Source organism: Balearica regulorum, chromosome 7 (assembly GCF_011004875.1).
Source record: "Balearica regulorum gibbericeps isolate bBalReg1 chromosome 7, bBalReg1.pri, whole genome shotgun sequence".
In the NCBI taxonomy this organism is placed as follows: Eukaryota; Metazoa; Chordata; class Aves; order Gruiformes; family Gruidae; genus Balearica; species Balearica regulorum.
The window spans coordinates 25,739,515-26,892,947 of record NC_046190.1 but is presented as its reverse complement, the minus strand read 5'-3'; the positions used below and the strand labels follow the sequence as shown (position 1 = coordinate 26,892,947).

At 37.4% G+C, this 1,153,433-nt stretch overlaps 4 protein-coding genes and 1 long non-coding RNA gene across 10 annotated transcripts; 3 read left to right on the top strand and 2 right to left on the bottom strand.

The window, feature by feature from the left end:
• Positions 1-216,256: 216,256 nt before the first annotated feature.
• Positions 216,257-425,711, bottom strand: RPS24 (ribosomal protein S24). 5 transcript variants are annotated; one of them, XM_075758651.1, is made up of 5 exons: positions 425,607-425,706; positions 424,809-424,874; positions 424,241-424,450; positions 423,658-423,768; positions 216,257-216,266 (listed from the first exon to the last, which is right to left on the bottom strand). In XM_075758651.1, exons 1-5 carry the CDS (start codon positions 425,607-425,609, stop codon positions 216,264-216,266), a joined length of 393 nt encoding a protein of 130 aa, XP_075614766.1. In that variant the 5' UTR covers positions 425,610-425,706; the 3' UTR covers positions 216,257-216,263. The 5 variants fall into 5 exon arrangements, with proteins under 5 accessions (XP_075614766.1, XP_075614763.1, XP_075614765.1 ...); XM_075758648.1 differs by lacking the exon at positions 216,257-216,266 and adding an exon at positions 371,932-371,942 and having other exon boundaries at positions 423,640-423,768; XM_075758650.1 differs by lacking the exon at positions 216,257-216,266 and adding an exon at positions 419,803-420,683.
• Positions 425,712-426,231: 520 nt separating this feature from the next.
• POLR3A (RNA polymerase III subunit A) lies at positions 426,232-461,810 on the top strand. 2 transcript variants are annotated; one of them, XM_075758627.1, is made up of 31 exons: positions 426,232-426,406; positions 426,937-427,072; positions 427,611-427,748; positions 428,294-428,465; positions 429,412-429,566; positions 430,517-430,756; positions 430,987-431,149; positions 431,347-431,483; positions 432,038-432,141; positions 432,842-432,983; positions 433,142-433,282; positions 434,532-434,601; positions 435,294-435,421; positions 436,712-436,850; positions 438,856-439,020; positions 439,310-439,482; positions 440,682-440,793; positions 441,909-442,027; positions 443,419-443,556; positions 445,123-445,293; positions 446,064-446,177; positions 450,756-450,842; positions 450,929-451,011; positions 452,840-453,010; positions 453,616-453,709; positions 453,816-453,908; positions 454,348-454,512; positions 455,192-455,356; positions 455,682-455,813; positions 457,045-457,177; positions 459,942-461,810. In XM_075758627.1, exons 1-31 carry the CDS (start codon positions 426,363-426,365, stop codon positions 460,088-460,090), a joined length of 4,173 nt encoding a protein of 1,390 aa, XP_075614742.1. In that variant the 5' UTR covers positions 426,232-426,362; the 3' UTR covers positions 460,091-461,810. The 2 variants fall into 2 exon arrangements, with proteins under 2 accessions (XP_075614742.1, XP_075614743.1); XM_075758628.1 differs by lacking the exon at positions 459,942-461,810 and adding an exon at positions 457,878-459,928.
• A 16,827-nt stretch (positions 461,811-478,637) lies between these two features.
• DLG5 (discs large MAGUK scaffold protein 5) lies at positions 478,638-588,413 on the top strand. The gene is given in 37 exon segments (XM_075758626.1): positions 478,638-479,753; positions 520,640-520,708; positions 532,074-532,239; positions 537,470-537,613; positions 540,217-540,400; positions 543,916-544,175; positions 547,922-548,234; positions 551,299-551,529; positions 553,554-553,738; positions 554,383-554,508; positions 555,236-555,368; positions 558,218-558,345; positions 559,027-559,202; positions 559,726-559,829; positions 560,523-560,615; positions 562,058-563,077; positions 565,959-566,097; positions 567,450-567,594; position 567,676; positions 568,115-568,153; positions 568,155-568,236; positions 568,546-568,555; positions 569,294-569,373; positions 570,646-570,814; positions 573,954-574,031; positions 574,681-574,843; positions 575,730-575,863; positions 576,468-576,632; positions 577,012-577,195; positions 578,180-578,328; positions 578,640-578,810; positions 579,966-580,162; positions 580,908-581,051; positions 581,243-581,370; positions 582,154-582,266; positions 584,068-584,174; positions 586,562-588,413. Coding segments are annotated over 37 exon segments (6,138 nt in total). The 5' UTR covers positions 478,638-479,449; the 3' UTR covers positions 586,666-588,413.
• A 29,626-nt stretch (positions 588,414-618,039) lies between these two features.
• LOC142602628 (uncharacterized) lies at positions 618,040-652,056 on the bottom strand. The gene is made up of 3 exons (XR_012836382.1): positions 650,771-652,056; positions 650,576-650,665; positions 618,040-618,198 (listed from the first exon to the last, which is right to left on the bottom strand). It is a non-coding gene; the product is annotated as an uncharacterized LOC142602628 (long non-coding RNA).
• Positions 652,057-657,129: 5,073 nt separating this feature from the next.
• Positions 657,130-1,151,681, top strand: KCNMA1 (potassium calcium-activated channel subfamily M alpha 1). The gene is made up of 33 exons (XM_075757828.1): positions 657,130-657,811; positions 690,654-690,721; positions 693,235-693,289; positions 792,341-792,505; positions 890,054-890,115; positions 952,233-952,326; positions 955,955-956,066; positions 980,777-980,852; positions 984,988-985,063; positions 986,810-986,980; positions 988,660-988,751; positions 1,003,070-1,003,180; positions 1,004,292-1,004,397; positions 1,005,821-1,005,903; positions 1,008,191-1,008,260; positions 1,010,026-1,010,181; positions 1,023,957-1,024,062; positions 1,024,401-1,024,468; positions 1,029,860-1,029,888; positions 1,034,009-1,034,020; positions 1,042,681-1,042,767; positions 1,046,888-1,046,964; positions 1,056,397-1,056,570; positions 1,084,301-1,084,394; positions 1,096,066-1,096,189; positions 1,099,117-1,099,341; positions 1,102,573-1,102,765; positions 1,126,971-1,127,084; positions 1,130,341-1,130,471; positions 1,138,892-1,139,086; positions 1,140,665-1,140,783; positions 1,142,527-1,142,751; positions 1,150,830-1,151,681. Exons 1-33 carry the CDS (start codon positions 657,500-657,502, stop codon positions 1,150,849-1,150,851), a joined length of 3,804 nt encoding a protein of 1,267 aa, XP_075613943.1. The 5' UTR covers positions 657,130-657,499; the 3' UTR covers positions 1,150,852-1,151,681.
• The last annotated feature ends 1,752 nt before the right edge of the window (positions 1,151,682-1,153,433 follow it).

Below are 1,153,433 nucleotides of genomic sequence, written 5' to 3'. Positions count from 1 at the left end.
TATTGTCAATAATTTGGCAGAACCTTATTTTGCTCTGTCAAACACTCCTTTTGATGGCAAGTGAACTGTTCCATGAGAATTTAAAGCAGGTAAAATAAAGGAGGAAATACATAGCATTCCTCATGAGTAAAGTGATAAACCAATCTACTCTAAAGCCATACAGGCTGAAATCTGCCTTTAGTATAAATCCATAGAATTTAATTCAAGAATGAATTCAAGGTTAACATTGCTACCTAGCCTCAAATTAAAATAAAGATTCTTGAAAGTAGAAAACACAACAACCTCATTTCATTTCCTGAAGGTACACATATTTACATGCGCCTATCATTTATTCCCTTCTCTTGATTAGAAACTGTTTAACTTTTTTGTGTCACGCCAAACTCATTTGGGCTTTATAGTTCAAGAGCTCAGCTAAAATGTGTGCATCAATTTTTATGCAATCCATAAAGATGAAAAAGAAAAAAAAAGGAAATAAAAAAGTAGGAGTGAAAAAACAGAGAAAGCATCAGGGAAAGTAAAACTAATCCAGTAAATATGTAAAAATTAGGCTGAGGCATTTAGGATAGGAAAAAGAGCATACCTTCCTTCTGGGTCAGGCTTCACCTTCCCAAAAGCCCAAGTTGCTCAAAAATGGGTTCTTCATTTTAGATGGATTTTTTTTTCCTGCCAGTACGGTTAGACTGAAAATTTAATGTTCATGAAGTGAACACTTGGAATCAATAGCAGCTAGAGTCACTAGCTTTAAAAGTTACTTTGAAATGGGTTGCATCACTCACAAACAACTTGCTCATCCTTTGGTTTTGATTAAAATTATCAGTATTTCTAGCAAGCCTAGAACTATTTTGAACTCTTCCTTTCTCTCTGTTGACAGAAAAATGCAAAATTATCAGTAAATGAGAAAAATAAAGTCTTTTCCTTTGTGATGTGTAATAGGAAAACAATTTTCAACATTTGTTAATGACTTAAGCTATTGTTTAGGACCATGACTATTCAAAAAATTTCCCAGCCACAGGATTTGCTAGCCTATGAGACAATCCCTTAAGACAAGTGGAGGAATCCACCATGAGTTATTAATTTAGAATGGATAGGACAAAGCACTAGAAGATGTCCTGTAACAGTCAATCTTGCATTACCAGTGAATTGCACAAGATGACCTAATAAGTCTTTTCCATAAGCCTGTGATTTAGCCAGATGTTCATAATTAAAAATATTCATCTGAGGGTGACTGATAGCTAAGTAGAGCTGCAAGTCTTTGGGAAAACCTGTCACAGGTTTTCCTGTCACCTGAAAAGTTCAATTTTTAAAAAGAAAAATAGAGCCCAGTGAGTGCACCATGTTAAAAGTCAAATTAAAGTCACTACAGACATCACAAACCAGAAAAGAAAAAAAAAAAAAATCAGAATAATCAGAACAATCAGTTGTTAGGAGGTAGACTTTTTCCTTTTCTTGAAAGCACTTCAAGTTTCTTCCAGTGTCCCACTTAAGGGAAGGCTTTTGGATTCCTTCTTGCTCCTGGGCTGTCTAATTGATACTACACTTGAAAACTAGTTGGAAATTTTTGGCCAGAGCAGAGCAAAACTCTTCTTCATGGACTATAGGGGGGAGGAATTACACAGAACTATATATAAGGTGGATCATACTGGCCACCTCAGAATCAATGTATCACAGAGTCCTGTTGCTGAGGCATGGGCCTCTCCCTTATAGATTATATGTAGGGCCTTTTAGCAAGAGCAGGCACTGCTCTTCATGTCACATGGACCCAAAGTATTACAGGTATACTATGGTGTTGACACAAAGTTTCTAGCAGAAATGTACATCGTTGCTCTGAAAACACAGCTTGGGTGTGACATGCAACTTTCTCTGAACGTACCATTTCACAGGCTGAAATATTTATTGCTGCTGTTAAATCTGAAACAGAAAAGTTGGTTTGCTCAAAGCAGCTTTTTTCAGTTTTCAGTCAGGCACACACCCTTCTATCACCCACCCAGCAAAGCCTGGATTCGTTCATTTTCAAGCATTTTTGACCTCTTTTAACTCCATTTCTGTGAGCAGACAACCCACACTTACAGTGTCTGGGTGAAATCATGTGTTTGAAGCAAAAGCTAGAAGTGACTTTAAACCTATTTGTCTTTATCGTTTTCTATTGTTTCACGTGTTCCTTTTCCAGAGATTGCCTGCAGGTAGATTTTGCATGCAGAAAACACTGCATATGGAGACACTGCAACAGGCATAGCCATGCCACGCCGCAGGGACGTGACTTGCAGCTGGCGTGTGCAGGTGCAGCGTGCTGCCCAAGCACCTCGTGGACACAGGCAAAGATGCCGGGTGCTTCTGAACCGGCCAAGCCTGCCTGACTGGGCCAAACTGCCAGAGAAAGGCTGTGGCTCTTGAAGGGTGATGTTCAGCAAGACAAGTGAAGAATTCTTCGAACAGCTGAGGGAGATATCACTAGAAATTGATGGAATTGATAAAGGGGAAATTTCAGTCTAATATTGTGATACTCTCATCAGTGTCATTAGGACTGGTGAGACTCATTCAACTGTGTAATAATCATCCAGGAAAACAGATGAAGTTTTGTCACATGAAAAATGGAAGAGTAATTTGACACATCATTCCGATGTACACTTTTTGAAACAGTTCTGCACTGGCAGGTGGATAGGACAAACCAGCTCTTTTCCAGACCTGGGGCCAGCTCCTTATCAGCTGTATATCAGCATCTCTTCTCTGAAATCAGGAGAACAATCCTACTTTACATCTGACAGCTTGACATTGAATTTCTGTGATGCTTAATGTCTACCTACAAAGCACCTCCACTGAAGTCTCATAGGGACTTTGACTCTGCAATTGTATGACATGAAAATTTCCAAAATAGTAATAGAAAACTCAAATGCACCGTAGGAATAAGTGATTATTTCCTACTAGACATCTCTATGACAGTGCAAGATACCTGACGCCTGTGAAAACTCCATGTCAGTAGTGGAGGGCAGAACACAATCTGGTCCTTAATGGAGTTAGGAGGAGGAGGAATGTTTAAAATCATGTTGTAACATTACTTTTCTTAAATTGAAAGCAGATTTCAGAAAAAAGGTGGTTTCCCATTTCAAAGTATTTTACCTGTGAGCTGAGTTCCTTTCCTTTTAAGAGAAAAGACAGCTCTCTGCAAAAGGGGTTGATATTAGGATACTCATTACAGGGCAATTATAGTCTACAGCAAAGGCAGTTCTGGAACTTCCATGAAAATCTTCTGCCACTTTTCCACTGGTCATAGATCACATTTTCCAGGCTCAGACATCAGAAGTCTGATAAGTGAGTAATCCTTAAAGAGTTTGCCTTCATCTCTTGCAACCTGCAGGGAAAGGGCTTCTCTGAGATCCAAAAGCTCACTGATGGTAAACGGTTCAGGTGAGACCATTTTCTCCAGCAGTTTTATCCTCACTGAAGTTAAACCCACTGCACTGAGTGCTCAGTTGCTGTTTGAAGGGGAAGGGAAGAAAGAAAAAAGAATAAAATGCAACCTTTCTCCAGCTCAATCCAAATGCCTTTTCTGTAGACCTTGGAAACTGATTGCTATTTCAGTCAAAAGAGCTTATCTAGCGGGGGCCACCTTTTCCTCACAAAGCATCCTAACCAAGGGATTGTGTACAAAATGCACCCCAGGAGGATTAAATCCAAGTGAGAGGCTCGCTTCTCTCTGTCACTTGGTTTGCTCCAGAATGGAAGGTAGTAGTATGTTGCAGTCTGTTATCAGCAAGGGCAGGATCCACCATGTGAAACCCTCGCTTCACCCAGTCTGTGAGAAGTGAGAAATGAGACTGGAACTCTCACCACTCCCCTGCTTGGGCACGTTGATAGTTCAGCCAGGTGTTTCACCCACAGCATTTCATCGAAGCTTCCACGTCTCCTACAACTCCAAACACGCACACACACAAACATCCACAGAGCTTAGGAAATAATAGCAGCGTGCTGACAAAGGTTCATTGAGAAGCATGCTGCCATAGCAGCAAAGGCCTTTCTAAGTCCACACAAATGTTTCCCATTAGCAAGATCTAACTTAGGAGGCAAAAGTGACAGTAAAGGAAGACAAGGTAAAAAAGAGATGATGATGGTTAGATTATGTGATATTGCAGAACAAGAGAGGGATCACCCTCTGTTTGGGAATAACAATACATTTATGTATTTGGGTAAATTGTTTTTCCACCACTACGTTTCCACTTGACTGTGGAAAACAGGAGACTGACATCTGTGGTCTTTGCATTGTACTTTGCTAACAGCAGGACACGTGCAATAAGATATGTTTATTTTAATTGCCACTCATTTACCACCTCAACTAGAAATATTCCTAAAGGATTGCACTTGCATTGTGGCAGCTGATTAAAGGTTTTTCTCAGAAGAGACGTATGAATCTTCACTTTCCCCAGCACTGAGCTCTGTAGAGCTGCTGCCAGTCGGGAGCTGTGCATGGCACACCTGCGTGGAAGTGAGGAACATGGGAGGCCTTTTCACCCTGCTGCGTACGTGAGAGGCAGAAAGGGGAGCTGGAACACGTGTCCTAACGGAAGGAGCAAATGTATGAATTTCAAATGCTGCTTTTCCTAGAGCCCTTGAGACAGATCTTAAGGGATGGCTTAGGATGGAACTAAACACCTCTTTTATAAATCCAGACAAAATAAGAAGAAAATAAGGTAAGACTAGTCCCTTGCAGGATACAGGATACTTACCTGGTTGGACAGTGGGTCTGAGGTCATGCAGGTATTCTTTTACAACGTACGTTCTGACAGGTATTTAAATGTATGCCCTCCCACAGCTACGGGAAACAACCTCTTGATTTTTGTTCTATTATAAACATACCAAATAAAAAATTTTGTCATTCATTAACTCTCTAATATTTTCTTAATTCAATCTCTTCCACTTTCAATTATGAAAGCCTTTGAGATTTGAGTTGTTAGTCAGGCATGGGGGTGCTTCATTTAAAAGCTTTTTGCAATGGTTTAATTAGCAATCAGAGGCTTAGCTGCTTTGCTCAGACACACTGTCAGAAGAAATAGTGATCCTTTGATATTAAGTTTGGAGAAGCAGATGTCTACTGATGTTTTATGAGCTGGGATAGTTCTAATTATTTTTTTTTTCTTTCTCAACACCACTATCATAATCACCATAATATCTCCTGTTTCTAGTTCTCCTCCAAACAAGTATTCTTTCCCTCCAACCTTAGATAAGGAAATTTTCCTTACTAAAACAACAAAATTTGTAAATTCTTGAGGTCAGAGACTGTATGAGACATTCACAGTCAGGTCTGTATATAAAAATTAGGTAGTAAACTTACATTGCAATAACCAGAACAGTATTTTATAACCTCACAGCACCAGGACGTGCAGTTAGCTGCATAGATGCTTATGATCAACTGCACATGCATTTTCCTGCCTAGATTTCCAAACGCATTTTGAAAGATGTATGTACCTGATGCACTTTAAGGCACCTTTTCCTCTATTGTAGAAAACAATTTTCATTACGCAAAAATCTTTATATTTTGAACTCATCATTGTAACAAGTAAAGCCCTTCCTCTGTGGGAGGATAGGGATCAAAGTTCACGGTATATCCACAGACTGGATGAAGTCGCTTTGTTTCAATACATACAGTGCTATCATGGAAGAGTTGACAGTACAGTTATCAACTGAATATTGTACATTTTAATACAGCCTACATGTATATTTTGAGTTTTAAACAAGGCTGTGTATACTATGGAAACCTAATTCATCAGCTAGTTAATTAATGCTTAGAGATAGCCAAAAAATAAACGCTAGCTTACTTCCTGCAGTAGTGTTGACATTCAGAAGTATTTTGTGTTGTGGGCCTTTTAATGCAAAAGCTGTTAAGAAATATCTTAAGAAAATTCCAGAAAGTGCTGAATGAGAAGTTTTGCAGTACCTCATTGCAATATCTAGGTTCAGTATTTTCATCATAAATATAATAGACTTTTTCTTACGGAAAACTTTCTTTTAGGGAATCCTTATTGCTGCTGGGAAAACTTTGTGCCTAAAATATTTTAAACTGTGATACTTCTGATTATTTAAAGTTTAGATATGCTACAGATACTGTGAAGTATTATACATAGAGCAGATATAAACGTATAACCCACATCATATAGCTTTAAGGCCTTTTTTTCATGAACCATTAAAACTGTTAAAAAACTGTTTTACTTCACTGGAAGTGAAGCCGCTGGGATAGCATCACTGGAAGTGAAGCCGCTGGGATAGCACGTGTTCTGTGCCCAAGTGGCCCAGAGGAAATTGTCGTTAGGATTTCAGATGAAGTTAAGATAGCTTAAGGCCATTACAGGTCACTTTTCTAGACAGGCCAGGATGCTTTCAGCATCTCAAGCATCATGGGGTACCAGGTACTGAACTAAGCCTTCCCTTTGCTGCTTCGCCCAGATGGCTGAAGAAGGGATGAGGGGGAAAGAGGAGCTGCTGCATCGTCTCTCTTCCTTACATCTTTGTAGCTGGGGAGGAAACACTAACTGGTACATCAGCTATTTTCCCAAGGACAGCTTGCAGAAGAAGGGGGGTAAATGAAGTGGGAAATACCTACAAGATGGCCAGATCCTCAGCTGCAGGATATCAGTACGCTCCCACTGAAATTTGAATTATCCAGCATGATACAAGCTAAGCATCTGTGTTCTTTTGGTCTGGTCAGCTTTAGGAAGCTAAATTGATAGATTTAAAGCACATCAGAGCAAGAGTAGAAGACAGTGGCAGTGATTAAAACCATAATGATCTACATTGTGCCTTTTAAATAGGGTGAGCTAGGACATAAAGTTTAAGTACTCTTGGTCTATAAAACAGAAGAAAGTTTTACGGCAGCACCATAGAATGCCATAAGGAGACCCTCTCAGACCTAGGAGAAATACAAGTAACATAAAAGGCGCTGGCTATGATTATATACATTACTGCAATTCAGTCTTTGGGCTCCCTGCTACGAATGCTTGAAAGAGTGGCAGTGATGGTCAGTTGCTGATTTATGTACTAGAAGCATGCTGTCAGGGAAAAAAAAAGTACATTCTGCCCTTTGTATAAGGCCTCAGCATTACATCAAAGTATTTTTAATAAAAATTATGCTGACAGGACTGCAGAAGAGGTTAATGTCAATAGTTCTTCTAATGGAGGCAAAGTAAATATCTGGGCATCTGAGCTAAATGATCACTGGCTGGTGTGTGTGGATGTGTACGCGTGTGACTAAAATGACTGGTTTCCCCTGCAGAATGCACCACTGGGGATAGAATGATACAGGGAATGGCTTATGGTCTGTGTGTCTGATGGTAAAAATCAATGACTTGCCTTATTGAAAGGTGCCCTCAGGGGCAAAAAGCAGTGAATAGCTTATTAGTTTGTGTGTGCATGCTGGCAGATGATAAAGCAGCATTGAAATCAGTCATAGACCATAATAAAGTACCCATCCCCATCTTAAAGCTAGTCTGTACTTCTGTCTCAGGGGAATATGCCTCCATTAACCCAAACTGTGCAGTAACTCATCTTTAACCACAGTACAAATATGCAGTAGAAGACAAACCAATAATGATTTCTTACGGTTACTGATGCAAAAAATATAGCGGATAAATTACTGGTGTGCAGGGCAAGATTCTTTTTGGTGCAATATTCCATATTTCTATTTTACTAATAACTGGAGTGGTGTGGATGGATTCCAGCTGAGGATCTGGCCTGATACCAGAAATATTTTACTCATTCCCAGAGTAAAAGAGGAAAACATGGAGTGATGCAACAAAGAAAAGATGCAAGAGACAGAATGTTCTGACCTTTTTTCCCATCAGTGAACTCTGTTTTGGAATATATTCAGGTCATCCATTCAGATACATAAGATCCACAAACAACTACATTGTCACTGAAGTATTTATTGACCTTAAAATGTTGTCATGCTAGCCATTATGTGTCATGCCCTGGGATGCTTTGCTTTGATGGCATACATCTGATTAATGCCAATAATGCCTTCAGCAAACATAACAGCCATTTAATGTGAAGCTTTGCCATAAGATCACGAGGATAGATCCAGCCTAAGAAGTAGAGGTGATGATTTCTCTTGGTTGCAAGGTGAAAGTACTGACTTGAGTAAGTATTTTCAGGCTTTAATTATTTCCTAAGAGATGCTGATAGCATCTGTGCTTGTATCCATGGATATCCAGAACTAGTACAAAGTGTGTCTTTTTTAAAGGACTTGACACTTCAAATATGTAGTATTTTGTCTTGAAATATGTCATAGTGACGGCCATATGGGGCAGAATAACTCCCTTAGCTGGAGTAACTGATGTGTAGCATTTATTAAACAGATGGATAGACACGTGTACACTCCACACAGATCTGCTAACATTATGTTAGTTGTGGCACTCCCTGAAGGACATGCCTCTGGAAACCACAGGCAGAAATCCTGTCATTATATTGTAATGTAGAAAGGTGCTAATGGCTTCCATAATGGAGCTTCTAATAAAATGCTATACAAAAAGAGTTAAGCACATAATATAGCATTTGCGTCCAGAAAGTCAACAAGGCTCCTGCACCACTTAAGCACTTGTTCTTGTTTTAGAAATCTCTGAGCTTCCCGTTGCAGCAGCTGCTGAAGGAAGAGCGATTGGACTATCGTTGCAACCCTGCTGGTCCCAAAAGAGCTTTGCGGCAGGAGCTTCCCAGGTGTAAAGTCAGGGGAAGCAAGAGGGAAAGTCTGCCTAAGCAGCCGGATTCGACTGAGATTTGTAAGTGCCCTAGAAAGGAGTGGTGGAAGTATTGGGGGATAGGATAGAGATAGACCAGTTGAGAAATCTACAGCTAAGTTGTTGTCCTCTCTTCTTAAGAAAGCAGGCCTTATCAGGTACAAAATGTATGCCTCTTACATTTCGGATAATCATTCATACTTCATCACAATGTAAAAGACTATTCCTTTTCGACTGTGGCAGATGTGAACAGATGAAATGTGGTCTACCATTTCAGTGACCATGAAAGGGCAGAAAGGAGGGGACACAGCAAGCTCACTACCCTGGACTTCAGGAGAGAACACTGCACAGCCTGATACAGATTTACTCTTTTGTATTGTTTCACAGGCATGCATGCAGTAAAGTATCGCTGAAGAACTAGAGCACTTGTGCTCTTTCTTACTTTATCTTCAGAAGAAGTTATATGTGATATTAAGCTGTAAATGTTTTCAGTTATTCAATACTTCATTCCACTGTACAAGCACTTTTTTGGGGGTGGTCTACATGCGTGAACTTGGACAAGCCACTCCTTTTATGGCATTTTCCCACCGGCTATGTAAGAGTAAAAACATTTACAGCACTAACATGTGAGGACTGATTGTGAAGAAAGATTAGAAAAATGGCTGGTATCTCTGGTAATATGGAGCACATATGTATCTAAGACAGATTAATAATGACATGCTTTATATGATATATTATACAAAACATGTTCGAAATTTGTCAACATTGGACCGCTCCATTATGGATCAATCTTTTACTTATCATTGCATTTTGGGCTTTCAACACAGTCATGAAAGGATTTCAAATAACACTATGAGAATATGCAGGTGAACAGAAATGAAGGGATGGGAACTGCACTTGGAAAAGGAAGTGAGGTCTTTCTGTAAAGAAAACTGGCTTTTATCTCCTCACAGCTGACCATATGCTGAGGAGTGCAGGCTATTCCCCAGATGAAAATGCAGCAGGGAGTGGCAGATAGAAGGGCAAAAATGAATTCATTATCACTGCTAATTTTTTTAGATGGGAAACACAACCTTCCTTGTACTGGCCTACAGTTCCTCTAGCCCTTTAAAAGATAGTGGTTTTGGACTTGATGCACCACAGATTGAGAGAATTAAAATAACTATGTTGCCAGTATGGACAATTTTCCAGGAGCTTTCCCCCAACCAAGAGTAACGTGCAATCAAGACGATCAGTTACTGTGCACGTGATTATAATGCTTGATCCACAGAGAGTTTACGCCAGTAACCACACTTGCTTGGTGCCTCAGTCCCTCCTGACTCAATTCTCTTGAAAGAAAAAGGATGACTGATGGCCTCCAAAGCCTGCTGAATTCAATGTGTGCATTTATGTTAACATTTCAGATGAGATAAGACATTTAAAAAAAAATAATCTTCTAGTTTCCCCCATTTACTGGGCGTTGGTTTGCTCTTGGAGAGCACTGGATTCCTTTCAAATGAAAATAAATGGGAAATGCGCTCCAGGAGCATACCTATGCATGCCAGTTCGTGATAGCAGGTCAGTCCATGAAACTAGGGTAGAGCTAATCTAAAGTAACCCTCCTTTCCCAAACACAGACACTGTAGGTACCAGGTCCTTAGCAGCCACTGTTTCAAGTTGCAGATACGCGCCTATTGTGCTGCCCTCCTTGTGAATGCAGATATAGCCAAAGAGATTCCCTTCTGGACACTTCACCCCTGCACAGCCTGCTAAAATTGAAGAGAACACTGCACAAAAGAAGGAGAAGATTGAGTAGCGTTATGAGTCGTGACATAGGTTTCCAGCTAAAATGGGAAAATACATTTTGTTTTTCTCTAATTGGATCTTTCCTCAGGAGCTGCAATTTCACACACAGCAAAAGAAAAGAAATCCAAAAATTATTGTGGACACTAACACTTTTTTTTTCTTTCTTCCCTTTCTTTTCTAGGAACCTTATAATAAGACTATCCTGATTCCCTAAGGAGGTAAATTTGATATTTCTCCAGTGTGAATCCAGACCCCTTCTGGATATTAATCCACTTCACAAAGTCATTACGAATAATTTAGCATAAAAGCAGCCTTTTTCCTCACAAAACAAAGCACTGAGGCTGAAGCATTTGTAGAGCAGTGTGAAAAACATACTGTAGCTGCCTTGGCTTCATTTGGATGGAGTATAAATAAGGAATTTTGGCTGCAAATCCTGTCAGTCTCTTAGTCTTATTTAGCACAAATATTCAGGAAAAACAATGATAATATAATTTGGCTTTTTTTTTTTTTCCTTTTTTTTTTTTTTTAGTGCTAAGTCAATGCATAATTACTGGAAAGCATTTCTGACTGAATTTTAGATGAGCATTTTGACAAAATATAATATTGGAAACAATCTTTATCAAACATTCATGTGTAGTGTGAGAGATAAAAACAGGAATCCATAATTCATACGGCAGAGTGTATTACCAAGTGTGAATAAGAGGCTGAATTTAAATGAGGAGGTCTGAACAATATTTTCTGCGAGGCATCTGCTTTAATCATTTACATTATTCACTAGGTTTTCCAGAACTGTAAATCTTAAATATATATTTGTGTTTGTGAGAATGTGTATGTAAATACACACGTATATGCACACATACACAAAGCATTATACACATCCACACATCAGCACATATTCACACAGATACAGAAATGTGTTTGTATACAGAGACAAAACAGCTTAGGGCCTGATTCTGAAATCATTCTACGTGAATGGGAAGACTCCTATTGACAATGATGGATTTGGGGATCAAGACCTTAGTGCCTTGGTTTTTTGCCTCTTACCTTGAGTTTGCAGTGCTATGAATCAGACCAGGGTAAAAGGAAAGACAAGCTTTATTTACCCTAAAATAACTGCAACATTTACGTAGTTGACAACAGACATTATAGAAAAGCAAAAAAACCGCAGTGAATGCCCCTACACTGAGATGAAATCCTAAAGACCTTTCTGTCAACCGTTGTATCTCACACTCTTACCCAAACCGTGTTTCCAGGACTGGCTCCCTATGCTTTAGGGTGCAATGACAAGACAGACCCTTGGGCAAGCAGCTGTGTGGAGCCTGACTGCAGCCTGCGTGGGGCTCCATCCAGATCCAAGGCTTCCCTTACCCCGCAGACCCACCTTACCTCAGCCGGGAAGGAATTTTAATCCTCCTCCCAGTCATTGTCCCTGCCTAGTTTGACTCTGCCTATGCCACTTAGATGTTAAGTCTTGCCAAGGTAGCAAAAGGAGTCACCTAATGATTGCTGGGTGCTTCACTAAGCCCTAAACAGATTTTTGGTCCTTCATGATTAAGCAGGCCCTCTTCTCATTGGGTTTTCAAATCCCAGAGTAGGTTTTTTTTTTTTTTTATAACGTAATAGCGCTTAGATTTCACAGAAACTTATCTACTTGCTAATCGTACTTAATGCTTTCATACAGGTATGGTTTTTGCACATAGCAGTTACTGGCTCATTTTTGACTTGTAGGAAGGCAAGTGAAGCTAATGATGAGTTTGAAGGCTTGCTGTTCCCCACCCCTGTTTTGGAAGGGCATCAGGACAGTCTTTCTTTTTCCAGTTGTTGTTACTGTGTACAGTCCAGCCCTCTTATTGAGAATCCCTTTTCAGAGACTTGCTTAGGAGAGTGCAGTGCTTGAAGAAGATTCATGATGGCAAAGAACAAAAGACAAAGGCCAGCACTAACCCAGGTTGGGGGTCTGATGGTCACATATTGATTCTGACATTATATCTTACACAAGAACCATCCGCTGTGCCAGCCTCTGTGTAACTATGTCACCTAATCCTTTTCGTTCCATGTCCCAGTTCAGTGGCTGGTAAAGCCACTGGTAAAAACATCACAAAGCAGTAGCTGCCACTTTGATCCAGAGAAGGCCAGAGGACTAGAAATAGCTGAGGTCTACTGCAGGGACAAGGTCCACCTCCTCTGACAGGACTCAGAGATTGTCTCTAAAGAAATCTGTCTCTGCTCCTTCCACTACTGTTCATTTGTTACAAACAACCCACGTGTTTGGGTTTTCGTTTGTTTGGTTTGTTGTTTTTTTTTTAAATAGAATTCAAGTGTTGTTTGTTTATCCCTTCCACTTCTCACCCCCTTTCTATTTCATAGGAATGTGTTTCCTGATTCTGGAAGATCTGTTTGCCAGGTCAGGTACAGCTGGTATTGCTGCACAGGAGGTTCTCTTACTCTGGTATGTGTGTGTGTGTTTAAATAATTGTTACTTTCTTGGAGGGTAACAGTGAACAAATAATAGATGAAAAATACCAAAACGGTGCAAATCTTTCTCAATACAGTATTCACTGAGTTATATAGGGCATATTAAAAAAAATCACAAAGTTTTTAATTATGTACAGCAGACAAGTCGATGAGGAATCATGCATGAAATCCATGCACTCTGAAGACCAATGAAAAGGAATTTCACCTCTTTTTATGAAGCCAAGCCCAAGTGATTAAAATGATTGTGCCCTATCATATTAATTCTCTTTCCTCTAAGCTTTCTTTAATGGTGCCCTCTTCCATGCTTAAGCAAAATGATGAATTAATTCAGTTTCTCCCCTGTGGGGCAGAAGAAAAGGAAGATTCAACACATCCCATTCTGCCAATATTTCATTCACAAGGCACATTACATTTATCCGTTTTTTTCTCCTTGATTGTTTTTTTTATATATATCCTGAGGAATGTACACAGATCATAGAATTTGTGACTGTGACACATTCTGATAAGACGAGAAATCAGATGTACTGCAAAATCATGCAACATAATTTGGAACAGAGCACTGCTGAGAGGACGGGGAAGAAGTGCAGGCACAAATTTGCTAGAAGACAAAAAGGGGCTGAGCTCCCCCTCTATTACTACTGTCCTGTCCGGGGTATATACTATTGATGCAGTTGTATGGCTGTTACAGCTTCGCCTGTCCTGGTCACAGCTGCATCCAGTGATCTTCCTTTGTGATCTTTGGGTGGTCACTTTGGAGTACTGACACTGCCCAGCTTCAGCCCTTTAAATGAGATGAGAACATAGACTCTGGCTGTGTCCAACCGCCCCTTTACAGCATCCATGATGGCACCCTCAAGGCCAAATGCTCTAACCATACCTAGTCTCTGGGATGATCTTCAGGATTCTTGTGTGCTTCCTAGCTGGAAATGCAGGAAATATAACTCAAGCCCTTTAAACAATGCTCCAGGGGTCGGATGAACCATATCCCAGAGTGTCCCTGGTGGGGGTTGCCTGAATCCATCCACAGGGAATCCATGTCCCACAGGGCTTTGTGGCATGGCCCTCACCACTAGGTCTTCACAAAATGTCCTGCCACTCCAAATCATACAGTGTCTTTTCAGTGGCTCTATGGCACAGGCAGAAAATGCATCCTTTTGACAAACCTGATTGTCACTGTCAGCATCTTGTCCAAGGGATTGGGACAGGAGGCAGTTTTGAGGCAGGAGGTGGTGTAGGTACTTCTCTTCAACAAGGTATATTACTCCTAAGAACATATTTTGGCAAGCTTTTCTGAAATAGCCACTTTCATTCATGGACTAACTTGGTTTAGAGTCTTAGATGAAAAGTAGTTTTGTATCAGAGTTATAAACAGAATAAAATTGACAATAAGGCTATGAATGGTCACTCCTACTTAGATTTGGATGCATTCCTGCCTCAGGAATGAGGAACCACTGTAGATCCTTATCAAGGAAGTTGCTGTAGAGCTTACGACAGTATGTGATCCCAAAAAAGGAGGACAGGTACCCTGTATTTTGACCCTGATATTTCCAGGGAAGAGAATACTGAAGTATCTCACATACTGATATGGCTGTGGCCGTCTTCCAACCAACGAATGGCCACCAGCCCAAAGAAAGCTTTTGATAGCCTAGCCCATGCCCAGTTTATGTAGCCTGTCTGTCCTCCAAGGATGACCATAGACCTCACTCCAGTAAGAGCTGCTATTTAGCACTATGTATTTGGCCAATAGGGCACTTCATCTGTCAGTCTCTAGTCCATTTAATGACTGGGACTCCATCGGGTGGAAGTAGGTCATCCCCTGTAGAAGGCATGCCAATGCTTCCTTGTGTCTGAGTGACAGCTGGCTGCTGTAAGCTGGAAGTCTTGATTAAGGCTCCTTTGCTGTATCTTTTCTGAGTAGTATCTTCCTAGTGGAAATTCCCTTCCATCTTCTTGGAAAAACCTTAGTAACAAATAAGGAGTAATGCAGGATGCCACTGAATTTTCTGGGTTATTCTGTTCTCAAAAAGAGAAAGATTAGAAATGGGATTTGGTTTTGAACCAAATACTGGTTATAGAAAAGTGGGTACCATAAGAGACCTCTGTGTTTGCGTCCAAACTGCAGCATTATCCGTCATTCAGACTCTTGGCATAGGGCAAAACATTTTCACTTGATGCAGCCTTTGTCATGGTAATTGATGACTATATTGTCACATCTTTTCAGTAAATCACATCTTTTCAGAAACTGCCAAGAAGGTCTGGGTTGACTGCAGCAGGGTCATGGAAGTCATCACACAGGGAGAGAATAGATTGTGACAGTGGCACAGGGTACCCATACGTTCCTGAAAAACATCTGTTTGAGTGCCCTTTTTGGGAGGGTAAATCAGTGTAGAAAAATGAAGGATAGAAGTGGGCAGGGACTTTTAGGTGTCACAAAGCATGTATTAGACGGATGAGTGAAGTAAAGGTGAATACTAGAAGGACCTTGCTTAAAGAACTTAGCCATTGAAAGGTTTGGCTACCCATGTGATATGTAGATGGGATTCACTTTGGGTAGGTAGTTGTCCTAAAAGTTGGAAGCGTGAATTTGCAAGGGTGCTGCAGCTCACAGAACAATCACTAGTAGAGACTGCTAGTCAGTGTCAGCGAGACCTTTAGGACTAGATGATGAACCACAAACTAGAGATAGCCAGTGGACCTCTTTCACTGACCTGCCACTTTTACCTTGGAGAACATGAGAGGTGGCTTGTCGGCAAGAAAATCCTCCTTTTGTGGTGCAAGACTCAGCTAGGCAACATGAAAAGAAAGAAAATGAACAATGCCTCCATATGTTGATAAGAAAACAAAGGAGATGCCCTTAATTATGTTTCCCAGCCCTAACAGTAGCATCTTAAAAGGAAGCAATTTTAATGTTTCGAGCAGCTGAAAAACGATCCAGCACAACTAAATCCATAACAGCAAAAATTAAAGAAAGTGCATGCCACTTTTTTTTTTGTATGGTCAATTTCTTCTTAAGTAAAATAATAAGCCTATATATACATTCATGAAAGAACAGATTTAGATGAGATATTCTGCTACAACTTGAACAAGAGCAATGTTAAAAGGTAGTTTTCTAATAAAGATTCCATCCGCATAAATAATGGCTTACTGCAGCCTAATAAACCTACCCCTCCTACATAATTAAGTAGGAAGTGTAATATTGTGTTGCCCTGGTCCAACATTCTCCTCCCCGTCACACACTCAAACACACAGAGATTCCACTTGTAATTAACAGGAAAATTCTCTGTATTAGTTTTCTTTGCACTTTACAGAATAACAGAGAGATTAATTAAGAGGTCTGTATTTCTATTTCAAGGTTCAAGTACTTTCACTGAGCACATTGTGCTTTCAGAATCTGTAGTGTCAGCAGAATTCCTTACTTCAAAACACAGACATTTCTCTTCCTTAAATTTTCCTTTTATATATGCAATTAGTAAAGATTGTGAGTAGTTAGGAGGCCTAGACCACATTGTCACCTCTTATAAATCTAAGGCCAGAGTCTGCTGTGCTGCGGATGTGTGCAAGGGAGGCTGCATAAGTATTGTGAGACCTGGTGATGCTGACTGAAGAGGCCCTTAGATCTTAGCTGTCACCCTCTAAGCTGTCCTGGAAAATCTGAGCTTGGCAAAACCACCTATATCTTCATTGAAACCAATGGAACATCCCCACACCAGCTCCTGTGCTTCCCATCGATGGTACTTCAGGCGTACTACTATAATTTAAAGATGAGCTGCATCAAAGACATTACTCCCTCTGCAGCTCTTGATGTGAGTCATCTTCGCACGCTGCACTGGTAGACATAGACTTGGACAAGGCAATGAAACCTCCTGCAGTACCCTAAAACCTGCCACCTTTTTGGTTTCCTTTTTACAAATCTGAAATAATTTTTCTAGTCAATATCGAGGCTCACCCACACATCTAAAATGTTATCAGATTTTGCTCTAATGACTCAAATAAATTATTTTATTAACTTTAGAAACTGCTTAAAAGCACTCCTATACATGCAGTTAAAATTTGCTTGGCACACACAGAGCGCGCCAAAAAAATAGCTTTAAACAATGCTCATACCTAACTGAAGCACACTGATGTCTTTAAATATAGCCTTTCATTAGCAAACCAGGCAAATGGATGGAAAAACACTTCTTCCTCTAATTATTATCTTCTATGACACCTGTTTCTACTTTTTTCCAGTGGGTGAACAGTCCTAGTGAGAGGACTATGTATGTAGCTCCTAATCCTAAAAAATTATTTATTTTTGTGCTAATTTCTGTACAGGAGTAGTGCCACTAGGCGTGAGAGTGAGACTGAACAACAAGGGCTTTGATATAAACCATTTAGTCCTGTTCAGCAGAAATCTTTGAGTTTTGCTGACTAAGTTTACATCTTTCCTTAAAGACAAACAGAGATTTAAATGACCACCCTGAAGAGGAGCCTTGGTGTCTGCAAATGAATATACAAAAAGCAGAAAACAGCAGAATTATACTCTCTTCCACTTGTGCCCAGAAAAATATTTCTCTGCTGTTGTGCCATAACTGTAGTTCTGTGAAATGGGAAGCGATCTCTCCGGAATGAGAGAAATGTTCTCTCGTGACAGAATTGGATGGAGACCACGGGCCTGACTTTGGCTTGTTTAGTTCCTAAGCAGTTGAATATTTTCAGTTACTCCCATGGAGATCTGTAAGCATCAAGAACACTCACTAATAAAGGCACTGGCAATCAGGTCTAAAGGGGCAACGTTGTTCAGTGGACACTTGTAACCAAGAATTTAAACTCAAGGTCAGAGTTAAAATGAAGAAAGGAAGGAGCAATTTTCCAGCATGGCAGGGGCCAAGGAGTTGCACTTTGAAGTTGCTGCAGTTCTTTCAGGAAGACTTTACCGTTGACACCATCAACACATGGAGTTCTCGTGAGTGAAAAAACCACTACCATTAAAACAAGAGTAGTGCCAGAGGCAACTGATCATTCTGGGATGTGCTTGCAAGGGCACCATTTTTGTCCATCAAGGTTAGCTACAGGCTTACTTCATATGATCTTGCATGAAGTTTAATATATAGCTATTGCAAATAAAAGTCTAAGCAGCATATAATAATTGACAGACCTAGATCTAACCATTTCTTTTCAGTGTCTCACTTAAAACTTGTTGAGAAATAAGGAATGTTTGTATTTTTAAAACAGATTGCAGTGAAGTGTAATAAAGTCAATATAAATTGTGAAGAAACTTGTAGATAATATACAGCATATAAAAACATCTGGGCTCAGACCCCGAGATGAGTTCAGCACCTACCCATCATGGCCATATATGGCATAGCTTAAAAGCTGAGAAAAGGAATGTGGTTGACATGTATTAGCAAATATGTTCTAAAAACGTTTTAAAGGCCTAAGGCAACTGAGTGTCTGATAAAATAGTCACTGACTGCTCCATGCTAGATGGTGTGAGTATACCGGAATACACTGATTAGCATATGATACCACCATAGCTTTAGACAAAGCCTGAATGGTAAAAGATACCCCAACAGCCTAACTTTCATTCAAGAAAATGCAGTAGACGTTATTTCCCAATAATTGGGAAAGCAGCTAGAAAGTTCTGAGCATTTTTTTAAGTTCTGTACACCAGAAATTTAAAAGACAAGCACTAAATCAAAGCAAATTTAAGAATCACAGAAATGAGGCATTGCAAAAGAAAAGTCTTGCTTCTGTGACAGAAGCTGCCATGATGCTGACAGGTTCCTCTCTTGCTCAGCCCCAGTGCTACATTACCTTAGTCAGTCTTGGGCTGACTTGGGCATGCATGGGTGATACATTTCAGACAGAGAATCCAACCCAGAGAGGAGAATAGCAAAATAAGGTAATCAAGCCAGAAATATCCAAAAACGATTTGTTTGGAAGGATGGATAGATTATTGTGAAATAAGACTTCTTTTTTTTCTGGAACATTTGCTTAAATATTTTCCAGTCTAAAATAATTTCCAATCCAAAATAATTTTTGAAATGAAAATTTTCATCATCCTTATCTGACATGCACTGGAAAAGCTTGATTATTCTATCAAAAAGTATTCTGTCTGAAGCTTACTTGCTCTGCCTGAGAAAGATCCTAATGAGATAATGTTCTTCAGGCCTTTTTCTAATTTCCAGTTGTCTTCTCAAAGATCAGAGAACCACTTGGCAGTACTTGCCCTTGTTATTGAGAGAGGGCGTTGGAAAACATTTTTATGAAAATGTTATTTTTTAATTAGTAATAATAATATGCCCATTGTTTATATAGATTGTCTTTAAATAAACATATATTAAAATAAAATTTTCTGCCTACACCAAAAAACTGTTACAACATATATAATTTACAGAAAATAATTCATGATAATTTAATTAGCTCTTTGTTTCCCCTTGATTCACCACTGAACTGTGAGACACTTTGTCACGGATCTGCAGAGAATGAAAAAAATCAGAAGTGAAGCATGCATTTTGGAAAGTAATGAAAATTTTGCACTTTCTAAGTAGACTTTAACAGTCTGTCATTCAAGGGAAAATCCCCGTGGGTCTTCTAATCCCAAACAATATTTTGGGAAAATCCTGTCATCTCTTCCCACCAGAGTCTTCTGTAATTGACTAAGAACTGTATTCAGTTAATCTTTGGGTCCACCTAAGTATTTATCACCCTTTTAAGTCTGCCTTTCAAGGTGCCTAGGTAAAGCTCACTGGTTTTTGAATAGTAGACTGATAAATCATGCTCTACTGAATATTTCTTTATGCAAACAAAGTCTCTCTTAAAAAGTGAAAATAAAACAGAAACCAGAACTATGTATTCCAAGGAAGGGAAACTCCATCTGCCTTTAATCAGTACATGGACAACAGAGACAGTGAAGAATTTCAGTCACGTGCTTTTGCACAGATGTGTAAACCAGAGATTGTGCGTAAGACACAAGCATATATGTATCCTTGTGCATAAGTTTATCCCCACGCACCTCATAAATGATAGACACATGTGGAATTCTCCTTCCTCATCAGTCTGTGTCCACAGGTTTTCATGGCCATTAGATTTTTTTGTTTGTTTGTTTAAGCCAGAGTTTTTCTGGTGTATCTCATAAAAAAATAATTGTTTCATGTTCTTTTTTTTTTTTTTTTACGATGACTGAGAGAAAAAAAAGATCTTTTAAAAAAACATCGTGACAGTAGTTAGCAGGTTAACCTATTGCTAACACGACCTCAAACTGAGAAAGCTTTCCATCACCAGATCAGATGGTAGCAAACAAAAATCATTATCTATCTGATAGTTGCGCAGAAATCTAGGAGGGTATGAGCGGAGTATCTCAATCCATTTCTTAGTGGATAAATATGGATTCACAGCATGCAAATGCTTCTCATGCTGTCAAAAGTCACTAAATTAGCTGTGATCAAGGTTTGATTAGGAAACATAAAGGAAAATAATCTTTTTTCCTCATCCAAAAAACTACTCTCTACAGAACAGGGCAGCAGTTAAAGGATGATGCTAGCTTTTTTACATGTTCAATAGAGTTCAACAAAATACACTACGGGCCTGAAGCTAAGGCTGTTTTATCTGGCTTCTTTCTCACAATTGCATTTGTACTTCACTAAAACTTTATAAATTAGTGTTTTAAACCATAGCTGGTTAGAGCTCACGTTTAACTAAACCTTGTTCCTGAATCACATTTAGTATAAGAGAGGAAAACTTTTTGTTTCCTGAAGTTTTATCAAGCATCACTCAGACCTATCAGGCCCAAACTATCTGTGCATAATTAACTGGCAGGGGAACGAAACATGTGCCAGCCATGCAATCTCCTGCAATGATTTCATCTTGCCTTCTCCCTCTATCCTCTTTCTCTTGGCCCTCGTGCACTCTCTGTTCCTTCAGGAACATGCCTGGATTGCTCTGTGTCTCTGGAAGCATTTAGAACCTATAACAATCTGAATTCCACCCTGTTCCCCAGAATTTCCCTTACATTGGCACAGGTTTATTTTCAAAGGGTGTGTTAGATGTTATATTGAGTGCATTTTTTCAATGGGGAGCGGGGAACAAGAGAGCAGTGGTCTTAAAATTTGTGTTTACAATTATTTTAAAACTTTGGTGTTCCAGAAGCTAGGAAAATAGGGTTATTTGGTGGGGTGTTTTGGGGGGGGGGTGTTTTGGGGGGGAAGGGGAACAGATCACTCTTCAGCTATCTTCTGGCTGTATCCTTGGGACTGCACCCAGTGTTTCTGCACATTGCTCAATTAACGTACTTCATGTTTTACGAGCTATAAAGTTGCACCTCATGAGATGCATGACCCTAAACCCAGTGGGATGTGGCCAAACTTGTCACATTAGTGGGCTTTCAGAAAACAGTGCTAAATTCATTGCTTTTTTTTTTTTTTTTTTTTTTGCTGTAAACCTGATTCAAACTCAGGTCTCAAGCTGAGAGGCTGGTGTATTAACCTAATGTGACCACTTGACTCTCTCCTAAGTATCATGATAGATTTCTTTTAATCTGCTGCAGAAAATAAATTGCTGGAGCAAAAAAAAAAAAAAAAAGATTTGTACTCTTTAAAGACTAATCACTTTCAGGCACTGTATGGCAAACAGCGAGATTCAGAATGAATCCTTTTACTGCATTACTCATGACAGCTTACAACCCAGACTATTAAACATTCATCAATAAAAATTTAACTTCCCATCTTCCCTTTGATATCCTCAACTGCTCCCTACATAAGACAACAAGGCGGCTTTCCACAGCTCAGTGTGATCGCAGGACATCAAAGCAGCCTCCCCAGCTAGCCTGCTTCGAACAGTTTCTTGTATTTAGAAAGTAGAGTTGTCACATGGGAGAGGAAAAAGCAATGCAGGAGATTCTCTCTGGTTTGAATATATATAATCCCTCCCAAGGGGTGCAGTATGTCCATGTTGTGGCTGAGCGGCAAGTTGCAATTCACTTTTCTTCAGATTAGTATCTGACAGACCACACAGAAGCAGGAAAGAAGAACTGGCTATTTTCCTTTGTTAAACAATGAGCACTGCATGCCAGGACTTTAACTGCTGGAAAAAAGGAAAGGCTTTTGCTTAAAAAATTACCAGGTTTTATTATATTCTGGATTGAACAATTTGCTGTAGCCACTGTTTGCTGGAGAAGTAAAGTTTGTAAACAAATAAATCTATTTGCTTTCCTGCTGCCTTAAGAAGATTTGTGCTTGACTTTGAAAAGCCAAGCAGGAAATTTTCAATGCACAACTCCAGATCAGCAACTTCCATTTTCAGCTACTTAACAGGAAAGAGCTGGAAAATTAGAGCCTGAAATTAAATCTGGAAATCTCAGAGGCAAGTTTACAAGAGAAGTTTTGGGGTAGTTTCTGCACCTCCACCCATGCTGAAATGTCATTCCCTGGTGATTTTTTATTTCTGTCATGTCTACTCTGGCCTAAAGCAAGAGGACAGTGCTGCATGAATTTCATGGAGAAAAAACTGGTTCAAACTTTAAAAAGTTCAGTCTAGGCTGAAGGTTCAGTTCAGTAATGTGATAAGCTTTTATCACTTCAAATTCAGGTAACATAGCTTTCACCCATTCTCAGTCCCAATCTGGAACACCAACAGGTGAGTTTACCTACTTTGTATGTGCTGTTATACCAGTGAATCAGCTGGAAGAAAAGATTACATCAAAAATAATTATTTCTTATTTCAACCATTTGCAATATTTGTTATAAAGCTTTAGTTTCATAGGGGAAAAAGATGGAATTTATGGAACGGCCGCTTGAAAACACACTATTGTCAGGCACTGAACCACATTTGGAAAGTGATAATATCTTCCTTGGAAATATCGCCCTCCAGTTCCCTTTCTCTCTGTAAATTCTTTCTATATCCATCTCACCCAAATGACGCAGGTTCCCTTTAATTTATTTGTTTCCCTGGAACCAAAGAGCTGTTTGATCTAGTTTAAAAAGCACACCCTTTGGCCAAGCTGGGGCTGAGTGCAGCTCGTCCCTCACTCTGAAATTAGGTCCATTCATCTTGCACCTAAATTCATTATTGCTAGACAGACCGTACGTCAGCAGCTCTACCAGAGCACCTGGCTATACCTTCTCCCAAAAACCGCTGGACCTCAGTCGTACTTATTCTCCTGAACCTGATTCAAATCCCCATATAACTGGAATACCTCTGTGTCTCAGGTGGATTTTAGATCAGATGTTAAACTGAAAGGGATGTTAGGGTTGACCGGAGTTCTTAGTTAAGTTTTGTCCCATCTGCCTTTCTCCATCCTGTCACTGGTCATTTTGACTGCCTGCTGCCCACCTGTGGTAGCCTGGGGTTTCAGGAGCAATGCTCCTGTCCAAAGTCTGCCTGCTCCAGGGTCAGCAGCTGGTAAACAAATCCTACAGTGTGTATCTTTTCAAACAGTTATCATTTTCTCAGTCACAGCTGCACTAGGATGAGGGAGGTACCAGTGTAAAAAGGAAGACAGTAAAAGAAAGAAAACAATGTTCTCTTGGTAGAAATCTATTTTTTGAGACTCTTGGATTCCTTGTTTTTTATCAGGTGACTGATAACTTCCAGAAGCTGTCATTCAGCATAGCTTTTGATAGCATGTTACGGTATCAGCTCATTAAATAAAATGAATTTATGTCAGCAAAGAGTGTGGAAAGAAGAGGGAGTATTGCCCACAATTGTGCATTAATTGACCTGGCTTTGCTTAGTTTTTAATGACCTGTTTGGGAGGCAGAGGGCTGCTAAGGAAGGTCAGAAAGACGACATTCCCCGTTAGCCTCTCTGTCCTGCTGCATATGAGTACAGAGCCAAAGTTGTTCAGATTCCACATGAATTGCAATCACACTAGTTACAAGTGTTTTGCTGTGGCCTTTTACTTAGCTTCAGCTTCTCTCACACAGAAACCTTTGCACTCTGCTCAATTATAGCACCAAAACATTTGCAGATTATTAACAAGAAACTAAGTTTAGAAAAATGTGATAAGGGCAATAAATGTTTTTTTCTGCTTTTTTACTTAAAATCAATTCCCAGCATTTAAAAATTTTCTCTAGCAATAGCAGTGGTGACCAGTACCTTTTGTTGAGCTGCATAGATGTCTCAGTCCTGGTGCAAAGTCATAAGTAGGTTTTAGAACAATTACTAGGCTGAAAAATCATGGAAAGTGATACATTCTCCTATTTTGTTTCTACCCTTTAAGAAGTGGATTTGTTGTTGTTCTTGTATGATGTGTGGGTTTTGGTGGGTTTTTTGGGTTTTTTTTTTGTTTGTTTGTTTTTTTATTTTCCTCTGAATTTGGACATAATTCTGTATTCCACTATCCAGGATCTACCTACAATTCACCTAAGGGCTTTCTGTTGACTTTCAGGCACTAGCAGTGAAATCAAATGGGGAATAAAATTATCTAGGTGTGAGAAGATATTTAATTTGGTTGTAAGAGTCAAGAAGGACCAGAACAGGAAAATCACAATTTCCACAACATATCTTTATGTTGCTTCAGAGATGTGAAAGCACGTCAACACTCTCAGAGCAGGTGCAGTGCTGAAGTAGTGCAACCCGTAGTGCAACCCACAGTGCAACCAGTGGCAGAGAGGCAGCTTTGAAAACAGAGCAGTGCCTTGTATGTCTCATAGTACATATGTCTCATTTCTGTTTCAATACCAGTTCATCCTACAGTAGGTTTGCCTCTGGAACAGACAAATATCTGAGCAAACATTATTCAGAATGAAAATTACCTATTTTATGAAAAATTTTGGACATTTCCTAGCATCAGTCTTGTTTTCATAAAAATGATATCACTAAGCATACATTCACTCCTGAGACCCATTTCAAGAGAAATTTAAACAGGCAGGACATGATTCACCCAACTGCAGTTTTGCCAGGACAGTGAGACTAGCACCTTTCATTTCTCTGAAGTTCCATGGGAATTTTAAAGACAGCTACATGTTAGCATTTGCCAAGACACAGCCATCCTTTCGAGCAGTCTTTCTCTCTCTTGCTCTTTCACCCAGTTTCCATTACATTCCTGAGCAAATGCAGTGCAAACACTCATTGGGATTTTTGGTTCTTCAAATATGCTAATACTCACTGCTTAAAGGGGTGTGGGATGTGGATTCAAGTCATGTGGACTTGATTAGTGAAACTTAATCGACTGAAAATTGTATGATAAACATTCATATTAATAATGACTTTTACTGCTTTACTACCAAAACTGGTGCAGCAGGCATTTTTATTTTTAAGCAGGATATATTCCTAATATAGCAATCACATGATAGGCAGAATAAGGCTTTGCTGCAGGGCAGTGCTGCATCTGTTATCTCAAATATGTAAGCTGCGACTATCACTTTAAAAGTAAAATTATCTCAATGTACTAGCTGTGCATACAATTTTCCTTCTCTTTTAGTAGATTCCAGATGACTGTCTGCCCTAACTGCAAAGGCATTTGAGAAAATTCTCAGCGCTTTGGTCAAAATTCACACCTGTGCAGAGAGACTGCACAGACCAATGTGTCATTCAAGTCCCACTCAGGTTCTGTGAATCTTGTCTCTACTTGGTTCCTAAAAGACAGTGAGAGAGGAAGGTGCTCAGCATGTCAGAAAAGCAGGCAGATTCTTTTGTGGTGCAAGTTCACTGTTTCCAAGTGGCTAGGCTCAGTATTTTGCACAGTGATGAAAGAAATCTCCAGTTTAAAATCAAAAGCTTTCCAAATCAAATTTGGAAAAATCTTTAAAGCTACTGAGGCACAAGTCTAGTTAGTTATAATTCTGCCTTGAAGAAATTTTAGCTCCAAGCTTGCAAGATCTTCTCAAATTCACACAATCTTCTCAAATTTGCACCCAGCCGTAGCAGCAGACATATTTTACTAGTATAATTAGTAAATTTAAGCTCAAGTGGCTTTAGTGATGGTATTACAGCAATATAACAACACTGAAGCTGTAAGCTGCTAGTATTAATGTACAACAGTCAGTCAACACTGACTTTGTCATTTGTGTAGTAGAAGCAGAATATAAAAATAAGACATGACAGTAGTGGAATAAGAAAACCAGCAATGAGACCAACACAGGTGGTAGATTTCACCACTTGGCATCGGTTCTATAGGCAAATGGGGTGGAAAAAAGCACGTTAATACATAGGAGCTAATTTTCCTGCTAGTGAAAGAAATTTAGGGTTGTGCAGTCTCTCAAACATCAGCCATCTATCTACCCCTGGTCCCAATGTTTCAGTGAAAAAGTCCCATGCATGGAATGAATAGTCCTGTGAAATTCTGTACTCTTGCATACTGCAAATCTGAACTAAGAAGAAAATGCAAAGAGTTAAGTATAAAATTTTCCCATCCATTTGATTACCAACTGCTTTCTTCCAACAACTGACAATCAAAAGCACATTAGCTGCTGTCAGTCACTGTCACAATTTTTGTAATGTTGATATCTGTATAGCAGGAATTCAATCAACATATCAACTCAGTTCACATATGTAAACACACAGAAGCTGTTTCAGTCACGATAACCCTAACTATACTAGAGATTTTAAAATAACTTCATTTTCCCTCCTCCAGCTGCTACTGAAATACATGACAAATGAGAGAATTTAAAATAACTCAAATAGTACCCTCAGTCTATAGGTAGTGAAGTAAAAGAACAATCTGTGGGATTAAACAAGTATCACACTGGGAAACCCGCTATTGTCTAATTTATAGTGCCTGCCCCAGCAAGAAAGGAGACCAGAGAATACAGTATTGACACTTGAACCAGTGCATCTCGGAGAAGTCGACACTGATGAACAGCACCGGTGAATACAGTTCCCACACAGAATGCCTCCCTCAGATAGCTCCGAAGTGAAAACTACTAAGACACACCACCGCGCAGGGTAAGAGAGGTTTTGTTTAGTTACAGGAGTGGTCCCACGAGGCCGTGCTTGCAGGCACAGTTGGTTTGAAATTGGATTGCCTGGGAGTGATCACTGGAGAGGTACAATAACCCGTAAGTTGTCCTGAATTACTACTAACCACCAGGGTAATACCAACAGTAACAGTGCCGAGTCCTGAACCAGCTCTGCATTCCTTAAATGTTTGAATATTTCTGTGTGTTCATTTCAAACTGAGACAAACAGCTTGAGATTCAAATGTCTCTGTTAAGGAGTTACAGCACAGTTGCTCAACCCTGTATTCGAACTCATCATTCATTCACAAGCTTCTCCTCCCAGGATGAATTTGGCACACAACATGCTGGTCCAGGGATTTCTCACCACTCCCTCCGCTCCCATACACACATGTCACACTGAAGCACTTGGCTGGTGCTGAGCTCCAGGCTGCCATGAGTACCACTGCACTTGCTGGGCTGCAAACACACCAATAAGGAAGAAATTCTAAAGAGCAGAAATGGAGACATAGCAGGCATTTAACACAAAATATCTGACCAGCATATGCTTATATGTAATGAACTGTCAGTAACAAAAGTAAAAATGTGGGCAATATGTTGAATAGTTCATTTTAGTGCATTTCAGCTGTTTTGAAGAAATAATGGTGGAGCTGGTGGTTAACCACTGCTCTTGACATTTTACAGATGTAACCAAAGGCTTGTAATAAAACCATGAAGCCTCCTGCTGTGCATGTTGTCCGTTATTTGTTGAAGTATCACTTCCCATATAGCTGGAAAAGGGGAAGACAGGCAGTACACAAATAACGATGTTAAGGCAGAAAATCACAGTCACAGCTCTATATCTAGGGTGACATATTGGTCTTAAAGACACACTGTCAACATAAGACAGTCCACAGTCCAGAGCTTAAAATCAGAACCTGGAGCTTATGTTAGTCACAATTCACGTTAAGAATCCATTTGAAATGGTTTATAAAGGGTTAACATGTGGTTAATAGATCCTTTAACGCATATTGCAAGCCCTTGTAGCTTTTGTGGTGATTATAAACGGTTGCAGATGGTTCCATGTACATCAGTAGTAAGTGATAAAGATGGTTATAAGTCACATTTGACCCTTCTATAAACAACCTATAATTATTTATTAAAACACCCACTAATCATTTATTAACTTTTCATATACTATAAATGGAACTCTTAGTTCCACGGCTGACTCTCTGTTATTTCTCAGAGCATTCAACTTCCATAATTACAAAACAAATAAAATCGGAAGTCATATGCCTCATGAAAATACTACCTGAAGTTAAGGTTCTGTGGCATGAGTTACACAAGTCAACTTGAGTTACACAGTTCAGTCACTGTCGTGATTCCTTCCACCCTTACAACAATCATTCACATTTATTTGTCACAGAAGAGTTCCATGATACTTAGGTTTTGTGAAATAAATTCACAATCCTGATTAAAGAGACACCGTCATATTTGGTTATAAAATATCCACACAACTTACATATTATGCATTAAAAATAGACAGACAGTACCAGCCCAGAGATGGAAAGGATTATCATTCTCTCTCTTTTATGTATAAGGAACTAAGACACACAGAGATGAAGGACTAAGTTTTCTTGAGAAATCCTTGTCTTCACCTGCAGCGTGTACACCACTGTAGAAAATACCTGGCTTGATTTTTAAAAGATGGAAAGCAGAACAAAATCCAGTGCTCCGGTTCCCCAGTGCTATGGGACATAGTCCTACTTTTACAACAGGATCATCCTGTCACTCCTTGTGAATATCAGGTATGTATTTAGATAAAGTCATCAACCATTTGGGGCTGAGGACACCTGGGACATATTTAATCCCATCCTCTCTGTAGATTTCTCTTCCTACTTCTGCCAGTCCCAAATATAAAAAGTAATAAAAATGTGACCCAGGCCTCAAAATGGTGGTTTTTTTTTTTTTAATTCAGTTCTTTTTGAATTATCTTAAAAATCTATAGTTTTTATCTATGGGTAATCACATTTTCCATGCTTTCCAGTCACATCTTTCAAGTGTAGGAGTTAGAACCTTGCTTTGTAAGCTTTCAAATGAAAACTACGTTACTTCTGAAAAAACAACAGCTGCCTCAAGACTTGATAGAAAATCAAAGGAAGTACTGTATTGTTTAGTATTTCTGAACATATAATTTTCCTCCTAATTAAACCAGACATGCTATCTTGCAGATAAATCTGATTTATACCCAACTCCAAGGGAATCCAGGAACCACACATTCCAAGCTTTCCTGAGTCAAAAAAAGTTAATGTAATTTCTACAAATTCCTGTATGTCATCAGACAAAGATCCTTCCTAGCATCTTCATCACTTTTGGTTTTGGTTCTAAGAAGATCCAACTAGTATACAAAAAGAAAGAGAAATGAAAACAAGCTGAACTATTTTTAACGCAAATCGACTTGACTGAATTTGATTGAAGCACTGGGCAATGTTCCAGTGGTGAAGTGTATGTTTTATACTATCCAGACTGCTTTGCCCTTTCCTTCACATAATGCTAATGAGTAACAGAGCAACTTCAAAATCTGAGCACTGAGGTGTGCACACGTTTGGGTTAGTCTATTCCAGTCTTAAGAAGGATTATGAATTGGGAACTACAGCTCTACTGAGGTGTGGAGCTGCATTAATGGTTTTATATGCAATACTAAAGCACTAGACCCCTTCCTGGGATTCTTAAGTATCAGACTACATTTGATTCCCCTCTCAGACAATTAGAATGAGCATCTACAATTCAGCAGAACACAAAAGAGCAAAGGCAAATTATCAAGTGTTGAGCAAGGAAATGCCTGTATACTCTATCTACACTGTGTAAACAGCCTGATTTTTGCAAACCATACAAGAAGGAAAACAATACTGAGTATGTTCTTAGTACTGCTTATGAGCCAAACAATATTTTTACCTCTTGTCTTCTGAGGAAAGCGGCTAACACAGTTGTTCTGGAATAATTTTCCATGGAGGTGCTATATTTAAACTTTATAATATTCTGGAGTAACTCTTCTAAGACGACAGTCATTTCTACTTCAGAATAGGAAGGCCACTTAGCTAACTCTTCCAAAACAGTTTATTCTGCAGTTACTAGTATGTTTCCTCATGTAAACATGGACATTGATAGATTTTCAACAGATGATTAAATCCTATTTATACTTCTCTTAACCAAAGGAATATTTTAATTCTCAATTAAAATTGAGCCAAGTCCATGCTTCTGTCAAAAGGGATAGTCCCTTCTTGTCCTTCAGCTGCATAAATCTGCTAATTTTCTTCTGTAAACCCTTGTGTTTTTATGATTGCCCAGTGATCCAAAAGAAAGAATGAAAATAATTCCAAGAAATGAAAAAGGTGTAGTTTTCATCAGGATCAATACCTGATAAGGCTGCCCACAAAGCTCTGCAAGATGAGTGCTGACAGAAGAAAAGATTACATGTGCAATGAAAGTGGGGATATCCCATTTCGTATTTATGTGAATTTATATTGGTTGCAAGTAATCTTGAAAGTGCACCCCGGCATAATTTTCCTTTCCTTCTTCCCTTGAGATCTGCTTTTCTTTTAAAATTATAACATAATTCATAATTATAAAACAAGCAAGAGCAAGTTATATAGAATCACAGAATTCAAGTGACTTTTTCTTTTTTTTCCCATGGGTAGTAACTTTTTGCTACCAAAATGAATTCTTATAAAATGCAAAGCTTTGATTTATGCATTAGTTCCAAAATATAGATTATCTAATGTTATTGTTTGCAAGACAAATGATGACAGCTGGGTTACATAATACTAATACTTTGTTTTAATTTACCAGTGGACACCTACTAAGAGACTGGCTGGTGTCAGGTCATCTTAGTCAGTTGTTTTAATACAACTTGAGGTTGCATTTCTGTAAAATTGTGACAGACAGGGATCATTCATAACACTGTAATTTGGGTTCCTAACTTAGGTGATGAAGTGAAAAATGACTTTCTAGATCCCTATAGAACCAGTAGAGGGAGAGAAGCTTCTCTAGAATTCAAGTCAAAGTAGGTGCTTAATGAGGGGACTGCAAATGACCAAAGCAATCTCTCACTTTTGCTTGTGATGTAACAGAGAAAGACTTGACTTAAAGGAAAAAAATTTCTACCTTGACTTTATCATTTTAACAAAAATAACGAACAATGCATCTTAGACCTTAGTGGAATGAGTTGAATAGTCCCAGGTTTCACACTTGATTTGTTTGAGGGGATTGGATGGAAATGCAGTAAGACAGAGTGTCATGGTTTAACCCCAGCTGGTAAGCAAGCACCACAGAGCCACCGCCCCCCAACCCCAGTGGGATGGCGAGGAGAATGGAAAAAACCTTGCGGGTTGAGACAAAGACTGTTTAATAGGATAACAAAGGAAGATACTAATACTAATAAAGTGATGCACAAATGCAACCACTCACCACCTGTGGAAAAAACAACTTGATGCCCAGTCTGGTTCTGAGCAGCAATCCCACCTCCCAGCTAGCTTCCTCAGTTACGTATCGAGCATGACATTCTATGGCAGGGAATATCCCTTTGGCCAGTCTGGGTCAGCTGTCCTGGCTCAGCTCTTCAAGCTTCTTGTGCACCTGGCAGGGCATGAGAAGCTGAAAACTCCTTGCCAGTGTAAACACTACAACTACTTAGCAACAACTAAAAACATCAACATTATTCTCAGCCTAAATCCAAAACACAGCACTATATCAGCTACTAGAAAGAAAATTAACTTTATCCCAGCTGAAACCAGGACTGAGAATGATACTCATAAATCATAAGAATTAGGGATAAGGAGGAGAAGCTTTGCTTTTCAATTCAACAAGCTATATGAAGGAAAACAGAATTTCCAGAAATCCAAGACCAAATTGCCTTGGAAAAAGTAATCATTTTATTGAGAAAGATTCTTCCCTAGCCTTTAACCAGTGTCTCTCTCTACTGAAAGAAGGCCACTAGCTAAGAGCATTGTACCAGCACTTTCTGGCTTCTTGAATATTGTTCAAGGTCATCAGGAATCCCGAGATTATGATCTTGAAAGTTGGCCAACACCCGGTTATGCTTTGTATCTTTATTCTTTTTACTATTTTTCCCCTGTATTTTTTATTAGCTGAGAGATGGACGAGGCTTTTATCCTTTGATTATAGAAAGTGTGTTGTATGTACGTATGTCTGAATGATCCTATAACATCTACACAAGGAAGACGTCAGACAAAGGTTTAAGTATTCTTGAAACAATCTCATAAAAATACTCAGTAAAATGGGCCCTGTATTCTGGGTTTAACATTTCTAAAAAATATAAAGCTGTCAGCTATTGTATTTCCACTAATCAGTGTTTTTTTAAAATCCATAATGTAATATCTCTACCATGAGGAAAATGAAGGAAAGGGTTAGCCATCATGATATAAATTCAAGAGTGGAAGCTTTCTATTTGGCTCTGATTCAGTGGTTCAAAAACAAGATAGTAGTTTGATTTCAGCAGAAAAATGCTCAGTCATCCTCAATTTACATTTGGTTGACCTGAAAGCCATGACCAAGCGTGGACCCTCATGCAGAATTAACATCCTTTCTGTTATGCTGACTACATCTTCAGGATAGGCCTTGTAGCTCAAGCCTGATAAACAGAAATATAAATTCAGACTTGTTTTCCTGCTCTGCTGAAAATGTACCTGAAACTTTCTTTTCTCTTGCATTACACTGGCCCCAGACCAGGTATTATCTCAAATACAGCAGATATAAATATATATTTAACGTATGTGTAGCTACAAAAGAAAAGCCATGGGTGCTAGCAGCATTTGTATATTGCATACAACCAGTTGCCTCAGGCCACTAGAGGCTACTGCAGGCTAGTAGTAATACATATTTTCCAGACTATTCTGCCATTTATCGTTTAAAAAGAGAGGACATGAAAACAGGAGTTAACACACCTCATATGTTGAGGTAACTTGAAAAAACCTAAAATTTAGGACATGTCTATAAGGAGTGTCTTTGTCTACTCCAAAAGATTTCTGCCAAGAGTTGGAACAGTGGCATTAATTAAAAAAAAAAAAAAAAAAAAAACACAAAAAACCCTAAATAGATTAATCCAACTTTGAATCACCTTGCACTCAGGGGCTTAGAGCACAATTTAGAATTTCTCTTTCCTAACCCTCAAAACCTCACAAAACATTTTGTTTTGTTCTCAAACAAGTTTTTAAACTGATACAGTAGAAACAACTCACTGTTGCCATGGGCTTTGACGAATCCTTTAAACCAAGGCAAATGATAATAAATTAGAACTGGAACCCCTCACATCTATGTTATATTCTCTCTCATTTTTATAAAGTTCATAGAGATTCAGGCCTATATATCTTCTGTATGCTTTCGAAATTTTTTGTTTTGTTTTACCTCGGATGTTTCTGCACTAACATAACTTGCTATTTTACAAAGAAAAAAGTGCATCTACACTAAGAAAATGTATACTGAGCTAAGGAATTTCAGCATATTTCTAATGCACATTGGCACCAACACTCCTCGCTTCTGAGAACTGGACAGTAGTTTGTAACAACCAATGAGTGACAAAACATATCTACACTTGGGATGTTTGATATTCTTATCTGGGCTACGATATCAGGCCATTGACAAATGAATAATAAGCATAATATAAAAGTAATCATTAGCAGCATTATGTAGAACTATTCATCAGTTCACGAATGTTTTTAACGTTAGCTCTTAAAGGAGACTTTTAAAATGGGAGATGAGCTGTTGCAAAGAGAAATTAAAAGACACATGGCAAAAAAGGATTAGGAACTCTAAAGCTAAAGAATTAACATCAAATTGTTGCCGCAAATTTAGTTACTAGTTACTTGATGCTTAAAGAATTTGCAACAGATTCACTTAGTAAAATAGTTTTAGAAAGTTATCCATATTCTCTATGTTGAAAATATTGATGTTAGTGGTCACTCCAAAAGCAAATTTTCTCCCTACACTGTGTTCGTACAGTTGCCAGCACAAGAGGGACACAGTCATGAGCTGGGCTTTTGAACACGACCATTGTGCAAGGGAATAATAGTTCAGGAAAGATGATAGTGCAAGTGCACTAGTGCAAGGGAAACTGGGTCAGATTGTGCAAACTTTTAGGTCATTGGTCCAACTGACAGCAATTACCAGATTTTATTTACAACTACCTGCTCTCAGTTAGTTAGTCAGCTGCTGTTTCAGAGGTTTCCAATTCCACTGTCTGAAGCAAATGTGGGTTTTTTCTCTCCAAGATGGCTTTATCTTATCTTGCTTTACTCCCCGTTTTCCAAATAGGCTGTGTAGATACCACTGGCAAAATAATCATATTAGTATACTTTAAGGTAGGGAGGTTATCAGCACGATAATACAGATCAGGAGAGAAACTGGACCGCAACTTGCCCAGGGATTTATCACCAGCTGGGACTGTTAGCAATGACCGGCTTCAGAGGAGCTGCATCTCCCTCCTGGGGAACTCCAACGATGCCAACCTCAGTCAGGCCCGTGGCCATGCCCTGCTCTGCACTAACAGGCGCTGCCTCGCTGCTCTGCCCGCTCTGGGCTGGAGGAGCAGACAGGTGCAGAGAGGTGGACACCGCATGCTACTGGCAGCGTTAGTCTGGAGAAGATCCAGGGACAGCTGATGGCTGAGCTGTTCAGGATCCAAATGGAAAAAGCTTACTGAACGGAACAGATGTTAGTGGTGTGGAAGGTTCAAAACAAAAGCTGTGTTGATCTAAGTCAAGTTTTGAGTTACACACGCTCTGATTACGACAATAATGAGTCGGCAGTCTCCAGGACAGAAGAGTAATCCTGGATTTTCAGGTCAAGAAACTGTTTTTCAGATATCCATGAACTGCCATTTTAGCATGTTTCAAGAAAATCATGGACACAATCTCTGTTCCTATGAATGAAAACCACCAAAGGAAAAGGAGTTGCATGATATTTTACTAGTAATGAGTTTGGCTTTAAAATATCATCAACATAAATTACTGATGCAAGTTTCATAGGGGCTTTCTAAGCCTTGACACTACTGCAGAGCAAAGAAATGAACATAATGTTAATATGTCTCATTCTCAGAGTATAATAGTAGTAGTTTGATAGTAGCAGTTTTAAACTTAGTGCATGGATAAAAAAAAGACTCTCAGATAATGAGACAGAATGAAATGGCCAGCAAGTCTGTAGAAGAGCCAGGGACAGCATCTAAACTACTCAAATGTCTGCCCTGTACCCAAAATAAGGCACACTGATGGAAGAAGCATTTTGAAATTTTCATTTTCCTTGCTTTGAATTAGCAAAACCATCCATGAAAGTCACTGTTATGCAGTAACATTGAGTCACAGAATAGAAAAGAATGGATTTTCCGTATGAATTTGTGACTGAGTTTGAAGTTTGCATTTTTTTGTCATTTCAAGTTATACGAAATTCTGTTCTGCTCTGTGAGGATTTTAGTAGGTCACTTATTACAATTAACCTGGGAAAAAAGGGCACATATAATGGTCTGCACCTTCTTGTTTGTTTCAGATAAAAAAACTTGTCAGCAAAAATTGTATTTTTAATGCAAATGTATTCTTGTACAACTCCATTGCAACACAGATGAGACATACTTCCACAAGAAAAGAGAAGCTTGCCTAGTAGATAAAAAGAACAAGACATTATCTTAAAACAAGAAAAATAAGTATCTGCAAGGATTAAATCATGCAGAGAAATTCTCCAGTCAAAACAAAGTTGTCCTTTTGTAAGTTATTTTGTTCAATTTAAAAACAGAGCTTGTGTCGTTGCAATTCTTGTTGTTGTTTTAAATATCAACTTAAAAGAGCATTAAGTATAAAGTATATCTTTTGATTTCAGTTACTGCACATAAACTGTACATGGAAATTAGCAAGAAGATTGGGCTGAGAGGGAAATGTAATTTCAAAGATCTAGTGTACTCCAGCATGAAACTAGAGGGCTCTTTTGTTTTGTTTGTATGGGTTACCGAGAATAGGATTCTATTCTGTGGCTTCCTTTTCCTTTATGTGGAACTTGCACAAGCTGGAAAAGCAGTTTTTAATGCAGGGGAACAATAGAGGTGTTTCATTCTACTTCATTCACTTTGGAAGTCCACCTCTACTCTGCAAGGTGCTCAGGCACAAATATAACTTATTTGTTAGCACATAACTAATGTCTCTCTGTCCTCACCGTGCCCTAAGCGTGTACTGAAACACTTTGCTGAAGAGGGACGAATTTAACCATGTGCCTAACCAATTTTTCAAGTTGGAATAGATTCAAATGTAATCTGTTCTAGCTCCCTGAAGGCTAATTTGTAGTAAATTTGAGAGATAACGATCATATAAACAGAAAACAGATCTAACTTAAAAACTTAGTGATGGTTTAATCTTTGCAGTATTGTGTCAAAATAGGAGTAATTATTACAGGCAAAACTGGAGAACTGCTGATGAAATTAATTTCTATTTCTTGTTGAACTTTAATGTCAATGTATGATACCGTAGTTCTTGCTAGAATATATGCCTGTGGAAAGAAAATTTCCAGTGTTAGCACTGGACTTTTCAATTGAAGATCACATAAAGGATGGTAGTAATAACTCTGATTTCAAACATCTTAATAACCAAATTTCACAGACTGTTATAATGATTCATTCTAGGGTCTCAATAAGGAGGAAAAAAATTGAAATAAAACACCTTAATCATAAGTAATTCAAATGGTAAATGTGAAACAGATTCAAAACCTTATATCCATTTCTTTTTGGTGTTATGTGAACAGTCCTCGAATCTGGAGATGTTCCTGATACAGCAGCTATGATAATTGTGTAAGTCATGGACAAATTAATAACTGTAATTGCAGAGTCAGCCATTAAGAGTAGCTCATATTTTAAGAGGTGACAAATGGGTTTGAGAGTCTTAGTATTCACGAAAAGGATGTTTCTCAAAACCACTAATAACTTTTTAAAATGCAGATAGACAATTATAATGCATTTATAGTCATACTATATAGCTAAAACATATTATACAGACAAGGTTATCAAAAAAGGTATGTGAACTGACTTTTAGTGAAAGCTGGTTAAGGGCTAGATGTTTACATTCTGAAATGACTTCATTTTCACCCACATAGAGGTCTATGTGTGTAACTTTAAGCAGCCATTTCAAGAAATCTTATCCATCATTTACAAAGCTCACCACACCCTTTGATGACTCTTTAATCCCGGACAGGGTCAGGGAGAAAAGCTTTTACTACATAATACAACAAAAGGAAAATAAAGAATTTGTAAAATTCTTCCACATTCTAAAGACATGGAAGAAAATTTCCTGCTGAAATGGTGGCTGCCAATTCACACTGGTTCTCCAATGCCATTCCCCAGCCTAATTACTACCAATATTACATTACTAATATTAGTATTAGTGCTGCCAGTTAGTGATTTTTACCTTGCTGCTACATTGGTAATGAAAACAATGGCAAAATCAAAGTGTAGGAAAGGTCTTCACATGCCATTTATGTTTATCACCTTTATAAGTCAGTACTTCTTACCACGCGAAAGCTAACTACACACACAGTGAACCTTTAGGATCAGAAAGGAAAATAAGGCAGTGCTGTGCAGCAAACTATCTGTTATAACATTCACTGACTAAATCCCATGTATTTATTAATAGTAAAGAAAAAAATATGAATACAAGGCAATGTGCCAGGATAGCATTACAGAGGAGAGGGGCAGTGGCATGTATTAGTCATTGAGGTTAGCTTTTTGGCTTTCATTAAAATCAGAGGAACAAGGAAACTGAAACTCTTTCTTCAATACAATCCCCTAGTTAAGTCAAAACTCACTGATGCAAAGAATTTAAAATAATGTACTGTTGTAGTAAAAACCCCCATACAGTAATGAAGTAAACCAACCCTTTGTTAACAGTGATCCTTATTTACATACTTGGATCAACATAAAGGAATTGTTAGTAATTTGTATGAACACTTTAGTCTACATCATTAGGTTTCAGAGACAGTTTCCAACCCAACAGAAAGAATAAAACTTTAATCATAGTCAGCTGAGGTCAGCCCAATGCAGGAAGAAAATTTCATGATTAATTCTGTTGGTCCAGGCACAGGTGCCTGGAAAATGGATTAAACAGGTCCACTAAAACATCATTTGCCTTTACCAATGCTGAAGTCCCATACTGAGTATTTTCTAATCACCAATATTTTCCACAGTTTAAGTTAGATGACTAAAGCTTTTACATACCTTTAAAAATCTCATCCCTTAGTTCTTTATTCTACTTTTTACTTCCTCAGAGCAAATCTCTCCCTCTCATTGCTGAGAGATTCACAATACCCAAAATTTCTCATACTCTAAAAATTTGTTCTACTTAGTCAGTTGTCGAGAGTATGTTTTAGTACTTCCTGATTTCCTTCAAATACCATCATGAATTGTGAATGACCATATTCCTTTTTGAAATGTCATTATTGTTCATATAAAATTTAAAAAAATTATTTTTTGGAGACTATTGCATTTTCTAGTCAATTTGTACTGTCTCATTTTCCATCATTTGTTCCCAGTAATCACATTGCTCAGCCCTGATTAACTGGATTTATAGCTTTTAACATATTTTAATTGTTTATAATTGATTTTCATGTCTTATTAATCATGAAAGTTATCTCCTATATATTGATCTCAAACCTCCATTCTTCACTACTTTTCTGCCTTAGTTCAAGGATTTGAATGCTTTACAAAAGATGTCAGTGTCTTCTCTGGGACTGATGGGTCTGTTACTTGGAAATGCTTTAGCTCTTAGTTTTTTTCTTTAGAATGCAAATTTCTTGATCATTTTCCAGTTTCTTTTTGTTTTGATGACGGGTGGATTTGGTCTTCTGGAGAGTTTTTCAGAATGCGGGTGTGGTTTGCATAGATGGCCCTGGAAAAAGTAATGTGACAGAAAAGTTACAAAGACCCCCAGGGGCTGAAATGAAGTCTTATGGCAAGACATGAGCTAGAGCAGTTCTGATGCTCATCTAAAGTACTTTGGGGTCCCAAGTGGCCCTGGAACAGCTTGAATACCAGAAATTACATGTATGATTGACAGGCATATTTTCTACCCTCCTCCCAGCAGCGCCAAGTGCAGCCGATGCTCTTTTGCAAGGAATCTGAAGAACAGATTTAATCTAAATTGAAGATGATGTCTCTATTGTCTCTGGATAAAGCATAATTTTCAGAGATTATTATTTAAGATCATTCAACGAATACTTAGCATTTGTTTGCAAACTCTTCATAGATTCTATATGAGATTCAGAACTGGGACATATTTTCTGTTCCTTGATTGAATGGCCCCGTACTTTCTGCTTTCACCCAGAAGAGTACAAATTTGTTTGCCACAAATAAATTTTATTTCCTTCCTAAAGGTAATTTTGGGTGCTGGCCTGATACAGTTATTTATGAAACCTGTCTTTTAGAATGTCCACGGATGACATAGCCACAAAGGAGTCCATAGTTGAATTCATGAAGCACAAATGTACAAATGTTTTCCCTTTCTATTTCTCTACCCCTTGATAATAAGCCCTTTTCCTGAATAATCAAGAACAGCATATTTGGATCACACACTGAGGACTTAATAGAGAACTGCTCAGCTTTTCCCCCTAAATACTCCATAGCACTCTAATGTCTCTTAGACTTGGACTTCTTTTTCAAAGCTTTTATTTAAAAAAAAATCTGTGACAAGTAGTATTTTCAAAAAAGGAATAGTTGTTCCATACCCAGATTAATTGCAGGCAGCAACGTTCAAACACACTGTGGCTTTAATGTCCACTTGATTTATACAACTTTCCTCAAGGGCTCTACCTCTTGCTTGGCGAATAAGCAAGGTTTCTAGTGTTTTCATTCCACTTATAACGATAATCATGAGGCAGAGGGCAAGCACTAATCAATCACAAGCAATATGATTACTGTACAATTACTGGGTTTCTCTCTTGAAAAAAAGTAGCATGATTTAAATAAACAAATGTAACAAAACATTAGCAATTGATAGAAAAGGAGCACATTCTCTCAGCCTTACACGAGACATGCATTCCATTAGTGAGATCAACATAACAAGTCTTTTGTTTTCTTTGTCTGTCATTTTACAGTTTTGACATGTAAACGCTGTTTAAGTAAAGAAATGTAAACATTAAGAGATCTGGTTTTGCTATTGAGGCTGTGGAATAACCAGATTTACTAACACAGGATACAATTGCAGACAGTACATTGCATGGTGTTTGTGCTATAGGTCTTGAAAAATGAAATGGGTGTTATAATTAAATGTGACACTTGTTCACTGGAAAAAAATCATGCCTGTGAACATAAGGGCTATCCAAAGAAGAGCATAAGAATGTGCCAGTGTAGCAGAGACAGTTAACTGAGAGCCAGCAGGGCCCACCACAAAGATCTTGCAAGTGGGAGAGTGAGTCACAGAGCAGTTACACAAGGTGAATTTGCATACTGGCCCAAAGGGAAGAGAAAGGGAGAGAGACTTGAAAATACCTTGCTACTACAGAGGCAAACCCAGTGCAGCTACAAGTTAAACAAAAGATTTTATTGCACAGTATTGGAGTGGAAAGATAATAGAAAATTTCCAAGTCACGTGGGGACTAACCTGTGGTCATTTAGTGGTACTAAAGAGAGAAAATTAGGGGGTAGCAATTCACTAGGCTAGCCCAGCGGTAGCTGTGTGGGCTTAAGTAAAACACCTCCTGGATTACTCGAACAGCATGTCTAGCAGCAGCTCACAACATCCTTGGAGAATATGCTTGTAATATGTCACTGCTTGACACTGCAGGCTGTCAGATATAAGGTGTGCCTCCCTCTCTCTCCAGGCGTTTTTGGGACTCTGACATAGCTGTTCACTCTGGCTCAGAACAGCGCGGTGGGATATTAACTCTGACTGGTGCATGCCTATGAGGAGGTTTTTGTCCTGTGCCTCGCTATCCTCTTTGGACACACCTGTGTAGAAGTGGTTACAGTTGTACATATGTCAGGTTCAAGGGGATTAAAAAAACCCCAAACTTACGCATTTATCTTTTTTTTTTTTTTTTAAAGCAATACCACAGAGAATTTCTATTTTGTGTAGAAAAGCTCTTCTCTTTGTTGAATAAATATTTTCAACCAAAAAAAGCCCCACAATGAAAAACCCAGTCAGATCTATGAATTAGACTTTCTTTGCAGGGAGACATTAAAGTATTCAGTGGCCTGATCAGTACTGTACCCAAATGTCTACCATTAACCAGTTTCAGCTGCTCCTCACAGCACCACTAAGAATTTTCTTGAACGCCACTTGCATAAAAATATGGTGAGATGATGTTAATTTTTAATTCCTGTGTGCGAAACATTAGTAGTCATGCATTTTTACCTTCTATATACTTGTTATTATTTTTATGTCATTTCACAATGTAGTAATGTCACAAAATGTTTTATTACTGTCATTGTTTTATTACTGTCTTTGTAATGAAAGAAGAGTTGGGAAATTGCCATTTCATACTGAGTGAAACAATTATCTTTTTTCTAGACTCAAGGGTTTTTTTGATATTTGGTTTGGTTTTGTTTAATTAGTTTGACATTTCCTTAATAATCAGTTTAATTTATACTGTAAAGTAAAAATTAACATAAAAGTATTAATTGTCAAATTACATTTTTCTGAAAAATTTCTACTTTATATCTAAATTGAAACTTTAAAATGGTGATATTTCTTTTAAAATAAAAACCTGATGCTTTGGTCAGCTTTACACTTCCATTTATCAAAGAATGACACAGTTACTGAATGGTGCAGTCACCGACTGTCCACATGAATATAAGTTTTATACAACTCCATGCAAAGAGTGCTGGCTGTTTCAGCTCACATATATGTTCGTAATTTTAACTTTGCAGGTCCCTAGTTTGAATTCATGTCAAATGCCAGTGGTTAGACCTAGACTTGTAGCAAGGGAGGAGAAAAATGACACCTGCTCCAGGCTTCTTCTAACTTGGATTTGGAATGAGAGTGAACATCTGTTACTGCTAGCTTTTTTTAATGTGGCACCATCAAGGCTCTCTAGAAATATGGTATCATGTGCAGGTCAGGCTTTTTTCTCTGCTATTTCTATCAGCGAATTGCTTTTGTAGAGATTTCCATATTCTAGACCATATTAATTATTCATGACATAATTTCTGTGAACAGTTCTTGGTATCTCAGTCATTGTTCATTTTGACTGGACATATGGGTCACAAGCATCCTTGATTAAGTAACCATGTCACTTAGTATCAGCTACTTGGAATAAACATGATTCTAAATTAGAAATTCGCCCTCCATGACTCTCCTGTGATATTTCTTTTAAAACTGTAGGAACAATACAGGCGCTTGTTCTTGAAAAAGAATACTGGGGTATCCTTAAAAGTCTTTCTAATATTCAAACAAATAAATAGCCAAGGAAAAAAAAGAAGTATTCCTACAACACTATATTCAGACTGCTCTAGTGCTGACTCTATGATATCAGTATTTGCCTAGAGTTCAGAATTCTAACTGTTAACTTTTGCTACATACAAATAATATCAGATTCTGAACAGGTTTTCCTATATAAAATAAGATTTAGGAGTAAAATGAGTATCGTTTGGACTCATGAAAAATATGTGAAATGTGACAAGTGCTAAATGGGGCGTCACAAACTTATATATGTCAAGCTGAATTTTGAAAAATTTGATTTGATTACTAAGTGGTAGTTTTTAAGATTTTGATGATTTTTTACTTGTAAAGACTTTCTAATGACTCATACACTTTGATTTGTCATACAAATAATGAGGTCACAGAATGATGTTAAATAAATATGTATGCCACACAAGACCAAAAAAATAAAAATAAAAATAAATATATATATGACAGAGCAGTATTCAAGAACAGAATGCTGGCACTGCATACATGAACGATACTGGGCTTGACCGTACACAAAGGGAACAACCACCCTACTCTCACTGCATGGAACGATGACTGGAATTGACCCTGATCCAAGATTAGCAGTCAGGCATGTCATCGGAAACTTTTACATAACCTTATGACAGATGTCAAAGAGTATACATGGGATGAATGCATCCTAAGAGTCAGGATAAGCTGCGGTTATAACTGATGTGCAGTCCTTATGCTTCTCAGGATTAAACAAGATAAGGTGGGGGTGTGCTCAGTCATTGTGGCATACATTTGAATAGGCTTTATGATCTTCTTTCATGCAACTTAACACCTGAGCTCTTACTTTGTGTACATTCAATTGGAGGAAAACTGTTCTCCATTCCAGATTTCAAGACCTTTTTTGAGTGATTCACTTTGTTTTTACCACAAAACAACAATGTAATAGGGAATCAGTCACCTGCAATAAAATGTTGCCATCTCCAAGAAGCAGTTATTCTGCACCTGCAAAGACACCCATTAGCATTCTAAAACTAATAATAATAATAAAAAAAAAACAACTAATGAACTTGGCACTATAAAAAGTAATGATATAGACAAGATCCTAGGAATTATGTCCTATATCATGAGAAATGCTTGAAAATCTTTTACAAATTAGGATTGTTTTATAGCTTATGCAAAATTACAGTATTTCCTAAACCTGCCCCAAATATAAGATTTGTGGATGAAATTATAATTAATATTGACTCAATTTCAAGATGATAGTATTTGAAGCTCTATCTTGCTTTTACCCCATCAATAGCAAATTGATCAAGGAACAATAACTTCAAAATTAACTGGCCAGTCTTTTGTACTGGTCAATGATTTAACCTGCACCTCGACCCAGAATTCTTTGTGCAGCAAATTTTACTCATTCATAACAGGAATAAATAAGAAGAGACAGTGTGGCAACAGAGCAGCAAAAGACTGGCTGCTTGTATTAGGAGTACTTAAAAGAATGCAGAAGATGTGAATGCAGTATGAAGTTTAAAATTTGGTTTGGTCTAATACTTTTACTATTGCGTGTCTATCAGTCACCCTCTGTCTTTTTTACTTTAATATTGCATTTTACAAATGAAGGTGGTGGACTTTTTAGCTTTGTAAGAAAAGTTAGACTTGATATACTTATGCCATTTAAACTGCTCACAAACTACAGCAGGAACTAAAAGTTCCTCCTCTGAATTCTATACAGACTCTTTCCCATGTCTAGTAATGGACATAGAAGAATAGTAATAGAACAAATGGAGGACTATGAGGACCCCAGTCTTAGTATAAAACAGGAATCCACCATTTTAAATAGACGGATTTATGCCAGTGAAAAACTGATATCTCAAGAACTGTATCAACACAACCATCTACTCAACAAATGAGATCACAGTCATATAAAAAGTCCATAACCAAAATTCTGTGATAAACCCTCAGCATAACAATTATAATTTCTTGTCTAGAAAAATACATTTAAATTACTTCTGCTATTCCTTTTAGTAAAGGAGATGTGCTATGGAATATTTAATACAACAAAGAGCTAAGCATATTTGTACGACAAAGGATTTCCAGACGCACAGGTCCAGCTGCATCAGTCATGCTAACTAAATCAGTGGACAGAAAACTTGAGAGCTGGTAATAACTGTAACTGTAATGGTCTAGCTAAGGAAAGAGAGGGAATCTCTTATGAAGCCTCTCAGTAAAGGATTGTGTGAATAAAAAAACACTTTAGAAGCAGTATCTATTTTTCCATGTACACACCTTATCAGAAATCAATAAGCATATGTGTCTGTAGGAGGCTCCACTAAATAAATAAGTGAATGGCCATATTCCGTGGAATATTTCAGAATCACTGGTTTGTTTGATAGTACTCACTGAACCCTTAGACAAATTTAGAGTCCTTGGTTGAGAACTTCAATTACAAGGAGGACAAAATGGAAACAGAATTGGACGTACCTAGTTAAACTATTTAGTATAACGTAACATTACGGAGCATAAAAGCCTCTACTATCTTTTACTGAAAATTTGATTTTCAACTAAGAAAAAAATTTCCTTGAAGCTGTCAACTATGTTTTACTTTTGAGACGTAGGAAATCCCAGTATTGCTGTCTTGAATACTGGACCTGGGCTTGGAGTTAAGTCTTGGAAGCAGTACCACTGACAATTGTTTTTTAAGACTCCTCAAAGACTCAGACACATGCAAGGGTACCTAGGAAAAATGTCTGAAGCCCTCATGCAAGAGGCAGTTGAATAATTTTACTGTGTGAAAATCTAAGTCATATGGAAAGAGAGATACAGAGTTAGGCTAAGCAAATGACCCCATCCTTGCTAAATTCCACTGAGATGGCGCTCTCAGTTTGAAAAGAAGTCATACAACAGAAAAACAGGTAGGATTGTAGGAAACAAACATTTCTTTCTTAGGTTAAAAGTTAAAAGTTTAGCATAGGCTGAAATACCAGAAGTTGTTGAATTCTAGCCAAGCCTCCTGTTTGTTCTCTAGGTTATTGACCATGTTCCTCCATTTCCACTCCTGTTATGGTCAATGATGGCTCATAATCAAGCAATACCTCTCCTGCAGATAACAGAACTAAAATCAGCAACAACACCTGAATTTTCATCAACTTTCCATCAACCATAACAAACTGAACTTGTCCTAAGTTTGTTCCGGGTGGAAACTAAACTGACTATATTATTTGAACTCTTTTCCTACCAATGTGCTACATCAGGAAGCCTCAAATTAGCCTTTTAGCTCTCCCATCCAGTTCATACATATGCTGAGCAGCCCGTAGCGCACTCATTGCCATTGCCCCATGCATTACCTATTCTCTGTCATACAGCAGGAGACAGACTGAATCATTGCATAGTTTCCCAATAACATTGTTATTTCAGTCAGTCCTGTGTATGGCAAATGATGTTTATTAGGCTTGTGGTTTGTAGCTATATCTAAAGCCTTCAATGCCCTTGAGAAACACAGAAGAGAAAGTGTCTTCTTGTGAAATTGATATTACATGAAAATAAGCAAGAGTGGCCAATTTGAAATCCAAAGGAGTTCTGCTATCTGCTCCAGCGGAGCTGGGATTTCAGCAATGGCCTACAACTGTAAATCACATAAACTGTTATATTCCCAGGCTGTATGCTCTCCCTCTGTGCAGACACTCACAGTAGAGATGAAAAAATACTAAATTACTTAGGGCTCTTCCTTCTTTAACAAACATATCCACATCCCTCCCTGTGACGCTTCCCCAACAAGGCAAGAAAAAAAAAATCAACACTGGGGACGTGGCCTTATGTGTATAGCTCCTTGGTGCTTTGGTGATCAAAGATGCATCAAGGTCTGACCTTCCTGGCCCACCACAATCATCTTTACTTGATGTCACTACTGTTATGGTAGCTGCATAACATCTGTTGTGCCTCCACAGACATTTGTCTTGAACTACACAACTCCATGCAAAGCTATGTAAACTGCTGAAAGGAGCTTCTTTGGGCTTTACCTTAGAAAACCCTGTTATTCAGTGAGAGTGTGACATTATCGCAATCTCCTCACTTCACTATAACTTAACTTTGCGTCCCAAAGGAGACAAGAAGCACCTTACAAGAAAGGTCCCTATGACCTTGGGGAAGAAAGAAGGATTGTAATGTTCTAACTGTAATGCAAAAAAACAGAGGGGTAGATTTGTCTCCTCCTTATCTGTGAAGATAAAGATGAGATGAGATGAACTTGCCTTGGCATCTTTTATATTTTTAAAGCACTTACCCCTCCACACTTCAGCTGGATTGTTATTCCCAACAGAGTGTCGTGAAACTATTCAGATAAAATATTTAAAAGTGTAGATCTAGTAATTTTATATTGCGAGTTATGAAACCTTTATTTACGTTCTACCTTTTATTAACCTCCGGGGTTCTCCTACTGTCCCTAATGACGTTATATTGCATCAAAATAAAACCAATGCTTTTTACTGGGAGCTGTGCTATTTCTCGTGACTTGGTAATGCTAATGTTTAAATTCTGAGTCCTCTTACTGCTGATTAAACCCCCAAAGACTACAGCAGAATTTCCGCTTCACTGCTAGAAAAGAAGAAAACCAGCACGGTTTGTACCATAGAGATCACTTGAAGAACGTACGTAAGGTTACTGCGTTTATGAATAAAGCAAAGCATTATCATTTTTAATAGGAATTAAACAGCTAGAGGGAGAAGTAGGGCAATGCTGTGATCAGTGCAAAGGAAAACAATCTAACCATTTTAATTAACTGTATTTTAATAGCTTTAGTTATAATTGAATAATTTAAATACCAAGGGAAATAGTTAAATCTCCTAAAAGCCTTCTTTTTATTTACATTTTAAATACAGTTCATGGGGAAGGGATGGCACTGTGAAGGCTTAAAATAAATGGGTGGGGAAAACCTTACTAATTTCTGCAGCTGCTGGACAAACAGGAAATATTTATGGGATCTTAGTCATTTAAGGATGCAGGAACTCCAGTCCAAATCCTAATATATTTTCTACTTTTCTCCCCGTTTCCTCAAAATATTACACTATCTCTGGTGCTATTGCCCTTGACTGTTATAACCATAAAATGCACAGGAAGATAAATGTGAAGCAAGGATCATCTAATCCAATTTTTTTTACATATGCACCAGTGAAGAGGATCACTGCAGAAAATAAAAATATTGGTCAATGCAGAGTTTCATTTAGACAGATTATAATAAACTGACACACATACATTTATCTTACATATAAAATCCAATACTACTCATAAGCAGAGCCTTTCCCTACCACACTTTTCACGTCTCCTGTAATGATGGAAATCATTAGCTTACATGGACGACATGGTGGAGATCTACTGTTTTGCAGAGTTACTCTGTTATGAGGTTCATGCTTCCTCTCTCACAGACTACCTCTTCACGCTTTCACTTACTCAGTTGCATTACCCTAGTTTAAGTGACAGGGGTAGGAGTCCATGGCTCCCTGTCACTCCCTCAGTCACTGAGACATACTGTACTGCACCGTATCATCCACTGAGCCCACTGTCCTGCCTGCCATGGTGGCCAAAGGCAAATGTCTTTGCAGGGTAAACATGCAGTGATATCTCTGATATAATCTCTTGGCATTCAGTAGTTTTTGCAGTTTAGGGACTTTCTGAGCTAGAGGAAATATTTCTGTGTTTAAATAATAAAAAACAGAGTTTTCTTCCAGTCATGTGTCTGCATGACTTTTTAAAATGATGTAAACTTTTAACGTCCAAAGGATCCTACAGTGAAGCCTCTCTGTCATATGCCTTACAGTAAGAAACATCGTCTGTTGCTGTTTTGACCCTGTCATTACTTGAGGCCAGTTAGTTCTTGTATTAGAAGAGACAGCAAAGGATAATTTTCTGGTCACTTCTCCACACTGGTTGGGATTTAATAGACCACTGTTATATCCCCCCTCACTGGTTTCTTTTCCAAACTGAAGAATCCTAGCCTATTTAATCTTTTTTTGAAAGCTCTTCCAGACCTTTGATCATCCTTTCACACACCTCTACTTCTCTAGTTCTCGTAAAACTTTTTCAAAAACAGAGAAACTGTAACTGCAGACAGTATACTGTTCACACACTTTAATCTCAGCAAAATAATGTTTCTGTTTTTCTTTCTCAGCTTCTTTTTTTTTAAGATTGCATGGAAAATATAGAATGTTTTATGGATGCACAGCATTTGGTAAGGACATTGACAAAAGGTGTCAGTAACACTATACCGGAAACAATTAAAATATATGTATAAATGAAAATAGCTGTATATTATTCATCAAAATATGTAAACCCACGCACAATCAACTTAGGAAGAGATCTTCCTACTTTTTCTATCAGGTGTTATTAATGACAGTATTGACAAAATGAGATTTCAGTCAGAACAGAGTATTACTTAATGGAATTATTTAGTAAGTGTTCAAAAATCCTTATCCAAACATGACCCTATAAATTTTGATAGGCTCAGATTTCTAATTCTGGCTCACGTGTTTCTGGAAATATAAAGAGAAGGATACTGAATCTTGGTGTTATTGTTTTTACTGGGTGCCTGACATGCATTAGGTGCCTCACAGGCAAGTCAAGAGATTGGAGTCTGCCCCAAAACGCTTCCAGTCTAAACACGCAAATTTGATTAAGAGGTTGGAGGGTGGATCCAATATAAAGACAAAACGATCAGTCTGCTGTGGTTGACATTTTTCATTAGAGGACATTTGGCAATATTGTAACTTTTAAAATTCAGTTCTTCTAGACATTCTCACATCGTTGACTCCTAAGGGCATTAATCCCTCATAATCATCAAGGTTAACGTTATCCTCAGTTTTAGTTTTATTTCCTTCATTGTTGGAAAAGTCATGACATGCCACCTTGCTGTGGCATGCTGTACATTTGAGCAAAACCAGGCAACAGGATGCTTTTGTTGCCATGGATGATGAGCTGAAGAATCCCACAAGTGGGAACTCTGACAGGATTCCAGAGAGCGTTTGATTGCCCCAGAATTAGAATATGATCTAATTTGCATCTTATGCCTTGCTATTACTGAAATACAAAATAAGAAAAAAACCATAACATGCTTCCAAAGTTTTAATCCCGGCTTGAATTTCTCACTGATTTCACTGGAAGCTTTACTAATCTTTATGAAACACCAGAAAATTTAAGAATATAACTGAGCTTTTGGGCAACCAGTTACAATAGCATCAATTGACTCAAACTCATGTAGAGTTAATTTTGCATATATTCCACATGGAATATAATGAAAATTATGACCTTCTTCTCATTAGTTACCTGAAATTCACAATTCACAGTAAAAACCAAAAGTATGAAAAAAAACCCCAACCAAACCCAAAAACTTTTTAGTAAACCCTAAAGAATTCCTACATTTCATTATGGTCTAAGTGAAGTTTCATTGCTGTTTCTGTTTCATGTTTAACAAGAAATATTTTATGTATTGATTCCAAATTCCACTTGGCAACAATGCACTCATACTATTTATTTTTAAATTCTAAATTCATTCAGAATATTTTTTTTTTGCCTTTTAATTCCAAGTCAGGCTTTGTTTTTGAGAGGTAGAGGGGAAAAGGCCAACAGTCGAGAATTATTATAACTTGATAATACCATATAAGGCAGAAAAAACATCTAAGATCAAGTCCTTTCTGTAGCGGGACAGCGTTAGGATGAACAAGGATGTTCAGCTGGTCATCAGATGGGGAATTTTCACACTTACAAAAGATGATCAGTAAGCCCCTGCCAGAGAGGAGAAGCAATATCACTTTGGAGTTATTGCAGTGAGGAGAAGAGACCATGAAAAATGGTAGCAGGAAAAAATTCCACATTCTGAAGTGAGAAAGTAGAAGGGGGGAAAATCTTGAATTCCTCAAAAGAGTCTGACATTTGTCCAAATAGTATTAAAATTCAGTTGAGGTAAGAAAAACGATAACAAAACTTTATTGTTTAGTGTCTGCCTATGGATATTAAAATAATTTTGATAGAAAACCTGTGCAAACCCCAGATACACATATGAACTGAAGACAAGGCTGCCTCCACATTTGGAGCTTTAGGAAAATATATGTTTATGTTGCTGAGGAATATAGAAATTACAAGTCAGCAGTAATCCTGAGGGCCAAGGATTTCTTAGGATACGACAACATGCAGCCCACATCTCTCAATCAGATCATGATGTTCTACCAACTACATTATCCATATAAAGACAAACAGCCAAAAGTTGAAGTGGAAAATGCACTCTAGCTAAATAGCTACTGGTGACTTACACAACTGGGAGCACAAACTAACTCTGACATTTTAATATGGGTGCCATAGGTTTCTGACCCATTTTGCAAATCTGCAACCCACTATCTTATTGATTAAAGTTCTGCAGTCTTCCCCTTCTTTCCCTCCTTCAAGTTGCTTTGCGTGTCATACAATATATTCGTTAAGGATCTGACCTAATCCCCAATGACACATCTGGTAGGTGTGGGTGGCACTCATTAGAATATGCTCTCCAATAAATGATCTGCTGAGGTTCTGACAAACTAAATGCTTATTTTCATTATCAGTCACTTATTCCCTGCCACTTCAAATGCACATCCTCCAAGGAACGGCTTCAATCCAAACTGACATCTGAATTACAGTCAAGTGTGAAGCCAGATTTTAGTTGTTAACATGAAAGTGCACACGTAAAAGTGGAAAACAGAAATAGCTATTTACAATATAGAAACAGCATCAAAGGTGAGGGCAACCAAAAGGAGGGAATAGTGCAATCAATTGCATAAGTAGAGGGTTTGCAAGAAAAAGACCAGAAGAGAAAAAGGAGTAAGAATAAATAGCAGCAGCAGTTTGAAGAGCCTAGCAGGGGACAGTTTAAGAGAGTCCCATCTATCAGTGTGAGCAAAGAATAGAAATAGAGTGGTAAGAGCTAACTGGCTTCATTATTGGATTGCCCAGCAATCTGTTAGCAATATGTACAGCTGACTTCATGCAATGTCTACATCCGTCTTTCTGAAGCTTGTCAGTAACCAGGATAGGGATGCAAAGAAAGGATAATCAGGGAGTATGTTTGTAGATCTGTGGTTACCATTAGTAAGGGAAACTGGACATGCTGAAAATAAGTATATGATTCTTTCTGACATGAGACTAAAAGTAATGAAAGAATGTGTACAGTATGACTCTTTCTCATAGGGGAGAAAAAGATATATATGATCTAAGCTGTATGACAGATGTCAAGAAAACTGATGTGTGAGTTAGGAAGATCCTTTTAATGACATGCTTGCAGCAGTTGGAAACAACTTGTCAGATCAATAGCAATTCTTTTTACTGCAGACCAGCCCAAGGAAATGGAAGTTCTGCCTTGGAAAATACAGAGGAGAGAAAGATTTGCCTTACTACTAGCAAACAAATCACTTTATTAACATGAGAGCAAAATTTACAGAGTGAAAGATTACATTTTTTTTATCTTCAGAGTTCAAGGTGCAGTCATACATGTTAAACTGTGTCAGTCAAATGCTTCGGACCATGACATTTTACTTTTCTGTGATAGCCATGCACTGCACCTATACTTCAAATTCTCCAGTGAGTAGATAGGCACTACTAGGTCCTACAGCTTAGAAAGCAAGGCATAGAGAGACTAAAGGACTTGCCAACGTAATACACCAATTTAAATAAGTCTCCCGAGTCTCATTCAATGCCCTAATTACAAGATCTTCCATTTCCCTTTGTAGTGAAACAGGAGATTTACCTGGTGTGCTGTTGTGTTTGAGTTAAGAAGTCACACAGAGTTTCTTACAATGTAAGCCAAAAACATGGGAGGGGAAAAAAAGTAGAAGAGAAGAGTTTTTGTACTATGCTCCTTCATGAGGCAGGGTGTGATGTTCAGAGAAACTGCTAAGACACTTAAAGGAATAAAATTAAATAGGACTACAGCAGTGTCTAGAGTGTATTCGCAATAGGGTAGTAATTGGGCCATCTGACGACTCTCAGATACAGCATGAAAGCTGAGATCTTTCTTCACATTTTAACTGTTCTTATTAAAAAGAACTTAGACTGTCTACCATGGTAAACAGACTAAAATTCCAAGTCCTTAATTCTGCTTACTTATATTTTTCCACTGTTCCAGCTGCAGTTGCTGTTTTACTTGATTTCCTTTCCTACTTGATAGCTTAATGTTGCAACACAATCTTAAACAGATGGCTGCACTTCAGAGACAGGTGACTTCCCCTGAAAGGTCGGCAGTAACACACAATCCTTGGAGATGGAAACAATTATTTAAATGTATTCTTTTCTTTAAAACAAAACAAATGCATGATTCTGCAGACCCTTTTGCAGCAGTTTTATTCTGAAGTCTTTTCTCACCTCGTATTTCAGGAGTGTTGCTTTCCTTCAGAAAGCAAAGTTTTCATTCCTTTCTCACAACATATTTTTTTACTTTTTAGTAGATGCTGGAGCATTAAATGCAGATCAAGGCCCTCTTATGCTGATCTCTGCACAGGTCCTTCTCTAAAGAAAGACAAATAATAGGTGAATAGATCTTGAGAGTTAAAGAATTTGTTCAACGCAATGTAACAAATCAGCAGTGGAAGAAATAAGACCTGAAATATCTCATTTTAGGCAATGAGTTATGGTTACAGATATCAGAAATATGTAGTCAGTATATCTGTATTCTAGACCTGAGATCAAGCCTAGAATGCAGTTTTCTCCTCATTTTCTCTCTCTCTCTTCCCCCCCCCCCCCCCGAAAGAGGACATAAAATAATTTAATGCATTTTTTCCAAAGAACTTCTTGTTTTGCAAATTAGTATCTTCAGCAATATATCCCCTCCCTTAAAAAAAAAAAAAAAAAAAGACTACTTTAGCTTGGGGAAAGTAAATAAAAGCTCTATGCTTAGATCTGTATCTTAATGGCAGTCTCTGTACCACAAATGAGTCTCAGAACATAGCTATGATCTATTATTATGTACCACTGAAAGTTCATTACTTTAATGTGTAAAACATAGATTAAAATGTGACAGGAAGCGACTACAAAGTACTTAATGAATCAAGTACAACTGGACTAAATACTAGTGCAAACAGCACACAAATAAATCTTCTGAAAATTAAAACCTACTTCCTTGCTTAGCTTTGGGGTTTATTTTAGTTTGTTGTCATTTCAGCATAGTGAATGTTTCTTTTGGGGCAAAATCCATTCCCTAATAAGTTTACATAATGTGTATTTGCAATCAGAGAATGATAATGTAGAATGACTTCTACTATTTAAGAAATGGAGTCCTTCTAGCTGGCTATCATTTCAGATGTAAGATTTTCTTGACCTCAGGCAAAATGTCTCATTTATAGATTGCAGCAAGTGGAAGATGAGTCCTGCGGTCATAGAACAAGATGTAAGTTATGGAGCTCAAGGTCTTCTTCCAAGCTATATTGTACTATTCATATGTGAAAATAAACATGTCACAAACTCACACATTTAAGGACTAATATTAATTGCCATTATAAGCTGAAGTTTTCCAAACTGGAACATGAAGAGTAGATATTGTATATTTTAAATAGGTCTCACAGTGACTGGGAACCACTTAATACTACATTTTTATGAAAAAAGGTAAATGTGTCTGGGATACATTAGTCTTAGTGTTTCCAGCAGAAGCAGGGAAGTATAAATTGCATTGTGCAAAGCAGAAAGTATAGGTACAACTTGCTCTGCTTTGCTGCATCATGCATGGTCAACAAAGATTAATTCACGTGCAAAAGGTATGCAGAAATGTTTTAGTATGACTAGGAAACGCCTTGGAAGATCCTGTCTTCCACGGAAGTTGAAGAGAGCTTGGCTAATTTTTATTTATTTATTTTTAAATTTAACAGGTATGATTGTGGTCTATAAACATATGAAAGGAGTCAAATTAGTCAACAGCAGAGCTTTCAATATTTTGAAGTACAAAGCTGGTATAAGAACAAGTGGTAGTAAACCGAAAAGAAAAGCTCTGGCAGAAACTTAGATGTTTCAGTCACTAAAGAAATGAAGTTTTCTAATGCAGCAAAAGAGTTGGTTTATAGATGGAGTTTGATAATTCTAAGAACAGGGGTTTATGCTGCTGGCGTAATAGCAGCAGAGTGGACCTGATGACCCAGAAGTTCTGTTCCTGCCAATGCTGCAGTTTCTCTGTAAATCACCTCAAGTCCTATGAAACCAGGATAATGTTCTGCTGTTTTCTCTTTGAGTAAAACAGTCACTGTCATTTGAGAGGCGTTCAGATCCTGTACTGTTTGTTGTCATACTAACCATACTAAAGGTTATACATAATCATACCCTACCTCATTAAACCATAAATCAGATTTGCAATAACTCAGCAATACTAAGGTACACAAAATGGTCAGACTACTTATTGGGCACTTCTTTATTTAATTCAGGCAGATTTTCTAGCTCTGAATCATCTACCAACACACAGAAATTCACTGAATTCATTATGGCAGCATAAGTATTTTCCTAAATTATTATTTAATAGGGTAAGGTAAATTTGTGACATAGAAGTTTGCATTGTCAGTACTTCATCACCTTTATATACAGATATATAATACAACTTCTAGGATGCTCATTCTTATTGTTCCACAAAAAACTCAAATTCACTACACTAACAGTTGAATTTTTACCCTCAAATATGTTTGCAGGGATTTTATCTAATATAAAAATGACTGAAGTCAATAGGAAGACTCCCAAACTTCAGAAGAATCAGCATAATACAAGGAAGAGCTTTTATTCATGTTATTTTTCCTTTCCTTTTTTTTTTTTTTTTTACCACATGTAGAGGAAAATAGCCATTAACATGAGCTCCAATATGCTAGCTGATATATTGAGGCAAGAAATAGTGATACGCAGTTTTGAGCCTGATGATTATTTGATGAGATTGTTCTACATTGTTTATGTTAAGCTTTCAGTTGAAGCTTGCAGATTTAATTTATGAAAATGCCTAGAGTGTTTGACAGATGCTATAAAATCAAAATGAAATAATTAACTTGAGATGAGAATAATAGGTCTAAGGACAAAGACATGAAAAGAACAACAAAGTGATTCAAGGTGGGGGAGCAGGGAAAAGCACAAGCAGCAGGCTTCATCTAATTAGAGTTTTCAAAAGATGACTGAAGAGTGGACTCATTGCAAAGGCTTTGTAAAGGCAAAGAAAAGGCTTTACAGAGCTAGAAGATGGAGATGCCAATATTTATGTGGCTAAAAGTCAAACCCCTTGACCACTGGTGAAGACTTACCATTGGAACAAACTACCATGGCCCAAAAGGATACACCTGATCTGTTCAAATGAAGACAGGAAGCCTTTCTTGAATAGACATACTGCTCAAGTACAAGTTAAAATAAATTACTGAACTAACTACACTTAACCATGTAAAGCACTGTGAAATACAGGAGGTGAGATTATAATGTAATACTAGAAGGGAGCACTGTAATGACTTCCTATGTAAGATATGTATTGTGTGAATCAGACAACTGACAGTCCTTCAGATTAAGGTGCTAATTAATTAGCCTATGATCTACTCAACTTATGTGCCTCTTGAAATGTAGGACTGCCCTCCTAACAGGATTTGGGCATTAAATTGCACAACTATATTATTTTTTCCCCTCCTGCATCACGGACAACAGTGCCATGCTATTTTGATGGCAGTGGTAAACTCAAATAGGAGATGAACTGCTGATGCAGTCAGTATGGCAGATATTTGAGTTTCTTTACAATAACCGCAAGGCAGTGCTTGAAGACAATGTAGAGGAATTCGTTAAATAATATAAAATGACAGGGAGGCTACCATCACACAGCAATTGCACCCTACGGTTCTTATGAGGCACGAGGCAGAACCAAATGCCTCCCTGATCCCTGCGGGCATGATTATTTTATAATAACCATGCCCATGCCCTGCAGCTGCTGTTTGCCTTATAAAATATATTTCATTGTCCTGTGTGAAGAAAAGAATTGTCATTCTTTGCTAATTAAAAATACAAAAGGTGGCAGTTTACACTGGTAAGCAATAACTACAGTAGACCTAACATTTAACATTAGTAGTCCAGTAAAGCCTGCTGGTCCTTCCACCTCATATGGGTCTGAGATATTGGTGCCCCTTACAACTTACAGCCTACTAACACAAGATACAGTCTTAGTCTGGCCTTCTAAGACTAGGTCCGGTCGCTTTGTGGGGTGTTCTGAGGTTCTTTTCAATCAAAGGCCTCTTCATACCTTATAAAGAAACTTGAAAAAAAAATAAAATTAAAGACCTGTTTTGTTGTATCCTTGAAGCGTGGAAGGATAAATCTCTAAAGCACAAGAAAAAAAAAAAATCATCATAAGCAAGAGAGACAAAATGCTGTCAAGTACTGCCTGACTTTCAGGAGTAGATTCCGTCCTCTGGGAATATTATCATACCTTTGCTGTTTTACCAAATTCAATAAAGGGATATTGATATGAACAAGGACCAGCTAGCAAGCTGCAGGCAACTGCAAGGGCTTCCTAGTCAACCAACAGCTTGCACATGGGCTATTCTGGGAGGAGCCACTTTCTGTACATCAGTGGCTTAGTAACTTCTGTGGTTTGCACTACTTCCCTTGCCCCTTTTGGCTACTCACTCAAGACGTTTGTAAAAAGTATTCTGTCAGATGCTGTTTTCCTCCTGAATCTGCTGTACAAAAATGAGGCTATAGTTGCAGGATTATGCTGTCTGTGCTGCACCGGATAAAGTAGAAAACACACTGAATCCATGAAAAACTTACCATATTCATCTAGAGACATAAAATTGCAAAGTGACTATAGACATCAAGCAGTAAAACATCAGGATATATGAAGATAGGGAGTGGGGCTAGACATTCTCTTTTGCCCCAAAATAAGTCTTGTCTCAAAACAAGCATAAGAGATGCACTTACTGCAATGAAAAAAAACCCTGACAAAACAACAGTTTGGGGAACAACAGACTTGTGTAAACAGAGTTGCTTGAGGGTATCCTTACTATTCCTAGCATATGGTTGCCCACTATTTCTTATTAAATAATTAAGCTCACACAGTTGATATAAATCTGTTACCCTCAACAAATAGATTCTTACTTTCATAACTACCGAGTTATGTGATTGCCCATTTGGGAAGATCCAGACTCAGCACAGCTGAAGGTATTTTCAGGTAGCATGATACAAACACCACAGCCAAATAATACTAGAGCACAAAAGGAACTAGCAGGACTACTTTCTAATGCTGTTTTTCAAAATACCCTTGATCAAATCATGATAAAGCTTCTGTACTACTAGAGTTTGTTACAGACTATATAACCTCTGTATGGAGCCTGAGAGCTGCTTTTAACTCATCAGACAGATTTAATCTTTCAAATGCCTACCAAGTTCTTCCCCTGCTCAGCCTTTCTCATAGTTTCTTAGATAACTTTACTACCTCTGATGGAACAACGCATAATAGAGCAGCAGCTTTGTCCCCAATCAAGTTTTAGAAAATTATGTCTGACACCATTTAGATCTAAAGGAGAAGAGTAACTTTACTTGATAGAAAGAGCACTCAATTTTATACCACCCTAGCACAAAGTTTCATGACAAGTCACGGTCACCAAAGGTAAACCTGAGACTAACTTCCCCAGCTTTTAAGATGACAATTGGCTCGGAATCCTTTACTCCCTAACAGAAGTAAGACCTGAGAAAAAAGCTCTTTCCTTAATACTGCTAACAGGCTAACTCAAACATACACCCTATCTGCCCATATATAGAAGCTTAAAAGGAAATTCTGAAAGAATTTTGTTCAAAGCTTGAATCTAATAAAGGACAAAAAAAGGCAAGAAAAGGAGGGTGTTTTTCTTTTTAGCTCATGTTTTTCTCTGCTCTCCCTCACAAAGCATCTAACCCCTAATACGAGCCAATCCAACCCCTTGGAGCACCTCCCTTTTACAGAGTGCTGAGGAACTACTTAATTCTTGACAGCTGGGTCAGCCCAGAGGCTGGAAATCCCTGTGCTTAGGGGATGCAGCTGTAGACTTCCCCCCCAGTCAGGGGGAGTGTTAACTCCTTCCCGACCCATCTCTGGCAAGAATCCACGCACGGTATCTGCTAGTAAAGTGAGATCATACCTTGCACGTGTCTAAATGCTAGAGTTCTCTGCAAATACTCCGTTAGGAAAGTATTTCTTCAATCTACCTCACTGGCAATCTTTCTCACAGAAGATCTGTCACATTTTGTCCCCTACAAAGTAAACAGATTTTCTGAGAGATTGGTTTATACTTTTTTGCTCTCAGCCGATACTCAGCTGAAATACAGCCATGCTGATTAATAAATTAATCAAATATGTTATACTAAAGTCTCTGTACAGCTCACGTTTGTAGAAGAAAAGAAACTATTTAAATCCATAAAACTCAGAGGAGTTAACGACAAAGTGATATTGAATCAAATTAGCAACCTAGGGGCTAAATTTGCCTAGATCCATTGCTCCATTAAACTTTATCACTGTGTGGGGTTACATGTCAATTAAGCAGTCCAGCCTATTTAGTATTACGAAAAGCAGAATTGGATTGGAAAACCAGCAGCAGAGACGAGATGTACAATGCAGATCCCTTTCATTTACTCATTTGGTCATGGCACAAGAGCAGCAGGAGGAATGTCTCACCCTCCTCACATCTTTGTACACACCTAGGCTAGCTCCAACCACCCCAAGAACGTTCTTCCACCATGCACTGCATATTGCACATACCTTCCACACTGCTGGTCCGGGGACCCCCCTGTATTTATTCACTATGACGGACTCCCATGACCATTAGGAGGCTGTATAACTAGCCAGAGGTGCGCAGACATAGAGGTCTTTACCCATTACACACATCGTCACCCATGCTGCAGGAATCATACCAGGCTGCTTGGCCCACTCCTCCCACTGGCTCTCCCCTTGCTCCAACTGGCAGTTACAGAACCTGCTATCAGTTATGAGTATGAAGCTGTGGGTCTAGATGTTGCCATTTACTGCATCCAGGCAAAACTTCTGTGCCTGGATGCAGTAAGGTATGAGACTGGGATACAACAGTATAGGAATGCAATGGGTATTTTTTATATATACATATTACATACATAATTTAAATACAGTGTATGACAACTCAGCACCTATTAATCAAATTATAGATATTTTAACTGCCTCTGTAACCAATAATGATTGCAAGCTATGCTGCCTGAGCATCACTTCAGTACCATAGATGCTGGACATGAAGCTCATGAAAATGGCTTTCTGGGTCATCAAATCCTGTTTCTCCGGAATACTAGCACCCATTTTGTAGTGCACTTTTCTTAAAGGTATCAAGCTCTGACAAGGTTTATTAGACATCTAATCAGTTTTATTCCATCTACAAGGCTATTCCAAGATCTCTCCCTTAGGTAGTATAAGTCTTTTCAAATTTCCAACCTATTTTAATTCATGGCAAGTTTAATTTAGTTAGCCCTTTTGTCTCCACGATGTTTACTCCTATGAAGTACCTATAGAGTGCAATCATGTCACCCCCAAGGAGAGAAAATGGACTATAACCAGCCCTTTCAAAAAGCGTTCAAAGCTATATTCTCATTAATTGTTTTGACTCTTGGCCTTTAATAAAACAGACACACAAACAGTTCCCACAGTTTTTAAGGCTAATACAGCTCAGCCTCACGGGCTGCCAGCTGTAGCTCCTTGTCTATGTACAAACCATGTGAAATTTGAAGCTGCCAAGACTTTCATGGTAAAAATAATGCCAGGTGTATAGGTTCTTTCTAGAAAAGTTGATCTTACATTGGTAAAGGCAGCAGCAAGACTTTTTTCAGGAAAGGTCCAATTAATTGAATATTTCATAAGGAAAAAAGTAAATCAACTCACAGCCGTAGCGGAAATCTTTGTTATTTAGAAACATGCAGTGGTATTTCACTAACAGACAGCAGAAACCCTGCTATGCAGTACCTGCTTTAGAGCTAGGGAATCTGCCACTAGTTCATTAGAGGCTTTCCCTGCTGATTAATAGTGGAAAATTGGTGCAGATCAAATCAGAATAGCCAAACTGTCTCATACTGTTCTAAAAAATATCAAAGGTTAGCCCCTTACTAAAGGCCCTCCAGTTACGTTGGTGCGTAAGCTCATGAAAAGAAATGCTCTTATGATTACTGTACTCGCCAGGAGACAAAGCACAGAGTATGAAGCTTTTATTCAGATGTAAAAAGAAGGCTGTATTAGCCAATAGTCAGCCATTTGCATGATGATGGAGAAAATGAGACACACATCCGTGGAAAGCAATTCGACAGCTTGCACTAGAAAATTGTTGTCAGATACTGTGCATCTAAGCTGCAGTTGCAGATTTATGCTTCAGGTGGATTGTGTTATATCTCTGAATCTCCTTCTCTTGGGAGGGGCTAAAAAAGGAATTGGATTTATATTCCTGTGTTTTCTGAACCAGACACTGGCTAATAATATAGGAGTCTAGGTACAGAATGACATTAAAGGCTGTGAGTATTTGATGTTAATCAATGGATGGCTGTCTCGGTGGGAGTTTGCTCATTTCTGCCTTAAGAGAGCTAAATTGCTACATCTAGCTATGCTGGGCAGTACTGAAACAAGCAGTCAATACTTTCTTCCAGAATCAATATATAAAAAAGTAACTCGATGGAAGCAACCTGAGAAATGTGCTAGGAGGAAGAAAGTGAGAAGCAGTCTGCCTCGTCGTGCACTACACCTCATGCTGGTCAACCAGACAAAAACATGCATACACCTGGTAAGAGGTTACAGTATTTCAAAGAGAGGTTGCTTGACCCTGAATTGTCTATGTAAACTCCTGAACAGTAAGACTGAAGATTAAAAGCCGAGCAGGCAAATATTCCCCTTTCCATTGACACCTGATACAGAAAAGCACTTAATCATTTGCTTAAGTCTACCCCAATTCAGCCAGGCTGTTAAGCATATGTTTAAGTGCTAGAAAGTCAATAGGATATAAGCATGTGTTTAACTGCTTTGCTGAAAGGGGCAGTTTGCTGCTCAGGATGTGAAAGATGTGACATGAAACACCGCTTTCTGCATTGGCCTCTGCCCAGTGCCAAATCCAGCTTTCATAGGGGGCAGCTGGATCTCTTTCCATCCTTAAAAGGAGGGAATGTTAAAGAAGCCGCAAGCTGTCCCCTCTGAGAGCTGCTGAGCTTTGCGAGTCCTCCTGATCTGTCTCCATAGAAATAAAGTCTCTCCAGAGGAAAGAGAGGGAACAGGGAAAAGTCCCAAAAAAATACCAAGAGCCGAATTTCTGTCCCAGGGTGCAAGATTGCCTTGCTGAGTCTGCTTACCTCTGCTCTCACCGCTAACCCAATATCTGGGGAGTACTGGAAGAGACTTACTACTCTTTTGATGGGATAATAAACAAGAGTCTTCCTGATGTGCCATGGTGCGTTTCCATGAAGCAGCTGAAGTACAAGTAGGAGCTGCAGAATTTGACTACAAAAAGACAGAGACAACGTGCAGTGACATGAGAACACCGAAAGCTTGCAGTATGGGGCTGTGCCTGTATGCTTGGGCTTGTCTGTTTATGTGTAGGAGGAGAACTGCATCTGTGCCTCAATCCCAACATCTGTTTTAGTAATGGGTCATATGTGGTCTTTACAAAAACAATTTTGTTATGTGATTTGCAAAATGCGAGTCCCAGGAGTTTCTTAGTGGAAGAATAGAGATGCACCACACCGATATTCCTGATCAAAAAGTAAACATGAGTGGGGAAGGAAAAAAAAAAAAAAGTATTACACTACAAAAGTAACACTGTCATCTTATACAAGCCTGAAGAAAATTCCATTCATTTCTCATGGTCTCAAAAGAGCCAGTTAAAGTTGCTGTATCATAGGTGAGCTGTCATGATGTGCTTTTAACATCATATCCACTAACTTTTGGTAAAAGCTCTCTTTATTGAAACGGAGAGGCAAGACCGAAGCTGTACTCTGAGAGGCAGCATCCTGGAAATGAAGAGCACCTCAGTGCTGTCAGCCTGTATTGTTGTGATATGCGTCAGAGATATTAAGTGACAGCTAGAATTTGGGGTCAGATTTGTTCTTAAACTAATTTTGCTTTTCTGTAGCTTTTTTTGTAATAAAATGTTCTAAAAATCAAAATAATGGTTTGCTAGAATAAATCTTTAGTTGTGGTGGGGTTTTTTTTGTTTTGTTTTGTTTTTTCCCTTCCCCTTAACCTTACCCATTATGAAAAGAGAGTGCATGGAGCAAATGCCTTTTGGTTATTGCTGTTTCTCTGGAAGTGATTAATCTCTATGGGACAGTATATGCAAGCGACTCTTCACCTGAACCAGTAACCCAAAAATAAGTTTAGGAATCTCAGGAACAGCAATATGTCTTCTCAAAACCTTCAAGGACTATTTTGGGTGCTAATACTCTCAGGCAGCAGGAGAAAAGCATTCTCTGGGCATAAACCATTACACTTCTGACAAGAAGCAGTGACAAAAAGAGCCTCCAAAGTTGCCCATGGCAGCTGAAAAGAAGTGAGTGTTATTGGATGTGACAAAGTGAAGGGGAGCTGGTTGCTAACCAGGTGTATAGGCTGGAAATAGATGATTAAAAATACTGTGAGGCTTAAGTATTGGATCAAAGGAATAGATTTTTTTCAGCATCTTTTTAAGTAGAGTACACATGTTTTTAGCAATGTGACAAAAATAAAGCCACATTTATTTTTGTTAGATACTGCTTCAGCAGTGGTCTTTATTTAGGACTGTAAGAAGATGATGACACTGTTTTCTGGCTCCAGATCATTAGTTGTATACATAGCCCCAGTCTGATGCCTTCCATTATGAAAAATCTAGCTCAGCTGATGTTCTTTATGCTTCTCCTGTAGAAGCTGCCTGTCAGTCATCTGGGATACAGGTTTAAAGCAATGAGAATAAATCATGCTTTGGTGGGGAGCGGCAATCTATCAGTTTAGGAGAACTATTTAAAAAAAAAAATATTAAATGTTTGTGGTTTTTTTTCCTGTGGTCTTTGGTACATGAGTCTTGTGCAGCTTTTCAATGAGTCTTCAACTCAGCACAGTATTTAAATGACTAGTTTAACTTTACAACCATACTTAAGTAACATCCAAGTAAGGCATATCTATGAGTTTGACTTGCACCCTCTATTGAACTGTTGGACTCCATAAAAATCTATAATAACTAAGTAATGATTTATCAAAATTTCTATAAGAATTTTGCTAACACTTTAGAAACCATTTATAAACTTAAAATTTAATGTAAAATTTTAAAAAAGTGACAGAATTTCAACAGCATGGTCAACATAGTTACAGTGAATGTTTAGCAAAATATGCTTTTTAATGCCTTATATAGCTATAAACAAACATATTCAAAAATGTGGTGATTTCTGAAGCAATGTTAAATCTGTTTCAGATTTTTATGTTAATTCTGCAGCTGTGTATTCAAACTTTTATTTAATGCATATCATATTTTGAAAATGGCATTTACACTAAAAATATAAATTGCAAATGAAAAATTTAATGTAAAAAAATGTATCTTCACTAACTTCATAAATATTTTCCAGTCCACAGTAATTAATCTCTTTTTCACTTCACAGTAGTTCCTGTCTGACCCTTGTTCTCATAGATGGTGACAACGGGGACACACACAGTGTCTACTTTTGATTATTTAGATGATTTTAAGAATCTAAAATTTGTGCCCTAAATTACCCATGCAATATATCTGCACTTCTAAATGACAATTGATAGTATCTGAATTAGACACTTAAAATATGCAACATTAAGTAGTCTCAAAAGTTTCAAACATAATGAAAAAAGTGAAATTTCCTCTTCATATCTAAGCTTACATACAGCTATTTCATTCAGAGAAAAAGTTTTCAAACCTTGTAATGAACAATTTTTTTTTTCCCCTTTACTTTGGGGAGAAACTCTAGTAATAAATAAAAACCCATAAATAAATCCAGCCACAAATCAAAAGCTGTTTTAACATCAGGGTTATGGTGATTATGTGAACATTTTGAGGAAGATTAGGAAAGAGTGGCGTAAAAGGACACATAACCCAACTTTCTACCAATTTGACACATGCCTCTCTAAACTGAGAGTTGCATAGATAAACAAAGCTACCTGGGTTCAGTTTCACTCCCAACATACCAAAAGGAGAAGGTGGTATTTGACACAAACCGACTTTCCACTGTAACTCTATCACATCTGATCATTACTCCTGTATTCTAGAAATATGATCAGTAATACTTCTTTCATACTTCTAGAGGCCTCTACAAAAAAAAATCAATCTCAAAAAAATCCACAGCTACCTGAGAAACAAGTCTTTCTCGTATGCCTCAGGGCATATAATTGATAATACTTTCCCCAAATGACACTTATTGCAGAAAAATGTAATCAGCTGCAGAGCAATGAAAAATCATGATAGGACTTTCTTTTACATACCAGTGCAGCTAGAAACATAACCTGGAAGGTCCCATTGGCCATTAAAAACTGTTCTTACTGTAGTGAGGTCATGTTAGGTCAGCATATATGCATATATTACTGACTTCTGTATTATAAGTAGACATTAACTTGAAATCAGATGGCTGTAACCCACTGGAGATTAGAATGTGCCTATGCTTCATACAGCTGGAAAGCAGAATGCAAGGAAGTGGTGCACAGAACTATAGCTCCCCATCCAAGAGGAACAGATAGCAACTGGGTCAGAAACACAGAACCACTAAAAGCAACCTCAACACAGAGATGCCAAGAGTCTAGCATCGTCCTTCTGGAAAGACAAATAAAGCCAGCCACTAAATTTAATGGCATTTTCCTTCTTTCACTGTACACCACACAATCACTATCAGAAATTCAAATCCGGTAATTTCCTAAATTTCAAAATTATATCCTGGTGCCACTGGGAAAGATTCAACTAATTCCAGTGAAAATGATTATTCAGTCAAAGTATCATTAAATTAGATTAACTAATAGTTAATAGAATTAAATTAATCATGTCTAGTTGATTAAAATATGCGTAGAAAGATTTGCAGAATTGTCCCTTCATTTGAAAAGGAACTTGGTGTAGCTACATATGGGTGGGAAATGGGGAAAGGTTAGGAGAGGAAAGTGAAATTAAAACATTGCAATGTATTGAAGGAAGCCACTAAAGTGTGAGAAGTAAATGCAACTAAAATTTGGGGGACTTAGTGTTTTAAAATGGGGACATCACACCATGTAAATCCAAGACATTTCCAGCCTCCAGGTGAGAATCATATTATTTTGGGACCAGCTACTATAAACACAGGAAGCAAGCTATGTGTCATCTTGGTTGCAGTGTACCTGTTATCACAGACTGTTTGGAAGTAGCTACTCTTTGAGATGTAATAGTAAATGGAAATTTTCAAAAAAGCAAAAGCAAGATGAGTATAATAATATATTGATTTTAGCATTTTATAGTGCACCGTTTGGTTTCAATTTCTTGAAAAAGGAAACAGATTTCATCTCCTAATTCAGCTAAAAATAAAAGCAACTATTTAATTAATTAAAGTTCACGTCACTCAAAGAGCGAGTTTAGAAATCAGTAGACCATTTTTATAGGTTTATAAAGCTATCATAAATTCTTGCTGTAGGCTGAAATTTTTTTTGCAATTTTTAGCTTAAACTTTTTTTTTAAACTTTTAAGAAATCTATTTTCCATCTTGATGTTAGGAATAAAAAAGAAAAAAACCCATATAAACCAAACTTTTAAAACATCAATTTCTGAAAAAAGAAAGTTATGAAACTGGCTTAGAAATACTAACAGTACTCCAGTGCTGTATAATCTACACTAGGTTCAATTTATTCATATCTCCAAGAGCTAAATATATCTCATTCTGCACTCAGGCCAGTAGCCCCTTACACATTTTGATTATAGTGTTTATCTATGCCAGTTCCCCCCTTTCTGGGTAGAAAACATGTTTTCTACACAATGGAAGGACAGAAAACAATAGTGGAAAGGACCTTGCGAAAAAGGACTATACTTAAGTAATATCTGACAAATGCATCTAACTTCTTATAAGGCATCAATCTCATTCATTGATTCAAAGCCTTTAGCACTAGCAAGACGTCTCCATTATGTACATAACATAATGCACACTGTTTACGTTAGTGGTTTGGTTCAGAGCAGTAGCACAGTTTTCAAGACAATATCATGTGTTATTTCAGTTCTCAGAGCATTTTTGGTGTTCATAAATTAGAAGTCATTTGGAGAATGCTAATCTGAAAGATCTGCTACAGATGCACATCAAATGTGCACCAACACCTATTGGGAAAATATGGGTTTGAGCCAATGATTCATTCTTCATGGATGGTCAGGATGTTCACTCTAGGGAACCAGACTGAATTTAGTCTAGAGGAACACACCCAAGTGCGTTAGTGTAGACATAAAGGCTTTAGTACCAACTGTTTAGATCTACTGCCAAGCCCCTATTGGGCCTAATTAGCTGCTAACGTAGTTATAGTCTAAAACCCTTTTGCTTTAGTTTAGGCCCATTACTTCTCATTCTAGACAGTAAAATGAATTATTATCTGAAAAAAAAATTTTCCCTTTCTGTTTTAAAATAACATTTACACACCAGAACACTATATCCCTACCTTCATTCAGTCTTTTACAGACATCACAACCTAATCCTTCACTCTAGAGTTTTCTCTTTGTTTACATCTGGAGCTACTCTAAGTACTCCACATCTTCCTAGAGGTGCAGTGCCCAGCCTTTATTGACACAGTGTGAAATGCAAGGATCACGTGATCTATTTTACAAAAGATGCCCCTTTTACACAAGATCTGCATTTTTCTCATGTAAGACATGGATATGATGATGATTCATATTCACTTGAGATCTATTAGAAGGCATGCATCCTTTTCCACAAAACTGTCACACAACAAATTGTTCTCCAGTGCATATCCGTGAAGCTGATTATTGCTGTCTAAGCACATGGTCTCACACTGAGTTGCCTATGAAGTTCACCAGTAGCGCTCTGTGAAATCTGGATTTTGCCATTTATGAGAATTTTTGCTTAGTTTTCCTACAATAATTAGTGTTTCATTTCATAGGAAATATCATCGTATTTAGACTTTAGAAACATAACAAACAAGAAAAAAACTTGCATTGATAAATTCAATACACTTCATTCCCATTTTAACTTGACAAAATTATATATATTATAGTCTATATGTAAATAATTGAAATACTCATTTTGAAAAGAAACATGCTTTTGAAAAAGTCTAATGGAAATACTTTTAGCAGTGTGTTTACAAACTTTTAAAGAAATGCCTTCAAAATGTTTAAATGAGCTGACATTTTCCTATTAAAAATATATATTATGTCAAATAATTTTTGACCAGCTACTCTCAATGTGATATCAAAGATAATTTTGTCCTGGATATTTATTTGAGAAAATATTATGCATTAAGAAAATCCTCAAAGGTTAGTAACCATGAGGGGCTGGCTCTGTAAAATGTGAAGGATAGTATCTCCAACTGAGATAGGACTGTATTTCACATAAACATAGGGAGTTTAGAGACAGTACAAGCTGGCCAGTTATTAAATAATGTGATAATATGCTACAAATGATCAGTGTATGAAAAATGGAAAATGTCACTGAAACAGTTCCTCACTGTATACTGTTCCGAAAAAACTTTCTTTTTTCCCAGAGTTCAAAATATCTCAGAACACAAGGTATCACTAAATAATGTGAATAAAAATGTAATTAAAAACGCATGGAAGTGATGAAAAAAATAGCCTTTTTTTCTAAAGCCCTTGTGCTGTATCTCTTTTTCGTAGAAAATGTTAAGAATATTTGTTTTCATTCTGATTACTGATAGTTCAAAAATCTCAATAAATGCTGTAACAGTAGGGCCTGAATGTTTCTCCAAGACCTGCAAGTGGACAGTGCTCTCCATATGAAGCAGAAAGCTGGTGGCACCTGAAGGGTCTCTGCATGCCATTCTACTCCAAAAGCAATGACAGTTCCAAGGCAAGAGTTTCTGAATCTGGGTGTTCGGAAAATTCTGATCTGGCATTGTAAGAGGAACTCATCTCTGCTAATCATGCTTTGTGGTTCCATACAGTAATAGAGCATTAAAAGACTGTTAGCAGAATTCATTCATCTTGTATCCTCAAAGCATGATACAAACATCACTGATTTAATGATTCTAAACTAGATAAATATCCTTCTGTTTCATATCTGAATAAAAATAAAACAGAATTATGTACGTTCTTGTGATAGCTACTCTTTGATAATTTAACCTACACCTTTTATAAAACAATGATTAAAAGTGACGTACGTTCACTAATTAATATTTATATACAGCTCGCATAGGGCTAGTTAGTATTGCTCATAGTTGCTGGAGTGTGTACTGAGGCAGATGAGGAGTGTTCACACTGTTCTGAAGCTGAAACAGTCACCCTGAACACAGGAAGGAATAAAACATAACTGAATTACTTTCCATGCATTTCTCTTTCACGCTCTCGGTCATGCACAATGACTGAAGACCTAGAACAATCTTCTCTCCTTTCAAACTCTCTATTCACTTTCCTTTCCGTTTTGTCTAACTACTTCTGAAAAACCAAACTGAGCCCTAGGCCATGGGTCTCACCTGAGATTTGCTTGTACTAACCTGGGCACTGCTTGCTGGTTATGTGTCTTCCTTCTGTATCTTTTTATCTATTTATTTTACAAGCGAGAGCTGGGTCTGTCTGCTTCTCTCTATGCAGTGCCTAACACCATCAGGCCCCACACTCTATTGGCAACCACGAAAACCTTTTAATGAATCTTTGGAAGGCAAAGCTGCTGCTGTGTGTTAAGAGAATAAACACAGCAAAGTGCTATCACTTTGGTATTCACTTTTTTCTGTTTTTTAGCTAACTTACTGTGCACTGAGATAGACTATGGGTCTGCTTCTCAGTTATGCTAATAATGCTTTGACAGCATGAATGGTCTTAAAGTAGATGTAAACCATTCCCTGAAAATACACCTTCTATGAGGAGCCCTTATCCTGCCACCTCTGCATAGCATCAAAAATGCTAAGGGGTTTTAAAGAAGCACTGCTTCCAGAGCCCAAATATGGGCAAAACTGGGGACTCAAGCAGTTTTAACCTGTGGACTATACATTATTTCAGGGAATCTGCTAAAGATATGTAAAGAAAATATGTGTTTTGTCAAGCTTCAGTCCTCAGCACACAGGTCATATCTACATTGGGAAACCCCTGCAAACTGGAAGTTATCAAAAATCTTTGCAATATTCGTTTTTGCTTCCATACTTGTCCCAGGACAACAGAAAGTAAATTCATGTACAGAAAGCACAAGACTCTGTGCCAGGATATAGGTGTTTTCAAGTCCTGTCTATTCTCCTCCCACTGTTAGCTGTATTAATGGAGATTCAGGTGCCAGAGAATGAACAAAAAATCTGGATTGTGCTAGTTTGTTCTATTGCACAAAAAAGCAGCCATCTGCAAAAATAGGTGATTAAAAATATCTGCTTAGAAATATCCATTTGAAAGATGATTACACATTTGTATTTTTTCTCCAGCAGTCGAATGTGCCAGTTTATGGAATATATACACTTTTCCTCTTCCAAATTCCTCCAGTAAGTAGAGGAGGTCATCTGCCTTTATTGCTAGCATTTGATCTACAGCAATTCACTGTCCTTTAGCAGCATGAAAAGCCTCTAATCAACTGGTAGTGCAGACCCCAGCTGGAAAGTGCTGTATACAGTAGTGAAGATGGTACCTGTTCAGAATGAAAATGTACTGCTATGTTTGCTTAAAGCTACAGGTAGCAAATCACCACTCCTTGCAGGTTAGTCAGCTTGGATCTGATGTTTAGAAAACTGGGGTTCTGAGAATTTGCAGCTCTTGGAAGGTGTCAACATTTGCAAGAAGTTGACTATAATGACCAAGGATTTGCATGCAACAGTCCTTTTTCCTCCCTTCTGTTCTTTTGAATAATTAATGAAAAGAAAAAATATACACTTCTGAATGGCACCCTATTTACCCGACAAAGAAATGAGCAGAAGATGCAAAGCATGCAAACATATTTTTTTGTGTGTATAATTTTAGCACAACAGTTGTTGGCAGTCTCCCATAAACATCTCTTCTCAGGCAGAAATGAGTCACTAGGATATACACAGACATGATTGTTTACCATAAGGACAGGACCCAAGACATACCCTCTATAACTGTAGTGTATGACAATACAGTTGCCTGAAGATGTCTTCATAAAAGCACTTAGCAGATCTATCAGACGGGATACTTCACACATTAATTCCTCAAGGCATTGTACAGAAGAATTAATCAACTGTATGCAGAAAGATGCAGACAGCAACTATAAAAAGAAGGCACTCATGTGCGATTCTTACATTTTTATAGCTTTTAGCAACTGCAACGAATGCTGCCAGGTAACAGAGGTTGCCTCAGTAAATGCTCTCAGGAAACCAGTGAAGAAGGTAAGTGAAACTGTGCATAAGACACTACAGCAGGCAGCAGGGAACAGCTTGCAGTCAGAAGATGAGGTTTTGCACTAATATAGTTGATAGTTAAAAAAACCTAAACCCCAACCCAAATCAAAGCCCATCAGCTGTGATTAGACCACAGCACCACAGCTATGCTGTCAAAAAAAGCAAAGGAGAAAGGGGACAAAGACCCAGTCAATGACTTTCATTCAGATGTGAGGTAGTGTTTTGGGGAACTGTGGGGCAGGCCCCTACCATCTGGCCCCACTCGTGTGCAAGTTGGTGAGGAACTGATGAAACACAAAGGAGAAAGCTAGCGGTCCACACCATACATGAGGCCTACTCCACATAAATACTGAGATCTGACTGTTCCTGCCTGTGAAAGCAGAGTGTAAATTCTGCAAAGTTCTACTAAGATGTCTTGGCCAAGAAGAAACCAGAGTAATTTTACATGTGGAGACCAAATAGCTGTATATTTTCTTTTCCACAAAGAAGGCGAGGAAGAAACAGATGTGACAGGGCAACCTGTGCTTTCAACACTCTCCTTATCCACGTTAGCTGTACCCTGACCCTTCTCCTGAGTGGTGCTGCTGCCTTGACCAGTCACTCCAAGAGCAGACCTTTGTACTGCATCTCTGTCTCATAAGCTTATCTGTGTTACTACCTGTAAAGTTTTTTTTCTCCTCTGGGAGAGTGTCAATACTTTGTTAAAATAATTCAAAAAGAGCTGCTTTATAAACAAAGCATTATTTATTCATTCAGCCAAAGCACTTGGAGCAAAAGGATAAGACAACACGCAAGACTATAAATATTTTTCCTTTACCAAATGCTTGATCTTTCAAGCATTATTACCCTCTTCTCATTGCAGCTACTCCCATCTTTGGCTAGGAGAAACATATGGTATATTGTGTGAGATCGTGAAGCCTTGTCATCATTCACAGACATTTTCAGGGCAGTGCTGGGAAACTACTCAGCTCCCTTTCTCCCTTTTCATCACCAGGGCAGGGCTGGGAACTGTAAAATTTTTCTAGAAAGTTGGAACCAGGATAGCAGTACTCCACCCCATTAATAGCTTTCCCATCGTTTTCCTCAGGCCATCAGGTATTTTCTAGATCATCTTTGCTATTACTGTATGTGGGGGAGGAGGGACGTTTTCCCAGTAGTCTTCATTGCTTTTAACTCTTTACAGAAAAGAAAATATTAGAAAGGTAAACTGAGGTACACGTGAGATAGATAGATATAATATTTTTTTGTTCTTTATTCTCCTCATGTCCACTCTTTCCATGACTTCTGTGAGTTAGTCTACGGAACCCTGTCATGCAGTGTACGAATAGGGATATTAACAAAAATTTGTTTGATTTAAAAGCAACATAGACAAATGCCTAGCAGGGAAGTTCTTGTTCTTTTTTTTTTTCTTCTTCTTCTTTTTCTTTCTTTTTTTTTTTTCAATAACAATCCATAAATTCTTGTTTGTCTTTAGAATACAGCTAAACCCTAAGAAAGAATGACATACCACATGTTTTAAATAACTACTATAATAATCAATTTCATGGGTTCTCCAAGGTTGAGAGCAAATTAACCAATCAACCTCCACTTTAATCAACTCTTAGGTGATTAGGGCAAGTGATTTGCAAGGCAGCACCAACAACACATATCAGCTTGCTGAGTTTCTGCTGACTCAAGAAGCTTTCTGCGTTAGCATAATAGATCTAATAAAGATTGAGAACTACAGCTGTGGAAGGCTGCCTGATATGAAATATTCTGTGAAGGATGTTATGATTATAATCTTTCTACTGCTGTCATACAAATAACTCAAGTTGGATATATGTTTTGTTTGCACACATGCCCAATTAATGGCTAGTACCTCCCAGAGTGCAGCTCTTCAAAACAATAACAACCATAGGCTGCCTCTATTTAACGTTAAATACCTAATATGACTAATCAAGCAGTTCTGTTCAATGCCACTGTGCTTCTTCCTCTTCTGACCATCCTACATTTCCTCCTGAGGAAAAAAAAATGCTTCTGAGCATGAAGAGTTCCTCAGGATCCAGTCCTTACCTGGTGACTTAGAGAGATGAGAGATACCTGGTGATGCTGTAACCAGTAGGTGGTTTAAATATGTGCAGCATATTTTCCTGGGAACTGAAGTGCCAATATATCTGCTGTTACAAAATTGTTCTCTCCAAATGTGAGATGGGACTTGAGGGAGAGCTACATCTTTGAATCCTGACAATATAAAAGGGTTAAGTTCAGGATGCAGTCTAAGTTATCCAGAAACCTTTACTATGCTGAACACCTGCAGACTCAGGTGTTCCCCCAAGAAAGATGCAGATGTTCAGTATTCCTGAGGATGTATCCTAATAATATTAACAGCAACAGCAATAGTTTGGGTACTTTCTCCAGAGAGGACATGCGCAGATAAATCAAATAATTTTACAATTCAATCTAGGTATTTAAAATAACAGAAACTACTTGTAACTACGCAGTGCCTCAGGTATGCATACTCAGTTCCTCATGACTGTAGGGACAGTTACGTGCTGCAATGTAAGAAACATGACCGGCCCTTTTGCTAAAGCCATCTTTCCTCTCCTGCCTAACAGTTATACCTCCTGCCCCACTGCATCTCAGCAGTATTATCTGGTTTCTATTTGCCTCAGACATATTCGCACAGTTATAATCTCATATAAATCAACAAGTGCATGGCTGGGTAGTCAGGTCTCCAGTCCACCTGAGGATGTGGGAATCTCAGCTACTTTCACAGGCTCCTGTTGTTCTGGGTTTCAGTGAGAACAACGGCTTGACAACATGAGCAGTTTGTCACAGGGTAGCATTTGTCTGAATTCTCAGACAGTCTCAGCAGAGAGAATTGCTGTAGCTTCTGAAGCTACACAAGAAACTTCAAGTCCCCAAAGCTGACTAAATCCTTAAGAACGAGAAATAGCATTGGGTAGTACCGAGGTGGGTTTAACGGAGCTTCCCTCCTACAGCTGACACAGCAGACCTTCTGGATGTTACTACTACTTACTGTTCAGCCAAATTTTGCATGTGTTGTAGCCCTTAATATTTCTTTGACAAAACTGACTTCAGTGTCTTGTCACTAGCTTGCATCCTCTAAGGCAGACCTAACATAGGTTTCAGTCCAACACCCATAGAAATTAATAAAGGCTCCAAATATTTGAAAATGAATGAGGGGCTGATGTACAAATTTCCAGCCAAGAAATGTTTTTTACTCTGTATAGAAGCACCTAAAACATGTTTAAAGAAGTAAATTGAGATTCAGAGGCATAGAACACTTTAAGAACCAAAACTGAAGATATGCTGTGCAGCGTTATGAGGACAGTAATGTTTTTTCCTCAGGAACTTAAAATCTAAAGCTAACTGCTTCTCCAAGATTAGGCTGAAATTACCAAAGGAGAGATAGGAAGGGAACACAACATGCCTTCTCCAATTTGGTACACCTGCTTTACTTATTAACAGTGTTAAATACATGATGGAGAGGAGCAGTGGAAAACTCACAGCTTGTTATGCCTGGGACAATAGAACTAAGGTGGATCTAAGCTTTAGTACCACCTTCACAGCAATGGGCCACTGTGCCAGCTGGATTGTCCCCAGGTGTGATACAGGCAGCCCTGATCCCTGCTGACACCAAGCAGCCCATGAGGCAGCACTGAGCTGAGCCCCGCAACTCTGACCAGGGCACTCGCCCTATTTCCCAGACACGGATGTTCGGCCCTCTTATCCAGCCTGCAGAGGCTGGAAAGGAACAGGAACACCACCCATAAAGTACGTGGAAATTATTTCAAACCTGCTGGTCCTTTTTTCTGATTGAAACTAACTTCCTCAGAACGACCAAAGGGAGAGTCCAGGTTCATAGACAGGCAGTGAAGTATGTGAAGACAGTGAGTTTAACAGGATTTTGGAAAGGAAAGCTCTCTGTACGTAAAATGTACACATGTATGCCTTTGCCAGAATAAAGTCTGAAACAAACAAAAGCAATACACAGGAAGAAGCACAAACTACAAAGAGAAAAACACTGGAGTGAATTCTGCTCCACAAATGACATCCAAATGGGTTGAATAAGTTAAAATTTGAGAGAAGGAAAAAGGATTACAGTATAAAGAAATAATCATTATAATAATAAATACTGTAATCATTTACTTCATATTGTAATCTTTTACCTCAGGGCTTATTTTTACTAATTTGAAACTTATTAGTCTATCACTGTGCAAAACTTATGAGTGCAACAGCATGCAACATATATCAGCACAATATTGTTGTAAATATACAATACAATGCTGCACCTAATCCCAGTTAAATGTGGTACATAAAAAAGTACATTCAAGTCCTGATGTCGATTGGATTTTTTCTATATTAATATATATATACAATTATAAACTTTTCTTTAAAAAGAACAAAGCATAGAAGGCATATGAGAAACCCTAGTCATATAATAATTTCTTTGTCATATGCTTCCATGTATTATTATTCCAAATATCATTAACAGATCTTCTTTTAATACAAAAAACTAAAACAGTACATCTCCCATAATATATTAAAATATGCTTGATTTTAAGCCTTTTTTTCTTAACATACATAGAATTCACATGTATGTAGTTTTTATCTGAACTGAGTTCTTAAAGACAGCAAAAAAAGTCCCGCCAAATAAATCTATCAGAAATTTAGAGGATCTACTTCTGAGTGGCCTTCAGGTGGCAAGCTAGCAACCCACCAAGGGAGTATATAATAACCTTCATTTTGTAAAATAATAAAGAATGCAATTATCTTATTAAGACCTTCCCAGGTATGTTTATAGGTACAATACCACGGTCTGCTGAATGCATTATACCTGTGTGATCCATGCACAACCTGCAAACAACACACACACACAAACAACTGATTGTCAAATCTGGTGACCTTGAATCTTCTTGGGATGAATATTACTCCATAAAAAAATTAAAATACAAATAGGTCTGTATAAAACTATTAACTGAGAAACATCTGCCTTTTCACAAAGGAAACCAATGGAAGACGTTCCTTAAAAAGTCACCCTTTTCTTTTTTTTAAACGTGTATTTATTTGCAGATTTAAATGTATTTATGTTCACAATGACTGTTCTCAGACTTAATCAGATCAACATGCTTGTAAAGTGTATTTTTTTCATAAACTTGTGTGGGCTACTAATCTGTGTAGCCCTAATAAAAAGAACTAGGTGGCAATTAGCTCTAACCCACCCATATATATATAAGCACTATTACATACTGGGAGCAAATTATCAGGGCAAATCATTAGAGTTATAATAACAAGATCTGGAATATATTGAATATCTGGTTACATTAATATGCAATCCAGCATACCTTAGGAAATTAAAGGAAACATTATCCAAAGAAAAATAACCACTGTTTATTTCTATTATAATACCTTCATTTTTCAAATCTTTTCTTATTTTGTCACATAAGACATTTTAAAATCAAGCTGTGAAATAAGAAATACTAAGTGGCAAATCTCTCAATCAACTTTTTTTTTTCCCAGGAACTCGAAAAACAAGTCACTTGTAATGTTTCTCCATTTGAATCTTGTGGAAAAGCCTAACTTTCAATTAGCATTTTAAAAGAGAAAAAAGAGACAGGTACCAGAGCCAGCCTAAAAGTAGCTGGTGCAATAAAATAGCATCTGTTCATAAAAGTCTTCAGACGCTCAGCACTACTCATGTGAACAGGCTGTTGTGTTTTTCTACTGTCTTCAGAGTGGTCTGCTCTTTGCCATGAAAAGAAAATCACATCTACTCCCCGTCTGTTCCGTAAATCTTCACGCACACAGGTAGGAGAGTCCGTGGTGGGAGGACCTGTGGCCAGGCCACTTCAGGGCTTGGCTGCAACATCTCTGGCTTCATCCCGACTGCCCTCTCATGGAGCCAGCCTGCAGTCAGCCTGGATCACAGAGATCACTAGCAGCGCAAAACCAAGAGTGGACTGACATGTCTTTAGGCTGTAGGAAGAAGATCAAAGGAACAGTGCTCAAGGCGCTTGGGAGCGAGCCAGAGGAAAGGAAGGGCCTACATATCAGCATGAGAAATTACTCATCAGCACAGTAATCACCACAGGGCTCTCAAGGTTAATCAATTAATACTCTATGTAAATCACACATGAACCTGTCACCTGTTTGCTGGCACTGTGGTCTTTAGCAGTCTGCCTGTTACTGGATTATTTTAACATTCTCGTGAGCCTCATGACCCCATAAAGGGCATTGCACTGTTGTACCGTTTCAAACCATGCCTGCGCTCAGGAGCACTGCAGAAGCGTGAAGCAATGTACCTTTCAGCATCCTCATTTCACTAATCTTCCAGCCCACAGTCGTCTTGATGCGTATACCCAGAACTGCTCTTTCATTATGGCTCTACTAACAGTGGCATACATTAAAGCACCAGATTTCAATACAACCAGCCTGTGCAGGTACAGAAAAGCCAGTATCTTTTAAAATACATTTCAAAGCCAAAAAAATAAATATTATCACACTTTAGTTAGTTATTTACTGCATTTTGAATTAAAGCAATGTCTATTATCAAGCTATTTACTCCTACTCACAAACTCTATTTCCTAGTTATTTGAATCTTACCTTATTTTGAAGTACACTGAAAATAGGAAATCATGTTCTCAGTGAAGAGTCTTGATAACAGAGTTACATTCGCTAGCTAAACAGACAGAGCATGACAGAATTTGCTCTGCATACAAACTTGCCACCAACTCAAATTAGAAACTACATTAATAAGGCGAGGCCACAGGCTGTGGCTCCACACCTAATTGAAAGTTTGGCCTCTGCTCTCAGAAAAGGAACTTTACTCTTTCATGGAGGATGACCAGGTCTCAGCTTCTGCCCTGAAGAAATGTATTCACCAGAGGAGTTTGATATTTCTGATTGTTCTTAATGTTTGCTTGCATGTAAAGGTAAGCATGTGCCTAGTCTCTTCAAGGCTTGAAACCTATTTTATTTGCCCCAAGAGAACAACATTCAGTCCTTATAAAGTAATTAGATAAATTTTTAATGTAAAATGCTTTTAATTACATAAGTCTTTTTTAATAATACCATACATAAAGGAAACTAGCCAGAAGTCTTTTCCTGGGACTTACGGAATTAAGGTCAAATTTTGCCTTTAACTCTGGCCTTTAATGCATAGACTTTAAAACATGGCCAAAAACCTACACATCTGGCACCTCTGTTCTTACTGTATTAATCTGTTCCCATCCAGTATGAGGCCTGAGTTAATGAATCACTGATGCTCAGGGAAATTTTGACTTCATCTTACTGTGTTTTGTGTTGATGGCATGGTGCTGCAGAACTAAAACAGGCACCTGCCCTAGCTCAAAGGCATATCTTTCACATGATTCAACTAATAAAGTCATATGAATAGGAATTTATTACTGAATTTTATGCACACTAAAGTCACCATCTATATAGTTCAAGCCTGGCCTTATCCTTAAGATGCTGCGGTATATTATCTCGCAGTGCTGTGCCAAATAATCGGAGCTGGCTGTGAGTTAGCCTGGGTACCAGAAAGAGTATGGCCATATTAGCATGCTGGTCCAATAATGCATGATCTCCTGATCTACCTTTTTTCTAAGCTAATATATCAGCTGAAATAATTTTCTTGGAAAGTTACTCTAATCAAATTACTACTGCTTATATTAGACAAGTTAAACCCAATCATTTATACGTAGCAGGTATGTGGGTATCCGTTCTGAGTCCTTGAAAGCAAATACAATATGAAAAATATCATCAATGCAGGTTTTTTTAAACAGCAATGTCTCCAGTCCATCCCACACCATGCACTCAGCTTCAGTGATTGGTCAGATAAGGCACCAAGACTAGTGACACCCTTACAAAACTCTATTATTTCTCACCTGGGCCACACAGTTTTCTCTGAACTACCCAGAAGAAGGTATTAAATAGGTTAGTTGACCAGCTTCCTTTCTCATGAGCAGTCCAGCACAGGCCCTAGGGAGAGGACTGAGCTCAGGAATGCTGATGAGATTCCACATTTATCTTCCTGCTGAAGAGGTTCTTTCTCCAGCCTCTTCCTTTCCTTTCATACTGTTTCTGCCTTTTCAGTCCTCTTGCACTACTTGCACTCAGCCAAGGTACTCATAAAGACAGCGATCTCATTTTTGTTCTCTTCCCAAGACCTGGACTTCAGGGGGTTACATGCTTTATCATACACAGCAGGGCTGCTCTTGGTCTCTCGCTCCGAACAAGCACGGCTGTCTGTGTGCAGTAAGGGAGTGTGCCCTGCTTCCCCTCGCAGCCGACCTGCTGCTACCGACTGGACTGCCACCAGAGGGATAACCCTGCTGCCTGGATTCAAAACAGCAAGTGAGTCCAAAGAAAAGAGTCCATCTGTTATCCTCATGGAGAACAGGAAGGGTTTTAATCCGTGGGACTCAGCCTTTACTCCCTATTCTCATGGACGATCCCCTTTGTGATCTTCACAACAGAATACAGAATAGGACTCAATGCAAGCAGATTTCTAGATAATGATACCAATTCAAATATATTTTATTGGAATTCCCCCATGTATTTGCTTGATGGTTTTGTGAGGCCAAAGTTGAAAGACGCTACGATTTTAGAGGGAAAGAAAAAGTGGCAGGAAGATATACTGGCTAAGCATAAGACCAAACAACATACAAAACTCCTTAAAAAAATGCTGCTGTAACAGGTCCAAATCAGTGTCCATTGAAATCATTGCTTCGTGGACCAGTCCTTCCTTGCTAAAGATATTCAAGGCTCTTATCCATTCTTGCCACTTAAGGTCTTACAAACCATTATCATAGCCACTGAGTTAGGATAGATGATTAGCTACTTTTTGTCACTAATCCTATGTTTGTCTTAACAGTTCACCACCATTTTCAGTCTTCATTAGAGTCTGTGAATGGAAAATTGAAGAGAAATGTTCACATTTCAATTTTCCTCACTGAAAATAACTGAAAAAGGAAAATATCTGTGATGCAAGAGCCACGGTCTAGTGCTGAAAAAATATGGTTATTAAACAAGTCGGGCTAGTCAGGTTTATCAGGCCTCCAGTACTAGACAAGACTGAAAGCATCAACATGTCAGCTCCAGAGAACAACTGCCCAGAGAGGACCTGACAAGGGTTGGAAGCTATAAGTACAATAAACAAACCACTATTTAGAACAAAATAGATACTGTTTTACAAATTCTATTACTTCTCTACTAGATTTATTACAAGAAAAGAACTCCCACTTTCTCATATTTACAGAATACTTTCCATGATTTTTTTTTATTCTGTACATATATGCATGATCTTTTCACTGGCATTCTAAAAAAAATTATCGTACTAATTAAAATATTTATTCTAAATGACTTCTCAGAATCTAACCTTCATTCCTTCTCTCATTCCCTTTTGCTTTCTTATCATTATGATAGGGCATATAAGACAGACTATCTATTTGAGCCACACGTTAACTATAGCTGTAAATTATGTCTCTAACTTACTCCCATTGAACTGAAGTCCTATCTAGTAAAGGAAACTACAACTACACTGAAATTCAAAGTTTTGTTTTGCTAACCCTCCTGATGACTTCATATGTAGGATGATGTTATGGTGCTGATTTTAAACAGGAAGGGACTTTGTTTCAAAGATGAGTCTATAAACAATCATAAAGTAATCCAGCTATCCAGCCTCATTTCAAAGCCACCGAAGTTTCTTAACCGCTTCACTATTTAGGACCACTGTTTCAGAACAGTCCTAATTTCCAAAATGTATGATGCCCAGTTGTGTTTGTATCAGTATTATCTTTAAAGACAAATAATCTTTTTTCTTTTTTTGGCTTTTCCTTGTAGCAGAAAGAACAATCATTTTATTAGGCTAAGCAAATCATCTTTCTTGCTGCTTTTATAGAGCAAGATATACATTTCCCTGTTCATCCCATTAAATTTTTTTTGTTACAACTTGAAATCATCTTTCTTGCTTAAGAGACCAATGTGCTTAGATTCTGGAAGAAATCTTACTCGAACTTACTGCAATGGTATCAGTGCTCGCCCATATGAATTATTTTACCAGGCACACCCTCAGATCACACCTTTTCTGCAACTGTGTTGCACTAGTGACTCATAGTTCTACTGTGATCAACTAAAAGGCCCAGATTTTTTTCTTCCCCCCTTGTTTCCATTTGTACAGCTTTTAGATTATAGTATGAATTCTTGCTTTACAATTTGAACATTAAGTTAAATCCCACCTCTACTAATATAGACCAGCATCCAGTTCTTTTGCGACCTTCTAATCCTCCTGCTTGCAGGCGATGTCTCCCTTATCCACTCCTCATCAACGGTCATTGGCTCATGTCTCTTTTCTGTGCCCGGGTCATTAACGAAAAGATTAAGATTAGGACTAAGAGTGGTCCTTGAGGACCTCCCTGCCTGTAGCCTTACTTGCCCTTTCAGCACAACCCACTGCCAGTGCCTTATCCACTTTACAGTTGTTGCAGTAATCCCCACCTTGCCTGCCTTCACCAGTAATTTCCCCTGTGGCACCATATCAAATCCTGTACTGAAGGCCAGAAAGATTAGAACTACCACATTTCCATTGCCTTCACACAAGCTATTAGAGAGATCTGGGAACCAAGGTTGAGTTTAGATAAAAATCTTGGTAAGAAATAGGTACTGTACTGGAGGGAATAACAGGAAAGAAAACACTCATGTTAGGGAGAAAAAAGGTAAGCATCAAGATGCCTTGGGCCTTTGAACTAAAATAGGCGGCATTTAGAATTTCTATGAATGATTTTGAAAGGAAGAGTACAGTAAAAACATTGGCTCCTGAATTTTTTTTTCAGGATAATACAAGTAAAGGGGATTTTGAGAAGTACAGAAATAAGGTGAAAGGGAAACTCCCTGTGAACAGTCCTAGGCAATTACGCTGCAGAGTCTGATGATAACCCGCTTGTGTTTCAGGCAGCTAGCACTGGCCAATGCATGGATCACTAACAGTGATGAAACAATTATCTGTGTGATGTGGTTATACTACTAAATTAAGCTAATTGAGGTGTCTCCTCTCTCCTTTGTTCCTCAGGTCCTGAGTCTTCCAAGTGTATCCAAAAATTCTTCTGACAGAAAGAGATACTTCATCTTTTGCTGCCTCACACGCTGTACTGTGCACGTGCACAGTGCCTAGCTGCAGCAGAGGGAATGGTTTATACCAGATAACTCACAAGCAATTTAGGCACTTTGTTTTCCCTGTTACTGATTTATTCTCACATAGATAAAGAATTCACCGCTGGTTTTCAGTGTGTACTTGTTGATCCCATATATTTTAGATTAAAATTTATTCAAAATTATGATAGAAAATACTTGCAACTGTATATTCCGTTGCTGAATAGAGAGTTCCTCTGTTGAATATGACATTGTATTTCAACTATTATTTCACAGGCTTTTGGTAAATCACATTTTTTAAATGGACTTTTGGAAAACCAAAACAAAACAAATTATATTTGAAGTGAAAAGTACACTTTTGGTCCATATTCTTTTCAAAGAACATTTTCAGTGAAATTAAAATTTTAAAAAATCAAAATTCTCTTTAAAAAATTATAGGTAGTTTTTGAAATGGACTCAGTCCATCTAATTCTGTTCTTTCTGGACAAAAACTGACTCTCTGCCACATATTCAAATTTTGAAAAGAAATGTGCACTTGTTTTCAGTTGTTAAAAGTGGCATTTTTTCAAATGGTAGGTTCAGAGGGTTCATATGAAAACAAAGGCCCTTCCTATCAGCTTGCACAGACAATAGAGCAGCATAGGATAATATGATCTGTCAAGCTATGTAAATTCACACATCCTGCATGCCACAAGTGGGAACTTCATTTCAGACCTGAGTAAATTGGCATGGCAGAGGCAGTAGGGAGGCAACTTAAGGAAGGAATCCTAGGGACCAGCCCAGTAGCCCAGAGTGGCCCCAACCTTTTTTTTCAGTCTCAAGAATGAAATAACAGATGTCAAAATCCTTTGTTGTAGCCCCATTGTGACCTACCTATAGACTGAGATGTTTGAATTTCATCTCCCTGCCTCCACTAAGAGTCTGTCTGAAAGCCTGATGACGTTGTCTTTGTGTGGGTGAGGTAGATTTTCCCTACAGTGCATGTCGGCACAGTAACACTCAAAATGCAAAACACAAACATTTTCTTAACAGTACTAAACGTTCTCATTATTCAAAAGAATGGAAACAGGCCAGAAACTCTGTTCAGATTACCAGTGAACCATTCAAGCCAGCTGTACAAAAGTAGATATTATAACATGTGAGAAGGTACAGACAACTCCATTGACTGTAGGAACAAAAGCAATGACAGTATAGTTAGAGTACTTAATCCCTATAATCTGAAAGGTGAGAAAGGATCAAGAGGATTGTATTAATTGAAATATATCTGATTTTAAGATTATGGCTGCTGCTGAGAGATAATCAAGCACATTTTAAAACAGTGGATAAAATGGAAAGGAATAATTTCACACCTGACATTGGAATTACTTCTCCCGGAAAGACTAATATCTCAAATGCTGCCTGACCAAGAAATGGTACAGAAGCAGGGAACTTAGGGTTCTCTCATGTCCTTCAAAAGACAATCAGTATCATTTTAAAGAAAACAATATTAAAAGAAATGAGCCTCAATGAAGAGCCTTTTTTCATTCCGACATTCCTGATGTTCTTCATAATGTGTCTTTTTTTAAACATTACACCCCTCAATTAACTCATAATTGCTGTCCATGCCATATGAATTATGCAGCATTTAATGTAAATTCAGATTCCCTGGCACTGAACAAATCTAAGGGTGTTTCAGAACCTGGTGTAATTACAAAAGTAATCCCTGTAGACTGAGGAAGAAAATGAATATCATCTACTTTTTTGATCCTGATTGGTTTGTATGATACTCCTGTGCTAAGTTCCCCTTGGGCTGCCATGAAAGTGCAATAGCAATGAAGATCCTAAACCGGGGTAAATGAGCACAGTTCAGGAGAAATCGATGGAGCTAGCCCAGTTTACGTCATCAGCAGCTATGGCTCTAACCAAATTCTCCTGATTCAAATTTTATCCTTGGTGAATTCTTTACTGAACCTCTCTTACTGAACTAAAATCCAAGCGGAAAATAATACTGACAAAAGCAAAACAAGTCCTGCAATATACTATGCTCTGAATTATTCAACTGTGGAAAGATATCACATTTACCCAAAATAACAGTAACAGGAAGAGGCTGCAGAAAATTAGTGCATTGAAATATATGGCAACTTGTAGAACAGTGAACAAAGGAATATTTCTCTAACTCTTTATGTCTGTGTTTATTTCTATAACCACGTTTATAAGAGATAATAAATATGTTAGGAGGGAGTCTAGATTCTAAGTGATTTCTGATGATCTCTGAATAAAAAGAGTCTCTCAATAAATGTAAAAAAAAAGTTATCTCATAAGAATAATGCACATCACCCTTTTTTCAGTCTACTGAGCACACAAACATTGATTCTAGAGACTGGTTTTAGGCTGTGAATATATTTGATCAACTAAAATCCAGACATTTACTATACTATCCAGATTTAAAAAAAAAAAAAAAAAACAAACCCCCCCCCCCAAAAAACAACAACAAACAAACAACATTCTGTTAGCCTTTCTATCAAGGTGATCAGTAGGAATTTTGACTAAGTGCAAGATGAGAAAGAACAAACTAACCATGATTGGTGCTCAAAATGAACTTCCATATTCATTTCTTAGCTAATGTACTATTTTCAGTTTAGGGAGGAGCAAAGTAACCTGTCCTAGTTCTCTACCTTTCCAAATCTGCAGCTAGTGGTGAGGTGCGATGCGAGGGCAGAAGAAATCTTGAAGAAGCGGAGACAAGGAATGCTCAGAGGAGCAGGAAGAGCAGCAGAAATAGAGAAGACAAAAAACAAGGAGGGGAGACAAGACATCAAGAACAGATTACAACCAATATCACAGGTGGCTGGCATGTCAAATCAACAGTTCTTAAAGGCTGCAAGCTTTCAGTGTGCATTTGCCCCAGCTCAAGGGAGTTTGGCCTAATGCAAAGCTTTGCATTTAAACAAATTTGACACTGAGTTTGACTAAATTCGGTCTTGAGCTTTCACAATTTACTTTTTCTTCAGTACAAGAAGATATAAAAATGCAAGACACAACACTGGAGAGAATTTTGGCCAGAAAGCCTCAAATCCCACACTAGCAGTTGACATACAGAGATCTCTAAAGAGTCTAGTAAGATTCTCTTCAAACGTTTTCCCTTAGTTTAATTAAATATTTTCAACACAACCATCAACATAAATAAAAAGTCTCTTTAACTAATCCAGTTCAACCGTAGCTCAGATTCAATGATATTCTTTTATCTTCTTAATCTATTTAATAAAGATGAGCTGTAACCAGTGCATTTAAAGCAGAATTTCTGAAATACACCAAGCGCACCAGTACAACTACTAAGATTATGATCTTCAGCAACTTTGTCATTGCATTTCCTATGCCCAACCACTCTAAGAAACTTCTGAGGCTGAACAAATAGGAGGGAAGATGGGTTATAAGGCCATGAAGTGCCTGTGTTTAGCATCCTGCTATTGACCGCGCTGTCAGGGATATTTATGCAGGCCTTCTGATGTATTACCCGAGTAACTCACAATCTTTAATAGATGGTATGTATGAAATACAAAAATGTGAATACTTCTACTTTACAGAAGATAGGTGAGAGTCAAGAAAGATGATGTGGTTTTCCTGAGACAACTAAAAAAAAAAAAAATTCTATGAAATCAAGGGTACTGAATTCAGCATGGCCAAATGCTTAGGCTTCCTCTACAACACAGGTTAAATAAAATTCTACCTCGAGTTTTAACCTGGCAATCTCATTTATTTAACTAGTGGGGGGGGGAGGGGAGGGAAGAAGAATCCAGCTCCTTTGTCAATATACTGTAAACACGGAACTTTTTGCAGGAATAAAGATCAAACTGGATAGATATTAAGTGCCATACAATTAAAAAAGTGACTAAAAAATTGCTACCAATGTTCCTCATCCTTAATATTTCTGGCTTCTGGGTGGTTGGTATTTCCTCACTGCCTGTAAAGGGAATCATTAATATTATCCTTGCTTTGCTGCCTCTTTGTCTCCCCCTCCCCCTTCTTTTACCTCTTCATATAGAGACGTGCTGTAGTGTTTACTGGAAGCTGAAGTGTAGCCGTCCAACAGTTAATCAGCCAGTAGAGAGTGGCTGATTAACAATTAGATGGTTATGCCAGCATGACTTCCAGTTTGGAGTGTAAAAAAATTAGGCAAAATCAATGTTTGGTGAACTTTTACCATAACTTCTCTTTCTGGGTACTTAGAGCCTTAAAACCATATTCTTAAAATCAAATATCCTTTGTTTTCAACAAGCATTGTTATTACAAAATGGAAGTCAATTGATGGTTTACATTGACTTTAGCAGGACCAACAGTTAAATGACTTGCCCAAGGTCGTACGAGAAGTCTCTATGAGGACAAAGAAGATTTTATTAGTTGTGTAGATTAACATTTTTTCTCTCTGGCTGTGACAGCTCTAAAAGTTATTGCCAGTTCCTAGGTAGTGCTCGGTATGGCTATCCTGAAATAATCTGAAGCAAAATTATTTGCTTTCAGGGTTTTTTTTGAAAATGTCCTAAAAAGATGAGGGAATCTGACTTTATTTCTTGAAACTTGGAAATAAAGTTGCATTGCTACTGAAACAAAACTCAAGAGTAATTATGTTTCTGTCCAAATATTTGTCAGTAAAGCTTTTCATTCCTGCCTCCCCCTTCAAAGTCTGCTACATTCAAAATAGTTAGTCACACCACCGAGCACAGAGATTCCTTTCTGAACATTAGCCATCCAATCCAGCTTTTTTTAGAAGCCACCAAGAAAACGGTGACCCCTTCCACACACATATAATACTGACAGTCACTCATGCATTAACAGCCATAAACCCCCAAAGGTCGTTTCCATGACAACCCCAGGGTCCTTAATGACCCTGACAGTTCAATGATTTTGTTTTGTTTGAGAGTGAAGGAATAATAAGTCTTCTCCCATCACCCCCTACCCCCTCCGCTGCACTGATACGCTGTTCATTATCTGATCCTAGGCTCAGCCCTGGAGACAGAGCGGCAGCCAGCTCTGAAAGACAAGAGCCTCGCTGCAGACAAAGAGCAGCGAAGGAGCTGAGCGTGCCCAGCATACTGCAGCAGCACCAGCCTCATTAATTCCATCACTAGCCCAATGAGTTTAAGCAAGTGCCAGGGGTATTACAATGGTTTGTAGCAATATGTTGCATAAGTGAGCCCCAAATCGCTGTACAGTTATTTAGAAAGTACATTTTGCATACCACTAGCAGGAGTGCTTTTATTAATGATGTGTACCAGAAACACAATAAGACATTGCAGCTAGTCTGCAGCAAGACCTATAATTTTAATGATGTGATGAATAAGGCAATTAATGTACTTCAATCTATTTCCCATATGTATCATATTTAACTTCAGAAAACTAAAGACATATCCAAGAGAAAGAAGTATAATAATGCATCACTAAATGAGTAGGCTATTCCTAATGCTTTGAATGCACATTTCTTAGTTCTGCTCTTCAGCTGAGCCTTCTATTCTTTAATTAGGAATCAGCTACAGGCATATGCAGGCTTCCATTCCCAATATTAAACACAGTGTATTCATTAAATGGTCTAGAAACTGGCTCATTGTTGATCCGATGTCGTTCTTTACGAAATTCCACTAAAAGCTGCTCCCATTGTTTAGATGAAATTATATACATTCATTTGATCACATTCCAGCACTATCTCATCGTGACTATGCTCTTACTAGTGCCATATTAAACCAGCTCTTTGGTGACCTATTTTATGGACGGATGGATCTAAATTGCCTGCGTTTTCCTTCACTTCATAGATTAACAGTGCATTGAACATAAATGGTATAAATTACAGCTTCCAACAGGTTTCTCTAACTAGTATCAATGGTCATTAGCCCTGCAGCTTTCAGAGTGGCTGCAAGTCTTAATTGTGCAAAGAGGCCACAGTTGTGTCTTCCTTTTGCTACTTGTACAGAGACCTCGGGCCTTTATACTGGGACCGAAACACTCGATAAGGCTGAAAAGTTCCTGGGTTTTCTTTATAGGGAAATATGTCACTGTGAGGATGGCTTTGAACCTGTGATGTAAGAGGTGAACCAACCTTTCTAATGACAGAGAGAGAAGTCTTTAATGTGCTTTAGATCAAGTTATATTCATTTCTCTGTATTCAACTTTATTGTATAAGATTCAATACCTTGATCTAGTGAAGTCCTTAACTCCAGATGGCTTCAGGAGAAACTTGGTATGGCACAATAGCTCAGGGTATGCTGTAACCATCTATAAGGACTGTCCCTAACTCTTCAGTTCAATATTCTGCCTTTTATCCAGAAAAATATTTTAGACAAATGAGTATTCCCAAAGAAGCCATCTCCCTTGGTACCTGAAGTCAATGAGCTGCTTATCACATGCTTACATTCAGTTCTTCTTTGGGAAAAGTTACTCAGCACTTTGTGGGATAGAAAAATTAAAAAGAAAAATAAAAAAAATTGCTGTATTCTGAAGGGTGGAATCTAATGTGAATCAAACCAGTTACAGAAGAAGTCAGAGTTGGGACTGGAGCACAGGCACACTAGACCCTTCTGCATTTTATCATAGAATCACAGAATGGTTTGGGTTGGAAGGGACCTTAAAGATCATCTAGTTCCAAACCCCCTGCTGTGGGCAGGGACACCCTCCACTAGACCAGGTTGCCCAAAGCCCCATCCACCCTGGCCTTGAATGCTTCCAGGGATGGGGCCTCCACAACCTCTCTGGGCAACCTGTTCAAGTGCCTCACCGCTCTCACAGTAAAGAATTTCTTCCTCATATCAAAACTAAATCTACCTTCCTTCAGTTTAAAGCCATTTTTTTCTGGGTAGGGAAAAAACAGCCCCAACTTTCCTAGCGCTCAATTTTCACTCCCTCAAATATAATGATACGCCTTTTAATTTTGCCTTCATTCAGTTCATTCCTCTTCGCTACAACATAATGCAAGGTCACCAGAAAGTCGGAGTAAGAGGCAGCATGGCATCTCCAAGCCTCACGCAAGAAGAAAAAGAGATTTAAAGAAAAAACTTATCATCTCGCTTCTACAGCTAGTCATTCTCAGCAGCATGTCTTGATTGTATACTACAAAGGAAATCCAAACTATCAGTTACAGATGTACTATAGCCTATATGCTCCCCAAATGTGACATTTCCTCCTGCCTGCCATCTATGTTTCTCTCCGTGTTGGCAGAGGTTTCCAAGTTCTGCAGAGCATCCCCTCAGAGCAATGTACATGCCTTCCTAAACAAGTCCTTTGCCTCTCAGTTTTATTACCATGGTCTGAGCATATCCTATTTTATACAGAAGAAGTCTTGGTCTGATCGCAATTAAATATGCCCAGAGGCATGTATTCTCTCCTCCAAGTGTGCATGCAGTTCTCATTAATGTTAATGGTGGCTATACACCTTACCATAAGGAGGAGCAGGAAGATTCCTAAAAGCACCTAACACCTGGGGCAACCTAGCTGGGGAGTGCAATGATGCTGTGTGCATGAGCCTAGGATGCAGCCCTCTGATTCCACCTTGTTTTCATAAACAATGTGAAGTATTCTTAGCATGAAGGAAAGAAATTAAGCACCAAATATGCCAGGATTCTCATACAGCCTCCAAATGTAACTACACGGTCTGTTCCTGGCCTTACAACAGTATAATATGGATAGCTACAAAACACATTGTGTAACCCCGGCAGAAATTTGGAGAGTTCTTATTATTTTTGTCACAACTAGAAATATGCAGAGAACCTGGATGAGATTAGGACCCTACTGAAGAGTCTCTCCTCAGAAAATGCATAGCATAAGTGTTTCTTCCCCGGTAAGCTTAAATGCAAAACAGGCAAGGCAGACAAAAGACATGGATATCTCCATTTGACACACTAACAGCAGAGGCATACGCAGATGAAGTCACTTGCCCAAGTTTACAACAACAGGAAACAGGCAGCAAATTTTCCAAGATCTATCCCAGCTTTTTCACTACATGAACTTCTTTCCCCCAGTCTGAAAGCTTCCCCCTCACCCCATTCACTTCAACAGTTCATGAAACTAAAATGCATCCAACAGGGTTTTTTGTGGGATTCCTTCTTTCTTACATTTCATCTTGTTACAATCATATAGCACATATTAACAAACAACATTTCAAATTCATTTTCCAGCAGGGAATAAAAGATTCCCACTGGACCAGGTTCTACTACCTTTTAGGAGGGATATCCTATCTAGAAAGTGAAAGATTGAAGCAATATACAAGACATGTCCCTGCAACTTTCACTTCTGTTTATAATCTAAATTTGCCAGGGACAATTCTAAAAGTTGTTATTGTACACAATTATGTAGAAAACAAGCATGGTGCAGACAGAAGAGAAGAAAAATGTGGTTTAAATTGAAGGACCATGTGGGATGTGGCACATCTGAATATGTATGAGGCAAGCCTTTCCCAAGAGAATGTTAGTAATGAGGAAAAAAACCTCAGCAATACAGTGCCTGCGAACCATGATTCATCTATTCCAATACCACAACTATTAAGTATAATTTTATTTATTTATTTGGAAAACTTAGGATTTCAAGTCTTCACATATATAGTTTTGTGAAACAAAATTGCTGCAAAGTAATAGGATTTTAATGGCTAGAGAAGAGATCTAGGAGCAAGGACAGGAGGATTTTATTTTTTATTTTGCTCCTGACCTCCTATATGAATCTCAGCAAGTCACTTCACCTGAGCTTCTGTAAAGTATGTCCTAAATGTCTCAGGTGATGTGAAACGTACTTAGGGTTACAAAACATTTTAAGATAACCAGATGTATGACGATTCAAAGCGAAGATCATTGTAAAGTAGTAAGCATGCACAGTTAATTATTTACATTAATGTAGTATCTCTCTTTGCTTATATATAAAATACATTTCTGTTGAACCAGAGAGAGAAAGTGGTGTAATTTAAGGAGCCCTTTAAAACTCAGAAATATGCATTTCCCCCCTTTTTTTAATGGTACTGCTCATAGCTATAATTTCCATGGTAATGAAAAGACAGGTACCTGAAATGAAAGTGTTAGAATAACAAGCCTTTTCCATTTCATTGTTAAGAGCAGGAAAATAACTGCTAAAGTTCAGATATAGCAGACCTGAAAAAGCCATTTTTTTTATTACCTGGCTTGCTAAAACGTAATCTGTGGCAATTTGCCCAGGCCTCCTAAGGTTGAATCAGAAGACACCACTGTTATTCCTTGCAGTACTAGTTGTTTGTGCTAGTCTAGGCACAGTCTGATTTCAAGAAACAGGCTTCTACTGCCAGAAGGATAGGTATTTAACACTGGAATAAAATATACTGTACCACAGTAAACTCAACCTTTGATGCTCTACTTCTTTATATTGGAATTACCAAGAAACTTGGACGTAGACTGTACTTTATTTAGGCATTTTCCCAGATACACTGTCATTTCTTCACTTTTTACCAACATAAAGTGGTTGTACATTATTTGCAGAATAGTTATCAGGTTAGAGATGATTTCTTTAGGTTCTGCAACTAATGACAAGTGAGTATTCTTTTCCTTATACAACAAAATTATTCAGGATTAAATCATACTCCTTGGCACGGTACAAAAAGAAAGTGCCAATGGAGGAATACAGCGTTTAGTAAAGGCAAAGTAGAAGGTGCTTACATGCTGTAAATCCCTGGGATTGTATTTATTTCACCAAGAACTACAATCCCCTTTCCCAGAGCGATTTTGGCACTTTAAAGGACAGGTTTTTAGAGATTCTAGGTGTGGTTTTCAAAGGGTGTAAGCTCGTACATGCCTGCTACCTACAAAAATCAATACCTGAAGTGCATAAAAACCCCACTTAAAGACAGGTTGTCATTTGCTTCTCTTGGTTGCGTATGTAAAAATCAACTAAAAAAATAACTCAATTCCAAACTAACCTTGGTGACAAGTACTTTTCAAAACCACCAAAGTTTCCTGTAAACCTTGGACAAGCAGAGAAACACTTGATTTTTGATGGCACTGTCAAAAAGCCATGGACGCTGTCAGGTAAACTACCTAATCTCCTACATAAAGTCCCCAGAAAACCCCACAAATCAGATATTTTTCCTCAATCTGCTCCACCTGACCTACTTAGGACATGTACAACCCCCCACAGAACACAGAAGGACACCAATTCTTTGTCCATTTTCCCCAGTAGTTTTTAACCACTTTTTGAGCACTATATGAAAGGCTACAGCCATCAGCTCTTCCTTTCAGTGTGATTTTGAGTGAAAGGGAGCATAATTTCACTGTTTTGCTTGGAATTCATTCCTTGTTTTGTTCAGTGCTTCTAACAACCAACCTGTTGGGAACACAGGGAGAAAAAGCACAGTTTGAGGATCTTAAATGGGTTAACCATAAGACAGATTCTTTAAAAGATGGAGGAAGTTCTAGGTATGAGTAGAAGCAGCATGTTCATTATGCATATCTAGGAAGACGATGACACTAGGGCTGTGGTAGAGAAGGGATTGTACCCATAGGTTGAATAGCATGAATTCTGTCAAAGTCCGGTATCACGTATTTTAAGTCCCTCGAGGCTCTGGGCCTATGCTTTGACTTTATATCAGTCATTTGCAAGTTAGAGTGCTGAATCCAAGTCCCTCCTACAAATCCGGCCTTTGAAAATGTCATACCTTTAAAAATCTGGCTTTCAGACCTTTAAATTTTTTTTTTCCTCTGTCTCCAATAGTTCCTGCCCCATGTTCTATTAGCAGGATTATTTAATCTGTTAAAAATCCTGACCAAGCAATCAAATATTTTGTACTTCCTACCACCTCCAGTCTGTGAAACCAGCTCTTGTGCTTCAGCTCAGCTGAATTTCAACCTGGCCCTGACAGGCAGATATCTCAAAACGAACTAATTCTTGAGAGCACGATATTTCAAATCAGCTGAATTCACACTAATTTCAAAATTTGTGTATTTCTTTTCATTATTATGCAATTGTTTGAAATTATCTACTTTATTTGAGCCATCAGGATGCACCTGAGGGCAAAGCATTCCCAAGATGACACAGTTAATCATGTGTTCAAATTTCTCATCTGTATAGAACAAATTGTTTTAAGAGATCTTTGCTTTTGTGTGATTCTGGGACAATAAGTTGTTGACCTGCTCTCCTAAACCAATTTATGAAAAGCATAAGAGTTTACCTAAAAAGCATAGAAGTTTCCCAGACATAAGGGATCGTTCCTAGTACAGGCATCCTGCCCCAATCAACCCTTCCTAAGCATCCCTGACCCTTGACTGCACACTGTACCAGCCACAAGGAATAACATTACAGACCCAGCTTCATTGCCACTCAGTGAACATCTGGAATAGAGGGATCCAGCTCTAGTCGTCTTTATCAAATCAGAGCTTGAAACCTTAATGAAAGTTTTGCAATTGGTTTCAAGAATGGTTCCTCATTGTGAGAATGCTTTTAAGCTTTTCTGATCAAGTTATCTATGGCTATCTTACTAACTCATCCCCAGAGAAGTGATCTAGTTTTTCACCTGTCCACATCTATGTCAGAAAAAGAAAAACTATCTTATGCATTTCTTTTCATTTTCTGTCTCTAATTTGTTTGCTCTGCTTCTTTTGTGACTAATGAGAGCAATATTGGTAACCCCACATGTCAATAAACACTAGTTAGGTGCCAAAAAATCAAGAGATGAGGTTTAAAAAGCAAAAGATTTTTGCTTTCAGTTTTGGAGCTTTGTACTGTGTGACAGAAAATGTTGAGAGCTTGCCACATGGAGATAGTTTGAACATAAACAACCTTTTTCTTCATTTTGCAAGTAGCTGTAAGACAGCTCTTGTGGCAGCAAAACACTGGAAATGAAGGAGGCAGCGAGCAAGCCAAGAGAACACTAACAAATCTGACTTAGAGGTAGAATCTTCTTTATTGATGATTTTTTTTTCTACTTCCCTCTCACTCTTGTACTCTGCAGCACAGCTGAACAAAGAAGCTTTTTATCCCTTTCATATTGTGTTTCCCAAACACGTATGATATAACTTCTCTCATATTTTAACACAGGGCATTCAGTGTTTCAATTAGTATGAATTTCAATGATCAACCTTTTTAGATTTTTTATAAAATGTATAAATATGTACTTTCTAGTACAGATGTGTCTGTACACGTTTCCATATCTACCCCTTCACATATGTTTTCATAGGAACATATATTTCAGTAGAAAACATTTTGGTTAAGAGATTCTCAGATTACTCACCTATTCTGTCACACCCAGGAGTAAATTTACGGTTTCCATTACCCCGTGAACATTGCAGTGTGCTGCTACCAATTGCCATCATGAACGCATTTTGTAAGCAAGGCCACGCTACACTTGTGGACCAAATGGTGTATGCCAAATGATTATGCAGGCCTTGAGGCACTCTGAGTGTATAAACATTTACAGTACAACAGATCTTTGGCCAAGTGGCCAAGTAATTGATTACAGGGTTATGAATGCCACTGGATTTTATTTGTAAAAATCCCATACCACTGGCTCTACTTCATGCAGAACTAGAACTGGCAGGTTTTAAAAGTAGGGTAACTCTTAGGTGAATTCAGGAGCAAGCAATCTTTGGAGCAAACCGTGTAGAACAAATAGGAGCAGATCTCAACCCAGCTATCATTTTTCCTGAATTCATGGTATATGACAATTAGGCAAAAGTGTTACAAAGATACCCTATCTTGCTATAGCATAAGTGAACATGAAGAGGACCTCTCCATAGGCAATATTACAGGAAAAGCACAATGACATTGAGTTATGTTAAAAATAATTTAAAAGAAAAAAGATAAATCGGAAATATTTTAAAATAAGACCAGTTGAATGGTAGCTTTAAATACAGGCATTGAATAGAAAATGTTAGATGCTGGATAAGGGATACGGTATTATAGGAAGTATTTTTTCAGTACTATTTACTTTTTCTATCAAATCTGAGCTAACAGTTTTGAAAGGTTAGGAAAAAATTATGTGGAAAAGCAGAACAACATATAGTGATAGTCAGCTGTGTAACTCACATTAAAAGTCTGAGGCACCATTTTTATCTTTAGAGATGGCACTCTTAGATACACATATGGAAATAAAGAGTCATGCAGAAGCATGTTGGCCTTAGGTTTACATCTGCAAAACACAAAGTCCCTGACCCATAAAGTCATACGGACAGTTAACTTTCCACTGTGTTAAATCTATTGGCATAGCACCTCATTCAAAAAAGCACAAAAGGACACATTCAAGTGTCCTTCTCTGGAGCTGAATTTGCTGTCCTGATTACTTCTCAGTTTAAATCAGGTTTGTTTTTTTTCCTTTCTCTTGCTGCTTAGCTGGAAGAAAAGAACATGTGAGTGCTCCCTAATCTGCTCAGTGCAGTCAGACACAAAGGGTAAACTCACCTTAAATGACTGATAAACAAAAGCAAGCTGTAGGTTGGAGGCAATGACTTGCACCATTCCGGTTTGTGAAATGACTAACACACCTTTGCAGGGCTGGTGAAGAACATGCTACACGCCACAGCACTTCTCACAAATCTGGTCAGTCTACTTCTCTCAGTACAAACTCATGCACTGTAAAAGTGGTCTCCAGGCACTGTTCCCTGCAGGCTATATGATTCCAGATCCTCCTCTTTCTACTTTCCTTGAATCTCTGCATTACAAGTCTAGTTCCCTTTTGAGTATCATCTCCATCAGACACACGCATTTCTGCAAGCAGGCAGAGGGAACTGCGAGCTTCACCATGTTCAGCAGAACAGCATTGGGGCAGGAAGCTCATTCCAGAGTTCTGAGTTCACCAGGTCACACCACCCCACCAGCTGCCTCCAAATCCAGATACACTCTGAGAGAAAAACGATGCAGTAAACAAACAAACAGTAAACAAACCCAGGTTTGCACAGTTCTTGCTATATTTGTAAATGGCTAAGAATGAATACAGTGAAAAACTGAAAAAATAACAATTCTGCACCTCAGTTTTCATTGCCCTGGTAACCTTCTTCTGAGCAAAACCACCCAGGAAGGATGAGATACTGGTTTTAATATCCAAAACCACTTTTCTAGAACACAGATTCTAAACGTGGCACCAATACTAAATGTTGTAATTTTAAATGCAACAGATAAATTCAACTTACCCGTGATATAGCTGGAAAATAATTTAGAGAGATCCACGGTATGTAATGCTTACAGTACAATAGCACCTAGAATTACAGTAAACACTGTTCAAGTACTCTGTGACTGTTAGGAGCAACACCAAGCTACTTCCTGGCAACTCAATGGACCTGAAGAATACAAAGGTGGTTTTGGGTTTGCTTTGCTTCCCTTGAGGTCTTGCCCTGAACAAAGGTTAGCCAGACTACATTCAAGGTCTCAGAAGAGCTAATATGTTTTCCTTTGTGCAGGTTCTGTAATTGGAAAGCTTTTGGAGCAGCAGGAGGGCAACCATGCAGTTCTGAGAGACTAGCTAGCACATTTCATCTGTCACACAAACAAGAAACAAATCACTTCCAGTGGTAAGAAGCCAACAGCAGCATCTCTAGAATAGATATGGAACAGAACTGCTGCTGTTAGAAATGATAAAGACCTATTGATCTGCTAGCCCAGCCACCTGCAAATTTAAGACTGTACTCTACAGGATGTCTGCTATTGGTTTTTCCTCTAGACTGGTTTCAAAAGACTACGTATTGATGATCCCATCACTTCCCTTGAGGTTTTATTCCAATTTTCACATATCTCCCTGACAAGTGGAGGAGGGGGGGATTGCTTGATATCCAGCCAGAATTATGAGTTTCTTAGTATGTAACTGGATGTCCCTTTAATTAATTTCTTGCTTTCTTGATGTTTATTCCCCTACAGAAAGGTCTCCTTTTAACCTTTATTTACCCAGATTTGATACTACCTCAGAAAACAGCCCTCTCCTGAATGGTCATTCTGCTCAAATGACTAGTGCTGGTCACTTTCCGGTTGCCATTTCCAGCTTGTTAGACTCTTTCTCTCCAAGCTCCCTGGGCAGCATAATTTTAGCAATCAGCTGTCCGGAATGACAGGCACAGAGAATAAGAGAAATCCAAGAGTGAAAGGACCTAATTAATAAAAAAACAGGAGAAGCATGTAAATGCAGAGTGTTGGAGCTTAAAATCAAAATGGGGAAAAACATGTTGTGTTTTTTTAGAACCTTTGTAATTGTTTCATGTCAGAAGCGCCCAAGGCTAACCAGCCTTTAGTGGATTGATAAAGGACCAACGTGTCGGGTCTTATTTAGTGAAAGAACCCAATTAATTATTATACAGAATTAGATGCCATTTAGCATTGCTTATATTACTGATGACTCGCTAATTTGGCTGGCTCTGATGTAATTACAATTAATTTATGTCCTTAATCCTGATGCTCTAACCTGGCTTTGATTTAATCAGGCGATGTGGAGGTATCACAATCAAAGCAGCATTGAGGAGCTCACTGCTAAAAAGAGATAATTACACCTTACAAAACATATCCTTCCTACCACTCACATGTCTTGAAACACTGAATTAGAACAGTGAAAATTCTCAGTCAGAAAGCATCAGATAGGAAAGCCTGGTTAAAGTGCAGAGAAGAGCTAAGAACATGGCTCAAGATTCTTCCTTGCCTTCTCTCAGAATATGCAAGAATAGTTCTAGTTATTTAGCTGCAATCTACAGATCTCTGGATAAGCTGAAAGAAGAAGTAAATCTTCACGGCATGCCATCAAGACAGGACAGGTGACAGACAGTAAGGCTGAACTGCCTGTAACATCTAGAGGAACATATCAGTGCAAATGAAAATAGCAGCAGCAGAGAGCTCAATTCAGATTGGCCTTGGTGAAAAAACCAAACCAAAACCAAGTAATGACCTTCTCCTTCCAGGGATGCTGGTCTTTTGCACTCCTTACGCATCCCTAATTGTTGGCTCCCCTTGGCCGTTTACCACTGTTGCAGCTTGGAGATAGCTGTCTCCTGTGTCTCATGCCAGAAAGATTGGCTTTACAAGGAATCCTAAAGGTGGGGAGAGACCCACAGGTCTCTCCGAGTCATTTCTACACTTGCTAGAGAGGTCCCTTGCTGTTGGTTTGTTCTCTGGTGAAAGGGAGACAAAGAGTTTTGAGGAATCGGTCTTAGTCTTCAGGTGCTTTCTGAGACACTGGATATAAGGCAAGCCTGGAGCCATAGCATGTCATTTTGCTTTGGATTTCCTTCCCTCACTTCCTGATTGCCCACTGGGCTGCAGATCTGCCCTCAGACCCTTACAATATGATGTAGTCTCTACCTTATTTTCTCCTGTTACTACTGTTACTACTCTTTTTTTATACTCCTGTGTTGCATGGATCTGAGAAGTTTCCTGCTCGTTGTATTTCTACATTGCATTAATCCATAGGTCATTAAGTTAAGTAATTCTTGGGGAGGTATTTTAGCTACTCACTCACTCTTTAGCATATAACTTACACATGCTCCACTATGAAAAGCTTCTTTGCTGCTGCTGAAAGGCACAGAAAGTCTCTCTCCCTCTCTTTTGGGGGCCAGCCTAGCAAAAAAGCAAGTGACTTCAGCTGAAGACTACCAGAGCAGAATGCACATGGAGTAATGCAAACCTGCTTATTCCTTTGCAAACAGCACATCTTTCAGCCTAGAATAGCATACTGGGTCAGCATACAGCCCAGAATAGTGAGGTTATCATAACACTGGATGTTAGACAGTTCACAGGCTGGAATGCCAGAAAGTGTTCAGTTTCCAAAACAGGGAATTTCATTTCAGTTACCTTGGTTATGTTGCTTTGCAACCAAACTGCTGTTATTTCCTATAACCATGCTGCTGTAAGCTGGAGTACAGTTAGAAAACACTAAGATTACCGTTACTGATGGCAACTAAAGGAACTGCCATAACTTATTGTCTTCTGCTTTATTAAATGAAAGCTGGACACTTTTATGAGAAAGGACATTACTTCCACTTATGCTTGCATGCTATGATACCTTCTGCTACATGCAGGGCCAAATTTGTGAGCTCGTATGAAAGACTATTTTTAACGGACCCACATCTTCCTGTCTCTCCTTTTGTTAGTTGATGGCGTACAACCTTTGCCCAGATGTAATGGAGAGAAGGCGAGCAGGACTCCCCTCTCATTCCCCCTCCCCATGTCTCAGACATATCATTGTATTCAGGCTCCTGCACACTCAAGTCACCCCAGTTCAGTACAGCACTTAATCTTATCAAATATATGCTGAAGTCCTGCTAAAGTCCCTGAGAGTTAAGCATATGTTTGTATGCTCTGCTGAAAAGAGGCTGCTTAAGCAGCGCATCAGAGAGCAGCCTGCATCCTCTTCTATGTACACATCGGGTCCAAAGCACTTTCATTAGCTGGTCTCTAAGACAAGCCTCACTTTATCAAGTTGTCACAGTTTGCACAGAGGAGAAAGAAGAGAGCGTAGTTTTGAGAGGGGAGGAGAGCTGTCCCTTCCATATATATGGAAACATCTCCCCAACAGCTGAAAGAACTGCAGATGTGTTGCTTTGAGATGCCTTCTCTCTCTACAGCAGGCATGCTCCAAAGATGATAATGGCTGCCATCCCACCGAGAGTGCTGTTATATGATCCTCTTTCAGTTATTTGAAATATGGACTTCACTCAGAGGATTCTAGGAATAGCTGCTCCAGCTGTTCTGGAGAGATAGAAAGCTGTCACAGGAGACATCGTTAGACTCTGGTAAAATCAGCGGCTGCACTAAAGATCTCACATAAACTCCTTAATGGTTTGTACCATTCAGTCGGGAGTCAAAGAGAAGTGAAATGTGGTCTATGACTATAAGGCAGTTTGTATTCCATGCATCAAGGCTGTGCTTGAATTTGGCAGACGGAATAGGAAAGACCCTAAACGGATCCTTTTATCAAGTGTCTGAGCAGTTACTTGATCTAAGAGGTTTGTATACCTGCAACCAGCAATGTACATGTCTGAGACAAATTACAAGGCAGCAGTAGTGCTACAGTGAAGGATGAAAGTGCACAGAGAAAGGCAAACAAGCAAAGAATTACAACAGCCACTTAATGGCAAACACATTTATTAACATCAAGTGTGATGTTTGTAGGTTTTCCCTGCCATAACCAGCTGCAGATGCCAGCTACTTAAAAAGATGAAACAGTGCAGTGAATAAAATAGAGGGAATTTTCTTATTTTCTTTTTTTTTTTTCTTCCCCCCGCATAGTCTGCCTGCATTCTTGGCAGTGGAAGCAGGCTCCTAGCTCTGTCTTCGAAGGAACAAAAGCCATGCTGGCACACAGCGAGCAACTTGATTTCACAAGGCCTCCTGGGAAGACTGTACAGGAGCACGGCTCTGTGTCTGGCAGCTGCATCCTTGAATAAAAAGAGGAGGAGGAAAAGGGCATGAAGGAAGGAGCACACAAGGTCTCCATACCACACATGAGAAGCTTTTACACACAATCAGACGTCCTTGCCCCAAAGTATTCAATAAAAGAAGTGTTCAAGGTGAACCACTATACTTACTGCACACCACAGCAGCACATTTCACAGGCTACTGTTCTTTTATTAGAGATGCTTCTCAAAGGTTTTATTGCTACCCATAGATTGTAAGTATTCAGGTTTTTTAAGCATAGGAAAAATAAAGAAGTACATAGTTTATTTCAGTTGAAGGGATTGACTCAAAATAGGTATTTTATCATGCCAGTGGTATGACATGGACAAAAAACAACTACAGAAATGAATGCATGACTCAATGGAAATTCACACAGCGGTAAAGATACTCATTTTAGTATTGGATTAGCTCTGAAATTTGAGAGTGTGAGGCAAGCCTTCCATATTTATGGTACTGATTTGCATCAAGACCTTGATCTGAGTAAGTAAGGTACAATTAAAAGCTTGCTCACTTCAGAATCTTAAAAATATTATGAAGTTCAATGGAGACAGCACACTTTTCTTAAAAGGTAGAGTTGAGAATTTTCTGTGTTTCAAAGTCCTGGTAAAGTTCTAGGCAAATTAGAAAAAGAAGAGGGGAAAATTATTATGATTGTGGTAATATTAGTGTCTCAGCATATTTCCAGGATCAGTCTTTTCATTTAAATTCCAGTGTATTTAGACTCATGCAGAGAATTTAACTAATCATTATACAATGGAAATCAGAACAAATTTCCTTAAGGGCATATTGACATTTTCTCTGTCTTGTTCATTGGCATAACTGTAAACAGGAGCTGCTAAAGAGCAAGAATCTCTTCCCTTGCCTATTTCACATTCGTAAATCACAGTAGGGCTTGATCGGACATCCCCGTTCTTCCAGCAGGGAAGAATGAGGGAGGGCACGCACTCCCTGAAAGTAAACCTCTGGCAGAGAGGCCAAAGGAAAAGGAGTGTTCAGTTCTCTAAGCAAGATGGTGATCCTAATAATAATAAACATCTGGCTATCTGAAACCACTGTCAGAGAAAGTTTATTTTAACTATTAGCAGTACTTGGCAGATCAGATTAATTCTTCTTCCTACACTGAATGTTATTTCTAATCATATGTCCACTGACTTCAGAAGGACTCCTGGCATAAGAAATATTGTTGTGGGGGGTAAATTTTAGAGAATAAAGCCTTTAAAACAAACAAACACCACCCCAACCCCCCCCCCCCCCCCCCCCCCCCCCCCCCCCCCAAAAAAAAAACAAACCCAAACACCAAAATAACCAACCCTTACCCATGACCTGTTGGTTTTATGCCAAATCCTTGCTAGTTAGGAATTGTTTTCTGTGTCAAATTTTGCTGCTGGTTCAATATTGTAAATGTTGCTGTGAGTTAGTAGGTTAAGTAGCTTACTCTCAGCAGAACCAAATAATCCTATCTGGTCATCCACTTTACATCTTCATAGTGTTTCCTTATTCATCTTTATATTCATCTTTAGCACAGTTGATTTGAATAGTGGGCATCTTGAGCCTCTTCACCTCTTCTAAACTTGTTTCTCTTAGAGTTTGCATGCAGTATCTCACTGCAGCATCTTATTGCAGCTTCCGTGTCAATAATGGGCCACTCTTTTTTCGCTTTTGACAAGCCATGCACAACATACCCTATGGCTCTGAAGAGTCTTTTTCTCATAGACATAAACTGAATAATCATCTTTATTTCAAACATAGGCTCCATAGCAATTGGCATATTTACTTCTAATCAACTTTTAAAATGGCATCATTCAGAGGTGCTTAACTACATTACTTAATTTTCAGTCTGTATTGCTATTGATTTCTAATATTCTCTCCAAATATAAGACAGCACTCAATAAAGCATTTTGTTGACATAATATGTTTATCTGCCATCCAAAAAGCTGGGAGATTCCAGTAATATGTTTGTAAATTTAGGATTACAGCTCTTTCATAAATGAGTTGATATGGCTGTTTACTGACATGATGCATTAGTATACACATGGTATTTTTCAAGAAATAAAAATGAACACAAAGTACTAGGAAAATTAACTTTGGTTAAAAAAAATCAACAGGAAAAAACCCCACTAAAGTCTTTTTCTTTAAGGCTGACACTAGCTCTATGTCTGAGTTCCTCTTATTTTCTATTCAGGCCAGAGGCTTTCTAGGGTTCATTATTTTGGGTGAAGAATAGTTAGTTCTTGATGACTTGCAAACAGAAATAAATAGAAGATACATCTGGGAAACTGAGGAAATGGGAAATGTTATAGTTCCATTTAATTATGGGATGGAAAGAACTGTTGATTTATCCAGTGAGGAAAGAAGAAACTGGAAAGAACACAGAATGCTTTTAGATATTTATCAATTGAAGCCCTGATAAAAGCGTGAAAAGAACTTGCTGTGAAAAGTTTTCCATATAAAGTTTTGAGCCTGCTCTCTCCGAGATGTGTTTGAAGTGGACCTCACAAGTGGTACACAGGGTTTTCAGCTCCAGCAGTTCCCAACATCTGATACTAAGCAGTTACATGGGAACTCATTTTCCACTGAAATATGAGCACACTTCTATCTCTCTTTGCAAGGAAAAACATCAAGAACGTCAATTGAGTATTCAAACTTGAGAGCTCAAAATAGTAAAATCAAATAAAATAAATACTTAAAGTTAAAAGTTGTGTGACGATGATAATCTAAAAAACACGCACAAATTTTAGTACACAGGATTCATAATCTTTGAAAGCCTGGTTTTGCCAAAACTGAACTGCTTTAAGTGAACTGTAGAAGAAAAAATTGCTTACTTATTACAATAATCAGAAAGCCTGTTTGCTTGCTGTTAACTAAAATTATTTTCCAAAAAGTAGCTCAGTTCAATGAATTTAAAGCATTTGTGAATTCATTACCTATGAGTCCTTGAGAACTTAAGGATTTGCCAAAAAACAAAAAAGTATAAACTTGATATAAAGTATGTACATCCACACAGTGAATACTTAAACAGCCATTTATAGTGTGTGCATTTGACCCATTCCGACTTCAGTATTTGGAGCATGATTTCTACATTCCTATTTCAGGCAGATGAAAAGTCTTATTCTGATCAAAGTTGGAGAGTCCAAATCAGAAAAGTCAATTATTAAACTCTACAATACATCAACAGTAATGTAAACACCCTTTGGTTAAGAAAAATGCAATACAACATACCAACTTCTTAAAAGACAGACACAACACAAATTTCATAGGAATTACTTGTTCACGTAACTGAAGAGCTGAGAAAATGAGTCCCCTCTAGGGACTAAGCTTCATTTAAATATGTTTGCTTTTGAATTCACTTCTCTGAGATCTTCAGCCAAGTTTCTCCAGTTTAGAGAGTTAGTCCAGTTTAGACTATCACAAATGAAATTACCAGCATTTTCACAGAAAACAAAGCTTGAATGAGCCAATGTGGAAACCTGGCCCTGTGAATAACTATATTCAATCAGGGGAAAAAATGTCACCTGTGTATGCAGTCAAAACAATTCAAATTGCACATGTAAACAAGGAATACTCAAAGGACCACTGACAGAAAACAGTTTGTCAGCAATTCACTGCCTGAAATATATTAACAACAAACATTTGCTGAGTAATTGCAATCAACAAATTTGTTGAAACACATCCAGTTGACAGACAATTTATCAACAGGAAAAAAAGAGATAAACATCTGAGAGGAGTCTTTATAATTCTTGCACATTAAGATTTGTCTCCCAACATCACAAACTTGAAATTCAGAGAGCTACCACTGGCCCTCCTGCCTCTGCCTCACTTACACTAATTCTAATGCTATTTACAACATTGCTTGCCAAATTATTTCCATACAGCTGGATAGTCTGTGTCTTCAGATCAAACTTTATACTGTAAGATTACCACGGACAATATTTTATTTATTTGTTTATTCTTAAACTATATATGTCCTTTAGAAAGAGTAATTGGGTCAAGTGAAAAACTGGAGAGGAGACAGTCCTCTCCCTGGAAAGGAACAGAGCCTACTGAAGCTCGGAAAGCTAAAACAGCCTGAGACACATGGCAGGAGAAGAGAACAAGAGAATCATTACAAGGAACAGGGGTCCTGATGCTCACATATGGAAGTAGAGAGTTTGCTGGGAGTCCCAGAGAGCAGACAGTAATACATTAGAGAACAGTAATTTTCAGGGGGGATTGGACAGTCTGTTGCAATTCAGAAAGTAAGCATGATGTATCTACAGGAGCCTTTTAATAGCTCAGAAATGCATTTTTAAAGCAGATTTCCTGATTTTCCACACTTACCATGCTTTGATTTGCGTCATGAAGGCGTTTTGGAACACACACATTGGATTCCTTTTAGATGAAATTAAACTGGAAAATATTGTACAAGAGCACCTCTAATGTGCCCTGAGAGCTAATGGGCATTCAGTCCATAGGACTGGACTCGAGCTAGATCAAAATAACTCCCTGAAATATGTATGGGTGAACATTGCTGCCTCAGTACCAGATATTTTGTTCTACAAAAACACTCCTATTGCCCTACAGTATCTGTTAACATGGACATAGCATAAGGCAACTGAAACCAAGCCTAGAATTAAGGATACATATACACATGCGGTAGGCAGAATGAGATTGATTTATAAACCCTGTATTCTCTCTCACCTAGCCATTTAAGGTTTTCCTAGTGTTAAGTATCCCCTTTCATAATACAATAAAATCTGGGCTTTTTGAATTTAAAAGCCATTTCATCTATCTGGCATGCTCACACAAGGGAAAGTTATAGGCAGGGCGACTTCAAGTTTCTTACTTGACCATCATTTGGTCATCTGAATGTCATTCCTTCAACTCCTGGAAATGCTGTCCTACATAAACATTAGTAACAGTAATTGTTATTCATCCAGCCTTCCAACTCTTTTGTCATGTCAAACTTGGTATTTGTGCTTCCATCTATCCAATTTATAGGCATAGTCCTGCTCATATGCATACACTAATAGGTGACAGGCTTGTCTGCTCCATCATTCCTAAGGTATTACCAGAATTCCAGCCATGGACAGTAAGCTGCATACCATACAGAAAAAAAGGAGATTAAAGTCTTACTTACATATTAAAGAATGAACCAAATTGCCATAGACTTAATAAATACATTGCTGTACCCGGAAGTGGTATTCTTTACTTCTGAAATGGGAGATATTTACGTGGAAGAGAATAGGTATGTTTGGGAACAAGGAAGGAGTATGAATAAAACTAAAGAAATCAGAGAAGACTTGGCATAAATAAGCCAATTACACAGGCTCTTGAACTGAAATCTTTAATAATGCATAAAGTAAAACACAGACATGCAGCAGAGCTAATGCTTGCAAATGAACAAGTCTGCGATGCGTAAACATTTTCCCAAAGTAAGGATAACAAAGAATAAGGTATCTAAAAAAAAAATCCCTCCAAAACCCTCCCCAAACCAAACCAGGAATTAGAAGAGAAAATAATTTAATAAAATAAAATAGGATTAAGAGAAAAGTCTATTGAAATTGCATTTAGAAAAATTTCAAGAGAGAAAAGAAGTTGAAACCCAGTGGAGACCAATATATCATAGTAAACCTACTGTAAATAAATTAGCATCTTTCCTCGCAGTCCATGTTGTTAGCTCAAGCTCTTTGCAACTCATCCTCTATTGTCATCCAGCTAATTTCATTCAGTCAATATGTATGTACACAGTTAGTTCAGCTCACAAGGGTTCCCAGGGACAGCTCTACTGTTTCACATTTCCTGCTAAATCTCAACTGCCACAAGGAGCTGGAACCACAGCCCTGAGGACTAGAAATCATTCTGCAATTGCAGAAGAGCTGAAACAGTGCAAGTTCCTTCACACTAATACAGAAATGTATTTGAGTAGGAGACTGCAATTAGATGGCAAAGGGCAGTTGGTCCCTCTCAATTCTGCCCCAGTAGCCTAAGGCTACAAAGAGAGGTCTGGATTCCATGTGGATTGCACATGGACAGATGAGGAGATGCTGCAAAGACACACCATCAACTCCAAACAGTTGTTTTGCATAACTCAGTGCAGGCAGACTTCCTCACACACAGGTAGCCCTCCGAAATTCACCAGGACATTGTATGGTTTATTTGAGGAAATACATTTTCCTCTTGTTTTGTATCTCTTGGCTTTACAGTGCTGATTTGAACACTGGAACAAGAGCTGAGAAAGCCAATGCTCCTCACACAGACTTCCGTGACCATCTTCTCTGACAATGAGCAAATGGCTTAACTTTTCAGTGGCATTTAAAATCTATTACATAGAATTTCCTGCCTCAAGAAATGTTTTAAAGCTTAATTTATATTTATAAAATGTATTGTGAAAAACTGTTTATAGAATACTACTTACTATATTTGGGAAGAAAATTTAGTACTATCAAAACAAAAATTCTATCCTAAAACTCTGATTTATTTTTCCCCACAACACACTACATTTGAAAAAAAAAGTTAAGTTTGGATCAGTTGAAATGCTTATTTGATTAATTTGAAGATATATTTAACTGTGCTTTCAAGTATTTTAAAGCTTTGAAAGAGTTCGGAAAATTTCTTCAACTTTTTAGAATGAAAATTTGATCTTAAGTTACATTTTCCTGCCCATAATTTTGTCTTTGGCAAAGTATTATCTTCCATATAAACCCATATTTGGTTAGAAAATGTGTCCAACTTTAAACAGAACATTCTACACTCTGTTATGTCAATATATAATAATTTTGTGACTAGTTTCATATCTCACTTCAGGTCACATGATACAAAAGATGTCTTCTTTTTACATATTTTACCTTTTGCTTTATTTATGAATACAGAAGTGGGATATTATAGGACCTGACCTGTTGGTCAAGCTTCCAATAGCAATTGAAAGCAATCATGGTAAGGTTAAATGATGCTGCACTCAGGAAAAAAAAAAATCTGTTACTCCATCTACAGATCAGGCAGAAATCAACTTTGTTTTGTAATGTAGTCTGAGAGAATTCCTACCTTAACTAAGCAAAAATAGTAAAAAATTTGAATGCTTCTTACTACACCAGATTTTTACTGTTAGGGGAATATTCCACAAATTATGTTATGCTTCCCGGATGTATTTTTATTCCACAATTTTTTCATGTGAATCATTTTAACCTGATGCGTGTGTGCCAAAAATATAGGAGAGTTTAGTATTTTAAAATATGCACCATAATGCTTATTAAATGACATAAAACACTAGTGAAGTTTTGGCTCCTCTGAATAAAATCATTAATGTCATTACCTGAGACAGCACCAATTTCAATCTGCAAGTTTTACAAAAATGCAGCCAAAAACTGAGCTGCAAAGGTAATTACAGGCTATGAAGTCATGCACTGATTTTCAAGTATCTTGTAATTTTTATTTTAAAACAGTATAGAAAAGCAAAAATTATGCATGTTTACTGATTTCATTATAAATATACGTAATAAGGAATAAAAAATAATCTATTTGGATATACAATATAAAGATGTCTCTTCAGGGATCCACTAAGCATCCCAGAAAAATTAATTACCCAACAACTCCAATTAAATTAAGTCAAATATCAGCACCATTAAAATGATCAGCCCACAGAAAACAAGCTAAACAGCCAGCTACCTGTAAGGTCCATCACCTAGGAAGCATTTTTAAATTTTACAGTCATCATTTTAAAATTAGCATTATCGGTACCTTGATACCTATTAGTACCTGAAGCAGACTCAAGACCACAAAGTTCAACTTGCCCTAATGTCTTCTGCTGGGGTTTTTGTCTTGCCCAGTGAAGGACCACAACAGTCTTGACATGAGTGGCAGGAACAGTGACAGCAAGGCCAAAAGCTGAAGTGGTACCTCCCTACCAAACCCACTGTCTGAGCCCTTGCTTTACTATGAGTTAACAACTTGATCTGCTCCTTAAGTGGTACAAATAAGCAAAAATTTATACTCTCTCAGTCACAGGTTATTCTGTTTGGGATTTTCCTCCAGCCCCCCCTCGTTACCTCAGCCTTCCTTGCTTAGTGTCCATCAACACGCATCCTGACTGCATGAATACGCGGTTCTACTGACATTACATACCCACTTTGTCTTTTGTTTAGAGACTCAAAATCAAAACGTGTCTGCAAATTTTCAACAACCTCACTTGAAAAATGTGATCTACCTGTAGTCATCACCCTTGTAAATCCCAAATATTTTCACTTGTCAAAGTAATTTGTGTGTGTGTGAGGGATTGCTAGCACACTTCCTTAGGACATTTGGATTCAGAAGATGCAGACTATACCATTAGTCTGCTGAGCAGCTTTGGAAAACTTAACCTTATTGCACCTCAGATTACCTATTTGTTAAATGGTGTAAATGAAAGTGTCATTTACACAGCAGTCCAAAATATTAGACTGAAAGTGCCATATATCATTGTCTGCTTGCTGGTTTTATTTCCTATAAATAAGCATTTCTTAATGTCATATTTTAATCTTATTTCAAAAATTCTCACATTAAGATGCTAGAAAGCATCCAGGTTAGGTACAACATGTACTATTTAAAAAAAACCTTACATTGAAAGGAATGATCATTTTTCTAGTCTGTGATAAGTCTCTCCATATGCTCAAACATAACAGGATTTTTCTGTGGGTTTTTTGAGGGTTTTTTTGGAGGAAGAGGAGTTGGGAATGGGATTTTTGTCATCATCTCTCACTATAATCTCATAGATGAACACCTTAAGATATGGGGCAAGAATTAGAAAAGCCACTGCAGAAAGAAACGAGGACAAAAAATTAATTCCAGACTATAAAATATATAAAAGTCACAAAAAAGAGACACTTAAAATTGAGGTTTTTTGGGGGGACTGTAAGAAGAATAAAAAGATGTGGCAGGAAAGAAGAGAATATAAGAGAGGAGACTAAGTGAAATGACACAGAGAATTTAAGAATTGTGCAGGGTATGAAAAGCCATAAGAAAAAAAAATCCACTGTCAAGCCAAGACATGTAGCAGACATGTAACTGTTCTTATCTGCACTTGAGGGCATGAAATAATTCCTTTTTTAATTTTGCCTTTTTAATCCTGTCAATTGGAGCTGTCACTATGGATGTAATAGCAAGTATCCCAATCACAATATCAAAGACTCTTCACTGACACTCCTTGAAATAGCATTAATATCTGCTCACTAAGGGTAGTACATTTAAATGTTCTTGTGCAATGTCGTAGCTCCCCTTTAGTCAGGTATCAAGCTGCTATTTCACGCTCTGCTTGTAAAATTATTAACAGCTGGCCTAACGTTAGATCAACTGGAGTATGGTTTGCTAGAACAAGACAGTGCTTAATAAGACTATTTCCTACTCTATCAAGCTATTACCCACCTTTGTATTTCCAAATATCAGAAATGGCCTTTGAGCCCAAAGCAGGATCTAACTTTTTAACAGCGACAGGCCTGAACTAAGATGTCAGACTTCAACTTTGGGGAAAGGTGAATTTAAAATCCGAACTTGGATCCACAAATGTTCTCTGCGAATAACAGGCTTAGTAAAATCCAGGTTAACATGTCACAGAAAAAACTCTTGTTCCTAGCACCTTTTATATTCTGTGTTTAGGAACCTTGGAGTGGATGACAATAAAATGAGAACTTTTCCAACAAAATGTTTTCCCATTGGAGAATTCAAATCTTTCCCACTCCCCGCTTCCCCAAGCATATCGGGCCAGACCTGTCTTTGGGTACACAGTGGCTCCAGGCAGCGCTGTCTGCTAATGGCAGCTCAGGACCTTACAAAGAGTAAAATCAAAAAGGCTCAACTCACAGCTTCAAACTTGCCTTCAACACAGTTATTCAAGTTCAAGAGAGCAAGTTCGTGTAGTCCTCCTTCCCAGCGCAGAGAAAATTCATAGGGCAGCAGTTTCGGATCAAAACTCAGTCTCATTGGGGGATGAATAAATCCAGTAACAATAACACAGTCCTTGGACCAAAGAGCTCACCATATTCTTAGGTGGCTGCTTGCTACCTCATACCTGATTCCACTGGCTCCTGTGCCAGTGAAATGGATTCTGGTATTCAAAAATGAAATAATAAGCTCCATCCTGAAGCAGCAGCTCCTCCCTGGCCAGCTCCCCCCTTTATATACTGAGCATGACATCATATGGTATGGAATAGCCCTTTGAAATATTCCTTTGGCTAGTTTGGGTCAGCTGTGTCCCCTCTCAGCTTCTTGTGAAAATTACATCTATCCCAGCTGAAAACCAGGACATTAGGAAAACTGAGGCTGTAGTTCTACAGTAAGTTTTCTCAGAATTGCAGCCACCTCATTTTCCCCTCATACTTGCTCTTCTGTACTTCATGAAATAAGCCAGCTACAGTTGTTGTACTTATACAGCTGCCTGTAGTGAAACAATCCAGGTTAAAATAACAGTAACAATCATGAGGTTTTTAACCACAATAGAGCAAAATTTTTCTGATCTCCCAGCCAGTGAGGGAGTACTGCAGAGACGCACTAAAGGTAATTTTGCAGTGCTTCTGTGAACCGCTGAAGCACATTCAAAATGGCAAGATAATGATATATTTCCTTTAATGTCATTTTCAACTTTATTGTTGCAAAGGCTATCCAAATAGGGGGACAGATATTCCCTGTGAAAACAGCTGAAACATACAGTTCTGTAAGGAAATACAAATGAACTCATATTTAAATGTTAAGTTCCTAAATATTTATAGCCTGGGTATAGAACAGGTTAACACAGGGATAGAAACACAATATGTTAATATCAACCTCTGGAAAGAAAATTCTCGATATTCATCTCTTGTGTTTGAATCACTGTAAAGTGGAGGAAAAAAAAAAAAAAAACCCCAAATCCACCAACTACGCAAAACTGGGATCTAAAGCCAAATGCTACAATTTGGTATTGTGAACTACATCTAGATCATTGTGATGTGACTTGCAGTGACGGTTTAGCCCTTTAGCCACTTCTATCAGAAGAGTTGTTATATTTGTTCAAAGCTAAGTGGTACAAAGGAAATGTATTGTGTAGACCTTAGTATTCACTGATGCGGTCAAAATCTATCTGTAAAAACACGTTCAGATCATTCTTTTGACTCTAATAGTGCTTAAGTATTCTGGCATGTTTATTTCTTCTGGAACAACAATGAGAGCTGCATTGTTTTTTACTGAGAAATAACCATTTGATAATGAAGTGTTTGACAAGTTGAACATAGTCTGCAAATGTATACAACATGCTGCAGTCAGCTCATCAAGAAAAAAAGGAGGAAGAAAATGTTAGAAATGAGTAAAGAACATGGCTTTCATTTCTTAGAAATTTATCTTGCTTCCTTATGTGGAAGCATTACCTGCCCAAAATAAATTTTTCTTTCATGTTTAGAGCTAAAATTCTGTGAAAATTTTTCTAGGGGTTAAAAAGGATCTTAATTCTGCAAATGATTTATGTTTCCTTGAAATGACCAGCCTAGGAATTGCTAAAATACCACCAGAAAATTCTTTTAGTAGGAAGGCAGGAGAAGGAAGCACAGAAGCAGAAGCCCAGGAGCTCTGTGTTCAGATTATAAGTCACATATGGATTCTTGTGATGCAATTACAATTTTCACTGACTTCACACAGGTTGTAGACAATGGATACCTTATGAGGGATATTCAAATCTGAGCTGAAAAGGCATCTTCTGCAAACATTTCCTACTAGGGGACTGCCCAAAGTTCCTGAACATATTGTCATGAAACAGGAAGTCTAAAACACCTGCAACATCTGGCTTGCAGCCAGCCAGAATTGGTGGGTTGCACTGCAAGTTGGTAGTTTGAACTGAAAGTCTACCCGATCAGCAGCTCGAGCCGGGGCAGGCAGCGCTGACTGATAGGCAGCGGTTTGCGCGGTGCCAGAACACGCAGTTTGCAATTTCTTTCCCTCCATGCGACCAAATGCCTGAGCTGGTGGAGAGTGAGAAGGCCATGGGCTAGAATAAGAGGGGAAAATTAGAGAAAAATGAACAATGACCAGCAGGAAAAACTGGGGGTAGAGGAGTAACAACCAAGGGCTAAGAGGAGAACGAGGACATAGTGGGAAGCATCAGACCAGCAAAGAGGAAAAGTTCAAGTCTGAGTTATGAGGATACTTTCATAACACTAAATATAAACCAATGACACAGAATATAAGCCTGATTGTTCTGCTGAAAATGCCTTACAATACTATGGTAGTTTGATACAATTTAGACCTACGTTATTAGTACAAATTTTTTGATGGCTATTTCATTCATTAAGAAACCAAATAAAGCCTTTCTATACAAAGAATTCATTTATTCAGATGCATTCAGTACTGAGTTGTAAACCTGCAGTAATTACTACACAAAACCTCCAAAAACATCCACCAAATTTTAAAATTCTTGCGCCTCTTTGACATAGTGCACCTTGTATTGATGGTTTGAGTGTATGAAGTTGTGACCATCCCTAACAGATACAATGACTTACTTGGTTAATGCTGTTACCACCCTCACACCTTTGCTCTCACTCCCACCTCAGCATAGAAAAGTGACAGAGGACATGAAAATTTAAAAACTACAAAATCTCATATAACAATTCAGTAATTAGTAACGTCATGTACAATTATTTAAGAGAAAATGAAATCACATGATATGCTAAGGTCAAGCAAGTACATAGAAAAGAGTAACTTTATAATTCAATACAAGTGGGCTGCTTTAAAATGTTGCACGTTGCCTTTAAAACACAGATGATTAATATTGAATGACCTATGCATTCACATGTACTTAAAGGATGTAATACCTAATTGGTTCATCGGGTAGCAGGCAACTCAAAGTGGATCTCAGTTCCATTACATTTTCCTTATATATTAGAAGTATGATAAAACAGATTACAAATTTACCACTTATATGAAATATTTGTCTAAGTAAAAGATAAAACATGGCACTCAGAAGCAAGTTAAAGAAGTATATAGGAAGAGACAAAACAATCTATACTAAATTCATTTTGAAAATAGTATTATACCGTCATGCCATTATTTTTTTCTGGCATTGTGATTTCATTAAGAATTTCATAAAACTTCATTAAAATTTGGTGTGTGCTGAAAGTTTTTCTGTATGAGCCTAAATGGCTGAAGTACTTGTGACCTTTAGTCTGGTGAAGTACTTTCTGCTTGGAAGTGTAAAGCTGAGCGTATGGTTACATTCCCAGCAGGATAAGAGCCATCTCTTTCATGGTCAAGTACTGTTTCAAAACAGAAGTAGTCAGTTCAGTGCTTACATCATTATCTTTTTGAAAATGCACTGAATTCAAAATTTCCTTCATTGCTTACCAAGGTACAGAACTCAGGTATCAAGGGACTGATATCTTACACATGTTACAGAACCCTGAGAAGTGCTAATAACAAAATCAAGGAATAAAGTGTGATGCAACTATCATGCATCACTGAAATTAGGGAGGTGCACAAGTTAATCTGACAAGAAACATCATCTGACAGTGAATGAATTTGCATTAATTTACTAATTTGTAATGCACATTTAAAGTTGATTGACATAACTCCTAGCCAGGAAACTCAGTCACCTGCTGCATTTAGTAGTATGGTAGTATTAAAAAAAGCCCTGGGTTAACACCTTGGGAACGCATAGGTAGATCCAGAGTTCCTTCGAAAGAAGAAAAACTTCAAGAGATGTAAACAAGCATTAAAAACAAATAGAAAATTAAAAATCTAGGGATTTAGCTATATAGCAGATTAAAGATTTCCAGATTTTGAGAGCGTATTCTGGGGAACAAAGAAAGCCTCTAGATATTGTGAATTATACCATCTTAATTCTGAGAGATAGTAAGATTTGATATTTGCATACACACCACAAAACAGTCATGCTGAAAGTAGGATGCCTGCTTTCCTGACAACACTTTTTTTTTTTTTTTTTTTTTTTTAAAGTTCATATTTAGTAGAGCTTTTCCACAGGGGCTAGCATTCTTAATTTTGCAAAAACCTTATAGGGTCACGATCTGTACTTTGCCTCTTCTCCAAAATATTATATTGATACCAATATGCTGCACAACAAATTCAGAACTGATTGAGAAAGGCATTAGCATTCTGCTCTATCACAAATATGACTTTTGTTTTTCCTACACATCTACCACTTGCTTTCAGCTATGCCTAACATGGCAGAGCTTTAACAGGGAAGTATGCTAGTAGTTTGTGCCAGCTGAGTTCAGTGAGAGGTCAGGAGCTGCACTGAAATCTTGCATCTCTCTACCCCCTGCCTCCCTCCCACTGCTTCATGTTCTGCACTCCTCTCCATTCCCAGACTGGCAACCCACCCTGAGCTCATTTCTTGTTTTTCTATGGAGGATAGAAATCATTATTATATCAATATTTAAAGTTGCCTTAGAGGAATGAAAATAGTGCTAGTAGCAGGTAGGTATTACGCTGAAAGCTATGAAATTGGTGCCATTAGTTGTTTTTTACTTTTATAGCTTCACCCAAGCCAGGTGTCTGCTGACCAGATAATAAGTTACCTGTGCCCCACATTTCCCATGCTTTCTTAAATTTTCACCAAAAAAAAATTAAAAAAAGTCAACGAGGCACTAACTAATTGGCCAGATGCAACTTTCCAAGTCATGAATTCACATCCAGTGCAAGCTCTTGCACTGTTCAGCCAACTGGAAAACATGTAAAACATATATGTAAGAGGGGAATTAGTCTTTTGAAATAGTGCAGAGGGTGACACTTGATCATTCTCTGGACGTGAAAGAATATGATCTGCAGACTTCTAATTTGGTGATTTGTTACACTGCAATTACTGCACTGCTAGCAGGTAGTCAGCACAACTACGAGGACAGCTAAGTTCCATAAATACCAGAGGAGGGTTCAAATTTTGACTCAAGTAACTTCGTAGCAAGTTGAACAAGACCACAGGTTATTTTTCAGCTTAGAGTGATGCTGACTATGACCTCATCATGGAAAAAATGTCAATCTCTCTCACACTTAGAAGCGACTAGCATGTATTGACCGCAACAGGAACAGCAAAAGTCCAGAATTAGAACTTACTGAGCAATACAAAATATTTTGGCAAAAAAGTATCAACAATCAACATTCTATTAGCGTTGCCCCTGCTTTATGTAGAACAAAAATTACCTAATTTTCTAAAATTTCTATTTAGAGACAGTGGAAATCAGTCCTGTGTTGTTTTCAGGTTTTGTTCTACAAGTTAAAGCATTCACTCTGCTAAGGAAGTGAATCCATGCAAACATAGTTATCATAAAAATATTATCGAATAAGGAGGCAGCAGTAACTGTCAGCATACTCTCTACATAGCAGTGTTCAGAAGGCATGAGTTAGCATCTGGGCCCAGATCCAAAACACAAACTAAAGCAGACAGACTCCAGAAGTGATATGATTATGCCATCAAAGAAATTTAAACAATATGCTTAGTTCTGATATTTTGTATTTGCTTTGGATGGGACATTCTGCAGTTTTTAAGACCAAAAAGTTGAAAGAATTTTCTCCTTCCAAATGAGTTAACCTACCTGTTTGTGTGAGGAATGGTTTTGCACCCCGTGAATCTAAGTGCACAAAACAGACTGCGAATACTAACATTAGCAAAGATTCAAACATTAATAAAGGTAATTGACTAAAGGGATTTGCTTGACGTTCAACTTTGTAGCTTATTGTGAATCTATAGTGAAACAAAATATTTTTATGTGCGTTTCTGACTTACAGCAATGATTTAATGGGATTGTACAGTACAATATTGTCACCATTTTTATCTCTGTGACAGCAAAATCTAAATTCATCTAAACAAAAATCTGAGATGATAAAATCAGAGACGTCTTGTAGAACGAGTAAGCAGAGTTCCACAAGGCGACAGATTTAACAAGAATCTGAATAAAGAAAGCACATGAAACCAAAATATTATTTGCTGTTTCAATGATATTGTGCAAAGCCCTTGCTGAATATTATAATCAATGTATTCTTGGTAGAAATCATAATCATGAATCAAGGTTTGATACTAATATTTGGCTCTTAAAAGGCATTTGCTTTTAGAAAGCCACATTTTAGTGTAAAATCATCTTTAGCAAAACATTTTCAGCTACTCACATTCAAAATTTTCATATTTTTGTTTGAAGAGCTCCTGAATGTTTTCTGTATAAGTACGGAAACAAGGGGCCACAGTAGCAGCACTTAAAATTTTTTCAGTCTTGGCCAAGATGTTGAAAATAAAGTTATCATCATCTTATGTACTTAAAACTGATTGTTTTGGTTGTATATCTGTGCAATTATCCCAAGCAGCTAACAGTTAATACAGTATTTACTGTTACAGCAAACAGGGTTCACACTGATTAGAAAGATGTTTCATGATATGGTGGAAGTATTTTCAAGCATGTTTATCTGTAATAACTCCAGACACGAATAGCATACCGAAGATGGCAGGAAAAGGAATATTCATACAGTAGAACCTAGACTATTCAAAGATGGATGAAATTGTGAAAAAACTTAGGGTATTCAATATAAGAAAACATTTAAACTTCCATGATTATTTCTCTGGTGTCTTTTCAGTGCCCTAGAATGAAGGACAAAATCCAAAATTTCCCTCTGTAAAGTTCATCTTTTGAACGGTCATTGCCTAGTCTCCCATCAAGTTAATGATATGTACTGACTTTACTGATAATTTTTCTTCTTTTTTTAAGTCATAGGCTTTTTAAAATGAAATTATCTTCACTTTGAGCTACCAGCTCATGCCATACTAAGATGTTTTGGCTCCCCACCCCCCCCCCGTTATTTTTTTAGTTTAAGTATTGCAGAGCCAAAATGATAACATAGTAGGCAATCTATGTCAGAAGATCTGTCCCAGTTTAATTTTTTTTCATAACTGTAAAGATTTCCTCTCATGCTGAATACAGCAAAGAACACTACAAGGCTCAGAATCCTTTTATTCTTTAGGACTAAATTAATAACACTGGAAGTCAGTGATGTTTCTTCTCCTTACATTGACTCCATCTATAGAATACGGTTTCTACATATTTCCAAAAAGATCCCCAGAGGACTGGCACTTGAAGCTTATGGCTAAAGATTGAACAATGAAACAGGTCAGCTTGTCCTAAGAAATCAGGTCATTCAGCTGTATTTCATGTTATCATTTTGACAACAGGAGATGGGGGAACAGACACAGTTGTAAGCCAGCTCTTTGGAAGAGCCACTTACAGAACACAGTGAAATAGCAATGCTTCTATTGCAAAACCTAAGTTAATCTTTAATACACAGTCCAATTATTATGGGTGCTGGTCTCCCTGGTTTTTCTTCCAATATTTCTCTATTTTTGAGAAGAGCAATTTCAGATTGATGATCCTACATCTTGGGGTTTTTTTTTCTTAAGGGAAAGCACCACTATGTAAATATTCACTATGGAGGACATTTTATTGCTGTGGATGTTTGCAAGAACAAACTGAACGATCACACATTGAACAGCCACACATTTCAGAGAATCTCAGTTTGTCTTAAGATGCCCAGAGCTTGACATGAGGAAAAAAAAAGATATCCATATGGTGACAGATTCCCATCGCTTAACTATAAACTACAGAGGACATGAAAGGGTTTTTTTTCTGCATGCACCCACAAATAATTCTGACTTTCTTCATAAAGTCACTGAAGCTACCCCAAGATGGCCAAATGCATAGCTCTGATATATTTTCTAAGTCTTCATCCACAAGTAGCACAGTGAAGTCAGTGGAGCCGTTTGTTACATAGCCTCTAACTACACCACTGCATAGATGGCAGCATCCACTGTAGAGGATGAATCGGAAGGATACTGAACAGAATTACAGGGATGGCCGATTGCTGCGATGTCCTCTGTGGATGCTGAGACAGTAAGCAGCTCGGAAATGAACTTGTCATCTGCTGACAATTTGAAACAGGTGCAAATTGAAGAGCTCTTCAAAACTTCTTAGAGTTTAAAGCCACACCTTCCCAGTTCTGTTGCAAAAGGCTATACCTGGGTGTAGGTCTACCAACAGAACTGTTTGTAATCCTTTTGTAAGGATTGTCACCTGCATAAAGGCTTTAACTATGTTTCTGAATACTATGTCTCTTAAGCTGTGGCAAACATATAAAGCAAATCACTGGAATAAGAAAATAAGAATTTTTACTTACTAGGTATAGACCTCTAGCACAACATACATTGTTAGTGAATCCTAGGGCTGACCCGCCACAGAAAGCATCATCAAAAGTCAAATATAGGTAATAAACCTTGAAAAAAAAATGGTTTTGGATAAAACATCTTTACTTGTTGGAACCTCTACTGCAACTCCTGTTGACAGGGAGCTTATGCGCATACACATAAATATATATATACACACACTACTTTTTCCAATGCTTTTCTAATATGTGCTCCTTTTCTCTTGAAATAGTTGCTTAAGCTCATTTTGTACTCAAAAAATGGGGAGAGTAAAAGTTTCTGTAATTGCAAATGACAAGGTAGGTCTGTCTGACACACTCTACTGAAATGTAAAGAATACTCTGAAAGTGTTTCCAAACCCCTAACTGAGCCAATATAGCAGAACACAGTCATAGGAAACATCCAACACACCAACTGATTCTGATTCTTGGCTTACCCCTACTTGACTGTAAACAAGCATAAGTGAGAAGTTATGAAAATGCTGTCAGGGTCCTATATTGGCCTAGAAATTGCAGATTTTGTCACAGGAATGAAAACAAGAACTGTAAGCAAGCAGGACCAAGCATGGTTTGAAGAACACTACATACCTGCTACCCAGCTCGAAGAGTTACTTGCAAGCCAGAAAATTCTAGGCAGGACAAGAACAAAAAACACGTGCTGTGGATACTAAGGACTGTATATTTGTATGCCAGAAACATGAACTGGCTAGGTGGCCAACCACACACTGGCTAGCTATACATAACCGTAGAGTGTATTGTATATTAAGACAGGAGTAGTTAAGGCCATTTGCTTTCTAGTCTCTGGACATTCAGGCCCTACTGTATTACTCTGTGACCAGCAATGTACAGTACGTACCTGCAACTCTACTCACAAAGCTTCCTGAATAAAACCAAACTAACAATATGTGTATTAAGTCAGGTGTCTCCTTTAAGGGTCACATATTTTTAGCCACTGGAAACATCTTGGAAGGAAAAGCCACCATTTATTTTTTTTAAAGAATAGTCACATATATCAAAAGAAGTATTTCACTGCATTTTAAATAGGTAAATTAATATGAAAGAGCCTGTAGAACTGTCCACTCAGATATCAACCTAAATCTTTCACTAGATTTACCTACCTTTTTCTCTGCCTTTTTTTTTTTTTTTTTTAATTCTGCCAATCAAAGTTTCACACAGGAGCTTAAATAGCAGGCTACATTTAAAAAACAAGTAAAAATAAAAAATGTTCCTCCTCTTTTCCCAGATGAACCAGAAATTGGAAGCAACAAGCCAAATTCCAATTTGCAGCTAAATTGAAGTAAGTCTGCTTTAGTAGTTAGCCTTTGACTAGGACGCCAGGCCCTAAGATGTCTGCAATCTTTAAATTGCCACCAAAAAAAAAAAAAAAAAAAAAAAAAAAAAAAAAATCAATTGAGCTATGCTTAGTTACACCTCCAGAAAATATTTTCTCTGCTTCCCAAAGATGCAAATCAATTGAAAATACATATTTCATCTAAATCCGGAGCACTTTGAAATACCGTTTCCTTTGATGGTAACTTGTTCTATATTGCGTCAACCATCAGGCATTCAAAACCCATGTTGTTCATGAGACATCATATTAAACAGGATAAGAAGCAGTTGTCCCATGCTAACTCAGCTGGCATTCGGCAGTAAGCACTGCATTTATTTCAACAAGCTTGTCTTTTAAAAGTCTATTCTCCCCCATTCCCCTGGGGAATTCAATATGACTATAGCTAGATGCACAGAGAATACAAAATACCCTTCAACATAGCTGTGAAATTCTAACCCCCAACTCATAATAAAAAAGGTGCAGAAAAAACATATGTGGAGCTACATGACAAAGTCTTCTTAATATCACAAACACTCTGGCCAGAACATTTGGAAGATGCATTATCTAGATAAGCATTAACAGAAAGACCTATCAGAGAAATTTCACCAAAACTACCACCTTTTATTAAACCCAGGGGAGATTTTAAAATCACCCCATTATTCTGATGGCTTTAGAGAGCCTGTTTTCTCTGGCTAAAACATGCTTGAATGTAACATGAAAGAGATCTGGCTTAACCCTAGCATTAAAATATGTGGAGAACCGCCTTAATGACAGAGCCAGATTGAAAGAAATATTTTCATCTTGGCAGACTTCACTAAATCAAGAGTAGTGTCTTTTGATCAATGTCAGCCTAAATGCCAGCTGCTTGGCTAGCAGTTGAGGATTGAGCTCCATATTAGACATACTTTAGCCTCACCCACACTGGCACTTATTTAAAAGCCAGGGTTCCCTCATGGAATTTTGGAATTCTGAAGTCTGGAACATCCGTACTGTGCAAGGTCAAAAAAAATGGTCCTAAGCACACAAAATGGTTTGCAAGTGGAGAGAAAGAAAATAGAACTCTCCAGAAAGATGTTCCCTTTGCATTTAAGAGAGATAATGATCACTATTTCAGTGCAAAACAATAATGTGAAAAATATCAACAATACAAGAATTTGAGATGACATTGTCATTTTTTGAAGTGAGGAAAACATGATGTTCACAACCATAGTCACAAATTATTCCAGCCTAATTTTAAAATGTAATTTCTGTTGAAATCACAAAAGCACATTTGGCATTTTCTCAGTGTTCTTGCATTCATTAGGATTATTTACACCTTTAAGATGGGTAAATGCTTAAATATTGAATTGATTTTATAATTTGAGTAGAAAGGTATCTGTTATTTTAATTTAAGTGATTGCATGAACAGAAAAGGAAATTTGCAGATATATAAGGTAACATATATAAAAGTATAAAAACCAGACCTCTTACACAGGAAGGTTTGGAAAGGATACTACATAATTTGAAGAAAAAAATCCTCTTAATTAACAAAAAAAAAAATCTAAGAACAACTACATTAATAGTAGAAGAATGTGTGATCTTATCACAGAGCTTAAATTTTGTGCCTATTAAAATCTCTCTCTCTTCTAAGTCATACTAAATTCTTTGGAATGACCGCTCATTCAGCCTGCTGATCAAAATTAATTAGACAGATATAAAGTAGACTGAAATTGTATTAAAGAGACTTTTGAAATAATGTTACACGTGGTTCAAAAGCATTAACACAATGATGGGTTATAGTTTATTTATCGTCCACATTGCCCTAACAAAATGTTATCTATGAAGGCTGATACCCAAGTCTCTACCTACTTAAGTAATTTTGCCCACTGAATTAACTGAGAACAACTATCCATGTGAAAATATCAAGCACCTGTTGGGTCGTGCGCCTTACAGTTGCAGAGAGGAATTCCCTAAACATGAGGAATCCCCTAGCTATCTAGCGATCTACCATTTCCAACAAGGCTCTCCCTGATGGCAAGGCCAGGATATGCTGGAGAGGCTCTGGAAGAGTAATCTACACTTTGGCAACACCTATCCGAAATATTATTCTCAAGGGAGACATTTATATGTTTTACTACAGAACAGGCCTGGGATCCATCTAGCATACACTATAGGTGTAAAAAATAGAAAAGCAGGACCAAAATTTATAGCATACCACCCAGGCAGATACCCATGATACACCTTGGACAAACACAATTCAGGAACAGCACAGAATCCAAGCCAATTTGTATTTTCACAAAGGTAGTACAGTAACAGGTTGAAGGTGGAAAAGGGCTTTTTATGATAGGGCTGAAGAACACTGATTCCCATCAAAGGCAGTAAGGGCAGGTATTACTCAACAATCCACACACAATGCTTAAAACATATCATCTGAATTATGACAATATTTGGATGACTTGTTCTCAGTGAAACCCCTTAGATCTCTCCAACCTTAGCCCATTATTGTAAGCATAAAATAAATGTAGATTCACTTTTCATGCGGAATGGTTTTGGCATCACATTAAAATTGGGTCCACATACTAAATCAGTTTGAGACATAAGTGCATTTTTCCCTGAACATCATGGACAGATCACAGTTTCAAACAGAAAAAAAAAAAGAAAAAAGTTTAAAAAAGGTTGAACACATTAATAACCCATCCTTCACTTCGCTGTTGAACATGATCTGGTCCAGACTACAATGGTTAGTATCAGGAACTTGAAATGCATCTTCACCTGATATCATATAAACACCCCTTGAATGTGAAGTTACTTTAATCAGGGGAAAGCCACTTTAGCATAGACCAATTTTCTGATAGCGGACTGAATAGCTGAGTATTTATTTATTCCTCCTTCATGCCTGTTTGCTGAAGAAAGAGGAAAAATTAACACCTAGTCAAGTGTAATACTGCATGTGAGCTTTAGTTCATTTTTTTTCCTCAAAATTCCACCCAGCACAGCTTAGGCTGGTTGCAGGACTCCCACAGAGGGAGGACCACCATTCTTCCCAGCCATATTTCTTTTCCATCATCTGCTTAGATCTTGGACCTGCAGGCCCAGGTGTCAGAGGCAACATGGACTCTGCTTCCTTCTCCATTAGGAGTGCTGAGACTGCAAAAGGGTGGAAACTCGGCTTTGCAATGACAACACACTTGCTCTAACTACATTCTTCTAGAAATGAGAAACTAGTTGTGCTGAAATTGTAGAGATTATAAACATTGTGTTCTATATTGTGCCATCAGCTTTTAAGCAGATGGCTCAGTTTATTCAGCAGATGTCCTGGTACTGTGATCTATTCCAGTGTTTGACTACAAATAAACTAAGTTGACCAACCCTTAAGGAATTAATGAAAACTTCTCATGTTCAGAATCATTCTCAACAGGAATATCTATATATTACTAGTTTTCATGTGTATATATCTCATAGCCTTTTAGACATATATTGGCTTTCCTCTCCCAGAACAAAGTGCCATCATCTCTGCAAATCTCAGCTATAAAATGTAGGAGTCAAAATTATGCAATGAATTTTTTATGGTCATATCCTATTTGGTATTAAGTTCAAAGGTCTGAGATATATAGGATTCAGTGGAATGTATTTGCTGGTTATATTCAGATCTGATAAAAAAAAATCTTTGTGACATAAGCTAGAAACAATTTTAGCTTCTCTTAGAAATTCCCTGCTCACAATGGTAGATAAGAACACAGGAAAGGAACTTTTCAAATTTGTATACTTATATCACTTTTACTTTGTTAGAAAACACAGTTCTCTGTGGGACTGCTAACAGATTATTTTCTTTTCATGACTGAGCTAAGAGCTTAAAAAAAAAAAAAAAAAAAAAAAAGACAGTGCTAGCAACCAGGAGCTAAGTGTACAAACAGAAGGGGAAACAGAACTTCAGAACCAAGCCAGTGGTGTTCTACTGAATGCAAATTTTCTACCAAATAAACATCTGGCCAGTCATCTGAAAATTTCTCCCAGTGGCAGAAACAGCATCACAAGAGGTAACTATTTCATCAAGTGATGAAACATAATAATTTACTATATAGTGAGACAGTCCTTTAAAATGCCCTTGTGACTCTTCTTTCCTTATAAATGCTATAAACTTTAATCCTGCTCCCATTGTGTGCATGCTTTCATTCTGACACTACTGCTTTTAATTACACCATGAACTAGAAATGATGCTTTGGGAAAAAACCTCTTTCAGTACACCTGTATCATTTGTCTGTGTTTGCTAAATACTGTATGAAACAAAGTTCTACTATTGGTACCCTTTTAATGACATATCTGGGGAACTAGTCGCATGTTTAAAATTAAGCACATTCTTAAGGCTGTCAATGAACTGATGCTTATCGCTGTGAAAGATTCTGGTTGCAGAGGAATCAGAGCTTGGGGACTTGAAAATGGGAATCACTACACTATAGAAACCATTACTTTCAAGACAACATTATATGTTATTGCAGTTTGTGGATCACCTATCCCCAGAGAAACTTGAAAACAGAATTGAGCTAATAGATATAACGGCCACACCTGCAGATGTGGTACAGGTTTACAAGCATCCCATACAAAGCCTATAAATTTCCCTCCTGAAAATTAATACCAGCTATAATACGGTACATGTGCAAAAATCTCTGCAGGCTGAATAGCACCCAAATGTCCAGATGGTTTACTTCAATGAAAGATTAAAAAAACCCCAACATCTAAATAGGCAAAAAAGACCAGCACGCTCTCAGCACATAGAGATTGTTGTAACTGACATAAAACCATCTTCATTAAAGCTTTATACTCTCCTCTTTCTCTTTTATTCTTGATAGACTAGGCAAACTGCATGACATCTTTTAATGCATCAAACCTATTTCTTTACTCAGTTGATCATAAGTCCAGCTATACCTATGCAAAAGATACTGTCCACTCCTCCTTCCCTTTGGAATAATATTTTTTAACCACAGCTTCAGTTCATTATTTCTATTTTAACCAAATTCTAAATATTTTATCTTCCTACATTTTTTTGTTCATCTTCCTCCTTAACTCACTCCTCTTTCTTTGGAAATAGCAAAGTTGGATGCTTTAGGACAGCATTTAAATCATATCAGCCAAATGGCTCCAATTGCTCTTGTGTTTGTTCAGCCATCAAAGTCAGAACAGTTGAGACCATTTTGGATGCTCTGTACAAGATATGAGCCTATGGACTTATTTTTCTCAGTTCTTTCTTTTCAGGGATCACAAATACCTTATACCTTGAGAAGGTTTAGATTTCAGGCTGAAAAATCTCTATAATTTGCTAAAGATAGCACACAAATTTATGGATTAATTGTTGTAGGGGTTTATTTGTAATCTTCTCAACATCTATGTATCACTGATAGACATCTATGTTTTCAGTGATCATTACAATATACTTCAAGGAAACTCATGTTATGGAGTTGGAAATTTGTTTCTATGAGCTTTTGAAAGATGATGATGACAATGCTACAGAAAAGTTAAACTAGTACGAGTTGGTAAGACTTATGTTTAACTCATCCGTAACCTTAGTTAATAAAAGAAGGTTGACTTGAAAACTTCAAGGTTTACTCATGCTCAAGAAGAGCTTTTCTGCATTGTTTCCTGCTAATTGTTCATAAAGAGTTTAAGAACATGAAAACCAGATTTTTTTCTGCTGTTTCAATGAATTGCTCTGATTAACTATAACTCAATATTACTGTTTCGATCTCTCTCTGCCATTAAATCTAGAAAACTTGTGCAGAGTCTCTGTTGAAGTCAAGTAATGGTTAGTAGGCAATCAACTATCTAACTACAGTAGTAGGATAGATACCTACTTCTTAGCAGCTTTGTCCTCTGGTGTTTGATTGTTACTTAGAGATGACGCAAAGCTCTGTTCTTACTTCATAATTATGCAAGGATTCAGGAGAACTCCCTTGTTTCGGAGGCAGTTGCCAAGTGTCAATACCTGTCCAAGCAGAAGTGAACTGTCGTAGGAGGCATTCTGCTGATGGATTCTCTGCACAGCACAAGGCGCCCAGCCAAATATATGTGTATACCAGCCTCGGACACTAGCTCATTTAAGTGAAAGTGGAGAGAGAGGAGGCGTTAGGAAACAATTCTTAGCTACCAGGCATCTTTCACTTGCATTCCAGTCCTTCCTTGCCACTCCTACTCTCTTTCTATTCAACAAAGACATGACAGCTAAACTCATAGCTTTGAACAAATGGCTGTGCGCTAGCTCATTTCAGGACCGCATTAATGCAGGCAGATTGCTTCTGGACTCATACTTGAATATCTGCAAGATTCTGTACTATTACTTCATATAGACTTGGGGTTCTGCACAGCATTGCAGTAAAGCACTTTTGCAGGCAAGAAAACTAGGTGCCTATGGATTAACAGGCAATGAGGCATAGTTTGTATGCAAATCACTCTTGGTCCGAGACTCCTGAACTGCAGCTCAGGTGGAACTGATGTATGTGAATCCATTTTTGAATCCGGACCTTTGTGTCTTATGCTTTTCAAATTTGCCTGAAGTACAAAGCAAAACCACAAATTAGTGCCATAAGAAGGATAGGAGAAAGCTATTTTTCATTAGTGAAATACTACAACAGTGAGATTGAAAGTGAAAAAAGTGTCAAAAAAAAAAAAACAGTTAAAAAAAAGTGAGAAGCATAAGGCTGGGAAAGGAATAACTTGCTGTGTGAAGCTGCAGCAAAGCAAAACATCATGACTAAGCCACAGTTTGCCAAAGTAGCTTAAAGCAGCCCCAAAGCAGCAAAAGTCTGTCAGCAAGAGAGTTTTCCCCTATGACACTGATCCTCAAGTTTAGAGCTTTGAGGCTATAAACAAAAGGAACACAGGTTGTTACAACATAAACAGAGAAATTTTTAACTCAAGCTAGGTTAACAGGCTTGCTTTTCAGTTACAAGGTGTTTCATTCTGTTGCACAAGAGAGTCACTTTTAACTAGCAGAGAAATACTTTTATAGAGCTTGCTAGTTTAACTTGTGATCAGCCTTTCAGCCATGAGCTACTGTCTCCCTGCTCCATCCTTGCCTCCTTGCTTTAACTTAACACCTTAATTGCCACTGTACTCAAAGCATCTTTAAGTGTACAAGTTTTCTGTTTGAAATAGCCCCATTTTAACATTCCAAGAAAAGAAAGGTGTCAGGTATGGGAAATACACACCATAAGTAACATTCCTATACAGCTTTTAAGTTTCAGAGCAGACTGTTGTGAGCCTTCCTGCTTGTCATGGCGCAAGCTATACCAGGACACATCATATCTAGTCTTGAGAACTACTTAGAGGATGACATTATTATTAAGGCCTGAATTGAGGTAGACCAAGTAAGCAAATAAAACAAAAAAGAAACAGCTAAAAACCTTCACATCCACTATTTTTCTGAAATTTGGTGGCTACTTGAATACTTTTCTATTGTACCTGATCTCTTGATCAAGCTATGAATTTCAGCTTTCCAGGCATTCCCACTTCACCACTACCATACCACAGGCAGCCCCGTGGGAGTTCTTGCTTTCACTGGGATAACATGAGGGCTCTGTGGATTCTGCCCAAGGTCACTGAGCTTTCCAAAAGGATACACAGGAATCTAGAAGGATTTACCAGCAGCCTGACAGCCACTGATTTTGGTGCAAGTCAGACTGTTAGACATTTCTGAAAATCCCAGTTCGAGCCTGTTTCCAGCTGTAGGCACCTAAATCTCTTTAAAATAGGATTGCATAAGAGTGCACAATAAGGTCATTTAAGGAGATCAAATAAGCTTTAAGTGGCATATGGCTATAAAACCAACAAAAGCAGCTGTTAAATGATAACAGCTTTTGGCCATGAACTACAATAGCCAGAAGGCTTTTTAACTGGCCATTTAGATAAGATAGAGATGAATAAAACAACAGTAATAAAAAAACATCAAAAAGCTCGCTTCTAAGTAGAAATCTGTAACCAGAATTTAAAAACTCACAACAATGAACTTTTCTCTGTTATCTCCAAAAGAATTAATTGTGCACTATTTTTCTGTTAGTTAACTGTTAGTGAAGAAATGAAATTGTTTGGACGCAACTTTAAAGTAAGTATCAAATTGCAAATTTGTTGGACAGAGAAACTCTCTGCTGATGAGGTTGTAATCTACGTTTAGGAAAAAAAAAAAACAATTCTGGTTATCGAATAGTTCTCATAGTTGGATGACAGCCTTTGGGTACTACAAATAAGGTTCAGTGAAGTTTGGCCAAAACACTGGGTTCTGGAGAACTCCTCACCACCTGCAGGAACCAGCCCTCATTCTTTCCTCTTTAACTGATGACTCCTACTATTGTTCAAGAAGTCCGTTCCCTACCTTCCCCACTGCAGTAACCCTTTCTCTCCACATGCTCTGGGCTGCTGGATAAGCAGGGTGAGGCAGTAGATAGACCAGAGCTGGGTCTCATGCGGAGGAGGAGTGAAATGGAGGAATGGGTAGGTCAACGCCGCAACTGCAAGCAGGAAGGCAGGCATGAGTGAGGGCACAGGGATACTTCCCTGCCCAGCATCACCTGGTGCCACACATAACTTGGCTTCTCAAGAATGGGAGCAGATCAGCTGCCTGAGCTGGGAACTACTCGAACCCTATTTTCATGGCAAAGACAAGGTTGCTGTGGGCAAATGAATACTTTTTCTATTCTTAAAAGTATCCCTGAAAGAGGCACTTGAGGAAAACAATACAGGCAATAACCCCCAAAACAGTGAAAGTGAAATACAGCATCTTTACAATTAATTACAACATGGTCAGCAAATCACACTACACTACTAAGTCATTATCAGAGACAATTCTATGTATGAAATCATATTCTCGTCACCTTCCTATTGACTTAGAACTGTCCTATAGACTTAGAACTGAAATAGGAAGAATTGTAACTGCTACTAAGACACGGAGAAGGTAAGTGACTTACTTGAGATCACAAAGGACAGGTGCAGCTAAGCCAGAAGTGGAACCCATGACATCCCATACCATCACAACATGAGGTATCTGTTCTGTGCCTCCCATCATATTGCTCTTATGTTGACCTCACCTGACTCTGTACCAGCACCTGAGTAAAACAAAAAAAGTTATGTAGAAATCACCAAAAGTGATCTAGTCTTTCTTTGTTTACAGAGTTTGTAAACAAATCTTCTATACATTAACCTTCACTGAGTTGAGCTCTGCCTTCTACCAGAGCTAGAAACTCAGATTTAACAAACCCTTCTGCGCCAACTAGATTCATTTTAGTCAGAATTGCAATGAACATGTAATGAAGAGTCATGTAAAATAAAGGTGCACCCACTTTTAAATACCAGCAATGTTACAAATTCAGATGAAAGGAAGCACACTAACAATGACAAAAACCCCTCGCATTTCAGTTTTGTTAACCATCGAGGAATGCTCCCTGGATTTTCTCAAGGACATCTGTAAAGTGAAATTAATAAAATATATAATTCCAGGTTTAATTATTGTTTAACTAATACTTCCCCTATTTTTTTTTTTTTTTCTGATGGCATTATATCTTACGTACTATCACATGGCTTTAGGGTCATGTCTGGCATAATGATTTTAGAATACCAGTTTTTTTGTCCTAACACTATAGGTTTGCAGTTTTAAAAGTCTAGGGGTTTGTCCTAACAAACATTATAGTTTTGAAGTTTTAAAACTTTCAGGTGAATAAAAATCAGTCCCAGTTTGGAAAGACAGTTTAGAAAAACGTCTTTTTATGTCCTAGACTTATATAAGCACCCCTTAGTACAGGTTTCACTTCATCCAGGAGTACTCAAATTCCATTCATGTCCTTTAGTTCTCTACCAGGAGCTGCTTTCAGCTGCTTCCATTGTCCTTATCGCCATGTTTATTTAACATCTACTTCTTCACTGTGTTTACATAAAATTCACAATTATATTGGAATAAAGTTTAAATTCCCTTCCTAGTCAACCTAGAAAGTCTCAGATTTTGACAATGCAACAAACTTGGAGGAGAAACCCCCCAAAAAAGTTCAGAAGAATGCCCTTTGTGATCTTACCAGTTGCAGCTAATGAGCCCTGCATCACTGGTCACTGCCTCCTCTGTTCTGCCAACACTGCTGTTTGTATGGTTGCATTGCAGGCTTGAAATTATCTTTATTTCAGGTCAGACTCTCTCTATTTTTGTGGAGGGTTGTGGTTTTTGCTTAGTTGCTTTTCTAAAACCAGGAACCTTGTAGCTGACTGGTTTGCAGCTTATTCTCAAAAGCTGTTGTACCAGTGCAATTGAAAAGGCAATGAACTGCAGCAACAAAATGAATATCTGGGGGCAGAGAGAGATGAGAATGTCTAATCTGGCTTCCTTGCCAGAACTGACATTACACAAATATGTTGTTTTCAGTCAAGCAAAATGCTGAGCCTCTAGGTAAATATTCGTATTTATTTTGGGTAAAAGGGTCATTTCTAGTCAGGCTAAGCATCTACTAAAGTATGTAATAATTAAGAGAGGACTGAAAGAGAATGAAAAGGGGAACTTTTCTGGCCATAAAATACTGTTTTCACCAGTCATCAGCTTGATTTGAAACAATAAACTTCAAGGATCTCAACAATAATGACACTGGTTTAATCAGAGAGGTTACAAATTCCAGTTCTTCATGGGACTTGGAAAACATGGGTATGTTTCAGAAATCCAGATCTACAGCAACTTTAATTTTCAGATAAATATCTAACAGTTAATTTTTAAACATTCCAACAATGAAAAAACTATAGGTTTAAAAGTGGTTTTGGAACAAACATCGATTTTGTTTTGGGATTTTTTTCAGCTACTCCATGTGCATGACATACATAATACAACAATACAGTCACAGATGAATAGTAAGGATTATTATTATTATTATCAAAAAGCATACACCTTGTAGATCCTTAATATACAACCAGACTTGGATAACCTTATTTATGAAAGTTTCAATTTATTCTTCTACTAGAAAACCTGAAACCAAGTCCAGGGCAAATAAACACAGAAACATACATTTAGCATTTCTCATCAAACAACTGAAAACAGATACATCAGCAACTATAGAAATCTGAATAAAAATGTCCTAAGTTTGCTCAGACTAAAATGTAATTTTGATTTTACAAACATACATACAATTACATTTTCACATCAATTAACTACTTCTAGTACAAGCGTAGAAGTCGTCATCGAATACCACAATTACCGCAGCTCCAGATGGAGTTTTTAATGTTTCAGTCACATCTTGACACAACTATCCAAAGCACAAACTTGTCAAAATGCATAAATCCAGGGTCTCCCCTGCCTCCTCTAAACAGTCTACAGGTATCTTTTAGTATCTTCATTTGGATGAAGCCTCAATTCTATGCCATGCCCAACTCACTGAAGTTAAAGTGCTACAATCTGTTAGGCCTGCTCTAAAATGCAAGACAATTATTAGTAATTATTGTTGTTGGTTTTGTTGCATAAATGTTCCCTTCATTTGACTGGTATGTAATGATAACATGTACTATGCCACTTCCTTCCATTTATACTTCTATTACTTCACTAATTTGAATCTGTCAGGACCCGTAGGTTCCAAAATACATCTTGTTTATAAACAGGCCTACTTCTCCCTTACTTGTGCCTGCTATCAGCTTCTAACAAAAATAATATTTAGATTGAAAATCAAGAAATTAAAGCATAATTTTAACTTCCTTATATAATACTTTTGTATCTCTTATTTACCAAAATTATGAGAGCATGCCTGTATATCTAAATGTTTAAACAGCAACTACTTTTGTCAGAAATTCTTCACGAAGTTTATATGAAAACCACCTCCATTGAAACAAGTGATAACAGGGCAGCATTTACCTCTAATGATTGTTTTCAGCCCAGCCTAACTCAGTTATTGTTTTCATTTCAGTCCTGTGACTGTGACCAAGTTCTTCCCTTTTATCCATAATAACAATTTACAAAATATTTATTTTTAAAAAGCTGATTTATTTAATTTTACCTCTAGGGAGGTTTCCTTTTTCTTTATCTGGCTAGTAATATTTCCAATATTAGAGTAGATATCTCTTCACCCAGATTCCCTTAGAACCTCACAGTATCATATTTGCTTTATAATTCTTGCTTGTAATGGGAATCAGATCAGGTACTGTTACCTCATCAATAAGTATACAAATATATTGGCCAGAAGAGTATGTTGTCCCTTCATCCAACATCATGTCAAACATTAAAATTACAGATCAGGTTCCAGAAATCTGCAGTGTTTTTCCAGAGTGAATTTTCCCTCCTGCTCATATTTTCAAACCATTTTTTATGACCCCTTCAATGACTGATGCATACAGAAAAACAGTATTTTAGAAAGATGATGCAAAGATCCCCTCTGAGCAGGAGTTTCCAAACCCTGCTCATGGAACTACATCACCTTCCTGACAATTGTAGTTGCCAGAGGAATAGCTTTTTGAGCATTTAAGCTAATGAAACACGTTGTAGTGCACACAGCATTATGTTGATGGACTTGCACACTTGCAGAGGTATAAGCTGTGGCTTCCCCATCTGTTCCTGGGGTATTTTACAAGATTACTCCCTTCCATAGCTTTTCTGAGCCCACCCTGCAGCCTTTCCTTCGTTTGAAGCACTTTTAGGGTCTCTCTCCTTACTCTGGCTCCCACATTTCAGGACTTCTAGCACAGTATTTATCTTGGAGATCCTCACTCATCTTTCAGATTGGGTTTGAAAACAGACAAGGGCACTAAAAATTAACAGGGGATCACAAGCAACCAGACACAGGCAGCATGGATATGCAAACCTTCTTCCTATAGAAAAGCAAACTAAAATATAAGGCTAGCTTATCGATGGTTCAAGTCAGGATCTCTTATTATATATCCATCTGTGCATCTGATATTGCTGGTTAAAATTTGGCATCAGTTTCATGATGGTCTAGCTCCATTACCTTCACTGGAAATAGCTGTGGATTATATTGTGAGAAAAAGCAGGTCTTACTGTGTCAAAGAGAATTTGTTTGGATCAGAAAAATTAAAGGTCTTGTATTCTAATCTAGGTGCATTTTAATATATATCTAAACAACCAATTCTCTTTAAATGGATTCCATTCCTTACCTGTTTCCAGAAAAGACATAAAACTGAAATAAAAAGGTGGAGATGCTATAACTGAGAGTGCTCAGGCTCAGCCCTGAACAAGGAAATACAAAAATCATAAAAGCCAGATAAAGGGAGTCAAGCCAACACGTTCATATGCCTGTCAGCCAAGTGGTTATGCATCTTCCGCCTAAGGTGATGAATCTATAACCTCGAAGTGTAGCATAGTGTAACCATATTGTATTTCCACACAGCAAAATCTTTGAACTTCGGCTGAACCCTGTTCAGGAGCTTTCTACTGAAAAAAGAAACTACATTTGCATTGATTCTCCTAGCAGCTATTCTCTTCAGAGCAATAGATTGTGCATTCTTGATGGTAGGCCTAGAGAGCTGACTGTTTTTCCTGCACAGTATTTACATAAACACTAAGAGCTGTAAATTTCCAAGAATGCAGATGATTTCTTAATGATCCTGCTTTCAAAACATGGGTTTTTTAAAGGTAATAAATTCATGCCAATAATTCTTTATCTGCTGTTCTATCAGAATAGTTTACATTGAAATATGACAAGTTTCAGTGATTTCCTTTAATATCAGATACATAATGTTGACAATTTTCCTTTGTGAAACCAAACCAGCTCTTGACTTATATTTACAGCAGTGACTGAAATTGAAGCAACATAAATCACTGGGTTTTAACTGTAATTAAATTAATAGCAAAAGCTTTGATCTGAATAAACAATATAATTTGATTTTTATTTGTACGGTTTAGTCATTTGTCTACACAAAGGTTAACTTTTTGGGTGATAGAATTTGGTATTTCCTTCTGCTGTACTGAATGCATACATATGTATTTAACTTAGTGGTTACATGCGACTATGTTTACTTCCTTTCTAATGTTCAGTTTTATTATGTTAGAAAACAATTATAATGATTTTTTTTAAAGTTGATATGTATCAATTATATTATCATGGAAATTGGAATCTGTTTAAAATAAACAAAACGAACATTTTGAAATTTTATTTGTTAAAGTTGTCTAAAATACGTCTGGTTCATAAGAAAACTGAAATATTAATAAACTAGTTTTCAGTACAAATGCAATTAACATAAGCATTTTTACACACTTAGTGATTTAAACATATTATTTCCATTCTTCCATGAGTTTAGGAAGAGTACATCTCAACTTATCACATCTAGCTTCTAAACGCAGACTGGAAAAGGGGAAGGGGAATTTATTGCTTTTTCTGTTCTCCCACCTGGGTTTTAAATTTTCAATGAGCTAATTATAAACTATCTGAAAATAAAGCTAGAAAATTACAATACTCACACACACACAGAAGACAGTGTCTCTATCAATAGCTACTTTAATACTTCAGCAAACTAATTCCAGGAAAACTTTGGCAGAATATCGATGCTGCTTATTACTACTTTCGAAGACAAATAGTTTTAATGGTTTATAGCAAGTATAGTCATTATCTAGATTATGATAGCTTCAAATTCTTTATATATATATATATGCACACTTTTAAAAAAAATTACTAAATACATGTTTAGAAAGTCAATGAAGATGAAAACAGATTTCATTTTTATCTACCCTTCAATAAAAAAAAAAATAAAGAAAGAAAATAAAATCTGACTGCTGCACTCAAGTCCATGGGGAAAATCTGAAAGAAGCGGTTACATGGCAAACTGTGACAAACTAATTTGTCAGGAATCATATATACTCTCAGAAATTAAATGCATCAATTAATATCTCGCATTTACATAGATAATCTTTCATCTCAAAGAATCCTGAAGCACTTTGCACATACATTCGAAATACATCTTCACAAAAGTCAACCAGAATAGTTTCACGTATCAACTCAAAGAAATCCTCTAAAAGTTAGCCACTTATCCAGCATCTTTTTTCACAAAATAACTATTAGCTACTTCTCCAACAATTCTGGCAAGCAAAATCCAAAAATTCTCTTCTACTAGTAGCACAGGAAATTAAAAGCATCTCACAAATTACTCCAGTCCCTGCTATAACTTAAAAGTCCCTCTGGGGCCACTTGACATATTCTTCTTTGATCTCCCCTTCCCCTTGTAAACCACATAGCCCTTACCCTCCAAATGAAAAACATACAGCTTTTTCATCTCTGGTCTCTGCAACGGCAGCTTATGCATTTATGCCATGCCTTATGGCATCGTCAGCTTTATGTTGTTCCTATTACACAATGATTTGACAATACTGTTCAGTGAAAAGACCCATCTCTCTTTGTGAGTGATTTTTATTCACATGTGGTGATTCTCATTGAACTTCTGTTCTGAAAACTTCTGACTGATTGGTGGGGACCCTTATTACTTAGCTGCTTCCCCTCTACCTGCTTCTTTAAGAAGTCAGAGATTCATGGAATTTATAATCTATCATGTTATCCAGTAAACAAATGGATTCTTCTTCTTATATAGGAGCCCATTACACTGTACACATGCAGCAGCTGTTACACTGTCCTTTCTTTTGTCCATCAGGTCCAGAAGCTTGTCTCCTGCAGTGCCCAAACACCTCATCATACTTCAAACACTTCAGACTATTTTACACAGTAAGCAAAATTTCCTTTCTGATCTCTGCAGCGGCTGAAGTCTGCTTACAGTTGTCCTACTAATTCTAGTGACAGTGTAGCTTTTGGCCAGGATATGTTTCAACTTATTACAACCTAGGTATAAAATTTAGGCTCCACAGTGTCTTGCTCTTTTGTAGTAAAGAATGGGGTAAGAGCAGCAAGACACATCTCTCCTCTTGCATCACCGGCGAAGCAACAAGCACATTTGCAGCCCTTATGCATTGCTAGGTGCATGCTTTGCTATAGCTAGTCAGGTATTTCATCTTCCCTACAATCTGCAAAACACATGCCTCCAGGGAGAGGAAGCGGGGGGGTGGGGGGGTGGCGGGCGGGAAGGAGAGAAGTCAAGGTTTCTTTATATTCCTGTGAGATACTTAATGGCACTAGGCCCCTACAAAGTAAAGATTTAAATTTTTGAAAAAATTCTAGCAGAGCTGTCACAAAAACAACCAAATAGGAAAACTACTTACTAAGCTTTCTGTAGTTCTGCCTAACATTCAGCATAATCCCACATCTCCCTGAAACCCTCTGGGCTCAGGACTAATGGAACAGTTGCAGATATCTTTTCTGAGTCTTGCAGTGATGAACTAAATGTTATTTTGCTTTTTAGTATTTGACTTTCCATCTCAGGTCAGTGCTCTAACATCAGTCAGACTCAAGAGAGTAACTAGAAGTGACATAATTTGCAAAACATACCCTGCAGCACAATGAAAAATGATGTAGTTAAATAAAAACAAACAGTGTGCTGGGTAATTGGGAGCTGAACTTATTTATTACAAATTGAAAGACTCCACAGATCTAGTTAAGTGCAGCTTCTGAACATAAGTAGCAAGTAGAAAGGGAGCATTGCTGTCTGTTATGTGCTACATGCTAATTTCTGTACTTAAGGTAAGGTAGGATCTTCAAAAGACTAGGAAAGGAGCTTCAAACCTTGTTTCCCACCTTGACCTCTCCAGTTTCTGAGCAGATCCCATCATAAGGGCAGCATTACCAGGGCTGGCTTGTTCCTGGCTTTAAAGGCCTGTTCCAGCAGTTGAAGCTTGCTCAGCTGTTAGGAAAAACCTGATCTGCCCCTTGCTTTTTGGTACCGCTCCATGCATGAGAAACTAGAGAAGTGGTCCTGAGAGGGGCTGTTCTGGCATTAAATAACTGGAATATGCTTCTGTGCCCAGGACATCCGCCACTAGTATGTTAACTCTGATTACATTCAAGACATACAACTCTAAAAATTACTTGCATATTCCAACTCAATCCTAATTCAGATAGTTTTTATAATAAACTATTGACATTACAGTTTCTTTCTTTTATTACACTAGCAAAATGGTAAATGGTCTTCATTTACATCTGTTTGGCATGAATTTCACTTTGAAAGCTACTGCCATTTTCAAATCAGAACAGATAATTTACAAAAAACACACACATTCTTACAGAAAATTGATGAAGTTCTCTCTGTTTCATAGTGAGACAGAGTTAAGTCTTAATGAAATGAAAAGGTAACAGAAAAATACCAAAGAATGCAAAAGTTTGGTGACATGCAATTTAATATTACCAAAGATCTTTTTGTGACATAATAATAATGGAACAAAAAAGAAGCTACCACTCAATGACACTATTAGGAAAAATATGACAGTTTTGTGCCATAGAATATTTTAACATAAAGACCTACCTACTTACAAAAAGCTAGCAATAATGAACTAATGATACAATGGGGTGGTAATGTAATTCTGAGATATTAAAGCGACCATTCAGGAACAGGCTCCCTGTATCAAGCTGAAGTTTTAATTTACAAAGATCATTTCTCCTCAGAGCCCTTTGGCCCGTATCTCAACGATGTCTCTTTCTTCCCTTGCTATGCTCCTACTTTCTAATGACTTCTGTTTGGACCTTCGCATGTTTTTGCATGCTTCTTGCTATTTTACCAGGGTAGCTGCCATCCTTCAACATTCCACTTCCTTGTAACAAAGAGATCCCAAAATATCTTATGCTGGATCCTTCTAGAAATTATTGTAGCAGCTAAGTTCTGATGAGGTGATTTTTCCTGTCCATTAAGAGAAACTACTGGCATCTCCATGTGAGGCATTGGCTGTAATTAAAAGTTGATCTTATTTACACCTACTTATTTCAGCCAGCCACATTTCATATAATTTTCTTTAAGCAGATGTTTTATACACCTGTTATTTTTCACACAAACGATACAGAAGTAAAAAACTGGTTAGGCAGGTAGAATCACTAACCAAAATGCAACTTTTACTTTTTCTCAATTCCAGTGCACGTTAGCTCTGATATTGAAAAACTCCTTTGAAGTTAGTATATCTAGTACTGATTTAATATGCAAATGTCATTGAGATCTAGCTTGAAACCCAGTCATATTCCAGTCCCATTCAAAAAGCTTACCCAGGAAAGAAAATCTGTCAAGAAAGGAACAAGAAAGAGGTCTAGATTAGAGTACAAAAAGAACACCGTGCTGCAGTTGCTAAATGCTTTCCAGCAGAAATCTGCTATGGTAATTTCATTGTCACGGTTCAAGGGATTTTGTCTAAAATTTTACTTGCTACTATAGCTACACTACTAGTTCTGAAAGCACTTAAAAGCTGAATCTTAGCATCAATAAGCTACAATGTGTAGCACTGCTTTTTTTTTTTTTTTTTTTTTTTTGAGTTTTGCTAACAGGAAGAGCAAATTAATCATCCATCCTTTCCCTTTTAGATCAAATTCAGACACGTTCAGCAGGTTGCTGAAGCTGTGTTTACCACAGCTTTGGGAAAATGGTCCTGATCCCATTTCATTCAAAAGCAAAAATCCCATTGATAACAATGCCAACAATGTCACAATATAGCATTTAGACGCCAACGAATCTAGTTATTTCCTAACATGGATGGTTCTGAGCATTCACAGTTACCATTAATTTCCATCAGAAGCACATGTGCTCCGGCCCTCTTAAAATCAGATGAAATATCCTTAAAGTAATTACTGTTTTCAGAATTAGCACTATGTTTGACATTGAAAGCATCTGAAGCTAAGTGGAAAATCTTTTTTCTTTTTTTTTTTCCCCCAAAAGAACTCATCATTAAGAAAAGGAGGATTAATAAATGATTTCAAATCTTTCAGTTTCTGAAAGTCTTTTACTAAGTGACTCTTCTTAGAAGTCATTTATGTGAAGTATTAAATTGCCAATCATTTGGGATCATATAGCACTGATCATTTAAACTCTATACGATTCCTCTGTAGGAATGATGCACAGCACAAGGATGCTGTGTCTCTCTGTGGAGCACTATTGTTACATTTTGTTTGGATTTCCTAGAGCTTCCTGTGGTAGGTTGGCAGAATGGGGTCCCATGACAGGTATCTCTATGATATGCGAATAGCAACGACAGGTAGAATTGAACTCTATCTTTGAGAACAAGTTAGCTTTGCTTCCTACTGAGTTTAGAAAGATACAAGATTGAAAAAAAAGGTGAATTGCTAAGCACAGAATAAACCCTCACATACAGCAGGAGAAGATGGAGAGAAAACAGAAAGGTACCAGCTGAAATCCACAGGCAGATATAGACCAGAAAGATTAAAAACCTTCTGACAGTTTTCTTTGCTGGGGGGGGGGGGGGGGGGGAGAGGTATGAGAACCTCAAACTTTTTTTTACTGCTTTCCAATATTTCTCAGAGTTATGCAATTTGTCTCAGTGAAGGCATACTTTAGAGAATGGCAATGTTTACAGTTAGATGAAAGGTGACAAGACCATATAAGAACAATCAGTGAGTCAGAAACTTGTTTTGGATTCATTGTTTACTTGTCCTGCATGTATTTATGTCTGTATGAACATCTGATTTGAGTGATGGCAAAGGACATGTGTTTGAGGCTCACACCGGTATTCATTCCTTGAGGAAAGTTAACTTGGTTTTGGTGCCAGCAGCTGACTACTTCAACAACACTAAAACTTACATAAATCTGTCACATTTCTTCTTTTCAAAGGGAAAAAACCCCCCAAGATATTCCTAAGTTCACCAAGCTGCGTCAAAAGCATAGTAAATTGACGATATTCTCCCTCCTCTTTGTTAGCCATACTTAACCAGTCATCACACAAAAATATTGCCATGGTAACATATAGTGATAGCAACAACAAATAGCAAAGACCTAGGAAGAACATCATTTATGTATAGTCCAGAGGCTTTTACTCACTTGAACATTGCTGAGTGATTCTGAATAACAAATTACTTAAAATTAGCAAATTTACAAATAGCAGAAGAGAGAAAAAGAACTAGGGGATCTTTTCAAAGAATCTTCTTCTCAGTCTCTTTCTATCTTTACGCATTTGTAAGCCCCTTTCTCTCTTTCTCCCCTGCTGTGTAGTGCAGAAATTTTCCATATCTTCCACCTGGTATGTAAATCAAGAGCGTTCAGGATGTTGTATACTTTCCAAAAAACTGGAAATGCAGTTAGTTGTGAAACCATAACATCTGGGTGAGAAAATCATTCTTGCAGAAAGCGACATAGTAACTCTGATGTTTTTATGAAGAAAACAGATCTGCCCGAGAGCTCATACACGAGACGGCAGGGCAAATTCTATTGTGATCTATGCATCTTGTAACCCAAATATAACTCAGACAACCAATTTTGTGACAAGCCATGATGGCAGCTTGGAAGAAGATTACTTTCACTGTTGCTATTCAAGGAGAAAAACTGTATGTTTGATCTTAATGAAGATCTTCAGAAATCAGATAGGTCTTAATGGATATAAAAATAACACCAAAGCAAAAAGGAAAAGAAAAAAAACCCCAAACATCTGCTTCATAGCTTTATCGTGGACTATCTCCAAACAGGGTATAGAAGTACAGAGGTGACACAGATATTGAAGGCATCCGGTTAGCAAGAGATAACAAACCAGTACATTAAGGTGTCTCAGTACAGATTTCAGGACAGCAAAGCATTGTCTCTGTTGGAAATGTAATACTCTGCACACCTGATATCTCAGCACAGATTGTGAAATGACTAAGGGCCCTGTAAGGGTCAATTTGGCACAGAAGCCTTTACAGGGATATTAATTGCAATGGTGGTCTCTCTCTATCAATCTCACTACTATAGGGTTTAAATTGCAGATAAAAATAAAGCAATACGCAAAGGATTTCAATAACTAGCAGGCTGAAACTATTTCTGTTGTAAATGCTTTCCCTTAATTTTTACAACTCTAACACTTTCAAAATATAAACCACTCTGGTTTAACCAAAGAAGAAGAATACACTAAAACTCTTCCTATTAGTCTTGCATCTGAACATCAATAGGGAAAAAACAGCTGACATCAAAGCCAAGTGTCTTACATAGGGATATTCAGAAGTCATTCAGTACTCAAAACCAACGCGAAGTTTTCACTCTCTCTCACTTGCTCCCTCGCTGGGGAACAGTTATTTCTCAGTGGGTAGAATTATGATGTTTGACTTGGCAGTGTGGTGGAAGCATCACATGGCTTATAATGAAGGCCCAGAGTGCTGTTTCTATTATTGGTAGCTGGTTATGTCACCAGAATGTTCTCACATGTCAAGAGCAGGTGTCCCCGCTGCTGCATTATAAATAAATCATTTTCAGTCAGAATTTGGATTTAAAATGAAAGTAGCAGCAAGCAACCAACTATTGCATCTCTAAATACCAGCATGTAGGCAAAGAAAGAAAATAGGTAATCTGAGATCATACTTAGTCATGAAAAGCAGGTGAACAGAGGTTTAAAAAAACCAGAACATCTAGCAGAAAGCAGAACAATCTAAAATTAACAGCATATAATAAGGTATGAGCATTTAAAGACACAATTCAGAAATTAGAAGGATCAAAGAAAACAGTCTTTGAAAACCATTTAATGTATATTTAGGTTAAGCATGTTTATTTGGAGAAACTCAAAACTAACTCAGAACCTACTCTCCGATTTTAAACCAAAGCCAATTAAACTTTTCCACAACTTGGGAAAGTTCTGTTAGTATTTCTGTTCCTCTGGGCATTTCTTGGTTCAAGCAGCTGAAGATTTAATACAGAAAGAGGAACAGTTCTTCTAAGTTTTTACTGGAGAATTTGAGTTGTCTATTCACATTCAACTCAAAGGCAACCAAGTTGGTCTGGAAATCAAAGGTCTCAAGCAGTCTCCAGTTCCATACAATATTCAACTAAATTAAGCTGGATCAGTAGTAATGAGAATTGATCAGTAATTTTTCTATTGCAAAGACTGTCAAGTTGGCTTCTAGTGTTCAGCATGGAATTTCTCATGGGAGAGTGATAGCTCTGACAGATAGTGGAGCACTCATTGGCAATGTGGGAGACAGCTTGCTTAAATGAACAAAGGAAAGGAAGGAAATGAACCTAGGTTTTCCGGATATCATATTTTTAATAGAAGTGTACTCCTCAGTGCCTTGGAGCTTTTTTCCCCTGAAGTTTTACCTTGAGAAACTTCCAAAGGTCTTAATTTCATGTCAGTGGAAAAGGAAAAAATTCAAAATTATCACTATTCTTTTGCAGAATTACTTAAAAGTTTCTTGCCCAAACTCTTAAGAATGTAATTTCTGTCACCTTTCCCTGTTGCTCAATTCATCAAGCTTCTAAGGAATTCTGGCATACTTCTATACAAAACAAGATCTAGAACCATGAAATTTTGTAGCTTTGCAAATTAAAGAAAGAAATAAGTACACAGGTACATACACACATAAATCAATTTTATCAGCTTGGAGGTAGTTGCCACTTTCATAAACCTCTAAATATAACCGAACAAAACAGACAACTGTTTGGCATTCTTTGGTGGTTGTTTTTTTTTTTTTTCCTTCTTTAGATGGATGCACTCTGCTTGTCAACATCCAGCTTTAGATTACACAGTGCAAGAGGAATAGCTATTCTCTCACAAATGCAGCTGGCTACACCAGGAACAGATAACGTTCAATGACATTCACCAACTTCTAAACAAGCCAAGTGTCAGAAAGACAAGACAGAAGAATAAGACAGTGAGATGGTATAATGCTGACTGCTAGGTTGCTACTGAATCCCTAGAGGATGATGCTCCATCACGTCTAATGGCATGCTGCATGCCTATTTGCATAGTAATTTTGTGTGGAGCATCCCTGACCACCAGCCTCCTATCAGAACTACAGGGAGCAGAAACCAACCTTGTATACCAAAAAAGTAGCCACTGGAATGAGAAGGGAAAGGAGGGCACGAGTAAGAAAATTGAGAGGGGATCATTAAGGGAGAACAAAGGATTATTTCAATTCCTTCAGTACAAAATTAAAAGTAACACAGAGACTGATTGAATTCCAGATCCTTGAAAAATCAAATTCAGTTCCTAAAACACAAGACCAGATGGTTGACTGATGTAAATAAATGCAACTTCATTGGCTTGAAGGGAACAGTATCAATATATACCAGCTGAGGTTTTGGCAAACCCTCCTTCTGAGGTTCAACCAACACTCACATGTTCTCAGGTCAGTGGATACAGATTTATAAGATTCATTCCCAACATGCTGTGATGACAAATAGATACAATTACCATTTTCTCCTCATTGCTCATCACAATAAATTTTCATTTCATTTTTTCATGCCAGAAAACTCTACACATTAACATCACCAAACCCATATTTTGGCAGACTCTGAGGGTTTCCACTGAATCTTGCCTGCCAGCTTCTTTCTATGACTTACCACAAAAAGTGATGTACAAGGTAATACAGAGGGAATTTCTGATAATTATCTGCATCAAAGAAATACAGTTGATTTGAATTAAGAATGAGAATATGATCTGCATCAACAGCCCTATAATTAGACATCTCCTCGCTGCATTAGTACCAGAGAGATCTATCTTTTGTGTCTCAGCTGTAGGTCTAACCTTGGCTTGGAATAACAATTTCTAGCAGAAAGGGAGGATTTCAGTCTCACACATTCATTTAGTCCTTGGACTGTGCTCTGAGAATGCAAATTAGGCTACTGTGAGTGAATGACATCTGTGCAACTGGTAGAAATGCACATGTAACTGAACAGATAGCATTGACTTCTGTCAAGTCAGCAATGATTCATTATAAACAAGTAGCATATGAATCCTGAACTAAGACACAGAAAGCATCATGTCCTATAGCTTTGTTATCCAGACCTTATGTGCTCAGAGAAGCAGAACTACTTGATCAAGGATGTGATGGATGGCAAAGTACTATCAGACTTGACTTTCTCTGTTAGTTCCCACCAGCACATCTGACCACTCCCCTGAAAGGAACTGACTCTCTACAACACATTTCTCTGGATATCATGGGGCTTATTTCCCTGCCTTCAGGTTTGAAGGCAGAGTGAACACAGGGAGTGGAAAATGTGGGAAACAAGATGTAGAGGTGCTTTGAGTTGCTGGAGAGGGGTTGGTTTGTTTTGGTTTTTTTTTTTTTTTTTTAATTTTTTCCTCTTCATTATCTCTAATAAAAAACGTATTTTCTGAAGAGAAGTGAGGAACATGTAAAGAACTCGCCAAATCAGTGCATGCTTTCTCCATGAACTGACAATACTTCCAGGTAAATGAAATATGACACTGATTTTAACTCAAGGAGTAGGTCACAATAACCAGAACACAGAGTTCACCTCGTACTTTATATCTGAAAAAAATTCCAAGCCTGAGCATAATACTTGCTTTGATTTTTCTGGTCAGAACTAGAAACATCTGGTCAAATCAAGATTTTGCTGGAGACAGTTGCATATGGATTATTCAGGAACAGAATTTCATTTTTAAGAAAATATTCCAGCTGAAGTGCTTTAACACAAGTATACCATAGACATTTTAAAAATTCTAGTACAGACAGCAAGGTGAATTGAATACTGGCTGAACAGCTGGACCCAGAGAGTGGTAATCAGTGGCACAAAGTCCATAACTAGCAGTGTACCCCAGGGTTCAAATACTGGCTCTAATATTGTTCAACATCTCTACTAGCAATCTGGATGATGGAGCAGAGCATACCCTCAGCAAGTTTGCAGATGATACAAAACTGTATCTGGAGTGGCTGATAAAGCCAAGGGGTGGTGCTGCAATCCAGGGACAGGCTGGAGAAATGGGCTGACAGGAACCTCATGAAGTTCAACAAGTGCATTTGTAAAGTCCTGCACATGGGCAGGAGCAACCCTAGGCACCAGCAGATGCTGGGGGCCACCCAGCCAGAAAGCAGATTTGCAGAAAAAGACCTAGGGGTCCTGGCAGATACCAAGTTGAACATGAGCCAGCATTGTGCCCTTGCTGCAAGGAAGGCTAACAGTATCCCAAACTGCACCAGGCAGAACATTGTCAGCACACGGCAGGAGGTGAGGCACTGGCGAGGCCACACCTGGAGCGCTGTCCCCAGTGCTGGGCTTGCCTGTACGACAGAGACACAGACCTTCTGGAGAGAGGAAGGTGCCATGAAGATGACTAAGGCGCCGGAGCACCTCACATCTGAGGAAAGGCTGAGAGCGCCAGGATTGTTCAGCCTGGAGAAGAGGAGGCTCAGGGGGATCTCACAGATGTATATAAATGTCTGAAGGGAGGATGCAGAGAAGACAGAACCAGGCTCTGTTCAGTGGTGCCCAGTGACAGGCCAAGAAACAATGGGCACAAACTGAAACACAGGAGGTTCCCTCTGAACATGAGGAAATACTTTTTTACTATGAGGGTGATCAAGCACTGGCACAGGTCACTCTGAGAGGCTATGGAGTCTCTACCCTTGGACATATTCAAAAGCCATCTGGGACATGGGCCTGGTCTTAGGTGGCCTTGCTTGAGTAGGGGGGGTGCAAAGTGGAACAGACGACCTCCAGAGGTCCCTTCCAGCCTCAACCATTCTGTGAATCTGTGAGCACACAAGCTTCTCCCTCAGAGCTGCAGAGATTTACAGGGTTCTCCTCTCATAACCTGTCACTTGAAAAACAGATCACAGGGCTTTGGCATGGGATGTTGCTCTTACAGTTCAATTGAATAACTGGTCTGCTTCACTAGAAAATCTGCATTTTAAAAGAAAATAAAAAAACCCAAACCTTGATTCATTTTTTTTCCTGGATGCATGAATAGGGAGACTGAACACATTATGCGAGAGCACAGAGAACAAATGTGTATTGCCCTAAACCAGGTAGAATTGCTAAAAGAGCTAACATACATTGTTAAATGTATAACAGAATAAAAATATCACTAAAATATCATATTCATCCAGACAAAGGGAAAAAGTACAATAGGAATCTGTTTCTCTGCAAGAAACAAGATCTACCAAACATTCCCACCCTACCTCACACATGCATAAACAGGAATTTCTAAGAACCTCTACCTCTCCGGCTTTTTAATGTTTTATTTCTTATTCTATTTTCAGGCACTTATTAAAACCAAATAACAAGTGTTCAAAGAAAAGAGCAAAGGCAAATTCACATCGATTTGGATGCTTTTTGAAAGTGTGAATTCAAAGGCTACATACTTTGAGCTTTCAGTGCTCCACAATTAACATCATGTAAGCTGCCATTATCCAGGAATACGTTGGGAAACCCTCTGTTCTGCAGATGCAAAACCTATTTGAATTGAATCAATTTCTGTCACAAAAATAACAAAGAACACTGCTAAAAATCCCAACTTACAGAGAACAAATAGAACAGGCAAATCTATACATATTATTCTTAAATCTCCATTTTTTTACCTCTTTGTCTCAGATAAGATCATCTGATCTAATTCGGACCCTATTCCATCAAAACCCCTGCTCTTTTCCAATCCTTTATCCCTCTGTGTGCAAACAGACCATTCTCCTGTGAACTGCAGAAAGAGGCTTTCTGCCTACAAAGCTCAGCATGGGTCTCATGCAACAGCTAAGAAGCAAGGCTTCTGAAAAAGAAAATTGGATAAACCAAAGCAAACTCCATCAATTTGTTTCATACCTTGCAGATATATTTTTCCAAATACGCTATATGTGTTTTTGAGACTATTCTCTTTTGGAGATCTCCATTAGTCCTGTTGTAAAACAATGTGACCTGGCTTTCTAGAAATATTCTAAATCAAATAACATGATCTATTTGATTTTTATCTTTTTAGATTTTGATGTTATAATCTTTGGTAAGCAGTTGCATAGTGTATCAGACCACCCACCTCAGAGATAGTCCTGTTAGTGTTCTAACAGTTGTCAACAAAAAACTTGAAGAAAATGCTTAAAAAACAGAATGCATAAACTAGGTTTCTTTGTTTCTGGAATTCAGTAGTATGGGGAATTCCTAAGCCAGAAGCTTTATTGGTACATTGTCCTAATAATCACCAGCAGAGAAGGTTTTGTCGCTCATCTGTGATTTTATTTTACTACACCCTGGCACAAAAGGATGCTTAGAAATCCTTCTAAAACTTTATTCAAGATACCATAATCAAACCCAACATTTTGTTTCCTTAATTATTCATAGTCAAATTTTACCTGCAAGCAGGTGCTAGCCAGCTCCTGTTAAAATCAATGCAAACTGGAAAACTAAATCATGCACAACTATCACAACTATTTTGTTCTCCTTGCACAAGCTCTGGAAGCACCTTTTGCACCACTAAGTAGTGTTTAATTTGAGCATACTATAAAGTGAGCTTAGATGGGTCTTTGCAATTGTATTTTAAAGCACAATCACTGCACAGAGAAGCTTACGACCCAATTGAAGGCATATGACAATCAAAATAACACAGCAATATTCAATATTGCTACTTTAATTTTGCCTCAAATAGAAAAAATAAGGAGACTCAAATTTTTTTCAAATTACTTTTAGTTCATTGAGTGTGCTGTTGAGTGCCCTGCTCTGGCTACTTGAGAGACAATTCAAGCCTTTTATGCCAAAAGTTTTATTTCTCCAAGCTTCAAAGGCCACCAAGGGAGCAAGTGTTGCTGGGGACGGGGGAATGTTACCAGCTTAAAATCACAATACTGAAAGGATACAGGACACCAGGGGAAATACTATCAATTAATGGGTCCAGGACTTCTCTATGCACAGCCACACATACAGCCTGCAGGGTATGGAATGTGGTGCAGGGTGAGTCCCCAGGTGCTGTTTGGCTTGGGAGGAATATCCTTTCTCCCCTACTATTTGCCTGTAGTTAGGTCTTGGGCAGAACTTCCCAGCGAACATACCACATATCTGACCTGTGTGTGGGGCCCAAATTCTGGTCTGGTCTGCATCTTTAGTTAGAGAATAATGAAAGGAAACAAAGACACATGTAACAGAAGGTATCCATAATATTGAGATATTGAAGCTGCTTTCAAAGTACATGCTTTAGTAATCTAGCACAAACACTTCAACATGAAAACCTTACCAATTTTCACCTAGGAAGGTACAACTTATGTTGCTAGAATTTTGATAATGAAAAACACAGGAAAAGAATGAGTCACATGGGATCTCTAATTGCCCTAATAAACCTTTCTGATGACTTGCAGGAGAATCTGCAAGCAGACATTTCAGATATGTCATCAGTCTCTAATCTTTGCTGAACTGTTGTGCTTCTGGCCAGACTGTAAATAGCATAAGTTACTGGTTTGTGAGCAGCTAATTGTAAAAGCCTTTATTTTGCAGATAAAGCTGGAAAATTTCCCAGGTAGCATGTTCTAGCCTTTGCACCAAACTCAATAGACTTGGGGGGGGGGGGGGGGGGGGGGAATAGATAGTGCTTTAAGAGAGGGAATATTTGCTTTGTTTCTGAAAAAGCCTTGTAAGACTTCCTGTTACACAAAACAAAATCTTCTTTTAAATGATCCCACAATAACATATCTTCTCACTCCTACCTTACTTCTTTACCTCTTACTGAATAAAATTATATATAGAAGATGCAACTAATGTCCAGTTTTAGGACTTTAACAGGACTACTATGCACATGATCCAAGCTCATAACATGTCAAAGGACACTTGTGATTAAATATAAGTAGACATGCTTTGCCAACTGAACATACACTGTCCCACATTGTGCAACAGGACATCTGCCAGCAGTGTTACTGGTGCAGCTAAGACAAGGTCTTTCAAGTATGTGGACTTACAGTTTAACTTCCAGTATCAGTCTGATGACCTGAATAAGCCAACCCAGAATAAACTGATAAACGCATAATCACAATGTGAGCAAGAGACAATTAAGTGCTACAAGTTCTACATATCAACAAGTAAATTGCAGAGTCCGTGCTAACAACATCCTGACAAACTTCACTAGTATAAGAGCACAAACTTAGTTGTGTTCAAGATACAAGGCACAACAAAATAAATTTCTCTAGAACTATACTGGGAGAGAATTCAGCTGCCATTCAATGGCTTTTACTATTGAGAAGTTACTTTAAAGATAGATCTACTTTTCAGGTCCTGATGTGAGGCCAATGGTCTTTCCCATTCACTTACTCCTTGTAAATAGGTCAATGTATTACTTTGATACTCTGTGTTTTTTCTGAGTCAATACACTTTTCCAACCCAAAGAATGTGTGAGGCAGCCACAATCTACTCCAACTCCATAGCAAAAAAAGTATTCCTGACATCCTAAACGTGTACTGGGAGTACTAGAGCTCTGTAGAACAGACAGATCTCTACAGGTTTGTGCACATACCAACTGTAGTAGATAGGCTTTGCTCAAAACAACTGTTTTTTCAGTTAAACTCTCTGGTCAAGTCTCAGGTCACCTGTTGAACTAATCTGCAGTTCCTGTAGGCCTACCTAGCCTCCAAAGCAAAACAATTCTTTAGAACTGAGATCATGACCGTCAGTGGTGGCCTCTTTCAGCCAATGAAAACAACGTGCAGCTGCAAGTTTAGTACCAGTTATAGTGACTGGATTGCATATCTACTACCTCAAGCTCTTCAGGAGAAAGTGAAATGGGCAGGCCAGCATTTCTCTATTGCTTCCTAGAGCATTCTCTTCTGTGTGGTACTGTCTATCTCGCTTTCAGCAACAGTAACCATTCATGCCTATCTGTACAGAAGAATGAGTTAAAGGGTATCAGTTGACAGAAAGCTCTGGGACCATAGACCAACATGCATTTCTACAAAGGCTTCACTTTGCTGCTGCTAATGTTGCAAATGCTAAAAAAAAATAAAAATAAAAATAATTAAAATTGTATATAGCATCTGATACATGAAAAGCACTGCACTTTCTATTTCCTCTCTAGCGACCATAACTCTTATCCTAAGGACTTTAGAACTGCACAGCAGTATTTCTGACTCAAACTCCTGAGCTCCTGGAGGCAGCCTGCAGCCCAGTGAAGCTATATCAAATATGTTCTAAAGTAACATTAACAAACTTTAAAGTGAGCTATTTAAACCCAAGAGCCCAAAAGGAAAAAAAAAAAAAAAATAGCTTGCCAGGTGTTTGATTCTAAGCTCTCAAAGTTTTACTACATGACAGCACTTCCTCACAACTAAAAAAACCCCAAAACTTTATACTGGGAAAAAAAAAAAGCCTACACTTTTTATTGTTTTTTCACATGGGATTTACTCATAATTGGTATTAGAGAATGAGCCAAGGAGAGATATTCCTGCTGCAGGACCTGCACTCTCACGAAAACTATGCAAGTAAAAGTTAACCTTTTTGACTAAATAGCAGTAGACATTGCAAGGAATTTATTTAATCTCTCCCTGTATCCTCCTCCAGAATAAGCTCCTTGAGTTTGTTTTTTTGTACAGAAACATAAACAAAAATCTTATACAACCAGAAAAGTATTCAAAACTCATAAATATAGCTTCCTGACAAAGTGAAATTGTTCTCAAAAGTGGATCTCTGAACAGCGATCTTTTTTTTTTTAAAAAAGGTTTTTTTGTTTTGTCGTTTGGGTTTATTTTGGTTTGGGTTTGTTTTTTTTTTTTTAATTGTTCTCCTTTTTGTCTTTAATACATCCAAATAAAAGGAACAGATGTTAACATACTTCAGCCAAAATTGAAGTAAGCCTTTATGGTCAGAGCTGACAACCAAGGAAAGATATCACTATAGTGCAAATAATTTAAAAATGAATAAATGAACACAGGAACACACAAGACTACAAAAAGTCTACAGGACAATCTGTTAATGGGCATATCTGACTCTTCTGTACATCTCTCAAGTATGCTACCAAAGTAATTTTCACTTCCATGTTAAGGATGGACACAGCAATTGCCCCTTTTCCAGGCAATCTGCAGGCCAAGTGCCACCCTGAGTTACACCAATCCAAACCTACAGGATGTCTAGCAATAATTGGCATCGGCATTTGGCCTCTCAGAGTAAAATGATGACAGATGTCTAAAGGATAAGGTTTGCTTTATGACACCGAAGTCATAATAGTCTTCATAGTGTAATTCTGCTTCTTTGAAAATGACTGTGTAAATCTCACCTGCTCTATTCTAGATCAAAATGCCTGGTGTACAAAACCTCCTCCAGTCACTCAGTAACTATGCCACCAATGCAACCAGAGATCTGCAAATTAAGCAAGTACTTTGACTCATATATGTCCTGTTCTCACATCATTGCAGGTAATAAAAGGTCCTGCAATATCAAATTAGGGCCTCAAAACACAGCTATTTCAGCAGCTGTTCTTTATTACCACTCATGCTGTTGCTAGCTGCAGAGAACGTCAGGAAATTTGTGTCTTACCATAGACAGGGTAAAGAAATTCGTGCAACATCTTTAAATAATGCTGTGATATGCATAATGCCCCCATTTTGACAGATAGATAGTGCCTAGCAGTTCCTAATTGGAGTTTAGTTAAATATCATGTTCTTGGTATATAACAGTAGTACACAGACTCCCATAGTATAGTAGCAGAAGCAAAAAACATTAAAAGCATAGTTGTGCCACTTAACGCAGCAGAACTGAATAAATTAAATATGTGGAACAGCATACTTCTATAGGAAGATGCCATCTTTTAAATAAATCTGTTAGTAAAAGAAAAAACAGCATATTTTGAAACTTAATTCTGGCAAGAGATTAGAGAAAAGTCACCAATGAAAATATGTTAATCTCCCTAAAGGCAGATTTAGGAAACGTTCCAGATACGTACAGTGTATCTTTATAGTTATTTTGTGAAAGTCATCCATGGGAGATATTTTCTCAGACAAAAAAGAAAAGTGGGTTTTTGCCATCTAAATGAGATTAGAATATAATACAGAGTGACAAAACATCCCACATGTAAAGATTGTCATATACATTGTAGCTTCTTAACAAGGTTGTTAAAAAAAATAACAAGGAGAAAAAAAAATCGCAGCAGAAACACACAAAAAAGGAAATCTTTATTACAAGGGGACAAACTTACTTGCGGAGAATTTACAGGGTTTGGACTAAATGATGCTGTTCTGAATTTAATTCATTATAGAGTTTGAGTTTACCTCTGCTCAGCTGTGGACTTTGACAGAGTCTTAATGCCCAAAGTGAGTATACATATCCAAACTGCCCCTCAAAACTTCCAGAAGGTTCCTTTACGATTTATGGGTTTATGGAGACTGAGTTTTGTGGGTAAAAACAAACAAACCCCAAAAAACCCAACCAACAAAAAACCCCAAGGAAAACCTTCTAGAAACTCCATAGTCAGAATAGTATCCTCATGTTTATGATATGCCTAATGCAAAGTAAATAATATTTTGACATGAATAGAAAATTCATAGAGAAAAGAAGCTTCAAGCATGTAGTTTAAAAATAATAAAACAAAAACTTTTCTTTTGTTTTTTAAATGCTAAACCTGACTGATTTTACATGAGATGAATCGATGGCTAACAGTCATCTGGTTATTTAGGACAGGGCAAATCATACTTCATTTCAGCAATATTGTTTTTGTAGCTGAATAGAAAAAAAAAAAAAAGGAATGATTTAAGCAAGAAAGCTCAAAGGTTTGTCTAAAAACAAAATAAAGCCTCTCATTTTTTCTAAATGATAGCATTTAAAGGTCCATAGAATATAAATGAAATCTGGCTGTCTAGTACAAGCTGCTTGTAGGCACTGTAATCCAGGAAATGGCTTCCCTGTACTAACCCTGCAGTGAAAGGCTGAAAACAACTTTTATTAGATGCAGCTCAACTAGCCTCTAAGTGTTCTTTATGTACAGGATAATTAGAGGTCAGTCAGTTACAGGTGTCTCGACCTGCTTTATGCAGGAAGAGATCTAAGATCAGCAGTGCTCTAAACTGAACAAAGATGCACACAATTTGAATGTTTGACCCAGCCCTACCCAGGTATGCAAAGTGACTGCTGATGTACTACTATTTTAGAAAAAAAAGTTGTGAAGCCAAGCAGGAGGCCACTATTATAGGGTATTTTCTCAACCCAAATCAATAAACCAAAAATTGTATGAGGAAGGAGATGCACGATCCAGACATGGATATGGAGTCATAAACCCTTTCATCTGTAAGTCACCAGTTCAAATGTGTTTCTTCTGAGCTGTGAAAAAGCTAGTGCTATCGGGTTTCTTTTTGGTGGCCCACATGAAGCAAGTTCACAGTCTCAGCCAGGAGAATGCCGCCCATGTCAGTAGATCATGTCAGCAAAGATCTGAGTACTGGATGAAAATGCAGACTGAACTGAGACGATCAGTTCAACAGGGAGCCTGCATATTAATGGAGAAATTAAAACAAAATCTGTAGATTATTAAAATAACCTAATTTTACCAATATCACATATATATACTCGATAATAAAATATACTGATTAAAGAATACTTTTCAACTGCCACTGCAAATCAGTTTATAAAGAAGCATTAGCAGATCCACTTATACAGAGAAAAAACAATGCTAATGTCATGGCGAAAAAGAGGCCTTTTTGTGCTCTGTCCATTAGACGAAACATAAAGCAGTGCACAGAGAGAGAGCAGGTGCCTCTACATAAGCAGAAATATTTACAAAAATTCCATGGGTTCTGTTTCCATATTACTGTCTCCCATAATGGTTTAGAAAGTGGAAAGAAAAAACCTGAGATCACTATTCCATTTTCTTTTTCATCACAGATGTTATCAGACAAGGTAGGTGTGAGTTGGATATACTATGTGGCAAAAAGATCTTTAAAAAAAGTCAGAGGCAGAGAAAATTAGGAACTGCTCTGTGCCCCTCCTCTGTTACCACAGGTGTCTTTACAGTTTTAAAAGATAGACAACAAAGAAGTTAGTGGCAGAAGCTGTGATTCTGGAAATGGCAGCAGAGGCAAGAGTTGGTTAAAGATTTTAACACCAGTTCATAGCTTCATACTGATTTTTGCCTCCCTTTTATCGGTATCAAGAGATTCATGTTACCTCTGTATTTATCACTTCCCTTTCCTATTCTGTCTTTCAGACTCTTCATTTGCTGATATGTGTTTACAGATGAAATTTTTATTGCAGTGGATATGGTTTTATTTGTTTGAGTGGTCTGACAAAATTCAGAGGTTTATGGCACAAAATAAGTACACTTAATTAACTATTATCTGTAATACATAACCCTTCAGCATTGAAAGGTCTTACTTTAGCAGTCCATCAATATGACCGGTTCTACATGTTAGCTTCAACAAAATGTCTGTAAAGGATTACTAACTGAAGCCAATTCCATAAGGTGATAAAGGGGACTTAAGTGTTGATCCAACACATGAATTAATCACTGATCTTACACAAACTTGTTCTGCTGGTTCCAACATGTTTTCAAGGTTTTGAATCTTTGTATTGTCAGCTCGTCCCTCAACTTGGACACAGCATCTAGCCAGCATTTTGGTTATCGAAAGAAATGCAATCCTTCTGACTTGCCTGGCTGAACTCAGATTTGTTCTCGTGACTAATTCAGCAGTAAGTAGGTCTAGCATCAAAAGAACATGCAACCAGAGTCTCAAGCTCCCAAATGAAAAGGCAAGAGACTGGAGACACCCATAAAATCCTGGCCTGGCCCTCTGAATTAGAGACCTTTTTAAAGAGGCTTCAAAGTACGTGGCAAGATCTATGCAGGAAAGCCATGAGTTTCAAGGAAGTTCACCAAGTAAGATGTGTTTCACTTTGATACAGCGTCTTCTATGAGATAGAGACTGAAATCTCTTTGACAACAATTTACAGTATCTATCAGGAAGAGTAATTATACAAAGAAGAACTTGCCAGAATTGCCTTCTGTGTACATCCACAATTTTGCTCTAACAGCACAGAAATTGTACCCCTTAAGCTGGTCTTGCAGATGTATGTGTATGTAACACGCTTGAATCTGGCATATGTGTGTTCAGATACTAACCTCCATCACACACAAGCTCATTTCCCTGCATTTTCCAAATTACTAATGCATTAAGGAAGACTAGACTGAAGCACATTAAAAACAAAAAAACAGGCCCATCATGAATAATAGAACAGCTACACACACTGCAGGTGTGCAGGCCTTCTTACAGCCCTTCTTCTAAATCCAGACCTCCCTACATAGTTCCAGGCCTATTTGATTTATCTCTTTCTGCATCCTATTGCACTGTCATGTGTATGTATAATACACACACATACATAAAAATATATATAAATCTTTTTTATAGAGAGAAATCTCCCCAAAGGCAGCATCCTGTAGACTTTAAATCAATTTATTTTAATCTAATCTTCATCTGTAATGGTTTTCCTGGCTGCAGCCATCAAGGAAACATCTTGGCAGGTGGGAAAGAAAACACATAACATTTGTTTCTAATGGTTCCTATGCACCGTGTAGTTTTGACTTTCCAATACAGAAACTTGTAAAATATGACTGGGCTTGGAACTGACCTCTGTTGTAAACTTCGATCTGCATAGCTGAGAAGTCTCTAGAATACCAACATAAAGACATCCGAAACTCCTTAAAGTATCTTTAAAAATCATTGAAGCAAAGTCGCAAAGTTAAAGTTTCTACTTAAAGACAAAGCTCAAGTGGAATTTTTCCATGTAACTGTTTACCAAATGGGAAACCTTTTCTATATTCTAAGAGTTTCCCTTTTATCCTCAGAACACAGGTTTCAAGTCATCCAAAGTGGTTTTCTATCAGGAATTATTTAGACCACAGACCCCTAGGAATCTCCCCGTATTGTCAGATTTCCACTCCCTGTTGCCAAACTCAGTGCCTTAACTAATTGCCTGGGAGTACAGTGCCTTGCTTATAAAAACAAATTATTTTCTTGATAGAATAGTAGGATTTGCACCTGCAGAGGCTCAGCTTGGGAAGCCTGGCAAGCAATCAAGCGGGCAGCTGGGGAGCCTAGCTGCCCAGCAACCTACAGGACAGACCTCTGGAAAGCCAGGAAGCCTGTCAGGTTGCACATCAGCTAGCAGGCAGCTAGCTGGCAAGGTGGCTGGCCAAAAACCAAGAAATCAGGACAGGTTAGTCTGTGTATCTCCTAACCTGACTTCTGTCAGTAACCCTCTGATGAATCGACACACAGATAGAAAATTTCAGTTCTGTGGCATCAGCATTGAATAATGAACAATGTATATTAGAAAAAAAATGCTACCCACAACTTTCCTAGATCCCTGAACCCTCAGAAGGAAAATCAGCTCAAGGTTAAGACAATGTTTTGTGCAGATGTTGCACTGAAAATAACTGAAAGCAGAGCAAGAAGAAATCCCCAGAAGTACTCTGGTCATATGTAATATAATGTCTGTACCACACTGGTCAAGACTGTTCCGGGGCTTGTTCTTTGAAAGGCCATGGCTGTATTTCACATTTGTTCACACACCTCATAAAATTGCAGAGCTGAGTTACTTACAGTGTTAACCACTTATTCTTTTGACCACTAAAACAATAAGGAGTCAGTTTGATTTTAATTTATTAACTGAAAGGAAGTTGGTGGTCACAGATTAGTCCCCTCTCAGAGTCACTGCAGAACCCAAGCAACACTTGGTCTGGCACACAATAGCTCTGCTGCCAAACTTTGTTGATGGACAGATGAACTAGAATAGATACCAAAATCTGCTAGTTACTGGAAGTGGTACTTTTCAGAGCCACAAGGAGCTCTCTATCACAGGGTCAGATCATGCCAAACAGTAATGTGTATATGACCATATGAGAAAAAGGTTTCATCTCATCTATTACTTCAATAGATTCGCACCTGGCTCAGCTTGCTTTTTCTGCCAAGTCGATCTGACTGCTGTAGCTGGCAGTAGAAGTGAAACTGCTTATGTTTTCACTGAGCTTTCTGGTTGGCTGCTTCTCTCAATTTAGACTGGCATAACATATTCTGACTTGAAGAAGCAGCTACTGAACGTGGAATTTTCTATCACATTTTTACATGATTATTGCTAGGTCAAATATCTCAAAATTAAACCTTGAATAAACAAAAAAATGCATGGAAAAAAGAGACAAGGCAAAGATTAAATACATATATTATGGTTCAGTTCTAATTTTTCAAAGTGCTCTTAAATAAATGTAGGAGTTAGAAGACCCCTATGTAGTATCTCCTAAAACCTCTCTGTCTGAGAAAGAAAAAAAAAAAAAAGCACTAATCCCACACTCTGCTCTAAACACTTCACTCAGTCATTACAAACACATTTGAAATTAACCAGTAAAGAAAATGATTGCCAAATTATCAAAACAAACAGCAACTTAAGAAACCAGATCAATAAATAGGATTAAAAATAATTGAACAGAGCAGCTTTTCCAGCCTCACTCCCTCCCGCCCCACCCCGAATTGGGTCAACAAGGAATACAAGAGAATTGTGCTGCATTCACACCAAGAAATCAAATTTATCATCAACAATTTTGATCACAGCCACATCACAAAGTATTGGTGCAACCACTCCCCAGCCCTCCAAAATTAGAGTCTCATGGGTCCTGAAATAATATGCCTTTTCTTCTAGTACATTAAATAAGAAAATAAAAAAAGGAGAACAGACCTCCAATTCATCAGAATTAAAAATTCACTCCCAGACAGATATGGATTTTGGTCACATTGATGGCTATATTCACTGCAATCAGCCTAAAAAAAGATAAGGGAGTACATGACAGCATCACCATCTTTCCAGAAGAATTCTGCTAGAGAAGAACAGCCGTACAAGCTGTTCTACAGAACACATACCAACTTGAAACACAAACTGTTTTCTTCTACACGTTGTAGTTGAGCAATAGTGTTACAAGAATCCACAAGCATAAAAATAATGGAAATTAATAACTGTTATTCAGCAGGTATAGGTTATGATTCAGAGTTCTGAGTGAAGGAACAGAAGAAAGGTAATTTTAAGGAGAGTATTTTTAAGTATAAACAAAATAGGTGAAGCAAGAATGAAAAGAAAAGCATCTGGGATGATTCTAGGATTTATAAGCCTTCTAGAACACCGTCATTTTCACCCTTTGCCATCACTATCAAATATATTGCTCTAGTATAGTTTCTCATTAGAAAGCCAGAATGGGAAAATGCAGGATATTTCCGCTTTCCAGTCCCACCAGTCACTGTTGATAGGGTACTGTTCAGCATAGAACTTTACTGGTTCTCTTTGTCTTCTATGAAATATGTAAGCTCTTTGAAATAATCAGTAGAAAAAATATATAGTGTGAAGATTTACTATTAAGAAATCAATAAAAACTTGAATATTTGAAAGTCAAAATTTTATATCAAAGATCTTCTGAAATCTCTAACAACTTTTTCCTCCTGAAAACGTAATCACATTCTAACACTGTAGGCAAGACACCTTCATAACAACCAGTTTCTATTTCTGACCCTCCATACAACTGTTAGGAACTTATGGGCAAGGAATGTCACCTTTCCATACCTCAATCTACTTTTACATAGAACAGAAAAATTATTGTGACCCACTTTGATAAGATCATACCTTTTCATTATTATTTTAAAAACTAAACCTGCCAAGCAACCAGTTCCTCATCTTCTCTGGACTTTTCTCGCTGCCTCAGGCAATGGACATCTTTCAGTCTAGTTTTCTGTGTGACTTTTAAATCTCAGAACTTGAAGTTTCAGTGTCTTACAGAGCAGAACGCTTTAGATCCCCAGTGGTGAACAAAACATTCACCCATAACATCAAAAAGAAATAAAAAGCCACTAGTCTTTAAATGGCATAATATTGGGTTTGGACTCCTTAACACATTCTGTTCTTTCTGTTACCCCTCCCACAACAATCCACTCAAATATTTGAGATCTACAGTAGGCAAAACCACCTAGATTTCAATAAAGCAAGAGAAACAGGAAACAATCCCAAATGTACTAATACTACCTAATGCTATTTTTAAAATACATTTCCCTTTCTATCTCAGAACAACTGAAGAATGTATGAAGTATTGAAAAAGCTGTACTTACAGACATACTACTGACTTGACCCCAGCAATTTAATTTTAAAGCTACTGCTTTTAAGTTTATCATGCTTAACTGTCTCCATTCTTAAGCATCACCATTACATATTGAGTACAGCAAGAGCTAACATAACTCCAAAACAGTAAGAGGTCTTAAAACATTATGAATTTACAAGGCACTTTTTTTTTTCCTCCCAAGCTGACTATTAGCTCTCACATAATGTGAAGAATTTAAAAGGATCTTCAGAATCATCTTATTTCTCATTATTCCCTAAATCTAAGGAGGTTCTAAGAATTATTACTTATTTTGGTGCCCCAGTGCCCTCCAAACTACCTATAGTACACTCATTTCAGATCATAAGCCAGGTGAACAATATCTCTTTCAACTGCATTGCCAAGTCTTCCACCACAAAGCATCAAATGTAGTCTTTGTACTGCAAAGTAGTGTGGTTCATCTGCTGATGATCACTCCTGAGTGGCCTAGATATTTGAAAACGGTAGGTACTCAACTTTTCCAGTTCCTTTGAAAGTCCTTACTTACATTTGTCAAGTAACATGAAGTAAAAAAATGTCTCAAAGTCTGCTTTGTCTTACAAATATTTAGTGCAATATAACAGGCTATTTGTTTGCACTCTCACTGAAGGCTGGAACAGACTCATTAAGTCTTCCTGACTATTAAATACAAAGTCTAGATAATTTCAAACATATCCATATTAGACAAGGAGCCCTTGAATAAGTGAATCCTTAGCACTGTGACAATTAAGCAATAAGCAATTTCCATTCTTTTAATTCTTTTAAGCCACTTTCTCTCTTCTAATGTATTTATAATAAAAATGAGAATAAGTTTTCAGCATTTAAACTTTCCCTGATATGTCAGTGTCACTAAGAACGTGTCAGGATCAACACTCATTTGGAGCTGAGCTAACATCATTATCAAGTAAAAAAGCAGTAGATGGAGGGCTTAGAGGTAAGCCCGTTTACTTTGCTAGTAATTCATTTCATAGTAAACTAGCTCTATTCACTAGTCCATGAACGTCACATACATTTACACTCCCATTTCATGCTGCAGTACATCAATCTGACACCATCTCTCAAGGGGAACTGTCTATATGCAGTCCAAATGGCTTTTCAGATGAAAAATAAGGGCAATAGCCCTTCATCTCAAAAGACTTGGGCTCAAACCCTTGCTTAGGTCACAAGTTAAAATTAGTTTGGTGGTCTCGTCCTTCCTCACATTTGTGCACCTCACACAATGGCTACTCATTCAGGCACTGTCTGATGTGACTAGCAGTCCCCGCTCAAAGGGAGGCTGCCCAGGGCAGGAGGAGGATACTGTCAGCCATGGACTTAAGTGTGTTGACATGAATATGAAGGAAAAGGGAATGTGAAAGGGGAGAAGAAAAAAAGGGAAGAATTCAAAGTTCTCATGTTTTTTTGGCAAAATTAAAAGCTAGTTTCTTTCTATTATCCTGACCCTTTTTTAAAAGAATTCAAAGTTCTCATGGTTTTTTGGCAAAATTAAAAGCTAGTTTCTTTCTATTATCCTGACCCTTTTTTAAAAGTGCCAACAAGCATGTTGAAGTTGAGCTGCATTTCTGACATTTTACAGACAGTGAAGGGCCTTCTCATGTGCCTTGGTTACCTACAGACCATACATAGCATCTGCAGCTTTTAACTGGCTATTCACAGAACAAAATGAATGGGCAAAATCATACTTTAAACATTCTTGTGATCATGATTAAAGAACCATCTGTTTTCAGACCGATATACTGAACCCCTTGACATTCAGAACTACGTGACAAAGAATTGCCACCTGTCAGGAGCAAAAAATTGATGAGTTGGTAGTAGCCATGCAACAGAAACACGGGCTTGGACTATTTACACCTCAGGCTCTCTGTGGTTTTCAGCTTCAAAGAAATTCAGTCAGCTAGAAGGATAGACAGTCTAGAATCTTGTTATTCCTGTTCGGAGCTGTCAATTCACACTAACAATGAAAGACTTCCCATACTTTGTAGAACATAGCAGTAAATCAGTGCTATCTCCACAGAACACAGCCGCACCATCTGCATTATAAAGGTCTCACTGAAGCACATTATTGCATCATGCAAAATCAATAGCAGGAAATTGTCAGAAACTCTGCTGTACACCCAAGTGGATGTTAATTTTTAACTTATCCTACTTTCTACTGCACCAAAACTATCTTGCTGTGCATATGGATATATAAAAAATGGCATTCAATTACGAGCAAAGTGTGTTTTACACTCAAATCCATAAGATACTTATCTTAACAGTATCTCCAAAGTAAAGAATTTGACTGCAATATAAACTGTGTTTATTCACAACCATATTCCTATGAGACAAAGCAGTGTGTTATCCCCACTTTACAGATGGAAATTGAAGGACAAGGCAGTGTAACTTGCCCAAACCTGCACAATAGCAGTTACGAAACAAAGCAGAAATTTGAACTAACCAAATCCTTGACTAGCCTCTCTTTTTGCATTTCGGAACTAAGCTCCCACTAGACAATATTAAATATCATTTTCTCAAATGTTATACAACAAACAAGCAAAACCACATGACTGACTGAATTACCTAAAATGGTAAATCAAAAGCATGCAAAAAATAAAATCTGAATCTACCATGAAGAAAAATACATTTTCCAAAGAAATAATCTTTACAAGTCCTTATGCTTTTCTTTGTGCTGGACACTCTTTTTGGGAAAAGGGTATTGCAAGGAAATGACAAATATGTTCCCGCCCCCCCCCCCCCAACTTACTTCTTTCAGCAACTGAATTTTATTTCACTTGTACTCCCACTTGACTTGTACATGTTTATATATCATTTCCTGTACAGAACTTAGAAAAGGAATGGATGTTCGACATATTAACTGGCACTCCACTTTGCTAGCGCTCCTGTATCTAGCCAGGCGATGACTGGATGCCTACATATTCATGGTAGGTTTGCACATATCACCAACAAAAACATTGATTTTTTAATATGCAATCTGCAATTAATTACATGAACCACTGGATATGCTACTTACACTAATTAAACTTCAATAGGCACTATTTTGCAATACATGGATAGTTAACATGCAACACATTTTCTTAAATAAGGCACTTCATTAAAGAATATTGCTAAGATCATTGAAGTGTTTCATCTTCAGCACTGGATGCAACATACAGCAAAAGGAATTTCATGTGTTAATGGTGTGAATACCCGGGATGGTACTCAGGTTGTATTTGGTGGACTACTATCTTTGCCAAGACCTTGCCTAATAAGCATAATAGGACAGATATAAAATTCATTTGGGGCATTAGAATAGAATTTGCAGAAAATTCTTCCATGTACTGTGGCTTAAAACAAACTTCGGAAACAAGAGAGTCATCTGTTATGAGCCCTTGTACGATGAGGTTAGATTTTTCTGAAACATTGTTCTGATCGTACTTTGAGACTTGCATTTTGATATGTCATTTTTCTTTATTAAGAATGTTCAGGGACAAATTTTCCAAAAGTGTTTAGGCGCCTAGTGATGCAGACAGGCAGCTTGTGTTATTTTTCAAAATCACTTAGGCAGGTTAGACAGCTAAATCCCACTGAAATTAGTGAGAGTTAGGCATCTGACTTAGGCACTTAAAAAAAAAAATTAGCTGATGCTTATTTGCATTTTCAGGCTTCTAATAATCTTGGAACATCTGTGTGATAAGTTTTGAATTATTTAGGCTGGTTCCCAGTGCATTACTTTCTATCACCTCACTTAAAGTGCATACCTCATTAATCAAGTTGCAGATTTTTCTTTCAGACCATACTAAGACAACTTATGAGAGAAACAGATCACAAGTTTTTCTTCTATAATTTGATATTTTTTCCTTCCCCTTTAAATAAGTAAAGAGACAGTATGGCCCAGCGGATAATGCAAGAGAACTGTTTTACGCTAAAATCTACTTATTGATTCAATGAGCTTTTAAATAAAGTTTAATTTAGTTTAACACAAAATAAAGAGTGAATTTTCAAAAGCTGGCAAAATAGAAAGTGCTCAATGTATAACTTGATTAGATTATTTTGCTCATCTTACCAAAAAAGCCCCACAAAAGCAATTTCTCCATAGTTAAATGGAGAAATGTTAAATTTTAATTAAATTTGAGAAGCACATGAGAAATACCTCATTTTACTGCAAAATATTTGTCCCTCCAGATCTTTGGTTTATAGTTTTTCATTGAATGAGGAGCTTTGGATTATGAAATATTTCAACAAGACTAAAATTTTACAATATGGAAATGTATCTGTTTTAAATGTGGAGTGTATTCATAGTCATATTTTTCTAAACCAGAAAATAACAAGATATTTTGCTTGCTTAATCTTAAGATGATGTTCTATGGAAAAGGGACTAATCAGAGTAGCTCACGACACTCCAGTAAGTCCATCTCTCCAGCTTAATAATGTTTGAATCCACTCGCAAGTTTCTGCCATATCTGATTTAAAACAGGTGAGATCTCATAGAGAAGTTCCTGTAAGTACCATGGAAATTGACAACTGAGACATAGAAGAGACAGCCTAATAATTGTTGTCACTAATGGAAAAACTACGTGTGAGTTCTACAATTATCTGCGTTCCCTTTGATCTACAGACATGGGTGGCTGATACCCAGCCAGCAGAGAACTAGGAGGGCTTGAGAGCAGTGATGAAGGTGACTCTCTGCAGACAGTATGGGGGATGGAGATACTGCGAGGCAGGCAAGGTAAGAGAAAGGTTAAAAAAGCAAATACAACGGAAACCAGGCTTCAGCAATGACATCAAGCATCAGCAAAACATAATTTTCATCAAATAACTTAAGATTTTCTTGAGAGACTATTTTTGGCTTACTGATGTGTTTTTAGTCTGTGACAATTCTGATTTTTTAATTTCATTTTCAATCAAAAATACCTTCAAACTTTTTTAAAATACCCAAGAGACTATTTGGGATTCTTTTTTTCCAAACTGTTGTTTTGCTTTTTTTTTTCAAAAGGATTTTTTCCAGTATACAGTTCCTTTCACTAGAGAGAATAAAATGAAAGAATTGGCTGCCTCCGATGTTTCATAATTGTACATTTTGTGGCTTCAATGACAGGATTTTTTTCTTTTGTAACAGGCATTAATTTGTCAAAGCAACACAAGTCTAAAGCTGTCTTTCTACATACATATGGTACAGTTTATCTCAAGGTACAAATTTAATCATTTCCCATCTTATGTTTACATAAAAGGAACAGTGAGGTCCAAATGTAAGACGTTATATATTGTAAAATAATAATCACTCTAATAGGTGGGTGCTGAAGTTGATTACTGACTTAAAGCTTGTAAAATAAATGTAGTAGGAGAAGGCTAGAAGCAAGGAAAGACACAGAATACATCAAATATAATCAGGCAAATGTATCCCTCCAGGCTACTTTGCCTGACCTAAGCTTTCCACTGGGAAACCAGAGTTCACAGTAGTATTTCTGCAATGTAATTTCAGGTACAACAAAATCACATTATGAAAGAAGCATGGAAGCTAATTCTCACACTGTGATTTGCATGGCTAGAGAAGCAAAAGGCAGGCATGCTGTCCACCCTGAATCTGTAGTAAAATAACTTATTTCAGACTCCTCGAAAGCCTCTAATTCCACTTGCCCACAGCTGTACAGTGTGCTCTCAGGAAACATCTTTAATTGAGTCATATCTTTGACAGGGACAGGAAAAAACTGTCTGAAAAATTATGTTTTCTAGGTTTCCACTGAAAGCGCATAATATGCTTAAGTCACACATCTACTTAAGTTGAAGACAAGTTTCTACATGATTTCTGAAACTGTTGATTTAAACTGAGAAAGTCTTTCTTTCCCCCAGAAGTGATTCTACAAGATGGCTGGCTATAGTGCTGCAAAAAAATAATGGGCCATTGCTATCTCTCTTGGAGGGATTTCTGCAACTAACAACTGGGGCTCTAAAAAGGAGAATTAGAGTGGTTTTGTTTCCAGACAGAGGAAGGTCGCACTTCTTCCTACCCAAATGTCCCACAAACATACAACCTTAACTCTGAACTCATATTTCCTGTTGGTAAAGTGCTATATTGACATTTGAAGTGAAAAAGACAGTTAATAAAACAGCATTATTTACTTGAAGTCTTTAAAGTTATGCATGTGAGTGCAACCAAGATGGAGATATTTAAGGGGGTATCTTATGTACATTAGTATGAATATAAGTATGTCAAAGAAAAAGGTAACTCAGTCATATTAGCCATTGACACTGAGGATGAAAGAGAAGCAAGTCTTCCTAGAGGTCCATATTAACTGCTCTCATCCTCTCTTTTTCTATGTCAGCTCTGATCACCTGGGTAGTCTAGGATAAAAAGGAATCTTCCTCTGTGCAGGTACAGCATCAAGTCCTGCCCAGTGTGACAAAATATTTCAAACAAAATTAACAGGCTAGCAGCTCTGGTAGTTTGTTTTAACTCATTATTGACTACTTTGACAGGAAACACATTAAACAACCTTAGCTCTCAATTAACAAGATCTTTGATGTGGGGTTTATATTATTTTTTTATTAAATTTTATTTAAGCACAGTTCTGTAAATTCCTTAACAGTGTATCAAGGAAAGGGATGACATAGTAAATAAATCCACATATCACTCAGCAAGAATTAAAACCAGCCTTTGATTTTTTTTTTTTTAAATTCTTGACAGAAGTAATAATGCATCATTTCCTATGTAAATTCCAGTCTCTAAAAAATCCTTAAAATTCCTTCTATGTGGACAACGTAAGCATTTCAGTCAGTGCCACATCATCCTCCCAGCAGCCCTGGGTTTGGCAAACAATATGTAAAACACGCTTTTCAACACCCTTTTAAACCTGCTTTATTTTTCACTTCCCCACCCCCTTTACCCCCACTTAGATTCAATTTATAACAGATCACGCTCAAAAAAAAAAAATCCTATTCGACTAGTCAAGGTTCTTTCCCTCTTCCATCCCCAAATCCAGGTTTTATTAAAGAGAACACATTGCTCATGCAAGCTCACATGCAGTTCTTGGCGTAAATAATTTAACCACAAGCTGACTTGGTTGGCTATGCTTACAGAATTGAAAGCTGTCCCACCTGGTTTATTATAGATGGGAAATCCAGAGGGGGGGAAGGATAGAGGAGATTCAGCAGCAAGACTGCCCAAGAAGCTCCATCCCTACTTTTCTTTACAGAGAGTCTGTAGGTCTAGAGCAGAGGAGCAACAGCACCTCATCAGTGCAATTTCCACTGCTTTCTGCTGGCATTCTGAGTGCTGCTATGTCTGAGTTTCTGCCATGAAAGATCATTTCATTTCCCAGAGGATCAGAGCTCAACAGGTTCTTGAAGACAAGTTTGAACATTCTTTGTTTGGACCTAATTTAGCATTCACATCAACATTAACTTCTTTCTGTACAGCACCATTTCCAATGTAATTGCTTCTGCTGCATTCCACTGACTTACTATACAGTTACACTTGCATAACAACTGTAACTGAGCCAGAACAGTTTCCCCGACAGACTAATTATTATTTTGTCTATATAGTTCTTGTACTGTAGAGAACAGGGCTGAATATTTATCTTTTAAATACAAGTTTTGCAGAGAACTCAAAGGTTCTTTTTGTTGTTCAGCATATATAAATGTTACAGTAAGTAGGTGCTGCTTTCTGTATGTACATCCTAAGAAGTTATTTGACTTCTATTCATAGAGAAGTTTCTCAGGACAAACTCATTTCACAGGGATCTCACTTCTCTAAGAATAAAATAAGCAAAAGAACAAACCCCGAGCAACGCATCATTCAGCCGTCATTAATCAAAGTATGCAAGCATATATATGTGTATGTGTATGTAGATTTACAAATATTGATGTTTACACACACACACATATATGTATATGTGTATACAAAAAGCTGTCCCAGAACATTTCTGCATAAAACCTGTACAAACCACTATTAGCAGTCAGCAGGACAAATAACAAAAGACAGAATCTGCAAACAGGACTTGGGAAAGGATGTCCAGTGCAATGAACAGTTGGTACTGTGAGTTGATACCCACCATGAAACACTTTGTACAGCTGAAAAACATCATGGTGTCGTGTTTCTATCAGGGACCAACAAATGCTCCTCTCTTTCCTGGTGGACGTGACAAACTTGGATTCATCCAGAGAATAGTACTAAGCAAAATTCAGATGAAGAAGTCCATCAATATTAGGTTGTCACTTCTGGAGCCCACAGTGATATGCTTCATAGACTTCTAATAATCACATTTCTAGCTTTGAGTTAGAAGTACATAGTTTTGCTCTTGAAAACTTTGGACTGCAAAACATCAAGACAAACTGTCCCTCCAGTTCTATATCTATCAAATACAGATGAGAAACCCTCACTGTACAACACAGATGTTGACAAGACAAATTCACCTCAATGTATGAGGCAGCAAGGTATTAGAATGAAAGATGTAAGACAAAAAAATGCACAGTGGCAGGAACTACAGCTGCCTGATGAGAAGATTGTGACAGTTCTTTTCAGTGATGAAGATTTATTCAGAGTTTCAGGAATCCATAAGTTCAGATGCTTGTCTGAACCTCCTCATTTGTGAATAAATATAGAATTTCTATGGTCACATCAAAGATAACACAAAAGCTAGAAGTAAGGGAGCTGTGGTGAAGATGAGAATGTGATGGTATTTTGATATTCTGCTATTTATTCAGAATGAACCCAGGAAACAAAGAGGCTGACAGCTTGTTAAGCAAGCAGAACTTAGCAAAGACAAACTGCATTCCCTGTTGAGATTCCAGAAGATTCTAAATTCAATGCAAGGTTTTGGTGAAAAATTAATTTGGCACTTATTTACTACCATCTGTTCCAGATATTCCAAGTGGGTACTAACAACCTATCACTGACATGTGAAGGATTTGAAGTTGTAGAAGTAACCAGTATGGAAGATGATTCCTGTCTCCAGGAAAGACAATGTGTCTCAGACACACCATATCCAGTGTTTTCGCCCTTCTGAAAGACTTCAACCATGAATTGAATACAGGATATGTTGGTTAAACGTCATGCCAACTAAAATTGTATAGTTTCAAAGTTCAACTACAATTCTAATACTAGCTGGTTTGCACTTCACATATAATAGTAAAATATTTTAAAAGCAATGGATTGGAAGGAGAGGAAACAAGGAAAAATTGTAGAGGAAAAATGCTCAGCATGCTGTAGAAAAAAAAAATCCACATTCTGAGCACATTTCACCATCATGTTCAAAGATGTAATTTTCATTTAGGTTAATAGAAATTAGGTAAAGCAAAGTGCAGAATTTATCCCAGTGCTGCCTTCTTCAGAAGATGACTAAACACCTTGAACCACCATAAAAGCAAAAGTTTAGAGAATATTAAACACACAGGTACCCAGAAACTCCACGGCAGCACTGCGTTTCTAAACATGCCAGTACCCAGCAATGCCAACACTTTTAGACAGCAGCACAGCATTCCCAACACTAGTCTGGCTTGGTATCCCCCTAAACAATCTGGCCTGGCACAGCCCTATCCTGCATAACATGCACAAGATCTTCACTCCAGCAAGGGTAGAGAAGGGGAAAGGGCTGGACACGTCTTGTCCTCCTGGCTGCTAGTGCTCCTCTTTCTCCCCCCAGGACTTCATGCACATCCCCTTTCTTCCCATGAAAATAAGATGATCACTGTTACTTGTTTTGGATTCATAGGGGGCTCAACTCCCTGGGAGCTTACATGTGAGGGAATGTAGTTTGAGTGCTGACTGCTGCTGCTATGTGCACAGAGAGCTGGCTGACTGGGAACAGGCAGGGGAGTGAGATCAGACCTGGAGAGAGATTTCTCCCAAGGATTTCACTGCCCTTCATCTAAAACATTAAATAGTATTACAAGTGGCATGCTTGTATCATGAAAGATTTAACTGGTGAAGCCTTATCATCACCCTCACTGTCACCAATTTTCATCTAAGTTAGAGACATCCAGTCTGATTAAATATATAAAAGCCATCCAATTTAAAAAGGAGCAGTTTTATAATTTTAGAAGACAAATTAGAGATTGCATTTGAGACTACCTGGTGGGAACTGTTTGGAGAAAGATCTTGATTGGCTAAAGGTTTTGCAGATAACAGGTTTTGTAAAGTGGTTTGATTTTGCACCTCGAAAAAGAAAATGAACTCTAACCACTGAACGCGTGGACAGGTTTCACACTCGTGGTTGGGTCTGCTTGTCAGGAAAATCCTACTTTGAGCCAGTCACACAAGTTAAACAGCTAGGGTTTGGGGGTTTGTTGTTTGTTTGTTGTTTGGTTGTTTTTTTTTTAAAGAGCCCTCTGCACTATGAGAGATAACAATATCATCCACTTTTTGTGTGTTTACTCCATTCCAGTGATCAGTATCAAACTGCAGACAGTACTTTGCAAGAGGTGTAAATAGGCCAGAATCCCACTGATTTACAGAGGAATGTAATTAATCTGCCATCAAACTGTAGATTAACTTCTCAGCACATATTTAACAACAACCTAAAGGTAGCTGAATATCCCATAAACCTGACAGCAATAGCCACAAGTGCCACATCTTGTAAGGGTGACTTATACTTCACAAAAAGGAATCAAAACTTCCTTGACTTTATTAAAATTAAGGAGAAAAACTGAAGTGGGAATATTATGATCTTGATGATACAGGGAATGCAGTTCAAGAAGTTCCTTTGAATTTTATTTTAGTATCCTATTACCTTACAAACATCTTCAATTTAATTTTTTGTTTCATCTTTCTTCATTTTCCCTCACACATTTCTTAGTACAACACTTCTACAAGGAGAAAGAAAGAATCACTTAATGTGTTACCTCTATCTGAAGTTTTTACTAAAAGACCTCTAAAAGGACATAATCAAAGACAGGAATTTTAAGTCTAATAAGATTTGTCTGCTACATCTCATGTAATTTGACTCATGCCATACACAGCATGCCGATTGATGTATTGGGTGTTTTTATCCCTTCAATTGAAGGCTGTCTTGACTATTATAGGACTATTTTGTTCTTCAGTTTTACAAAAAGTTCAAAATACAGCTTATAGATCACATTCACTAATGCGTTCAGCCATTTAGGACTTGGCCAGTTTGCACTGTTAACATACTATTTCAATGCAAAGGTTACATAGCTTAGATATATATTAAAAGTTGAAGTTCCATTGTCACATTTTTCTTCTTCACATACAAGCAGTTCTGTTTATTCTCAACTCAGCAGCCAAGCTATCGATTAAGTTGACTTAGGTCAGCCCACCCTGCAATTCCAGCCTCAATCCTTACATTGTTTTCCAATAGCTTGCTTTATTGACTTCAAGTTCTTGGTTTTGACTTTAGGATATTGCTTTTAGCTTTAACCCTGTCCTGTGTTCTTTGCTCAAGTTGTATTTTACTGGTGCTTCAAAGTGTCCAAAAAAATTGCAGATGAATGTAAAGATGCGTCTGCTATGCTAAAAGGGAAGAAACTAAAATAAGTATCAGTAAAAAGGCATACAAAGCCTGTCACACGCTAGTTTCAGAATATATATTTTTCAATCTAAGTGCATATTATTCCATATCAAAAGCAATCTTCAAAACAACAACTTGTACCATTTCCTCTGCTCTACTAAAACTCTGTAGGGAATCACCGATGCTCTCGGTGTAGCTCATTTAGTGACCTTTGATATCTAGAGTCCTGAATTGTTTTCTATTTATATGGGTGAATTAACGACAGCAGGTCTGATTTTCTACCATCTCACACTTTGTTTGTCGAAATACATTTGTGCTGAGCGAACTGTAAAAATCTCATTATTCCTATTGGGTAGCATTTTTACTCACTTTGTCCTGTGGAGAATCAGACAAATCAGACTTGAGCTGATTCCGGAAGACCCTTACCAGTGAATCTGAATGCAAAACTGGACTTTTACAATAGGAATGGTTCCGATATACGAATGTGCATTTTGTAAAAAGCCAGCGGTGGTTACATTTGCAGTTCTGTACTATACTTCTGCAGCTGAAGTTAGCATTCTGTCAACATACTCAGTTTGTTCTATTTGTTTTACTGAAAAAGCATGATAGATTTGTGTGTGAATAGTTCTAAATATATATATTTTCATTGAACCAAAATATTGTTTGGGTTGGTCAGTAAAAGCTTTCAAGAAAAGTATGCTTCTAGATGTGTTTATTTCTACAAAAATAAATATTCTATTATTTGTGTGGTTGACAGTCAGCTTTGTTGTAGTTCCAGATGAAAAAGAGAGTATGTTGATTAGAGAAAATACAGCTATGTTCCATCTTCCTCCCCTGCTTCAATAAGAGAAGAACATTTACATATTAATTCCAGGACTGAACAGCTGCATTCCCTAGAAAGCTCCATTCATTGCAGCAGTGAGCCCCTGAAAGCAGGCGGGGGGGGGGGGGGGGGGAGAGGAAAAAAAAAAGGAAGAAAGGAGTTGGCATAAAACATAAGGTGGATAGCGACACTGATTTTGCAATTCTTCTGTATTTCCAGGAGTACTCGTCATTTTAAGGAGTGCATGTAGAAACTTCTATACAGCCTATCACAAGAGTATTCCAACTATCTGATCAGCCAAATGAATACTATTATTTCCACTTCAGAACAAGGCAACAGAGGCATAAAGGGATTATTTACTAGATTTAGAAAACTATTTACCTATAAATTTAAATCTCTATTCTATGTAGAGAACCAGGTGATTTGCCCAGGATTACACAAGAGATCCATGGCACAGTCAGAAACAATTTCTATCTCCCAGTTCCCATTTCCATGTCTTATCCTTTACCATAAAGATTTGTGCTTTTGTCTTCTCTATGGTTTTGTTATATAATTTTAAAATACATTGAAAACAGAGATACATGGTTGTTCTTTTGTCAAGAACTGCACTGAAGGCTTAGGTGTGTTGTGTGCATCTGTAAAAATGTGTGAAGACGGAAGGCAAAGCCTGCTTCTGTGAGGCACTGAGCATTAACAGTACCATAACTTACTAGTTTTGAAGCACAGAATAGTATTAAGAGTAAGATGAAAAACGATAAACTCTTGTCTTAGCTGGATTTGTCACTCACATTTTCAAAATCTCTGAACTACCTCTGCCATTGGTAATTTCCCTTGTGATCAAGAGATGTAAATGAAAATAGGTAGCTTCCCGCTGTGGCCTCAGAGGGAAAAAACAGTGAGAAGCAGGAAAATCTCCCTTAATTCTCAGGCCATTTCATACTTAATCTTTCTGACATCAAATGTGTCAAGTTAAACCAGAAATGTTTTATTAGAACTGACTGTCAGGACTTTTCCTGATGAGGGTCTGCAAGAGCAGTAGCACTTGACATTAAAAAAAGACAGAAAAATACGCAACCCAAAGAGCAATCCTGGAAACAGTAACTTCCACTACCAGCATCAGTATGACTAAGCAGACGAATAAGAGCTACTTTTACAAGCACTGAGGCTGTTAAGTTTCACAGTATATTAATCCAGCTTAGGAAAGCCTCCTGCTTCCCAAGTCACCCTGTCACTTTGGTCACTGACTCCTACTCCTAAAGGTACAACTGTTTTGGGGCCATGTGGCAAATTGTCAGTGCAATTACACAGGTCAAAAATAACTCTTCAAAACGTTGTTTTTAATTCAGCCTGCCTGAATTCAATCATTGGTGTTCTGCTTAATATTCACTAGCACTGCAAGCAACAACAGCAGAATGCTTCATGGACAATGTTTTAAGGCAATACCATTTATCAACGCTTTAGGGAGAAAAAGCAGCATTATTGGTCCTATTAAATATCATTAATACCTACCGGCATTGAAGGTAAGGACTTGGGAGCCAGCTGTTGTCCAGAAGAAGTAACTGACAGTCTAACAGGTTACACCGCCTCCTCCTCAGCAGGTTCAGAGCCACCAAGCATAGTTCCTCCATCTCCCAGTCCAGGAGGACTTTGCATGCTCCACAGCCTGCAATGCATGGTAGAATACCATCTTTTCTACAACTCACAGAATCCTACGCACAATAACTGATTATGTTTTCTGCAAAAATGTACGCTACATGCTAGCAATTCAAATTAGGAGCTTGCTCGGCTGCCTTCTGGAACTTCCAACAGTATTTTTATACAGACTTTTGCTTATTCCTCCTCCCCCGTATGTTTTTCTTCTTCTAAATTGGAACTTAATGGAACTTTTGAAAGATATAATCAGAAGTTAAAGGCAAGGTAACATTTTTAAAGCTTATTCAGCTGTAGCTATGAGATCACACAGTAAACTCCCAGGAACTGAAATCATACAGAGGAGAACTGTCAACTAACAGAAAATGTATTTTAAAGAACAGTGGTCAAAAAGAGGGAAAAGTAAACATAAAAGGGATTCTAGTATTTCCAGAAATGCTAACACCTTTATGACAGCCTCAAGGACTCAAACAAGATCCTGTACCACAACTGATGACATGATCTTTAAAGAAAACATACTTTGTCTTTATTTCTTTCCTCCCATTTTGTAACAAGAGGTCCTGCTCAGACTGGCAATTAGCAACAATATTAACAGTATACCATACTGTGTTCAGGAAAGCAAAACTGACCGTAGAAGAGAACGTACAGAGAAAAATCATACCTTCTGCTGAGTTATTATTGTATTTTTTGCATTATTTTTGTATTTTCTGCTTTTCACAATACAACGTTCCATCATCTGCAGCCATTTTATTGTGAGAGAGAAAGGTGGTTGTATTTCTTCCACCCTGTTAGCCAAAGCGACCAGGAGTCAGTGGGCCTAAACTCAATGGTCATTGCGCCATTTCCACAGTTCTGTTCCTCTTCTGCAGTACCACTGGAGGATTAAAAAGAAGTATAACAATTGTGACTATCACATTTAAAAATCATACTCGACATCTCTAAAAAGCTCTTCCATGAACTTTCTGCATGAGAAGCAAACTTCAGCCTAATTATTACAAGCAGAATAACTCTCATCAAAATAGTAGTATATGCCTAGCTTGGAGAACTTCAGTATTAATTATACACTTAATGCTACAGAATTTTAATGTCTGGAGGAAGCTTACATTTTCATCAAACATAAGGCTCAAGTGATGTCTGACTGAACAGTTCAAGAGTGCTTCTTTTAACTAGAAAACCAAAAACATGTGCTGCCAGAAACTTGACTATAAATAACCATTTACTACTTCATTTAAATGAAAGATTTTTCTTGCCCAAAGGACCCTTGTCAGTCACGGTACCAGCCTGCATCTAACTGACAGCATTACCTTCCTAGTTATGAATATACCGTATAGCTCTTAGAAAAGCAAACTAATACTCTCAAAGAAAAATAAGTTTATTGTTATTTTAAATCCATTATAAGGATACAATCATTTTATGTATGGCCAAGTTTCTATGAAAATATTGATAAAAAACTTTCCAGAACACAACATTTTAAAATCATGTAGTATTTATCGTCAGTCTTAATTTCTAGAAGTATTAAGTCTACTTCAGATGTTAAGAGGTCATGGACAATTTTTCAGACTTTAATTTTAGATTTTTGGGGCGGGCTGTAGGGTGGTTGGTTTGGGTTTTTTTGCTGTTGCTCCCAGGAAAAAAGCACAACTGTTTCACATATTCGGTTCCTGCCACCTTGCAGTTATACTCTGCTCCTAAGACACAAGATCAAGATTTTATGCTTTTCCATATTTTATGCTTTTATACCTTTTTTTTTTTTTCTGGGTAATTCATGTTTAATGTGTCTCACAGGAGGTTGAAAGGGTAGTATATAGTTTGACACGGACCCACCACATTCTTTTGTCTTGCTGAAGACAAGTTCAAGCAAGTTACCTGCTATAAAAGTTATATGCAATCCTTACAACAGGCTATTTTGCAAACAAGCTATTAAAAGAAAGACACTTCCCGAAATTTGCCAAATATGACAAGAAAAAAGCAAGGATGGGGAGAAGAGAAAGGAAGAGTGAGACAACATTGCTTATAATGGAAACCACTAGTCACAATATGCTTACATTCCAGTCACTCATGGATTTCTTGTGGGAATTATACTAGAAGAGAAAAATAAGAATGTATCTGTATTAGACCACACCTTCAGCAAGTTTGCAGATGATACAAAACTGTATCTGGTGTGGCTAATATCTGGAGTGGCTGATAAAGCCAAGGGGTGGTGCTGCAATCCAGGGACAGGCTGGAGAAATGGGCTGACAGGAACCTCATGAAGTTCAACAAGTGCATTTGTAAAGTCCTGCACATGGGCAGGAGCAACCCTAGGCACCAGCAGATGCTGGGGGCCACCCAGCCAGAAAGCAGATTTGCAGAAAAAGACCTAGGGGTCCTGGCAGATACCAAGTTGAACATGAGCCAGCATTGTGCCCTTGCTGCAAGGAAGGCTAACAGTATCCCAAACTGCACCAGGCAGAACATTGTCAGCACACGGCAGGAGGTGAGGCACTGGCGAGGCCACACCTGGAGCGCTGTCCCCAGTGCTGGGCTTGCCTGTACGACAGAGACACAGACCTTCTGGAGAGAGGAAGGTGCCATGAAGATGACTAAGGCGCCGGAGCACCTCACATCTGAGGAAAGGCTGAGAGCGCCAGGATTGTTCAGCCTGGAGAAGAGGAGGCTCAGGGGGATCTCACAGATGTATATAAATGTCTGAAGGGAGGATGCAGAGAAGACAGAACCAGGCTCTGTTCAGTGGTGCCCAGTGACAGGCCAAGAAACAATGGGCACAAACTGAAACACAGGAGGTCTTTAGGTTGCCCTTCTCAAGAGGAGTGGGCAGGATCAGGGGTGGGATGGAAGATCTCCAGAGGTCCCTCTCTACCTCAACCATTCTGTGTATCTGAAGACAAAGCTGCTTGTGAATGTGCACAGTGTAGATCACAAAACGCATCTGGTGGAAGGACACAGCAGAGCGACCATGCTTTCTTTTGAAGTAATTGTTCCAAACTCTACCTTTGCGTTTTCCCTGGTGGACTTGTACTGATTTAATGGGGTTTGATTGCCTGAAAGAATAAAGAAACTTTTAGCTCAAGATGGATAATTAAACCATTCTGTAGATCATCAGGCTGTTCTTCATATTAGAGTAAGGGCTCATGCCTCTCTACACATTCACAGTTTACTGTCAGATGAAGAGGCAGGAAGGATTAGGAGATGTCAATATACAAAGTGTTTTTGATCTCTTGGCTTTTTGAATTAATACAGATTTTAGGCAAAGACAGTGACACAATATCTAACAACACTGATAGTGGAAGCAATCAAAACAAGTTGCTACCAGAAAGCAAGCACTGACTTGAACTGACAGAGCATACTATGTTTCTGTTTTTAGCTTGGCTGGCTGGCAGATTTATATTGATATCAGAGAAACAGTATTTAACAGAGTTATCCTTATCAGCGACCTTATCTGAAAAGTATTAGAGAAGACCAACCACATAAAACAGGGCTAAATTCCTGCCAGACTTTTGAACTGAAGCCATTGAGCCAAATGGCTTTATGCACAGAAAACTATCTACAAATTTAATACCACTTTGCTTTTGGAAAGCAATAATTTACTGCTTTTGCCTTAACTAATCCACATGTCCTATATGTAGCTGGACACCTGTTTTGGCAGCGAGTGAGGGAAATGCTTGAAATATCATCTTTTTCTCTGCCCCAATTGCCCGCTTTCACATATGGGACAATGTCACAAATCAGTCCTCAAGCTAAGAGAGGACTTCTGGTCAAAGGAGTAGAATCACACATTCACAGCTTCCACATTCAGATAGTTGGCCATAAAACAACTTGGATCTGGAACTAGTACAACTGCTGGGAGGCAGACTGCATTAGCTCAGTCTCTGTGCTGCTCTAATACAGTTACCTGGCAGAATAAACATGTACTTGCCTTTCAAAAAACTGCACAGACACACGCTTGGGTTTGTTTTTGGTTTTTTTTTTTTTCTTTTCTGTTTTCCAGGCCTGAATGTTAAAGGTTATCTTCCCAGAACTTTGAAAAAAAAAAAAAAAAAAAAAAAGGATTAAAAAAGTGACAACAAAACCCCCAAAGAATCTGGAGAATATCATAAATGCACATACAGACATACAAGATGATATTAAGGTAAGTAGAACCATGGCAAGGTTGTCAATGTCAGAGTGAAGATACTTTTAGTTAAGTATAAGGAGTTAAAAGGATAGAAAAGATGCAGAATCTTCACCTTCCACAAAGATGCCAGTTCTGTTCAAAACCATCAGGACAAAAGTCTGTATAAGTTCTCCATTTCCAGCATCACATGCAAAGGGATGCATTTTACTATTCTTTGGAGAGTCTTTATGCTAATTTTAAACCAACTAAACAGAAAATAAAGGTACAGTTCTCATCGCTCTCCAAATACATTTTTCTGACCATCAATTACTGATAAACACCCTTTCCAAAATACAACAACATGTAGAAGACCACAGGAATAGGGAAAGAAATTACTTCTTGTCAAGTCTGTAACTTTTCTTATCAGTGGCAGTGGAGGAAAAGCTTAGTGGGGGGGTGTGTGTGTGTCTGTCTGCATGTTCACTCATTTTGAGCTGTGACATAGATGAACTCATTTTATGTGAAAGTCAGCTGTAAATCTTAGAAAAAAAGAATTAATTCCCATTCTACTTTGGAAGCATCTGCCTACTGTTATTCTCCTCCCTTTTCCTTGGTTTTAATAAGATTGACCTTACCATTTTGCATGCTTTTATCCCACAGTTAGATGAAAATGCGTAAGTCAAGAGAAAAAAAATATTTAATTCACAAAGATAAGAGGAACTAGGGAACCCAGGAAAAAGAGAGTTGGGCTAGATACAAGAGCAGCTCTGACATGCTGTGCAAAGCCATTACAAGAAAAGGACATCTTCTAGTAAATGACCAGTAGACGTAAAATTACGTTATTTTTCCTTACTAAATTATCAAGAAATAAATATGGTCTCATGAATAGGAAGACACATAGTTGATCTGTTCAAAATACAAAGTTATGTTTTCTACCTGGTGAGGTGTTCAAAATATTAAGTTATGTTTTGTACCTCTCCAGACAGAGCTTCATCTGCGATGGAATCATAGATGGTTGCCTCTAGCATATATTCTCATCACACACCACAGATGCCACTTCCCTTTCTCTCCACTCACCCTCCATATATTTTTCATCTTTCTATTCTCTTCTCTCTCTAATCATGCTTCCTCCCTCACGCACCCCATAATTTTTCTCTTTAAGTTTTACTCATTTAATACTTTTACAGTTTTACTGGCTTTCTGTCCTATTTTTCCTGCCATCATAAGATATATTGCCTAGAGTGGAGAGTTGAAACAATTGAGATATTTTAACAAGTTGAGCTGGTTGAACTACTAAAGGTTATTTTTGAAAAGAAACACATCAAATTTTAACATATTGGGTTTTCTTTAAAATTGCAGTGTTATTGAGACTTCACTGAAGCCAGAGCAGCTGTTCTTCCAAGTTTTGTTTATCTGACCACAAAAACACGAGTAAATGTTTGCATGGTTAGTTAGAAGTTTGTTTTTTTCAAACCCTCTAAACTGAAAGATTACCTTCAAATGCATAAAATAATTTTAGATTATTTTCCTTCACAGCAATCTTGCCAAATTCTGCCCCCAGTATAAACTCCATTTAGAGACTTTTTCCTACTTTATCTTATCTACCCTGCACTCTTTAGAGAACCCTAATATTACTCAGACTCATGAGATCAAGGTATCTTCCCAGCATGCTTTGGTATGAAAAACCACAACTGCATCAAAGTTCATGGATTTATACCTGTTAGCACTAAAGCAAACATGAGTCTGACTTCCCTCCAGATGGCAAGCTGGCAATCCCACGTATTTGATCAAAGAATCCTTGCTTTCATCTTGAAGTAGATGTAAGTTATAGGTATTCACCAAGCAGGGTGCATGTATTTGCTTAAGCAATTTCTCTGAACAGTCAGGATTTACAGATGTTAGCTTATCGGGTGCCTCAGTTGTGTGTTTGTTTAAACAAGCTTCATGGTACCTGATCTGTACTGTTTGGAAGTGCCTGAGAAAACTGCGCCTGGGTTCGGGTGCAGATCAAACATGTCCCATGCTGACTTTATCCACCACGCTTCTGAGCTATTTGGTCTGAGTTACTGTTCTGCAGGGCTGATTTACTCAATATGAAATTAATAGCAAATACCAACATCTTTCTTATCAGAGTTTTCATACCATACAGAAATAACTATGGTATCCACACATTAAACAAACAGAAATCATTCTTGTACAGAAGGCTGTGGGAAGACATGCATAAAGCAAAGACTACAGACAATCATATAAAGATTATAAAGTCCTCGTGCTAACTGATGCATTTGTGCTACCGTCAGCAAATCAAGGTTATGGAGTCCTAGGAAACCCAAACTCAGCTAAAACATATACAGAACAAAAGGTAAAAGTACACTGGAAACTCAGATTGGTCTTGAGCTTCGATCCTGGTATGAACAACAGATTCTGAATTACCACAGAAGTATGAAAGACATTATAATATACTCACACCTAAATTATATGCCCTGAATGGAAAAGAAAAAAAGAAAAAAAATCTGGATTCCTTAGAGCAGAAGAATCATAAGATTTGAGTTTACGTGAAGAGTGCAATTACTTCTAAAGCACTAAGAAAGCTTAATCAGCCAGAGCAATAGAACTCTGACTTAAAGTATTTACTTAACTTCTGACTGAGCAGCGAAGGGCAAAACTAATTATACTCTGGGGCACCGTAGATAGGTACTTCGCAGTGTTCATCCACTTGTAAACACTGTGTGTGTTTTCTGGAAAACTGACATATTTTGATCCCTTCCAACCTATTCATTAGAGCCTCAGGTCACTTATGGTTAACAAGCAAAAAAAAAAAAAACAATGCAAAAACTATACACACACCTCCCCCTTGATTTTTTTTTAACAAGGGTAAGAACATTTATTTGAAAGCAGAAATTTTCACAGTCTACTCCTATGTGCCTATTACATTAAACTTCAAAATCAACATGCCATGTCTTCCCCACTACCATAAGCCTCAAAAAATCCCTATGTTCTTATTTATTACAAATTCGTATTTACTGGAAATAAAAAGTCACCTCAAACTCGGAATTGAGCAAATTGCCTGTCTTCTATGTACAAGCTATAAAACTACAAAATTACATCTAGAAATGAGTGAATATTCTTCCCTGTTATTCCATGGAGATGCATTTCGGATGGATTTAACTTTATTTGAAACCTTCTAAGTAACTCAGATTTTGTTAATCACAGTGAATAGTAATCATGCAGCTCTTGACAAAACATGATTAGATTTTCAGACTAGATTATATATGCTTTACATCACTGGAAGGTCTCAAAGATTTCTTCTTAAGTGTGTGAGAATATTTTCACATTAAATTATAGCCTCATTTAAAGTTAAAAGATTATGATACAAAACAAGGTGCAGACATTATATAATTGACTAGGATATATCATGAAAGAAGAATTTTTATTTTTATTTTTTTTCTTAAAGAAAAGCATGAGAAGTTCTCAATCAGTTTCTTTGGAGCCAGATTACTCAAGAACACGTTATCTGTCACTGCACTCAGGTCCAGCTACTGGAATAAACCTTTCTAACGTTACACTCAATCATCCTTGTGCTGTTCCTCCTCATTTCTAACAGATTTTTTTTTCCATTTCAGACAGCAAAAATCTAGAGGTAATAGTTTATTTTCACTGAACAAAGTCCTGACGTTTGTACATCTGGAATATAGGAAAAGGAACAAGAGGAAGAAGAAATATGATAACATGGTACTCCTCCCCCCCCCCCCCCCCCCCCCCCAAAAAAAAACAACAAAAAACCTCTAAAAACAAACACCATAGTCAAACTTTCAGAGCCTAATGAAGCAAGCAGCAATAGAAATTAGACATAGTTATTTTCCAGGCATACTATGCTGTTCTCCTGCCTACTTGGCTACTTGCCATTTCCTTCTGCCCCTGGAAGCTGCATGCAGCCTGCAGTGTTGGCCTTGACAATCCACTCAAGGTTTAAATTCAACATCTCTCTTTGCAAAAGAGATTTTGAAAACGCAAAGTGGTTTATGTTTATTATTTTCTTTAAAACAGACAACATAGGATAAACGTTTTTATGATCATTTGATCCACCTTTACCAGGGATTATTTGATTTCCAATAAAATACTGGAATAAGGCCACAATATAATAAGAAGTTTTAAAAAAAAGTGAAATATAGAAGACCTCAACACATCTGAATATCATTGCAAGTATCCATTTGCATTCCTACAGTAGGGAAGATTTAATTTATAGAATTATCAGTCACATAGTGCAGAAAGTTTAGCGATATTAAAGAAAGTCTATTAAACTGAAGGGATATTGGTACCTTCTGAGAACTCAAATCTAGCCTGAAAGAAGAGACAGATCTAACTCAATTCTTTCTGCACTTATAAAGCAAGAAACTGTGATATAGAAAGAGGTAAACAGGACTCCTGTCCTCTGAATTAAATTTCAGGGAGCAAACCTGAGGGTATCTTACCACAGTTTTCAGTGACAAGGCAGAGAAAAAGCCTGTAGGTCTGGCTGTACTGCTGCTATCAACTGCAAAATATCAGCAATTTTAAATGTCTGAAGTGCATGCTGTTTATATTTTAGTACTCCATATACTACTCCCCTAAAACCATTTTTAGAATAAGTCTTTTATCTTTATTTATTTACTTTATCTGTAATCTGAAACAGTGTTGCTTGCTGTTGTGTGAATAAGAAAGTGATAAATAAAAGGCCATATTAAAAAAAAATTCTTCCATCCCTAAGTTTTGTTTCACATGAAATTCTGTCTTTACATTCCTGTAGGGTTCACTGACCTAACTTGCATATTAAATGACTGAAGACAAAGTTCCCTGAAAATGACTGTTGACTAAATGGAAAAACATGTATTTCCAGGGCATTCATGCTTCTCTTTCAGGTTGCGGTCTGGGATCTAGCAGAACTTAGATCTGTACTCTCTAACACAATATAATAACAAAAGTGACATTTATTACAGACCTTCTAGATACAATCATCTGCCTCATGAATAAAACTTATACTTTTCCTTCTGTCCCAAAATACATTGGTTGCATTCATTCAGGATCCCACAGGCCCATCTACAATGTCTCTAAACCTATCTAGTCTAAATAGTAGTGGGTTTGCAGTCATCCTGTAAGCTACTGCAATGCAGAAAAAATAAATAATGTTATAAGCCTACATATAATTTTTAAAAGGTATTAGAGACACAAGATGACCACACTACACACCTGAACAACACTTCCCCTCCAAACGTTTTCCCTTCGCTACTCCCCCCCAAGTTACTTCTGGAGTGATATCTTGTTCGTTATTGCCAAAGAGCAAAAAAAGACACAATGGCAACCTTCAGCATTGGTCAGGATTTGGATTCAAGCTTAAGACACAAATATTTCATGCAAGCCTTACGGAGCTTCCTCTTCACCCTCATGGCTTGTTGCCAGGCCATGGCCTGCCGCAACACATCAGTGCAACAGGTCAGGGAGGCCACTGGGGCCTGTCACCCCAATGCCACACTGCAGCTGGACCAGTCTCTCCTCCCAGAGTCACTGGAAATTTGAATTTAGGAGATTTTAAATGTAGGATACTAGGAATCAAGCAATGTAGATTTCTTCTATAGGCTGTGGTAATGTTTTGCGGGTTGCATTATTACTTTTCTCAATGAACACGTGGGGCTATAGGACTGCATCATCTTCCACTACTTTTCAGGAAAGCTTTTCCCTCTTATTAATCATTCATGTTCAAACTTCTTGCATTGCTTATTATTTTTTTACTTTCTTGGTGAAAAGCACTTAGCTAGCCTTGCCATCATTTCTAATGTAGCCTTTCATACCTGCTTCACAGTATAAATTCGCACTGTGGGGTGCTGGGGATACCGCAGGCTGGCCTGTTACAGCCATCCAGGCCTGCAAAGTTTCAAGGCCCAGAAGCAAGCATTTCCTTTTTCTGCCCCAGAGAGGGAATTAAAGGAAAAAAAAGCCACAAAACAGGTTAAGACACCTCTCAAACCACACATCTACTGTTTATATAGATCCCTTTACAGGAATATATAAACACCAAAAATCTAGAATACCTAAGGAAAGAGCAAAAAAAAAAAAAAAGGAAAAAGCCATGTTACTATTGCCAGAAAAGACGACAACAGATCTTTGGCAGTGGATTTCTGTGCATTAAAAACACTAAAATCACATAGATTAGAAAATACAGTGAGAAAAGCATAGCAACTGACTGTTCTTTTGCCTTAGAAGAGCAGAAAAGAAAGAGAGGCTCCTTCCAGGCTGCAAAGAGAACAGCAGCACTACAAAAAGGTTTAGTTAGTACCCAGCACATCCAACACTTACATGGAAGGAAACTCCAACTTGAAAAGCCAATTAACTTTACCTCTTCCTGTTAATGAAGTTGATCTAACCTAGACCAGATTATCTGGTTTGACACTAAAAATTTTAACGTATTGATTTTGCAGTCTGATCTCTAACAAATTTCTCATATGTTGGCTCATGCTGTCCAGATGGGTCGTTTTCTAGTGGTCCTAATCAATAGAATATTTGTTGTTTGTTTTAAACTGTATTGAAAAATGCTCTTTTTCATGCTTTAAACTGCCAGATAGCTAGATCTATCAAGTTACAGCTGTCACTCATTGGAAAATCCACCCCTTACTGGTGACAGTCACAATAAAAAAAACCCTTCACATGTACTGAAGAACAAATAGGAGTGTAAATAAACCATAGTTCCAGGCAACTTAAGCCTTTGAGACCCATTCTGAGAAGAACCATCTGTGTGACATCAAAGGAGTGTTTTTATTAGGCCAGTCTTTTGTATCACTCACAACATAAGTGAAACCATCCACCTCCAAGAAGACTTTTTTCTATTTTATGACTACAATATCTTGCCCTGCCTACTGTAGCACTCGAGGCAAGCCATGCCACTGATGGTGCTTCATTCATTTTTATGTTGCTCATTCTCTCACCCACACATCTTTTGGCCCATGTACTTGAGCCCTGGATGCAGAGTCTTCTGAGACCAGAATGTTGTGGGTTTTTTCCTACACATTTGTAAACAACTCAAAAGAGCGAGGCACCTGCTGCCTGGCTAGGAAAACAGAAGTTTACTACTAATAGTAGTACTGCCAAAGAGACAGAAAAGCTGCTTTTTTCAGAAAACCAAACCAAACCCACCAAAAACCCCACGCTATCCATCTTTTCTGTTCTTTTGGGGTAGACCTTCATGGTTTTGGACCCTTAAGTGAGTAAAATTTTAGATTAAACAGGATGGAAATTTGTAATCCTAAATCATCACTGAGATCTCAGACATTTTGAAATTAACCAAGCTTTGCATTGCCATCAATGGAAAGCTTTAGTTTGTACCACAGATCACGAATAAAAAAAATAGGACACAGAGCATTTGCTTAAAATGGAGTAAGAAAACAGAAATGGTTTCCACGTTCATTGTTTGTTATAACCACTTCCCTCTGTTAATTGTTCAAGACAAGTCAAGATTCAATGGTTCAAGATTCTTGAAACCCCTTCAAAGTCCTATTTAGGTGTGAATGCTGATGACACTTTTGCTGAAGTTGAGCTTGTTGCTAGCAAAAAATCAAATTCTGTCTTAATTTCAAATACACTGAAGTAAACACCCTAACTTAAGAAACTGGAACTGCAACTCATTTTTGTAAAGACAATGCCTATGACTTGGCTAAGGGTAAATCATGCCTGACAAACTTGGTGGCATTCTATGGTGGGGTTACAGTGTCCGTGGATAAGGGAAGGGCAACTGACGTCATCTACCTGGACTCGTGCAAGGCATCTGACACTGTCCCGCACAACATCCTTGTCTCTAAATTGGAGAGACATGGATTCGATGGACGGACCACTCGGTGGATAAGGAATTCGCTGGATGGTCACACTCAAAGAGTTGTGGTCAACGGCTCAATGTCCAAGTGGAGAACGGTGACAAGTGGCGTCCTGCAGGGGTCGGTACTGGGACCAGCACTGTTCAACATCTTTGTCGGTGACATGGACAGTGGGATCAAGCGCACTCTCAGCAAGTTTGCCGATGACACCAAGCTGTGTGGTGTGGTCGACATGCTGGAGGGAAGGGATGCCATCCAGAGGGACCTTGACAGGCTGGAGAGGTGGGCCCGTGTGAACCGCATGAAGTTCAACAAGGCCAAGTACAAGGTCCTGCATGTGGGTCGGCGCAACCCCAAGCACAACTATAGGCTGGGTGAGGAATGGATTGAAAGCCGCCCTGAGGAGAAAGACTTGGGGGTACTGATTGATGAGAAGCTCAACATGAGCCGGCCGTGTGCGCTTGCAGCCCAGAAAGCCAACCGTGTCCTGGGCTGCATCAAAAGAGGTGTGACCAGCAGGTCGAGGGAGGTGATCCTGCCCCTCTACTCGGCTCTTGTGAGACCCCACCTGGAGTACTGCGTCCAGCTCTGGGGGCCCCAGTACAGGAGAGACAGGGAGCTGTTGGAGCAAGTCCAGAGGGCGGCCACAAAGCTGATCAGAGGGCTGGGGCACCTCTCCTGTGAGGACAGGCTGAGAGAGTTGGGGTTGTTCAGCCTGGAGAAAAGGCGGCTCCAGGGAGATTTAATTGCGGCCTTCCAGTACCTGAAGGGGGCCTACAGGAAAGATGGGGAGGGACTGTTTATCAGGGAGTATAGTGACAGGACAAGGGGTAACGGGTTTAAGCTGAAGGAGGGTCGATTTAGATTAGATGTTGGAAAGAAATTCTTTACTGTTAAGAGTGGTGAGGCACTGGAAGAGGTTGCCCAGAGAGGTTGTGGATGCCCCATCCCTGGAAGTGTTTAAGACCAGGGTGGATGAGGCTTTGGGCAATGTGGTCTAGTGGAGGGTGTCCCTGCCTGCAGCAGGGGGGTTGGAACTAGATGATCTTTGAGGTCCCCTCCAACCCTAACCATTCTATGATTCTATGTAAATAATTTGTTTATTCTCTTATCTGTCCTGTCATCATAATATCACACAGTAATCATCTGCAAAGGCACAATGAAAAAGCCACAGAGAACTCTAGTAACTCCTGATTGAAAAATAAAAAATAAAAAAATAAAAACTAAAAGAAGAATCACAGATTTCTCTTTGGGAAAAATTAGTGCCTTGCCTTGGAGAAAATGGATCTTGCCCATCCAAGCCAGTAGAGTAATTTCTCCAGGTGAGAAACCGGTCTTACACACATGGCAACTACAACATCTGTGATTTTAAACATGCAACATGCTGCTAATTGAATAGTAGCAAGGACAGAATAGCACATATAACCTCAATCCCACACGATGAAATAGGTAAATGCCAACTAGAATCCAAAATGTCTCTTTTGCCATTCATCTCATTTATTCAGGAAATAGCAAAGGACTATAAAATAAGATTGCTTAAGCAGAACAACAATATTTTTTAGTTTGTTAAACCCAAGTAAAAGCAGCTATAAGTTCCACTGGACAATGTAGAAAATATCAGGCTCAAAACATTGAGAGGCTGAGTTAATCCTCAATTTTCGTAGCTTTGCTTTAATATGAAAAGAGAACGAACAAGATGCCCTTGCCTTCAAGATGTTATTTCTTTAAATTTCTGATCTTTTTCTAACCTTAATTAAACAAGGATTTATTAGCTTTTATCACTTGAACCAAATAGGAACTAAATTTTAAAAGGCCATGTCCTACCTGGAGAATTATCAGGAAGCAGCAGAGGAAGTGACAGAAATCTGGCCCTACACATCCCTCAAATATTACTTCTGCAAAAACCATGGTGATACTCATATCAAATGGGAGCACTGTTGTCTTACGCCCTTGAAACAGAGGATGGACTCAATAGGTAGTACAACTTCACTGGGAAGAGCAAACAACAAAAAAAGATTAGGTTCATTTCTACCATTTTCCCATCTGTCTTAAAATTCACTGCAGTGTTTTCACATAGGAAATGTTCTCTATTTTCAGTGATACAATCCACACCTCAAGTAGCTTGCCACTATAAAGCAAGGCTTCTGTTCAAGCAACTACTCCGATAATCTACATTCAGAGATTACGTGGGACTGAAAACATAAAGACCCAGCATCGGGCTGACACAGAAGATAGTGGCCTGATATGACCTTCCTCCTTTCCAGTGCTGCTGCCATTTTTCACACTTGCTCTTTTATACCATCCGTTGTAAAAGCGAGCAGTGAGTGTGAATGCTCAATAACTGGAAGGAAAGGGGATTCTGCTGCAAAACGGGGACAAGACCTGTGAACAAAAATTAGCAGATGCCAAAAAGGAGGAAAAGTACAGCTCCACAGAATCCTGTGGAGGGAAACATGCTCCAAAATTCTTTTTCTTTCTGACATATTTATGGAACTTGCAAAGGGATCTATAAGATAAACTTCCCGTCTTACCCACACATACGTGATACTTGCACTGTAGCTCAGTAGCAACATCTTCAAGATAAAAAACAGAACTTAGAGGAATCAAAGTACATCACATTTTAGTGCTTAATTAAGACATGAACAGAAGCTTTGCCTTCCCTTTGTCGCAAGAGAAAAAAAGCCCAAATTCCAGCTTCTGACCACCTTAACTATTCTTTTTCTAATACTAACTAGAAAGTCATAAAATCCATGAAACCCTTTGAAGCTGACCTGCTTCATCACATTAGACTTGAAAGTCAAATGCCATGGAGACACTATAAAAGATAATCAGAGGTTTGGATTTCCTCATTCAAGTGGAAACCAAAATAACTGCTGATGCTAAACAATAAGTAAATAATAACTAAATTGAAAATTTAAAAAATACCTGGTAATACCTGACAAATCAAAAGCAGGTATAGGATCTCTGCATTGAGCAAATAAAATAGAAAAAACAGCTGTTACAGCAGACAGAATATCCTGGTTTTAGGAAATGAGACACAGCAGGGATCACAACATTTACATCGGTTGCTACTTCTTTCCTCATTATTTCATTTAAATAACACATTCTGATATTTGCAATGTCTTTCCATTTGCCTTGCTGCACACACAGCCACGTCATAATTTTATCTTCTTAATTAATACCTTTAAATGAATTTATAGAGGAAAGTTACACTAGCAACAACCCAGCTAACACCAGGGTCCTCAAGAGCATTGAGAAGGAACACAGCTCCAACTTGTTTGCTTGTTTGTTTATTTTTGCCAACAGGAGTCTAGCACCAGCAGCTCTCCTTAAACAAGTTTTTCTTCTCTCAAGTGAAGAAGTACTTCAAAACCAAGGAGACTGGAGAGAAATGCAGTCTGAGTGGAGAATACGCGAAAAATGAGTAGAGGCTAACCAAATGGTACAACTGTACTTCTTTTCAGTGATTTTCTGCATCAGTGTAGTCCTCTCCTCCCCTCTGATGCAGCATTAAAGCAGTCTCCCCATATTACTCCCTTCTTTGCACACACCTGATATTTCCTGTAACAAGTTTAATAAAATATGATCTCTGAGTTACTATACCAAGTCATTTTATGTCTGTTAGAAAGGTATCATCTTTCAGTGGTAGATATATGCCTATCACAGGAGTATACAGAAGATGAAAGCAAGCAGTAGGCTCTGATGGAAGAGAAAAACACAGAAAAAACATCCCCAGAAGAAAAGCCCAATTAATAATTTTTTCCCCCTTCTGATTAACCTAAGGAGAGCCAATTAAGCATCAAGAGTAAGAATAATAATTGAACTTACCAGAATACCTATCTACTAAAGAAACATTTAATTCTGTCATCAGAAGACTACAACCAATTAGATCTGCAAAAATAAGTTTGTATTCCAGTCTTTTTTCCCTTAAATAACAACAGTCCAGTATACTTGTAGGCTCTTGGGATACATAGGTATATGGAACAAACTATCTTTATTTCAATTAATTTAATTACATGTGAAGAAATTACAGGTTTTAAGCCTTAGTAAAATAAATTAAATCCAAAACTGAACCCATTTTTTGTGTTCCATTCTTTCTTCCTATCATCATCTGAGGGGCTTTCTCTTTTGAGCATCTGGGAGCCATCACGTCAAGCTCCGGATATTACATGTACATGAAGTCCTCTACAGGCCTAATGAGTTACAACAGAGGTCACATTCTCCATTGTCCAAATGTAATTTGAACAATTCCATGCAACAAGAATTGTGACACACCTGTGTATAAACACTTCTGACAGTAAAAATTACAGTAAATTTTGCTATTTCTCTTCTGTTCCACAGCAGAATGATCCAGAAAGGCGATGTAGTGGGGTTTCCCTTATCACTGCTAGTATCTGTAACATTTTCATATCTACTGTTCCGATTACATTTTTCTGACCAAGTTTCATATAGTTTCATAGTAAAAACATATGATCTGATATGTGAAATATGTTGTGAGAGCTTGGAAAGGATCCAAATTGGTTCCAAGTTGTACTCTTAAGACTTGAGATAACAACAGGTTTCTCTAAATCAACTATAAACAGCGCACTGTTTTTGAAGTCACTTTTTTTCTCTGCTACAACAGTGAAATTAAGATAATTCCTCATATTTCAGAGAAAAGACGAAAACATATTCAAATATTGTTAGAGGAAATAAAACATTTCACATATGGATAAATGCTAGCTTGCTAGCATGGCAGGAAGACAAGCTGAACAGGATCGTTTCTGCCAAAACCATTAGCAAATTGCCTTACGGTGATTGGCTTGGCTGCAAGTCCTAGATTCTTAGGTTTTATGTTTTGGTTTTTTTTCCCCCTCCTCTGCTTTGTTTTGATTTGGGGTTTCTTTAAGGGGAGGAGAGAGATACCGGGTAGGGGAAGGATAAGGGAGTTACATTAATCCACACATAGCTTGCATGTTAAGTCATTTCTTCTGGATATTTTGCTACTTAAGTACATCTGGCTTTGTTTAATGTCAGTTTTTTAACTGAATCACATTTTTGTTGCAGTAATCTACAATACTCTAATGAAAAGCTTAAAGGAAGAGGAGGCTAAACACATTTCATCCATTTCTGCCCGTTTCATACTGCTGCCACAATCCTTGATTGTGTAAACATTACTGCCTCTTACTGCTTTCCTGGAAACTGAGAAGCCAGAAATACATGCCGTTATAAACATGGATACATGGGCATACATACATGCATATAGAGAGTATATTTTCACAACACCTATCTCATTCTGTTTTCCAGCAACTCCCCGCCCCCCCCCCCTTTTTTTTTTTTGCTGTTTAAAGAATTTTTCTGCCTTCTCCATGACATCATTCACCATTATGTACATCCCCTGCTGGAAAGCAGCCAGCACAGATTGTTCTGAACCCCCTTTCTCCATCTCACCACAAACTCACAGTTTCAAGCCCTTCCTTGAAACACTTAATCCTCCTGCTATTGTGAACTAAACATTAGGGAGGAATCTGAAGCCATGACAACAGCTTGCTTCCTGAAGACTCAGCTCTGGGCCACTCTAAGGCGTCCCCCCATTGCCCAGGCCAAACAGTTCAATGCGCTCCATAATGCAGCTTCTCATCTCTATGGGGCACTGGTCATTCATTTAACAAGGGAACCTCGAAGTGTCTGAAAGCTGGGTTTAGCACAGCTAAATGCATGAACATTCAGAAGCTTCTGCCAAAGCTTCTAAAAGATTCACCCATGTTTCCAGTTTGGGAAAGAGAAATTGCTATTCCTGACATTTTTAAATTCCAGGATATGAAGACAGTGCAACTATGTCTAACAGCATTGCAATTCTTCTGATTTGCCAACTATCAAACAATTAAAATCCTAGAAATTTAATCAGATTCCAACAGAAAAACAGTGATACACAAAATGCAGGTAAAAAACAGCTTAAAAGCAAACCAAAGAAAAATGGCAAAAGCTAATACCTAGGAAGTGTAACTATCACAGCACATGCTAATTTCAGCTGCAATACTTTGCACTGTGGCAATAATAGAAAACACCACATGTTAATAAACAAGAAGTTCTTGGATACACAACACACATATTCAACCTGTAGAATTTAACAACACATGGTTTCATCACATCCTGACCTTTCTGAAAGAATCGGCTAAGTACAAATCCAGAGTGATGACAGAGGGTAAAAAGTTTAGAATATACCAGAATAGATACACCATCATGAACACAAATCACTTTTTTTTTTCTTCTTCTAAAAGCAGTCTTTGTCTAGCCCTTTCAATACTGAGGATAGCATATGTTTGACTTCCCTTTTTTCCCCAGTGGCTAGAATAAAGCACCAAGCAGACAAGAGGCTGTTTTTTGCGAGAAGTTTAGTGTTTTCAGACCAGTTAGACTCAGAATACAGAGTTCCGTTTAGAAAGATGGGATCAACAACTAGAAGATCCTGCACCTAAATGTGATATTTGAGCTACCAAGTTAACAAGATGACATACAAAAGCCCCTATCAGGCAGCATGAACATTCCTTTTTCAAGTCATGAAAAAACAAACACTCCTTCAGCAGCAGAGATAGGCAAAAGGCTCGGTATATCCCAGGACTAATGGCTCGCCATTTAAAAACAAACAGAAGTGGAAAGGCAATTTGCTTTTTCAGAGCCCGACTCCTGGCAGCATGAGAGTTAGGCGTGCACGGGCTGTTCTGCAAACTCCACTGCCTGATTGAATTGTTTGTTCTCTCTGCGTGAGCAGCACTGAAACGAACACTCAGGAAACATAAGGTACAGGGAGTTGGTCAGGGAGAGAGCAAAATTAGGATATGTAAACAAACTAATGAGATCAGTGCAAACAGCAATAGCACACTGTGTTACAAGAAGCTTGTAACCCGCTTTGTATATCCAGGCTGCCCTTATAACATCACCAGCCTCCTCCTCCTCGTGGGGGCTTCTGGCTCCTAAGCAGCAGGAGTACATGAAATACTTTGGTTACAGAAAACTCCTCCATAAATTCCCTTAAGTTAAAAATCCCAACTTCCAAAGTTGTCTGTCATATTATATGATTGCAAGAGCATTCTGCAAATTTTTCAATGCTTAGCAAGCAAATATTATGACATATTTTATATTTGTGCATACGTAAAAGATGGTGTTGCTTCACATTCCTGCTCCTTTTCTCCAAACTGGGATGCAGATAAGGGTTGTGGTTGATAGGCAAGATGACAGTAAAATTTCTGTTTCTCTAAGTTGCCTCTTAGGGAAAGCTAATGTTTCAGCACATCCTCTCTTGTCCCAGCTGACAAAGATTTCACAGAATACTTTATGAAGACCAGAAGACTGGAGCAACTTGCTAAAATTCAGTCTGACTACAGAAGTAATAGCATATCACTCGAGAAAAGGTCTTGCTCAAATAGGGGGGAAAAAAAACCCAAAACAAACAACAAAAACCTAGCAATGGGTGCTGTGTTTTTTCACGGAAATGTGACTTAACTATATAAACTTCATTTGTGCTATTTTCCTAGGGTTGCCCATCTGGGAGTAGCAAGATCCCACTGTAAAACAGAAAGTAATTTACTTTTTTTTATATTTTGCTAGTGGGCCATATGACACAATGAGGTAATTAATAGAGCCTGTGGGACTAACAGTGGCCAGCAAAGGGCTTCTGTTGTCCTTCCCTGATTAAGGGACATGACTGAGCCCATTCCACCCTTCACATCAATTGTAGGGACACAAGGTCACAGAAATCAAAGGTACAACGACATCTACTGTTTCTAGTTAAAAGTGATTTTGTTTTCCTGAGAATAGGCACACCTGCGGGTATAGCATGGTAAAATTTCAGTACACTATGGGGAAACAGGTTTACTGAGATCCCATTCCATCTGCATAATTATTAGGGGAAAAAATGTTCAGAATTGTTCAGGTGGTATACCATTATACTTGCTTATGGAAAACCACTTCCATATACAATCTTTAGCTAATTTTGAATTTTAGTCTAAATTAAACCCCACATACTGATACACTCACTTTCACTCATAAAAAAAAATTAAAATATTTAATTATCTACTCCATTTGGAATACCTACCAGTCAGAAATTTATTAGAAAATACTGGTTAACATCTAAAACCTAGCTGATTATTTAGAGTCTGTGGTCTCAGTTCTGGCTGAAGCCCACTTCTTCACAGAAAGAACTGTGCCTGCATTTCTTTCTTTTTTTTTTTTTTCCATAAAAAATGTGGCTAAGTTGTCAATTTTAAGTGACCTGAACTTATTTACATGCACACAGCAGAGAAGAGGGTGTTTATAATAGCTCAATACAGGCAGCCCCATGAAGCAAGCCAAGCATTCCTGCTGGTCTTACATATAATCAATAAGCCTGCAGTGCATTCACTGATGAATTGGACAATGAGACTGAGGGTCTGAGTCATATTCAATCAACTCCATTTCCAGCAGCCTGTCAGGGATGATGGCAGATCTATTTTGCAGTGCTGTACACACATCAGCCCATTTGGGAGAGTGTATTTCTCTGTGTGTGTATAAACATAAGCATGCATGTATATAAATAAAAGTGTGTGTTTGTATGCATAAAAATAAAGAAATTGACGGCTTTTTTCCAGGAGTACCTTTTAATGCAGTTCCTTGTTTGCTTTTTCTTAGCAGTGGTAGTAACTACAGCACTGGCCATCCAGAAGCTTTTTTTTCCTGACAACAAGAAAATTAAAATACAGAAAAGCATATTTATAAAGCTGTGGTCATTCAGACCAAAGATAAAAACATTACAAGAAGGTGGTAGATGCTCAGCTACAGAGACATGTGTCTCAGGGGCAGACCTCTAAATGGTCTGTTAGATAGGATGAGATAGTGAATCTAATTTGCCAAAAGGCAGGCATACTCCTTGAGGTTTCATGCTGTCAATATTCTATGCTAGCTTGCGGTCTTGATAGAGTTCACATAGTAATGAGCGTCAAAACTTGGGAAGGATTTGGCTACTCTATAGCCAGGCACCCTTTGTCTCGTTAGTGAATTAGTACTCCAGGATGTGCTGCACGCACCGTCTGAACAAACAGCCCTTCAGGTGGCAGAGCTATGGTAACTGACCACTGATGGCAAACACAGGAACTGTTCCAAGAAATGCACACTTCATAGATTTGCTGTGCTGGAAAAATAGGATAAAAGTAATCAAATTTAAACTACTTTTTGCCTTTCAAATTTCCAAATAAGGTTTCGCTTGGGAAATGGACAGTGCCTTGGAAGCAAGTAGGGGGCATTGTAAGAAACAAGTATTCAGAGAAGTAGCGCTGAGGTTTTCATTCCTGAAACTTGGGAATTTTCTTTTTTTTCCTTAACATTTCTTAAACTTAAGTTTTCATTCCTTAAGCTTAAGCCTTCACCAAATCTAGGTGCCTGATTTTTCTGCAGTTCTGCTTATCAGACTTAAGGATTCTGATTTCACACTCTTTAAGGCAGCATCCACCTCAACAGAATATTTGGAAAAATACCTAACACAAATGTAAACAACCACTTCTAGCACAACAAAACTACAAGCAAAACAAAAGAATAAATAAATGTAGGGAGTGCACAGGAGCGAGATACAATAAGCCCACTAGCCCTACCTCTTGTTTCCAAAGGAATCCTGAAGGAAGTTTGTTCGCTTCCTTTGGGAACTACAAGCATGTGCTTTTGTGGGCCAGATGAATGCCACACCAGTGCCAGAGTGGGAGACAAACTCTCCCAGGTGCAGATTCTCACTGCTTCAGTTCTACCTGCTCTGACACACTTGAGATTCCTCTGTGAACTTATATAACCCATTGATCCAGCAATTAACTAACCCAAGGCCAAAAGAGTAGGTACCACAGCCAATGGAGGAGCATGACCAGAAGAGGAAGTACATAGTCATAAACCCCCATACTCAGTTGTTCAGCTTTTACAGCCTGCTGACCAAAAACCTGGTTCATCCAATTTCCTGAAGCAACTCTGGAGAAAGAGAGAAACCGGACAATACCAACATAGCCTGATAGTTATCAGAAGAGGATTTCTTTTATTACAATTATTTGGGCCAGATGCAAATGATAGGCATGGTCCAAAGACAGCTATTTCTCTCTATCCCACAGGGGAATAAGAATCCTGAGAAAAAGCCCTTTGAGCAACAAGAAGAAAAAAGATATCTCCACCTGGACAAATGTGGGGACTGGCCATTCTGATGTTATAAACCCAGGAACTGGGTGCATACTGAGTCCCCTGCACTCAGCAAAGAAGTTCATGATATAGGTGATACTCAGCTATCAGCATTTGTAGATGTTAACACAGGACTTTCCTGAGAGGAGCACCATTCATCAAGGCTGAATGTGTGTGGGGGGGTGGAGGTGGTTTCCACCTTCTTTGTAACATCAGGTGGTAATGTGCAGACCTATTGCAGAAAAGTGACTTGTGAATTTGTTGCCTGTCAACAGAGATCAGGCTTGGAGCAGAGGCGGTCCAATGGCTTACGACAACAAAGGTCCAGTCCTCAATAGTAAAAGATAGGGAAGCAAGGTATGGGGCCCAGTGGCAAAAATGAGGACCAGAATACTACAACACTATACATTAATTTTCAAAAGTGCTTCCAGTAGCTACTGCAAATGGCTGGTTTTGGAGTACTGCTACAGAGAACTATAAAATCATTAAAAATACATAGCCCTGAGTAGACCTATATGGAATGTCATACTAACTTTTATGAACATGTTGTGCACCTGACATTACTTGGCAATTAACTTGAAATTTAAAGAGACAAGCATGGTGTAGACAAACTCCTTGAGGCTTTGTACTTTTTATATCAAGACTTTTTCCTTTTTTCCCAGTAAAGGTAACAATCAACTTGATATAAAAATCTAAGACAAAGCAGTGACAACATTACCACACTGAGATAGTTATGGTGTAAAACAAACATCCCGTGTGCTTCACACTTACTGAAAGGAAGAAAAAAACATTTTCCCTCTAGCTCTGACACTTCTGCAGGACTGAGTCTGCAGAGAGCCTGCACTAAATGCTGTTTGAGCTGGCAAGAGCCTTGTATGCATCACTAGTGTGCTATACTAAAAAATCAGAGAGATAGCCATTTCAGCAATGGCCTAACTCACTTTGAAACAAGCAGCTCACTTATCTGTATTCTCCTAATTACATTTCAAACATGTAAAATCCTTTCACTTCAAATTTTTTTAACCTAGTACAGATTTTTCAGATTCCACTGAGTAGATCGAGAGCTTATTACTGTATCAGAAAACCCGGGTTCTGCATGCTAAAGAATATGCAAGAACAAGGTAGTACAACATGAACAAAACAGTATTTCTAAGCACAAAATTATAACCTTAAATACAAGAGGGCTTTTACTCATAGAAGGTGGCTTTTACTCACTTCTAATACTGAAATCAGCAGGAGTTTTAATGATCTTGAATTTTGCTAGTATTACCAAAGCCAATAGTATTCTGTAAAAATAGTGTGCTTTTTAATGCCTTCTTATATCCAAATATAGTACAGCATATCTTCTTCCTGGGAAACCTGCAAAGGAGCCCTTGAATATAAAAACAATTACTGCGCTTGCAGTTAGGGACAGCTCAGCAACAAAGTGGATACAGATTTTCCTGGGAGACATCAGAATGGTGGGGAGAGAATGGATCCTGCTTTTGATATTTCAAAGCAACTAAGCAAGAAGCATGAGCCACAGAAGGACAATTAAATAACTAGGTAGCTAACATACATTTCTGGTTGAGCCACAAAGAGAAGAGAGTTAGGTCAGACAAACTGTATAAAGGTGGCAGCAGAGAACTGTTTAGAAGTTACTCGATGCAGTGAATAAGGTATGGATTTGAGCTTGAAAGGTTTATCTTCAAACAAAACTTTAGGCTATGTGCAATAAGCATGAGGTTCTAATGTTGAAATCTATTCGAAGGGCGTTTGAAAACATCTGATGTTCATATTTCAGTTGTCAGCAAGGCCCTGAAGCTTTGATCCTGCACTTTTATCTTTACCTGTTCTTCACGGAGTTTCTAAGAGCACTCATTTTGCTAGTGTACAGTTCCCTGCCTTCTTTCTTTCACTGGGTAGCTGACACAAGCTCTTGGATTGAACTATTTTCTATTATTGGCTGATTAGGCTTTGGGAGGGTTTTTTGTGTGTTTTGTTGGTGTTTTTTTTTTTTTTTTCCCCAAAAAAGCATTGACCGTTGTGTACATTCACTAGTATGCAGACTACCCAAGCCTCATACAGCCCCCTTCCCCCTCCCCCCCTTTTATCCCCATTTTGGACTGTGTCACAGTTCAGCTAACACAGGTATTGCAAATTTGCTTCAGAATCATTAACAAACACATGAGGCCAAATTATCCCTGATGTATCACGACTGAGAACCATGTACAAATAATTGAAATGGTGTAGAACTAGCCCTGAATTCCCACTGTTCCTAAATACTTGGGTCATTGTTTATTCATTTGTTGATCTACATGTCTAATTAGATGCTTTAGCCCCTATACCTACAGCTTGTTGGGGAATTGCTAGTTATATAGCTACACACAAAAATCTGCCATCACTGCCATTATATTTAGAATACTATAGTCCTCTTTTTACACTGATACATCCGAACTAAAACCTGCCTAATGAATTTTCATTTCATAGTACTTCCCTTTCCACCTTTTCCCTTCCCTAAGTACATCTAAGGAAACAGATACATTTGATTTTTTTAAGTTTTGGAATAATAGGGCCAACTGAATGCTGCAGATTCTTGGGGGGGAGGGAGGTTGTGGGGAAACAGAGGACATCTTCAAATTCTTGTGAGTTCTTTGTTCATTTTATACATGTAGGTTTTTTCCTGTGTGTATTTAAGCAGAAACACTGTTTTGTGATACCTAACATATTTCTAATACTGCATCACATCAAGATGATTTTTTACTTATAGAACAGAAGGTTATTTCATATTTTAACTATTTTCTAAACATGCATTTGTTATAATTTTCTCAGCCCAAACAGCAACAGAAATACTACAATGTCATAATACTATAAAGCAGTCATTCACTGTTTCCAAAGAGTAAAATTTCTTTACCAACTTCTCAAACAATTACTCTTAGCAGCCTATATCTGGCTTAAGTCCATAAACTGCAGCTACGACCTTCGTAAGACAATCCTGGACTAATTTTAGCAAGCCTGCAACAGACTTGATGCTAAAATGTGTTTTGATTGTTCAGCATAAACCTTTCCAAAAAATCCACAGAAACCTCTACCTGCTACATCCAGAAATGTCACTTCTACCACAGGGGCAAGACGTGTGGCATTCTGTCCGTGTGAAAAGCATTGTCAATGCAGTAACTAGTAACTGTAGCACCATGAAGATCAGCTGCAGAAAGAGAAAACCTGGGTGCTTGTAAGAGTTACTGCCCCAGAGCTGACAGCTGCAGAAGTCTAAGTCAAAAGAAATGAAGTGGGTTTCACAGTTGTATCATCTCTAACATGTTAATGCCTCCAACTTCTGCAAATGCAAACTTGCTGCATATATCCGTCAAGGTGGTGTGGTTTGGTTTCTTTTGTAAACAGCTCTCTTATCTATTTCACATGATATTGTGAAAGAACAAAGAGTTATCATATGTCTCCTAATGACAAGGCAAAAATCTGCATAAAGCCTAAAATATTGCCCTGCCTTGATAAATGAGATCTCTTGATTAGCAGTCTGCTGTTAGCAATGTGAATAGTTTATTTCTACATGCTTCAAGCATCCCTTTTTAATGATAGGAAGTCACATGAAAGGAAAACAAGGTCCTGCAAAGAGATTCAGGAGGTGTTATTAAAAATTCTGGCAGGCAAGTCTGATGTCCAAGTGCAACAAAAAAGTTTAAAAGATGATTTTGTTGAAAGATAACTAACCATGTTTGCCACTACGGCAAAAGCAGAGAGCCTTTGCCAATAACAGGAACAAGGCTGCAATCGTCATACTAGAAAGTACATCAAGAAGCTATGGAGACTGTCATACAAGAAACTGATCCAATAGTAAATGACACATTTGATTTAACTACTCCATCTACTGGCAAATAATTATGGCTAGCGTGTAGAGCTACGGGCATTGCTTAGATGAAGCTTTGTCTACAGAAAAGACTCAAAAAAGTATTTTTCTGTTCTTTGAAAAAGTAACAAATGCTTTGTCATTAGCTTCTCTCCTTTCCACTGTTTCCATACATTCTGGTTTATATTAGCACCACATCCCATTTAAATGGCACAGCTCCAAGCTGAGTTTTACATGAAGGGCATGAATATTTTTTTCAGTACAGTTCATAAACATATGAGTTTTATTTGACTTATATCACAATCTACCTAACTTTTATTTGTAGCCCATCCTGTTCGTTGTTACTTTGATTGCCTGGAAACACATCAAGCCTTATGACAAACTACGCAAGGCTCCACCTAAACACTCTTCAGGCATGCAGGAGTGTCTTTAGCCACAATAGCTGTGCAAAGTACAGATTTTCTTTTAATTTCTCTTACAGGCCATACATAGTAGAAGAGCTCTGAGAATATGTACTGAGATCTACAAAACACAATCTGAACACAGCAACTGGAAACATGACTGCCTGCCTTTCCTTCAAATTACCATCTCCTGATACTTCTCTCTCCACAAGATGTGACATCATCTCTGGCAATCTCATCTTTCCCACCCCAAACATCAGGGCATTCGTAATTGTGCATGTAGTGCTTGCAACCTGATAATCTTTCTGCAGGGCTTCAATATTTTAATATAGTGCCTACTATAATACCAATCAGTCTACAATGTCACATGAGATTAATAAAATTATCTATTTAATCTTTTCTGCTTTTAATTTCTAGGAGTCCTTCATGATACCATTTGTTAAGTTTTCTAATATGCATTCAGCACAACAAACCAGGCAGTTTCCTTCACCCTTGTAGAGGGGTAAAATTCACAGACCAGAACAAACCCTCTTCTACGCCTCTGGCTAGCCTCCCAGGACAGTGTTGCCTGGGTACAGGACCACAAAACATGCTGCTGTGCTCCTCTCAGCAGGTCCAGAAAACGTTTGCTAGAGCTAGGAGAGAGTATTGTGGGTGGAGAGGGGAAGTGAAGCACCCTAGGCTGTGTAGGTCATTAGTTATAAAGTAACCCATAGCCAACCCCAAGACAACTGCTGGAAACATGGAACCACTAATATAGTGGGCTTCTACTACTTGTGGGAGGATTTCAGTCTCTATAGAAGCATGGCATCTAAGTATGACCAAGAACAATAGAATTACCTTTTATCTTCTGTACTGTCTCTGGAGACAGTATTCTAAGTCCTGGAGATACAGCTTAGAAAACAGAATCAGACTTTATAAAAACAAAATGCACTTCTACATCCACACACCACCATCTACACTCTTGCTTGTAGATTTGGTTCATAAGATCAAAGTTTTTTAAAAAACACTAAATTGTTTTGACTAGGAAATTTCATTCACCGTCCACCCAGAATTGCAATTTTCCCTAATTCTATTTACTATTGATAAATACACCCTTGAAGAGTCTGTTGCAGTTTGGACTCACTCTTACAACCAAGAGGACAATAGTGATAGATGACAGCAAGTGTTTCTTGCTCTAACTTATCATTTATGTATTTTACTTCACTTCACAGCTAACCTTCTCAATGCAGCTGAAAGACATTAGTATATAAGATTCAGCCAGTACTAAGGGCAGGAACAGTAGTCAGACTGATGCCCTAAATTATAGAACCTCCACTACACCAGGTTGCCCAAAGCCCCATTGAACCTGGCCTTGAGCACTTCCAGGGATGGGGCATCCACAACCTCTCTGGGTAACCTGTTCCAGTGCCTCAGCACCCTCATTGTAAAACATTTATTCCTTATATCTAATCTAAATCCTTACTATTTTACTAAAACTAATGGCTTTCATGAGCACTGTTGGACAAAAGATAATTTCAACATGATCACCCCACATACTTCAGATCATCTTGTTGATTATTTTTCATCACTGTTTCTAAGTTTCCAGTTTAATATATTTTGCATGATGATTCTGGAGGGCTCAAGTATGCACATCAAATCTCTAGTTTTACTTTATGCCTAACAGGTGCAAAAGAAACTCTGTGATATGTTTGGTTGTGATGGTAACTACTGGTGTGTTTTACATAATGAAAGGTTTCACAAAAAAAATCAGGATTTCTGTCAGGCAAGAGTTATTTTTTAAAAAAAAGTTAAAAGCTGAAATTCAGCAGGATGTTGCCACAGGCAAAAAAAAAAAAAAAAAAAAAGAATTAAAACCCCTCAACCTTTTTATTTTGACATTTTTGCACAGCTTTGAGGTACAGACAGGGAAGTTGCAAAGCTCCCCCTCTCCTCCCCTCACAGTGTACAGAGCAGCGAGCTGTACGTATATGTGGAAGCTTCAGCCCTACACCTGGACTCTGCTTAGAGCACTACACCCACATGCACAGTTCAATGTTTAAACAAAACACTGATTTGTTCCTTTAGCAAAAACTATTCAACAGGATAAGAAAGAGCATGTTGATTTTCAATGAAGATTTAAATAGCAGCATACGTTCTCACTGTTTACTCTTCTGGAGAAGATTTTCACACTGGAATATAGGCAACCCAGACTCTGACCTCAGGAGCATCTCTCATGATTTCAGAGGGGATCTCTGAACTTTTTGTGTTTAAACAACTAAGACAGAAATCTAGCCTGCATTTGGAGTGTCTTCCACTGCTGTAAGACTACAAGTGAAAGCCTGAAATCAACAGCAAGTCTTTTAACATGAGTGGGATAAGGATTTCACTGAGTTTCGCTGAATTGTGCCTACTATCTGCAGGCTTGGTGGTGCCCTCAGTGAAGACTGCAGAGCTATAGTTACTAATTTCAAAAAGAGTATACTCAAATCCTCTCAGTTAGGTACAGAGGAGAAAGAAACCTAAGTCACTTTAGCATTTCAAAAAAGTACCATCTCTTCTTTTCATACTAGTGTGCACCTTCTACTGTACAACTTCTAGTTGTATATACACCTTCTGGTTGTACATATATAGTGTACAACTTCTCCCTTTGACTTTAAAAACCAAAACTTAAAAAACCCCCAAAACACTACATGTCTCTGGTAATACATCAATTTTTGAGTGAAATTACAGAAATTGCTCAACCAAAGCATTGGCATTGTTAAATGAATCAGATAATTCATGGGTCTACATTTTTCCTATATATGGTCAAGCAAAATCTATAAGCCCTGACATCAAAGCCAAATTTGAACATAGGTTTGTTTGAGTAAAGAATGCCTACTGCCCAGTTTCCTCCGTAAGATGCCAGAGGATGCCCCTGGTCTCTGATCTGGACACAATCAGTTCTTTCTGCCACTCTCTGAGATTTTGTAATTTCAGGCCGAGCCTTTGATCAGATTCAGTAGTCTTCTCTGCTGTGGGGGCCTCTGAAAATAATACTGTTTAAAGCTACATCATTTCAGTTCACCAAATGCCTCCAAACAGCGGAAGTAACTGTCGACAAATATTCTTGTTAATTAATCAGTAGAGATGGGGGAAGAGAAGAGCAAGAGGGGTCTTGTTTAGATTTCTATCAGATCCAGCAGTACATCTCCTTTTCAACCTTTATTTGTTTTGTCAATATATCAGTGTCTAAAACGTGCAAGTCTATAGCTTCCAGCTAGGGAAAAAACTGTTATGGGGTAATATTTCAATACAGCACATTTAGGATATTTTAAAAAGTTTATCAGGAAACTGAAACCCTATGGATTCCTGACAATCACCTGCACTTGTGCATTATCTGTTTCTAATTAGCCTGCAGAACAGCACACAGAACTTTAGCTCCAAGAAAGGGCCTTTATAAAAGTCAAAAGCAACAGCTAAATACAAACTGTGCCATCCCCACTGTGCACACCTCTTTCATGATTATAAAATCTATTACTATTAACTGTTAACACACAATTGTCAGCTATTAACCTAACTATATTCCACAAAGAATACCATATGTGGAGGAAAAAGTAATCTTCTTAAATGATTCCACTGAATACTGGATTGGTTGTATTGTCTCCTTATTCTTCTACCATAGTACAGTTGGAGCAACACTACATCCTTCATACCTTTTGGCCAATCTGCCTTTAAGTCAGGCCTGGGTCCCTACCCGTGGCAGTCTAAATGTGACCAATGCAGGAACAAAGACTGCAAGAAGTCTGAAGGAAACAGATCTGTGTGCACTCAGAGCGCTAACTACAGTTACATCATTTGTTATGCATCTTACTAGTAACAGACAATTTAATTTTGAAAAGCGTTTAAAAAAAGTTGGTTTTGCCCTGTGTTATTGCCATGCACGTGGTAAAAGAAATGCTAGAGGTACACCTCAATTTGATACTTCATTTATCTGACTGTTACTCTCACATGCTTAGAGGCAGACAACCCTTTGAAGTTTCAATATCATTGAGTCAAGAAAAAAAAAAGCAGAATTCTAAAGGAAATAAAATTATTCCTGAATAAGACACTCAAAATCTTAGCTATGTTTGATGCCTTTTTTCCACCCACCCCCCCCTTGCAAAAGCTTAGGTGTGCAGAGAGCTCTGCAGGAGGTGCTGTGAATTTCAGCTAGTGTGAAACTACTTCTGGAGCCCCAGAGAACTGCTTCAGTTAGCTATTCTGCTGTCTCACATCATATAAGCTATAGATTTCACCCAGTAGTTTCTACGTTGTGATCAAACTTAAAATTGAACAGCATTTCTTTCAGAAAGACAGTCAAGCATTAAAGAATTCAGTAACATGTGCTCAAGGAAAAAACAACCCAAACCACAAAATGAAAACAGAGCTGTTAAAGACCTCAGAACATATATTTCATTCCAGTACCCCCGAGGCAGCATTTACTTTTACCTGAGCAGCTCTGGGCTTATGCTTATCTAGCCAGATCTTAAATTCCCTGTGGGATGGTATTTCCACAATCTCCACTCCTTACTTAGGAGACCCATAGATGGGCTCTGACCAAGCAGAGGAACATTACCTTTATCAATATCAGCCAGACTCATTCCTTTCATATGGATCTAAAAAGAACATGTCCATAATTTGAAAACGTTAAGGGCTTGGGAGCTAAGTCTTTTGGTTTTAATTAAGACATCTTTAAAATATTTAATTTATGAAGTTTCTCATGAAAAGAGTGACTGAAGGTAGACCGGACAGAACTGTACATTTCTCCCCCTCATTTTGCACAAAACTCTTAAGGTACTTATTGTTGCAACTTAAACTAAACTATCATCTAAAAATTAGAAAGTGTCTGGACAAACACTTCTGGATTTCTTGTAAGGCAGTTCAAAGTCATCAGGATCTGAAATATCATTATTCCACACAATTCCTGAAACGATTCCATGATATTCAAAATATGCTCTACAAAAAAAATATTTCCAAAGCCATCACCTTATATTGTAAATTATTCAAATTTGTCCTGATAGGCTTCATGCTTTTTACACATATTTGAATCCCAGAAAGTAGGTAATCCTTAGTGGAGAGGAAGTTGAGTTAGAATTCACAAGGCCTGGGTCTGAGTCCTTGTGCCATTGCTGGCCCATGGAAGGATCTCAGATATGCCTCATTACCGTGCCTCATTTTCCCATTGGCGATAGTAACACTTCGGAAAGCGGAGAAGAGAAAAAAGGCAAAACAGCAGTTTTGCCTCGAAAAAGGATTTTTTTCTTCCTGCCACTCAAGCAGCCTCTAAACATACCTCTCCCTTTTCCCATTTATCTATGAATTGCATCACTCAAACACTCAGATTCTTCTTTTTCTTTTTTCACCTCGCTGCAGCCCCAGACAAGTGGGAACAGCTTTCAAAGGGAATGTTTGTATTTTAAGCTCAGCTGTATGCTACAGTCTTTTTAGGTCAGATCACTTAGAACAGGGGATGTGTTTGGAGGGGGGGGAAAACAAACATTTTTTAACTGTCAGTTGGAACTGAAAGAAACAGCATGAAAAGAGGCAGCCTAGCTATTGGTTTTGAAGTGATGGCATTTGTCTATGAGTGCGTAGCCTACAAAAGGCGACAGGTTCTAAAATAATGGTACCATAGCAGGCACTGAAATGTAAAACATATGTCACACTTTTCCCTGCTCGCAGTAAGGTTTAAAATATTTATAATGCTGCACCTTTCCCTGAAAGCTTCGTGCAGCTTTCCTGGGTTCATGGGTAGGTGAATCACCTCCCTGGAACTACACTGCAATGCTTACGTGGATTTGTTCATCTGCATACAAAGAGGGGAGCAAATTTTAGGGGGCAAAGGCATGGCTATGCAGCAGCCCCCAAATTAGTATTTTGTCAGTATGCCTTCAATCCTGACACAATGTTTGCTTCTGTAACAGGTTTTTTTTAAAAAAAAAAAAAAAATAAATCTACTGTTTCATTTACAACACAAGCTGAGGAAGTAGTATTATTACTTCCTTACGCAAGAACACCACAAATTTGTCAGGAAAGTGTGATCTAGGGTTTTGAATTAGGTAAAAGGAACACAGCAGCTAATGTGATACAATTCAGGTACCAAAAAACCCAGGAAGTCAGTGAAACAGAGGCAGGTAAGATGTATGTGCAGACCTTCACAGGAATATATGAAAAAGTTCCTTTTGAAACAAAACAGAGCAAACCTGGTCAAATACCTGCATCCTGCTCAAGATCTCTCTGAAAGCAGCAACTTTCAGACATACCAAGCCTTAAACTTTCAGGAAAAGACTCTCAAAGGCATGATTCTGGCAGCTCTCATTCGTAGCCGAGACCTTGTTCGACCTGGATGTAGAAGGCCCTGGTGCCACAGTAAACTTCTAATGCGGACAACTCGGCACCGTGCCCCCCAGTCAGTGAAGGTGCAGTCTTGCTCCTCACCTCCTCCCGGTTGCGTGAGAGGACAGCTGGTTGCAAGGGACAGTCACACAGTTTACACACATCACGTAGCTGCCACACCCCAGCACCTGGCCAGGAGCATCTCCTTCATGGCCAGCTTTCCCAGCTCTCTCTAACCACTTGAATTGTCCAAAAAGGCCAAATCACTGAAAGAGGAAGTCCTACAAGATTCAGTCTCTCTGGAGTACCACTTTAAAATCATAAAAGATTTTAAAATGTCTTTTTAGCCAGTGCTTTTTAATAGTTAGGACACATTTGGGTCATTTTTCTCAGTCTTTTTCTTTGTAACATGCAAGACCCTGTACATGTGCTTTTACATGTGCTCACATATTTACCTTATATTAAACTGTTACTCATTTCATCTAAATAAAAAACAAACCAGAAACAACCACGTAACGTAAGGCTCACAATAAAAATCACGTGAATTCCCAATACTATTACTAGAGTTGCAAAGAAGGTTTATTGTTTTAGCAATGTTTTCATTTTCTCTTCTACTGTAAGAATCACTAGAGAAGACTTTTGCTTTGTTAAGTGCTATATACTAGCCAGCCAAGATGAAAGTACTCTAGTCCCTTCTTTAATGTTTCCAGTTATTTTTCAATGCCTAAACTTGATGGGAAGCTCTAAACGCAACTTAGCACTTCTGCTTTGTATTAACATAACCCACCGTGCCTGGAGTATTGCTGTGAATCCAGTGCTAACAGTATGACATCAAATCAAGACTTACCAAAATCCAGCACTCGAACTTATTCGGAATCAGACAGATAATATTTTGCCTACCACCCGTTGTCTGGAATAGATGAGGAATGACTAGGCAGAAAGCACTGACAAAACAGTCCGACACCTTCTGCTGTGCCTGTGCAACACTCAATAGCGAGCTGGTAGCTGCCGCTATGCAACAGAAGCAGGTGGAGCTGAAGACTTACCTGTTCTTGGCTGCACACACAGCACCTGGCGAGCCAGCACATTCTCATGTCAAAGTAGCAAGGAACTTTCTGCCTGTGACAGTGCTAATGAAAAGCTAGGTTTTACAAGTCCTGAATTAGATTATTACAATAGCAAAAATTCTGTGATCTGATCCTCCCACTTACGCTGTCTGATATAAGCAAGACTGAGCTAGAAATTGCATTTTCATTCCAGACACAACTTTGGTTGTGTGTTTGAAATTAGAATTCTCATGCGTTTGAAATCAGAATAATAAAACTTCTTGAAATCTTCATATAAAGATTATTAAAGAGAATATATCATTATATTCTGTATGGTTTTCATGTGACTTATTAAATACACAGCCCAATATAATTACCTTATCTAACAATGTATATATATTAATATACATTTGCATATTATATAATTCTAAATAACTTTTTTTCCCTTTCAGAATATAGTAATCAGAGTTTACTGCTTAAACTAGATGTTCACATTTCATGAAAACTACATTCACAATGGGAAAGTTTTGTATGAAAGCATTCCAACTAACTGCGTGTTAAGGTGTCAATCAAATTTCAACTTCATCTTTTCAGTTTTAAAACACAATATTAAGTGTAGATAAGGAACAATGCCCTCTAAGCAGGAAACCTAGGATGAATTTTAATTAACCTGCAATGAACTTGAAAAAAATAATTCATACTACATTCTATCTATAGTTTGTGTAAGAAACCAACCCATAAATTCAATCTGCACAGAGTGCATGCGCTTCTTACAGAGACAGATATTACAGATAACTAAACGCACAGGAGTTCTGTGTAGCCAAAAATGATGCAGAGTGCTCCAGGAGTAGACCTGGCCACGTCACCCGCTCTCACGAAGTAAGGTGATTCTGCTTGACTTCCTAGCCAGTCAATCTCAGCAACAGGCAGATTTTTCCCTTCACTTCCTTGCTGCATGCAATCAGAGGAAGAAATACTACTTAATGCGCTGAGATGCCAAGCAGTCAAAATTAGAATAAGAGGATGCAACACAAGTGTGTCCCAGCATCTGGACTTAGGAACATTGTACTAATAGGAGTGGGGGGAAAAGCTCTAGGAAGCTCTGGAGGAAAAGACTGGATAGGACTATATACATTAGAGTCAGACATAAATGATCGATATTAACACAGATATTAAAAGTACACTGTACCTTCTTTTCTGAAAGCCATTGCAAAAGGGCCCTGAGCAATTCCTCTTTAATTCTATGTGCCAGCTAGTTTCAAGAGGGTTAAGCTCATCAGGTTTCATGAGCAAATGTAGGATTTCATACATGTAAGGAAAACTGCACGCAACACAAAAGAAAACACGCAAAGCAGAAAATCATGAAACCATTGTCTTGGTGTAGGCTTCTGTGTATGATGAACAAGAAAGAGTTAAGCCCCTCTCCTGGTAGAACAAATTATATCCAACAGACCACCAATTAGGCACAGTTTAGTTTCTCACCTATTTGCAGGTGTTAGCCTGTAAAAAAGTTAACAGCTTCCTCTTAAAATGCTATTTATTTTAAAAAGGAAAAGGAATAGTTTTGCTGTTGCTCCCCTATACAAGAGAAAAGGGAAGAAGGAGAAAGTCACTCAAATTCACAATACGCTTTATGCTCATTCATTGTCTGAGCATAATTCAGTACTGTTCTTGTCTGTAAATTTCCAGTGTATACAAGTTTACGGCCATGAACTGAAGTTTCACATTGCATATACTTTTGTGCAAAATTCTGCCCATTAAGACAGGTTTGGAAACTTGAGTGTCAAGGATATATGAAAACACCTGACAGACATTTAAACATGTAAGAAATAATCACTGAATTTTCTTCATCTGCTCCTATCTCACTTCTGCCTAAATTCTACCAGATTGGAAGTTAGAAAAAGAATTCCAATAAAATTCCTAAGTCCTACTGAATCCAATATTACAACTCTTCCCAACTTCCATAAAAAAAAAAATTAAAAATCATAACACATTTTTATGCACCACTTTTTCTTGGGCTCCAACATTACATTCAAGTTTAACAAATTTACTGAAATATCACCAGAAAAGTATATTCAAAGCTGAGCTGGACTAGACTCAGCTGATTATTTCTCACAGTCAAGATTTCACACAATTTGTAGCCCTGTACAACCCACTTAAGTTTGTACTAAACTTAGCTAAGCATCTAAAATTTTATGTACTAGAACCAAGCTCATGGCAATCTGCTATCTGATGTGATGCTAATCATCTTCAAAGAGCAATAGCCAACTCCATACTCTGACCTAAGCTAGCAGTAGCCTCTGGTTTTCTAATAGAAAACAAAAACAATAAACACTTTTTCCTGTTTTCTCATGCCAGTTTTTCTCCTCAGTTTTTTATTTTCTTCCACACATCACTTGTACGGACACTCATTTCTTTGTTTTACTTTTCTTCAGCTGAGAATCAAGTACCGGAACATCTTTTTAAGTGTCTGGTTATCTAATAATGTTTACTAAACCATTTCCTTCTCTCTACAGTGAATTACTTCTGGTGCCTGGTAGCAATTTGGACAGCAAGCTATGCAGACAAATTTTTGTAGATAATTAGCCGAATGGATATTCGGCAGAAGTGGGTCATACTGTACTTGTTCACAGATGGTTCAATAGAATGGATTTCAGCACATGCACTTCTCTAAACGCATTTTGAAAGAGGAAGGAAAGTGAAAAAAAATATTTTTAAAGGCTTAGGAAAGGTTACAGAATACGTGCTTTTAGTCTAGGCAGACAAAGCATTTCACGTATGCTGTGAATGCACTGCATTATGTATCAGTAGACCAAAGAGCGTGCTTTTAGGAAGATGACACTCATCAAGCAAGAGACAGTGTAACTGTTGCAGATATAGACTTATGCTGTCTTACAGTTGTTGATGAAGTATCACCAAAATTGTCATACACACACCTACTATAGCTAGAAATACTTCTCATTTCACAATACCACCATTTTTAGGCACGTACCTACAGGGCACAGGCTTGGCTCTGCAGCTGAAAAACAGCTAGCGCATCCAATGCCATGTCCTGTTGCAGCAGGACTGCCTCACCAACAGACCCATTTGAAGTCCAACAAAACCAGAAACAAACAAACAACACTCTGTAGATTCATTATAAACTCAAAAGCAGGTCTCTGCAGTTTCCTAGGACAGCTCCACAGGCGGATAAAACATGCTGTGGAGCCCAGCAACAAAGAGCAGAAAGATACTAGGAGACAACATGCAAACAACCAAGGTACTAAATCCTTCAAGAATTACTGCCAGTCTTTAGGACCGCCAATGGAAAGTCAAGGACTTTGCAACACTTTGGAGTCCAATCTCATTAGTAACTTGTTATGTTTCTCCACAATTGTGATTCTATCAGTGGCATTAAAAGATGGAGAAATCTTTCTGTGGCATTTGTTGTGGAAACATAGTAAATCTATTACTTTTCTCCTAGCAACAAGCAGCTGACATAGAATGATCATACACTGAACAAGATTTACTTCATGACGGATAGCTGTAAAACTTCAGCCTCATTGTGCCCTCAGAGTATGACAGTCATCACTGACATTCTGCAGTTTTCCTGTTTCAAAGCTCAGACTGTTTTGAAGACTGTTTGCAGAGCTGATGCTATAGATAGAAATAAGTATTATTGTATTTTTTTCTTAACAATGCAAACCAAAATATGCAACTGACCCAATTCCCTGTCATAAATAAAATGTTAGTGTTTCAGATTTTAAATCAAGTTTTGCCCTAAAAGATACGCCTTTAACAGTAGTTTGTTACAAAGAAAGGAAAGTTGGAACAATCTACTTGCTTTCTATTTGTACAAACACTCTAACACAACAGCATTCTCTTGATTGATGGTGGCTCAAAGTTTTGACATAGTTATCAAAAAAAGGCGTAGATATATGAAACGCTGAATATAATCTGCTTATACTATCACTTACAGAATATCACATAATTAGTCAACACATTCATAGGTATTAGATTTTGTCCAATGAGTGAAACAGGTCATCCAACTATACAAGTAAATAACGAACAAATAATTTAGTTATCTGTACTAACTGCCATGAAGTCCTTGATTTTTTTTTTTATTTGCTCATCATACCTTTCCTGCTAAAAGCATTGGTACATGGTAGCTACCTTTGCATCCTGTACAGAATTTTAGCCCAGATAATGTCTTATCAGATGAACTTTCTGTTGTACAGCAAAACATTATTCTTAGGTACATGCAGCGACAAAAATTAGTGTGTAAGCTGGGGCTGAGCACTCCCCAGTCAGACATTATGAAGTTACAACTCCATTGTTTAACATTTCACTGTTCTTACACCAAAACCCAATCATCATTTCACCCTTTCTGATATATCTTTTAAAAGACAAAATATTAAAACACACGGAGCAGGTGGGGGGAGAGTAAGTATGCCTTCCAGATCAGTAATTTCAATTCCAGGACAAGATGACTGAGCCTTAGAGCTGCACACAGAGCAAAATGTTTTAAAAAAAAAAAAAATATCTATAAACCAGTGATTTAACAAACCACTAACTAAAAGGAGGCATCTGATTATACAAAATTGCCAAGCAGCTGCCAAGAATGCTATTATGGTTTCCAATCATTTACTGCCTACACTTCACTCCAAAAGCCATTCCTCCTTTTTTATGTTCTGCTAGAAGCTCCCAGGTCTAGCCAGCACGGAGCCTGGGACAAAATCTGGGGAAAAGGAAGGGGGGACATAGGGGGGAAGCAAACCAAAGCAGAAAAACCCACCACACCCAACTTGTAATCTCTTTGCAGAATTCTCCTTGCAGAATTCTCCCTATTTACGGTTCAAGAAACAAGATATTTTAGCAACTTAAAGAACCAGCACCTAAATAAAAAGGATTGGTTCAAGAAGGCAGGAATTAATCAAACAATTTGTCAGTTAAGTTTAAAAAGGGAAGGGAGGGAATTAACAAAAAAAAAAATCTTACAGGCTTACAATCCATTGGAGAGTTTGACTTAATAATAATGCTTAAAATTCACCAGTCACTCATTTATACAAATGTTAGCAGAACATGGATAAGAAACTAAGATTTAAATAAAATCAACTTTCAGTGAAACATCAATCCATAATCACCTCTAATCATTTCAAATATTACACTTTAAATTGTTTTAGACATGGCTAAGATGCAATAAGGCTGACAGTTTGCAAAACAAATTATCAGTGTATGCATTAGGCCTGGAAATTGTGATTTGCAGGATAAAATATACATGAAAGCAGGAAGAGTTCAATCATACACCGTTGCATAATTCACAGCATTTTTCTGCATTTTGTGTCATGGCATGTATCCTGTATAGGACCTTGCATATTGATATACATAATATAACATTATAAAGTTGCTATTCTGAATTACATGTTGGTGCACTATTTACATGTACTTGATAAATAACGCACATAGTAATCTGGAATCAGTACAAAGAAATGAATCATACACGATCACCACATACATTCATACTAACGTCCTGAGAACCCACTGAAACTCAAGAGAGACCCAGCCCTATATAGCGAGATTCGGTCTTGTTCCACACAGAAGTTGGGAGCACAGTTCTTCACTCACTGTCCTCCTCTGTTGACCTTTTTGCTCTACTGTCCCTCACCAGCTATTCTTCATTTTATGCCATGCAGTAGTCTTCTACTTCCATTTGCCTTTCAGGAACTCCTCAGCAGGGCAATCGCTGCATAATTTGCTCATGGTACATTTATTCAAAAATAGGACTTTCCTTCCCTGATTTTGTGAAACTACATTTCAAACAACCTGATAGCAGAGAGTGAACACAGTATGTTACACCTCATGGAAAAGTAACTATCTGCAGTCATGTTCTCTTAGGAAAAATAAGTTCTTCATGGACTGCTCTTTCCTAAGTAGCCATTTGAGCTTAATTTTCAAAAGGCATTCACCGAAATTGTGCCTGAATTGGGTTATTCCACTTACTGCACATCAGACAGTATCATAGGATGTTGCGTATCTTCTTTTAGTAAACACCTAGCTGATTCGTTCTAACATCATCCCTGGACCGGCATTCAGGCTTCAGTGAATCTATTTCATCTTACATCAAACACATTAGGAATAAAGGCACGTGCTATTTGCAGTTTAATCCTGACTCATTTCGATTTCTACCTATTGTAGCCCTTCACACTTCATCTCGGCAGCTAAATAACAGGAAACATATACAGCTAGATGTAAAGTGCCAACCAGTATTTTTAACCTCCATCCCTCATCGTCCCAAAGACAGGGGCAGAGGAGTGTCCTTCTTTCAGTTCTGTTCCTTCATGCAAGATCAATGGAACGTATTATTAAGTAAAGGAGAATAAATGGAGGACCCGGTAAAATTATTTCTGACTTGCACAATGCACAGAATCAACTCACCATTGCCTAAAAGTGATCAAGTCAAGCAGTGAAAACAAGTTTTACATAAAAGCATTTCATGGTCTTAGAGGCAGTAAGATCTGATAGAAAATAAAGAGCTTCAATCCAAGCTGGCCAGAAATTATTCAGATCTCAGAGGCATGGGTCAGAAAGAAATTTCCTCTATATTATGAGATGCTTTGAAGCAATGCAAGAATTATACCAAGGGAAGGTAAAGGCGGGAAGAAGATTATCTCAGCTTGTGTTCACAAAGAGGAGGAAACTGCAGTTATTCCAAAGGGGCTCTGTAAAAGTATGCAGAAGTATACTATTTTTTCATAGACAGTCTTCACTCCCCTGTGTCCATCCTACACAGAGTGCACAGGTTAAAAGAAACAGCAATGTTTAGGGCATACAGTGGAGATGCCGTTCAGCGTGCGCAACTGCGTACGTGCTTTCTTCATTAATGCTTGCCTGTTCTTTCAAATTCTGCTCCTGTGGTCTGATGCTGAGTGATGTTGATCTTTGTATCTTGACTACCTGGAGTGAATTCCATTGCAAATAACTTATTCTCCTGTTGCTTAATGCAAAGCCAACAAAAACACCAGCACTTGATTTCCCACTGTTCTCTGCTGCTGTTCTGGGAAGCAATATGACTAAACCAGCTCACTTCCCAAAGGATAAGCACACCACTTGCCAAATTTTTTTGAGGCTTTATGGATCCGCTGAAGTAAAGGGAGATGGGGAAGGAGGCGGAGTACGGGAAAAGAAGAATAATGGAATAATATATGTTTTACAGCTTTGTATCTTTTAAGAGCAGTAGAAAGTATCATGTCTTGAACTGACCCTCTATATGAAAGGTCATTGTATTTCCTCCAGTAGTCCCTGCTACTTGCTCAGTTGTGTTTTGTTAAAGCTTATCTCCCAGTTTTGATATAAGAATCCATCAGTTCTCAGGGTATTCTGTTCAAATGGCTAGTCACACCATCTGAATGATAGATAAGGTAATGATGGATCTCTATAGTGAATGTACACAAACCAGCTCTAACACAGAGCTGGCAGTACCAAATTCAATCTATATTAGCCACTATTTCTGCAGCACCTTGAAGATGTTTCACAATATAGTCCATAATGAACTATAGGTTGCTTCTGCATACTATTAACTGCTAGTTACAGCATAGATATAGCCAGGAACTATCCAGAGGCATTGAGGGGCAATTGCTAATTGCTGAACTACAGAAAACACCAAAAAATAAGTGTCACCTGCCACCCACTGTGTCCACCAAAATGCTATGCAGTGATAGCAGTCTATTTAGAGAACTTCCTTTGGTAATTTCTCTCCCTGGTGTTCACACACTAGCTACCCTCAGATATGGTCAACTATACTCACTGCAAGAAATATATACACACAGATGCTGAATGTAAAATTTGTTTAAAATTAACTGATGCCTGTAATTAAATTTCAAGGCCTCAATTTAAATACATGAAATTACATGCAAAACTATTATAGATAGATTACTTGGAAAAAACCCCAAAACTTTAAATTAATGAAAATGTCTGCAAAAAGCTTGCCTTCACACATAGAGATGACTCACACGGAAAACAGGTGTAAATGAGTCCATATATATATACATACACTGTTATAGAATGAATCAATTCATCTTGTTTCTCCAAGAGTGCAACAAGCTGCTTTTATCTCAGAGTCATAGGGTTTCCACAGGATTTATAGAGTACGCTGGTTCCATCACCAATTTTCTCAGTGAAACTACGTAGTGGTAAAGATGCTAGAGGTCTCACTATCCAGTTTTCTCCAGCTTTCTTGGTGCATAGTGTAAGTATTTAAATGGTAGCAAAATCAATGGAAAAGAACAGCAAGTTAAAATTTAGCTCAATTTTAGTGCACACTTAGAAGTACTACTGACTTCAGAGCTATTGGTAAAATTTATTATTCTGAAAAATACAAATAGCTTCACTACTTAACCCAACATCTGTTAATTGCTTTGTTATTTCATGGTACAAACCCATAACTGCTTATTCGAGCAAGGTATTTGAAAGACAAAAGCTGCTGAGGATGGTTTGTTAATGGTTAAAAAACCCCAAACACTGGTCTCATACTTCAGTCCTACTCAGAGTCCCCAGCTGACTGTTGCACTGAATTCACCTCACTATAATATCTGATCAGAAAATCACTTTGTAACAATGTGACTGCATTTAGGTTTCAAAAGAGAAAACAAAATTATTTTTTTGCTGTTAAAAAAAACCAAACAAAAACAGGAAGTCCAAGAGACAGATTTGATTATAGTCAGGAAGAACAAATACAGGATCTATGATTATTATGAAAACAACTCCACAGGCCTGTGATGACTTGGAATTAACAGTAACATTTTAAACCACTAGCAGCCCAAAGACACTGGTACATTAAAATGCATTGACAGTAATCTGATTTTAGCTAAGTAAACAAGGTAGAAAGGGTTTTTTTTGTTTCAAGAAAGTATTTTCTGTGTGCAAAGAATGAATTTAATCTTAATTAATATGTATAAAATTAAATTTGTCATTGGATCTTTTCTTAAACAGTTTATACTAATAATGAAGAACACAAGCACACACCTTTGATAAGCGCAGTCCTTATTGAATAAGGAGTTCAAGCAGAAGAGGGAATAGAAATGGAGGAAAGACATTTCAATTTATTTCAAAAGCGTAGGAAACAAGTCAGAAAAACCTGGATACTGGTGTAGTCTAGCAATTAAAAGCCACAGTGATTAGGAATTATTTATCTACTATGCAGCCATGGAGAAGCTAGGCAGAGCTATGCTGAAATAATAAAAAAAGATCTTAAAGAGAGATCTATGCCCAAGAGTTTTGCAAACAGATTGCTAACATCACTTCAGTTTATTCAAAGCAATTGGTGAAGTCTTTCCCCATTCCTCCCCACTAAGCTTCCCATATCCCCAAAATTAAAAAAACCCAGAGAAAAATGTGCCATCATACAGTAGGAGTATGAGAAGGGACTGAATTCAGAACTGTCTAGAATCACCTATCAAGTAGCAGAACTGTGATAAACCATGCAAAGTCTCTTTCACTTTCTGAGCAGTTTAATGGTCTAAGATGAAAGATTATTATTGCAACACTGTGTTTAGCTTCACAGGTTCTAGAATGGAGTTGTTTGAAGACAGTCATATCATACTGTTTGCAAGTCATCACCTGCTATTGCGTCTCTCGGCCAGATTCAGAGTCCAGCAAAACTCAAAGAATCTGCCGCTGCGCTCTCACCACGTTTTCTGCCCTTCTAATCGTATATGGTTTGTAATCTGAATTTTGTATGCCCCAACAACTGGAAATTTAAAAATTGGCAAGAGGAATTTCAAATGTTCTGTTCATTGGAAAAACAAGCTTCTAACAATAATCCAAAGTAGTTTTCATATTCAAATGGTAAACATCTGACCATGCTTCCTCTTCCTGTACACTCTTTTCTCCTCCAACCCAGAGCGCAAGGAAAAATAATGGGAGAATTTGATCTCCACTAGTTTTTCTTTTTTAACATTAATAAAGGTAGAATTGCTGCAACATGCTCTGAAAAAACCCCCACAAATCAATGCAAATATGTGTAAATGTATGAAAACATCTTCTGGCTAATTTCTGCGATTTTTCTTTCCTTTATCTCTAACCTTTCCTGGTTTTCAACATCTCCACGTACTTTGATTCATTTGTTCCACCAGGTCTGTTCATTTAAACCACAGCAGAAGTTTGGATAACTAAAAAGCCAAGTTCTCTAGTCTTCGTAGCCCTTGGGGACCACTTAGGCCAGAATGTGCACGGAAGCCCTGATAGCATGTCAGTTAATATGCTAAACCCTCAGACCTGGGTTGCCAGTCAGTTTTATAAATGAGGAAACATAGTGCCTGCAAGACAGCAAAAACAGTTTTAAAAGGATACCTGCATGCACACACATACAAAACGCTATTCAGAAATCCAGAGCAGAGTTGCAGAGGCAGAGCTAAGAAAGTAAGCAGATACCCTGCACCAACTGGAGCTGCTGCAAATTAGTATTTGCAGTGCACAACACAATATAACAGCAATCACATCAGCAGCAGACTACAGGCTAGATGGCATCAAACATGCATCTGCAACTGTAACTCCCCTTCGCTGTTCCTGATTGCAAAGAATTCTGCATCACATTTCACGATACTAGCTCCACTTACTTAAAACCAGCCTGCAAAAGCTTTACCATCAGCAGAAAAAAATGTTGCTAAATCTTGAGGACAGGAACAGCTACAGGAGAACAGTGATTTGTTTCAATCACTTATTTTTTTCATCCATGTGTAGAGAACGCAGGTACAATCATCCACAAGAATCAAAACCAATACTGACTGTTACTGAACCCGATCAGCAACTGCTCAAAAAGCACAGATGAAGTTACACCTTGGGCAAATTGCCCTATGTGTCTTGCACATCCTTGGGCTACAGCTGGAGCCAACCAAAGCTCACATACAGAAATTAGTGGGAGTTTGTTAGATACAGCCAGATGGCAGAAGATAGAAGGCCAAGATAATTTGGCCTGAAACAAAACCTCTAACATTCATTTTAGAAGAATCATTCAGTATTTTTTGTCTGCCCTGACAAAGCAAATGACAAGCCCTGCAGTGGTGTGATGCACCCCGACTGCCACTGGCTTCTCAAGGAGTGTGCCAGCACTGGTGCAGCTGAAAGCTCAGGATTTAAGGACCTACAACCAACCCACAGAGGACAAGAAAAGAAACAACTGCTGCTTCAAAGAATCATCATACCAGAGTCAAGATGCGAGCAACACTGCTTCCTCCGGGAGATCCAGGGATTCATTTTCTCAGAATCTGTGTAATACACAGCGTGCTGCCAACCTCCAACCATTCAAAGAAAACTCAAAATAACTACACAAGAGTTTGGTAACGCAGTACACATGGTGATTTGAATGAGGCTGCATACCAAGAGGTTAGTTTTAAATAGATGAAAGGAGTCCAAGTATTACAAAATGAAATCTCATTTTATCTGTTACATACATGCAGTAAGACCTCCTTGAAATCTGTTATACAGTACAGTGTGTACGCAATGTATATCGCCCAAGATGTTTTTCTCAAATATTTTAAGTTTTGCCCAAAAGGCAACATTCCTGATGCGGAAACTAACACTGAAAGAACATCAATCTGTACATCCAAACATGCTGGTTTTAGCATGGCCTTCAGCACACATGAAGAATCTACAAAACTCAGGAGAAGTGGTCCACAATGAGAGGCTCATTCCAACTGTGCAGTGCCACAGCCAGTTTTCCACATGCAAAGTGTGAGCCCTACAAGGCAAGAAAGCCAAGCAGCTTGCAATACCAAGCAGAACCTATCCAGAGTTCACCCAAATCTGCACTGGCTAAGCCATGAGCTTGGGCTGCAGATCTGAACACAGGATGGGTGTTAGATATGGGCCTGAGCCACAAGTGGCCTTACTCCCTGCTAGTTCACTACACTGTTGTGTCAGAAAAAACTAATTTATTTATGTAAAAACTAAAACTCAGTAAATTACTCTTTTCACCAGATCCTTCCTTTTAAGGCATATAAACAGTTATAAATCTCTCTGCTGAAATCAGTAATTAAATCATGTCTATATTAATATGTAGTCTTGGATTTGCTTTTTGTTTTTGTGAGACTGGTTTTGTCTTTGGCATAGCACTCATGGAAATACATTTATTTCAGTATTCTCTCAAGCAGCTCTAAAATTGCACAATTAGTTATAGACGTGTATTAAAATGGTAAGTAAAGGCAGGTGGTTATACCCATTTCGATGAACCTATGTTGATGCGGACAAGCTGAGACTGACTCTGTATACGTATACATACACATCAAGCTTACAACTTTTCTTAATCTACAATTTAATTCCTATTTTATTTCTACTTGTTTATTATTGTTTTGTTAGAAGTACAATATTCGCCAACACTTGAAATATTAAAGCTACAATAATAAAGCATTTTAGCGTCTGGAATGAAAAACAGCATTATTGTAAATCTGGTTTGTAATTTAAACTTAACAATAAAATTACAAGACCACACACTCCTTTGCTTTGCCTTTTGGGAAGTCACTGGTTTATATTACCTTACTGGACACTTATTTCATACTTGTGATCTCAGTTAAACAAGAGGCAGACACAGCAAAGTGTTAAATAAAACAGCACACATTGTTTAATTCTTTTTGTAGGGATAACAGTTAAATCTCTCTTGACTGTTACTGTGCTTCCTGTGCCAAGTAGCATTCCTGAGCTGAGAGAGACTTTCCAAATTAAAAACAAAAATCCCTTCCATGCCTGGAAGACTACGTAGTCCAGGGACAAGGAAAGGAAATCATCTACAATTTAGAACAAATTTATTTACTGGAGGGGAAAATAGATATAAGATCTGAGACTTTCTGCTCTAATCCACTTTGTATATCCAAAATCTAGTTGAAACATGACCTGGTGTGCTAGCAACTAGTCTGTTTTCCCTTCCGCCTTGCTGCTCCCTGCATAAAGCCACCGCTGCTGTGCCGCACACTGTGCGGGTCTCCCCAGCCCTACGGCCCTACCTGGAAATGCTGCTCCTGTGTAAAGATGATATCCAAAGCCGCCTTCTGCACCCGTTCACTTCTCAGAAAAATATACCTCGCTACTGAGCTGCATGGGCAAAACCAAGTCGCTTTCAACAGGTACTAATACTTCCCTTTATTTGGAGAAAATAACATTAAACAGCATGCCCTGCAAACACAGTGCTGTTTTCCAATGAAATGGCAACTTTGGAATGGAACTGCCAATTCAGGGCCAGGGGGTGGGAGGCAGGATGCCTGACCAGAAAAGGTGAAAAGAAACAAAGGCTACGTAGAGTACAAGCGTGCACACACACAAAAAGAAAAGAGAAAGAATCCTACTTTGGATACTTGTGACAGCAGCCCTGCATGACTCTGCCTCACGTTGTTAACACTGAGTCTCGGAGAAGGCTCATGCTGGACTACATTTCCATCATTTGCTCGTTTAGCTGATTTTTTTTATTGTGCCTTTCCAGAGATCACTAACATCTAAAAGGATTATAATTATGATGCAAAATACCAGACACTTTACCTAAAGACTGTACATATATAGCTTTATTTATCTTCACCCTCCTGTTGTACATGCCCAATTAGTTACACCAGGCACTCCAGTACAACAGGAATGTCTCCTATGCAGTTTCGTTTGCTAAATACCTTTGTGACAGTTTCTTGGCAAGAACTGCAGCAGAGAGGTTAACATATGTTAAGAATACATACAGCAGGCATTCCTAGTTAGAATGCAAGTAAATAGGAAACATCGCAGCAGTAGCATTTCCCGTGCCCACCATCCAAGCCAGTTTGCTTCAGAAGTTTGAGTCAGATTTCAGCACCAGAGTTTACCACTACAGAAAGGGATCTTTGTCCACAGAGTTACATGCAAAAAGTTTGCTCGTCAGTGATTCTAATCTGTAATCTACCACGTCAGCCTCCTATTCTAGAAGCAGTGGTCGAAAGGTAAAATTACAGGTTTGAAGATGGAAAAGTGAACTCTACTTTGAGTACAGGACTAAAATAAATCGTTTTTAACATAAGATCTAGAATTACACAAACCATAAAGGTCTTCAGTTCAAGGTAAATACAAGTATGTGCAAAAAATTGTTTCTCTTGCTAGCAGCAGGAACAGCAAGGGTCAAGGTTTTTCTCCTGTTCTTGTCACATCCCTGTCCTTTCTCTTCCCGCATCAGAAAACGCTTGAGTCATCCTTCCCCATGCATGGGGCAGCAGCTCATAGGTGTCTGAGAAGGGGAAAGGCTTACAAAAGTAAGGGTTGGAGGCTTCTAGAAAGAAGCCTGGAAAGAAGCCTCTTCTGCCTGGAAGAGCACAGGCTAGGTGAAGGGAGCCCTCAGCTTCATATGCAATCTTCAGAACCATCCGTTCACATTCTTCTCATTCTAAACCTGTTGAAACTACTATAGCCTTCCCCACAGTCTGATATACAAACCCTGACAGACTCTTCTTTATCAGCATTGTGCAAACTACCCGAACTCCTCCAAAATCCCTTTTCTTGGCTGCCACAGCAACAGACCCTCTCACTACTACTCCCTACCTGTCTCCCAAATCCCTACTGACTCATTCCCAATCGATTTATGCCTCTAACTGCAGTCAATTTTTGCTGTATCCATCTATTCCACCTACACCATGAACATACATTTTACCACCCTAGGAGCTATAAGCCTTGAGCTGGCTTGGAGTCCCAGGTTCAGCCTCTTGAGACAGGACTCTGCAGGTGAGACCCAGCACATTTTGCTGAGAAGATGACAGCTGTAAGTGATCATACTTAAGTCAAAATGAAAATAACAATTAGACATAACATATTTCAAGTCTGCTACTGTGCATTCTTTAAATACTTATGGGTGATAATTTGAGACCCAACTGTGCTAAATACTGTGTCAACAAAAAGAACTAAATTAATACTGCCAGCATAGCAGAGAGTGTTCACAGTGAAATTTTTAGAAGCATCACAGAAAAAAGCAAACTTAAGGAAGGATTTGAAGGAGGTAATAAGGTAGTGGAAGAACACCAGAAGGCACTTACCAGAAAACATAACAAGTGGGTGATAAATGAGGACATAAGAGGCCAATTAGAGGCCAGACTTAAAAATGTGTCTGTAGCCTTAAACAGCGATTTAGAAGGATTGATTTGGTGGGATTTTTTGAAAGTTCTCTCTCTGCAGCCTGAGAGAATGCTAGGTAAAGCAGGGATTGACCATGAAGAGTCTTTGAAATGAAGATAAGTGCTTTTTGTTTGATACAGTCATTTTTTCCCAGGCTGTCATTCTTGCATGTTTTATAAAACCTGGAATTTGCAGTTTAGCAACAAGAGTAAGTTAACTTATGAGATACCTCAGTGTGTTTGGTAGCTGTAAGCAAGCAGTTGTACATGGATGGTGCCCAAGATACACAGGTTCCCTGCGCACCAAACATCCTGTAGCACAGTTCATTCGACTTTTTCTACACACCTTTTTATTTAAGACAGAGTTTACACCAAGTTAACATATAATTAATTGCTAATGTCAAATAACCACATTGAACTTTTAAGGTTGAAATGGAGAGTTGGAATCTGAAAAAAGTCTGATAAGCATGTTACAGGTTAATACGCATGAGGACAATGTGTAAAAAACATACACGAGATGTTTCATCAAAAACAACCCCAAACACCACCTTTAACTGAAAAGTTATATAAATGAGCACTCCTTAATCTTTACAGACTTCTGCTTTATTCTAGATTTTGTACTGGAAATGTAGTCTAGACAGATCAGATTGATTTCTTGTTGTCATCCATGCAAGCATAGAAAAAAAGTGGATCTCTTGAGAGATTTCTGGGCCAGGCTTGCATTTTCCTGGACCTCTCTGGAAAAACTAGTGTGCTTTGGAAAAAAAAAAAAAAACATCAGGAAATGAGCAGAAAATGAATTATGACACAGAATTGCTCTTAATGTTTTCCAGAGTTTTCAGATTTGTGATGGCATAACACTGGCATTTGGAACGGAAATTGGCTATTTCTACAGCCTTTCTCCATGACTCAACTTCTGTCTAACTTCTTACTCCAGGAAAAAACAAAAAAAACCCAAAAAAAACCAAAAAAAACCCACCAACCAACTCTGACCAGAACTTTAAAAAAATCCCCCCATGTCAATCCTTCCTTCCTAATCGCTCTTTAAGGCTACGGACCCATGTATGTTTTATACTGGCATAAACTTGCACCCATTACTACTATTAATACTATCATTCACCCCATCACTCATCCCCACCCTTATACTGCTGCAAGTGCTTGGGCAGCCACCCAGTGAACTGAGTCAGAGCTAAAGCTACGTGCACTTTTGGAAGGGAGGGAGGGGAGATGATTTTTTGTATTGCTATCATTCCCTGCGTAGCCCCACACCCAAAGCCTGCTCACTCAGCATGCTCAGGTATTGCGGGGGAGGGAGGATAAGACGGAGAGAATCCACTTTCTTCTCACAATACGTTTGGTCAGGTTTTTGGAGCGTTTGGGTCTGTGGATAGCGTAGCAGAGGCTGCATAAATCTCAACACCACTGAAAGATCACCCAGATAAACACAAATGCTGCTATTTCAGAAGAGGTATTTGACCTTGCTACCTAAGAGCTGGTTTAGTTATGACTACAGATAACTTGACATTCGGTTGTATTAGTGTTACACACTGGGTCACACAATAATAGCTCCCAAATAGCCATTTCTTTACTTATCGAGCTGCCATGAACCTCTCATTCCCCTCGCCCAGTCTCCTTCCTTTATTCTTGTTAATAATTTCCAATCTTTTCCTCCACTTCTCTAATAGAGTTGTTAATTTTGATTTTCTCCCTCTTTCTGGATGCTAAATTTGTTTGGTTTGTTTGTTCTTTCCCCAGTATCTATTAGTTTGCTTTACCATCTATTTAAGTCCCTCTTATACTTTCTTGAAGCACTTTCCTTTAAAATCTCCACATGCACTTGTTTGTTGCTCCCTACTCCCCCATTCCTCCTCTCCAGCTCCTCTCTTCAAATTTGTCTCTTGCTGCTTTTTTCACTAGTTACCACACAAACAAGTTATCTGCGAACAGTATGTTCCATGGTATTTTCCTGGAGGTATTATAGCATCTATTCTCAATATTGAAGGCTGATGCCTAAAATGAGATAGTTCTACCAGACTGGACAAAATACACTTAACTGATAAATTCAGGTTTAGAGCAGGTCCATTGTTTGATGAGAAGTATTTATCTGATATTCAGTAAACTCTCCTTGGGAGACATGTGATAGACATTATATTTCTTCTCCCTTTGATAGTGACAGAATGTAAAAATATATGAGTACAAACAAAATAAAGAACAGTACCTTAATTTCAGGTCGCTGAATGGTCTATTCACTGATAACCATTTTCCTGTAGTAATAAATCATATAATGTCTCCATAATTCTTAATTGATTCCACTAACTAATGTTACAGTAAAACGTATAAAAATATCATTAGCTATGTTTCTCCAAAAGGCAATTAGTAAATATAGCAAGGGGTTTTTTTAGTACTTCAAAGTATGCTAAGCAGACTGTTAACCACACACAGGCAACTCCACAGCACTACCCAGCGAGCAATATCAACTTCCTAGTCTTCCACACTATCTTGAAGCTGTGTTAATCAACATGAGATATCCATTAGTAAAATGAAAGTAGCAACAGCCATGACAACATAAGGGTGAATAAAGCAAAACAGCACTTTGACATTCCCATGACAGCACTGCACTCATGACTCATCATGACAGCATCGCTGTGCATGCACCAAGTGACATCACAAAACCTGGTGTCGTTCTCAGCACGCTTTGTGAGCTGAACAGTACGGTTGGGATCACTGCCCTCCTCCCCACCACTTTCAGCTGCTCTAGGGAATTATCTCAACATTGTGCCACAATCTCACTTTGGCAACTAAAGCGTTTGGTTCCAGCTCTCCCGTGGATTCCTGAAACACAAAGCTGAATTCCCTGTCACAGATCTGTTCAGGTTTTTCTTTTTATTCTGCCCTCACTCACCCCCACCCCCCCGCAATACCCTGTATGTTTGTTTATCCAGACAGACACATGCACACTCTTCTTTCCGAAGTTAGTCTTCCACCTTCTTCTAAAGGCAGGGCGCACCAGAGACAAAACTGGGGAGCAAGAAGCACTGAAGGCTGTGTGCTGACCTTCCAATGCTCTTTAAGAAGTGAGATATCTTCTTGCCTTTTCTGTTCATACCACATTCAACATTTACAAGTCTTGGAACAAAAATCTAATAGCTGTCTCCTAGGCACTTGCTGTATGTCATAATCTCTTTCCTGTTCAAGTTCACTGACTCAAGTTTTCTGAAAATCTGATAGGTCTTCAGAAATATCCTATAGTACAAAATAGGAACCACAGTAGGAAAAATTCAGATTTGTTGACCAGATCATCCAGCGTTCACCATCCTGTCCCATTCTAGTCTAGCAGGCTATTAAAAAGACAACAGCTGCATTTAACTCACTTGCAGCCTAACTAGTTACCACATTTAAGTTTTTTGTTTATTTTGCTCTCCTTTTGCAGTCGTTTCAGGTTGGACTACATGCATCTCATCTACACATGAGTAAACTAAACAGCTTACCCACAAGCTTTGTTTCAGACATGCAGAGATTCCTCTGGGGAACTAGTTCCCAGACATCAGAACAGGGGGCCTTTCAGGACAAAAAGTGCCATTGAGTTTATAGAGAGATGGCCGAGTACTCTTCTACAGCATCTGCAGCGCTATTCCCATACTCTCAGTTTGTAACAATGCATAATCTCCCATCAGGATGGCTGGAGCACAAGAGACTTAACATCACTTCAATTCATGTTATGTACCTGATTTGCTTGTTTCCCATTTTAGGGAATGGAGGGAGAATCCTTAACATTCAAGCCAGGCTTTTTAGAGAATACAGGAGGACGGTTCGCTACCAGAACATTTGTTGGAGAGAATTCTGAACTAGGCATTTAAGTTAGTAATTGATTACTACAGCAATCAATTACAACTACTATGATTCATAAATTAGATAAGAGAAGCAGCAACAGTATTTTATCTGTAGTAGCATCTGCTGAGTCAAAGTTCATTTTTGACAGAACACATTTTTATTACAAAGTGTGAAGCTACGTAGTCCCTTTGGGGTTAAATGGAAGAAGTGCTTTTGGGCTACAAGAGCCAGATGCCTTCAGTCTACCTGTGTAAAACTATTTCAAGTTACACAAGGAAGTGTACTAACTTCTAATACAATGTGTGGATTTAACCTAAATTGTGATCTGGGTATGAGCTGGTTTTCATCAATTTCAGGAAACAAAATTCCTCCCGATGAGTACCAAAGAATTCCTTAGACAAGATGGCCAGCCTCATTACTTTAAAAAAAAATAAAATCTCAGAAGCAAGAAGTAGGAGAGACAGAAGGGTGTCTCTCCAATCTCCTACTGACCACAAGCCAGCACATGAAGCTCTGGGAGGCAAGAACTTGTACTTCACTGGGACAAAGTTTGCTGTGGAGATTTTTAATTCTGTTAACTTTATCAGCAGATATGTATATATGCACTGAAGATCTGGACTCCATTAAATTTGTTTTGAAATACAGCCTGTAAATAAAACTAGAATGCCAGAGGTTCTTTCAGTTGGACTCCCGGTGAACGCTTCTCTCAAGCTGCACTGACCTCAAGGTCTTTCGCAGTCCTTTCTTAAAGAAGAAAATAAATTAAATTATTCTCCCAGATGGTGAGTCCAGCAACTCAAACGCTAATCCCCCAAGCTCATATCAGCCCATTCACAACACATCAAAGCATGGATCTTTTTTCACTCCCTAGAAAACATTCAAGTGGAAGAGCTAATACATATTTTTGGGTGGGTCTTTTTTTGTCAAACTGAAAATAGTGAGCCACATTTGAAGACTGGCAAAAAACAGCCTACTTCTTACACAGCTAACAATGGAGACAAAAACACCCCCAAATTCTGAAGCTACTGCAGACTCCTACTGTTGTTAAAATACTACTGTAATATATACCACAAGCAGTGGGAATCATATGGAATTTCTGTACACACACTGCTATAAAATTCCAAAGCACAACTATTTCGCAAGCTGTTTTTCCAGTAACTTTCCTGAAGTGTCCGATGCGCAGCAACTAAAGGTTAACCAGGCCTGCAAGGAGGCTGAGGGCAGAAAGTGCATCCTGCAGCTGACATGAGGACTGATAGTCAAACCATCAACAAGACTGTTACAGCTAACTGGTTTTCATTTAGAAGCATGTTTTTGCTTCCTTTCCTCTCAGTGCCCTTTAGCAAGTTGGAAGCCAGGCTGTTCTTTTTATTGCTATGTGCTAGACAGAACACTTACAGTTAACGTGAACACACAAAGCATGGCTCCTTACTGAATATTTATTGTTATTGAGAAAGGAGATTTTGCCACACTACAGAGCTCTAAATAGCTTTGCTAGAAAAAGATGTGCAGAGTTTTATATGTGAGCAAACGGAGCTTGTCAGAACTTATGTAACTGCAAATAGTAATGGATTGGAGAGACTCCAGTTCTCAACAGCTTGAATCCAATACTTAAGTTTCACTGCTCTTCTACTATAGAGCAGCGCACAGTCAAAGAATTAAACACCAGCTTACAGAATATCTCATTTAGCTACAGCAAGTTGTCTTCATTTCCTAAGAAATGTATTAAGCACTAATATCACAATCATATTAAGAGGGAGGCATGCATCACACATTTTCTAAATACAACTAAGAAACAGGGCTAATGACAGTTAAAACCTCTGTTGGCTTTTTTAATGACTTCGAAAAGTTATGGCTATTGGACATTACTAATGCAAGAACAAAAGAAAGTAATTGAAGTAGCTACAATCATCAGGCGTGGTGGGTTTTTTTAAAATTAATAATAAGTTCTATCTCAAGGTTTCCTGGAGATGGAAGGAGATGGTTTGTAGGCGCATAGATATGAAGACTCTTGGCAACTTTATAAGTATTCACAAAAAGCAAGTAGAAAATATTTGTCACAAACTCACAAAGGAGAATTAAGTATATTAGATAATAAAAAGGAAGAGAGAAAGGAGGAGGTATCAAAAACGGTAACTGCCACTACCGCTACTATTAACTCACAACAAACCAAAGTGAACATAATACTTTCAGAAGGTCCAATATTAACAATACCCTGTGTCTTGGCAGCAGACGTACATATGTTCTTTTACTAGTAAAGAAAAAATGCCAAGCATTAGAGAAACTATGGAGGTAAAAGGATATATTGGTTATTATCCTCCAATAATTTTATGATACTCTCCAATGAAAATACTGCATAAAAAAAGCCCCTACACTAAGCTTATCATATTATTATATCTGTTGAGAGGTATAATGTTCTGTCAAAATTATTTAACTGTTTTTTACTTACATTCAACATGCTTGTTATCTTTTTGGCCATTTGAAGTCAAGCACCTTTAAGTCAAGAGGTTCGCTTTGACCTGTTGTTCATGTCAACTTTCATGACCACTTGCAAACTCAAAGTGGCTATTTAAGTCTGCCAAATGGGGCTGGTACCAGTTGCACTAGTTTGCAAAGCAGGTCTGGTGGCAAAATAACCAATACTGGCGCTGTTACAACATAGATGATGCAACACATTACTGCTTAAGAAGAGCGTGGCTGGTGTAACTGATGCAGTTAATTAAGCCATTAATTTCCCCAAGCATTTCACAGAAAAGATCTGTATTTACTGAGACACTCCAAAGCCACAGTCTTGCAACATTTTAAGTAAATACTACATTATTGTTGGAAAAATAGTACCATCTACCCAAGCCAAAATTATACTTAAGGAGCAGATCAATATCACAGTGAAGTTAATTGTTTGCCATGATTCCAATGGACCTTGGACAAAGGAAATTGCTGTGTCTTAACTGCACTGCATGAATGTGGACAACTCGCCCAACATTCTCACTGCTCCCTGCTACCGTAAGCTCCAAACATGCATACTAGTAATATTAGATCCTTGCTCTCAGAGATTAAATGCTTCCAATATTTAAATGTTTAATTGTCCACTGTATATGCCAATTATCTGCTAGACTCATTAAGCTCTTGCTTTTGCTTTTAGAGTGAACAGAATTTCAAGGTACAGGACATTCAGCCCTATCTTGGCAACGTATCCCAGACTAGGAACATAAAATTGTTGCAGACACTTGTGAAGAGCCTCTATCCATCAGGAAACTGAAAAACAATGCTGTTTGCATGAAGATTTTTCTCTTCCTGCTATTGTTTTGACTTTCAGCATATAGAATTCTTTTTAAAAGTCAGAATGAACATGTCACCTAGTAGGTATTTCAGCAGAAATCAGGAGGTGCTTTGCCAATGCATGCAGCAAGTCCTAGTCTGCACTGCAGAAAGCAACACACACTCATTCAGGACAGTTTGTACTTCACAAACCTTTAGCAGCCTCTACAGAGGAATACAAATAGGGAGAATGCAGTGTGCATGCAGAAATTATGTTTTCTGCTTCGTCCTTATTCAAATAGATGTCCCTGGGTTTGTATCCATCATTGAATAATTTTTGCAACATAAAACTTTTGCTACCTCACTTTCTGTGAGACAATCTTTTTTAAGCAGCGCTTTCCTGAACAGCTGTGCTTTTTGTTTTGTTTTCAAGTTAAAGGCAAGACAACAGTGAAGTCACTGCAGGCAAAAAAACCCCACCAAAACCCCATAAATTCAATCAAGTTACCAGTGGCTAATAAAGAAATAAAATCTTACGGATGAAGGATTTTACCAGCATAAAACCAAATATTTTGCAGTGTGCAGGCAATTTAACACCTACAACTCCAAAACATCTACCAACCTGAATAATACAGCAATAATGTAAACAACAGGAAAGATAGAAGTAGCATAAACTCCCAAATATACTCCAGGATATTAGTCCGCAATTGCTTTGAAAAACATGTATCGGTGACAGTAGATGCTCATAGGAAAATCCCCTATGTAGTAGCAAGCTGGCAAGGAACTGACATGCACTCCGGACCTTCAATAGCAGGAGCTGGCTGTGATGTCATGCAGAGACATTTATGGACACGGGTGCTTTTCCTGTGACAGCACCACTTTGACAAGTTGCTGTCACTCCTAGCCAGGCTGTTTGTTCACTCCCACCCCAGAACAACAGTTTGCCATGCCTGTAAAACCCGTTACTGAGGTCACCTTGTAAATGTAATTGACTGAATATCAGGCTAAAGAAACTCTCCAAAAGTAACACAGTTGGACTTCTACCTTATCCTTGCTGGCTCAGCTCTACCCCAGTGTGGCCGTCTCACCAAACCAGAGATACCTGCCCTCAAGAAGAGATCCAGTTCTTCAGAAAAATCAAGAAAACAGTAACTGAGAAGATTCACATTTCACATGGAACATCAGGACTAGGTGACATACTCCGAATTTTTTTATTTCCTTGCTTTTTACCTTTTATTGTCTGGTAATGAACTTGTAAAGTTTTAGTCAAAACAGAGACAGGAAAAGGAAGACAAGAAATACCCAGCACACCTTCTCATTAAAGAAATGGATGAAATAGGATAAAATCTGCATTTCTAGAAGCACTAGAACAGAGTACAGTATGTTCAGGGAAAGCCTGAAAAAGAATAATAATTTTTTTCTTAAGAAAAAAAACATTAAGACTGTTAAAAATATGAAAATCCATGAACATTGTTAAATAATAAAATAAAACCAGCTTACTCATTTAGGCAACAAACAACATGCAAAGTAGTTGGAAGACTGAACTGGAAATACAACTTTTCATTTTGAGCACCAGTTAGAGTCTAGTGGAGGTCAGCAAAGAGTAGGAACTGTTACCAGTGATGGTGGTTCGTTCAATGTGCTACTGACAGGTTGGGTGGGAAGGGCAGAATCAAGAACAAAAAGTGTTCAGGAAGGAATTGCTTCTCATCCTTAGAGAAGATCCTCATCCTCCAGCAAGTGAGGTGGGGTTGGCCCTGGTGGGACAATTGGAGGAAGAGTATTACTAGTGGGAGAGAGCGAGCTGCAAGAGAAAGGAAAGGCCAGATTAAATGATCTAAAGTGACAGGTAAAAGTTCAGAGCTGAACATTTCATTCACACAGTGCAAGAAGATCTGCACAAATAAAGGGAATGCAGGGAATGTTCTACCTGCTCACTAACAAGGCATTGCAATAGTGAGATCATTCTGCAGTTATCCCCCAGAAGAGAAATATTTTCTCACTACCTGTATTTTTTGAGTCAATATTGATTGTTTTAGTGTTGCCAAAGTCAGAGGTGAAGGTAAAAAATGCCTCAGAGGTGAAGCTTTTCAAATGGGAGAGCTCAGTTATTTAATAATCTCTTCATTGATCTGGTGCAAATTAGGCTGTGACTCTCTCAAAGTGTGGGGATTCTGCCAGGCCAGACTTAGGGACACAGCACTGCACCTTGTTGTTGTAACTTTAACTGAAAAAAATTTCTACTTGCTATTTTTGCACATTGGGGAGGAAAAAAAAAAAAAACCCAACAATAAAAAAAAAAAAAAAAAAAAAAAAAATCAGTCAGACTGTCCCAGATAGAAGTCAAACACAGAGCCAAAGCTGCTGAGGATTCCAGCTTCACATGATCATCCAGAGAAAAAAAAAAAAAAAAAAAGGCACATGGGTTAGAAACAAAAACAAATCTGTATGCTACCTACGGGAGGAGTGCTAAGCAAACACATAGCGATACATCTTTTCCTCTTCTCATAGCCCAGAACTCGCCCAACTAGCAAACACCGCTGTGTTAGCCAAGATCTGGACTATTCTTATGATTTTTTTAAAAAGTGAAGGTTTTTACAAAGCCTCTAAAAATTAGAAACTATGCTTCAAAATTATTTTCTAAGAATTTTAATGTGTTTACTGTTGGCAAAGGAGGAGAATATTTTTGCCTCTCAGGGCTCCCCACTGAGCACACAGTCTCAAGAGCGCCAGGGAAGAAGAGCAGCTTTCTTCTCAAATGGTTTCTGAAGTTTGGATGCTCATACATCACATGTATTTGCCTATATAAACACTGCTCCCTAAGCAGGGTGCGTTTCAACATTTGTTTGTAGACAAAGCGTAGCCCAAGGATTCTGTTGACGGACTCTGCTGTTCACTGGCAGCAATAGGGAACAGGGAAACCACCCTCCAACATTCAGCAAACAGGAACATAGCCGGCTTCTGTACTCTTTCTTAACCTCGAATTGTTTGGGTTGGTACCTCCTGACCCCATTTCACTGCTGAGTTTTCCAGCCTGCTTTCAACCTTTGTTGATCCGCGTCCCACCTCAGTAAAACTATCCCAAAGGAAATCCCTTAAGGGCATGCCCAGCACCAGTACAACATGCCACTTGTTAACACCACCAGTAAAATGCTCTGTTCCACCACACCTTGATTTATATTGAAATTTTAATTACTCTGATGTGCAATTGTGAATCCACTACAAAGACCAAGCAAAAAGGGATATTCACAGATGTGAAGGTTCACGGCCTGTTTCCTTTTCCTTGTTCCACAGAGTACCAACAAGCAGAAATATATCCCAGATATACCTGAAGAGCAGCCAGTAGCCTACGGTGTAACACTAAAAAAAGATGTTAAATCTACAGACTACACCAACTGTTTGGGCTCTCCTTAATGAATAGGTAATTTAAATTCACCTAAGACAAGCAGTGAAGAGGTATGCAATATTAAACCTCCTGGGGGAGGCGAGGCCATGCCGCAGCAAGTCTGAGGCAACAGAGCTAAGTCTCTCCACCCAGGCAGTACAGCTCCCTGGGTCTGCATCGGTGGAATTACAGCTCCATCTCAATACTCAACAAGCCCTCCTCCAAGGCATTATATTATATATACATTGAAATTTGATGCTTATTAAAGTGTAATTCACAGTGTTCATTACCTATTACTTGAGGCCCACACCCATCACCCCCAGATCAGTCAGCAAGCTAACTGCCCTTAGGTGTCATAAGAAATCAAATAAATGACTTGGTGAGACAGTTTCTGTGCATATTCACTTCACATTTAATGCATGTCCTTGCTGAGAGAGCACAACTGGAACCTCTCCCACTAGGTCGGGGGCACACGAGGGGAAAGAGAACAGAAATGAAGGCAAGGAGATCTCTTGCTAGTGCTGCATATTTGAGCACCATTTCCAAGCACCCTTTCCAGCAATGCAGTCTAACCTCAGTACTAACCAAAAACCTAACAGGCACGAAAAGAATTCCCCACCTTGAGTAGCAAAGGAGTGGTAAGTCTACTATTTTGTCTCTTTCATCCTCCTCACTGCCAAACAGCTGTCTGAAATATCCGTTTCATGATTTTTCTCTTTTGATACTTGGCTTTGAAGAGAATTATCTCTTGTCAGGTTTTAGAAACCAAGAAACATGCAGCTCAACCTGCAGGCCAGAAGTGAACAGTGCAATCAATTTCTATGCTACTAACCTTTTACAGAGATTCTAGTTCCCTCGTTTTCTTAGCATTCTAACAATCAATGGAATATTTTTGATGTACAAAGGATTATAGTTTCATAATGCACAAAAGCTGATTAGGAGCCATGCCATTTTGTAAGCTACAGTGTCCCAGAAAAAGCAACTGCAATATCTCACTTTTACAAAATGAATTCTGTAACTTCCGTCTCTGAATTTCCCTTAAGATATGCATAATTTATTACATTTACTATGCTGATTTCCCACATAACAAAATCTTGTAATATACTCCACTGCATTTTCAATGATGTTGGAACAAAATTTCATTTTCTATTTAAAGAACAAGTCTGGTCAAAAGAGAAATCATATAATAATAGCAGTTTTCTATTCAAAAGTTCTTCTCCAAGTGTAATTTTAAGTGCCAAAATGTTACTTAATGGACAATAGATTTCCACTGTGCTTTCCTACTTCACATACTGCAGAATTAACATACCCAGGAACACAAGCTGAATTCCCTGATCAAACACTTGGTTCTTTAAGTTCCAGGCATTTGCTAATACCAGAGTCCAGAGGCGACAACTTCCCAGGGGTGCTACTGGGATCACACCTGCAGAGGTGGTCTGCTTCCCTATTCTCAGCACCTTTACTGGTGGTGATACTGAGGGAAATGAGAAGGATTCAGCTTAATTTTTAGATTTTAGATTCATGTCAGATGAATAAAAAGAAATATCACCTTTTTAAAAAAAAAAAATTTGTTGAGGTCTTAGGGGGTGGAAGTGAGAAAATACCACATTATGCCACTTTTCTGTTGGAAAATAAATTTTAAAAGATACTTCTACCATATTAAGACTTCTGCTTGTTTGGGTTTTTTTATGTTGGCGTCAGTAAGTTAGAACGCAAAATCAACAATTCGAGAAGGAAAGAAACATACACCCTCTCACAAAAAAAGAAAAAAGGTCTATAGCGTTCCAATGCTTTGACTGTGTTTTAATAAGGAGGAAAAAAAAAAAGAGACCTAAAACAGCAGGAAGAGACACAAGATACAGTTAATAACCTTTCAATACTTTGCAAGTCTGACCTTTATATAGTATTTTTCATATTAGCCAGCAATTGTTGTCATTTCTTAAGATGCAAAAAACCTCTTATTAGAATGTTAGGTAAATACTCATTCACTTGCCCTATGACAACACCTTCAAAAATAAAAATAGTAAAAGTTCCCAAAAGGTCATAAAAACTGGAACAATACAATCCAGTTTCAAGTTTTATTACTTTGTACAAATATGCAGTATCAGATGTTTGGACAAAAAGTATTTCAGAATAATCGCATACCATGCCTAAGAGGAAAGATCTTAATGTGCCTTTGCTGCAAAAGGAATTACCTTCCTTAAGATTGTCTGACTGCCTTAACAGAAGCATCAAATATGTGCCAAGTACTCAAACAGATATGCACAGGCACTTTCCACAGATGTAGGCCATGGAAGTGAAGTGGCAGAACCAGAATACTTCAAAATCATTCAGCATACTGCATAGAATTCACCCCTGCAAGAATATGACTCTCTGACCAGGATTTAGGCAAACAGGTCTAGCAATCTTTGACTTCCCCCCCCCAATAAAATTCCTGGATTAAAAGAGACCTATATTATAAAACCCTAGATCGCATTTCTATGCCTGATATATTACTTACGGCAGTTCTTACCAAATTGTACGTTTATGCCTCTGAATAGAAAAATAAACAGAGCCACTAAGAGAGGCAAGGAATCAGCAAGTTGTATATGCTTCTCTGACTGCAAGTGAACTGTCCAGCCAGAGGTTTTTTATCTGCTCTAATTCATATACAAACCAATAAATCCTTCACAGTATCACTAGAGGAAGTTATTCTACAAAATAACTACTTAATACTGTACAAGTCAAAATTGTAAGATGATTTTCCTGTAGCAGGAAGTAAGTAATTGTAACAGATCAGTGGTACAAAACTGGAAGACTTTGTTTTCAAGACTACTGTTGATTATCACAATAAATCTTTCAATATATCTTTTCTGAAAAAGAGACTTAAATGTCTGCAGAAGTAACAATCCTAAATTTATAGTAGAAATAATTGAGCGTAAGGGGGCATATTAACTCTAAGAACTAATTTAATCATTATTTTGACTGATTTGACTATTTTGGACAGGAAATACTAATCAAGACCTGAGCCACCCATAACAAATAATATTTAGAACCCTGATCCTCTTACTATGTCAGAAATTTTACAAGGTCATCCATGAACACGTACTTGCAAGTTATACGCACAGAGTTTGAAGAAGCATGACCCTACTGCACAAGTGCAAAGGCTAGGCTATTTGAAGACAAAACTATACTTAACAAAAGCACAGCTGAAACACGTCTGCTTTGTACACAAAAGGAGTGCTTAACTGCGTATGGTCCTAGGAGTGAACCTCTACATACTTAACTAATTTTTGCATATATTTTGTTTTAGTAGATTTGGACTGAAAACAGGTACAAAAGTAAAATAAAAACATTACCTCCCAGTTCCACTCCTAGCTGATTGGCAATATATTAATTTTATATGCACTGCTGCTGAGTTTTTATATTAGGGTACACTTGAGTGATTCTGTAGAGGTTTAATGATTTTTATGGCAACATAAAAGTGCAGTAACAATGCACAATGAGTTCTAATTAGTACTAATGAACTAAAACACTCAACAGGTTGAGGCTTTTTTCATGGTAAATTCAAGCTTAAAAACTATTTGTACTCTTAAAAGGATTTTCCAAACAGGGTAGAAGCCAACAGCAGACAGGGTCAGTTCTGCAAAGTAGTTACTCTAAGCAGAAACACTTTGTAGAAGTACCCGTATCCAAACATTTCAGAATATAGTTAACTCTTGCCAAATCACTATGTTCATCAAAAGATGTTGGAACAATTTCCAAGTGAATTTACAAACCCAGAAAGTCCTAGGGGTTGGGATACAGCAAATCATAAATAGTTGCACTACAGGAAGAGAGAAGAAAACATCATACAACTTTCCCATCTCTGTATGGGTGCCAACTTCAAGCCAAATCCTTTAAATCTCTGAGAAAACAGAGAAAGTAAGGGGGGGTTCTGGTGCTAGTGAGGGAATCATCTGACACCCACGTACTGCAGTATTGGGAATTAAAGAGGAAGCTGCTGTTTATCTTAAACAGAGAAGGAAGGTGCAATCTAGTTGGATGATAGGTGGGTATTTTGGCAGAAGCTGTACCTCCCTTCATGCTTGTTTAGCCTCTAAACCTGAGCTCATGTCTCCAGGCTCTATCAATACCATGTGTCAGAAGTACAAAAGCTAGCAAAATGTTACAGTTTGTATACATAATTCTTCTTCCTCAGGAGGGATGTGGGTGGCAGAAGGTGGGGACAACAAGGAAATCACCTCTGAGATTTATCTGTCTTCTCCAGGGAACTCTTCATAAGACCATTTTATCTAGGATCATTTAACTATCCTGTTTTCTCAATAATGATTTTGACATCTATATAAGGAGAGTATAACAGAAGTTGAAAGCAATTTTCAATGGCCTTTCAAAACCATAGACTTTTTAAAAGCCTGAAAGATTGTTGAGATTCATCCCCAAATGGAAAAACAGGAATTTGGGTGACAGGCATCTAGACAGGAGAGGACTGGTTATGGAATGCCATCTCTGAGTTGAGGTGGGAAACTTTCTTGTGTACCCAGTACGCACAAGATAAATTGGTCCAAAAAAGTAATGACCCAAATCAGATTAAGAAAAAAACCCTCCCACACTCCCTCCTCATCATTTCTGCTAGTTTTATTTTTCCATCTCCCTCAGCTGCTGTTAGTCACTCTTCCCCCTTCCTATACTAGTCATCTTATAATTGACTTTTAAGAATGCTTTTTCTATTTCTCTGATGAAACATTCACTCTCTCTTCCTCCTTATATCTATTTACCAGAAACATTTCTTTTCCTCATTGTGCTTTTATTTGTTAACTATTTTCTTCTTCAATAGTCCATCTTCTTAATTACATCTCTAATTGTCTGTATAACATTGTTGCAAACTCTCTAAAGCGTAGTCTCTGAAAACACAACAGGAATCTCTGCATGAAGAACGTCACATAAAAACTTACATTATCACCACTTATCTTTCAGTGAAGCAACCTCGTGCTTGTCCACAGTCATCACGCTAGTCATCATTTTACTGCTGATTCAGTTGACTTATAGTCCCACAGAACGCAATCTTAGACAAGAATAGAGCAGAAGACTGTATGACTAATACCCCTGACCACTTCAATCTCCTTGTCTTTTGCCCTGTTTCATCTTTGTTGCAGCCTGGTGGCATAATAGTTTTTTGGCAGAGGAATCTGCTAACCATGTTTCTTAACTGAGAGAGAAGAGTAGGCTGCAAAATACATCAACTGTGTAAGCTTTCTTCCTTAAAGGTTGCAGTGCTCCTTTCCCCAGGGAATAGCTGCATGAAATCCAGTAATCTTAAAGCCAATATTGGCTTTGAGACTATATATACACAAATAAACTGGATTTAAGTGAAATAACTTCTCTGTTTAACTATATATTATTTCTTGTCAATTAAGATAAAGTCATCATACTATTTACAGGAAAACCAGCAGCAGCTTCTATCTCACCATGACTCAGTTTATAACAATTATCTAGTGACTATGCACGATTCTAATATTTTCCCCCTTTCATATGCTTCCCTGACCAGATTCTCCAAATATTTCCTGGGAGGGGGAAAAAAAAAAAAAAAAAAAAAAAAAGGAAAACTTACAAAGCTAGCAAGCCAAAGGTATTTTCCAGCAGATGGTGAAACAGGGAACAGAAAACACTGGGCAGTAATAAACAGCTTCCTTAAGGTTTTACTGTCTAATTCAGATCCCTTTTCAGAACCATCCCAGCAGCAGTCTAAGGGGTCAGATTTCTTGGTTAAGTCCCTTAACTTATGGAAAAAGGCACCAGTTACAGGAAGAAATTCAGGCCTTCTGTGCCTCACACGTTTACACAGAACCATTCAGGTGCAAACAGGAACCATTAACACAGGAGGAATTACATCCTTTCATCCTTCCCTAACAGTTACAAACTGTCAAAGAGTGGAAATAGCACAAGAGCTCCAAAAGTCAATGTGAAAGGTCAAGAGCAAGATAGTAATTTCCTTTTTTAGAAGTTTAGGACTCTAGTCCTAGTATCAAACATCTTCACTTTTTTTTTTTTTTTTTTTGGCTGGCATCATTAATCCTTTGTTGAGGTCTAAAAGCAGTGAAGAGCCTAAGGATCAGCCGACAAAGATCTCTGCAATTAACAATAATTTAAACTAAGTTGAGAGGTCTGATAGATTATAAAGACTGTGCCCATTTCTAGCTCAAGCAGTTTTACATCAAGAGGTGCAAGCAAACCTTCCGGAAGAGCAATAGGATAGTTTCAATCTCATACTGTTTGAAGTACTATAAACCAGTTTGGTTTTTTTTTTTCCTTCCAAGTGGCTGGCAAATTGCTGATGTGCAGAGAGGCTGCATCTCATACAGCAATGATTCCACCTTGTTCTTAGCTGGTTTTGCAGGTATCCTAATGAGCTAACATCTTTGTTGAAAAGCCAGAACAATTTTATAGCTAGCTGAAGATAAGGAGAAGCAGTCCCAAAACTGCTAATACAGAGCTGCCAGTTGCCAACTATTTCACCAGGAAACAGCAGTGACAGAAAAACATTGCAGAGGAGAAAGAAAGCAATGTGTTTAGGGAGACAACAGAACACATGAAAGAGTAAATGAAGGCATAAATGGATGAGAACAAGTCTTTTTGAAAAAGCATCATTTTCCCGAGCAACTGTGTGTAAGCTGCAGTGCAACTGGAAGAATGAGAGAGAATCGCTCTCTACTTTAGCACAATCTGTATTCCCAGGACTTAGAGATGGCTTTCTGCAAAGGTCTGTGCCACCTTGGTTTCTTTGGATCAAACGACCGAGGATATACACTAACGCACACTCAAAACAGCTCTGGTTTGCTGCTTAAGAATAGCTATTTTCCATTTAACTCTGAAGAATCCAATATGTATGTTTCAATAAACAAAGGAAAACACACAAGTGTCAACAAATGAAACAATTTGTTTTCACTTCTGAGTTTTCTACATTTCAGCACCCTAATGCTTGCCTCCTAGAAGTTTAACAATTGAATTTGGACAAAATGCCCTCACTTTCCTTCTAAAGCATTCCTTTCTCCTTTGTCACCTTCTTATGGGAAAACAATTTCAAAGCAGATTTCAGACTTACTGTTAAATATGCATTCTCATCCTCTTTCACAAAAAAACTTAATGGTATTTAATCTATGAGAGATGATATTTTTAAACATATCTAAAGTTGAAATACTGAGCAGTCACAAGTAGGTATCATCCTTTGAATGCTTACAGTACTAAGCATTTGTAGTCCATAAAGTCTTTTATTCAACTATTTCAAAACATTTTACAGACATTAATGTAGCAAAGCTAAATGACAGAGCTGTTGGTAAGCTGAGGCACACGGATGACTTGGTTAAGATTTCATCAAAAGCAGCAGCAATAAGGACAAAATCCAAGTACCTCAACTCCACTCCATCCAGCATAACACTCCATGAAGCAGTTTGTATGAACAACACGTAATACGATTTGATGTATTTGTTTCAACAGAACAAATTGTCTCTGAGGATCAAAGATGTTAGCATCATCTTTCCACTCTGCTACAGTTCATCTTGACTCAAGGCATTACATACTACAGTTTGGACTGTTCAAACTACCTTTGTTAAAAAGGTATCTTTCTAGGAGAAAATAAAAATAAAAAGGAAGGGGAAACGGTTGAAGTATTTAAAACACGAGTGCATTTTACAACATATTCCATTATCCTACTGCTAGGGAGGATTTGCACAGGGTACCATTCCTATCTTCAAAAGGTGTCATTTGACTATATCATTTGATAGAGTGATATCAAAGACTGTGAAAAGCATGCTTTCTAAGGAAACACAAAGTTAACTAGGATGAAGTGGAACTGTTAAAATCTGAGATTATCTCATTTTAATCAGAGAGAAAAAAACCCACCACACAACAAATTCAGAAAGCAGCTTTTGTCTGTGGCAGTGATGCCTGTTTCCTTACACTGAAACACTGGCATAGCCTGAAACTGCTTTTCAGATAAGAAATTCATAGTACTGTTGCAAATGGAAAAGCTGTGTATGCTAGCTAAACAGAGAGCAAAAGAAGAGAAATGAGAGGGGAAAAATAAGACAACTAACATAACGACACAAAAGAGAGAAGGATCTATCTATCTTTAGCCAATTTAGGCCTAATTTCTAACATTCCCTCCCTCCCCCCCCCCCCCCCCCCCCCCCCAGAATTTTATTATCTTCCCATTGACCAGTCACAAAACCAACATATCCTTGCATAATATCAATAAACCTTTTAGTCTGAACTGATACAGCCAGTATCATCTGTCTACACCTGCTAACATTTACAATCACATACAGCTACATTCTTTTATGAGGCTTCAAGGTTTTTGCAGTAACTGTGTTTATAATTGGGACAGGTCCCTGCAAGGCCTCCTTTATTACAAGGTGTATGTAAATGCCACACAAGATAAAGTATTTAAAACACAGAATTCCTTCCTCTCCCTCTGTTTTGAACATCAATCTTAAGGCTGATTAACAAGAGCTGGATTCATTGATTTGTGTTCTGAGAGCACTCGGGAGAAACTGAAGTCTTGAACAGTATTCTCACAGAGTTACATTTATAAGAGCTGCTATTTTCTCTGTCATGGAATCTTTGCCAGAAGGATAGTTATTACTTTATAAAGCTGTTTTCAAGCCACGAACTACAAGTTATAAAAGATCATTTTCAATATTTAGTTCCCAGTGTTAAGATGACGTTTACACCAAAGAGTAGACAAGGAGGCAGGAAAATACAACTATGGCTAACAACAGACAAGGGATCTGCCATCTGTGGTAACTGCCTTTGCCACGGTTTCTCTAGCTGTAAAACTTGAACAGTGGTACTGATATTCTTGGTAAATCATATCCTACTTAAAAGCAGGATACTAGAAGTAGATGTTATTACCATTACAGCATCTAAAACTGAACATACAACAGATCTTTAAAGCTTGGGGGGGGAATCAAATTTGCAATGTTTGATATTAGTGATTTATTAAGTTATAAAATAAACATCTTTCTATAAGTCTTTTGGATTTAGATGAAAATCTACACAACTATCACAATATGAGAAGTAGAAAGAAATGATAGATGACCATTATATTTTTACCATCCAGTAAAGTGTAAAAATAAACTACATTCAAATAAGACACCACTTAAAGTGCTTTCCATAATTTTTTTTAACTGCTGTCAGTTTTGATAGTTACTACCCTATAATTAAAAATTATGTCATGTATTAGTAATTATAGTACCTACAACTATTGATAGTTATACTAATGGCTCAGACAACCCAAGAGAGAGTATTTTCCTGTTCTCCCAGTAAGTGGACTACGTTAAATTTGTTTGGCAAGCAGTTTGAAACTAAAAGATAACTAAAACTAGAGATATTCATTTACAGAGACTACTATTTATATAATTTTTTTTAGCTTAGTAAGAGCTGAATGTATCTAGTCCAGACCTAGTGTGTATTTGGATATGGGCTGAAGCAATCACAGAGCCATTAGCTGCTGCATGAGGTTCAGGAAGACTGGTCAGCTTAGCTTGTGTAACGTTGAACACAAGCCAATCTTAATTCCTTTTCTGATAGGGAGAGACCTAAAAGATAGGAACAATACAGTGAATATTGCATCGTCTTTACAATACTTTCAGCACTGCTTTTTATAAATGAGTTTGGGAAACAGACTAGAAGAGAAATTATGAAGAGATAAGTGAAAGTAATTTATGTCAAAATTCATCAGCTGGGGTTGTTCATGTGTCTGTCCTGGATCTGGTACAACTTAATATCAGAAAAGATAAAAGTGATAATATAGAGAATATTATTTAGGCAAGTAATATCTAGTTGTAAACCTACTGGACAATAGCAGTAAAATTCAAAATGATGGTGGAAATGAGTTATACCATTCAAAAAGATAATAGTTCAGTGGCAGCAAGTCCAAGCAGCACTGGTACCTCTCAGCTGAAGAAGCATGTCTTAGAGAACCACATCTTAAGAACTATGTGGACTATTTAGTATGAGTGTTGAGGAAAGCTATGAAGAAAACATCGCCTAGACAGAAAGAGTAAAATAAAGATCCTGCTGTAGCAGGGGGGTTGGACTAGACCATCTCTAGAGGTCCCTTCCAACCCCTACCAATCTCTGTGAATCTGTAAAAAAAAGTGTTTGTTTGTAGAAAAGAGAATTAAGTGGAAGCATAAACAGTCTTTAAATAAAATCCTGCCACAGAGTCATGATCTATTTTCTGTAATGACAGTGGCCAGGACAAGAAGGAACAAGCCTGGACTGCAATAAAGAATAACCAACATGTAGCATACTGGGCAAAATCTTCCTGACAGTAAGGATTGTGAAGCGTTGCAAGTGAGTGCCTGGGAAGCATGGAGCCACCAAGAACTGAGTTGCCAAATACCCAGTAAGAATAGCTGTTTATGCTGCCTGGAGCAGCAGGGTGTATGAGATGGCTTCACTGGCCCCTTCCTATTTTACATTTCTATGCAATGAAAAGACCATGCTGAAAAAAGGGAATTGATCCTAACAAGTCTTCCCTCTTGTTCCCTCATTTCCCGGATCCCTCTCCCAGTTGTCCTTCCTCCACTCCTTCCAGTTACTGACAGATATTAAAGAGAAAAAAACCCCACACTCAGAAATACATAGCCATAAAATACTAAATGTTCTCTGGAAGAGGCAAGGTGGAAGGGGAACCAGGTGCCATTGGCTTCAAGTACATGATATTCATAGATCTGAGAAGAGAGATAAAGACAGAGAACAGAAAGGTGGGTGGATGTCTGATTCCTATTCCCAGCCTGTTGCAGAAGCTCAGAAATGGCAGCAAAAGGGGAAGCTCACCCTCAGACCTCTCTTCTGGATCACAGCCACCTTGGATGCTGTCTGCAGCTGTGAGGAGTGCTTAGAAGTAAGTTTAGGCTTGTATTGCTTGCTTATGCTATTTACACATTCAAAAAGATCATTTCTGCAAGCCAACCAGTTCACCAACATTGCCAAATCCTGAGCATTGTTCCAGCTGCCCCCTTGCCTCTCAGCAGCTCCGCCGATAAGGGAAAAAGCATTAAAGTGGTAGATCTGTTGCATTTTCTGTAACCTCTGAACTATGCTTTAAAATCTGTTTGTTTCCCATCATCGTCACAGCAAAATCTCACCAGAGCAGATAAGGCAATTCAACAGGCTGAATGTTACCTTTAACCTCTCTCCCTACTTATGTCACAGAAAGTCTAACTTGCTTTTAACAGGAGAAAAGTTAGGTAAATAGCAGATGCTTTCCAAAAGTGCAGTTATAGAAAGGCCAAAAAATACTAGCAACTAAAAAAAATTATATAGGGTGTGTAGAAAACATCTAATATTAAAGAACTTTAATACTTTATTTACTAATTGGCTGATTCAGTGATTGATCTTCAAAACGGTGCATCTATGCAAGAGGTTTCCAGTTGTCTTGATGGCTCTATGAAATGATCCACAGACATTTTTAAGTCTATACGTATCTCTACGTGCATAGGCTACATATTCTACAGCATTCAGCATTGTACTACACTGGCTAATAGGGAAAGTTCCCCTTCCCAGTGGCACTTTACTTCACAAATGGTCTCACAGATGCTCAAATACATTCGTTGTGTCATTGGACAGCAAGAATGGACACGCAAGGCATTAAGACGTCCAAAATAACAGGTCACTGTTTCAGGCTCTCACGTGTTGCCTGTCTGATTATAACTGACTGCACAGAAAGGAGGAAGAGCAAAGAGGAAACTCTTTGGCTATCAGCTTGTAGCATGGAAGAGAGTGGAAAGAAAGTGAGGTGAATCAGTGCTTTCATCTGTTAGCTCTTCCAGCTGCAGGCCACAGGTCTGAAAAGCTTGCCAGAAACCAAACTGTCTTGCAGGAAGGTTTGAGGGTTTTTTCCTTCCTTCAGCCTTTGGGATCATTAAAGGTATAACAAAACTGCCAGGTACTAACTGCACAGACAGTTAAGCAGCCTGCCTAGCTAAAGGGCAGATCTGTTGAAAACAAAAGTAAATAATAGCCATCCCTGAATAAAATTTGGTCATAGCAAGCCAACAACAATCAGCCAGCAATGTCAGGTGGGAGCAGTGAGATAAATAAAACAAGCTGCATCCCAGTTATGATTACAACTGTATAATTCCTGGATATAACCTGCAAAGTTACCATCATAAGTATATAATTCCTGGATATATCCTGCAAAGTCATGGAACTGCCTCAGCCTGGAGTGCTTAGAAAAGCATCATGGAAATTCAGATTGCTGGGTTCTGCAATACATGCATCCAAGGTCAAAATATTCAAAGAGGTTGCTAGTAGCACAGGGACTGGTAATTTGGAGTTAAGGTTTATTTGGTTTTTCCCCCTCTCAGGTGTTAGTGGCACTATTGGAGTACCACACTGAATTAGAGTAACCATTATGTTCCTGTTCTCTTTGTTCCTGTCCTCTTGCATAGATCACACTGAACTCTAACAACTCAAAACTTAGACACTTGGCATGTATGAAAGGTCACTTCTGCGAGTATAGCTTTACTTTCTGTATATCTCTGTGTCTCTGGAAAACGTATATTCATTCCTGTGTAAGGAGTACCCACTTCCAACCCGTGAGAATAGATGTTCCCTCCTCATATTTTGATGGAAAAGTATCCTAACAGAGTTTGTGATATTAATACTGGCACATAGTTACGAACTAAGAAATCATTCAAATGGCCTATTCGCGGCTTCAGAGTACAAGCCAGGAATCTTGTTTTCATTGAGACGTTCATTTTCTCTTCCCTCCCCCCCCCCTTTTTTTTTTGAATAGCATCCAATCAGCTGCTGCTGTCACTTTTCATATCCCTAAAGAAGGAGATTTTCAGTACAAAATGGATAACAGAAAAGCATACAAGAACTGAGAAACTCAGTCTATTCATATGAAATGTATTTTCTAGGCTAGTCCCTAGAAAAGTGACAGAAAAATCACATGTAGAAGACTTACCTATACTTCACTCCAATACATTTCAGCCTACATCAACCATACAGAAATATGGCACTCATTGGGAGACGTGCATTTACTCAGCCTAAGGCAATTACAACCACTTGTCTTCAAATTTAAGGCTCTTCATCATTTATCTCCGCCCAACTTAAAATTTTTCATTTGGTGGGGAAATGTCACTTCAAAACCTCTGTCCAGGCAATAACAGCAATCTGCATCTACTCACATTTTGTAAGTCACCATTGTGCTTCCTCCCATACTAGGCTGTGAACATCTCTTTACAGTTTTCAACTCATCTCTTTCAAACACCTCTTTAAAAATTTACTCATATATAAAGGAAAAAGTTAGGCTGTAGGTAGACTACAAAATACATTCTATGGTGCTCCGTTTTGTTTTCATACTCATCTATTGTCTCTTGGCCTCAGTTTGGACTGTATGCTCTTTGAATAATAGAATGGAAGTTGACTTTCAAATATATACATATATACACACATGCACATGTGTGTACATACATATATATTATATAAAGATTTTCAGAAAATACTAAGGGTTTTAGGCTTGTTCGTTAAGTTAGGAACTTCCAGAGCTCTCCACCTGGTGACAATGGGTCTCAGTTCAGAGCTGACAGTTTATTTTCCCCAAGGCAAATTCATTTTATTTTGAAGAAGACAAACTAGTTTAGTGAATACAACAGGTAAACATTGTAAAGCACCAGAAGATATTCCCCACTTCACAAGCATACAGCCAGCTGTGAGGGTGGGAGATGCCAAAAGCACAGGGGTTTTCTGGGGTTTTAGTTTTACTGCTGTTTTTCTCCAGCAGTATGCTGCAATGGCTGTACTTGCTGCAAAAAGATGCTTGATGTTAATGGAGCAATCACAACGCCTACTCCTTACGTAACTTGGTTTCACATATCTCTCTTCCTAGCAGTTTCCCTGTAATCCCTTACTGCAGTACTGCAGCCTAGAGTATAAGGAAAGGTCACGCTAAGCTTTCACCAAAGCTGCTGCAAGGAAGCAAGTTCTTTCCCACTAATACTCTCTCTGCAATAAGAAAATAAGTAGTCTTAGTCTCATTACTGTTTGCTAAGGAGGAATTGAAAAGGAAGGAACAATGGATATGCTTAAGTTTAGAGTAGTATTCAGTATAGAAAAAGCATTCAGACTAAATGAGTGTAAATGAAAAGACATTATCTGAGGTGTAACTGAAACAATTGTAATATTGAATTGACAAACACTACGCCACTAACACCTCTTGAAGGACTTCAACCATTTACCATTCAATTTTTCTGTACGCTTAGACATCTCAAGTGGCAAGAGACATTAACAGCAATCTAGACATACTACAAATACAAACTAAGGAGATTTCACTTAAGTCATCTGTATTCTTCATAACCGCACTGAAGGTCAAATCCTGCATCGATATCCAACTTCAGAAGTTTTCTAAGTATAAAAATATAATTCAGAACAGAATTAAAGTGCTATTGGTACTGCAAAAGAAATAACAAAAATTTATTGTCACAGATCAAGTAATTTTATGGGCATAATATTAAAATAGGTCTGACTTCTCTACAGTAAATATACCACTACTGTATACAAACCTCCAAACACAGGAGGACAATTGACATGAGCTTGTTTTCCTGACAGCAGGACAATATTACATTCATGACTGTGCATTATCTTTAGCTAGGTGCATCCTAAAAGCCATGGTTGAACAGTCATAGGTAGGCTGTGCAGTACAGAGGTACATAATTATATGTAATGAGTGAAATGTTTTGCCTGGGACATTATCAGCAACAGTCCCACTGACTAGCAGGACCTATGTAGCTAAAATCTTCTGCCTGCCACTGAAAAATTAAATAAAAAATTGTCCTAGGTATTTTATAAGTGCCTACACAAACCCAGCAGGGCTACATCTTTGGTCCATGCAAATAAGACCATCAAGTTATGTTTGAGTAGTTAGTTGCATCTTTTGGCAGAGGCTCAAATTTATAATTTATTTTGCACAGCAAGCACTACTTAAGAGACATGCTGTCTTATGAAGCACTTGATCTTCTGTTCACAGATGCATTTTACTTTGCAGTGGTGAGTAAACAGTATTCCTGATATAGCTGGAGGAACAGCTTTCATGGAAAGGAAAGATTTTTCATATAGCTTGTGGAAATAATGAGGAGCAGCAGCAAAATATGGTGTGAGAGTCCACAGTACGCCAAGAGACACCTAGCTCAAGCCACCAAAGAATCATAGACCAGAACTGGTGAATAGTGCTCACAGATGGCCTTATTTTAGTTCTCAAAAATCCTATGGACCATAAAATGGGTAGAAAACAGCTCTACTTATGATATAATACTGTGGTTTTTAAGAGCTGGTTGTGTCAGCACAGTGATGATGGATGTTTTGGAGAATGAGACACATTCTAGTCTGGAAAAATAGATATCCAAGAACTAACTACAGGAACCATCACTACAGGCTAAAGGTCTTGATTCTGCATCTTTTCCCAGCTCCATACAGTTCCTTCTTAATACTGTGTACTAAAGAAATTCCAATAGCTATGCAGAACACAGGAAGGTTCATCACCATGGGAAGGAAACACAACAGGTAAACAGCTGCCAGTGTCAAGACCTTCTTTACAACCATAATATGTGGAAAGATTTTGTTTATTGTATTTGAGGGGTTTTTAAAGAGTAAGAAAAATCTTAGACATATCCTACTTTATTTCTAAGTCCAAAGGTACAAGAGAATTATCAAACTCAAGAATTATAATACTTTTTCTGTTACTGCACTAAGTTATTACAATAAAAATTGAGAAGGCAGATGCATACAATGCATGCTACTATAGATTGCAGAGACACTGATCATTGCTCTGTTTCACCTCACTGATTACTGTTGCTTCATTTATCCGCAGCTGCCATTACAAGCTAGAGACTTTAACTCCATTACCTTAACCGATGTTCTATGAACTTGGGCCAATGGGTGTGTGTTGGAACAAGGCAACCTGCAGCACCTGTATTCAAGGTGCTGAGACATTTCAGGTATGAAACTGTTCATAAATACAGCCAGGGACCAACAAATATTGATTGTATTAGACACATCCATTAAGCAAAGGAATATTTTAGGAAAATAAGACTGCATTAAACATTTCTGTGTGGTGCACTACAGTCTAGAGCTTATGGCATCAGAACCAGGTTTGTTCCTTCTACTGCCTGCCTAGTGACCACTGGCATGCCACTTCACCTTGCTGTGCTTTCATGTCCTTAACTGTGAAAGGAAGATACCAAAAGTTTGTTTATTTGTAGTGTATCAAACCTGTAAGAGCTGGACAGTGTCACTAACACAAAGAACAACCAAAAAGTCTATAAAGGCCAAGTGCAAAGCTCATAAAAGTCAATGGTTTTTTTCTATTGATTTCAATTGGCTTTGAAAGAGGTTATAAATTATCCTGGAGTTTAGCATAAGTTGCAAACATATAGCTAGGGTGACACTTAAGAATGTCTGCCAAAAGTTTTTTGGAAACACAGAAACTTCAGAGTTACTGTGTGCAGTAAGAATTTTGTATCACTAAAGAAACGTAGCTCTTGACTTGGAATGAAATTTAGAACCTATTTCTATTTCACACACAAAAAAATGGCATATTGTTTTCAGTAGAGGAAAATAGGCAGTCATGTTTGCCTTATGTTTCTTTCAAAATATTTGCATTACAAAGTTTTCAGAGCTTTACATTTAGAACCATACAAGTTATGGCACCTGTTTTTTCACCACAGATGAAAAAACATACAGTAGGGATTTATGTTGCTCCAAAAGAAAAGAGGGAAGCAATCCTTTTAAGCACTTCAAGCTGAACCAAGCTTTGCTTTGGTGAAGGAAGATCAGCAAGATGCAGGACAGGGCACAAAGCATTTACTTTATTATTTCGGTTCACTTGGCCTCTATTTCTTTCCTCTGTCCTTTTCTGACTTTCCTTGGGGCAAAGCATGATCATGTGTTAGCACTGCAGCAACACTGCTGGGAGCAAAAAGGACAGTAAGTATGGTAGGTAGCGCAGATGATCAGAGACTATAAATGGAAGAACTTTCTTACGTGGTTAGAAGAAAAAAATTATCAAAGAGGTATTTACCCATGTAATTTGTTCCTCCTCTTTTCCTTCTTTCCATTGAAGCCTGTAGGGTTGATTGGCACAGGGATTCATTATTACCCTCTTTCTGATAATAGATCCTGAAAAATGGCATCATGCCAGTTGAAGGTGACATAGTAGGGTTGGTTTATACCAGGCACAGAACTGATCTTTTAATTTGACATTTGTAGTACTGTCCTTATGTGTGTACAGTCTAAAGAAACCATATACATATTGTAAGTAATTTTGTGCTTTTGCTTTCTTATGCAAACTCTTTAAAAATCTTACATGGAAACATAAAAACAAAGAAGACCTTACCTCAGGCACAGGCTCAACATAGTAATAAAAAACAAATATTAAGTAAAAATTTCACTATAAAAGCATTAAGTCAAAACAGTTTCATATCTAAGTAATGATAAAATTTACTCTAATCGATGCAAATCTTATGTTAGATAGAACTTCTTTTGGTATAAATCAGCACAACTTATTTGATTGCAATACACATAAAATAAGCTACGTGGTTAAGAGGGAAAGCACAATCATACAGCAAGCCAAAGATCCATTAAGTCCACTACTCAGTAGTGAATGCCCATGCAGAGTCCCAAAAACAGAATTTGATCTCCTCTGTGTATCTTACTGTCTTCCCAAAGGTCAGTAACTCAGGGATTTTGTAATCTAGGTAATCCATTCAGACTTTTGTATTTAATAGCTAGCTATGAACCTTTCTCCTAAATTCTTTAGGTATCGACATCTTCACATGCACAAAGTCACACAACATAATTCTTACACACTATGAGAAAAAAAACAAAACAAGTCATTTCAGTCAGAGTAAGCCTGTGTGCCTTTGGTTCTTATATTGAGGGAAATAATGCATAGTCATTCTCTAATTATCTCTTCAAGGTTTGACTAAGCTGTCACATAGTATCCACTCTGCCATGTCTTTTCAAGCTGAAGGGCCTTAGCATCTCCTTATAGGAAAACTGTTCTATTTTTCTACCTCACTCTTTTTAATCCTTCTCTGTAAAGTGTGCTCTTTCTTCCCTTGCTTTATTCATTCTTTGATGGGATGATCAAAACTGAATGAAAATTCAGAAAGTGCATGCACCCTGTAACATGTAATATGTTTTTTTTTTCCTGTAGCACTTCACTAAATAACATTAGCATTGTAATCATTCTACTGGGCCTTTGATGACTTCAGAGCAACAAGCTGATGTTTCCAGAAAACTGTGCGTAAGAGGTAAGTTTAAACTAGGGGACCAAAAGAAGCACTTCCTAGCTCCAAGGTGTTAGTGAGAATCCTCATCATGTCTCAGCTACATGCACAAACAAGAACTGGGTACACACCTTTGCCTCTTGGAAAAAAAAAAACCCAAACAAACAAAAAAACCAAACTAAAAACCCACGTTTAAGCAGGAAAGCAGAGAAACTGTCCTCCACTAAGTCCTTCAGTCTGCACTCTTGAAGAACCAGAGCCTTAGGCACAATATGGAGCACAACTATCTCATAATTAATATGAAAACTGGTCTCCACCATCACTTCCCTGGGTGTGAATAGCTGATTTAGAGCCATTGCTTTATATACACATACACACATAGGTGGGTTTTTTCACTTCAATATATTTATTTGCACTTAGTGAAATGAATTTCATTCTTCATTTTATGGCTCAGTCACAGTATTATGATCCTTCAGATCTGGCCACACACACAGTTTCAACCTAATACACAGTATTATTTGAAGTGTGAATTCCATTATTTAGGACACAAATTATAATTCTTAGAGAACTGTGAAGGAGAACCAAGGCAATGATCCAGCAAACAGATCTGCAGAATTGAAGGCAATGAACTCTGTATAGACACAAAGATATGCCTACACTGATCTAATTTCGGGATCTAGCATTAAAAATTGCCTCTATACACAGTATATTGGTTCTTTAACATTAGATGATATTAGTTTGATACATTTACCTGTTTTCACCCAAATGAAAGAATAAAGATACACTTTCAGATAGTTTTACTTGAGAGTATTTACATTAGGTAAAATTAAAATAAGTGTCAATTAGGGAACCTGAAGCAATCAGTCAAGAGAAATATGAGTTAAAGAATCTTTTCCCAAAAGGCTCACAGATTTTCATCTCATGGGATGACTTAGTATACACAGGCCATACTTTCTAATCTAGTCAACTCTGCATCAAGCTCTGTGCTAAGTATATCTACTAGAAACACATCCAATGTTGATTGGAAGATTGCAAGTGACAGCCAGCCTTCTACAGCTGTAGGTACACTGTTCCACTAATTAATTGCTCTCACTTTTAAAAGCTTAACATCTATTCTTAGGCTTATTTCTCTTGCTTCAGCTTCTGGCCACTAGCATGCCTTTTTGTAGTGGATTAAATAACAAGTTAGAAGACGACAATATACAGATAGACTCTAAGAAAGCTGGCAGGAAAAGCAAATAACTAGTTATACTATTTATTTCACATGGCAGCTCTTACTTCCAATCTTTACTCCAAATTATCATTTGTTGCAAAGAACACTGCTCACACTCAGCTACCTCCACACAGGTTTCCTGTCTCAGTCCCAAAATCTACTGACAGAACTTCTACATTTATTTTCTTGCTGTATTTCTGCTCATGTCCAATAGACTGCTTCCCAGCTCTTCAAAAAAGAATTGCAAGGACGAGAAAAGAGCTAAATTATTTCAATAAGGCCAATTGAGTGTGACTTAATACAGACCAACACCTCATCCTGTACATAGGCTACTGTATGCTGTTGTCTTCTACTTGTTTCCCTGAGAAGTCTTTCCTTGAGGAACATCAAGCAATGCTCATTTGGACCAAGTCACTTACGTGCCCAGCTGTGTCTCCAGTCTTGTGCTCTAAAAATCTCCCACAGCAAACTTGCCGTTACACACCACCCGATCAATAATTCCAGAGTTACAGTTAGAGAAAAATCGAAACTCTGAAGAAGAAAACAACCACAAATGTGCTAGCTTGTCAAAATGAAGTGCTATAGTGATAGTATAACATAGCCTATGCCCATCTACCGATACGTCTTTTGCTATCTTTGGTGCTTCAGAGATTCATGAATTACTGGGATCTTGCTTGCGTTACTGAGTTTGATTTGTTTGCTGCCTGACAGGTTCAGAATGGCAGCTCACTGGTAGGAACCAAGCCCTTTAGATCTGCACTAGGAAGTGCAATGACAAAGCACTAGCTACAGTCATGCAAGGAAGCGACTGGTGGAGACTACCCCAGTGACAAATCAAAGTAGCAGTCGTGAAAGAAGCACTGTGGACGCTGCAGGAGGTAACAGTTCACTTCTCACTTCTATACTAAATAACATGACTTTTTCAACCCCTTGTTTTGTTTTCTTCAGAAAACATAAAGAAGTGAAACAGCTGAGGGACTCTGCCAGGCTCTGCAGGCAGATTTCTCCCCCTTTTGGATGCCAGAAGAAACACGCATCCAGAAGGAATCTGGTAAACGATGCATAACTTATACACTATGCAATATTCCAAGCTGCCAATAAAAGAGAATTCAGGTGTCAGGATCTGTATTTGTGAGGTGGCTCAGCCAAATTAGCTACACTTAACAGTGATGGAGTACTGCACCAAAAAAAACCCCCACACCAAACATACTAGTACTCCAGAGCTAACTCAGATATCTTGATACGGCATTATTTTGTAGCATAGCAATATAGCCATAGAGCTCATAGTTAAAAAAAATAAAATTAAAAAAGGCACATGTACAACATAAAGTGTGATATCTTAGTATTTCAGTATTATAAGAAAATTCCTTGGTGTGTTATACCAAGAACCAGAGAAGTAATTCTGCATGCACTGAACAGCACTGGCCTCAGAAATAGTGCCTCAGTACATTTTCTAACAAGAATGAATCACAATACAGCATTCAGCTGTGGTAACCAAGTGCACATTGTTTTTAAAATTCATTAAGAAGTGTCTGAGGTATTAATAGTCTCCATGGCAGCTTCTGCACAGGTTGCAAATTAACATGCTCAGACTACTGAGCTCCTTACTGCTTTGGATTCTTCATTGACCAGTTGAATTGTTAAGAGCTAGAGTTATGTCCTGTCTTCATTTTTCATTTATTCTAATATCTGTATCTGATCTCTTACTCCTCTGACACAAACGAAATAGTACTGTTATACCTGTCATTCTCCAGACAACCACTGGAACCTATTTAAGTGGGTAAAACTATGCACTGTATCTATATGTACACATGCAGTTAATAGATATATGTACGTGTTAGTAGCATGTTACCAAGATCTCCCAGAAGCATTCAGAAGTCAGGCATTGACAGTGTGGATACTGGGAGATTGCAGATATTTCTGAGTGAAATTTCAGAATGGGAGAGGGGTGGGAAGTGGACACACAGCAAACAGCACATCCTATGCTAGGTTTTTGCCCAGAAAATATATAGGAATCTTAAAAAAATCCACCAAATAAAAAAAAAATATCACACGCACATCCCAATTCACAGAAATAGCTGCACAGCTTTGAGATATTCCAGAAGGACTCTGCACAAGGCAGAGACTCTGAACAGAAAGTATGAGTGTAAACAGTTAATATTTGGTAAAACAGTAAGCAGCTGAAGACAAAAGCCTATAATGGGAAGTGTCAGGCTTCTTAATAGGCAGCAATATAAGCACCACCTATAATAAATGAGGGAGGGAGAAAAAAAGAGAGTGTAAACAAATTAACCATAGCCTAGAAACCTCAAACAAGTGTCTCAGCTGAAAATAAGATTTTTCTTACTAACAAGTACAGGATTTTTACATGACATATTGAGAAGTATATTTCCTTGCAATGCTGGTCTATCTCAGAGGTATCATAAGTATAGAACCATGTAATGTGGCTGTTACTATGGAAACAACTCCTTTTCTAAGGAAAATCAGAAGGTATAAGTCAAGTAAAATCCCAAATAATTTCTTGTGACATAGGTTGGACATATTGTTAGACTGCACTCTTAACTTATTGCATCCCATTTCTGTCAATTCTTTCCTAGCTCTACATGTTTCACATAGAAACCAGCAATACTAATTTTTCTCCACATTAATTGAAGTAATACATCCTGGGTATGCAGTACAAATTTCTTCACCTCGGCAGTAAGCGCAGAACAGACTAAGATGGGCTCTGAGGATCTCTCTGCTAAAAGACACGCCGCCTTTGCACAAGAATCTGTCTCATCAGCAAAGAACTGGTGGGGTGGTACAGAGGTTCCCGAGGGCTTAAATTTCCATCTTCCATGCTGAGCAAAGAAAGAAAAGTGGCCAAAATAGAACAGTATGTCAAGTATAAGACAATTTGTTTGTTTTCCATAAATTAAAATAATTCTATACAGACAACTTGATATGACAAGTATAGGAACACTCAGGAAAACAGAAGAGAAATATTTAGAGAAAAATTACTAAGATTTGTTGTTACAAATTCCTCTCAAATGTTAAAGGATGTTACCTGCTAATAACCCCTCAACTCCTACTTTGCTCCTCTCTAAGAACTATGTCTCCAATGCCCACAAAGTCTCTCCAAAGAAACCCCAATAATTAACTATGAACAAAAGCAATAATGTTTAACCTCTGTTTCAGCACTATTCCCTGAGTAGGAATTCTACAGGCTACCAAATATTCTTCCCTTAGGCAGTTTGCCAACTGATTTTATCAACTCTCAATTTCCAAGCCCAGTTTTTCCTTCACTAAGATCGGTGTCATCACAGAGCTCAGTGCAGATCTGCTCCTTATTGCAGATGTTCAGTTGAAGAACAGACTCTGGGGAGCTTACCATCATGCTTCCTGCAAAGAATTTTGGTTTCACAAACCATAATAATAAAGCCTTTGCACCACAAAAGAGGAAGATTTGGGGTGAGATGACACATTGCTTGACAGAGCAGAGCAACATAAATTTCAGGGAAATAAAAACACACTGTTTATGTAGTCCCAACAGGAAAGTAATTAAAAGCAGCAGGTAGGGGTCTGACTGCCCCTTTCCTAGTAGGTCTGTAAACATGCAGACAATTACTTTGTAGAAATGTGACAGCAGAGATTTACATCTGAAATCTACCCCCAGCCAGTAAATCTTACATTAGCCTTTTACCTAATAAGAATGACACCTCATACAATGCCTCTGTGACCCAGAAATGAAAAAGATTAAGGAATTATAGGGAATTTCAAATGCATTGTTGTCTCTCTAGATGAAAACCTAAGTATAAGCACTGCCTCTTTTCCAAGTATTTTTCCTCAGTGTAAAGGTTATGTTGAGCCACCTAGGAGACACGAACTCTCCCCCTGTGGCTTTGGGGACCAGTTGTAGTGTCAAGAGTCTGTTCCTGCTCAGTACCTGGAAAGCTGCTTGCAGTATATCAGGATGTTAAAAAACCCCAAGTAAATACTTGAGTAAATTTGAATACTACATAAGTTGAAAGAAATTGTCATCTGCTAGAAACTTTCTGCACAAACAGAAAAAGGGGCTTCAAGTAATTCATCAAATAAGCTTTTCACCATGAATTATTCACTTAGTTTTACTACTAAGGCTTCCATGTGCTTCAAGTCGCACAAATCTGATAGGGAGATATAAAACCTAGCAATCAGGGTTGTGAAGGTCTTGCCTGCTCTTATATTTTCTAAGAGAGGAAATGAAGTTAGAATAATTATATTTTTCTATTTTTATCTTGGCTATTAATCTCTTGGCTGGATTACTGAGGGATGTAGTATCTCTGCTTTGCCCTTTCAATGGCCCATTTCCTGTAGAAGTCGCTAAGGGGAATTTTTGCTTTCAGCTGTACTTTTCCCCTTTGTGAACAGAGTCTCTAGCAATCAGAGGAGTAGTTAAAGTGCTTATAGATCAGAAGACTTGTTTTCAGGACAGTACCCATATTCATGAAAGCAAGCAGTCCAAAGAGAAACAGCTTCAAGAGAAGTTTGATGATAATAAAGAAGGGAGGAAAAAAGTAAGAAAAGCAGCAAGAGCCACCTAAGGAACAGAATGAAATAGTGATTAAGATGCAAGTAGCTTAAACGTAGAATCCCCTGTCCTTGAGTTACCATTTAAAAAAGAAAGTGGCAGAAGTTTCAAAAAGCATCAAGATCATAGAGAAAAACTCAAAATGTGTTATTTTGATAAAAGATGCTGCAATGTCTTCCCAGGTCTGCAGACAGACCAAAAACAGTATCTCTGAGGGGGGGGGGAAAAAAAAAAAAAAAAAAAAGGTTCTTGCTTTGTCCTTAGAGGTCTCCTCCCTGCAGGAAGCTGCAGAAAGCAGCCTGTTTCCATGAACGGAGCTGCGGGTAAGTACAATATCTTTCATGACTAACAACAGCCTTATGACAGACTGTACTCCACTCAGTGAAGCATCATCTCCATTTTGCTGGAGCTCTAAAAAGAAAATTGAGAGAATCACACTGTAGGTGTCAAATCACCTTCATGGTTTGAAAACAAACCAACCAACACATCCCTTAATATCTAATTGGATTATCCTAACTTGTGTTCTATAGTTATGCACTGCCAAGAAGTCTCCAGAGAGGCCCAAAAACTGAACGGAAATGGATTCTGACCTAAGCGGTTCATCACAAGTGAGTGTAGTACTTTGGGGAAGCTGGTGGAGATCTGTCTGATTTGATGTATTTTTCCATACTGTATTTTATTTTCTGTTTTGTAAGACTGCACGTTACAGTATAACTTTAAGCTAGTAAATACGTACGCAGGATTTTTGTTACATAATAGTCGTAAGGTCAATAGTCATGGGCAATGCCTATATTTAACATGTCAATGAGGCTGTGAAATGCCAAGTTGAATAGCTTTAACACATATTAGTTTTACCTGTGAATCTACAGAAAGCACCTCGCCAGAAAAATATTCAAACCAAGATCAGTATTGATTTTGGTCCCTGGAAAATGCACTGGACTGCGATAGTTTAAAATGATAAATGTCTAGAGAACACTTGCCGATACTGACAGAAAGAAAGAGAGATAAATCTGGAATTATATGATACACCAACTTTGAACTAAGAGCAAATATAACACCACCAGTGTCTATGGTTAACTTATTTGATACCTACGCACTAATGAGCAAACATATAGAAACACACTGAATTCCACGTACTATGCTTACATTTAAAAGAAGAAAGAGCGCTTGAATTAATTGAGCATGTGCCAGGAGATCAGGCTAGCATTTACATGGTCTCATTTGTTTTGCCACCTGTTGTATTGACAGTGCTTTTTAGATTCATGGTTTGCAGATTATACTACTTTATTTAGATACACACACTTCCCACTGATACCCAAACTTCAGATATAATAGTGCAAGCACATTGTATCATTTTTTCCAAAGGTATCAGCTTAAATTGGAAGCAAGGAAGTAGGAAGGAGAGAGTATAGCAGAGTCAGCCAGGATGGACTGATTTAACACCAGGAAAGAGGGAATAGCAGTGAATGAATGTAAATAACTGACACCGAATTTGGTTTCAATTTCTACTGCAGCTATTTTTCTAAAGTCTCTCTCTTGATGAGTAGTCTAACCCCTGAAACACATGGTTTTGCAACACCTTTCCACTAACTGTGGAATAACTCCTCTAACAGGGAGACTGTCCTGTGTATTTCAGGGAAACGCACACTTGCATGTAGGTGTGTGCATACATACCTACCTCTTGTGTGTAGGTATGTATGCACGCATGCGTACACAAGTCCTGATTAGAGAAAGGTAATATAAATACATTACCAAGTTACACATCTTGATTTACAATTACTAAGATATTTTATTTCTTCCATTTTTGTTGTGTTAGAGAATGGTAATGCCTACCTTGCTTACTATACAGAAGAACTGCTACAAGAAACTATTAAAAGATATAAACACATTTAAAGTTATCTTAGGAGCATTAAATACTTTTAAAGGTTTAATCAAAATACATATATTAGCTAAAACTTTTTTTTTTTTACATTTAGAAATATAAACCAAGGTTAAAAATGAATGGGACTGGTTTAGAGCACCAAAACTCTGATTTTCAGTAAAATTTTGTGTTCCAAGATGCACATGAATGCCAATGTTCAAAACCCCCTTAGTCTGGCAGTCAAATAAGGCCTCTTTGATATTAACGGCTGTAACACCCTTCTTTGCCCACGTATTTTTCGCAATCTCCCTCATGTCCTTCCAGATTTTTGGTGTACTTCATTCTTTCTCCTTCTGCCTTCATATCTCCCAGAAAATTTCACAGTGACAAATGAACTGGTGAAAATCCAGAAAATATTTTCCAGTATCTGCTAGCCAAATTGAAAACAAAAAACTATTCCTAGAACACAGACAGCACATTACTTCCATTTTGGCAGAAAATAACATTACTGAGGACTTGAAATAATATTTTTCATATCAGGCTTAAAAAAAATTTGACTGACTAGAGAAGACTCTGCACAACACTGTCTAACAGGATATTTAGAACTGGCTCAGGCAGGCTGATGCCATCCAAAATGAAGGTTGTGAACTGCCACTATAATGGGATTATTTTTATGCCCTGTGTTTTTTTGTGCCAGAGCCTGGCATATTTTCAGCACTTGTTTCAACAGGGGTGTCCCAAGTCATAGGAGGTCTTGCCCTTCTTAACAGTCCCTAGTGAAAATTACTATTCCAGAACAAAGCTTCTGCTTCTGAAGTACCCTTATTCAAAGGATTCCCCCCCCCCCCCCCAACAGTCTTACGCTACTTGTAAGAGTTAGAATAAAAACATACCACAAAACCCCCTAAGATAGTATTTGCATGCAGCAACAGGCTGACAGCTACTTGGTCTTGACAGGGGTGGTGTGTGAAGTAGTACAGTTTTGCTTTGTATCATGAAAAGACTTGTAGTAATGTCCTTTTCACTTTTCCTGGCAGCCACTGTAAATAAACCTCATTCTTCAAGTGCCACAGTCCACCAGTTGAGAAACACTATTCTGCTTTTAGATACAATTGCTGGCCACCAGATGGTAGGAACACCCAGTTTCTTCTGTATCCACCCTGCGGTGGCTCAGGTCTGCTGCTCAGTCCTGCCCAGGGGATAGTGCCCATGGCAGAGGATGCCATCATTGCTCTGACAGTCAGAATTTGGGCCACAGTTTGCATCATCAATCAACAATATCAGTAAAGTGGCAGGTTATCCATATGACATAAGTATGAGGTCAATATTAGCTTTTTCATAAGGATTATATATTTTTATTTCTATATATATAAAAATACATAAATGTATATATTCACAGAATTTTTTAAAACCAAATGCTAGAGGGGAGTTCGCAAGCTGCCACTCACTCAAACGTCCTGCCATGCAGCCACATCTGGTGTGGGGGGCTTAGGGAGGTTTGGCAGTGAACACGCTTACAGTCCATCTGCTCACACCAATATCAACAATGTGCCAGGTTTCTAACTGTATTCTTTAGCCATGCTGCAGTGTTTATTGTTCAAGTAGATTGTTTTCCTACTACTTAATGCTGATTTGTAAGCTCTGTCTCTTTTTAGCTCTGTTTTCATGAAAACGAATGGAAACACAATAAATGACTAACAGCATAGCCTTCCCTTCCCTGTACCCCAGTTTGGGGAGGGCAGAGGGAAGCCCATTATTGTTGGCTACAGCTAATTCACTCAAGAAGAGAAGGTTCTACATCTAAATTTGAATATGTAAATAATCCAGTTAGCAAGAGAAACACATATCTCACCGTGTATTTAATTTCCACTTGCTATGCTCTCCCCCATATGCTGCTTTGCATCTCTAAGTCTTTAGTTATTATCATTGAATCAGTCACACAGTGTACACCCTGACTGTCACATGGATCTGCATCAAATTCACATGAATACTCTCATGACTATAGTTCAACCAGAGTGTTTCTATGGTTATGACAGATATATTATTGCTTTTCCTTAATTATATACCTTGCTCTTGAACACTCTTTGTGATCCAGTCTCTAGATTAGACTCTTGGGTCTGGTGACATTAATGTGAAGAATATAGTCATCTTTTTTTTTTTTTTTTTTCTCTGAGCTGAGGAACACTGAAGGCTTAAAAAACCCTCTATGATAGATGTCAGTGACCACAGAGGGCTAACAGACACTGATTTCAAGAACAACAGGATAATATAAGCCCTAAACTACTCTGCATGCAAGATTTTGTGAGGTAAGTGTTCTGATGAGCGTGGTTCTGTTTTTATGACACTTCATCAGTATCTGAATCTTTCCATTGATGTTGCTATGTTTTACTTCACACTGTACCATAATCATATACCTAGCAGAGCAGTAGCCGCCTTCTCTCAGACACCTTGCATTTTATGCAAACTGTACTTGCTTAAGCAAAAATATGTATCTGTTTGAAGGGATAAAAACAATTTCCTTCTGATGTCCCAAAGGTTTATGCTGCTCCAAACTTCGCTAGCCTCATTATCTCATTGTTAGCCGTGGCATGACTCGCATAGGTTATATCAAGTAATCAGCCAAACTTACACAATAGCCAAGCTCTTAAGATTTCTCTGTCTGTTCACCCCAGTGCACAACATCAGCATCCAGTTGTCTCATTTCAATGCAATTATTTTACACCAGGAACCATCAGCGTCTATTCATTATGACACAGTATGTTTTAGAAGAAAACTTTCCTTTAAGAAAAAGGTTGAAAGCTGAAGGAAAGAGGCACTTCCACACTACTTCATTTGCCATGACTCTCACTCAGCAGAGTGGCACAGTCACCTTCTTTTCTGAGAGGCCAATGCACTAACAAAACAGAGGACCATGTTTCTGGTTTTCATCTGTGTACTTCTGTCCCCACCCTCCAAAGAACTTTGGGAGCAAGTGGTTACTACCAACTATTGGTTGTTACCAAGAGTAGCATCCATTCCTGCACCAAGACACATAGTTTGGAACAGTACTTGAAGGAACAGGACCATAAGTAACACATATCTTCTCCTCTTTATTGTGCAACATGGGTGCTGTGGAGATCCAAGATTTCAATCTCCTCATCCATCTGCAGTGATATCACTTTGGATTGTACACACAGACCAAAACACAGGTGAACCTGACCTTATGCCAACTGGAGTCTGCATAGAGCCCTGAGAGTTTGGTCTGCCTGTTGAGGCGTACGCAGTAGGGGAAAGTATTATGCACGTGTAATCATGAAGTGAACAGGCGATATATACATATGTGTGCACATCATTCATTTGTGAGCAGAGTCCTATGTGAACAGAGAGAATTTCACTAGAAATAGAATATATTAAAGTACAGACGACAGACTGGGGGTAAAAATGGGAGAGAAAAAAAAAAAGGAGGGGGCAGGGGGAGGAGATCAATACCCATAAGTGAGAGAAAAGGAGAGAAACATGCATTGGGCAAGAGACCCAAACTATTGCACAAGTGTCCTGTGGGACAAATAGGGCATTAAAGCTCTTGGAATGACAGTGAGAACCACTGAGTGAGAACAACTTGTAAGTCAGTAGAAGTAAAGCATAAAGGACGTATGGCTTACATGTTAAAAATAATCATAAATAGTATCTTAAATTTTCCCTTTGTCCCAAAGCACACCAGATAGGACAATACAGCAGGAAGCTGCAGGCTGAAGCACAGGGACTGCTTCACAATGCACACAATAGCAAAGGGCAGGAAGAGAGGGACCATCACCCATTCAATTGAAAGGGTAAGAAGAATTTAGAAAGACAGAATGTAATTACTTAAACTGGAGTTTTGCCAGGATACTAGAGGTATCAACCTTGCTGTAAAGACCTTTAAGAGGTAAAACACCAGGTACAAAAGAAGGCTGGGAAGATTATATACTGAAGTTCCAAGAGCACAAAAAGAAAACGCACTGCAGAGGAAGAAAGCAAAGCTACACAAGAGATTAAGTTAAATAACAAGAAATTTTCAAGTGAATTAAGAACATGAGGTCAGTGAAGCAGACAGTATGACAATCCTCTAAGAGGTAGGAACTATAATTTATTCGCAAGAGGGGGAGAAAGGCAGTAATTCAATGTGTGCTGGAGCCAAGAATCCAAGTGTAAAGTTCAAAAATGACACATTCTGTCAAAGGAGTTTGCAAGAAACATGCTACACCAGGTCAAAACATTAAATGTAGGAAATGACTTGGAAAAATCCACTAGGTCATAATTGGTTTTAACCAAAACCTTAGTTGTAACAGGCAGATGTGAAGCAAGTTATGATGGGGATGAGACTGTAAATAAAGTTGTAAGTTCCTAACAGGTACAAAGAGAAAAATTCAAACTAAACAAGCACATATTAAGCATTGCAACGGAAGACAGAGGTCAACAGGAAGCATTTTTCACTATTAAAAGGATGAATTAGGCTAAAAGAAGAGAACAAAGTGCCAAATCTCTATTCTTAAGAATGAGGTAAAACTAAGCTTTCCACCAACTACTGCTGTGTTATATTAATAGTGAAGAAATACATGTAATGGCATAACATTTAAAATAACAACTGCTGCAAGTGAGGAAAGGGCAGTAGCCTAAAAATCCAGTCACAGTATCTTTCTGATATATACAAATTTAATACAGCTTGGTCCCTCCAGTAATCCTACATTGACAGGACCAACTATTTTGCAGAAAAAGATCTGGAGGGGGCCAAAAATCCCAGTACCGAGTTCTGAACTATGGTCCCTGTGGCTTGATCCACACTGTATTAGAGTAAAAAAAAAAAAAAAAAATTTACATTGCTGGAGGAGGGAGGCACAGAGAAGGAACCAACCATGATCACATTGATGTAGTGAACTGTCCCATCTGCCAAAAAAATTTTTCCAACTTTCCTATATTTTTAAGAAATAAAGCATATAAAGAAAATGTGTGTTTGTGCCTATAAATAGGAAACAATTCCAGAAGAGGCTCTTTTAATTAAATTAAGTGGCATGATTCTATGACTACTTCCTCACTAAAGAATCCTTTTGCTTTTCTTCTCAGGACAACTCAAGTGTCTTTCAAGCAACAGAAATAATAATAATAATAAATAGATTTTTTTTTTTTCCCCACATAGCAGTGTATTTGCAGCTCAGAAAAATACTCTTACTTAAGATTTTACAGTATACATGCACAGAGACCCACCCATAAAGGAACCCATCGTCTTCCTGATTTAGAAGCCAATTGATTTTGCATATGATAAAATAAATAAGGATTTAGAAATACAGATGGTGAATCATTCCATTAGTTTTAGCTTTGCATTGTAGCAGCTAAGGGAAATTCTGATCGATATAGTGAATATTCAGCTTTCTAAACACAAAGCACATTTCATACAAAGCTGAACATTTTTCTCCTTGTCACACAGAATTATCTTAATTATTGTTTCAAGGAACAGCTTTACATAGAATCATCTAGTAGTCCAAAATGCTGCTCAGAAACTCATCACTGGAATAATTTATGATTTTTTCTTCCTAACATCTTGGGCTTGTTTGATATGCTTGCCATTTCTCGCTGACAGGGAGGTCGATTAAATCACATTTATATTGTAAACGTATGCATTGCTTTTTACCCTAGGCGGTGGATGAAGAGATACAGAGCCCCATGGGAAAAGCAAGCCAATCCACTTTCATATTGCAAATTTCTGCTGTTCGGAAGAAATGAATGGTTGCCAGGGAGAGCTGGGAATTACTCGAGGATGCAAAATGTTATTTTAGAATCCTTTTGAGAGAGGTTTTTCTCTCCCCCACCTCACCATTTTCACATCTTCTGCTAATGCAGCTCACATCAGTTTCTATGAAAACACTGAAGGAATGCACTTCACCAGCATTCTTCAGAGGATCTGTATAAATCAGGCTTTTACTCTGCCTGCATAAAGCAGGCCATTCCTTTCCTTTCAAAGGGAGAGGGGAGAAGGGATTTGTAACATTTTCCAAAGCATTATGTCTCCCAAAGATCATTTGAGATGAGGAAGGTCACCACATGTTTTTGAACTAAAAGAAAGTGTTAAAAATGGGGAGGGTAAAGGTCATTGCTCAGGGCCATGGAAAAATGAGGCTGCGGTATCATTAACCTAACAGAACTAATTAGGAAACATTCAGCTTTTATAAATTATGCAAAGCACTCAATTTACACTTTTTCAGATTTCTACCATAACAGAGATAATTAGGAAACATTTACAGCAATAGTGTAACCTAATAAAGCAACCCTTTCATACCAGGATACCTTTCCATTAATACTTTCATACCTACAATAATGAGAAACAAGTATTATTACCCAAAAAAGCTTTGTGGAAACCGTTTCATCTGTGACCTAAGACGAACACGATCATGTTGGTATTTCCTCCTCATTTAATGCAATAGCAAAGAGTCAGTCAGTCAACCAACTAGGTAAATAACTGACTCTGTACAACCAAGGGCTTCTCACTAGTCTAATTATGGCAGAAAATTAGTTTATCTGATTTAACCTTAACAATATATACCTTGCCATTCAGGGATTATGTAAAGTCAGGGTCAAATCCTGCAGTGCAGTCCATTCCCACTTAGTACCCCTGAAAAACTGGAGAGCTTGGACATTTTACTGTTAATTTGATGAGCATATAGTGTTTTCAAATATCAGTTTGGTTCTCTGCTTACTTTTTAGAGGGCTTACATTGACAAAGTACTAGAAAAAGTATGCTTAACAAAAAAAAAATGCCTAACTCCGGAATACTGAGCAAAGGATGACATCTTTACAGCACACAAAATATCCAAGTTATTTAGGTCTACACACTCTGTATCAGTTTTTGAAACATAGTTTGTAAAGCTAACCAGATCTTTTTTCTCCTCACCTCAGAGAGAAAAAGAAGAATATATAAAACATGGAGAAAAAGAATGAGGGCTGAAATCAAACTCGGGGGGGGGGGGGGGGGGGGGGGCAGGGATTAGAGAAGAGGGAAGGGGGAGGTAAGGATAAAAGTCTCATGAAAGTCAAAAGGTATAAGAATTCAACCACCTCTAGTATTTCAAGGGGTTAAGGAGATATGCAAATACACCCCTGCCTTCAGATCTCGTATTTGTAATGCTTTAAAGAGTGAGTTACAGTGAGATTCAAAGCTCACTGAAGTCAGTGGAAAGATCCCCTCCACTGATCTTTAGATATTCTGTAGGAAATACATCCTGATTTGGCTACAAGATATTTGATGGCAGTGCGAAGGACTTTACATATAATCATGGAGATTCAGCTTGTGAGCTGTGGGAGATAAAGACTGAGAATGAATTCTGGTATACTGCAGCTTTCAGAAAAAGTGCAAAACATAACTCAGCAGAGTTTTCTTGTATATCATCCATCATTTTTCCGCCCATGAACCACACAGTCAAAAATATACACCGCATGCCTGCGAACAAAAAGTTGATCTATGTAAGTTCCTGATGTTTTTCCTCTTCACCAAAAATAAAGTGTTCACAAAAGCATTTGCACAAGTCCTATATGTTTCCACTATTGACATAACTCCAATGCTTTTGCAACTGTAATGAAAAGTCACTCTTGGAATCTTTTTATGTTATCACTGTGTAAAGCTTCTGACATGAATCAGAATAAAGTATACATAGCTTTTCTCCATCACCCATATTTATCTAGTTATAGCAATGGTCTAACATTCCATTGTTACAGTCTCTAAGCAGAGGATCAGGCCCTCAACCAGGTACACTGCATTCCCTGGTGCATGAAGTAATTTACTGATTACCAGTACTGAATGATGCAAACTGATGAATTCAGTTTGCAATCTGAATACTAGCATTTTCTTGACTAGGAGTATTAGCTTTCTAATATTTATTTTGTTTTGTGTTTATTGTCTTAGATCTATTTATACAAAAAACTCGTGGTGTATGAATCTCTTGTTGTTATGGTTTAATTCATGCTTTTATGTGTTTTACTGCTACTTTTACCATAACCGACAAGAAAGCAAGAAAATAGACCATATCATTAAAAATTATTGCAAAGACACCATGAACAAAGTCTTCAGTAGTATAATTCTGTGTAGTCAGATGCTTTTAGCAAAAGTTAGCACAGATAGCAGAAAACACCAGGAAATCACGGGACATTGATTAGATTTCTGGTTCCACCACTCGCCTGCAATGTAACCGTGGGAAAATCACAATGGCTGTCTAATTCCATTTCTGCTTTTCGTCATTGCTGCTTAGGTGCATTAGTCAGTGATTATTAATTTTGCTAGGGGTTAATAGGCACTACTATAATCCAGACAGCAACACTAAACATAACACAGGGCCTTCAAGAATAAGCTAAGTTTCTTGACATTATTTCTATACTTTTGTTTACTCGATTGAAAGATGCTTACTAGCATGGCAGGTGTGACCACCAGTCATTGCCTGCTAAGTCAAGAGAACATTGCACAGACTGATGGATATACTGGACATCAGGATTTGTAGTAGTGGACCTCCGATACAAGTCACCCAAACTTACTGAAACTGCAGTTTAGAAGACAGCCAGGATATTGAAACAAAACAGAGAACAGAGACCTAAGAGAAGCCACGAGAAGTATTGCTTCCATTCTCCATCCACACAAAAGATGACACTTTCCACAGTTGGTCCTGAGTGTTAGTGAATGACAGAAATAAACACTCCATTTCACAAACAAATGCTTCCAGCATTTGCCAGAGTTGCTGAAGGAACTTACAGAGCTTCATTATCTTGCAGCTATCATAAAGGCTGAATACACAAACTTACCCATTTTTCAGAGGTACTTTTCCATAAATTGCAAGGTGGCAGAAAAACAAAATAATGTTGCAGCTTTATAGGTATACTACCTTGAAAGCTCAGCTGCAACAGCCCTATTCATAGCTGCAGCCACTCACCAGAGACCTACCTCCAGGTTTGCCAGCTGCTCTAGCCATCTCAGATTGCCCAAGGGCACTGCTGTGGCAAAAGTGCTTCATGTGAATTCATCTAATCTCTCACTACACCTGAATCCTGTAAAATGTTTTAGTCCTGATATGACAACCACTATCTCTTTTGTTTGTTTTACCCTTGCATCTCATATTCCTTTAAGAGCAGCTGGTTGAGGTCTCCTTGAATAGGTACTTTTTTTAATTCTAATAACGTACTACTGTCCCAGGCTGGCAGAGACACATAATCTAACCCTGCCATGTCACAGACCTTCAGTAACAGAGGAATTCCACCAGCAACTGCTTCATAATATCTAGAAGAACTCTTAAGTCGTACAGACACCTTTGCCAAATTTTCCACCAACACGAGTGTTCTTGGAATAATCATCACTAAATTCTACATTAGTTCTGTGGCTAAGACCTGGGTATCCTGAACCTAAGCTCATTACTGTAATCATAGACATACTGGGCAATTTTTTTTGCAAGTAATACAAATTCATCAAGCTTTTTTCAACCTTAAAAAGTTTAAGGCTTAAAATAGTCTTTGAGTAACCCCCCCTCATTTAGGAGTTCACCTAGCAATCTTTTTTTTTCTTGAATAATTCCCAATATAAGCATGACTATATGAAAGAGAAACATTTGCTTGTGTAAATAAAAGCTGCCTCGCCTGGTCCCTCATTAGTACAAATTCACCTATCCTTTATTTTCAGCTCCTGGGTGAGAGGAACAGATATAAGTTGTATTCATTACAATCCTCATTATGACACTTGCTACAAGAACAAGCTATCCTAATTGTAAGACAGATGAGAACAACAGCAGCATCCTGTAGTATCATGACCTTTCCAACATCTCATATTTTGACTTGCTGACCATTCCATCTGCTTGTTGGACACTGCAGGGAAGAACAGAATAGTCACGCATGACAGTAACTAGGAGGAAAGTTAACCCGTTACTGTAAACCCATGTAATCTCATTAAACATTTTAGTTAGGTCCTGTCTCGACTCCTGCTAAACTGCTAGGGCTTAGCCTGCTTTATGTTAATAGTGGCAATAAGCATTTTCATAAAGACAGTAATATCTCTGAAATCTCATTCACTGATCAAGTTTCTTTTGTGAAAAAGCAATGATGGATTACTATTCTGGGCAACACTTCGCAACAAGTGACAAAGCATTTTTAATTCCTTCGATATTCATTATCATAACACTAATCCATCTGGCATTAAGGAAGGAATAATATGCAAGCCTGTATTCTTTCTTTTGCAATTTAGTAGAAAACTTGAACAGCTTTTGAGATCTTTTTATCAGAGATCCCCAGATATTCATATCACATAAAATACTATAATATTACAGCGACACAGTCTCAGCATTTTTATAGCTTGACTTGAAGACAATGGCCTCAAGTTAAGCAGATAAGACTTGGCCTTTCTGTACCTTCCTACAGTATTGGCACTTGGTAACATCACTACTTCTCTTTGGCTCTAGAAACTGAGCCAAAATTCTTTGGTGAGCATAAATGTTTGCAAAACTAGAGGAAAGAAAATAACAGCTGGAAGTAATTGACAGTTCACATCAGGAAAGATGTGAAAGAGACTGATGTACGAAGTTGTAATTTTAAGGCACAAGTTACAACACAACTATCTCTAATAGTAACCATAGGTATACATTACACAGGTACATTTCTTTAAATAAAACTGCAATTTCTTTTAGCAGTATGAACAAGGAATTATGACAAAAAAGATTTCAGATCAAAGATCTGTATACATCTGCTTCCCCTAAAGACTAACCAAGCCATGGAAGTAAACTAAGAATGGTAACCGCCCCCCCAGACAGACATGGCCAAGGGCCGAGAATAGGAAGAAGGTAGGTAAAGGAATAGTAGGAACAGCCTCAAGGGCACAGTTCAGACTAGAATAAGCGGAAAAAAAAATACAGCAGAGAAGTTAGGAGTCAAATATTTGAGAAGCTATTAAGTAACAAATAGAGCTGGATCTTATAGAAAAGAAAACAGGCAATCAATGGAGGGCTGAAACAATGAGCAGGAGATGGTTCCAGCAACACAGAAGTCACTCTGAGGAACAGAAAGGGAAGCAGAGCTGCAGCAAAGCAACTGAATACGAGATACTGGTAGCTCCCCCCGCTCCCCCCCCCCCAAAAAAAAATTTTCAATATATAGTTAAAAAACAAAACTGCTAAAGCATGACTGGGAGGTCAAGAGGTAGATATAAAAGGAGAGAATATTGAAGTTACAACACTACCTTTACAAGAATTTATGTAAGGGTGTACATATACATATGGGAAAACTGGTGGAAATGTGGCTGTCAAACCAAATAAGACTTTAAAAAAAAATGGGCAACAGCCCGTTATTTTGGCTACTTAAAGTTTCAGAAAGCTACACCTTTCTAATTGCTCTTTGCCTAAGTACTATTCAGTATGTAAATAACTTTAGTCACAAGGAATTAATAATTCATAAGCAATGATGTTAAAATTAATTCTCCCATGTCTAATTTTCTTCTTTAAAAAAATACATAATACACAGTACAAATGAAAATGGCTCAAGCTGTTTTACACTGGTTAAATCTATTCATGTTTTCTATAGTGCACGCTCTCTTTGTATGAGAAATGTTAAGTCTTATTAATATTATTATTTAATAAGATTAGTAGAAATTAAACTCCACCATTAAAAAACCCAGAAAAATGTTTCCTTTTGTTTACAGGTAATTAGGTAATTTTCAAACAGCACACAGAGAAAGAAATTAATTAATTGGAGGGAGGAGACTAAAGAGGAACTGACTGGTACTTCATGAGTAACTACTAAAAGGCACATTGTGTTTCTTCATATATTTCAGTTAAATAATAGTATGTAAAGTACACAATTTTAAACATTCAGAATTTTGGAAGGCATTAACTAGCTTTCTTATGTATTAAACAGTTTAAATCTTGTTTTAGAAATTAAGAAATGGACAGATTGTAAGATATTTCCAGAGATGTTTCAGGTATGTTTATAAAACACAGTATAGTGAGTCAGTGATGCAGCCAAGGCTGGAATGCAGAAACTCCTGGTACTGAAGATGCAGCATAGCATCTACAGTTATCTAAGGGACAAGTTCTCATGTGACACATTTTGTTTCTCTAAAAAGCCTTTGATATGTGACCAGTGTTGCAGTATGCAACTTACTAAAGCTTATCATGTAGTAAATTAAGTGTGTGTGTAACTGCTGAGGGCCTAATTCTGGTTTCATTTAAATCACTGAAGTAGGATTCAACACAAGACTTTGTTCTCACCCACAGCTTACAAAAGGAACGTCCAAATAAATCGGCTAATCCAATACATGCTAAGCAACAAACACACTGAGGGCAGCGGGACAAATTCAGAGAACCAATTGCAAGCAAAATGCATTAATGCAGTAAGGATTTCTGCAAAAACATGAAACACATGGACAAATCACCAAGCTGAAAAAAATAGAGTGGACAAATACTTTTATGCCCTTCTGAGATAAAGGACCAAAATTATTCATTAGTAACAGACCAACCATTTACATACTCATGAGCAGGCAGGATCAATTCAGATTGCATGAAGACTAGATTCCTTCAACTCTTTCAACTCCACTTCAGAAGAGCACTTAGCCATGTGCTTAACCATAAGTGCACGCCCATGTCAGGTTCTTTTTCATCCAAGACTTACGTGTACACTTAAAGGTGATACAAGGTTTGAATGTTTTGATATTCAAACAGGGTGACCAGTCTGGCCCTGCTCTCTGCAGCATCACCACTGAGAGAGGAAAGGCCTCCCCTGCACTGGGGTGGCTGGGCAATTGGGGCCAGACCCTTCCCCTTTCTCACCTTTTGTTTAATCTTACCAAACTATGCCTGAATAGTCCTTTCATTCATGTCCTTTGCAGGTCAAAGTACACACAAATATTCTCAGTTGTCCATCGCTGAGGTCCTCCAAGGGAAATCCCTTTCACTCACTGCAAGGTGCCTCAGGCTCGGAGGTAGAAGGACACTGCTTCACCCGTCAAGGCTGTGGGGCATGTCTGACTTACACAGTCAGTGTGTAATACTAGCAACTCCTGATCAAAGGTATCTCCTGAAGCTTGAATCATCACATTGTTTTTTGTGTTGGTTTTGGTTTGGTTTTTGTTTTTTTGTTTTGTTCCTTTTGGGGTGGGATAATAATCACAGGAAAACAGAAAAATATCCCAGCACTTAAGCCTGGCAGTAATTTCTCAATATATAAACACAAGCAGGCATTTATTAAATTGCTCTGTCAATTGAATATCTGCAGTCAACCAACATTAAAAGTGGGTACCAACATGTTTGAACACTGCTAGATACTGATATTTCCACTGAAAAAAACGTACTTAAAAATACAGTGCGAGAGGGTGATAAGTTATGTGGAAGTGCTATGTCAAAGAGCATTCAAGAGCTTGCACATTATTAATTTCACATCCCTACAGAACACCCAGATGTGGTCAAATTAAAGATAAAACTAATGACAGTAACTCATTAGGTTGTCAGAGAAAGTCTGTGATAGTAATAGATTAGAATACAAAGCCATGTGAGTGCCCAAATGATATGAAAGACATCAGGCTGCAGAGTATAAGCCTTATAACTTGATAATATTCAAAAAATATATCACTGTTTCAGTCTCAGCTTAGTGACTACAACTAGATGAAGCAAAAAAATCTTAAGAAATAAAATGGATGCGCCTCATATCTTCATATTGTGTGTCATACAGTGCCTTTCATCTAACATTTTGCTATTTACCATTATTAACATGCCATTTGTGCTGGATCATCCTCAGTCAAGACTGTAAATGTCAGGTTTTGCCTGAAAGACCTTTACATTCTTGCTATGAAATACCAGTCAATTGGTCACGCTGATTTAAAGAAACACAGGAATAGTCACATTGTCTTGAAAATTCATTTTTAGTATTTCTACCTCTGACTTCCATTCAACTCTATTAATTACAGTATTTTTTCATTAATAACTTTGCTATTACACAATTAGAAATGTAATTTTCAAAATCATACAAGATTACAAATCCACTTTCAGGTATTGGAAAAACACAAACACTGCAGGTTTGCAGATCTATTTTTAAAAAGGATTTTGCTCCATCAGTACCATGAACTTGCAGTTCCTGCAAGAAAAATTCAAATCAGAAGCACCTACAACACTGTATGTCATTTTTAAGATAGTGCATGCTAGCTTCCTAAAGTAGAAGTCAGTGTTTGAAATTCTGATATTTTAGCTTAGGCATGACCAGCTTCTTCTAAAGCAATCAAGAGACTGCTTTCCTTACTTAACACCTTCCACATTGATAGGCTGCTCGCCTATCTGCTGACACTGGTGTTCCCAAGAGAGGCTACATTCAAATGCATCAGTATCTGAGGATTTTTACCATGGCTATGTTTCCTAGGTGTACCTGGAGGAAGTCTATCAGCATTACAGAAGTTAATTAGTCAACTGAGAGCTGGAATCTCACCAGGCTAATTTTTGCTGTCAGGGATAATGATAGATTTTTCAAGCCTTAAACCAACAATTGGTGCAAAAGATCAACTCACTAATGATTGTCAATTAGTTGTGTGACTGTTGACTTCATTTTTCTGCCTTTGAAAAACATGTCATACTCATTCAACAACAGCCCACGCCACCTGTATTTTGCAGCTGTGAAAATACAGATATTCCAAATAAATCCCCCAGAGACACTGGAGCTAACTGTTTTTTGGTAAATAGTAAATGCCTTATTGTTGTAATGTTATTAACTGTGTTCATTTGTCTAGAAAAACACAGTGCAGTATTCATAACTGCAGAATAATCTAAACATTTCTGACAATAAGTTAAATCATTCATTGTAATAGCTTATAGCTATCTTCACAGAAGAATTAAAAACAAGACTTCAGTTAGGAAACTGAAGGGTACGTCAGGGCAAATACACATTCCAAGTCATCTCAAGTCATCTCCAGTAAACACGAGGATATCAAACTTTAGAGTTTGCACATTCACGTACAAACATCCATAATTGTAGCAGTAGCAGACATGGTGGAGAGGATCTATACAGGAAAGTAACACTTTTCAGAAAGCAAGAAAATAAAATTAGCTCAGAGGAATTTACCTTCATCCTGATTAAATACAGCCTTTAGTTTAGCAAATGTTTCCTTTCATAGGGAAGAGCACAGTCCAGTGGAAGACTTCAAAGCATCACCTGACTAAATCTCAGACACCACAACCCGCATCTTCTTAATAAATAAGTGTATAATTAATCCAAAATAAATATAAGCTTCCACTCCCACAACAAGTTCTCAAAATGGTACAAAGTTTCCCTGATGCTAATTTGAAGTGGGCCTCAAACAGCGTTGCTTGCTGGAGAAAGTTAGCAGCTCTGCCTCCGCTCTATCCTTGCCATTCCCACCCTACTAGCAAAGGCTGCAGTTGGGCTAGAAACAGCAATGCCTTTAGCAAAGTCTCTGCTACTAAAAATCCAATGAGAATAAAATTGGATTTTTACCTTTCCGTCATGTTTAGTAGCATAGGTTATTAAACATGGGAACAACACTACAGTGTGTGATTGAAAAAGCTGAGCAGGGAGGAGTGTTCTTTTTATGTGCCCAAGCACACACTACAGACCCAGGTTCACACCAGGAACAGTATGAACACTTCTTGATTCCTAATCCTTTCAGTCCATTTTATCATCCTATCATGCCCCTTAATGAAAAAAAATCTCAACTCAGAGCAGTTTAGCACCCTTTAACAAGTTTCTTAGCCTTGCATAGGAAGGGCAGTCATTCCACATGACAAGGAATATGTTCTCTTCCATCTCTCTCCAGCTGTTACTGATAGGTACGGAAGGTCAGGCTGTGCCCTGGAATGAGACTGGGCAGTCAAAGCCCTAGTGAACACGCATGTGTACACACACATGCTTAGTCAGAGCATGAAGCTCTGAAGAGGATTATAATGTATTTCGACAAGCCTTTTAGAAAATTTTAGAAAGACTGCTATCCAGGCAGTAGAGAGCTCCTGAAAGACAAATAGCAATATACGTACATATCTGTTGTGCCTTCCCAAACTATCTAGATAACATCACTTTTCTAGAGTTTGTTTTTCTAGTTCATTATTTTGGAAAGATAATTTTAAACATTCTGTTAAAATAAGCTCTATGATTTCATTCAGAGAATGAAGGTTGACAAAACCTGTCACCACGTTACAGATGGGAAAAAAAAAAAAAACGAGATCTTGGGAAGCTGAGCAACTAGCTTAAGTTACCCTCATATTTCAGTGGTCCTGAAAGGAACATAGTTGTGCCACTACGTTTATCATTAAACCCCAAGTAACTAATATACATAGCAAAGAGTTTTAGGGCTTAGTTTATTAGCTTTATTAAGAAAAGAAGTTGCATCATCATTCAAGTGTTAGGATTTGATTTTTAAAAAAAAGGAATTATCCAAGCCAATGAAAATAATAAAATGCCTTTTGGAAGTCAGAAGAAAAGGGTACTTCTAGCTAATTTAAAAATCTTCAAAATACCAGACTTATCATGAATCTCCCTCCGAGACACTTAAAGTCACTAGCTAAGCACTATCGTACCATAAAAAGCCTTGTGTGTACTACCCCATCAGTCCCTGCCTGTGCTCCTTTTCTTAAAGGGTTTCTCTGTAGCTACCACTTGATCCTGTCCTCCATCTCATATTACTCTTCCTCAATGCTTCTCTCTTCCCCTCTTCCTGCACATTCATCTGCTCTTTCAACTAGTGGTCTTCAACAACCTGTTCCCTGTATTTCAAACTCCTGCCCCAGAGCATGCAAGCGCTCAAGATTCCCACTAATTCAGAGTTAAGGACTCTTCTGATGTCAATCTGGGTTAAAGCTAGAATTTACAATTAGAGAGAAAGAAAAAGATAATCATCTCAATACAGATAACCTAGCATGAGAAAAGTCACTTTGAAAAACTAAAATCTGTGGACGCTATATACAATGTATAACAGCATCTAGGAAAAAGATAAGGTAATCTGAAATTCAAGTATAACACGTGGTTATACCTTTACCAAAAACAAGAACCTAGATATGCAAAATTCCTAAGGATATATCATTTTTAAATGATAAACTTTGGACTCTTAGTATTTGATCAGCAGTTTCTGAGTCTCACCAAATCACAAGTTTCCCCATCAGAAAGGGTTAGGCTTATTTACTTATTTGGTAACAGCAGCTGAATGGACGGTGCAATTTCCCAATTCTGGCAACTGGCACATAGAGAAAACCACCAAAACCCATGACAGCTCTAATAAAAATCTCAAGAACTGATACTGCCCCCTTTTACAAAAGGCCTGTGAGGGCGAACCCTCCAAAGATGATGAAAAGACACTGCTCAATCAGAACAGGAGTTGTCAGTATTTAGCAATTCCAAAATAAAAAATAATAAAAAATGCACCCAGTTCCCATCATTATATCATGATCTAGCAATTGATATACTGTATTTCTGTGTGAAATGCCACAGGAAAACTGATGTTAAAAGTAATTTTTTAATTATTATTATATTCTTAATTTCCTATTCCTACAATTAGTAGTACTAATGCACAGGCACTGGACTGTAGCTGTTCCTTCCTTATTCAGTTCCTGACTCAAGACCAATTAATATCTTCTACATGGTACTTAATTCTGTTTGCCAGAGTTCCCATGTTGATTTGTTTCACCATATTTTTTCATTTATAATTTTTTTAAATTAAGAAAGCATACTTCTGGGAGCAGAAATTGCATTTTGGTTGATATCCACATGGAAAAGTGTAATTCCATCCTAACTGGGGACCCACATTAAGAAACCCTTGTCTTATTTGTGTTTTTAAAAGCAGGCAAATACAGTAACCTGACCAATAAAGGTAGTGATGCCAGTGGCATCCTTCCATTTTTAATTTCCAGAAAACCATGTGCATGTATGTTTCAGTAACAGGGCATGCTGTAACAGGGCTTTTTTTTTTTTTTTTTAATTCACATTAAACCTTCAGCTAGGCTAGATGGCACATCATATCTGAAGGGGAAAAAAAACTTCATGTCACTGGAATTATGTCTCAGTGGGGGCTGAGAGCTTGGATGTTCTTTGGTTATTGCTATGCCGAGTGCTAAAATGGCTGTTAAATATTTTATCAGCCAAGATGAAAACCAAGAAATGCGCTGAAAACAAGGGTTGAATGATCTCTGTTTTGAGTCTTACACCATGCAGATACACAAGTAGATTTTCTTTGTGGTTTTTGGGAGGGTTTTTTGTTTTCTTTTAATTTCCCTTGCTTCTTCTATTTATGTTTCTCTCAAATATCTCCCCCAAAGCAGCTACTCTGAGGGTTTTCTTTTCCACAGCAGTGGCTGTGGTACAGCGCACTTTATGAGGGCTGACAGTTAACTGAAGTAAACATAAGGACACAGCAGCATTACGGATGTCAGTCTGCAAATAGAATTTCGTTGTAATTCTCTGCGTGAGGTCTGGGAGCAGCCGATGGCTGAATTAAGAACAGCGCTTTTGCAGATTTTATGAGGCTGATGCATGTGACTATCCCTCCCTCCCTCCGTCACACTAGAAGCTTGCGTGAGGGAAAAGCATGTGATTGCCTGCGCACGTATGTGTGCACACACAGCAAAATACATCTCTCTCCTCAGGTCCTTGCTTTTTCTTTCTCCTACCAGCTCTTTTCAGTGACTCCCTAACACCAAACACAGATTTACTTGTAGTAGAAGGGCACAAGAACTAAGCAACGTTCCTTTCCAGCCTCCCAGCTTCCTTCCCCTTTCCCTCCCCTGCACACACCAGAAAGCCCCTCAAAATCCTTTTACTGCTGTAAACACTAACTTCCAGCTATGAATTTATCTGTGCTTTCCATGCTGCGGTTTGCCCTGTCATCTGCTAATAACAGAGTTTTTACCACAGTCTGCAGCACTGAGCTATTCCTGTGGTTTCTTCTCTGCCATTTCTAAGAATTTGACAAATAAATCACATTTGATCAGGGGATCAAACATTAAATATACAGGCACTGCATTCTGGCTTAATCTTTGTTTCAGGGCGTTGAAGTGACAGATGAGTTTCTCCTCACACGTACCTGCCCACGAGGAAGCAGCGAGAGCTCTGGTTCAGTTTTGATAGCGTTTCAGGGAGATGATCGAGAGCCGAGGTTACCCTGAAACCAGAGTGGTTTGACTCTGACAGAGCCCTGCCTGATAAGAGAAACAGAGCGGAGTCTGGACTGTGTCTGGAAAGGGTCCATCTTTGTTTTATATGGTGGAGCCATTTTGTTAGAAGTTGATCGGTTTAGATAAGCAAAAGAGGCGACGCAGTAAAGTGCCATGCTTCGCTGTGTCATCCTTTCATTTATCACAAATCCCAGGCTGGGAAAATGTCTGCAGCCGGGGCCACGTTACACTTCCCCAGAAATCAGAAGGTATTGATTTTTTTTTCCAGCGATATTCTTTTTCCCTTCATTCCCTCCGCCTTGCACGGCGGCAGAGCAGCTGCAGCCCACAGAACTGTGGGAACGGCTTTCACATCTGAGCCCATTAGTCACCAGATGTCACCTTCTGCTGCCAGCGCCTCAAACAGCCCGGCGGACAACGTCCCCTGCATGCTGAGCGTCTGACTGCCGAACTCATTCGATCAGGTGGGCAGCTCCGTGGGGCTGCAGCGACACCGCGGCACCGGGCCCAGCGCCACGGGCACAGTGACACCTACAGCCCGCAGGCACACCGGCCGGGCGGCGCCTGGGGGGACGCGACACGACACGACAGGGAGCGGGGGCGGGGACGGCTCTCCTCTCTGTCTCTCGTTTTCTTTTCCCTTTTAAAGAAACACCTCTCTTCTGAAGATGTAATTGATTTTATTCACCGGAGGAAATACCGGCTTCTCTATCGATTTCTACATTTGCTGAATTTATTTTGTTTTCTCCTCTGTGTGATACCATAAAATGTTATTAAAAAGGTGGTGTAGATCAAACAGAAAATTATTTGTTTTCCCCTAGAAAGAATTTTTTTTTTTTTTTGAACTACCATATTTTAAACATTTCGGCTCAATTGCAGGGAAAGAGATTATTTAGCATCCACAGCCGTTATCTGGTGCTGGTTAGCAAGTTGTTTATGGGGCTGCAGAACAGAGGGCAGGAGGCTGCTGCGCAGCCCACCGGCGTGTCCTCCTCCCCATTAGCAGTTCCCTCTGTAGCCTCACCCAGCTCCCCCATCGTTTCACTATGAAGGGCCACGCAGTTATTAAAATAAGAGTTTCAGTGGTATTTTAAGCAGTAAAAAAAATCCCATAGAGAAACAGAGAAACATCTATGAAAACTAACAGTGCTATAAACAATAACTTTAATAAAGCTCCGTGGACTTAAATGGGGAAGGGTGTTCACGGGGTTGTGCCAGTGTTATACTCTACAATCAAAAACTGTTTAAAAATTTACTCACAGTGCAATAGACACTAGTGGCACTATAGTTCAGTTATTGTTTAAGTATTTTTAAAGTGAGACCAACAACAACAAACACCCCAGACTTCAACTGAAATTTTAGGTGTTTCCAATTAAGTTAGGCACATCATTTTACACTGCATAAAACTGAAATATTTTCAAAAACAACAGAAAGATTTTTAATTTCTTTGAATGTATGCCTTGACACTTAAACAGCCATATGTATTTTTTATGAATTTTCTGGAAGTTAATTTCCTCTAGTCTCTTTACTTTTTGGGATTATGGTGGTGGGGTTTTTTTTAATCTGCTAAAAATTTCTCATATTTAACCATGATCCTACAGAAAATAAAGGATACTTTCCCACTGTATTCAATGGGCTAGGAGTCCACTTATAGTCTTTTACTAATATATAGAGTTAAGCAAAAGTTTGTTCTGCAATAGAGGAAAACAGATTATTTAAAAAGAAAAGATGAATAACCATTCTAAGTAATGCCTTTTAGTAACGCCATTTTTTCAAGAGGCTGATTCTTGGGAATGCCTTTCTTGTATTTTGACTATATATGTGTGTGTATACACACAGATATACATAAAAAATTAAATATACTTCATCTGTGTGACATTTTACAACTAGGTCTAAGTTACAGGTTTCATATTTAGGCATCCTGTGAGATTCCTGCTACTGCTGCATGTATTGCTGCAGGTAAGACCAGATTCCTTGTGGCACTGGGACACTAAAGATAGGAGTTCCCTGTTCGGATGCTCCACTCTCAAAATGGGACTGTTCTTATTAAAATTTTTGTACTTCAGCCAGTTTCCTTGTCCAGAATCATTTCCTTTAACTCACATACTTCATAACTGAATCTGCACATAGCAAGGAGTTCAATTACAGCCCTCTTTTTTTCCAGGGAAGCTTAGCATCCACATCATCATAGAAGTGGGGTGCTGCGTTTAAGTTTATGCATAGACATTCCAACATGGATGGGAGAGTATTCAGTCTATGCAGTTCAGGAGGTTATCAATGTTTGTTTCCTGTGCATGTTATCCTATGCCAGAGCAACGCTGTAGCATGACTTCTGTCTGCTCAGCTCAGCCTTGGGCTGTATGTCATAAAATGTGAACAGTAATATTAATACGTCATTACAATGTATACTAAACTTTTAGTATTGAGCTCAAAAGGAGGCATCTATATGGAATATGTCAGAAAAATAGGCCCCTGTGGTCTGCAGTGAAACACCTGAAGTTACTCAAATCTTTCTGAAATTTAACTTAGTGGTTCCAAAATCCCCCAAAAGTCAAGATTTATTTCTAAAAATTAGATATTAGCACCAGTGTTTATGGACACAGCTCCTTAACCGCCACATACCTACCCACAGGTGCAGAACATGCACACAACCAACGTATTTAATAATACATTGAACTCAAACAGTGCCCAGATTGTTTAGAAAATACTTTCAAACTGTTAAGAACTGCCATTTGTAAGACTTTAGAATCTGAAGTGGTCTATGTAAAAAGCTGTTATCCTTCTATTATCAACACACCTTAGGACTCAAGCCAGACATTTCAAAACACAGCATGCTGAAATTTGGCATTTTCATTTTATGCTTACACGTTATTGAACTGTGGGCAATGTAAGGAAGAAAAAGAGAAAAATCTAGCAGGAAAGTTATTTTCAAAATTAACAATCTGGATTGTTGTTTTTGGTCAAAAGGTGCCTGAAACCATGTAAAATTGATTTTGCTTTTAAAGCACTAATGATCAAAGTCTAGGGCACCAGCTCTGGATTAATGATTGGTTGAGTGGAGCTGATTCCATTAACCTCAGGATCATATTAATCCCTAGGACCACCTTCCATCAAGGTCATTAGTACTATTAAAAACTAAATATTTATCATACAATTGTAATTTTTTATGCCTTATGAAAGACTTCCCGCAGAAACGCTTTGATTTTACTTGTTTAGGTCCCCGTGATACTGTCTACAACTTGAAAGAACTCACACCCAAAATATCACAACATGTCATTTTTGCAGCTTTCTTGTTAGTTCTCATAAACCAAAGTATAACTGAATTATCCATCTAGGATAACATAGCATTGATTTAGATGAAAGAGGACACAGGCTAGCACTGAGATAATTAAGTTTTACTCTCATGCCCAAGACCAGCTTGCTTGCTTTATTGTACATCTCAAACACATATTTTGCTACATCTCCTATAAAAGTAATATTAGAAAAGGCTGAAGAAAAAAGAACAGCAAGGTATCATTACTCTTTTTAATATATCCCCATAGATATTAAGTAATCTAAATAATCTCTCTTCCCCCCCGGCCCTTTCATCCCTACAGTTTGGAGATGCTTACTACTAAATTTTCTTATTTCTATTTTGGCCACATTAAAACATACTGGCTTCATCTTTACTTTTTTTTTTCCTTCTGAAAAATCTGTTTAGTTCAAAGATACTTTCTTGCTCTACACCCAGTTCTTTTCCATATATTGAATACAGCTATACCACAGTGCCAACAGCTTAATAGTGATATATGTTATTGGTTGCCTCAAAATACCTTTTGCAGTTATTGTGTATGAAAGTACTGTAAGATGGCTTTGAGTAATGCCATGATTTTCACTTCTGACTTTTGAAAAGTGAACTAGCTTATACTTACCTTCCTAGAAAAGAACTAGGAGCCTGTAGGAAGGGAGCCCAAAATGGACCTCCTTATTCACCAATTCCAGTCTCCTGCTATCAGCAGCACCATATCATATTATCTCCTTGGTGAGAGCCCCTGCTGCTCTAATTAAAAGATTATTCCAAAGTCTGACTCCTTCAATGGCAAGAAACCACCTTCTAATTTCCAGCCTAAAATTTATTAATGATCAGTTTATACCCATTTGTTCTTGTGCCTGTCATTTAGATTAAGTAGCTCACCTCTTTTCCCTCCATTTTACCTACCTCCATGTTCTTTGATGTATTCATAGACAGCACTCTGATCCCATTCAGCTTCATTTTCCCAAGTTAAATGAGCAATCTCTTTCCAGTCTCTTCTCATAAAACAGGCATTTCATTAACCTCATAGAAATTGTGTGTACCTGTTTCAGTTTGAGTTCATCTTTCTTGAACGTGGGTGAACAAACTTGCACCCTGTGTTTGAGATGAAGTCTGACCATTATGTTGCACTACCGAACTAACACTACTTAGCATCAAGTGGGTGTACTACATTTGCCAAACTCCAGGACTGTGTGCTGGCTCCCTCCCCAGCTGGCTGCATTCTCAACTGATGGACTCGCACACAAGCATTTCTCCGCCATTTCCAGCTCAAGGCCTCAACAATAGAAAATAAAAGACAATCGAGAGAATAAAATGTCTACAAAAATCTCCTTCTGTTATTAGCCCTTCTCTGTGTCCTTTCAGAAACCAGTAACAGTGAAAAAACCCACCCCAAAGCAAATGTAGCATTAATACTCAAACTCTTGGTGCATTCATTGCCTAAGATCCACTATTCCACACATACATAAATGAATCCATATATTCATATTTCAAGTATCAGAATGCAAAGAGTCTCAGACCTAGAAGGTTTTATTTTCCAACTGGAGTGCTTCAGCATCTCAGAAAAAAAAAAAAGCCACAAAACCCACCACCCAAACCAATTGCTTGATTCTGTAAGCCATAACTTTTTTGTATTTAACTATCAACTAAGCAATAAAAAGGATTTGTTTCACTGCCTACAATGACACAGAGTCCTTAATGAGGAGAACCTCAATTTCTGAAAGTTTGTTTCTGGTAATATTACAGCTCAGAAGCAGCAAGTTTCACATGTATCTATTTCCATCATTTCTGTAACCCAGTTGCCTAAATGCAGCTACTAGGTTAGCAGCACAGTCACAGGCATTTTTTCCAGCCAAATAGCCCATCAGCATTAGTGCTCCTCCCAAAGCATGTCTGTTTCTCAAACACCTTGAGATACGTTTGTCAATATTTGTAGTCTTGAGCTTGGTGACATGACCTGCAATCAACTCAAGCTTAATTTCTGTGTGCAGACTAACTATGGGAGAAGAAATTGTCGCTAAATTGTCACCCTCCTCTCCCTGAAAGCATGAGGGGCAGGGCAGTTATTGAGGGGGGGGGGGGGAATAGCAGTTTGTTGGGTCCTGTGATCCTTTGCAAGCTAAATCAAGCACCACAACTAACAGAGAGAAGCAATTTTATCCTAGCAGAACCACCAATGCAGGTTTCTTTCATCTTAGTGCAATAAATGAGACAAGCAGCAAATTGTACCCACAACTAGAATCTGTCAGTCACCATTGATTTCCTGTACTCCTCGGGTAGCACTGCTGTGGCCAGCATGAGATTGCACCGTAACCGCCTGACCCCTTTATGTCTAGCAGAAAATTTAGCTGGTGGACCACTCTGAAGTTTGCAGGCAAAGAAAACTTCTCAGTGCCTCCTCTCTGCACTCATACTATTCATTCCTGGCTTACCCAGGCATCTGTTTGTACACTCAGAGAAGGTGAGAAAAATGCTACATAAATTAAGTGAGGATATGCAGGTGTAGAGGTTTTGAAAAGATAAAGCATTTTTTTAACATTATAATAAAGAATATTAAAGCTGCCTGCATGTAAAGGGTGATTTGTTAAAAATACAATCTCTGAGAAAAAAACTTTTCCTTTTATCAGTGATTCACAGATATCTCAACAATAAAACCTGCATGCTATTTAGTAGTGATGTAATTGGGAAGTAATGGTTAATATTTCACAGACACTACAGAACATTCAGCCCTGCTTCTTCATAAACAAATTAAGGATGAGCAAGCTGATGAAGAACAGGAATACAAACATTCATTCTCATTAGGAATGGTAAATAAGGTTGAGCATGAATGTGATGTCTTTGCTATGAGAACTCCTTCTGTCTAGAGAAGTTGTCACTCTGACAACTATTCAAGAATAGATGATTTTTCTTTTTATAATAATGGTGGTATCAGACAAAATACAGAAGTCAGCTAACACAGAGTGTTGCCTTGTTAAAATAATATCAATTTTGTGTCAGAGAAATATCAAAACAATTCTGTCATTATTCCACTACTAAACTAATGAAAATGACAGAAAAATAAAATTCCATTAGAATAAATTATTCTAACCAAACACACACTCAGGAATGGACATATTTATAGCCATTTCCCTTAGAAGTGAAAACAGAATGTCCCTTACAAGTGAAAAATAGAACTTGTAGTTCTACAAAGTCCTGTCATAATTAGTAAAAAAACCACCATAGCCTCACTGAGTTTTAACTCCCTGAAAAAGCCTTCCACCACTCCCAGGATATTTTTGACTAGAGATAGCATAAGCTGTTTAGCGTATGAAGTAAAATATAAGCCAGGATGAAGCAGCATGCACCAATTGGCTAAGTGTAGTTCTACTAACAGAGTAACTAATTGCAACACAGTAGACTGATCTGATGCCATTCCATAACATTTCACTCAACCGTATCTAATGGAAGTGTCATCAACTACACATCAACGAACAGGTATTGTATTGGGACTGGCTGAGACAGTTAATTTTCCCCATAGCAGCCCTCACAGTGCTGTGCATCGGTAGCTAGCAAGGTGTTGGTAATGCACCGTGTTTTGGCTACCACTGAGCAGTGCTGGCAGAGCACCAAGGCTGCCTCTCCAGTATTTCTCCCCCCTCACCAGCAGGCTGGGGGGGGACACAAGATCTTGGGAAGGGACACAGCCAGGACAGCTGGCCCCAGCTGACCAAAAGGATATTCCATACCATATGGCATCTGCTCCGCATTAAAAGCGAAAAGAAAGGAGGAGGAAGGAGGGGACATTCGTTATTTACAACATTTGTCTTCAGGAGCAACCACTACACATACTGAAAGCCCTGCTTCCTGGGAAGCGGCCGGACATTGCTTGTTGATGGGAAGCAGAGAATAAATCTTTTCTTTTTCCTTTGCTTCTGCATGTGACCTTCGTTTTTGCTTTATTAAGCTGCCTTTATCTTGACCCATGAGCTTCTTCCATCTTATTTTCTACCCTCTCATCCTGCTGAGAAGGGGAGTGATAGAGCAGCTTGGTGGGCACCTGATGTCCAGCCAAGGTCAACCCACCAAAGTATTATTGAAGTCTTCATGTTATTTCTTTCTTCTCTTAAAACAGCATGTAAAGGCCACAATACATTTGCAGTAACCCACATATATGTAATAAAGCTAGTGTCTTTAATAACTTAGAATTTGAGCTAGACAAGCAAGGGGTCAGAAAGAAATCTCTTCAACAACACAGTAAGGGTATAGAGATTTCTTGAATGTCTGTACCAGAACAAGTGAAATTTGGAAGCAAACTCTACTTAGCCAACATGAACACAAAACATTGTGAACAGAATATCTGACAGACAGCACAAGGTATCCCTGTGTATTCAAGTGACTCAGTACAGAAAAAAGAATGCAGGAATTTGGATCAACCTTCTCTTTTTGCTATGTCTTATCTGTGGGCTTTTCACTGCAATTTCAGCAGCTTCCCCCCAAGGATCAACAAAGTCCAGCAGCTTTCAGCTGGAGCTACAACACAGGGCAAGCAGGAAACAGATTTTTATTTTAAATACTCTACTCCCTGAGGCACTCCTGAGAAGACAACAACTATATTTATGATACTGCAGCCCTCCCTGAGCTCACCAGTTCATGCTATTCCCAGTGGAAATTCAATCACTGATTTTATGAAGGATCAGCCACAGAGCATCTCAGCTCTATGTAACCTGAAGTGCCCTGTAGACAGGTTTTCAAACAAAGAGCTTGTATGTCCTTGGCAGTAAGAGCCTTATCATTCCAGTAATGACTAACTTGATGCACCCATCCAACCGTGGAGACTTCAAGTACTGGTATGGTAGAAGTACTTTCATTCGCTTTCAGGAAAAGCTCAAGATAATCCAATCATGGGATGGCTGAGGTTGGAGGGGACCTTTGAATATTGCCTACGTGCACCCCCTGCTCAAGACAGTGATGTTTCCTTTCTTATAGTTCTCAGGAACCTCCACTAATTACCACAACTTTAAGACTGTCAAGAGTGGCTTCATAATGCTGTCAGCCAGCTTCCTCAGCAACTGTGGCTGTAGCCCATCAAGTGCCATGGATTTACATAGGTCCAGTTTATTTGAGAGTTCCATAATACGATCCTCTTCCATCAAGGGAAAGTCTTTCTTGTTCCAGACTTCCCCACTGGTTTCAGTGACCCGAGATTCCCAAACCAGGCAAGACTGGAGCAAAGGCAGCATTCAGTACCACAGTCATTTGCATGCCCTTTGGTATAACAAATATGCTGTGACTCAAGCTCTTAAGAAATTTTCTTCACAAGGACAGCTCGCTCTAGAAAAAGCAGTCAAGCCATTCAGTAAAGCCTGGAGGAATTTGTGCAGGACTTTCAAACGAAACTCACTGTGGAGTACTTAGCTGCTGCATCACTTTCCGTTGCAACATCTTTCCACGCTAAGTGCTTGGGTCTTTCAGCTGCTTTGTCCTGCCCTCTCAGTGGAGTAGTCTGTTGCTCATACCCTTGACCTGGTGTCTTGCTGATCCTCCTAGCTCGCAGGATATTGTCAGTGACTAATGACTATAGCAGTGCAGTAAGAAAACAACAGGGAGGGGAAACACAATGATATCGGTCAGTCCTCCACCAGACAATAAAAGAGCAATGTTTGAAATGGTACGGCTCTTCTGATCCTTCTCCCTACCAAAAAGCTGCACCTCTTCAGCCTTAGGGGCTATCAAATTTCCATTGCTCTGAGTCTTCCCAGCTACTTTCCCTTCATGTCTTATGCGTGCAGGTTTTTTCCTTTTGTGAATCCAATACTAATGATCTGTGCCTGACCAATAGTCTAAGACTACAATCCCCTCTGTTAGGGCGCCTGTTTTTTTACATATATATTACAAATATGTACAAATATGTGTATATATATACACACACACATATATATGTAAAACATCAGAACCATGTTTTCTCCATCCCAATTCATCAGTATGCTTACCAGGAGCACTTGTGACAGCATCAAGTGCTTTAAACTTGCTTGTCCTCACTGAACTTATGATTTTCCAGCTGAAATTTGTCAAAAATAGCAGCAAAAGCCTAACTGAATTCTAGAGGTTTTATTAAAGGGGATGTTGTCATCTCTAAGTGAAGCCTCCATTCATAAAAATAAATGTTGCAGAACAACAGGCCTTTGCTTCCACCTATCTGCACCACTACCTCAAGAAATAAAGAAAAGTCAAATGGAAGGAGAAATGGACTATTGATGCTCTTTAAGTCAATTATACAGTTTGGCCAACAGGGGTGGGTGTGGTTTTACAGTCAAATTAACAAAAATATCAGTTGGTGGGGTATAAGAGAGCTAGGTCAGTTCAAGTCTTCAAATATTTATTTTGGATTGATCAGAAATATTTTGTTACCCATAAGTAGATGTTTGGTTTTGTCTGTAGTTCTGTCCTTTTATTTAACCTTTTATTCTTCACATCTAAATCAGTTTTTAAGGAAAAAAGCCTCAAACAGTAAACCCCACCTAAATGAGGAGTTAAAGTCATGTTGCCAGATAATTACAAAATCATGTTACATGAACACCCCTCAGAAGCACAGGCAGTTTAGACAGGTCCTTGATGCAATTACACTCAAAGCTATTTCTTCTGCTTCTCACGCCCATTCCCTGAATCCACTAAATTTGCATAGCTTGTCTTTTATTCACTAAAACTAGCAGCATTTCTCAGATTTGTCCATGGAACCAAGACTTCGGCTCTGCCAAAACACAACTTCCATGGAGATGCATTGTCCTCTGCATTCTGCCCTCAGCTTTTTTGATTTGCACTAAATACAGCTGTTTTGCATAGAATAACATACTATGACAGCATTTACACCATCTCTTATCCTCTTCTACCTGTCATAATCTATGGGCTGAATACCTTCTATAGGAAGGAAATTTTCTTCATAATTTATCTACATAGAACCTTTCATAAGTCCACATTCCTCAAGTTAGGATTCCCTAAAGCATCTTTCCCAGAAATAACAGCATGCTGTGTTCTTCCCAAAATATGAAGTTATAGGGACAGAAAAAAAGTGACCAGTCTTTGGTCCCACAGATTTCGTTTTTCCCAAATCATGCCAAAATTCTTTACCTCTGTGTTCATGTGAAGGCTTCTGGCACTCTGATACACCAGCTTCCCATAAATCTTTCCTCTTGTTGTTTATTTTCCACATGGTTGTTCCTGGATAAGCTCAGGATATGGAAGACTATCCATTTTAGCCCCTTTTCTTACCACCATTATTCTTAACAAGGCCTCCATGGTAATTAATTCTCCTTAATTACAGTGCCACAGATGCAGGGAGAGCTGCAGATCACAACAGTCATAGAAACAATCAGCACTTTCAAGGGTTCATCTTTGTGTGTATATTCATTTTATTTTCTAACACTACAGTTGTAATCACAGTTTTGAAGCTAAGCCTTTGTTTTCACCCCAAGGAAGGACGACTAGACCTATAGGGTATTTCACATGATAGTGCCTTTTCCTCTTAGTTTTTAACTTTTGAAATTTCAACTCCTAAGAGTTTTATCAGTTAAGAAAAGGTGGAAAAAATGAGCTTGCTTACTTATCTTAGCTCCCACAAATCAGTCCCAATAAATAATATTCCCTTTTGGCCTAGAAATTTTAATCAATTTCACAAATCAGAATGATGCATTTAACTGATCCTTTTCACTTCTACTATTTTCCCTATCATAATCCTATACTTTTCTTCTGCCCTTTCCTGTCATCTCATCCTACAACAAGCCAGAAACATATTTTCTTTACAAGGAAAGAGTTCTATTCTATTCTATCTCTGCATTTAAAATGGTTTCTAAGAAAAGGAGAAAGCAAACCTTGAATAAAGCACATATTGGCAGTGAAGTGCAGCTAAGCCACATATTGCATGCTGCTAGTTTTCTATAAGGCATCAGACATTCAAGTTGAACTTTTGCCTGGATCCTGTCATTTGAGCTAATCTATTTCTGCTAGGAAACATGTTGGCAGTGGCAGGTGAGGGTCTTTATGGTCTAACTGAAATAACAATATCCCCAGCAAGGCTTTAGAGAAAAGCCAAGTATTGACCACAAAAAAAGGAGAGAAATAGCAGATTCTAAGAGCTGACAGGAAACCCAATTTCCCTTACCACTTAGTCCTGTATATGAAAAGGTCAGAACCACACTGCAGAATTGTTCCAAGCCTTTCATACAAAATAAACTGCTTCATTCCCCCCCCACCCCCCGCAAGCATTTCAGCTCCTTGTAGGTAGATGAAAAAGTTACTTGCGTTTTTACTAGGATACTCTTTCTATTCTACCTAAATGGTCTTTGACAGGGCCACCCGTTAGGGGATAGCCTTCTGCTGTTGACAATAAAAGGGGATGCATATGAAGTAACTGGACCAAATCCCTAATGTAGCTTCTTTCCAAATGGATCCTTTGTTCTGGCTCATTTAAGCATCACCCAAGCCTATAACATGACAAGAAGCCTTTACTTTTCCCCGCCCCATGCTGGGGAGTGCCTTACTTATTGTAAGTAAAACTTAGGCTAGGTAACTTTGGCCATGGCTCCAAAAATATATGTATTATTATTATTAATTCAAAACTATTAGTAAAATTCCATCTATTAACTAGGAATTATTGTCTGCAGAACAACAATTTGCTTTTTTTTTTTAAGTTATCTGTTATACACCCAGCTTAAAGTGTAATCAAGACAATTAAGTCTACCCATATAAATGGGGCAGATAGAGACTGCACACTGTTGAGCACTGTGAGCAAAGGAACTATACACTTGTCAATAAGCATTATGGAAAATAGTAAAGAATTACCCCAAACTGCCCTGTAAAAATAAGACAAAAAAAATCATTCCATCCAGGTCTCTCCTCTTTTTGGTTTTGGTTTGTTTGGGGGGAGGGATTGTGCTTTCAATACATCACCTCCCTTCTGATTCTTTCCATATCAAATTAGGTTTTGTTTAAATGTGTAAACGTCAGTCTACTAACAAATTAGATATGGATACATAAATTAGTTACAGCAGACATATAATAGACATATTTGTCTCTTTGTGTGGCAAAATTGCAGCTATTTGATTTGATGCATAATTTTTTTGTTTCACAATCCAGAGGGAGTGAAACAGCAGCAATCATTAGCCAGATTCAGAACAGCACATTTCAGTGCAAGCCCGTTAGCTATCACGCCCTGACTGGGGGGGGCGTGTTTGCCAGAACACCTCTGTGGTCCCTGCAACAATTCTCCAGGCTTTTCTCATAACCATTATTTAAAAGATACCTACTAGAAAAGCCCAGTATTCATACTTCACTGTCCCACATCTTTCAGAGCTTGTTGAAATTAAACATAGCACTAAAGAGTTCCCTGACAGACTTGGTTATTAATTTCACAAGTTACAAATACCTGTGCAAAAAATTCTTCCAGAATCAAGCTGCCTGCCTTTTGAAGAAGCAAACAATTCAATTACAGAAACATAGAAAAAATTGTTACCGTCAGGAACAACATAAGTTCACTGCAACACACGTACTAGTTTTCTTAGCTGATTTAATTCCACAGCTACTCTAGTTTTCAGATGCTGTTTTGTTTTTTAAAGGTAGGGTGCCAGAGATGACAGAGAAGAAAAAAAATAGTAGCAGTGTCAAGTAGAGCATCTTTTGTGGAAAGTCATATAACTTTAGCTTGAGCTGCTTTCACTAGTCTTCTAAGTCATAAAAAAATGAAGTAAAGCTTAATGATCTTAATATCTTTCAAAGGCCTCTAACTTAAAAAAAAAATCACACATTTTAGACACAGTCAAAACCTCTTGATTTTCAGCCTAGTAATGATTTGGTTTTGTATTTGAATTAAATTCAAAACATTTCAAGAAACAGATCCTGAAATTACATTATACTTAAGGAGTACATTTAGATATCTTTATAGAGACACTACTTAAAGTTTTCAGCTACTTGAAATTCATAAAACTTCACTAATTTAATCCAAACGCTAAAACTGGTGGAATAGGATCTAAATTTCAAAATCAATTTCTACTTCTCGTCTGCTAAATTTCACACATGAAGCAGATTTTCCACTGTGGACATTGGGAATATAATTCAAGCCATTTGCATAATTCATATGCAACAAGGGATAGTCTTGTAAAAACACATACACTGCAGGAATGAAGTTTAAGGTCAGAGAGAGTAGATTTTAAAATTTCAATCTTTCCCACAGCTGTGTTTTATATTTTTCCTAGACACTTCAGAAAAAAACCCCACCAAACAAAACCAGAAAGATATACACATAATCACTACCCTGCCCAGAAATTCTCCATTACTACTACACAGTACTGCTAAAGACAGACAAAACCACAACACAACAAGCAGAATTATCAAGATCAGCTTTTCTCCTTTCATATAACTTTTTTCAAAAGTTTTCCCTTGACCCTAGACAATTTCTTATCATGGCAGCTTGTTTTTAGTTAATGAAACACATATGGGTTAAGGTACAACTGGATACCAAGTGCACGCTCAAGTAACATCCTCTGTTTGTGGGACTAATCACAGCTAAAGGACAAGACCCTCTTGCTATTAGTGGCAAAGGCTTCCAGCACATTGAGAAGGAAACTGTATTAAACAGCCATTTTGGTTTTCCTCAACCTGCCAAGAAAGTAGTTGTATGTAATAGAAGTATTACATACCTTGCCAACTAAAGAGTTTCCCCGAGAAAACTCTTCTTCACCTAGCAGCTTGCTTCAAAATCATCTCTCTAGTCACACAGCCCAAACATTGGTACAATTTTTGCTTTCTCCTGTATCCATTTTTGACCTACTTAGATCTGAAATAGACAACTAGAAGTTTCTTTCTCTACTCATTTTGTTGTTTATGCTGTACATTGTCCAAAACTGCTTAAGCAAACATTAATTCATCTTTTCCTTGCTGTTTGCAACAATGAAAGAGACGTTAATTTCCTCTGAAATCTCTCAATAATGACCTATTTGGGAATCCTTCCTCTCTTCACCCATTTTTGCAGAAATGTGTACGTCATCATAAAGTTCGGTAATCATAAATGTGTGACTATTGAAAATGCTGCCCATTTTGCAGGCTTCCTGCGCACACTGACACAGAGCATTTAAAACCATATCCCAGGGCTGTATTAATTATGCATTGCAACAGCTGCCATAGATCCAGTAGCGCCAGCTCTTTAGGATAGGCCTTGCTATCTGAATCATAAATACAGGAGCAACAGCCTGGCAGCACTGTGCCTCCAAGTCCAAGCTGAGTACAGCCATTAGTTTTTATTCCAGCACTGCTGCAGAATGCTCTTAAATCTGGATTCAGTCATGTTAGCACTTCCTCAAAGACAAGAGCTTTGCATTACATTTAATCCTAAATTTGATCAGAAAATTGTAATGTTCCTACTTCTACAATTGGGAATTTTCAGGTACACTGGCTCAAGACAATATTACAGATGACAAAATCCCTGCCCTTCGAGCAGGGTGCTGTGTCATGTGGCAATCCAAGACCAAAGTAGTAACCATACAGAAGAGCTTCATAATCAAGCTGCTGCGTATTAGGGTGCAGATGAAAAAAGAGGACAAGGACAGGAACAGAGCTAGCAGATCAACAGAACTGCTTAATGCAATGTTATGTAGGTAGAAGGTATTTCTGGTTTTAACAAAAGTGATAAGTTTGAATAAGGTGGAGGGAACAGATGAAGGTTATATACACTGTCTTCCATGCATCCAAGCAGTTACTTTTAATGAATTACATGCAAAATCCTTGAGGTGAAAAACACCCTGGGAGGCCGTCAACTCTATTTGTTATGTCTTCTTATACTTTAATCCTCCTGCAAGGTGCTGTGATCTACAGTGACAACAATCTTGGTAGAGGCCCTTGTACACACCAAGCAGAAGGTTTCAGGATATAGACCTCTAAAAATACGTTTCCAGCGTTCTCAAGCACTTTCTTTTTAGAGTGCACATTAAATTCTATGTCATGTACATAAAAAAAAAGGAAGAGATTTAGCAGGAAAAGAAGAAAAATCTCAAGAATAACACCTGTGAGAACACAAAAAAAATCTCAAATTTGTTAGCTGTCTAATCTCTGTAATCCACATAACATCATTCTGTTCTCAGCTACTCCCTAGCTTTTTTAACACTCTCTTTGTTTAGGAGCCCCTTTCCAGAGTAGGACACTCACCCCTACCTCTAATACCATCACACCCACAGAATTGCTTTTAAGAGAGTGGTGTTTATATTTTTTGATTTTACATTTCCAGGACATAGTTTCTAGAATAGCCATTCCTCAGCAAGGTCAAAGTTCTTTCTTTCAAGGAGTATAAGCATCTAAGAGACAGGCTTGTTGACTCAACTGCAACAAAGAATCAGGAAAAAATATTTACAGCAGTTATTGCACAATAACTTGTATTTACCTAAAAATTGTGTTCAAACAGTTCATCTGTATTTCTCTTTCTGTGAAGTAACACAGTCTGTTCTCCCAGAAGCACCTGTCTCATGAAGCCAACTTCTCCCCAGCTTCTCAGCTCTCTGTCATCATGTATTTCTTGACCCAAGTCATACGGGCTTAGGCAAGTGGAGAGTGGAAAGATCCAGCTTCACAAATAGCTAGGAGTAGTGACCTCCTCATTATTCCATATTGAGGTTGCAACATTTATTTTTTTGAGGAAGAGTATCTAGGAACCAGGAGCTGAACAGCATTTTCTTTGAAAAGAAAAAGTATTTAGGCCCTAATCCAAAAAAGCACTTAAGAATATATATAACTTCAATTATATCGACTTCAATGGGATTATATGTAACTGGCTGGATTTCAGTATCCATGGACTAAATTAATATATAGCAAATATTGTTGAATTGATCTAATTACTGTGTGTTAATTACCATGACAGACATTTCAGCATTTAAATATTTGGGTTCGGACTTGTCAGTATGATATTTGTTGTTGAACTGTTTAAGACAGACAATCCTGCAACAAGTATTCTGTTAGTAGATGAGCAGAAATGAACTGACAACTGTTTATGATGCATTTAGAGTCTGAAATATAGACCTTTCTACACAGACCTCTTCCTGAGATGCTTAAAAAGACAATGACACTGATTTTGAAAGAATTTGTGCTTCCCTGACAGTGCATACGCACACACCCCAGTAGTTTAGGAACATGCTTTCACTAATTTCACATTTAAAAGTTCTCAATGAGCTAACAATTAACATTTCTAAAAACCAGTACAAGTACAAATGTAGAAACCAAAGGATGCACCTAGCAAAAAAGCATCTTTTAAAATATTTATATTTTTTTGCTTCTTACAAGGGTATTTTTTGCGAAAGAAGGCAGGCTAATTAAAACTATGAATCAATTCCCACAGATAAAGGGATGAAAAAGAGAACAAAAGAGCAGCCTTATTCTTTGGATTTAGTAGGTGTCCGGATATTTACAGCAGATATAATTTTACATAGGACCACACAACAAGCAGATTCATCCCTAAAAACTTCAGCGGAGCTGCCCCAAACCCGAGAGCATGGTACAGTGACAGTGCAGTGCTGTTACCAGCCTCCTGGTTCAGATGACCTGAACAAACAGCAACTGAAAACCCACAGATTTATCTCGAAATGCAGCACAGCTGCTATTATTGATGCTTACTCTAAGAATTACTTCCATTCATATTATTCAATTGTTTCTCATGCTTCACTCACTATCCCTCCTAGAAATTAGTTATAGTCTGCTCATTAATTTAAGGTCTGAATGAAATTCCAGAAAAAGATGCTGGAATGTTTTTTCCTTCTCTCTAAAATTAGATAAACTAGTTTCAAAAATCCCAGAAAAGCTAGGTGCAGAGAAATCTGATTAAGTAACTACTGCAAGTTTTGCAGCAGTAGTACACCGAAGTGTTCAGCAACAGCTAGATTATATTCTGGTTCAGGCAAGTACAGGATGCCGAACATTTACAATGTTAAACTCGTTGGAAAACATATTGATACTTTTTACTATTAAAACACATTCCTACAGAGAAATGTTAATTGTCTCTAAATAACCATCATACTCCTTGCCTGTGTAAGTCAGTCACTATGAAAGGAATGTTTTTCTTTTGCTCCCAAGAATATTGCTGTATAACAATCTCACTCACTGCCAGTGGAATCCATTTTCATTTGTTTCTAACCACTAACTGAAGTTATTCTGAAAATCGAAACCTAGATATATTTATGACAAATATGATATTTCTAAAAGCACAAACATACATAACGTGTTTTTCATTACTTATCAAAACTAGCCAAGTAAGAATATGACTTAGCTTAGCTATTTTAAAACAATTAAGCCATCACTGTACTTTCTGTCCACTATTATGCAAAAATTCAGCAATCTATTTTTATTTTTAGTACAGCAATACAAAGTGGTATACAAGAAACATCTCTACCCTGGGATGGAGCCCCTGCTACAGTGCCTGCTTCACAGCATGCTGATCTCTTTTCCTGCCAGTTTCACTGAGTAGCAATAACTTCTGGCTCCACAAGTTTGGGATGTACTAAGTTTCACAACTCAGTCTTTTTATATTTGTTACTGATACATTACTGTACATATTACAACAATGGTTGTAATAACAGAAAACTTCAAATGCATCCAACCATAAACATGCTCGGAAATTCTGCAGGCACTACTTTGACTGCAGGTCACCACAGATATACTCACACTGACTTCATACAAATTAGTCTGAGGACTAGCTTTACAAAGGTCCCAGTGTAATGACACCACTTTGAATATACCAAGTGATTTAATTTTCCACATCTACTTTCAGAAAGGGCATTTGCACTACAAAGCTGGTGTCCTGCAGGTACAAGGTTTCACTTTTGAAAGCCTCTCAGGCACTAGAACTACCTTAAAAACCCCTGGGCTCCATTACCTTATTTAATTTTTCTCAGCATTTTAAAAACAGAACCTAGCATTAACAACTCAAACAATACCTTCACCCCAATCTAAAGCAACACATGAGATTCTCTATTTCAGATATTACTGTAACATACCCCACAGATCACATTGTATTCAACATGGAATCCAACTTTGACTATTTTACAAACTTTGACACTAACAGACACTTTTCCTTTCTGAAAGGCGTAAGCACTGCCATCTCCCTGTTACCACACTTGGCTCATTTTAACAAGGGTGGTTTCTTGATGGCACCTTGGTAATTACTTAAAACTATCCCTTTGCTAAAAACACCAGGGCCTCTCATTTAACCACTATTATTTAGTTACTGAACTTCCACTTTAGATATCAGTCTCTTAAGTAAAAGGAACAAGCGAAGTTATACACACCAGGAAAGCCACACACCTTCCATTCCCTTCCCTTCTGTGGGGAGAGACTCAGACTGAAAGCCTGCACCAGAGATTAAGTGCAGTTTTCTTACAGATGGCACCATTACAAGGTTATGCTAACAAAAGGAAAGTTACATTTGTTGATTTTGCATTGCCAAGAGTATTATCTCACTTTTATATTCTAGCTTTCCTTTTTCTTTTGTTTTTAAAAGAGGTCACAATGAGTGAATACAGTACAGATAGGGAAATACTTGTGATGAATAGCACTGCTAAAGTCAGGTGTTAGCACGAATAACTGGCTCATGTCATGAGAACTCTCATCTCCTGTAGAGTTAGGTTATAGCTCCTGCAGGGAAACTATTTTTGGGATGTGAACTGTGGTGACCAAGGAGGGGAGGAGTGCTCCTTACCCATCCAAAGTCTCTACAATAGCTTAAGCTCTTAATACTACTAAGATCTCCTTCCTTAAGATCATCATCTATTGGCTACTACTACTGATGCAAGGATATTGGGGCAATGGCCAACAAGTCTGCTCTAACAGTTGTTATTTAAATACCACTCAAAGCCTTTGCTGATGTAATACAAATTTTACAAAGCCACAATTCCACAGGTAGTTAAAAGTAATGAAACAAATGGTGTTCTAACACCAACATCAGTTCAGCTTACTTAGTTACCCACTATGACTTATATTACATATTTTATGATATCAATAGTTGCATATTATATTAAGCCAGATCAGACACGAAAATAGAAAACGCTACACACTTTCTGAAAACCTGAGCCTGATTTTACGTATCACGAGTCTATATAGAAAATTTGCTTTCCAGTGGGCATTAACAAGGGATTCATTGGTTGCTTACTCACGTTAACTCAGATTTTTCAGGCAACTAATGAAACAGCCTTTTAAAATGAAAGGCTTGAGTCCACAGCTTTTGCTGACTGGCCTAAGTTCTATGGGTTTGATCTGAGGACTTCTTTCATATGGCACTCATAACCTATGGAGCCAATATCACTCTGTTGATTGATCTGCACAGTTCGCTCAGCCTCCGACTCCCCAGAATCAGCGTGTAGACAAACCTACACTCAATACAGAACTACCACCTCAAACCCTAATCCTGCAAAATTGTATAGATAATACAGTATTAGTATTCTCTGCTGATAACGCAGTGCTTGCTACAGGTCATATTCATATATATCATCTGGATTTACACTAATTAGGTCATGAAAGGCCAACAGTAGTGAAAACAGTGTAAAACTGCAATATGTAATAGAAAAAGTTCATGAAATTGTTCAGTTCATTTTTATTTGGAAGATATAACAATACAAGCCCTTCTGCACACTGTAAATCAACACCATTACTAACTCATCTCAGTCAGTTTCAATAGGAAAAGAGAAGTAAAATATTCAATTTCCAATGATGAGCTAAGCCATCAGTGCCACACACACACACACACGTGTCTTTCTATAATGTATCTTATAGAGATTAACCTGCACCGTGATCAGAATGGTCTTGATCTCAGTTAAATGCATTCTTTAAGTACTTAAAATGTACTGCTTCATCACTGATATTTTAACAAGGTTGTCAAAGAGAAATATCATTTTTCATCCTGCTTTATTTCACTTTACTTCAAGATACAGTAATTAACAAGTCTTTAGATGCTGGCAAAACTATCCCTTTTGAAGTTTCTACATAGCTGTCACCCTGGAGATAAAGGCAGATTATTCAATCTTGACATTATAATTGTGAATGCAAGATAAAAGACTGGATTAGCAGCTTCATAACTTGATGCCAAAAAAAAAAAAAAAAGAGATCACCATGAGGTAATTTTACTTCTAGTTTTGAGGGTTTAAGGAGTTCCTTAAGGATGAAGAGAAGACGACTATCATGTCTTGAATGGGTATGAAGTGAGTTATATATCCTTTTGAGCATTCCAGTAAAAAATATTAAAATTGTCTTTGATTTATAAAATCATACTAGAATACCAAGGTAACCATCTGACAGGCAAATTATTCCCATCTAAATGCTGGGTACTTTTATGTGTTGCAGCTACATCTCTTCTCAGATAATTTTCTTTTCCTTCTTCTGTATAGAAAGGACAGCAAACATGAAACTGAGCACATCAGGGGACTGGTGTAGCAATCTTTCACATCTAAGACATTGCAAGGAGGAGGAGACTAAAGACCAAAGGAGGCTGCATCCTACAAGCAAATCCATCTCCCCCCAAATGCATCGTGTCTGACAGAAAACACAGTTAACAGAAACTTTGCAGCTGAGAATCTGAGGTCTAAATCAGCAGAGAAAATTGCTGTCTCCTCAATATCTTTCCAGTAGTTTGGTACACACTAATGGAACAGCATAGGATCAAATTTCTTTTTCCTTGGAATACTTTTGATTCATTTTGTGGAAAACAGGAAAATACATCAGGCAAATGACCCATCAGAGCAGAATTCAGAAATAAAATTTAAGTGTTATCAAGAATGCTTCATGGGCCTACTAGTTACATGTCCCACAAAAAAGAGTTGCAGCCTCACATTGCAACAGATGGACATGTTGAGCATGGTTCAAAATCTTAAATCAGTAAGGGTGTCTCTATCAGCAAACCTGAATGGCAGAATGAAACCAGTATGGCTAACCAAAAGGGTAAGGATGCCTCTTTGAAGCAAGAAATTAGAAAGCTGGGGCTGTGATCAAGTTAAAAAAACCACATAGGATTAAAAAAAGCAATTAAATTAAAATGCAAGGCATACCAAAAACTTATTCAAGGAAAAATGATCAGGAGGATAATCAGAACTGCTCATAAATTTTTATTCAAACACATAAGAAACCTGAATACTCTCAGATAAACTGTAGGAACACAAATACTATCAAGACCATCTGCAGGCCAGCTGATCATCAGAACACAAATAAAGCTCTTGATTGGTTTTCTGCTGCATCTTCAAGAAATCATTGTGTGAGTGGTGATCGTGGAAAAGGCTAGAGAGATTCCTATACTGTAGAATCCTTATTTTTGGAGGAACCTGAAGGATTTTCCTGAATATAAAGCACTTCTAAGGAACATAAGTTAAATGGACCAACTATCAAATCCCAAGACTAGCTTATACTCAGCCAAGAATTCAGAAGAAACTCAGGGAGGAAAGAATTTAGCCATTAAAAATAGGTTAAAACCATTATAATGCCTGAAGAGTAGGCAGTAGCAGTTGCGACTGCTAGACAAAGGAGAGCCAGGGAGACCCAGCTCAGGGGAAAACCACACAAGCTCAGGAAAAAAAACAGCAACAGAATCTGTTGATACATCCAAACAGTAGTGTCTGAACCAGTTGAATGATCAGAAAGCCTACAAAGCAGTACCACATTCACTTGTCCTGTTCTTACTCATCCCAGGGCATCCACTTTTGGCCACTGTCAGAGATGAGATAGACTGGCTAAACACCCCATTAGTCAAAGCCACTATGAGGTTCTAAAGTTTTAGAGTTAATGTATCTAAGCAGAATTGAATCCTCTTGCCCAGGAATTTTACCAAGTATGTGTAACATGGCGACCAGACTACATATACCAATAGCAATGCCGATGTATAACTGACTAGATTCAGTGGATGAAAGCCAGAGAACTGAATAAGCTTTGCATATACTTAATAAGCTCCTGAACCACCATGCAATATTTACACTGAAGGAATAAGACAGGGAGTGAAATTGATCATCTCCATCTCTGTTTGTACAAAACACTCATGCAGCTTCAGCATCTGATCAAGTCCCACAAACTAACCATCTGGTCAGAGCAGGTGGTATTTCATTCTTAGCTTATTTCATTAAATGCCTCAGAAATGAAAACCCAGATAGAGACCACAGAGGAATCATCTCCTGGGAGTCTTTATTTGTGTCAGAGGAAACATTATATAGCTTCTCCTCATGCTTGGCACTGCTGAGATACCACAGTGTTTTTTCCAAGGATACGAGTGATCATCCCAGCACACTGCTACCACTTACATCTAAAAGAATTTAGACAGGACTAAAGGTAAAGATAGAAAGAACAGGACCTGAGTGAAGTCACTTGGTAAAGTGATGTACTATCTCTTTACGTATGTCTAAGAGATTTTGGTTTGCAACCTTATAAAATCATTTAAGAGCCTTCATGACAAAAAAGTGTTTAATTTTATCAAAATTATTTATTTAAAAGTATTTCACAAACACAGCTTTGTTTAGCATGAAAGTAAGGAATTTCCCCTTAAAAAAAACATTCACTTTCTAGTTAAAAACCATAATCCAGGTTAATTACTATCAAAACAGCAATCTAAACTCAATATTATCTCACTCCTTTTTAATGGATTAATTAGAATTTGATCCATGTTCAGCTAAATCCATAAGTGATTTTGGTGGGGTTGGGGGGGGCGGAACAGGACAGCTTGTTTTAAACTAGAAAAAAATACATCTTCAAAGTTATGTACACCTGGGGAGCTGTGTACAATTTAAAGAACATCCCCTTAAACAAAGTGTTTTAAGACGAAAGTCAGAAAAATCTGTAGTTCTACTAAAATAAATGGTTATTCACCAGGCTGTGATTGTTAAGGATACTTTTATCATAATAAACAGCAATAAACACTTGATAAAATTTGTTTTGGAGACAAACATTTGGCATGAAATTTGACTGCATCTGGTTTTTGTTTTCTTTTCCTCCCCACACAGCTCAAGAGTTCATAAAAGTGATTTATATTTAATTAATGAGATCTTTATGATACTGCACACTTTAAAAGTCATCATTCTTTTTAAAAAGTGAGTCTATTTTTAAATGGAGCCTTTGTCCAATTAATTGACCTGCACACTGTACTAACCCTAGCTTTTTTCCTGCTTGGCTTTTTCTACATACTGACTGCAGTACCAGAGTCAATAAAGCAGATATGCTTTTCTGTAGCAGTGATGTTTAGTGCATGTTTAAGATATCTTTTTTTTTTTTTTTAAACTTAAAGTAATTTGTAAGCCTGAAATATAAAAGCTGAGAAAAGTAGTTATAGAATACACTTCTTTACTTTTTAAGTTTCACTGAAATTTGAATAAAGACAACATGAAACATAGGGTCTAAGAAAAGAAGATCTCAAAATCTGAATTTGAAGACTTTTGCTCATTTTCAAGTTAAAAAACAATCAAGTCAGCTCTCAGCTGATTCAAACCAGTACAGCTCCTGTGACCTCAGATACTATAGTGATTTTTACCAGCTCCCAAGTTAAAGAAATAAAAGCTGGCTATCAAAATCATTGCTTTTAGAACAGATGAGACCACTCCAAAGGAGAAGTATTTTCCATGTGATATCATCTAAGTACCTCCTCAAATGTACAATCTTTACACCTCCCCATGTATTTGTGTTTCAAATTCAAAATATTCGTGTGTATAAAATCATTCAACAAACACTAAATCTGACTGTAAAGTCATGCTGCTTTTTTTTAGGAATTTAAAAACAGTAAGAAATTAAAACAGTCATCTTCAACTACCCCCTCGCCCATCTACTCAGCTAAAATTTGTTTTATGAACAGAGAATCTCTTTAAAATATGAAGCAACACATCAGGTGTGGCAATCAACTATGAAAAGTTTTGCCCAACTAATAAACAGCATCATACATGGAAAATTTTAAAAAAACCAACCCTCTTTAAAACTCAGTAGAGTTACTCAAAATTTCTTGAACAATATTATGGTACTATCCAAATGGATAATTTTTCCTCTCTTACTGTACTATTTCTGTAATCTTGCCTGCTACTGGGTGCTAAGGCATTCTTTAATACAGTAGAACAAAACAAGACCTAACTGACAAAACACAAACACCACAAAAGCACTATTTCTTTTAAGATTCAGTATCTTTAAATACCTAATATCAGGTATTTATAAGGCACATACTTTTGCATTGTTATTCTAGAATGAAGGTCTATAGCGTCTTGCTCTGGATAGGAGGCAGAACTGCTGTCTGGCATTAGACTGTATGTTGCTGCTGAATACAACAGCTTCTGCTCCGTCTGTCAGTACAGAATTGCAACGTATCATTCCTTTGCCATCTCACCACCATAGTATATCACTTAATAGTTACATTTGAAAACAGACACAAGGCACTGAAAGAATTCTGTCAGAAGAAGTTTTGTTATAACAAACCTCTTTATTGGTGCTGTTCTCTAATTTGTCACTCCTTCAGTCAAGATCCTTTTGCTTTATGAATCTTTCTGCAATTACATATGTTAATCTTCTAGTCTAGTGTATATAACGATAATAAGATAATTATAAAATGATAGTAAGACAAGCCACAGGCAGTAGACACAAAGGGACTAAACCAAGTATTTATCAGATTATACCAAACCTTTGCAATAAAAGTTGCAACTTAGTAGCTCAGACTATTCCTCTAAAGTTAGCCTGAATGCCTCTCTTCCAGCTAACAGCACTGTTCCACTAAAAATCAGTATGCTTATCAAATAAATTTAAGCTGCAAATGTTAAAATCACCTCATTCAAATTGTAATTTGGATACCTGGGGATTGAACAGTTTTGCAAGTCTACCAAGTCCACCATGCAGACTGAGACTATTTTAGGTCTCAGAGATTGAAGACCTCTGTAGGCTGCTGGTGTAGGACTGACTAAAGTAAGCATAAGCCACACTACATACAAAACACTCAAGTCTGCTAGGAGACAATTTTTGTACCGTCAGCTTCAACAAAGAGCCAAGGATCTGAACCAGGCTCAGCTAGTGCCTTTTCAGGTCAGAACAAGGCACATTTGCCAGGGTTAAAGGGAATTCTGTAGTTCTAATGCCTCTGGTTTGTCTGTTCTGTCTTCCGAGTGCCATTGTTTAGTTTGTTTCTATCAGTCTTCCACATTTCATTAGCCCTAATTTCCTTTCTAAAATCCTGAAAAGTAAGTTCACTCTCATGGCAGGAAGATTAGCAACAGTCTAACTTATAAGTTATTTTTGCAGTACCCTCAAAATGAAAAGGAAGAAAGGAATATCAGAAACAGTGTACTGTTACAAAGTGTGTCCTAATTCTCTAGTATTCTTTGACTTCAATGTTAAAGAAATTACTGTTGGATAGAGGGGTATCTGTTACTATCACATGATTGCATCCAACAGGAATGAATGAGATGGCCTAAAACTGTTAAGTGTTTTAAATATCTTTTTTATGAAGCAGGTGTCAAATTATAAAATCAATCAGAAAAATGATGTGTTTTCCGTGAAGATTTATTAATATAAAAAGCAAACACTTACGAGAACCTAATATGGTTTCTGGGGCTTTTTAAAAAAAATTTAAGATATTGTAGAAATGAAAAGATAAGTACTTCCAAACATGGAAGTACTTAGCATTTTAAAGTGCTATACAGCATGTGAAGAACCTCTCATCTCTAAGTGCATCCTCCTTATCCACTAGGTTAACTCAAGCTGCTGCTATATTGGCAAGGAGTCTACAAAGACCAGGGGAAATACTGCTACTTGTTAAGGATTCATGCTTGGGTTGTTCTTGATAGTTCTGATGAAAGTTTTTTGATTTTTTCTTTTGTTTGTTTGGTTTTGTATTTAATATGTGGAAAGTGTACATTGCGACCTAGCATAACCCTCCATGCTATGGGAGTTAAACCCTTTGAATACTGAACAGACTGTTTGAAAAAAAGTTCTTCCTGGGAAAATTTGTCCATAAAAGGCAAAGGAAGTTTTTAATTATTTCAATGAGCTCATTCTTACTCTTAACCTTAGTCTTGAAAAGCACCTTTAAAAAAAAAAAAGCAATATTCTGGAAAGCACCACAGTTTATCTGACTTTCCCTCTAATAAGATTAAAGGTGTGGGAGCAAGAGAAGAGCAAAAAGGACTCGGAAATGATGGCAAAGATAAATATAGTTCCTTTCCATATTCCATTTCTGAAGCAAGCCCAACAGCCAAGTTTAACAGCCAATGAAACCAATTCAGTCCTTACTCTATGCTCATGGGAGTTTAATGCCCAAGGAGAAGGCTCATGCCAAGCCACCCTCAAAACAACCAACATGCAGTTTGTAGCAAATCTGAAACTCCTCACAGATGAAGGTTCTCTACAACACATGTGAGGTAATTCATCAGGACATGCAAGAGGGTAGTTATGGAAGGTAAGGTCACAAGCCCCACTCCCAGCCAAGAAATTACCTGTCACTCCCATCCCCAGCCCAAGTGGTGGCTGGGTAGCTGGAGACAAGGGCCTAGGGTTTCATGTGACAGGGTGCACATTCAGAAACATGAACAAATGAGGACAGCCACCTATTTTGCCCTCCTCATTGGTATATCCTATTATGCAGAGGCTTTAGCTCAACTGCCACAACTAACTTCCCAGAAGAGGCGATTGCAGAAGTTTAAACAGCCTCTGTGGTTCCCTACAAAAAATGAAATAATTGGCAAAGCCAGTTCCCTTTAGCTGTAAGGGGGATTATTTTGAACACATGGGGGGGGGGGGGGGGGGGGGGCAGGGAGGGGATTTTCTTATACTGTCAAAGTATTTTGACATTTTCCAGATTAAAATAGGTCAGTTTTTCAGTTAGCAACACCCTTCTACTTTTGTTACAGAATTTGCCTTCCAATGCTTCTTGAAACAGAAGTGCTCTCTGCTGCCCAGCTCTGTCCTTCTGCAGCTTATGGGATGACACCACACTAATCCTGCTTGTTGTGGCCTCCAGCAGCCCCTATGCTAGCCAAAAAACAGCAGCAAGCTCTGTCACTTCCCACAACGCTCACACATGCCTGCACACTATAGAAGCTTATCTAGAAAGAGATTACTGGCAAGTAATGGGGCTTATGTCTGGGAGACAAGTGGCAAGTTGGGGGGGGGCTTCTGTCTGGGGAATCATGAGCTCTGCAGCTCCTTCAGACTTGTAGAGGCACTGAAATAAGGAAGAAAATCTGATCCCACGTCTTATTACTGCTCTAGAAGATAATCTGTGCTTGATCCACAAGTAACTCTGGCTCAGGAACCTCAAAAAACCAAAATTGATTAAACACCCACATGGCTGATATGCATTGCTGTAAACATGTTATGCCCAAACTATTTGTAGAACAAATGGCAAGTAAAATGAGATGGATGGTTTGAAAGATTGCTACACTGGACTGCTACACTGGACATGGCAAGAAAATTCCCCCGCCCACCTTAGTTACCTTTTTTTTTGTTTTTTTTCATTGCTGCTGCTGCTTTGTTCTACCAAACTAATGTATATTTTAATGAGCTGTCCCAACACAGCACCAGGCTATCATCAGCAATGTGCTAGAAAGGCCTCTCAGGGCCTCCCAGGAGTTATTTATTAAAATTCTGCCACCAAACAAAAGGGAATTGCAGATTTGTTAATTATTATTGGCAAGGTCCTGACAAGGTATTGGGAATTTCTTCCCTGCTTCTGATGCAGCTTAGGCATCATCTCAATTGTGCTAAGCAGCATCCGTGCTGAAGATCACTTAGTTCTGAAGCTTATAAAATTATATCCAAGAAATAATTTTAGGGAGGTTGGCAGTTGCTTTCGGAGAAAACCTTCTTCCATCAAGTGCATGCTGTGCCTAAGATATTTCCCAAGAGGAGGGACTGCTCATCTTTCAAGTGGTAATTACATAAATTCAAAACTATGGTGTACTGTTAATATACTAAATATAGTTCTCAACAAAACAAATAAATCATTCTGAGAATGGCCTTTACATAAAGTGTCTGCAGGTTACTATTGTTTTACTGCAAGAGCTAAAGTAATAGAAAATCCACTTTAGTTCACCACTGAAATAAATTACTAGATACTTCTATCTTACTCATCCCATCTGTAGGAATATCCCTTCAAACATGTTTATTTTGAAGCTCAAGAGAGAAATCTGTGGTCATCTGTTGCGGCATAACCACAAAATGCTTATTCCGAATTCAATTTTTTTTTTTTTTTTGTTACTAGGTGAGTTCAGTCACTAGATCACCTCTGGTTATTTTGGGGTTTTTTTGTTTGTTGTTTGGGTTTTTTTGTTTTTGAGTTAAAGTACAGCCATGAAGACTGGATACATTAATATTGTGTCTACTTGTAAAGAATGTCAGTTTTCCTCCAGCAGCCATATCAAACTGTAGTACACTTTTACTCTATGGTGCTTAAATACTTAAATATATAGGCAGCCTCTAATGTAACAAAAGTGTTCTGAGGAAGTACTCAACCAACTTATTACATGCATGCCATCAGCTGAGAACTACACAACAGCATACATTAAGGACATGTTTAAAGTTTAAATCCAACATAGCCAGATTGATCTGGAAGTCCATATGCAAAAGGGTTTTGAGAACTGACGCAATAATGTAATCCAGTACATTAAAATAAGTTGCCATTAGAAAGAATAACCTCATAAGAGGCTAACATTAATCTTGAAGCCAGACCAACAGTGCATGACTTGTTCTACACAGCTGCTCAAGGTGGAGAGGGAGCAGGAAGGCTTTGTCTTCCTGCTGTCCCCAGCAGAGAAACTTATCAAAGATGCTGTCCTCACACTTCACGGGCAACTTGCAGGAAAGCTCATACAGAAGAGCATGACACAGCCACACACTAAACCTCATAGCTCCTCAAATTAATACAGCGATTTATAAGCACAACACACTCTGGAAACAGACACAAAGCATACCATTACCTATGGGAAGCAGGGGCTAGATTAAGGAAGGTGAGAAAACAGTTCCACTCTGCAGAACAAAAATAATGAATTAGGGAAACCAGCCCACACCTTTTAAATGGATTACACCACGTGTGCCCGGCCTGACGTGCCCTGAACAACCCATGAAGAAGCAATTCTCTTCCCTATACTCTTATGAGATATCATATTGTCCATATACTGAGGCTTAATAAAAATTGTTTTCCAAAGACTGCTCGAGGCTACAGCTTACAGAGATGCAACTTTGCTAAGCACAAATGGAGCAGGCCACACACCACTGCTGCAGGCACAGCTTCAGCCCAAAAGCCTGCTCTGAATCTCCCCTCCTGAGCACCTAACTGAAGTGCTGGGTCTCTCCTGAACCTCCTATCCTGGGGCTATTCGCCTACAGCTCCAGCCCAGCCCACCATAGATATGCTAATGTTGCTAAACCCGAGTGCTCCCAAATGAAACTTTTCCACTCACAAATGTATCCTGTGCATAAATGCCATGAAAAGATATAAATTGTTCTCCTCAAACCCCAGCAGGTTCCTTAATGACTAAGCTCCACTAATTAGTAACAGCTGTTAATGAAGTGAGCCAGTACAAACCTAACATCTTCAATTAATGCATAAGATTCTTAGACTGAACTAATATTCAAAAGGGAAGCTGTTAAAAAAAACATTGAGGTCAAAATTATTGTTGCCAAGATAATTTTATTTCTTCCAACCCCAGAGATATCAGTCTCTATCCAATAGAGAACATATTTGTACTAAAAACTTCCAATTTTTGTTCAGCTTATGCAAACTGAAAGCCTGCCGTTACTTCTATGTATCTAATGCATTCTTTCTTAACAAATGAACAAGACATGATACAGAATACATACAATAATCCAAATTTGGAACAACACTGTTAATGGTTGACTGACTGTGTAAGTACATATTTGGAAAAATATGTGTTTATAACATGTTGTTTGGAAAGCTTAATTTGAAAAGAGAAAAACTCCTGTATAACAGCAGATGATAGTAAAATCAGAGCATGGTCACCATTTCCATCACATTCTATTCAGCTGTTTTGCTGCTAAATTGTACTTTGATTTGCTTCAACACTGTTGTAATCTCAGTTTGTAATTACAGAAACTTTCTCCCTACATCTTTCACATGTTGGCTGACAATTTAAGTCCACAGCCCAAAAAAAAAAAAAAAAAAATTCATAATCACTCCTTCAGGAGCTGAAAAATTGAAGAGCTCTCTTTACTCAAGTCTAATCTGACAGTATTCCAGATACTGCAGTCATCTCAACACACCTGTTTTCATTTTCTATAGTGTTAATGAAAACCTAAAGTTTCATGACTATTTACTCCACAGACAATAACTGCACAAGCAGATCTATAGCTATCTTGAAATGCCCTTCCCATGGCTGAAATTAAATGATTCTTCCTACTCTTCTACTAGTCAGGCACTGTTACAAGTGCCCCAGTTCCCAGTGGTGAAAGAAAATTATGTCAGAAACTACTACTAACATCATCCGAAGTAGTAGATTTTCAATCCAAGTGCTACATGGCCAATTAAAAGAAAAATATTAAAATGAATACTTAATACAAACAGTTTGCCTTTTAACTATATTCTGAAGTTGATCCACTGAAATACAGAACAAAGTGTCCTTAAATATAAAGTGTTACGAAAATCAACCTGTTACTACAGAAGCCATAAATGAAAGGGAAAGAGAATGAGAGAAAGGAAATGCATTCACTAAGTTACTTCCAAAATGTTTGCCTAACCCTAATTATAGTCCTTCTCATTGTAGGTAGAGCTATGCAGATACCCAGTTAGAGCTCTTAGAGATCCTTTTGGGACTTCAGTGATGCAATAGCAGGTAGGGAGAGAGCGCTAGGGACTAAGAGTTATATATTTACATATTGGCCCTAAGGATCTCATTTTTAAATTCTTTATCCCATATAGTATTAGTTTTAAGTTAATAATCACTTATTAATTTAGGTAATTAAAACTACAACATTATTACTGATTTTTTTTAGGTAACTGTATTAGAACCATCTAGGATTTCCAAGTAGAGGGATTTTTTGCTCTTATATGATATGCCATAGAAATATTGAAATATGTAAAAGAAAAAAACCAAAGAATAGAATCATCTATACGTAATGATTTACAGTCCTGATGCAGCTTTGGGAAAAAAGTGCAACTCCAGAGAACATCACACTCAACAAATAAAGAACAATAGAAAACAAGTAGGTGGCCTTTTTAAATCTTTTTTTTTTTTTTGAAATAAGTTTTTTGTATTTGATCTTCGCATTTTTGTGTGTGTATGCCCAGAAATTGCACGAATTCTCAAGCCAAAACCTGCACAAACCAATTGAAAAACTCCATTCATCTGAGTGACTTGTAGATCATTCCATCGAGATCCAAATTCATAACTCTAGTCTGGACATTGGTCCTGTACTAATATCACTATTTTACTTATTTCACTTCTCCAGACATTGTCCCCAGTGTAGCTGCAGTATGCCAGTACAATCTTGCTTTATACCAGGATTTCTTGTTCCCCCTTCCATTATAGAATACATTCCCTTCCTCCTGAGTATTCTCAGGAGTAGCTTATTTCTACAGTAAAGTTGGTGTGTGAACTCCATTGTTTGTTTTAAACAAAATATGGCAACAAGATTTTTTTTTTTTTTAAAAGTCGTCTTAGTTTTCCCTTTATTTTTAATCTTTCCCTATTCCATTAAAATTTCCTTCTGGTTGACCTCTACAATGTTCAAAGACAGTTCTGATGGTACGAATTCCAAATATAAAAAGATCATTGAAATACACTCAGAAACAGCATTTACAGAAAATTATTTTCCTTAAATATGTGGTTGGTGAGAAAAAAAAATCATTTTCTAGTCAGAACTTTTTTTTTTTTCCCAAAACTCAACTTTACCCCAAAGACAGCAAATAATTCCCTGGAAACACCAAAGAAATCACTACTTGCACTTTGTAAAGTGCTAAGTTTCTGCTCAGCAGAAGTACTTCTGAACATTTCACTGACATGGTGCCTGTTTTTAGGTTGTAGTAAGACCTGAAAGCCTGTGTTTCTTCTGGCCTTTAGGGTAAGTCATGAGAGTTTGAGGGTCTGCCAGACATCTTCCAGCAAACTTACCTGAAGTGGTTCAACACTATCACCCTCAACTATCTCCTCTGTCACTCTGAAAGAGGTTACTGACCCCAGAAAGATTAACCATGCAAATACAACTAACAATAAGCCAAGTGGCCACCTTCATTTCAAAGACAGTACCATGTGGTGGTTCTTTACTAAAAACCTGATAATAGAACAGGCTATTTCAAGTTGAGGATGGGAAACTTTTACTATTAGATAAGTGTTCTTCTCTTCGTTTTCATAGAAATGTTTTTAACAATACACCCTATTTCTAAGTTACTCCACTTGGAAAACAGCAAAAGCCACTGGCAGCACCAGACATCAGAGACACCACCAGGATGAGTACCTGGACTTTGGTTTGCTTATCCGAAGTTGTGATGTGCAACTGATCTGAAGCACCAACATTGCTACTTAACATAGTTGGGGGCAGGGAGGAGGGTAGGAATGCTTGAGAGATCCTGATGCCTTTAGAAAGAAAAGGAGGAAAAAAACCCCACATAGTGCACCTGCAAGCCATGCCTGAAAAAAAATAAACAAACAAAACAAAAAACCCAAAACCCATGTACACACAAGTGAGTAGAATTTAGAAATGAAAACCTCTAAGTGCTCAACAATAACACAACCAAAAATTTCATGTTCTTTTTCACAGTGTTCCATTAAAACAGCCAAATTTAAATTTCACTGTTAGGTAAGAAGTACACAAGTATATATTTAACTTGAGAGGAATATGGGCATAAGGACACAAAAGAAACTCTAGGGACTTCTTGTTTCACTGCAGGGAACTTATGCTTCTTAATTCGCTCAGCACCTGGACTTTAAATCAGCCCCCCCACATTACTAATTAATGTTGGTGCACAGTAGCACTTGGTAGCAAAACTAACAGCTAGAAGAGAGCATTTCCAATAAAGACACCCCATTGACAGTGCAGGTTCCCTTAAAACGACTTGCTCATTACAACTTATTACCTTCAAGTTACAAGTATGTAAGAAGTGCAAGTGCAGGTGATTACACTGAAAATCAAAAAAGAATCAATGCAAAACAATATCTCTGGAGACACTGTTGAAATGGTCTTTCCTCACATGCACAGTTTTGCTTTCAGTGTGTATGTTAGATCTCAAGACAGCATGACTTTTCCAGAACATTGACTAAGTAAATGACATTCCCATCAGAAATAAGGTTGAGGTATATGGTAGAGGAGCAAATTTACATCCTCTTCTGGCCTCATTTTGCCAGCATACTACACAGTAGCGAAACGACAAAAGCCCTTTATTTATTCAATTATCTTGATTAGGTTTAGTTATAATACCATACACTGATAATTAATAAGTTTAAAGCAGAGTTATAATCAGAAAATGATAATATTTTCTAATATGATTTATCTTCTATGTTTAAGCATGTTCTTTGAAGCTCTATTACATATTACTCAGTCACTCTAACTGTAACAAAGTACAATACGCAAAGGGATATGTAACTCTGATGGTAAGGTTCTGAAACACATTGAGTAACTACACATCTGTATCTATAAGGACAGTGTGGCACCCTGGCTCTCGATAATGTGCACATGACTCAGAGGCTCTCCTCTAGAAACACTCTGAGCAGTTTCCTCCAAGAGCAAACTCAGGCACTATTAGTAAGATAATTTTCTGCGTGATTTACTCTCCAATATGGATATAGAAAATCATCATGCCAAGTTTGGCTTCCTCTGAACAGGACACTCAGACTGAGATAGGTACTGTGTGTCACAATATAAACAAATAAAACCAGTCAAAAGATCAAGTGTGAAAAGCATCAAATATATATTTTAAATGAAATGTGCATCTCTCTGTTCAGAACCATGAGTTTAATAAAATGCACCACAAAACAAAGAGGGGAGTGTCTAAGGAATTGAGGGGGAAGTTTGAAGTGTTCAAAAGTATGGAGGTATAGTGAGAAAAAGAAAAACAGAAATCAAACTGTGTGAAAGGTACTAATTCTATAACCTAAGTTCTAAAACTACGAAAAAGTGTCTTCGTATGCAGAAATAGCAAAAATGTGTTTAAATCCTTTTTCATGTTACATTGATATAAATTATGCATTCAATTTTTATTTCATTTAAACACATGTAATTAAAAACTAAGCAACTTATTCAAGCTGTAACAAGAGGTGATAGTGAGAATGAATACACTTTCCTTTATGGGCTTACAAGTGCCAGTTGCACTTTGACAGCATAGGACCTAAGTGGATGATTTCTGAGTGAGGCTTCTGCAAAGTACAACATCCACTGACCTGCTGTTTTATTCTGCAAGTGGGAAGAAAAATGTCTGAAGTAATTTAAAGTTTCTGTAGTTTTAAGACACTGCAGCAGTAAGTCATAAAAGCTGGACTGTATCTGGTGGGCTTACGAAGACAAGGAGTTTCAGAGGCAAGTCATTTGCACTGTCTATTGAGCAAGCTGTTTGCCTGAAAACATAAGTTGATAAAACTTGTATTTACAGAAAGTCCCTTCATGGAGAGGGTACCAATGAAGTTATATAGAAATATGATCCCATGAGACCATTTCCATTTGTTTCCATATTCTTTGGGTTCAGTTCAAAAGTTTTGAGTGTAAGAATGGCACACGCTGAGTGAGGTCTCAAAATGAGCAGAGGTAGGCTTTGAAATATACCAGGTTTTACACTTCAGTTACTATGGACAAACTTAATAGTTTTTCACTCATCCCTTACTCAAAGGATCTGATCTAATGGCTGTTAAATTCATGTCTTTTCATCTCTAACCATCATCAGATAAGCTCAAATTTATTTTAGACTAAGGTAAAAATGAGAGATACAAGTAAAAAAAATTTACTTTCTGGAAGATTTAAAACATTACAAGAATCAAAACTATTAAGTATGATTAAAAACAGGGTGAATTTTACCCAATATTTATTCAAAACATCTGCATACATGTATTAGCACAATCTTTTTTATTTATGTATTTAAATTTTGTAGATGTGCCAATAGGAAGACAGCTCACAGTGGCTTTGGGATTTTTTTTTCCATCTTGTGCAAAACACTTTACCCGAGAAGAAATGTCTATTTGTTTACTAGTTTTAGCTATATCAGGGTTTTTTTGCAAGGCTAAGATTAGAAAAAAATCCAATAGCTGCATACCAGTTCTACTATGTCTGTAGGAACTGGAGTTGCTCAACTTCACTAAAAATGATACTGTCAGTATTTTAAATGCATGCAATATACTTACCTAAGACAATTTTTAGTCTGGTTCCTTCCCCCCCACCCCCTTTTTTAACCTCCACATTAGCTCTATTGCCAAACACATTGGAGATTATCAGCAAATACTGAAATTGGCAAAAACACTCCTCCTCTGCTGATCACCACACAAGCTACACAGGAACAAATCTTAAATAGTTTCACTAAAGTCACTACAGTACACAAATACTCCTGTTATGAATATTTCTGTTTGATACCAGTGGCTCAAGGGACCCAGTCTCAAGTGGGTCCAGGTGGTTGGACAGTTAATAGAATTTAGTGTCAAACTATACCAGTCACAAGGAAGATAAAGGTGACAAGCCCTCTTTAGGTTTCTTTTTGTCAATCCATGCTGCATGCATCTATGTGTAAACACAATCCATTTATATATTTGCCTGTGTGTATGTATAATCCATAAGTCATTGTACATATACATTTGAAATAAAATATTGACACTCACTTGTTTACTTTTTTATCTCTTCAAACTCAGTGCAAAAGTAAATTTAAACTCAGTCACATTCAGAACTTTAGCATAAAAGAACCCCAAAAAGAATAATTTAAGCCTCTCGAGCGAGACCATTTAATCTTCAAAATGTTAAGACTTTTTACACCCTTTAAAAAAATATCATTTCCCAAATGCAATGCCACAATATTGCCTCTGAGAGCTAAGAGATAAAGTGATACACATATGCTGAACACATGGATATGAAGGAAGTGGTTACCTTGGCAACAACAACCCTGTAGAAGCTTCCTTCTACTATATTAGAATAGTGACTATTGGAGAAACATTTTTCCCCCCTCTGTCAGATTCTGAAAATAAGTTATTCCATTTCGTTTGTTGATTTTGGGAGCCTTATACTTTCTGCAGTTATACACTTGCTGTATCCCATGTATGTCCAAGTTCTAATACATAACACTTTTGTAGCATTTGATTTCTATTGATTTCCAAGTTAAAATACATTTTTTCTTACCCAAAGCTGTAGACATATTTCAACAGACTGAGTTTGTCACCATGATCTGCAACTGCAGACATTGTATATTCTGCAAATGTAAGTAAAACAAACATCTTAAAATATTTTTAACAAATAGCTCTCAAACATAAAAGTACATGTAAGAGCCTGTTATTGAGAAAAATGTATTTGCAGCCATCATGAATAGAATTTTCAAAAAGCGCCTAATGAATCAAGGAACACAATTAGAACTGAAGGATTTCCACGGTCCCCAAAGCTGTTTCTGGAAATTCTGTGTCACAGACTTTTTTTTTTTAAAAAGTATACCTGGGAGCATTCCCCCAGGACACCCTTTGCTACAAGCAAACACGCCTTTTTTTGTTTAAAAGGGTCCACAGATGATTCTTTTCACACGTGCCATGCACTGCAAGCCATGCTAAATACTTCCGAAAGCCAACAAACTTATGATCTGTAACAGAAGACCAAAAGCCACAGCTCTGTGTGACAGGAAGAGAGCAGGAAACCTCAAGGACAAGGTTGATACTGGACCAGTCATCACTGTAGAGTACAGTACTCCTGATTTTTGCATCATGCATATCAGCAAAGGCAATAAATTCTTATTCATACAGTCACATTGTTCTGGGACTATACAGGTTTCCTACTGCCTAGAGCAGATTCAGAGGTTACACTTCATCTTTGAGATGGAAAGTAAACCTATGAATTTGTATTAATGCTTCTGTCTTATAATCATGTAAATTACTTATAGAAATCTTGCTTCTATTCAGTGTGATCAGCCACTATAATAATATCACTTTATTTAGTTATCCCTCATTCAGAGATACATTAAAACAACGTCTTACCATCTATATTATGGTCAGTCTGACTACTTGGTGGACAAAGGGATATGAGGGTTATGGAGTTTACTTTGTCAAATTTAACTTTTAACCTGTTTATTGTATTATAATTTGTGTTCATTATGTTCTACAGCATTCTATGTGCCTTGGGAAAGAAATATATGATTCTAATATGCTAATTATTACTAATTATTAATCACTTGTTAAAATCACGGTTACAAAATCATGAATCAGACAAACCTCAGGCATGTGAATTTCTGAATATCCTACCATAACTGGACAAAGAGAAGGTTATCGCATCCAGTAGCAGGTTTGAATACCCCCAGTCACGTCTGATAAAGGCATTAGATAAAGGAAGACAGCTAGCAACTGCAAACAAAGTCTCTGCCAATTCCACCTTTGGTTCCACACACAGTTGCAACCCAGGAGCAGCAGTGGACAGGACTAGAAAGCTTTTGTTTACAAAGGTACATGGCAATTGTTTGGACTACAAAGTACAGCATCCATAACTGCGCACAAAACATGCTTGAGTTGTGCTCCATTCCCTTCCGTGGGAGAGAAACTCACTGTGGATAGTACCAATGGATAGAAGACACGTATATATCATACTATAATACATACAGAATCAGCACTGTCCATAATATGTCTTGTTATTCCAGTAGTAAGAGGCACTAGGTACCTGGATGAGTAGTATTCCCTCTGGAAAAAAACCATAGTAGCAACAGTACTAACAGCATGACTTCAGTCTAATCAGTATCACTCCTACTGATTTCTCATCAGTAAGATTAGGAACACTTAAATAAGAACTAAGTGCCTAAATTCTGGAGAGACTGTGCTTCACAAACTCTCCTGCCTGTGACAAGACAGCTCCATTCTAAGGACGCAACATATGAAGAAGTGCTGTCTTCTGCAAATGCTTTCAGCGTATGTACTTAGAAAAAATGCTGAATTCAGCTTATGCCTGTTGTGTCATTTCTCAATAGGCTCGAAGCTTGCTTCCCCTACATCAAGTCATCCCTACTGCTCCCTGATGAAGCCCCACTGGCAGCACACGATGCAGTCAGATTGTTGCTAAGAGAACAAACATGCTAATATACAACTTGCTTACTTCCATTTCCTGGTCATTTGGAAGCTACTTCTAAATCTTGTTATGCTGGTATCATTTATTTGAGCAGAAATGCCATTATAACATCATTTAGCCCTAACACCTCTCCCACAGAGTTAACTGTTTGTGACCACACTAGTCAATTACTGTAATTCCTTTCCAGCAGCGATCTGCTGCTGCTTATAGACTGCACAAAATGCAGAAACTTTTCTCCTGGCACACACAGGCCCAAGGAAAGACACACTAAGTGGGATACAAAGACCATATGCTAATGAATGAAAGATGTATTAAGTATCCAAATCAGGAAGAGACAGCTCAAATTAAGATTTCAGTTGCCTCAATAGGTTATAACAAAATTCTGCATGGTGTTACAGATGTTTCTTAAAATAATCAATGCAACCAGACTAGAACAGAGTTTCACGCCACAGTGCCATAATTAGCTTCAGCCTCCTAGTACAATTATAAAAGCAACAGCTGCTAAACTACCCTCTGAGCACTTCAAAGAACTTCTATAGCTTTAATTCCGCCTAGAAATTGGATGTGTGTTAAGGTTTTTCAGCCTCCAACATACACTGCAAAATTTAAGTTCTGCCAACTGTAAGCGTTCAAGTCTCACCATACAAATAGAAACTATCAGCCATATGAATGTTATCTTATTCTGATAGGGAAATAGTCACAAAATATTGGAGCCGAGTAAAGTAACATTGTGTACATATATTCTGATCCAACTGAGAAAATTGGATCACCTGACTCTAGATGCTCTTATAACTGTCAGTTACTGGACTAAAATCTATTCCCTTTCGTATGACTTTTAAGTAAATGCCGGGGAAATGCACATCCATGAGAATTGTTCAAATTAGAGATTAAGAAAAAAGTTTATGTTTTACCTCAAAGCTATGTAGTTTAGAAATCTGCATTTTTTTTTCCCATGTATTTGTGTGACTATTTCACTCTCCAGACCATAGTCTACTTCCATACAGTTTAATAAGAAGATACTTTCTGTGCTACATATCTCCAAATCTGGATAGAGATGTAATTCCACATGTCAGCCTTTGACTAACTCATCTTTCTGGTGTAAATCAGTTCAAATAAACTTTGGTGGAAGAGTTTTCTATTAGAAAATTCAGATTAATCTAAGTTACAGTTTCACAGTCATACATCAAATCTGATAACTCTTTGATTCCTAACGCTTCCAACTGTATGAACCAGTGTTATGTATTGGTTTGTATGTTGCCTTGACAGTACATATATGATGCGCTGCTTTTCACATGTAATCAGCATAGAAGCCCATACTAAATGATTTTACATTACTGAAATTAAATGGTACAATCTAATGAAACACAGCATTTCCAAAGATGCTATAGATCTAAGACTGCTGGAAGAGCAGAGCATACAATGCTATAGCTGTCCATTTAAGAAGTCTTGATGGTATGTATTTCTGGGGCATGATTTTTGAGCAGAAAAGTCATGCTCAAGAGTCAGCAGCTAGCAGGTTCTGCATCTATTAACATGATATTATGAGAACTGCTATACTAGACTGAAATAAAGATCTATCTTATCCAGTACAGCCACAATAGCATATGTTATAGAAAAAGAATTCAAGAAACATGAGAAATGCAAGATATTCTTTTGGATACAGCCACCATCCTTCCAGCAAGCAGCGGTTAACAGAGTAAGATAAACACTGACAATTAGTAGTTTGGCAACAGCAGCCTCACTACTCCAATGATGTAGTTCAGGATGTTACTGAAATACACAGGTTCAAGATTTCATCTTTGGAAACAAAAATTCTTTTTTAGAGTAAATAAAATTATGTATTTAACATGTAGAATCAAGTTTAGATTATTGATTCATAAAAACCTTCTAATCAAGAAACTAATTTTCAGTTATCGCAGAGGCAGTTTATGCCCAGAGCCACAGACTCACCAAATGAACATGTAAGTGGCACTGTTCTTCCCTTTTTATTCTAACCCCTGTGCAGAGAGTTTAAATTGGCCATCTAGGCAACAGTGAGAGTGGAAATAAAGGTGCAGAGAGGTGAGTTGATTTGCTTTCCCAGATGGATGTCAGAAGATGTGGACAGAACTAAGGCCCTCTGAAATTCAAATCCAATTCCTAGGCTTGGATTTATGCCACTTGTGTTTCCTCCAAATGTGTGTCTCAGTGAAACTATATAGGGTACTTTGAGACTGCTAGGTCTACAAGGTTATTTTTACATAAAAGACCTACAAAACAAAGCAATGTATGAAGCAACTTGTTTAGGAAACAACTTGGATGTTGCATTTTATACAAAACAAAATATATGAAATTAATATGCTGCAGGAAACAGAAAAAGAAAAAAATAGCTACATGATAAAGTCACTTATATCACACTTTAGCAACTGTATGTAGCTCCTTGCTACCAAAGATCTGCTTTCTAACAGCAAATAATAAAATTATACTTTTTTGTGCTGTTAATTATATGCAAATTACAATTGGGTGCACATTAATGCAAAGAGTTGAATATCCATTTAATCAGATCCTCCCTGCAGCGTCCAATGATAAAAATGACAGAAGACTTGCATTACTAATTCCAAACTTCTCACATCTTGTACCTACTTACCTTGTAAACGAACTGCTACTGTGACACCTGCCTGCTGGGCTGAAGGTTTATGTTGATTAGGTCTATAGGAGCCAGCAGTAATCCTCCTGAAGGCAAAGTTCAGTTCCCTGAATTAGGAAACCTAAAGAGCAAATCCCTGTAATAACTAGAATCATTTAGCTGCTGAAATCAACAACAAACCCCTAACATTCAGGATCATTTGATAAGGATTTAGGCTGTAGCCTATTCCAACATGCTCCATGGTGAGGCCACAGATCTATTGTTTAGATCTAGTTTCCCTCTCACATCAGCAGGGAAGAGAAGTGTCTCTAAACTATCTGATTACACGTATAATCTTCCTTGAGTTCTCTTTTCTGAAAAAGAGCTGCTGAATATCTACCCTTTTCTCAGTCTCTTTTTTTTTTTTTAGCTTTCATCTTCACTTCTAATTCCAGCATTGAGAGAAACTTCCCAAGGAATAGAAGGGCAAAAGCCTCCTTGATGTAGATTTGCTGTATTAATAACAGTGACAAGAGGGCCCTTAACCCTGTTTAATAGCTAAAAAGACAAGTGGCAGGGGAAGAAAACAGAAATTTATACGAATGAGACCATATTCTATTATGCTGCCTCACACGGTGACAGCATAGACTCATGAATTTTCATCCGACATGACAGTTGAAATCATTCCCTGGGTCTTAACTACAGAGAACACAGATTTGCCTTTCTCCCCTCATCACAGAGCTGTGCTGAAATCAGCACCAGTTCGGACTGGCTTCTCACGAAACTGTCCTCATAGAAAGAAGGATGAAACTGTTAAATTTCCCGCCTCCCCCCAGTGCATTACTACAGGAAAAAGGCACTCTTCCTGTTGGGATGGTAGATCCCACCAACCTGAAAGAGAGATTCCTTATTGTCAAGTGGCACAGCTTTGATCAAAAACCCCAGGCAGTCCTGTTTAGCGATTAACACAGAGATAAGACTCCGTTAAGGAGGGGTCATTTGACTTGTGTAGCAGGAATGGTACTTGCGTTAGATGTGTGTCATGGATCCACTTCCTTTCAGCCAGTAGAGACTGTAGCAAAGTAAGCTGATCATAAGATAGAAGATAGAGACATTACTGATGATGGCAGTAAGCCCTGCTGCAAACCCTCCCTCCTAAATACTGGTAGGAGGAAATTCTCCTGGAGTAAGTGACTGCAGAGGAAGTACACAACCCCTGCAAACTTATTGCCATCTCAGTGGAAGCATCTCTAGAACCTAGCACATGTCAGTGTCTGGAAGGCACTCTATTGTTCTGTTATCAAACCAAACTCATTAAGAAATTAATGAATTGGCTAGATGGTCGCACTCAAAGAGTTGCGGTCAATGGCTCAATGTCCAAGTGCAGACCAGTGATGAGCGGCGTTCCTCACGGGTCAGTATTGGTACTGACACTGTTTAACATCTTTATCAGTGACATGGACAGTGGGGCCAAGCACACCCTCAGCAAGTTTGTTGATGACACCAAGCTGTGTGGTGTGGTTGACACGCTGGAGGGAAGGGATACCATCCAGAGGGACCTTGACAGGCTGGAGAGGTGGGCCCGTGCAAACCACATGAAGTTCAACAAGGCCAAGCACGCACAAGCTCCTGCACATGGGTCGACACAATCCCAAGCATGACTATAGGCTGGGTGAGGAATGGATTGAAAGCAGCCCCGAGGAGAAGGACTTGGGGCGGTTGGTGGACAAGCTCAACACTGACCCAGCAATGTGCACTTGCAGCCCAGGACACATTTGGCTTTCTGGGCTGCATCAAAAGAAGCATGACCAGCAGGTCGAGGGAGGTGATCCTGCCCCTCTACTCGGCTCTTGTGAGACCCCACCTGGAGTACTGCATCCAGCTCTGGGGGCCCCAACATAAGAGGGGGACAGATCTGTTGGAGAGAGTCCAGATAAGGGCTGTAAAGATGATGAGAGGGCTGGAGCACCTCTCCTGTGAGGAGAGGCTGAGAGAGTTGGGGTTGTTCAGCCTGGAGAAAAGAAGGCTCTGGGGAGACCTTATAGCACCTTCCAGTACCTAAAGGGGCTACAGAAAAGCTGGAGAGGGACTCTTTACCAGGGCATGTAGACAGGACAAGGGCTAACAGCCTTAAGCTGAAGGAGGGTAGATTTAGATTAGGTTTAAGGAAGAAATTCTTCTATATGGGGGTGATGAGGCACTGGAAGAGGTTGTGGATGCCCCATCCCTGGAAGTGTTCAAGGCCAGGTTTGGATGGGACTGTGGGCAACATGGTCTAGTGGAGGGTGTCCCTGCCCATGGCAGGGGGGTTGGAACTAGGTGATCTTTAAGGTCCCTTCCAACCCAAACCATTCTGTGATTCCATGATTTAGTGGTTGCTAATCTAACACTGACTATTCAATAAGCACAGGGTATTTTAAAACTTTCTGTAGTATGTTATACATATTTTGAAATCTCTTTAATTACAGATGAGATAAATACATAATTACAGACTTAATGAGTAAAGAATACACTCTCTATGAAGTCATAATCACAATATTTTCTGCAGAACATGTTGTTTGTTTTTTTTTTTAACCAGACTGTCCATGATGACTTGTTAGATGCAACTGTGTCACTTGCAAACAGGAGTCTATTTCATAGGTCATTGATCTAATATAGTGTAATGGCTCCTTAGAAGCTTTTTTTAGTATGTCTATTTAGCCATTGCTGTGACAGAGCCATAGAAGAGCTGTTTTCTTGAAGTAACCTTTGTTTTTCTTTGCTCTGTCCTTCTAAAAACCTATGTTTCCTTATTGCTGCTGACTTTCTCTCATAAGGAAGGTTAAATAATTTTAATCTTCCTTATCAGCCATATTTAAGCCACATTTTTACTTAAAATAATATTTATTCTTAACATTTGAATCTACTGACAATGGCATTAATGTTGTCTTCATTGGGATGAAATCATTATGGAGCAACCCAATTTTAAGTTAAAAAGGGAAAGATAATGTTTTATCTGTGAATGAAAAAGATGCAGAGTAGTACAAAATCTGCAAACTAAAATTCTGGAAGATATTCAAAGTTGTTTGGACATCTAAAGATGGATTTGAATTCCAAGTTCCATTTTTAAACTGAGTAAACAATGCTAAACTGAAATCAGTTGTCATTTAGGTATCTACATATTTTGAAAATTCAGTTTGTGCTGAGCTTAGGTAATTCACTACAGCTAATAATTCTTTTCACAGTGACTGTTGAAAATACAAGTCAAAATTTTATAATTTTAAAATTATGTATCCATCTCATTACAGGTTTTTCTCCTTAAATAACCTAAAGAATAATTTAATTTTCATTTCAGGAAGCAAGATGTGTAATTCTAGGTAGCAAAGTATCCTCAAAGCAGACAAACACATCATTCTCTAATATCACAATATGCAAAAAATTAGCATATGTTTATTAAGTGATATAATTACTTACATATATATTTTAATATACCCTCCTTGTTAGCCAAAATATTAACTATTATTACCGTAATATTATATGTAGTTGCAAATCAGTGTGTTTAATTGTTTATACCCAACAACAGGACTGAAACTTTCTTTAAGAAAATAATTAGGTACAGATTAAAATTAATTATTGAAATACAGGTTTCCTGCCTGCTAACTTCAATCATGATTTAAATCACCAATTTTAATCAAGTCACCCTGCTGTGACCTACCAAAAAAAGTTTTCTGAATTGTAATCAAATAATATGCAGTACTCAGTATTAATTGGAGCATTTTATGGTTAGGCCTGGTTTCTGAAATGAGGCATGCAAGTGCTTCCATGGGACTGAATTCTTAATTTGTCATTTCTCCTTTCATTACATATGTCAGAGTTTTCTTGCATAAGATGTACAGTCTTATTTGTGTAGATGACTGTATGAGATCCCAGTGCATTCAACTGCATTGTAAAAGAGACAGCATTTCTTAAAGAACCGAGATGTCTATCAGCCTATTACTCATTTGATGTATCTGTATCATCAAAATATTTAAAATAGCAGCCTATGAAACCTCTTGGTCTGATTTGCTCATATCATTAGATAATCTGTGACCTATTATTATAATTAACTCAGATTCATTTCATTTCTAATTGCTAACAAAATACTCTTCTGACAATACCCATGCATGCTTCTTGTCTGACACATGTAGTTTATCTAAATGTTTCTGTATTTACCATCAAAATGAACACATTGTCTCCCATACACTGTACATAGACAGTTTCTAGGAGCTCTAGATATGTTAGACCATATTGTCTTTATGTAAATGACAGTAAGAAGAATACTTCAATTCTTGTGCTGCCCACTAGCAATTGCACTTTGGCTCTCAGCAAAACAAACCTTTCTCACAATCTGCACATATTTAACTTTCAATGTCATCATGAGCTTACATTTGTCTGTCTATCATTTGCCTTCAGAAATTAAAGACAGAAAAGCAGGGTATTAGGGAAAATAAGATGCAACCATATCATCCTAAACAGCATACTGAAAATATCTCCACCTTGCCTAAAAATCCTCATCTAGCTTTATCAAAGGGTCAAGAAATTTTTTGCACATCACATATATCTCTTCGTGATTAAATAGTTCTGGTAATCTACTACCAGGGCCAGATGAAATCTTTATATTTCTTATTACAAAAATAAGGTAGGAAAACTGGTACAGGGAGAAATATAATTGCATCACATAACTGACATTAAGAGGATACAGTTTATACAAATGATTATACATGACAGATGATTTATAGTTTTATCAATGTAAAAAAAGAAATGTTGCATTGACCTTTGGATCCTTACTACTGCACCAAAAATAGGGACACAGAGTTGTTTGTTAAATGTCAATCAAGTTTTATTTTAACAAAAAAAAAATAAAGAGATAAGAAAAACAGACAGTATCATTCTCCATTTTACACTATTTCAAACTCCCTAAGTCCTGGCAAAGGGATTGGATTACAATTCTGCCACATCTCCACATTCTTGTGGATTCTTCTTGGGGTAGCCAAATAGTGAATAAGACGTGAAAGACATTTTAGAATCCCATACCTCTCTCCATTTAAAGCTACAGTAGATACTCTAAGCTAGCAAATGAACATATACTTGGATGACGTTGTTTAACCTTCATCTTTAATTATTTTGCCATTGCTCGGGGGGGGGGGGGGGGGAGATACCTACACTAAAGCTACCCAATTCTATTCACAATCGCAGTGTCTGCTGGAGGCCAACTGACAAGCTAATGTGATAGTCAGTGGTGTGTCTCTTTGAAGTTAATCAAGCCAATACCTACACCCCAGAAATTGTGGGCTGGACTTCAAAAGATTGCAGAACAAGAATCAAGAGGTCCTGAGGGGAAAGTATGATGGATGACAAAGAGTTGCCCATTTAGATAATTATGTAAATGGTCACAAAACTATGTCTGTGAAACTCCAAGACAGTAAAAAAGGCATTCATAGGAATGCATTAACTTGATCTGAAATGCAAGAAATCATAAAATTCGCACAGAGATCATGTCTTTCATAGTTTAATCAAAAGCTCCCTTTCTCAACATAACAGTTTTTGAAACTAAGCAGGAACATCCAAGTAGCAGTTACCATTGGTCCTTATTATTTCACCTCTGCTTGCATACTAGATGAATACAGTTAGTTTTAACACGGTCAAAAGCTTGATACTCAAATTATTACTGGGCATCGTCCGTAATACTCGCTAGATAAAAGCCATAACAACTCCCTCAGAGAAAAAACAAGTAAGAGTGACAAAAGAGAAAGCAAGCTGTAATGTGTGTCATTTCCTCCCTTGGTTTTCCATAGTAAGAGAAGTCACATAATCCTCCAGGAATATGTTTTCAGAGTCCCTGAAGAACCTGAACAGCTTAGGACACAGCCCCATATGCATTTGCTCTGGTTGTTGCCCAAGACAGGCTTCATGTCCAAAGATACATGATGTTCCTCTGCATCAGTCCTCACCTGTACTTCTCATGAGACAGCATCAGAAAGATACTACTGTTGGATTTCGTTTTGCCACTTCCAAAGTAATGAGGGTCTATTTTTGTTCTTACTACTTGCTACCCTTCAGGCAACAAGCATTCTCTAACCATTGCTATTACATTAGCCATTAACATCTCAGTAACCTCTTGCATCTTTCTTTACCTCTTACACTCACCTATGACCTCAGTGTGTAATTAGATGCCAGAGTTATTTTATTAAACATGTACAGTGCCTAGCACAACAGGGCTGCAGTACTTGAACAGAAGTTTTAAGCTGTTAGAAAGCAAATAAAAGTTTTAGTTAATATTATTAATCTTCTCAGGACTGAATACTTCCAATGCACAGCCTGCTCTGCAGTGTGAAACTATGCAAAAGAACTGCTTGAGTTATAAGAATGCCTTCCCAAAAAGGCTCACACACAAAATAAAAAGCCTGAAAACAAAGCTAAGTTGCCAGAGCAGGGTCAGTCAGAGGATAAATCACAACTTAGTGACTAATCTGCCCTCCTACTGTGAGCTGTACATCAGGAAGAAAGATGAGGAGGTTCTCAGGTTGGTCATGGCACAAATGGTAAATCTCACAGTTCATCACCAGCTAATAGGAGACAAAATATTAAAACACAAATGTGTCATATTAATGAAAGATGGGTTTAGGTGGTTGGCATTCTTTATAATGAATATTAATGAAAATATTAAAAAAATATATGTTAGTCTATAAGCTCTCTTTTTGCAAATAAACAAACTGACTCAAAATTATAGCAGTTCAGGTTTCAGACACTTTGTCTCTATTCACTGCTTGTACAGCTTGGAAAGTGTTAGTGGTTGTTGAAGCTAAGAAAATTAGATAGAGGTATAGGGCAGTAGCCTGTCACCAGCCCAGCCCAACACCTCTCTCAGAAGATCCAGGATCAGAACAATTAAATCTTACCCATCTAATTCTTCCATCTCTCTTTCTCAGTACGACAGAAGTGCAGGTTTAGCTCACCAGTAATTTCAGGGATGATGTATTCATTAATATCAGAACACACTATAGACCAATCACATGCCTGCATTCAGTAGAGTAGGAATAGTACATTACTACCTTGTCCACATATATGCCTAGGCAAATTCATCAGTGCCTTGGTCCTGGAAGGGAAGTAGATTGTGTCACCATTTCACAGGGTGCCTCATACTACCTCCATTTCTGTCAGGTCTCTTCCCATTTTCCATCCTCTTCCCTTACTCTGTCTTACCAACACGCTTGACTAACAGGAGCACACACTGCCCTATGCCTCAGCCTTACAAGGGGATCTTCCTTCCCTCTGGCATTGTTGCTCTGAACTATGACACTATTTTTTGTTAAATGATACACCAATAAACATTTGCTATGTCTCAGTGAAAACAGTGAGAATGCTTTGCCACTGTCTTCAGAGTAAGCAGAATCAAGGTCTGAAAACTCTTACTCTGCCCCTTTACACTACATATACTGAAAACCGAGTTACTTCACAGACAGAAGCTTAGCTTGTTGTTTGCTTGAGTACATGCTTACAGGGTCAGGAATAAAGAAATAGCTTCCATCTTCGTGCTCCATTATTTCATAGTCCACTAACAGATAATATACCAGATAGCACCAAATCAACTGTTTTTCAAGTGCATTGATCCAAAGATCAATATTGACAACAATATTTCAGAGAATATAAATCTTTGTGTGACCACCTAGTTTCATCACCACCTTGCAGGAGAATCACTTCCAAAATCACAGTACTACTTTTGCTCATGCCTATGCTGTTGTCTCTACAACTTTCACCTAAAGGCAACAATGAACTGCACAGTTTTGTGAAGGGATATAAACTCCCCAGATTTGGTAAGACAGACAGACATCAGCCTATAGAAAGATATAAAATCTGGGTTGTTTTGCTTCAGACTTTCCATATTAAGATCATCCTTCCTTTTGTAACTACCATCTTCTGTCACAAACTCCAAATGCAAGCTTTAGCCCCATTGAACAGCATTATAAGGCACATGCCTTGCCCAAATCTGTCCCTGGGGATCCTGCACTTATAAAATTTTCTCCAAGAAACCTTTGCAGCTTCTTCCCTGTGTTGCTTTTCATTGCAATTCAGGACCACAGGAAGGCTTTTGGTGCTGCACTTCAGTTACTATTATTTACTCTTGACTTTGGATTTCACTGGATAGAGCCTTACAAACAAGTTGTGCTATTTTGACTAGCATAGTGTTCATTTTCTTCATAGGAGAGACTATGTTTTGGATTGGTGTTGAAAGTGTTGATAACACAGGGATGTTTTTGTCACTGCTAAGCAGTGCTTTCACAGAGCCAAGGCCTTTTCTGCTTCTCACACCACACCACCAGCAAGTGGGCTGGGGGACCACAAGGAGTTGGGAGCAGACACAGCTGGGACAGCTGACCCCAACTGACCAGAGGGATGTTCCATACTATATGGTGTCATACTCAGCATATTAAGCTTGGGGAAGGAGGAAGGGGGAGACCTTCTGAGTGATAGTGTTTGTCTTCCCAAGTCACTGTTACACATGATGGAGCCCTGCTCTCCTGGAGATGGCTGAACACCTGCCTGCCCATGGGTAGTGCTGAATGAATTCCTTGGTTTGCTTTGCCTGCACACATGTCTTGCTTTACCAATTAAACCATATTTGTCATAACCCATGAGTTTTCTCACTCTTACCCTTCTGATTCTCTCCATCCCAACAGAGGTGAGAAGCAAGTGAGCAGCTGTGTGGTGCTTAGTTGCCAGCTGGGGTTAAACCATGATACAGGTCTACAGGCATAATTAGGTTAATGAATCACAGAAAGCATGACAAAGTAACTGAAAGTATAGCTAGTAGAAAATAGGGGATAAATACTTTCAAGAAGCAGAAAGCAAGCGAAGCACTAAGAATTCATCACTTCCACAGACTAGAAGAGCAGAAGAGGAAAGGTGACCAACAATCAAAAGGCAGGAAGAAAATACACAGATCCCAGGACATTGAAACTCAAATTTATTTCAAAAACTAGCTAAGTCCACTCTAGCATGTTTAGTGCTTGAGAAAAAACAGCTGCTGAATGCACAAATCAGACATCATAAGGGAAGCAGCTACTCATGACCATATGGTCTTCTACCATTTTTCTTTTCAACTCAGGCAAGACTAATCAGTAGGTTTTGGTAGCTGGGTAACCTTTTGAATCTCATTCTGCAGTTTAAAAAGCAAACTGAGAGGGCAAACATTTTTATTTCAGAAGGACACAAAGAACTCTGTAAGAAAGATATTTTTTTTTTTCAACATTTTGTCTTGTCCTGCAGATAAACACAGACGACTACCCTTGGTGGAATGGTGAATTTATAAGGCTTGGCAGATTTGCTGTACTACTAAGGCTATTGTACAACACACCTAGAACAGAAATCAAGGATTTAATCAGTCCGTAAACAATAGCACACCTTGCTTCCATTGCACATTTGGCAGGCCTACAGACGAGAATAGGTTTTTGGCCTGCCGTTACACTTCTATAACATGAGCTGTGCTTCAAACTGTGCTGGTTCACAGAATTAAAACCAATCATCTCTACTGCCAGTGAAGTCAGAACATAGCACAACACATCTCTAACAAGATTCATAAGACAGACACTAAATGCCAGGCAGAGAGCATCCCTTTGGAAAGCTGTGTCAGGGAGCAAAGTGACAACGTACAAATTTAGCTTCTCAAGATTGAGAGATGTGTTAAAAAAAACTTCAAGCAAAAAAAATACCACCAATAGAAAGACTTTCAAAGGACTACAGAGTCTTACTGAAACTAAGTGAGAATTAAGTATCTAAATTCCTTAGGCTCCTTGTATAATTATAATTTTGGTAAAACTTGTAAAAGTCTGATGTGGATGTGTGACACCATAATGTTTCGAAGTGAAACATCCATTCTATAGATAACCTCAAAGTATCACTGTTCGCTCTCTAGCTTACTCTACCTACTGTCTCTGTGGGTATTTGGAGCTTTAACTCACTTGGATCTTCCAGCTTCATTTTATTATTTTGATAGGGTGTTGAATTAAAGGTCAGTGTAGCAATACAAATGATAGTGAGCTGAAGTATCTCCTATTCATTTTGTTAGAAAAAAATAATCACATTTTTCCATGTTGCTCTTGTCCCTAAATACTTTCACTTCAGCATTATAGACACCTTTCAACTCTATTAGGGATCACCTTTTTTAATGAGGCCACATTTAAGAAATAGGAACTAGGATAACATGACTCTGAATTCATACTCATGAAAATTTTCAGAGGAACCCAGATTCAGGCTGTGGAGACATTCATAAGGTTTAAAACATAGATGGCCAGTTAGTGAGTTTTCAAAGCACCTGCAGACACACAATTCTCAAAATCCCCCCTGTGGCATCTATTCATAGTTGGGTTGTCAAATATCTCAAAGTCTGGCTCAATTCATTTAGAACAAAAATAAAACATGTTTACATGTAACTAGAATTTTGACCCAACTTTTAGAACTACTAAGCATCTCACTGCCCTCAAGTAACAGGAACTGTGGATTTAATCAGACAATAAAATTGTGCCGTAATAGTCTAAAAGCAAGATTCTTGTTTTTGAAGTATTTGCCTAGCTTTTAGACAGAAGAGAAGGGAACTAAATGTCCTCAGAGTCCTGCATAATGCTGGACCACCTAGCCATACATACCAGAACAGCTGCTGTCCAGCTAAGGTCACATTTAAAATGAGAGGTAGGTTAAAGATGGTGGATCAATCAAGAAAGTAACAAGAGAGGGACCCTTATTGGCCTCTGAAATGTTAATGGAAATAAAACAGTCCAAGAAAGCCAGCATGGCCTTGGGCACAGTCCCCCAAGCTACCACTTAAAAATGTGTACACCCCAAGACACAAATACTTAGAAGTTAGAAAAAAAAAGAAGGCTTCAGTTCAGTGAATATTTTATATCATCTCCCTGGTTGATTTTTTTCAGCACACTTAATTCCTTTCTCAGATACTTTGCTTACACTTGGCATGCAAAGCAACACAGGGTTACTGCTAACAAAGCAGCAAGAGCTTCTCTGAAGATTTGAATAAATGCTCTGACACGCAAAACTCTGCTGATTTCCTGACAACAGTTTGACATCTGCTCCATCATGTAAAAATGAGACTTTACAAAGCCCAACTTCAATTCATTTTAAAGCCTCATTTGAAGATCCCATTTTAGACCCTCTTGCTGTAGATTTTACTTCCCTGACTGCTTAACATGCACGTTGGAGCCTCCAACACTGAGCCATATAGATTTGTCTTTGTCTTTTGTGTTAATTATTAGCTGCTGCAGAGCTGTCTCTGTGGGTGAACGCACACAGAAACAAAGGCGGCAAGGTTGTAAAACCTTTTATCTTTATCAGGGCACATTATTTGATAAGGTGCTAAGCTAATAGCAACGCATGTCAAATTGTGTTTAGACAGATCAGTGTGCTGGGAATTGGAGGTTATATTTGTCTCTGGAAACCAGCACCTGGAGAAGCAAAGAGAAATTCATACCAATATTCACAACACTATGTAAACTGTAAACCACCTCAAAGCAGTTACTTTACAAATGGCTGTAAGATAATGAACCTCTGTCATCTCATTTGCCTTGTGCATATCCTTTTGAACTTTAATCATTCATATTCTCCTAAAAGCAGTAAAAGTAGGAAACAGAATATGGGACAGCACGCAATGCAGTATTATGTCAACATTACGTAGGCCATGCTTTTAAAAGCATCTCTGAACACCCAACCTGAGACACTAACTTTGCAAGGGTGTGCATCAAGGCATCCAAAGCTGATAAGATAAAACACTTTGAAAAAAACATGTTCTGCATATAGAACAAGAGGTCTGGTGTGAATTTAAAGAAATCATTTATAACTTCCAAGGTTTGGGGTTTGTATGAGGGTTTCCCCTTCCCCTGCAGACTTTTTTCTTCTGGGTTTTCAGCTCTCTAACTGCACTAAATATAAGACAGCATCTGGACAGGACTAGTTAAAGGAAAGGCAACAAAAATATCACTTCCCCATAAATATGAGTAGCTGATAATCGTACCCAGTCAGCCTGGAAAACACACTGTGGCCCTTCCTCCAGAAGCCCTTACCTTTTCACATAGCTTTGCCAACTTGCACATCTGAAACCAGAGCCTTGCTAATCAGTGCTAGATATGTTCACTGTCATAGTCTCTTTCAACACCTTAAATACTTTTTTGATGTCAAGGACCTTGACATATCACAAGAAATAACATCCCAAGTGATAGATGCCTAATTTGATGAAGCTTACAACCTTGATTATGTCAAAGTCATTGGGACCAACGAACACATTTAGATAATCAGAATTTCAGGTATCAAGGATGGTTTCAATACAATTAGATGGATGTTTTGAAAGCAACGTTTGAAATAACTAAGGTTCAAGTAATCAGAATTATTCTGTACAGAAAATGTTTAGATTTATCCTTCTTTCTCTACAGACCCTGTGGTAATCCTGAAATAAAAATCTCATGTTTTCAGCAGTTCTGTATTTCAAGTTGCACTTACAGAAATACAATAGAAAACTTATATGACTGTGTGAAACTATTTGTAATAGGATACGTATGCATTTTACTTCTGGTTAATAGGCCAACTGGGCTCCAAAATGCCACACAAACTGAAAAGCCAATAAAACAGATGTGTTTTCTGGAGTTTTTATAAGGACAAGAACTATTTATGAAACATCTTCAGTGTGATTAGTGGTTTCCAACATTCCCAATAAAGAAAGTTACACTTTATTCTTATTCTTGGTTCATTCCAAAGATGAAGCTTCCAGAAAAAAAAGGAAAAACAAGAAAGAGCTCCTCATGTTGTCTATAATTATTATTAGTTCAACATTGTCTCTACTAGAGAGCCTTATGTATTGGTTCTCTAATACTAATACTCGAAGTTGTCTACTCTAGCACTGATACCAGCCTGCTTACCTTGTGGTACAACCATGAAGAACCCAACATGTACAAAACCAGGGTATGTTTTAGCTGCTGACTCTAGTGTGATGATATGGAAGAACATGAATGAATGGTTTACAGAGGTGATGCATATGTTATGTTTTCTATGTATCTTTATATTCTAGTTAGAGCTCTATCAGAGTGAAAAAGCAAAATAGTAACAACATTTTTTTATGGAGTAGAGTGTGAATTTTGGAGCTTATTTTAATTATCAAAGAAATCTCTGAATCCCTGCATTCACCCATCAGGGCAAGAGGACAGCCTGAGCAAATACTTTGAACAGATAAGCTTTTTGTGTATATATATATATACACACACACATGTGCGTGCATATATGTGTGTGGTTGGCTGTTGGTTTTTTTAAACACCATTATGGTAAACTATCTATATTCCTGATCAAGGAAAGCAAAGCTCAGGTGTCACCTTCCTATTTATGAACTGTCTCAAAGAGAAGTAAAATTGGCTTTTGCTAAGTTTCATAACAAAATTTCCTCCCCTTTGAGAGCTGCTGAGGTTACGATGACGCCATACCATTTGTGGTTTTAAAAGATACCCTAATTACACATTGATTCTCTTGGCAGTAGACAGACTACCACTGTTTCCCTCCTCCCCCAAAAAGATGAAAAAAGTGTATGCAAATAAAGAGAAGGGAGAAAAAATTTCTTTCTTTTAGCATTATATTCTCTGCAACAACTGTATGAAAGAATCTGATGGTGATGTGACAGGACTGGAAACCGTTAACAGTTGACTACTGTGGTCAATTATATTAATGTTACTGAGCTCAAGCATCTTTAATTCAAGAACTCTTAGAGGAAAAAAAGAACTAACATAGTCATAGTTACCATAAGCTTGATTACAGAAGGAAACCCTCACACTGTCTCACCTGAGCAAGGAATCCATTTTGTACCTGGTAAGAATACCCATCAAGCTGGCAGGCAGGCAACTGATTGGGGTGTGGATCAGTAACTCAATGAGGCAAACAGCTGTATGTGCAAGCAAGAGGCAAGTTCTCCCTTTCTGGCCAAAAGGCCATAGGAATTGCAGATTCCCATACACATGAAAAATTTTCTTCTCAACTTTCTACTCTGTAACTAGAATAGACACCTTCCCTGTACTCTCCAGTCCTTGGACAATAGTAAATACTTAGTCCTCAGAGAAACTTTCTTCCACATAAATATTAGGTTACTGTGTTGGTTTTGCGTGGCAAGGTTTTGGTAGCGGGGGGGCTACAGGGGTGGCTTCTGTGAGAAGCTGCTAGAAGCTTCCCCTGTGTCTGACAGAGCCAATGCCAGCCGGCTCCAAGACGGACCCTCCGCTGGCCAAGGCCAAGCCAATCAGCGCCTCTGTGATAACATATTTAAGAAGGGGAAAAACAGTTAGAGAGGGCTTTTGCAGCCAGAGAGAGGAGTGAGAAGATGTAAGAACATCTGCAGACACCAAGGTCAGTGAAGAAGGAGGGGGAGGAGGTGCTCCAGGCGCCGGAGCAAGATTCCCCTGCAGCCCGTGGTGAGGACCATGGTGAAGCAGGCTGTCCCCCTGCAGCCCATGGAGGGAGGATGAGGGGGTGTAGCGATTCCCCCTGCAGCCCGTGGAGGACCCCACGCCGGAGCAGGTGGAGACACCTGAAGGAGGCTGTGGCCCCGTGGGAAGCCCGCGCTGGAGCAAGCTCCTGGCAGGACCTGTGGATCCGTGGAGAGAGGAGCCCACGCCAGAGCAGGTTTGCTGACAGGACTTGTGACCCCGTGGGGGACCCACGCTGGAGCAGTTTGCTCCTGAAGGTCTGCACCCCGTGGAGGAGACTCACGTTGGAGAAGGCCGTGAAGGACTGTCTCCTGTGAGAGGGACCCCACGCTGGAGCGGGGGAACAATGAGTCCTCCCCCTGAGGATGAAGAAGCAGCAGAAACATCGCGTGATGAACTGACCGTAACCCCCACTCCCTGTCCCCCTGTGCCGCTGGGGGGGGCGGAGGTTGAAGCCGGGAGTGAAGTTGAGCCCGGGAAGATGGGAGGGGTGGGGGGAGGTGTTTTAAGATTTTGGTTTTATTTCTCATTCCTCTACTCTGTTTTGCTTAGTAATAAATAAGATGAATTCCCTCTCTAAGTTCGGTCTGTTTTGCTCGTGATGATAATTAGAGAATGATCTCTCCCTGTCCTTATCTCAACCCGTAAGTTTTCTTTTATTGTAGCTTTTCTCCCCTGTCTAATGAAAGAGGGGAGTGATAGAGCAGCTCTGGTGGGCACCTGGCCCTCAGCCAGGGTCAACCCACCACAGTTACCTAATCACCAATTCATCAGCATCATCCAATCTCTAAATTTAAGACACTGATGAGAAGATGAAAATAATTCAGTGTAGCATGGGTCCTTCCATTTGACTAAGTAGATCAACAAACAGGCAGACAGAAGAAGCAAAACATGAGAATTAGTAAACCATTACACAACGCTTTTCATCCAAACATGTATAAGTGGTTAAACAAAAAGTTCATAATCACTATCCTCATCTTAAAGGTTAAAAAAGAAATACATACAGAAGTGAACACACTTGCCCTGAGAGGCCAGTGGCAGAACTGAGAACAGAAGCAGCAAGAAAATATAACTCTTAAGTCCCCCTTCCCAGTTCTCTATAGAAATATACTGTCCGTCCTTAGAAATAAACATGAAGTACTTGCTTGTTTCCTGCTCCTGCACAATATTAAGTTATTTTAAGGCCACATTAAAGGCATCCTTCTCACTTTAACTCTGCTGTTAGTTTAAGGTTGATAAACAGAAAGTACAAATATTGAGTCAAAACATCAAGAATTATTTTTTCCCAGAATGGATTATAACAACATCACTAGCTTGTACGTTACATCATTTAAATATATTTTCCAGTCACAGAGATATGCTTGAATAGGGTTTCTAAGCCACAGAACACATCTGTAATTCAAAAAGAGTACGGCACTCAGCAAGAGAATGCAAATGAGACCGAACAGAGCAACCCTGATAGAGAAACCCCATCCACCCACAAAGATGGGTTATGCATGTCGCATTTTCCAGTCTATTTCTCTTAAACATGTTTTGCACTTTCTACTGCTAAAAATAACTCTGTTACATTAGAAAGAGCAGTGGGAGAAATCAGTGCTTGCTGGCAAACTTCTTTCTCTCCCCTCCCCCCTTTTTAAAAAATAAAGAAAAGAGAAGCTATTTATCTGTAGCGTTTCAGACATGTTTAGGTTAACTACAGTTGTTAAACAACCATACTAAATATGAAAAAGCTGAGAATGGTATATATATTTTTCTTGTGTAAGTCTACTCAGCTCAATTCTGGTTTTACTGACACCCATGTTAGTTAAGTGGCTCAGAGAAATCTCCCCACTGCAGAACTAGTGAGAGTAGACTGTGACTTTAAAAATGCGTATGTATGTATGTGCACCTAGACACATTTATTCATCAGTGTGTTTAATAGCACATGCATTTACTACATAAGTTACTATGCTGGAAGAGTGGTGGAACAACAAATTTCCCTTCCATCATAAACAGAGCTATCATCTAAGCAACATTGGGTTTTGCTTTGCCTCTCATGACATAAGGAAAGACGACTTTAAAATAAAGCTGCATGTTAAAAAACAATCTTTTTTTATAGACACCTCTAAGCCCTTCAAACATATTTAACCCTTGCTGTGTAGAAATTAAATGCTATTACTCCTCCAAAATGTTTCACAGGAGTCAATCATACCTAGTCCAAGCATCAATCAAAAAATTACTAAGACAGGTCTTGTTCATTACTAGTAACCTAAGTCTTTAACAGACATTTGATCTGCTTAGCCAAGTAAGCTAGAGTTGTTGCTATTCATTAAAAGCAAGGATACATATGTATATACTTCCTCAGATTGTCTACCTTTGTCTAGGTTATTTAGTGTTTCCATAAAAAGTCAATATAAAAATGATCATGTATCAACATATTCATGTGTATAGAAATAATAAACTGTTTTAAGCAAAAGTCACCAAATAGTGCCACCTGCTGTAAACTGTCTAATACTGCCAGCCAGTCACCAGCCCCTGTTCTCCATTACCTGAAATTCACAGAATAAAATATTACACAGCCAAACCCCTTCATTCGATAAGAGACTACAGAGCTATAGAGAGAAGAAAGGAACAAAGCAACAAACAAACAATTTAACAGACCTCTGCTGGAATCAGAGAGATATAAATAGCCTATTGTTCCAGTGTCCATCTGCTTTTGTAGTGCCTCCTGGATCACTGAACAGGCAGCAATTTGCATAAGAAAATCCTCATACGAACACTGATACATACACTCACATGTAAATGCCTTTAAGAGCATAATTTATTAACAGCTCATTAATAAAGGTGATATGTTACTACTTCGATTGTACAAGCACCTCCTACAGGTTCCAGATTAAAGGTTTTACAGTTGAAGCAATGGAACAAATTGCACAGCCACAACTCATGTATCAAAGAAATCAACAGCAAAACTCCCAAGATGGTTCTACAGGACTTAACCAAAATAAAACCCCACCATAAACTCTAAAATTGTCTAGGTGGTAGGGAACCTTAATTTGAGCATTCACATTCTGTGATGATGAGAATAAGACAAATAATTAGCTGAAACAATTTAAAATATCTGCAGAACATATCTATAGTGTGCCCTAAAGACAATACAATTCATTTTTAAAGTAGCCACAGCTCAGATGAGAGACAGCAGAATATTTGCAAAGCAAATGCTTTGAAAAAGCCTTCCTAGTATTTTCATAGGATCCTGAGCAACAGGCACAACCATCCATTTGCCAAAACACAAGCCAGTGTAGTTGAAGCCTAGCTTTGTCTTTGATACAGTGTCTGACTTTTTCATACCCATGCTGATACAATCCATTTCATCATGACATAACTGAAATGAGCTAAATATATTTAAACTACATGTTGATCCTGCATCTGGATAGAATTAGTTTTCTACTCTCATAAATGAATTAAACTCTAAGTTGACCAAATAGATCAGGTGGAGATCGCATCTAATCACAACAGAGAAGCCCTCAGCACTTTGTTTCACCATTTGGATCCTTTACCTGGGGCCAAATGTTTCATATCTACAAAGCTTTGCGATGTGCTGCATAACACTATCACCACCTGTACCTCAGAAGTGATTGAAGTTCCTCAATACCAGCATGTCAGCCTGGTAGCTAACAAAATGCCTTGTTGTCCTGGTTTTGGCTGGGATAGAGTCAATTTTCTTCCAAGTAACAAGTATAGTGCCATGGTTTGGATTTAGGATGAGAATAACATTGGTAACACACTGATGTTTTCAGTTGTTGCCAAGCAGTCAGGGATTTTTCAGCTTCTCACACTGCCCTGCCAGCAAGAAGGCTGGGGGTACACAAGAAGCTGGGAGGGGACACGGCCAGGACAGCTGACCCAAACTAGCCAAGTGGATATTCCATACCATATGATGTCATGCTCAGTATATAACTAGGGTTTGGCCAGGAGGCAGCACAGCTGAGGACCTAGCTGGGCATCAGCTTCAGGTGGTGACCAATTGTGCTGTGCATCCCTTGTTTTTGTATATCCTTTTATCTTTATCATCTTTCTTTTCCGTCCTATTAAACTGTCTTTATCTCAACCCATGAGTTTTACTTCCCCCTCCCCCCTGCTTTTCTATTTTCTCCCCCATCCCATTGGAGGGGGTCTTGGGGATGGGGAGTGAGTGAACAGCTGTATGGTTGATTTAGCTGCAGGCCAGGTTAAACTACAACACTTGTGAATGAAATAAGTGAAAATGAATGAATAAATGCCATTTAAATGTAAATTATTGTTATTAACAGAACTGGGCATATTTCTGTGCTACTCCCATGGCTAATTTTTCACTCACATTTCTATATGACTTTTAATTTTGTAAAAACAGATTCATTAAGTGCTGATTGATTTCTATTTTCTAAATCATGATGAAATTATGGTTTAAAGTGTCATGTCACAGGTAAAAACTGTTAAAAGCCACAGCAGCACAGTAATGAAAGAGTATCCACATTAATTACCTGTACATTTATCATGCAGCTTTTTTTTTTTCCTTTTTCTTTCTTTTAAAGACACTGCTTTTCTGTATTGTAAGCCAGCTTCACTCAAAAAGATTGATCAGCTGAAAGTACTGGAGGACCAGATTCTCATGTATATCCCTAAGGAGCCCTTCACACTGCCTAGCCATGCAAAGGAACTTTAAATCAAGTAGATACTGAACTGAAGGCTGTTACAACATCCCCTGCACAGTTACTCATACTCTAAGCTCTTGTATCTTTTCACTAGGTGAGATCTAAGCCTTCAGGCTTTCCATGTCTTTGCACTCTTTCAAGCCCTGCTCCTGTGACTGAGTATAAAACTTCATGCTGTCATGACACAAAACTTGGTGTTTGCATAGAAATTAGCCTTTCCACTAACATTTAAAAATCCCAACATGCTGTAATTCCAAGTAAACAGTTTCCTGGGAGAGAAAAGCTGTATTGCTTTTCCATGTGAGAGAAAAGCTGTATTGCTTATACTTGGAGTTCAGTACTAGACAGTTCTAGAGCACTCATGCTTGTTAACACTTGGCACTGATTAGCTCCTTGCATTTAAGATTATAAAATATTTAGTAGACATTAATGAATTAAAACTGACATCATCCTTGTGAACACAGAAAGTTTTAAGATCTTACTACAGATTGATAAACCGATACACTGAAACAATAATGGCAGCATTCTTAACCTTGCTTGAGTAATGCAAATTGTACAAATCCAAATGCATGAATTTGAGGAAACAGCTACCTTAAAGAGGGACTGAGCACACAGCCTTACAATTCAGGAACTGGTTAAAGTTACTAAATCCAGTGCTGTTAGGAGTTCTCAGTTAAAAACTAACATTTGAATGTTCTATCTAAAACATCAGTGAAATAAAAGAAATAAGTGATACCCAAAGAAAACAGAGTTCCAAAATTCTAGCTTTCAAGGTTATCTTGTAAAGGCAAACATCAAGTTTTATTTGTGACTGCACCAGTGACCATGAATCACACACTACTGTAGCCAAAGAGGCCTCACATGGCAATTACCCCATTCTGAGGAGTGCAAAAGGGTAATATCATGCAATTAATAAAGTTTCCCAAGATAGACCACTAGCTGTACATGAGCCTATAACATACGATTGTATACACACGTGTATAGAGGTGTACATAAACTCAGAGAAGCCAACTGTGTTGTCTTCCCACTTAGTGTGTGTGCCAACAGGCCTGAAGTAGGTATGGGTGCCCAATCCTGCCTTACCCTGACTTTACAGAATACAGAATTGTGTTGAATAAATTTTTTGCTCAGTTTCTCACCCCCTAGAAAAGTTTATCGGTACCTTCATTTTCACACTGAAGTCACTTCCACTCACCTGGAACACAATAGTAGCAAAAAATTGAATAGTATTTACAGGCAAGGCTGCTTTCTAGTGCATACAAGGGAGTGAAATTGTATGGGTGTGTTGAAAACAGCGCTACTTAGACAGAAAAGCTAAACCAACAAAATCTGCTGGTTGTACTGACAGTAAATGAATTTAGTGTGCTGGGCAACTGGATTTCTGGGAAGCAGTTACAAATTACAATAAATTTTGCAGTCTCCATTCAAATAGAAATTCTACTAGCAAAAGCAGATCAGCAAGGGTTTCTCCTATTACAAAGCCCGCAAAGCTGAAAGAATAATTGACCAACTGACCATTTTTTATAATGGTATGCCAGATATATCCCAGACTAAGTATATGAAAAGTGTCCACTAAAGTTTCTAATTATTTTCACTAAGCCACCATTCACCATAGCATAAACCACACTAAGTCCTTTATCAGCACAGAGAACAGAAGCCTAAAAACAGTACAGCTGCGTGTAATCCTTATTGCCAGCATCTCTGCACCAAGAATATCCATTCATATTCAACAATTAAATACAACAGGCTATTAGATGCTACCTAAGACAGACATTAGGATTGATCCTATCTCATATATTTATCTGCAACCTAAGAATAAAGTTGTCTCCAAGATATGCAGGTTGATACTCTGACTTTAGAATCTATCAAATGAGAGCTATTTTACAAGTATTCAGTAAATTGTCACTTAAAATACCATATATAGTTCTCATCATGTGTATGCAATAACAATTTGAACAGAAATTCAGAAGATCTTTTACAATGATTAGAAAAATGGAGTATCTGCAGAGAGATATTAAGAGGACAGCTTTATTTTGCTAGCAAATGAATGCTGACAAAGAATATCTGACTTTAGAAGTATGTTTAGAAATAAATATCACAGAGGGATAAAAACTGCTTAAGACAGATTAAGGATCAAATGACTATATTCATGAATATTATTTCAACTAGTCCTGCAAGAAGACACTGTCAGAGTAGCTAGTACAAGAAACCTAGCATTGGTTTTCAGTGGGAGCTCAATAAATTTATAAAAGAGACCAAATGATAGTGTAGGAAGGTTTCATAGACAGCAACTTGATATTTGAATCCACACATACCTGACATGGCATCTTATAAAGAGAACCTAAAATCAAAGTAGATCACTGTTTCTTTTCATTATAATTGCACTTATGGCTCCTGTATAGCAGGACATTACTGACTACCTACAGAAGCCTGAAGATGATACACTTTTCCCAGTTAGTGCATTTCTGTGTAAATACAGGAAGAAAGCACCTTCCTCTAAACAAATGGAAATAGTACATAGCTCAAGAAACAACTTGGGTACCTATGCTTTTAATGACAATAGCATGCTGCAGATGCACATTCCTCTTATTGTCACAATTTAACTTATCCCCAGGTTTCTGGCTGAAACACTTATGCAGATTACATTTGTGCAGACTGCTGCAGAGCTGGTTTGTGAAGGTTTGGGGACAGTTGTTAGTTGGAGTTTGTTTGTGGTGGGGTTTTGGTTTTTTGTGGGTTTGGTTAGTTTGGTTTTGGTTTTTTTTAATTGTTCCTACTTTTGTAGCACTACAATCCAGAGAACCATGTAGTAAGTTCATTAACACATCCATTGTCACTACAGGGTCCTTGATCTATCTTTTTGGCTTTCTATGTCTTATATACACAGATACGTATTTAAAGTCTTTATAAAGTATTAGTCATATTGTGTCATATCAAAACTGTTTATTTTATATGCATATATGTATGTATGCACACAGATGTTCCACAGATTCCTCTCAAATAATTGTCCACTGTACAATTGTACAAATTACTAGACAGCTAGTTGGTGGGGCAATCAGAAAATCCTTCCCCAATGTTATGTTCTTATTCATTCAATAGGCTGCTTAGACAACCAGAGTGGTATGCAGCATGCTGCCTCTTTTTTGAGCACTCACTGCTACAAGATGTCCATAGTCTGGTAGGGAAGTCGTGTTGCAGGTAACAAAGGCAACTAGTAGGCTGAAATAATTGAAGCCTTCAATTAGTGAGCTGCCTCCAGATTTCTCATGGCAGGAAACACAGTCTTTGTCCCAAGATCTGCGCATGGCTGAGCTTCCTTCTTTCAGTGCTGAGGTGCTATGTGAAAGATAAATTTGAAATCCTGCAAATTTGCAGTTGGATAATTGGCAAAGGTGCACCATCAAGTGCACTAAATAAACCATTTCAGCTCTAGATCACACTTATGATTTACACTGTAAATAATTGTTAAAAATGTTCATCTTAACAGTAAATAGCAGTTCAAAGAAATCAATTTAATAATGACAGATTGTTTCCAGCTAGAAATATAACATTAGTTGATTTTAATCACAAACTCATATTCAGTTGCTACAGATTAATATCTCAGATTAAGGTTTTAAAGCCACAAATAACCTGTTTCTTTTTACTTTTCTGTTACAACAGCGATGCTTACTGAACACTGATGAATGCTTTCATGTGTGTCAAAAAGAGCTCATTTTAAAAAAAACACAAGTAACTAGTTTGATTCCTGACTCTTTACAAAGCAGCTTAAGATATACTCAAACAGCTGGTTTTCAGAAAGGCAAGAGTAGGAAGAATAGGAATGAGGAAGTCAGTTTAAGAAAAAAGTCTGACAAATATGAAAATTTGTGTATAGTTTGCAAGGCTCTATGCTTGTCCAAACTACTCTTGGAAAACAATTTATGAAATTACCAACTGGAAAAATAACACTCCACCAAATGTGAGTTCTGAAGCCTGTACTTTCTACTTAACAGGTTTTAAGACTATTGGTATGCACATTTAAAAAAATGCGTATGGGACAATTGGTTCCTGTGCCTGAGTAGAAGTCTCAGCTCTTTAAATACTGCAACCAAATTCACATCACAACACTGCTGCCCTGCTCTCTATCCAGGGCTGTGAATAGTAGTGCTGGGCACAAACTTGATATTTTGGTCTTTTAGACATTCACTCTCTACCATATCTGTTTTCCTCTATCCTCCCTGTATCTTTGATACTGTCATCTCAATTCTTCTCTTTTCTTCCTCTTCTCATTTTAATTTATTCTCCCACCCTTCACCTTTTCTTACACCAAGCTTTCTCACACAACATCTTTATCTCAACTTTTACTCCAGTTGCTCTCCTCTCAACCAACTCCTCTTTCTTCAACCATGCAACAAGGTTTGTGTAACCTCTGAAAGTAGCTATCCACATGAAGATCACTCTCTTCTCAGCAGAATGCCCCATAAAATACATAGGGAGATCATAAAGCTCAAATACAATACATCGGCTCCTCACTATTACATTATCTATGGACACATAGAAAAACACTTTAAAAAAAGTGTTAGCACATCTTCAAGCTAATGTGTATCATACACATATTAAAAGTTATGACTAACATCTACATTAGCGTTGAATTACTAACCATGATATTTAGTATTCTCCCTGTCTGCCCAATAGTTAGCAACAAGGCAAAAATACATTAGCCTTACGTTCGATATAGAATAGGATGTGGAAACAAGCATAGGATTACTTTTTTCTATGTTTGGATAGAGGTTTTCACAGACATACCGTGAAATCTAGGGCATCGTAGCTTTAATAAAAAGACAAAAATACCGTGACTACTACAAATGAAAATTCAGCTATCAGCAGCTAGTATTAGACAGTCGGAAAGATCATAACCTAGAATTTGCCTGCTGTAGTAAAGCTAGTAGCAGTTTTTACAGTTTTATGTCCCTACCCCAGAAAATACTGACAACCATAGCTAATATCAGGCAAAACACCCCATACGAACATGCCTAAATTAACAAAAAAGACAGGAAATCTGGAGGGTTTTTTTGACTGGTTGTTTTTGGGGAAGGGATATGTGTTTGTTTTTTGAAGTGCAATGATATCTTAAGTACTACCCAAGGACCTTCTAGAAGCATACTGTTTCCAAACTCCAGGGAGCAACTTTGTTTTGCCTTTAAAAAGGGCATAATTTTTCAGACAGCCTGCATGTACCTTTTATGCCATGCAAGTTCAAATCACTCCTAAAAGATGCAGGCAGTGGATTCAGAGTACAGCAGATTCGCCTACTATTTCCCAGCTTTGCTCTGTCTTCCTGCCTATTTCGTGACTGAACCAGCCACCTGTATAATGCTAACAGCAAGTAAAATATACAGAGAAATAAATGGCTCCAGACATTAGTTTTACTTTAGATGGAAATTCAGTATCTGTTAAAAAGAAAATTATATATTATACAAGTTATAGTTAAAAAATCGTAACTATCATTGGACTCGTACTGGAAATTGCAAGACTTGATAACAGACATATCCCTCCTTTTTCAGCCAGAGAGAGAAGGTATTCCAAGGCCTTTGGTAAGAACATTCCATCTGCCACATCTCCTCTAGTGCTCTAAGGAAGATCTGGCACCAGTGGCAATATGCCATCTTAGAAAGACAAGTCATCCATCAGCTAGGCTACTTCAATCCCACTTACAGCCTATGGTATTGTACACATGAAATGAAATACCATTAGACTACAGTGCCCAAATCCACAGCCAAATCTACTGTAAAGTTTAACCACTGCTGGCAAGGGAAAAGCATCTTTAACTTTGAGTTGAATAATTCTCTTGTGATAAAGCTACATCTTCATTGTGAAATCTTTACTTCCCATTTCATGAGTCAAGAGCAGTTTCAGAACATTCTAATCAGAATCTTATAGGGCATAATGTGGGGCAAAGGGGGAGGGGGGACACCAAAAAACCAAAACCATTTTACCCATTTTTGACAGAGGACTACAGCTTTATCTCCCAGAGCAGCAGTTCAGATTCCATATTTGCACATAATGTTTTTCCTTACAGAAATCAAAATCATAACCAAAACCTCCAAATGCACTCTCTCCCCAGAGGGCGTTTTTTTAAGCTGATGTTTTGCATGTTACAGGACTCTTCTCATTCCAAAAGGATATTCAAAGTGCTAGGTCTGATCTATAAAGCTTAGGCATATTTTAGCATGAGTTTCATTCTAATATTCTTCAGGGTCCCCTTTATTACAGTAATCCTAATTACTGTCAGTTTGAGGTATAGGAGGTTGACTAAAGAAGCGGCACCTTTTGGCGAGAGTGTTGTACCCTGTAAATATAAAATTATATCTTCATTTATCTCATGTTTTCTTTGGTTTATAACATCTAAGAAGAAATGGAATGTTTCATCCTCTAGCAAAAAATTACATCCCCCCCTCAAACTACTAACATTTTTTTTAATTTGGTTTCATAACATGTTAATGGATGTAAAACCAAGAACGTAGAAAAAAATACATCTGTGTTTTCAGATCTGCATATTCATATAAACCAGCACATAAGAAAATTATGGGAAGACTATATAATACAGGCAGACTGTTCAAGTGTATAGGACACTAGATGTTGGCAATTGTGGAGTACATTGCCCCTTTTTTCCAATAGGCATTGGGCACATCATCCTTGGTTTTATTATTATTTATATGGTCCTCATAAGCACATCTGAAACACATGATCCATTTAGTTTGCTTAACCTCACTCTAGCTGTAGAAGTGAGGCATTACTAATATTGTAAGCAGAAGAACAAAGACATTAACAGCCTGAAGTCCAGCAGCTCAAAAGACAGTCTTAATAGCTTTGTTATAGGCAAGATGTGACAGCACAAGGATTTGCATCTAGGTGTCATATGTGCTAGATTGGTGTCCCTAAAACTGAATCACTCCTTGTCCTGCCCTGCTGCCTTCCCTGCATACCTGAATTCCAGTGCAAATGGGTTCCCACCTAAGGCCAAACAACTGGAAGCCGACACACCTGGTTGAACCAGGTTGCAGAACAGTGCAGGTACCATAGTGGCAGACTGCAGCTAGCAAACATGTCCTCTGATAAGATCCTTTTCATTTTAGCCTTCCCTAAAAAGCTCCAACTTAGCTGACCTGTAACATTCTTGTACTAGGTCACACTGCAAGTACGTGAGGTATTGGTGCCACACAGCAAGGACAAAGGGGCCAACTGAACCTTACACTTGAAAGATTGACCAGCCTAACTGTGGATTTATTCAGCTGTGGCACCAGTTTTCTTCTAATATAGGCTCATCCAGATTCTAGTAATGAGAGGTTCCAGCTGGCCACCTACTACTATACAAATAATAACTGTTCCTCACACAAATCCCATCTGGACATAAACAGAAATATAAGCCTTAAAACAAAACTCCCAACAAGAAAAAAAGTATTTTTAAAACCTTAATTAGAAAATTAGTCTCTGATGTCCACATCACAACTAACATCACTAGTGAACCAAGTCTCATATTGTTGCTTTATTGTTTATTATTAAAATCATTGTAGGCACTAGGAACTGTAGCCATGAATTAGAAGCCTATAATGTTAAATACCTACAGATTTTATTCTATTAGATCTTACTACCAAAAAAGTTATCCAAGGACAAACTCTGTGTAAACATGTTGTCAAGGTGATGATTAGTCAGCTAATTTATGTAGGGTTCATATAACCATGTACTCTGTAGAAAGCAGTACTGAGAAAAATGGCATTTTTAGAATACATTGTATTACAATTCCTATTATAATATTTGACTTTCTAATTATGCAAAGTGTAAATTCATGCAAGGCACAAAGCACAGGTGAACAAAATGGTCTTACAACTATACTCCAACTCACTATTAGACTGGTTTTTGTTTATATCCACATCAACACAAATTAGTAAGCACTGACAGAAAGGACTTTGCTTACTGCACAGCTCTGGAACAACAGTTTGCCCCTTGTATATACTTAGCTACCACAAAGCCACTCTGAAGTTAAAATTTAAAAGCCCAGGCACATGTAAATGATGCCAGCTTTTTGGTGAAAGTTTGTAACATCCTGTAGCAACAATGGGATACCCAGAACAGAAGGTCTGCGTGTTAAAATTGCACTATAGCCCTGATCTAAAAATCTCTCAGCTAGAGCAAAGTACTCTGGTTGTAAATTTATAGGTTGGAGGGTTTGTCACAAGAAATAATTTCACAATTCTTTCTCAGTTCTGCTAAAAAACCCAACCTTACTCAGTCACATAGTTTCAAAAGATTACAAAGATAACCGATGCTGTCTGTAGACAGACTTTTTCCTTCCCTGCAGAAGAACTGATCTATTTGTTCTCTAGTTCTCTGGTTGGGAGCAGGAGAGTCAAAGTATTTATCGGAGTTATAGGAAAGGATTACACATGTAGATGGATTTACAAAATGTCAATCCCGGCAGGCTTCTGAAATTTAAAGACCCTAATGCATGGGGAGTGATATACTTTACAATAAGGGAAATGTCAAGCTGTGGAAAAACTATTCCAGAAGGTAGCTGTGAGTTAAGTACAGAGTTCACTTCTCTTGTCACTTGATCCTCTCCTTAGAATTAAGGACTGAACTTACCATTTTGAAAAATGTAGAGTAGCAGCTATAAAAATCCACCACAAGAATGTTCATATTAGGAGTTTTTTCTGCCTTTACACAAGTTTAAGGGATTGTCAGAGGTCAGAAAGAATTGAACATCCCTGCTGAGTTGCTTCTGTGAAAGACATGCTGTGGAATGGTGTAGGTGTACTTATTCTTCATGGCTATTGAGACAGGACCAAAAAAAACCAAAAAGGAGTGGGGCAGAAAGATGCTGACTTGCTTAATATTGACTCTTGTTAGGCCTCAATAACAGGGACCAACACCATTTTTTAACAGATAAACAAGAATTTTCTGCTTAACAAACAAGCCATATTCAAAGATCTTTCCAATAATACTCAGACAATTAATTATGCTATTTAGGACAAAGCAGGTGTGGTAGATTGCTCATTGTTAGGTTAACCATAGATCTTACAGATGAGAACAAGATTCCCGCCACCCCCCCCCCCCCCCCAAAACTGAGAACAGAGACACTTGCAGATCTTCAAATACCCTTTAACGAAAAACAGAACTACATGGCAGAGAGTGCCACATACCGGAGCTCCCCCCTCCCTAGCTATCTATTACTGCTTCTCTATCTCCACAGGTGAGAACTGCCTTCCCGGGAAGCAGCCAATACACTGTTATTTCCTGGCAGGGGGCAGACTAATGAATCCGAGTAGGAGCACAGCTCCTATTTAAATGCAAGATTAGACTGAATACCTTCCCAAGCTATTGAAAATGCAGTGTTTTTGTTTAGGAGACCAGCAGAACTTAGTCTATATCAGCTTTTAAATTCTATGACAGTTAATGCATGCAAAATCATCTTACACTTTGAATACATTATAGAAAGATTTCTCAATATAACACCACCAAGATCCTAGCGTAAAGCTATATTTTAATGAAGCTGTTTCATTAAAAAAAAGTACCACCCTCTTACCTCCCTGCAGTACATTTATATGAGGGATTGGTGCTACAAGTCAGAACTATTGAATTACATTCAGATATATTTCCTTAGTGCAGAGTTTCCTGCGTTTAAAGGACAGGTGCCTCCTGGTCCTTCCTTAACAGAAAGGTTTATACATCACTATTAAAACTATATTCATTGTGACATACTAATCCCTTTGGATGTTTAGAAAACAAAAGTGTATGAATAAGTTCATATCTATTCAAGAAACAAGTTAAGCACATAAGTACTAATTCTCCGAGTTATCTGATCCTCACAGCTCCTCACCGCAGTAGATACAGTTAACTATCACTTGCCCATGAATTTTCTGCTATGATTTTTGCTTTCAGTATTTATCAGTTATAAAACTTTGGACTCCATAGCTCACTCTTCAACAGAGTTCACAATGAAGTGTAATCACAGCTGTACATCAGATTTAGTGCAAACAGTCTGCTTGTGTAGAGCTGCAAGAAAATTCACACAATGTTTTTCTGCAGATATTCCTACAACAAAAATAGCTTCTGTAAGTGCTAATTAAAAGCCTAATCAGAAGTCAGGTAAATAATAAATACTTTCCCAGGGCATTCTATTATTGCTTGCAACAAATTAACACAATATTGCTTCACAAAATTATCATGAAGAGAAAATAATAGAAGGTCAGTAGATAATTCCATCTCCCTGATTGCATAATAGAGCTCAAGCAAAAGTAGCTCACAGAAGATCAGGTCAGAGTGCAGGCAGACCCCAGGAGGAGCCATCCAAAATCCCTATGCCCTTAAACTGGATGGTCCCATCACCTCTCTTGGGCAAACACCCAATTGAGTTGCAGAGAACTGATAAAAGCAGATTCATAGCCTCACCAGCACTATTGCTGGCACAGGGAAGGTAGAAGGCCCCCTGCCCCAGGTGAAAGGAGGGCAACTCTGCCCCTCTTGGCCCAAACTATGTGAATTCTTCTGTGTCAATGTGAAGCTACTGCTTGTATCATGCACACATGCCTTTGCACATCTGTTCATACTAGAAATTCTAAAGTAGGATTGTTCTACTGATATATCTCAACCTCTTCACTCCTAAACAGACTAACTTAGGAACACTGAAAAAATAGAAAGGCTTAATCACACATAAGAAAAAATTGATTTTATCACTAGTCAAAGTTAATGACCACTTGGAGTCCGGTAGACAAAGATGATGCACAAGGATCTTCCCCCAAACTAGAGCATAGTTATTGACAAATATTTTAATGTACACAAATCAAAACAGCGTGGAGTGACTTGCATAAGACAGGAGTAAAGCAGAAATAAGATGGCTGAGAGTTCTGTTAGTTGAAATACGGCATCATTAGCAATATTTAAGGCACCAGTAGGCTCTGGGAATGATTGTTTTCAGGCAGCAGAGATCATAATTGCCTTTAATAGCAAATTACACTTTTTGTTTTTTTAAAAATAGCATAATAATGTCCTGTAAAGCCTAGGGGAACCCTTTAAGACAATTAATCTGTACAAAACTGCATTTCCAATATAAACTAAGAGCCAACATCCATGCCTTCAGGAGGAAATCAGCCTATGAGAGTATATTCTGATGTTGTGTTGCTTCTAAGTGACTGCTGGAGCATGCCATTTCTCTACTTTTAGTGTAAAGGTCTGGGGCTAGAGTTCACTCTGAGGTTACAGGTTTTTTCAGCCTGGCTAGAGAGGGGTAATTACATGGGCTGCAAGCACATGCCTGCTATGACAATGGGTCACATTATTTTTCTAACTACTGCCCTCCACACACATATTGTATGGGCAGAATTTAGACTACGCGCTACCATGATGCAAGTACACAGGACAGTACCTTTAAAAATCCAAACTACTAATTTTTTAAACCAATCTTATTGCAAAGGAAAATGATAAACTGCTAAAGCAGTTCACATGCTTTCTGCTCTGAGTGTTCCCACAATAGTAACACAATCTGTATCCAGGTTATTGGACGTTTAAAGCCAGAGCTGTAATTAAGTAGCTGCTGCCTGGTGAGGCTGTAGGTTTAAAAAACCAAAACCCCAGACCCAAGATCCACACTAAAGTTGAAGTGCTTCTAGTAATTTTACCTTTGAGCAAGCTTTTAAAATTAAAATTAAATGAATTTACAACATGTCATTATTCCTAGACCTTATGGAGTATATACTTTACAGCCTACAGAGACAGTTTCAATCATACTCAGCATTAAGTTGAATTAGTGTCCCAAAGTGCCTACTCCCCTCCTCCTTTTAGCAGGTCTCTGTTTAGGCACAAGGTCAAAAATGGAGATGAGCTGCATGCTGCTTGCAAGTCCCTCATCTGCCTATTAAGGGTGGATCTTGAGTTTTATGGCTGCAAGGCTTATGTCAGCCAACCATCATTAATTTAATTTATTAGGGGGAACAGTGAATGATATGATTGAAATAATGTATAGCCAAGCTACTCTGACAAGGCCCTATCTGCTTATTACAGGCAAACCTGTTCTAGTCAGTGCCTCTATACTGAAAGCACATCTTTCCCTCTGGGATCACTTAAGATGTGGTTATTTTTTTTGTATTTATCTTCCCTATGATCAAAACTTGCTACTCTCTTCTAGCAAACTCTCCCTCTTGCATTCTGTTCCAAGGTGCCTCCCCTCAACCCTTCCTCTGCATCCTTGGGGGAATGTTGTACTTTTCCAGCCTTTAGAAGTTGAATTCATTTGCTTGCATGAGATCAAGGAGGAAGTTAAGAACTTTAAAAAGAGCAAAATTGTGACCCTAATGCAAGACTGAAGTAGAGTTTGTGTCCTTCCCAATACTGGGGACCATAGCATTTTAACAGCTGCTTTTCCATCTAAATCATGCACCTGATTCTAAGATTTGTTACCAATAAAGTCAACTTCACAAAAATACTATTTCTAGAGCTCTTCATGGTGGTTCGTCAAACTGGACAATACACTTTTTGTAGTGTTTGAAAAGTAAAGTATATTAAGTCAATGAAGATTATCAGGGAACTAACAGTTAAGTCTATATATTACAAAAAATTAGTCTTAAAATAATTGTGCTAATTATATATTTCCATTTAAGGGGACCAGAAAAACAGATGCTTCCCAAGGATGCCCAGTAACATGCACACTAACTATTTTAGCTTTCACTACCTTTCTGGCTATACTTATCAGTACCGCCCCTTTGATTTTTGCCTCAAGTGTCCTTTTTTTGGCTCTGAATTTATGGAGACAAGTTTTTGATAGCAATAGTTATTCAACATTTAGGAATAGGAAAAGTGCTAAACAAATTTAGGAATACATATGAACCACTCTTATTGTCACTTAGGTATGCCATATTTCATCACTTAGCTACAACACACCAACTTCAAGCTGTTTTTCCAATCATTACACTCCATTCATTCAAACAGTTCAACATTTCAGATATCTTTTTTAGAGGGCTCTGGAATGAGCTTTTTCAGTAATTACTTTCTGATCTAGATCCTGCTTTGACATCTGAAATCCTTTATCATCACATTGCAGTTAGCCCCAAGAACAGAGTTTTCATACAGAACAATAATCCCAGCACAAGGATACCATCTACATATTCATTTTGACTGTTCTCCAGAGCACAGGTGTTATCACCTCAAAAAGACAGTTGCTGAATTAGACCCGTTAGTCATTTCAGACATAGCCTCAACATGGTTTTATTAATAAGATGGTCATTTAAAGTAGCTTATGCTTATAAACTATGTTGTGATTAGCTTTGTTAACATTCTGTATACAAGCTCTTGATAATTTTGGGTAAACTCTGATGATAAACAGCTGGCTAACAGCAGTACATTTTCTGAACCTAAGAGTATTACATCTGGGCAGCTAGAGCAAGGGACTAACGAAGCATCGAGAAATCTTCAGTTTGCACAGGCTTTTGAAAATCCTCAAATAAAGTGTTTGAAAGTGCATGAACAACAAAGATGATGTTTTAATCTTCTCTAGATGTTTTGCCCTAAGAAGCATCTGAGTTCTGCCTATATTAATTAGATTATTAACTGCATTAACAATAGCAGTTCTGCCCTGTGGGCAGAACTTGCAAAAAGCATTTATTACTGTAGCCCACATGAAACTACACATGCTCAATCTCTGACATTTTGTAGAAAAACTTCCTGAGGCTCTGCTAGCTTTATGAACTCTGCAGTTGTAGCAATAAAGCAATGTACATTAGTTAAGATAATTCCAGTGCCACATTCAAACTTGGAGATAGATCCAAGAAACATGGTAGTTAAAAAATGTGCAAACAGCTTATATGCTCAAGTTCAATGCTGATCCCAGCATCAGCAGAGCTACAGAAGAGCTAGTGCAACAGTGACAGATTATCTTAATTTTCAATGTGATCCAGACTGCAAGCTATGAATTTTGCTAGTGCATACAAGCATCTAAAAGGAGCCACGTATTCAAAGTATATTCAATTAGACATTAGCAAAGCAAGTTTAGTCCTTCAACTGTCAACTCATTTTGGTAGAACACTCAAAATCTCTCTCGTGTTAACCAAATAAGAAAAATATTCAACAGAATATATGCAGCAATCCAGTATTGTTATGGCTCGTTAATGGTTTCTCAGTCACTACGTGTTTTTTTCCTGCTGAGACTCATTTGACACCTTCCTTTCTAAATCCTGGTTCTACATTTCTGAATTGCTAAAACACTAATGCTTAGATAGCATTAACAGCTGAATTCCTAGAAGAGCCTAGGAACACTGAAGATTTATAGTTAAATTCTGAATAGATATTTTCTAACGATGAGAAGACCTTGATGTCAATTCCATCCATTTGTCATTAAAGATTTTTCTCACCTCTATCCTAAGCTTTTTTCCTTGGAAATCAATTGCAGGAAAATAAACATTTTAACAATAATTTAATTTTTACACTACACTCTGCTTTTCAAATCTAGAGAATTTTATTGCAAAATAACATCAGAGGTACAAGGAAAAGGATCCTTTTTTTCTCCCATTATTAGTTTGCCAAGACTGTCATTTAAAGGTTCGATTTAATCATCCACTCAAAACATGTGCTATGTTCACCCTCTTGTCAGTATCTCCCAAGGGCTGGGGAGCTAGGATGTCAGTCGGTGACTACAGATGCAGTTGGATCATTCAGACTTAATCTCTCCTTGGTATCCTTCGCCAGCTGTGCTCCTGGGATTCATTTTGAAATAGCAACAGTACTATTATCTGAATTTGAGTGAATGGGATATTCATTTTTGAACATAGACATCCTGTTAAGTAAGTTTTAATGCCAAGACTGACACGCTAGTAAATTCCATAATTTTTCTGTGGGAATTGGATTGAGGCAATACAGGAAAACAAACAAACATACATTATAAGCAATGTAAAGTATATAGCTAAGAAATTAGAACACTGTGAACCAACAGTAACACAGTAATCTTCTTTTAGGAACTGTATTTCTATATTAACACCACACTGAATCTTTTGACACCTAACTGTCCAACATGAGCCTTCAGTGAGCAAGAAACCACTACATATCAAGTAATGTGTGTCAATGGCTATTTAAGTGATTTATCACTTTGAAATAGCACAACATCATAGTTCTACTGATGAAAACAACACAGAGACTATAATTTTCTTTCATACACCCTTGCTTTGAGTGTGCCACTACTAAATCATATGAGAATCCCTCCAGGTGGTCAAGTGCAGAGTCCCATCACTCTCATAAAACACATACTGAATAAGCGAGCAGCTGGGACAGTAAGATAGAGTAGAAAAAGTTTTCTAAAGCGGTGGGGTTTTGGGGGGGGGGGGGGGGGGGTGTTTGGGTTTTTTTGTTGGTGTTTTTTTCTTTTCAATTAAGCATCTATTCCTAAGTCTTGTGTGAACAGAAAGAGTGCTACTTGTGCAAGCAGGTTTCCAAAGACTAACATGTCATAAGCAAAACATGTTTATTCACCTCTGTTGCAGTCCAAAGATAACAAAGCTCATAATCAACAAATACCTGAGACCAATTGGTGATAAAGTATGATCGATGTCATTTTGATTCCATAAATGCAAGGCACAGGTGTTAGGGACTGGTTTCTGTTGCAGAAGAAGAGAGGCACAATGTCAGAGACAGCTGTTAAACATTTTGCAGAAGCCACTGTGGATGAACAGAGAATTTTATTTCTCTGCTTCATTTCTCAGCTTCCTATGACTCCTGACATGAGTCATAAATTTCACGTCAAGGAAAAACATTAGTATTTTAATGTTAAGGTCATGTCTACACTGTAGACTTGCCCTGGTTTAAGTTGCCTCAGTACTTAGAACAGACAGGCACCGGGGCTTTGCACAAACTTCAAAGCAGGGGGGGAAATTCCACTGATGTAAAACACAAGAAGCTGCCACTTCACCTGTATATACTTAGAAGCATCATACTGGCATGAATTTGCCTGCAGACTAAAACCCCGGTGCAGACAACACTTAAATTTCTATGATTTCCACACACACACTTGGATTTTTGTCCAAGTTACTTTTTCATGTCTAGCAAATCCTTGAGTCCTTATCTGTTAATTTGTAATACTTATTAGCAAATGATCAAAAGGCATAAAAGAAATCTTTAAATGAGGCCATAGCAAATCTCTATTAGGCTACAGCACACAAATTAAGTAAACTAAATTAGGGAAGGAAGAATCAGCTTTGTTGGCACATTGTCTTGGACATTTATTTTGAGAATTAACAGAAGTCATTCAAACTAAACACTGCAACATTATCACAGGCACATTAAAATATATGCGTTATGCACCACTCTCAGCTTTACCTCCTAGTACTATTAATCTAAAAAGCAAACATGGTTTTTAAAACCACTTTTTCATGATTAATAACTGTAATGTATATATAATATATATTAACTGTAATATATATAATATATAACTGTAATATATATAATAACTGATTAATAACTGTAGATGCAGGAGCTGAAAGCTTAGTAACCAAAGCTAGAAAAATTCAATCTCATTCCTATATGGACAGAGGGGGAAAACAGAGCAAAAGAACTATTAATAAAACTCACTGAAATAGTTTCCTTACCAAAACAAAGATTCCTTGCATATTCTAATTCTTCCCTGGTCAATTTTTCAAAAATTATTTTCAAATATGAAAGCATTTTATAAAGTAGTGTGATTCTCCAAGGTGGTAGCAACAGAATGTGTTAGTGTACTTCTTTTAAATGAACAATGAAAACAACTATAACTCTGAAGCAAACATGGATATGATGTTTTTCAAAGATACAAAATGTATTGGAAATCAATGGGGGCAACTTACACCTTTTATTACACTAAATCATCTTAAAATCTTCTAAGGAAAGGCGAGCCTATTTTGAAGGGAACAATACTGCTCTATAAGCAAAGAAAGACTGGAACTGACATTCAAAAGGCCCAAAGCCTGCGTTCCTGATTTAATGAGAAAATAATGGTTATTGCTAAGAAAGCAGAGTCAGAAATTTAAGTTAAATTTCTGTTTCCAGAATAAGTGTTTCTCAATTTTATCCATTCTTTTACTTTGTATTCATTTATGTCCCTTACCACTGTCTTGTAACTTTTGGTCATGTATATTATTTGTTCCATTCCTCTGATCATCTTTTAGGGTCCCTTCCAACCCAAACCATTCTATCATTCTATGATATTAGTCCCAGGTAAAGCTTCTGATTATTACTTGTAAGTGACCAGGAAATATGGCCATAAAAACAAACTTTCAGTTAGAATTTTTGTGACTTGTCTACACTGCATCTATGTCTGAGAAATACATAATCAGTTTATATTCATGGTCATCTAAAGAACACAGTAATATGACAAACAAAAAACATTTACTGAAAATCTTTGAGGGTGTATCTGTCATAAAGATACAAAAATTGCAGTGAATAAGTAAGACAACAGATAATGACCAGATCTAGAACATATTTCCTAGATTAGGTTTTGGGGGTTTTTTTCCAAAGGGAATTGCAACATCATAGGCTTATTCTACAGATTCTAAACCTAAAAACCCGGTTCTTAATACAAAATGATAGGAGTCAGATGTGTATATATAAGCATATGTACATATAGTTTACAAATATGAAGAAGGAAACACAAATGTATTGATTTCTTAATGTTAAGAATCAACAATATTTGCTCATACTATCAATACAAAGCCTCCCTGCACTGAGCCAGCAATTTGTTAGTGATTCAGGCCTGGTACTCAGATACTATACTGATCAGTTTCTTTATCTGGAGGAATGCATAAGTCATCATAACCTTGCTTGGAAGCTGTTTGAAACCTACAGTGATCTTCCAGGTGGAAGTTTATAATCAGAGGCACTTTGGGATTCTCCTAGCTAGTGCACAAATGGAAGTGGACTTCTCGTACAGGCATATGACACTGAGGGTCCCCCACGTAACCTCACCTCTGTAGCAAAGTTATCAGCAGATCTTTAGACAGTTGCAGCCACACATCAGCTGGTCACACCGTGGAAGGTACATCCTATACATACGCAGATTGCATTTACTTTGCACATTTGCACAACTTGAAAGGCTATTATCCTGTTTGATAGCCTTGATGTTGTGAGTACTCAACTCAAGATCAATTTACATGATCAAGAAACAACAGCATGCATAAATTCCTCCCTCTAACCTGTTCGCACTTTTCTCCAAGTCAGATTCCACAACTCAATCCAGTTTCGGTTTTGAATAAGCTCTCCACATTCAGTGCAATTTCATGTTGAACACAAGCTTCTGGAAAAAAATAATCTGGAAGTAATGAATAGAATAGTCTGTGTCAAGCATAAACCCACAGTTTGTGCTAACTGGCAACAAGTTAACTAAAAACTTCAACTGAAGATTGTTTTGGCACAGGACAGTCTGGTAGGGAAATCCACCAAAAAGCTGAGAAAGAGGCAAAAGGTAAAATGCACCACAGAGATGCACATGAATAAAAGCTTCTGACAGTTTACTTTTACTTCACCTAAAAACTGGCATTCCATTGGGTTACATTTGTACTGATTATAGTTAAATTACTCCTAACTTCTGCTGTCTTGTGTAAAGAACTGTCACAAAGTCAGCTTGTGCACTGCAGAGTAGGTGCTGGAAAACAAGGGGAAGCTTCCAACTCAGCAGTAATTTTACACATGTGTTTCTATGCCTGACTTTCTTTAAATAGATACTTTCCCACACTTGCTGCCATTTAGAAAAAGCTTTTTTAGAGAAGTCTTTGTCCTACTGATTTACCATCTATCTTCCAAATGCCACCTGGAAACAGATTGTCCCCTCTCTCCTTAAGTCTTAATTTCTCTCTCTCCTTGCTACTATTTAACTTAATATCTGTATTATCTAACCACATGAAGCCTTTGAGATATCATTTCCAAAAAGGATGCTATAAAAATAAAGTGATAGTACACTGTATCATACTATATCGCTGTCAGGGCTCTTATCTGAAGTTCACTCCATTCTGCAGCAAACTATTTGTTCCCCAAGATAAACAATAAAACAACTCTGAGGTATTGTTTGTTTCCAGTTCAGCCTGGTGTGCATGTGTCCAAAAAAAGCCCAGCTTATTGCTCCACTGTTTTATCTACGCCTTGCGAGATGAATTTTTGTCATGTTGTGGTGAAGGCACTGGACTGACACTCAACAGAAGCAGAATATAGAGGACGAGAGCAAATGCTATTGAGGCTTATTTAGTTCTACTTCAAGGTATGCCTACCACCTACTGTAAGGTGCCCAAGTCCCAGACAAAATTTCTATCCTTTGTTAAAATATTAGAAATAACCTTTTCTCTTTGAAAGAGGAACACAAAGTCATCTCTATTAGACTATTAGAAGGAAAATCTGAATGTTTGCTGGAAAGATTTGGTGACTGTTTCTGTGATCATATTATACAGTTTAGGCAATACTTCCTAATACAACCTTATGTTATCCCTGTTTTAAGACCTTATCTCATATGACTTCCTTCACATGTAAGAGCTCTTTCTGCATTGGCTATTCATTTTTATACATTCACAATTCCCTATCTACCACAGTAGTTTAGCTGTTATCTTCTGGAGACAGCACCTCCACTTGCCATGAAATGCTCCTGTCTGAGCTAATAATCCACAGTTTGTCAAAAGGGAACTTAGTAGCAGAGCAAAATTGGATGGGTGTGTTTGATGACATCAAGTTTTTTATCTATAGTAAAATTGGAAAGCTTCAGTTCCCCCCACCCCCACTGTGTATGCACTTTATTTTGCACCATCCAGAAGCTATAAGCATTATCTAGAGGTGCTTTCCATACCCCTTGAACGAGTCCAACCGCCATACTAGCTCACTGTCCAAAACTAACTCCGATGATCTAGGCCTTTTCAAAGCAGGGTATTAGAGCCATTATTCTTAATTGCCCAGCTGCAAGCTGGAACAAGATCTAGATAACCTTTTGTTAGGTGACAGAGTTGTTTATTGAGCATCTACTCACACATCAAGCAACCCGAGAGCCTGGTTCATGAAGGCCAGTGGGCCCAAAGAGGCCACAAAACAGTACTGTGAATAGCAGTGCAGGCCTGAAGTGCAGCAAGGGAAGTGGACGCATAAAACAGAATTTTTGGTTTTAGTAGTAATCCATATCATGAAATATCCTAGCTTAACATACTGGGATACTGAAGGTAATATCTTTAGCCCATTCTTTGATTGTTCTCATCTATCACAAGTATTTATAAGCAGCCTATCTTACCCTCTGGGATTCCTACTAAATGCTTATCTGCAAAATTTTATCTCCCAAGGACAGCCGCAGAAAGCTTTAATATTTCTACTGAATTCAATGAATTTGAGTTCAGCGGTCAGACTCCAATGTTCTGAGACCCAGCAACTTGCTGCTGCTTTCTGAGTTAAGCCATTTGTAAAAATTAATCACTTACAAATATAGGAAGCATGAGAAACTATCCAACTTCAGTCCTCACTTGGGACCGCAGATATTGGCCCGTACAACAGGCTTTAGAATGCCAAAATGCCCAAAAACCACCCCACACACCAGAGAAATCCAGCACCACTGAAACACAAGTGCAAAATGAGAAACAGAACAGGAAAGGTAGAGACATGCTTAGTTTCTGTTATGTGTATGAGCAAAATTGTTGAAAAAACCTGCTCATTCTTGCAACTCTGCTAGAAAACCTCGTGCTGGCTGCATTGTAGTTCATTGTGTGACACAGAGGAATTAATATGCATGATTCAAGGAAAGGCAGCAGCTGCAGCCAAAGCATCCAAAACAAAACACAAAAAAGGGAAATAGCATTCAGAAGAGATTGTTCTGTACTGGTTCTGTCTATTTAGGCTACACAAATAGCCATGTTATTACTATTTAGAGCTAAGAAAAGACATTTCAAGAAAATAGAGTTGTACCAAAATAAGAACACTCTCTGAGCTTTGTCAGTACTGCTGGAACTATTACACAAGAAAGCTGGGACTCAGAAGATCTGAAAATACCAAAACAGATTGTAGATACTGCTCGGCTGAATGATTATGGTTGTTCCAAAATCATTATCTTGTATTAATAATAAGCACTTGCAAAAGTTATCTAAACTACAGGTATTTCAATTGACCCAACAACAATTTTTTCAGCCCAAAAGAAAAAAAAAACTTAGCTGTATGAAATTTAAACATAATAGGCTTATTTCTTTATCAAACCAAATGCATATGCTGTCACACAAATTTGCCCTCAAGGCCAGTAACATCTAAAAGCCCAAAGCAACCGAAGTGCTACAAATGTATAGAAAGACAGAATGCTTCCTCCAAAGTTGACTACTGCAGGAATAAGACCTGCACAATTTAAAGGAAATAAGACTACACTCAGGAGTAGTCTATCTATAGTACACTATCTAGAAGCAAGCAATATGAACCAAATAGTTAAACAGCCTGTTTTTTGCAAACAAAGCACACGCATTATCATCTCCAACTCTCAGCCAAAGAAATTGTCAAGCGTTGAACCACTGAACACTCCTTGTTCACTGCTATGTTAGGAACACCAGTAACTTTTTTTAAGCATAGAAAAGCAATGTAGAAATATATGCAGTTTAAAATTGTGTAAGACTACCACATTTCAACATGAGTAGTATCACACTAAAAATGTCTATCCAACACTGATCAAACACAGTATGGATTCCTAGAAGATTAGAGGTTTACTTTTACCAAGATACTTGGTAGTCAAAACTTAAGACTTTTTTTTTCTAGCTATGGATAAAAGTGCCCTTTATATACCATGAAAGTACAGAGGAAGTTAAGTCTACATACACTGGCAAGTCAAAACCGTCAGTTGCTCCTAATTTCTCATCAGCTGTCAGCATGATGTATCTACTGAGAACAATTCATCTATGGGATGCTTGCAATACCAAAGTACCCCAGAAAGATCGTCGTCTTCCTGAAATCAGAAGAGAGTAATATGGCCTTCTTATACTTTATAGTGAATATATTTTGAGGCCTATCAGAAATATCTTAAGGGACTTGAGAAGGGAATATATTTTTGCATTAATTAGTTGTGAGTGTCAAACACCATTTTATTCATAAATGGCTGAAATATTTAAGGTGATAAGAGACCGTTGCAGTCTCTTACACTAACATCCACTTGCTTTGATTTCCTGAAGTCATCCCTGCCTCATGTATGTCAAAAGGGATTGTCTTTTTTACCAAGGTATATTATTTTGATTTATATGCTTACTCCAAGTAATATGAAGTTTACCATGCTCATTAAAGTCTGCTCTAATTATTTATAACCTATAGTTAAAAATTTATATCTAGTTCATGGTTTGAATGTCATGGGCTTCCAGTGCCTTTCTAAAGACTAGTTAAGTTTTTCTGCAAGTTCAGCATCCCATCTTTTCTTGCTGTGTAGACAGTTACAGAGCATCAGCAAGCTGTTAAACCTTCCCTCTACTAAGCTGTTTAGAAGTCCTGTCATTTCTCACTGTTAGAGTTTTTCCATACCTCGAGTTATTTCTCCTACTTCCTCTAACACATCTTAGGTTTTTCAGTGTTCTATTTCTACATAAACAAGTATTAATGTATTTGTCTTGCCATTAAACCTCACTAGCAATTTATTTTCAATTTTGTGAATTGAATGTATTCATTACTGTTAAATTAATGACATGCTTTTGCCTTTCTTAACCCCTGGATTGTTGGTTTAATTTAGATCCAAGGTTAAGTCCATGGCCAAGCTTGGGACAAGCTATTTTGGAAAGTTTGCTGGGCCTGGTCATGTTTTCATCCAACTTGAAGACAGAGACTTATTTTTTAAGCACTGTCTTATGAGCCTAGAGGGAAGCACTAAGAGTTATCACAAATAACTTATCAGGTAAAAACTGAGAAAGTAAAGAGCAAGCACTAGTAAGTTTTGAGTGTCTGAATGCCCAAGCCTACTTTTCAAAGAGAAATTCTGCTGAAACACCTTCCTCATTTTCTGGAACTAGATAATTTTTTTACAGATACAATGAGGTCCTAACACACAGAAATTAAAAGCTTCTTCCATCTGAATATGATTTTTCTCCTTCATATCCCTGATGGATATGCATTACTCTTTTCCCTGCTGGACTGTAAATTAGAATTTTACTATGAAAGTTTCACTTTGTTTTATCCTGCACTTTATTACTGTGAATGTGATAGCAGAAGTCCTGGAGTTTCTAGTGCCTCATCTAAGGGGGATACTGAAATAAAGATATAAATAATTCAGCAAAGGATCAGAAAGCAGCTAACAAAGCATAGTTCACAGAATGGAGGATACTGGGAGCTCATTGCAATATGGTATACTTTTGTCAGTGGAAAAAGGTGCAATAGTTCTGCTTCTGTTCAAAAGCACATAACTTCAGATTTCCTCCAAACTATTCAAAACATAGTATGAATGATAATTGGGAGAGTTCAAAAACATAGCCATCATGATCTTAGAGAACTTGCACTAAAGACAGATCTGAAAATTAATGCCTCCAAAATTAAGTGGGGTTTTGTTCAGGCTCAAATCTACAGGCTATGCAATTCTGCAGAAAAATGCTACACGTCTTAAAGAAAAGCCTCTTCTCTAAAGCCCTTGGATATGCTCAGTTCTGCTTCATCTCTCAAAGTAAAAGAGCCAGTTGTATCAGAGATAAAAACCACAACATTAATACACACTTTCAAAGGGATCTGCAAACTTCGTATTACAGACCAAACCACAATCATTTAGATATCACGCCAGACTACTCTGACCTCAGTAACAATGCCACAAACAACTGCACATCACCACTGTCTCCTTTTTCTGCTATGATGCAGGCCAAGCATTGTCGTGTTCATCAGGTGGCAACTACTAAGCCTTCAGGAAAATGACAATTGAAAATACTTGAGGACAAGCCAGAGTCAATAGAGGAAACAACCAAACATGCTTACAACAACATTAAGAAATTTATTAGCCCAACAATGAACACCAGTAGCACGGCCACTATGTTCACTTCCCAGTTCCAGTCCAATCTTTTCACCTTGATATCATACATGGGCTATGACTGAATCTTGTTTGTTACCACATGTTATTTGTGATACATATAGTCTGTTAGACAGCTGCCTGATGCCATTCAAAATAAGTGATCCATGCCATAGGTTGCACATACTGCTTAATAGCAATTCTGTTTCTCCTTGTCATCTTCAGGCTAGCAGGTGAGAGACTGTTCTTGGGCACGCTGACCCAGACAGCGCATACACACAAAATTAAAATAAAAATTACAAAAAAAAAAAATCACAAGTTAAAGAGGATGAAAACTTGCCACCAATCTTTCGTTGTACTCAGAGCAATACAAACTCCCTTAGATCACATCATTATGAAAGAGGCATTTCAATCATTTGCAGAAATTTACAACAGTAAAATAAAATGAAAAAATTATTTCCTTCTACCAGATGACTGTTTCACATACTGAATTATCTACTATTAAGTGGTTTTTTTGCAATGGTAAGTGAATATCTCAAAGTCAAGCAATTTATAGAGACAAGTTTTTTGGATTGTCCTCTTTGGTCAGTAAGATATTTCTTATTTACATAGGTAATTGAGGCACCAATTTAGAAGGCAGAAATATCGTTCACTGGCTGGGTCCCCAGGGCCAATAGAGTAAGTGCAGTACTCCACTGCACTTCTGAGTTGGAGTTTGTCCTCTGTTGGTGTACATGTCTGAAAAGCTTCTTATTGACTTCATATTCAGAGCAGAATATTTTTTCTATCTGTTCTGATAACAGAAAGAAACTAAGAACGTGCAAGTCTCTCATTTCCAAAGGAAATATCAAGGGAAAGACCTTATGTCAGGCTTTTTATTCTACTAACCCCTCACAGAAATGAAAAAAAGAGATAAACAGGTTTTGTTTTGGTAATCAGATTCAGTCTGGAAAGGCTTTTTTTCTTTTAATACCACATTGTACAATCTGCAACCAGTACAGGTCAGGAATTGCTTCACTGAAAACAGTAAGCAAATGGAGATCTGGGATCAATAAACAAAGTCAAGACCCTTCATTTGAACAATTTATCATAGCATATAAAGAGTGAATAAAGTTTTGGGACAATGCTGATAAGTGACACAGTTACATTAACAGGAAATAAAAGAGTTTTTAAAAGAAAAATGTTGGAATTCAACACTTGGACTAGTTTAGTCTTGGAACCACACAGTTTGGTCTCAAGTTCCAAATTAATTCTCTGTCAGAAGAAAACATTTGCAATTTCACAACTGAAGTTCTGTACCATCTTGGTTCTACATAACCTAAACACGTTTGTCAAAGCATCTTCCATGGTAATACGTTAAAGAGTACAAAATCATAGCAGTGATCAGAATTTCACAAAACAGTTTTATTGTCCTTAAAGAACTTTTCCGCAGAGCTGAGCAGGCTTCTGTCCTCATCACAGATTACTATCACACAACAGCAGCAGCACCACCACACATATTGATATGCTAGTCACATCCAACCCTCCATCCATCCAGAGACTGCAATCAGGTACCTGATAATAATGCAAGTCACATCAGCTGAACTGCTGCCGCAGTGAACTGATTCATGCTGGTGCCTTGATGCAAATAACAAGGACACCAGGGCCAGAAGATGTAGGATCTTGTCTTTATAATACAGATGCTGTTTTCGAGATGGAACATTCCAGTCTCTTGCAAGGATGCAGTGTACCTACATTCACTCTCTTAGCCTCTGGCTGAGCAATGGCATTGTCTAACACATTTTAAAAAAAAAAAAGAATGCTGTGAAGTGGGGGCTGGGGAAACAAACACAATTTAATCACTAAGCTGCTACTATCTTTTCAGTGCTGTGGCACTATTTCTTACTGTAAGTGATGTGTTTTCCCATCATCTTTGCCACCAGGTGAAAACTTGTCTAACAGCCTTGAAGCACGGAATATAAAGAAAAGGTTAGTCAGACACTCTTCAATTGATTACTGATCAAACAAATACCTTTCTATTATGTTAAGCAGGCACTTATGTTCTTTTTTCCTGCTTAGTTGTCTCACTACATAATTTGACAGAGATTTTATGTCTAACTGTGTAACTTGCAAATAACACAACAGTTAAGCCATAATAATACCAATTCCTAAGTTATATATGATTTTTATTTATATATTTATTGTCCTGGCACACCAAAAGTGTTAATGCCAGATCATCCCATAGAACAATCCTGACGTGATGTACACCTTCAATATACTCAGCAGAACAAACAATAAATTGAAGCAGCAGCAACATAAGGTATTATCAAGCTGCATTTAACAACAAATACTGAGAAGGAGAACACAATGATTTTGTTTCCCCCATCCCATCTTATTTTGTTTTGCCCAGATTTTCCTCACACAATTTTGAATGCACTGGTAGTTTAGAAGAGAAGATCATTTTTCCCCTCTGAGATGACTCCTTTAAGGCTGAGAACACACATTTCCAAAACAGCCACAGCAGCACTGACACCACTGCTGCTATCCAACACATTTGATTCACAAGTCTCTAGTAGGAACCACCCAGTGCAACAGCTTCAAGGGATCACAATATTTCTTTCTCATAAGGTAAGGATGGACAGCAGACCTCTATAGGAATAAACAGATTTTTTTTTTTTAACTTCAAGTTCTAAGTGGCAAGATGTTAATCATAAATAAATATTTTAATTGAAGTTATAAAGCTTTCAAACAAACCTATCTGAATCATGGTAGAGAACCCAGCACAAACACTGGAAGAGAGACACTAACATCTAGGGAACTATAATCGCATCAATCCTTCTGGCCAAACAATTAGCCTAAGACCACCATGCAGTAAACAGGGTTGGTGAGTATAGGGGATGGTGTTCTGACTTTCTCAGTCCAGCATGTTAACCCAGACAATATTAGATAATCTCCCATGAGCACTCTTCTACAGAAGATAGATTTGAAATCTACTTACTTTCATAACTCTTTAGAAGCCTGCTGGACAAAATGCTGCTCCTCACAAAGAAAAAAATTTCTTTTCAGGGTGAATATTTTTTAAAACTTATGTCAGATACCAGTTTACAGTAGGTCTTCCACCACTCTGGTAAACCAGGAAAGATGCTTCACTGGTTTCCATTTCTAAGAGAAGCCACACAGACTGCAGGGTATTGATATCAACAGCCACACACATACACAACCAGCTCTGACAGTAGCTTGCTGATCATTCCAGTCCAAAAGTCAAAGTCTTATCCACACAAAACAGGCAAAACAAAACTAAATCAAACCCTTATTTTTCAGGCTTTAGCCTACTTTTACATAGAGTAGGACTAGACTTTTTTCCAAACCTACATGTCTGAGGACTTCTTGATGTAATGACAGACTTCATCCACTGAAAAATCACTATTCAATTTCCCAGTTTGGCATCTGGGAGTCAGTTTCCTGGATGCGTTTGAAAAGGATCACACAGGGCTGGTTCTGCATGTCACATGCATTCAGTCAAGAAACAACTGCAAATCAGAAGGGTAATCCAAGATGTATTTTATATCTGTTTCTGCAAGAAGCAGCATTTCTTTTCAAGTATTATAGATTATCTATTTTCCACATAGTCTAATCACAATGCCAAGGACAGTAGAAAAAACCTTGACTCATATAGAATAACTAAGGTCCCTGCATTTACACATGCAGTTGTAGTTAACATAGTTGGAAAAACACCTTACATGTACATTTTCCCAGTTATACCACATTACTAGCACTTAAGAAGCAGTTTGCTTAATGAAGCCTCTGCTGTCAGAAGCCAATTCACAGCCCGCATTCAAACATTCTAGTTTTAGTTGATGTTTTCAAGGATCAGCAGGAAAAAAAAGCAACGGTAAAAAAGTTGCATCAAAGAAGGAAAAGAGTCAGCAAGATGTTGTAGTAACAAATCCCTTCTCAATATTTTTTCTTATCCTTCAGCCAAAGGCTCTAGTGTACATTGAAAGATTCTTCTCTCTATGCAAGACATGAAAAGTCTAAATGAGTAACACAGCAAGAAGTCCAAAACCACTTAGAATATTATCCAGCTACTGATGATATCAAACAACATGCTTAGCTCTACGTACACACAAAGTGATTAGAACACGGGAGCATAAGTGTAAAGCCAGAGATTTCTTACTGAAGTATTTAGTGAGGCAAGGCCACTACAAGCATGACTTTGAAGTGAGATTAGAACTTCAGATTTCTTTAGGAAACACGAACTGCTGAATTACTGTAAAACAGAGGACATACAGGTGATATTTTCATTCAAATTTCTTTCAAAGTTCAAGTTCATCCAGTTGCATGTCAATAGGGATTAAATTCCTAAATTATTGTTTAAAAGTGAGGGGTAAGCGTCTAGGTCACATCAGATTTTTGTAATAAATATGCTCTTTGGCTCAGCTTGTCCAACTGTAAAATAAGTATGATTTTAGATTTCTAAATTTTTAAATTATTTTATAAGTTATCCAGTAATATTTTCAAACACATAGGGTAATGTGTTGGGAGAGCATTGGTTCGCTTTAATTCACTCACATACTGACCTGCATGTTACATGAAGACTACTGAGGAATGCTGCCAAGTCAGAAGAAAGAATAAAGCTTTTTCACATACCAAGTTGCTCAGAAGTACCTTGATTCAGATAAACAGAAACATGCCTCTATCTCAAAACCTGTGATGCAGAGAATGACCCTGGCTTCTTAGCTCCACCTCCTGCAATCAACTCCCATGTCTGCTGTACCCAACAGAAACACTTCTCCAACTAGCAGCCAATTAAAAGACTGTTTCACAGTCCCTTATTTAAACAAGCTATCAAAATAGCCCCGTGATACCATAAGCCACTCTGTTCCACACCATCACTGCTGTTGTTCCAAAATGCTTAATTTTTATACTACCAAGATTCCTAGAGCTTGCGTTCACAACAAATGACCAGCTGGAGTTGTATTAGAACAGGAAAACCACTGATCCACTTTCTTTCTATCTCCACTGACACTGAGCACAACAGTAGCTTCTGCCTCTCAGTCCTCCCATCTGAGTCTCCCGCCACAAGCACAGCCCCCTCACTGCAGCACTGGCTTTTGCAGCCAGTGAGAACATATGGAGGAGGTCCTGCTCTGAGGAACCCTAGAGATTGGCATTGTCTGCAGGAGCAACAGTTCTACACAAGACAGCCTGTGCTCTGATTTACAAAGCCATTTTGTACACTGGGCTTGAATGTTGTTCCCTGCTAGCCCACAGCACAATCCAATAACCTCAAAGTTGGTGACCTGACCATGCTGTAGCAAGGAGTGTTTAAAGGTACAGGGCCCATAGAAGAAAGATTTGTTGCAGATTAAATTCTGCCTATTCAAATACACAAGGTATTCTCTCTCTGACCAAAGGAAGCCTTGGAGCATTTATTAGTTACCACATTACACTTTCTTCCAAATGTGGAAGACTTACTCACTCCTATGTCTCTGGCAGCAGCTAAAAGTTATCATGTATCACCAGGTATTTGAATTAAAATATTTCTTCAGGAATAAAAATGGAAGTTACATACACATACCTTGAACGGCCTTGTATGTGAAGGGGCAAAGACGAAATGGGGACAAGCTACAGATTAGATATAGTAGGCACAGTGTGACAGGAAGGTACTATTGAAGTGCTTTTGGGATTGGGGTGTAAATACAGTGCTCTTCACAGTAGTGAACCTGTGTGGGGAGCACTGACAGACATCACCACAGCCAGATCCATTTCTCCTTTCTGTTGATACCTTCAGAACCAGACTGCCGCTGCACTTGATTGGAAGTTGCAAGACTAAGTACTGGGAGTTTTAGCTGCTGCGGATTTGCTCACAACCATTTCTTAGGTATGCCAGGCTAGTTCTGTCAGCAGATACAGACATGGCTGCCCAAGTTGCAAGAGTAGTTGCACCTGACTTACCAAAAAAGCACATGTGTCTCTTTGCAAGGCTGAAGTTGAAGAGTTGCCTTTTCTAGTACCACTGTGTTTTAGGTGGATAGATGAGTTACAAGAAAAGAAAGATCAGTCTTAAGCTTTATAAAGATGATTATATTTAACTGCCAACCATTTAGATATACTACAGTCAAAGTACGGGAAAAAAGATTCGATTCTTCATCAAAATTAACTCCTGAAAAAGCTTGCCTTCTTGTATTTTTTTTTTTCTGTTTTGAAACAATTTTCTGTATACATTAAAATAGAAGTTCCTACACCACAAGACAAATAAAACCCTACAAAATCAAAAGTTTTTACAAGTATTTCAAAATAAGTGAAATTACTGACAACCAGCTGCAATGTATTTGGTATCATGTAAAGCATTCTTTAACTGAAGCAACACAATAGGCTACAACTACATACTTAAACAGTGATAGATCCCTAGAAAAGGAGTCACCAGAATATTTTTAGACTGCATAGTACCTTTTAGTTCAAAGCACGATAAACAGACAATACAACTGTGATTTGATTCACTAGTTCAGGTACAGTCTTCAAATGGAAAAAATACCATATGCTCTTTTGCTTAGAGTGCCAAATCTTTCTTTCAATCCTACACATGAAAAGGAGATCCTAATGCTAAGTTAATATTTAATTTAGCAATGTAAGCCCCAAATTTTCTCCTGGAATATCTGTCTGTGATCTCCAGTTTTCTCACAAGTCACCATCTGTACACACCTATGTAATTACTCTGTTTGAAGCTTTTCTGTATACAGATAGGACCTGCAAGCAGGTACACGTACAGACCATAAATCAGAGAGTCTCTCATTGTTCCAGGCCTGGAGTACAAGTACATTTTGCCCAAACCTTTTTCAGGTCCCAGAAACCTCTATCATGCAGTTATCCACCCTATCATGGGCTAGCTACAGAGTATCAATATGTTTCTTATCTGCAAAGCAGCATCAGAGCCTGGATCATCTGGCAAAGCTGGGGCTCATATGCTGCTTCCTTCCAGCTGAACCTTGGTAAGAGTTATATACTTCACCTCAGTAAAAATAAGTAGATCTGCAAAAAAATTTAAGGTCATGTTCAACACAGTTTAGATACACCACCTTAATAGGGCCCTGAAATTCTTATTTAGCTGCACAAAAATCAAGATCCCAGGTGACTAAGCGAGAGACTCAGTGAAGCCAGAGGCCACTGATTGTGTGTTACTACACACAGCATGTATTATAAAGCCTCTGGATAGACTGTTTTTCATGACCCTTCAGTCAGATACATCACATTCAGTCCTGCAATACAACAAGTGCTTATTATTCTGTGTGATTTTTGTCACAGGATAAAGATGACTTGTTACTGAGGTTTTGTCCCAGAACTTTTGCCAAGCTTGACATTTGAGTTGTTGCTGCTATACATTATCGCAAAACAAACATGGGGATAACTATGATACCAATGCAGTTATTAGCTGCTTCGTGAAGTGTGACCTCACTAAGTGGCTAGTACTGTTGATTGTCCAATAGGTACCTGAGTTTGCCCTTGTGGCTTTACCCATCACACATTCACATGGGCAAGTGCAGGATGAAGCTTCACAAAACAGCTGCCACGATGCACGTAGTATCACACCAAACCCTTGCAGGCACATCATCACAGAAATGCTCAGAAGTCAGTTAAAGGTACTACACTTGTCTACAATACTGCGAGACTCCTATTTGCCTTGACTTTCTGACTGCAATGACTGGCTTTACATCTGTGATACTTGAAACCTCATTCTTTGTGTACACCTCATGAACCATTTCTGTGCTAACAAGGTCAGGTAAACAGTGACACACATTTTCGTTACACACATAGTAAGGACTTCAGCCAGCAGTCTTTATGCTCATCTGCTTTAGATAAGGTTTTGCTTGGGGTTTGAGGTATTTTTGTTTGGTTGAGTTTTTTGGGGGGTTTTTTCCTGGCAGTTATTGGGTTTTTTTGTTTGGTTTTTTACCCCCTTGAAGCCTAAGGCAGCACACAGAAAATACCTATTGAGTTACAGAATATCTCTGAGGTTCCATATGGCTAAGTGAAATTTATCATTTTCCTAATAAGAATACTAAATGTGAGTAGTTGTGAATAACATGAAGAAAACAGTTCCTTTGCTGTTACCTTTCAACAAACCATGTTTGAAATTAAGTCATTCAGAAATTCAGAGCCAAGTTTCACAAGAGAACTTAATTGAATAATTTATAGTTTGCAATTAGAACTTTACTAACAAAACAAAATTTCAACTAAATCCCGTATAAAGCCTACACGTAACTAAGTCCAGAGTTGAAAAAGGATCTCCAGATTTGTGTTTCTAAGCTCAAATGTACTGCCATATATTAACATTATTGTTCTACTCAGGCAAGAGGTGCCATGAGAGTTGACTATTGGTATCAGATTGTTCTTTTTTTTTTAAAAAAAAGACTTTTTTCATTTCTGGCAATAGATGCTATTGTTGATTTTTAGAATAGGGACTATTCTTAGAGCAGCAACAGAAAAGCTCCCCAAAGAAGCACTGGCAAAGAATGAATCATATGTAAGCAGAAGTAATTTACTCATTACATGCTTCCATGAAGTCAGAGTCAATAAAACCCTTTAAGGCCAGTATAGTGAAACATTTTATAAAACTCTGCGCAAAGCTGAGGACTTAAAGAAGGGGTGTCTAATAATGAGCAAATGTTAAATAGGAACTGCATGATGAAAGCATGCAAGAGGCTCCCAGTACTTCAGCAAGACAGCATGAACTGAGTTCCCCAACATGCAAAGATTTTTGCCAGGGCAAATTCTTCTCAAAAGGATACTTGGGCTGCCAGGTTCGCAGCTGCCAGATAGTTGTCTACATTGCTGCGGATTTCAGATTATTTTTATCTCACAAGAAGGATAGGAAAACACAGAGGAAATGTAACTTCCTCACCAGAACACAGAGAAAAGGCTGAGTGGCTGACAGGCTCCTGGCTTGTTTTATAAACATCCCTTGAGAATACTCTGCTCACAGATATGTTTCAAAAGAACAGCAGTAGATGGTAAACAAACACCATATACCTTTCTCTAAGGAGCTTCAGTCCTCTCTTCCTGATCTTGAGCTATCAGATATGCAACAATCCACTGTTACAACATAGCTTCTTGAAATGCATTTTCAAAATAAAATAAACACTATGTGTGCACACAAGATTTTCTCTTGACATTACCTTCTCATGAAATCAGAATGTCTTTGCATAAAGAAATTCTGGTTTTCTTTAAGAACAAAATGCTACATAAAACCCAACAAAAGCATTCTTATTCTCCAGATCAAACTCAAATGACATGCAATTTTTCAGTGACAGAAAAGTGTTCCATTCTTTTTTCTCCAAACTGATCAGACGTATTAGAACCAAAGAACGCCATTACAGAGTAATATAATTTCCTGCTTGAGATTGCACTTAAAATGTTAACCAATTATCTATATGTTTAAGCTAGAAACTTGTTTGATCAAATTGTACTTTCTAGTCTTAACCTGAGGGAATTAAGGGAAAACAGACTCCACAATTCTCCTGATGCTTTGATCCAACAGTTAATCAGCTTCACCTAGCAAAAAAATTGTGTTTCACATTTAACTTCCACTTTTCTTGGTTCAGCTTTTGGACATCTATGCTTTTTGTGTTTTTCCTGCTAGATGAAAAAGGTATTTATTATTCTAGAATTTCCTCTAAATGGAAGTACCACAACATAGCCACCAATGAACTGCTTAATCCTCCTGACCACCCAAACATATCATGCTCCTTAAATCCATCACTGAAGACCAGACTTCAAATACATGATGGTTCTTTTCATCATCTTCTCCCCTCCACCTCAGTGTCTGACTGAAAGTGTGCATCAAGCACAAAAGCATTCCAGTACTGGCCTGAAATTTTGTGCAAAACTGCACAAAGACATAACATCACCCCTGATTGCTGTTCTCCTCTATTCGTCTGCCCAAGGTTCACACTGGACATTTTGCCATTGCAGCACACAGAGTTCACACCAAGTCAGTACCCCATTACAGAGAGCGCAGAATCACTGTTGTACAGAATACAGCTCCCAATTCAGTAACCATGGATTACGTAGTAACCCTAGATGTCCGACCTTGCTGGCAGCATAAAAACCAGTTATTTCAACAGGCATGGGTCACCACACAATGTCAACTGCTCTAGAGTGCTGTCTTTTTGTCCTGGTTTTGGCAAGGATAGAGTTAATTTTCTTCTTAGTAGCTGTAGAGTGCTGTGTTTTGGATTTAGGATGAGAATAATACTGACAACACACTGATGTTTTTAGTTATTGCTAAGTAATGTGAGGAGGTGCATAATAAACCAGGAGGGGACACAGCCAGGACAGCTGACCCAAACTGGCCAATGACAGTATGCCATCATGCTCAGTAGATAAACTGGGGGAGTTGGCTAGAGGCCTGTGATCCCTGCTTGAGGATGGGCTGGGCATCAGTCAGCAGGTGGTGAGCAATTACATTGTACATCACTTTTTTTGTATGTTTTTATCATTATTATTTTCTCTTCCTTCAGTCATATTAAACTGTTTTAATCTCAACCCACAAATTTTGCCTTTCCTGATTTTGTTCCCCTTCACACTGAGGGAGGAGGTGGAAGTGAGCTAGTGGCTGTGGAGTGTTTGGCTGCCTGGCAAGTTAACCCACAACACCTTTCTTTACTGTTTATTTAACCCACAACACCTTTCTTTACTGTTTATCATGCTGCTTGTCCCTCATGAGGCCAAGTACTTAAGCATGCGCTTAAGGATTAGTCTAAACTACCAACTGCTCTAGAGTAGGCAAACACCTGAGCTTGCATTTAAGAAGCCATGTACCGGTTTAGTACCAGAAACAAGGTTGCTCTCAGCAGGTCAGATGAAGCTCTGTGCTTCTGTGCCTCAATTGCTTCTAATACCTGAGCACTCTCATTCACAGCTAGCAGGTTACCTCTGCTCTCCTCTGCAGCCAACAGCAATTGAATATAATAAGACTTAAACTGAAGTGCTTTCCTGCTTAAGGGGCACTACTCTGATCTTAGCTCTAAGGAGTCCAGCTGAAGAATATAACCTTCCTCCCCAATCCCCAGTCATTTTCCATCTATCTGTACAGAAATCTTGTTCACTTTTCCCTATGTTTCCGTATCTCAAGTTCTTACAGCTCTTTCATGAGCTGCCTCAACTCCCTTTTATTTGTTAACATACACTTCCCTCTGAGTTCCATAACAATATGGAAAGACATAAGAATGCCTGGTGTAAAAAGATCCCTGTTACAAGTGAAAAAGTTGATCTGAATTTAAAAAGCCCTGCATAATCAAAGGGCAACTCAGTGAGCCAGGGATCCACTTGAACAGATGGCTGAATGCAATCCCTGGGTAGCTCAATTTAATCTCCTCACTTGTTTACTGAACAAAGTCAGAGAGGGACACCTTCAAAGTTGGATGTATGGAGTCACCTGAAAAGGCAGGAGTAGAAAAAAGTGCTGGAGGAGGTCTGGGTACTGATGCTGTTAATGCATTAAAGCAATTGAAGAAACTTACATACTTATACATAAAATGCTGTCATTAGCAAAACAGAAGCCTATGTCTTGCATGTACCAGGCTATTAGTATTGACAAAGAACACAGTACCCTACCAACCCAGTTAGAAAAGCATTGCATTAGGAGCTTGAGTTACCCACCAGGCTATACAAGCCTACAAGCTATTGTTGCCTAAGGTACAAATCCACCTGCTACTACCTCTGTTCCACAAGTAGTCTGCAAGACTTCAATGTCTTGTTAAAGTATGTGTAATTTCAAACGCAGCCTAAAGAGAGAAAACCCACCTCCTTGACAGCTTGTCAAATCTATCACTTCAAGATCAACAGTATCATCTCTGTAAATTATGGTTCACCACACCCACACTCTCTCTTCTAGGCAAACAACTATATACAGCCTAGGCTCTCACTCATCTTCTGCTGAAGAGCATTAAAGCACTAACAGAAAAGTATTCTGCACAAAAAATTACTTCCGGAAGAAAAGAAAGGTGATGGGTATTACTTTTAATGAGATAAACCAGCAAGTAAACATAATACCTACCCATCATTCTGTGGCTCTCCAAGTGCTTTGAAAACATTAGTCAGAGCTTCACAATGTGGAAGAAACACAGGAGCAATGATCTTATCAAATGTTGAAGCATCAAGATAAGTTATGAGCATAACTTTTGGTAAATCCACAGAAATACAAGACTATATTATCTCAATATGATAAGGGAAGCAGTTCAAGGTGCTTGTGTCCAGTTACTCCCACCACTTTCCACTATAGTTTGAGATGACTTTGCAAAACAGCAATACACCAACACCATCTAAAGAAACAGACTAGACTTTTATACCAGTTAAGTGAACAAGAGTCCTCTGTGAAGTACAAGATGGCACAAAAGAGGTCCCATGATTTGTTCCACATTAAAGGTCATGGCTTGAGTTCGTCCTCTGCTTCTGCCATGGACTTGATAACACAAACCCTCCTTTCTTCCTTGATACCAAAGTATCTGCCTTGAATTAAAAAAACCCAACAGTGTACTTCCCATAGATGCTCAGCATTTGAAAGAACTTGATAGGTCTTAAGAACTCCTGCACAAGGAAGCTTTCTGTTGTGGGAGCTATTGTGCTTTTTCCAAAGTTGGAGCCCAGTAAATTTAAACTGTCAACTCTGCTTCAAAAGAATTAGTAAAATTTTCTTTTTTTTTTTTCTTCATTTAGACATTGAGTTCTCATGTTAAGTAGCCCCAATTTACTGCAAAAATCTGAAAGTTAGAGGAGTTCACTGGGTGGAATTTTGAGCTCATAGAAATACATAATGCCAAGAAAAACTCCTGGGGATAGAGGATTATCCACAACCTAAAAGAAACCTTCTCCTTACAAGAATGTATGTTCCAAGTAACATGCATTAAGTACTCCTGTGTGACATGTTAATTTGAAAAAGCATTTTCATTTTTTTCCCCCCTTCTCAGCTGTTCTTAACTGGAATAGCTCCTAGGATCTATCATAGAATCTACAGTAGATAGATGACAGGCTAAGCTTTTGTCTCCTATAAATCTTTCTTGCTCCCAAGCACACCCTATTGCATTCCCATGGCCAAGCTTTGAGAAGGACAGTAGTAGAATTACTATGCCAACTAATAAATCCCTTTCCAAGAGAAATTTAAGTGAAGCGTACAGTATGAAGGACTGAATTATTCAGTAATGCACTTGGCACTGGAGATGTGGAACTGCCACTTTTCATTAACATCACCAACCTTGTCTGTCAACAGAGTTTCTATATTCATACATTTCTTGCCATGCAGCACAGAGGTGCAAGTCACATGAACCAGCTGGGTCACATGTGTCATCTTTATTCCCCTCATGTCAGTAACTCATCTTTTTAGGTCATCTTAGGAATCTGAACAACCTGGGAAACTCTAGCCCAGAAACAGCTACCTGTATTAAATCAAATCCCAGCCTGGACAACTCTGCCTACCTCAACTCTATCACTGGACCAGAATGCCCTAAAAAATAAATGATACTTCAGACTAAACCGAGTACCTTATGGATCTCAGCAGTAACCAGGAAGCTCTATAAGGCTTCTCATCCCTAGACCTGGGCCTGAGAAACCCTTTTAAAGTCAAATTTCCTCTATATATTATTTTTCCTAGGAAACTACTTAAATGTCTACCTGCAAAGTCATTTGACATATCCCAAACCGGAAAACTTATGAATACTACAGACTTACTAAGTGTCCCACTGCCACAAGCTTTGTTCAGTTTGCACAATGCCTTGAACAGAGAAATGCAGCACCACTAGGCAGGTTAGGTGGTATAAAGGGAATATATGCACACACACAAAGTAAGCGAATATATGTACACACATTAGCTGTTCACACAGCTAGTGTTTTGCAGACAAAGCTGTGACAAGTCCAGCTATTGTGTTTACCTACTATTGTTTTTCTTCATCTTGCAATGACTATCTTTCCTATTTTCTAAACCCCAAAAATTCAAAATTCCGTTTATTTTTAGCCAAATATGATCATTTGGATACAGTAGGTTTGACATTATTGGTTAGAAGAGGTAGAAATCTATAATCAATTTAGTCCCAATATGGCAGACTGAGGCTAAAAGAACAGTTTTGGCTGAGTTTGAATAGAAATTGTGCATCTTTGTTACCATTGTTTATTTGAAAACATACTTCCTTTTACACATTAGAAGATTTTCAACACAGTCTTTCTTGTAATCTAAACAAACATAACTATACCAGACTTATCGTAGAAGCCAGGCAGACAATGGATCTTCCTTGACATCAGGTATTTGTTTACATTTCAGTTTGATAGAGCAGCACATCTTATGACCCTATCACACTTCTTAAGTTTTCTTACTGCCTACAAGTGTCTACACAATCCTTTGCAAGACCTTCTGCTTTTACATGGGTGGGGAAGAGAGTGAAAACAATGTCATTTGAATCCAGAAAAAAAAAAGACAACTCTGAAAAGTGAAAAAGGTTTTAAAACAACTTTCTTCAGGGAGGGGATGGACAGATCCTGGACAGTTCGGGATTTAGCAGAGCTATTCTGTTTAGTGCCTTTCATTGACTTTGGTACTATAACAATCCACTCAGCTGCACTGACCAAATTAATCTGGTTAACTCACCCTGACAGCCCAGCTGGAGTGGAGGAACTTTGGAAGGCAAACTTGCAGCATCTGTGGTCCACCCCATTAAGGTGAGTCATTGGCAGTTTAGGGCACAGTCTCTCTCAGGACAAAGCTACTAACTGAGTATACAGAGAACAAACACAGGCAATAAAATTACACATAACAGCAATGAAACCTTAAGAGTTGCAGTCCAGGGATGACAGCACAATTAACCCACAGACACCAGTGTTCACAAGCAAGGAGAAAGCTCCATGGTATTCACCACCAATGGCATACAAGGTAAATATATATTATAAAAGAGTTTCTATTAGTCACAGAACAAGAAGACAAGGCAGCTGCAGCATGGATTGGGCAGTCTTATTCAGCCAGAAACCCCACCATCACTCTTCCAGACCCCAATCTCTCTTACTCCTCCCCTGCTGTTTCATATCCCCAATTGCCAATGAACCTCATTAGCCTTCCTGCATGAAGCACCTGCTAATCCACCCATCCTTGTTAGCACATTCAAAAGCATCTGGTGGTCTAGAGAGAGGAAGCCTTTAACTCTATCCCTGCCAGATTCATTCACTACCATGCATTCAGGTTATAAACATTGTAAATTGAAGTGAACTTCTCAGAATTTACTGTCTCAAGTATCATCTCAAAATTATACATATGAATGAACAGTGTTCAGTGGTACCTGAACCTGCAGTGCTCAATAACCAACACCTGAACGCCTCAAGAGACTAAAAATTGCACTATAGAGCTGGGAAACAAATGCAGGGAGACTAAAGGCTTTCTATACACCCGAACATTTGGTTTTCCCCAGTTTGAGTTCTGTGAACAGATCAACTTGTTCACACTATCTACAACCTATTCGTATGTTCCTGTGGTCTGCTAGCTGCAGCACTTTGAGAAAGCTGAGAATGACATTTCTGCAGTTTATCTAAAGAGCTTGACTAAACACAATCAACTCCTTCCAAAAAGGCACTATTGTGAAAAATACACTTATCTCCTTTTTTTCTTTAAACTGTGGTATACAAAGCTGGGGGTGGGGGAACAGAAAACCAACTTATTTTTAAATAAATCCTTATAAAAACAAATTGGTGAATCATATGATTACATAACATGATTTTAAGTTATTTTATATCACTTTATACAAGCTGCAGGTGGAATGAGAAAGCCATTGGAGAATTATGGAAATATTGACCACTATGAAGTACAGTCTCAGACAAAATGGGGAACAGAAGGAAAAATTTAGTCATATTTTCAGCACTAGAGAACTGAGAGGGTTATACTGAACAACTCCAAGGACACGCAGGAAGTTTATGGTGCAGTCAAGAAGTAAACAACATGACAAGCCCCTGTCTGGAGCTTTTATTACAAGGTTCAACTGCAAACATGAAGTGATTTGATAAAACCATTTTATCGAGACAGTTTGACAAGCATTTGATGCTTTGTTGCTTCAGTCTTGATTTACTACACAGAACTTGTAGGAGTGATCTCCAGCATTTAGTAGAGACTTTAGAATTTACCTCGTCATAGGTTTTCTAATTCAGGATTTCTAGTGGCTTCTGCATAGCCTTGTGACAGCACACCAGGCAACATATATCTAGTTCAAAGCAATTTCAACCACTTGTCACAAAAAGGAGATACTTTATTCCCCCTTGTAAATAGGTTTGCTCTTATAGCATTCAGTAGTAGATTGCAGTTACTGTTTAATTATCTCATTACCTTTTGACCAGCCTTTCCCACTAGCAAGACCTTGCATCCTAGTGACTTCAACATCCACCCACCCGTTTGTGACTGCAGCTTTCTAGACAACAGCTTCTACTGCCTGATGATCTGATGCAGTCCGGGGTGAGGGAGAAGCAGCAGGGTTTCTCTTCCCCCAAGCTGGTATTGCTTTGTCACTAACAAACCTGGCAAAGTGACCTTGGTACAGTACACTCTCATTCACCCAAACTTACAGTGGCATTTCAAACATTCATGATGGATTGAGTAGGCAGATGTGTGGTCAGCTACAGGCAAACCAGGGCACAAGTAAATCTGTCTTCTACAGCACATTCTCAGATGGTTCCCACCTCTTCACAGCACATGCCTGTCTTGGTTCATACCCTGTGTATGAAATTTCTTTTCTTATTTAAATTATATTAACAATCTCAGATCTGCTTCAGGACAGTTGTAGGCAACTATACATATTATGGTATTTGCATGTGCTTACGACATAACCTTTCATCAGATCTTATCTTCCACACCCTATAAAAGGGCAATCTAGATGCAAAAGCCACCAACCCTTTTTAAGGAGGGAAAAATCTCTGCTTCTAACTGCTGTCATCTGAGACTTTACAGCACAGAGTTAACACACTAAGATGAAAACTTAAGATAACTGTATCTACAAATAATTTTTTGTCCAGGTATTATTGCAGAGCCTTCATTATCTCTGAAAATGTCCCCAGTTTAAACTGGCTACATTTTTGTCAAGCCCAGAGTAGCTACAGACAAGCCTTGCTGCCATGTATACAACAGCTTTCCTTCTTATCACAACCACAAGAGTTCATTCTGCTGCCTGGAAAGTTGCTGCCTCTCTGCTTTTTGGAGGGCTTCTTGTTCCTACAAAGCATCTGCCATTAACTAAAAATTTCCCAGTTACTGATTCCAGCTGGATCAAACACATATGGCATTTAAAGATGATACAAAAAGACAGACGCTACCCAGAGAAAGTCAGACTAAACTTGAAGAGTAGAAGAGAAACTACCTTGCACAGACTATACTATTTAGCATAAAAAGGGCTGTTTTCTTGCTAAGTCATCATAAAGATTCAAATTCCTCCCAGCTTACTAGTTACAGCCAGCTGGTTAAATTCGCCAAAAACAAATCACAGTCACAGCTTAGGCTGTAAGCTCATTTGGGAAGAGATAGTGTATGCAAGTAGTGCCTTCCAGGGTGTTCTGGGATGAGACTTGGACCCCCATTAGCATGTGAACACAGGTTTTGCAGGTTACATGGAAAGTCTGTCTCACAACAGGCATAAATCACATTGTTTCAACTGGCCTGTCAATTGAGCAAAGCTTTTTCTTAAAATAGCAAAGTTTTAGTCAAACATGGGTCCCTATAGAGACCATAACGCAACAGAAAACGGTACTGGCACACCATCGCTGGAATGATATAAACCACTGGTCACAGTCCTCAGTCTCTGGACACTTGGGGGCACACATCCCTCAGGACAACATTATCTGCATACCTGATAACTCTTCACTGGTGCTTTGGGGTGGGGTTTGTTGTTTATTTTTGAAGAGAATGACTTGTATTTAAGGGGAGGGGAAGGTAAAGAAAAAGCAGCTGTAGACTCTTCGAGAACATTACAAAGCATTATCCTCTGTAACTACACTATAACCAGGCTACAACAAACTATGCTTAATATCCTCCTAGTTCAAGGTCACAAAACACTCTGCAAGCATTCAAACAGGAAGACAACCAACACTACTTTGAGAAGGAAGATGAGATTCACCAATAATAATAATCTGTGTGCAGATGGTTTTAGTATTTCTTCTACTTGGTGTGGAAGGAAAAAAAAATTCCATATTTTAGGATAAAAACCACCTCCAAGCCCCAGGCATTTCTTTGGAAAGTTTCCATCTAAGGGAGCAAAAGTTTGCCTTATTTGGAGAGGAAGCATGAATCTGGGTGTCTGAATTCTAAACCAAGCCATGTGCTTGTCTGCTGTGGAGCAAAGAGAGCTGAAGTTGTTAAAAAGATTTGGAAACTCTGCTTTCCTGTGCATTTGGGGTTTTGTTTGTTTTTTTTTTTCCTTAAAAATCTTCATATTTGAATCAAATGAGTACTGACACTAAAAAGATTACTTGAATTCTCCTGGGATTCAGGATATCAGGGTTTTTTTTCTTCAGTGTAAGAGTTCAGAAAGTTTGTAAATGGTCATATAAAACTGAACACAGTCTTTTCCCAGGAAATTATTGCTGAAATATCAAGCTTTTAAACAGCTCTCAAACTCTTTCCTTTTAATGCATTTAGCCAAGCATCACAGATTGTAGTGGTTTAGAATCTGAAGTGTTTAAGTTTTGGATATATACCTGACTTGTAACAACAATTGCATGCAATAAAGGGCAACAGTTGAAATCTCTGCTCAAATATATGCACTCACTAATGCTACAGTGCATCAGTCTGACTATTAGTCATGTTTATAATAGTTGCTCGTAGCTACGAGTGAGCCAGAAGCAGGGTTTAAAGAGCATTACTGAGAAAATCCTAAGTATATCAGCATTGTTAGCAAGAGCTATAATTTCATCACTGGGCAAACAAGCCTCCAACCAATATTATTTCATGTTGTCAACTAATTTATCTTTTTTATAAAATTAAATACTTGACTTATGTAGCAAACTGCATTTTACCAGTTGACCATGTTTCTGCATATCTAAAAAATAAAGCCCAAAGACTTTTGCTGATAGATTATCTTGGCCTTCATCACAATGGCCATCACAGAGAGCCAGCCTGTTTCTCCTTCTAACATTAAAATGTCTACTGAGCTCAAAATTACAGTAATAATTTTCATTACTAAACATCTATACATGGAGTACACATCCTGTAGCTTTATAATACGATGACTTGATTACACAGTTCATCTAGCAAAATTCACTTGAGAATCAGCCAGCCATACTAAAGAATCTACCCCAATTGACATGCATTTTCAGTCACGCTTGAATAGCCACTACATTAGCATGAAATTCACTCCTGAACTCAAGCAAGCTGACCACCACCCAGTTATCATTCCACATCTTACCTCCTCCTCATCTGCCACATAGGAAGCAAGCAGTGGCCAGTTGAGGCCATACTGACCATTCAAGAAGTAAAGAAAACCACACCATATTAAAAGCTGCCTATTAGATGCATGTAGTATTTTAGAGTTGGTTACCCATACAGCTTTCTTGGCATAATTCCCAGATCTAAGTGATTGTTTCTAAAAGCAGACAGGTGACAGGAGTCAGGATCTACAGGCTCCTGACAGACTACAGAGCCTCATTGCCATTCTTTGATAACAACAAGTCCAAGTTTTTAGCATAGGGGTTTTATTACAAACTTTTGCTCAGTATTCTTTCCAAGTTAAAGCAACCGAGAAGAATCACTGTCTTGGCACACACAATTTCAGTATGAAACGTGTACCATACAAGACTACCACGTCCACCTATGTGTGGATACCAAACATCGATTGCCGGCACAGTGCGCACAAGTTGACCAAATACGCACATATGACTGTTTTGTCTCAAACAGAACCCCTCTAGGGCCAAAGAATAGACTGGGTCTAGATCTGTACTTTACTCGTCACTGCTCCTGCAATATAGTACACTTCGCAGTTTATCAATATAAACATACTCCACATTAAAAAATAATTTTAGAGTATATATGTAAGTATGCAGTTAATCGGTTTGAAAAGACTGTTCCCAGAGGCAGAGTAACACACTATGGTATAGATCTCACGAAACATTCCCCAGACAAGAAGTTTTCACTGAAGTGGAGGTGGACAAACTGACCATCATAAGTAATTTCCTTTAAATCTAACAGAGAAAGTAAATCAAAGTTTCTCTTCATGTTTTAACATGAAGATAAAAACTTAAATAAGTGTTTAATGACATCTTCAGAAAATAAGTAGAGTAACACTGCAACAGAGGTTAAAAAACCTGATTTAAGGTTGTAGTGACTATTTGGTATTAAGTGAACATAAGCACTTTTGCACAGTGTAGATTTAGTGCAGCTGCACCCTGGATGCCTCTTGTTTCCATGGCCATGGAAAGTGGCAAGTTAAAACTGAGACCAGCAATAAAAGTGAAGTGTCTACTAATAAGTCCAGAAGACACCTGCTCTGTGGCTAGAAGGCACTGTTTTATTATCCTTCCTAACCTGAACAGTATGAAGTATTCCTAGCTGCAATTCACCTATCAGTTGTATGAAAAAAAAATCTCAGAACTATAGTCTGCCTGTACCAGGGAAATAATACATGCTTCACTTATTTCAGGATTCTTATCACATGGAACATCATGAAGGGAAAAGTATCTCCATGAAAATACTCTTACTGGAGGAAAAAAGTTCAATGAGCTAGAAATCATGAAGTTCAACATTAAACTTCCCCTCTTTTTAGTTTTGCTTTTAGGAAAACAAAGCTCAACTTATTTTATATACAATATCCTTAATATACTATATTTATGTACTACTCAAATTTATCATCAACAGCATAAAAAAAATTAAGTCCAAGCATTACAATTTTCACATGCCATATTTTCTTACAGGCTTCATGGTTTCTTTGTCTGGAGTGACATACAGGCAGATGTAAGGAAAGAGTGAAGCCAAACCCACGGTGTAACTGAGTACTATTGCTAAGAATTACGAACTTCATCACTAGTGTGGAGCAATCCACAAGTACCCCATGTTCCACTGGACACAAATCATCACTTTACTATTTTTATAGCAAAAGTCAAGTCTGTAGTACCACAACAGGAAGAGAACAAAAGCAGAGGGCATTGCTAAACGCTTTGTATCCCTGAAAGGGAAGGAAAGGGTTTCAAAGCAGCTTAAAGAATCCAACACACCCAACAACAAACAGACCCTCAATGGTGGCTTGTCTTCTGAAGTAAGTCCTTCCTGACCCAACCTGGACAGACAGGTCATCTGAATACATGAGCAGGACAGAGCAGCCAGCCAGCTCAGATAATTAAATATTGCTAGAATTACAATAATTAAATACTGCTGGAATTACCAGCTTACTTCATGCAGCCAATTACAAATTTCAGGAACAGGAGCAAGACCACTGGAAGCCAAACCATGCATTACAGAAGAAACAATACTTTTCTGAACCACAAAGGCAACATTCGTACAACACAAATATACTATAAGCAAAGATCAACTCAAATCATCTTCAAACCTGCTTACAAAACAAGAACCCAAAGGACAAAGGAGCACAATGGCTTTACAGGGCTGTTGCCCATCTCCTGGGATCAACCTATGGCAAGGATTTCAGTGCCAGAATGGGGAAGATCTGGCCACGTGCTCTAAAAAGAGCCCACAGACCATCCTGGTAAGTGGAAGCTTTCTGTATGCAAGAAATACAAGTTGTTAGTTAAAATGGTAACTCTGCTATGACATGAAAAAGAAACTAAAAATATCTAAGTGAAAACTGTTAATAGAGTGAGAAGGGGAGGGGAAGGAGCTTTGCTTCTTTGTACAGCCAGAGATAAAGTCATTGTCAGCTATGGCTGAATTTATGTTACCCAAGAAGTCTGAACACTAAATGAGATATTATTAACAGGAAGCCATAATATTAAAAAAAATGAAGACAAAAAGACTAAAGGTCACATTTCATGGCCCTACACAATATTTGAGAGGTACCTGATTTTGAGGAGTTAGTTGCTAAGTTTTAAGTAACAGAACTTCTCTGAAAAGATAAAGCCAATTAATTTTAAAAAAAAAATTCTAAGTTTAAAGTTAAAGATATAAAAATAAAGTATTTCAAAACCTAATTATGTTCTGCTCTATTTATCTTCAACTGAAACAGACATTTACTTTGCCTACACAGTATTTGGTTTGCTGAAGACAAAAAATGTGATTAGTATTTTTCCAAAATGAACTATGTTTATTTGGGCTGGCAGCAGGGAGAGCTTTTTTGAGTCACATCCATGCCCTGCCACCTGTGGCAAGAAGCTTGTTTTGCAACAGAATAGTGCTAAATTGTGGGTGAGCACTGGAAAATTTAATTAAAACTCGCTTCAAAACCAACACATCCTGTAAGCATCTCAGGAAATCTATAGGTTCATCATTAAATTCATTAGCAAGTTTATAAAATCCAAAACTGAAAAAATCTGTTCAAATATGCATGAACACACACACAAAAAGCAGCCACCCCCAGTAATGCAAATTCTCTTGGACCTCGTGCATTGTGGCAAGGCCCCTGGAGTAAGGCAAACATGAACGACCATCTGTTATTTTTGTCTGCAAAGCAGCGACTTCCCCCTGATGAATCTTTCATAGCAGCCAAGCAATGGCAGCGACTGCTGTGGCAAGAACTGACAGCCAGCAGCCCCAGCCTCCATTTCTCTCTTCACTCATCCTGCATGTTAAATGGCTGCTTCAAACCCAGGAGTAGCTCTTTACATATTAAAACCAAACATGCCTTTTCTGCGCTTTCATTTAAATTACAGCAAATGAAGGCAAGTGTCAGGGAGCAAGCGAAGGGAAAAAAGAAAGAATTGGGGAATGAAGAACCCCCTCGGGGAGCATTCATGGTGCCAAAGAGATACTCATTTTCGAGCACCATCTGTCAAGAGCTACTTGGAGCTTTTTCCTTTCTTTCTCTATCTTAATACCCTCCCCCAGGTTTTACCATCTCACTTGATATACCAAGTAGCAAAAATTTCTAGAGCTTACAGGGAAAAAAAACCAAACAAACCACTTGGGCTTCGATTACTTGAGCAAAGTGTTACTTTGGGACAGACTGAACTCTGGTGAAAGTCAACATTAGTCTCCAAATAGGTGTGGCTTGAATGCAGAAGACACTTCGTTTGCAATTGACTTATAACTTTTTAGCACCATGGAGCACAAGTTTCAAGACAGCAAACATCTGAGATTGGCCCCAGAAGTGTGGATTAGGCTGGCAGCTCAACTGTGGCCCCGTCCCACCTGGCTGCCGGGCAGTAGCACTGAACCAACCTCTGTGGTAGTACACTTGCAAAATGGAGCAAATAGTTAGCTTGCTCTGCACCACTAGCATTTTGACACCTTTTCCCATTTTATTGAAATCTGTAAGTTTTGACTTGCAGCAATTTAGTGACTGAGGCTTCAACAAGATGTTTCATATCTTCTAAGTGAGCAATATGACCTTCACAGCTTCTCAGTACAAGTTAGAGAAGAAAATTCACAGTGGAAAGCAAAAATTTACATTAATGACTTACTGGTAGTTATATGCCTTATTTAAATTATCTCTGAAAACTATATGGAAAATGTAATAATCATGAGAGATCACAAGGAACAACATATTTATTAGCAGCAATTGGGACAAGTCCAGCATTGTTCTAAACCAGGAAATTCAGTATTACCAGAAGGGCTGGCTAGGAAAACAGAAAGCATGTTTTGCCAAAAATTCTGGGCCTTTTTCACTTGATTTCTTTAGTCTTTGGTCAGCTCCAGGACTTTTTGAAGTTTTCATGCAAGCAGAATAGAAACAGGGCAGACCCACCCATCTGTAGATAACCAATAGATAAGCAACTAAAGAGTTTTCCATCAAGGCATAGTACACACCTGTCTGGAGTCAAATACACCTTCCTTTTCACATAATGCCAGGCCAGATCTTCATTGAGATCCCACAGTTCAAAACCATAAATCCACATCAAAATAAAAAATTTCCAAGACTGATTTTGAAAACAACATTTCTTTGTCAGCTTACATTACAGCTTTTAAGATGCACATTTTTTGCATTTTTATTCTGAAATACTAGGATTGGAAAGCCTATGTTTACCTGAAAAGTTCAGACCTTCAGCCTTTTTAAATCAAGTCTGAAGAAAAATATCTAGGCATAGATTTTTATCATAAAATAAGCCAGAGCAGTTGGTAATAGTAAGCATCAAACCTGACCTTTCAGAGGCCACAGTGAACTTCAACTACCAACTATTTTGTCATTTCTTATTTAACCAATTCATTTTCTCAGGTATTACAGACTTCTGGCCCTTTAGCAATGTTACTATCCCTTTCATAAGGAATTTATTCCTCCTGTAGCTTTGTTGTATACAATGACAGCTCCAAGGTATAAAAACTCTCTACTTTGCCCTGCTATTCACCTTATATTTTCCTTTGTTCAGTCAACCAGAACAACCCATGGGAATATGTCAGGATGCCAGGTCAGCAAGATGCTGAACAAGATCCTGAAACACCCAAGGAGTTTTAAGCATCAGAATAGTCTTGCCAACTTCAGTGAGATCATTCAAGCCCATGGAGATGTGCATGCACTATGCTGGGGCCCACACAAGTCCTAAAACATTGGTAAATTCATAAACAACTTTCCTCTAGAGCAAATGATGAAAAGTAGAGAACAGTTATTTCCAAAGCAAATGTTTCTAAGCAATTCTGAAAGTAAAACCATTGTAAACTCCTGTACCCACTGGGAAACAGAAATCTTAAACATTTTTAGCAGCAGTCTACTTGCCTAGTCAAGAGTTTAATGCATTGTGGGAAATAGTCAAACTATGTAACAGCAATATCAAAGTTAAGCAAACAGAACGATATGAAAAGTATTTTGGAAGTCAGAGAGCACTCTTTCTATTCTTTCCCCTTCCCCAATCAATGAATACATTTGTATTTTGAATTTAAAAAACAGAAAAATAATCCAATTATTACTGAGGTGTTTGGTCCCCTTCCTAAATAGGTTTCCTTGTTTATAACCATCTTCGCTCAATTTGTCTGCCTCACTGGTTTTCTTACCCTTTCATTAATATAATGTTCCTGCACTTCTCATATCCTCTCTGTTGGCCTGTCTTGGCAATTCCTCTTCCCCCATCCTGTTTCTTCTTTTTAAGATGCTAGCTTTACCTCACCCTGTAACATCTGACCCAACCTTCATCTCAGCTTGCTGTAGCTTGGCAGCAGGTTCTCTCCCTACGAGGCTTGTGGCTGAAGCTGTAGCTGTGCCAGCTCTGTCCTGCAGTCTCTTGGCTGGTTCTTAAAACAAACAAAAACCCACTTAGTGCTTCCTGGCACAGAAAGAAAAGAAGCAACTCGGATCCATGGCGTTGTTGTTCAAGTACAAACAGCTGAGCAACAAACACTAGGGATCTAGTTCTTTTTCCACCAAACCACTTTTTTCAATAAAGGCTATTCCGTTTAAAAGCCTTCAGAATCACTCCTGATTGAATCTGTTTGAAAATGGTAACATCTACTCTAATATATGCCTTCCCCCAAAGGCACAGGCAAGTCATCTAAATTACAGGTCGTGTTCATGAAGAGAGAAACAGTCTGAAGAAGTTTATATAATACGGAAATTCAAAGAAAGATTTCAATCATTATGAATGTTTCACCTCCAATATTTCTCAATCCTGACCCCATCCTGGGAAAAAGCTACTATTTCTACAGCCTATCTTTAAGTATTTACCATCACTAATGGCTCAAATGAATTCATGTAAGTGTACATTCAGACATCACATGTGCCTGTGTATATCTGAATATATAATACACATTATACAGAGACATCTTTCATAGATAACAGCAAGCCAAACAATAAAAATGCCATCCAATTGTGTACTTTTACAGTGACAAACTGCTTTAGAGATAATACCTCATAGAATGTTAGTTGTATACCTGGGAAAGATGAAATATAAGGAAGTAACCACTAAGTTTCTGTTTCCTCTTTTAAGAGAGAGATGAGAATTAGAACATAGATAAGTCAAAAACTTCATCACCACCAGACATTGGACCCTCAGCTTTTGGGGCTTAAGAAAGACTGTATACAATCTGTGCCTGCTTTGGGATACGTAGAAGAAAAAAAACAAGCTTCAAAGAGGATTTGAAAACTCTTGGGAACTATTAAGTTAAGAACCAAGTTGCAGCTCAGAAGCTGACTGATACCAACTCTAATCACCACAACAAATTCTTCTTCCAACATATTTATTTTGCCCCTAAGCTCAGAGAGTCCTAAGTTTTAGGGAGTATTAACTTTGTTTTCATTGGATCATACTAAAATATATCTTACATAAATGCCATTTGCAAAAAGTGTTGAAGTTAAGGTTTATCGCCCTAGAGACTTCACTTCATTGCTGGGATCTGAATTAGAGGCAAGACATGCTGTGTCTGCATCCACCTTCCTAGCTGTTGTATCTGCTTGCATCTGTTTTGCCTCATCTGAGTGAGCTCACTATAGTATTTGTATTGCCACTAGCCCAAGAGTGTCCTACATTTGGAATCCACATACCACCCATTAGTGGACAAATAATAATTACCAAATTACCCAAAGTTCAGCTGGTAGTAAGTTTCTCAAGTACTTAAAATAATCAATCAAGCACATAAAAGTGATCATAAATAATGATAACACAATTACATAACCTGGCAACTGGCCAAACTCTTGCAAGGAGTTCCACAGTCATCTAAAATCCCCATACTGGTAGAATTGCTTGATTTACAAAACATTGTTTACAGCAGCCAATAGTTCAGAGGAATTATGGACACGTTTTTACACATGTATTGGATCAGATTTCGCAAGCATTCTTAGATCAAAAATGTCTCAAGCAGTATATATTCCTTATCTTCACAATATCACAACAACCAGGAAACCTTGCAGCTTGTCTGGTTTTGCAAATGTAAATTTGTTTGCACTGCAAACTCCATAAGTGACAGCCTTTTTTAACAAAGGGAGTACACTTTGGTGTGCTTTACCTGTTCACTCCTATTCAGTCATCTTTTTTTCTCCAAAAGGTACACATGTTGTGGCATAAGGAGCAAAACTGTTGACAGATGGCATTAAAACACCCCAGTCCCATAATTGAGGCTTATATTCAAACATCCCTGCCAGTTTGGAATCTAATTGCCAATAAAACAATACTGTGATATCGCCACATTCGATACTGTCATCTTTTGCTGAAGTAACACTTGAATCCACCAGCAAATTCCATTCTCCCAGAGCAAAACATTGCCTCCATTCCATTCTGACACAGGACTATAAATCCATGTACAGTACTTCAGTTTTGAGTGAGAACTTAGCTCTCATTCCCAAAGTACTCTCACAGAATTACTGCCAGTGCCAGTATGAAAATGCTACAGATTTTTTTGTGTCTGTACTTGCAGCACCTAGGAGTTTTAGCAGTCTCTTATTAAAATGCAAAATGGTACAACTGACACATTAAATATTGTCTTTATAAAAGATCCAGGTGAACCAGGAGTAAAATATGCAAGCTTTGCTTTATTAATTCTGCCTGCAGTCTGTGAATTCAGATTACCTCAACAGTCAAGGCATCTACTTCTGATTTATCAGATAATGATGATCACAGAATAAAGCAGAAGTGAGATGCTACTTCTCATTCTATCTGTGGCTGCTTTAAACTGGAGATACACATATCAGAGGTAAAACCAGACTTGTTTCAAAAAATAACAGAGACTACAGCTAATTGTTGCACATACTACTACAGGCTGAACTGACTTCCCCTTGTTCAGTATAGTCATCCCTAAAAATGCTTGCAAACTTCCTAGAAACTCATGCACTGATGCTGGAAACCTTCATACAATTTTTTTCCCTATCATGAAATTTTTCTTCACATTAATTTTGCTGATAAACTGAAGAATCAGTAAGCACTTATAAGACTAGGTTCTATATGAGTGTGTCCAAGTGTGTGTATATTTATGTATGTGTTTATTACCTAAACGCATGATTGTAGACTAACATTCAGGCATCCGAGCTTACTGCAGATATTCAGTATGTTTACACACACATACTTGTAAGTATAAAGTCCTTTTTTTCTACCCACTGCTCAGATGCAGTTGCCTCACAGCTGGACTGCAGCAGTTATTTTAAAGCAGCCAGACCACACCATGACTTAAGCCATTTGGGCCAGCAAGCAGAGTAAACAGCAAACAATTGCTGGAGAAACAGTACAGGCTGCTGTTGAAGTGGTTGAGTAGTTGTAGATAGCTTTCCAACAAATTTATGTACATTTCAGTTTACCATTCTATTCAAAGGTAATAAGAAGGATTTTCTGAATAGTTCAGGCCTGCATCAATAAGCTTGATCACCGCAGCTCTGCTGGAATAGAGCAATGATGATTGCCTGAATATTACTTTTATTTTGGCTCAAGTAAATTGTGTGAAAAGGACAATGCTTTCCCTGACTAGGTCATGGTGAAAGCAATGTGTTTCAGTTGATCGCTCAAAGACTGGTATAAAATAGGTATGATAGAGGTGTAAAGCATGAAGCCACTTCCAATTTTATGTATGATTTTTATGAAATTAAATCAAGAACATACACATATAGACAAATATATAAAACTAGATAAGCAACAAGTAATTCTGCATCACTAGATGATCTCCAATCACATCCTCAAGTCATGGCACTACCTCATAGCCTGAAAGCTTGACTTTTAAAAAGGCGGATTCTCCTCAAAATCTCAGCCGTAACAGAACCTTGCACTCAAAAGCCCACAGGACAGGACCTCACTTGATGCCTTGGTGAGCGCTCAGATCCACAGATGAGCGGAGCATGTTCATGAAGAGTTGCTGATAATGAATGGGCAGAGCACACCAAGCAAACAGCCCTTCTGAGGCTAAGGCAACCCAGGACACCCAAAACCTGGTTACTAGTTATTCAGCTAAGTCCAATCCTGAAAATGGTAATTAGAGAAGTCACAGAAAAGAGAAACAAAAATCCAAGATGAGCAAAGGCCTTGTACTTGAATGATACCAAAGTAGCGACAGATATGCCTTGAAAAACTGACATACTCACTCAGAAGACATATTGCTGGATTCAGTTATTTCCCCAAGGGGAAGGTGAGAGTGAAGTTACAAGAAAGACTAATGACAGTTTGAAGGAGGGAGGAAGCTTCAGGATGTCAAATAGAAGGTAACAGAGCAGGAAGGTCAATTGATAGTGGCAGCAAAGACCAAGAGACAAGAAGGCTTAGTCAAATCCAGAAAAACTGAAGAATACCTGGATACCTAAGAGAATCTGAATCTCTTCTGGTTCCTTTTTGAAGTTATGGCAAAATGCACATGTAAGAGGCATGCACAAAAGTGGGCAAGGAAGGTGGCATTCCTAACACAAGAAAAAAAGGGGGAAAAGCATCAGGAAAAAGTATAATTTTTAAAACTATAAGATGACACTGTTCTGCCCAGTACACTATTTTCACCCCCCTCCCATACCAAACCAAACTAAAGCATGTTTCACATACACATCAATAAGATGTCACCTTCTCAGGTTTCACACAATAAAGAACCATGACCTTGCAGAGTAAGTTCTGCCAATTCACCCTTGTGCCAGAGCTGCCAGTCTTACTAACTTCATGAAACTCATAAGGCAACAAAAAGTGTCTCTGGCAAGTAATCTCAGAGCAGGAAGTCTGAATATCTAGTCTAAGACTTGCATAGTCTAACAATTCTAAACAAGACAAAGGTTAATCACAGGACAAGTCTAAACAGTATGTAGTAGGTAGGGGTTCAGTTTTGAGCACTTTACATGGATTGGCTTTGTTAAATGGCCCTTCTCAGATATTGTTTGGGGTTTTAAAAATCACAGTTTGTCCTATTCATGTGAAAAGGTAAGAAACCTCATCTATTTTCTCTGTCAAGATAGGGCTTTTTTAAAAATTTATTTAGCATACATGAGACAGCATAGTTAATTTAGATGTGTTACAAGAAGTTCATTGACAAGATTAACCATTCTTCATTGATTTACATTATTACAAGACCTCACTGAATTATATTTATCCAAATCAGTCATCTTCTCACACATTTTGTGCTTTTTATTCCACTACTTTAGTTAAGTGAATCCATTCTCAAGTGGGATACAGTTCTTCCACAGGACATGAAATAATGCAAATAAGAAAATCACCTGGAATGCTGGGTTGCATTAGCCTTGTTAGAACACCACCCATATGGTAAAACCAGGAGCAAAGCTGTATTTTAACTGTCACATATGGAGGCTTTTGGATTCACATTAACTACCAGAATAGGAAAGAGGAACAATTTAATAGTCTAGTTTGAGTTTGTTGTAGAAATACAAAGAGGATGCTAAACCTGTATTTATATTACTGCCTACATGAGGAGACAGAGGTCGGGATCTGTGTTTTGTGCGAGATGTCCTTTCTCCAAGTCTCTTATTCACCTGGCTGTCTATCAGTTTCAATAACATTTCCATTTTTCCTTGCCCAGCTGCTCAGGACTCCCTGGGAACAGGGCTCTCAGTAAATATACCAAGCCACATTTTCCTTTTAACCACTACTTTGGTCAAGAGCTGAAAGAAACAAGTGCCAGTGTCAGATAGTGTCAAACCATGCAGAAGAACAAGCTTTCATCTGCTCATTTAGCAGGCAAACCACACAATTAATGTGTAGTGCCATCCTACTGCCTTTACCTCCCCCTACCCTTCCATAGCTAGATGTATTACAATATTGCTTTGTATCACATTGTGTTGAACAAAATATCCTCATGATAACATTCTGAAGATTCTGACATTACACAGTGTTAGAAAACCCCATTCATACCAAAGCACATATTTATGGGATGAAATTATGCTCTAGTGTACATCTAAAACCATCCATTACAGAAATTTCTACTAGCAGTCATAGACTAAAAAGTTTGTGTTGTTTACATGGAGAAACACAGTAACCAGAGAATATGAAAGACCAGCTATGCAACTGACAAACACCTGTAATGTTACAAAAAACACTGGAAGAGACTTACTATGTGCGTGCAGAAGCCTTTTCAAATGCATAATACTGATTTCCAGTAGTCATTCTGCATCCAGTATTCTCTGGGTAAGTAGAAGCATTAGTACAGGGCAGGGGGAGGGGGGCAGGAAGCAGATCATTAATGATGTATCCTTTAAATTTCACACTAGTGGAAAAAATATATAAACTGACTTGAGAGAGATACAAATTTACCAGTCCTTTGGCCAGTACCATTTTCTTCATAAACCTCTGGATGCCAGGTGAATCAAGCTTACCAAGTTCACAAAGGGAATATAAGAAGATCATAGTGCCTAAGTAAACAGTAAGCAACTTTAGGAGTTAAATACATGAATCAGTGAGTGGATGCCCCCCAGTTAAGCTCATCAAGCCAGATACATGCTGAGAAATGATCAACTGATTCAAAATAAGCTGTAACAAAGCATGCAGTAAAAGGAGTCAGAAGGTGCCTGTTTTGTCTTTTGTCTAGATTTATCTTTACAACTCCATATTTTGGAATTTTCTAAGCAAGAGAACTACTCAGATTTTAAGAACACACCACAAAAGCTGAATCGTGGCAAGATAGGAACACCTTATTTCACATTATTTCAGTAGGCAGTACTTTAGCACAGCAGAACAAAAAAAAGATATTCCAAGTCATACAAGTTACTTGGAAAACTTTGTCCTTATCTGTATAGGTACTGAGCTATAATTAAACCCCAATCACCACAGAAAGGGCTTTGACCAATTGTATCAAGAGAATTGTTAGAGATTCTCCTCATATCACCTTTGGCAGTACAAGTTCCATGCAACTTCTAACTGTGAGCTACCTGCAAAACATCAAAGATGTTTGCTGCTCTTAGCTTTTGCCAGGAAGCTTAGTTAACTCTTGCATGTGGACCATCCATAGCTTAGAATTAAAGCAATCAAGCACTAATTTGCTGCCTGATTTAGGTTCAGATTTATGTCAAGTAAAAGCCTCATAATCTAAACCAGGATTTTTTTGTCTGCAAATTTGTGTTTTCCCAGCTTAGAATCAAGAATATTAGATGTCACCTAAGTGTATTTTCACCCCCTTCCCCATACTAAAGCAATCAAAAATAATCCATTGAAACACCTGGCAAGTTACTCTAATGATAGTTCATTACTAGACTAGTCCTAAATTCTTGCAGTCTCATCCTGTCCCTCTCCACCCCTACTTAGAAACTTGAAGGTTTTATTAGCAAGACCTTAGTGGACTACACTAAATACTGTCTCCGTTAATATGAACCCAACTCAAAGACATCTCTTTAACTAGATTCAACTACAGCAGACCTAAACCATGTCTCCTTCAGATACCGGCTGGTTGGCCCCTCTCATCTTCCCTCAGCAAGAGGGGATAAAGCATTTTATCTTGGTAATAACTTATCTTCTGCCTCAAAATTTCATTTATTTCCAGCCTGAAGTAATTTTTTTAAAATTAATAAAACGCAATTAATTTTTTTAGTGTTCCTGTAATAAGAACAGAAAAATAGATACTCTGCTTCAGTAGTTAGTTTTCATTTTAAATTTCCGTGCCTTAGCTAAGGTAATGCAAAGATAAAACCATTGAACTTGGAAAATGAGCAAGTAGAACTGCATAAGAGATCTGAAAGAAAAATAAGAGAGTTCACAAAGCGGATATTGTTTCAATCAATATTTATCCAGACTGGTATGCATTGAAACTTAGTATCAAGAGGTGCATCTTTCAACATATACTATCCTGTTTCAGTACAGCTAAACATTACAGAAAAACGTATTTCTCTTTCCATTCTAAGTTCCTTCACAACACTACCATTAAAAAAGTATTCTTTGAAAAGATTATGTCACTCTCCTAAATACAAGATAGTCTGTAGATTTTGTGGTGATCTTAATCATAAAGAAAAATTTCTTCAAGACCCCCAAAAAATTACTAGAACACATCTCACTAGTATCAGGAATAGAGTACTTGTCATTTATTTCAGAAATTATAATATCTCCATCATTTACAGTTGCAAAAAAAGTAATTTTGATTGTCACTTGCCTAAAGATTAGACAGAGTCATTGGGCAAAGCTATAAACATATTGCATATCAGCTGATTTTCCCCTCCCCCCTGTCTGGCATCTTTTTTAAAAAAGCATCTGGCTGCATTTCTGCCATCTTGACATAAACCAGCCCAAAGGAGTTGTTTTTAATGAAGCTTGGGGCTTCTCTGGGAAAGGACATCGCTTTTCTTGACAGCTTTCTCACTTGATTATTCAGAACTAGTGAATGAAGTGAAGCACTATGTGGGCAGGGACATCATTGCACAGTTCTAACATCACGTTATTTCATCCAACCACACTCACAAAGCAGAAAACCCCTGTAAGCAGTGTGTGCGTACAGCTGTGAAAGCGTATACTAAGGTTAAGTTCTAGATGCTAGCATATGTGTGACGAACGACCTCAGATAAGACATACATACCAGGTCTGCACTGCTTTCTTGTTTACTATAAGGAAGTTTAAGCTCCCATCAAGTCTTCTTGAATATTTTGTCTTATATAAGACTTTTTCAGTGGATACCGAGTAACCAACAGCCTCAAAACACTTATTTCACCCAAAATCAGTGTTTTCAGGCTAATGAAATTGCAATCCTGTTTCTCCTTGTGAGGTCAGTGGCAGAATTTCTACTGACTTTGGTGAAGCAGCAGTAGGTCCCACCTATTCTGAACTTACTTGCAATGAAGTTCACCATGGTCCTACCTTTTACTGCAAGAAGCATCAATAAATCCATACATGATTTAATGTGTCTTTTATGCTGCACCTGATTTTGTTGTTTGGTTTCCATTGTCACAATGCAGTTTGGGTATCACAAGAAGAAGTGTCTAGGCATTGGTATAACTGTTTGACAGTATGTGGGAAGAATTAGAATGATTTCATTGTCAGGCAGGTTCATTCTTTGTTAACAAGCGCCTTCTTGTTAAGGGAATGGCTGCGGCAAACAAACAGCCAGGTCACCATCAGTGGGTGTCACTGAAGAATCTGTGGCAGCAAGAAATGAATGCAAATGAAGAGGGATAAGCAAAAATTAAGAGAATCAGGTAGTCCTCCAGCCAGCATGAGCTCCTACAGCTCTATCTTAGTATTAATTGTCATTCAATTCCCCAAGCATTCTAAAACCTAGATGATCAGATTATAAGAGGTTGAGTGGTATGCATAACATCAAGCTGATTAAATTTGTTTACTGATAATTCTTTCAAGTTCCCATGAATATCATGTAATTTTCAAGGTTTATTTCAAACAGATTTTATGTAATGTATTATTGACAACATCCTCATGGACCATTTCTACAATGTCATTCAGGATAATTATTTCACAACAGATTTTCAGAGTCCCCAATTCCTGTTGGGATTCACTTTTGCATACATTACCAAACAGAATATTTAATCAGTGTCCCCATTAGAACCCTATGGCTTATTTTTAGGAATAAGGAATGAGAGAACAGAGAGATTTCAGGAGAGGCAAGGGGAAGGAAAGGAATATTTGTACAATTGCAGCACAAATATTTTCCTCAGCAACATTTTCTGAAGCACAGCAAAGCTAAATGCTGTCCTGCAGCATCATTGCCTTTTTTTAGAAATAAACACTGGCATTAATCTTTTGACTCCATTAAATATTAATGCTAACAAATCATGTAATGTGGAATAAAAACAATTAACATTAAACCCATATTCTCCTTAAGGTTGGTCCAAAAAATGAGTTAGCCCTGTTTTTTAATGATGCCAAAACAAAATAATTCCCAGAATTAGGACATTTTACACATTTTTAATATATATATGCACACCCAAAGACCAGACAATCACTTGTCTCCTAAAGATGACAAATCCTTATGCTTCAAAATATTCATATGCATTTCCTTATTTAACACACTCTACAGCCTGAGCATCAGAACAGGGTACTGTGCTCACTGTTCACAAAAGTGAGTTAAGGAGGCAGGTAAATATGGTCCTGGGATTTGGCAACATATCAAGATTAAAAAAACCCTGTATGAATTCATTTCTCTAATAGATTGCAAGTTGCTCACTGGTGTCTGCTCACAAGAGAGGGTTTAGAAAAGTTCAAGCAAAAAAATAAACCTTTCTACTGAAAGGTTTTCCTGAACAAACAAACCATTTACCATAAGTGTATGTGAGCATACAGCTAGTTTGTCACAACAAGGTAATGTGTCAGGCCACCAGGACACAGTGAGCAGCAAGGGAAAGGACCCACATAGCCATTGCATGGTCTGAACCAGTATCACCATTCTTAGGTTTTTAAGCATTCTGTCAGAGGGGCAAAGCATGGTGCTGCTACTGCTGCAAGAGAAGGGGCCCAAGTACAGCAGGAACCTAAAAATAAAGAAACAGCTTGAAGAGCAGATGGGGTTGTGATGCTATCCACAAAGGCTCTAGCAAAGAAATCCTGACTAGCACTGGGAGGTACAACAGGCAGCACAGGAAAGGCCATATCTCACTCTTCAAGCTCAAAGAACACCCAGGCTTCACCAGTAGCTATGATGCACAGGGAACAGCCATTTTGACAGGTAGGGCTTAAAATTTCTGTGTTTAAGTAGTCAATGAGAGATGAACACCAGATGATCTTTGTGTGCTTTTCTCAACTGAGAGTTCAGATGCAAGGACACAGAGTGGTGCAGTACTGCTGTTGCATGTGTGACTCATTGAGGGTCCCATAGTGACCAATGAACAAGGTAAAAAGTTTTGTACATTACACAAATGTATTTTTATTTTTAGAGAGTATGTCAAGAGCACAAGGTTCATAGTTCTGTGGAGCTCCACATCCTTCATACCTTTCCCCTCCAGCATAGCCCATGCATATTCATAATACCAGTACTGAGCAGTGGAGACTATGACCTGATCAAGTGCAATGATATTAGTTCATACATCTAAGTAGTCATGCAAATATAGAAGCTACTGACTGATAATGTTTGATACTGCTAAAAACCACCAGCTTAAACTGTTCTAGAGACTTCACTGTCTGCGTGGTCTCACCACAGCACACACACATTCTTCTCACCTAATATATAATTTCTCCCGAGCCAACTGGATATTTATATCAAGACAATGATACCGATACTGCCTGGAAAAATCCAATAAAATATATTTTCCCATGTGTACACACTTAAATTACTTTGGTAGACATGAAACACTAGGATGCATTTGTTAGAACGGTACAAAGGGCTGTATGATCCTCTCCATTTGTGCCTTGGACAGGATGGCAGAAGAGCTGAATTGCAGGAAGGCAGCCAGAGCCCAACAGCGCTGCTGGGGGTTTCTCTCCCACACCCCACAGCAGTTCTGCAGCAGCTGAGTGAGGCAGAGCTGGGGGACAGCAGAGGAGCCCAAACAGCTGGTTGATGCAGTGCCTTCCGCCTCCCAGGACAACAGCAGACATGGCAGCAAAAGCATCACGATAATATTTTACTGCCGCAGCTTCAGGCATTGGGATGTGCCCCCCCCCACGCAAATGCCAGCCTACAGCTGGGAGGCTGGCAGGCACCAGCCAGCTGGGATGAAGCCTGGGGCAAGGTGAAGGAGGCCCATGTTATCTATAGCATCTCAAAAAAACTCCAAAACACATATATGAAATTTGTAAATTATGCCCTTTCTTCCACAGCCACCCAGGGCTTTACAGCCTGGAATAACGGCTTCCATAGACCGACAGCTACAGGCAAGCCCCTCTGTCTCAGGAGTGCAATGCTCCCATCTCCACAGGGTTTTCCACGTGTGGAGTGAGCACACTGCTCATATTACGGGCACTAGCTACGTCACTTAGCTCAACACGCCGTCACACGAGCACCCGACTGACATTTGCACCAAATGCCACCTTACATAAGCTTAAGCGCTGACTTAATACCGGTGTGGAAACAGGAATTATGACCTTATAAAAAAATGACAGACAAATACTGCCCAACAAACCAGCTCTTTGACATGCAAGAGACCACACGAGGGTCTACTAACATGCGATAAAGCTCACAAGGAACAAAAGGTCAAGAACAGAATAAATGGCAAGTAAACATCAGTGGACAGAAAGCAGTGATCAATCTTCATCACTTCTTTCCAAGGAGACTGAAGCTTGGTAATTCAGGGTCTTCTGACAACCGGGACTGGCTGGCCTGCATGTGTCATACGTATCATTAGCAAGGATTAAAGCTCATTATTCCATGTGTTCCCCACCCTGGTGACTAGGGCAATGTTTGCCAAGAGCAATGCCAGCCAGCTCACCCTGCATTTTAATCAGCAGAGAATAGCCTTTTCAGCTACAGCTTATAACAGGCAGAGAGAAAGATCAAGCCAGAGACCTGCAGAAGACAGAGGCACTGCAGAAATTCAGTAAGATACAGCTGTAGATCAATGAACTCAGTACTTTCTCCATAAAATAGCAGGGCACATTGTGGGATACAACATGATACATTAGGTAAGAGATAGTCCAACGTCAGTGGCTTCGGGGAGGAAGAGAGCACTACTTCACAGTGGTCTCAAAGCTAGTTTATAAGAATGAGTAGTTCACATCTATTACAAGAAGTTAAATCAAAGAGGTTTACATAAGTGTGTACAGGCCACTTAAGGACCAAAAAAGACCAAATAACTCAACATGTAATTTTGCCATTACATGTCAAAAAGGACCACAGCATGATGCCAAGAAAAAACCCAGTAATCCTGCAATTCTGACTGATCTGCTTAAAACACCCCATCTGTCTGCAATCTTATCACTCTTCTTGATACAGATCCAGATTTGAAATCAATCAGAAACTGCTTTATCCTCCCAACGCTTTGAACAAAGTTTAAATCTGCCCTCCCAGCTGAGTATATGCATCTTTCTTGATGTTCTTTATATCCAGCTGGAGCATAGCCTGCATGGCATGCATTTCACAGTCAATACTATTAGCTTCTCACCTTATAGCAGTTTGTACCACTGAGTATGTGGGCAAATAGGGTCAAGGCTTCAGTTTTTATGTGTTATAAAGTAGGATCAACTCTCCCAAGTGCTGATCCAAAGCCCAATTAAGCCAGTGGAGTTCTTTCCATTCAGTTCAAAGCTTTCTGGTTTATTCACCCATATTACAACCACCAAACCAAAGTCACCCCAGGTCCAGGGGCAGCTGGGGCTCCCCAGCACAGGCCAGGCACAGCCTGTCCCACCACCCCAGCCAGGGAACTGGGCAGCCCCAGGACAGGCTCCTGCCAGCGAGCACAGGGTAGATGTGGCTACAGCCGTGACTGCGCCCCACGGCCCCTTTAAAAGGCTGTAAGGCAGCCAAGGCTTTCGAAATGGCACTCCCCTACCCTTGCTACACCCCGGTCAAAGCCTCTCAAGTCTAAGCCCAATGAAAATCAAGTTATTTCCCCCAATGTAGAATCCAATTGTTCAAGCCCAATGTCAGAAGTGCAAGAGTCTTCATTTCATGGCAGTTTGTTTTCTAGTTCTGTTTATATAGAGTAAAATATTGGAAAATGCTTGGCAAGTGAGTATTTCAGTTCAGGTCATGCAGGAAAAAAAAAAGATACATTCAAATACAAAGTGACTATAGTAATTGCAGGAGTACGTGTTGTAACTGTGAATATTGTTGACTTTACACTTGGATCCTTGCGATTTCATTCTGTTTTTATTTCAAAGAGTGAAGTTCCTTTTTGGACAATCACTATAAGAAATTATAAAAGCGACAGAGTTTGAGTAACAAAATAAGGACAAAGAAATTCTTGAATTCTGAGAACAAATGACCAACGTTAGTGTTTATGAATTGGACCTTTACAGAAGACAACTCTTATCAGACTCCCCCACAAAAAAAATAACCCCATGGAACACAACTATACTAATCAAATCTCTGTCTCCTGAATGCCACTGTTTGAATAGAGGCAGACATCTAAAAAGCTACAACAAAAATAAAGTCACTGTTTTCCCCCACATTCACATACCCATTAGAAGGTTTTAAAATGTATTTTATGAATCTCTACCAACTTCTGTTATTCTCTGTAGGGACACAGTAGTAATATCTCATAGAAGATAATTAGAAAACAGTGCACACAAAAATAGAATGTATGCAAGCTCCAGTAACTGGAGAGAGAGAGAGAAAGAAGGTGGAAGAAAGAATTAGTGTTAGCAATTTAGAAATAATACGGTATGAAACAAGGCAGCATTCCCCCAAGAATTAGTTTAAAACATACCACAGTTTTTTGTTTTGTTTTCTTCAGAGTACATATCCATGTATGAAATAAAGTACCATTTAAAACCAGATAATAGACATTTGAATTTGATTGAGAGAGTTCTTTCTGTCAGATATGAAAGCTGAAAGGTAATTTCTACTCCTAACAGCAGATTCTTTGGTATACCTTTTCAAAACGTTTGGTGGTTCAGTTTTTTTGTTGCTATTGTGTCCTGTCGTTCCCCCCCCCATCACCTGTGTTATATGTGACCCTATCTCCATAATTTCTGGACAACCTTAGTAAGGGTCTTTAAGCTTAATTACATACATGAGTGCACACTGGCATGATTTCCCATTAAAAAACCCTTTAAATCCTAAACCTTTATTCCGGGCTCTCTCCCAGTTTTGGTCCTATAAAAAGGTAAGAAACCCAGCAGTTCTTCCCCACTTTCTTGCAATGCATAGCTCATGGGACTTCTTCACACACAGCCTAGCATAACATGGAACTGGCAATCAGTGACTGGTAAGCCCAGTAGCCATACCGTCATTTCTGCCTACTTTTCACTGCCACATAGCAGCCTGCAAGGTCACAACCTGCTTTGGGATTAAAGTTGCCCAAGGGATAGACAGTTACCCAAGAACGTGACATTTGGGGGCTGAGAAAGAAGGTTTGGAAGGATGCACAGCCCAGGAGACAGGGCAGGGCTCACCGAGGAGGACCACCTTATGCTCTACTCCCAACTGACATGGATTTTATTTATTTATTTTTATACCCATATTTCTCCTCCACATTGATTGACAAACACCAGAATTAGTACTAGGAGGCTGGACAGGAATAATTCACATGCCATCCAGATAAAGGCAATTCAGCAGGTTTTGGCCTTTCAGTATCATCCCTGCCAGAGGGAATATGATAGATAAATCAAATACTGCAAGATAACAACAGGGATTCTGGCTTTCCAATCCATGGTCAGCGACAGGAGTGAAAAAAGCCAGGGCTGAATACCAGGCTTAGCCTCTTTTAGGAGAGGAATTCTTACTGCAACACTTCATTCTGAAATCTCAGTGCTCCCAAGATACAAGTTTCCACAGTATATTTACTTATTCATTTGCTTGTCCTGATTTGGTTTTTCCAGAGAAAACCCTGAAAATAATTTATCTTTCCAGGCTCCCTTGACACATGTTATTTCTCCAGCTTTATTTACTTTTTTTTAAAAAACACATGTGAATTCTAGTGGGTTTACCATAGCAAGCTCACAGTTAATAGCTTAGGAGGAAGGCACAATTTGATGAAAGGAAGCACATCTCAAAGCAGAGAGCAAAGTATCTAAATTAAAACATTGGATCACACATCAGCTTTTCCTGTGGCCCTTTGTGAGCCACAATCTTTTTCTGTCCCCGCTCCCTATCAGGGAGATCATTAGCTGAATAAATGATAGTTAAAAACCCATTAACAAAAGTCACATTTACTAGGCTTGATCAATTAGATTTTCCAAGTGTGAGAAGATCCTAACTCACAAGCTTTAAGGAGGAAGCTCCTTCTGCCAAAATTATTAAGTAATTTATGATGACTGCCTCCCTTTCCAGTTGCTTCTTTAAAGGTACAGGTTTGGGGGGGGGGGGGGGGGGTAGAGGGAATAGGTTATACCTTCCAATATTCACAGCAAGGGTTGTCTTTTTGTGTTCAGTTTTAACTGGTTTTATTTATTTTGTTTTTTCTTTCCTGAGCTCAAACTCAGAGTAGGGAAAGAAAAGCAAGATGGATCCTGCTAGAGACGGCTGGATTTCATATTGCTGATTGGGTTCTTTTTCCCAGGGTTCCTACCAAGACTGCAGTGGTACTGCTGGCTGTAACCATTCAAGCTCAACAGCCCAGTGGGACTAATTACTGCATTTACAGTAAAACATGCAAGGAAATGTATCTCCCTATCTCCATATAGCCAAGTTTACTGAAGGATAACCTACTACATTACACAGATTAATACTCCAGTGAGTAAATTAATCCTCAGAATTTCACTTACTACTTGTGGCTTATAAATTTTAATTGGCTCTAAACTGCCGCATGAATTTATGTGAACGTATATTGATGAAGTAGAAAGGATCAGAAATTACTCTATCAACACTCAGAGCTCAGAGATAAGATAACAGGATATGTTGGGACCAATTTAAAAACATATATAAACATTTGCAAAGCAGGACTCAAACTTGTTTTAAAGGTGAATCATCATAACTTACACATAACTCCACTGAGAAGAAAAGCAGCAGCATTAGATAAAAATGAAAGGCAGTTTCAGAAAGTGAAATATTGCCATTTTGCAAAAAGCCAGATCCAAAGCTGAAAGGTAAGCAGTGCTTGTGCTATTTTTGATTGTACAGTTATTGATCATCGTCAATCAATACTACCAGTACAGCAATCAGAACAGCTTTCTGATATACTGACACCCTGCTATACCATACAAGTAGATATTTCTACAACAATGAAACATGGCACCAGACTTTCAAAGGTATTCAAAGTGCTCAACAACATAGACTTGCATCTTTAGAAAGTCGCACACCTTCAGAAAACTTTGTCATCAGGACAAAACTTTCCCTCTGATATGTAATTGTTTACAAAAATTCAGTTCACTGGTTCAACCTTCCAACAATGATTCAGAATAGAATGAGTTCCTCCCTGAAATACTAGAGGGACAGTCTAAAAAGTCTTTAAAAAAAAACCCAAAAACATTTACTATAATATGGTTTATTAATCCTGAAACATGATGATGATGATTATTTGAGTGTCAGTAACAGTAAGTGTTCTGCTACTGCCTATGACAGCAGGGGCATCCACTACATATTATCCATCTTTGTGAAATACAGCAGCAAGGTAGAGAATCAGAGAACTTATTTATTCTAAAATAATTAATACCAAGACTTCTCAAACCAGGTAAGGTGAAAGGCCAAGGCTATCTCCTTTCTCCTGCCCAAATGTAAATAGCTTTCTGAAAGCCAGGAAACAAAATTGCTACCCATGGACCACCTCCCATCCTTGCATTGCAGTTACACATTTTTTCAGTTAACACATGTGGCACACTAAAGTAATTCTGACACCACACCAGTCAATTTCATATACTATGAATGTAAATAATGTATGAAATAGCAAGAGGCCGCTTTTTTCTTATTTATTTCCACATCTAACCAAGGTTAGATGCTTCACAAATTGCTCTAGCTTCCAGTAGTTAGTTATTTGGGATGTCCCGTTCAGCAGCTTTGCTGCTATACAGAAGAAAAAAGCCCTCAGGCTAAAATAGCCCGTTGTGTCCTTTTCATCTTAAGTGTGGGTCACTAAATTGCCCCAGCAAGTGTTTCAAGGGAAAACTATCCTGTGCACCCTGTGCTCAGATTGCCTTTCAGGCCACACTTCCAAGCCCTGTGAACAGGCTCCTGCATTCTTTATAGCTCCTAACCATAACTTTAGCCCCTGTAACAACAGTATTATATTAAAGAGATGATCCAATGTCCATTTTCAGAAGCCTTTTCATATCTGTTATCATTTGAGTAACCTGAGACTAGAAGGCAGCCCAGGTTTCCTTTGAGGCAAACTCCTTACAACCACAAGCACAGATATCTTCTAGCAAGCCTCAGGAATACCTTAAAATTCACAACCCTCCTTGTAACACTGAGGGGCACAACTGAGAAGCGTGTGCAGCCAGTAACTTTACAGTCACATACACACCAAGCTATACAGCCCTATATGTCTTCATTTTACACCCTACAGCTGTGCATGGTATCACCAAGTCAAAGCAGAACTTAAAAGAAACAAAGCTATGCAGCCTCTAAATTGTGGGATATGCCATACAGAATAAACAGAGACTGAGTAAAAAAAAAAAAGAGATTTGGCTTGCATAATCCCATTTTAGTTTCTAGGCTAGCTAGAAATACTGACTGAACTAGAGAACACCTTTTTATAAAGCTACCCTTCAGGTCAAAGCCTAAGTGGTTAATAACTGAAAGTAATGACAAAATTAGACCTCATTTCTAGATCTTTCTTTCTAATGTGTTTTCTTTATCCATTTAACAGCAGACTCTGTTTACTTTCTTATATTTTATTTTGCTTGGGTTTTTTGACACAGCAAAGGACAACAACAAGTTTAGAAGCAAGTCAAACTGCTTTTTTTCTTAAAGAGAGAGTTAAACATTATTTCGCTCACACTTTTAACTTTGTGCTCTTTCTTTTAAGCATTTTCAATTGCTGAATAAAAGTAGCAAAGCTCCAGCAGTCTTAAACAGAGATCCCAGACTTATCCTACCTTTATCTGAGTTCAAGGCTTCTCAAGGCTGTTCTCCTTGAATTTCAGGCTAAGCTGACAATCCCCAGAGCATTCAAACACATCTCAGTGAAGCAGGCACTCTTCCACCTTCTTATCCCGAAAAAATGAGCCTGTGAATGTTCAGCCACCCATTCCTGATCCTCCTTTCCGTGAGCTTTCAGATTCTGAGCAGCCATTAAGGTAGGAAGCCCCCGCCCGTGGCTGGCAGTTAAAAAGCCCCCGCCTCACCTGGCTGGGATAAAGCACAGGTGTGTTACACTGCTGGCCTGCTAACCCTGCTGCACAGCCAGCGAGCATCACCTGGGCCTGGATCACAGCTGCCCCCGGGCCTGGGTACAACCCTTCCTCTTAGGGCTAATGCTGATCTGCCTGTAAGGCTGCCCAGCCTGCCAGAAGGAGTCTTTTGATAAACTACCTATTTTTTTTTTCCATAGGATAAATAGGGAGGGGGAAGAAAAAGTATGATTGAATTTGTTGTTCTACTTTTTAAGAAAGTCTGAGCTACTTTAGTTATACATAACACTGTTTGTTCTAATTGTTTCCATTCAGAACATATCTATATGTTTTGATATGATATTTAATAACTGGTTATTAACCTGGTAAGATCTTAGTACTTTCAAGTAGCTTAATAAGTAATAGAACTAACACCTGTTACACATTTGTTCTTTTATTCCCTTTGGAGAGAGAAGAGCATATAATACAGAGCATTTTATGACCCTTGGTATATATTGCACTGTGTTGTGCTCCATTTCTGTTGTTGCATGCTACATGTCAGCTGGAACTCCAAAGGCGGCCCTTTATTTTAACTTTTCTCTCAGGTGCTATGCCATCCATCCAGATTGACCTATAGAAGAGTTAGAGACCTCTCTTGTTGGGAGGTCAGTAGGGCAAGAGTGTCACCTTTTCTAGGACACTTTATTGTTTTGACAATCTTTAGGAAAACAGAGAGAGAAATTAACTCATTCTTTCTCTTCCAAAAAGCCCTGGGACAAAATATCAAAGAAACAGACCACAAAGTTCTTCAGAACAGTCTTGGCTAGACACATTGCAAAGTTAGACCTAGCACATGACATCTAGGCCAATAAACTAATTAAATAGTAAATATTAGAAGACCTACTTGTTCATTAGACTAATTGAGCTAATTCTGTCCAGACATTAAAATATGAGGAATGAAAGCTATATGCAAACAGAACAGCTGTAATGACTTTCTGATAAATACTTTCAGGCTGAATAAGGCTAGAGGATATTACTCAAGGGTAGCAGAAAGATTTCCTTTGCACAGCAGCAATAATCTATATATCCACAGAGAATTTAAATACATGAGATCTGTGGCATACTACATTCACTGCAGATGCAGAGGTAAGGTTGCAGCTAAATTTCTATTAGGAACCACCATCCCTGAATTCATGTCTGGTCTTCAGGAAGACATTTTGTACTAAATTTTTGGAGAAATGGACAAAAGGTGCTTGAACTAAAGGATTGGCAAGAATGAGAGAAAGAAGCAGTCATTGTGTTAGAGGAAAACCAAATGTAAAATGTGATATGAATCAAGTTGTCATGTTGCTGCACAAGTCCCTTGTGTAGCCCTACCCATGCTGGTCTAAGGCCAGATAAGAAATATCTAAATAAAGTACCTTTGTCTGATAAGTAGGTTGTAATTTTTAAAAGCTGAAGTTTAACTGATATATTACTAGTTCAGTCAGTAAATATTTGGACTTGCCAAAAGTAGCGGCAAACTACGGGAAACGTAATTCAGGCAGGGGGAATTGTGACCACAGACCCATGGACCGCCTACCCCAATTATACCACCTACTCAAAAGATAAAGGCGGAGAAAAGAACTGAGCATGCGTTCTAGTTTGCATGCTAGACGAAGAAATCTAAACCAATCATTTAATAGAATAACAATGCATATGTATTAGAAAGATAAATATGGTAATGTTTTATGTATAAATAACCACTGATTTGGAGCTTTGGTGTGCTGTCTTGGGACAGATGCCCATATCTACGCAATATGCAATAAAATACCTCTGCTTTGTGTGTATATTGGCGTATTGCACACCAGGTAAATGAATCCCCACTTTTGGGACAACAATTGGAATTCAGAGTCTGACTTATTTGCTACTTTCTCAACAAAATATAACCCAAAGAAAAGAGAGAAAATTGAGTTTCTAGGTCTTGTATACCCAGAAGATCAATGTCATCCTTTGTTCTAAAGTTGAGATTTTTAGATATCAATTCAGCTCATTAGTTCTGAGCTAAAATTGTTTGTTCAAGACGAAATCTTCTTTTTTTTTCTCTGAAAAATAAACCACGACAGCTTCATTCACCCTGTCACAAAATCCCATTGCTGACAGCAGGTCTCTACTGCAGCTGTAAAGGAAGGGTTTCTGACTACAATCTTTTTCTCTAAACTGAATCTGTTCTCTAATTTGTAGAAGTAGCTTAGCAGAGAACAGAAGAGGAATGCCCACTTTATATCCCTTTTTTTCTGATATATCTATGGGAATTTGGGAATTGTCTGATCTGTTTGCCATTCAAACAGCAGGACCACAGGTGTGCACTTGTACAGATGTCTCTACATGTATGTGCATATTACCATACAATAAGCACACAAATGGTAGCAAGGTGTCAGAGAAAGCAATGTCCGCAAAGGCTTTTTCCCCATCTTGCATCCTTGTTTGATAAAGCAAGGTGGAAGATGACCATAGTTACCTTGACTGGGTGCACGTAATTCTCACATGCGGGTGTGTGAGAAGTAAACACCTTCCCGCTCAGTCGCTTCCACAGATTCCTGCTAGTGACATTCCCTTTCCTCACTACTTCCTACATGGGATGAACTGGGCAGAGAGCCTGACAAAAGCCTTAGGGAAGAATGAAGGAAGCTAGGAGAAGGGAATATTATGTATAGAAATGAGAAAGAGTAAAGAGCAGCAGCAAAAATAGGGCAGAAGGGGAGAGGACAGCCTAAGGGCAGTGCAGTGACGGGTATATACTCTGAAGCCAGTTTGGAGAGAGAGAAAGGTTCTCCAAAACTGAAACTCTGTTTCGCTGCCCCTCTCCAGCCTAATCAAAGGAGTGCAGTTTCCAAGTTTACAGAGTCTTGCTGGGATCCTGGTCCTGTATGTGGAGACCGTGTGACTACCATATTAAAATTTTGTTCAGCTCCCCCAAATATATATTAAGAATCCACTTTCTGCTTGGAATAACTCAAACGGAATCCATCTATCACAGTGCTTCTTCCTTTGGATAGTTAGAGAAAACAACATTTACATCAATGTCTTCAAACATCTCGATGACTATTAACAACTTTGGGCTGAAAGGAAACAATTCTGAGATTTCAAAGGGGCTGTCCTAAAGCCATGGCTTTCTTATGGTGCTGGTTGTTTGTACTCCTCCACCCTTGTGAGTTATGAGACGTGCACCCAAGTGATAGAAATCTCATCACTTACTTACCCTTATCTATGAGATATCCTCTAATTTGATATGAAAGTGTAAAAATATTTTGAGAAATAGATCTCGGCAGAATTTACTGCAGATGCCCTTCAAGCCTCTTCCAGTGGAATCATTTATCAAATATGTGAGAACATGTCAGAGTGAGGATTTCTGAGCCTTGTCCTAAATTGCATTTTATATATGGATTAATGAATGAAGTAATAAATCAAGAAAGACTGCTGTGCTCCGATTACTCTCAGTTCCTCGTATACGACTTCTTTTAATGTCCTACCTGCAAGGCAATGGGGGGAAGCAAGGGGGAGGGATAGCACAGAAATAGACAGTACTGGAGAGAATCAGCTTTCCTCTTGGTAGTGATTCTACCCAGTTCTGCTTATGCTTTTTTGATTGTATTTGCACCATGTTGCCTAAGAGCTGCGTGGAAAACAGGATTCTTTCCTCCCTAAACACACCCCTGTGAGCTCTAGGAATGGGCTTCTTCATACATAGTATAATTACTGGCTGTCTTCTAGAAAAAAGTATAGGTTTTACAGCATATTGGTTCTTTGTTTACAGTAAAGTGTGGAAATACATCCCACGAACTTAGGCATTATTATATCTCTTATTCTCCCAAAGTAGTTAACTGCAGCCTTACTACAAACGTCAGTAGTTAGATATAGTCTTGAAGGTCTCAGTTATAACAGAAAACAGCATTGATGTAACTGTCTAATCAAGCTAAGATAACTTATTAGAAGGTGAACTGAAACCAGGTGAGAACATCTACATGAAGGGGTTATGCCTCTTAGCCAACTTGTTAATTATTTTTTTTAATTATGTGAATTTGCCATATATACAAACCCAAAATGGCATGGAAATGCATTAACTTTCATAGCCTATGCTCAGATAGCTCCTGGCAGGTAATATGCAAGCAGAGTCCAAGAGTCTTTTCTAAGACTTTAATAAAGCAAATCTTCCTTCTGTAGTTTGTGGAATCTGTCTAGATTTATTTTCTTTCAGGCATTATAATGTCTTTGGGAAGGAGTGTAAATGATGTAGAGACATTTCTGGCTCGCAACAGTGGAGGGCTATATGACTTGTAATCACAAGTGCTCTGACAATGTTTGCTCTTCTGTTGCTGGAAAATCCCTTTTGCCCATCCCGAAGCTTTTATTTTCTCCTTATCCCTCATTTGCATTCTCTCTTTCATCCAAACAACAACACAAGTTCAGCATTTTGACAGGTTGTCATCAGTACCGTTCCTATCCTGAGGGCTAGATCCACGATGTACAATTGTTCTCCATGGCCTCTTTCATCTTTCCTGTATAGCATTAAGGAGGATGCAAAAATATTTCAATGTTTTAACATGCACAGTACTGTAGAAAGGGGGGATAACACATTTTAGCATTCAAAAGGGTGGATGCCAGATTAATATGACAAACCTGGAAGAAGCTGGATAGATAGCCAAGAAGAGATGACATAAGGTGCAGGAGAATGGGTTTTAAATTGGTGCTGAAACAAGCCATTTTAGCACGGATGTCATGAATTCATAGTGTGTTTGCATACCACAGCAAGTGTTTGTTTTCTCCTTAGAGACAGTTTGTGTTTGTTATAGCTGACAAGAAGGTGAGGAAGAAAGAGCTAGTGTGTTTTAAAGCATAATAGGGGGGGAAAAATAGTCTTTTATATTTTCCTGGTGTTTGGAGAACAGTTTGCTCTCTGCAATATAAACAGATTGTAAGTGGTGAAGGGTGGGAGTTCTTCCAAAGGAGGGACATCAGGAAACAAAACAGGAATTGTGGGCTAAATTCTGAATGCTGAACTGGCCAGGATGCTGTCTGATAGAGGGCTCTAGAGACTTGAAGCCAAACAGACACTGGTGACTTGGGAAGGCATTTGCCGGTGATTTCAAGCCACATACTTTAGCCATACTACTCACATAACATAAAATTGCTCAGACTGTATTTATCCAATAGCTAAAAGGAGCAGGTTATCTGCAAATTCAGCGCACACATACACATACTCATTTGCAGTGCAGTTTGACTCCAAAATCATCCCACCATTTCAGGGTTTTTTTCTGTTACCCCTGTGCACATGGAGGGTTTAGAAAACAGTAGCTGATGGCAACCACCGAACAGTCCCACTGATGACGAACAACAAGGGACAGTTCGTTTCCCTTTGTCATCTGGGCTGGTTCCGTAGAAACAAGAAATGTTAAAATCAGAAAGAATTGTTTCACTGCAGTGAGTAGATATACTCACTGAATATACATAGAGGATTGCATAAGAAATAAATTTAATAGAAGTACATTTTTAAAATAATTTTTTTATCCCACTAAGCCTCTCTCAATCCTATCAAGTTTTTTAAAAGAAAAATGTGATTTTCCTGTATATTGCAAGTTTTAGGAGATTAGAACTGAGATGCAAACTAAAATCAGTGTTTCAGGGTAGGTCTGTCTCTCAGTGTTTATTGTACAGTAGCCAGAACAGTGTAATTTCCTGTTGAAGTACAAGAAGAAATTCAAGTGTGGATCATCCCAGAAGTTCACATTGCAGACAAGCGATGGTATCATTAACTTCGTAAAATTTTTTACCTATTTTTTCTAATTGGAGATCCCTAACAAATGTTCTAAAAAGAGACAGATAAATGGTGAATTTTTATGTCTACAGACATGCCCAGAACAGGTTAACTATCTCCAGGTGACACCTTCTTGGGCAGGCAATTTCTTGCCCTGTTCTCACACTAACAGATTCTTAACAGCCTAGCTCAATAGAGACAGTGGAATTAGTTTGGCCAGGAAAGCTCTAGCAAATAAGAGAATTTGAAAGAATTTGAGGGTTTGTATATTTGTTTCTCTCATGTAATAGTCTTGGCCTTCATGTAGATTTACAGCATTGGGGAATGTTTTTAAGTATTTTATCCATGTATCAATTATTCTCTGAAGAGGGCTTCACTCTATATCTACAATATTGCACTCGTGCAGTAAAAACAAGCATCTGAAGAACCCTCATGAAAATAAGTAAAAGCCAATTATTGTGATTTGTGTTTACATTCCAGCTGTCTTCTAATGAGATTTTTTTTCCATGCTATTAAAAAAAAGAGGATAGTGCTGTCAATTTCTGGACTCACAGATAAAGTTCATGAAAACATTTAAGTACGTATTTCAGGTTTTGTCTTATTGCTGAGATTTTCCTGAGAAGATATGGATTTAAACATACACAGGAGTACCTTCATGAATTAAAAATTTGATTTAATAATAAATGCACAATGAGACTGAATTCAAGCACCTATTCGTAGCTGTGGGTTCCTTCCCAAATCAAAGTAACGTCTCACAGTGCAGTTAGTGACCTTTGATGACAAATGCCCACTGTATTTCAGGTCTAGACCGTTCAAGAGGGCACTCAATAGTCCAGATCTGGCTTCCAGAGAACTTCTTCCAGTCTACTAGTATTTCTACTTGACTTTGAGATGGAGACACATGATAAAAAGTAAAACCTTGTTACCAGCAATATGCAAATCCTAGCTTTTATGGATGCCTCTAGTCAACCTGCCCACAGCCAGGCTGGAAGATCTGGAAGCTGCCTCTAGCACCCCCCTCCCAGATGCACACATCTCTAGAGAGCAGTCTGCTGAAGCATCCCAGCACGGGCATCTGGCCCACACGCACTGAAAAAGCTGAATTAACTCCTCTAGGAAACGGGCAGTGGAGTGAATATGCCACTTACAAGATGCCCAAGCTGTACCTGCTGTAACAGCACAGTGAATGTTCCCGTTTCTTAAAGGGTGTCAGGCGTATCAAACCTTTCTCAGTCTTAATTACAAAACAAAAAATAATATGATCCTCTTACTGTATGTCTTTATTTACCCTCTCATCTGCTCTGGCATTTTAATATCCAAGTTTTAGTTCGAAACAGATGCCTCAGCTTTAGCACCCTCTTGTAATGGCTTAATACTCTAGGTAAGACTGAAGACAGAGGAAAAAGACGCTACACTGAGCACAACTTTTGAGCAAATGGGCTTGAATATTCATTAAACAACATTTAATTTAAACACCCAAACTCTAAAAGCAGCAACATATGGGCCTGTTTTATTTTACATAAACTGAATAGGAGGTTGCACCATTAGTTTCTACAGACATAATGTTCATTACAAATGAAGTATGTTTTCCTTTAGGGAATGCGCCACCATTTCTGTAGTGTTGTCATTCCCCCAAAAGGTTCAGCATACTTGCCATATGAAGTACTCTTCTTGGCAATGTGCTTCAAAATGTAAACAAAATTCCCATAGATCTTCATCAACAAAGGGAACCTGGGGCAAATTAAATTCGTTAATGGGAAACAAACAAAGAAAAGAACCCTCCCATTTCACTATTTTACCATGTTTAAAAGACTGTCTCGACTACATAGTTTGCTACATGGGTTTTCCCCTTACTCTCCGTGCTCGAACATTTTTGCATCAATAACTGCATGCTGTGTGGTTCTACAGTCCTCTGCTGGCTAAAGGATTACTTTGCACAATCTCTTTGAGAATCTAAGCTGTTTTCTTGTATGCAACTTCATGAAAAGCAAGATATTCGCTCTTGGAGCTTGTATAGATTTAAAATGGCTAGATAAAAATATTTTGATTACTCGGCAAGCTTCATGAAAAGTATTTTACACACGGTCTTGCACCTTACATCAAGACAGCTATTTAAGTGGTAAAACAAATAAAATGAGAGGCCAGGGGTGATAAGTACTTGGAGAACTAAGCTGAAAAGCAGAAGAAAAGCACGATTGCATCAGATTGGAGGATCTGTTCTCTCTATAGTGTTGCTGTACATGTCATTACAGTTATTGAGAAGTGTTAATTGAAGAACAGACCTCAGAAGTACCTGTGCATAGTGTTTACTTGGTAGCTATCTGCTGTAGTGCTGTTCTATTTCCATTTAATAGAATTTAATTTAATAGAACTAATTTAATACAAATGAAGTACTGAAAGGTTTGTTTTGTGGGGTTTTGGGGGCATTTGTTTGTTGTTTTATTTTAGTTGAGGAACCCTCCAGAAATTATTTTGTATCTTTACACAAGAAAGAAGGTTAATCTAAGACTGAAGTGTGACATCTTGATATACCTTGGAAGCATATCTCCTTTCGTCCACGTAAGAGCAGCAATAGAAAATGCTCTACAACCTTGCCTCAACTCTGGCATCAGCAGCTTCAGGTTCCTCCAGGTTTTTTTGGCAGTTGTACCCACAAAGGTGCTGGTGGGAAATTGATCAACCACTAGGAAAGAGAGTGATAAATAATTTGCTTTATATAAGCTACGTGATTATTGTTCATTCCTACACAGTCTATGGGAAAATAAAGCTAGAAAAAACATCTGGAAGCAGAACAAATCTAAGAAACGGAGACATCATTGTGATGCAAAGAGAGGGGATGCAAAACAGAAACGCAAGAGAATGGCAGATATATCACTAAAGATATACGCCTTGAGGCATGTATCAGTGGAACAGCCATACGCTCCCTCCTAAATTGGGTGGAAAGGACCGACACAGGTTTCAGAAGGAAGCAGAGTCCACGTGCAACAGGCAGCTTGAATAGAAGACAAGATATTCTCTTGGCTAAGCAGAGACTTGTGGGTTAAGCAAACCTCAGGCACAGCGACAGATGGAAGAACTACCTTCCCCCACCTCTTAAGCATTAAAATTAGTAATGATCACACAAAGTATTTACTTTAAAGTTGTTTATGGTATGGAGTAATGAACTTGACTAATGAACATAGGGACATACATTCTGAATGAACTGTAAACCACAGGGAAGAGTATGCCGAGTTAAGCAACCAGTTATGGGTACAGCTGAGTTGTGAGAATAAAAGGGTAAAAAATTATGTTGGTCTATCATCACTGACAAAAGGAAAAGTTAATCCCCACAGGAGTTATTGGAAATCTATTTCTGACAAATGGAAATTTAAGACATCTGATACACAGGAGTTTTTCTGTAGCATAAAAGGTTAAAATACTGCCAACTCATCTTTCCTGATGAGAGCTTTTGAAGAAGAGAAAGTCATCTCATGAGCTGAGCCCAGCAGAAAGAATTACCTGTTCCTAGGTAGGGGCATCGCATCAGGCAAACAGTACTGGCTGAAACATCAAACATGGACTAGTTGCTAGGTTGAAGTGCAAGGCTTGCACATCGATTGACCCAAGGACCGAGCTGGGGACAACCATGGAGGCAGAGCAGGGCCGGTTGAGCCTCGGTTGCATTTGGTGCTTCATGTACATTGAGCCTCTCACCAAGACTATTTCCCACAGATACGCAAGACAGGTTTGCCAAGAAAGCCAGTCCAGCAGTTAGCAGGAACACTACTTCGACACCAAGGTTCAAATCCCCAGTGCAACATCTACTTCTTTTATGGCCTGGTGATGAGTCACCACAGAACGTATTTTTATAGTAATAGGTTCATTTATTTGTACACAAGTACATTTGTACTTATGCTTTTAAAGCACTCAGGTACTTTTAAAAAAATCTTTGTACTTTATCCTTCTGTGCTTCATCTGTGAAGCGGAAGACTGGAATGTTCCAGCCTTATCAGGATTTGTAAGGTTGTCTGATAACATCCCGCTGGCACCACATGAGCGCCTGCACTTCAATGCTGGCATAGGTTTTTCTAAGGAGACACTCCAAGGTTTGGTCTGGGCAGCACCCAGTTAGAGCTTCCATGGAAGTATCCTGCACCGAGACTTTCCCCCAGGCCACCAGACATGCCATACCAATCAAGTTTTGCCAGGAGCCAAAAGAATACTGTGAAACCAGAGGAAGTATTTTAAAGCAATCATTTACCACACTGAAAATTTTTTCAAAAGCACAAGTCATAGTCACAAAAGGCAACTAGCAGATGTTTATGCCTATGAGGATTTTCCCATTTAATCAAAACAAGGAAAAGATTTAATGCATATTTTAGTTACTCCATGTTTAATGCCAAATGTTTACTTTTCAGCATTTCTTTGACTCTGGACAATTCAATTTCACCATGTTTTCTCTGGTTTATGCGTTAGTACAGTGCTTCTGTGTTTGTTTAAACACTATGGAGTTCAATGCTAGGCAAAATATACTCTCATTTTAATTAACTCCTCAAAACCGTGAAAATTTAATATTTCTGTGTGAATATGAAGCAGTTTTTCCCAATCATCTTTACTTTCGTAAAGTCCTGAAACAGGGCCTAGGTCAACATTTCTCCAATAACCAAAATTATCAATTAAAATAAATACTTAAAACATCAATGCTGGCAGCTCCTAGGTTTTACAATATGTCTCTACATGCCTTAAAAAAAAAGGGGGGGGGGCTTCAAACTATAAAGGAAACCGTGAAACAAACTCAACCTTCCCCCCCTTTTATTTTAAAAATATTAAGCCACTTTCATTGCCATTTTCACATGGGATGTTAAACCAGATGGAAAACATTGAAAAAGTAAAGTGTCAGTCCCAATTTTCTACTTATATCCAACACTGTGCAGGAGATATGGATCTGAGGTCATTTGTTGCAGAGAAGTTTTATTATTGGTGATTGAAACCTGTTATCAAATCAACACAAACGATGCCTGGCTTAACAAACAGGCTAGCAAAAATTGACAGAAAATGATAGCCAGGTAGTAGGTCCAGTACAATCAAATCAGATCATCATGAAAGGCAGTGAAGCATGTTTCTCCTAACGTGGGTCAGGTTGCAATCTGGCCAGCTTCATTAGATAACAAGCTGTATTTTAACCCGACCAACACAAGTACAAACCGTTATCGCCTACCCCAGCGAAGCATTGCAATCACACATCTTTTGCTGGTTGTAAAACATCTACTGTGCTAAGAGAAGCCACTAACGTCCTTCTGCCTCAGCACACTACTTGACCTTACCTAGGATCTCCGTGTATGAACAACAGCAACTGAAAAGGAAGATGCAGCTTTTTTTATTACACTACTGGTTGCTGACGGCCAGCTCTTGGGAAAAAACACAGTTACCTTCTAGTACACAGGATGCCTTTGAGCCACTTGTGCAGCTGTTTCATTAGCCACAGCCTTTACAAAGAGCAAAGACTAAAATCAAGAGGAAGCTTACTGAATTCCAGATAGGATAAAATTCCACAGGGGATTTTTTTTTTGTTTTGTTTAAAAGACTAGAGTTCACAAATGTTAGCAACAAATGTAAGACTAGGTTTCCATTTAATCCCTTTAAAGCACAGGAGTCCAAAATCATTAATGTACTAGGATGTGCCTACTCCTGACACTGACTTATCAAAGCTTACTCAAACCTTTTCATTTTACCTCTTAGAGGAGTTGTAACAAATGCGTTCATAGAAATAACTTAGTCTTATTCCTATTGTGTTAGGAACATAATGAACAAAAGAAACATTTGCCACCCATATTGGAAAGTTCTCCAGCTCAGCTGAAACTTTCCCAGCATCCAGAGTAAAAAAATAAAAAATGAACTACTCTTATGTGGTCTCTTAGCACCACCAAAATATCCATCCAAAAGAAAGCTCAGTATATCAAGCACACAAGCAGGGAGCATTCACAATTAAACTTACTGCACAAATCTAAGATCAATAGCTGGAACAGGACAATGTTCCATTTCCTGTGTAGGAAGGAAACTAATGACATGAAAATTAATTTTGTATAGGAACTGACCAGAATAATATGGACAAGTTAATTTCTTCCGTTGCAAACAGCTTTGCTAGCGACTTGCATACTTTATTCCTTAAATTACAGGCTTTCTATAGACAAGAACTCCTCACATCACCTTTTTATCCCTCTGTCTACTGGTACTGAAGTCTTCTCATAGCATATTCTGCCTCATTTATTTCAAGCCACTGACAGTATCAGCTTCGTTTCTTTCCCTCAACATTTGTTTTCAAGCCTGTTACAAGCTGGTCCCTAGACAAAACAACCTTATTGCCCAGGGTGATGCCAAGTTTTACCATCTTTCATCTGTATCACAGTTGTTATCTTTTTCTATCATGCCAAGACACTAATCCCCGCTCCTCCAAACAGACTCTGCTTCCCTGATAAATCTTTCCTTGCTCTGCTACAGTTTGTCCCTTGTCTTCCAGGCTACAATCTCCTTCAGACAGAAGCCACCATTATCTGGCTGTGCCTTACGTACCTCACGGAGCATAGAGCTGGAACCTCAGCAAGAAGTTGGACTACTTGATCCAGTTTCAATTAAATCAATCCCTGAGGCTTCTGCACAGCTTTTCCCAGTATTTCACAGGATGACTTCATTTACTCTTACTAGTCCAGCTACACGATTTTGAGTCCTTCCTACAAAAAAATCAAAACAAGTCCCATGGTAATTACATCCCTTGTAAAAACCACACAACTCAAGTCCTAGCCATTAAAAATGGTAGAGTTAATGAAAAATCTTTCCATGTGTATCAATTTGAGTTTACTCATTAACAGTTTAAGTTTCTTCTCCAAGAATCCCTGACAGTCTGATTTGGGCTCCAGACTGGTCAAATAGACACAATTCTTGAGATAGCGAAACACAAGGGCCAGGCCAAAACCCAAAAGCAGGCAACAGTGACAAAAAGCTACTACCTACAGATGATGGGGTGTGCCAAGAGCAGCAGGAAATAAAAGGGTACCTTCAGCGCACAGTAGGGCAAGGAGTGAAGATTCCTGCTCACCAATGCTTTCCACTTAATTGTTTTACCTCCCACAGGAAAGGGGATTAACCTAGAATCTCTTCACCACATGGCACGTGCGTTAAACTTCTGAATTACAGAACATCTGCTACACACTGCTTAGACTGTAGTGTACAAAGGCAAAGTGTTGGGCAGAACAGAAACTCACACGAAGAGCTGCTTGTTTCCAGACTCTGGAAGCACCAAGATTTCAGATGACAGCTATTCAGCTGCCTGCTATTTTCCGGGTGAGACAATAGGAGAAAAGGATGACCACATCAACACAAAATGTTGCAGAAGAGTGGAAAAACTTAAATAGGGTGATCTGATTTGATCAGTTAATTCTAAATCACTTAATGTCATTTTGTCCCCTTCATTTTTTGTGCTTAATGCCTCATATTGCAAGACAAGAGTACAGCTTATGATGCGTGGTTATAACCTAACCACACAAGGAGAGTCCATGTTCTATGGCCTCACTAGGTATTTTTTGCTGTCAATTTTAAATCATCAAAATGGGGCATTAAATACCAAATTATGGCACCAAGCAATAAGACAGCCTATTTTAATCCATCTGCTTTGAAAAGTTCCTTACCTCATAAATGAGCTTGTAATAAAAAGCACGTAAGACATTACAAAATTACAAAGGGAGCCTTTAATGCTCCAACTCCAGAACTAAGTTCTGCTTCAAGAGGTACAGAGTAAACAGTACTGTTCAAGGGGGCATGTAAAGTCAAAATATCAAGGCTATGCAAGACATATACATTTATACCAGCACTTACAGATCTTTTGTTGATTGCTTATAAACTAAGGTAAGGAGGCTTCTGAAAAGAGCAACTAGAATTTGTGCCAGCACTCTAGAACTTTAAAGCAGTAAACATTTGGAAAACACTAACTGTATATGGTCTTCAATGAAACAGATGGTTTCCATTCAATTCAAAAAAGAACGAGTGAAACAAATATATCACTTAAAGCCTCAGATCCTAAGCACAACTATTTTTAAGGCATATTTTCAAACAAGTTGACCTCTTTGGCAGGGGACAATTTGGCTTTCTTTCAGCCTATTTTATGAAAAATTGCTATATTGTATTCATATTGCTGTGTTCACATCACCCCCTAGTGATTGCTCAATTATATTCACAGCATGACTCTTCTCCCCTTTGATGTTGAACATTATATACAGAAAGAGTTTACTGCAGGTATTACCTTTAAAGCAGGTTTAGGTTCTAACCCTAAGCCTCACGTGCAAAATGTTTGCTTCATGACCCTTACAATCTTTTCAGTTATCAGAAATTTACTGTCACCTAATCAAAACGTATCTACAGACTTGAGGTCAGCGCACATACTACATATAAGCACACATATCCCACTTTTAATACCTCCCTAGCAATTCTTCAGAATATAATATACTTACAACCTTTGGAAGAACATACATTAGGTACCTATCTTTGAAGGTCTGGCAAGTGAAAGCCTTTTAACTTCCACATGATTTCAGAATCAAAATTATTATTTTACAAGTAATTACTGTTTCAGCATCCCCTTACCCTACCACCACCAGTTCACCTATGTTTAGAAAAAACTGGAGTACCTATCCTTTCACCAGGGCAATTGCCTACTAAAGCCAGTTACTACCCTCAATAAAGGCAGAAACACTACAGCATGACATACAGAAAGTTTTCTGCACGGTTAAGAGCATGACGCTGCTGAACACACACAACAGCAACCCCACTAGTTCAAGACAGACTGAAGGCACTAGAAAAGGCATTAAGTGCTTTATCTATACTTATCAGATCTTGTATGGAAGTTAATAGGACAACAGTATCCCCTTCCAAACACTTTAACACTAACTATAGGGTTGTTGGTTCCCCCCCCAAACACTAGAAATGCCTTACTGTATTACAATATGCTGCCTCAGTAGAAAGGTAGTACAATTTTAAAATACTGTACTTGGTAAGAATCAAGTCAGAGCCTTTATCAGCACAGCTGCTACAGCTGTCCAGTCTCAGTCCTAACACCTGCACCAGAATGCCCACACTTCTAGTATACAGCATGCCTCATCCAGCCACTAATCCCATCTTAAATGACTCCTTTAACACTACCAGATGAAAAAATCGGGAGTGTACTGCAGTTGGCAGACCAGAAGCCCCAGAGTTCTCCCTTCAGCTAAAATCTACAGGTCTATACATAATATAGGCAGTCAAACAAGCACATCTTAAAAGGACTTTCCAAACCACAGTTTGAACACCAGATGACAAAAGCATGCCTACCTCCATAAACACTGCCTGTTTGCAATTAGGTTGCACACACTCTGTAAAAAGCTCTGATTCGCTTCGAATTGATACTCAAGACTAGTTTAATTATGAAAAGATTTTAATACAGTGCAAAACAGCACACCAATCCTGAATTTCTCAAACTTTACAAAATGGTAGCTTTCAAATCAAAACCAAAGGGCAAGCCAGCATTTTATTGACATAGTTTATTTGATGTTAAAGCTAGATGTGCAGCTTCTTTCCAGAATAATTCTCTCTGTACTTCTTCATACAATAATGTAGTCTGTAAAGGAAAAGACAGATCAGTGCCACATGATTAAAACAATTTTTATTCTGATACATTTATAGAGCCTGAAAAACTGGTTCCCAAACAAGTCAGGTGAATCACGCTGCCTTTCTTAAAAAGTACGTAAGGTTCAAAATTTCACAGTACTGTCATGGGAATAAATGAGAGCCTAGACCACACCATTTCTGTAGAAGAGCGCAACAATGTACAATTCCTTTAGCAGCTTTCTGTTTAAGACGTTATACTCACTACATCAGCTCCCAGATAGACTGTTTAAGTTGCTTTAAGAAAAGGCATTCAGAAGACAATAAAAAAACCAAGGTGTACTATCTTTTCCTTAGCATACCTACCAAAGGAAAAATTTAAGACTATAAGACTATATAATCAACAGTTTTAGCAACAGTAAATCTGAACTGCCTGATTTATTATTTCAGCCTTTATACTAATCAGGTATTTCATTTAAATGGCAGTTGAATAAATTAACAAGTCAGCAGTAAGCATGAGAGTCTTAAACTCTTGCACTAGGTTTTGTATCAGCACAAGTACCACGGTCTTTGCATAAATCAACATTAGACCTATGTCATCATAATGGCAACAGGCTACTGAACGTCTACACTTACAAAGGATTCTGAAGTCATACCTGTTATCCATTTCCCCATCTGAAATATGTTCGTTTACTGAAAAAGAAAAAGCATTAATAAGACAATAGTTTTATCAAAGTTTTACTACTACAGAGGATGGAGCTTTCAAATGCGACACGAAAACCTCAAAGTTTTGACTGTAGAGGCTGAAGACTTCAATTGCATGCATTCCCTCAAACGGGACCTAACAATATGTGTTTAGTGCTTAAGTAATACTCAGAATGCAACTGCATGTTCAATTATACCTACAGGATACAATGGTTTTAAAATGCTTATCCATCCACACTTCTGTTTGATCAAGTTTTTTTAAAAACCCAACATTTCTGTTGGGAAGGCTCATGTTCAAAGGCTGTCACAACTACAGCTGTGATATTAAAAGGCAGGGCAGATTTTTTTGCATTTGCTCCGAATGCAAACATTAGGTGAGAGGTATCCACATTACTTGCTGCAAACTTTCAAGTGAGATCAGCTAACCACAGAGCAACAGAATATATTAAATAACACAAACTACTTTAAAATACTTCTCTTGAAACTGCAGGGAAAACAGAATGGGAATTCTGAAGGAGTGAGAAGTGAAAGGAAACAAAGAAAACTTAGCAGTCAGACAACAGCATCATACTATTCAAGTATGATTCACCATTTCAATAGTTTTCATGACTACACGGTACGTAACTCTTAGAACAATACAGACTTGCCTGAAGATGCCTTCAGAATCAAGTGCCTACACATTTGTGAGATCAACAGTTTCCACAGATTGTGTAGGCAGACTCCAAAACATATTCCAGGACTTGTGTTAAAAATTCCTCCATGTGGCTGTGGTAAAGGATATTGAACCAAGCCACACCATTATGTTTAAACATGCATTTTTCAAGACAAAGCTTTAAGACACAAGTGTATTCTGCAAGCTTTTTTCTGTGATGCAGCACAGAACTCTTCTCAACGAAGTTTTCCAGAAAGCATGTAAATTAATTTGTCTTTAGTTTAAGTCTAATGCAAAGACATACAGAATAACAAAACTGGTGAACAAGTAAGATCTAGCCCATGCATACTTAGCAACTAAAAAATCATTTTAGAAGAAATGAAAAAAACCTCTTATCCAAAACAGTTTACCTGCTACTGAGATTGGATGCTAGTTTGAGAAGCACTTTATGCAGAAGTCACATCTACTATGTAATTATCGCAGCGTGCAATCATGGTCTTGATTTCTAAAGTGTTTATATGCTTTAAGAGAATTTCTATGAACTGGTCAGCTTTAGTAAATCAAGTGTCATTTAACTGTTTTGTATTAACACTCAATAACGGCTACCTTCGAGTGCAAAATTCTTGAAGGGAAGAAGTTCCTCCATACTACTTGTATCAGTGCAACACTACATGACTCCCTTGACATTCACAAGTGTGTAATGCTAGTGTTACTACTCTACCAAATGCTAATTTGTGCTGTTATACTGTAAAAAAATTGTAGGACTTCATTATTAAAACAGCATTAAAGCAGAAGGACAAAGGGCTCCAAATATTATCTAGTAGTTCGCAGCAACAGTGGTTCACTTCCATCCAAAGATAACAAGAACTTCACTTACACACTAAGTGAGAAATCTAACTTCACAGAGCAGTCACTGTGGTTTCTGTCTTAATTTGGAATACTACAGGCCAATAGTTAAATACAGTTTAATGCTGACAACTGTGCCATTTCCAACCACTATCTCAAACACACAGAGCTATGATGTGACTTAGTTTTCATACAGATGCACAACTTCTTTTACACAAAGGTCAAGTTACACATGCAATTGCACTGTACTACTTTGAATCAGAATTTGGGGTGTTTTGACCCAATGCCTCAATCAACAGCATTGACTTTCTTTGATTGCTTCTCATTTGGAATGCCTTATTTTAATGCTGTTTTACTAGTTTCAAAAATCTTGTTCGCTATTAGCTATATTTTAAGTTATACTGAATAAGCTTCATTTTGTTGTCTGAACCCTTTACAGGGCAGAGCAAGTTTAAAACAAACACGCATACAAGGCAGTACAGTGCTTTAAGTAAAAGGATGGACACATGTCTCAGTGATGTGTAATTCAGTCACCACATCCATGCTCATTCTCAGTACCTGCTAGATACTTCATTTCTGACGGAGAATTCCAAGAAAGTAGAAAAAAAAGCAAAAGTGAAGATTACTAAAGTTTGAGATGTCAAAGAAAGCACTTTAGTAGGTACAAACTTAAGCATCAAAGCCCATCACCTTGTGAAAATATCTGAAAAAACGCACTTAGCTGCACAGCTTACTCAGGATTTTTCAGAGGACAAAAAGCTGCCAAAGAGGATGACTGTCTTCACACCCAGACTATCCCTCAGTTTTGTGAGGTTTTTTTGTTTAAAGATAGGGGAACACTGCCTCCGCCCAAACTATACACCTTACAAGCTTGTATCAAGTTCCAGCCACAAAATAAGAAGCTCCCACCAGGGGAAAAAAAACACACACACACACACTATCTTGGGAATCAGTCACTTAAACCCAGGATAGAGCAGGCATTCTACCTTATTTCTATTTACACACTGTCCTCACTGCCTACACCACCATACATCCTTAACAAAATATCCTCTATAAATAACAGCATAAACAACAGTAATTTGGTGGAGTAAGCATTAAATATTTAGGTAGTTGAGTAACAAGTGTTAATTATCTGATTTGTATATTGCAAGGCTGAGTTATGAGATTAGAGCAATACTGTTAGATTTATGAAAAATTTTAACTTTAGTTCAAGTGACACATAGGAAACAATCATTTAAGAAGCATTGCTTCACGTTGTATCAGCTAAGCTTGCAGCAGTGAGGAGCAAGACTAAGCTACTGAGCTGGTAAAAAGTTGCTACAACACCACACAGATTACCTTCTGTTATCCAGTAGAACAGGTGAAAAAAATGGAAAAAAAACAACGTTATTGTGTTGAAGAACTTCTAATCAACATTTCAAAGGCAATATGCTCACTCTAACTTACAGATAATTCTCATCCTACCTTCTTGCCAGCACCAACATTTGCCTTGGCTGTGCCCCTGACCTTCTTCATTCTGTTCTTACGCTCCTTTCGCTGCTTCCTGGAAGTCTTCTTCTTTTCATACAAGCCATGCTATTAAAAACAGTTAAAGTCACATTTAACATTGTTTCAGATAGCAACTTCTTAATTTAAGTTTCATTATTTCTGGTCTCTTCAAATACTGTTTAAATTTGAAGTATCAGTTAAGTAGTGAAACAAGGTCACTAGTTAACAAATGATTCAACACAGAATATAAGCAAAAAAGTAGTGTATGTATCAGTCTCATCTCTCATACTTCTTGAAGACCTTCGATAGTGGTTAGTTATCTATTACTGCTAAACATCACCGTAAGATCAATTTTGCCTTTGCAATTCCCCATAATACACAAAAAAACCCCTTACCCTATTTCACAAATGTGGAAAGTAACCCATACTATTTTAAGACCTCTTATTAACTCAGTACACCAACAATACTTTCACAAAAGTTTTTTATACATGTAAATCTTGAACCACTAACTACTTCAAATCCATCCTAATTGTTTTCAAGTTACCAGAAAACAACCTACCCTGGCAAGCCTATGTTTTGGTTCATTTTTCTTTGCATAGTCGAGGGAATCATAGATCATGCCAAAACCTGTTGTCTTGCCACCACCAAAATGAGTTCTGAAGCCAAAGACGAAAATTACATCAGGGGTTGTCTTATACATTTTTGCCAGCTTTTCCCTGATTTCTGTTTTGGGGACTGTGGCCTTTCCAGGGTGAAGAACATCAATCACCTAAAAAGAAGTTTTTATAAGTGTTATAAAAGCAAAAGAAGGTCAACATCCAGTACAACAGCCAGGTGCTACAGTTCCACCATGAGCTTAACAATTAGATTAACTCATCTTAGCACCAGAAAGTACTATTAATTTTGTATGACTATTCCTAACAGTTTCCTGCTTCAAAAGACAAACCAGCTCGCTATCTCACCATCGAGATTTACCTTCAGCGTGCATCAACACGTTTACAGATATAACCTCTTACAGTAAAAACTCTAGAGATTTTTAAGAGTCCCATGCTTACAGTGGTTAAAGAACACCCACAGCCCAGAACCAGCAAACAAACAATTAAAGACAATTTTTTGTGTTCTTTTACCATCTGCTTTCGTTGAAGCAGTCTGTTTGTCATGAACTTCCTGGTTCTGATGGTCACTGTGTCATTCTGCAGGAGAAGATACCAAGAGGTAAGACAAAACAATAATCACAAGTACAATTCAAGCTTAACATAGAAATAACACACACTACAGCAACAGCCCGTAGTCCCTCCAATGCTGACAGTGAACTCGACCTAACCAAAGTGGTCCTGAGCTACAGGGAACCCCCCTGTGAAGTACACTTTGATATGTACTCACAAGTACAGATCAACTGATGACGAGCTCATCCTCAGTTTCCAAGCAACACAGCAACATGCATATCTCCCCCATTCTGAAAAGCTGAAGCAGCTTTTAATGAAATACATGGACTACAAGCCCAACTACTACAACAGTACAAGGCAAGCTTCCCTAACAAACCTACACACTACAGATTCTATTAGCTCTTTCAGACAAGAACAGCCACAACACCAATAGACAAGCACGACCCTCAGCATCCCTTTAACACCTTGACGTTACACTACTACCACCGCCTTACCGGCCGGCAGCACGGCGACCCAGCAGGGCCGGCACATGCCGCGGCCTGCACCCCGGAGCTCGCCCCTAACAACCGGCACGGAGGCGCGGCGACCAGGCCGCGGGAGCCCCAGCTCGAAACGGGAACGCGAGCCCCCACTCGATTTCCACCCATGTCCCCACAGGCCGCTGCAGACAAGCCAGCTCATCGGTGCCTGGCAGCTAGGGACACCGGCGAGAGCAGGATGGCAGCAGCCCAGGACGGATTGCTCCCGGCCGGCACTCACCATCTTGGCGGCGGCCTCCCTGCCAGCGAGCGAGAAAAGGAACGAGCAGCGCCGCGCAGCCAATCATAAGGCGGCGCAGGGGTCCTTCGTGCCGGGGGCGGAGCCGCGCGCAGGAGTGTCCCTCCCGGAGCCGGACCCTGAGGAGGACGACAGGGGTGGCTGTTCCGTGCCTGATGGGTCAGCGCGACCGCGGCTATTTGTGCTGGGGGCTGGTCGAACTGCGGGCGCGCTGTACTCTGCGCGGGCAGGCTGAGCCCCCTGGCCGGCTGCGTGGCGAGGCGAGCGACTCCCCTCGTTGTATGCTGCGGCAGGGTGCGCTGCGCGCTGGTGCGGAGCTGGTTTTGCTCTCCCACCCCACCGCCTTGTTCTGCTCCCGGTGACCAGGGCGTGGGCCGGGGCTGCTCTGAGGAAACCGAACGTAAAGCCGTGAAGTGAGCAGCGCGGCACGGTTCCCGGCACCCGGGGGAGCAGTGGTGTAACAGTATCGTGGCGGGCAACGGAGCGCCCGCGGGCCCCGAGAGCGCTGAGGGCCACCGTGCGAGGCGGCCGTGAGGAGCGGCCGGGCGGAGGCGGGGCTGCTGGCGGGGGCCCGGCGCTGCAGGTCGCCCTCAGAGGAGGACCCCGGCTGTGCCCCAGCAGGGGGCGCTGCGGGCGGAGACCGCTCTGCGCTGCCGCCGCGTGGGCGGGCTCGGTGCCGCCGCGTGCAGCCCCGCCAGAGGCTGTGGGAAGGCCGCCGGGCCCGCTGCCGCCGCCGCCATGGTGAAGGAGCAGTTCAGGGAGACGGATGTGGCCAAGAAAATGTGAGTGGGGCAGCTGGGCTGGCTCTCTGTGCGGCGGGAGGCTACTGGGCTGCTGCTCCGCTGCCCGGGGCTGCGCGGCCCCCAGCGCCGAGGGAGCCGGTGTTGCTGCGGGGTGGGCCCGGTGGCTGCGGTGGCGAGCAGCGGAGGTCCCAGCGTGTGGCACAACCGCTATAAAAGCACCCGGGAAGGAGTTTAATGCGCGGGGTGGCTGCTGTTACGGCTCGTTTCCTTTTAAAAGCGCTGGCGTGGGCCTTGGTTCCGGCTGTTGGCGAGGCTCGCCGGTGGCCGTGCGTGGGGGCGGCTGCAGGGTGGCCCGAGAACATCGACAAATCCCCCAGATATAAACCACCAACGCAATGCAAACAGCTCTGTTGTTTATAGTTATCTAGACAGAGCCAGCTTCAGCTATACCGTGAAACAACTTAGCTTTCTCTGTATTGCTTTTGAATATATACGTGTGTGTGCTTGTAGTTATAGGTATTTATGTATATATATGTGCACATGCATACATGTGAAATTTCCCATCCTAGAAGCCACATCTGTTTTGGCATGAAATCTTCAGAAGAGATGCGTCAGCAAGCTCACATTCAAGTGGTTAGCAAAAACTTGTATAGTCAGGACAACCATCACTCTCCGCTGCAGTATGGAGTCCTCGACCATCGTATGGTGAGAAACGTGTTTTTTTTTCCTAGACCATTTTTTTAGAATTACCTGAAGTGGTCAAAAATAAGTCGGGATGATTGAAATTTATTGCTTATTCAAAATATGTGCAAATGTGTCTCTGCTTGAATTACAGAGACTGTCAGTTGCAGTGACAGCTATTTTTTTGATGCTTTTGGATGGTTCAGGAAAACATTCTTTTGAGACAGGAGATAAGTTCTTTCTGCCTAGTCGTTGGGACACCCAGAGACATCTATCTACAAAATCTCATATTGTAGATTAGCGGGCTGTAGATCAACTGCAAAATCTGTGTGGGTTAATGTCACTGGTTTTAGTAGGGCCTGTGTGTGAAAGAGATTTTCCTTAAGGTTTGGAGTGACTATAATGCTACTGATGTGCTTCTCATGCTGGGAAGAAGGAGTAAGTGCTGTGGGTCTACCGTCAGCATAGCTGACTAGCTTAAGAGTTGTTGTATTTTCTATGTGTTTGGTTAGTTACAGCTAATTTACTTTTTTTCTATGTGTGTGTTTCCCTCCTCCCAAAGGGAACCAGTGAAAAAGACCGTCCCTGTGAAACCTGTGGAAAAAATCTAGCTGATTGTTTAGGACATTATGGGTACATTGACTTAGAACTGCCCTGTTTTCATGTTGGATATTTCAAAGCTGTGATAGGCATCCTGCAGGTAAATGCAATTATGATTTGTTATCAGTTTCTAGTCTAGAAAAAGGAAATTATCAGACAAGATGAAGCTTGAAAGAGTAATTGAGAAGACCAAAATAAGGTTGTGTTATACATTTTATTTTTATGCATCTTGTGTTTTGTAACGTAAACGTATCTAAATACCAGTCTTAGTGATGTAAATGTATCTGGTTTATTCTATATAATCTCAGACTGATTAATTTAATTCTTTATTTTTCTGTAGTAGTTTGAATTAAATGTATGGAGCATAACTTGCCTTTTAGGGCATCCCAGTAAATCAAAGTTCTGTTTGCTTTATATCTTGATTTTTAAGATCCAGCAGAGCTTAGATAAGCATTTGTCTCATTGACTGTATTTTTTCTCTATGTACTTTTTTTTGTGTATTACAGCATATGAATTGGTCTTTCAACCAAGACCATTGCATTTCCTTGAAAAAACTGCGCTCTGTTAAAGAACTTAAGTTATAGTAGATGTTACAGCTCTGCATATGTCTGTTAACAACTGTGTTGATATGCATTTACGTTTAAGATGATCTGCAAAACCTGTTGCCGTATCATGCTGTCGGTGGAAGAAAAAAAACAATTTTTGGATTACTTGAAGCGACCTGGCCTTACATATCTTCAGAAGAGAGGGCTAAAAAAGAAAGTGTCTGAAAAGTGTCGAAAGAAAAACACTTGTCCTTACTGTGGTGCCTTTAACGGTGAGTGTTGGTGTTAGCAGTTAGTGATAGTTATCTACTGTGGTGGTTTTTACCTTGGTGGCTGTGATATGCATCAAAATTTGAATACCCTTGTTTCTTCCACGGCCAATGAGTATTCTCTCTGGCCTGTATTAAGAATCAGGTAATTGCATTTTCAGTGCCAAGCACCTGCTTGCTCCCATCTCATTTATGTGGACAGAGTCATTGTGCTAGTTGCTTCTTTTGTTTCATGTGGTATCTCTTCATGGTAGTAACCAATATTTGATTCTTGAATAATGGCAAAAAAATCCTGTTTAACATGTTTTTGAAAATATTGGGAACTATTGTCAGTGATCGATACCTTAACTTAGAAGCATTTGTACACTTTTATTTTGATTGAACTTTATTTTTCATTGTTATATTAAATTATCTTGCTTAATACTAGATGTGTTTGTCATCCTCCAGGAGGGTATGTTCTGCAGTTTGGCAGTATTTGAGCTGTGATGGTCTTGAGTTACATTGGACTTCCTTCTTTAGGAAAGAGTATCTTAATAAGATTTCATATTGGTTTTTCAAAATACTCTTCTTTTTTTTTTCTTCACATATTCTGATTAAGTGATACTGTTCTTAATGGTCTTGCAGTGCTACAGATTCATAGTGGATGATTAATTTATAACTTAAAACTTTACATTTTTAACTCATGAAAATTTTGCGTTGGTTGTTGTAATGATCAACAGCCTGAATAGAGAGCTGCTTCATTGTAAGTGTCACATGTACAGATAGGGACATAGACAACAGGCATTTATAAAATTAAGTGGTAGGTCAGCATGCTTCAGTAAAAAAAAAAATTAAAAAAACTGATTTTGGAAAGCACTTGTACTAGTTTGTGGAAGTTTGGGTGGGGTTTTTGTGTGTGTGTGTGTTTTTGTTGTTGTTTAAAAAACACCCCGTGTTTATTTGCTTGCAGGAACTGTGAAGAAGTGTGGTTTGTTGAAAATAATACATGAAAAGTACAAGACCAATAAGAAAGTGGTAGATCCAGTAGTATCTACTTTTCTTCAATCCTTTGAAACTGCCATAGAACATAACAAAGAAGTAGAACCCTTACTGGGAAGAGCTCAGGTGAATTTTAGTATGACTTAAATTTTCTGCTGGTTTTTGTGCTTGAAATAAAACTCCTAAAAGGTTTTCAACATAGCAGCTTAAGCCTTGTGGTGATCCAAGATTTTCATATGTAAAAAAAAAAAACACTTGAAGAATGTTTCTATTTCTTGCAATAATGTTAACTTTGCAAAAATGAGAAGTTTAGTTTATTGGTGTGTTCTAATACATAGCTTTTGGTCTGTAAAGAAGGGGGATACTCTTGGTGCAAAAAACTTCTATAAGCTAGAAAAAGGGGAAGGGCCCATAGAAACTCTATATGTACATCTAGATTTACTGTAGCTCTGAGATTATTACAATGCACAGTATTTTTTTTTTTCTTCAGAAAATGTTGAGAAGGAGAAAGGAGACTTAATTGTCTGACCTTGTGTCTTTCTGCTTCACTTTGTTTCCTTCTGCTCTTTGAAAGTTGGGAAGATTCTGGGGTACATATTTAGACAGAAAAAGTAACGAATATTTGGAGTTTCTTGTACTGCAGCAGTAGCTGTACTAAGAAGAGAGAAATGACTTGTGGTTTGTTTTGGTTTTTTTAAAAAAGTCTAGAAAGTACTATAATTGATGTTAGTTCCTACTAAGAAAATGATTACAATGTACTGGAAGTTTGTTTTAAGAGGTTTATTGAGTTGCTTTGACAAGTAACTATGAAATACTCTCAGTTAACTGTTTAAAGAGAGTAACACAATGAGAAGTAAACACTGTATAAGGAGAAAAAGAAAGAAAATAGCAAGTTAGTAATTGAGATGCTAAAGGCATCTGTTCAGAGTAAAACATAGTTTTATTTGTATTAGTAGTTATTATCTATTTGTCTCTTTTAAATACTTTAGTTTTGAACAACCAGTAAATGAAGAGAGGGGACAAGCGTTGAAACTGTTACATGATGGCTTGTTCTCTCTCTCCAATGGATTTTGTAGGAAAACTTAAATCCTTTGGTAGTATTGAACCTCTTCAAAAGAATCCCAGCAGAAGATATCCCTCTGCTTCTAATGAACCCAGAAGCAGGCAAACCTTCAGATTTGATCCTCACGCGACTCCTGGTGCCTCCACTGTGTATCAGACCCTCTGTGGTGAGTGACTTGAAGTCTGGCACCAATGAAGATGATTTAACAATGAAACTGACAGAGATAATTTTCCTTAACGATGTGATAAAAAAGGTGAGTCGTCCTTCAAGGTGGAAATGTTTTGCTGGGTTCTCTTGTGAATAGCCTTATGCTATAACTTTATATCATGATGCATATTGCTATCTCACCTTTTTCGTTCCAATGTATCAAGATTTTTAACTTTATTTTCAAAAGAAGAATTGTATTCATATCAGAAAAACCTATGCTAGTTTAATATGTGTTGTTATGTTTATTTTCTGAACTGGATGACTTATTTTATTTAGCATAGGATATCAGGAGCCAAAACACAGATGATTATGGAAGACTGGGACTTTCTTCAACTGCAGTGTGCCCTGTACATTAACAGTGAGCTCTCGGGAATTCCTCTCAACATGGCACCTAAAAAATGGACCAGAGGTTTTGTTCAGAGACTTAAGGGAAAGCAAGGTTTGTCTAGAAAGTTTTCAGTTTCTTTTTTTTATTAAGCCACAAATATTTGCTATTCAAAAGCGTCTCTCTGCTACTATTGTGTTGTGCATCAGTGATGTACTTCGAAAGATTTTTTTGAATGTGCCTTCTTAACAGATAACACTTCGAACTTGACTTTTTTTACAAAAAAGTTTTCACTTGCTTATTTTTGTTAGGTCGGTTTAGAGGCAATCTGTCTGGAAAGCGAGTGGATTTCTCTGGCAGAACAGTCATTTCACCTGATCCTAACTTAAGAATAGATGAAGTAGCAGTGCCTGTTCATGTTGCTAAAATACTAACCTTTCCTGAAAAGGTAAGTAGTGTAGAACCAAAACCTTTTGTATGCCCTTTTTTTAAAAACAACGATCAGCATTGTCCTTCTCTATAACCTTACTATAAAAGGGAACGAATGTATTATTTTGATGTTTGAAATGTCATTCAGTGACACTTTGCTGTTTCCATTGCTGCTGGTAAATGAAGGTTGTACTATCAGATAGATGCAAATACTGCGAAGGCATATGGTGTAAGGAGCAACATATCAAAAGAGAAGAGTTTTTTACTTGTTATTTTCTGAACTCATACATAGCTTCATGTGTCTGTTGGTTTATCTGAGGAGTGGTTGGGTATTTTTACTTCTGAAGTTACTTCCCCGATTTTTAATTTCATTTTACTCCGATGTCCTGCTCTAACATTGGCTTACATTTTTTTTTCTCTATTCCCTCCTGCCTGTTCCCTTCAGCAGCTCGAGGCTGTGAGGGGGGATTGTCAGTTGAGTCTAGAACTTGAAAAGGCAAAAGCCACCAGCAAAAACAAGAGGTCCTGAAATGTGTGTTTCATTTGTTTCTGATTGAAGTCTTTATGCAACAGGTGAACAAAGCAAATATTAATTTTATGAGGAAACTTGTGCGTAACGGTCCTGATGTTCATCCTGGAGCCAACTTCATACAGCAAAGGCACACACAGATGAAAAGGTATCATGCTTATCTGTAATGATTCACTTTTTATCTCTCCCCATCAACTTGTTCTTCGTACTGTGTGGAAACAGTTATACCTACAGGGATTAAAATCTGGTTTTAGAATCATTTGTAAAGCACAGTAACAGAAGTCGTTGTCTCCTCAGGTTTAGTGTACAATTTCTTTTTAGATAATCGGTTGGATTTAAACTTAAGTATACATACTAATGATAGTGAACTGCAATTAGATGTTTTGTTTGTTTTTTGTTTGTTTTGGGGTTTTTTTGTGACTGAGTTTCTCTTATTCAGAATACCGACTTAAATAAAAATAGCCACAAAATGGCTGTTTTCATGGGAGAGCTTATATACAGTCAGTTTATAGGTAGTAAGAAGTTATAGTATGAATGAAACTCCCTATAGTCCTTGATACAATTGAAGCAAGTTCTTTGGTTTTATAAATATATTTTTTTCTTACTTGTTTTACTGATAACTGTAGCTTTGTTAACTAATGCCACAAATACATTCATTATTTAAAATAGCAACAGGGCTGATGTTTAATGATGTTTAATCCACACCAGTTTTGTCTTCTAATTATTGTAATACAAATACTCCAACATTTAATGGAAAAACTTGCATTATAAGGACAGAGTTTATTTTCAATTGTCTTTATATCTTTCTGACTTTTTCTTCTGACTCCATTGTAATGTGTTACTATAAGGTTTTTGAAGTATGGAAACCGAGAAAAGATGGCCCAGGAGCTGAAGTTTGGTGATATTGTGGAGCGACATCTTATAGATGGTGACATAGTCCTGTTCAATCGACAACCCTCTCTTCATAAGCTGAGCATCATGGCTCACATTGTAAGTGTGCACACAGCCTAAAATACAGGTAGTGCATCCCTGACCACTAGGTGGTTTACCTTTGCTGGTGTTTTTCGGGCATATCGTCTCATTTTTTATCATGCTTGACTGCAGGTGCATCACTCTTCTTGGTTTTTTGTTGTTGGGTTTTTTTGCAGGCTAGAGTAAAACCTCATAGGACATTCAGGTTTAATGAATGTGTGTGTACACCATACAATGCAGACTTTGATGGAGATGAGATGAACCTTCACCTTCCTCAGACAGAAGAAGCAAAAGCAGAAGCACTTGTTTTGATGGGGGTATGTACATAATGTTGAGGTTGGGATTTTGCTGGTGACAGATGGGCTGAGCCCTGTATATCTTAACTTACATGTGAAATCTGAAGTATCAGAATTCCTGAGTATGGATAATGTGAGATGGTGCAGCTGCCTGAAAACTCTGCAAAAGGAAATTTAGAATAAATTGGGACTGTTACGTAGTGGTAATCTAACAGACTTGTATTTAGCATCCGTGAAAAAATCAGTGGGCTTAAGTAATTAAATGTCATTAGTGTGTTTTCTGCCTAACTGTCCTTAGTGATTCCTACCAAAATAAGGTGGCTTTGTTAACAAGCCGATACATACTTTGCTTTCAGTCTGACAGCCCAGCAATGGCAAGTGGTAGGACCAATTGGAAATGAGGCAGCAATAGTGTGCTTGTACAGGAGAAGGCAGTTTACCAAAAAAGGCAGGAGACAGTAGGCTCTTAGGGCAGGGGAAGAAAGGGAGAAGGGAGGGTAGGTAAAGAGGGATCTGATGGTTCCAGGCATTGATGTGTGATGTGAAAGTAGAGTCAGTAGCAACAATCTAGAGGATTTTCCAGTATGTTGCTCCTTTAGGGTGACTGAATGCCACTGCTATTTCAGATGTACCAACACAACTGTTGGCTGCAGCATCTATTGACTTGCCAAACTGATTTGGGAGCTTAAAAGGAAAATTCCCCCCTCACGTCCCAAAAGTGTGTGATTCAGGTTTGTGTGGGCAACGCAAAATTGTGCTGCCTAGGTGGAGGTGATTAACTGGAGCAGTCGTCTGAGTATGGCATAAGAAGATGGGGCTAGTCGAAGTGGCTAGCTTGATGATTATGTATCAGTAGGGACCGCACAACTTGCAATATTTCACTAGCTCCCTGTAGTGAGCATAACCTCTTTTGTCCCTTCTCAGATTCTCAAAGATAGCTTGTCGTCCTTTCCCTGTCCTGTTTGCACAGTAACCTACCAAGCATATCAAGTTGATTGCAACTTCTGCTTTGGAAACAGAATATCCAATTTCCAGTAACTATTCTCGCATTATTCCTTAACTGTTAATAGATTTGCGTGGACTGTAGTGAACTGAAACTTCTAGTTTATTTTTTCCGTCTTTTTGAAGACAGCTGTACTTTGTAGAATAAGCTTTTACCATTTTCGCTAAAATAACTGTCTTAAATGGTAAGTTTCCTTCAGAATAACAAATGAAATATTAATGTTTTCAAATGCGTATTTTTTGTTTGTTTGTTTCCTGTATTATACAGACTAAAGCAAACTTGGTAACACCGAGAAATGGAGAACCACTCATTGCTGCTATTCAGGATTTCCTCACAGGTGTTTATATATAAGCTTATTATAAAGCTGTGTGATTTAACAGTTGTTCATTCAGAATCGCTTCCCTCTTTTCCAGAATTTCCCTATATTCATTAACAAATTTCTCCTTTCACAAGTCAAAGTGATGTTAAGAAAGTAAGGCCATTGCTAGTCTGAAATATAATGATATCCTCAGAATCTCTTCTGATGCTATCTGCTTTTGTAGATGCAGTTATTACCTTTTGTGTATGTTTTGCAGTGTTTCTCCAGCAGAAATAATGAATGTTAGGGATCTTTGTATATGTTACGTAGACAATGTAAACGGCTTACAATTATGGTAGAGGAGTTGAATTGATTAGTCAAAAATTAGTTTTAACTTACAGTAAGTACCTTCAAGTTTCCTTAATTCTTTGGGAAATGTCCGATGGATATAAGGAAGGAAGTGTACAAAAATGAATGTCAAGGCCTTATTTTTACCTATGGGGTAGAGTCTGAGAGGGAGAATAGATTATAGAAATGCACTGGTTTTAATTTTTAGAAATCTGTGGGCCAATTAAAATTTTCTGGGAAGGATTTACAACTGAAGCTGTCTAATGTCATTTTGTATACTAGGTAGGTAACTAGTATTAGAATGAAATTGATATGGAATATGCAGTAGCTTTTAAAGTTAATCTCATTTTAGTCTGTCACATTAATAGTTTTTTACTTTCTAGGTGCTTATCTTCTTACATTAAAAGATACCTTTTTTGATCGAGCCAAAGCCTGTCAAATTATTGCTTCTATCCTGGTTGGTAAGGATGAAAAGATTAAAGTTCGTCTTCCACCTCCAGCAATTCTGAAGGTGTGTCAAACTATTGTTTTTAATGTTACTAAGACTTTCTCTGTTGTGTGTTCTTGACCCATGGTGATGATGTCAACAGAGACAGTTCTTGTTTTCTCTGACATTAGCTTTGTATGAGATTTTGTGTTTTTAAAGTGCAAGAATCAGATTTCAGCGTCAAAACTCTTCAGGAGTTGTTTGAAGGTTCCTGATGCTGAACAGAGGAAGCCTTGTATAGTGCAGTCCAGACGCAGGGTTTCTTCAAGGTTCAAACACAGCTGTGCTACTTTTGTCTACTGTGAGACAGACCACTTGGCTATTGATGATCAGTTGAAGATACATCATTCTTCATAACCTCACTGTTACTGGCTGTGCAGACTAATACAGGGCTAATTGGAGAAACTGTGTTATTCCTTGCGTGCCTTTAAGTAATGTCCTGAAATGCTCAACGGTTCTAGGTTTCAGTCTCCCAAATTTAGGAGATGTTAAACCTGGGAAATATGCTTTAGTTGTTAACCTGGCAATGTGTTAAAGATTAAAGAGAGTGAGTGCTATGTGAATTTTTTTTTTTTTTTTTGTTTGAGGGTTGGGGTTTTTCTGTTGTTGTTACATCATGTACACAAAATATTTATTATGAAGGGCAGAGTATTTGTGTATTTGTCACAAACTTTGAAGAGAGCTGTAGTATTATTTATTAGATTAGGGTCTGTTAACCCTTCATTCACATACTTTTAAGAGTGTCTGTATTTGATTAGTTTTGTATTTATGGCAAACAGTATTGTTTGAAGAGAGTTGATACTAAGTATTAGTGTTTACATCTCTTTATATCCTTTAATTTCAAAACAATACATGTAATATTAGAGAAATTCAGAAAGTGAAATTGAAATACCAATGAGTAGTACTGTTATATGAATTTTTAATATCCTAAAAATGTAAACCAAAGACACTATATAAAGTAGGAATTATAAATGCTGCAACCTCTTTGGGAAATGAAATTACAGCAGCATATTTTTTTTATTTTTTTTTTCCTAATCATAAAGGGAAACATGACAGTAAGAGGGACCAATAGAGCATGTTTCTCTAAATGCATGCACATACATGTAAAGGATAACCATTCAGCAGTTAGTGTTTTCATTTCTATAATAGTGCATAATACTTGCCTATTCAAAGGAATGCCACTATGCACTTCTACAAGTATAGTTTAGTATAGAAAGATTCTGTATAGAAAACAATCTTCCAATTAAATTCTTGCTGCTTCTTTTATTGTACTTGTAGCTTAAACTCTAATTCTTGTCCTTTTGTTTCTCTAAGCCTGTAACACTCTGGACAGGAAAACAGGTTTTCAGCCTCATTCTCAAACCCAGTGATGATTGTCCTGTAAAAGCCAATCTACGAACGAAGGGCAAACAGTATTGCGGCAAAGGGGAAGACCTGTGTCACAACGATTCTTGTGAGTGACACTTCCAAAGCTGTGTTTTGGAAGACTTCGAAGAAACTGTAGCTGTTGTTTGGCTGAGTTTGTTCCTGTTGAGCTCACTGTAGGAGTTAAAGCAGTACTTCACATAAGTATTCTTGAAATGAAAAATAAAATGATGCAGTTTTCTCAAAAGTTGAAGTCATGCCGAAAGCCAAAGAAAAGACTTGGGTGTTTTCTTGTAATAAAATTTCTTTTGTATGATGCTAGGCTTGTCGTGATAATAGCATAGTATTTGAAGGTGAGAGAGAGATAAAAGCAAGAAGCTTAGCAAATGATTGTGCAGAGGGCAGATGGAAAAATTTGAGATATTAAGTGGAGTAGTGATACAGAGATTAGAAGTCAAACAGTGAAAGGACTTAGGGTATGTAGGGAAGATAGGAATCCCTAGGATACCAAACCATCTGTATCCTTCAAGTTAGAGAAGTCAGAGTTGCAGATGGAATACAAAGCAGCAGGGTTGAAGAGGCTGTAGGAGATGAGCAAGGCTTTGCTTATTGTTAATTTAACATTCACGTGGTAACAGCTGGAAAAGAACTTGAGCAGGCAGGATTAGCTTGGCTCCTTGCTGCTCAGAAGTGCGAGTTAAGGAACCCAGGGAGGAACCATTGCTTTATAGTAATTTTGTCATGCAATGTTGATGTGAGAAAGGACAATTAGGACTCAAATCGAGTCTACAGCAGACTTCGAACGATTTCTTTAGAAGATAGGACCGCTCTGTGGTTGTGAAGTTGGTTATAAACATGGTGGCACAATATTTTTCAGCCTCTAAGGACTGTGGGCTGAAAGGCAACAAAGCAATCCTGTTCATATTCCTGTGAACATAGGCCATCATCTTTGCACTACAGTCTTTTCATTTTAGGAGGTATGGTAAGAATTTCTGTTTTGAGTTTGACAGTAGCAGAAGATGCAGAAAACTTTTGGATTTCATTCATGGCTGTGTTGAGTTCTCTGGGAAAACCTCATTTCTGAGGCAACACTAATTCTCTTCAGAAAATTCTCTGCAGATTCTCCAAAGTCTCAAGAAATCCTGGTATCATATTTTGATTGTATATAATAAGTGATAGACCACTTACTATATCTGGTCCAAGATGATGATTACCTAAATTCATGTTGAAAATACTAGGCATAGAGTACAGTATGCAAGCATATACAGCATTCTGCATGAAATGATTTAAATTGGATCCATCTACTTATGCCAGTTCTTTGAAAGATGCGTGATAAAGTTGAGGATGAACATATATTGTACTGCTCTCATAGAAAATATGTTTGAAGTTCATGTACAGAAGATTCTTTTTAGTTGCTTAAAGGCTAAAGCTTATAAGGGAGATTCAGTGCCTGAAATGGAAGATTCCTAATGAAGCAAAAGGAAGTCATCTAAAAGAGGCAGTGTGTACAGGCCCACAGGCAAGACAGATGTCTTTGATATGCTTGTAATTAAGGAGACATCTGAGTCCAGTGTGTCTTTTAAATTTAAGCTGTGGCTCCAGAGGTGGTTGAGTTGGACTAATTATCAGAATCTTTCAATAAGAGAACTGTAACTTCACTTCTGAAATTTTGTTGCTCAACTTTATAAATCAACAAATAACTGGTTTATTCTGCGTGATTGAGGACTTTATTTCTGGACAGATAAGGTTGATTGAAGACTTTGTTCTGACTAATGAAGTGAAGTTTATTTTTACATTTTTAACAAAAAGGATTATTCACAGTGTTTCTCACAAGTCTTAAATTGGCTGCAGTTAGCTTTCTAAGGAGGAAGGGAAATAAAATTTAACTTAAGTTGGTAAGGTTAGCTTGTAGGCTGTTCCTCTTAAGTACTTACTCATGCACTCCTACAGATACATTAAATGTATGTCTTGGGGTTTCGTTTTTCTCCTGAGTAGAGCTTTTATTTAAAAGCTCTGATTTTACTGATTACTAGAGTAATTACTAGGTAATGTTTTAGAAAAACAATGAATTCTTTTTGCCTTTTTATTTCTAGATGTCACAATTCAGAACAGTGAGTTAATGAGTGGCAGTATGGACAAAGGAACCCTAGGTTCAGGATCCAAGAACAACATCTTCTACATCTTGCTGAGAGACTGGGGACAGGTAGAAGCTGCAGATGCGATGTCACGACTAGCCAGACTTGCTCCTGTCTATCTTTGTAAGTAATGAGGGAAGTACGTTTCCTTGTGAAATAGTATCTTAAAGCAGCAATACAGAGCTATCAAGCAGGATTTTTGCTTCAAATATTATGTGCTATGTTAAAAAAAAAAATAGTTGTGAAGCTGACAGAAACAGTGAAACAACTGATTGTGCTTATGAAGTCCTTATGATGGTCACATGATGGGAGGGAAAAAAATTTCCAAATAATAATATTTCCTGGTTTTAATTTGTTTTCTCTATATGAGATAGAGCTATCAGGGGGTTTTTTTTGCTTTTTTTAATAATAGCTAATCGTGGCTTCTCAATTGGAATTGGTGATGTAACCCCTGGGCAGGGCCTGCTAAAGGCAAAGTATGAGCTCCTGAACGCTGGCTATAAGAAATGTGATGAGTATATTGAAGCTCTGAACACTGGCAAGCTACAGCAGCAGCCTGGTTGTACTGCAGAAGAGACACTAGAGGTAACATTTTTAATTTAAACCATTATATATTTAGAGTACAGACTTCCTGAATATATCTATGTAAACTGTGAACTTCAAAGCTGTCTTCTGAAACCTAAAAATAGGAGCAAATAGGGTTCCTAGGTAAGTAACTTTAGCTGAGTCTTGCTAGGTTTAACATTTAGATGCTTGTATACTATATACTAAACAACTAAGATCCTCCACCCCTCTCTCCTGGCTGGGTGTATTGGGGTGACCTACAAGAGAATAAAATTACATAGGTAATTGGAATGGGGTTAATGACACTTACCAATATTTGCTAAGTTAATAAAGAACAGTAACAGTAAAGAACCTAATCCAAGAAGCAAAACATTCCTTTAGTTTAGATCTGTTTATGTGCAAGTGTTTTCTTGCCCCTTATTGGGGCAAAAGTTAAGTGGACTTTGGTTGTGCCAGATTCTTTTTTCTGTAGAAATTTTGATGAAGAGCAATGAATGTTGCCCAAAAGCTTACGGACAGGGACTTCATTAAGTCAGCTGAAGAGCACTATTTTGATTTTCCGTAATGGTTTTATATGTTAGTTGTCTTGGCTAGTCAATGTCTAGTTTTTAGCTTTCAAAAAAGTAGAAGGAAAAAAAGAAAAAGCAAAACCCAGCAGCAACAAAAAACAACTAGAAAACCCCACCCTACGATGAAGTACTGCCACGGTTGTCCAATTCAAAGTGGCACTCTAGCTGAAGTGTCTTGTGATCTTTTCTACTCTTTCTCTTTGCAGACACCTGTGTATGTCATAGTATGTTTTTCTCATATAGTTGTTATGTTCTTAACAATTAGAGATAGCAGTATTTTATTCTCTGAAAGCAGTTCAAAAATACTTTTTTTTTTTCTTGCTTTTGCTGGTGATTTTTTACATAGCCCAACAAGACTTAGAGCTTAGTTCAGTGCTCAGTTTAGCTTAAGTTGGTGCTGCTGGCAAAAGAGATTGTCATGTCCCTGACTACCCCTGTCTTAGCCTAACAAAGACTTTTTGTGCAGCAAACTGCAAAGTTATACAAGTTAGAAGTTAAAGTCATTTTACCCAAAGCAAGGTCTAGGTTTCTTTCTCTTTATTGTATTTTGAATTCCCTTTGCCTCCTGAAGGTACTGCTGGCAAGTGGTAGAGTACTGTTTGTGTATGGTATTTTTAACAAATGCTGAATCTCTGAAATCTTGGATTTCAGGCCTTAATCCTTAAAGAACTCTCTGTTATCAGAGATCACGCGGGCAGTGCCTGTCTCCGAGAACTGGACAAGAGCAACAGTCCCCTTATCATGGCTCTCTGTGGTTCTAAAGGTAGGCATAGCTAAGCTTTGCAAGTAGATAGTTTGCTGCATCCCTGTTTTCAAAATTATGTGTTCTGCCTTTAGGGCTTGTTTTATACAGTCAGTTGTGCAAGTATTAAATTCATGTCATATAGATTTGAAGTGACTCCTCTCAGTAAGTACAGGTTGGTATAGTTAATTAAAATCAAGCTCATGTGCTAGTTTTTGTATCTTTAAATTTTTAGTACAAATTGAAAAAAACATCCTGTTGGAATGTTAAATGTTCTTAAGACTTGAATTAATTCATCAGCAAAAGAGTTTTCAGTTGCATTTCTCACTTCAGGTATCTATATCACATAAAAAAAACCAACTGGAAATGATATATTAAGAATTGGAACTGATATTTCAGCCATCTTCACTGCTTTGTTTCTGAAGGACCACCTGTGTAGTAAATATTTGTTTTATACTCAAATTCTTATCTGAGCTTTCCTTTGTTTCCTGTGAGAATTTGAAGCAATCGCTCAACTCTTTGCCTTTATTTATCTGTCTCTAATAAATTGCGGAAAGCCTCGGAGTGACATTTCATAAAGAAAAGCTAAAATCTGAGGAGGAGGTTATATTAAGTGTGTAATTTGAGGTGGGAGGGAGGCATGGTTTGCAAACATGTTCAGCAAATAAAACTTCTGAGTTACTGACTTAGTTCTCTGGGACTTAATTTGTTCTAGGAATCTTGGTAGACACTTAACCCTTCATAAAAATATTGTTAAAATATGTTTACTGAAGAAATTTTGAAGCAACATGTGTAGGTTAGGATCATGGGTTGTATAAAACACAATCCGTAATACAGGCCGGCATAATAGAAGAACTGTAGTCAAATAGTGGTGGTGTGAATGTCTATAACCCAAAGAAAAAAATTTCAAGAGGAATTGTTAATTATACTGTAGTCTAACTTATTTGTCAGTCTCTGCATAAATGCTGATATTTACAGGACAAGTAACAGAAAAGTTTCTTTAACTGTTGCAATTCTAAATGCATTTTTTACGAATTACAAAGCTAATTAATAGATCTTCATAGAAGTGAAGACAGCTCATCAGAAGAGCACTGATGTTCCTCATTTATGAGTGAGATTATTTTTTTTCTTTCCAGGATCCTTCATTAATATATCCCAGATGATTGCTTGTGTAGGTCAACAGGCTATCAGTGGGTCCCGAGTGCCTGATGGATTTGAGAACAGATCTTTACCTCACTTTGAGAAGCATTCTAAGGTAATTCTGTATGTTTACAGTACACTGTAAAGAAAAGTGAAACAAGTTGCTTTAAACCATTTTAAGAAGGATGCATGATAGGATGTGTTGTCATGACATGGTGAAGGAAAGAATCACATAGGGTCATTGTTAAATGATTTCAGTGTGATTTGGGAGTTAACAGTAGTGTTGTGAATGGCCATAGGATATCTAGGTAGCTTGAATTTCTACAGCTAAGTCTCACTTAGACCTTCGTAATTTAGTAGAATTAAAGTAGTCTGATGATACATTTTGGTTCTCTTCAGAGTCCTAAAAATAATTTGTTAAAGTTTCTCTCGTGTGTTCTGTTTCACTGCACTAAGACTTTTCGGGACAAATGCTAGGTGTGTGTTGGTATCTTCAGACAGGTGAAACATGACAGATAAACCTTTCTGGAGTCTGGGGTTTTTTCTTTTTCCACTAGGATAGATTGATATCATGGGCTACTCTGAGCATTTGGTGTTTTGAGTTCTGTTCTACACGAAGCGATAAGGACTTTCATGTACTACTTAATACAATTCAGGAGATTTTTTTTTTAACTGCTATCTGAACTCTAATGATCAGTGGAGAAGGTTCTATGTACCAGCTATCAATCTTGTTAGTGTGTTAGCTAACTTAAGTGTCAGATGATCGCCATTACACTTGGATTTGTCACTGAATGTCCAAATTTCGACTTCTGAGTTCTGTAACATACAATCTTTTCTTTCCTGAATAAATTAAAGAAGAAAAAATACTTTGTGGATTAGAGAAAGTTAGATTTTAACTCTAGCTCTTCGACTAATTTAGAAAGCACTACTTGTTAAATAACTGCAAAAAGTCATTTTCTAAGATGAACCTCTTTGTCTATATGTTGTTCCATGTGATCATGGAGGCAGTTTGGTATTATTTGACTTAAAAGGGATACCTGCATAAAGTATATTGGCAAGAACTGTTCTCAGAGGTGATGGAAATCATTCGACAGTATTAGTTACTTGCGTACCTCCAGTCGTATTTTTTCTGGATTCATTAGTCTTCAGCACTGCAAATACTGCAAAATGAACATACTTAATACCCTTTCAATTTTTGCAGCTTTGAGGGAGGCTGAAGTGTTAGAAGTTGGTGTAGTGTTTGCAAGGAATGGCTAGAAGCATGACAAGGCTTGTAGGAAAGAAAGTTTATTAGATTGGTTTGGAAGATATAGGCAAGGGTTTTGAAGCCTTTATTCAGATCTAAAATACAAACATTGAACTTCAAAGCTAGGATGATTGCTCTGTGTTTGTATGTATGGGCTAACTGTCTGAAAGAATTTAGATGACATAAAATCTGTTTTTCTGTAACATGCATACAGAATGTACATTGCATTTTAACCGTGTTTTGCCCACTCTTCTCTGTAGCTCCCAGCAGCAAAAGGTTTTGTTGCCAATAGCTTCTATTCTGGTCTGACACCCACTGAATTTTTTTTTCATACAATGGCTGGTCGAGAAGGTCTGGTTGACACAGCTGTGAAGACAGCCGAAACTGGATATATGCAGGTAACTTTCGGGGGGCTGGGGGGTGATATCAGCCTTGCAAAAGGAGGATATTTCTTATGTGCATGCTGAGGGGAGGGATGGGGGACAAGTGCGTACGGGGTGTATGTCTGTTTTTAATGTAACAGAGTAATTTATGCTGTGCAATACATGGCTTTGCTGCGGTAGACTTGAGGCTTATAAACCAGATCTCAGGCAATGCTACAGTAACATGCTTGTATTAAGCTGTTTACTCCTGAATATATTCTGTGGAATTATTGAGGACTACTTCCTATGTAGTATGTGTTCCAAAATCCCATGCGAATGATGGAATTTTTGTCCATACGTTATCACACATTTGAGTTGTGAGTGCCATTTCAGATACAGTGTTTCATCAATGAGAAACAGAAAACACAAAACCTTGGTTTAGGTTATTTTAAAAAAGACTTTCTGGATGAGAGAAATATGCTAAAGCTCCCTTTCAGTATCTGTCCGCTTTAGGTAACAGGCCCCTTGGCCGTATGAACTTGGACTTCAAGTTCTGTAAGGTCTTAGTGTCTTTGGCTGTATCTTAAGTAGTATTTTAAGTATAGTTCTCTTCCCAGTGTAATAGGCAGTAGAAAAGATAATTTGGGGCTGAGAACATGTTCAGAGATATGCAAATAACTCTGCAAAGACTGAAATAAATTCCTGTTGGGGTGGTGAGTAATTAGACTATTTGTCTCCCAAACTAATGGAATAATGTTTGGATGTGTGGGAGTACATACGAATATATGTAAGAATAATAAACAACCTGCAGAATATTTTTCTTCATGAACTTTCAGCCTACATGAATACATTGTAGCACTTGGACTTTGGAATTTAAAAAAAAGAAAAAGAAAAAACCCTTAACTTTTATTTCATCTTATCTTTTTCCTCAGAAAAAAAATTACTAATTTATATTCTTTACAGAGCTAAGTTACTTTCATAGAGCAATGAAGTCTATCTTTCAAGTAAAAATGTTTTTAACTACTGATGCTTCATAGCATGCCTTCTTTAGGGAGGTGGAGGAAGGAAGATGGTAGTAAAGGGATTTCCCAATACAATATATTAATGTAGGAGAAGTAGCTAATGCTGTTAGAAAAATAGCACCTACTGGCTGTGACAGTTGAGCTCTTTGGTTTTTGTCGGCAAAAATAATCGTTGACTAGTTTTGCTTCCATACATGAAAACTGTTGTATTCCTTGAGAAATAAACCTGAGTGTAAGAATATTAATGTTCTGCCAAAAAAATCCACAGCAACATATTTCTCAGATTGTGATAGACTGTTGCATCTTAGCATTATGTTTCTTATATGATGGAATTTCTAAATGTGGATATTTGTGGTGGTGTTTTAAATTTTATTATTGTTGGCTTTGATGTTGTGGGGAATGTACAGTAAAGCCCTAGGGATAATGTATGAAAAACAGATTTTTCATGCCTGCTAATCACTCTGTCAGTTTTATTTCCCAAGTACAGTTTCTATACTTTTTGCAAAGTCAATCAATAACTGTTTATAAGAAGATCCTGTTTATTTTCCTTCCACTTTTTCTTCCCTGCCCCACTCTTCAGAGACGGCTGGTAAAATCACTTGAAGATCTTTGCTCACAGTATGATTTGACAGTCAGAAGTTCTACTGGTGATATTATACAGTTTATTTATGGAGGAGATGGCTTGGATCCTGCAGCCATGGAAGGGAAGGATGAACCATTGGAATTCAAGCGTGTTCTAGACAATATCAGAGTAAGAATTACTGAAATCTTTGTTGGAATTGTGAAAAGACTATTAAGCACATAGGAGGAAGTAATAAATTACGGGGAGAATTGTTTCAGTTGAAGTATTTATTTTCAAATGACCTTTTTGAGTGGTTCTGGTCAGTCTTTCAGCTTGTGTATGTTAAGAGTTATAGATTTTTTTTTACATTACAACAGAGCAGCTAGGACTAACCTGTGTATAAGCTGTGAAAAATAGAATTTTCTTCTGTCTTTAGACATAGTTCTAGGGTCTAATACCCAACTCACCAGATAAATTACTACCAGCTTAGTTGGGTACCAGATTGGACTTAGACAAAGTAGTTCCTTATTAAATCAAAATTTGCATGTTCTTTGTGTTGAACAGCTTCTTAGGTCAGAGGCCTGATGTGTTGTTGAATAACTCTGGACATACTGTGATGTTTGAAGAATGGTATTGTTTGATTTTGATTTTGTGGTTTGGTTGTTTTTTGCCTTCCCTCACCCCGAGATAAAAGCCTTTTGCTGAAATGATTATTTACATTTCTGTGATGTGAGTGTAATAAATTGATGAAATTAGAAATGTTTGTGTATACCTTCAGATTTACATAAGTAAGTATGTATAAATGTATATGGGCCTTCTCTTCACAATAGTCTGATGTTATACAGTAAAAAAACCCCAAACCCAGATACTGTTAATCAATTGTATGGATAGTCTGTGTCTTTACAACGAAGGTTTTGTGTATATGTTTTAATTGAAGAAGTAATTTTTTTCCTCTTAAGGCTGTATATCCATGCCGAAGTGAACCAGCCCTTAGTAAAAATGAATTGGTGTTAACATCTGAGTCCATCATGAAGAAGAATGAATTTCTTTGCTGCCGAGACAGTTTTCTGCAGGTAATTATCTTGCTTCCTTATCACACTGTGATTAACTTCCTTATAAATCAAGGAAATGAAATAAAATGGTTTTATCGATTTGTAGGAGTAATGGCTAAATTTTATGCATTAGTAGCAGCAGTAGTAGTTTGCTCAGTAATATATTTCTGTACATTTAGGAGGCAGGGCAGTAGGACTAGTAATTTTAATTCTTATTATGATAGTTGTTCACATTCACCACAGGAAATTTAGAAATTAGAGAATTTTTGAGTAGAAGGTCCTGCTGATCGGAGAATTTATCTCCATAGCAAGATGATATAGTACTTATGTGCTTGCCCTGGAATGTCAGAGACGAAATAATCCTCATTGACTCTTAAGTAAGAAATCATTAGGACTGAGTCTCATACTCTGTTATTATGCATATGTTTTGATATTATCAGCTTTCTGAATAACTGTTTTTACTTAATTTGCTTGTTTTCCTGCAATAGAAACACCAGCTATACATTAACACCTATTTACCTTGCTTTCATATGATACTAACCCAGCAAAAAACTTCTGTCATATGAAGTGCTTTGCTGGACAGGGCGTATCTTCTGGGGATTACTTAGATGTCTTTTAAGGATGAGTGAATGTTCACATGACTGCTTGCACTTTGAATTGTACAAGTCATTTGATTCTAAGAGCATTAAGCAACTTGAATTTTTATGAGAGCAGCCCCACTTCAGACTACTTTGGGAGACAGTGATAAAAACTGTAGAATTAAGCTGCCTGTGGACACATAAAGCTGTTACCTTGATGAATCTTCTGATGACTGGATGAGAACAACATAAATTTAGTGACGTGCTTTTGAAGGGTTTCTTTTTAATAGATGAGAGTGCTTCAGAGCAGAAGGTGACAAAACTAGTAAGCAGTTGTTTATAAATTTGATTTGCAATTCCATTCCTATAGCAGAGTTGAAAAAATAATTTTATCCATACTTGAAATACGCTGTAAATCTTAACTGCATCTCTGAAGGAAAAAATTATGCAATATACTAATATCAAAGTTTGGAGATGAAGCTGTTCTTTGAAGTGTACATCTTTTTAATCATATCAGGAAAATCTAAATAACTGCTATTAATTTCAGAACCACATATGGCTACATCACCTTAACAGTAATTAGTTTAACTTAAGATTTTTAAGTTTTAGATACTGTTACATTTTCTTCTTTCCTTTTTTTTTCTGTTCATCCTTGAAGACATTAACTGAGACAGGTTATGAAAAATATAATGAGGTAATTGTAGCATGTGTGTGCACTGTGTGAGCATTAATGTTAGTGCTTCTTAGCTGAAAATGTGTGTATAATGCTAAAGTAACTGATTAGCATATATACATTACTGCTTGTTAAATTACAATGTAGATGTTCATCACAATAATTTACCCAATTCCTCTTTAATGGTGAAAATCATGACACATGAATTAATACCCACAGTTATATTTCAGGATTTTGAGGATTTGAGGAAGCTTTCTTTTAGTACATGACTTTCCTTTCTAAAACTCGATCTTTTAACCTTTAGGGATATTAGCATGTTTTTCTTCTTTTTTTTTATTTTTTTTCTATCCCTTCCTCCACTTTTCCCTTCCAGAACAGAGATATTTCTTATCACTGCTATTTTACCAGGAGGTTACTTTTAATGGGCTTATCCATCTTGTCCAGAAAACAGTATGTTTGAATAGCCTTTTTCAAACAGACTGGCATTCATTCTGCCTGCACTCTGCCCGCATTGGAGGCAATTCAGCTGATGGAAAAGCAGATTATTGGCTGGCACAGTTTCAATTGTTAATATTCTAATGTATTTGAGTATATTAAGATAAAGATGAAGGGAAATTTTTCTTTTCTTATTGAAATTGGGAACATATTTAGAAACCCTCACAATTAAAAAAATCCCAAACAATCATTTTTCTGTGGTTTTTTTGGAGATGATAGCATATGAGTACTGGGGAGTGTGGTGCAAACATGGAAAAGGCTCAGCACACAGCCAGTCGGCTCTGGCTTGTGTAGAGCTGACCTCATAGGTCTGCCTGGACTTGAATGGATTATTATTGAATCATGTGGGGTTGTCTGTACCAGTCTGTGTGTCAGTGGGCTTCCTCACTGTGAGTATTCTTACATTAGCAGTGCTTCACGTGTATAAATGATCCCACTAGCTTAAGTGCTGGGAAACATGATGCAAACACCTGCTTGGTGCCTTTTTGTTAAACAGGTCCAGACTAAAAGACTATAGGCTTAGACTATGTGAAAGCAACAATGGTTTCTTGAGCTCCCTCAGGAAGTTACGTAGCTGTGCTCATAGGGGACAGTGTTGCACAGAAGATGGTAACTCCATAGAGACAGACAGGCTCAGCAAAAAGGGAGCTACATTTTCTTTCTGTTTGTAGCATAAATTAATCATATAGTTTGGATAAACTGCCAATAGATAATTGAAAGTTGAGAGGAATAGTGCATGAATAAAACTTTTGACAATGAAAAATAAATCTTTTCAGAGATTTATCTTTTATTTCTCACCTTGCTTTTTTGGCTCTAGTGCATGGAAATAATGTATCGTCTGGGTACTTTATTTTTACAATTCAGAATGATACATAACAATTGATTTAGTACGTTGGAGATTTTTTTTTATAAGTATTTTGGTACTCAGGGACTGTCAAAGCAGAAAAGTTGACAATAAATAGTTTGCCATAATGCTATTTGCAGTCCTATGCTGTTTTACTCTTAGGTTTGCCCTTTTGTGGACTTTGTCCACATGACCACATGATTAAATCTTCAGCCAGTATGACAGCTTCTAGGAGTTGGTGGTGGTGTGGTTATTATTACTGTCCGCAGGTTTCATGTGAGTAGGTGAAAATTTGAAAGAACTTAGTCTTCAGTGTTCTGGAGAGAGAAGTTAGAGTTACACCTTCTGCTTTCTTCCCCTTCCACTCCTCCCTTCCTGCCCTTCCAGAAAAGAAGCATCTTTCAAGATATAATTACTACTAAAGTCTCTCCTTTTTTTTTTTTTTCTCTAGATCAAATGTTCTGGGTAATCTGCAATATTCCTTTTTTTTTAATGCACTCATATTAAAAAGATTAATTTTTCTAATAGCACATTATTTTAGGAAATAAATAATCAATTTCATGCAACGATTTCAAGGTCAAAAACCTTTTAAATGGCAAAATATTTCATTCGTGAATTAATATGACTGAATGCAGGGCAAAAGGGGCAGAAATGTATGAATGCAGCCTGTTGTCATCCAAGTGGGGAAACATCTTGAAGCATCCGTTCTAGCAGCACACTTCAGTTGTCAGAATGTCAGTTCTTGCGTTTGAACTTCGTTCTAGTATTCACAGAAAATAATACGCTGTCTGAAAATACCTTGAATACCAGTAAAAATGTTGTTATTTTGACAATCTGAGGATTCTGTTAGGATGTAATAAAAGTGGTTTAATAATGATTTATGAATTCAGTTGTTAAAAGAGGCAGTCACTCATATATTTAATCAATTTTGCAAGTAATTTTCAGTGCCCAGCTACTGCAGTGGTTGGAAGGAGTCCAGTACTGAGTGAAGAAGTGATGTTATATAATCATCATCCTGATTGTCAGGCAGGACTAATGGGGTGGAAAGAGTTTAAAAGAACTCTAAAAATCAAACTATTCATTCCTCTATGGAGGTTTTCTTAAATCATTGTTGAAGTAGATGAGAAGAATTTCCTCTTGCTTTTTTGTTTATATTTTGATTTTGATACCCCTGTGTTATGGTAATGACTTGCACTGAGTTTAATCACAGACCTCTTATTTCATGACTTCTAGTGTACCTATCTATATCCTAAGCCTAATGCCCAAATGATGTTTCATAGAAACATTGGATTTTTTTCTAATAGTATTGTTTCAATTTATGTTCAGTAAAGACTACTGGAACTGCTTTTGGGTAAACCTGGTAAGAGTGAAAGGCTTAGGTACTGCTACATATTAAATGTAACTCTCTGCAAGACCTCTCAACAGCATAGAGAAGTTATATGAACTATGTTAGGTAGAGACTGATGTGTATACATCAATTTTGAGGGTTCCCCCCTTCCCCCCCAGATCAAGTACATTTTGAATCTTTGAAATCTATTCAGCATGTGTCCTTTATATACTTCCTTTCTTGCCACAGTCTTTCCACTTCGACTTACTTTGAATACTGAGAAACAAGTGAGAATGTGTTTGTGTCAGTATACACAGAAAATAAGAAAATTTTTTTTTTTTTGTTGATCCTTCTTTCCTACCCACCACTTAGTGAAACTGATTCCACCATCAACATCAAATCTCTTAAGTTTTCAGTGTGTGCTCAGGAAGGATGCTTTTATTCAGCGTGGACCATATTCCTCATGTACTGCTACTAATTTGTGGTTACACAAGAGTGAATCTGGTTTGCTAAATTCTAGTGTATGTGTGTGTCTAAGTTTTGATGTTCCTCTCTTCGTATTGTGCATTTTTAATTTATTATTGTAAACATTCCATTTGGGACTCTAAGCAAATAACTTACTGCTGAAGACTTAAAAATGAAGAACATGTCTTTGCTTACTGTTGTCTTAATGTAATTTCAGGAAATTAAAAAATTCATCAAAGGTGTTTCTGAGAAGATAAAAAAAACTAGGGACAAGTACGGCATTAATGACAATGGCACAACAGAGGTAAATAGTTTCAAGGGGGTAATCATGTAGTTTATTTTAAATCTTCATAAGCTATTGTTTTTCCAACTGTTCTATTTTCTTTTCAGCCACGAGTTTTATATCAGTTGGATAGGATTACTCCAACACAACTAGAGAAGTTTCTAGAGACTTGTAGGGACAAGTACATGAGGTATGTGTTTAGCCTTTTACTTTCTCTCAATTTATCCCTGCCTCCAATTCAGTATTTATTGCTTTGTTTGCAATGTAGGAGTGTATTTCGCTATATTTACTGGATGAGTGTTGGTTCTGTTGTGAATGCAATATAAATAATAAGAAACAGTTGGCCCCAATGACATAAACATTGCAAGGCAAAGGTAGAATGCAAAAAAAACCAACAACCCCAAACAAAAAAAAACCCCACCACCAAACCAAAAAACCGTTGCTTGCTAAGACAGACATGTTCACTTCCTCCCCCTCTTGCAGGAGATCGTTCCAAATCTCCAAAGAGTCCATGCAAAATACTATCTGACTAGATAAGTTTCAAATGCATATGAATCTGATTGTTATTCTTGAACTACAGAGTCTGTGAAGAGTTATGTCACACTTTGTGCTAACGTGTTCTTGAATTAGGAGCCTTTTGTTTGTTTTTCTTGGTCTCTAATAAGACGGTGATAGTGTGGATGTTGTTGTCTGTTATAATCCATTGAGAGTTGTTCTGTTTACATAGACTCCTTGGATGTGTTCATGGGCATGAAGCCACTGGTGACCTCTGCTTTGTGGTCTCAAGCTCACCTGCATCAAACTAGTATTTTTTTTCTTTTTTTAGAAAATTCATGTATATGTCAAATTCTTAACTATTTCAAAGCCATGACCAGTTTTCTGCTTTCAGTCATTAGGATTACTTGCTTACATTTGTCTTAGGTGTTCTTAAATGTGAATTGCCTGTTTTACTGTAGTAGGTTGTTTGAGTTGGCAGATTAGTGTAATACACTGAACTGAAAAATGGTACCCTTGGAAAGGAGCTAATTGATATGATGATTTTTTTTTTATTTATGGATGATTGTCATTTTACCAGGAGAAATCTTTCAGCTGGGATTTCAGCAATTTTTGGGTAGATATGACATGACTGTAAAGAAATCTCCAACTAGTAGTGAAAACAATAACCTCTACTTAAATAATTTTGTTTTACAGTCACCCTGAATTAATTCCTTTAGGTGTTACAAGCTAAATCACTATTAGAAAGCATTTTTACTTGGTGAGAGCTTCTCAAGGAAAATGAAAGAAGCTGCTACAAGTTAAATTGATTTAGAAAGTGGTTTTGTCCCTTAAGTTTGGAGGTAGTATTTGCTCAAGAAAAGCAGATCACGTTGAACACTGTGCAAGCTGAAGAATGCTAGCTGCAGGATCTGAACAAAATTGTAGGGGAGACTGTAAACCACCCCTCACGTCTCATTTTGAGATTGTATAGTGTAGTGGTTTTCATCTTTTTTTTTTTTTGTCCTGTAAGAACAACCAGTTCTCAAGGTATATAAATTTTTGAAAGGAGCAAATGTGGGAATGAGCCCATTATGTGCATAACTTGAAGGGAAAGTAGGTCATCCATATAGGACTTTTGAGGCATTAATACCTAGATTTTGTTCTGATTAAAAAGTAATCTGCATAATAATTTCCTAAAGACGACCTAATAAAGGTCTCTTGTATTTAAACATATAAAGGGGTGTTTTGGAAATGTTAGCATATTGGATTTCCCTGAATGGGGAATCTTGAATCTACTGCTTGATACTTAGAAGGAAGAGGACAAGTGTTTTGTTTTCTGTTACGGATGTTGTACTGGATCTGTGGAATGCCTGTATGACTTGCATGAGATCAGTGTTTTGAGTATTGGTGACCTTAACATCTCTCCTGTTGGTTTATTAAAAAAAAAAAATTAACAAATTTCTTATATATCTACCAGAATAGTTTCTGTCTTTACTTGCTTAGGATTTCATGCCTTTTTGAGTTCTATGTCTCTTTATCAGGGCACAGATGGAGCCTGGTTCTGCAGTAGGAGCTCTTTGTGCACAGAGCATTGGTGAGCCTGGCACACAGATGACTCTGAAGACTTTCCATTTTGCTGGCGTTGCTTCAATGAACATTACTTTGGGTGTGCCAAGAATCAAAGAAATCATTAATGCTTCAAAGGCTATTAGGTACTAACATTGTGTTGTGCTGTTTTGTTTTTTCCCTTTGCTTAAGTGAAACCTGATGGATAAAATTGCAGTATGCGATAGCATTTCCCTGTTCTCAGTAATAATACGAGACAACATTGAATCTATGGAATACCCAAACAAGAAAAATGATGTCTTTGCAACTAAGTGATACTTAGGGCCAGAGAAGAGACAAGTTTTATTTTTTTGAAAATCAAATAAAGGTGAAGTGGTTACTTACTAAGTTTAATATTCTGTTAGGTGTCTCATTGTGAAACTTACTGAAGTTGAGCAGTAGCTGAAGCATATGTATTCCTAGGTATCCATGAAGCCAAACTTAAATAATGCTTGAATAGTATACACCATGAAAATAGGTCACTAGTTGTGCTATAATCTCTCGTGTGTGGGCTTGTGTTTACCAGCCTGAAGTACATGAATAATAATTTTCTTAAATGTACCTGAGGAAGCTGAAGGTATCACTGTCTTATTAAATGCTACTCTATATGATGAGATAGGTTCCATAAGGTAAGCTGTAGTTCGAATTGTCATCTGTAATCTAGCTGAGCAATTTCCTAACTGGTTTTTTTTTGTGTGTTTATTCTTTGTAGCACCCCTATTATAACAGCACAGTTGGACAAAGATGATGATCCTGATTTTGCCCGTTTGGTTAAAGGAAGAATTGAGAAAACTTTATTAGGAGAGGTAGGAAAAATTGTATTATTGGTAATGCTTTAAATGTAAACATTAGCCAATTGGTGTGGGGCATTTTAACCATTTTCACATGCTATTTTGTCCCTGTCTCTTGAAGATTTCAGAATATATTGAGGAAGTGTTTCTTCCAGATGATTGTTTCATCCTAGTGAAGCTGTCTTTAGAGCGCATTAGACTACTGAGATTAGAGGTGAGTTGTTTGGTTCTTACGCAGAACATGCCTTGGGTAAGGTCCAAAGGGTCTCTTAATCCTGTCTTAGAAACAGAAATCAGACTAGTGGAAGTTAAGAAAAGAAAATAAACAAAGGATGTCCTGTGGCTACATTACATCTGGATTTTTTCCCTCCCCCCCCCGCCTTGTAAAATGGGTAATTTTTCCTTTATTTGGAAATGAGAGAATATACATTCGTTTCCTGGTGTCTTGGTAAGTACAAGGATGCTGTTTCTATCCGTTAGTTAACACAGAGGCCAATACCCTCAGCATTTAATGTAATTTATAAGAGTAACATTTTTTCTTTATTTTTCTAGATTCTGCTTTTTTTATATTCTGTTGAAAGACTGCTGTATGTATTTGAGCAGATTTATATATGTTGAGATACCCTCATGTTGCTGGCTGACTTTTGCCACAGGTGAATGCAGAGACTGTGCGCTACTCTATTTGCATATCTAAACTCAGAGTAAAGCCTGGGGATGTTGCTGTCCATGGAGAAGCAGTTGTGTGTGTGACCCCTCGTGAAAACAGCAAGAGTTCAATGTATTATGTATTGCAGTCCCTGAAGGAAGAACTACCAAAGGTAAAAACAAAGGCTGTCTCATGCTTTTGTGGGAGGTAATCAGTAATAATAATTTGGGGTTCTATGGTGGGAAGACAAAACTATTCTTGTCAGTATTGACGATGAAGGTAGTCTGAGTGCATAACTCTTTAGATTGTGATGCTACTGTTTTACAGCTGAAACTAAGCCTCTGATACTAATTTATACATGATAATGAAGCCTCGATACTTTTCTTACAACATTTACTGAAGCATTCCAAGAGTAGCAGTTGTATGAATTAGTTACATCTTCTTACAGTTGCATATCGATTTGAACCACATGTCAGTATCTGGCAGCTTTGCAGCTTTCTGTGAGGAGACTGTCTACTTTGGATTTTAAAAATATGGATAAGTGCACCTTATTATTTGCAGGATGCCCTTTTGGTTGTGGGCTTCTACCACCATTGAGACCCAAGTCTGAGCATGAGGAGGTCTGGCATAAAATATAAAATGTAGGTAGTGAATAAAGTTTATGGTACAGTGTGAATGTCACATTTGCACTAGTATATTTAAGAGCAGGAAACATTATTTCATACATATTTTAATTGAGCATTTATTCCAAAGACTGGAGCTTCTAAATAGGTTTGAATGCTGATAAGGGTTACCCTTTTATACTGCATTACTGTAGACATCAAAGTTACTAGATTTTTTGTTTTGTGTAGGTTGTGGTGCAAGGTATACCAGAGGTTTCCCGAGCTGTCATTCATATCGATGAACAAAGTGGAAAGGAAAAATACAAACTTCTAGTTGAAGGTGATAATCTGCGAGCTGTTATGGCTACTCATGGAGTGAAAGGAACTAAAACGTCCTCTAACAACACTTATGAGGTAATGTTCAAATGGGTACGATGGGTTTTTCCCTATAGCATCTTTATTCCAAGGACTTGTTTTTTGCTCAGATGCAGCAGCTGATTTCTAATCAAGCTTGATTTCACTAATAGTTGTCAGAATGCATTAACACAAGAGAATAATTTGACTGGCAGCACTGTTCCCTTCAAAGAAGCTTTTTCTGTGAGTATTTTTACAATGGAGAAATGCAAAAGGGTAGTAATGGCAATAGAATATTGTCTGACATCAGATGGTATTTGTTCCAGGAATATACTCGCTCCAAGCATTTGGTTCTTTCAGTAATCTAACATAATTTTTTGTGTAGGTAGAGAAAACACTAGGAATTGAAGCTGCCCGGACAACCATTATCAATGAGATTCAGTATACCATGGTGAACCATGGTATGAGCATTGACAGGAGACATGTAATGTTGCTGTCTGATCTAATGACTTACAAGGTTTGTACCATGCTTTTTCTGAATGTTACTTTAGTATGTTTATACAAATAAATTTTACCATGTTTGAGAAGGATGAGTGACCATGTTTGAGAAGGATGAGTGAGCTAGGGAGATGGAAATCAGTTACAGATTTAAAGAATTGTAAGTTGTACTGACCAAATATTGTTATTTGTGTATCAAATAAAATGCTTAATTAATCTAGTTCTTGGGAGTGGGGGGGAGAAGGTCTATGTTGACTGAAAACAAGTTGGTATAATGAATAGGGAATCATCATTTCATATTGAAAATGGGAATCCTAAAAATTGTGGTATGAAAATCAACTGTTTGCGTAACCATGCATGCAATTTAAGGCTTGCTGTGCAGAAAACCACATGGGGTGCGGTTCATAGCAGCTGCACTGTATATAAGAGTCAAAGGATACAGACATTGCAAATAGAATCAGATTACATCTAGAGTATGAACACTCTTCCAGAACTTGTTAGTAGAAAATCTTCTCTGTTCTTTATTGATTGACTTTCTGTCCTTCACATCCAATATGGTTTTTTAGATTTGAGTACACTCAGTGAAGTGAGATTTTCCACTTTGCCTGCCAGAGTGCAAGGGCTTAATTTGGGTAAAATGGATGAAGGAGTTCTGACTTCGCCCAAAACTGTGGGGCTTTGTTGTACTGAGCTGCAGCAGTCCCCAGGGCTGGCTGTGTGGAGCTGCAACACAATAGTGGAAAAGGGCATCGGAGTGCAGTGTTTTACACTTGTTGGGCTCTTAGCATGCATTCTTTTGTCTGTACTTCTGACTTGTGCTTCTGTGCGCAGTCTGTTATAATTGGGATGTCTGTTAGAAACAGAGGCAGAAATAAACCAAGTTAGTTTAAAAAGCTAATTACTTTTTTCTGGAGAGTGAAAAAATGAAGATTTAATTTCTTCTGTAATCTCCTGGCAGCTGAATTGACATTTATCAGTAGACAATAGGCAATAGCTTCAGCATAGTGCTCTTGGACCCCACTAAAGTTTGTAGCTCAGCAACTAGTTTATAATCGTGTGGGGGTTTTTTTCATGGCCATATTTCTTTCAATCTTTCCAATATTCTTGCTTAAAAAAAAAAAATCTATTAACTGTTTATAACAGCTGTTACAACATTTATGTTGTTCACTTGATTTGCTTCTTAAGCAAACATAACTGACTTCCAGCCACTATTGTGATATTTTTGCTTTTGGGGTTTTCCATCAATCAAGGGTGAAGTGCTGGGCATTACAAGGTTTGGACTGGCGAAAATGAAGGAAAGTGTGTTGATGCTGGCTTCTTTTGAAAAGACTGCGGACCATCTCTTTGATGCTGCCTACTTTGGACAGAAGGATTCTGTTTGTGGTAGGTATTGCAAGTTCTGTTGCAGTTTGTGGTCCTTACCCAGCATCTGTAAACCTCTTCAAAGCGCTGGATTTTTGCCCTTGTTAAGCTTTCCGTTCAGCTTATTTCTCAAAACCTTAAACTCTGAGGCTGTTCCATACTTCTTAATTCTAGAAGCTTGGTGGATGTTTATGTATAATCTCAATCAGAAGTCTTGAAGTCAGTTGGAAATTTGTTGTATGTTTCTTAAAGCACACTTTTAGTAATACATCCTGGAGCTGTAACTGCTAGTTTAGAGTTCCTGGGTGCTTATGAATTACAAAAGCGTGAATGTATTACGTTGAGGTTTACTAGTTTGTGAGTATTTCTAGGTGGTCTTAAAAACTGTAGTCAATTTGAAGCAGTGCTTTGTGGATAGTGTGTTTTCTGAATCACTGGAATCAGTTAGAAACCTTTGCATTATTAGTTTGTATTTTAAGAATACTTTCTGGCTGTCCAGCATTCCACGTGAGTGGGATTTTCTTTTTTCTTTCTTTTTTTTTTTTTTTAAATTATTATTTATCCACAATTAAAGCAAAGTCCTATGGGAGACTGATTCCATCCTGGACAGTAAGGAAAAGAAAATGTTTTCTCAAAGTCCCCTATGAACTGGTAAAATCTTGGTTTGAATAATGTAGTAACAAGAGATCTTTTCATGTTGCCTTCTATATAAATGTTTTAGTTCAAATAAGGAAATGAAATGGACAAAACTGAAAATTGTTGTCTGCCTTCCAAAACTGAAGAGGTGATACTGGCTTGCTTGTATGAAAAAAGTGCTGTGCAGCTGCCTGACCTGGCCACCACTGGTTATCTCTGAATTGTTGTGAAAAGAGACTGTTACACACTCATGGGTTTGCATCTCCAGAGCAGAAAAAGGTTATAAATGTTGCAAACAAAAATGAGTATGTACCCAAAATGAACTATAGGTGCTGAAATGAATGGCATCTCAAATCAGTGCTTCTGAATGTGTGGATGTTTTTTTAGACCATATGGCCTTTGAATCCATTTTGTGTTGTAAGATGTTGTCCACCTCCCCAAGAAAATGGGGAACAGCTGATTCCTGCTTTACCTACATAAAGAAAAGTATTTTGAGAATTGCTGATGCCAGCTTTCAGTCGGCAGAGTAGGTTAAAACTAGAGTAGAGGAGTGCATCCAGTTCCAGCAGCATCCAGAAGCAGGATCAGCAGGAGGTACTACTATCTGCAGGGCCAATTTATGAGGAATTGGTCTGGAAGGGACGTATCAAAAATAAACTCTGCACTAAGAGCAGTATGACTGGCTTCATCTCTTCCTAGCTTCTTTCAGCTGAAAGCGAGAGTAGCAATTCATAGCTGTCAGCCAGATGTTTAGATCTGCAGTAGATTATAACTGGTAGTGCTACAAGACATTGCACGGGAGCTGGTAGTTAGACCAGAGCGTGCAGTTGTTGTGCCATCAACAACATCAGTCTCCTCACCTGTCTGATGTGATTGCCATTGGTCTCTAGTATATGTTAGTCTGAGCAGATATACAACATACGCTTGGTTGTTACAGCGGTGTGTTCTGTCCAAATGTTTACTGCTGTAAATGATTGCTCTCAGAGGCTGCAAATAATTACTTTGTCCATGAGGCAGAAGGCAGGTGGGGAGGAAGGGCTTCTGGTTGTATACGTGGAAGTACTAAAATGGAAGAAGGATTCCCAAAATCTAAATGCAGTTTCCATGGTGCAGAGGTTGGCTCAGCTTGAAAGGTTATTGTGTGAAACCAGGTAAATTTTATTTTGCTAGGTGTTAGGTATTTCTGTTATCCATTGTAACGTGCATGCTGTAGGGGCCTTAATGTACAGTAAGTGACTCCTAAGAATTCTATTTTGTACAAGATTAAATGCATAATGTTGGAAAATATGTAGTAGAAAGGCAGCAATGATCTAAGAGCAAAAAATAATCTTCTATTTGTTTGCATTTATATTACCAATCAAATCTTGCCAGAATTTTAAGCAATTTGACTTTCATCCTTTGTGTATTCAAAGGTACAGCTATTTATTTTCTTAAACATTTGTATGAAGGACAACATTCTGATACTCCTGAAAATGTGCAAAAGTGTCATTTGGATCATAAGAGTATGCTGAGAAAAAAACCCTGGTATGAGATAGTTTGCTTTTCATGTGTAATGTTCCTTGGAAAAGTTGTATACATCAGGAGATCTGGAATAGAAATGTGTCAGCACATTGCTATGATAAATGTTATAGGTATCAAAAATAATTGGGACAGAGTAAATCTTGAATTTCAAAACAAGCACTTTTTGAATCATTGAAATGCAAAACCTGGTATAGCTGAGTACGCCTCTTTCACTGGGATTTGCAAGGGTTTCAAGGGAACTTAGCCAGATTTGCCTGAAGTCTTATCACTGAGTCAGAGTGAACAGAAAGTGACTTTGCCTTGCATCTTCTGCTGTTGGCACTGAGTGGAGTGTGTCTTCTCTGAAAACAAACCTTCTGAAGCTCTTTCATAGCTAGAGGAGATGTTTAGGTTAGGTTGAATTTTTCCTGTCTAGAATTTAAATAATACAGATTAAATAACATAGTGATCTGGTGACCATAACATTTAACTTTATCTAGTGAAGAGACCTTGGTCTTTACATGTGAGGTTCAAGGAGATTTGATAGGCAATATATACAGAATGGGCAAATTAAACGTTTTCATAAATCCTTACTCTTCAAAGGTTCAACGTGGGTTGTTTTTGTGTTTGTTTGTTTTTTTTGTCCTAGGTGTTTCTGAGTGCATCATCATGGGAATCCCGATGAATATTGGAACAGGACTTTTTAAACTGTTGCACAAAGCAGACAAAGAATCAACCCCTCCTAGGAGGCCTCTGATATTTGATAATAATGAATTTCATATTCCCATTGTTACATAGCACTTGGACATAATACAAGACAGCAAAACAAATAGCAAGAAAATATAATTTAAATTAAGAAATGTGTTATGAGTTCTCTGCGTCTCAATAACTGTGAATTGATAAGTGAAATACTATCAAAAAAAGTGCCCAATTGTTTACCACATGTTGTTAGTGCAGACCCTGAAAGGAGAGGCCTCTCTGCACCAGAGTGGAAATAAATTTAAAGTGGATTTCAGCTGATAAAGTTTCATTTTCATGTGCTAGAATTAGATCTTTGTGTTAATGTCAGTGAGTGGAAGTTGTTACTAATTCAGTATTAGACGCGTATTCAGATTTGATTTAAAAACCCCCAAACTGCAAGAGAGCTCTGTGAGCTTGCATAGAGTGCATTTGGAAATGGCTTTTCAAGAGGAGCTGTAAAGAACAGAGATTTCAGTAAGCTAGAACTGAGTCTCTGGTTAATTTGTACTGAGTTAAACTTCAGGAGTGCTGTTGAAAGTGTTTGAAATCTTTGCTTGTGTTCTTTTAAAATGTTTTTCTTTTATCCCAAGTTATTATCCAGTAAATGGTTTTCCTCCCCAGGATTCTGCTTTGGGACGTACCTGCAAGAAGCTGCAGGTTGTAAAGCTGTTACTAAATTCTGAGAAGGCTGTTATAAGAACATTACAAATTATAAATAGCTTTTCATATTGTAGCAGCTGCTATACTGCTAGAATCTGTAATTTACAGCAGTCTTAGTTTTGGTAAAGTTTCATAATTGAGCAGGATCATCAGAACAACGTAGTTTTAATATATAAAGTAGAAATCAAAAGGGAAGCTGTTTTTATGTATTGCCATGAAATAATTTGAAAGTATTGTAATCTTTAGCCCACTAAAGCAGTTTTCAAAATGAGTATAGATTTTAACTTTTTTCGGTGTAGTATGTTTAAACTTACTCTGGTGCTATGGAGGGAAAGAATCCTAGTGTTTTCTTGTCAGCCATGTTTGGATATTCAGTGTGCTCATAACATGGGTCAAGGTTAGAGAAAGAAAGTAGAGAGAAAGAAAAGCTGTAGTTGTGCACTCATGAAGTAAAAGCAGGCTGCTGAAGGATCTGACATTTGAAAATGAATGGGTTTGTGCTGCAGCTTGTCTTCATGTAGCAACCAAAAGAAAAGTGTAAGGCTACATTCGGAGAATGTAAATCTGTTGGTTTAAGTCTCAAGGTGCCATCGTGTTGGTGTTTTAAATCATCCTCCATGCAGAGAAGATCTGATGTGAAATTCACCATAGCTATTCTCAAATTATTTTGTATTTTCAATGTGATACTAAGATATACTTCTACCTAGATTTTGGCAGGGTAAAGATTGAGAATGTAATGCATTTAGTGTCTGCTCTAAAAGCCATATATATTTTGCTATCTCCCTTTTAACAACAGAAATTTCAGAATAAATTAAAATTTTCTTTGTGATCTCAGTGAGATTGCCACTTACTAATTTGCCTGTATAGAAGTCTAGCTCTATTTCTTTTTTAAAGATGTAAGTATAAGACAGGTAGGGGCCAAATGGAGAGAAAACCTATAAACCTTTCCTGTGGATGAGTACTTCATTTTATCATGGGAAATTCTACTGCAAATGCTTGGTATTTTTTGTGAATAAAGATTCTTCTGAAGGTGTAAATAGGTGGAGTTTGTATTCAGTAAATTAAATCTGTTATTGTCTGAATATGACAATAAAAAGAGGCAGAGATAAAATGTAAACCTTGTGTTTGTTTATTGATGTATTGTATTTGTGTGTAATTAATTTATGGATGACCTAACCTCCATCTCCCTCATTTGCTTAGTTTTTAAGATACTTGAGAATTACTGACCTTAAATCTCAGGTATTTACACCCTAAATGAACACGTAATGTAAAACCTATCTTGCTTGAAGTAAATATAAATGTGTCTTGCCCTCCAAGCAGGCTATGCACTTCATAAGTATTTCAGCCAAAACTAGATTGTTTACAAGACCATTCTGAATTAGTAATTATTGTTTGGACTTTCTGTACAGTCAGTAAACAAATTAGTTGTTGGATTTCAGTTATAAGCACTTTTTTAAGGGTTGGTGTTAATGGTCAAAGAAATGGAACTTTGGGATATTTCTTAAAATTTTTATTTTAAATAATTTTCTAATCTTTAGTGCAGGATTTGTTTAAAAATACTAATTTGCACATTTTCCTTTGTTTTTCTAGTTAATGTACTAATTGAAATGAAATACTAAGTTAAATGTAAATTTTAAAGAAATAATTTCATTTCTGAAAAATCACTGGATAACATTAGAAGCCATAGAGCAGAACATCCCAGACAGCCGAAGCGTCTGTGCCGTGGAAAAGCATCACGGATTCATTTATGATATCTCAGAATTGTTTGCGTACTTATTACAGCAAAAACACTTGTGAGGTTAATGCTAAAATCTGTAGCCGTTAGGTTATGGGAACAATTAGGTATTATCATTTTAATTTGATCACCAGATGCCCTTAAAATGTTATGTGTCCTCCAGCTCCTGTGGAACACTGGCATTAAGCCTCGAGTAGTAGGGCTGCTGGAGGATCTTGAGCATGAGCTGCACGGCCAGTGGCGTGGCGATGGGGAAGGCCTGGGGTGGGAGCCCTGGTGCCTGCCAGTACTGCTGGTGGCATCCTTGGCGGAAAGCAAGAATTGGCTGCCAACGTACATTCATTATGAATATCCATATCCTCAGTTCTCATTTTCTCCATATATTTCATCTGTTTTAAAACTGATGTAAGCTTTTCTGTAATTGCCAGGCTTAGAACCTCCTTGATAAGCCATTATTTATCAAATGATCCTAGATATATTTTTTTTTCCTGAAAATATTAATTTACTATGTGACTGGCACTAAAATTTGAAATCAGTTTTCTGTCTTAATCTCAAGTAAATGGCAAAGCAGACATATTGTTCACTTGTGTTCTTTCAAGAGTAGTAGTTCTGGATTTTAGGTGTAGTGGGTCGAAAGAAACCTCTTCCATCTCCACTTTTTCTGTCTAACAGTCGGAGTAGTTGAACAATTACTTCGAAAAATACTCCAGTCAATACTTAGAAATGGGGGGAGCTTCTGTATTTCTCTTTGCCCTAAAAACAAACACATGAAAACCCACCTTTGATCCCTCTGGTGGGAAGATGGAAAACGACCTGCTGGGATGGAGAAGCCGGGGGCCTGGCAATAGGTGGAAGAGGGCAGTAACCGCCGAGGCACACCGTTCGCATCAAGGAACGGCGTGAGCTCGGCCTTGAGCAGCTTTTCAGCGACGGGAACCGAGCAGAACGTGAGCGGAGGTGTAAGTGAAGGGGGGAGAAGACAACGAAGAAAGCAAGTGGAGAAGCTAAGTAAAGCTCTACTTCGTGAGGCTCTTGCAGGAGGGTTAGGTATTTGCTGTGAAGGACGATTCTGTGACAGCTGCTTGGATGGCAAGATGCAGCTAAGGACATTCCGGAAGGAAGCCACGTGCCCCGGGGCCGCAGCCGTTTGCTGCAGAACTGGGCAGGGCTGTCTGGGCAGGGCGTGCAGCTTCAGCTGCTGCTGGCTGGGGTTAAGCTGGAGTGCTTTCACAAGCCTCTGTAGTAGTATTCTGCAATGTATATAGTCTACATAATTTTGACAGAAGACTATAGACCTGACAGGATTATAATTTTACAGATGAGTTTTATGCTAATTAGCAATCTGACAGCTTAACCTATATCCTTGACAAATTGGTGTTCCCTCCCCGTAGTATTTGCATTTGATGTGAAGAGTACTTAAGGTGGAAGAAGTATGCAGGCAAAAATTGTAGTTAAAATTAATTAGTAAACCCATAAGCAGAGAGCTTTTTTTTATTTTTGAAAAGGCACTTCATTAAAAAAAAAGTAATAAAGTACTTAGTATGTTTATCAGGAAACTACTTTACACATGTCTCTTATCTGCAGAGAGATAAGAAAATGGAAGTGCGTGCTATATAGGTTTCCTGTTCTGAATATGGGAAGCTGGGAATAAATCTAGAGCTGTGCTGCTTTGGTCCGTAACTTGAAGAAATTTAGTATGGTGGTCTATTTTTTTTTTTTTTCTTATCTATGCTTTAAAAAGAAAAAAAAAAAAGGAAAGCAAATGAATGCTGGATTTGATAAAATAACTGCAAGTAGGATAAATCTGGTTCCTTGAGGACAAATACTCCTTGATGTCTGATCACTTGTCACTCTTTCAGTATAAGCTGAAGGAACCACTGCAACAAGTAATTCCTCAATTCTCTATCGCTGTGCTTGCAGACAGGAATGTCTTTAGAAACCATAGCAAACAGGATGAAGATTTTCATAGTATCTCCATATTTGCCTAAATTCTGTGAATGTAACAGGTCAATGTTGTATCTTCAAAACGGTTAGCTAAAATTATGTGTTCAGACCTAGAAAAGTCTGTCAGTGATAAAATATGTGGAAAAAACCATAAGAAATTAAGAAAAATTGGCCTGTGTGTTTATATTGTCTAAGAAGAGAAAAAACTAAAAGGGATCAAGTTAGAAAAGGTATTAATGTTTTAATGCACAAATACTTGACAGGTTATTTGGATGTGATTACAGTATTGATATAAATGCATAACAAACTTATCTTGAGGAATAAATACCAAAATCTGACAGGACAATCTGAAAGACTGAAGTAAAACAAAGCAGCCTTAATGCTCTTGTATGTCAGTGTTTGTGAAAATGAATTAAGGTTTCCTGTAACTGTTCAAATGAAAAAAGGAAACCATTTCTTTTGGTGACTTTAGCTCATATCATTATCTTCCACTAGAGAGCAGCGTTTTGTTTTCTATTAAAAATGTTTTTGCAATATCAGTGCTGAAATACAACTATGAGAAGGAAAGTTACCTGTTAAAATCATGTACGTGAGGAAGGAGATTAAGGGAATTAATTTTCCTAAGAAGGAGGAACCAGAGTCCAGACATGCTTTTGCACAAATTAGTAAGGACTTCGCTTATTTTTTGCCCCATATGGCTTAAAAACCCAAACAAATGAAAAGAGTAGCACTGAAGTAGAAGGCTGTAGTCATTCCTGAAGGAACACAGCGAGTTGCTCCTGGCAAGTGGGAGAACAGCGTATCTGTACTGGGAAAAGGGATGTGTCTTTTGTCACAGCATTTTCCATGCAGCAGTGATTGTTACAATCTGCGTTCATTCGCTATAGTGAGTACTTAAATATAGCTCCAAGAGCTGCTCTGAAGCATGAAGTTCTGGCAGCTCGCTGGGTAGCATCTTGCACTCTCCAGCTGCTGCAGAACCCCAAAGCAAGGCTGTATTAAAAACACTTGAAGGAGATGCTGAGAGATGGAGGAGACCAATGTTTAGGACTGAAAATAATATGAAACAGGTGGTCTTCTCTGTGTACAGACAGCTGAAAACAGCAAGATTTATGAAAGATGACTTCCACTGTAATGTCTGAAAGCTAGAGGGATGCCTGTAGCTTTGTTCCAGCATGTGTGTAACTCAATTTACAGCGGTCTTTTGAGCGAGAACGTGGTATTGCCTGGCTGTGCTTAGGGGTTCTGTTGGCCGTGAGCCGCTTTGAACACAGTGTTGTCTTAACCACCACATTTTCTTCTAGTTATATGTAGAGCTGCTGTGTGTAGCAGATGGTAAAAGGTGTTTCTTAATCCAGAGTCTGTCTTGTGAGTCCAAGCCTGCAAGATCAGGAGTAATTGCATGTTCCTTTTGGAAGCAATGATGGTAGCTGTGACTGATGTTGCACGGGGATATGGTGGTTTCTGCAGGTGTTGAGGATAGAGGGAAGAAAGCTGACAAGACAGGGAATGCAAAGATAAGCAAGGGGATATGGAGGCAGAGTAGAGTGGAAGTTCCTGTCTGTTTGGGGGGAAACAGAAAGGTGCCAGCTAGGTAAAGTGACACACAGGAACTCGTAATCTCTACAGGGAGTCCCAGTGAAGTGGTGGAAATAGCTGGAGAAAGGACATGTATTCCTGAGAACTAAGATTTCGTCATTTGTACTGGAGTATACTGTCACTGGCTCTGACAACTGATGGTTAAATCATCATTCATTCATTAGATGACTATTAATAATGAGTAATAACTCTGAATAATTTCCTTCAGTTATTGTGTCTGGTTATCAACTGTACACAATTACAGCTCCTTAACTACAGTGATATGCTACAGGTAAGTGTAAGAACTGCTGCGCATTTTGGGTTCTGGTGCAGTCCACAGGAAGTTCATGTCTAGGAATTTGTCTTTTAGTGTTGATACCTGCTGTTAGATCAGAAGTATTCCTGGAAAATACTTATTTGAGGAGTTTTTAATAATATGTAAGTCCTATGACTGGGTGTCCTGGTTTCAGCTGAGAGGGTTCATTTTCTTCACAGTAGCTAGCATGGGGCTATGTTTTGGATTTGTGCTGGAAACAGTGTTGATAATACAGAGATGTGTTTGTTCTATAGACCTGTTGTTGTTGAGTGGTGCTTACGCAGAGCCAAGGCCTTTTCTGCCTCTCGCACCGCCTTGCCAGTGGGACGGCTGGGGGTGCACAAGGAATTGGGAGGGGACATAGGCAGTACAGGTGACCCAAACTAGCCCAAGGGGCTATTCCATACCATGTGACATCATGCTCAGCATAAGAGGGCGGCTAGCCGGGGAGGGGCGGCAGCAGCTCCAGGATGCGTGGCTTGGGGACAGTCCAGTTTCGGGACAGGTCTGAGCGTGCGGTCTGAGTTGTACGGTCCTTGGTGAGAAACTGCTTTCTGTATCACCAGTTTCATATACTCTGTTAAGTACTGTTTTGTTTTGTTTTGTCTTCCCCTCTCCCTTTGCTATCCTAGTAAACTGTCCTCATACCAACCCACCAGGTCTTGCCTTTTCCTTCCCATTCTCCTCCCCATCCCACTGCGGGGGGGGGGGGGGGGGGGGGGGAGCGAGTGAGTGGCTGCGTGGTGCTCAGCTGCCGGCTGGGGCTAAACCACGACACTGGGCCAAGGTACAGAAATTACATCAATGAAATTCCTAGTGTTGTGTCTCCTACTAGAAGAGAGGCTGCAACACTTATGAAGATCAGATGGATAATTCGCTAAAGTTTGAAAAGGAAAGCTATTCTATATAGACTTTTTTGTTGTGGTGGTGGTTAAAAAAAGATGACTCTTTGCAATGAGTGTCTGTCATCGCAGTGCTAGATCTTGTTGATTTCAAAGTGGATAGTGCTGAGGAGTTTTAGTCCCTGGATAAAAGAGGACGTGCAGGTGCCTTTGTGACCGTGGCTTTCATGGCCCTCAAACAGCTGGGGTACCCCACAGGATTTCATCCCAAGTTCCATTCTCCTCCATGATGGCTACGTTTTGTCAGTTGGGAGACGCTGTTGCCTGGAAATGAAGCTGTTATGAAAGCAGCAGGTATCTGGATTATTAAGCACAGGCATTTTATTCGCCTTTTTCTGAAAGTGGGTGTTGGTTGGCTAATGTTTCAATACATGTGGTAATTTTATCTGCATGCATCCCTCTTAAATGTTAAATTGTGCAGATTTTTAAAAGCAAAATAAAGAAACTTAATTGCCAAGAAATGCAAAAGCAATGGTGAGACTGTGCCAGTAAACTTTTGGAGTTCCAGAAAATGGAATTAGGTGTAAATGAGACTTAAAAATTATTTCACTTGATTTATTAGTCAGGGTTTTGTTGGCTTCTGAAAAGAGTTGGTTAGCAGTGTGGTGTGATTCATTCCTGTTTATAATCCTGTGATGATATTTTCTCTTCTGTTACTTCATATAGGAGTTGCTTCTTAAAGTCCCCTTTCCTACAGAATGAAGTCATTCAGCCTGAGCAATGCAGTCACAGACAGGGGATTCTTTGACTCAGGCTGATTCACAGCATCTCTATTGTAAACTGCTGATGGTCTTTGGAGTGCTGAGGATGGCCTTGGCCATATCACAGCACAGGCTTGAAGCACTGTCGTGGTTTAACCCCAGCCGGCAGCTCAGCACCACGCAGCCACTCGCTCGCTCCCCCCTGGTGGGATGGGGGAGAGAATTGGAAGGGTAAAAGTGAGAAAACTCGTGGATTGAGATAAAGACAGTTTAATAGGGAAAGCAAAAGCTGCGCACGCAAGCAAAGCAAACCAAGGAATTCATTCAGCACTACCCATGGGCAGGCAGGTGTTCAGCCATCTCCAGGAGAGCAGGGCTCCATCATGTGTAACAGTGACTTGGGAAGACAAACACCATCACTCTGAACATCCCTCCCTTCCTTCTCCTTCCCCCAACTTTTTATGCCGAGCATGACATCATACAGTATGGAACATCCCTTTGGTCAGTTGGGGCCAGCTGTGTCCCCTCCCAACTCCGTGTGCTCCCCCAGCCCACTTGCTGGTGGTGTGGTGTGAGGAGCAGAAGAGGCCTTGGCTCTGTGAAAGCACTGCTTAGCAGTGACAAAAACATCCCTGTGTTATCACCACTGTTTTCAGCACAAATCCAAAGTCATAGTCTCTCACTAGCTACTATGAAGCAAATGAGCTCTATCCCAGCCAAAACCAGCACAAGCACCAGCAGTGATCCTGTGTGGTGTGTTATTGCAGGACTCGGTAGGCAGAGGACCCCACTGGAAGGAAGGACACACCTCGCTCCTTACTCTGCCCTGATCCCTGCGCTTTTCCAATGCCATGATGCTCAAATGTTTGCTGTATGTGTAGGTACCTTGACAAGCCCACACAACTCATTCCTTTTCCCATATGTCATTCTTCCAGATTTTCAGCTCACGCAGATATTTTCCAGTTACATCAGAGGCCTCCTTTAAATCTCCATTCTTAAGAAGATATTTAGTTCTTTTGACTTATGCCACTGCTGTGTATTTTCAAGTTCCCCTTTATATTTATTTCTTTCTGCTTGTCCTTGTTTCTCACTGAGATTCTTCCCTCCTGGGCCCGCAGTGACTGTCACTGCTGGTGACACCGCGTCCCCGCAGCACTGCTATGTCAACCATGCTGTGCCACTGGCTGGCTTCAACTCAGCCATGCAAGGTTACTGTGAACCTTTGCCTGGAGGAGAATTAAACCAGTCAAGGAAAAAACATCTCCTCAGCACATCTGGATGTGGAAATTTACTGCCATCAAAATTACAACTATGGTCAAATAACTTTTGAAAAAAAGTGATCTTATTATATAAGGGAATGCATTTGTACTCTGAACTGAAGCGCATCCCTGGTTCATGTGGCTCTTTGTCAGCACTGACAACTGCATTCCGCTGTTTAATTCTCCCCTTATTTTTCTCTTTAGCCTGCTTCTGGTCCTTCCCACTTACCTGACACCACTGTTGTTTCCCTTGCTTGTGTTTGTATTCTATTGAGAATAAAAATAAGGAGAAGCTTGGTAGGTAGTGGGCATATGTAGAATCAGTTAACTGTTGCTGCTGCACACTTGTGTGACCTGGGGAAATCTTTAGGCTCTCTATACTTTATATTACCTCTGCTAAAGACTATTAGATGATAATAGCCTCTCCTTAGCAATATGGTTGTGAGAGAAGATGATAGAATCATCAAGGTGAGTGGAGGGAGCGTGAAGTATAGTGTGCTTGTGAAAACTCGCACGCTATACAGAAGATGTAGTAAATGGCATGTACTTGTCTTCCTAGGTTTTTATTGCCAGGATGTGTGGATTAAGCAATGTGATTAGCATCTGCTGTGTGTAGTTCTTTTTATTCTTTCATCTTCCAAGGAAAGTGTAAAAAGGCTAGAAGTTGCTCTTCTTGAAGTCAGCTGCAAGACAGACACTGACTTCAGCAGGAAAGGGAGAGGGCAAAGCAGTGAAGCTCTTTCCTGCCATTAATATTCTTGGAGGGGGAGGGTGGCAGCTCTGAGATGAGTTAAGGGAAAAAAATTCTAATAGTACAAATAGCCCATGGTAAAAAGGATAATATTTGGCTTGCCTTGCTGATGAAGTGTATTTATCCTTCATGGAATATCCCTAGCAGACTTGGAGACTTTTTATTTCAGTTATTCTTTTGCACGGTATTTTTATTACCAAATTGGGGCTTAATCCAAGTCCCCTGGAAACCAATTAGAGAACTCCAACTCGGCAGAGCTGGATGAGCTTTGATATATGCATTATATTAAATATTTCTCTCCATCAAACTCCCTCCAGTTAATGCATCTTTATTAATCTCCAACAGTTGCACAACACTTCTCTAAACATCATTGCTGCAGACTTGATCCAGGAAGGATGATTTTAACCTAAATCCTTTTTAAAGCTTCCATGCTGCTCAGGACTCTCAGATGCTTCTGCTTACTCTGGGCCATGCTGTGTATGTTCTTTTCTGTTTAGTATCCACGTGGGGGTGTTTTGTTTGTTTGGGAGGGCTTGTTTGTTGTTCAATTCTGACAAATCTCAGTATTTATAACAACTTCAGTTCTAACATACTTTTATGGCATTTTTCTTTGAAAAGTACTAGTAAACTTGAAGTGTTGAATTTTTAATTTTTACATTTGTGTTATGAGGAAAAAAATACAGATGTGTTGAAAACTTGTAGCTCAGTTGAAACTGGATGACCAAACCTTGTGGAAGCTGGTAATTCAGCTGCCACTGTGCCAAGCTGAGACATTATTTCATTCTGGAAGTCTCTGATGGCTTTCCCATCCCTGCCAAAGCATGTAGACTGGCGCAGAGGCTGTACTCCGTTTGCTTTCTAAATTAGAGTGTAACTTCGGAGTTACTTCATTTCATGTTAGTTACTGTTTTCAGAACTGATTTTAGTTAAGTCCAGTATTTTTGTAATGTTAAACACTCCTCCGTCTTTAGTTGCATCTTGGCTCATAGTCTGCTTTGTCTGAGCAAATTGACTATTACAAGGGTTTCTCTTTGACTTTATTCTCACTGTAATCCCCATCTTGTGTTTACCTCCTACAAAAATCATTTTCCCCTCCCACCCCAGGAATATCCTGCAATGTTAATAGTAAAAATTTCTTCTCAAATCAGAAGCATATGGAACTTATGCAGTATTTATGTAAACAGAAATCAATGTATCACTGTCAATTAGCAGTTAAAATCTTTATGGGTATGACACACATGATCTGCTTAAAGACCTGCATATTTTTAATCTCCTGACCATCTACATTTGTCTGGGTTTCCCAAAAACTTATAAAACTGTACACAATTAATGAAAGTACATTAGAACTGCTTCTCTCATGTCATAAACCAGATGAATTTGGAATGCTAGAGCATTTCATTTTGAAGCAAAATAGCTTTTGTTGGATTTGGGTGAAGTTTCCCTCCAGCTGGATGCTCCCCACAATCCTGCTCATCTGCTTCTGTGCACGATAAGCTCTTGGAGTCCAACCAAATCTGAATATTGGTCTGTTTTCATATGCAGATATGCTGGGTACTGGTTTTTTCAGGAGCTGGGCTGCCACTTCTGTTCCCCCCCCCCTGCAAAACAGGCGAGCTGTGGGAAAGGGGAGCTCTTCGGGCGTGTGTGAATAGACAAGGTGTTGCATGGTCTCTGGAGCAACACAGAGAACCACAGTTGCCTGCTTACCTGTCTCCATTTCCTCAGGGAGCTCTTTGGGCTTGGACTAGAGTTATCTGGACTGCCCTGGAGCTTTCAAGGATTATTGGATTCTACTTAGCATCAGGACCCTTTTTCTTCAAGTCCAGCTGCCCCTCAATGAAAGCACTGCGCTGTGCTCAGTGTCTGTAAAAGTGTGCATTTTTGTGTGTCTCAGGCAGTGCTTCCTGTGGCTCTGCAAGCGTGCTGCTCCTAAGTCTTTCTAAAGCTCTGCTTTGTCATTTCTGCCTGCTAGGCATGATGAGATGTTGTTTGCTCTTTCTATACCCATCAGGCTAATGTCTGACAGGAATTCTATTCTGTCAAAACAACTTCCCTTTCTGGCCGCATTTTTTTTTTTTTATAAACATACTACATTTTCTAATAGTAGAATAAAATGTGTATATGTTGGTAGATAATGAGCAAGTCATCTGAACGAAAGCCGTTTAAAATCAATGGGAGGATCACTGTTACCTGCAAAGAGTCTTAGATCCAGCCCTAGGTCCTTTCATTGTCTGAGACCCTCAACCATTTAGCTTGTAACTGAGATGTAGTCAGCTCTTAAACTCCTGCATGTCAGTGAGCAGGGGAACTACTTGCTGTTAAAAGTACAGAAAAACATTTCAGATGGTGAAACTGTTCTGAGATTTTAAAGTCTTTACAATTACATTTGTCTACCTCCTTCAACTGCAATTTGGGTTTTCTTTTTATGAATTCCCAGCTTGTGCATGCCTTGTTTATAGAAGTTACCCAGGGATGCTCTGGGCACCCATTTGCTTTTATCTCCCCATTAGTGCTAAAAGAAGTAAAAGCAAATGATTGGTGTAAATGGCCTCTCTTGGCTTGACTTGAAAACTGACCTAGAAACTAAACCAATAACAAACTGCAAGCAACAGCTTTTAAAAGGCGCTGTTTAACATCTGCTCACTTATAGAAGTTAACCACATCACAAGTCAGCCCGGTCTCCCAAAGACACTTAAATCGTCCCCCAGGCCTGTTGTAAACAGAGGGTTACTTGGGATGTGGCGCAGGGTGCCTGCCGTGCCCGAGCTGCAATGCTCACAGCCCCCTGGGATCACCGCTGACGTGCCTCTCTGGTGTTACAGGTTTTCTTTTGCTCTGTTTTTGGAAGCAGTTATCTGAGAAACGGAAGTGATCGCGTTTATTCGCAGCTCCAGAAGGAGCCAATTTACCTGCCCTTTTCTTCTGCCCCCCCCAACCAACCACCCAACCCACCCTTCCTGCCAGGTATTCTGCCCTGGAGGAAGGCCTTTGCTTCCTTTTTTTAAACGGCAAATCTTTAGTTGCTTAAGGAAAATATTTTCTGGTTTTCAATTTGCTTTTTCATCAGCCCTGGGAAATTTAAAACCTGCAGCAGACACAGTGTTTTCTTTCTGTTGAAGCTGACAGGAGAAACTGTCTAATCTTCATTTAAATTTGAATTACCAGTTCAGCTCCTGCCCAGAGTAGGAATGGGCCAAAATAATTATCATCCGAAAACTGCCTAGTGCAGTGCAAGATGAAATGACTAACAGGTTTTAAGGCTATAGGAGGACAAAAAAAAAAAAAAATAAAAGCAATATAATCCTCTGCTCTGCTTTCCTTCATACTGTATGTCATAGGAGCTCACTTAAGAAAGAGCTAAACCATTTCCTGGAGTTCACGGTTACACATTTTTAGGAAGACAAATGATCCTTGTGCCTCTGCGAGAGTCTGACAGCAGCTCCCTCGGCCCACAGCCTCAGCAGGAGTGCTGAGGACCTCAGGATTTACGGGCATAGCCCATTCCTGGAGGCAATACTGCCAGGCGAAATATTTGGCCAGGGCAGTGCTGAGACTACTGACATTATGTTGTCTTTTTTTCCTTTCTATGGGTAAATAAGATCTCTGGATCTGTTGGCCCAGTAGATCGGCACCTTCCTATCCTAAAAATGCTAATTAATTATCTGTCAATTACATCAATCTGAAAAAAACCAAAAAAAGTCTGTTGAGAACTGCTTAGCTGTTAGTGTTTCATGTAACACCTATTACAAAATCTCTAATGTGTTACTTTGTATCTAGACAGCTCTAATCTTAACTTGCTGATCTCTTGTGCTTTTCATATACCTGTCTTGGAGACTGTATAATCTTCCTTCCCAGGATCCACACAGTGTAATCAGCTTCCATTAACTTACTGTAAATCTCTCGATATTTTTCTCTAAACCCTTAGTTGTTTGAATCATATGATTATGTGAGAAGCTTAGCTTTCATTACAAAACCGTTTCTAGCATACATGGCTGCCAATGAAGCTTGAAGACCTGTATCCTAAGGGTTCCTAAACCAAAAAGCAAATAAAATGTCTCCCATGTATTTTAAAACAATAGAAAAAAATTCCTAAACCTAAAGAAAATCCTCTACTGTTGGCTATTAGAATTTCTGACTGGTTCATATTGATGGTATTGAGGAGGGGATTTACCAGGGCTGCTGCTGTGACTCAGGCAGCAGTAAGCAGGTAAGTGTGGAGAAGGAGGGAGGATTTGAGGAGTGACAGGTATTTTTTGCACAGAAGACTATTGTCCTATTAAAGTGAGTATAAGAAACCTGTTTTAAAGCCCAGATGTTTCTAAAGGGTGCCTTATCAGAAAATACCACGCTTAAAAGAATACAATAGTGTCACTCAGTGTATGGATGACCAATGTAGAATATAAATCTCCTCACCTAACGGCTTTTGGGAGCAATGATTTTGCAAGACAGAAGAACAGTCAGTGGGTGCAGTCCCTGCCATTGCAGGTGCAACGTTTTATACAACCTCATTGAAATCCATCCTGAAAGCAGGTACGCTTCTCTTTTCTGTTTCTCTTCTCTTCTTCCTCTTTCCTCTGCTCTCCTCTTTCCCTTTTCCACTTGATTGTCATGATGTTCAGAGTCGTCTTGTTTTCAGCCTGAAGTTCTCTGATCTGTGTGGAAGATAAGACTTTTACAGTGAGAACTAAGTGCTGGATTATGTGAATTTAAATCTTTGTAGTTTCTAATGTGAATGTATGACACAACGTTATATTTCAGGAAATGTGCTGAGTTTGCATACACAAGCACAATGATTACTGCATCATAAAAAAGGAACATTAGCAATTACAGGAACAAAATCTTCTTCTACTAAAGGTTGAATCCTACTCTTGCTGCCCTTGATTCTGATCTTAATATTTTCAAAGGTTTGCATGTTTGCCCTTTTTTTTTTTTATACTGTAGTTAATATTGTGGAATTTGCTGGGATTTCATATGCTGCACAGAGTTATGTGGACAAAAACAGTCTTCAGCTGCAGGACGGTGGCTTGCTGAAACCTAACGCTCGTGCTGAGGATGATCCTGTGCTCCCAACAGAAAATTCTGCAAGGCAAGGGCTGAAAAGTACTTCGCTGCCCCCATCTTAAATCTGCAGAGGGAGGTTTTTCAGAGGCAGATATACCAAGCAGATACCCGACTTGATTTTTCAAATTCCAATTTCTGCTTTTGAAAATCATTCCCAAGGTCCGATATCATCTTAAGCCTTGCATGTTTTGTTTGTATTTGAAAGACTTCATTTCTGCATGGCAACACTAGTGTTTCTCCTTTTCTTTCTGAAAAGAAGATACAAAATTGAATAAAAACAACCCTAGTTTCTGCCTCCATGTCCCCATCTTCTCCCCCAAATGTTTCTCAGACTGCATAGGCATAGGTATTGCTAGTCTAATAAGCTCTCTCAGAAAGTCGATGTTTTTTTCTAATGCCCAAAGCATACCTCCTCAGTAGCCTAGTTTCCAAATCTTGAATGAAAAAAAAAATTTTGGAAAGCTTTTCCAAGGCTTAGAAAAATCCACTTATCTTCTTTTTTCTGTTAATTTGTCAAGTTGTGGCTTGAATCCAATTTTACACAAGCACCCATGACATCCTGTGTGAGAGGTCCATATTTAATAACTTTTTTTTCAATCCTTCCTTTTATTTGGTTTAAACAAACAAACAAAAACCCTGCTTTTATTTTGGTACTCTGATAAACACCTGGTCGATTCTTGCAGTCTGTGCAAGTTGTAGACTTTAATTCATTGCAGGGACCTGTCTTTTATTAACTTAGATTTTAGTTCTGAAAATTTATTCCACAGATGTATTCTTTTTCTGAAAACTTGGCAGGGGAACCAAAGGGTTTTGCCTATTTTTTTTTTTTTCTTTGGAGTGGAGGAAGAAGGAATTAATTGAAAAATGGGTTTGCTTCTTATTTTGGCAGTAGGGTTGTGGATTTTGGGGTACTGTGATAATCTGAATTTCAGTCACTTAATGAACTTTTGGGATAATAAATTTGCACACGTTTCATACTTTGAGTCTTCAAATAGATATGCCTAAGTCTCACGAAGACTTTCCCTGCGCTTGCTGGGGAAGGTCCATACTATGTCAAGCAACTGAGGTAACACCAAGGTCCCTCTCTTCTACAGAGAGGGCTGGACCCACGAAAGAGAGAAATTTGTCTGTGCAATGAGGAGTTTACCTGAATTTATCTGAGAGCAAGGAAGACTTGCCATTTGCAAGAAAAATGGAGTGTAAGAGACTCAGATATGACAAAAAGATAGAAACTGCATTGCCAGAAAGAAAGAAACCTGATAGGACAGGGATTTACCTACTACCTGGCACTGTCTGAGCAATGGCCATTGGAGATGTGGATCTGCAAGCGAAAGGCAAGACAGGCATTGCAGGAGGAGAAGACTGATGTCTTATTTGGAAGAGAAGGCAAAAGACTAAGACACGCATTTGGGAAAGGCAGGAGAAAATAAAGCCCTGAGCAAACACTTGCCAAGGCACACCTCCCTCTAGACTTTGGAATGGGGCTCAAGACACCCGAGTTATGCCCTGCCTGAACAGTGCCGTTCCTCTGTTACGGCAACCTCTGGTGAAGAGCGCGTACCTACCCCCAGGGCTGACCCAGGCAGAGGATGAAAACCAAGATCTTTCCTTATTATTCCAAGTAGTGGAGGATGGCTGTGTAGCTCTAAAGTACGGCTCTTATTGTAATGGCCCATGATGAAATTTGGTGGTTTGTTTCCTTTTCTTAACAGAAAACCATATAAGCACACATACAATAAAACGATACTGTTAAAGAACTGCTGAGATTAGAAAATCTTAGAAACCAGGAAACACTCATATAATCTGTGCAGTCTTTATCCAATTGTCTTGTGTATTTGCCTTGTGAAATATTTTAATTGCGCAATTGCTTTCCCCATGCTCTGTTGCAGGCACAGAAGGGGACCGAGCTGCGTCTGCTTTGGCTGCGCACCAGGCGGTGCGAGGCAGGTTTCACTTCTTACCGGTGGTTTTTCACTCTCTTCTGTTTCAGCTTCATTTTACTGAGTTAAAGACAACAATTCTTGCATACTGGTGTTAACTAGTATTTCTGAAATGTACAATCACTTTGCAGGCTAAACTTTGCCCAACTTATTGGAGAGAAATAGGCAGATTTTCTGATAAATGTAAATAGTCTAGAAAGAACACAGTTTGCAGGAGTTTACATTAGTCATTGTCCAACAAAGCTTATCTCTGTGTATTCTGTCTACTAAAGAAAGTTCCTAAGAAAACCATGGATGCAAAATTAGAAGAAATGTAGGTTCATTCGGGAGCATAAGTAACAATGGACCAAACGTCAAAAAAATTGTTTTAAAATCATGCTACGTTTTCAAGTATTGTTTTGATTGTCTTACAAGACTGAGAAACATCCCTAAATCCCTTTATTCTGTATCTTCCTCCACTAAGAGCAGTAGAATTTCTACCATGATTAAGCATGTAACCCAAGGCTGTTTTCACATATGAGAGACATCGTCACCTGTGGAACCACATAATGTGATTTGAAACTCAACATCTGAGTTCGCTGAATCAGTATGCTAATAGAAAAATTTAGGCAAAACTTGTTTCCCCTTGTACCTCACCGAGTCCAGGTCTCTGGACACGAAATAAAGCATGGAAGTGTTTGGACAAGAGACTTTCAGATAATTTAAATTGCTACTAGGTGTAATGGGAATAACACAAATACCAGTAATGCTCTGTTTGTGTCATTACAGCCACCGTTATTTTTGCAGGATATCAGAAACATGCCTACAAGGCAAAACAGAGTCTTTCAGATATAATGTGAATCTAAGATGATAATTGCTTGTGGTCATTCTGCAGTCTGTTCCACTAGCTGTTTGCAAATTAAGCCACCATTTGGTGTAAGTGATGTTGGCAGACTACCTTCAGACACAAAAGTTGTTGTTATAATTTTTTCTTTGCTAAACGATTGCATCCTCCTGCTGCCATGGAGTAGAGACACATTTGTGCTCTATCGGTAAATTACCTGGTCTCTAGCTATTCACGAAACAGATGAAATTACATTTGGGGGGAAGGTGAGCCAAGAGACATTACTGATATTTACATCTTTTGATTACAACTTTCACAAACTCTAATGGACAAAGCCCCAAACGGTCTGCTATTATTTCGATGGTTTTTGTCAAATCAAATAACTTTTTTTTTTTTTTTTTTTAATGTCCTGACGCCTTTATGCTTTTTCCGGTTTAGGATGAAATAAATTCTGACGTTTGAAGGTGCCGCCCGACGAAGATCCCGGTCCCCGCAGCCGCACCGCCGGCACGCTCGAGAGGCGGCCGCTCCCGCGGGGCTCGCTCCGTCCGTCCGTCCGTCCGTGCCTGCCTCCAGGAGAGGGCAGTGGCAGGCCCCGCGGCGCCCCGCTCCCCGCGCCGACACGGCCGCCCGCCGGGCCCGGCCCGCCCGGTTCTGGGCCGCCAGCCCCCGTCCCTGGCGTTCCGTCGTGCCCCGCCCGGCCCCCGCCGCCGGGGAGGAGCGGCGCCCGCCGCCGCGGAGCCTTTGTCTCACCGCCGAGACGCCCGGGGCCGGCCGCCCGCTCCCGCCTCGGCGGAGCCCCGCTTCCCCGGAGGGAGGAGCGGGGGAAACCTTCCGCAGGCCGCCCCGCACCGGGGGGGGAACACACGACGACGACACACGACAGGGGCTGGGCCCGGTCCCTTCCTCACCGGCCCGCCCCGCCCGGGTGCCGGCGCCCCGCCTCCGTGCCCCACAGGGACCGGCGGGGAGCCCCTGACTGACGGCCGGGAGGCGGGTGGCGGCCGGGGCCGGGCAGCACCGGGGAAGAGGCTGCTGCCGCTGCGGCGCGTCGGCGGGAGGCGAGGAGCGGGCGGGCGGGCAATGTGCTGCCGCAGCTCCGTCTCGGCGCAGGCGGCAGCCTTGTGCAACCAATATGGCTGCGTGCGCCCGCGAATGAAAGGAGGCGCTTGGAGCTGAAGCCGTCTCCCCCCACCCCCTCCTCGCCCGGCGGCCGTGTGGCCTGTAGCGAGCGGAGGAGAGAAGTTGTCTGGGCTGCCCCCCGGGGGGGGGTGGGGGGTGCCCGGGAGGCGGCGGCTGTGCTTCCCGCAGCTCTTGCTCCTGGCTGTTCCCCTCCCGGGGGCAGGGGAGAGGAGGAGAAGTTGTTTCGCCGCTCGGGGGGGCGGAAAGGAGGCGAGGGGGGCGCCAGCCGGAGGAGGAAGAGGAGCAGCAGCCCCTGACGGCGGCTCGCCCCCGTTTGCCTAAGGGGGAGCGCGGCGGCGGCTCCCGGCCCGGAGGAGGAGGAGGAGGAAGAGGCAAAGCCGCCCTCGGCCCGGGTCCTGCCCGAGCTCCGCGCTTCTTCACCGGGACGAAGTTTCGTCGGGGGCCGCTGCGGGGGCGCCGGCTGCCGGAGGAGGGCGGCCAGCGGCGCCCCCCCTCGGCCCGCGCCTCCCCGGGGGCGGCGGTGGCGGAGCGGCGGGGCCGGGGGGCAGCGGCGGTGCGCGGCCCCGGCGGGCGAAGTTTAACCGGCGGCGGCCTGTCGCGGCCATGGAGCCGAAGCACAAGGAGCTGCTCGCCCAGTGCCGCCAGAGCCTGGCGCAGGCCATGACCGAGGTGGACAAGGTGGTGGAGCTGCTGGAGGCCGCCGGCGCCCTCGGCCCCCGCGACCTGCGCGACCTGGAGGCGGCGGGCGGCGGGAAGGCCGAGCTGCTCATCGCCCTGCTGCTGGCCAAGGAGCGGGACCACTTCCAGGACCTCCGGGTGGCCCTGGAGAAGACGCAGCCCCACCTGCTCTCCATCCTCTACCTGAACGGCGTGGCGGGGCCGCCGGCAGCGGCGGAGGAGACGGCCGGTGAGTGGGGCCGGGGGGCGCGGGGCCCGGGGGAGGAGGAGGAGGAGGAGGAGGGCAGCGGCTGCCCCCGCCCACGCCTGCCGGGGCAGTGGAGCGGCTGGGCAGCGCGGGCCCCTCGGGGCTCGTCCTCCTGAAGGTGGGAAGGGAGCGGGGCGGCTGCGAAAGGGGGTTCCCCTTTTCCGCGTGGGGCAAACTCTCCCGTGATTGCACATGAGCTCTCCGTTCTTGTTTCGTGCTCCCGACCCTTTTTCTTTCTCTTCTGGCGGGCGCGCCGGTAGTGGTCCCCGGGAGGTGCCGCGGATGCTGCGCGGTGCCTTTAGGAGAAGCCACCCCAGCCTGGTTCTTGCCGCTGCCTCCACCCCCTGAAGCCCGGTGCCGGTTGGGGGCTAGGGAAAGCCGTACCCGAAGGGGTTTTCCTCCCCGGAGCTCCTCGGGGGCCGCCGGTGGTGTTCAACAGCCGCTTCTTGACCGGGCGGAACTGTGGAACCCCCCTGCGGCCGGTCGGCTGGAATAGGCTGGCTGGCAGGGCTCCAGCAGATGTGCGTTTGAATAAACATTGTAACTCTTTTTTTCCGGGCAAGCGTATGTTTGTTTAAGGCTATATTATTGTAATTCTTATTTGGTGGTTATAATAGGAAAACAGTTGATTTAACTGCAAATCCAGACGAGAAGAATTTGAGCATAAACCTTCTTAACTAAGTTGGGCTTTGACCCACAGGTCTTCATCTGTTCTCACCGCCCTCCGCCAAGAAGCCACAGTCTACTTTTATGTGGACAATACCAATCTTTAAAATAATTTAAAAAAAATAAAGTTCGGTGATAATACACAAAGCCTTGCAAGTGCAGCAGTGTTTCTACATGAGAAATACTTTAATTGAAGTAAATGGTAATTCTGTATTGTAGATTACTGATCGAGAATTTGCACTTGTCCAAGTGATGCGTAGGTATTCTCTTCTAGCATGTGTCCAAGTTGACTGATTCAGAAATGTGGGGTCTCTTTTTGCTTTTGTTACCAGATTTGGGACTTGCAGGGTGACTACCTGTTTATGTAAGGAACTGCATTGGAAGGGCTTCCTGGCTCTTAGAAACTACACTTTTTCTTTAAGAAAGTAAAACCCTTTCAGAGCTGCTGCCGTCTGGAAAATAGTGCTTGTATGTGCAGTTCCACTGTGTACTCTGCCCTTACTTGAGTTATGCTATTGATGCTAGGAGTTTGGTAAACACAAAAAAAAATGTGTGGGGGTCTTATGTTTTCTTTTATATCAGTTTATTATAGTGTATGTCCTTTTGTAATGAATATATGGCAGGACCTCACAGGATGGGGAAAAATGGACTGAACAATAGACCTCAACACTTCTAACATTATGTGGCCTGACATCAATAGGAGATGAGGGCACTCCCTGCCTTTCAGAAAGGGACCCATGATGTTTTTGTATGACTAGATTAATGCTCAGTCTTGTCTTGTTGAGAAGATGCATTAATGGCACTGGGCTACTAACATTCCCCAGCCTTAAAAACAAAGGTGTAAAACATGAATGGCAGGAAAAAATGAAGTAGATGTGGAAATAGTAATAGTCTTTATTTTTAAAATACAAGTTAGAATTGCAAAATGTCACGTAACACTGAGTTCTCAAGGGAAAAGTAGTTTGATTGGCAAAATGAACTATATCCTGCTTGACTGAGTGTGTTCATGAGGCTAATCTGAGTTATCTGTGTGGGGAAGGATGTTCCCCTGACGACATGGATTTTAAAATTTTATTACTTTTCATTTATTAGTAGTAACGAAGAGCTAACTTTGAGAGTTATGGTTTTGTTTCCCTTGTGATAAACAGGTTTACAAATTAGTACGCAGCAGACTGTGAGCTTAAGAATAAACCATCATGCACGTGGGAAGGTAAAGGACCTGAGCCTTCAAACACTGTTGTATGTATTCCAACTTTACTCCTGTGAGGAAATCTCATGGTAACCAGTCACAAGGCTGCTTGTGTTCCCTGCTGAATGCCTCTGAAAAATCCTGGTCTATGCGTGAGGTTGTCCTGGGTGTGTTATGCAAAGAGTTAATATTTGAGGGTAACTGCGGTAGAAAGGTTCTTGTTGGAACCTGTATTCAGGTGTAGCTGAGTTTTACTCTAATACCTGCCTGTAGGAAGTCTGACCACCCATCTGCTCTTCTCGTGCCGTTTGGGAGCTTTACTCCTTTTCACTGGGGATGTTGAAGGCTTATGAGTCAAGTCGCTTTTTGTTCTTTGGCTATAGTAGCAAACACAGTAGCAAGGGCAGCTGTTGGATTCCGTATTTAAAATACTTAAGTGAAACATTCCTCAGTGTATATTATGTAAAATGTCTCTACTGTTAAAGGAAAAAAAAAATCTTCAGCATCCCTTTAATTGAACCTATCCAGCTGAATTAATTTTTAAAATTACCATTAGTGTATTAAAAAATGACAGTTTACAGAGGTACACTTAATTTTAGTCTTGTTTGGAAGAGGCAGCTGATATAAAGCACGAGCGCTTGTTGGAGATTAAAATTATTTACAGCCAATAACTTCTTGTAGTAGTGTTTGCTAATTTGTTTTTCCAGTGTTCTGTTGTTGCGAGGGAAATGGTGCAAAAAAATCAGCAATGTAATTTTGTTCAAAGTTGCAGAATTCGACATACAGTCCACTCACTACGCTAGCGTAAGTGACTCTCCTTCCACTTGAATATATGTGACGTGCCATTACTTTGTGTTTTCTTCATTCTCATTTTAAATATTACCTCCTATTGGACTTTAAAGGTGATATGGAAGCTCAGGCTGTTATTTATACCAACAGTTCTTGTGGCTGGCTGGACAATGTAGAGCTGACACTTGTGTAAGTATTTATCTACACAACACAGAGGGAAGCAAACAGCTGGTCTGACTGCTACAAGGAAAGAACTGGGGTCCTAGTAACTGCCGAAGGACTTCCAGTGTAGATTACTCTGTCCTTATGTTATAAGGACCTCTCTTTTCTCTGTAGAACTTCTCCCAGTTCAGTTCCCATTTAAATATATTCATCTTCTATAGTAGCTTCTAATTGCTTGTTTTAAACCTAAAACTGTATAGTGCTTTGCAGATCACAGTTTCTCCAATAAAATGTGTATTTTTAAGCTTGTTTTCTTATTTGAGAACAGTGTGCCTAACAGCGTTAGTAAACAGAGTGCAAAATCTAACAAGAGACTACTTTCTGTCAAAGCAGAAGCTAAACAAAGTGGGATTTGCTCCGTTTCACTTTGTCATGTTTAGAGACACTAGTCCTTCCTTGAGTAAGACCTCTGATTACTACATTACGCTTTTGTGTGAATGTTTCTGTGAGAAATTGGCTCTGTCCATGTGAAAGTGATTGTTTGGCTGATTTTAAATCTCCCAGTACTTTGCACAGGGACTAATTCTTTAAGTACTGTGCCAAGTGCTTTTATTTATTTTGGGGTGAACGGATGGCTTATTATTAAATACTTGATTTGGCAAATTACCTCCACCATGCATATGAGAAATCCTGTGTCCTAATAGAATAACGTATCCCTTCTAATGTGGAAATAAATTACTTTTGAGCATTCAGTTATCTCTTAGATATCTTGCCAACCAGATTATGTTTCATTCTTATAGTTGATATAATGTGAATTTTGTGACATAAAATGTGTCCTAGACAAGAATACAGTGGAAAATACTTCATTGTGACAAGTAATATTAAACATGTATTTTCTTTTAAATGTAGTTAAAGGGATAAACCAGAAATCTAATGAGACTGTGTAGGCTTTAGACTGCTTCAGATAATGTGGAGTTTTGTACTTAGTTTTTGTAATATTAAAAAAGTGGGGAAAAAGGTGGATTTGGTTGTCAAACTTGGAATTTGCTTTTGAGATGAACTTGTGGGTCTACAAAGGCACTCCTACCGCTTTATCCTCGAGCTGAGTAGATTGCTAAACTTAAAAAGCTTTGCTGCTGGTTTCATAACTATTAAACTTTTAGGTTCCTAGTTTCCTTTTATATTAGCAGTGCTTTTCTGTACCCATATGGCTGCAATCAGTGAGTGTGCGTCTGTAAGCTTAACCATAATATAATGGCTTTTTTCAATGTAAGAACTTAGCACCATTTTGGATTTTAAAAGCAGAGTGTGTTAGGCTTCAGAGGTGTTTTATTTAACAGTTTCAAGATCTGAATTTAAGTTCTAAAACTTCAAAATTTAAAATTCCAAACTGATTGCACTTTTAAAAAGGTCTTTAAGGGGGGCAAGAAGGAAGGTGATTGTAGGTTGACTTTAAAAGTTTTCCTTCTATTATTTAATAAGACTTATTTTTCTAACTGCATTTTGTCAGAGATCAAGTGTTAATTTCCAGTCCAAAAAGTAACTGTGGGCATTTATAGGAGTGGGAAAAAGTTAGAATTCAATCTTTTATAGCTTTTAGAGGGATTATATCAATGTCCTCCCTCTGCTTTATAAAAAGGGAGTTGTGTCAGACAATATCTGATTTGAAGGTGCAAAGTTTATTTTTAAATATTGCAAAGTCTTTCAGCATATTTAAAAATAAACACAGAAGGCGAGCTCTATATGTACGAATTTAGGAGATGGAGAGCTGGGACCTGTTTCTCTTGCCTGCAGCACTGAGAAGACCTGCAAGAAATGCCGTAGCTCCAGGATTGTCCCTAAGGAGGTGGGAGTATGGCTGCTCAGGGCTGGTGCTGGGGCCTCTGCGTGGTGCCCCCTCTTCCCTGTCCCCCACAAAACGTCGACTGGTGACTGGCAAGAGGAGCTTGTGAGCAGGAGTGAGAACTTGAGCTCGTGAGGAGCTGAGAGACTGTATGGAGGAAGGGTGTGAGATGTGGAGGTGGGATGTGCTGTCCTGTAGGAGCAAGTGAGAAGAAAGGGGGTGTCGGAAGGCTGTGGGGGGAGGCAGGGGAAGAAGACAGTAGAAGGGGTGACTTTTCAGAGGTGAGAAATAATACTGGAAGTGCACATTCCCTGGGAAAGGAGAGAGAGGAGAATGAGGAGAAATTGCAAAAGCATAATTTACTGGTTCAGGGACTGAACTGACAGTTCTGCAATTAACTACAATTTACACTCCCTTCCGTCGCTGAAAATTGAAGAGTGGGAGAAGTAGAGCAGTATGTCTGGGTTTTTTCCAGACCTGTTATTAGCTCCCAAGGTAGCTTTGCAAGCCTTCTTACAGGATTTCTTAAATGGTGCAGATGAAAAGGCAGGCAGCATTCAAAAGTCACACTAGGAGAAGTATAGGTCTTCAGCAGCGCTGAGCAGTAATTAAACTTGATAAAACACCCACTGCTAGATTTGTAGTACCTGTGTCTTCTGATGATCTCAGATTTGTGGTATCTCTTGGAACTGCCAGACTAAAAAAATGCAGGAAGTTTCCGGCAAGTGTCTGGAGGGGTATTCCTAATGAAATGTCTGGTAGTAGCTGAATGGAAGAAGGCTCTCAATCCCAAAGAAGGAAATGTGTATTTTAGTAATTCACAGATCCCAAGGGTGGTAGTTCTCAATTAAATTTTTGCTGTGCTTAGGGAGGGGGTGGAAAGCAAGCTGGCCAGAGTAAACTCATGGGGACGTGGTTTTCATCAGTACACAAAAAATAATATTTTTTGTGGTATCAGTGCATACAGCTATGGAGCTGCTTTGGACATACGCAGGACTTGGTGTCTTACAAAACTACAGAAAAGAGGAGGGACACAGATTTTTGGGTGGTTCTTTCAGCTCGTTACTTCTATGAGTATCCTGAAATAGAAGGAGAAATTGCACTTTCAGACATGATCAGTAAGAAAAGCCAGCAACTTCCTGTAACTAGCTCCTTATTTATTTGTTAAAGCTAAAGATTGCCTGTCTCAGAGGTTTCAGATCTTTAGCTTGATTCAACTACCATTCTTCGTCTCATTGTTGTCTTGTAGCTTTAACCAGTGTTGGTTGCGGTGAGTTTTTTGGACCTTTGGTCTAGATAGTGAAGACCGCAGCCACCACATGGGTAGTGACTGTGGGCTTTCCAGTTTTGCTAGCAGCTTGCAATTTGAGCTAAGTATTCTTTTTTTTTTTTTTTCCTTTTTCCTTTGCTGCTTGCTTTTACCACTTTCTGTGGATTTTTTTCCCTTCTTTGTTTCTTTCTGTTTGCTTCCTAGCTTTCCTTGCTCCTGTTAATTCTCTTTATCACTTTAGTTCTAATTGTTATTTCAATTATTTTATAGCATTACAGTTCCGTATTCAAAACCCTGGTCATTAGATAGATACCACTAGGTCTTGATAAATTCCTTCTACTTCTCACTTTTTTCTAACAATTATTATGTTGTAAAATTTCAAGAACAGGGGTTTCATCTTTGAGAGCTGTTCAGTCCCCAGCATGTTTAGGTTGTTACAGTGTGAGGCTGTTCCTGTTTGGTTTTTTTTTTTTTTTTAATATAAACAATCTTAAAATGCTGTACATATAATAAAGTGAAAACATTACCTTATGTGAAGTTTTCATAGTATTGACTGAGATGGCAAAACATTTTAATGCATGTAACCTTGTATGAAAAGAGCTGTAGTAATGAAGTTGAGGCATCTAGGCTTCTGTGACTTTCCAAATCATATTGAGTAGTCAATGCTGAAACATCATTTGTGACCTTCAAGATGCAAATCATTGGCTGCTTTATTGTGAATGGTGATAATTTAGAACTGAATCATTCTGATGTAGGAGCTGGAAATGTTGCAACTGGCTGAGCTTTGGCTTGAGGTTAACCAATACTTTTCTAATGAAAGCATAGAAGAAGGGTGCTGTCCCCCGAAGTGGTGGTGGTGGTAGTAGTGCATCTTGAATATTGGAGCCTGGCTCTTCCAAAAAGGGCCATATTTTGGACTTTTCAGTGTTACTGTGGTATATTAATTCTTGTAAATGCGAGATAGAATTACTAAAATGTTGAAGGAGGTCCATAGTACTATAGCTTAGAAACCAGTTCAAAATGCCTAGTGTACAATATTTGCTATGTAATTGGTATATTTGTATGCTTGCCCTAGGTTGTGGTGCGCTGGCAGGTGTGTTGATGGTGACAGGTGGTAATAGCAGCGTCCCTTGCTGTTGTAGTTAACAAATAAGGTTAAATTTGGCAACTCCTGTTGTAAGCTGTTGTGCAAGAGGTGTCTGATCTCCACAGGGCACCCTTTGCAGGCTTGAGAAGCTGGTGGTAGTAGGTAGGGTACCTAGAATTGATGAATCTTGAAGAAGCTGATGGAAGCACTTGGCTACTTGGGGTGAACACTTACGGATATTTTTCTCAACAATGTATGATTACTGGGCAATACAGAATATCTTACTAGAATTGGAAGGCCCTTCTTAGCCAAACTGATGTCAGAGGAAGTAAAGAGCAGACCATTTTATATATATAACCCCCCCACACACCTTCTTCCTCATGATTTCTAAAGCCTCCAGTTTCACAATTCCTGGGTTGAGTTGCTCAGCAGTTAGCTTGTTCACAGAATTAAGTAGTTTGTTCTGGAGAGCTGCTTGTTTGTGTTTTAGAAAAATCTTAGGGTTTTGTTTTTTTGGTTTTTTTGAGTTGGCTCCTACATGAATTGAATTTTACTTAGTCCATTTTGCCCTGAATCTGAAGCTTTCCAGGCGTACAACTGGCCTGTAGCTGGAGAAAGAAAGCAAGAATGTAAAACCAGTAAGCGTTTCAGCTGGAGAGTTGGGGGGATTGGGTAAAGAGGGGCAGTCTAAGGGTTGGTTTTTGGCAGCCTTTTTACGTAATTGACAATTTATTGTGTATTTAGATGATAAACCAAGAAATTCTCCTCCTCCCAACCCCTCAAAGACAACATTCTTTAAACTTATTTCTAAGTTAGCTTTCCTAAAAATCCAGTAGGGAGCATTCACTCTTACAATCATTAATATGCCTTGTGATGACTTTCTTGCCTCTTGTACCCCCTCTCCTTTCACCTTGGCTTTTTATTCTACCTGAACATAATTGCTGATTCATGAACGTGCTTATTATTCATGTACTTACCTTCCAGCATGTGAGTAATCCCCGTTTATATGCATCAGGTTAGGTGTGTGCAAGTGTTGGCAGGATCTATGCCATGCATACTAAGGTCTTTGAATCAGACAATGTCTTCAGTAAAGTACTGCTTGTCACTTGGGCCTCAGAAAATGGGGCTGATGGCTGTTTGCTTCTCAGTGCTTTGTGTAGGAAAACGGAGGTGTAGTATAGGTGCATGTGTTTTTCCCTGAGGAATGATATAAAATGTAGTTGGAATTCTGGACTTGGTGCAGGTGAGCTATGTCCTGTTGATGTTGGTGCACCCAAATCCTTGCTTTTCAAGGATGTTCTTTCTTTCCGAGACAGGCTGGCAGGTGTGTGTTTGCATGGTTTTCTTTGGAAGCATCAAAACTTTTGGAGTGGGGGAATAAAGCTAGTGTGGTAAACGTCCGTATCAAAATTACCAAGTACAACTGCTAAATTGCTACATAGATGTTCATGTGTTATTTTAATAAGCATAAAATGATATTTAGCTCCTTTATTGTTTCTGGTTTTTTGTTTGTATTTATTATCCTTGTGGATAGCTTTCTCCTGTTGCATGTATTTGTGGAAATATAACTCTAGGAAGAGAGACTTTTGAGGCTCAGGTAACCATGGGTCTTGCTCTTTTGGAGCACTTAAATGATTTCAGGTCATCTTCCTCGCTTATGATCTTGCAGAAAGAGGGGTTGATTGATTTGTTGGGAGCTCTTCAGCTACAAGTCGACAGGAGACTGACAGATGTGGGTTTAGTGACTTCTTTCAGGAAAGCTTCTTGTTATACAGTTTTAAAGTTCTCTTAAACACTTCATACATGATCTTGTCAGCATTTGCAATCATTTTTAAGGTCTACTTTGCATTTAGATCATGAAGATCTGTTTTTCAAGTGGTGCGCAAGTGAATGTGTGTTTAATGGAGGTGAAATCAAGCTATCTAAAGGTTTTCTCTGAGACTATATGCATCACCCCAATGAAAATATTCAGGTATTAACTTCAGTTTTTAATCTTTAAAATAGTCATGAATGTCCAATCTGTTTTTTTCCCTTCTGAATGCTTTTATGAGAAAGTGGGATGTTATTTGAGAGCTCGCTTAACCTTTAATTTAAGATGGGTGTGTTGTATTTGTAACAGATTTGCTCTCTTAGTTTGTTAAAGGCCATTTGGCTTAAGTAGGTGTGGTTAAAAATAATATAAAAAGCTTAAGTCTTAAACAAAACCAAGAAACCTCAAACAAAAAAACCCCAAACAAGTCTTAGAGACTTTCCCTTGTAATTGATCAACTGGCTTGTTGCTGTCAGCTGCTCCATCATGTAGTTCTTGAGTTGGGCTGGACTCTGAGCTATGTAGGAACAACCTGAATTTTAGAAATAATACAATCACAAAAAGCAATAGTAAACCCCCTCAAAATCTCAAGAGAGATGCTCAAGAGGGAGTTCACTCTCTGTTATATTGCTTTCACCTTAAAGTGTTGGGGTTTCTTTCCCCTTTTAATAGAAAAGAGTATTAAAAATACAACTTTCTTGTTCGGCCTCTTTCCTGCTTTCTGCGGCCATGGTCCTTGGGATGCTCAGACTGCCTGTTTGTTTCCTCTTTATTTAGATATACTGCAGCAGCTTTCCTTTGATGCTCTGCCAGTGTGCAGGCAGCCTTTGCCTTTTTTGCTGGAGGAATGTAAGTTTCCAAGGCTTCTAGTTGCCATTAGGAAAGGACACTTTCTGTAAGATGCATTGACTACCTCTTTAGGTTAAGGGTCTGATTAATCTGCCTTAATGGGTTAAAAAAATCCCCAACCCTGTTGAGTAACATGAGGCTGACTTAGGTATAGACTGCAGACACGAACTTTGAGATATTTAGTGAGTTATTTTTCTAAATTGATGGCCTCGAAAATGTGTAGGCCAGCACTTTAAGGTACACTACACTCTCTCATAATTCAAATATATTAATCTGTTACCCTGGTTCACGAACCTTTCCTGTTTTTCTGGCATCTTTGCAGTAGTCAGGAGTATTTTGTGAGCTGCGTTGCTGCAAGTGGCAGGGCAATGTTTTGACTGAGGAGGAGAATGTTCCTTGATAACACTGAGAAGCAGTTTAGGATACTGAGGTCAGAGTTGCTTTTTGCCTCAGGTTTTCAGGACTTTGTAGGATATCAAAAGTATTGGTATTAATATGAAAATCAGTAAATACATGAAGGAAATTTTCATCTGGCAGGGCTGGTGACAGTCCTGTTCGGTACAAGGTTGTTCGGCTGAAACCTGTGTGTAATGTGTGCTGGACTGGAAGAAAACACAATGTGTAAATATTAAGCTGTTTTTCTATCTCTGGCTGACTTGATCTTCAGTGATCTGCTGTGCATACATGACTTGCATAAAATTTCATTTGCCAGGGTGTATCCCATTATATTGTCTAGAATGTCAAATCTCTAATTTTAGAGCCAACTATAGCAAATTCATTAAGTCCTGCAATAAGCCAGCTGGTTAGTATGGCTTTGGTACTGAACTTTTACTCTTCTGGGGCCCCTGATTTCTTCCTTTCCAGTGATAACCAGAACGTAAGGGCAGGCTGGTGAAACTGTAAGGGTTGCAGCATGGCCATTACCTGGCTACAGTGATGAGCAGTTTACTGCGGGTACTGAGCTATATGGTGTGCTCCCATGTAAGGAATTTCAGGGTGCTACACTGCGTGTTGCTCAGCATCTCTGGAAAGTTAAGTTCTTTTAAAATTCTTCTGCATCTCTGCATTGCAACAATATGGTGTCGAGTTTATCAGTTTTGCTCTGAATCTGTTTAGTTTTCTCCCGGACACGTGAACCAGATCGCATCTGAGGGTTGTAGTAGCTTGTGTGGGGAATCCATGTAAAACGTTCTGTGGATTCGTCTCATCAAATGCATTTATATGTGCATCTTTGTGTGTGGAAATTTGTAATACGTGCTGCTTTAGTGATGAAAAACACTTTGGGGGGGAGAAATTTTTATATTGAAAGTAGATGAGACTTCTAAAGACCTGTTCTCTTATTGAAATGATTTAGCTTATTCTTAAAATATATTTAAGAGAACAATGAACCCAGAATTGAAGTTTTGCTAAAGTATGCTTGCATAGATTATCATTATTGTGTAAGACAAACCCAGAGTAATCACTAAAACCATTTTATAGCACATTGTTGTGAAATAATAGCCTGTTAAAGATAATAAATTTGCCATGGCTAGAGCTTCCCTGGTCTTCATGACAGTGAGAAGAGGTGACTTTGGATCACTGGGACTTGAGGATTTCTGACCTTGTAGATTAGATCATGACACCTTGGCCTTTGATTTAATTCCAACTGATATCAGACGTCGGATAGTATCCGCATTTTATGTGGAATTCTTAGTATTAAAAAAGCTTTCTTTTCTAGATGTGTTTCAGAAAATCACTGAGTGTGTGCTTAATATTCTTAATGATTTCAGCAGAACTTTGTTAGCTTATGGAGGGGAGTCTTATTTGGCTGGTTAATCTCCCTTCTCTATTTTCTGCTGTCCTCATGGGTTTTTCGGTTTGTATGGGGTGTATTGTGAAGATAGGCTTCTCGGCTTTCCCGACCGAGCACTCCATATCCTTTCATGATGCTGGTCTTAGGGGACCTGTTCTGTATATGCACTAATGCACGCACACAGACTTGCACATCTTAAAAGGTGATGAAGTGGAATATGCTGCTTTAAGTGATTTCTTTAATCTTGTTTAATACTACAGAATTTTAATGTAAATGTATTTTTTTGTGTGTTGTTCTCCCCACCCCTTTCAGCAGTGTGATTTAAATAGAGCTTTTAATGATGGCAAGATACTGTATAACATTGTAAACTGAAGAACCCAGGAGCCACTTCTCTGATCTCTACTTTTGCTTTGTAGAAGATAAACATGGAAGAAAGCACTAGTAGGACAAATAACTCTGCATTCCCTTAAGAGATATCCTTATGTTAACAACTTTGTCAGTGAGACTCAGAATAGAGAACAGTTACTTGTTTTTCAAAATAAAATAAATTCTGATTTGAAGAAATTACATAAAATGCACATGTCCAATATTTATGTTCTGAAGTTATTCTGGATAGCAAAGTTTTTCTGAGCATTTGCAAATAAAGGCAATAAATAGGTGTGGCGTGTTGGGAAGTTGTAACGAAGCATCTGCGTCTTTGACTGTTGAATTGCAAGGTTCACCAGTGGCTAGGTTTTTCCAAAAAGGACTTGAAAGTTCTTGAAGAAATAAACTTGTTTCTGAGTTTTGTTATGATGGACAAAAGTGATTTAGGGAAGTTAGTATGTCTGCTCCAACAGTTGGGGGCTTTTTTTTGTGTGGTGGGGTTTTTTGGTGTTTTTTTTCTTTTGTTTTGTTTTTCTTGGTAAATAAGTGCGTTGTAAATAACTCCATATGCAGCCTTGCATATGTACATAAAATTTGGGTTTGTCAAAATGCTTGTTCATATCACAGGTCATACTGAAATTATGTGGGTTTTTAAAAAAAAACTTACTTCAAAGCAAGTGCTTTGTGGGTTTTTTATGGTTTTATTAGCTTACTGAAATACATATACGTGTGTGTGTATATATATGTATAAAATTTTCCCTATAACCTTTCTCAGATCAGGAGTAGGGTTTAAATAAAGAAGCTTTGAGTCCTTGAGAGTTTCATTCTGTTGTCTCTATCAGGTGTAGTGCATATCTGCATTTTTTGCTGGAAGTGGCATCACAGGGAAAAGCTGTTATTCTGAGTCTTCTAGACAGCTCTGTGTTCACTAAGAGCTTCATTAAGAGTGAACCTGCTAATGCTTAAGCTAAGAATGCTAGTAGAAAAAAAAACAATTTCAGCTTCAAATAATCCTCCTGAAAAATAGCCTTTTAAAGAGAAGCTCTCTTTGCCATCTGCCTTCTTTCATTTTGGCCATTTTTGGATGTCAAAGCTGAACATCCAGCATTACTGATGTTAATTGCTGTGCCTTAGTTTCCTAGTGCAAAAATTGGGAATAAACGTCTTTGAGGTAAGTGTGAGAATGCTGTAAAGTGAATGACCACCTCTGAAGGGCTCGGGAACTTGTGCTGTGGAGAAGAGGGTAAATGATGTGTATTCAGAGCAGGATGTGAATAATGTATTGTTAAGAAAGTACGAGGCAACTCATGGCAAGTACTCCATTCCTGATGAAAATCAGGTGGAGTTCTATGACAGGGGAAAAAATAGATCAGGGGCAATTATATGTGCTTACTTAAGCCCTGAGCTTGTTTGCAGAGCTAGGTGACCTTTCATAGGCTCGTGTTGGGGCTAAGATTTAACACTGTTTTCAGCCTGCCTTGCAACTTGAGTGTTCCAGGAGCTCTGGGTCAGAGGAGAGTGTGCCAGCCAGCCAGGGCTTGGGGTCTCTCTGCTTCGTAGCATGGGTGGAGTGATGATGAGCTTCGCAGAGATTTAGGGCTGAGAGGTGGAGTGGGTGGTTGGGAGAAGCGAGAGCAAACTTTTTGAACTTCCTCTGCAATGGCGATTGTGAGCGTTCCCTCTTTGCTTTGATACAAAGTCAATTAAGTTAGCTGAGATTATCCTCATGACCAGTTGGAGTTTGCATGAAGAATCCCCTGCCATATTTAAGAAGTGTTTAAAACTTTTTTACCAGTAACAGTTGTTGCCGCTTTAGTAAACGATGTCTGGGTTTGGCATACCAGTTTGAACACAAAAATGAAAAGTCGAGATGCTTGTTGAGCCAAAGTCCAGGGCTTGGGCATGGCCAGATATCAAGTGATCCATAATTGAAAATGTGTACGAATGCCCTTAACTCTAGTGTGTTCTTAAATTTGTCAGTTCATGACTCTAAAGTTAAGAATTCACCTCTGAACCTTTTACCAGATTTGACCTCCATTACGTAAGTTGATTTTGTCATTACTTTTTCAGCTACTGTGTAAAACTCATACAAAAAGCTCTTTGTGGTGCTTGGGTGATGTAGTTGATTTCCCCTGCTTGGGTGGGATAACTGTGGTAAAATGGGCAGTGCAAATTTACTGATAATCTTTGCTGCTACTTTCAGATATGCAAATGATTCACAGATGATAATGGAACGTGAATCTACTCGCAGATCTGAAATGGAAACCTATTAACACTTACAACATACAATCTTAATACCGCTTTCAGACACTAAGCAGAAAGCATGTTCATGGGTTTGCAGTTAGTGGAAAATGTCAAAGTAGCTGTCATATGCCTTGCTATTGGATGGTCCTGTTCAATGCTGATGCTGTAAGAAAATGGGAAATTCTAGTTATTTGAGTTTGTTTATTATTCTATAGCCTGTTTAGACATGGGATTGCAAAATTTGTCCTCTGAGTCTGAATGTAAAGATGTCAGTTCACTTTCATGTGAAAAGTTGATTCTTAGGTGGAACAGGGTATTTTTGTCTCTTTCTCAAAATTGGCAAAATTCGCTCATTTCTATGAATGCATGGATTATAGCAACAGTAACGAATTGAAGACTTGTGGAGATGGTTTCTGTCATTCAGAGGAAACTAAATATGTGAATGTGAGCGCTATGGCAGAGCAGATCATGCATTACGAAAACATAAATGACTTGCCAAGTTAGATCGTATTTTTCTTAGAATTTATGTTCCAAATGATATTTTTTTTCAGCAATTCATCTCAATTTACACTCTCAGAATGGTGGTAAATGGTGCAGTTTTGCAGTTGAGGAGGTTTGAAGCAGAGAAGGGAGGAGTTCATCCCAAAGGACAGAAACGAAGCTGGGAATGCAGTACCTGCTCCAGCGCTCTGTTAGTGCAGCCCATAGAAATAGGAGTGCAGTTGTCATTATTTTCAAAATTAGTGCCTTAAAATACATGACGCAAACTAAAGCTCGTATTAAAGTGCCGTGGCTGTATCACAGTAGCTGTGTCTTCCTGGTATATTTTGACAAAAATAGCCTACCACCCAGTACAAAGAAGCAATACAGGAAAGTCTGCAACCTCTCCCAGTGGCTTACTGCTGATGGACTTTGTAATTACATTTGTCTAACTCTATCTGTACCCTGCTCAGCTAGAGGGTGGATTTAAGATTAATTGTATGATGGAAGATCCTGGCTTACAGCTATATCTTTATTAGAATTTACAATCCACTTTACATAAAAATATCTGAAAAGTCTTTTCTAAAAGAATGCTGATTATAGGGCAAATGAAAACATTTTGATCTTTCTTTTTTCATAATTTGGGAATAACTTAAGTATATATAAATATATTCCCATGCCATCTGGTTTATTTTTCTTTTCATCTTGCTCTTGGCTTCTGTCATCTTGCTTATTGCTCTTTGCCTTTTTAATTAGGAGGAAAAAGCAAGTAGAAATGACTTTCTTGTGATCACAGTAGCATTTCAAAGATTATTGAATGCTATGAAAGATAGTACTTTTCTATGTTTTGACATTTACTGCTGTTGAATGTAGCTCTGATATTGATATGAATGTACTAAATCCCTTAGAGCTGGGTATATAATATTTTACTTAGTAACTTTTTTTTTCCTGGAAAATATCATGTTTTTCAGAAATAAGTAATTCAGTTCTTGAACTACAATAGTAAGGTTGACCTATAGTGGTAAGGTTGTTGCATTTAACTCTTATGTTCTGGTGGTGTCCTGGCTGAAATGGGTCTGTTTCTAAAAGCTGTGATTTGGAAGTATTTAATTAAATGTGCAGGAGTTAACATTTACTGTACTCTGGGATCTCTCGGAGAGCAATCTTGTGAAGACTGATAGAGAAATTCTATCTGTACTAATGATTTGGGTAAGAGGAGAAAAAGAAGGAAGATAGACACATCTTTTGTTTGGATTAATCTCATGTGCTACACTGTAACTTTAGAACAGATTTATTTTTTTTTTTAAACTTTTTAAAACCAATATTTTGGGCCCAGAAGATTTTTTTCAGGTGAAGTGAACAGCCTTATATGTTTGGGGGGAGGGGGAGGGAGAAGGCAAAAAAGAAAAGTTCTGTGTGTGTATCCTAAAGTCCTTAAACAGGACCACTTAAAAGGTTCAGTTCAGTTTAACAAGGTGCGTAAGCATCTGCTCCTCTTAAGCATGAGAACACTTCCTCTCTTAGGTTTTATAATGATATTGCTGCTTGCGTGAGTTAAGATGTTTAAATATGACCTTAATGTTGTTAAACCAGTGCCTGAGTTCCTGATATGATAATTTGCAAACAAAATTTGCTTTCTTATAGTGTCAGTTGCATTCCGATTGGTTTGGCAGCATTTGAAAGTTAAATGCCCTAGCTTGGTGCTTCCTTGCTCCTGTTGAAGATCCTACAGAATGATCTTACATGTGAAAGATGATGCTGGACTGAAGGAAAGTGTCAAAAATATTTTTCAGAACTCAGGGGTTCTGTATTTTTAGTTGAAACTTTGCATTAAATACCTAAATCAATGGGTAGTATCCTTTTTTAAGTTCCTTTAAAAATTAGGAGAATGAAGTTGCTTTTTAACCAGGACATAATGTAGATTTTGAAAATATGGGGGTTTGTATTCCAATTGTAAGTGTTACCAACTTTGTTTTCTTATCTGGTTGGTTGTTGTTTTTTTTTTAAAGTACCATTTATAACACCAAGTTCTCATGCATTTTACCGTTATGTAGCAAACTACCCAAGGTCTGTGTTTTGCCACAGAAGGAAAATAAAGCCAAGTAAGTCTGATGTTCAGGGTGTTTTACAGCTGGCCAGAGGTGGTCAGCGTGAACCCCCAAGTACAGGATTGCGAGAAGGCCTGCCATAAGACTGTGAGACGTGATTATGTGACCGCTCAGAGTAGCTGACTTGAGCTAATCTCTGACTAGCGAATGATCTTTAGCTGTACTGGAGCCATGCTAAGACTTAGTGAAGAAGTAAGAAATCTGATCTGATTTTTTACTACTGGATTATCTAAGAACTTTTTTCTCTTTGATTAAAAGAGTGGCATGGTGTAGGGGTGTCTTGATGTCTTGGCCCTATTTTTCCTTGCTTCAAATCTGTCTTTAATAGTTTTGCACACACATTTGGAATTGGTGGTTGAAAGGGAAAGTTGTATCTTGGGGAGTGCCATTACTGAGAGAGGAAATAGTCCTTCTGGAACAGCACCGTGGGGTTTGAGCTGATGAGAAGGGCAGTGTCATGTGGTGGGATAAATGGTGTTGACACTAGCAGTGTCTATAGCAGAGAAGAAAGCACAACTGGGTTTTTTTTGTAAGGAGGCATGTCTTAATTTTTTGTTTATAGTATATGTACAGAACTGAGAAGCTTTACTTTGTGCTGATTATACTTTCTGAAGGGAATGTTGTACTGTATTGCTGCAGCTTGAGTGTTTTTGGCAATAGGGTGTGATTTTTGTCTTTGCTAATTACTCCACAGCTGTTCACCCCCTCCTCATCAGCAACTCAATTAACATGGTTACCTGGATCTTTAAGAGAAAGAACCACAGTATGTATTCTTTGCAAACTAAAATTATGTTACATGTTTGTTAAAGGTACTTAGCTCATCTCAGGAATTGCACTTTAATTTGGCAGTAAGCTTTATACAGTAAAAACCAGTGTTGTAGTTATTTCCCTAGATTTGGGGATAATTGAAAGCTAGTTTTGCAAAGAAGCCAATAATACAGTTTTATAAAGGGGTTGTACCGCACGACTAAAATTCATCTTTGAGTGACCTGGTAGAACTTCTGTAGCACTACACCAACACATCCTAATTGTCTGCTCAGGTCCCAGCCAGCCTTTGTTGTCCCACAGACCAAGGTAGGGTACTGGGCCAACTGGTTCAGCTGCCACCCTGGAGCTGGCTTAGAACAACAGCCCTTTGTTGCGCACTGGGCTGGTTGGGCTGCTTAAGGACCGGGGAACCTGCTGGCCAGGGCCCTCTTCACTTGTGCTTCAGTAAAGCATGCCGTTTGGGTTAGGTTTCCACTGGTAGCACAAAGTCCAGGGGATATCTATGGTGTGTTTTGTTTGGTTTTGACTGTGAAGGTGCCTGCTCTGTGCTATGTGCACAGTATGACAGTATTTCCTGGGTGGATTAGCAGACTTTAGACTGTTCAATTTGTGCTCTCGCAGGTATTCTGCTTATGTTTTAGCTTATACCAGTGATGTTTCTTGTAAAAGCTTACTAGGAGATTTGTTTGGGTGTGGTTTTTTTTTTTTTTTTAAATTTATTTTTAAATGCTTTTCTTCAGCAACTCTTGGACAAAGACTTCTACTCATTTATAGCTAAAGCTAATTTTAGGATGCCTTCTTCAGACTTGTATGGATAAATGTCCTGGTATCAACCCCAAAATTTTAAAGAGAAAAATGTTGATACATGCACACTATCTTGTGATTCTGAGGATTTGGAAAACCAATAATTTGGGTTGTTACAGAGATGTTGCTTTATAAGGATATTGTCATGCCTGGAAGCATATGAAGGATTTTGAAACTGTATCTAAACTGATTTGTATGTAAGAAATGAATTTGTGTTGTATTTATTCAGACATTGCTCCTAGGATTGTTAGTGCTGATTCTACATCTTCTTGCCACTTTAATACAAATACATTCCGCAGGTTGACTAATAGAGTAGCAGTAATACTTGGTTGTTCAGTGTACATAACTATAATTTCTTTAGCTCCACCCCACCCCACTCCCCGCAGCATTAACTTACATTTTTAAATCAAAGAGACTAAGCTAAATAGTTTGTTTGATACATATGCATAGAATATATGTTGGTCCATGTACAGTGTTTGGAAAAGTAGTTTGGCTGCTTTTAATAACCCTTCCCTTGTGCTTTTTTTGGATAGTTTGTTATTCTGATTTTTTTCAAGCTTGCATTAACTCATCCTTAAGGCTTGTTTCATGTTATGTGCGCTTGTTTGCTGGTCTCACTCATCCCAAAAACAATGCTGAAGAGTGCAACAAATACAATATTGCTATAACTTAGTGAAAATAATGAAAATCAAGTGTTATGCAGGCAGCACCTGAAACCAGGTGATAATGACTATGGTTATTAAGCAGACTTGTCTGGTTCTAATCAGACCTGTTTGTGGAACACAGACTTGATGAGGAAGACAATAGCAATGTGATAATGACAAAGCTTTGCTGGGTTGGGAGGACTTAGGAGCAGCATATATGAGATAGCATCTGTATGATCAACCTGTAATCTTTTGGAGTGGAGATGGAAGATGAGTTGGAAGAGAGCAGAAGCAGAAATGCGTTACTGTAAAGCTGCACTGAAAGGTATTGGAAAGTTGAGTGGTTGCATTGGTGCTGAGTAGCTTTGCGGGCTCTTTGGTGGCTATTCTTTTGGCTTTCTGCTTGGTTTTGAAAAGGAAATGGAAAAAGGATGTGAAACATTTGGAGTAGTGTTTCTTTTTTCCTTTCATAATGCCTTTATGCTACCCTTCTCTCATTCTGAGGGATTTGATTATAGCATTGATCTACATCTTGAACAGCAGATTGATGTATTTCAGCCATTCTTTGCAGTTGTTTGGCTGTAAAATACAGAAAGCTGCTGTTTACAAGCAAGAACTAATTGAAATAAATTGCCAAAATTCCTCTAAAGAAGGAAGAACAGTTTTACTGGCAAATTAAACAGTCTGATGTCCAATCCAGCCATTACCTTATGTGGTTCCTGGTAAGAATTGCGCAGCATGAAGAAGAGAAACATTCTGAGACTGAAATTGGGCTTTTCTGGTGGTTTGATTTGTGGCAGTGTCGTAACCCACTTCCTTCTTTTGGTGTTCAGTAGCATGGGAAGCTCTTCAGCTGAAGTCCCAACCACCTGGGCTTCCTGTGGTTGTTTTGAGACTTATTAAAAGCCACAGACAGGGGAAGAGAATTCTTTTTTCTTTCAAAGAAAAGTACTTGGTTTTCTGTTCTGTCCTGTGTGTGTTGTTCCTCCCCCTCCCCCCAAAAAATAGTTATATCCTTCTATGTCCTGTGGAATAATTTCTTCTTGAGCTGTATTATCTTTTTATCTTTGTACAGAACCTGTAGCAGCCAATCCTGTTACCTATCTTTTCAGATGATATGTTGGTTCCTACACAGCTTTTCTGGAGATGAAGTTAAATGATTTCTGGTAATAGATGGGCAATAGCTAAAACAGCTCATTGAAAAATTGTTAAGAATGTCATTGGTCTGTGTGTGTCTTGTACTAAAATCATAGTTTGATAGAAAGGAAAGGTCCTTCTAAGTGTGATGTTGAAGTTCTGGATTTGCAAGTGTGATGTATAAATTTATACTTTCCTCCATTTATAATCATGTATGGAGGATATAGTCTTACTAGCAGCTGAGACTGAAAAACCAAGGCATTGAAAACCTGGCTTTAGACAACTAGGGCTTTCTATAAATGACTTCTTTGTAAAGGGCATTCTTGCTAGGCACCACCTCAGACATGCTCTTTTCATTGCTGTATCCCCCTGCTTTTTTTCATTCTTTGTTTTAAAGGTCTTGCAGAACTTTTCCTGGAAATCCCATGGGAGAGTTTGTATTGGTGGTGTTTCTAATGAAGTCTTGAGTTTGCAGCTGCGGAATCAAATGGAAATTGCTGTGCTTTGAACATGCCACAACCAATATTTTGGATGGAGTGAAGGGCATTAATGTTTAGCTTTTCCTGTAGAAGTTAATTTATCATCACAATGTTGGTTCTGCACCATGTGTGTAGAATGGGGCATGGCTGAAAGTGTCAATTCTGAAGCTTGCCAAGCTGTTCTAGAAGACCTGGTTGATTGAAGGCATAAGTGGGGCTGCAGTTTGGAGCTGCTGGTTTTAATGAAAGTCTTGTTCATAATTGAGCTTCTTTTGAAAAAATACTTTGAATGAGATGTGCTGTTTTTTTCTGAGATAGAGTTAATTTTTTCATAGTAGCTATGTTTTGCATTTGTGCTGAAAACTGTTGATAATTCAGGGATGTTTTTGTTACTGCTGAGCAGTGCTTTCACAGAGCCAAGGCCTTTTCTGCTCCTCACCCCACCAGCAAGTGGGCTGTGGGTGCACAAGGAGTTGGGAAGGGACACAGCTGGGACAGCTGGCCCCAACTGACCAAAGGGATGTTCCATACCATATGGTGTCATGCTCGGCATATGAGGGCTGGGGGAAGGAGGAGGAAGGAGGGGATATTTGGAGTGATGAAGTTTGTCTTCCCAAGCTTTTGCTTTACCTATTAAACTGTCTTTATCTCAACCACATGTTTTCTACTTTTACTCTTCCAATTCTCTCCCCCATCCAGCTGTGGGGGGAGTGAGCAAGCAGCTGTGTGGTGCTTAGTTGCTGGCTGGGGTTAAACCATGATATGAGAAAAGTGAGATGTGTAGCTAATGTTGAAACATTTTTGTACCCACACACACACACACGGGTTGTTAGGCATATCTGTAATGTATACCACTGCAAGACATTCAGACGAAGGAGATTTATTTTTAAGCTTTATTTACTGAAGATGTGAAACCCACATAATACCCATTCTCAGTCCTCTTATTTGTACAATAGTTAGTGTAATATTTCGGTAGCGAGATCAGACTTCAGAATGAGCAAATTGCAATAAATTCACAGGATTCTGTTTTGAATAGTCAAATAGCATTTCATCCTACATATCAGCTGCTTATTCTACAAAAAAAAAAAAAAAAGTCGTCACTAAGGAGGAAAATAAGAGTTAGGTGGTGCACAGCAGTTGTCTTCTGGGGCTGTCCTGAGATGGTGGTGTGCCCCCTGCAAGCTGTAAAGAGATCTTCTGGCTGTGTTGAGGACAAATAAGCAGAATGGGGACCACATTTGCCTTTGTGTGAAGTTTAAGATTTCAACAGTCAGCAGCTTCTTTTTCTGTCCACAGGCAAATGTAGGGACAGAGTCCTGCGACAGCGTGAAGAACGTTTGGCTTTACTGTTTGCTTCGCTGACACGGCACTTACATAATGTGAGACAGGCATCTTATGAGGGAAATAAACTTTATTTTTGCTGTGTTTTAGATTACGATGTTTATGGATTTGGTAAAAGATGAAATGTTAGCATATACATTTGTCTTTTAGTCTAGTAAATGGCAGTTGGCACCCCCTGTCATGGCACCATTCTCTGAGCAGACGTAGGAATATCAAGACAAATGAATATTGGCTCCAGCTGTAGCTCTGGTTTCCCAGGTTCTCAATTTCATCCCTTTCTCCAGCAGTCTAAAAGCACTCTCAAAGCTCGCTCTTATAAACTTTTTGCTACATCCATTCCTCTGTAGTATTTTCATTCAGACAAATAAGTGCAATCTTCTAGGCCTTTTGAACCATAATAGTACCATGTTGGGGCTTCTGTCTTGGTAGCAGGGCGGGTTTTATCATTCCAGTTTTCTGTGTGTGTATACAAGCCATGCTGACAGCTTTCCTGTTTGTAGCTAAACACGGAGGCAACAGGACTTTTTAAAATGAAAGTCGTGGTTTGTTCTTTAGGACTTTTGGTTCATGAATCTTATTCCTTTTGAAACAGATTGTTACAGCTTTAATGTTACTTAACTACACCTGTGAAAAGTGTATGCATGCTAAATTGTGATTGAAGGTTTTACTATCCAGGATTTCATTTGCTTTGAGGTTGCTGAAAATTTAGTGGAAAAAAGCCCATATGCTGACATTAATTTTTGGTTTTCAAATTGATGTTTTACTGTCTAGGTTTTAACTTGCTATGTGTTAGCATAATACCAAAATGCATGGAAAAAATGTCACCCATTCAGAGATTTATTGTGCCTTACATGGCTGTGACTTATTTTCTGGATTTTTCTTGTACTATACCTGCTTCTTGTTGTGGATATGTGAAGTTAGAGAGCTGTGTTTCAGGCTGAGCTGTCACAATGAGATCAGTGGTGTCAGTGGCAGGAGAGCTCTCGTGCCATGGCACTTTTCAGAATGCACAGTCGAGAACTTCCCGGTTTATTCCTTCTACCCTCATTCTTTGTGCTAGTGTCATGACACTTGAGGCTATCTGTGCTTGTACCTTCTAGTTGCAGGGACACAAGAGGTTCCTTCAAGTGCCCTGGAAGTTTGGCATAGGGAGCGCAATACTGAAGAACATAGTACCATTGACATTGCTCCTCGATAGGCGAGCATTTGCTATCACACCCTGGGATTTTCTCCAGGCCTATTCCTGCTGTTAATTAACATACTGCCTTGCAAATAGTCTATTCCCCATGCTTTTTTTCAATCCTCTTCTACCATGCCTGCATCATTCACAACAGTGCAATGTGTTATGGCTATTTCTGGTGTTTGAAAGTTTTACTGTTGGAGAACAGACTCTGAGCCATTGTGAGTGGTATTACTGTGCTGGCAGTTTGTCAGAAAGCTTGCTACTCCCCATTAATTTTGGGGAAAATGCCCAGTAATTTAACAGGTCTTAAGGTTGATGTCTATTTTTTCATGCTGGATATTGCTGACTAAAACTTCTGGCTGTCTAAAACTATTGGTGATCTTTCTTCTTTATTTTCATTGTTTTTGGGGAAAACAATAGATGTATAGTGTACAATGAATGGACATACTGTGTTCTACAGTATTCATCTGAAATTTAAAAAAAATAGAATAATGCTTTCAGTCATCACTAGACAGGTATTCATGTTCTTCTAAATGTCGACTACTGCACTTGGCTTATAATACTGTTGATCTTGCAACTATAGAGGTTTGGAGTAGGGAAACTATAGTTTTTTTGACAGTTTATAGTTTTGGGAAGGTAAATCTAAACCTGCTCTTGCTTCTGTGTATCAGCATTGACATTAATATTTTTTTTTTATTCTTAAGAAATTAATCCAGCCATTCTTAATGTCCTGTGCTAAGATTTGTTAACAGAGAAATGTTGTCATTTGTTGCAAATGAGATCTGTTTAACTTATAACACAAAACCCACTGTGGTAAACTGAATCAAATAAGCCACCCACCTGTTTTACTAATGATGTGTTACCATTTGTTATCATTTAAGACTTCAATTTTTCCACTTTATGAACACATATTCTCCAGATGTAGTGTTATATTTAAGAAGAAAATAAAGTGTGCAAGTGTTTTCTTTCCCTTATTTCTTGGAAAGTAGAAGATATAGGCATGGTTTCTAGTTTTGAAAATAGAATGATAGATTTTTGAGTAGGAGACAGGAATATTGATGAGATGATGTATGTTTTGAAAGATTATCATGCATGTGTTTGGAGCCAAGACTTCTTGGTCTGATAAAAATTGATTGGTTTTCTTTCAGAACACAGCTTTTCTTTCTCTTCTCCAAAAATACGAAACGGAAGAGCCCCCCCCTCCCCACAGCAGTGAAAATCCTTACCTTTTTCTTGCTAAGACAGAAAAAAATTTCTACAAAAAAGTAGGAAAATTAAAGGGGTTGCTTTCAGTAAGAAGATAAACAATGTCTCAGGAAGCAAGTGAAAGATGATGATTAAGAGTTAGGACTAGATCTGTTTCTGTAGTGAGATATAAGGAGGAGATAGGAGCCACCTCCACTTAGGAGGGATGAGCAGAGTACAGGGCCAGCAGGTTTGTTAGGGCTCTGATTTCTACTCATGGGGCACGTGCAGGAGCGTGGGTGCCTCTTTCTATTGTATTCTGCTGTCCTAATGGACCAAGAATAACTTGGCTGATGCCAGTGTGGATTTCCTTATCCTGTTTCTACTAGTTCTACGAGTTGTTTTTCTTCCCTGTCTGATAGGAGGGGAATGGTTCATAAGATCCACTGTACTTTCGAAAGCACAAAGCACATTGCAGTGCCCCTCTACATGTGCCAGTAAAACATGGTGGCCTGGTTGTTTGATCTATAGGCTTTCTGTTTGAATGTTTATCTTGAGCATTTCTTTGAAATATTGAGTCTTCTGTTGTCTTTAGCTGCTGTTATCACTGCTACTTACTTGCTGGATGTTGCTTTTATTTATACTATCTGCTGTTAATTTGTGTAGGTGATAAATGTGCAATTATGCATGTGTGTGAGGGAATCATCCCAAGTCCAAATCTGCCAATGTGTTGTTTCTGATGAATTCTGAACCTTGCTGGCTAGAGGGCACATGCTTGCCATGTAGGCACGAATCAGTGGGTGATCATTTAATCTGTGCAAATATTCTCCCTTTTTATGGTGAGCTGAGGAACCAGGGTGATTACTCTTTAAAAGCACGTAAGTTGTGACTAGAATCCTCTCATCTTGAAAACAATACGGTGCTGAACTACTGAGTGCAAACATGAAGTGATTAATAGTAGTGGTTAGTATTTGCACTTTTATGAGCGCTCACAGGGCTTTGGCCAAAAAGTGGCAGAGGGAGGTAAGTGCTGTAACCAGGCAGGATGCTTGCTTTGTTTTGTTTAATAAAATGTATTTGCCTGATACAGGTTTCTAGTACAGGGATGTTGCCCGCCTATCCAAAGGGCCACGGTAGCTCAGATATTCAAGGTTTCATTTTTCAAAACTTTCCTCATGGCTCTGCTTTCCATGTATAATTGCTTCCAGATGGCATCACCAAAAAGCACTCGAGGCTGTACTTTTTGATGGGGAAACTTCTGACAATTTTAAAATGAAACAGGCTCCAGATCTTCTTGAGCTCAGTTTTCAATTGTAAAGCCGCTCCTGTATGCCTGGGAGGATGCTTCTGCTCAGTTCGTCTCGGATACCTGCAAAGACTGAACAGTCAGCCCCTGTGTCTTATATCTTGTGGAGCTGGTGGCAAGTCACCAGCTACATTTTCTTGTGACGTTGTTGGGTAGCACAGGGAGTTTGCATAGGTAGGGCAGAGACATTAGCAACTCTCCCTCAATTTACACTCTTCCTTCTCCTAATAGTCTACCTGAAGTAGCAATTTCATTGTATTATTTATTATATTATAGGACTTGTTGTTTGTACTTGTTCATGGTGCAGGGGAGCCTGATAGGCAACCCTAGGTGGGTGGAGAGGGTTTGTATGGGGTTTTGTTTGTTTGTTTTCCCAAGTGTTAATTTACATTTGTGCATTGAGTCTCTTCCCTCTGGTAAGGTGTCCAGGGAATGGGGAAAAGCATACTTTATGAAACTGAAAAATAAATGAATGCAACCAACCTCCAAACTCAGACCTGTCAGGATATGTTACTGGATACATACAGAGAACATACTGAAAAATGAGTGCTCTCTAGATTTAATCTCGCTGGTTTATCCCATTGTCCTCATACTGAGGATAGAAGCATACAGGTTATCTGACTTTGCCCATGACCGAAAAAGTTTGGACCTTTCTGAAAGTCTATAAAGGTTTAAATATTTTCTCTGATTGGACGCAAGTTTTCATTATTTGCTTTCAGGGTTCTCGACAGTAGCTTGGATTTCTTTTTCCTAAATTTTTTTTCAGTTATGTCCATTCTGTGTATTTAGGGTTTTTTAAAGTACTGATTTATTAAATATTTCTGGAAGGTTCTCTGCATTTTTAAGTAAAACAGAATCAGCATAAGCATCACTAATTATACAGCAAATGAGGCTCTTCAAATGAGAAGTTGCAGGATTTGTTTTCCCAGCAGGATAAAGTGTAGCACAGGAAGGGAAAGCAATGATTTAAATAGCTACATGCTATCAACCTTTTTCAGTTGAGGAATTTAAGTTGTTGCAAAATTTTCTCTGAAATTTTCCACTGATGTTATTTATGGGGAGAAAAAAAAAAAAAAGAGATGGTTATATGCTTTCATACAAATTAAAACCCTTCTGAGATTTATTGCAGTGTGGATTTTGAAATGTGAATCAACAGGAGATGATGCAGTACTATACAAGAATAAATAAAAAAAAATTAAAAATGTTAAAATGGCTTGTAGAAAAGAGTTGCAGTATCAAGGACTGCTGTAAATCATGACAAGGTAGATTTTAACCCTATGCTTCTAAACAGTGATCCATTTCAACCTGTGTTTATATAATCATTTCCCAAGCACTTTTTTATATTGTAGACTAATTGAATTTGGTCTTCATTATAGTGGGTTTCAAACATGGTTATGGGTACAGTAGCATGCTAATTCATCTCAGTTTGGGTTTTTTTGGGGGGAAGCCTTTTCTTACTGTATAGGAACTGCACAGTTTTGATGATTATTTAATCAGTGCTTAAATGTATGTCGGTGTGTCATACTGAAAGCAGTGTGTATGTGAGGAAAACAATGGATGCAGTGGATGTGCATCTCTTTGAATTTTTTAATTTTTTTTTAACCCCACTGCCATTCTCCTCATGCTGTTTCTGTCCCCTGCACACACTCAATCTCACTGCTGCTCTCATGGCTCCTGCTGAAATGGGAAACAAAACGAAACACTTGATCCTGATGGCAGCTGCTCTCAGTAACACCATCTCCTTTAGGAACATCCCCAGTATCTTCAGAACCTGTTCAAGGAGGAAAATGTAAAGAAGGCTGGTTCACTGGAGGCTTAAAGTGGAGAAGAGATGTCAAAGCCTGCAGTTAATCCTACACAACAAAGCCTGTTTCAAGGCTACCTATGGAGGCACAGTTTTTACTGCTTCTTCTGTTACTGATATGGGAACAGTAAGATGTGGATGTTTATATGGTTAAATGAAGAGGTTGCAAAGTGTTACGCAGTCTATCTGCTACTCCAGACCACCTGGCATGCTTATTTAAGGCATGTCAGTGCTGGCACCAGTAGCTCGAACCAGAATGTTAAAGCTGTCCTCACTCAACCTTCGTGCCTGACAAGTGGCGCTGAGAGGAAGGCAGCATCCTCATCTGCTCCTCTACTCCAAGAGATGTAGGTGAGAGAAGGTTGGGGGGAAACCACAGCTCTGTGACAGGCAGGTGACTTTCCAGGCAGGACAGCTCTTGGCTCGTTTATTGGCTCAGTCACCCTTTTCGGGTGGGAGGCCACTTTCTCCTTTCAACAGCTCTGACTTGTGCTGTCCAATTTGCTGTGTTCTACTTCTTCAGTGAGGTAGTCTTGTTTTCTTTTGTCTTCTCTCCTGTGACTGCCTTAGTGGAGTAGGGCATTGTATTTGCATATGGAATAGCATGCTGGACACTGAGTGCATTTGTGGAATTTGTAGCCTGCGTCTCTTCCGCAGACTCCAGGGAGGTCTGGTGCCCTCCATCAAGCTCAGTGTGTGCTGTCATGCTAAAATTACCGCTTCTGGTAAGTGTGGTTTCAGTCTTTGTAGGTACATTGTCAGTGTATTAAGCTTTAAAATATTTTCCACAATTGATGGAGCAGATAGCATTTGGCTGCCTGTATTATAGGCATTTTTTATCTCCTTATAATTGATGTTCTCGTGCATATTTGGCTCATAAAAATCCTCCCATTACTAAGATCTGCCTAGCTGTCACCAGTACCTCAAGTTCCCAGTTATTCTTTGTATTCTCACTGCAGTTGCTTGTTTGGTAACCCGGACCCATTGACTTAAAAGGTCATAGCCAAGCCATTTTGATGTCAGCCACTCTGTGACTTGCTAGAGTTGCAGCAGTTGCTTTCTCTCAAAATAATAGTCTCTAAGAGGCCCATCTAGCATCCTGATGGCCTTGCTATGTAGGAAAAATCCTGTCTAGACTCTAAAATTGTTTTAGTCTCCAAACAGGGTCTGTCATCAAGGAATTATTAAAAGATGAAGCCAGAAGAAGGAGCCCCTAGGAATATCCATGTCTAAGCAAGCCCACTCCTTCAGCACTGCGAAGCACCGCGTGGCCACGCAGGGCTGCCTCGCTGCTCTGTCAAGCCACAGCAGAGGCTGAGGACACTGTCTCCTCCTTGCCCTGCTGTGACTGTGACAGAAGGAAAAGTAGCAGCACTCATGTCCTGCAGAGAAGAGGCAAAAAGGGGGAGAGAGGAATGTGTGCCATAATTGCTTCCAGATGAATTCCTTTTTTTTTTCCAGCATTCTCTGCTCTGAGCTCCCAGGTAGAGTGAGCATTTGTCCTATTTAGTTACACGTGCTACTTAGGCCATTAGGAAGCTACAGCAATGTTTTCCTATGTTATTCCATGTGTGGGTTGGGGAGAGGTCTGCTCATGCACGCTCTGGCGGTGCCTGTGCCAGTGGAGGGGGTTATCAGCCTGTTGCTGCCATCATCACAGCCAAAGATTACCTCTGCTGAGGGATGAAAAGTCCCTGTGGGTGGTGCAGCTGTATTCAGAAGAGGCATGAAGTTTACTCCTGGGGATTTCTGCAACAAATTATTTTTGTAAATAGTTCATAGGTAATAGACTTCTGTAATAATCACTCAATACAGCAGAGCACTTGAGGACATACTTAATTGCGTTGTTTAAATGAGGGCATAGGTGCGGTTTCTTTTTTATGTCTGTGTGTTTGTCTTCTCAAAAAGCGCAGTCTATGGTTCAAATATATTCTTAATTGACATCGTTACCCTCTCCACCCCCTCTTCTGAGGTCGTATCAGTGCTTGGCACTTTCAGAAGTTGTCTGGTTAAGCTATTACCTTTGTGAAAACTTGTACATTTCTGGAAAGATCCTGTATAGATGCACACAGAATATTTGCTCCATTTTTAGAGAGGGGTCTCAACCACTTTGCCATGGATTCAACTTTTGTCAGCAGCACTTGCTGTGTGCTAGTAGCATTCACGCAGTTCTGATGACCTTCCTGTAAATGCAAATGTCCTGAAGAGGACTTAGGCCTGAAGTCTGTAGTTAACAGACACTTATATCTCTTTTTACTGAACAGAGCCTTGGACTCTGTGACTATGGAATAAATATATGTATTGAATATGGAATTACTGCCAGCAGTAGGATTTCCTGCTCTACGGCACTAGGAGGGGAAAAATAAAGCTGTATGTTTTATTCTTCCTTACTTTTTCTTTCTTAAATGAAGTGGAATGTTGGAGAAAAAATAAATTTGCCAAGACGACAAGAAATCTTAGATTAAATGATTTAGCTTAGATATATCTTTTCCATTACCATTTCAAGTAACAGTTGCTGTAAACAGAAAGACAACAGAAGCTTGGATACGAGCCCTCATCTGTATGAAGGTGCGTGTAGTTTTTTTTCCTTTGTAACAACACAACAAAGTTGAATTTAAAGCCCTTCTCTGACATACCATAATGAAACCATCTCGAGACTTTTTTTCTGTTGTTTTTCCTGAAAAGGGGTTACTTAGAGGCTGAATATTGAAGCACACTACAAAGAGCAATATAAGGAGAATTCATTTTGTAGGGTTTAGCTGGGGAGTATGCATCTCCTTTCAAGATTGAAAGGAGGTTACTTGAGCATTATGCCAGGTTTCATACCAAGTAACATGAATCACTTCTTCTAGAGGTGCATGGTTTGAAAAAGTCAAATCTCATAATACCACTTGAATTTCAAAGGAGGTGTATTGACTCCCCCATAGTCCGGGTTTGGATGACTGTATTGATACATCCCTTGCAATCCTTATGAGCAGTGGGTGTGAGCAGGTTTGTAAGTTGTAGGAAAATGGAGAATTCAGGCTAGAACCAAGAGTTTTTTTAAGTTTTTTCTGAACTAATTATTAGTTATAGCTTTTAATATGGAGAAGAGCAGATGAGGAGATAGTGTGTAACCATAACTGCTTCAACCAGTTGCTGGATTAGTTTTTGCATAGTAACAGGGGCTGCTTTTTGTAAGAGCATTCCAACTACTTTGTTCTGTTTCTTGTTAGAGAAGTTTGGTCCATGTCAATATGCTAGGGCTGTAGAAATCAGCAGGATATTCAGAGAAGGTAGCTTTATGAGATTAAATTGTACACATGCAAGTTTAGATAAGGTAGGTAATACGGGGAGAAGGAAAAAAAAGCCTTTGGACTCTGATATATTACTCCTCTGCTTGGACTCACAAAGGACTGGCCTAAATGTGGCCTTTGTTTTTTTCCTGAGCTGTAAATAGCACAACTCCTTGGTGTGATTGTGGTTATGTTTGTGTTGAGGTGCTTTCTTCCTTGTGTGCCTAGTTCTCCTGCTCTACAGAAGTAAGCTAGAACTATGTTAAATCCCTTTGTTTTCTGCAGAGTAGGAAAGCTATGTGGCTTTATCTGTACCATTATCATTGAAGCAGATCAGTTCTTATATTTAGACTACATTTATGGATGGGTGTAGGTACGTGTATGTTCTTGATGACTTGTCCTAAAAAGTTTGAACCATAATGCTTGTTTGTTATGGGCGAAGTTTGAATTCCTAGAAAAAGCTCAGGTATAGGCACGTAATGGACGCTCTCGTCACCCGTGGTTCCAGGAGTGCCCCCAGCTGCTTCTGCAGAGGAAAAACCCAGTTGCAAGATACAGTCAGTTAATGAAAAGACTGAATGTGTTAAGAGGCTAATCTTGAATTAATGCTTGCTTTCCTTGTTACCTGGTAGATTTCTAGTCTTTTGAATGTCAGTGTCTGCAGTTTTAAATACCTGTGGTTGCTTTTTCCTTTGTTCTTCCATGTAGGTTTTCTTAATGGCATGGACTCTTTACAAACCTAATTAGATGGTTACTTTCATATAATTCCAAAATTTAAATTAAATTTTAAATATAGCTTTTAGTTGTAAAGTTGTTAATGCTATTTTTAAAATTTTATTTTGCCATTCATATTACATGACTGTACAATTATTCAATGAAATAATATGCTATAAAGCTCTGTGTAGATCTGCGCAAACTAAATGAAGTTCAAATTTCTTAATTGTCACCAATGCAAATTTAGTAAGGCAACTGGTGCTGATTGTAGGGATCTAGTATTTACCACCTTCATCCCACAAGCTTCTTGCTTTTGACTGCATAGTCTGTGGGTATTTTCTGAACATAATTTCCTTTCACTTAAATCTTCTAGGGAGAGTTGTAAGTGGCAGACAGTGTCATCCTCCAGAAATCTCAGTCAGATTACTTGCAAAGCTTATGGCATATAACTTGATGTAAAGAATTGCCTCCAGATATGGAAATAACTCTGCAAAGTAAGCTTTTCTTGAAGGGAGTGCTGCATAACAAAATGGACAACAAACAAGGCTTTCTTCAAACTTTACGAACTGGTTGGTGTGCTAGGAAAAAATAGATGTGGGGTTAAAAGAAAGCTAGCAAGGAGATTCGAAGGTATTCAGGAACACTGTTTAAGTCAAAGCTTAATGAAAGGGAAGGGTGTTATAAAAGGTGTCTGTACCCAGCGAAGATAATGACATGTGACTTGGTGCATTATCTGTCTATCTATCTATCTATGTATCCTTTTTTCCTCCAGAATAAAAATGGGTTTGTAATACTTCCTTATTCTTAAGAATTGTCACTCAACTCTCAACTTGGGGATGTTCTTAGAAGTTTTATACCCCAGTTTTAAAGGGTGTTGGGGTGGACTTTTCTGGATGACTTGTCATATTTCCCAATTCACCTATTTTTCTCCAGTTGTAGTGAGCAATACCAGCCTTCAGTCATGGCCTACGAGGAGTCCAGATTGCGCCTCTCCTTCTTCAGTGTCAGTGTCTGGAGCTGCTCAGTTATCTCTTCACGTATGCTGCATTTGTAGCCCAGAAGAGCTCCAGTAGTCAGTATCAGGTTCCACAGGTTTGAAGGGTGAGTTCCTGTGGGTAGAGATGATTCATAGGAAGAGCAATGGACTTGGACAATTCCTTAACTACTTATTTGCCAAGGTGCCTTAACTTATCTGCTCTGTACTTGGCAATAAACTCAGAAAATGGACCTGAAAGACTAAGTAGTGACCTCGAAAATGACATTTTCTAAATGTCTGATAGATGAAAACCAATCATTGTCTAGATACAGAGTAGATAAGAAACTTTTTAGAAATAGACAGGTCTGAGTTACCACAGTGTATTCAGACAGCGTTGAGGAATACGCAGCTGGCACCAATTTGGACCAGGCTGGGTGTAAGGGTAGGCAGAAGGGGGATGCGCTTTGAGCAATGATACAGAGGACAAACAAGTGAAGTTTGCGGATGCTCCCTGGGTGGGATGGATGAGTGGTATGCGATGTCCTCTCCTTGCCATGTGTGTACGAGAGGAGGAATCTGTAGCTGCTCCCTGTTGGAGCCATTTTGCTGGACACTGTGCAGATGGAGTACTGAAGGAGCACATGCTGGCCAAGTGGATTTAGGCCTTAGGTTATCTGATTTCCTTTCCTAGAGGGAAAGGGATTGATGAACATCCTCTACTGCCTTTTAGTCATCTGGGAGGTTTAATGAAAATTTACTTCTCTCTACCTTAATAAATAAAACTAATTATATCCTCTTATGTATAATTTAGTGAGTAATCTAGATTAAGATGATAACTTTAAGAGAAACAGAATTTGAGATTGCAGGAAGCTTGTTAAAAAACTAAAATGCCATTATGTTTTTTCTCTCTCTTTTTTTTTCCCCTTTTCCTTTGGTTTGTTATACATAATCCAGCAAACAAATGTAATGTTCCCGATGGGTAGAAGCAAGAAAAAATAAATGGACACACTGGTCTTTTTACCAGTGGAACAGAGATGCGTTTTCCCAGAATAGGTTAACTGGCATTGTTAAAGCAGCTATATTTAAAAAAATAAAATAAAATCATACAACCTATTTTTGTATTTGTTTGAAAAGGTAGTCAGCTGTAATACCACATCATATCTACAAACAGAAGACAGAACTGCTGCATTGATAATAGTGCAAGGACCACCTGTATATTCCACATGAGTTGAAATATGTGACAATTTGTTTCACCTGCCTGCATTGCAGTTTTACTAAGACTTCACTTTAAATGCAGCTTTTTCCTACCTATACTAAATGCTGAGGTTAAAGAATCTGGAGCCAATTATTCTTTTCTCCTTCTTTTGAGCATCAGCCTACAAAAATATGCATTTGTCTCTGAGAAGAAGGTTAGCAGTGAAGGCAATGCATGCAGCTCTACAAACCAAAGTTGTTCTTTTGCCAGAATCTGAGTAGTATAAGTTTGCATGCTGGTATTTTCACGGTAGCTAGGTATGTTGCTGCTAGCCTTAAAATAACTGCTGAAAAATCATCACCCATCTTTCTGCACTACCTAATGGAAATTCAGGGCTGTAAGAGGAGGGCATGGTCATATGCTGTTGCAGTTCTCCTCAGCTGAAATGGAGTGTTGGAGACAAATGACTTGTCAAGACAAAATGCACTCACTAGAGTTAAAAGCCATCCCAGTCAAAAAGCAAGAAGACAAAGGTTAAAGCAGTTGTTTCTGGTTCAGAACCTGAATTGCTGTAGGGTTTTTGAATAAGTAATAGCAGTAGCAATTATGATTGCATCTTTGGTCCTACTGCTCCAGCAGATATATTTAATCACTTCTGATGTGGTTTCACAGAGTGCAAGAGATTAAATTAGTCATTTTAGAAATTGTGAAGAAAGAAATGAAAGATTAGAAAATAGCAAGGGGCATTGTTTCTGGCTGACCTGATATACTCGGGTGTGGTTTTGTTAATTTCTTAAGCAGTCATAAGTTTTTGTACCTCTTTCCAATTACCAGTTAGTAATAGCTGCTATCCTGTAAAACTTAATGGTAATTTGGCTGTTAAGAATTGTTTCTGTCCCACTTCTGTAAGGCATTATTACAGCATCACATCCATGGGAAATAGCTGGAATGCTGTCAACTGAAGCACTGTCATGTGTGTTTTGTGACTCAAACTATGCAAATTCCGATCTGTAAAGATTTTTAATCTTTTCTGTGCTACTTTGTGTGAAAAGAGGGTGATTTGACCCAATGCTCAGAATGCAGTAAACAAGAACAAATAATGCTAATAAAGTATTAGTGTATCTTAATGATGAAGTGATCATGTAGAAAAATGAACTACCTCGGGGTTTTTTTTTTGTTTGTTTCTTGCCCTTTCCTCTTATCTTTCTTATGGCCACTCTTCTGCTTTTTTTACTGAAGGCACCAATGTCTGCTTTCTTTCATAATTCACATTGTAGTAAGATGCACAACAATAGTCCAGTGATTTAGATTTCTCTTAAAGACAGGTTGTAAATTCTTTTCAGTATAACTCATTGTATTGCTTCCTGGCTAAAGAACAACAACAAAAAAATCTATAGCAATGAGTGTAGGTATTGCTTGCTAGGGAGAGTACACTTAGGAATGCGTATTTAGATATATCGGTCTGTGGGCTTATTCTCCTATGAAGTCTTTTGAACAGATATTGCTAAGAAAATAGGAATTTTACAGATACTTGTCTAGTGTTGTTTTTAACAGCTGAAGAACAAATGCTGTACTTGACTGTATGACTGACAACTAGGAACTTAAGCATCTGAACTCAGGGCTTCTTTACTGATGTCTCTGGCCTCCAGCAGGTTACTTAACTTTTCTGAATCTAAACCTACAAAGAAATTGTCATATTAAATGAGAATCAGCCTGATCTGTTACTCTGTCACCAGTGCTGGTTCTTACTAAATGTTTCGGAGAAAGGTGCCAAAGTCCTTGTTCATGTGTGAAGTGTTCTGTCCTTAACAAGAGATTTATCTTAATTGCTTAGAACTGAAAGATGGCTTAAGCACAAAAGTATCTTTTCCAAAACCACACTTTTAATGTTACAATCTTAGTATTTCATAAGTGTGATATAAAATGTTTTCTCCATTGTAAAAGGAAAATAAACTTTTGGACCCTCACTGTCTCTCTGAAACTGTTATAAACTGAGGCATTTGGGGGAAAAAATGTAAAATTTTAGCTCCTTGATTATTTAAAAAGCCATTTAGAGTTCACTTGGTTTTCATGGTGTCTTAAAAATAGGAGAATTTTGTGCTGCAGGGCACAGTATTAAGGAACTGTAGGCGTGTAGAATAAGTAATAAAGCCACATTTAAAAGCAGATGGGGGAAGAGACAGCAAACTTTTGCTGATATGACCTCTACTGCTGTTTTACCTTTACTGCTAAGTCTCTACCTTTGTTCTCAGAGTTACTCATATTGTTAAAGGTAAATGGCTGTGAAACATCTGAAATAAGGATGGCAAGGATGGAAGCAAATACCCAGTTGAAGTTTTGCATGAGGTCAGGGTTTAATGTCCGAACATCACACAACTTGCAAGAAATGACTGTGTCTTATGGTTTCCGACAAACCTGGCTGCACAGGCTGCCAGGAAAAGAATAGCCTCAGAGACAGAGCATGGCAGATCCATGTGATCTTGGGCAGTTTTGTTTGTTGTAAAGGCAATGGGAACATTGTAATCTGGGTCATTTCCAGTTTTAATCAAACTTTTTCGCTCCCCCACAGCTAGTAGGAGTCCTGCCAAAGTCGGTTTGGTGCACAGAGATGTAGATAAACAAATGTTTGTCACACTGCCCTCTCATCCGGTGCATTGGGCCTCCATCAGAAAAATCATTTGCTGACAAGAAGTTGAATCAGCTGGCAGTCACTGCGCTGGGAAGGGTGAGAGGAAAGAGCAGAGTTTAATTAACAATGGAAATTCGCAGCAGGGGAGCATGGAGAGTTGTTTAATGTCATCCTTAAAAGCTGAGGTGTAGCAAAAGAAATTCGTGCAGGCAAAGCACTCCTAGGCTCAGCCCTACAATGAGGGAGGTATTCCTAGTTAGGAAACATGCTTAATTTAGGAGTCAGCCACACTGCAGATAATAATGCAATCCTTTAAGATGGGTGACGTGCCAAGAACTGTGCAAAGACCGGAGCACTCCCCATCTTGTGGGAAGAAACACCTAATGCTCCTTGAATTAAACCCTGGTTCTTCACACACCGAAACAGGTTCAGTATACCTGCCTCTTTGGTCCTGTGCTGAGGGTGTTTATCTGAGAAATTATTCCTACATTGTCATTTAGTTAATATAGTAAATTTTGGAAAATGAAATAGCCTTCTTTCAGTTGAATTATAAATATAATTTTGTAAATATTTGAGAATAAAATATACATTTTGAGGGGGAAAAAAAAAAAAAAGAATTGAAAGCATATGGGCAATGAATCTTGGAAAGCTGAGCCCCTGTGTATTACTTTGCCACTACAGTCCCTTTGGATACACTATGCTTTAGAGCCATGAGCAGAGCTGCATATGAACGTGTATTTGTATGGAGGAGGACAAGAAAGTTCTACACAGCCATGGCAATCCTGGCATTCCGTTTATCCCCATGTAATGAAACTTGAACTCAATGTGTTGTTCTTGGAAATCATTCCATAATTCAGCATTTAGTCCTAGAAGAAATTTAACTTGATCCCTTGTGCTGCTTTCTTACAGAAGGGACCAAGCGTAAGATTGTTTCGGAGGCTTTACTTTAAGATTAGCTGGCTTGTCTTTTTTGGTCTCTCCTTGAATACAGGTGATGCCCAGCGTTATGTAGTGTTTCACAATTCAAAAGTTAGGCAGAAGAGAGAAATGTTCTGTTTTAATTTTGTGCTAATAATTGAATTCCATCAGTCTAGATTTGGCACTGCTGATGAGGAACTAGCTTGGTTAGACAGTTGATGTCTTCTTAGGACATGTAACACTTTTCCTTTTTTTTTTTTTTTTTTTTTTCTCCTCTACTATAATTTTCTTCCTCAACAAGGAAAATATATATCACTGTTTTTTGTGGACATGATGTGAAAGATGGAGGCACACTAGAATCCAGTTCCTCTGCTGTCCCCAGAGGTGGCTTCCACAGTTAAGCAACTAGTTCCTTTCCTGAATTTGCAAGTTTTTAAGTGGTCTTCCTGTCATCTGACTAAAAGTTATTACTAACTTAAGGGAATTTGACTTGCCCTACTTGTTGAAAATAGAAGGAAGTGGGATTCTTAAGATTCTCATGTATGTATTGTAACACTTTCTAAATCCCTTTGCTCCGCCAAAGCTGTTTAATGCTGCCAGGAACTGATCCAAAGCTTAAATCTGGATGAGCAAAAAAGAAATGCCCCAGAAGCAAGCCTGCCATGCAAAGACAGGATGCTTATGCTCTTTTTCCTCTCTGTACAAATGTGTGTCTGTAAAAGACAGGTCACTTTTTTTCTTTAAATTAAGTATGAGTAGTATCTACTGTGTTTCTCAGAACCCTGTCATTTCAAGTTGTAAATTTTGAACTTAAAGAATATGTCAGCAATTCTTATGAGTCAGTGAATTGAAGTCGAATGTAGCAAGTTTTTGTACTGAGGGACTTTGGCATGTGAGATGAATACTAGCAGAAAAATATGAAAGACAAATATTTGGAAAACTATGGTGATAGGCATGTGTGAACCCCTAGGTGTGAAGCACTTTGAACATTAACCTGAAAAAGTAGTCATGGCTTCTTGTTGGCCTTTGTGTTCTGATCTTATTTTTTGTGCAATTTGACAAGATAGTTTTAAGACTTTGAAATAAAGTGGAAAATTGTTTAGCAAGGGGTGTGCGTGTGGTGGTTTTGCAACAAATTTCTTAAATACCATGGTTGGTCATGAATAAGTAGGGTGTTCTAGTGCCTTTGATTATAGAAACTAACTTGTGCTTTTTTCCTTGCCTTTTTGCCTGTATCTGAATTCCTGTTGGGGTGATTTTGAGTGTTTTCATTTATTTGATGAGGCATCCTATAGAGTGGGGAAACACTGTCTTGGAGCATTTTCAGGTACTACTGAGGTATTGGTAGTTTGATCAAGCAGAATACGTCAAGTACAATGCTACTTTAGCCTGAATTGAATACATGAATGTGTATCAGTTCAGTACCTAAAGAAAAATTTTAATATTGTGAAAGCTCTGTAGAGTCCTCTGGTTATTGTTGCTGATGCAACTGGTTCTGATGACAAAGGTGGCACATGTTACAATAATGAACACATATCCTGTGTAGTTTAAAAACAAACCAAACCCAAGCATACCCACAAACAGCCTTGGAAGCCAAACAAATGCTACTAGATTTTTTTGTTTGTTTCTGATAGAATTGAGGAATTATGAATGGGTCGGATGATTCCTCCCTTCTTCAGAATTGTACATTTTCTTGTGATAACATGCCATGCATACCGGATCTTGCATTTACAAATCTGAGCTAATGTTTTACGAACATCGCTAGGGAGAGTCATATGTCTCTGTTGATGAAGTCAGCTTCACAGAACTTTTCTATCTGTTCCAGAGAGCAGAATTTAACTTGGTTTAAGTCCTGATTCAGGCTTTTAACACAGGAAAAGAAGATAGAAAGGATCAGTCCTTCTTGAAGATAAATAAAAGCAAGATCAGCTAAGATGACGAGATTTTGGATCTTTTCTTTCTCCACTATAAAAAAGAAGTGAAAGCAGCCAACAATCAGTAAAAGTTTGTTTAGGTATGGGACTCCTACGTAACCTTTTAGAGGAACTGGGCAATTTTGCCTTAAATTGCCAAGTACAATGAAGTGTCACTTCTTGGCACAAGATTTTATTGTGCTTGAGTTCCACGCAGTTTTGATACAATCTCAGTACATGTTATCTGTCATAAAGATATCCTACTTTGTTCAACATATTGATCTGCTTTTTTTGGCTTCCCTTATGATTCTAATTCTTCTGGTTCTAGCTTTAATGAAATAGGCATATAGCTTAAATTAATATGTGAAAATGTTTGAAATGGAAGCAAAAATATGCAGCAGATTTTTTTTTTTTTTCTGAAGCTAGTGAGTCAGTAACATGCTTGTCACGTGTTTTATTTAAAAATCAGAACAAAACAAAAAACTTACATCGCATACAATCACCTAAAATTACTGGTAACCAATATATTTTAGGTAATTTTTCACAGGGATTTGCCAGCTTAAAGAGTCCACTTCAAGATTCAGTTTCTTTTCTGGTACTTAGTTTCCGCAATGTCTGCTAATAAAACCGGAGGATTTGCTTAGATGGAGTTTTCCATATGTTCAAATACTTGTTTAAGTTTGCTTTTGCCTAGACGTCACTCCTTTTATCAAATGTAGGAGCCTCGTTCTTTTTAAAGATAAATATACCTCATTAAAGTTGGGGTCCACGTCACTTTTACTAGCTGAAGATCAGGCCCTAAGTGTGCTTGCTTTCTTTAATTCAATTTGCTGTTATTGCTTGTGTTGTTAGTAAACTTATTTTATCACATCTTACCTTTTCTTCATCTAACACTATGGTAGCTGCAGAGGTCATATCTCTTCCTAGTAAGAAGCAGAGATAAGCATGAGCAAAAACTATGATTTCATTGTTATTTTCCAGGCTGTCCTTTCTTTAATCTATTTCAAAGGTAGATCCATGCATTTAATCTCATGCTGCTTATCAGCTTTTATTTTTTAATTTCAAAGAGACTGGAAGAAACAAATATTGAAACATAAGAAGGAGAACTATAGGAAAGGCAGCTCCTGAAAGTATTGAAACCGTCTTTGAGCTTGGCTGTGATGAAGACAGGTCTCGCATCCGGGCTAGTACCGAAAATGGACCAGATTTTAAATTGCTTTTGCACATGATCACTCCCTGTCTTTACTGTCATGTGTTTATCCTGTTTGTGAGGGATGGTGGAGCTCTTTAGTTTGTAAGGTTTTGAAGTAGGACCTGTTTTTCTAGTTCTTCTGGTAAGTAAAATCTAGCATGCTTCTAAAATAACTAAAATAAAAGGTGTCTCTGTCTATTGATCATGTTGTTACTAAGTGAAAAAACTTGCCGTTGCTATCACAAGTAACAACAGATAGCTTTTAAGGTCAGATACTGAAAGTTGCAAATGGATGCAAGCAAAATTTATTTACCAATGAAATTAAATTTCTAAGTCTGAAGGAAGTCTGAGGATAAGAATAAGATCAGTTACACAATGAAATAGGAACTGGTACATGTAAAAAGATAAGAAACCAAAATAGATTCTGACTATTGTCACAGGTATCACTCATAATCTTCATAATGTAGAGATGAAATTTTGTATTTTCAGTGTAGCTGAAATAACTGTTGTATTAGTTCAATATTTTGCTGAACTCATTTTCACTATTTAATCCAAAATGATTTCCTACTCAGTGCACAGTGCAATGTTAATTTACAAATTATACTTTCCCTATTAGATTTTTATGGATTAGTGACGTGTATTCTCTCTACTTAGTGCGTTTGTCATCTACAGTATCAAGAAAATGAATCATTAGCTGGTTTGGGGAGAAGAAAAGAAAAAAAAGTAATATTTTTTATTTTCTAATTTTAGGGTCTACTTACAGCGTGCTGTCCATAATGCCTTCTGATTCTGAAAGCAGCAGTTCTCTGAGTAGCATTGGTGAGTAAAGTATTAATCTAACAACTTGATGAGCGTGTGTTTTGGGAGCTGGGAGAACGAGTTTTTAAGGTTGCCTTTGGGAAGGGTAGAGGGATTCTGCTCATAAAATCAAAGAAGTTGAACTATAAGATGTAACTATGCATCTTCACTGGGAAAAAGTATAGCTGTTTTGTGTAGTGTAAGTTAAACGTTTCCATGGCTGTATGCAGTTATTGCCAATAAAATCTGTTGCATTTGGATACGTTGAATGATGCAACTACCTTTGAGTTCTTACTAAAATGATGTAAAAATGGCAATGTTGAGCTTGTACAAGTCTGTGCGTATAAATATATATATAGGCATGCATATATGTGTATGTATATATGTAGATGTGATATGAAAATTGTAGTCAGTCAAAAACATCAGAGAAATTAAAAATATTGTTAGCCAAGGTCATACCCTTTTAAACTTTTGGAACTGGCTGCAAGCTTCAACCCTTTTTTTTCTGCATGCAATGAATTGCTTCATTTTCTCTGTTTTAAATGTCATTGGGAATGACAAAATATTAAAAAAGGAAAAAAATAACCTAGAGGAAAAAGAAATGTGGACAAAAGACCTCTCACAACAAAATCATCTTTGAGTAGCTTTATTAGCTGTCAGTTTCCCTCCTTCTTTACTTGCACAAATACTTTTCTTGTGAAATCTGTGTAAAAGTCACTTGTCTTGGACAGGGAGTGTAGGCTCTTGCATATTTTAAGTTCCAATGTTGTGTCAGGCATCTGTAGACTTCCCTGACGGCACCAGGCAAGTCAGTTGTCTGTTTAAGGATGTGGGTAGACATCTGTTGCAGTCATTGAGTTGAACTTTTAACTCCAGCATGCAGGAACAAGATTTCAGGGTTGACTGAACTATTTGCTGAATATACGGGAAGCTGTGACATGTTAGTTTGATTTTTATCAAGATCATGTTTGTATGCTGTTACCTGAAGGAAGGGCGTGATTTAATTTGCTGTGAATAAATTGGGGCTGCAAATAGGAAGAAGAAAGTTTCTAAATTTTTAGGACAACCAGATGCAAAAAAAAGGAGCCTTCCAAAGAAGGAAGTTCTTCTAAGGTAAATTCCAGTAAGTTTATGGAATAATTGGACGAAGTGATGCCTGAGATAGAAGATGCAAGTGGTCCTTTCTAGCCCCATGTTCCTGATTTTAAAATAGAAAGGTACACTTAAACTTTTTTTTTTGCATTTTTTGTAACTTTGTGGATGCATATACTCAATTCTTTGTACCTGACCTTTTATAAAAGAGATAATATTTTTAATGTGATTTAATATCAATAGCAAAATTTCTTAGCTTAATAACCAACATATTGTAGTAGACATGTTTGTAAGTCACTTCAAAGCTGCAGTCAGATTATTTTAATACTGGCTGATTTGTTGAATGACAAACCGTCATAACTGAATCCGTTTGCATGCCAGCTCCCTGAAGGCTTCATATGACTTCTTTGAATGGAATCCCAACATATACTGAGTTGCTATAGTGTTTCAGGAATTTTACATACATCTCCCTTCCCCTGTCCCCATCTTACTGGAATATGTTTTCACAAGGGTGGTTCTGTGCAGTGGAAATTACAAGTTTTGCCTGTGAAATGAATGCATCAGTGAAAAAAGGTAAATAGCTCATGGTTTGGAGACAAAGTAAGCTTTGGAATACATTTAGTTTGATATTGATAATTATATGTGTACACACATGCATGTAAAGGAATATTTTCATTTCCCCACTACCATGTGCCTTCCTCATGGGGCAGAAAAGGGATCTGTTGTATTATTCCTGAGTTCAAAACACTGATTTTCATTAATATTTAACAGATTTTTATTTCTACTCTGCCTTGCTTCTGTTTGTCAAGCAGCTCAGAAACACATTTACACATTTGACCTTTCAGAAGAAATGAGAAAGGTATTAGAGCCACTAATTAAGCCCAGATAAAGAAGCAGAGAGTGAATCTTAGTGTCTTCTAATTAGAAGAGAGAATGCAATCTTTCATTTGTAGTCTTTGGACTCCACAAAAGTAACTAGAGAACAGTATGTCCATGTGCTTCATCTTTTTCTTCCCAAGCTTAATCAACCTACCTATTGTTGGAAGTGGTTTCTGCTGCCAGTATTCTTAATTAAATGATCTTTTTCTGAAATAGTTCCAAGTAAGCCAGGACGTTATGAAATTGAGATGATTCTATGTTTTTCAGCTATCCTGGGTTTCAGAGTTAATTTATGAAGCTGATGTATATAACAATGGGCTTATTTTCCAGAAAAAGACCCTGATCTAAGAATTAAGCTTACAGAGTACTAAGACAAATGTTCTTAAAAGGTAGTTTTAAGGAAAACATCGGCTCAGTCTCAGTCAAATAAATGAAGAGTGATGTTAGGATTTGGAAAGGAAGAGGGAACGATGAGAGAACATAATTTTATTGCTGTATAAACCCATGGTGTGCCAGAGTCTTGGGTATATTTGCACTTCTGATTCTCCCATTGAAAGAGAAGAGGGCAGCAAGCACAGAGAGCAGCAGCATGGATGAACAGCTACGGAGCAGGTTCTATGTGGGGAACAACTGGATACGCTGGGGCGCTCTCAGTTGTCAGTAATGTTGTAGTCCTAATATAACAGGAGAGCAAGGAGTGATGTAATTTGTATAATGTGACTCAGAGAAGAGTTGAGGGCTAGTCTATCCTGAGTACTGTGGTGTCATCCAAGCTTTTTTCTCTTTCCCTGCCTAGATGGGCATGAGGGATGCAGCAAGAATGAACTTCCAGGCTCATGTGCATGTGGTAAAATAAGCAGTTGATCGGAAGCCAGTTTTCCCATCTGTGTAGCAGCAGGGTAGCAGCTTTGGAGAAGAAACTCCTTTGTAGATTTATCTGCCTTGACCATAGGTGTATCTGCCTTTTCTTCTTTTGTATCTGTATGTAAATAAAAATACACAGAGACAAATCATTGCTCTTTACAGGTTTTTCTTGTGTATTTTCCTCACCATTCAAAATTGATTTAGTTTACAATATTTTCTTTTTCCCCTTATGCTTCCTTCATTTTCTTTCCCTTGTATTAATGAAGTTCATGCTGTGCATGTAAAATAGGTGATTTTGATGGAACTGAGGACAAATATTCACTGTTAATTTCCAAAAGAGATATGATATAAACTGCTGTAATCCCTGCATCCCACCATTGTGTTTCAACCCCACCTTCTTCCCTCTGAAGGAACAAATCCTCATTACATTATCATACTCTCTCTGTATTTCTTTTCTCTTTGCTCTTGGCTAATCACAAAGATTTTTGTGTGTAAATAGAAGCATCCTTCATCTGCCCACTCCCCATGCCCAGTAGACTCTCTGAATGAAGCTACAATCCTGCTTTTCTGACATCAGAATAATTATTTATGGAGATTCAGTGCCTGGCGTGCCAAGCACGGAACAACAGTGTCACTTAGGAATTGGATAGAAACCAGTAACAGAGCTATACGTGACAGTCGCTGGCTAGTCTCCCACTTGACCGGTCATGATAACGGAGAGGAAAAGAACACAGAATAAAGACCTCTTTTTTTTTTTTTTTAAAAAAAAAAAAGCACCAGTTAGTATAGTACACTCAGTCTTTTGACATTTAAAATTTTGAAGATAAATGCTCACCAAGCACTGAATTGAACTTCAATGGCATAGTCCTGGACAACTGGCTCTAGGTGGTCCTGCTTGAACAGGGGGGTTGGACCAGATATTCCTTCTGTATCCCATCAGATTATTTTCTGGACCTGTAAGGAAAGATGAAAGGCCTGTGTTCTGGAAGATTATCTGTAGATGATATAGTATCAGTCAAATATCACCCTACTTATACAATACTTCAGCCTGAAATTTTTTTTTTTTTTTGCTATGGAAATTAGTAACACAGTGTGCTTACTACTTTCTGTACATCACTTGATTATCTGCTGTACTTCCAGTTTCCATCCTTTATTTTTTACTTTGCTTGCTCTTCTGTTGCAAAATCAGGCTCCTTTCTTCCTTTTTACAATAGCTAGTTAAGTTCTTGTTCTGGCCCATGTTGCCTAAAAAAGCCTCTGAGTTGACTTAAAGGGTGTGTTTCAAGACTTTTGATACCCAATACTACTTTTACAGCCTCCCGTAACACATTACTGACCTGAGAAATACGATGCCATGACGGGATTATATAGTTTCTGGAATTGAGCTGTTTTTTTACCTACCCTAGTACCAAAATGAAACTTCAGAGTTTTCCTTTAGTGCTTTAAAAATGTCATTCTTCCTCCACTTCTCAATTCACAGTTGCTCGTATACAGGAGTCAGGCTGTGGCTCTGAGGATAGCCTGCATTATGGTTTTTCATAATGAGTTTTTAACAGAAAGGCATTGCATACTCTTCCTTTCTTTGAAAATATACTGAGATCCTAATGAGAGGATTTTTGGAATGGAAACGGCCTTCTGTCTTTCCACATGTATAATCTCCTCCTTTCCACAGCCACCTCTCTTTGCATTGCTGTGATTACAGCTGTCAATCTTGTATCTTCTTCATTCCACATCTCATAGTATCACCTTGATCTTTTAACAGACTATTATTGTTCCAGCTGTTCAGTTCTTTGCAAATGATGTCACTTTTTTAGTCATAAGTGCTTTTTCTTGCTCTTCACTGTTCATATCACTGTTCTGCCTTTTCCTATGGGAATTTACGTATCAGTTTGTAGCAAACACCACCATCGGCAATTTTATAATTTTATAATTTTTCTTCTTGCAGCCATTGGGTGGTTATATAGCTGATGCCACAAAGATTGGCCAATTTTGACTTCAACTGACAATATTTCCTTGCTTAACACTTTGTTAGCTTATCAGCTTGGCAGGCTGTTCACAGATAGTTTTTTTTACTCATTGTAATTCAAGTTACTTAATCTGAGGGCCTTAACTCTTACTCCAAAGCAAATATTACCCCCCTCCCATCAGATAATAATTGCTTTCCAATAATGTGTAGTCTTTCATTCCCCATTTTCATGTTGGCCATTTCAACAACTGTCCTTTTATGTTGTTGTGATTTCAGTTTATTGCGTCATGCTTTTTACAGCTGTATATAACAGAGTAATTCTTTTCACTATTCACAGGAAGTGTTCAGTTGCAGGTGTGGTTCATGATGCTCTTTCAGTCAAAGATAAGCACTTGTTCCTTGTCTGGAAAAGTGATTTACTTATTTCCCTCCCTGGCAGCCTATAGGAATCTCTTGTTGTAATTCTTGCTTTTTTTTTTTTTTTACTAACACAAACACAAGATTTATATTTGGTGAAGTTACGTCAACAATTGACACATAATGACAAAGAAACAAGTGACAATATTACACCCGCCAAACAGGCACAAATGAATAAGAAAAGGTGCTAGGATCACTACTAGTACACCACATCAGAATCCTTTTCTGTACTGCAGTGATTGCCTTCAATGTTCCACCTCCCTGCCAATCAGTCTCTATTCACAAGTCATTTTTCTGGGAAATGTGTCCTCAATAATAAAATTAAAGCTGTTTTTATAGATTTATTTCCTATGTAATTTTCTTGTCCTTTGATCTGATGTGTACTTGTTTAGTTTACTGGAAACAAGACTTTTAACTTAGGAAATAAACACCCTCTTCCATGAACTTAAAGTAACTTCACTCCCCTATTTTACTCTGTTCATGAGTCATGTAGGTATCTCTAGGACTGATTCTTAATCTTTTTACCTAATTTTCAGTGTGTTTGTTAATAAACATCTTCTCATAAGTAAATAAACACTTTGAATAGAGTTTATTGTACTATCACTGACTTCTATGGTGTCCGTTTCCAGGCAGCTATGGGTTGACATGTAGTAATGCACAGTCTTATCTCGGCTTCTGTTACTTCAGAGTTACCCAAGAATTACTCAAGGGATGTGATATCCTGTTTTAGAAAAACAACAGTAACAACAAAGAGTTAACTTTACTGATATATACTTGATGCAGTCTTGGAGGATGAGGGTTGGGGTTTTTTGGCTTTTGTTTGGGCTTTTTTGTTTGGTTGGTGGGGGTTTTTTTTGTTTGTGGGTTTGTTGGGTTTTTTTTTGCGTGGAGGGGGTTGTTTGTTTTTTAAGATTTCCCGTAACGAATCAGTTTGAGTTAATTCTCAGTCTCTTAAGGGTTCTGCATAGGTAGGGCTTGAGAACCACTAATAAATAGCTGACCACTTCGTGGTATTTTGTGTGCTATAATATCTTCTTAAACATCTGGCAGCTCTCTGGAGGAATTTCTGAAGATTTGGTTGGTCTGTAGTGATTTGAATCGAAATACAGTGTGTGTGAATATCCCTCTCCTGCACTCCAGACAGCATGTTTGGAACACAGCGTCTTTCACTGCTCCCTGAGGCCCTTTATCAGTCTGTGCACTCAGGAAATCCTTTCGGTGTCAGCAGTTTTCTTCTGGGGCAATGAAACAATATGGTGAGATGATGCTCCAACTCCTCTGCGGGAGAAGATGTGAAGGAAGGAGTCCTGGTGGAGTCTCATCCCTGTGGTCGGTGTGCAGCGCTTAACCCTAGTCCTTGTCCCCCTTGGGTTCAGATTGGGCACTTTTGTCTGGATTATGCTTTCAGTGTGCAGTCGTAAGCCTGACTAATGTAGGGTTTGGGCTTTTTCCCATCAGGGAGCTCCTGAATATTCAAACCCAGAAGCTTCAGCTGTTTTTTTCCTTGGTCATGGCAACAGATTTTACACTTTATTAAGTTTTAGCTCAGCAAAATTCTGCAAAGACTTTTTGATTTGACATATCTACCCTTTTTACCCCCCCCCCCCCCCCCACTGTTTTTGAGTATTGTAGTAGATTTTCTTTCATATTGATCTTTCTAGAACCACTCTTCGGTTCTTTCTAAAGTTTCAAACTTACTGAAGTTGAAAGTTTGTTTTACATGCTGGTGGGTTTATTTAGCTTTTTATATTCTGTGTTAAAACAAATACTGAAGTACTACACATTGTTTTGTCCTTGCATGCTACATGATCCGCACTGCTTTCATAACCTAGTAGGTTTTCTGTCTGTCAGATGAAACTGTTTCCACAGTTCATTATTTCAGTTTTCAGTTTCCTTTCCTCAGTGTGCTGCTGCTTGTTTTTACTAATGTTTTATTTCACCTACATGCAATTCTGGTCTATGCTGTTTCAAGACAACTTCAGAAGATGTATCTGAAGAAATGTATCTAAATGATAACTTCTGATATGTAATCCTGTTCTAGCCCTCGTAAATTATTGAAAGAAAGTAAATATTTTAGCATGCATTTTCCTACAGCAGGCATAAGTCTTTACTCCTCAGCCCTTCCTGAGCTTGGGGAAAAACCCTGTTGATCATGTTTTGCAATATATCTTGCAAGTCTTCTTTTAACACTTTCTGTTATGATTTACAAGGCCATAAAGAAATAATATTCTGAAATCAACATCCTTGTTGATTTTACTTTTTTATGAGAGAAAGCAATGAAAAAGGCTTGATTGTATAATGAATAGTCTCCTGTTTGTTTGCAAGCAAGAATTGGCGCAAATTCATAAGATGAGTTTAAAAAAATCATTGTAAAATTCAGGCATTCTGTTAGCTTGTGACAGATTGCCTTTTGAATTAGTTGAACTTGCCATACAAGTGTATTTGTCAAAGAGAAATGAGTTTATTAGAATTAAAAATATGCTAATGGTATTTCTTAAAAGTAGCAGTTTATGCATTGGTACCCATTTTCCCACCTCACTGTTATATTGATTCGGCATTATGGTACATCTTGGTCAGTTCAACAAGTTTCCCACGCCTGTTTCTTCTAACGTTCTCTTTTTTTCTTCAAAAAGTCTGCTACCCCATCCCCAAATATGAAGCTAACTGAGTAGTGGTTTCCGTGTGGCTGTATTATCTCTTCAATCAGTGATGATTAGAGTAATCATCCAGAATTGTATTTGGTATGTACTACAATAATGGATCGCTGTGGTTTCTGCTAAGTCCAGCATTTGGGCTCTAATTATGGAAGACGTGATTGTTCCAACTGTTTTTAAGGCTTTTCTTTTATACAACATATGATGGAAATCCTGCCAAGTCTTGCTGTAGGTTAAGCCAGTGCATACTCAGGACTTAATGCATGTACTGCATCATGGGCAAAACATGTTTTGCCAGCACGATGCATCCAGGCTGTCGGGCTGTTTCAGGCGCTGGTGGAGCGCTGGTTGCCCAGAGGCCGGCTGGGCAGGTGACGTCCATGCGGTTGGGTTCTCAGAGCCCAAGTGCAGCTCACATAAAAAAATGAGTTGAGGCTTACCGAAACAGAAGAGTGAGTTGCACTTGGCAGGACATGCAGTAAATACATTTTCACAAATCCAGGTTGTCTGAGAAAGCAGGTGAGTTACTGAAAGGTGGCATGATTTGGGTAATGGAGATTTAGCCTTTAGGCTGGTACATTTTAAGACCAGTTTGACTGGTCAAAGTTCAGAAAGGAAGTACTGTTGTGTAAAATATGCAGTCAGATGGAAAAAGAATACGAAGCTGGAAGCATAGGTCACTTTGCTTCTACTGCATCAGGATGCCAGATGCAATAAGAGGCTTTTAGCATTCACATATTAAAGCCCCTTGAAAGGAAATGAAAAGTATTGAATTTTTCTGATGAAAGATGAGCTTACTAAGTTTTTAGATTTGGTTGGGGTTTTTTTTGACCATCCACAAATCTGATTTAACTTTTATGACACCTCTTGTGCAGCTACTGAAGACGTAAGGTTGATAGTAAATCAAGCAAAGACAAACTTTTTGGACTTCTTTTAAGGATAAGAGAGGGAATATCTGGATCGTATTGATCTGTGTATTTATAGCACTTAAGAGGGGTACATCTCTTGGCTGGTATTATGCGTTGACAACAATATCATTGCATTTGAGATGAAAGAATTTGTTGATGTACTTGTAAAAAGTGACAAGTTAATGAAAAATAACCTTTTCTGGTATTGAGATGAATGTCTTTAGTCAAGAAAGCTTCTTTCCTAGGGCTAATTAGCCTGTCCTTATTGAAAGCAGTCTTGTCTTGCTTGGCACAGTTTTAAGTCTGTGTGCACAAATGTTCTCCTCGCCTGAGGAAGATTGTCACTGGGATGTTGTCAAAGCTGGGGGTGGGGAAGAGGTGGAGGAGCAGAGGTATAACTCTTACCTCCTTTTACTATGTTGTAGATTCCCAGAGCAGCCATTGCACACCTGTGTAGGACTGGATTTATCTCCTCCTTCCTCTTGTGCCCCTCACATCTTATTCATCTGTTTTGGTTGCAAGCAGCCCCGGGATGACAGATAAACTTTTGAACTTTTCTGTAAGGATGAGAAGGGGGCTTTTTGAATGTTACTCATATTCTGATATGTCAGCTTGAGTGAGAGAATGTACAGGTTGCCACTGAATTTACCCAAGACCATGCAGCCTGTCAGCACCTGAATTTTGTCTGCCTCTACCTTTTCATTTGCTTATGAAATTCCTTGCTCATTAATGTATCCAAACTATTCCAAATGAATACATATCCTGGCTTTTTTTATCTGTCCAATTGTTTTTCCCTGTTTATTCCCTATATTGTAAGCCTAGGACAGTGCACTTGTGTTATTACTGATTTCTGTATAATCTTGCCTTAAAATTTATGTAGAATGGTTCTTATTTTAGAAAAAGAAAGGATGACTGCATTTCAAAAGTCTGAGATCCTTAGTCGTTATGGATGGAGGAGCTCCATCTGGATGGAGGAGTGAAGCAAAGTGGTAGGAGAAAGCCCAAATGCAGCACTCATTGAGAATTCTTTTGAGCGATGTGAGTTTGTGTCGTTCTAGAGAATGCAGGCTGTTCCTGCCGTTTTTGTAGTTCTTCAGTTTGCTATTAGAGCATTTACATACATTATTATGCAACAGTTAGATTGAAAGAACAGTCTGTGCTCATAAATTCTCATTATAGAATTACAGTAACAGCTGAAAGGAATAAGAACAAGGATCCTACTATTCTAGATGCTGTATGTATGATAGACCCAACCCTGCAGTTCTTTTGGTGTGGGAACTTTGCAGCACAGGTAGTTCTACTTGAAAGTGTTGGAGGGAGTTTTTGCATTCTGCAATATCTTCCTAAACTGGGTTTAGAGATAAAAAGCCAATCCTTGCAACTCTTTAGCATTTGATTAGATGAAATTACTTTGTTTGAAATTCTTTCTTTGAAAAGACAGTGATCAAAGAGCCTTATTTTACTATTGTATCTTTTGTTTCTTCATTTAAAAAAAGGCATAATAAAGGTTTATCTTAAGTTAATATGTATGTCAGCAACTTGTTTCAAGTGTATAATTATCCAAACTATTTCTAGAATTTCTCTTTTATGTAAAAAATAGTAATCTTCTGTATAAATTTAGGCCTTTGACTTTTACATCCGCCATCTATATCTTTAAGTTTGCTCTCATGTGCCTGGGATTAAAACGGGCAGAACTAAAAATACAATTGAATTAATTGCCAGCATATTGTGAAACATAGTATACCATGCTTTTATCTCTCAGGTGGAAGAAGAGATCTTTGTATTGGTAGAACTGTCTGGGAAGACAGTAGGCATCATCGTTCATCTCTGATATTAAGAAAGCTGAGAATTAAAATATACTGTGAAGCTTTTTAATATATGACTGCCCCTTAGAGGAAATTTGATGTGTAGTCCAGTTGCAGTGATGGTAATGTGCTCATTTTAGCCAATGTTGTTAGAACGGAAGCTCCTTTCTCGTGATTTGTTGGCAAGTCAAATCTTTAACTTCACATACTGGACTGATAAACTGTGCCATGTGAAAGCATAGAATTGCGTTAAAAATAAATGTTGGCAGTAGCATGTAGCAGAATAGTATGTCTGTGCTGCTAGACAAAGGAACAGGAAAAGTGCCCCTGTGCTGTAACTCTTTCTCTGCTATCGCTGGGGTAATTTGATGTGGGTGGAATTTACGTTTGTGGTTGTGTGTGGTTTTTTGGTGTGGGTTTTTTTTGGTTTTTTGTTTTTTTTTTTTTTTTTAAGAAACAAGGATGTGGTTCTTTACTGGAAATAGCTTTGTACCTATGACATCTGTCACTGTGGTAGTTTCTGAGGTCTTTGTAACTATGACTGCAAACTTGCCTTTTAGGCAACTTCTAAGTTCATGCAAACTTAATGTGCAACACAGGGCCTTTCTGCAAGCATGGGGTCTGACTGGGCATTATCCTTGTGTCAAGTCACTGATGACAGCTTCCGTGATTTGTTTCATTTTTGAACATGTTTCTGCATCCAAAACTATGGGATTTTTTAAAAATTGTGTTAGCTTCTTTGGTGAAGTTGCATTGTTCTTTTGAGGAGTTCTCTGACTGCAAATTATTTCTCTTGGTCAGGTACGACTGGTAAAGCATCATCTCCACCACCCGTAATAGACACGAGACAGATGAGTGAGAAGCTGGAGACGATATTGTATCAGCTCCGTCAGGTAACTCGTGAGAGGGATGAGCTGCGCAAGCGACTTGCACTTTCATCTCCTGGATCAACTTTTGATGACTGCAGGTAAAAATAAAGGAAATGTAATATTTGAATTTACTTCTCGGTAGTGTTTTTAAGTGTCGTGACTCCTGCTTGCCTGTAAAGCAGCAAGGATATTGCAGTGTATATATGTTGCTTGTAATCTACCTGCGTCCTGGTGGTGGGTGTGTATGTAGGTGACCACATCCAGGTTTTGGAGCTGCCTGTTGAGTGCCTGTTCCCACTTCCTCCAGCAATTTTGCTGTGGGAATGAGGGGAGTAGGGTTCATCTCTGTGTTGAGAGAAGAAAGCAAACAAGTTGTTTAGACTTCCTGTGTTATGTTGTGGGCAGAGAAAGAAGACCGTGGTGAAGCATTTGCTGTTTTGAAAGCAAGAGAGAAGAAAGGGAAAGAGCTCTCAATACTTGGCTGAAGGACAAAAATTAGGAGAGGAAAAAAAACCTCAGCTATTCCTGTGCTTCTGCAGGGAAAAAGAGGGGTTTGGACTTCCATTGAGGGGAGTAAGTGTTTTTTAGGAGGATATGCTTTCTGGTATACATATATTGAGGGACTGTGTAGCATTAACATGTTGAGAGTAAGGAACTCTCCTCTGCTGAGAAGTTATGAGTGCTGCCAAATTATAATAACGTGTGTTCAAAGTCAGTTAATGGCCAGCAGCCTTATGCAGCTCATTCTAATTTGAGGGTTGATAAGTTATGAGGAAGATATTACTCAAGGAGTGTATGAGTTAATGGTAGATAAGGGTTTTATTGGGTAGGAAACTGGTTTATTGGTTTATTTTAGAGCGTTAAAGATCTGCTAATGTTTATAAATGTAGCTTTGAAAGAGAAAATTTTTGAACCTTGGAAAAACAGTGATGGACCAAAGCCGAAATAAAAGCGAAGAACAGATTTTCTGGGAGGTTTTGCCATTGTGCATAGCTTCTCTGTACTTTAATGTTTTATTTGCTGTTGTTTCTATCTGTTACTTCACCTGCTCTATCTGTGCATGGTCAGGTAGTTAGGTAAACTTTGTGTCCTTATGTCGAGATTTGAACCAGTGAACTGGAATTGAGAGAATATGGGCTTTTTATTCACTCAGCCTCCTATTTTAATGCTGCCTCCTTCCCCCCATGAGTTCTGAGGGCTGCTTTAAGAGCCTTGTGTTCTATCTAAGGGTCTCCAAATGTTGTGGGCATGGGACAGGAAAAGGTTGTCAAATGTCAACATCTTTTTGCATAGCTTCCAGTTACTTTCTTATATAGAGAGATTTCTTACTTGAAGTCACTAGAGCTTAGGCACTGAGGGTTTTATAGCTTACAGTAATGTTCTCTGTAATCCAGGATGCTATTAATGAAGTTCTGATGAGCTGTCCTCTAGACTGCCCTAGTTTTTTCTCTCTAATTGTCAAATCAATCTTCTTTTGCCAGTGTAGGATTTTTATGTTGTAGAAAATATAAATGTTTACAGCTTAAAGAACAAGTCATCAAAATAAACATTGCATTTGAGCAGTGCTTGAACAGTGTATGCTAGATGAAGGATGCTGCCTTCCAACCAATTAAATATTTGAAGAATGGGAAATGAATGAAGGTTATTAGTTGACATTTTTTTTTCCTTCAGTATAAAAGCAACTACTTCTCCTATCCACATACACATCTATGGTTTTTGAAAGCTTGCTGTTTTGTTTTGGTTTGGTTTGGTTTTTTTACTTTGTTTTGAAATTCTTTCCTCATAAAAAACTAATCTTCAGCCTTCCAGGAGTCAAAGCTCAGACATTGAAAGCTGTTACAATGAAGTGTCAAAGCTGAAAGATCATCATTTAGATGATGACTTTTAAGACCCAAAAAGGGCTTTTGCCTTCCTGAGTGCTTAGGCTGCTTGAACCATGGCTGTACCACACACAGGTGGTGTAGGGGCAAATCTTGACACATCACAATGGTGTGCTTCACAACAGTTGCAGCTCGCAACAGTTTTGTAGGCTGGGCTGTGCTGGCTGTGAAGGCTGGAGTTGCAAAACCGAGAGCTGTTTTCCAAAGCAAGTGTTGACTAAGTGTAGAGCAGTGGAAGAGGAGCCACAGCAGTGGATTGTGATGTGCTGAATCAGATGAACATGTGTCATCCTGCTGGACAGGAGTAGGATTGCTCATGCTGGGCTTGTGTCACTTGACAGTGAGTGTATGCATGCATGTGCTGTGGTGAGTAAGCAAAGATTTGAGCAAATAATTTAGTGGCTCAAGGTGCACTTCATAGACTTAAACTTGCTATTCTTACTACTTAGGTCGTAGTAGAAGAGAGCTGCAATACAAATAAAACTCCTGCAAACTGCCTTTGGGAAGAGACTGGTTTATATGTAATCTGTAACTGGTGGTGGTGGTGGAATTGCAATAGTAAATGAAAACATTTTCAAGTTGTTGGGTAAACATTGCCCACAAAGTTGGATCTGCTGTTGGCATTAGCTTTTATGTCAGCATTAGGTACATGCAACTGTCAGTCTCACTGTGGTCTTTATGCTTGGGGTAATTCCACTGGAGTACAAAGGATTTTGAGTTATGTGAATATCAGAAAAACAGTTGGACATTTGATACTAGCATTTACAATTTTTTTTTAACATTTGAACCAATGCTTCCAAAATAGTTACTGTCACCTCTCCTTTCTTGATATCATAGTTTTCTGTATTTTGTGAGACATTTTAGCAAAAAACTGTGGTGGTCTTACTTAAAGAAGAGTCAACCACTATATGCATCTGAATGGACTGCTTTGTGTTTATTTTTTAGTTCTGACCAATATTCCTCCTGTACATATCCCTATTTTTCTTGCTGAGGCATAATCCCTTGGAACAGCACTGTGGAACATATGGCTTTGACTATCCAGATGTTTTCTATTTCATGTAGTTGAGCTAGAATGCAAGAAGTTACTGGTGGCAGTGTTGTTCATTCCTCATTGTGTAGGTAGGCTAACTTCTGTAGGTACCTACATGGTATCCATATGTTTATAGGATTTTTTTTTTTTTTTTAGAATAATGTTAGTGTTACTCCAGCAACGTATGAAATACACGTGATTGATGTTAGAGTTGTAGAACAAGTTCTCGCCATAGCTTTGAGACTGACCTAATAGTTGTCTGTTAGTAAAAATTTATACACTGAAATATTTTGCACAAATACGAAATTATGATTACAAGCTTAATACGAACATGTGTTAATGGGTCTCAGTAAGCTTAATGCTTCAACTGAGAGTTAAACTGTGCTTTGATTAATGTTGTCATTTTAATGACTGTGGTGGACAGATGGTGTCTACTTTCAATAATTTCACCCTAAAGTCTAATTTAAATCAATACTTGGGTTTTTAGTGATTCTGTCAAGGGTGTGAACATTTCAAATTGAGTTTTACTTATGCTCACTAGGGTTGTAGTTTAAAAGAATAACACCGCAGCAGTTGTGGTAATATGTCTGTAGCACTGTACGAATAGCGTACTACTTCTTTTGGCACCCCAAAACAGTGAATGAAAAAAACCCCAAAAGACATCCCTGTAGATGTGACCTGAATATTTGGTAGCTTTATATGAATTTAGCTTTTAATTGTTGCTAAAGTCTGCCAATCAAGGAAGGATTTTTTTTGTTTTGTTTTTCCCAATAGCGCTTTTCTGGAGGAAGGAGAACAAGAGGAATTACAATTGAAGGCCGTACTACTCAGCAACCCAAATGCAACTGGGTTGCTAAAAAGCAACTTACACGTACTCTCTAAAAGTCTGTGAATCACATGTGGCTGGCGTTTTTCTTTTTTTTTTTTTTTTTTAACAACTCTCACCACTGCAGCAGTGTGAAAACATTTTCATTTCAATTCAATTGCCATCTGCATTTCAGTTCCAGAATCCATGTTGCTGTTTTTGTATGAAGCAAAGAGAATTCTGATTGTTTTTCAGGTTGCGTTTACAGCGAAGCTGTTTGGGGGAAAGCGAGGTGGGAGGGAGAAAGGGTGTTCTGTGTGGCAACGGAACAAATCTGATATGAGAATAAACAAAGTCAAATTAAAAAGCAATTGTTTTATTTTCATTTTTCCTTTTTTTTTTCCCCCCCTTTTTTTAATTGCCTATGGAGTTATGAGAGACCCAGGAGATGACACAGGGACAGCTGTCAGGAGCTTCGCTTTGAAACTAGAGAATTCAATGGTGTAAAAATTTTGTGAATGTGTAGAGGAGGAATAGTTCGATTTAGAGTCTCTTTTAGAAGCTTAATGCTTCAAAACAAGAAGATGTAATCCTGCTAATTTAGTTTCTAGTGTGATTTATGATTTTTCTAATAAATAAATAAAGGTATCATGTGCAATAATCCACACATTGTAGACATAATTTATGTTGGGCAATTACTTGACACAGTAGATTATTTTAGAAAATGTCTCCTCTCTCAATCATCCTGATATATTAAAAAAAATTTCAGTCAAAAATTTTCTTTTGACTGACTTTGGCTTTCACTTCATTCAGCTTACTGAAAATTGCTTATTGGAGATTATATTGTATTGTTGATTCCTAATAACTATTTGAACAAAAATTGGGTTATCTTATGGAAGTGTGAGGTAGATTCTGACATATTTTCTCATCGTTTATAGTAGGTTAAAAGAATACATTCAATCAAGTATGTAATTCAGCAGAATGATTTGGTCAAATTAGTAAATTCAATGCTCGATTAGTCAAACCAGTAAAACTGTGCCAGCACAGATGCACACGCTTGGTGTCCCATTGAAATTCTTTCTCTCGACCCCAGTGCTGATTTTCCTAGGGAGCTGTAGACGAGGTTTTCCAGCCACTGCCTAGATGAGAAGTTTCTCCTAGCCCAGGTTTCCACACAGCCTCCACTTGACTTTGGCAGCCTCTTTTCATCCCCGCTCTCACTGCAGCTCTCTGCTTTTTCTCTGAGAATTTTGACATGGTAGCACAGGAAAGCCAAGAGTACTGTGATTGACTTGTTCTTGTATCAAGTGACAGTTCTGCTCTGTGATAATACGGCTGCTCAGGAGAGAGGTACGTGCACATTCAGGACTATTTTTGGCTGTGTTAGACAGAATTATCATTATTAGATGTTACGTCTTAGTATAAAACTAATAGAGGTTAAAGTCAGTGAATTTTTATTTGTGGTTGCGTCTTAATGTGATGTGGTCAGTATTTAAACTAAAGCAAAATATGAACAGTTGTGTGATACTGTTTATTTATTGGATAGTAATTTCCCAGACTTTCCATTCTCTTTAGTAGCTGATACTTGACTTCATATTCTTTTTCCATGCTAGACCTAGTCCAAAACCAAATCACGACTATGAAAGACTGAAGATTCAGTGCATGAAGGCCATGTCAGACTTACAGTCTCTGCAGAATCAACACACCAAGACACTAAAAAGATGTGAAGAAGCAGCAAAAGAGGCAGACTTTTATCAGTAAGTATTAATCAAGCTATATGAGGTAAGAGTTTACCAGTCTGTGCTAGATCATAAAGTATTAGAACACGGTAACCAAATAATTTTTTTTATTCTGTTTTCTACTTTAATCGCAAGATTAATGTTTGCATGCATCAGATAAAATATTTCTGGCCTATTTGAAAAGATCAAGTATGGAATGCTTGTTTTATTTTATTTTGAAGAATTTGAGACAGAAATCCCTGATGTCTTGATGGGACACTGACAAGGAAAGGCTAGTTACTGACTTGCAATTACAATCCAATAGTCTTACTGTCAGGCTGGAGAGCAGAATATAACTTGAATGTCATTTGTTACTGGTTTTTTAATAGGTTTTGATAGCTCTCACTGACTTGTGTGAGTGTTAACACAGGCTTAGACCAATTGTAAGTGTTTATGAAAATGCAATAAAATAGGGAGAAATTGGAGCATATTTCTAGCGTGCATTTCCATTTAAAAAACAGTCATTTGATGCAAGTAGGAACATGTTTTCTTCACTTGAAAGGAAGACAGCTCAGAAATAGAAATGCAGATAAATTCTTCATTTGAAGTTTATTTCACGCTAAATCTGCGCTATAAAAATAAATCTGCGCTATAAAATAAGACTAGTATTTAATGACAGCATTTGTTTTCGTTGGGGGGGTTGCTAGTTCTTACACAGTACTTTGACTCACAACTCTTCAAGCCCTTAAAGATAGGCATTGTTTCCTTACATGCTTCTTCCAAAACCTGCAGATACCATTAAAGGTTGTCAACAGGTACAGATGTAGCAAGTTGTGTGGCTTCTTTACAAAGAGCTTTATTCCTAGTTTCATTTGAGGATTTTCAAGTACTTAATTTGCTAGTGAATTCTGTGCACAGCATTAGTGTTCTGTATTTCAGAGCTGAATTACCTATGTCTATCCAATGCTGATGTGAAACACTTGTATTCTGTATCCTAAAAAATCAGTGGTTTGCTTACTTAAGAGTTCTGTAGTCCCTGAAACCATACTGTGTTACACTGTGTTTATTTCAGTAATTTCGTGACAGTACAAAAGGATTTACCCTCTCATATGAGAAGAACTCTGAGTTTTAAAAGATAGAGTGAATGATTGAAATACTTATGTATATGAAGAATATAGCCGTGTTCCTCAGAGACCAACAATTTAGGCTTGTGCAAAATGATGCATATATACAAGTACATGCTTTCACATTTACACTTGCTACAGACTAAGATTATCTGGTCAGAAGAAAGTATAGTGTGTTTTAATTGATTCAGAGGTAATTCTTTTTATTATAAGAACTTCTTTGCTTGGATTTGAATAATTTGGTTTCCTACGTAAAACTTTAGGGCGGCTGAAACTCACTGTTGGAACATAGGTGGCATAAAACATGACAATGCACATTGAAACCCATGCATGCAATTCCTGTTCATACTATGAGTAATTCTCAGGGTAAAGAAATGGATCAAGTAGAATATGTTATTCAAATGTTATTTGTCCTGCAGTAATTCTTAGAACCCCATGCTTTAAAAAATTTATAATTTCCAACAAAATCTGAATAACAGATAACAGATTAATAACCTACATGTAAAGATTATGTGTATTTAATTGTGCAAATATAATTTGTTAAAGACTTTTTTTTAACAGGTTGTCCTAATTTTAAGGATTGGTTTTCCTAAATGCTTTGAGTCATTCTGTGCAGGAAACGTTGGTATATCACTTTATAAGGAAGGAATACAAAGTATCTTAAAGTGCAAATTCTAGTCAATGCTGTGTGTTATATGGTGGTGTGTGTTTATATATATGGACTTTAAAGACTTTACCAGCAGGTGTGACAGTTCATTTGCAATCTTTCTGTTTCAACAACAAAAATACTTGTCAGTATCCACATATTACTCTTTATTTGATCTGTGGTAGTAAAATACATTCAATTGATTTCCTTCCCCCCCCCCCCCCCCCCCCCCTTTTTTTTTTTTTCCAGCAGTGGTCTGGTCTAATTTTGGACTGCTACCTTGAATTTTAATCTGAATAATAGCCTCATCATGTGGCTCTCAGTTGTTTTTTAAGTGAGAGTGTTTCTTTCAATAATTATGGCTTGCATAATGAAGTTTGGAGAACTTTGATAGCGCTTTACCTGCTTGAGTGTAATTGAAACATACATAGTGTGTTTTTATTGGTTGTGGGGTTTTTGTTTATTTGTTTTTAAAGCAATAACATACAAGGAGACTTTTGTAGTTTTCATCTGTATTTTGGTTAGCTGCTGCTCAGCTGAGGGGCCCAAGAGAAAGTGGAGGCGATTAGTGGGATAATTCCTATTATACCATTGTCTGTCTGCTTTTAAAATGGCTGTGAAATGACATTGATGGGTGGTACAAATCCGTCATCTCTGCTGTTTAAGTACTTTGTACTTTTGTGTATTTGCCTATTTATGCCCCTGTTTGTTTCCAATTTTTTTTTTCCCTGGTACTTGGAATACTCAGGTATGCAGAATTGATTTAGTTTGACCTGCTTTCTTAGTAGAAAACTCATGCTTGAAATGAATTAGTCCAGGACTTTGGCCTGGCAAGTTGGCCCCTAAGAGCGTTTTTTTGTGTGCCGTGACAGCACGTTGCACAGCCGGCTGCTGAGTGACCAGTCACAGCTGAAGGAGGACATGGATACCTTGAAGAGGAAAAACACGCAGTTGGTGCGTGAACATAATCATCTCCAGCAGTCATGTGAGGAAATGAAGAGGCTTCACGATGAGGATCAGAAAGAGATAACGGACCTGCGCAGCCAGCAGCAGCAGGTGAGCTACAGCTTGTAGTGTACGTGCTAGAAGAGATTGTGAATTGCTCCTTGTATAAATAAGTCAATAAATCTGAATGTGCGGCGTTGCTGCCTTTTATGTCTTACTCATTCGGAAACATCCACCTTATATTTTGCAGCACTAGAGGAGAAAATGAGATCTTACATACTAATTTATTTTCTGTGTTTAGCTGGGAAAAGAACAAGGTATATAGAATATTAAGAAATTTTGATGCAGAGATGAAAAAAATTGTACATGAGAAAGATTGAATACGCATGGTATTTTTTTAAGTGAGTGGAGAGGCATCAAAATCCTAGCTTGAAGTTGCAAAGTGATAAAAAAGATAACTCTTTTCCTAGGGTATTTTATGGGACAGGACTAGCTTTAAACTTGCATGCTCTTTGTTTTTGGGAAAGTATCACAATTAAAAAAAGTGACAGGTATGTTTTTTGGGTTTTGTTTAATTTTATTTTAAATTATTCTAGTGACACTGGGACAGTTTGGGGAATGATTGAGCTAAATTTGTTTATGTAGGTTTGCGGATGCCTTTTAGTTAGAACAAAGCTACAGGTTGATTAATGTTTTTGAACTTAAAAAACCCAAGCTTTTCAGGAACAGGTGGACATTTCAGAGCTGTCTATAACAGGCTGTATCCAGGACAATGTTGTTCACACATTCTGAAGAAAGAAAAGTAAGAGTAGTAGAAAGGAGCAACTGGTCTTACCAGGTCCATAGTTCACCTATGGAAAAGTCTGATCATTTAGTTAGAATAGGTGCAGTAACATTTGGAATGGTTAGAGTATCTTGGTTAACTGTGTGTAGGCTGATTCACAGGGCAAACTTGCAAGTCAAACATTAGGCTTCAGAAGCAAAACCTATGCAAACAAAAATAATTATTTACTAGGGTAGGAGGGGCAAAGGTCAGAGCAAGCTGGATGTGCTGAATGGTGCTTAGGAGGTGCTTGAGGGCTAGTGCAAAGAGGAATGAAGATTTGTATTTCCTTTTGATCCCTTTCTCTAACGTTATCTTGAGAGTTCTGCTGTGAAATGGTTTAGTGGATTGGTTCAGAAGATGGCTCTTGTTCTGTGTAACAGAAATGGTTTGCTCTGTAAACCTGGGCAAATTGCTTAATTGTTCTGTGCCTCAGTTTCCCAGTCTGCAAGGCAGGGATGTAAAACCTCCAAGAGAAGGCTATTATATTTTGAGGTTCTGTCCTGAAGTTTGAAATTATCTGGCAGCACAGAAGGAGGCTGAAGGATCATTGTCAGTATGTATTTAAGTAAGTTGTCTTTTAGTCAATTAAACCTTTAAAGAAAACTATGTATGTGAGTCTCAATGAGAAAGTTGTGTAACTCTATTTCTCAGCATGTCAGAGTGATTCATGGTGTCTTGAAGAGGTGCCAAGAGTCTTATCTTGTCTGTGTTATTTCTCATCTGAATTAGTCTTAACACTATTTATGTTGATCCCTCTGACGTGTTGTTTTGTTGTCAGGCCGTAGCAAAACACAACATCTTGGTGGCCTCAGAGAGCAAAAGCTTTTGATCGGGTTACTCTTCGTGTGGGATTGTCATGGATTTGCTGTGTAGCAGCTGACCAGCTTAAGTTTCTGCTGCTCGCATATGAAGTTTCTGGTTGCCATGGCTGTCTTTCTCGGTCCAGCTGGGACTATTTACTTTTTCTCAGACTGGGATTTTGAATGGGGGACCTTCCTTATTACACTGCGTCCTGTTTATGGCGTTTCTGCCTTCCTCCATCAAACCTCTGTTAGCAAGTTTATGATGAATTTCATCCAATCTCTTCTTCTATTTGGCCTTCTTTAATTATTTAGTGTGTTTTCAGCAAAAAGTCATTCCATATATGCTTTAGTGCAACGCGCTTTGTTTCTATTTGGATTCTCAAATTCTTGGCTTTCAAACAAGTTCTTAGAATGCTTCGGGAAGTAGTCTCCAGGAAAATGACTCTCCTGAGCAGGTTTAAATCAACATGTACTTAGACTTCACATACAGTTTATCACTTATTTAGCATATCTGAAATGGTTCACTGAAGAGTGCTAGCTAATCACGGGTCCAGTTCTGTGCAGGTTATACTACTGAATCCACTGAGGATAGGGATGTATGTGGAGATAGCCATGCCAGTGAGACTCTCGCCAAAGTGCAGCCTTGTTCCAGGACCACTTTATGAACAGTAACTCACTGCTTTTACGTATCTTGGTTAGTTAAAGGAGACCAGTGCCAGGCTGGAGAACTTTGTCTCTCTTATATGGCCTGTGTAGAGAAGTGGTTTCCTGACAGTGAGGGTTGTTATCCGCTGCCTGTGGACAGTGTCCTCGGGCAAAGAGCGGGCAGTTCCTTTCAGGCTCCTTTCCTTTTGGTCTGCAGGCATCCAGGTTCTTCCATGTTCAGGAACTGGTCCTTACTCTGAATGTAAGATGCAAAAGCAGGTGAGGAGCCAAGCTGTGCATACAGAGTAGTTGCTATGTGTTTGGTTTCAACTTTTTATAGAGCTCATGTTTTCTCTTTTTTCTTTTTTTAATACTCTTTATTTTCAGATAGTTAGGGACATACTGTTGTAGCCTAATGTTAATATTGTATAAATTCCTGGCACATCTCTATGTAGAGCATTTCTGTTTCTTCCCACCACTCTATCAAGGCCAAATTTCAATTTAAAAGACAAAAACGGAAAAAATGAGCATAGTATTTTTAGAAAAAAAAAAAAGGGGGAAAGAAAAAAGTAAGGCCTCATTTCAGGCACCTTTTTTGCCTTTTGAGAAGGAAGGACTAGATCTGCTGAAGCTCATTAGGGGATTTCTGTTGTTGCTGGTCATTTATCATCAATGTTGCTATTTAGAACAAGATTCTTATGTCAATGGAAATTAATTTGAAACCAGGATTCAGGTCAGACTTGATTCATGTTTAAATGGATTTTTCTCTTCCTGTTCATATTTTATGGATAGCTTTTGAAAATGGAAACCTCTGTGGGTAGGTCTCAGATGAAATATAGTATGAGTATTAAAATATATGCCTGTGTGTATAACATGTTTAGGGTAGATTTTATTCTCTTGAAGTTTTAAGTTATTTAACGTGTTCATGGAGGACACAGTCAACCTGTCATGAATGCCACCTCGTGGTCATTTCTTAAATTACAGCTATCATCTTGGTCATCAAATAACGATTACCTCTTGCTAAAACTACAAAGTACTTGAAAACAACATGAATTTAATAACTGTTGGTAGCAGTTATCACTAGAGAGAGATTTTCATAAACTTGTGCACTCTAAGTTTTGATAAAGCAGGTTTTTTTCCAATTAACATTAAGCAGATATAATAATGCTTAGAGTAACAGTAATGCCTAGAAGAGGCTCAGTGTTTCCTTAGTCATTAAAAAGAATGATCATTAAATTTGGTTAATATATTTTTGTTCTAATATTTATATATATATATATCTATCTTTTAAATCAAATTTATTGGATTGATTAAAACCTGAGTTTATTAATACAGTTTCTGGCTTTTTTTAGGTTATGAAGCAAAATGGGTCATCAGAGATATTAAATAAACTTTATGATACAGCAATGGACAAGCTAGAGGGTGTGAAGAAGGATTATGATGCCCTGAGGAAACGGTACAATGAGAAGATTGCAAGTCACAATACAGATCTGAGTCGCCTAGAACAGGCTGAGGAGGAGAACAGACGTCTTCAGAAACAGATTGACATGTTAATGAAGCAAAGGGACACGGCAATACATTTTCAGCAGCAATATTCAACCTCTCTTAGAAGGTACAATCAAGTCTTGATACCTTCAGATATGCTGTGAAAGCAGTAACAATTCTAACCTAGCCTCTTATTTTCTATGTGGTGGAATCAAAAATACTTTTCTGACCTTTTTTTTTTTTTCCCTAAATTTTTTTCCCTAGTGTATGTTATCTGGGTGTGATGAGGAAGCATGTGTTTCAGATTTTCTGGAAGGCCTTAGAAGGTGTGATGGGGATGTTTATTTGGAGAAATGGTGCTTTTTCTTGAGAAAAGGATTTCCCAGTTAGGCTTTTGGAATTGTATGAAGAATTTTAACCAATTTTTAGCTCGTCTGAGAAAGGGATAGTCTGCCTTTCAAGCTGTGTTTATTCTTAGTTGTAGACAGGACACAGGAGTCAAATACAACAAAAGTTTTGTTAAATCTCAGATTTAGTGTTCCAGACAAACTCCTCAATGGGTGGTGAGTCCATCAACATATATATCTTTATTTAAATATAAAAAACAAGTCAATAGGAGGATATAATTTCTAAAGGGTGTTTTAGCAAAGTAAGATGTTCTCAAGCATTAGTTGACTTTAAGACGTTAGAGCTGCAGACCATGTGGGACTCCGAGACAGAGCTTCAGGCTGACAGCAGAGTTCACAGGATGGAGAAGTCTGGGAGTCTCGCTTCTGTGGGAAGTGCCAAAACAGAAGGGCACAGACACTATGTCACACTGCATTTAACCTCTCTCTGCTCCTCCTTGATACTAAGCCTACACAGATACCCGTATGGGGTAGGAAGAATGCTAATATACGTAAGGACTCCAAAGAGCATCCGTGGGCATGTTGAGAATGTTTTCACTGACATATGTTAGAGGTAATACGCAACTCCCACAGACTAATGCCAAAAAGTGTTGTTTTCTATGTTCTATAGACTATAGTTTCTATAGACTTTCAGTATTTCAGAAAGGTGAGATTTGAGCATAGATAATAATGTACACATGAATAGCAAGTACATAGTACATCTGATTAAGTTATAGGAGAATACGAGTAACAAGAGAATAAGTTATGTAACTTAGACTGCCATGGATTCCTGAAGGTGAGGGAAAACCTAGTATATACTACAAGAAATACTGCAACCATGCTGATACATGGCAGAAACTCAACATATTTCTGTTATGGCTTGTGATATAGGTCTCCTCCTTGAGAGGAAGGTGTGGTTTGATACTGAACAGAGGTTGGTTTTAATAATTTCATGAAAGATATTAATGTTCCTGAGAAACAGTGATCCAGCTAAATTAATATAACTGAACTTCAGGAATTTTTGCCTTTTATTCGGTTGACTTTTGGTCTGGGCTGCTTTTTCACTTGTTTCTGTTTATAGAAAACTTTATTTGTCTGATGTTTATACCCTTGCTTCATAACCAAAACCCTATTTCTCTGGGTGACTGACCAAAAATTTTTAAAATGCATTTCAGGTGACTACAGTTTTCAGAATATAAGACTTAAATAATTTTAGTTTCAGGATGAATGGGTCATAAGTTGCAGCACCAAACTTTTTTATCAATACCTAGTGTAACCGCAGTCAAAATAGGTTTTAAAGACAGCAGGAAGAGTAAGGCTGCAGTGGTAGCCCAGGTCTCATTTTGAATGAATCTTTGGCCTTAAAAAATATCAGAGAAGCGTTCAGCCTTTTTTCTTTTATCTATGACATTGTCACAATAATACACAGCATATGAATGCTACCAAGATGATATAGTCAGTGAATAGTTTGCAGATTACAAATTAGTTATACCTGCTATCTAATTCCTATGTGCTAAACCTTACCCTACATGTGGGTCTCTGCATTGTGCATGTGGGCTACGGCACTTGGACACATCTGCCCGTAGTTTGCAATTGTGTTGAAGACAAAGCAGGTGGTCCTGGTGAGGGCTCTTTTCAGTGTTGGTTGCTCCTTATAAACCTGTGCTTACTGCTACTGACACATCTAACCCTGCTACTTGCAATCCATTCACAACCGTTGTTAGAAATAGGCTTTCTCAACAGAAAGCATCTGTGAAAATGTGATCCAGCTGCCTGTATTTCCTCCTTGCAAGGTCAAACAGGACCAAGGTGTTTCAGCTGGAACTCTGCTTTCAGGTTTTTATCACTATTTAATATGAATGTCTTGGCTATGGCAGAGACTTTCCTTTCTGATCAATTCTGTGTGCTAGTATGCGTGTCATGGTTTGGTTGGTTTTTGGTGGGTATTTTTCCCCTTCCTTTCTGATGACTTTTTTTTTTTTTTTGGCAAACATTGCCTTAAATCTTTTCTCCTCCCCTCTCTCCTGTATCTTCCCAGTGCTGTCCTTGATTTGACCCTCAAATAGTTTTCAAATGTACTGGGGGGTTCTTACATGGCAGCGAGGTTATTTGGTATGGTCTCTATGTTAGATTTCTGATATATTCTTGTACTTCTGCTATAGTATTTTTTTCTTACCTTCATGCTCACTGTTCTGAAAAGACAAAAGAAATCCAGATTGTAATATGTTAGGTCTTCTGTACTGCCAAGCCTGATGATCTCTTAAACTGAAGAATGTCCCGAAAGGAGCAGGGTGATGGTTTTGAAATTACTGGCAGCTGCCTCAGTAGTGCTATGGCAATGGTTTGAATACACTGGGTTTTTCAAGGAAATACTTGAAATTGGGTTTACAGCTCTCTCTTGGGAAAGGTCAGGCAACATGCTGGATTAGACAAGAAATTGTACTTTTAAACAGTGTGAGGTGTGCGTGTAAGAGAGAGAGAGACAGACCACAACGTCTGCCAGAGGTTTGTGGGCACCTGAAATTTTGGTAATCCTCAAAATCCAGCAGGTTAGGTACAGTGTTTCCATCAATGGCATTTATTTGGGAGTTTTGGAAAAAACATGCAAGTAAATCTTAGTGTCTAATTGTGGTAAAACACTGCTCTCAGAAGTTCCTTTTCAGACCTAATTGTGAACTTGTCTGTGGAATTATATTCCCACTTTTAAGAATGCTCTGTCAATATAAACACAAAAGTTACTACTTTTAATTAAAACTTCTTATTCCCTTGTTTTGATTGTGCCATACTTCAGTAGGTTGTAGTGATAAGCGCGTTATGTTTTTGTCTGTGTTAAATTTTTAAAAAAATTACTTGTGACAGTTTTAATATTTTACATTTCAGTTTTACTGGATGACCTACTGATGACAACCAACAGTAATGTTTGAATTATCTGGTTTTAGTTCCATTGTCTGCATTTTCACTGTAAACACACTTTTTTTCTCCTCTAAATTGTCCATTACCAACCTTGTGGCATATTTGGGTATGTGGAAGTTGTTCTTTTTTTTCCACTTTCTGCATTTGTTTCCCTTTTTCCCACATGCCTGGCAGTGTGTGCTGGGAGAAAGAATTAACTGCTAAGATGGGCAGATCTCAATGCAATAAGTAAGGTTAAACTTGTGCTATTACATAGTGGCAATCTTTTGCATTCTTTTAAGAATAATTTGATAGAAATTTGCTTTTAATCATTAAACTAATTCTAAATTATTTCTAACAATTTTTATCTTTCAGTTCCTTAAAGAGGTTATCTAATATTCATAAAGGTTCTTTAATATTCCTAAAGCAATAATTAGTCTAACTTTTATTTTGCAGCACTGAGAGTACATTGTCTAAGATGTCCCCTGTGGTTGTGTTTTACCAACGCACACATTTGGTTATTCAGCCTAATCCTCAATCTATGAAAAAGGAAAGTGAGGAACAAATATCTTATTGGCATTTTGCTTGTTTTTAGATTTGAATCAGTACAACAGGAACTAAGCAACGCCACAGCACAAAACAAAGAGTTACAGAGAGAAATGGAGCGATTACAGTCTGAGGTGACAAGGTTCAAAACAATGCAGCTGAAAGCAGCAAAGGATGCAGAAAAATACAAGGAAGAAAGGGATTCTGTTTTCAATGAATACCGCCTCATAATGAGTGAGAGAGATCAAGTAATTAAAGAGGTAGATAAGCTTCAAACAGAGCTGGAGCTTGCGGAGTCCAAACTGAAGAACACTTCTTCGGAGAAGCGAGTGGCTAGTGAAGAGATGGAAGCTTTAAGACAGGTACTAGCCTATTGTTTCGATGGGGAAGGGACATGAGTATACGTTGCTAATGCTGGAATCAGAAATGTATGACGAATTTATGGAAAATAGGAATGCACTGCAAAGAGGAAGTTCTGTGGTGATGTTTTCCTATAGTGGTCCTTTTTTACTATCGATTCATTAAGATTGTATGTTTGAATAGAGCACCAGTCAGGTGAAATTTTCTATTCGCTTAATTCTGTTCTGCTGAATATAAATCCTTCCTTTATTGCGTTTAGTCTTCTGTGTCTTTTCAAGTAATGGTCTCTGTAACAATATAGCTCTAAATATTCATTATTTTCAACTTCTAACCTCTACAGGAACCACTGGATGCTTTCTACTATGACGGTACATGATAAAGTAGTCTCCAATGTTTCTGCAAAGCCTGTGCTGAGATGCATGTTCTTACTTGTTTGCCCTCCTTAGTTAAAGAGGATATTTTGAAGATTTTTCACTAGAACTGAGGCATGCCTTAAAGTGTGTGAAACCAAAACTTTGTATTTTTCAGCAATATGTTCTTGAAATGCTTATATCACAACCATGTTATAATGATGCTGTTAAGATTTCCAAAACACGATTTACTGCTTGGTTTCATTTCAGCTGACATGCCTTGACTTGACCCTTTGGTTTACAAATACTTAATTTAGCATGAAATAGATACAAGCAAATGTATTCCATTGCCTATAAATCTCATTTTACTTTTTTCACAGCATTACATTTGAACAAAATGCCATTTATGAAATATGAAGGTGTGGAGCTTTTTTTTTAAATCACACCATCATTGAGGCACATAATGTGGATTGTGACATATGGCATCAGAGCTTATAAAGATAACTAACCTCTGGTTTTAAGAATTCTTAGTTTTCAACCCTGCGTATTTGCCAGTTCAGTAATTTAGCTTCTACAGTGAGTGAGTTTTTAATACATGTTTCATATCTGGTCTACTTTCATCAAAGCCATTAAGTCAATAGAAATGTCTGTTGTTGATGCCAGTGGAATCAGGGTAGCTAGTAAGGAATGCTGATGGAAATAGCCATAATTAGTCATTCTGCTCCAATCTGTTTTATCTGTGATTGTGGCACTTTGAGTAATTTGTCAAAGTGCTTTAAGGGGTAGGAAAATAAAATTTTAAGTCCACGGGTGTTCGCTCCTACCTAGACGAGTTGAAGGGGTGTTTGAATGAGAACAGAAGAGAGCAGAGGACTGGTGAGTGAGATGCTGGCAGGGCACAGACATGCATTTTTCTTCACTGCTCAGTGGCAGTCAGCTTTCCCCTCTGTTTAATAGACCTGCTGTATTTTATTTTATTTTATTTTATTCTGTATGAGGTTATTGCAGATGTGAGAACTTCCTTCAAATGTAAGAATTCATCACAAATTCAGAACAGTTCTTCAAACCAAACCACTCTAATGTTTCCAAACAGAAGCTGTTCTAAGCAGCGCCAAATGGCACGTTGCCTCGTGCTGTCATGTTCTGATTTTGTGCAAATGTCACAGGAAAAAGACAGAGGTGAAATTTTACTACTGACCACTGGAGGCGATGGCCGCTCTTATTCAGATAGTTTATATCAAGCATGCTGGAATAAACTATGGCAATGTGTATTTTTTCAAATCACCTTAAAGTACTGTAAATTCCTGTTTAATGAAGGGCTTTTGGGAACTTTCCCTTTTCCTTGATACTTGATGACTTTCATCTGTGCTGCGTGCTGGAAAAGACAATACTTTTGTGTAAGTCTTATACGTGCATTTGAATGCACATTTTATACTGCCTATAGTTAAGCTGTGCAAAACATTCCTTCCAGTACTAAAACTTCTCTGCACCACCAGATGGATCAGGGATTTCTCTCTTCAGAGGTACTGAGCAATGGAAGTTCTTACTGATGTTGAAAAACTTGAGTGCTCTGGTAATTGCGTTTCACTGATATGTTTTACGTTCACAGTGTGAGTCATTAATTCTAGTGCTTGTCTGTTGCTCTGCAGCAAAAATATCTGTTTTAATACTGTTACAGAACTGTTTTAACAGCCTGACTGGCCTTAATTAGATGCCATATCTCGAAAACAATTATGTTAGTACAGCAAAATGCAGTTGTCAACCATACTTTAAATAATCTATCTCATTCCTTGCAAACTGTAGAGGAAAATAGAATGGAAGTCAGTTTATGACATGATGTCTTTCTATCCTTAAGTATTTGAACCCTTTCCTTCTTTTGCTCTTTAGATGTCAGCTGTCTCTGGTAATCTCTTTGAGATCAAAATATTAATAGTTTCCAGCTAGGAATGCCAATATGTAGAAGGACTACTTTGTAGCTGTTGGCTGAATGCTTCTAGAGAGCTCGACCATCTAAAAATGTAGTGCCATGAAACGTAACTGTTTCAATGCCTCATTCTTCCAATAAGAAGTCTAGTTTGAACTATTTTAAAAGGACAGATTGTATTGTAGAGCTACATTTTACTCATCTTTTTTATTATGATGCAGTTGAATTCCATATTTAATAAGATGTACTCTCATTCTGCTTTACTGCATACTGTAGTTTTACCTTTGAACGTTCTGTATCTTGTGCATTGGTATCTTACTGGCATGTGACTTTAATGTCCCTTTAAAACTTAGGAGGAAGCTGTAAGATATTTATGTAGCTGGATTGTCTAAATGATTTCAGTCCTACAAAATTGAGGCAGTTGCTTAAAAATATTTGCAATATATTCTTACCCTTTGCCATATTTAAAACCTTTTTTTTAAAACACCAAATCTGACTGTTTAATAACATTCACTCATTTAGGTTCCTCAAACTGTGAGTGCTCCCAGATTCTTGCTTACTTTTGACATAGCACTGTGCTAATGTGATGGTGTGATATCTTTAATACCACATTTAATATTCTTTGCTAGCACTTACTTGTATGTAATGTGAGCACAGTCTGTTCTGCTCCCATTTTTCAGAATAGTAGTGGTAAACTCTCTAGGCTTTTAAGGTGTCAGTGTGTATGCCATTGGAAAGACAAACTATTTCCTTCTGTGCTTAACCTGCTGCAAACAATGGATCTTGTTTTAGGAGCTAAACTCAGCTCTAGTGGAAAGAGATCGAGCAATTTGCGAGAGGAATGAGTTGCTGGAAAAATACTGTCATGAAGTGAAGGACAAAGCTGAGGCCCAGAAGGAACTTGACCAAGCCTGCAAGGATATAGAGACAGTGAAGGAAGAAAGAGATGTTGCCAGGAAAGAGAGAACAGAAGCTATCATCCAGAGGGACCATCTACTGAGGGAATATTATCAAGCCCGTCAGGTATTGCAAGTCTTCACAGATGACTCTTTTTTTTCTTAGCTTCAAAGGGCCAGTAATTTTCAAGAGATTAGTTAAAGGTCTGGGCACATTGAGAATCTTGCCCCTTTTCCATGAGTCACTCTAAAATTCCTACGTGTAAACACACATACGTTCTTCAAGACTTAGTGACAGAACTTCTTGTTTGAAAGAAAAGTCATGCTTCATATTAAGTTTTTGTCTGTAAAAATAAATGGCAAATAAAATATTGTGATCGAGTTCCTTACCTGCTGGTAGGCTTCTTGCCATCTCCAACATGTGGTGTTTGTGCCTGTGAGCTGCTCAGGATGTTAGCTATTTCTAATACTTCATAAAGGAAGTTAATTGAAGTGTAATTGTAAATTTTCTAATCTGTACACGTTCTTAGTATGAATATACTATTCTGACAATTTATGTCTCTGTGTGGGTAGTAACATTCTTACAATTCTGCAGACTTACTGATGCTCCAGTCTTGTGTGCGATACTAAACATCAATCCACATACAACTACTGTAAATGCTTACGTATAATGTAGTATGAAAATGCATAGTATCACAATTTATATGCTCATGAAATAACTAAGGAGTATAAAATTATTTAATATTCAACTAGTTATTTTGGGTTGTTTTCATTAAACTTGTATTCTGTTTTCATTGAATACCAACCCTTTACCAATACAAAAAGTTTGTCTTGCCTGTCACACTGATTTGCCAATCCCAAATGCGTGGGTGGGGAAGCAATTGAACTATGTTTTCAGTTGTACTGGAATTAAATACTTCATTGTGTTTGATTTTTAATGGCCAAGCCAGTGGGATTTTTGGAAACTTGTGCTTTTCTCAAGGAAGCCAAGTAAGCTAGGGTGAACTTTGCTGTGACTTAGCAATGGATCCGCTCAGGTGCTCACCTTTGGCAGACTCCAAATTGACATTTCAAATATAAATGTTTGTTTGATCTGAGTGCGTTTTTTGATTGTCTTTTTCCTGCCAGTGGACTGGAAGAGGAGAAAGTGATCCTTGGAAATAAAAAAGACAGTCAAAAGGCCAGACATGACTCTTCATAGCCTCTGTTTGGTCTTATTTGTTACAAATTTTTTTTTTTTTTTGTTGAGGTGAGAAAATAAACCTGGGATTTAAGCTTCAGTGCTCTCTTAGTTTTGAATATAATTATAACTCAGAGGAAAAAAAAAGAGCCTTTAAAGTATATTAATTGTGACTTAGTAGTCTCTCTCAGATATACATGCATTCAGGTCTTAAAAACATTCCTCCAAAGTTTAATCTTTAATCAAATGACAAATCTAGTCAGATTCATTAGATTTATTGACATTCTTGAAATTAATTGCACACGGTTGTTTGCAAGCTCGTGGTCTTTCGTGTTTGTGGTGAGCTGTACAGTTGTAGTTGGCTTGTGTTTATTGTGCTGCAAGCTTGGAGTATTCTCTGTATGTCTGTCTTACTATTGTCACCATAGCGATGGTGATATTCACTTGTTCAAAATACAGAATGTTAGAGGAACAAATTAATTTAAGAAGACAATAATTCTTATTTAAAGTAAGAAACATTCAAACAAAACTTTTTTGAATTCCTTTGCTCTGCGTTGGAGTTTAAGGGCAAGTCTGTGTTGTGGACATGTACATCTAGTTCTCCCAGGGTAAATAACGGACATTAATGCAGGAAATCTGTGTTGTAACTCCTTATAATAGCTGAGCAGAACAAGATAGAAGCATGGAAAGTCATCTCTGAAATGCAAAATGTTCACTGATGTTATTTTGAAGTGAGCATTTTGAGTCATGTAGATTGTATTCGCACAAATTTGTATGCCACTGAATGAAATATATTAAAACAGTTTTTATCTTATCCCTCCCCCCCCAAGTTACCATTAAGGTAAATAATCTTTTTTCAGGAAAACATGAGAATTGAATACATCAGGTAACACACAGATAGTAAAAGCTGTTTGTGCATACTTACCTAAAAATTGTGCTTAAAATACTTATCTATGTTTCTTAATTCCCAGATACAAGATTCTGCTACCCTAGACATAGAAAGAGCAAACAAAGAAATTGAAATGCTTCGGAAACAATATGAGGCAATGTCACAAGAACTGAAGGAAGCTGTCCAGGAAGCAGAAGTAGCCAAGTGTAGGAGAGATTGGGCCTTTCAGGAACGGGATAAGATTGTTGCGGAAAGGGAAAGTATACGGTAAATGAATGCCGAATGGAACATGAGTGATCTTTGTAACAGTTGATGCAATTCTAGGACTTGCTGGGTTTTGCTAGCACTTTCTTCAACTCGTTGGAACCTCTGCATTAACTGTCACAGGGTGATTTTTTTTTTTTAAAGGTGAGGGCACCTTACAAGATACTTGGCTTATTATGGGTATGAAAGACAATGACTAGTAAATACTATAGAGCCTAACAGCACTGCTACATAAGAAAAACAAAGTATGCATTCTTTTAGGCATGATATACCTAATCCTGCTGTATAGGTACAGTCCTGCAAAATAGTTCTTTTCTTTTGGTGACATGTCACAAAAAGTGCTCAACATATTAGCTACTAAACATTTGTAAGGAACTATGGGAAAATACTTCAATCAGAATTTTTTTTCTGCTAGTTTAAAGAAGATAAGTAGAAATAAAGTTTTGAAAGGCATGAAGAAAGTTTCTGTTGTCTTGACAAACTTTTCCTTAAGACCTAGCATATGTAATTTTTTTCTTCCTTATATATTTGAGAGATCTTTTGAAACTGCTTTTTTAAATTTTGCGTTAACTACACAATGTAGTAAAACTAGTTTGTTACTTGGATAGGTTTTAAGTAACTAAATGGAAACTTCTTTGCTTTTGAAGGACTTTGTGTGACAACTTAAGGAGGGAGAGAGACCGGGCTGTGAGTGACTTGGCTGAAGCTCTTCGCAATCTAGATGACATGAGAAAGCAGAAAAACGATGCTGTGCGTGAACTAAAGGAACTGAAGTATGTTGGAGAAATGATCAAACTGCATGGAAGTTTGTGATAAAAACTTCGGTTTCTTAGCTCTGTTCACAAGTGAATCATATGCTGTTATAGCTGTGGGGCTGCAGGTATTCATGATATTGTATATGGAAACACTGCCTATATTTTTAGTTATGGAAATTATTGTGATTGGCTGAATCCGAAGTCTCTACTATCTTAACCTTTTTGTCTTATTAATAAGACACGTATTCTAAGGTTTGTACTGTGGAGATACACTTAAGCAATGTGGGATTCTTTCACTGAAGTTTGATTGACTGCAACTTAGTTCCTGCCAACTGGATTTTCACTGTTTATGAATGCAAGGAAGATGTGCATCATATGTCATCTCAATGCATTGTTGAAGAAGTTTTGCTGTTGGTATTTATCATGCCCCACTCATCATGAGCATACTGATGCAGCTCATCTAAGGGTAAATTAAATGCACGTTAGAAACCTAGTTATGCACTTCAATTGTGTAAAAATAGTGCAAAAAATGTAAGACTACATTACGACAATATATAGAAAAGCAAAGTCAATTAAATAGCAGCCCAAGAATATTGGAAAGATGGAAGCACGGGGCAAATTTCTGACACAGCTTGGATTTTTGATTTAGAAAAGAAAATATAAGGTATCTCACGATGATGACATTGTGTATCAGTTTATTTAACAGGGTTGTCTGTGTGTATAAATAACTTTTTTCTTTGCCTAGGGAGAAGATGGAGAATCAGTTAGAAAAGGAGGCCAGATTCCGTCAGTTGATGGCCCATAGTTCCCATGACTCAGCCATAGACACAGATTCTCTGGAATGGGAAACAGAAGTAGTAGAATTTGAGAAGGACAGAGTAAGTAAAAAACACAAACTGCATTGTCTTACGTATTGGATAGCTTTGAAGTCAATTATAACATCTCGATACTAGGTATCATTAAAAATAACTCTAATCTGTATTTTTTTTTTTTTTTTTTAATTCTTTATTGTTGTTGTGCTAGGAACCACACACACACGTGCAGCAAATGCGGTAATGTCTAGATGAAAGTAGCAGACAAAACCAAGCTGTTATACACAAGCTTTATATTTTTTTCATATGAATTATAAATAAAAATAATTCCTCCATCTGATCTTGCAGGGTACCCAGGTCCGTGTACTATAAAAAAATGTTTTAAGTTAAATATTTAGTGTTCTTAAAGTTAGCAATTCATTGCAAAAAATGGCAGTGCTAAAGGCAGCCAAAACTTAAGATGTGAGAGGACCTCGTCCTCTACTCTTATAGGCAGCATCACTTACCATCTATGCATAAAATAGTTAAGCTTTTACATGAAGTTATTTCTCCTACATTTGCTCAGATTTGATGATTAGAAATTTTAAAGTATTAAAAATATTTATTCATGATGAACATGTATTTTAGGGCAACATTGCTGTTCAGCTGAAAAAATTGGGATGAAAGGAGATGCCAATCCCCCTTGCTTTTGTGTAGAGGGAGTTAAATCCCTTTTCCATTTTGGCATACTAAATAAGGTTCTTACATTTAGCTTTCTAGACAACCTCTACATCCTTTTGTTATCCTAGTAGTACTTTTCTCTATTTGATTTTATGTTTCTTCATTGTAGTCTAGAATTTTTATTTCACTGCTTTGCATGCAAGTCTTGAATGCTGTTCTGTTTGAAATTTTTGGCTGGCACATCACATTGTTTGCTAATAGTAATTTTTCTGACCACATAGAACACACAGGTGGTCTTCCAGATTGTGTTTCATTTATAACAGCTTCTGCATATACCAGAATTTGTTTCTCATTCCTGAATGACAAAGTTTGTGATTTAATGCTGTCAAATTAAATCCCTTTTATTTTACTGCAATATTTAGGGTCATGTTTTTTATGCTCTTCCAATCTGTCTGTGTTCTGACAGTGTATCCCAACAGAATCACTAAGACATTCCTTTTTTGATACTAAAAATATTATTTAGTATTATGATATGTTGAAATATATAGATCAAAAAGGCTATATGAACTGAATACCAGCGCTGATCCCTCAGGACCACTGTCTGTACATTCATTCTGGGATAACAATTCCCTTTCCCTGTGCTTTTTCATCTCTTTTGACCAGCTCCTGCATCATCAGATTATGTACATTGCCATCTTCTCCATTTTAATTGATAACTAGTAACTTAGCTTTTTCATTGTCTGGAAGATCAGTTAGCAAGTCTAGCATATGCTATACCTGTGGTAAACAATATTGCAGCCTGATGAATTTTCCATTAATGTGCAAGTATTTAGTTATTCTTTACTTCAAAGATCAAATGCACAGACTTTATCATTTGAATACATGTTTCCCTTTCCTAAACATAGGGGTTAAACTTGCTGCTATGAAATTATGGTAATAATATTGTGCCAACCTTGATTAGATATATGGGAAAATCCTTGCTGACCAACCAGCATTTGTATTTCAGGTTGGAGAGTATAGAATTGAATAAATTTAAATCCTTTTATTTTTCCTTCAGTTTCACTTGTCTGCTTAAGCTTGTGTTCTACATAACCACTCAGCTCAAAACTGAGAGAAATAGTATTCACCTTTCAGCTCTGAGGCTGTGCAGTGATACTGTGATCTCTACTCGATCTTTATTTTATTCTTCCCTATGAATTTTTTTCTTATGTAGAACATTTGGAAGAATCATAAAGATTTTAGTATATTTTTGGCAGGTTTAGCTCAATTGAATTTCTGGTAAATACTCATATTTTTGCATGTTTTATCTTCAGCTTCCCTGAAGACTTTCTGCTGTTCTGATTTTAAGGGGATTAGTCATCGAATCATGTCTAGAACCAATTGCCTTACATGGCTGATTTAAGCTCTATTTAATTTTTGCATGTTAGATTTCAAATTTCAAGTATCATCTCCCTTTGGTATGCTGAGATGGTTGATCCAGTTGATTTCAAGTAGAGTAATTTTTATAAGTGTACTATTTAACACTGAAAACAGCAATAATAAATCATTTTATAAACCTGTTTCCAGTTTATTTTCTTTAACCAGTTGTTTTTTTTTTTACAGTGACTTTAACATTTATCAAAGCAAACACTAAATTAAAATTTCCCTGCTTGGTTCAGTGACTGATTTGTTAAAGATGTTTATCATTTTTCACATCGAGGATGATCTTGTTTGGGCTAGGGTTGGTACAATATTCCCTCTAATCTGTATTTAGATATGATTCCCCATAATGTTAGAGCTTTCATTTCTGTTTACTTCTGGTCTTTAGCCATATCAAAGCAGTTCATCACTAAGACACAATGCTGTTTCCTTACCTTTACAATTGTTTTTTCTTCAAGTAATGCCCATTCTTGGGGAACATGTCCTTGTTCTCTTATTACACATCCAGCATCATACCTTAAAACAGGTTATACGTGTCAGAACGTGCTTTCTTGCATGCTCTTCTGCTTTCCTGTTCCTCTTTGGTGAAGTTCCCCTTCTGCAGTATTTCAGGCTTAATCTGAGAGAGATGAAGGACCATGCTAATGCCAGAGGATGCCTAATTAATGGCATTGGGAGCTTATATATTGACGTAGAAAATATAAAAACTTGCCTAGAGCAGGTACCATGTAAATGTAAGTGCATAGTACAAACATGTAGTAATGTCTCTTGCTAACAGACAGCGGCACAATGGTTGCCAGGGCAGTTGAGTCACTTGTTAATAATATTATTGTTAGGATGATATGGACTTGAAAGCACTTGGTTTTGATGTGGCAGAAGGCGTGAATGAGCCATACCTCCCTGGAGACTGTGGGATCTTTGTTACCAAAGTAGACAAAGGAAGTATCGCTGATGGTCGATTAAGGTAGGCTTTGACTTTGGAAGATACTTGTCTTTTGTTGATCATAATAAACTAAATATAAGTGTACTGTAAATTGTTTTCATTTTTTCCCATTTTTTAAAGTTTTTTCTTGTCATTGGTCTTGTTATTAATGTTGATTGGAAAATCACACTGAGAAGACCAATGCCTAAAAGCATTACAGAAATTAAATGCTATTATTTGACTCATCTCTTAAAACTCAGCAGGATTTGAAATGTTCTTTTATTTCCCTGTGTCTCACCTACTACATTTATAGTCTCCTCCAACTTTGATCTATTTATTTAAATTTTGGGAAAGACATGAGGGTGAGCTATTGGGGTAGGGCAGGGGGTCAGGAGAGTAGAGCAAGGGATAATTTGAAACCTGCTCCTGTTTTTAGTGTTGATAGGAAGTTTTTAACCACTCTGTCTAAAGAGTTGCTTTTAAATAAGGAATAGTCATTACTCATTTGAGGATATATTCTCGCTAGTGAAATGCAGACTAGAAGTCCTGATTTTCAATTAGCTACTATTTAATGCATTTTCAGGAACAGAGAACTCCTGAGAATTAAGGATTAGCATATTGACATCAGCTCTGTTGCATCCCTTTTTATGAATGCTATGCATGTGCTGTGTCCAGCAAAATATGCTTATAACACTGACCTGCTTATTTCTGTTTATCTGCCAGAGTGAATGATTGGTTACTGAAGATAAATGATGTAGATCTTACTAATAAGGATAAAAAGCAAGTTATAAAAGCTGTTCTAAATGGAGGAGGTGTTATTAACATGGTGGTTCGAAGAAGGAAGTCCTTAGGTGGGCGAGTGATCACACCTCTTCACATCAATGTTTCCGGACATAAAGGTAATGGCTGTAACGGCTATAATAGCTGTATATAAATGTCTTGTGTTCAGCCAAAAATGGCTTGACATAAAGGTACATGTTCTGAGCCTGTGCTTAAATCCCACTTAAACTGTTACTACCTCCTAGATAAAGATTTTCAGTAATTGTTTTTAGCAAAGTAAGAATGCTCATATTGATGATAACTTTATTCTGTAAGTATAGGTTTTCTTTTTTGTTCTTGGGTGGGTTTTTTTTTTTTTTAATAGTTAGTTCTAGTTAGCTGCCTGTCTGGAGCGTTACTGGGAGTCTAAACAGGACTCTTAAACCAATCAGTCACCCCAACTTTGTATGATTATATTAAATTTTGGGATATATCCCTATTTTCCCCTACTGCGTTCTCATTTCTTTTGAAAGAGTTTTCAGAAATTGAAATTGAATTGGTTTGGTAGTTATATTTCTTTCTCATGCGGGCAGGTCAGACATGTTGTTTGAGTAAGGTGTTTGAATTGCAGGAGTAAATTCATGTTTATTTTGTGTATTTCAGATAGTGGGGTCAGTCTAGAAAATGGAATATTTGTTGCTGCTGTTGTGCCTGGAAGCCCAGCTGCCAAAGAGGGTTCCCTTACTGTGGGAGATAGAATAATTGCTGTAAGTCTTAAGACACTATTCTCCTCTTTTTTTTTTTTTTTTTTATTTATTTTAAAGTGTTAATCATTGATGCTACTCTTTACTATGCCAAACATTCCAATATTTTTTTTACTTTCACTGTATTATACCCTTTTTGTATATTTATTAAATCTTTATTATAAATAAATGTATGTGTAGGCTGAGTGATTAACATAATGTGGAGGTTATTGGCTATGCTTAGTTCATGTGAGAATTTTTGACAGACACTGACTTAGTCTTCATGCTTGGCTTACATATAATGATACTTGTGATTTTTATACTGAATAGGTATGTATGGAAGGTTTCTTGTCTTTTAAATGATGATATCACAGGTGTCATCCTTTTGGAGGGAAGGTTTTTCCCTGTGTGCATTTGCAGCTTTAAATGACCTGTCTGATTTATGAACTCCTGTGAAACTGGAGGTGATTACTGTGATGTACAAATGCATAGAGGCTCCTGTATGGAAACAAGTCTTGTTATGCTTTATGTCTAGAAGGAATAACGAAATTGTAGTTAAGAAGCTTGGTTTTTTTAGTGGGGAGTAGAAACAACACAGCGTGAAGTCAACCAGACTTTCGTCTTGTTTTGCCTGTCTTGGAGATGCCACCTTAGGATGCTCCCCATCTGCTACCTTTGATTTACAGATGTCTGTTTTGGTTTTTTGTGTGTGTTTAGATCAATGGCATTGCACTAGATAATAAGTCACTTACTGAATGTGAAGCTTTGCTACGAAACTGTAGGGATTCCCTTACCCTGTCACTGATGAAGGTGAGTAGGAGAAGCTGAATTTGCAGAATATTCTTGAACTTATACAGAATTATTTTAGTTGTGAAAAAAATGAAAAAAATTACTATATCATCATGGGAAAGTCTCTGCTAAAAGACTGGATGCATTTCATTGATTCACACTCAACAGTTATTTCCAAAGTAAGACTATTGTGGCGTCTGGTAGGAAATTGTTCTTACTAATTTCCCATTTGTTTGCTGGTCACGTGAAATGACTTCCAGCACAATTGCTTCTTTCTTCTTGGCTTCTGCTTCAGAGCTGCAGCAGTTTTGTACATGAAAGATAAACTGTCTCCTGAGTACAGAAAGGTTTGCTTTTAGTCAGGAGGGAGTTGCACAGAAAACTGAACTCTGATTATCATGAGAATTCAGTACAAGGCTTTCTTTTTCAGGCTTACTGCTATAAAAATATTCTGGTTTGGTTCTTAAGCTTAAAATCTCATTATGCTGGGCCTGTCACATGGGCTTTGTGCGTGATAATTCCAGCTCCAGAGAGCTTGAGATTTTTAAGAAAGTAAAAAGATTAAATGTTTGAGGGGCAAATGGGCAATGAAAGATGACTTATCATAGACTCATAGAATGGTTTGGGTTGAAAGGGACCTCAAAGATCATTTAGTTCCAACCCCCCTGCCGTGGGCAGGGACACCTTCCACTGCCCAAAGCCCCATCCAACCTGGTCTTAAACACTTCCAGGGGTGGGGCCTCCACAACCTCTCTGGGCAACCTGTTCCAGTACCTCACCACCCTCACAGTAAAGAATTTCTTTCTAACGTCTAATCTAAATCGACCCTCCTTCAGCTTAAACCCATTACCCCTTGTCCTGTCACTACACTCCCTGATAAACAGTCCCTCCCCATCTTTCCTGTAGGCCCCTTCAGGTACTGGAAGGCCGCAATTAGATCTCCCTGGAGCCTTCTTTTCTCCAGGCTGAACAACCCCAACTCTCTCAGCCTGTCCTCACAGGAGAGGTGCTCCAGCCCTCTGATCAGCTTTGTGGCCGCCCTCTGGACTCGCTCCAACAGCTCCCTGTCTCTCCTGTACTGGGGCCCCCAGAGCTGGACACAGTACTCCAGGTGGGGTCTCACAAGAGCCGAGTAGAGGGGCAGGATCACCTCCCTCGACCTGCTGGTCACATTTAGTATCACTTAACAGAGTTAGAAGTAGAATGCAGGTCCCTTCACTGTCAGTACAGTGCTTCTGCCACAGTGTGGAGTTGCCCTTCTGGAATGGTTCTGAAAATGTTTCAAAATTTTTTCTAGCTTCATTTTACCTGGTGTTCTGTGCTTTGCATCTGCAGGACTTTATTAAGCTTTTCCCAACCATGTCTATGCATGTATTGGTGTATATTCAGGTAAATCAAGGAGGCTAGAATATGCTGTAATAATAAGGTGATCACTTGGGGTTTTTTTTGTTTGTTTGTTGTAGGTTTTTCCTCAGAGTTCATCTTGGAGTGGTCAAAATATATTTGAAAATCTGAAGGATTCAGAAAAAATATCAAACTGTAGGGTTCACGCATCAGAGATACAAGCCCAAAATAAAAGAAATCTGAAACTCAACAGCTCGACACAAACTGACATTTTCAATCCAGATATCATGGATGGCAAGAAGGACCAGAGTGATCAGGGCAGCGGTTCATTTTGCGATCACAAACCTTTCCCTAATAACGCATTACGAGTAGACTCTCATAGGAACACAGTGCACAGTTGCCACAGTAATTCAGAACACAGTCTCAGCTCGTTCAGCCCAGAGACATATGGGGACCGAGGCTTTGGAGCTGTTGACTTGGACAACAGGAGGCTGCCTTATGAACCCACAGGAGCTGACTGTATGATGGTTGAGACTGCATTTGACAAAGGACATGGAACTAAGCATAGCGGTGGTACCTGGCCAAAAGTCATGGTTAATATCTCAGCAACAGAAACAGAAAAGTTCTCTGTGTACAAAAAGCCGAAACAAAGGAAATCTATCTTTGATCCCGATACTTTCAAAAGACCACCAACTCCTCCCAAGCTGGAGTACCTTTCCCCTAATCAGGTGGCAGGCCATTCACCTCAGCCATCAAAAGCTGAAGTGGCTTCAACTCCTCCCACTCCTCCTAAGAGAAGTGACTCTATCAAGTTTAAGCATAAACAGCAGACAAGCTCTGCATCAGAGTCTACGGTAACAACTGGATCACCGCCCACCAGCCCAGCCACTGCCCAAGCTCCAGTTTCCTTGGCACTTAAACAGGACTCTGCCACTCTCAAGGGGCGCAGCAGGAACGCTGGGCATTATTATCGGGAGGAGGGTATTGAGTGCACTCATCTCTCTTCAAGGAAATCCTGTGAAGATGACATTGGCTTTCAAAGAGTTGAAGAGCCAGAGATTAAAAGACCAAGGCCAAAATCAGCTCCTGCACTGAGGCATAAAATGACTCCTATGCCCATTCCTAATCCTTCACATCAGGTAGAAACTTGGTATATTGAAGGCAAAACTAGAAAGCTTAAGATGTATTTTCAGTGTGGTTTTGGGTGCCCAGTTACATACCATAACAGATATACCATAACAGCATAGCTTGTTCTCAAAATCCAGGTGCCCTGAGAAACTACCCCAGACTCAGTTGTCACTTTGCAGTATCACAAAATACAAAACCAAGTCATGGAGTTGCAGTGTTTAACAGGCAGTGGTGACCACCAGAGTGATAGGCTTCAGCTTAGTAGCCTTATCTTGGGTTTTAATGCTACTTGATGGAAGATCAGGGCTCTTTCCTGTATGTTTTTGACAACCTGGGTGGAAAAAAAAAAAGTAAAGAGGAACCTTTAGAAAAGCTAAAAATAGGGCCTCCTGAGTTTTACAAAAATCAAGTTGATTGCCCAGCTCACTGTACAAATTAATCACAAAAGGCATATACCATTCATAGTGTTGGCTTTTGTTAGTCTTTCTATGGGGCTAAATAATTTTGTAAATCTAATCTGAAATTCATAGGGCATTAGGCACATTACACTGTAAAGACGGACTGTTTACGAGAATGTAGTTTAATAATACAGTTCTAAAGGAGAATATAATTTGTTACAATAAACAACCCCTCTGTGGAGATTGTGGGTCGTGTCTTAATAGAGTAGGTGGAAGAAACATTTTATGTGGTCTAGGAAGATGAACTTACTTAGATGACTACATTATACAAAGTGGCATAATCAATAATGTAGTTGCAGGTCCACTGCCTCAGATATGCTCAGGTGGCAGGTACAGATTTTTTTTTTTTCCCCAACTAATAGCTGAAGTTTCAAAAAGTGTTATGACTTAGAATATCACATTCTTTGCCCATACTTGTCTATACCTGGATAATCCCACCCTCCTCATGGAGTTTTAGAAGCAATAGAGACAGCAGAGCTGAATTGTAAGAAGTGGAATATTTGGAGCCATATTCTGCAAAAATACTGGTAAAAGAGAACAACCGGCAATTTTCTTTGTCTTTTTTTGGCTTCTTTCATTGTATTCCTTCCACATTCTGTAATGTTTTGGTGGAAAAGTAGTTATGGAGAGCTTTAAGCCTTTTTTTATAAGAGTGTCCTGCAAATTCTGCATTATCAATCACAGAAAAGCATAAGGGTTTAATTTTGTAGCTGAAATCAGCAGATTTATTCTGAACAGGTCTGAAGAGCAGTACAGCTGAGAAAAAGGTCATGGGTTTTCATCAAGAATTGCACCATAAGAAGCGAAGGAAGTCATATTCTAATGTCATCTTCTGACACATATCTAACAACCAAACAAGATCAAGCTATTGAGCACATTTGAATATGGGGTGTTTTGCTTCACGTAGAATATCGAGTTGATACATTAGCACTGATACTCTTATGCTTCATTATAGTGCATTGTCATGAGCATATATGTTGTCCTGGTTATAACTGTAGTAATATTACTATAGTAAGTGAAGAGTTTCCCGCTGTGACAAGGACATGTGCAGGTGGGGATTTACGTGTAAGAAATTTGTGAGCTGGAACAGAGAGGGTGGTTTTGGCACTCGCTATTTAAAAGAACAGAAAGTATCAACAAGGACATATTACAGTTGGTTCTACATACTGCCTAAGTGATATTGCTGATATCCTATAGGTGTTGGTTTGAGGTGAAGATGATGATTGTATAATAGAATTGTAATTTCTCTTTTTTAAGGTTATTTGATGTATTAATTTACGTTTCTAGGGTTAAATTAAGATTAGGTTCTGTGATTTTTTTTTTTCTCCCTCCTTAATTTCTCCCCTGTCCTCCCAGAAAACAGGCAGAACTTTGTAACTCTAAAGTTGTTGTGAACTAGAGAGTAGAAGTGATTTTGTGCCTTGAGAAGTGGACATCATTCACTCTGAAAATTTCTCTCTGGTGGAATAGTCTTTGTGCACTAACTACAGCTACGTCAGGTTGCGTAACAATAGTGTCCAGTCTGCATGTATTCATTGCTGAAGTAGTATTTATAATATCAAAATTATGTATTTAGAATATGCTGTGCAGTTGAATTTGTAGCCATATTGGGTGGTATCAATTTCTTTATTTGTGTATATACACAATTAAGTTTGTTTACTTTGAGTTGATAAATTTGAGACCTTTCATCTCTGAGTAGTAGGTGGTACGATTACTAATACACCTGTGGTAGTGATCAAGTATTGGATCTAAGAGGGTGCCTCTGCATTTTATAGTCTTTGTGCTCTCAGTAACTCTTCATTTAATTAAAATACTGCTATCATAGAAACTGTAAGTACCTTTTCAGTAATTATTTTTCACATACTTCAATTTCATGTTTTATGTTGTACATTTCAAGTGTGTAAACTCTGCATGCTGAGTCCTGAACTTGTAGCTCTCTAGCATCGCTGTCAGTATCTGAGCTATTCTCGTGTTTCTTAACTCACCAATGTCTACTCATTATGCACAGAAGTTGTGATGGTTCCAAAACCTGAATTTCTCTGTTGAAGAGAGGTTGTTCCACACATATCTGAAAATATAGGCTTAGTGGCAAATACTTTCTGGCTTGTTAGCCGGGTCTCCATTAGGAAATACTTGCAATAGTAGCTGAAATAACAGTTGAAATCTCCTGTGAAAGTGGTATTTTAAAGGAAAAATGTAATTAATGCTGGGTGTTTTATTGTGAAGGAAAGCATACCAGTTAAGTTGCAAACATTGGCCTGAAAAGATTACAAAATAGTAAAAAGGAATAATGGAGCAAGATGGAGGAAGGAAGAGGTAGAAGTGAATAGCACCATTGAAAGATAAGTTGCTTACTGCCTACAAAGTTTGGGTATTTCATTTTTTTTCTTCTGAATCTCCAACTTTCTGTAATGAAACTTCTGTGTTTTTGTAGGTGCAGAAGTATGCTCCAGCTAGTGAGGAGCATCTGTCTCCAGAGCTACAGGAATGGGCACCATATTCACCCAAACGATCTGCTAGGCACAGTGATGGCTTTGTGCCTGCTGCCTTATATGGTGGCAGCATGTCAGCAGGTGAGTGACAGAACTTGTAGTTACTTTCGAAGAATGCCCCAAGAAATTTGTCCATATTGGACAATATTGGGGATTAGTTGTGATATGTGCAGAACAAGCATGACTCACAATACATATTTCAGTCATCTGTTGTAATCTGAATGTGGTCTGCTCAGCTTTTGACTTTAAAGAAGTGATACCTGTTTAAGAACCATTAAGGAAACAGCAACTCCTGGCTGAAGGATTTGCGTTTCATCAGTTTCTGTGCAGAGGAGTTTTCAGTGCATCAGTGGTGAACAAGGTGTAGCCTATACATTAGGGAGACAAGTAAGATTTCCAGTATTTTTGAAAGCCAACAGTAAATGGAGGTGTCCCAAGCTTTAGATTCTTAACTTCTGAAATGCTTCCAAGGAAAAAGATCTGATGTTCAGGAAGTACAAGTTCTGCCTATTGGAAATCAAATGCTTGGAGTATCTCAAGTTGAGTGCCCAAACTGGTTGTGATCTTAATCTAAATTAAAGATATTAAATGACATTGTATTTGAGATACTAAGCTGCTGAAGAGGAGCCTTGGAAGCAGCTCACATAGAAATCAGTATAATCTGGTAGAACAGAAAACAGCATGTTGTCTCAGTTGATCAAACAGTTGTTGGTATTGAGGTTCATGTTAGTAGGTTTTTAAATTGGTACAGACTAAATGGAGTGCTTCAGGAGCTAAGTAGGGTTTCATATGCTCATTGCTTTGAACTGGTCAAGAAGCATTTGCTTAGGCTTGGTAAACTTGTTGCCAGATGGATTGTTCAGTCTTTAGTGTAGCTACCTGCGGTGGTTGCATACAAAACTTGATTTTCAAATCAAGACAATATTGATTTTTATGAGATTACCCTCAATTCTTTGGAAAGCCCCAAACTCCTGCATGTTCTAGAAATTATGGAAGACTTTCTTCTTAGTGGAGACCATGAAGGAGGTAATGGCTTGTTTATCTGGAACAATGAGCAGCTTCAATCTCTGTTGTCCCAATCAGTTTTCAGAATCTAAAGTTGTGCTCAAGAGTAGCTCAGATCAAAGAAGCTTTTGCTCTTCTTTGATTTCTTTTACTCTTTTCTTTCTCTCTCTTTTAATGATAGTAGAAAAAGTATTAAAAGGTATTATTTCTAACTAAAAGCTTTATCTTACCATGATGCCTTTGGATAATAACCCAGTCAAGTCAATCCTACATTCAACAATACGATTGTATATCTTGAAATGTGAACAAGTTTTTGCTATTGTATTCTATGCTGCCAACTTATTTAAGAGTGTCTTCATAGGAGAGGTGCTCCATCCCTCTTATCGTTTTTCTAGAAAGAAAGAATGTGTTTTTATCATCTTAAGCAGGTACTGTACCAAGAAGCTTAGCACCGTGCCCTGCTGTAACTGCAGTCATGAGAAATCCAATCTATACTGCCTGGAGCCACAGAGTTCACACCAGCAATTGCCCATCAGTCGCCAGCCAAATATGCCATCAGCATCTGCATCCCAGGTGATTTGAAATTTATATCTCTTTAAATTTTTGTTTTCATTAGGATGAAATTGCTTTTGGTAGTTGTTTTATACAGTGCAGTGTGAAAACACACTGCTGTTATGTGTTATTTTGACCCAGGGTTCTCAAAACCATTATTGCATAAAGTGATGTGCCAGTTGCTTTCATGTCTTTCAGTAACTGATGGATTAGGTTTCCCTCTGCTCCACTGGCTGTTAGTGACAAAAAAAAAAATATTTTATTGAATGAATTAACTTTTAATGTTGTTTTTTTTCTTGTCCTTGTCAAAACAAGTAAAGCGTCCTTTTTTTTATAGCACATTAGGCTTTTTTTCCTCTGACTTCTTTTAGTTCATAAAATGATGGGACAATTTGGAAGAGGGAAGGAGAGGAGCATTCATTTTATTCAGTAACTCCATTTATTTTTTTTATTTTTTTATTTTTTTTGGCCAGTATGCTATTTGCTAAGGTGCTTTTCTCTGTTCTAACTGTTGCCCTATTCTTCTTTTGTTTTGATGTAGTTCCAGCATCAAGGTCGCCTGAGTTTGGACCTAAGTCATAAAACACTCCAATGACTACTCTGAAAATTCACGTACAAGAGCATCTCATGGCTCAAATTCATTACCATCCAGTGCAAGACTTGGTAACTACCTTTCCTTATTTATTTCCTGTGGGACTTGTATGTATTGGAGACGAAGAATAAATGGAAAATGCCTTAAGTACATGCGTTACAGGATTGTCATAGCTAGCAAAGTCTCAAAGCTTCCTGTGCCCCTCTGTTTCATTTTTTTGTGGTTTAATGACTACAGGTGTTCCCTGGAAGTAGCTGTATTTAATTAATACTTTACAGTCTCTTTAAAATACAATCTCTGTGTGTGTGAGTGATTTTCCTTTCTGTGCCTTTTAAAAGTACCTGTATAAACATGGGAGGCCCAGCCAAAGTATTTTTGAGGTTCAGTGAGGTGGAGAGAAGAAAAGGAGAGCGCCCTCAGAACAAAAAAATCAAAGATGACTGATGGCATAATGTAAATTGTATTGTTGGAAAATAAGTTACACTTATGTTTACTTGATTGACATCTAAGATTGTTTATGCCTATGCTAGTCATACCAAAGCAAATGCATGCTTTATAGCAATGCCATTTTAACATTTTAGAATTTTTTAAAATTTTAAATTGTGTAATAACGTTTTTGTGCGTGTTTGTGTTCCATCAATGATTGGCAGTTGCATCTGAATAGAGCATGGCAGCTTTGTAACCAAAGCAAAAAACGGCGTAACAGTTTGCAGCCAGTGTTAAAAAATTATGTATTCATCCAAGCAGAATGTAATCAGAATATTTTAAATGCCTTTTGGAAAGTCCCATGGATTCTTAGTAAACAGAGATGTTAGATTATTGCTTGGACTTCAAGTTAAGTTTCATTTGAGTGAAAAATATTAAAAATATTTTTCATACAAGAATGAACAGTACATATAGCACTGTATAGCTGCATTGTGCTCTTTTTATACTAACTGTGTGAGACAATTTACTGGAAATACGATATAAACAATAGGTATGAGGGTTATCAAGGCTTGTGCATAAATTCAGAGGCCATTTTAATGCTCACTGAAGAAGCAGAATCTAAATGTACTTTTTTGTTCAATGTAGTTGCTTTTACTTTTGTCATTGTAATGTTTTTCTTGTTGTAAAAATAAGGTTCTCGAGTAACTTGCAGTACAGAACAGAACGAATTAAGATCCCTTTAACACCAAGATATCCAAGGTCCATGATGGGCTCTGACAGAGGTGAATTATTTCATAAGTAACTTTAATCTCACTATTTTCAGTATAGCCAATCCAAAGCCTTTGCAGTTGTTAAATCAGGTTCCACCAAAATCTAAATATGACAGTTTTATTAAGGTTACAAAAATTACATTTTGCCACAGAGAGGTTAAAAAAAAAAAAAACAAAAACGAACTTTCTAATGAAAGTTGATTTTTCTGTTAGTAGACTCTTAAGATGTGGCACCCTTAGAAAAACTACACAAAAAAGTAAGGATAATCATTGCTGTATGTTTTACAGTTGTAGTTTTCTTCTAGAATGACATCATAAAAGTTTTAGGAGTGAGATGACCTGCGCTATTTTTTGATTCTTTAAATATATTATTTTTGCACACCATTGTATTACTGATTGTAAATTATATTTTGAAATGCAGTGAAAATATTTTAGTACTTCACTCAAATTGCTTGGTGGATGATACTTAAAGGCATGATACAAATACCAGTTGGAGTGCTGGAGAACTGTAGAATTCAGAGTTTGATGACAGTAAATGGCAACTCTCGCTGCCATCATTGCTCAAATGTCATGGAGCCCTTAATGGATTGTATGCAGTGGTTTTCCTAACTGGGCAAATAAAATTCTTTCAAATGGCTTTTATTTGTGATTAGTAATTTGAGATTTGTTTTTCTGTAGCTTTTTCAGAGGAAGCAAACGGAATGTTCTGTCAGAGCACTTGTTCAGTAAATTACTCAGGGAGGGTACAGCCAGGGAAAAGACACAAAGTCATGTCAAGCTTGTTTGAAATTGCAGAGCTTTCCTGTCTCTGTGTATAATTCATGCTGGTGTTTTGTTGGTGTTTTCAGGTGTTTCATAATGCATCTCCCACCCAAAGGAAGGGGCTGTACATAAGTGTTTTATTTGCAAATAAACCGACGTATTGAACTTTTATTTTTCCTACTTCTTTCCTGTTTTTTCTTTAAGTTTGCATTGCTAGGGTTTTCAGACATGCATATGGTGTAGCTTGTCTGTAACCTCCTCTCCTTGTTGACAACGGCAGTAGTTGTATGCACACTCACAGAGGACAGATTCAACGTATAGTCATTAAGGACAGTAATTTTGCACTGTCTGAAATCGGTTATCTGATCTCTTTAAGCTTCTTACCTGGTTAATAGAGTGCTAGTCAACAGTCGTGTCCTCTTTCTTGTCTCAGATGTGTCTGGTGTCTTCCACTATGTCTGTGTAGATCTCCAAACCATGAGAGATGCAGGATACTAAAACTCAGCTGTTGATTTTCCATAGGCTCCTTGTCACACTCTGAATGTAGCAGTCCCAGCTTGATAACTCCTCCACAGTCACCTCTTAACTTGGAAACATCTTCCTTTGCCAGCAGCCAGTCTCAGAACTCCCTTTCTACACTACCTAGGATTTCCATTAGCCCAGTGTCTATTGGAGAACGTAGAAAAGATAGGTAAGGTCCCCACGTTATTTGCTTTTAATACAAATGTGTCTGAGGAAATTTTGTACATTTGTTTGTTGGGTTGAAGGAATGTGAACATTTAATTTAAATGAGAAGTGTGTAGGCACACAGGTGCATCTCAGGTCCTGTTACTCGATGTTTTTATTTTCTTTACAAAGCATGTAAGACATCATTGTGTGGATTTTTTCTTCAAAACTGAAGAGCAGATTCTTGAGTTTAGAAAATCAAGGAATTTCATAAGGGTTTTATTTGTTCCATGTTAGACTAATGGCCACACAAAATAAGAGCATTCTAAATTGGAATACACCCCTTCAGAACTACCTGAGATGCTTTTTTAAGATAGCCTTGTTCTGTACTCTGGAAAACTAAATAAAATAAAGACCTCGTAACATCTGATAGCTAAATATCAGGTGGCTTAGCATTGTGGAATATGTGCTCTAACCACTGTGCCTTGATTCAGTTTAGCCAGATAACACAAAAAATTGAGGGCATAACTGTGCAAGAAGGTATCCATATGTACAGATGCAATTTTACTGCTGTGACTGATCCCTTTGGCTGGACCTGGACCGCTGCTAGCCATAGCATGAAGTATATGCGTAGCTGCTTGCAGAATTTGAACCTAATATGATAGCTTTCTTAAAGACGTGAGCTTTGTGTTTTAATGACTTTATATCTTACAATGAATAATTTCAAGATATGTTGCTTATGGTATCGTCTTGGACATCTGATTTCATTTTATCATGATCTGGCTAGACTAAATATATGAAAAAGTTTGTGGTGAATTCAAAGCATTGAACAGTAAGACACAAGTCTGAATCCAGCTTTTATTTACAGTAAGGGAATCAAATGGCATTCTGGCAGTGTAAAGGAGCTATGATGTGTTAGAATAGATTATATTCATGTGAACTTCAAGAACCCTTTGTATTGCTTGATTTATGGAAAAGGACCTACCATAAAAAATGTGAATGATAAAGTAATAAGGATATTCTGTATTCTAAGTTTCCTGGTAGGAATAAAAAGTTATTCATAAAATGTTACATGAAACTTTTGTCTTGTTTAAAGAATCAGTAACTAAGTTATTGTAGTAACTCTAGAATGTATATTGTGTACAAAGGACAGTGTTACTTTGAAAGGGCATCTAAAGAGGTTTTTGTGAATTTTCATTCTTTCTTTCTTCAGTGTGACTTTTGTACTATGTGTACTCAGTTTGTGTTCTCATATAAATGTTCCTCTAATTGTCACTTGCAAATTCAAGGTCAGAGTTTCTTTTCTCTTTCACATGAATAATGACGTATAATGTTCAGCTGAAAAAGCTAGGGTTTTTGACAGCCCTATAACTTTGTATCTCTGAGCACAGGATATGTGTTCTGATCTCTGGGAAATAACAATTTCTCTTAATGTTGATCAGATGGTTGAAGTACAGTCAAGTTCCAGCCCCTTCACTCTTGCTGTGCATATGGATAAACCATAGTCTGAATTGGCTTTCTAAAAAGAATATAATTCTAAGTTTTGTGGAGTTTTTGTTGGTTTTTTTTTAAAGCAAAAACAAAGAACTAACAAACACAAACTTCTTAATTTAGGAAAGTAGATAATTTAAGTCTATCCTAAGAAAATGTTTGAAGATGCCTAGATAGCATTTTATATGGTTATTTGGTCTTATAATTCTTCCTGTTCCCCATAAAATACAAGTAACTCCCTTGACTGTTCTCTAGATGAAAATAATAATAATATAGATAAAAAAATAAAATGTTTGTTCTGTTGATTATAATTTAAATGAAAATTGAAGGATCTGATCAATTAAGACTTCTTTCTAATCAGTGTTTAGTGATTCTGGCAGGCAGTCTGAATGTTATAGAAGAGTGTACTTCACTTGATTTTAATAACCCTGCTTATCAAGTAAGACACCTTTTTAATGTTATCATTCTGTTTTACTTTATTATTGATTCACTACTACATGCATTACTAGTTATCTTTCATTTTCCATTTACTAGAATTCTAAGATATGATCCTGTGCAATTTGTATGGGTTTGATTCTTTCTTATTCCAATCGAAAACAAACAAAACAAATTTGAAAATGCATGTGTTAGAAGGAAAAGCAGAAAGGTACAATAAATCAGGTTCAGAAAGATGTAATTTGTAGGTTTTGATGAGGTAGTATGCCTTGATAAATTTTGTGATGTTAAGAAGCTTCATATAATGTCATGGTTTACATGCTCATAATGAGTAAAAACAAAAAAAAAAGGAAAGTTCATAAATTGCAGTTTTCTGGGACTTAGCACAGTTTAGTTATATATGCTATGTACAAAAATGTGGGCCTTATTTTAAGTTTGTGGTAGTAAACCTACCTTATCTTCATTACATCGATAGACAAGCTCTGAAGGCGTTACCTCGAACAGTGACGTTGATGTTAGAAGATTACTGGGTTCCAGAGTTGCATTCACATCAGCGGCCAGTTTTTATCTTTATGTGCTAATAAGCTGGCAAAATATTGTGCCCCTGCTGCAGAAGGCTATCAATAATTACCTTCAAAGACTGTGGCAATAAGCATAATTTAGGAAATAATGTCCTCTTCCCTCTGCCCCCAGCCTCAAATCCTACTCTTTATAAAAATACCTTTCCTCAGCCTGGCTCACATTATTAGCAGTGAGTGAAGTCAAATTAACTCATCTGGTCTCTGAACAGCACAATTAAAATAGTTGAAGCAGTTGGCACTATATGATATCATGAAGTGTTGGGAAAGAAAACATTCAAATTAATACATGTCAAATGTAGCATAATGCTATTAAAATAAAAAATACACCATACCTGGTACTCAAGCCGTTTCATTCAGAACAAGCTCAACTGTTAATATCTGGTGATGCCTTTTGCTGTGTAGACATTAAGTCTGTAGTAATATAAACCAGCATTTTTTAGGAGGGTCATGTTTGTTTATACACACCATGAAGGGACCAGCCCTGTTTGTACAGGTGGATACAACCTAAACATCCTAACTATGGGGGGGGAGGAAAGGGGAATGTATCAGGGTTTTCTGTTGTATAAGCCATTCTCTTGTTATACTTGCTAGTGTCTTACTATACTGTGTGTCTTTTTCTAAGTGTTCTTTTCTTCTCAAATCTTCTACATCTTTCAGATATCTGTTCCGTAATAGGTCTTTTCTGAGAATCCCTGTGGCTCCTAGGCCTAGGTTCTCATCACTAAGGAGTTTGAGGTTGGCCTGATATAAGGTTGTCCTTCTCGAGCAGTATTGCGCACTTTGTGCTATTTTACATGTTTGGATAATTGCCCTGAAGAGAATTTGCATGGTAATGTTACCATGCAAAGTGCTGTCTTAATGGCTTGAGTTTGCAACTGCTTAATTTTCATTACTAATTTATGTTTCCCTGCTTACAAATATGAAATCTTATATCTGTGCATTGTTGTCCTTTGGTTTACCACCTTATTATTTATGATGTTTATTTTCATTGGCAGTAAAGACTCCCAGCATTTATATTTGTAACATACCTTTCTAGAATATGGTTTGTAAATGACATATTATATACAGTGGTTCTATTACTTTTATATAATATGCATCTGGAAGCTTCTTTCCTACCAACTTCACCACCATCCTACTTATAATTCATATTTACCATAATGTTTTAGAGCAGTCATCTACCTGGTATACTTCTGCCACTGTACATTGCATGGTGTTAAAGGAATGCATTTAAGACAGTTGACAGTAAATTTTTTTTTAAAGTAACAGTTTAAGCCTATTTTATTATTACAGTTCAGACAGACATAAAGTATTGCATGTAACTTTGACATTGTGATGGTTCAAGTGCAATTTTGTCCAAATCAGTTTTAACTATCTCCTCTAAAAGGCCCTACATGGAAGAGCCGCGTCATGTTAAAGTGCAGAAGGGTTCTGAGCCACTAGGGATTTCCATTGTGAGCGGAGAAAATGGTGGAATATTTGTCTCTAAAGTAACAGGTGGGAGCATTGCCCATCAAGCTGGCCTTGAGTATGGTGATCAGTTACTAGAGGTAATTGTTTGCTTAATATTCCTATGGCTTAATGAATAAATTCATATGACTCCAGCCATAACTGCCTTCCCCAAAAGAGTATCTTGTGAAGCTTGTGTGCTGTGGGATGTAGCAAAGGATACTCTGTATGTAATATTCCAGTAATCGTGATTGTTGTGACTTTTTGTCAGACTTCATCGTAAAGTAATGTCTTTTGATGGTAGATCTGCATTGCATCTTTTCTAGATATAATTAAATGTTAAGCTAGCTAGTTTCAGTACTTAAACCAGTATAGTTCCAACAGCATACTCTGCCTGCTAAGGTGAGTAAATATTCAAGCAGCTGGCTTGTACTGAGTTTCATGCTGCAGTTGCTGTGCCATATCCTTACCTGAGGTAGGCTTTTAGATTGCTGCAATCATGTTTTTGCCTACAGTATTACATAAACATGTGGAGGAGCATTTTTAAAGTACAGAGTTTCTTTGTAAATGTTAAATCTGTTCATGCTTGTGTATGTTAAAGCATCTTCTGTTGCACAGTGTGTGGATAAGACTACAATGGACCTGAATGGATCATGGATCTGAATTTATCTTTAAATCCTGAACTTATTCAGATCAGTGATCTGAAACCAACTTGTATTTAATCAATACATACGTCTTTTAATAGTAAAAAGATTTTTAAACTCATGGTCAGGTTACCAAATACTTTAAAATTACAGTGATTCTTTTAAGGAGTAAACCCTAGGAATCATTGTATAGCAACATTTCCATCCTCCTATTTACCCTAGTGGAAATAAGTCAGCATTTAGACATTAACCTAATCAAGAGACTGAAAGAATGATTTTCTTTCAGTTTCTTTCCGTTTCCATCTGAAAACTTGACGTTCTGGTTTGTGCATTTTTTCCATAGTTTAATGGAATAAATTTGAGAAATGCTACAGAGCAACAGGCTCGACTAATCATTGGACAGCAGTGTGACACCATTACTATCCTGGCTCAGTATAACCCACATATGTATCAGCTTGGCAATCATTCACGATCAAGGTAAGGCTGGCTAGGCTTTGAAAAAACTACTCTCTGATCCGTGCAGTTATTTAGCTAGTAGATAACTTCTGTACAGGTAATGTGTTTGCAAACATCGGCGCATTTGTGGTGATAAGAATTGTGATTGCTTAGAAAAGTAATGTGTGAATACACGCCTGTCAAAAAGAAAAGGAAAATGCTTGATGCACCAACTATATGTTCTTTCTTATTTAGGCATAGTCCTTAGATACATTAAACTAAACCCAAAGATGACTTCTTCCTACAATTATGAGATTCTAGTACTTCAAACTGGTTTTAATTTTTTTTTATAGTTAGTTTCCAAAAACTAATTAGAGAAGGCATATGACCTAGTGAAATTATCCATCCCCATTTGATGCACGATCACACTTCAAAACTGAGCTTTATCTTTCTCTAAGACTTATGGCGAACATATGTGATTTGGCATGCTCTTTGGGTTTGGTTTTTTCCCTTACTTTATACTTGATTTATGGCCAAATTAAGAACTTTATCTGTGTGGAAAGTACTTGGCATTGGTGAAACACTAACCCACCAGGCTCTTATTGTCTTATTTTCTTCTTCTTTTTTTTTTTTTTTCCCCTCCTAGTTCTCGCTTAGAACCTGTGAGTAATCATTCCACTCCTCAAGGCAGTGGAGCTGCAACGCCTGACAATCATTCCGTAATTGATACTGTGAGTGAACAGGATGAAGGAACAATGACACCCCCATCCAAACAAACCACGCCAACTACAAGTCCCCGGAATTCCTTAAGGTAGAGAGTAAAATTATTGCCTTAAGGGAAGAAAATGGTTAGGATGGGTGTGAAGGGTATTAGAAAACAAAGTGTACTTCTGTGAATGCTGTGTCTGGTTGAAATAAGTCAGCAGACAAGATAAGTGGACCCCAGGATAAAAGTACATGTTTTCAGTTTTTGAAAGACGGGATCTGCAAGGAGTGAAGAAAGCTTACTCCAAGATTGGTTTAGGTAAGAAGGTCTGCAAGGAACATGGTGTTTGTCTTATAAGACTGTATAAGACATGACCTATTTTGAATAATAATTATGTAAATAGATATTCTTCGGATGGCTAGTTGACTATGTGTAATGCAAGTTTTTAAATTGAAGTACATATGTTATTTCTTCCTGTCAAAAGGGGCCCTGTGGACACAAACAAAAGGACCCCTGAACCTAGAACTGTTGTTGTTAAAAAATCCCAAGTGGATCTTGGGATCCAGATATGTGGTGGAAACTTGTATGGAATATTTGTCTCGGATGTAGATGATGATAGCCCAGCAAAAGGACCTGATGGACTAGTCTTGGGTGACATGATACTTGAGGTAAGCTATAAAGAAAAGTCTGCAACATAGTGACAAAATGTCTAGTATGGTATAAAGAGGGAGCTGTACAAAGAATTGTGCTGTCTTGCTATGGGAGATGTTCTGTGAGTCTTGAGTTCCTGCCACAAAAGCTGAGTAAGAATGCTGAGAATGCATAACTTTCATTCTGGCTGCGACGCATAAAGAACTGGATGATGTGGACCTGGAGAACTACCAGTGTTGAGAGCACAAGTTGCCCACAAGTTTGAAGGAATAATGTATGTCCACCTGGATTTACGAACACCTGCTCTCTTCATATGAATAGGAAGCCTTGAATCCAATTGCTGTACATAGGAGAAAGGCAAAGATATTGAAGATGTTGCAAAACAGTGAACAATATCGATCTTATCACTATGAAATTCTAATGATAGTTTAGGGAAAGCCATGCAATATGTCCTGATTCTGCTTTCTGTGTCTGAAACAAGAATATTTATCTACTTGGCAGGAACTGTTAAGGTGATAAACACATATGTGTTCATGAGCTTTTCAGATAAAACTGAATATTGAGACTATCTGAGCACCGGAGTATTGAGACGCTCCCATTGCACCTGTAGAATCCAGATGGAGATTTTGCTTTATAATTGGTGTTTCTGACTTCCCTCAGACCACTTGCTTTCCCTAAAAATATTAAATTATTTCCAATGTGAATTTTATGATTCTCAGCTTACGCTTTGAAAACTATTTAAGGAAGTGCAGACTCTCGTTCATGGTGTGTGTCTGCTGTCTTCACTTGGGTATTTTGTTTTCCACCCCCATATCTCAATCTCCTGCTAGGCGTCTTAAGATGCAAACCGTACTAGAGTTGAGTGGCAAGATTTACTTGTATATAGAGCCTACCAGTGGGAAAACCAAACTCATTTTGCATGTTTTTCAAGCTCACCTAATTCTATTGCCTGTTAAGATAAAATTTCACACTTAAGGGTTTCTGTGTTTTGTATTTTGCAGTATGGGTCCATTGATATGCGAAATAAAACAGCTGAGGAAGCTTATCTTGAAATGTTGAAACCTGGAGAGAACATCAAAATAAAGACTCAATACAGAATAGAAGAATTTAATAAGATAAAAGAGCTTCCTGGAGATGGATTCTATATCAGGTATTTGAGTGCGACTGGTAATGCAGCATAAGGCTGTTAGGATAATATGCTGACCCATCATGAGAGAGATAGTGCATCAGTTTTACTACATTTTTCTAAATTCAGAGTTTACTGATTTATCCCAGCTAGTCTCTGACAGTGAGTACACAATCTGTAGCACAGTAAGTCTGCACGTTTCACTCTAAACTTGTGTCCTCTTGAAATGTAGAGTGTGCCACTAATCTGTTAACTTTTTTCAAAATAAGTATGCATGTTCTTCCCTTGAGCTGATGGAGATCAGTTGCAGAGCCTATTTATGTCTTTATTTTCAGGGCACTTTATGACCGTCTGGCAGAGGTGGAACAGGATTTAAGCTTTAAGAAGGATGATATTTTGTATGTTGATGACACTCTACCACAGGGAAACTTTGGTTGCTGGATGGCTTGGCAGCTAGACGAGAATGCTCAGAAGCTGGAAAGAGGACAGATTCCAAGTAAATACATGTGAGTGACCTCAGTTACAGTGTTTATCTTACAGTCTTTAAATGTCTGACTAGTGAGATGTGGTATAAAAGAGTTGTTTGCTTCTACTCTTTCTGGGAGATAATAATTCTTAGATACGTCATTTTAGGGATGGCATATTTTGATAACATTAAATATATTGTTCTATCAAGTTGTTTTTAATACTACTAAGTAGTAAACTAGAAATGGAAATGATACATAGACCAGTGTTGTGTTAGATAATTCAATAACAAAAGTGACAGTAACTACAGCAAAAATAACCTTGGGTTCAAGGATATCACAGCTGTTCTTGGGAAGCATCAGTGGTTTTAGTTATCTGTGGACAGCAATGTTGTTATAAGACTGCATATCCACCACAAACTCATCATGTTGGAAGAGCAGTTAAGAGGAGTATGCAGGAACTAAAATTTTTACATTGATATTGGAATCACATTAGTTATCACTCAGTGATTAAAAAAATTTTTTTTTTTTTCATTTTAAGATTATTGGTTTTCTGGTTTCCTTTTCTTCTAATAGTCTTCTCTCTATGTTGTAACTTAAAATTTATCCTGGCAGTGGGACAATGGTACTATGTGGACTGTGTGGAAGTACAATCTAATACTTATAGACCCATACACATCATTGATAGGCTTGTTACTGGAAGATGGATAATAAAACCAACTACATTTTACATGTGTTATGTGGCCAAAATATTTGTGCTCATATAAATTAAAACTGTTATTTTGGATTGCTAATAAGTTATTTGTAAGGATGAGTATAACATGCATCTTCATAGAAAGAATGGGATCTTCACCTCTGTGCGAGGCTGACTTTACTGGCAAGTAGGTGCATAATGCTGTGCAAAATGCAGTGGTCATCCTCTGTGCCATGCTGCTATTTCTGTTGTAAGAATCCTGAGGAAATGATGGTAGTGTGAGGTTTTCAGATGCTTATTTTTTGCTTTATGTTAACATTTATTTCTGATTAATTTTCTATGATGAAGGTACTTGAGCTAAGGCTTTCCAGGGTGTTCCAGAAGCAGTGGTGATATTGCTTGTCAAAAAAAAAAAAAAAAACAAAACCCTTAAAAATTTTAAATTAAAAAAAAATTCAAAAAGATATGTTTAAATACCAACCATTTAGTCTGTTTCGTTATAGGATGGATCAGGAATTCTACAGGAGACACAGCATGTCTGAGGCTAAAGATGAAAACAGCTCATCTAAGACATTGTCAGCAGCAGCACGGAGGTCATTCTTCAGAAGAAAGCATAAACACAAGCGAAGTGGTTCCAAAGATGGAAAGGATTTACTGGCTCTTGATACAATCAGTACAGATTCCATTCCCTTCTTGGATGGCAAGTACCTTTCTTATACTTGGAGGGGGTTGCCTTTCCTTCTCTTTCATTTTTAAACAGCTGCAGCATGACACAATGAATAATATTGCTTTCTGGTTGGTCTGAATACAAATGGTGATCATGTGTCCCATCATGTATATTGCTTTTAACAACAAAATTCTTTTGTGTTAAATAACAAGTCAGAGTGTTTCAAATGAATTTTTTTTTTGGTAGTTTATTCCTAGATCTGTTAGCATTAATGTTTCATTTGCAGAGGGAGATTGCTTTTTGTTGTGTGGTTTTGGTCTTCCTTTCAACTATTTAATTTCTGTCCAGGTTGCTTAGTCTAGACAGAAACTCAGGACACCACTCAAAAATCTTCACTGGTATTTCTTCACTCCACTTCAAAAATCATGTAGGTTACAATCCTTACTTTCTTGGAAGAGCTCAACAAACCATACCAGAGAAAACCAAATATTGTGTCTTGTTTATACTTTCAGGAAAAAAAAAAAATAGGAATGCTTGGTTTTACAGTTTGGGTGAGGGTGGTGCAGAGAAGCACCAGGTTCAATTAGAAAAATGTCTATTTTAAGCTGTCAAGTGGATAAAATTGCAATAATGGCTAGTGAGCATTTCTTATACTTGTCAAGGCCCTTATCCCTTGCAAGGCAGTTGTTTTAATAATACTGTTAGGATGCTTTTGCTTATCTGAAGAATGCCAGGAAAATAATTTACACTTTTATAAGTAAATCTTCTGTGTGCGTAGATTCTGCAAGTCTGGCATATCAGCGCGTACAGAAAGTGGACTGTACCTCTCCTAGGCCCGTCCTTATTCTAGGACCTTTACCCGATGCTGTGAAAGACATGTTGGTTAAAGAATCCCCTGGAAAATTTTGCAGATGTCCTCTTGGTAAGTATGCAGATATAACCCATTTATTCTTTCTGAGTACATGATAGTAACATCTGTATAAGCGAACTAAATGGTAGCACAACCTTGGAAAAAACCCCAAGAATCTGAATTTGCAGACATTGTTTTGTTAGCCTTGTTCTGTGTCTAAGGAATAGTAGTCAGAGTGGATCTCTTCTGGTTCTGTGAAACAGAGGTTATGAAAGCTTCCCAACAAGCCATTGAACGGGGTGTGAAGGATTGTCTGTTTATCGATTATAAACGGAGGAGTGGACATTTCGATGTGACGACTGTAGCTTCAATAAAAGAGATAACAGAAAAGGTGAGTCACTTTAATGAGTAGTTCTTTGTACAATTTGCAATATATGGTCATATGATGTTGGGGGGGTGGAAATTATGTTAGCGTTGTCTTCCTTGAAGGCATTCAGAGAATTGTTTCCCAGGCTGCTGAGTAAAATAAAATTTACCTCACTTTGGCATGTAACTCTTTAAAGATTATTTTATGCAAGCTCACCTTTGTTGTAGAAACTAGCAATGTCCGTATTCTTTTACAGTATTATTAAATAAAGTTAGAAATTATTTTCATAGATTCCATCTCCTACTCCCCCAAATGAGCATTTAGGTTTTTTAACTATTCCATTTAATGCAGTCAAATAAAACATGAACATCATAATAATCCTGGAAACAGACGTTAATTAAAATCTGTACATTTTTTACGGTTTCTATCAAACCACACAGAAAGTCTTATTATTGTAATGCTTGTGTTGCTTATGACTTCTGAAAGAGAAAATCAATATGAATATTTAAATTTGGAAAAAAGTATTACATATTTCAATCTGAGTTTTCATTTCATTAGTTCTTCTAATACTTTATTTCTATCGATGCATGCTTTTGGTACTGTGAGTGGAATTTCTTGCAATTTTTCATCTTCTGTGTTTTGTTATAAATCCTTTGGGTACAAATTGCTCAGTAGTCCCAAAATGCTAAATGTGTAGCAAAATTCTGTTGGGTTGCTATGATTTAAGTAGGGGAAGAAATGGGGGATTTGCATGTGTGCTTGTGCTCTTTAACTGAATGGGTGTTTTGCATTTACATTTGATCTTAGGATTGTCATTGTCTGCTTGACATCGCTCCTCATGCCATCGAACGGCTCCACAGTGTTCATATCTACCCTATTGTAATTTTTATTCGCTACAAAAATGCTAAACAAATCAAGTAGTCTGTGAGGGGTATAGTTCAGGGATGTTATTTTAGCCTAATAAACTTGTTACGTTTATTGTTTCTTTCATCCTAGCCAATCATAAATCTCTTCAAATGTGGAAATTAATCCTCACAAAAACCATTGTGAGGTAAATGATCTGAGCTTCATTTTGGTTGCATGACAATTAAGTGTATCTTTCAAAGAAATCAACCAATGTAGACTAAACTGTATGTACTTTAGGAGGCACTCAGATCTTTCCTGCTTACCTTTGTATTAAACTGTAAGACACATATGGGTGAGATCCTTTGAGGATTAAGTTGTGACCGTGACAAAGAGCTATCCTTCATCTTCTCAGCGGGGCCAAGAGCGTGGATGCGGTGCCGATTGATTCGTAACCTCAGCTGTCCCACCTTCATTCTCCAGTGCAAATGGCAAGGGAAGTGCCCTTTTGCCATGGAGTGTCTATGCTGTGGTCTTCTCGGGCCGTGCTCTTTCAGTAATTGGGAATTTCCTGCTTGAATATAACCAGGAACAGAACATGGGAGTTACAAACCACAGTTCCTCCCCTAATGTTTGAATAAGCCTTCACACATTTTCGTTTGGCAAGAAGTGGCATAATCTCCCAAAATAAGTATTAAGAAACAGTTTTGTTGTGAGATCTTACAGTTATGATACCGTCATTTTGAAAGTTAAAGACTTCTTATATTCTTGATCTGTAGGCAAATTTGATGACTATTTAATAAAGAAGATAAGTATAACCACTTTCTAGTAGAAGCAAGACATAAAGCAATGTGGTATATTTCATTACCACTGCAGGATCATGCACACAAATGATAAATGGAACTGTCATGTCTTGAGCCCCTTTGGAAATGGCATGGTGACCATTACAGCTAATTTTTTTTTTTTTTTTTTTTTTTGAAAGTGACAGAGTGCGATTGAACTAGACAAGTAAGGATTTCTAGCAGTCATCAAAATAAGATGCAGTGGCACATTTTCTCTGCCTGTTATGAGCACCAAAGGTTTTTCCAAACAGCCTTTTTGATATAGCGTGGGTTCCATTGGCATTCTCTGAAATGCTACACAGCAGTGATAGGTTAGTTTAGTAGTGATTATTTTATTTCTTAAAGAAAAAAAAAAAAAAGTGCTTGTTTTCTCACTGCTGTAAGAAACTATGCTTATATTGTTTCAGTACCTATCTATATGATCTTACTTGTTGATTATAAATTCTGCTTCCTTTTAAATAGAATCCCCTACTGGGGACCTCAATTCAGATTTGGAGGAGAATGTTACAAGCCTTGATCAGAATTAATTTTATTTTTTTTTTTACAGTTTGTATTACTCTCTATTTTCTTCTTGTTTTATTTCCAACAGCTTGTATAATAGAAAAACAGTCATCTCAAAAAATGTGTCATATATAAGATGACATAGAAAATTCAGTGCTTGATTCTTCACACCCTTATAGGGTAGTACTTGAGCCCCAGCTTTGTGTAGGGAGTAGTGGAATGTTTGAGATGATGATTGGATTCACACGAACTGGGAAAAATTATATTCTTTCTCCCTCAACCCCGTCCCAATCTGTGAGACTTTAAAGGAATAGTGTCTTTGATAGCAAATAAATTTGTTAGCACTGAAACGATCCTGATGCGTATGCTGATACTGCTGAAACACAGTAGATGGCACTCTATGCACAGGATTATGCTTACAAATTAATTAGCCTTTCACATTCACCCAACTGGAGGTAATCATTTCAAGTCCCATTTTAAAAAAATAAAATTACTCTTCTATAAGATTTTTCTTTTTCTTTCTTTTTTTGCAGAGAGCAAAAAGACCCATCTTCCTGAGGGACAAAGTTACACAAAAACATTCCAAAGAACAGTTTGAGACAGCTCAAAAAATAGAACAAGAGTATAGCAAGTACTTTACAGGTTAGTATTTAATCAACATTTCACTAGGAACACAGTTGTAATTTAATCCATTTACACTGTAATTCAAAAGATCCTATGTTCCTTCAAAGAGCCTCCCCCCCCCCCACCGCTCCTTCTGCCTTCCCTTTTGGCAAACTCATGCTCTGGTGTTTTATTGTAGTGGGACAGGAAATCTCAAGATACAAGTACTATCCCTTTCTTTTACATGTTTTTGTTTTAGGCATGTTATTAATCTTATAACATAAAGAGATTCTGAATATGTTTTGTTACAAGCCAGTATTATTGGAAGTATGGTCAAGATAATTTGACAGTGTTTGTTTTATACCATGTAAGGAGTATAAGTTATTTTGTAGTTGTAGAAATCAAACAAAACACAAAAAAACCTCTGTAGTGTAAATTAATGAATGCTTTGAGACATACTTTAAATCTTTCAAGAAAGGAAAAAAATTGTCAAAAGTTTCTTGAGCATGCATTGTAATTTGGAATAATTTAATTCAACTTCAGAGGCCTTTTTAACATCATAAAGTATACTATATGAATCTTGGATTCTAGTTAATACTGTATTTTTATTAGAGAAAGAAAACTGTATTTAAAGACTGTCTGTGCTTATTTTAGAGTCTATTTCTATGTGGTTCCACATACATTCAAAAGAGTGGGGATAAAATTCTAGCCATCTTGATGGGAATGGCAACAAAACTTAAAAAGAAAAACAAAACAAACCACCAAAACCCACCACTAAACCAGCCACCCCAAGTTTTCATCCCCTGAACAATGAGATTCCTACAGAAATATTTTGAAGCATATCTGCCAAGTGCAGGGGAGGGAAGGGGGGTGTTTTTAGTATAGAGCTATCTCAGCACGTCCTGAGAGAAGCTGCATGTTCTCAACATAATGAGCTACCTGGTATGTAAGAGCTATGCAAATGTTCATGTAAGTAGTACACACAGATGTACATGCATGGTTCCTTCACAGAATTTGACATGTGCATGGTCAGATTGCATCATTACATGTTATCTTCTGCTCCTTGTTGAGTCATTTGTTGCATTTTAATTTCAACCTGACAGTGAAAGTAGCACTCAGTCCAAGAGAGTCCTGTGTGGATCTTCTCACATGCCCTGTGGGAAGGGTCTCCCTCTGTTAGTGCCAAGTACAGTGGACTCCAGCTGTCACCAACATTCCCAGATGCTGGTATTCAGAGAGGATTGGTGCATTGACATTTAAGCTTGTTGAAATTATAATGTTGTGCATAAAAAATAGCCTGTAGGTAGGCACATTAGAAATGGTAGCTTCCTTGTGAAGCTAATGACATGCTCTCTCAGGCCTGAGCTCTGTGACTACTTCATGAAGTACATTTTTTGACTAATTACTCTTTCAAGTTGGCTTTGTTTCCTATACCAGGTTGTGAGCGCAGTGCATAATCTGAATCACTTCCTCACGGCCATTTGTCACCTTTCATAGATGTTGTCGGTTCCTGCATTCTGTATCCAAACTCAGCTGACATTAACAGTAGTATGTACTGCAGAGTCAAGTAATATTTTACACGAGATCAAATTCTCTTTTTTCAAAAATGGAAATTATACCTTAAGCCTTGTAAGACTTTCTGTATCTTTCCAGCATTGGTGGTAGCTGAGGCCAGTGGCTTTGCTGACATATTTCTCAAGTCATGAAAATCCTCACTTTTTAAGTCTTAAAGCTAATACGTTCTCCTCTCTTGTGTCAGTGTTGGCATTTTACTTTTTATGACTGCTATGTTTAGCAAGGGTAGAATGCAGGGTGTTAATTTATATTTTGAATTGATTTTCAGGGAGTTGCTTGCTGTTGGTCTTTTTGTTCCTTGAATGTGGTTGACAATAAGAATTGGAGTAGCAACCGCTGCTGTTTTATTTAGCTCAATGATCTGTGAGCTGCCTCATAATTTACTTCTAATATTTGTAAATAGTGTCTAGTTGCTACAGCTATAGTCTCTATGTATATTGCCATGTAAATATAAAACTCTTACCACCACATGCTGAACAGAGAAGGTTTATTATAGCAGGTTCTGACCATCTTTAGACCTAAACTTTGCCACCTGATGCCTCTGAAAATAGTACATGGAGGCCTCTAACAAAACAGTTGTCTTAGTTGATTATAGCCATCAGGTCTGTGACTTCCCTGGGCTGTTTTAAGAGCTAGCAGAAGAAACTGTATTGAATGCTTGACCTGTCTGCTCTGTTTATTCTTTCTCTTGTTTTAATAGAGTCATGCATCTGGCAAATATTGAATTGGGTAGATTAATTCTGATCTGTGGATAAACCCTTTGCAGAAAGATGCCAAAGACTGCTCTTTGTAATTAGTCATAACTGTTTGTTCCAGTCTCATTCGTGTGGGGGGGGTTTCTTTTTCTCCAGGCATTGTCCAGGGAGGAGCCCTTTCAAGCATTTGCACTCAGATTATGACAACTGTCGATCAAGAACAAAACAAAGTCCTGTGGATCCCAGCTGGCCCGCTGTAGATTTATTTCGCTGTGAAACTACTTTGCAGATGTAAATAACCAACTAACTTTCTATCCAACGGACTCTGTCCATTTCTGTCTTTATAAAGACATCCGTAAGTGATTTCTGTTTCATGAAGGGGAATGATAACACTGAACACACGAGGACCTGATGAGGCATGTGCTAAGGGGTAGATCACTTCACCGAGCTTGTCTCTTACGTTGTAGTGTACGCGTGACAGGTTGTCACGAGGGGTTGGACCTACGTGTACTTGTCCATGAGTAATGAATTTAACAATGCTGCAAAACCCTGTAGAATGACAAGTTTACAAAAACCTTTTCAAAGTATTTGGTTGTTGCTGTTTACTTGAATGTCTTTTGTTTGTTTGTTTGGTTTTGTTTTTTGAACTGTGTCCTTTCACTTAATGAGGTAACTCTGCAAAATGGAGTGAAATTTCTGAATATGAGCGAATGGTTTGTGCGCAATGTGACTCTTAGTTGCAATTTTGACCATTTCTAATTACATTGTTGACTTGACAACCAGATAATAACGTGGGATTGAATCGGTACGTCTTGGGAGTAAGCTCCGAAGGAAGTACACTCCTCTACAGGGCAGACCACTGTTTGTATCCTGTCAACGCTTGTCTGTCAAAGATATCGTTTCTTGTTTTATGCATGAATCTAATATTTAAACGTCATAATATATCTGAACAATCCAAGCTTAATGTGTGTTGAGAAATAATAATTTTTGGTTGTTGGGCCTGGATTAAGTACTGGTGGGGAAGAGTCATAAGCTAGGCCTAGCATGCTGTGTTCTGTCACTTTTAGATCCTGTAAATATGGAAAGCTTACGTCGGTGCAATTTTGCAGGGTAATTCTTAAGCTTTGTACTTCAGTGTGTAGCATTCACCTAGATTGTTTTTATTTAAGAGCAGCCACAGTTTTAGGGCTTTGATGAAAAGCCTTTAGAAAGGTACTAAATTGTTAGTGTTTTCACTGTCAAAAAATAAGTGGTCGTTTAGTTTTGGTTGCAATACATATTTACCTATTGTACCAAACTCCATTGTATCGGTTCCCTTTTTGTTTTTTGCACTTCTGACTCTGTGTTCCTAACACAGGTTTTGTACCTGTCTCTTCTGTCTCTTGTGCCATGTTTCTTGGGTACTGTATTTTAAATGTTTTTAAGATATCATTTGAGTAGAACTGCTTCTCGGTCACTGTTCCTAACATTTCATTGTGTAGGGTATCTAGTTTTACACTACAGGCTGTAGTTTTGCTTCTGTTTGCAGCTTTTTTAATTAAAAAAAGGGATTCTTCTTGCACAGTTCTTCAAAGAAAGATCTGGTCCTAAATTTAATTTCTGTTTTACAGATGCTATTTTATAGTTCACAATACTTTATTTATATAGTTATATACTATAGAGAGAGAGTATTTTGAACTATAATACATATATGTGTAGTATTTTATATAGTATTACACCATACTATTATAATACTATATATATAAAAATTAAAAAATAGGAAATGGTATGGATGAATTACTAGTCAAAGTACTTCTCATGGTGAGGGACAGCAGTTGTTTTTTGTTTATCTCCTTTTTTTGCTTTTTTGTTTTTTAAAGTTTGAGGTCAGAGTAGACTCCAGTGGTACAACTGAAACAGACAGGTACTGTTCTGATGTGGATTTTCTGTACTAAAATGAAAATGTCACTTTGTATCATAAAAAAAAAGTTAAAGAAACTGATTACTAAATAAAGGTCAATTTCTATAACTTGACTTGTGTGTAAAAGGTGCATATAGCTAATATTCTCCTTGACTCTGTGTAGCTGAGTCCTCCTGTAAGGCTTGATTTTCTGACTAAACTTGGCACATACAGGTTCAAGTGCCCACCTTGAGAGGAACGAGTTTTGGTTTTGTGGTTTTGCCCAGCCTTGCACACATAAATACCAAAGATGTTCATAAACTGCAGGACACAAGAAGTGAGATGTTGGTTTGTGTTAACATACTTTTAACATTCTGGCCCAGTGGTGGTAAGGATTTCAAGCAGAAATGCAATTGATTGGATGGAGGCTTTAACTGGAGAACATGTCTATCAGTGTTATTTTCAAGAGAGTGTCACTGGAAACCAGGGAAAACCTGACAGGCAAAAGCGTGAATTGTTAGCTTAAAGGCACATTGTAGAGTTCTGTGCCTTTGTTTTTACGCTTCGGACAGACAAGCCTCTTCTGTTGAGTTATCTGGAAGCTCAGAGCAGGTAACTATTGTGTATTAACTTTTCTTCTTCCTCAGTTGTTTTATCCTCAGATGCCAAAGAGTTAACTTCAGCGTGAACCGGATTGGCGGATGGTCAGTCTTCTGGTAATCTGCATACCTAGTAATAGCCTTCAGTCATAAGACAGGACTCACACCTTATCTGCTTTTCTTGAAAAAACCCGCTGTGGTGTCATCTTCTAATAAAGGACAAATAGAAGTGAGAATGGGCAGGTTCTGGCAGGTTGATCACAAGGAAGTAGAATTGAGGTCTTGGTTAAACACTAGAAAGATTCCTTTAGCTCAAATCAAGTGTTTCCTGGTACAACATTTTATTTTATAATGCTACGTGCTGGAGCTAGATTTGGCCATCGTTCCAAAAAGAGTAACTTTGTCCAGGTGTTTAAAGAATATAGTTCTGTGGGTATTTTAAAAATAGTTTAAAAGTAGTACAGCTAGACAACAAAAGTCTGAAATTTTCACCCTCATGCTTATAAGCCACCATGCAGCACATATGGCTGCAGGTAAGGAGCTAGCTAGAAATCAGCATCTTTTAACTTTATTTCTCCATAGCTAAACTGACATAAAGTGGTTGAAGATACTGCAGCCCATATGCATAATCTGTTGTTAATACATTGACAAGCATCTACTTGCTTTCAGACCTTTCCATTCTGTTCACATTGACCTGAATTGCAGGGCAAGTGTTTGCCAGACCCAGAATCACACTCTGACAGCTGCCAGCCTCTCCACCTGATACAAGGGTCCTTTCACTGTCTGATAAATTTGGAGGCCATATCATAATCCCACTCAGTGAATGCAAACATTGCCTTAAGCAGTCTTGAACAGCTTTCCTAGATGCATCTCAGATGGATGCATTCATGGTTGAAGTACAATCTTGTAATCTTTTCTAGACTTATATTTAAGGCTTCATGTAATTTCTAAGATTCTACACCTCCATTTCACAACATCCAGTTTCTTGTAAAATACACTGACATTGGGAAAAAATTGCACTGGCTTGGAAACTAAAGAGATTGCTGTGAAAAATACAGATACCCAACAAGGCAGACTTTGGTCTTGTGCAACAACTAATAAAGGTCCTGGACCTGCAGTGGAAACTGAACAGTATAAAGAAGTTATCTTTTAGACCTCCAGTACAGAAAAAGTTTTGATTTTTTTTTTGTTTTATATTTATTTCATCTTGTAACTTAGTTTAAAAACAATAGGGAGTATTAAAGGTATTCTGATTTCAGTAGAAGAACTTATTCAAGTAATTAATTTTCTCTACGAAATGCACCTGTTAAAGGTGTAGTAAAGTTTTGGGGTTCCCCCCCCCCCCCCGTGCATGAAGTATGAAATCCAAGATGATTTTTTTTAACACACACAAGTTTTAAAAATGTGTCTTTTTTCTAAAAATGTAGGAGGGAAAATGGCAGAGATCTAATAATTATTTTAAGAAGCAAATCACCAAAATCTGTGTACTATGTAACCTAGTCACTTGATACTATGGTGAATTATCTGTCATTGCTATGTTATATTAACAGTACATGATATGCTAGGTGTGTGTCTTCACTGGGTTATTTTCTGTGTCCATCATATTGGAGGAAATAACACCAGTGGCTGAGGAAGCTTTCAGAGATATGAGCTTTCTTGATTTATGACTCTTTCCTTGTTCACAGTATAAAGAGAATGTCCAAGAGCTAGAATACTACTTCTGCAAAACAAACAACCTAAAACCAAACACTGCATATTTAACAATACATTTATGTCTCCAAAATGAGAAACAAGTCTGTCAAAACATTAAATACTTTCAACAACTTGGAAAAAAAAATAATAATTGTTTCTTGATAAAATTTCACTTAAATTTGCAATGGCTTTTTTCTTTTAAAATTTTTTCAGTGCAAATGTGAATGACATTTCTTATGTAATCTTGCCTCTGCCCTTCCTCTGAAAGCAGGGGATGATCGGCTTGCTGAAGGTGGTGACTTTGATCTTCAGAGGAAGTGACCCTTTTCCCACAACTTTTGCATCTGGTTTTGCTGCAGATTCATCTTACCTCATTAGCAATAATGCCAATCAATTTAAATCATCATAATTCCTTCATTTGTCAAATCTGTCTGTTCCACAAATGCTTAGCATTTGAGCTTAGCATTTAGATGCTCAAGTAATCTAATTGTTTAACCTAATTAAGACAATATTTGTGGCCTACCTGTGACAAATCAAGGGTTTTAAGTTTCAGCCTGTCTGATGTTTGGCTAGCGTAAGCAATAAAAGACTGAAAATACATTGCTTCATCTAAATATGTGCAAGGGGCCTAATACAATTGTAAGTCTTTTATAGTTCTGTGATGAAAATAACTGTTATAGCATTTTGAGAGGATAATTCCAGTGGAGTCATCCAAAAGATCCTAAAATGAGAGATAGAAACTTGTTCTCTTCTGCGAAGACATGATTTGAGAGTACCAGCAATTGCTCGTATCATTATAGTAACAATTAGGTTTGTGATGCAAAGATGAGTAAGTGCAATTACTAAAGAAACCAAACACATGGAGCTGAATTCCAGGACAGTGATACAAGCTGCATGTCCTCAGCAACCCTCAAGGTTGGTCCTCTGGTGGCAAACGTGTATCGCTTTCATCTGGGGTTGGCCGAACTGTGTGGCCTTGTAGAGCTTCTGGCTGCCAATGTGTTTCGAACTCTAAAATGAATACTCATACTCTTATAGCCTGACTTGTACTGTAGTAAAAAATGTGTGTTTAATAGCTGCAATTATAGTGTGATCTGTTGAGACCTGCTCTGACTGATTTGCAGATCAATTATTTAGAATTCATTTTTCAGGGTGGTACTGCATATTATGTGCCAGAGTGACTATTTTACAGCTGCAAAATAATTCAAATAAGGATGTAAAAATCAATTGCATATCTTACCCCTCCTCCTGGCCTTGTATGGCAGATGTTCCCTCAGAGCTGCAAGATTGGAACTCCAAGATACTCTTGAATTCCTACCTGATGCTGATACTGCTTTGTTGTCCTGCGCAGGATGTGATCAGAGTTGGCTTCTCACAGCATGGAGTAAGGAAGTGTTGGGGCTGCACTGGCTGCATTCAGTCCACAGCTGTGCTGCTCCATGGGATACTTCATCATGCTTCCGTCTTTGCATGAGTTAACCCTAGTGAGATGCTTCCAGTCCTGGCTCCACAGTGGCAGTTCTGTGCCTTCCAGAGCTGAACTGGAGTTTCTGATCAGCAATTGCTGCTGCATTTTTCCTTCCAGTTGTCCCTTTTCTGCTCTGTAACCTTATACAGACGTGTGGTTTTGGCAAGTGCTCCACGAAATTTTTCTCAGAATAGGAGTGAGATTCTAGTTTATGTGAGAATTAGAATATGGATACATTGCCAGCCTTCCCCTTCTTTTACTGTTATATTCAGCTTTAGTTTCCCTTTGCTTTATAGTCTTGCTGCCATTAGTAGATAAATCTTCTTTCAAGGTGTGTCTCCCGTCCATTGCAGCCTTCCTATTTGCCCCATTTCTTTGTTTCATGCTTCACTTGTGTCATTGCTCCTCAACTCCTTGCACATGAAACTCTCAAAGACATTTTTTCCATTGCTGATGCAACCTAATCTCTCTCTTCCTCGCCCTGTTATCTAATGCTAAAGTATTTTGGGACATTATGTAAAGTCTGTTTGTTTCATAAAGCATACTATGCAGTTGTGTATTAATTACTGATTTGATTCTAGACGCTTGTTATGCTCGCTGTTGATGATCTTGTGAACAGCAGCGGCTGATCCACTCCAGCATTCAGCAGCCTGCAATTTCAGATAACGTTTTAGTAAAGGATTCCACGTCTGCAGTTTCTGAAAGTGATGCCTTACTATGTTTCCAGCAGCGTCAGCAGTACATTCGTAAAAGAACTTACTTGGTAAGCAACAGAAGACGACTTGAGAAAGTCCGCACACCTGCCTTAGGATTTTATGACCTCTGCAGGCTTACAGAGTCTGCAGTCTTTGAATTAATTTGAATTTCCCTCTGCACTGTTCCGATTCTGTGATAACACAGCGCTGGTAAGGTATGCAGAAGTGTAGCTGAACTGACTTGCTACAAATTACTGAGAATCACAAATGGTGCTTGACCTTCACTAGAAATAAACAATTGTTATTCTAATTTTAACCTTTTTGCTATAACTTAGGATGTTACTGAAGTTACAAGAGGTCAGTTTATAAAAGAGTTCTGAAACGTTGAAACTCACCAGAAGTAGCCATATTTCTCTTGCTTCGTTCCCACCCTACTCTTGCACTAAAGCCCCATTTTTATTTTACACCGTCTGTACTGTCAGTCATTTGAAGATGTAGGCAGTCTGTAATACACTGTATGATGGAAAGAACAAGAGCAACAACAAACCAGTGTTGGATGTTGGAAGTCATGGGCCCTTAAAATCCTTTTCAGTTCTCTTGCCCGCAGCAAGAGCTACTCAGAAACAGAAATCCTTTTGTGAAACAATTAAGCCAGAGTTTGAAAGTAATTTTCTTTCTTGCTCTCAGTGCTCTGATAATGAGACTTTGAAAATCTAACTCCCTTATTTTAGAAATCATCTGATGTCCAGACCAAATGCATCTGTGGAACCTTAATGGTGTTTTAACTTCCCTGCCTCAGTATATGTACTTCACGATGCAGAGCGCTTTCAGCTTTTGTTTTCCTAGGCTAAACAAGCTTACCTCTTAGACTCTTAAATGGTAGGTTCATCGTTCCTGCTACCTCCTCTCTGCACCTTTTCTAGATTGAATGGAGCTACTTTGAATAGCTGAAGTTTACTATCACATGAACAAATGGAAATGTTGCTTTCCCGGCATTAAAAATAGCGTTGGTAAAGGAACAGAGCTTCTTTCTCCTAGCATGGAACAATGAAATTTATTGGATCAAGGAGGAGTCTATTTGCAGAAAGTTTCTAACTCTGCCACAGTCTTATCTTACTCTTTAAAACAGACATGGTTTGTTGTTTTTCCATTGAATTCTTAAAGGAGGTCTTTAATCCAGAGGCAGCTCTCAGGTGTGCCAGATGTAAACCTGATCTATTTCAATGATTTAGTTTTTATGGCTTTTTGTTGCCCCTCACCACTTACTGGATGTGTTCTTTGTTTAAATAAGGGTTTGTTCCATCATAACCCATTGAGTTGTCGTGCTTGATGATGTAAATTCATGGTTTTATAGTCACTCCAAAGCCAAGTGTCCTATTCCTCCATGGGAAAAAAAGTTAGGTGGGCTAGTCTATCCAGTGTGGGATTCCCCTTTGAGTATATATTCCTGTGCTTTCTGAGTGTGGTACTTTGTTTTCTTTTGGGGTTTTGTTTTGGTTTGGTTTGATTTTTAAATCTAATTCTGCAAATACTACATGTACCAAGAACACTTCCTGAAAAATCAGTGGTGTTACAGGTAAGTAAATGACCAATACATGGTGTGTTAGTCAATGTGAAACAGAAAAATGACAAAATTGTTTAGATTTAAGCTGATAGGTTACATTAAAAGAACCCAAACAGCAAAAACCAACCCACCAACCCTGATGTACTGGTCTTCAACTATTTAGCCTTGTGTTTGATTTTTAATATACCTACATTAAAAAGGTGTTTTAAGCCTGAAAGTTATATTTCAAAAACGTAAATGAATTAGAATGGAATAGAATATTTCATTTGATAAACAACAAAATGAAGCATTGTTTCAGCAAAAGGAAGGCAGCTGTTCACTATTTCCAGGAAAATGTTCAGTGACTTCTGAAAAAGAAAAGACCTTTTAAAAGCTGTCTCAAGCGAGCTACTCAACTCAGGAGTTATACTATAAAATTACTTATCATCAAAAATTTTGTTTGGGGATTTTTACTATGTGTAGTACAGAATGTAACAATTAGAGGAAAAAAAATATTTATGGTATGTGAAAGAGACTAAATCTTTCTTTTTTCAGTATGTCAATATGGCCAGTACAAAAACTACAACAGATGAATAAAAGATGTTAAAAATTATTTCTTCAGCAGAAACACTAATACATGAAAGATGACTTGCATTTATCAAATTGTTCTTTTAAAATTTGAGAAACTCTCTGTTTATGCAAACTGACACATCAAACATTATCTCTGACAGTCTATTTATTTTTATAGTTACAGTGTCTTGTTTACAGTCATTTTATGCTGTATATAGCACTGATTGCTTTTTCTTGCAAGATTAAGAGCAGAGTTTTAAACTATCGTCCTCAAGGTCACAAGCCTGGCAGAAAATTCTTCTCTTCCTTTTTGTAAATCATGAAGTACTTCAATAACCAAAGAAACAAACCAGACAATCATGCTTAGGTTTAAGAAAATAAAAGAATATGTATTCTCTGACAATTTTTTCCATAAGACAGAAAGTATTAGCAAAATCAATGGTGAGAACTTGCAGCCTTAGTGATGACTGTAAATGAACAGCTGCCATGCATGAAAAAACAAAGTGACTGAATCTTAAAATCACGTATGCTGCAGTCCATAATGTACACAATGGGAGTTCACATAATGGTGGATTGATAAGTATTGCATATTTCTTAGCCGTAAATCCAACATTTCTAGTGTGTTAAATCCAAACACCTATTATGGGCTATTTTGTAACAATCACTCTAAATTGATGAAGGCATTCGAAGCCTTGTATGGCCACAGACCTTTGGTTTTGACCAGACAATAATAATCTAGTCTCTAAAGTAGGCAAAAAGCATGAGAGAGCATCAGGCTGGCTGGCTCGGTGTCAAGTCCTACTTAATAAAAGGTATGACTTAAAATGGAAAGCCTTTGTGACAGTTTATGCTGACTAAGTCCATGTGTATAGCCTGTGCAGAGAGTTATTTTCCACCTATTTGTGAATACAAGAGTAAGGAAATTGGCTTTAGACACAGAGGGGTGCAGACAGTTCTTTTGTTTAGTCAAATAAATATTTTCCTATGACCATTTAACTCTAATTTATGGGCAACAGATGGTTTTTCTTCCTTAGTAATTGTTTTTCCAGAAGATAACTGTATTAAAATTTGTGAGGATTTATGGGCTCTTTTATCATAGGTAAAGCTCTTTCTTGAAACCACTTGATTTTTTTAAAATGAAAACTAAACCAACTTCTTCAAATCTCCCAAGCCTATTACTTTATTATATTCTGTTTTTTCTTGGAGGTAAAGGCTGTTAAATGTGTTGTTGCACTCTTCCCTGGAAAGAAAATCTTTAAGTGTTTACAGGATGCAGGCGTAATAGAAGTTCACTAAAACTGCCTTTGCTTTTAACTCTGGTAAGATGCAATGGCATCAGATCAAGATGCCAGATGTAAGTCCTGAAAACTCTTCTGGATCCACCTGTGTTCAAAATTAAGTATTCAGAATTTCCTGATACTGAAAACATTTTATTCTCGTTTTGGGACTAGTGAATAAACAGTTTGATTTTTATGTCCCTGTCCTTGTTCCTTGCTATAGGAACAAGAACAGGAACTGAGGCCTCTCACATTTTAAATGCTCCTGCCAGAAGCATATTGTTAAGTTCTATTTAAAGCATATTAAGCATATTGAGTAATCGGAGCAATACCAGGAAGTTTTAACCTTAATAACTGATATGCTGGTTTGACGAGACTTTCACAGCAGAAGTCACTGTTGTACAAGCCTTTGCAGATACAACGCTTTTCTCAGTATGGAAACATATGTACCGCATGAGTAGCACTTTCCTTTTATGACATTTAGAGCTCTCTACAATCCTTTAAGGTATATGCATACAAATTTGTGGAGGAAGCCCTCTAAGACACAAGTATTTGCAATACCAGTGTCTAGTTATGTTGAGCTTTAAATTTTAAAGGTCCAGAATTCAGCGATAACAGCATTTTTTTCCCCACTTATGGATGGAAATTTTAGGTACCAGCTTCCAAAGTTAGATGTCCAAAACTTCCCCTTACTTGAAAAAAATACAGATTTGCATATTTCTTTTGTTTAGGCACCAATGTAAGTAATACAGTCATTAACTTGTCAACAAACTCCTCTGCCATGTGTTGCTGTCTTGTACGCAGCATATGCAAATTGTCCCAGCGCCTCACGAGAAGTTGCTACATGTCTTTCCTTTTGCAATCCACGCATTGGACCGTGACCTTTCTCTTCTAAATTTCTTTATTCAAGTTACAGGCACCTCTGTGTACAGGTTTTGAAGTGATCTGTGCCCTGTTGCCAGTGCTAACCTCTACCATCAAAGGGCAGGAGAAACAGTCTTGCTCTGGCCGCGAGTAGGAGCGTGGCTGCGGTCCAGCTCTGCCTGCCGTGTGCTTGCTCTGCAAGGGTTGGGTTACTGATTTCTAAGGGACGGAGACTCTGGCTGTGTTTCTTGCTTCTGTCCTCACCCAGCTGGAGGCCCCAGAGCCCCTGTTTGCTAACTTTTATTTTTTCATTTGCTTTGAGACCTGGACGTACTGCAAAACTGTTTTAATTACCTGGATTTTACAAGTGGCTTGCCTGTTTGCACAAAATCTAGCAACATAGAGAGGGAATGAGGGAGGAAGGTCAGTAAATGGTTAGCTGTTACTTCAAACAGGAAAATAATTAAAACAAACCCTTCAACAGTGAAGTGATCTGTGAGAAGCAGAGCACTACGTTACCAGATGTGATTGCAGGGGCAATTTTTTTTTTTTTTGAGTGCCTTTGGTTCTTGGAGAGCCTGTGTTTTATTCCAGAAGATTAGAGAGTCTTTTTTATGCGGCTTAACATCTTTTTACAGATGCTTTACAGATAGGAAACTGTATCTTGTTTTACAGATAGGAAACTGAGAGACAGACCAATTTTTAAGAAATCATAAGGGATTTTTTAGAAATGACTAACATAATACCTGAAGCGATGCTATAAAGAGGAGAGGCACGTTACTCTAAGTGTGTAGCTAACAGGAGAACTCTGCTACACAGTGCTGTGTAAAGTGTCAAACTACCTCCCTGCAGCTGCATTCAGTTGCACTCAGTGAGGCAAATAATTATTCCAGGAAATAACATTTCAGTATCTCACAATCAGCATTTCTCTGAGTTTACTCCTCACATCATTCTGTTCCTATTTCTTCTGGTCTTCTAGGACAGACTTTGAGCTCCTGCTCCAGTGCCACTGAAGGCAATAGCATTTCTCCTGCAGCTCAAAGGCAAAGCTTGTTGCTGCCTTTTGCCATTGTTTAGCAGCTCGACAATCCTCAGTTCTCACCTTTGATGAAAGGGAGGTTAGGGCACAAACATGTTTTGTTTTGGGTTAAATGTAGAGAGACTGTGCAAGAGAAATTCGGCGCTCTTAGGTTTGGTGGTTTTTTGGGGGTTTTTTTTGTTTGTTTTTGTTTTTGTTTTTTTGAGGGGGTAAAGCTGTCTTTATACAAGTATAATGCTGGGCAGTCCACATAATGGCTATTGCTGTGGCCTTCAGCCAGAGTTGGAGGAGCCATCAGTCAGTTTTAACCTGATGAAGGGCAGGGATGGACATAAATCTTCTCCAACCAGATGTAAACATTTTTCATTTAGACTGCTTGCTTTTTCCTTTTGTGAAACTTGTAGAGCAAAGGGAGCAATTTGAAGGAGAAAGGTCTGGACCACACGAGTGCTTGGTTTGTTAATGGAGTTGGTTCTGATCTACCCTTTGGTACCAGAAGATCAGTCTTTGTTATGCAGCCTCTTGGTAGCTCTAGTTTTACATACAGGAGAGCTGAAATGCAGTGAAATTACAGCCTTCCTTTCCAACAAGTGCTAAGTGGCAATATCCCACCCCTTTCATTAATGACGGAAAGGAGGGAGTTCACGACTAGGAGCTGCATGCCGCTGTGCAGATCACTATAGGGTCAACTCTCCAGTGCTGTCCTTGCTGTGCTTGAAAAGGGGGTGGGCACTCCACTGAACTTCTGTGGTCAATCCTTTGCCTCTGGAAAGGTGAAGTGCCGCCTGCCCAGCTGCTGGCGTGCAGCAGCCTTCAGCACAGGCTCGACCCGTGGCACTTAGGACAATATGAAGGATTTTAGAGTGCCTGTATTTACTGACTTTCACTACAAAGTCATTTGCAGCAGCCTTCAGCACAGGCTCGACCCGTGGCACTTAGGACAATATGAAGGATTTTAGAGTGCCTGTATTTACTGACTTTCCCTACAAAGTCATTGCCCACCCAATCCAAGGGTATTAATTACAGCTAGAGAGAAACATGGTGACTCCAAGGTCAAGAGATGAGAGCATTTAATCTGGAGTTTCCATCACAACTAATTATGCTTATGCTTCAGCTATTAAAAGTTACAAGGTTGCATTTCTTACGTGGATGCTTGCTTCTAATTAAAGAAAAGGCATGTGCTTTAAGAACTCAAGAATAAAGAGATTCCAATTTTTATCTTTAACTTAATGTCTTAATACCTTTTTCATGTGAATGCTAGCTTATTCATTTTCTGTGCAAATGTGGTTTGTGCATTTGTTGGATGGATTTAAGACTGCATTTGTACTTACCCGATACCTTTAGAGGCAAGCCTTGCCTGCAGCACAAGATAAAGTGAGCCTTATAGCCTTGTCTGTCCTATTCTTCATCTTTGGTGCATCTCTTCTCCCTTTCTCATTTACTGCCTGTCTGTATGGAGATGCTTCAGACAGTTAATCTAGTCAGGTGAATTTAACGTTGATTACGCAAACCAAGATGGACAGTATGGATACACTCATTCAAGAACAGAGGCATTTTGAAGTGAGTTACACTGCAGAAACAAAAGCTCCTTGAATTCTGATGAGAGCTTTCACATTGCAATGTGAGGTGTGCAAGTACTTCAATTAAAAATAAATTCAAATTATTTTTCCCAAGTGACTCTTTCCAAACACAAAGGACTCGGTTCTCTTAACTCCAGCATCTTGATGCAGGGATGAATCCATGCACTTTACTCTTCACCCCAGTACTAATCTCTCTTGTAGCAGAAAGATATGCACAATTTCCCTTATAGACAATACCCTCTGTTTTCACCAGTAACCTTGCTGCTTTATTTGTGTTTCAATGATATCATTTGTACTCCCTGCCTGCCTTCCTTATTGCTCTCCTATTTATGTTTTCATTATTTACTATGGTTTGCGTATACTGGTAGATGGAGTACTATTTCTTGACGCAAGTCTTTTATGATGTTTATTGATGAGACATTTGTGAGAATGGTCTCATTGTATCCTGTTCGGTTACCATTTGTGTTTTGTGTTAATGTGCTGCTTTTCAGAAGCCTTTCTGTAAGCTGCATAAAATGAGACTCCCAGCTGAGAGCAGTTCAGAACATCTCCTTTTGGCATAGTAGCTGCCTTTCTATTTTAACTGAGTGAGATTCAGTGAATATACTGAGACTTACATGAATAAGAAGCTACACTAGCTTGGGATGAAGATTGCAGGGGATGTCAGGGGTATGCTTCCAAAGAAATGCTCCCCTACAGCTGTATGTATATAGCATGTTTATATAATGGAAAATTCTCCTACCAGCCACGTGGTTTTGAAATGGTTACTTTTCTTCCACCTTGATGTGTATGGTGACTAGGAGGGGGAGGGATAGTCGCTTACAGACTGCTGTTGCCTCTGTATATAACTGATATATTTCTATTCAAAGCTGAGATTGCATTCAATGTACTGTGGTGTTGGAAGGTGCAGAGATAAGAAAGGAAGTGATGATAAGCTACTAGGTGGGGACTCAGAAAATTGTCTCCCATTTTTGGGAAATGCTGCCTTTCTTTTATACTCCTAGGCAAGTCAGTCTGGTTTGATATTAGGAAGCCCATCAAAATCTTGGCAGACTTGAAGGGAAACAAGTAAACTGTTACAGTCATAATATCTGTAAACTGGCATAAATCTACCCCAGCTTGAGAAACTTTACCCCAAGTTGTATATATATCTTCTTTATCTTCTTTAATGCATTTTCTTCCTGGGTCACATAGACTATGTAGATTCACCCCAAAGGACTGACATTCTCTGTCTCACTTGGGTGAAGAATAATACCACTTACGTTTCTTGTTGACTTCAGGCTGTGGCTTTGATCTATAATTTTGCATAACACCTTGTAGAAAGAGGCTGTGATCTCCTTTGTGGCCCCTGTGCAGCCCGAATAGGAAAGTTTTTAGAATTGCTGTAGGTGGAAGAAAATATCAATGTAACAACTTTTAGTTAGCATGTGTATCTGGTGAAAGGGGCTGGTCTGGAGCTGCCAAAACAGCAATTGGGACCCAAAATACTGTTATTCATTGGTCAGAGAACATTCGGTGCTTTGCCGCGTCCAGCTGAGCTTCAACATCGAAGTGACATGAGAGAAGCAGCAGTTCCCCCTGCTCTCCTCCCTGCCTTGCTGGTTGGAGTTCTTTAGGAGCCTCTAAGAATGGTCAAATGCATTTTCATCGCTTGTGAAAATGCCTTACTATCAGTCTGCGCCCACCATCTGTCACAAAATTTCAGCGAATAAAAATACTGTCTTTGGCAAACAGACTTTAAAAGTATGGGAAAACAAAGAGTGCAAGTGCCACAATGCAATTTCTGATTTACAGGGAATAAAACTTTGCATTTTGCGGACACAGATAACAATTTCAAATAGCTAAGCTACAGAAAATTGGCTAATGGAATATATATAAATGTAATTAGTGCAAATTTTCAAGCACTTAAGGCAATTAGCTGTGTGTCTGTCTACCCAAAGTTTTGCCTCGAAAGAGAAATTTATTGATTGCAGAGCAAATGTGTGCCCCTTCAGTGTTTCCCAGTAAAGAAAATACCATTTTGTGACATGGGAGAAAGCGGGAGTTGAATTTCAACGAGTACCCAAAGCAGTGAAGGCTGAGATCGGGTCTGCACACCGCTGTCAAGTGACAATATTGATGGCTGTAGCATCACTGGAATACATGTCTTTTGGCTGTTTCTGCCAGCATCATGAATTTCTCACAAAGATGTTTTATATCTGCAGAAGATATAGGCGTGCACTGGAAGGAGCCCAGGGCTTTCACCTGTTGACATGGCTGTCGTGCTGGCACTTTGCCTGCAGGAGCCTGGCTATCCAAGGGCTGTGGTGTTCGGGGAGGAAATCCAAGTGGTGCAAAAGTCAGCATTGCTGCTCGTGTGAGGGAAAACCTACAGTAAATGAAGACCGTTCATGTTACGAGAACTTTGTAAGACAAATTAATACAATTACACCGCGTGCCTTGGGCATCTTGCATGTGATTTTTGGACAGTAAATATGTATTTCAGAGGATGCTTCCTCACCAGGAAACCCAGGACATTGCAGGAAGGAGCACCAGAAGTGCTGTACACAGGTCACTCCTGAGCTCAGGCTCCAGGCTGGCCATAGGTGCAGATGTCTCTTTCTTCGGAGGGCTCCTATTGCTTATTTACTTGTAGTACTGACAGCTGTTCTCTTCTGCAAGTATGATATTCTGGCCAAATTCTAACTATAATACTTACAGCCTGCTTGACTGAAAATAGCCCATACGTTAAAATATGTCATTTCTCGTCTAACTGATGGTGGTGTTTTTAAACAATTTCCATTTTTCACCCCAAATATGGCTCTTTCAGCTTCAAATGTTTCTCTATTTCTAGCTTGTTAAAGTACTTGGAAGGCATTATGCATTGCATGCATAAGACAAGCTATTATAAATATTTAGCTAGTTAAAGCATTTGTGATTTTTTTTTAACTTGAAAGTTAGAAGTAAATGGGATACTTGTAAAGACTCTTGCATTTTTTATGGAAAGTTATCTAAGTAAATCTTTCACAATAGTTTGGGACTTTTCATGGTGTGCCAAAATACATCCTACCTCAGTACCACTGGGATTCAGAAACTAGACAAAGTGTCGGAGAGACTAAAACAAAGACTTGTGCCTGGAATATTCCTCAAAGCCTCTAACAGCATCAGTGCTCTCTGAGTGCCATTCAAAATGCTGCTGCTTGTCTGTTCCTTTCTGCAGACCCTTCTCAGCTATTACCCTGCAACCTTCCAGGGAACGGGAGATACAGCTTTGAGCCCCCACCTCTCCCATCAGGTGCTTACAGGACCTAGGGTTCCCATTTCCAGGATGACAATCCTTAACTGCTGTGGCACAGGAAACACAACTTCATCTTCTACCTTAGCAGCCTCACTTTAATGGGGAAACAGCAAGACCTGCTCAGTTCTGTCAAAGGACAGTTAGAGTTTACCCCGGGGTGACAATACTTGATGCTTGGACTGAAGCAGAGTAAGCCAGACCCTGCAGAGCAGAAGGGCTTAACTCCCACAGGGAGTTTAGTTCAAGGAGTCACCCAGACATTTAGCACTTTTTCTTTTTTTCTGATGAGCTTTAAACGGTTCCCTTTCTCAGGTTTGAACACCCCTTTTGAAGCATCTGCCTTTCCTAAAGTGCTCTGTCCTATCCTGGTCTTGTTTTCCACTCTGGGCAGTTGTCACCCAGAAGCCCACAGCCCCCCTGCCACCAGGCTTCTGAAGTGTCAGAGGGTGTTCCTGGCTCCCCCTGTTAGTCCTTTCAAGTGTTTGTATGTATCGCATGTAGGACACTATAGTCTGTGTTTAACAGTTTTGACCCAACTTTAAAATATGGAGTATGATATAGTAATCTGGTTTTTTAGTTGCTTCCATTTTGATGATTTTGACCCAAGATTTTGGTCTGGCTGGGACCCTATTTAGTATATGAATTGCATATTTCCTGTTAATCTGTGATTTTTATTTTTTTTTTCAATACCACACCAGCCTCCCTACTGATGGTTTACCATTTACACTCTGTTTATATGGCTATTTTTTGACAAAAAAGAAAAAAATAGTTGAGGGGTGCTGGTTGGAGAGGATCAATCAGTAAAATAGTTTTCATTTTTTCTTAGGAAAGAAGAGATATTCCAGAGGTGTCCATGGTTGTGTTTTCCTTTCTGTAAAAAGCTCTGGGTGATCCCTAGAAGGCTGTGTAGCCTCTCCCGGCCTTGCTCTTAGGTAATAAAATGGGAGCATCAGTGCATCCTTTCCGCATAGAAACATTTTCTGGACAAGATTGTGAGGTACTTAAACGCAGCAGTACCAGAGTCTGCACAATAACTGGATAAATGTTTCTTAATTGTTTGATTAATATCCTATTAACACAGCTGGGCAAATAACTGAAAGTACGTTTTGTCTCTGTTTTAAGAAAATGGAGAATTTTATCTATGACCAGTATTCTCGTCTTAACAGAGTATTTTAGCAAAGAGGTTTGAAGAAATCTATGGCAAAGAATGTTTGTGAAACAGCTAATCTTAGACAAATAAAAGTAAAGTATTTAAAGAAGGCAAATGTCGAACTCTAAGACACAACTATTTGCAAAAGGAGCCTGGTTTCATTCAAAGTAATGGAAACAGCTCACATGAGCTATTTATCAAGTGCTCTGCAAGGCTAGGGTTTCACAAAAATTTAAATTGCTCGGAGTATTTAGGCCAAAAACTTATTGCAGAAATTACTTAGGGAGTATTAGTAAATGTGCGAATTGTTAAATGTCCAATGGCAATTCATAAACAAAATATTTTTTCCAGTATGTTTATCTCCTGGATCATTAGTCCGATGTCTAAATGTTACTTTTTCCTTGTAGTCAGACACAAAGAGAGGGGGGATGGAACTCTGAAAAGGAAAGTGCTCAAGATTACTTTAAGAATATGGAAAAGTTCCACCATAAAAGTCTTCCCTGCTTTTCAGACCAGGTTTAGACCAGAACCAAAATACCCAGGATGGGATGAGTGCTGTTCAGTCTCAAAGCCATCCTTATCGGTTTCCCCTTTGTGCTAAAGGCACCGCAAACCACTGGAGAGAGCATTACACGTTTTCATCATGTGTTTTTATTTTAATTGGACTGGATTTAAGCTGTGTCTAGATGTGCTTTCAAGAAGCTGTGGCTTTCATATTTTTTCATTGAGACTGACCAGAACTGATAATTTATGGCTTGTTGAGCTGATGACTTAGCACTTTCCAAGTTAGACCTGGAGCAAAGTACTGCGGTAATTATTTTGCAGTTGATTTCTAATGGACCTTTGAAAGCTCAGCTTGGGGATGGGTGAGGCTCAGAGTGCAGCAGAGCACTGACAAAATGGCCAAGGGGGTCACTAGCAGTTCATGCAAACTCCGAATCTCACTGCTGCCCTTCTCTTCCAAAAGAAGCTCCCAGTCTGTGATGAAAGTGGCTTGTTGCTCTGTAGAAAACAGAGCAAAACTATAGCACGTATATATAATTTGCTGAAAAGATGTGCTAAAATCATTGCAACTTAACCCATCACATTTTGCTGCTCCTTCCGACAACTGAAGATCCATAATCATGTTATTCAACAGCCTCAGGATCTCTAAATCTGCTTTTCACTTCTAAGTGTCACTTCTTGATTATTCTATTAAGCTCAAAAGGCAAACTGAGATGAACTTTAGTTCAGAAAGGAACAAAAGTGAGATGCACAAGGGAATCAAGATACTGCTCAGACTTGGGGGTATACGGAAACTGCATGGTAAGCGTGACGTTTATCCCTGTCTGGATTTTCCCTGGATCTCTCTACAGCCATTTTCTGTTTGGGAGAAGATGAAAGCAAGGGAGAAGCAGTTTCTAGCCATACTTGCATATAGGATGTAGTTGCCTGCCTTTCTGCCTCTGCTGTTTGCATTATACTCCACAGTAGTTCTGCCAGTTTAATTTGTCCCATAGGTCTCTTTAGTCATTTCATGGGAATTTTATTTCTTTTATAACCTGACAGCTTTTAAAGTTACAGTTAAAAGAAAACTTTTCTCTAATTAGATAGGATGTGAGCCACTGCCCTCCCTCCTCTTTCTTCAAGCCACTTAAAAGTCAGCTCCCACACTGAGTTAATGCCCCACTGACCTGTGTGCAGCTACCTCTGGAGTATACTATGATTTAGTATGACCAACACTTTCAAAGTACTGTGTATGTACTACTCAGTGTGTCATCATGACTGATTGAGTTTTTCAAGTGTTCTTAAAAGCCCGAGTCCTCCAGAGCTGTTCCAACTTTGCTGAGGTTACCTACCATAGAGCCATTGTAGGAAACCTGGTATTGACGTGAGATCGTAATTTGCAACAGCACCTATAAAAAAAAAATAAAATCCAGGATGCACATTAATGTTATAAATTATATTGAGAAGGCTTAGAGGAACAGCTTTGCATATAGTTTAAAACAGTATATGTATATGCATTATATATATGCAGCAAGACTGAAATAGTGTTTGGCAGAGCCTTGGCGTAAGGATCTATCCACGGAGTCTTGAGCTGCATGAAATGCTTTGAGAAGCTGGTAGTGCCTCTTCCTTTTGAAACAGATCTTTCAAAATGTCAGGTCCAATTTCATGCATTTTAGGGTAATGCAGGATCTGAAAATCAAGCTGTGATTGAATAAGTCTTGAAATGCATCTTTCTATGGAAGTCCATATAAAAGTAGTTCAACTCTAAAAATAAGGAAAGGAGAAAAAAAAATCACCACGTAGTGTTGTAATTTCAAAGCCATCTCTTCTCAGGTGTATATCCCCTTTCTGATGCACAGCCAGAATTAAAAAAATGAAAGTTGCCAACACAAACCCCAGCTCTTGTTGCCATACCTAGCAGAAGGCTCTTCACCTCCCTCTTGCCAGCGCATTGCTTCACTTCCCCTGCTTCCAGTGTTTGAAAGCTGTCTGTAAAGCCTGGCTTCTAGTGATATGTATAGATTGAGTGACTTGCTTGGAAGTGTCTTGGTGTAGAACTTTTTCTGAACCAATACAGTTTATTCATAGTTTCTCTGCTTTTAATTACTGTGTTGTTTTTTCCACTGAAGTAACATTTTAGGGGTTTTTGCTTGTTTGTTTTAAAGTCCATGCCTCCCATCTGGAGTGTTTGCTTCTGGTTTTCCAATATTCTGGAAAACACACAGTCTCATTCATCTGCTAGAGTTGACCCTTATTTCTATCCCTCCATCCTGACCATTGACTTTACCTGGAATTCCTCTTTTCTTGAGCTTTCTGAACTGCCCTCCTTGTCTTTATCCTGGGAAGATCTGCTGATTTGTTAATCTTCACTCCCCTTCTTTTCGGAGCAGTCAAGCACAGGGAGGGGTTAATCTTTTTTCCCTTTTCCTAAAGGGTCTTGGTAGATATTGCAGCAACCAAAGACTGGCTAGTAACTGCATCCTTTAACCCTATTCATTCTGGAAGCATCATGTTTAGATTCTTCGTGTGGCAGATATTTCCCTGTACAAGGATAAACTGTTGGAGAGGAAGACATGTCTGTTTGGCCACTTAGCCAGCGTTAAGTGTCAGCAGGCTACAAGCTGGGTATATTCTCCCCAAGTTTTCCTTTCATTTGGGTTTATTCAGTTGAAGGTACTGCCTTCCCTGCCTCCAGTGAAGCATCCTTATGTCAGCCATCTTTGACTGTTGATCAATCTTATTTATGTCTGCCCCAATCTAGGTAGACTAAAAGGCATCTGAGGGCAAAAAAATTCAGTTGTTTCCCAAGACATGATGATGATATACGCAATCTCAGGTCTCTGATAAGATATGCGGTAAGATCAGATCTCTGGTAAGACACCACATCTTACCCTCTCCTGGTTAGCAAGGCTACCCGCAAGCCCTCTGCAGAGACAAGAGTACTGCTTTTTGCAGTGCACAGCAGGACTTTATCTTCTACACCTGTTCTCTGACAAACATGGAAGTGTGCTTAGACTTACTAGTGACCTACCCATTAGAGCTCTTTATGCCCCTTATTATGGCACTTTAATGACTTCCATCTATCAAAATATAGCTGAGAATTCCTACTCTTCCATGTGCTTAGGCTTGATGGGAGGGGGGGAATATCACGCGCAGGCAATGAGCCTGCCTTGCTTAGTGAGCTGAATAATTAGTAATTTACAAACTCAGTAAACAGTAAATGTGCTCTTGACCTTCCACTTGCACCAGCTGCCTGATGAGGCACCCAGCTGACACGTCCAGCTGCCTAATGCCTCCTCCCCTGTTAAAGCCCCCACCAAAGCTCCTGCTTGCTCCGTGCTGGTGTTTCAGAAGGCAGCGGGGTACTGCCTACGCTGCATTGTGCTTTCTGATTCATACTAATCCCCTCATCTTCCTATGGAACATTAAACATAATCACGATATTGAAAATGAAGGCGTTGCAGATTTAAAAGTGGGATCTGCTTAACTAAAAATAGCATTAAAGCAAACCCTGTCCTTCTGTGCTGAAGGACTGGCTGGTATTTACAGTGCTGTACAGTCATCAGACTCGAGCATAGGAATAGGAAAGAATGCCAGCCAAGAGGGACGAGGAATTATAGGCTTGTCCTGGTTTATTCCAAGATCTGCTCCTCCTTTGCTAGGTAACCTTGAACTTGTCATACGGTATGCCCAAAGCACCATTTATTCTTCTGTAATGTAGGTATAAGGTTAGTTTTGCAACTCTGATTGTGAATGAAGGAATTCATATTTGCAGAGTGCTTGAGGATCCTTAGAGCTGTAGTAGGGATCAGCAGGAGACCACAGATGTAGTCGCTACTCATTTCTCTGAATTCTGAGAGAAAAAGATTTTTACAATAGAAAAGTTCACATCATTCCTTGGGAAGAACACATCTTTGTCTTGGCATGCAAGATCAAGACACGGATACAATGCACCCTCTAATCTGTAGCCCCAACCACTATGAGTTCTAGATTCACTTTGGATGACACTATGTAATTTGAAGCTAGCTTTTAAATACTGCGTGCCAAGGCAACTACAACAGAAGGAAAAGGCAGTATTTCCTTATCTTACTCCCTTTCAGCCTTCTGCTCTCCACAACCTTGCTGGTTCCCTTTATAATTCCATGTGATTCTGTCAAAGTAGTACTGACTCTCAAAACAAGAGCATGTTTACACCAAGAAACTTTTAGCTTTTGATAGCTAACATGCAATAAATGACATCTCTCCTGAACACTTTTCCCCCTCTCTAAAGGATTCACTATTTTCATTAAACTGATGTTTAAATTCGGAGAGGTTATTACAAATTTAATGTTGAAATGACCTGGTCAAGAGCTAGAAATATTTTAATATTAAATCAGTCTCTCTCCCCAGTCCCTTAATTCTAAAAGCCGAGGCTCTAAGGAAAACACCAACTGTCACAAGTCTTGCCAATCTGCTTGTGCATCTCACTATATCAGTTTTCCTTCCCTTCACTCTCCCTATTCTCTGCAGTTGACTCAGGCTTTTTCTAGGTCTTAAAGCCTATTTAAAACTCTCCTGCTTGCCTCCCACACTGTCCTCTCTATAGTAACAAGCAGCTACAGTCTGCATTCAGATGTCCTGTGATCTGCTTAGGGCCAAGGTCTGCAGGCTAGTCTGGATATTATACATATGTTCAATATGGCAGTACAATCTAAACACCCCAACCTTTTTAATTCAAATCCAGTAAGAGTGTATGGGGTGAGCTAATTACTGCAGGTGTCATTAGCACTGGTGAGCCAATTAAAGCCCTATTCCATTAGTTCTTTTTTCTCTTCTCATTCTGTAAAGTAACTAAAGTAGCTTAAGAAGGAGTTGTCTTTCCCTTTCATCAGAACTAACCAGTCTTTGACAGACATTGGTGATTCTAGGGCTTTCACAGTATTTAAGATACTAGCTCATTGGTGCAGCTTAGTCAAGTCTCATGATCGTGTTATCTTAAGCCAACAGGGTACCTCTTGTGCACTTATCTCTCAGCTTCTAACTGAGACTTTAACCAGGGAAAAGTAAAAATGTGAGGATATTTCTGCCTTTAGAAATGCTTGGTGAACTGGATGCGACTTTGGCCAGTCAAAACAATGTAGAAGATAAGAATTGTCTTAATAATTGTGTTGTCATGGACACCCCTGCACTGTGAAGGAATAAAAATGCTGTAGTTAACTTTTACCTTATGTAGAGCCAAAAGGAGTTAAGATCCAGGCCACACTTTTTGTTGTGACTTGCTGGCTATTATTTTTGGTATGGCTGTGCGAACCTCAGGAGACAGTATTGTAAACAAAGCTGTACTTTTCCCTTCTCATTCTTGCTGCCTACATTTAGACATGGAATGACCTGTGGTGATCATATGGGCTTGGTTTCTTTGTGTGTATGGAGTTGTCATTTGCAATGTGGTGCTATTGTAGTTTTGTTGTTGTAAAATTAAAATTTTTGAGAGGTCACACTTCATTTTGTGTTCTCTGCTGAGATTTATTCTGGCTTAGGTATTTTTTAGGCATCTATCACTTCTGTCATGGCTATAAAAGAGAGAGAAGGGTAAGCAGACTACAGGAGATGTTTTTGAACTCAATGGAATTAATATTTTTCCTTCTATCAGGCTGGATCTGCTCTTTTGGTAGCATACCCATAGTAATAAATCTGGTTCTATATATAGAGTCGTAGACGGCAACAGTCAACTAAATTGCTTATAGACAGCACTGGGGATAGAGTCCAGGATCCTCTGTTTAAAAACCTACAGCTCTCAACCACTGATGTTAAAGAAGAACAGCTCATACTATTTTATTGCCTAGTAGTCCTTCCTCCATGAAGGGGAGGCTGTCCCAGCCACACGATGATGCACATGTTTCAACTGAGCTGATGCCATCTAGCAGATGAATACATAAGCAGACATTTACATAACAGAAGGTGGTAGAACTCATGTAAAGTTTGTGTTTTATCTCCAATACAGTCAAGTGTACTCTTGGGTGTTGCTAGCTGAAACTCAGATTTTCTGCTTCTAATTAAAAGAGCATCTGTTTTCAATATCCTAGAAAAATGGTTCCAGGCTAAGAGAAATATCCAGAAAATAGCTGCTCCTCTAATTAGTACACTGAATGGTTATCTGTTTTTCTTTCTCCTAGTATTACATGGTTTCATTGTATTTGGTGTTCATTTGTTTGTTACCTGTTTCACCAGGTAAGAGATGTCAACCTGTATTTTTTAGTAGAATAGTTTTATGTATTAAAAATAAAACAATGCACTAATTCATGCCATATTATGACATTTTATATAAATGGCATGATGAGCATAATGCAGGATATGGCATTCCATACTATGCTGTGACTTGCCATTTTGAAGTGAGATGTACTAGTTCAAGACTAACGGTCACAGAAATACTCTGTAAAGAACAGCGTTTCTTTTAAGGAGAAATGTTGAAACAAATCCACTGCAATAGTATTTTATTTTATTTTAATGACCTGCAAAAGCCAACATGATTGCACAGCAAGTAAAAGAAGTAATTAAGAAATAAAAAAAAAAGTCTTTCAGAGTAGAAATTATTTCCAAGCAAGCCACTATGAATAAGCCTAACCTTTTGCTAGTTAAAGATGAAACTGGAACATCCTGTTAGAGAAATGAAAACTAGTAACAAAATCTAAGTGTAGCATATCAGACCCTAGGAGGATTTTGAGAGAGTTTGGAGCAGACTCTTGATCCAGGTATTAAAGGGAGTAGTCAGGGAAGATAAAAGCTGTTGCTGAAAAGCTAAATGTATTGGTTGCATCAGTATTCAGGGAGAAGGTGATCAAAGAAGTTCTTCCAGCAGTAACCTTTTTTTTTTTTTTTTTTTTTTTTTAAATTAGACATCGATTGTAGAGATCTTCATCTGAAGAAGTCAGGAAAGAGGTGGGGTTTTTTTTACAGAAAACTCCCAGTCTCGGCAGTGAAAATTCCCAGGATCTGAGATTATTTACCTTCATGTTCAAAAAGATGTCAAATATGGAATTGCTTATGTAATAATGTGGCATGTTACCTGTTCCTCAAAATGTTACCAGAGGCACAGAGGCTGGGATGTCTGCAACTTGGATCCAGGGCTGACTGCAGATTGACTGTAATTCTGACTGGCATGCTAGGTAAATTAGCAGGAACCATAATAAAGAACACAATTAGTAGACATACAGGTAGCTATAACATACTAAAGAAAATGTGAGAGAACCTTTGTAAAAGGGATGTCAATACCTCACACCTCTGTGTGTGTTAACGCTGTCAAAGCCCTCGTCAGGTAAAGATGCTAAATTATTAGTGCTTACTAGGGTTTTCATAAAGCATCAAAGAAGGTCCTTTGTGAGGTCTGTGAGGGCAGTTTAGTAACCCTGGGATGAGAGGAACAGTCCACTTTGAATTAAGAGCCAAATAACAGAAAACAAAGGGCATGACGAAGCGCTTGGTTTTCCACCAGGAGGAGGTTGCTGGTAGCATATTCCTATGTTATCTACAAAAGAGAGAAAAAGTGGGGTGACCGAAGTTATTTGAGGTGATCTACTTAAAAGCCAACTACAGGGAGTTGTAGGGTGGCAAACACAAAGCAGTATTTAAAGGGAAAAGAAATAGATGTGTGTGTAGCTAATGCGATTAATAGCTATTATTTCAGTAGCTATCACCACCTTTCTGAAAACTTTTTGAACAGTGTAATGTTTATTGTGTTTAAAAAGGTAAATAAGATGTTGGGAATTCTTGGAAAAGAAATAGGAAAGAAAATAGAAAACATTTACTGTACAAATTCATGGAACACAGTCTTCAGTACTGTGTGCCTTGTCAGAGGCCCTCAGCCTTGTGAAAGTTTTCTAGTTCTAATAAGGATGGTCAGAGGTGTGTAACTACTGAGATGCAAAATGGAGAAGAGAAATTTGTAGGGGAATATGGAGTACCCTGAATTCATGAATGGTGTAGAAAAGGCAAATAGAAATAAATTATCCCATGTCTCAAAATAAGAGATAAGAGCCATCTGAAGAGATTTTTGTGTTTCAAGCAAACAGAAGAATTTTTTTTTTTTTTTTTATTTTACAGCAAAAAAGTTACATTTATGTATTCATTCCTATAGGATTTATGGGAGTGAAGAGCATGTGAACTGCATGCACCTCCAAATCAAGCAGATCTTATGCTATTAGTTCTTGGCAAGAAATATATGGGGAAGGAAGTCCCTTTCTGGGTCATACTCTTTCATAAGCACCTACAAGCTGCCCCTATGGGAGGGAGGGTAGTGTCTAGAGAGTCTGGCTACTGCTCTCATCCAGTATAGCCACCTTCAGGTTCACACTTCTGCAAAAAATTTAATGAAATCACATAAAATATTAAAACACATTAAAAATTAAAATATACATTCCACTGTGAAATAAGACATTAACCATTGTTTCCTGGAATGATTTAGTTCTTTAACTTTTTTGTGTGTCAGGAACTGATGTGTATTTATCTCATTAACCACTTCCCAAAACGGCATTTCTGACAGGAAAACTGCTTCTGTGATAAACTTTCATCCCACTTTGGTTCTGCTCACAGTATTCTTCTCCCACCAATTTCATGCGTGAACGTGTCGGTACGTGCTAACGTTACTGCCATCCCTGTGGAGCTAGTAAAGTTCACAAGTGGGCTTCCTGTATCGTGTATCCCAAGGCTCCTTGCTCTTATTTCAATGAGACAGCGGGAAACTGAGCAGAGTTTTCTAGGTTCTGCAGAAGCACCTAATGGAATAGGGAGAAAACAAGGCAAGTAAGTATGAATTTGTACAGACCATATCCCTTAATAATAACAAAATACTGTGAGCCCAGCCTTTTGCAAACTGAATCCAACAGGTTTACATGCTGCTCTGCATAGTTAATGATAATGCTCATGAGAATCACACACCGGCATCAGAAAGAAAAGAGCCACTATCATGTTTCAATACTGTATGTGAGAAATATAGCCATCAATGTACTAAAATAATTGCATACTTTATGTCAGCAGCCTTGTCAATCTGATAATAGCTTCAACTCTTTATCTGGTTACAACATAAAAATATCTTTGTACAAGGTACATTGTCATTACAGACTTCATTGGTAAAGCTGTTAGTGTCTTTGTTAATGACAATAGATTCTTTCCAAGGTGGCTGAAGTTTGTTGATATTACTTGTTCTGGCTTGGCACACTGAACACATACCTTATTAAAAGAGACTTTATAGTTGTGTTTTACAGCTTTGTTGAGTTTTCCCCCTTTTTGGTTAATGGTGCCTTCAGCATCTCCAACTGGCATCATAATAAATCATGACCCATATCTGCAGATGGCATGGGCTGAAGAAGGACCGTATGCTTTATCACTTTATTGTAATAACGAAATTGTTGTTGTCTTCATCAACAGAGAACTGGAAGAAGCTGGAAGTGGCAGCAAAAGGCAAAATGTTGGCTATTTCACTCAGGTTAACAAATGAAAAGAGTACAGAAACTTTAGCACAGAAATGGAGAAAATAACTTATGTGAGTTCAAGAGCAATTTGCCACAAGCAGTGCCTTCCCATGACAGGGCTAACTCAATGAGAAATACTGATCTTCATGACCAAGAGTTTGTCAGCGCCTGGAAAGTCATTAGCATTATAGGCATGTTTTTCTTCACAACTTCCCATGTATGTAGATAGCTCCTCACATCTTCCTTTAAAGCAGTTAACCCAGACCACAATCTGAAACAGGCTGTGTGTGTACATCTATATCCATTAGATGGCCGCTTGGATAAGAGCCCAAATGGCGGTTCCCCTGTAAACTTACGTTAATCTTTTTTGCATGTTTTTATTTAGAAGCTTAGGAGCTTTTCAATTCAGGAATACCTTAAGGGGAGTGATTTTAAAAATATTTTTACTGTTTTTACTCCAGGATCTATTACAATTTTAAAAATACACGCAATGTTGTGTGTAGCTGTGTTTGGTTACATGAACTATAATATTGTGGGTATCCTCCCTGAGTGAGTGACCACAAAAAGGGGGCAATTTGCACTTTTGGAAAGGAATGATGCTGACAGATAGGAGGTTTTGGACTTCAATATTTACATGTGAACCAACCCAAAATCCCATTCTTCATACTCATAGAAAACAAAAATAATGAGCAATAATTTAAGCATCTTTACTTAAAACGTATGACAAGTGGCAAACAACGTGCATTGTTTCTCTACACGTTGAAGAGAGTCATCTCCTGTCCTTCCATGCCCTTCCATGATACCTAATCAAAACAGATTTGAATCAAATTAACAGAAAGCATGTTTAAAACAAACATTGTCTAGTTTAAACTGGTGACTATATCGTTGTTTTGTATTTCAGTAATTAATCTTGATTTAGCTAAAAATAGGCTTGTCACCGATCTTTATTAAATTGATCTACTACCCCAAAAATGAGTATATGCAGAGAGATTTACACCTAAATTTCCGTGTTAGTCCATCTTTCATTTGAGCTGGTATAAATCTGAGATGAGTTATTAGATGGGAGGGAAACGACAATTCGTACAGCAGAACGTGTGTATTTCAGATGTGACCTCGTGGAGCGAGCCGGTTGGGGACATGGGCAGAGACTCATGCACTTGGAAAAAGGCTGAGCACTTGCTAGCAGCTGTTCATGTGGCAATGGAAAATACTGAGGGTTCCAGAGATTGCAGAGGTATAATTTGGCCTGCAGTAAAAGTAAGCAGAAATGCTCACTGAAGAGAGCTCCTGTTGTAATCAATGAGGTTCTGCTATTAGCTGTAATGAGAAAAGCACTAGTGCTAATGGTTTTCTGTGTACATGATTATTACAACAGTATTTTAACAAGAGGTTTCTATGCATAGTAGCATATGTGGTTTTATGAAGGCAGAATCATATCTGGTGAGCAAAATTTCCCATTATGAGATATAGATATGTCTTAATTGTGTTTAGAATGTATCAGAAAATAGTATATATTAGAACATAAGGGGTAAATGTTACATAGTTTACAATATATTTAGAATCTATTAGAAGTGTGGAATGCTGTTAAGATTTTAATATTTTATTTTTAATTTTGAGTTCATTTCACATTCAAAGATGCCATTGTTTTACAGAGCATTAAAGAGCCCTCATTTCATGCTATGTAAAACATAGTATAATTAACAGGAAAACATTATTCCTAGTAGGTGTGATCCTGCATTCTTTTGAAATCAAGAGAGAAAGTCTTGTTGTGGCATCATTAGATGCCACTACTAAAGGATCAAGAACAATGATGGTTACGATTTTCAACTTTTCATAATGATTCTCTCAAATATTTAACTATCGAGCTGTTTGCCAGGACTACAGGCTGTATGAACATTAACTCCGTAAACTAGGTGGAGCAAGACTAATTCTGATAAAGTTGGGAGAGAGAGAGGAGTATCCTATCATTAAATATAATTTCTGTGATTTTTTTTATTAATGTCTTTGCAACCAAAATGTTGAGGGTAAAAAGTTAGATTTCCCCCACCCCCCATTAATTAACCACACTGAGAAGCAGGATCTATAACAGGTTTGAAGAGCTTAGTTTGATGTGGCTCAAACGGAACGCTTGAAATCCGCTCCTGCACAAATGTGTAGTGGAGCTGTAATAGCATAACCTATTTTGACCAAGCTGTGCCAGCTCACTGTAGCTGTGTAGGGAAACAAGGTTTCATGTTAACCTTAATATGGTATGTTCTTCTCTTACTAATTCTGTGCATTCCCCACAGGAGCCCGCTCCTACTTTGGCTCTTTTGACCAAAACTTTGGTGTGACTTCCTTATGCCTGGAAGTTTGCTAATGGTATGGTTTTTAAGAAAAGGCTGTAGCCAGACAGGACAGGGGAATGTTGTCCTGCTTCCATTCTGTGGGTCTTAGCATTTGTGCTGAGGCAGATCAGCCAACAGACCTGTCCAAAATCAATTTATAATAGAAATTGCTTATTTCGTGGTGACTTTTCCCAATGGACAAGCAATAATGAAAAATTATTTAGGAATTATTTTTTCCTTACAACATTTACTGCACCTTTTAACGTTGCCTTATTGTGATGGCAAAGTAGCAACATATCCACTTACCTCATGGTCTTTTCTACGGACTCATCCTTAAAATATCTCAATTATGTGTTAATATTAATTTGTTTGACTACTGTCACTATGACATAAAATGAGATAAAGTAACAGCTAGACTAAAGTTTGCAGTAAAGAAAGTTAAAGTTCTTTTGATAGTTGCTGTATCTTCCCATGCATGGAAAATCTCCAAGAAGCTCACACTGGATTCCATTAGTAAAGCATAAGTATCTCTTGACAATCAGAAGAATAGTGAACAACTTTACTTTTTTCTTAAAACTACCTGCTCTGAGTCTCCAGCCAGAGGTTCTGCACCAGAAATGTAATGCTTTCAGCCGCAGTGGCATCAGCAGCAAGCATTAAATGAAAAGAGATTGAAATAGAGAGCGAGTACTTTTATTTCTCATTCTCTTCTGTGCTTGTCATCTTGCTGCCACTTCAGATATTGAGATCACTCAACCTTGACATGAGCAAAAACCTGTCTCTGGGGACAATATGGCAAGTGAAAGAGCAGCTTTTAGACTAGAATCTTTTGAAAACACATTATTGCAGGCAATTGTGAAAAATTCAGCATCTGTCTTCTCCAACTAAAAGTTAAACATAATTTTCCTTCTTGCTTCTATCATGTAAGTGTATGCTCTTCCACCTTCAAAGTGAGAAACAAAGCAAGGCCTAGCAGCTTGTTTGAGAATATCTGCATGATCCAGCCTCAAGTAGCCAGTTTGCTCTTCTTTGTTTGAAGTCAAATAGGATCATCTCAGAGATGCACCAAATCACACTGGATAAGGTACTGAAGCTAGTCAAACACCTGCCTCAAACTCAGTCCCATTTGATTCAACATACTGAAATTTTGCTGGCACTGCAAACCATCCCCATGCAAATAAGGAGGAAGGTTCTTAGATATCAAGAAGCTCTAAACATATCTTGGGTTTCGTTTCTCCTGCTCTTTTACTGTTGCTGTCAGAGTTGCTCGCAGACTGTAAATTGGCATAGTAAATAAGAGGAAAAAAAATAGAGAAAAAGCCTTTTATGCAGTGAAATTTCACATGGCAGATTGAAATTTGGAAGAGTGGAGCTCTTTTCCTCACTCTGCCAGTTTTCCTGAGATCCTAGGTACAAGCTTAAGTGCCTTTTGTCTCTGTTACCCATCAATAAAATAGGGAAAATTGTACTTTTTGTTTGTTTGTTTCACTAGGATGCATTGAAGATAAGTGCATCACAGATTTTAAGTTCCACAGATAGTTTAGTAATGGATAGCACAGAAGAATGAAAGATAACAGCTACCTCAGGAAAGATCAAATTTAACAAGTTTAGCCAAGGCAAATTCTTAACCAGTGAGTAGGCAATGGTCAGACTTACATCAGTGCAAGTTCTTATACTCTTAGCAAAGTATACCAGCTTCCTGAAAAAATATTTTCAAGTAGGAGAACCCTTTCTTGCCTTAGAGGGCTTCAGTAAGTGCCCTTATGTCATTTGCGTCTTTATACTTTGACTTTGTTCTGCCAAGTGGGTTGTACTTGGGAGCGGTTGTCCCTCTGCGCAGCAGTACTGTGTGAAGTGTAGCACAACTGAAAACTCAAAACGTTTCCCGTAGCTGGTGTTATCTGAAATGAAGACAAAAGCAAGTTTCACTATCACACGTGCGGATTGCACGTCTGCCCTACTGCATGGAGGTGATTTACTACATCCTTGGTTAACATGTGGTAAAGGAGAAAGAGCAATAAAGTGCAGGAAGACACTGATATTTATTTATTTATTTTTAAGCTTTACAGAAACAAAAGTTTCTGAAGATCAGAAGGTTTTGAGCCTTTCTTTGAGATAGAACAGAAATGTCTTACTGGGACGTTGGGTCATTTCTATCCAGACACGCTGCTTCTGTGTTAAGTTTCATCTATTAATGTCCTTGGGAGTGTTTTGGGAACATCGGCTATAATGAGATTAGTTTATGAGATTGGGAAAGGACAAAAATTCTGAAAAAAGTGCTGGTGAAATTTTTGAAATTCACACTGAGTTAGAGTTACTTCAGGTTTTTACTACCCTTTTTGTTTCCTTTTAGGTCACAGTTTATTTTTACAGGTAGCAGCATCAATAAGACCACAAAAATGGCATTTATCCTGTCCAATCTGGTTGATTTCTGGTTGGCGTCAGGTTAGTTTTGATTGATTATTTCCTGTGTCATTTTACTAGTGATTGCTGGTGAACAAAGAAATGTATTTGGCCTTGCTAGACTGCTGCCAAGCTAGAAATGTACTATAGCTGTTGTCCAAAAGATAAACAGAAAATAAGATCTTGACATGCCACAGCTGGGGTCTTGGGAAAGTGCAGACAAAATTTACTTGAAGTTGGGATCCAGGCTGAAATCACTGAGTAGTGAATTTGTCTTTTGGCTAGTTCAGTACTTTCTTCTCCGTCTCCTGTTGAAATTAGGTTTACATACTGTTTAGCTAGAAATGTTTCGGCTACCTCTTTGAATTTCATAACACATTTCCTATGTGGTATTGGACCAAAACTAGTGATGGGAGCAGGAGCAGCTCTTGAAGGCTAAGCTCTTTCCTCAGGGTTGTACATCATCTCTGCTCTCCCTTTGTGATTGCTGCTAGACAAGCCTTTTAGTTAAAATAACAGGAGAAGAAAGGTTATTAGACTTTGATTCCTGATTTGAAAATTGTGATTCTCAATAAATGTTGATGTGAATGCAATGACGGCAGCAGCAACTTCTCTAGGACAGGCTGTGTACCTGCTCAGGTGGAGGTGTGTCCAAGCCCATCCATCACATGGATGGCAGCACTGTAAGCACCCAGCTTTGTGCTAGGCTCAGCCAGTGTATGAGAGGGAGGGAGTGCTGGTTTTTCCAGTAAAAAAAATGTGGTGGAATAGAATATTTTACGTTTTTGTAAACCTTTGAAGCAATTTCTTTGTAACTGTACAAGAACATGATTCTCTGCTTAAAAATTACTAATGATATTAAGAGGTTTTCTAGGTAACTTATTACATTGTTTAAAACATTCATTAATCAACAGCTTGAAATTTTGCTCCATTTAGGTTGAATTTTTTAGTCTTTCCCTGCATTGCTTCACAAGGCTGGGATCCTCATAGCCATGGGGAACAATTACTAACTGTTCTTCTTATAACAACGATGAAGGCTTTGAAAAATCACAATCATGAGTCCCTTCAGTCTTCTATTTTCTACTCTGAATTCCTTCTAAGTTTGTCAGGAGTCCTGTTCCTCTGAGCCTATTATCCTGTTTGATGTTTTAACGTGGGCTCCATGCAGCTTGCTTACATCTTTCTCAGTGAGTTGCTCCTGGCTCCTGTTTAAGACTGTACTCCACTCAGAGCTTCATCAGCATGAAGCAAGGTGGGATACTTTAACATGCAATGGATCTTTAACATGCAGAGACCAGATCATAAAGTTCTGCTCACCTAGCTGCCTTATTTTTCATCTGTTTTATTTCAGAGTTTAAAAATAAAACCTTCTTAAGCTCTGATTTATATTTCCACAGAGCTCATGTTGCCAAGACAACTATAATAAATGTTCTCTTCTGAAAAAACCTCTTGTAGACATAAGAAGCTTTCCCAGATATACTATTCAAGCTGAAATGGTTGTAAAATGAAATACATAGTGAATTCACTAGCATTTTCCCATACATTGTCAATCTAATTGACATGGTGGGATTATTCACCATTCCATATTTGCAGTTTATGTTATTCTTCATCTTCATTTGAATTGTATAAAGGTAAGAAATCCAGTATGGTTTTTTCTGATGTTTATGGAGTTAAAAAGGAGCAGGAAGTATTTCTGGTCAAATATTTTAGGGAATAGAAATGCATGTTCTCTGTGTCGCTCTGACATTAATTATCAGTATCTTCATGGGGAAAACGCGGGGGAGGCTTCATTTCTGGCAGAAATATGTTAGCTGCTAAAGCAGCTAAAGAAATTAACAAGATTGTTGTTGGGTTTTGTATTGATTTCTGGATTTTTTTCATGATTTTTTATTTCACTTTCTCAGCACTGTATAAAGTAATATCTCCAGGGGCAAAGTACTGACCCTGGTTCAACTCTGCAAATTTGAAAGCCCTGGAATAGATAGGTATAAGATGCTACCATAATCTTAACTACTACATCAGTTGGACCTGTGCTTTAGTTAGTTAACAATTATTAGTCATTGATCTTCAGTATGTTTAAAGGTTTGTAGTTGTTTATGGAAGAACCAAAATCATATCACATGACTTAGATTACATATCACAGCATCCATACTGAATAACTTTATCACACTACATCTCAGCTGGCATACGAACAATGAGAAAATTTAGATTGTGTTAATGAAAACCACAGGAAATAACCGATGTAATATTTTGAATGAAAACAGCTCTATTTCCATCTTGAAATGGATTGGTGAGGTTTTTGTACAGCTGGTATTGGATAAATTAAATCTGTGGTTGCACATCATAGTTTCTTCTTGATAAGGAATCTTGGCCATTGCATAGACACATAGTTCAGTAAGGAATCATAGCTCTCGGGGGAGAAAAGAAGTTGAAGAACATAAACTGTAGGTAGTATGAAACACTAGAACAATGCTTTAGAAAGAGATTCAAATGAATAATAAAGGTATTCCATTTTCATATAAAACCCAGCCAACTGAGGGTGCAACTATGAGGTGTACCCTCGGCAAGTTTGCCGAGAACACCAAGCTGTGTGGTGTGGTCAACATGCTGGAGGGAAGGGATGCCATCCAGAGGGACCTTGACAGGCTGGAGAGATGTGCCCATGCAAACTGTATGAAGTTCAACAAGGCCAAGTGCAAGGTCCTGCACGTGGATCAGGGCAATCCCAAGCACAACTATAGGCTGGGCAGAGAATGGATTGAAAGCAGCAGGAGAAGGACTTGGGGGTATCGATTGATGAGAAGCTCAACATGAGCCGGCAGTGTGCGCTTGCAGCCCAGAAAGCCAACCGTGTCCTGGGCTGCATCAAAAGAGGTGTGACCAGCAGGTCTCTACTCTGCTCTCATGAGGCCCCGCCTGAAGTACTGCATCCAGCTCTGGGGGCCCCAACATAAGAAGGACGTGAACTTACTGGAGCAAGTCCAGAGGAGGGCCATGGTGATGATGAGAGGGCTGGAGCACCTCTCCTGTGGAGACAGACTGCGAGAGTTGGGGTTGTTCAGCTTGGAGAAGAGAAGGCTCTGGGGAGACCTTATAGCACCTTCCAGTACCTGAAGGGGCTACAGGAAAGCTGGAGAGGGACTGTTTACCAGGGCAGGGAGTGACAGGACAAGGGGTAATAGCCTTAAGCTGAAGGTGGATAGATTTAGATTAGATACTGGGAAGAAATATGTGAGGGTGGTGAGGCACTGGAACAGGTTGCCCAGAGAAGCTGTGGATGCCCCATCCCTGGAAGCGTTCAAGGCCAGCTTGGATGGGGCTTTGGGCAACATGGTCTAGTGGAGGGTGTCCCTGCCTGCAGCAGGGGGGTTAGAACAAGATGGTCTTTAAGGTCCCTTCCAACCCAAACCATTCTATGATTTATTTTTGTAAATAGGTTAAAATGCAACTGATAAATGCACAAAGGGCTTCAGTTCTCCCCCCGCCAGCTAGTTCAGAAAGGTATGGAAGAGATTTCAGAATTAGAATGAGGAACTAAAGGGAGCAACCAGGAACACAGGTAATCCCTTCCTCCCACCAGCCCTCTAGAGGATATAGAGTACCGAGAAGCACATTTAAAAAAACCCTGTCATTAGCCATGCTTTTTCAAAAAGGCACAAGTCTTTACAATTATAGCTGTTCTTGTTCTAAACTTGTTTCAGTCATCAGAACTTGGGAGATAGAGACATCTGAAAAGCTGTATAACATAATGGCTGATTAAAGATTCTACATCCCCAAGAGCCTGTGAGCACTGCTAAGAGAATTTTCTTTCTTTTGTAAAAACACATACAAGTTCTGCATTTAGATAAAGCAATCATTTAAGATGGGTAAAAAGAGGTTCTTGGCAACAGCAAGGTCTTTGTGGAGGAATATATTGCTTTCTGTAGAGTGCCATCAACATATTCAAATTTCCTTCCAAGAATCTTATTTTCAGAATTAGCATATTTTTTTATAACTCCTTCTCAGATACACTATGTCACTTGCTCTGCACAGTTCCCATTTATAACTGTTATCACATGAGCTTCATTAAGACTCAGAGCAGAGCCTGAGCTGTTATGACACAGGATCACATATACGGGCACAAACTTTCTTTTGTAAGTACTTTAGGGATTTTTTTCTTTATTATTTTTAAGATAGTGTATCTATGCTAAATATAACTGCACTCAAAACTGAAATAAATGGAGGTCCTGAGTCTCGTCAAGGTTTTGCTCCATCTCAGATCGTCTTGGCAGAGAGATGTGGATGCAATTTCCCAGAAAATTGTCAAACACTTTCAGCCCCAGGAACTAAGAAGTTAGACATCAAAATCAAATTTCTTTCATAGTAACCTGTACTCTCATTTGTAAGTAAGAACCTGCTCTTTATTTCAGGTAATTTTCTTCAATCAAGGTGGGGAGGGCCCATATCAGGCTGCTAAGTTTCACTGTAGGTTTCCACCTCCCTCTCTGCACGATCACTAGCTAAAGTCCTTTACTAGTTCTGTTTATTAAGCTGTAGGTGTGATTTCCCTTGACCCCTCCTGTTCCTTTCATAATGTACATTATGTCTTTTACCTTTACGGTGCTGTTCTGTGACCTGTGCCATAGGCGTGGAGTAGATGATGTGTGACTCTTCCTGAACCAGACAGACATCTACTGCCTGGTTGCCTGAGACTGGGAGTCCCTGCTGGGGTCATGCAGGTGCCGCCCGACAGTCCCTGTATGTGCTGCTCCATACGTCCCTGAGAACATCAGCAACACCGCCGTGACTGCATCTAACCCACAGACGGAGAAACTAGCTTTAAAGTAGACAAATTAAATACTGCTCTCAACATAGCTGTGGCAGACTGGAGCTCAGTGTGGGCTCGCTGCCTGAATATTTGCTTAGCTTCCTGGGCAAGTTTTCTAGCTGAATCGGTCTGCAGCAGCTACATGGCTAGCAGAAGCTAAACTTAGGTGGGTGAATGCTTGCATTAACCTACGGTACAATCTTAATGCTTGCAGATGAGCTGCGGGGAATGTAGAACAGAGATGACTGGCATGAACACAAGAGTGTTGGATGCTTTTGGATAATCCCTCCCGTAAGGTGTTCTCCAGTAATTTACTGTGCACACTACCCTTATGAGTTAAAAGTTAGAAGGAATAACTTTCAACCAAAGTAAAGGGACTAAAGCGGTATGATAGATTCATGGAATGGTGCAACTTTGGATTTACTCTGATGATTCTATAGCTCAGCAAATCTGTATTTCTGTCATGTACAGGGTAAGATTCACAGCTTATATCCCCAACAACATGTTGAGAATGTGAATTATACTAAATCTTGCAACTTCAGGCAAAGGAACTAACTCCCAAAGCAGCTGTATTCCAGGAGAGGGGAAGAAAGAAATATATAATTACCTACTACTATCACAAGTGCTAAAATATATCATCTCTAACGAAAAAAAGCCCAGTGCACCCTAATAAGAAGGAAAGTGCTAAGCAAGAGAGATGTATGAATGGGCGACTTGTACATGGTGGCAGACTCCACAAATTGTACAGCATGGTAGCAGCACAGTGCTGTGTAGCTATTAAATACACCATGTTGCAAATTATAGAATGCAAGACCTCACCCATGCAGCCGTGTGATTACTGATGCCAAGAGGAAAGGACAAAGCAGCCCTTAGGGCAATTAGGATCTCCAACGGCCTGCAAATTCAGTTGAAATCTTCCTCTTTCCTCAGCTGTGCTCTTCTTTATTCTCATTTCTTCAAAATCAGGTAAGTAAAAAGATCATGTAAGATGAGAACGAACCCTTTCTGATGTCTTTTCTTCCTTAGGCATACCACACAATGTCTATCAATGTTAGGGATTACAAAGTTTTGTTGATGCATGTGTCACTCTGACACATTACTGTCTTTTTGGAAATTTCTCTTCCAGATATTCCAATAGCAAATGTTTACAGAGCGCACAAGATTAGAATGATAAAATAAATAAACGTTGTCTAGCTGAACCTGGCAAATCTCAGTTCTTTCACCAGTGTGTGTACGTGTATGTATATACACGTATACACACATATCAACAAAAAGACTGTGAAATGGAAACCAGTGAGGTTAGTGCGAAACAAGCTGTGTTGTTAGCTCTTTAGCTGGCTTCACAAAGTAAACTGCCTTCCTCTTTGATTTTTCAAGAATCTTTTTAAATTTGCTATGGTATCCTTCTTGCTCAATATTTTGTAAGGTGGTTTTGGTTCACATAAGTCTGTATCTGTATTCTGTTTGAATTTATCACCCTGTTTTCCCTGTTAGCAGTGTATGTTTTGATGCTTTTATACTCTGAATTCTCAAAGACTTAAGTAGACTGCAAGACAGTACCCAGAAAAAGGTAAAACAGCACTGTCTATACAGTGAGCAGTTTATGGATTCCAACGGGCTTCAGGGAGTGCTAGGTTATATATTTGGACTGCAGGGCAAACGGAAAGTTTTGGAACAGCATGTACATCTGTATGGCTTCTTATCGACTTGACTCTGTAGAGACCCAAGAGCTTTGTGGATTGCAATAAGGCCGTAAAGTATTGTTGGTAGATGGTACAATGTGAAGAGCTGTAGTGTGGTCTCCTTTGCTGGCATAGCAACAGAATCTATCAGCAGGAACATTTCTCACATAGATTTTTCCACAGTCTAGAAAATGTAAACTTTTATTTTAGTCTGAATTAGTATTATTCTCACAGCACAGAACTGGAGTTGAAGAGGGAGTGTCCTCTGACAAAGAGCAATTCCCCAGGCTAAAGAAGCTAGAAAGAAAATAATTCTACAGAAAAACTGCCATTTTATTCACTAATCTCATTTTGCATTTTCTTTTTAATCTGAACAGAAGTTTATGAAGCACTAAAGCAGTTGTTAGAAAAAAGTGCAAAGTGCAATCCAGATTTTGTGGGGCACTGCTGGCTTCCTGCCTGCCTTGGCCTCAGAATGAAAGGAAGAAAAGGGGAACATGGGTAGCCAGGATACAAGTCAAGATTTCGAGTCTGGATACCCTTCGGCCCAGGCACAGCTCCCATGCCTCGCCACATTCAGAGCTGTGAAAGGGGAAGCACGGAGGTCTACTGTTGTTTCTTCTTCTGCTTCGCTGGGTGAGTCTTAGCTTGATCCCAAAACTAAACTCAGATTCAGTGGTAGTGTGAAGGGTAAGCTTTGCTAGATATATGCCAAGCAGCAGAGCGCCCTCAAAGACAAAGTTCATTCATGTTTGGTGCCTTTGTGAGAACTTTAGCTGTTCTCCATCTGATCTGGATAAGCTGTGTGCAGGACAATCTGTCGGCAGGTCTCCAGAGCTTTTCCCAGCAGAATGTGGAAAGTGGAGTTCAGGTCAGAGCCAGGCTAATAACCAGCAGTACAGGAAGATATTTGGGTGCTGCCTTATGTCTGCCTTTGGACTAGCTTTTAACCTTGCAACATATATCTATACGTGTATAACTGGAACATATTGATGTGACTGGGAGGGAAGTGGCAGAAGAAAGCTTATTGAAAGTTTGTCTGATTTCACACACATCAGAGACTTCCGGCAGCACTGAGGACTAATTATCCAGAAGTCCCATATGAATTACATAGATTTTCACTACACAAGGTTAGAACTACACCAGCAAACAGCTCATTTCACATGCTAATAGCCTTTAATATCCTTCTGCCATGTTTCACAGTCCAATTATTCATTTATTTAGCAAATCAAACTAAAAGGGAGAGGAAAAGCATTATGTTATAGAGGCTCTTAGCCACGGAAGTGGCCTATATTGTAGAAACTGCCCCTATACTCTTTTTTTCTTATTAACAGCTGGTGATATGACTGATATAAAGCTTTGTAGGGAAGGGTCTTATGCTAGCTTGACATCCTGCCTTGAATTCCTGTGGCCTGGCTGTTTTATTCGACGAGCTCCTTCCATAGCCTCTGTTTTCAGACCCTCTCCTCTCTTTATTCCATGATGCTAGCAACATTTGTCCGGGCATTTAAGCACTTTATTTCCATAAGTCAGTTTTGATTAAAGTGACACATCAGACTCTGAGTTATGCTGTAGTCCTGTCCTATATATCCATCCATTACAGAGCTCTCTATCCTTTAGCTGTTCTTTTCTTATATGTGTGAGGTCCCAGGAGTGGGTTTCTTATTACCAATGAAGTATCTTTCATTACCTTGCAGCTAATGTCTCCCTTTTAAAGTACACAATAGTTTTTTTATTCGGCTTCACCACATTGATGCCTAGGTTTGGACCTATTTGATAACTGTTCTGGAATAAATCAGTTTTTCCTTCTTGCTGTGAGAAGGGCAGAGAATGGAAGAAAGCACTAGACAGAAAAAAGGGATAGCAGATAAAGCTTGAGGAATACCTTACAAATGAAAACATGAAGAAAAAGAACAAGACAATCCTGTTATTTCCTTAAGATGCACCTCCCAAGCAGAAGGCCGGAGAAATGTGTTCTAGCCCAAGCCCAAATTAAAAAAAAAACAACCCTTCCTTCTCCCTATTTTGTCATACTTTGTAGTGGAAGATTATAAAGAAGAAATAAGAAATCTCTTAGATTTCTTTGTTGTATAGTGATGCATGTGAAAAACAAAGAAGTAGAATGCAGAGAATAGAAAATAAAATATGAATGTAAGTTTTATAGGATTGAGGGAGAAAAAACCCTACAGGCATTTTCAAAGACCTTTGCCGATTACTGTTATGCCTAGCTATTACTAAGTGCAACCAGAGTATGACCACTGCTTGAATTCTGCTTTTGAATTATTCATCACTTTTACCTTCATCTAAAATAACTATTTGTAATGTCTCTAAGCCTTTTAATTCTTTTTTCCGATAAAACATGGAAACCTGAGGAGGACTTCAAGATTTAGAGAGATGTGTATCTCTGTTAAAAACACTGCCTAACTAGAAGGAAGTACGAGAGACAGGAAATAGAGCACAAATCCTGAAGTATGTCTGTAACTTTAGCATCGTGGTACTTCACAGTCTAAACGGTCAATAAGGTTAAGGGGACAGAGAGAGAGGCGCTGAAAAGTGCCATTTGTTGAAGATCATGCTACAGGACAACGTCAAGGCCAGGAGGAGGACACAAGCTTAAGCCTATGACCCTTGTAGCTCAGTCCCTTACACGTGTGTCCTCCTTGCTTCAGGCTACTGAGTAGTTGGTGTTAAACAATTAAATTACTTTTTTCCCATGTATTCAATTTAAAGTTGCTGTGAGCAAGATGGGGTGTCAGAATAATGTGAACTCTTTTATAAAATTCTTTGTATGTACTTTGGAAAATGTTTCATTAGCTTTCAAACTTTTCCTTGTGCATTTTCATTTTAAAGCTCCACATATAAGCAGTTATTGGTGTCTTACAGCCTTCTGGTTTGCAGAAAATGGACCGTTAATCACCATCCATCTAGTTTTTTTATAGTCCGATTTCCTAAAGAAAGATGACTTACTGTCTGTGTCTGTTTCCTGCAATTGCTTGCTCTCTCAAATCACTTGTAAAACAGTTGTCTGATTTCACCCTCACTGGACAGAAGTGAAAAAATTACAGATCAAGCAAAAATACAGGGCTAGAAAGAGAGGGGAGTGCTCTGAGTGAAGGAGAGACTGCAGGATAAAGCGTTGCTAGTCCTGCTACCCGTGGAACTATTCCCCTATCCTCTCCCTCCTCCTGGTATTCCTGTTAACTCCCTTCAGATGGCTTGCTAGCGAGAAAGGAAGCCCGTGGCCCATGATGGAGGTACTCTTCACATGAGCAGTCACTATAATTGTTAGAAAACGTTGCTGGATTCCATATAAGTAGAGCTACAGAAGGGACACAACTATTATCAAACCCTGATTTTTTTTTTAATTTTTTTTTTTTCCGTGAAACTGTTTTCAGCTATTTAGAACTTAAACGTTTTTGGCACTTAGGTTTGGCACTTAGCCGTTTTCTTTCTTTTTCTCCATGCTTCTTTTCTCTGAGGGGAAAACTTAAATAAATAGAAAAAGTGAAAAGAAACAGAAACACCCCCCCCCAACTTAATTTCTTAGTTTCTGCCATTTTCATTGAAATGTCCCTGTCTTCCCTCCCCACCCCAAAAAAAAAATAAAAAATGTTCCAGTCATTTATAGAAGAACCTTTAGCCATACCATAGTCTGTCTCCTCTCATGGTTCAACCCATTTAATTTTGGGAGACCTGCTTGGCCAACACAGCTTCTTCATGAGAAATGACTATTATTAGGAAAGGTTAAAATTTTACTTTTCCTCTGAGACATAAATTGGGAAACTCTCCAGTAATCTGTCTTGACTCTATTGATTTGTACTTCTAATTTGAGAACAGTTTTTAGTTAAAGTGTCTGTTTTGTTTCAAATACGATATATGGTAAAAGTCAGTCCATTTTTTTCGGCTCTGTTGCTAATGATAAAGTGTCCCTAATGTCTGAAATTTTTTTAGCAGAAATGAAATCTAAATCTCTCAGCTAATAATAGTGCTCTCGGGGATTTGAGGCTTTTGAATCCCTTTACACAGTCTTCCTTCGTATTATTTTGTTCTCTTGGCAGGTGTTCCCAGGCTGAGATTTCACTTTTTAAGGTACCATGAATAGTGTCTGTAGAAAGGAAAGCTAAGGGCAGTGAGGCATCTTGTTGTATTTCAGAGGGTCTGTGCTTACTATAAGAGACATATTTTTTTAAGATGGATAAAATGTGACAGGCTGTCCATTAGGGCTATCCCTTTTTAGCCTTCTTTATTGAATGAAAATGTCTAATGATCTTAACTGCTATTTCTGACAGGGCCCTAGAAATCAAATATTACATCTCAGACTATGCACACAACCCTTTTCAAACATATAAAATGAATAATCAAATGTACCTCTGAAAAGAGAGAACCATTAACTTTTATTTTCTAGAGGAAGAATGCACTCATATGTCCTTGTAAAGATTAAAGGAGAAACTTTTTTCCAATTAGATCCATTACTTGAGGAACAGATGCCTTAGAGTTGGAAATTGCATTGTGCAAAGAGCTCAAACACGCTGCACAGAACACTACCCAAATGCACAAAATGACAGAGTACGGTGTTTTCAGCTCTATTTTTTATGACACGAAAAATCCTGAGAGAGAAAGTCTTTGTTTTGCCTTAGGGAGAGTATGCAGGCTCAGTGGAGAAGGAGGTTGCTAATCACAAAGAACACTGTAATGACTTGCCAGAAAGTAGCCGGCTCCACGGGATAATAGGATTTAAGCCTTCCCTTCTGGAAGAGCAGGCAGTGCACCAGAGCTGAACTGTCCTCTGCAAGCATGAGGTAAAAATTCGAGACTGGGGACGACCGTGGCACACAGTTCCTACTGCTGCTGTTGGACAGGCAGCTTTACTCGTCACCTTTTACGTGAACATGGAGTGGTTTGTAGCTTTTCCAGGGCAGGGCGGTGCTGGCTGCTAAGACCCACCTTGGGGTGCCCCCTTCCTTTGGAGCGGGAGAATAAGCGAGTAGGCTTTTCTCCTACAGCAGATGGTTCAGGACATAAGCTTGCAATGCTGACCTGAAGGGATTTGGTGATGGAATGTAGAAACTGTCACCCTCAATCATTGCTTCAACTCTGGTCTAACCGTTATTTCTGTAGACTTGATGTCACTGACTCAGTGATTTAAAGTCTGAGGTGCTCTGTGAGGTGATGTTGTGGTTAAAATTTATTTCCCAATAAAGGGAAAAAAAAATAATTTTTGTTGCCTATCTCAAAAGAGGACCTTGAGTGAAATGGTCTTAGAGGACTGTCTCTTTTGTAGGGACTATCCCTCCAGGGCTACCAGTGCTACATCTTTTCAGTAGTTAAACAAAAAAGCTCATTTAAAACAGATATCAAATAGCATGTTCGCATTTGTTGCAAGTCACTTTAGAAAAAAAATTGCTTGAAAACTGTATTTAGGAAGTTTTTCCTATACTGAAGTAATATTTAAAACAATAAGGAAGGCAGAAATTAAAATATTCATACCAATAATGCTAATAACTTCTAAGTTATTCTTAAAAAAAATACCCGTATGGCTGGACAACATGACCACTACTGAGATCAGTATGAGAACTTATTGTATGTGAAATCACTTCAAACTTGTACGTTTGGGGTTTGATCAGTTAGTAGAAAGTGGCCATCAGACTCCGTGCACATTCTGTCTTTGTAACAACCAGGCTCTGATTAAAAAGCTTGTAATAGGATGGAGTTAACTAACTCAGCCACAATGCTCCAGACTCTTTCTACAGCACGTGGGTTGTCTTTTCTACTCAGCACTATACTTCGTCATTTGCTGTTATATTTTATACCGTGATATGTCAAGTAACAGGAACCACATAGGTCAGACGTCACTGCATTACTGAGATTTTTAAAGCTTTAAACTCTTGAAATGTCGTCTGAGGAGCAGGTGCCTTTAAAAAGCAATGCCTTCTGTCTGCTATCTGGTCATATTTTCTGTCTTCTAGATACAGTAATATTTTCCTTACACTACCAGCTGAGAACAATTTTTCTTGACAATCAGTTGAGCAAATTAACGCAAGAAATACCATTTGTCTGCTTCAGATACTATTCCTAACATCGATTACAGAAGGAATGGAGGTAAGGGAGGATTAATTCACAAATTCTCTTGAAAAAATAGGGAAATGCTTTATATTTACAACAGGGAACCATTCTTTCTAGGCAGGGATCAAGATAAATACTCTAATTTTGTGATATAGGCTGTCAAACGAAGTCTTCAGGAGCACATTTTGAGCAATTGCTCTAAGTGGAGCTCTTTGTCATTAACCTGAGAAACGCTCTCTGGCTGTTACAGCTTATGTTGGGAATGGAGGACTGAGCCTAAACTTGGTACATAAATTTTCTGACACTATCCTGTTTTGAAGGTAACGCAGTCGAAAGCTGGGAGAAAGCCACGTGGCTGAAAGCAGTAATTGCCTGCCTGGCAAAGAAATATCGTCTCTCCTTTGGTTAGAGGCACGCGGGGAGGAGGAAGCAGACTGCGAAGAGTCAGAGATAAAGTAGCCAGGGGGAAGATCTGCGCCTGAGAGCTCGGGGTGACCCTGGCCAGGCTGGGGCTGCCTTTTCTTTGCCCCGCTTGGCTGTATCATGTGCCAGCGCTAGAGCTGCATTTCTTCTGAGATGCGGCAGCTAAGGGAGAAAAAATGATGACGGCGTGCGAGGGGCCCCGCTGTTCCCACTCAGAGCCCTGCTCACGGGGCAGAGTGATGCACAAGTGGAGAGTACTGGATCAAAAGTTGGAGGGCCATCCCCGTTGTCTGTTATGAACAGACCCGTCACCACTGCTTACGCCGTGTGTTAACAGCCCATCTATCACCTGCTACTTAACGCACAAGGACCAGCAGGGAAATACGATCCCTAAACCTCTGTGGATTAAATTGAAGTTATACACCAGGTATAATTAATCAAAAAGCTTTTTTATGTTTTGACTGTGAAACTGCACAGGCTGAGTCGACAGCAAAACCCATCTTTTAGCAAAGATCTGGAGTGTTAGGCTAGCACAATCTGAAAGCCAGAAGAATAATCCAGGGTGTGATTTCCATTCCTATTAAGGAATGGAAGTAATCAATGTTTAAAGGAAATTAAATCAATGGATCAAGATCTGAAAACTGTCTAAAATAAGCAAAAGCATTCTTTACGCATAGGCTATTAAGATCACTGTGAGCACAGTCTAGCTTATTAAGGACTCTGGTTTGGACTGCATTTCATCTTATTCTCTGGACATCGCAAACCTTGTTCGACATTTCATTTGGCACAACCTGATTCTAGTCTGATGGATGGTTCCACACAGACAGTCACCTTTTAAATAAAGAATATTATTTTTTTAAAAATTTTTTTTTACATTCATTTCATTAAAGTAATGCGAAAATGTGTATTAGGGTAAGAGTTTAAGATTCTCTGTAATTTTATTTATTTTTTTTATTTTTTTTAGTTTTGGTAAGTTTAGAGGAAAAACACGTTCATATCAAAACAATGTTTAAAAAGAAATAGACAAATGGCTGTGCTTCACTTGTAAGCATTATGTACAGTTACAAGTGATGAAAAATACTTCCTCTTCTCATGGAAAAAATAGGACAGTTTTGCAGGGCTTAAAGAAACAAGAGAGCTAAAAAAGTTTGTTAATACATTTTTTTTCTTGTGTTAGCATTACTGTTATTCACCTGGTTCCATTTGTGACAAAAATATGCCAGACACTGCAAGAGAAACAATCCCTCACCATAAGGGCTTAAAATACCACTATAAAAATTAACTGACAATTTTAGAATATATTTAAGACAAAAATCCATTTTTTGCAACTTGAAATGACAATTGATTGCTGTGTCTTTATGCATTTGACTAATACCAGTATCTAATTAATATGAATTATTAATTATTTGGGGAAACTTTAAAAAATAGTGCTCCTAGAATTGGGACTAGACTTGTTTTCAGTAGGAGATGCTGGACTCTGAGCTCTGTTGAAAATTTTGTATTTTCATCTTGGTTTAACTTCCAAAAAGTTGTGATGAGGACACTTTACAATCTCCTTTTCATAAAGAAATCACTAGTGAGAAAATGACAAATCTAATAGCCCACTTGCAAGAAGCATCAATACCTGTTTTACTCATTAACTACTTTTGTCCATTTAGAAGTGGGATATAAAAACTCTGAGATCTTAAAGAGTACAAATGATTTATTTTTTACATTTTGGAGCCAACTCTGGGAGGAGCAGGAGATCCAAAGACAAAAGATATGCGGAAATTACAGGTTCTAATGTTGTTTAAGGTCAGCAGGAGAATATGCTGTTTAGAGAAAAGTTTTTATTTTCTAATGCTATCTACAAAAGCTTAGAATTCTTCTTAGGTATTCTCCATTTAAAAGGTTAATTATCAGGTAAGACTCTTCCAATGTTGATTAAAAAAATGGAAGTCTAAGAAAACCTCACAGATTTATACATACAAGATATGTTATTTATATACAATATATTATGATTACATATTATATTATTACATAGAAACCTGCAAGAAAATAATCTGTTTCCTGAAGAGACTGTCATGAGATGACATGGAAAAAAATATCTTCAGTGTAGAAAAATGCTGTATGTTCTAAAATTCAGCCAATGGATAACTGTGGAGTTTGGCTTTTTTGGGGAGGTTTTTTTTTTCTTTAAAAAAAAAAAAAGCAAACTATAAGAAAATCATTACTTTTTTCCTTATTTAATATACTAGTGTGCTTTATAGTAAAGACTAACAGACCTTTATCCTGGTTTAACTGCGTAGTGACAAATGGTTATTCAAAATACTACAGTGTTTCCACAAGCTGAAGCTTGGTAACCACACAGAAGAATATACCCTTTAAAGCTAAGCATCTAATTTTTTGCTCGGGTGAAAGAGAAATTAATATATTGTTGGCAGTATTCAAAACTTCTGCTTTATCAGTACATATCTTTTTTAGCTGAGCAAAACTTAGGGAGCAACAAATTTGCTGGCAAAATCAATTGATCTACAGTAATTAGAATAGGAAAGGTTATGTTTTCTTACAAAAAAAGTCTTAACAATTATCCAGTTGTTAGAAGGTATTTGGTAGAGAGGTGAATATTCACTATGTGCCATTTTAAGTTTCTTGAAAGGCTGGTGAAAATGATGTTGATGGACAGAACCTTTCAGTAGCTGAATATAATTTTTAATTATTTCATGATATTTTGAAATAGGTGAATATTTACCTTAATTTTATATTAACCTTAATTTGAGCCTCTATATCAAAATTAAAGATAAGTTGCAACAAATAATTGATAAAAACTAAGCATAAGCATAACTTAATAGTTATAAAGGGCTTTCATGTGGTAGAATATATTATCTTTCACTACATAAGTTTATATTTTTCAGCAGACAGGCTGTAATTTGATACTCTCACTTTCTTGGAATAACATGTCATTTCATAATCCTTTTTTTTTGTTTTGTTTTGTTCAATCAACTAAGATATATTACTATCTTTATGCTTATTATTACAAAATTTAATTCTGTATGGCTGAAGCAGACAGAAGATCTTGCCTGTACAGGATGTGTTGATGGCCCAGTGCCTCAACTGGATATTCTTTCTAGTAGAAATGTGTTGACTTCTCTTTACCCCAAGAAGAAAATGCACAAATCAGTAATGATGAAAGTCAGGAAATTTAGAAATGACCAATCAATCAGTTTGCTTCTTATTTTGGGCATTTAGTACGAGACCCCTTGAATTGATTTCAGATGAATTTAGTGGAGGAGCAGTTGTCTCTAACAGCGTCTCCAGTTTGGCATCCTGACGTGAAGGCATCCAAAGTCACTCTGGGAAACCTTATGGTAATCTTTAATGTTAAATCTCTAGAGTCTCTGTCGCCATTTCAGATGGTGCCCCAAGACATCACGTTGCTCACCTTCATAAAATGATATTTTTGGTGACACAACTAACCTTCATTAAGAACGTACATGTTGTATACCTTGTGCTTCCAAATAACCACTTCCTTCCAGCTGTGTCTTCTTGAATTAGTGTACACTGTGTGTGCCAAATGCAGGCCTTGAAGCCTCGTAGGAACTCCACCTCTACAGCCATGCTGTAATGTAAACCTCTTGGCATTTCTAAAACAGCAGTTCCACATATCAAAGCCATGCTTGTCTGAATTTGTTTTCAGATTTTGTCATCTGCTGTAACAGCTGTCTCTTAAGCAGCGCAAATAGGCTGTGCAGACAAATCTCACCATGGGAATTCTCCTCCAAGGGAAATCTTGCACCGTGGCAATTAACAGCTCACATGTTCGGAGTGATGCATACCAGGTGTGTCACGCTGGTGAGATGTTAGAGGAGCCGTGACATGGAAGGTTGACTTGCTTCAGTAATGGATGTAGAACAGCATGTCTGTACCTCTTCTGCATAGTAAAATATGCCAGTGCAGCACATATAGATACTCAGTTTGAACATCCTGCTACAAACGGAATGGAGAATTGGCGTTATTACTGCTTAGCTTGTGCTTGATTCTGTCGTTTTGTGTAGGTTACCTAGCTGTCTCATTATTTTCCAGCCGTGAGCAAGAGAATATTTCTCATACTTTTCTACAGATGTTAGGGGTCACAGTGAGGGTTGGATTCACAAAAGATTTGTTAGAGCTTTGCTGAAAGCTCTAGTGCAGGGGGTCTGGCTGAAAGCTTTGATGTAGGGGGTCTAATTTCAGAATGACCTCAACTCCTGTGTCATACTTTTCTTCTGATAAGCAAGTGGGTTTTTTAATTTTTTACTCTGCCATTGTCATAGCAACTTCCCCTTGAGTCATCTTTAGATGGTTACTTTTCATCTTCAGGGCTATCTATGTTACTGTTCTGATTTTACCTGAAATATTAAATGAGGACTTCAAGATCTACCTTCCAACTTTGTTTCCTTAGCTTTGGGGAATAAACAAACACCAACTAAAAAAGCATATTTGTATGCTCATACCCTGCAAAAGGTATAACTAGCTGCTTCTCCTATGATATGATAAATAACTGAGCACAACAGTCCTATTTAGAAAGATTTAACATAATAGTACAAAGTTAATAATTTTTATTTTAGAATGTTAATTTTTCAGGAAGGGGAATATAATTGAAATACAGTCATAATACATATAACAAAATGCACAAAACAAAAATATAATAAAGGCCAAAAACTGGAGCAGCTTTGAAAATGGGACAATCGCCCTAAGCCAATTCTAAGCCTCGGGAGATCTTAAAACAGCTTGTAAATTCCAAGGGTTCTCCTGTCTCCCCACCTACTGCTACTGCAGCTGTTCCTGCGAAAGGTTCATTCTGCATAAGTTAGTTTTAATACCAGTTGGAAAAGGAGACTAAAATATTTTTGCTATGATCAGACTAGATGAATTTCACACCTCTCTGTAAAAGAACTGGCTGGGCCAACAGCAGTCAAGTCACACTTAATCCTTGTTTTGAGGGTTTAAGGGAAACATAAACCCTGTGCTGGTTCTCAGCTGCAGAATAAATGCAGGGCAAAATCTGTCCCTTCCCTTTAGCTACTGGGCTGTCTTGGAATAAAAAGGAGGTAATGGAAGGAATTGCAATATATAGCAGTTTGCAGATCCTTGAGGCTGACTCAGCAAGGGCTCTCTCTGTATTACATGAAGTTCAAGTTGTCATTGCTGTATGCTGTATCCTTTCCTCATCCGTTTGCAAAAACAAGTGTTCAGGTTACTGTTCGTGCTGCTGCGCTAAGGAGTGAAAGGGACTGGCAGCACCCAGCGGCCGTGGAGCTCCCCAGTCCCTGGCTCGTGGACTCTATCTGGTCTTACAGGGAGGATTTTGGCATGTCTGGTCAGGCTAATTGGCTTGACAGCTAATTAGAGCTAATGAGCCTGAAGCACAAAATAAACATGACAACTACGCTCTGCCTTTTATAACTCTGGCATTTCTTTCATTTTGGTGAAGCCTATTCACGTCACATAGATTGAAATACCTAGTTGATCTTGTTACCCATATGACTGCCCTGAGCACGTGGTAATGCCTGCCTTAATGCCAAGAATAACACAATTTAAGTCACTGTAGTGTGAACATGGATCGTCCCAATGGGGGGGTCTCCCGTTCGTTCAGAAATGTGGTTGAAGGATCGAAGTAAACCAATGATTATTATTAAGTGGAAGGAGACAGATATGGAAGAATTGTCTTCAAAGAAACTGTAACATACTGAAGTTTTGAGCTGGATGCAATGGGTATTGAAAAGGAAATAACTGCTAAAAATAATGACTAAAATTAAGATCTTTTAATTCCATTGACATGAAGACATGAATGGCTGATTCATGAGTTGTAGAAAGACTAACCTTAATATAGCTGAGCTGATGCTGCTGCACATTATGAAAACCAATGTCAAGTTTTACTCTATACTGCTGAAAGATAACCATTGTCTTTACTGTTATTAGCAAATAAAATAACAAAAATAAAATAAGAAGAAAATTTTTCCATCAATTCACTCATAACTGAGCTGCACTTTTCCAGGTCTAAACAAGATGCTTGAAAATGAAAAGGCTGACCTGGGGTCTCCACATCCTGTTTTGGAGCCAAAACATGGAAGATCCACTGCATTACTACCGTATGTATTTGTTAGGTGGAACTGAGTTCCAGAGGGTTTTTGAGCAAGCATACTTCTGCCAGGCTTTTCCTCTGCAACTGATCCCCAGAATCTAGACTCTGAATAGATTGCACAGGCATTGCAGTTGTATGTATGCTCATTTGTTCTGTTTCTGGTTTTAATTTTGCCTTACAGGGAGGCTTTGGACATGTAACGTCATCTCTCTGGCTGAGTTCTCGGTCTGTACAATGGGGATGGTTATTCTTCCTTATTCAATTATTTAGAAGGCTGGATGAAGCACAACTACCTTTTCAGATGTCACTTTTATTGCCACTAATGAAAATAATGCTACCATATCAGTTTCATTTTAAACTCATTGTCAGTATATAAATGACTACAAACACTGCAGACAAATTAGAGGCTGTACCTTAACTGTTTATGAAAGATTCTGATACTACAATGACAAACATCATAGAAAACATTACTGTCAGTTACAAACCTGTATGTTTTTTCTCTACTTTATCAGGGCCATCAAGTGTTATTTTCAAGGTATCCACTTTATTAAGTAACCTTGTAAAAAGAAAAGGAGATGCAAAATAGAGCACCCAGTTCAATGATACTGATCCTGTTTAGAATACCCAAGTCGCATAATAATACAAATAGATAACATATCTAGATATACTATCTATATAGTATATCTTTTAATGCATCTTTTCAATCAAGATTCTAGGAAGAAATCCTCACCCATATCCTTGTGTATCAGAAATGTACACACTCAGACAGAGGCCATAAGAGAAATATTAAATGACTTCTTTTCAAAAAACTCAAATGCTTCTTGTTTTAAAGGAAATTACTACAATTAAGTATGAAACAGCACCTTCTGTGCCAGCAATTCACACTTCATGAGTTCACTTGGCCAAAAAAGTGTAGTGCTAGAAGAATGCAGTGTGCAATCTGGAAAGGTTTCAGCTATATATTGATAGGCTAAAGAATTGTTAAGGTTAATAGGTGCTTTTGAAGGGAAGGGGAGAAATGGGAAGTATGCGTCATTTTCTTGGGTAATGGTTCCATTCACAAAAACAGAGATAACAAGCATATATAAGAACCCTAGGGATGAAGGATGGGTCAATCATGACCCAGAAAGCCTTTTAAATCTTTTTTTTTTTTTTTTTTTTTTTTGGGAAAAAATTGTCCCAGCTTTCCTTGAATTTGTAGTCGGGGGTTCCCATGAGCCTGCTTCATTCTACCACTCTAAGCAGGGTAGGAGATATTTGAAAGCCACTTCTTTCATATTGCATGGCTCTTCCTCTTGGGGTTATTCAACAGGATTTACAGTTCCCACTTCTGTCATAGTATCATAAAAGAGGTTATTTGCCCCACATCCTTTCATAAGGATTGTATTTGTTTCTGATGACATATCAGCTTTGATGCATTTGACCAGTTCCTAAGTAAATGAAGGATGTTTAGTTAGTCCTTGTTTTCATGTATTACAATTTATTATGAATAAATAAAACCACCATTTTTTTGGATTAAGTATGTAAAGAATACTGGAATTTTTCTTGTGACCGTCCCTTCTTAAAAGTAGTAGATGCATGTATCAATGTTTTATATAATATGCTTAAATTACAATAGTTTTTAGACTACTTTTCACAATCTGTATGATTTCCCCTTTGCAATTTCATGCTAATGGAAAATGTTAAAATGCTTATGATACGGGCTTATTCGAGCCTTTTATTAAGCTGCTTTGTCTCCAGCTGGGGGAAAAAAATATTATATTATATAGATAGGAAGATTCCAGGGATCTATTTCAGGGCCTGTCATCAACCTGCTACCAAATTATATTATTACTCAGTATTGTCCTCCAATGATTCTGCAATGCTCAGTTCATAAGCAAAAAAGACTGACTTAGACAAGAGTTCACGCCAGAGATATTAAAGGAACTAATCTGTACGCCTACCTCATTAGGAGGAATTGCTCAAGAACATGTTGTTCTTATATACAGATTGCCCCTGTAAGGCTGCCAATGTCAGCAAGACCTTGGGTGCATCTGTCATGCTAGTGACTGTAGATTTGATACATTTTCTAGTGCGTATTTGTGCATGAATGCAAAAAATTTCTGAAAAACTTCGTTCCTGTGAGTTTACTCCCTTTGCTTCTTGGATCATATAAGAACAAGCATTTGGAATCAGGCCAAAACACTTTTTAAAAACAGGTTAGATGGTAAAGTCTTTTTTCTCCTATCTACAGGAACCTTTTCTGATAATTGAGTTAATATTGAAAGTCAATTTTTTGTCTAAGATTTCAGCTCTTGAATGTATTGGATAAGTCAAAGAATAAATTCCTTTAAATATATTAGCCAAGCAAAAAGGGATTTTGCAACTGTAAAAACAATAACTGTGCAGATTGTCAGGACCTGTTATTTTACTATCTTGGTATACAAATGTCTTTCAGATATTTTGCTAGAAAGGCTTCTTCAGGAGAGGAGTGCTCTGTGGTATGGGTGGTTACTTGCATTGAATTATTCACTGGTTCTCAAGATAGTGATAGTTTTCTTCTCACTACTGCTCTGAGTATCACTGCAGCAGGCTCAAATGCTCAATTTTGCGCAGGAGTGATTCCTCATTAAGAGTGTTGACTCTGTCCAACAGATCTTGTGATCATTCCTTTAATGGCTGCTATTGTCTTCTGCCACCTCCTATTTGTTTTTAATCTGCTTAATGTATGCCTTATCCTGCAGTGTTCCCAAAGCTAATAGTTGATGAGACATCTTATTGTAGTAGGGCTACATGACTTGCATAAATCTACTAAAATGGTAGTCTATTGCACATTGCCTTCAAAATCTAATAAGCATTGAACTCTGTTCCTCAGCCAGCTGGTAGACCTTTGTGATATCATTCTGATTGTATGACGAAACACTGATGTAATCAGTGAGAACTAAAGCTAACTAAACTGAGATAACAAAATTGAATCAAAGGCCAAAGAAAGGGTTATACAGAGTGACTCAAAAAGCATGCAGAAAAATGAGTGTGATGGCACCCATGAGGATGCCACTTTGGGATCCCAGTCTATTCTGCTGCTTTTGTGTACATTTACGTTCATTCTGACCCCATGCCAGAAGAGGCTTGAGCATTGGTGTTGTTTAATGTTGGTGTTTAGGGTGGCATCTGGGGTTTGCATGAAAGTGTTGCTGTGGACATGACATGGAAGTTGAAATTATGATCGCTGACTCCAATGTCTCTGTTGGAGCTCTAGAAGTAGTCTTTCAAAATGGAGCCCATTCGTCCCACAGAGGATGCTCTCAGCCAAGCCAAAGTATGTATGTCCTGCAAAGCTTACGTTGTACAGTGTGTGAAAGGGAGAAGTCTTGCTCTTGAAAGAGGATATGCTAGTTGATCTAACACATATTTTCCTTTCTAACTTCTGGATTTAATGAGAAAATGATAAATAATCCTTTCCAGCAATCCTATTTTTCAAATAGACATGCTGCTGCAGGATAGAACCCAGAGACTCTCTTCAAAAATAGAGAAGCTGAGAGCTTTGTGATCAATGATATCCAGCAAGTAATGCCCAGAATACTAAGTCCTCACTTTCCAAAAGGTAATGGAAGAAAGCGTAATGATAAATGGAAGGAAATGTCATGCCTCGCTTAAAATGTAAATTCCTCCAAACAGGGTATTTCAAAAGTGAGCCCTCAGGATGGCAGGCAGGTGTGCATTTTAACGAGTCAAACGGTTAATCACAGCACTGGTCCTCAGATGTTAAAGTCCTCAACCCTGCATTGAGCTGCCGAGGAGGGGCTGCCTCCCTAGGTAAGCTTAGGCATGTGGGTACATGAACTTTTGAATCTGTCAATCAGAAGATTTTCAGCCAACCTAGTTCACAACCCCAGACTGTTACCAGCGAGGACTCCTGTTAGGCTAAACCTTGCAGGTTTCAGAGCCAGTTCTGCTGCAGAACGTGGTCATTCATAATGAACATTTATCTGTGCTGAATCAGCAAAGGTAGAGAGGAAATGTACTCTAATTTTTAATTTAAGAGTTACCTCACAGTTTTCTAAGTCATCAAACAACTCTTTTGGGGATAAATAACAGCCAGCTTTTGTCCTTTTACTACAAAAAATAAATTGATGTAATTAACGTCAGACAGTGAGATCGTGCTTTGCTGTGTAATGGGAGGGTGATGTTGAATTTGGCATTTGGTGAATGCAGTTTATCAGATGTTAACCAAATTGAATACCTCTATTGGCACCCTCTTTTAGGACAGTGATACTATCAGCCTTGGGATCGAAAGCAAGAGCATTCCAGCTTTGCCATTGTGTTTAACATCGATCTGTAAACTAATGTGGTCCAGAGTTGGAAAAAAGGCATTGCTGTGATATTAAGGAGACAATGGCTCCTAGTTAGTGATATTGATTTAGTTCTGCCCTGCTGCTAAGTAACTTATTAAAAAACTTCTGGCAGATAGATGTATTCAAGGACAAGTCAACTTGTTTTAATACATGTGGGGGAGGGGAGAAACTAGTGTCCCTAGTGAGAAGGAGCAAGCTATCTGAATAAAGGCGATGTACGTAATTTCTGAATCACCCTCCAAAATTGAACTGTTATACACCTGCAGAATTTTGTGCATCCAGAGACAGGCAGAGTCCACTGACCCTCAGACTTAGCAGTCTTCCCTTTTTTTCCCTCACTCCATCTGTTCGTATAGCACCTGTATTTCTATGCCTCACTGACTCTCCATCTGTTTCTATAATGTGTATCTTTCTCCTCTGCTCACAGCCCTTAAAATTTATAATAGAGGTAGGGAGACATTAGGAATGAGTGCCTCAACATGCTCATCCCACAAAGTCTTTACACTAATGCTTTCAGCTCCTGCCTGCTGCAGCATCTCTCAAGCCTGTTCCCGCTCCTCCAGGGCAGCTTTAGACTATTTCTGATAGCCCACCATCTGGCTCCAATATGCAGTTAAATCTTATTTCACCCAGCTGTTGCTGCTGATGCCATTTGCACCTTTGTCCATGTACGTTCTTCATTAGAGAATATGATCCAGCAGCAGGATCGCTGTAGACCACTGTGACCTGGTTTCTAGCTGCCAGTGGCTGACTGACTTAGCTCATGGTACACCGACAAAGTAGATTTCCTTCTCAGCTGGGTGTCACTAGGCCTGGAGAAAAAAATATTTCCTTTTCTACACTCATATTGGCCAGTTAAGAAGTTTATTCTCACTCCTCACCTTTCTTTCAGTAAAGCTGAAAAAAACCCCACCCTGCCATTCAGTGTGAAATATAATGCTGAAAATTGATCCTGTAATATATTAAAACTGCAACACATTAGGGGAAGATTTAATTGCATTCACATCTTTCATTAAAAAAACCCATAAAATATACAGACTAGGCATATTAGAAATTTAATATAGTGTCGTGGTTTTACCCCAGCCAGCAGCTGAGCACCACGCAGCTGCTCGTTCACTCCCCCCCCATCGGGATGGGGGAGAGAATTGGAAAAGTTAAAGTGAGAAAACTCGTGGGTTGAGATAAAGACAGTTTAATAGGGAAAGCAAAAAGCCGCGTGCACAAGCAAAGCAAAGCAGGGAATTCATTCACCACTTCCCAAGGGCAGGCAGGTGTTCAGCCATCTCCAGGAAAGCAGGGCTCTGTCACGCGTAATGGTTACTTGGGAAGACAAACGCCATCACTCTGAACACCGCCGCCCCCCTCCCCCCCCCCTTCCCCCAAGCTCCTTATAAACTGAGCATGACGTCATATGGTATGGAATATCCCTTTGGTCAGTTTGGGTCACCTGTCTTGTCTGCATCTCCTCCCAACTTCTTGTGCACCCGCAGCCATCCCGTTGGCAGGGCAGTGCAAGAAGCAGAAAAGGCCTTGGCCCCGTGTAAACACTGCTCAACAATAAGTCCATAGAACAAAAACATCTCTATATTATCAGTGCTGTCTCCAGCACAAATCCAAAACATATCCCCACACTAGCTACTATGAAGAAAATCAATCCTCTCAACTGAAACCAGGGCATATAGAGTGCAAATTCTCTTGCTTAATAGTCCAGTAATATCACTTATGCTCTATCAGTTAGACATATCACTGAAATAAAAATCATACGTTATCAACCAACTGGTACTTGCTTAACCTTGACTAGACAAACCCTTGAGATTATATTCTGCAAACATTTTTGTTCATGTAGGAAACCAGCCAAAAAATATAGAAATGTACCTGCTGTACAAACATAAAAACTCAGTGAAGTTTTTGTCTTTTCAGCCTGACTTTCTTTGGACTGTATTGTCTCGTGTTTGTTTCTCTACTTCTAAAGCTGCCACTAGCAGCTTTATCTGCTCCTGGGTATTTTCTGTTCCTCTCCTTGTTCCATCTATAGTAATACAGCACAAAAGACTGCTGTCTCATGCATGTTTCTATAAATGCTATTGAAGTAACCCACACACTCAGGTTCTGCATTACGATACTCCAGGAGGAAAGACAAGCTGCATAAATAGACGGTATTAAGGCCTTGAGAACCTCGGAACTCCAACTATATTTTAACACACATGATCTTAAATGAAGTCACAGCAACGGTTAATTATAGGGTGGCACTGTAAGTACCCTGGCCAGATGAAAGGTAGCTTGTGTTCCTATATCACGTATGATCTGGCACGATGAGCATTTGGTTACAGCTGTTGTTGTGCCACTGCTGGGAAAGTTAAGAATTAAATAATTTTTTAAAGAATGATTCAGGATTCATAAAAACCTGCAGAGCTGCAGATTGTAACACCATTGTTGTAAGGGTGAAACTACGTTAGAACACAAGGCGGCTTTTTTCCAAACTAAAAGTGATAGCCATTTCCTCATTGTAACCCTTCTGTCAATCAACTGATTATCAAAATGGAAAATCTTCAAGAGTTATTATTCCAAAGGACTGAGTCTCTCTGCCATTTTTAGTTTATCATAATGCAATTCAATCTGTCACTGAATGTCACTTTGCTCATATACACTTTGCTTGTAATGCTTCAGTGTAACAAAATATAGTTGCTCCCACCATTTCTTAATCTTCTGCTGGTGTTCAGGCCATTTTAAGAAAGTGACCTAGTACCATTCTCTCAGGCATTCAGTTAATCTGGTGCAAAAGAACTTTAAATAAGTAGCAGCCGTAGTCTGTTTTATTGGAGGAGACCTGCAGCTTTGTAGGAATAGAAATCCCCATGCTGAATACCTGAGACACAAACTGGAAAGGTATGTGTACATATATTATTAATAAGTTGTGCTTTGAGTTTTTACAGTACCTTTCTTCTAAAGCTCTAAAAGTGCTGTAGAAATATTGACCCCCAAAACACCCTTTGCACAGAAGTAAACATGAAACCCATGGAGTGCATGTCACTTGCTCAAGGTCACAGAGCCAAGGCTCCACGCGCGTCTTGGCTTTAGGGCTTCTGCTCTAATAACTAAGTTACAATCCCAAACCCTCAGAAAATAAGCAAATGAAGAAATAATAATTTTCAGTGCTCTGGTAGGACTGGCTGGAAGTGAGGTGTAGTTCAGAAGACTGCAAAATAACCTCACGCAGGTGTGTAAATTTGAAACTCACTTTGATTTTGTATGGCATTATAACAGTAATGAAATGAGATTGAACTCAAATGAATAATGAGCTCTAAATTGAGAATGGTGTGATAATGCTTTCCATGGTTCAATTAGTCAGCCATCTGTAGTACTTTCTAGTAATAGTTACAGTGCTTGGTTTGGAAGAGATTTAAACGCCTCTCTCTAGTTTTCAAGAACACGTACACATTATACAAGAGATGTTGGGCATCGTGAGGAAAATATAACAGGAAATGTGTGTGCATTGACCCACATCCAATGGATCTAAGTATAACAGGAAGCCAGTCTGAATATGCAAACCATTAACTGGGAAAAAAAATAATCTAGATATAACTGAACCCGCACCATGTGTTTCCTTTCTAACCAGCTACTCGAAAAACTTCTCTCAGATTTGATTATCTTTTTGCCTTCAGTCTCTGTTTCCATCATGGAGCCCCTGTTTGGATGTTGCCTGGTGTACTTCCCACTCAGCAGGGCCAAGTCTAGAACTGTCTTCTGTCACATTGTAGAAGCATTGAAAAGCACTGATTCCTAACGTACAGCTTCTCCTCAGCACGAGTCATTTTATCCTCGGTATCTTGAGTTCCTAAGGATCTCATCCTTCATCTAGGAGGGTTTAACAAGCTACAGAACAGGGATATTTTTGTTATACTTGGACTGGGATGATAGGAAAAGATGTTTCTGTAGTGCAGAAGTATTGGTCTAAGGTGAGAACCAGGTAACGTGGGGGTTTTGAGGAAGCTGGAGCAAGCTGAAGAAGGTAAAGCAAATCTGACCTGATTGTCCAAAGAAGAAATAGCTCTACCTTTAGTATTTCCTGAAACGTGGTATTAATCCAGAGAAGACTGGAGAGATGACACGCCATGTTTCAATTTATTAGAGTCTGGAAGGCAGGAATTCTTTCACAAAAGGGAAGGTAAACCACTGAAGAAGGTTGGCTCTATGTTTAAGTTGGTGTTAGAAAGCGGTTACTGTACCATCTGGGAAAAAAGGCGGTGGAAATCCTCTTTTTTAAAAAAGAAAGTTTAACATAATCTGTGTTATGTCTTTTACTTTATTGGCAACGATAAAAAAATGGTTAAATTTATTACTTTGTGATTCTTGCAATGTACACAGAAGTGTGTTGCATTAACACATCAATCAAGATATAAACACATCCTAATTAGTTGACAGTGCCTGTCACTGAAAGGGCACCAACCTGATGCACAGTGAATGAAGTGTATTGTCTAAATACTGTCTATTTAAACAGTATTTATTTATATTAATGTTAACCTGCCCTTGACAAACTTTCATTGTCCTATTGCTCTGTTGCAGTTAGTAAATAATTTGCTCATGATTACCTGTCTCTAAATAGCTGAGTTTTTCCGCAAACAAAAGAGAAAGTGATTTATGAACTTTGGTTTCAGATAAGGAAGGTTTCCTTCTAGGAAAGCAAGTTAGTAGTGAGCCTGTTTTGTCTATGAGAATGAGTATAAGCATCCCTGAAATTCTAATTTAATTCTTTGTGGTTTAGATTAGAATGAATATCACACCACTAGGGCTCCTCCAGGACTACACTCAGACCACTGAAGTACTGATGATTCTATCTTCTGGAATCTTAATAGTGCTGTAGGGTTCTCCAGCACTCAAAAATGATGTCTTTTTAATCCTGGGTGATAAACACCTTACACATATTTGTGTTTCACCTGTCTTGATCGTAAGAGACATAGATGCTTATAGAGCTTCATCAGTTTATTGACCTTAAAAAGTTCTAGGTTACCCATTTCTTGATACAAAAAGAAAACACTTGAAATAGGACATTGTGGAAATTCAGAGGAAAGTCTTGATGACAAGCTTAGTAAATGTTGAGAATACTAAGTAATGCTTTATAATATGCATTTAGCAATAACCATAATTTATGAAAACCAGATCATTTTCAACTACCATAAAATTTGCAAAAAAAGCCCTATGTAAAAATTAAAATTATTCTAACTACTACAGTTGTCAATAGACAGTATATATTTGTTTCTTACATACTGAGGTTAGATGAGCAATAATGTATTATCACATATATAGCACTGAACTTCCGTCTAGTAAAGAAGGCACTGGGAAAACCTGTTGTGTGAGATAAGGTAATAAAATACACAGGAGTTTATTGTCAGAGACTTCAAATGAGACTTGACTGAGATGGTGACTAGGTAGAAGGTTTGTAATTAATATGTCTTACATTTAAATACAATTTAGTATTCTATTGCCTAAAACTGCATGTTAATTAATAATTAAAAATTATCTGCAGGGGTATCCACCTGTGAACATTTATGAAAATAGATGCTTTATTATGCTTTTCCCCAAAGACCTTGCTACACTGATTACAAATTAGCCTGTATCTAACTATTATTAGATATGCACATGTAGATTATTATGAGATATCCACATGTATCTTTCACAGATGCAGCTACAGAGTTGTATTTGAAGGCAAAACTGCACCCACTGCGACACGAACAGTCCATGTCTCTTCCCAAATAACTTACCTAAGTTCTGACCACAGGTTGAATTACAATTAGCTTATGTCAGGAAACAGAAATTAACATCTGCCTGCAGATCAGATTAAATTAAAGCCATGAGTATGAGTAGATGCAGCATATGAGACTATTCAGTTAATAAAGCTTCATTCCACCATTGTTATATTGCTCAGAGGCTGCAGCTGAAGGTCATAACTGGAGTTTCATTTGGTTGGTTGCCATTAAATATCCCACCATTCCACTGAATTTAGCATAGGAAAAAAAATATAAGATCTGTTGGAAAATACTGGCTTTTTAAGGCAGCCATTCATTGTGGCCTTGACTTCAATTAGTTTGCATTCAGCCTGAGGGTATTTTGGTTTATAGCCTGCTGCAAGCTTAGTACCACATATAAGACTTCTGCGCTAGCAGAGTTACGACATTTGACGCGTATCTCTGACTACTTGTATATATTTGATTCTTAGCAGCACCATTGACTTGTGAGAGGATGTATTTGGATCTATTGGTGAGAAAGCAGAATATTATGTCTTTAGAATAGTACTCCAGAGGTTCATCTTATATCAGGAATACAAAAAAATAGCATCGGTTAATCACCGGTCCTTCCAAAATTGTGACTAAGTTGGGTATTATTATTTCATTATTTTTTTAATTGAAGAACATATAGTTCCAGATAGGAAAGGGAATCCTAAAGCTATATTCATGCTGGAATTAAAGGTCACCCTTATATTGCACACTAGCAAACAGAACCTCAGTAAGATAGAAGCGCTGATGAAGTCAGCAAGCAATTAAGGACATGACTCCTACACAACCTCTTCAGCTTACTAGTCACTTAATCATACAAGGTGCTGAGCCTTGTCACCCTGGACCTAAAACACATGCTTAATTTTAAACATGTGACTCGGTTACAGGATTCTGTGAGATTACTTGTACATAACATTAGACACCTGTTTAAATGCTTTGCTGGATCAAAGCAGGAATGCTCAGCATTTTGCAGGATTGCGCGTTAACTGGATTTTCTCTCTTCCTCCTATTGGAAAAACCCTTTGGTGGATATGTGCTTGTGTAGTGGGATGAGAAAGGGCATCTTCCAATTATGTTGAGATTCAGCTTTTCAAACCTTACTGTATGTGCTGACGTTTGATAAAGAAAGTGGTCCTGATTTATTTCTCCTCTAATTTATTTTCGGTTGCAATTTTCCAGTTCTCAGCTTTTCTGTTCCAGACAAGAAAGCAAAGCAGATCATTTCAAATACTGCTCTTCCTGAAATTATGTTGAGGTTATTCTCAAAAAACAACACCAAGTTCCTAAACGTGAATATATTCTGGAGAGAACAAAGTGTAAGTGTCACAATAAGCCGCAAATAAATGGAGTGGCTGCTTGTAAACGTATGGTCTCCCCTTTATGACTGATGTCTGATTTTTCAGCGTTAAGCAGATTTACACCTGGTGGACATTAAATTAGCTAGTGTTCAGAGCTGTTTTTCTCAGTGGCTGGTTTCAGTTCTCATACATCTTTGTATTTTTCCTTGTTTTTTTCACAACTAGTTGACTTTTATGAAAATTTCCATTGGTCTAATTTGAGTAGAGCAGCAGTACCGTCCTGCTACTACTACTTCGCTTCCCAAGTAATTTTTTTACGTCGTACACCACGGGCTTTGGAGCCCTACAGTACGTTAAGGCTGGCAGCTGTTTTCAGGAATGACTGGCAGTGTTTCCACTGTAGGGGCTCCGATTCTGACAGCAACATCTTTCTCTAAGTGCCATGTGGCAATGTTGGCTGCTGGACTTAAAAGAGAATTGCCCAGTGCAAACAGGCATCTTTAGACATATTTTACAGTGAAACTTCTTTTCCTTCCTTTCCCTTTTAGTCACGTCTTAAAAGGGTCTAGAGTCAAAGCCTAATGGTTCCTAGAAGCAATTAAATAAAGCTACCTGGCCTATGCATTTCCAGTATGCAAGATAGCAAGTAAAGTGAATGGAAAAAATATGAAAACATGAGACAATAACCATTTAGTCCTCCAAATTAATTGCATTTAAAAGAAAATAGTATTGGTCTTTGCAATCACTATGGCAATACCTGAGTTGTTCCGGAATGCTTTATTTGTAGCTAGGGTCATAGCCAGAGTGGGAACACCACTGTTGGAAACTGCACAAAGGTACAGGAGACACACTCCCCCTGCTTTGGGTTTTCATGATGGTGGCACAAAGAGAACTTAAATATTTGCTGCACTACTGTGATATTTCCTGTATTACTCCATTAGAAGTTTCTGGGCCTATCTGGAAGGACGAAAGGATCCCAATATTTATAGAAGGAACTGGAGAGCTGCTTCCACAAAACAAAGTTGCAAAGTAGTGCAGAAGAAAGTCCTGGCATTGCACTGATATGTTTGCAGTTGCTGTCCTGATTTGATGCAACCCATCAAAACCAACACAAAGCAAAGTTGGAGAATTTTTACCCTGCTTCTGGAGCGGCTCTTTGCACACCACTTCACATAACTAATTTCTTTGTTGTTCAATCATTATAATTCAGTATGGAGCGAAGGGTTTGCTGCTTCTCTCTTTCTATGGCTTGGATGGATGTCAAGGTCCACTCAGAAAAAGGGGAACTAATGGTTTAAAAGAGACATTTTAAAGGTCTCTTTATTTGATTTGTTTTGGGTATTGTTTTGATGCATTGTTCTACTGCTATTTCTGTATCTCCTTTGTTAGCCTACCTGTGTTTTAATGGTAGTTGCTGTTATTCTGTCTTCAGAATACCCCCCGGTATCTTCCTATTTTCTCTTCTCCTGTGGCAAAATCCCTGACTGGAAGGAAATATCATTAGTACAAACAGTGATAAACAGGCTTTGATTTGCAGGAATCAAGAGTGCTTTTAAGTGTGTGGATTGATATATATTAAATGCACTTACAGGTCTCAGAAGATATAATATGGCTTGCTTAATATTGCTCCTGAAGTCATTATTTCACTGTCACCTTTTTCCCAGACACTAGCCATGTCTTCTTAACATTCCATTAATGCATAAACCATACTAATTTTCCAATAAGAAGTAGTCCTATTGGCAAGAAATACTGCATCTAACGAAATACTGTGTGGTTCAGGACATCTGGTAAGAGGAAAATAAGGACAAGGAAGTATGCTTAGGTTAAACTAATAAAAAAAAAATACAAGGACATCCAAGAATCAAAAAAAAAACTCCAAGGAAAATACTTGATGTTTGCACACTACTTTGTATTAAATTTCTATTCATACTGTATGGATCAACATGAACAAGGGATTTTCTTGAATATTTTATTTGGCCGGGTTGAGTGCAAGGGTTCCAGTACTGTGGAGATGATCACTCTGAATGACTGGGTGACCCATTAAAGCATTCTGCTGAGGTATGTCTTTGTCCTGCCAGCTGGAGGATTTTGCCAGGGTTAAGTGCCAAAATAGATCTCAATATGAAAGTTTTAACTAATTCAAGGAAACCGTTACGTAACCTCGCTGCCAAGAATAGTGTTCACGTATACTATTACAGAGAGATGTGATGAAGCTGGATGTATTCGTATTTGCAAAGTGCTTTGATAGGAAGGTGTTACAGAGTGCAATACATTATCATGCTAAATATGTACTTCAGTCTTTGAACATGGATTGGGGAGATGCAAAATAAGCTAAACAGGATTTTCAATTAATATGCACTGAAATAGTTTGACTAAATTCTATGAAAAGAACAAATGCTAAAGATAATCATTTGTCATATGCAAATATATAGTTATATGTAGCCATGCTACTTTTATATGCATATTAGTATCACCTCCTGCAACTATTTCCTCTTTAGAGTCTTTAATACAAGGACAGCAGGTCCATGTTTACGTGTGTTTTACATCAGCACAGGATCTTCCTCAGCATCTCAGAGAGCAAACATTTTGCATTAAACCAAAAATCTCTCAGAATTATTTCATGACATTTCATGACAATTATTTCCTGTACCCGTCTAATCACTAAAGTGTATTATTTTTTACCCTTCTGCCAGGATGAAGTAGGAATAGTAAGGAATAGTATTAAAGCAAGGCTCAGAGCTATTTATGCAAGACATCTGTGATTATATGTAAAGTCTGGTTGATATTGTGTCTCCATCATTTGAAGTCAAGACCAAGTACCCCACTGACCTCAGGAACACCAATCTACCCCTTTGACTAGTAAACAATTTTTATTATTATTTTATTGTACTTCCATGTCTAAGTTCTTGATCTGCCACAGCTACTGAAGTTACATAAAAGCCAACACCGTATTCTGTGGAACATTTACATTTACAAAAATGTCAAGAAGGAGGCTGTTGGTCACAAATAGTAATTATTTATGCTGGCTAAACTATCACGTAAGGTAACAATAGCGCATCCTATTCGGGATTGTTGGCGTAGCAACCTGCAGCCTGCTGTGTCAGGGAATAAATACATACCTAATTGTTGGAACTTTGACATTTTTACCTTGGAAAAGTATTTACCTTTAGAGAACCTTAAGCTGCTTGTTCAACATTTACCTTTAATCAAATGGGGAGGTTTTATATATGACCATTAAACAAACAAGTTGTGGTAAACAAGTTTATGGTATATTGGTATGTCAAGGCTTTTAGCGCTTTTGAATATAATTTCCCTCAAGATAATACCATGCTATTGTTTTATGTCATTTCCCCAGATTTGGTTAGACCAAATGCCTTTTGCCCAACCTGGGGAGTACGTGTTTATTCTCTCACATTTCATTTCTTAATAAAAAAATATTCTTTGTATAATATAGTCATCATTTAGAGAACATATAAATCTTACACTGTTACTCCATTCATATGCTTTTTTTAAACTGTCGTGCCAAATTAATCCCTGGTGCAATATTGTGCCACCAGTGAAGCTGTGCCACTTACTTGCTTGGACTCTTTAGTTTTAATTGGAAGATTTATCATTCCATAGAGTTTCTCTGCCTTCGGTACTTAGTACACGGACCCTTGGAAATCCTGACTGTTTTGCTGTTATTGTCTCTTTTCTTTATATAGTGTATGTTTTCCTTCTTTTTTAATCATGGTTTTCTTTATTGGAATGTGCAGAAGGTTCTCTCATACAAGCAAAATAAAAACCCCACTGTGATTTATACGTGACTCATACAGGTAGAGTTATGCAACTTCCTTTAGCTTTGTTGTGTTTATTGCACTAAAGATTTTGTTATTGATAATGAGTAATTTTGCAGGTAAATTATATCTGATTAAATGCAATAGCTCGTTCTTCTTTACTTGTACATTTAATTGCTAAAACGGAGATTGTCCTGTGTGTTGAGATCATTGCTGAATGGAGGGTTGGGTTTTTTTTTAATTGCAAAGATCCAGCTTGATGAATATTTTAAATACTTTGTCTGTGATACTGTACACAGAATATCCACAAGAGGGAACTGTTTTACATAAAGAGGAGTCATTTCCTTGCTGCTAACACACTGCTTTCTGGAACCAAACCCTCTGGATTTAGGTCGAGCTGGCATGATTGTGTCCTGGACTATGCTATATGGTAGCAACAGGAAAACCACAGGTAAACATGGTGTTTGTTTTGCTATGTAAATAGTGTTCAGTTAAATAAGTAAATTTCGAGCTCTTGTGGAACTATTAAATAGAAAACTAATCTGCCTAAGTTTTGTGTTTGCTCGGAATAGATCTCTGCAGGAAACAGAGCTGGAAAATCTTGTTTGGTCTGAAAGCAATGTGAGATGCAGTCGTTGCCTCAGTAAATGAAGTATGCAGCCCCCGTGCGCTTTTTCAAACTGCACTTTATAAGACCAGTACTAGAAAGCAGGCCTTTCCTTATTCATAAAGGAGCATGCTCAAATGCACTTGAGTGTTACACATTGACGTATCATTTGTATCTCTGCCTATGACTCCATGAACAAAACACAAAGTTACCTACTTCGTATAAGCCTTGTCTTTAGCAGGCAATTCCTATTGAGCAAACTTTTCACTGGTAACGTGAGTCTCACCAGTTGATATCAATGAGTGTACCTTTGTGTGTGAATTTCATCATAAATATTTGTAGAACTGAGATCTGTTTGTGTAAATAAGAGGAGTTTTGTTTATACAAATAACAGGAAAGGTTTGTTTCCCTGGATATATAGTGTGAATTTTATAAACTAGAACTCCCAATGCCTGTGTTGGTTGGTTGGTTTGTGAAAAGTGTTTTGAGTAGCGAACTGAACATCAGCTTTTTACAAGTGATCAAAATAAATATCCTACCCCTGTCCAAATCTGTGTGTAAATGTTGGGTAAATATGTTCAAAGCAAGTTATTTTAAAGTACAGTCTATATACTTTAGCGCACTTGGTTTGCTTTAGTCTGATTTTTTCTTTAGAAGCATCCTTTGTATTTGTGGGTACAGTATTACAGAGATGCTATTTTAGAAGTGCCTAATGGGCCTGTTTGCATCTGGAGTGCTCACGAAACCAACGGCCGCAGCACTCAGCTGGAGCAGTACCCTGGCTCCAACACCTGAAGAAACGAAGACTTTCAGACTGCAGCCTCTCTGTCAAATAATCTGGCCTCTCTCAAATAACAGCAAGAAAAGACATATGCCGTATCTGTGGCTTCAAAGATCCAGCCCTTGTTATCTACCAAGCCAGAATACAGAAGGATCTCCGTGCAAAAGCCTTCCCTAGGATACTGCTGTTCATTGCCCAGGTCTTTCAAGGTGCAAAGACCTTGTGGTTTCCAGTAGCTGTAAGAGCATCTATCTGTAAGTACCTGGCACTTCTGAAGATCAGGCATCAAGTGCTGTCTTATGATGCTCCTGCCCTTGTTCCACTCCTGGTGTCTGCCAATGGATAGAAGGATCTGTAGGTATGTGTACAGCTGCGAAAAAGATGCTCCTTGAACACCAACTCAGAAACCCAGAGCAAATGACCATGAGGACCAGGTTCTGGGCCCAGGTCCCAAGGTGTGTGATCCTGTCATGACAACACTTTATGGCCCAGGTGGCTTTCTAGCTGTGGGGAGGGTTGGTAATGAAAGACACAGGAGAGGGTAACAGCTGTGGCAGCAGAGTCTGGGGTTGCATAGGGCAGCTCTGACATGCAGTGTCTTTTCGATCTGACTTGGCTGCATCTAGAAATCCTCCACTGAATTCCCTCCTAAACAGCCTCCTAGGAAGGGGCTGTTTCAGGTGCATGATGTAACTATGTTTTCCTCCGGGATACAGTAATGTAGTATTTTCTCACTTGTATACACCTTCATATTATTGTCTAATGCTTTCTCTATTCAGAGACCTCTACTAATCCCTTCTTGAAAAAGGAAGCTCTCTCTTGAAGGAACAGACTGGAGTGAGACATCATGATAAACTCACAAAGTTAGACAAATGGTGGTGTTATTGCACAAAAAAGTAGAGGTGAGAGGGTTAGAGAGCCCCATAAAAAGCTTTGAGAACTCATATGCTCTCATTACCATCATTTAAGCAGAAAACAAAAATAAACAAACCCATGGCAGATGCAGAAACAGGAACTACTACTAGTAAAGGTTATGAGATTACTATTTCATAATGGTGGCTCTGTGCATACGTAGTGACTGGATCAGATGAGGGAATGTCACGCACACGCAGGCTGTTGTATTTTACCCTTGGAAAGATGTCAAGAGGATCTGCATAATACTTTGTGCAGACAACCAGGTGAGCTGACCATGTGCCAAATGGAGAGTTTAATTTATAAATAAATAAATAATAATAATAAAAAAATTCATGTGCTTTTCAATGGGAATCTGGAAAAAAAAGCAGGAGCCAACTGTCCAGATTTTGTTGCTGGATTCCCCCCGCCCCAGCCTGCTACATTAAATTGCTATTTATATTTCCAAGGGTTAATTTCAGGAATGTTCTCGGGATGTGCAGCAATTTACGGTGCGTTTGCGGAGCGTTTGCAGTATTTTCCCGTGTCAATTAAAGACAAACAAGAACGCCTCCAGCCGACAGACCCACGCCACGGTTCCCCGATATTCATTTCACGCTCCCTCACCGCGTTTCCAAACCAAACCACCCCCCCGCCCCGCATCCCCGGGCACCTGCTGCTGCAACTCAACCGCCTCCTGCAAGCCCCGGGCGCGCCCCCCCTCCCCTCCCCTCCTCTCCCTTCCCTCTGCCCCCCCGCCCAGCTGCGACCCCCCGGCCCGGCCGCCCCCGAAGGCGCCTTTGCAGCCGGGCTGCGGAGGGGCCGCGCTCGCCGTGTCGCGGTGCGCGGCGGGGGAGGGATGGAGAAGATGGGCACCGGTGGTGGTGGGGGGGAACCGGCGGGGCTGCGGGGGCCGGGGCCGTGACAGCGCCGTGCGTTAGCCGCTGCGTCATGACATCCGCCAAACCAGCCCCGCGCACGGCCGCGCGCGGGGGGGCCGCTGCCGCCTGCCCCCGCTCCACCGCGGCTGCGGAGAGCGCCGCGCGCCGGGGATGGACCCGCCTGGGCCGGCGGGACTTGTTGGACCGGCAGCTCCCCGGCGCGGCCGGACACCGCCTCGCCGCCACCTGTGAAGCGCCTCGGCTCTTCCCCCCACCCCACCCCCCGCCTTCGCCGTCCTCCGGAGCCGTCGCTCGGTGCCTCGGCGGCCCCGCGAGCGGGACCGAGCGGCCGCGGGGCGGGAGGAGCGCGGCGGCGCCGCACAGCGCTGCTCATGGGGGGCCGGGAGCCCGCCTGAGCCGGCGCCCTCACCCCCGGCGGCGGCAGCGCGGCGTCCCGGGCCGGCCCGGCACCCTCTCCCCGCGGGGCCCTTCATGCGCCCCGAGCAGGGCCGCGGCTGCGGGGCCGTCGCGTCCCCCGGCGGCAGATAGGGAGGGGCGGGGAGCCGGCGGCAGCGGCGCCTCTGCGCGTGTGGGAGCAACAGCCTGAGCGACAGCCTGGGCCCTGGAGGGAGCTCCCGAAAGATGGGCGAGGAGGCGGCGGCAGCAGCGGCAGCGCACGCACAGATGGGCCAGCGGAGGATGAATTAGGAGCCACAGGAGGCTGCTGCCGGCACCAAGGGGGGAAGAGGAGAGGAAGGGGCTGGACTTGGAAGAGAAGGAGGAGGAGGAGGAGGAGGAGGAGGGTGTGCGGGGGGGACTGAGTATCGCTAATAACAAGTTAAAGACTAATAACAGTAATAACAGACCACCTCCGGGAAGATCCGCGGCGGAGGCTGAGAGATCCCCGCTGAGGCCAGCGGGGTTGCAGCGCTGGGTATCTTGGAGAGACGCTCCGAGGCATCAGTTTGTGGTGGTGGTGGATGATTTTTTTTGGGGTGGGCGGGGTGGGGGCTCTGTATGCGGGAGAAGGAAGGGGTGGGAATCTGAGGAGGAGACTACCTATTATTATTATTGTTATTATTTTGATCTTTTTTTAAATATTATTTTCGCCGTACAAGGAGGACGCTCGGAATTCACCGGCCTGTCGGCTCCCGAGAGGGACCCGGGGATTGTGCGGTCGCTTTTCTTCAGCTTTTTTTTTGTTTGTTTTGTTTGTTTGTTTTGATTTGGGGTTTTTTGGGTTTATTTTTTTTTTTTCCTTTTTTTCCGCTGAGCAGCAGCGGCGGCGGCAGCAGCAATATGGCTGGTGATGGGTTTTTTGGGGGGCGCTGGCGGCGGGAGGAGCTCTCGGAAGCCCCTGCGCGCCCGGCTCGCTGTTAGCTATGGCAAATGGCAGCGGCGGCGGCTCCTACCCGGGCGGCAGCGGCGGCGGCGGCATTAGAATGAGTAACAATATCAACGCCAACAATCTCAACACAGACTCGTCCTCCTCCCCCGTCAATGTGCCCAAGATGGATGCGCTCATCATCCCGGTGACCATGGAGGTGCCCTGCGATAGCCGCGGACAGCGCATGTGGTGGGCTTTCCTCGCCTCATCCATGGTCACTTTCTTTGGGGGACTGTTTATCATCCTGCTGTGGAGGACCCTCAAGTACCTGTGGACTGTCTGCTGCCACTGCGGGGTCAAAAACAAGGTAACTCCCTCTCCTTTTCCCCTCTTGGTGCCGGTGGTAGTTTGAGGGGTGGTGGTGGTCGTGGTGAGGAGGAGTAGTAGGAGCCCAGCCTCGTAGACCAGGACACCTGGGAGAGGTGGCACGGGAGGAGATGTGGTAGGGCTGTTGTTGCATGGCAGCATGCTGTTGTGGTAGGGTTGCCACAGGCTGTCGGGAGCCGCAACATGGGGAGCGTGGCTGGAGGAGCCAGGTGTTGGGTGCAGCCCTGAGATGTGCCCCTCTGTCCCACTGTCCCCCTCCCACCCCACGCTTTCATCTGGTGGCACGAAAGTTACACCTGGTCGGCTCACCCTCTTGGCAAGGCACAGGCTGGCACAGTAGGATGGTGTGATTCGGAAGTTGATACGCACCCCCACGACCACACATGATGGCGGGGCGGGAGTGCTTATTTACCAGTCTAAGCTCTCAGTTCTCTCGTGGAATGAGAAACTTTGGCAAAATTAAAAAGGTAAAGTTCTCACTCAAGTGAAGCGTGTTCCACTCCCCGAGAATTTTTGACACTTCTGTTTGATAAATTAAATGTAAATACTGAAAAGTATTTAGTGCATTCATAAGTAACACACTAGATCAATATTCTTTTAACCTAAGTGCGAAATCTTCGAGGCAACCTCTCGCATTACCAGCTGGAAGAAAGCGTAGCACATGAAGTAAGGTCGGCTCCTGTTTTGAAAGAGACCCTTCAAACCAAACCCAAGAACTTGCTTAGGTCCAGACTTTCATTTTTGTTTAAGACAAATGGGATAGAAAGTGTTAAGACTCTGTATTTGTGAAAGTCGATTTTGACAGACCCCAAAATAGACCAGCAGCTGGAGTTTCTCCCCTTCCCTTTTCACATTTTTTGGATTACAAATGGAATAATATCTGCTTCAGTTATTCCTGGCACACAGACACCCACAAAAACACACACACCTTTTAATATATGGTTGCTAGGTTGCTGGCTTGCTTTGATGTACAGTGAGCTGTCTTCCCCCTTCTCCTGTCCCCTCCCCCCTAGACACACTTGATACAGCGCATAACCCAGCTGCACGACGGGGGAGAACCGGGAGCAAAGTTAAGAGTGTGAGAAGTTACGGTACTTGTTTGTGTATTTGGGTTTAGTGAGGTAGGTGTCCAGTTTGGGTTGCCGAAAAGAACCTCTACATTCCAGTGGGAAGCAGAACAGTTACAGTGAACTTGGCCTATCTGGGGAAGAAGTGATTGCTAGAGATAAGGAATAAATAAAAGCTTTTAACTCAGCCTTAAGCTTCAGGAAACCGACCAGGAAGTATCACTTCTCTATAGGTATTTTTTATTTCATTCAAAACCAAACTTGAACTTTCTCAGAGAGGTGTTAGCCAGGTATGATGACAAAGCTCAAATGATTTTATGATAATAAGCATGTCTTGTAACATACCCTGTCCTACGACAGTAAAAGGCGATTTTAAAGAATAGATGGGTAGTTAAGACTTATCTTCAGTGTCTTCTGTATTTATTTAGCATTTTCTTCTGCACATGATGAGACAAATCTGCAAGGGCTATCAGGGATTTTGATGAAAAAGAAAATCCTACAGGTTATCACTTTGTGCTTCTTTCCTTGAAAAAATGAAAGTTAGAGACTTGTACACAGACTTCTTAAACATAGCGTCTTGGTGGGTATTGCTGGTCTGATAGCCCATTGTTGGGACATAGTCAAAGCAGATCATTCAATTCTTAACCAGTACAGAAAGGCATATCCAAATTGTCTTTAAAACCTCTTAGGCTAAATGTATCAGCTTGCTAAATAACAGGTACCATCGAGGGATTCCAACACTTCCAGTCTGAATGATTTGACGTACTACAACTATGTCAGGTTGTAAGATTTGAGTTTATTTCATGTTTGAGACCTGAAGTAACTGTGTCTATGAATATCATTCCCTGGGGCAGGAGGATGAAGGACTCTGCAGGTAGGGGGAGATATAAATCTCTTTTTAGATTGTATTTATTCCACTTGTAAGGGTTTTCAAGCCTCTGGTGAAGAAGAACTTTCAAGGCCTGATCCTTCATTCCTTACGTGCTTAAAACAGAGAATTGGAGGGAATTCTGTGTGTCTTAAGTTAGTTATTGCAAAACACTTTTCTAGTATTTAGGGTATAAAGGTTGACTGAAGTATCAACTGGAAACGTCTTAAACTTTGCTGTTACCAAACACATGCTTGGTGCTGCATGGTAACTTGGGAAAGGCTGCCGAGGCTGCAGGTGAAAACTGTGAATGTGTATATCTGCTGTGTCAACTGTATTGGACCTGCTAGCAAAAGCAATTTTACAAGAAGTAGCTCCTCCTGCTGCGGGCCTGAAGAAGTTTTCTGCATGTTAGGACCTTCCCCTCCCTGTGCTGCCTCTTCTGCTGCTCCGCAGGTTGTAGCCGAGTTGGGTTATCCAACATCGGCTCACCATCTACATAAAAAGTGGTCCCCGCGAGTGAGCTAAAAGAAATCTTTCTCATGTCTGCTTTCTGTGTCTTCCTATTGAATAATTCACACATATATGTGAATAATTCACAGAGTTACTGTGCTAACACCTGTGTTCATATATGTTATTGCAAGGAACTGCAAAAATTATTTTTTTTCCTGCTATCTTCTGAGCACAACGTTGTATTCCTCCGATTTATCAGTGATTGTCAACTTGATTTTGGGATGTAAGACTTTTTAATGGCTGCATAGAAGGATTTATATGTGGCTTGCTTTTTTTTTTTTTTTTTTTTTTTTTTTTACCCCCTCCTTATCTCACTGAATTTAAGGTTGGGATTTAAAAATGTGGTATAAACGGTTTAACGCTGTGGTATGAAATTTCACTACAGTTTTTTTCTTGGAGGTAAGAAAGTCAAGATACTGTAAGTCAAGAATATGAAAATTTCTGGTACCAGAATGATAAACATTGCCCCTTAAAATTTCATATCCAATTTATGTCATGTATGAACAGAACATTAATATTAATCATGTACTAAAAATGATTGCTGAAGTTTTAGAATTTTTATGCTCCAGGCTTTCTTTGTGAGATTAAATTTTTTAAAATCTGTCAAAAAGAAAAATGTAAATCTTGACCTGTATTATCAGTGTTTCATGTAATTGGAGAGTTGTTGCAGCTGAATCCCATGTATTCCTTTATTTAATATGGTATGTAATTTTAGAGGTGATTCTTCCAAAATTAGCTACAGTTATATTGCAGAGACTTAACAAATGCTGGTTTTCTCCTTAGTGTTTACATCTAAATTTTTAGGAATGCTTAGATATCGTTAAATAACTTGTCTTCCCATTGCTTTTTCTTTGTCCCTTGACTAACTCATTCCTGTTTGTGTATGAAAAAGTAGAACATGAGATTAAAATTCAGTGGGCTGGACTCTGACACCATTAGTTGCTCTTGTTTCTGGAAATAACAGAAAAAGAAAATAAATATGCATGGTGAAGTACACAGTATACATAGTGGCTAAATGTGCATTATACAATCTGTAGTTTGTTTGATTCTATGGATCTGCTACTGCATTTTCTATGCTCCTGAAGGGCATTTTCTACTGACATTGTCTGATACTGTGTTTTGGCTTTGAACAAACTCTTAAACAAGAAGTAGGAGCAGTGGAATGAGAGAGCACAAGTTTGGGGCACAGCCGGCTCCTGGAGCTGGCCAGTGCAGAATGAAGTGACATTTGTACCCTTATGGAGAATACCAGACCCTGTATCACCGCTCCTTGGTTCCCCAAAGAGCGGTACCCCTTATGTACCTGATGCCTTCAAGGTTCTAGCAGGTAGAATGTATCTTTATTGCTAAGGTCCTGTTGGAATGAATTCAATGTTTTGAAGAGTTTTCCTCCCCACAACCCAGGACTCGTATACATAGAAAATGAAATTACATTATGATTATGGATAGCAGTTGCTAGCCTGAAATTACAAGCCATAATAGTCTTCTTTGATCCAGGTTTACATATTTGGGAAGTTTAATAAATTATACAGTGCTAGATTATGTCAGTAGAAACCAAGCAACATTCCATTTGTTTTGAGTAGAATAATTAAGTTTTTACTGGAAGTACAATATTTGCAGTTCTCTTTGAAAAGTGACGAATTTTCACTCAGACCTCTAAGGCCTGAGATAATTTGTAAGTTTAAGGAAAAGTTTAAGTTCTCCCTGAAAGAAGCATTTCTACCAAACTGGCTCTCATATAGCTAGGCTTGTTGATTTCCTAGCACTACCTGCATAAATGTTCTCTCCAAATATAATTAAAGAAGCAAACTCAAAAGAAGGCACTACATTTTGAGAGAGGTGTGAGGGTTCGTTGGAAGGCGGGTGTGGACACGTAGCGCAGGAGATCTCTTCGTTCAGATCTGTGTGTGGAAACCTCACCTTGACTCTCTCGAAGATGTACCAAGCAGAAGCGTATGAACAACTGGAAGGCTCAAGGGATTAGCAGCGGACTGTAATACATTCCGCTCGTTAGTCACATGCGTAGCCTGGCTCGAAGGCACTGAATCGTTCCTGTCTCATGGCTATCAGGTGGTCTGCCGTAATTCTCCATGCGTGTCCCATAGCACAGGTTGCCAATGGAGAGATGGGCATGGTGGAGAGGTCAAGGACTGAAAGAAAAGGTACCCACAGCTCTTTGCAGATGGTGTTTCTACAAGCGAAAAGGCGCTGATACGGAGAGGTGTGTGCTGCTGTTTTCCACGCTGTGAAAAAGACGATGCTTTTGGCTCTCTGGAGCTCATAATGGATTTCATATTTTATAAACACATGCTAAAATGGGTTATGCATGCAGAAGGGAAAATGTACAGACAAGGATTTAACCAAAATGTTATTTTGATGCAGTATCATACTTATTTTCAAGGCTTTGCAACACATACATTTAAGGAGAAAATCTGTGCTCAGAAGGAATTTGCAACTCTCACACGTTTGCAAATCTGTAAATGCTGGTTGGAAACCATTAGATTTCACTTTTTTTTTTTTTTTTCCCTTTCCATTTTAGCTCAATGGAAGAAATGCCTGTAATAGGGAATGAAAAGCTTTTAAATAACAATGATCTATGTACGCAGTTTTGATGCGGTGAGGTTTCTGAATTCAGAATGAGGGCAGTTTACAGACCCAGAGACAGAAACACTGGAAATTTAGAGCATGTTAGTCCTAAGTATGACCTCTTTAGGGAGAGGATCTAATTAAAAAAGCAGTGATGTACCATATCTGTCCTGTACTATTACAAAGAAGTGGATTGTGAATTAGTCATTGAGTGTCCTTCCTGTGACAGATCTTAAAAAGCAGCAGTAATTTCTGGTCAGCAGGCAAAATACAGAGCAATGGTCAGTATTCCTTCAAAGACTGGGTCTGTTATTCTGTGGAATCCAACTCAAACTGACAAAAGTTTATGTGAAGTTCAGGGTTGGCTGGTAATAATTACTTGGCAAGATCAGGCTGTAGTTCAGCAGCAGTGAGGCATTCTGTAGCGTGAGATTGTAGGACAGACGTTCCAGAGAACCTAGTGAGATGTAAACATAAAATAACTCTGGGTGAAATTAGGGGATGGGGTATCCTTTTTGTTCTATTACATACCTAGTCACATTGCATAAGCTGATGTATTTTACATGTATGAAAACTACCAAATTACCAGAAGTCTGAGAAGGACACAATGAATACAGCTCGTGGGGTTTTTCTAAGGGAAAGATTGCTAAAATATTATGTGTGGGTATTAATGGTTAAAAAATATCTTTCTCCCCCCACATATTATTTCGGTGACATAAAGGAAAGGGGCTACACTTAAAAAAGCTATCATAAAATGCTGTGTTTCTGTAATGAGTTCATATGCTACTACGTGGTTGAAGGCTTAATGCCCGACTCTTCCACCCGCCCTGCAAAGTGAGCGCAAAATGCTATTAGATCACAAGGCTAGGCTGGCATTTATACCAACTGTACACGTGGCTAAATACACAAATTCCGGATTAGACCTCATGGTCTGCAAGTGCGAGAATTCTGTTTATGGCACGTAGGTCATCCTGGGTGACAAGGGAAGGTGGACATCGAGTAGAAGTTTGTTAGCGCTTTTGCCAATGATAGAGCCGGATGAATAGATAAGAAAACAAGATACCTATCTTCCATGCCTGACAGAGATGTATTGGTCAGGAAGGGCCCATTTTGAATCCTGATGGTATTTATAGCCTAAGAATACATCGGGTTTGCATCTTTGAGAGGAACACTTTATTCCCATATATAGTATGCATGGCTCTCTTTAAATGAATGTGCTGCCACTGAAATGTGTTGAGTTCAGTTTGGTTTGAGATGATATATTGCATGTATTTGTCTGTTTGAGAGTTACAGAAACGGAGAGCGTTATCCAACGCCTGTTGAAATAGAGGGAGGCCATCCTAATAACTTCAATAGTTTTGGACTCAGGCCTAGATGTTCATAGTGTTCTAGATGAATCAGATTTTTTTTTTAAGTGATGCTTATGTTAACATTTTAAGCTTTTAAAAGCTTTTTTCTTTTATTGTAGCGAGGTGTGTTTACTTGGCTTCTGGCCATTATGTCTGGGATTTCAACATTAGAAACATAATATTTAAAAATCACACAAGGTGTGTTTTCATTCCAGTTAAGACTTATCCCTTCTGCTGGGCCCCCCTTGGAAATCAAAATTTGGGTACTTGAACTACTGATGATATCCTATCATGGCATCTCTCCTGCAAGCTGAAGTGCAACGGCAAATATTGGCTCTTTTTTTAGAGCCGCAGTAAGGGCACGTTTAGTGGATGTGACAAAGGTCGCTCGCCCGTGGATCACCTGCAGGACAGAGACGCGTGTGCAGCTGCAGCCCTGCGTCCTGGAAACCCCTTTGCACGTCCTTAACTTCACTACCTCCTTTAAATATCAGAACTGCTAACATATAGTGGAGAAGAAAAGACAAATCGCATCACCAGGCCAGAAAAGTGTTGAGAAGTACTGTGACCTCATAAACAAGTGTAGCATAACACAACAAGTGGGCCAAAATTTGAGTGGCTTATGACTGTAACTGTTAGGTACAGGTCTACTGTGTTGTATTTTTATTGCTTTTTATATACCCAGGAATAAATTTACAGTACAGTTTTGTTCCCCTTTTTCCAAGCAAATGCTGACTAAATATTTGGCATTTTCTTTCTTGTTATATTTCATTCATTTTTCATGATATCTTTTACATTTTTATGTAATGGTTTGTCTCTTATTTGTTAAACTAAAAAGTTGATTCACTCTAAATTTTCTATTATTAATGAGATTAACTCTAGCACTACTGGCATTGGATTCATTTTTGATTTTAAGTATAGGGGAAACATTATTATAGATACATTTTTTTAAAAAAATATTTGACATTGGTGACCTTAATGTTACAAAAATAAAGTGAAATATATTAGATTATGATTCTTTGTTTAAGCATCTTGTGATTTTTTTTAGTATGAACTCTGTTAAACTCATTTTATTTGTGATTATGCACAGGTATTCTGCTGGACAGAAAGTATTTGAAACAGGTTACTAGCTTCCTCGACCTACAGTGGTCAGAGTTGGTGTAGAGCACTTCAGATGCTTTCACATGCCATGGAGAATTCTTTGGCTACAAGTGATTTGACATCGCTTTCTTGAAAATGAGTTTGCTGATCAACAGGCAGATGTGTGATGTTTTTACATTTTCTACGTTATCTTGCTATAAATATCGTTTCATAAGGAAGCTGATAAACTCTATTTGGGTTTTAAGGGCTAAAGGAAAAATACCCCTCCTTTTTCCTTTTCCTTTTAATCACAGGAACAGCCTAGTTAGAAAAAAATATTGCAGGGTCTGTCTTCACACAGTGCAAGCATTTTTCCCCATGAAGGGATTTTATTAAAAAATAATCAAAACTTATACACTTCTGATAAATTGATTTTATATGGGAAGTTTTTACCAGCTTTTTGTGTTAGTTTTCTTCTATTCCCAATACATTTATATCCAAAGGCTTCTGATTCCTTCAGCATCAGAAACAGTGGACTGCTGGTTTTACGTTCACATTATTTTCATATCGCTTAAGGCTCTCAGCAATAACGCATACTTGTTTCCTTGTGTCCTTTACTGCAATGTTATTTTTCTACAGCCTGCAGGATAAAGGGATAGTCACCATTTGTTATCTTGGGCTTTTTTTAGAGAGACATAGATGATATGCTTAAGGAATGATGCCTTCGATTGAGAAAGGGTCTGTTTTTTTGTTTAAGGCCATACAAAATTTTACCTGGCTAAATGCTGTTTTTCCTCCTCTGACTCTGCTTTATATGTGCAAGTTACAGTGTTGTCTTTTCATGAGTCAGACTAGCAGAATTCATATTATAGATCTGTTGTCCTTAAAAGAAAACAACACTAAAACTTCACAGTTTTGATATTTGCAAAAATAATTGTAGTTGCTTTGCTGGAATGTGTCCCTAGGATATAATGACGTTATATACTGTAGGAAAACCTTGGTATCTTTGAGTTGCCAGCTGAATGGTAAGATGTAATTCCAGGAGCAGAAGAAAAAAATATTTGATTTTTCTGATTCCCAATTGATGGCATTATGTTTGTTATTAAGTTATGCGTAATTTTTAAAGAAAACTCACACAGCAGTTGTTCATGTTAATAGGTGGAACTCAAGTCAACACTTGCACAAAACAGCTGTTTAGACACCAACATTTATATTTAAGATCTGAATAAGGAGTTTGATTTCAGAGTCAGTGATAACTTCAGATGCTTTCTGAAAGAGGTATTATTGTTCTTGAAAACATGTTTCCTTATTCAGATGTTCATCAATGAACATAACAACTAAAATCGAGGTACCTTTTTTTAAAAAAAAATAGTATTTACCTTACACATCTTATTCTGGACTTGAGTAGGGTTTACCTAATCCCCTGGCTTCTTTGCTCTGTATATATAAACATAGGAGAAGGTACTTCAGTGTTTGTAAAGTTACATACTGTTTTAAAGCTCTTTAAAGTAGCAGTGTCTCTTGCTTTAACATCCAATACTCTAATTTTATTTTTCTTTTACCTAAGAGATTGATACACACCCTCTAATCAAAATATTTATTTCAAGCTGATTGCTCTTAGAAATAACTTTAATAAAAAAATAATTTTTTTCATGTTCCCATATTGAAATTGTGGGGGTAATCAGAACATGTTATCATTTCTATGGCTACAGTTGCTTTATTTAATAAAGCTGTATATAAACTTTTGCCTTTATTGACTGTCCATGCGATTATTTGTCTTTGGGTTTGTGTTCTTTAAAGTGAGAAATGTAATGGCTTAAAGTGAATAGATCTTAATCTTGCTCTTATGCCATCTGTGTACAGAAGTAAAATGTGTCCTTACAATTGATTGCAGAAATTGTATTTAAAGAGTGGTCAAATAAGAGAATGTATATTCATAATTTGTAGAGGTGGAAAAGAGTTCAACCTCTGGGGTGAAATGTTTACTTATTTTTTTAAGCAACAACATAAACCCAAAATTTCATAGGTTTCTCTGTTTGCTTTTTATACACAGAGAAACAGAATATTCAGTTTGGAAATAGCTAACCTTTCTGCCTGCAACAGCTCAAGGCTACTACAGAAAAGACTCCAGACTTGCATCAGGTGCAGTAAGAGAGTATACCTGCTGAGTCACTAATTGTTAAAATCCTTCACTAATGATCAGCCAGAGTGTTGCTGAGTCTTGTTAAGAGGTGGGTCACCTCACATAGGGCCCTGATTTAAGGGGTGTGTTGGAGGGGGATACAGTTCTACGCTGTCATTCAGTACTTAACTGCGCCGCACCTGCGTGCCCTTGAGATGGTAGGGGAATACCAATTTGGTTTAGAGCATGCCTGATTCCATGATTTTTTCTGTGAAGGTGCCTGAGCCACATTATGTAGCATTTACTACTACTTTGTGACTTGATAAAAAGTGAAGGTGATGTAAACTGTACCTGATCCGAACTAATGCCTGTTGAAGCTAAGTTACGTTACTTACCACTTTAAAAAAAAGAAGTCTAATCCCTCAGAGCAAGTTAAGTGTTTTGGGGCAGAATATTTTTGATTTAGTCTTTTAAGACAGGACTTACCATCCTGAGGTGATGGTTCGACAGTGCTAGTAAATCCAAGCTTTAAAGTCCGAGAGGAGACTCTCTGTGAGGTACCTGAGCTGTGTTGAGGACAGGCTGTGAGTGGCAGGTGGTAGTAGATCCAGATCTTAAACAGTCATAAGTGTTTTTAGGCGTTTCTGCTGAGCAGAAAGGATCTCATGGCTAAGAGTTCAGTACTGAAAAGTTTTATAAGTTAGGTTGTTTCATAGTTAGCATGCTAAATGTTAATTTCGTGACATCTTTTGGTGAATATGGTTTTGTTCACTTCAACAATTTAGGTGGATGAGGAATGCACTTTTGAAAGTAAATAACTTTTCCAGGGTGGTTAAGTGGATTCTCCTCAGGTGAAAGTTATGTAGGAAGATGAGCTCCAGGGGCATACCTGATCTACTCCACCTCTTAATGGGCTTCAATCCCCACACCTGGGCTAGATTAGTCATGAGGGTATAAATGCTGAAGTACAGAGCACCTGGAGCTCTTAAGGTCTCTTCTTGTGTTTCACTCCTTGTAAAGGTCAAGTTAGCTATGTTTTTAGGGAAAATTCCAGATGAGCCTTTTAGTAAGTTTCTGGTTTTATTTTAATTTTTGATTATTTTTTTTCTTTTAAAATCAGGGTATAACTTATGTACAGCTTCCTGCAGTTGTTTTTGTTAGAGTTCTATTTCTTTTATTGTGCCATAACTGACTTCAGCATTCAGCTTGTGCTTGTGGGCTTTTTGTTTGTGCCCTGGCAGGCTGCCCTGCCCTGGGCTGGCTGCTGAGGATGGGATGATGAACCAGCAGGTTGGCAAAGATGATGGTAAGATTGTGATTTTTGGATGCCATTTTACTGCCTAAAGATGCCATAGATGATGTGTTGTGACAGATCTACTGATTAATTTTAGTATAACTATTCCAAAATTACTTTTTTTTTTTTGATTGATCTTCGAAGAGTTTTGGTGAGTGTATGGTCTGTATGGATAAAGATATTGTTGTTCTGACTGAGGGGGAAGAAGATGGGTTTGGGACAGGTTGTTTAAAGCGGTTGTTGCCTATTTGAACTTGTCTGAGACAACAGGTGATAGAGCTTGGTGCCCAGACTGTTTTCAGGGTGCTCTTCCTGTCACTGGGAACTTGAGCTCTGGAGCTTTTATTTTCAAAATATTTATTGGAAGTGGAGAGAAAGGTTATGATAGCTTCTATTAAAGGTAAAAGTTCTAGAAAAGCTTCTGGCAATATAAATAGACTTCTAAAGATGGTATCTTGTGTATTTACATTCTCTCAGCTCAGTAGAAAATCTTTATGAGCAAGAAGTAGAGGAACCATTTTAAATGCAGGCTTTTTTCATAACTGTTTTTTTCATATTGAACTGTCTCTTTCTTGGGACAAATAGTTTTGGTCCTGGGAATGGATTGTTTTCAGTAGCGGATGTAAGACTGTAGTTTCTGTTGTTTTGTAAAATACTCTTTGGATTTTAAATGGTATGTAAATATAGGCTGTTGTGTAACTCCTACAGAAAAATATAATGCCTGTGACTTTTAAAATTGATGGCTGTAATGGTTATAGGTAAATGAGAATATGCTCTGAGAGCTGATGGAAATGGCAGTTCACTTCATCTCAGAACAAATTGTGTGTCTTAGGACTACAGAAGTGTTTTAGCCATTAATATCAGAGAAAATAGAGGGTTCTTCATCCCTGTAGTTTGCTTGATGTTGGTTCCTGGATGTCTGCTTTTGTATGATCAGCTTATTTTTGTTTATTTGGGCTCATTTCTAATAATTTAAAAGAATATAATGTGAGACTAAGGTATTAGTTCATTCTCTTCCTCAAAAAAAAAAAAATAAAATATTGGTTTAATTTAGTGCAGATCCTGTAGAAAATGCTACATTGATGTAAAGCATTAAAAATCCTTATATCAGATTCTTCAGAATCTAAGTATAGGTTGTTTCTATTTGTCTTTTGGCCTCAGGCTTCTGACTAAGTTATGTAGTCTTGATGCTTTTTAAGCATTTCACCAGACTTCTGAAGGTGAAAACTTTGAGATTCTTGTGTAGTTGTGTGATGCTTGGAGCTAAAACTTTATGAAAATGTTTTAATATCAGGAGAGATGCAGGGTATCCATTATGGAGACAGGCTTTGGAGAGATGGCAGCACTCATTGTAAGCTGGTTTATGTCTCATATTGGTATGTTTGAGGCAAAATTAATTCCTGTGCTGCCAATGCTTCTGCACCATTTAAGTCCCTTTTAGAGGGCTGAAAAGCTTGCAGTATTTTCTGCAAGTGGGAAAATTCATTACTAGGGGTCTAGGATATGGTTTTAAAATGTTCCACTCTATACAAGGATCGTCGTGTATTCAAAATTGGACTTAACAACTTAAAAGGTCTATCTGAACTATTTTTATTATTGTAGTATTCAGAGGCCACGGGGTTTTGCAGGCTTAGTTATGCCAGATCCTATTACCAGCTTTGACAAAGGGGCGATCCTCTGCCTCATGCATCTTATGATCTGAAAGCAGATAATAAGGAAAAAGCCAGGAGAGGAGGATGGTTGTGAAAGAACTGGTTTGCCCCAGTTGGTATAAAGCAACCTAGATAAGCAGGTGATTTCATTAATATACATCCACTTGCCTCATTTGCTAGGTTTACAAAGGGAACATGGTTTGTAAGTCTGTTTACAGCAGTTGCTATTTTAGAAGAACTACAGGTGGTTAAAACTTGCTGTGCTGTTCTAAGTTTGAAGATTTACTTTTTACATAAAAATACATAGAGAATAAGCAGAGAATAAAAATAATAATAACAATAAATAATCCAAAATAAGGATGAAATGAAATTAACTGTAGTGTATTGAGGAATTTTTTAAGAATAGAAAAATAATATGGTGGAGGGAATGCAGACTGACAAGAAGGGAACCTGTTTAGTTCAGGATGCAATGTATGATGTTCACTTTATCTATATGCAGACACTTTGAATATACTTTCTCCATTGCCATTAAAAAAAGGTTTTTGAGTACTCATATCCACACTGGATTTAAAGAATAATGTTACTTTTAGAATCTAGGAAGGTTCCCAGTTAAACATATACTTGTTGATTGTACTATTTTTAGCTTCTTTGAACAACACGTGTTCTCCCCAGATATTTATTTGTGAATGTTGTATTCTGTTCTTAAAAGGAAAATTGCTCGGTGTCTGGATTCTTTTTCTGTATCCAAGAAAGGAAAGAGCCAGGGTTCTTGTAAGTGCTCTACTTCTTTGAAATTGTAGGAGATGGGGTAAACTAATTAAATCTAAAATGGACCCATCTGGTAGTGCTAGCAATGCTGAGGAGAAGAAGAGGTGAAAGAATGTGAGCCAGAATAAACATATAGTGTATTATATAACCCGTAATGTAACTTGTGACACAGAAGCAGAAGACTAATCTTGGTATTGGACTTTTTACTTCTTATGTAGTGTTCTGTTTAAGTCAAAGGCTTAATGCGATAGCCTGAAATGCTTGTTTCTGTTGCATTGTGAAAAAAATATGGTTTTCACTATTAAGACAAGTGTGCTTAATCCATCTTATAAACAGGATACAATTCCCTGTATAGGTTTGTTTGAAAAGAAGTAGGCTGATATTGTTTAAAACAAAATGAAACAAAGTCACTACTTCAGAAAAATGGTTTATCTCTAAAATTTGGAAAGCTATCATCCAAACTAAAAATCGTGAAAGGTATGCTGCCAACTGTATTTTGCCCCCAAATTTATGTTTGTGTAAAAAGAATACAAAATCTCCATGCAGATGCTTTTGTTGCTGAAATTACCTTATTCTTTAAGTTCTCTGCAATACTTGCAATGTAGTCATTGCATCACTGGGAATAGGAATGTAAAAATGACTGTAAAAATTGAATTGTATTACCTGATTTGGGAGGCATGTGAAAGGTAAACAGTATAAATGCTGGGAAGAAGTGAATTAGATTAGGAAAGAAATGGCAATGAAGGGATTAAAGAACGGTGTCTGTTTGCAGTGCAGGGTTTGTAGTTTGGCAGGGCTCCTTAGCACACGTTCTGTTTTAATTATGGCACCAGTTAGACATGATTTCTGTGTCATTGCCTACGTTACAGAGTGTGTGTCTGAGAGAAGACTTCTAATGCATGGACTTTGGGGAAATGTGTTTTCATGAGGGCAGGGCAGGTGCCTGGGCCTTTTGGTGTGACTTTAAAGTAAGCAGAGAAAGTAGGCCATAGAGTTTTTTGTAAACTTAGGAGCTTAGTAGCTAGATCTTTATCCAGCTTAAAAAAAATAAATATAAATCTCATTACTTTAAGTCAAATTTCATCTGCATCTATCAACTTTTTCAGCATCCTCTGTGCTTATATTTCTTGCTGCTTAAGTTTCACTTTTTTTTGTAGTTTAAAAAAAACCCCAACAAAGCAGGACAAGAATATTTCACGTGAAGATTGGAAGGAGCTTGTCTCATTTGTCTCACTTGAATTTGCAACTTTCAAGTGAAAGATTCTAGGAGGCTTGTGAGATTACATAAATGTTGGTTGTCTTATCATAGTGGAGAGAATTGAAATCCATTTTAGAGAAAAATAGAGTTCTGCCAAAATTGGAATATATACAAAACTGTCAGTTTAACTGGATTTTATTAACTGGGGGAAGGTAAGAGATGATACTGAAACTCTCTTCCTTTTTTTGTTTTTTGATAGGAAATAAATATTTGACTTTAGTCTTGTATTTTCTTTCATATTGTAAAGTCAAAACCAAAGCCAATTAATAGCTTGATTCACACTTTTCTTTCAGGAATCTTATTTTGACAAGTCTTTATAGTTTTGGGGAGTTCCTTCTCTATATAGAAGTTAATTTGTTGATCTTAATTCTATGCAATCCATCAATTCTACTCTCTGCCCAGCTGTATTCTCTGAATGCTTCTATTCCTGGTGTATGGCTATAGTAATATGTATGTATAAAATACATCTTTTTATATGTGTGAATGTGACCAAATATTTTATGGATGGTTACACCAAGGTAGACGTTTTTACAGTGTGCTATTCTATTAGAATAAGTGTGTTATGCTCATTTTAATGTCTGTAGTAGATTGTGAAAAGCATGCAAGAATAGGCAATTAAATGTTTCTCATTTGTAGAAATACCATAAACTCTACAACTCCCCTCAAATCAATTGATGACAATAAGGAAGGATTTAGCAGCTAAATGACAATAAAAGGCTGTGGTCAGATGTTTCATATGTTGCATTGGCTTTTAGTAATTCTTCTATTTTAATATAATTGTAGACTTGTTAAGAATGTTGTCTTTTACTTGTCAGGATAGCTATTATAGCAGAGAGGCATTGTAACAGGCATACTTACTGAATGATGAGCCCTTGGGAAATTTAACACAGCTTTTCAAGACTGGAATGAAAGAAAGAAGTGGCAAGATGAGAGCAATATACATCACAGAAGTAGCTGATCTGTGAGAAGACAGTGAAAAAAATGTTGACTATTACATAACTTTTTTAAGTGCTTGGTGCATTCATGCCTTTCTAGGCCATTCCTACGCTGTTCTCTTTGTCAGTGTGCCTGTTGGTCTGTTATAGAGTTCACTTAATTCTTCAGTGCAGTGGCTTTGGACTTAGCTTTTTAATGCTGTTTTCTTTCATCTCATCCGATGTCTGTGCTCTCAACACAGAATGAGGTATACATGGCAAAATCTTACATAGAGACTATAATTCCATGTTTGGAAATTACTATTTTTTTTCCCCAGAGGTGAAGATTAGAATGTGGAGGCCTCTTGCTGTATGGAGCGTAATTCGTAGTTCCTGATTAGTGGCAGAGTTTTGGCAAGACTGATTACCACAAGTCAGAGAAGGTTTGATGTTGTTTCTGTATGTTTACGTGAGCAATTGATGATATATCCCAGGCTATTCTGCCTCGCAAAGAGAGGTCTGAAATAGTTATTTGCGAAATACATGGCAGGCTAATGCTTAATGTCACTCAAAACTTTGCTGCTCCATGGTGTTCATCAATTGAGTTGAAAAATGCATGATACGTTAAATCACGATATAATGTAGCAGTCTTACTTTGAAGATAAGTGCCTTCATTAATTTTTTTTGTCCACAAGAAAATTAAATAGCTTGCTTTCTTCTCCCATTGCCCTCTTTATAAATCTAATGAGTACTTCATGGATCATCTTGGCATGAGCTGAGCTAGATAAGAAATAGATTTAGGCCAGGAAGGAGGCTTCCAGGTTGGAGCTGGTTGATCAGCCTAGCAGAAATAAGCGGTGCCCTGTGGTTTAAAGGAGCTCTGAAGTCTTGGGCTTCCAAGAGTGCTGGATGTCTGCAGCCTGACTTCAGCTGGAGCTGTGAGTGCTTAGCTTGAGTGAGAAATTACACCTTAACTGTTTCTTAATTTATCCAGATGGCTTTCTGATTACCTTGGTGCTGTACAATGTGGTCCTTTTATCCGGTTTGGAAGAAACTCTGTTACTATAGAACTGAAGAAGTAAACATTCATTATGTAGGTACATAAAATATAGTGACTGGACTAATGGTTAAACCAGAAGTTTTCTACCTTATCCTTTTGTGGTAAAAAACTGAGGCTAACCAAATTCTTATAATATTTTTACACAGTGATAGTAGCAGCAAAGAGGTAAAAAAAAGCTAATGCTTTCTCTCTGAATGCAGTTACTGGTAGAAATTGATTTTAGAAGTTATCAACAAGTAAGTTTTGGTCACTTCAAATAAAACAGTGATTTAATTTCTTAAAACTTCTACATGTGGGTGCATGGAACAAGAAGTACTGTACTATTTTACCACAGCCACTAATGATACTTCATAAGTGTGTAAGTGCTTCTTGGGAACTGCTGTTTATATAAATCCAGAGTGAAATTTTATGAAATATCCACAGGCTTTTGATGAACGTTACCTGGAATGACTTTTATTCTTGGATACTTTTGGAGATTTTAATCCAGAGCCCAGTGCTCTCTTAGTTGGACCTTTGTGTCTGGCATTTATACAGATGTAACTGGTAAATGTACGGCCAAAGCCATTCAGAGGACTTTATTAGTGCACATTTAGTATTTCTTTTTAGTTTGCTTTTATCCTTCATCTAAATTATGGTACTGTGATACAGTGTATTAAGAGATGCCGTATGAAAAGCTGTGCTGTACTGCTTTTGTTCACCACTCCCAGCAGTTTTATTTTTCTGCTTTAGTAGCTAAACACTTCTTTTTGTCTGAGTCATTTTCAAATGAAGTACTTATATCATCATAGACATAAAATCCCCACTATTTGTGCAGCCAGACACCAATTAGGTTACCCACCCTTTTCCTCTATTCACCCTGTACCCCGTTCCTTTTGCAAAGAGGAGCTATTCTGTGGCTAGGGACAAATACCTTCTCCTGTGTTGTCTGTTGGATTATTTTGAATGAATATCACACAGAGGTGATGCATTCTCAGAGTAATACATTGTAACATGCTACTTAGTGCCAGCACATGTTTGTATACAAGTCCCTCTGGAGTTCTTCTAATGGTATTGGGGCCTTGGGGGTACATGGTAAGTTCCAGATAATGCATGCATTGTACAGGAATTGGAATAAAGCACAATCTGCCTGCAGGACTGTAGGGTGTGGTTGTGGAGATCCATCTAGCCTTCAGTGCATCTTCCTTCACAGCCTGTATATTACTTGGTCCAAAGAGTTGTAGGGTTTCTAATTTTTTTTATTTCTTCAGTCATTGTTTGTTAGAGGTCATCCTTTCACTTTGGCATGAAGCCTTATTATAATAAAAGGACTTAAAGTAAGTTTTGTTGTTATAACAACAATTTCCCTGACAGTTACCAAGTTGAAGTTCAGCTCTGTGCAGGTTTTGGTGAAGGAGTCCTGCAGAGGCCCTCTACGCTGGGCTGTCTGGCTGAAGGTCTTTCCTGGGAACTGTGGTGGTAGAGGTTAATAAAGCTATCTTCCTCATTCCTGAAGAGAAGTAACATTCTGTAGGTTCAGAAGTGTTCTTGTTCATTTTTTTTAAATGCGTCTAGCAAGTATTTTTAGTCAAATCAAATCTGAACTTGTACATAAGTCATTTTTATCTGATTAGGACCGAAAGACTTGTTCTGTGGTGTTCTGAGAACTCTTCGTTCATATTGAACCTCACTGTCTGAGATTCTTAAATCAGTATGAAATTCTTAACTGCATAGTTTATTACTGTTAGGGATACAAATGGGTCAGTGCTGAAGCCTGAAATTCAACTACAGGGATTTAGAATCCAGTCCAAGAATTCAACCTAAACTCAGCAAACCCTTGGCCAGAACTGGCAGCTTTCCAGCACTCCCGGTCCAAAGCCATTCATTGTCATCGGTGACATTTTGGCATTTGAAAGTGTTAGCTGTTTAGTTATTTAAGTATTGAAAGTCCCTTGATAACAGTTGTAAGGAGGTTAATGAGTTTAAAAACCCAGGAATGCCAGGGATTTTGTGATCCCTTGAGGAGACTGTTTTCAGAGATGAAATCTTTTCTTCATTTTAAAGAGAATCTTGGGCTAACTGAAATTTTCCAGAGAGATGAATAATTAAAGAAGGGGTGTGTGTGTGTCAAAACAAACCACAAACAAAAGTACTAAATATGCCTTACAGGGACTAGCATTCTATAGTATCAGAAATACTGTAACTCAGTATTTTATTTTTAGCTACATACAGATCCTGAAGGGTAATGGAGGATTATATGATGCTTGAATTTTTTTTGATATTTCATATTGAGCTCTGATAACTTCCTGTTTTTCTTTATTTTCCTTTAAAGAACATTTGTATTGAAACAGGAAGACATGTCCAAGAAGTTTAGGAGAGATGTCTCAAATTCTAAGTAGCTATATTTTTATTCCGTTTTTTTAAGTTTGAGAGAGTGCCTGCAAAGTGATGTCAAACAGCACATGTTTAATTAGTTGTTTTAGGATCACTATAAAATATAGATATAAAACATCCACATGTGATGCAACAGCAGTTGCTAAAATTTAGTGTAGGAGGTTAGAGCTGGGCAACAATAGATCTCAGGGAAAAATGTGTATAGGTGTGAAAAACATCAGTCATCAGTTAAGTGGAGCATAGCAGCTGTGTAAGAGCACATGGAAGCACTCCAGGAAATAAAGAGGAGCAAAGAATATTATACTTAACACAAATTTGGCTTCAGGTACTCAAAGGTGTTTACCCAAAATGAAATTTGGCAAGAAGCTCAAATTTAACCTCAAATGTAAAATGGACATATATAATTACTGAGCATTGTGAATGAACCTAGAAAATAACTAGTTCTGTATTTTGATGGAAAGTTGAGGTTTAGGGAGTAAAGAAAAAAAGATGAGAAATGTTGGACCACATGAGAGCCTACAAAACATTTTTCATTTCTCCACCCCTGTATCTATTTCTTATCCTCTTTGTATCCCATAACCTCTGCCCCTTCTGCTTGTGTGGAGGCTTCCTTTGTCTATATTGCACAATTAAGATCACATTTCTTCAGTATTCTTGTGTCTGCTCTTCTGAATGTGTATATTGTGCAAACTTGCTCAAGAGGAGGAAGAACAACAAAATCCTGCCTGCAGAAAACTGAGATCCAGGGAGGTTTGCTCTAGCAGCAGGGTATAAAAGTCATCCAGGCAAAGAATGTGCATATCCCACATCCCCGAAACTGGAGGGATACAGCACTTGTGTGGGAGGCTGGAGAACGGTCTAGGCTTGGAAAGGGAAGGCAGAGTACTGAATGGCCACAAGGAATGGCCTGAAAATATTCTTCAGGCTTTAATAAACCCCACAATATCAGAAATAATGTTGGTTACAGTCCTGATTTATAGAAGGATAAAATGTGATACACAGGGAAATTCAGCAGCTTTTCTTCTTGCTGCCTGTGCAAGGAAGAGATGAAAACTTGAGCAGAAAAGGATTGAAGAATAGCAGCTATGAGCCTTTGTGGGGTGGAGTGTTTTCATTAGAGGAGTTTGTCCTAAAAGATGAGGAGCAGAGAGGGGAAAAAACTCAGCAGGTACCGCATCATTCAGGATGATTAATTGTGGTAAAGAGAGCGGGAGACTTGGATTGACTGTAGGAAGCTTGTTGCTAGAAAAAAGAACTCTTTTTACATTTGCTTGGTCAGTGTCCAGTGCCCTCTTTTTATCCAGTGTAAATAGGAAAAGATTGTGGTATGTCACTATTGGTCTTGATTTATCACCCAAACACTTCTTTCACTGACTTTAGTGGGAATTTTTCATTCTATCCAAAGTCAAAATACTTCTCTCTGGTGTTAGAAAAGCAGTTCCTTAAATAGATTGCCATTTATGTTTCTTTAGAGCATTTGAGGGCCAGTGAACTGCTGTGAAACTTCCACTTTTTAAGACAGGCCTCGGATACTAAAGGAAACAAATATCGTATGTAGTAAAATGAGGGTAATTTAAGTCCACCACAGGAACCAGAAGTGTACTTTGTAAAAATGGAAGCTGAAATTATGTAATCATTGTATGTCTCTTGGAAACTCAGCTTTTAAATGACACTTTTATAACCTTTGTAAGGACAGCAGTATGAGGATGATTTTTTTTTTTTTAGTTTGCTTTTGATGAAAGGGCTTCCTAAATACAAATGACTTGTGTAAATTCCAGGATAAAAGCATGAAGAAAATTGCTTGGTTTTAGTCAAGCTTTAGGAAAGAAGGTAAGAATATAGTATATCATGGAAAGAAGAGAAACCTGTATGATGCCAGATTGGTACTTGCAGCTATCTCAGCTTTGCTAGATGGTTGGAGTTTTAATAGAAGCAGATGAGCTTGGCACAGCTGTGATCTCACACTGGAATACAAACATTGCAGTTATCTTTTTCCTCTATTAATCATAAATGCCTTACTTGCTTTTACTTCTAAGTAAGGTAATTGGGAAGTCTGGTATGTCTTTTGATTCAAATGTCACATTTTCTGGCAACTGGTAGGTTGGAGAGCTGCATAACTTAAAGACTTTTTCCATGTGAGATTTCCATCTATTTCTGTGAATCTACCACCAGTATCACTTGGACAAAATAAGCACAGGGTGAATGAAAATCAAACCTTGACCCTTACTTAGGCACAGGCTTTACATCTTTAAAGAGCTGTGGTTTCAGAGATGAAAGGTAGATAATATATTTTTAAAAAAATCTTAGGTATAAAAGAATGATAGTTACAGAACTTGCCTTGTAGAGCCTTACTATATGGAAATTCTTGGGTCACAATGGGGAGGCAGATGCTGCAGCTGTAGAAGGATGTAAAATACACAGATGAGATTTATACCTTAATGTCTTGAGCACTTTTTCTGAGTGAATCACAGATGGCAGCATCACTCCCAACTCCATTTAAGGCTCTGAGCATGGAAACTAAAGCTTTAACTGTAGGTCTCCAAGTATTCTGAGCCTCTAGAAACTGGGCTATTCAGCATACCTATGCACCCAAAACAGCTGACTAATGTAATTCCTCCCCTGTTTCCCAGAGTAATACTTTTGGGGTAGTGGCATCTGCTTTTCTGTGGAGACCAAAAGGTAAAATATCGGTGCTTCTAGCAACTGTAGCCCCACATAACGAAGTTTTTGCGTGTGCAAAAGAATGTGCAAATGTGTGCTTCCATTGAGTTCTTTCACAGCACAGCGTGACTTCATGGATGAAGTTACAGCTTTTACTGCTGGTTTTAGTGGGACAGTAAAATGGTATATTATTGTTTAATTTGTGATGAATGTGAGAGATATTATTAGCTTTTAAACTTATAGTTGTTATTTCTAATAGCTCGCTTACTAGTGTCGCGCAAAATCCATACCAAGTCTGAGGCAGAGTTAAGTTGTGGCACTCAGTGTAACTCAAACTGTCTCTACTGAGAAACTTTGGTGTTTTCTGCATTCAGTCAGGCTGACATGGTAGTGCAATGGGAACTGAAGGTGCTTAATTAAAGGGGTGGTGGGATGCAGCCTTACTTAAAGAAGGTGGTAATACTAAGTAGCTGAATATGATTAAATTGATAACTTGTCTTGAGATATTTGGCCATTCCCCCCCCCCCCCCCCCCCCCCCCCAAGCCTTCTGGGTTAATGAGAGTGAAGTTCTGAGACCACACACAGTTACATTGAGAAAACAAGAAATCTGAGTGCCTGGACTGGTCTTTAATTTGTTCAAAACACAACTACCTCAAATATGAATCTGGTTCAAGATGGTAAGCGCGTTTTGACCACAGTCTGCTAGTGACCAACATTCATCATTGCAGGAAACTTCCACTCCTGCAGGAATATCTTAGCAGTAGAAGAAGGCTAAAGGTACAGGTATGGTGTTTTTGTCGGTTTTCAGCCCCTCTGGGAATGCAGTGCGTTGGGCAGTGTGTTTTGCCATAGCTGTGCCCTGCTCGGGGAGTTGTTCTGTAACGCTGCCTGTATGCCAACTGGCACTGTCTAAATTAAGTTTGCTTAATTATATATCACATAATTATATGTGATAAGTCCACCTTGTCCAGCATGGATGGATGGAAAATAGCTGAGACCCTTGCTTTTAGGTTTATGCTTCACTGAAAGATGTTAGCTAAAGACTTGAGAACTGCACAGATGTGTTTTCAAAAGTATGTTTGAAACTGGGGATCTCTTTATAAATAATCTGTGCCCTATGTATTTGCTTTGGAAAAATACTGCCCCTGAAAGGGCATGTATAAATAATATTAACAGTTAGACTATGCTTTTCTTGTCACCATTCAGCTCTTGGTTTATGGTTGACTTTGCAGTGAAATCCTAGTATTTTACTTGGAAAGTGCAGTCTCAATGTTAAAGACTTTCAGGATGTAGGTGCAGCTATAATGCAGAAATTCCTGGATTACCTGGTTTATTGTGCACAAGCATTTTTGTTAATCTAAACCCTAGCTAGAAAATTTCATCTAGTTGGGACTGTGTTTGGTAATCTAAAATTAGCATGGTTTGTACAGTTTACTGATTGTATTTGGAGTTCTTTCTGGTTTTGAAATGGAATCCAAACAATTCCGATACTATCATTGCTGTTATGTTTATTTTGTCTCTTAGATTTTTCAACTGGTTTTCTAACTTCAGAGTTTCTACTTTGAGGGAGATGTAATTAAAAGTCCTAACAAAATGCAACAAAATATGTTAAATATTGTCATTTTACTCTGGTAAACCTGACTATGAAGGATAGCTTCTTTCTGGCTTTCAGGAGACATGGAAGTGTAACCTTTCTCAAGCAAGATTAAAAAAACAAGCTCTGTGGAGTCTGATCTCTTATTGGCATTATTCAATATTCCTTTCTATATTGTTAAAAGCATCTTAATTGGGTTTTTTTTGCCAGCTTTATATAGGAAGATAACAATTTATGACAGATAATGTCTGGTAAGTGAAGTGTGGTGTTATTTCTGTTACCTTTTTATTATCTCAGAAACCCAGACTTGGGACTTCCCTGCAGGAACCTAGAAGGATGTTCCTTGGGTCTGAACAACGTGCACATTCTATACTCATCATAACCAACAACGATGGGATGAAGTGCAGTTGGTGAACATCAAGAGATGGGATGTGAAAAGCTGGCATGTTTGTGATGGCCATTTTGATATAATGACTTATGCTGTGTCTTAAGTTCAATCTTTCCCAATTTTTCTTGAAAAGACTTAAATGGAAAAAGGCTATTTTACTTTAAATTATCTAAATGTTATGCACTTGCACGGTGCCTCCATGAAGAGATAGTTTGTCTTTGAACGTTGGCAAAGCTGCTACGGGATATTTTGACTGCATAATTGACTGTGGTGCATAACCACCCTTAATTCTCTTTTCATTTAAGGCTTTATCCTTTCACTTAAATGTTTTATGTATTGTTTAGTTTTACCTAAGTAAACTGAAAGTGACTCTTACAGAGATGTTTTAGAGAACTTAAAACTATACCAAGTGAAGTACCAACAGATGGGCAAGTTTAAGGATCACTATATGCCTCACTGCCTCTTATATTCAAGAATGATGCTTATGACCATAGGGAGTTAATCTACAGGGCAGGTGCAGTAAACATAAATGTTGCCCAAGAGGACTCAACTTAATCAGAGCAATATAAAGGTAAATACTAAACTAATTTTCTTCTGGCATACTATACATTTTGAGGCTCAAACGTTGTTTTATTTGTGTTAGAGGCAAACAAAATTGTGTAATATGACACATGAGGATTAACTTAGGTAGAATAAACAAGATAACCATAATGACGTGGAAAGAATGTAAACTTCCAAATTTTAGAGAAACCTTCAAGTATATATAATTCCGTTTATTTTTCTTGAGGATCATGAAATTCTTGCAAGTAAAAACATTAAGTCTGGATGTTTCTGTTTTGGAAGAGAATTATTATTCTGTTCTTGCACTTCTGGCATTGGATATACATGCATCCATGTCAAGACCTTCATATTGTAGGCACCAAAGCATACCAGACCCCTTTGAACACTCTTAAGATGAATTCCTGGTTTTGTTGGAGTCAGATTTTTGAAACAGCAGGGAGAGCAAGTTGTGATTTTTCTACCTTTGGTTTGATTCCTTGCTGCCCTACTGCTGAGGCAGCCGTTGTAGCTGTGGCAGGGCCCTGAGTCAGAGGTTTGCACTGACTCGTCTGCTGTCGATACAATCTCACATTCGCTTTGCAGAAGTGTCAGCTAACAGAGTGGCATTTCCTGTTGGAGTGATCAGGAGAGTGGCAGGAGACAGGATTTACGCAGCTGCCTAATGAATATTCTAAAACATTTTGAGTTATTTTAAAATATGTGGCTCTAATTCCCCCATTTAGCTTATGTAGTTGTGAGGAAATAAATGTAACTGCTTACAGTTACAATGCAGTTAAACAATACTGAAAGTTGCATTTCCCAATTGTATTAGTACAAAGTTACTCTCTGAGCCTCTGCCTAAAGGGAGTAATTGCTGTTTATGTGAAGGTTCTTCTCCTCACCCTGTCCCCTTTTTTAGTTACTCTGTTTTCTGCTCTAAAATCCTTCCCATTTTACTCTTTACACCTTTTTAAAATTTCTTCTATTGCTAAATCCCAAACTCAGATAATACTACCATTGGTTGCACTGTGCAGTGCAGGGAGGGTTTATCTGACATTGAGTGCTTTTGCTAGTTCTTGCGACTTCTAATGACTTAAAGTATCTGGTAGCTAAAGGCAACAGTGGGAGGAAAGACCTGCGTGAAGATGATATATGGTTGTATAAGGGGAGTGTGATCAACCCCCGACTTCTGCTAGTGCAAGAGAAGAGAGTTCTTAGTGATGTGGGCTAGGTTTGATGATGCGAGGCAGTTGAAAGTTCTGTAGCTGAAACAAGTGATACGGAGGATGCAGGCTAGTACTGCTAATACTGAAGAGAAAGGAGATGGACTGATGTGAGTTTGATTCTGAGGGAGGGGAGGAAAAAAGAAGTACTAGCACCACAGCTAATATGGACCTTCAGAGTTTGCCAGTGTAGCAGGGCATGTGTGAATGGATGTGTGCAAAAGGCAAACAGAGATGTAATGCTGAGCAGGGAGGAGAGGGCTGAGTAATGGGGTGATTTTGCAGCTGTCATAACACAAGATATGCTGGGTAAAGCTATGAAAACCAAGTAACTGGTGATACAGGGCTGCCTTTTTTTTTGGTAGTGTCTGTATAGCCTGGTTCTCTGTGTACCAAATGGTAAATTCTCATATACCTCAGAGGTTCTTGTATAATTCAGGCTAAGGGATTCTGGCCTAAAATGTTTGCCTAGGTACAAAACATGAAGAAATAACTAGGTGGAAATGGAATAAAGATAACTTAAAAACATCTATTGTTTTATTCAAACTTGCTGTACAAGTTCTTGCTCTGTATTTCCTGTGGGCTATTTATTTTTGCATATCTTTCCATTTGCAGTCTATTGTAGTTAGAGGGGTGTGTGAGGTGGGTATTTTTAACTGTGGTCATACATCTTTCTGGTCATATTGCTGGCAACTCTTCTACTGTCTGCAGTCACTGATACATTCACTCTCCAAGATGTAATGGTTGGTTCTAGTGATTTGGAAGAGCAATTCGGTTATGGGGATGCTAATCTGGATATAAGGCTTTACACTGTAGAAACCACCACGATCACAACAAAACTACACACAAAAGGCCTTCCTCCCTATATGCCTGTACACTTTTCTGTTTCAAAGTGATAGTGTAATTAGCAGCATATAGCATAATCATTTTGCTATTTCTATGCCTTTTTTTTTTTTTTTGCAGATCAGTAATTTTAAGTGTAGAAGTGCAAACTTACTGAGACAATAAATTAACAGTAATAGGAAATATGTGAATGACTTTTAAATAAATTATCTTTCCAAAAGTCATGGAAGTAAGAGATCTGGGAATTTTTGCAGACAGCATGCAATCCTAGCTGGTTTTGTAGGCTGGTCTACTTTTTGGAAACCAACTGGAAGTATTTGAGAGAGACTTGTAGCATTTCAGGCCTGTGGAGGAGATCTGTATGTGTGTAGAAGTAATTGCTAATCTAAGCTAAGAGTGATTGGCAGATGATGGAAAAGAAACAGTATTCTTAAGTTACTTAAATAGCATCAATTTCTCACTAAAGGACATAAGGAGGACTACAACCAAAGTCATAAGACATAAGTATTTATTTTTTGGGGACTTTTATTAAATCTTTACCTGGGCTTTAAATCTTCACCGGTGACAGCAGCACAGAGCGTGCTACCTGTTTAGACTTTTTTATTGAATAAATGAGCAAGGAACAAGGAAAGAACTGATGACTGATGCTTGTAACCTTAAGTACAGCAGAATGTAGAACAGGGTGTTAGAGATTTGATATGTAGTCTCACTTTTTCAACTGAGATAAAAATAAGCAGTATGTCATAGATAATAATAACTGAAAACATTTTTTTGAAAGGACTTAAGTAGCTAATACTTATGCATTTAAATTATTTATTCCATATGAAGGCCATTTGGAAACACAGGGCAAGGGGAAAGCTTGTCATGACAGGATACCAAGGGAGAAAGTGATCTCTACTAATAATTTGGAGTCCTAAAAATCTTCCCTGTACATATTTTTAACTGTCACTACAGGCCTATTTTTCTTTTCCATTCTGGAGTTTTCAGCACCTTTTTTTATATCTTCACTGGGTTGGCCAAAATACAATCAATCACAAATCTTGAACCTTGGGGGTGGAGAGTGGGGTAGTGAGGAATGTCCTGCGTAACAGCAGCGATATTAGTTACAAACAGCATAATTCTTGTTATATTCAAATATGTATGGAGTAATGTATGGGCAGCACTTTATGGATTCAAACACTTTCACATATTCTGAATGTATGCCCTGTGCTTCTGCCTCTTCAGAGTTATTCCTGGTTTTCTTCCAGGACAGGTTTTTGGAGAACTTTCTAGGAGTTTTCTGTCTGTGAGGTTTGTGTGTGTGTTTTGTTTTTCTAAATGGGGGGGGGGGGGAAATCCTGGTATCTGCATCAAGATTCCTTCCTACTGTTTAAAAATAGTTATCCCAAGCAGAACTGATTCTTAGTTGTATATTAGGGAATAAGTCTATAGTTAGTGAGCACAAAGTGTGTACTGCTGGACAGTAGTAGTAGTTGTAGTTAGCATCATTAACTTTGTAATGTTATAGCTGAGATATTCTGTTCCTGGTGCTGGGATTCAGCCTAATGGGCTGTCGGGAAGTGGCTTCACAGTGCTTTTAGTTTTCTGAAGCATTCCTTTTGTTAGTTATCTGTAGTTACCTGGCTGTATGGAAAGTGGATTAAATACCAAAGAAAGGTGTTCTATTTGCCCCCAGAAATAGTAGAACAAGGCAAAACTAGGAAGGACTGGACTCATGGGAGTAATAGTGGAACAGCTCTGTCTTCAGAGCTCACCTACTAGAGACACAGACTGGTGTGGAAGAACACTCAGCAAGTGGAAGTCACAATGTAGTCATCTGGCAAACTGCTTGAGTTAAGATGACTGGCCGTGCATTAATGAATCACCAACGCTCCACCAAGGGACCATGATGATGGGGAAGAAAGTGCGTTGGAGGTGAGTCACAGGAGCCCCACCAACAAAAATTTCTGAGTGGAAAGTATGTATGTGGTGGTGAATCACCAAGAACTCCACCAAAAGTCTGTGTGTGCCAGTCTTAATGTTTGTGGAATGATGAGTATTGGTAACAAAAACCTCAGCTAGTGAAAAAATCAACACCTCTCTATAGAATAGACTGTAAGGTTCTGGGCCAGTGTTTTAAACCTGAGTAAGTTGTTCTGTCCAGCTACAAGAAAATGTACTTGCAAGAGGCACAGAGTTTTGCTATTTAATTCTTGAGACTTTTGCTTTTTTTAAAGAGGTGTCATATCTGTCTGGCCAGGTACCTGCCTGTAGAAGGCTTTTCTAAAAGATGGATGACACTTGAAGTTTGTAAAGTAATTTGAGATTTTGGTGTATAAGGTGCTGTGGATATCTAGGAGGTTGACTTACTGACCTTTTGAAGGAGGGGAAGGAAGCTATGTTCTATGTTTTATCTGTTTGTTTAGTAGAGTAAATCAAAGATGATATATAAATTTTTGCTCTAAGAAATTTTAGTATAAGATTGATTAAAAATTATATAAATGGTGATAAATACAAAAGATGATATAATGCATACATAAATCTGTATTAAAATAGAAAACAGGTGGGACAAGAATTTCTTAAGTAGAGAGAATTGGCCAGATAAATACAGACCCCCAACTTCTTCATTTGTTCTTTGTAATTCACAGTGCAGCAGTGTTGTTTCTGTAATAATGTTGCTTGTCCCTTGTCCCATTCAGTGGGGAATCTTCCATTCTTAACAAAGACTCGATCCATAGGAGGCTTGCTTTCTGTGTCTCTGCAATCTTTCTTCATGGTGGTTTCCAAATTCTTAATGTGCAGGCATATTTAAAATCTATAGTGGCATTCACTTGATACACTTTGCTAGAAGAGCAGTCTGAAGAGTATACTGGACTTGCTTCTTAATGAGTGGCAATACTGATGCTTTTTTCAGTTTCCAAGGCAGCTTTCCAATAGCTTGTTAAATGAGATGCTGATGGAAGTTATCCCCTTTAGGTAAAAGAAACTAATAGAGTTTTGGGGTTTTCCTTATGGTGAGATGGGAAGTCTTGAATGTGTGATACATCAAATATGTCTATTAATTATTGTTAAAATTGAATAGGCATTATTTAAATGAAATGATTATATGATTAGGAATTAGTTCTCAGAACGGAGAAGATCCATTCATGAAGTGTGCTGCATCTTAGCCAGACATATGGCATATGTTCTAATAAAAGGGAGCTCAATATCTAGATGACAGTAGTGGTGATTGTCTTGTATGTGTGCAATGTGCCAAATACTGCTTTGCATCACTTGGATGGAAGCCCCTTTCATCTTGAAAGTCATCTGTTTCAGAGGCAGCTGGGTAATGCTTCCAGCTCTTCCAGCACCTGTGGCTTGTGTAAGCTGATTCTGGTTTGAAACATTTAGCCAAAATAATTAGTAGAGAGTTTCTGGCTCTCGTGTGTGGCAAGTGGGTTATACTTGAGGACAAGTGGACCTGCTCTCCCTGTGGCAGCAAAATGAGGGAATGGGTGATGAACAGAGTCCCTTTACTGTACGCTTCCTTAAGGTGATTCTGGAAATGTAGAACTTTGTTTCAGCTGCTTTTAATATTTGAGTAGTGACCCTTAAGTGCTTTTGAGGGTGGTGATATGAGCATAGCATGTATCATAGTGCACACACACACACATATATATACACATACATGCTCACTTATCTATGTTCATGTATATATGTTGGCTTATATATATAAAATGTATATGAGTAAGTTTATATATATGCTTTATTTACATAAAAATGTAATATGGGATATTCCTTTTTATAAAGGCAAGAGCTAATTCTACTAAGCTTGCTTGCTTCTGAAGTAGGGTTCAGAAACACCATGCTTAAACATCTTCTGAATGTTTTTGGGAAGAGAAAGCTGAAGGAGAAAATGTTTGGGTTTTAAGCATAATTGTACAGAATAAAGACAATTCATGTTTTTTGAAAACAAACAAACCCAACAAACAAATGAGCAGAGTCACAAATGCCTCTTTCCCTTTGATCCTACTTCTCAATCATCACAGCTCACCTTTTTTTTTTGAATTTCAAAGAACTTGTTTAAAATACCTGATGCCTTTTTTGAATGACTAGCATAATAAATCTCCAGCTCTTTATATATCAGAAGAAATTTTTTTTTTCTGGAGATGGAAGGAAAAAAATCACAGGACGTGTATGTGTGTGAGATCACCATGTGTGTATCATTGGAGGGGAAGTATTATTTCTAATAAAACTTTATTTGAAAACAGACAAGATAGAGAATGGAAGAGTGGAGTTAATTTCTTTACACTTTCAATGACATAGAGCATTAATTTTTTGTAGTGATTTTTTTTTTCCTGTCACTACTTCATAGTGAATTGGGATTGCAGCATGCAAACTTTAGCTTTGTTTCTGTGCCCAGGTAAACTGATAGGAAATCTTTTTTGGAAGTGTTAGTGGAGGCTGAAACTCATCACAAGGAACTGGTGAGTTCACATTTACATTCTTGTTGCATAAACTCTAGTTAAAAAAACCCCCACCAACCATGACACACATTTGTATATATATGCACACACACATAACTGGAGGTCAAATGAAAAGCTCTTACAGAGGAGAAAGAGGGAAATACTGACATGTGCTTTGTAATAACTCTGGCATGCGGTCATTTCCAGTGACACTTGCAACTCTTCTCTGAATTGCCATTTATTTAAGAGAAATTATGAGACTTGTTTCCGGAAAGGGATTTTGCAGTTTGATGTTCTTCCATGGGCTTCTATGCAAGTACAAGACTGGAGTATTAGAAGACAAGAAGTATCACTGTTTATGTGATGTATTTTCTTTGGGAGCACTTTTTCATCTAGGACCACAATAAAACTACTGACCTTATCACAGGCTACTAAGTGGCAGATGCCAGATAATGGTTCTCATTTGTTGCTGCTAGATTTGAATTGATAATTTAATCTGGATCATATTTACCAAGTGCCAAATCATATTTTTCTAGAGCAGGAGTGCTTTTTCATTAGTGTTACAGATCTGAAAAAGTGGGTAATGCAAGAGTCTGGAAGGATTTTGTCAATTTTAAAGAAGAAAGAGCTAATTTAGTTAAGTTCCGGGTAAAATTTAGAATATAATTAGAAATTTATCTCAAACAGCAGTGTTTGGTTTTGTCTTTTTAACTCAGTTTAATTTAGTTTTATATAAAGTGCAACTTAACTAATTATATCCCCAATATCCTAATTTAGGATGCTATGAATAGGATGTCTGCCACAGTGCAAATGCCATCCCATCTTTTCACTCCCCTAACTTAGTTCTTGTGAGGGTACAGTGTAAGCTGGGACCCAGGAGCTTCTCCATAGTCCCTGTTATGTTTCCTGCCAGTAACTGAGAATCAGGGATTCTAAAGCTGTCCAAAAGCTTGAATAAAAGGACTTCTAAAAAAAAAAAAAAAAGCCCTTTTAAAAAGAAACTGCTTATATAGTTCAGCATGCCTTCACTGGAAAAGCTGAACTAACATAGAGTTGCTCTAATTTCACTGTGTTTTAAGCTGCTTTGAGTTCACTTATCAGGTCAAACTGGTTGTTCTCTGGGTACTGTTTTGATGCTGTGGGAAGTCTGCGTGCACTAGGGCCCTTCAGTTTCACTTGGGATGCTCTTGCTCTCGGTACGTCTTGACACTGGAGTGCAAGTCAGGAGTCCAAGGTCCCTTACCAGCGCTGCCGTGGAATGTCTTCTCTTCGTCCTTGGATGCAATGTAACAATACTTATTAAAGCTTCCTTAAGAATACTTTTTGGAGATATGTGGGTATATGCAGGTCATTGGTGTTAGTCCAGCTAGTATTCCAGCGTAGGATGTGATGAAAACAGTGAAAAAAGAATCAAATAATGATTCAGAATGAGTAAACCCCCACCAACCCAACAAAGAAAACACAAAATGAAGTCTGTAGCCACACTGGCATGTGGATCTATTTAAGGAGGAGGAAATTACACACTATTACTGTCTCATGCATGTACTATGTCCTTTAAAGATTCAAAGAATTAAGAGATCTAAGAAGCTGGCTGGGTTAAATGCACTTAATATAAACAGTATGATGCAACTGTCTGTATTCCTGTTGTCAAGAGCATGCCTTGTGGTAGACTCATGACGTTGTGAACTACAAAATACGTGAACAGTTTGTACTTGTGGGATCCTTATAAGAAACCAGGTGTGAATGTGAGTTTCCTATGAAATGTGAGACAAGGGAAGGCATGCTTGTAAAGTGAACACTTGATCAGTGTTTCATCACCTCAAAATGAATTAGCTAAATATTAATCACAGAAAAGCAGGTTGTAACTTCAGGGAGAGTGAAGTGCTGTTCGCTTAATGGCTGTGCTGTCAAAGAACTGGTTGTGGACGAAGGTAATGTTGTATGCTTCCAGCACTGGTTGCTGTCAGCCTCTGAAGAGAGGAGTCTAAAACATGCTGGTTAATTTGTTTAAACCTTTGGATCAGGTTCTGTTAATACTATTTGACTGACTTTCTGCAGGTTACCTTGAGAAGCAGAGTGTGCAAATGCTGACAGCTTCTCCAAAATACCAAGATCCAAAAGACACTTTAGGTTTTTTTGGTTAGTGTTTCATATGTATAAGCCTTTTAGGTTTTTTGCCCTGAAGTCATAAAGATGCAAAAGTGTGTTGATTTTTTTTCTTTTTTTTATTTATTTAAATGAAACCAGAGACTCTCACGTAATCATGACTTTGAGGAAACTGAAGAAAATTACCCAGATGTCACCAATGCAACAAGGTGAGATGGCCAGACTGGATGCTCTAGTCCATTAAGCTCCTCTATAATATAACATGCAAGTATAAAAAAGCAATTAAAGTGACTGCCTCACAACTTCAGACTTTCTCCAGTTATTTCAAAGAAGTATTAGGTCCAGTACCACTGATGGAGTGGCTGTGGCAGTGGTTACTCTCTAGCATAGCAGCCATAGAAGAATCTTTTTGCTGTTGTGGCTGTCTTCAGTTTGTTCTTAAGAATACAGCATTTCTTTACGTGCATGATTGCTCTGAAAGTGGATTATATCTGATCAGCAAAAGGCTAACTAGGTAATTTCTGAAAGGCTATGCCGGAGCACTAACACAAGAGGCATACAGTGATCTTTTGAATTGTCATTGTGGGTTATTCATAAAGCATTTTATTTTATTGAGAATAGTACAGATTATTGGTCCAAAGCTGGTCTCTTCCATGTAACTGTTGATAGCAGACATATTCTGATGATGGATTTGGCTCAGTTCTTGATTGATTAGAAGATCAGAGTTGATTAGAAGAGCAGGATTCCTAATTGTCTGTCAAGCTTGTCCTGTTTCATTGTGTTCTGAGAGTCAAGGCCTCCATCGCAGTAATTGGTGCTTGCTCTGAGCTCGGTTCCCTGGCATAGCTGTCTGCCTTGGCTGCCTTTGCCCTTTCCTAGTCAGGCACCATCGAGGAATTCAGCTGGTGTTATCAGTCCCATATGTAATGTATAGCAAGACAGAAACACACAGATAATCTGAAATGATATTGTTACAGAAATGTATCAAGGAATATTTAGTAAATGTTAGAATACTGCTTTGGGCTTGGTTATAGCTAATGTATTGTAATGGGAGTGCTTGAGATAAAAAATTGTCCAAAAATGCAGCCAGCTTGAACAGAACCCTATCATAGCAGCAGTGCCAGCTTTCTTAAGAGTTGACAGCCACCAGTAACCTCTTGCACAAGAGCACTTAAATGCTAATGCTTGAATATCAGGAGACTATTAATGAAATCAAAAATACTAGTCTTGAGAAGATTGCTTCCAGGGGCTTATTCTTTGTGCATCTTATGAATCATTACCACTTGAACTTCAAGGTAAGGTCATCTTTATGGGAAGATGGGAAAGGCTGATCTGAAGAGAAAAAGGAAGGTAATTTGGAAAACTAAAACTGCTCCTATTAAGAAAATAGGTTTAAAAACTTCTCTAATTATAGTGTCTTGTTCCATTTGAGGTAAAATAAATATATATATAAAAATACTTGCATGAAATCTAATAGCAGAAGCATTTGTATGAGGGTTATGAAGCAATAGTCTAATCAGTGCACAGAAACTTAATATTGCATGTCAGTCTGGCCTGAGTGGCTTACAGACCAATTGGAAGGAAAAGATGTAACAGACCCGCAGGATGGAGAGTGGGATGATGGGCAAGTGGTGTGTTACTGCCACTTTGAATTTTGGAGCGGACTTGTTTAGAAATGAATAAGCTAAGGGGCAAGAAAAAAGAGGATAAAAATAAAAGGTCTGAGAGACCAGGTCAGGGAAGAGAGAGACAGTACCTGAATCCTGGTAGTCTGATGCTGTGGTTCAGGACTCTTGCTTGCTATCCTAGGGATGAAAGGCCAGAGATGGGGCGGGGCTTGGTGGTTTGTGCTGGGAGCGAAAAGAGGAAGGAGGTGGAAAGGATGGGTAAGAGTGGACTAGCACTGCTGGTGCTGGCAAAAGAGCAGAATTAAGCAGTGGCTCCTGCTTCATGGTTCTTGTCAGCAATAACTGCTGCCCTCTGTACTTGAACCTCTTTGTCTCAATAACAGACAGGGATAGTAGCCTGGTTTGCAGGGTCAGGCAGGTGTTCAGGACTGTTTCCCTGCTCCCATGTGTTTGCTCTCCAGTGCAGTTAAACTGCTTTGTCCCTGTCTAGAATTGACTCTCTGGTGAAGGAGGTTGCTGTCCAAATTAATTTAGACACTACCAGAGGCCCATTGATATTAAAAGATTGAGGTCTATTTTGAAAGAGTGCCTACCCTCCTTTGTTAGAAGCTATAAAAGAATAAAAATGGGAAATCTGTTTGCCTAAAAGATGGGAGTGTCTAGTGTGGCTAATGTGTGGTTGCTGCTGCTGGAATTTGAGCATAGAGTGTCGATCATAGTGTGACTAAAGACGTGAATACTTAAAAACTATTAAAAAAGGTCAAGAATATGTCTTGCAACTGCAAATGTCTTGAAGTCAAAGTAGAAGCCTTTTAAAAGGCAGAAACAGGATTGCTTAGGTATCAAACTCTCTCTGATAGTATGTCACTTTCAGTCTTTTATGACAAGCTAGAAAAATCTCTTGAGGCAAAGTTAGAACATCCAGGCTTGGTGAGTGAAAAGTAATAATTTATTTTCTGCCATTTTAAGACCTGCCCTGTGATATTGAGTGTGACATAATGAACCTGAGCTGAGAACATGGTGACTGTACCTTCTTTCACTTGAATTTGTATGTGACTCTGGATAAGAGATTGTATTGCCTTTTCTGCTCCTAGCTTCTTACCTGCATCACACCTACCTGTTGAGGAAGAAGTGCCCTTGACTAACAAGGTAAGTATGCACGTTGTACAGCAAACCCACTGTGGTGATTAGTGCGCGTCCATCCCTAAATCTTCAGTGCCTTTACGCAGATCACCTGAAACAGGAATATTACCACTCAGGCAGGAGACCAGCTGAGGCAATAAAATGCATCATCAGATACTTACATAATGCTGCTGCTATAATAGTTAAGGGTTTTTTCTTGTTATCTGACCTAGCTCCTTGCATGGCATATAGATTAATTTTATCTGCAGTATGTGAAATTAAAAGTAACAAAACCTGAAACAAAGAGTACCTTATCAGCTCCTGTTCTGCAGAGGCAGAAATAAAAACCCTGTAAATATTGGCTATGTTTCAGCATCCTGTATTACAAAACATGTCATACAAATTTGTACAGGGAAAATGAATAGGGGATCGTATGTTTAATCGCACAAGGGCTGAGGGAGGGGAGGCACGCCTCTGCAAGAGTACCAGCTGGGAGATGTACCCATCTCCTCTAGTGCGACACAGTGCCCACTCTTCAGCCCGTACCATTCGTGCTGTACAGTTTTCATGTAGATTCTGAACTTTCTAATGATCACCAGATCCAGGTCTGTGTTTTCAGAAATAATTCCCCCCTCACTTCTTGGTGGTTTTGTGGTTGTTTTTTTTTAAATATTAACATTCCCCAGTAGTATTTTTAGAGAGTATGATTGTTTGCCATAACGGGTCTTGCAGGGAGGACTTCGGCTTATGCATAGCTGTTGGATCCAGGGTAGAATTAGTAGTTGGTGAACTGAGGAGTTAATGTTTCAATAGTGTCCTAGCCTGTTATTTGGTTCTCCTAATAGATTTTGCAGTGTTGGGGATAATGTCTCCAAGCAGTACTAGTCACTGTCTGGGTCTCTGTGGGTTTTTTTAATCATAATGGTGCAAAAAGTGATGCCTTTGAACAGGTGGATCTAATTGGTTCTGTTTGTGCCACTACATAGTTGTTTGTAAAGTGTGTGCTAGTAATCTGTATCCTGAAGATTCTGTGTAAATATAGGATGCTTCAAAATGAGCAAAGTCCTCTAATATCATTAACACCTGCAGAAAAGCTCTCTTTTTTTCCTTAAATAAGAAATTAAATAGAATTTTTGAAGATGGGTAGAATTAATAGGAGTAAAAAGGAGCTAGACCTATGGACCAGATAATGACTTTAAATGGAGGTTATGGTTTACAAGAATAGCCCTGGGCCTTCCCTTAGGGAAGATAAGCAGCTAACTTCTTTTGACCCATGAGAATGAACAGCCTTACTGTGCTTTTGGAAAAAAAAAAAATCTCATATTTCTAATTGTTTTGCAAGTTTGTCATTCTTAAGTGTCTCCTCCATAGTTTAGAAGTAATTTTGAATATAGATCTTTGTCCTTCTTTTCAATTTCACTATTGTTCTGTGTTGCAAGTTGAAATGAGCCAATTTACTCCCTGGGATCTCATCATGCCAAACCACTTCTATTTATACATGCAGACCATCTCTAGAAATTCACTAGGGCGTTTTTAAGGAAATGCCTGCTGCTTTGGCAACTGGGTGGGGAGGAAAGGAGGAACGGATTTGTGTATTTCTGTAGACCCCATGAAAATTACTCCTTGTGTGAGACCTGTGTGTTTTGAGTAATCAGGTCGTGCGTCTCCACGGCAGTCATAGGTGGGACCGGAGGTGGTGGGGACAGTGTTGCTAACTTTAAACTAAATAGTTTTGAGTAATGACAACAGTGTAGCTGTGGCAACACACAGCATTGCTTGGGCTAGCCACTTCTTTTGGGCAAGTTTTGGAGCCCGTGTTGAACTCCAGGCTGTCATAGTTCTGCTCCTGTCAGTACTTGGCAGAGATGATTTTAAGCTGACTAGACACTTATCTACCTCAGGGGCAGCCAAATCCTGAGGGGGGATGCATGCAGGTGGTCTTTGCCATTTGGGAGCAGTTAGGCTTGTTCAGGAACAGTTGTGTGATGCTGGTGCCTTCAGCCAAGCCCTTGCAGGGTAGGAAGGAGGATGCAGGGGGCATTGCTGCTGGTGATAGGAGGAGGGTGATGGGTCATCTTTCAGTTAAGAAGGTCGAGAGTTTTAGTATGAGATGAGGAGAGGGCAATACATGTTCGGATTGTTCAGTGAAGCTGGTAAAAACATATAGAGTCTACTGTTATTAAAACCTTCCCCAGGTTGGAGGAGGGAAAAAGAGGGGGAACAGTGCAAATAGTTATTTCTGGATATATTTCTTTCAAAGTGAATATATTATTTTTCAGACTAAAATATTTGGCCTTCATATTTTATATAAAACCACAAAATTCAAAGGAAGAAAAATTTCTCATTGGGAATGGGGAGTAGTTTTTCAATAATCACTATTACTCAACACATGAGTTAAAAATAGTTGGAGTAGGTCATTCTAAGCTAAATTAGGACAGTTGACTGTAGAAATGTAAATATCTTGGGTAATAGATGGTGGAAATATTGGTTATGTCTATTTACAATGCATGGTATGTGCCTCATGAATTGTTGGAGAGCGAAAGACTGGCCAGAAGACAGATAGTTATTTTGTGCAGTCCAACCTGTGATAGTCTGGGTCAGATCAAACAGCCCCTTTGAGGGAAGGGGACACTCTTCTTCCCTGGTAGCAATGAGTTTATTCAGGTAGATAAGCTTGAGGAGTACAAGGTGGGTCAGGAAGACAGCTGGAGCCATAGGCATTAGGGATGCTGACAGCAGGAAGGCCAGTCAGGAAGAACTGTGGTAAAGAGAGACCTTACCTTCCCATAAAAAGCAGATTGCAGCCAATTATAAGACACTTTAGGAATGTGGAGGCTTGTTTCAACTTGAGAAACAACTAGGAATGGATCAATTAGAAAACAAGGCTGGCAAATGGGTCATGTCCTTTCCTTTTTCCCATCTGGTGCAGCAGATGTCAAGTTATCTTAAAAGGCTACCTTTTTCCAGTTTATTTTAGTCATATTGAAACATTGCTTTAGTGGTTTTAAGCTTTAGAACAACTTCTAGCAAGTTTGCTTTTGTAAATATAGTTATGAAGCAGAATCCATGGAAGCAGCCAAATCTCAGTTCAGTTATATTTGGCTCAGCTCTGAAGTACTGTTAAAAGTAAGGAGGAGACTGCTTATGATTAGAATTGTAAAAACCATTTGTAATTTCTTGGGAGCTTTGGGTCAGTGATAGGAAACCCAACCGCCTTTTGGTGCTGGTGAGGAAGGAGTATGCCGTTTGGTCCATCTTACACTGTTGTTGTTTTGCTTTTGAGAAAAGGTGATGCCATTCTGTTTTAAAGGTTGGATTGATTCTGGATCTTATCAAATTGGTCTTTTTTAAAATATTTTTTTGTAATAGTAGTATAATCTGCAGAGTTCTTTTAGCTTTGCATAAGAAATGCAAAGGTGCAATAGTTTTTGAAATATTTCTTCCCATTGTAGACATCAAAATGGGAAGTCCTCAGCTTATAAATATTTTCATTTTATTGTATCTTCTCAAGGGATACATGCATATTTTGTTTTACTTTTCCTACCCAAGTGGGAAAAGAAACTCCCATTACTTATTCAATTAAATTAGCTTCTATAAATTAATCAGGAATAATTGTGTTTATATGGGCCAAAACTTCCTCAAGGGGACACTAAATGGCAAGTGATTTAAAATATATTTATTTAGACATCAGTGGTAGTGACTTCAAGCTACCCGTTGAGATGAATGTGGATGGCGGTAGTGCAGCACTCTGAATTTATTACAAAAGTTGCAATAAATCAAGTGTTATTAATCCAATTTAGCAAACGATAAGCAAGTAGCAGGCATGGTAGCTTTGATAAACCACAATATTGACTTTTGCTGAAACTATTTACTAAAATACATGTGCTATTTGTATTGAAAAAAGTACACATAGGTGGGGCTTTGCCCTTCTGGGACACAGAGCATGCAATCCTAATTCAGACCACAGTCTGTGTCACAGGAGTCCCAGCCCCATGCTTAAACTGGTTTCTGTAGCAGTTTCTAACAGTATAGTTGTCTTGTTAGATGAGTGTGTGTGTATGTGTGTTTGTGTGCATAAATATAAAAGACCTCAAGCACACTTAAGGGACTCAAATTGTGATGAGGCAACAATATAAGAACTGTAGTTTCATGTCCTTGGCTCAGGACTGAGTTGGATCTGGTACCTGCTATTTTGCCTCTCCCTTGCACCGGTCAGGTTGCTCTTGTTCCGTCTGACCCTCATGTGCTTTTTTTCTACTCTCCCTACTATTTTTACTGTCTGTCAATCACTCTCGCTCTTCTGCCCCTGTTCTTTTGGCTGATGGGACACTCCTCTAATAAACACTTCTATGCAGTAAGTAAAACTGAACTCAGCTGAAGCCAAGTGAATTGGTTTGTGTTGTTCTTATGTGCAATAAATGTATATTTAAAATTATATCCAGAACAGAAAACATAAAAAAAAATCAATAACCTAAATTCTAATTCTTTTCAAAATTTGTCTAGGTCCTTTGACTTCACAGGAGCTATTTAAGATCAATGAGGAACTGTGTATTGGCAATTTCTGTTTGTGCTCTGTTTCTTTTACTTAATCTTGCTGTTAATATCTTATTAGAAATACAAGGCAAAAATGGAGCAAATCATTTGATTATTACCAGTTCATTAGGCTTAAAATATGAATTGGAGCCAACTTCAGCTTTCAGATTCATTCACGTGTCTCACACTGAAGTCAGTGAGAGGCACATGCATATTCACAAATCCAGAATTTGGCGCTCTGCCTGTGATTTTAGTAGACCAATGTTCAGTGAAGGCTCTGAGGTAGTAGATCATTTGTTATTTACAGCGGATAATGAAACATTACTCTGATTTTACTTGAAGCTTTGTTACATAAAGGCTTTCGGTTAGTAGAGGGGGAACAAATACTCTCCCAATAAATTAAAAAATAAGTGAAAAGAAGCTCTGTCTACTTTGTAAAGGAATTAAGATTTTTAACATTGTGTAAACTGTAAAAACAGGATGACAAAATGCTTGGACTTCAGATTTCCTTGGAGTTGCACTGGGCTCTGGCTGTATCTGTGTCACAGGTGTAGTTGCTTTCCTCTAGCAAAATAGATGCTCCCAGCAGCTGGCTGCTCCAGAAATGCCACTTGGAACTGCAAACTTCCAAAAATATTTCACAGCTTTCTTGTGGCGAGAAGTGCTTCTCACCATGTGAAATTTTCGGATCATTGGGCTGAAGGGAATGGCAGGAGTCTTCCTGGAAGGTGAAGCTGCCCTTGCTGATCTTGGAAGTAGCACCCAGCTTGCCTGGAGCGAGGGATTGCTGAACCCCGCTGATGTTACCTGCTCCCCCCATACCTGCAACTGCCCTCCCCCAGACAGGGGGCTGTGCCCACCCCCGGGGGAGAACACAACATTCTCTGCCCGCATAAGGTGTCGTTTGCTGAGAGGCTACATGCTCATTTTTCAACAAAACTGTGTTGTTTAGGAAGTGTGGTTGTTTGGGTCCCCTCCCTTTGGACTGGATTTCAGCATCTCTTCTAAAGTGCAAATTGTCACAGGGAGAGCAATAAGGGTTGAACTGGCGAGGGAGGGGAGACCATGTGTTTTTGCTGCCCCAGCAGAGTCCCTTTAGTGATTACTTTTGAACTAAATTGTTGATCACTGAATGAAATCTTCTAAACTGTTGCTCTCCTTGGGTCAGCCCCAGTTTAAAGATCTTCCTCCTGCCAGGTATTCTTGTCCCAGGTATATTTTGAGTAGTCTTGAGGAGTCAGAGCAATATTTCATCATCCAGTACTGTGGCTATGTTATCCAAATAGGTGCCACATCATGTGTAATAACAGTCCAGATATCATAACAGTCCATGTAGCCACTGCAGTAAAATTATAGATGATGTCACTGTGTAAAATATAGCAGGTTGAGTTTGGTGTGATGTCGTCTGCTTTTACAAATCTACCCAACTTCCAGCTCTTCTGCAGGACACTGAGTTGTTTGTTTTTTTTTTTTTTTCAGCAAAATGCATTGTCTCCTGCTTGCTACAACCAGAAATCACTTTAATGCCAAATGGCTTTAGTCTTCAGTAAGTTTTCATTTAAGGAGTTTCCCCCTGTTTGCATGTACACTGGATAGAACAATGCCCTAGAAATTAAAAATAGAAGTAGTGTCCCAAAGGCAACGTCTGTCTGCCAGAAGTATGTATGACTAGTTTGGTGGCAAGTTTTAGTATTATGTGAGCATGAACTCAATTGGAAAAATGTAAAATCTGATCTCCTAACTTTAATACTGTCCCTCTTCCTTTATTTTCATTCTTGTGTTGTGCCCTATGAATTTTAATAGTTTTAACTTACATCCTGGGGCAAGTGCATCTGTGGAGCATCTTACCTGCAGTCAGGTTCTCTGCAGCAGATGTTGACAGACTTAGCTGTTTGCCCCATGGACATGTGTATCCTGCTATGCATTTATATTACAATCCAAAACATCCCTTTTTGGATATTATCCTCAGTGCAGCTTTAAATATCAGCAAGGTATCCTGAGATCTGAGAAAATGGGGAGATCCCTAGTTCTGCTGGCCCCACCAGTATTTCAACTGAAAATGGAAACATTGTCACAGGTTGAGCTTGTGATAGACTGAAGGTGATGGAGAACCTGTGGCTTACTTTTAAAATGTTTCTCTTTTTTTGTGTGGATTGCTTCTTGTATGAAATCTTATTTTAATTGAAAACTTTCTTTTCCCATTCTCCTTATGATAAATACTGATTATTTTTTAATTTTTGCCACTTTTACAGTAGGAATTGGGCTCAATTAAAAAAAACCCCTATACACATTTCCAACATTACAATCTGAATAATGCCAGATGAGCTAAAATTTTTGTTAAAGAGCAGCAATGCTAGACCAGTAGGCAGATTAGTTACATGCAAAAGATAAGTTTCATAGATCCAGATGGTACCTCGCAAGCAAAAAAGCACAAGAATACTTAGGTTTTCCCCATTCATGTTCTTTTTGTATTTTCTTTTAAAATTTAATTTTATCTTAGTACCATGATACATTTGAAATTTAAAAATTTTAAATTATACCATGTTGCTACTATGTTAGTTGCTTGAAGTGCATATCTTATTACAGTGGATCATAAATCTGGAAGCCAACCTTCTGTGTTTGTTTTAATTTACTGGGATGCATGGGTAAACCTGAAAGCAAGAATCCCTCCAAAAAACAGCTTTTATATAGAAATACTATTCACTGAAATGCTCTGAAGGAATTTATAACCCTGAAATGAATCTTTTCTTCTTCAGATGTAATGGTTACAGTTGCACGGGAGCTGACAAATAATTTAAATTGAATTGTAGCTTTAGTTTTGTCACTGTAGCTGAAATAACACTTTTTAAAATTAAAAATTTAGAACTAAGACTTTAAGACTGCTCCCCACCCCTGTCTGTCCTTTCTTATCTTAGCGTAAATTGAAAACATCAAGTATCACTTACAATTCAAGCTATCACTAGCTAATGCATTGTGTGTACACACACAACACTTCCATCTCCTAAAGAAATCTTGTTTTGAAGAGATTTGCTTATATAGGAGCTATGGATACACCTGTTTACTTTACGAGGCCCTTGTCTTTTAATAGTATAGCTTTCTGGTTTCTTTTCAGTTATATCTGCACCAAATAGCAAGGAGAGAACAAAAATCTGTCCTAAGTATCTTCTTTAATAAAGATTGCTATTTTTCAGCTTCCTAGGGGAGAAAAATTAGAAAGAATTCCTGAAAAATTTAAAATAAGTACATGGCAACATGTGTCCATAATTGAAGTATATCAATATGTTAAGTCAGACAACTGAATGATTGCAATGCATAAGCACAGGAAAGAATTCACTCCTTTACATGAAACAAAATATTATATGCTTAGTATTGGATACCCTGCCAGACCAATAACTTGGACTCTTCTGTTCTTGGCTGTAGGCATGATGATTATGATAGCATTCTACAGCTTTTTGTGGCTTTCTACTGACTTTATTAAAAAATGAAATGCTGCTGCAGCATACCTGTCTTTAAATTCTGTGGTCGTTGGAAAAGGTTTCACTAGCCTGAGTGGTTAATTAAAGCCAACTAATAGATTCAGGGATACCAGGGTTTAAAAGTCAAGCATGCTGAAGTGATGCTTTAAAAGAAAGCTTCCAAAAACTACCTGTACAGTGATAAATTAGTTAAAGTAAATAAAAAGAAACTTTAAAGTTGAAGGCACAGAAATTTGTATGCAGTGATCTCTTGTGTGTGCATTGTATACCTAATAAATATCTGTAAAGTTGAAAGTTTGCAAATATATGTCTCGATAGATTTAATAGTTTTGAAACTAGAACCTCGCACAAGGTGCTATGTATATTACTACATTTCACTGCTGACTGTTCATTTCTAGTGGAAGGCTGGACAACGCCCATCTTGATGCAGTTGTCTCCTCCTGGCTTCATTAAAACCCAGGTTTGCTATGTGTGAAAAATGTTGGTCTGCAGGGTAATAAAAGACAAACTAGAGTACTAAAAGACATGGGGTTTTGTTTTATTCATTTGAAATGTTTCCTTTGGGTAGAGCTGATGGAAACATCAAAGAAAAGGAAAGGCTTAGAAAAGATGAGGAGATCTCAGCTACATCTGCCTGGCAAAGAGCCTGCACCTTCAACCCCAGTTTATGGATTATTGATTGGAGAGGAGATGAAGTGCAGCTCCTATTCTCAAGCCAAGCAGACTGCCTTACACAGAGTGCAGCTTAACTTTCTTTCTTCATTAGCGTGGAATACGTAATGCGTGTGGAAAAAAGGTCTCGTTAACAGGTCAGTAGTTAGGTTAGTCTTTGTATTGCCTGCTGCAAAGTCATGAAAATGAAGAGAATTTTTTCACTTATAGAAACTTATGTCTGTGAACTGTGTACATATACATACTGTGTATATATGTATTTTTTTAGTCTAGTACCTAATCAGATTTAAAAAATTAGGGGTTTATCACAGAAGTCTAAATTCATGTCAACAGAAACACAAAGCATTGAAATATTCTGAACAGATCTGGTTCTGCAGAGAACAGATGCTTTAAAACCTGGTTAAAAAAACCAAATCACCACAAACACCCACCTGCCAACACCAGTCTCCCCCTCCCCCCACAACCCAACAACCAACCAAGGTCTAAAAATGATGCATCTGAATTTTATGTAAAAAGTATCATGAGAGTAACATCTTGGGCAACATTTTGAAACCAACCATTTATGGAATATATGAACTAAATATTTTTCCTTAATAAAAGGAAGTAGTATGATATTCCTTCAACCCCTCTAAACTATTTAGTTTTCCTATTATTGAGCCAAGTGCCTGTCTGTAGTTATGACTTGACTATGTAATACTTTTTCTATAGCAGCCTGTGGGATTTGAAATCAGTTAAACTCAATTTGCATATCTAGTTAGCAAAGAATTTGGGCAGAAATGAAGTTAGAGGGCTCTGCTGGCTTCTGCCTATGCCTGTTGTGGAATAAGGGCAGGCAAACACAAGACTGATGGTATGAAGAGGCAGGGTTACCCTGCTCTGGTAACACCAGAATAGTGGGGTCACCCTTCCAGGAAATTTTTTTTTTCTGTGGTGTTGTGCAGGGGATATGCAATCTCATGCTTTTGATACTCTTTAGCATCCTAAAAAGGCCTGTTTATTTACTATAATTAATATTTCAGAACCCAGTAGGTATCAGCTCTTACAAACTAGATCAAAGTTTAATTACTTGAGTTGCTGTAAAGAAACTTCTTAAGCATGAGAAATAATGTAAGTAGATTGCTGGCTAAAGCACCTGGTGGCAAAGCAAGAAGATAGAATGTAACAGCTTATACTTCAGGTGAGAAATATGTGAGGGTTTACTTACAGAGGATGTGTATATAAAAAAAGGATAAATTCAATATGAAAACTTTATAAAAAAAGTTGCAACCAGAGGGGAAGGATGAGGTCAACATAGGATGAAAAATATAATCAGGATGGGAAATACTAAAGCATATACAAATATGCTTAAAATAATAAATATTCTAAACTTATTTATAATAATACATTTATTGATGTTTGTCCCAGGATAAAATCTTGGCTGACAAAGGCTGTTAGTTTGAAAAGTAAGAAAAGGTCAGGGAGTCATCTTGAATTTATGGTAATTGTTAGAAACAATAGTTGCTTCATTTTGCAACATCATGTTTTTAAATCAATTACTAATAACTTAAAATGATTTGACATCTACAGGCCACTCCTGTGGGAAAACTTGTAGAAAAACTGTCAAGGAGGTTTATTCTGTGTCTGGCAGACTTGACAAGGGCAGATAGTAGGCTCTGGTATAAACCTCATCTTAGTATCAAGCCAGGAATAAGTTTGGTGAAGTTTACTGACCTACAGGAATGGATAAGTGTGGTAAATATTACTTTATGTACATTATATTAACTCCTTCCTTCAAAAAACCCCAATAAACCTGACAAAAAGAAATATTGCTATTTGTCCTTGCGAGTCCTGTGCCTGGCAGCCTGGGTCACCGAGGTCTCTGGTGAGCCTCCCAGAGACTTACGCAGTGGTATTTGTGTCAAGTCTAGCGAATGTCGTGGGTGGAAGGCCGTGGGGACCCTTGTATCGTGTGCTTTTGAGTGGGCTAGTGAAGCACCTGGTCACTTCACAAAGCACGATGGTGACTGCAAGAGGAGCAATTGCGTTCCTCATGGAACACACAATGTTTCTGTGAAGTGACTGGCACGCACGGGGGTATCTGACCTTCTGGTAGCGCTTGCTGAGAGTGAACTGACATGACCAGTGTCTCTGGACCTGAATGAGCAAGGTGCTAGCCCAGCTCTATGTAATCAATATGGTACTTGGGTTTTTTTAAGCTACATCTGATATATTTATTAACTCAACTTGAACAAAGCTCAGCAGGAGTGCTCCAAATGAAATGTATTCTTTGTCACAAAACACCAGTTGGTCAGAACTGAAAGGTGTCTGTCTTGACAAGCGTCCCCTGGAAGACGAGATAACTTTTGGAAACACATACCTTCTTTCTTGTCAGCTTGTCAAGGATCTGAAGTATTTCTGGTTGCAGTGCTGGTTGCCCCCGGAACCTGCTGGGCTCTAAGGTGTGCTTTGAGGTCTACTTTCCAGCTTTCATTAGCTTCTGTCACACACCTGATAGGAAACAAAATGTTATTTTAAAAAAAAAGTATGTAGAATTTTGCACAGACTAGAAATTCTGAGTTGTAGATACCTGTATCAAGTAAGTGTTTGGTCAATGCAGAGTATGTAGTGCTTAAGGGAATTACAATACACCAAGAAGCTGTATGTTTAGGTCTGTGTTGAAAAGTTGGTACGTTAGAGTTTGAATATTTTGCTTTCAGGAACAATTTAAACAAATGATGGTCTAATGTGACTTAGTAGCTACAAAGGCAATATGTAGACATGAGAAGGCAAGCAAATAAAATTCTGATATGACAGTTGTTTCCTCTGGTGAGGGCAGAGACCTTTTAATAGGATGTAATGTGGAAAAATATTTTCCCGGTTACCTTTTTTTTTTGTGTGCTTGATCTATGTATTAATAGACTAACTCTTCCAAAGTAACCTTTTGCTGTTTCTGTATTGCAGGGGAAAAAAAAAAAATATAGGCAGTACTTAATACATAAGCATCAAGAAAACACAGATTCTTCTGTGAACAACTTGTAGTATAATGGTATTGAGATTAAACTCCAGGATACAGATTAGAATAAGAGGTCCTACCGTACTGCACTGGAAAAAAATGTTATTTTCCCACAGTGTGGGATTTTTTTTTGGTTTATATTTAGTACATCTGTGCATTAAAAAGTTTACAGCCTAAGATATCTTAAGATAACAGTTCATAATAAGAATATGTATAAAAAGATCAGTAATGCAGATAATACTGTCTAAATAAGTTTGGAGAAGAGTGCTTTCAATGATAGGGCTAAAGAATATGTAAGCATCAAATTGTCAGTTAGCCTAATACCCTTTTATAGAAAATGCTTGACCTGGAATGATTTAATTCCTAGCTTCTGGGGTCACTTTTACTTATCTACTCCATAAGCCACTGTCTTATTTTGGTTTTATCACTTTTTATTCCTCTATAATCACAATACATATGTCTAGAGGTGTACTGTCTCTGCTTGATTAATGCTGTGATAGTCAGCAGAATACATTGTTTTGAAATATCTTTTGTAAGGTTAAACTGTATCACTGACAAGGATTGACAGCTGCTGCGAATACAGTAATGAGGCTTTTACTCCCACTGTCTGTGCAAATTTATCACTGAAGTTAATTTTCCTCATTTACCTGTGGAAGCATTTACCTCTGCTGCTGCTCCCCTTGTGATCTACAGCTGCATACCTTGCCTTATCAAAATAACATTGATTTCTATAGTTAATACAAAAATCCACAGCTTGTGCAAAAATCATGCTTATAAGGTAGAAAGACAAGGGCGGTACTCAATCATCAGAATCTTCTTATCTTCTGCAGTGCCATATGTAGGTATGGCCTATGGAATATGGTTTGAAAAGATCTGGTGTGCTTTGTGCATGCCAGTTGTTCATCATGTCGTCAGCAGCTGACTTTTTTTCCTCACTGATGTATATGTACATGGAGACATCAATAACTGGTATTGATGAACAGAACTGTTCAAGTTTAAATTATTTGGCTGGTGCATGTGCAGACCAACTTGCAGCAATTTGCTAGGACGCATCCCAGATGGTCGTGTGTCTGTGCTTCTAACACTTTGAACGTGAATTTACTCCTTTTCAAGTAGTCTGTAGTAGAAACTTTATGGAGCCTTCCAGAGGGTTGCAGTTCTGCAAAGGTACAACCAATAAGTCGAAGCATCTCAAAGGTCAGTGCTGGTTTTCTTGAGGTGGGAGGCTGCCATCCATGCATTTTCTCATTTCCTGGTTGTTACTGCTGCTGTGTCATCCTGACTACACAACCGTGTGCAAAGCCAGGCTTCTTTTTCTCTTCATGTGGTTTGGGCTGTTTATTTTAATAAAGGGGTGGCTGTATACAATGGAGAAATAGCTATTATTTTACTGGAGTCATTTATCTTAACATAAAGTTTTGGATAGTCTTCTGCTTTAGCACATACTATGAAGATTTTTGTCTCTGCTCAGAATCCTACTGAGGCTTTATGTGGTACTACCTAAAAAAAAAAAAAAAAAACACTTAGTGCTAGAAACATGTGATTCAAGTAACTATGGGATGTAGACCAGAAACCATAACAATATATACAGAATTCTAGAAAGGAGGAGATGAACACGTGCACAGAGTAGCAAAGCCTTATTTAGCACATAGACTCATCCAGGTAAATGAGTCATGAGCAGGAAAGAAAAATAGGAATTCATAGTCAAAGGAAATTAGTCTTGGAAAGGACCTGGAGTCATCCTAGCTCACTGAGCTGAACTTGCTGATTGGGTGTTTAGTTGTTTGTTTTTTTTTTTAACCTTGGCAACTTCTTAATTTTCTTCTGCTTTGTCCTTATGTCATGAGCAAAATCTTATTTTTATTTCCAGTTTTGATCCTCAAACACAAAGGAGAAATTCAGGGAACTTGCCTTCCCCCCTCGAATAAATGTAAAAGCCTGTTAATGAAAAGTTATATAAGTAATTCAATATAAATAATATATAAAGAAAATATACAGTATAATTAATTTTTTTTAATCCTTTAGCTATGTTCAAAAGCCCAGAGAGCTTTACTTTTATTATCATAAAGTATATGAGTATGCACACAGGTTATATGTGTTTTTTCAATTCTTAATCTTGCTGGCCTACTGGTAGAAAACTCCTTCATGTTGTTTATCACTTTGCTGTTCTGTTTTTCAGTAGTGTGACAGCTGAGCTTTACTTTGTCAATGTAAGCTAGTTTAGGTTTATATATTTGCTATAAAGCATTCCAGTGCCTACTCAAAATCCTTTAAGACCTACCAAAAATGAGATGGCCTGATCTGGATCATCTTTGAGAAACCAGCATGACTCATCACTGCTGTGACTGCTTCTCTTTGAAAAGAAGAGTGAGGGGAGAGATTCTCTAGTTTTTCTGTTAGATTAAATGATGTGCTTCAGAGAGATGTTTGTGGTGATACTTGGTGGTTCTTTAAAGGTCTTTGGTTTTAGACTGGATTGGTATTTGAATGGTAGACTGGTGGGGATGGAAGTGGTGCTGCAAGAAAAATTAATGCTGACCTTTCAGGAGAAGATATTTTATCTGATACAAGAATACCAAAAGTTAACTGTGGTCTTGAATATTGTCTGAATTATATTTTTTCTGATAAAATAGAAAGTTAATATTTGGGAAAGCGGGAACATTGAATCTCCTTTGTCTTAAACACTAACATATCCTACTTCTATAAAGAATTGGCTCACAATTTCTTTGCGGGAGCAAAAGAATGGTGTCTTTAAGTGTGGTAAATAACAAAAATCATGTCTATAAGCAAGCCGAAATAAGAAAAAGTAAACCAAACCAGTAAAAAAAAAAGTTGCAACTAAACTGTCAGAATTTTATTTGGTTAGGGATAAGAAATACTTCAAGGTTTTGAATGGACAATTTTGCGGACGTGCCTTTTTTCACTTTATATTCTGTACACCTGTAAAATGTTATCTAGGTATGGATCCAGAGGCTACTTTATCTGACTGTTCCAGTGTGAATCCATGGTTGGGTTCTGCAGCCTGTGTGATTAACTCCACCTTACTACTGAAATTATTCTTACTTGTTTGCAGAACACCAGCAAATAACTTGTCAGTTATGTAGTGAATAAAGGGGACATGATATCAAGTGGTGGAAGCTCCTTGTGTACCTTCCACTTCACTCATCATCACTTCTTTCCTCTTCAAGTTGCACCTCTACCTCATAAGCCATTTTACAGGAGCACTTGATTTCCTCGAGAAGAATAAAGCTACTTTCATGTGACTTGGAGCAGATTTACAAATGCCATACAAAAGTAGCATAAATATGAATTACTAAGAGTATGAAATCAAACTTGTATTATTGAATGATACTTCAATGCTTGTTAAGCCCTTGTTAAGACAAATTATATTAAATGAAACTGTTAAGCGATGAGATTACTTAGCATGGCCAAAGGTGGTATAAACTACCCCAAGTGTCAGTTTCCAGTTTGTATCTGCTGAACAATAATAAAAATGAAATATCTTAATTGGTACTTCGGGGATTTGCTGAAAATATGCTACAGAGGGATGGACTGAACTGTATTCAAAATAGTAACACAAATATATGTGCTGTCATATTTAAATTTGCAATGGTTAGAGTTGGGGGACTGCTTTTTCCCCCTCCTCTTGGCTTCTCCCTCTGAAACTGTATTTGGATTCCAGTGGGAAGCATGTACTTTATAACGGCAAATACTATTTAGTGTGACTTGACATTTTTTCAGGGAGATAATGTACCCAGGAGTGTCTCCTTCCTGGCCCAATGACTCAGAAAGCTCTGAAAATATACCACAGTGTGGGAAACTTTAGAAGCATTGCAGGAAGAATTGCTGGTGACTAATTCAGTGACAAAACACTGGGCATAATATGCATTTTGTGCATGTTGTTCATCCACACTTTAGCTTATTAGATCCTAACTGTATTTGTGATGGCCATCAGTGTGACTTGGAATTGCTGCCGCCCCTCTTACTATTTGCAACCTTATGGTATAATCCTGATATTTATCCAATATTCATAATCATTCTTTCATAATCTCTATAATATCCTGTCTGTTGTATGTTTTCAAGAATCATGCTGAAACTAACTTTTATCTACTGTAAAATATCTCTATTTTCTTCAAGATAAGAGATTCTTTAAGTTAAATCTGAATAAAAAACCTTCTGTTAGAAGTTCAAGATCCGTTACTTAAAACGGATGAAGAGCAATACCTCCTTTATGCAGAATGTTCCAGTTTCATTTCCATGGAAGACTATCGTTCATGACTGCAAACTGAGGTGTAGGTTTGTATGAAGGGATGTGAAGATTCTCATTTAATCGTTTTGTGCAATTTGCAAATCTGAGAAAAGTAGACAAACTGATACAGTGGTAAGTTGAGATCATCTTGTCTAGTGAAGTAGCGCCCTGCTGTCTTGAAATATGAGTTAAGCTTCATCTACCTGGCCAAGTTAACCTTTTGGGGATTTATGCTTATTGTAGATAGGTTGATAAAGATGATAATTCTAGCCTGTGCCTTTTATTTTTGGAGGTCCCGATAGAAAACACTTTCTCTTGTTATGCACCGTAATGTCAGCATCCAGCTGTATTTTATCTTTATTTCAGTGTTTCTGAGAAACTTAAATTTGACTTGAATTGTCTTAGGTTCCAGCTGTTGAACAGACTATTGGAAATAGGGATCTTGCAAACAATTGAAAGACAGAGTAATACACATGTGAAGAAAAAGAGGAAGAATAATAATTATAGTGAATTTATTTATTGAAATAATGTCTGGAATGTAGTTCTGTGATCACCAGTGAAATAATTTTGGGATAGAATTTGCAGACTCTGTATGTTAGGAAAAGGTCTAGAAATGATGAACTGAGTCTTCTCCATCTTGGAATAAGAAATTCTACATTGAGACTATACCTGTCTTGAGTGTCTTTCAAGAAACCAGAATTTTAGCCTTAAGCAGTAACTCTTACCCTCTGAATGTGTTAGCTGAAAGCTTACAGGAAATCCTGGAGTTCTGGTAGAATCAAAGTAGTTAAGAGGGAGGTTCTGAGAAGATATGCAAATAGATGGTTAACTATCATCTAAAATAATAAAGCGTTACTTTAGATGCATAAAAGCATGATGGATTTGGAATTAACTTCACTCTTCCTGTGCTGTTTTAAGCCTTTTGACAAAAGCAATCTGTAACAAGTGGACAATGAGACATATTTCATAATAAGAAAAACATCTGTCTTGAAGAAATAAAGTTGCCCAGGTAGATGTCTAGTACAGGCAGCAATTCTTTATTTGACTGTAGAGCTGAAGAACCTGTTCAGGTTCCTAAATCTGCTAGAGCCATCTCCTGACCTTGGATAATGCTTGCTCTGTTAGCTCCTTAATAGCAGCAGTTGTTAGTGATTTCTGGAAGAGGCCTGTGAGGCTGGAGGAATAGCCATTTATTTTGTCTGACCAAGTTTGTTTAGAAAAATAATTGAAAAATCCTGTGTTAGACTAGTAGAAGATCCTTTTTAAAAAACAATATTCATTTCACAATTCTAAATGTCACTGTGAGGAGCAACACTTGGACCTGTACAGTGAGTTAGCTCAGGGTTAGAGCTCCTGTTTGACTATGTAATTGAAAAGTATTATGGAAAAAAAATTCAAAGGAGGTTAAGAAAAAACAAGGACTGTCTTTACTACTCTTTCCTTTTTTCCACTGCCTATCAGTGGTGTTGCCAGACAGACCATAGACAAACATTTAAGTATCTAATTAAAAATGAGTAAATATCATCAAGAAAAACTTGCAAGAGGCAAATAATGTCAACTGACAAAAAAAAAAAGCTTGTTCTGTTATAAATAATGTGTTAGAACTGAAAACACATACATATGGGGACTAAGGAACAGGTCATGCATCAGGTGATCCCTCAGAGGTGTCCTGATGCTAATGAAATGTAGTTCTCACTGCTCCTGCCATTAGAGACCAAACCCTGTAGTAAATGTCTTTGGCCAGTCTCCAGGAGTATTTCTAGTAGCTGTAGGGAGTTCAGCCTCAGTTTGTGGTGGCTTCACCATAACTCACTGCAAAATGATGAGTTTGTATCTCCTATTCTTTCGTTTGCACTTCTGAGGTGCTTGGAAAATACTGTTATGTTAGAAGCTGGAAAAGTGTAATAGAGGAGACTCAAAAGTTACCATGCTTCACGGTGTGGTGGCAGAACAAACCCAAGTGGTTTGGTAACTGTGTTTCAATATAACATGGGAAGGGTTTGGCCTGTGCTAATATTTGATCAATGTTGAGAATATGTATTGCAACTCCCAGATAAGTTGCCCTGCCATCACTAGAATGGCAGTAGTCCAGTAAAAGGAGGAAGTAGCAGCAACCTTCAAAATACAGAAATAATAGTAAAAGGTGAAGATGTGTTTAGTAAAAGAAATGTCTGTGTTGATACTTCAAACTATATGGCATTGACCTAACTTGGATTTTCCTACAGTCTATGGTAAAAGGTAACGGAATTGAGCCAAAGCTGAATCCTTTGAGATGTCCTACTTCTGTAGAAATTTCAAGTATTTTTTTAATTACTGCTCTTCATTTTTGTGCCCAATCCTGATTTTATAATCCCCCTTTAGCAGAAGGCATGGTCTTAGTGTGGTTAGGAACCCAAATGTGCCAGTCCTAAAGGCAAAAGAAGAAATCACCTAACAATGACATAATAGATTTGTCCCTCTTACAGTCCTACCTCTTGCTCTCCTGACGTAGGAGAGAAGAGGGAGTTTGGGCATTTAGAGGGCAGAAGCCTCCCTAGTCTATCTGGTAGATCCATTCCTGAAGTGGCAGGAAACAGCTTTTGCTCTATGGCACCTGATAAAGCTTCACAGATTTTATAATGTATTTTTTTATTATTAAAAAGCTCTAAAACACTGTCAAGGTTTCTATGGTGGAATCGCAGAACTGCTATGTTCAAATTTCAGTGCACGCATCATAAAAGTATTAGTGTTAACCTTTCAGTTAAAGATTGCTTTTTCCTTAGAGGCAACCTTATTTTCTTGAAGGTAATAGGATGCTGGCAATAAACATATGCCATTTCAGTATTAGAGTGGTCATTAAAATATACAATGCCTTTATGTTTTTTTTTTTTAAGAACTATGATAACCATAGTAAGTAAAACAGATACTTTACTTTTCTCTAAGAAGAAAATCAGTTCCTGTAGTTGAGGGGGCCACTTGTTTCCAGGAATTTGTGCAGGTGTTTTACTTTGGCAAAAGCTTTATATACATTTGTTGCCCTCAACATATTTGACTGGTGGTTTGAATGTCTTTTAAGGGCTTGAGAAAGGGTTCTAGGATGTATTAAAAGAAAAAAAAAAAGTAGGGAGGAGAAAAGATGTCTAAAGTTCACAGTGATAACAGCTATTATTCAGACCTGTTAGATGCCAATTCTGAGTTTTGGCTAGTGTGCATTAACCATATTTATGTATTCGTATGCATGCACACATATGTAAACAAATCATAAGTTGCCTGGATAATGGAATGGTATTGACTTTGATGCCCGCACATCTAAGCGGGCCTGCCTTTCTGTGTTTTTACTGTTATTTCATTAAACAGTGTGACTGAAATTTAAAAGCGCCCAACAACCACCACCACCACTGCCCTTCCACCAACAAAAGCTTTCTTCCAGAAATGCTTTGAAACTGCCTAAGTATTTCCTTCTGAATACAAATCCAATGCATCTTCTGATTAGTGTTATAAACTTAAACCGAAAGCATTTATTATGCATAAGAGATATTTTAACAGAGTTAATTTTAATAGAGTGCATGGGATACTAGTTTGAGTTCTACAGAGAGAAGTGTGAAATACTGACTGTTTGGGTAAAATGAACTGAATATATGTAAGAAGAAAATTAGTGGGTATTTTTAAAAAACATTTGAATGAGTATATATGGAAAGAAAGGATCCAAAAGAGTTAAAATACCACTCTAGGCTCCTCAGTATGAATTACATAACTTAAGAATACTGGGAAGCGGCAACATTTTTCATGGGAAGTTATTAATAATAAACTTTTTGTATGAAGCAGATACTGGGGAAAATGTTAGAAGCAATTTAAAATAACATGAATTATGCTTCCGTATTTCATCCCAAAGTATTTCTTTGGGAACTGCTTTGATCTTTTTGTGTTTCATTGTGTCTATTTGCAAAATGGAAATTAGGCTGCCCTATTTCAGAATCATCACCAGGTACGGAAAGGTGTGGAACTTGCCAGTGTCTTGTAGAAATTTACTTTTTAAAAGTGAGTTAAAAAAAAAAAAGGGGGGGGGAGGGGGGGAAGATGGAGGAAAAGAATTCAAGACCATCTAGCACAATAAGCATTTATTGCATATTGTTTGCATTACAAGAGATTAGAAATATAAATAATTCAGAATTCTTCTGTTAAAACCATATCAATAGTTGCACATTTTTAAGACCTTGACAGACATACCAGTGGTAACGGAAGCCTATATAATATGTAACCAACATTAGCAAAACCACAAAATAGCTTTTGTTTAAAATATCTGGAAAGGAATCCTGCAATAATTAAGTGGCACTATTCATCAACATTGTCAAAGACCCAGTCAAACTCAAGAGCTTGTTCTGTAAATGTTGATCTGACTTTGAAGCTTCAATTAAAATAGTAGGAATGATTGGTCATAATGAAATTAATAATTGCAATGTAATGTCATGGTCATGTCAAGAACTGTGCAGTTAACCAATGGGAGACACAAATAATGTGCTCTTTGGCAGACATAAAATGTTAGTTATTTGTTATTGGAATTCAGTCAAAAAAAAGTTTTTTCTGAGGAGATCCTCAAAATTTAAAACCACTTTGATTTTTATTTAAATCATTAATATATCTGTTTAATTCTGAAATATATATTTTTAGCAAAATGTTTGTTAAAAGTTTTCTTTAAAAAAACCAAATTTTCTTAAACACAAAACCAGATCTTTTAGAGAATTTTGTTTTCTGCTGCATTAAAAACTACAAGAAAAGTTGTTGATGTACTTATTTTTAGACTGAATGTACTTTCCTTTCTCTTGCTACTATTCAGACCCTTCTTGGGAGGCCTGTTTTTCATTTGCATTGCTATATGAGGAAAAAGCTTGTGTCATAAATGCCAGTGTGCTTTTAAGTTAATGCAGACTCATAAGGATGTTCTTCTTTCCTTCCTTCCTATCTATCTCTATCTCCAGTTTCTTACTGGGTATGTGCAGTTTTGAAGGGTTTCTCTTCAGTCAGCTTCCAATTAATAAGCAAGCAATTATTTTGAAAACCCCTGTTGCTATTGCTGCAGCAAAAGGGTGTTTAAATTTATCCCCATTAAGTGCATTTTTCTCATAAAAGACAGAAGCCCCTCCCAGTGTACAAATAGGTGCTGAGCAATAGCAGGTGATGTTTCTCCATAGGCTTTTATGAGCTCTTTCATTTTTGATGTAATATACAGTTTTGGTGCTGCAAGTTAAATTAAATGCTGGTAGACTGAGTTTATTTTATCCCTCTTTAAGTCAATTTATTATTTTGGCAGTGGACCAGTTTTGGCACTCTTGGAGACCTGACTCTAGGTTTATTCAGTCGTAATCTCCCCTCACACCCATACATTTCTTTATGCTCTTCAAAGTTTGTATTTTAATATTCTGAATAATTTCTGTGGTTATTCAAACCTGGGTTTCTCTGAAGACAGCATTAATAAAAGTTTCTAGCTCTGATTGCAGTTTCAGCACTATTTCACTTATTCAGGGAAAAAAAAGCTAATTTTGAACTGCTCTTGTTACTTGGTGTGTATTTGTAATGACCAATTGAAGAAACAGACTGAACCATTTCTAAATCCTTGAGATAACTTTATTCCTTAGTAGTCAGCATACCAGTTATTTTAGTCTGATAATTCTGTTTTCTATATGTCAGTTGCTATGCTGTGGCACCTCAGTTTTCATCTTTGATCTAGTTTTCATCTGTGCTCTTTCAGTCTAAGCAGTCTAAAACTTCCTAGTTATTACTGGTTAACTAGAAAATTACGAAGAAAGATTTTCTGGACTCTGCAATTTAAGATACAAGGGAAATGGAGAGAACACAGCTATCCAGTAATGACATCTGAGAAATAAAAGACGCTTAGTACTTTCAAACCTCCTTGGACACTTAGCATGCCCCTTGAGTAAGTTGCAGGTTTGGCACAGAAATAAACTTTATGCTAGTTTGGTTCTTTTGCCAGAATTCTCTGTATGGTAATGCTCTGCATTAGAATAAGTGTTGAGAGATACACAAAAGACTTTTAAAAATTAGGTAAAAAAAGGAATTGTTGCAATCTGAGTGCCTGGCAGAAGATGCTATAAAAAGTCCTGAATATATCTCCTGCTGTAGTTATTTTATATAACACACAAAAAATTTCTAAAGACTATCAGATTGGACTGAGTTACACTTTTTCTGGCTTGTTGGTTGATGTATCCAGGTGGCAGAGGCTGACCTATTTTTATATGCTGGATGAACACTATGCTCAAACTGGAAAAAAGATTGTTTCACATCATAGGTCATTCTGATGTCTTCCACACAACTTGTGTGTCTTTTGTGAAGTTGTGAAATCTCCAGTCAAATGCCTCACTTCAATTTTCTTTTAAATACAGCATCTCATTTATTTTGGGGTACATAGATTACTAGAGAAACTCTTGCAGAAACATCTTTGTTTCTGTAAGTCTTCTGCAACAGGTTTTACTATTAGCTGCCGTGTACTTTAAGATATCTTGCCAATATTGGCATGACATATTACTTTATGCTCTCACTCCCTGCTTTTCTTTGGCCATACGGCTTCTAGACCAGGTTTGAGTGGCAAGTTATAGAGGGTTACCTCATACAGAGATGTGATTCGAAGTTAGAGGCTTAAATACACCTTAGCCATGAATTACAGTAAAATTATAGTTGTGTTTCAGTAAGTCATGCCATAACAGTCCAGACATAAATTATTAGTAAAATGTAGTGTTCTTGTCAGGAAGATGGGAGGGTGGAGGGGAAGAGACAAAAATACAGCTGCCGCATTGGCCCTGCAAGAGGTAAATTACTGAAAGGGAAAGGGTAACAAATGGGATGGAAGAAAATTCTAAGCAGACCAGAATAGAATGAAGTAGGGGGATTTTTAGAGAAAGGCCCTTTTTCAATTGATGGAAAAACCCCAGCAAATCTAGAGTTCTTTGTTTGGCTTCCTACATGTAGATAAAAGGCTGGGTTAAAAGCTGGGAAGGGCTATTTCAGTGGAATATAACAACATGAGTCCTGGTTACTTAAAACATTTCTCACCTTGGGCTGTATGGTTATTTGGAGAATTTTCTGCTATTCTGAGTTGCAAAGAGCACAATGAAGAGAAACTTAGTATAGCTTAAAAAATTCTTTATGTTTACAGAACTTCAGGATTGTTGACTGAGAGGAAGTTTGACTTAGTAAGTTAATATATTACTGACCTCTTTAGTACCTAACAGTAGAAACTACCATTGCAAGATTTCTTCCTTTATACTGTGTATCTGTGTAAACTCAGATTTTAATTGGCAGCAGTTGTTAGGATTTCCAGTTCTTTATTGACCTAATACTGAAAACAAAACTTCTAAGAAAAAGAATGAAATCCTCATCAGCTTTCACATTTCAAGAGTATTTGTTTCTCAACTTTTAACCACAATGAACACTTTTAATACGTATCATTACCATACCATATAGTTTCTTATACATTGTCCTGTCTGTAAACAGCAGCTCCATCAACTAGTTATTAACTACTGTTTTTTCTGAGGAAACCTTTTTGCTTAGCATTTACAAGTTACATACCTCACTTGTCAATGTCTTGATGGAAGAAAAGGTTTCTTAAATTAGTAAGCATCTCCTATTTAATCACTTTTGGTAAGGAGAAAAATCTAACCTGGATTTGTACTATGTCTGTACAGCTGATGTTTGGTATTTTTCTTCCTTGTCGTCTTCCTCTGGAAACAAGAGATGGCTGTGGAAGGTACTGCTGATAAGATGTCATGCATGTTTAATGTGTAACAAAAGTACTCTGAAAAACTAAAGGATTTAGGAAATGCTTAAAGATATATAGGTTGTCTGAGGGACAGCCTTCAGTGTGAGAAGATAAAACACGTTGGTAGTTGGAAATACAGCATGGTGTAGTATACCCAGTCATCTTGTAACTAGGCAGGTGGAGATTAGCTCAAAATAAAAAAGGGAAAAAGCCATAATTCTTCCTCTCCAAATTAAAAGCTCTGTTGAGTGTTCAGAGAAAGACGGAGAAAGGATGCTTACAGATTTCAGAGGTGAGAGTAAAACCAGCATGGTATAACCATGGCAGGGGTGCAGCAGGGTTTGTGGCTTGTGCCTTGTGTGAGCTGTGGGCGCGGGGGGTTGGATGACAACCAGCACCTGGGGTTTGGTGCTCTGTTTCCTCTTCTTGTTCTCTCCCAGCTCCTCCAATTAAATGAACCTTGGGAGGGCAGGGTGGACTTAACCTTGTCATCAAATACAATGATGGTCTTACTAAGAAAAGAGGGGTCTCTAGTGTTGGTTACAAGCTGTATGCTAATTTATAAAACTGCTCTAACTTAAAGTTTTCTTAGGTGTAGATTTCACAGGAATGGGTAATAGCTTGAAAGGTGGTTTTCTGCTACCACTAGATTTCACCTTAAATCCATAAAAGTGATGGATACTGATTTCAGAGGGAGACCTATACATACCCAAGGCCAGAAGTTTAGCAAGTACGGTAATTGGCTGAAATGTTCAGTTCCTCGCTAGTGCTTATTCTTTTGTTATCATTATTGACCGAAACTATTTGTCAAAGCCTTAGTTATTGACTAAGCTATCATTCCTCACCTGCGTAATTCCACTGAATTTAACTGAAACAGGAAACTTCGTATCAAAATGTTGTATCCTACAGCAAAGGCTAATTTTGTATAAGATGCTTGACATACTAGAAAAAAACAGGCTATAGTCAATAAAAAAAATTTTAGGTTCATGTTAAACGTAAAGTATTTTGTTCTGTTAAGTGTATGCATCAAAATTGTTACTTTTATTATATAGCATGTTCTGTAACCCTTTTGAGAAAAGGTGTAATATCTTCCCACTTTGGGCACTTAAGATCAATTATATTGGTTCTTACTGTTGGCCTTTCTTTTTCTCCTGTAAATAATAGTCTGTTTTCCTCTCCTGTGTAGTTAGTTCCCAGCAGTTAGAAGGAATCTTTCTCTGTCCCCTTGTATTAATACATCTCTTAAAGACTGTAAATAGGCTTTTCAGATTATGCTTAGAGACAAAGTATATCAGACATAACTATTTTTCTTTTGCTGTTCCTTGAGAATGCTGCTTATTTCCAGTTGGAATAGCTGTAAAAGGATTCCTGACAAGTTGGTTTATCATGCAGTATTTCATCCTTTACTTTGAGAGAACTACTTTAAGATTCAAACCACTCCACAGGGTATTTCACATGTCTAAATAAATGATGTGGACTGTTGGGCTGCATAGCTTTCATGCTGCTCAGAGATGTAAATTCTGCTCTGAATTTTTCCTTATTTGTTTCATCTCAGTTTATTCTTCACTAGTAGCTTGAAGACTGAAACTTGTATGAACCACTTTTTTTTTTCTTTCTTCCTTAACACTTGGTCAGTTACCAATTGAGTGGATAGAGGCTGACAGGTTTTTTTGGTGGCATCTTCTGTTTTTTCTATATTGTATTTGTATTCCTTTTTGTGATACAACAAAACTGTTAAGAATGTGAAAGATCTGGGATAAAAGGCCTAATTTTGATTTAAGATGAGTGAAAAGTTCTGTTGGTTCTGTTGAAGGAGGGATTTTGGCCTGGCTTGACCTATAATCAGACAGTACTGGATGAGGTAATATTTAATTTTTCATCCCTTCCCTTATTTAAAATAAATAAATAAAACAGCAAAATATTCAGAATTATTAGGTCACTAGTAAATACTAAATTCCTGCTGAAACCATTTGGTAGTGGTTTTTCCAAGCATTCTAGCTGCTCAGGGAAGATCATGTCTAGATGTGCTGTATATACCAGCTCCTGCAGCTGATGGCGTATTTCTGCTTCCAGCAGTGCTTTTGATAGCTCTAGAGAGAGCAGTACAAAAAGTATTTCTCACTCTAGGCCACAGAGCAGGAAGGAGTACAAGGAATAGCCTGCGTGTCTGGTGTTTTGATAGGCATAGATCTTCCTTGAGGATTTATTAAAATATTTATTAAAAGGAGAGAAATATAGAGAGAAAAGTTTTAAACAGTTTTATTATCCCAAATCATATAGCAAAATGTTAAATGGTGAAAGTTTTTTAGTTGTTCGCTCTTTGTTTTAACTATCTTAAAATAACTTGGTATTTACTCTGTGGCTGAGAATAGATGCCAATTATATAAGCTGTCTGCGAGCTCTGCCGACAGTGGTCACAGACAGTAGATTATGTCATGAGCCTGCTCTAGCAATAAATATCACTGTCTTGGTTTTATGGCACCATAGTACAGATCTCTTGATGCTCAATTGCTGCCTCCCTATTCTCTTCTTTCCCTCATATCTCTCTTTTTGTATCTCTTTGTATACTGCAGAACAAGCTGCTTGGGGGATGCAGAAGGTGTGATACCATACACTCATGACTTCACCTTTTCAGTGTGGGTTGTGGTTAAAGATACTGGAAAGAAAACCAAGAGGTCATTTTCAGCTCACTTCTGAATTTTAGGCTTCATGACCCGCACGAGCGGTATTACGTGATATGCACACTAGTTGGGGAAAAAGTGGAGTTGCTCCAGTTTTGATCCATCAGGTGTGTCTGTGTGTGGAAATTGTCCCACAGAGAAACAGACAAAAATATTTACTTTGTTCCAGCTTTGTTGTCAAGTTTATTTTATGGCTGTGACTTTCAAGAAGGAAAACACTGTTATTGAACCATGTTTGGTCTATGAAGAATTTACAAGTGAATTACAATTTACAGCTTGGCTTTGGGAAGATAGTCATGGACATGATACCGCGTGTTGCGCAAGACCTTCATACACAAATTTGAACTTGGGCTTATGGTTGCAAGAAGCAGCAGTTTTGCTTCCTGTTTAGAGTTAGTAATTTAATTTGTTTATAAATGTAAACTACACAATCATTGTACTGTAAACAAAACTTGCAGAAGGACGGCTTCTAGGTTTACCCCTAGTCCTTTAGTAGAAAAAAAAAATGCTTTTGCAGATAATTGCAAAGGAAAATATTTCTTATTCAAGAAAAGTTGAATCTGTTTTTTTCATCTGATCTATGAGTAGTTGTCTGTCTTTCATGCAGTACATTTTTAGTTGTATGATTTCTGTGGTTCTCAGATCATAAATGTTAAAACCTATGTCTCAGAATTATTGAAAAGATGACAAATGGTCAGAAGCAGTGGTGACGGCTAGCAGACAATATTTGAAAAGGTTGTAACTGTTAGTGTCATATAGTTGGGTTTTTTCCACTTTTTCTGATGTTGACAAGATTATAAAAATACTTCCTCTTTCATATTTCTGTTTGTGGACATGATCCTTAAGGTGTTTAATTGTTACAAATACAGAAGTGTAAGCATGTTTCATGGTAATGAACAGTTAAGTAGACAGTACGAGATGTTGGTTAGAACTAATTTGCCATGACTTTTCCCTCAAAAGCTTAAAATATTTCATGATGAGGGGGAAAGCAAGCATTGCAGGTCTTCATATTTATAATAAACTGTACTTTCTAACAGTGATAACACATTCCAAACAACCTTGGATTACTGTTTCTAGTCATCAAGCAACTCTTCAGAGCAAATTAGTTTTTTCTGTACAGTATTTGTGTGTGTGTAGATATACACGCTTATATAAGTGTACATTGCTGTTCTACATATGAAGTGAAATTCACAATTCAGAGTCTCAACTTAGACAAAAGACATGTGCAATTCAGCAAACCATTGCCCATGACTGCTGAAGATTGTAGCCGTGTGACAGCATTGGCAGTTAAGGGTTGGAGACAGGTGATTTGTCCCAGTTTCAAGGAAGGCAAGCAGAATTTAGGAGCAAACGCGTTTTCTCCTTGCAGGAACAGGTGGAATTTTTGTATTGTTAAATGGTAAGCGTAGCAGAAGTGGCTTTGTATTTGTACTGAATTTAGTTTGTTCTTTGCAGATATGTGCCAGCCCCTTGATAGCTTTTAACGTGGGTAAACAGTGATTTTGTACAACTGAAGAGGAGGCACAAAGCCATAGCTTAGTTTATCCCAAATTTTGAGAGCACTGGGAAACTTGTCTGCATGTTTATTAATGTATAATTGTACTTTGACAAGACCCACAAGGTAAGAGTTCTGTATGTTAGGTCATGTGTTCCGCACTGACCACCAGCTGCGCTGCCAAAGCTGCTGTACTGCTGGGCTTTAGCAACGGAGGCTTCTCTGGCACGTCATGTTAGGGACTCTGCTTTCTCACATCGCTCATCAATGTTGGTTTTAGTGGCCAGAGGTCTGTAATACAGGTCTTGCAGTTGTCTCTGCAATGTGTCCCAGGCCTCTCTTACACTGAGCTAGTTAAGTACTTTGGAGTTTTTTCTCTTTCTCTCCTGTTTAGCCACTACATTAACCCAGTGCTTTCCACTGCTCAGTGCCATGGGAGTATTTGCCCTGATTTCTGTTCAAGATACCTGGTATTTCTAGTTGGCTAGGCTGATGCTTCTGACTTTCTTTGGAAATGAAGGGAGCGGATCATGAGAAGGAGGGAAAGGCAGGACACTTACTATAGTGGTGCCAGCCAAGAGACCAATAAATCTTGTTTCTTCAGCATAATATAGCATTAACTTCAAACTTTTGGAGGATAGTAAAGTTTTTAAGTAGAGATGGAATCATATGCTAATGATATCAAGTGTAGTTATATCTTCTGCTTCCATACTGTTGGATGGCTACTTTAAAAATGTAGAGTGCTAGATATGCTGAAATACTACATTCTGCCACTTTTAGAAAATGAGATTTCTGATTCTGTTTTGTATATAGTGGTTTCTGTGTTCCACAAAGATACCACCTACAGAAATAGATACATGGTAGAAAACCTGAAGTTTTACCAGGTTTGGAGCAATATTAGGGTCATACTGTGGCCTTGATGCCTGCATAGGTCTCGCCTATGAGTGAGAACTGGCTTGCAGACCAAGGCAGGGCATAAGTGGCTTAATACATAGGTTTTAAAAGTGCTGCAGTGTCAGCAACGCACGAGGGATTTTGTGTGCAGTGAATGCAGAACGTATCTTCAGACTAAAGAGGCGGGCACGAGCAGGTAAGCTGCTTGTCTGTGGCAAACAGAGCAGAGCTGCTGCTGAGGCTCCAGGAGGTGGGTACTCTGCAGTGCTGTGTTTCCCTGCCTGTAGAATGACTAAAGATGAGAATGGATAGATCTCTGCTGGCACCATCTGTGATTCACAGCCATTTCATGGCATGCTCGTTGCAATGTGGGAGTATACTCAAGCTGGCAATTTTCTGTGTAAAAGGGGCTGCAACATGAGGGCTAATGCAGAACTTTGAGTCACTTCAGCTGCATAACAACAAATGGCATACATAATTATTAGTTGTATCAGAAGAGAGTGGCTTCTGCCTTATTCTCTGACTACATTCTATTAGATTATGCATCTTGAATGTTTTTACTTGTCTAGGATGAATGGCAGAATTTTATTAGTTTAGAATATTGGTAGGGGATTTTTAGCTGAAAGTATCCCTCTGGATTTAACCCAATTTCCTTCTGTATACTTTCTCTTCCAATTTGTGAACACTCGGTGCTCTTGGCATTATGACAGACTTCAGGTGAGAAGCTCTTTGAAGTCTTCAGCACTGTACCGGTGGTGGCCGACCTGAGTCTGTGGTGGTGTTTACCATCTTTAATTTCCAGTGGTGCCCAAAATACCTGATCAGCGGATAGGTGATTCACTATTAGTAAGTCCCCTCTCAGCCTTATATGCAAATTTCTCTCTTCACAGGATTGCTAATAACATAGCTTTGTGTCAGCAAAATGGGCCATCATAATTCAGAAAAAGAACATGCTTATTTTCTCCATTTGCTGTGCATATGAAATGAATGGTAAGATGCAATATAGATGGAGAATTCCCAGTGCCGTTCTGTCAGGGTTTGTTAATTTTATTTACTTGTTTTGAGGGATAGTCATTCCTCTTGTTTATTCGGAGCTGACCTCTCTGTTACAACAAATCTCCCAGTTTGACTGTGGGATGATCTGGGAGATGTTTGGAACTATGAAGTCTCTGGACTGCTGAGTCCTTGCCAGGGGCACTCTCATCCCAGAAGCAGCACCTAGTGACACCAAGCCTCTCACTTGGTCTTGCAGCTAGGCAGGAGGCACATGCCTCCTGAATTCTTAAAACCTTGGGTTGTCAGTGCCCCAAGGTAAGGTCCAACACCACACTTGAACTGATTTCACTATCACTGGGAAACATTGGTAGCGTGCTTTGCGTGCTGGCTTCACTTAGGTCACTCTTGGTCTGAGACAGGCTTAAAGGTAAAAATATACTCTTGCTTTAGTAAAGCAAAAGACTTAATTTGCAAAGTTTCATGCAAGGTGTGTGAAGTAGAAATCAGAACTGCAGTAAAATGCAGCCTAGTGCTATACTTCATCTCAGATAGTTTTTGTAACTGTCTGTTAAGATTCTTGGAAACTGTTAGCGACCTGACAGCAAAATGCTACTTCTGAGAACTAAATCTTAAAATCAGATCAGAAAGAAACATGTTTTGATTCTTTTACTTTATAAATTATTTTAAAAGTTGATTAAGGTGTTTGAAGTAATTTATCTATCTTATACGTAGCTATAGATTGTACTTTCTTGCTATTCAACATACAGTTATTGCTTTGAGTTATTTCAGAGACTGCACGTAGCTCATTAATACCCATAAGTTTATTACTTAGAGCCACTTCATCGAAACTACTCACAGCTTATTGATACACAGCTTCATGGAATCACGTTTGGACAAGAACTGTCCTGTTGAACTAGCCAGCAAACAAATAATTTTGTTTAAGCCATCAATGAGAAATCAGCTAAGGACTTCTGAGTTCCTGAGGTATGAGTAATGTACAAGTGGTCTTGTATATATGGAGGAGAATAGTTTGTAACTTCTCTGTTGAAAAGCTCAGTGCCTGATAACAGGTATCGAAATCTACCAAGTAATAATTTTAGAACTAGCATTTACAATTTCAGAGACTTTTTTATGGTATATGCGTAAAATGCATATGAAAGGATTGAACTGATAAGCTACTAAACATTTTGATCTTTTTGTCCTGAATATTGAAGAATAATTTCCTTTTTACTCAATGTGAGATATGCTGGTACCAAAAAAAAGTGATGAAGCTATACAACCCACACCAAAGCTGGATGACTTTGAATAAAAAGCTTCTGGCAGTGATAATGGTCTTAACTTTAGTGGAGGGCTGCTTCCCCTAGATAGTAATTCAGACAGTTATTTCTGTCACAGCTAGCTGAATGGCGATATAATTTTCAGTGAAACTATTGTAATTCAAACAAGTCTGTGTATTGAAGAATGCAAGATGAAAAATGCATATCTGTTTTTGACATAAGGTCAAATAAAAGATGACAAAAACACAAGGAGAGAGGAATACCTCAGAAGATAGTAGGAATTATAGAAAATGTAACGAGCTGAGATGGTTTTAGTTCTTTCCACCTAATGTAAGCACTAACTGTTATGTTAAAAGAAGTATGTAGTGCATTTTCCTAAAAATTGTAACACATGATTTGGAGTAAAGATGCCTCTTTTTCTGAGATTGTGAAGCTACATTTCTTTGAGTTGAAAGTTCTATTCAAAAAGTACTTTGAAAATATTTTTTCACTATCTTCCTCTATGGCTGTTTTATTAACAAGCAATTAGTATCCCTGTTTCATAAATTCCAGTCAATTGAAACTCAATGCCTATGTTAAAGAATTTTTTTTGAGAAATTGGACTGAATTTATTTGTCTTTCTGCTGGTTTTCCCATTACTTCATTACACAGCATCTGTGGCATTTTTATTATTATCTTGTTTGGGGAAAATTAACTGCTGTAAAGTTAATTCTGGTCCCTCTCCTCTCTTATGTGGTCTGCATATTGCACAGAGTCAGGTCAGGCTTTATTTTTATCCAGCTTTCTGAACTAGTTCACTCATCTGTTCTTGATTTATCCTTAAAATGGCAGTGTTCTGTTCCCACCTACCCCAAATAGATTTGTGAATACTTAATTGCCTTTGACCTAATATATAGCATCCCTTTGAGAAGTATGCTACATAAAGCTAAAGGTTCTATAGCCTACAGTGAAATGAAAAAAGTTTCAGGTTTTTTTTTGTTTTAAATTCAAGTGTGACTCCAGTAAGTGAAATTCAGTGCCATGAGCAGCCGAGCCTTCTGGCCAAGGTAAATACCAGAAAACAAAGTGTGTGCATAAAATAATTCACCAAATCGATCCTTAGGCACACAAATGTGCCCTGACTTCTGAGAGAATCGCCTTCCTTGAAGCATGAGTGTCATAGTGATGTACGCTTTATGATGGCAAAGGAGAGGAGCTACGCTTATTTCTCTGATTACTCACAAAGGCCTTTTTGGGCAGAAAAGTGTGATAAAAGAGAGAGAGAGAAGACCATGCCTGCTGGGAGATGAGATTTTTTTTTTTCTGGAGCCCTCCATTCAGTTGGAGGAATGCATGAAGTTGGCCTGACTTAAAAACCTTTAAATCACTCTGATAGTACCCTTGCTACTACATATGCAATTAGGAGGCTGCTGATATCAAGCTCGGTCTTATTTTTCAGACATCTTTGTAGAGGCCGGTGGGGAAGTCTTATTTTTAATGCTGCAGTGGTTGGTACCTATATTAGTCTTGCAAAATTACTTTTCCATGTGATTGAGTAACACAGAAAACTGTTCATGGTTTCCTTCTGTCTCTTCCTCTATTTCTCTGATGACGATAATGTAGGCACATTATGTGCATAGTGAATTTTAAGCAGTGCCTGAATGTGAAAGATTTTGGAACTGAAACAGTTGGGGACAGGAGCACACGTTACTGTTCCCTTGCAAGTGTTCTTGGAATAACTGTCAAGGACAAAGCACAGCTCCTTCTGGTGTCTGGCTTCTGTGGGGAAGATTTCATTTCAAGCATTCAAGAGTATGCTGCTTTAGTGAACAGTTCAGATTTTCCTGATGGCATTATCATTTGGTATGCATAAGTGGGATGTTTTAAGTGGGATCACTGTTAAGTTTCCTTGCTGGCTCATGACCGGTTGTTGCTAAGAGATGTTCACACGTATTTGCTGTGTGAGGGAGTTCATCTCTGTTATGTAGATTTTGATAGCACGATCCAGAAAATATGAATATGCTAATGATTGAGCAGTACAGAGTGGGGAAAAAACATGAAGCTAAAAGCTCTGGATTTTTTTTTTTAAATAAGCTTTATAATAATTTTTGTGTTGTAATTGCAGCCATTTTCTCAAACATTTCTCTGGTCTTCTGAAGCAGAGCACTCATTCCAAAGAATGAGTGAGGTGATGCCACACAAACGAGAAATCATTACTACATGAGAAGATGGCATCCAGAATGGCTGGTATTGTGACCTTTCAGCACTAGTGTGAACAGGCCCTCACAACACGTAATACTTCCAGGAATGGTGATTACCTATGTATTTTGATAGAAATTGTTGAATATTTGCAGTGAGGGTAGGGTAAGGGTAGGGTTTCTCTTATCTAGGGCACTATGTTTATCAATGGTAAAATCCATCTGAAACCCCCACTACTTCCGTGAGCATTGTGTATTGATTTCCAGGTTACTATGTTTCTTATCAGTGGGTAGCGTTGCATGGTACTAATATCTAACTGGAGAAAAATTAAGGATTATTAGGGGGAGGAAAAAAAAAGGCGCTTAGAAACTGGCATTTTAATGGAGTTTGAAATAGAAAATGGATAAATAATATAGTGGTATCCTTCTTTCCAAGGTTTTCACTGGAAAACCAAAAAAGCTAAAGCTGTGATGGTGTTTTAAAGGGGTAGAATACGTTTACTTTTCTAACTTTAGACCTATGCAGTGAACGTCATGCTGCTGACATGAATTTCAACAGGGATTTCTGTATCCCTGTAAACAAATAGTATTTTCCCATGTTCCTCAATTCAAAGATGAGTTGAAATGGTTTATTTGAATTGGAACTACCCTTCCTGGGGAAAAAAAAATATATATATATATAGTGGTAATAGTGATAATTCTTCATGGTAATAATTTTTTCATAATGAATAATGATTTCACTTCTGATTGAGGTATGTAAATATTGGTGTACAGAGAGTTAAAAAGAAGGTTGCCCAACATTGACCTTGTCTGATTTATGCCTACCCTTTTTTCTAGCGTTTCTTGTAAGTCATCAAAATACATTTTCGCTTCTCCTTTTCACTCAGAAATGCTTTCATGCTGTTTTTATCCATATAAAAGCATTCAATTCCAGCAGTCTTGCAAAGTACTATGTTTTGTCTGTTAGTTTCAGGTAGAGAAAACAACTTTTTCATTGAAGAAGCAGTTTTTGGTTTCAAGCATGTAAGAAGTCATCACAAACTGTGCAGATATTTTTCTAATTAGAAAAAATTACCTTGGCTGTGTGTCCTTAATTATTCTCAGAATGTCAGATAGATAATGAACAATTCAATACAGGCATAAAAATAACTTTACTTTTCACTTGTTTGACTTTGAAATAATCCTGAAGTACCTTGACTCTGGAAATTTTGTAAGTAAAAAAGGTCACTGAGGAACTAGTTAATGAACAATATGCAATAACTGCAGAAGTAACAGGGGAAAGATGATGATTTACTTAGCTAGGAAAACATTCCAGCATAATTTAAAAGTTAGGTAGTGTTTTTAAAAAACAATTAAACTATCTCTTTCTGGGCTAATTGTGCCGAAATAAAAAAAAAAGTAATGAAGTTCTCTTATTTCTTATGGAATTCTGTTAGAGTAGAATAGATTTTGGCTGCTAAGTGACTGGTAGACCCATCAGTCCTGCATCACTTTGCTTACTGATGGGAATTGTCTGATAACATTTTGACTTTTAGACTAAACTGTAACAGTGATACAGAAAAGCATCTGAAGTGCTATTTTTGTTTCCTTTGAACTCAGAGACTTAAACATCAGTTTAAGTTTTGTTCTGAAAGATGACTGTCTTCTGCAGCTCAGCTGTATGTTGGGCAATATACAGTTACTGTGGTCTCTTATCTAGGGTGGTATAGGTCATTTGGCTTTTACATAGTCACTTAAGACTAAGTACACAAATCCTTGTGTGCGGAGTTGGAACAGGGGGTGTGGGCTTCAGTGCTGCAACCCTATGGAAATAACCACGACGTGTTCAGTTAAAGTAATTGTAAGGTAATCATGCACTGAGAATGAGGGAGTGTTTCTTCTACTTCAGTCAATCATATTGGTTCTTATCTTGTGGGCAGTCTTCAAAATGCCTGCTGTAGTTCTGGCTTAATGTTGATTTCAAGCCATTTAAGGACATAACATAACCAGAACAGTTGCCTTTGTTCCCCTGATGTGTTCAGCTTCTGTTTTGTCCCCTGTGCTAGGTAATTTGTGTTCGTAAGTGTCTATGCAAACTAATATCCATCAGTTATTCAGTTACAAGTACCAGAAATACTGGTTGCTTCAAACTCCATTCCTGAGAGATGATGTGGTTTATTTGATAAATCTGTAGGCAGTACAGAGAATTGGGATGCTTCGGCTCCAGAATCTTATCAGTAATGCAAGATAGGTGATGAGTAGTGAACAGATATTTGAGACCAGTTAAAGGCCCAACTTTAAAAGCTGTCAAAGGCCTTTCAATATAGATTTCTAGCAGGAAAATTCCCAGCATTCATCTTGGTGTGTGTAGTAGGTTTTGAATGATCACTGACATAGAATATTGTATTAGAATGCATCAGAGTGTGGTATTATTGTTTAGTAGTGAAACTCTCCTACAGTTTCCCAAAACAGAATGTCCCTGTGAAATAAAGGTAATGAAACTGGTATGAAAAAAAGTAGGTTTTGGTTCCCCCCTCCCTTCCCCCAAGGACTAAAGAAAAAACTGTTCTGTAAAACCTTAACAGTATTTATTCAATGCTTTAATCTTTCTCTCTAAGTAGGAGAGAAATAAAATAGAGGCTATCAATGCAGTTCTGTTACAATGTGCAGAGTGTGCAATACTAGCTCTTCTCCAGTAGATTCTTAAGGCTAGAGCCTCTTTATTGTTCAGAAAATAACAACCATAAGATGCATTTATTCCTAATCTTAAATCACCTCTTACAGGTAGTAACGTTGTTTGGTGTTTTTGCCAAGATCAACCCGATATATCTAGATTTGAGAAAAAGAGCAGTACAACTGAGCATGTTAGTGGAAGACAGTTTAATATAAAAGTGATAATTCAAACAAATGTGTTTCCAAGGGTGGCTCTGTCTATGCTTAATACTAGATTTGGAAGCTCAGTAACATTATGGTAAAAGATGAATTTATGTCAATGTGGAAAGGTCTTACATTAGAAGGTCCATGGGCCAGCCTTGATTTTGTATTTGTGCTTTGAGAGGTACCTTGCTGTACATGCTTGTGCTTGCAGCTATTCTATTAATGTATTTGGTTGCCTATTCTACTTGCTCCCACCTCTCCCTTTTCAGCTGTGTTATTAGAAACAACTGTCCAATGGTGATCCAGGGCTGTAACCATCCATCACCAAGAGTAAATTATGCCCTTGGTAACTTCCACTGCAAATCACCAGTGTGTGTATTTTCCTGAAAGCTACTCTTGAGTTTTCATATCTTTGCCCCCAAATGTTACAAATATTTCCTTTGAAAACTTATATCAAATATGCATCCTGAATCACTGTAATCACCAAGGGTTCCTGGTTTTTTTCACAATGTTTTTTCTTGTGGGTTTTTTCCTTCCCCCTTTTCCTTTAAACAGATCGAAGGCATTGAAAGCAGCTTATGGCATTAGATGCTTTTAAGCTGCTTTAATGCCTTAGATAATTTTACATTTCTCTTACTTCCCTTGTCCTATAAAATAAAACACTCTCCTGACCCCAAAACCAAGAGCACAGTTTGGAAGTGAAAAACAAGGGTGCATGCTAATGGATAGAAATACTAAGACAAAATCCTTTTGGGTTTTTTCAGTGTATTATCCTTTTCCTGAAGAGCATGCACCTTGGTCCTGTATTTAATTGGTCTGTATTTTATTGGCAACTTCAGATCTCCTGGAAAAATAAACTGAGTTCCCTCATATTAGCAAATAAGGACTTCTTAATCAATTTTAAGAAAAAAGTTTAAGGCATCATAAAGTAGCCCTCTCTTGCACAAACCAATTATTTTTATGGTAGTTATGTGAAGGAAATCAACAAGTATGCATATAGGAAAAATATTTTGTACTCGCTTGATTTGTTATTAAATGTAATCTCTGTCTTGTTTCTAAAGCTAAAAAAATGAACTTAAATTGAGGGAAATTTCAGCTTTGTGACTTGGGGAATAATAATAGACTTTATTGAATTTTTGCCAATAGTGGAAAACTTCTGCATGCTATAGAAGTAACATAGAACCAGATTAAGTGGAAAGGGGAGAATTAAAGAAGGAAGGGCCCAATGTGCTACTGGAAATGACAGAAAAAGCAGAAATCAGTTGTGATTTTTTTGGGGGGGGGGGGGGGGGAGGAGGGACCTGGGAAGCTCTGCTATAAAGAAGAAAATGTAAAACTTCAGATTGTCCTAAGCTTTGCTGTATGGACAGCCCTTACTGTGGGACTGAACTTCAGCAAAGAGTGTGAAGTGATTCTGCAGTCAGGGCTATACAAACCTTCTGAGAGTCGTCTGTAGTTGTGTGTGGCAGTTGAGAAATAGTAAGAACTATTTATAGTGCTTTGAGATCTGGAGTTAATATGTAGGACCAGCTGAACTAAAGATACAAATTCTCCTAATCAAAATTGTGGCAGCAATTAACTTCATATGCTTGTACCAAGAGGAAGGAAAGAATAGGTATGTGAGGGAGCAAAGTAGAAACAGCTAATTGCTTAATTCTCTTGCCATATTCTTGAGGGTCTCTCAAAATAAAAAAAGGTAGAATATAAGTCATCGTGCACTGTGACTCTTATGCAGTTTTATATCACGTGAGCATCCTTAGAAAGAAAACTTTCCCTTTTGTGTTAAAACTTTCATCTGAGGACATATTACCTAGCCATTTCTGTCTTGAAAGTATCATATAAATGGAGAATTTATGCTTGCTCACAAAGGATTTATTCTCTTTTTGTTCAACTAGGTCAATCTGTTTTATAAAAAAAAATTAGCTAGTAAGCAAATAGTGTCTTGACTACTAAGATGTAGGAATTTACTAAAGGACATCATGTCAGACTGGAATTCCAAAATTCCTGATGTATGATTGCATGTTCATTTCTCTTCCACTTCAGATGAGAAAATGATGTAGAAAAACATTATTTATACTTTGTTCTCCATGAATAAAAGGGTTTTCAGACCTTCTTATAAATCTGCAGGATTGTTCTTGACCAAAGCCTAAACTGATCTGAACAGTCATTAGCATTTAGATCATGTTCTTCCATCTCTGACTGACATTCTAATTAGAGGTTCCAAAACTAAGGTGAATTGCACATAGAATTTATATTTTGTCATCACTAGACAGCGACAGAAGTAGTATTTAAATGCTGAAAAAATAAAGTAGTCTGGTTGAGGCAAAAATATAATTCTAATTCTGTCCAGCGTGCTCTTCAACACTTCTCAGCCTTTGGTCTGACTGTCTTGTTGTATCACAGGATTCATGTAAAATTGTTTGTGAGGGGTGATGAAATATGTACAGGCTGCCACCTTCAAGTTTTTGTATTAATACTAACAAAATACTTTTCTAGGATACTGTACATAGCAGCAAAACCAGAGTGTTCTTAATCTCTGACTGAGAAGACTTGTAGTTCCAGTTTGATATTTTGTAACCCGTTGAGTAAATAAAAGTTGCTTTCTTATTGAATAACAGGAAGTCCTTACTACCACTTTGCAATCTTGTTTTTACTGTTTTGTGGAAGTTGAGGACATGGGAAAGTACAGCAGCCAGACTCCAGTTGCAATGTAAGCTGATTTGCTGCAGTTGAGCAATTCTTGTTCGTTTTTTTTATTATGAACGAATGAATACAAGACAGTGAGTTAAAGATAATTGCTTCAAAAAAAATTTATTAAGGAAGATTTCTGTGCAAAGCCCAGAAGAATCACAGCCAATAAGTGAATGGTGAAATTAGTCACTAAACTCTTGAAGTGCCTTAAATTTCCAATAATCACTAGTCTGTTTAGCAGACCAATGACAACTCTAACTTGAAGGCTCAGTAAGCTGCTCCTCCTTTCTCCTTCCGGTATCCTCAATATGTGCAGTGGGAAGGCTTCTGATCATTTGGGTTTCAGATATATAAATACTTTGAAGTCCATGTTATGTCACAGCCAAATAAATGAGAGTGATAGACATTGAATTAATTTTGTCTAATCAGCGTCGAAAGCAGCAGCAGCAGTTTCTATGGTGCCATTTGCACATTCATGTTTATGTTGATAGTAAGTCTCTGATCTCTTTAGGATGTCTGGGTCCAAGTGAAATTTGCAACTTTTGTCTGTCTCTACTGTGACTTTGTGTGCTAGATCCGTAGGCAAAACTACTGTAATGCTCTCTAGCTCGTACCTTTTAAACATTGGTATAATAATGAATAGCAGGCAACTAAGTACTGATATTATGAAACTTTGCCTTTTATTTCTAATTGGGACAAGAACAGAACTGCTGCTATAAATTACTAGATTCCTTGGCTGGTGGTTTACTTTGTCTTCTGTGGTCATTTTTGACCTGAGAGCGTCTGCAGCAACATTTTCCAGTTCTGTGTGTTTTGGCACTTCTGAGGAGTACAGATGGATTTCTTTGGCACCTGTTGTTATACATTCTGCTTCAGCAACATCCGAAAGGACTGATGTAACCTATTTGAAAAAAAAGTAAGGATAGACTGTGTTTTTCATCACATCTTAGCTATCCTTTCATTGCGACCCAAATGTGACTAAGGCTGTGGTACCAGCGGAACAGTGCCAATGCAGGGAAGAGCCTTTCAGAGAAGGATGAACTTCTGCACGGTTGTGCAAACATACTCTTTAGTGTGTAATGGAAGATTTCAGACTTCAGTGAATACCCGGCCCAAGTGTTAACTCAAAGGGCTCTTCTGTCTCAACCCTACAAGGCTGGCTATTCCTTCTCTTTTAAGCATTTCAGTAAAGAATCCACCATTTAATCATGAGTGGTCTGAAGTTCTTATTTTCCCTGGATCGAAGAGACAGGGGATGCATTGTTCCTGTCTGATCGTATCATTTCAGTGCTAAATTTATCTGGTATCTTCAGAAATGTGTACATTTTGCAGACCCAGTTTGATTCTGTATTATGGAAGAATTTTTAATTCTTGCGATGACCCAGAGTGTAATGAATAACTCATTTGTTACTGTTTTAAGGAAATCTTCTCCTACAGAGACTTTTCTGTATCTGCTTTTTTCTCTTCTCCCTTTCCCTCACTTTTTGAAGAGCAATTACTTGGTATTTGGCAACTTGCTCAGGAACTGCTGACTTGAGAGCCTGTATTGTGGTCCCTCTTGTCATTTTAATGTCACTAGCAGTAAAGGCATCTACAGGTTCCTGTCTGTAGGATACCCTTTAACTCCAGTTTCCTTCTCCCCTGTCTTGATTTCAACTAAGATCCCACTTCTAGTGTATTTCCAGCCTAGTTAACGATGCTTCCTTCTCTAAGGTTAAATGTCCTGCAAATATAGGTTTGCTGTAGTAAGAGAAATAACAGTGGTCTTAAACAGCTATTTGCATGAAATTTGTCAGTGTAATTTTTGAGTTTATTAGAGGATATTTGGGGTTGATCCTCAAAGTACCACTGGACATAAAAACCATCCTGGAGAATGAGTTTGTTGTCCTTCAGCTGCCTTTTATTTCAGACATCTGTCACATGCAGGACATTAAAAATAACCTAGCGGTTAATAGCCATCTCAAAATAACAGCCAGCTAAGTATTTAGAAAAAAGGAAATGAGAACTAAAATTATATTTCTGAACAGGGTCACTTAATTACTGATTTATTTTAACTTCTGGAATTGATTTCTGCTTGGCTGCTTAAATTTGCTATGTGTTAGCCTATATCTGTTTTAGCCAGAGGCAGTACGTCTAAGACTGAATGTACATTTGTCAGAGTTATATCTAGCTGTCTGCAAAGAACTACAGCCCTGCAAAATATTGATCAGGTTCTAGGGTGCCATCAGGCACAATTTTTCAGTGCATACTGTGTTTTTTAAATGCCATTTAGAATATTTCTTATGTACTAGTCTCATCTTTTTTGTGATTATTGTATTTCTGCAAGTCATGGTAAACTTGAGTATTTAGTATGAGCCAATATTGTTCTGTGCAATAAGAGAACTGTAAAAGAGAAATCTGATTGAAAATCCAGTCTCCAGAGTTTGAATGATGTTTAGTTATAGCATGCTTTTGTTTAGAATACATTTTTGCTTGAAAACACTAATAGAAAAACACAATTTAGAAATAATTAAGAAAAGTAATTTACCTGCATCTGAACAAACTTCCATGAGAAAACAAACATTGCAAGGTTCAGCATAAATTTTATTGCGGGACCTGCAGAAGCTGCAGTTCCTGACATAAACGTCATCATTGTAGCCATAGCTGTATTTACATCTGTGCTTTTTTGAAGTGTTTCTTATGCCTGGGGTAAGAGATCTTAAACTGTAGTTTGAGACAATACAATAAGTCTAACCAGAATTAAAATTCAATGACTTGTTTAGCCACTCTGTAGCTAATTCTCTAAGGTTGAGAAGGCTCTAATCTTTGCTTTTGTCTTGTCTCTCTATATAGAACCACAGAATGGGTTGGGTTGGAGAGGGACCTTAAAGACCATCTAGTTCCAACCTCCCTGCTGTGGGCAGGGACCCTGTGAACTCTGGCAACAGATCCTTTTGCGTGAGGGTTGAAGACACCAAGTCTTTTGCTAAAACAAAAACCTGAAGTTTTCAACAGTGTGAGTGATAATGTGATCCTTCTCCCACTCATAACTCTTTAGTTTTTTGTCATGTCTGACTTGGACTGATTAAAAAGAAAGATGTGGCCGCTATTTATTGATGGTATCCATTACTTGGTAAGTGCAAAGCTCACAGCCTGCCGTGCTCTGTGTCCTACCTTGTCCCTAGAAAATCAAAGCAGTGTCATCAAAGGCCACGTACCTATTGAGTTACTGTCTGCTTGTTAACACATTCAAAGAAGTAGTTGTTAAATAGTGTTCCGAATGATACTTAGATTCCATTTTCGTTTGAAAGTATTTCAGAGTAAGATTTAATGTGGTTATTTCTTATGAATGCTGTCTATCAGCTATTTGCTGTGGAGACTGATGGAATGTGAGTATGTGACACAGGAAACTGCTTGCTGCTGTCATAATGTGTAATTAGCTGGCAGAATGGGGCAAGGTAAGACCAAACAAGCTTGCTTAACAAGCGGGAAGCGGAAGTAATAAGGCATGCTGCTGGACTTCAGTCTTCAAATGTTCTCTTCTTGTTTAAACGACCTATTTGTCATGAAAGATGTCTGACTTAGCACTAAAAAGAATGGCTTCTGTTTGACTACAAAACGTATATTGCAAGGAGAAAGGCAACATAACCTGTCCTTTGTGAGAAGGTGTGGCTATGCCTGCAAGGCCCTACTGTAAAGCTACCTCCTGAGGCTCTAAGATCATTGTATTTCCTTGTCCCTCTGCTTCTTAGCCTTTCTGCTGAGGTTTACAGCAAAAGTATGTATTGTTCTCCATAACCTAGTCTGATTAGCCATGGAGATTTATTAAATACCTCAAGCTACTAAATAGGTAACAGATGATGCTAACCGGGTCTACCCTGATGAGTGAAAGGTTCAAGTTTTTCCTAGTTTCAAGTGTGTACTTCAAATGGCACTTGTTTAGTCTGTTGCGGAAGTTGAAGAGAAAACATATTTAAACTTAAAACCAGTCAAATACAGAAGTTGCTCTCTCCTCTTTCCTTTCATTTATAATTCTAGCTATTGTCTAAATACCTAGGGTTTTGATGAGGCTTCTTACGTATGGCCTGTGTTGTTTCATTTGCTATCTATTCCAGTCACCTATCAGTTCTGGAAGCTTCATCTGCTTTTCCGCTATACAGGGAGTTTGGGCAAAGGAGAGATTATCATTCTTGTAAAACTAGAACTATTTTGAAGAACTAAGTAGTAGGAATATCAGCTGAGATACCTTCAAAACATATTTTCTTTAATAGTATTTCCAGGTTTTTAATGAAGTGTATTTCAGCATGCTCTAGTTTCACAACCTGAGCATTAGTATCGAGGTTATGAAGTTTTGTCATACGGTAAGATTTCCTCTTTCTGAATTTATTTTATCTGAAGGAATAAAATTATTCTGTTTGTAGCTGTATAATCTAAAGGTTTAGGTATGGTGTTGATAGGTGTGGAGTAGTTAGAAGGATTATTCAATATCCCTAATGCTGCTTTGATGTTTCTGTCAGTGGATCAAAGACAGGTAAGTCGGGGGGGGGGGGGGGGGGGGGGGGGAATAGGTTTTAATTGTACTGTCTATTCGGAGCCATATATTTTGTTTTTAGTGTTGTTTTAATGTCCCTTAGAAGAATTTAAGCTGTTTCTGTTCTTGACTTTTAAATTGGACAATCTGCGTAGAGGAAAATAATAGATAACTCCTCTCTGCCTTGAAAATTAAGCTCTGAAAAAACACAGAATGGTACAGATGTAATGGTAACAATGCCCATTAATACACGCTCTAATTTAAATTGTTCTAATCCCAAACAGAGTTAGAGTAGATTAACAAAGGCTGCTGATAACTTTATGGTGTTACTTGCAGAGAAAGTGTCACAAAAAAATTTCAGCTGTCTGATGTGGCTTCAGTCTTACAACTATAAAGCTTTTTTCTGTAGTTGATATGGAATACTATAAAACAACAGTATCTATACTATGAAAAGTTGGTAGAGGTCTTCCAAAATTAAGAATTTACATTTCTCAATGGTGTCTCTGCCCAGTCTTTCAAGGTCTCATTACCTTCAGTGATCATCTGTCTCACTTGCATAGACTTCAATTTAAAAGTCACTCCTTGTACACATCACTTGTTCAGATTTGGTCTTTTGATTAAAGTGGGTATATACTTAATTGCACTGAAGTGAATTGCTTTAAAATATTAGAAATATTAATCTGAATGATGGAAGCTTCCAACTTAATTAAAAGAATGATAATCATGTACAGTTTTATAGAGATTTTTTTTCAGTATACCTAAGAAAATTGAGATTTGTGATGTGTTTCTCAAAGACCTGATTTGACTTAGGAGGAAAACCACCAACATATAAGATGAAAATATATTAATTAATGAATGTGGTAAACCTGGATGGGTTTCAAATTTGGCAAAGCCAAATAGAAGCATTGCCTTAGAGGAAGAAGAAAAAAAGGTAGCGTGGATGGCTGAATTATTACCTACGTCATAGTAATGGAAAGTGTTTTAATGGAAATTTGCTCGTAACCTCGATCAGTTTTTATACGCGTAGTGCATCGCTGAATGAGTGGCATATGTTCATTCTATAATGAATCCTATAAGAATGATTCATTGAAGAGGTCAAGTTTCTGTAGACAGCCTGGGTTTCACACTTTTCTTTCTAACACTTAACTGCTAGCAGAAACTATTCAAAAAAAGTGTAAGGGTTCTCTTCTCCCTACAGTTGTAAGAGAAACCTTGATTACTTTAAACTGGTAAATAATTAGGAGAGGGTAGAGGTATTCTCCTTTCATCTCCATTACGCATGACTTCGAAAATGTAAACTAGGCTTTGATCAGAACGAGGTGTTGTCTATCTTATCCTGTGTCTCCCTCTTCCTGAAAGAGTTATAATTTTAACTTCAATTAGCTAATGTAAACCAGGCAGTATGTAGATTTTGTTTGTGTGTAAGTCTACAAAACAGGTTTATATCCAGACTGAGAGCTGGGAGCTGATCTGTTAGCTCAGCCCTCACATGCAGGGAGTCTTACCCCTTCAGAGCGCTTGGCCTGAGGGACTTCCAAGCACTTGTGTGGAAGCAGAGAAGGGCAGAGCGGTCTGTGTCTAAACTGCCCTAATCACTTATATGTAAGCTAGAAATTGGTTGTCTCCAGTAGAACTTTATGATGTTAACATCAGTTAAGGCATTAAGAATATTTGCTTCCATTTTTAGTGAAGTGTTTTGCCTAGAAAGTTTACAAGGTCTGCACACACCTAGTGTGAAGGCAGATTCTTCTTTACTCAGTTTGCCACTGAGTTACTTGGGGAAGAGCGTCTGAATAACATGCCTCAAAATCACTTGGAGAAATCAGCTCAGGTAGTGGTCTCCAAACTTCTTCGATTGTGTACCTGTATCGGTAAAAAAATTTCTGAGCATGCATCCCCAATATAGGCATATTTATGTATAAATTATATACATGTATTGCTGAACTTCTAGTGTTTTCTTCCCGCACCCCAGTGGATTGTCTTGCACGCCCCACTTTGGAGACCACTGAGCTACAGCGTTACTGTTAGATCTCCAACCTTTCCTTGTGCAAGTTCCTAAAAGACAGGTTTATCACACTTCGTGTGTGAATGACCAGAGAAAGAGGTTGTTTTGCGTTAGGGTTTTGGAAGAGTTTTTTGACTCATTTTTCAGCTCTAATTATCTTTATTATTATGAAAAAAATCAATGTCATGATTAGGAGTTGGCTTTATGCCTGGACGTATCTGAAAATAAATTGCTATCTCTGTGCATCATTACAGATCATAACCTGGCTAGGAAGCAGAGAAGCAAAAGTAGAAGGGAGTATAGTGTAAGGATTGTAATGAAAGTAAATCAAATTCTTTTTAACAGTTCACGTATCTTCTAATTTACGTGGACTTAAATGTTAAAAATTATTTCTGTTAAGTGGTTTAAGTACGGGTAGGATAAATGTTTGATTTCAGTGACGTGGGATTGCACGTAGTTTTTGCGCTTAGCGCTCTTGGAGATATATAACTAATTTGACTATCTATTTGATGCTTTATTATTATAGTAATTGAATAATAACAGTTCAGATTGCCCTCTTTTTGCTTAAATGAAGGATTCAGAAACTCAAGCAGAATGATCAGCAATTTTTAGTGTTGTTACTCATAGGATAAGTCAATGAGGAGAAAATCAGTTTATGAACTGGATGTTTCCCTCATATCCCACTGGACTACAAGCCATGAAATTCTATAAACCAAATGCTGTTGGAGAAACTGAATTGGAGATATATATCAAAACTAGACATTGATTGTATGTGCTAAGATCTTGGTATGATGCATTACTCAGATGCAGTTCTTTTCCAGTAATCCATCTGTTACTTATTTGTTGGTCAAAATATACTGGCACTGTTCAGGGCTTTCAGAAATGGGATGGCATAGTATGGCTCAGATTCACCCAGCCTAAATGCCACCTAATTCCACGTAAATCCTTTTGTCTAATGTTTCCTACTGGCTACATGCCTGGAGCCAACCAATAAGAACCAACAGGCATGGGGCCTATTGTGGAATTATATGGGATTAAAACTGTGTGAATCTGAGCCATGCTCTTCTGTGTTTTGGGGGTTTTTTTTGGCATTTTGGGGGTTGGGTTTTTGTTTGTTTTGTTTTTCTTGTTTTTTCCCCCCCTAGATGTACCAAACAGTATCGGTCTTATCTGACGGATATGCAAACCACAGACTGTGCTGCCCCAGCAAAAATGCTACTGAGTCTTACAGTGTCATTTCAACTGCTGTTCCAAGGCTTAACTGCTCCATCAGCACCTGAAGATGCTTTTCTACTTCCCACCTTGGGAGTGTGGAGAAAGATTTGCTGGGACACTTTCAATGGATTACAGTGTTAGGAAGGACATTTAGGTGTATGCCTAGCTGTTAGAATATATGCAGAAATACTCTCTGTATAGCAAATTGTAAGATTACTTTATAGGATATCTTTAAAAAAAGAAGTAGTAAGATTCTGTTCTTGAGCCTCAGATAAATAAATGACAAGACAGGTCTTCCTACTTTGTTATAAGGTGCAAGAAGTTCGCAGGAATAGCTGCACTGTGGGTGGATCTGTTTTGCTTTTTTTTTCTTTTCTGTTGTTGCATTTGGATTTTTTTCTTTTGCTAGGGAGGTTTGCCTTTTGGGGTTTTCTTAGGGGACTTGTTTTTTTTTGTTGTTGCTATGTCAATGAGTGAAAAATACCATCATCCTCTATTTTAAGTATAAGGATGATATCTTGGTGCACATTGTGCTTTAATCTAGGATATAATTTTTGCAATTTTTTTTTTCCCCTGTGGATGGGTCACCTTGCCTTGCTGACCTGAGTGAATTTAAGCATCTGCAATTCTTTCCTCTAGGTGTTTGTTTACTGGTATTTAGTGATAAGGTGTTCCTCGAGTATTCTCATTACTAGAAACAAATCTATTAAAGATTCATTGTTTTTAAGGAATGTGCATTTATCTGATGTCTTGATATCTCCTTATGACCATCAAGAGACTTGCCTGCTTCATAGACACGCACATTCCAGTGGGTACTCAAGTACAGTGATTCCTAGGAGAAAAACATTTTTCCCTTTTCAGTCCTAAAAAATGGCACCTTCTATTCCTTCTTTATGTTTTTGTTGTTCGTTTTCTGTCTTAACCCAAATAAGGTATATAAATTTAGTTGATCAGGGTTCAAAACCAACCAAATCTAACGGTTCTGACATCATCTCTGAGCAATTGTAGTTCCTGTTGTCTCCAGCAGTCTTCCTTCATTCTGGATGACATTTTTGCTCAAATGGATTTCTGTTGAATTAAATCCCAATATTTGTGCTGGAATTCACAAATTTATGTAGAAGAGCTCTAAAATAACTTCATTTTTTTGATACAAAAGTTGATACTAATGGGGAGGAGGGGAAGGGATGGTATTTTCTGTGTATCTGAACACAGTGATTTGTTTTATTTAAAAGGGTTTTTCCTCAGTTTTTTAAAAGGCATCTTTTGCCTTTAAGTAGGTCAGCAACCTAATTGTTCTTAATTGGCCAAAGCACAAGATATATCAATTTAAAATCTGTCCAGCTTGAAATACATGAAAATATCTCTTAAACTTTAGTCAACTTCAAAAAGGTGGCTGGCATCAAAAAGTTAGTGTCCAACACTTCAAATTTAAGTAAAGATGGGTTCCAGATCTGGATTTTACATGTTTTGAGTGAAGTTTGCTCTTACAATTCTGTGGTGACTTCCATAAAGCATTTAAGTTCAGAGTAGAAAACACAAATTGATAGTATGATGTACTACGTTTTTCAAACGTGATTCACCATTGTGATTTTTGAAATGCTGGGATGGGTTGGACAGTGACAGACATTCTCACCTATCTTTGAAGGCAGAATGTGTAACTGTATGCTTTATTAGAAAATTACAGCCAATGGGAATTAATTCTGCTCTATGTAAATACTGCCTTTTTGAAAATTTGTGCAAAAATGTTTATATATGAGATGTATATTTGCATAATGCAAGATAGGCTGAATCTTTTGTGAGAGTACTGGTTTCACATGTACTATTTTGCTGGTGTGGTTCTTCACTGAAGAACTAGCAGTGCCAAAATAATTTTTTAGTTGTCTATAATAGTGGTTCAATTTTATTTCTATAGAACATAGTCTACCTACATTCAGGTATAAATACTACTCCAGTATTGCAGGTCTTGTGTATCAGAGACCTGCATGGTATATCTTTATGGTATTGGAAAACCTGGCACATTCTCCTAATTGTTCGTAGATTCAGACACATAAAATTGTTTGGTTCTTTTCCTTTAGCTTTAGTATGGACTGAAGAAAACAGAAAAAACACTGGCTAGTTTAGTGAGAAGACTCCAAGGAGGCTACATCTGAAATTCCATTAGCAGCACAAGCCAATGAAATACTATTTTTTTTTCCCTGTTAATTACTAAAATGAATCTAGAAGTGTATGAACTTGAGATGTAAGTGGATCCTCTCATTAGCTTTGTGGTAAATGGAGACAGAATGAAAAAATGATTGTGTTAACTTGTCTACTTCATAAAGCAGTCATCAGCTACTACATATTCTACTGTATATTCTAACAAGAATTTCTGCAGAAATAGAGGGAGCACCATTCAGGGCAGAGAGCAGTATTTGAAGACCTGATTGGACAAAGTCTGAAGCAACCTGTTTTGAATTCAGTGTTGTCCCTGTTTTGAGCAGGAGTTCAGACAAGGTGACTTTCTGATGTCTCTGCCAGCCTGAATGATTCTATGAAAGATTTTATTGGGATTTAAAAGTTGGTTTTGATGCATCATTAACACAGTGTTCAACTTTTAAAAGAAAATCTCTGCTGACTACATGAATTTAAAAAAAAAAAAGTGCTTTTTGAGTACTTGGGCAAATTAATTAGACAAATGCTGAATGGAGACTAGTGAAGCTGGAAGCTCATCAGAAAAAAAAAATCAAACACCTCTGCTTCCTCTTCCTGCTGCCAAATAAATCTATTTTGGGAGTAGCTGCAACAAATACCATATTCAAGAAAAGAAATTTGAATTGGGAGACTATTTACTTTTTATATTTTATTCATACACATTCTGTCAGTAGACTTGATTTTTGCATACCATATTAACTTATTTGTAATAAACTAAAGCACAGTTGGCTTTGTAGTATAATAATAGAATACCAGGTTGGACGGGACCTCAAGGATCATCTGGTCCAATATTTCATGGCAATAGCTCAGTCTAGAGAAGAAGGCCCAGCCCCCCATCCAGAAAAATCTTAGTGTCCAATGTTGGGGAATCCACCACTTCCCTGGGGAGATTACTCCAATGGCTGATTATTCTCATTGTGCACAATTTTCTTCTAGCATCCAACTGGAGTCTCCCCAAGTGTAACTTGTACACATTACACCTCGTCTTTTCCATGTTGACTCCTTATAAAAAGGGAGCCTCCATTTTTGTAGCTACCCTTTTAATACTGGAACATGGTGATGAGGTCTCCCGTAATCCTTCTTTTCTCAAGGCTCAACAAACCCAGTTCTCTCAGCCTTTCCTCATATGGCAGGCTTCCCAGTCCTTGGATCATCTTTGCGGCCCTTCTCTGGAACCCCTCCAGCCTGTTGTTTTGTATAGTGGGGACCAAAACTGAGCACAGTGTTGCAGGTGTGGTCTGACAAGTGCTGAGTAGAGCATGATAATGACTTCTTTATCTCTGCTGGTGATGCCCTTGTTGATGCAATCCAGCATCCTGTTGCTGCCCCTCAGGTCCCTTCCCACAGAGCTGCTCTCCAGCTGGGTGGATCCCAGTCTGCGCTGCACTCCTGGATTATGTTTTCCCAGGTGCAAGACCTCACACTTGTCCTTGTTGAACTTCATAAGGTTTGGTTGATAGGGCTACCGGGAGTCATGAACCCTGTATCAGGAACCCTTAGTTTCAGTGCAGTCTGTGTGACCACAGGTGTCTCAGGAACAAAGACTGTAGGACTTCAAAGAAGATAAACAGCTGAAACAGTAGAAGACAGAAGTTAGAAGCTTGTTTTGTGGAGACAGTTCAGAAAAAACAAGATAGTTTTCCTGAATGATTAGTCTTGATGGAATAAGCATTTCATGCAGAAACGTCTGACCAAAATGTCTGTAAAAAGAGGTTTTCTTGATCTTCTGGGACTATTGTTGGTAGGATTCTAGGTAAGACAATTTTTTACATCTGGAATACATGAGAAATTTTGAGGGATAGACCCTCAAAATTAAATCTGTACGTGCTGTTAAGGAGGTTTGATTCCTGGATTCCACTGTTTTAGTTCTAATAAGAATCTAGTATGTGCTGTTTTACCACTTTGTGAATATTTATGCTCAACCTGAAGCTTTGAGTATTCTGATATTCAGTATTTTAAAGTAGCTGATATTTCTTTTTCTCCAGTACCTGGGTCATTCAGTGTGGCTGATGGCACAGAAATGGGGAAGGCATAGGTGAAGCAAGTGAAAGGGCTATTATACGACAGATTATTATGTTATGAAAAATTTAACCATGGCTTATCAAAAATTTAATTCAGTTTGATGAATGAACTGTGCAAATCTAAAATGAATTCTTTGCTTTGATTAAATAAAATGGAGGGACTTAAGAATTCATTCCAGTACTGTAGAATAAAGTGCTTTTGGATTGTCATAATAACCTCAGACTCTCAGTCTTTCTGATGTAAGTGTATGGAGGACATGCATGTCCTTCCTCTTTCTTACATGAGATCCACCTAAATTAGAGCTGAAATACTGTCAGTAGATGTCATTGTTACTATTCTTGTTTTCAGCATAGTATTCAAAAAGCAATATAGAAAATGTTTAAATTAGATTACCTGGGGAGGGGGTATTACGTACAATTTAAAAATATTTTAGTTTTAGAGTATGTGCTAGTGAATTATTCAATACTTTAAAATTCAAGGCCCCATAATGCAATTGTTTCTTATACTGCTGCGTGTGTATTTACTCTTATGTTGGCAGACTACTAATTTAAGTGAACTTAATTTTATGACAGTGGCGCACTAATAGCTGTATCAAGTGCATAGTGAAACTTTTAAAGCTTAACAGCACCATGGAAAGATAAAGCTGATTATACATACATTTTAAAAGGACAGTTGATTTATAATAAATTTAAATGGTTAAATATAGATATTTCCAAAGTGTCATGTTTAATGATTTCATCATTAATTTCAATCTAACAGATATACCTTCAAAATATATAACCTCTCATATATTTTTGTATGACTTACGGAATGATTTGGTGTTGTCCATTGAATTCTTAGTATATGAACTTAGTAAATTAAATTATTTTCTCTCACTCCTATATGTATTTTTCATAGGCTAAGGCGCTTTTGAATACTGCTGAGAGCTAAACCTAGGTTATCTGTAGGCTTATTAGATAACTATTCTGCGGGTAATATGAAGAAAGACTAAAAGTTAGTGCCAGCTTTTGGTATTGACATTAATGGAAACAAGACTGTTAGGTTGTCTGGCATATTTTTATCACTATGAAATTACCTACATCATAGAAGGGACAAGAAGCAAATGCTGAAGACACTAAGCTTAGGTAACATAAGCAATTGCTTTAAAAGCAGATAGTGGATGATATTAAGATGGTAACATTTTGAGAACAAGTGACGCAGGCCATTGGAAGAACAGGAATCTTTGGGGTCTTTGAAGCAACACTGCTGCACCTTTTCCTGCTGCCCAATCTAGTGGTGAATTTGTCAGATATGTCTAGTTATCAATTCTGTCCACTTAGTAGTTAACTGAAATTATGTTTTAATTTTTATTCCCCCCCACTTTTTTTGATGAAGATCACAAAGAAACATAGACTAAAACTTTTGCAGTCCTAGGGGTATTTCCATCTCTGTCCATTCTGTTTTTCTGTTATAAAAGAGGATGTTTGTATGCCCATTGGTTCTAATGAAAGAAAAAGGAAGGAGAACCTTCCTGTAGCACTACATGGCCCTTCCATGCTGAACTGCAAAGCAGACTCTTGAATTTTCAGTGGCCTAGGGCTCTGGCCTTAGGAGGATGATGGCAATTAATTGCCAATTTACTAAGCGCTGTGTTGCACTCCAATTTATACCAACAAGTTCAGTATTCTAGATTATCCCATTTAGTCCTGCTATGAGCAAAACTCTATTTTGTTGTCCGTGGAGGCAAATGAGTTTCCCACATTGCTACTGGGAACTCTGACATACTAAAGTATGCTCTCTGAATTATTAATATGCTACTGTACATGGGGGAAAAATAATTTCATCAGTAAATTACTGTAGATAATAATGCTGGTGCAGAAGAAAAATGTACATCAGCACTTGGAGAGGGATAACAATCAGGGCTTACAGAGGAAGCTTACTCCTGGGAAATAGCAGTGTCTGGGGAATGAAATGGGATCAAAAAGGTGAATCAAATGGCCTTCAGTAGTCTGGAGGCAAGGGTTTAAGATTATGGAGCAGACAAGCATTGGAAATCTAATGAGAAAAAGCCTTTGCTGGATGGGAAATGCTGATGACAACTGAGTTTAAAAATACCAGTCAAGTTATTTTTCCCTGAACTCATAATATATGCTATTTTTCCACATATTGCTGTACCTCTTGACATGTGATTAAATTAATGATTTAAAAAAAATTTAGTGACAACTTCTATGGATTGCAGTAATTACAGTATGTGTGTATAGTCTACCAGGTTTGAGTAACATAAACCAGCTTTTCTGCTGAATGTTTCTGGCAATATGCTCTTGGTGTACCTTCAGTACCTTTGATCTAGTTCCAAGAGACCTTTCTGTACAATATCCTTTAAGACTAACCTGATGAGTAATCTGCGTTGTAATAGAAGGATTTTGTACTAACAGAATATTTATGTTTAGAAAGAGCAAGTCCAAACTATGGATTTCAAAGTCTGACTTTCGAATGCCCATTGTTTGATCTTGACCTGCCACTCTGAACGACAGTTCTGCTACATTTGGCAATGAAAATAAAGAACTTGGAAAAACATTAGGTAGTTTTCTTATGATTTTTTTTTTGTTCTTGCCTGTATTACTTGCCTTTTAAACTCTATGCCTTTTAGATACATCAATCTGGAGGTTTCAGTCTTAGTATGATGTTTCTGGACATTCTGACAGCCCATAGGATCTCTGTAAATTTCTCAGAGCTGAGAGACTCGATATATTAGCAATATTTAAATATAGGAAAAATATGACTATGAGAATCTTGTAGGGTTTAGTGTATACTGGATAGAAATTTAATTAAAAAATGAAGAAACAAAAAATTTTAAAAAGTGGTATTTGTGTAAGAAAACTTATCATATAAATACAACAAATCAAGAACAATTTGACAACTACTGCAGTAGTTTGTTGACTGTATCACACTTCAAAATCTACATGTGTGCACATACACAAAAGTTATTTGATTTCTGATCTTAGCAGAATAATTCCAGTTATGTCCCTTGCCAGAGACAGATTACTCAATGTGAGATGAGTTATTGTGCTTGCCAGCAGCACACTTGCCCCCCCCCAAAAGACATAATTTGAGACTTATGATCTAAATTGAATCCTTAATAGCTTGTCACACTTGCTATAAATATATCTCCTTAAAGGCCAGCTAATATAATTATTTTAATTAGGAAATAGTTTTAATATGATTGCACTCCCTTGTTCTATTAATTGCTTGCCACTGACAGAACTGACTCCATTTTTCCATAGTCCTTATCACTTTTCTGCTTTTTTTCTTCCCCTGTCCATCTACATCAGCTACCTTCTCAGAAGTTATAGGCAAAAGCAAGTGATTAAACTTCTTGCCATATTGGCAGCATAGTTGTTGCTGGGTTTTTGGGGTTTTGGTTTGGGGTTTTTTTTGAGACCTCAAGTCACAGCTGTTAGTTTTCAGCTGCTGGTTTCTTTCTTACCAACTTCTTATTCCTTCATCGTTCTCCCTTGTTTTTGCTATTTTGGTTACAAAATGGACAGGCAAAGTAAACTTTCTGCCCTTGCCCCGAACCTGTGTGTTACTTCTCTTCAGGTGGGCCTGCCTCACGTGCCTTCCCTTTAGTAATCTGTGGTTGTCCCAGGGGAGGCCATAGGATGGGCTGTTGTCCACCTCCCTCTTGAGAACTATGCCTAAAACTCAACGGCTTACTCTTACAATATCTTTTGTTCACAGCATACTGTTGCCTTGTATGCTGTCAAACTATGTCCAAACAAAGTATATCATCTGAATGGGTGCTGTGCTGCCTGCAACTTGTGTCCGTGTTTTAGAAGTGGCCGCAGCAGCGTGGTTGTTACAGATTGAGGAGCAATATTAGTCATCAGGCTGTGCCTCTCTGTACCTAACAGTTATGCTGCCGGTGTTTGCCCTTCTTAGAGTATTTGTACTTCAGGACAAGGACTGTATCAAAATCTGCGTCTGCACAGATACTTTTTCCTGACTTGTGTACATGAAATGTGATGTTTCTGATTGGGGTGCAGAATGGAGCAAATGGACATTCCCTCCTGGAAGCTCAAAGGTAGTTGATATTGTAGATTATTTTTGTCAGAGTTTGTTAATAAAAGGCAATCAGTAAGAAAGCAGTGAATATAGGTAACAGTTAGCATGTATTTTCTGACCAGAAAGCCCATATGGGTTTCTGTTTGGTGTTTAAGAAGAAAGGGCTTAGTTTGTCTCCAGCTTGATTCTGATCCCCTTGATGTTTCTAGACCCAGTCCTTGTATTGCTGGAATCCTTTTCCTCATGCTCTGCTTATTTGAATTTATTTTAAATTAAGGTAATTAATGCTAGTAAAAGATGTATTCAGGGGGAGGGGAAGTGAAGGTGACCCACTTCTGGGAAGGAAGAATCTGAAAATAACCTTAGGGCTTTAAGAAGGAAAAGTTTAATCAGTTTTTATAATGAATGAATGTTAGTGCTCCAGCAATATTTCCCACAGGGTACTTACAGTTCAGATTTTGGAGCTCTGTTTGCATCTTGTATAAGGGTGATATGCTTGCTCTGTATTTTGTTTAATGCCTATGAAAAATTTTGATACATGAAAAGACATGGAAATCCTTGGGGTGCGTACATATAAATATGAGCATACACAGAAGGATGAAGGATAGAAAGAAATTGGGTTCTGGTGTGTGTTTGGAAAAAGTGATTGTCATCAAAGCCCTTGTGCTCTGGTCTCTGCGAAGCAGCACTAAAAGAGCTCATGGACTGAACTCGGTGCTCTGAAGCTTTCCTGTCTCAGTGAAACATTGAGCAAAATTGCTATGGGAAAATGAAAGCTGATTTTCTTGTTCTATTATTAGAAAACAAACTACTGAAGACCTGCACATAGAAAATGTAAAGGATAAGGAGGATGGGAGGTTTATCTGTTTTACCTGCAGGAAACTGAATTTTCAGAACAGCTTGTTTAATAACTCAAAATGTTGTCAGCAATAAAGCAGATGTTAATTTTTGTATATACTGAGTTAAGCTAATTTCTAATAGTTCTAGAAAACTTATCCTGAATTAGTTAAAAACCTTTGAGGTTGTTATGCAAAGATGTGAAAAATAAATGGAACTCCAGAACGAGGAAGTTGGCTTATACCGAGCGGCGTTTTCCCTGGAAAAATGCTGGTGTCTTTATCTATGTAACCTGCATATTATCTGACTGAAACATGACTACAGATTTTCCCAGGGCTTGCAGAATGAGCGCACTTTCACAGTCTATGCAGTTTAAGGGAGAATTATGTTTGAAATAGTCCCTGTTGCTTAATATCTCTGGAGCAAGAAAGTATTCTTTTTCCCTAATGATTTTATGTATCTCTATTATTTACACAGCTTAAGTAGTTATTCTGCTTTTAGTATTATTTCATTTTATTCTTGTTGAAAGCAAAACATGAAAGAGGAGAAAGTATGGTACAGTATTGGACATCGGAGACCTCAGTTAAAACCTCTGTCATGTCACAAGCTTCTTGGTTGACACTGGGAAGATCTCTGTGGATAGGTGGCTCATTTGCAATTGAGCGATACTATGATCTTGCTGCAGTTTTGTGAAGAATCTTTTATGAACAGCTATAGTGTCATACCATAATGGGAGGCCTTCCTAATGTCCCAAATCAATAGAATTTATCAGATATTTGGGTGACTAATTGATAGTGGAAACATTGCTTCTAATTTGCTCCTGCAAATAGTTATCTGATAACAACTCCTTAGAACAAGTTAATTTGCATGTACTGCAGTTAACAAGACTGCATGAATGGCATGTGTGCATTTTAATATCCCTAATGTGAAATGTAAACTTGAATAAAACTTTTTGTCTGCTTTTAACAGTAGACTGTCCTTTGGAAATCATTATAGAATGATTTTAGTAAGTTTAAAAGATGATATTAATTACCACCAACAGGCCTCCTAATGTAGACTTATCTCCCTGGGTGGTGGGGTTTTTTTGGTTATGGTTGGGAGTTTTTTTGTAAAATTTAAGTCACTGTTAAGCTTTATCTGGGTTTCTACGAAGTGATGCTTTACGTTCCCATTCTCTCCTTGACAGGCAGCTAAAGATAAGGTTGATGAGAAAGACACTGACTGGCTGGCAGTGAGGATGTTATGGCTGATGTGGTTGCCACTGAGTCAATACGAAAGCAATTGCTTTCCTTTGGTATTAGTAACCTTCAAAAGTATTAAGTAAACCTCCCTTTTGGTTAAGAGAATGTGCAACCTTCATATGTGAAAAATAAGATATTTTATAAGTTTCAAATTATTATTTCAAGTCAGTTTAATTTCCTTACCCTAATTGCCTTTTTGGATCAGGATGCTCACAGTGTGCGATGTTAAATACACATTTTCAGGATTTAAGTTACAACTTTGTCTTGTGAAATACTGTGTTAAATAAAAAGAATAGCAATTCATTTTTTACAAAGTGGAACCAATGATTTAGTCACTTCTATGATTTTAAATATTCCAAGTGAAGTGAAATAAAGCCATAGTGAAATGCTTTGATTTTGCCTAATAGAAAATTAAAGAACTTAAGAAAAAGTAGTCTAAACCACATGTATTGAGAACAGCTAATAAGTAACTGGAAAGAATTGTTATGGTCCCTAAAGAGTTGATGTACTAAACTGAAGTAATTGTGATTTATAGTGATATTAAGAGACTAGAAAGGGTCATGAGGAGGAAGGAAGGCTGCGAAAGCAGAGCTAATTTTTAGGCAGGGAAATATCTCACTTTTAGTATTAGCCAAATTAAATTTACTAATAGCATTGCTATTTAGTGATATGTTTAGCATAAACATGCTTCATCTGGGCCATCTCTTAGAACTTGGTTTCTAATCTGGTCACTTCATGGACAGCATGAGAAGAAATCAAGAGATGCAAAATAACTTATCTATGGACGTTTTACTTTCAAAGGGTTTGAGAATTCTGTATCTTAAACCACTATCATCCCTTCTGAGAGATGTAGCTTTTCTTCTTTTTCAGGCTAGTTAAAAGCCTTCCTGCTAGCTAGGGTTTCTCTTCACAGCCTCCCTCAGTATTGCAATGGTTGGGCTCTTGTTGGGCAAAAAGAATAGATTGTCTCTTCTGTTTCTAAATGTTCAATTGCAAAATTCCAAGTCAGATTTGTCTTTGATCTCTTGGTCATCTTTTTCATATAAAAACTGTCTAATGGGACATGGGCCAGTAGGTAAGATAGGCTGAACTTGGTGGTTTAAGGTTGCCACTGTAAGGGATTCTTGGTACTTATCCTTCAATACCTGGACATCTTTGATATGAGTAAACTCTTTTGAACAAGATTATTTTCATATGCTGTTCAGGTTGAAAACGAAAGTGATTTCTGAACACAAGGAGTAATCTTGGTTCCACTTACTTTGTATGATTGTCCTCCCGTAAGTCAAAATTGCTATTTGAGTTTGTTTGGAGATATTAAGCATCACCAGTCTTTAAGTGCTATTGCCTGAAAATGTTGACTGTTGCTGGAGAACACTTTACCCTTCTGCTGGCCGTAAGTGGCTCAGTGGTAAGAGAAGATCTGAACATATACATTAAAAAAAAAAAAGGGATTTGGATCTTTCTAGGAAATTGTTTTAGAAACATGAGCTTTTATGAAGTTATATAGCATTTCAGTTCCAGCATGGAGATGCCATAAAATAAATCTGGTTTTATATGCAAAGTGACAGTGCTGTAGCAATGTAAATGACAATTATGAATGTAACAGTACTTATTTACAGCAGAATTAATTTCAAATATTGTTTCACTTTGAGAGACTCAGCAGGGAGCTCATCCCATTTCTCTAGATACTTTATTTTGTCTTTCTAGTTTATAACTTTCATTGCTTCCTTCAACCCGCATAAAATCTATACTGTTGTATACTACCTCTGTGCTCGCTGACTTGGAAAGTAATTTTTCATATCAATCTATAATTATTATTTTTTTAATTAGATATAGATAATGTGTGTAAGTAAATGATGCATATCATGCTAACACTGATAGGAGATGACATGAATACCTGTTAAGCCTACAATTACTGAGAGTTTAATGCCTGCACTTACCCCTTTCTATAGTAATAAATTATCCCTAGTATTCATTTAGTTCAGATGTAGTGAGGTCTTCTCAGTTCCATGTGAATTTACTGTGAGTTGAAGAAATCAAAACACCTCTTTCCTTATAATCAATGTAATTATTACAATGTAAAAAAACCCCACAAATATAACAGACAAGAGAAAAGGGTTTTACGATTCTGCAAGCAGCCATGGCATAGACAAGTAGTTTTGAATATCCATAGAGTTAATTCCACTCATCAGGAAGTAAGGAGTGCTTCCCAGTATTCTGTATTGATCTACACATGCTGGCAACACAAGAAATGCAGGGAAGAGCTCAACTACATGTGATCCTGGCCACCTTTTTAAAGCACAGAAAGGTTTGGTCCTCATAACCATTTTGTCTGGTTTTGCTGTGGCTGAAGGCAAATTCTTTTTTCTTTTTTCTCTTTTTTTTTTTTTTAAATAAACAACTTGTTCTAACACTTCTGCAGGGAGCTTGCTGTTTTAACTGAAGTTGAATGAATAAAATGCATGCACACTAAATCAGGAAGTCTGTGTATTCATCCAGTTGTATTATTGATTCTCAATTAACTTTCAGAAAAAGATCTTGTACTAGAGCTCTGATTAGCAAGTGAAGCTACTTGCTAAGCAGGCAGACAGTATATCACAGAAGCAGTCCATCTGTGACTAAGAATTACCTACAAATAGAATACGTGAGTTGCTAATGAACTGAGGAACACAAAACCAGGATATAGTCAACAGATATGTCTACACAGTACACTCAGTGGAAATGGAATATTCCACGTCCTTTCTTGTTCTTGTGCAAGAAGGAAAGGAGTTTTGCAAGAGCCTGTTTCATGAAATTCATAGATTAGGTGTTTAGGCTGAGGGGGCAGGGAGGAGAGGACACTGAGACTTTGAGTATTTTCCATTTGAGGTCTGTCTTCAACATCTGAGTCTCTAAAAAGTCGCATTTCCCTGTCTTGCACCCTAATTTGTCTCTGCTGGATGTTTGCCACTTTGGATTTGATTCTCCAGAGCTTGCCAGTCCTATCACCAGGTGCCTCTAATTGGATTAGATTTTTCCACTCTTAGCCCTTTTCAGAGGAAGAGTAATTCTGTCTGCCATTTCAGAATATAATTTCTAACTATTTTTATGTTTAGTTAGGATGAAAGCTATGAGATACCTGCAAAATGGAAGAGGCTTTGATCCTTTCTCCCTTGAAATATTTATATGGAAGAAAAAATGTTTTTTAGAGCTTCTGAATCACAGAAGCCAAGATCTCAGTGGGATGCCAATTAAATGTCTCCTGACTTGCTTTCCTGTTTGCTATTTGCCCTTGTTTATGTGGACAATACAGATACACATGCTGCTTGGTGAATAAGAACTGGTATTTTATTTATTGTGGAACATATATAATTTATTTTGTAGTCAGAAGTATCAGAGTAAGGTGACCAGAAATTAACTTTTACACAGTTTGTGATTGCATTGTTCAACCTGAATACATTCTCACTGCTGCTAATAACAATTTCTTCTGTGACTTTTAATATGTGAAATTAACCTGCAATTCTAGGTTAATGTCCATGCTTAGAAATTCAGCTGTTCATTTCATTTATCACTTTATAAGCTTGCATATTACTTCAAGATGTTAGAAAGCTCAATTACATTTAACAGCTATGGTGCACATTTATTCTGCATAAATGTTGTAGAATTTTCTTTTGTGATGTAGCCAAGTATAAACTTTTCCATCGCTATCATCCTGCAAAAATGTAGGAAAGCTTCTTTCTGTGTTTTGATTTTTAATGTTCTATTGGGTTAGTTTTAAAAGGCTAATTTCCACCCAATTGCTAAGGCAACTTTCATCTCGGTCCCTGTATCACACTGTCAGAGTCTGCCACAGTAGCCAGCTGACCGTTCTGTCTTGCTTTTGCCTTGTTACTTCTGTTTCTAAAGACTGCTGCTTTCATATACTTCAGACAAATACCTTGATCCTTCTTTAGTAATCAAGTACAAATACAAATTGGTGGCCTTTTAATCTTGCTTCTTAAGCAATTCATTCAACAAATTGATGGATTTGAACACTTTTCTGTCAAGGTCCTTTTCTCTTTTGTCCCTGTGTAGGAAACACCCGAGAGAGGTGAAACAGCTGCAACTTAAAGAAAACAAAAAGCAGGCTCATAAATGATTAGCAATTTTCTGAGGTGCTTCAGCTTTTTTCCCCCAGAAGGTATATGCTTAGCTATTTCCATTTCTGGAAAACTAGGCCATTTAAGGCACTACAGATTAAAAACTTTAAAACTTCAATGTATCTCTAATGGTAAATGTTTAGAAAATACTAGCTAATATTGCTTTTTATGGCATTATAAGAGCAGAACTCTATAGCTGACCAAGTCTATAGTTTCTGAAATAATCCAAAGTTTAGTTTTTATCCTCAAGTTTTATCTGGTAACGAAATATTCTTAGTGAGCTAAAGAAAATTAAGTTTTCCATTCCTTTGAAAGTAACAAAGCATTAATGATGCAGACTGTAAAGCACTTGAACGGATTTCATCCAGCATTAGTTCTGAGCTTCTTGTGAGTTAGATTCATGCTTTACACAGTGTCAGTTTTACTTGGCAATAAAATAGCTACACCTTTTGAAGATCAATCTTCAATGCTGTTCCAGGAGAACCAGCTGTGAAAAGCCCTACAGCTTGGAAACCAGGTCCTTTGCTTACTGTGGGAAATGGTGGTAGCCTTGAAAGTGGAAGACTCCTTAGACATAATTTTGCTGTGAAGAAGACGTATTCTTGACTTGTGTAAGCTGACATGTTAATGTGCATGGAGTAAGATTCTCATGAAGACAGTGCAGCTGATAGGATTTAAATGTGTTAACAGTTTAAGGCAAAGATTAAATTGAATCTTCTCTTTTCATCTTAAAATGAAAAAATGCTTTGTTTGAGGAGGTTCTACTGATCATTAGAAATTCTGAAATAAGGACTCATTTTTCTTCCACTGGAGAGCAAGCTTATTTTAGAAAAATAAGAAAAAGGCGGGGGGGGGGGGGGGGGGTACACACCAAAAGGCTGCTAAACAATCATCTCAGGAAAAAATTGTTATAATACTCCACTTTCATCATATTCTATACTTTGCACAGTACTTCAGATCCAAAATGGAAAGTTTTCTGCTAAATTTTTTTTGTGGAGTATTAAGAACAACACATGCCATACTTACTGATCCTTTTGAAGAGGGTAATTTTGAAAAGCAAATGTATTCTAAATCAAATATTAGCCTGACAGAACACATGGTGGAAGCTGGATGTGTGAAACTAGGTGTGAGTGGGTTTTTTTGGTCAGTCTAGCATCATCATTAAAACACCTTTCAGAGGGTTTTGTTTAGAAATAATTTTAGAAAGCATTTCATAAGCTACCAAATGTGAAAAGCAAGTGTTCAATGCAGCTTTTATTTTGTGATGGATAACCCATATAATATTGTGTGGTTTGTCTCTAGTTGTACCACTTATTTAAAGATTCAATAAATGTTCAGTAATGATTCCTTGTGAAATAAGAGGTTTACATGTTGCATTTCTGAATTGAGTAGTAATTTAAATCTGTCTTAAATATGTCTGAACTATGACTATGAATGTCATGAAATTTTTTTTTTTCTTCTGCTGGTTCTGTAAAATAAGTTGCACTTGCAGTGAAAGGGTTTACCTTTATGTTTATTTCATACCCATGGGATCTTTTTTGGTCCCTAGATAAAAATGAAGGTAACAGCAAGAACGTGGGCAGATTTAACTGTAAAAGGTGATGCCCTGCTGTAACTGTCCATCATAGGAAAGCTTTTTGGTTGTTTTTATTTGGGTTTTTTTGTTGTGTGGTTTTTTTTTTATTTCCTTCATATTCTTGAGCAAATCCTAAAACACTTTATTGATAAGTCTTATTCATTACATGTCCTCCTGATGGAAGGTTCTGGCTCTGAAAATGTGTGAAATTGTCCCTGCTGCTGTAATGTTAGCTGCACAGTTGAGACAAGTACTCTAATCCTTGTTAGCATCCTTTCTTTTTTTTTTTTTTCCTATGGGGAGAATGTTAGTAAGTAGAAGGTTATATTTTTATTCTTATTCTCATTCAGAAACCTGTATTTACTACAAACCTCATCTTGCATCTGTTGGGCTTAAGTTGACTTGTTCTTAAGCCAATCATAGAGTTTTAAAAAAAAATAAAAAATCAAATTCCACAGTTCTGATTTATTTCTTGAAGTAATGTTTCCTTGGGTTGAAGCCACGAAAGAATGAAAACTGAATGGAAAGTGAAAAACAGAATTACATGAATGAAATTATGTGGCCTGACCTAGTTTTCATAGACTGGCTTGAATGACTGAGGTTATGGCATAAAAAAAAAAATTACGTTAAAATGTGTATATGTTCTTTGATTTTTTTAAAATCTTTTTTTATTTTAAAGATATCAAATATAACAATCAAATAATGTTGTTCAGTTTATTATATGTTGAAGGTAATAATCTTTAATATCCTCTTTATCAAATAGTCCTCTGTTGCTCCATTGAAGAACATCTCTGTGTTCTTTTTATAGACAGATTTAAGAATGATACACAACTATACCTATTGGTCAATACTGTAGCCAAGGACTTTACGCTCCTTACATGTAATGAGTGAAGAATGAAATTATAATTTCCTTGCCTAGCTGGACTGGAATGAACAGTATTCCAAAGGAGAAAATAGGAAGAGTAAAAGGAAAAAAAAAAAAAACAACAAACAACCAAAACTCCAAAACAAAACAAACCCCAAACAATGCAGTTATTACTTGTTATTGATATTGTGAGGTTAATTTTTTTTTTTAAATAAAGATTGCTGAGACCAGAAGGTTTATAGGCCTCTTGAACTTATTTTACCCACTTGACTTCTGAAGACACTGGGCTGCTGCTGCATGTACTTATTGTTTATTTCTTCTAAAATTTTATTGGCATTACTCCTCATTTACACTGCCATTACCACGCACACAACAATGTTCTAGAAAATATATGTAATGATAGAAATCTCGACTTGGATAAACTGAAAACTAGGACATATCTTTGGCAAATAATTAGGTAGTTTGAGGACATTTTATCTTATTTGATGACTGTTGGAAGAACAGAGCTAACATAAGAGATAATAATTTGCAATTATAATAATACCCAAAGCTCCTAAAGGAACATTTTACATTAGGAGATATTCAAAGTAATTTTTATAAGTTAACACATAACCACTGAGCATCTGAGCTGGGAGAAAACTTTGTTGTATCATTGGACTACTTTGGCTCTATTTGTTGTGGGAAATGATGTTTTAAATGTTTTCAATGTACTTAGATATGCACCTGCATGGATGACATGTTTTGGAGATCTGCACTTGACTTTTACACTGAATCCTTAAAAAAAAAAAAAAAGGCAATTGGTGTAGTAACAGTCCATTTAAGCAAAAGTTGTTCCAACTGTCCACCATAGTTTTGCTAATAAGCTGTATAGAAAAGCAAAATCTGGAAGAAATAACATAGGCTAGTGAACGGAGAATGTTTGGATGTTAATGATTTGTTGGCTGTGACCAGTTTTATTCTCTGAGGGGGTTTACACTTTCTGAGGCTCTCACTTGTTTGTTGTGTTTTTAAAATTTTAAGTTTTTAAGGGACAAGTATTATATGTAATAATATACATTGCCTCAATTATCAAAAGCCCTGATCGTGCTTGGAGATCGCAAACGCAGTTGGTACACGTAATGTTTGATACGTTTTCAATTTAGGGAAGAGAATCAAATACTGCCTGCTGTGTAGCATAGGAAACTTGTCTTGCCTATGTCAACTGAAATTCTAATTAGAATTTATTTGTCTGTGTCGTCTTTGGCTCCTTGTCCTAGTCTCTGAAGTGTATTTCTATTACAGGTGATTTTTATATAAGCATCAGGAATATGTTGTCTTAATATCTTTTACTTATTTTAGAGAATGCTATGTTAATATTTACTAAAAGTACTGAGGTTAGCATTGACCCACCATAATGGAGAACAAAAATGAACATTTAAAGGATCAAATTATACTATAATTTTTTGCTTTTATGTAGATCCATAGATTTTTCTAAGGAATAATAATTTATTTCCTGAAATGTGACAGAATGATGGAAAACACTCTTGAAGCCCAAGAACCACAAACAACACTTTCCTGGAAGTGCCATAGAAAGAACTAAAATTCCAAAAGGAACAGCTGAGAAAAGGTACCTTGTCAGGTACCTTTAAATCCTTTAAATGGGATTCAAACTATTTCTGGGAAAACCCCTACAGAGTAAAGCAGCTTTACAGATTTTTATAGTATTTAAAAAGATAGAAGATCTGCAGTTTCTGCATAGTGAATAGTTTGTGCATCTCATACTTAAGAAACGATTGCAATTGCCTTTTGATTTATCTCTAAACATATGGGATTTATTTACAAAAAAACCCCAAACCCAGATAAATATATTGGTAAATAAATATTAGCCAAGTTCTCCTGATGCCATTCTGTGCAATCTTCTAACCACTCAAATTTTTGAAATGTAGCAGATCTTAAAGCAATTAGGTGTTTTCTGCTCTTGGAACCAATGCTGAAGCTCAGTTACGCTAAAATAAGTGTAATTGGGAAGTGTCTGAGTTCCTAAAACAGGACTAGAGCTGATCTGAGAGGAACCTTTGAGTTTTTATTGTGCTAGATTTCATATTCATACCTGAAGACAGTATAGAAGATGGTTGTATGCTGTGGCCAAAGCATATTATTTGGTTGGAAGTGATAACCTTGCCAGTAGAATACTTTGTAAGTTTCTGTAGGTTTCTTGCCTATATGTATTATTAATGGAAAACTGTAGGTAAATGCTGTATTTTGGTTCGTCTTTCTTCCAGGGATTTCAATCTTGTGTATTTTCAGATTATGTAATGTTAAGAGCTCTTATAATTTTTTCATCATGAGAATTGCCAGAGACACATCTCTTTATTTTCTGGTGCTACGTGTATGCATCAGAATTTCATCTTTCACTTAAAATAAAAACATGTGTTTTGAGTCTTTTTGCTTCTGATTTTTGAAGAAGTAAACCATAGAACATGTTAAATAAAATTTGAGTTGAGATGTGGAGGAATATATGGAAGATCGTCTTCAAGATAGCCCAAGCAGTTTGAATATGCAGGACCAAGTCTTTTAATACCTCATATGTCATATTTTCCTTATATACTTTCAGGGACGTTATTCTCATGCAATATATCTGTCCTTTTTTGGATTTGGGAAAGCATTATACCTGTTTTTCTGGCTTTAAACTCCCATCCATCATGTTTGTTATAGTTCTTGTAAGGAAATCTCAATTTTGGTTAACTTGTTTGTACAAAATGCTAGGATAATAGTATTCATTCACTTCTAGTGAATTTTATAATTAAAATGGAATACAACAGCTTCAAATGTTCAGTAAAATGCCTTTTAGATGCTGTTACGACTGTATGACTGTTCTGTTATGACCTAGCCCTTAAAACAGGAGTCAGTTGCGCTACACATCGTTACACAGCATTAGCTGCACAGACCTTTTATTATTGCATCTGAACCTACAGAGGGTTCTGAAAATAGGAAATATAAATTATGGGAGACCATACTTATACATGGAATGAAAGGAGTGTTTGCTGAATAGTGTCCTTTTCTGTCACTCAGAATTTTCCTCAGAGTTGCACTTTATATGCTGACATTGTCCTAACTTGGCTTCTGTGAAGGAGTGATTTTTGTTTTTGAGAAGTTCAAATGTCAGAGTAGTGGAGGGAGAAATGGGAAGAAATGAGATTTTAACTGATCTCCCTCATTCCCAAATCTCAGTAAAGACAGCTGAAATGTTGAATTATTACAGTTTGGCATAAAAATAGCTCTGGTTGCTAGGCAATGATGATGATTTGTTCTATAGGAAACCAGATTTGTGTTGCCCAGGATCTAAAATTGTATGCCTGTTGTGTGTGTGTGTTTATTTTTATGTATATAAATGCATGTATATAAATATATTTGCTAAATTCACAAATAAGTATGAACTTGAAAGTTTGCATACACTAGGACTTGGAGGTTTTTTTGGCATTTCTTAGATTTCATGTATGAGTATACCAAAGACTTATTCATTCCAAGTCCTCTCATTCTTGACGTGTCTGGAGTGCCTCAGTTCTCCCAATTTTTATTTTTCATTTTCAATCTCCTGTTTACCATCTGACTTTTAGATCTTCTCATTAATTATGCAAAAATCTATCCTCCCTAAAAAAAACCCCAAACAAACAGAAACCCCCAAACCCCAGGAAAACAAGAAGGGGAGGCATTTCACTTAGATATGGGAATGCAGCAGTTACAGGTTCTTTCACAGCTAAAATATTACAGCTAGTTGCTGGTACCTCAGTGGTGTAAGAACAGATAATCTTAGCGTAGTGTTTCAGTGGAAATAATTATGTATTTATTTTAGACCAGCAGAATTTGTCTCCTCAGACTTGCTTTTTGGTTTCATCCCATTTGTTCTTCATTTCACAAACGTTTTTTTTTTGTCGTTCATGTATGATCCACTATTGTGTAATTATCATGGATATGATAGATTGCAATATTCTCGGTCTCTTTTTACTTCTTTTAAAGGTAACATTAGAAATGTTGCTTTCACATCATGCTGTTCAAATAATTTGGGGACCAGCCAACGCTTTAGTATTTTCAGTCTTAGGCTGTATCTTCATCTCAGTCCATAGAGCCATGTAGGTCTGAATTAACAACAGTAGCAATACTTGCTGTTACTAGAAGGAATCTGAATCCCAGCTTGAATTGGTAAGTTCAGTCGTGCATGTGGAATGGTATGATTTCCTCAGTGTTTATTTGTTTGTCTGCAGAGAAATGTGCCGCTGTTGTTCTCCTGAAGTTTTTTAGAAGTGTACAGTACTGTGTACCCCCACCTGAAACCTAAATGCTCTACAGACACAACAAATTTGTAAGAGGATTTCTGTAAACAGGAAAATTACAACTCCTTTTTGCAAACTGAATAAACCAGGATCATATATAAATTTGGTTTGACAATGGCAAGAATAGGGGACTGGTTTACACTTAATGAAAGGGAAGCATAACAATGGGTGAGGAGTGTGTCAAACATATTGCAAAGGGGTGGAATACATATTTATCAGCCTCTTTGAACAGGGCATTAGAGCTTGAGTTTCATCTGCTGCTATAAAGAAGCAGTATCAGAGCATGAAATTAGCAGTCAAGTAATAAATATGCCATAGCCAAAAGCAAAACAATTAGCTGCATGGATCCACAGAGTTTATCTGCTGATTCTATTGCATTTTCAGCTCCAACCTTGATGGTTTTTCACTCACTGAACAGCCAAGGCAGTAAACAAAATTCGTTTGCTCAAAAAGAAGTATTATTCTAGCCTGCAGCAGCAACTCAGCCTTGTAACTTTAGTGGGCAGTATGATATGTGTAGCATCTATAGTGAATGGTAAACATGGGTTTGTGTACTGCAGGCTAAATCACGTTAACTCCTGGTAAAATCAATTGGAACTTGTACTCTGGCATGGATCTTCATTTGTGTATGTGTTAGAGAAAACCATTCAGAAATTTGGTTCTACATTTGAGACCAAAGCTCATGAGCGCTGTCTTGTGGTCTTCAGTTACTCGATGTGAAATGCATTTACGTCAGGATTGGAGTTTGCTGCCTTTTAAACATAGGAAAAGTATAGTTTATGATCACTTACCCTGTGAACTATAAATATACTCTTCTTATGCACTGTTGGGTTTTATAAAGTATCAAAATATTTTAAACCCCCCAGTTTGAGTCCATTTTCCTTTCTATGATTCCTGTTTAAATTGGTAAAAAATTGCAATGATGGGTAAAGCAAATGCTTATTTTTGATTGCAGAAACACTGTTACACAGTAATACTTAAATGATGGCCAGTGGCATAAAAGTCACCCAAGAAATCATCATATTGCTCAGATGTTAACATATTAAGGAAATCATAAGGCTTTTGGCATTTTTCCAGTCACAGTAATTATGCCAGACTGTAATAAGGTGCGAAGCATTTACTGTATCTCAATTAATAACCATTTATAGTTTAAAGATGTTCCCTGTAGCCATGTTTTTGTTCTGTTTGTTTGCTCTTGTGGGCAGTTATGGAGTAGCATCCGCTGTTCTGTGAGAACAGGCACATATGGAAGACAAGTCTTAAGCTCAGGCTTTCAAATCCTTATGAATGGGGGTTTAATTCTGGGCATTTAACCTATAATCAGGGGGAGCAACATATTCCAGTGGAAAAGATCTTCATTTGACATATTATCACAGTAACAGCCAGCTGTCCCTCGATTACAGAATGATACTTTCTGTTTCAGCCTTTGTAAAACAAAGTTAATTAGAATGTTTCCCCTAATGTTTGTCTAAGGACAATTTTAAAAAGGAGCACGTGAAGAATGGCAAATGAAAGAAACAAGAGCACCAGATTCAATGTGCGTGCGTCATGTCTTCTGAAAGTAATGGAGTATAGGTATTTCCATTCTGTATCTTTTTTCCCAGGATGTAACAACAAAGCAAATGTTAAGACAATGAAAACAAATGCATACGGGCTAGATTTTGTTCATAGGCTTTAAGTCACCAGATTTCTTTGACATTTTGTCTGTTGTCTTTTCTTTAGCTCTTTTTGCTTCTGTCTGTGAGCTGGCTAATACAAGGAGCATATTCCTTGACACAGCCATGTGCATTGCAATTTTTGACACAAACCTTGTACGTGTGTGCTGTGGCAGGTGCCTGTAATCCTTTTAGCCTTACTGATTCCAAGCATTTAACTTCTTTATGAGGGTTTGTCTGCCCTGCTTTCTTCATCTTGATTTTACCTAAACCAAAGCAAAACATTTTCAATAATCTGAGTAAATAATTCCCTTTTATTGATTAAGAACACAAACAACAGGTTTGTATCAAAGATCTATATAGCCAAATATTCTTTCTGTAACTATTTGCCAAAAATGGATACTTACCGAAGAATATTTAAGTGAGGCTGGTGTATATAATCATTCCTCTCCAAACCTTCAGCTGTTTGCAACTTGAATGATTTTTCTGAGCCCGATATAGTTGGTGTGTGTTAAACAATTCATGGTTGATTTCTCTTCCATAAGTTTGTTCACTTTCTTATAGAACCCCAATTCATAGCATCTTACTGCATCAAGCTTCACTTTTTTTCAACTGAATGGAGTGCTGTGACCAAAACCATTTAATTTTTATAACTAATCAACTATATAGGTGTCAAGTTTGATACAAATCCAAAACTTATGCAATATAAAGTTCAGGGAAGAGATAACTGGTATTAACATTTCTGAAAACAAAATTTAAAGATTGTGAATTTAAAGTTGTTTTCAAAAACTTGTATTTTATAGGTGATTCATAGACACTTGCCTTTATATGTACGGGACAGGAAATTTTTGCTTTTCTCTTGTCCAGGCTGCAGAGATGCAAGAAGCTTTATCAGTGATACACAGCTGCTTAAGACTTTCGGATCAATATTTTCTTTACTACACAAACCAAATCCCCAAGGGTGCAATCAGACTGAGTAGGAAATTGCTTCCTTCCTGCCCTTTTCTACACATGTATCTGTATTCAGTTATCACAGAACATCTGTTATCTAAGCAAATTAAAACTGGAAGGAAGACATGGTATTGCTTGATCAATAAAATCCAACTGCTCTGATCTTTGGGTTTTTGCTCATCCTGTATGGAAGGACTGTGTCATATTTTCATAGAACCATAGAGTGGTTTGGGTTGGAAGGGACCTTAAAGATCATCTAGTTCCAACCCCCCTGCCGTGGGCAGGGACACCCTCCACTGCCCAAAGCCCCATCCAACCTGGTCTTAAACACTTCCAGGGGTGGGGCCTCCACAACCTCTCTGGGCAACCTGTTCCAGTGCCTCACCACTCTCACAGTAAAGAATTTCTTCTCAATATCTCATCTAAATCTCCCCTCTTTCAGCTTAAGGCCGTTACCCCTTGTCCTGTCACTCCCTGCCCTTGTAAAGAGTCCCTCTCCAGCTTTCCTGTAGGCCTCCTTCAGGTGCTGGAAGGCTGCTATAAGCTCTCCCTGGAGCCTTCTCTTCTCCAGGCTGAACAATCTCAACTCTCTCAGCCTGTCCTCATAGGAGAGGTGCTCCAGTCCTCTGATGATCATCTTTGTAGCCTCCTTCTAGACTTGCTCCAACAGGTCTATGTCCTCCTTATGTTGGCACCCCCAGCACTCCAGGTGGGGTCTCACGAGAGTGGAGTAGGGGGGCAGGATCACCTCCATTGATTTTTCAGGTGAAGCTTCTTATGACCTTTAGCTTATGTTCATTTTGATATGAATTCTGAACATACTTTGTTAATGGAGATTAGAATTGGTCTGGTAAATTTTTAAGCACTTAGTTAATAGTATATACTTATTTTACTATAATAACAATCCTTGATCTGGAAATACATTCAGAAAGAAGTCAAGGTAAAGCTAATTAGAGGAGACTTTCAAGAATAGATACACTCATGTGGGGGGTGTGTGTCTGTTTCATAATAGGTCACTGAATTGCTCATGAGGGAGAACATGAAGTAGAATCACTGTCACTGTTTTATTTCATAGGTTCCAAATAGCATCATTTCTTAAAAAAAAAAAAAAAAAGGAGAAAAAAAGGGTTAATATTCCTTGATTTTTATTATCTGAGCCACACTTTGTTGTCTTCATGGCTAACGAATATAGATATGAAGTTTAACTCAGAAGTGTGTTTTGAAAATTATAAAAGAATATAATACTAATGTGGGAGAGAATTCTCTAAACTGTGGAAACCTCTAGTGTCATTTTGCAGACTGAAATTCAAACAAGTTGTTGTTTGTCATCTAAAAAAAAGTATTGAAATGGCTCCTTGGTGTTTTTCCATATTAAGACACTTTTTTTATTGCCCACTCACAGACTGTAGGATATGGTTTTTTACAGCAAAGTAGCTATCATTTAGTGGAACTTGCTAGCTGCAAAGGAAAAAAAATCAAAGGCAAAAAACCCAATTAAACTACAAAACAACAACAAAAAACCTACAATAAAATCCTTTTTGTTCATTAACTTTCTAAATATTGAATTATTATTTGAGTTCAGTGAACCAAATCTCAGTGTCTGTAATTCAATCTGGCGTAGATGCATTGTGTTCTTAATTTAATCCAGCAGCAAAAAAACCCCTGCAAGAAATGTAAAGAATATTTGAATATAATAAAATAAAAAATTGAGTCCTAATTGGCATAATAAGAATTTAAAAACATATGTAATCTGATGTTCATAGAGCTGTTCTCTAAGCTGTGTTGATTTATGAAATGTGAAAGTACTCAGTCGTAGAGGTCCCATGAACAGCCTTCTCTGTTATATAAGCATACCTTTCAAAAGTGTTGCTATTAAATATTAAATGAATTGCTATCAAAAGACTGTTTGGAAATTTCCATGTAGCCTTTTGTTTGTTGCTGTTAACTTAGCTGTTAAAGAACTTCTTGGTACCATTTGAACTCTGAAGTAATACTTCAAAAGCTATGTTTTTCCATGGTTTAATATTGCTGTCCTTGGCATGTATTAAGGATTGGGCATATCACCCTTCTGCCTGCAATCCAGTGGTTAACATGCTTAACTGGTTACAGTACTGGTTAATATAATGATAGTTCAGGTTATTGAATGCTGGATATTAGCAAAGCTGAGGCATAAGGTGGGATCTTAATATTCAGAAATCATAGCAGGTGGAAGCAGTAATTGTTCTTAATTATCATTAGTCTAATGTTCACCTCTTACTCTCTAGGCTACCAAAAAGAATAAAACACAAACCGCTTTTGTAGAGTTCTTAGTAAGTTGGTGTCATTAAATTGAGAGGATATTGCTTTTGTAGACACAAATCTCTGAAGAACAGTGTTGCAGTACTCTGTATTTAATGCTAAATTACTCGCTTTTGCTTGGAAAAATAAATTCATGTTTGGAATGCAAAGTTTTTATTCTCTCATACATAAGACTGAATTTATTTTCTTCACAAACTGTAGTAACAGTTCTTTGGATAGAAAAAGAATAAAATATAGTCCTTGGTATGCAGGCAGGAATCCAGATTGATTTCAATCACTGTACACAGGAGTTTCTTACACATGAACTGAAGTATAGTTCCGTTTTTTTGACTGAGACAACATTTTTTAGGGTAGCTGTATCTGAAAGTAATTCATGTGAAAATGGATTTCCTCATAGTAAGGACAACTTTTTCTTGGGCTTAGGGGTCTAGGATTAGCGTGTGAATGAAGCTTCTGTCCTGGCTTTGTGCAGTTTTGCTGTATCTGGGAGCTGTCCATCTGCTCTTATTTTATTACATTCAAAGATTGAGTTGCTGGTAGTGCACACAAGGAATTAATCAAAGAATTACTTTGGTAATCAGTTTTCTAAATGGCAACTTTGCTGCAGGGATTCTTATGATGAGACAATGTCTTACAAAAACACTGCCAAAACCTGGTTAGCAACTACCTTGAATTTTATGATGACTCTTTCTCGTTAAGGAAGGGGGGGGGGGGAAGGACATGGGGGTAAATTTACAGTCCTGAGAAGTACTGTTTTCTAGCCCAATTGTAACTAATTAGAATGGGAAATTGTCCAAAGACCTAGAGTATAAAGAATGCATTTTATGTATACAGAAGTAACGGGAGGTTATACACGAAGAAGTAACGGGAGGTTATACACGAAGAAGTAACGGGAGGTTATACACGAAGAAGTAACGGGAGGTTATACACGAAGAAGTAACGGGAGGTTATACACGAAGAAGTAACGGGAGGTTATACACGAAGAAGTAACGGGAGGTTATACACGAAGAAGTAACGGGAGGTTATACACGAAGAAGTAACGGGAGGTTATACACGAAGAAGTAACGGGAGGTTATACACGAAGAAGTAACGGGAGGTTATACACGAAGAAGTAACGGGAGGTTATACACGAAGAAGTAACGGGAGGTTATACACGAAGAAGTAACGGGAGGTTATTTCCAAAAGATGACCTCAAGGACTTGCAAAAGATTTCTCAGGAGTTCGAGTCTGTATATGGTTTATTTAGCAAGACAAAGGATTCTGCTTGCTTACACCACATGAAAGAGGAAGGTTATTCTGTTCATTAGTGCTATAGTTTAAAACATATCACCTGATTTCAGATCTGTATTTCCTTACAGGCTTCCTGCATGCCTTTCAATTTCTATGTACTTGCTTTTTTAAATTGGAAAAATGGGTCAAATAGCACTTCCCTGCTTTGTCTAAATAATCTGAAGGCAAATACTTCAAGGCCATCAGTGTTCTGAATAAATCCTGAAGTCTGTGAGATGTTTTGACACTACTGTAACAATAACGAGATACATAAGCAAAAATTACATATTTGTATAATCTTTGGTCTGCCTGAAATATTTTATAAATGGTAATGATGGTCATAGTATGAAAACTCTTCACTTCCAGGCGATACAACTAATCAGTCTCAAGTGTGCAAGTGATTTAACTGAGGCTGGCAGATTACCATCTTAAGTTCTCCCCAAAATTCTGCTTCACTGTTAACAAAGGCAGTTTGTCAGACCTCAAAGTCCCCTTCCTGTCCCTTAGCTGTTTAGCTTTCTGTTCTCCACGTGCCTCTTGGTGGTAGGTTAGGGTAAAACTCCCAAACTGGGTTAGTAAATTGCTGCATGCAAAAAGCAGTTCCAATTTTACACAGGCCAGTGCTTTGAGAGAAGCAACTGTGTGAAAAAGAATGATTGTTGGTATTCAATTGATACTACTGATGTTAATGTAGGTAGTCTTTACTCACAGGATTAGCGCAGTGATTTCTGTTGGAGAGGGAACGCTGTAATATGTGGATAATTTTATGTTTATTACTTGTCTGACAGCATCCAAATCTGATTCTGAATGACCTTTCATTATTTTTAGGGTGTTGTGGTTAGGCATTAAAGAATGTCTCTAATTAGAATAGTTGACGAATACATAGTAGCAACAGTAAATAATTTACTTTTAAAAATCTAAGTATTTTTTTCTTAGATAGTACCATATTTTTGCTTTGCCTTTGTTCAGCATGCACAAAGAAATTGTCAGGTTTATTTCTATTTATGTGGTATTTTAGTAGTGTGTTCTCTGCTTTATGTATGATGTATAATGTTGTAATTTGGATTTTTGTGCATGTCAAGGAAATATTTGTAGTACACTTTTATTCCTAGGTAAGGATAAGCTTGTATATCTAGATATTTATTTACCTAGAAAATAAAATCAGGCTCCAAAGTATTTATCTGGTTATCTTTTGTTGGTTTTTCTTTATAGGAAAAAAGTAAATTGTAATGTTATTTTTTTTGTGGAGGTAGGTGACCTATGATGAATTAGCAAACTTCACTCCTTTTATTTGATCTCTTGACAGAGACTGAATGCAAATTCCCACATACAGAAAACTAATGTTTATTTTAACCATGATAGTATGTCTTCAAACTTATTTTGTCTCCAGATGTACTCTGTCTTCTGTTTTTAGAAAAGTTAAATGAACTGAGCACATAAAAAAAATTAGAACAGAATGAACTGTCCTAAGAGGTCAGAGAAAGTAGCCTGCACAGTAGTTAATACATATGTTTTCTGCATCCAAAGGCTACTGCTCCCATTACTGTTAATAAAATTACAGAATCCTCAGAATCCTGGTAGGTTTTGGTTGGGGTTTTTTTCTTCTTTTTTTCTCATCCATCTTGCACAAAAGATCATATTGCTTGCTTAGGCAGATTTGAGTTTGTTGTAACTGCTTCAAAAGTGTGAGCTTCTTGGCAGATGCTTACCCTGGATATAAGATCTGTATTTCAAAATTGATCATACATTAGCTGATGGCAACCAATAGCATTCAGATGAATGCAACGTATGGTATTGATACTGTTAGCACTTCTGAGTGCCCATTGATGCTACCAGGAGAACGCACCCTTATGTAGGCATAAAGCCGTGTTGTGAAAGAACGAGCACATGACTTTACCATATTCCAAAATCAAACAAAAGATCAGATCTATCACAGCAGTGTCCAGTTTTTCTGGTTACCTGTTCCTGGCTAGGGAAGGGAATTATACTTAGTAGAGGACTAATTGAAACACAGCTGAATACTATAACAATGCTTCCCTTATTCTTAAATAGGCTTTAGCATCTGACCTTTCTTTAAAACCAGAATTAGATGATAGTTTTTAGTAAAATTGTTATGAAAGAACAAATGTTCCCTACTGCATCTATCATGCTAAAGACTTCTTTGTTTTGATATAATTTTTTAAAGCTCTTCCTCTGCGTTTTGAACAAAACAAACCCAAACCCCACCCAACCAACCAAGCCAAAGTCATGTAACAGATTCTGTGGTTGGTTTAGGTTGCAATTAGCTATCACTGGCATTTTTTAAATTTGTCCTTCAATTAAGAAAGACATAAAACATGATCAATTTGAAAAAAAAAAAATCCTGATCTATATTTGAGTATTCTTCACATGTTAATTGGATATGTATTTTTTTGTGGTTTTGTGCTTATGAATTGGTATGTGTGTACTGGTATAGTGTATGTTATCAATCTTAAGAGAATATTCAGCAACTAGATAATGAATAATGCTTCCAATTACAATATAATGAATGTCTACTAGCTACTTAACTTTATTCACTCTCTTTTACTTGGATGTGAAAGTGTCTGAGAAAGTGATAATTCATTTTTTTACTTATCTGCATACCAATACCAGGAGAGGGTTTTACAATTGCCAAGCCCAGACACATTTGATTTGATATTTTTCATTCATTGTTATAAAGTACTTGGAGCCAATAGCAAAATTAACTTTTCTTTGGATTTCATTTCTTGGCTGTTGCTGGCTGATTTGATTGCTCTGCTCCTCGTGACTAGTTGAATGAAACATAAGTCTTAACTTGCTACCTGTTTTGACTGCACCATTATTTCTCTTCTGAAAGAATTTGTTCATCGCTTGTTTAAACGCAAACCAGCTGTATTGTCATGGTAGAAACAAATGTAAATAGGCAAACCTATTGTAATTTTCTCAGTGTTATAGAAAAAAAAAAAGCGGTGGTAAAACTAGTTATCTTTTTTGCAGCTCTGCTATAGTAATATAGTAAGTAGAAACTTGTTGATGAAACAAGTAAATCTTTTTAATGATAGGCCATTACTAATGAAAAGCTTATGAGAGGTTTTGGAATATGTTTTTTTAATTCTTTTTAATTTTAAAATTAATATATGTATGTATTTGGTAAAAACAGATTTAAATCTTTTTATGGAATAATCATGAAGGATCTTATGTGTAAAATTATGCTTACATAATTGATCACTTTATTAATATTGCATGGTAAAAATGTATATAAGTTTCTGGAATGTGAATTAGCAATACAGTTGGTATAATAATTGAAACTTAACTTGTAGTTTTGGATTACTGGAAAGTGGAGTAGTCACAGAACAACAGTCTAGATATAAGGGGAGTCACGGGAACTATAGTTGAGAGTGGAACAGATTTACCCAAGCTAAGAAAAAGAAGTTTCCTTTACTTTTATTTCTGCTAGAGAAAGAGGAGAGGTATCCATCTTGAACTAATCTTTCCCTTAACCCTTAATGATGCTGATATTCTTTTGTCAGTTCATTTCTACCCAGAAAGCATGTTATAAATTAATTATTCCCAACCTTTCACCGTACTTTGCTGACTTAGAAAAAAACCAAACAAACAAACCCCCCAAAAACCCCAACAAACAAAAAAACCCAACAAAACCCCCTCCAAAACCAAAGTAGCACTGGGAAACCCAGAGATAGTAATCAAACATTACTGGCATATGTACTGTAATGTTTTTAACTTGCACCTAGCATCAAATGCAGCATACTGATAAAAGTGAAAATTACTGATATTATTTCTAGTACTGGCATTACAAATGATTGTGTTAAAGATGATATAAGAGGAATGGTAGTTGTTAAAATGTGTGAAAACACTTGTAGTTTTTTTGAATCAGAAAATACTCTCCAATTTATACTATTGTTGCAATGAACAGACTTCAGTTCTTTTCAGAGCAGTAGACATTTATCTATCAAGTATGTTCAGACTTGCAATAATCTGTAAAATCTACTAGAGGAAAACAGTGCTTGAAGCCTATAACAGAAAACACTACATTATATTTTTAAGACAAAATAGCTCTGGGGAATAGACAATTCACTTTATCGCTGAGTGGATTTTAATAGGCAAAATAAAAATTTCTGCATTTGAATTTGACCATGGTAGCATGCTTAACTTCCTTGCACTTGCAAAACAATAGGTTTGGGGTTTTTTTCAATTATAAGTAGCTGAATTTTGTCTTGTTCTATGCCATCTTAGAGTTCTGTTAGAAAGCACTGAAATGTTTCAAACTTCAATAACACTTTAAATGAGTAGTATTACTTAATGCACATGGAAGGAACCATTCATTTAACCTGTATTTGAACTGATCCAAAACCCCCAAACTGCAGGAGAGATCTTGGTATTTGCTGAACTGTTTAATAGATTCCTTGCAGTGTGAGCTTACTGTGTAGAAGAATGATAGTGACTTTTAAAAACTGTTTCTTGGTATGCTTGAACACAGACAGTGTACAAAAAGTAATTTTCATTATTAATCCGTGTCCCAAGGAATTCGGAGAGCACCAAGTTATTTATTGTTTATAAAGATTTCCTGTTACTTGTAGGTTCCCTTTTAGTAGTTATAAGAAATGTTGAGTTAATATCCCTGTGGAATAAAGCTCTTGGTTTATTCCCAGAACAAGCACTACCACACTGAATGTTATGTTTCTTGGTCTTCCCTGTTAATGTGTTCAAAGACTGATGCAGGCAGCAAAATTCAAGGGCAGAAAACCAGATAATTTTCTTTCTATTTATTCCATTTTTTTTTCTCCTGAGGCTAACTTGATGTATGATGGGTGCAGTAGAGTAAAGGTGAAGACACAGGCAAAAGCGAAGTCATGCAACTAACTCAGTACTTCCACTGAGAAAAGAGTGCAACTGTTTTTAGCCCTTACCCTTTCATAAAGTTTTCAATTGTTTTCTAAGACTGTTTAGACTATTAGCAAAAGAATCAATTTGACTGAAAGTCAGGCTTAAATTATGAATTTGAATTTTCTATTTTCTAACTTTAAACAAATGGATGTGACCTGAAGGAAGTCCAGTTCAGAACACCATCTCTGAATTAAAACTGTGTGCACAGGTGTTTATTGTTTTGAAAGAACGAATACTGAAGTCAACAGCTTATCTTGTTTGTAAATTTTAGAATATTTACATCAGGCCATAAGGATATTTATACAAAGTAGTGTGTCATAGAAGCTACGCTCTCCAAGTTCTTTGCATTTTATGAAAGTGGAAGTATCTTTCTACAATACATATATTTAAATATTTTTAATTTTTTTGAAGTTCTGTTTCATTAGTTACAGATGGTAACCAGTGTCGAACTGCTATAGCTTCATTTGTGATCTATGTAAAGGCCTTTATTTAAAGTAAAATCCCTAATCCCCTAGGAAAGCCCAGCAAGTCTTCCCTCAAAGTCTTAAATCAAGTATACTTGTTTGCCCTGATAGCAATCTATCAGCCCTTGGATGCAGAAGTGACAAAGCTGTCAAGTTGTTTAATGAATATTGGTTGTGAGACTTGTGAAAGTCTTCCGTACAGTTTGTAATAAAATTATTTAACTTTCTACATAGGTGCTCCGTGTAATAAATAGCTGACTCTGTCCTCAGTAATCTTTTTCTGTACTTTGGAATTGAAATCTGTCTGGATCTGGATTTAGTCATAGAGCTGTTAAATACATGTATACAAAACCAAAGACACTTCATTTACATTCATCCTGCGGAAGTAACATAGGCTAGTGGTCATTGCATAGCTCTAGTTGCCAGAACTACAGGGATTACTTTTATAATTAGTAGATACATTTATGTTCCCAGACTGAATCCATAGAATTAAATGAGCTTTAATGACTGATCTATGACCATAAACCCATGGGTACTTACTAACAGAAATATTTTGGCTCTGAACACCAGAGAAAGAATATGCTGGTTCCTTTGTGAAATATTAAAATTGAACAAACTAAACAATGCAAGCTTTCTATATGGTTTGATGACAGTTCCTTTTACCCACTGAAAAGGGCTAAGCATTCAGCAGAGTAAATAGTTCTGAGTTGCTCTGCAAAGCATGGTGGAAGAAGTCAAAATGCAGCTATGTTATAATGGTTTCTGTGCAAAGAAGCAAGTAAATCAGAGCACTACTGATTTTCCTGTGGTAGAGCTCAGGTGTGTATTTTACCCTTGGTGTATCTAGAAATTGAGTGAGCCTCTTGGGATGAATCATGTGAGATTGTACAATATCTTTGTGCTACTGAAGACTGACTACAATTTTGCTAATTTTATATGTAGCCAATAGGAAAATCCTTTTCAAGTTATGCTTATATAGTACTGTTAACTATCAGTTAGGAGTTGTTTTGGAATATAGTAAAATATGGATGGTAGAAAGAAAGATAGCAGATATTGGATCAAATAAAACATAGGTAAGGAAAAGATAATTTATAATGCCATATGGAAGTCATATGGCGTCATTTATAGAGCCATATGCTTTGTCCTGTCCTGGAGGGAATGTGTCTTTACACTCGCTGGCCCAGATCCTTAGTTCTTATGAATCAATATACCTTCATTGTCTAGGTCACTGACTTGGAATTTATTTAGTTTAAAAAACCCATACCCAAGCCAACCAACCAAAACCCTTCTGGTTTTGCTGTGCTGAAAACTAGGCTGCTACCCTGTATATTCTAATAATCAGGATTTTAGTTTTGATTAGAGCACCTGGAACTCATCCGATGGCAATGCTATATCATCACATTGTAAAGAAAGAGGGTATTTTAACAAGCTACGTTTTGATTGCAGAGATGTAGGAAGAGCAGGAAGTATTAACACTATGCTCTAGAGATAAGTATGCATGCTTTCATAAAAGTGAAAGCATTCATATTTTCTGGAAGCTGTATTCAGTTCTTCAGGGACCTGTGCAGATTTTATAGATTCAGAGGAGTTTATGAAAGCTTTGGAGTTATCAGAGGTAATGTTGTTTGTATGTCTGAATATATTTGGACAAAAATACTGGTAACGTGAACAAATCTGTTTTCTGAGATAGTTTTGTTGCAACATGGATATTACTGTATGCCAGTAGTTGGAGAGACCCTCAAACAGCTTTGTGGTCTGTCAAGGAACTCAGTTCTAGCATCTAGTGTGTAAGTCTATGCTAGAGCCTCTCTTCATCCTAGAGACTATCATGATACTTTGGGGGGGCAATTCTTTGGTATAAGCTCTCTTGGCAAGACTTGCTGATTAAGTAGGAGTACCTTCTCAAAATCAATCACTTCCTGTTTGTTTAGCCATCAATTACCAAATACAGAACTGGTGTTTTACTAGCTTCAGGCTTAATAGAAGTCATAAGGCGATTTTTGGAGAAGTTGAGGTAAAGGTCTATCATGATCCATTCAACTAGCAACACCATCAACTAGATTCTTTAGTCAGTTTTGTGCGCAATATCTGTGTTTAGCAGCAAAGGTGATTGCATCTCAGTGGATGAGTGTTATCAAACATAGTCCATGTGTCTGGAGTTTCCAAAGTATCTGGAGAGTGTGTGCGCGTGTGTGAGAGTTAATTGTAAAAACTAAGACACAACCCCAGACTCCCACTGAAGGAATGAGGGGGGGGAACAGTTTTTTGTGACCTGGACTTGCATGCAAGTTGTATGTAGTTCTAACCTTACTTGTTCTGTTAAGTATTCCATTTATTTTTATACTTTTCTACTGTTTTGCTTCAGCCATCTTATAAATAGCCTACCTAACAACAGTTTGAGTCTGGTTTCCAACAGGGCTGACATTCTCATAATTGATGTGCCTGTGTTGATGAAAAATTTCCCCCACTTGGATTCCGGCAGAACTCACTGATTACAGGGAGTGCAGAGCACAGCAGAAAATCATACATTTTTAAAAATGTATTTTTTTGTTTTTGGTGACTGATCATTTTACTAAATATCACCATTGCTAGGTCTCTGAGTAATAAAAGCATTCTTCAGAGTTCCAAGGTCTGGATCACAGCAAGCCAGTGATGCCACCATCACTGGGATGCTGGTTGTGTAAGATGTCAGGAAGCAGACTCACAGCTGTGTTGTAATAACCTAGAATTAATTTGTAAAAGGTCTGTATACTCTTTGCAAGAAATGGGCCCTTCTCTTCATATGAATTAATTGTTAGTACAGCCTTTGCGCTAATTTGGTAGCCAGGAACAAGATTTGTATTCACACCTCCGATACTCCTCTTCATTACATGGCTCACTTCACCTTGTAGGTAGTTGGGAATCTCACTTGTGATGGGAAGCTTGTCCTACTTCTAACATAAATTTGTGGGGATTGATTAATTCTATTTCCTTCCGTTCTTCTAGCCATATTTGAGCCTGTCTTAAAGGTGTTTTTTTTTAAAGTACCTTTGAAAATGAAAGTTAAGCTGAACTGAATGGAATAATTGGAAAGCACCACATGAAAATGAAAGATCTATGTAGCCTTTAAAAAAAAAAAAAGTAGACATGCTTCCGTTTGCTTTCAGAATAAAATTGATTATCTGTAAGAAACCTTTTGGCATTAGAGGTTTTCATGGCTTGAAAAAAATGTCAGAGCGAATGAGACTTTCTTCAACTTGTCCCTTAGAACCACTGAGAAAATGATGTATAATTTATTTTCCATATAATTTAAAGTAGTCACTATATTGAGTGTACATAAAAGGTGTCAGTTGTAAGTTTAATTTCTTCCTGGAATTGTCATTATTTAAAAGAAATAAAGTTCAGTCCTGATATTAAATGTATCTTCAGAAAAAGTGAAAAAGTGCACAAAACCATGTGACTACAAACCTGTGAGAATCCCTGTACTGTTCAAGCTTCCTTTCCTGAATTTGAATTCTGGCCTCACTGACAGAGGAGGGTATCTTGCCTGTCAATCTGAGGTTCAAGTTTACTATGAAATTCTTGAATTTTATGTCTAAATTTACTAAGCAAAACATTTTTCTTCAGAAGTAAGAATGAAGCAGACTCCAAACAGATACCATACTGATAAAAATCTAAAGTTGAATTTATATGATTTTCAGAAATTCAGTTTTCTCCCTAATTCCTAGAAACTGTACATCAGCAAACTGTGTCTGCTTATTCATTTTGGCAATTGCTGTATGCTTGCTTTTACAACTAAACAGTCAAAACAATGCAACTTTCATCTTCTTTCTGGAGTCTGATTACTGTATCTGGTAGCTTTTATTATTCCAGTGTCCCAGTCGCAGTGGCCTTGCCAGACACACTACTGAGTTTAGACCATGCCTAATGGTATTTTTTTATTACTTTTTTTTTTAAAGCAAAACCCCAAAATCTTTCCAGCAAGCTGAAAGGCTGTGTAACCCTCTTGGTAATTTGACGTGTGTCCTCCCATGAATGCCTTATTTAGTTAAACGGTGACCTCAGTGCCCATTGGACCATAATATTATTCCTGTTGTCAGTCTTGCTTTCAGTTTTTGGCTCCTTCCCGGGTTAATATTGGCTCCTACAAGACATGAGGAATAACAAAAACATCTGCTGACACCCCAGGAGACTGGCGGACTTTCATCCAGAAGGATGCGTGCTGCTCTTGATCGTATTTTCAATATTCAGTGCCACCACAATCGAAAACAATAGTGGACGGAAAGAAAGTGGAGGCTTTGAGCCAAATTTGTAGACACTAAATGACAAACTATTATGTATTGAATGGGGGGGGGAGGGGGAGGAAACCACTCCACCTCAAAACTTCCACCCCCAAATCAAGCAAAGAAAGTACCGAATTAAGACGGATGTTACTGCTCTCTCTCCTGAATGAATGGCTTACATCATAAATCTTGTCTTTTAGCATATTTTTCTTTGTCACTAGACACCTTCTACTGAACTAGTTGGAAGCTCAGGTGGGGTCGCAGCAGTGCAGTGTAGAGTGGGACAAGCACCTTCCGTGAGTGGCTGGCTATGCTGTGCTTGCACCCCAGAACATGGTTGGCCCTTCTGGCTGCCAGGAAACACTCTTGATTCATATTCAACTTGCCATCAACCCAAACCCAGTCAGAGGAACTACTAGCTTTATCTTTGTACTTCCATAGTTCTGGACAAAGTGGTATCATTGTGAACTTGGTTTCACATGGTGCTTCACAAAATTTACAATCTCTTTTTCTAGATTATAATCCCTGCAGAGATGGTAGTATCTAGAGAGATGGCCAGTAGCAAAATTCAGGCTCCTTTTTTCCTCTCTTCTGACTGGTATTATGTTTAAAAAAGACACTACAGACTTTCACAGGGTGTGCTTTCATATGCTAACAGCTGCTATAGCTGATCATAATGGGAGACATGCCCAGGACATTTTTGGTGAGAGTTCTGAGAGGTGGGAGTGTGAGGGCCCAGTCATTCTCTCCCCCTTTCTGTTTGGATTGTATCTGTTTTCATAAATTTGTTGAGAGACAAGAAGGAAGCTGCATTTAGCGCCATACTTGCAAAGATGTTGCTGGAGATCATAGACCAGGAGAATTAATGGGGTGGTGTGTACTTAAATAGCAGCTCACAAAGATCACTTTCTGACCTGTAGAAGCATTAAAGATTTGTGTGTTTGGTGTGTGTGATGGACAAAGCTAACAGCTTTAGGAAAACAGCTGATAGAAAGCAAAATAGCTCAATTACTGATTTGCTGGGTGCGCTTTTTTTCATTACACTAGCCTCTGTTTCAGGTAATTGCTTGGAACTTTGTGTAAAATACTGTGCTTCATAAAAATGGATTAGAGTTTGGAAAGTTTGCTTAGTTTATAGCTTTCTGTTACTCGTGATTATCTGCATGAGCAGAAATCATTACAGGACAATTTCTGTGGAACAGAGTGATTCGAACTTAAATTCATATGGTGATAGTGGTGGGTTTTTAGAGGAAATAAAATTGTTTTATCAGTTTTGAATCCTGAAAAAAATGAAAACTGAATTAAGGTAGCATTTTTTCATTTGAATTTTTACAGCTCTTTCTATTGATCCAATCAATAACAAGGAGACTGTTTCCACAGAATGCCCTTTAAATTAGATTTGCTGTCAATTTTTATTAAAACAGTACAGTGCAAAAATCTGATACGACTTAGTCTTAAGGAAGAAACTTTCCTCATAGGAAGTTAATTTTATTCAGTAGAAATCTTTTGCAACCTAGAGTGAGGACCACTAGATGTCTATGTCTAGTAAAGCAAGGCACAGTAATGGTTGCCAGTATGCGCATCATCAGTAATTGAAAGTAAAGCTACTTAAATATTAGACATCACTTTTAGTATATTGAGCACTGTACAAGCATTAATAAAAACAAGCACTCGAATCATGCACGGTGCGTTCCATGGTGACAGTGAGGATTTAGAGAGTGACCAGGAATAAAAATGTCCTTGAATACTCTTCTTAAAGCTGTGTGTCTGCAGACAAAATGGGAATCATGGTTCATATCACTTCTGCCTTTGTAAACTGTAGATTCCATTTCCCTTGCTAAACTAGTTTGTGAGGATAAAGATCATACTTTTAAACTAGAAAATAAAGCTATCTTATAGTTCATGCCTTTTTTCTGATTTTCATGACCTGAATCTGAAATACAGACATACATTTATTTCTCAAATGCATCCTCTAGTTATATGTATTACTTCAATGTCTTGTTACTGAATAAACTAGAGTCAGATATTTGGAAGATATGAATTACTGATGGACGAATAATTACTTTTTTTTTACTAGGGCTTAATTAAGCTCTTTTTAAAGAAGTAGTAAAGGTAATTTTTTTAAATTCATGTGATAGTAGAATGGGATTGTCAATGAATCTCATTCATAGATAAATTATGGGGGGCACCTGCATCTTTGGAAGCTGTGTGAGGTAATATGTAGCACTATAAATGAAGAAATACTCTAAAGCTTCAAGCTGATGAGTAGGTTCAGTAAAGCACTGCTTGTGAATAGTGCAAAGTGTGACAGCCTGTTTTGCTGAGTTGTTTGATCTTTATGCTGCTGTGAATTGTTTTACCAGAATAATTTATATACAATCTAAAAGAAAAATCTGGAATGCTAGGCCCTGTAATAAAGTTACCAGATTATCACAAAATTGCAAGATATAAACAAAGGGCCTGGTTGATTTCCATCTCTTTTCAAGATTGAAATTTCCATAGTAGCATTAACTTTATCACTGATCGTTGTCAACTTCTGCTCCCTGAAGGCTGAGCAAATTAAAACTCAATAGTCTGTGATGATTTAACAATCATTATCCTTTAATTTCTTTCTTACTATTATTTAATCTTAGACAAAGAGCTAAAAATTTAAATTGACCTATCTTCTCACCTCTGTTCATTCTCTTTCCCTATCAATGGACAATAACTGCTTGCAGTATCATGCATAATTTATAAACAGAGTGAGTGTTCAGATGTAACATGTTTTTGTGACGCATGCAGTATTTGCTGGTTTGATAAATCTTAAAGTCAAAAACTGCAGGCTCATGAGATAGAACAACATCTGCCTTTAAGCACTTTATATGGCCGCTGCTACTAACACAATTCTGCCAGGGCTCCTTCTAACAATTTAAGCCTCTGAGCAACTTCAAATAGTTGCTGTTCTCATTTAGAAAATTACCTGTCAGAGTAGGAGCTTCATCTACAAGTTTTTGTACGGTCAGATTAAATCCTGCCATGACCAGGAAGATTTAGATATAATTCTTTGTGTTATGATAGCCAAGAATGGAAACCATGTATTTTTATTTTCCAGTAGTCCTACTTCTAATTGCTTCCAAAGGCTATGTTCAATGTCACAGTCATGCATCAGTTCCTAGAGGTGCACCTACAAGAGGAGGAGATGATCTCTGTGCCAGTTCATTCTGTTATTTAAAATTATGAGATTAAGAAAGCCAAAGAGAATTCATTGGGCTTGTTCTCATTCTAAATAGAACCATAGAGTGGTTTGGGCTGGAAGAGACCTTAAAGATCTAGTTCCAACCTCCCTGCTGCGGGCAGGGACACCCTCCACTAGACCAGGTTGCCCAAAGCCCCATCCAGCCTGGTCTTGAACACTTCCAGGGATGGGGCATCCACAACCTCTCTGGGCAACCTGTTCCAGTGCCTCACCACTCTCACAGTAAAGAATTTCTTCTCAATATCTCATCTAAATCTCCCCTCCTTCAGCTTGAACCAATATCCCTTGTCCTGTCACTCCCCGCCCTTGTAAACAGTCCCTCTCCAGTTTTCCTTTAGCCCCTTTAGATGCTGGAAGGCTGCTGTAAGCTCTCCCTGGAGCCTTCTCTTCTCCAGGCCGAACAACCCCAGCTCTCTCAGCCTGCTTTCATAGGAGAGGTGCTCCAGCGCTCTGATGATCTTCCAGGCCCTCCTCTGGACTTGCTCCAGCAGGTCCATGTCTGTCTTGTGCTAGGGACCCCAGAGCTGAATGCAGTACTCCAGGTGGGGTCTCATGAGAACAGAGTAGAGGGGCAGAATTGCCTCTCTTTACCTGCTGGTCACACTTCTTTTGATGCAGCCCAGGATATGCAAGTAAAAAAAAAATAAAAAAAAAATATCTCTCCTTTCTGCCTTAGATTTCAGTCAGTATCTGTGAATTTGCAGGAACTGTTTCTTTGTATGTTTCTTTGCAGGAACTGTGTGTTTCTTTGCATCATAAATGTACCAGCTGCTGTATTTGTAGTCTACACGTACTGACTTTGGATAATTTGGATGCTGATATTTAGTGTCTGGGAAGTGAACCAAAATAATGTATCTTACTGAAAAGAAATGTATTGACAAGGAATTTTTCTTCTTGTAGGTTTAAAAACTATTGTCTGCTTAATCATTAATGCAAAGGAGTCATGAGATTCAGATTAAACAAAGTTGTTTCCATAGCAGTGGGTAATGTATGAGGTGACAGCTACTTGATTAAATAATAGCACTTGTATCTTTCTTACAATATGAGATAACTGGTCCTTTAGGGGAAATGTTTAGTTTAATATAATTATTTCAAAGTAAGCATTAAAATTGTTACTTTGCAACTAAATCTGCATTTTCAATATTTTTGAAAATTAGAGCTGTGCATTTTTTCTCCAGATTCCTGCACATTTATGTGCTTTCTGACTCTCACTTCCATAAAGTTTTTTCCAGTCTGTAGCTGCATCACACTCTGTAGTTTCTGAGGTGAGAAGTGTTGTGTGCTATTATATATTTTTAATTACTTATTGGCTGACCTGCTGCTCTTCAAATATTTACGCGCTGCACACTGTAACTTAATTTCTTATGTCAGTAAAGGCTTCGATATGGCTTTATATGCTACAGAGAGCTGCCTTTAATTCATTGTGATTTCCTTTATAATTTTAATACAATAAGCATAAATATTATATACTGCCCTTGAATCAAAAAAGGCCTTAGAGATGACTGGTTTGTCCAATTTGGCAGATGATAGAATGATTCTCTGGCATGCCTTAAATCATCATTGACTCATGTGTTTTATGATATTACCAAGTAGTTATATTTGTGAGTGTCTCGGTTATTTTTGTCCCACTGCCTCCCTCCTTCATCTTTTATCCTGTTACCTCTAAAACCTTCTGAAAATTCATCAATCTCTTTGTAAAAATGTAAATGCAAATAAATTCCATTTGACAGGCTCAGCACTGAGGAAGGTTGCCTATACTCCCACACAATATTAATAATTTGCTATTTCACATAAAATAGAAGCCACAAGTGTTTAAGTCTGTTCCTCCCATGTGAAAATGTTTGATTTTAATCAAGTGAAGACCTAAAATTCCTATCACCAAGTTTTCTAAGGAGTTCTGCAGCTCAAGGAAGCGAGTAGTTAATTCCTTTACGCGAGGCCTAAGGCCCCAGTTTTGGAGTAGTTACAATACCCAGTGCTTAGAGACTGTGTCCCTTCAGCCCTGTAACTGCCTTTCCTAATCCACAGAGTGTGGGTTTTGGGCATCACAGAGGTGTTTTTGAGCAACAGTTTTAGTTACTGGTGCTAGCTGCACTGGTTTCCTCATCTGTAATGCACAGAAGAGGGAAAGAATTTCCTTCTACAATCTAGTCTGCATCTCTTTGATACCTCTGATACCACAAGCAAGGAAGTATTATGCTGTTAATAAAATGAGAGAAAGCATACTGTTTGCTAACAGATAAAAGCCTTTTCTTCTGTAATTGAGCAAGGTGGAGAAAAGCATGCAACTGAAGAGAATACTGCAAAGTTTAATTTCATTGACAAAGCAGTTTGATACTTATTGTGTATGTTGTGTTTGTGTATATCTTTTAGTGAAATAAGCCTTCTACTATTGGAACATTCTAATTATCTATTTTAATGTTGAATAGACCTGGCAGAGAATAGGGGTTTTTTTCCAGCAATTTTCTTATTTCAGCTTCTACCAGATAATGATTCTGTAGAAGCTACTCTCATAATTTAGATCATGTATGTCATAAAAGATATACTAGTAATTCTTGTCTTAAAGTTGGGCAAAATCAAGTGAGTTATTTTTCAATGTATTTTTCATCCTTTCACAGTAGTAAAAAAAAAAAAAAAAAAAAAGTGCCAAAAGGTGATGACTGAAGAACTTGGATCAGAGTTGGGTATTACTTAATGTTAACAACAACAAAATTATAAGCAATCAGCTAAAGTACTTTCTGTAATCAAGATAAACAAGTTAGGTAATTTCCCCACTGTTTGTTACTTTTTTCCCCTCATTTTTAAGATCTTCTTTTTCTCACATTCATGAAGCATTTTTAGACTTTTGGGTTGCAATGAATCACATAGTGCCACAAAAATGAGTTAAGTATGAAGACAGTAAGTGAAATGTGGTTTTAATTGTTTGTAATAAGTTTTCATTGAATTATTGATATTTAAAATGTTTTATCATCTGTGACAGAAATTTTTCCTGGATTTATTAGTCAATATGATGTAGGTAATTTGGCAGTGTTCGTTTCATCATAATGTCTGTACCAGTTTTATTTTCTATTGTATGCTTGCTTTGATTTGCCCTCTATTAGGTGGGAGGAAACAAAATGGGAAGATGACAGAAAATGCATGCACATTTCTACACTTCTTGGTGCTTTTCCATTAGAGATCTCTTCCCTTTCTATAGTTTTGGTAACACAGTCCTATCTGATATTGCTTCATATATTTTTACAAGTTTAGATTCCATCATATTTAAGGTTAGTGATCTGGCGTGGCTACACTAAAGTTCTTTTTAGAATATAGTTTGAAAGAATGGTGTCAGTATAATGCTAGAACCACAGAAAAGAGAGTTAAATAATTTTCAGTCTTACATAATAATTGTCTAATCTGCCTAACGTACCTATTTCTATGGTATGTAGGGACTAAAGAATAATGACATGTCTCCTTTGATTTAAATTTACTGTCCCCATTAATAAAATGAAATGCTTGTTTTGCCCTTTTGGCTGCTACTTTTAAATTGGACAGGGGCATTAGGGAATATTTTAATGTGATAATAATTTGATCTTCAGAAAGGAAATGAATACAAAATGCTCTGTTGGCTATAGAAGAGGAAAATAAGTTTATGGATGCGAGCTAGATATTAGTTTGAAAATTTGTGAAATATTTTCAGTGAATACTCCTAACCTGTACACCACTGACTTGTGCTGTTTGTATGTATTTATTTATGTATTGCAGAAAGTAAGTTAACTTGTTATGTAGTTTTTAAGACAAGTTCACTAGTTATTTATTTCTATGAATGTGATCTGATATACAATCACAAGTAACAAAAGAAAACCTAAGGATTTATTTTTGTGAATAAATATAAATTCACACAAACTTCTGAACTTACAGTGAAAGCTTACATAACATTGCCATAAATGGTTGCTAACTTGAACCAAGAATCACAAGTTTTTTAAAAACACCCTGTTTTGTTTTAGTTCTGAGAATCATGCTGTCCTGACAATCTCTTTCATTAAATGTGATTTATTTTTATTTTTTTTAAATTGTTGTTGGATGGTCATATTGTGCAATCCTGTATTTGTCCCTTGTTTTACTCTTCAGTAACTCCAGTGGGCACTGGTTTTATCATCTGTTTTTACTTTCCTGGTATCATTATTAAGACTATGCTTTTTCATTTCTCTGTAATGTGGGAGTTCTTCATTGTTTCCCTTTTACATTTCTGTCTTCTATGTTTAATTGTCTTGTATAGCTAGTCTAACAATCTTTATCACTATGTTTTTAGTGTGTCTTACTGAATGATTCCCTACGCTATGCCTGTGTTGCCTGCCATTTGTCTAATACCAAAACACTTGAAATCCTGAGTATATTTAAGATCCCCATGAACAGAAACTTACCATTACTCTTGTTCTATAGCTGTGGGCTGAAGACATGAAGAGACTAGATAATGTGGCTGAGGACTTGAAAAATTTGGTGGCAGAACAGGGACTTGAGCATGTCTCCCAGTTCTTAGGCTGGTATGGAGATCCCTCAGCCAGCTTTCCAGTTATGCAGAAGTAGTTTTACATCAATGGAGGTGTTACATTATAACATTGTAACACCTCCATTAATGTGTAGAAATTTTTAAGCTTTGAACTGAGTCTTTTGTGCTTTCTTCAGATTGGAGATAATGTAGGTATCTACTGTTTTCTATTCTTAAGTGAGAACTATACCCAGGAACCCTTCATTTGACTGTTATGCTGTCTGTTTGTGGGATCATGGCTGGAACGCTATATTTTACTAATCTAGTCTCCCTTGCCTCTCAGGTTAAGGTTTTAGAATTAATTCCTCTACTGTGCCAGTTTTTGTCAGTCAAAACAATGACATGAAAAGGGGATTTTACACAAGTAACCCATACTGGAAATAGGAAGGGCACAGAAAAAAGAAAAAAATCTTTCAGGATTACTGAAGGTGTGCACAAATGCAAAAGAGAAGCCGGTCTCTGGAAAAAGAGAAAAATGTATTTGGTCTTACAACCTAGAGGTGGTTGAATTCCTTCCATGGTGAAGGAATTCTTTTTTTTCTTTTTTTTTTTCTTTTTTTTTTTGTCAGCATAGAAAGTAAGGTTCCAGTTGTAAGGACTGGCAAGGAGCTTCTCTGAATTTCTTCAGGAATGCAGAAAACAAAAAGAATAGTTGTCTCACAGGAGTTCACCATCTTGGTCTTAAACTAATAAGAAGAGTAGTTTTAGAATCTATTTTGGACTTAATTTTTCTTAATCTGCCAAATTTGCAAACACCAAATTTAGCTTGTGAATATTTTATGAGAGAAAAATGCTTGGCTTATCTCATCAGCCATGCTTTCCACAGATCATTCTGTTTCCTTTTAGTCTGTGACAGGAATAATGTTTTTCTGTATCAATAATTAATCCTTTGAAACTAGCCAAACCGTAGCTACAGTATGATAATTGACGTCAATGTAACCTAATATTGACTAAGAACCTAATATACAAAGAAATGCTGTGTGGACAGGCCAGTTTATAAGGAGTACCTCTTAGGTCATATTTAGTAAGTTTAACTTTAGCTTACTCTTTCCTACGAGACTCTTTGAAAAAGAGTTTTGTAAGTCTCCATACAGCTATTTATTTCTTGCCTTCCTGTCTGCTTTGTTTATTAATATTCCAGTAAAATTCTGTGTTTGCTAAACTGTAGTAGAACAGGTGAACTGCTTCAGGTTTTCTTTGTTTTGATTTGTTTTTAGCACTGGATGAGAACTGGTACTTAGTAACTATTAAGATGAAGACCACAGATGGTAAATATATCTGATGGAGAACATCTGTCGTGGCAGTGTATTCAGCAGGTACCTGACGTCTTGACATATACAGTATATTGCCCAGCTGCTGAGAATGCAGCAGAATATTATGGTTTTATATAAACATAAGACCCCTGTTTGGAGTTATCAATATGGTGAGAGAATGTATCTAAGGGCATGCAATCGAATTACTGATAGAAGTCTACTAATTTTAAACTCAATGTTTTAGAGGTCTGCCTAACAGAAAAGAGAAATAATGTTATATGCAAAATTATTCCTATTGACGTAGCATCTGTTGGTGGCTTTGGGGAAACGGATGAACGGGAAAGGAAAAGAACTTAAACATAGATTTCCAATGTATAAGAGTGGCCAGTATGAAAGTGGTGTTGGTCTGATAAAAAACCGTTCTTCTCCAATGTTGTTGATTGGGGGGTGGTTAATAGAGATAAAATTACAAGTTGCTGGCATCATTATCTAAAGCAGCCCTTCCCTATCTTCCCCGAAGTATATTTTATTACTGCATGCTTCAAACCAGGTGCAGCTGTTCTGGCAGGCCCTTTTTCATCTCATGTTCTCTAGGATGGAATTCTAAGGCCATTTCTGGGCTTGCTCCATTGGTCTTAACTGTTTTTAAACATCTGCTTAAATTGAGCATACTGCTTCTTCTTGTGTGATGTGGGCATGACTTGATGCGCTGTATTCTAATTACAGTTGATAATTCATGATCTTTGTGTGCTATTCATGCTACTTAAATGTTAGAAAAGCAGGGATATCAGAAGTCCTTTTCTTTGTTTTACCAGACTTTAAGCCAGTTTGTTTTCTTCACATTACCTGCCTGGTTCCTATGTTCCTATGTTTTCTGACATATCTGGCAGGTTATTCTCAGATGATGTTTTAAGTTTTTGTAATAATTTTCTGATTTTATTTCATGCAGCCTTGAGTTAATAGAGTGTCTGTGCATTAGTTCTATATTTGTACAGATATTCTAGAGAGAGGTAAAGCAAAGCAGGCAGGACTACATTTTCAGAAATGAAAACTGGTTTTGAGTGTCTTTTTCCTTTTTGAAGTCTTCTTTCTTAAGGTAACTGTGTTTAAGCATCCCAGCAATTGTGTAATCCAAATCAATATTTATTGCTGAAAATACAAGGCAAAGCATTCAAGTTTCTGGTCCAGGTCCATGTCAAACTATTGGTAGAACAGTGAGTCCTGATTCCTGTACACCCCTTTCATCATGCATTCTCTTCCATTTTGTCATTGAGTTCAGGAAATATATAGTTCACAAAATATGCTGCTTCTCACTTAATCTACATGAATGTTACTGTCATCAAGTAATTAAAATAACAAACAGTTTGTGAAACAACAGGTAAGCAGAATGGATAAAGATAGTATTATCTTACTTGTAGCTACTGAACCTGTAAATAATTAAACAATTACTGTCACTGTCAAGTTATTTTTTAAGCACCTTTTTCAGGTTGTGGTATTGGTTACTCAATGCTTTGAGGTGAAGAAATAGCAATGGACAGGACTATACAGTTAATAACAGGACTGATTTGTACACAGTGTAAATGAAAGCAGCCTTTAAATCTCCCTTAGTGATCTCTGCACAATTGCATAATGACTTGGGAATAGACTTTTCTTAATATTTAACTGCCAATTAAGTAAGCTAAGAAGCTAGCCATGTGGATTAAAAATATAAAATATCCAAACTAAATACAAATATTAAATAATGACCATTAATCTGCATATTAATTATAGCTACAACAATGGCAAGAGTTAGGCTTGGTATGTAGCTAATCATGAGACTCTACTCCAAATGATACTTGGTAGGGGATGATTGTTTTACTTACATTTTAATTAAGAAATAATATCTGTGTGGGATTTTAGTAGAGGTGAAATAAGTGGTATAAATGCAGAAACACAGCCATTCAAACGTATTACGGACTTTAATATCTTCAGAGACTCAAACGCTTAAGTCTGTCACATCTTGCTGCTCTACTCTATTGGTAACCAAAAGTCCATACAGCAAAAAGAACTGTAGGGTGTTAAAACCTCTTGAAAATAGAAAAGCTATCTTTCTCTTTCAATGTAGTAAATTGTCTATTATTTTGAGTGTTAGGAAATTTTATTTTTATAATCTTATGAATAATCATGTCTTTAAAATTCAGTTTGATATATTGACAAAAAGGTTGGGGGTAAGAATAAGAGTATGTAAACAATGATAGAATTTTCAAACCTTAACGTATTCAAGTTCACTACCATAAAATGGACTTTTACATTCGCTCTTTTTGTTTAATGATTTGTAGTTCTGTGACTTTCTATACCAAAATCTGTCATTATGAATGTTATCAGCAAGATGTGCATCCCTGAGATTTTAAATAGGGGTGCTGGGTGGAAAAATCAAGCAAGTCCGTGGTTTCATCCTTGCCCTGCCAATGACTTCTTTGGTGACAGAGTTAGGCACCTAATCACTGTCTCAGTTTCTTATCTGAGAGGAAGAGATAATTACATCTCCTTTACTGCAAAAACCACATTAATACTTTTATTCAGTATAAACTTGTATAGAGCATAAAAGCTCACTGTGCTGTGCAGAGGAGGACCATGCAGTAAAATCTGGCATGTAGAGTTTACAATCTGAAAGACAAGCTCTAGCAGTTACAAAAGGCAAACTGATGGGAGGAGAGAAATACTTGGCATGTGTAACTTTTAACAAGTTGTTGCGTAAAGGGTATGGGTTTGATGTGTGGCTGAGGGAGGCCCTCCTGTTGAGTCACGAGGTTCAGAAAAGACCCCCTTGCTTTCTAAACTCCTCCTCAGAGAGGAGCCTAGGTGTGGCTAGGTCCAGTCTTAGTTTCAGACTTGGTCAACGGTTTATGTTTAAAGGATTATATATAGCCACATATCAGAGTTAATGTTTGCCTGTTGGAGTCCTCAAAGAAGTTTCACTGGGACAGTTTTGCAAAGTTGAAACATAGAAAGTTTATTCAACTGACAGATATAAAGAGTTCAGAATTGCCGTTGATAAATGCACTTACTGCAATAGAGGTAATAAATGATTGTAATGCCAGCAAAATGCTACCTCAGGTATTCTTCACCAAAAAGGTGAAGTTGCAATGCTTACCAAGAAGGCGTCCCTATCCTGGGTGGAGGAGGAGAAGGAGCACAGTCTGTCGATTGCCTCTTTGGGGTCTTCAATCTCTTCTCTCCCCCTGGGGATAACTTCCTCACTATCCTTTATACCCTAACCTTAGTTGTGTTCCCTCCCTGGGGTGATATTTAACATGATTTGGGTGGAGAGTTGAGTACTATAGTCATATATGTTTAGCATGTACTTTTTTTGGCTCATTACCATATTTTGGGGTGTCAACTTGAATATCCATTTCAGAGAGAATGAAGCAAAAGGTCTCACTCTGGGCACCGTGACCTTCAAGATTCTGTGTAGAAACTGTCTGTTTATTCCGTATTCTCTAGCCAAAACGGGGCTGTCTTGCCACCATAAGGCTCCCTCCTTTGTCTGCTTCTCATACCAACCTTGCGGATCTCTATCCACAATGTTTGTCTCGGAGACAAGCGGACACCGGTGGTTTTAACCTCTTATGTGCAATTGTCGCACAAGTTGGTAGGTGTCAGGGCTCTGCAGGGCTGGGGGCTCCCTGAGGGCCGGGGGATGCCCAGGCTGACAGGGCTTTCTTGTCCCACTGCTGGAGGCAGCCCCAGCCCTGGGCTGCAGGAACCTCCTTGGGGCCAGGCCGGAGCCAGCCTAGGACATGGGCCTTTGGGTGAGGGTAAAGATCACGCCTGGTGAGGGGAACCAGGCTGTGGGTTGGCCAGGCTGGTGGACCCCAGTTCAGCAAGGCCCATGTCTGGGTAGGACAGGGCTGTGGGGAACTGGTGGCCATGGGCTTGCCTGAAATGGTGTCCTGGGCCACAGGCAGGGTGTGGGGACAGCGGCCAGGGCCAGTGAGGCCTTGAGTGCCCCCAGGGCCTTGGAGATGTGTCTAGGTTGCCTAAACCTCAATATTTTGTTATATTATTATGCCTGGTACATACAGCCGCTCAAAAAAAAAAAAAATAAAATCACAGAATGGTAGGTGTTGGAATGGACCTCTGGAGATCATTTAGTCCAGTACCCCTGCTAAAGCAGGATCACCTTGAGCAGGTTGCACAGGATGGCATCCAGGTGGGTTTTGAATATCTCCAGAGAAGGAGACTCCACAACCTCTCTGGGCAGCCTGTTCCAGTGCTCAGTCACCCTCAGAGTGAAGAAGTTTTTCCTCGTGTTAGATGGAACTTCCTGTGTTCCAGTGTGTGCCTGTTGTCCCTTGTCCTGTTGCTGGGCACCACTGAAAAGAGTCTGGCCCTGTTCTCTTGACATCCACCCTTTAGATATTTATAGACATTGATCAGATCCCCTCTCAGTCATCTTTTCTCCAGACTAAACAGACCTAGCTCTCTCAGCCTTTCCTCATAACAGAGATGCTCCAGTTCGCTAATTGTCCTTGTAGCCCTCCACTGGACTCTCTCCCGTAGTTCCTTGTCTTTCTTTAACTGGGGAGCCCAGAATTGGACACAGAACTCCAGATGTGGCCTTACTAGGACAGAGTAGAGGGAGAGGATAACCTTTTTTGACCTGCTGGTCATGCTTCTCTTAATGCACCCCAGGATACCACTGGCCTTCTTGACCACAAGGTCACATTGCTGGCTCATGGGTAACTGCTTGTTCACCAGGACCTCTGAGTTCAGCTATTCAGCCAGGTCTCAGTCCACCTCATTGTTCACAAGAAGTGGGCAAGAAGTTAGGTTTCTCTTTCCTGGTTTATAATCAAAATACTGATGGTGGCCAAGGCATTTCTTTGGCACTGATCTATATGGCTTGGTGATGATATGGGTCATAAATTGTCCTTAGCCAAATGTTACTCTCCTGGAAATGCCTTGTGCCGTACCATACATCAGTGTCCTAAGTGATGAGCTCATCTCTATAGGTTGTGCTCTGTGTGTGAGCAATGCAGTATATGTCTTTCAAAGTAGCTTTTATCTTCTATCTGGTTATTTGCTTAGGAAGTACTGAATTACTGTTGTAACTGAATAATTTGTTATTATCAATATAGCCTCATCATGCATTGTGCTGTAATGGCTAGTCAGAAGAGAGAGCACAGATTTTGGGAGAGAGACTAACAGAGAAGAATCTGATTAGCTAATTAAGTTGCAATACTGAGATTTTTCTAAAAACAGCTATTGGTCTCCATATTACATTTTTAGTGTTGCTCTACTGTCCTTTGCTGACAGATTCAGTGCAATTGCGTTGTTAGTTCAGTACTGCTCTCAGGAAGTGCCCTTATCTTTATGTCCAGCTGTGTCCTCAAGGCTACCTCACAGTTATATGTTTTGACAGTGGTAGTGTAGTATTCCTACTGTAGTAATAATTGTTGAACTGACGTCAAACATTTTTGCTTGTATAACAGATATCCCAAAGTGGATTAATGGCAATTGATTTCCTGCTTAGTGGCCTATAGGCAAGTCCTGTATAAACAAGGTCTTTCAAGCTGTTGGTCTGTGCGGAGTGCTTGAAACATTAATGTAGATCTATGGGTGCAGTTCAAGTGCTTGGTACTTGCCTCAGCACTGAATTTTGCTGTCTCCCATAAGCCTGCTTAGCATAACTTGTCAAGTATTCAGGAAGTTGTTAGTATTATGCTGTCACCAAAGGCATGCTCACAGCACAGTCTGATACTTTGCATATGATATGTTTTAAATGCTATACAATCCAGGTTGGCTTTTCCGATCATTTCCCTTGATTTTTTTGTGCAGCATCCGTGACTGTAGCACATAGCAGGCAGTTACAGAGCACAACATCCTTGCTGCAGCATCCGTGAGAGACTGGTATGAATTCCAATGCATGTGACTCATCAGTCAGCTGGTGCAGCTGAGGCTCCTCTTTAAATTCTAGCTGTCTGTTCTGTGAGAGCCACTTACTGACAGAAGAATTCCTGTGATATATTAAACACTTTCATTGAAACCCTAGTTCACTGATAGCATGGCAGCTCCCTGCAGATTCTCTATGGTGTATTTTGTTCCCCTCACACTTGATAATTATTGTCTTGTAACATCATGCTTCTCAGTGAAGGTTTACTCAGATAATTAATTCTAGTGATAGTAAATTAAAATTGCACGTAAATTATGTTCTCACACCTAGTACATGTTGTTTTGAACTAATACATCAAAAGGACCTTCAGTGTATGTCTGACAAGCTCACATGTAGCTCTATAATTGCATACATAGCTCTTGGCAATTATGCTGCTTATGAGGAAGGAACATATAGCATATTTGATGCCACGTATGTGTTTTTAAAATTTAATGTCAAGGAGAGTGTTATTATCTAATTGTTAGTCTGGTACCTCATAGAACATTTCTGCTTCTGTTATTTCTACAGATATGGCCAAGTAGGTGCTTAATTTCATCTACGAGGAACCTAGGAAGACTGATTTGCTTTTTTCATAGCATTTCTTAGCCACAACTGTACACTAACTTTTACTGTCAAATTGCTAAATGTTAACTAACCCAAATACTTACTTTGCAGGAGGCCCAGAAGATCAATGGTGGTGGAGATACACAGGCAGATGGGGCCTGCAAACCAACAGATGAAAAAGAGGAGAATGTGGCAGCAGAAGTGGGATGGATGACTTCTGTGAAGGATTGGGCAGGAGTCATGATATCTGCCCAGACTTTAACTGGCAGAGTACTTGTAAGTTTTCTATGATTTTCTGTATTCTTATTTTAAAGAACATTTTTTAACAAACACTGTGTCCCAGCATTAGTGGAGGATTTTTGGTTTGTTGCATCAGTGCTGAGTCAATCCCAATTTTCTCTTTTGGAAGTAAAATAGCAGACTAATTCCCACTGCAAGAGAGAAGCAGAGAGAGCAAGTAAGAAAAACTGACTTCCAGCCCCCGCCCCGGCTATTCCTGTATTCTGACACCATGATTTTGAATTGTGCTACAAACACTGAGTTTAGTAATTTCATATTATGTGGTAAAAATATAGGCTAAAAGTAAAATTGTGATAGCAAAAATGAAGCCAACTTGGAAAACAAGCACAGTGTTACAAATGTAGATAGCGGTCAGAACTGTAAAGCAAAGACAAGTTTGAATTGGCTATGCAATGCGATTTGTGGTACTTTCAATAGACCAGTCATGATTTTATGTTCTTTTGATCTTTTTCTTTACTAACTTAGGAAATCCTTCAAATGTGAACAATTATGTATAAAATAGTCACAAGTCAGATATTGGTAACAAGTGGTTTAAAGTTCCACTGAAAAAATACAGTTTTCACTTTATTTGAATATAATTATAGCTTTGTCAAATCATAAGTAATTGCCAAGGGTTTTCTATGGCATTCACTGCAGTAAAAGGTGTCTCTTGTGTGGTTTTGAGTAATTTCTTTGTTAGAATGCGTGTACTTATGAACTAACAGCTAGAGTGATATAAATCCCATTTAAAACTTTTGAGAATCCCCTTGAGACTTTGGAGCTAGTTTGGGTTAAACTGTAAATAGAATTTGTGTCCTTGATTGTTTACTTTGGTTAAGAGATATTTTACCTTGAGAGAAGGAAATGAAAAGAAATAGCACTTCCCAATCAAGTCTTTTACAGTGAAAAGTTGAGGTGGCTCAATTGCTACAATCTTGTTTAGTTCTGCAATAAGATTATTTTGATTATTTTTTCCTTAAAATACCTTCTGCCCATGTGCTTATGTTAAGTGCTGACTTCAATCAATAGCTTGATAGTATGTTCCATTGCTGCTTTTAGTGTTAGATGTCTTCTATCTGAAACTGATATATTGATCTTATGACAAGTGACACATTTATCTTTTGTATGTTTTCCTGAGGTCTTCAGCATTAAAAATGACAAGTTCTAGTGCCCTGCTTCTTGTTCCAATTTTCAGTATCAAAGCTAGAAATCACCCCAAACCAGAGTCCTATACTACTAGCTATGCAATCAGGAATCATTCTGGTTGCTTTTACTAAGGTATATGTGAGCACAAATACAAACCAACAATCAAGACCAAAACCTAAAACTACTAAAAATACTATGTATTTTTATTCAAGATACTGGGAGAACTTATCTAATTCCATTTGATGACTTTGTTTATTTTTTTTAGGGTACTTATTTTTGTACTTGTAGTTTACCATAGCATCTTATAAGGGACTAGTTTATTTCCAGATACTTTGTAGACAGCTGGCCGACATCATTGGATCAGATTATTTCTTATTGTATATTCATATTCTTGTCAAGGTATAACAGCAGGTATTGTAGACATCTGGGCTCATCAATATGACTAATCATTTGAAAAATAAGTAGCAATGCATGGAGTCTGTTAGTTAATTTGTTCAGTTTAAAAACCAACAGGCATTTATTTCAATATAGCACTCATCAGTTTCAGGATTTGAATTGATAGGCTGTAATTTCTGGAGGACCATTTCCAGTATGAACATTGACTGTTCATTTCATTTTTACTGTACAGCTATATTTGCGAAAGGTTAACTGTTTCAGTAAACATTTGTGCTAGTGAGAATATTCATGTTATTTGTAGTTATAGGATGTAGCTAAGTCAAGTCAATATTTTTATCAAAGTATATTGTTTGAAAATATTATGACTTACTCATGAATTCCTACTAAGTTAACACAGCCTGTTCCTGCCAGCTATTATATTTCTGAATCAAAGTGTGGAATTATATTTTTTTTTCCCTAAAGAAAGAACTGGTGGCTTTACAGTGCTATGAAATCAAAATTGTATGAGATATCTGCAGCTAAAGAAATTATAGTACTTTTTTACACTGAGAGAGTTTAAATTAAAATCAGTCTTGTACATCCAATGTCTACAAAAAAGTTTTAGAAGTGGTCTGCTGAAAATGGACTTGGGAAAAGAGTTATAATTGATCTTTAGTTCAGCATGATCACCTGGAGGCTGTTGTGTAACTGCTGCCTGGGTTTATTTGACAGGTGAAGGAGACAAGTTAGCAAAGTGTTCAACACACATCAGTGTAAGGTAGAATCTTATTTGTGTTTTCTGCTCATGGGAAAAAAACCTCTCATCATTATTCTTACCTGGACAGTCATTTTCTCTGAAATGAATCTTACTGGAATGTCAAGTGCTCTTTGTGGAACCAAAACTGAATATTTTTTTGGACCTCTCTCTACTGGAGTCTGTCACCATTTCTTTGACATGTCTGGTCTAGCTTTTATTTCTTCCCCAGTAACCTTACAAAACAACTTCCTAATTTATCAGATCAGCTTGTCCAGGTGCTTTGTGAGTGTTGGAACAAATATTTATATAGTGGCTGCTCCTATAATTACCAGTTTAATATTTAAACTTCTTGGCTACCCACAGGTGAGGAAAATAAAGGCCAACATTATGGAAAATACAGGACAAAATTTATTTTTAAAGGTCACTGCTTCACATCCATGCGGTTGTAGTACAAAATTGGACATTTACATCAACATAGGACCATTTGCCCAATTCTCTCGTGAAATCAAATGTTTCAGTTTAGATAGTAGATGCAAATCAGTAGGCACTCTCTAAAATACAGACTAGGTGGCCTTCTTCAACATCGTAGCTGTAGAACTAGTTGAAAACTTAACAATGGGTTGTTTGATTTTTTTAGTTTGAAAATTATTTTGGAAAAAACATTTTCTAAATCACGCATTTCATTGCTTCTACTGGAAAGTAAGGTATGTTGCTTGTTATTCATGATCTGGGGCACTGGAGACAGTGAGATGATTTAATCCATTCCTGACAAACACAATGACTCTGAAATCTTTGAAAGAAATCATTTCATTTTATTAAAAAAGAGAATTCTCTTTTTGCTTGTTTGTTTGTTTTTGGGTTTTTGTTGTTGTTGGGGGGAGCAACATGAGAAATGACAACAGGAAATTTACTTGCTAAATAATTAAACCATCAAATTTTCAAAACATTTGACCATCAGTTATCATTCTGTCAACTTAGCGTCTCAGAGCATGTAATTCTTGTCTGTTAATGACAGCAAGATTAGATAGAAGAGACTTAAAACTGGCATGTATATGAGATTGTGCTAATATTGTAGTTGATTCAGTATTTTTCTGTGAATATTGCAGAGATAAAGTACTGAAATAGAACTAGACATTCTTACTGCTTTAGGAGCTAAATTCTACACAACACTTCAGAAGTGTTTTTTGCACAAAGGAATATCCATGCTACCTAACTTCACCTGAAGGGCAGGCTTTGGAGAAAGACATTTGTAGAGGGGATCTAGAATGTCCTTCAGTTAGAAACCCTTTTTGTTTTCTGAAGTAGTGTAGAAAACTGAGCTTGGCTAGGCATGGTGCCTGCAGTTGTGTGGTCAGAATATCCTTTTCTCCTCATTCTTTAGGTTTTAAAGGCATGACTAGAACTTAATGTTCTTGGTGGCACAACCCTTGAAAATGTGACTTTTGTTCTTACATAAAGTAGATGAGAATTTTATGTACTATTTAAAAATGTGTCAATATTAATTTGCATAAACACATGATTTAAGAACATGCTGATTGAGCCCATGCATTTCTATTTGCAGTTGATGTTGAGTGGCGTAAATATACATAACAATAAAAGGTAACAATTTACTTAAAATCTGCTCAGGGAAATACTGATTTACTTTGAAGTGCTATATAATGCTGTAGATGATGGGAAGTATCAGATAAATACTCCTAAGGTGGGCTTCTCAGAGAAGAATCAGACATGTTCATAATTAACTGAAGAAGCAGGAAATTAAAGGTGTTTATGAACTGGTTTTGATGCCTGAAATGAGGGTTTTTTTAATCATTTGAGTAAGATGATGATGACTTCGTTAATTAGGTGAAGTGCTTGATATACAAGAGAAAGTCATAGGTATATTGTTGTAAGTTACCACAGTTCAATCAAGGACACAGTTGAATGTTGACTTTCCTATAAACTGACAATGAAAGAAAAAAAAATCATTATTTCAATTGCAAATCCAGGAGATAAAATGATGGAGCAAATTGTTGCTTTGTTCCATTTTTAATACATGACCTGCAAATGCATAGCAGAGAGATGAGCTTTCCTTGGCTTGTGCTAAGTGCCATGTGGTGGTTTTGCCTGCTGCCTTGACTCTCACAGTACCTAAAGGAAACAGTCAGAAACAGACAAATTAGTGTTAAAATGGAGTGTGTAAGACTTTACTTTTTAATTACCACATGATGAAAATGTCTTTTAGATTGACAGCATTGAAAGGAGGAGGAGAAGAAAAGCCCTTTGTGAGGGGAGAAGGTGGGAGAAAAAAGGGGACACCAATTAGTGGCAATAGTATATTAATAAAGTTGTTTGTTACTAAGTTATTTAATTAGAAGATTATTTAGGTTGCTTTCTTAAAGTATAGAATGTTATTGAATGTCTGAATCAAAGACCACCTAGTGCATAGAGAGTGCACTAAATGTTTACTATGGAAAGATTTAGATCCTTGACTGGACTTCTGAAGAACAGTTAAAAGTGCTAGAAGGCCTCATTGCTCATTCAGGGAAAAACAAGAGTGGCATCTTTCTGTGATTCTGTAAAAATGTAAGCCTTCAGGTTTTTTCATTTCTTTATAATGATCATTTTTTAATTATAAATACATGTAGTACTGAAATGCAATTTATTTGCAATACTCTTGCTCAAGCAAACATTCTTAAGTGTGAGTCAGTTAATTTTACTTAGATAAGACATAGGTTTTGACCATAAATGTCATAAAGAGGAGATTCATTAAAAAAATATAGCAAATAAGAGTACCCTAGAAGGGGAAAGAACATAAAAGAAACAATGGAATTAAAAGTACTGGTGGTTGTTTTGTTTTTTTAGTCAGGTGAATTGCTTGAGCTTATGGAGTGTTTTGAAAAAATATAAGAAAAACAAGTGGATTTTGAAATAGGTAAGTAATTATAGTAGATTTTCCTGGAAAAATGTAAATATGCTATATACTGCTTGTGACTTTTTTCAGGATATTTTCACAGCTTGCATTGCTCTTGCTGCATTTTTTTTTTTATTTTATGAAGGAGAGGACTCAAATTCTTTTAACATTGAGGGGTTGTGGGTAGAAAAACCACCTCTTGCAATAAGTTACAGTTGCCTAGCAGCCAAAGTGAAATTTAGCAGCACAGAAATTATGTGGGGTTTTTCCCTGCTTCCAAAGGCAGTAACAGTTCTCTCATGATTTTAATGAGAATAGGTGCTCAAAGGATAATTTGGTATCCCTGACAGATATGAATTTGGAGAGGGGCAGGTGCATTTGGTATACATACAGATTTTTTTTTGACAACGTTCTTGACAATATCAGCCATGTTACTAGATTTGCAAAGCAGGAAGAGAAACCTTGAGCAACCTTGAGCATGAAACATCTCAGAATTTGAATATGGAGTTTAACAAGCTTTATGAAGGATAAACAAAGCTTTCATAAATTTTGATCTTTCTTTCCATTGTGGGACCCAGTCTTCCTGGAGACGTCTTGCAACCAATTTTGTTGTGGAATTAACATACAGTTTTTTTCTGAGCACCTGTAACATTCTTGGGATGCAGTTAATCTGAATAGGCCTTAATGTACAATAAAATGTATTAATTGACTTGACAATAGAAATTGAATGTATTCTTCAGTGATTTAGTCTTTCGTACTCATAATATTCCAAGCATTTTACAAATCCAAACCTGACATTAGTTTTTCAACAGCAAAGCACATTCATTCTTGGATAACAGGATTTGTTTTGCAGTCTTAGTTATGACATTACAATTTTTCTTAGTTAAGGAATGTTTGGTGTGACCTATAAACTCCCCTAGTTAGGCAAAAATAACTAGTGCCATACTAGTTTTCTCTTGTATTGTGCTCCAGGTTTCTGAACCAGAGGATAAGGAGGAAGGCTTTCTCAGCCTCCAAGTCTGCACAGGCAGGAACCACAGGATGTTCCATGTCCTCAGTGGTTTGGGGTTTTGGTGTTTGTTTTTGGGTTTTTTTTATATGTGCATTGAACCAAGACCCATATCAAGACTTGTTTTCATAAGTGTGTGTAAAAGTAGAGCAATGTATCACGGGGCAGGGGGGAAATCACACTTAAGTGATTCTGAAGCCAGGACTGGTAGATACGACTGAGGAAAGTTTTGGCATTATCATGGATAGTTCTCCGAAATAATTGACTGACCCTGGGCATTATCAAGAACAAGACAGAGGACATAATTTTGCTACTTAAAAAAAAACAACCTTTACTTACCCACGTCTTGAGTACTGTGTGAAGTCCTTATTTTTATATCTTAAGAGTGACAGAATAAAGGACAGAGAAAGGCAACAAAAACAATAAGGATGTGAAACCACAGCCTTACAAGGCAAAAATTGCTGGGAGTTTTCAGTTTGGAGAAAAGGTTGGTATGGGATGTCGTCAGCATTCACAAAGGAAGTTGGTGAACAGTCTATGCCAAACTTTTATCAACCAGATTCTAAAAACAAGGGTCACTTATGAAAGTTGTTAGAGGTCAACTTAAGAGATATTTGTAAAAAGTAGGTTTTCTTTAATATGAGGATCAGTGAACTTCTGGATTTTTTTTTTTTTTTTTGGTAAAGGGAGATTGTGTAGACAGTGTCAACAGGTTCATAAAATGGATTGGACAAATAGGCATTAGATACCAAACAGCTATTACAGCGTATGGGAAAGGGTAATCTTCCAAAATACTCATTCCACATACTGTACGAGTGGAATGGACTACAGAAAGTTACTATTATTTCCTGTTCTTCTTAAAAAGTATCTCATATTAACATGGTCAGAGATTTGTCTCTGTGCTGGATAGACAACTGAACTGACTCTGGGGGGCATTTTTTACAGCTTGCAGTCATAGCTTCTAATCGCTAGATAAAAAGTCTATATCTTTAGATTAATAGAGTAGAAAAAGGAGACATCTAGTCAGAAGGGAGTGATGGGGAAGTATCTTACCTTTAATACATATTCATTCAAATATTCATGGATCTTTTTTAACAATATGTATATATCTGAATCTGTGTGGCAGGTTTTTTTTTTTAGGTCTTCTGAGATGGAAAGAGTTGTGTAAGCATTTTAGGTTATATACTATTACATCTGTATAGAAGTTCCCCTTTCTTACCCTCAACAATAAGACAACTGTCATAAGGACTAAAGGGCATAGTCTTATTGGTACAGATTCATTTATGACAGTTGTTCACAGATTATAAACTGCTTGCCAGTGTTTGTTACTTACCTACTGTTCACAGGGATAGTTTGGATTCTGCTCCTCTCTTTTGAGAAATGGATTTTGTCTGTTTAGTTACTTTTAGTCTTTCATAGGCCTTGGTGGCACATAAATGAATCCAAGAGATGTGTTCTAGTTTGCTTTAATCTCCTGTGACAATGATGTGCGATATTTCCAGGGTTTCCATAGGAATAAAAAAAATACTTCTCCATTTGAGTTCATGAGATACTGAATGATAACGGAATAGAGTAGGAAGTATTCAGTAAGTCCTGCTGGTTTCTATGGTAACTGCAGCTAGTTTAAGTTCTGTTTATGTGCTTTCTTTTTCTCAATATTTATTTATTATTGACAATAGCAAGGAATCTTTTGTGGTGATTTCTTTGCATCAAAGGGTAGACTTTGCCCACAGTCCTGTGGGAGAGAAAGTTCTTCAAGTGTACATATATCTTTAGCATTGGACTATTCAATTCTGCAGTGTAGCTGTAGAATTTCTGGTTGTCACTACACCTTTAAGATAGGCACCTTGTGTTTTGTGAAACTGCTGTAATTTCAGTAGATCTTGTCTTGTAAAATAAAATAAAAAAAAATAGTGCTTAAACTAATATAATAAAAACAAGAACATGCTAATTTCTCAGTATGAAGCAATATGTAGTACCAAGAAGTTACTTTATTATCACATATGACATTATAATATGGGAAGAAAGTGGCTGACTTTAATTATTTCTTCATCAGCTTGCTTTTAGTGTTAATATATGCCAATTTTAAACTTTCTTTTCTGTTAAGTCTCCCATGAAGTGTATGGCTAATGAAACATAAATAGTATTTTTTCTCCTTAATTTTACCAGTTTTAAATACTTCTATGTGGAGATGGATTAAGTGAGCATAAGGTAGGTAGATGTAGATGCCAAAAAGAAATCAAGGAAAGGCTAAACAGTATGTTTCATAGAAGAATTACATGAACTATACTGAGAAGTAGACTTAAAACCTTGAATTCTTAGCTTAGAAAGTGGACAAATAGAAAATTAAGTGTATACATCACACATACAATTCATAAATATTTATCTTAATTAAAATTGCAAACTTTCAAATGCCTTCTTTTTGTAAACTGGATCTCCATGTAGTCTAATCTACGCAGTTTCTGTGGTGTTTCAGTCAGCTTATAGCTGCCACTATGAGAGTTACCTACTGTAAAGTTAGCTTCAGAAACTTTCTGCTGTGCTGCAGTGACTTCATGGCCTCTAGATAAATGGCCAGGTTTGTAGCATTTATTCTGATATTATTATAGAACATGTGACTTTTCCTACAGTGGGAATAAATATACTCTGCTGACATCTTTGGTATCTACCACTTTCTTTTCTTTCTAAACTAAGGTATCTGTGGCATACTATCATTAAAATGAAGAAGAGCAAATGTTTAAAAATAATTTTGTGTCAAGTTTTGAATGGTGTGATTATTTGAAGAAAGTCAAGAATATTGCTAGTACTCAGACAGTTATAGCAAAACTGGCTTTGGGAAACTACTATTGTAGTTATACAAGTCTTTATTGTTTAAAAATATTTTTAAAAGACTATCACTAATATTAACATTAAACATAAGTTAGGAAAGGTCGTTGCTACTTGTTTCTTAGGTACAGCTAGAAGGAAAGTACATAAATACAGAAGTGTTCCTTCTAATGACGCTGTGTTGCATCCTCATCATAAGAGTGTGGTGCAGAGGAAATTTACCTTCTGCCTGTGGGCCACTGACAATAGTCAGATATCAAACAAAAGATATGGACACAACTGTTGCAAGTGAGACATATTTGCAAAGCTCACCAGAGGAGACAGATGGCTTCCCCTTAAGGCATTTACATGGTTCCCATGCAAAAGGCTGCTCTGATGATGCAGTCGATAATACTGTTTGTTTAATATTTTTGTATTTAGTATATTTAATAAAATGGTGCTTGTAATCAAAACAGTGATGTGATAATGCATATTTTTAAAGATAATTCTGCACATATGTTTGTGCAGCTGTGACATCAATGATTTGTTCTGAGGTGTGGGGTAAATGGAACAAACTGCTACACTGGTGGTTAAGAAAAATAATTAAAAAAATCTCCATTATGGTGTTTAGCAAAAAACAATGATTAATTTCTATACAAAATATTGTCTATCAAAATCAGTTTCCTTTTGCTTCTTAAATATTCAGTGGGTTTTTTTTTTTTTTAAACTGTTGCTTGATAGTTGAATATGTGCAAGTTTCCTGAGAAATGTTCTCAGTGTATTCTGCTTGGCTTCAGTAGTTCTATGTGGCTCCTTAAATGCATATTGATTTGGTGCCGGGGGTTCCTCTCTGTTGTAATTAATGCTTTATTTCTGCTTCAAATGCTGCAGGAGAGACAACGTCACAGCTTACCACTAAAGCTGCCAGAAGTCCCACTTTTCATGTGAAGTGTAATGTCTGTCCTGCTGCTGGAAGGATAGTATGCCATTCAGTCAGAATCAGTTAAAATGCTGGCTACTGACATCCAAGACTCACAAGCCAAATTTGATATATTCCCTGGATAATATATACATATTATTCTTTTAAAATGGTTCTCCTTATTGGTAAGGTTCAGAAGGCTTGGTTCAATCTGAAGTAATAGTATACAACCTGCTTGTCTGTCTGAGAAAGGAGCAGGAAATCTAATTGCAGAAACTAGGATGAAGAAGTGAATTCACAGTAAAAATTATGGAATATTAACTGCCTATTCCATGTGTTTCACCTAGAAGCTGAAAGTTCTCAGGGTCGTCTTGAAGCATAGAGCAAAATGCCATGAGTTTAAGGGGGAAATTAGTGTGGCTGCTCTGACTGGTCCTGCTTCCTCCTCCGAAGTACAAGTCTTCATCCTGCAGGCACTTTCCCTCATCTCAGGATGAGGATAGGAGAAATGTTGGAGTAGGGAAGGTGGGAGAAAAGTAAAGACCTATTAATATTTTCTCAAAAGGGGAAGGGATGGGACTTTTCAGAAGTTTGAAGCAGTCTTGCTGCTTTTTTCTGTCTTGTGAAGATTGCTTCTATTCAGCATAGGTAGCTAGGATAGATGGGTGAAAAGGCAATTTCTGCAGTGTAATCCCATGCCTTCTAATGAACCACTTACTGTGGTCGTGGAGAGGGGCTCACAAAACTAGCTTAGCTGAGGTGGGGTAGGTGTAGAATGGAAAAAGAAACATGATCTGATTCTTCCTCTAGTTCTAGTCCGAACTTCAAAAAATTTGATTTCAAACACAGTGTAATTGTTACTACTTAGAATGGGGATACCACATGAGGAACTAAGGTGAAATGTGGAACCTGATCCTGCCTTGTGTAGATAGATACTCTTCACTGCATGCAAACTGAGACGTCCAGTTCTGTCAGATGCCCACAGTCCTCTCATTGAAAAACATTTGACTCCTACGTACTGTTAAAAAAACAATTTATGCCTGTCAGGGTAAAATCTTGTAAAAATTACTTCTGTAGAGATGAGTAGATTTAGTGATCCATCTGATTGTTGTGATATACAAAATGTGATACTGTCATGAGCTTGCTTGCAAAGGATAGCAGAATGCTAAGCTTTTGTATGGAGATGCGCTATTTTCTTTGTTATGTCAACTATTATATTTAATTCCATAACACACATTCTGAACATACTGAATGTACCTTGAGAAAGTATAGCCGGGTATCTTGGTAACAAGCAAGAGTATATTGTCTACATCTTAGTGTCAATGCAAAATGTTTGCAACATCTTTGAGCTGTTTAATTTTCTAATTTTTCCTTTTTAAATCTGCTCCTCAGGAAAAGGAAGTAAGTCTGGCCTTGTGACTTTGGTTGCTTTGGTTTTGATTCTTTTTTTTTTAATCTATCCAACCCAAATACCATCAAGTTAAACCTTACATGGAGAATTTTGAACTGGAAGAATCAACAGAACATGCCATTAGGGCAGTTGATCTGAATGTGTTTGGGGTGTCATTAGACTGTCTGGACAATGTTGCATGCTACCATTTTTACACCATGCTACAGTTTAACAACCATGTGTATATAAACAGAACCTGGAACAATCAGTTCTGTTGTTTTAGCTAAATCAGACAATTTGATGTTCTGCTCAAGCAGTGTAAACAAAGCTGAACTGTCACATTCTCCTACCCCTCAAAAGCCTGGCATAGTATTATGTATGGAAACCCAGAACAGATATGAAAAAATGAATTCAGCAGGATCTTTCTTGAATGTCATAGCAGTTTGCTCACATTTTTTTTCAAGACTGCAATTTTTTTTGTTCTCAATGAGGCTTGAACAAATTTTGTTGTTGATGCTTATGCCTAAGGATTTGTTTCAATGAATGCGATCGAGCTGCACTGTCAGGCTAGATTTTAAAGTTCTTTTCTGCTATACTTAAATTATTGTAAAATATTATCAAAAATAATGAACAGCAATGTAAATCAGTATGTAGAACATAAAAGGTTTGCATGCCACACTAACAAATATGTTTGAGAAATCTGTAGATGTTTTTTCTATCAAACTAGTTTCCCTATAGATTACTTTTTCAGATTTGCTTTGTTTTCTCTCATGGTAAAAACTGCAGAGTTGTTTTGGGCAAGTTGTTTGATGGTTTTCAATTTGCTGTTGTAGAAAGTTGTGAAAAGTAACTAAGAAAACCGAGCCAACAGTTTATAGGTTTACAGTTGATGTTTGGCGCTTGTAAGTACAATAAAAAAAAAATTAGGGGTCTCCAGACTGGAAAAGATTGCCAGCCACTGACTTAGATACATTTGAGGAGTTAGTTGGGCAGAAAGCTGTCCCCTCTTTGAAGCATCAGCTGGAGGATGGTACAGTCCATAACAGTAATTCTTAATTTCCTAAGTATTTTCTGTCATCCTGGAAAAATAATGTTCATCAGTGTGATTCAGTAAATGGTAGCATAGGACTGGAATTCTTACATGGTTTCTGTTTTCAGCTATAACAGTAACTTGGGTGATTTTGAACATGTAACTAAACTTGCTATTTTCCCTTTGTTTCTGTGGAAGCTAGGATTAAAAATAATTACCCATGCTTGTAAAAAGTATTGAAATCAACTTTTAAAAAGTGCTGAAATCAGTAATTCATTTTAGTGAATTTTTTTATAACTCTTCTGCTATACACTTTCAGGTCCAAAATACATTTCTGTCTTAAACAGTTAAGTCCATCTAGTATTAGGGAATGTATATTATATCCTCTTTATATATATTTGTATATCTATACACACACATTTCTATATATATGAATTATTTTTACTTCCATATTTTGCAATTGAAGATGGCATATTCACGTATCAAAATATTTCTCTACTATACAGGCTCTTTTTCTTAGTGCTTTTGTTCTGCTCTTCTATCTCTTTTGCACCTGATAGGTGCAGACAGATAAACAATCTGAATTTTTCCTTACTATTCAGCCCATTAGATTCATTATGTATTCTCTTTTGGAAAGAGCCTTGGGCATCAACACTAGTTGCTCATGGTCTCTTTATAGCTGATTGCTCTTCATGTGAAAGACCTTTTTTTTTTTTTTTTTAATGATGCAGTTCTGTTGCATATCCAAAGCCACTGTTTTACTTTAATAAATGAAAAGCCTGCCTATGTGAAATCTTTTCTTGTTTCCCTTAAGAGAATGTATCTTGTGGTAAAAAATGTTAAATCTGCTTTTATAACACTTAAGTTATACTACTAGTGGAGAATCAGTCTCATGAGTTAATTCACTGATATGGAACTACAGCAATAAGCAGAAACTGAAGTTGTTTGAAAACTTGTAGTTTGCCACAAAGTAAGCATTGGATTGAGAAAGATTTTGTCTTATCCAGTGTAGTTAAGAATACTGACATTAGATGCTTACACTTATAAGGGAATGCTCTGCTTTATTGTCTTTCTGATTATTTGGGGTATAGGAAGATAACTCTTTTTGTTACACTTTCAGAATTAGCATGCTAACTGTAAACAGCTTTATTAGGTCTCATTTACAGGTACAATGATGAATATGTAGGAATCCTCTTTCCCATTTTAGATAAAGTTTAATATTACAGCAACATCTGACTCAGCATTAATATTGGTATTTAAGTGTTATTTAGGTATTTGTATGAATTTACCTTTATATAGAATAGAAATACTTTTGAAAATATATACTATAATTAGAAAAAAGTGTCTCCACTGGCATCACAATTTGATATAGTTTACAAGGTTAGGATATCAAGAATAGCAAGCTTTTTTTTAAACAAATAATATCAGTGTGACATAAAATACAATACATTAGAGCTATGTATAAAGAGATTGCATAGTTCATGTTTTATTTTATTGATAATGTGTTCAGATTCCCATTGGGTAAACCCTTGTGAAAAAAATGAAACTCTTAGCAACCTGCTAGGTATGAAAATGATTCTAAAAAATGATGGAGTTAACTAATGAACTGCATCTGGTCAGTAGAAGGTTTAAATAATGTTTGTGGTTTTGTTTGTTGATGTTGAAGAACTTTTTTAACCTCCAAACTTGTTATACAATTCAGGAACCTCATTTATTCCTTTGTGACTTTAGGGTAATGCTGTTATTGTCAGGAAGTTCTATTGATTTCATCAGTAACACAGAAACCATAGAAGAAACAGTTTAAGACATTGCTGACATGCAGATTTGTTTGACCAATAGAATTTTGGGACCACTGAGAGATTAGATTGAGCATTCTTCAACACTTCCCATACTGTAATGCATTGCAGCAGAATGCATTCATACTGTCTTGCTTGCCCAGTAAAAAAATTAAGGAGAAGTATTTTAAAAATACATACTGTAATCAGTTCCAAGTGGTGTGGTTTTTTTTTTTTCTTGGGAGGGGGTGGTGGTGGTTTTTGGGTTGGTTTTTTTTTTCAGTGATCTCTGGTTCAGTACATTAGGTATCACCATTTAATATTGTATTCAGATTTTATTCAGTGATCTCTAATGATTCAGTACATTAGGTGTCACCATTTAATATTGTTGGATTCAGATTTCAAGATTCCCAAGCTTTCTTCAGCAAATAATGACAGCCTGAACTGTATTAAGATTTAATATGTAGTTGCCATTAAAATACTCTACAGAGGGAATTTTGATAGGCATTTGCAATGCCATGTGTTTACTTTATGGGAACTCTGAAGGTTGGTGGTGATGATACCATATTTTTCTAGACTTATGTTATTCTTATCTTGATGAGTATTTCAACCAGTTCACTTGATACTAAAGTAAGGCATGCTCTTCTGTGCCTTCTGATTTGATAGTTGTTAGCACCTGATACAAATTTAAATTCAATGATGTGAACTGACCACTTCTGTGCTGGTTAGTCGTATCGTTTATTGCAAATGAGGGACTTAGTGTTTTTTGTTACTGGTTCAGCAGCTTTATTCTTGAACTTTCAAAAGTCTTCGTCCTTCCTGTTCTCTGATCTTGATCATATTTACTTTTTGGATTGAATGTGTTAGATGGTACCAAACAGGGAGGTTTCAATGATTCAAGGATTCTGTTTCAGATGAGGAGCTGGGTTTCTGTGTCAGACTAACTACTTCACTGTTGTTGTAAAACTGGCTTCTTAACTTCCTCCTTTTTCTTATCTTAAATTTATAATGGATAAGAGAGGTAAATTAGCAGCAGAGATTGTTGTTTTAAAGACTATTCCACAAAAGCATGATTTCTATAAATGTTAGGCTATCTCCAGTCTAGGAGAGCTGATTTGAGAAAGGAGGAAGGGATCTGCTTGTCAAGGAAGTTTTTGTATGGAGTCCTAATCCACTAAAGAAGATAATCAAAGTTGTCTTTGACTGAAAGGCAATAAAATGCTGGAGCTGGATAGTGTCTATTTTACAGATTCCAAGTCCTCAGTAGGAGTGGGGGGAGCCTGCCAAAGGAGTAAACCTGGTGCCTTATGTTGGCAGATCCTATATATGGACAACAAAAGACACTATTAGTCTTAAAGGTGCACTTCATTTATGAGATTTGTTAGTCTGAAATGTGCTGTAATCTCTTGTGCTTTACCCATAAGTACAAACAAACAAAGTGTACTTTGAGATGACTTGCTCTCATCTCTCAGGTTAAAAAGAAAGCAGTGCACCTTTGCTTCTCTTGCACCTTCAGAAAGCTATGTATCTGCCTTTTATTTTCTAATGTAGTGAATATTCTTCAATTTTATTCTTGTGGATGATATAAAGTCCTATTTCTCTTCCAAAGTACAAAGTTAAGTTCAGGAACTCTGGTTTAGACATTAAATGAAATTATAACAAAGGAAGACTGTGAGTGCCTCCTAACCTTCTTTTATGGGTCTTCAATACTGGATTAGTTTCAGCTTGACAGATGTAAAAATATGGTTTAGCACTGCAGAAAAGTAAATAGCTGACTAGAAAGATTTCAGCTAAAATGTGACTTTTGCTTGGGAAACCTTGATTAAACATGAATTTGTATAATTAGTAGTTCTACTGCATTATCTTTCATCTTGTACTAGGAACACAGTATTATTGACTATTTTCTCCACTGTTGGATATTTTCTACTTTTTAGACTACAGGACAAGTATTTTGAAAATAGGAGAGAAGCTATTTTGCTCAATATAACTAAAAAATCTTAGAAGTGTTTGATGCTTATTTATTTTGAAGTAATCCATTTTAATTTTAAACTCTCTACGTAGAAAAAGGTGACAGGAGTATGTCTGCTGCAATAAGCAGTTCAAAGTGCCATTGAAACACCATCAAGTATTGTAAAAACAAAATACATGTCTATATTTGCTAGTAAAAAGAAAAAAGACTAAAAAGCATAATTTAGCTTACAGAATTGTTGACAAATGTGTTATCTGAATTATCTTTTCCTACTTACTACTTTGGGTTAAAAAATGTGTAGTGTGGTTCATTACGAAAATGTCAAAAAATAGGTCAGAAGGAAAAAGTCTAAGGAACTGTCAGACTGAAAGCATTTTAAAGCAAAAAGTTAAATTTAAAAAAAAAATTAGTTTAGTTTCTGCTTCTGGGTCAAATTTTGGTCTCATCTATATCAGTGTATTTTAATTGAAGTTAGTGCAGTCAATCCACATTTACACTGGATTAATTGAGGACAGATGTAGTCTGCTATTTTCAAGGCTGAAAATAACATATTTGAAAGACCGTGTTTTGTTAGAGAGCCAAATGAAACTTTATCAGAACTAGACACACCTGCCTTCTTACAAGAAACGTACAGGCTAATATATGTGCAGGCCTATCGTTAATGTAAAACTAATTGTGGGATGTTTCTTTAAGGAAGATGAATAGGCTTTAGAATTAAAACAAAGCAGAAAAAACTTGCCTGCCAGAATCCTTCAGGGAATTTTCTGGGCTCAAGGTCAGATGCTATTGAATAGTAATGAAATCCTGTCAAACTCCCCTGTCAATCCCTCCCCTTGGCAGGACCAGACTCGTGCGTGCAATACATATTTAATGGTAGTGACAGTTACAGGTTGAGCAAAAATTTGGCTGAAGCAACTTCCTATGTGTTTGGAGATGTTCTGGTTTTTTATAGTTCTCTGTAGCACTTCCAGGTTTCTAAACATCTTTTCAGTTTTGGAATGGCACGCTCTTATTTGCAAGCTGAGTCTGTATGAGTTTCAAGGTGAGAAACCGATGCTGAAAATTTAGTAAAAATTTTCAAACTTACCACTGAGGTCTTTTCTTATGTGTATGACTACAGAATTATACTTTAATTCCCAAGTTTTAATTGTATCTCATTCTGGAGGCCCTGCCTTTTTTTTCTTTTCTTCTTGGTAAATGACATGAAATAAATAGTGAACTGTTCCTTTTGCCATTTGTGTAGAAAGGTAATATGAACGAGTAATTTTCAGGAAAAATATTGTTTCTCTACAATTATCTAATAGTGTGCTTTCTGCCTATAGACTGCTGAACTGAAGGTCCATTAAATATACAAATCTGCTAATATGGAAATAGATCAGTGTGACAGTTATTTCCTAGGAGGCAAGTATATATACATGAAGTATTTCACAGTAAGTATAATTCTCAAAAGACAGCAAAGGAAACACAAACTCCATGATTCTATATGTTTTCTGTTGATTTCAGTGCAAGCAGGGTTTAGCCATAATATTATTTAAACTGTATGTGTAGGTTTTAGATTTGGTTAGCATTCTGAAGTAGTACTTGTTCATTTGCACTACAGTGAGACAAAGATATCCCCTTTAATGCAGAATCTGATAATTTTTTTTTTTACTTTGTCTTACTAAATGTTACACAAATTGCTAGATTTCTTAATTTCCCAGTCATACGTCTAATGCAGAGAATATGATACTTCTGTATTTCTGTAATGCACTTAGTAATTGATAATAAAACACCGAACATCAAATTTACTTGAATGAATAAATATTACTTTGAAGTTTTTCCATTTTAGAAAACTTTGTAGCAAATAATTGAATTTTAATGTAATTCCTGCTCTGTTTATGAATGAGTTGAAAGCAGGATGTTGCTTTTTGTTTAAAACTTAAAAGCATTGACATGAAATCACAGGAAGTAAGTGCATTTAGAATGACTTTACTGATTTATATCATTGCACATAATTTTTCTGTTGCATATCCTATAGGACATAGGACAGTAAGGATGTTTCTCTTTATTGCCATACTGATTACCCTTATACTGGCATGGATAAATCAATATTATATAATAAATAAAGATGAATTTTAGTATTGCAATTTAGATGTTAAAAGTTTAGTAGGTCTATTGACAGATTCAGTGTTCTGTGAGAACAGTTTAAAAAAAATGCAAGTTTTGTATGAAATATTGCCTATTTTCCTACTACTGCATGGCGTATTGTCTATTGGCTTGTAGATGAGATTTTTCCAGAAAACTTTTTAGCACAGCCACGTAGAGACTTTAGTACTGATGTCTAATAAATCAAGGTCAAGGAAAGTTGCAATGCAAAGCTCAAGGCTTGTTTTTTTTTCCTTTCCTCAAAATATTTTCTTTTTGTAGTTATACAAAACAATGTTTTTAATATGACCATTGCAGCAATGAAATCTCATAGCATTTCACTGAATAGAGACATCAGTTAGAAGTAAAGACTTTTTTTGTGTGGGAGACATATTTTGGCTTTATTAATGGTAGTTGAAAAAGCAAAATGAAATGATGTTTTGTTTCTTGCCCTACTGTGCTATAGGCTCCCTATATTTAACCAGGTTAAACCAGTCTTCTGGAAAAGGTAATACATTTTATAAGGAAAGCATTATATTAGTGCCAACATTTTCTTCTAAAATCAATAGATCTGGTAATGCATTAATTAACATAGTAAATTGCAAAACATTTCTTTTGAGAAGTATTTTGAAATAGTAACCTGAAAAGACTATCAATCCACTGTTAATATTATGAAATATCTTGACAACATAATAATTTCAATTAGCTGTGATTGGAAATTTAACTTGCACTGATGTAAAATGCCACAGAAGAGAAGTGGCATAACTTATCATTCTGACAGGTATGTAACACTGCTTCATCTGACTTACGTGTACGTAAGACACAACCTGGAAAATTGCTTTAAGATGGAGCCCGCAACGTTTGACTTTTCAAAGCCACATTTTATGTGGTTACATGCCACCATTTATGAAATCCAGTGTTCCACTGTAGCTTGTTCAGGTGGATGATCACAGAGCACTGAGCCATCACTTTGGAATCACTGACTTGATTATTCATTTCCTCCCCTATCTCCCAGTACATTAGTTAAGAGTGTGATGGCTAAAATGTCTGTGCTTACAGATGTCCTGCTAAAGGTGCAGTTACTTTCATGAAAGTTGTCTTCCCAGGAGAATCTATTTCTATTAGCAAAACAAGTTAACTAGTACAAATGCTAATACAACACTTGTTCATTATGGTAAGAATGATTCATTATACAACTATAACTTCTGGATATTACCATGGAACAAGTGATAAAGTTCTGTTGCATTCTTCAGTTTTAACACAAACACTCAGGTTTATTTAGAAGGAGTGTAGAATGTTCAACAGCAGCAAAAATATTAATCCTTTTTCTTTTTTCTGAAAGAGGGTGGTGTCACAATCATGACATACAGGCTAAGGCTCATATGAGAGGAAGAAATATCTACCAGCAGAAGAAAGAAAGGAAAATAAGACTGAAGTTTCTCAATAAAAACAATTCTTCCCCCATATATCTTTCTTTTCATATGTACTCAGGATGTAAAGGCTTTATTTATGTTTTTCTATATATTTATTATTTATATAGCTGTTCTTTTGTCATCTCAGTCTTACTTTAACAAACGTTGAGTGGGGTTGCTGTTCAAATACAACAGAAATTCTTAAGCTCTTAATGTTTTACTAATACTCCGTGGGTAAAAAAAGTTCAGTAAAAGAAACCTTGTCTAGATTTAGGAAACAAATGTATAAAAATTTCTAATATTTTCATGATGTCTCATAAATCAGAGCTATGCTTTGTGAAGCACTGCAAAGACGCAAGCACATGAACAGATGCTTTCCTAGAGAGCTTTTGGTTTGTTTAATATGGAAAGAGGATATGAGACCCAAACTCAAATTTTATACTGAAAGTTTACTTAGGAAGTCAACACCAAAATTCAGAAGTGAATATGAATTAAATACTCCACCTGATCATTAAAGAAAGTTAAATTTCCCCTTTTTAGGGTGTTATACTATGCCAGTTTCAGAAGCTCATGACTCTGCATTTAGTCATTTTGTCTGCATTTACTAAGGGTCAAAATCAGTTTGTCTTGCAGTAATAAGGAAAAGGGAGTTATGAGGTCCTTTCATTTTGAAGAAGGCCTAGCACTGAAAAACAAGCTTTTTCTTTCAAGCTTTGCATGGCAGCAGGATAACTTGGGAATAATTAGTATTGTCTCCGTTTGCATCCCAGGTGGCTACTTTATGATTGACTTGGCATGAAGCTGACTTGGATGAGGGGAAATATATCTCATGATCTGTAGCACAGACACATTATCAAAAAATATGTTTTGGTTTTTTTTTCCCTCAGCCTTTTCAGAAAAGGTAACCTGCCTTCAAACAGTGTTACCTCTAAATAACATGCCTGGCCAGTTCTGTCACATTATATCAAGAAACTCTTGTTTTACCTTTGATTGGAAGAGAAGAGTGATATTATTGCATAACAGTAGACGTAGTTCTTTTTTTGTGTGTGTATAAAAAACCCCAACAACCTAATAAGATTAGAATAAAAAAACTCCCAAAACATTGTTATTCTAACTGCTTAAGTAATTTCTTAGGCTTTGAAATATAAAAATTAATTGTATCCTTGAAAGTTGTACAAAAACCACCCCCCAAAACAAAATCAAAAAAAAGCACCCCCCCAAACCCCCCAACACTTTAAAAAAAACCTTTGGAAGATGAGCCATTAAAGTAAATCCATATGAATGTAGTTTCATAGCTGACCTTTTTGCATCATCCTGCTGAGCACTTTAAGAATTTTATTCTCTTTCTATGCCTATGTTTATGACAGCTTGAAGTGAACTTAGTGTTTCTTGTAAATAATGTAGTTGTTTGGTCAAGGTTTTAAGCAGTAGTCATTATGACTATGAAGTGTAGAAATTCCAAGATTATGTGCCAGGTTTTCAAACCCACCAATTAGTTTTGTGCTGTCTTGTGAAAAGCCAATGACAGGGTGAACGGAAGTGCTGTACAATGAGTTTGAGTGTGGTGATGGGAGAATGGGATTTTTTTTTAATGTTTGCTTTGCAATACTCTTCAGCTTGGTTTTGTTCCCCTAGTTTTTGTTATGGTAACAGTCCCTCATTTATCTTATTGTATGTTACTTTTTGGCAGATTATGTTTTAATGCTGAATTAAACACAGCGGAAATGGAGAGAAATAGCTGTCACCTTGTATGTATGAGAATGTGAAGGCTGTGTTCCTGACTGCACTTGCCTAGAATTCCAGAACAGGAAACTTCTGGACTTGATGTTGCAATCTAGTTTTAATGTGGAGAGAGATGTTCTTTTGATTAATTAGCATTCTTCAACGGCTACAAAATATTTTATTCAATTACAATGCCCCTTTACTAGGAAGATTTGCAAGGCGCATTTTGAACAAGGGTGAGAACGACATCATTTGACTTTGGCTGACTGTACTTAAAAGGAAAACTGAATCAAGGATGATCTAGGGATGTTTCTTCCCCTGACCTGGTAAAGAAAGAAGAAATTTTGAGACTTACTGCCTAGTGTTTCTGTGATTGTTTAACTGACATAGTGTGATTGAAGACAATGACAGAAATATTAGTGGTCTTTTTGTTTCTATCTGTTGGAACCACTTGCCAACTTCAATAAGAACTTGTAATTGTTCTCTGAAAATATGTAATTTTTTGAATGCTACATCTGAACATAGAATTACTAAGTAACTTTTAATATTTTTAATATATTGTTGTATGTGAATTTATTTAGTCATCTCTAAATATTTAGTGCAACAATGGGTAATTCCTGAAAACTGTAGATATAATGTAATGATTTCCTTGGAAGAAATCCTGGCCTTGGTGGAAAAGTTTAATGATAAATAATTTGTGAAGTAAATTTCTTCAATTAGTCTCTTCTTTCTGCAGAAGAACTCTTTGTATTGATCTCAGCATTAAACAAAACTATCTATTTTTACAGTCTAGTGGTTAACATTGTGGCAGAACCCTGTTATTCAGATGTATAAATCTTCATTTGTCCCTTGACGGCGTTTTGACCTCATTCAGGTTTCCAGTTTGTTGGCTTTTATTGCAGGAGGATTAGGTGCTTTTTTCTTCACATGTGGAAATCTAAGTTGAAGAATTGTTAAGTGACTCTTCTCATCATAAAAATGCATTTTTAATGTCTTTTAAACCTTTGACATCCTGTGTTGGAATGATACGCAGATTAGTCCAGATTTAATAGTGGGCACAGTTAAAATGGTACCACATGGATAACAAAACACAAAAAATCCCCACCGGACAGTGATTGTTTAGGACACTTAATTCGTTCATCTGCCTCTTCAATATGTACATACAGATAGTGATAATAGCATCACCCGATGCTGTCATACCTGTCTATATGCTCTATACTGATTAGACACTGGCTTGTCTAGTCCAGTTCAAGTCACTGAGCTGATCAAACATCTGCACTTTAGGGAGATAAATCTGTAATTTAATAGGCCGCACCAGAGAGATGGGTTTGTAATCCTCAGGTTCTGAATTTTATCTGCTGGCTAAGGAACTTATATACTACCTACACCTTGTTACTAAGCAGATTTAAGGGGTTTATATCTTTTTTTCTTTACATTTTTTTCCTATCGTGTTTAACAGTGGTGCAAAGCTAAAGCATTGATTACATCACAAATTGTATGTGTGCAAAAATATCCTAAAAGTCTTTAGGTTGTTGCAACTTTTAAAAACACTTTTTGAAATCAAAGTTGCTTTCAATTTGTTTAAAATCTGTGGATCGTGACAGTTTGAGGTTTTGCTGTGCAGAATGTCTACTGGGTTTAATACCCAACTTTAAAGTTTTAATAACAAATGAAGCATGAATGCAGTCTTTAGAATGGCTGTCATTACATAGTTTTGGTGCAGCAATAGCAGTGTATGATTTATCACCCAAACTCAGAATTTGGAGAAAGGAATCTGTGATTTTCTAATCAAGTGGAATATTTTAATACATAAGTGCAAAAAGACAAATTAAGGTTGTAAAAGCAATAATACAGTAAATGTTACAGAATGATAGATTTATGTGTTATTTTTTAGTTTTCACTGTGTTTAATGTTAAACTATTGTTCAACAGTAGTTCTGTTATCATTTTGTGTGGCAGGATGATAATTTGTGCAATTTGCAGAAATCTTTGACAAGGTGTCAATTTTAAATAAATAACAGAAATTTCCAAAAATCTTAGCAACTTGGCACTTCATTTTTCAGCAGCCTAACGTTATCTCTAAAGGATATCCAGTGTTCTTAGTCTGAAACAAAACAGCTAGGAGGAATCTGCCAGTTTTACAAGGAGGGGCCAGGTCAAGGAGTTCTTTTAATATCAATACCTTTGTTTGCAGCAGTGATTATCAGAGGTGCTTCTGGGTAGCTCTCTGCCTAGAATGGTGTGGCAAAGTGATTATTGCTCAGAAATTGAATAAGGCTGCCTAATGTATTCTGATACGTTAAGAACAACAAAACCCAACCTTCCTACCAAATTTCAGTGACTAAAAATTACAATTAAATATATTTGAAATGTATAATTTACATGCAAATACTGTCACATATTCTGTAATAACAAGGAATTTGAAAGAATCAATTTTAACTATAGTATTTGGATTCCAGTTAAGTAACTGAATAATTTTAGCAGTATATTTAAAACAAGCCCTAATTAAATAAACCTGTCTGCCTACACTAAGGTTTATTTTATTTGAGTTTGTACTTTTCAATTGTACAGAATGATGTTTTTATTGATAGCACTTGGAAAATTTGAAATTATTTTTATAACACTTAGCTATTTAATTGCTCCTTATGTCCTTAGATTTTTTTTTCTCAACATTTGATTTAGTTGGTAGTCCATTCAGATGACTGAAATTGGAAGAATCCCTCTATTGTAAATTCTATACATTAATGAAAGTAATTAATGTTACCTGGTACTATGACAGTGCTATTTGTTTATTTCTTTAACTGCATATTCAAATACTTCATTGTATGCAGAGAGTTATGTTAGAATCTCTAAAAGCAAAATGATCAGAATTTTGACAGAAATATTACATTGCAGAAGTATTGCAGATTTGTGCTCAAAACAAGTTTTTGAGTCATCATGTCCGACTTCATTGGCACAAAGTTATCCCCTCTCTACTAATTGAACTTCCCTAATGGCAGTACTTCCGTGGTCATACTTTCCAAGCTTCCCAGCATCTCATTTACTTTGCAAGAGGAATTCTAACATTTCATTCTTTTTGTTTCTATCTATTCATACTTTTTGTATGATTTTACATATAAGTAAAAGTTCCCATCTTTGTTATATTTTATCTTCTTTGGTATTATATTTCCTTAAGCTGCATAACACAATTTTTATATTGTTTCTCTTTTATGACTTATGTCTTTTTATTGTTTTTTCCCTTTAAAATATTAATTTCTTTCTTTTTTTTTCTTTTAATTGCATATAGAAGCCTCTAGATTGAAATGCACTTAAGTGCTATCTGTGAAGCTGGATAACTTTAAAACTTCTTTTCTATTTTTTAGATGGAACAAGAAGGCTTAAAAAAGTTTCAACATTTGTAAACATTTTAATTATTGTTCCTTGTCTTAAGTGGATATGGACATGAGGAAGATGTCATGAGGAAAGATGGTTGGTTGGACTTGCTAGAGTGGCAATACTTGATGGCTTAGTAAAGACTAGTAAGTAATGGTTATAAGAGGAAAAGCCTAAGTTTATTCCTCTGGGGTTGTTCATGTGCCCATTCATTGAACTCTGCCGACGGAGCCACCACCCACATCACAGAGCCCCACCAATCCTGAGACACCTTTGCAAGGCTCACCGGCCAGTTGCACAATAACACTTGTCATGTTTGGCCCCTATTGCTTTTTGATCCCATCCACTCCTCCGGGGTAAGGAAAAGGGGGATGATCTAACTGAAAAGAATTCCTTAAAAAATACAAATGTAATATCTATTCTAATTCCATGATGATTTTCTTAGACTGCATGCAAGTGATACTGGAAGCATGTAAAATGTGCATGTATTTCTTCCTGTTTGGACTAATTTAGAGAATTCTGTGCAATTTCTAGAATATGCTGCTTCATTTCCTTTCCAGTCTGATTTCACATCTTCAGTGGAACTCATTTAAATATTACAGCTTATGTATTTTCCAGTTTGTGAACAGCTGGAGCATCATATCAGTTCCAGCTCCCGTATTCCACCTTTTTTCTAGCTTGACAAATTTGTAAATATTTTGAGCCTGTTTACTTGGCATTCTTAATATTAGAGGAGGAAGGCAGAATTAGAAGTAAGCCCTTTAAAAGGTTCTTAAAATTAAAAGCTTATACTGCCACATTGTGTTTTCAATTCCTGATTAGCATTAAAAATTTATTATTTTTCTAAGTTGGCAGAACGTTTTCCCATTATGATGAGTTCCTCTGGATCTTGTTGCTTGCTGTAGCAAAACTAAATTATGCTTGATTTTGATTATCAAAGCTGAGGTAACTTCTTTAAGATGCAAATATAAGTAATAGGTACTGTACTGAAATTCTTGAGTAGGAAATGACAACATCAATACAGGATGTATTAGTTGCTCACTGAGAGAATACGTGCAGATGTGTGCATATGTGTGTATATATATAAAAAAAAACTATACCAGAAGAATATCTGTATATTACATGTATAAAGAATATATCTGTGGCTTAAGGTTGCAAACTGGGACCGACTCTGCCACTGATGTACTATGCAACGTCAAACACTGATCTTGTTTGGCCTTAGTTTCCTGTTTGTAAGTGGAAATTATTACTGACTTCCACCTTCAACTTTTTCTTGCTTGTCTAGGCTGAAAACTGTTTGGGGAGGAAGGCTGATATAACGTAGGACCTAGAACCAGTATGACTTCCACATGGTTAAATAATACAACCTACACTAAGAAACTTCTAGCCTAACAAAATTATGGACTAATGTATAGAAGGGTAACTACTGATGTAGATTGAAGTGCGAATTTCATTCTCTTTATTGGCTAGCAGAACTTACTTGGATAGGAATAAAAACTAAATCTCTCTCATATGAAAGAGTATTTTAATAGCTGAAAGTATTTTACTTCAAAGCTCACTGCACATGGTGCCAAATGGGAAGTGGACATTTTCTTATTCCCTCTTCAGTAAAACTGAGAAGAATGTATTATTGTTGTCACGTGCCTATGAAATATGTCTAAAATCTCTGAAAATCTTGTGACTTGAAGTATAGATAGTGTCAATGACAAAACCCATTTGCACCTTACTTTGTAGTCAAGTCTGAACATGCCCAAATATTCAGAAGAATCTCAGCTTGTCAAAATGGTATCAACTATTATAGATTTTTTTTTTTTCCCTGTAAATCAGAAGGAACACCACCTATCTAATTTCACTCCAAGCAAAATGTAAGATACGGTCATATGTAGAGGATGGACTTCAGTTTGATGTATCTGGTATATCCCTCATCTTTAGTCTTTAATACCTTTTGTTTATGTTAAGTATCATTTATGAAATTGGAGTGACTCCAACTAAGCTGTAGTTTAGCTCAGTTTATGTAACCATTTCAGAGGTAGCTGACAAATGAAGAAAGAGGAAAAACCCCAAGAAGTTTTCCTCTGCAATGAAAATCCCATGTTTGTCCAATTTTTATGAAAAAATACCACTCTTGTGAGACATAACAAAGAGCATGGGAAAGTATAGCTTTCCCATAACTTGTACTGGGTTTTATACAGGAGTCCTATTAAATTCATTTTGACTGTAGTCTGATTAGCCTTGTTTGTATCTCTAATGCCACATTCACTGCTTTCCTTTCCACAAAACATTATGAATGATATGAAATAGAAATAAATCTTAATTGTGTATATCCCTGGATGTAAGGAATTGATGTTGATTTAACTTACTTGACATTTAGTTTAATTTAATTATGGGAAATCTCTCTTGGTAACTATCAGAGAGTGTACATGGTTGCCTCATTATCTTGCTGTGATAGTATGTGGCTGTTGTATTATTTCTGTTTGCTCATTCTCTTGATGCTTGTTTACTCATGGCCCTCAGGGAAAACTGTATTAAATAATTCTGCAATCATTTTTCCAGAAGCAAGAAAAATCTTAGTGTTTTCCTGTTTTCAATGCTGACAAAAGCTAGTGAAATTGAGCTACTTCATAGTATGACTTCAGCATAGCTGGAATATATTGGTTTGGATTTGATTTGGAAAACTCACCTGAAATTCTTACAAAATAAGGATTTCTAGAAATAACATCCTGGGAGTTGATATTTTCATGTAATATATAAACCAGCATTTGAACTTTTTTTGGAAGTCACTAAGTCATGGTGCTTCAGAGTTCCATGGGGAAGCTGAAGCACTGTGTAGCAGCCGCGTGTGGGTGGCATAATGTGGTGGGAAAAGAAAGCTGTAGCTAATGGAAAAGCTAATGCTGCATTAGTCTCCATATGAGAAATCTGTACCTGTGTACCTCTATAAGTTGCTGTTAGCCTACCATAACTGTTGTCATGCTTGTAATTTCTGCCGGGTTTGCGACACAGAACAAAATCTTTCAACAATTGGAAGACGGTTGCATGGTATTCCAAGGTGACTCATAAACTGATTAAACTGAGGCATAGAGAGGCCTGTTCTACTGATACAATAGTTTGGGTTTCCAGTTATTGCAGCTAAAATTCGCATCAGTCTTTCATGATGTACATGACATGAGTTGTTAAAGAATCCTCTGGTTTTCAAGTTAGTACCACATCATTTTATATATATGTATGTGTGTGTATATGTATACATATCAATCACAATCAAAGAGGCACTCACACCTCAGCATTTGCTACACACGCATCTATATTGCATAGAATATATTTACTCTGTGAAGATGGATATCTTTAATTTTATGATCCTTTCAAGAGCTGAGGATCTGCTCTTCCTTGCATCTTGTGGCACTATAAATCTGAATTAATTTAATTGATTTCAGTGGAGTTCCAGCTGTGTAAAACTAGGTCAATATTAGAATATGACTGAAATAATAAAATAAAAAGATCCATATGTATATAGAAAAGATCAATATATGCAGCACATCTGAATAGAGATATTGTGGCTTGAATTCAGATATGAAATTTAGAAAACCGAACATGTTTAGCAGTTTGCTTTGAAGGAACTGAAGCTTCTTACTTTGCTGACCAGAATGTCACCTGTGGCTCATTTAGTCTGGCTATTTCTTGAATATATCGAACCAGGCTTGGTCTACAATAGGCATCTCTTATGAGAAAGTGATTTAGAGGCAGATCAAGAAATCTGGCAAATGATAACATTAATTTTCATGTTGGGAGCTAAGACTGAATGCTTGCACAGAATTGCTAGTATTGTGTTTTTATTGAATACTTTTTGTAATAATTGAATAAGAAATGTAATGGTGCAGCTAGGGACCAGTTTGGAATTTTTGTGCTGATAATTGGAACATCTCTTACAGATAGTTTTGTACAGGTATCATTGTATCAGCAATTGCTTTTGTAGTCCTAAAATGCATAACCCTGATTACACTTGCCCAGTAAATGGGGGAGTAGGTGGAAGAGAAAACAAAAAAAAAAATTATAAACATTGCAAATTACTGCAAGAGGTGAGATCAACCTTTCTAGCAAATCAGAATGTGATTGTGGACTCTGACAGAAAATTAGTATTGTCTCCCAGAGACTTTTGGTGGGGTTTTAGAGGGGGAAATATTTTTTGGTTTTAAGCTGCAAAAGTACGTATGCATTTGTTCTGCTATGGTTTACTATGATCTTTGTAGGGAAACAGAACGTGATTTTTCATACACATTCCCAAAATAAGAAGTTCCATTTAATACAACACTCTTCCCCACTCCCGCCCTCCTCCCTCTCAAAAATAAAAAAACCCAACCAACACACCCAAAACAAAACCCAAACAACTTCCTTGTCATTTTATGTTAGCATTGGGCAGTTGTGTGCAATATCTGAAAAGAGAGGAAATACTATATTTTGCTGATATCTCTCATGATGATCTAAAATATGCATATGGACTACATTCTGAGTGAATATGTGCGGGCATGATGGTCACAGGATGCAGCTTTGTAGCCTTTTTGTGGTCCTTAAAAGCACCACATCCTGTCTGTTTCTAGCAGCTGGGAGATCAGGAAATTAAAGAGTTTCATAGTTCTTCTTGTGCTTTCAACACCCTTGAATAATGTTTTATTGCTTTCTCACACATCACTGTACCCTGCTTCACTTCCTATGGCAGGCTGCAAAAATTATTTTCGATAAGAGCTTTTTTCAATTTTTCCAATTAAAGTTTATCACTGGCATAATGCATCATCCCAGTAAATACTGTTTCTTTTAGAGAAATCCTGAGTTTCCCCGCTGCTTCTTAGGGTTAGCATTTGTAGAAGCAATAAGTTAATATTCAACTAGAAAATCCAGCAACTACAATTTGTTGTGATTTCTAGTTCCCATCCCTAGAGTGGAAAGAAGATAAAAGCTTTAACAGTCTGAATTTTATCTTTTTTTGGGGCATTTTAAGCTCTCAATTATCTTGAGAACAACAGTTGATACTACAAAGTGTAACTAGATAGGATAGGTACAGTAACTATGCTTATATTCTTACGAGCTCTTTTCAGTCCTTCATTAGTATAATGATGAAAATGCATTGCCTGGATATTACTTAGGACTACAAAAAAATCTATGTATCTATCTTCCAAAATCTGATTTTTTTAACTGTTATTGCCCTTTAATACAGAATTTAGTTTGCATAGTTGTTTTTTATTCTCATATAATTCTTCCAAAATTAAATGCTACAAATTTCAGTCCTTTTAAGAACAATAACTAAATCTCTATAGTTCTGTTAAGCATTTTCATTTATTTGCAGAAACTTAAAGAGCCTCTTTAGGTTACTTTATAGAAGCAAGGGATTTTGCATCTCCAAATATATTCTCAAAGCAATCTTTCATTAGAGAGAATGCCAGACAACTAATGCAGACCCATAGCATGGTGGATAACAAAACAGAAATAAACAGCATGATTGAGACCTAGGAGCATTAAACTTTTGAGTTATGTGCCTCTACCACCATTTTCTAACCCTCACAGTATTTCGTGATTTATACATCAGAGAAATGGTGCCAGTACTTAGTAAATCTCCAAGGTCGAAAATGCCTGAATATATGTATTACTGCATGCTATTGACTTACTCATGTAATTTTTGCAAGATTGTAATATAAATTTGAAGACAATGTAAGGGGAGAAAACCTGTATAACTAATCTTGACAAAGAAAATTAATTCCATTCTCTATAACGGTATTGTTTTGCTACTGAAAGGAATATTGTTTCTAATAGGTCAGCATTACAGGGAGAATTTAATCACATCATGCTTTTGCACTGCCCAAAGATACACTCACTCTCTCATGTCTACAGAATAGTGTCACAGTTATTTTTGTTCTGAATTGCTAGGTATGTGTTTATATTCACAGTGTGTATGCATATAAACTTAGAAGAGGAAAAAATTAGAAGCAAATAAAGTGCCTTGGAAAGGGATAGAATTTTCTTTTATGAATTTTCAGTTTAAGAAAAAAGAGAAACAGGTGGTTCTGAAAGTTAACCACCTTTTCAGAATGTTAACTCACTTTCCAAATGTTTGTCTTGTGATATAAAAAAGTAATTTTATTTAATCCAGCCTGATGGCTATATAATTTCTAAGGAAGGAGTGTTCTACTCTTGACACACTGGTATACAAGTGCAAATTATCAGACTTAACAGTTAACTTGGGGAAGCTAGTTAGGCAATGCTAATACTGCTGTTCTTTCTGAAGATCTCAGGCAGGGGAAGAAAATTTTAATTGCTGAAAAGTCTTGTTAGGAGTGAATGCTTTGGGACTATACTGGACAGCATTGAATGTACTGGTAAGACAAGTTTTCTCAAAAACTCTGTGATAACTGTATTTGGTCTGGCCAAGATGGATTTGGTTTTCCCCGTAGCAGCCGTCACAGTGCTGTGCATCGGTAGCTAGCAAGGTGTTGGTAATGCACCGTGTTTTGGCTACCACTGAGCAGTGCTGGCAGAGCACCAAGGCTGCCTCTCCAGTGTTTCTCCCCCTCACCAGTAGGCTGGGGGGGGGGGGGGGGGGGGGGGGGGGGGGGGGGGGGGGGGGGGGGGGGCAAGATCTTGGGAGTGGACACAGCCAGGACAGTTGGCCCCAGCTGACCAAAGGAGTATTCCATACCATATGATGTCTGTTCAGCAATAAAAGCTAAGAGAAAGGAGGAGAAATGAGGGGGCATTTGTTATTTATAACATTTGTCTTCTGGAGCAACCACTACACATACTGAAGCCCCGCTTCCCAGGAAGCGGCTGGACATCGCTTGCTGATGGGAAGTAGAGAATAAATCTTTTCTTTTTCCTTTGCTTCCACATGCAATCTTTGCTTTTGCTTTATTAAATTGCCTTTATCTTGATCCATGAGCTTTTTTTCCACCTTATTTTCTTCCCTCCTGTTCTGATGAGGAGTGATAGAGCAGCTTGGTGGGCACCTGGCATCCAGCCAAGGACAACCCATCATAGATATTCACTCTTCCACTTCTATCTTCATCATTAATTTAAAGCAAGAGTGGTGTTCCATGCTGAGAGCCAGCTAAGCCAAATATCTTTGTTAAGCTCCATACTAACAAGTATCTTAGTATTATGTAACATGGTAGAGAATTATTACCTAGCTGCAGGGCAGCATTTCCTTACCCTTGATATTAATATCAGAGTCAATCAGGGCAATGTCCTGTTAGTAACAGCTGGCAATTTTAGATAATATCCCTTATGAAGCATACAAAAATGTCAAAAAAGCAAAATGAATAGTGGTGCATACAATTTAGAACCACCCTTGATAAGAAGACTTTTGTATATAAAAGTTTTCAGAAACCTGGCTGGGTTTGAACTCCTATCTCTAATCATGTTAGAGCCCATGGAGTCAGTAAACCTGTTTTGACTCATGTGACCTCTTCTGCACTTACTTCAATGTACAAGGCATGAAGCAAGTTTAAAATAGAGTAATTCAATCAAGAAGCCTTTAAAAAACCTTTTTGGGATATAATGTGAGAGCTTCTTCCAAAGCTTAGTTAAACTGTGCCAGACTGGGTACTGTACATATCAGTGGTGTGCTCTCAGTATACTATGAATAGTTCTGATCATGTCACTTAAAAAAAACACCCCAGATTTAACAAAAATGTAAAGCATGTAGAAACAGAAAACAGCCATAGAAAACAACTGCCAGCTGCCTGATGTAAAAAAAAAAAAAAAAAAAAAAAATTTAGAGGTTAGGTATTCCTCTGTTGTTTTTAAAATTTCTCTTGAAGGCTTTGATGTTGTCAGACAAAATAGTAAGTGGGGGGGAGATACAAACCTGACCACTAACCTAATCTGATTAATGGCATGGTCCTTTTCTTATTTAATATATCTCTGATTTTACCTGCTAGTTAAACTGACATAACAGTGTATGTGAATTGTGTGAAGCAAATGTAAAGTTATTGCAGTTTAATAATAATTAAAGTGTCAGCAAAGAGTTAACTGTGGCAATTCTCATAAATTCAAGTGAACAAAAAATTTTACTGGGTAGGAAGACAGTAATTTTGACTAGAAGGTCATTGTTCTATTAATAGGGAACTAATATGTTTTCCAAATGAATGACTCTTATTTTCAATTTGAGGAGAGGTGAGAGCATGAGGTGTTGGAACTGAGGTTGAATTGAGAGTTTAATCTATGTATCAAGAACCTTTGTCACTGAAAAGATAGTGAATAGATGAATTCATTTACAAACTGTAATGAATTCCTATTGAGAATTAATTATCTTAGGACTTAGTTCTTAAACTGGAAACATTTTTGACCCTTGAAATCAATCCCTTTTTCCCCTTCATACAACCATAAATTAGATACAGCTTCATAAGTTTAATGTGATGAAACTTAGAAATTATTATTTTTAAAATTTTTTTAATGTATTGGAGTACAAGCATGGATGTTCTTCTTAGTCCCTTTTTAGTTTTAGTTCTCATATGTCTGAATTCTGATTGCAGTTCTTGCTGAATATCCTGAGTGGACATTGCTGCTTCTTAATTAAGTGAGTGCATGTGATAGTTTATACTTTTGAGAGGTTGAAAGCATTGTTGAACCGTAATGTGGTTGAGAGCCTGGAGATGTAAAGGGAAAAGCCAAGGATGATCCAGAAGTCAAGGTAGAGAACAATAGTGAAAGGATAAAAGCCTTAGATATTGGCAGGAAGAGAAGGAAAAATCACCTGAGAACCAGTGTCTCACGAAGAGACTCAGAATAACAGACCAATTGGCAGGGGAGATTATAGTACTTGTATGCATATAGTTTCAAAACTATATGAATGCTCGAGTAACTTTAACCATAACGTACATTACATAAACAGAGAAGATCTTTAGTATCAGTTTTACCTCTACTTTTTAATCTTTAATTCTACGCTTATGTTACGTTCTTACGGAATAAATCTGACGTTCTCTAGAAGTTGTTAGTGAAAGGTAAAGGAAGAGTTAGTACTCTCTGAAAGACGTTACTTGCGTGGAAGAAGCAGCATTGGTGATAACTGATATTTTTGACAAGTTCAATTTAAGTTTTTTGCAGGGCATCTCCAAAGTCCAGTTGTATCAGTTTTTACTTTATAATAATGTCTTTTCATATTACTGGTTACTGAACAACTGCAACTCATCACAGAACAGGGTGGGAAGACTGGAAAAATCTTGTATAAAGAAATAAATCCTTTGATATGACCTGTCAACATGTTCATAATTTGACATTTAAAATCTTAAATATCTTCCAAAAAGGAAAACCAGAAAGATAAGATCAGAGAACTACTGTTTTCCAGTGCTTCCATCTTAAAAAAAGAGAAAATATGTTAATGCTAGAGCTTTTTCTAATTAGAATGATTTCCAAATTCTCATTATACAGAATCATATCTGAGAATCAGAATCAGGTAGAGATGAATCTTTATTTATTGCTTCTCCTATACCCATTGTCCCTGAAAATACCATGCATCTCAGTAAGTCCAGTAGGAGACCTGTGTCTCAGCTATAAGAAACTTCCAACCTCTGTTTTGTATTCTTGAAATAAAGAATTTATTTTGGCATTTTAATGCTACGAGCATCGCAGCTTTCCCCAACGGTGCATGGAAACTAAGGACTGAAGGTTTTTAATTATTTTTTTTTAATATACCTTGCTTTTTGTAAATTTGGTGTTCCTATAGAAGGAGTAAATCGCAAATTTCAGTAGGCCTATGAGAGGAAGTTGCTGACATGACTTTTACTATTTAATTGTAAATTTACTGCCTCAGCCATCTTCTCAAAACAAATTCTGAAAATTTCCAAGTTTTTCAGTAAATCTACAAAAAAAAAAGTGTATTTCTCACTAGTGTTTTTTTCTGAGTAGATATATGTATACATATTTTAAACTAATTCATCAGATTATCTGATTTTTTGAGTGGAAATGGAGACTTGTAAACAACAGATGACATCATGATGATACTATTTTTCTTTTTTTCCTTTACACATAGTTTACTTCAGATACTGTGGTATCTTCAGATACTGTGGTAGCTTCTAACAGACAAGCAGTTTAGGATGCTTTGCTTGAGGTATAATACTCCTTCTGGAAGATGCCTATAAGCGTATTTGGATAAAAAACAATGAGATTCTCTCATCAAAGAAAAGTGATTTTAACTGTAGACAGAAGAAAAAGGGCTTTTTTTTTTTTTTTTTTTAAAATGTCAGTTTGATGGAAAGACGTTTTCCATAGAACTAAACAGACTTAAATGATAGCCTGCAATTTTTTGGGTGTTGTGATTTGATTATGCTTTAAAATTGGGAATCTGTGGGCTTGACAGAGTTGGAGGCAGTTAATCTGACCTTTTGGGTGCTAGTAAATGACACTTTCCCCTGGAGTGTTCCTACTATTTATTGAACCGTTCAGTCCATAATATTTTGAGTGAAGGAATAAGTGTGACAGCATTGTAATTCTGCTGACAGAGTACCATGGGATTGGCTTGCCATCTTTTTCTCATGTTCAGACTCTGTGGTCACTTGTGTTAAGCGTTTGTGACTGATTTTGGAAGTTTCCTTTGTGGTAATATCTGTTGAGATAGTGGATAGCAATATTCAATTGCTAATTTGCCATGTAAACTGAAAACCTCTTTGACCCATGCATATATATGTAATTTGAACTTTTTTTTAGTTTAAAAATAATTATAAGTTTGGGGGGAGGGGGGGAAATTAGCTGTATTCGCCATCTAAGATAATATCAGCAAAACCAAAAATATTTGTCCCTCTATTGATATGTCTCCATTCTAAAATGATTAGAAATCCAAATATTGGTATTTGTTTGATTTGAACATCACACATGTTGGCCTGCAAATGGAGTTAAAATGTAATGGGTTCTTTTTTCTTTTTGTCTTCTCTACCTGAAAATTAAAAATGTAAAATAACTTTCAGTTGGGCTACCGAGAATTAGGTACATACTGATTTTTATTCTAAGTCTCGCTTTGCATTTCTGTGGACAAATAAGCACCATCACCTTCCCACACCATGAAGGTTTTGAAATATTTGAACTTTCTATAATCCAATAACCATAAATCATATAAAGCAACAGGAAAAAGTGTGAAAACAATTACATATGTATGCATTTTTATTTAGGAGTGGAGAAATTCTCAGTCTAAGAGGTCTGATAACGCCTGCATGTTCTTCCATTAGGGAGAATAAGGGTAGTATCATCCCTGTAAGCTGGAGAAACAGAAGTTGAAAACCATATGCAAACATGAACTGGGATAGAATTTGCATAGCTACTTAAGTTATTTGTGTGGACAGTTCCTATTAGCTGGGTGTTTGTATAATCCAGGCTGTTTTGATATTTTTACCTTTAGAAACAAAGGTAGTATTGAAAACATTTACTTAAAATAAAATACAAAACTATATAATTTGTCCTTAAATCTCGCATGTGTTATGTATGAAACATTTTATGAAGTCTAGGTTGCTTTACACTTATCCTGCCTTTCATTCAGTTCTGTGCCACAGGTGTAGGGAAGAGCCTTTTTAAGAAGACCTTAGATATCTTTTTTTTTTTATAGATGACAAAACATCATTTAAATGTTTTATTTATTTATTTGCTTTCTCTCAAGGTAAATGTTGTCTGGGGAACTCTTAAGTTAAAACCAAGACAAAACTCCAAATTAAAACAAACAAAAACCAAACAAGCCCCCCCCCCCCCCCCCCCCCAACAAACAAAAAACCCCCCAACAAACAAACAATAAACCAGACATGATCTTTAAGGTCCCTTCCAACCCAAACAATTCTGTGATTCTATGATTTTATGTACTTGGCATGTTAAAAAAACTTAATTTACAGAGAAGTGACTAGAAAAACAAAGAATACTGCTGAGCTTTTTCAATTTTGAGAGCCAATATAATCATACGCTTTTGGTGGTGTAGATTCAAAAATTTTTAAACATCTTTAGCTTTTATTTCCCCCCCCAATTCAGTACTGGGATGACAAGACAGCACTGAGCCTTCAAATGGATGTGTAAAATAAAGGATTTTATTATGTGAATTCTGAGGCAAACAACACTAGCTGTTGCATCAAATTGTGATATTCTTCAGAAGTAGGTGATATTTAAAAGGGAGAAATTTTTGGGTTTTGAAAGTTAATTTGTTTCCTGCCTGTCAGTTCATATACTTGCTTCCTCTCTTCTCTCTTGTGGCAGTACTGTAGTGAAGCGAAATTAGAGCTGCAATTGCTGTGAATTCTGTGTAATCTATTAAATGCTTTAAAATTGGTTAAGCTTAAAAAATGACAACCCTCTGAAATTTAGATTTTTATATTATTAAAATAGTATTCTAAATTAATCTTGTGCATAGGCTTTTTAATAGCTTCAATTTTCACTGTGAATTGTGGGTTGTACTCATAGAAATTCAATTTAAATGTTAGGTGATTTTTCAGTATTGATTGCAAGCATTCTTCCTAATTGTGAGCTAGAATACTCCTCATTTCTTCAATTTTCCCCCAAGATTCTATAGAAAGTTGAGCAAAATTTGAATATTTGTGCAAACTTGGCTGTTTATGCAGTTTATATTTTTGTTGGGTTTTAAAGATACAATGCTGCAGAAATTATTAATTTATTTTAGTTTGTATGTAAGCATCCAAATGTCAGAGCTCTTCCAGAAAGTTCTCTGAATATATAGCTTAGACTTCACAACCGGTACAAATGTTGCCTAATCCTATCTTTGCTATGTAGTACTGGGACTTATTAAAACAAATGCAAATGTTGCTTCGTAGAAATGATAAATCAGTTGGAGAACTCTTCAAGAAATGTATCATTCCTAGTGTAGGGAACAAACTTCTCTAGCATTCTTGTAAGATTCCTGTAACCTAAAGGTAGAAAATAGAGGCACAAAAAAAAAAAAAAAAAAAAAATGACATGGGATTGATATGTGCTTTGGGGAAAGTTCTGTCTGACAAGAGAGAGCACTTGTATTTTTTTTTTTTTTTTTACAGCGTGGTGGTTGGAGCATTGGTTTAGGATGTGGAAGGCAATTTGAACTGCGAACTGTCATTGATGCTATAAAAGGCAATACAGTTCATGCAGATACTGAAGTTTGCTGTTCGGAAACTGGAAATTAATTTAGATTAGTGTTTTTCAGACTTCCTAGGATGGCTCACTTTTCAACTGGTTATCCTGAAAATCCATCTAAGCTCCTATGAGCAACTGTGGACTTCTTCCATTAGTCATCCATGATAACTCCAAGTATTAAAAAGAAAAATTATATTTGAGTATTAGTCTATTTTACAATGCAATTCAGCAGCTGGAATTGAGGATGCTGAACCCTCTGCAGAATGTCAGAAGTTACTCCATAACTACTAGAACTCAAATAAAATAGTATAGGAATGGCTGGTCTTGCAGGTGTTTGTTTTAGTAAGTTTTAGGTAACAAGAACAGTTAACTGAACACAGAGCACTTATTTTAGTGCTCGTGTTCTGAAATCTGTCCAAAAGAACCAGCAAAATGTCTTAATGGTGTCTTTCACCTTTATAAATTAGTTCTATAGAAAGAAGATGGTAGTGCTTAATTTTTTTTAATAACTTGGTCCTAACACCAGTTTCATTTTCCTTTTGGAAATGCAATATGCCTTGTTTCTAAATGGTCCCTGCAGAGCACTGCACATTGACTGTTAAATCCTGTTTACTCTCTGTATTGACCCCCTGTGTCCTAGTCCTACATTTGGGGTTTGAGTTTTGCAACTGTCCATGTAAATATTTACAAAAGTGCTTTTAGTGGTGTTAATCATAGTCGGCAGGTCAAAGAAAAAGAGAAAGAAGTTCCTGATTTAGGAGCAATAATGAAAGTGCTTCTCCAGAGACACAGTGGCTGACTTGAAAGTAATGGTACCATAAATAGCAAATACTGCCACTGTGTTCTAGTAAGCAGAGACATTCAATTTTGTCTGAGTTAGCAGTTATATGTAAGGTAAATTCTAGGTGTGCTGTTGTATGTCGACTTTTTTTTTTTAAGCTTTGCTGTGGTTGCATGTATTGGGTGAGGGGCTTGCAAGGATTGATGTCTTTAGTGGCTCACACGAAGAAGTTGTCAGTGACAATAGCATGGGAATTGGTGTCATCTGTAGAATTGTATCTGAATATACAAAAAGTCCAACTCCTATCCATCAATTGGGATTCAGCTGATTAATTTTCTTTTAATGTTACGCACCAGCTGTTTGAAGCTATTGAATTTAGAGCAGTCTATATTGTTATATATAATTGCATTGTATATAAACAATGATGTTTATATTGTTAACACACAGTAGAGCCACTTCCAGTTAACAAAATGTCCTGTTTGTTTACCTAGGGCTGTTTCTAAGAGAAAAAGAAATCTTTGTACCTTAATTTTGTGAACAGGACAGCAACAAGAGTTGGAAAGGAAAACAGTATGCAAGAATTCTGAATAAATAATTTATCATCTCTAAGTTATTAACTTAAAAATTCTGTAGTCATTCCTTATTTGGTGTGTTTGTGCGTATTATGTTTATATACTAAAGGAAAAAAAAAAATCCCCCACTTCAGCTTTCCTGATCCTTTAAGTGGTAATAGTGATTAAAGGAGACCAAATCTGAAGCAAAAAAAATCCCAATCTTTTTGGTATTATACAAGTACATCTTCAACTATTAAAAGGTATCTCAGCAGAAACTATGTTCATTTCTTTTGAATGTCAGTAGTTATCTGTTGTTCCTTCAGTATTGTTAGGATTTCTACACATCAGCTCAAAACATAAACTACTTTAGATGGGAAGCAAATCTAAGTGGAATGTCTTTTTTTGATATTTGTTTATAAAATTTTTGGGAGTTTTCAGTTGTGCAGATTTCTGAGAATGTTTGACAGCATTTAGCCAAAAAGCAAAAGAATGAGCTTCCATTTCAGAACTTGTGTCTGCACAGAATATTGAAGCCCCCTTCACAATAAAGGGAGAATATTCAAAGTGTAATCCATCAAGCTAAGTATTTGCAGGGTCCTCTTAGGAGATAGCAGTAGGATCAAGAATTGAAACTGTGAATTGTTTCATGATCTAACAATCAGTACTCTGCTCTTTTTGTAAAGGTAATATTTTACCTCACTTTAAAATTCCATTAAAAATAAAGCCTTTTCAGAGGACCAGAACAGAGGTTGAGCAGTCCAGGAACAGACACGGTGTTTTCCTTGTGTACAGTCTAACTATTTAACCCTGCTGTGTCCTTAGGTCTCTTGCAGCTGTGAAACATGCTTTTCCACCCCTGCTGCTAGTTGTCAAATAACAATCACAACTGGTGGTTGAAGAAAAGAATAAAGATATCCTCCCATCCACTATGTCACTGGAATTATTGATTAATTTAATTTAATTTGAATATATAAGCGGTGCTCCAAAGGTCTGCTAGTCCTTGGTAATTGACATGATAGCTGCATAACTGGCATGCAGTAGATGTTCAAAGCAGTGTATTCTAGCTGCCTTGGGGATCCTGCCCACTATGATGTCCATGCCTTGCACTACTTTATCCTTTAAACTACTCCCTCAATGATCTGCCAAAGCCTGTCGCACTGTGTTTTGAAATCTGCTTTCAGCAGCCTTATAGAAAGTTTCCATTGAGAGGAGCAGAAGCTGAAATCAAAGAGGATGAGCATTGGAGCAGTAAATCCTGTGCTGTTGTGTGCAGATTAATAAGCATCTCCGGCACAGATCACTCTATTAAAGCAACATCTGTTACAAGCACAGTGCTTGGATTAGCAATGACAGCCATTTGCAGCCAAATGAACTCTTAAAAATAGAAGATATTTAAGATTCACAAGGATTAATATTTTATTGGCTTGCTAAATTCTTAAGGTTTACAGTAGCACTTTCTGTGGATATTTTATGTGGATGGTCTTTATATTTATTGTAATGTGAGTGTGATCTGCATCATTAGTTTTCTCAGCTTACCTTATAAGTTTGATTAGTCTTATATATGTCTGTTCTTTGCCATGGGAAATCATGAGGGGCAGGGATATGATGGCAATATTTTTCCCATTAGGGAAGCACTTAAATCAGCTGGGAGCCAAGAGGAATTCTGTTTGTTCAGAAACTTCTACCGGATCTACTGTCATTGGGACATCTATATCCAAACACAAGTTTTTATTCAAGCCTCTCCAATGCTATTGCTTTTCCTATTCCTGCTACAGCATCTTTAACTTTATTAACTTTAATTATGGATGGTTTGGTCATTTCTGTATTTATTTCAGTTTGCTTCTCATTCACACCATTTCAAGCTGTTAGGACATAGCAGTTGGCTCCAATGGCAACATCAGCCTATTGACTAGAGCAAGCAAATTATTTTGTGTTTGTCTGCTCCAGCATCTACTCTTACAGCTTTTTTTATTCTCTTTGCCTAGTCAGAAGAGTTTGTCCAGATCTGTTTCTCAAAGCTTCACTCATATGAGCAGACTTTGTAAGTGCTAGAGGAAACTTTTGCCTAAGGAAAAAAAAAATCATGTCAAGAAATCAATGCTACCATCCATCATATACAGAGAAACCTCATGGTATTGTTGGTCATATTGTATTGATTCAGTGTGTTGGTTCATTCAGTGATAAATATGTATTTTGAAGGCAAGTCACTGGCACATTGAAATAACTTATTGCTGTTACCGTTAACTCCTGCATTTGACACTATGTTGCTGCTGAAAAGCCCCTCCTGAGACTGGTGTCAGGTAGAAACTTTGGAAAAATATAATAGTAGGGATCAATCTCTGCTCTGAAAAGCCTATATCTAAATAGACAAGGTTGAACAGTTTGAAAGAAATAGAAATGCAGAAAGCTGGTAAAAGGGTCTTGCAGCAAGTACAGACAGAACAATAATTCAGTCCTTCCTGACACTTTTCCCAAATCTATTGAAAGCTATCTGTGCTGACCTGGTAGGAGATGCTTCCTCTTTTCATTGTTCCTCCATTTGCAAGCAGCAAGGCAGAAATCTTCCCTTCGTGACCTAACCTACATTCTTGCTCAAGGGAGATCTGCCAAATAGCATATTTTTCATTTTCTGGTGAACTGCTGAATGAACGTAGCGTTAGTATGGTGCTTTGGATACATTTTTTTCTAATTAATTGCTTCCATACACTCACCTATTAAGTGGCTGAACTTCAACAAACATCTCAGTGTTACATTTGGAGAACATGTGGATTTTGTCAAGGAAGAAATGATATAAATATTTTGCTATATAATCTCTGATCAACATTTGCGTAAGTTCAGAAAAGGAGAGAAAGACTCCTCCTCTTGATTGATGACATCTTGATAGCCTGTATACAAAGAAAACCGGCTTCTCCTGAACAGGTGTCTGTATGTAGACTTTCCACCTTAAATTGGCACTCTTCCACTTCAGTCTTCCATAAAAATCCCAAGGTTCCTGAAAAGTGAAAAATCAACTGTTATAGACAAGGTGTTTCTATTAACATGGAGTATTACTGACAGACAATGGCAATGCATTGTATTTCTCAAACGGCACTACTTGCCTTGTAATTGGACTTGGGTTCTCCCGCAAGAAATAGAAAGCAAACCCACGACACTTCTTTTAATGATATTTCTTTTTTCCCCTGTATATTCTGATACCTGGGGTCAAAACTCTTCAGGTTTTGATATTTTTTTTAATTGAAGGGACAACTCTAACAAAAAGGTTGAGCAAAAGCCGTTACTATCTTTAGTATTTGTTCACTGATCATTCCTTTCCATTTAAAATGGAGAGATGGTCCAATACTTAATATAACAGTGTGAAATTTGTGAGACACGTTTATTTTCTTCCTTTGCAATGGATTTCATAAGTGACCTTGGGCAAGACACTTAACCATCACTTAACCACCCTGTGTGTCTTCCCCCCTCCCAAGTGTGTTAGGGCGTTTTCTTACCTCGTGGAACATGGTGTTTCACTTAACTGGTGGTTAGATACTATGGTAACAGGGGCTATATAAAGTAAGTAGGATACTTTAAACTTAATATGGAATTGCTGGTGCAAAGGCAAAGCTGTAGGACTGAAAGAAAGATGTGTCAGACTGTAAATGATTCCTGGGCTGCACTTTCCCTCCCTTAATTTTTTTTCGTTCCTTGACAATCTCTGTGTTGATTACCTAAAATTTCCTCAGAGGCTTTACTATTATTTCCCCATTAATCCAAGCCTAGAGTGCAATTTAGTAGCTGTCCAGAAATATTTCTTTCTAGTTTTCATGCCTATTTAGCCCTTCTTTGTGGTCTCTCTCATTCCTTTGTCCTTCCAGGTGGTTCAAATGCTGCCTGTAATATGATAATCTTAACTGTAGCAGAATCCTAAAAATTAAATATGCTTGTTCATTCAAAGATTTACTTAATTATGGACACTACCACCAGCCCCATCCTCCCCTTCCCCTGGCATCACTGTCATAGTGTTAGAAAAATGAAGGATTTTTCAGTTTTAAGTTTATAACAACAACATAATGCCTCCAATATAATGTCCATGTTACACAAAAATGAAGGCATTTTCTCCTTACTTGCTTTTGTCCATCTCAAACACAAGAGGAGTGATGCCTTCATAGCATATGTATTTTCATATAATCACCTGATGCATTTTGATTAACTGCTCATATGGAGTAGAAATGCTGCAGAGACTGAGGAGTCTTAGTAATAGATGAGACTCCAGAGTGTTTGTAGCTAAGAAACACAGATATTGTAACATTTCAGATCAGTTTTACATAAGTGTTTAAGGCATTCACTCTAGATGTATCTGGATCCCATACAGGATTAGTCTTGTAGTCCATAGTCACTCTGTATAATGCAACTACAAGTTATATGCAGGAATATGTTATGGATGAAGTTTGCATGGATTATCCTGATACTTTCGGATTTAGAGCATACATACTTGCATAAAAGCTTTTGAATTAGATACAGGAACTGTGCTTTCACCCTTTTGCAAACATGGTTCCACTGGAAAAATATAGGTAAGGGTAAAAAGTGATACTAAAGAAAAGAGTGTATTTTGATTTGGAAGGAGATACCTTTTTTTGCAATGGTTGCAAGATGGGTAAGAGCTAGCCATTGGTTCTAGTCCTAGGAAATGTATGTGTGATGCATGCTTCAATTCCTAAGAGAATTTGAGGTAATACCCACTGTGTGACAGCAGAAGAAGAATAGTTGCATCTCCTCACTTCAGAATGAGGGAGTTGAGTTAAACAAATCCATAGAATTTAAATCCATTTTAAATCTGTAGCATCTGCTACTGTATCACTTTATTTAGGGGAAAATATTGTTAAGACAACATTTTTTGTTTCTCCCCCCTCTATTAATTGATATCCTTTGGTATGCTAGTAAGTTATATGTGAAATTATTACATCAGCCATTATGACAATCAAGGAATTAGTACCAAAATATTGCTAACCATTTCTCAGTTAAATAATAAAAAAATACTAAGTTGATGTCATACAGAATTGTTTCAAATATTTAGTTCTGTCAATAAAACCACCGTAATCTGGTGACTGTACCTCAAAGTAGCAAAATATATTTACATTCTACAGACTTGCCTGGATTCTTTGTTTGTTGAGAACAGCGGCTTCTTTAGGGAAAAGTATTATGCATCACACTTATGTAAGGTACAGGATTTGGGCTGTGAAAAGCTGATTAATAATGTATAGTTTTATGAGCAATATAAATAAATGTTAATTCTGTCAAATGCCATAGGAACATGTCTTGGTGGGAAGGAACATGCTTGCTGGATTTCTTTTGCCCTTGCAAAATTTTGATGCAAGACTAAGCTTACTTTAGCTTGTAAAATGTAGGTGGAGTTCTTTATAGATGTCAAATGGTAATGCATTTGTTTTGATAGGGTAGAAGAATAAAAGACTTCCGATTTTTACGATTTTGCTTCATTAGATACTTCAGTGATTGCTATTATTGAAATCCTTTGGGCAAATACATAGTCTTGAAGAAATAGCATGTGAACTATTCCACTGTTTGCACAGATTTCAGTCCATATAGTCTTCTGTGTTACATTCATAGCTCCTCTTCTAAAGGTGTAGCTATTCCTGGAATGTAAACCACCATAAATTTTATTAAGTAATAGCATAACTCTTATTCTCTAAAATCAATTTTAGTTCAAACATAGTAACTTTTATTCTGTGGCCAACATAAGCATAAAATATGAAAACTACAAAAATATGTTCTGAATACAGGTCGTTCTAGTGATCCGTGATAACAGAGAAAATTAATGAATGCATTGTTATAGTCTGTTGGGAAAGATAAAAGCATTACGCTATATTTCATTATTATTCATTTTAATCTCAAAGGTTTTTTTGTTTGTTTGGGTGGTTTTAAGTCTATAAATTCTTTTGTGTTTCAAAGAGAAGTAAGCCAGACTTCTGAGGTGACTTAGAAAAATATCAAGAGAATAAGGCCTGAATGAGGGTTGCGTAGGATGTGCTGTTGTAGAGTTAATGTAGCTGTCCTCCAGGCTATTAAGCCTCAACCCTGTAAGGCAGTGAAAGGCCAAGTTAATAGGTTCATGTCACCAGAGCAAACTCTTGGTTGCCTAGTCAGGTATTGAAGTATTAGTATGGATCCTTTTTCTGAACCAACTCCTTGCTTGAAGTACACTGTTTTCAACATTGCAGATGTAATCAGACATTAATTACCTAATGTCATTGATGTAATGAGCATTCGGTAGTTCAAAATATATAATTTTACAAAATACATGCTATTATCTCCCTTTTTTGTAGTCTGTACTTTCTAGATTATGAAAACCTGTGCAATAAAGCTTTTTAGAGTTCTGTAATGGACAAATTTATATTTTGAACTTTTTCTGGATCCTGGATTAAGGTTTCTGTTACAATCTTAAACTGAGTGGCTTTTTTCTTTTTTTTTCTTCCCTTCTGGTTAATGTTTTCTTTTGCTGTGCAGCAGTACAAGATTGTGTATGAAGACAACTTCATTATATGGGCCTAAAATGCAATAAAAATATAAGCATCCACTCATTTTGAATTATTTTGTTCCTCAGCTCTGAGATGGCTTCTCTCAGCAGTTTCTGGTAGTTTCATATTGCATTAGCATCTGATTTGGAGCCTGCAGAGCATGATGCTTCTGCGATTACTTCAGCACACTGTTAAGAACTGAAAGAGACCAAACAGCATTCTATGAATCTGTTTTGAAATGATGCTAGGAGGCATAATGATAACAGGGTGCTGACCTCCAGTTGAATTGTGGAAAAAAAAATGAATCATATAATGAACTTGAAATTTAACTATAAACAATGAAGTGAGTTTACAAGTTCTAAAAAGGACTGTGTTGAAACCATAGTCTCAGTTTTTCTGTCACCACAATTTGGCCTACTATACTTCTGACAGAGAAAAATATGGAGGAAGAGCTCAAGAACTGGGAAACTAAAAATAGTGGGGAGGAAGCCTGATACAGAGGGGAATTTGGCATCTGGACTGAGGGTTGTAGCTTTGTGAACTAGCTTTGTCCTCAACCTCAGATCCTTGTTGAAGATGCAAAGACAGAAGCTGTGACTTGCAGTGTAGGTTGGAGTTGTACAAGAATGACTTAGATGAAGTTGGATGGTTCAGGAAATAATGATCAGTAGGACCTTTTGCAGCCAAATTGTTTCTCCATGATAATTTAGACACATCCACATCTTGTGCTTGTTAATAGCCAAATAATGGGCTGAATCATGAGCTGATCTAAATTATATTGAAGGGAAGCCCCAGGAGAGAATTTGGCTTAACACCTTCCAAAATTGACAAGAGAACAGTATAGAATATATAGCTTATGTAACAATAAATCTTTTAATTATACACTTGCTTCAGCAGATGGATGTGCTATTTTGGGACTGAATAACAACTGAACATTCACTCTAGTAACAGAGTTCTAGTTTGGTTCATGGAAAAAAGCTTTTTCAATGATGGCAATCTGGACAAATGTGCTGCAACTTCAAGGATCTAATGCAGCTGGTGGAGGCAGAGCTCACTGCGGGCTGGCAGCCTGCTGTGCTCCAAGCCCACACCTTTTTGTGTGACTCACTTTTTGTTCCTGCTCATGCTCAAAGCCCAAGGCAAAGCATTGATCTGATCATGTAGTAGGAGTGGACAGAGTAGGTTTTTTCTGTTTTATCTGCACATCTAAAATACCAGACAAACGATCAAATATGAGAAAATCCGCCCACGTATAAGTGTTGGGTGGAAAACCTACACACACTTAGGAATATTTGGTTGTATGATAAGCCTAGCTGGAATGACTATACAGTTTCTCTCACATCTGTCCTTGGTCTCACTCAATTTTACTGGCAAAAACCAACAATACAGTTTTGAAGTTGTCTGCAAATTGCAATGACATTTGCACTGTAAAATATCCAACTACTTTTTATCTGGTTTCATCCCTGTATCCTACTATTCTACTGTTTTATTAAAATTAAATATCTTTAAATATGCTACGTTACAGTATCAAATTTTGCCTTGGGAAAAGGAGGATATCAAGTTCAAGCAAGTTTTATATTATAAATTCAGGAAGTTCATCATTTATCTTTCTTTTTTAACTATGGCATTCACTTAAATTTTCTCATATAGTTTCAGTGGCATGTGCTAGTTGAATTCAAGTCTGTTCTGCAAGCAGCGGTGCAATGAAATCAGATAACGTAAGATTGTTATGTTAAACGTCGATGCAGCCCCCGTAAAACAGTTAAGTAAATTCACTAGTCTGAAAGGTATTAGCTCACTTCCTACACTTAAGCTGTTGTTGCACTCTAGTCTGAAGAGTCTTATAGTGGCAGTCCTATTGCTTGTTTGATGCTTCAGCTGGTTTGGAGTTTTACATGACTGAGTGACTTCTAAACAATAATTAACCTAGCGGCAGACTTAAATGATGCTCTCAGAAGATGACAACCATGTTTGTAGAATGTATTTTTCTCTGTTTGGGGGGGAAAAAGCCACTTCTCTCCTAATAAAATAGTTTTGAAGCTAAAAGTTCAATTCAAAGTTCTACACTCCTAAAAAATACTTTCCTTCTACTTTGATTTTCTCGAAGGAAAAATTCCTCACAAAAGGTGAAGAAGGTCTTCCAAAAGAAGATATTAACATAAAGTTAACGAGGAAGCTATTACAAAAATGTATTTTGTAGTGTTTTAATTTATCTATGATCAGGAATAATCATTTTATGCTGAAAAAAATATTAGTGTTTCAGTTGCATGAATATTATAACATTTGCATGTACAAAACAGCTTCCTCTTAATGTTCAGGTTGTTAATGATTTGCAGCCACCTCTGGCAGCTAGTAAGTCCACAAGGCATTACTAAGTATCTCTCGAGGATGGGAAGAGAAAGAATACAGTTATCTACAATGGAAATTTGTCAGGACATCACTGTCAACACCTAGATTTACATGGGAAATGGCATTAGTTCTTTCATGACAACAAGCAGTCAGGGTCATGTTAAATTTAAAACAAAAAGCTCTTCAATAGGGATTTCAATATAATAATGCTCCCCATGCTGTGGAGGACTAGTTGGCTGAGTTTAGGTTTGCCAGTGTGTGCCCTCCTTTCCAAACGCAAATATCAGGTTCACTGTTTGTTGGGTTATGTTTTTGTCCATATTGTTGTGATTTAGTGCTCCAGTTAGCATACGGGTTTTGAATCATTTTCTAAGAAAACAAAATATTTTATATGATATTTTCTAGAAAGAAGGGACCCACCTTAAAAGTTTAGAAGAATAAAGGATTTATCTTTCAAATGGAGAAGAGGTATTTATACTTTAGTGGCAAATCCAATTAAGAACTCTAGAAACAGTTATAAAGATATCCTATAGTAAACTTAATTCTTGCTTTCTTAGCATTCTAGGGAGTCAATCTTTCTAACTACAAAATGCAGGGGAAAAAGATAACAATTTTTTAAAAAGGTAGTTTTATTAAAAAAAAAAAATTTTTAAAAAACCCACTTGCTAATCATGATGGAGTGGCTGTATATGATCAATCTGCTGCCTTGGTCAGCTTTTAAGAATGCATTCACTTTTTATAGGATCATTTAATTAGCTGTGCACTGTACCTTATAACATATTGCTATCCTCTGGTATATCATTTTTCCTATAGATAACATGTAATAACCCAGAGAATTTCAAGAAAGAAATTTTGTTCCTAAAAGTAGGAATGTGGGTAATCTGCAGCCTCAAGTTATCGAAGTCAGTAAGGGACTCTACTTGATAACATTTTCCTTCTGGCACCTACATGTCAACATGATGTATGTTATTGATGTATTAAACAACTTTTGCAGATAATCTGCTGGTTATCCGTACCAGCATACATTAATTTTAGTAGAGGTTGATTTTCCAGTTCTGTATGTACAAAGCATCCAGATCATGTCCTAATAGGTTGTCAGTGCCATATTGATATGGTAAAAGTGATTTCCAGATGATCTCTATAGGCCATTTCCAACCCCTCCCATTCTGTGGGGTTTTTTTTGTGACTTCTCATGTTATGGAGTCTTAGGGATCAAGACCATTTCCCACAATCAATCAGCTGTGTGACATAAATTCATAAATTCAGTTCCCTGATTATTCTCATAAACTTTGTATCTACAACTGGAAGAGATGGAGTCTTGTAAGTACTAAGTAGTACTATGTTCATCACCCTACATGTTTTAGTACTTATCTGTAAAAGATCAAGAATTTGCCAGGTTTCTGCAGTCTTACTAGAACTCAGTATTAGGAAATATTTTCAGATAACTACCTAGCCACAATTTACCTTTCCTCAATTTTATACTGTTATTTCTTTCATTGTGTAGACCCTACAAGATATGGGTAGTTTCACTGTTGTCGTTATGTTCTGTAGCTGTTAAAAATTACTATCTCTTCATATAAGTAAAGAAGCTTAGAATTGTACTGGTTTTGATAGGTAACACAATTAAAAACTGTCTTTGAATGTATGCTTCTCTTTCAGTTTAGGTTTTCAAAATGGCATTTAAATACATTCAAAAAACACTTCTAAAAGATTTTTATTATTATTATTTGCTTAAAGTCTGAAATATATTTCAGAATTGTTAAAATTCTTCAGGGTCTCTTTTTTAATCTCCATTTCAAAACTTTTTCATGACAGTATGGGCAGCTTTAAGAAATTAAAATCTATTTATCATCATCATCAATTGTTTTGCACGTGTTATACAATAAGGCCTTTTAATTGTAACAGTGTCTTTTATATAGTTGCTTTCTTCTTTGCCAGGTTGTTGATTTGTAATGATTCACACGTAAATGAGTTGTCTATTTTTTCTTGTTTTGTTTGCATTGAAAAGTAGAGTTAATCTGCTGAGAAACAAAAAGACTGCATAAAAAGAAAACACATTTCACCTTTCTGTTTATTGAATATTATATGAGAAGTGCTTTAAATGTTTAATACATTGAATTACTTTGACAGTATCTTCATCTTGGATCTCCTTGCAGATAGATTTTGCCAGTGTGTTTAACTGGTTCTGTAGTGAGAGCAGTGCTCTCAAGCTTGGTTCTTACTCAGAGCTGATTTGTTATTTGGGTGGGGAAGCCAAAACTGTCATAAGTTGTGGTTCATGATTTGCTTTGCATATACAGTGAAGACAGCACTTAGATAAAGCTCTCAGAATTCTTTGATATACTATGTCCTGTTCTTGTTATCCTGTTTGGAAAATAATACCATTGAAAGGGGAAAGAAGTGGTGTGGAGGTGATTTTAGTTAGATGAGTGGCTTACTAAACTTGATGGTGATTTTTTTATTATTATTATTTTATCTATGATGTCCTGGCAATTCAATATTTAGTATATTCCTTATTAAATGTACTAAAGATTTTTCCACGTAGCCTATTCTGACAGTTTTTGTTTATAAATCCTCACTGACAAAACCAAGCAATATTCTTTAACATCAATAAGCAGTTTTGGCATGAGAATACTCTCATAGACTTTCCAAGCAAATAAAGCATCTTTCTTTTCTGCAATATGCTATCAGGTGATTTTCCAGTACTTAGCATGATTTGGGACTTCAGATACTTTTATGGTTACTTTTCTTTCCCCAAACCTTTTAGCTCTACTTTAATAAAGCTTCTATTCTACTGAAAACTAGTGTCACACTACTCTCTCTGTTAATCACCGAGCATATAATTGTTCCTGGAAATATACTTGGTTGCATAAGCAAGCTCTGTCTGCAGGTATTGATTAAAGTGAAGACTAATCTTTGAACTAATGTTGCTTAAGAAATTAAGCATAACTAAACTCTGTAACTTTTTTTCCTGGTGTTTCCAAATGAATTCCTCTGTAGGATTTGAGCTGCAGGACAAGTATGTCTGTCTTTATTTTTTCAGCTTGAATGTTTGGCATCAGCATTCATTACAGTAAATCTAAGTTATTTTCATCTTGTCACAATACTGCAAGGGAAGGTGACATTACAGTTGCCTGTTCATCGGTCAGACAAATTTGTGTTATTAGAAGTCAATTAAACAGATATGTCCTGTTTCATCTATACTTTGAAAGCTGGCTAGCTATGAATTTTATATTGCCTGGAATAGGTATTTTTCATGTATATCATTGCTAATGAAGCTTGATTAAATACTTAATTCTTTTAACTTAAAAATGCATGAAAAAAATGCATGGAAAATTATGGTATTTGAAACTATTTTTAAGAAGGAAATGAACTTCCAGCTATTTGGTAAATAATGCTAGACAGCTCCATTGAAAGTCATTTACAAGTCTTAAGCATGCCAAAGACAAGCTGTCAGGGGGACTGTTCCTCTCAGAAACTTTCCCCAGAGACCTTAACTTTCACTGCTTGGGAAGAGCTTTCGCTACCTAACTGGAAACTCTCAACAATGTGTATTAAATGCAATGCAATTAGCTGTAGTTCTGGTTTTCTGGTCTATAAATTATGACAAAGACTAAAAGCACTTGGTAATGTCTAGTACCCTAGTTTTTCTTTACTCATCTTAATCTCAGGGCCTTAATTTTCCAAGGACCCAGAACTCCCAAACAACAAACATCAGCTTTTTTTTTTTTTGTTCTGATTGACAGTAGCAATGTAAGTTATAATTTTTTCTTGTTAGATGTTAGCGAAGCAGAGCACCAACAGCAGCCCATTAACAAACCTGTTTTCTTCCTTAAAAAGTCATTTGAATGTTAGAGTAATTTCTAAACCCATTTATGAGTATTCAGATTGTTATGTTTACAAGAGAAAATATCAATCCGTTTTCATGTTTATACTGCAGTACAACCAATATCTAAGAATAAAAACAGAAAATAGAGATCTGACTATTAGAGACCAATGGCAGGGATTTTTATATAGAATAGTAATTGTCTTTCCTAATGGAAATTCCTGAAATTCTTATTCAGCAAAAAAAAACCCAAAACCTTAATTTGATTTAATTAGTTTCTTGTCCTGCAAAAAACCCCAAACTAATACAGACTGGGGTTCTAATGCATGCAACAACCCCCTCACCCCCCCCCCCCCCCCCCCCCCCCCCCAAAATGTATGACTATAAAATATCTGTTTATTCAAAAAAATCTCTAAACACTTATTAGCATAGCAAACTACTAAAAATTTGTATGGCATTCTTTTTTATGTATGAATAACATGATGTTCAAAGAGACTAAGGATATGATTGAAGTTGTTAATTTTTATTTGTGCCATTTTTTGTATTTGATTCTTGTGAATCTGGAGAGCAGCTTACTTCCTATTTCTGCTGGGTTCAGTTAAGGCAGCATAACAAATGGTTGTAAAATCATATGTCTGAACAGAAATAATAATTTTTTTCTGGCTCAGAATGGGTTTGTTTGCTGTACTGAATATATAGCTTTTATTTTATAAAGTATTTTAATCTGATTTGCATGAGATCAACAAGCATTTGGTAAGCAGAAAGTATATACAATGTGGAGCTACGTGTAAGGAGTATTGGTCGGTAGTTTCACTGATGTTGAGGAGGCAGAGACTACTCCTTTTGTTTGTTTTTCATTAAATAGGAGTTACTTGGTTTGATGGTGCTGGTTCTAACCAGAAAACATAGCACTGAGGCAATTCCATTACTATTTAGCTTCACTTTGATTTGATGGAAAAGAATGGTAGGGGGGATTTGTTTCAAATGACTGACAACTTAAAGATGTGGATCTGAAACTGAAGTAAGCACATGGAGTCTCCAAGTGTGAACAATGGAGAAAAAATTACTGTGTAAGATGCAAAAGAAGTTGACAGGGCTCCCTTCACAGGGCAGTCTTTGCTTCTTGGTTTGACAGCAATGTCCCCAGGCTCCCACTGAGACAGCAAAAACTCCCAATATAGTAAGCCCTGTCAATCTAAATACAGCATCGGGATGTTTTGCATCCTTTTACAGCATCCAGACACAGCAGCTGATATACATTTCATTATATAGGTCTGATGTTCTTTGCATTCAAAAATTCATGAATAAGTCTGGACTCCTTCTATTCTGCACATGGACAGTATGGAGACTTTATGTCAATTTGTGACAAAGAACAAATCCACAGATATTTACTTTGACTCATAGGGTTGTATTGACAAAGAACTTTAGTGATGTATGTAACTATATACATATTTGATGTCAGGAAGCTAGATGCAGACATCACACTATTTTGCATCCTTTTTCTTCCTTGTTAATTGAATGTAATTCTAGAGAAGGGCATGAGATTGACAGCTGAAAAAGACTGAAGGCCTCATATCACAGTACAAATGTAATAAGGACACTGGCAGAGTACACTTCTCAGTAACTGCTTCCAACCAGCGCTGGCTAATTTTCATGATTTGTGAGGTCTATGGGTGCTAGCAAAAAGATTTAGCACTAGTACTTAATCAAAGCTTAGATGCAGATGGTCGCTACGTTCTACCACAAAAGAATCATTTGCCATCATTCGTTTGCTTCATTCTTAAGAACTGAGCGAAAATTTTGAAGATGGAATACTAGGTGGGAAGTTTCCCTACTTGAGATTTTTCACAGAGCTGTTGAAGTGGTGGTAGAGGCAAAACTCCTTTTACAATATCAGATTAATAAAGTTGTCCATTTAAGTTTACTACACTTAAGGATTGAATCCATCTGTTATGTTCGAAAAGACTTTTAATTACGTCCAAGTTGTTGATGCTTGAAAAAACATCTTAATATAATGAGAAACCTAAAACATTCAATGAACTGTATGCCAGAGTGGTAGGCAGATGGAAGGTAACAATCCATAAAATGAATTATACTGCCTAGTATAAAGAGGCAGAAATTTGGTGAAAGTAAACTTTGGATGTGTTCTGTGGACTAATATCAAATTAGAATTTTAAGGATATATTTAAGGTATTAGGCATCCACTGAATGCAAGTAGTTTAAATTATCCATGGACAGCTCTCAAAGCCCCCACCAGGTTGTCATTTGCATGTCAGAGCTTGGGATGCATGGAGTCATGAGATGCTTGAGCCAGCACCATGAAGTAAATTCTCCTTGATGCTGTAATATATTGAAAGTAAAGAAACATTTTCTGTTGTGATTCCTCCTGTTTTATTTCATTCTGCTAGAAACTGACAATAGGTTTCTGCAATTTTTTGAATCCAGATTATAGAATAAAGATATGTCTAATGTAATACTAATGTTTGTACAATGTGCTACAAAGGGTAAAAGCACTGCCTCACGTGAAGGCAGGAATATGAATTTAGTGAATGAGATTTAATATAATTTGCTTTCTCCATATACTGGCCGTGCAATTTAAAAATCAAAGATTGCTGCAGTGTCTACTTCCTGAATCATGGAGCTGCATCCCAACAGAGCACACTTCTCTCATATGAATAATGACTAGTGAAGAAGGTAGAGTTTATGCTAGATTTTCAATGACCACATATGGGCAGAGCAGGTGATTGCTAGAGGCAATTAAGTGTTTATTGGGCTTTTTATTATGTGAATGATTTTTAGGCTGTGCTAGGCAGACAGATTTCAGCTTGCCTTGAGCTTTAAAAATCCTTGAGCTGGCAACGGTGGTGTTACCACCTTTGGCAAGGCCAGCCTCCTCATAAGTGTCACAAGAAGCAACTGACTTTTAAAGTCTTTAAACATGAAAATACTAATTAAGGAGTCTTTATTTGTACCTTTATTTAGGGTTATCTTGTTGAAATACTGAAATTCTTTCCTATCCAAGTACGTATGTGATTAGCATTTGAGCTCTACCTCAGTTTCTCTTCAGATTCTGCTAATGGTGTTTTCATGGAGAGGCATCAAGCGTTTTCTGTAGTACTTAATACTTTGGGTCTCAGCCTTTTTCCTTGTTTTTCCTATGAATTTTGCTGTGAGGCTCAATACATGGTGGGAATAATCTAATTATAAATATCATCCTGTTTGGACTTTGAAAAAGTCTACCAGCACAGTGAATTAGATTCTTCTATGAAATTTTGGCACGCTTATTTTGGGAAAATACATTGTCATTTAATGTTTATGTGTTTACTGGTGGTAAAAGTCCTCTATGAGCTAGTAGATGGAAAGAAAGGTAAAATGTGTTTCGTTTAGTTTTTTAGAAGTATTTAGGCATTTGGGACCTATTTATTTCAATCAGAGTTAAGTTAAATGCTTCTGAAAAAATTACTCCTTTTTCTACTAAAGTCCAGTTTCACAAGTACATATATATGTTTGTGGGCTTTTATATGTATATAAATGCTTGGTTATCAGTTAATAATTAAACTTGTATATCCTTTATAACTTTAAAAATCTGTGCATTGGCTACTAGTCTTTAAATGAAGTGATATTTCAATAATTTTTATAGGCTTGAAATTGAGGCAGTCTTTAACCAGTTTCATTTTGAAACATCCCCATTTTGCATTCAGGAAGTTAGCTGTTGTGAGTAAGAAAATGAATATTTATTTTGCATTAATTTTTCTTTATAAGATGATGTGAAAACAGGCATTAAGAGTTGGTGAAGTATTCCCCCTTGCCAATTTGCTCCCACCTCACCACATCGCTTTAATGTCATTCAAATCAGATGCTTCAGGAGTACAGCGGAGATGACTTTTAGTAGTAAACCCCAAGAATGACTGAAGTACCTTGTCAAAGTGGAACATAACACCAGCACTGATACTGTAGTATCATTTAAGATACTACATTTTCATTACCACAAAGAGGAGGTTTTTTTAAAAAGGAGCTACTAGCAACTTGTCAGACTAAGAAGGGTAGTGTTGCTTTTTTCCCCCCTTTTTCCCCTTTTTTCTTTTTTCTTTTTTTTAACTTGGGCTGAATTTACCAAAATTGTGCATTCATGAATTCACTAAAAATACAATCTAGTAATCAGTAACAGGAAGGTTTGGTTTAAAAGTCATTTTAGTTTTCCTGCATTGCTCATTATAGCAGCATTGTCCTACTGCATGGAGCCTGGAAGACACAACTGACTGGAAGGAGAATCAGCCTTGAACTTATTTGTGCTAAATGTAAAATGAAATCTAGCCAAAAAGATTTATTTATATACTTAAGTTTAGGGAGCTTATTGGTTTCTAATCAATATTCCTAGTAAAATAAATATACATGTGCTTTCTAAAGATGCACATTCTTTAGTATAATAGTTTCCCAGAAATAAGACTCTTTATTACTGTGCTTGCAAGATAAGCCTCAGGCCAGTGTCATATGTGCAGGCACATGGGGTAATCTCTTCATTGTTTTGTGACTAAATTGTTTGTTTACTGATTTACTTTCCAGTGATGCCTCACAAGTCTTCCTGAAAGACTTAAATATTTATTCTTTTTGCTTTAAAGTAGTTTCACTACTTAGCAAATTGAATATCCAGTGTAATGACCACACAGTCACTCAAAAGAAGTATCAGGCAGGTTATTGTTGTTTTCTTTAGTGCATAGAGAAATCAAGAACTGCCTAGTCTTTCTTACTTGAGTCACATACGTAATTCTTGGAAATGTTGAAAGTATCCTGATAATCAATAACTATCTTCAGTTCTTATCACCTCTAAGAAATAGAAACAAAATCTAAAGAAAGCAGAATTATAGGATACTTTCAAAAGAATCAGCGAACTCCCCCTCTCCTCTCCCCGCTCCGCCGCCCCCCCCCCCCCCCCTTTTTTTTAGCTGGTAATATTCCCCACTCAGCACTAGCTTAGCTAGACAGATGCACTACGGGAAGAAATGGTAAGTTAGTAGAATAGCATCTGCAGGAGGTCAGATTTATTAGTTCTTTAAAGCCTGAAGCTCTTCTGGGCATCGCTTTCCCACAAAGAAGTGTTTCTTTTCCAGTGCGCTCTCATGTTTCACTCTAACCTATATAGGGGGATTTATTTCTGGATCATGTAAAGAGACTTAGAAGGACCAGTGCTGAGCTTACAGGGGTTTGAAATGAAGGCAGATCTACAATCTGCCTCATACCCGGTTTTAATTGCTTGTGATTTATTCAAACCACCAGGATCACCAAGTTGCTTTTTTTGTGGAATAGATTTTAGCAACTTTTTAGACGTTATCACTACTGTCATTTAAAAGCATTTTATCATTTCTGTTCCCAGATAAAATACATTTTAAAGGTACCTTTTTCTCTGAGGGTCAGTGAGAGTGCAGTTTGCATTCAATGTTCCCAAATTCTCTGAAGTACTTTGTTGCTATTGCTTTGTTCTTGAGCACCCAGATAAACGGGGTGTGATAGGCAAAAAGAAAACCACCAGATAAAGATAAGAACAAAGCATAAAAGAAGGAAATCCTTTAGAGGAAAGTAAATAAAATTCATCAAGAATTCACCCTTTTCTATGTCATAATTTGCATATAAAACTTGACATTTTTAAGCTAGGATTTAAGAGATGTTTGGAATGGGTAAGGGTTGTTGCAAACTGGCTTGTTCTAGACTTGAAATTCTTAATGGAGTTCAAAACTGTTGATTTCCAAACACTAAATTGCAAATGAAGAGCCAAAAAATGATGTCATTGGTGCTAGCTGACTAAACCAAGATGTGGTACTAACTGGAATGTAATCAAAAATGAATGTCTATACACTTGAATATTTCTATTTGCTGTACATGTGAATGTATTGTTGGCTTTCAGGGTTTGCTAATGTGACTATGTAAAAAGTCAATCCATTTTCTGTGACAGGTCATATGGCATCATAGTGGAGTGACTGGCAGAGAAAAAACAGAGAACAAGAGAACAATTTAATGACCTCTGTCAATTTTGGGACCTGATCCAAAGCCAAATGACATCAGTGGAAAGACTTCTACTGAGCTCATTGAGCTCTAAGTCAAGTCTTTAATTCTTAAATGCAAACAGTGTGTTAGCCAATTCAGGTGTTGCACGGTGCAAGGAGAAGCTTACGGGAAGGAACGAGTGTACTGTATGCTGTATTTTCAGGCGTTTTAAGGTTTTTGCTGTCGTTCAAACACATTGTCTTGACTGTACCTCAGGACTTCCAAGGCAGATCAGGAAGATCTAAAAGAGGGTGGTACATAGACTGCATCAATGAAAGAATGTTGAGAGGAGGTAAGAATTTGAAACAAAGCATGATAAGACAGATGAGCACTGAAAAGAAGGAAAGTATGTTTCTGGCAACCACATCACTTTCAGAAGCGCAAATTCTGGTTGTATAGCAAAGAAAAATGATCAGGGAAGGATTGTATGTCAGTGAGGATTTACCTTGCTCTTCCCTCTTGAAGATGCATATGCATATACATGGTTTGGTTGGGAAAATGATTGATAATTGCTTCTAGACCACTAAAAGAGAAAAATGAAAGGACTTCAAATAATGTATTTAAATAGTATGTTTATCATTAAAGGACCTCTATTAATATGTATTTTGGATGAAGACTATACTATGTGATTCTGTATCAGTGGTGTATATATGATGTTACTTTGTAATGGAGAACAGTTACAAGGCTGAAGTTACAACCCAATAGTGTTGCATTTTTAATAAATCTGGGCATATGCACCTGATTGCCTGAGCTTATATATCATACATGGATGCTGAGTTTATTGCAAGAGATAGGCATTTTAATTTTCTGCTTCTATTTCATTTATAAATATTACCTTGGGAGGGAACTGTATAAAACTCCATTATGTTTTACTTCTGAAATTTGGGTTTTCTACAGTTGATTCTTCTCAAATGTGAAAATATATCCAAGTATGCACAGAGAACACATATCTCCATATGTGTGGAACAGTTTAACTGTTTAACATATTTTGATTTAGTTTTTGAGACAGAGGGATGGAATTTGAAAGCAGTAATGGCTATTAATTCCAAAAGTACAAAAAAATAACATGTAAAGATGGTCTTCAAACCAATTTATAATAGCAGGTATGATTCAAAAGATGCCTGAGTCATTGTAGGGCAACCTGTTCTTGTTTGCCTTTAGGAATCTCTGCGAAATGTGATGTTAGGCACAGTATCAAGACAGATTTTGGCAGCTATCCTAATTTATTTTTTAAGTAGGATGATAAGCCAAAATGCCCACATCTGTGCTATTCAATAATATTAAAGCTAAAAAAACATACAGCTGACTGATAGCATACTCTGTGTGCAGATTTCCATCTTACTTTAAAAGAACAGGCATAATTTCCAGGTTACCAGTGCTTCTCAAGATCAGCTGTTTTTCTCTGCCACTGACATGATAACTCCATCTAATTTTCTGTTTGCTTCCTCAGTCCTGAAGGAGGTGTAGTCTGAAATACCTTTCATATCTCTCTGTATACTTACAGTTTGGGAATAGCAAAGCTAAACTTTTCTTCCTCTTTGGTTTCCCCCACAAAAATTTAGTCATTGACACTGACTTTGCTCTAGAAAGAACTCTTAACTACTTTCATCCATCTAATTAACCAACACCTGTGAGACCTCAGTGTGTAACTGAAGGTTCAGCTTCTCAAGAGTTATTATGGTTAATGTACAGTTTGTGTGTGCATATGTAAGGTTTGCTGTTATTCATTTGAAGTAATATTTCATTATTATTCATTGTGCAATTAATGGATCTAGTGAAACACCGTTCCTATGCTGCATCTGTAATACCCTTCTCACGGCAATATCCTCAGGACATCCCTGCTCCCCTTTTGACCCAAAACTTACACAAGTTATTTTTTTCCATGTCGGTGAAACTTTCCCAGCAGTTATCTCTTCCATATATTAGCTATTCCATATAATAGTCTCAATGCTATCCCATCCTTCTTCCCCTCATGTCCTAAAATTCTTCTTAAATTTGTTTCATTCAGTTGTGTGGCCTATTGGGAATGGATATGTAATATGTTTGGATGGAATTTTTAACGGAGATACATACGGAAGTGCTTAGCTCATTTCGTAGAACCATAGCAATGATTTGGGTCGAAAGGGACCTCAAAGACCATCTGCCATGGCAGGGACACCCTCCACTAGACCAGATTGCCCATCCAACCTGGCCTTGAACACTTCCAGGGATGGGGCATCCACAACCTCTCTGGGCAACCTGTTCCAGTGTCTCACCACCTTCACAGTAAAGAATATCTTCCTAATATCTAATCTAAATCTACCCTCCTTCAGTGTAAAATGATTGTGCCTTGTCCTATCACCACATGCCCTTTTAAACAGTCCCTCTCCAGCTTTCTTGTAGGCCCCTTCCAGGTACTGTAAGGAATTTAATTGTAAGAGAAACCTTCAGTGCACAGGTAAACTGCTCCTCCTAATACCACGACACTGCGGAGAGAATAAGAAAAACAGGAAGAGAGCCAGATTAAGTTTCTCAGTCCAGTGGTCATTAAAGAGCAAGAGCCTGGTTTACATGTTCTGATTTGTCACCTGAGACATCTTAAAAATATGAGCCTTAAATAAATGAAAGGATTTGAAAAACACAAATATATTATTAACTTTAGCAAAGAAGTTCTGACGGTCAAAGTTTTGAAAATTTTAGTTCAAAGTGAGAACGGCATAAAATGCTTACTTTTTGGCTACAATCAGTGAGGATATACCTTCTTAGTAAAATATAGAAATGTGTATCTTTGGTATATATATGTGATTTTGTAATGATTTTTTATCCCAGTTAAGAACATTGAACTAGGCCAGTAACTTGAACATTGAACTTAGCCAGTAAGTCGGGTGATAAAAGAAAAAAAAAATTACTTTACTAAAATTAATGTATGTTGCAGATCATTAGCTTTTTTTCTTCAAAACAGTGAGCTAGCCAGATGCTATGTTTTCAGGAACAGTATAGTTTTTTCTAAAGAAGGAATCTGAAGGTCAGAATCTCTTGACAGTTCAGTAGTTCACTCAGTATAGGTTAGTCCCATCTGATTATCAGTGACCTCTACTGACCATTAGAATACATGTAAGTTTTACTATTGAGTAACTTACCTTTTTACTCTAATTTCTTTTATACTTCTGCATTCAACCTTCTATGATTACATATGCAATGTGCAAATTTCCCCAAATAGTTAGTCCTCTGTTTTCAGTGCTTAGATAACTCCAGTAGATGCAGGAATGAAGGTTGAGTTTTCTTGTTTATCTGCTGGGATATGCAAGGTAGTTGCTGATGGTCTGACAGACGGGAGACAACCTATGACAGCAGCAGTGAATTTGTTTCCACTTCTGACTGTCTCATTTCATGCCAACATATTCAGCATGCATTGTGTTTCATCACGTCTTAAAGCTGGACCACATGTATCCTAGGTTTCCTCACAGTACAAAAATCTCAGATTAGCTCCCCTCATTCAGCTATGTCCACTGCTTGATGATTTTTCTAGTCCCAACTTAATTCTACAGTGAAGGAAAAGCCAAATTTTGCCCATGAAAAACCCCAAGCATCTGTGTAAACTCTGGGTGGACAGCAGCAAATGTTTGGCACAGTTCAAAGTATATGTTTAAATTTGTGTTTTAATTTTTTTTTTTTTTAAATTTTAATCGTGTAACTTTGACATGATTTAGAACTATTTCACTGTAATTGGTTTAGACAGGTTCAGAGATTTAGATAAGTACTGTCATATTTCACACAGTTCTAAAATAGTCTGTATGAGAAGAGTCTTTGTTTATTTTTGATTCTTTCTTGCTGCTACATTAGCCACTAGAAATTCTCATTACACTTCATTCTGTTCATTAATCAGGCTGGTGTCTGGGACCTTGCATCTGTTTCTTTTATATAGTCATGTCGCAGTGTTGACAAATCACCTTACCAATGTTGTAGCAGAAGTGCTGAATGGATTGTAATGAGCCTAGATTCACTGGAGGAAAGGGAGCATTAGCTATGGAAAAAAAGTAAGGTAGTATTTCATCACAGATATGCAGTGTAGTGGAAGATACCTTGCCAGAAGGCAAGCACCTTGTAAGGCAGGAAAGTTATGGGGAGAAAATGCATGCATCGCTGTCAAGTCTCTGTCACTATTTTTTATTATGTAAAATACAGTAATAGTTTATGGTTTGCACATTTTGCAAAAGACAATGTATAAACATCCCATAAAAAATTGGTCCTTTATCTGCAGAGCTTATGATCTATGGTTGCAGCTCTCTAAAAAGATTAGATGAGTGAATAGGTACCATCACAAGAATCTTTTTTTTTAGTCTAGATATTGAGATTTCAAAAAGTCCTTGTGAAAAAACTGGATAGCTTTCAGGTAAGTGGAATGATCTACTGAAAAAAAAAAATAAAATCTGTTTTTTTCCATACTCCACAGTAATTTGTTTTTCTACGCATAAAACTATCTGTTCAATATGTTTGCCTTGAAATATTTTTTTTTTTTTACAGTCTTGTAATTTGCAGTATTGGGACCATGACACTGGCTAGCTGGCTGGATTCTGTTTTGATATGATTTCTTTTATAAGCCATGTCCTTGACCTCTATGTGTCTATGAGCAGATATAGTGAAAGAAGGTAAATTACACAATGAAGCCAGGGTAATGAATTTGTAAGTTTTGTCTTGAAATAAAATAATATTATAAAATATACCCTTTAAAAATGGAGGACACATCATGTATCTTTTAAATAGTTTACTGTGGAATAAATTAGAAAAATGATGTCCTGAAGGTTTTGCTGACTGCTGGTAATGAAACTAAAGACTATTCAATTATTATTAACTAATATTAAAACAGCTCTGCTGTTTCTGGCTCTTCTGTTGCCTCTAAAAATTGAATGTGTTAGTTCATCCATCTTTACTGGCCTCTAATAATCTCCCTACATTTTAGAGCTTTACGTGTCAGCCTTAACTAATCTTTGATAAGAAGAATTGTATTCACCTTTTAAGACCTGATCTTTTAGGTTATGTGAATAATGGATTGTTTTCACCTCAGAATGCTTTACTGAAGAAGGCTTTACTTAAATACGTATTTGTGGAAAGGTCATCCACAACTGTGTTACAAAATGATAATTTTATCATGTGTTTAAGAATATTATTTTTTTTTTCTTCTTAAGACATTAAAGATAATTAAAGATATATTAAAGAATCTCAGGACCAAGCCTAAAAGCATGATCTCTAGATAATTCACAACAGAAGATGACTAAAAAGAACACTGAATTTGGTTTTAAAACAAAGTCTTTTAATAATTGATACCTAACTCATGGGCCTTGTACATTTGGGGAGGATAATCTTAAAATAGTTTTGCTTGCTATACAGTACGTTTCTAAAATGAGTATATTTTGTAATGCTGATCATGCCATGTGATCATGCAATAAACTTATAAGCTAGCTCATAAAATTTAAACATTGAAATACATATTCAATAGCTCAAAGGTAAGAGGGAAAATAAAAGGAACAAAGAAAAGGATATCTGTGCCCTAAGGGATATGTTCTGAAGAAAATTAATAATAGCTTTGTACTGTGTAAAATTCAGGTATTTTTTGTTAAAATTTTTAAAGGATATTTGTTTCTCTCTTAAGCACTTACTATGGTCAGTCTTGATTAACAAATTGTCAGTTTATGGCTGCAAAGTAACTGTTGTTGTTTCTATATTCACTCACGTAAAAGAGAGCAAAACAGATTGAGGTGGCAAAGCAAAGTCTTCACTGTGCTCTGTGTAAACGACAGAGTGCTTGCTTCCAGTATGACATCACTTATAGAAAGGCTTCCTAAATAGTGTTTTGTGTATGCACAAATTTCACTTGGCTTCCCAAGTTAAGTTCTTGGAAGTCCAGATGAAATCAGTCAAGTTTCTCACCATCTCAGGCAGAGTCTGTAGACTCTTTCTTTTGGTTTTCTTTTGGCATTTTTCCTGCTTTGTGGTTGAGTTGCACTGTGAAGCCCATTTTGGGGGCTGGGAATATGCAAAGTTTATTTCAAAAACTGCTTAAAAAAAGAATAATTTGAAGGCCTATGCATCATAAATCTTTCGAGTAGTACCTATTAGTCAAGAAGAAGTCTTCAGTGATATGCCTTGTAGATAGGAAGGAATGAATACCTTCATACCCACAATTTACCTGATCGATGAAGTTGGAAATCATAGATGTTACTTTCTAGAATGTTATAAGTCTCCTGTTCAATTAGATCGTTTGCTGTCGGAATCAGAGTTGGTCTGTGGATTATTAGAGGCATATCTCAGTTATTTTTTTTCACTGTATGTACCAATTAAGTGGAGAATTTTTACCTTCCATTTTGTCTGTTACACCTCAATAGCTTGTGTCAGGGAGCAACAGGGCCAGCTGCCCAAAGGGAACGTGAGCTGAGAGTGGCAGGCAGGGCCATGCCCTCACCAATCATCCTACAGTACATCCTCACCTGGCAGCATCCTGTAGTACCCCAACAAGAACAACAGAGTAAGTTTGGCAGCCGTAACCAGGTTCAATGAAGAGTTTGAATTCGCAGACAAACTATGAAGTACGTCTGAGGTGAAAAGTCAGGTCTGTGGGTCAGGATCAGGGTCCAGGAGGTATAGAGCCAGGCACAGGCTCAGCTGCAGCAGAGCTCAGGCAAAGTCCACAAGCAGGGTATGTGCATTCAATAGGAAAAGAATTATGGAAAATGCAGTACACCCTTACCTAATATTTTGGTGTCCTTAACCTGATAGGCTAATATCGACTTTAACAGCCTAGGAGTCTAACCCATTAGTAGAGTTTCTGGAGGCCACAGAAAAAATGAGCCTGATTTTTGGAGAAAATTAATTAAAGTTCTCGCTACTGGAAAACAATGATACTCCTCCTGTTCAAAAAAAAAAAAAAAAGGGGGGGGGGGGGAAATAATCCAAACCCCCCAAATTACATTTGTTATTTTAATGGAACCAGATTATAGAATTAGGCATTACTTTATGTTTATCTTTTCTCTCAGGCCAATTAAAATAATTTGTGCTTTTTACTTGATGAATATGTTCCAAACCAGCTATCATTCTGAGATTAATGGTATGAGTTTTCTGTTTCACTCAAGGCTAAGATTGTCTGAGTCTGCAAAAAAATGCAGAGGTGAAGGAGGTGCATGTAATATTCAGCTGCTCAGGCAACGTTGCCATGTTGCTTGAAGTCCCATTCCTGAAGCAGGACTGAGAATCTTCTGCTGTTTGTGATAACTGGCTGAGAAAGCTCTGACACCAAGCTGACTTTCAAAAATTTTGCAAGTCTGTGTGTGATATTTTAGCTTTAACCTGTTACAGAACTAAGCAAAATATTAGTGTTATACCATCTATATATTATTACAAAAATATATATGTATTATACTAAAAATATATGTTAATACAAAACAAGAGATTATTTTTGTAGTAATCTAAATTCAGGCAATTTGTAGAAATCTTAGCAGGAAGTCCACCTGACAAAGCAAGAAACAAACATGCTGATGGTGCTGATGTATAAGTGTGATATATGGAGCACATTCTTGCTTAGAACACCTTTACTGTAGTGTCCCTGGAGTTCTGAGGAGAAGATGAACGGTTAGCTGTAACACTGCTTGCTATTGAAATGTTAGGATACGCTGGCAATTTATCAAAATGTTGTAAGAGCTTTTCATTATAGGGGATCCCCAAAGCTTTGGACTCTCAAGGCCCAAAGCACTATAGTGAAAAAAGACACAATATATCTGGTGTTAATGGAGGGGCTTCTGCTTATGCCGGCTCTAGGTTTGTCATGTATATTCCCATTTAGTTAGGTGATTTACCGTGACTTTTACTGTGGTAAAAGCTTTAACAAGCCCGGAAAGTATTTTTTAAGTGTATAGAGATATTTGAAGCTGGACAGAACTCAAGTCAGAAAAAGCTATTGAATGATTATATATTTTTCTTTTGAACTTTATGAAAATGTTGACATCTCAAATTTTTTCCATAATATACAAATACCAACTCTGGCATTTAACAAGGTGAATTTGCTCAGTTACCCCTAATTTCTCTGATTATTTATTTCAGCCTATTTTATTGTGATACAGTGTCCTCTGTAGTGCATGTTATAAATATATTAAAGATGTACCTGGGGAAATAGTTTCAAAGAGTCTCAGCTCTGCTCATCGTTCTGCCATTCCTCTGTTCTTGCAGTGGTATGCTTGATATTCACTTAGAACAAAGGGAAAAGGGAAGGGAGTTTACAGTCACATTCTGTTACTCTGCTTTCTGTCTCTGTGCTTGAGTGCCCACATTATTTCCTGAGCAACTACATATGCTATTTTAGATAAATTATTCTTTTGGCTCCTATCACTGTTGCTCTGTCTCCTTGATAACCTCCTGCTGACCTCTAAGGGCTAATGCCAGAAGTATGAACTGGTGTGTAATTATTGGGAAATCAGAGTTGGACTAAATAGACAGAAGACACAGAAAACAAAATGTTGATGGACTTGGCTTCAGCATAATGTTAAATTATTGACTTCTCATAAAAAAAATCATCAATACATAATCCTATGTTTACAGAATAAAAGCATTTAGAAGCTCTGAGATAGTTTTGACAGCTTGTATTTCTCCAAGCTATTGTTTCATGTTGTCTGGAGCATAAGGCAGATAACACTGTACTAATTCACCTTTCCAGAGTAAATGGCAATTATAGTTAAATCAAAGCTCAGATTTTGTATCCTAGTTCAGCAACAAATGATGATGCTAGGAAGCCATGGAATGCTCAGGCCTCAGTTACAGCTGGTAAATTTGCAAGTATTTTCAGTGCTATGGCCTCATTAATATATAGTAAAAAGGCATACAAGTAAAAAAATAGGTTTAACTTAGTCTGTATTTGAATTGTCAAGTCCTCAACAGCCTTATTTTAAAAAAAAATAATTGCATTTTCAAAGTAATTTCATATTAGTAGTAGCTTTTCTTTCTGTAATACAATCAAGGAACTGTAGCCTAGCTAAGGTTTAGCAATTTCCCATCATAAACTATTTTCTCCTCTTCTCCGTTTCTTACCAGTGCTTTGCATTGTAAGTTATTTATCCCTATGCCCTATTTATCTTACTATCCATCAAAGGATTTCTTTGTTTTCTGCAGCTTTTCACAATATAATTAACTTGGTTTGAAGCAAGGTGATTATGCTGCTTCTCTTCTGTGTGCTTTTCCAGAAGACTAATACTCTAAAATGATGCAGTTAATCCATGGAAAAATACGTGTGGTATTTTCCTGACTCCATTTACCAGGATACAATGGGTAACAAAGAGGAGGCAAAATTATTAAATTTAAATAAATATTATTAAATTTAAATCTGTTTTCTGATTTCTTTAGTCAGATTGTATTTGCCATCCTCAAACCTCCAAATGAAAAATGATGTTTGGAAAATGAACAAAAATCTAATAATATGGAGATAAGGCAATTGTTTTCTTTTGTGTGGGCTTTAGTTGGTGCTACACACTGAAGCACAAGTCCTGTTGCAAACAGCAAGTTGAATAGGACTGATGAGTGTAATTAGGCTTCATTAGCAATGACAGAAGTTACATATGCATTAATGGGAGAATAGTCCTGAGTGTCTAGCTTTCCATTTAGTGGAATGGAGCATTGCAAAGTTTCATAATACAGGTGCCTATTATGTATGGCACTTACGGAATGAAATCAAATATGCTGAGCCATGTGGTTTAGGGAAAACTGGTTGAGAAGAGTGGTGTTTTCCTTGTACGAATACTTTTTCTAAATGAACGTGACATTTGTGTTAGATGAAAGTCATAGTTTGGTATGAAACGTGACTACTTGTCTACTCTAATCCGCTGCAGGTAATGCTTTTAACTGTAACTCTTTAAGGGCTTGCCTAATCTCAGGATATTTAGGTCAAAGTCTATTTATAAGAACTGTGACAAAAGACCTTAGAGTCTCTAGCTGAAAAGACTATTTTAAATTAAAATAGATTTATGTTTGTGATCATTTGTAACTACCAAACCTCTTGATTTTAAGGGAACGTTACTATGACAAGCAACATCAACCAAATTGAAAATATCAAACCACCCACATTACTATCATTACTGTGAAAGGGATATAATAAAATACTTAATAAAAACGTAATCTTAATTTTCATCCATTATATTTTTGTTTCATTTTGTAGTTCATCTGTAGGGCAGTGAATTGAACTTGCTCTATTCTATTTTCCATTCATTTCAATTTCTACTTGTATCTTACTGATAGTTCTCTTGGTCTCAATTTCAAATTTATGTTTTAAAATATATGCTGGTTTTGTTTACTTTTCATATAAGTAATTATTTTCTCTTTATGGTTTTTACCACCCCACCCCCCCACCCCCCCCATCATCTAAAATAAGAGTATTCTCTTCTACAATTAATTGACTATGCAGTTTAGTTTATCATGTCTTTTTAGTTCACAATTTTGGTAAAATACAGAAACATCATAGTTCTGATATAAAAGAGACACAGACTGCAACTGTGTAATAAAATGAACCTTAGTTTACTCTCCAGGTTAACTTGACCATTGTGAGCTGTTCATACCCCTTCAATACCCCTTCTGTTGGGGGACTCCCCAACAGATTATTTTAACATATAATTTAGAGAACTTTGTAAAGTTTTTGCATGAATGAATCCTTGCAGTGGTGAATTACCAAAAACATCAGGTCAGCTGTGGTTTTATTTAACTGAGTCTTGAAAGCCTCCAAGGACAGAGATTCCATAATCTCCCTGGGAAAACTGTTCCAGTGTTGCACTGACCTCTTATGGAAAATTTTTTTCTTAATGACTGGCAGTGGACTTGTTAGGATGGTATTTAGCTTCCTAGTGAAATTCTGCATTTCAAACAATATTTCAGTGTTTGAAAAGTAAGCACAATGCAATCAGTGCCTAATCACTCTTCTTCTATGTATTCTGATCCCTTTAATGTAAATGTCTAAAAATGTCTAAAAAAAAACCCAACCAAAAAAAAAAAAAAATCATGATTACATGGGAATTCCAATCCTGATTAATGGATGTTTTTTTCCCTTCAGTATGTTTATGTACCAAGTGAAATTATCAAACTATAGAAAACTGAAGTGCTCCATTATTCTGAAGTAGTTGTTCTTTCTTTCCTTCGTTTATTTTACTGTAACATGGATGAATGAGTTGTTGAATTCAGTTAAATGTGAGTATGGAAATCTGACTCAGTGATTAATGGCTTAAAATTCTCTTGGCAGAAGTTGAAGTGTGGGTTGGAGGCACAGGAAAAAAATCAGTGAAAAACATGGTAGGGTGAGTGGAAAAAAGCCACAGGAGATTTTGAAGAAAACAGAAGGAAAGTGATGCCAATTAAAGTGAACATAGAATCAACATCATATTGTTCATAGGGACATACTTTTTGCACTTCTGCATAGATTCTTCTACCCCTCTAAAAAGGAATAAAAACACAAGCTTCACCTCAATTAAGAAAGCACATTTTTAATTGGCTGAATAAAGGTGAGAAGCTAAGGCTTAAAAATTCAAATTGCCTTCACCAGTCTGTAAGAGTGCATTTTTCTTGAAACAGTTTTGTTTAGAAAATATTTAAAATCTACTACTTGTAAGTATATTGGAAGTTTGTTTTCATCAAGTGTTCTTCTAAGGCCCATAAACCGAAATAGATTGAAGCACCTGGAAACTGAGGAGCTAACTTAGGATATGGGGTTGTCCATGTCTCTGGATATACAGGAGAAATGCTTTTCAAGAGAGACATTTCAGTCCCCACCCTGACATTTAGCTTCTCAAAAGTTTTGGCAAAGGGAAAGGTAATATTTATGCTGTAAGTAGATGAGGAATGTGTATTCATGAAGAAATATATTATACTTTATTCAACAACTCTTAAGCGATAACTTTGTTTATTGTCAAACTTTGTCTTCTAAGTGAAAGGCCGTAAATCTCTTTGTTAATCCCATTAGCTAGCTAATCTCTTAGTTGAGCACAATGTGGTCTGAGTACATCCTTCTTTGTGCTATGGAATATTGTGCAATGTATTAAAAAAACCCCCAAAACCTTGATTTTTTTTTTTAATTTTCTTAAACTAAATATAAATATCATATGATGAATTTTCATGACATTCCAGTGACATGAATAGCTCAGTATAGAGAAACTTTTTTTAAACAGATGAGATAGAAAATGGAGAAATGACATACACAGGAAACCATGACTGACTCAAAGCTGTATGTCATCAATTGTATTATCATCTCTGGAATCAAAATTATTCTCTTTCTGCTCTGGAAGTCCTTTGGACCACATTGAATCAGGATATCCACAGCTCCCCCTAAAAGCAGTAAAATGAATTACTAAAAGAGATTTTTAATTGGAGTCAAAGTAATGTCAGTTAAGAAGCCCTGCAAATATGTTAGTGAGTTTGTTTATGTTCTGGCAGACATCTTTTCCACTAAGATGAAAAAATTCCCTTCTTCAATAGAACCAAAATCCTGGAGGCCAGTGTGTGATCAGAACTGAGCTTTTGGAAGACGTATTCATGTTACAGTGCTTAGAGGTACAGATATGTATCAGCGCACACTAATAGAAAGTTTTAAATACTGTAGCATCTTCATTTTTCTAAAACAGTCTTATTTCTCATTATCACATATATTTTATTATTCTTATTTTTAATGTGTTTTGGGTGACAAAACTGTACAACTTTGCAGTGAACATCCACGTAGGATATTCATGTAGGTTGAGTAGCTTTTTTGTGTGAACTTCATACGTGTGTGTTGAAAAAAACCCCACATTCACACCTATCTCCATTCAAGTATTATGCACTATCTTCCAAATAAATCTTTCTGTTTCAGTGAGAAATTTGGTATACGAAGTAGTATTTAATAAGAAGGGTGACAGTCTTCAGCAGTGGTTTGAGTAATGCTCTTTGCTTTTCTTTTACCCTGTAAACCCAGTGAGACACGTTGCCATTATTCAGTTTGGATAACACCCATAGAATGTTACTTGTACATCTGTGTTACATGTCCATTAGCACAGCACAGATGTTATTTTCAAGGCAGAATGAATCAGATCTGTTCTTTAAAGTATAATTGGTAGTATTGAGGTATCAAAGCTAATTTTAGGAAAACTAGATGAGGTGCTTCTGGCAGTATAGAAAGGGCAGATGGAGCTTAATATACATTAGATGCCTGACTGTTTATCTAGTTTCTTGAGAAGTTTTTCTGTTGCATACCATGCTGCCATGGAGCTGTTGTCATCTAAATCAAGTAAAGCAGCTTAGCTATTTGAAATTGGCTTGGATGTGGCCTTGGATAGGGTTTAGATTATTGACCTATCCTGAAAATTGATGTGTCCTACTTAGTTGTTATTAATTAGGATCTTTTTTTATAAAGGCTGATATGAAATAAAGGCACATATGAAATAAACTCCTGTCTGCTGTTAATTAACAGTAACGAGAAAAGCTTTGTTATATTATAGTTGTCTTTGCAAATAATTTCAGATTAGTCAAAGAAACATTCACCTGATTTGGCAAAGCACTTGATGTTTTGACACAAAGATGATGGTAAGGTTTTTGTCTCTTCCAGTTTGCAGGCTGAAATATCAGGGAGCTTGGGAGGTTTAGACATGCTCCAGGGATATTATGCTAATACTTACATGAAGTTTCTTTTAGAGCAACTGGATCTCTGTGTGCCAAAACCAAAAAATAGCTTTCACTTAGTCAAGTTCTTATGCAGTGTCCACTGTAGAAGAAATTGAAATGTCTCATTACTGCTTCATAATCAATTAAAACAGGTGTCCAGGTAATTTTTTTCTTAAAGAAAATATGTTATTTCTCATTACTGCTAAAATATGTGGATTTTGCCTGATGTACACAAATTCAAGTGACACTTTGGTGTCTGTCAGGAAATGGTACAGATCAAGATCTTCCAGAGAAGGATGCTTACTGAAACTGGAAGGGCATCTGTGGTCGAACCCTGGCTGAAGTTATTTTATTTTTGCTAAGGCTAACAAATTATTTTATGGGAAAAACTTTTCAGAGCTTTTCTACCACGTACACCCAAATATTATCACATACCAAGTCCAGGCTTTATTAGCAATAAACTTCCTCCAGGGTTTTGTGATGACTGAGCGCCATGTAAGAAAGAATATATTTGTCCTTGATATACATGATAAACAAATTGGTTAAAATTCAAAATACAATTTTGTCTCGTGTGTCTTAAACTAGAATGGGCTTTAATATCTTGCAAAACAAGTATTTGTCAAAGCCCACAGCCTGTTTTACCTTTTTTTAAAGTTAATGGGAACATCCTCTCTGCTTCTTTCTTTTAAACTTTGCTTTGTATCTTGAGTATGTTCAATAAAATAATCCTTATCCTCTGGTATTTTGAATAATAGTGGAATGCCAAGACCTATATATGCAGCCAGCCCTGCACAGAGGCTGAAACTGAGTAGTGCTTAGGTCATTTGCATTAGAATGAAGTAGAAGAGACTCTGCTGAGATTGTTGTAAAGATTCTTCTTTTGAGTAGGCTCTCAGCTGTTTACTTTTTGAAAGGGGAAGTTCTTTTACTGTTCTGAGGTCAGGATATATCTATGGTATTCCAAATGTTTTAAGGGTAAATAACTGCATTCAGATCTCAAACTCTAGTGTGATATGTCCTATCCCAGATACCTACCATGCCACTTTTCCAGCCCATTTATTAGTCATTCCATTCACTTTTAGCTTGTTTGCTTGCTTGGGCTATTGCTTTTATCATTAATTTTGCAGACTCTCTTCTATGAAGTTTTGTTGGGAAGCATTGTAACAGATGATAAGGAAGCAGTTCATGATGGCTGAAGAGCAGGAGACTTGGCAGCTTGACTTGCTGAATTTCAGAACAGTTTCAAATAAGGATTATCAAATGTCTTTTGCAGCGAACATCTCATTCTCTTACCCACGCTCTTCTCCCACAATCTACTAGTGTACTCACCTACTTTTCTCATCATCTTATTGCACATCTCCACATCCACAAGTTAGGACCCTAAACTACTCTTCCACCCAAAGCACACCTGGATTTCCTTCCTTACTTTCCCCACGTCTCTATGTCTATGCATTCAGATCCTGCTTTCCTAACTGTGTTTCTTCTAGCCATATGGACCACAGAAAGGCTGACTTGGCATACCTATGCATGTGCTCCAGAAATTTACTTCTCTGCCCAGGGCTAGTATCTATCTCTGTGCAATCACTGATCCATGGCTCAGATAAGCATGTCTATCCAAATAATTACTGTGGATAGGAGGTGTTTCCTGTGTGGAAGCTCTTTCATGAAAGGCAGAACAAGCACATTTGCCATAAGCAGTTAGGGCCGCTTAACAGGCAGTGGGGAAGCAGGGAGCCAGGTAAGAATCTCCACATTGGCAGAGTCAGATGCTGTCCCTAGTCACGCTGAACAGCCCAGGCATACCTGTTTAGTGTGATCTATATATATGGAACACAAAGCTTTCTTACCTAAAAGTCTGGAGAACATCTTTTGTGAAGATGACATCTGTGGAAAAACTGTGGGAGAATGTAAGGCAATAAAAGAAAGGAGAACAGAATCTAATAGAAAATATATCAATGGAAGACACAATAGAGAATAGGCTGCCTTTCTAGCTCGTGGAATATAATTTAAGATGCCAAGAAAGTTGCTAAAAGTGAATTATGTTGGTATGGAGTAAAATTCTGTAGGTATTTTTGCTTTTTAAAGCTTCATAAAGGTGTATGTTTAAGTTAAATACTGCTTGACGGAGGCATTACATTAGAATAAAGATACGGTTGGCTGTTCAGTCTAAATTCAAATTGGATCACTCTGGAATTGAAACATTCATGTCACTCCAAACATCACAAAATCAAACAAAATTAGTTTCTCTTTGCCCCCCATACCAACTGTGCAGAGTTCATAGAAAGGCATACACTGAGACAGAATGTAGACATGGTTTCATTCACATAATGGAAAGTGATCTTTTTACTGCTAATGCATTATACATGAATTGCCTTGTTATGCTGTGACACCATATTGGAGCTAAGAACAATGAGCCAAACCTGATAATGTACTTTCTGTTTTGTTACTTATTCATAAGATTCTTTGGAAGTTTTCTTTATTTTCCTTCCACCAACAGCATTTTCCAGTGTTTGCTTTGGGAACAAAGCAGTAAACAATTAAAAACGTGGATTTAATGAGTGCCTTTGCAAACTGGAAACTTATTGAGGAAGTTAGTTGTTGCTAGTTAGTAAATCAGCAAGGCCCTTGAGAGGAAGATGTATTTCCAGATAGATAGTACTTTAACATTAATAAGCAGCTGCACTTTGAAACAAAGAGGCTGTAAAAGAATAATTAGACTGATGCAAATAGATAAGAGGGCAGGTTATTTTTGTGACATCTGACAAGTTGGTGCAATTAAAGTTGCATTTGATACTATTTTAGATTTTGCACAAAGCAATAAATAATTTTATTACTTATAAAATAACATTTACCTTTTAGAATACAGTCATTTCTGAAATAAAAGAAAACCACAAATGTATTTTCGAAATGGCTGAAATAATACTTTGACTTTCTTTTCTACTCCAAATAATACAGAAAAATACATATATAATTTTGGTTGACCAAATGTGTCTTTTTTGAAGAAAAATATATTGGATAAAACCAGTTTTATCCAGTTGATGAATGCAAAAGGACAATCTTTTATGCTGTAAGATTTACCTTTAACCATGGTTTAAATAAGCTTTCTCAACTGAATGATGCCAATAAACCTGTCTGTCTTTATTCCGAAGTGGAACAAATAGCATATAAATGTTAATATTTTTTCATTCATTTTTCAAGTGTTTTAAATGTTGTTGAATGTTATTTTATGCTCTCTGTGTACACCAGTTTTTTAGATATTTGGGAGCTTAATCTGTAAAGATATCTGAGCAAGTGTCTCATTTTGACACTGCTGAACATGTACAATTTCCATCATCTTCAGCATCCAAACTTGAAACTTTTTTCTGTATCTGTTTTATATTTATTGTTGACATATCACTCAGCTTTACATGCCTCTCCAAATAATAACTCCAAGAAATCATACAAAGCTACTAGTGAAAGCATGCAATGTAATTTAACTGAAAAAAGAGGAGATTTGATTAAGAAGTTCACTTTTGGTTAATTGGTAATGAGTGTCAAGTTGCTTCCATATGGTGTAGAAAAATACACATGGTTGTATTATAAACCAGAGTCCATGAAATTGCAGCTAAAGGAGCTCTCAAGCTCATGGCTAATGCAACTTTATTGCAGTGACATTAAAAAGCTGACTAATGCATGCTGCTACACTGTTGATCATTAAAACTAAAGAGCTTGAAGATGTCATACAACTGAAAAATAGGATAATGAAGCTGGATGAGTGTGAGTTGTTCAAATTGGAGTTTGATTTGGTATGGGAAAAAAGATAATCCAGGTTCTCTCAAATTCGTTACTGGAAGTGGAAATTGAAATTGAAGTAAATTTTAGCCAAACATACAATGGGGCAGAAGAAATTCAAAATAAGCATAAAGCTACTCTTTTTTGAAAATGTTTGTATGATTTTAAAACAAGTTCAGTTTTCACACCATCAAGGTTAATTATAGTTTTCCAACAGGAAGTTCAAATGTAGTAGGTCACAGATTCAAAACACATCTTGCTGCACAAGGACCAGGAGAGAACAACCTGGCTCTTTAAACAAAATGCCAGAACAATTTTTGAAGTACGCTATTCATGCAAAACTTGTATGGCCTACTTTTCAACTGTGTAAGCCCACATGGTGTGAAAGAAATAGCGTGAAGAAAATGTGCATGCTATAAACAGAAAAATTTGAGGTGTGGGATTTTAAAGCTAAATAGAAGTTAATGTATACACTGGGCCTATTCCTTTACTTCTTGTTTAGCTGTGTCTGTGCTGTGCTTCCTGCCTTTCCCCAGACACAGCCCTCCTCCTGTGCCACAAAGAGGAGAGTGGATCTAAAGTACAGAGTAATCTATCTCCTTCTGATAGGGCCACCCAACTAGCAGTTAGAAATTTAGCCTCAAAACTGCAGAATTACCTGTGGTACTGAACCTCTAGTACCTATAATGTTTAGACAGAATTGTTATTTATGGAAAATAATATGTTAGGGAGAATATTCTGCCTTGTGCTAGAGAAAGAAAACTAGAGCTAAATACAAGAAAGCATCTTGGAGAATTCTGAGATCTAGACACTGGAAGATCATGAGCTCACAGAAATAAAGGTAAATGCAAGGGAATGGAGTTGTTCCATGATTTTGTGGTGGGTTGACCCTGGCTGGAGGCCAGGTGCCCACCAAAGCTGCTCTATCGCTCCCCTCCTCAACTGGACGGGGCAGGGAGGAGAAATATAACGAAAGGCTCGTGGGTTGAGATAAGGACAGGGAGAGATCACTCACCAATTGCTGTCATGGTCAAAACAGCCTCAACTTGGGGAAATTAATTTATTGCCAATCAAATCAGAGTAGGGTAATGAGAAATAACAGCTAAATCTTAACACACCTTCCCCCACCCCTCCCTTCTTCCCAGGCTCAACTTCACTCCTGAATTCTCTACCTCCTCCCTGCCAGTGGCACAGGGGGATGGGGAATGGGGGTTTGCTGTCAGTTCATCACACATTGTCTCTGCTGCTCCTTCCTCCTCAGGGGGAGGACTCCTCACACTCTTCCCCTGCTCCAGCGTGGGTCCCTTCCACGGGGTGCAGACCTTCAGGACCAGACTGCTCCAGCATGTGTCCCCCACGGGGTCACAAGTCCTGCCAGCAAACCTGCTCCAGCATGGGCTCCTCTCTCCATGGGTCCGCAGTTCCTGCCAGGAGCTTGCTGCAGCACAGGCTTCCCACGGGGTCACAGCTTCCTTTGGGCATCCGCCTGCTGTGGCGTGGGGTCCTCCATGGTCTGTAGGTGGATATTTGCTCCCCCTTATCCTTCCTCCATGAGCTGCAGGGGGACAGCCTGCCTCACCATGGTCTTCTCCATGGGCTGCAAGAGAATCTCTGCTCCGGTGCCTGGAGCATCTCCTCCTTCTTCTTCACTGACTTTGGTGTCTGTAGAGTTGTTCCTCTCTCCTGGCTGCTGTTGTGCAGCAGCTTTTCCCCCTTCTTGAATATGTTACCCCAGAGGCATTACCACCATCAGTGATGGCCTTGGCCAGTGGCTGGTCCATCTTGGAGCCAGCTGGCATTGGCTCTGTTGGACATAGGAGAAGCTTCTAGCAGCTTCTCACAGAAGCCACCCCTGTAGCCCCCTCGCTACCAAAATCTTGCCACGCAAACCCAATACAGTTTTATAGCAATCTAGATCCTAAACTACCATGTATAATCTGAGCTTGGAAATATGCAAAAATCCCTGATTTCTTGTGTTTTTCACTACAGTATCAGAGTGTTCTTGAAAGCAGTATTTCAGATTCTCTTTTGAATTCTGCATCACAGTCAAGCAGCTTCAGTTGCTTTAGTTGAAGGCAAGAGTTTTTGTCCATTAAAATGTTTGCTGTCGTTGTAAAAAAGATGAAAGCCTGAGCTTTTCATCAGTCTGCTAGAGGCAGTATTTTAAGGACATGAACAAATACAGAATAAACAGAACTAAGATTTTAAAATCCTCATAGTTTCAGTCTATGTCAACATGAGGAAATGCTGTTCATATACTGAAAACACTTTGGTGTCACAGAGTAATAACAATTTCTCATTTTTTTGCTGTGACAAAGAGATAGCAATGCACTTCTGTAATGTACATTCTTCTTTTCTAGTTTGTGCATACATCAGGAGACTAGAGAGTGAGCATCAAATATATTGGACATTGATCTGGCCACAGTATTTAAAAGCTTCTGGATAAAATGAGAAAATCATATAACTGAATCATTGCTCTTAAAGACTGGATTTTAAAAAGTGCTCAGATACTAACTTTGCCAAGCATTTTTTAGTGTCAAGATTATTGAAATAGGAGATGATTCATATGAAAACTCTGCCTCATTTTTAAAAAGCCTAAATTGAATTTGTTACTAAGCTTCAATATCTGGCCTTGCAGCAGCAGCAGAGAGAGAGAGAGTTTGGCAGTCTACCTTTCCATTACTACAGGACCGCTACCTATAGCATATTATTTTAAGGTACTTTGTTGAGCCAATTTTAATTGTGTATATATATTTTAAAATACAGCTTATATTTTATTAAAAATATACTTCCTAGATAAAAAAATCCATAATATTTTAATGAATTAAATGAAATCCAACCCCAAATATAATAGAAAGCATGAGTTCTATGTAAAATCCAGTACTACTGGAGGCCACATGAATTAGTGAGCAATAGTTTGGTGTACCTTTAATTTGTTCTGCCATTGAAGGAAAGCTTTTGTTAGCTATGTTTCAGTCATGCTCTTGCTAATTATGTTGCTACTCCCACACAATACATGTTGTTTGATGCTCTGATATAACTTCTTTAAAGTATTTACACTGCAAGCATCTTGTTTACACATGCCAAAATTATGTTTTATTTCAAACTGAAGTTACTTGTGATGCGAGTAGCTTCGCTTCCCTTTAGATTCTATGTGCAGATCGTAGAACTCATTGTTTAGCTGATAGTAAGCCTCTATTTTCCTTTGCTTCTTTTGATACCATATCCTTTACTTCATTTATTTATAACATAAATATTAGTTATTAATGTGATTTATTGCACTCTGGAAAAAATTTTTGCTGTCAGTAATGCAGTATAGTGAAACTGAGAGCTCTAGAATCCACTGACGCTGACAGGAGCCCAGGGTGGTCAGCAGTTGGCTGGATACAGGTAAAGAAATAGGACTGGAGTGTCACGCACTCCTGCTTCTACATAAAAAGGCATACTCACTGTCCTTGAAGACTTAAATTAAAAAAACCCAACAAAACTATTTCAAGTTGTGATAACTGTTATTTAAAGTTATTAAGGTAAACGCCCTTATTTTTACACCTTTGTTTGCTGTGCTTTGTTCTTGCTTCTTGGGACAGATTTAGCAGCTAAATGAAATAGTAAAGCTTTTTCTCTTTTTCTTTTTCTTTTTTTTTTTTTTTTTTTAATTACTATGGCTTTATAACTAGTGGAAAATAATGATCATTTAAAATTATAGAATCACAGAATGGTTTGGATTGGAAGGGACCTTAAAGATCATCTAGTTCCAACCCCCCTGCCATGGGCAGGGACACCCTCCACTAGACCACGTTGCCCAAAGCCTCATCAGCCTCAAACGACCTGGCCTTGAACGCTTCCTGGGTTGGTGCATCCACAACCTCTCTGGATAACCTGTTCCACTGTCTCACTACTCTCACAGTAAAGAACTTCTTCCTAATATCTAGTCTAAATCTACCCTCCTGTGTAAAATGATTTTGCCTTGTCCTATCACTACAGGCTACTTTTTCCCCTTTAATTTTGATTTTCTGTAGTGAGAAACCGATTTTTTTTTCTCCATTTTTTCTTCCTTGTAGAAACTCTTTTGGAGTGTCAGAGAAGGAGGGTATTTAGTGGTGAAGGAACTATGCTATTCTATGAACTATAAAATTTAATGTCATTTTTTAAATTATAAGCTCACAGAATTTTGTCTGGAGCAATTGGATTTACTTAATAAATAACATTTTTTGATGGAGAGATGCATCATAAAATAAATTTGACTGTATAAAGAAAACAAAAAAATTCAAACCCCATAACCAGCTAAATAATACAGTTTGCACAAATCTGATTAAAATGGATAACTGCTTATCAAAGCTTTATGTTGAAGGCGTTAGACTCTTCAATTTGTTGCATAATAAATGGAGCTGGGCTTAAGCTGCCTGTCTTCTGCTGTGTAATGGATCACTGTTGGTTTTTTGGCAGTTTTGTTGCAATTTGCTTTGATGAAACGAAGTCCTACATAATTTGCTAGCCTCAGCACAATGTCAGTGCTTATATTTTCTTTGGCAAAAATTAATATGGTTCAGTGCCAAAAACAGATAAATGAGCAGAACTGGCAACTATAAAAAAAGAAAATAACTGTTTCTTACTGTCACCTTTTACATATGCCCACAAGTTACTCTGTGTTAGTTATTATCTAACTTCCTCAAAACAAGTGTTTGCATAAAGATATACATTTATAAAAGAATAAAGTATGTACACATTCACATACATTTCAAATTTGAAACAAACTAGTAATGTCAGTTCAGAGATTTATCAGAGAAGCAAAACATAATCTTTCCTTTCGTGGATGTGGACAGAGGTGTTTGGAAATGCAGGATTTGACCTGAAAGTTGGGACACTTAAGGCTCAGCTTTAGCTTCCCTAACACAAAATTGTCTTGTAATGCAGCTTGAGTCCTTGAAGCAGGTATACTTAAATATGTTCAGGCATTTTTGGCCAAAGATATCAGTGACTAGGTAAATCTCATATCTTGCACAGGGCTGCAACATATAAAGTTCACAGGAGTCCCTACTTGCGTTTACACCTGAATTATGCAACTCCCCCTAGCTACTAATAGAGAGACTGATAATAATGAGGTACTACGTCTGCACTGTCCCGAGGGATATGTCATTCCACAGGTCAGTTTCATAGTAACTCTAAACAGTAGTAAAGTAACAGATGTCCTAATCTAAATGTAGGTACTAATTAGGTCCTAATCTAAAAGGTAAGAAACTAGAATCTCAGTCGTAGAGAGTTGACCACTTCTGCAAAATTTTCAATATGCTTTGGGATAAACCATATTACATCAAAGTAATCATTCAAAATTAATAGAAGGAGAGACTGAGAGAGAAGAGGGAAAGGAGACTAAGAACTCCTCTCAGGAACAGACTAATTATAGCACTTAACTTGGTTGTGGGAGATGTGGCATGCTTCTCTTCAAAAGAATATTTAATTATTTACACAAAATAGAACATCTCAAATGAGACGAATTGAGAGAGATGAAGTGGAGGTCCTCATGTTCGAAGACTGAGATTTAACACCCTTATCTGAATTAAAAAAAATAATCTTAGGCATTATAGGTAAATACCTTTCCCACTGACCATTGGCTGTTCTGAAATGGATGGACTTCCCATCTCTGATGAAATTCTTATCCCTATATGTATGCTTCCACTGAAGTGTTGTTTGATTAATTAATCTTTTTTGCTCTTAAAATAAAATGCTATTAAACACAAACCTGTTTTGTCTGAAAATTTCCAGGAGGAAAAGTTGATTCAGTTATATATAATTGTATGTATTAAAGCATTCTTCATTTCTTGGTATTTATGAGAAGAAAAGTATAATTTTATCATTGCATATCACTGACATATCTTTGTGCTCACTCATCTCCGTATTTTTGGGGTCATCTACCTCTTTAAAAATATAAGGATCATGTGAAGCAATATAATTTGACAATTGTTTTTCTCTTGAGAGAATTATTGAGACATTATGGATAGTTTTTAGATACTCTAAATTTTATTGTATCGTACTATTACAGTGTGTATATTGTTATTCTTTCTTCAAGTGTTGCAAAAAACTATAGCTATTTGCCAATAATTTACTGTGGTGGAACGACTTGAGTTGTTGCCATAAATTTAGCACAAAGTACACATGTTGGTAAATTTTTAATGTGGTAACTTTTCCAGAAGTTTTTATAGTTTTAAAATTTCTTTTTTGTTTTAAAATTACTGCATAGACTGCACTATGAAAACTTAACAATCCTGTAAGAGTACCTGATGGTGTTGAAGATCACTGGCTTTGTAACATGTAATAAACAATATTGTCTATAACACAGACTGCAAAGTATTTACCAGGCCTAAGCCTATATTCAAATTATCTTCAAAGTAATACATTTTAAAACCAGTGTGGTTTCTCCATATTAAATGCATGTATTTCAACCACTAAAGTGATTCACTGTGGTCAAATTTTATTACTTTCTAATTTATAACTAGATGGGCTGAAAAAAATTGTGCTGGTCATTGATTTTATTTATTTATTAAATGAAATCTGAGATGTTCATATTATCGTGTCTCTGGAAGCAGGGACATAAATTGAGGTGACAGACCAAACTGATACAATTTGGCAAGATTCATGATAAACTACTGTTAAGTGGTGCTGTCAAGAGTGGAGTGCAGATAGTGCAGAAGAGATTAGTTTGATTTGTTTAGTTTTCTTTAATAATAATAATACATGTCTCACTGAATGTAATTACGATGCTATTGGTCAGCCGTAGCATTCCTAGGAGTATATGGAGCAGGGCAATTTTTCTGCAAGTTCATCAAACCTCTTGATAAGAACTTAGCTCAAATGCTTCTAATTTGCATTTAATCCTTTTTTGAAAAGGCGTGTAAATGTAGTAGCTCCAAGATATCTCTGTTAATGAACAATTTATGCCTCTCTCAAAAATAGTAACTTAGGCACATTCAACTGCTTTTACAAGTGCTAGATGAGCTTCTTCACAAGTCTCAGGGCCTTAATATAAAAAAAAGTCTTTTTCTCAAGCCAATGGACTGAGAATTTTATCATTTAAAATGGTATTTGAACTTTGATCACTCAGTACCTCTTGGATTGCGGAAACAAAAAAATGCAGTATTTTTTTCATAAAATCACAGAGGGAGAAAGCTCCTTTTTAAAATGGGCATTGTCAATTTGGTTTGTTTCTCCTGGGTATCAGAATGCTTTCCCTAAACTCTAATTTTAACACAGTAGGTTTTGAGTCTCTATGGTCTTGAAAAAGCCTTTCAAAACATGAACTGAGCATAAGTGAATGTACTGACTCCTATTGTTTGCAGGAAATAAAAAAAAAATAAAAAAATTAATGAGAAGTTAAAATTGTTACAATCTTAAATGAAGGTTTAGATATAAATTTAGAATTCTGGGGCAATCAAGAGAAACTTTTGTTCTGATACCTGTTACATTTATATATAAGAAAGTCTTTGCTTTAAAAGTGAGATTTTTATAACAACGTTAAATTTTTGAAGGGCATTGGAGGACTTGATTTTTTTTCAATCTTCATTCTTTTTGGATGTAGAGGAGAGGAAGAAGGGGTTTGCTTATGTTATCTTTATGCATCTATCTAATTGTTATTCTACTTTATCCATAAAAATATTTCAGAATTTTAAATTATCAGTAAGCTGCTATAGTTTATATCTTTTTTTTCTTCCATATAATGAATAACTCCATATAGTTCAAACATGGCTGTGCAGGTATCATCCAAAAATATTTGCTGCACAGACTTGCCCTTTTTCAGATTTGGTTGGCAGATTTGAGGAGGTGAATTGCTGACTACTGTTTCTGGCAAATAAAGACCTGTGCTTAAGTTCTGTTGAATCACACAAAAGGCATTGTTCTGGGAAAATACATAAAGCAGTCAGAGTTAATCTAAAGAGGTGCTCTATATATTCAGTACAGTGGTCATTTACTTCTAATCCACGAAGAAACTGGAACAAAAATAAGACAGCTTGCTCTGTTAATGTGCAGTTTATAACTCCACTGTCAGTGGCAGAGCACCTGTCTCCGGGTTGCCTTGTCAGTGCAAGCTGTGTGTGTCACCCATTCTAACAAAGGCTTTGCTCATTCACAAAAGCCTGTCGTCCTGGCCAGGTTTTACATTGTGGAATCGCCCTGCAGCGTGTTCTTGTTGTTAGTGACATCCTACTATGGTTGTTGTACTTAAGAAAAAGCTGCAGCTTTAAAGTCAGAGGTGTTTGGATGTGTATTTGGTCTTCCTGGTGTTTAATATACCTGGAACCATCATAAGAAACCAAACTATGAATTGAGAAACTGCTTAATCAAGAGATCTCCAAGGAATACATCAGTGCTGCTGGCAGTCATGTTAATGAATCAGGAGGTGGACTTCCTTTCTGAGTCAGCAGTGTTCAGTTGCCTTGGCACGCTTTACATAGGTCTTTGTTGTAACGTTGTTTTGATCAGAGAGGGATTCTGAGGTTTCAGGCAATCAGCAAAAGGAATTTTAAGTTAATTTAATGTTTGAAATTATGAATGCTGAAAGCTCTTTCTTCCAGCTCTGTCTGGGAGTCAGAGAGGAAGCATGTCAGCCAAGCTGTGGAGAAAACAAATTATTTGTTAGTATTAGGACTTGATAGTGTTTGGTTTTGTGCAGTGTCATCACCAGAGTATAGATATTTCTCATCTGGAGATTTGGTATAAGCATTTTTCAAGTGTCATTGGACTACATTTGATTCTCTTGGTTTTTTCCACTTTTTGGTCTTGTGCAAGGGGCTGTATGTACAGTGAGCTGGTTCAGTGGAGCCGGGGAGTCACTGGCAGAGCCCAGGGGTTGATGGGGTTTGGGTTTGATACAAACCCAAATAGCCTGCCCACCGCTGGTGCCCCTTCTCTTTCACCTGCCACATTTTCCTTTGCTTTTCACTGAAAGAGAACAGCAGCAGAGTCTTCAGGGGAGGCTGAGCATCAGGGAAGTGGGTCTGGTGATTCAGCACAATGGAGGAAAGGAGCCGGACCTACAGCTGGGAGAGAGAAAGTTCTCATCCCAGTCTAAAGACTTAAACTGTTGTTAAATCTAAAAAGCATGTGTTAAAAAGGTAATTTTCCCACATCTGGCTTTCAAATTTTCTGATCTAGAATAGATTCTAGAAAGGTCACTTATTTTAAAATAAAACTTTTTTTTGAATAAAGCAACATAGGACTGAATCTCTATAGGAGATCAATATTAAGAAGAGTTTCAGGAGGAAGGGAAGGAAAGCACATAAAAAAAAGAAAAAGAAAAGGAAGAAGGTTTATACTTCAATGGCATAATTTACCTGGCCAGAAGCTTCTGCACTACTTATTCAGAGAAAACCCCTTTGTCTTTCATGAAGTTTGCTGCTAGATTTTGTGTAGTTCATGCAAGATACAATTTTTTTCTTGCAACACTTAAAAAAACCCCAAAAACATTAAAACCCAATATGTACTTTCAACTTCTGCCTATTCCATAATATTTTTAAATGTGAACTAAAACTTCATACTAATATAAAGACATGGGGTTGCAGCCAATACCTCTTATAAATCTCTTTGGCCAGGGTAGGTATGTCATTACCTGGTGGTTTGTCCAATTTTAGGTTTTGGTGGTTTTCAGAATAAATGCTCTTGTAGCTGCCTAGCAAATATAGTCAGGCTGAAGCAAGGATACAGAAAATGGAAAAAATTATATACCAACTGACAGTTATGAGACAGAATGTAAGCTGAAATTCTATGTTCCTCATTCTCCACTCTCTGTTTTATGTGTCTGTGAACAAGATCCCTCCAGAATGAAACTCAGTAGTCTTACAGTCTTAGACCTTCACAAGGGACCATATAAAGCATGCAGGAAGACAGGAAGTTTTCTAGGCTTCCACCTTAAAGAGGATACCTGTAGGAAGAATAAGGATGCTGGTGGGAGATACCACAGGCTAGCAAAGCCAGGTAAAGATGTGGACCCAGATGAAAGGATGACTTTGAAAAGCTATCTTTGAATTAAACTCTTCATATTATGTAAAAAGAACAACAAAAGCCACGACACCAGAGGGTGAAAGTTAAAGTACCTGACATAGTGTTGTTACTAGCAAGAGAAAAGGTCAGCTGAGGTAACAGTTGGTTTCAAAGCCAGATTTAGTGGTCACTGCTGTATATTTTTTAAAAACAGGGATGGTAAACAAGACCATTAGAGAGAGTTACACTGGAAGTTGGTTCTGCAAGCCTTTAATCATATGATTATATGATTTTATCTTTAAACCACATTAAAAAGGCTCATAAAAAAGCTTTCGGTTTTAGAATTATGGCCACATAGCAACACAGGAAAACTCATCTGCAGGAAACAAGTTTGTTGAATAAATCAGTCTTTGCATCCTTACAGAGAAACTGCTTGTTCCATCCTACCCCTCAAAAATTAGAAAAAAATATTCACCATGAGTAAAGGTTTCTTGTGTAAAAATAAATTCTTACCTTTTCTCACTACATCATTGTCTACATCTTTGTGTGCTACATCATTGTTTTCTGCATTGGTCTTTAGTGATAGTTGCAAATCACTGATTCTGTTTCATACCTCATATGGATTTCTCATCATTTGGTACGTGATGTTGAATCATAATTCCAGATGAACATACCATCAGCATTTCCTTGATGATTACAGTATGGAAGTGACCAATGCCTGTAACTGATGGTGTCAAAGGCTTCCATGCCTTTCTCTGTAATACCAAAGTGTGAAGAAAGCAGGGTCAGCTGTCCTGGCTGTGTCCCCTCCCAAGATCTTGCCCCCCCCCTCCCAGCCTATGGGTGAAGGTGGGATGTTGGAGAGGCAGCCTTCGTGCTGTGCCAGCACTGCTCAGCAGTAGCCAAAATATGGTGTGTTACCAACATCTTCCTAGGTACTGATACACAGCACTGTGAGGGCTGCTATGGGGCAAATTAACTCCATCTCAGCCAGACCCAATACAACCATGAACATTTGTCTACTTTAGCTGCTTCAGTGAAATTGCTAAATTTTATTATCTAATTACATAGAGATCTCATATCTCATGATTAATGACTATGTCAAAGAATTAATTGGCAGGCTTTTCAGTTGAAATTAGTCTACAAACAAAAGAGCTCACATGGCAACATAAATATAAACAATCGGAAATTGAGAGTTCTGATTAGAATTATAATTTGAAATAGCCCCTGGAAAAGTATTATGCTGGTTTTATTTTCTATTTTCAGATAAGTTGAAGTATATGCTCTTGTAGAGAATTATCAGACATCTTAAGTCTGTACAATGACTAAAATGTAGTCAGTGCTACGATTTACAATCCCTGTTCAGACTTGCTCTCTCTATAGTTTTCTTCTGTATGCTAAATAAAGGCAGCTTTTTGTATTCACAAATTCTCATATAAAGCTAGGTGATTAAGTAGGTTTAGATGTATTCCTACTGATCAAAAAAGTCAATTTTTCAGTCTTCAAAGCAGATCGATGAGAGATGTTTTCCTGTGGCTATCAAAGCTATCAATTTTGGCAAAATGACTGAAGGACAAACAATGCCAGAGAAAAAGGAGAAAAAGCATGGTTACAAAGGTGACTTTCAAAAATACTATGTTGTTTAACTCCCTCTTCCTCTTTAATATGGTTTCCTTGCATTGATTTTGTTCGTTGATATCCAGTGTTTGATATTTAATTGCCACCAGAAAGCTTCTTAAGTATTTGACAATAATCTGTGCCTAATCACTGAGTAGACAATGTGAACTGAGGTACAGAGCGCTCTTGCAAATCCTCATGCAAATCTCTGAAGGTATAGTGGTCCATATTAAAGTCATATTGTTGATGGCTACCTCTCTTTACAAGTCTATGATAAACAGCTATGAATTTTCCGAGGCTTATAGTGGAACTTGACCAATGAATATGAGGCTTCATTTGTTTGCAGATATCAGCAATTGTTATTGTCTATGTTAGTTCTGGAAATGGAAGTGGAAATATTACAATTCTGGAAATGATCTTTCTATTACAAAAGATTTAAGAAAAAACCCACCACATTACCTAATGTTAAATGGAAGATGAGAGCGGTAATGTTGCTGAAACTGCAGCAGAAAACTGTTTTTGCAGTTAATCAGATGCATTTAGCAGTGATTCTTTTCCCTTCTGAAGACTGTGTCTTGTTTTCATACTGTGCTAAAGTACATTTTTTGACAAGCATTCAAATGCTTTTTTGTATGTTGAATGATTCGACCATTTCTTCTCCATTCAGTCTTTTTCTTGAATGAAATTTCACTAGGCTTTACTGAAACTAAGAGCTTTCTATTTTTTTCAGAGAATACTGCCACAGCTGCATCCCCCTTTGCTGTATGTGTCAGTTCTTGTGACTAAGAACCAAACAATTGAAAAGGGAGTTCTGCTATTTGAAAATTTAGGAATAGTAACAGCAAATCTGAGTAAATGAACTTACCCAACCCATTCAATCATAAATCCTTACCAAGAGGAAGTCAACTCTTTTAATTAGTCCTTCTCTCATTCTGCTTTCAACATTTATTGACATGACTGTCGTGTAAGTCCACACACAGCTGAGGAAAGCGAGGATTCCTTTTGTCTGCCATACAATCTGGCATTAATTTGAATGTGTAAGGTAAATAATTTCATTAAATGTAATCCTTGCAGAGATCCATTCACAAAGAAATGGATTTCCTTTTAGTCATTTCTTATGACGTGGCAATAAAGCTTGAAGTTCCTTTAGCAGCAGTGTTAATATCTATAATATTGTAACAATATGCTACGACTGCAGGATCAGGCCTCAATTCTGAGGGTCCACATTTGCAACTTTATTTGTTCCTGAGAGCACATGCTAGTGTGTTTGTACCCCAAAGCGTTATCTCCGGAGATATATTTCTGATTTCAACATTTAAAAGACACAGCATTTTCTTTACCCTATTATATTACTCTTTTCTGGCATTTTTACCACCATTCTTTAATTTACATCTTGTTTTTTCCTTGACAGTTTCTTGGATGTTCTCTTATGTTGTAGTTAACAAATTGCTGATGGGAAATGGTGAGGAGTACAGTATATTGAAGTAGATAGCAGAGCAGTGAAATTTGTTTGCTCGGGTTTTGGGATTGGTTTTTTGGTTTTTTTTTTTAACAAATACCAATTAAGAAATGGAAAATTGCTTACTTTAAAAAGACAGCATTTGCCTGTGTGTGTATATGTATTTACAGTTTATTAATTTTAAGTTCTGTATTGTGGTATTCCAGATACAAGTCTTGGTTAACTGTTGGCAAATGATTACTTTTTACTGGTATAGACCTTCTTTGATTTCTTCTTTGTTTCCCTGATGTTGAACCACTGCGGTTAGATTATTTTCTAAATTAATTATACAGATTCTGATTATAATTTTGGGACAATATCTTGTCTCTTTTAGTCTTTCCATAAGTTAGTGCACTGGGGGTGGGACTGTGGATAACCAGCCATCGAGTGCTACTGTCCTGCGGTGTTGTATATGTTAGGGGTCCATGCTCCAGAGCTGGGTTCTTTTGCCTTTGAGCAGTTTTGCAGTGGAGCTTGTTTGCTTTTCAGTTAGCATGATTTGTTTGTTTGACAGGTCACTCACTCATTTCTCTAAAATGACATTCCAGGTGGCTCACTGATGGCCCTTATCTACAGTCAGACTATGAGGAACTTGAAATTGAGAGCATTGACAACTGGAGGAATAGTTTGTAGGTGACTGTTACCAACATAACCCTTTTGCTCAGTGTGACTGTCATGCATCCACTGGGAATCAGTATGAGTTACACTTTTACCAATATACAAAAAGTGAATTTTATTTTTATTGACCTTAATGGGAGGTAATTTGAATGACTGGTAGGTAATCAGGAGGAAGGACATTTTAAGTTGGAGGGAAAAAAAAATATGCGCACGCACACATATTTACATACATATAATGCTATGTATGCATTTAGTTCTAGAAAATGGCATTGTGATAGAAAGTACTGCTATCTTTTTGACTAATGAAATTAAATACTGAATTGGAAAAGTTGCATGCACTTTAATTGGTCATATTGCCAGGCACTCTCCCAGCGAACCTAATTAACTTCAAGCTACAGAGCACCATTAACAGATGGGACTTTTTGTCTTGTATTTTTTCACTAATTAGAAAATCTCAGTCTTTGCAAATTTATGAATTGAACAGAAATTTTCATTTTATTGTCAATATGTCAGTGGGAAGTTGAGGAAAAAAATCCATTTGTATAAAGAAAGAAAAATATAGCTGAAATATTAACACGTTAGAAGCGTGTACGGAACAGGACATAACAAAGATATTTCCTTTTTAAAAATTCATCCTCAGATGAGGTTGGGAATGTGTGTGGAAAACAAAAGTGCATTAAGATACTAATCTTCTTTGGTTTATTTCCTGCTTTGATTTTTCATATTCCTGAGTCTGATCTCTAGTCTGATGATTCCTGAATTTTGATCCCACATCATCCCTTTAATAAGAAAGACTCTTCATAATTTCAAGCAGTCTGCCCAAATGAGAGGTAGTTTGTTAAAAGTGTATGTAAGAAAGTTGAATCTTTTATTGGCGAGAGAATAAAATGCAGCTGGTGGCAGACAGACTGAATTTGCTAATTCTGTTTTGTGTAGTTTTATTCAGAGATGTCAAGTATCCTACTCCCAGTGACCTGTTATCTTAACTACTTACTACAGTTATGAATAGTTAGGTAAGCTCACAGTGATTCAGGCCTTTACCATGCATCTTACCTGTACCTTTCCAATAATACTCAAATTACTGTTCTAATGCATAACTCTAATATGTGGGAACTGAATATGTGGCTAATTTTTTTTGGTAACTCTTCCGTATCTGTTTTCTCTCCCAGCAATTTTGATTCTATATTTCTTATCACTATTACACAAGTCTTTAAAAAGAGATGCAATAAATATGAACTGTATTTTTTAAGATTTATTTACAATAAATACATAGCTTTAGTTTCAGTCATAAACTATAACCCTACTATGGGTTAGTGGCTTAATGGCACCAAAAATGTAATTCTAGAAAGATAAACCAGAAGGTTATCTCAGAAAGAGATATTGATGCCTTTCTGTTTAAATAAAACCCTTTAATAAATAAAGTCCTTTTGCTCTCATAGTTGGTGCTGACACTGTTAGATAGTGTCCTGCTCTGGCTTCTCGTTATTATTGTGGCAGCAGTAGAGGTCTCTGCTGTGCTAGATCCATTGCGAACACCTGTAATGAAAGACAGCTGTTGCCCTAATGAGTTGACATGCTGTATCCTTGCCAAATGAAAGCAAGAAGGAGAATCAGAAAGTCTGGAGAGGTCAGGCAAGTATGCTTTAGGCCAAACATCGCGTGAGTGGCAGAACTAGGGATAATAACCAAGTCTTCTGATTGCTCATTATCATCATCCAGAGCTCATGCTGCCCTATGTTACTGCTGCCTTTTATTTTTAAAATTAAATCCTTGCTATGAATTTTCTTAGAGAAGTTCACTGAGACCTTACTGCCTATTGGTTTGTCAAATAGTCATTTCTCACCCCGCTTTACCTCCTTTTTTGGATAAATTTTGATTTTTCTTGGTCAATGCTAAGTATATGCGAGCTTTGCCAAAGGAGAAAATTTTTATAGCAAAGAATCTCGTAAAGCTGCCAAAGTTTTCAGTACTCTTTTTAATGCATGTTGGTGACTAATTTAGTTACTGTAGAATTTAATAGCTAATTAACATTTAGTTAAGTCCTTGTTGTGTAATAAAGGTAAATATAATAAAAAACCAGAAAGTGTAATTGAAAGGAAATAACTTGCAAACATTTTCAAGTCTTTGGGTTTCTGAGAAGTTTTTAATGTGGCTATCAAAGTTCAAAGTTTGGAATTAGTACATTAATTGCTTCAGGCTTGAAACTAAGAGTTAGTGAAGGCTCTTCAGAGTTGTGTGCTCTTGAAACTTTTCTGACTCCCTTGAAAGATGGGGTTGCTCCCTCTCTAGCTTGGAGGTCCTTAGTTCTTTCTAGAATTGGATGCTAAATCCTACCTGACGTTCAAAGTGTAGAAGAAATAGTAGAAATCTGGTGTGGTGTTTTTTGGGGGTCCCCCCCCCCCCCCCCCCGCACCACCTGCATCTTCTGCATGCAAAATGGCAACATCAATAAGTTACCGGGACAGATTTACTAGCTAGCACACTACCCAGCAGACACATCCGTTAAGATTCATAGCTGTGTTAGCCTGTATCCAGTCGTCAACAGCGGGTGCTGACTGTAGAATTTTTATTTTGTCTGTACTTGCATGAGAACCAATGCATATATTACTGCTTCTTCACGGTATTATGTTCCATCAAGCGTGGCTCTTATACAGGGAATATATTAACTGCAAAATCTGTTTCCCTGTATTTGTGAATAAAAGTTAAGTGACAGGAAATTTCCCAGTTTCCTAGAATCCTTCTTTAAACTTTTCATTTATTATTTATTGCTGGTAGGAACAAGATGGAATCTATTTTGTCTTTTTATTATTTTATCACTTTATCTTTCTCTTCCTATTCACCCACTTCAGCCCTCATCTGCTTGCATTTCCTGGTTTGCTGTTGTAAGGTGGGTCACAACTACTGGTGCATGGTTAGTTTTCTTTGAAGAGAAGCTGGCATTATATGCAGTTGTTCTGGAAGATATTAAGAGACTGTTTCATCAATAAGAAATATGATCTTGCAAATGTGAATGAGGTGGAATGATCTTCTAATAGTCCCTGGGAATTCATGACCTCATAGAGTAGATACAGTGGCTATTTTATACTTTTGCCTTCGTCCTTTTGGTTATTTATACATTGGCCTGGGAGGGACCAAGTAAAGAAGCAGAGGCAGAAAGACTGGTGACAGGGCAATGTGTTTAAGCCCGGAGAGAAGTCAGTGTACAGTTCCATCCAGATCATGGTACTAGGTCCTGCTGATGGATTTTAGAGATACTTACTCCTGCTTTACTCCTGGGTATCAGGGTATAGTGTAAAAAATGTCTCTAAACAGAAATTTACTATTGATTGCTATAAAAATATACAGAACATTTTATTTGTCTTGACAAATCAAAAGTTCTGAAGAGGATTTTGTTGGATGAACTAATATGAATTTTATAATTTAACATCATGCAGCTGTTTTAGTTCACTGTGATATATCCAAAGGTAATACTAATAAGAACATCTTAATGAAGTGCTACCAAAAAAAAACCAAACAAAAAAACCGTGGAGAACACCGATTTTTAGAGCAACAATCTATATTGCATTATAGTAAATAGCACTTACTTCATTGGTATTTATAGTAATCTAAGAGAGATTAATTGCTCAGCTGTTTCTATTAGCTGCAGTGCACAATTTCTTACCACTTACGGCTTTGCCTTCATGGAATGCTTTCTGAATTTTGTTGTTTGCATATAGGTTATCTGTTAATGAGACATCAATTTAAGTAAGCCATTTTGACTTTTCTGTGGTCTAGACTTGCTCAGGTCTTACTTTTGTTAAACTGCAATAATTGCACAGATGCTGGCGCATATCTTAGAATCTGAAAATTTATGCTGGGATTGCTAAGTAAGGCTTAAGTAATTCCTACTTCTGAAATGTAACTTGCAGCTTGTGTGTCCTTAGAAATGCAGGTTTTCTCTTCTAACAAATCCAGACAAATAAATGCTCTTTGTCTAATAAAAAATACAATTGATTTCCATTTTTATGGTTAAAGGAAGATTGTTTTTTGTATTTAAAGTATGTAAATTTTCATTTAAATTGGGTCAAAACCTCAGGCTATTGACATCTTACTAATGCAAACGTTAGTGTTCCAAAATTAGTAGATCCTTGAGGATGTAGCTATATGATCATAAGAAATAATTTGTATTCTCCTTAAGCAATTTGAAATACAAAAGCTAATACAGCTTTATTTTAAAGCATCATATGAAGAAGCTCAGTATCTCATTAACAATTTACTGTATGGATGTAGAAATTAAAATTAAGTGAAATTGTAAAAAAATATTAATAATGAACAACTTAATATATTCTAAGCAGTACGGTAGGCTTAGGGTTGAAAAATTTAACATTAGAATCATAAGAGTTTCAGACAAGCATTTCTGAAGTGCAATTCACAACAGATTGTCATCAGATAACAAAATAAGGACGGTCTGGTGCCTTGAAGCGCTAGGGGTTACAGGATTTCTGAAAGTTTTTCCTTTTCACTGTGTACTACTTATTTTAACACTTAATGTTGAGAGGAACATAACAATAGACAACTATTCCTTTTTTATTTCCTGCTTTACCTCTTGAGTTCTATGCTATTTTGTATTAATGATGTTTGGATAGTTCAGTACTGTATAGGCAAGAATTTGTCTTTGAAACTTCAGTGAGTTCTGCTTTGTGTTCCACGGAATGTTCAGACGGTACAGGGTAACGATAGCTTGAAGTTCCTCCTCTAGAGTCCTTACGTTACTCGTTGTTGTGGATGTATTAACTGTAGCCCTCTTCTCTAATGTGAACAGCCTTTCCATTTTCCCATGTTTCTTCAATAATGCCAGGACATTAGTTCTGTGCAGTTGTAGGGGAAACAGTGCCACCCTTTGGATTATCAATGTTGTCCTCTTGTTGCATAGGCTTGGTCCTGCAATGTGTGCTGATCCCCTTTACACGGTTATCATGGCTTAATTCTGATGGTATTTTCTCAATACCTATACTTTCCCTGAAGTTTTATTATGCTGCTACTCTCTTATTAAAATTTCCAGGGGTGTTTTTTTTTATTTGTTTGGGGTTTTTGATTGGTTGGTTGGGGTTTTTTTCTTTTTTTTTTTCTTTTCTGCCCTTAATGTGATGAATAAAGTTTGACTGCAATTTGACTGCAACAGAGCAGTCAAAGCTCTTCTGGGGAATCTTGCTAGCAGTGGAGAGCAAAATATTTTTTAGGACCGATTTAAGGATATGCAGGAACTATTCCATGTTTTTCCCCCTCTTTAATCAGACTGGTGCTTATTTTTAACTTGATACTAAGTGCTTAGTGTAGCTCCAAGCCTATGACTTCACATTTCTCAATCTTAAACAAGCAGTGAGTTGTTATAAATTAAAAGATTCTTTCCTTCCAGACAGAGAGAAGTTATAATACACGTGTAGCAATTGCAATGTTGTGCCAAATGCATTGGAATAATAAACAGAGCAAGCAAACTTCTCCCCATGGCCCAGTTAACAAAAAAAGGCAGTAATTCACATACATACAGGCTTTTTTCATCCCTGAGATTCTAGTTGCTCTAAGTTTGGGGTATCAGTCTGTCTATGTTCATCCCTCTCTTCAAGAATAATCAAGTCCCCAAAATAGGTGTTATCTCTTCTGACAATCTAGCAAAGATTCTGAATCTAAACCGAAACTCAGTTACTGACTCCCTGAATAATCAGGTTGAATTCAGCTTTTTTAGATGGGATTACAGAAAAAAAAAAAAATCATTTGAGACTCTACCAAATGTGTTTATATACTATGGAAGGGTAATAATTTTCTTTTTTTTCAAGTTTAACATAGCTCTAACCTGATTGGTTCAGGCAATGGTTTTTCCACATATTTGATTTGCTTTTTTATTGGTTGAGTTGTTTGTTTGTGGTATTTTTGGTTTTTTTTTTTTTAAAGGACATACCTGTATTTAATAGTGGGTTTGATGGTGCTAATAGCATATAAATGATTCCATAGAATATAGGCTAAACTATCAGTACTAATACTTGGCTTTAAATGATATAAGATTGAATACCTGTGTTTAAAACTGATTTGGGTGAAATGAAAATTTTCATCAAAAATGTAAGCATTATATTCCCAGGACCCTCAGCACCTTGGTTACTCTGTTTTAAAAAATAAAAATAATATAAAGACTTCCCTTGAAATGTAATGATAATAAATAATTATAGAGCTAGAAAACTGAGCAGATTTGATTCAGATTCAACCTGTGATTGTATATGGCTCAGAATCCTGCAAGGAGTGGGGCAGGATGTGCACAATCAATTTGATTCCTAGTAACTTAATTCAGAGAAAAACGGGCTTTGGGATCACTGCTAGTCATAATTTGGGGTATATTGACAGGTGAAAATCTAAAAGTTCTATTCACCACATTACTTTCTTTATGAGATGGTGAGATTCCTAGCAGTTAATATGGATTTAATAGCTTATTTCACTTTGCAAAACAGGTACACTTCTGATCAATAACGTAGTTTAATGAAAGAAGATTCAACCTCTAGATGTTAACATTATATTAGACTTGGGTAGTAAAAATGTTATTTGAAGAGTTTCATGCTCCAGTCCTTGATTTTGACTGACAGATCTCACTGATTTGAGTGATAATGCATCAGATAAGACAACAGGTACTTGTATTCAGGCAAAATAATCTCAGACATTCAGAAAGCAGAAAGTTATGGTCAGCAACATCTATAAGGAATGAAAATTAATTTAAACTGAGTTGAATAGAATTTTTTTAACAAGTTGTAGTGATTACATAATATTAAGAAATTAATTGGTGAGTTTCTTGTATTGGAAAATATGTGCATGTTTGATTTTGGCCCTGCAGAGCTCTGGAGTTATATATAGCTCTGGCTATATAATTATACCTTGCTTCAGATACTGCTATTACAGCACTGAGTGAAAGCCAAGTAGAGAAACTTCTACATTGTTGTTTCAGTAAGTCTTCTTAGAATTAACACATTGCATGTTCCCTTGCATTGCTTGCACTATGACTGTCAGGCTCCTTCCTAATACGGCAGCTTCAGAAAAAGATCTGAAGCCTGTATTGAAGAAAGAAATGTTTGTTTCAGTGCTCATCTGTTGCTTGAACAGTCGAGATTGTCAACAAAAGTAGCAATAGTGGTGGTAGTATGTATTAGTTATGGTATTCATACAGATTAATAAATCCACTCAGTCAGAACTGGAATGACACCACTAGCTTATTTCACCCATGCAGTTGTTTAGTGTCTTAAATTTTATCCACTTCTGACCTAGGAAGTTGTATTTTAACTGGCAGTTTGAGGATCTCTGTGTCCCCTTAGTGCCCTGGTTTACCCAATCCTGAGTGATCAATTCTCTGAGTTTATTTTAAGGGATGTTACTTCTCAGCAGCTACTTGAGACGTGCCTGCCAGAAGGCTAAGAGACATTTTGTTTTGATTCTGTAGACCAGCAGATCAGATGAGTTACAGGAGACATAATTTTCCATCTGTTTCCCATCCTCAGTGCAGCAGACAAGAATGATTTCTGATTTCTTCCAGAAGAATTGCATTCTAAGATACAAAAAATAGCTTATTGGGGTCATGTTTTCAGATTCCAAATTTTACCCAGTGGATGGCATTTTTCAAGAGACAGAAACCTAGAGTAAGGATATCAGAATTCTAAATTGTATTGGGTACACACACTGTTGTGTACTTCATCATTCTTCAAGCCAAAATTTGAGTGCAAAAATTTCAGTTGTGCTGTCCTGTGTAGATGCAGACCTACTCTGAATAGGATGTGAAACTAAATGTTCCCATGATGTCGGAGAATCTTTGGGAGCCAGTAGAACAGACAATTGCATTGGCTTTATATTAAGAAAAAAGAAATTAGAGACAGAGATGTGATTAATCCAGCTTCTGCTGCGCTAGCCAGAAAAGCAAGTTCTACCTTGCTAATAAGGGCTGGCTGCTAGACCTAAGAAAATGATTTAATTCAAAAACTTCAACAGATTTTAAGGGCGGGGTGGACATTGAGACTACAAGGTGCCTTGTAGTCATTGTATCAGAACATGCTGCATCCAGCTATTGTTTTAACCTCTTTGAAAGTTAACTATAGTCTCAGTGGACAGGATTGCAGAGTAAATAAATATTTTTACATAGCCTTACACTGATACTGTGGATTTCATGAGCATGTATATAAATGGAAATTCAGTCTAATCTGTCATCACTCTTGGTTTACCTACCAGTGAGCAGAAACTTACTGCAGTCCTGCAGGATAGGTCTGATAAAGCTATGGTGTGAATTGAATGCCATGCAGTAGGATAGCTTGCCATTTGAAATTAAAGAGGGTAGTTTAGCAGAGGTTAGGATCTAGGAATTAATTGTATGTTGGGTTTCCCTGAGCTGGGATTCAACTTGTTTATGTGGTTTTTTGAAATGCAAGAAAACATTCTATAATATAGAGCATTTGAAATTCAAGTAGGAGTAGCTTTCTAAAGAAAATGACAGCTGAAATAAAAAAAAAAAATAGTTTATGATTTATTTTCCTTGTCTTTTTTGTGTGTAAAAGAATAAATGTTTCACTTTTAACATTGTTAAATAATGACCCTTTCTTTTCTTTTGTAGGTTGTCTTAGTCTTCGCTCTTAGTATTGGTGCTCTTGTAATATACTTCATAGATTCGTCAAAGTGAGTATTCTAGTACATTTTCCTTTCCCTCCTTTCCTGCAGCAATTATACATCTTTAAATTGCTCCATTCATCTACGTCAAATCAGTGCTTGGTCTCATCGCCTGAGTGCGTAGAACTTTATAATAATGCATGGTCTACCAAAATAACTCAAGAATGGGAAAAAGATCTTATATGAACTAGATTGAACACAGTCGCATTGGATGTGTGGTGTGAACAGAGAGAAAAAGTACTTTTATGCGTTGAGATTATACATACTGTTGCAAAATTATAGCTTTTATGTTCATCGGGCATGTGTAGAATCTTTCAAATTCAAGACTAGGATAAGAAATGCAGGAGAAGAATATTTGCCAAAAAATTACAGTTTGCAGGAGGTAAAAAAAGCATCTCAGGAGACTGATAGGAACACTTCTGAAGAACTCTGAATTAATTAGACAGCATGAGCATTATATCTTGAATATCTGTTCAGACTTCCAACTCCTGGTTTTGATAGATTTCTCCCAAGATAAGGTGAGCCAGTAAAATTCTGCAAAGCATGTCAATATTTTTTTAGATTTACACCAACATTATCATACAGTGTTGTATTTTGGCCAGGCAAAAGAAAGTTTCATCCTGACCTTTTGAAGTATTTGGTGATTTGATACAAACCAGTGTAACTATGAATGTACTCTCTTTGATATCATTCATACTGCAGCGTTGTTTTCATATCAAGCTGTACACTGTCAGTGGTGTAACGGGCAAATTCGTAGCCTGACACAGAAGAAACCAATAAAAAGGGACTTAATAGAATATTTTTCTGTTGAATCCAATTATTTTGGGAGGATGATATTCTGAAGTGTCAATAGCATTTTAAAGCTGTAGGACTACATGTTTGCTGCTTATCTCCAACCTAGTTTTAGGCTTGCTGTTACTGCAATGGTTAAGATAGTAAGCTGGAGTCACTCCATGTGAGCCAGCCTAGCTGTCTAATGGCAGTGCTTAAAAAAACCAATCCTTATGTAACAGAAAATCAGACATTTCACTGTTGACATCTGTACGTACTGATATTTAGGTAGGTGTTAGCACCAGCAAAAGGCATTCTTGAATACATGGATGTCAGCTCTATATTGTGTGAGTTTCAAACCATACCTTTGTAGCCTAGATGTGTCAAGCAGAACACAAATGACTAAGGTAGAGATTTGCTTAGTGGAGAGGAGCAAAGTGGTGGGAAAACTCAAGTTCTAACTTGATCTCCCTTGAAGTGAGGACAATACTTTTTCGATCTTAACATTGTGATGAGTGTTCTCGTTAATTTTAGCAATTTTTTCTTGAATATTTCACCACTGAAGCACATAAGGTGGTGCTTTTCTGAAGGTCTTTTAAAAAAACTTTTTAAAGCACAATGTTAAAGCTTCTAGGTGCCCAACATGGCCAAGGCAAAAGTGTCAAATAGAATAAAACCTGTTTCCACTTGTGTTTCCATTTCAAACCAACAAAATACAACTATTTGTCAGGGCAATTGTCTTTTGTGAAACTAATGGATTACATAATGATTTTTAGGTACTGCATTCTTGAAGCCTTTGATTGTTTTCCTCAAGGAGAGCAAAACTGACAACATGGGAGATTTCTCTGGGTTGCTTAAGCTTTCTGTGGGACACCTAATCCATGTACTGCTACCAGCTTATTGGTTGCTCTGTCAATGAGGATAGAAAAGTGCTTTAACTGTAGGTTTCTCTGGGTTGTCAGCCAATGTTTAATTCCCAGCTGCAGTTTAAATTCAGCAACCTCAAATTAATTTACTCTACTTGCACCCTCTTCCTTTATTTTCTCCTCCTTCTCTCTTACCCTGCTTCCTACACAGGTCTTTGTTGTCTTTGTTTGTTATTCTAAGTACACATTAATAGTTTAATTCAGGTCAGAAACTCCCCAGATATAACCCTGAAGTGAAAAATTCTTCTTTATTCTGTATTAGCAGCTGACCTGACATCCATTTCAGAAATATAGAAACAAACATATCGAAATATTAGTCTATTTAAGATACCCACGTACATGATTAGTAAAAGTCATTCCTTTTAGAATTTGGTCAAACAGGAAATAATGAAGGTAGGATGAGAGGAAGGATTGTGATATCCTCAACAAAGCAACTGGAAAACCAGAGACTACGACTTGGCCAGGAACAGTGGAGACAAACAGGATCTAGTGCACAGATCAGACAGATAGTGGTATGTGCCGTTGCGTGCTTTCCTTCACAATGTGTTCTATAGCTGTTGTATTCTACCTCTGCCATGGACATTTGGCTGTCATTTGATTTTACGATCGAGCAACAAAAATCATGTCTTCAATCCAGAGCTGAAGAGTACTAGTGTAAGCATGTGTTCAAAACAAAATGGCATGATCCATTCATCCAAGACTTAATCTGGCAGTAGTTTTGCAGACACAATGGCAGATATGTCCACAAAAGAATCTTACATGACTTCATACATAAGGGGCATCAAAGGTGGGAATACCACCACCACTTTCTTGGACAACGAAGGAAGGGGAAAAGTGTAAAGACCACTGAGTTTTGTCAGGCAGGGATGCGTGTCATGATTAGTTTTAGTGGAAGGCACTGAGGAAGTCAATAAGGCTCTTACTGAAGATACTAGCCATTGCTCCCTCTGCTATGTTCATGGTATAGGGAAGGTGACTGGAGGCAAAATGAATGCCATCCGTACTGTGAGAGGAGTGTAAACTAAGAGCGTTTCCATGCTACCCAAGTCATCACTAACAGACACTCTCCCAGATCAGTACTGCATGAAATGGTGTGTCCAGGGCAATGCTATTTGGAAATACCTGAAGTCAGAAAATAGTTCAGCTTCATCAACGTAGTATGCTCCATACCAATTAGTCCTACATCTCAGCAGAGCCAGTTAAGCAGGTTTGTGTTGCTACACATTATGTCTGTACTAATTCTGGTTCTGGCACAAACTTAGCGATCTCTGCACTATATTCCATTACAAAATATGGGCACAGTTGTGATCCAATACATCTGCTTTAATCTGCATTGACTTTTCTTAGTAAAAAACAGTGCTTGCCTTTTAAGAAAGGCTCTAAACAAAATCGCAAAAATAATCGTTCTTGGTGGAAAGAATGAAGGTTATTCATTTTGAAAACTATGGGGATTATTCCAATACTCTTCATTAAGATTATTCTGTTGTTTATTCAATGCTTCTACGTTTTACAAGCCACCAGCTTGAATCGTTGTCTCCTAGTACCACAGGATGTATATACAATGTTTTGCTTTAAAGTGACTATGTACACTTTCTGTGATTTGTGGTAGCAACTAATGAAAGATTTAAGTCCTTAAACTGGGAATTTATTTAGCAGAGAAATTACTATCTTGGCATTCCCATCAATTAAATCCAGTCACATCCTGGTAGGAAATGTCTCATTTCTTACTAAAGACTAGACTCCTTCCTTCCTTTATTTGTAGAATCTCATTCATAAAATACTGTTTTCTTGGACAATAGTATTTTTCAATACTGGAAATAGCAGTTAAAAGTGAAACATTCGCCAAAGAGATATTATAAATATCACCCACATAATTATTTTAATCTTTGGGTTACAAATAACCAAATAATTACATTTTTATTTTCAGAGATTCCTCCACTTTAATGATAGTCTTCCATTTTTAGTTTGCATAGAAGCAGATCATTCAAGGAGAAAGTCATATCAGTTACTTAGAGTTTTGATTAGGAAAGTGATCTACTTCAGTACGGAATGGCATCATATATCCTAATGATTGTTCTTTTCCAATTCATGTTTCCTTTAAAATTGTTCATCATTTAATTCTTCAAGGTAAGGAAATAATGGAATTATCCTTCATTCTTAAGAGGAAAATCTGACTTGATGTGCAGTCTTTAGATGGTTCTCTAGAGTCAGCTGAATGTGCTGCAGTAGAATAGAGAGCCTGATGTCTGCCAATACTTTTTTGTTGTCCATGCTTATTTTATAAGTAGTTTTCACAACTTTCCTTCCTGTGTCCGCTTCTGTTTATTTTTCTGCATGTGAAAGGTGTTTTAACCAATACATGTAGAAGTACTTCTCTGAGTTTTATTTACAATAGCGATAAAGATGAATTGCCTATTTTCATTTCCATTTGTCATCCTGACCTCTGCATACCGTACTGAATTAGTGACTCAGAGTAGAAAATAACATTTGCTTGCCATGATCACCTTTAGGCATGGTCAGTAAAAGCACTAGTAGAGAACTCAATTTCCCACTAAACCAGTAACTCAGGACTCCTGTTTTCTATTTCTTCTAATAGAAGTAGCATGGAAACTGTTCAGAATGTGAATATCCTTTTCTACTCTGGTTTGGTTTTTTTTCCTCTGGGATGCAATACAATGTAATATGCAACCATATATATAAGCTATGCTTTTCAGGGACAGATTTTTTTTTTTTCCCCTTCCAAATTGCTTACTTTGTAGTGAACAGTTATTACTGTCCTCTCTCTTGAAGCTTACCTCACTTACTGGAGTCCCTTCACTAAGAACTGACATCCATGTAGACATACTAGAGCTGATCAATGGCAAGGTGAAAACATAAAAACTCTCAAAACTTGCTGTGTATGTTCCACTCACATGTGTTTTTCAGATTAATTTTTTGGAGTTGTTTGTATTTTCAGAGGCACCAGTGGAGTTATTCTTAAACAGCTATTTTTTTCCAATATTGTGTCACATATTGTACTTGATTAGAATTGTACATAAAAGTGCCATCTGGCAATGAGTGTGAAACAGCTGGATCTAAGAATAACAGTGGCACTGTGAATAGGAAGATTTATACAAATATACACACAGACATATAGGTTCATGCTGAGCCCTGAGCTTGTTTTGAACTGTTGCATTCTTAATCAGACAACTTTATTTCTTTTTATACATGGAAAATAAAGGAGTTAAACTTACAGACAACTGTATTTTTAAAAAAATTTTCTATTTATCTTTGTATGTCTGGGAAGATTTTAGAAGTACTTGCTCCTTTGCATACTGATTGTACAAATCCCATTTGATAAGGAAAATGCGCTTATTCTGATTCTTAGCTTGATTTCTAAACTAATTGTTTGTGCTTTTTGCAAATGTCTCTATTCTAGACTTTTCTTAAAGTTTCCTAAGTTTCTAAAACTGTCAGGGAATATTAACTGGAGACACAGATGTCAGAGATGCTACACTAGAAATTGCTTAACAAAACAATACCAAATTAAAAGTATGAGTTCTTGTTTTGGAGGATTCACGCTTCTCCACCCCCACCCCCACCCCCCATTGTATGGGAATAGATTAGGAAGGATGCATTGGAAATAAATATTCTATTTGAAGAATTTCCTGTGACAGCACAAGGAGGAAAGTGTCATTAGCAAGTTCTCTTGGAATGTTTTACTAGCAAAATACTTTTTTTTTTTTTTTTTTTTCCGTAAGTGGCGTTTTATTTCAAATCCTTATGAACTTTTATTCTGTGGGAATATTTAAGGTTAAGTTGTGATTGTGTGCCATGTTTGACTTTGCTGCTTGTTTGCTACTGCTGCCACTTTGTCTTGTGAAAGACATTTGATTTAGTGCAGCAAAGTGTTCTATAGAAATACTACAAGCCTGATGAGGAATATTTATTTAAATCTGTTACAGATACAGACTGTGACTGCCCAAGAGAATTCACATCTTTCTCGTTTGTTTACACTGTAACCCCTTTTACTGATAGGTATGAGGTTTAATTAAGTAGTTCAGTAAGGCTGTGTAAACATGAAAAATCAACTATTTTTAGATACCCATCTCATATTTTCATTACAAATCAGTCAGCTTTTCTACATCACCTGGACTAATCTGCAGAACATTTTGGTGACTCTCAGTTTCATGTCTCTTAGGGGGGAAAAGCAATTGAAATTTCAACTGTAAATCAAACAATTCAGTGCTGCTGCATCTGAATCTTGAGTGAATCCTAGTGGCTTGATACATTAAAAAAAAATTAAGATGTGTCTAAAATGATTAGAAATACAATTCTTGCAGAAAGTTCAGTGTTTTGATCTTTGATTTTGTTATTTCACAAAAATATTCTAATTTTATTGTAAGCTTCAGGCTACAGTTTGATTCATTTTTTAAAGTGTTGTGAATGTATTTTTCTTTTACATTTATATGTCATGCAACTTTAAAAGAATGCTATTTTCTGCTCCAGTAAACCATTTTAGAGCTATGCTGTATCATTTTGCTGAGGACATCCCTTGCAGTTCAGGCTCCTATGCATTTACCAGTATTTTGAGTGCATAGAGATTGTACATAGCGTTCCAGTCTTTGTATTTGATGAATTAAGTAACTATGGCTTAAATAACACTAAGCTTTGTGTCAACCCTTTCCGCTTACAGTGAAATTTACTCAAGGCAAAAGTATCTTAATTATGTTTATAAAACTTTTCTTTGTCTTACTACATTCATAAACCCACACTAAGTGGTCACGGGAGCATTCCTTCATTCTTTAAGTACACACTAGAGTTAATATATATACATTTTTTTCATGATGCATGAATAGAGATGAAGAAGCTGACTTTAAATTCTGGGATCTGGTTCAAGGAAATGTTGTTAGATGATACTTACTGTTGCTCAAATTGCTAAAATTACAATGGTCTGCATCTTGGCAAGTAGATTACAACAGTATTATTCCCTCCATAATTAGAATTCTTGGGAAATAATACAGTCAGTCTCATACAGACTATCCAAATCCCCCATGGTACCCTGCAGCCAGTCTCCTTGTCAATTTTGATTAATTTTGTTAATACTGCAGTGATTTCTAGCCAGTTCTGTGAGCTGATAAATTTTGTCCCATGCTGAAGTAAATCCAGCTGGATTTGTTCTCCCCACCTCTCCTTTACAAAAAGAAGGGAAAATAGTTAATTCCTGAAAACAACTCTTAGTTTTATTAACTGCTCAATAGGCCAATGGAGCGATAGGTGTCAGTCTTTGATGTAAAGAAAATTTAGGTTAAATATGTAAATTGATTTCTCTTGAGTCATTACTTTTGAGTCACTTGGGTTTTACTATTATAATAAAAATATAACTTCAGCTGTTCCTGCTGCTGATTCTCAGCAAATGACAAAATGTATGGCTTATAAAGACTCTGTCAGCACCCTTTAAATTGATATAACATTAAAAAAGATTTTTCAGTCGTAAGTAAGGGCTAATTTTATTTTTACTATGTTAGTAATAGATAACTGATTGTAAACCATAGTTGGTTTAATTGAAAAGCAATTTGCAGAAGTCTTATTTGTGGGAATAATCATTAATTTTCTTCATTGCTCTGCAACGTTTCATGTGAAAATGTCCATAGCTAAGATTCATCGCTTTTATAATGGCATGCTACCGTTAAAGCCAGGTAGATATGCAATGCAATGCGTGGCCTCTGCAGGCAACTGAATACCAGAAAGATGGAAGGCTTCTCTTAAGTACAGATGGTGTAAATTATGAGTGCAATCCAGCAACAACAGTGATGTGAATATTATAAAGCAAAAAGTAAAAGGAACAAGCCACAATGGGGAGAAAAAACCCCAGATAATTATCCTCCATATGTTAGTATGGACTTAGCTGCCTAGGACAAAGGAATTAGGTGTACTTGTATATTCTCTAGGTTTGTTGGTAGATATTTGTCCCTTGAGATACAGTAACCAATTATAGGTGTTATCTTTCTTGAGTTATTAAAAAAAGTTGGATATAGTGAGGCATACCTGTAGAAATTAGATGCATGTTTTACGTGCTATCCATTTCTTAGCTCAGTGTTTGCATTTGTTCTCTGTCGTACTCAGAGAGCTCAAGTTTAGTAAATTATAGGCAGATAAAATTTGTAAAACATTATCCAAATAACTCATTATTTAGGAGTTGAGGAAGATTGTAAAACTCCTTCATAAAACTTTCTAGTATTCTTCAGCTAGATTTTAAACATAAATAAAGATAATTCATCTGTATGTGTTTATCATATTGATGAATCAACATTGGATTACAATGATTTTCACATAATCACTGGGTAGGCAATACAGAAATACCCTGTTTTCTCCAAACAAAACAATGCAATGAAGTTTCTTTTAATCAATGCCACTAGATTGTGTTTGGTCAATGGTCAAAATTGTTGCAAATAAATGAGAAATGCTGTGGATAGGTTTCAGATAAAATGGTAAAAAAAAAAAAAAAGTCCTTCTATAATAATTGGCAAATCAAGCTTTGGGGAAATTTTTGGTTACTGTTTTTATTCCTTGGTGTTATACAGAAATTCTTACTAGTCATGATACACAACCTTGATGATGTGATAAATTGCAATGGGATACATTTTCTGAAGTGTTAGCCCTTGTACAGAATTTGAGTAAGGTTGAAATTTCTGGAAACATCTAAAAAATGAGAAATTAATAAATCATGTCTGTTTTCTATATGCACTTCTGGAAACAAGCTATTATCATCTTCTATTTGGTTTGTTTTCAGTATTTTACACCAGGTTATATTTCAACATGTAACTTTATTTCAGCTGTCTCGATGCAGAATCTCTGAATTATTGAGATTGGAAGGGACCTCAAGAGATTGTTCAGTCCAACCCTCCTGCTTCAAGCAGGGTTACCTGTGCAGGTTGCTCAGGGCCATGTCCAGTAGAGATCTGAGTATCTCCAAGGATGGAGATTCCACAGTCTCTCTAGGCAACCTGTTCTAGTGTTTGATCACCCTCACAGTCAAATGTGGGATTTTTTTCTTATGTTTAATTGCAATTCCATGTATTTCAACTAATGTCATATCTTCTTGTCCTGTCATTTGGTATCACTGAGAAGAGCCTGGCTCTCTTTCCTTTACTCCTAAAGGAGACTCCATCGGGTGTTTATACACATTGATAAGATCCTGCTGAGCCTTCTCTTTTCCACACAAAACAGTCCCAGCTCTCAGCCCTCCTCATGTGACAGTGCTCTAGTCCCTTAATCATCTTTGTGGCCCTTCACTGGTCTTACTCCTGTGTGTCTATGTCTCCATGCTGGAGACACATGTCCTAATGCAGCCTGGGATGCTGCTGCCCTCCTTTACTACAAGGGCAGTAGTTATAGTCAGCTTGCACACCAGGACCCTCCAGTCCTTTTCTGCAAATCTGCTTTCCAGCTGCAGCCAGTTGCACACTAAGGAATCACTGAAATTCAAGCTTGTATCATTTTGTTATTAAAAAAGTCAGTAATTTTTAATAAAAAAACTTTACACATGCAGTGATATTGAGTGACTTTATTTGTCTGAAAATGTTGCCAGATAGGCCTCTATGTAAATATCTGTCACTTGAATTAATAGTGTTTATACTGAACATAGCAGGCTTAAGAGTTTGATCTTCAGGAAGCTAAGTCCTCATTTTTCATGAGCCAATTCCTATACGGTTTAAATTTTCAGCATCTCTTAGAATATTAGCTGGACAAATGAGAATATTTTATTTGAAGAATCAGTTTTGTTTTTTTTTTTTAAGAGCTACATGGAATTTGATAATGTTTTTTTGAAGCACTTTGCCATTAGTTCTACCTTCTCCAATTTGTACTGAATAGTCAGAAATTCGGTTTTGATATGTACAGAAGTCTGTATCACAGTGTTTGCAGGAGGGCACAACATGTTGCTCTCTAATTTATCGCTTTTAAAGATGAATAGAGGAAATTAAACCCTAAATTAAGCGTTGGCTAATTTGAATAGCCTGTTAGCTATATTTACTTAACAAGGCTTTTTCAAAGGAGCAGGATTTTATACTAAGACTTGGCTTATATTTTTGAAATGAAAAATTTCACAGCAGTGAAGTTTCTACACTAACACCAGTAGAATATCTGAGGCCTTAGTAAGGCCTCAAAGCATGCTTCTTTTTCTACACCATCGTATCAGAAACATGTAGTCAAACTAATGGGAGAGTCTGGAGAAAAGCAGGAATGATGAAAAGTTTAGGAAACATCTTGTGACATATAAGTTAAAGGAACAAGGAGTGGTTGTTGGAAAAGGATTTGTTCAGCCTGGGGAAGAAAAAAACCCTCTGCCTTGTGATGTGGGGAGAGCAGACATGACACCATTCCAGTATGTAAATGGAAGAGTAACCAAAGGTCATCTGCATGGTGTCTGGAGAAACTATAAAATCTGTATAATTTACAGCCTTGCAGATTTAGTTTGGATCTTAAGCAAAGTTTGGTAGCTGTGACAGTGGTGTGAAATATTGAAAGAGATAACCTAGAATGGTTGTGGAATTGCCTACAAAAGGAGCTTTGAAGAAAATAAAATACTTGGTATCTCAGTTGTATGCATCCTTGGTGATACTCTGATTGGTAGGATGTTGGACTATATGATTATTATGTCTTCTGCAATGTAAAAGTGATTGTGTGACCTCAGGCACTGAAAGGAAATGAAAATCACTTTGTTGCTCTGAGGATCCAAGCCTGCAGAGCAGCAAGGATATCTATAGGATTTCAATCTTACAAAAATTCTTTTTGCCTCAAAAAATGCTCTTGACAAAAAGTTAACATTTAACACCCTCACCTTTCATAACGGTTTATTACTTATGATAGACTCAGAGACTTTCAAAAGATTGAAATGGATCCAAGCTCAAGGAAGATGTGTGATCCTTTCTGGCCCAGGGCAGGCTCTCTTTTTGTAACATGTTGCTCTGCAATTCAAGGTCACAATTACTCAGATCAGAGTTTGGGCTTTTAGCATAGCTGATCAGTGAGAAACTGGTTTTTGGGGGCGTTGTTTTGTTTTTTAATCTAGAGGCCGTGTATGGGCACACAGGAATGCTTCTGAGGATGTGATGTTAGCATTTTATAACTTGTCTGAAAATGAATAACAAATCCAACAAGTATGTAGTACCAACAGGTAGAAAATTATTTTTTCCCATAGTGTGTACAAGTCAGTTCTGTCATGTCATGACAAATGGCATTCATGGCAAGAAAGTTTATGTTGGTGGAGCTGTTTGTAAGAAGTAGATTTAAAAACATAGGTTTGCATGTCTATGTTATAATCAGCTTTTGTCTCTGCTGTGTTTAAGAAAAAAAAAATCTTTTTTTCTTTTTCTCTCTTTCTGTTTCTCTTTTTAGCTCTTTTTTTTTTTTCTTTCTTTCTTTCTTTCTTTCTTTGTTGTTTCATGCTGTTAATGCTTTATGTGGGATATCTGAAGGGATGGGGGAAGATAATGTCTTGACAAAGACTATAGCAGATTGTTGCCCCACCTGGCAATTTTTCTCCAAGCAAGTGCCCATTGAGAAAGGGCATTTGAATACCACTGGCTGGTATTCAACACTCCTATGTGCCAAACTGCATCTTTCTTTCCCAATGAATTGCTTCTGCTTTTGTGTCCTGGGAAATCAAAAGGCATCGGGTTACACATCAGGGCAAAAAAGGACTGCAAATTGTCAGATGCTTCTAGTCGATTCCTGGCAGTCTTCCTTGCTTTCTAGCTCTGTTTTGGGAAGATTGTCCCCATCTGCTCTAAGTTCCTTGAGTTTTGTAGGGCAGGATCTCAAAGTTTGATTTGTGCAAGAGTAAGAAAAGTCTTAACATTTACCTGAAGGTTCAGAGCAGATGTCAGGCATAATCAGGCTTGTATAGAAAACCATACTTCTAAAATATGTTTTAAGTTCCGTAGTTTATCCTCTGCTGCCCCGCTTGCATAAATCTTGCGTTAGTTTTGATACCATGCTCAATTCATATCTCTGCATGAACTCATAGGTCTGTGAGGCCAGTGAAATCAGAGTGGTAAAAGTATCTCTGTTATCTCAAAACCCCAGAACCAATGTCCTTTTTAAATTCCTATCCATGTCTATTCATTTCTTTTTTGATCCAAAGCAGGGACTGATGGCTACCACTAGTATTTTCCTTGTCTTCCATGGATAGTAATATGAAATGTTCCTCCCTTGGACTCTTGAAATTAGTCTGAAGATTGTGCTTCAGGTAATAATCAGATGGTGTTTCCATGGGATGAAAAAAAGATTGCAGCAGATCTCAGTTTCTCATTCCTGTGTTTTGCTTGTCTTGTAAGTTTATGTTTATTTTGAAGTTTATTGACACCATTATATTTACATACTCATTTTTTTTTTATAATGACTTGGATCTGAACTTAAGAAATACAAATTAAAAATGTTTAGTCTAACATTTAATTGCAGCTTAGTTTCCTGTTGTTTTCACTGGGAACAAGTTCTCAGGAGATCTGTCCTATGTTTATTTTCACTGCCTACTGTATGCAGTAGTTCAGAGGTCAGTTTGTGTAATGAAACGGCATAGATAACATTTACAGTGTGCTTGGTTTGACTCCTCTGTTTTTACAAACTCATACTGTGCTGCTTGATGTGTTTCCAGTATTGCTGTGAAAACATATTCTTAGATTACATTTTAAATTCTTTTAAAAACCACACCAGTATATAATTGATATGCAGGTTTGGATCTTTCTTTAGTTTTCATCCTTTTCCTCTTTTCAAATAAATCTCTGCATTTTTTTGTTTCAACCTAAAGCATCTGACAATTCATCTGCAAATATCTCAGCCTGTGCTTTCTTTCCCTGTAGACAGATTAGTTATGCATGCTGAATTAACAGCATGCTTCCTTGCCACTGGACAAATTTACAAATCTATCCAATATAATAGAGGAGATAACTCAGATGAGGTTTTAAAAATACCGGATACCATACAGCTGTTATCAAAACATGGCTTGTATAGAAGATTGCCTTTCAGAGTTGAGTTGAACATCCAATCAGTGCCTTACTCTCTGCTTTTCAAGCTACAGATACAAATAAAGATGTGACCTCTTTTCCTTTTTTCCCCTCCCACTTCTCCTGACAGCTTGACAAATTGTAGCTTTTGGGACACCCCAGTAGTTGATGAGTCATTTCTGCTTGAAAATAGAATTCCTTGCAGCAAGGACACCCATTCCACTTTTGATGCATATGTTGTTTCTGACAGTCACAGGGCCAACTATGCCATGTTAATTAAGCAACTAGGAAAAAAAAAAGCGATCTCTTCAGTAAATACCAGAGTTGGAATCCAACACCGGGGAAAAAAATAAAAAGGAAATCCCATATGCATGAACTTGAGTACCTGCATGCTTCTCCCCATTCCCTATACGTTGTTGACATTTTGAGCCTTTCTTAGCTGGTGCGATGTCACGTGCATCAGTATTCCACCTTTATTGTTTGTTTGTTTGTTTTTTTCCCTCACCTTTTTTAAAACCCTCTGAGACCTGACAGGACACTAGCCTCACATGGGGGATTGGAAGATCTGATTAATGTGTAGACAAGAAAAGCTGTAATGGAGCATAACAGTATTGTTGTCCTTTTATTTGTGAGGCACTTGAAATACGCACAGGAAGAGTGCTGCAAGAGAACAGTAATCAAACGATAAGCTGTATTCAGGAGAAGGTACCTGTGATAGGGTACCCTATACAAACCTCAATGTGATAGAGAGCATAATATACAAATGTGATTAATATTAAAAATGGCAATTTGTTGCATTGTAGTAGGTCTTGCTCACTTTAACACCCATGAAGTTTTTATTACTGTTACCAGACCCGGTGCAATTAGAGGGAGTGGGGCAGACTCTCTTCTTTAGCAAAGTTGTTAGCTTGTGGCATATTTAGTTATCTGGTATCGATGGGAATTATTTGGCCTCAAAAGTGAGGGCCAGCCACTTCTGTGAAACAGTTTCATGGCACACAAAACTGTATCACTGCAATGTTTTTTCTGGAAATTTGCAGACTTGTTTTTCCTCACAGGATCTGAAACTTGATAAGCATTAGAACTAGTGGATTCCATGCAAGCTGATTTCTTTGCAACATCCATAAAATAATTCTTGCAATTCAGGAAAATGCAGAAGTTTGCTAGAGGCGGTGTGATACCTGTTAGATTCATTAGACAATGCAAGTTTAATAGTCTGAATCTAATAGCCCTAAAAGATATTGCATCAGCCATGTGTGTTGTTCTTGTTACCCTTTTGAGTTTAATGTTTTCTTGAAACAAATGAATTTTCTCTTCACATGTAGTTATTTATATTTCTATTAATTATACTCCATCTCTACTGAAAAAGACTAACATTTTTCAACAAAAGTGGCTGTTTCTACCTATTCCTATGGAAAAATGGAATTATAAGAATAAATTTTTTGAGTATATGAAGTATGTTTTGATATTATTTATATATATGCTATTAAACAGTATTCATTCTGAGTAAAAGTCCACTTAATGTAATTGAACTCTGATAACTAGTTCTACTATTCACAAATAGTCATATTAGTCCAAACACTCTTAGGTGACTTTGATTTTAAAAAATAGAAGGCAGTACTGTAGTCAACAGTTGGTATACCATTACTTACAGAAAATCCATTCTTCACTGCACATTATCTTTCTGAATAATATTAATGCTTTAAAAAATTCTAGTAAAGCACTTTGATAATTTTAACCTTAATATTTCTCACCTTATATTTGAAATTTGTGTTCGGTGACATACATTGTTATCATCACAAAATTCAAAGAAGAAACAATTAGGATCCATAAACTTGAATCAGAGTAAAAAAGAAAATAAATAAAAAATAGCCTGTTCTGAGAATCAATCACATTACCAGTCACTCTGAATAAAGCCCTATAACAATTTTTCAGTATTACACTTACTGTAGATCTGGAGTGGTGCAAAGCTTTTCTGTAAAGTTAAGACAGACAGTAGAATAAAGGGGGGTGGGAAGAGGAGTGAAAGTAACTTATCTTGGCTGGCCTTCATTAAAAATTAATTTGGAACATGGTACTGGGGAAATTCTTTGAACTGTGAACTCTAACTAGAGGAAACATCAGCTGAAATGGATTTTATCAGTTACTGATTTTGAAAATTTTATAAAGAAGAAAAAAAGCTAAGAATTAAATTCCTCCTGACCACTATTTGTGTTTGCTTATCTATTATAAAATTATGGCCTATTTCACATTTTTCATTTCATGCTTAAATGCATATGAAGATATTGTGATATCTTAGGTTAAGATAGTTTGGATTTGTGGGGGTTTTTTTTGTTTTGTTTTGTTTTTGGTTTTTTTTTTTTTTTTTTTTTTAATTACTGTGGGTGTAGACTGGAAAAAAAAGTTAAATGAGATTGTGAAATACCACTGGTTTCTTAATATAGTAGTTCCTACAGTATTTTGCTTTAAACAAGTATCTTCTAATCAGAAAGATATTCAGACTTCATTTTAAAGATGTGATGTGATACAAAGTCTTCCATTTACTTAGAGAACTGATTACAGTGGTTCACTCACCTTGCTGTTAAAAATGTATGTTAACTTTTAATCCAAACATTTGGCTTCATCTTCCATTTACTCCTTTTTTCCTGTTCTGATCTTTCCACTGTAATATTTTGTAGTGATATCTCTAGGCATGTGCAAATCACATTTTAATCCTCTCTATTTTTTTGTTAACTGAATTTACTAAGCTCATTTTCAGTTTCTTAAAATAGTACCAGTTTTTAGACTGAATCATTGTAGCAGCTTTTTCTCCTGAAATCTTTGGCATTTCCATTTTATTTCTAACATTTGGTTCAAGCATTTTATAGTCCAAATTGGATACTACTGGACATTGAAATGAAGTACTCAAAATCACTGAAATATTAATGAAAACTGCATTTTCTTTTTCTCTTCTAGTTCTTTATGAAAGGCATGACAGCTGTTTATGAAAGGCAAAGTTAATGCAGTGCTCGCTGTTTTTACTGCTGCCCATTTAGCCAAAAGAAAAACAATATCATGCTACTAGTCCTGAAAAAAATTCTTCCTTTATTTTGCATTATAGAAACTGCTTATTATTTGAACTGAAGCCTGGGATTCGTTGTCTTTCAAACGGATGAAACCTGTCTTCAGTAACAGCTATCTTCAAGCTCACTTCTTGTATGTGTAGGTTAGCACATATTACATAACACTTTATTTTTGCGTGTATGTATCGAAATCCCATTTCTGAAAATGTGCTTGTAAAACTTGAATTGATCTGAATAGTCTGTGTGGGTAGATCAGCACAGTACTTTGCTGTAGCTGCTTATATAGTCTCTTTGTTCTCCCAGTTTGTCTCACAGCTCCTATGATGTACAGATTATGAAGAAAAAGGTACCAAGACTTGAATGACTAGAATAAAAACCTTGTGTTTCTGTTTTTCCTGGACAGTTTCACTGCAGTAGCATTAGTTTGTGACTGCTTGTAAAAGCCTGTAAAAGAGAAAGCAGCAGAATAGTAGTATGCTCTCTGTAAACCATTAGAAAGAGACATTATTCTTCCTGGATATGGATTTTCTTTTTTAGAATAAATTCATAGTCATGTAATCATAAAATATGATTGGTAAATTCAGAATATTTTATACTGCTTGACTGTATAATCTGTAAATAAATCATCTTTTTATTAAACTTCAGAAAGATAAATCTAGTTTCATACAAGTCATCACTGAATATAATATGGGATATAGACCAGTGAATATAAACAGAACTGTTTGGAATATGTGTGATATGTGGGTTGGGGTTTTTTAGGGGTTTTTTTTTTGTTTGTTTTGTTCTCCAAACACTGTTGCTAAGTCACAGGGTTGTGAACACTGACAGGATATATTTTTCCAGGACATAAATGGAAATGAATCTATATTCCACTTAAACTACTGACTTCCTTAAGCAGGATGGAGGCACATGTTTCTGTTTTTTGTCAACCTAATATTTTAAACAAAGATGTGTAGGATTAGCTGGCTTTGAAACAAAGTTGAAGGGGTTCTTTTATGCACTGATGCTGTTATTAGGTAGGTATGGCAGCACTGAAACACACTAGTAAAATGCAGATGGAACAAATATTTCTCAAAACAGAATAGAAAGTGTAATTATTCAAAAATGTTGATGTCATATGCGTTTCTATAATAGACTTCAACCCCAAAATTGGGTTGTGTGGGGGTTTGTTTGTTTTTTTAAGACAAAGTGTAACTTCTCTGACCATCCAGAAACTAAGATTTGCAAATCAATCTGAATTCTGTCTGTCTTGTAGTCATCATTAGCAGTAAAATTTTTAGACATGAATTCTGAATGGTATTTTGATGAGGTATGCTACCAGAACTGTAGACTAAGCAAACTTATTCTCCTACATCTATGTTTGTGACCTTCTCCATGAAAAACACACAATTTATCACGTATTGGAAGACATACTGAGGTAGAAAAGGGTCTGTCTTTGCATAACAGCTTTTCTGTTAGTAATTTATTAGCTTTTTTTTTTCTTCATCACATTTCAAGTGAATTGTCCACAAAACAGATTTTTTTTTTTTTTTTTTTTTTTTTTTTTAAGTTCTAAAAGTCAATGAAAATCAATAAGGGATGAAGTTAATTTTCCGTAGTTGATTATTTCTTTTCAGTTTCGAATCATTTGGGAATGAACTTTCCCAGCTTTTTAACAAGAGAAGTTTTTGAACCCCTGCTTTCTCCCCCTGCCCCGGCTCATCATAGCAGCTCTATAATCTGTGTCAATGGATTTGGTAGCATCTGTGTACAGATAGCCAGGACTGTATCAAATGCAAATCCCCTTTCTTCAAAGAATCTTTACATCATTTGCCACACTGTACCTTGAAGAGAATTTACTTCAGACTAGATCTAGTTGACTCCCAGGGAGTGAGGATTCCTTACCAGTTGAGGGCTATTAGGTGTGTCCCTGGAGCACATGCCTAACCTAGCTTCATCGTAAAGAATTCTGCTTTGTGTTCTCTGACACTATTCTGCAATAGAAACTAAAATTCAGTAGGCAGGCATGGTCAGGAGATTAACTTCCAAACCATGGTTTTGATCCAAACTAAAATGCTGGCTCTAGGAGCTTCCAGACCCTTTCTATTGTAAGGTAAGCAGAAACTACTGACTAATGGACGAATATTGGCAGGATATAGGGAGAAGTTTTTAATACCTTGTTAGTATGGTGAAAATCAGCGTGCTTTGTTGCCAACATTTTCCCCCTAAACATCACAGACCTCAGAATTTCCACACATTCTTGTTGACTCTCACAGTTACGGCTTTGACAGTAGGATCAACAGCTATTCATCACTGTTATAAAATGCCATAGCTTTTCTTAATAAAGATTCATAGAATTTTTCATTTATATGTTTTAAGAATCTCATCTGTTGTTACTTCGTGGACCAAATTCAAAGCTCTTTTTTCTTTTTTCTTTTTTTTTGTACTTTAAGACCATACGAGAGAGTTTCAACACAGCCAGAAATCAACACTATAGTACTTGAAATTAAGGCCACCTTTACTGAAATGATTTTCACATCTTAGCTGAATGCACTTAGCAAGATGATGTAGGATTACATGGATCATATTTTACTATTCCCAGCCTAGTAGCGAATCACAGAAACCCCAGAGATCTGGACTGTGTTTTAGCTCTGTTGCAGACTTTTGTTATTACCATGTGCAAGCTGCTTACCGCCTTTTTTTCAGAAGTGCCAAATATCTGTAGCTTCTATTGATTTTATTGGAAAAATTATGCTAGAAAAATCTAGCTTCTGGCCCTGGTGTGTGGGGCTTTTTTGTTTGGTTGTTGTGATATTTTTTTCTGGATTTTTATGGTCTATCATATTCATGTTGTAATTAGGAGGTAAGGTAGATAGGATAAGATGGTGAGACTTCAGTGTGGGACATCTAAATTTTGTACCTCAGTCTTGATGTGTGATCTGAGGGTTGAAGAAAACGTAATTTCTGTGTCTTAGTTTCTGTAATGCAGGGAGAGCTTCAAATGAGACCTACTCATTGCTGTAGTTTGATGTTGCTGAATAAAAGACACAACATGGAAAAAGGTATGCAGCAATTAGGTAATCGTAGTTAGGAAATAAATTGGTATCAGTACAGAAATAATTGTGTTTGAGGTTTCTTATAATGTTTATATTAAAAATGTGACGAATAGAAAAAAAAGTTGCTGGAATGTTGATGTGAGTCAGTGAAGCCAAAGGTCTCTTTCCTTTGGTTACTCAGGTGCTAATAATGCTGGGACTTCCCAAAGAACTGAAGAGAATCTATTTTATATTCCTCATCGTGACTCTGCATGCATATCCATGGTTGCTTCCTTTTCTGGTTTTGTAGTGATATGAAACTTCCCTTGATTTCAATCTCTAAGACAATACAAAAAAAGAAGTGTATTTAAGATCTTGCTGCAAGTACTCTGCAGTGACATAGCTAGCACTAATGATGCTAGTGCTATATTGTCACCTGACATATTACATTACAAAGCAATAATGATACAGTAGGAAGGAGGATATTAAAAAGATTTTTCTGATCTTTTGAAGACTGACATGAGAGAAATGTCTGTGACTCAAGCATGTACGTTTCTTCAGAAACTGAGATGTTCATTTGTCTCTGCCAGATGTTGCGCTGTGTCCCCCTTCTTCCTCTTTTTGACCACATGATTGTATTTTGTATTTCCTTGTCAAAAATAGGAGTTTAGACATATTGTTTTAGGGTTTTTTTCCTTCTGATATATTATTTTTCTTCCTCATCCTCTATTATGTGCCTCACCTGATACTTTAGAAGTAATCACATAAGTATGTGGCCTTAATTATCTGAATCTGCTTGGTTTTTTGGCAAATGAGTACTGGCTACTCTTTTTTTTTCTATCAAGTAACAAGGGACTTAAATTTTCCAGGGTCCAGCAATGTCAAGCGTATGTCACCTGCAAAATTCATTTAGGTAAATTCAAAATTCAAGTAAGCTACAACAGACAGATATAATTTACATGAGGTACATTGATGAATAGAGTGAATAAGAATTCGTCAAAGTCTTATCTATCCCAAATATGGCTATCATTTATGTATTTACATGTAGCATTTACATCTTATTTACAGACATATGTAGTATGCTGATAAGTGTTCCTGTCAGCATCAGTTTCTCAGTGAAGACATGAAAATGAAGTATTTACAAGTTGTCTCAGACATCTTACATTCATGAGGAATTCATTGTCAGAAATTAAGAAATTAACCACATCTGCTAGGTCAGCTTAAGGTGAGACTTTACCACACTGAATTCTTCATGGCTGATTTTGCAGAGATGTGAAACTTCATCTCTGTGTGGGTTAAACCTAGAAGACTATTCATCTATGAAGAATGCATAATTTTTAATATGGTGCCAATATGCTACATATAGCAACACCTGCAGTGTGCTTTATATCATATTTTTATTGTGTTGTTTTTCCTGTGTGTGTTTAAGTCTAAGTGTAATGAACAGTCTTTCCTATACACAGATACTATATTGTTCAGATTGAAAAGAATGGGGAAAAATAACAAATGTATAATGTTAAGACAACATGTTTTGCTCAGCAATACATTGCATTTGAACTAAGATATCTAATAATCTAAATGCTTACATAAAAATTGGGTTAATTTACTCTTTATATCCCTATGGTGCTAGTTGCAGATTCGTGGCACCACAAGAGTCTGCAATAGCTTGGACTCACTCCAAAGGTGGGACAGATGTTGTTTACACATCTGTGTTTCCCAGGAGGTTTTCCAGTGGAAAGTCAGATTTAAGTTTCAGTAAGGATGGCATAGGAACCCTGTTGGCACTCTTGGAGAGGCATACAGTAACTTATTAGGAACTTAGCTAGCCTCTGCTCATTGTAGTGCTCCTTTGTGACAGTCCAGGATCCAGGTTTCCTGCTATATCAGGCATCATATGAGCTTTGCCTGACCAGAAACTTGTTTTGCCAAAACTAGTGATTCTGGAGGGAGCAGTGGGATCTTCTGTGGGTTAGGAATGGGTGAATTCCTGTAGATTACCTTTTCCCCTGTGCTTTGGTTTTAGTAGGCCAAGTAATACTGAATTTCAAAGTCCTAGTGGACGGAAGACCCTTTCAGATGGCTGAAGATGAGCTTTGAGTTCCAGTAATATGAATCCTTCTGTGGATTTTAAACTAGTCCAAGCTGCAGTGTTAAACATCTTGTGGTTACTCTGCCACCCTGTGCTGGGCAGGATTCCCACCTTGGTAGTAGGTTCAGGGAAACTGTTGCTGATCACAGCAGAATCTAGCCACCCTGGACTGCTGTTTTATAAGAAATTATGTATTTTAGATACAGAATTTAGAAAGTTCATGGCAAGTTAATGTCTTTTGTTAGCTTGGTGTAATGTTTTGTGGACAAAAAGATGTACATCATGTTTTACTATGGGATTCTAGCCCTTTCACATAAAAAATATTGAAAGAGTTAATGTTGCTGAGGCATTCATTGTTATCACTAAACAAAAAGCATAACAGAGGCATTTGTGGTGTTGGGATGATTTCTGTTGTTGAGGACACTTTATAGGTATAGGTTGACTTTTTTATTACAATTTTTTTTCCCCCAGTGGAAATTATTTGCTTCTAAAGCAAATAAGATATATTCATTTGGCTCAACTCAATTGACTAAAAGCCACGGAAATGAACACACCAGGAGATGTAAAGAAAGACAGGGAGTGATTCTTCTCACTATACAATATGAAGATGGGAGAGAGAGGAGTAGGCTTAAAGATGTGGATTATATGTAGTTGATTCAGCTGGAGTTTGGGTTTGTGTCATTGTTTATTAGGTTTATTTCGTTTAAGTGGTAGTAAATCTGTTAGAATAGTTTACAAGCTCTATCATTTTATAAATGTGAAATTTTGCTGAGCATATTATTATCTTAATGGTGAATTTATGTTCTTTTAACAGTAATAAGAGTGTGCCTATAGAAAAGAGAGTAGGTGTGCCTGGGAGAGAATAAGGAGTAATAAATTGGAGCCAGTAATGAGTCAGAATATAAATTGAAATGGAGGCCTGGTCTTTCTCTGTAAACATATGATTTCTTGTTCAGAAATTAGCAGCCAAAATATCCAGTGTCAATATTATGCTGGACAGAATTTTAAAGTTTTTAAAATAAAATTTTAATATGTAAGTCTAGTCATCTGTTTGCCTGTACAGATACTGTTTAGACAAGTTTTTCATGTTTCACTGGAAAAAATGACATCAACATCATTGTCAAGGTATGATGGGTATTTTCTTACTGAAAAAACCTCATAGTTTGTGTGCTTCATTTTCTTAACTATGAGTACATATAAATATGTACATAAATAAAGTTTTTATATAAGATAAAATGAACTACTTGAAGTTCTAAAAAGCTTAGATGTGAGATGTTAGGTGCAGGTACCTGCTGTTTATTTTCTTACTTTAAATCGTTTGAACCTTTGGCGAACATCCTACATTTATTTTCTTTTTAAAGTGCAGTTTGATTTTTTTAAGTCATATTTACAGCTGACTGGCAAACAAGTATATATGATTTATGCTTCTAAGGACTATATTGGGTTTTATTTAGCACATACAATTTCATGAATCAGATGCTTGTTTTTCTCTGACTTAGCGTTCAGCTCTGTTTTCATTAAGACTTCTATGTAGTGCTTAGAAGGACTGCAGACAAATTGATGAAAGCACAAGTAAATCATACAAGGTAAATTGGAGTTCATAATGTTTCATGATCCATGTCAGAGCAGTTATAATTTCCTGTTTGTCCCATGAAAAACATAATAAAAACTCTGGAAAAGATCTGTGTGTGTGTGTTTCTGTCTAGGTAGTAAATGATGTGCCTGGTTTTTTCAGTGTCTTGGTATTATTCTGGTTAGCTCTTTGAACAATGTAGTATTCATTTCTCCCACTTATCATTTAAAATTAGGGAACACACGTGGTTAATATCTCTGGATGTTAATCTCTGAGACTTCTCTGTAGAAATAACTCTATTAAAAATATTATTCCTACTCAATAAAACCAGTAAATACTGTACCGGAATATTTGTGTAAAATGACCCCCGGTGGTCATGTTGTAGATTACCTGCTGTCAGTTACCACTTTTCCTCCTAACAGTGATAGAAATGGAATTATTTTAGATGGGGCACCCTTGATAAATGATTTTCATTCCAAGAAATTACTTTCAATATGAAATTGCGACAGGTCTGTCCAGAAATCTGTATTTTAAAAGCTAAGGAGGCTGCTAGATATAAAAGAGAATGAGAAAACAACAAATATATCTGAAAAATTTCTAGCTAAGATCCATGTATACAAAGCCAAGATCTGCACTCAATTATGTTTAGGCATTTCACAAATATATTTGTTTCTTCATGTTTTAAGAGAGATTAACTAAAGATCATTTTAAAGCAAAATGAAGAGGCACCAGGAGGACCTCATAGTAAATAGGTAAATAATTTTAATGTCTGCTGATGATAATACAGTGTTAATGTTTTGAATTATCAAATATTATTCCCTTAGTTACCTGTATTAATCACAGACAAAGAACCAAGCATTTTCTCTGCAAACACTCCCTCAATTAATACAAAAGGAGTATCTTATGGTTCTAATTTATTCAGATCAATAGGAATTGAAGATTATTGGCAGCTTAGAGGCTCAGATGCTATATGCTGTATAAACAAATCTTTTCTTAGTAGCAACTTTTTCCTCTACAGCAAGTTCATTTAATAGGTCTTTAATATCAGTATATATATATTATGCTACCTAAAGTAGCACTGTCTGAAATACACAAAATATAGTCATGTTGCTATTATTTTTTTCCATTGAGGATTTATATTAAACCAAGCTTTTGGGCATGTAATACGTAGAGATATTCTCTCATATTCTCTTTTCTCTAGTTGTGTGCATGTGTGCATACATGTGTACATGTTTAAAATCTTACACAGTCTGTAGATAACCACTGAACACAAGTAAAGCAAAGAAGAGTCACAGCCACACAGCTCTAAATCAGATTCAGGCCTCAGTCAAAAAGAGGAGGAACAATAAAACTCTTTAGGGTGATAACTTGCCCTCCTTTTCCAGATATTAATGAGCCCCATTTGTACTGAATTTCAATTCACATCAGTGCTGGAAGTAGCAGTAAGAATTGCTGGTTAGAAATATAATTTTAAGCAGCAGATTAGATTCTTTAGCAAACCCAGGCTCAGTTTCTGACAAAAATGGAAGTGTCATTCACTGCTGCATTTTGCACACTGTCCTTAGGCTGCTTACTCCCACTCATGCCAGCTGCCAGATCTTTTCCAACCCCCACTCGGTGCCTGATGTAGGTTTTTACATCAAATGTTGGTAAAATGGAATATACTCTATGTGGACCACAGTCTGATTCAGGAGACTGATATCTGTTAACACAAAGGGAGACCACCTGAAATCATGGAGTCTGAAATAGATCCCATCCAGCATGACGAAGGAATCGTGATGTGATCATGATGTAACTTGCAAGAGGACTTCTCTGACATAAATTCAGTCACTTCAAAGGAACTAATGTAGAAAGACATTAGAGACAGAAATAAGTTCTTTAAATCCATGTGTCTGAAAAGGCATTACAAGGAAAGGTGAAGGTCAGATGGAAAGATTGTACGGTAGACGCAACAGAAAGAAGATAAGTCCTGACACATTCTGTATGAGACTTACAAAGCTGTCACAGGCCAATAGAGAGACAAAAAGGAGAAGTCCAAGCCACTGTATTCAGACAAATATATAGATCCATAATTTAAGTAGAAAGAGAAGAAAAGATGTTTTGTATACATAATATTAATCCCACAGTTTAAGAAGAGTAAGTGATGATCTATTGTTGATCGTATATTGCCTGTTATGTATTGCCAATAGTGTGAGAAGGGGATCCTTTTACCTCTTTGCACTAGCTTCTGTATGAAGCCAACATCCATGCTGCTTATTTTCCTAACCCAAGTGACTTTAAACAGAGCTAAAAATAATCATTTTTTTATGTAAACAGTTTTGCATTATTCTCTTCAGTGTTATCCTTATCTTTACTAAATTGAATCTACAGTATAGCAAAACCACACAAAACTCATCTATGTTAGTAATAGCATCAGAAGATAAAAAAAATTTAGCCAGACCCGTAGCATTTATGTAAGCTTTGATAGGTGAGCTATGGGAATTTTCTTTTACTACTCCAGAGTTGTTACCATGTCCCTTGGGGCTGCTTAGTGCACCAGTGTGCTGCTGCTACAGAAATGTAAATACATATTTATAAAAGTGTAATAATAATTCATTTGTCATCTTCATGGATATCAATACATATGCTTGATAGATTCGGAGTGTCCGGATCCAGAGTTACAGCTCATCTTTAGTTATTGGAGTGCTCTAGCCAAACTGATGGAACCTGACATTAGGCAGGGGTAGGATCAGTGGCAACCCAAAGAAAAGAGATTGTGCTAGGAAGACAGCAAAAGGAGGGGGGAAAGTCTGATCTGCAGTCTTTATAAGTTAAGAGTGTTCAGACCCTAAGGATCTGTAGGTATTTTAGAGGAACATTTTGCTCCATGTTTAAAAAGGACTGTGATTTTATTTTTTCCCTCATGATTCATAATATGGTTCAAAACCTCCCAAAAGGCAGATATTTCTCTCCTTATTAGGAAATTGAACCTGTATAGGTGTAATATAGACTAGAATTTCTAAAGCTATTTGTTAGAAACTGTTTTGCTGAATGATTTAATTAATTCCTTTGTTTTTCACAAGATATTTGCACAAAATTGGCAGAAGTGCTTGATAGCTTCCTTAGTTGGTAATCTGCATTAAATATAAGGTTAGACCTTTTAAAACATGATGTAGAAAAATAATTAACTGGGAGTTTGTGAAGAGGATGGAGAGTTATTCAGGAAGTTGGTTTTGTTCTAGTCTTACATGAGATTAACAATACTTAACCTTCAGTTTCCTTTGAGGCTTAGACTGTTACAAGAATTTGCAAGTTTTTGCCAATTCAAATTATTAAATTGTGCTCTCACCTTTCAATACATTTGTCCTGTTTCTTACCTAAAGAAGATCCCCTTTTTTCCTCTGCTCTTCTTTTCATGTGGTAGGCCTTGTCACCTTCAAAAAAAACATACTGCATAATACATAATGTTCACTTTCTTCGTTGGAACTAAGAAAGATCTACTATTAGGATGTGAGAGGTGAAAAAAGGGCTTTAACAGAAATCGGTTATTTTTCTTTTGGATTTTTCACCTTTCAGTTATATCCTGTTATGTAGGGCTACATATTTTCTAACAAGAAAAAGGGGGGGAAAAAAAAAAAAAAGAGTGGAGGAGTCAGATAAAGTCCTTGTCCTTGCCCCAAATCAGAGCACGTTATAAGAGAAGCAGGCTGCAGTGTCCAAGGTTGAATGTCAAATGGCCAAAAATGTCCCAGTGTTTGCCAATACAGAGTACCCATTCCCAAGCTGTCTTTCCCAGACCACTTCCCTGATCTTATGCTCTGACGTTTCTTCTGGTTTTCCCAGCATTTCCTACTGTTCCCAGCTGCTTCCCACCTGAAGGAAAGTGATCCTTTTCTTCCAGTCAAGTTTAATTTGAAGCTGTCTGGAGCTTTGCAAATAAATGTGTGAAGCAGTTGAAAGGCATTTAATTGGTGCCTAGAATATAAACATGTGTGGGTAACCAAATTAGTTCTGTAAAGCTCATTTTAATATTGCAGAATATTTACCATTTAAAAGTACAAAAACCTGGTTATAGACAAAAGCTTTGATGAAGCAGCTTGCAAAAAGGCTGCGAACCTTAAGTGGACTGGCACATGTGTGAGGGTTTTTTTGGTTGGTTGGTTGGGGTTTTTTGCCCCTCATGATTTTGGCTTTAAAGCAATTCAGTGAAAACTTGTAATCACTTTTGCAGTTACAGTTTAAGTGAAGTCATGTGTAGCAGGAATAGAAACTAAATTCTTCAGAGCCTTAAAGTTCTTGGCAATACTTTTTATCTCTCCCTTCTTAATATAAGCAGTGTAACAATATAGTTGGGAGCTAAATCTGCTATACTTAGGTGCTTTTTACAAGAATTTTTATAGCAGCTGTCAGCATAAAGAATTATATATATTTAATGAACAGATTCATACTGAGAACACAGTACTGCAGATCTGTTTGCTGGCTAAAGTAATTAGGTGAGTTCTTTTTATTTTTTAATGTTATTTTACAAGCTGAGTATTTTCAAGTCTTCTACTTATGCTTCTTGTTCTTTCTGAGATGGTAGCTGTCTGACTCTGAAGTAAATGTCTCTTTTATTTTCAAACGTATTTGAATGTAGTTAATTTTACAGATGCATGAAATAAGAATTCACATACATATTTGGCAAGTAACTCACATTTTTATAGAACTTTGTCTAAATGTTTCAATTTTCTCTATTTAATCCTTGAAAGAGAGGTTGAGTTCTATCTACATATTTATCTATCTAGTTATCGTGTAATAGTTTTAGTCATTAAAAATACTTGGGTCTGTCTGCCGCTTATGAAAAGTGCCAGAATGAATATAACAGAAGTCCACTATGCATTCCAGCCCATGTAGACAGATTCACCTTTTAATATGCGTACCTTAATGGACTCTCTGTAGACAAGACAGAAGCATCGTAATGACCTAGCAAGTTGTTTATTTTATTTACAACACTGTCAAAGGGACTGCTGAACTTGCTGGGTTTATTTTCCTTAGAAGTACTGGTGTTTCCTGATTAGCTTCAAAGAGATCACCAAATGGCCTCCAAATGTTAACAGTATTTGGCCAAATGCTGATCTTCTATATGTTCAATCACGTATTTGTTCTTTCATTATTTTTCATTCACCGTGGCCCTCCATATGTGTATTAGGACTCTTCTTTTTGGAAATGATAATTTTTAATACTTGTTTTCAATAAAGAATGCGTTTTATCCCTTGAAGTACCTTACAGATTAATTGAACCGTAGAGTTCTACAATCACATCCAATATGTTAAAAAAAAAAAAATAAATGTATTTTCTTAGAGTTTTTTCTTGCTTCACTGCTTTAAGCAATGGTGGTGGAAACATGAATCCCTTAAACTGCACATTAATGAATCATTGTGTAACATGGTAATTCTTTCCTTAAGGCATCTTGAGTGTAGTACAGTGCCATTCTTTGTATGTAAAGTGTATATCATCTAAAATAAGATCAACATCTATCGTTAAATCATTCATAATAATATTGATCAGTTATGTAAAGACTGAAAAGTTTTTATTCGTGTAAGTACTTGTCAAAAGATTACCATTTTAAATTAAGCACCATTCTTCAGTTTCTCAAAACTGTTTGTTAGACAGCCTTTGACAGATTTATATCAGAGCACTGGCAAGTAATTGATTTGGTATCATACTGGACTAGAGTATTTTTGAACTGTTCCTTTTGGCCTATGTAGTCTCTAAAAATTGAATCTTTTCATTGTATTGGAGAGTGGAATCATTCTAAACTAGAGGAATAGTAAATAATTCTGCTCTGGTGGGAATGTCTTTCTTTTATGTGAATAGAATGTTTTCAGAGAACTGCTGCTTTCAGAAAAGAAAAGAAAAAAGAGCTGACCATATTAAGTGATCTGAATGCAGCTGACCAAATAGCTGTGTACGTTTCAAAACAATACTGGCTGAGGTCTCCTGTAATTTTTGATAGGCTCAGTGTATTAGCTTCCTGACCTGAGTGTCTCAGACTGTGATCGCTTATGTTAATGTTTCTTTTTATCACTTGTGGTCTGGCATATATGCAAATTTAGTACTAAGTATATTCAGAAAATTATTAAATAGATTAGAAGTTATTGGTTCCATTCATAACAGGACAGATGAACAGATCTGTTTAAATGAAAACATCCATGCACTTGGTAGATATATGGGTAGGGCACATAGATGTTTCTAATCTGCAGACACCCACTGTCTCTTGAAGTTCAACATCTGTGGTCTGGAAATCATACTGGAACATTTTCTTATATGCATGCAAGTGCTATAGTATAGCACATGGTGGACTTCACAGTTTGGCCTGAGCTTTCGTGGTTTAATGTTAACACTATGGTTAAACCACCAAAGAGTCTAGCCAGGTATATAAGAGGTCACCATCTCCAGCTGCTAAAGAACTACGGTATGTTCATGGGCAGGCAGGCAGGAACTGTCAGCACTCTGTTTTAGGGTCTGCTTTTTTTTTTTTTTTGCTTTTTTTTTTTTTTTTTGCCTTTTTTTTTTTTCCAATCAAAGCACTTTCCAAAAGCGAGTTGAATCAGTTCACTTTAAAAGTGAACACTGAAGCAAACTTCTAAAGCAGCGAGTACACTTACAGTGTCAGAATGGCTATGATAATATACATGCTGTATATCTTTGGAAGCAAATCTGTCAACTGTAGCACACATGCGTTGGCTCTTCTTGACATGTTACATATGATGACATCTGTTGACGCTTAAAGTATTGTTAACAGCAGAGATCAGAAAGACATGGCATATGAAGGCAGTTGTGGTTGCCAGCAACTCAGATTATATTACATGGCAGGCTTGGAAATCTCTATTAGACTCTGTAGGGTGTCAAAATATAGGTAACTTGACAAGGCTGACTGAGGAGTTTGTCGGTAGAGGGCTGAAGGATTTTTGACTGCTGAATTAAGGGCAGATGTTTTACAGTGGAACTTCAAAGCTATGAACTTAGAGCAAACCTGTCGATTGTAATAATGGAGATGTGCATCCTTTCATTCTCAGGGAACCTTTCAGGCTTCCATTAGCTCACTGGCTGGCACTGAGAATGTTGTTATTAAGAGAACTCTGTTATTGCACAACTTCTGTAAGCTGTCACTGTGATGGTATATCCCACTCTGAGCTTTCAGGTAATCCTAATATGTAAAATGTTAATAAGGGAAAAAGTTGACAGAAAAGGAAAGATGCCCCAGCCATTGGCTAATCTCTTTGTAACTGATTTCTGTTAACAGATGTTGATAATGATGTGTTTGATCCTAAAAGTAGGAGTATGCAACTAAAAATTGGTAGTTAAAGGTCAGATTGCTTGAAGGGCTAAAAGCTGTAAGTGTTTCAGGAAACACACAGCCAAGGACTTGGTTTCTGTAGGTTTTGTTTCAATGCCTGCCATTTAGAGGTTAAACCTAGACAAGATTCTATCAAGATTCATAAATTAAGGTGTTAAAAAAACCCAAAAATCTGTGTCCTTCTGCACCTATGTTAATATTGGTGCTAAATTTAATTTTCTTAAGTTAAACTCTGTAAGTTTAAATCTGTAGAGCCAGTATTGTTATGAAATATCATTCTTTTCTCTGTTGCAAACAGTGGAGCTATGACCTTTTCCTAAGAAAACCATGACATAATTTCTGCAGCCTAGTAGTCATTCGAGGACTTTTGTAAACTGAGTTCAGAATATTCTATTCCTACATGTATTCATGTTGCTTTTCTTTGTTCTCAAAGTACCATTTAGCACTTTACTTTGACTTTCCTTTCTTTCATATTATTGTTGTCTTTTAATATTAGAATAACTTTTGCTAACATTTGTACAAATATGTTTTGCAAAAAATGCACTCATATCTATACCACAGGAGAATTACATTGCTTTATTTGTGGACTTCCCCTGAAACAGAACAGGGTAGCTTTGTATTATGAGACGGATCAGGAAAATGCATTCACTCTTTTCTACTCATTTTAATGTGCGAACAAACTACAGCTGTATGTTTGCCAGTGCCTTCAGAATCCGTAGGGTATGGCATTTTCTTAATGATGCACATTTTTGTAATTACTTTTTTCTTTTAATGGAAAATAAAAATAGGTAGTGATTACAGAATAAAATAATGCAGATAAATGTTCATGTTGAGTTTGTTCCATCTCATTTATGTCCTTAGCATAGCAGCAATGAGATTGTATTTTTGTTGTCCTTTTTTCACTGCTTAAAGCCCTGTAAATTAATTTTTAGTGTGGAAGTCAATTTTGAGAGCACTTACTGAGGAAGACAGATTAAGTAAGCAATTTCACAAATAATACTTTGCAGCTTTTACTTAAAAGTAAAAGCAGCAATTTATAATCTTGCAGCTTGTGGCCAACCTCCAATACATAAGTCTGTGATAATATTTCCATCAAAAAAAATTCCTTTGCATCTCAGCCATTAAAATTTTCCACAGGGTTAAATATTCACTTGCTAGGTTTGGTTCCAGCATCAACAGGCCTTAATGGCCCTGCCAGGCTGCCGGGGGGCCTCCCCCACCTATGGCCCAGGAGGCCGCTTACACTCATCCCTGGCCAGGCTGTAGGGGTGCAGCCCCAGGCCGGTTCCCCAGCTTTAGCTGGGATTTCCTGCGTTCGCCCAGACCTCCTCCCTGCCTTGCCCTTCCCCTGAGGATCAGGACCCCTGGCAGGACCCATTTCTGGCAGCACCTTGCTGCACTAGTCCCCGCGGGTGGCACAGCCGGAGGGCCTGCTGTGGGTGAGGGCCCAGCCAGGCCTGTGTCAAGGCCACACAGGGCTGCTGGTTACCCCCAGGGAGCAAGCCACTCTTCCCCGATGGTTGGCACGGGATGGGTCTCCTGGGGTGCCCAGGCAGGGCGTCCCGCAAGGCTGGCCCAGGCCATGAAGGTCTACTGGTGCCCTCGGGGCCCTGGCATGTCACAGAAGAGTATTAAGGTACACCATTCATCCACTTTTGTGAGATGTGATAGTGACACAAACATGCATTTTGAATGTTTAGGTACTTTTCAATGGTAATTAAAAGAAATAAAATAAAAATTAGATTAAATTCCCAGCCAATTATAGGAAATAACCAGAGAGGTTGGCAACAATTCCCAGTCATCTCAGCTGAGAGAGGAGAGGGGAAAAAAAAACCCCAAAACCTTCTGTTTCAAAATCTGGTGATCAGTTTAAAGCTGAACATGTGAAGAGGCATCAGAGCAATCTGCCTGAAATTTGCTAGAGAGTATGTGGAGCCTTGACTGCTGAAAGCAGTTAAAAATTAATTTTGGGGGTATGGGGTATTCACAAGTCAAGGAGATCTTAAAATAATTAATCACTTCCCTTGAAATAGTTAATCCAAACTTTGTATTAAATGTTATGATCTTTCTTTATCTCTAGTTTGCTCTCCTTTAAGCATACCTTTAAGTTGTATGTAAAAACATTAAGTTTCCTGGACAGTGCCTTTATGTGGCTACCAACGAGGCACAGAATACTGTTATTTTTTATCCTCACAAATCTCCCTAGTAATTTTTTTGCCACATTATTGCATAGTTGTACTATTCTATGTCATAATAATGTGATTTCATGCACGTAGAATACCTGTAATATATAATAAAGCAGACTTTCACCAAGTTGTTATGTTAATTGTACAAATAGCTACAATTTGCTTTGATGCTAAGACAGCATTTATATTGGAAAAGCTGAGTGTGAACACGGGAGATTGTGGACTTTGTACACCAAAATACAGCAGGGTTTTTGTGTAATCCCAAAGTTTTCTAGGATATCAAGGGAGAAGACTGATAGTTTTCCTGCTGTACTGCGTTTATGTTACTGTGGACACTGTACATCTGCAAGACCAAGTTTCTAGCTGATTGGCTCTTGAGCAAATGCAATGTAAAATACAGAATATGATAGAATGAATATGAATCAAATACAAATATGATAGCATAGGGTAAGATAAATAACAAATGGAAGGGAAAAAAACCAACAAAACCAACCCCAAACCTATAAACCGAATTTTACAGTTGGAGGAAAGAGGCACAGGCACAATGATTTGAGGAGAGGAGAACCCAATATATTCATTTGCTTTTTTAGTCATTCACCTTACCTACAGAATCCATTTTAGGGTTTCATATCCTCAGTATTGGGTTTTTTGTTAATACTAGGCAAACTCAAGTGCATTATCCCTGGTGGTTTAACCTGTCCCATAGAAGAGCTGTAGTTTTAGTTGAATATTGTAGCACAGATAATTCTTCATAGTTCAAATTTTGATTATGTGTGTGTAAGAAAGGTTTTTGAGTGACAAACATAGGAAATTGTTATCTTCTGTAAGATAATAGCAAAACAGCTGCAATACTGCAAGCTAATTTTTCCTAGTGGTGTTTGGAAAAACAATCTCTGGTAGAAAAGACAGTAAAATTTCAGTGTCCATACAGCATGTTGATCATCACAGCAAGACTTGATGTGATTACAAAATGTATTTAATGGATTTTAATATTGTTCTTGTTATTGTTAGTGGTAAGCCTGAGGCCTATGCATCTTAACCTTTAGAACCTCTCTGCACTCTGCGCTACATAAAAAAATGAGAAAGTAATCTCTTCTCTACCAAACTCACAGATAGAATCCAAAAATATATGGGTGTAGAGAACAGACAGAAAGACAAGCAGAAAAGGGGAAAAATTGAAAGAAAGAAATAAAATGTGTCCGTTCCCCACTTCCTTAAAAGGATGTGATCATTTGACCCATGCAAAATAAATTAAGATCACTAAACTTATTTGTTTTAGGCAATACGCCACACCGCCTTTTTGGATCCAGACCTCTGGCTTAACATATAATGATTATTGTCTTACTTGCCAGATCTCTCAAAATATTTGGGACTCCCATGACTTTCTGTCACTCTTTGGTAGCTGCTCACAATTTCTTGAACAGCTGCTGTTAGCTCAGGAATTTCTGGGTGATTTTCTTGTGAGATTGCAGTTGCAGTTCCAGCTGGTAATTGTGGGTTGCAGGCCTCACCTGCCACCAACAGAAGCTTCTGTTCTCAGATTGTGTATTTCTTGACAGCATCTCACTCAGTTTCCTCTCTTTTGTGCAGAAGGGAAGGATAAAATGGAGTTCGCCACTTAGGGTTATCACCAGAAAAGGCAGACGGGACCATCAAACAATGGAGTGATATCACTAGTCATCCTCCCCCAAAATTGAACTAGTATTTGTGTGTTGGGTTTGCGTGGCAAGGTTTTGGTCGCGGGGGGAGGGCTACAGGGGTGGCTTCTGTGAGAAGCTGCTAGAAGCTTCCCCTGTGTCTGATAGAGCCAATGCCAGCCGGCTTCAAGACAGACCCGCCACTAGCCAAGGCCAAGCCAATCAGCGCCTCTGTGATAACATATTTAAGAAGGAAAAAACCAGTTAGAGAGAGAGAGTTTTTGCGGCCGGAGAGAGGAGTGAGAAGATGTAAGAAACTCTGCAGACACCAAGGTCAGTCCAGAAGGAGGGGGAGGAGGTGCTCCAGGCGCTGGAGCGAGCAGAGATCCCCCTGCAGCCCGTGGTGAAGACCATGGTGAAGCAGGCTGTCCCCCTGCAGCCCATGGAGGAAGGATGAGGGGGTGTAGCGATTCCACCTGCAGCCCATGGAGGACCCCATGCCAGAGCAGGTGGAGACACCTGAAGGAGGCTGTGACCCTGTGGGAAGCCCACGCTGGAGCAAGCTCCTGGCAGGACCTGTGGACCCGTGGAGAGAGGAGCCCACGCCAGAGCAGGTTTGCTGGCAGGACTTGTGACCCCGTGGGGGACCCCACGCTGGAGCAGTTTGCTCCTGAAGGTCTGCACCCCGTGGGAGAGACCCACGCTGGAGCAGCTTATGAAGGACTGTAGCCCATGGGAGAAACTCACGTTGGAGAAGTTCATGAAGGACTGTAGCCTGTGGGAGAGACTCACATTGGAGAAGTTCATGAAGGACTGTCTCCTGTGAGAGGGACTCCATGCTGGAGCAGGGGAACGATGAGAGGAGTCCTCCCCTGAGGATGAAGAAGGGGCAGAAACACCATGTGATGAACTGACCATAACCCCCACTCCCCGTCCCCCTGTGCCGCTGGGGGGGGGCGGAGGTTGAAGCCGGGAGTGAAGTTGAGCCTGGGAAGATGGGAGGGGTGGGGGGAGGTGTTTTAAGATTTGATTTTATTTCTCATTCCTCTACTCTGTTTTGCTTGGTAATAAATGAGATGAATTCCCTCTCTAAGTTCAGTCTGTTTTGCTTGTGACGATAATTAGTGAATGATCTCTCCCTGTCCTTACCTTGACCCATAAGCTTTTCATTGTACTTTTTCTCCCCTGTCTAATGAAGGAGAGGAGTGATAGAGCGGCTCTGGTGGGTACCTGGCCCCCAGCCAGGGTCAACCCACCACAATTTGCTAGTAGATTTGGTTAGTTCTCTTTGCTCTTTTCATCTGCTTCTTCCAACAGTAGAGTTGGGAAGGACAGATGAACAGGGTAGAAGAAGATAGTATGCACGACTTGCATTGACAAAGGTATGAGTGCCAGTTTTGGAGTCAGAATGTTGAAAACAGGCCAAGGAGGATCGCCCTTTGATTTTAAGGGCATTCTCTGGTGGTGCTTTTGCTCTGCTTTTGCTTTTCCTTGAGTTGGCAAAACTAATGATCTTCATACCTAACTGAAAAATCAACATAAAGAAATAATGATATATTAATCACTTTAGATGATAATAAAAACTAATTCCTTGGCATACATAGTAATATTTTGGATAGTTATGGTGTCCACTAACTTGGTGCGCATTTCTCTGCAGGCAGTTATTGCTAAAAACATCTCAGTTTCCAGTTCAGTTCTTAAGAGGTGTGCTAATAGTACCCTGATAGTTAATCAGTGGAAGAAGATACTTTGGGTTCATGTAAGTGCAAAAATATGAAGATTAAATATTCCTAGAGTCTGTTTTCTGTGTATCAACACCATATTTCTCCAGGATTTTGGATCCTGGTAAGTGGAAATGTAAGCAGAACTGAATCCCAGTGAGTTTATAGTATGACATTAAGAGTATTGTTTTTGCAAGAATCTGTAGCTTTTTTTTAATCTACTCTTAGAAGTCAATGCTTTTTTATCTGTGTATTAAGTTTTAGTACTTTAAGGTGCAGCTTGTAGTACGTACTTGCAATGAGAAATCTGGGAATTTCTTCTCAAGTTGTTCAGATATTGCATGTGAGGGAATTTACAAAGCTATGACTATTAAGCATGCTGTTCTGGGAGCTGGCACAAGAACCATGATTTTCTCTGTCAACAGAGCACTGTCATGGCTGTTTAGTACCCAGTTAAAACAATAATCTTCCAATATTTTGGGAGGAGGAGGAGTCATGTTGTGGGATGGAAATATGAACAAATTTGGCAGCAGACTGGTCAACAGGTTATTTCACCACATAGGCATGTTCCCTCACAAAATTTGTAATTGGTGCTGTAAATGGCATTGAAACATGTTTATAGTATATTTAAAGAAAATTATAATGTTTAATTTGGCTGAGCCCCTCCTAACTCTTAAATGTTAGACCTACCCTGTAACTATCACGGAGCCAGGAAGTTGTGAAAGAGAATTGCTTAAAGCATCAAAATATTGTTTGTGGTGCTTATATTGAATGTCAAATTATGGTCACACAGAGCATTGGATGTATTTACTCCCTCCCAGTTTATGAAGCTGAGTTTCAAAAGAACCTTTTAAGAACCAGTATTTCTACATATCTATAAAGTTGAGAGCATGGCATCTGAACTTAATGTATTAACAAGGGTCCTTTCGGTGTATGTTCCTTTATTCTACTTGGTCTTGAAAGATTCTCTCAGAAACCATGAGGAAAGCTGAGAAATTATTAAAAGCACTATTTTTCTCCTTTGAGACTTTATATATTTAATGGCCTGTTTTTCTTCACTGATATGTAGAGTTGTATAGGTTTATTTATTTACTTCCAGTCACAAGAGATTTGTCATAATCTTTCTTGTGCAGAAGAAGATGATGCACACACCACCCCCACCGCCCCATCCCCAAACCTCCGTGACCTTACCTGTATAATTTTGCAAACTGCCTTAGTGTTAGTGGGATTAAGTTGTTGGAGTGAATCCCTGCTGTTGTCATAGAAGTCTCGCAAAATTCCCTTTTAAGTATTAATTATTTTATAAAGTTGGTTGAAGACCCTTCTAAATATTGTCTTTCTCAAATATTTGTTGAAAAATCAGGAGAAAATTTACAAAACACAAAGTCTGTACTAATTATAGGAACTGGTTTTTCTCATCGATGGTTGCTATTGACAGGGACAAGCTGTATTCAAAGAATTGTTGAGATGACTGTTATTATTTGTTCTTAGTCATCATAATTAATAAAGCACAAAACATTTTTACATTGTTGACAAAGTCTGTGCTTGTCAACTCACCAATCTGTCAGTAAATGGAAAACAAGGTGTTAGTATGGGATGATGCCACCCAATGGTACAAGAATGAACAGGATGCTGACAGCCTTCTCTAAGTTTTGCACCAAAGCTCAATAATGTTTGATATGTGAGTGAGTTTGATTAATACTCCAGAAAGAAGTTTTCTCACTCTGGGTGTTACATAGATAAAACATGTAAGTGACTAAGAGTGAAAAGTAAATCAGAATTCTTTGGTATTGATTAGGAGTGTCACTAACGGTTTTATCAGGTTTGGAGAGATGGGAATGAACCTGCCTGTGTAGATTAATCAGTGGAATAACCTCTTAGGTAGGAGGTAAATTAAAATAGACGACTTGCACAAGAACAAAGTCTGTTGAGACTAGTTTAATATCATAAGTGTCTCACTCAAAGGCCTAGTACCTGATGAACATTTGGAGCTTTCCTCTTTTCTGTGTGCACAGAAACAAAACAAAACACCAACCAAGTTTGAATGCCTCCAGGATGGAGAGAGGGCAGGGAGAACAGAGAATTAAGTCTAATATTTTAGTAAACAAGCAGACAGCTACAGGTTTGTGGTAAATAAATACCATAAAAAGGGGAAAAAAAGAAAAAGTATATTTGGCAGGTGGATAACATTTATTTAAAGACAGATTTTTCATTCTCTGAGTTCTAGATCTTAAAATTGGCAGACATTATTCTGAAGATTGCTTTTTCTCAACATTTTGAAAAGCAGTCTTTGGAGTTCTTTTTGGCATTCACAGAGGGTAGCAAGTAGGTGATACAGTATGAAGTCTGTGAAGTACATACAAATGCATGTACAGTACTTTAAAAAGCTTTTCCTGAAGGAACAGTTCCTTGCATAGAAACAAAGTTATCCAGGGAAACATTTCCATGCAAAAAAATATTGTAACACACAATGAAAATAGACCTTAGCACAACAGCAGACCTACTAAGCAAATTAATATTCTGAGCATTAACTTCACAGCATGTGGCTAGTAAAATTCCATGTAGGTGCATAGCTATTTATATAAATCTTTGTCGCAATCATAATGAATTCTTTAAAAGATATTTTAGTATGGGAGGAGAAGGGTTCAATGGTGGTTTTTTAAAATAAACAAAATAAACTTTATTCCTTTTTCAAACTACTGATTTGGGCAAAGAACTGAAGCTCATAACCAAATGAAAAACAGCAGGTGGGAACCTGAAGTTGGGAATTACTAATTGCTGGCACCACCATCCTGATGATCAGGATCTCAGTTCCACAAGATGAGTTTTGAAAACTCGGTTTTATCCTACCTCAAGCAGAACTACTAATAGATAGACTTCCCCTCTCTACACCGCCCCACTTTTTAAAGAGTTGTTGCTCTGCTGAGGGGAACAAGGGAAGTATTACTCTTGCAGTAGCGTGCTGTCACAGTGGAGAGCATGACATGGACTCTCTGAGTAGGAGTCTGACAAAATGGGGAAAGGAATCAAGCTCTCTTGCATTTAGAGAGAGCTATGCAGCCAATCTACCCCCTACTCTCATCATTCCTTGAAAACATTATTGGGAGTTGGAAGGGTTCTGTGGTACTTCTCTCATTTACTTGTGTTCATCTTCTACCTCTTCTGATTCTAGATAGTTTATGCACTATCCGGCAATGTGGTTTGAGTGATGAGGAAAGCTGTCTGCTGAAGAGAACACAGAACTCACTTTAATTTGTTTCACTGTCTCTACTGCCATCTGAATAAAACTAGTAGTTATATGAAGTTCATATGCAGCTAGGTCTTAATTCCCAACAGATACAAGGAAGCTGGTACTTCAGCTGGGAATTTGTCAAACTTGTTTGCTGGCTGAAACACACATATGTGAAGGGAAGGAAGCAAAGAGTATGCAGATTGTGGCAATGACAGTGTGTACAATTTGGGGGTGTCCTTAGTGCCTTTGTTACAAATCTTTCTAAACCTTCTTGTTCACTTTCATGTCTGTTCTTGGAAATGAAGGTCATGTTAAATTGAAGAGTCATCTAAGATTAAAATCTGCTTTATATTTCGGCCTCTATAGCACTTGCTGTGATTATCAGCTAGCCTTATCTATTTGTAACTGGCAGAGCAAAAATCAGAGAGAGGAATTTAAGATTCATAGAAAACGTTTAAACCATCTGGAAAGATGGTTGGAGTACATTTCCTTGCACTATCTACAAAGGCAATTATTATTTATTTTTTTTTAAAAAAAGGCATTTAAGTGTTCTGATATTACAAGAGTTAATATTGGTTTCAACAGTCTCTAGGTTTTTATTATCTTTAATAAGCACATCTGTAAGGGTCTTAAAGCTATCAGGACTTTTATGTACAGCCTAATTTTCCCTCCAACTTCCTGCCACTCATTTCCCCTCCAAGGAGTCGCATAATCTGACAATGAAATAAATCTAATAGTGATTTGCAATGCATGAATGACTGACAAAATTGTGTCCCTTAACTCTACAAAGAAGGAACTCAAAATGAAGAGACACAGCTTAGAAACAACCTAATCTTCAGCTAAAGTTGTTGTGACTACAACAAATTGAGATGGTGATGGGAGAATAAGGAAGGAGCATTAACTTGTAATGAGAGCTTTCATCCTTTGCAGATAAAGTGACCAAAGAGTCTCTTCATTATAAAATATATAAAAGTAAAGAAATTTTTTGGATGTTTTACTCATATAATTTTCAAAGGTTCTTAATATTTTCCGATGAATGCAAACTCGACTAGTAAAAATTAAAGTGGGAAAATTTCACCTCCCAACCTGCCATGCTCATTTGCATATCTAGGGTAACCTAGTAAGTGTAGAGCTAGGATAAAAATAATGTTTTGTTTCTCATTCTGATTTAGCTTCTAAAATGCTTTTCTTCTTGTTTAGTCACTCAAGTGTCTAATGCATGGCAAATGCATATCACGCAAGGGTAGTGCATATAGGCGGGACTAACCTGGTCAGTGTTCTAATGTAGCTCAAAGATATTTCAATATTTATTTCACATGAATAAATGACCATTTTTAATCATATGTAGAGTTTTTATTTTACATACATGTCTTCAGACAGATAAAGTGTTTACTATTCATACATTTCTGTTTTCACAAATACTAATATCCATATTAATGATCTTATTAACATGTGTGAAATTTCCATAGAAGTCAATCTAGATGGAGTATACTCATCAATAAAAATTGCAAGACTATCATGCCACCTTTTATACACTTCCATCTGCCTCCTCACAAAGTAAAAGAAGTAGAAGTGAGAAAAACTGAGTTGCAACGTGTACCTTCAGCTCAACCGATTTGAACTTTGTCAAGTGGATTGAAGAAATTAATGAGAAATCCTTCACAGAAAATACCATATGTGAAAATTGTCAGTCATCTTGATTAATAATATAATAATGCTATATTAACATAATATCAAAAAAGGTAGTCCATTGGTACGTCATAAACATTTTGTATAGTTTCTTACAGTAAGTTCGAAGGCAACGCAGGACTTAGAGCATGGGTAATGTATATTTCTATAATGTAATTTTAGGAGCATCATGAACTTGAAATGTAGTTAATATAAAAAAAGTTGAAACCTATTTTAAGTATTTTTAAGTACCTCATGTGGTCTTTTATTCTCCTGCCAACCACATTGGCTTTAAGTCTTTCATTTATTTCTGTTAAAACAAAGTTTATATCTGTCCTTGTGCCCTCACAATATGCATTGAAAAATGACTAGGCAGAAAATGATTAGATTTTTAAATATGCATGAGCCTAAAGACAGAGACCCTTTTACAGTGAAAAAATGCAGTAATTTCTTTCTTATGGAGTGTTTAGTCTTTGCTGTTAATCCAAAATGAAAGTAGTGTAACACATTTGTATGAAAACCCAAAAATATTTCTATTCTTAATTACTGTACAATATATACTTTAACATGACAAAATTGTTATATTGCTCATTATAACTCCTCGTGTTAAAGAGAGAAAGGCATAAGCAAGTATTGTATATGGCAGGTCTATATCAAAGCAAGATCATTATGCCACTCTAGTAAACGAAAAAGTTTTCATACTTTGCAGATGCACAGATTATTTTAGCTGTGCATGTATTTGAATATCACTCTTCAGTTATGCATTTCCATAATATTAAATTCATAGGCATTTTAACTGCAGTGTTCCTTGATGCACATACAAAATAGTAATGCTAGCATGAAAAAATTTCTCAGTTTTTCTCAAAAATTCATCAGAGGAGAGAGTTTAAGATACTTTATTTTACCTTTTTTGGTCCAGAAATACATTAATAACACTAATGCATTTTGGAAAAGAGAAGAAATATACATAAAACAAAAATATTGCTTGAATAGAGCTAGTATAGCTTTTCAAAGTGCATGAAACTGCAAACTTTGATACTTAAGGAAGCACAGAGGTTGTTCTTGTGTTGTTCATATGTATTTGTTTATTTACTGGTATGGAACTGAAGTAGTGTCAATCAGTCAGGAACATGTCTTTCAACTCCTTGTTTTTCCTAAGGCCATAATTCACCATCAGACTTAGTGTGAGTGTGAAAGCATGTCTGTCAGTGAAGTTGCAATAATTTATAACCTCCAATATGTTACTGCCATTGTGTGTGATAAATACAACCTATCTTAAGACCTCAGGGATGCATGCAAGCAGCTAGAAGAGGTTGAATGAATTACAGAATATTGGTTCTGGTAGTCTGTGTTCCATCTAAACAAGCAGCAAGAAGGGAGGGAAGCCCCTTATGGACTTATAAGGCTAGTCTAATTACTTTTATTCAGCTAGTGCCAAGATTTACAGTACTGATGGGTTGATGATTCTGTGGGAAATGAAGTTTGGAGGTGATTTTCCTTTGTACACAAAATGCTAATTCTTCTAGCTTTCCAGACTGTCTTCTGTGGGATGTGCCAAAGAGATAATAAAGAATATAGAGAATTACTAATTGATTCATAAGTAAAAGAATTACCACGCCATGAATTAAATGTAGGTGCATGGATTCTGTTGCTACACTGATAGAAGGGACTTATAGTACTGCAGCATTAAGTGAACATGCAAAAACCAGGCTTCATGTATTTTCTCCCAGGTGAGGGTTTTTTTATTGCTTATGTAGATGTGATGAAATGATTCAAATGCTTGCATAATTTTCTGCAGCAGTAGAAGTAAAAAGTGCCTGAAATTATAATACACAAAACATTGTCCAATGTTTTAATGTTCTAATTTACGGAAGTACTGAGCACTCAGAACTGCTGCTGAATTTGGTGATCCCACCAAAGGCTCAGCCCACAGATGATATTGCTTTGGAGTGAAATGCCTGAGGTTCACATAAGTATGAGAACTTTAGTTTTCAGCAGTTCTAGAAAAAAGAATTGTAAATACTTTAAATAATGAAATTTTGTTTGAGGTTTTCATAGCATATTTGTTACTTAATAAAGCTGTTGTAAAAATGTTTTTCAGTTAGGTGCAACTCCTCCCCAGCTCTTTAACTCAGAATTTTAGGTCTGTCAATCCAAAACCTTTGTTAAAAACCATTTTTGGGCAGTGTCATCATGCAATTAGATCCACCCACACAGATTTTCATAAAGCTGTTTTACATGTAGACTAGTTGGTCTAGGATTTTGCAATAGTGATGGGATGATGGGTGTGCTAACATGCTAAATAATAATACTGTGCAAAAGTTTGTCATACATGGTTTGTAACTTAAAGTCTATGACTGTTCTGTAAAGCAGAATCCTCAAAAATCTTCTATTATACTAGTCCATTTAATGGCTAATGATCATTGCAGTACACTTTTTTAGATAAGCAGGTATTGAATAGAAATGTGTTCTTTACCGCGACTGTCAGAGAAAGATTAGTAAGTGTATATTTTGGTCCTTACTGCATTATCTACTACTACGCTGTACATGCTTTTCCCAGAAGTCCTGGGACACAGCTCTTCCTAGCTCTCCAATAGATTTGACTTAGTGTCTTCCTGTTTCTGCCTAGACAAGCCCTTTGCGATTAAAGGTGTTCTGAGTATTCTAGTAACAGTCTTTATGGTATTCCCAGTCAGCAGTGTAGAACCCTACTAAATCACATTCTACTAGAAACTCATATTATTTTTGTGAATAAGTTGTAGCCTACAATTCTCATCTGTTCTTTTTCCTCAGCTTCCCTAGGCCCTTGACTAGACAAGAATTTGGAAGCTCAGCCATTGGGTTCTGATGTCACTTGCTGTGTCCTTTTTTTTTTCTCCTTGGGATTGCTAAGCTTCAAGGTTCTATCAGTGCTCTACTGTGTCAAGTGTGTTTATGCAGATATGCTCCTTCAAGAGGATGTAAAATGATTTTACTTATTTTTTAAATTCTCTTTTGCAATGTTGACTTAGAGAAAATTATTCATCTTCTATTTTTTTCTGCACTGTCTTTCATAAATTAAAAATTCAGCACCTGTGCAGTGGTTGTGCATCTTATCCCAAATGCACATTCTGCAGAGCCAGAGGTTTCTACCCTTACTTTAACTTAACAGCTGGTAATATTTGTTGTGCTAATTCACTTACATGGAAACACTGATGCAAGTGTTACAAATTGAGAGCTAGGTTTTTTTCCAATTTTTGGTAGAAGACAAAACATAGTGTATTTTTCCTTCCAGTTTGACTTGGCAACAGGAGCAGGAGTGAGGGTACGTATTGAAGGCAGGGAAGACAGACAGAGTTGTCCTGTAGGAAGCAAAGATGAGCGGTCTGCTTATCAGAGCCTGATGCTCTTCACTAGGTGTAACTCGTTTCAGTAGATCAGAGAAAACTGCAGTTTCCTGGTCAGAAGGCAGCTAGGTCTTCGCTCCTTTTTCTGTCCTTCTTTAATTAACATGCATGTCAATCCTTTCACCCTCTGCAGATCTGAGGAAAGGCAAGCCTTGTCAGAAATAATTATGGAAGGGCATAGAAGCATGTTACAGAGCAAATCCTGGGCAGACAAGGACAAACTGTGGTGGGGTCCTTAAGTGGTAGCTTTTGGCTACACCAATAGGAAGAATTGGAGCATTTAGGGAGATATTTCTGGATATTTTTTTTTTTTCTTTGTGTGAGAGAGACTGGCTGGGAAGAAAGTGAGTAGTTCTGTGAAAAAGAAGTGAAATAAACTACAGCAATCAGGACAGCCTGGTGTTACTCTACCCTCGTATGTGAAAGAAAGGATGACTTCTAAGTACACTCACTGAGAACTGTTTTAGCACAATATCTCAAGGCTTGTCTCAAGGCACTGTTAGTTCATGGGAAAGAAAGCTTTTTCTCTAGACCAGCTCTCTGTTGTAAACGTGAATGCCTGACATGAATTGAATAAGCTTGGCTGCCTAGGGGAAATTTGAAACTCCAATGTATTTGATTTTGTAACTAAAATGCAGTGGCAATGTAATTGTTCAAATCACTGTGGTTTAATGGATATGAATCCAGTTACCCGCTAGTTCCAGTGACTTGCTTATGGCCATCTTCAGTCAAGTAATTCTGAAGTGTTACTCAAACTTATTAACTCGCCTGCCTGGTTAAGTGAAACCAAGTCCAAAGACTTAAAGGGGTCATACAGACAGTAAGAGTTATGTTAGCACACAGCTTTGCAGAATATTTCTCATATCACTTTTATTTACTGATTTGACTTCACATTTTTGTAATGTGATACTTATTGCATTAAACACATATCATCAAGGCTTCCTAGATGGCTTATTCTCATTTTTTGCAATTATTCTCTTCAGTGTATGTTGTGCTTCAAAGTTAGGTAACTAATTATGCATTTCCACTTGAATCAAATATTGACAACAGTTGAAAACCTCTTTGACTGTTTTTACACTTGTTTTCTTTTAAATGTTGTTGTTTGCCATCATTTTTCTGTCTGGAGAGGCAGAGATTAGATTGTTCTCAGTAATCATTTTAGTGCATGATCTGTGATGTTAAATTTCTGCATCTATAAGTTCACATCTGCTCTTTTTTCATTTTTCTTCTTTTGCAGCTTCAGTCTAATGTATATAATTGTAACTAATTCCTCTGGCTCCAGTGTTAAATTTTAGGTCCTTTATTGTCGGAGGATAAATTCTTTTCTCAATTTCATATTATGATTTCCACAGCCTCAGAACTGGGTTATAGATATAGAATTCTATAACATATATAGATAGATATAGTCCTATAATATAGAAACTTGTTCTGATAGTGTCAAATATCAGAATAAAAGTTCTTTGTATTTTGGAGAAGCAACTATGGAGTAAGTCTGTTGTTTTAAATTATGTTAATAATTTTTAAAATCATTTTAGCTTTCCATTAAGCAGTGAAAATAATTTGATAGATTCTAATTGAAGAGTAAGCATCTATTCTCTGTTATGGAATATAGAGATAACAATGACCTCCTTTGCTGGCTACTTGTTTTCGAAAGCAAAAAACTCCTGTCACGATGATGTTTTACAGTCATGTCATTTCTATTATACCATGTGATATAAAGAAAATGCAATAATAGTGGTTGATGGATGGTTTTTATGTTAAGAGTACAGGTTGCTTATTGCAAGATTGTTGCAAATATTCATTTTAATTGTCAGGCTTAAGTGCTTTGACCATAGGGAAAATAGATTATCCATAGTCTGCTATTTTTTCTAACATAATTTTATGAATAAGCTAATTTTCAGTGAATACCAGTGAAATATCAATGAAATTCTCTTGACTATTTTTCCTAGCAATTATTCTTTTTATTAAAAGTGTAGATGTGTTTGTTAAATTTCTTTCTGAAGCAGTATGTACCACCTTACATAGTAAATATTTATCAGTCTTGATATAAATCTTTAATTTTAAATGCAGTGATCTTTAATGTTTTGTCTTTGTTCTTTCTTAGGTTTAGGAAAATAAGGATGAATGTTTAATTGTGTCTTTATTGAACCTTTGTTCAATTGTGATTTCACTTTAACAGTATATCTGACTAAGAACATGGAACTAAATTTATGAATGTCAATACAATGCACATAGAAAAAGGCAATTACAGAAAAATATTGACACGTTCATATAAATTTCCTAGAGTATGGAATATGTAATGAATTAATTTTTTCAAAAGTGCTCAGGAGCTTCAATCATTAGATTTCTCAATCTTAAAAATATCAACCTTTTAGTTTTTGCAAACTTAAGTAAAAAATGACAACAGCTTGTTAATGCAGTGCTCTCTTTAGATTCTGAAAGCTTAGATGTACTGAAACTAAGTGAAGGCCAGGACATCAACATGTTAGCAAGTTCCCTCTGAAGTCAGAGGGAAAAATTCACTTTCTTCAATACAGACAAGCAATAAGAATAATGAAGATTAAAGTTTGTTATTAATTATTGATACTAATAATGATTAGGCTTTTTTGTATTTGTAAGAGCTATGAAGCATTGAAACAAGCTATCTAGAGATTTGAAATCTTTGTTCATGCAAGTATTCAGAACAGGTTAGACAAAAAGGCTCTGAATACAACTTAGCTTTCTTTAGTGAGTGGGTTGGATCTGTTAATTTTATGATATTCCTACCAGTTGGAGATTTTTATGATATTTTTGGTCATTATTTACACAACGTTCTGTCCAATGTGCTTAACTCTGTGTGTGAATGATTTGTCTGAAATTCATGGAGTATATAAGCAGAAATATTTACAATGTTAAGACTGTAGTTTGACCCACCTGATTGCTGTGCATCATAGTATGCCTAGGAGAAAACAGAAAGCTAGAATCAGATACCCTGTTTTGCCAGATTAAACTTTGCCAGTAGTTGGTTTATTAAAAAGAATTTCATATTCAGGGATTGGAAAGAATTGAACTCCAGGGCAAAATATCCCAGCAATTTAGTTAAAATTGATAGCTCTGGTCATTTAGTTTCGACAGTATGGTATCCTTCATAGTTATTAGAGTTTATAATTTGTAACAGACTTGTATGAACTATATAAAGTTTGTTATGGCTTTTGGCTACACCAAAAGGGAGAAACTTCTGCTGTTTTAGCTTGTTAGGACATTAATGAGTTTGATAGCTTCTGTCCAGCTGAAGCAGAGAAACTTCTGGTTGCTGGTTCGTAGCAACAATCTGAAAACAGAAGACTGAATCTCTTCTTGAATCTAATAATTTCATCTCTCAAGACTAGCTGGTTTCATAGCAAAATTCATGGTTCACAGGACCATAAACTGTTGTGAAGATGTATGGTAAACTGTAATTTAACCTGATCTTCAGAGATCATTACATTTGTAGCTTCTGTCATCCTCTACTGCATTAGCAGCAGATACCAGGAATGTGATTCTTCTCGTTTTGTTTTTCCATTGTTATGTTCATATTCAGAGTGATAAGATTGTAGAACTAAGGCCAGCTCTGTGTTCTGTCTGTGTCTGGAGGACTTTCCTATCGTGACTAGGTGAAAAATTACCTATATATTATTTTTATTAAGGATAAATATAAGGACTGTTTTTCATCTTTTGCTAAATCAGTGTTTGTCAATAAGAGATTATTTCCACAATAATGAGAAAGTATACATACATAATATGTATCATTTATGTTGTGATACATACATATATGTTATAGTTCATACTGTGTATGCCAGAATTCCTATTACTGACTGTACAGTACCTATTTGGATGGTATGCTTTGGAAGTCTGGAAGTTCAGTTTCTAAATTTTTGGGCACCTCATCTGCTTGCCTTAAACAATTTGCTAAGTCACTGGCTTTTTCAGCAGTGCTGAAATCTATCTTGCCTCAGTAGCCTTTTTCGTAGTCAATAACATTTGCATGCACAGTGCAGCAGTTTGTAAGTGCACACCTGTACACTTTCACATGAAAATGTTCACGTCTTTAATATACAAGTAATGAAACATCTTCCTAGCCTTGTTAAATAGCACGTTGTGGCCAAAAGTGGTACGAGTCATGAGAGTCATAAGTTCTGTCCCTGTGAAAGGATGGAAGTGTTTGGCTGGAAAAAGAATGTGTATTTCACCGTTTAATAGTAGAATTGGAGCTTTTATAACAGGAATTTATTTATTTATTTATGTATTACCTGTCAAATTCAAAAGGTGCTGACAGGTTTTTTTGCAAATTTCTTGAGTAATTTCAAGAGGTTGGAAAATAATTTCTAGTGTCAATTAACGTGATTTTATTTTGATCTAAATTTCTGTGACAATTTGCCAAATAAAAAGATTAGTATTTCAAAAAGTTATCAGCATATAAAAACAGAGATACCAAAAGCAATTGTTCTGCGACTGGAAAAAGAGTAGATTATATAAAAAACTTTATACAGTAAGTAGTTTTCTTGATAAAACTATTTTTGGTGTTCCGTGAATTGCTGCCCTGCATAATTAGTTGATATATTTGGGAACTGTGATAAAAATAGAGTGACCACCTACAATTAAGGGTAATTAAGAAAAATTGCTTGAAAAGAGCATACCTGTTGAAAAACATGGGACAAATCTTTCTGTAATTGAACACACATAATAATATGTTATAGTGTTATGGAATCATACTTTTTTCATCACAAGGTAGGATCTCATATGTGAGTGTTGCATTAAAATAAATTACCTGGTCAGCTACTTCTTTGTGAGCTTACTGGAATCAGGCTATGAAGTACTGGGCCTAATACACATGCCTTAAAACAGCCTAGGTGGTCACCCTATTATTTAGGTCACATTTTTACATTCAGAACACCTATGAAGGTGAGTAAGGTAAAGGCAGTTCAGAATTAGCAGAATTTCTGCAAAAAGCCCTGCTTTATTTGGAAGAAAGATGTCTTTAACAGAAAAGCAGCAGAAAGTGGCTAAATCACCTGTATCAATGCATCCCTTATATTACCCACATTCAGTCCAATACATTATGCATTCAAATCAATGGAAGTTGTGTACACTGTATTGAAAAATTCACCTTTACATATCTCTGTGTTTATTGTCTTCGGTTATTCATCTGTTACTGAACACTTTGGACATTTGGAAATTACCCTGTATTATCATTATTTCATCCACTGTTTTTTTGCAATATACACTGAAAATTCAGGTTTGCTTTGAAAGCCTAAAGGAGATTATTTTGAATGAAATGACAAAATGCTTATTAAAAAAGGACTGATTGGATTTCAGACTTGTTACTGTAATTTATAATTCCTCTTCCCCCTTCTCTTTCTCATCCTTTTCGTCCTTCTCTACAAGCAACTTCCCCACCCCCCCCCCACCCCCAAGTAATACTGGTGCTATGTACAGTATTTTGTTTACGGTAGTATAAACATTTTCAGCCTGTGACTTCATTGCTGAAATAACTCACCTTTTTCATATCAACTCTTACCTAGGAGCCGTACAGCAGACTCATTGATGTAGGTTTTTTTTCTGCATGGCAGCCCAGGCCAAGCTGTGGTTTCATTGCATGATGCAACTTCACCTTTTTTGGTTGTCTATGGGATTAATTATAATCTATTCTTGTATTGCCTGTGCATGCCAATGTGCTTACCATAATGGTGTATACACTGAATGCAGTCTAAGCATTAAGTGCATGAACTGGAATTAAAAGAACCCATAAAATTAGAAAATTTGAGAAAACGTAAATTATGCTTATCAATATCTTTAGTTAAGGTTTTATAGAATGAATAGGACATAATATATATCAGGTCTATATATTTAAAATTGCCAGCATATTACAGTAACTTCTTGACTAGATAGACAATTGCAGTGTGGTCAAGATGTGGGAAAGAAAGAGTGTACTAACTATTCTATTGTGACAAAGGCCGAATGATGCCAGTAGTGTTCAGAAAGATAAACCTGTCCCTGCTGTCAACTTTAGCAGCAGGTGACAGTGAAAAGAGGTAAGATTATACATAATCATGTATTAAAAGTCTGAATTTGGGAAGAATTTTCAAGTACAACAGGGGTTTTTTTATATAATATTAAATAGCTTGCAAAATAATTTAAAATGTATTGATTTACAAAACACCACTAAAATGAAATTTCACGTGAAGAATTGCTGCTCTAAGTTTCTTTTACAAATGACATTGTGACCATCCTAAGCAACCTGTTATTCATATGTTCTTAAATGTATTCAAAGAAATCTTTCATCAACACAATAGAAGATATGATTTAATGTTAATCCTATTGTTTCCTGATAAAATGATGAAACAGCACTTTGGAAAGTGACTTGAAACATTGTGTCTGAACACAACGTTGTAGTGGTGTTAATCAGTGCAAATGTTGAGTGTATGTGTTCAGAGGTTACATTTTGTGCTTTCTTGGGGGGTCAAAATTAATTTACAGATTGCAAATTAATATTCAACTTGATGAATAAACATTATTTATCCCATATGTTTAATTTTAAGGGTTTACCAAATGTTATGATGTTTGAAAAATTATAATTGTAAACAGATGTATATTTATAAAGCCGAAATATGCTCTTAGCGTGTACTTTTAACAGGTAACTGAAAACATGCGATATATTCAAAACAATAAAAAAGAGAAGTAATTTCCACAACTGTTGTCACGCCACCCACGTGCTGATACTGTGGTGCCCTGAGAATGTTTATTATTTAGGATTGCTTAGGATTATTTTTTTTTTTATGTTATTCCTATATTCTACATAATGCGACTTGCTATTTTTTTTTTTCTTATAATGAAGGAAACTTCTTTTAGGACTGTAAGACTGGTCAGACATATATCTATATGGCAACGTGAAATTCTTCCTCCTGAAATCGGTGCAAAATGGATTATAACCCCAGTCCTTTTGACTTTCCAGTAGCTCAGTGTCTAAGCCTAACTACACATCCATTTTCCCATGTGCAGCAGCCAGGATAAAAAGGTGTCAGATGTGCAACACAGTGCAAGCCATTTTTAGATGTTATTAGAAAAAAAGAGGACAACTATATATTCATTTCTAACATTATTATTATACTCCTCTTACATTGATGTAAAGTAGTTTTATATCAGGCTTGTTATAATTGGTTTGAGCAACTGGTACAGGTGTTGGCAATACCTTATTCTGTTTGTTAATGGAGATAAAGTGACTGCTAAAAAAGAAAGGCATAGTGTCATTAATGTCTCTAAAAAAAGGGCTTTGTCTTTCCCATTTAGAAAAGCCACTGTGATTGAGATTGTTACTGAGGCTCCAGGCTAGTTTTCTTGTCTGCAAAGTTGAACTAGGAGAGACTTATTATTTTTAATTTCTTCCTTTTTTTGTTTAAACTGTTTCTATTCTTTTGCAAAGTAAATGTGGCTATTCAGTTAGTCTTTCACAGAATCAGCATTTTGCCTTAAGAATATAGTAATTTGCTCTTAAGACAGTCCTGGCAAATAATCAGGTCCCACAGCTGGAACAGCTGTGACATTAAAATTTCTAAGTAGGAAACTTTACTAGATTGCAGTTATGTGCTTGTGGAAAGTATGCCATGGCGGAGGAGTGTATGGGTAGAGAAACTTAGTGAATGGGTAGTATATGGGTAGAGTATGTGTGTTTTGCTTTAAAAGGTATGTGCTTTAAAGACTTTCCAGGAATCCAGGGAAAGAAAGAGGGAAACTAATAGAAAAGACTGTCTTAAGTGTTTATATATGCTGGGAGTGAATGTTACCTGGATTATGCCTCCAGTTGGTTTAAGGCAGAGGAATTTAAACAGATATACTGTGATGCTCAGGACATATTCAATGATCTCAGATGGTTACTCTTGACAGTTGAAAGGTTTTTTTAGTTCAACTCACCTGTCCATTATTTCTAGTAAAGTGGAACAAGTATACAAATACAGACTTCCCTGTTATAATTTACAAGGATACTAGCTGTGTAATAGTTTGGACTGGGAATAGTTGACTTGCATGACCTATGGCACCCTAAATGTATCTTAGGTATTAAATTACTAAGGTGCTTAAAAGGTCCCTTATGCTGATGGGACAGATAAGGCTAAAAGATCCTCATGAGGAATGAGAGAGAGAAGCTGAAATGATGAAAAATTGATTGGACTAATATATTTTCTAGTTTTATGCAGATTTTTTGAAGGCATGTACATGGTTCTTGTTTACAGTTATGCCTTTGTTTGAAATATGAAACAATATATCCTGCTTGGTGTAACTGTGTATTAGGACTACTTTAGAATTACCATTAACACAATATGTATAGCTTTTTATGGATAATAATAGATCTGGGTGCATGTGCTAAAAAGCATGACTAAAAAAGCTGATCCAGTAATGTAATGTCAAGTTTCTACCACTTTGCAGTACTTCTGGCTTTCATTGCTCAATTACATTATTCACTGACATTAAAGTCAAATAATATGCCTTAGGTTCAAGTTTATTACTACTCAGTAAAAACTAGATAGTAGCCAGATATTTTCATTTAAGTATCACAGGAAGGAATTTCAGAAGGCAGATGAATGAACTGGAAATACTTTAACACTCCAATTCATCTGATACTGTTGTAATTTTCTGTTAGGATAGTTGAATTTAGACTAAATTTCATAGGACAAGATTTTTATTTTTTTTATTACAGTATGTAAGCAAGCAAGAAATGTATAGAAAGAATACTCAAAATCATCTGGAGGAATCTGTTACACATATCACGCTCATAATCAGAGCTCAGTTTTATGATGATATACAAAAGAAAAATTATTAATGATCTTAATTTGGAGTCAGGATAGGTAGAGAACATTCTCATTTTTGAAGACCACAAGTTTTTTCAAAGAGTACAGTTAGATGAGGGAGACTTAAAAGCTGGACAACAGTATCAACAGAATAGAAGGGTAATAATAGGCACTGAGATGGAAAAGTAGTTGGAGCTGGAAACAGATGATGGCAGTGAGCTGATGAAAACTTTGAGGAAAGTGGATAGCAAATGTGATAAGCACTTTTGGGTAATTTTGAAAGACAGCAGCTGCAAAATAGAATCACATAAAATAGAGCAAAAAGGAATCTCAGGAAGCCACTTCCTTCTGCTGCAAGGTAAGAGTGGCTATACATAAATTTATTCAAATAGACACTTATCTAAGAGATCAATGGTTTGTAGGCCCTCTCCTACAGAAGAAGGAAGTTTTAGAAGTATCACATGTGTAGATCATTGTATCGACAAATGCAAATGCAAGGACTTTAAGTGGTCCATATATCCCAGGCCCAAAAAGTATTTACCTTTGTTTTAAAATTCTGAGGTTTACTGTTCTCCCTAAAGAACCTATTCCAGTGTTTAACTATATGTTTTAATTGAAAAAGGTTTATGCTTCTGATATATTTCTGACTTGATTCATTTCCATTTGTTCAATGTGAACATGGAAAAGGAGTTAGTATTCTTTTTGCAGCATTGTATGACATGTTTGCATTTCATGTGGCCAATTATTTTCTGTTCTCTGGAGTAAATAGCTACAACACCTTAGTACTCCTTGATACACTTTGATGAAGAAAATTAAAGAACAATTATATTAAATGATGACAGATGAGAAGTAATAGAAAGGGGTCTTATTATGAAGTAGAAACATGCAAGATGATTGTCAACTTTAGTAAATAGGGTATGTAGTTTAACAGAATTTTTCTATAATGCAGTCAGCATACTAGGTATCACTGAAATGGCTTATTAAATGTTGTCAAAAAATGTAATAATATAATGTTAGTTGAAATAGCGTGCTGGCGTTTTTCTCTTTAATATGTTACTAGTCTCACATAAAAACCTTTGATTAAAAATATGATCCCTGGCATTATTTCTCTATTGTTCTCTTGGAATTAACTTGTCATCAGGGAGATTGTTTTGTCAAGGTAATGTAATACTATTTGCAGTTGCCAGTGTTCTCAGGTTATGGTAACCGATTAACAATCTACTGCAACATAAAATAATATACTCTTCCTATTTACCAATGTGGTTCTCAGCAAACCTTTTCAAATGCAGTTATCTCAGGTAGGATGAAGATCTTAATGGTGTATTTTGCAAGAAAACACATGCTCTGTCTTCTGTATGCTACTGAAAAAACTTAGAAGACTTATGGAGATTGACTCTGGGCCATTTACTGATGCCTGTTTTAGCACTCAGTTCCTGGTCGTTTAGCTTTTCTGCAGGAATCTTCCTTTAGCTTTTGTTTGTGCAAGTCAGTGATTAGAGAAGACATATGCTGCAGGCTTTAGCGAATGTACATGCACCCTGATAAAATTAAGAAATATGCTGTTTTCAGAGTGAGCAATTTTAATGTGCGTATTTTCTGTATATCTTAGGAATTCAATATCAAAATGTAAAATAAAAGTTTCGCATTATCACACTTGTATAAAATTTTGTGTTTGGGCTGAGGAAGATAAGAATTTGATTTTACTTAAGTTCTGTGGTAGGTTGGCTTATATTTTACTAGGGCAGTCTATGAAGAAGTATGATGTACTTAAAATTCGTAGAAAACTTGAAAAAGAAAGATGCAAACTGACAATATTATACTGGATTTTACCAAGTTGTATTAGTTCGTTTAGGTAGAAGAAGTACTAGCAATATTACTTGACTGCGTCACTTGGTACATTGTCAGTCACAAATAGCCCTGTAGAAGTCAGTAGAATTATGCCAGGCAAAATCTTGTGCATCTGAGATGGGCATCAGGAAAGTATACCTTTGTTCTGCAATTATACCAACTTAATTTGACTCTTAATTTTGTACATGGATGTGACAGAAATAAAAATTAAGAGCCTCTCTTTTTTTCCCACTGGAAGGCCTTCTCTATCTCAGTTTCTAAACTGAATTAATTTTGCATTAAAACCTGTCAAGTCACAGCATTTTAAATATATCTTTAAATTTAAAACAAGTTAACATTCAAAGGAAAAAAACCAAAGCTTTTATGCTCTGTTCTTTATAACATGTTCCAGAAAAGGAAAAAAAACAATAAGTCTCTGGCTCTAATTTTTAGAAAAAAATTTACTAAATGATGCTCTTGTACCAGTTTATTACTGATTGATCTGGTTTTGTTGTTGCTTATTTCTTCTGACAGTGGATTTTTTTAAATTTTTTTTTTTTTTAAGGAGGATGAGGAAACCTGTTAATTTTACCCCACATTAGTCTAAAAGCTTGTCAAGGTTCCCCAATGTGTGAGGGAGATAATATAGAAGTACTTAGTTGTAGAAAGCATATGCAGAACAGATGGGTCATGATGCATTTTTTAATTAGGTTAGAAATACAAGGGTAATCTTCTAATGCCAGCTTGTGATCTGTCAGACTTTAAAGAATAGCAGAAGATGTGAGAGAAATTAGGAAAGGGAACTAAGGACAGGCGCTTGCATTGTTCCTACTGTTTTCTGAAAAGCAGTTCCCTTGAGGTGCTTGCAATTTATAAGGTGTGGATTAAATGATAGTCTAAGAAATCTTGGAAGATAGCTTTGTTTCACATTATTTGGCAGTTCATCTTTTATTTTCATCAGATTTATTTTTTGCTTATTTACTTTAAAATTGAACGAAGAGGATACTGATTGTTGTAATTCAAAGACAGCTTAGTGTGTATGATCCGAAGGTGAGCAATGCATTTTCAAAAGGAATGTGAAAGGGAAAGATGCATATCAAAGTGAAGAAGGGAGGCCACTCCACACATAGACAAGACAGGAATGGAAATGGAAACAAAGACAGTAGGATAGAGTAATCCAAAATAAATTCATTGCATGCTGAAGTTGAGGAGTTTTTGTGACTGGAAAGACAAGTACAGTTTAATTCATAAAGCAAATGAGAGTAAGAATAGAGAATTAAAAAAGGTACTTGGCAAAATCCCAAGGATTTACGCAGGAATATTTATCTGAAACTTGCTGAAGGAAGAGGAGGATAAAGAAATAAGCAATATAAAGTCCAGACAGGAGGGAGGTGCAATAGAAAAAGATGAGAGAGAGACAAACAAGCATAGTGAGCATCTTAGCTATGAGTATAAAAAAGAAGCTCCAGGATTTGACATTGAAATGCATTGGGAGCAGCAAGTTATCTGGGTGTATATGTATGTGTGCACAGGCAAAAGTTAGCTAAGGATTTAGTGGTAGGAGGTTGAGTGGTCAGAAAGGATTTAAATGTAGCCTTATCAAAGGCAAGATAAGAAGATACAGGAAATGATCATGGCATCGTCCTTGGCTATCAGGTCATAACTGTTTGCAAAATTCAGTGAGAAAGGAATTGTTCCTTCTTCACTCACTAGCTCCAGGTACAAAAAGCCTCTTAGAAAATATCCGTAACTAGGGATGTAATGATCCCATGGAGTTTTATGGATCCCGAGACTTGGGGCTGTGACGGTAGATTACTCTGCACTTCTGCTATGGGCAAAGTGGGTCTTCCCCTTGCCTTCACTAAAGCATTGCTCTGATCCAGATGGCTGCTCTTCCTTTTTGGGAAGGAAACCAACTTAACTCTTCCTGCATATCCTGCAGTGCTAACTGAAAATGCTAGTAGCAAAACTTTACTGGTGGCAGACCACATCATGTCAAGGGAGAGTGAAGTAATTTAGAAGACATTTACCATAAAAAAATTAATGAGATTATTGATGTTATAACTCAAAGAAAGGCCTTCTAAATTGAGTCATATACCAATGAATCCTGCATTTAGAAGATCAGTACACATACTGTAAGGAAATACTTTTTGTTTTCTTACTGTGGGACTAACTTGGTTAAAAAATGAAAGCCATTTGAAGTAAGAAAAAAATTATTACAGTCTCTATCACTCTATGAGATGTTCAACATCTTTGATTCTTATTTAGTCTTGCTAATTTAATTATGGTATTTGTTTCACTAGGTTGACACTTGATAGGCATCCATGTTTTTAATTTTGCTATATGTTTGTGCCTGTTTCAGTAAAGATGATTTTAACTGCTTTTTCCCTTCTGAGCTGTGCAACTAAATCATAGTCAAAGGAACAGAAAATATTCTGCGTTGAATCAATATTGCTTTTACTAAATGATACCTCTGGCTCTTCCCTTAGTTCTGCTTTAGTGCTACGTCACTGAAACACAGTAAAAAAGCCTAACCGTAACCCCCTTTTTTTTTCTTTTTTATTTTTTTTTTCTGTACTGTTAAAAGTATGTGTTAAAGGCGTATACATGGTCACTGTCATATCAAATTTGTGCCAAACTTATTTTTCACTCTAAGCTTTGTACAATTTGGTTTGTTTTATAAATAAATTTGGAGGAATTAAGTATTACAGAGGAGCTTCCAGTAAACCAAAATAGTTTGGGGGGGGGGAGGGGGAGGGGAAGAGACCAATATAGCCAGTTTTATGAACAGAGAAAATTTACATGCCCAAATTAATACATATTAATTGCATTCAAATACAATTTGAAAGTGAGAAGTGAATGGAATGTCCTCAAATGATCAGATACTGAAGAGCTTCTAAGTATTGAGTGGTTTCTCTCAATTATTTATTCATGTTGATTATACTTTAGCAGCCTCTACCTGTACATAATTATAATCTGATTTTAAAATTCACTCTCATCAATGCACATTCTTTCTGATAGAAACTGTACATTTTACTGTTTTTTTTTTTTAATACAATGAACTATTGTGCAATCTAAAAATTGTCATGAGCAAATAAAATTAAAAACTGCCTGATTTTTCATAGTATCAGGTTGTTGTATTTCTTTCTCAGGCACGTTAAATTTGTAACAAATTTTTTTTTAGTTCCAACTTTTTCGATTTTACATTTTATTTACTTAATATTAAGAATTAAAGTATATTTTATCTAATTTCAGTAATGGATTTAGCTTTTCCTCCACCATTCAGAAGACAACTTTGCTTCCAAAAATTAAAATTGTCAATGAGGACAATTCTCTGAATTTCTAAAAGTTTCATTAATTTCTTAAAGTTTCAAAGATGTAGCAGCTGTGGTACAGTATTAACATCAGTACTTTTCTGAAGTTACCGTAGAAGGTGTGGGTTTTTTTGTTTTTTTTTTTTGTGTTTTTTTTTTTTTTTTTGTGGTGGTTTATGAATGTTTTACATGGAACTTCTTATCTTCAGTACACTTGGCAAAATGTAACTAGATTAATATGTCTTAAAATTAACCTCTTGCATTTTGGTTTATAATTATACATAGATGAAAATTAGCATCCATTTTAGTCTTTGCACGTCTTGTCATTAAGAAGAAAAAATAAAAAAGGCAAAAAACAATAGGAGCTGACTGACATGACATGTGCAAAAAATACAGGAGTCCACTTCCTTACACAGAAAGAAGAGAGATCTGTGAATTGCCTATTGGATAGTTATTTCAAGTACTGAATTGGGTGTGCACAAGCTTTCCCATTATTGTGGAGAACATTTTATGCAAAATCACCCAAATAGATGCCACTATGACTGTAAAGCTGGCCTAAAGTCTGAATAAATGTAGAATTTCTTCCCCTTACTTCTGTGTGGTCATAATGTAAGTGATTGCACTGTGACATAGGTTGATACATTGTACCAAGGCTTTCATCTGAAGTTGGAAATGGGATTTAAAGCTCCTATCAAGAGGTGAAATGATACAGGAAAAAACACTCAAGATATTTTCAACTCTGTTGCAATTGCAGAATCCTGGAAATATTCCACGAAGGCTTCTTCTGTGGGAAGTTTCATATTAATATACTCACAGAAACAAATAATTTCAGAAAACATTAATATGCAGACAATTTTTGCCCTCTCCCACTCATTCTATGACTATTCAAAGAATAATTCCAGTAGTACCATTTCAAATGCATTAGAAGCATTTCAAATGAACCATAAATAAATGAGAATAATAAATACATGAAATAAACTTCTGACAAAAATAGTTATTTAAACAGCAGTAAATTCTCTTGAATTGACGTGACAAGGGTTTTGTTCATTTTTCAGCTGTGGTAAAAGTGTCATTTGAAGTGTTGGCTTCAGTGTCAGTTGCAAAAAAGGTTCAGGAATGCTGGGAACACCTTGTCAAAATTTTGCCCCATATGTGTAAAATTGAATTTTGTTACTTCTCTTGTAGTCACTCTTGCTCAATGAACTAGTTTATGCCCATGATACCTGTATAATGGGGCTTTATAGCTACCAGCATTGAAATGCTGTAATAGTAAACAGAACAAGTAAATAGAGGTAATGTGAAACTGAAATGAAGAATAAGAGAGGAAGAAAATTAACAGAATGTGTAGTCCATGCCTGAAAAATCAAGTAAGGTTCTGTTTTTACTGCAGATTAGGCAAACTAAGCCCACTGTCATTTCTCTGGATGCGATTTTTGTATTACATTGCAGCAAAAAGCACACAGTTGCAGCAAACGATAACTTGATATAAATGTTGACATGAAGAAAACTGTTAGTCTCTCAAATCTTGGTTGTGTAGCCCAGGCATTGCTTGTAGCATTTAGTTTATTACATAAAAAGATGTCAGGGCAAAGGGGAATTACAATCTTTGATAGATTATCAGCAGGATATCCCTACGTTAAGTAAAATAAAATTGGTGCTATGAGTTTTTCTTTCCAAAACACAAGAAGTCATGGCTACAAGTGGATTTTTTTTTTCTTCAATTTTTGTGTAGTTAATTAAAGATGCTCTTTCAAAGCGCACATAAATATTGCGTGTAGAGTTACATCATTAGTGTAATTTTTATCCAGTTATGTTAAATCTTTCCTGTCATTGTTAGTATAATGTTATTCCATTGATTTTTAGTGTAGTTTCTCCTGGTTTTTAGCAGTATAAATTCATGAAATCACACTTACAATGAAGCATGCTTACGTGGAAGAGTAGTGAAAGAGTTTCTAACAGTCTGTTGCCTCCTTCAAAGATAAAACCTTTGCTGACCTAAGGGGTTGAAATTCCATAGGAATTTCCATCTGATTTTAGTTTAAAACAGGGAATATATTATTAGCCCTGGAGACCCCAGCACACTATTGTCTGGAGCTCTAACATGTGTAGCACTTCTGGTTTTGGAAAACTTGTACTAAAGAGGAGTTACAAATTGGATTCCTTTCTGCAGCAGGCTGATTGATAAAGTCTAGTGGGCATATTTTTCTCTCAGCTCAAATGTGAGCTACTGATGAAAACAAAAAATCCAAACTGAAAAAATATCACCAAAATTTAATTTGGCAAATTTAAAATCTTGTATAATCCATCCTGTGAGTATAAATAATCATTTCTTTATCCTTAGTGACATGCCTTTCTGACAAAAGCATCATTTAAAATACAAAGGAAAGGATGTTGTGTTTGTCTTTGAAATGGATAACTTGGAAATTGAAAGAGAGAGATGATCTCTGAAATGAAGGATGCTTTAGGGATATGACTAGCAGAAAAAGTGGCTCTGGTATTAGGTAAACAAAAGTCCCAAATCAGGATTGTGGTCCACTCTGCTAAGTGTTTTGCAAACAAGATGAAGATGTATTATGCATTAGCTAATTTGTCAGATCTTGTAGGTTTTTTGTAAAGGACAATGGTACAAAAGTACAGACGTTAACTGCAACCCTAGCTGACCTTATCTCACAGTCGTGACAAGTACCAAATAACTGTGGAAGTGAAGATAATGAAACGCTCAATCCTAGTTATAAATCTGTGCAATTCTGTTAGCTTCAGGGAATTTCTGCAACTTTTTACAGCAACCTAACCTGGAATTAAGCATCCAAGCCTTTGTGTTGGTGCAGGTCATTCATTCTGCTTCTGCTGTACTTCCTGTGATTTCTGTTGATCGGGTGCATAATGACTCTGTGTGTAGCCTACCTTATTTTGATAAAATCATTTTCTGTCAATAATGCCATACAGAAAACAATCTTTTTGGGTTCTCAGATTGCATCCACTCTTTTTGTAGCTAAAGCCATATTTGTAAAGTATGAGGCACTGTCTTCTGTCCTATGTGTTAACATTTGGCTTCTCTTCCCTTCTACCTGCTTTTGTAAATCAATTTTATTTGAACCGGAACAGAAATGTTTCATAACTTCAATGTCTTTGCAAATAGCTTTTTAAAAACCAATTTAATCTAATTTTTTATGGCACGGAAGCTTCTTAAAATATAAAGCTATTGTACATCAAAGAGAATTTTGCTGTATACATTCATGCATCTAAAGACAGAAGAGGGCATGCTGTATTTAACTTGTTTGACCTGTAATGTATACAAGGAATGGAAAATTTGGCTGCATGTGTAATGACCTGGTAGTCCAGGTAATTTCCTTTATGCCTTAAATTAGGTAACTGACGTTCATAATGCATAGAATCTTGCTTGTTGAGCAGTCTAGCATTATATTTGCAGAGCTACGGCTATACTAACTGGTATTGCATTCACATTCAGTGATTTATTTGATCTGGGAAGCCAAAGAATTTCTTCTTTCCTAAAAGGATGTTTTCTAGGGTTCCAAATGATCAAATGAACTACATTCTAGTTTTGCATTTTATTACAATTGTGATGAATACATGATCATTTGCAATATATGTGTGTGTATATATATGTATATATGGTGGGACATTATATATATATAGTATATACATCAGCATATATTGGGACATGACTTTCATTTTAGTCTGTGACTTCAACATTGTTCTGTGGCTTCACCAACCTATTTTAGAAAGCTCACAAATAAATCACTAATCATAGTTGTGGAAGTTATCTCCTTCCTTACATAAAAGTGTATCTATAAAGTACCAGTTTGTATAGAGTATGCTTTGGACCTGTCCCACTGTTAAATAAAGCATAATATTATAAGCTAGAATTTGCAATGGCTGCCTGACACACACAGAGGTATTTCAATTAACCTGCATGCAGAAATTAACCCTTAGAGTACTGCTTCAAATTCCTCAATTTATTTTGTTATTTAATTTTACCAGTGGGCTATGCTGCTTTTCTACTCAGCTCATAGTACTGTACATAAAGTACGTTAAATAGCCATACACAAAAAGAGAAGTAAGAAAAAGGAAAAAAACAAACCCAAACCAAAACCAACTTCTTATAAACAAGTGATTCTACGAGACTAAGTACCCCAGGTTGCTAATGGGTAATGTATTCCTAAGCAACTACTTTTTTTTTTTTTTTAAGGTTTTATATTATGACATGAATTAAAAATGTAATGTTTCACTATAGCTGTGTGTTTGTTAGATTTGTTCCTAAAGTATCATAGGTATGTCTCTTATAGAAAGAAGTCAGTTCTTTAAGGGTTAATGTGGGGTTAAGGAATCCTGAGGTATTCTCCTGCTTGTCCTTTCTCTAAAGGTGTCTGCATGTTAATTCTCAGATATTACCTGAACAGGTGAATATAAAGATTGTATGAATGACTAACTGAGTGAATGAAATAATTCATTTGAAATGCTTGCGTGTATCTTGTAAATGACTGGAAAACAGAAATGTGATTTTTGAATCAAAGTCTTTAATGAAATGCATAAAAATCTCACTAGAGTAGAAACTCACATACTGACAATTTACTCTGATTTCTTTTTCTTTCAAATAGCCCAATAGAATCCTGCCAGAATTTCTACAAAGATTTCACATTACAGATCGACATGGCTTTCAATGTGTTCTTCCTACTCTACTTCGGCTTGCGTGTAAGTAGTGTGTCTTACCACGAGTCAAGGAGGGAATATAGCTAGTAGATAGGGAGAGTCTTTCAATATAGCCTGACTTTACAATGGCTGGACAAAATTAAGCTAATTTCTAAAATGTATGCGCAAAGCATTTCATTGAGAAAATTTGGGTAATAATAATAAGCATCTAAGATCACTAAGGACACAAATAGTTTATAAGCAAAGCCATCTGTTCCAGAATATTCTTCACTTGTGGTAGAAAGTTCAGTGCTGGTCAGTGATGTAGAATCTAGTTTCAGTGTTCTTAATGGACACTGAAATGGAGTGATAACTACCTCAGCAAGACTAGTGAATATTTGATCCATTCCTCTGCTGCTAGATATGTCTTTGGCAATCAAGGGTTGAGATAACATCTGGTAGAGATGCTGTATTCAGTTTTATGCACATCCACTTTGCCAGACTGCTAATGAATACTTTGCAGAAGCTGTAAATACTAGGCGACATGCTGAAATGTATATCCTTATTGCTTTCTGAAAACCCAGTAATGCTGTTTGAGGATCTAAAATTTGGGATGTCTGAAACAGGTAGGCGCTCTTAAAAGTCTGGGTGAGTAATGCTTGCAATTCAAGCTGTTGAGGTTTTTTGTTTGTTTGTTTACTTTTTGGGTTTTTTTTTGTTTTTTTTAAATACACTTTGAAAACTAACTCTGCTTGTTGTTAATAGGAAAATCAGGGGGAAAAAAAAGGCCTCAAACAAAACAGAGCTGCAAGGAAAACCTCATGTGAGCAGAAAGCCTGACACATTGGTCTTGAAATTTGATACAAGTATTGCCTTGTGATCTTCCTTTGTCCATTTTGCTCCCGAATCACAGGAGCTCCTATGTCACAATGATAGTTGAATTCCTCCTATTTCACTTCCAATCAACTTTTTCTGATGATCCAGTAAGGAATTTTGTTGCAAACTTAGGTTATTTCATTACCCGGTCTAGATGCAGGGTCTACCCTTTAGCTAAATACATAAATTCCTTCAGCATTTACACTACTGTGTATGCATTCTAAGCTGTATCTTAAAAAACATACAGTGTAATAGCCCCTAATTCTTAAAGAGTTAGGGGGGGCTTTTGTAGATGTCCACCAGGCTTGCAATATAGGTTAACTTTTTGACATATCAGATTTAATGCATGGTACTTGTGAACTTCCAAGAACACTTTTTTTAGAAAGAAAAACTGTGTTAGTGATAAGGTTGTATGTGCTTACCAAAATTAAAACTATGTGTTGGGCACTTGTGCTTAAAGCAGTAACTTAGGCTACATTATCAAGCAGCAGAGCACAATAAGAGAGAATATACTGAGAGTTGATGCTAATACTTTGATATCCACACTGTGTGTTTTTTTGGAAGTGAAAGTCAGTCCTGTAGTCGTGCTACTGTAGTCAACAATCTGGTCCTGTTGACTGAACGCACTTTAGCAGTTACAGTATGTGAGATGCACTGCTAGAACTTATTTTCAGTTTTAGTTTCAACTGAAACAAATCTTTGTGTTATCTAAAACTGCTTTATCATGCAAACTGAAGGGTGGTGAGTGGGGATAAGGATTCACTTCAGATTAGTACCCCTTAACTCAGTTAAAATGTTAATATAGGTGTAACGTCAGTTCTCCAAGAAGTCCTGCTGAACTAAACAGGAGTTCCTGAGGAAAAGGTGATACTTGATTGTGTGGATGTAAGAATTGGATTGATAATGAATTTGTTACTTGTGTAAGAAGCATCTCATACCTTTAGCTATTTTTTTTTTTTTTCTAATAAATATCTTCTGTGAGGACTCACCGGCAAATTAAAGTATTTGAAGAAATATTTTAAAATCTTAGCCTTCTCCATCTGTTCTCCCTGAAATGATGTTGCAACTCAAAATCATATAAATATTACCATATCTTCAGTTCTAGAAGATAGTTGTGTTCAAACACACATATATCTATTTTAAAATCTTTGTTGGCTAGTATCCAACTATGTGAGAACTCAGAAGTGAAGCCTGCAAACTGCTGATGAAGACTAAGCCCAAATTGTATGAGTTAGCACACAATCAAGCAATAGGGTCTCACAGAGATATGGCAAGTATGGAAGTAATCCTTCTTTGGAAGTGACAGAATTATGCTAGTGCTTCTAGACGAATGTGGTATCTCATCAAGCATGGTAGGATTGCTTCTGTAATGAAATGGGCTTTTATTAGTTGCTAATTACCTAAATGAATGACTGTTTAAATACTTCCACAGAAAAGTATGAATGGCCTTTAAAGTCAACAGACTTTGTTTTCATTGTTGAATAACACACTTCAACCTTTTGGAAAGCCTAAAGGTTGTGTCCTGATAAAATGCTGATTAAAACATATATTGCAGGTTATGAAAATATTGATCTGACATCTTAAAAAGATTTTTCATTCCAAATATTCTGACTACTTTTAAATTCAACAGAAGGGAATTGAAAGCTTCTGCTGAAACTGTGTATTTTTATTCAGTTTTCATGCATTGATATTGAGTAATACGGACTAACAAAATGTCAATTTATTTTTGATTTTGAGTCTTCTCTGAGGCGCATGCTGCTCATGTTGTCTGTTGTCTTTTTTAAGTATAATTTCAACATTCTTCACATCAGTAGAGTCCCCTTTCCAATATTTTATCTGGGATTCCAGCAAAGTTGGAAGTTCCACCATAGACATTTTCTGTTAAAGATTTAAAGTTATTCTAAACCCGGGAGATTAAGTAGAGGAAATAGTTAGAGAATGTCAGTATTTGCTTTGGAAGAAAGACGATGGATATTGTCTGGAAGAAAGGTGATGGATATTGTCCGTAATTCAAAAAATACAAACACAAAATTTTGAAATATGTTAGTCCAACTTTAAGACTTACATGAGTAAAACTGCTCCATTAAATATCTTCATGATGCACTAAAATTTTATATTTATTTGTATGTTTATATTTCATATTTGTATAAATCGTATGCTTTAATTATTAATTGAATGTGAATAGTAGTTTGACCTTATTAAAGTAAACAGATGAATAGGCAAGTTCAAACTATGATGTCCTTGGCATCTAAGTTTGCTAGATTCCCTAAACTGGATTCTTAGACAGGAAAGAGAAATGACCTGTTGCAGTCCTGAATTATGCCTTGTAGGAGTCATACTGGTGATTGGATAGGATGATAATGGGACTCTGTAAACTATCATGTATTGTGAAACCTATGAACACCAAATACACGATGACACTACTACCAACACTTTTGGTGTGCTAGAGCAAAGGTGATACACTTTGAAATATTTTACACTTACCTACACTTTTCTAATATTACTGACACATTGTTAATAAATGTGGAGAAAATGGTTTTTAGCACAGATATTACAATTCCTCATATAAATGATCTCTTTGGTTAGACCTTTCATTTCATTCTAAATGTGGTTATCAAGCAATGCACAATACAGACTTCTTTCCAGTGAGACGTGTGGTTTTGTCTAGAATGATCTGAAACATCAGTTACTTCTCCATTAACTTTGGAGTTTAATATTTTAGAATGGAAAATATTGCACATACTTGCAACCACCATGAGCATAATCTGATCTTTCATTCCCTCCCTCTTTTTTTTTTTTTTTTTGTCTCCCTCAGTTCATAGCAGCCAATGACAAGCTGTGGTTTTGGCTAGAAGTTAACTCGGTAGTAGATTTCTTCACGGTCCCTCCAGTGTTTGTGTCAGTATATTTAAACAGAAGTTGGCTTGGTAAGTAAAATAGTTTTTCCTTTTAATAGCTGTTATAAAAATACTTAAACTTTGCACATTTTGATGGAGAATTTCTTCATTTTTGTGGCATTGGATAAGCAGAAGAATGCTACCAAAATTGTTTTTGCAGTGAATTTGCCATCTCAGCAGACAAGTGGGTTATGTCAGAAAAAACACTTACTAAGTCCATTTTGTTCTTGATTGTGTTGGTTTTAATTAATATAATCTTCTACTTTAAGTGGAGGTAAGCTCCAGCTTTGGAAGTACCGTGTAACATGAGGCCATTCTTATAAAATGTTGAATTTGATGTAATTGTTTCAGTTTACAACCTGAACAGGTGACCCAGGCCATTCATTCACTGAACTGGATTGCCATGAATCATTGTCAGCAATGAAATCAACAAATTTTCTTCACATTTTGAGCCAATATAGCTAAATTTAAAATCCACTGAAACAACAGATTTGGAAGATTTCTTTAGACACTTACTGGGATTAACATTTATGTAGGACTGCTAGGAATGCATTAGAAAAAAAATATGCCACGTGTAAAAGGGAATACAAAATCAAGCAGAGCAGACAAATCAATCAAAGAACACTCATAAGATGGCATATGAAGTTTCTTGTACAAATTGTGTATTCACTCTAGTTAAGTAAAATGAAGGTCAAATTTGGGAGTTTCTATTCAGGGAAAACTTCCTAAAAATGGCATACTTTGTGAACCGTGCCTTTAGACAACATATGAAACCTCACAATTTGACATTCCGGTTATCCAGAAATGCATGCACTCATCCCTGAAAACTGAAGAGATTGATCATCTTAAGTGTTTCACATGGACAGGAAAATAAAACAGGATCTTTTATAGCATTGTAATATTTTCAACTTGATAGAGAAGTGCAAAGATGCAAAAATTATTGATGAATTACTGTTGTATGAAAAGAGATTAATAAGTGTATAACCACGTTAGAGTTCATACTATATACATCAGTGACTGTTAGTATGCCAAAGAAGAAAGCAGAAAAACAGCCAGAAAAGATCACTACAAATTGTCATATGATTACTGTCTTCATCACATATTTCTGTTGTGTATGTAAAATGAAGTAATGCTTTTTGAAAGAGAAAATATACAGTTCTACATTATGATAGGAAATCAAATAAAAAAGAAGGTATGTAAGTAAAAACCAAGCTTATGCTTAAAAGAAAATTGCTTTCACTAGCTATAACTCAATCCCAGATTCTTTGCATTATGTGAATTAACGGGATGTATTTTCACACTTGAATGTGACATATCAGAGTTTCCCAGAATTTTGAGACTGAAATCTTTGGAGATGAAGGATATCCAAGAGCAAAAACTAGAATCACAGGATCCATACAAAAGGAGTATGACATGAGAAAATGGCAAAACTGCAAAATTTGGGAAATGAGGCAGAGAGATAATTGAGATGAATACCCTTTGTGAAAGTTACTGCATAATTGACTGACTCATTGTGACACAGCAATCTAAGTAACAGTACCAAGAGGAATAATGAGTTTGCCCACTTAGCAGTTTCTGCTGGATAGTTTTTACAAGATTTATGTCATTTTGCCGTCAGAGCTAGGCATTGTATTTATATTTATTCATAGGGTTGAAAGGATTTCCACCTCTCTTAATTACACCAATGTCACTTTTTATTGGTCTCTTGTTTATAGTCCTGCTTTACCTGTTTTATCATAGAATCCTCCTGAGACATTTATCACCTGCTAAGGAACAGAGTTTTGGTTTGTTTGTTTGTTTTTTTTTAATGTAGTCATGTGTCAGGTTTGCACCTGTCTCCATTGTGTTTATTCCAAAGGGGTTTTCACGTTAGGAAAATCATCCTTATTGAAATAATTCACTTATTCAAAAATGTGAATTATTGGCATCGCTGACATAGCTGCAATCAGCAAATTATTATTTTGAGATGCTTTGCTGAAAGAGTTTTTAAGCAAATACACTAAAGTGTATTAATGAAGACTGTCTATTCCTTTACACCTTTCAAAGAGATGGCAAAATTTACTCTGCCTGTGGAATTAAAATACTTCGGACACCCTTGTAGGTAATATGGTGGCAGGACTGTGAGTGTGAGTGCAGGCGAAGGGAGGGTGTTTGGACTATATTATTTACAGTTTCAGGTTAGATGCCTACTTTTCCTTTTATCTAATTTTGGTAATTGAGAGAGATATCCTTGTGTGGAGGGTGACTCAGAACACACAAGTTCTGGTTTCTGCACCAAGTGTCCATGTGGAGGCAGGAATTGCTGGGAGGGTAGATTTCTAGAAAGGCAAGTAAATAGGGAGCCCTTAATGTTAGGCAACATGAAAATCATTTAACAGGTTTGGATTTCAGAGCATCCCAATAATTCTTTGCATGTTTTAAGAATTTGTTACTGATTAAGTAGGATTTCTTCATATGCCTTAAATTTCAAGATCATTTAGGAGCCCAAATACAATACATTATCTGGAATATATTGTGCATCTGGGTCTTTCCAGTTTATTTCACTATTGATTCACAACAGTCAGCTGTGATGAGTTCATCTAAGTACTGGACAGAATGAAAGTCACCAGAATGCGTCTCCCTGAATTCCCAGTTTCACAGGAACTGTGCTGGTTTAGCTAACTGACAATAAAGTAATTATGAACACACAGTTTAAACAGTATTTAAAACCCCCAAATCATCCTAAATCAAAAATAAACTTTGCCTTGAGAGCACTAAATGCTCATAGAAAGATGTGAAGTATAGCAGAAGACGTGGTCTGAATGTATTATCTTTTAATGTACTAGTGAGGAGAGCCAGTGGCTTTTTTCCTTTTATTGTGCTAGTTCAGAAATGCCACCATTCAGCTACTATAGAACTCTTTATATGTGAAGCCTTCCACTTTCCTTGCTATTCTTTTGCATTCAGTTGTTCATAAAATGCATTTTTGTATCTCAGAATGCAGTATATGAATGAAATTTTCAATCAATATTCATAAAGGATGTTGTTTCAAATCTAATCTTCCACCTAGATTCCAGTATGCAAACAAAATTCAATATGCAAGATGGATCAGATTATGCTTTTCCATCAAAAGGTTTCTAGGAATGGTAGGATGTTCACTGTCTAATGTACAGCTGAAGGCACAACAGCTATTTAAACTGGCAAAATATCAAATTTTTAGATAGTAGAGAAAGGGAAGAAAATTTTAATGAAATCTGTAATTCAGTGATATACATTGCTTTGACAGTTGATATAAAAAATTGTTATGCTCTGACTTAAAACTGTACAAACAACAGTGTGTTTTGTGATGTTCATTTGCATCCAGATCCCCTTGACGTTTTTCCAACACTGTTTTGCAAACAGTAGCATTTATGTAGATACTTACACAGAAACTACAGCTATGCTTTATAAAATCATAAATATTTCTTGCACAATGCTTTACAAGAATCTTTCTGATAGTGATAGAAGTTCAAGTCTCTGCTTCAAGTGCAGAATCTTCCCAGGGAAAGAATGATAACAGAAAGGGTGGAGTTTCTGACTCTTGAGATTTTACAGGTAATTTTGACAGCTAATTTCAACCAAATGATTTCAGTGCATTGCTGAGTCTGGATACTGTCTTTACAGTCTAAGTGAAGGTAGGCTAAAAAGGTTGTTGGATGAAAACAAAAAAATTTGCAATGGGAGAAATAATGCTATCGTAAAACTAATTTCTGTGACACAAAAGTCATCACGATCTCAGTGTCATAGCTAAGTTTCAGATTAAGATCTTTGTTTCTTTGGATGTCTTGCAGTCTGCCAAGTTGGAGAGCCTTGCAACAAATGAACACCTTTCAGTTGTATGCAGTAATGATTTACAAACACCTCTACACACCATTGAAAACTGTTATTATATCTTATAAGGATGGCAAAGACACCTCAAAGAACTGAAATGCCTTTTATCATGTACTTGTATGTTTATGAAGAAGGAAATACTGATGTTATGAGCTGATTATATTGGAATAATAGCCTTGACAGGATGGTATTGCTAGAGGAAGATTAAACATGTAAAATATTATCTTGCCTTCACATTTACAAGGACATACAAATGAGGAACAATCAACCTTACAACTACAGTGATTTAAATAAAGCCTAGTATATGGATTTGATAGTGTCTCATATTATTGAATCACAGAAATTAAAGATAGAAAAGATCTATTAAACAATCCATTTCCTTTTCCTGACCATGTGCTTTCAGTGCTTCATCTATTTGACTGTACAAAATTTCAAGTGATAGAAACTGATTGATTCCTAATAGATTCTACTATCAGGAAGATATTTTCATCATTCTTCTTCCCTGACATCCCCTTTAGTGAAGCTGTGCTATTTTTTCAGAAAATAATTCAAGATTTACAGTGGGGAAAAGAAGACAGACAACACATGCAAACACAGACACAGGCAAAGTGTAGTGAACAAATCTCTTTGTGTGATGATTAGCATAGTTATGGAAAATAGAGGATCCTTTTTTCCAGTCCTTGCTCAAATTCTGTCCAGGTCCTGTTACAATCTCAAGTAATTCTGGATGAGTCTTGTGGTCTCAGTATCAAGTCCTGAGAAAGCTGTTTCCAACATCTCTGGTAGTCATTCAACTATTTTTGTGAGTCAGAGAACAAAATTGGTTTCCCTCTGTGGAAAGAGCTAGATGGCTTTGGAGAAAAAACAATGTGTCTTATTAAGATAGTTAAGTTGAGGTGTGAATGCCTCCTGGCCATCCAGCAAGATGAAGCTTCTATTTAAAAATCTGTGGCATGAAAACATTTGTTTCAGTACCCTGTAGACTTTTTTGACATAACCTCTACAGAACAGCTCAGCCTGAAACCGTATTTGAATCTGCAGAACACTTTATTCCTTTTGGAAAACACGTATCTTTTAATGGAACTTAGAGCGTTACCTTAGTGATACTGACAGAAAGAAGTGCTCTGATAACTGAATTGTAGGGATATCAGTGTGAGAGAGGATTATGAGCTCCAAAACTTTATAATCATTTACTGTCTTTTGATGCATCCCCAGGTCTCAAAACTATCCCTTTCTTAGCACCTTAAATTTGCAATGATTTTCCTGGTTAAATATTGTGCGTTTCTGCCATCTATTGGCAATAAGTTTGAATACACATCAAATTCTGCAATATTTCTTAGAAAGCTACTGTATTTTATAAAGCTTTAAAGCATTTTGTGTCATTTCAATACATTAGAAGTTATTTTATATACAATGGAAGCTAAATTCTGTAGAATTTCCTAGGAGAATTGTATTTTATGTATATGTGCACATGCACTATTTTTCTGTGCAGTAACATTTTTTCATACACTTCAAATGCCTTCAAACAGGTATCAGAATGAATTGAATGAAAATAGTTCTGAATACTCGATCTGCTTGGTGATGTGTCAATAATATGACATTAATTGGACTGTATCACATTTGTTTTATATTGAAGACAACAGTTTTTTTCTTTCTGGTAGATATCTTAGTTCAGTTTTCACAGAGCATGTACACTTTGACAGGGCAACAGTTAAAGTGATACTTCACAACAGGCTTTTGAGTTGTTACAATATTAATAGCAAAAGGTAGCCTTGTGACAAATATGTATTTGTCATAACATCCAAGACCAATTCTTATGAATATTGTTGCCCAATTCTTAAGAATATTGTTGCACATAAGTGTGAAAGTACGCTGCTTCTCTCTCCTTCACTGATGAGACGTCAAACAAGTTAGCCAAAAGGCACTGGAGCTGAGGAGAAACACAAGGACAGTACTAGTCTCAAGTGTCATGTCCTGTCATCTAGTTGACATTCATAGACACTGTGTGCTTGTTTCCCTACAGCTCTGAATTCAAAGTGGAATGTATAATTTAAATTAGCTTCTGTTCCCAGTTTGTTACTGTCTGTGAGTGGTACTTAATGCTGCATAGAAAATTGACACTAAATTCATTCTGTTTTCTATTCTACTCTGATTGGGAGGGGCCACAGGTTGGGGGATTCCTCGATTGTTCCTGTGTGAATGAGTGGCAGGCTTAGTCCAAAAATAGTCGTGCTCTCTGAATGTTGAGGAGCTATTGCAAGTTAATGTCATAGCTGATACCAGTTATATTGATTTCAATAAAAGTGCTTCCTAATTTATCTGACTGTTGGATGGACTACTTTGACCTCTCACATCTCTCCTCCTCCTGTCTGAGAGTGAAAACTTGACTGAGTAAGAATGCATCTTAAGTGGAAGAAAAAAATCCAGTCTTATAGTTACCTATAAACAAATGCACATAGTTTGTTGCCATCCTGCTTTACATGTGATCCCAAGCCCTGGTTCTGACTAGCTTGTTCTCTTTGTTATCAAGCATTGCATCCTCTAGTATCATTGGTTAACTTTATTAGGGTGGCTTTTACTTTTCCTCCAGAATATTAATAGAAGTATTAAATAATTGAAGGTCAAGAACACATCCCTGACAGTACTCCTAGGGAAGACTTGGCAGATTCATTTCAAGACTTAATGGTTCTTGGTCCATTTAATGAGTGCCATGGCAATGCTGAGTAAATTACATCCGTATTTATAGCTTTATCACTCAAACGTGACATTTAATGGAAAAGCTAATGGCATAGAATGTTTGTCTAAAATGTATACATAAATATAATTCTTTTTCTTGACCACTTAATTACTTTGTAGCAGAAGTCTTTTTTTCTTTTTTTTTTTTTTTTCTTCTGAGATTGATTAATAGGCTTATGGTTACTTCTTTTAAACATATGGAAATAACATTAACTTCCTTAAATATTTCTGGAACTTCTATAAACTATATGTGCCAGACTCACTAAAACCCAGCATTAAGTAATCCACAGAATGAATTTTTAAAATTGTTGGCCGTGAGTTACCCAGACATGATGACTTAAACACATTGTTAAGCCAGACATTTTTATTAGTATTCTCCTTTGTCCCATTAGGAAGGCAAGTATACCATCATTCCATGGTTGGCTTTTTCGCAGTTATAAAATAAAATATATATGGGACACTTCTGCCTTTTCTCCATTATTACTGAAATGTCCACCAAGCTGCTAGTGGTAGAATGCTACAAATAAAATGTGTTTTATCTGCAGTGCAGTAAGTCCATGGTTGGTTAACATAGTTCATAAACATGTTCTTCTTTTTGAAATTTACTGGATTTAAACACAAAATATATATTACTGTTTTGGACTCCTGTGGTGGTGTTTTTTCCATTGTGTAAACCAAAGTTGTGTTTTTTTTCCCCATATGTATTACACAAAGGAACATAAGCAGCTAGACTTTACATTATCTGATGTACCCAAATTGTCTATTGTTATCATCGGTTAATGTTCTATTTCATGTTTTTTCTGGACATCAATCCATAAACTTTCATGATCATAGTCTGCTAAATTTAGTGATTCAGAAACACAGAATGTCATTTTGGTATAGATGGACTGCTAAATTCTAAGTAGCTTATAATAATTGATTTTAACTTTTTCACTCATATTTCATTCAGTCATACTCCCCCTAGGATAGTAATAGGATGGTAATATCGAGCACATGGGATTTATGCTGAAAGATAAATCACTGCAATTCCTCTTAATAGCCAAACATTTTGTATATGTCTGTAAGATGTTATGTAATTTTCTTCTCTCCATATCTCTTCTTGGCTAATCAAAATATGTTCTCAACATACAGATATTGTGTCACAAAGCAGTCTAATGTTTTCTTTTTACCCTGCTTTTTATTATCAGTTTAATTTCTTTATGACTACTCTTGTGTTCTCTAGTGGTTTCAGTGGTCTTTCAGACTCTGTGATTAAGTAAATCCCTTCTGCTCAAATGAAGGCTACCCAAACTGTACAGTTTTGTCTTTAATAGACTATGGACTAATGTTCTAAAAGAAGAAAACCCTTTCTCTCAAACTGCTTAGGGAACTCATAATTCACTTATGCTGTCTTCTGGCATTTGTATTCCTTTGCATGAGGGGCATTTAAAAATCATAGAACCATAGAATGGTTTGGGTTGGAGGGGACCTCAAAGATCATCTAGTTCCAACCCCCCTGCTGCAGGCAGGGACACCCTCCACTAGACCACATTGCCCAAAGCCTCATCCAACCTGGTCTTAAACACTTCCAGGGATGGGGCCTCCACAACCTCTCTGGGCAACCTGTTCCAGTGCCTCACCACTCTCACAGTAAAGAATTTCTTTCTAACATCTAATCTAAATCGACCCTCCTTCAGCTTAAACCCATTACCCCTTGTCCTGTCACTGCACTCCCTCATAAACAGTCCCTCCCCATCTTTCCTGTAGGCCCCTTCAGGTACTGGAAGGCCGCAATTAGATCTCCCTGGAGCTGCCTTTTCTCCAGGCTGAACAACCCCAACTGTCTCGGCCTGTTACTTGAAGTGTCCAAAAGGATCATTGCATTATCATTAGTCAGATGCTGTCCAAATTCTCCTGAGCTACCTACAGCATGTAACTAACCTGCACACTTTCCTGAATGGTAGTATGAGAGAGAAAATTAAATTTTTTATTTAACTAACTGTTTCTTATCTTTAAAAGTCAGCGGAAAGACTAGTTGAAAATAAAATTTCATGTCTTGGCTCCAAGATAGTATGCTAACTTGTATAGTACCTTGTAGGCATTCCCTTCCCCGCCTGCCGCTCCCCCCCCCCCCCCCCCCCCCCCCCCCCCCCCCCCCCCCCCCCGATATCTTCTTTCATTGATTTCTTGGTAACTGCTTTTTTTTAATGCATCGAATCTGAGTAATATTGTTGCAGAGTGTGATCTTCTCAACTTTGAATTTTCAGTGCTTGTTGTTTACATTATTTTATACTTTATAAGTAATACAATTAATATCTGCATTAGTCCCAAACCAGAAGTCCTTATACCTAGAACATGAGAGTTTATATACTGGTATTTTTAACATAAGTTTTATGATTTCTGGTGACCATTTTTGAGCTTTAGGTAATTTTGTATTTCTAAGCATCTAACTTCTGTGACACAGATTAAAGGATCTCTCTTATCTTCTAAGCCCTGGACTAAATGTACTGAAATGTCTATGTAGCTCTCATTAATTCAGCATCAGTTGTCTAGTGTGTTTTGTGGTGTTGAGGGTTGGTTTATGTGGAATTAAGAAAAAATGCATTATACAGTTAAAGTAATTTAAAACAAAACACAAAACCCAACCAACCAACTAAACCCCAAACAAAAAAACCAAACCCAAAACCTCTAAAGCCCCCAAAACTAGCCATATTCCTCCTGATCTTTTTGCACAACTGAATTAGTCATAATTAAATCCTGTTGAGACTGAAATTGATATAAACTGATGCAAAAATAGTTGGGATCTCACTAGAAAGATTAGAAGTTAGGAATTCCGTATGAGACTTTAGAAAGTTGATATAGTGGCTGTTCTTATATATCGCTCAACTTTATATATATGAATCTAAGAAAAGTCAAGAGAGGATTTGATTAAGATTTTTCACTCGTTATAATTCTAAACTCAAAAAGGGAAACTTCATTAATACATTTATTTAGATGCACTGCTTGAACATCATTTGATAGGCCAAAAACACCATTGGAGTTGGGTAAGATTACTTTTTGTGCTTGTATGCTTCAGTATTAACTATGAGCAAAATTTTTACCTTTGTCCTTATGTGACATTTCAGAAGTAACAGTTGGATGGATAATAGTTTGTAACAGTGCTACATTCCTCCTCAATCATTTCCTTGATCCACTATTCAGTTTTTGCAATTGCAGTAATTTGCCATACCAAGTCAGGTGATATGTAGAGAAGAAAAAATTGGGATATAGAGATGTGTTCTTCCAGTTAAAGTATTTAAGGCTTTTTCTCAGGTTTTGGACTGCAGGATATTTATACCATCTGGCAGAGTTTCATGCAATATTGACCTAAGTCAAGAAAACAGTATCTTTCATGGTTTGCCACTTTTTGCCACTTGTTTCACATCAATTTTTGAATGCTTAAGGTTCTGTAGGACTTCTGTATTTATAGTGTCCTTGTTTACATTATACAGAGCTTATTCTTGATTCACTGCTGACCCCCAGATATTTAGCATTCATTAACCTTGTTATCGCCTTCACCACTGTTTAGTATCATACTATCTCAAATTTTAAATAATAAAATAAAAATAGAAACACTGCAGAGAAAATCCAGTCCATAAATGGAAGGACATTTCTCTGCATCACAGAAGTATCTCTGAAATTATTGACTCCTCCATAACTACGTGCACTGCAGTGGTGAACCTGATGGATTGCCAGAAAGTCTTTGCCAATAAAGCTAATGATGCTCAGAGGGCAATGTTTCCTTGCTCTTACTAAGTGCATGTTTTGGATCTTTCTGTTGCTTTTTTTCAGTTTCTTCTGTTCAGGGAACTTTTTAATATGGAACAGTGTTAAATAAGCTGCTACTAAACTTTGGAGTGCACTTTTTTCATTCAGGCATTTAGTTTTTAATTCTTTTTGAAAAAAAAAACGACAGTGTTTTTATATATATTTTATATAGCCTTATGTTAGTTATGAAACATTTGGTGTAAATCTATCTACCGATCTTACTTCTCTGATTTAATATGTATGAAGGGATATGAAGCCAAAGAATTTGAATTTTCTTGATATTTTAGATTCCAACTATCTAAGCTTATCTTGTCTTCAAAAATGCATGGACATTTTCCAGAAGTAGGCTTTCTTATGAAATGTCCCTGGCTGCTACTTCAGGTCAAAAGCTGAAATATTGGAAAAGCAGCCTATTTGACTTTATCAGCTCTTTTGTTTGTTGCTATTAAAAATACAGCAGATGGCAGATAAAGATCAAAAATAGAATAATGCATCTTTTAATTTAAAAATAGTATTTATACTTAGAAAAATGTGGTTTTCTACTTCTAGTATCTAAAACTTTTTTTTCTAAAGCCATTTTCTTGTTTCCTTTATAAGTGGTTTATAAACGGAAATTATTTTGCCTTTTTAGATCAGCTTCTATAAAGTAAGGCAGATGGAAGTGTGCTGTACAGGGGCAAGTCTAGTACACAGCATTTTATTCAGCATTATCCTATAAGGAGTGCTGTTTCTATTAAAATTAATAATATTGTAGCATCACTGTGGAGGTTTAGCTGAAAAGAATCGGACATTTAGTACCTTAACTGTCAAGTTCAATTTCAAGAAGTTTTGCATTCAAGTCAGGATATCTGGCGATGATAATCTGCATAATCAAAAGGAAAATGTTGTAGTCCCTCATAAGTAAAGATGACTGAGAGCAAAACGGTTTAGTCTACTGCATTATGAAATTTCTGAGGTACTCAAAACTCTCCAGTGGTTATTTCTCCATTATCACCTAGTTACTCTGCTGCTCAGTATAAATAATTTATCAGCTTTATTGTCTTCCTAATTGCTGGTTATGTTTTTCTTTGATCAACCTCTTACTGTGTGGAAGATTTTCCTTCAGAACTGTATGAGGTTTTGTGTACAGGTGTGCTCATGCTGCGCTACAGAGATACACTGGTTCCTTTCCAATCAGTGAGCATCCAGCAGTTAATGCCAGTCTCGTTCATCCACACTGCAGCCCCTTGGTCGTTCAAAGCGTCGTGTGCTTGAAGATGTAGAGTGATTTCAGTTGATGCTAGTCTTAGGGGATGCAGATGCATACCTCCGTAGCCTAGCAGAAAGGTGTTTTATTGCTGTGAGCTAGCTGCAATGTTAGTGGCCAAGTATGGCATTGACACTGTGTGCTGATGTTGGAGTGACTATTATTTTCACATTGTATCAGTTTGCTCACTTTTTCTTAATTCTGATCTGGGATGCTTTTCTCTGAGATAAGTCAAGTGAGTCAGTGAAGTTCAAGGATGTAATGCCTCTTCAGCCTTGTGACAGAAGAAGAAATAATCACAGTGGGATAAATATAAAATCCTAATATGATTTGAATGCCTTTCACAACCTTTGTATTTATTCTTTTTTCAAAATTGAACTTTTGTGACCCTTTCCTATTCAACATCTAACTTCCACAGCTGCTATTGAAATTCTAAATCCTATAGGGGTTCTTACCAATGTTCTGTTACGTAAAGGCTGCTGTAGGTAATAGCTACGAGATTATTTAGAAGTTCACTTTTTAATTATGTGCTTAAGTGATTTATTATGTATGTAATAAAATGAATCAACTGTTATTATTACATATTAAAATTTGTATTGCATATATATATGATTTATATATTTTTGTATAGTTAAAATTCAGATACTTATTAAAGCATAGTTAATGAAGTGTTTAGTGGTGGCTAGATATGTGGTTAGGACAATGCTAACTTAAGAAAAAGTTATTTTTATAGTGGTTAGTCAGCAGGCTATATATATCATGTTGGCATGGCAGTCAATGAACATCTGAGTCTCTACATGTAAAATATTGCAAGTGTAAATTGAGGTGGGATAATTTCTAAAGAAAATAGTGTGATCTTAGCCTTTATTTTCTATTAAATTCCATATTAATACTGAATTTGGGTTCTTCTGCATTTTTTCACTTTCCTTGCTATTGAAGGCAAAGTGTAGATACCAGCACTGTAAAAGCAGAGACATTTACTAAAGAAAAAACACCAAGATAAGTTCATCTGGATTCACTCCTGCTTACTCTTAACTTGGAAATTCATTTAAAGAAAATGATACGCAATAGCATGCGAGGTGGATCGTTTAAGAAATAGGTTGCATTCATTGGAAAATAGCAAATGATGGATAATTTTGAAGGAATGGCATCTTTTAGGAAAATGTCAGACAACTACTTTTCTAGGGACTGTTTCTAATCTACTCTGATAGTGCATAGAATTTTTCCGTATCTATTATTAGTCATTCAGTAATGGCCTATTAGTGCAAGCATTTGCGTGCACTTGAAACTCCCTGAGAATTTGCTTGTCAGTAGGCAGATCACAGACAGATTTTCTGAATTTGGAGAGAGGAGTTTTAAATGCTACTCCCTTTACTGCATTTATTCTTGATTCGGCCTTAGTGCTGAATTGACACTTGCAGTTCTCAGACTTTGTATTTAAACATGATACAATACTGAATAGGTGAAGACTACTTTTTAGTATAGGGTGAAATAAGGGGTACTGATAGTGGTGTACGGACCTACATGACAGCTGTATTTCTAAAAAGCAGTTAAAACACCATAATCTTTGAATTTTATGAAATTTTATGGCTAAATTCTTAATCTGACAGCTGGTATGAAATATTGTTTGTTGTTACTACAATATAAATTTAAACCATGAGCAAGGAATCATTCTCTACACAGAGTAAAAGGACATCATTTCTTTTGGACAGGCATAAATATTTTGTGAAGTTTGGCACCCATCTGGTCAGAAAACTGATTTTTTTTTTTTTTTAATTGCACTTGGATCATAATGACATATAGAATTTTGTGGTGTATCATTTTTCATAACCAATTTTTCATAATTAATATATCTGTATGTATCTGCTCATATATCTGTATGTATCTCCTTAAATATTTTCTTTGTGCAATTCAAAGGCTAGAGAAGGTTCAATGGCTAGGATGCATTATATCATACCAGTTGATTAGAACTGAAATATTTGACTCTTTTTCAAGTCTTATTTCATAGCATGCTCATTGTTTCTTTGGCAGTTATGGCCCATGCCTTGTGACTCACAGGAGCTAAGACAGGCAGAATTGCAAGTCTTTTTTTAAACCAACGTCCTGCAGGATGAGTCAGGCTTTAGATCTGGCCTTTGTCCTTCCTTTACCTTTCTTCTTGTCATTTGTCCTACCCCACGGTTATAGTCTCTCAGAATAGCATATTCCTGATTTTAGTGCAATTTGTTCCTGATGAATGCCAGAGAAAATTATACAAGATGCTAACTTGTCATTCTTCGGGAGGCAAAACTACTTTATATTGAGTTGTAATGGGCCCTTTAAAAAACAAACCCCAAGTTTCCAGCCTTCAGTGCCACCTCTCTGCAAGGTTAGCTTGCTGGGGTGTAACCTCTTACTTCAGGGGTCATCTTGATTTTAGTAGCATCATCAGTAAATTGTCCAATTAATCTATGCTCCAAAAAATTTAAGGCCCACTTCTTCTAGCACAGTGTCTTTTACACTGTCGTTTCAGAAGCAGCAATCTAAAAGAGAGGAAAGATAACATGTGGAACATTGTGTTGCCTTGCTGTAAAATAAATTAAGAAGTAATTTTCAAGGAGAGAATGATCACTGGATGTAACAAAGTTATTTTTCTCTACAGCAAGTTTCTCCTTGGCAGATTTTCTTGTGTTTCACGTTTTTTCTAGATTGTGCTTCTGCGCACAACTGTAAGCAGATAGTATCGTACAAAAGCACAGCAAATCAGTCATCCCTGTCTAACCTGTGCTTTAGAGGACAATTTGATTTCTGCTTCTACCCAATACGCTGGTTGTCTATGCCAAAGATCTGTTCTTCCCTTGCCCTCTTGCAAGATGGTATAGCAAGCACCTAGTTCCTGCATAGCCAAAGGTAAAGAGGAGCTCAGCTGCTGAGAAGTTTTGCTTTCTTCCCCTGCATATTTGAGATGAATAGTTTCACATTTGGATGGACTTTGAAAGCAAGTTATCATTTAATGGTAACAATGCCTCTATAAGTATATCAATCTATTTTGATGGCAAATTCAGGGAAGGTCATGGAGCGATATGCTGCAAGGATACGCTTTTGTTGAAAATATGGAAAACTTTAGTCATAACATACTTTAAATAGCTTGGGTTGATTGACGGTATGATAGGTTTTAGCAAGTCATCCTAGAGCTCTTTAGAACAGAATGAATGTTTGTTAGTTTGGAGGAAATACGTCGGACCAGATTGCACACGTCTTCAGTGTTTCTGATAACACAGAGTTTTAGGAGTTTTAAGTCTACCTCAGACCAGGAGACTGTCAGCTGTGTCCATTGCAGGGGTAGGAAAAAGTACAGAAACACAGGAAACAGTGCCATTTTCCTAATGGCATCGTCTTCATCCGCTTAATAGGGATTCAGACTCACTCAGATGCTTATCTGAGCTAGATGATAGGATATCTAAAAGGTCATTTTCTTGACAATTGAAAGGAAAAATAATTTATCCTATAGAGAACAATTTTCTGTAATCTAATTTTACATCTAATATGAAAAACTTGGCCAAGTAATAGCTAGATAATATAGGTGGTGGAGAACTCTACTCTCACTGAAAACAATAAGCTCTCTTGCATAATCACATTGTAGAACAAAATGCTAAAAAACATTCCACTGGAAAGCAGAAACTTCTGCACAGGAAAGTAGTACAAACATCTTTGTGGCTCTGTGATGCTGAATAGTGCTTATCAGCACAATATGTCATCATCCTGCTGCTGCTGAAATTTAGGTTCATATTTTTAACTTGTGGAACAGGTTTATTTTAGATTTAATTCCAGTTTTTTAATTCACGTTTTCAGATTTTGATATATGCAACAGGTTTAGCGGTGCACTGACAGAAAAAGGGAGGAAATTTATAATCATCTGGCTATGCCAGGGAGTTGAGAGTTAAAGGAATGCTGTTAAATTACTAAACCTAAAATGTAGGTTATGTAAACTAAACAGCTTGGCTCTTGCTATTTATTACTTGGGTACTGTTTTCCTTTAAAGATGTTCCAGGCTCACAAGGTAAATGGATTCTACACTCAAACATTTGCTGTCCTAACTACAAAGTACACTAATGATAAGTATAAAATTGGATAATAATATTATACTATTCAAGATGAAATACAGAAAGAAAAAAAAGAATAATAATGTGCCTTTTACGGTAAAAAGTAAGTAGGACATTATTTCAGTTTGAGCTGTACAAGATATGATTAGTAACACAGATAAGTACTACCTTGTTCAAATCCTTCCAATTTGAGAGGAATGATTCAAGTGCTCACAGATATATTATATATAATGTCTGCATGCGTATGTATAGAATCAAAACTGATTCCCACTATACTCTGTGGAACTTTACTATTGTGACCAGTAAGAACATGACCAGGTTGTTTGTAAGAACATAGCGTAAAGGTTGCGATGTAAAGGAATTACAGAAGTGGTTTTCCTCTGATTCGCTCACTGCATATTACTTGAAATTTGAAATTTCAGTGTGCTGTTCTCCATGTTTCTATATTTGGCATTGTCATACTTTAATAACATTTCTAAAATGCTTTGAGATCCTGTACATTTCCTATAAGCACATGGTACAGTCTATTTCTGTGTCTGCTTTACATTGTACTCCAGATGGCATTGATATATTTTTGGTATGTGCATCTTTGTGGCTCCTCTGGGGACAAAAATTAGGAATGATAAGCATATTCCTCGAAATAAAGACAGCTTTTCAAGATGAAGTTTGTATGTTATGCTCAAAGCAGGAAAGTTGACTAAGAAAGCATATCATACATTGTGGAAAGTAATATCTCACATTTACATTTTATTTTAAGGTTTTTTTCTAATTGAATGAGATGGTAGCTGACTTAAACAAAAATCCAGTTTTGTGATATTCACAGAGCAAGTCTGCTTGAGAGAACTAATGCATTCTGTTCTTTGTGCTCTTGCTTGGTGGCTAAATTGTTTGGTTTTGGTTTTTTTTCCCCTTCAGTAATATAGCTGTCATTAACGAGGATTAGATGAAGGGTTGTTGTGTGGGTTTTTTTTATTTCATCTGGGATAAATCCTGTAAGAGTTGGCTGATTATACGACCTCTGCCTTCTGCATACTCGCTTTAACCAGAAGACAGATATGTAAAGTTGCCAAAGAAAATAATACACAGTAAACAATTCCCTTTATGTACGTGAACTATGGATATATTCTTTATGAGAGTACCTGTTCATTCCAAGTGAGCAGCAGCATGTTTGTGGGTTTTGGATCGATGGGTGTGGTTCTTTGGTGTATCTGAAAGAAGCTTATGTGGTAATATCCGGATAGAAGATGGCTTTTAAGCTCTAATACATCATGGATCAGAGGAGCATCTGCACTGCCTGCCTGCTGCTGTGATTTGTTTTGTCCATCCAGTTTGTGATACTCTTAGTCTGTTTTGTGAGGCTGAGTTTTGTATTTGAATTAATTCTGTTTGTTTCATGCTAACAGAAATGAACTAGATTATACTAAAATATCTTTTGGTAAGAATGTGTAAAGGTGAACGTTGTATTATCCTGTGTCCAGTTAAACAAATCTGCTTCCAAAAAGAAGTTCTGTTAAAGAAAGGACTCTGAGCTGTCTCTCCGTGTTGATAATGCATTAGCAAAAAGAAGGGTAAAAAAATATATGACTGTCTTTGGTGTGATGCTGTGACTGAAGACTGGACCACAATACTTACGTACAGTGCTCCTGAAGCTGAAGATACATAGTCATGATTCCCAGCAAGATTTTAGTCTACCACAACCCTTCTGGGGGCACGCGTACAGAAACTTATAGAAGTACTAGAAGGCGTAAAAAATCTCTTGGAGAATTGTTCCAAAATGGATATCGTGTCAAAGCTGGACATAATATTCCTGAAAAGGAAGAACAACATACTTTTCGAAACTCCTTGGTGTCTTGTTATAGGGTCGGCTCATACTGGGGTAAGGTCCAACTCTAAACTTTTTATTCAGAACTGTAGTTTGTGATTCTGTCTCTGGTGCTAGTGTTATTCTTTTATAAAAAGATATTATATTAATTTTTCAACTTCAGAATAATGCTGCAGGATTTTAGTTGCTTTATAGGAAAAATTCTTTCCACAACTCACATGCTGTAATGTGCCCATATCTCCAATATCTCATCAAAGGGATTCACTATTCACCTAGAATCAAGTAATCCAGTCTTTATTGAAGGATGAAATGTAATAATCTGCAATGGTGGAGTTGTTATAAGTATGGTGAAACTGCTGTCGTTATTTTAACAAGTGTAAAAGCCAGCCAAAGAAATGTGCAGCAGAGAGATTTAACAAGAAGTCTTTGATACAGCATTGTTTGAAAGCAGTTAGTATACAGCCGATGTAGATTGTTAACTTGATGCAGTTTTGCTGTCCTGGTTCATAGGGTATTGATTTTTTCATGTTGTGGGCTGTTTTCCCTGCTTATATAATTGCATAACAGAGGCAGGGAAGCGTTTCAAAATATTTTGGCTGGGTTGCTTCTAAGGAATGGCAGATTCTTTTCCTCCCATGCTATTTCTTCTTGTCTTGTTCTTTGAGCTTTCATTTTCAAACCTATCTACAGGGAGTGGAATCTCAGGTTACTCTGTTGTGTTGTGTGAAGGCATTCAGGATAGGACTATTTTGCATTCTAAAAATTACCCCTCTGTTACAGGCATCTCAGAAAATGTTCTGATTTCCTAAATATGGATTCTGGATTTTTCAGTCTTCAGTAAACCATATGGTCTTAATCAAATATAGGGTAGAAGCAGCCATTCATAGGTTTGGTGAAGATACCATTCTGATGAATGAGTGAATGGTTTGTCAGGAATAGAAATGATACACAGAATCTCTGTAGATTGAATCCTTATACCAGTATTTTGGATATGCTATTGACACAAAAAACAACATATGGCAATAAGAAAGGGATTATGTATCTCATTGATGAGAAATAATGTAATTCTTGGTGGTTTTCCAGTAGATTGACCTTTCATGATGAATGAAGAAATATCCCAATTCCTATTTCTATTTTTTTAGAATCTCATTAAAGAGAAATAAGTTTAGTTGTTGTGATTTCCTCCTCTTCACCTTTATAGATTTAAAATTGTAAATTTCCTTTCTTGAGGGTTTGTAGCCTATGGGTAATCCTGATTGCTGCTGTATATTAATCCAGTGGAAAGCATCTGTTCAAGTAAGAGACTGCAACACTGTCTGACAGACAGGAAAATACCATATTTTAACACCTTTGAGACTGTAAAGTCAAATAAAGTTTAAAATAATGTAGTTTGTTTTGCTGTAAACTTTATAGAGAAAATAATTTTCTACTGTAATTGCTACTGGCACATAGTTTATTGGTCATGTTTATATCACTATTCTGGTCTAAAGCATCCATTTTAATGGATCCTTAGTAAAGAGTCAGAAAGCGATAGCTGGAGAGTATTTGCACCTCAGTTCACAGAACTGAACAAGTATGTAGTGAAATGAATAAAAATACTCCTGCTGTAATCTAGATCTAGCCCTATATTTCAACATAGCATATTGTTTCCTGTTGCACAGATGATTGATTTCCGTAATATTTAAGATTGTTTTCAGTTTTTTGGGTGGTATTTAGCCTCTTTTAGTGACCCTTCAAAATTGGCCTGAAAGATGTGGATATGTCAATTTTTCATATTTAAATTCAGCATATAGAATTTCAGAAGGTAGGCGTTTGGTCTCTGGGAGTCAGGTGTGATTGTTGGGGGCTTTTTTTATTGGGTGTTTTTTTTTTTTTACAAATTCCAGGTTGAACACTCAGAATCTGAAAAAAAATTACACCACACATGTTATCCAGGAAATTGCTTAGTAAAAATAATAGAACATATTGCACACATATTTTACATTTTCCAGTGTGCTTTGTAAATGGTCCGTTAGCTGTACAGGCAGCAAAAGTAGCTAAACAAATACTTTCACAGTAAGGAAAAAACCCCTGTGGTATGCTTGGAGATTCATTTGAATCATCGTACCTACAACTCAAATTATTGTACTAGAGGCAGAAAATATTGACTAAAATTGTCTCATATTATTAAAGGAATCTGGTTTGATAATCATAGAAGTTTTTTGTGGTCTAGAAATCTATGTATCTTTTATCTTTATCCTGGGCATTGCAACTCAAAGAAACTCTAGCTCAGAAGCATATTTTAGTCATTCATTTCGAAGCAGAAGATTGACAAACTGAATGGGCCCTTCATTTCATCAGTATATTTTTCTGGGATTAGAGAGGTTTTCTAGGTAAATTAAATCCTCCGATACTTTTTTTTTTTAATAAATTGTAGTAAGGAAAATTATGTCCTATTCCAGTCAGATCCTGTAAGAAAATTCCAATATAAAACCTCTTGTGCAAGAAAAAAGGTGAGTGACATGATGGAGACAAAACAGCAAGTACTTCCTGAGCATTCCATTCAGCAGTTTGCTCAATTAACTTTAGCTGGCATGATCCTATTAAATGTGTGAAATTAGAATAGATTTTGCTGTAACACATAAGAAATGTACCCTTTCTCAACTATTGATTATATCATTTAAATATAAAACAGTTTTGTAGTTATTTCATATTAAGAGAAATTATTCTTCCTCACCTGTATAAAATACATTCCCAAATATTGGAAAGGAAAGAGAGCTGCACACATTTGTGCCAGTAGCTGAGACAGCTTTGGGAAAATGGGAATTCTTGTTAGTGCTCCTATTACAGAATTGGTGGGCCTGAAAAGGATAACAACTTCTTAGTTGTGAGTCAAATTTGATTTGAAAACAGTGAGAGAGTACAGCATGGGGTGTTGTTTTACTGATTACATGTGATTAGTTTTCAGACAGGCTATTTTCTACAGATGCTTTGTCAATAATTACTCTTGAGTTAGACACATCAAAATCTTTCCTATTTAACTTGTTTTAATTTTGATCTTGTGTGGATTCATGGTAAGCTACCTGTTGAACAATTTAGGACATTTTCAGTTTGACAACAATCTCTTTGCAACAAGGTTATTGCTGTGAGGGTTACTGTGCCGTGAGTTTACGGATGCATGTATGATCACAAGCCCGCTTTTGCATGTCATTAATACCAGCACTGGAACAAAGTGCTGTGTGTACTTTTCCTCTGGGAATTATTCACATGATTCCTCATCACCTTGCTAAGTTCAAGGTGATATAAATAATCATAAGTTAAGGGGCAAACTCATCTGAGTTTTATGCTTACAGTTTATTCTCAGCAGCAGCTTTTTGTAGTATATTTGAAGAATAAGGCTGAAACCTCCAAATTAGCTGCAATCTTTCAAAATGCATGTAACTTACTAGAAGGTCAAGCAGTCAATGCTATTAAATGTTTTAAAGTGCCAAACAGATTCATTCAAAACCAGCACCTCTCACCCCTTTCGCAGTCAAGCTTTAGAAATAACTATTGAAGCACGGGAATTGCCCTTTCTCCCTTGTTTCAGTTCAGCTAGTATTAGTGGACATTGCCAATAGACCACACAAAGTCTTCACGTGGTATGATGTACTGGGGAGGTGTGCACACCGGTGCATTGTACAGTGTAATTTGTTCCTAATATGTTGAGTTGTTTTGGTTGACTGACTCTTTGTGCTAATAGTGTTATGGGGAGTAAACACTGCAGGTATAGTGGGTTTCACCTGCAGACAGTGAACTAACTGTTGCTTGTACACTCAGGCCCTGAGAGCAAGATACTGTGAGTGCCTGGAAACAGGGTTACTTAAACCTACCAGCTGCAGCCCTACCATTGTCCAGTCCTGTTACGTGTTTTGTTCAGATCACTTTTCAGAGTGTTTTTTTACACTGTTCTGGAATAGCCATCTCATTCATATTCCTGATTATACTACTTTAAATGGGCTTTTTTCCTGCTCAACTACAAGCCTTTCAGCCCTATTTGCAAACTCTCTGCCTTTCTCACCATGGTTTATAGGAAGAATGATGCTCCCAGTCTCTGCTTGTTTCCTCCTGACCCAGGTTCTCCTTGACTCTGACATCAAAGTCAAATGGATTTTTAAGCCCTCAGTTGGCTAGATTTTCTACTGAAGGGGATTATAAAACTCGGAAGTGAACCAGTAGATTCATTACTAAATCCAGTACCCTAACACGCTATCCCATTGAGGCAGATTGCATTCCTTGTTCAGCACCTGGTCAGGAGCAGCGAGTGTCAGGGCAAACAAAAATATTTTCCTGCAATATTCATTCTGCTGATGAAATTTATATGAGGTGATGTCTCTACATAGCTAGAAAGAATATTATATTCCAATTAGGTTTTCATAAAAAAGACCTTTAGAGGTCCTTTGAAGCAAAACTGAAAATATCATTTTAATGGGCCTTGAAAAGACTTGAAATACATATTTTTTTATGGGCTTCAAAGGTGTATTGCCATGAAGGGTGTTCCTAATCTTGATTTCCTATACATATTGATTTACCAGAGGACTTTTTTGATTAATATAGAATTTTATAATAAATACAAAAATTTAATATTTCTAACATGACTGATGTTTCTACAAAAGTTAATTAACTATGAACAGGTTGTCTATAAAATATGAAGAGTTAGCATCATACAGGATCACAGTAGTTTGTCTGTGAAGTTTTCAATGTATCACCCAGAAGATCTGCCTTTTCTTAGTGCCTTTTAATAGGGTTTATACCTTGTTATGTCCTGATACTATGAACATGGAAAGAGGTTCTTATTAAATACCTTTTTTTTGGCTAGGATGATGGAACTCACAGATTATTTGCAAGACAGGAAGTACAGAAAATCATATAAAATGGCATGTGTATAGGATCCTAATAACAGAACTGTTTGGATCTTGAAAAGAGTAGAATAATGGAAAGAAATCATTTGCCATCATGATAAGCAAAACTTATTTTCATTTAATTTTTGTTCTTTGTATTTGAACTAAACAAAGCAGGTAATACACTGAGGTTTCTTAAGATCAAAATTTAATCCTTTCTGAAATGATTCCTTTAGCTATAAAACACAGTCCCACAAGTAATATCCTAGACAAGATACAGAGGTTACAAGGTGATTGTAACCTTTTACAATTACAAGCCAGTTCCATTTGTAGTTCAAGCAAGCTGTTCAAGCAAAGTCTCCACTTTTTTTTTTTTTTTTTAAATATTTTATTCTCTGAAGGGAATTCTTTAAAATAGTGTAGGCTGTAGCAAATGCAGAACTTAATCCATAATGATTTTCTTCTGCCACAAGAAATGCACTGAAGCCATAGTCTGTTTGTTCTATCAGTCTGAGCAACTAAACTATATCTGTAGCATTGTAAGAGTTTGGAGGTAGAGGTTTTATTGCTAACTTTGATGTTTCTCAGGCTTCTTTTTGAAACATTGCCAGGGGTAACTTGGCCATCTTATTAACTTCAGGCGCAATGCAAAGCATTTGAAAGGAAGGGGTTTTTCCTCCCACCAGCCATTTTTCAAAAAGTTCCCAGGGAGTGGAGTGAGGAATATACCTGGATGGAACAGAGCTGAAGGTGTTTAGGCTTGCTAGTAAAGGCCCTCTCCATCCCTGTCCAGCCACATCTCTTTGGATAGAAGTAGCAACTGTGGGAATTACTGCAGGTGAAGCAGAGGGACATGTCTCTCTCAGTTTCAGCACTATGATCCAAAGTGATCATCCTATAATTGCAAATGGGTCTGAAGTTTATAATTATTAAACATTATTTTATTGTTTTTCATCTAGATCCCCAAATCCAATTTTCAAGTTGTGATTAATCTTCAGAGTTCCCCATGATCAGTAATTAAAAAGAAACTTTGTATCTATGCAATGCACAGACAGGAGTGATTTTCTACTTTGTTAAGGCTGCTTATGAGTCTTAACAAGAGTAAAAATTTTATTTAACGACTTTCCAAGAATACTGCAGAAATAAAGCCTTGATTTAAACACATCTCACCACATGTATCTTTGCTCTTGAAGGGAACCTCTCGACTCCACTGAGATGATGAAGGTTGTTACCAGGTTTATATGTTTGCCAGGACCGGTCTTTCTTTAAGTTTCTAGAAATAAAAAGTGGTTTATAGCACTGGAAGTGGGTAAAATATATGTCAATAAAGAGGAAGTATGAGAGGAAGCTGCCCTGGACCTAACTGTAACAGTTGCAATACCATGTTACACAACTTTTATGTAACTCTTGGCTGTACTGTCTAATAAAAATTATCCTCAAAGCCCTTATTTTAATTTTATAAGCTGTGCATGTGTATAATACACAATGTACTTTTATTCATATGGCAAAGATCTACAGACAAATTATTTATTATCAGCATAATTCTCTTTTATAATTTAAGCCCTTAATCTTCTATAGTATTTTCTTTTGCGCATACTCTCTCTGTGTATATCTCACTGCTTTGCAGTCATCTGGGAATTGCTATTCATGCAACCTGATTTCAACACAAAAATACTATATCTTTGTAAAAATAGTTACTTCTTTAATAGTCAAAGTGTAATCTATTCCTATAGTTATAGTCTGATGGAAAGAATTATAGTAGATTTGTACTTTTTAAGAGAGAATGTGTCATTCCTCTCTTCTCTTGCTTGAATTTTTGGAAATTAGGGTGGAGATAGGGAGCATTATTACAATAAAAAGATTTTACGTCATTAAGATTTACCAATTTAATCAGGCACATACACAGTCTACTTTATCCAGGTTATCAGATCTCATTGCTCATAATCGCTTATTTTTCACTAAGCAACATGGGAACTTGGAGGACTGAGGAGTTTCAGATCTGTATGTGTTTTTGACAGCCTGGAGGACTGAAGGACGTGTGCACTAGAACTACCAACAGAACCTCAGTGAGGTTTTTTTCACCTTAGCTTTCAGTCTCTATGTCTCCTCCCATGGCTTTCTACGTAAACTAAGGCTTTTGATAGGATACTTCAGCTATTAAGGAAATAAGTTTAAAACAATTTGAAAAAGACCTGGTAAGGATCTTGAAACCATTAAATATGGAAGAACATTTCAAAGGTATTTGACATTTTGTATGCTACCTATGTTGATTTCATTGATCACTATCATTGTATGTGAACTGTTGTTATAATTTGAATTATTCTTTACTAGAGGTGTTTTGGTTTTTTTCTTTACTGCAGGTTTAAGATTTTTAAGAGCCCTTAGACTGATACAGTTTTCAGAAATTTTGCAGTTTCTGAATATCCTTAAAACAAGGTAAGACCTTTTCTTAAATACCGAGTTAGTTGCATTGGTGACAGAACGTTAGGTTTGTGGTCCTAGTAATATATGATTTCCTTTTCTGGAAAAAAACTCACTTGTTATCTGTTCTTTAAACATTTTTCTGCTGATGAATTGTTTATTAGTGTCAGCATCTTTTGCCATGTGATCAGTAGAAGATTTTACTTGATGTGTTGTTACATTTGAAATATCTGAGCAAGACTAAGTGCTGATAATATAAAAGCAGAATGGATTACAGAGCTCTGCACTGATTAAATATTGCTTCTTTCCACATAACCAGTCCATATTCTGCTGCCTTAGAAAAACAGAAATCCCAATGCATTCAACAGAATACAGCTAAAAAGTATTTGAGAAATAATCATTGTGGCTCTATTTCAAGTTTTTTTGAACTGAGCATCTTTCTTCACATCAAAAACATATTAAAAATTAATTTTACACTCAGCTATCTTTATATTGTGTTCATTGTCATTAGCATTTCTTTCAAAGAATATTTAAAATATTCCAAGTAACCTTCTGGCTTTCACTGATTCTTCAGGCTATTAATACACGAAAGTTGTGCAGAAGCAGCACAACTTTGAACAAAAGATCACTTTGAAGGGAAAAAAAAAAGGAACATTGCAGTTGAAGACACATTGCCTTTCATTATTTCCTAAAATGCACCAGCTGAAGTATTGAATCCAGCTTCCAATAATTACTGTAAAGTCAGTTCCATTCTGAAATTCTATGCTCTCTCTGCCAGTTGATGATGCATGTGTGAAGGCTTTATATACAACTAATTCCTTTAACTTGCTATGTTAATTAGTAGTGATGGGGAAATAGATCCTTGAGGTTTGTACACACTCATTTGTACACATTTGTAAACAGCTGCTTCTTTAACCCTTAACCTTGAAACTATTCTCTTTGCTGTAAAACTCTCACACTGTCTTTAGCTCTGTGACTGTAAGGAATCCAGTTCCTGTCAAATAAAGAAATCAAAGAATGTGCAGCGAAGATGTAGTCCAGTAGCTTAGAATGCTACCAGTATGGTAAAGGAGAGTCATTTGTGCAGGAGCTCAGAATATCCAATGAGTTTGCATTTAACGCACAGCACAACCTCACCAACAGAAATGGCAGCCAATGGAAAAGCCCCATAAACTCAAAAGATTTTGGATAAGGGCTAAAAGCCCCTTCAGGAGTGGTGGATTTGTAAACTTCCAGATCCAGAAATGAAGGGATACTGCATTAATCACGTTCAGTGTGTTTAGAGCTGGCTTATTAGAGATTGACTTGTTCATTTAAATAGCATTTCTCTGGTGCAAAATTTACCCTTAGATTAGATATCATAATTTCTGTGTTTATTTATATGAATGTCCAAATATCTGTAAGCCCCAAATGTTTATTATTAGAAAGCCTGTAAAGCAGAGCTTCCTTTTATGACTGTTTTCAACTAGAGGCATTTCAGTGTGCTTGGCAAAACTAACAAGTATCTACTGACAAGATGAGAAACTGATAGAGTATAAAGGACACTGCTGTGTTTTTAATATTTGGTGCAATTAGATAAGAAATTCTGTCCTTCTTTTCCTCTTTCCCCTAGTAAAGAAGAAGATTTACTCTAAGCTATAAATTAAAATTATTCCTGGAATTTGTGACTGAGATATAAGCATTAAAGGAGCATATATTATTTACACAGTGGGCAAAAGGACCATTGCAAACACTGGAATCCAAAAGAAGCAGCTAAACAATGCAAAAAATAGAGGCAGTGAGAAGATTAGCAAAATAGTGTGGAGGTGTTAGATAATTATTTGAATATTTGAAAAACTACTCATTATATTTGAAAAGAACCAGTAAGGCAAAACAAAGTTTTATTGCTGCGTATTAAAAGACTACTCTGTCAAGGATCTATTTGTTCCCTTAATTTGAAATGAAATGTATTTTACTCAATGTTTTTTGTTCCTGTGTTTTATGAAATAGAATGAATTGTATGGTGTTCAGTTGAAAATCTCTCTCCTTCACTTCACTGTTTTCTAATATTTTTCAACAAAACTACAGAGGCTTAGGCACGGCTCACAGTAAGGGATTTTGCACAGATGTTGAAAAGAGCTTAAAGAGCAGGAAAATGTTTGTGACTAATCCATCTATATTTAGACTCTGGCAGAAACACAGGAGTATTTCATGGAGGAGAGATAAGGTACAAAGTTTAATAAATCTGCAAAAATAAAATGTACAAACCAATTAATGTAAATAGTTATTTTTAATGACTGCTGTCATTGACTTGTATTACAGTAATATGTGAGACCAACTGACACGTTACTGTATCAGGAGCCACTCCTGTTCTAAGTTCAGGTGAAGGATGATTCTTAGCCTTTCATAATGGACCTCTGCAGCAGCATGACTTCTATCATTATGTTAATCTAGGAACCTGTTGTTTAGGGTCCTGTCCTATGACTGAATTTTATCACGATATGAACCTTAATCAACCTTACCTTAAGTAAGAGAGAAATAGGGAATATGTGTTGATGTAGGTGAACACTAATTAATTCCAGAACTGCTGGAATATTATCTTATTTTTGAGTATTTTTTGTATTTCTTTCCTAGTATCCACAGTTGCCCACTTCAGTAATTGTAACTCTTAAAAATATTTTTAATGATTAATGTTCCAGGTTCATTTCTCAACTTTGTGTAGAAAATGATGCATTTTTATTGTCCTTAAAGGACAGAAATATTAATTAATTCTACTGCAAAACTACTACTACTAACACCAATAGTGAATTTTTCCTGATTTTTTTTTTTCTTTTGGAATGTATTGCTTTAGGAAGAATTGTGATTTTTCTGAGGCATTATTCTTTCTTAGAAATGTTTTCAAAAAGAAAGAACAGCTATTTCCAATACAGTTCCATGAATGTGTAAGATTGTTTAGACATAGTGTAATACATGGACTTCAGTTCCTTGTGTATTTGTTGACTATCCTTCTTAGCTTCTGAAATCATAGTTATTTTGTAAGAAGAGAGGGAGCGAGCTTTGCTTATATTTTTTCCACAAACTTTTAAGCATGGCATTTTCCTGCTGAACTGAGATCCTTGCTTCAAAATCACTTCTGGCTACAATAGGGAACATGCTACGCAGTGGGACTAAAAAAAAAGTTTGCAGAGTTTGACTGATAGGTTTCAATCTGTGGGAGTTTTTTTGGGGTTTTTTTGTTTGTTTGTTTCTTTGTTTTATTTTGTTTTGAAAAATGCAAATGTGAACTATGAAATACTCTAGCTCCATGTGAATTTCCATAAAGAAAACCATAACAGTTCACGCAAGCAGAATAATATGAAAATTACTTAGGACTCTACACAGGAATTGCGAAATGCCTAAGTTATTTAATTTGAGAATCATAATTTTTCACAAAAGCAGCATGACATTTACAGATTGGATGCAATAGTTCATTAATTGTTTGCTATAACTGTAGGGAAATAGTCTTGCCCTGTGGTCAGGTATGCAAATGTTAACATGTGATGAGTATGCAACAAAAACATCCTCTTGCTGTTAATTTTTAAAGCCTCCGCAGGTCTGGTGTCAAAAGCACAATGAATATAGAAGCAGCAGCATATAAGCTAACAAAAAATGAAACAATTCAAAAACCATCAGTCAATTATATGTATAAATACAACGTTCAGCAGCTAATGTTAATTGGCATTGCTCAGTTTAATTCATTGAACTTGCATGGATGTATTCCAGGGTAGCAGAATATTTACATGTAAATAATTGCTGAGGTGTGTACCAATGAAAAATGAGAAGGTGAGTGTACTGAAAAAACAACCAAATTATTTTTTAAAAGGCATTATTTATTTCTGTTTGATTATGAGTACAGATGTGGCTAAGGTTTCCATTTGTCTTTCTGCGCTCAAATGCATTGGAATTTTTCTTTCAAGCAATCTAAGTTATACAAATGTGAACTCTGCAAAAACAAAATAATACGTATTTTGCATAGGCTTTTGATTAAGTTTTTAGGGACCCTGCATCTCTTCAGAAATCATCATCAGATTCTTTCAGTCTGAAGTATGGAGTTGTATACAGTATATATTAAAAATGTGTGATAAATTCCACTCTAAGTTCCTATTTGTTGTTGGATTTTGTTTCTTTTCAGTAATTCCATCAAGCTAGTGAATCTGTGCTCTATATTTATCAGCACGTGGCTGACAGCAGCTGGGTTCATACATTTGGTAAGTATATTTGAAAATACTTCATTGACTTTTTCTCATGGATCATCTTGCTCTCTGAGCTACTTTATTACCTGAAATTGCCTTGCTCTGGATAATCCCTTAACACATCTGTAGAGCACAATAAAAGAATACATCACAGATTCCCGAATTTTAGGCTTCTACTCAAAACTAATTCTGAATAGTATGTAATAATACATCATTAAGCTCAGCAATAAAATAGGAAACTTGAACTGGTGCAACTTCTCGAATGATCACAATTTACCAGTAGGTGGCAATGTTTCCTAAATAACTACCCAGAGTGCTTCCTGGAAGGGGCTGGCAGAGCTGGAATCATACTGGGCGCCTGGGAAATCAATGTTTGTGCCAGAAGAAAGAGGGTCTGTATTTCCAGGAGAAGGAATGGGATTACTAACATTCCGGGTAGCAATTTTTTAGAGATTATTTCCTTCTCTTTTGTTTTTAAATTTCAATTTTTTGGTGTGGCTTTCAGTCACTGATAACATAAATTTTTGTAATAGATTTTTATTCTGCACTTAACAATACCTGCAAAATGTAAGATAGCTAGTATAGAAGTACAGATGAGTTCATAAATGTGAATATGCATATGTATGATAGGTATATGTCAATTGTGTATTTTAAACATTTTTAAACTAATAGCTTTTACTTATTTGTTTGGTAAATAGAACTAAATATGATTAAGTGTTTGTTCTTTAAGTACATTTTATGATCAACTTAGAATCAGGGAAATTTCAAGGTGGTAGTACTAATAAGTTATTCAGGAATGGTTTTGGAATAATATTATAATTTAATGATATTGATGTTAGTCCAGAGTAATTTAACTGTCTTCACTTGAACTACTTTGAGTTGAATTCAGCTATATAAGATTAAATTCAGAATGTTTATCTTCTTGTTATACCAGATAGTAATTTAATTTTTACTCTTATCAAGATGCAAATTTTGGATGTTTTCATTTATGATATACTTCTCATTCATGGATGACCATGTTTTTACACTCCTCTGGGCAAATATAGAATTTTTATCATAGAAACATTACCTTTTTCTATTTTTGAACCAACAAAAATCCCACCTCATAAAAGTTACATCAGGAGAGAAGGAATGCTGTTTTCTAGGACTTGGATTTGGGTTTTTTTTTTTTTTTGCTTTTCAGCAAAAGTTTCTCTGTTCTACTGTAGGAATCCTCAAACTTCAAACTTTTTACTATGGAACAAATTTTAAAATGCATACTCCTTTCCCACTGATAATTTATAATTTGTCACATACAGTAGCTGGCTTCTTGGAAAAGTAATAGTGTATCACTAAACTTAACATGTCACTAATGCCTTTAATAGCCACATAATGCTTTAAAACAAAATATTAAGTGTAATTGCATTACAAGTAAGATTCACTCTGAAAATGTTCTGAACAAATTGCTATAAAATGAACTCACCTAGCTGCATTAATAAGTTATATTATTTAGTGGTGAATGGTAAAGATACTTTCCATAAATAGTAAGAGTGGCAAGGCTATGCATATTGGCAAAAGAACTGTAATACTATAATTGGGACAGCGTTAGGTTCTGTATTTGTTCAAAATAAATCACAGGAAAGGATCTAGGTTTTATATTTTATGCCAAATTATATACACACACATATGCACTCACGCGCACACACAAACACATATATATCAGTAGAGTTAATTTGTAGTACAGCTCTATTAATTCATTTTATGTTTTCTTGTACATTTTAGGTGGAGAACTCAGGGGATCCATGGGAAAATTTCCAAAATAATCAACCGCTAACATATTGGGAATGTGTTTATTTACTGATGGTTACAATGTCCACTGTTGGCTATGGAGATGTTTATGCAAAAACAACCCTTGGTCGCCTTTTCATGGTCTTCTTCATCCTTGGGGGATTGGTAAAAACTCTTTTATTATTGTTGTTGTTGTTGTTATTATTTCAGCTACCTTAATACTTGATCCTGTATATCTCAGTTCTGTAATTAAAGAAATAATAATATCTGGTTTAGTGAATTAAAAATAATTATAAAACTTTTAAATATGTTTAATACACCCCATTTTTTTTCCTCTAGATAAATATTTTGGCAGACCTTGTCAAATTAGTCCAGTTTAGTAGAGTCAGATTTTTTTCTAATCCTTTTAACTGAGTAATGCATGTGAATACATGAAGCGCCTTAATATTTCAACTTATAATGTTATTTGTAGACCTTTAGTTTTTAGTTACTGACTGTAGCACATTTTTTTGAGGCTGCTATTGATCTGTAAAGGCACTTTGCGGTTTCAGAAGTCCTACCCACCCTTCTGTGTTCCTTCCCAGAATTCCAACAAACACTGTGGCTTTGGACTGCCTTAAAGAGCAGCTTGCCTGATCGAGACAATGGCAAACCACATTCTCTTTAATTTCAAACATCCTTTCATGTCATGTAGCACAATTTTAACTCACAGTTTATCACATGGTCATAACCAGTATCCTTTTTTTATCAGCAAATTCTCATGTTCTTTGTCCTGTATGTACATAGCACCAAAGTTACTAATTGTCTTATGTCAAGTTTTCTATTACTTATCAGTGTTAGTAATTTCATAGGAACTATTGCAATGTTATTCTCTAAAACAGCAAGGTTTATTTCAATAGTTACACTGTGCAAGGTAAGTGCTTTATGGATAACTCTCAGTATATATTGTGCACATACGTACATACGTATGTTGTTACTTTACTCATGTATTGATTTCACATATACATACATCTTACAGAGGTGATATGTATATAACTAATGTTATGAATACCATATATGAGACATACAGATACATATATATAAGTATATATATGAGCATAACTATATGCATTCCCGTCTATGTTTATTGACATTTGAAGACAAAGACCATGTCAACTGGCAGTAGCTCTTCGAAGTATCCAGCCACAAGGAAGATGTTTGTTGGACAAAACATGGCAGAATAATTTTTATTTTCTCCTCAAAACCCTTTTTTTCTATCATGTGTTATTTCAATTCTTTTAAAAACACACTTTTGGAAAAGTTTTTTTTTGTGGGGGCGGGGGGGTGATCTTTTTGTTTCTTGACAGGGGGAATAACCCCTGATTCTATCTCGTTTTTGTTGTCTTTTGAATCCTAATAACGGGGGGAAAAAGTCTGTCTTTTAAAATGGAAATGTAACAGTAACTATAATGTTTGTTTTTGTTTTTTGCAGTGGAGCTTGGATAGGTTTTTTCCCCCTTCCCTCTTCAGGAAGAATTAGACATAACTGTATTTTGTGATTAGATACCAGTTTGAATTAATTTTGTTCTTGTTTTGTTTTGTGTGCCTATTTTTCCTCTTTTGACAATTTTCTTAATTTATAAGGTGTGCACCTTTTCCAAGACCAACTTTTACGTTAAGCCCTCTTGTTTTGTTTGATAAGAACTTTTGCATTTTTTTTTAATTTTCTTTTTAAACAACTTCATAGATCTAATTCTTTTGCATTTTCAGATCTTAAAGATATATATCTTCTGAAAATATTCATCATCCCCCTTTCTTTGGCCTCTCTTTTTAGTCTTTTCTTCTGTCTCCTATCTTCTTCTTAGGCCATGTTTGCCAGCTACGTCCCTGAAATCATAGAGTTAATAGGAAACCGCAAGAAATATGGTGGTTCCTATAGTGCGGTTAGTGGAAGAAAGTAAGTATCCCAAGAGGCTCTGCTGCCTCTGCTGCAGTAGAACACTCTCTGCATGCCATTTTCTTTTTTTTTTTTGTGTTTTTGTTTCATGCATGTAGGCAATGTTTGCTCGCTACGTGCCAGAAATTGCTGCTCTCATCCTTAATCGGAAGAAATACGGCGGGACTTTTAACTCAACCCGAGGCAGAAAGTAAGTCAAAAAGACCAGGTGTGGTTGTGTGACTTTAAAGAGCCCCTGAAGGTGGTAATAGCTGACTCACAGCTTATAAGGCTGTATTCCTTGACATCAGATGTTACCACTGGAGAGTTGTCACACTATAATTAGAGACCTGGGCTATGCTACGGTACAAGTCACAACGTTTTGTCCCTAATTCAAGAGAACCTGGATACCACTAAGACTACACTGACTTATCTTGTAAAAAAAATGCTGCTATTGCATATGCACTTAGCTTCTGGAACAAGGTTGACTTGTCACTTCAGAGTTTTGGACATTAGATTATCATGTGGTCATCTCTTAACTAAGTGACAATGATAATTCACGTGATTTTTAAACAACTTAGTTCTTTAGAAAACTTGGTTTACTGGAACGCAAAATACGAGATTTTTCTTGCTTGGGTTATTCCATTAGACTGTGTCAGAAGTCTGATAGTGCTCTTTCTCATTGCTCAAACAGCAGATTCAGATCTCATGCAGTGCCGATTGACTTCATATGAATGTTGCAAATGCTTGTGATTTTAGGATCTGTGCCCAGGGTTTTTAAAGTGATTCTCTTCCATGCACTGTATAAAACTGTATAAAGAAGAGCAAGTAGTAGCCTTAGTATCAAAATAGTATTGAAAAAAAACACCCTGTAAAAAATACTATTTTTACCTGGTAGCAAAAGTTAAATTTTATTGGATCACATAACCTAATTACATTTCTATGGAAAGCCTGCTTGTTTTTTCAACCAAGTTAAAACCAGCTCTTTCTGGCATTCCCAGCATGTAGATCTGCTGGGATATAGCCTTTAATGAACTAGATGTACTTGGCGATATGGTAGTTTCTCCTCTATATCACCTTTAGTGTTGCCATCTTTTATTTCATTACATATCATTGTCATATTCACTGGTAGAGATATGTTCGCCCTGAAAGACTTGTCATATAGAATCCTTTCCATATAACATAAAGAAGGTACTGCAAGCAACATATCTAATTAATTCTACCTCTCCTTACTTTAAGAAGATATGTTTTTTACTTGATTCCTTTCAAATCATCACCCATGCATCATTTTATAAATGTGCGTTATGGTTTTATCAAGTTGTTTCTCCTATCTGTGGAGCAGAAAGACTGTACCTGTCCCACAGAGCTAAATCTAGAGGACTGTTTTACATCACTGGGTAGATAAATCCAAGTTTTTTTCTTTATAGCTTATACTATTATATGTTCAGTAATACTCAAGGAATTAGATGACACAATTGGATACTTCCATACTTCCTTTTTTTGAGGTACCCTCAAATGTCTAAATTTTTTCTTTTTACTGTAAACACAAATATTTATACTTGCATCATAATTCACTTATCCAGATTAACCAAATGCCTTAATTTATTTCTGAGATAGACTAGTATTGTTAATTTCCAAAAATGTTTATTTGTGACAGAGGCCCACTCAGTTTCATATTCATACTTGATTTCTCACAAAGAGAAGTTTTTCAAACACAGAACTTACACCTATGTTTTTAACATTCCAAAGGAGTTATAGCAGAGGGGAATATGGTTAAAAACTATTTTACATACAGAATTTTAGTGTCTCCCCTTCTACATTGTCACTGGTACCCAGCATTGCTCAGATGTCTCTAAATTTGGACCTGATCTTCAGTCAGAACCCCACATCCTGAAAAGCTCAACTCTAGATTGCAGGCTTCTGCTAGCTTTGGGGCATGCTTAATTTTATTTTTTCACCTTTTCTTTTTCTCTTAATATGCACTGTCTGTCTGTTTTTAGCTCACACTGTTGTCAATGCTTTCTCTGCTGATCTCTACTGACCATATAACTTGTCGTTTGAAACTCAGCTCTGTCATCAGCATACAAACTGTTCGTTTTACTTTATGCATTGTTTTCTGGTTCAATTATTAATTACAAAGTAGTTTAAAGATGTCCTTTGCTCATGTGGGTCTTTCATCAGAGAATCTAAGCTTGGAAACTGCACAGTAAAAAGCCATTAGCACTCCTTGTTTGATGTTGCTTTTGCAGTCAGTAGAACAAGATTGATGAAATGTTATGTTTGGCCAAAATTTAAGATTTCATTTGGAATTCAGTGTTGAGAGAATGGATTGTCAGAACCAATAAGTTTTCCTTTGCTTGGAATATGGGCATGTGGTAGTAATTAGCAATATAAGGTCTTTAGTTGAGCAGCCAAGCATAGATTCTGGCAGCAAACTTAATGAGAAACTACAGTTGTTCTATGTCTAACGTCAGAAAGTTGCTAGATAAAATTAAATTCATGTACAAAATGAAAGCAGCTAAATTTTGTTGAAAGATGTAGTTTCAGCTCTTAGAATAGCAAATATGTATATATTTTAACTTTCTCCAAAATAGATAAATACATGGAATCTACTTTGTATCATTTATATATATATATGTATGTTTATTCATGTTGCCTCATGAACTATGTCTGTGGAATAACATGCTTTTATATGATTATTAAGCATTTAGGTGGGAAGTTAAAATTAAGATATGTTTATGTATGTTCTGAGGATTTCACTACATCGGTTTAATACTAAGGAGAACCTTGGTATAGAATTGTAACTATTGAAGCAGCTAGAATGTATGCATAAAAATTATTTCTACAAACTTCACTTACAAAAGAAGAGAAGTTTGATCTCACATTTAATTTTCCTTTTCAGCCAATAAAGTCCCCAAAGGACTTATAAACTATATAGGAATCATTTTGCACAATAAAGAAGCTTACTTGTCTCACAGATGAGACACATACAGAGTTTGGAAACAGAAGTAGTTTGTAGGCAGTATGCAATTATCACTGGTTAAATTTACTAGACACTAGGTAGTTTTGTTATACAAGTCCATGGGGAATTTTAAATTTAATTTGTAATGTTTCCTTTGTAGTATATTCCTGTAATGAGACTTCTAAGATCTCATCGAACACAAAGCAGGAATCTTATTATAGTCTTTCATTGAAGTTTTACCTGTTAAATAAACAACAGTACTCACTGTTGCATATATAACAAAAACCATACCAATATGTCTATTAAAAAAAATGGGACTGAGACCAAATAGACCAATTAATGACAAGTAGGGTAATGACTTTGGCACAATTACAATCTAGTGCAAAAAAAAAAATTGTTATGAAAAAGGTAGCAATCCTTGTCATGAATTTCATATTTGTAAACAATGACATCTACTCTATAGGTTATGAGATTACTGCTAAACAACTGTTTAGCTACTATTTAAAGATCAGCTCATCAGAAGATTCTGTAATGTTTTTACCATGTGCCCTGATACACCAGAATCAGATGGTCAATAGACAAGAGAAAACTGGCCGCCTTAGTTCAGTTATACTCAGAACAAACAATTACTTCTTGCTACAGTCACCACTAAATAAATACAAATGATACAGAGAAAATTAGACTGTTGTTAACGAGACAGAAAATAGTTGATATTAAATATATATATATGTATGAGTAAGCTGTAACTGGGAAATAAAATTCAGGCATCAGAAGCAATCAGAACTATAAAAAATATTATTTTCTGATATTACTAAGAGGTATCTTAGGATAACAATGATGTGGCTTCCAATATTTTCCACACTGAGTCCTACGTAGTTTTTCTGTTCTTTCACATGAGCAATTCAGTCCCTACTGTTTGTTCTTCCTGTGCATTTTCCTGGATGAATTCTGTACTATGTGATTTTACATTTTGGGATATGCTTTTTGCAAAGCAGGTATAGCAAATACTATGATTTACACGTTAGCCAATGTTCTGCTGATTTCTGTAGAAGTAGGTAATGACGTAACTTACTTTTTCTGAAGAGCAGTTGGCATAGTTTTATTACTAATAGACTAGTAACTGACTGACAGAATTTTTGTGAGATTTAACAGAGTCAAGTTTACGCTTTCTGAAGATGAGGAGTGTTTTAAAATGCAATGTAAGTTAACTTATTAATTGCTTCATCACCAAGTAATATGTCGTCACACTAAAAAATATCTGAAATATTATATAGGACGTACCTCACTAAAACATTGTGTAACTTACTAGATCACTAAGAAATAACTAATGAAAGCACATACCTGAAAGAAGTTATATACACATAATTCCATAAAGTAAATTAGTGACAAACTAGTGTCATTATGAACAGATGAAGTTGTTTGTAATGGCAAAATACTGGATAGAAATGCTGGAGATAAAAGCTAGATGTAATATGTAGTTGGGTGGAGAAGAAAAAAATCTGATCTTTTATTACAGGATTATTAGAAGTCTATAGATTAGACTTTAGATTAGAAAATAATATGTAATTGTATATATATAAGCAGGGGAAGTTTTATGCTTTTTTGTTTGTTTGATTTTTTTTTCATCAGCTACAAACTGAAATGGTATACAGTTTGAGTATCAATGATATTTCCTGTTAGCCATTTTTGTTAATAATTTTAAGACCAGCAGCTGGTTCCCTACACCCCATCTACATTTAGGTCTTTTCTTTAAGGCTTTCAATTTGACCTGCTCTGTTTAGACTCTTTCGGTAACTGATCTGTAGAACTCATGAGTTAGTATTCAAGGGATAATTTTAAAGTGATATTTTAAAAATGAAGTACCATGGAAGGATGAAAAAGTGTCTGCTACTCTATCACCATACCTGGTAGACTATTGTTTTTAGAATGTAACAATAAGCCTACAGGTTAGTTCATGCACGCATACCTCTGTAAGGCTGAAAGAGGCAGTGGTCACTTTGGCTTTGGATGATTTTCTGAAGTGTTCCAACTAACCTCTTAAGACTTAAAGCGTGAAATTTATAGTTATGAGACAAGAGATTTCTTCAAGAAATTCTTGGTATTGGATAAGTAGAATTCTGCTGTTGAACTCTTTTTGTGATATTTGGAACTTAGACATTCAGTCTTAGCCAAAACAGGACTTACAAGATTATCTGTGTTATTTCTTTTAAGCCAAAAAAAAAAAAAAAAAAAAAAAAAATCAACATTGATTGGTTGGCTTGTTTGTTTATTTATAATGTTCATATGGCTCAGGTCTGGTCTGAGATTTGGTTAAAGATCCAGATTTGTTTTATCTCTACTAATTTATAATTAACCTTTTATTCTGCATTTACCAATTTACTTGAGAATCAAGATTGTTATTCAGTTGTTTCATTTTTGTACTCATGTGTTCATATGATCAGACTGGATTTTAATTCTGTGAAATATTTTCCAGTTGAAGACATTAGGTTATTGTAAATCAGCCTGCACAAAGCTTTAGAAAGCATATGGAAAGAACATTTGTAAACTGATGGACTGAAAGAGAGACTGGATAACTTATTATTTTCTTTTCAGTCTTTCCTCTACATTGAATTACTGACTTTTAATTCCATGGAATAAGTTCGTTTTGCCTTTTTCATGAGAAACTGCTATCAAATCCAATGGAAACTCTTTATGAGGGCAGCAAGCAGAACACAGCTTCACATTAATAGATATTGGCAGAGAAGGGGTTTATTATTATTTTATAAACAAGTACGTGTATATATAAACTGCTTATCTTGTCCCAATACTAACTATTTATGCTAAATTGTTTACTTTTCAAAAGATGGGGGGAAAAAAAAAGATCCAGAGGCATTACTGTAGTCAATATATAATATTAAAAATTGAATTTAATGAAATCACAGTTCTTACTGTATTAGCTATTAAAACCTCTTGTTTCTCTTCTCTCATGGTCTGCTCTGCTTCCCAGAGATTTCTTTAGATTTCTTAAATTTACAAGCCATAAATTAGCAAATCATCAACATATCAACAGGAAGAATCATCTGTTAGAGATTCCTTCCAGAAGGAAACATGGGATTCAATAACTAAACTTCAGAGAAAAATAAAAACTGTAGACAGATAGATATGGTAAACAGAAAGACAAACAGATAATTTAAGTTGACAGGCCATCTTGGACTCATTAAACATTTGAATTTGATTAAAAATTAGAAAAAAAAAATTCAAGGCTTATCCAAATACTTTGGCAAAGGACCATTTGCTGCAGTAATGAGAGTCGTAGCTCCAAAGAAAGTGACATTAGATTATTATATTAAACAATTTGATACAATATGTAAGATATTATTTTCCGGTGGGATGAGAATGTAATAAGAGAATGTGACATGGATTGCATTATGATCCCCAAGGGTGTCTCTATTTCCCATCTGCTAGCCATTCTTCTAATCCCACTGTTTCAAATGAAGTCTCACTTAGTGATAAAGAAAATCTGATGAGTGTTAAATAGACTGACAGATAGAACTAATAGGACAAACTTTTTTTTTTCCCAATTTTGGATGCTTATTAAACTATATCCATTCGTATGAAAGCAAGTAAGGAAATGTCGGAAGTGACATATAATGATATTATGACTTAAATGTATATTCTAGGTCTAAAGCATGTTCCATTCTTACAATAACAGCACTAATTTTATATTTCTAGTTAGAATTGTAAAAATTTCAACTTTTCCTTCTCTCTGCATAAACTTTAAAAAAACTTTTGGGTTTGGCATCAAAATAGCAGTTGCTGTCTAAATTTTGCCCCAAGAAATACTGAATCTGGTTTATAAATCTGCTCATCTACCACGTTCTACAAAATATATAGACCATGACTATGTGTGGACATTCCAAGGAGTGCAATGTGAGATGGCAGAAGTGGTGAATTAATCAGCAATTTTTAATGAATTATAACTTTCTGTTTTCACTCAGGTTCTGTTGCAGAAAATTAGTCATGACAGTTTGGAGTGATTTCTATGGAAAGAAATGTATTGGCTCTGGTTGTGAATGAAATGCTCAAAAATCTTAAAGCCTTTGTGAACTCCTGCATTGCTTACAAAGGATTTAGTTATTTTTTGACTCACTGAGCATTTAAAAAATGCATAAGGCAATTTGAAAATGAGTAATGGTAGGAACACAGAAAGCAATTTATTTAAGGAAAAATACTTTCAATTGATTTCAAAAGTAATAACAGGGTGTCTTGTGTGTGTGATATCTGCTGCACAAAATAGTACAAGAAGGAAGCCCAGGGTTTGGAGGGATTAGAGCAGTCGATTAAGGTCTGTTTGCAACTGAGACGCTAGTGCTGGAGATGGGGTTTACTCCTGCATTTTACTCTCACCTTTCTAGTATGGACTCTTTGTGCATGCCATAGTATCTAGCAGTTTTTACTTCTATTTATACTAAATTATTCACTTATTTCTTATGGTGATGTGTTGTGTCTAAGTGTTGTGGTATTTTTTATGAAAGCAGAAATAATCTAGGTAGTATTACCATGGAGACTGAATGAAAGGATGAGTATACATCCTTTGCTTTAAGCTGCAGTGGAAGCCTCTTAATTAATCCAGACCCTGGCAGAAACAAATCACTGTGCATTCTTCTTATTATTGCAGTTTCAGAGGTAGGCATCGAACAAAGAATATTTACTTTTATTTCTTAACTTGCTTTATAGACAAGCATTGCGCAATTCCTTAGATCATAAAAATGTAAGGTAAGCTCTTTTAGCTGAAACTGAGAAAGGAAGTTTAAACAAAGCAGCTCACAATGAATCACTTATGTTAACATGCTATTGCAAACAGACTTAGATGCAAGCTTTGTTATGCAGTTTAAACAAAGCAGTATGCTATTTATCCAGGATTAAAATATCTAAAATGCACTCTGTTGGCCTGTTCACTAGTAGAAATCTCACGTAGGTGGGCATAAAATATTTGAGGACCTGGCTAAGTGAAGTCTTCTGTACTATTTCTAATATTTAAAAATTACCAGTGAGACACCACCAATATTCACTGAACAAGACTGAAACCTGGATTTGTATACGTGCGCTTGATATAGTTTCATAGCTGTAATAATTCACAGCTAATTAGGGTCTCATGCGTGACTGTATGTTTGTCACAAATTACCAATTTTATGCTTAAGAGAATTTTAAATTACTCCTTTTTGATTTTTAAATTCAATATCTGCATCAGAGGTAACTTTCAAATGCCTGGCATTAATGTTTACTCACTGAAGTTAATCTGATGTGTGATCCAGTGCTGTTGCACTGATCTGTACTGTATACCATACGCTGAATGTAGCTCTTTGAGTGTTTTCTGGCACTAACTAATTCCTTTTTCTTTACTCACAATATAAGAGAGATTCCAAAGAGTATGGAACCTATTGGGAAGAACAGGTAGTTTCTGTCAGAATTAATCACAGCAGCTTCAGTACGGGCTGCACAAGTTGACTCTGGTTCCTAAAATAGTTGGCAGCTGAAGCTATCAAGTCCAATTTACGGAAATTAAAGGTACCTCAGACATGTTCTCACACACTGCAATCACGTCTCCAGTCACCATGTAGTCATATTCTTTTATACATTTATACACTTTTATACATTTTATATCTTTGTACTTTTATACATTTGAGAGTAAGTGCTTTTGGCTTTTCACTAACTTCAACACTTTTGAAATGTTTAATCCTTCAGGAGTAAAGAGAACAATGAAAATCTGCTTTCTAGCAAACATTTGAAGCAGAACAAATGTTAAAATAAAGTTGCTGGGTTATTACACACTTGACAGACAATATTTTTGACTTGTCTCCTTTGTACTACAAGATTTCTAGAGCCTGATATGAGAATCAGAGTGATAAAATAGAGAGCTTACAGTTGAATTTTTTTAAAAATATTATGTCCTGATTTCAGACTGCTGTGTTCACAGACATGAATGACTACTGCAAAAAGGCAAGTTCAGGAGCATCACTTTTTAGTTTCATACCTACTAGAGGTATTTTTAATAAACAAATACGTTATGTCTTTTTTTGGTCAACAAGAGTCCATTCTAGATGAGTGGTTCTCAGTCTTTGCTTTTGTCATATCTGCAATACGTTGACAAGGGGTTTTTTTTATGTTTAAAATATTATAATATATCGTTCTGGCTCACTATACACAGTGGCTAAATAAGTGGTCCTTACAGGACCGTCCTAGGGTTGAAGTCTTCTGTAAAAAAAAAAGAGAAAAACATTAAGTCGTGACTGTACAGCACCTATTACTCTATCTGTATTAATTTGAGAGCAGAGTTTATATTAAAATAAGGCACATATTTAACTGAATAAGACACACATAAGTACATGCACAAAGTTTTCACTTAATTGAGCTGAATTAACAGAATCTTGAATAATGTTAGGTAAATCATAAAAAGCACAAACAGCTAGAAGTATACTGTAAAGTGGTATATTTAGAGAGTGCATACCAGTAATAGATAAACAAGACCACCATATGTACAGTCTCTGTTGAAATTTATTGACTTTTCTTAACAAGAAAAAGTGATTGAGACCCATCCTTTGTTGAGGAAAACCAGTTAGACTTTACAAGAAATGGTTTACTTCAACCACAGCAGCCTGCTACTGGTATACAAAGAAAGAATTTAGATGGTCGGTAGGTGAAGGCATGATCAGAAAGCTAAGCAGAAAGACCATAAGGAGAATTGAGCATATGTATTTGATATAAATATTATAGTTTTATAGAGACATCTAGATCAATATGTGCTCACACTTCATTGAGTTACTTGACAAGTGAACACCATGTATTCAACTGAATGCTGAGCCGCATTTTGTATTTGTTATCTTTGATTTATTATGACAGACTAGTTAGAGTGAGTTTTTTCAAGTTCTTTATACTTGTTCAATAAAATGGATATAATTTCTTTCAAAATAAACAGGCAAAAGATTTGCCTTTCATATTGTGTCCTCTGAAGGAAGAACCATGCAAAGATCCTTTTTGAAGAATCCTATTCACGGTGGATCTGTTTTCATTTACAGTACTATTTATATGCATTAAGTGTATGTTCTCAATTATCTTATGTCAGAATCTTACATGTTTTAGCTTTTGCTTATTTCTTTTTTTTTTTTTTTTTTTTTTTTTCCTTCCTCAAACTGTGTCTGTGGTAGCTTTGGACCTTTTATCACCATTTTTGTTTGCTTTGTAAGAAGCTAGTGTATTTTTAGCAAATTTATCATTATGTCAATACTTGAGTGGAATAAAATTAGGTCAAGAATTTTAACTGTGTAGAATCACAGTTGATTTCCACTGTGTAGAACTGTACTAATTTTTCATATTTGTCACTGTAATTAATTTTGAGAATACTAAGTACATATCGGAGAGCATGGATTAGTCTGGCTTTAATGGTTGATAGGGTGTGACTCCTGATAAGCTTTTGATTCTTTGTAAAAGATTCTTTTTGCAACATCACAATCATATAATATGGATTCCCATTGGTATATTAAACCAGTTACCCCTCTGATACATGATACCAATGACAACTATTACTTAACAGAAACCTTAGCCCTCCTCATTACTTATCAGCAATAAAAATGTCTAAATTCCTGAATCATTGTTTTCAGTATTGTAAGGAAATTTCTAAATTTCATTTTTAAAGAGTGAAAAATAACCCCTGGAAATCATAATAATTTAGCTGAATACTGTATTACTTTTGGGGTTTTTCCATAAACCAAAGATTAATGCAGAGGTTAGACATTTCTGTTGACACAAAATTATTAATACAGTATTTTCCTACCAACCAACTCTAGCTGAAAGCAAAAGATATCCAGTATGTTGACTTTACTTAAGCTCTTGGTGCATGGAAGAAAATGGGTGTTACATGGGAAGGGAATCATTATTGGAACAAACAGAGGAAGTTATAAATCTTCATATCATATACAAGACAGATTGGAACAATATAAGCTCTCCAAGTTTTCTTAAATAATGTACCTAATAACTCTCTTTGGGCAAATAAGAAATCTGTTTTCAATTTCTTCTACTTCTAAGCAAAAATATAATTTATGTGAAAAGGAGATTTTTTTGTGGGAGTTTTAAATCAAAAATTAATGCAAGTATCTCATCAGAAATACTATTTGGAAACTAGGAGCTTTGTTGGAATCATTGCTCAGGACACTGTCTTGCACTATATAAGAACAGCAAAAAAAAAGAATAGATAACATCCAGCCCCAAATCAGAGCACTAAAATGAAACCATAGTGCAGATGCCTTCTGACACTTCCAAAAGGATCAGTCCTGATGCTCAAATGCAAGAGTATTTGACAGCTAAATGTTTTATTTTCACTGAAGCAGATTGCTATGAAACCCTACTGAATGAGAATCGTAATAGGATTGAATTATTGTACCAAATGCATCTGTTTTTAGCAGGAGGTTTTTGAAGTGGGTAACCTCTGGAGGTCTTTTCCAACCTAAATTATGTTGTAATCTTATGATCCTATGAAAATTTCTTCTGCAATAGAGTAATTTGTGTTGCACACTATCTTGCAGTTTTTCTCTTCAGTTAACCAGTATTTTTAAAATTTGAACTCTAATTAGTGACAGAAAAGAAACCATATGAAGTGAAATCTCCTAGGAAGGAAGTAAATTTTCTGCACACAAGTGTAGCACAAGAGCATTCAGGAAGAGGCCCTGCTAAAGCTAAAAGTGCAGAATCTGTAAAGAACACTCGTCTCTAAGAACAACGTAATTCTATTATTAAAAATACTGCATCAACTATGCAAATGAAAGTTCAATTTCTTAATTAGTAATGGATGGAAACATTTGAAGAAAATAATACCCAGAGTTTAAAATTAGTCATCTTAGAAAACTTTTACAGACTGTATGAGGAATAAAAATTAATATTTTTAGCTGTTATTTATCATTTTCTTGGGCCTTTGTGTTTTTCGATGCCAGATGGGTTTACACTCAGGAAAAGTGCTGAATACCACTAGACAGCTAGAACTTCCCAATATGTTAGTGTAACGTAGTGTATCAAACACAGTCTGTTCAGAATTTGGATCTAGTAAACTATTCAGGTTTTAAACGTCTCTTCAGAATCTGAACTTTCTTGAGGTTTTCCATTTACATGGATGAAGATTCATCCATTTGATGGGGAGTGAATCCTAGTGCTTGAAATCATATTTTACCCTTCTGTGTTGAAGGTTATTACCCTGACCTAGCTGTGTGTGCAATAGCACATGCACACGCAGTGCTGGCAGCTCAGGCAATTGACCACTAGGGAAACTGAGGAAGAGTGCTTCTCAAGGGGGGAATATAGGCATGGTTTCCTCTGGTACAGAGGCTGCTGCAAACTCTGCTAAGCTGCAAAGATCCCAGAGGAAACCTATTAAGGATGCCTTGCACCAAAAAAGGATGAGCTAATATATTTTATGTCTAGTTTTCTGATATTGTGCTTACCACCTCATAAAACAGAAAAGCTTTAACTTGGGGATTTTTGTCTTTTTAAGTGTTTACTGTCCTAGAACTCGGTGCTCTGTACCCCTACTGCACCAAAATCTTACTGAAGTCAAAGCAGACTCTGGATAGCTAGTTTAGCAATAAAAGTTCATTAGTATTGAGTCCTATGTTAAATATAAAACAACATGATCAGTGTCTCATATAAACGTATTCCTTGCCTGTTAAAAAGAATGAAACCATTGACATTTTTGCTTCTGTTTCTAAAATTACATCTGTGTCCTGGTGATGTCACTAAGAAATGCAAAAGGAGTGTTTGAGTTGATCATATTTCTAAATAAAGTTGGAAAACTCTGTGCTATGCTATTTAGAAAAGTGGAAATAGTAGATCAATATCGTAAGGTGTGCTGGACTGGCATAATAGCTTACTGTGTTTTGCTTTTCTAGTGACCATCTGAACTACTGCGAAAGTAACACTACATGATGGTGATATTATTGACTGTGTGATGCATATTACTGATATATTCTTTCTTCTGCATAATTATCCCTTTTCCAATGAGTTCTATGAACTTTTCACACAGATTTCATCAAGCATCAAATTATGAAACAAGAGTAGACTCCTATAATAGCCCATTACATAAGTAATCATTGCTGCCACCTATTATTTGTTGTTTCCAGCCAATGAGGTTTCTGCATTACTGAGTTTTCCACAGAACACTTGTGAATTAGGTGAGACTTGGATGGTCTGCTTCTTACCCTTGGAATTACTTTGCTTCACATTTGGCAGTTCAAGTGTCAAATAAGTTTGCGAAATTGTGTGTTCGTAGCATTTGTGCATAGACTATGTGCCTGTAATGAAGTGGACTTTCTGTTAGTTCGGGAATTGTACCTATACTGCCTTGTCCCTTTCCCTGACTTCTGTGAGCAATGGGGTAAATGGAGGTGTTGGCAATAGGCCTGTCAAAATCACCATCTGTCTTAAACCCATGTCAGTAATGCAAGCTGGCGTTGAGTTTATTCTATGTGGGTAATCGTGAGACAATGTAGGCTATTCTAATCACAGATTTTTTGGACTTTGCTTTACAATAATAAAGGAGCAAAGATCCATTAAGTCAGGAAGAGTGCAATTTCCTAGGCCTTTTCTTCAGCCTCTCAGAATGTAAGATGGAGAATTCAAGAATGTGCATGTAGGTATTATATCATGCTTCCATCTTACATGGTCGGATACATCTATTAATGGAAACATGGAGCAGTAGAAACCTTTGTGACCTCACAGTCAGTGCGAACTGATTTTTCTAAACAATCTATTGCAATGGTGCAATAAATAACGATTTCTTATTGTAAAGTTCTCTCCACGTAGGAGTTATGGTAAGAAAAAGATTTCTTTTTTTACTGCTTACGGCAATGCTTATGCAAGCATTTCTTTGCCTTCATTGGCATAAGTGTCTGCTTTCAACCATGGAAAAATACTGAATCATTTTAGGGAGGTTTGCTTTCTCATTAAGTCATAAACCAAAAATTTAAACAGTAAATCTCAGTAGAGGTAGTAAAGATGTGGAGAAAGATGTGTAAAATAAAGAAATAGGACTTTGAGAGGGACTGGTTAATACAATGTATAAACATATATATATATAAAAAAGTGATGCCACTTATTGTCAAGCGTGTAATACAACTTGGCCAAATGGTTTGTTAATAGTAGTCTTTACAAGTGAGAGTTTACATGTATTTGCAATTGCAAAGCACCTTTTGGAACTGCTGTTTTTCTTCTCTGACTTCATGGAATAGGATCTAGACAAACATCAAGAAGAGACTAATACTCCTTTTTAGGCCAATAAATTATAATTTCCTTCTTTGCTTTCTCGCTTGCTTGTTTTATCTTCTTTGCAAGATTAATTCTGATTTTTCTGTAACAGGCACATAGTTGTCTGTGGTCACATAACACTTGAAAGTGTGTCCAACTTCCTGAAGGACTTCCTGCACAAGGATAGGGATGATGTCAACGTAGAAATCGTCTTTCTGCATAAGTGAGTAATCTTTCAAGATTAGTCTTATTATCTGTTACTAAAACTCACTAAATTAAGCCATGTCTTTTTTTTGGGAAGACAGAGGCTCTTTCAAGCTCCAAATAACCATAAAATTAGTGTTCTCAATTGCTTTTGTTAACAACGTATTTTGAAAAAAGTGTTCTTTTCTGTGATTGTTTTATAACCTATTGCTAAGTATAGGTGCTTCAAGCAGACAGACTTCAGACCCAATCTCGTCAACTACATGGTTTGCTTGTTTCCCCTCTCTAAGTCATAACAAGGATTGACTGTCATAGGAAAGCAGAGATCTAGATTCCACAGTGAGAACACACGGTGATAGGAATCAGGAAGTATGCACAGGAATGGAGTTTAGCACCTGGCTACTTGTTTGTGCCTGCTTTCTTCTGTACCTTCACAGGCAAATATTTTCATCTTTCTGTTATTTTCTTATTAAATTTAGCATCGGGCATGGCAAAGATCTCATGCACTTACTATGTAGCTATTAAATCCCTTCTGTTTTAGTGAGTGGCATCAGAAAAGGTGTTTACAAGGTTGGTGCCACATTATATGGTAGATTGTGATCCATTTAATTTTTCCAGTTTATGGCAATATGAAATAAGACAGAAAGTCACAGCATAATTATGTTTGTTTTAATTCTGGCTAATACAGGCCACAGGATCCCTGCAGGGCTCCTTTTCTGACTTTTAGTGATTTTTGCATTGAGCTCTCTTACTTGATTCAGACAGCTGTTTTGAGAATGACGGGGACATGCAGAGGATGATTGTCTTACTAGACAATTTTGCAGAGAGAGCTGTGTGACATTGTTTTCAAATGTTTGCATCAATTATTCTGAATTCACGTCTGTGAGAAACTGAGCAATGATGAGCGTGCAGAGTAGCGCAATGGAGTGGGCCAGAAGCAAGGAAGTGAAAGCAGTATTGCATTTGTCTTTCAAGTACACTGCAGAGTTTCCACACCACAGGAAAAGCATCACCAGAAGTCTGAATACCTAAAATAAATAAATGGGTTAGTTTATAAATGAAGTAAGTGGGGCAGTTATGGAAACTGACTTCTCATTTGCTCTTGTATTTTCTTCTTTTTCCCAATGCAGTATCTCCCCTAACCTTGAGCTGGAAGCTCTTTTTAAACGACACTTCACTCAGGTGGAATTTTATCAGGGTTCAGTCCTTAATCCCCATGACCTGGCGAGAGTGAAGGTAACAGCTCTGTTCTGTTCTCCTGCTAATTGTATTTTTTTTTTTTTTTTTAATACTCATTCCATTATTTGAAAAAAAAAAAACAAAAAACCAAAACAACCAAAATCCAGTAAAGCTCTTCTTCATGTAACCCCCAAAGATTGTTTTTCTATTTCTATTAGCTTGCCCAATCAATTATAATATCTATACTTATAAACCTTGTTTCCCTATATCTTTAGATCTTCAATACTACAGTAACACTGTGACTTAAGATACATTGTCTGCCATTCCATTGAACTCTATGAATTTTTCATTGGGGTTTAGTGCAAGAGTCTATTTTACGTTAATGTTTAATATAATAGAACATTGTCTTACAGTAATTGCTTAAAATGCTATTGTCTTACCTTCATCAGAACGATTAGAAAATAATTTTTCACCTGTCAAACCCTTTTTCTATTGTCTAGAATCCTGAGAAAAATAATACAATTTAAGATTTTTGGTAGCTAAAATGAGATGGTTTTATTATCTAGAATTCTCTGTGGTAACTTATTTTGTACTCTTAATGCAAAGCATTAAGCTTAAATGGAAAAAAAAAAAAAGATGGCAAGCTGTCAGATACAGCATTAACTCTTTTATGTTTCTTTTTTTCTTTTTTTTTTTTTTTTAACTGGAATGTAAACCAGATACTTAGCCAAGGATATTTTAACGCAACGTTAACACTTTTTTGAGTATTAATCTTGTATTTTGTCCATTTTGACTGCAGAAATTGCTTAACCTTTTGTAGCCCAACACACACTGTTTCGGTTCATCAGAACAAAGTGTTCCATGACCATAAAATTGTGTGTTAGTATTTTGTGTTCTTATTCCACCCTTTTTTGTGTTGGTATTTGGTTGTATACACTGAAAGATACTCCTGTTATCTGCTTTGAGCTAAATAGAGCTAAGGTTTGTGTGAACATAGAGTTCCTGTGGACAGATCAGTTCTCATGCTTTCTAAAACTGGTGCTCAGATTCTAAATCATCAGTTCAGCCACCTCTTCCTGTCTCTAATATTCTCTCTTAAATTCCAAAAAAAGGCTGCAGGACTTGTGGGAGCACTGTACTGATACAACAGGAACTTCCTATGGATTTAGGGGTTTAAATTTCAGTGTCTGGTTACAAAAGATATGTCCATTAACATCTTCATGCCTCAGCTGATACAGTATGAGTCAATAACTGAACTACTGACCTGGTCTGAGCATCATAAGCAAGTTTCAAGAAATTACTTTGTGTATATGAGAGCTGTTATCAACACTCATGTTAACCTACGTTAGTTTTGTAACATTTTTGATTCGCAGTATTAAGAACTCATGATGGCAGTGCTGGATTCCCTAGTACTTTATGATGAAAGAAGAGCTGGATAGAGAGGTTGCTATTCATGTTTGCTTTTTCTTTGGTGTCTCAGATAGAGTCAGCAGATGCGTGCCTAATCCTTGCCAATAAATACTGCGCTGACCCAGATGCTGAAGATGCCTCAAATATTATGAGGTAAAGTCATTAGTTTTTAATAGGTTTTTGGTTCTTAACTCTTGATTAACTAACTTCTGGTGTCCAAATAGTCTATAGCTACACACAGCTTTATTGCTTGTCTGTTGCATGTGAAGAACATTGCAGGATTTTTTTTAGAGGACAAATTACAAGATTGTCTCGAAAGTTCAGAGGTAAGAATACCCTAAATTCCTGCCTACACTGTTTTAATTTAGCTTCTTTAGAAAGAGTGTGTCAGAAGAGATGCTTGGAGCACAAGCTTTGGTACTCTTAGTCATTTTGCAGGACTTAGCATTTGAGTATTCATAGTTGAACACAGTCCCAATAGAAATGAGAGGAAAGGGAATGCAGTTATGTTGTTGCAACAGTGAGTTATGTGAGTGTATGTTCTGCGTGGGCAGCGTTAAGGATGGGACAGCAAGACCCTTAATCACATCATACCTTGTTGCTCCTTGGTTGCTCCTGCTTCTACAAGTAATTACGCTGCTTGGGGGAAAGCAAGGTATACACTTCATTATGGTAACGATACAGTGGTCTCCTAGCTCCATCCTCCATTTTTAGACTGAAGACCAAATATTGCTTATTTTGATTGACAAGGCAGTTACCACATGAGGGATCACCAGATCTTGTTCTGCTTTCCCCCTTATATTCTCTGAAGGAAGAAGATGGAAGTCAGTCAGTAGCTGGCAGCTAGAGTTATGACAAAGCTAAGCCATTCCATTTTTTGTGTTTTGTTCATACAACCCTAGTTTTAATTAGAGCAGTCTCTCCTTTTTAAAATTAAAATGACAATGATTTCTTAAAAATTCTGTAACATAGAATTGGTCAGTGTTATGAACCGATTTTACTGGCTTGTCAGATGTTTGCATGCTGTGACTTGAAAGAAGGGGAGAAATTAAAAATAAAATAAAATAAAATAGCTCCTCCAGAAGTTCACTGGGTACAAGAGAGATCTGGCTGTCTGTAGAAGGTGCAGGGCTTCAATATGCTTAGTTTCATTTTCCAAACATGCTTTTGGTTTCAATGCAAGAAACTTTATTTTGACATTAATTGCATAAATACATTAATGTATTCCAGTTGCAGATCAGTGCATTCTTAATACATTTAATGAAATAAAATGCAAAAGTGTTATTCTGAGAGTGGAATTCTCCTGTGTTTTCTCACTTTTAAATGAATTTAATTCAACAAAATTGAATGTTTAATTAAATAATTCAGTAAGAAATGGAAAATTAGAAGACTTGTTTTCTCCTTCCAAAAGATAATGTAAATTAAAACCATGCATACAACATTTTTTATTTATTTCATGCTCGAGCTTTGATATGCTTCAAAGTGCAAGCCAAACCAGCAGTTTGCAAGATATTTCCTACAAAATACCGATGTAAACAGTTATGGCATGCAGAGTCTTATGAGACTGGTGATTCTATAGTAATTCAGATTATTTTTCTTTTTTTCTGATTTTATCACCTTTTTCTGCTTTAGTTTGTGTATACACAACTGATTTTTTTTGGCCCATTTCTCTCTTTAAATTTGCTCAATGCTTTTTTAATTTTTAAATTATATGTTCCTTTCTTCATAACACGTTATTAAACCACTCGTTTCCCAAACTTTTTTCTTTCCAGCCACTTTTATTCTGTACACAGTTGAGTATATCTTAGGCTCATTAAATAATTAAGAATGCAGTCAAGCTGCAGATTATGGAAATAGCCCCATATCTTATTCATATCAATTCAAATACCTGTTTCAATATTGAGCTTTGGAATAATCCATAAAATTTGAGATGAATTGGCATTCAAAGTGTTTAAATATGAATGTCTAGCAACTATAAATAAATAATATGTGGTAGAGTAGAAACAAAAGGATTCTTTTCAAACATTTATCATTGGAAAACTTGATCAATTATGTTGATTCAAAGACATGAAGATAATCATTGAAGATGACATAATAATTGTAAGTGTATTACTTGCTTAACAGAATGAGTACCGTATCTGAACAGAGCTGCTAAAACAAGTCTGTGTTTCTGCAAATTCCATAGGAGTAAACCAATCAACTGAATAATTCCTGAAGCTTGATGTTCTCTAGTATTAGATGATGGTTATTAACTGAATTTGACTAGATGTAAATATTGCATAGGTCTGACTTCAATCTGTATGTTTTACAGCAAGATGAATAAGAAGGTACAGTTTTAATTGTGGGACTTGACAATACAGTAAAATAAATAATGTATTGGGATACATTATGTAAATATCCTATCAGCTAAAAGTTATTTTGTTTTTTCTTTTATTTTTAGAGTTATTTCAATAAAGAATTATCATCCGAAGATAAGAATTATCACTCAGATGTTGCAGTATCACAATAAGGTAACGTGGCAACCAACAGTGTCTCTCCCCAGAGTTTTTTTGTACCTTGCATTCACTCATACACAATTTTTCTATCTCCACTAATAAGTATTTCTCTTTCCAAACAAAAACATCCTAATAAGCCTTATCATATAATTCAGTGACAAGGTAATTCAGTTGTATTTATATATGCAAGAGAACTTATCAAAATCCTCTGACATGTATTAATTGCCTAGGGTCTAATTCTCAAAGCTACAGTGTCCATAGTTGCTATTGATCCCAGATGAGCTTTTAACTACTCAGCTCCTATAAGTTTTGCTCATCTTATTACACTAGAGCTACCCAAGGTGAATTGGTGGCCTCTAGGCAAGTCATCTGAAGTCAGCTCTTTGTGGATACTTTAAAAAAAAAAGCATAGAATTATTGTTTTATTGGAAATTTATTGTGATTTTGTGTTTCTTGCATGACAATATAGACCTGAAATTGCCAAGTAGCAGGTACAAAATAAATAAAATTAAGTGATTTTTTTCATGTAAAACATAATTCAGTTGTGGAATTTGTTCCTAAAAATATTGTGGAGATCAAAATTATAAATCCAGTTTGGAAAGGAATTTGGCAAATTTCAATGGTAAATCCATGACCTTTAAATGCAGTGAAGTCAATTAATTCAATCCTGAGATGAGGAAGTCCATAAACTGCTGATTAACAGGGCTAGGAAGAATATATCAGAGGACAGACTAAGCTTCAACAACTACTTAGTGTTGGAGAAAAAGCTTGGCTGGGTAGACCTTCATTCAATGAAATACAATAATCCTGGTTCTGAGAAGGTCTGACTTCTAACAACTCCTTTTACCTTAACCTTTGGCTAGAACAAGAGCAATTACTGTTGCTTGCGATGTCCTCTTCTTGTACATGAGTGGAAGGAGCCTGTCTTTTTCTAGAATAAAAGCAAGGCGTTACTCCACATTAAACAAGTTCGAAGGGGAAGATCTTTTAAATACTGCATTTTTCCTTTGTATTGCCAATGACTGTGTCTTCAAAAGAGCTTTTATGAAAGTGCTTAACTGTAATACTAACTTACGAAGGTAAACAAGCAGGAAGGCCGCATGTCTTTCCTTATGTCTGCATTTCTGTAATGCAGATGTAAGAGAGAATCTGATAGACTTATGCCAATGACTGAACAATATTAATACCTATGTAACTGACCAGTGTCAATACTGGAGGTCTGTCTTGATCAGCTATTTTCTTTATTCTGTCCTTAAAATTAGCAGTCTTAGGAAAAACGATTTCACTAGTCAAGCACTATCCTTCAGGGTGGAAGGAATGAAATAGAAAAGACAGATGTTGTATACCTTGTTAAATGACAATGTCTCATAAAGGTTGCAGCTTCACACAAGTTGTAATGTAAGTTGCATTAGATACCTGTATATTACATATGTGTCTTATCAGTCAGAGAGTAGCTCAAAGGGCTGTAAAAGGAATACACAGAAGGGAAGGAAAACTTTACAACATTCTGTGGTTCGTTCAGGTATGAGGATGGGCCTGGCAGACTGTCACAGCTGGAATATGGCTTGAGAAATGTAAGATTTTGACTATAATAGGTAAGATTGGAACATTTCTTAGCATAGACTTAGCAACTCAAATACTTGGAGTGCTTCTGCCTACTCAGAAAAAGTCAAGCCAGTAACAAAGAAAATCATTCACTGCTATCTCCTTCAATACTGTACTGTATTTGGGGAAGTATTTCTGGTTCTTCACCAGTGGGGTTTTTTTGTTTCTTTTCCAGGCTCATCTGCTAAATATCCCAAGCTGGAACTGGAAAGAAGGGGATGATGCAATCTGTCTTGCTGAGCTCAAGCTGGGTTTCATAGCCCAGAGCTGCCTGGCACCAGGCCTTTCAACAATGTTAGCCAACCTCTTCTCTATGAGGTCATTCATAAAGGTAATGTCTTGTCCCATTAGAATGTATTAGTTCGCAATTCAGTTTGTCAGAGAGCTGAGTAGAGAGCATGGCTCAAATATGAAACAGGAACACATTAATAGATATTGTAAGACCAAAAAAAACCAGCACACACCTACATATAAATGTTCTCTGCTGCAAATTGGGCAATGAGCCAGGTTCTGTCAAGTTATGTTTTTATTTTTATTCAGCAAGTGTTTGGCCTTTAAATGATTGTTGAAAGCATCATCCATTTCTAGGGATATTTCTGGGGTTTTGTGTTTTGCTTTGTTTTAGGCAAAATAGACATTTATGTATGAGAAAAGCCCCTGCTGCTAGAACAAAAATATGATTTATATATGTCCCATATAGCAACAAAGTGCCCAGAAAAAAGGACTGATCATTTTGGTCTTTTGCATCAAGTGGCTAGTGGACCTCTGACTGTGACTGTGAGAGTAAATAAGGAACAGGTGGTGGAACTGAAGCCTGAACTTTCTACAACATCGTACATGTATTTGTTTCTCCTCAGTCAAGGAGGTCTTTTGAACTTACATGGCAAAATTTTAGCCCAGTTATTCCTAGACTTCTGTGGCAGCTGTACTAGCTGGACCAAGGCCTTGATTGCAGCAATCGGTGCTTCTTTCCTCATGCCTTTCTGGGACACTCATTCCAAACATAAAGGATGGTCAGTTTCCAATCCCATAAGTGTTGTTAATGGGACAGGAAACACTGGAGTTGACAAGGTAGGCCATGGTCTACTTCAAGTCTGTTGTGCAAGTAAGCAACAAAAAAAAAAAAGGAGAAAAAAAAAAAAGCCTAATGTCCTCAGGTGCACGTATCAGTGCAGGGCAGTGAATCTTTATTTCTTTTGAAGTCTTGAAACTCTTATTGAAATTCTTATTAAGGTATCCTTTGGAGACCTCCAAAAAATTGGAGACAGCAGACTCCTGTGTGTCAAAAATATTCCAGACTACTACATAGAGTCAAAAAACGCCAGTTTTCAATATAGAAACAAGCCTGGGCTCTGCATTTGGCTTTCTGCAGCTACGATATTTGCATCTTTAGTCATGTGCGGGGGGGAGGAAGAAAGAAACTGGTTTACTTCAGTAAAGCCAAACTTGGGAACTGTCTGTGACTCATCAGCATATGGTCACTTTGGTATTAATCCTTTCTGCTTATATCTCAAAAGAAAACTATATCTCTTATGAACTTCATTCTTCTTCCTGGTCATTTTGGTCTGCCTCATTCTGGTGTGGTAACCCAAGACTCTCAGGAGTCTCAAATGTTTGTAATGCTCACACTAATGAATCGAAATTACTGAGGCAACCTATGCTATGAACTTCCTCTTGAAATCAGAAGTAGGTCTGAAACTTTTGCTCAGCTTCTGTCTTTCCAAAATCAGGAGGAGTCAATTTTCTCTCAAGGAGAGCCAAATATACGGGTATCTTCAGAAGTCCCAGTATTAATGCAAGTTATTTTCATACTGAATTTAAACTTGCATTCAGAAAACTGAGAAATTCAGAAAGTGGTAAAGTGTACAGATACCTGAGTATAGGGGAACCGTACAAGACACGCACATTTGTGGCCTGGATGTGTAGTTAAAACATTTAGACAAGTCAAAAACTGCAAATGTAAAGCTATCATCTTTCCAGAAAATATATCTAATCACTTATGCCATTATCTTACCCACCTTCAATCCTATATTTTCTTATTTTATAAAATATTCTTATAATAATTTCAGTACAGTACGAGATTGGACTATCTCACTGATGAACAGCTTTAAGCTGAAGGCTCAGCTTTGCAAGGTACTACTCAGATTACATCTGAGTATTTCTACATACACAGAATGAGCATAAAAATAGCAATCATTTTGATTTGGAGGAAGCTATCAATGTCAATTTAGCTCATGTATCTGTGATTATATACAGTTAGAAACAGAATAGGATGCAGACATACTTTAGCTTGTGTTACTTTAGATGTCATCTTCAGATGGCACTGAGAGAAAAAATGACGTCAAGTACGTTAGGAGAATGCAAGACACTGTTAGTACTGGTTAAAAATATGTCTGCTACTTAACTAAGAATGAATTGTCCGGGCAAGTAAAATGGATGTTGTCATTTCAAAAGATCTCTGAGTATATTAAAATCAAAATCAAAATAAATGTACAAGAACTGAGGCATTTCTCAGAATCAAACTCAATTGGCGACAGAAGAAGGTTTGTTTATTTGGCTGAAAGGATATTCTTTCTCCAAGCTGTCTTACTCTTAAAACTGTATTTGAAAGAGGAAACTATTACTTAGCGGTGGGTGTGAATCAACAGTGTACTGTAAGAGAGCAGCTACATTGATTGGAATTGTTAGAGGACTCTATTGAAAAGAAAGATGACTATTCCGTAAAAGAACTTCCACCCCATTTTATTTAGAGCACTGAATTTAAGTACTGTCAGACCTTCATAAGTTCTTTGGGCAAACATTATTAGTGGAGTCTCCAACAAGTTAGGAGATTGCCAGGAAAATGTACTGAAACTTCTATATTTTTGAAGAAAGTTTGAAATGTGTGTTCCTCCTCCTTCATAACGTGATTAGAAAGTGATTTAATGTGCCATAAATGTTCGGTCAGTCAAACACAAATGAACATGATTGATGGTGACATTGCACACATTTAACTCATTATGTGTTCCTTTACAGCAAAATGATTTGTGTAAACGGTCTGCCCAGTATTAGAGGTAAAACAAACTAAGAAACCTCAAAATATTATATTATTCCTAATATTTTCCTTTTGGTTTTAGTGATGTAACATCATATGGAATCTTTTACGTTCTCTTTGGCACCAAACTGAACAAAAAAGAAATTCAGCTCAAAAAGATTAAGAATCTGTAAAGCCTTAAAGGAGGAAAGATTCATTGCACAACAAATGATATGTTAAGCAAAAAACCCCCTCAACCCAACTTTACACCTGTAAACTGTATTTCAATAGTCCATTCCTGTTATAGCAAAGAATGTTATCATTGATGTGTTAGTAAAGGAATTGAGAGTCTATTACTAGCTTAGTCTCAGAAAAAGGTGGAAATACTATACTGTAGTGCAATTTCTGTATTGTTTGGATTAGCAAATGTATACCAGAAGTCTACCCATATGAAAAACATTGTAAAGAGTAAGTAAATAGAATAGAAGGCAGAGGTGGTCAAATTTTGTCCCTTTATACAACTATGCAAGCCAATATGAGTTAGTATTGTTGTGTAAATTGATAAAATGTGGAATGTGGTTCTTGAGTGTAACACAAGTCCACAAATGAATTAGTTTTGTCTTTACTCTGTTGGCAAGATGGTACACCTCCTTCCAGATCTGAAAAATGATCTAGAGCACTCTCAATTATCCTCTAAGCTATTTTGAGAGCAGGAATGTTCTGTGGGTTCTTTCGGCAGCTGTTGCTCACACTCACACATATGCAATGCCCACTTCTCCCACTGTATTCCTTTCTAGTCCAGGTTGAAAGAGAGACATAATAAAGCTACACAGATTTACTTCAGTTAGGTGATTACCTACACTGATGGAATACATCAACTGGTTTGCCATTTATTTTTGGCCACCTGGGTAGCCTTGGACTGTTTTAAAATGTGAGACAAGGGTATACACGGTGAATTTCTTCAAATGAAGGAGAACTTTAAAAGGAAGGTGGGGAGGGAATGCAACTTCTCAACTTATTGTGAAGTTCTTCAGGTGGCTGCTAAATAAACTGATTACCTGATCATCCTCACAGGATTTAGACCAAGTATTAATATAGCCTGTTCCCAAAGACATTTATTCTCTAAAAGGTCTGCCTGAATATAATATTTTCAATCATTGTGTGTAGGAATTAAAAGCTGCTGTGGTTGAAAACTGTTTATTATTTAGAAATATTATCAGTCCTTGTGATGAGTGATATATTTGTCTCGGACTGAAGTCTACCGTGGAGTGCATTTTTCAGTCAATCATTTGAATAGATCAACAGCGATCTATCTTTTGTATTATGAGTGAATAGAAATACTGCCTTATTTTGTAAATTTTAAAGTATTAAAAGTAGAGCCTATATGCCTTCAAGTTCAAACCTGTCAAGGCCAGCATCTAAAGAATTAGGTGTCATAGTATTTCAAGAATACACTCTCTGCTTTGAACTACTACAAGACTCTACATTACTATGAGCAATGAAAAAGTGCCTCTCTCATTTGAAATTACTTAATCTTAATTAGCATATTTGATGTTTTATAAAACATACTCTTTTCATGCTAATTTTAAAAAACATACTTGCATACAGAAAGAACTGTGGGAATAGTTGGCTCAACTTGTAAAATTTTTATACCACTAAGGATACTTGTTAGCTTTGATTTAAGCAGACAATGGAATTGAGTATAGAGGTAGTTGATAATTTATAATACTTAAGGAAATTCAATTATAAGACTGTAAATCTAAGAAGCTTCACTCTTTGCTAGGAATGTATGAACTGCTTTCAGCCAAGTACTTCGCTGTCAGATTTTGATATTCATATCTAAAGGCGTAATAAAACCAGACATTCACACAAGCAATTGGGGTGGATTGAAAGGGCATTATAGGTGAACATGAGGAAATGTTTAAAATCCACTGCTTTCAATGTGCAACTTCTTTTCAACTACCAATCAAGAATATTCTGTGTGTACTTTCTTTTTATTCTCATCTATGTTGTTAGAAAAAGCCCACAATGCTGTGGAGAAGAGAAATAAAATCAAACATCAGGAAGCCCTGGAAGAGTTCTGAGCCTAGGGAGAGGCAGGAGTCCCTGTGTTAGATGGAAGTAGATGAAAACGGCTTGGCAAGGGCTCAAGAAAATTGCCTCAGTTGAAGATGTTATTTTCTAGGCATTTTTTGTAAAACATTTTTCTACATGGCCTTCTGGGCATCTTTGAAGAAAAAATTTTATATGTATTTTAGAAAGGAGGTAGGTAACAACTTCCATGTTGTTTACACAACACTTTATTGAATTTTTTTTTTTTCTTTTAATATATAAACCTTATAATTTTGGGAAGGCAGTTCAGTATTTCTGAATTGCATGCACTTAAACAAAGTACTGCATACTGGGAAAATTATGCTGAACAAAAAAAGTCCATTAGAATAAAGCAAGATCACTTTAATAACAGAACTAAAATATTCAAGAGCTATTCTAGAGAGATAATGAATAGAATTAACTCGTTCCTTTACTGTACTTTTTTTTTTTTAATTATTCAATTAGGGTTTTTTATCAAAGTAAATATATGTGTAAATATCAAATAGATGATCTTCTTCCAAACATCTGAAAATATTCTTAAAGGCTTTGTACTGTTTTGTGCTCTTTCCTTGGAGGTGATGAGCTGAGCTTATTCAATGCTAGGGAGCAGACTTTACAGCTGCTTCCATTGTGCTATAAAGGAATTTTCATTGTGTCACTTCCTTAATATTTATAGACACCTCACCATCCTCTCCCTGTTTTTCCTTGCAAAATGCAATAAAAGATCCTAGGTCAGACTACAACACTAGCATTAGTTCTCTGTCTTGATGGTGAGACTTAGATCTTGACAGAAGAGATTATATAGAATTATCAGGTTCAGATATACTCAATCTCTTTCATGTAACTATTTACGTCATTACACTGAGAAGCAAATGCTATGAACAAGATATATCAGTTGGGGCTACAGAGCTCCTGATAATTACACAGCCGGGGGTAGGACTGGGTGTATTAAGGGTTTAGTTTTTTTCCTGACAATACTAATGGTTGTGCTTGCAAGATGTACATAATTTTTTCTTCTCTCTGTCACCATGTCCCACTAGGAAATGATTGTATTATGTAAATGTATTTGCCAATAACAACATTGTATCTGTACACAGATAGGGGAGAGCAGAGAAGCATTGTGACTTAAAAAAAGATACAGATGAAAATTAGATTTCTTCTCTTGGGATGCACTATGTCATTTTCCAGCTGTTCTTCATATAGGCTATTGAATCAGTGGGTAGTTTGTTTTATCACTATCCAGGAGACAGAATTGCAGTGTAACATAGTCAGGGGAAGATAATCACGTGCTTACCGTACTAGAGAGGAACTAGGGAGGTATAGATTCAAATCACTGTGGTGGTATGGCACATTCTCTGTGAGGGCCAACAGTTACCTAAACTCTTTACCTTTCTTCCTACCTGTGATTGGAATAACTTACATTTTTGTTGCTATTTGTTAAAATTTCCTCTTGAGTCTGTAAGGTCTCTGAAGAAAAAAAAATACTTACTGTTTGTACCAACACATCATCCTGTGATAACATTTTGCTATCATTTAACATCAAAGTCAAAAGAAAATGCTATGTACTTATTCTTAATAACATATAGCGTGGTCACCATTGGAAGATAGTGAATTATTCCTTGTTACTGCATCAACCACTAATTGTAATGTGTTGTTATCTTTCTAGAGCATTACATTTACTCATGTTGCTGCATTATCAGTTTGAACTATGTTACTTATTTAACTTCAGGGATAGAAATAACAGAATGACCTGCAAAGCCTTCTCCTTAGGATCATGCAGGGGAAGGTCTTTCATAAAGACAGATGCTCATTTTCTGTAAGGAGAGGCATGTAAAGTGCCTTTTGTCATTGCTTGGTGATATGCTTGAGCTGTACAATATTTGATGAGTAAAGGAGGAGGTCCAAATTAAAAAAAGAAAATAGAATTCTCCTTGATTAATTATTGTGTCTTCAACATGTATACCTTATTTAAGATCTGTAGAGGCCTATGTATGAGGCTAAATGAAAATGTAAATAGCATGCAAGAAATGAGAAGGGGGGAAAGGGAGAAGAATAAATGATAGCAGGACCAAATAATACCAAGGAGTTTTGTTGGTTATTTTTCCCCACACTGAAGTAGTTCACTGCTAATGTGTTTGTATACTTTGTGCCTTCTGGTGTTCTCCTGTTGTTCCTCACTGCAGCTTTTCTGATACATTTAATTGTATTCTAAATATAGGGTGCATTGACTTCTGCTTTAATTACTCTCCCAGTAAAGACACATGCCCTCATTCCCAAGCAGTATTTCACTGCTTAATAATGCACAATTTTTATTACCAGGACAATATTTTCCAGTAAATAATAAAGGTTTAATCTGGGGATGCCCCATCCCTGGAAGTGTTCAAGGCCAGGCTGGATAGAGATTTGAGCAACCTGGTCTAGTGGAGGGTGTCCCTGCCCATGGCAGGAGGGTTGGAACTAGATGATCTTTAAGGTCCCTTCCAACCCAAACCATTCTGTGATTCTATGATCTAAATTTCTAATTTCTCAAGCTGGCAGTTATCCACAGAGGTAAGAATGGACAGGAGATGAAGCCTGGTGTCTGATACCAGCGCTAAACTAGCACATTTGACTTCCTGGAACCCACAATACTTAGTCAAGATAGGATTTGTGCTTTCTGCTGGAATGTGCTTGTTCAGCCAACAAGCAAAGCTTTACCACAGAAAACTCTTCACTGAAATTAAATCAGTTCTCTTTGTCTCAACTGTATTAGTCCATATGGTACAGAGGTAGAAAATACAAATATCCAGATTCTGCTGTCAGGAGCTGAAATAGGATAGACCAGTACTTATTTGCAGTAACAGAATTATCTCTGTAATTGTAAAATTGAAACTACTGTAGGTTTTTCTTCATTTTTCAAGTTAAAATCAAGGTTGTTTTCATCTTTGTAAGCACAGCAATATTTTCAGGTAGGCTAAAACCTAGGTATAATTTTTCACTAACCAGATAAATAACTTTCATAGTTTTACCAAATGACGTTTGTAGTAACCTTGATTAGTAGCATCTTAAACCAAACACACTCCAAATTCAGCTCTTTTTGCTTTTATAAAGTTTACATAAAATTTAACTATTCCCCATTGTTTTCAAGCAACTGACACGTGAAACATTCATTTTGTAATGGATATGGGACAGGTGTTTTCATCTCTACATTAACAGTTAAGTTTTCGCAACTTACTCGTAATGTTTAGAGAAGTATGTATAAGTAGTAGATAAGTATCAGTAAGTCCACAGATGGACTGGCCAACAATCACTCAAGGTATGGTTTGGTATTTTAAAGGAAAAGAAATGCCCATTGTGAAGAGTCAGATTTGTTTAGGGATTCAGTTTTTGAGGTTAACTGCAGCAGCAGACTTTAAAGTATCATCACAAAAGCTTAAATTAGTCAAGAATATAGTGAGTACTAAAGTATTTTTTCGCACTAAGGATTTTGAAATTAGTACCTGAATGATATGGATTATGGGAGAAACTGATTATATTTGCTGTGGAACTTTTTTAAAATTCGGGGTAACTGCAAGCCTCAAGGAATTAGGAAAGCAATATTGAACACTGGAGGTTCTTAATAATTGTTTCATTTCTAGCAGACCAGCAGGTACTGCCTTTAAAAAAAATACCAGGCAGGTGACCATCTCTCTCTTTGGAATCCCAGGGAAAATGTCATGGTTCAGATGGAGACAAAATGCAAAGTTCATCTTTATTATTACCATTATCGTAAAATAACATTTTACAGCATCCCAAATATCAGCAATTCTTTAAATTCATTAATCAACATTTCATTACAATAACAGAACATATATTAAACATTCCAATCACTTCATGAAGGTTAACTTAACACTAACCAGCGCCTGTGAAGCTCGATTGCTGCTTTGTGAATGAGTTTGGTTTTTTCCCTTGACTAAGGGTGAGCAGTTAACTGTAGATCTGATCTTCAGTTCCTTTCTCCAAAACAAAACCATCTGCCTGAAGAAAAGAAAGCAAGGGAAGAAAGTAGAAAGGAGAAACACGTAATGTAGTTGTATATTTTTTCCAGCCCCAGGTGGTGTCAATCTGAGAAAAAGCCACAAAATAGACCATAAGTTACAAACATGTCCTCGCTATCATTACTCTCATTTTTTACCAAGCCTGCACTTTATCTGTTTTCTGTATATAAAGAGTTGCTGATCAGCAACATTTGCAAGCTTCACATAAATAAAAGGGTTATAGAAACTGTAATATGACTTCTCTGTGTGTGGTGAAGAATAACACAATGCAAATCCCTTTAGCATCCCACATGGTCTCTGAATGGTGAAGCAATTTCTGTGGAAGAAATTTCTCTTGATTGTTTGCAGCCCGCTTGTCAAGGAGTGTATGATTTGGAACATCTCCATATGGCAATTTATTCTTGCAGTTGTTTACTTCACCAGAACTAAAGTAACTGGTTACCTGGCAGCCTATCAACAGGAGAGGAAAATTTAAAAGAAATAAATTAATTGTAATTTATATTTCACTGGTTTCTTAAAAAGTTTCCAATCCTTCTGTTCTTTAGAACATTATTTTGAAAGAGTGCCTTTTAACTTGTTTAACATGGGGAAAAGAGTGGTGAATCCCAAATTAGTACTTGGCCTGTAGGATAAAAATGTAGGATAAAAAACTTATCTAAAATACTATGCAGGTCCTGTCAAAATAGCTGTGGAATTCAGATTTTCTTTAATACTGAAAAATTGTTTGTCCAAGAGAGATTTATGTCACAGCATCGCACCAAATACCGATGAAAGTTGTATTAGACTATAAAATAATATATAATATAATATGAAAGAAATAGTAACATTTAATAATATAACAATATAAGTGTAATAATATAATGTAACATAATTCTATAATCTGAAATTTATTTTTATTTATATTTTCTAGCTTAAATCATTATGTTAAAACATACTGTTGTTTCTTTCTGCTTTGTGCTGCTCAGACAATGATCCCAAGCATCTCAGAATCGATAGAGAAGGTTCGAGTGGTAGATCAGGCTACTACAGGGAAGAGGTGCTTTTAAATTGTAAAAGAATTTGAAAAGCTCAGCATTATGATGATTATAGCATTTCAATACAAGCCATGTGTGGACATGGTGTGAAAATGCGTCTTTAAGTTAGACAATTAGCAGAGCTGTAGCTCTTATTTATGCTGTTAGGACACTGCACTCCTGACATTTGCTTCTGCAATGGTAGAGGCTCAGCTGTAATTCCCTTTTTGAAGCCTTTTAATATGGCTGTTGCTTTATTTGCTGGTAATTAATAATATAATCCTGGTTTTGCTCACTGAGCTTAGTATCTCTCACTTTTTTGGTATTGGCTATCCATAAAATGCTAGTTTGACATGGAATTGGTCTTGCTGTCTCTTTAAGCTTTTAAAGGTGAATTTTTTTCAAACGTGAGCTAGACATTTTTTCACAGATTATCCTGATTAGTAGGAAGACAAGACATCTGTATGATTTAAGCATAGAATAAGTCACTGGGTTGAAGCAGGCAAAGAATATATAACCATATTATGAGCCTGAAAGAGGAGGTGGTAACACAGCTGATGGGAAAGTAAGATAAAGAACTCTATGAGTGAAAGCACTGCCAGTTGGTGGCTGTACATCCTCTAGTACATGCCAGCTGGGCAGGCTGACATTTCCATTTGGATAAAGGAGTTAAGAGGGAAGTAGAAAGCAACGTATACAGGACATTAGCCTAGAGAAACAGTTCTGTTGGTATTGTGGGTGATGTTAGGTAATGATATGGTAGAAAAGAGAAGGAGGCAGAGTCAAGGGCAGAGACCTGCAGGCAGGGGAAGAGGGAATGAGGACAGCTCTCCAGAAGAGAAAAAAAAAAAAAAAAAGGAGTGGGAAGAGGAACATCACTGCATTTCTATAGAATACTTATTTTATCAGGTTTTGTGAGCTTCATGATTTGGAACTGGAGTAAGAGTATGGAATACAGAATTATAACTTAAAACTTTTAGAAAATAGTAAGTGTTTAATAAAAATGTATAAGAAGAAACAAGAAAAATCTGTTCTAGACTCTTGGGGAATGATAGGATTCCGTAACCATTATAGCTTTTGTGTTTAAAATGGAGTTTACTTTTACAGCTTGTGCTCTCATAATTTTATTTCCTAAAACAAGTAAGATTTTAAAAGTTCCTAAAGATTTAATTGGAAATTAGAAAATATCAATTACTTAACTTAAAAGTTTTGTTAAACACTTAACATTTTCATCTGATTATACCTTGTTTAGAAGCATAGAGTAGAATAATGATAAGTACAACTAAGGAAACAATATAAACAAACCCGTTAAAGCAAAAATAGAATTATTATTTAGAAAAAAAAGTCTTAATGATATCTGTGTAGGCATGTGTTCATTTTTAAATTTAAGAGGCAGAAAGTCAGTTGCTGGATACAGTATAAATGCACAGAGCATGTTGTTGGTCACAGACCTGAACTGACTGGTAATTAGAGTATGTAATTTTTCCCATCTTAAATTTTTATTCTTTTTTGAATTTACATGGTGAGATTTCCTTTAAGCTCTGTATGTTGTACAAGAACCTCTTGCTTTAGTGCTGTTTTAAAACAGCTGTAGTTTGACACTACAGACAAAGATAAATTGTTGCTTAAAGATGATTTTCTCAATTTAATTTATTGATGAATAGCTGAAAAAATAATTTGGCCATTTTTACTCAAGTCACATTCCACGTATTAATTTATTTTCTTGAATACTGACAGAGATGTACATTTATATTGCTATTTGGAATATACATTCATAAGAACATATATTCCACACTCCTAACATACCATAATGCCTTTACCATACAGAATATAAAGGCCTGTGTTTTGCTGTCATAAGGCATTTCATGCCATTAAAATCATTGACTGTCATTTGACATAGTGGGCAGTAGTGTAGCTGCACAAAATTTTAAAACAATAATAAGCTGTTTATCTTATTGGACTGAATTCTTTGATGAGAATTTCTGAAATGCTGAGAGTTCTCTCTAACGGGGAAAAAAAACCCCAAACCCAAAACTGTCTCATACTTAGCTGCCATTACGCTGGCTCTGGGACTTTAGACAAGGACGATCAGCAGTGTAGATTAAAGCACTTGAGCCTTACCTGCAGTAATTTATGAGGATGGCTGTTCCTGAAGCATCCTTTTTGCAGGATTCATTCTTCACTGGGCCTGGGTACAGCTCTGTTTCCTGCAGGATTAGTATCATCATCTCTTTACTGAGCTTTGGGAAAAGCTGGGGATGTCAGAAGACAAACTGTGAAATGTTTAAGAGATGTATAGTTATCCAAATCCTTCTCAAATCAGTTGATATTTGGTATTTCAACCTTTCAGGTAGCTTTGCAAATCTCCACCAATAGTTTTAAGAAAAATGCCTTCTCATTATGTCCTTCGCATCTAAACTCAACGCTGTCTCGCTTTCTGCTCTGTAAGATGAGGACCATAATGGGGCTACCTAAACAGTGGACCTAAGAGCTTCTTTATTTTTTTGTAAAAAATAAAATATAGCTTTTAGACATGAGCTAAATTGCAAGATAAATATTTTGATGATCTGTAAAATCATGTGCCTTGTTTAAGAAAATTAAAATCTTTAATTTCTCAATCTCTCTTTTTACATGTTTCCTATTTACTATGTAGTGAAATATACTCTGGTTAATGTAAAATGTAAAAAAAAAAGAATATACGCAATATTTTTGCTAGTAATTGATGTTTCTCAATAATTATATCTATACTGTATTATCATACATATTGTTTTTGGTGCTGTGTGTAATTCTTTGCAATATAGAATTATATGAAAGATTAGTACACACAGGAATGTCCTGTCGTGGTGAAATTTTTGCTCTATTTAATGTGAATTAATACATAGGGAAGCAACTGTTTCATGTGAAGCCTTAGGTATTTTAGGCTGCATATTTGTGGTGGTTTCCCTAGTTTGCCTAGGACGATTTCATTGGGAGTGACAGTCAAATCTCAAAAAAACTTTGGATGAGGGCACAAATGATGGTATAGAGGACTGGGATTTCAACAATGAAGAGCTTCAACATATGCCATGTTTCCTGTCATATCGATTAGCTTTGTATTTGCTCTGCTGAATATATAGTGCTGTTTCTGCTGATGGATACTAAGCAGCTTGATCCAGTTACCTTAATATAGGTGTTTGATGCTAATTAAAAGACCATATACAGTGTCTGAGACGTAAGCTTTATAGATATGACAAGGCATCCACGGACTCCAGGGCAGCAGCTGGAAGCTAGGTGTGATTGCATGCGCATTTCCAGTATCACTAGAAACTTCTGCTTAGGCAAATATATTGATCTTTTGATGGTACCACCTCTGACTTGTTTTCCTTCATACCTTCAACAGTAACAGTAAAAATTTAGCAGTAAAAGTTTTCTTCAGTTGTTGTCCTAAAGCACTGATGACCATTGAAGAAATTGTTTCTATATGTTTCTCATTCTTATGTTAGTTATAGATGCAGAGAAGAAAAAAAAAAGAGTTTTGATTGCTAATCAACTTCTAAACAAGGTGAAAATAATTGAAACATTGTTAGAGAGACTCAAATAACAATATAATGCAACCATTTCACTAGACAATTTTCAGAATGATAAAATTGGGAAACTTTTTTCAACAAGCTTTCTACAACCTGATTTCACCTCATGCCGAATGTGCTTGCCAAGAATGCAGCGTATTATTTTTACATAGGATACTTGATTTACTGACTACATGGACTGGAGTGTTTTGTTTGTTTGTTTGTTTGTTTGTTTTTGAGGGGTTTGTGGTTTGGGGTTTTTTTTGAGCATTCCGGAAAATCCTGTAAAAATAAGCAATATTAATTGCCAAAACAATCTACTGACTTATTTGTTAAAATCTGATTCAAGTTTAAGCAGTTGTTTGGAAATTTTAAAGAAAGCTTTTGGTTTTACTCAGAAACTCTGCATCTGTGTTTCTTTGTTTTAGATTGAGGAGGATACGTGGCAGAAATACTACCTGGAAGGAGTTGCAAATGAAATGTATACAGAATATCTGTCTAGTGCCTTTGTGGGTTTGTCCTTCCCTGCAGTTTGTGAGTAAGTAGAAATACATATTAAGGTTACATAAGTATTTGCCTTCTCTCGAGTGAAATCTAAGGTTTCTGCAGGAGACCTTTTCAGTCTGCTACACTCCTAATGTTGCTGCATCAGATAGGATCCAAGAAAATAAACATTAAAGTAATCACTGCATGGAAGTATTCCAACCATTGTAATGCCAGTTTTCAGAAGAGATTTGGAATTAAGTGATTGTAAGTGAAAACGTAAATATTTACAGTGTTGAACAAATTCATTAGCAATCCATTTAAATTGAGTTATTTACTCGTAAGTGCTGTCCTATTGTTTCTTCTAATGATTCCCATTCTTTGAACAGTGGTTGTCAGCGTCACCATCTTGGCTTATGTCCCATTCCAAGGAAACTATTCTTTAATTGAAGCAGATGTAATGGAATCATATAAGCAGTGTGGTATCCAGAGCTCTGTAGAACTGGTTGCAAACCACTTTTAAACAAGTGAAATATGTAAGAAAAAATATGCCTGTTCTGTAATGAGAAACGAGTATTTGAAGCATACTATATAACCGTAGCATAAGCTATGCTACAACTCTATTTCTAGAGACTGAAAATCCTTATATTTGTCCTGGAATGATTCCATGAATGAAAGATTTCTATGCATAAGGTTTCTATGATAAATACTGTGGCCACAAACATAGTCAGGATAGCTTAGCACAATCATATTTCCTCTTCTGTTGGCATTTTTCTTCATTACAGCTGTACCAAAAGGTCACAACAAAGAGTCTGGACAGCTTTTGCTAGGCACTGTTCAAATGCTTAAAAAGAAACAGACCCTATTCTGAGGAGCTTGATGTCTAACTAGATAACATAGAACTTCTGCAGACTCCACTCTTAGAGGAGGAAATAGAGGAAGTAAGATATCATCGCTTATGTAAAGGAGAATGATTTTGATTTAACTCCTCTCACTTCTTCCACCTTTTCTGATTTTTACAGTGGCATAAACATAGGTTATGGCATAAGAATGAGGGAGAAACAAGTTTTAGATTAATGTTATCAATTTAAAAATCTGTCTTTCCCTGGGATATGGCTATGACAGAGCCCAGTCTTCAATTTGCTAGTAAAATGAAGGGGCTCGCAATCCATCTCTCCGCTGTGTTAACCAGACTGTGACTAGGTTATGGAGGGAAAATGTTTATTACTGTAAGCACAAAAATTTGCCTGAATATCTTGAAATAGAAAATCTCATAATATACTCTAGAAATTTGTGTTATATTCAGAATGAATGGTAATTTGTGCTGTTTACACTAACTACAATCATGAATACTAAATCTCCACACCAAACCATTGTCAAACATAGTTGAGTTTCTAAACAAGTTCTTAGAAACATGTGACAGACTGTATTTGACATAAAGCTGACGGTCATTTAACTGTGCTGGTAGAGCTGAGATAAAATAATCAATAAATAAAGGGCATTTATTGACATTTAGAAACATATCTAAACTTTGGAGCTCTCCTCAAGCATTTGATTATCTGGAGGCTTAATTAACTGTGTTTCCTGGTTTACATTAAAGAAAAAGATTTATCTCAAATTTTCCAAGAGTTTAATAACTCTATTAAATTCAGGTTAATTAAAGCATATTGAAAATTAAAATGTAGTGTTACGTATTAATGAGTGTAATGCATAGGTATTTTCATTACTGTAAGAACTGGCTATTCAATTTCCAGAAGAACCAAAGGACAGCAAAAAATCAGTTGCAATGATTTGTGAAGGGGAAATAAAATCAATGGACAGGCTTTTACCCACAAAATACATAGACTTTGAGATCATTTTTTGTAATTTAGCTTTTAAAATTCATGCAGTCAGTGACATTTTAAAACTCTGAAACTAAGTGAGATATGCTGCTTCCTCAGGTTATTGGTCCTCATTGCCAATCTTGGAATGTGATTCTCTGGTAAATAGGTTGCCATACAGTTTGGGTAACAAACTTAAAGAGAGTGCAGAAACATCTCCTCTTTCAGTGGGGATGGGACGCTCTATTTTTGAAGAATTTCAAGCTTTTGATATCAACACCAGGAAGAAGAATTAGATAGAAACAGAAGTTAGTATCAGTCTGCAAGTTTTATTTATAACTCTGAGTATGTGTGTGTACTGTGTGAACATATTCTCACCAATACATTTTTAATTCATTAAAGTAATTCCTATCATTCTGCGCCCTTGGATATTGTTGGATCAGGTTTGTGTGATGATGACTGTAGAGTAAATTAACCACACTGTTCCCCACCAGCACAGAGTCTTCTAGTGAGCCTTCTAATATTTACTACTGCAAGGCTAACCTTCAATGAGTTGCTAGGCCCACCATTCTCCACCCCAAAATTTTCCTAGTAGGCTAGCACATCTATGGATTCACACTTGACCTAGCAGTGGAAACAGCATATGAAAGGTGTCTGCTTCTCTTAATATATGTTAAATTGGGCCCGTTTGCTGTAAATATACCTGTAAAATACATCTCAAATATTTTAACAAGATCCCAAAAATCTTGCTAACAAACATATCATTTTACACTTGATCAGATAACCACTTACATCAGTGCTTACTTTTAAATTTTTAATAGTTCTGTGAAAATCTGCTATTGGAATATTTGCTTAATTTTTTTTTCTTGCCTGAGCAATACATGCATCTGGATGAACCTACCTGTAGGTTGAAAGCAGAAGGTGCCCATGCTTTTGCCAGTTTCATGTGACTGGAAATTAGTTGAACCTGACATTAACAAACCTTTAAAAGGGATATTTAGATTATTAAATATATATTATGATAATTTCTACTCCAGTGTATGAACCTCGTTGACTGCACTCATTTTAGACACTGCTGCTCCAGAAAAGTAAAGTACCCGATACTTTCATACTTCCAACTCCTCAGGAACACAAATACCAAAGAAAGCACCAATTGAGAATATGCATAAAAAATAGTTTGAAAAGATGACAAAAATAATATATTTATGAAAGAATTCTGATATTGCAAATAATTTGCTCAGCTTAAGATGTTACTGTAAGATACTACTTTTTATCAGGAATATTTTTCCATATATTTTTCATTAGGTGAATAGCAATGTGATTTCTCCTCTATCAAAATACTTTTGCTAACTGCAGCTGAACCAACATAGGAAAGTAGATTGAAAATACTTTTTCTCTCCTGAAGAAAGTACCTATTCCTTGTCAAAATTAGTTCAGCAAAAAAATGTTATAACGGACCCTAAGGAAAAAACCCAAATTATTTATGGTGTATGAGATTTTAATAAAATTTTGTTTGAAAAGAAAAAACTTCCCTCTGGTAGATTTTCCAATTAAAATCCTTTTAAAAAAATGTTTTGTACAAAATTAAATAATTAAGAACTAATCAAGGTTCTATCTTCATGGGTTTTTTCTGCTCAGAAAGAAGAATGACAATTTTTTTAAAATTCTAAATATCCCAGTACTTCCACATGCAAATAATACAGCAGGTATCTATGGTTAATTTATGTCGATGATAGTCTTACTAGTAAATAAGGAAGATTTAATGTCAAAAACAGTTTATTTCTCTCTGGGTAGATAGAAACAGTCAGATTCCAATTCTTAAGAGCCTTTGTTCTTGACCGTGTGTTCAGCAGTAGTTAGCAGATGATGCTGACAGTTGAAAATAAAATAGAAATTAATGCCTTATGTACTGTCATTCACAATTTTTGTGGACTTCTACATAATAATTTGAGATTAAAAATTGTTCTAACTCCTTATTACAAGGTTCTTTATGTATCTGGGGAACAAAAGCAGGTATAAGATCTTTCTGTTTCTCATTTTAATCATATCAAACTACATTTGCACAATACAGTTAAATGGTGAGACTTCTTTGTCCTAGTGTTTAATTGCATGGCCTAGTGCACGTAAACCTATTTAGTTTACCACTTAAATATTTTTAGTAAATCTCTAGATAAGAATGAGATACTTATGCCAAATACTGGGGTAGCATTATGCTTATCTCTTTATGTTGGGTTTGCTGTTGGGGTTTTTTTGTTTATTTTTGGTTTGGTTTGGTTTTTAGGAAGATATAGATAGATAGATTATAAAATACTAGAAAACCAGGGAAGGGAACTTAAGTGTGTTTTCTAAAGGAATGTAGGTAGCCAAAATTAAAAAATAGATTTAGAACTCTTGATATTCACACCTCATGAAATTGTATTTTATTATATCATCTTTTTTAAAACAGATACATAATAGTCTTAATACAACATATAAGGTACTCTACTGTTAATATGTTGGAAAATTGATTTTTTATTTTTCTTTTTTTGAAGCTGATAGTCAGGCTTCATTAACCTGTTAATATTGAGAGAAATGATGGACTAATCAAGAATTCAGTAGCTGTCAGGATTTTGTCTGCCCATTTCTGACATTGGCTGGAGTTCTAGGGGTAGAGTAAGAGTTTTAATTGATTTAAAAAAAAAAAAAATAAATTAATTTTGCCCCATCTGTCTTTCTGTGTTACTTCCCAAATACTGATATATCACTTGCCTCCCCAGACAAGGAGACTACAGAGCTACTTTTACAATCCTTTAAAAGGAAAATTTTTGAAGAAAAAATACGCTCAATATTACATTGCAAAACTGACATAATGCAAATAAATTCTATTAAATATATCCTTATGTGATATGGCAGCACATTGCCTCAGCATTGCCCCTACATCCATGCTTATCTGTAATTAGTCTCTTATCCTAAGAATAGCAGAAACTGTTTCACAGTGATTTCTGAAACTTAATATAGAAATGGAATATTACAGTTCAGCAGCCAATTCCTTGTTTCTGCTAAGTATGTGACTGATGGAAATTATGCAGAATATTGCTTAGATTTGCTTAAATAAATATTCTCAAAATATATACAAAATTATTAAGTAACACTGAAGTGAGCTCTGGAAAAGTTAGTGTATGATACAGAAGATGGCAGCCATCTAATTGAAAGATGACCTCTAGAATAATTTGTGACAAATTCATAGAACAGGGAAGCAAGTAGCATTGGAATTTGTATACACTTCAATGACAAAATTGGAAAATGATTTCTAGTTATTTTTTAAAAAAATGGTTTGTTTGTTTATTCTTCAGAGAGCCTATTAGTTTGAAAGCAAATGGCATTGTGGCAAACTCAGTTCTGCAAGTCTATTAATATCGCCCTGCCCTTGAATGGTTTCAATAAATAGCCACCTGTACAAACTTTACAACTGAAAAAATGTGTATTACATTATCAGAATGTACTTCCCATATATTGGTCAGGAAATTGCTTCCATTCAGGCTGTTCCTCTGTGACAGTGGTTGGCAAATATTGACTTATTAATAGTGTACTCTCATTTTAGTTCAGTACATACATATTTTTCTAAGGAATGCATACTACAATCAACATATGGCTGAATTCCAGCAAAGATTTGAAAAATTCCTCAAGACATCCACAGCGATAGTCAAATGCAATTTCATGTTGTATATCATAACTTTGTTACTAATGCTTAAGTAGACTTAGTAACATAGTGTTGGTGCTTATGCTGCCTGTTCTCAACTTGTCAGTTTATATTTTTAGAAAAATATGTGTTCATTATCTTCAAAATAGAAAGACCTTATTATATGTTCTTTGTATACCTAATTCAAAAAAATGGGAGAAGATCTTAGTGTGAGTTCTCAAAGAAAATAATACCCACAGCCATCTCTACAAATGTGGTGTTGGTTGTGAAAAAGGACTGACTGTTGGCCTCTTCTCTTCCCTGCAGACTGGTGGTTTGCGAAACTAAAGCTCGTTAATGATAGCCATAGGAATACAAGTCGGAAAAACGAGAAAGCAGGTATGTCCACTGCCTACAAATTTTGAAGTTCTGGAATGTACTGTTGAGAATTTTGCCTTTTTTTTTTTCTTTTCTTTTTTTTTTTCCAGAATGAACATAGCTATTCTTACATTTTTTAAACATTTTCAGAGTATAATTAGCATGCCAATCAGATTACACCATTTCACATAGTGCTGAACAGGCTTTTTTCTCGCCTTTTCTTCTTCCCTAAAATTAATTTAGTCAGAACATTAAGTAGAAGGTGGGGGGACAGTGATATATATGTCCTGTCTCCAGAACTGCAATTCATTTTTAACTTAAAAACTTGCAATAATTTTGTTCATAGTCCACCAGTTTTGATTGGAGGTCCAACTTATTTTACTGAAAATGGAAAAATGGAAAACAGATAGTGATATCAAAACCCATTATGGCTATGTGTGATTCTCAAAATAATAATTTCATTTAAATTAATTTGGAAGAACCCATTTAGATAGGATACAGGATAAACAGAAATACAGTAGAAACTTAGTATTTATATGGTGTCTGTTCTGACAAAACTTTCATATATGAATAACATCATGAAACTGGAAAAGATTAATTTAGTCTTCAAGTGGCCAACTGGCTGACTCCTTTCTTCAACAAAAAGAAAAACATTCATTATTATTAGTACAGATTCACAGGTGGGAAAACAAGTGTTTCTTGTGGGGTTTTTGTACAAAAATTCATAAAATTCCAAGCAAACATTGGAGTCAGTCTTCTATCAACTTGCCCATCAGTGCTTTGCACAACATTCATTTTTGTAAAACAAAAATGTTATAAATGTGCTCTGCAACATGTGGAGGGACATATAATAAACTTATGACAATACTGACTCTGAGCTGAATTTTATTTTCTTTGATCAAAAATTATATTCTGTACTACTGTCGTAAATTTTGAATGATATATGACATATTAGTTCATCTTATTTTGGCCACAAATTCTCTAAAACTTTTGAGGGCAATTGTTTCTCCTCACAGGAGAACCAATTCTGCCATTTGAGCTCATGCCACAATTTCTGACGTTTTGAAAATTTATTTTAATATTTATTATTATATGTTGTCATTTTTCTTTATTAAAAAAAATCTATAAAATCTATGTTGGGCATTTGACATGGAAAATGCAGTGTTCCACTGTTTATAAGAGTATTTCTATCCCCTGTGTTTGGTTTTGCTTGATTCTTTCCACTGTTATAAAATAATATGTGAAGTGGTGTATGTGCTATTGGATGTTTGAGTTTTTTTAAATATCTGATTTTTTTAATGTTTCCAGCTCCCATGGGCTCTTAAAATACTTTTCCATTGAATGATCTCATTCTGTATTATCTTATGTAAAGCAAATGATTTATTATTCTTTTATCTCTGAATAGTAATCTCTTCCTAGAAAAAAGAAAAATACGATAGTAACAGCAGTGGAACTCTTTACCAGATTTTGTATTTCCATATTAGAAATTTTTTGATTTCTGTTGGTTCTCCTAAGAATTATTGCCCAACTTTAGGTTGTCATTATTTCAGTTGTCATTTACTGATGTAAGTGCTAATATTACAGTCTTTTTCAGTAATAACAGATAATTCATGGCTTTCATATCATTCTTTCCACTAACTTCAGTGGGAGTTGGATTGAGTTGTTAATCACAAGGTGATGCAGAGGATCCCACAAAAAGTAACACAATGTGATACAATCATATATTCCTTCTTACTTAAAGCCACGCAGGTAACAGCTCACAATTAATTGATTTGGTATTAAAAAAAAAGAGCCTAAAAATTGCAGGAAACAATACTAAGAAAGGGATGTTAACAGCTGGATTTTGTGAATACATATGTAACAAGAGGAAAGCACATAAGCTATTCACATTTTTTTATAACCCTGATCCACAGCAATATCTATTGACTTTATCAACCAGTGATAATTTTATAGTCACTGTTCAGTGAACAGTGCTACCTGCAGCATATCTTTACTGTTTCTACTTGTTCCTGTTCCTGTGCTCTTCAACTTAAATACACACTTGTGGTTTTCTGAGCTGGAGCCTTTTAGTCTAATCAGAAAGGTAGTGGAACAAAACTTCACTTTCTCACTTCTTAGGTATACTTATGTTTCCTTGCATCTCATTAAATGAAAAGATGGGGAATTCAGATAAAAATTAGAATAACTTGGTTTACAAGTGCAAGCTGTCTTTGAACAAGAAAAAATTTGTCATTTACCAATGATGTTTGTTGATGATGACTTTTGGAAATATTTTATTCTACTTCATATCTTAAGTTCTTCATTGGTAATTCTTCATAAAGGTGAAGGGAGAACTGATTATGGTACGCTTTTAGCTGTCACTCTTTATGAGTGACCAACAATAGATATGTACTGATTTATTTTATGATTATAGTTTAGTTTTCATATTTTGTAAAACTATTGAGACATTTTACATAGTTTACTATTTAGAGCAACAATGATAAAGATAAATAAAAATGTGGAATATTATCTAGGTGGCAGCCTTTTATTAAGAGCTATTATTTCCTGTCATAGCAGGACCAGTATTTTCAAAGCATATTTTCTGCCTAAGAGATGAGAAGATCTTACTCCCACCTGTTTAATTTTTGTTACTAGTCATAATAGACCATCTATATAGGTAAATTATGTATCTGATTTTTTTAATTACACAGGGAGTTTCTATTTAAGATCAGTTTCACCTGCCTTCATCACTTTGTATTCAGAGCTAAAGGAAGGCAAAGTGAATTCAGAAGAGTGTGCAGCTCTCAAAAGCACAGTTCTTAAAAGTAATGTGAGGGCATTCCAGATTTCCTAATCCCCTCTCTAAATTTCACGTTAGGGTTAAGGATAAATCCTAGTACCATTTTAAGTCAATGGCAGAATTTTCATTGACTTTCTTAATGTCTTCATTACATGTAGAATGGCATAAATACTTACCAATGCACTTATTTTTTTATTCCCAGGCAGTCTCCTAGATGCTGGTTTTCTAAAGCTTTCTGATTTACAGCCAAGTTCTGTTAACTCTACTATAGGGAATTTGAGATCAATAGTAATTACAATCATCAAAACTTTATCCAAGCTAATATTAATGTACAATGAGCTTCCTGCTTGCAGTTGGTTATTTTTTCCCCTGACTCCTAATAAAGCTGCACAAAACAGTAAGCACACCTTGATAACAAGTTTTAACAGTATTAGATTGTTAATTATAAACAATGTATGATTTTTGTGAGATTGCTTGAAAGCAGAATTTAAAAGTTTTCAAGCCTAAATATAGATAATGTAGTCATAGATATAATAATTACAAACTCATTTTCAGATAATGGGTAAAGTATCTATAGTATGTTTATCTTTTAGGCAACTGTTTCTTATCAAGGTATCTTGAGGATTAATTAAAAGCCATGATTAGATTTTTTTTTTTTTACCTTTAAATTTATATAATTGATATTGCTTAAATTACTGCTCAGTTATCAAAGAAAACATCTGAGTTTACAAAACAACTGAATTTAGCAGGTTTCTGACAAGCTACTAACGTCTGCACTTTAGTGTTCCAGGTCACAATATGAGTTAGTCATTCCTTCATCTCTAATATCTGCGAATATTATGATCAGTTATTAAGAGCAGGAAGCACTTTGCAAATAAGTTTTGTGTCCCTCATGCAAGCCAAATACTTCAGCTTAAAAAATGGTCTTTCTTAGTTCATTGTAGAGAGGTTTTGTTTCTTCTGTAGAAAAAATGCTGAAGGAACATGGAGAACATCAACCTGAAAATGTCCCAGCAGAGCTTGCTGAATAGATAGCAAAAAAAAACCAGTTCAAAATGCAGACATTCACACTCTTCATCTGAAATCCCTTTTAGAGATATTTTTCCTTCCTTTTTCCCCTTATTTTTCTTTTTCCACATGACTAAGCAAGAAGGAAAGCCTAACCAGGATTCTTCCCTCCTGCACCCCATGTTACTCCTCTTAAATTTTCTCTCTGTCTATCCATATATTTGTTCTCATTCTCGGCAGAAAAACCTTTGAGCCTTGAAGACTTTTAAATAAAGGGTTTTTTTGCTTTTGCTTTGGTGTCACTTGATTTCTTATCAAAGGGTTTGATTTGCAATTTTTTCTTGTCGTTTGCAGAAGCCGAAAGCGGTATGCCCTCTTCGTTACCTTTCCTTCCAACCTCAATCCTACCTCCACTCCTTCTAACTTCAGGACTAATTCCTTGCCAAGAACACAGGAAGATAACATCTTTGTCTATCTTTCTCTGTATATACACACACGTATATACATATATATGTATTAAGCTGTCTATATATATATATATCCGTGTGTATATTTATATATGAGCCCCCAAACTCAAAGAGGAGAGAGAATAGCATTTTGTCTCTCCATTGGTTCATGTGACTCGTGCACTAACTTCTTTGCAGGAAGTACAAACAGTCTAAGTTTTTTAGGCTTTTTTTTTTCCCTCCCCCTCCCAAACCTCCTTGTGGAGTCATTGGTGTATCAGATTGTGGCATTTGAAAAGCAGACTTTATTGTTAACATCTCTCCTCCTCTTTTTTCATTTGTGCTGTATCGTGACGATGTATACTTCGTCTGTACCAGCCCTTGGTGCTGCCATATTGTCTCCATATTCACACCTTCATTGATGTCCTTCTTTTCCCAGAGTCTCCTTCAAAAACATTTTACAATACAGTAGTTCATGTTCTCTTGTAGTCTCACCTTCCATTAACACACCAAATGCCCTGATTCTTTGCATTGCTGGTCCTATTTTGAGCCTCGTTTCTCATAATACAGTGTTCATTAAAGCTATTGTACTGTTCCAGTGAAAGTGCCATGGATCGTTTGTACTATGTGTCACATTCATTTTAATGACATTTATTAAGATCATTTATGAAATTGTTACCGAATGTATTTGTTTCTCTGTTTTGCTTTCCTTTGGGATGGCTTGTTTTGCATTTTCTTTTGGTATACCATGCTGTGAGCCCCTCTAGTCTACATTCTATCTTGCTGCTATTGGTTTGGATGAAAGTAAATAAGATGTGCTCTTCCATGTCCTCTCCTCTCCTCAACTCTCTTCCCCCTCTCAGCTTTGTTTTTCTAATTGCTATAGCAGTCTGACTGACAGTGGTGCTCTTTGGAGACCCATTCTCATTGTACAGACATATTGATTTCCTCCATCATTCTCTCCAAACTTTATTTCCATGTCTGTTCTGTTGTGTGTGTTGTATGTGTTATATTTATTTAATTTTTAGTCTTATTCTCCTGTGGTTTCTGAGTAGATGTGTGAAAAGAGAGGTGGCTTCCTGACAGTTTGGTATTATTGATATGATCCAACTGCAGAGAAGTTACTGCAACACTTAGCATCTTCAAGGATCTGCAGTTGTTGCACCTCTACTTTGCTTCTTGCTTTTAAGTATATATTATCATGTGGTGAAGGCATGTTTAACGCTGGCATGATGAGCAATATGAAGAAGTGTTGTACCAAGTGAAGATGCTTGCTCCCAGAATAAAGTATATTGTGCTGCTTCATTGTACTGATAATCAATCACTTCTGGAACGAGAAGGAATAATTTAATTGTTTCAAAGTGTATTGAATTTACCAGCACCATTGAACTATTTTGGACTACGCCCCAATAAAATGCCTTATGCATATCCTGTAGACCATGACTTAGTAGTTGCTATTGTAAAGAACTTAACTCCTGGGAGCAACCTTTTATATGCTTGTAGTAATTAAGCTTTAATATATGGTAGCATGTAATGTGCACTGTGCCTTTTGCCTTGTATTCTTTTTAGTGTCTTACTGGATTTTTCTGTGTAGAGCAATATGGATCTGAATTAACATCAATGATAGAGCCCAGAAGAAAGAAGCAATACTTAGGAGTTACAATCAGTGTGAAGCTGGTATGCACGCAACTCCCACTGTGGGATTTGTGCACTTACCCTCACACTCCACTTCAAAAAATACTCTAAAACAAAAAATACTGTCTCAAACTAATTTTGTAATTCTAATTCTATAGTCATGTGAATGACATGGTGCATTTTAAAAGGCATTATGCTAATAGTGGTGCATTTCATCTGGGCATGGCATGAAACAATCAAGAATAATAGCTGGTTTTATTTAAAAATGTGGTAGCTATAGTCAGTAATACCACATATTCTTGTTTTAGATAATGTATTAATAGTACTTAAACAATATTATATCTTCCTGATTACTAGATGATATTGCTACTGTTTCAGTCGCATGGGGAATGGTACAGTACATCTACCACAAGGTTTAAAACAGAGTTGTTACAGCTTTTGTCATTTGTTTAGTCCAAATTTTGCTGTTTGTGTTACATTTAATTCAACAAATGATCTTTTTTTTTTTTTAGACAAGGATGATGGCAGTTACAAGGGTACCCATAAAACTTTAAAAAAAAAAAAAAAAAAAGGAGTGTTACTGAATCAGACAAGTTTCCTTGATGCAGGGATGAACTGTTCAATTGGTCACTGATAATGGGATTCATCTCACCTAACTTTATCAGTCTAAACTTTAGATATCTAATCTTCTTTTAGTTATCCAGACTTAGTCCATGATTGCAAGGGAAGAGAGAGACAGTTATTGAAAGCAGCTTCCATTGTAAGATGAGATGAATCCCACCTTCAGTGCTGTCTAAAATGTAACCTTGAAAGTAAGAACAAACAAGAATAGTACATAACTGAGGCTGCCGACATGGAAAATTCATAAAACAATTCTTCCAGTGTACTTCTCTACCGATTGATGTTATCTATGTCTTCCAGTTTTTGGCCTTCATATAGTGCTGCTAAAATGTACTTACGCTTGCCTATTTTCTGTGCTGTACTTGCTGGGCATCTCCACGTGCCTTTGTCAGCTCAGTTTTAAGACCTTTACTGCACCTCTTCTATCTTAATAAGATCCCTCATTTTTTCTCAGAGAAGACAGACGGTTATACAAATCTGAGAGTCATCTACTGTATAAATGCTATGTCTAGATTAAGAGTTCACAGTTATGTCCATTTACAACTTCAGCAGTAATGGAAATCAACTCAGTTTCAAGCTGTGCAAAGCAAATTGTGGAGCCTGCCACTTAGCAAGTGGCCTACCAATAAATACATACAGTGTAATGATGGTTCAAACTTTAAAGCTGATTGGTTGTTTTTTCCATGTCATTCACATAGAAGATAGCTGAATATTACGGAAAGCTACAGGAAATATTTTCCATCTTCTACTGAAATTTTTGTACACTGAAACTTTATTAGAAATCTTGTTTTATATATTCTAATAACTTCAAAAGATATCAGCCATCAAGCTTTCTAATGCTGTTTCAACCCAAGAAACATAATTTGAGTCCAACATGTATGGTATTTAAAAGCTGGAGACAAATCAGCCACAGCAGAAATGAGTAAAAAATAAATTAGTCCTGCTCCAAAGTGTCAGTTGACAAATTGTCCTACAGTTCAAACCTCCAACTATCAGGTTCTACATCAAGTATCTTTAAGTTTCAGCAAAAACATGGAAGACCTGCAATTAGTAATAAAAAACCTTAGCTCAGTTTTAATGCTTTAAGGGAAGACATAATATGATGTTCTTTATCTAGGGCACAATATTGTTGTATTGTGTAGCCAATCATTCATGCATTACTGAAAAGGTATTGAGCAGTGCTTGTGTTCTGGGGTAGTTTCAGGTAGATAAGAATGGATGAACAGATATTTATATGTAGCATGTATACTTAAACATCTGAAAGATATAATCCAGCAAGTGAGTAAATTGATCACAATTAACACACTGCCAGAGATACTAACAGATACCTATTCTCCACTGACATATGAAAAAGTCATGTCTTAACTTTTTGTTAAACAATCTATGTAAAGAGATCCATAAGCATTCATCTAGAATTTTTCTGACCATATCTGAATTTTTCATTTTTTTTTGAACTGTGCATCTCAAACATGCACTAATGCCCATTTGTGTTTAACCTGCTTATTTTTCAGTCAGTCTGGGAACTCAGTTTCAACTGTATAGATACTACTGTTCATGTTTCTTTCTTTAGCTTTAAGTGTTCATTGTCAGGTTGGATGGGGCTTTGAGTGTTCTGTTCTAGTGAAAAATATGCATTACCATAATGGGGGGAGTGGAAACTAAATGCTCTTTAAAGGTCCCTTCCAACCAAACCATTCTATGGTTCATTCTGTGATTCCTGAGAGTACAACTGAATTCAAGGGCAATTTCTGCATTTTTGATGTGTGACATTTTCATGGCTTTAGATGCATGATCTTGCAACTAGTTGCCTAGTGAATCTTGCTAAGCAAATTGATTACTTTTGCTAGACATCACATAACTGTAAAAACAGATTTCCAAACTACATATTCCGTTCCACAAGTGGCTTACAATTTGTTATATTATCATAGAGTAATGGAACTGGCTTCTCCTATGTTCATGCTGGTGAAGTACATTAAATTCCTGTTCAATGCATTAGATAATATTTAATTTACACATATTCAATTTACATGGCTGTAATTGCCAGGTGTTCTAAGTGTTCATGCATGACGGAGCAAGCAAGTCAAAAAGATAATCTTTTTTTTCGCAGTGACATGTGAGCCTTGTCATGAAAAGCTTTATCCTGAGGAATGTATTTCTGGAACTGGAATTGTTAAGGAAAATTATGACTAGAAGGTTTTTTGAGCTTGCTATGACTTGATTAGTTTCTGAGGTAACCTAAACTAGAAATGTTATAAAATTACAAAATTTGATCAAGATCTGAGAAGGGGTTAAAGTATTCGGCATTCCTTGCTTGATTTCATGAGCTGATTTAGGACATTATCATAAAATATAAATTTATTTTTTTAAAAACATATATTTGGAAAAATCAGGGATGTAATTTTCAACAGCATTTTTTCCAGTGTGTGGCACAGAAATGCATATGGATTAGCTATATATATTGCTGTTAAACGTAATGAGTTTCTGTCCTTTTTTCCGTTTTCCTACATCTTCCTATATCTGCAAAACTCCCTAGCCTTGGAGATACATAAAAATGAGACATTAGCTGAAGCTTTCTCTCTTAAAACTACGATTTACTTTGCCATGCACTTATCTTCTCAACTGTGGGGATATATATATATGCATATTTTCGTGAGCTACTTAAACAGATACATGTATCTCTAAATAACTGATGGATGCGTTCTTCTTTGTATGTTCATAAGCCTGTTTTATTTTTCTCTGTCCTCTTTGTTCTCTATATTCTATTCTTTTAATTCAAAACATTTCCCTTGCTGTACATATTAGAGTGAGTGCTTATCAAAGCATAACTTTAGCTAATGACACTGCAGGTCTCATAAGAAATAATTCAATTGCTGCTTTAATAAGCAGCATATTTATTAAATCCATATAGACTCAATAGAAATTGCTCATGATTTTGCTCTGGTTAAATATCAGTGTGTATATAAACCCAAAGCTTTATGAGGCTTTGCTGTAACTCTGCCAATAACAGTGATGGGGCAAATTAATTTTTATTCCCAACAGAAGATTTTTCTGCTGGGATCATACTACATTAACTGTGATCACATCTATATTTTGTGGCTATAAATACATTGTATTTGTGAAAATAAGTATATGTGAATGGAGTATAAGATCTGACAAAAATAAAGTCTATGCACTGACCCATCTGAATTGATTTCATGTGTCTCAGAAAACTTTGAGATACAAAATCATACTCACAATACATTACATCCTAAATGAAGCCAGTTACTTCTGATTTGAGTTTATGTTCACTGCCTCTTAAAAGAACTGCTTCATTTGCTTATTCCTTCTGTAAAGTTTTAAGTTCTGTGAGGGGGAGTGAACATTTATATATCTACTGGTTACCTCAGCTTGTGGAGTTTGAGTTGTTGAGCTTTTGGTAGGATTTTTTACTGTTTGGATATGGTTGATCTCTCTCCAAGAATGGGATGAGAGGGGAAAAAAAAAAAAAAAAAAGGTGGGTCTATTTAAAGAAATGTGTTCATCTGTTTTCACTGAAAAACTGTAATACTTCTGTGATTAAGGACAAAGAGCAAAATAAGGACAGAAAAAGTATTTTTCTGACAGAGCAGTACCCATTTGTGCCTAAGAAAAATATCCAAACTTAACCATATTACAAGTCTTCACATATTTTAGAAGGAACACTGTTTTGCAAGTAGAAATAATTGAGACTAGTATCTGTAGAAGATTTTTGAATTTAACAGCTAAATTTTCAGCATCATGACAGATTAAGGATTAGCAGACAGGGAGGAGAAAAGGTGTAGAGTGAAACATGGATGCAGTTATGGACATGATAGAAAGTTTTGGCAGAAAGATGTTGGAGAGTTAGCAGCAAATATTCTCTCCTGGTTCTTGAGATGTGACTGATCAAGGCTCACATGGGCTCACAGGCTTAAGATAAGCCAGTCTCAACCTTTTTTTGTGAGTGTACTGGTAGAGTGTATGTCTCCGTTAGTGCTGGCCTGTTAAAGTATCTCTGTAACAGCTAGTAAGTGCTCTGTTGGCTCAAGTGACAGAAGTTTGTACAAGAATCTAAATTTTCCAACCCGTTTGTGACTTGAATGACTAGTTTCATAATAAGAAATTTTTGCAAGATTGTTTGGTTTTTTTTCCCTATCTGTTTTATTCCATTTTAAAAACCTGTGAAATTGCATTTTAAAAACTGCATTAGGTAAAAGTTTTTGGTTGCAAGTGCAACAATTAAGCCCAATACACTGACAAAGAAATACCAAGTGTGAAGGTTAGCTGTGCAACTTTAATTCATCCCATTTACCTGTGTGCATAACTAGATGTTATTTACACCACCACATTTCATTTGTTTGCAATACTACTGAAGTGTGCTATGGAGATGAACCTACTTTCCGTGGTGATGACTTCCATTTTCTGTAGTTCTCCTTTCCTTTTTGTTGCAAAGCTTGAAACTGTGAATGAAGGAAAAGGAAGGATATTTGGGTAAATGCTTTCCTTGAGATTTAATTTCTGTTTCAGCCTCTGCCACAGAATATCTGGGTGAGAGTGAGCTAATAATTTAAATGAAACCTTTTACAGATGACTTTTGATTAAGTATTTATTATTTTGAGAACCAGAGGCTGGGCATTTGGAAATGCTGAGCAACTTACAGCAAAAGTCCTTAGAAGGTGCGTATGGAGCTATGCAATGCTAAATACTTAGAAAAAATGGCCTTTAGGCATCCCAAATTAATAGCTACTATATCTCATAGTGACTTAATCTCTCATCTGTAAAATGGGATAATACTATATCTTCATTCTTCTTGTAATATAAATTATGTATTTGTGAATCTTCTGCATGCGATAGTGATGAACACTGCAGAAAAACACATAAGAAAAATATGATGCTGATTTTAAAGAAAGTAGTTTACGGCTATTAAATTAAGAACTGCATCATAACCTCTACATGATGGGGGCTGCATTATGGCTGCATGACCAACCTTTTAATTCTTAACTCATGAGCACTCTATTTGCAGCATTCATATTCTTTTCATAGGGCCTTGTGGGCATGTGTAATCACACAGAACAATGTGCTCATGATAAAGCTTTCAGGTATATTTTTTTGTCACACTAATTTATTACTAATGTATGTTAATAAATAACATCTTGAATAAGAGATCTGCTGAGACACATTTTCCCTCCTAACAATAACATGAAAGATTTTTGACCTTCAAATTTTAGTAATGTGTGTCTGTTCAGAATTGTGCTATATTTATTTTCGTAAATATATACTTCCCCCAAAATCAATTTTTTCTAAATCCACAAGCGTTTAAATTGCTGGAAGTCTTTATTTACTGTAAATTTCATACGTATGCCTTTACTACATTTTGACTTACAAAGGCTCAGCTTTAATTAAAGACAAAGGAGAGAGAACTTTTGACAAGCTTTATTAAGTTTTAGCAAGTCAAAAGCTTAGTCATATTACATATATTTAATAATATATTTACATCTATATCTGTGTATTCATATTTAGCATGGTACTAAATTGCCTTACCCAAAATCTAGTGTTAAATTATTATGAAAATAAAAAAGATATTTTGTAGAGAGACATGGATTACCTCACTTCTTGATAGTAGTTTATAATTTCCTTCATCAAATTTAGCTCAGGCTATTCTGTCAGTGTGGTTGGGTTATTTTTGTTCTTCCATGGCTGCATAGCAGTGTTTTAAAAATCTTCTATTCATTTTATGTTTTTTTCAGCTATCGTGACTGGTTGTCTTGTACCATTCCCCTTGAGTGTATGTGTGTATTTATTATTTTAAACAATAATATTGTATGTCCAGATAGGGGTCCCATTAACATTCTTTTTCACTAGAAATTGGCAAAAATTTGCATCAAAGGGTTTAGCTTCATAATGGTATTTTGTATTGTTATTGAGTGGTTGTTGCTGGTTCTTCCTTTTTTCACCATATTGTGAATTTTTCACCACTTTGCATGACAGACCAAGAAAGCTGAACTGCTCAGCTTCACACATCACGTTTCCAGAGGCTTTGTTATTTTGTGTAGTCTATATTTAATGCAAACCAAGAAAACAGATGTAACAAATAATGTGATTGTAGGCCGAGGCATGTGACTGTCTCAAACTTCATTTTTTGTAAAAAGCATGTAAAACTGTTATTTGATTGGAAATTTCAAGGAAGAATGGCTTAAAATTTCCTTGCAGCCTTTCCTAACTAGTGGGTCCCCTATAACAGAACCAAATAAAACTGTTTTGGAACATTCAGTTGAAAGTAATTTAAACTTATGATTTTGTTGTTTTTGTTCTTGTTTCACTGAGCAGTATATTAATCAATCCTGGAAACCATGTCAAGATTCAAGAAGGTACTCTAGGATTCTTCATTGCAAGTGATGCCAAAGAAGTAAAAAGGTAATTAATATATTTTTATCTTTAAATTTAAACATATAGTATTTAATTTCTGGTGTTTCTTTACAATGTAAATGCCTCACCTAAATTTTCATTATTATCTGTTTAAAGTTTCTCAGTTGGGAATTGAGTTGGTACTCTAGTGAACCAACCATGTGAACATGCCATTTTCTTAACTACAGTCCTAAATATCAAGAGAAATGAAATAATTTTACAGCAGATGTGAAAACAAATGAAGAGGTGGTGGTTTTTTTGCTGAGTCCTACTAGAAAATGTAAAATATTTTGATCTGATTTCTCTATAATTAATTTGTCTCAGTGGAATTACTTTGAGAGAGGACAGAGATTACATTTTAAACTTTCAGGTTTAGAGTAGTTCTTGCTTACATAGGCTCTAGCAAGTATTTGATATGAGCAAGCTACTGCATTCATTCAGTAATTGCATTAGCAGAAAAGTATTTATGTTCTTGTCATTTTTCTTTACTGTAAACTACATACTCTATGGGCTCATAATAATAATCAAACTACAACAGGGCAGTATATCCCAACCATTGTAGACAACTTCACTGGGTTGTTGTACTTGGCTGTATTAGATTTGGGTTGAATGAAAAGGGGGTTTATGGTATTGTGTTTAGGACCAAAGATGTGTACTCTTGTTTGTTAGGATTATAATGTGCTCGAAGGAATAAAAGAGCAAATGTGAAAATTTATTTTTTTAAATAATTATTCAATGTCTGTAAGATTAAGAAAAAAATAAGAAAGAAAAGGAATATTTGCAGCTGAGTGTTTCCCCATAATTTGTAGTTCCTGTTGAAAGTCATGCTATCAAGATTCTGATTTTTACTTGATGTTCTCCTTGAGGTAGATAATTTTAACTAACTCCTATACTTAGAATAGCGAAAATTCAAGTTATAACCTTTACTAAGTCCTAAACATTTTATGTTTAAACTACAGTGAAAATAATATTTAAGCAATGCCTGTTTGCCATGAATATTTAAAGAAAATCAAAACAGTGAAATCACTGAGAACTTGAATTCTCTTTTGGTTGAAATAGCTAAGATAGTTTTTGGCTAGGTGAAGCATACAGAACAGCAGTTCTGACCTCTCATATTTCTAGTACCAGCTTTGGAGTATTTGCATCCAGCATTGCCTTAGGTACGCTGTCTTTCAGCATCTAGTTCTTTTCCTCTCTGGTGCTTTTCTCCCTTTGAATATTCAGAACTGTCTTCACCTTTCTTTACTGAGATGCTAGGCTTTGGGTTTGTTTTCCATTTATAAGGCGTTTTACACTCTCCTATGAAAATATTTCAGACTGTAAGTAAAAATTACCTTGCATAGCATTTTTAACAGGGAGAAGTTGACCGTTATTAATGTGTTTAGAGAAAATTTACACATCATTCATCTAGCACATTTTATCTAATAGCAAACTGAAATAAAATTCCCAATTCTACCTTCCTTTTTACAGAAGGCTTTGTTTAGAAATGTGCTGCCTCCCTTACCACAGTTTTTAGCTGTTCTGTGCAAAGCAGATGATTATCAGATGTGTTTCAACCAACAAAACCAAATATGCAAAGTGTTGATTTCACCCTTTGGAGCTGTGGATCAGAGTCAGAAAAATGTTCTCAAATTCAAGTCTTTTAGAGGGGGAAAAAAGGATTTTTTAATAAAGCAAAATTAATTGTATGTTATATTTTATTGTGAATTACATATTTGATAAATATAAATAGCTTTAGTCTAATGAGCTGAAATTTCTCCATTAACCTGTAACACAAAACCAGAATAATTTAATTTGAATTTTGGGTATATAACATGTTTAATGTTCAATTACTCTTCTTGCTAGAAGTACTTTTGCATTTTTAGAACAATAGTTTCACATTAGAAACAACTATATCTAGGTAAATAGTTTCATGTAAAATGTTAAGTGTTTAAATATCATACAAACTATATCAATTGCATCTTTATTATTCTTTATCCATTTACATGTTAGTACTAACATCAGAAATCCACATACTTCAAATCCACTTAATTCAATCCAGTTATATAGAAGGATAATTTTATTACAGCAATCAGTTTAGGTGTTTGCTCTTGACATTGTGCATGGGATTGAAGGTACTTTTTAGGATGTTTGTCCTGCAGTGGACTTCAGAAATGTGATCTGCAGAAATGAACTATGTCCAATACGTGTCGTGAAGTTTCATAAGGGAATATTTGTGATAGTGGATTCTTGTTGAATAGAGGGTCTTACAGCTGGATTGGGGAGAAATTTTCAAAATTGGAGGCAGTTTTCTCCTCCTTGCTTATGTCTTGACATTGACTCATGGTTTGAAAATTATTTTACTCTCATTTCCTTGGAGGCAGTTTGTTTTCTTTTTGTTGGAAGGTGAATATTTTGAAGACCAGACTCTGCAGCGAAGAATACAAACGCTCAGAGAAGGCGCTTTCATTTTACATTTGGCTTTTTGGAAATAGTAAGACAATTTCACAGTCTGAAAGAGCATTCTTCCTGGAAGTTTCTTAGAGAAATTAAGTCTGCTACATTTAGGACTTATATCTTCCATCGGTAGCTTGCATGCTATCTTGATTTTAGAAATGTTAATAACATTCAGTGAGGTCTTACTGCAAATTTAAATTTGTATTCTCTGGTCTATATCTCATATGCTAGACATGCTACCTTTCTCCTGATGGGCCTCTTTACCTGGGCCATTATTCAGAGGTATAAAATAACAGATAAATTTGTAACTATATGAATTAGGTATCTAGTTCATATTTCTGAACATTTCCTTTAATATAGTTCTACCTGTGGTGGACACTAATTAATCTAAAGAGAACTAGTAGCGATCATCCTAGCTGAACTGTCAGAGGCTGTGTACTAATGTTGTTTATTTTTCTTTTTATATTTTGAACTGTAGATTGTTCTGTTCCAGTGACCTCCATATTGTTGTGGCAATCCAACCATCCTAAATCTATGACAAGTACAGTTGGCAAAATCCATGGGTGGTTGTAAAATGGCACCTTTGGTTCTTACTGCCAATTTCTGTTGAGCAATATGCAAGGAGAGGGGGTTTGGAAGATAGGCATGGAGCTGACATATCCTGAATATGGATAAGTACAGAGAAATTTCAGCAGATTAAAAAGTATTTTTAATTTCTTATGCCAAGAAGAATCCTAGGAAAATGTAACTGTCCAGCTAGAGACCAACTGCATGATCCTCATGAAATGTGTCACAACAGCCTTATATGACATGTTGAATTGACAGGCATGATTAAACTCTCCTGTGGGCAGTCTGATGCATATTTATTAAACTGGAATTTTGTTTTAATCTCATCTACAGTCAAATGTTGACCCTTTCTCACTTCCTTAGTTCTCCTTGTGCTTCACCTAGTGGTGAGCCGTTTGATACAAGAGGTAGTTCATAACCAAAAGCATCAAATGGAAACCTAGATGGTTCACCTTGTTAATTGCGTATTTTCGTTTCAAATTTTGGCTTTTCTCTGTTCAAAACTGAAATGGTTCTGCTCTATTCTGATGTAAAAGACAAATAATCTGAATCAAGATTATTTCAGTTCTTTAATTTATATGTTCCTTTGGGAACTTATTTTGATAGCATTTTCTCTTTATGTTTTTGGTTGTTTTGTTTTTGGTTTTTTTTTTTTTTGTTTTTTGTTTTTTTTTTTTTTTTTTTTTTTTTTAAATAGCACATCTGATGTTGTTGTCACATTGATCTCATTGCAATATCTCATTGTATCCAAAATTAAGTCCTACTTGTGACCAGGCTGAAAAATTGGCCCAGGGTGCTAGACAGTCTTTAAAAAACGATAAAAAAAAAGCAGCTAGTATATCCGATAAGAACAGAGAATTCATTATTTATATATATATTATCCTTCTCCCAATTATTTTTGAAATAAAAGTATAGTAAATGAAACACTGATTTGGAGTCTTATGTTTGAAATGAATGGTCTTGCAGCAAATATTTCCTACTTTAAATGTCTAAACCTTTTCAAAGAATAAAGAAAATTCATGCTGGCATGTTTCATTAATTTGGCACTGCAACAAGAGGAAATGTGGGCCTAATTTCATTTGTATGGATTAAGAAATGTGTCAGTTTTTCCATTCTTTCTCTCTAGGGCATTTTTTTACTGCAAGGCCTGTCATGATGACATCACGGATCCCAAAAGGATAAAAAAATGTGGCTGCAAACGGCGTAAGTAATATTTCTATCGCTCCCTTCTTCTCATTTTCATTAACTGTTCAGCCTTGAAGAATATCTGTACATGCGTTTACATGTTTTACACAGTGGTGCAGAAAAGCTAAGAACTAAATGCACAGTAACTTAGTAAGTGCCATTTGCATTTCTGAAGTCCATATGTTTTTATTACATTTCACACCACTTGCACCTGTTTCTTCATTAAAAACTCCATTAGGGTCCAAAGCTAACAATATGTGAAGAATTAAACCAAGCTAGATCTAATTGTGGAGGTTTCTGAGTTAAGAATGAGATAACAGGGAGTTCTGTTCTCATTCCTACCATGCAGAAATCCAGTAATTTCAATAGTTTTCTGTAAAGAACTTTTGTCTATCTTGCTGAACATAATTCTGTAAAAGAAGAAACTAGGGAATAATATTCCATCATATAACTATTGAAATAAATTATTATTGAAATAAACGATCAGTTTTACTGGAGAAACAGATTTTCTCGAAGAAATTAAATATTAGTGCCTCTTACATATAACTGTTTAGAAGATTCCATAACTGTAATGCTAATATTTGGTTTAGTTTGGCTCTTAGGTCTGCTCTTTAAATGGTTTGGAAAATTTTGCATGAAGAAATAATTGAGTTTTGGAATTGAGATCAGACTTTGCATCTGTTTTTTTATAAATATATAGAAATTAGCATTTTATCCATATATACTTTGAAAGGACTTTTTGCAGGAACTATCACAACCACATTTTGGCCCAAGATGTGTGTGATCTATGCGTATTTCTAATACTGATATCAAAAGGATTCAGGGATCCATTTCTCAATGGATGTGTGAATATTTATGTGCATTCCATGGTATTCTGCCATGAAAAAGATCATTCTGTTCAAAAATACTGATTAGGTAAATTGAAAGACCTCAGAAGAGTTTGATCATGTCTATTTTACCGTTACTTTTGAAAGGGAAAAAACTCTTATTTATAGATCCAGTCATAGTGTTATCACTGCACTGTCTTAGAGGATGGAAGAAAGTCTAAACTGGACCTTCTCTGCCTTTAAGAGGTGCCTGAAATTGATGAATTCTTGAAGATTATTTTAAAAAGAAAAAATATGTCAAGTTTTTAAAGAAACTCATCTCCCCTCAAAATCAGCAGTGTGGAACATAGTCTAATTGAGAGAAAGCAGCTGAAACACTGACAGAAAATGATATTTATCCTCCCAGTAGCCACAAGGAGAGCAAAGCACACGGAAAGCATGCTTGATGTGGAAGGAATGTATGCATTGCCTAACATATTGGAAAAAAATTGTTCAAGAACAGTTTATCCATGTGAGAATGTGACCTTTGAACTGCTGCCAAAGCCAATGAGGCTGCCGAATAAGTTCTGGTGAAGCCAGTTACAGATGCCTCAGGGTGCCTGTAACTTGCAAACCCAATCTTTTTTCTGAATTACCCAACAGTTAAAGAGAAATATGTTACCTGCTTAATTTTATCTGATTCTGTCAAAAAAAGACCTTTTTTTATTTGTCTTTTCTTCTCTACCCCTCCTTCACATAGTATATGCTTTCGCACATGTGCTGATTTAAAAAAAAAAAATATTCCCAAAGATCTGTCATTTTAACGTGAGATCTACACTTTTCATTGAAATCTGTTAGAAGATAGGAATTGGGAATTCATAGTATCAAGGGCAAGAGCCCTTTATTATACATTAATGAAAATCAATGTAACCTCCTCAGTACTAGGAAACCAGGGAGAAAATAGAGTATCCCGTAACCCAGCCAGCACAATGGATGTGTTACCAGCAGTAGGGCCATGGAGAGGTGAGAGTGACAACTTCTGTGTGTAGCACTAGGAAATGTTCCAAATGGCATGGTCACACGTATCCATCCAATAAATGAAAAGGTGTTGGACAGATGAAGAAACAAAATGATGGGGTTAGTGAGGCTGAAGGAGGCGGCTGTCAGAGCTGCTGCAGTGAGCACTGAATGCTAAGGAGGGAATCCTCTGAGTCAGGGGAAAAAGAAAAAAAAAAAAAAAAGGTCAGTGAGAGTAAAATCTTAAATTTCCTTTTCATTGTCTCCCGTCTGCCTCTCCCCTCTCCTTTCCTACATACACACACATAAGGTCACAGATACCATGATAGCTGGCAGCTCGCAGTACGGCTGACAAAGCTTCCACTTAGCAGCATGCTCACAACTATTAGGAATAATGCAATTGCATTGCTTTTAAAGTTCTGTCAATCAGCAAAAAAATTAAATGAAAAATTTCAACAGTAATTAGTGATTTTTGGTGTCTCAAATTTGGATTACAATCTTGAGATCCCTTTTATGGGACCTGATTTTTTTAAAAAGTAAGTCTTTAGTGCAGTCTATTATTCACAGAACATGTCTCAGCTTTAGCATTCAAATCACTAATCACTTTTGAAAAATCTTAACTATATTTCTTAACTATATTATCCATCTGTAAGCTACACAAATCACTGGTCTTAAAAATACAGTCTAACCAAAACAAAGCATAAATTAAGAAAACTCTTTCCCTATTGAATTAGGAAACTGTCAACTAATCTGTCAACAGTTAATATGTCAATTTGATTTTCAAAGACACTGCAAATAGTTACACATGCGTGTGTGTAGTCCTATATGTTAAATATATATTTTAATTAGTAAGTGACATAGCAATTAGAGGCAGTCGAATGCGGAAAATGTGTAAGATTAAATGAAAGGTTGTATGTAAAAATATTGACACAGGTGAATTAAATGTGAAAGAATATCTTTACATGGCAAACTTAATTATGGTGGCATTAATTAATGCAGCTTCCTGTGGCACTTGAAAACCACATGCTTTAATAATGCATCTGAGGTTGCACATCAATTTAGATACCATCTGAACATTAGCTTGTGGTATTGTTGGGGTCTAAACGTGAGTCTGACCTACATAGCCATTTGTCCAAACCTGTTAGGCCTAATATTAATAATTCAGGGCAGATCAGTATGTTTCCACAAGGCCAGGGATGATTAAAGTAACCTTGCTTTCCTTTTGCAGTTTCTTTGCCATCCCTTTCTCTTTACCCATCCCACTCTCTGAATAACATACGAATGCTGATGTCACATTGTCCAGAGAAATGCTTGTGTGAAATTTTATTCACAGATTGTTAATATTTTTTTTAATGTTTTCAATCTCTTTCCTATTCCATTTAACTGTAGTTTTTGCAGCAAGGGGCCAAACACATGTATATATTTATATAAAATGCAACCACGTTGGGATGAAATCTCTAAACTGGATGACCTACTCCTCCTGTTTCTTTCATTTTGTGCAACAGCTATGGTCTAATTCTCTATATATTTTTTCCAGTGACAGTACTTGCTGTGAACGGTGGGGGTTGAACCCCAGAGGGGACATATCATGTGTACATTGATGTGTTTGAAGGAATTTCTTGTAATCTATGACAATTGACAAACTTTTGATTTATTTTTCCTCTTGCTGCCTTGGAACACGGCCCCTACTATATTTTAACTGCACACTGATAGTGATCTATTGTGAGTAAAAATGGGTTCCCTGTAGCCCAGAGTGCGGTCCAACCTGTCTTTCTCTAGCAGAGAGTATTTTTGTTCAGTATTTTGGTTCTTTTCTTTATTTATGTTGCATGTAGCAGTGACGTCATACCCACAAGTTTCTCATCGTTTACACCCACGGAGATTAGGGTGACGTTGAAGAAAATACAGCAGTTTTCCCCTCTTCCATCTTTTTGCCCCTTTTTTTCCACAACCTTATTTTTAATCCCCATTTGAAAATGAGATCTTGGCAGTGGCATTTTCTTGAAATGATTGTAGAGAAATCTCATGAATTTTTAGGGATCTCGGATAGGCCGGGGTAATTACCACTATAGCACTGTTTGCCTGGTTAAGTGCAATTCATTGTCAGACCCGTGTTCAATTTTTTTTGGTACTTTGTCTTTTCCATTGCATAGCTGACACAAAGAGCAACATAGCGGTCTTTTACTGTCTTTATCTAACTCCTTTCTCCCCATTGGCAAAAAAAAAAAAAAAAAAAAAAAGAAAAGGAGATGGGGGTAAAGTCAGACAATGAATTAAATGGCTAACTAATATATAAACATACAGGTACCTTCAACAGGAAACAAGCTACAGTGATTATTTTCCCCAGCTTGCTTGTTTTGAAATTAATTACGTGAGTAGAGCCACACTGACTTTTCAGTGCCTAAGCTGTGAAGTTTTACATTATTATTATATATAGAATATGAACTTTATAGACCACTTCATGTCAATCTAGGTCATACCACTTGAAAGTGTGCAGAATCTATGAAGGCTCCGGTCAGCCACTTTTAGTGTGTACAGTTGTGATAATTTAAATAAACACAGCATTTGGGACATGGAAAGAATTTGCTGCTTAGAAATACAAGCACTGCAAATAAATGTGCTGATGATAGGGCAGTGTTGGGATTATATGGGCTTGTTCTTTCAAACAGCAAGAGGGATCAAAGATTTCATAGCTGCAGTGAGGCATTACTGTACCAGATTGAGGCTGCTAACCATACCATATAACTGCAACTATTCTAAATAAGCGAGGCTATGAGACTTTTTCAACATTTCACCAGATATTCCAAATTTATTGTGTCTTAACACTTCAGGTCTTAATCAGAATTGAGATATTTTTGCCCTCTCAGCTGTATGCACCATAGGATCTCGCAAAGAATCAAGGAAAATCCGAGACTCCTGGAGTTGCATGATAAAGTCCTAGCCATCTTGGAATTGTGATGGCCTTCATTATGAGTATCATTATTTACTATTTATCTTATTGTGGTGCCTGCAAACTACATTAAAGGATTGACATCTTGTTGTGGTAGAAAGCATTCAAACAGAGAACAGAAATTTCTCCAAAGATCTATTTTCAGCCAATAGAATGACACAGCAGAAAGATGGGACAGGACAAAAATGCAGATTGTGAAACAGGTCAGCATGATAAGAATCAATACTTAATAATAAACCAGAAAGAAACTAATTTCTATGGATAAAAGGATGAATTGTGTTGACTTTGAGGCAGAATACTGGGAGTGATTTGGATTCATGTGAAACAATGTATTTTAAATAAGTTTCTAAGTTCAGGCCTTTCTTGATCAAATTAGTTTAAATTGTAATAAATAAACAAATAAAAGAGCTTTTCATGCTAAGAGAGTTAAAAAAGAAAAGGTCATGTTGTTTTGACGTGTGTTTTTTTTCCATTTCCCCAATAGCTTCAGTTTGTTCAGAAATGCAGTTAGTTATCTTTCAGAGTACACTGGCTGAGAGTCTTCTTTAAGGTAATGAAGGAAAGGTCATGATCAGATTTAAAAATTAAAATGAATTGGTCTATAAATGTGCCATTACTTCAAAACCTGTGAGTCATTCTTATAGCTACTAAAATAGGGCAAAATGTCCACTCAGGTCACCTGCTGTTTCTACAGTTTTGACAAAGAACAGCACTGCATAAATTTGAGCAAACAACTAAACAATTGCCTTTGATAGCAAAAAATTGCATGATAGTGAACAAGCTGACTTGGTGGTCTTGAAGTTGTTCTGTAAAAATTAAATAATGAAGAGGTAGCTTTGCCGGTTGTGTTAAGAGAAAATAAATTCTCACAAACAGTTTAAAATATGCTGCTGTATTTTTCAGGAAACTGAAATTGTGCTGAGGAAGTCCTTTCAGTATTTCAGTCTCATGACGCTAAACAGCATTGCTAAAAGGCGATCAGATCAGTCTGGTCGTCCTTTAATGCTGCTGTTATTTTACTCGTAGTGTGGATCATGAGAACTTGATGAATTGAAATGACACTGTATGCATTTCAATTCTTAAGTGTAGTGGGACCTCTTTTTACCGTTTGCTGGTCAAGAACCCCCAGTTCATATTCTTAACCAGCTGTTATCTCATAGAGTTCCACTAGATGTCCTCGTAGATCTACTTTTTGTTACCGTTGAGGTCACAAGGAAAACTGCTATAGTGATGGGTGGAATACAAGGATTGGGTAGACTGGTTTTAAAAAAAAATAAATCTGCAAAGATGAAGGGATACTTTGTTCTGCTTGCTTTAAAAAAAAAAAAAATAATAAAAAAGGGGGCTGTTCCTTGACATCTTAGGTAGAGAATAATCTGCAGTTTCCTTTGCTTATTTTTGCAGCTGGAAATATTTCCCATCACTGTTTGTGAACACTAAGTAACACCTCAGATCCAGACAATCTAGAAATGTTGACTGGACTTTTTGAGGTTTTGAGATCAGAGAACAAGGTACTGCTAGAAGCTTAGACATCTAAGGCACATGCCTTCCTTATTAGAATGGAAGGCTATTGCCTTCTGAGAAAAATTGCAACAAAAAAGTTTTTAAAAGTCTTTATTTACTTTATAAATAATTGTCAGAATTTTTTGTTTTCCTTTTGCTCTTAAGAAATCAGAAAACGACTAGTTCATATATACCTTGTTTTGTCAGTAAATTATTTAAGTAGTCTGATTTCCATGTCCATGATAACTTTCCCTGATATTTTTACTAATTCATTTTACAAATACTGTGGGATTGTCATCATACTAAGTAGAAGAATCTGTTCTTCCTTTTTGTCCATTTATTATGCAATTGAAAATAGGGAAGTGATTTTCTTTATGTCCCAATTTACATTTTTCACTAGTTGCAATCAACAGTTCTATTCAACATCCATAACGTTTCTATGAATAGAAATTAGTTGATTCTTATACAGGTGCTACAGGTGTCAAATGAATTTAACACCCACCCGGAGGCTGTTCTTAAGGTCCCCCTGTCTCTCTGATGACTCCCATTTTTTGTTAATGTTTATGGAAGTTTTATAGGAAATGGTATGTGTGTGGCTGAACCATTTAAAATCATTTCTGTCCTGTCTTTGATCTTGTCACTAGTCTTCCCTACTAATAATCCATGTTTTGTTTTATTTAAAAGAAAATAACTATTGTATTTGGTATGAATGTAACAATGACTGTATAAAAGGAATGAAGAGTAATGGCATGTTTTCTTTCCAAAATGTATTGCTGTGATATGCAGTTGCTTATATACTGGTGAAACCCTTATAGCAAGTCCTTTCTGCTACTTATATTTCCAGGTCCAAGCCTGTTTCCTGCATGTTACTGATGCAAAATATTAAAATGATGCATGATCTCCAGAACAACTGATAATAATAGTTAAAAACAGTCCCTGAAAGGGCATTACTTTTGAGAAGTGCCATGGAGTCCTTCCCCAGTTGAACAGAAGGGCTTAAATTTCCCACTTCATTGGTTTAAGTCTGATGAAAATGGTACAAAAAGTTTTCCTTCCCAACCCTCTTTGTCCTTAAGGATGATTTCTTTTAATTTTCATAAATGTGTCCTATCCTATTATTGACTGTTGACAAGATATGGCTACAAGTAAATGAAAACCAGGGACTGTTACTAACCACTGACATAGCAGTTGAGAATTTCTGAGCAGTGTGTTTTACTACAGCATTTGATTAGAAAAAGTCTTTCAAAACAGCTATAATTAAAACAAAATGGGCCTGCCTTTTACCTCACCTACTGTTAGCATGTCTCACAAATACCCTTTATTTTTCTTTCATTTCCTTAAAGTGAAAATAATAAAATAGGCATAATGGAAAGAATTCCACATTTTTGGTAACATATTTCAGTTTTCTTTTTCTGCCCAACTTTTCAATTTTAAAGAATATGTTGGGAAGAGTTAGACAGAGGGAAACCATGGGAAAATAAATGCTGTTTTGAATTTTCTGTGTAGTTTGAATGTGTATGCATCAAAAGCTGCAGTGGGAACCTTCTTACTAAAAGCCAAGCTCTGAGGAATGATGTACCATGCAATGAACAAGCCTGATGCTGCATGATGACTTTCTGAACAGCTCTAAGATAACTCCACTAGGATGCTAAAAGAACATGGCATTAGTCATGTGAGCAAAGTTTTAGAGGAATGGAGTCGCTGCTGAAGAGATCACTCATTCATCTCCCTCAATGCCTGTTTTCCACAATCATAATGTTACCCTTGCTTGACAAGTATACTGTATGGCAAGTCATCAAGGCCTTAGAACAGGACTTGACCCATTTGAGCGATTTCAATCCCTCTTCCCTGGTGACTGTGGCATTAAGAAACTGGGAAAAAAAAAATAAAAATTAATGTCATTACCATAATGCAAAAAAGACATCCTAAACTGAAGGTACAGGCCAGAGAAACATTACCTTTTTTCTGCATTTGCTTTTAAGGTTTTGTTTTTGCCTGTCAGTGTTCTGTTTTGTTTTTGGTATAATTCAGTCAGTTCAATCTAAACCATTACCAAAAGTGTTGGTTCAGTGCAACATGTGAAACAATCTAAGCGGCCTTTGCATTTCTTCAGATTTCAATGCACCTGTGATTCAGGTAATTATGCATGAGTTTATAAAAGATGCTGCTGTATATTTCTAGAAACATATAACAAGGACATTCGGATGACTGCAGGACATAAATGTTCTATTCTAACCTGGCACTCCTTTTGGAATTATCCCCTAATTCAACATTCAGTTATTTGGTTCTCGATCTACCTTTGAATCCAGAGCAGAAAACATGCCGATGATTGGTTCAGCATATTTCAACGGACCAATGCTCTGTGTGCTTTTGGTGATGCCTTATTTGTGAACTGATTTTAATGTCAAGCATATTTACCATTATTAGTTGTGTCTTTTATATGGGCAAATTTTGGTATTCTGTCAAGAGTTAATTTGAATTCCTGAAGATATAATGTAAATGAAGTAAATTTTTCAGAAAATTTTATGAACATCTTGTAACTCTTTAGTAATGTGTAATTTATTGCAATAGAGGAGTTCCCTGGCACAGTTTAATACAGAGAAAGTATTAGCATATGTTTAAGAATAAATATATTTATATATGTGTATATATATGTATGTATGTGTATAATGTGTATGTGTGTGTGAGCGTGTGTATGTAAGACTATATGTGTGTGTATACATACATATATATAGAGATATATAAAAGTCTTTGATTTTTGCAGGATAGGCCAAAAATATCTAATGAATTAGCAACTTCAGATTTTTCTTTTGATTTTAGTCCAGTAGTATTAATTGTGCCAAAGGAAAATTATATTCTTAGGATTCTCTGCTTTTACTATGTTCTTTTTTGATCCAAACACTTGACTGTAAACAGTAATTCTTCCCTATGTCTGCGGTCACCGTATAAGACTGAACAGAAATAAAGAGCAATTTATCTTTTGCCCTACTTTTAATGTACAGCCAAAGTGTTATCAATAATCTCATTGCATTTTTTTTCCTGGGTCAAGACTGTTAACATAAACTAAGGCCTGTATTAAATCCCTTAAATTACCTTCCAGCTGCCTTGTTATATATATAACCTTGCCATTAACCTGCTGCTCTTCCTCTCCTCCCATCCAACACATGGTTATAGCCAAGATGTCCATCTACAAGAGAATGAAACTGGCATGTTGTTTTGATTGCGGACGCTCTGAGCGTGACTGCTCTTGCATGTCAGGCAGTGTACATAGTAACATGGACACCCTTGAGAGAGCCTTCCCACTTTCTTCTGTCTCTGTTAATGATTGCTCCACCAGTTTACGTGCCTGTAAGTTTTAACACCAACACATGCTGTTCCATGTCTGTGGTGTCTGTGGTATCATCCCCGTCTTGTGTCGTACATTGTAGTTCTGTGAGTTTTACTGGGCTGATGCTTTTTAAAAAAGTCAAACCCAAATTTTAATACATCTCTGTATTTATATTTCTGTTTTAATTTGTTTTTAATACAAAAAATGTAATTCATTATTTTGCTTTGTGTGCTCTTTATGAAGCATGCTCTTGCAATAGCATGCAAGACCTTAGTAGTGCAGTTTGGTGACATCTTTTTTATTTAATTCATACAATATAAATTGTCATTAATTAAATAAGTGCGTCAGTGGAGGAACAGGCCCATGCCTAAATCAATGACTGATGCTAAGTGGACAGCTTTAATAGTGCTGGCACTAGAGCAGCATACAATAGGCAGTGAATAAATATTCAGCACACAACTTAGTAGCTGACCTGTAGTAGCTAGAATTCTATTCTATACTGCTGCCATTATCTTTAGTTTTGTTTGTAACCCTTCATTCCTAATAGGGCAGGACCTTCCATCTAATACTGAAACCACAGAAATCTTAGGAAAAATGCTTGTAATTTTTGTAGTGTCTGTTTAGAAGGGCTAGCCTGATGCAAACTTTTTGAAATTAACTGTAGAATCTGTCCCATAGGACAGTACCGTTCTGGAATATGCCCCAAAAGCTCTTTTGAAAGATCAGAGTTGAGAGGGAGAAGACAGAGAAGTTAGAACAATTCTGCATAGCCATTAATTGTTTGGGCAAGCGATAGGGATTCCAAAGCTTCCTTTATCAGTGTCATGTCAACAATTGAGAAAGATTGTTAAATAAAATGGTGATTATTTTTTTTTTTTTTTTAAATTTTCTTATCCTCTTTAGACATTTATAATAGGGAAAACTGTGTCTTGGGACAGGAACCGTTTTCCTTTTCCCTACCCAAATGGGAAAGAAAAACTAAAAAATTATTCAGCTACACCAATAAGGAGTATTAAGAATTTTGATCAGGAAGCATGTCCACTTTACAAGTCATCAAGGATAAAAATGCCTTCCACTACTAAGAGTATAATGTAGTTAGTGTATTATGCATCTGGTTGCCTTTTGATACTGTATGTGTATTGCAGTATATAGCCCAAGTGGTGAATGACTTTAACTATTTTGACTTTTGAACTATTTTTCCAGACACAAATGTGCAGTATATAACAATACTATGATTTTTGTTAGCATTTTTTTGTCTGAAGACTGTGTCAAACTGATTCTAATAGGATTTCTTAGGGATTTTACCAGAACTCTTCTCTCTGTATATGTGTATGAGCACTCTGAATGTCCTTTTTATCTACTTGGTTGCAACTCATGCATCACCTGTGGGGAGATGGTTCCCAGTTGTAAGTCCTATTCTAAGTTTTTATGCTTTAAAGAGATCTTTTCAGAGTAAAATGTAGCAAAACATATTTTATTAAGAGAAGTGAACAAGAAACCTTCCTGGATTGGGATTTACTGCAGGCAGGGTTACTTACACAGCCTAAGAGCCTCAGTAACACAGTGCCTGGTATAGTGCATTAATACAGACTAGCACAGAGTATGTGTTTGGGTCCCGGCACTGGTGTTAACAGCAACCAGACCAAGGTAAATGAATATGCCCCCTACAAATGAGTAAAATTTCTGCTATTAGCACTGTTTGGCAAGGAAATAAAAACCGTAATTTATAGGTTTGCCATAGCTTTCAAGTTCACTTAAGACTCTACAGAGGCAGATAAACATTTTTGATTGTGTTGCTTGCTGAGCCAAAACCCTCCACAATAATGGTATTATTGCCACCAAAAACAATACTGTTGGGAAACACATTAGATCTATGTTGTATTTTGAAGGATAAGTGATATTGACAGCTTTGAGGACTTTTAGCATCCTATCTTTCAAGGGCCTTTTACCCCTTCATCACTCCATTGAATCAAAAGAGATCTCATTCTTCCCCTTGTGAGACTAGTCACCTTTGACTGTTAATAATAAGTACAAAAATCAATACCAATTCACACTCTTTGCAAAGCAGCATAAGTCTTTCTTTTCCAATTAATATATATATACACACACACAACGTTACACTGGCAAGGCTTCAATAGAAATCAGTGTGCTTTCTTTGCAGTGCACAGGGGTCGTATGATGCCCATCTTGACAGAGCTAGTTAATTCAAAGAATGGCGGTGAGAGTCAGCTTTTCATTAAATATGAGCAGATGTGAAATGTAGAGTGTTTGACAATTAGAAATGGCAGCAGCCGGGCCCCTGAATCAAAGTGAGGTCAGATTGGTGGATCAGATTACCTCTCTTACATTCTTTAGTTGTTCTGAAAATCATTTTGAATTAGTGTCAGTGGAGCCATGATGGGTTTTGCCCTTTGTCTTTTATGCTAGGACTGTATTGTTTCCCCAGACACTCATTAAAGGTCATTATACTATTACAGGGCTTGCTTTGGTCGTGGTGCCCCAATTGGGTTGGTTTGCTTCTACAATTGCTTAACGCATTTCTTTCTTTCCTCCTTTTTTTTTTTTTTAAAACCTTTGGTTATAAAAGCAGGCTGCTTTTTTTTTTTTTTTTCCCCCCAAGGTAAATAAAATCACAGACCATTGTTTGAAACTTCTTGAAACAATGAGTAGCTTTTGTAAGAATTAATGCTGTTCGTAAGAATCCAATGTCAAGTAGAAGATATCAATTTACATATTCCATGATGTACATGGGATTTAGTGTACTAATTGTATAATATGTAGAGAAAGTGACACTTGCAGTGTATTTTCCACTGTGAATCAGTTTCTCTGTTGTTATATTGTTGCCTGTACTTCCAGCAAATGAAAATTATAATTTGATTAAATATAATTACATTAAAATAGCTTTTGAGTTTATGGGCAGCTGTCTGGAAAAAAAATTATCTTTCTAAATGTAAGGAAATAGAATTTTAATTTTTTTGTGTCTACATTTTTTCAAGTTTAACTGCTTTTGGTAGATTGCTACATGAACAGCAGTCAAACAGTCCAAATATTTTTTGTACTGGAGACTCAAGTGAATTAAAGTGAAGAGAGGCACTTAGCCACTGAAAAAATTATGTTACTAATAAGTGTGATGTTTCTGCTTAGGTCTGTGCCAAATCTTGGTGAGTGCCATTCAAATGATTGATTGATACAGGCAGAATCTTAACCTGAACCATTTAATTTCTGTGTTTCTGTGTCACCATATGGCTGCTGCTTCTCAGGAACATCAGAAGTTCATGTTCCAAAAGGAAACCTTTTCTAAACTAGTCACTGATACTGGGCCCAGGCATATCTAATTCAGCTTGTGAGAAAACATGCTTTGGCATGCTCTGATAGTTCTGAGAAGCTTTATGTGAAGACTTTGACTTTGGTGAATATCAGGGATCTCCAGACACAAAAGACAAGAGTAATTATCACTATATTTTGAATTCAGAGTTCAGCCCAAACTCCTAGCCATCCTATTTGTAAAGACAGACCATGCCAAGACAAGATGGAGAAAGCTTAACTTTTGAAAGTAGCCAAAGCATGTCCCTACCTGTGTGCCAATCCCGGTTTAGAACCATATATTCTATCTGGTCTTCTAGTGCTATCACGTGGTTTATGCTGAACAGGCAAGTCAGCTGCTGAGTCTTCCTCGAAGGACTTAAAATTGCATTCTGCAAGATTAGATGAACATTTTGGGTAGCTTAAATAAGGATGGCTGTTGAACCAACGTTGGTACACTGTGCTGAAGCTGTTTGGCAATGTGGTTTAGCGTTAGGTCAAGGAACACTCAAGCTGTTTCATTGACCTGGGCTACTTAAGGCAGTGTAGAACCTGCCTGTGTGTCTTTACAACTTAAAAAAACAAATTCTGTAATGAGAGCTGAAATGATATGTCACTTCCTGCTTTAGCCAGAGAGATGAATGCATAACACACGCATTGGTCAGTGTATCTAAAATTCATCAGTTGTATAACTATGCTTGGGCTTTTCTAAAATAGTTGACTATTAAGTCCTGGATTCTTAAATTACTGTCTGAAAAGACAGTGTAGTCTTTATTTCTCTTAGAATGCAAGAACCGTATCCTCTGCTTTCTACGGAACAAAACTAACCTACTACTTCTTCAGTCCTGCTGAAGTAGCCAAGACAGCAAGAAATACTTGCTTTTGTGGATGAACTAAGGTGCAGGAAGGACCTATGTCTGCCCTATCAAAGGACAACTTTCAGTGCTAGAATTCTCTCTTCATCCTTTAGCAGCAATGGTTTCCCTTTTACAGGATATATATACCACCTTGTGGTGGCTAGAGACTTTGAGATTCTCAAACCAGCTACAAATATGATCCCATTTACATTATATCTATAACATTCTGAAGAGGGAAGGGTGGGTAGTACTACTGGTCTCTGAGCTGTGAGAATTCTGTTGTGGCTACAGGAGGGATGGAGACTCATTTGCTCTGAAATTCTTACTTTTACATATGCTGCATAAACACCTTTCTCTTTAATATAACCCAGTGATCGCTGTGTGGTCACACTGTCTCATCTTTGTTCTGTACAAAAAGCCAATAGCACAGCTTTAATGTTTTGAGGAAGAAGAAATTGAAGGAGTAAATAAGTGATTGGGTCTGCCTAGAAAGAGAGATGTTGCCCCTCAGGGATGGCATCATAATGTCATAAGCAAGTGATTATGTGTTGTTATGAAGTTATGATTTTTTGTTATGATTGTTATGATTTTACCGCTCACTTCTGTGAAATGACCCCACCTCTGAATACTGAGGTATGATATAGCATTATCTTGTGCAGCCTGTTTTGTGGGGGTTTTTTTAATGAGATTAGTAAAAATGGGACATTAGAATGAGATATAGTGCAAAATAAATTCCTGTTAATTCAAAGCCACAGAGAATATAAATCATAAGCCTGTGAACCATGCTGTGGGTAATAGATTGATTTATGTAAACCTAGTTTCAAATATTATTCTTTCTTTTAGGGTGACAGATTTTTACTTCACATCAGCTCACATGTATTCAGGGTTGCATTCCTGAGAATTGAAATGGCTATGATGTTTCCTCTACAAGACTGCATCTGTTCCCTTTCAAAATACTTAAAATAATGTAAAAATGGACACCTGTGTGTATTTTTAGAGAGTTCAATTTTGCAGAGGAAATATTATTTTAGATAACTCAGTTAAGATACAGGTCCAATACAGCTGGAAAGAAGTCAGGCATATACATCTTTATGTAGTCTTTATTACTGCTGGGTAATGAAGAAAACCAACTTACCTTCCTTAGCCACCTTCTCAGAATGAACTGCTGTTAAGAAAGCTGCTGTTACCAAAACTGGCCAATGGGGTTTTGAAGCATATAAAACCAGACAATGGAACAATTGAAAAAGAAAATACCAATGTGGGAGATTCCTGTGCTGGTCTATGGAGGTTCACGCTGTGTAGCTACTGACATGAAGTCAGTGCTTGTACATGGTAGAGATTTGCCATATTTGCAGCCAGCTCCATAGCCTGTGGTACTGGCAAATCAGACGCCAGACTGTGACATCTGCTTTTCTGAGAATGAAAATCTCCTAGTTACTCTTCCACTTTCAAGCTTAGTTTATATTTGCAATTCTGCCTAACCTACTTTCTTTCCATCATCATCTCCTGGTGGCAATCGTACAAAGATGCATGCAGGTGTTTCCACTGAAGAAGATAGAACAAATTGACGCAATATATGCAATCACAGCTTTAACCAGCATTCCGGAACTGCTTGCTGGAACAGTGGTTTCACTGAACCAACCAGTCTGCCTTTCCCTCTCTCTCTTGATGTGTAGACCTTCAGGTGAATCCTCTCCTGGATGCAGCTATATGCTTTTCTGCATTGCTAACATAGAGATAGAAGCAGTTGTCAGAATAGGCTAGTATATACCCTCCTGACACTCCAAGTATCTATTCCAACATCTTTTCATGTGAATGAATGCACTAGGACTTTTGTTCATTTTCAAACACTGAATAGATGACATTAATTAAGGGGGCATGGAGGGGGGAAGTAACATGAAACAATAGGTATTTTACGATAGGTGACTTCGAGTATGTAGTTTGACTCGAACACTCAAAAAATGAATCCTTTTTATTGTTCTATATTTTAATAGAACCTGAGTGCTGCTAAATTATTTAACTTTCTTTTGGATATAATATGAGAATAGGTGAACACTGAGATGTAGAAATGCAAGAGTAGGAAAAAACCCAACAAAGAAACAACAAAACACCCCCCCCCCCCCCCCCCCCCCCCGAAAACCCAAGCTGTCCTTTTTCTGATAGTAGAATGGTAAAAGTGAGACAATCTAACTGGTTACTCATGACAAGAAAATATAAATAATGAAGCACACACCTTTTCAGATAAGTTTTGTGTTGTGGGATATACCACTAGGCTGATGAGAGGATGCTCTGCCCAATTTCTGATGTCTGTAACTCTCACACCATCATGGGATGGAGGCACTGCTAAGTTTAGCAGCAAATCTTTTGGAGAATTGGGAAGGTGGGGGAGGGAGAGATGAAGAAGTTTGCATTTAATTGCTTTAGGCCTTTACGTTGAGTAGTGATTCTTACCAGGGTCACAGGGAAGAGACTAGTGAGCGGCTTCTTTGATGGGGACAAGCTAGAAAAGATGCTGTCTGCATCCTGTGGAGTGAATTTAGCAGAGGGTCTTATGCAAGGTGACATGGAAATTATGTTTGCATTTTTAGTTCCTGAGTGTGGCTGGTTGTCATGAAACTCACCATGACAGTTTCTTACCACCAGGCAGCAGATTCTTCCTGTTACCTCCTTGGTGTGGGACAGATGCTAGCCGGTTAGCTCTCCTTCTCTACTGTTTCTGAGCTATTTCAAGCGACAGATGCCAGAGCTGGCTCGGTTTCAGCTTGAGCATTTCTGTCATAGCCCTGCCTTGAGCCCAAATTCTGACCTTTACTATATGAAATAAAGTACTTATGAACAAGCAGTGGCTTGATCCAGAGCAGGCTTAGAGCAAATGTCAAGTGTCAAGTCAGTCTCCTTCCTCCTTATTCCACCTGCATTAGGAACCCAGATTAGACCCTAGACTACAGCACTGGCTGCCTTAGGCTTTATGGGTCTGGAGAGACATAACTTATTAACAAAGAGTTATTAAATTTTTATCAGTTTTATAACACAGTGAAGTGCCTTCTATGAATCTACATTGTATTCATTATAATTTAAAATGTTAATTAAGTCAAAGTTGCATTTAATTTAGTTCTAAATGTGCCTTTGGGAGGAAGCTTTTAAAAACAGCTGCAGGATTGAGAAGCTCATTGATGCTGGGAAGTTGTTAGTACCACGTTTCAGGATAGGTCCCCCAAGTTGATTGCAATTTTGAGTCGTAGCTAATTTGTGTTGATGTTATTGGGCAAGGTCTCAAATTAATATTGAACCAATAACAGCAGAAAGCTATCAGCTCATACTAATCACAGATACATTTTGATGAGTGATTTGTGTTCTTTTCAAATTGCTTCCAAACTAAAATGAATGGTTGATTTGTAAAGCCTGTACTGCTTATACTCTTGTCTTATAATATTTATTTCATTTGACATCCTTATTGGTTGGCTCCTTTTATAATTTGGGGAAAAATTGTGTTCACTGACTTGCAATATTGTCCTTCAGATTCATAGAAAAAGAAGTCCTCTGGCCTAGATCTTCTACGTTTCACGTGATTTGAAATTATTTTAATGTATAAAGGGAGGTGCTTATTAAAATATACAACAGACCACAATATAGTATCAACATGTAAAGTGGAATGCTTTTAATTGTAAAAAAACGCTAGAATAAAAGCCTTCCAAACCAAGTAAAAATGTACTTGGCTTGCATTAAGTATGGTGTATGCTTAAGTATGCAAAAATATGCTTTTCATGAGCTTAGGTACTGGAAAGCTTCTGTTCTCCAGGCTGAACAAGCCCAACTCTCTAAGACCGACTTCATAGGAGAGATCTGATCATCTTCATGGCCTCCTCTGGACTCGCTCCAACAGCTCCATGTCTGTCTTGTACTGGGGCCCCCAGAGCTGGACGCAGTACTCCAGGTGGGGTCTCACAAGAGCCGAGTAGAGGGGCAGGATCACCTCCCTCGACCTGCTGGTCACACTTCTTTTGATGCAGCCCAGGACACGGTTGGCTTTCTGGGCTGCAAGTGCACACTGCCGGCTCATGTTGAGCTTCCCATCAACCAACACCCCCAAGTCCTTCTCCTCAGGGCTGCTTTCAATCCATTCCTCACCCAGCCTGTAGCTGTGCTTGGGATTGCCCTGACCCATGTGCAGCACATTGCACTTGGCTTTGTTGAACTTCATGAGGTTTGCATGTGATTGTTTTCATGTAACTCTATATGTGGTTCTTGAAATGCCACAAAACAAGCACCCATCCTGTATCATTGCTTTGATTGAGATTATAGTAGACAGGAGGGAACTGAGCAGAAGAGGAAAATTTTTAATTGATTTTTAAGAAATCATAGCTATTTTTTTTTTATCTAATTTCTTAATTATGTTGATGGTATACTTTAAAATAGGGTAAAGTTCAGTTGCTGTACTTTTACTGTTTGAGACTATTTACCAGCTTCTGTTAGCATACCTTTTTATAATACAATGATATAGCTTTCCTTGTGATATTTTATATATTATTGAATGCTGTAATTCACTTTTTATCAATGACTTTAGGAAACATACTGTGTGCTACCTCACACACACATGCTTTGTTGATACTGATCAGATCTTGTTAGCACAGTGCAATTATTCTGCAAAGGAAGGCTGGAAAAAAGTGTGATTACTGTGTAAGAAGTGGCCAATGTTATCTGGTTAAAAATTCATGTGGATGTTTTAGTTTGACTGGGAATTCTACCTAGGCAAATGGTGCAAGGCAAAGATTCTAATCTTGACTGCACAACTGACTTATTACATGAATATAGTTCCTTTTCCACCCAGAGATTGAGAATATTGTATTCTCAATATATAATACTACATTTTGTGCTAAGAAGTGCTTTGAGATCCTTACATTTTGAAGTGCTGAATATAGGCCTGGGTGTCCGTTTGACATAGTGATTCCCCTGTGGAGGCCAATTTTCATGTCTTCTGATCTTTGCTGAAGGAGGTCATAGATACACTGCAAGGAGGAGAGGAAAGTGAAATGGGGTACATGACAGAAAGAAGGAATGGGGAAATTACCAGAAGTGCCTTGCTGATATCTAATTTAGGAAAGTTTTGAAAGGGGATACTATCTAAGATGGCATGAGTACTTTCTGCTTATCTGCAGCAGCAGGGAAGAAAGTCTTTTTGGATTTCTGGGAAAAAAAAAAATTAGAAATCATTTGCAGTTTTTAGCTGGTTCTGAACTTTAATTGGAATGCAGAGCTTGTTTACTGTGAACTGCTGAAGGAAATCCAAAAAATCATTATAGTGTCTTTGATCTTTGTCATGCAATTTCCTTTGTTCGTTCTTGCATAAAAGATTTTGCTTGCACTAAGCGTGTTGCTTTCTCCATTCCCATGTTCCTGACATTGTTATCTTCAACTTCTAACTCAGTGTGTTACGTGTTGTCTGACATGGCACTACACTATGGAGAGAGAGATTTTACATCACCATAGCTATGCTATGGAGGAAGACTGGCAACAAGATATGGAGGTTCTGTTCTTGAGCAAACTCTTGCCAGAATAGACTAGCAGGTGTGCCATCTAGCAATGTAGATGGTTTATTCTACAACTGGCTCCTCTTCTATAGTACTTCCATGATCTCCTGTGGGACATATCGCTGGGACTTTTAGTAAAGAAAAGAACTTGTGACATATGGACAACAACTTAGAAGTCAAGATAAACATTTGCTTAGCTGATAAAGATTAATCAGCTGATAGAACTAAGATTCTTTTGGCAAAAAATAAAAACAATTACAAGTTTTGAGCCTCATGTAGAGATAATACTTATTCCTGTTCCATGAGGAGGGCCACAAAAATGATCAGAGGGCTGGAGCACCTCTGCTGTGAAGACAGGCTGAGAGAGATGGGGTTGTTCAGCCTGGAGAAGAGAAAGCTCCGGGAAGACCTTATAGCAGCCTTCCAATATTTAAAGGGGGCCTATAAGAAAGATGGGGACAAAATTTTTGGCGGGGCCCGCTGCTAGGGGTAATGGTTTTAAACTCAAAGAGGGTAGATTTAGAGTAGATATAAGGAAGAAATTATTTACAATGAGGGTGGTGAAACGCTGGCACAGGTTGCCCAGAGAGGTGGTAGGTGCCCCATCCCTGGAAACATTCGAGGTCAGGTTGGACAGGGCTCTGAGCAACCTGATTTAGTTGAAGGGAGTTGGACTAGATGATCTTTAAATGTCCCTTCCAACCCAAACTATTCTATGATTCTATGAGTAACATGATGTAAAATCCACAGTCGCAAACTGATAACATGTTTCATTAACAGACATTTGTCCAATGATTTTTTAATTCATTTTTTATCACTATCAGAATTATTCCTGATCTACCAAAACATGCAAGGACTGTCAGGTTCTCTGTGATCAGTCAGTCACAAGAGGGGTGGCAGCAAAGAAGTGATACAGTATTTATTTAGAATCACAGGGTGTGAAAATGAATATAATTCATGTGAGGCAGCAGAAGGTGAAAAAAAGTGAGATACACCGCTGAATAGAACAGGATGTACTTTTCTGGCTTCCACTACATAGTGTCCTTTGCAACATATGGGAAATATTTTGCAAATTTTCAGATAATGTGCTAATATTTCTCACTAATAATGGATTTGGACTCATAGCCATTCTTGCATCTTGTCTTGTTTTTGACATGAAATGCTGGGTTTTTGCTTGGTTCTGAACAAAGCCAATAAGCTCTCTAATGTCAGGGCAAGCAACAAAATAGCAAAATACATTTTGCTAACTCTTGGATGCTAAGAACTGCATTTGATATTCCACAGAAAAATATTAATCCTATTGTATGAGGTTGCACATTTCCAGAGTACTATTCAAATTAAATTTTAATTGTTGCTAAATTATATTTTGTGTAAATTGAGCCACAAAAATGTAATTTTTGTTTCATTTTACATACAAAAAAAATTGCTGAAAATTAAATCAGTTTTCATTTGGTAAAGATCTAAATTTTTCCATAGTTCTTAAGAGCTGAAGTTTTGCACCAAGGGCTTGTGTTTCCTGGGGTGGGAAGGGGGGGGGGGGGGGAAGAAGCATTTCATTGTGTCGATTTTGATTGTTTCTAGTCAAGTCTCACTGCCCTGGGTAACAAGATATACCTTATTGATTTCTTAATTCAGATAAAGGAGAAAAGACAAGAGAACAGTAGACTTGGGACAGATGTCATCTCGGGCCAGATGTCAGTCTCAGCACAGATTCTGTGGAGGTAATTGTAATGCAAGAATCTGCAGAGACTGGAAACAGTAATGTAATCCTAGCAGTTTGAGAGGATTCTTCCATACAAGAAGTCCAACTTACAAGCATCTTACTCTTTCGAGAGTTATATGACTCAGCAAAAGCCTTTGGTTATGTTTGGAAGAGAAGTAAATGAAACAGAATTTGCAGTGACAGGGAAGACTCAACCCAAGGATCTGTGATTGCGTAGTCGAGATTTGTCTGATATTACATCAGTCAGAAATTCTGAAAGAGCAGGAACTGTCATTCTTTTAAACCATTGGCACCAAATCCTTCCCCATGTTGATTTGCGTAGTATGAATTCTGTGCCTGATCTGTGCACTTCAATACGCCATTATTGTACAATTCTGCCGTTCTTAGAACTCCCTACACCTAAGTTTGTCGCTTTTCAGTCATGGAATTATTTTAAATTTTGTTTTGGATCTCTCTAGTGATCGCCGCCACATGTTCTTTATTATTATTATCGCATGGTCTGTGGAACTTTTTTTTCTTTTCTTCCTTTCTTTTCTGAATAGTTCCTGAAAATACTATCTCCTACTGGAATGAAAATGCATAGTCTGGTTTTGGTTTCAGGATTTCTAGTGTTATCATGTCTAGTAGCTGATCAAGTTTTAATGGTCTTTTTGATTGGCTGATTGAGTCTTTGAATGTTGCAGCTCAGTCAACGACACACAGGTTTACTGGGATTTCTCCTGCTAGATAGATAAGTTCTTATTTTGCATCTCAAATTGTAGCTTGAGGGAATGCAAGAATTGTGTCTTTAGGCTCTGATATTCAGCCTCAATACTCAAGCCCCACATACTCCTTAAGAAATATCCTGAAGTTGTCCCTTGGGTCCCACAGATTTCCTCAGCACTATCCTTGAGTTGTGCCCATGAGGAATATAAAATATGTCAAAATATGCATTTGGTTTTAATCTGCCTTTAGCATATGAGTCTTTTGTCTGCCCTCTTCTTTCTCCTCAAGCAGGACAAAATAAAATCCTCAGAGGTAGAGCTCCAAGCAATTCGCTTTTGGAAGATGACTTTCTTGACAGCTGTCAGTGTCCCCTGAGCACTGGATTTCTGGATGCTTTCAGTATCTGACTCTCAAAACATCTGGCAGCAACACTATTTCCAAATATATTGACATCCTGTGGCATTTGTAGTTGATATAGCTACTTTCAGGGTAGTAACTGACCCGTAAATCTTAGGAAATTTTATATATCAATTTTCTCTTTGTTGGAGAGAGTTCCTCCTCCTCTATGTGAATATGGACTTTATTGTGAAATTGGTGTGATAATTATAACAGAAATATTGGCAGTTCAGTGCCAAAATTCCTGCAGAATTTTCTTTTTTTTTTTTTTTTTAAATCAGTCTTCTTTCCTCCTTATCGTTCTACCTGCTTTGAAAATGAACATAATTTGTATTTAATTTTATACTCGTAGAGTATAAGTGATTTCCCTGGTTTAACACTGAGCACACCAAGCATTCTGCAGGCCATAGCTAAGCACCCTGAGCAGCTAATTCAACACTTCGACAATCCTCTCTCAAAAATTCTCCGTTGCCTTCTTTCCCCTCCTCTTGTTTCAGTGCACTGTGTGCTAACAGTGAGGGTGCTGCTGTTAGGCTACCTTTGCTTTCTCTACTAATGTCCATACTGTCATCAGGATTTGGTTAATGAAACCAGAAGTGTGTAGCACAATGCATTTACCTTTGATGAAGTTTTCTTTCTAAAGCTGTTCCTCATCGTGGGTTGTGATATCTTTGCGTGATCTGCCTGATCCTTGTGGTGAACTAAGCAAGCCTTACCTCTCTGTATAGCTTTCATCACAAAGTGAAAAATAAAAGGACTTTTTTTTTTTTTTTTTAAGCTGGCTATCAATTTAGTTTGGTAGATTCAGTATTATTTGCTTTCTTTCCCAGTTGTTAGTCTGTATACTTTTATACCATCATAGTTTGTCTTACCTGAAGTGAATGGGAGATGGCATGCATTTCTCTCTTACAATAATTCTGCATAGTTGAACCCTAACTTCTGCATGTGTTTCAGTGTTAGCAGTGCAGTATTTTTGAGTATTAGAGAAATAATCAGAGAGAATTTATAACATCCAATTTTTTAGTTTTGTATGGAGGTATTTTGATTCTATTTAGATTTTATTTGAAAAATATGATCCTTGCTAAATACATCCATCCTTTTGAGTACTCTTTCTGTTAGAGATCAAAATGCTGCTGTAAGTAACATTGCTATTAGTTATCACCACTGGATTTCTTAGCTTGTGGTTTATTTTCCACCCTTATGAAATTGCCAGCCCTTGCTTCCCAATAGCAATTGAGTTCAGCCAAGCCACTGTATGTTTTGGCAGAGATGAGAGTATTAATTCTTTTACAGGTTCTTTTGCAGATACAGTCAGAGGTAGACATCACATTTCCATTTCTTCTTTTCTTTATTATTATGGTTATTGTGTTGTTTTACTTCCTTTATTTTGCCATTGTTTACCTAGAAATTATGTGCTATACTCCCTTAATTTTCCATATCAATGAATTATATTCCTTCTCTATTTTTGCTATCGCTATTTTGCTATTACTTTATAGATTTAATTTTAGTTATTACTATCTCAGTTGTTTTTATATTAATATATTTACCAGGTGATATTTGTTTTTTGGATACATTTGTTCAGAGAAAAACAGAGCTTTACAAGAAGGGAGTACATTGTAGAACTCACAGAGGTAGGGAGCACTTAGAAAAAAAAAAAAAGTACTGATTTCTTAGTGTCATGAAGTGTATTTAACTCTATATCTGTAAGTGGTAAAACCAGCATATGTTACAATAGGCTTTTTAATACAACAGGCTCAATCTATTTGATTAATTTGGGTGTTTACCCCGTGACTTACAGTACTTTGCATAAGAGAACTGGTTTGTCAACAATTAATATTGCCTGCTTTTACGAAAGCTGTACTTCAGGTAATAGAGTATTGTTAAACTGCAATCAATGTGCTAAAAATCTGTCTTCTGGCAATAACATTGCTGTGTATAAGAGCAGCTGAGAAATACCCTTCTATACTTATGCATAGATTTGGAGAGGAAAACAGCACTGGGGCTTGAAACTCTGTGTGACCAGCAGGTGGTGGTGCTGGCTAAGAAATAAGCAGCAACTGAAAAGCCTCCACGAACTTTTCTGTTACGTATTCCTTTTGTGAGGAAACATTTTATTAAAAAATAAAAATAAAAAAATCTAGTGTTTCAGGTGGCTCGTTTTATATATATAGAAGTATTTCTGAATAGGTATATACAGTGTAAGCACTTGTATATAAAACCAGCGTGCATGTAAACATGCACAGCATTTTACAATTTGTTAACATATGAAAATGATATTCTGACCTCGCAGGTAACAGTTGTGTGAAGACCTCCATCCCAGAGGAATATTACAGCTGAACCTGAAAGAGTACTGGCGATCACTGAGCCTGATCCTATTAACATTTAATAAATGGAAGTTTTTCCACTGATGTGGACGAAAGCTGGATAAGACTGACGATAAGAAAGCCAGAGTTAAATGTCAAGATTTCAGTTCTTCTTGTTCAGAGACACAGACACTTCTAGCCCTGTTGTACAAGGGTAAACAACAGCCAAAAGGGAAAAGAAATCCAATGGTAGTGAAGTTTAAAAAGTAAAAAAAATTTAAAAATCCAATTTATTGGTGGCATATTCACCACCTAGTAAAAAACCACAAACTGAGCAATGGCCTCTAAAGTGTGTGTTTCAGAAGGAAGACAACTCACTGGGAAGCAGAGGAAGGATTAAAAAACATATTAGAAGTTACGAATACAGCCCCCTGGATTTATAAGAAGTTTATGAAAATCTCTTCTTTACTCACTAATGCTGAAGTGGCAGGGAAATGGGCGTGGGGAATTAGTAAGCCTTCTTCAGGAAATGTGTTAATGAAAACACCTTATTCGCAAATTTATTTTTAAATTTGTCATGAGCAGGGTAGAGAAAAAGTTATTTCAGTTTAAAATTTCAGGATATGCAGGTTGGAATTACACTGGAAATGTGTATATTTAAGATGTTGAGATAAACTGGCACTTTGACCTGGAAAACAAAGTAATAATTCTAATTAGATTTCTGCAGGATGAAATCTGCACTTCTCAATGGTCTCAAGAAGGAAACAGTTGTAGCAAGACCTAGTTGAAATTTGTGGAGTCCTGCTCCAAAGAATTCAGCATATAGCTCTTTCCTATGTGCTGAAGTACTCTACCTTCCTGAGGAACAGAATCTATGCAGTAAATACAAGATTTCTAATCCCAATTTGCAGAGCAATCAGCAAGGACTACTGTGCTTACGTTTTCCCTTAGTTGCTTCTAGGCATTGTATATTTTCGCACTGAATTTAATGGAGCTGAGGGAGCGTAAACAGCAAACTGTTCATAGGCTCAATGGTGAGTGGCCTTTCAAATTTTTTATTTTTTATTTTTTAATAGGAGTTTATTTTTTGTCCATGTAGAGAACTTCACTGGTTTTAGCAGTGACCGATCAGATTGAGTGTATTCAGTCACAAAGGGGAACCTTCCTTTACTTTGTAAAAACAGGACATTCCTCCTACAGTTTGGCAGAGCTACGCAACTACAGTCTACTCTCACTAGTGCTGCAGCTTCTCCCTCCGTGTCCCTTACAGCTGGTGTCAGAATCCTCTCTGAGGCAACAGGACAAAGGACAATACGCTTTGGTTTGCTGTGTACTGAGACAAGGATAGTCTATGACAATGCGCTGAATTTAGAACTACGGGTATGGAAATACTACAATTTGCTGCGCGATGCTACTCTTAAAGAATCCCCCAAAGACACAGCTTTTGGCTTTCCCTGTCACGCCTTGAGCAACTGTCAAAGGACCACTCGTAAAGAAATTGGTGTCCTTTAATCGATGCTATTTTTTTAAGGAAAGAAAAGAGAAGCATAGAAATAAAAAAGATGTTACAGTTATTTGATCTTAAAGCAATACACCTTCCTGTCTAATTAAAAAACCCCAAAACACTGTAATAACAATTTACTCTTGTCACATATGCACGTGGTATGTTTTTATGGAACATATTCCTTATGTTTTTTCCAAACAGCAATAGCAACCTTGCCATCTTACACCTGGTAGAACTGAGAAAATTAGTGATTATCAGCCACATTTGCAGATAATTTGGTCACTCGAGTCTTAGCAAGAGCTGTAAGTAATGAACTACATTAAAAAGGAATTGACTGTAAGGAAGCAACCCAAGGCTGTGTAACAGATCAGCGGTAGAACTAAATTCCCAGTCAAGAGATTCCCAGTCCTGTGTTTGTAGCCATGGGATCATCAGGTAGTCTATTAAAAAGTTAACATGTTGCTTTGAGCAATCCTTTTGTACTTTTGCTTCTGCCAGACGCAGCAGCTGGAGCTCTAAAATTGGAGTTCGTAGCTGCTTGTGACACAGTAGGACATCCAGGGTCTGAACAGCTCTTCTCTGGCACAACGGGGTAACATTTTGTTGTTGCTCCTCCTCAGTGTTCAGATAGCAGAACAGTTTGTCATAATGAAATAACGGAATTTAAATTTTAACTCTAAGAATATTTACACTCGCCATACCCGATGAGAGGCTTTGAGTGTCCTTATTCACCAAAGGGTACTCTCAAAAGACAAAGTCAATTGCCGTCACTTTGATGTTTGTCTGGAGAACGGACCCCCATGAACACAGACCATGTTCTGTTTTAAGTTCTACAATTTAAATACATCTCCCTTTCTTCACTATTTCCCAACTTTTTGTTTGACAATTTTCCAATAACAATATAATGACTTGAATAAACTGTTACAGAGTGAATCATAAATTGAGAAGGCAATGGAGAATGGAGACTCTACAAATCAAGAAAAATGGGGGTTTTCTGCGTTTCCAAACACCTTTGCAGTCTATCTTTAATTCTATATACACATGTAACCCTAAAAGCTCAGGAACTTAAAGTTTGTCATGGTTTCACAGAATATCAGAGCAGCCATCTAGAATACATCACAGGATCCAGCCTAGCAGCATTCCACATTTTCTATTAACTGTCTTTTTGCAGCAGGGAAAAGCAAAGGTGAGGAATATATCTGTAGCAGAGTTTCAACCCTTTATGTGTGAGGAGAATTAAGACTGAAAGACTGTGTATTATTAATATAAGATTTAAGCATTGGATGCCAATAGAAAGAAAAGAAAGTAGAGCAATGCATTATTTGTTCAATTTTATGTGCCTTTAGCCAAAAGGTGCAAGCCTGGGACAAAAAGCGGGGGGGGAGGGGGGCAGGAAAGGAGAAAGAAAAAAAGATGTTTGTTGAGCTGCACTGTTTCAAAGAGAATGTCTCATGTAAGCACCGTTCAGTATTTGTAAAACGTTCTGAGATGATGCGTTCCTGACATTCTCGGATCTTGATGTTATCTGCTTCAGATGGCACACACTGCACTTAAATGCCAATGAGCCTCACCTGCTTTTCTAGTGGTACTAGTATGTAGAGATATGCAGCACATCTGTTTCTCTTTTTATAAAAAAAAAAAAACCAAGAAAACAATGAAATGCATTTCCCTGAGTTTGTAATGCACATAGAAACCAAAACAGCAATCCTGTTTCATTTGAATTACCATTTCAGACACCAAGCAAACACTGCCCTGCAGTTTCTAAAATTAACATTCTTGTATCTCATCAAGCACAATTGCACTGTAGTTTCTAGTCAATGATTTCATTACATGTTACTACCAAAAAATCAAGTAATAATTATAAATTTATAAAATAAATAGTTCATGGGCATGAAGTGATTTTTCAAGGGAATGAATAATATTTTTTCCCCAATAAATAACAAATGTTCAGATTAAACCATATTTTGATACTATGCTAAATTTCAACCCCAAACGATTGGCCACATTTTCTTTTCTGAAACTACCTTTGATAAGAAATGCATTACAAACTCATCAGTTTAGCTTCCTGTTAACAAAGAGACAGCAGCCGTCTGGATTATTCTAGATCCGCAGTGAAACTGCCACACTATGTATGCTCAAACTAAAGCTGTGCAAGTTTGACAAGGGGCAGATGAATCCAGGAGTTATTGTGCAGGGGTTTAAGTCTATGCGGCAGCTGACGGTTGAAATAATCATCTATACATCGCTCTGAGCTAGCTGGGGAAAGGTTGAAGCTGTATATTTTCAACATATCTAGCCTAATGGTTAATCTGTTGTCTTGTACAGGGGGTGCTGGGTGGAATCACGGCAATAGCTGACAGTTTGGAGGAATTGCTGTGGGTATTTTCAGTTGCCTGATTCACAAAGTGGTAGGTAGCAAAGTCTAAACAGTCTTGTCATTGAAAGAGGAAAGTCATGCTCACTGTCGCTCCCATCAAAAGAACTTTGGTAGCCCAAAGCTCAATCAACGTATTGATTATTTGCATTTAGTAATACAGAGCTGCAGCTTGTCTTCACCCACCATGTGAAAGCTGATCTTTATGGAAGACATGCCGGATTGCAGAACAGTGATTGCTCCTTTGGAGGGCAGTTGGGAAGGTGCTTAGGAGAAAGAGAACGGTTAAGTTGGGGGGGAGAAATAAAACATTTTTTTCAAACCAAGATAGTTTAACTGTTAGAAACATCCTCTATAATTCTAGCGCTGGATCTGGCATATCTGCACAGTGACATGGCATTACTCACTACAGAGATTAAGGGCGTGCAGTACGAATTAGACTGAAACAAAAATGAAGTATCTGCAAGTGACAGCTCTGGCTGATGGCTGACTATGAAGGAAAACACTGTGCTAGTGTCTGGCGAAAAACGGTGCTGAAAGCCTAGCAGCTGATAGAGATGGGGGAGGAGAGGAGCAGTGGGTATCGGTGGTGGTTGTTTAGAATGTCTGGTTTTGGTCAGGATATTTTTTCTCCTTTAAAACACATTTTCATCTTCCCTTCCAGGCAAATCATGCTGAAGCCAGTTTCAGCCATTTTGTTGAAAGCACTGTACTGGTATTCTGCCTTGTTACATTTAAATTAAAGCTCAGCCCAGTTTTAAGTTATGGCAAGTGTATGCTCACAAAGAATAAATAGAGATTGCCATAGGCATTAGTTTAACTACATTGGTTGTTTTAAAAATGTTCAGGGAGTTGCAGATTGCATTTCAAATTATCTTCATTATAATAAATAAAACGTATAGAAATAGAAACAGGCATGATTCCCTAATGCAGTCTGTAGGCAAGTGAGCTTCACTGGGCTTGAAAGGGAGTTCTTGGGGATGGGGGGAAGGAATAGGAATGTATGCAGCTTCAAAATACCTTTAAATAAATCACATTAATATCTCACATTTTATAGACATTAATTTTTATCTGTCTAATGTTGACAGGTTTCTTGGGCAAGTTCTGTACAACGCTTACCAAAAGCAGATAATATTCACCCAGGGTACAATTAGGAAATACTACAGAAAACATGGAATTTCTTACTCTTATTCTACTTTTATCCACTTCGTTATTGTTTACCATTCTCAAAAAGCTATTCAAAATTTACTTTCAAAATGACCAGTAAGTATCTCTGTTCTTAGTCAACAATAACAGTGCCTTACAGATACATGACAAATGTCCTGAATAGTTCTAATGAACTTTGGCAGAATAAACAATGCAGAGAGCACACTTGTCATGTGACCGTTTGCATGGAAAATAAAGGCACATGTCATATTAGATAAGGAGAAACTAATCTAACTATGACTAGAAAATAGTTCTATTTTAGTAGACTTGCTGGTGCTAAACTCGTCACATACTTGGAAGAGAACCCTTGTGGATTTGGAGGTTTTAGTTTAACGTTGCACAGTGGTACAACAAATTACCCCAGGCCAGACAGTTTGGTTGCCAAACCTAGTGAGGCAGTGGCAGTATGTAAGGATGTATTTCGTTCCGTATAATTAACAGCAATCTTTGTTTCCCAAATATGTTTTCTATGGAAATCAGCCCACGTAGTGGTGCAAGCACTCAATTAGATTTTTAAGAAATTACTAATGAAAAGAAACTGTTTTTGCTGAACAACAGGATATAAATGTCCGTGGTTTAGGTTCTGCACATTATGATATGTATCTGCATAGTGACAGTGTTGGCCTGTATTTCTCACCTAGTTGTGCAATACTGCTTAATCTGAAAGCACGGTAATGTCTTGTGTTCAAAATTACACCTCTGTGCTGGCACATGTAATTCCATATGTAGCCTGACATGCTTGTGTTTGTGGCACAGTGTGCATCTACAACTTGACAGGCTATTTAGACTAAAAATAACCAGATTTACTCTGCTAGGGTAAAAAATACATAATTGTGTTAGAGGGGTGGAGAAATAGATAATTATCTCTACCAAAGATAGGTTAGTCAGACATTATACTGTAATCTTTGCTTTTCAAGATGGAGTAAAAAGACACGAGCCATAAACTGTTGGAGTCAGAAGGAAACTTGTCCTGTGGACAAGGTATTCCATAGTCATCCACTGTGAGGCTTCTTCCATTTTCATCTGAAGCAGCTGAGCTTGTGCCAGAGGCAGCAGGTTAGAGGTCATGGGATGAAACTGGTAGTTAGAACTTTTAAATCTGGAATAATTTGACAAAAAAACGGCAAGTCTGTTATCCCTATTGTTTAGTGTTTTGCTTTTCACTGGTAGTACCCTATCCACGCTGTTGGAAACAAGGGGAAGCAGGATATGTTTTAAGCAGCTCAGTCTGCCTTCATGCTGAACAAGATCATGTGATGCTATTAAATATGATGCCGAGCTCCAGCTATTAAGCCGTACCGAAAGACAAGGTGGTTTAGTTCTGGCTCATGCTGTGCCACTGCAAGCACAAAATCTTGGGAAAGCTTGCTTTTGTCTGCATGGAAAATACCATAAGACATACACTGTTATGGAAGTTTAGTGCTTAATACTCAGGTCTGGCATCTGAAACGATCACTCACTGCACTCCAGAAGAGACTGTAAAAAAGATTACGAAGTTTCTTAAACAACTTGATTGGAGGGTGGATAAACATTATTAGTACATTTTGGTCTTCCATTGTTTGTGAAGATAGTTTGATGCAGGCATGTAGATTTATAAAGATTATTTCCAATATTACTGTCTGTAGTTTAAAAATAGAACCAAATTGGTACATTTTAAAGTGTTCAAATACATGCTTGACCAGTGGCTTGTGTAGGGAGATAGGTTTCTGCAGATATATTTTATCATCTGAGAATTGTTTCACTGGAGGAATATCAAAGATAGAAGTACAAGGTTTGACAAAGACCCAGTAACTCTGAGGTAAGATTGCTGATTTCCGATATGATACACAGCATTTTTTGTGGAAGTTTGCTAATCAAAGATATATGCTATCCTCCAATGATATAAAATACATCTTGAACTCTCATGAGTATGCATTATTATCATTATGCTTTAAAAGTTACTACTATTAGCAAAGAGCAGAATAACGTTGTGAGTTAGTGCCTAGTTCTGTTCTCACTGATTTTTCTATCCACCTCCATTGTAGTAGTAGCAAGCCATCAATTCAGAGATCATTGGATGGGAATGGATACTTTGTCACCAAACAGTTGAACCTTCTTAAAAAGTACATTCAAATGAATCTTGTAATTCACATATAATCACCTTTTTTGTAAGAGATTTTGTGCTTGAACACAAATGGCAAGCATGTGGATGCTATTTATGTGTCTTTCCCATTGCCAGATAGTGTTTCTAGCTGATGGTAAACTAGACAAAAATGCCCAAAAACATGCCGACCTCCTCAAATAATTTTGAGCTACTGTCTACTCAAAGTTCTCCATGGAAACTTTAAGGCAATTGAAACATATGGAAATAATGCTGCAAGATTATCAGTCCATAAACTACTCCCTACCTAACCTCCTCACCTCATAATATGTAACAGAATATTAAATCTTAGTGGCTCAGTAATATACCTTCTTCTCTATAATATACTCATTCAGAATGAAACAAGCATTAGGAGAAGATTATTACTGCATATTTTTACCAGAAAAATGTTATATTATTGTCTTTTATGGAGGATGGCATTTTTAGAGATATTGATATTGTTTTTTTGTTTAATTAGCTTTGATATATTAGAAATAGAAGACTAAGAATCACAGTTTCAAGCTAAATCCGGATTTAGGAAATTAAATTTATTAGCTTTCTTTTCAGAGGTGCGATGTATGACCTCCTGAAATTTACAGTATTCAGCACTTCTGAATACCCAACAGCTATTATGTAGGTTCCTAAACATCAGCTTAATTCCATAAGTATGCCTGCACAATTTTGAAGTGTTGACCTTACTTTTTTCTATTATTCCTTATTTATTTTAATAGCAGCAGAGTGCTCTACCTCCCCTGTCATCTTCAGTACATTCAAAGGAATAAACATCTTCCATAGCTAGTAAATCTCAAAGCCGTTATCAACATGTGGAAAATAAGTGTTGCCTCAGACACACTTACCCTAGGATGGGATTATTGCTTAAAGGTGATAATATTGTGGAATAATCCTTTTATAAGTATTCTTTTACATAAAGCCATTTTTAGAAAAAAAGAAAGCTGCAGGTATAAACCTTTATTTCAGCTGTAGAAACAGATACTTTAAGCTTTAAAGTCTGTAAATCCACATGATACCAAAATTGATTCATGCCTGTGGTTTGAAATAATTTTTAATACAAAGACATTAATTTAAATTTTTTCTTATTGTTTAGAAGTAAAGAATGCAGCTAGACCAAGTTATCCAAAATGTTTATATCAATTCAAGAGTGCAACTACTAATGCATTGGCGGGTGCCAAGTCCACTGAAGGAGTCCCGGAACCTGTTCCACTTGTTAATAACCGTAAAGGGAGTCTCTTCCTACCCAACAACCCCTCGCTGCTGCACCTTAACTTATTGAATTCTGATGAACAAGGAAAATCTACGTACTGTAGATTGCAAAGGGCACTCAGCTTGCCTGTAAAATACCGCTACCACTCCCAAAAGCCTGGGTTGAACCAAGATCTCCGTAGGTAGCCCCGTAGTTGGATGCATAAGGCAATACAGATTGGTTTGTGCATGGTTTTGCAGTCTGTTTTCAATGTGGCTATGACATTACTAATGCTCTGTTAAGTGCTTACAGATGTGGGTTTCTCCAGATGTGGTGATTAATAAGTTAATTAAGATAGCTGGTCAACTAATGTTTCTGGGTGGTTTGTGCTTTACCTTTCGTATGGTTTATTTGCTCTGAAGCATTTACATGCTAGGCAGAATGAGTTTGCCAGGTATTCCAGTTCTTGTGATGTTCAGTAACGTAGATATTATTTCAAATTCTAGTTCTTTTTGGGGTCTAAAAAACAGTGTCTGTAAACTGCTCTGCTAGTGACCTGGGAGAGGCAGTGAAGGAGGCAGATTTATTTAAAAGATGGTAACAAAATAACAAAGAAAAGAGTTATGAACTTGTCCACTGTTTCTGAAAGACATTTCCTTTATTTTGCTTAAAAAATGAAACGAGGATAAAAGTCAAGTAATACGTTGTTACAGATGTTCAGCTCCACATTAAGGCTGTTAAAATTACCAGCACATCTTAAATCAATTCATGGAACGTTGTCTGGAGGTTATGTCATTGAAATAATGAATCCTCTTTACTCAAGAATAAGCAAACATGTTAAAACATCAGTGTAACTTTAAATTAAACTCCAGCATAAACTGGAGCATCTGAAGCCTCATTAGACTCGCCTGACATTTTTCTAGCACTGAGTCTTCCTGAACTGCCAAACTCTTAGATTCTCTGCCTATTAGACAAGTGAGCACTGGGTTGTTACAACAGTACATTAAGTGCCATACTTAGGGATGTGCAAACAAGCTCTTGAATTTTATTAGAACTCAGAGGCTGGATTGAGTTCCAGTTCTATAAAATTCTGTGTCCAATTCTTGAACTTCTTCGCAATTTTCATGAAAGCTGGTAAAGAAAGTCTGCATAATGTAAGATGACTGTATTTTAATACAAATCTTGTAGCATAAAGACATCAAAAATACTAAAAATGGGGGCACATTCTCATTAACAAAAGTACTAGGTCAAACATACAACATCAGAGTTCAGTTGTCATATATCACAGTCCATTATTCAAATATGGTTGTCTTTCATAAGAACAAGTAAATTTAAGAGTCCCTTTTAAATTAATGCAGACACAAGAACCATGAAACTAAAATGATATTTTATGGCTTTACTAAAAATTTTGCTAAATCTATTTCTTTAAATATGCAGGAAATTGATAAAAGTATCTGAAGGATAATAATTAAATATGGTTTATATTCTACTTATTACTAAGAAGCCGCTTGTGAGTTATCATTGCAACACTTTTGGGAACCAAGCCATAGGTAATGGTGTCCATTATAGACCATTCACATATTTCAGCTTCATGGATTCCCTTCCCCCATTCTTATGGAGTGGTGTTTCTAAACTGCAGATGCCCTGTAAACTCTGCACACAGATTTCATTGAAAAACAAAATCTTGTTTGCATGTGATATGATTAAGATAGATCACCTTTCATTGCTGGAGTGAGAATGAGTGGCTTCCTTGCTGAAGCAAGGCATTGTTTTAGCAACAAATTGAGATCCTTCAGAGGGCTTTGCTAACAGGTATTACCTAGTGAGCCACATTGACCTTGGACTTTCCAGGCAATTAGTGACAGTAACTTAGTTTGAATATGACAAGCACATATCAAAAGAGCTTATTTATTGTAGATACAGTACCAAAAATAACTGCAGACTGCTAGAAATCTGGTTCTAGAAATAGTTCCTCTGGTAGTCTTACTAGTAAGACTTTGTTTTTTAATTGGATGACAGGGTGGCATCACCTGACAGCAATGGAGAACACAAATGTTGGACCATGTAATACGAAAAGGTCCTTACTGTACTAACTTTCAGTATTTGAAAGGATCAGACAGGAGTCTTATTAGCTAGCTGAAAACTTGGAAAAGTACTCTTTTTTTTCATAGTGTTTTCTATTGTTCTTAGAAACATTTCCAGCTATAACATGATCTCCAGTTTACTTGTGTTAATGTAAGACTTTGTACATGGTCCTGTTGGCTTTATATCTTCCTTAAATTGTTAAAATAGTATAACAATACACTGATGGTGCAATACTGGACAAACATTCTGTAACCTCATGGTAGCAGATTAAGTTAAGAGAAATTTAGAATTTTTACTACCAAGAGAGCAAAACATATCAGTTATAACTGGTTTCTGGAAGGAACATTTTGCATGGTTCTTGTTCCTTTGATCTTTTAAGTGGTGGATTCATCAGATTGGAACTGAATATTTATATCCTATAAAGAATGGGAGAGCACAGTCTATATCTTGAAAGCAGCCTATTGTCTATCTGGAATAGCATGTGAATAACTTTTTGATAGACAAGTATAAGACAAGATTAGGCCATTTCCAAGAGAGTGATTTGCAGAGGGTGTTCTGAAATGCAGAAATACTTGCACTTTGTTATAATCAGGAACAGAAAGATATTACTAACAAAATAATTCTGTGTGTTTTCACTTCATGTTACAAATAGCTAAATACTGAAGTGATCTAGTTTAATCCAAACTGTTACAGAAAGAAAATTTCAATTTGTATATTTTTGAGAATTTTCTATGGGCTTATTTATCTCTCAGCCAAGCAAAGAATAGTACTTGACTAATCATCAATAAGCATTTCCACTATAGGACTCTGACTTGGGGAAAAAAAAAGGCAAATGGTAAGGAAATGGCTTTGTCTTTGGGGATGCTGCCCAAGAAGAAAAGGAAGTTAAGTTAGTGAAATAAATTATAATTAGGCAGTCATTGCTCTGATCATTTATTTTGGGGTTAGCTTTTGTTTGTTTATTTGTTTTTCTTTTGCAATGCTTTCTTTTGTTTTGATTCCTTTGATGTGTTAGGTGATGCAAGATCATTTAAAAAGACAGCACATCTGTCTTTTCAGGGCTCAGTCCTTCCATCTTGACCAAGGCAAAATGGAGTTCCATAGCAGACTTGGGCAAACAGACAGACATGACAGGCTAGAATGCAGTCTGTAATAAAATAGTGTCAGAAGAGGGTTATAGCAGAAGGATATTGCTTAATTTCTTCCCAGATAAGTCTAGGGCAGGTGACAAATATCCAGGTTTTGTTGTTGTTCCTATGTAGCTTGTTGCAAATAGAAATTTTTTTCCAGCCTCTGCTTGTGCACTGCTAATGTGTATTAAGCTCTTTTAATATAGCTGCTACCACAACTACTACTACTAATCTCTTTCCTTTTGGCTTTAAAGTAACAGCTTCCTAGGCATCAGTTATATCATCTTCTAGTTCATTTTCCAGTTAACAATAGGATGGGGAAAAAAGTGTATTTTTCCTTCTTTATATTAGAATAATTCAACATTAGTGTGAATTTGAGAAAGCAGGCATAAGATAATTCCCTTTGATAGTACTGTAAACCTTATGTGCAGATTATCAAGTGCAGTAACAATTTTGAAACGGTAAAGATGATGGTTAATTCCTATAGATGGGTTAGGAAGCTGCACTTGTTTAAGCAATGTGTATTGTGACATACGTTATCCAAGAGTAGTTTATAATTGGCAAAACCGTAAGTGATTTTACGTCTGGAAATTGATCTGTCATTGAAAATGCACCTCATCCTCATTAAAAGATTGCATAACACATGCATCCTCTGTTACACAGGTATTGTCTCCCCACTCCATTCAACCTCATTCTGTTCACTCCTGTTAAAACTCCCTTTCGTGAGAAGGGTAGAGCAATGAGGTCTGACTTGTGCTGGAGATCTGTGCACAATGGCAGGCTGCGTTCACATTCCCGACTAACTGAATCATTGAACATCAAGGCATTGAATATTCTACATCTCTTCATGAAGACTCTGTTGTTTGGCATGTGAGGAGCAAGAACCAACTGGTGTCTAGTTCATTAGCAAAAGCAGGCTGGCAGCTGTTACATTGGTATTGCAAATAGTACTTCATCTTTCTGGGAATATAGCAGAGCACTAATTCTACTTTTCTGTAGCGCAGATTAACTGAAAATAACTCTAAGAATAACCCGAATGTGGTCCCCCATCCCGTCCCCCCCCCCCCCCGCTTTGTTTTTGAAGTATGAAAACAATTTGAACGCCTGTGTTCAAAACCCTGGTATTCTTCCCTGCTTCTCCTTCAAACCAACCTCTTGGACTAACATGTATTTGATTTTTATTACTGTTGGGCCTATGTTAGCAATGAAGTATCAGTGCGTGAATGGACATAGAGTGTGTGTTCTTTGCTACTTCACTTGTATTTCATATTGCACTTAGAGCGGTACTTAATCTCATGAGTTCCTTATATTTCCAGTTGAAGATGAGCAGCCATCGACACTATCACCCAAAAAAAAGCAGCGAAATGGAGGCATGCGAAATTCACCCAACTCCTCACCCAAACTGATGAGGTAAGACTGTAAGAAACTCATATCTTCATCTCCTTTCTTCCTTCCTTCCTCTTCGCCTCCCCCCACATCAAAAATAAGGGGAAGGGGTGGAAAAAAAAAGATTGTTAGATGGTTTCTGAAAGGCTGAAGTATTTATTCTGTCAGCTTGTCAGCAGTTAATGATAGAGCTGAAAAAAATTCTGTCATGAAAAACAGTTTGAAAAGCTGTTTGAAAAATACATAGGCTTTAAAGTCTTAGCTGTCACCCTGTCCTGTCCATGTGTAGTTCTTAAACAGCAGTGGCACTAATGATAGCACTAACCAATCAGGGGAACTCATGTGGTTAGTTTGCCTCAGGCAATTCTCTTTTTGTTGGATTCCCTCTGAGTACTGTTTTCTGTACTTAAGGCCATATGTGAGATGTATCATCACAATCAAAAATGAACCTGAATATTACCTTCCTTTTATCCTGTCGATTGAAATCAAATTTCTGTTAATTGATTTAGACTGATAAAAAAGTCTAATAATCTATGTACTTGCCAAAGCGAAGTTCAAAACTAATGCAGTTTTACTCAGGCTAAAAGCACATTAATTATGAAATACAGGGATTTTTAAGAGGGTAGTATATACTCTAAAAGTGGGTGACGAAAAAATAATGTTGTTAGTGATATTTTTCCCCTGTTGCTATGTGTATGCTATTTTACATCTGTACACCTTTGTATAACTGTGTAGTTTCCTTCCATAGGACAAATTTGTTAAAACTACAACTGCAGCACGAAATTGGAATCTATTAAAATAATAAGGCATTTGCTTTCTGTCTTACTGTGCTTCACCTTTTGCTTGCTCAAGTGAGTCAGAACACGATCAGATAGCAGATGTGGAGTTTTCGACAAGGAGGCTGTTCCTGCTCTGGTTTTGCATGTGTGAAGTAGCCAGGCTAGAACCTCGGTCCATAATTGTATCCAGAGCTAAATACCATAGCAGATATTTTCTACTGCATATATATACAGAAAAATGTAAACCGATTTACGTATATAGACAGACACATTCATCCAGTTTGGGTGTGTGTGTAACAGTAACTGTTCTGCAGTGACAGAGGTTAAGTGAAAAAAAAAAAAATAATATGAATATGTAGTTCTTTATAGATATAAAACAATTTGTGACTTTTCCTTTTAATCATTGTTGACAATGATTTTGTTCCTTTAACAATTCTGGATACAGCTAGGTAATATTCCTCCTTGTATTTCAGTCAGTAGACTGGAAATTTTCTTTGGCCAGTTACAGAAACATCCATATTTGTTTATTCTTGCTGCAATATAGGGCATATTCAAGGACATAACTTCTACCAGTCGTCTTCATCTCAGTTTAGGCTACAGAACCAAAAGTGAGATTGATTCACAGAAGAAAATGCACCCAGCTGTGGCTTTTTTTTCCTATTGACCATCTATTTCTGTTAAATGTATCATTAAAAGTTCTCTGCCTTTCTGTGAGCTCAGCCTTGCCCATATGACACTGATTTACATGCTTGTTTACAGTTTATGAGGAAGAATAAAATGAACATACTGGCAAGCTTCTCATTTTTATGGTGCCAGTTGTCATGCTAGCATCATTTTCAATTTACTTACCTTTGGACAGTCTTCTTATCTAGTGTTAATAGTGTTAACCACTTAAAGTTTTAAATATGTGGGAGATTCACTCCCCAAGCGCCATGCCCCCCCCCTCCCCCCCCAATCCTAATTTTGGGGAAGTGGAAATAAAGAGAGGGAGGGAGAAAAAGCTGAAACATTTGGAGCTGAGCACACTGCCCCTGTTTGCTATGTAAAGTATGCCTCATTTCTTTGATCTTGAGTAATAATAATTCTGGGGAGTTATACTGTTTTCATATGCTTCAAAGCTGTGTCAAAGTTTTGCTGCTTAAGGGTACTTCTTTATTCTATTGGCTCTTGGGTACTGAGATGACAGGTCCTCTGTACTAGGTGCAGGCTTTTTCAAGTCGTAGCCTTCAGCAAAACATCAAATTACCAAATACAGGGTAACATACTTCTACACAAATGCCTTTCCTGTAGATATATTATACCATATATATTAAATACTTTAGTGTTACACGGTACATTTTATGTGCAATAGAAAGTGATGGTTTGAGGTAGCCTTAGGGGTACTTTTTTCCACAAGCAGAAAAAGCTAGTGTATACCGTATCAAGTATGGTTTTTACAGGACTTTCTGCCCGAAGGCCTTTGTAAATAAGTAATGATCAACAGATTGGCTGTGGGTTTTTGAAAAGCATGCCTGTGTCAGTTTGCATGATGGGGGAAGATTTTCAAAGTGGAGCCTGCTTTCATTGCCTGCTGAAGAGGGACTGAGGGAGAGTAGTCGTCCTGAGCCTGAGCTGTCTGCTCAGTAGCACATCAGAATTGCTAAACACAGGTCGTGCAGCGAGTGGAGAACTTGCCAGGCTTCCAAATCCAGGCATTGTTTTCTTCCTCTTCTCCCTTGCTGCTAAATTTATTCACCAGCCCTGTACTGGAACCCTCAGCCTCTCCCCAGACCCAACCGTCTCTTTGTCTTACCCTTTTTCTACACTGACTTAACTTTGGCTCAAGGTGCTAAATAAGAGAAAGTGGAATGAATCAAAAGAGAACTCTCTTAAGCTTTGCGTGTAATGGCCAAACACTTTTCTCCTTTCTGAAAAACAAAGGTGGGCTGTATTATCTGCTATTTTGTATCCTCCTAAATTACCTAAAGTGACAGGTACTTGCTCTCCTGCCCAGAAATCTTTAGTGTATGTCAGCTAAAAGTACACAAGAGGTAAATCAGCTGAAGCACTGTCATGTCTGTAGCTGATACTTATCTTTGCAATATTTTTCCTAAATTTACTTTAAAAGCTCCTTTTCAAAGCCAGCCTCACCCCTGCCCCTCCCACAGGAGCAGCTGGCAACTTTGCACACTTTTCCTCAGCTGCGGTCCTGGGTCTAGAGGGGGCCTGGAGGACAAGAAGCCTGGAGCGTGTGAAAGAGGAATACGCAAAGAGTTCATTTATAAATTGTAATCAGAGCTGTGCCTCTAGAATTACTTTCTGAGCAGCCCAACGGTTAAGATAATGTTGAAAATGCTGCATAGATTTTAAATTTCCACAGCGGCGGGGCAAATCAGGGAAGACGGTATTACGCCATGAGATAAAACTTTATGACTTCTGCTATCACTGGAATAGAACAGAGGACAGAAGGTATATCACAGGTATTCCCTGGGACATCATGACAAGAAGTCTGACAGGTGCTTATTTAGACCTGGTCAGAAAGTGGGAATTTTTGAGATTTACTCACACAGAAGTAGAAAGCTGTATTACCAAATATGATTTGGACAGATAGATTGAAGACATCTTTTCAATGTCATCTTTTTGATGTTATTGTCTCTAAATGCCAATAAATTACTAACTGAAATAAATAGATGGTAGGCATACAAATGTTCTTTGTGTATATCACAAATGGTCTACATTCTCATTTAGAAAGTTGCTGTTCTAATGCTGAATCCTGCATTGCATCAAATGACATGAGCAGAATCACACTGATACAATACTGGAAGAATCTAATGAATCAGGAACAAATCCTTCAAATTCTAACTAAAGCTACAACTGCAACTTAACTAGAAAAATGTTCTGCATTGTCATGGGAATTTCTATCGGTTTTGCGTCAGCAGAAGTCTGATGTAAGGAACAGGAACATGGGTATTATTTAAAAATAACTCAAAGTCCAACAGGAAAAAAACCAGATAATTCTCCTGTGGAGATGTGAACACAAGCACATCCTATTACAATAAAAAGTAAAATTAAAATAAGAAATGGAAGGAAAAGTAAGGAAAGCTGTGAGTAGCAGAGTAATCTCATATCAAGTCTCCTTCATGAGACAGAGAAGAAAAGTAGAACCGTTTGATGCCTCTGGTGTCATGCAGTGATATCAAGTCACCTGTTCATCATCTACAGTCACAGGTTTTGATGCATGTTATTGATGAACAGCCACATTGAATACGAAGAGGCTATGTTGCCTGAATATGAAATAGCTAAGATAGTTTTTTTAAAAAATGTGTCATTTTGGATTCCAGAATGACCAGTAAAAATGTGAAAAGCCCTGGATATGAATCAAAAAAGCCACTTAAAAGGATTGTTGCTGGGGCTCAAGTCCGCACTTAAAGCTTTGGTAGCTGCTACTGCATGAGTGGAATACACTGACTTGAAGGAAATGTCAGCCCAGCTGAGTCAAACTACCTCTTAATGCAAGAACAAATAGCATATGACAGGGCCCAAGGGGCCTGAAGAGCAAACAAATAGTTTGTCCCTGTCCACTCTGAATGTAGTGGTGTAGTTGACATAGGCCTCTAGACAAGTAGCATACTCAGCAAAGGGTCATTATCATTAGTGTCCCTGATCACATAAGAATCAGAGGACGCTGGGTTTTCAGTGTGTTGCCAAGGAGAATTTCATAAGCCTGGGGATTTTTCTTGATCAAGGATCTAAAATAATTCCCAACCAAACCATAAAATTTGCTCAGAGACTGTCATGTCCCAGCAAAGTGACACAGAAAAAAGTGAGCTTTTTGGCATACGTTTCCGGAAACCTAATGAGATCATTTATCTGAAGTTGAGGGGAAAACCTCCTGTCTTTTTTCCTGAAGTTGGATATAATATTCTAAGTATACGAATAATGGCTGTGCACATTTATCTCCTCATCCGCCCACCCAGCTATATACACTCGAATGTACACACACGTTTCTGCTAATGCCACTCAGGATGAATTTGTATTGCCCCTGTCATTATAGCGTGCCCTTCTACAAACTGGAACTGTGAGCTTTCTCATAGGAACCAAAAAAGTGATGGGAGAAAATTTAGAGGGGAACATTTCTCAAGCAAAAACTGGTAAAGTAAATTCAATCTGATCATTTTCCATGACTCCCCTAAACCAGGCATGAAGGTAAGGTTCGAAGAGGTGAAAACTCTCTGATTAACCATAGTAATGGTTTGTGTTTATGTCCCTCAGCCTTGGAGATTTCCATCATGTACTCTAAACTTTATGTCCTTTGTTAAGGATTTACAAGGCTAACTTTATACAGTGCTAATATGCGATGATAACTAAGCTGCAAATCAGCAGGTATTTAATAGCACATTTCACTTCCTGGGTCTCTTTTACAAGGTCGCTACAACCAACATGAGCAACACGAGTAGCTCAGTAATCACTATGTTATCTTAGACCTGTTTTTAACAAGGTTGTAGAATGAAATGGTTTGAATGGTAGGGGGTAGCATATGTTAGTCCTCTGACTGTTGCTACCATCGTTAGTTATGTTATAAACCATGGGAATAAGAACAGTATCAGATTTGTTTTTAGAGTACTGTGAAATCTTGTGCAAGTGTTTTTGAGATGAGAGCGCTGTGTCAGGAAAGAAAAGGAGAATTTTCAAGCACAAAAAAATCAACAGGCTTTTTTATGAAGTTCAGGGTAACAGAAGATCCACTCAGATCCAGGCAATGGGAAGAAAACAAACTCTTTAGCTTTAAACCAGGTTTAAAGAAAATAATGTATTCTTATAAACTTTGACTTGTGATGTGGTAGCTTTTATCATAAGGTATAAAGGCTATACCCTTCATTTAGGTGGCAAAAAACACTGCTATATTTTATGATGCCACTTACCTGTGGGTTCATTTTTTACAAATGAAAAAATTCTTTTTTTCAGGTACATTCTCCTACCCATCGAAGATTGCTAGTTCTGCAGCTTGAGTAGATATAAATGGGAAATATAAAACCAGAAGACACACTGGCTGTGTGCCTTGTATCCCCCTCATTAAATTGCACATATAAAAGTCTGAAAGTTTTGTTCCTTTTCTATATGAGAGGATTCATACTTCAGAAGCACGGTCTGGGCATGTCCTGAGGTATCAAGATAGTTTAATGAGCAAGATTCTTACAGTAAACAGCTCTATATCAGTGTCCTTAGTAGTCTTGATAAATTAACGTGAACTGTTCAGTAAGGCTTCTGAGGATAAAAAACCCCAACAACTTCAGTGACATCTGGGCAGAGCAAGAGGGAAGGATGGAGAATTGTTAATATTCTTAGCACTGTATTCGGCCCACAAGCCAGCACAGGGCAGTGGGTACCAACCACCATATTAGATATATTCTTCTTTGTAGGTTTAGGGAAAAAGTCAGACAGTGTGAGATTGTAGCCAGGATTAGGATAGCTTCTGAATATGACAATGAAAGTATTTAACAGTAAACTGCAGGTTTTCTTTCTCTTGTCGCACTGGGTTTTCTTCTCTAAAGCCCGGTGCATCTGGGCACTGAATCCTTACAAAGTTTATTGCTGATTAACCTGTGAAATGAAAGATCAGTAAGAGAGTGTCATTAGTGTAACACACATAGGCAGCAAATTCTCATTACAACTTAATGCCATCCACACAGACTGCAGAGGGTCACAGGGAATGGCTAATGGTAGCCGACAAATGTTGGGTGTATTAGTCACAAAACATTTTCTGGATTCCATCAGAATGTCGTGACAACCTTTGCAGCTAGTCCCAGCGAGCTGCTGGAGTCAGCGGAGTTTGCCTGTGACAAGCCGTCACTCTATCTTGGTTGAGCTTTATAGCACCAGTCAAAGCAGTCAGAGAAGATTGAAGTGACAGAGGCCCACTGAGTAAATAGTGAAACATGCAGCACATCATGAAATATTCAGCCAGGGTGTAAAAGCTCTAAATGCTTTTTCAATTATTAGCACCTGCACTGGCTGCATACATCTAACACTAACAGCATGTTAATTGCCACAATTTGTTAGGGTAGTTGTAGGAGAAATTTCAAAGGCATGAGACATTCTCTAGTGTGTCTTCCATTCCTATCTTACCTTCTGCAAACCCACTCCTTCCTCCTAAAATTAAGTATGTGTGTGCATACATTTGCGAATACATATCCACATACAGGAAAGGAAAACTCAAAATTCCCACATGTAGGAAAACTCAAAATTCCTGGCCCACATACAAGGTGAGTCTCAATACCCTGAATCTTGAGCAGGAGATTACTGAACGTCTTTTTGTGTGCAAAATTCCGATATATTATATTTACCTGAGAAAGGCATAATTGCAGACTTTAACAAATGCAGGTTAAAGAGGAGTTGTGTTGTTCCCAGGGGTGTTTTGCCATTGATTCTATATAAGGAGAATTTTATTGGAGGGCAGAATAAAAAGTAGCCAAGACATTGTTTTACTGATGTACAAAGACTAACAGGTTACAGTTTATTGTCCAACAGCATCAGGGTCCCTACTGGTCATATAGTATTCTTGTTCCCAGTGATCAACATATAGAGCAGTTCCACAGCAGATCAATGAGAGTATATTGCTCTAATACTCCATTGCATATGAATGATAGCAAGAGAGTTAAGACAAATGCGTCAGAATCCAAGGATATGCTAAACACTGGTAATTTAATGAGGCAGTCATTTTGCCCCAAATGATATTTTCAGTTCTGTCCATCCCCAGTCATTACTCCCAAGTTCCAGACTCAAAAACTCCAAGTAAAAAAATTGGCAGTAGCTATAAATGTGTGCTAGGAAAGCAGTGCTCTTTAAAATGTAATGTTGACTCCCTCACAATAGGTTTACTGGAAGTGGGATTTATGGTTTTGCTTTAGGCTGTTGTCTTCCAGGCAAGCTTTTTGGGGTTGCAGCTGTAGCATGGCATTTAGTGTCATTTTCAAGTTTAATTGATCATAAGTGGCATTATATGCTCTTCAAAACCTTGAGAAGATGGTATTTTGCTTTTAATTTTAAGTCATGCGTATGTAATATCTGCCATAAGAACCAGAAAAGCTATTTTTAAACTGAGGTTATGGATGAGGGAAATTTAACTTTTGCTCCTTTTCTCCCATGCATGCTATACATGCCTGCCTTTTCCTAGCTGGAATGACCAAATGCTTTGGTCATTGCAAGCCACAAAAGCCAACATCTCAATTAAAACAAACACTGTGGATTTTAATTGATAGAAGATAGTTTTCTTCCTATAATTTGAATTTTTCAAGCAGATGACCTTACAGCCGTGAAGAACATAATAGCTGCAGCACTAATACAGGCATTTCCACAGTAACCTGCCACTGTGGCTCAAGCGTGGCTTGACAGGGCCATCTCCAAGGGTGAGGGGGGGCAGAGAGGCTCTAGAAACGTTCGGTCCATGATTTGGCTGTAAGGGCAACAACTGTAATGCTTTGTGTAATATAAATTTTAATGGGAAGAGGGTGTCTGAACCCCTTAGGCAGATTTGACAGCCTTGGCCTCTGTGTGTCTGTCTTAATTAATTTTTAGTATGTGCAAAACAGGTTTAGATTATCATTATTGTAACGAGAGCGTGTATATCCAAAGTAGTAATACTATTTTATTACTGTATTACTTCAGAAAATGACAATTTTTATTTTTTTTTAAAAAGTCCAAAGATCAATTCAGTTTTTAAGTACGTTGATCAGTGTATCTTCTAACATCTGAGGACAAAGTTGGACCTTAGTAGTAAACATTGTCAACCTCCATAGACTTCTTCAGGCATCGCTTTACTGAGAATGAAAAATCATTGATTAAAGAGAGATTAAAATAATAGCTTAGTCCAGAAGATCTAAATTTAATAAACACGCTGATATGGAAAAAAACACAGATTTTGAAACACAAAGCATAGCTAGTCTCACAGTTTCCTACTCAGGCAATAATCCATTCTCCTAGAGTAAAAGTAGTACAATAGTATCTATCAGCATACTTTCTTGTTGCGTGTCCCATCCTGTTTGCTTCTTTTAAGGCTCCCACTTGCTGTACTCCAAGCAGTGAAGCAGAGGATCCATACAGTTTATCACATTGCAAATAAGGGCGTGTATTGGTTTAAAAAAAAAAATAAAAAAATTATAACTAAATCACAATTTGTTACCTAAAACTTCAATCTGATGCTTCACATTTTTTGTCCCTTCCATAGCACACTATTTTAAACCTAAGAAAATTAGAAATAATAATATGGAGATAAATTTCTAATAAATCTTTGGCACAAGCTACGTTGAATATTCCCTTTTAGGATGCAAGGCCCTTACCCAAAAGAGAGCTACGCTAGGCTTTAAGTACACACACACTAAAAATTGCCTCAAACCTCAAGGCATTTGACCTATCTGATGTCAGATATCTGTTATCACCTGCTTTGTTGTAAGATTCTTTTCAATTTGTATCATTTCTGTGACTGGGATTGGACTATTACTAAATACTCATTTCTGTGAAAGGTTTTGAATCTCAGAACAGAAAAGAAACAGTGGTTAGAAAATTAGAAGGTGGCATGTTTTACAAATTAATTTATTATAGTTTCTCTGATAAAGGGAAAGGGAAAAGGAAAATTCCTTCCTATATGCATCTAATTTCTGAAAGAAAAAGGAGGTAATTTGATCAGTGGACTTAGCTTTTGTTTCAGTGCTGCACTATGAGAGGCTGGTGGAGAAATGTGTTGTCAAAATTTAGGGGGGAAAAAAACAAAACAGAAAGTAAAACTTTTTCTCAATGGAAGCTCCTGAAGATTCCTAAGCTTTTGGCAAACTTTCTTATCTGGAAACACAAAGCTAATACATTCCATCAGAAAAAATAGCTAGGACAGAGCGCTGCTAAATGCTGTACACTTTAATGTAAACTTTAGTACAACCTTCAAATGGAATTGTATCCATGCTTGCAGACCTCACTGTACCGTACGCAACTATGAGCAGCAAGGAATGCCCTGTGAGCAGCATCGCAGTTAGCTCTCAGCCAGGACCACCATGGCTGCGGCTCACTGACGAACGGAGTAAGGGAATGCAGAGTCTTGATATTTTTCTAGAAATTAAAAAAACCCCAAACAACAACAAACCCCCAACAAAACTCTTTGGTACAGCTTTTGCACCAAATTGTCACCTCTGCCTCCCACAAAAGAGGGAGTACACTTATGCAAGGCCTTTCATTATTAAACCTGGAGTAGGGTCAGAGACTCCAGGCAGTGCCCTAGAGACGACTCTGCTGCCAGTGGGTTGATAGTGAAATGCATTGAACTGTATCTCTCTTGAGTGAATGTAAAAAAAACCAAAAAACAACAAACTTTGAAAACATAGTGTTTCTTTTTCCAGATGAGTTTGATTTATGCCTTTGCCATGTAGTGCACTGCTTTTTCTTAAGGCATCAAAAGCTTCTGGTTTAAATGGAACATTGTATTAATAGTTTCGCAAGTTCATTTAAGCCACTATCTATGCAGTTGACCCTCTTTGAGTGAAATGAATGAGAATTTTCAACTGATTTCAGTGAATATATAATCAGTGGCTATAAAATTACACAAATTAATCACCCTGATGGAGTCGGAGATTATACCTTTCTTGGGCATGCAAGCATAACTGTTTTAAGCATGGTAACTTATCGTACTGTAGTCAGGGTAAATCAACCTGTATCATACACAGTGTTCAAAGCCTGCTTTAGTAACCAGTGCAGAAGAGAGTTTCTTACCACAGTCTGCTGGCTTTAAAAGCAGGAAACTTTCCAGTTTTGAGAGTTCAGCCAATATGGGCATTTCTTTAACAGGCTTCAAAAGGCAAACTGCTATAAAATTTGGCTACCTGTCTCAGAGAACTTAGCATATTCATACATTGCAAATATTGTCGTCTTTGAAATGTTACAATTCTGTATCTGTATCAGAATATTTCATGACAAAAACCTTAAGACTGTAGTTTTGCCACATGAAGCTCTGTTTTCTCCTTGAATTTCAGATTTTAGGGTCAGTTTACCCTGTGCCTTGTAGACATGGTCCTCCTAATGCTATTGTGTAACGCAATCACTTAGGGGTCCTCCCTAGCATCTGAAAGTGTTGGAGCAACTCAGTACTTAGCTTAATGTTTGATTTTAGCATATAAATTAAAGAACTGTCTGTGTCTGTGCTCAGATGTTACTACATTTCTGGAGAGCAAGTTTATAAATATGTCTTTTATTTGCTTCTCCTTTGAGAAGCCTTGTGCTTTAAAATCTTGCTACAAAAAGAAGGTTATCACAGGTAGAGTTGTCAGAGAAAATGGACATTGTTGTTTGCTATTAAAATCATGTATTCCAGATGTGGGCATTTGTTAGTCAGTCTGCTCTAAAATGACATACTGTTGAATCTTTAAAGGGCTTCAGTTTGGGAAAGCAAAATACGATTGGGCAAATTGCTAAAATATTTAAAGTGCAGCCTGTTAAAGCTTTTACTGCGAAAAGCATCACGTCAGAAGTTGTATGTGGTAAAAGCAAGTAATTGGCTTTCCATACTTGTGCCAGTCAGTCAGCATGGGGCTCTGTTCCTATCCCTTCTACTTCATTGCAGATGCTAATAGAAACTCCAATATTTATTTTGGAGGGATGGAATTGGAGAGAAAAACTTTTATAGATGTGATGGTATTAGAAAGGCCTGCTTAAAACTAAGTGGTTATTGGTATAGAAAGCATATAGAAAATCTTTGAAACTGCACCCAAAATTTAAAAATTAATTTTTTTTTCTTTTCAGCTTTTATTTAAAAGTGCCTGCATTGAAAGCATGCTAAAGTGTAAATACATTTCATTTTTTTACTTTTATCCCTCTTTGTACACAGCTCTTGGGATATCTTTCCATTCATAATTCATAATATTTTCCACTTATGTTGTCCTCAACTTGTTTTTCCCCAGGCATGACCCCTTGTTAATTCCTGGCAACGAGCAGATTGACAATATGGATGCCAATGTGAAAAAATATGACTCTACAGGGATGTTTCATTGGTGTCCAGCCAAGGACATTGAAAAGGTCATTTTGGTAGGTATTGATGATAAGTTGTGTTTGAAAAGAGGTTATTTGAACCGTAGAACTGATGTCTAATTGATTAATAAATTAATCTCTACTATCATCATATTCAGCATATTGAAATCAGAAACACAGCGTGGTGAAATTGAAACTAGCATTTTGGTTAAAGAATTATGACTATATAAATCTGTATGCCAAGTGCAACAATCAAAATTGACCCAAAATAGAGAATTTCTTTTTCATAAGCTGAAATTTGTATATTGAATTTAAATCTTTAGAGAATTAAGATTGGAAATATTTAAATGTTTACATACCCCATTTATCTCTTTACACAAGGCAGTAATGATTCTAATACAGGCAAGTGTTGCTTTGCATTATCTCTTATTTATTTATGTGAATTTTGCTCTCTTAGAACTTCTCTCTCAATTTCCAACATTTCAAGATGCCCAAATAGGCCAGAGTAAGTAGTACTACTACTCTGCCTTTCTAGCATGTTGCAGTGAACCTAGTCTATGTTTGTTTTGTTTGTTTAACTGGGGAAACCATCAAACTGACTCAAGTCATTAAAAATAATTAGAAGGCCTATCACAGTCTATTTTGCTCGGTGAAAGTTTGTGCCACTTGTGTTCATGTACTCATACCTTAGAGTAACAAGTAACTAACTCCAGATCTCATACGCAAAACTGATGATATTTGAAATGAACTCCCCGGTGGATCTTCACTTTGTCGCACTTCATAAAGCTTTTCCTGAGCCTGCTCTCTTAGATTTTCCTGCACTGTGGCGTGGTGTAGCCAACGATGGTGACAGCTCTGGTTTATTCTAGCAATCAGGGGTTAAAAGCTTGTCTCCGCTTTTCCTCAGGGGGTTCTGTAATAACCGTGACATTGCCTGGAATTGCAATATCGCTGTTTAAACAGTCAAGCAATTAAATTCCAAATTCTAGAGACTGAGCTGTGAGATGGAGTTTGGCTGAACAGCTGTAAGTAGTACTCATTGATATGTATTCAGCAGGCAAGGAGAGGCACCCCTGCTGTACAATACTTTGTAACAGACAGAGACAGACATCTGCCTTCACTTTCCAAACACATCTTAGCAGACAACCTTTATGTGTTGCCCCACTTTGAAAAGCGTTTCTCCAAAAATGGTGCTGCGGAGTGCCTCATTTATCATCTCTTGGTGATGCCATGTCAGATTTTCACCCGACTAGCCTGTGAATCTGTAAATCTGGACAGGTTCTTTCTGCTTCATGCATCATCACCAATAAAGACACTGCCATCAAAATGCTTCCCTGCACCTTTTCAAACTCACAGTCCACAATTTATGTCTACATTCATATCCATGCAAATTTAACGCTGTCCTTAGAGACCACACAAGTACAAATTAGTACATGATATGAAGATGATGGGATTTCCCAGGTTGTCTTCTAATTGATACTTGATGATGCCTCAATCAGAAAAGAATTAATTTTTCTGCCCAAGGTCTGTTTTGGCTCTGCAAGATTCCAGCAGTATCAGGTAGGAAGAACTTATTTTGGCACACAGTCAAATGTACATGGCTACATACTGATCAATGACAATAGAGTGACATTTTTTACATGGTTTCTTTCAAGAGAGTCTCTGTCTTGTAAAGTCTGAGTATTCCATAGGCAGAGGCATGGGAAAACTTACATGCTTCTTGAGCATTCACTCTTGTGTTTTGCTGTTTGAAAGGCCAAGACCAATCTTTTGGTAGAGTTGTATGAAAACCAGCGTAATTGCCCCAGAGAAATTGCAAGCTCAACTGATGAGAAAACTTCTAATTAGAGTTCCCGTTCTTCCTACATGGTGGACACCTCCCCTGCATATTTCAACCTGTATCGCACATTGTCATGCTTCCATAACTTAGAAAAAGGACGTATAATATGGATAAGTGAGGGGAAAATTTCGCAGTCCACCATTGTCTTAGTTTTATTCATTGGCAAAACTTCTATGTTATAGTACTGACTGTACAACTTCTTGGCAATATGATATCAGTGGATCTGTAGCTACTTGATGGAGTGCAATAATGCTAAGACTGGCTCCAGAAATGAAGGTCATTTTTTCCTAATGGCTTTATTTAATCATCTTGGTGTTTGAGTTGCCTGCTCAACTGACATTATCACTGATGAAATTAGTGCAAAAATTTATTCTTGTCGCAGGACAAGAAGATAATTCTGAATAAGATTCAAATGTTCTCTGTGAGACTTCTTTCCTTCTTTCTATTCAACAACTCATGAATTCCAGTGAGCCTGAAAAGTTAGTATTAGTCACGATCTTGCACACTATTTTTTTTCTTACTGAGAGAAGCTCTTGTGGAGTATGGTGGCCATCCATTGTAAAGCAGAGCAGTGTAGAGTGTTCTTTGATTGCTTCTAAGGGTAGTGGCAGTTTGTCTTAAAATAAGAATTTTGACTCAAAGAGAATATGATCCTCAATTCACAAGATATGTACATTACCACGAAGCCCTACTAAGACCATTGGGCACTCACGTTTTCCTTTTCAAATTGGTTCTGAATAAAAACCCACTAGTGATTCGTCAGCTAAGGCATGGTTTTGCATCTCTTTTCTATAATCCTTCTAATGGCTAAATGCATAGTAGGTCAAATTCTGTTCTTAGCTAAACCAATAGTACTTTGTAACCGGAGTCCTAATCCACATATGCAGAAACATATACAGGACCAGAATTCCCAAACACTGAAGGATTTGCAAACAAGAACAAAATTCTCTTCTGCTGAGCACATTTAATGAAGGATAAATAAGGGTAAAATGAACAGCTATTATCAAACTGCTTCTTTGTGCATGAACAATATTGACAGTTGTGTTTTTCCTGGTTTAAAACTCAATATATGATTTAAACTTCCCTTTGTTTCATTTCTCCCTTGTCTTTTTGTTTTTTTGTTGTTTTTTTTTTTTTTTTTTAGACTCGAAGTGAAGCAGCGATGACAGTTTTAAGTGGGCATGTAGTCGTTTGCATATTTGGGGATGTTAACTCTGCTTTGATTGGATTAAGAAATTTAGTGATGCCATTACGAGCCAGCAACTTTCACTACCATGAACTCAAGCACATTGTGTTTGTGGGTTCACTTGAATACCTGAGAAGGGAATGGGAGACACTTCATAACTTCCCCAAGGTTTCAATCTTGCCTGTAAGTCCAAAGCCATGTTATTGATACTTTCTTATTTAGGACACCAACTGGACAGATTCGTATTGACTTTGATCTTAGGCTTTTTTACTTTTGTCTACTTAGAGGCCTGAGGACTTAGATTTTCCCTTTACTGTGTCTATGAAAACAAAGCCCTGTGAGACCTTATTAGAAGATATTCGCCGCAGTGTTTCGTTCCTCATCATCCTCATCGGATGAATTTCAGCTGCTATCAAATGTATTAGCTGTGTTATATATCGAACATCCACTGTAGTGCACTGCATGTAGCCAGTTCTGATGTTGTGATTTCCCTGACAGAATGACAGTAGTTATTTATGACATTATTTATCTATTTGTACCCACAAAACCTTTGAAAAAAATTGTTACTCTATCTATGTAATATCTATCTATATTAATACAAAATTCCTGTAGGCTGGCCTAATTTATAAGGAACACTGCCATAGCATTTCAGTTCAGAGTCCTGCTACACTCGTGTATGGAAGTACGGTAAAACCCTGACCCTTTTGAAATCGATAAAAAGCTCCTATTGATTTTAGTACAGACAACCACTGAAGCCACAATTCAAAGGTCCTTTTTCTCCTATATATCATTATCATTCACTCATGTGCCCAAAATGTAGAAGCACGAGCTCCAGGACAAACAGATTAAGCCCTCCAAGCTAGTGATCTTAGGTGGTCATAGCTATAAATGACCCACAAAGATGTAGGCAGGAGGGAAATGAGCCCATGGTATAAGTACAAAAGAGAATGCTCTGTACGTTACGGAGTAAAGTAAGTTTGGATGTTTTTATTAAAATGAAAAATTATGAATTTACCCATTCCTAATAATTACATTTCAGCACTTAAAGATAAATGAATCAATGCTGGATGTAACCTAAACTGAATAATCAGGAAAATAGCTATAGAATGGAAAGACTGCCTTCATTTTCTGATTAATTTGGGCGGTAGGTCTTTGTTACTGTAAATGCAGTTTTAGTGTTAGCCCTTGGCTTTTTTCTGTAAACTGCTCCAACAGATGGTGTCACAAGATTCTCCGCTGTCACAAAAATGGTGTCAATATCAGATTTGGTCAGTTAATATCCTCCTCTTCCTGCCAATCCCTTTTAATTCCAATCACTGTGAATGCTAAAGACTAAGGAATCAGAATTAAAGTAATAATACTGTTGAACTGTAGAGCAGAATAGAATCAAGCTACTACTACCAAACTATCCAGTATATAATGTGCATATATTATTATAATATGTATTTGTAAAGTTTTGATTCTGAATTCTAAAGAGACTCTGAGGAAATGTACACCGCTTTTACATTCCCCAATAAGTTTGTACCCAAATTTAGAGTAGTTTTGGAGTAATTACAAGTTAAACAGCTTAAATAGTTAGTTAATACGCCTTTAAAAATACAGAATATATAAAGGAATTGTATCTTACACAGTAATCAAGGGTGCTGAAGACTTCATTCCCGCTTTTTTTTTTTCCCCCAACCTATCTGGTTCAAAATGGTGATATGAAGTTAAAAATATCAGCATTATTCTCATCTAATTATACTAATTTAAAAGTCTACTAAAGTTTCTGAGATCATACTGGTAGGCATGGTGGTAAAGGAAGGCTGCTCAAACTCATTTCCTACTTCTCTGTGCTTTGGTTCACAAGGTAAAACTTGCTGCTGCTATCTCATGGGGATGTGGTTACAGCTGAAAATAAAAAAAATATTTGTTCTGATTTAAAAAAAAAAAAGCAGAAAATTAATTTAAAGTCTGTGTTAAAGGAGGCATTTAAGCTGCTGAATAAACTCTTAAAAAGTACGCAAATGCCAATTTTAAATATCCTCAGGCAGCCTTAATTCTGTCCCTTTGCATAAAATCATTAGGAGTAAGCCTTTAATTAATTACATGATTACATATTATTTTTCCCCACAGGAATCCTGCTTCATGTGGTGCACGTTACAGACACAAAGGACAGAATTAAGGTGGCAGGAATATCCTAACTTTTAAGTACTTTATAACTAAATCATATAGTTCAATATATAGTGTTTTCCACAAGGTTTCATTCCTCAAATTATTGAAAGTAATGTGGAATAGCGAGGCAGGTATCAAAAGTAGTTGGCAATCACTGAATAAGAATTGAGCTCTGCCTTCACTTTGTGCATTTAAAATTCACTTTTGCATTGAATATTCTCAGTGGAGTTCAGGAGACGTTCACCATGAGTGATCAGGAGATGGAAGAGCAGGGTCTTGACTTGGTTTTATGAAAGTCGCTGTGTGACAAGGGGACAGCTTAGTCTCCTCATCATCATTAGGGTCTTTGGGTACCAAACCATGTGAGGCAGCAGAGCAGAATCTAGTTTCCATAAAAAAAATCTTTTTTTTCCTGGACCTTGCAGCCCCTGTGACATGCACTTAATATTCTGTAACTAGAGATGTGGACTGTTGGATGTGAAAGGCAAGTGTTATCTTTAAACAAATCATAATGGGTTAAGTGTCATGTCTCGGTTGTGTTAACTATGAAAAAAACCCCACAGAGTATCACAGCATTTCCTTTTAATTATTGCATTCTCTGATTGAGAATCGTGGAGGCAGTGAATGTTGCATGAGTTTTTCCCATTAAGATAGTCTTGTTTCAGTTTCAAAGGGTTTAATCACAAAACTTTGAAGATCAGTGTGTTTTCCTCCTAGAAGCACCAAAAACATGCATTGAAAAGAATTAACCTTTTTTGTGTATTGCTTCAGGTGAGAAAAAAATAGCTTTATCCTGATTGCATTTCAAATGTGTAGGACACATTATGCTTTCCTGTTTAAATTGCTATTCTTTTGCCCAAGACCATTGTGACTCAGTAGTAGATAAATAGACATTTAAAACACACCCTTTGTTATATTCAGAGAGCCAGAGGTTGCCACATGATAGCAACTTAAATCAAGACAATTTCAAGTCACCGATGAGATGTAGAATGCTGGCATTATTCCTGTTTCTTGTTTGTTAGTAATAGCTTGACTGAGTATTGAGACTGAACCTAAAATGCTGCCATCAGCACCAACTACCCTTTAGATTAGCACACATCTCCTATTCCCTGGCACATAGTTAGACCAGCTTAATGTCAGAGCATAAAAAAGATACTTCTTAAATAATTTCCCAAAGCTCCTTCTCAATCTTTAATTTGTTTTTCTTTTTTCCTCTCCTGCCCCCCGCCCCCCCCCCCCTTTTTTTTTTCTGTGCCGAAGGGTACGCCATTAAGTCGGGCTGATTTAAGGGCTGTCAACATCAACCTCTGCGACATGTGCGTTATCCTGTCAGCCAATCAGAATAATATTGATGATGCTTCGCTGCAGGACAAGGAATGCATCTTGGCGTCACTCAACATCAAATCTATGCAGTTTGATGACAGCATTGGGGTCTTGCAGGCTAATTCCCAAGGTAAGGACTGCCCTATAATACTTCTCTGCAGTGCCTACAGGGGACAGGACCTGGCAGGAAGAATATCCCTCACTCAGTAATTCAAAGAGCCCTACATCAGCTTGCTTGACAGTTAAACCTGCTGATTGGTATGATGGCTTTTAAAGGGACAGTCACGTAGATTCTCTGCTACATCACAAAGCACATACTTGCAGAGGAAAAATGAATGAACGTGAAACTGGCATTTTTTCTCATTTTCATATTTTCCTAAAAAATACATAAAATCATTGCTTTCTCACCCTGACTTTCTCTGTGGCTTTCTTACCAGGGCAGTTGCTGTTATACAGCGAAAGCTAATTCATACTCACTTCAGAATACCTGAAATCTCTGTCTAACAAGATTTCATTTTTACGTAAAGCACATTGCAACCACAGGGAAAAAGAGCTGAGTAATCCAAGCCAAAAAGTTAAATAAAAAGAACAAGAATTTTAAATTTTCTTTACTGTTCCTGTGCCTTCTTTCTCAAAAAGCCACTTAGAATTAACTCAAAACTGATTTCTTGCCATGGTGTGACATGTACTCATCCCATTTAAGGACATTGAACAAAATCCTTCAGTCTTTGCTGAGAGTAGGGGACTGATTCATCAGTAGCCAAAGGCTGTTTTACACCAACTTTGCCTGCGCAAAGTAGCTGCAAAGCAGTCATAAGCACCCTGGCAAAGACCATCAGTGTAAAAACAATCATCTTCCCATCCCTGAAGGGTCTTGCAGCTTGTGCAGCTGAAGTCCTACCTTTGATAAACCTATTAAGTGCTGCAGTAAATATTCCCTCTGGATGCAGCCCTGCTATAAATGTAGGTGTAGAAAGGGTAGTGCTTTGGTCTGCAATTTCCCCGTGAGCCTGACCTAGAGATAGTTTTCCCTCAAGGACTGTGAGAACTAAGATTAAGTTCAGTTTTTCCTCTATACACTCTAATCAGGAAATAGGAATTATGAGCCAAAAATCAGAGGCAGCAGTGTAACTTCTTGAATACGGAAACTTCTTGAACGTGGAAAATTCTTTCTTAGAATCAGCAGTAAAACTGTGGAATTTAATGTTGGAATGAAATTGTACCAGGAAACTAAACCTTTGGAGTTTTCAAACTTAGGTTGGATAGTTCTCTGGAAAACAAGTAGATTTAGAGAAGAGGAGGAAGAAAGTGTTTTTTCAATCCCATGGGTGTTTGAAGTTTCAAATCGGTGGCCTGGAAGCCATACAACCGCAAAGATTTTAGAGTTTTTTCCTTAAAAATTTGTGGGATTGACCATGCTCACACTATGATAACTTATAGTCATGATTAGGAAACTGATTGCAGAAGTGGAAGACAGGCATGGAGGTTCCTTGTTTTGCTGATTTAGACCTGGGATTTGAAATTTTGTATCTCAAAACCAAATACGTACTTTCACTGCCAGACTATTGGGTATTCTTTGGTGCGTGTCTCTGTCTCCTATTACACACATAATTAAAATCTTCAAGAAATAGAATGTTTGTCTCACCTCTTTCCTCCCTTCATTCCTGTTCTTGAGCATGGGCAGTCTGAAAGAATTTCCTTATTCTGCCTTTGCTCAGAGGTTAGTGATATTTCCAACACTTGGCTGTTGTATTTTACCTCTGGGAGTACACTGGATCTTAGACGATCCCTGAATGAGGATGGAAAAACCTAGCAATATAACAGTCTTCTGCACCATATGAACACCTGTCATTTTTTACTCTCCATCCTTGGAGGTATTCAAGATCTGACTGCATAAAGCCCTGAAGAGCCTGATCTGACCTCATAACTGACCCTGCTTTGAGCAGGAAGTCAGACTGGTGACCCTCTGATGTCCCTTCCAACCTGAATTCTTCTATGATTCTACAATATCCAGGTTGCTGCTAGAGCAGAGCCTCTATAGGTCAGGAAGTGTAGACTGGGGCCATGGTCCAAATCCCTTCAGCCCTATCCACTGTTGTTGATGCAGAGAAGCAGAGGCACAATAGGTTAGCACATAGAAAATTTTGGACATTTCTTCAGATCAATATCATTCTGCATGTAAAAAAGGTAACTCTTTCTGTAGGTTTTTCTGGGGAAACGGGGTATAACATAAGGTAGGTAACCAGCAGCCTATTTTAGTTGAGAGCATTGGCTTAGGAGGGGTTCTTCTAAAACCAGTTGCTTCAGAAAATAATTATCTTCCCAGTAAATTCTCTGCTTATGGTATCCACAAATCCTGAATTGGTTGCATTGCTTTCAATACAGTAAATTTTCTTGAAAGACCTTGAATACAATGGTAGACTGTCAGAAGCAATTAGATCAGTAGATAGCACAAACTTTACTGGAAATTATATCTAATGTGACATTTTTGTCTATGAAATGCAGCTTTAACGTATGGTGGGCACAACTACCATGACAATTATATAAACCAGGTGATTCAGCTTTTGCTGGTCAACAAACAGCATACTAGAACCACCTCGTAGATCCTTACTGGCAATTAAGTGCCTTTATTTACAGAGCAAGTTGTCATTTTACTTTTGCTTAAACATTTCTGTATTGACATACCTATCCTATACACATTAGCTGGTACAAACCTTAAGCATTGCTAATCTGAATTTTTCTAGATCTGAATGTATGATTTTTGAATTAAGACATTCCTCACAACGCCATCCCTTGAAAGAGTGTTCTGTGCTGTTCTTTTATGTGACTCTTGTTACCGATCATAGGAACACTAACATTAAAAAATCTGGGTGTGTGGAAGAATGTCAGTTGACCCGTGACAGGGTGTTGAAAAGAGAAGAAAGTAAACAAAATATGTGAACAGCCTGAGAAATATATGGGCTAAGCTGTGAGATTTTTGGTGAGGGAATCAACGGTGTAATCTTACCCTTGCTATTCTAAGTAATAAGCTAGTATAATTCTGTAGTCACTAAGCAGTGGAATCTGATATGAAAACCTAATATGTAATTTATGCTTATGCCTCTGAAAAAGAAAAAAAAATACAGTCATTTAATTGATAGGTTATTGGATGCATAAGGATCTTTCCAATTTTTATCTGTGATTATTTCACCCCAGTGTCAGAGAAAAGATGACACCAGTACAAGTGCACCATAAAAAGCAGGATGCAAATGTATTTAACCATCAGATAAGCCATAATCATTGGCCAGTGCTGAAGTACAGGGCCATATCTATAACTTCTTTGTTCTAAGCTGGTAGCAGAAAAAGAACCCACAATTTCAGGGGACTCATTCCCTTTTCTCTGGAGCCTCACCCTTGTCACCTACTTTAACACCAAAGTCACTTCCAGTCCAAAGCATATAAACATTCATCACTAGCCAACCTTCTGTATCCATCCAAACGTGTCCTTTCCGACCAGGGACATAGCATTGCACCCACGACTGAGCCCAGATGCAGTCTCAGAGGAAAGGCCTTGTAGAAGGAACAGGAGGGTGGACATAGACAGCAAGCCTTCCTGATAGGGAAAGTTCTGTAACAATAGGGCCACCAACTCCCAATGGATTAAGTTAACTGCTGAAAGAAAGTCTACTGAACTAATCTGGTTTGTATCAACAAAGGATTTTCTCATTACTAGTTCAAGATGAACTTAATGCACATACAGCTGTTCTCATGCAGCAACAAAGATTTGCTAGTGTCTCCTTATAGTGTTAAAATATTCCCAGGCTTTTGTACCGGGTAACATAAATTATCTGGACTTTCTGTAAGTAGTGTGACAACACTTTTGTCCTCTGATCTGCCTGCTTTGAGTCCTAACTGATCCTGCCAGAATTGCATCTTAAACCACCAGAGTTCTCTGCCTTGACCTCCTGAAGAAGAAAAAAAGAACTTACAGTTCCAGGGCACAGAAAAAAAACCATATTCTGGACCAGAGCTACAAAGCACCCTGGAGTACCCAGAGCAAATGACATTAAACTATCTAAGTTGTCAAATCTATGCTCATCATCAGCCATCTAGCAACATATGACCAAACGCATGACTAGACAGAACTGTGAATGGAAACAAGGTGCCTTCCTTAGAAGACAAAGCTTACTAACTGTTCTGGAAGGATTTGCTAGTGTCCTTTCCATAAAAGGTGTCATTCTTCTCAAAAAACCCAAGAAACTCTTTCAAATTGGACCTGTGGTGTTGAAAGATCTCATGTTGAAAGCATTCTCATGGCTGTCTGCATGAGATGTTTCAACACTGACTGGGCAACTCCTTAGGCTTGCTAGAGGTTAGGGGTGCAGCCTCTGATGTCCTGAAAATGAACTTCTGGAAATCGTCAGGGCAGTTTGCTGCCTTTGGGAGACCTAAATTCCAAGGACAGAAAGGCCAAAGTGTATCCCACTGAAGCTGCAGCAAACTATCACTTTCATTAAGACATCTCAGTTTCTGAGATACAAAATGCTGCAAAGTCACAGCTTGGCCCACCTCTTCACTAAATGACTCATAAACTCAGTCAGATGTCTTATTTGTGACAAGGGAAGTCCTGATATTATCTTGCAGTTCCTCTTATAGATGTTGACTGATTGTCTTCCTAGAAAGGTTTGTAAAGAGGCATGTTTGTGGTGGAGAAAAAAGGTCACCTTTGAGTACTGATAATTTGTTTTTATTGCCCCTTGATCCTTCCTGATTTTCATTCTGTCCCCTCAAATACAAAGTGAGATTATTTTATGAAGAAGTATTTTGGAGAGAAGACCAAGGAGTATTAGATCCATGTTAAGCATTTGTGGTCCATAGCCATGAGGTTTTTCCAAAGCACCCAGGCAGATTGAGTCTGAGATGGGCTCTGCCTTGGTGGTTATGTTGGGAGAGCTCCAGTAATTCTCCTTTCCTTCATTCTGTTGACGTTTCCATAATTTCTTCTTCAAGTAGCATCTCTTGACTGTTCCCATTTAGTTTTTCACGTTTCTTATATTTTCTTTCAGAGTCTTATACTGTGGGAATTTTACTTGTTTGACCCACCAGATGAACAGGGCCCAACACAAAATATTTTTCCTCAGTCGTAACTACAACTGCTATTTGGCTTTCTTCCCAAAAACCAGAAAGACAATTATACTTAACTGTTTAGAGATTTATAAATACTGTACCAGAGTAGCCTCTGGGTAGTAACTTTAGATATCCAGCTCAATAATTTTCTTTTATTGGATAGTGATTTAGATCTTATTTTGAGTCCTATATAATAAGAGCAGTACATTTCATTAAAAAACACTTACTAAACAATAAAGAAAAGCGATCTCATGGCTCCAAGCAGGTCTAAAATACAGAAAGGGGAGGCTGTATAGTAACATTTTTCCTATAGACATTACAAGACAGATCACAGTACATCAGGGTAGATGTATTTCAGTATAGTAACAATTGCAGCTGTTTTCTGAATGACTTCAACTTATGAGAATTTTCCCTAGGAACACTATTTCAACACATGAGAGATCTTTTTAAGGCCTCCATTTACAGTTCTTGTAATAGATCCTCCAACAAGAAAGAATAAAGAGAAAAAAATAAAGAAGGGATGAACTCCTGGGTAATGCATCTTATACATCATGGCAGGATTCTTTGGGGAAAATCCTATAAAATCAAGTAAACATACTGAGAATTTTACACACTGACTGTCAAGTGTAACAGATTACACAGGCTAAAATAACCTTGTACAAGTTTAGTTTCTTTTGATCCAGTTCAGTTGAAAATCACTTGTGGCTTCATCATCATTTTTTGTTGGAGCTGTCTTAAACTTCGATTGAAAGGACAAAAACAGCCACTGAGTTTCATTAGATTTATTTCACAATCTGTTGATTAATTCTTAAATTACTGAAATTTTTGATGGATTTAGTCTCGCAATCTGCTGCAAGAAATTTCCTGTTAAAATGAATCTGAGATCTTCATTCCACTGAGTTTGCAGGTAATATATTCTTTTTCACCTCTACCAATCAATAATTCTTGATTGTTTTATATCTGAAGTGTTAACGAAAGAGAGAGAACAACAATAGTATTATCAGGATTGGAAATGAGAGAAAATTCTTAAGCAAAGGGAAAGGATAAATACTGTCTGAAATGCTTGGATAGCAAAGGGTTTGTGTCACTTTCAGAAATAACTGTATTGTAAATCTGTTAGAGATGTTTGTTATAAGTTCAAAACAATAGTTTTATTCCTGAAGGAGGGTTTTTTGGTGAATGTTGAATGTTACTTCTCTTATTTTATAGTCATAAGATAAAGGTTTTAAGTGAAAATTTCAGAATATAGGGTTTGATAATCATAGATGCAGTTACTTTTTAAGCTGTTATGGAATTCAATATTCTGTGGCAACTCCAGCACTGTTTCCTACGTTTAATTTGTAATATTACATAAAAATGTAGAAGTAAAGAGCCTTACTTTCAGATAAAGAAAATGAAACTCTACTTAAGCCAGCTAAATAGTTTCAGAGTTTAAGGAGTTATTTAACCTCCTTAGGAAAGCATATAAGTAAATCTAGAATATTAAATGTAGATGTAATATTAAAAATAAATAAATGAATAGTGCTGGCAAAAAGTGAAAGATTTGGGGTAATTTTTTTAAGTGTCAAAGTGAGCTATGACACTAACTTTAATCTTTTCAACACTTAGATTCCTGTGTGGTTTTGCAAACCAATGTAATTGAGGCTGCAGAATGCTTGTTATACTTAAAGATAGCTCATAATTTCCTAAATTACATAGATGTTTTGAAAATTTTTCTCCTAGACAATATCAGTCTTATAAGTCACTTTTGCAAAAATGGCAAGTGTTTTGCATTGACATCAGGGTTATTGGTTTGTCAGGACTGATAGTTTAGTGTAGGGGTTACACCTGATTAAGGATGTTTTTATACTGTGTGTTTCTGAATGCTCCTTTATTTTTGCTAGCATCAGTTGTTGTAAATGAGAAAAGTAATAATTCAATTAGCAAAATTCTCTACTTGGCTGGTTATTGTTTAACTAACTGAATTTTTAAATGTTTTTTGTAGTTCAGTTTCATTGTTATTTTTCAAAACAAAGGCTGACCATCCTAAGTGATGAAGTTAATAACTGAAAAATGAGATAAGGGTATCCTAACTTCCCAGCACATGTCCTGTATCACCATTTGCTCACAAAAAATCCAATTTTTGAAGATTAGGTCACTGTGATAAATAACTCAGTATTACCTTTTTGCAACATGCACATAATTTCTTATCCTGCTGAACCAGATGGATCAGCTGATAACTGTTATTTATTTTATGGTAGCACACTGGAGCTCTAGATGGGATTAAGAGCTTGTTGTCATAGTCCTGATGTATACAAGAATAAAATATGGCCTTTGCCCTGGCAAGTTTACAATCTGATGCCTTGCTTGTTCCAAAACTTATGTGCTCAATGTTATACAGGTTAATAAATCTCTCTGACTTCAATGAAACTATCCACCTGTGTAAAGTTAGATTATGTGCAAGTCTTTGCAAGATTTGGACTTAAATAAACTAAAGAGGCCGAGTGGGAGAGAGGCTATTCACTTGACTTTGCATCCTGTGCTACAGAAGACGTCTATGTTAGGACCTTGCTAGCCTTCCAGCCTTCACAAGAAACGCTTGACAGAAAAGTTCCCACCCACCCTTTGCATTTCTTGTATTTTCCTGGCAGCTGGGCACTAATATTAGCTGCTGGAACTTAGACATGCAGAGAACAGTTTCTTCTCTCTCTCTCAAAATTTTCCTACGAAGAGAGAAAAACTACTAAGAAAAGAGGTTTTCAATTCTGTTGCTTATAAACTAAAAATGTGTTGGGGAATGGCTGGAGAGACATGTTTCTTTGATGCAATATCCCAGTATTTGAGAAATGGTGCAAGGTCCTAGCCCAAATACCTTCAAGCTTTCACAATTGCCTCTTCCTCCTCTGCTTTCAAGACACCGTCTGCTTCAGCCAGAGAAAGATAAAGCCAGGCAAAGGAGGTAGATAGTACAGTACATCAAGCACGTGATTTCACACTTAAACTATAAATATATTTAACCATCCCAAGACTGTTATAAATTCATGGTGAGTCTATTTTATTATTATTTGCTGTTCAACATCTTGAAAGCAAAACCCCTATTATGAAGGTGTACTATTTTGTGCATTTCTGATGCTGAGGAATAAAAAAAAACCCGCTCTTTTTATGAGCATTAATTATACACCAGGCAAGGAAGCAATTGCCTCTATGTTATGAAATATTAAATCAAAATGCTTCCTGTTCCCAGATGTCCCAGAGATAAATACAGCAGTATTTTGAAGCCCCACTTGGAGCTGTTTTGCCTGCAAATTTATAGTTTTGTCTCCATTTTCAGAAAACCCTGTTTTATGTGAAGTATAGCACTCTTGGTAGTTTTTAAGGAGCAAACTCCTCTGGAGTTGCCTGTGTAGGCAACAACTCTTATGTAGATTGCACACAAGGGATCTGAAGTTGAAAGGCTCCTTTAAGATGACAAATGGGTTGAAAGTGTTATTGTCTTTGATTGCATGCCTTACATCATCTGTATGTAGGAATAAGAGAGCTATACTTTATCTTTAGTCATTTTATAAATATTTAAGTCCTTATAGTTGCCTAAAGATATTAAAGCATATTTTACAGTAGTTGGAATATAAATATTATATATAGCACAAGATACCAAAGTAGTTTAATGAATTCATAATTTTCTGTTCACTTTTATTGGAATGTGTTTTATGTTCCAAAACTTCCATTTAAAGAATAAGAGACCATTCTGCTCTCTGACAAGATGTGAGCCAATAGTGAATGTTATCAAGGTTGCTTTAAATGATGATATGGGACTTCAATTAGCAAGAAGAGAGGGAACATGGGTATTAGAATGTACTAAACAAATCTCTGTGTTTTAACTTTTAAAAAGTCTTTTTGAAGATACCATTTGGTTTTTAAGTCTTTAAGAAACTGTAAAGTATTTGGCTTCTCTGTCTCTCTATTTTTTTAAAAGTTAATTGCAGAAGGAGATGCATATCTAGATCCAATTATACAAAAGTAAATTTTTTAAAATTTGAATTTTAGTATAAAAGATCTGTATTTCATGGGCCCTTGAATACAAAGCTGTATTCAGGGTGTAATTGTGAATCTTTCAAATTCCCATCAAATGAAAAAATTCTTTTTAAAATTTCACAGAGTTTCACTGTTCCCCAGTAGGAGTCCATGCTGGGTAATGCTTGCTAATTACCCACAACAAAAGTAGACACACAATGCTGGTAAATTACCTGACCCTTTGCATTTTAATGAGACAACAAGGATTTCATGAAGTGATGTTGTTTCAGTGGTTAATGGTGTCAGCAATGTTGTAATTGTAGGCTGAGGCACATTAGCTGCACAACCACATGTAGGAAGGGTTTCTCTCGACAGGGCCTTTGGAGAATAGAACAGGGTATTATCATTAAGCCTATGTCATTTGCATGCTGCTAATCACTTACTTTATTATCTTGTGTATCCATTGTCTTTCTTTAATTGCTCTTTAAATGAAAATTAAAAATAGTTGCAATGCCCACGATACTTGTGATAGCATCTTGATTATGAAGATAACTTCAAGAAAATGGAACATATAGATAATATATTACAGCATTACAAGATAGTTTTAAAGTTATATATCATAGTAGGCAGCCTCATGAGCATAATTCTGGTATCTTTCTTTGCTTCAGTATGTATTGTTTGTTTAATAAATGGTTATTTATATGCATAAAGGTGGTTGCTTTTTTTTAAAGGACATACATGAATTCGGAGATCAATGTCACTGTTCTGCTTTAGTGTGGAAGACATACAAAGCACCAATATTCAGCAGATTCCACTAGTCTAATAACGTTACAGGAGAAAGCTAGATTCCACTTCTTTCCAGCTAAATCCTAGTCTGTGATATCCACTGTAGAAGAGCAGAATCTAACACCTGCTAGTGAGTTGCAGAACTTCGACAGCTTTAGGGTAAAGCTTACAAAATAGTTCTTTTATCAAGACTGATCTGTTGATTTTTAAGTTTGACATGGTTAAATTTGAGGCAGACCAGACTTTTCCATAATAGGCAGTCTCTAAAAACTTGGTAGCTCCTGGTTATCAAGAACCTTCCAAACCTTTCAGAGTGGGATATCCAGGCTGAACTGGGGCACTGCCTTCATTTGAGAATCAATACTGCTCTGCCCCTAATTTTTTTTTTTTTTTTAACAGCTTTTCTTTTTAACATCTGAACAAACCAAACTTGAAGAACTAAATCTGTATATTTTACAGATGGTATAATAGAATTCTTTTATTGAAGGAAGAAGGGTAAACTTTGTTCTTGACTAGTTATTATGATTTATTTTTATTCAACAGACCCCGCTATTTTCTGTAAGTTTGACTTTACAGAGATTTTGCTTAAATGCATAGGCAGCATTATTATGATGTGATTCGATGTCTTCATAGGATTTCCTATTTCTGCTAAGCTCGTGTCAGTTCGCTTGTTCTGTAACTTAGAAATAAGTCTCCAAGTGAGGGCAAAGACGGATATTTTTAAAAGACCTCCTCCTCTTAAAAAAAAAAAAAAAGGAAGAGAGAAATATCACTGAAATCAAACAATGTCATATGGGTGCTGAGAAAACCTTGGGGGCAATTGTTTCTTGTTTCGTTTGAGGACAGATGGATTCAATTAATAATACTACAATTATGTGAAATATTAAGAACAAATGTTCCGTTAGTCATTTTAGCTTGCTCAAAAATTGCTTATGTTGTAACCAAAATTGAATTTGGAAAAAGTGCCTGAACCATTTGGTTTAATATTAAACTGTGTATTTTAGAAACTATAGCTGTTGTAAATCCTCAATAATTTGTAAACTGTTCCTATTCTAACTGTTCACGTATGAAGATACTTGCTAGAATGGTAACTTCAAAATTACAGAATAAAGTTCAGCTATATGAAAAGATCCCTATTGAATTGATTTATCTAATCTACCCTGGCTTGAAATAAGTGTTTCACAAGCTGCTTAAAATAATGTTTTGGTGAACTCTTTCTAAGAGAACAACCAAAAAGATTTTTCCATGTTACTCCAATTTAGCAACCTTGCTATTTCCAGTGTGTGCCTAAGCAAACAGATAAATCTCAGATACTTTATTGCCTGCCCCTGGTACCAAATCTTCTGTAGATTTCATAAAAAAAGGGACTTTGCCACAATATCTTGGAAAAGAATTCCTTGAAGTATGATATTCATGGAGTTTTCAAACACAGATTTGCAGTCCTATTTACAACATTTTCTTAGCCAGATGTGGCATGTAAGGCAATGCTTCCATTCTCAGCTCCTCTTACTTGTTTTTAGTGTCTAGCATGTACAGTAATTTTACTAAAAACTGTTGAAAATTGCAGGCTCTTTGGTTTTAAATGTCATTATTAGATGTTGATAAGCCTAGCATGAGACCTAAAATTCATGAAAGGGAAGAAATGTCCTCATCTTTTTTCTTGTCAAATAGTAGAGCCCAAGTTGATAGCTAGCAATGTGGAAAGGACCTAGAGTGTTTCCTTCCAGGTGTTCATGAGAGGATGGACTGGGGCTTGCAGATCTCTCTGCTCTCCCTTTCTGGTCAGTGAAGGGAGGCAGGGGACAGCAGTGCCTTCTTGAGCTTTTCCTCCAAGACTAGTACTGTCTTGACTCATTTCTCCATAGGACTTCCCTCATGTGAGTGAAAGGAGATGCTACCCTTTGTTTGATAAGCTAGAGGAGGGAAGTCTGTCAGGAGAAAAATGTGGGGAAGTGTTTATGCAAAGTATCTTGTGATGCACATTTCAAATACTCTCCCTGCAAGAGACAGTAATGATTCCGCTTATTTGCTTGAGAAGTGCAACTTTACCTTTGTGTCTCCCAGGTTTCTTATAATTTGAAAATTTGATTATTATTAACTCTTCAATTGAATCTTCAGTTCTTGAGTGATAGTGTAAACTCTGTCTGTCTGGACATATCTTCCATTTTGAGTGAGACAGCTATACACTGAATAACATAGACAAAGAGGGTGCTTCTTAAAATTTGGAATATATCTTGATATTCTTTTTTTTATTTTATTTTATGGCAATGCACTTTGCAGTGCCAAATGCAAACAGGCCTTAAAATTTGTCTGTGGATTTATATTTCAGATTGGCTGTGCCCAAAACCACAGATTCAAACTTCTTAAACTAGCTACAAAAAACCACGTTGCAATTTGAGTATTTATTCTTAGAATCCTATCAAATAATGAGAAATAGACTAAAGAGTCTCAGAAATACTCAAACCCCCTAGTTGAAAAGACAGCTATTTCCACTGATATTGTACTAATGAAATACAGACAAGGAAGTAAACATTTTATTTTTTTATCAAGCCATTTAACTCTCCAGTAAATAATAATGGACAAGAAAGTTGATGTGTTGTTGAAGTGTTTCTAGAGATTATGCCATTTTTAAATCCAACAGTAGTATTTAGATGCATGAATAACAGTAAATAGTCCATATAGTGCTGAAAACTAAAAAAAAACCACCCTGCTTTCTGGAGGTTTTCAGTATGACTGTACTGTGCACTGGATACCGTGGCATAAATTTTATGGTTGCCACTTAATTTTCACTACTTAAAGAATACCACATTACATTTTACTGTTATCATTGTCTTTACCAGCTTGATTGCTAGTGTAATGAGTTTTGGATCCCATATAAATAAATAAAATATGGAGCTGATGAAGAGACACTTCTGTTACTATTTCTTTACATATAAAAAGACATTTGAACTATGAGAGGCCAGCAAAACCTTAATAATAAAATGAGTTATTCCATCATAATAATGAGTTACTTTTCTAAGATTAATATTCACTAAGGGGGAAAAACTGCGAGCCAAAATAGTTCAAACTTAGCAATGGAAAGTTCATCTTTTCTTAAGAGCAGGCAGTACCTCACTAGTTTTGTGAGGTACTTTTCCTTTTTTCTTGACACATTTGAGCAAATTGTTTATTTACACTGGTGACTGCATGCTTTGGATATTCTTCCCCCTAGAATGGCCATCCGAGGCATAAGTTTCTTTCTGGCTCCTTGATTCGGGAACCTGTACTGATCGAAGCAGAGGTTCCCAAACTTCCCAGATTGGGTACTACCAGTAGTATCACTGCTGCTCTTCAGAGAGTTGCATCTGCACAACCTTAGATATTATTAGTAGCTAATATATTGCCACTGGTACATCATTCAAGCATATGCAATTAGAAAGCTTCTTCAGATTCATGCTGATTCCGTAACTATGCAATGTATATTTAGATTATTTTTTTTAATGTGAAAAAAGACTAGAAAGAAAAGGAAATCTTCATCGTCTGTTTATTTCTAGTCAGAATCAAGAGTAATTGCAATAAATTAGCCAATTTTAGTATTTAGTAGACCTATATTGAAACTGGAATAGAATGTGGCATAATGTATATGTGACGCATAAAACAGGGATAATATACCAAGCTGAATAGAGTAGAAGGCCGGTTTGATGTGTTAGCCATTCCTGTGAACTTCATTCACAGAGGGTTGACATTTCTTTTAATGGAAGTACTTTCTGGAGGTACTTACCTTCCTATTACTTTATTGTGCATGACAGGGATGGTTTTCATATTGGCCAGAAATACCAATAATTCTGAAGTTCCAATAATTGTGCTGATGGGATGATGTACGTGTTTTGAAAATATACTCCAGACCCCAGGATGGTGCTTCCTTGTTCCTGTTTCAAATTGGGCACCATACGTTATTTGCAAGGTTCAGGTTAAACTGCAGCAGGGATGTAGTAAGCTACCTTTTTGGATCAGGAGGGTTTTGTTTGAAGTATACAAATAATCCTTAGGCAATTGTCATTCCCTGCAGTGCTAACTGCACCTGGGTGCAAGCAATTTGTTGTGCTTGCTATGGAAAAGTTGGTTGAGTTAGTGTTATGCAAACTGGTATAGTTCAAAACAACTTGATACTCATTTCACACATGATATCTACTAAGATGTCTTTAACAGATGTGCTATTCTGAAGTTGTGTGTGTTACAGAAGGCAGTATATGAGTGACAAAGAGCATGACTGATTTTATTTTCCCATATTTATGGTGTTTGGAGTTCTGGTAAAAAATTTTGGCTTGCAGAGAACCTTTGTAGTGGTATGCTGAAAGCATGAATGCCAGAAGGAAATTCTCTGTTAAGCCTCTTTTTAAAAAACACATTCACACATGAACACAAAATCCACGCTCCTTTACCCTGAGCATTTAATCAAGCCCTGAAGTTTTTAAACTACAAATTTAATCTTTGGGAATCACCTGCATACAGTCACTTGACTATATGCTTTTATGACAACCTGTCCACTAAAAAGTCGTGACAGGATTTGGTGAAATCTGGCAGGCTTTGGCATGGGCACAATATGCTCTCTAGTCGGCAGGCTTTGCCAAGGGTTGTGTTTTTACGGTATGGAGTAAGGCAGGAGAAGAGCTTTTGGATAGTTGCAAATAGATTAGGCTGAGGGAAATGTGCGGGAGGCCTATGGAGCATACCTGCCAGATAAATTAGAGGTGGTCTTGATCTGAATCCAACCTGTCTCAGAGCTCAGCTCTGGGAATCCAGTTCAGATTTCTTTGATAAAATGGGGCCTTAGCCTTCACAGTTAAATCTTTGATCCCTAAGGCAGCCTCGAATGTGGGATTTTAGTTTTGACCCAACCTATAGAGAACTTAATGACATTTTACCATAGGTTTCCAGCTCAGTTCCAGCTTGAGTAATTTACAAGTCTGCTGGCACTATTTAGCCCACACAGACCATGAAGTCGACGGTAAGTAAGTCCAAGCTGATGGAAAAACAATATTGCTAGAACAGAGTGACAGATGTTGATTATTGCAAAATGTCTGCTTAAGCGTTTTGTATGGATCCATTTCCTCGCTGCACACACCTGAAATTTTTGTAGAAGTTACAAAGTAATTGTACTTAAAGATGTGGAATCATCTGCTAAAGAAATCATCGGAATACATATTGCAAAAAATGACTGCTGTGGTTATTACTGTTGCTGCTCAGGGGAGCTATTCAGATGCCTCATTTATTGGAGCTTAATAGATTAAAAGTCCAAATTGAGTCTCATGATATAAACCTAATCAAATTCTAATCTGCATAATTTTCCCATAAGCAGCAATGGGAAATTTGTTTAATTTATGTTTCAGTAGTTGCCAATCATGTGTTGGACAGCATTGTTACTTTTATTTATCAAAATATTTTTATTGATTGCTTGCTATGACATCTGGCTTTGGTCTGCCTTTTTCACTAAGGAAAAATTTACTTTATTTGATATAATGTAGGATATAATGACATAATGTAGAATCTCGCCTAACATGCCTATATATAATTTTTAATGGTGAGCTTTCCATTTTGTTTGTAGTTATTGAATACCTGTCCCTGTGAACTAGGTAATATAGCTTAATTTATCTGATAACTTTTATTCAGCATATTTATTTATTTTTGCCTGAAGTCTAAATATGCAAGGTTGATTAATGATTAGACTGAAAAGAATTTGGCATCATTTTATACTAAAGCCTTTTAGCTGCAAACCTATGCTACACCTAGATGCTACTGACTTTGTGCCCTGGAAGTACCTGGTGTAGAAGACTATGAAATGGTAAATGGAGAGTAGGGACAATTCAAAAATTAAATTTGTTATGAAAGTGGCTAAACCCCACAGGAATTATAATTTATGATGGTGTTATGAATTTAGGTGTATTCCATAAAAAGTTTTGGATAGCTGCTGATCCATAAATTGCTGAATTAATATGTTACTATTTCTTCTCTCTCTTTCCAAATATTTGTATAGTTCGAGTGGTTCTTTCTGAACAAAGCAAGAAAAAGCAAAGAAAAAATGCCTGTGAGAAGTAGCCAAACTACTCTCTAGCACTTGGACAGAGGTATTAGTAGTAGGTGCTATACCTAGAGGTGCAATCCATCAGAAATAAAGAATAGTCGCTTGCCACCAAGAGATAAATTGCCACTAGAAGAACAATGTGAGAGAACTAAATTCTTTCCCAACAGGAGTAGGCTTTGGAAAAGCAGGTTCATGAAAACAGAGAATGGAGTGGGGTAAAAGTAGATGAAAAACCAGAGATGACATTACAAAAAACCCCAAGAAATTAACAAATCCAAAGTACATCGTACATTGCAAAGAGTTAAAATATTCTCTGACTAGTTTGCTGTAAAAACATAGCATAAAATTAATGTGAATACATCCCAAGTAATAGGGTAAGTGTGAAGTAGTTTGGAAACCATTGTCTTCTGCATTCTGGAAGTCCTATGTATTTTACTGTGTGTCGTCCTAGGTATTTTCAATTAGAGAATTACCCAATCATTCTTGTTTCTGGAGATGGCTTAGAAAATAGGTGCTTAAAGACAGCTACAAGATAGTGCTAAGTATCAGGCAATAAACTCCTGATGGTCTGTCCCTTTTTCTTGTTGCACAGTGGAGAACCTGCAAAGTGTCTCAGTTTAATATTTGATTTCCCTTCTCGATAGCCTGAAAGCCCCAAGCGGTTATCCTTGGGGATCCTTGGTTTGCTTGGCTGTAACCATTATACCTATCTTCATGGCCCTCATAGGTTTCTGTGATTTACTCTTCTCTGTGCCATACAGTGCTTTAGAAAATAAGAAAGTATTTTCCTAAGTTTTACACTTTCAGAATTGTTTGCTTATGCACTAGAGGCTGAATAAGAAGTCACTAATGTACTGCTGGAGTACATTTTATGTTCCGAAGACAGATGTGTATAAAGCAAGATGGCTGCATTGCGTAACAGGAGTTCTAGTTCAACCTTGCCTTTATTGGCTGGAAAAAAACCAACCAAATAGGATATTTCAGGCCAAAGAAATCAGTAACCTAGAGAAAAACTTGCTTAGAGCATTACAAAATTGCTACAGGACTGAAAAAAGAAGGATGAAGACTCAAAAAAAGGCAATTCACTTTGTTTTCCCTTTACCAGATATAAAAATAAATTCAGTAAAATTGTGTTTGATTCCACTGAGAGCAAGAAGTTCTTGTCAGAGGAATACTGGCTAGGAATATTTACTGTATACAGAAATAAAGTTTCCATTCTAGGAGACATGAGAGAAGTGCTATGGCTAGTAACTACATATTATCTCATTTAAAGTGAGAAAAATAACAAAGAGATGATATCAAGGCTATGTTCTGCAAAGCATTAGTAAAGAAAGCCCATTTGTTTTGATAAGTTTGGATTGTGTAAGCTTGTGGCGAACCTTGGCCAAGCTATGGTTTAGGTAATTGCCACATGAGATTTTGTGAAAAAATCAGGTAGTTTCGGATGGACTTGATCTTGATTTTTTGTGTGTGTTTGATTGTTAAACTCAGCATGAGGCTTAAACTGGGAAAAGACTTGTCTAAGTACTTGTGAATAAACCGTTTGAGTTATACGTCATTCTGCACTGTGCTTAAAATATAACGCTATTTCTAACATACTATGCTGTTCACAGTTGAAAATGGAAACAAAGTGGTATCATTCAATCCTAGATCTCAAGATGATGAAACTCCAGTCCTCCTGATCTTTGCTTTTATAGCTTAATCCTGCCTCGCTAAAGTAGCACAAGAACCAGTAGACCTATAAATCGCTTAACTTTCAGCATATGAGACCACTAACCCACCCAGGAATGATTCTCACACTTTGGGGAGCAGAAATTAGCATTGATCCCACTGCTCTGTGCTTTCATCAGAGCCTTGATTTGGACATTTTCACTATAGATTTCTGTAATTCAACAGTACAGAGGTGAACAGCCACTGGAGAAGAGAGCTTGCTCGGGTGGAAGATGGCAGCTTGTTCTCTGTAACAATCTTTCTCAGCACTCAGTGCTCCAGGGGTTGTTCCAGTCCCAGAGCATTGGAGGGTTGTTGCAATTGAGAAAGGTTTCCTTCAGCTCCCTCCACTCTCTGTAGATTTAGCTTGGCCTATGTTTGGGCCCGGACCATCTCTGAAGACACTGCAGTCTCTGAAGGAGCTGGGAGCCTACACAGTCACATCTGCTCTCCCATGGTCCTCTCCTTTTCCAGAGCTTCAGAGATAATCTCCAAGAAATTGTTAGAACTTCAGGCGCAAATTACAGTAAAAGTCAGAACCAGAATTTAGTATTTCCAGGTTCTGAGGCCAAACTACAACTCTCTGTCTCAGACCACATGGGATGTTGAAGCTAGAATTGTTTCTAAATTGAATGGCTGTAACAGATTCCCATGAATGTCAGCAGCTCTTTAGCTGCATGACTGCTGCTGAACTTTCCAGGTATGCCCAAGTGGCTGTACTTTGGAGAATAACAGGTATAGTCCATCATTCAATTGAATTCACTGGAATATTAATGGACATTGTCAGCAAACAGTAGCAAAGGGATATAGCTGTGAAGTCCTTTTGTAAGAGAATTATTTCTTTTTGTCTGGCTCTGCTTAATGAAAATCCTTGTCCCATATTCCTGCATGATAACTTCTCAGGGGCGTGTTTGGCAGTTCACCATCTGCATGTTATGCATATATGAGCAAAATATGATTGTTGTTTCATGCTTCTTAGATGAGCCAGAGCTAGTTAATAGTATGTATGCTTTTAAAATTAAATTTTGAGGACTTCAGTGCATACGTTACCCAGTGAATCCCATGGTGTCTTTCCCTAGAATAGCATTATTTAAAAGGCACTATCAATTTAAATGGCACTTTAATGACAAGGCCACAACCTTGAGGTCTGCCAAGTGGATTTTCAGTTTGGGAAACTGCATTGTGCCTGCATAGAGTTCCAGTTTAGTAAAAAATACGTCCTAGAAAGGGAAGGGAGGCAAAGAGGAAAGGAGCAGGGGGAAAGGGGAAGAGGATCATAAAGGATTCATTATAGTACTTTAGAATGGAAGATATTTTATAAATGTAACATAAAAATCCAGTTTGAGAATATGCCCATCTAGATCTCAGTGAAGTCAGTGGAACAGAAGCAGCGCACATCCAAGAGCCAAGTTTGTTTCTACATTAAAACCCCAGTAAACCTTTACTGGCTCATCAGCAACCTAAAAGGATGTATTTACTGCTGTGTAGAGCATTGATGTTCTGCATTTCATGGGACATCACTCAGGCAAGTGAACTGCATAGGAACAAAAAGCAGTGGTTTATGGGCAGCACAATCAGCAGATCACTTGGCCATCAGGCCAGTTGCTCCATACAACACCTAAGTAGGGCAAAAGGTAATTATTGCTGCTGCTTTCAGTGGGGAGAAGTCACTGTTAAGCCATGTTAGCATTCCTTAATTTTGAACTTCATTACAGTACCACTGTGGCTCCCAGAATACCTGCATGTTACTGCTGAGCCACAGTTAGTGCCTCCCGGAGTTCCTGAGAGGACCATGGATCAGCCTGGCTCGGGAGGCACAGCGCTCTCGGCAGCCCAGAACTGCTAATCGCTGTGTAGGTTTTGTAGGAGACGAGGAGGGCTCATAGCCAACCCGCCCTGCTGAGCTCTGAGCTGGGCAGCACCTCTATCCCCAGTAACTCTTGGAAAAAGGAGAATTGCAGGAGGCTCAAACTCCTTCAGCTGAGTTAGGGCATGGGAGTCCCTGCCTCTCAAAGAGGGACACTGCTGCCAGGAGAGAAGCAGTAACTCCCAATTGGCAGTCCTCACTCATTTTGAGCACATCAGGAGACCAAAGCCTGTGTCCTCTCAGAGACGTGATATATTTAATACACTGTTTGACAGCATCTTGTATCAGAGGCGGACAGGGACTCGCTACCTCCTGTTGAAGTCCAAGCCATTTCCTTCAGTTTGATGTTGTGGTGGTTATCACTAGAGGCAATGGTGGTGGGTTGACCCTGGCTGGCAACTGAGCCCCTACCCAGTCTCTTGCTCACTTCCCCCCACTGGGATGGGGGAGAGGAGCAGAAGGATGAAAGTGAGGAAAAAACCCTCATGGGCTGAGGTAAAGACAGTTTAATAAGTGAAGAGTTAAAAAACAACAAAACAAACCATGAAAAACCAAAAACTAAGTGATGGAAAGGCAATCACTCAGCCAGTACAGCAATGTAGTGTGGTATGCAGTGGCTGCAGGAACTGATGTGATTGTGCTGCACCCGACCTCCTAATTGTTGGCAAAGAGAATTCCCTTCTCCACAAGCCCCCCGCTGTCCCTGTATTTCCTTACACAGGGACAGTGCTCCGGCTTGCACGGGCTATGTGAATTTTACTCTAGAGGTTGATCCTGTTAAGCAATTGTAGCCACAGCTCCCTCGGTTGTTTGTTGAACAAGGAGACACTGTGCTTATAAGATGATCACAACTATCAGCCCTGTTTTACGATTTTTATGAGCGTTAATGGAACAAGGTTTGGGGACTGAAGGAGAAAATGGAATATGAAAAGGAAAATGAAAAGAGGCTGCGAGGAAAGCATGTCATTTCTAAATGAATGCTCTGTGCAGAGGAATTGAATCTTTTCACAGCTGAAAATGGATCTTAAATCTGATGCCTTAGCTTGTTTCAGCTTCTGTAATGAAATAGAGTTTTCCTAATACCCTGTGACCTGAATTTCTCCCTGCTTTATGGGTGCTATTCCTTGACGTACAAACCTGTATTTTCTCAAGTCAGCATTTGATGATGGATGTCAAAATACAGGTCATGTATTATGCATATAGCATTACCGATTTAAGGTGTTTACTTGTCAAGTTGAAGAAATTCAGAAATGTCACATTCACTGAATCTGCACAGCTGTCACTTGTAGTTTTTCATGCCTTTAAATGAAAGTTCTGATAAAGCAGGTTAGTTTTCCTGCATTTTTTTTTTCCTCCCTCTCTTCTGGAGGAAAAAAATAGAGAGCCTATCTATAGAATTTATGTTGTGACTTGGGAGCAGGAATGTGACCTGAGGGTGTACGATGCCTTATGACTCCAAACATAGGCACACAAAATCCCCAAGCACTCCAATTTTCCTTTCCCAAAAATATTCTAAGATTTTTATATTTTAAAAAAGTGGATTTTTTGGAAGTGTCTGAATTAAGCACAGGCAAGGAAATTAAATTAAGATAACAGATATTTATCACATCTTTCAAAACCATAGGATGAAAAATATTAAGGCATGAGTCTATTTTTCATTCAAGGAGAAAACAAAATCCCTTTAACATGCTTCCTGCATTTCAGACTGAATGCACTGTGCGTGCAGTGTGCAATTACAGAGCTCCTGACAGTCTGTGTCTAACAGAAATGACACATTTACTTCAATCTTCTGACACCATCCTAGGAAGACAAATATGTGAAGGGTTAGAGAGGTGGCTACAAATAGCCTTCGATGGATGGTCCGTGTGTGCGTGCCTCTGTGTGTGCGTGCACATTGAGACGGCAAGAAGGACTTGCACATTTAGACGCAGTTATGCCAACTTTCTTCAATTTGCTTTTAGCTAGTAGGGAAATACTGATGTGCTCTTACCATCTGAAGAGCTTGATTCACTGAAGGATGTTTTAGGGAGTATGCCCTGACATGGGGAGAGAAAAGCTTCAGGAAAAAGGGAGAAGCAGGGCCTCCAGGGATGCTCCCAGCAGTACAGCCCCTAGGGTGCATGGGAACAAGATTAGCTTTCTCTGCTCTCAGATAAGTGAGTGTAAAAAAGTCTTGCTATTGCCATTTTGACTCATAATTCTGCAGAGTATCCAACTGGGCCTGCCACTTTAACTGCTCAAGGAGTCCACAGCTACTTGAGCTTTCTTTAATGTAGTGTGACAGAAGCCATGTCTTGCCTTTCCTGTAGCATAACAGAATGCAAAACTTAAACACCGGAGCCTGCTGCAGAAGGAGGTGTCACACTAATACCCACCTGTCCTCAGATAGCATTCCCTCCGTTTGGAGTCCCACTTTAATTTTCCTGCTATTGTGAGAGTGTCAGGGTTACCTCTAACTCATGAGGTGGTGCCTGAAGGAACTCCATTAGACTCATGTTGTGAGTCTGAGAAATGTTCGGCTCTGCCATGCAGAAGTAAGCATTCAAAGAGCCAATACGGCCATCAGTCACAGCACCAGACACAAGGAAACATCTGCAAACCGATACCAGTTGGGAATGCAACTCAATGTCACCGTGCAGGTCTTACTGAATTAGTTTCAGCATGAGTAGTATTAAATGACCAACTGTTGACATTGCCAACATTTCCGATTGTCTCTAAGAAATCTGCTTTCTAAAGATTTTCTATGGACTAGTAATATTCAATAGAATCGCTTTCTATTGCCATCTTAGGTTTGCCTATGGCCATGTTTTTGTCTTGCATGCCTGTTGAAGATACCACAACCACTTCTTTTCTCCTAAGGAATTTCTTCACAGACTTTTCACTCCCTTTTACTTATCCTGTCCTTACAATCCTCATGTTGTAATGTAATAACTGCATTAACACCACTATCACCTTTCACGTGATACTCAGAAGGAAATTCATACTGGTACCATCTGGAGGGCTAAGTAAGCCTCTCTTCTCAGTGATTCTAATTTTGTTACATATATATTCTATATGTGATGTAGAAAAAACATAGGGAGAAAAGAACTGAATATCAAACCAAAATTTAAATCCCATTAAATCAAGAAGTCCAGATCTAGTGGTCCTTATAATTTGTCTTGTTTAGGAACAGTTTAAGAATGATGGTAATCATCTCTGGAAAAGAACCACAAATCACTCAGAAACACAATATAAAACCACTACAACATGTTAACAACTACAGTTTAGTTTAGAGATTTCCTGGTTTGTAAATTAGTCCCCAAACTGAAGAAAGGTAAAGTACATAATTTCATATCATCTTCTTCTGAATTCAGTAGCACATGAATGCATCAATGAGTTTAACACAGTGAAACAGTTTCCACGCAGCAAGAACATAATGAAGTTACATGAGGAATTAATTTGGCTGTGATTATTTTAGAATCATTATATGGAGAGTTCAAAACTAGTTCAGACCAGTAATGACAAAGGATCAAAAGTCTGTCCTTCTATGTCAGGTGTGAAATCAAAGAACTCAGGCATAGTGTGGCAAAAAAATGAATGTTTTCTCAGAAATGTGTGTTTATTCCCAACAGACAAATATTTGCTTTAAAATGCTGCCTTGACATTGGTCTACATGAAACCCTAAAGTAAAACTCTGGCTTCACCATCACTTCTGCAATAATGACATTCAATGAACATTCCCAGGCTTTCTGCAGCTTTAATGGACAGGGGAGATGGAATGCATTAGTCTCAACTGTGAATTTCCAGTCCAACTGTTGCATAGACTTTTGTATAACTGCCTATTTTTCAGTACTTACAATCAAACTCCAAAAGGCTTTCCCTGGATATATTTCATTAAAAAAAAAAGAGAAAAAAGAGAAAAAAGAAAAAGAAAAAAAAAGATTAAAAAATGCTCAGTGTCAAGAGCTCCATTTCAAACTCTGTAGAGAATCAGGCTGAACACATACTCTTTTTTAGAGGTGAACCTTGCTGCTCTCCAGATCTTTTTTTATTTTGAGTGCCTGCCAATATGTTCCTCTCCCACCTTTGTTTCATTTACATCCCCAAAGGATGTAAACGCTTTCTAGTTTCTTTTCAAGAATTCCTCTTACATACAGTTTGAAAACCTGTGTCTTTTTGCTTCCTTCCTCTTTTTTTCTGTTAGAATGGGCCCTTCCATCCTAATATTGCTATAATTGTAGTGCTCATAAAAATACATAGTATGAATGGTACACCTGAAAAAAAAAAAAAAAATTATGTGGGTTGTATTGGTCCTGGAAAAGTTAGAAAATTTTGAATCCATGTTGATCAAACCTAAAATCTGCTAATGAAGCAATTTGTTCCTCCAGGTTGTACTACTGTTTACAAACAATACTCTTTAAAATGTTAACTGAGGTTTAAGGAAAGGTGTTTGTTTCTGGAATATTTGAAACATTAATAGGACAAAATTAAACCTCTCTAACACTCAAGTCTTTATTTTTTTCTTTATGTTTAAATAAGCCTAACTCTTTCCATTTCACATGTTTTGATGCAAAGGCTACCTAGGATAACAAAACAAATTTCAGTTTCTCCATTAGCTATTTTACAGTAGAAATGACCTATGTATTTGTGAAGGATTATGCTTTTAAGAAATAATTGTTGAATTTTTTTTTTTTTTTTAATGACAAATTTTTTAACATACTTTTCTGGGAAAAAAAGAAAAATTAGAGAATTCCCTGTTGGTGGGGATTTTTTTTTTATATAGTTTGTCCTGTGTAAACTTTCTCTTTTTTTCTTTTTTTTTTTCCTTTCTTTTAGGCTTTACCCCTCCTGGGATGGATAGGTCATCTCCAGACAACAGTCCAGTGCATGGCCTGTTACGTCAACCCTCCATTACAACAGGAGCCAACATCCCTATTATAACAGAGCTAGGTAAGAAAAGCTAACTTTTACCCTTTCATGTACATTCCCATATCTTTTTCCCACTTCCCTTGTTATGCAGCCTCAGGAAAATTACCTATACTGTATCTTACACTGCTATGTTTTCTCTTCTGATAACTGTTTTGAATTATGCTCTCTAAAGAAAGATTAGTAACAGTTGTTTCACTTTATTTGAATAACTGAAATATATTTCTCTCTTTCCTTTGGGTTTTCTCCATTTTCTTAAATAAACACTCTATCAGACAAGATGCTTTGTACATAGTGTAACAAATAAGCAGGGGTCTTTGGGCTAAGGTTAGAAAAGAAAAAAACCACGGTAAGTATGAGCAGACATTTCCTGTGCATTTAATCAATAGTAAGAGGCCATTTGTTTATTTCTTCATGGTCCAGAACTGTTTAATCATGTGTAACCAAACTCTGTATAATAGTATGAGACATTTTACTCCTGAGAATATGATGATGGTAGGTAACCAGGCTCTGATTTCCACTCTAGCTGTGGGTATTTATGTTGTCAAGTGGTGTGATGTGAAGTGCAGAAGCTGTTCTGTTTTTTTCATGGCAAATACAAACTTGATTTGTGGTCCTTTGTCCTTTTATTTTCCTTTTCAGTTTTATTTTTTAAAGCCTTACCTGTCTTTTTCCCTTACTTTATTCTCTTTCTGTACTTTCTTTTCCCCCTAAATACTTTACTTATTAGCTAAGCCTGGCAAACTTCTGCCTTTGGTTTCAATCAGTCAGGAAAAAAACAGTGGAACCCACATTCTAATGATAACTGAACTGGGTAAGAAGTGCCTTTTTCCTTCACATCACTGTCTTATTTTCTGTTGTTGTTGTTCTTACTGTCATCAGCTTTTTCTTTATTTATCTGGCTGTATCAGAGGGGCTACCCTCATGGCACTGCTTTGAATGTGTTTTATCTGTGGTTCTGGTTGAAATTGACTGTCTTGTTCTGGCCTTTCTTAATGATTTTTTTTTTTTTTTTTTCACGCAGCATCAGTAAACCTTTGATCACACTCGTCTGACCTGCCGGCTGTTTTCATAGCACCTTCTCACCAATTCATTTTCTTTGGCCTGGGTCTCCACCTCCCGGCCCTCCCTTCCCCCCCCCCCCCCCCCCCCCCCAATTTTTCTCTCCTTTTCTCTCTTTCTTTCTCTTTTTGTTATTTCAGCCAATTGTCAATTTGGTGGACATGCCTGAGCAGTTCTTGCAGGAAGTCCAAGAAGAAGTAAAAGATATCAGAAAAGAAACCCCAGCATCATACTTTCCCTTAGGCTATTTGATTCCTTATTTTGGGGAGCAGGCCTTTTCTCAGAAGCTCAGGTTTTGAAGCTGTACAAAGCAGCCAAGCTTCTGCATTGCTCCCTCCCAGTACAGAGAGCTCTCGCCAGCTTTTGCCAGCGGTGTTTGATGAGCGTTTCCTATGGCGCAGCACCACACGTTCGAGCCTGCCTCACCTAGCCCGGAGACCTTTCGTAGAAATCCTAGCGTGCTAACTTGCATCAGGAAGATAAAGATATCGAGGATAAAACTGCACTGGCAGAATTCACGTTAGATTTGTAGTGCCTTGGAAACCGACACCACGCACAGCTAGCAAGCTGGTGTCAAAGTCGGGTATTAGTCTGCCAGATGTAAGCGGAGAAAGAATGCTACTGTCGATAGTGCCTACTCTCAACTAGCAAATTAAACTAAGGCACAAGCGCTTCAAAAAGTACATTTTGAAATGATACGTCGGGCTTTCGAATACTATTTTGCTCAAGAATCCGGAGAATAAATTGATAGCCATTGTACAAAGAAAAGAATGTTGTGGATATTGGTAGGATGAAATTCTTCTGACTCCCAGGGCAGAACACTTCTCCGTTTACAACGCTGAGGTGTTATGCTTTCATGGTTACATCAGGGAGTGAGAAGGCAGGAACTTTAATTCCTGCTTCAGCTTGGGTCCTGACTGAATGATCGTGGCCAAGTACTGGCTCAACAGGGCTCTAAAAGGAGGATAACGATGCTCAGCTGTTGAGAGGCTTTATCTATAGCCTATTCATGTTTTGTAAGCTAGGCATGGCAAGCACGGTAGAATATACAGGTTGGAAAAGGAGTGGATGGAAAATGAAATTATATAGGAAGGAAGATCAGAATAGAAGCAGAAGTCTTTCAACCTAAGAAATCCAGAGCCAAAACCTGATCAAGTTAACAGCATGTTGGTTTCAAAGCTCGCTGGGCTGGCTCAGGAGATGTGATCACACAGGGAATAGGGACATAGTCAATATGTGCAGTTTCAAATGCTGAAAAAGTCTTTAAGTTCCCTTCCTTGCATCAAAACTGAAATTAATTTGTCATTTAGTAAGTTAAAGGGTATTTCAATGGCATAGCTAAGCAGTCTGTGCTTTCATGTCTGAGCAGGACTAATATGGAAATTAAATATTTGATGAAATATGATCCACTTGATACACTGATCTCAAGGAAACAACTATTTTTAGTGGAATGGAGTGGAGGCAGAAAGCTTAACTATGACAATGAAATGCCAGAGAAAGTCTGAATGACAAATACTACTTTATTTGGGCTTTTTCTTTAAAACAGCCTGATGTAGATTCTTTTTCACACTGGCTAATAAAGAATTTGTGGCTAAGGAAGTGAAATTATGGAGACAAATACTTGAACAAAAGGCAGTGCTGCAAGACAATAGCTGGAGCGTTGCTCATTCATTCATTCAGATAGATGCATGTTAAAGGGACAGTTTATCCTTTTTTGAGACGTAAGTGCATTAACACCACTCCAGTAAGAATCACAGCAGCCCATCTAACAGATGCCTGTGGGCTATATCAGAGTTTTATGGACGGCCTTTATTTTACAACAGAGTTCTGACTTGGTATCTTATGATAACATTTCACTGTACATGCATACAGCCTTAGCCACTGTACCCGACCAATACCAAGATTGTCTCAATATATCAAAGAGCATCGTGTATCTCATTTTGAGTGCAGGCAGCTGGTCCCACGAAGCTACTTTTACAGCAAAGGGGTAGTCACCTCTCAAGAACAAGAGAGTCACCTCTTACGAGCAAGATAATGATCAACAGATTTTTAAATGCGCATTTTCACATCCATCTTGATTTCATTTTCAGTGACGTCAAAGACACAAGTCTGTGTTTCCAGACATATGCCGTTTCTTTTTCTTTCTGACTGTGTAATGTGTAAGGTCATATGCTGGTGACCTAGAAGCACCTTATGATTTTATTATTATTATTTTCAGTAAATGATTCAAATGTTCAGTTCTTGGACCAAGATGATGATGATGATCCAGACACAGAACTGTATCTCACTCAGCCCTTTGCATGTGGAACCGCATTTGCTGTCAGTGTGCTGGACTCTCTCATGAGCGCAGTAAGCAAACAAAACTTTTTTCATTCACTTCCATCAGACTTATTGTGAAAGAGTATGAAAGCGTAGTCCCTTTTCCACAGGTAGTCAGGAGAAGACACTTTTCTCTTAGATGTCAAGAGAATTTTAAAACCTAAACTAGCTTATTTTTTAGTTGGACACAGAGACCTTAAAACATCAACAATTTAGGACTACCATGAGTCCACAATTTTAAAAGCAGAGTCTCATGTCAGGCTTTAGGATAATATTTTCCAAAAAATGTCGTATCTCCCTTCTGAAACCCAGACCCAAATTCAGTGTGTCAGTCCCTATGCTCACGGTTCTTGTCAGACAGCATCAACTGTGTTTTAAGCTTTTAATTTCCTGTAGCCATGAACAATGCTCTGAGTTTGAGCACTGGGGGACACTGATAGAACTATACAAAAGTCATTGTACACATCACATGAACTCTACTCATGTGAAGACAGGTCATTATCTCTTTTTCACATGAGTTGTCTTGTGAATCAAAACATAAGTGCATGCCAGAAACTGCGGATGGTGGCCTTTGGTTACGTCTACATTAGGGTTTTTGGTTTGCAGCCATAGTACAGTTTGGGAAGCAAACACCTCAGTCATGCTCCTTTTTATCCTCCCTTACTTCATGTTGGCTAGGTTTTCAGACCAGTCTTGCTCTGTTTGAGCTGCACTTCTTTCAGAGGGACCTTAAGTTCTGCTAGATGTAGCAAGGACATAGTCTTTTTACAATCTGAGCATAGGCTTTCTGAGCTCCCCATGGAATAAAGTTCCATAGTGCTGGGAACCATCATCTGTTGTAAATCCCACGTAATATTAGAAATGAGCACAGATTTCCTTAAAGGAGCCAAGTCTGAGCTTCACCTAAAGGTGCTTTTAAGAAATATTCACGGTGGTCTTTATTATTTGATATTTTATTTGTATTTAATATCTAAGTATCTGTATTTCATCTTTTTATTCCTTGCTATATTCCTCATATGTTCCATCCACAGATGAATAATATCAGTCTACACTGATAACATTTTATTCTAATGCAGACTAGGTGTTTGCAATAAACTCAAAAAATACTTTTTTTTGAAAGTTATTTGCCATATTTTGCAGACATGACAAATTCAGAAAGCCTAAGCAAGCACACTTAAACTCTAATTAAAATCTCTATGTGTGAAATATTTAGCATTTTCACATTATAAATGGGAATAATTTAACATGAAGTTTCCAAATTGTTATACTAGAGCTGTTTATCTACTCGCACTATTATCTAAATCAATGATCCTGAATGAATCATTCAGTAGGGCACCTCCAGAATCTTAGAAAAAGTAGGGTTAATTCCTCAGATTGCCACAAAAAGAGTGCAAAATATTGTGGACAACATTGCTTTCTTCTGCAAAGGTATATCACGTAGATAATAGTGAGACAATGAGACATATGTGGAACATGACTGTTCAGAAGTTTTTACTTGGAACTCATCATATAATCCTCACAATATATTTAGTTATTGCTAGCTCTTATTAACTTTTCATTTTTGACAACATGCCCCTCTGTTTCTGCAATTCCTTTCTCCAACAGTCTTTTTTTCCCAAACATTTTCACATCTAAGTGGTCGTATTATATGTCAGGGGCAGTGCAGCCTGAAGCCAGAGAAGTAAATGTGATAACAAGAGTAGAAAATTCTAACTTAGAAAAAGTACTAATCAAGAAGACAAGCCAAGGATTCAGTCAGTTAGAATTGTTCACCATCCTCTTTTCTTTCACCACTTTGCTGATCGGTGGCAGCATTATTTTCTCTTTTATTCCTCAAAGGCCTAGTAAAGAGTTGGAAAAGTACAATTCTTCCTGACCCTTCAGAAAGTGTAAGATGTGTGAGATGTTTTCCCTTTACTATCCCTGTTCTCATGGAAAGGATGTATGCTCCTTTCACTTCTTCTCCAAGGAAAAGAGCGTTTCTCACACAAACTAATCTACTTGCACTGAATTATCTCTTTTTTTCTTCTAGAGTACACTTGTTTTTAGGGACCAGCTGCTATTTATTCTGCCTAACTTCAAGCCAGTACCGGCAGACTGAACCCAAAATCCTAACTAAATTGTGAGATCTGCAGTCATGCTTTCATCCTATTAAGTGCACAGGAATTCTGTAAGAAGGAAATAATTCACACTGTACTCGCCTGTGCCAGCTCACTTTGAGATGAGGATATAGTTCATTATTTGATCCACTTAGTGATTCAGGGGTTTTTATTGCTTAATTTTTATAGACAAATTCCAACTTATGATCTCTGTTGATGTCTCTGGAATGTCAATTCCTCATATGGGCCACAGTAAAAATGCACAATGCACGAACTGCTCCGTTAAGAATGAATCTCTTCTCCCGGTAGTGGGGTTTTGTAGTAAAACAGGTGTAACAAAGATCAGGAAGTAGAATAATACCCACACATACCTGCAGTATTCTTTCTGACCTGCAGGTAATTTTAAACATACATATAGATGTATGCATATAGAAAAAGAGGTACAAAATATATTTACACTAATTTAGTAAATAATTCAGTTATTCAGTAATAATAATTCAACAGTATTAATCAGTGTTAAATTATTATTATCTTTTATATAATTTTATTAATATAGAAGTAGTGAACTAAACTCTTCTCATGAATCACAGATTAGAAAATGCATTGTCACTTTCTGATTGCTGAAGATCATTACATTCTGCTAGTTTAGTGTCATTTCCTATAAGATGACAGTATTAGATATTTTAAATTTGAAATTGCCTGTTATTTTCTTATTTCAAAGGTAAAAATCTTAATGAAGTTTACTTTTCAAAATGCTATCTACAGGCTGTCTGCACACAGTTTGTCCTCTGCAGCAAAGGCAACATATTCCACAAGCCAGTGTGGTAGTTTGAAGATCATTGCTCAGAAGACAATAACGAGCTCAAAAACTGCATTGTCTTTTTGATGAGTTGGTAACAGTGGTCTCTCCAGGCTTCCGTGATGGTGCATTATTGTACTCTGTGTGAAGACTGTAGGCATGGTTCATGTTTTAAGTGTGGCAGTGGCTATTGTTAAATTGCACCAGCTAATCATTATTATGTCTTTGAAGAGACATCTACTGCCATCAGAGTCTTGAATGATATATTAATATTTGTTTTGTCATAACATATGCAAACTCAGGGAAAGAATATATGTAGTCTGTCAGTCTCAAGGTGGTGTCGCTCATGAAAACCAAAGCACGTTCTCATCACCAAATTGAATGTGACTAAAAACCATGGGAATGGAAGCATCTTTTAGATAATGTGGATGTTTTGTAAAAAAGATTATCTTCAGCTATAAAAATGTTACACGACATAGGATAGCTTAAGAGAAGCAAATTTTTGAGGAGAACTACTTTTTCCTTTTATGTGTCTTGTTGAGATAGTTATTCCAGAAAATCCTGTGCGTGCAAGGGAACCAGTTTTATCAACACGCAGTACCTTCAAAGGTTTAAACAGTTGGCCTGAGAGCCAAAGCTTCTCTGTTGTTCCTTTTGGCACTGAAGCTATGAGAACCATAGAAATTCTGGCAGGTTGGCATCCCTCCCATACATACTGCCGACAAAAACCTTGATATACTGTCGGAGTGGTGGCGTTAGAGGCAGGGATTCCAGAAAGAGATTATACTGTTTAACATTTGATATCCTAGAATTTATTTCCTTGTGATAGAATTTTAGGTCTTGATTTTAGTTCTATAATACTAAATTCTACTTTTTCTTCATATAAATGAAAGCACAAAATGAAGACAATTGTTAAAACAGTTAAAAATAACTTTTCAGTATATCCCTTACTCAAGACTTCTCCCTCAGGGATCCTCACAGTCTTATTTATACAGAAAAGAAACTGTTCCAATCTGTGATATGGACATGTTGAAGCACAAGACTATTTTTTGTGCCAGTCTGTTCAGGGGATTAACATGCAGCATTTTGTAACCTAAACTGTCCCAAACTTCTTTAAAGTTTGGACAATATTATGAGAATCAATAGGTTTTCAAACTGTGAAATGCTGCTGTTTATTTTCTGCTGTTGATATTGAGTCAAAGGCCCCTTTGTTATTGGTATAAGTTACTGATGTTAGCTCAGTCATCCTCAGGTTTTGGATATATATTATTCATTCAACAGAATTTTTCCGACTGAAAAAGAAAAGCAAGTTAAAATATTTGTTTGAAAGCAATATTAAAAACTGCATGCAGTGTAGGAGGAGTCTTTTTTAAAAGAAATCCATAAAAAACACTAGCAAACACACAAAAATGGCAGATATGACTTGGAAAATGACAATTTTGGAGTAATTATAAATGAAAGGCAAAGTGCTATTAAAGTTAAAGCAATGTTATTAAAAGATGTGCTAATTTTCAGTTAAATTTTCTGTAAAAGACCAATTAGTTTAAAAGACTTGACAGCATTAACAGCAAAACATAAGCACTCTGGTAATTATACTTTAAAAAAATGATTGAACAAATGGGAAAGCATCCCCGAACAATTTGAAAGAGCTGCACTACAATTCTGGAGCATAGGCTAGGTGGCACTGCTAGCTCAGATATCTATGTCAGAATTTCCTTGCTATTTACCCAGTTTCAGTGTCTATGATGCATTTCCTTTTTTCTGCGTTTAGACTACACCTATTTCATACTCTTATTCCGGATGCTGATTATAGCGGTGTCATACAGATATCTAGTGTTAATGGCAGTAGCAAACAAGTATTTCTTTAGTTACGATTTTACAGTCAACATCACTGGAAAGTGTCTTGTTACTTTAAGTACAGCAGCACCTTTCCAAAGGCATTCTGTAGATCAGTTTCTTATAAGTACTGGCATATCCAGGCCATGTACCCTCCCACAGCGCAAGTAGAAGATCACTCTCAAATTAATTTCAGTGTATTGTTATTCCAAAGGAAATGGATATCAGCCAGTTCAGCTTTTCAGTGTCTCCCCCAGTTCCAAACTGGCAAGAGGTAATGAGAGAAGTCTGATTTTTGTGACAATCGAAAGCATGGACAGACGTTTTTTTCCTGAGGAGTGTTAAATACGTTAGTACAGGAGGAAGCAGCCCTATTCAGCCAAAGGTGACAAGGTATAGCTTTCTATTCACCCATCCTTTCTTGCTTATGGCTGGGCATTTTCTGATCGGTTGCAACGCCAGAGCAGTCCATCCTGAAAGTTGGAATCTTTTCACTCATTGATGCCAAAAACCCAAACCCCATCATTTGGCTGCACTCATCCATCTGATTAAATGGTGACATCCACATCAGTCATGGTGTGAAACTCAAATTAAGCCATTGTTCCAAGATAAATGTTGCCTCCTTTGCTAATAAGTGCCTTAGCTTTGCCTTAACATTTGTCTAGCAGTGGGAGGCCTTTGTGCAGTGACAGCATTCTGTTCCATCGACAATAGATCTGATTCTTTTCTCATTTGCATCAGTTTCATAGGAGTGTACGGCTCCCAGAGTTACTCCTGGTTGGCACATGACATAAGTCAGAATTGGGCCCCTTATGTCTTGATTGTGCTGGACTTTGGAGGGGGATATTTTATTTTATTTGTATTAATGTATTTTTGACAAGTGTCTGACTTGATACATTACTTTACTACTGCTTTCATTTCCCAGTTTAATATGAGATCTGTGGTAAAATAAGCAATATGGCCACAGTATAATTTCTTAGTAGATCATGCTCTAGTGAGCTACATCTGAATTTACGACAAGGGGTAATTGTGCACGTGCACAGTACAAAATTCAGATGAGCTAAGAGTATATGTGTTTAAATCTTGGATTCTGGCTATAGTCGCTATAATTTGAACGACAGAGAGAGAAAGGGTTGGAAACCAGGTAAGGCTGGCCGAATGATACCTCCTAATGAGTAATAAAATTATTAGTACAATTTTAGACTTTTGTATCTTTCAGAAATCACTGCAAGTCAGCAGTCTATAAAACCAGGCTACTTTACACAAACCAACATCTACCAGTCTTAGAGCAGCTGATCATTTCTTACTGTAGTTGGCCCCATTGCAAACCAGACTTGAGAAATCTACCAGTAAAGATACGCTTTCCTTTTGTTTTATGCTCTTCTCTCTTGACTTATAGATGTAAAACTGAGAATAGCATTTTTAATAATATTAAATATCACTACTTAGTGAAGAAAAGGAATCAAAAATACTGAATGAAAGAGTGGGGAAGGCATGAGAAAAGATACAATTGCAGAAAATGGTATGCTTTTCTGAAGTTGTGTACTTAAAGTGCCATATAGAATATGTTGGAGCACTGAATGGGCTTTTCCAGCTTCTACAATTGCAATGCTTCCAACCTCTAGATCTGGCAGATTTTGGCTTTATATCCATGAAACTGGTGTCAAGTAACATCGCTGCCTAACTGCAGGAGCAAAGGAATTATGCTAATTATTTTAGTTCTGAGTGGTAGATAATAAACACTGACAAAAGCCAAGAAAAGAGTTTAAATTTAATGCTGGTTTTGTTTTGCTTTGTTTTGGTTTTTTTTTTATTCTGAGTACTTCCATGTTGGAAAAGTATAGCATAGTGGGAGGAGTTGCCAAAGACGGCAACTCTGATTCTCACCTCAGGGACATCAAGGAAGAAGTAATTGAAGAGTAAAAAATCATGCCTGAACGTCTTCTCTCTCTCTCACCACGGCAGTTCCTATTAAACATCATGTAATAACTCCAGACGTACATTCCTGCAAGGGGTCACATTGATTTTTCTATATGTTAAGAAAGGTCTGAGTATTACACTTGAATTGTTACACAATGCATCCACATATGTAAGAGCTGATTTCAGATTAGCTGTTGGTTTAGACTAATGGAATCTTCCTGACCTCCTGCTAATGTCAGACAACTCTTTACAGTACACTTTGTAATTAAAATATGTAGTGCCTTACCCAGGCTAATTTAAAATAATTGGAGTTGATGAGATGCAAATATTTGCTGTAGGGCATGTATAACAATAACAATATGTTCCTCTCATTTTAATTTAGGCAACAGGTGAATGGCATATATGCCTATGTAAATAAGCAGAGAAGCTTGAAGTTATGAAACTTCAATGTAACAGTGAAAAATGTTGCCGCGTAGAATTCATTTTCTCCTGTTTTATCTGTCATCTAGAGTGAACAATAAAGCTGAAGTTTCATTATACAAAGAAAGGATATCAAAGTAACATGGATAGGAAGCCAGTTCAGCTTTTTGATCTCATGATAAATTATTTCAACTTGTACCTCAGTTTACCCATGTATTAAATACGATTACATTTTATGGACAGAGCAGTGAATTTCATTGAAAAGTATTATCAAAAAAAGTATTCTCTTTGGTCAACAAGCACTATTTGAGAATTCAGTATTCATTTTTAGTAGGCTGGATTACAGACATTTGTTCCAAGTCCTAAGTTCAAGAAAAGTCACAAATCTAGTAATGTGAATCCACAAATCCAGCAACGTCAATCGTGTGTACTCTACAGTGAGCTCATTTTCTTCTCACGTCCCCCACACTTGCAAAGCTTCTGAAAACACAGACATTAGCGACGTTGTAAGTGATGGTGCCTCCTTTTTTTGCTCAACGGTATTTTTTTGCTCAGTACATTACATAGCAGATATTAACTGAGTATCTCTGAACTATACTGGTATACTTTTAAGTGAACTTGAAAGTCACTCATCTGGCATTAAATTAATATTTAAAATACCCATTGTTCGCCTGACAGACCAGCAATGCTAGAGATGCTGGCAAAATGTCAGTGTGGAGTAAATCTTCCCTAATAAACCACACTTACCCTATACCCTAGAGTTTTTTAAAAGGACCACCAGGATCCCAAACTCATCATACATTTATCTGGAATGAACTCAAGATGTTTAATTGATACATGCTTATGTCTGAACACTGTCAAGTCTCGTAATAAGATGTTTAGTACAATACATTGGTTAGACTGCTAGAGTCCAGCCACAGTAATAAGTAATGACATTTGCAGCACAAAGGCAGCTCCCCAACGAATTGGTGACAAGAGTAAAAAGGCAATCTAGCCTGTGTAAGCTTTAAATGTGGTCTGAATTTTACAATTACATGTCCTAAAGCCCATTATTAGACATGAAGGCAATGAGAAGGAAAGCAGTCATTGCATCACTACTAACACCAATTATAGGAAACATAAATCATTCAAATTTTTGTACTTTAATAAAAATCAGCCTGAATTGGTGTTTAAAAGGAAGGATCTAGTATAGGAGCCTAATGGGATAGAAGAAAATAGAGTAATTGGAGGCTGCTGTCTTTTCACTTTCTATATAAAATTATTTGAAGAGACAGCCAAGAACTTTAAACAGCAGAAACCCAGAAAAGTTGTAATTTGGATGTCTTCAGTTGTGACTTTAATGGTGTTTTCTTAAAGAGCTTTCTTTATCTCTGCAGACATACTTCAATGACAATATCCTCACACTGATACGGACATTGGTAACAGGAGGAGCCACACCAGAGCTGGAAGCACTGATTGCTGAGGAAAATGCATTGAGAGGAGGTTACAGCACGCCCCAGACACTCGCAAACAGGGACAGGTGTCGAGTTGCTCAGCTGGCTTTGTATGATGGGCCGTTTGCAGACCTAGGGGTAAGATCATGAGGCAGATGTAGGACCAAGGCTGCTCTCCAATCCATTTGTATTCTCTCAGACTGAATTAACAATCTATCTTAATTAGCCCGTAATTTCTATGATTTAAGTTCACAGAGATTTTGGATCGTTTGACAATTTACAGCACAAGGTGCCAGGTTTGCTCTTACCCTTTTTAAGGAGCTGTACGACTTCCCAGACTCCTTGCCTGGATATTTCATACAGAAAATCCTGTGGCTCTTCTTAGTTGTCAGCTAGAGAGATGGATGAGCTGACTTTGGTGATATAACCATTCTAACAATAATTCATCGTAAACATGAGCAGTATCTATACCTTTGTTGGGTTTTGATAAGCTTATTTAGTCTCTCCATGGAGCTTCCAGTTCTTGCTTAAATTATGCTTATGAGCTTGAAAACAAAGCTATAAGGTTTGTTTTCTGCTGTTTCTAGATGAACTAAAATTCTTGCAAAATCCTAATTTTCTCACATTTCGACTCCATTATCTTAAGAGTGAAATTAAAAAACCCAAACAAACAAAAAAACCCCACAAAATAAACAAACCATCATTTAAAAAACAGTCCATTGGGATAAAGAACTGTCTAGAAATATTTTCTGAACCAAATCTTGTAATCTTGAGGGGAATCTCAAAGCACCCACTTCACATTGATGATGATTTAGGATTTGATATTTCTTGAATTCACCTTTTGTTCACCAGCTCTGTTCAAAAAGAATGGAGTGACCTTCTTCACAGAAATGACAGGGAAGCCCAGTAAGCATTAAGGGTACACAGAGAGAAGTAACCAGCCTTTCCATTCATGTACAAGTCCATTCATAGCTGAGCCTAACAACTCGTCAAAACACTTGGGCCTGCAGTGTAACGTTTCACAAATAAGACAAGCAATAGCAATCCTTCAAATGTTATTTTGCCAGAGCCTCAGTTGCGCTACATCAGTGAAGGCAGAATGCATTAACACTCATCATTACTTAAGAATCAGTATTTTAGATATACAAATTATCAAATCTAAACTTTTTTTCCTAATAAAAATATTTTATATTGTTTATGAAAAATGGCACACTTTTCATCATTATTTTGAAGTGGGAGATGTTTTATTATCCTTTTGACCCCTCAGAACTCTAATTTCTGTTGCGCTCCCCAGTGAATTTATTTGTCTAAGATGACAGTATGGCTACTGCCAAAAAAGGGTCAAAAGTACTAACAATTTTAATACCATCGTTAATGTAATTTGTAGAATATGCATTGTTTGGTACCAAAATTTATATTTCCAGCTTAAAGCAAATCATTCACTCTTCCCAATTTACCATCATTTCATGGACCAAGGATCTCCAAAATAATGATCACTTTACATAACTGCATATTTGAAATAAAACCTTTAGATTCTTCATTTCCTTGGGTAAAAGATTCTCATTTATGACAAACAGCAGACCGTCTATACGTTGTCCTTTTTGTACAAGCTCATACTGAAAATCCTGTTCCCTGACATTGTGTTGAGAAAAGAAAGGAAAAAAATGTGCTGTTCTCTCTTTTTTTTTTCATCCCCCTCTCCTTTCTGTCTGCTAGGATGGAGGTTGTTATGGAGATCTATTTTGTAAAGCACTGAAAACATACAATATGCTTTGCTTTGGAATTTATCGATTAAGGGATGCACATCTAAGTACTCCCAGCCAATGCACTAAACGGTAAGTCCAGTCTTTTAGAACATCTCTGCTTCACCTTTAGTCGTCTTGGTGAGGAAGATCCCAGTGCCTATAATAAATCTAAAAAAAGAGCTTTCTTCATTTTTTTACATAACTTTGCCGCAAAAGGTAACTCTTTGAGGACTTCATGATGACTCTTTAGCTGAGTTTAAATCATAGGCTGAATATCATTGCATAAATTTTCAGTTAATTTTAATCAAAAAATTTTAAAGTAAATTTTCAGAACATACCTTTATCTTGTTTGATTTATGATGATCCACTGCTTGTGTACAAGGAAAGGGCTTCAGTTTGCTTATATCAATCAGCTGTTAGTTACTGTATAATAAATTAGATTATAGTAGCTAGACTTTCTTTTTTTCAGAATGCTCAAAAAATACTCCTGTGGGCTTCCCATTGGTACTGTTTGTATCTAATCATCATTTCTTCCAGTAAATGGAAACTCTTCTCTTGGTAGAATGAATTTTTACTTCTGTAGCACCAAGGCTACCTCAGTGCTTTAAACAGAGCGGACACATTTCCATCTTTGCAAACTGAAGGCCATTTAGCAGCTTACTTGAAATGTGTCTTCATTAAGTTCCTACTAGAAATACACACACAGACCCACACCAGAACTATCGCAAATCTACCGTTTGTTACTGTTTCATTCTCTACGAAAAGCGTCATTATTGGGTGAACATGGCAATAAACAACCCTGCAGCCCACCAAAGCAGTTTCTTCTGTAAGGATTTGGACAAATTGGGTAGAAAAAAATATTTTTGGTTTAGATTTACAGTGTATTTGCTGTACTCGGGATTATTTGTTGTATTAATACTGTCCCTGAGGCAGCTAAGCCAGATTTCCTACAAGAACTGAATTCATTTGAAAATAAGTTGTGAGCTTTGTGATCGATTTTTACTCATTTCTTGCCTGGACAGAAAATGCCTATTGCCTTGCTCAAATATGTTTTTCACATGCATGAAAAAAATTAGCAGCAGGGTCTATAAGCCCTTCCTACCCTGAAAGGGGGTTAGTTGAAGGTGGGGATTCTTGAAATTGATAGAGTTTTTATTTCAGGCCTGGGATGTATACTTAGCAATGCTGGATTCTTGGATGTGCAGATTTCTCTTTATAAATGCTCTTTGAGGCCATGAGTGTACATGTGGAATGAATGAACAAAATTAACCTCACTGCAAATTTGCTGATATATTTTCCTTAACTTGTTTTATGTCCAGTCACAATCCAGACAAATAATTATATCCTTTGCTCTATTGACAGTATTTAAATATTTAATAAATATATAGTAAACATGTATTTAAATATAACTGCACCTAAAATCCTCCTCTCCCTGCTTTTCAGCCATTCTATTAAATACAGTTGCTGGTGGGTATGTTACCGGTTTTTGTCAATATGTAAATCTGTTTGCTAGAGTCTGCTTGCTTGCATTACAGTGCAGCTAGAGAAAGGAAGGTGATTTGTGTGGTGTCGTCTCTGAAAAATCATGACGTGAGTCACTTGAAGAACATCATACTCAGACAGTGTGTCTGCACAACAGAAAACATACAAAAAGTGATATCTGACATAAGGTCCTAAATCATAATGGGTATTGTGTGAGCTAAAATTAGGTACACACTGAAGGAGACAGAAAAAAATCTGGGTAAATGTTCATGAGGTAACAGCTCTAGAAGAAATTTTTTAGCACAAATCTAAACCTGCTTTCTCTCTCTTTCTTTCTCCCTTTCTCTCCAGTTATGTTATCACAAACCCACCATATGAATTTGAGCTTGTGCCGACAGACTTGATCTTCTGTTTGATGCAATTTGACCACAACGCTGGCCAGTCCCGGGCCAGTCTTTCTCATTCCTCCCATTCCTCCTATTCTTCCAGCAAGAAGAGTTCATCAGTTCACTCCATCCCATCAACAGCAAACCGACTGAACCGCACCAAGACCAGGGATTCCCGGGAAAAACAGAAGTATGTGCAGGAAGATAGACTTTGATATGTGTACCTGCTCCCACTGTGTGTGAAACTTGCATTCACCACCCATTCTCCCCAGTTAATGTTTCCAGCAGTAATGTTCCCTGTTTTCCCATGGAGTTCTCCCTTTTTGTACACATATTTTGCATATGTATGACAGTGTGCATGTGATTGTCATTTTTATTTCACCACCATAAAACCCTTAAGCACAACAGCAACAAAGCAGACGGACCAAAAGTTATTTATGATGCTAAGGGAGAAAAAAAAAAATTCTAAACCCATAGGCACACTGAAAACATAAATAACTCACTGCAGTTACTCTACATATCAGAAAATAGAGTATATTTAACATGAACACTTGCTCTTGATGTCAGAGTTACACAAAGAAAGTCATTTAGTGCAGAAGTGTTGATGTATGTTGCAGTAGGTTTTTTTATATTCATATTTACAGGAGTTGCTACATTTATTTGAAGCTTATAAAACTAACCCATTGACAGAAAAAAAAACCCAAAAAACCAAAAAAAACCCACACTAAAAAATCCTTACCGATTTTTTCACCTGAAAGCTTATATTGTATAGGGCTTACACTCTTTGTATAGATTATTGCTACTCACCTGCTTTATACCAAAGCAACATCAGGGACTTTTCTGCTTGTTTAAGGACTTTCTCTAAAATACTAGCCTTTTGGAGATAGTGTCTTTTCCCTTTAGCACTGAAATTGTCTGGGCATGGAGTTGTAAAACTCCAATGGTTTAATTCAAGTTTAGAAAGAGTCTAATTGCATATTAAATTATTATTCTGTCTATTTATACTGCCACATGAATAGCTATATTTTCTTTCACTTTTGACATTTGGGATAAAAAGCCATATGTATCATAAATATTGGATGTAAGTCATTAAAAACTGCCTTCCTGGGACTTTTACGTCTTTAAAAGGTGAATTAGTCACCTTATGTACAGAATAAATAATGTTCAGAAAAGAGCAAGCATTTTTCTATGCTTAAGTATCAGATCTCAAGGGACTTTGTTCCTTTCCCCAGATGGTAGTTTAACTTTTCCAAGTTAGAGCGGTGGTATAAATCTTCCAACAAGAGTCCTAACATGTGAAGATCCTCCAGAAATCCTCCTCCATGTTCTAGCTGGTTCTTTTCAACAGGTGCGTGCCAGTACGCAGGAATACAGGGGAAGACAACCGATTGCCTTTAAGGTCTCTCCCATTTGGGAAGAAAAGGTGCTGTGACCTAGACAGCTCATGAGCAGAACAAGAAGGCCGGGGTGGAAGTACTGACTGTGCTGAGGCATCCTGTTCTAGGCACTTGCCAGCGTTTGGTTCATGCAGTCTCACCAATGACACACCTAGCCAAACAAAAATTGAGGCAGGGAAATTAAAAGAAGTAGTGGAAAGGAACCTGTCCTAGATAGCCATAGAAATGATACTTCAAGCTTGGGTGTTTGTTTGTTGTTTTTTTTTTTAATTGTCAAATGCCAACCTTTTGAAATGTAGAACTAGTTCTAGGTGGTATGAAGATTTTCCCAGAGTAGGGAGGCCAGAAACACATACCACCTTCCCCAGCTACCCAGCAAGAAAGCATGCAGACAGAAAATAAATATTTGGATGTGGGAGTGATTAGCATTGTAACTGCCAACCCAGACAAGGTGCTTTTATGGTTAGTGTTGTTTTCTACCTTCCCCTTCCCCACGCATGATAATTTTGAAGATTTGCTTGCTGTGTGAATTGACAATGAAGCCAAGCACTTTTACTGACAAAACCTGGAACCATCTAAGTGGGCTACAGAGAGTACCACTGTGCAGTGTTAAGCATAATGATTGGAATACAGTATATATGTATGTGTGCATTCAAATGCAGCTGTAAGTCCTATCAGTGAAATACGTTGCAAATTATGGATGCTCCCCTACAAATTACAGTTGCTCTTCATAAAGACAAATTCTGTGTTTCTTTTTGCAAAGAAAGTTATGTTTTGCCCTAAGAATATTTATTACTACAAGGATGTGCCAGTTAAAGTGCTCAACAGGAAATATGACAGTTTAAAAGCATTGTAAAACTTACATAGCTTACTTCTTTTTCTAAAGTGCAACAAGGATGAATAGAATGGGCCAAGGTATGACAATTAATGGTTCTGCATGACCTAGCAACTGCTGTGGGTTTCCTTCTATAACTTTGTCCTTGTGAAAACTTGTGAAATTAAAAAAAAAAATAGTTAAAAACTTTATTCAGTTATTGGTTTGTTTGTTTGTTTGGTTGTTTTGTTGGTTTTCTTTTGCCTTTTTTTTCCCTCCAAACCAGAAGTAAAACTGGCTGCTGCTGCTGCTGCTGCTGTTGCTCAACCCTGTTTTATTTTTTATCCTCTCATCTGCTTGCCTTTCTAATTGCACGTATCCTTTTGTAAACACCCAGGTTCCTGCTCAATGAAGATGCCTACCCCGATGCAGACATTACTTAATTTCCCATTCCTCATTCCAATTCCTTTCCTCCCCTCCCTTCCCTACTCCTCCATCCCCCTTGTATGTTCATGAGCATCTTTTTATGTTGGCAGTATTGACTGAAGATAGTCGAGAGCAGTTATGCATTTTGGAAGAATGTTAATGGCTTTGACACCAAAATGCTTTTCCATTAATGTTTTATCTGTTTTCCATTTAGCAGAGTAAGGAAGGGTGTTAATATGAAGCCACTTGTCACATACTACATAATGACTTTATCCAAAAAAATAGTATTTGTATAACTGCAGCTCAAGTAGAAAAATATAAACAGTGTACATTAGAGAAGCAACTTGTCTACTTTGTGAGCAACAGAAGAGGAATATGTAATATGGATGCAAATCTGAATTCTTCAAATCATAGTGAAGTCTACTTCTCCTCCATCTTCTGTCCTAAATTCCGAAGTCTTAAAGTTTTGACTTTTAATTATACCTTGTGCAATTTTCACTGCTAACTACAGTCAAATTGATCCAATAGTTTATTACAGTGATGAAGATTTTCTGATATGGATATACTAATGAAATTGGGAGGTTGGTTGTCACAAGTAGAGGAATGTTTAAATTGTTTATTATGTTGCCAAAAGTTTTTATATTGAAAAGTAACAGGAAATCTCCCATTTGTTCAGAAAGCTTTCCCAAGTCAACCATTCTTAGTATCTAACCTGGTTAGTTTTTGAAAGTGGAAAAGCAGCACCAATGTCAAGACATGATATTTTAGAGCTTTAAAGGGAGATCCTGCCACTTATAGCAGTCTCAGTAAGGTTTCAACAACGGAAACTAGGTTCTTAGTAACTATGTTGATCTGAGTGTTGACACAAAATCACATCTAGCCAACCTGTAGGTTCTTGTCATAGGTTCCCACTGGCCTAAACTGGCAGAGTCAGGCATTTTCCAGTGAAATTCCCATTGTCAAAAGAATTTTGCTAATTTAGGAAAAAAAAAAAAAATCAACAAGAACAATTCCAGAATAGCATTTTGTCCCAAAATTTTAGTTGCCTTGGAGCAAAATAAAGACCTTCACAGAAAGTAAGAATAGTTTCTTCTCTCTGTCCCTGCACATTACTTACTGCCTGCTACATGTTAAATATTCATCTGCCAAACAAAGAATTGCTGAGCAGGTGGGTGGAGAAATTTTCATTACTTTCTTCTCACACAGGAAGAAATTGCATGGGAGAATTTTCAACTTAGCTATAAATAAGCTTCCTATGTGGAAGGGGAGAAGGCACACAAACACACACATACAGAATCATTTGAAATTGCAAGTGTCAGGGGAAAAAAAAAAAAAAAAGGCATGTTTAAAACAATTGTAAGGTAACCTGGGATGATGGTGAGAATACAGATTTAGTAAATCTTTGTGTCATGTTTAGCTAGTACTTTCTTTGCCTGTGCTCAGAAGAGAAGGTATTTCACGGCAACATTTATTCAAATGTGATTACTCAGTCCAGAATTAATGGCAGAAATTTTAAAGCACCAGAACAATAAATCTGTTGGAGAGAATTGCTAGTCTTTCTTACACAAGGTGACAAAATCTGTGTTTTGATCATTTCACTTTAATTATCTATATCTTTTTATGCTGCAGGGAACAGTCTTACACAAGATGTTAATTTTTATTTATTTGTAATAAGAGCATGAAGCCTTTAGAACCTTCACGGATGCACTGGGATGCTGATGGCCCATTGCAAACAGGTGTTTGAGAGGAAAGTAGATGTTTTCTGCTTTCTGATACATGAAGTTACTTAGCTGTTCCAACACCTCTCAGGTGATGCTGCCAAAAACAAACGCGTCAAATAGAGTAGAAAGTTCAGGGACTCTCTTGAACAGCTCTTAAAAAAAAAATAAAATAGAAAACTATGCCTGTTCTCACTATAAGGGAGAAACACATATGGTAAGGATCAATATATGCGTATGCCAAAAGGGAGAGAAACAGACTGAACATGACAGAGAACTAAAAGAAAGTTGGTGAATATAACAATGTATAAAGACTTAAAAAAGGGTTTTCTGGAGTGATTTAAAGGAAAGAGTAAGTAGTTTGTTTAGGATATGGAAAAATCTGTGCTAAGACTTTGGAAGACATGTCAATGTCAGACTGAGCGTAACAAAAAGATTGAAAAGTGTGTAAGGGATTCAAGGAGGACATTTAGTAACTGGGAGCAGAATATCTTAGAGGCCAAGAGTAAAGATGAGGAGTGTCAAGCTCACATTTCAAAGGTAAGTATAGAGGTTGACGGACTTTCACAGGAGATTCATCAATATGTATTCAAAGACAATTTTAACAGCAGAAAAGGAACAGGAAAGGTATAAAGCTGGGTCCAAGCATTTGCTGCTGGAGATGATATTGCCTGGATCAAGGTTCAGCACTGGCAAAAAGAAATCTAAACAACAAAACAAATTAGAATTTACCAGTTTCTGTTTTTATTATTTAATTGATGTTTTGATTACTTGCCAGGTAAAGGCAAAAAGAGACTTGATGGTGTCTTTTTAAAGATCAGCTCCCTGGATATGAGTTTTATTGTAAAGATTAACATATAAGTAATTGCCTTGTTTTGAAAATTCCAAGGGAAGGCCGGGGTGTTGGAAGTGCTTTACACTGGCTGCTGAGACCCTTACACTCGCTCCCTGATCCTTAGCACTCATGCAGTTCTCCCTTTTCTACGAGATTGAATTAACTTGCACCAAGTACTGCTTGTAAGGAAAGTTTGTGCACCATATGTTAAAAAAGAAGTTAGAGATAAAAGTTCACAGTGCTTAACTCGCCTCAAAATCATTTTAAACACAAACCATTAGAAAACTGTTAGTTTGAAATTGTTTATGTGATCTTGCAAGGCTTTTAAAACATGATAACCATCACACTTTACACCTCTCTGAAAGGTTAGTTTAATCGTAGATCACATAAAATTGGTTTCCACAAATGCATAATGGTTCATGTGTCACACTTGAACTAAATGGTTTTTTAAATGGAGCTGAAATTATTTTGATGTGTACACATTCCCAGACTTTTTTTCCTACAACCTTTCTTAAACCAGCCCCCATCAGGAACCATTCCTTTAAAGTCTCATTAATAATTCAGATGTTCTGATGACTTTAAAAGATCTATGGAATTGAGGCTTTTTTTTTTTTTTAACTGCTTGACAAAAAGATAAATGAATGTAGAAAGAAGCGGTAGGAGTCTGGCAAGCTGTAGATCATCTCTGAACAGATTGTAACTTTATCATTCTGTCAGGAAGAATAATTTAAAGCACTTAATCAGTTAGCTTCAGTGTGCAGGATGTAACATTATGAATTCCTATCGTCCAATCTGTTCGAATCAAAGGGAACTTAATTATAATAGGTAAGAGAGAGAGAGAGAGAGAGAGAGATGGGAGATTGAACATTGTTCAGACTCAGCCAACTTTAAGGGGGCAGGGAACTATCTACCCTGATTGAAAACAACGTAGGATATTTTAAAAAGAAGTAGAATACATTTTAGAAAATGACAAGAAAAACAATACAGTAGTTCTGTTTACCTTCAGTAATAAGCCACTAATGATTAATACGATTCCTTTTTTCAATTAATTTTTTTAAAAAAGCATAAACACAGGTAACAAATATATCTGAATAAAAAAGAAAAAGAGGGATTAAACCCTTCTCAGGTTGGGGTTTATTGTTGGGGAATAGGGGTTTTGCATGTAGATGCTTAAAATCCATATCAAGTATAAGTATTTAAATTTCTCATTCACGAAAGTGTTCAAGGCCAGGCAGGATGGGGCTTTGAGCAACCTTGTCTAGTGGAGGGTGTCGCTGCCCATGGCAGGGGGGTCGGAACTAGATGGTCTTTGAGGTCCCTTCCAACCCAAACCAGTCTATAGTTCTGTGATTCCATGAAAGTGACTGAGAAGTTCAGTAATTCTGGAAATCTATCTACTTCTTTAGAGGTCCTAACTTTGAAGCTAGTTGCTTATTTTTGTGCATTTACGCCCAGATATTTGTCCTTTATTCTTCCTGGTCTTCCAGTTTCTATTCCGTGCTTCACCTCCTTGAGCTTTTGTGCTTGATCCTTGGGTTTCTGAGGTGGATTTTGCTTTGCTTATTTATTTATTTAAAACGAGTACTGCTGCCCTGATTCCAGCCCAGATACAGCGGCATTTCCATGGTAAGCAAAAGTGGCAGTTTCTATTAGGCAAGCGAGAAAGTAAAGCTTCTGAAACATTTTGGGTTCCCCATTGGACTGAGAAGCAGTGCATACGTGCAAGAGCAGCAGCCTTGATGTGGCACACATTAAGCCTTGCATCTAATAATGAAAATGCCCCGCTCACAGAATCCCATCACCGGAACCATGCGTGCCCACTGCTCTGCACACACCACCTCCGGAATTTGGGGAAGGAGGGTGAGAATGTAGATCCCTGTTCACAAATGCTTGTCAAAGCACAAGCACCTAACAGCCACAAGCCATTCTAAGACCAGGAATTTCTAAGTCTTTGAATATAGCTGTCTTGTAAAGTTGCACATCTGCAATTAAGAAATTAGAGCAGTAATTGCTCTCTAAAGGGCTTAAGAAGATCTTTTGGGGTTTTTTTCCTTTGTGAATTTTAAGAAGTTTTTGTCCACATCTGTATATGAACAATGCAATATAGTGGTTACAATCATAACCAGCTAGGGAATGGCTGCAATGCTGCAGCCTCTCAGCATCCTCCCTCCCTCCCACATTGCTCCCAGCCCACCTTAAATCAGTACCATAAAATTCTTCATACGTTCAGGAAAACAAACACTGCCCAAAGATATAAAAGGAACAGCTTCCCCTCTAATCTTCCTTTAAATCCTTGCTTCCTTTGCCTTGCTGTCACGTATCACTACCAATCCATTCGGGATTAACTTGAGCCCCTACTACAGTCATCTGCAGCATCAGGTATGTTCCATACCCTTCCCAAACTGGGGAGTTCAGCAGCCCCTATCAGCCAGGTTGCTAAGTAGCAATATAATGGCCAACCTGTGCAGGAACGCAGCCATCTGGCAGCAGGAATGCGTCCCATTTATTCTAGCACCAATTCTAGAAACTTCTTCTTTACATACTCCCGCATGATTTCTGAGCCAGTGGTAGCAACCACCCCGAGGCTGAAATGGTTCGGAGAAGCCTCTGACTATTTAGGTGCTCCTCTGTATATGGACTTACGTGCTCTCTTCTGCATTACCCTTATCCCATCTGCTCTCCCTGGCTTCTCAGTTTAGCCTTTTATTTGTTTCATTTTTTCAATAAATGAATCAAAGGGTGTTCACCTGAGCATGAAAAAAAAAAAAAAAAAAGACCTCACATTCAACAAACAAACTAGCTTATTGACAGTTTGTCTTTAGCTTCTACTATCAAATCTGCAAATATGTCATCCTCCTTTCATGAAAAGTATTTTCAGAGGTATTAATCTAATGCATTGTACTGCTAGTAATTAGTCAAAGTCACTTTCTATTGATTGCCTTTTCTCTATAAACTTCAGTGATTGCTTCTCCCCTCCTTTTTTTGGGGGGGGGGGTGTTTATGTGTATATATGCTTCACTAATTAAAACTCTCATTTTCCCTCCTTATTCTGTCTCTACCCATTTTGCTCCTTAGCAGAAAAGAAATGGTTTACAGATGAGCCGGATAATGCCTATCCCAGAAACATTCAAATCAAGCCCATGAGCACTCACATGGCCAATCAGATCAATCAATATAAATCGACAAGCAGCTTGATACCACCAATCAGAGAAGTTGAAGATGAATGTTGACTCCTTTGAGGCCAGAACTATTTTTTTAAAGCCTGACAAACTTCATGAATGGTGATGTGACATTTATTCCTCTTACATGCTGAACCACTGATGGAGAAGTTAAGAAGGGCAAGCTTAATGGGAAAATAAAGTAGACAGATCTTTGTTTGTCTGCCTTTAATATTGCTTCCACGTATTTTGGAAACTTTCATTTATAAATGAACATAATCAAAACTAGTCATGTATAGCCTCTAGCGTTTTAAATTATTTTTATTTATTAGAAAAAATATATTTTTCTTTTTTTTCATTGTCAAGTATTTTCCCTTAAAAAAACTGCGTATGTGGCCAGACTCCTAAGAATTTAAAAAAAACAAACCTCAGTCTTTGGCTTACAGGAGAATGATGGTCACAGTTATAAAGACATGTAATTAAGGGAGACAAATGATATATTTACAAAAAGAAAAAAAAAAAAAAAAAGTCCAACTTGTATTTTAGTAAATCAAAAAAAAAAGAAGAAAAAAAAAAGAAGAAAAAAAAAGTTCACCAAAATGTTTCTTTACCGGAGGATGTGTATTTTGTTCAGCATTGACACCAGCTCTTAATAAACTGAACTTACTTATTTTCAAAGTTGAAAGTCATATTTTTTGTACATGTAACATTCTTCTGAAATATTCTTTGTTTTGCTACCATATACAGATCATCTTAATTGCCAGTTATGTTAAGGTCCAATAACCCCACACACACATTGTGTCCGCCACCCCACCACACACCCCCCCCCCCCCCCCACAGAAGCCCAGCATCCTTGACAACTTTCTGCGACACAAGTGTAGTGAACATCACTACCCTAAAGTGAGGGCCATGGAGATAAGGTGCTCATAGGCAGCACTTGCTCTAAATGGCGCATCTGGCAGTTCCGCTCTGCTTCCCGTTAGCCATCAGCAGTTGCTGATTTCAGGAAGGCAAGCTTGGCAATTCCTCTTCTTTTGCCATGTATTACAGTGCATAAATAGTGCATGAAATCATCGGTTATAGACCGTCTCATCTACCATATTTTGTTGGTTCCTTACTTCAGAAGGGCTGATGGCCTTGCATCAGTCTTATTTGGTCCCAATTCTTCCTGATCTGTATAACGGTTGAGCTTCAGATCTTTGCACTTTGGTGACAGCTCATACCTGGGTAAAAGGCACACTGAATCTCCTTTTGGTGAGTTCAGATCAGGATAAACACTGGTTTAGCCTCAGCTCTGTAACCTCACTACATGCTGGTCTCAGCTAAGTCCTGCACCAAGCAACATGTTATTTTAGAGGTTGGTTTTGGTTTGTTTTGTTTTTCTGTATTTTATTTTCATTTTGCTGGGATACCACACATAAAAGTACAGTAATAACCAAATAAAAATAAAAGTAATGAATGTATTTATTATGAAAACTTACAAAAGGCCTTTGATGGGTGCCTTTTGTGTCAGCAGTTTCACAAAGTTGCCAACAAGCTTTCTAGCCATCAGACAAAAATGTGATGTTTCATATCTGTGCTGCAGTATCTATCTACCCAAGCATTTGATGTTCTAAATAATGATTTAGTAAGTCTATCTCAAATTAGCGACATCTGACACAATTGTGTGGAAAAATAAAAAAATAAAAAAATAAAACGCTGTGTTAATAAGGATTAAAAGAAAAACATAGGACCCAGTCATCAGGAAAGGCAGAATTTCATTGTGCAAGTTAACTTTAGGCTTTGTAATTTTGCAGAATTATTAAACACCACAATAAAACATACTGTGGTACTTTTCTATCATTAGAGAAATATCAGTGAATCAAACAAATACAAAGCAGATGAATTTATTGTGAAAACAATGATGTCCACTATATAATCCAACATTTAAGCTAAACTAGCTCAGCTTTAATGTTTGTCCACTGGCTGCAGTACAAATATAACCATACTAACACCTAATAGGCTTTACTCTGGAGTGACTTCTTGGACTGTGACTACTTTGTTGTTACATTTTGTAGAATAGATATTTAAAGACAGTAACAAGAATTGTTAATACAGTATCTGTAAAATTGGATTGGTTAAAATATTTCACTCTCCTACAAAGTAAAAAAAAAAAAAAACAATTTAAGAAGTTTTCCATTATTATTTAGACCTTGTTTAACCCATTTCACAGTCCCCAAAACAGAAGACGATTCTGGTGAGTTCTTCCGACCTGTGCTGCTTCAGCTAGTGACACATTGTAATCCACATCCAGTTTCTGCATTGGGTCATGTTAAGCCTTTACTTTGAAGTCAGTGCTCCTTTTTCATCTATGAACTGCATTCATATTATAACCAGAGTGAAAAAAGCTGGTCCGGAGTACAGGGGAATATTTGAAATTTGTGTTCAATTTCACCAAGTACCTGTGAATTTAAATTTTTATTTTTTTTCTTAGAAGACAGATGTTTACTGCAGAGGCATAGAACATTATAACTGCATTTCTGAG

Bases quoted from the DNA above. Each gene is read 5' to 3' on its own strand.
- RPS24 (XM_075758647.1), bottom strand. The intron at 424,451-424,808 runs GTAAAAGAACAC...ACTTCTTTTTAG, and splicing joins TGCTTCAACGAAAGCAGATG to GTGATTGATGTTCTTCACCC. The intron at 423,535-423,657 runs GTAGGATGAGAA...ACTGGATAACAG, and splicing joins ATGTTGGTGCTGGCAAGAAG to AAGGTAATCTGTGTGGTGTT.
- POLR3A (XM_075758627.1), top strand. From the start codon at position 426,363: ATGGTGAAGGAGCAGTTCAGGGAGACGGATGTGGCCAAGAAAAT. The intron at 430,757-430,986 runs GTGAGTCGTCCT...TATTTTATTTAG, and splicing joins TTAACGATGTGATAAAAAAG to CATAGGATATCAGGAGCCAA. The intron at 454,513-455,191 runs GTAAAAACAAAG...TGTTTTGTGTAG, and splicing joins TGAAGGAAGAACTACCAAAG to GTTGTGGTGCAAGGTATACC.
- KCNMA1 (XM_075757828.1), top strand. From the start codon at position 657,500: ATGGCAAATGGCAGCGGCGGCGGCTCCTACCCGGGCGGCAGCGGCGGC. The intron at 952,327-955,954 runs GTAAGTAGTGTG...TGTCTCCCTCAG, and splicing joins TACTCTACTTCGGCTTGCGT to TTCATAGCAGCCAATGACAA. The intron at 1,056,571-1,084,300 runs GTAAGTTTTAAC...TTATATTTCCAG, and splicing joins CTCCACCAGTTTACGTGCCT to TTGAAGATGAGCAGCCATCG.